We start from the raw sequence: 1,153,433 nt of genomic DNA, 5'->3' as shown, positions 1-1,153,433 counted from the left end.
TCTGTGGACCAAGTAAATACTGCCTAAGCCTCAGTCTGCCTGTATGTAAACTGGAGCTGATGATTGTAGCTAACATGTAGGATGACTTCATGCAGATGCCACGTGATAACACCGGTGAGATGCTCACACAGTGTCCAGCACATCATTAGGGCACTGACACTGATGGTGATGATGATGATGATGGTAAACCCAACAGCGGCATCATATGGACAAAACCCGACTCATGCTAGATAGTTAAAGCTATTGCTCTGGAAGCAGGATCTTAGAGGGTTTGTGGATAGCACCCAATGTGGGCCTCCATTTCCTCTAATATGAAATGGGTGTGTGGGCCTGGAAAGGTTTTCTACTTCTTTCCCCAAGAATTTGATATGGTCGTGTGCGGGATGGGCCAAAGTTGAGGGCTGGGGAGCGCCAGGGGCACCCCAGCTGCTTGATTCAGAGCAGGGCCCATGTCAAGGTTTCCATATTAAGCTCTGGCGCAAACGGTCTGTGGCCACAGCCCTGATAGTGAGGCCTCACTGTGGGACTGGGGGAGGTTTGACGCAGCCAGGATTCCTTGTGCTATAAGCAAACAAAACCTAACCCAAACTGGCCTTGCCGTGAAGAAACTATTGACAGCTGGGCTTGCATCCGGACTCACGTCCCCACCTGAGCTCCCTGCCCTGCCTTCTCCCGAGAACGCCTCGTCCCAGCCCGTCTCCCCGTCTCTCCCCAGGAAGGGCTGAGGGGCCGGGTGACGTCCCAGCTCAAAGGTGCCACCAGGTGAAGGACAAGTCTCCAAACACGTCCTGAGGTCCACTCTGATTGGGCTAACCTGGGTCGTCACACGCCCACCCCCATTTGTGCCCTTGGGAATATGAGGTGCTGATGACACCCCAACCAAGTTGGGTTCTGCACCCTACTTTTGGGGGTGAGGATAAAACCTCCTGTGGGCGTGTGAGCAGGAGTGTGAGAGGCTTCTTGGGGGGAAGTTGCCAAACGGTTGCTAGAAGGAGTGCTGAGAACAAAATGCAAAGCCCAACATTCTGATGCTTAGACAGTTTTAAATCCTCAGAAAAATCTAAATTCACTCAAGCCATTTCGGTGAAAATTGCTGCTTCAGCTCCAGCTGCCAAATAAAACTTATTCCTGACCCCTGGCACCTCTGGACTATCTCTCGGACTAAAGAATTTAAACTTCAGTCTCGAGGCCCTGGAAGAAACCAACTGGCCTTCTCTTAACTCCAACCTTGCTCACAGAATAGTCAGGAAATGAACAAAGCTTGCCGGAGTACTGGTGTCGGCAGAATTCCAACTGTCACATCTTCCTTCCCCGCGCTGTTGGCAGGGCTCTTATCCGCTCTGTCTTGAAGATCCTGACGAGCTCCTTACCCATTCAAGCGGCTCACTCTCCATTACGTCCTTGCTGACCTAGAATGTTAGTCGTTTGTGTGCTACTATAGCAAACGCTTGCTTGAAGTCTAAGTACATTATAGCCGGGCTTTCTCCTGTTGACTCTTTGTGCTGTTTCCTTGAAAAATTCTATCAGATTGACCAAGCGTGGTTTTCCTTTGGCGCGTCCATGCTGACTACCTGTAATTAAGCTCAGGCGCGTGCGCCCTGCTTGGTGCATGGGCTCGTGTTCCGCGTCCTGCGCTGGCTCCCTCTGCAGCCAAGATGGAGCCCAGCAAGTTCCTGAGGAACATAGAGACGCTGTGGCTCTTTCCCAAAGAACCAATCCAGGGCTCTACTGCCTCCTTTCCTGTGGATATTCCCATCATGCCTGAGAAGAAACATCCCCAGGGATGCTAACTTCAGTCCAGGAGGCAGAAGACACCTGGGCTTTGGAGGCTGATGTCTTGGATCCAGATCCAGCTCTGCCTTTTAGTCGCTTTGTCGTCCTGAGCAAGTCACCAGATACCTCTGAACCTGTATCCTCATCTGTCCAGTGGCAATGACAGTGAGCCCCATTTGCAGAGCATCCGTCAGAGGTGTTCCTTCCACAGTAAGCTGTACAGCAGGTGAACAGTGATGGTGCCAATGGCTTATTTCTGCAAGTTGGCTACTTCCCCAGTCTGTATCTAATCTTATTTCCTACTGTAACTGCTTTCACTGTATATGACTTTAAATATATTTATAATTTAATTTATACATAAAATTTAAATATATTTACATGTTTATCATGCTTAATAGACTATTTCTTCTACAGTCTTGATGCTTACCTAGGAAAGGGCTTGGCTAGACGCTTGGTTTCTCTCTACCACTTATCCCTGGGGGAGCAGGGAGCTCTGACTGCTGGGTTTGCAGAGGGATCTGGGCATGCTCAGTGAAGTTTTCTTCTCCCTGTGGAATCTGCCTCTCTTCCTGCAGCCAGAAGATTCTGGCCTGTTCTCTGTTTCCCCAGAGCAGTCTGGATTTTCAATCGTCGTTCCAGTGTAATCCCTAACAGCACCTTTTTCTACCCTCATTATGTCCCACTTTGGGGGGTAAACTCTGCAGTCACCCCGGATCTCCGTCATGCACTGAAAGTGTCTCTCCCTCTAAAGGGGCTTCAGCTGGTGGTCCAGCTGGACCTGTGTCCAGACGTGCTTCATTCAGGGGTGGGCACCAGCAAGCTTGCTAGGCTTCTGTAAGGAAAGTGACCTTTTTTTTTTTTCCCCTTTTCTTTAGCTTCTGTTTGGCTTTTTATTGGTGCATGATTCAGGAAGGAAGAGAATGCCAAAGTGCTCCTACGCCATCTGGAATTCGTGTCCCCACTCCCCGTCTCATCTTACCCCTTAGTCAGACAAAGTTAAGTCTTATCCAAGGCGTCTTTCCTAATGCATGGCTCTACCCTCCGTGAGTTGGGAGTAAGCCTTGCTTCCTCTGAACTCCCAAGGGACCTCCTGTGCACCTCTGCTGGGAGACTTGTCTGTTTTTCCTGGTACCCAGTTATGCTGATGTCTTATCGTCTGCTTCTTCAGGATCAGTCCTACCCTGTTCCATCTCTGTCTTCTCTCAGTCCTGATGGAAGCTTTGCTGGTAGGGAGCATGGGGTGAGAATGTTTTTCTTTATGTTTATCAGTTTGTCATAAAAGGATATGATAAAGAATACAAATGAGCATCCAGATGGAAGAGATGCACAGGGCAAAGGACAGGGGAAGGGGACAGAGTTTCCATGCTGCCTCCAAGTGCACTACTCTCCCCACGTCTCAGCTTATCCAGCAATCCAGACGCTCTCTGAACCTTCGAGTGTTTTAAAAGAATGTGTGGATGAGTAAGTGAATGCACTAGAGCTGTCTTTGCCCTTGGGGTGCACATTGATGCTTCATTCTAGTCCATTCAGGCTTACAATTATACCCCCCGATAGAAGTGCGAGTTATAAGCATTAGACTTATAAACAGATATCATAGGGACTAATGGTTTACCATTACTCCCTATGGAAGATGTTTTGAGTTAGTTAAGACTTTTTAGTTGCAAGCGGCAGTGACCCAGCTCCAACTACCTAACTGACGAGGAGAGTGTATAGGTTTACAGTACATCCAGGGAGTGTTGAACAAGGGAAGGATGGGAAAAAACAAATCTCAGGAGCAAATGGACCAGAAGATTCAGAGGCCGCCTGGACACCAGCCCTCCCTGGTTTCTCTCTGCCTTCAGCTTCAGTCTTTCTCACCACAGACTGGCTTTTTCCAAATGGAGGGGAACGTGGCCACAGGCTGATCTCAGGTATTACTGCACTTGACAGTGAGTCCACGAGAGAGATGGTCTCGTCTGAGATTCTACTGGGAGGAATCTGGTTGTCCCAACTGGTGTCCAACACCTGCTCCCAGGCTAACCACCTGTGGTCTCGGATGGGTGCTGAGGAGGAAGGAAGAGCCGGGAGGGGCACAGCAGTTGTGTTGGGGACCAAGTGGACGGGAGAGGGTGGGATGCAGAGGAGCGGTTCTAAAAGGAAGGAGGTGCTGGGGGGATGGGGCAGTGCGTCCTTCAGTGACAGTGTTCCATTGTCCTCTTTGACGCTTGCACTTTAGGCATTTGGACCTGGATGCTGGGGTGGAGGGAAAGTAAGGAAGACTAGAAAGAGTCAGAGGAACATAAAGCTAATGGATTAAGAAGCAGCATCCACTGAAGGTCATTACACCTGGCAGCAGTGAGTCTCAGAAACCACAGGGTACAGAGGACCATCACTACGTCCACCTGATGATGGACACAGTGCGGTCCTTATAAGTTTGGGCTACGGCCAGTCCACGAGCCTGGGTAGCAAGGCACTGGGCCTGGAAACCTGAAGTGGTCTTATCCAAACCACTGGCTGCTACTCAGACCCTCCTATATCCCTTTGCAGAACTTGGGCTAATACTCCATCACCTGTGAGCTGAGTAACTGGGCAAGCCTCTGTCTTCCTAACACTAAACGGTGGTGATAACATCTCATCAGCAGGGGTTTGTGGTGGCGGATGTCAGATGCTCAGGTCACGCAGGCCCAGTGATAGGTGCTTGCTCTCATAAGCGATGGAGACGGATCAAATTCCACGTCTTCCTCCTGCTGGGCCCCTGCTGCTTCCACTTCACTCCCCCTCCTGCAGGACGTCATTCTGGCAAGCAGCGACAGCACAGCTCTGCTGTGAGGGTTGTTGAGGATAAGCGCAGTTCTGGGATGTTCTTTCTGACTCTGCACCCCTGGAAACGTCTGACCTCCTCTTAGCAGCCCCTTCTACTTCACCTGTCGAGGGACAGGGCAGACACTGAGACCACCCACTTCCTGGCTGGAGGCAGATCTGAGAGGTTGCGGTCATGGTTCATCTTGTTCCCTGGGGATTGCTGGGAAGCTGCGCATGTGTCCAGAGAGGCTGGTGCCATCTTGCTGTCATCAGTGTGCAACCTGTTTGCGACTACACTAGCCCATAGGAAAGCACAACCTGAAAGTGGAGAGAATAAGATCAAAACTGTGTGAAGGTACTGGAGTCACTGAATGCATCTTGACCTGAAGCCAAACCCTTGCTATTTTCTAGGCTTGGAAAAGCCTATAGACCTAAAAATGGAAGATGCAAGAAGATGCCAGCTCCTCACTTCTCTGGTCAAAGAATAAATCCCTGAGACAATTGTACTAGATGTGCAGGGTGAAGGTGCCCAAAAGGGAGTGGGTGCCGCAGGCAGAGGAGGGCAACAGAGCAATTCCCTAGACCAGGGACAGGAAGGAAGTCCAGGGAAGCTGTGAACAACCTAGGCTCGGGGATGCAGGTGCTTAAGCACAGCATCTCCCAGCTCCAGCCCAGATATGACATGCAAGCCTTGTACTCAAGGGCTGGAGACACACCAGCTCTGCAGTTCTGAGCCCTGACAGTATGGAAATACAATGCCTATGCAGCACTTAATTTAATCCTGACAACAGTTTTCAAAGAAAGTTACTGTTTTTCCATCTTGATTTTATAGATTGTGGAACTAGTAACTGGCCGAAGTAGGGTTTGAACCCTGACATTCTACTCAAGTAACTGTGTCTTATGCACTCTGCTATTCTGCATCCAAGGACTCTGTGTCCTGAAACAGTGGGCATTTGGATGGCGAGCAGGGAGGACTGTGTGGATAAAGGGAGGCTCCTTCTGTGCTTCAGTGCTGGCAGGGTTGGAGGGTGGCAGTGGAGAGCCCTGATGACCTGCCAGGAGGGAGGGGGCAGCTCAGAGTGGCTAAAGTTGAAGTAAAGGCTAAACGTGAAGTTGCTCTTTCTTGCATGGGATTCGTGGGCTAAGATCCCTACTCGCTGCATGTTCCATCTCTTAGCCATCTGGGTTCTGATTTCTGAACGTGGCCAGAGTCATTTAACTCCAGCTGCCTCAAAGCCTGGCTGGGACCTACCCAGTGGCTCTGTCTTTGCAACCTTGGAAAGGTCTGTTAATTGAATCTGCAGCTGAAAAGTGTTTAAAATGGGGGGTATCCTGTTGCAAGAAATTATTTATAAATAATCCTCACAGTGATCATTGTGGAAAGTGATAAATGCAACTGTTATAAAAATGCACACCTTGTAATATATGAAACGCAGGTCCATAAATACACATGGAAGGTGCTTAATAAACTACCTGCTGAGTAAATAAAAGAAGAAATGGATGCTTTGAATTTTCTTGCTCAACCCCATCATCTTGCTTCTCCATATCCACCAAGATTTTCATATATTTTTTTTCAAATCTATTGAAAGTTCTGTGTTATGTTTTAAGTAACTGTGTCTTCATTAAAGTGGGATATGCTGGTATCTTATAAACGTGTCGCTTCTTTGGAGCAAATGAATCTCTCTACTCAGTGTGAACAGTGAGTGTTAATTCACTAGAGCCTAGGAGGGGAAAAAACGAAAGAAAAGAAAAAATATAGGGCCTCCCTGGTGGCGCAGTGGTTGAGAGTCCGCCTGCCAATGCAGGGGATACGGGTTCGTGCCCCGGTCTGGGAGGATCCCATATTCCGCGGAGCGGCTGGGCCCGTGAGCCATGGCCGCTGGGCCTGCGCATCCGGAGCCTGTGCTCCGCAACGGGAGAGGCCACAACAGTGAGAGGCCCGCATACCGCAAAAAAAAAAAAAAAAAAAGAAAAGAAAAAATATATATCTCACTAAAATCGGTCCTAAGGCTACTTCTGTAAACGTGAATCCCACTGCAAGTGGTATCATCGTTGCTTTGTGAATCGGCACCCAGACCTTGGCCGTGGAACAGAGGCATGGATTATCTGTTGATTGCCGGCATTGTTTATTGTCATGAGAGGAATTCTTCCTACATAGTGGGATTATGACACTTGTCGTTGATTAAAGGTCCAGGACGTCATCTGAGAATTATAATGCCATCAGTCAGGCTGAGCTGAATTCACGTAGAAATTCAGTCACCATCAGATTTGCAACTGTAAGTATTTTGAGAAGGAATTGGGAGAAACGAATGGCACCATTTTTCATTATCTGCGTGAACTAACGTGCCCTGTGCTGCAGAACAAAGCCTGCGGTAAGAAGATTCTAAATGAAGCATGAAGAGCGTGCCTGTTTCATCCTCCATGATCGTAGCACAGGAGGTGTTCTGACACAGTGTTCCCAGAGCAGAGAGTTCAGCTTTGGGCCACTTGAGCTGACAGCTGCCCTTGGAGCCCACAGCACGACTGTTTCTCTGAGCCCCGCCCGAGGTTTCTCAGTGTTGGCACGGCTGACATTTAGGGTCAGAGAAGTCTCTGTTGCAGGGGGCTGTCCTAGCACTGCAGGACGTTTAGCAGCATCCCTGGCCTGGCATCTAGCATCACTAGATGCCAGCAGCACCCACCTGGCAGTTGTGACAACCAGAAATGTTCCCGGCCATTGAAAAATCTGCCTCGGGAGCAGAATCATCCCCCGTTGAGAATGGTCCAGCCTCATGTTCCTTCATATCCTGTCTGGTGTCACTGGACATCAGGCCTCAGCACTGGTTGTCCCCAAGTCCACGCAGAGGAGCCTGCAAGGGTAGCTTGTGCATGCACATGCCTGCTCAGCACACGGATTCCCCTCTGTTCCACAGGCACCATGTCCTGCTCCGAGGAAAAAGGAGCGTTGCATCATCTCCTTCCCTTGCCACTTGTCTCTGAAACAGGGCCATCCTCCTGTCACACATTTAGCCAGAGATCTCCTGTAGTGTTGCAGCTAACACAGCTTTCGATGCAGCCGGATGGGGTTCCTCACTGTGCATCCCAGCTCCCAGGGCAGAATTCAGACACTGTGAATATCCCCTGAATCAATGTGGTTCCCACAGGTGGTCAGGGAACTTTGGGGTGCCCCTCCATCTCTCCTCAACCCTGGCCATTGGACAAGTGTGTCACTCCATTAAAAAATATGTCATATGTACACAATCTTATATAAGCTATCCGTTTATAATTTAAATGATTGGAATGGAAGAAATTAAATATGTTCTTTACCTTCTTTATATTTCATTAAATTATATGTAACATTATGTTACTGTATATTTATTTACTCTAATATTTTTAGATTAAATTATACATATATAATTTAATAGAACTTAAGGAATAGAATGGAAGGAATACACATACCAGTATACATACAGACAGCAGTTTTCTTCTATTATTTATATCCAGCGACTTTCTTCTTTAAAAATAATTCTCCACTCGCCCCTTCTCCATTGTTTCTGACCACACCCTGACGTGGGTATGGGGTATGGAAAAAACATGCAGAGAAGACATCTAGCTGGTTAGTAAATGTGAACAGATGCAAGGTGGTTGGTCGACTCCAGAAGTCGTCAGGGCTCTTGGGTGAAAATAGCCATTTTGGCTGATGTGTTGACAATACAAATTAAATATTGAAACCATCTGGTAGAGGTGAGCATTTGAAGGGGCAGTGTCTCATACCTTTCATGAGAAGTTAAGTTGGTGCACACGTTTGGGGGACAATTTGTTGATATGTTTCAGAATTTCAAGTGTTGGGATGCTCCATCCCAGCCATCCAATTGCTAGAAAGCCCTCTAAAGAAATACACTAAGTTTTTAACAGTGGTTACTTGCTGGGAATGAAAGCTGGATAAGAGCAGAGGATGAAGAATGTCAGTTTATTCTCTATTTTTTGTACTGTTTGAATTTTTCTTGCTGAGTATTTATGTATTATTGTGTAAATTGAAAAATAAATTCATAAAGCCCTGGAAAATGGACTATAACTAATAATTATAGAAAAGGGCAAATGCCTTTCTTAAATACAAAAATAATCTTCAACACCATTGTTTTAAAATGTATAAAATATTATAAATAAATATAATATTTTAAAATACTGTTGTTCTTCATAAAATATTATTGTCCTAAGACTGAAAAATAAGATACAAGTTTGAGGCAGTTGGCATATAGGAGAAGCACACTTAACAATTATTTGTGAAAGTTTAAGTTGGTACAACATTCCTGCTGGACCACATAGAAATACAAATTTAAAATCTTTTAAAATAACCAAACCTTTTGACCCAGAAATTTGACTTTGAAGATGAGACTCTAAAATATAATTATAGAAATATAACATATATTAGAAGATGTTCACTGCATTGTTATTTATAATATAAGCAAATGGAAACAGCATTTATATGTTCTTAACTAAGAATTTGGTTAACTACAATAGGACATCGTATTATGATGAAACATATCATAAATCATTAGAAATAATGTTGTGAAAGAAATAAGTATTACATTGAAAATTCACGTGGTGTTTTGCTAAAAAAAAAAAAAAAAAAGATATGGAACTGTGTTTGTGGATGATCCATTCCAGTCTCAAGGTCCATAGTAATCTACAGGAGATGAGACTATGGGTGGCTTTTAATTTTACTTTTGGTGTCTGTGTATAACCAAATATTTGTATTCTTGAGGCAAAAAATTTCAAAACAAACGTGGCGGCATTCATGTCAGGGAAGAATCGACCTTGTCCCTCGTTAAACTTCTCCCCGGGTAGTGACATTTCTGCCTTTACCCCCAGTTGAGCTGTGGGGCGGGACGGGGAGGAGGCACAGACTCTGAGAAGCACCACGAGGAGCTGACTCAGCTTCTGAGTCACCTGGAGTTGGCTTCTTTTTCTTTTGCAGTGTGTATGGGGGTGTTGTTTGAAGGTGGGAGCTACAGGCAGATTTACAGTCTGACGTGTTGAACAAGTTTGATGTGTTCAAAGCAGATCAATGACTGAGTCAAGGGCTGGAGGGGAAGAAAATCAATGTTCACATTCGCAGGGGTTTCGGGGATGCAAGAAAGTAAAGATCACAGAGCATGGAGTAGCAGGTGAGGGCAGAGGACCTTTCAAAGGACTCAGCGTCGACCAATTCCCCTCGATGGCCTCGGGCACTTGGGATTTCCCTCCCTGAGACCCTCAGCAAGTTCCCTCTAACCCAGGAGTCTTTCCTGCTCTTCTGGTGCACAGGGGGTCCCAGGGCTGACCCCAACCTCCCACCCATCTCTGCCCCCGGCTGTAATAAACTCTTCTTTGGCCTTGCTCTAACAGGATCTTTGGTCATCCCCAACTGACCATCTTTCCTGTCCATATTTCTTCTCAGTGTGCCTTATACCTTGTTGTTTATCCCCAGTGATGGAGGGGCAGAGGCCAAGCATCTGGTATTAGGACAGGACAGCCTGGGCCTCTTCCAGGCTCACCACTCGCCATGCCCAAGGTGTCAAGACAAGTCAGTCAATGTCTGCCACACATTTTCCTCTCCAGGAAAAGGCAGAGGTGATGGCTGCTTTGCAGGACTGATTCAGGAATCAGGAGTGAAGCACATCTAACCCCTAGCTTAGTGTCTGGACCAGACGTGTTTAATAAATGGTTCTTATTATCATCATTATTTCCAGATAAATTTCCAGCTCAATATGGTGTGCAAGGCTGGAAAAAAGCCTGACTGTATCAACTGCTTCAAGAAGATATTTCCTCAAATGTGATCCATGGAATATATTCATGACTGTTGCTTTGGGGCAGTGGGAGGATTATACTTCCAACCTTCACTTTTTAAAAGGTATTTTTTAGATATCTGTAAAAAGGCAGCAAACAGAATTGTTCCTCTTACTATGTGATAATCTAAGAAAAATAATCTAATGCTCGTGTAGGGCTTCTTATGTGCTAAGTACTATTCTAATGCTTCATATTTCATCTTTAATCCTGTAAGATTATTATTGTTCCCATTTTAGAGATGAGATAGCTGAGGTTCAGAAACATTAAAGCATTTGCCCTCGCACATAGCTGCTAAGGAGCAGAACCAAGATTTGGACCCAGGCATCCAGCTCAAAACCACCAGACTCTGTCCTTTGACAGATACCCAAGGTCAAGCCTCCCGGTGTCCAGGCAGCACTTACCAACTGCCCTTCACATGAATGTTGTCGACTGATTGGCCACTGCTCTGTGCTGTGTATTTTGGCTGAATATTTCAACATATATGTGCGACATTATTCAACATTTATGTTGCCTGAAGTATTTATACTGAGCAAGTTGCTTCCCCACAGCTCTGTGGCTGGAAAGGTAGTTTTATCAAAACAGCAGCAAAGTGACAAAACCACACAAATTCATGAGGCTCTCAAACTATCTGGAACTTCTCAAGTGAGAACTTCGAAGAGAAGAGAAGCATATGCAGATTCAGTTTCTGAAATGTCAAGATCAGATCAATGAATAAACAATATCAAGGTGAATGAGTTGAGGAGTCACCTAATTTAGTTGCTGCCAAATATCATGAAAAGTGTAGTTTACATGTTTGTTTCTTTGCCACATCATTCGTGGAGAAGCAGAATGTTCATATCCCACTCTAATTGAGCAAAAAGTGGAAATAGATTTGATCCTATACCTCATATGGGGATGAAGCTCAGCAACATTATCCCAAATTTTAAGCAGCTGTGTGTTGTAGAATAGATCCCAAAAAGTGTTATTTAATAAAACATTTTTTGGAGCATGTCTTCTTTTATTAAAAAAAATGCACATGCAGGGGCTTCCCTGGTGGTGCAGTGGTTGAGAGTCTGCCTGCCGATGCAGGGGACATGGGTTCGTGCCCCAGTCTGGGAGGATCCCACATGCCGCGGAGCGGCTGGGCCCGTGAGCCATGGCCGCTGAGCCTGCGCGTCTGGATCCTGTGCGCCGCAACGGGAGAGGCCACAACAGTGAGAGGCCCGCGTACCGCAAAAAAAAAAAAAAAAAAAAAAAAAAAAAAAAAAAGCACGTGCAAAAAAATTACTTTATGTTGATATATTTTATTCTCATTAACTTATACCTAAGCAGATTTCTCTAATTTGTTTTTTGTTCTGTGAATATGAATCAAATTTTTATTATTTCTTTAAGTCATTAATTCACCTTTGAAAACTTTTTTTGGTGCTGTCTACTTTAATCTAAGCCTACATTTATATTTCATGAACTCCTCTCGGTGTTCCATCAATATATTATAATTTAAAAATGTTTCATGGTTAGGTAAGTTTAGAAAATGCTGATCTAGAACTATCTAAAAGTGTTTTCTTGTCCTGTAGAAAAGAGGTAAGATTTTTGTAGCTGGGAACAATTCCACTATCTGTTTTGATAATCTCTGATTAACAGTGGCATGAAATGGACTATAGATATAAAAATGATTAAGAAAAGTTACCTAGAAAGAAAATGGTGCCCTTGGGTTTTACCCTTGGTGAAATCAGAAGCCACTGGAGAGTTTCAGCCAAGAATGGACAGGAACCAACTTGTGTTCTGAAAGACCCATTCTGGCTGTGTTGAAAGAGAAAGTGGAGGGGGGAGAATGGAAGCGGGTGGTTGAAGTCGCTGCAGTAATCAGGCAGGAGAGGATGATGGCTTGGTCCAGGGAGCTGGCGGTGGGGATGGTGAGGAATGGTCAGATTCAGACGTACTTCGCAGTAGGGAATTTGCTACAGATTGGACATAGGATGCACGAGGAAGAGGAGGGGTTAGGCCACCTCAAGAAATTTGGCCTGAGAACCTGGAAAGATGGATTTTCCATTTGCTAAGGTGAAGAAGACTTCGCTTGAATTTTAGGGTGATGGATTAAAAGTCCAGGTGGAACATTTTAAGTGTGAGTTACATCTCAGCCATCTCACTGCAGATGCTGGGTGGGAATCTGGGTTGTCAGGGAGAGGGACTCGCCAGAACTCTGAGATCCGGTCCTTTAGCATACGTGTGATTTGGCAATAAGCTGGATGAGATCCCTTAGGAAAGTGGTTTTCAAACTTGGCTGCACATAGCAATCACCTGGGAAGCTTCGAAAATATACTGGTGTTTCCGTTCCACCCAAGAAATTCTGATTGAATTCATCTAGGGTGCATTCAAAGTTTTCAGAACACCCCAGGTGATTCTGATGTGCGGCCAAGATTGAGAACCACTACCTAGGGAACCTAATAGAAATAAGGAAGTAACAGAACTGAGTCCTGAGCCCTGGGCATCCCAACATTTTGAGGTTAGAGAAGTGAGGAGGAACCATCAAGGAAGACTCAGAAGGTGTATCAGTGAAGAAAGTGGAGAATCAAGAAAGAAGTGGAGAATCAATCAGAAGCCAAGTGAAGACAGGAGGCCATGCTCTGCTGTGTCAGATGCTGCAGACAAATACGTTAACATGAGAACTGGAAGAAGACTTCTGGGCTTAGCAGTGAGGAGCTTTTAGAGTTCTTCTCAGGGACAGTTTTGGTGAATGGTAGGGATACAAGCTCAATGGGTAGGTTCAGCAGACAAGGGAAAGAGAGGAACTTGATATAAGTATAGACAACTCTTTGCAGAAAATTAACATAAAGGGGAAAGTCGAGTGGACTGGAAAGGGATAGAGGATCAAGAGAGTTCAGATGTTGGTCTGTTTCTTGAGTTTAGACAGGAATCACACTACTAATAGATTTTCATTTCAAAGATGACCAAGGGTGTGATAAAAGCTGATGAACTGCTGAAGTAGATCCTGGAATATTTCAGAGGCGAGAAATCCAGTGCTAGAACAGAGAGGATGGACGGCCTTGGATGAGAGCACAGGCAGTTCACCAAAAGTAACAACAGGGAGGGCACCAGGCCATCTGCATGCAGGCTACTGGGTGTGATGGTGGCAGAACATGGAAGTCCTCTTCTCACTGCTTCCATGTTCTTCCTGATGAGGAAGGAAGGTATTCTGCTGTGAGTGAGGATGGGGAGGAAGGTATCACTGTTTCAAAGAGAAGGAAGAAGATGCTCAGTAACCCTCTAGGAGGGGAAGGAGGGGAGAGTGAGCCCCAGACTTGAGCACATGTCCAGTGAAAACTGAGAACGCTGGGCCTCCCCTGCAGGGTTTCTGATTCAGTAGGTGATGCTGATGCTGCTGGCTGGGGACCACGTGTTGAGGACCAGTGGGTCACGGAGCTTAGAGTCCAGCGAGGCTGCGTGGATTTCTGTTGAGATGAGCTTGCGATTTCTGGCTGAGGCCAGGTAGGGTGGTTGCATTTTCCTTTCAGCTCCTTTCAGCTGTGTATGTGCAGGTGTAAACAGAGTTGAATCTGACCAGATGGGACTTGGCTAGGTGAGCGCAAGGAAGAAACAAATATCCTCTGTTCCTAGAAAGCCTTTAGCAAGCTTGCTTTAATAACGAAATGAAAATAAGTCACCTTTAATAAGAATTCCACCAAGCAGGGTTGGGTAGGAAATATGCATTGATTTGTGTATTAAGAAGCATTATGTGACAGGGACTACCAGATAAAAGAAGTCATACCAACATTAGCCAGTAACAATGCCTGGGAATTGCTGCATCTACTTGAGTTTCCTTTGACTTTATCAATGATGTAAAGACCTTGCATATATATGGGTATGTAGATGTGCATGTGCATATCACATAGTTTTTCATAGTATGAAAACTTATGGAAGAATCACATATGACCTCAGATTTACCTCTCTGAGCTTCATCTTCTCCATTGATAAAGTGCAAACAGTGATGATGTCTACTTCAAAGGATTGTAATGATCTGAAAGTTAAGTCATTAACTTTTGTTTGTGGAAGTGTATAGCTAAGTACTTGGAAGAAAGTATATCTTCACATATTTTCAAGTTGTATAGTTTTGATTACCCTACATCATTCTGGGTCTAATGCTCCTTGGAGGTCTTGACAGTCTTGCCCAGTGGTCTTAGAAGGTGGTAAATGTCTTAAGAGTGGGCCCGGTGACAGAAAATCAAAATGGAGATTGTATTGCTAAGAGAACTCTCTAAAGTGGAGCTGGGAGGCCACAGAAGAAGTGTGACTTATGCGTGTCTCAGCCTGGATGGGATCTGACCTTTGCACCTGATGAAGTCATCCAGAACACCTGCTGTAAACCCAAGGTACTTATCGGACCCTCACCCTAAAATAACTCGCCACAGTCTAGTTATCAGACCCCTACCCCAAAACAACTTGTTATTCTTTGCTTAAGGACAGATCTTTTCTGACTCACGTGAGAGCCAATCACAATTCTCTGCCGGCAACTTGTAGCAACCTTGTGTCTTTTGTCTTTATAAGGCCCTGACTCTGTCTCTCGGAACACTGTTTCGGGGTTACCTGAATCTGTGTCTTCCCAGTTGCAATTCTTAAGACCCCCGGTAAACTACTTTCTTATTCGCATCCTTCTTCCTGCACCATGTTTTGGTTGACAACCCCAGTTCTCCATCTCCTCTTGCTCAAGAGGCAGATGAAGGATCCCAACAGAATGGCAGGTGGAGATGAGAAGAGAGGAACTTCTAAGATTAGATATGTGTGTGTGTGGGTGGGTGTGGGTGTGTCTGTGTCCTTGTGTGTGTCTGTATATACTTTAAAATTTACATATAAAAGTAAATTGTGTCTAAATTACTAATGCTAAAAGCATCTTCCCAGCTTTTAGATGAAAAAAATGGGTATTACGTTCTACCCCAAACATGCAGTCTCTGGTAAGTGAAAAGCTTTTGAGTGAGTTCGGTTTTGGAGCCCTCAGCTCCCCAGTGAATGCTGTAAATTATCAGATGGGAGGGAGTGCAGTCACCGCCTGACTCCTTAATGAGTTTCCCATAAATCTGGGCCACTCAGTAGAGGTCAAATTGATAACCACGAACAATGAATATCAGTGCCTTCTAGAGTTCTACACAGAATGCGACTGTAACTACCGAATGGCTTCTTCTTTATCATGCTTTCAGAAAACAATGGTACTTCAAACACTCCTAAGGCTAACTTGAAAATCAGAAATCATTATTGTGTTCATTGTCAGTGAATCAAGACATAAAATCCTCTGATGATACACTTCAGACATTGGAGAACCAATTCTTGATTATTTATTGCTTTGAATTTACAATTAAATTATTTCTCCTGAAACCTTTCTGGTGGCTTTTGGTTTTGGATCTGCACTGTTCAAACTTTAAATACTCATGGAAATCTCTCAATTCCCCTTGGGCTATTTCCCCTTAAAGACTGAAGTACAGTGTGCTTAAATTTCTGGTCTTTGTATTGATGAAGTTTCTAGCTTCTTAGGAGTGTAGCTTGGAGGTAGGATTTGAGAAAGTTTGGAATTCTCACTGTGCAAAAAGTGAGCTGAAGCCCCAGGATACTTTGGAACTATTTTGCTTGATTTTTCTTTAGTTAGACAAAACAGGTTTGAGAAAACAGTCGCTGGGTAAAGGAGCACATTTTTCTCCATTCCACCCCTTTCCTTCTGAGGCAAACAGCGTGACACCTTGCCATGAAAATATCTTACAATGATCTTCTCTAACATTTTGTCTCAGTGATATGGTTCTTTTAGAAATCATTTCTAAAATGTTGTGTATCTTCTCTAGCAATGGGATGGAGAAATGCAGCAGAAGAATGTTGTTTTATGTAAATTGCAAGTCCTACTAATAAGCCTTAAGGGGAAGGAGGACCCTGTTTAAAGAAAGGTGAAAACAGAATGATCATATTCTTTTATTGCAAAGCTCCAGTGCTGGGGATTGGCACTCATAAGTATAATACTGATAATATGGAATCATAATGGTTGTGGTAGATTTTATACTGCTCCCAATTATTCACTGCCCTCCCTGTAACAGGATTACATGACCTTGTCCCTGTTAACACCAGGCTTGTCCACTGGACTTGCTTTGGCCAATTAAATGTGAGTGAAAATGGTAAATGCCATCCCCCTACCCATGGCATTGGTCCACAACGATGCCCAAATCCTATGGGAGGTTCTGAGTCTCACTGTGCCTTCCCCCCACCACCATAGAAAGGGAACGGGGTCGGGGGGGCAGAGCCTCAGAGGGCCTTGTTATCTCCAGCCCCTGAGATTCGGGAGGGATTTGTTACCACAGCACAACCAAAAGAAAACTAATACAGTAATAAAGGTCATTTTATTAAATCAGGTATTATTCCAACTGCGTTTCCTGTATTAACTTATACAGTCACCACAACAAGGCTGTTATTCTTCCTATTTTGGAGATGAAGTGAGAGGTTAAGTGACTCGCCCCATGTGAGCAGGCACTGAGTGATAACACCGTTACTGTAACGCAGGCGGGATGGATGGTCAGCGTCCACGCCCTCAGCCACCAGCTGATCGTTGGAGCAGACAAAGCAGCTTCTGGAACAAACTGCGATCTGCCCCTTGGATTCTTCGAAACCCAAGGACGGTCCCCTTAGAGGAGTGAAGTCACCCCAAATAAGGGAAGAAATTGGAAACCCCGGGGCCCAGAGCCTGGCGTCGGATTTGAGAAGCACTTTGGAGTCTGTGCCATGACCAGCAGAATGTCCCAAAGGAGAAGCTCCTCCCGCTCCCACGCCTCATATTTTCAGAGCGTTAACCTTCAGCATTAAAGTCCAGTTGATGTAGGTGACCAAGAGTTACCAAGTTATGCCCAGGTGTTTTTTCTTTTACTAGTTTGTAATAAGATTTTTATTCCCAATAAAAAGAGCTCTATTGCTTTTTGTTGTTGTTTTTTTTAAATTTTTATTTATTTATTTATTTATGGCTGCGTTGGGTCTTCCTTGCTGCTCACGGGCTTTCTCTAGTTGCGGCGAGCGGGGGCTGCTCTTCGTTGTGGTGCGCAGGCTTCTCATTGAGGTGGCTTCTCTTGTTGTGGAGCACGGGCTCTAGGCACCCGGGCTCAGTAGTTGTAGCTCACGGGCTCTAGAGCGCAGGCTCAGTAGTTGTGGCGCACGGGCTTAGCTGCTTCACGGCATGTGGGATCTTCCCAGACCAGGGCTCAAACCCATGTCCCCTGCGTTGGCAGGCAGATTCTTAACCACTGCACCACCAGGGAAGCCCACTGTTTTTGTTTTTGTTTTTTATTGAACTGTTTTTTTATATTGAACGATAGTTGATTTACAATGTTGTGTTAGTTTCAGGTATACAGCAAAGTAATTCCGTTATATATATATATATATTATATATATATATTATATATATATATTATATATATATTCTTTTTCAGATTCTTTTCTCTTATAGGTTATCACAAAATATTGAGTCGAGTTCCCTGTGCTATACGGCAGGCCCTTGTTGGTTATCTATTTTATATACAGTAGTGTGTGTATGTTAATCCCAATCTCCTAATTTATCCCTCCCCCCCTTTCCTCTTCTCTTCTTTTTTAAATAAACTTTTAACATTTGAAATGATATTAGATTTACAGAAACTTGCAGTGACAGTACAGAGGGTTCCTGTATGTCCTTCCCTCAGTTTTCCTGGCATTAACATCTTATGTAGCCATCATACCTTTGTTGAAACTGAGAACTTAACTTGATATGTACTCTTAACTAAACTCCAGGCTTTAGTCACGTGTCACCAGTTTTTCTAGGAATGTCCCTTTCTCCTCCAGGGTCAATCCGGCATCCACCTTATATTAGTGTCATGTCTCCTTCATCTTGCTAGTAGGCCTGCCATACGAGAAATGCTAAAGTAACTTCTTTAGAAAGAAAGAAAAAAAAAACAATCACATTCTTTTACTGCAAAGCTCCAGTCCTGTGGATTGGTACTGATAAGTATAATACTGATGACATGTAATCATAATGGTTGTGGTAGATTGCATACTGCTCCCAGTTATTCACTGCCCTCCCTGTGAGAGGCAAGTGGACAGATGCTAAAGATTATGTAGAAGGGTGTCCATCAAATCTGATAACAGTGAAGCACTGGAAACGATGTAGATGTTCACAGATAAGAGGCTGGAGAGACACATTATGGTACAATGACAGATTTGAATGCTCCGTACCACTCGACGGTGTGTAGCTGAGCCCATCAACGTGGACAAACACCTCGGACAGATTATTAAGTGAAAATTCAGGCTCCACATTGCTGCCTATTCTGCAGTCCCCATTACTGTCACTGGAGTGGGTTCCCACGTGAACGTGCGTGCACGGCTGTCCGTGGCAGTTATTTGCAGAAACTGTAAACACTTCCAGAACCGCTAAAAGCAATTGCCCACTGATGGCAGGATTCTAGAGGATATCTTACTTCATGCTTTTCTTCATTGTTCAGATTTTCTAGAATATGTATTTAGAGAGGAACCCGTATGTAGAATGAATGTAGTTAGAGAAAAGCAGTTTTCAGCTTTGAGAGGCGGGAAGGCGAAGCCGAGACCACTTTCATTTCGGGCACACGTGCCCAGGAGTGGAATGTGTGTTCACAGCAGTGCCGGCCAGCACGTCCCAATTGCTGTAACAGTACCTGTGACGAACTCAGCAGCCTCCTGGCGCGAAGTGTCCAGAGTCGCGTTACAGCATCTTCACTCTTGGTGCGGGCCCTGCTGTCCCCCGTACAGGGCTTTGCCGCCTGGGAGCCGGGGCATCAGGCAAGTTATTGAAGTCCTCGGAGCTTCAGTTTCCCCTCTTTAGCCAGAGAGGATCACAAGTCTTCATGGGGTCGTGTGAGGGTTTAATGAAATGACCTGTGTTCATCCCTTGGTGCACCACCCGGCACAGAGTAAGCGCTCAATAAACCAAGGTTACAGTTCATCTTAACCCTCGGCTAAGCCCGTGTGTGGTAAATATGGTCCTCAAGATAATAGGCTGTGGTCCACTAAGGGATGGAGTTCCTGGCTGGGTTCCCAGCTCGTTCACTTGTGAAATTTTCTGAAAACCCTCCATCGGGGTCTGGCCTGTGCTCGTGAAGGTGGCTTTAACCCATCCTGAGGCTGCCGGCACGGCAGTGTGTCCTCCTACCGCTGGCTCAAGGTAGGGGTTGGGGTACAGACTCCCCCTTGGCCGGGGGGGCCCCAAAGAATACCAGGCTGGGGAATAAACACCCTTCATTTCCTCCCTTTAGAAGAGAAAGTGACAGATTCATGCCTGTCCCCAAAAACACATCAATTAAACCCAACAAAACCACTTCAGGAAGGAAAGAGATCATTAACAACATTCGGGCCTGGACCCCTCCGCAAAGGCCACTGTCCACAGCTACCATGTTGGCAACACAAACGTGGCTGAAAGATGTCGTACAGAAGAGACTTGTGGGGAACAGTGAGACATGGATTGATTTCAGCACCGCAGAAATCCACAGCACAGCCTTCCCGACGCCCTCCGTCTCACCCCAGCGTCTTCAGTGCGTGGTTTGACCCAGAAACCACGTTTAAGAAAATGAATCAGACAAGCCAAGTTTGCAGACGTTGCCCAAACATGGCCATTTTATTTCTTTTTCCTTTGAAATCCAGACAGCTTGGGGAGACAGCAGCCATGTGGTTGGCTAAGTTCTATACTATGCATACACCCTGATGGATTTCGTGAAACCATTATGTTTTTAATAGCTGTATGACTGACATGTAAAAAGCAGTACGTAGTAACTGTATACGACTCAATGAGTTTGGGGATAAGCATAGTCGCATGAGACCATTGCACCATCAAGGCCGTAGATACATCCATCACCTCCCAAAATTTCCTCCTGCCCCTGTTATTATTATTAGTTTTGTGGTAAGAACACTTAATGTAAGATCTACCCTCTTGGAAAGTTTTGAGCATACAATACAGTATTGTTAGCTCTAGGCATTCTGCTGGGTAGAATATCTCCAGAACTTACTTCTCCTGCATAAGTGAAACTTGGCACCCCTTGACCAACATCTCCCAGTTTCCCTCCCCCACCTTGGCAATCACTATTCTACTCTTTGCTTGCGGAGTTTGAGTAGATTAGATTTCACATATACGTGAGATCATGCAGTATTTATCTTTCTGTGACTGGATTACTTCACTCAGCACAATGTCCTCCAGGCCCATTTTTATTGTTGCAAATGGCAGCCTTTCTTTCTTCTTAAAGGCTGAATAATATTCCACTCCAAATATATCTCCCATTTCCTTTATCCATTCATCTGTGGATAGACATTTATGTTGTTTCCATATCTTGGCTACTGTGAATGAACAGGCAAAGCGTGCTGTGAACATGGGGATGCAGGTATCCCTTCCAGATACTGATTTCAATTCCTTTGGATAAATATCCAGAAGTGGGGTTGAATCATATGGTGGTTCCATTTTTAATTTTTTAAGGAAGCGCCATACTGTTTTCCACGGTGGCTGCACCAATTTACATTCCCACCAGCAGTGCTCCAGGGTTTCCCTTTCTCCACATCCTCACCAACACTTGCTATCTTTTGTTTTTCTTAAAAATAGCCATTCTAAGAGGTGTGAGGAGATAGCTCAGTGTGGTTTTTGATTTGCATTTCCCTGATGATTAGTGATGCTGAGCACCTTTTCACGTAACTGTTGGCCATCTGTATGTATCTTTGGAAAGGTATCTATTCAACTCGTTTGTCCATTTTTTAACAGGGCCTGGAGCCTAGATCTGCAGAGAAGTTAGACGTTTGCATGCATCACTTGACGTGTGTGTCCTCATTTCTCTTCTCCACGTAGATGCTGAGATCTCTCACTTGGGGTCCAGAGCCCCCGTGAAGGTATGTTCATCTGTGGATGGTTGTTTATATCATATTTCTTCTGTGAGAGGACAGAGCCTACGACCTCCTATTGTACCACTTGCTGATGTCCTTTTAATTGATTCTTTCTGTAGCCATTAAATCACTGATCCACCATCTGGAAAGCCCTCACTAAAACAGGTCAGGGACACAGGTCACTTTCCTTGCTTTCTGGGTTTCTAAGCCCAAAGGATTAGATCAGACCACACAGTTCAGGTGAAAATGTTAACGACTGGACACTGAGTATTTGGGATTCCAACATGAGATAGAGCCAGCACAGTGGGGCGGTGTCTGCTCCCGGCCCAGGGTCACCTGCACTGGAAAACCTCCTTTACCAGAGGTAGCTGTTTGACCTCTGGCACTTGATCCTTTCTGGTCTCAGGTTAAAGTCCTCCTTTGTAAAGTACTTACAACTCCTAACTTGAAGGCTGTGCACTAGTTAAGTGCACAGTCCACATCGAGTTCTGTGCATGTTCTGTTCGAAGCTGCTTGAAGACAGAAATGAGGGAGGTCACAGTCAGCTGCAGGTCCACATGTGTTTTGGCAGGCCTGGCAGGAGGTAGAGGGACACAGCAGTGATGTGGCCTGGAGGTGGGATGGGAACGCAAGGCTGTTTTCTGGACCCCAGAGGGAGACGGGCAAAGTCGGGGCAGTGAGGCCGGCCTCCCAGGGAAGTTGGGATGGGACTGGAACAGAGGAATTCAGGGTAGCGAGTTCGGCCTCTGTCTCTCAGCCCAGGAAATGGGGCCAGGCAGGGGTCAGAGAGCCTGGGCAGGAGGCTGTTAAAATAACTCACGACTGGAGGCTCAGGGGCTGGTCCAGGGCAGTGAGAGGGGAGAGGAGGGGAGGAGTGAAGAGGCAGTTAGGGCAGAAGGGAAAGAATGAACCACAATTCAAAACCTCAGGGACGTGCAATGGCTGAGGAAAGTGTATTTCTCATATTTGATTTGTCCTAAAAACAGATACAAGAGCACTGTGCCTGTCACAAAACAGAGCATCAATAAGGAAAATGCATGGTTATTTTTTTCTGTGTGTGCAGTTCTTCTTGATTTCTTTTTTTTTAAAACATCTTTATTGGAGTATAATTGCTTTACAATGGTGTGTTAGTTTCTGCTTTATAACAAAGTGAATCAACTATACATATACATATATCCCCATATCCCCTCCCTCTTGTGTCTCCCTTCCACCCTCCCTATCCCACCCCTCTAGGCGGTCACAAAGCACCAAGCTGATCTCCCTGTGCTATGCAGCTGCTTCCCACTAGCTATCTATTTTACATTTAGTAGTGTATATGTGTCCATGCCACTCTCTCACTTCTTCCCAGCTTACCCTTCCCCCTCCCTATGTCCTCAAGTCCATTCTCTACGTCTGCGTCTTTATTCCTGTCCTGCCCCTAGGTTCTTCAGAACCATTTTTTTTTAGATTCCATATATATGTGTTAACATACAGTATTTGTTTTTCTCTTTCTGACTTACTTCACTCTGTATGACAGTCTCTAGGTCCATCCACCTCACTACAAATAACTCAGTTTCATTTCTTTTTATGGCTGAGTAGTATTCTATTGTATATAAGTGCCACATCTTCTTTATCCATTCATCTGTCGATGGACACTCAGGTGTTGATGGACACTTCCATGTCCTGGCTATTGTAAATAGAGCTGCAATGAACATTGTGGTACTTGACTCTTTTTGAATTATGGTTTTCTCAGGGTATATGCCCAGTAGTGGGATTGCTGGGTCATATGGTAGTTCTATTTGTAGTTTTTTAAGGAATCTCCATACTGTTCAATTTACATCCCACCAACAGTGCAAGAGGGTTCCCTTTTCTCCACATCCTCTGCAGCATTTACTGTTTCTAGATTTTTTGATGATGGCCATTCTGACTGGTGTGAGGTGATATCTCATTGTAGTTTTGATTTGCATTTCTCTAATCATTAATGATGTTGAGCATCGTTTCATGTGTTTGTTGGCAATCTGTATATCTTCTTTGGAGAAATGTCTATTTAGGTCTTCTGCCCATTTTTGGATTGGGTTCTTTGTTTTTTTGTTATTGAGCTGCACGAGCTGCTTGTATATTTTGGAGATTAATCCTTTGTCAGTTGCTTCATTTGCAAATATTTTCTCCCATTCTGAGGGCTGTCTTTTTGTCTTGTTTATGGTTTCCTTTGCTGTGCAAAAGCTTTTAAGTTTCATTAGGTCCCATTTGTTTATTTTTGTTTTCATTTCCATTTCTCTAGGAGGTGAGTCAAAAAGGATCTTGCTGTGATTTATGTCATAGAGTGTTCTGCCTATGTTTTCCTCTAAGAGTTTTATAGTATCTGGCCTTACATTTAGGTCTTTAATCCATTTTGAGTTTATTTTTGTGTGTGGTGTTAAGGAGTGTTCTAATTTCATTCTTTTACATGTGGCTGCCCAGTTAAGAAAATACATGTTGACTGAAGAAAGGATTCGGGGGGAGCCCTCCAGACGGTTGTGTATGTTCAGAACCTTACAACCCTGAACTGGAGTGAATCACAAACATCAGTCAAAATGAAATTATGCAAGATTTCATTTTCCATTAGTTTTTTTTTAAATGCATTTGATCTTAGAAGTGAGTAAAAGTTCAAATATTTTAAAATGCTATGTCATTTTTTCTTCAATTTTCATCCATTAGTCCCTTCCAAAAAGTCTAGTTTGTATAAGTATTTCAAAGACAAAAAACTGTGTTATTTTTAAAAATGTAGAAGAAGAATTGTCATCAGAAATTTCTGTAGCTAATTGGCAATAATGTCATACTTGAAAAAACTGGTGTATTGCAGGCTGTTCCAAGCATCCAGCAATTCTGATGCCACATACCTCTTTTTCTGTACTCTCTTTGACAATATCGTAACTGTGTGTGTGTGTGTTTTAAGAGAACACCTTGCACCAGTATCTAAAAATCGTTAGGAAAAATGGGATAAAAATGTGCATTAAAGGTGATGAAGAAATTTAGATGAGACCTAAAACAGCCAGGATGAGAAAGCAGCAAATCAAAGAGATCAAAGGTAGGACTGGCTGCTCTCAGCAGCGATGCCCTGGAAGGAGCCTGTTCAGGTAAGGGCTTAATTAGGGCTGTCAGTCACACTAATTGCCTGTGATTAAATAGTGTGAGTCAGCAGGGCCGCGGTTCGCCCAGTGACAGACATCACCCCTGAGCTCGGAAGGGCAGTCGGGGACCACGCCTCACCGCAAGGGCAAGCGGCGCTGTTCGTGGATACTTTCTGTGAGCACCTACATGGATCATCTGCTTTCTCCAAACAGCAAGCGCTTTGTTTTATCAGCATCAAATCCCCTGCTGGAGGAAGCTTCCAAATAGCCCTTGTTTGATTTCCGTGCTTCCCAGGTGGGGCTGAGGGCGTCAGGTATTAATGAGCGAAGCTCCAGGCATCAACTACGAACCGTCGGCGCCTTGTAATGCAACCAGCTCCCTGTTTCTCTCTTTGGCGTCTTTGGTGTCCTGTCTTCACAGCCCAGGCCCTCTTGCGCGCTGCCCAGCTGGTGTCTGGGGAGGTGCTTCTCTCGGCAGTCCCCGCTACGTTTGTTCTCCATTCCAAGGCCCTGGCTGTGCCTTGGCCAAGAAACCCCTCCCCACCACCGCTCTTCTCATCCCCACCGACCTCCTCTTTTCCAAATCTAACCAAGCTTGGCGGGCGGCGGGCGGTGGTCTGCCTCACATCCTTTTAGGTGACTGCCCCTCCCTCTCCCCACCCCAAGGAGACCCGGTCCTCCTCTGAGTTCCTTTGCACTTGCTGGAGCAGTCATGCACTCTGCCCAGGGACCATCTGTATCCAGTTGACTGAAGTGCTCCCCGAATGCAAATATTCCTGCTTGGATCCTCTCTGGGGTTGCCACACTATTTTGAAAGCACTCTGTATTTTCAAAAATAGCTTAAAATCCAGAGTAGATGCTCAGGAGATGTTTACTGGGTCAAAGGAAGTACATACTGCTGGACAGAATCAAAAGGCCTTAGGGAGGGAGGCTGCAGAGAATCCCAAAAGGTCTGTTTTCATCTGGGTGGCTTGACTAGGATACCAAATAAAGCAATAAAAATGTTAATCTTCCCAGCCCTGCCTTCTGCTTCATGGAGCCTCCGAGGCTATGACAGCAATAAAGTAGGTGGAAAAGTTAAAGAGGAAAACATAAATTAGGTCATGAGAGGATAAAGAGACGGATTTTCAATAGGCTTCAACCTTCAGAGTTGGGAGGGCCTAAATTAAGTGGATCATACGAAATTCAATAAACAAGGATTGTAGACGGCAGATGATTTATCCCATTATAATTTGAATTAAGCTCAAGCATCAATAACACCCCTGACCCAAAGGTTATTAAGAGACAGCTAATAACATGAACTGAACCAGCACATCTTGTATATTATTGCTGGGAATTTAGGACTCAGGCATTTAGGGCTGAGGAATTGATTGCCTGAGAGATAAATTTCATCCCTGGTGCCATGGAGCAGACCTCAGGAGAAGAGGCAGTCAGCAGTGTGCCCAAGCCACCAGCCTGCAGCCCAGGACTCACTCACCCATGACCAAGACAACCTGCACGTTCCCCTCAGCTTGGGGAAACTTCAGACGCATTTCTTCCTAGCTGGAGTTTTCTCACCTCCCCTTCCTTAGAGCACTTACTTAGAAAACTTGAAATTGTAAATTCTTCCTCTGCCCCTTTGCAGATGTCCTCCCAGCCCCTTGCCTGTTTAACAACCCAGGAAATACCTTTCTTGAGGACCTGAGAGCCGCCTCCTTGAAGTGTGGACAGAGAAGGAGCTAGCGCCTCACCTCAGTCTCCCTAGAGAGGAGCAGCCTGACTTCCACATCACAGAGGAAAACATTCACTCAGTGTGCCACACACACACCACTGGCTACCTCCCGAAGGTGGCTTCCAGCACTTTCCACTGGCTCCCCAGGGCTTAACACCCTCCCCCCGCCCCCACTGCTGGTTTCAGTGGAGTTGAGTTCGCCCCGACTGCACTAGTCTTGAGGAATGTCTCGCCTGCCTGTTTAACTCCGTCTGGGGCCAGTTTGACTCTGACACACGTCTGCAGGCATCAGCGAAACCATTTGCTCCAAGCCCGGACCGCCGCTCTTACAAGCACTCGGCTGCCCTATGTATAAACACGTGTGTGCCAGCCAGTTAATCCAGGCCTGTTGCCTCTGTTTGTATCAGATGATTCAGACTGTGTTCAAACATGGAAAACACACCAAATCAATCTCAGAACTAGGCCCGGCAAATCTCAGAAGAACTGCTGGACGGCCTTTTGCTTTCCAGCGCACTCTTCCCCAGGCTAGCCTAATTTCAAGCTCCCCGACGTCGGCTTTGTATTAGTCACCTACATCATTTGGTGTGATAGGGTTTTTGCTTTTCAGCATCACTTAGGCACAATGTCGGCAGAGTCAAGCTGCATCACACCAGCAGGGGCCCTTTTGAGCATGCTCCCAAGCCCCTCCAAGCCCTTTATCCTTTAATCTTACAGGACCCCCAGGAAAACACTGCTAACCCCTCTTCACTGATGAGGAAACCAGGCTCAGAAAGACTGAGGGTCTTGCCCAAGGTCACATGCACGGGCAGAGCCAGAGCTGGGATGTGAACCCAGGCAGCCTGGCCCCCCAGATTGCACGATTTCACAATGGAATGTAGCAAGGATTTAATTGTGTGGAGTAGGAATCCCAGAGGGCACGTAAACCCAGGGGGGATATATCTAGGTTGCTGGCAGGGCAGCTGAGTCAGAAACCAATCTCCTGAGGGACCAAAGGGGACTCCTGCTGGAAGGAGACCGTTCCTGGCAGAAGCACTGGAGGAGGGGCCAGGCACTGTGTGTCTAGGGCAGGCGGGGTATTGTCTGGGAAGAAAGGAAGGGATGGGCTACGGCAGGACCCATGAACTCAGCTGTCCCGCTGAGTTCTGCAGGACTTCAGGACCCCTCTGCTTGCGCAACAACAAGGGGACAGAGCCATCCCCCTTCCCATGACAGGACATCATTGACCCTTGGAAAGTCAAAGGCTTCAGTGCTTCAGCAGCTGGGAGAGAACCAGGGCCGCACAAATATGGCGGCACCAGTGGAGGCTCAGTGGATGCGAGGACGGAGCGGCAGCCATCCTGGGGGGAGGAGTCTTGCTCATGAGCACAGGTGAGCGCCCGCCACCTGTGGACTTCAGGTACTCTTGTTCTAGGGACTGAAGGGACCACAGGAGCCGCTGAGGATTGCTTTTCTGTTGGCATCATCTCTCCTCCTCTACTTCGTGTAGCCAGTGAGGGCTGGGGCGGCAGCTCTGCTGTCTCTTTATCAGCAGTTTCACCCCCACCTGCCCGGACTGAGATGCCTCCACGGGAATTTGACTGTGCCTCCCGAAGGTCAAGTTAAAACCACTGCGTCTCCGGTGCTGCCTTTGCAGGCGCTGGGTAGGGTAGGATCTGCCGATGGAAGTTGGTATCTGCCAGGAGAATTGCGTGTCAGTCAGTGAAACTATTACCTGTTCACTTGATAAGAGAAAATTAAATTATTCAACTGCCAATAACGCAAGCAGTATCCCAGCCATGACAGTGGCGTAACTGTTTTACAGTTGAGGCATGCTGAGTCATGTTAATAATGTGTGCATTGAGTTGCTTATTTCTTTTTCCAAAGAGAGGCAATTCAAATAAGTAATTCAGTGGTAGAAATAAACTATGAATTTAATTTATATGTTCATTAATTGTACAATTAAACAGAATACTAATTGACTGTAGAATTATAGCTAAATGGAACACTGCACCCGGGTAATTAGTTCTCGTCCTGTTTTTCATTGTGAACATAATTTTTGGTGGTCTCATCCTACCCAATTAGGTTTTGTTTGGCTTTATTGGAGCATAAATCATTCTTCTAGCGCAGAGATTTCATCCCCCCAATACAGCTGGCGTGTTACTCCCTTGTCACCAAAGGTTAACTCTTAAAAGAAAGGACATCTGGTTATAGCAGTCGGGATGGGCGGGTGCTGGGCTGTTCTGCAATTTCCAGTGCGTTCCCTGCAGCAGGAAGGGTAGAGGTGAAGAGCGTAGGTCAGTGATGGTAGCATCTTGGTTCTTCCCCTCCATCCGGGAGGGGCCGGGAGTCTGGATGACCTGCTCACCACTTCTAAGGTTTTTACCTGGAATGGCCATTTTTAAACCATGGTCCCTTGAAGCCCACACAGGCTGTGGGCTCTGACACGGAGGAAGCCTGACAGGCAGGAGGTGTGTATGCAGGAAACGTGGTATCTTTTCATGGAAATGAAATGTCTGCAATAAACTCAGGACCACTTACCTTTCTGGGCTGCTCCATCGGGAGCTCTCACCTTAAGCTGATGTCATGAGCCAGAGGGTCCGGTTATGATCAGCTAATCCCTGGTTCATTCTGAGATACATGGTTGTGTTTTCCCAGCTGCTCAGAAGGAAGAAGAGGAGAAGGGAAGATGTGAAGTGGTGGCTCCCTAATGACGCTGGGACGTAGCTTCTCCACGTGGACGGGGGAGGCTGGGGTTCAGAGCCCCACGCAGGCACCTCTGGAGGCACCAGGATCTCGTGGGGGTTCGGGTGGCTTGTCAAAGTGCACATTCCTGGCAGAGGGGCCCTCCCGGAGCAGTTTAAACTTCAGGGCTTCTCTCGGGCACAGTCCCCGAATGCGGCATAAAGTCAGACATGAAGCAGGCTGTTTCCATCACGTTTTCCTTACACAGAGCTTCTGTGGGACCAGGTTTGCTCAAGTCATCCAACAAACAGGGTGCGTCCCAGACATGGTGACGGGTACTGGGGATATAGCATCGGACAAGGCAGACCCAAATCCCTGCCGCATGGGACCCACGGCTGAGGCCACAGCCACGGGGAATGTGACCGAGGGCCATCGGATGAGTATCCTCGGCCGGCCCTGACCCAGCTGGAGGGGAATCCAAACAGCAGTCCCCGTATCAGCCTCCTGTGGCAGCTGTAACAAATTATCACCAACTTGGCAGCTAAAACAACACAAACTAGTTATGTGACAGTTCTGGGCGCTAGAAATCTGACATGGATCTCCTGGGGCGAGATCAAGGTGTCGGCAGCACTGGTCCCCTTTGAGGCTCCAGGGCCAAATTCCTTGCCTGGCCTTTTCCAGCTTCTGGAAGCGCCTGCGCTCCTTGGCTCGTGACCCCTTCCTCCATGTTCAGGGTCAGCAGTGGTGTCGCTCCCACCTCCACCTCTGTCCTCACATCTCCCAGTTTGACCCTGCAGCCTCCCTCTTTCACTTAAGGACCCTCGTGAGGACTTTGGGTCCATCCAGACCATCCAGGACACCCTCCCATCTCAAGATCGTTCATTAAACCAAATCTGGGAAGTCCCTTTTGCCATGTTGGGTAACCTGGTTCCAGGGATTAAGGTGAGGGCGTTTGGGGGGGGGCATTATTCTTCCCACCACTCTCCCCGTGGGGAAAAGGCGTGCAGTGGTGCCAGGTCTTAGATTCTGGGAGAAACAGACGTTCCTTCTGAGACGCTTTAGAAATACTTGGTGCTAACTCTTCATTCCATCCTCCAGTCTGCTCCCAGTGACACTGAAATGAGAAATGTGACATTCAGGTGTGACAGGAATGCTTAAAGGCAAAAACCCTTCCTGCCCCGTGGAGAGGAACTGGGTGGAACCAGTTTTTGTTTTATGTTTTTGTTGCATTATTTATACCATTGAAAGGCAGATTCCCATAGAAACGAATTATGACAGCAATGGAAGTTAGAAGGGTGGCCTCCCAGGTGATTCCATAATCTAGGGAAGGGGAAATTGCTCAGAACATGATTCACTTTACCATAAAAGTGTTGATGGAACAGGGCCTTAAACTAGAAAATTTCCCTAGTGATGAGTTTGCATGAAATTTATAATTATACATGAAACGTAATCAAAGAGGAGTCAGTGTTGGTTCCTGAGCGTCAGTAACTGAACATTTACCAGAGGAGGAGGCAAGCTTACACCTCAGGAGGCTGTTGTATACACGCCCTCCCCCGAACCTTAGTTCCTTCCCGCCTTTATTTTGTTCCTAAGTACTTAGCACCCTCTGATACACTCCATAATTTACTTACTTGTTTTTTTTATCATCTGTCTCCCCCATGAGATCAGGGATTTTGCGTTTTGTTTTCTCTTCCAAGAACTAGAAAAGTGACCGCTCTGTCAAAGGCAGTTGATAAATATTTATAGAATGAATAAGTAGTTTACGCCATATGATTAGTACACTGTATTTTGCATAAGGGAAATAATCTTTCTATTATAGAATTAAACCTGGGTTTTTATTGCTGTTTGGAGGATAAGATTTTTTTTTTTTTAAGTGTTAAGTCAAGCCAAGATGCTTTAGGACTTTCCCAAGTTCCCAAATCAGGCCACGCAGTGGGGATTGGTCAGCTCCTTCCCCAGCCAGACTCTCTCAAGTTCCCACTAAGATATTCATAAAGGCACAGAGAAAAATGGAGAATTTGTGAAGGTCTTGCACAATGCTGCTGAAAAAGTTGAAGAGATAAGATGAAATGGTTAATTATAGATAAGAAAACCAATGTGAGGAATTATAGCTATTTCTAAGGAAAATACCAGAACTACTGAAACAGAGTTAATTATCAGTGACATCATTATAGAAAAATTGCTGGAAATGTGATAAATATCTCAGAATACAGGCAACAAATGTTCTCCATATCCCAAGGAAAATCAGTCAAAATGGACCAAAGTCAGACACATTTCGGCAAGCATTTAAAATGATAAAATAAAGATAAACGCAAAGACCAGTTTTAGAAGGAGAAGATTGGGCCGCATAAGAACAAACACAAATGTGTGTGGTCTCAGGTCGATCGCTCCCCACCACACTCCTGCCAGAAGGAAATAACGGTAGCTGCTGTAGTTCATGAAAAAAAAGTGGAAAATCTGAGAACCTTAGACCCAAGCAGGGACTTTCCATGTGTGTGGGTGACACCAGGCAGTCTTTGACATCCACCGGCTCATGAAATACACCACCCAGACACGTTTTCTTCAAAGTGTTATAAAATGTCTACTTTAATCGCAGTAAGAGATGAATTTCACAGTTGAAGATTCCATGGGAGACTTGAAAAACTCCATGATATAAGCACATCACAGGGTCTTGGATGTGCTGCAGAATCTAGTAGGACGGTTCTCATGCTGAGGTCTTCAGGAAGTTTGCCCGCCCCCAGAGATTCTGCTTCTGTTCTGCAGCCCGGCCAGAGAGCAACTCTAATAGCCAATGAACCCTTATTTAAATTAAATAACTTCACCCTAAATTGCTCTCTCTCATCCTGAGAGTTGGGCAGAAGGCACCGGAATGTGCAGCTGATTGCCTCTGCCTTTCAGGAACCTGGGTGAGCCTTCCGTTCTCTCTTCTCCCTTGCATTTTCTAGGTTTTTAAAAGAAAAAGTCTTTCCAGTGAAAACAAGCAAAAAAGCCGACCAAACAAAAAAAGCTTCACAGAAAGAGAAGAGCCAAGTTTCACAGGTCACAGTGACCTGATACCAATATATTCTAACATTCAGTTCTCACTGAAACAGAAAACCTTGTATTTTTATCTGGCTTTTACAAACCTCTTCAAATGTGAACTTCCAGATCCTCTCTGAAATTTCCCTTCTGTGCTACACTCAGTCAAATACATCTTTAATAAAAAGACTGAAAGTGAGTTTTTATCTAAGAGACTCCTGGAAACTTTGGAAGTTAATTCATAGTCGAAAAAAAACAAAACAGGCTTGGGTTTGTCTGGCTCAGCTATCTGCTGACGTTGAAATTCAGGGTGGGCTGCTTACCTGCTCTAAGCCCTTGTTTCCCCATCTTTGAAATGGAGATGATTGTATCTACTTCAAAACAGCAAAGACAGAAATAACACAACTTGAGGAAAGATCAGAGACCCTCCCTCTCACAGTGTAGACTCTGGTGGTTGTAGAGGAACTGGGACGGATGAGGGAACGTGGATCTTCACCTTGGCGTCTGTGGGAGAGGTGACTCTTCATGCTTTGTTACCCTCACATTTCAACAAAACCATCAAACCAACAGACTTCTGTGGGTCAGGAGACCCCCCCAAGGCCACCATCAGGCCCAACGATTCACTAGGAGGACTCAGGAAAGCAGTGAAACTCATGGTTTTGGTTTATCACAATGTAAGGATGCAGAGTAAGATCAGCCGATGGAAGACATGCATCGGGCAGGCCTAGGAGAGACCAGGTGTGAGCACCCAGGTGTGTCCCTGAATGGAGTCGTGGAGAGCATTTACTTTTCCCAGCAAGGATGTCTGACAACATGTGTGAAGCATCGCCATCCAGGGATGCTCACCCGAGCCTTCGTGTTCAAGGTGTTCACAGTGGTCAGTTACACACACAGGCACCACTGACCACCCCTGTGGCTGACCTTTAGTCTCTAGTCCCTCCAGAGGTTGAGCTGATACAGCACGGCCCCAGGCCCCCACCACACATCTCGTTGTTGGCATAGAATATCAGGAGTGGCCCAAGGCCTCAGGTAAACAAGGGCACTCTTACCAAGCCGGAGGGCCCGAGGAGAGCTCACCTCTCAGGAGCTGGGCACAAGTCACTCCTTTCCGAGGCGAGGTTAATCCTCCACTGCACATCTCCTATCGGAGGTTCACTCTTTGAAAAAGTCAAGACATAGGTGATAAAGACCCATCAACAAAACGGCAGAAGGGATTCCAGGGCCCTGGGAGAGAGCTGGCTTTGGAACCAATTGCTAACATATCTGAGAGGACAGGATGTAGTTGAAAACTACTGTGACCACCTGCCCTCACTACTTGCTGAGAGGTGACAACTTGGACTTTCCAGAACTGATGGTCTACCCCAGAGGTCAGCACACTTTTCCTGCTGTAAATATTTGTGGCTTTGCAGGTCTCGTGGTGTCAGCTCTGGGGTAGAACAGGAGCAAGCCATTGACAACATGTAAACAAAGCGGGGAGGCTGGGTTCCAGCAAAACTTCTTTCTTTGTTTGCAGACACTGCAATTTGAATTCCACGTCATTTTCCCATGTCATGAAATGTTATGATCCCTTTGGTTTCTGGACTACGTGACACACAGGGGATATTTGAGGGATTATGGAGATATTCTGTATGAAACTATAATGGTGCATACAGGCCATTATGTATCTGTCAAAACTTATAGAACTATATGACTCAAAGACCGAACCTTAACATAAAAGGTGGACTTGGGTTAAGGCTCACTGTTGTAGAAAATGTACCACTAATGTAAGCTGTTAATAGGGAGGGGTGTGTACCTGGGCTGAGGGGGGAAGGGAGCGGGCATATAGAACTCTATGCACTGTCTGCTCAGTGATTCTGGAAATCTAAAACTATATGAAAAAATAAAGCCTAAAATGTTAAAACATCCTTAGCTCGTAGGTCATAGGAAACCAGAGGCAGGTGGGGTTTGGCCTGTGACACGTCCTCACTGACCCACAGACGAGCTGGAAGAAGGGCTCACACATATACATATGTGGCCCCTTGAAAATACCAGGACATGGGAGTATAAACAACCTGAGAATCCATACAGTGCACACGAATGATTTTGGCTTCCGCTGAGCTGGGAGCAGCTACTGTTCATACTTGCTGTCAGCTTAAATAACTGTATTATCTGCAGCGAAAACTTTGAAATGCGGGCCTAAAGGGAGACAGAAATGTCTTCAGGTATTGCGCTGCCTTTAATAAGCTGCGCCCCCTCCTTGCTTCTTGAAGATGGAACAATCAATACAGCATCCCTTTGAACAGAATAATAAGCACAATTCATGTGGTAAACATGTATTGAGCACCCATTGTATGCTCACCGCCTGCCTGGGCTGCCAGAGCTGGTGGCAGTTATGGGGCGATGCCGAAAATGGCTGGACAGCAACTCCAAGTAAGAGAAAGAACAAGTGGGGTCATGTTGATTTTGTGGAATGTTTGCTAATAGATTTTAATGCAACCCTACGTTCCCATCACGTGGCTGCCTGGTGCCCGCTTGACTTCCGTCTGTGGCTGTTCAGTCTGCCTGCATCAAATGATGAGAACGCATTCATCAGCCTCCACTTGACAGGATATACATTTACTGCTTCTAACATTCTCATTACATCCACTGAGGGCTCAACCTAGTTCATAAGGGCAGCGATGAAGTGGGTTTCCCACAGGAGAGATGAGGATGGAGGCCCCTGACTCCCCACTTGGAGATGGTCAGAGAAACCAAGTCTGATCCTGCAGTCTCGCTCTCAGCGTTCACATGATTATCTCTCCTTGGGATTCAGAGGGATCGGAGACCTAATTACAATTTCTACTCCTGTGTTGAGCATTTACTCCAAGTACATGGTCAGTAACTCATTGTATATGGATTTAAGTACTACTTGGGGACTTCTCATTTTTCTCCATCTCTGAGACAGTGAGAATTGTGTTTTTGTCCGTGGAGACCCCTTCCCTAGAGCCTCCTAACCGCTGGCTTAGCTCCTTCTGTATAAGCCGGTCTTTCAAAGGAAGAACAAGGCAGCTTTAGCAAACCGCTGAGAGCACAGCGTCTGGGTGAGACTACAGGATTCCACCACACATCCCTAGCTCTGAGAACTCACTTCTGGTGCCTCAGTCTCCCCATCTGCAAAATGGGAATAACATTGATGCCTATTTGAAAAACCCTTAGGATGATGCCCGATATGAAGTGTGCAATAAAGGGATAATCTGTAAAGAGGACAAAGCAGTGAAAGCTGAGCATTTCCAGAGCAGCTTTGGGAAGAGAAAACAGAGAAAAGATGAGAGGCAGCCTGCTCTACGTCCTGAATTCAGCATGGATCTCAGAGCTGAATGCGCAACCGGACCTCTCAGTCCCATGTTTAATCACTGCGGGTGTAGAAATGATGCTGCCTTCTGTTTACCGACCTCCTCAGGCCATGGTACTTTCAATGTAGAGACTCATTGCCTTCCAGAATATTAAGAAAATCCCCACCAAAGGGGGCTGGATCTGCTTCTTACGCTCCCAGGAATGCACATTCATTAAGAACCAGGCCACTTGGCCGTGACAGTGGGTTGGGGCATGTGGGCTGGTGGGAGCTTTCTGTCATGGGGAGGGTGTTTTCTCTCTGTCTGACCTGGAGCTCCAGACCTGCAGCCCCGTCCCACCCCACTGAGTGGACATCACACCAAGACACCTCAACTTGGCACTCGCAGTCGGTGAGCTCATCCTCTCCGAGACCCGTTTCTGGCTCCAGCACCACTCGGCAGCCTGTCACCTGTGTTGTTCTCATCTCCGGAGAGCGTGGCAGACAGCCTGCCACTCGGCCACGGGATGAGCTCGGAGGAGGCCCCTCCCACTTCCCTCTTTACCTCCATCTACTTCAGCCCTTGACTTTGCCGACACCCTCCCGAGACTCCAAGGAGGGTTCAATATGCTGCCATCAGAGGCTTCTCTGGGTGCCTGGTGTGGTTGGCGGGGTCTCACTGAGTGTGGGGAGGATGACCCTGGAACAGGTCTCCAAGCAGACAAATGCAGTGGACCGCCAGGGGGCGCGGAGTGAGTCCCTTCCCTTTGAAGATGGTAACCAACTCGGCCAACACGTTGTTACCCGCTCATGTCCTAAATGAGGATGAGCTCAGGCTGCACTTCAGAGTTGCAGAGCAGCTCACGAGGTTCTGGGAAAACGAGCGTACATGGAGGTCAGGGGACCTTCTCTGCTTCTCATCTTCTCTCCCACTGGCCATCACAGCCTCACCTGCCACTGTGCGGAAGGCAAAATAAAAAAAAAAAAGGATGGGGTTTGTTTCTACCTTTGAAAACATCACAGAGAGTCAAAGGAAATGTTTCCAGGCTGAACTACACAACACTGAGTAACACAAGCAATAGGAAAACACATCCAGACCATCAGCAACGGTGTCTGAAAAGCAAGTGTGACCATGTAACAGAAGAGGGTCAGCAAGTCCCCACCACTGAAAACAGATGCCCCTTTTAACTAAAGGTCTAGCGAAGGTCAGGCATGGGGAGATCTTGGAGAAAGGATATCCTCAGGGAAAAAAGGCAGAGGAATAATGATTTGAATTCTGACACTGATTCAGTGCTTCGCGGACCAGTTAGCAGCCATGCTGGAATGGTGGATTCATTCCTCCTCTCAGTCAGCAGTGGAGGCTCTCGTTCAGACACCCATGCTGACCTCCACAACGGTTCAGTGAGGTCTGAGGAAGTGGCTGGAACCAAGAGAGGACAGCGGAGATCAGTGGCGTCCTGCTGGGGAGTGGTGTGGAAGCTGGTCAGTTTCACTTCATCCCACCCTACAGGTGACGGCCATCAGCGGGAAGGATGACATGGAACTGATGTGATTCCACGTCGTTCCCTGACAGTGCTCAACCCTTGCTATCCTTTCTTGGTACTATTTGTATTTTGAGGGTTTGTGTTACAAGGTCAGTGTAAAGTGAAGAAGAGAGAAATGTGCTGCAAAAAGATAATAATACTGATGAAAGGGAGGGGCAAGCAGATAGCCATAGTAATAATGTAAGGGCAGGGCCGGGGGGTTCTCAGTCCTGTCACTGCCACAATCCCCGGTGTGTAAATAGATGACTGTCTTGGGTATGACTGGATTTTGACAAAGGCCCAGGTCCTTCTGGAGGAACACAGGTATTCCACAGTTTGCCATCAACACAGTGATCCATGGAGCATCAGTAAGAGCCGCTTCCAGACAGTGCTACAGAAATTAGCTCATAGTAGGTGCTTCGTAAGAAAGTCTAAATGAACAAAAGAATGATAAGCTGTCCCTGAAACACATCTCAGACATGGACTATAAATTCACCCTCTTCTTTGATAAATAATGAATCAAATGTAGGTGATGACATTGATTTACCTGTAACTTAAATCCTTAAAAGTGTCACGTGCAATCTTGCTACTTTATTGGTGGTGCCCACTTTTCGCTACAAGCCTCACAAAACATGTGACAAACCTCTGGGTGAAAAAGTGTGATCTAAGATAAAACATTTCTCAGCAAGACCTCATTTCTCTATAGATTCAGAAACCTTTTGTACTGCAGAGCTTCACTCCTGTGAATGAGGCCCCAGGGCCGGCAGCCTCAGCATCACAGGGGAGCTTGTTAGGAATGCGGAGTCTAGGGTCCCACCGGACCTGCTGACCCTCAGACCCCTGGGTGGTTTGTGTACTCCTTAAAATGTGAACAGCTCTGCTGTTGTGCAGGTCGAGAGAAGCCAGGATGAGCCCTGTGTGGCTTCTGGTCCACATCATGTCACTTCTGATCTAGTGACCTCTGCTTCAGCAACAAGACACCCAAGCTCGATGCCCCGTGAGCTAATGAGTTAGAAGTCCACAGAGGCCAGTGGTTCCATGAATGGCAAAGCGTTGCCTCCAATCTGTCATTTTGGGGCTCACCTTAGAGCCCATTTCCTCATTGTCCACTCTGTGCACTGAAATGCCTCCCAAAGAGCCCCTTGAAGAACGTTGCATTACAACAGGAGGATGGCAGAAAAACTGGGGAGAACGTGGGCTAGTTCTGCTTTGCTCTCCTGCCATCTCCTCCCCATGCCTCCTTGCTGCCGCCTTGCAGTGAGCCGTGTTTTATTTAACATTTTGTAATTGCAAAATGCATTTACACTTTATTTATTGAGTGTCTCTCCTTCTGTGCTCTCGGCCTGCTGAAGAAGGAATGGGGGTGATGCAATGTAGGAAGCAGGGGTAATGAGTTTTCACTTGACATCGGATGCACTGTTTTACTTTACTCTCCTGACATGCACTTGGTTAGGGGCCGTTTAGAATTACTAGTTAATATCGATACTTCCTGTTAGATAATTCAGGGTGTGGAGCACCTTCTTTGTGATGGGTATGCTTTTGCATTTTATAATCAAAATCTATAGAGGAGTGCATCTCAGCTGTTCTCTTTGTGCTAATGTTTATGCTACCTACAGACAAAAAAAAGAGAGATCTTTCTGAAAAAGGCACATTTTTATTCTTTATTGAAACATGTAATCGAGTTCTTTATATATCAGACGAGTCTATTCATCTGTATTGAATGGTCATTGAGATGTTCTGTCTATTTAAAATTCACACAGCTTCAGTGCAAATGCAGGATGGACTCCTGTGATACCTAGGAAAATATAATGCTTTTCGGAACAACAGTTTCAACCGATTATAAAGTTGCCGAATGTTTGGACATAATCATTTCTGAAAAGACGATTAACAAAAAGTCAAAAGGATTCTGGCTCCTTTGGACTGACATGAGTATTTTAGATTTAACTCGTGGTTTAGATGGCAATGAAGGGAGGGTCCATAGCTGTCAAGTACCTGTTAAAGGTGTAGACATACACATACTTTGAAGTAGGAAAGCATATTCAGTGTAAATTAACTTTAACGTTCAAAGGTGATGGTTCGTGATTTATTTTCAAAATAGTGTATCTGTGAAAAATTAAGAGCCACAAGGATCCAATTATCTCGATGGCAGTCTAATTTATGTGACACGAAGTACTTAAAGAAAAGTCAGGAGGGATGGTTAGTAAGGCTAAATTGGTGTCGCCTTGCTGGATCACAGCTTGAAGTCTATCTGAACGACATGGATCTCATTAAACATCATCAACTTAAATCACTTAGGTGATAAGAAAGATGAAGATGAAGATCAGCCCGATAAAAGTTCCCCTTTTGTTCATAAAGGTACTTCCTCTTGGGAACATCTCTGGCTTCCCCAAGCAAACGGCGCCTTGCCAGACAAGCTGGGAAGGCGGATGGGCTGGGAGCATCTTTCTGCCAAGATGTCCAGGTCTGTGGCGGCCCGACCGTTAGAGGGTGGTTCAGACCATCAACTCCCTCTGTCCCAGAGCCTGAAGTCCTGGCTGCTTGCTGGTATTGATTTTGGAAAGGAGATTTGAAATTGATCAATATCTGTTGGCAGCTGAAACCTTCAGGTATTTGTTAAAGAAGCAGATCGTCATGTTTCTGTGGGCAGAGAGGGTGGTTGGTGTTCAGTGTTACATGATTAAATAACCCCTGGTTTAGCTGTTGTTGGTAAGTGACAGGTCGACACAGAAGCGGGCATTTCCTGTGATTAATCTAAACAGGAACAACCCACATTGACCTGTTCCTTTGGCACCCGTGTAGGTGAAGAAAATTTGTCATTTGCTACTTTAGAAGCACTTTCTCCCTTCTAATGAGCTCTGCAGACAGATGGGGGGGGGGTTCCAATATAAACCTGCCACAGAGACCAAAACTATCAAGCAGCTGCAGGAGGTGGAGGACCTTCAAGCAAAGCAGAGCACAGCTCATCTCCCCAAGCGCTCTTTCCACGCTCTGAAAGGAGTACAGGAAACAAAATATCAAGTCATTAGGCAACCATGGGCTGCAGCCTTTCACAGCCACCGGGAGAGACATCCTTGCCCCATAAGCCTAGTGTCTGGGGGTGCATATGTCTCTACAAATTTATCTAACTAGCTTCATCCCCTAGTGGCACAAGGGATGCTGAATTCGGAGCGGGCATTAAAATGTATTTCCCTAGTAAGGAAGAATTCCTAAGCAGACCACTGTTTACCATTTCATCTTCTGTGGAACGTTTTGGGACACACTGATAAAATACTCCATACTTGGCCATTCCACAGAGTCTAGGATTGTCAGCCTCTTCTAGGGTGACTTGAGGTTGGGGGGTAAGCTGGTGCTCATACAATCACAGATGCAAAGGAGGCAATTTAAGATACCCTGAACGTAACAAAGTCAAGTGAGAATATATCCAAGCTCAGGAAAAAAAAATAAATATTCAAGAGAATCAAGATAGGATACCCAAAAGTCCACGGCTGTAACCAGAATTCTTAGATTTTATGCGTAGCTTTCCATCATTTAAGACTTTTGGGTTCTCTGAAACAGAGAAGAGGGTTTGAATCCTCTTCTGTGTTTGAATCTCTGCTTGGCCATGTATCAGGTAACAGTGTGTGCTGAGTCTTGGATTCCTTATCTCAAGAGAGAAAAGGTAATCCCCAGCTTCAGGAACCCTTGTGGAGAGTAGATGAGATGTCAAATATGCTACCCAGGGAGCAGCTGCGTAATGAGTAGTATCTGAAATGGTACATTCCCCTGTTTGTTTACCGCATGGCTATGCTCGACACACACAGTGAATACACAGGTGCCTTCCTCTCCTTGTGTGTGTGTGTGTGTGTGTCCACTCAGAACCTCAGCATCAAGCGAGGCGTCCATCAGACCTGTGGAGAGCTTATCTTTCTTCCTGATCTCCTGATCCGGCACTGACGTCCTCAACCCGGGACCCCATGTGGTCTTACCCCATGGGTCTTGGGGCCCATTCATCTTGAGCCAACTCTAAATAATACGTCCTCCAGGACCCCCAAGCAGATGGAGGGGCGGTGGCTATCGCTGGCATTCAGCAAACGCATCCAGCTCATCAGTTTAAGTGCACCCTCACCTTTGAAGGTATATGCTCTCCCTGGCAATGGCAGTTTCTACCAAGTTGAGAGCAGACAACACAATTTGAGCTGAACAATTTACAAAGGGCTTTCACATGTGTGATTCACATCAATTGCTTTCTGCCCCGGGGTCAATGACAAACTGTATCAAGCGTTTCATAGCTCACCCTCACGATCAGTAAAATGTCTTCCCTCTCATTTATGCCCAGAACCAAAAGTCACATGGGTCAGATTTTAATTTCTCACTAGGCCAGAGTCAGAGAATTAACCAATATCCTTTAATGGAGGGCAGGGAGAAAGACACCTTGTAGGGTGACAAGGGAAAGGCAGAATCTCCAGGCATCAGTAGAAGGCAAGACCGACCCTGAGAAGGATCCTTTTGCTGAGACTTCCACGTGTATGGGGTGTACCCTGTGACATACTGAAGGACCTGTGAATGACGTATCTTTTATTCATATGGTGGAGAAGAGGCCCATTACCATCAGGTGTCAGGACAAATTATAGGTCGGCACCAGGAAGACAAATCCGGTGAGTTCACCACTGGATCCCAAGCCCTGAGCAGCACACCTGGTACCACAGACAGATGCCTGTCACTGAGTGGACAGGAGACAAGGCAGAGAGGGAGGAGAACGGCTGTGCGTATCTTTCATGGCTTCTGTCGTGGCCCCGAGCGGAAGGGAGTTCAGAAAAGAAGAGAAAATGATGAAGGAACAGGAGTAAGGGTCCCTGAGCAGCTGCTCCGTGCCAGGCACCCCTCTCAATAACACTGTGGCCTGAGAGGCAGGTGTCATCCCCCGAAGTTCAGAGACGGAATCCCGCTCAAGGCTGCTAAGCTGCTGTAACGGGTCAAATCCGGATTCAACCTCACGGCTTTGCCCAAGCTGATGGACCGCTAGGAAGGCCCTGAGTCCTACGGGGAGGAGAGTCAGCGGACAGGTGTGCAGTGTGAGAGTCGGGAACAGGCACCTGGGTTCCTGGAAGGAAACGTCCAGCTTCACCTTCCTCCCATCTTGCACCTGGTGCCACCAGCGTCCCCCAAGCCTGGACACCTAGACACCGTGCTCCCCAAAGGCGGCAGAGAATGAGGGCTGGCTTTGCTGGGGTTCCTGACCCCCTCCTGCCCAGGGCCCACTTCACCTTCCCTGGTGACCCAAGGGGCTCCACATGTGGACCCTGCCTTTCCTGGCCATGAGCTCAGAAGCATCTTTGTAAAGACTATATGACTTAAAAAGATACACTTTGCCATCCATGGACACAGCATCGTGCCCGTGATTCTTTAATGAAACAGACTCTAATCTCTGCCCCTGCTCATTTCTTGTTACCACAGTTATAAATGCTTCTGTGGCTTTGTGGAGAGCTTTCTGGAAGCATAGAGGCAGAAAATCTATTTTCATGAAAGCTCTGCCTTTTAAATGAGGCTGTTGTTTCTTGTGGCCCAAATGCCACTCTAATTGCCCCTTCCTGATCGAATGACTCTCTTAATTGCTGCAGGTGTGTCTCTGCAGAAGGCACTTTGCTGGGCTGCCCCTTGGAATGGGTGGTGGCTGGCAGTTCCATCCAAACAGCATCAGTGGAGCAAGTACCAAGAGCTTTATACATGCCTCACCTTGTGGAGGTCTCACAATAACCTTGCGAGATAGATACCATTGTTGCTCCCATTGTACAGATGCAGAAACTAAGGCACAGGGGCCAAACAACTAACCCAAAGGCAGACAAGTAGTCGGTGCAACCAGTAGGTGGCTGAGACAGGGCTTGAGTGTGTGTGGCATGCCTGTAAACCAGCTCTCTGGGGGAATAAAAATGGGAGGGGTGGGTTTTAGCACTTGCCAATTTCTATAGTGTAAATAATCCCATCATTTAAAGCCACGGATGGCTTAATAGCTGGCTTGCTGAATTCCTAAATATTTAACAACCAGCTCTTGCCAGGCAGGGCGAGTGGGCTTCACTCACCCTTATTACTGGACCTCAGACACCAGAACTGGGTCCAGCCAAGGCTGGGAGGTGTCTTTAGCATAGTTGGGAACAACACCCATTTCTGTATTCCCACACCCAGGGTTTAGGGTGAGAGGGAGGTGCCCCTCTGGATGTCATCAGAAACCCTATGCATTTTGCGAAATCTTCCGAAACTCCTGAAAGGAAGCTAAGTCTAATTTTAAATCTTGAAGGAGTCCGTAGGAAGGAATGTCTAGAATTAGGCCTATCACAAGGAAGCTCTGCAACTTTCCAAAGGTAGGAAATGCCTGACCCAAATCACCTTCTTAGCAGGGTCCTTCTATCTTTGCTTCTCTTTCTATCACCTCTGATTTGAGCTGTGGCTACACTGCAGCATCTGTCTGTTTGGCTCCGTGAGGTCGGGGCAGGGTCCATTTTGGAGGACCTGGCTCATCTACAGGCCCCTTCTCAGAACGGGCCCTGACCTGGGCCTGCTGAAGGAGCAGGTCTCACTAGCCCACTGTGTCTGGAGTAGATCCCCCAAGGAGGAAGCACCAGCCCAGTCCTGCTGAGGGACCAGCCCCAGTGGCCGCACCTGACATTGGATCACAGGGGTCCTAACCAGTGCTCAGTGATGAGCACTCAGACGTGGGGATGGCCTTACCTGGTGGTGGGCACTGGGATTTCATGCATGTGAACTGCCAGTGGCTACCCATGTAAGGGCCTTTGCAAATGGAACACAAAGTCTGCATTTATTTTCTAATTATCAAATGGACTCTAAGGATGTACTGTAACCTGGTCCAGAATTCCACCACAGATTAGAAATTCATTTAAAATCATGTTTAGCCAAGCTTCCCAGCATCGCTCTCCAGAGGTTCTTCAGTAAGCCCAAATAATTCCCTTTGATCCAATTCCCATGGAGAAATTTTAGATCAGAACTGGAATTTCTTTTCCCTCTCAAATAAAAATGCCAATGTTTTAATCTTTTTTCTTTTCTAGACTGGTATAATAATAAGGGTCTTCCTGACAACATAATCCCGTCCAGAGCAGGGACAGATCCTGTCCTGGGACTCATTGGCTAAATCTAATCCAGACACGGCAGGCCAGGCCCAGGCCCAGAGTCTTGGCTTGAGGAAAAGCAGTGCTTCCAGTAGAGGACAGTGTGGGAAATATGGCAAGGGACTCACATGTCTTCCTGAGGGATAAGACAGGGCAAAGGTACGTTCCTAAAACGGTCTCAATTCAGGTTGTGGTGATGTTTGCACATCTCTGTGAATTTACTAGATACCATTTAAGTATATACTTCAAGTGGGTGAATTTCATAGTGTATAAACGATATCTTAATAAATATGCTTTAAAAAGGTGCATTGCTGAGGAGGCCACTTCTATCTTCTATAATGGTTGCGTGTTGGTTAAACTCAGGTTGAGTGTGTCAAAAAAACAAAAAAATACAGAGCAAAACATATTCTTACAAGAAGGGATTGGATTAGCTTAGAACTGGGAGCATCAGACTTGGGAAACTTCAGGCCCAGGTGGATCCGGGGCTCAGAGATGTTATTAGGTTCACTGTCTCCCCACTGTGCCCCTCAGCCTCCATCTACACTGGCCTCATCCTGTGGCCGGGGGCCGGGGAAGTGGACCGCCGTCTCGGACAGTGCTTCCCGCTTGGCAGCCATCCAGCCCCGTCAGTGTGCCCTCCTCAGGGCCCACCACTGTGGCCGGGGAAGGGGGCCCATTAATTGCTTGCACCTGGTCAGAAGACCTCCCCCATGCCACGGCCAGGCTGAGACAGAGTGCCCTGGGCGACGAAGCCCACCAGGGCTGAGTAGGCTGAGCAGGGGGCGTTTCCCCAAATGGAAGGCAAGGAGGGCACAGTTGCCATAAGACAGACAGACAGACCGCAGAGCAGACCAACAGTGAGAAAGCAGAGCTGTCTGAGGTCACCTACCCCAGAGCTCCCTGCCCACATTGTCTGCTGGTCCCAGAAGAACGGTCCACACAGGCATCAGGCTTGGGCTGAACTCACAGCCTGGACCTGCCCCCCAGTCTGGGTCAGCTAAACTGAGGTTGACCCACAGACACATGAGTGAGAAATAAAGGCTGGTTGCTGTAAACTGTTTGGGGATGGGGTAGTTCATCACAGCATCATTGTGCCAGTAGCTGACCGTATACCCCCTTTGTTTGCAGAGCCAGGAATCAGTGTTTTCTCCCAACCAAGGAGCCCCACTACAATGAAAATAGGGTGAAATCCTTCACACGTTGAACTACCTGGCAGAGCAGTGACCTCCTGCTCTATTCATGGACCCATCTCTCAACTTTGAAGACCTGGCCTCACAGGGGCTCTGACAAAGACATGGAGCTGATGCCTCTAAGTCCCCTTTGCGTCTGTGCAACAGGCCTCCAAGCTCACCTGAGCAGCAGAGCAGACCCGTCGTCCTTGGAATGGCCTGGGTCCATCCCCAGGGTCTATCTGTGGGGACCACCATGGTGACTGGCATGGACCGCCATCTCCTTCCGCCATTCAGATCTTCACCTTCGCCAAGGACACAGGTCAGCACTTATAGTGAACGGGACGCAGAGATCCCAGGTCACAGGAAAGTGTAGCAGCCCTCCCCCCGCATCTGTTTGGTAATTTATTTATGAGATTTCAGCTGTGCCCGGTGTCATATGTCCTTGGAGCACTGATGATTTCATCATGCCCCAAGGACATATGAGGAATCAAAGAGAAAGGTCAGGAGTCTTCGTGGGTGTAAATTATCATACTTTCTTGGAAGTGATGTGAGGACACCTCTGGGCAGCGTTTCTTTCTTTTTTTTTTTTTTCTTTTTTCAAGAGTTACTCTTTTCATTTTGAGAAAATTTTAGACCTAAGAAAAGTTGCAAAAATAATTCAAAGCGTACTCATACTCCCTCACTCAGCTTCCCCTTACGTTAATGTCTTAATGTCATTTTTATCAAAATTAAGAAATTATTCTTGCTGTAATCCTGCTAACTAGAGTATGGACGTTCTAACGTAATAATACTCTAACTATTGAATTTCATAGTTTTTCGTTAACCCTTCTTCTGGTCCAGCATCCACTGCGGGATCCTGTGTTTGGCAGTGCTGTCTCCTTAGTCTCTTCCAATTTCGGGCAATTCCTCCGTCTTTCCTTATCTTTTGGGACCTTGACACTTTGGAAGATATTGGTCAGTTATTTTATTGAAAATACCGCATCTTGGGTTTGCTGATGTTGCTCATGGTGAGACTGAGGCTGTGTGTTATTGGGAGAAATGCCCAGAAGCAGCGTCCTCCCCAGTGCATCCTATCAGGGTGCCCAGCATCGATGTGTCTTCCTGGTGATGCTGCCCTTGACCCGAGCCTGATATGCCTGTGCCAGGTTCTCCCTGAAAACGTACTGCTTTTCCTTTTGCAATTGTTAAATATTTGGGAGGGCAGCCATGCAAATATCCTATTTCTGCTTAAACTCTGAATGGCACACACAGTATATGAAAATAAGCGAATAACCCTTTTGCTCCAATCTATAAACTCAAGTGACCATGGTTTAAGCCAAGGAAACTGGACGTCTGTCCCATGTCAGTCCGTCTCCCTCCATCTCCTCCCAGGCCCTCCCTTCCGATGTTTTCTGGCTTACATGTCCAGCCTCCGCTCCATCCTCCTCCATGCCAACCCTTTCCTTTCAATTCTGAAGAGCATTCTCGGGAGCCTGCACCATGGGCAGCAGTGGCCGTGGCCCAGGCGGGCACGTGGCACGGATCCTTCAGCGAGGAAGGATCCTTCCAGCTTCAGGGAAACAGATCCTGGAACAACTGGGGCAGATGCAGAGTGGTGTCCGGGCATTTCCAGTCTTTAAGCCCGTCTCACGCCCACACCAGGCGCACACGGTCCACAGACCCTTGGCCTGGCAGCCCCCCACCCAAGGTGTCCCTACATCCCTGAAGCTGCTCAGCGCCACGTCACCCCGTGGGGAAGAGGCGCAAGTTTGCAGGTGAGGCCGTCAGAAGATACGAAGAGAGCCTTCCTGGAGTTCTTCCCAAAGCCCAAAACAGACAGTGCCCCCGCTTTCCTGGTAAATGTCACAAGCCGGAGTGGCGGTTTCCTTGGCTAATCTGCAGTGACAAGTACAGTTGGCTGGTTGGATTTCTCTCCTTCCTTTTTTCAACTGAACATAAGGTAAGGTCTCCAAACAGAGACATTGATCCAGGATTTCATTTTCCCCCTCTGCTGTTTCGGCTTTATGAGGACCCAAGTGATTACTGCAGAAACTTTGGATGGGCCCAGCAGTCTGGCAAATTAAATCTTGCAGCCCAAGCGAATCCTGCCCGGGCATCTCCGCACAATCCCCGGCCTTTCGGTGGATTCATCTGTCTCTTCCGTGACGGGGTATCGGTTTACCCCCCTGTGGGTGCAGGTTAAATAATAAAAAGGCTGAAAACAAAACCAGCTTATATCACAGGTTTGAACCTACTGCTACTACTGCTTTTTCATTACAGTCCAGAGAGAAGGGACCACTAAGGAAAAAGTGTGTTCTGGAGGAAGGGGAAAAATAAAAGGTGGTGAGTGAAATGGGAGGGTCTGTGTGGGCAGTGCTGAGCCCTATTCTGCTGGGGAAAGGGTGCTGGCCAACCTGCCGTGAGATCCGCTCAGTTCTGCAGGGTGGGGAGAACACTAGATTTTCCTTAAGGATGGGGGAGCAGCCTGGGTAAAACACGAGTCCCCGCGACCCCCGCCGACTGTGACCCCGCGGGCGCGCGGCCGGCAGAGTCGGTGTCCCGCAGGGGGACGCGCGTCCTCTCTCCTTCACGTGCGCCTCGCCCTCTTTCAGTAGAGAAACAGGGCAGCAGTCTGAAAACGGGCTCTCGCGCTGGCCTTGGGGCCCGAGTCAAAGTCAGAAGCTTCTTTCTTGTGACATACTCCAGCCACCTTTGGCCCCAGGTGGAGCGAGACTGGCCTCTTGCTGGGCTTGATACCAGGTTTGAAGCCAAGGGTCCTACGGGAGCAGCTGAGCCAAAACAGTCCACAGATGCGAGTTTCCAAGCCCACGTGATGCCCGGCCAGTCGCATTTTTAATTTATTTGTAGTACTTTTTAAAAGTAAGATATTTCATGTGAAAATCTGGATTTCTAGTTTATCTAGAAAAACAGAAAGATGCAGCTTCCTTGGGCCCCCTCTCGTGGGGAAGCAAGGGGCTGAGCCGGGCAGGTGAGTGGCTTTGTCCAGCTGACCACCCTCCCCACGCCGCCCATGTTCCCCACTGTCCATCGCTATGTGTCATCTTAAGGGGTGTCTGCTCTGTTCCCCGACGGATGTCCTGCCGGTCCCCGAAGGGGTTCACCGTGTGAGCCTCCAGTGGAGGAGGCCAGGGTGGGCTTGGCTCGGAGAGGAGGCGCAGACCGTCCTCAGGGCGGGTCTGCTCTGAGCCGGTCCCACGTGCTGTGCTGAGGAGAAGCACAACGTGGAAAAGATTTACTTTAAAAAAAAAAAGGGCATTAGAGCAGGTTCAAGGTTCTATCTGCAAAAACACCACTCAAAAGTGAGAAGCAGCACGGGTGACGCCGGAGCCCGGGGGCCCGGAGCCGGGCTGCCTCTGCTCCACGTGCTCGGGAAGCCAGGCTCGGACCCCTCAGTTTCCCCATCTGTGAAACAGGGATGTGATAGAACCGCCCTGAAGCTGGTACAGGGACAGGATGCGAAAATGCAGGCAGAACAGGGAGAAAACAGAGGGGGCCACCGGTTGGCATGCACTGTTTTAATTTTCTGACCGGCGGCTCTGAGACGCTTGGATGAACAACAGGAGAGGCAGGGGATTGAGTGGCAGTGAGCCCGTGGGACGTTTTTCCTCAGCTGAGCATCTGGGAGAGTGAGGGGCAACCTCGTTCCTGGACGAGTGTCTGAAGAATGGGGCTGAGGCAGCTGGTGACCGCTTGGTGCTGGCGTGACCCTCAGGGTGGACAGCGCAGCCCCCAACCCCAATGGCTGCCAGTGAGGAGGCCCCACTGCTCCGGGGCTAAGGGCAGTGCCTTCACTGAGCTGTCAGGGGCCTGCCCATCCTACCCCCGTGCAGAATGTGGGCACCCGCAGGACCTCCCCTTGAGGACCGTCCGCGGGCCTGGCCTGTGGGAGCCCCTGCCCTTTGCCTCTAGAGGGCAGCCCTCACCTCCCCAGCAAGACGCTCAACGCACAAGAGCACATTAGTGTGAGTCGTTGCCCGGCCCCCGTCCCTGCTGCCTACGAGTCCCATGAGACCAAGGACACTCTGTCAACTCCCATCCCAGGGCTGAGCCCAGGGCCTGGTGCAGGGCAGATGCTCAGGACTGCTAGTTGAATGAAGGCGCCTCAGACTCTGCCAGACACGGGCAGGCCCCCCGGCCAGCCCCCAGCCCCGGGCATTTGATGGCAGCTCCTCTATAAAATCGGAACAAAGTTTCAGTGGCACCTAAGGTCTGCTGGACAGTCTGTGCTTAGCGAGTATCGGCCGCTCACGAGGATGTTAGTGTCACCCGGAGGAGAGCCACAGGTGAGCCCGGCCCGGGAAGCAGCGCTGTGAGCACTGGGTGAGCTGGCCGGCGTCGGCTGTGGACGCAGTGGGTGCAGTCAGGTCCCGTTTTCTCGCATGTCTTTTCACTCCTGCTCAACCAGTCAGAGCCAGGCCATCCCATTTGTGTTTCAGTCTCAAAAATAAGAAGAGGAGCACCGACATTCCCTTTCTTCAAAATTAAGACTTGGTCTAATTCAAGGAGTAGACCCTGATTATGGAAAAAACATTCAGAACTTAAAAAAAAAAATTAGCAAAACAAGCAATTGTCAGAGATTTTCAGTCCTCCCCACCCCACCAAGAGGAAGAAAAGGGGAAAAATGTTTTCTGAAATAACCATTTGAAAGGGGATCTGAGTATTTTTACTTATAAGCAGGAAGCAGTGTGACCTTAAAATAGGCCAGAAATACTTGGAAAATGCTAGATGCTTATATTTGACTAAATGGTGATAAGCTTATTGATGAAGGGATTTCTACATTCAGGTCCATCTGTCTTTGCGTTCTGAGGTCCCCACGGGTGCCCCTCAGATGTGACTTCTTAGCCGTCCAGATTGAAATGTCTACAACAGCATTTTGCCAAGTCTCATGGGATGTTCTGTGAAAGAAGTTTCTGTAGTTAAAAGTGTCCGTGGAAAGCAGACACCTGAATGCCCCTCCCTTCTTAGAGGTTCACGGGGCATGGTGACTTAGTAAAGGCCCTGACAAGTCCTGCAAGAGAGACACTTGTTTCGCTCCATTTAATCCATTTTTCCTGGACTTTTTAGACTAAGGCACTTCTCTGGTAAAGAAACCTTACAACACCCTCTTGTTATACCGGCAACACAGTTTGAGAAAGCCTCATCCTACAAAAGAAGAGACGCTCCACTGTGAGCAGAAACCGTCATAAATGAGAAAGAGCACATGAAAACTTTGTCCAACTTTAAAACAATTGAAAAGAAAGAAGGAGCATTTGAGTTGAATTTCTGGGACAGAAAAATGTCTAAGACGTTGGCAGCCAGACGGCACCATTCCATCCTTCCTTCCCACCCTTCCCTCAGGAGTGCAGGTCATGGAATATTCCATCAGCCTTGGAGCCGTCTCTCTGCCCCTTGGAGTCTCCCTGGCTTTGCATGCTCTGGTCGTTGCTGCCTGTGACAAGCTCCTCCATGTTAGATGGCGCCCCTTTAACCCCACTTCTGCTAAGCTGGGGGCCACGTCCACTGAGTGTATGCACCTCAAATGCAAACCGTCACCCTGTTTGTTCTGAGAGGCTGTCAGAGGTCTCTGCTCCTCAGCCTTTGGCATTTTAATAGCAGGGCCTTGGCAGGCCTGCCAGGTCCTGCCGGGAGCCCTGCCCATCCGGGGCTCATGGCTTTTGGTGTCTGGGATGGAGAGCGCTCACCTCTCACTGGCTAGAAAGGCGGATGTCTCAGGGTGTACAAGGCCAGCTTTGTTGCTCCCATGGACGAAGGTTGAATCCCACTAGGATTTTCCCATTAGGCACTGGGCTTTCTGAGGTAGGGATGCTGCAACTAGAGGATGTGCCTCCCAGAAAAGGATTCGACCACTCTCAGCACTGCAGGGGGGCCTGGTTCTGTGTACACGTATGACCTCTGGAACGTCATCCTTGAGAAACACAACCTTCTGCAATCCCCGGACACCTCACTCCATACCACCCCGCCTTCAATGGGATTAACCTGACCAAATCGAGGATACAAATCATCAGCGTTTCCCACTGGGCAGAGAAAGAAGCAGCTTTGTTAGCAGTGCCAATGTAGAATCAAGTGATCATAGAAAGGTTTCTGGGGCCCCTGCTTCGTGCGAGGCTCTGTGTTGGGTGGCAGCGGGCATAAAGCATCGTCTCAGGCTCAGGGAGCTCAGAGTGTGACTGAGGGGCCAGACACGTGTGCCCCTCACCACAGCACAAAGTAATCAGAGGTCATGTGCATTAGGATCTCCTGTGTTTGGGTGTTTTCTTTGCTTGTCCAGCTTGTGTTTTCCGGGTGCTGCTCCTCCCCGATTCCATTTGGTTCTCGGGGGACCATGAATCAGAGCCTCTAGTTCCCCCAAGCCCTGGGGATCCACTCCGGTCGGTGGTACTCCATCCCCAGTACCGCAGGGACTGGTTCAGGCAGGAGCATGTGCCCAAAAGCAGGGCCGAGGAAGCTTGCTGCCAGAACCGATTTATAATCTGTGAAGACTGAGAGTGAAGAGCTCTCTCTGCCAGGACTGCTGAGCTGATGGATCCTGGGCAGGGCTGGGTCTACAGTGAGGCATGTAGGGCAGCTGGGGCACAAAGTGGGGGGGGGGGGTTAAACTTGCACAACCGTGAGAGTGAATGCCTCCTTAAATTTGAGTCCGAAGCACCTCACCTGCCTCACCCTAGTCCTGGCCTTGATCCTGTGCCCCAAGGCCATCTTTCCTTGCTATGGGAGAAAACCTACTTGGAAGAGGAGAGAAGGATTATATACAGAGGGAAACAACAGAGACACAGAAACAGAGCCTCGGTGACTTCATGGGAGCGCCTAGATCCAGTCATGCCTGAAGCGTGTCTTTCTAGTCACCAAGCTAATACATTGAAGTGGCTTTCTGTCCCTAAAAGTGCCAAGGTACAGCATAAACTGGTACCTTGAAGTCGAGTGTTGCAAGTGATAGAGTATAAAACACAGACTTGGCTGAGGTGAGGTGGTGAGGAGGCCAGTGAAACTCATGTGTCCCATGCTGGGCAGTTGGTGAGTTTTGTCCTGCAGCGTAGTGAAGCTGTAGATGAGGATGCTACCAGTTCTGTTTTGGGAGTCAGGGTGCTGAAGAGCATAATAGACTTTGTACGGTGTTCAGGAAGGTTCTAGAACAGAGGAGACCTAGCCTGCCTGTCTGAGAGCAGAAAAAGAACAGGGAAGAGCTTGGTTTTTATTATCTTTCGAGACAGGAAATTGCTGGATCCAGCTGTGCCTGATGATGGCTCATCCTCAATTTCTGAGTTGTGAGAACCAGTACGCTGCTCTTTTCCATGAGCCAGTCCACGGTGGGAAACGCCCACTGAAACTAAAGGACTTCTGACGCGGGCAGGATCCCCTCCCCACACGCACTAAATTCTAAGCAACTCGGAGGCCAGTGCCTTGATGCCTCCACCCCTGCCCCCCGGGTCGGTGCAGAGACTGATGCCTTATAGGCACATAGTCAACTGTGGGAAATGAAAGAGTAAATGAACGTGTGGTGGAGAGGCCTCCAGGGCTCCCTCCCATAGGAGGGCTCACTCTGCCCTGGACACCCTACTTGCGATGTAGCCTCTGCTCCCGTGGAATAGCTACTTAGGCAGAGCAGAGGGAAGCTGAAAAGGCCCATCTGGGGCCCCAGGGCCTGGGTGCTGACAATCCCCAGCTCTGAGCAAAAGGCACACGTACAGTTCCGCCTTTCTGGGTCTCCTCCAATCCCACTGCCTAGGGAGGGCGTGGCAGACACACCCAAAGGTGACCCACAGTGCATCACACCTTGTACAAATCCCCTTCCCTCCAGGGCAGGCAGACCCTGTGACTTGCTTCTGACCAGTGGAATATGGCAAAGGGGACAAGAGGTCACTGCCATGACCACATTACATCATATGACAAAGGTAAAGGGATCTAAGGATGCAATGAAAGTCTCTATTTGGTTGACTATGAATTAATCAAACAGATAATCCCAGGTGTGCCTGGCCTAATCAGGCAGTGGTGGGGGGAGACTTTTCAAGGAGGGTCTCGTCCTTCCCTGACATCAGAGTCTCCCCACAGAGAGACACTCCCTTGTTGGACATTCAGAAGCAAAAAGCCACGCTGAGAGTGGCTGGGGGAGGTGGATGTCCAGGAGCTGAGCCCTCAGTTACACAGCTGTAAGGAACTGAACACCCTGGGAAGAGGATGCCAACTCCACAGGAGCACGTTGGTTGCAGCCTTGGAAAACCCTGAGCAAAGGACACAGAGAGGCCCTGCTTGGACACTGCCACCAGAAACTGTGCCATAATAAATGTGTTTTGTTTCAAAGTGCTGTGTTTATGGTAATTTATTAGGTGACAGTAGGTAACTAATATGGAGCAGAAAGGATCTGGTTGGGGCAGGAGGGCCCTATCCTCCAGGATCCTAGAGTAAACAGTCTTGCCTTGCAATTCAAACCCGAGGCTACGGGCTGGGAGGGTAGACCTCTCCCGGCAAAGCGCTTGGGCCACTGTCTATGTTTGCTGATCTAATTCCTACTCTGAGCACCAGTGGGCCCTTCACACACGTGCTGCTCAGCCCGTCTCCGGCTTGAACTTATGAAACATTTCCCGTTCGTGCCCTTTGTCCCCAGCACGTGCTCCTGCCTGTTTCCCACTAGGCTCTCAGGGACCCTCAGCCCGGCTCTACCACGCGGCCTCGACTCTCTCCAGAACAGTCATTAAATAGAGTGGATGCAACGTTCTAATTCCCTTACTCAATTATGTTAAATTATACATTCCCACAAAATCTCTCCCCTTGCTGCATTATTTAAGGAGAAAGAGCTAAATAAAGAAGACTGCTATTTTTCATTCCTAATTCTCAGATAATTATAAATATACTACTGCTTTTCTTTTTTTTCCCCTTAATCGTGGTTTAACTTTTATGGAGATGGTTGATTTCCTTTTTACAGAAACTGGATTCTGAGTGAAGGCCTCAACTTGTAATAAAGCTCAGGCCTAATATACCTCCCCTTGTGCTCACAAGAATATCTCACCTGGGCATTTCTATAGCAACCATCACAGCCGAGTGAGAGGCCAAGGAGGAGCTCGCCGAGAAGCCCAACTTTATTCCTGAGCCAGCGTGTCATGTGACCCCGACAGGCCTTCTGAATCCTGGTGGTGCCCCCATGGGAAACACCCTCATCATTTTACTCAGGGATTTGCAAATGCTCACTGATGGACTTTTCGCAAGTAACTCCAGTTTTTCCATTCGTTTACATTTTGTGTTCCCAAATGTGTTTCTAGGGGAGGTTGAATGGTTGTTTGACTTCTCCTCACTCTGCTTCCCGTCCTCATTGTGATAAACCAACAAGAGGAGCCCTCACTATTCAGAAATTCTAATCAATCAATGTCTGTGTAGAACGCAAACTCCTTTAAGTGATGCAAATTATCAGACAGTATAGGGAAAATACAGTAAAGTGCCTAAGAGCACAGACTCCAGAGACAGATGCCCAGCACTGCCATAGACTAGCTCTGTGACCTTGGACAAGTGACTCAACCTCTCTGTGCCTCAGTTTTCCCATCTTCAAAATGGGATCATAATAGTACTTGACTCATAGGGTTACTGTGAGGATTAAACGAGTCAATGTAGTTAAAGCACTTAGGATGGTGATAAATGTTACATGTATTATTATTGTTGTCATTTTCTTTATTCTTATAAGATGGATTTCTTTGAATACCACAGGCGATTTACTGATTTACTCATTCACCCATTCATTCACTCATTCATTCATGCTGCAGGCATTACTTCTGTGCTCCCAGGATGGTGCTGGGCACTGTTGTGATTTAGGTATTCATTTTCTGCATCACTTTTCTCATCAGTGGGGAAAAGCTTAGACTCACTCCTCCACGTTGAGCTGACTTATTTCTATCAACACTGAGCCTTCTCCAGCTTGTTCCCTGCCGGTGACCAGAGACTATAATTGTCTTTCACAGGCTCTGGATGCATTTGCAGAGAAAATGTCACACAAATGAGGTCAGTGGGAGAAAATAAGCCGGATACACTGGTGTAGGCGTTCTCTTGAAGGACTCGCATCTTCCCATCCGCCAGCTTTCTTGGTTCTTCAGAATCCTGGCCATTCCTGGGTTTTGTGAAATAGATGAGCAACAGACTCAGGCTTGTGTTGTTTCCTTGTGAAACCTTATTTCAGCACTTTCTGAGCACAGGTGAGTTTTCAGTGGCCAACAGCCAGCATAGAAAGCGAGCGCCTGCACCTGCATCTCATCAGTTGTGCTAAATCTGTTCTGTGGGGCAGAGATGAGGACAGACGGCTGCCGGGGTCACGCAGGTTAGCACAGGCACAAGCCTAAGACAACATTAAAGCAGGAAAAAGTCGCAACCAGCCATCTTCTCAGGTGGCATCGTTAATTTCTATCACACGGCACTGCCTTCAGCCGGACACTGCTTCGTCTTTTTCTTACTCATGGCAACAATTCTTCCATTTGAGAGGATGAGGTTATCTATGCTACAGCCTCTCCATGCAGATCATCAAATTACGTGTTTGATTATCAGGGGTAACATCTGTCTACCCGAGATGAGACAACCTTGCCTGGCACCACCCTCGAAGCCAAGGTGTCCTCAGCAGCTCACCAAGGATTTGAGGACCTCAATTAATTACCCCATCCATCCTGACCCATAAACGCTCATAAACGTCAGAGGAATCACATCCAGAGGAAACAGATTGAATGAGAGGAAGGCAAAAGTTTTTAAGAAGTCATTTTTAGACATGTTGATAACATCTCTTTGTTGGGAAAAAATTTTTAATTAAAAACTAAGAGAAACCAAAAATCTATCATAGCATTTAGACCTCACTCCTTCTCAGTTTGCGATAATTGATGCATGGCAGTGGTTCTCAATCAGGGGTAAACTTACCCCGCTGGGGGATGTCTGACAATGTTTGGAGACAACTTGGGGTGTTGCTACTGGCATTTAGTGGATGGAGGCCAGGGCTGCTGTCAAACACCCTACAGTGCTCAAGTGAGCCCCTCACAACAGAGAATTGCCTGGCTGTCAGTGGTACTGAGGTCTAGAAACCCTGTTACCAGGACTGATGCTAGGATACAACAAGTTTATTTTTATACAACATAAAAGCATCACTTGCTAGGCTAACTTGTGATGTAGAGATCATTTGAGGAGGAACATTTAACAAAGTGACAATCTTCTGGTGAGCACTTATCACCTATCTGACTAAAAATCATTCAGCAAGCCGCCTAAATCCTCATTTTGTGTCATAAGAGTAATTATCATTATTATAAACATAAAAGTAAATACTTATTGAGCAGTTGTTACTTTCCATAAAATGGGGATGTCCGACTCGTCGTGGGGACTAAGGATGGAATGTGTGTGAAGTGCTTGGTACGGGAACCGTCCAGGCAACGATGGTGCAGGCAAACAGCAAGTGCCCGATAAACGCCGGGTGGTGGTACTAGGCGCTCGTATTGCGGTCAGAACTGCTCGTCTCCCCAGGACCCGTGAGTTCATCCAACTGGATGGTTCCAAATCTGAGGCTCGGGCCGCGCTTCCACCCTCCTCATCTCTGACACACACACACACACACACATACACACACACACACAGACACGGTCAGCTCAGCAGTCAGCACCGCCCCCCATGGAATCCAGAGTGAAGGTGGAAGCAGGCCCTGCGGTGGTGCCCGTGCAGTCAGCCTGTCTGGGGTGATAGTTGTTTCCAAGCTGTGTGGTTGCTCATTCGTGGGGGCCACAGATCACGCTCACCCAAAGGCAAGCTCCTTTCCAGCTATAAGGCCCCAAAGGCCGTGGAGAAAGTGGAGGTTCTACCATTCTGAGAGACTCGGTCCTACTTCACTTCCTGGATCTTCATGGAAGATCTCGACGACTTTGTGTTTTTTCTTGGCCCAGACTCGTTGGTGCAAGGAGACAGGGTCACCCCGCAGCCAACCTCGTTCACTGGCCGTGAGGCTGTGCTCCAGGCTCCCCTGAGTCTCCGAATCCTGCCCCTTTGAGCAGTCAGGCCCCCGGCAAGAAGTCCCTGCTTCTTCCTGATCTCCTGAAGGGGAGGAGAGGCTCAGGGAGGAGAGGATGCAGGGAAAGGGAAGGAAGGCGCGGAGTTAGACAACTCACACCGCCTCGTGGTCTGGACGGCACCCCTGTGAGGTCAGGGTGGTTCTCCCTGCTGCGAGCAGGAAAGCTGAGTTGCAGAGAGGTTAAGTAGGTGTCCAGGGTCCTTGAACTCGTTAGTGGAGAAACCAGGATTTGTCCCAGACTGTCTGACAGCAGATCCCGAATCCTGGGTCACCGGTCAGTGCTGCTTGGGAGCAAGGACGCTGGATTCAAGCAGACCTCAACCACTTCCTAGACTTGTGACATTAGCAGGGCGGCCCGTGCCTCTGAGCCTCCGCTTTCAAGTCTGCAGTTTGCAGATGACAGTAGTCTGTGAGGATCACATGGGGCATCGCATCGCATCAGCCCAGAGCCCTGCACACAGTAAGGGCGCAGGAAGGATGGCCGCCATCACCATGATTACTGGTCCAGGCATCCAGCGACGTTGGCTGTACAGAGCCTCGATGTGCAGAGGACAAAAGGCCAGTCCGGTGGTAAAACCAGCTCTGCCTGGGAATGCCCAGAACCAAGCAAAGGTTGACAGCACAGGGGAGACGGCCAGGACTCTCTAGGGAACCTTTTCAGACTGTTTCCTCTGTAAATGTCACCCCACTTCCAGGAGATGCTACAAACGTGCCCCATATTGCCTACCCTAAGACATTTATGTAGTTTTCCCCTGGATGGTGTTAAACAACACAACCTCTGTTTCACACCTGAAGTACGATTCTTCAGCCTTTTAGCTCGACCGCAGTTGTGAAAATTGGGGCATGCTATCTGGCCGCCGATAGAAAGAGCCAAAACATCCCTTTTCCGTGCATGGTATGTAATAGCAGGGTGACCTGAAGCAGCCTAATCTCTTTAATCATTTTAATTAACTAGAGTATAGGGTTTTATCTAAATACGCCAGAAAAAAATGCAGTAATGACAGATACGGTAGGCATTTAACAACACCGAGGTCTCAGAAAGCTGATTGGAAAGCTGCAAGTGCTTTTGTTATTTCTCCTTTCTTAAAATAGACTCTGGCCAAATAAGGGAAGAAGACAGTGGAAAGCAAATCAAGGCTGCTTGGCTCTGCGTGTTATTGTCAATTTTTCACCCTGAGATTTATGATTAGATGAAGGCTTCAGGTTCAGTACAAGGATCGCCAATGATTTCACCACCCCCCTCCCAGCACGAGTTCACAAAGAGAATAGTTTCAATTAAGGCCAAGCAGTCATTCTGCATCTTGATGGCTGAGGAAGGAAGCCCCAAACCTCTGTTAACTCTGCCAGTGAAGGACAACCTCAAAGCCACTTCCTACATGTGCCAGGCACGGCCTCCGCTTGGACTCGTGTGGCCTTCTGGTCACATCTGCATAAAAGGATCCTGCGGGGGACCCCATTTCCAATTTTCCAATCCCAATCTCCCTAATTCTACTTTTCTCCTCCAATTTAAGAAGCATACAGTGATTTTCTTTTCTTTTTAAACATTTTTTAATATAATTTTTGTCATATTGTAATTTTCTTGAAACAAGGTAAAGGGAAGAAGGAAACCAAGTTCCGATTCTGATCATCTCCTTGTTGGGGTTGAGGCGCTGATGACCAGGGATGCTTACTGGACCGGGAACACTCTGCAGTTGGGTCTCATGCTGGCCTTGGCAGTGGGGTGTCCACGATTCTGCTGGGCAGACACTGACCCAGGACACTGAGAGATGAGAGCAGGTGGCTTCCGAGGCCACCGCTAGGCTTCCTCTGCACAGCCCAGTGGTCCTCCGTGCGACAGCCCGCGGGACGTCTCTCTAGAATCCCGAGGCTGTATAGATGCAAGGAGCTTATAGATCCAGGGTCCCGCCACCAGGGTCTGACAACTGCTCTAAATCCAGTGGCCCCAGCCCTTGCTCGGGCAAAAAGGAGAGACCCAGACCTCCATGCATTTGTCCTGAGCGTGGAACGTGGTGATGCTTGCCCAGGGCTTGGCACGTGGTGAGCATGCGTCGTTATAATCAAAACTGCCTTCACGACTTTCTTTGGGAAAGCTATCGTCAAAGAGATAGTCAGATGCTAAAACTATGGATAAAAATGAAGCCAAAATGAAATAGTCGAAAAATGCAGTGTTTGGGGGGACTCGGGGACTTCAAAACGGTCTCAGAATAATAAAACCAAGGTCTGTTGTATTATCATTCCTGATCATTTAATGGATAAAACATGGAATAAATAAAAGGCCTTTTGAGCTGAAAAACAATGTGGCACATCATTTCCGTAATGATACGTGTTATGGATATATAAACCCTCTGGTTCCCGGTACGAAGGCCACTGCGTGGTTGAAGTGTCCTGGGTCAGAGAGTCAGATTCATGTGGCTTCTGGCCTCATCAGCCACTCAGGGGTGTGGGACTTGAGCAGGGCACTTCATCTGTCTAAACCTTGATTTCCCATCTGTGAAGTGGGGACAATGGAATCCACTCTTCAGTGTCCTTGTGAGAATTACTCAAATGAATGACTCCAAACCGTCCCCGCACTCGCCTGCTAAACACATGCCTCTTCCCCTGTTTGTTACGAGGAAATGTCCCTTTGCTGTACTGGGGGGAGGAAAGGAATGCAGAAGCGCCAGATGAAGAAATCCTTATATTTTAGCACAGTGGCTGGTGCGCCTCGCTTACTGATTTCCGCTTCTGGGTAAGGCTCTAAGGAAGAATTTTCCCCTTCAGAGGTAAATGCCCATTCTCATTTTTACTCAATCCTTTTTCCTCTCTTTACCACTGAAAATACTAATTCTAGCTCTTACTTCCCAATAAGAAAGACTATGCTATTGCAGTTTCAGTGATTTAAGTGGGCTCCCTTGTCTAACTTTGCTTGCTTTTCTGATTGCACCATGTACTTCCCTGGCTTTGATATGAATGATGGAACCATTCACAGGGTTTGATTACAGCCGTGGGTATGTTGGTGAGTGATTCTTCTTTGCTCTGATTTCAATTGCTTTGCAGTAGCAGCAGGTGAATTGGGGGAACAGATAAGGAAAAACAAACAAGGGCAAATAAAGGCAGGATAAAAGTACCCAGGAGAGAATATAGGTTATTTATATGGTGCCTTTTTTATTTTAGTATGCCATAAGAAAAAAAAGCTGCACTTGAAAAAATGGATTTGAAGGCTCGAACATTTATGGCTAAACAGAAAGTATATGAAATACTATGAACAAAAAATCATCCCTTGAATGTGTTTGCCCTGTCCGGTGTGCACAATGCTCTCGCAACTGTGATCTTATTTTTCCTCTAAATGATTCTCTCCGGTCAGTGTCATTAACTCTTTCATGGATAACAAATCTGAAACTTAAAGACATGAAATAATTTTCTCCACAGCCGGGTAGCAGTGCTGGCTGGAAACTAGACATTTTCGCCTAAATCCAGTGTCCTTTTTAAGACCCATGGCTGCTCTCCAAATGCCAGACCAATCATTCTCACTCTGCAAGACTTAAAGACATGCCTTAGGTCGGGGGCCTGTCTTGGAGGGACACATAAGATGAAAAGGCATATACCTTTCTTTGGAGGAAGGAGAACATAGCGTCTCTAGAATTACATATTTTTTGGCATCTCTGAAAACCTAGTCAGATCAGCTATTCCTTATTCTCGGTTCCTCAACCTTGACACTATTCATAATTGGCTGATTTGGGGCTGGATGACTCTTTGTTGTGCGTTGTAGAATGTTTAGCAGCATCCCCAGTCTCTATATACGAGATGACTGTAGTACCCCTACCCTGCACAGCCCAGTGGTCCTCCATGCGACAGCCCACGGGACGTCGGGTAAGGACCCAGACAAAAATGTCTCCAGACCTTACCACCTGTCCCCTCTGGGGAGAAACAGCCCCTAGTTAGAAAACTTTGTCTTATCTCTATTCAGAATACAACTTATGATTACACATTATTCCTTTTACTATTTAATTATTTGGGTCTTTAATTTTATGAAAAATTGGGAACTTCCTTGCAATCTCTTGAGTCTTCACTCCAAGTTCAAGGGAAAAGGAAAACACAAAACTTTTGCAAAATTGGCATGCCAAGAGCAAATAACCATGATGCCATATGGGTACAGAATTTTTACAAACATATTTCAGATTCAAATGTCCAAAAATATCTGTCTAATGATATGTAGTTTCAGAGTAAACACTTCATTTTTCTTCTAAATGAGCATTCAGTTTATAGAAATGGAAAACGAATGTATTTTTTCTGCTGCCAGAAACAATCTCCATGGTATTCAGAGACCTTTGCTGATTACTTTTTAGCTACATGATGTTTACATTATTCAAACCAAAAACACCAAAATGGTGGGTAGAAGGATTATCTTGGATTTGATTCCTTGTCTGCTTTTAAAATCCAGTTTCACATCTAATCATAAAATAAAAGAGAGGCATCTTTATAAAATGGAGAATTGACTGTAGATATCTTGAGCCACTAACCAAATTCCTACTGAAAGGAACAAAGGAAAACCTACAACAGCCTTGAAAAGGAAAAGTCTCTCTACAGGCCACGCAGCTGAGGACTTTCTGCTGGATACAGTGCACGTGGAACAATGTAAGTACAAGACCGAGGGCTGGACCACGGCCTGGTATCTAGACACGGTGGCGCAGAGCCGTGGGCAACGGAAAGAGATGTGCCTGATGAAACTATGTGAGAGCCAACAGTGTCTTGGGGCCTGAGCTGAAGCACAGTGTTGCCCGAGAAAGACAGGCCATGCCAAGGGGTGGTTCTGTGCGGGCTGCAGATACTCAGGATGAGCTGCCGGGCTGGTTGGAGGTCAGCTTCCAAATTTGGAAGAGGGGAGAGCTGGGTCCTTACCTGACTCCATAGCGGTCTCCAAGGAGCCTGAATACATGCTCATGGACCAGGAGTGAAGACCTAACAGACAGAAAATGGGACATGAAAAGCTGTCTCAAAGAACGTCATCAGGGCTTCCCTGGAGGCACAGTGGTTAAGAATCTGCCTGCCAATGCAGGGGACACGGGTTTGAGCCCTGGTCCGGGAAGATCCCACATGCTGTGGAGCAACTAAGCCCATGCGCCACAACTACTGAGCCTGCGCTCTAGAGCCCGCGAGCCACAACTACTGAAGCCCGCCCGCTTAGAGCCCGTGCTCCGCAACAAGTGATGCCACCACAATGAGAAGCCCACGCACCGCAACGAAGAGTAGCCCCCGCTCACCACACCTAGAGAAAGCCCGTGTGCAGCAACAAAAGACCCAACTCAACCAAAAAAAAGAAAAAGAAGAACATCGTCAGTAAAACCAGAAAAGCAGTGGCGCCCAGTTTTCTCATTGAGCTGCCTCTCAGCCTTCTGGATATTTTAGCATGAGATCAGGAAGCAGAACCCCAACAGAATCCAGGATGAGAGTGCAAACGTGGAGGAATTCAGCTATCAACACTGTTTAGGGGAAAATATCCCAGATATGCAGAGAAACCCCTTACTTACAACGTCTTAATACATAAAATGAATGCCCTGTGTCTAACACTGTTCTCTTAACACTGTTATGGAAATTCCAGTTCATGCAATAGTTGACTGACTGATAGATTGATTTGCCTACTCTGAAAAGCCAAGAAAAACATAGAGAAATAAGAAAGATAAGTAAGTTGGGGCTATTTACAAATGATATGTACAGTGCAACAACAGCCAGACCTTACATACCAGACTCTGTGCTAAATGTTTTACCTATCTCTTTTAGTTGAATTCTACCTTGTGCTAGCTGTGAAAACTTAACATGAATTTATTTAAACTCTCTGGGGCTGTACTTTGTTGGTTTTTTGGTATCTGTGAAGACTTACTTGGTGTCTTAGAATACACCCAGGGCGCTTAAAAAGAATGTATTCACTTGTTGGGTTCATGGATCTACTTTCCACTAATTGTGACTGGCATGTGTCCATATCCTTTCCATATCCTTTAATTGTATTATCTATTATTTGTTGAAACCTGCATTGCTTTTCTTATTATCACTGCCGATTTGGCATCCTCTTGGTTTTCTGTCAATATTTTTTTTTAATTCATTTTGAAGCTATGCTGTCTGGTGCACACAAGTTCAGGGTTGTGTGTGTGTGTGGCAATTCTGGTGAATCATCTCATTTCTCATGATGTAATAACCTCTTCATCCCTAATAATCTCTTTTACCCCGATGTCCCTTGTGTCAGATTCATATAGCTACCTTAGTTTTCCCTTTTGGTTAGTGTTTGTATGATGTATGTTTTTAAATTCCTTTTACTTTGAATCTTTTGGGACCTTACATTTTAAATTTATCTTTTGTGAATAGCATATGGTTGGGTTTTTTAAATGTGGTCTGAAAATTTCTTACTTTTAACTACATAGTATAATCTGTTTTTACTTATTGTGGTTTTTAAAATATTTGGATGAGTTTATACGATCATAGTATCTTTATGACTTTTCTCCTTCCTGTGGTGTGTTTGATGGACTAGCCTTCATTCTCCTTTTTTTTTAGCCTTTCATCAGATTTGGAAGTTTTGCCTTCTATTTCTTTCCCTTTATTGGTAACTCTTAAAAATGTAACCTTAGGTATTGAACTTTCAAAGTCTAAAATTAATCAATGTGTATATTATCCTTTCAAAGAACACAACTTTGATAATCCCCTCCTAAAATCTCTCATGTTCTTGTTATTGGCATTTAATTTCTACCTTATTATAAGCCACCCAAATTAGACCATTTTCCAGAATGCACTACAGGGACTTATAGAGATGAAAAATAAGAGGCAGACATTATGAGACCAAGAAGGTAAAATGAATAGGTTCAAAAATATATCTAGTAGGATTCTCAGCTATGACAATAAAGAGAATGCAGGAGAAGTAATAATCAGAGAGAGAATGCTTCAGGAATTTCCAGCGTTGAAGAACAAGAACCTACACACTCAACAGGCTCAATGAGCTCTGAACAGCATAAACAATATAAATCCCAGTTAATCTCATTGTCCTGCGACAGCAGGACACAAAGAAAACGAGGAAATCTCAAAAGCAATCGTAGGGAAGAAATATTTAAAAAGAAATAACAATTAGTTACTAGATTTTTTTTCATCAAGTACAAGATAAGCTAGAAGGAAAGACAATGAAAGCTTCTGATTGCTAAAGGATAAGTTTCTAGCAATCTATACCCAGATACACTATTATTTGAGAATGAAGGTAGATAAAGAACTTCTCAGACATACAGAAACTACAAGTTTTACGTTTGCAGATTCCCACTGAAGGAATGATTGAGGGATTAGATCCTTCAGCATAACCTCCGTATTGCTATGGTTAAAAATTACCTCTGACATCTCAACGCATTAAAAAATGTTTCTTTTCCTTGCTCTGGTTGCACTGGTGAGTATAAAGCCAATAATATTCATTTTTCTGCTTGCATGACACCTACTGCAGCTGGGGCTGCGCTCACAATTCACAGAAGGGAAACGTGAAGGAGTAATTTCCATATATATACCCTCCGCCTTTTTACACTTGCACAAGGAGGCAGTGTATACATGGGCTTAGTGCTGCATTTTTCTGTAATGTAAAATAATGAGAGTGATTTTAAAAAATCATTAAGGGAATATATACAAATTATGGCCTACAGTGGAATACTACAGAGCAGCTGTCAGCAAACTCCCTGTGGCCCAAAGAGCCTAAAATACCTACCTCCTATCCCTTTAACAGAAAGCTTGCCAACCTCTGCTTTAGAGCACTAAAGTCAATCGGTGTAAATACAACTAAAAAATATCAAAATTATAATGTGGCAAGGGAGAAAAAGCAAGGTTCAAAAGGATACATACAATCTGATACACTTTATTTTAGTTACATATGAAACATAAAAAATAATTCTAATACTATATGTCATGGCACATCCACATATAAAAAAATAGAAAAAGAAGCGTAAGGAGGAAAGTATCTATAAATGTCAGAACTCTGGCTACCTGTGGAGAGAGAAGGAAAAGAAATGAGTGGGTGAAGGCGGGAGTGTTAGTAACATACTTATCAACATTTCTTGTCCTCCCAAATCTAAATGTGAGCCGAGGTTAAAACTCTAGGTCTTGGTACATTTGAGCTACTCCACAATTTAGAATTTAAAAATTACAAAATAAAGCAGTAATTAAAGAGGAAGTGCCCCAATGGGAAAGCAGGCTAAGGATGGCAGTAGAATCATACAAATGTGGGAGAAAATTATATCCTGAATAATAATCAACGACAAATTAATTTTTAAGAGGAGCATCATTTTCCTGCACGAATGACTCTTCAAGATAATACCTCTAAGTGTCAAGGACATGGGAAAATGACGGCCACAGTATTCCGTGTGCTGCGTTGTATGTTGTAACAAACGTTTATCTTTGGGACCCCCCATTCCCCCACTACCACACATTCAGACTATAAACTCTTTGTGGGCAAGATCCAATCTTTTTTCTATCTTTGTATCTCCAGCACCTGTCACTGTATATGCAGATTGGCTATTTATCATACCTGTTTTGAAATAAAGGCAAGATTCTGTGTTCTCTGTGTTGTGCTTAAGATATTGATTTTGAAAAATGTCAACTGTGCAGAAAAAAAAATATGCCAACCATCTGGTGCTTTTCATCCCCAAAGTTTAGAAGTCAGGTGAACTCTCAAAACAGGCAGACTTGAGTAGAAGAATAGAAATAAGGTCTTCATTTCCCAATATGGGAGCAAGTGTTAGGAGACATTTGAATGGCAAACAGGTCAATCAGCGTATAATTGCATCTGATAGACACTCTAAAAATCAGAAACATTCTTTACCTAGAGCTGAGTGCCACTTGAAAAGTTGACAGCCTTTCCTCCCTTGGAAAACATCAAAGACAATCAAAGCATCAACTTCCAACCTGATCTTCAAGATCGAACGAATGCCCAGCAGACGACGTGGGAATGAAGACAGCAGCCTTGCCAGGAGAAAAACTACATCGCAGACCAAAATATAAGTCACAGAGGAAACAAATCCCACTGCATCTCAGCAGTACCGTTGGCTAGGCAACTGGCTGGTCCAACTTTGAGTGATCCTCAGCAATCCTGGGTTCATACAGGACAGCGTCTGATGGGGGTGGGTCGGTAGCCAGGACAGTCACCTCTGTGAGGCTTGAGGGGCATCAAAGAAACATTTCCACCTGCTTGTGCTTCCACTAAAACTCTCCTTTGGATTAACTTTAAACTTTCCAACGAAATGCAAAGAGTAGCTGGGAGAGGTAATACTTGACTTCAGATCAAACATTAACACCTCATTTGAAGTAACGTTAGCAGTTACTTGGCCCAGAGCAGAGTTGAGAATAAGTGGGACTGTCAAGAAAGAATTTTGTATCTCTGGTTAGAACTTGTCAGCACTTTTTTTTTTCTAAAATCCATACAAACGTTTATTCTGCCCCCGCCTGGGGGTGGGGGAGAGGGGATGCAGGAACTGGGGCTCTGTGGGCCTTTACAGACAGCCCCCGGAGGAGGGCGGGGCTCTGGCGGGAAGACAGTGTCCAGAGGCCGACGGGCCCTGGGGCGTCCAGAAGGCAAGGCCCTGGGGGCTGATGGAGGGGCTGGCTTGGTTCCCAGAACTCCCAGGTCCTGGCGGCTGCTGGGGTGCCGGCGCTCCCCTCCCAGCCCTAGCCCCGTCGTCCCCCGGGAGAGAAGGCAGCACCAGGGTCTTGCTCCTCCGGGTGGGGGAAGACAACTGTGCAAGTCATCAGGTTTAAATTACAAATAATAAAAATAACAATACAAAATAAGAAGACAACTCCTGTCACAAACAAACCCTCGACAAGCCTGCCCGGCCGCCCCCCACCCACGAGAAGGAGCAGGGCCCGCTGGGGTGCCGGGCGGGAGGGCCCCGGCCTCGCCCGTCGAGTCAGCAGCAGTCTCCAGAGGACAGAGGTCTGGGGCAGAGAGGCAGGGATGGGCGACGGGGTGCGGCGGGGTCTCGGGGCTCCGGGGTCAGTCTCGGCGTTGGGCTCTCGTGGCCTCCGGCTTGTCCCGTTCTCTCGGTTTTCTGTGTCTTGGCAACGTGGACAGGGTTAGCTCTCGAGATTTACTGCACTGTTTTGGAAGAGGCCTGGGGTAGAGAATGGGCCAGGGCGGCAGGAGAAGCGGGCGGGCAGGCGCGGTCACCGCTTGGTCTTGGTGTCTTCGCGGATCTTCCAGATCACCAGGTGCCTGCAGGCGCTGGCGTCCTCACTGGAGCTGTGCCCGTCCACATTGTCCTGGATGATCTGTCTGAGGTAGTCGGCCATGAGATTCCGCAGGGAGCGCTTGTAGGGGAGGCCCAGGCGATGCGGGAATAACACAGACGTGTCCACCACGGTGCTATGGATGACCTTCAAGGCCAGCAGGTCGCTCTCCAGGCTGTGGCCGATGAGGATGGTGTCTGAACTGAACATGCTCAGGAAGACGGCCTGGACATCCTGCAGCAAGATGCTCGTGTCTGTGCGGTCAGCCTTGGTCACCCCTGAAAACCTAGTGTTATAGTCGACGATCTCATTGTCCAGCCTGACGAAGGTGTCGTACCCAACCTGGAGCTCCGTGTCCACCACCGGGATGCGCATCAGCTCCAGGCCATACATGTGTAAGGCATTTCACAGTCAAGGGCGTAGACTCCTGGGTGTGCATCTCCTGAAAGTTCTTTCTCAAAAGTCTTCACAAACCCTTTGAGGTTTTCCTTCCGGCTGTCCTGCACGTGTTGCTTGGCGACCTGATGGCCGGCGGATCCGGAGAGGTCGACTTTGACTCCGACCCCATGGAGGAGTGCCTGCGCATTTTCAACGAGTCCACTGCTGTCAAGACGGAGGACAAGGGCTGCCTGGCCCTGCAGCCCCCCAAGGAGGAGAAGACCAAGGAACAGGGCCACTCGGGGCTGACCACTCTGTTTCCTGGGCAGAAGAGGAGGATCTCTCACCTCTCCAAGCAAGGCAAGGAGGCGGAGCCCACGAGCGGAGGCCCCGCGCCTCCTACCTGTCCCCCGACTGCCCAGGAGGTGTGCTACTGCCGGACCCAGGAGGCACAGAGGGAGTCAGCCAGCCGGCTCCAGGCTGCCCAGCCGCTGGCGAGAAGCAGTCATCTGTGCACATCTCCGCCCCCCGAGAGAAGAGGAGGATTGCCCATGTCATCACTTTTAAGGACGGGTTTTGGAAGGCTCTCCTGTGGATAAATGCATATTTGATTCCTGGAAACTAAGCTGTTGGACTTAGTCTTACAGTTTGGCTTTTCAATTGTTGTCTGGTAGGAAAATTTGCCATTTCCTTTTAGAAAACAATTTGCCAATGTATTTGTAATTGACTTTTATTTAGAGATAATTGTGGATCCACATACAGTTTTAAGAAATAACACAGAGAGATCCTGCATACCCTTTGTCTAGTTTTCCCTAATGGTAACGAGGAGAAAAACATCTCTTTTTCTACCCATCTTGGGTTCATTGGCTGGGATCCTGCAAATCAGAATAATAAAAGACATAACAAAAGAAAATAGAAGCTTATTAACCTGTGCGTGGCATGTACACAGGGGACTAATTGGTGGTGAGTAACTCGAAAGGGTGGTTAGAAATCGGGCTTCTACAGAATCTTAACAAAAGAACAATACACTTGGTAAAGAAGTGGCGAGACAAAGGAAAAAGGAATTTCAGTTTCTAGGAGCAGAAAATTGTAGGAAGGTAAATATATAGAGGAACTAGTGGAAGAAAAGGTCTATATAGTAATGTTGGTCATGTACATCCCTCTGCTGCCATCTCTGGGCTAAGGGTTTAGAGTTGTCCCTGGTCATTGCCTTCTGGTCTTCTTGGTGGGGCTGAGCATCTTTACAAATTTATGTCTTGCTTTTAGGCAAATAGAAAGAGGACAGACAGCTTTTATTGTATCTGCTTCTTCTCAGTTGCCTTCGGTTCAAAATAATCCTTATGCCAAAGTGTCATATTTTGGGGTGCTGTATTCTGTTACCCTTCAGTAACATTGCAAAACTATAGTAAAATCTCACCATCAGAATGTAGGCATTGATACAGTCGATATACAAAACATTTCCATCAGCACAGAATTCTCTCCTTTGTCCTTTCAAACTTTCTCCCTCACTCCCATCCCCGGAAACCACTAATCCCTTCTCCATTTCTAAATGCTGTCATTTCAAGAACATTATATAAATGGAACTATGGAGTCTGTTATCTTTGGCATTGGCTTCTTTTCACTGTACATAATTCCCTCAAGCTTCCTCTTAATTCCTGCACACATCAGTATTCCATAATATGGATGGACCACTCATCCATCCACTGAAAGACATCTCAATTGTTTCCACTTTTCCACTATTACACATAAAACCGTTATGAACATTCATGCACAGGATTTTGTATGAATATACATTTTCATTTTTCTGAGGAAAATGTCCAAGAGTGCAATTGATGGGGTGTGTGGTAGTTGCATGGTCAGTTTTCTAAGAAATTACCAAATATTTTCCAGAGTAGCTGTACCATTTTACATTCCCGCAAATAATATTTGTGTGTCAATGTATTTTAAAGGATTGTAAAGCTTCATGCTCATTAGCCTAGGGAATCTATCCTCAGGTGACAGCTCATAATATGGAAAACCAAAAAAAAATTGATATAGGCTACTGTTTTGACTCTGGAAATGCATCAGGCAAGTTAGATGGGTATTTTGTATTTAAGCCTAGGAGAAAACCAAGTTAAAATTATATTTATGGAAAAGTATAATTGAGTGGAAAAACACATTGGCCTGTGTTTCTCAGGCAACAATGCTTCTAATAAGCTATTTGTTTTGAACATATGGTCGTATCATTAGTACCACTGTGCCTACATGCTCTCTAGGGAGAAAAGTAAATGTGGAATATCGGGTGAGAAAACCTTAACCATAAAAGGTTAATTGACTGGTGAGAAGTAGGAAACTATTAAGGCCTGGAAAATTCCTTAGACTGGTAGACTGAAGTTACGGGTCACCAAGAGGCTGTGTGTCTGTCAGGGGAAGGGCAACGGGAGTGGGTGGGAGGGCACCAAGGCGGGAGTATGGGAGGCAGTGGAGGGACCCTTACCCTCTGCATGATGGATGCGAGGACAGCCAGGGTTGAACATTAGCACCCCCGTGTCCCTCAAGGTAAAAACTGAAGCAAAACAAAAACCTTTCTCAGAAATCAGATTTTTCAAAAACCGTTTGAAATCATGAGGTGGTTTTTTAATATATATATAAGATAAAATAGTAACCTAACTAGCTAGCACCAAGGGGGAAAGAATTTAATAACATTTCCTGTATCTTTAGGGTCTTTGGAGTGTGTTGCTGGGAAACATTCCAGAAACCCAATATACAAAGAGATCAGAAGCAGTGAACACCTGGGTCTTGTGTGATGGATCTGGGAGCCGTATCGCAGAAAGGTCAAGCCAATCAAATCTTAACACAGAATTCAGTCCACTGTTAAAAAAATCACAGCTATGAAATGATGCCTGTGTTAAATCCATCTCCCATGGAAACAGTACCTCCAGCAGAGCCTGGTGTTCATCAGGGGCTGCTGTTTCGGACGCTGGTAGAGGGCGTTGGGTGGAGTCCTCTAGAGGTCCCTGGGGCATGTGTCCCCAGAACCTGTAGGACACCTGGAACCCTGTGGCCGTTTTACGGGAAGAGTTGGAGACACAAAAGCAATGAAACCTGTGGAAACCATTCCAGAAACCATGAGGATCTGTTAAAATCTCCTCTCCCTAGGTGGAGAAGGGAAAGCTACAAGCTCGTATTTTGGAATTACATACACCTGGAAGGAAATCTCGTTTCTGCTACAGACTGCACTGCGGGGTCTTGGGAGGTCATGAGTCACATCACCTGACGAGCTTTCATTTGCTCACCTGGAAACGACGACACTCATGCCTGCTCACGGGGCCATCTGCGGACCAGGTAAAGTTAAAGATGTGAACCATGTCGATTGAGGCATGTCTTAATGACATTTGTTGCTGCATTGGTGGTGTTGATGTGCTGGCTGCATTCCTCTTGTTGCTGGGATTTGTATGTTGTTGGTGGACTTACAATCACATTTTCTTTAGGATTAATTTATTGGCTCAACAGGTGTTTGTTGAAAGCCCTCTGGGCACCAGGCAGGGTTCTCGGAGCTGTGGACACAGCGCCCAGGTGCAAGGAGGCCAGGTTCTCAGGGAGCTTACATTCTGGGAGAGGGGAAGAAACTGTAAACAATGAGTCACGCAGCCCAGGCACGATAGATGCTAAGAAGAAAAATAAAGTGGGACCAAGGGATAGAGCGTGAATGTGTGGGTGGAGAGGATGCCATGCTCAAAGTTGGTCAGGAAACACCTCTGTGACAAGGTGGTGTTTAAACAGAGGCCTGGAAACAGAGAGGTTTCGAGGGGAATAATCGTGACCGTGATGTGATGGCCAAGCACACTTTACTGAATTACTTCCTGGTGTGAGTTCTTGATTATTCCCTTTGATGCAGTGGTACCCAAGACTGATCTGGAAAGAGTTTCTGTTATATTTCAGGAGTGCTACGTGGTCTCTTTGTTTGTTTAGTGGGCATCAGACTGTCTCTCCAGGACATTTGGGCCTGGCTTCTCCCCAGGGATCACTCCCATGCCCGGGCGTCTCGGACCCCTGTGCCCACGGTGGCTCACACGCGAGCTCCATGCTACCACGGTTCCTTGTCTTCCCGTCCGTCTCCGCCAAGCGGGCTGCAGGCTGCAGGGGCGGGGGACTTACCCATCTTTTTTCTCCGGTGTCTAACGTAGCATTTATTTCAGAGCAGAGCCTTTTCCAGCCAGAGTCAGGAGAATCACTGAGGAAAAAGGAAAACTAAATGAGTTTGACTTTAAAAATGCATATACTGAATTTTTATGCAGCACATCAGCAGTAACAGAGTTTTTTCTAAGGTTGTTGATCTAGGTAAGACAGAAATCCGCCCTAACTAGTTCAGGAAAAAGGAAGGAAGGAAGGTGATCTAAAGATCGGAAAGAGCCTCCAGCCAGGCCCCACCGAGGGTCTTAGAGGAATGTTGGGAAGTTTGCCTCCGCCTCTGCCCTCTCCCCACAGCCCCAGGTCGCTCCTCCCTGCTTCCTTCATGAATTCTCCCTCTGCCATAACGTCCTGCATATGTGTGGTGTTGCCTGGCCAGGGCAGTGGCCCGAGCCGGGAAGCTCTGTGACCAGCCTCTTCAAGCCTCTTTGGTCTCATCTTCCCAGTTTTCCATCCGGGAGGCAGACTTTGGCTGGTGCAGGGCCTGGGGTCTGCCCTGGCCCACTCAACTGCGGGCTTGGGATGGAGTCTGCAGCCCCAGATTTGCCCTTGTTCACGTCGGGTGATTTTTTCACGTGCTTCTTCTGCGGGTAAACTCCATGCTGGTAGGGGCTGATGCTTAAAGCAGAGGTACCCACCGTGCCTCTCAAAGGATCTAGGGTAGAGTAATGGCTCCGTCTACATTTGTTAAGTGTTGATTTAATGTTGAATTTGGGAGAAAGGCAACGATTAGCATGTCTTCCATAACCATGCGCTTTTCTGAGAAATTTAAAGTATGCTTTTGTTTCCTTAACAACGGCCCGTTCTGCACCCCACTACCTCCACACTGGCATGATCCTTCTTTCCCCTCCGGATTTCTGCAAGATAACTAACCCCAGTCAGGAACCTGCACTTCCTAAACGGAGGAATATTACATTTAGGACTAAAAAGTAATAACTTTCTAAACATTCTAGGTGAAGGACAGCATTTGTGACTTCCACATCCTGAGCTGTAGTACACTGTGTGTGTGTCCGTTCACTGAGCCTACTTTTCTTATCTATTCAATGGAGGTATTACTACTACTAATAATAATAGTAATAATAGGAGGATATACTTCACTTGGCTCTTGTGAGGATTAGAGGAAGTATGTGAACAGAGTGACCAGCGTGGTACCTAGAAAAACATTCAGCCCTCAGTACGCAGGTGCTACAAGTTTTATCAACACTGTCGGCATCGGCAACATTGTCATCATCCTCAGGAACTTCACCATCACCACCAGCATCATCGTCATCATCATCGTCATGAACTTCACCATCAGCGTCACCATCGTGACACCAGCATGACCATCGTCCCCATCGTCACTCCCACCAGGTGGGTCATGACGATGGACAGGAGTAGGGCCATCATTTGTGGTTTTCTGATGCAGACAAAGGGACTCAACAAGCTCTATTTGTATTTTTTGAGAGGCAATATGAGGAAAGAACAAGCAGAACATAAATCATTTGGAAAAAAGTTTGATTTATGCCTGCAGTGACATACGGTCACTTTTCAACTCTGTTCATTAGCTTGTGGAACCTCTTGAACCCTCAGCTCTTAAGACACGGTTCTGAACCCGGTGAAGGCTTCAGCTCAGCTTGGAAATGAAATGTGAAGCATGATAAAGATGAAAGTCAGTTTGCAAGACGCCTGAGCCTGGAAATTGTCTGCAGTTTAGCCATTCTTCATTCTGTGTGACTGGAAGTGCCGGCCCACTTACAAATGACAATCGAATAAAGAGTTTTAAACAAGCATTTTTTTAGAATGTTAATTTACTGGGGGAGGAAAAAAATTGTTGTATCCTGCCAAATGACTGCAGCACCTATAAAATGGTAAGGTCATTTTTTTTGCAGAAATGTCACAGTGAGATTTTTAAAATAGATTCCTGGTGCAGTTTTAATAACGTCGAGGTTAAAGATAAGGGGGAAAAGTACTTAACAATAAAAGGGAAGCAAAAATATTGATGTTTAAGGCGGATTTTAGGAGTAGCCTTTTAGTATGTCGGTGTAAAATATTACCTTGTATCCTGTGAATATTTTTATAATTGTTTTATTCGTAATTAATAGTCGTCATCTCCACAGCTCCAGGCTGTTGATCCCTGCTCTGACTCTCCTGTCGAATACCATAAAAGCAGTCCCTGGAGAGGCTGGAAGGAGAGAAAGGAAATGGGGAGTGTATGAGGCCTTGCAAAGTACTCAGAATTAAAATCTGAGTCAGGTCTGTAGTGGACATTTCTTGGAGTGTCCATCCAAACTCTCCTCTCTTGAGCTGACACCCATGATTCAAAGCCTCCAGTGGTCAGGATTGTGCTAAATAACCCAGACCCATCCATTCCTTTGTGCCTAGAATTTGTGCTGGGAAAAAAACATATTAGTACAGTGCCCGATATTTACTCCCCAGTGGAGGTCTCCAGTTGTTCAATGTTACTTGGATTCCATAGGTATCTTGGTAACTGTCTGACAAATGATCCCTACCTAAAGAAAACGTATTAATTTAGATGGCTTATCATAATGAAAACAATCAACAGAGAGGTTTAATTCTCTTACTGAAGATGTATGGAAGGAGGGGGCCCCAGGGTTAGTTGACAACTTCCTGCAGTCTCTCTAATTCTCTTGGCCTTCACTTCAGTGTCACAGAATGGCTGCTGAAGCTCCAAAATCACATCTAGAGTTTAGCCAGGAAGGCAGGAGAAATGTTTTCTCCCTGCCTCCTGCCTCTCCTAGACGTGCCCAGCAGCTTTCCTCTGTGGCCAGTTCTGAATCCTCCGGCGATCTCTAGGTGCACAGAAGGCTGGGAAAGCTTTTTTTTTTTTATCTCCCTGATGGAAGGTGTACAAGAAGGGGGTTGAGAGCAGCTGTTGGCTTAGCGGTGACAGTGTGGGCCCCTCTGCCTTGAGTGGCTTTGTGTTAGCAACTAAAGAGCCCAAATACGACACTGTGAGCTGAGGGATGAGGGGGCCTTCAGACTCTAGGCTCACATCCCAATATTTGCTCTACCTAAGCCTACAGGAAGGAGGGATGTGGGGTCCAGCCTCAACCCCACCTTCCCTCTCAGACCATGTGGGCAGCTCCACGTGCTGAGTTAAGATCCCATACAACTGCGTGCAGCCACCCAGGACATGGGATCTATACTTCAGTTCCCCATTTGGAACCATTATTCCATCCTGCCTCCCCGTCTGTCTCCCCAGAGGTCCTGGCTATCATGAATCAGACTATCCCATCCATTCGTGGTTTTTAAATATATTTTCCATAAATGTAAGTGTTCATAACAATATATAGCATCACATTTTATATGATTCTATAATATTACACAGATGCTATCATACTGCTTATTTGATCCAGCAGCTTTCTCTTTTTTTCACTCAATGTTAAATTTCTGAGATTTATCCATGTTGGCATATGTAGCTCCAGTTCATATTAGCTACTATGCTCTCTTCTATTGTGTGAATAAATCATTATTTATTTATCTCCCTACTCATGGACTATTAAATTGTTTCCACTTTATCGTCATTACAAGCAATGCCTGAAAGTACATATGTCTTCTTGAGTTTAGGAACAAGCACTGTTCTAGCTCTATGCCTAGGAGTGGAATTTATGAAATAAATACATTGAGGCACGAGCATCTTTTACCAGGTTTCACCAGACTGTTCTCCACCTCCAGCCACACCCCAACCAGCCATGGCCAGAGGTTCTACTTCTGACGGATGAGTGAGAAAGGGCATCTCTGCGATTTTAATTTGCACTTTCTTAGTTACTAGTGAGTCTGAGCATCGTGTCCCATGTCTACTGCTCATTTGAGTTTCCTCCTCTGTAAATTGTCTATTTTCCACCAGTGGTTTGTTTTGTTCTTATGATTCTGTAGGACCTTGCTCCGCATACCTGGGTATTCCTCTCCCATCAGTTACGTGCTGTCTTTGTTTTGTTTAAGGTATCTTGTATTTTACAGATACTTTAAATTTAAATGTGATTAAATGTGGTATCACTTGTTTTGAGTGTGGTCTGTGCCTTTTTAGTCCAAATCAAGAAATTTGTCTCCATTCAAAATTATAAACTAGTCTGTTGTAACTTACCTTAAGGGGAAGGGGTTTGTTTTGCTTTGTTTGAAATGGTTTCAGGGACTTCCCTGGTGGTGCAGTGGTTAAGAATCCGCCTGCCAATTCAGGGAACAGGGGTTCAAGCCCTGGTCCAGGAAGATCCCACATACCACAGAGCAACTAAACCCGTGTGCCACAACTACTGAGCCTGCGCTGTAGAGCCCACGAGCCACAACTATTGAAGCCCGCACACCTAGAGCCCATGCTCCACAAGAGAAGCCACCACAATGAGAAGCCCGCGCACCGCAACAAGGTGTAGCCCCCTCTCGCCTCAACTAGAGAAAGCCCGCACACAGCAATGAAGACCCAACACAGCCCAAAATAAATAAACAAAATAAATAAATTACAAAAAAAGAAATAGTTTCACTTTTTCATATTTAAGTTTACAGTCAACTTTGAATTTACGTTTGGGTATGATGAAAGTAAGGATATAATGGTCCACATTTCAACCAGGTAGGCGAAGATGCTGGCGCCATTTGTAGAATGCCCATCCCTTATCTCTGACTTATAGGGCACCCTGTCTCATTCCAGTGCCCCATATGTCTGGGTTCTTTCTGGGCTCCCTGTTTTGTTCCAATGGCCAGTTTGTTTGACCCTGAACTAATCCTTCATGGGTTTTTATTTTTACATAATAAATAATAAGCAGGGAATTTTTCCTTGACATTGACTGTAATCATTTCAAAACAGTCTGATATTTGCTTGTGGTTTTATCATGTTAAGGATATTCCCTTTTATTCCTAATTTGCTTGTTTTTTAAAAAATCATCTTTGGATGTTGAATTATATTACCTAATTTTGTGTATCTATTGATATAACTGTTCTTTAAAAATGTGTTAGTAAGTTGAATTGCATTCATAGGTTTCTTTATATTAAAATAACAAATGGGGCTTCCCTGGTGGCGCAGTAGTTGGGAGTCCGCCTGCCGATGCAGGGGACACAGGTCCGTGCCCCGTTCCGGGAAGATCCCACATGCCGCGGAGCGGCTGGGCCTGTGAGCCATGGCCGCTGAGCCTGCGCGTCCGGAGCCTGTGCTCCGCAACGGGAGAGGCCACAACAGTGAGAGGCCCACGTACCGCAAAATAAATAAATAAAATAAAATAAAATAAAATAAAATAACAAATGGTAAATGAACACCTGTCTTATGATTTAATAGTGTGTACAAGTGTGTGCATAAGTGTGTGTGTCCATGCACATACATACAGGCATTCAGTTTGCTGACATTTGATCTAGGATTCTGTATCTGTGCTCAAAAGTAAGAGAACATATTTCTTGTCAGTGCTATAAATAATTCCATCCTTTCCTTTTGATTCTTTTGTGTTAGGAAGTTGACTGTGGGGTGGGGATGGTTGATCCAATCTGAAACTTTCTGTCTTTTCAAAGAGGTTATGATGTTTTGGTAGGAATACAGTGAGGTTTCCTGGGACTTATTTCTACTCTTATTTTGGCTGTTGGTTTTCCTTTACCAGGCACGACCAGCACCGAGTTTGGGGGAGAACTGGGGTCCATCACTCCAGGTGGTGCCCACCGCAGCCCTAGTGGGCAGGCTCACCTTTATGCAGGATCAAGTCTGTGGCCCTTACGCAGGGCTGCTTCTGCTAAGAGTGTTTGCGTGTGTTTCTGCAAATGTCCATCCAACACTAGAACTGACCAGCAGCTTAAAGGGAGGCAGGTGTCCTCCTGAAGCTCAAGATGAAATTTACACCCTCCAAGCCGAGCAGATGGTGAATACATTGCAGACTCGGATTTTCAGGCAGGATTTTCAAATGCGTACAAAGGAAAAAAATAAACCACCAACGAAGCCTATTAAAATATCTTTAGAAAGCACAGCTAAAGTCAAGTCAAAAGATCTAAAAGAAAAGATGGTCGCTCTCAGCAACTCTTGTCTCAATACTGGATAGGCTTCCAGCGATCGTAAAAGTTCTTAGCGATTCCTTAGCCTTGATCATTTGGTAGCAGGAGACTTAATGTGGCAATATTTTGCAAACAGTGTGTTAATTTTATTTAAAGTCCAATTCCAGGAGATGCATACAAGATATAGTGAAGTTAGGTGTGCAGAAAGAAGCTCAGAGTCTGGACAGTTGAATAAAAGATGTGCTCTAAAATAATAACTCTGATTTGTTATTTAAAATTTATATAAAATATAGCTCTGATTTGTCTAAAGTTATTTGTAAAATGGTTCTAAGGATAAAAATGACTTGGAATAGTTGGAAAACATTCCAAGCTAACATCTTTTAGGCCAGCATTATTCGTTTTTATGTGCATTTTGGCAGGATCTTTTTTTAAAAAATATTATTCCATTTCTGTATAATCACAACCTATGACTACAAGCCAACTGAGAAAGTGATCAAAGGGGAATTAAGACATTTCCAGGAAAAATGAAATCTCATTGAAATCTTAGCATTAGCACCTAACTCTACCAGCGTGTACTCTGATGAGATAAGAATGCTGATCTTGTCTTGGGACTTACACATGGTTGAAGGATGGCCCCCAAAAGATATATCCACAGTGTAACCCCTGGGACCTGTGATTGTTGCCTTATTTGGAAAAGGGGTCTTTGCAGAAGTAATTCAGTTAATGCTCTTGAGGTGAGACCATCCTGGATTATCCGAGTGGGCCCGCAATCCAGCGACAAATGTCCTTAGAGAAGACAAAAGAGGAGAAGATGTGGACACAGGGTAGAAGAAGAGGAGGAGGAGGCCACGTGTAGACAGAGGCAGAGACTGGAGTGATATGGCCACAGACCAAGGAACACCCGGAGCCCCTAGCAGCTGGGAGTGGTGAGGAGGGATTCTTCTCTAGATCCTTCAGAAGGAGCACAGACCTGCTGATAGCTGCGCTTCAGACCTCTGCCCTCCAGAACAGTGAGAGAGTACATTCCTGTTTCTGTTGTTTGAAGCCACCAAGTTTTGGTTATTTGTTACCGCAGCCATAGGGCACTATTCCAGCTCCCACCTTGTTCCATGTTGTTACCCATGGGTGGTGCGAAGCCAGGAAGAGCAGGGAGGACTTTCACTGATAGATCGTGAACAAAAGAAAAACCTCCTGAAGCCTACGATCTGAATTGTTGGGACAGCTTTAACAAGGAGACTTAGTAAGGGCGTGTAGAATTATAAAAGCCAGCATGACAAAACCACCTATGCACAGGACAAGCAACCGTGAAAACCTTTGAGGGTAACCTTGAAGCAACGGTGATGCAAACTTGTGAAAGGGTCCACACGAAGGCCAACATGACCCTGAGGGACTTTGATATGAGTCCGGCTTCTAGAACCAGGGACACCTGCCCAGCTCTGACCCCACGTGCAGTGCCCCCCGCCCAGTCCTCACGGCCACTCTTCAAGGTGGACACATGGATGTGGGCACAAAAAGTACCAGGATGGAAAAATGGCTTAAATCCCACTAAAACAGGATGTTAGTAGATATGAGCAATTCCTTCCAAGATCCACAAGCCACAGAACGTATTCATCTCGCCTGGGGGCTGCCAGAGGGAGGTTCTGAAACCTGAGACCCCCACCAACCGGGTGTCAGGTCAAGGTGCGGATGCCCACCTGTCTAAATGCTGGGCGTCCTGATGGAGCCAGAGGCTTCTTCCCGCTGCTGGTGTTTCAGAAGTGGATAGAAAACCACTCTGCCGGAGGCTGAGTGCTACCCCAGGATCTGAATGACTCGAAGGGAGGAAAGTGTAAATTTCCACAGGAAAGGAGAGGGTGGGGGGGGAGGGGCACGGAATGTGGAGGGGCCTTAGCATCGGACCCCCCGGGGCTCCTGAAAACAGAACCCCATTTCCTCACTCTCATCAACAACGAAGCACTTGGATACTTCATGTTTGTTAAACTGAATTCTTTTAGTAGTTTAATGTTAGTTTTCCGACCTGATTATCCTGTAAGGATGCCAATAAGAAACTGATATTTTTAGCACCCAGGGAGTAGAAATGTCAGAGCTTCAATTGGGAAATTTTGTGTAATTGGCATGATTCAGAGAAGGAGTTTTAGAACTCGTTTGACCAGTATTTTACTTGGAATATAGCTTTTGAATGGATACTATTCATTCATGGATCAACAGATGCGTAATAAGTGCTCACTGCGTACCAGGCACAGCGCGGCAAACTCCACTCACTGTGTGCCGGGGTGGGGGTCGGGGGGTGGTTATCTAAGCGATTTCTAGCTGTTAACTCAATCCCCGTAACAAGCCTGGGACAAGCCTGGGAGGTAGATCCTTGTTTCCATTTTGCAGGTGAGAAAACTGAAACCTTGAAATAATGAAATAATTGAGCATAATTAGAATTTATTTGAAATAATGAAATAATTTGAAATAAAATGAAACACAGCAAGTTGGAATAATTTCCTCAAAGTATGTGGCGGTTGTGGTGCCGGGTGTGGACCAGTCCAAGCAGTCTGGCTCCAGCCAGATCCTGGGCTCCTAACCAGGTCTCCACACTCCTGGGTATGTGATGGTGAACTACAGTGTCACCAAGCCCATCCTTGTGTCACTAACAACCCCAGGGGGAGTGAGACTTTACCAAAAATACAGAAGTAAATATTCAATCACAGTTGCAATTAGCCCTAGAGAGTGAGGTTCAAAGTGCTCTGAGGTGCATAGAGGAATTTTCTACAGTCAAGTCTGCACAGGCTTCCAAGAAGAACGTGACCCTTAAGCTGATACACAAGGGATAACTGTAAACTTGGTTAAGAGGGTGGTCGGGGGGTGTTTCAGGCTGACTGGAGCCACATGCACAAACATTAATCTAGGTTTTGTACAAGATCCAGGCGTGTCCTCAGTGGGTTCCTGTTGCAGATCCTTGGGCTTCCACGTGATCCCTGAAGCACCTGCACCTCCTGGAGGCTTGTTAGAAAGGCGAGGTCCTGGGCTCCACCCCACAGCTACTGAGGGGGAAATTCTGGACGTGGGCCCAGCACACTGTTCTCAGAAGCCCTCCAGGAGATTCTGATGCTCACTGAAGTTTGGAAACAGCTGTCATAGAAGATGCAGTGGGGGCCCTGCCCAGAGCCCCTTCCCCAGCGATGTACCTGTTCAGCAGCTGCTGTGAGTGTGGGACGCTGACAGCTCACAGCTGCTGCCGCTGATACTGGAGAGTTTCCCTCGGCCTCATGGGAGCTCCGGTCCACGCAAAGTCCCCTCTGCAGTCACGTTAAGGTCCACTCCCTACAAGGGGGGCAAGACTTCTTCACATGGGTCCATCCTTGGTCTCATCCACGGCCCTTGAGAAGGTACTGTCTCCGCTTCTGATCTCTCCCAATATGTCTGTCCTACATACAAAAGTAGGTTTCTGTCCTACATACAAAAGTAGGTTTCTGTCATACATACAAAAGTAGGTTTGTGCCCAGGCTTCCCTCACTCCCTGCACTTCCCTCTCGCCATCACCAGTCACTGAATTTCCAAACATCCTCAGGGCCCAAACCAAATACCAATTTTCCATAAACTTTCCCCAGATGTCACCCTCCAGCCTCACCAAGGAGTATTAGTTTTCCACTCTCTTTGGCCTCATGGCATTGACTAAAGGAATGAATTAGCGAAGAATAAATGAATGGAGTGATCTACCTGTGTAGAGTCAGATTCTACCTGACTGCGTTTCAACTCCAGAGTTAAATTTAAGTTGTCTATATGCGTCGTAGACTGTGGAATTTACGTGTGTTTTAAAATATCCAAGATGTGCCAATTCAAGTAATCTTCTTCTGAAGCAAAATATATTGACAACTAGATCTCACTTTAAAATCCTCAAAAACAATGCCTGCTTGTCTGTAGTAGCAAGTGGAAAGAAGGCTGCTCTCTGTGGAGTTTGGGCAACTGCTTTTGCATCTCCGAGGGCTAATCATCAACCACCAGGATTCGGGGCGACACCTGCACCTTTGCTCTCACAGTTATGCCCCTGCTTCATTCAGAATGTACTTAAGGAAGATTTCATAGCTCAGGACCTCGGGCAAGTGAAATTTCTCTCACAGACAACATTACCTTCTAGAAAACTGGCATCAGCACAAGAAGGGCACGTATAGGACTGCTTTTTCTAAATGCACGTGGGTATTCATGGCCAACACTGAATAGAGGCTGGGAGAACTACGAATTTCAAAACAGAAAACAATGACACCTCTCTTCTTGTTGTAAGCGTATTTAGATTCTGCACCTCTGTTGGCATAGAAACTAGCGCCTTGAGCTCCGGTTTAGGGATGACAATGGTATTTGTTTCTTTCCCACCTTCTTCTCCTGGAAGGTGAAGGTGCTGAATGGGTTGCCAAAGCAATCATACAGTAAGCTTTTCTGATCGGAGTATCACTCGAGTTAACCATGTCAGCCCAGGACTGCACAATGGAGGATATTGATGAATAGCTTTATGACTCATTTGGGCAGATCCATGAAGCCAATTACTTCATAAGGTGGCATTTCATCACGGCTGCCTTCGATCCACTGTGACTGGGTCATTGATTAGCATTTGCCAAGGAAAGCGAGTAGAACGGTCTGGGCCCCAAAACTGCTGACAGTTGTGTCTGGACTTTACGAAGGGCATTTCCAGCAACTCACATGTGATTCCCTTGGGCTGGCTTAATTATCCTGCCATTTGAAAAGGTCTGGCAATTTGATAGAAAGTGGGAGAAAATCCCTGGTAATATTAGGCAGAATCCGTAATTCTTCGCTTCTGGTAGGACTCATCTGGAACAGCCTCCCCACATCCCCTCCCTTTTTACTGAAGAATTTGAACATTGAATCTAGACACATGTTCATGCATCGTTTGCTCGGCTAGGAGAAATCGATTAAATTAAAATTTCCAGCTGAAAAAAATATATATACATTAGCTCTTCCTTTTGATTTTTTTAGCTTAAATACAATAGAATTATGTTTTGGTACACTTTCATTGATGTACTGTAGGGCTGTGATCAAGAGGAAGCAATTTGTAAGTAGCAAATGCCGTGTGATTCCAAGCACATGCGTAATAGGAAAATTAGGTGCAAATAAAAATATTTTTTGCAAATGATGTATTTTTGCAGTTTGCTCTCTTTCATTCTCGTGCAGATGCATAATTGATAGAGTTTTGCGTTCACTCAGCTACCGACTTCTGGAGGCTGCCTGCGGGTGTCTATTCCATCTCAGAGACCCAATGCAGTGTGACACCCAGTGACGTTTCCACCATAGGAATGCAGAGCAGTTAATGCTGAGGAAGAAGCTTCTTCTCTGGGAAAAGAAGTCCAATCAGGCGGAGACAGTTTCCACCAGTGCATAGCTCTGGAAACTTCTGTTGTCACTGCCATTTAGTTGGAAGGCAGAAGAGAACCACAGAGCCAGGAATCAGAGCTGGGGTGACTTGTTTCTTTAAATAAATGTTTTTCTTTTATGCTAAGAGTTTTAGAATTACGGAAAAAACGTGAAGATGGTACACAGAGTTTCCCCGTGTCCCACACCCAGTTTCCCCTATCATTTTTAAACATTTTACTGAGATGTAATTCACATACCATACAATTCGCCCATTCATAACATACAGTTCAATGTTTTTTAGTGTATTTGGAATTGTGCAACCATCACCACAGTCAATAGCAGACATTTTCATTACCTCAGAAAGAAACCCTGTTCCTAATATCAGTCGTTCTCTTTTGATCTCACATCTCCCAGCCCTAGGCAACCACTGATGTACCTTCTGTCACTATAGATTTGCCTACTCTGGACATTTTATATAAATGGGGTCATACAACATATGGTTACTGTAACTGTCTTCTTTCACTTAGCATAACGTTTTCAAGGTTTAGCTATGTTTCTTCTTGGAGAATTGATTGCTTTATCATTATATAATGGTTCTATTTATCCCTAATAACCTCCCTACTCTGAACTCTGCTTTGTCTGGCATTAATATAGCTGCTCCAAATGTCTTTTATTTGTGTTAGCAGGCATATCTTTCTCCATCTCTTTACTTTGAACATACCCTAGTGTTTCTCTCTAAGGTAGGTATCTTTTAGACAATATGTAGTCTGGTCTTGGTTTTTATTTTTTTAATACCCCCTAATAACCTTTTCCTTTTAATTAGTGTATCTAGACCATTCACATTTAAAATGACTGACAGAGTTGGACTCATATCCGCCGTATTTGAATGTGTTTCCCATTTGTTGACATTGTTCTTTACTTCTTTACATCCCCTCCATTTTTCTTTCTTCCCTGGCTGAATTGAGAATTTTATACAATTATATTTTATCTGATCTCTTAAATTATCGGTTATACTTCTTTAAAATTTTTTTTTCAAAGATATTTAAAGGATTTACAATATGCATGTTTAACTAATCCACACCCGCCTTCAAATAACACTGTACTACAGGTATCTTATATCACGGGATTCCCAGTTTCTCCCTCACATCCTTCATGACACTATTGTTATTTATTTCACTGTCCATATGCTGTAATCACCCAATATTTTTGTTACTAGTATTAATTTAACATTTAATTTAAACACAGTTATCGGTTAGATCAATTTAGAATAAGAAACATAATATTTTATTTTCATTTATACTTTCTCTGAAGCGCTCCCATTCTGTATGTAATCTGAGGTTTGGATCTTTTTCATTTTCTTTTTCTTGGAGAGTTGCTTTTACCATTTCAAGTAGGGAAGGTCTGTTGGCAATGAATTCCTACAGTTTTTGTTTTTCTGAGAAAGTCTTTATTTCTACTTTACTTTTGAAGGATAATTTTGCTGGATATAGAATTCTAGGTGGGTAGGTATTTTCTGTCAACCTTTAAAATATTTCACGACATTCTTATTTCTTGCATGCTTTCTGTTGAGAAATCCACCATTTTTCTTAGCTTCTTTTGATTTGTTTCTTTGCCTTTGGTTTTCTGCCATTTGAATATGTTATGCATAGGTGTAGATTTGTTGATTATTATTATGCTTGGCTTTATCTGAGCTTTATGGATCTGTGTTTTGGTTTCTGTCTTTAGTTTTGGAAATTTCTCAATAATTAGTACTTCAAAATTACTTTTGATCAGTTCTCTCTTTCTTCTCTTTCTGGTTTTCCAAATATTCACATTTTACAGCTTTTGAAATTATCCCAGCAATCTTACACGTTCCATTCTTGGTGGTGTTCCTATGGTTTCCGTTCTTTTTCTCTCATTCCATTACAGTCTGGGAAGTTTTCTCCTGACATGTCTTCAAGCTCACTGACTCTCTCCTCCACTTTTCCAGTCTGCTTCTGAGCCCATCAAAGGCATTCTTTATCTCTGTTTTGGTATTTTTGAGTTCTATCATTTTCTTTAGAGGTTTTCTCAGAGTTTCCATCTATCTGCTTACATTATCCATCTATTCTTGCATGCTATTTTATCCACAGATTCCCTTGACTTACTAGTTATAGTTATTCTAAATTCCCAGTCAGATAATTGCAACATCTGTGTCATAACCTAAATCCGGTCAGCTGTCTGCCACTTTATCAGCGTTTTGGACCCTGTGGTTTAGCTCTGTCAACATTTCCTAAAGTGAGCCACATGGAACATGAGTCCTGTAAAATGACTGACCTGGAAAAATAAAACAATTGGTAATGACACAGACTATCCATTCCCTATTAGAGACTCACACTAGATATTAGTCTGTTGAGCACTTATTCAATAATGAATTAATTTTAGAGTTCTACAGGAAAGAAACTAGTTCAAATCTGTCCAACAAAAAGATTCCTAAACTTATTTAAAGATAAAGCCATTTGTGGATACTTGTTAACACTACCTGAATCTTGCTTTCCCTGGGATATGTTTTGGTAAATAATACCATAATCTAAAATGTGCTTCTCTACTTTTTTACATTATTCTTTTCTAGATTTCATTAGACTATATATGTATTTTTTGAACATCAGAAGTTAAAATAGTTTGCTTGATATTCATTATGAAATTCCCTATGTAATTTTCCAGATCTTAGATGTTCATTAAGACTCTTATTTGTATATTTTTAGTTATGTATTTTTAAAAACTTAGGTGACAAAATAAAAGTGTAGGAGATCTTTACCTAGTCAGCATATGTGAAATGAAGGCTCTAGTTCCCAAAGAAAACAAATGCACATCAAATGCCCCTTCATTCTTTCATACACCAGACATCAGCTGGTGCCTAAGTTGTGCCATATAGAGTCGAGTTCTCTGTTCCAGCAGAGGCAGCAAAAAATCCTTTCTCTGAGGAAGCTTATATTCCAAGTATATTCCTGTGAAGCATTAGCTCTTTTCTTAGAGACACACAGATAATGACTTTGGCTTTTTCCTTAATTTAAGGCCTATGAGTCATAATAATAAAGGTGTCATGAGAAGGCTTGACAATTCTAATTTTTGCTTAGAACAAGTTGCATTTAAGTTTGGAAAAAAAACTATATATATATATATACACACACACACACACACACACACACACACACACACACACACACCTCGGAGCACTAATCCCATAGACTGTTAATATATGTAATGCAAAACCCATTCCAAGATCAAACATTCCATAGTACTTCGTATTTAGGGAAATTTAACATCCTTCCTTACTGAAGGCACTCTTACCTCCTTTCATTTGCTATTGTGTCCAGTGAATCTGTGTGTGTGTGGCTGGCAGGGCAGTCACAGAGTTTCCAAAACTTGTTTCTCAGAAAGCGTCTCATGAATGTGGTGTTTCATAATTCACATTTGGGGAAATGCTTTTCTATTCCCTATCTATATCAGAGTGCCAAGTACCCAGATAAGACATTTGTAAATATGCCAGTTTTAGATGCCCAAAAACTATGGAAGAAGAAAGGAATCTCAATGGGGAAAATGTCAAAGTAAGAATTCTGAGTGATTTGAAGCCTGCAGATGCTTTACAGAGTCAAAAAAAGTAAATTGCAAAGGGGAAAAAAGTCCACCTACAAGCTGAAAACAAGCTGAAACAAATGAACCTAATTTTATATCAAAGTGGTAACATAATAACACAGAGAAAAATTATTCCTTGCAATCTCTGAAAACAGCAACCTGAATCTAAATCCTTGGTGATTATAATTCTAAGGATAAAAAGAACTACAGAGAAATCTTAAAATTCACTCAGTGTTTTTTTAATAATAATTTTTATATCATAATTTTGACACCATTTAATGAACCTTTTAGAATAAATAACTGTTAATATTATTAGTGCAAATGTATACAAATATATAAAAATATAAAATAAAAAACAACAAGAAAATAAATTCTGTCATGCTAAATTGGAATAGAAAATGGTAATAAAAACTCATGATTTAACACACGCACACATCCTAGCTCTCTCCAGTGAGAGGGTTTAGAAGCAATAATATCTTGGAGCAATAGCACACAAGCTCAGATCTAATCACTTCCATGAGAAGGAAGTAGGGTTCAAAGACATATTACCATGTGTCAAAGGCAATTCCAGTGGTTAAATGTGGGATTATTTGAGCATCCCTCCAAACACATTTTTATTGTAAAATATAGAATATAAAATACGTGAATTCCCTCATGTTATTAAAATACAAAACAAAGCAGAACAAACTCAAAATAAAAAACCCAAACAGGGAGGGTGGCACATGAGGAAGGAGAGGCTCTCGCCAGCTTCCTTCTTAGAAAAAGGGTTTGAGAGCCCATTGCAGGGACTGCAGTCAGCAGAGGGCACTCAGCTGTCAGCTCCTCCAGGACTGCCTCAAGTTCAGGGAGCCGCCTGGCTCAAGGTTATGCTCTGTGGGTGGCGGGGGGCTGAGTGAGGCGGGGCTGTATAGGTCCAGCCATTTCAATCCAGCTGGGGTGGATTGGGCAGTTCCCTATTCTGAAGGGCTGGGCTGGTCCCAGCGTCCCCTCGACGTTGGCCGAGGCTTCATCAGGCTGTGCTGTGGTTTAACCTTTTCCTCTACCCAATCCTGCCCCCCTTCCCTTCACAGGGGCTGATCTCTAATGAGCATCCTGCACCCCAAAATCCATCTCAGCATTAGATTGTGGGGAACCCAAATCGTGACATGACAAAAGAAAAAAACATGCCACTGCTGAAAGTGACAACTACAACCACTTCTTACCTTGAAAATTGGTACCTAATGGGAAAGCATTAAGCATTTACCCAGCACCAGTTTATCCTCCGTTAATAAGAAAAACTACTCTTTACAGAAAACTGGCAGGAGTTAGATGCGGAAGGAATGGTGGAATTCGGAAATGGCGCCTTTGCAGTCCCCGGTCACGTCATTCACCCAGGAGTGTCAGGACGGCTGTGATCATTAGGAAGAAGCTTATCAGAGAAAGGATTGCTCGATTCCAAAGTACATGTCGAAACTTTCCTTGTTATTTGTGAAAAAGAAATATACATTCACATGGATAAATCTTGAGGTCACAAGCTTAACCAAGTGGTAAAATTTATCATGACTATTGGTAAGATAGGCCTCTATTCTATGCTTTCTAAAGAAAATCAGTAAGAAGTAGGGACTTCCATGGTGGTCCAGCAGTTAAGACTTCACCTTCCAATGCAGGGGGTGCGGGTTTGATCCCTGGTCAGGGAGCTAAGATCCCACATGCCTCGCAGCCAAAAAACCAAAACGTAAAACAGAAGCAATATTGTAACAAATTCAATAAAGACTTCAAGAATGGTCCACATCAAAAAATCTTAAAAAAAAACAAAGAAGTAAACAGCATCACCCATGAAGTGTTCTTGTTGAAAAAACATTGGATCTAAAGTTAATCAATACTTTACACCTACCCATAATGTAGGGAATCCAGGGATAAAGGATTAAATGTCCCAACAAGAATGCAATCAAATATTCCACAATGGAGGACATTCTGTAAGCTATCTGACATAGTATCAGAAATATCATTATTTAAACATGCAGCGAAGAGTTGGGGAAGGGGGTTTAGAATAAAGGAGACAAATTAAATACAACAGCCTCCAAAGCAATGTGTAAATGTCGACTGGTTCCTGGAAAGCAGAAAGCCTGGAACACCAAACCCCTCTTAAGCTGTAGGCGTAATACACCAGAGTTTAACATGCAGATACCTGACGATGGTATGTTTTTCATCCTTATGCCCTCGTGCTCAGGGAAGTGGCTGGGACTAGAGATTTTTTAATGGACATTTGCCACTGTGGCCTGCCCCCCGCATCCCTTTTGAGGGTAAGGGGACCTCTGTGTTCCTTTGCTGAACCAAACATCACCCACTCACCATCCTTAGCTTTGGGAAGAAGGAGAGACAAGCCCAGTACCAAGGATGATGTCACCTCATATCTGGCCATGCCAGACTCGCAGTGACTGGAAAGGGGTGGTCATGCGACCTAGGGAGCCCAGTACGTTTCTTTCTTTTTTGAACTACTGGGAAAGAGTTTAGTAAATGAGCAGGCTATCAGCCTGGAGATACTGTGCCCGTCTATACCACACCAAGAGGGGGTCCTGCCAGAGAACAATGCAGCAGAGCCAGAGGAGGAGGAAGAAGTGAGAGGGACATCCTTTGGGTCACTAGATCCAACCATGCTTGAAGGCGACACCCAGGGCTTTCCAGAAATGGGAGCCAGTAAACTCCCTGTTTGGCTAAAGCCCACTGGGTTGTGTGTATTACTCCTGCATCCCTGAAAGTGCTGAATAAAACAGATGTGACAGTTAGAAATATGAACAAATTTAGGTGTATGTGTGTGGGAATCTTTTTAAAAGAAGTTAGTAGGCAAAAGATGTGATATTTTATTTTTAAATTTTAATTATGAAACGTTTCAGATAAGCATGAAAGTACAGAAGATAATAGAACAGATCATCCAAGCACCCACCTCTGAACAGATATTAACATTTTGTCATATTTGCTGCAAATGTCTTTACTGAAGCACCTGCGTGATTTAAAATGCAAGAGAGGAAAGAGTATATGGCGTCCTATCTATCCCTATCCCGTCTTCCAGGCACTGTGTCCTTTTCCCTAGAGGCAACCAGGACTAACAGTTTTCAGCATATGTGCTCAGAAACATTCAAATGCAGACACTGGGAATGCATTGGATCACAAACATTGACTTATCTTTGCCTATTCCCACAGAATATACATTGGAGATTGTTCATATCAGAAGATATAAGGCTACCTCATTCCCCTTAAAAGCTGTGAAAGTTTCCATGGAAGCAGACCTATTGATTTATGTTTAGATCGTGTTCAATATTTTGCTGTGGTGCAGGAGACTACCACGGGTGACCTTGTGCGTAGGTCGTTTCACACAGGTGGGGCTCCATTTTAGCACACATTTCTAGGAGTGAGAAATCTAAGTCAAAGGTTTTGTATAATTGTAATTTTGATAGATTTGCCAAATGTTCAACATAGAGGTCATATCAATTTGTGCTTCCACTGGTAATGTATGAAAGAATCTAATCCACAAATTCTGGTCAAGCTGCCAACGTGATCACTAAAAAAATGTCATTTCAAGGTTGTTTGAAGTTGTATTTCATGTTGAGCAAAATTTTATACATTTAAGAGCCACTTGTCTTTCATTTTCTGTGAAGTCCCTGCATTTTGTGTCCATTTATCCACTGGACTTTTTTTTTTTTACACTGGCCAAAACTATCAGTCTGTCTATCATCTCTCTCCCTCTATCACTTTTTTAAAATGGCCCTTTGTGGCATAAATAGCAAGTGTGTTCCACATTTTCTCATTTGTCTTTTTACTTCTTGTAATGGTGATTTTTATCATGTAGAATTTTTTAAAATTTATTTTCAAGTAATCAAATTTATCAGTCTATTTTAGGGTTTTGTGCCATTTTAGAAAGGTATTATGGGATGAATTGTATCCTCTTCAACTTCATATGATGAAGCTCTCACCCCCAGGACCTCAGAATGTGACTGTATTTGGAGATAGGGTCTTCAAAGAGGTGATTAAGGTAAAATGGGGTGATGGGTTTTTATTCAGTATGACTGGTGTCCTCATAAGGGGAGAAGATTAGGACCCAGAAAGACCCAAAGGGAAGACCATGTGGAGACACAGAGAGAAGACAGCCATCTGCAAGCCAAGGAGAGAGGCCTGGGGCAGAACCTACCCTCATGGTCCTCAGAAGAAACCAACCCTGCTGACACCTTGATCTTGGACTTCCAGCTTCCAGAATGAAAGGAAAGAAATGCCTGCTGTGTAAGCCACCCAATCTGTGGTCCTGCTTTAGGACCTGACTAATACAAAAGGATTTCTCACAATAGGATTTTTTTAAAAAGCAAAATGTCCCATGTATCTTCCAGACATGTAGGTTATTTTATTGCTAATTTTTAAACTGTTTTTCTTCCCTTCCAAATCTTCAGTGGATAAAGTCGGTCTCAGAGGGATGCTACTTTTTTTTTTCAAAGAAGGGCCAGGAGAGGAGGTGCCAGCGCTCGCTGGGTAACTGAATTTCCCTGAGTGCACATCTGTTGGCCTATCGGTGCCACCTGCTCAGAGAGCACTGACCCCGGACAAAAGGCATGGGCAGCATCTACATGAGCATGTAGTTTAGCCCAAGAGAATATAAAGTGGGTTGGAGATCTGGTCATTCAGTTGCACATCATAAAAATATGTGCAGTAACGATCACTTCCTAGACCTGGAGGAAGAACACTTTTTCAAACTCTGTTCGGCAGCATGTCTGCACCATGGGCCCTGCACCAGACCCCCTCCCCACTGGCCGAGGAGCAGTGGATGCTTAGTGGCTTCTCACCAGGCCATGCACTCAGATCCCAGGGAGGGAGCACGTCAGAAAAACTCAGCTTGAAGAGACTTGTGTGGACAGCTCTGGCTCCTGCAGCACTGACTTTGTTTTCTAATCAAGCTCCTGGGCTGAATTTATTCACTTTGTCCTGCTCATAAACTCATCATGTAGCTTTTAAGCGGAGGGAAATGTCCCCAGTCATTGTGAGTTGATACGGAAAGTGATAAAAGAGCCAATTTGTCCTTTTCCCCACTGGATATAGATTTGAGTTAACAAAAAGTTACCACTGAAGTAGCGGGTCTACATCAAAGAGTCTAGATCTAATGGGCCTTTGAAGAGATAGTGTAAACACGTGGGAATAAAGTTCTAAGGGAGCAGTGTTGCTTTAGAACGCTACGGGGCTTTTATGACTATCAGCAGTGTTTAAATTTTAAATAGTTCTTCAATAAGTTCTTTCAACTTCTCCCTTTCTCTCCTCTCCCCACAATTAGACCATAAGTAGGGCTAGTCGGGATTGGACAAACTGTGGTTATGGTGGTTGGGGTGCAGTGTTGCCAGAGGAGGGGATAAGAAGATGTATTCCACTTTCCCTGCCGAACACCTGAGATCAGATGAACAGGACTCTCATCTGTGCACTTGCAGCAAGATACCCCAGCACCCTTCTAAGACTCTGCTCGTGGTGACAGATCAGCGGGGCACAATGATATTTTCTGGATTCATTTCAAATCTCCTCTTATGAGGTGCTATGGGGACAAAGGTCAGTAATTAACCTTGGACACTGGACAACTAATTTCACATGGCAAGACTTCTCTTTCTCTCTCTGGCTCACCACTGGGTAGCCAGAATCTGATGTAGTGCCTGGCACATAGTAGGACTCAACAGATATTTATTTGATGAATAAAGGAATAGTTTTGAAATGGAAGATTAAATAAAGGCCAACCCTCAAAATGAGGACAGCTAGGAAAAGCATACAACATATTAAAAATTCTCCAAGAGGACAGCAGAAAGCTAACAAGGTAGTGAAGAATTAGTGGGATAAGATAAAGGAAATTCAGCTAAAATTAAGAGATGCTTTTCGTCTAAGATCACTGAATTAAACTAGAAACCAACAGGCCATTACAGCCTCTCCAGATATAATTGTCTCAATCATTTGAAATTAGATTGAGGTGATGCCAAACATAAATTGAATCAAATAAGACCTGAGTCATTTACAAACAATTGTAAATGTACAATGACTGGCACACTGTATAAAATAACCAGGCACGTTGAGATGGCAGGGCAACATGTACAAAAAGCAGTAGAAAATACAGGTAATAGAAACAGATTCACAGGGGATCCAGAAATGAGAGTTGTTGGACTTGCAAAAAACTATGATTATCATGTTCAAGGAGGTAGAAGCCATTGAGAATTTCTACAGAGAATCTGCAAACTATTAAAAGAAGAATCATTTGGAAATTATAGAAAAATGCATAAGAATTTTAGAACAAGTCAATGAATTTAACATAGGTTGGATGAAGAAAGAATAGTGAAGTAAGAGATCAGATGTCAATGTCAGTAGTTAACCATCAACTGACAAATTATGGGACAAACAGAATAGGGTGGAAGAGACACTGAGGATGCTGAGAGGAGGACTAGCACATGTGTAACTGGAACCCCAGAAGAGTGGAGAGAGAAAACTGGACCAAAGGAACATTACATTGGTGGGAACTTTTCAAAGCTAATAAAACACAAAACTGACAGATCTAAGAAGCTTTACTAACCCCAATATAGTAAATTTTTCAAAATTACACACTGAGGTACTCTATAGTACCTTATAGTATAGTTATAGTATAGTTTCCGAAAACTAAATGTGAAGGGAATTTTTTAAATTCTTAAAGTCAGAAAAAAAGAGGCAAGTTTCCTTCAAAAAAACCCAAGTTAACTGAAACTGACAACTCTCTTCTCAACAGTAGAAACAGAAGTTAGAAGACAGTGAGATAAAAAGTGTTAAAGAACTAACAGAAAATAACTGCCAAGCTAGAATTCTATACCCAGCAAAATAATAACCTGTAGTGATACTGATGCAATAAAGGCATCTTCAAGCAAACGTAAACTGTGCAATCCCATTGTCACCAAGCCAGCACTAAGGGAAGTTCTGAAGTTGTTCATCAAGTAGAAGCCACACTCAAAAGAATATGAACTATGCTACTGGTTGTATCTAATATTTTAAAAATGAAACTGTAATAGATACAGTTGTATATTTGTGTGCTTAAACTATAAAGAAAAGGAAGAAAGGGATTATCATAAAAGATGGGAAAGCTAATTACTTCCTGCGAGTGGGGAGAAAGCGATTTGGTGGGGCAGGAAGGGGCTTCTGCAGTGAAGCAATATTCCATTCTTTGGTCTGGATGGTGGTGTCCTGGGTGTGCATTTTGTGACCAACCATTAAGATGTATATCTTAAAATTTTACTCTTTTCTGTATGTGTCATATTCATAATAGCAAAAATGTTTTAAAAATGAAAGAGATGGAAAAACAACCTAGTATTTGACTTAAATATCCTTTTAGGCAAATAGCTCCGTCAAGAACAGGTCTTAGATAAGACCAAGCAAGTCAAGTGTGCATCACAAGAAGGCAGAGCAGAGCACAAGTATCTTAGGTCAGTTTCCATCATGTTTCCAGGACAAATTCAGGTTGTGGAATGTGCTGGAAGATGCTGATATGGAATCCTATTAGATCCTCTTGTAATGAGAGAGGGAGAGACAGAGAGACAGAGAGATTTTAAATTTATCTGAAAAGCAATATATTTCCGTTTAAAAAAATTAAAAAGGAAATACAGTTTATCAAATGTTTATCAAATGAAAGGGATAAACACTTACAATCCCACCATTTAGATAGGCACCTAACGACACGGTATATATTTATATCTCTATATTATGTCGGGATATTTTATCTATGTCAGCATCATGCAAGGCATATAAGAGGCGTTCAGTACATGCTATTTTCCTCCTTACCTTCGTCACAGGAAATTACTTTTCTTATTCAGTTTGGAACATGTGATTCTGACATAGTGCTATAATATAAAGGAAGAACAAGTTCTTTTTTTGTATTCTAGGACTTTGACATTATGGAATTGAATAGCTGCTCTTACAGCAGTGTTGTTCTGGTGAGACACACAATTGCCATCATCTAACATTACTGAGCACCCACCGAGGCACAGCCGTTGCACCAGATACAGTCTGAACAATATCTAAAAGAAAGAGGCAACCACCGCAGCCTGCAGAAAGGGAATTATTGATATAAGAAAGTAACTCAACTTTCCTTGGGAAATATTTAAGTACACGTGGACATATTTGCATGTTTTCTTTGTGACATACTTATTGAAAAGCAAGGAGAGATATATGAAAGTATCACAGGCTGGAGGGAAAGTAAGAAATCTAGTTGTTTCCAGTTTGGGGAAAAATACAAAGGAGCAAATACTATTCTCTATTCTTTACCTACCCACCTCTCTCTGGGTCATCTCCTGTAATCTTACAACAAGGATAGAAACCTCAATTTTGTTGGTTCCCACATTTATATCTTGCGAGATAGCAGGGTTTTTTAAAACTACTAACACTTCTTTCTAACCAGCCACTGGTCACATCTGTCTGGGTCTCCCACAGGAACTTCAGAAGCCTCTGTGAAAACCCAAACTCATCATCCACCCTCCCCCTCCAAAAACGTTTCTCTTCAAATTTCCTACCTGGGATTGCAACTTCACCAGTCTTTTTAGCTTGAGTCCTCTGAGAAAACTTTGACAATCCCTTTTCTAAGCCCACATCTTATGAATCATCAAGCCTTGTAGTTTATGACCCTGAAGGATGTTGATTCCATGTCACCTCCCTACTTCTTTACCCATTGACTCAGCCTCTTCCACCCTGGCTATTGTCAGAGGCTCCTAAATGGTCTCCTGTTCATTTAGTCTTTCCTCTACAATGGCCATACATTATTCTTTTAGACACACTGATCGTATCATGTCATATCCAAGATCAAAGACCTTTATGATCCCCCAGTGCCTCCAGGACAATGTTAAATTCCCTAAGCAAGACAGCCAAGCCATCTTCTTACCTGCCTCAGTCCAGACTAAACACCAGCTGCTCCCTTGTTTGTTGCAAATTTCTGTAACCAGGGGTCCTTATAACCCCCTTTCATACTGTTTAATTTCATGTCTCCCTGTCTTTATTTATGGTGTCCCCATTTGCCTGAAATATACCCCTTTTTCATTTCAGTTATAGCAAACTTTTGTCTGTTCTCTAAGATCCAACACAAATTTGATCCGTGGTTTCCATCCATTCTTGCAAAATTAATCATATGTTTTCCTGTTACAGTCCTGAGTAGAACCTAGTCTATTTAGTCACCCTCATTTATCATTCTCCCTGCACAGAGCTCATTCATCCTTTCATTGAGTATTGATTGATTGTGTTTGCTATGGCAGGCACTGTTCCAGGCACTAGGGGCACAAGCTAAAAGGTCAGTTGAGTCTGATCCCTTTGGAGCTTACGTCCTATTGGTGGGAAGCAGAGCTGAAATAAATACACAAGATCATTTCAGAAAGTTGTTGTTTGGAAGAAAGTAAAACAAAGTAGTGGGATAGAAATGACTAGATGGGGTCTATTTAGATGGTGTTGCTTGGGACGTCCTTTCTAATGAGATGACATGTGATAGCATGCCTGAGTTATGAGAAGTAACCAGGCATGTGAAGAAGCAATAAAGTTTGCTCCAGGGAAAGGAAGAGAATTTGAAAACACCTGAGTTACGAGTTACTTAATGGTGGTGTTTACAGGAATTCTTTCTAGAAGACCAATTCACCTGGGGTATGAATACCAAAGACACCAGGGCTGTATCACATAGTCTTTACGTTATAACTCTTTTTATAAAAGTCCTACTGGCTGCCCTAAGGGCTACAATATACACCTTTGATTAATTAGTCTACCTTCTAATAATATTGAATTGCTTCACACATTATGTAAGAAACTTACAACTACATAATATTTGTTGTACATTTTACTTGTACATATGCTATAAACCCATGATAAGTTGATACTCTTTTTATTTTTGGTAGTCTATTATCTTTTAAAGTGATTAAAAATAGCCTTTCATATTTACTTTCATTTTAACGATTTCTGGAGTTCTTCATTCCTTTCTGTAAAGCCAAGTATCTGTGCCATATTCCTTTCATCTGAAGAACTTCCTGTAATATTTTACTGCAAGATAGCTGATAATAAATTTTCTAAGTTTTGTTTGTTTGTTCATTTGGAAGAAAAAGGGTTTTTTCTTTCATTACAAAAAGCTATCTATAATTGGTATAGAATTCTGGGTTGACAGTTTTTTCCAACTCTTTAAAGATTTCATTCTATTATTTTCCAGCTTGCATAGTTTCTTAAGAGAAGTCATCTGAATTCTTTTTTTTTTTTCCTCTCTATATAATGTGCTCTTTTTCTTTGGATTCCTTCAAGATTTTCTTTGTTTCTTTGGTTTTCCAACAGTTTGAGTATGATGTGTCCAGGGCTTCCTTTTTTGTGATTTTTTTTTTTTTATGGTTGGCATTCTCTGAGCTTCTTGAATCTGTAGTTTTGTGTATTTCATTATGTTTTTGAAAATCACAGGCATTATCTCTTCAAGTACTTCTTTGATCTTGCCCCTCAGCTCTGAGGTGTTCTGTACTTTTCTTTTCCTACCCTTTTTTCTCTTTGTGTTTCAGTTTAGGCAGTTTCTCTTGATCTGTCTTCAAATTTACTCACTTTCCCCTTCATGTGTTTTGAGTCTACTGATAAATTCATCCAAGAAACTCTTCATCTCTTTTAACATGATTTTTATTTACATTTATAACCTCCCTGCTGAAATTACCCATCTGTCCCGGCACACTGTCCTCTTTTTCCATCAAAGCCTTTGACTTACCAGTCATGGTTATTTTAAGTCACCTTTATGATATTTACAACATCTGAGTCATTCCTGAGCCTATTTCAGTTGATTGTTTTGTCTCTTGGCAGTCTTTTTATCTCATAACTTTTGGTTTATACTCATGTTTGGACACAGCAAGACCCTTCTCCTGCTGGGCTGTTCATGTTGGGGTACTGAACCAGTCCAGCCAGGAGTTGAGCTTGTCTGGGGCTTTGTTATTACTATGGTTACTGGCTTCACATTCTTTGAGCATTACCTTGTGTTTCAAGTGGGGACTGGTTTGCCAGAGGGCTTTTCTTAGTGCTCCTGCTCTACCTGCAGCTTTAGGACCTCCCCCTGGGTGCCTCTGCCTTGGAAAGTGTCCCCTCCATTCATTTCCCCCTGCCCTGTCTTGAATTGCTGTTGCTTATTCCTCTGTGCTTGCTAGCCTGGGGGTGGAGGGTATTGCTCTGCTGTTCTGATTCAGCAACAGTCTTAGAAAGGCAGAAACCTGGGTTTGGAGGTTGGGACTTCCTCAGAGAGCCTGCCCCTCTCTTAGGATCAGGAGACCTGTTATGTATGGCCTGCGCCTGGGATGGATTCCTGAGGCTTCCCCAGGGACAAAGTCTTCTTTTTCTTCCTTCTAGCCACAAGTCTCCATCTGTACTCAAGAGGCACCAGGGTCTGCTACCCTTCCCCCAATATCTTAAGATCTTTATTCTTTAGGGGAGGAGAGCTCAGACAGGACTTTGTGCCATCCCATGGTGTCGACTTCACCTCTACAGACCTGTACCACTGAGGAAGGATCCCACCCTCAACTTTCTCCTGAGTTCCTGGTGGAGGTCAGTGGAAAAGAGTCTGCTAGTGGGAGTATGCCCCTGTGTCTGCAGCCACTGGGGGCTCTGAACCCTTAGACTCTTCCACACTCAGTCTTTAGCAATTCACTAAACATTTTGGACTCAATTCTACGTGCCTGCTTGTGTGGCAATCCCTCTGACTCCTGTTAAGCCAGTGTTCGTGTTCCACCTCCCCTGGATTTGCCTTTTCATCCCCTGGAATTCAGGCCAGTCGGTGCCCTGCAATCTCAGTTCTCTGAGGGGTTTAAGAAGAGTTATGGCTTTGTAGACAATGTGCAAACAAATGGGTATGGCTGTGTTCCAATAAAACTTTATTCACAAAAACGTTAGGCCAGATGTGGTCCACAGGCTGCAGTTTTCAGGTCCCTGCTCTGTAGGATTACTGCCCACCTCCTTTAGGTGCTATCTCAGAGACCCCATATTTGTCTTTATGTATCTTGTGGCTTCTATTTTAGCCCAGATGTTCCAAATAGCCATCTGAAATTTAGTGAAAATGAGTTCAGATGGACATAAACCTAATTTCACTATAAAATGTGGTTTGTTGAGTTCTGACTACGTGCCAGGTCCTGAGTGGCCCAGTTTGTGTGCATTCTCTCACTTGATCTCCTGGGAACCTTGCATGTGAGCATCATTCATCATATTTGGCAGTGAAAACTGGTCTCTAGGTTACTGTGGTTAGTCATGGTGCTTACAGGGAGTGGGCTATGGATGGCACAGTGGTTCCCTTACATTTCTGTCCCCCACAGCTTGCTTGGTCCTCAGCTCATGCTAAATGAGTCTTTCCCAAATCCAATGGAGGTGGACGTTTATGTGTTGACATAAATGACACAGTGCTCTGTCATTCAAAACTGATCCACTTCTGGACCTGCCAACCCTGGGGCCAGTGATTTTCCACCCCTGCTGTTCCATCAGACTAGGGACCACTCAGCAGAGTCCACTCCTGGGAAGGAAAGCACAGCACTCTGTGAGGACCTTGGCCTGAGGAGTCCATCCAAGGACAGGCTCTTATATGTATAAAGAAGATAATGAAGGAACACACCTGCCCAAGCAGCTTTGGACTTAAGCCAGATAGTTACTAGATCTCCTATTGATCCAGTTGCCAGTGCTAGAGGTGATTGTATCATGTAGATAAGAAATTAGAAAAATAGCCTTATTTGTCTCTGAAAGGAGATGCACAAGCTGATTCGAAAACTGTCATCAAATTTCTGAATGGTGTCATGTGGAGATGAGTGCATTTGTTCCATGTAATTGCTGGTGCAAGTGAGAAGTTACCATAGTCACCTTTCATCGTCATTCATTTCGAGTTAATAGAGCGAATTGAGCATTAGCTGGTTGCGTGGTGAAGTTAACAATTGCCAATATTCTAGGAAATTCAGGTTGACTCCTTGTATTAGTCAGGGTTCTCTAGAGGAACAGAACCAATAGGAGATAGATAGATAGATAGATAGATAGACAGACAGACAGACAGGAGAGGTAGATATGAGGATATGTATTTTTATAAGAATGGCTCACATAATTGTGGAGGTTGAGAAGTCCCACAGTTTGCCATCCGCAAGCTGGAGAACCAGGAAGGCTGATGGTGTAATTCAGTCCAAGTCCAAAGGCCCATGAGTTAGGTTGGGGGGTGGTGGGGAGAGGCAGGCAATGATGTAAGTATTGGTCCAAATCCAAAGGTCCGAGAACCAGGGGTTCTGATGCTCAAGGGCAGGAGAAGTGGGTATCTCAGCTCAAGCCAAGGGAGCAAATTTGTCCTTTGCCTTTTTGTTCTATTCAGGCCCTCAAAGGATTGGATGGTGCCCACCTGCACTGGTGAGTGCCATCTTCTTTGACTGGTCTAGTGATTCAGATGCTCATCTCCTCTGGAGACACCCTCACAAACATACCCAGAATTAGTGTTTTACCAGCTCCCTGGACATCCCTCCGCCCAGTCAAGTTGATACATAAAATGAACCATCCCACTGCCCATCCAGGACATTCTAGACAACACTCTAGTGATGTGTGGAGAGCAGGTCTAGGCTCCTTTAAGTTGCCTTCCTGATACAAGGCTGTAGTATTCTGTTAGGACTGGGATTTCATGCAGAGAAACAGCCCCTGCTCAGAAACGCCAGCTGAGGAGGACAGCTGGTGGAAAGCCACCTGCCCGATGCACAGCAGCCCAGACGTTCCCGCCCCTGGTACCTGGGTCCCTCCCATGACCTCCGGAGTTTTATTCACATCTACACAGTGTTCCTTATTGTTTTGTACGAAGCACGGAGTGTCCCAAGAGACAGCTGGGACAAGCGGTCCCACCTGTACAAACAACATGTTTGCTTTCCAAGTCCACTGTGGCACTTCCCTGGCCCTGGTGGGATGCATCATGTTTGAAGACATTAGGTTTGTAAACAAGGAACCATCCACGTGGTGAAGCAGGAGTCCGAGTAATTAGCAACGATCAGAGTTGCCTTGTCTAGAAATTGGAAGAGGAACTGGAGGAAAGCCTCTAGCTCGTGAAAGGTTTGGTTTGCTGACCAGATGCTGGTTGGGAAAGGAGCCTTGCGGGAGGAGACAGTGGCTCAGGGTGGATGGAAGGGCAAGAGCTCGTGGTTCACTTTTGTGCCTCCAAGAGCAATATTATCCCATCAATGCTGCTTAGAAGGACAGCAAGAGTTGGGCGGAGAAAAATGGCTTTCCACTGACTGGAGCTACTGAGAAGTCCATTTCTGTGCTATACATAGGCCCCTGGGGATTTTGATCCCCAACCCAGCCAGTCTTTACAAGGCCTTCTCCCACCACTGGAGGAGCAGCAAAACCTTAACCTGCTTTTGGACCCTACTTGGAAGGCAGGCCGACAAACAGCTCTGTCGAATAAAGAGTGCTCCTCAGGATAAAGGTGTATGTCTGGGAACCCTAGAAGCCACTCTTACCTCTTCTAAATTAGATCTGTGGGATCACGAGCTTTCTCCTGGGTTGGAATTGGTCCTTAAGCAGCTCTGAAAACATGCCTCTTTCTCTTTCTGTCCTAAATTGTAAACAGGATTTGAAAAGGCGTATTAACCAGAAGAGTAAAAACATTCTCAAACAGCTGTGATGTGAGGGATGAATTCATAAAGTTTTGAGGGCCACTGAAGAAATATTTATTACGTATGGACCTGTGTTGCTCTTGGGATTTTCTGAAACAGTTTTCATTTCAGACATTCTGTCTCATTGACCATGTAAGTAAACTTATACATACAAGGGCGTATTTCCTGATGCTGATTTCTGGAATACAATCCCTGCCAGTTTAAGGGATATGGAGGCTTGAATCCAAGTTCTTGTCCTCAAAAGTGTCCTGTCTGGTTGGAGAAGTGCATGTCAGACATCAATATGAGGTGCATTTATCAGGGCCATGGGAGTGACACAGGAAATGGGCCCCAGGCAGAGCCCTCACCTGCTCATTCCTGATGCTTGGTCTGCGCTGGGGTGCATCTCATCTCATGGGGCAAGAACACACAGCTCAGCTTGTGACTGTTCATTGAAGGCCAGTTTGGGCTTTGCCCATAGAACATCACCAATGTAGACCAGCTTAGATTCCTCTTGTTTTACTGGTGCCATATTGGCATGTTACCCTCTTCTTTTATACTCTGTGGCCAAGCAAGGTGGGAGTTTGTCCCAAACATTGCAGCTGGAAGGCTTATTTGCTCCCTGGAGAATGGTCGTAAAATAAACCCTCATCTCCTGTCTCCAGCCAGTCTAATTTGGGTAGCATGGCTGCCACCTCCACTTGGGGATGACATATATGTTAATCCCTTTATCCACTTTCACCGAGGGCTGTGTTCATGCTCGAATTACATGTCCCTACACTATTGCTTATTGCTTAATAAGGACCATGCCATTTTATTCTGCTGCCCAGGAGGGCTGTCTAAAGCCATTTCCTCTGCGATGGAGTCGCCCACTCCCAGATGTACAACAATGTAGGCCCCTCCAAGTCATTTCCTCTCCATCTTCAACTGTTGATCTTTTTGCTGCACCTTGATGTTAATCACTGAAATGCACAAACCAGCCTTGATGCCTCAGCTGCACAGAGCAGCCGGTCCTCCTTCACCCACGTAAATAACAACAACCATCAAGGACTAGCTTGGATTTCTCAACGTCCGGGGACCACAACTTTTCCTATAATTTCAGACCCATTTCATTCACGGTTGGTGAAGTGATCTTCCCTGTGGACAACTGAGACTTCTTCTCCTGGAACCTCTGTGACTAAGGAGAACGTTGCCCAGAATTATAAGTTCCTGGGGAGCAAAGGCGCCTTCTAAATAAAAACAATCATGGCTTCCACTTCCTGTACAGGTGCCAGTAACGGCCCGTACCTTCATTTCCTCTTACAGGCTTCATTATAACCTGATGAGGTGGGTTTGTTATTACACTCAACCCGAAGATCAGAGAACTGAACCTTGAGGGGGTTAAATCATACACCTCGTCACTCTCGGTTAGTAAGAGACGGAGCTGGGATCAAAGCCCAGGACGATCTGACTTACACCCCATCCTTTTTATCACGATACAAAACAGCGTCCCATAAGTTTCCCCAGGATAACCTCAGGCCTGATGCTCAAATACTCCTTACAATATTCCTGTCAAAGGGTCATCATGCCTCTACTGAAACAATTGTAATGGTGGGAAATTCATCATTTCCTGAAGCTCTCATCACTTCATGAGTAAAGTTTTCATCACTCCCCCATTGTGTTTCTTGGACCGCTACAGATTCTTTGGGATATTAATACAAGTTCCTATAAAAACATCTATTAAGGAGTCAAATGTATTTGAACAACACCAAATTAAACAAAGTTAGATGAATATCCCATGCAGGACTTCTCAGAGCCTTTAACATGCCAATGTGGGTGTGAATCTTCAAGAAGGAGATATATGTTCAGAATTTGCCAAGAGTGTTTCACTTGGACTGTTTGTTTCTGAGGCAACTTATAGAGCTAGAGGAGGTTACGCTTTGAAAAATTGCTGCTGCAGAAAAACAATATACGTAGTAGTTGGTTTTAATTATTAATAGTAGTAGGTTTCTATAAATTCCCTGCAAACACTGAAGTAGTGAATACCGAACTATTGCTACTAGGGGATTATATATAGATAGAATATTCTACCTCTCTATGTTATATTTATCATCTTAAATCTTAAAAACAATTCATCCTGCTACATTCTGTTTTCTTTACTTGTAAAAGAGGAACAAAGTTCAGAAGTCTTAAGTGACTTGCCTGAGGCTGCCCCACTAATAGGTGCCAGAATCAGGATTGGAATCCCGACCAGCTGGTCCCAGAGCTGGAGCCTCCTGAACTTGTCCGCACCGCCCGCTCCGGTCTCCATCCTCTGGTAGGCTCTCTGAGGGTCTCCTTTTGCTGCATCTCAGCTATGAACATGCCCTCTGATGACTCACATTTTTTCACTGCCCTGCACGTGTGTGCAGATGACTGTCGAGATGCTGTGAGTGTTGATTTGGGGGGTTACAAATTAAATGTAATGAGTAGGCAAATTCACCAATAGAGAATGCATGAATAATGAGGATCAGCTGTAGCTCACTGCCCTGGCTTCAAGCAACTTCATTACTGGGCAAAACACTATGTATGCACATATACCCATCTCCAACTTAATTTGCTCCAGTTATGAGAGAAGAAGTATCACGTGAAGAAACTGGTCCCATTTAGTTCAGTGGGAAGTCTTTTGTGTTAAGCCCTCCAAAATTCACACTCATTTTTCACATAGATTTTTTAAGTATGTAAAGGGAACGCATAGCGTGACTAAAGAAAACACTGGAGTGCATATCTTATTAAAACAGCAATTATTTATGAAAAGCATTTATAGTTACTTGGTTTGGTGAAAATAAAAGTTTATGCAACTCAAAATTATTTGGAGGAACATTACTGGATTTCCTCGTCTCTCTCTTCCTCGCCTCTTGAACAGTTGACTTGAGTCTTCTGACAGTGGAGGTCCACTGAAGTCTTGCTGTTTGGGATCCCCTCTCACTGGCCCCCACAAGGGCAAGGACCGCCTGCGGAATTCTGCTGTGGCCTGGCCTTGCCTTCTCACACACCCTTCTCTCAAAGCGGTGACTTGATCCACACACTTGCTATTTGCCAGGAATGTCTGGGGAGTGACGGGGGAAAGAGAAAGGTGAATCTACGTCCCTGTGAAAGAAAGGGGGAAGGAAAGAATTGACGCTGGACTCTCCTCTGATGACTTTGCCTGGCACCTAAGTGGGACACCGCCTAGGAGTGGCTCTCCAGCATGGTGATGGTTTAGAGAGGGCTTGGCTTGGGGGATTAATTGTGCTAGAGTGCTATAGGTTTGGGCTAGACTACCTGAAATGCTTCCTTAGGGCAGGACTCTTCAAACCCAGAGTGAGAAGGAAGTGCCTTACGGGCTACTCAACGTGGGGTCCGAGGACCACAGTGTCAGCATCGCCTGCCAGCTTGTGAGAAACACACAGTCCCAGGCTGCACCCAGGCTGCTGGCTTGGATTCCATGTTGTACTAAGGTCCCCATGTGATTTCGTGGAACAGTAAGGACCAGGAAGCACCTGCTGGGGGTGATGCTGAGAGCAAAACTCTGTGCCTCCCAGGTGGACTGTTCAGTGCACATTGGAGATCAGAGTGGTTTCTTCTGCATCAATACAAAGAGCCAGTTGTTGATAGCAAACATCAGCATTAATTCTTCTAAGGTGGTATTATAGGAAAACGCTGTATTACTGAAGCTGTTCCTTCATCAAGGGGCACCCATAGGTGTTGGCACAGCGGCACCCCGTCTCCTTTCCTCCTGGGGTGTCCACTGCTGGTGGTGCACGTGGGCGTCCTCTCAAATGCCACTGCACAGCAGAGCCTTGAGAATTGAAGATGTCTGGGCCCTACCGAAGAGCAATGCAGTCGGAATCCCCTAGAGTGAGGCCCAAGCACTGGTGTGTTTTTAAAATTCCCCCAGGTGATGCCAAGGTACACACAGAGCTGAGAACCCCTGGTCAGGATTTGGATTCAGGAGAAAGAGGCTGACTTTCCTAAAACCCTCAAATGGACCAAGGTCCTTTACAATTGTGTGGTTTTCATCAGCGTCCTGGATATGATCAGCAGTTAGAAGACACCTGAAGTATCTCTCCTTTATACATATATAAATATACACATATATATATATAAAACAATCTCAATCTCCACCCCAGCCCTTAACCTTTTTTCAATTTAAGGACACAAGTACAATTATAGAACTTATCTGAACTGGGCCACCCCAGAATTACAATATTCGTGAAAGATTGGCTGACTGATTCCATTAAAGCATTTTTTAGAACTCCGTTAGGCATGCTTAATTTTAAAACACATGCATATTTAATTTTCTCTTCACTGGGAATGTATTTATAAAAATAATAATAAGCAACAGCCTCTGAGGACAGAGAAAATAAGACAGATGGGCAGGGGAACATCAAAACTATCAGAAGGGAACCCCCCGTCGTGTCTTTATAACCCCCAATCATGTGTTCTCCACCAAAATATGGAGGAGACCCTATATCCTCACCGGGAATTTATCAACACCCCAGAGGCAGATGTAGCATATCTAGGACTAGGCGTCCTCCCAACATACCAGCAACAGCAGTAAACTTCTATAAAATACCAGTGGGAACCCAAGCATGGGGTAATACTGAGTCTGTTGTCATCTGCACAGTGTGTATATATGTATGAAATGAGGGACAGCAATGGTATACGAGACAGAAGGAAGGAATTCGTATGATTCTGTTATGATAATGTACTCACACTACCTGTGAAGTGCTGTACTGTTATTTGAAAATGAAATCACGTAAACTGTTCATTGAAAACCACAAAAGGCAGAAAAAGAGTGGAAGACAAGAATAGGAACAAACAACCAGGGCAACAAACGGAAAACAGTAATGAGCTCGGTAGACATTAATCTAACTATATCACAAGTCACTTTGAATTGGTGGTCTAAATGCACCAATTCAAAGACAGAGATTGTCAGAGTGGATCAAAAAACACAACCCAACTCTATGTTGTCTACAAGAAGCTCACTTTAAATATAAAGACACATGTAGATTAAAAATTAAGGGTTGGAGAAAAAAAATACCATGCCAACACTAATCAGAAGAAAGCAGGAGTAGCTACATTAATGTCAGACAGAGAAGACTTCAGAGCAGGGAGAGTTATCAGGGATAAAGAGGGGCTTTACATAATGGAAAAGGGATCAATTCTTACAGGAGACATAGCCATCCTTAACATGTATGTGCCTAACAACAGAGCATCAAACTACCTGAAGCAAAAACTGGTAGAACTGCAAGGAGAAACAGATGAATCCACTGTTATAATTGGAGACCTCAACACCCCTGTATTACAAATGGACAGATCTAGCCGGCAGAAAATCAGTGAGGACATAGCTGAACTCAACAGCACCATCAATCAACTGGATGTAACTGACATCTATAGACAACTTCACTCAACAAGAGCAGATTACACATTCTTCTCAAGCTCACCAAGACAGACCACATGCTGGGCTATGAAACACACCTTAACAAATCTAAAAGAGTAGAAATCATACCATGTTGCTCTCAGACCACAATGAAATTAAACTAGAAATCAGTAACAGAAAGATAACGGACAAAAAAGATTGCCAAATATGTGGAGAAAAAAACAACACACTTCTAAAAAACACATGGGCCAAAGGAAAAAAAATCTCAAGGGAAATTTTAAAATATGGTTAACTAAATGAAAATGGAAACACAACTTATTAAAAAGTTTGGGATGCAGTAAAGGCAGTGCTTAGAGGGAAATTTATAGCATTGAATGCATATATTAGCAAAGAAAAAAGATCTAAAATCAACAATCTAAGTTTCCACCTTAGCAAACTAGAAAAAGAAGAGCAGATTAAATCCAAAGTAAGCAGAAAAAAAGGAATAAAAAGAATTTAGAGCAGAAATCAATAAAATTGAAAACAGGAAATCAATAGAGAAAACCAACAAAGCCAAAAGCTGGTTCTTGGAAGAGCTCAGTAAAATTGATAAGCCTCTAGCCAGGCTAACTAAGCAAAAAAAAATAAAGAGGGTGGGTTGTTGGGCTTCCCTGGTGGCACAGTGGTTGAGAGTCCGCCTGCCGGTGCAGGGGACGCGGGGTCGTGCCCCGGTCTGGGAAGATCCCACATGTCGCGGAGCATCTGGGCCCGTGAGCCATGGCTGCTGAGCCTGCGCGTCCGGAGCCTGTGCTCCGCAACAGGAGAGGCCACCACAGTGAGAAGCCCTCGTACTGCAAAAAAAAAAGAAAAAAGAAAAAAGAATGTGGGTTGTTAATTCAGAAACTGCATAGAGCAAGTCATCTGTACCAGGCACTGTGCCAGGATGCCCTTTAGAACAGACGTCACCCCTGCTCTGCCAGACTGTACATTTCAGTGGGGGGGTGGGGCATAGATAATTTGAGTAACTATCTAAATGAGATCATTTCAGGTCAGTTAAGTGTATTAAGGGCAGTAAGTCAGGGTGTTACAGAGAATGACAGGGCAAGTGGGGAGCTTCTTTAACTGGAGGGGTCAAGGGGGGCTTCTCAGAGGAGGTGATATTTGAGCAGAGACTGAGTGAGCAGGAGGCACCTGGGCAAAACGTGGAAGCAGAGTCACAGTTACTGGCAGCAGGGGAGTCTAAAAGCCTGGGCAAGGGCACATTTAGTGTGTCTGAGACCTGGCATGGCCAGAGGGTGGGGTGGTAGGCAGGACAGGGGTGGGCAGAAGCCCAGTCAGGCCGGCGTGGTGGGTGGGCCATGCTGAGGAGGCTGGGTTTTGTTCCCGGTGCTAAGTGGAGCCGTTGGAGGGTTTTAAACAGGGGGTGATGTTTTAAAGGGTCTCCCTGGAAACACCCTAAGGATGGGATGGTAGAACATGTAGGAGTCAGGGAGACCCGTAAGGAGGCTCTCAACATCGTCCTGGAAGAGGTGACGTCAGCCCTGATCAGGACGGCAGCGTAGAGCTGCGACACGTGGACAGACGTGGGGGAACCTGGTGGTGGAGCCACCAGGATGTGCCGATGGCTTGGATGTGGGCAGTGAGTGAAGGAGAGGGACAGAGGAGATGCCGAGGCTTTTGGCCCGAGCGGGGGTGGGCGGTGGCATCTTTTCCTGCACTAGGGGAGGTGCCCGGGCGACTTCGCACGTGGGCTGCTCCAGGAGGGAAGGGGCAGTGCAGGGTGACTCAGGAGCTACTCCAGGTGAAACAGGACGGGGAGCTGGGAACGGGGCTGGTTGGGCCATTTAAGAGAACTAGATGCGGGCTGTCAACAATCCCGATTTGACCCCAACTGGTGACACATCCTGTATGTTAAAGCATCATTTTAATCCTGCCTCGCTGCTTGAGGGGCTCCGATCTCTTTGGGCATCTTTTCTGGACGTGAGCCAGCTTTCTCCCCCGATTAGAACCAGTGGCCCGGCCCTCCCAGGCTTGGTCCAGCATCCTCCCTCCCCTCTATCAGGCCGCAGATTTGGGAACAAGGCCCGCAGGATGTGCTTTGGACCCGTGAAACCTAACCTGCTCTGGGAACAGAAGTGGGGCTCAGACCCGAAGGGCGTACATCTAGACCTCTCTGAAAGGCTCGCTGAGCTCAATTCAGAGGCACGTCTGCACCCCCGGTCAGTGCGTCTGTTGACAGAGGCAAAGATATTTCAGACAAAAGTAAATGATATGCCCTCAAAGTAGCTGAAGAACAAAAGGTGGGTTTATTGGAAAGATACAGGCTGGTGTCACCGAAGCCATGGGCTGGACGTGCAGTGGGTGAGGGGCAGGATGGAGCTGGACGTGAAGGGCTTTGCTGCCAGGTGGCCTCCTCTGGGCCACAGGGTCTGCACCAGCTTTGCTCCATGCCTCTGCCTCTGTCTCCTGGCATCCGTGTAACTTCTCTCCCTCTGATGCTCTGTCGGCTCGTGTGCAGGCGTGCAGGCTGCCCATGTCTCTGCGTGCGCCTGGGGGTCTCTCCCTGTTCTCTGTCCCTGTGCGCCTCTCTGTCTGTCTGCCCCACTCACCACGACCATGTTCTCCCATGTGGCTGATGATGGCCAGGCTGACATGCACCCTCCCTTCCCAGCTAAGCGTCTGCAGTGGCCAGTTCCAACCTGATTGGAGGAGCAAGGATCTGTTCTCCACCCTGCTCCCATCAGCTTTTCCCAGCGGGAGGGATGATGCCATCCTGACTTGACTCCAGGCCAGCCCTGTGTCTGGAACGGGGTGGGGTTCCTGGCTGATGGGAGGGCTGTGGGCTGGGCAGAATCTCCACCAAAAGGTCCTGCTGGGATGGTACCACAGGACGCAGTGACCAGCGTGGATGCATGAAGCCCTGTGTTCTGTTCTTGGTCACGTGGTTCTCTCTGAGCTGCTCTGCTTGGATGTTTTACCCAGCACCTGTGCCAAAGGAGACTTCCCCAAAGGGAAAATTACAATGGTGACAGATGCATTACAATCCTTCCCACTTGCAGACTCTCAGCACATTCTTTCTCCTGTTCTCAAACCACAGGGGACAAAGAGAAAGAAAACAGACAACCTCACTAGAAGCAGCTGCATCGTGAATCTGCAGGACACCGATCACGGCATCTTTAGACACCGGCGGGGAGGGGATTATGCCCCGTTAGGACCCACGCCGACTCCCACGCGCCTCGTCACTGCCTTCTCCACCCGACACCCAGGGGCTGGGCTGCAATTGTTTCTCGGGGCTGGTGCTTATTTGCATGAGCAGATGGCTGGTTAGTGTAAGTGGAACAAAATATTTTTAAAGTAATATTTACCAGACGGGAAGAAGGAGGCGTCACCGCAGTCAAACACCCATCATTATCACTTGAATTCCAGGACTCCTCCCTGAGCTTGAAGGCTGCCCCCCCGCTCTCTCTGGTGATGAGTGTGGGGTTCTGTGTGTTTTGCTCAACTGGAAGAGAGGAAAACCTTGGGAGCACCTTTCGAACTATGACTCGTGCCGCCTTGGTCCCCTGCCCCATGCACCTCCGACGCACACCGTTGCTCCAGAACCCCCTTCCTCATACACGCCGTGCCCCACCCCCCACCGCCGCCCTTTTCCTTTTATTTTTGCATTTTTTCTCATTCTACTCTTTGGGCCATTTCCACCTTTGCCTTTTGATTCTGTTTTTGAGCCTCATTCTGTAGCTACTTAATTCCTTTGTGTAAGGAATTGTGTAGATCTCATTTATTTTTCAGTATTGGCTGAAACACCTCCTTTCCCTTGTTCAGAATCTGTCCCCTCGTGTCATGAGTTCCCTGTCACTCCAGCCTCCAGGCCAAAGGAAAAGGCTGAATTTTCAAGTGAATTGTTCCCATGAAAGTGGGAGCTCCCAGTATGTCTCCCATTCTGCTCACCTTTTCTGAAACAGAAGGAAAGGAAAGTAAAAACTCCCACATAGCACTGGCCCAAATTTGGCCACTTACTTCATATTGTTTTTCTTTAAACAAATCACGTTCCTATTCTTAAAAAAAAAATTATGTGAACAAGGGACTTTCTATCATCACCGTAAGTGGCAAAGCAGCGCCCCTTGCCATGGGGAGAAAATCAGCCTGAAACTCCATCCGATGGACGTGAGGAATTCTATTGACATCGTTCCCTCGCAGCCTGTAAAGCAGCTGGGGAGCAGCCCCCTTGCCCCTGGGGCCTCCAGGCTCCTGGCTAAAAGGAGCATTATTGATGCCAGAAAGGCGCTGAGGCCACACACATGGACTGGAACTTTCTTCCCAGGTAATCAGAGGTTTCTCTAGTGCAGTTGGGCTGATATTTCACGCCATGTCCGTGTAACTCTGAGACCTTCTCTGACGTGCCCTGTCACTCAGAGACCAGCCGGGAACGGACTCTGAATCATGGACGTTTATTTCTGGAAAGGGCTTCAGTCACCCCCTAATCCCTTCATTTCATGCCTGAGCCATTAAGGTGCAGAGAAGTTAAGTGCCTTTTGCAGGTGTTGCAGCTCGTTGGTGGCTGACCTGCACGAGGCACAGGTTCCTTAACGCTGACATCCTCCTGGGTGAATGGCAATCAGTCACGCTTTCGGGCGCAGAGTTCTTCTGAAGCAGCGTGTTAGGGTCTAATTTTCAAGGGATGGGGCTTTCAATGCAGCCTGTCGTCCACACCCAGGAGGCCGAGTCTGAATTTAAACACGGGGGCAGGATGACGCCTCCCCAGCAGGTCCAGACGGCCTCTGGGCTGGGATTTCCTGAGTGCTTCGCACCAGCTTATCTTCTCTCTTAAGGAGCAAGAAAGAAGAGCCAGAGGCATTGCATCGAGTTCCGCAGAGCCTTGCCAGCTTGGGTTGGTGTGGCTCTGGACCCCAGAAACCCCAGGATATTGAAAATGAAAACCTCAGGAATTTGTAAACTGTCCAACGTAATCCAGGATCTTTGCATTCATGGGATCGTCTGGGCTTGAGCATCAGAAGAAGGAAAGGTTGATGGAGGCCAGGGAGGCAGTGAAGACCAGTGCTCTCCGGGCCCAGCTTTGGGGGCCTGGGCGTCTGGTTATTGAATCGGAAACAGAGCAGCTCCTGGGCATGAGCGCAGCTCACCGAGGCGACGCCCAGCCACCGAATCGGCTGATTTGACAGTGTGGCCTCGAGGATCAGTCGGGGTTTGCTGTCCCACAAGAGGGCACAGTGAGCACCTTCACATCCTCTCCCCGGGCCCCCTGCCCGCCCCCCTTTCCTCTCCGTTTCCTCCCCTGTGAAGCTCCCCTTGCCGGGATCAGCTGTACAGTAGGTGCAGAGTCATTGCTGTTAGGATGCTCTGCGCAGAGCAATGAGGTGCCCTGGGCTCTGGGGAGGCTGGGAGTAGGAGCCAACCCGAGTGGCCGGGGTTGTTATTCAAGGCCCTCGGCCGCTAATACCTTGTGTTCTTCTCAAAAAGTCTGTTAATGAGCACACAGTGTCTGCCCAGCACGAGGACGGGGACTCCCACAGCGTATTTATTTATTTAAATCTATCTATTTATTTATTTATTTTTGGCTGCGTTGGGTCTTCGTTGCTGCGCGCTGGCTTTCTCTAGTTGCGGCGAGTGGAGGCTACTCTTCGTTGTGGTGTGCGGGCTTCTCGTTGCGGTGGCTTCTCTTGTTGCGGAGCACGGGCTCTAGACACGGGCTTCAGTAGTCGTGGCACACGGGCCCAGAAGCTGTGGCTCGCGGGCTCTAGTTGTGGTGCAGGGGTTTAGTTGCTCCTTGGCGTGTGGGATCTTCCTGGCCCAGGGCTCGAACCCATGTCCCCTGCATTGGCAGGCAGATTCTTAACCACTGCGCCACCAGGGAAGTCCCGTACAGCGTATTTAGTTGAATATATAAGGTAAATATATATGGAAGATGCATGGAGAATGAATGCAGGGATGAAGGGATGAATGAACACATTAAATGAAAGAGGACGTTGTAATAACTTGGACCAGACGACAATCAGGCACTTTCTAGTCTCTGTTTCAGGATTTTGAGGAAAGCAGGAAAAGAAATATTTTCGAATCAGCCAGCAGACAGAGGGCTGATGGGAGAGAGCATCTCGCTATATGGAAGCCCCGTGAGTGGAAAATTGTAGGTCTCTTAACCTTCTTCAACATCTCCCACAAAGTAAAGCCCCTTGGGCACCGGGAGGATAAGACTCCTTACCTTAATCCCAGCCCTAATTGCTTGTCACCCCAGAGTCTAACAACTGCGTTTTGTTTTCTTTTTTCTTTCTTTTTCTTTTTTACAGTGGGGCTTGGAAATTAACCTTTATTATAGAAAAAATTTTTATGGTGTGTGGATTTGACCAGGGATTAAGCTTTGCAGCAGTTCTGTACCCTTTTGTCACATTATAAAATGTGCTTTACAGTTTCCTAATGGATCGGCTGTCTGAGCCACGTGCTTGGCTCTCCTGTCACCCTCACTATCATCTTCTCCTGATGAGCACAAGGCCAGGGACCTCACGGTCCCGCCCCAGGTGGCCTCATCCTGCTAAGTGCCCCCAGGGGGCTGGCATCTTCATCCTCAAATGGCTACAGAGACTGTGGCTTTCCATCCTTCCCTCTCCTTGGCTGCATTTCAGAGCCACCGAATCCCTGCGCGTAGCACACTGGAATATTCATATCTTAGATAGGGTAGGTTAAAACAATTGTTGACCAAAAGTCAGTCCATCATCTTTAAATCAATTTCAACATTTTGATGAAAGATAAGTGAATAAAGCAGTTATTCTCAAAGATAAGGTCACTTTTGCCAGCTATTTCCCCACCCCCCAAATTCTAAACAATAATATTTTTGTTTGTTTAGGAAACTGGTCAATAAACACTAATCCTGGTGAAAGAAAATGTATGCTACATGATTCATTAAACCCCAAACATAGGCTTTCTGCAACCCCACCATGCAGAAACGTGTTAACACGCAGAGCAAACGATTTTCAGTGTAATTAAGGGAATGAATTGTGGCAACGGCAGGGCTCTGATCACCAAACTTCTCTCCAGCCTTCTCTTATTTTGTTGTTGTTTTTATCCTCAAATGTTACACAGCGAGTGGTGAGGAGAGGAAGGGAGAAGACGGTGTGGGGAAACCCCCCAAGGAGTCCAACACTTTGAGAAGCTGGATGAATCTCTTCTCCTTTTTTTAAAAAAAAATTTTATTTTATACTGGAGCATAGGTGATTTACAGTGTTGTGGATGACTCTCTTCTTCTTCCCCTAGAAGGAGTGTTCACTGGTTTTTCTTTCTTTCTTTTTCTTTCTTCCTTCCTTCCTTCCTTCCTCTCTCTCTCTCTCTCTCTCTCTCTCTCTCTCTCTCTCTCTTTCTTTCTTTCTTTCTTTTCTTTCTTTCTTTCTTGTTTGTGTTCCTGGTCATTCTTCACGAAGGCAACAAACCAACTTCCAGAAAATGGAAAAGCCAATACGTAAGACCTCAGGAGCTTCCATTTTTGACTGGTTCCTTGCTTTGCACTGCGCATCATGATGTGAAGACGTATCAGTGGTTTCAGTGCTAATCTTGGATATTGCTGTGGCCTGAATGTTTGTGTCCTCCACCCCAAGTTCATGTTGGAATCCTAACTCCCAGAGGTGACTAGTAGGTTGGGGTTTGGGGAGGTTATTAGGTCATGAGGGTGCCGCCCTCATGAGGAAGTGCCCATATACAAGAGGCCCCTTCTGCCAGGTAAGGACATGAGAAGTCTGTGAACCCAGAAGAGGGCTCTCCCCTGCCCATGCTGGCGCCCTGACCAGCCCCCAAAACTGAGAAAAAAATTTCTGTTGTTGAAAAGCCACCTGGTCTGTGGTATTCTGTTACAGCGGCCCAAATGGACAAAGGCAGATACTAACTTAGTTGAACTTTGATGCACATTTAGGCATCTAAGTGCTGCTATAGAAAGAGAGTGCCTCTCTTTTGGAAAATAAGAAACACATAGAAAGATTCACACACAGGATGGTCAGTGCGGCATTTTGGGGAGACATAAAAATTAGAAATATTTTAGTGTTCGTTAGTATGAATATATATATGTATATATAGTATATCACTGTTGATGGATTAATATATAGCAGCTAAAATTAATAAGCCAGAGCTATCAATCTCATTGATAAGTCTCAAAAACATAGTGATGAGTGAAAGAAACACGTTTTGAAAGGCTATATAGGGCAAGACAAAACTTACAATTTTTTCTTATACACAAGATAATTATATATATATATATAAAATTATATTCATATATAGTTACTGGTCAAATACATATGTACTAAATTTTGAGACTAAAGGGTACCACCAAATTTGGGAGATGGAAAGTAGAAGGGGCACATTTTCTGAGATGTCTTCAAAAAGAATTCTTTTGCTTCTGTACCATTGTACCTCCTTAAAAATATCTGAAGCAAAATGGAAAATGTAATAGTTGCTAAATTTTGGTCTCAGGCCCATGAATCCTTTACCATTATTCTCTGTACTTTTCTGTATATTAATCTTTCATATAAACAATGGGGCAAATTTTTATCTAAGAAAGAAGGGTTCTATGGCCTTTATCTTAACTCTCTGGAATAAAAATACAAAGCTAGGCCAGTCGCAAAGAATGTGAATCAGTTCCCATCAATTTCCATCTCAGATGCCTCATCGCAAAGGTCTAAAGGTGATAGGAACAGGGGAAATTTTACTCAAAAGGACAGGTTTTGTACACTTAATACAGTTCTTTTTAGATAATTCATAAAAATTAGGAACACAAGTAAATTCTTCTTAATACTCATCATTCACTGACCCCTCGTTCACTCTCCTAACATACTGTCAAGCACTGTGACAAGTCTTCTGGATGCTATGGAGTTAATTAGAAAAAATTAGAGCTGGTTCTCACCTTCAAAGAACTTTCTGTTGGTGTTAATGCACTTTGATAGAAGGATAAACACGCTGTGGGAAAAACAGCTTTGTTCCCTCTTTATGGTCTAGATGCTTCCTTATATTTCCCCAGATTACGTAGTTCGTTCAGTGCACACGGGCACTGCCTTATTCACCTACAGCTGTGTAACAACCATCCTGAAATGTAGCGGCTTTAAAACAATGAGCATGTGTCTTCTTCTAGCCTCAGTGGGCTGGGAATTATAAAGCAGCTTAGTCGGGTATTTAGGCTCGGCTGTAGTCAAGATGTGGGTGAGGGCTGCCGTCATCAGGAGGCTGGATGGGGGTGGAGACCCTGCCCCCAGACCATGCTCACAGCTGTTGGGCTACAACCTGGGGCCTAAGGTTGGACAAAACCAGGCTCCCCCGAACCCCCCAACCCCCCAGCATAATTGAGAGAGGCTTCTGTTTGCCAAGAGCATCTCATTGTACTAACACACTTTTAAGGAGATGGTTACAGAAAACTCAGCACTTCCGAAACTGAGGATTCCCATGCTAACCCCATCTCTACCCTGCAGGAGGCTGGGAGGCAACCCGGCCAAACTCCTTCCTTTATGACTCCCCACCACCTTGGGAAGAAGCCAACTCATCCCTGACTTGCCATTCAAATCCTGATGGTTACTCAGACCCCCTCAGTTTCAGCGTTGTCTGTGTGATGGCCACCCAGTGGATGGCAACGTGGAAGGCCTTGGCCTCCCTGCAAGTAACGATCCAGGGCTTTGCCCATCAGTGTCGGAGAGATAACAACTCCTGCTCACTCGAGAACCACGGCTCCCTCCCCGCTGGCTTTCAGTTCTCATCACCATGATGTTTGGGGCCGGAAGGATCCCACAGCCCACAGGCGAGTGACCAGTGAAGGCCGAAGGGCCCCAGGCTATGGATAAGGACGTGTGCCTTAGCTGTGGGTGGAGCTTCAGCCCTGACCCTCTCGGCCTGAAGTCTGTGATCGTGTCTGACAGGAAGTGGGCAGAACAAGGCATAAAATGGGCCACAGATTCGAGAAAAGGCCGCCCTGAGGGGCTGGGGCCTCGTGCCTCGTAGGATTTTGAATGGGCTGAGGTGCTGAATCGGGTAACACGGAGGGGCACTGTGCTCTGAATATACGTGTATTATAGAGACAAGTCAGTGAATGCGGCAAAGGGCTGGGGCAGTGGTCCTGGAGCATCACATGGGCGCTTACGACCCCTCAGTGTCTTCCCACTGCTTTAAGGGGACAAAGCCCTCCCTCTGTGTGGCTTGTTCAACCCCAGTGTCCTCCTGCCCTCCTCCCATCACACTCCCACCTCACTTCTGACTATCAGACCCCTGACCTGCTCTCGGGGCCTTGGTCTCCCGCCACAGGGCATCTGCACCTGCCTTTCTCTTTGTCTGGGGCACCTTCGCGCTTCCCCACCCCACTTCAGCTGGTTAACAGCGAGGGAACCTTTAAACCAGTGGTTCTCGGCCAGGGGTTTATTTGCCCCAGGAGACAGCTGGCAGTGTCTGGAGAGGTTTTCAGTCGTCAGAGTCAGACGATGGGAGCTACTGGCATCCAGAGGGGAGAAGCAGGGATGTTGCACAGCATCCTACATGCACTGGACAGCCCACCTCAACGAACAGCCCCGCCCCAAAGCCAAGAGTGCGGAATCAGGGAAGCCCGGATTCAGATCTCAGTTCCAATGTCCCTTCCTCCGAGAAGCTGTTTCTGACCTTTGTGACCCGTAAATCCTCTTTCTATAGCTCCCCAAACGGCTCCGTGAGACAGTTCTTGCAATTGTGAGTGTATGTGAATACGCGATTAGCATCTGCCTTCCCAGCGCCGTTCCGAGAGGGCAGGTGCTATGGGTTTCCTCCCCACTGTATGCGGCGCCTGGCCCTACAGCCCAGGCTCAGGACATATTTGCTGAGAGTAAGAATTAATAAACAGGACTCTAGGTTCTATGGACTTCCATGGGAGCCAATATAAGCACTCAGACTTGGGGATTATGGGACGTGTTTTCAATCAAAGTGTGCTTTGTGGCTGCCCAGACTGTGAGCCGAGACTGGTCCTTGTCCAGATGGTGCGCTGGGAGGCTCTGGAGTGAGTTAGGATAGGAAAGTGTCCAAGGAGAGGAGGGTGTCACACAGAACACGGGGTGAGGGGTCCTCAAACAGATGGCAGAGAAGGGCCTGGGGTAGCCCTCTGGGTTTGGGCACTTGTGAGACCAAAATGAGTTCTTGTCACAAAATCTCACTGACAGTGAGGGGAAAGTGGCTCTCCCCACGCAGGGCCGCCCCGCTGTGCACAGGCATGCAGGAACCCTGGGAAGTGTCCTCAAGTTCCTCCATGTCTTTAGAGCCTAATAAAAGCTGTTATCTTTTCCAGGGAGGGTTATTAGAGGGAATAGCCGCAGATCAGAGAACAAGCAATCAATCGCAGCAATTACAGTGTCATCGTAACCTCCCCAGGGTAGATAGAAGGATGCTGCTCTGCCTGTGGAAGGGTCCCTCAAGGATTATCAACCTTACGTCCTTCCTTGTTTATTCATGTGACCCACCTCTGCTCAGTACCCAAGTACAGCACAGACTTCACCCACAATCTGGTCCAGAATTAACACATAAAATGCCAGGTACCTCACCCAATTATCAATATCAGTTGGAAACATGTTTAGCTATGAGTAAAAGAAATCCTGATGAATAGTGGCTAAAATAATCAGGAGTTTGTTGTCTCACATCATAAGTTGTCAAGAGGTAGTTGGCTGTCAGTTTAAGTTCACTGGTTTACCAATGCCACCAAATACCCAGGCTCATTCTATCTTACTACCCTCCTTGTGGACTGACTTTTGTCACATCTGTTGAACATCATCACAGGATGGCTGCCATCATGCCACCCATCAAATCCATGTTTAGTGGGAAAGAGGGCAGCACCAGCAACATGCTGGCTTCTTCTACAAGAAAGTAAAAAACTTTCCTGGAAACCCCCTAACCTACTTCTGCCTTCTTCTTATTTGTCAGAACTTTGTCTGGTGGTCAGCCCTTGATGTAGTGGGGTGAGAAAATAAGTATTTAATTTTCAAGTCCTTTTGACATCTAGGGAGAAAGGAGACGGAGCTGACTATTTTATCAGCCAAGGAACATTTGACGCGATACTGGCGACTTGTTCATTCATCCACATTGCCTCTTTGGCCATTTTTTGGCCAATTTGTTATACCCTGAGGGCATGATAATACCATTCATTCATGCATGCAAGTATTCCTTTATTCATATTACAACTGTTTATTGGTGGCTTGGGACAAGCCCCATCTCGGGCAATGAGGACACTGCAACAAACAAGACATAATGCCTCCCACTTGAATGTGGCAGCTGGCCCCCCGCACAGAGGCTCTGGTCAGCTATTTACCAAAGTGAGGAGGTCTACAGAGGGGAAAGATGGGTGATGTGGGCTCCAGGGGTGCAGGCACATCTAGACTGAGTCATGTTAGATTTTCTCAACACAGCTCAGGTTTAAGCTGAGACCTGTGAAGCAGGACATCAGACAGGATGATGTGGAGAGTTCCCTCTGCCCCAGGCCATGGGGAGGACTTGTGGGGATACGAGAACTTCCCAGGACTTGAAGTCCAGCGCAGCTGGAGACTGGAACCCAAGAGCAGAAGTTGGTGTAGGACAAGAGTCAGAGGGAAGAAGTTGCAGGAAGCCTTCCCTGGGCCACTTCCTTCCCAACATCCCTGCTGAGATTCAGCTAAGAGACTGGCTTCTTAGGGCACCCGATTCCCCGCCACATCCTCAGGCAGCCAAGCATCCTGAGGTGACTCTTCATTCCCAGCTTCCTCTTTGCATCTCCTGCTGGAGAGAAAGCTGTGAGAACCCAGGCTGCCCGCACCTTTCACCATGCTTCTCTCCTGTGTCCCGCAGAGGATAGATGCTCATTCGTATTTGTGGACCTGGTTTGAATTGTGTGCAAACTCCCTTAGAACAGGACCCCTGGCTTATTATCTTATAGATCTCTGTATCCTCATCCTGTCAGTTCAAAGCCTTGAGGGATGTGGGTGCTGCATGCAGGGAAGGATGAATGAAACAGTCCTCCACCCCTGGGCAGCCACCAGATGCACAGGGGAGCCATTCAGCCCGTTTCCCCCTGAAGCCCATGTTTATTTATAGCTGCGTCGTAATACAAACCCCTCTGAAGAACCCATTATAAAGGAGTTCTGATTAACGAATGTCATACCATGGAGCGGAACCATTCCCCCTGCTATGTCAGACTCCCTGCCAGCCCATTTGTTCTAGATAACCAAACTCCAAACTGCAATTAATGAAAAGGCTATTTCGGATGCTGTGCTTCTGGCAGCAATACGTTCGGAAGCAAATTACACGTGTAACGGTGCCTCCACAGTGGTATTTCACACAACCTCATTTCAAACCTGCGAGGGAGTCTTATAGATTTGCTGCAGACTTTGGGCAATCGTGAAGGATATGCTAGAAACCCCTGGGCGACAGAGAAATCCTGAAATATTGCCCTGCTCCGGCTGAGCAGGGAAGGGGCAAGGTCAGCGTGTGTCTCCTGTCTGTCTCTGCTTCCGGCCTCCCTCCCCTGTCCTCCCTCGGACACGTAGAAAAGTGAATGCTAATTTGAAATGAGAAAATAGACCACGAGAAAACTATTGGAGGCTTTGGAGTTCAGGCCTTTACTTCTAAAGATTCCTCTAGAAGCGTTGTGATTCCTGGCTGCCACCTGGCTTCCTCTCCCCAGCTAGAACCCTCTGTGACTTCCTGCAACTCCCAGCCTCACGGGGGCCCAGGGGAGTGACAGGTGACATCTCAGCTTGTTGGCTTCAGGCTAAATCCTCCTCTGCCCGTCCTTCCCTGGAAACTACTCTCCATTGGAGGTGATTGTCCTTAGACAGCACCCAGTGACACAAGCAGAGAGAGCAGGGCACTCTGCAGGAAGTCTTCACACACACACACACACACACATACATACAAACACATAGACCAATACACACACACATCACACACAAAAACACACTGCACACAGACCAATACACACACAAACACACACCACAGACAACACACCAAATGCCACACATATACACACAAACCCAGACCAACATACACACACAGACACACCACACACAGACACACACCACCCAACCACCATACACATACAGACACACCTCACAAAACACAGACACACACACACACACACACACATCAGGGTGCAATCAAGCCTCTAGGTCTAACTTTCAGTTCACAAGTTGGCAGAAAATACAGGGGATAGAGAAACCTTGTTAAATGACACCAGGGGTATTTAATCCACAAAATACAGAAGGCGGGGAATTCTACAGAACAAAAGACCCATTTTCCTCAATAAATAAATGTCAGGAGTGGAGGGGAGGGCAGGGCACGAGAGAGGAAAAGGGACCTGAGAGAAGGAGAGAGCAAAGGCAGCGTGGGCAGAGTTTGGACCTTGACAGAAACAAAGTAAATGTGAACATGTATTTATGAAAGTCCAGGAAAGTCAATTACTCCATAAATATCTGATGGTATTAGGAAGTGATTAGTAATTGCAGGTGTGATATTATTATTAGGCTATGTTTTAATAAAAGAGCTGTAATTTTTTAGAGGTGCGGATGGAAGAATTGAAGGGTGGAAACATGGTGATGTATAGGTTTTAGAGGGGATGATCCATCGGGAGTTGGGGGCAGGAAGTGAGGGGTCGCTATAGATGCTGCAGATGAGACAGGATTCGCCACCTGCAACATTGACCCTGGCTAGTGGTTACAGGGCGGTTCATTGAGCCCTTCTCCCTTGTTTGTACCTGCTTGAAAACTTTCGTAGCAAAATAAATAAAACAAAAGTGAGAGCTATGGCCTCAGGTCCCTCAGAAGCAGACACGGAGACAAAGGTTCGCCCACCAGGAACATGGCCCCAGAGAGTAGGGCTGAGGGACCATGGGGGGAGTCAGGGACGTAGGCTCAATTTGGCTGCCCCGCTGTGGCCAGTGCTCCCTCCTAGGGGCCTGCTTTGGAGCTTAATTCAATTCGTCTCACAACTGTTTGCCCAGGAGTCAAAAGGGGAGCATTTGTAGTTCAGCTACTGGCCCCATTGGTCAAGGGAGACCCGTGGATGGTAATTCCTGGTACTTCTATCACACGTGGGTGAGTGCCCAGGTTTCCACAGACATCCCACACAGTGGTGAAACCTCAGAGCAGGAAGCAGGCAGGACGGGTATGGAAGCCAGGCACAGGTGGGAACCAAGGCAAGGATGCTCACGTCACATCTGCAAGAAGCTGCTCCAAGCCTGCGTGGAGCTGGGGATGGCAGCAGGGCTGGAGTTTGACACGGGACAGAGGGGACACAGGCTTGCAAAAGAGGCGTCTGACGTGGGGAGGGGCAGGAAAGAGGCTCGGGGATCAGGGCGCTGATACTTTTGAACAAGGGATCTGTAGGCACTCTTTCTTTGTCGTTTTTTTATTTTTATTTTTTATTTATTTATTTTTTAACATCTTTATTGGAGTATAATTGCTTTACAGTGGTGTGTTAGTTTCTGCTTTATAACAAAGTGAATCAGTTATACATATACATATATCCCCATATCTCCTCCCTCTTGCGTCTCCCTCCCACCGTCCCTATCCCACCCCTCTAGGTGGTCACAAAGCACCTAGCCGATCTCCCTGTGTTATGCAGCCGCTTCCCACTAGCTATCTGTTTTGCATTTGGGAGTGTATATATGTCCATGGCACTCTCTCACTTCGTCCCAGCTTCCCCTTCCCCCTCCCTGTGTCCTCAAGTTCATTCTCTACATCTGCGTTCTTGAACTGTTACAGGGTGAATGTTTGTATCATCCCAAAATTCACCTGTTGAAGCCCTAACCCCCCATGTGATGGTGCTTGAAGATGAGTCTTTTGGGCAGAAAATACAGGGGAGAGAGAAACCGCCTTGGAGAGGGAATTCAGTTTAGAGGAGGTCATGAAGGTGGTGCCCTCCTGATGGGATTTGCATCTTTATAAGAAGGGGAGAGAGAGATCTCTTCCTCCATCTCTCCACACACATGCACCAAGGAAAAGCCATGTGAGGACACAGCCAGAAGGTGGCTGTCTACAAGCCAGAGGCAGGCCCTCCCCAAGAACCAAACCTACCAGCTCCTTGATCTTGGACTTCCCAGATTTCAGAACTCTGAGAAATAAATGTCTGTTTAAGCCACCCAGTCTATGGAATTTGTCATAGCATCCCTGTTATAGCAGCCCAAACAGGTGACATTATCCATTTGAGACTATTCAGAAAGTAGTATAATAGAGTTACAAAGTCACCACCAAGGTTAAAAGAGATACATGTTTTATTTTACCGTTTAAGCCAACAAATTTAAAAAAATCAGAATAGAGAGCTAAAACCCAAAGTCTGATTCCTTTCCCCCACCTTCTTCCCTGGAAATGATCACACTCCTGAATCCATGTTGATCCTTGCTCAGATTATTAGACTGAAGGCACATGTATCCATCCATCCATCCATGACACCCACATTGTTTTTTGTGGTTTTTATTATTACCTAAGTACACTCGTATTCTCCCTTCTCCAAGATTTTTTTTTTGCACTCAACAGTCTATTTGTTACTTATTATTGGTGCATGTTGATATTACTTATTTTCACTGAAGTATAGCATTCTACTCGGTGAATACACCCCAGTTTATTTATACATTCCCTTTCTGAAAGTCAATTTGTTTCTTTACCTTTTTTTTTTTTTTTTTTACACTACTTCAAATGGTGCCTCCGGGAACATTCTTGTGCATGTCTGTGTCTGTGTGTCCCTGAGAGTAAAAATGGAATTGTGGGTGATCGGGGACACACATTTTTAATGCTACTAGGTGTTACTAGGTGTTGACAAATTATTCTCCAAGTGACTATACTGATTACAATTCGTAGGAGTTCCTCATGACCCACATCCTCTCCAAAGCTTGTGTGGTAGGCTAGCTAATGCCCCCTACTTCCTAAACATCCTGTAAATGTGGAATTTGTGAATGTGACCTTACATGGCAAAAGGAACTTTTCAGATGCCATTGTTAAAGACCTTGAGACAAGGAGATGACCCTGGATGGTGGATCATCACGAGGGTCCTTGTGAAACAAAGGCAGGAGATCAGAGAGACGGAGCTGAGATGATGATGGAAGCAGAGGCTTGGCTTTGAGAAGGAGAAAGGGCCGGGAGCCCAGGAATGTGAGGAATGCTGCTCTAGCTGCTGGTCAAGCAAGGACCAGGAACCCTCCCTGGAGCCTCCAGAAGGACCCAGCCCTGCTGACGCCTTGACTGTGACCCAGTGAGAGTGATTTCTGACTTCTGCCCTCCAGAGTTGTAAGATCTTAAACTGGTGTTGTTTCAAGCTCCAAAGTGTATGGTAATTTGTTATTGCAGCTGTAGGAAACTAATACAGCCAGGGGTTAACCTTATTCCTTATTGCCCGTCTGCTGGGAAATGTTATGCTAATGTTGTTTTATTTTGCGTTTCCCTCCTTACTCAAGGCCAAGCAATTTTGTGTTATATGTTTATTGGACATATAGGTTTTCTCACCTATGGAATTCTTGTTTAACATATTTTGGCAGGCCTTTTGTCCCCCTATCGCTTTTTTAAAACTATTATTTTCTTATTCTGAATTTTCTGGGAATCAAACATTGCCCCTGGAGCATATTACAAATACTTTCTCCCAATTTGTGAAATTGGCTTTCATCATTCAAGTATTTAAAATTCTGTTGTCATCAAATTTATCAATCTTTTTTCATCAGAAAAATTTTTTGACTATCCCAGTGAGATAAAGATATTATCCTATATTTTCTTTTTAAACATTTGCTTTTCACATGTAGGCCTTTAATCCATCTGGAATATATTTTTGTATATGGTGTTATGTAGGGACCTAAATAAATCTTTTTCCATATGTCCAGCCAGTTGTCTCCACACCAGTTATTAAAAAGTCCATCTTTTCCCATTGATTTGAGATGCCACTTCCCTTATACACAAATCTCCTACAGCTCTTGTGATTTCTACTGAGGTTAATCCTGCCTGAGCCGTTCTCACAATTGTCTTTTCCATCTTTGGCCCTTTACTCTGTTATATAACTTTTACAATCAGCTGTCAAGCTCTGTTAACTCCTGAGATTTTGTTTGGGATTGCACTGAATCTGTGCAGTTATCTGGGGAGAATTTTCATCTTCCTCGTATTACCTCACTTGCTTTCCTTTTCAGTCTCCTTGGCTGGTTCTTCTCTCCCTGTCCTGCTCTCTGAGCCTCAACAGGACCCAAGCCTCAGTGCCTGGAACAGGTGTCTCTCCATCCAGGCAGAATCCCGAGAGCAACGAGCCCAGCATCCTTCTGAACCACCTAGAGGCTTATTTTTTTTTATTTTTTATTTTTTGCGGTACACGGGCCTCTCACTGCTGTGGCCTCTCCCGTTGAGGAGCACAGGCTCCGGACGCACTGGCTCAGCGGCCATGGCTCACGGTCCCAGCCGCTCCGCGGCATGTGGGATCTTCCCGGACTGGGGCACGAACCCGTGTCCCCTGCATCGGCAGGTGGACTCTCAACCACTGAGCCACCAGGGTAGCTCATAGAGGCTTGTTAAACACAGATCTCAGACCCATGGAGTTTCTGATTCAGTAGCTCTTAGAAGGCCCCAGATATCTGGCGTTGGGCCCAAGAATTTGCAATCTAACAGGTTTCCAAGTTCCGCAGGTCCTGTGGCCACTCTTTAGAACCTAATCTCATGGAGTGTCTTTTTAAAATACCATCAGATATTGATGAATCCCCAATTTTTATTTCCAGCCTAAACTTCTGTCACTTTCTTCTCAATTGCAGAATTTCACATGCAAATAACAGTGTGATAATTCAATCATCAACTGAAACTTTGCAGAATCCAAACCAAACTCCTGATACCTTCCCCCTGTACCAGTGTTCCATGGTCTTGTCCATTTCAGGCAATGAAAACCTTCTGTTTCCAGTGTTTCCGGGCAAAACCTGGAGTCATCTCTTTCTCTCATACTCCATGCACAATTCATTACCAAATCCTATTGGTTCTACCTTCAAAATGTATCTAGAATTTGACCAGTTCTGGCCACCTCCATCACAACTCCCTGGATGCCTGTCACTTGGATTATAGCAACAGCCCCAAACCTGGATGCAGATGTCCACCATTGCGCCCTTTCAATTTATTGACACAAGAAGACAGATGAGCCAATGAGACTTTTAGATCAGGCCACCTCTTAGTGTGAACACCATCCGATGGACTCCCATCTCACGAGTGATAAACAAAACTCCTTACAATAGCCAACAGGGCCCTCCCCGCACTGCACCTGCCTTGAATCCCAGCATTTCCCCCACTACACACACCCACATTCTCACCACACCTGCTTGTTATCCTTCAACGCACCGAGCACCTTTGTGGGCCATTAGCATCATTTTATCTTCTGCCTGAAACAAGTTTCCCCAGATGTCCTCCTGGCATACTGACTCACTTCCTTCTGAGCTCCGCTCAAATGTTGCGTTATCAGAATTCTTTATCAGAATGCCCTTCTGCAAATGTTCTCTGTAATATAGCAACCCCCTCCACCCCTCCATTCCAGTCTCCTTTACTTTGCTCTGTTTTTCCCTCCATGTGATTTATTGGTGTCTGATACACTGAACCTTACATAATAAGCTCCGTTAGGTAGGAAATTGGTTTGCAGTGTTAGCACCTGGCCCCTGGAAGTTGTTTAATACGTATTTGTTGAGTGATTTAAAATACCAAGCCATTTGTCCATGGACAGGGTATACCTGATAACATACTTGGATCTTCTTTTATTTTTTTATTGAAAAGTTATTATATTCTCTATGAAGGACTTGGTTATTTCTTGATAGCTTTATTCTTTTTTAACCATTTTTATTGAAGTATAGTTAATTTACAATTTTGTGTTAGTTTCAAGTGTACCGCAAAGTGGTTCAGTTAATATATATATGTGTGTGTGTATATATATATATATATTCTTTTTCAGATTCGATAGCTTTATTCTTAACTACCTTTTAGGGGTTTTGGTGCTGTGAACACCATTTTAAAATATGACATGGTGTGATGTTATCTTCTACTGTTTAAGAATACAATTTATTTTTCTTAATTGTTCTTGTATCTGCCTCCCTTGTTTAACGTTTTTATTAGTTCCCCTAGTTTCACATTGATTCTTTTGGCTTGCTATGTAGACAGTCATACCATTTGCCATTAATGACTATGGATTTCTTTCTTTCCGATTCCTTTCGTTTTTATTCTTTTTCTCGTCTTGCTACGTTGGCAGGGCATCCACTGTAATGCTGAAAAATGTAGTGATAATCAACGGCCGTGTTTGCTTCTGACTTTAATATGGGAATTAAAACCCAAATCGACCTGCTGCATATTAGAATCACCTGGGAGAACTTATAAAGCCCGATGGCTGAACCCCATCCACACAGATATTTAATTAACAGGTTTGGAGGAGGACTGGGTACTAATGTGGTTTAAAGTCTCCCCAGATGATTCTGATTTGGAGCTGGCATTAAGCACCCCTGCCCAAGATTACTGAGACCCTAACCCTTCTTCCACTGTCACGAGGCGTTGGAATGCCGTTTGCTCTTCAGTCTCTGTGTTTACTGCACCTAGGGGTTTTATTTTCTTTCTTGCCAGAGCAGCTATGTATTTAAAAGCACATTTATCATATTTTATTTTCTACTTCTCAGTTTTGTAGAAGGCTGTGAGACTACCTACGCCATCAGATGTTCCTAGTCAAAGATCCCTTCACCAGCCCCTTTGCACACTCAACATCACAACAGGTACGGTGCTGGGCTGCTGCCTGCTCGAGTGATCATAGAGACCACCTGGGACTCTGGTCAGGTCCACAGCAGTGGCTCTCAAACTTCTCTGCATATCAGAATCACTCAGAAAATTAAAACACAAAAACAAAGCCCTTATGCCCAGTTCACACCCCGTATCAACGTAATTAGAATCCTTGATATTGGGGCCTATCAGTGTTTTAGAAACTCTCCAGCTGATACCAATGCGTGGCCAAGTTTGAGAACTAAAGGTCCCATCCCAGACGCAAGCAGAATCTCCAGGGGAAGGTACAGAAATCATTATGTCTTACAAGCATATCAGATAATAAGTAAAGCTTGGGGCAGGCTCTGCCCTTCCGTGGGTGGCTGTCTCCTTGTCAGCGAGCTGGGAACTAGAATCAGCATTGCAGAAACAACACGCTTTCCTCGCAGCTTAAACATGCTAGGTCATCCTTGGCTGTTTGATCAAACAGCCAGAAATCCGGAAATTCACCATTATAGAGGACCACTTGTTTTTCCTGTGCATCGGTTCATTCAGCCATCCTCTTATGCATCGAACTGTTACGGGGCTCCCCTATGTGTCATCATCTCCTCCCTTATTTTGTTTGCCGAGAATTTGCCTTGCTAAGAATGGTTGAATTATTGATGTTTGACTCCCCCTATCTGAAGCCTCCACATCCACAGCAGAAAAAAAAATGGTTGAATTTCAAGTCAAATTGGGATTTTTCAAATATATACAGTAAAAAAAAAAAGGTCGGGAACCCATTCCCCTGCTTTCCATGGTGATGCCTTCTGAGTTGTAATCCAACAAATAATGTTGTCTTTTCTGGATCTCACTGCCTGTGCACAGGGGCAAGATGAAAGATAGATGGTTCTCATGAACAGAGGAACAGCCCCCCAGGCAGCATCAAGGAAGCTGCTCTGGAAAGTGACACCTCATCCTGCACACAGCTGTTCCAAGCACTCTGCTTGTAGTGATGACTCTGCTGGAATCTGACATTTCTAAAGGGGAGCTAAAACATTCATTTCACCCTTGCAAGTTCCAGTGGATGTGTAGAAATCCACACCCACTGCCCCCTTATTAGAGCCCCATAGAATTATAGAATTCCATAGCCGGTAGAAACCCTGGTGAGCATCTCATCTGTCGTCTTCCGCTGCAGAGGAAAAAGCAGCTGAATCTCAGAGATGGGAAGAGATGTGCTTCACATCACACTGTGACCAGTGGCATAGCTGAGCCTGGAGCAAGACAGCCTGTTCTTTCTCTCTACCCCACCATGAAATATTGAGGAGAGTGCATGCTACCAAGGAGATGATTCATGCAATTCCTACCACACCATCCATTTCAAGTAGATGTGGTGAAAAGGCAAATACAAGCTGTTTGAGTTCAGCCAGAAACCTTCGCTTGCAAGCAGTGAGAATGTACACCACGTGGAGATGATCATCTCATGATTTGTAGTTTTTGATACACCATCCAGTGGAGTTGAATTTACAAACTATTGATACTAATGCCTGAGATGCCTGTTTCAAGATGGATCACTCATCACCCATTTTTATTTTTCTTCATTTTCCAAATTTGTAGGACAATATTCCAAAATATAATTTAAAAGTAGGGAAATATGTATATCAGAGAAGGGTGCCTCTACCTGTCTGAAATGTCAAAGAATTTACATAAGATATAGGGCAGGAAAGACCGGATCAACTGGGTGAATCACCAAAAGCAATGGAAAGGCCTGATGGGGAAATAGGAGCTGCGACCATGTGCAGGAAACGGTAGCACCAGATGCTCAGGACAGCGGGAGGCCCTGAGGCTGGGTGCTGGATGTGAGGAAGCAAAGCCAGTATGAGAATTCCACAGCTGGCAGGGATCCCTGTGACCATCTCCTCTACACTCTTCAGCTTACAGCTCTCTTGAGTAGAAAGTCCCCAGTGCCAGGACCATTTCCCACAGAATCATCATCCCCTGAGCAGCGTGCTCACAGGGCTTCTCCCCAGGACAGCCAGTACCAAAACTTGATGATGGAAACAACAGCTTTTCAACTCAACTAACACTCAGTGAGGTCCCACCCCATTTCCAGCCCTGTCTGGGCACTGAGGAAGAAAGAGAATAATCAGTCACAGGCTGTGCTCTCAACGGGCTCGTGGCTGGTCAACAAGATGGAGAAACCATGAGGAATATCAATGCCCCACAAGTACTGCCATGATGGGGCAATCTAGGTGTTCATCAGATGGAGGGTCCACCGCTGTCAGAAGAAGTGGAGCTGGAGGCTGAGTGACCACCCAGCGGAAATGGTCAGCCCTGACACTCCCGCTGCCCTGGGAGAGTGGGAAAGATAGAAAAGTGACTGAATGCCCTGGGGGAGTTGCCCCCAGAAACTGCTACGCACATCCTAAGGTTCTGCATGTTGCATCACCCTCATTTTACTCTTTACTTAGCTCACTTTATCACTAGAAAATCCAGTGAGGACGTTTATGAAGACATACACATAATTAATAGGGATAACTCATTAATTTACAAGCTAGCTAATCAGTAATCAGGTTAATCTACACAGACATCTGAAGAACCATGATGTATCTCTATTTATATCGCTCTTTACTCTTGTTCCACATCATCAGTTTTTTGGGGGCAGCTATTAAGCTGACAGTATTGGTCACCATGTAGAAAGCTGACAGATTAATTTCTGCTAACATGATATTCTTTCAGGACACGAATGGCATGCTAATAGCGCACGATCAGATGATGGCATATTCCCCATCTGGAGAGAAGATGTATTTCTCTCTATTTCAAAAGTTCTAATCAATCTTCTTTTTTTCACTCTACCTATTTAATTTTCTTTCTTGCTTTTATGTATTCCAAACATAAGGGAAAAAACTACTTGTTTTTTTAAAACTAATTTATTATTATTATTATTATTTTTTCTTTTTGCGGTATGCGGGCCTCTCACTGTTGTGGCCTCTCCCGTTGCGGAGCACAGGCTCCGGACGCGCAGGCCCAGCGGCCATGGCTCACGGGCCCAGCCGCTCCGCGGCATATGGGATCCTCCCAGACCGGGGCACGAACCCGTATCCCCTGCATCGGCAGGCGGACTCTCAACCACTGCGCCACCAGGGAGGCCCCTAATTTATTATTATTTAAATAATTTATTCTATCATTCTGAGACTAAGAAAAAATAAACAAAACACAGAGAGAGGGCTTCCCTGGTGGCGCAGTGGTTGAGAGTCCGCCTGCCGATGCAGGGGACACGGGTTCGTGCCCCGGTCCGGGAGGATCCCACGTGCCATGGAGCGGCTGGGCCCGTGAGCCATGGCCGCTGAGCCCGCGCGTCCGGAGCCTGTGCTCTGCAACGGGAGAGGCCGCGGTGGTGAGAGGCCCGCGTACCGCAAAAAACAAACAAACAAACAAAAAAACACAGAGAGAAGTGACTGAGTATCTTGAGCTTCTGGTGACTATCGTTTTAGAGACCCTGTGGTTTTAGGGAAGATGCAGCTCCAGTGCCGATGGAAACCACACAAGTAAAGAAATGAGTGAACTGGGCCAGGTGTTTGCAGGGCTAATTGGCCAGCACTTGGCTCTTCTCACTGAGGCCACCTCCTTGTGGCTCAGGTGGCCACTGCCTCTAAAGATTTTCAAAGGTTTCCAGGAGAAGCTAAACCTCTATCAGACAGAATTCCTAGTTTTGGGCAACAGAATCCAATAGGGCCAGTTTAAGTGGAAACGAATTTATTAGAGGACTGAGGTAGTGGATGGCATTTCCAGCAAAACCAGGGCATCAGGTCGTGTGATTCCGCATAACCAGGGCAGTGCCGTCAGGGGAGGGTCTCACCCGCCGAGGGGCTGTGCTAGCATGTGCCTTGCTGCTGCCCGGTGACACTAGGGGCTGGCCATGAATGTCCGTCACACCACAGCTGCACTGTCCTCCGTCCTGCAGGACTTGGGGATTGTTTGCTCCCAGCATCTAGGCTGCCTGCAGCACCAGCTACAGAAGAATCTGGAAAATGTGCATTTCAGCAGTCCAGGCTCTGCAGTAGCTTGGGAGGGGGTTGAAGTTGCCTCAGTGAACCAACATTCAGTACTTGTCTCAGCAACTAACCAAAAATAAAAACAGGAAGGCTGTGCTGCTGAAACAATACAGCCCTGTGCACCACAGTTGGCCACAGATGCTGCTGTTCAGTAAATGGTTTGCAAACAGGGATCTTATTTCCTGCATCCCTGTGCCCTTCACAGCACCCAGCCAGGGGCTTGGCGCTCAGAAGGCGCACAGGAGCTCCAAGCAGAGCAAAGGTGGCCCGGGTGAGGCCGGTGCTCCCCCGCCCCGTCTCCTGCAGACCCTCAGCCCACCCTCACCCCCAGCGGTCTAGGCTGCAGGCCGTTCTTGCCCACAGCCTTACTGTGCTCAGACATTGCCTGAAAGCACACCAATGCGCTCCAAAATCTTTTTAATGCTAAATCAATAAGTTTAAACTGACCTGATTCATTTGGGGAGCTATTTAGAAAATAATTTTATTGTTCTTAATGATATATTTTGCAGCAGCTAGAAACAGGGGTGACCGACATTGCCTGGTATTCAGTCAGGAGAGAGAGACTGCCATTATCCAGAATTTTCCTGGGACTCCAACCTGGCCTGGTTTTTGTTGTAACCCCAGGAAGGATTCCAGTGTCCCCAAAATGCTAGGTGCCTGGGCAACTTTGAATAGATGAAGGAATGAATGACGAATGACTGCAGGGCTTCGTGGTGATGCTCACCCCTCCTGCTCATCCTCCCACGGCTTCCCCAGGAGGGCCCCTTGGTCTCTCTTCTCAGGTTTAGTGAAATAGGAATGCTGCAGGTTGAATTCCTGTCCACAAAACTCAGGTGTACAAGAAAACACCCTGCCTTATTTCTAACTCAATTTCTGTGCCAATCCTTCATTTCTGCAGGAGGCAGAGAGTAAATCCCAGTTGGTTCGGGGTCCCGCACTGTCCCCCAACCTGCATCTGGTCTGGGTCTTACACGGAGCCACTGAATCAAGGCTCAGCTCCCTCTGCACCCCTCAGGGACACACTGCCGTGGCACATTGGGACCCCGACGTTGAGGCCCATTGGGGTACGATACCCCCAGAAGTTGAGGTAAATGGTCTGCTGCTTCCCACCACACAGTGGGGACACAGGCGTCTAAGGGGCTACCCAGAGCCCACTGGCTTCAACCCATGTCCAAGGCCACGTCTGAGCCACCTGGTCAATGGGCGGGTCCTGTGGGGTTAGGGTAGTTTCCTAGGTCCCACCTGAAACTGGTGCAGGTCCTCTGCATTTCATCTCTAAAACTGTTCTATGATTCCTTTCATCCTCAGCCCAGGGTCAGGGTCCAGGGCTTCCCGCCCTTGGGAAAACTCAGTTTCTCCTTTTTCCTAGCTTCCTCTCCGTCTCTCCCCTGATTGCAAATGGGTTCTCCCTATTATCTGGAGGCAATGATGCATCCTTCATGTCATTGATTCATTCAAGCACTATATACGGAAGGGCTAGCCTAGATGTGCCTGGTGCCCCAGCATGGAGACTGTGGTGATGAAAGGGACCAGGGGCCCATGCTCGTGGGGCTGCAGTGAAATGGAGCTGCAGACACAACATACAGACAAAGACCCAGGAGACATGCCAGACACTTGTTGATTCTGGGCAGAGCATTTAAATCAGGCCATAGGGCAGTGAAGACAGGGTGGCTGCATTAGTCTGAGTGTCAAGGGAAGAACTGTCTGCTGAGAAGAACCACCAGTCAAGAAGGCCCCAGAGGGGCCTTCTGAATGAGGTGGGGGGACCCTGGTAAAAGACGGAGGCGCAGAGCTCTGAGGGGCTTGTGGATTTCATTTTAAGTGTGAAAAGAAGCCGTTGTAGAGTTTGAGGACAGAGTGTGACATGGTTTGAATCACGTAGCACCAACTTTACTGAGATACCTTTACATAAGATAAGAGGCATGGATGTTAAGAGTACAGTTTGATGAGTTTTGACAAATGTATGCACCACTGTAATTGCTACTCCCATCAAGATAAAGGGATGTCCATCACTCCAAAATATCCCCTTGTGCCCCTTTGCTGTCGATATCTGCCCTCCACAACCTTGGCAACCTTGGTCTGCTTTTATCACCACAAATTAGTTTTGCCTGTTCTCGAACTTTCTATGAATGGAATGATACAGTAGGTACTTTCCTGAGTCCAGCTTCTTCTACTCACCGTCTCTGGTTTTCATCTATGTCCTTACACAGATCAGTAGCTTGTGCTTTTCACAGCTGTGGAGACTCCACAATTGGTTTATCTAACACCTGCTGATGGACCTTTTCTTCTAGTTTTTTAGTAGTATGCATAAAACTGTAAATATTTGGATGCAAGTCTTTGTGAGGTTATATGTTTTTGTCTTGGTAAATATGAGAATGAATTGCCGAGGCCAAGAATACGATATGTTTAATTTAAGAAACAGCCAGCCAGCTTTCCCAAGTGGTTGCAGACCTCTACCTGCAAGAGTGAGAGGCTGGAGACCCACCCTCCAGCCCGATTCTGGGTGCTGGGGCCCTGGGCCCCATGGCTGTTGGACCGAGTCGCACTGTTCAGTTCCAAGGTGACCGAAGAGGATGTTACACTGACCCCTCCATCAGTCTCTGCGAGTCCTCCTCAACCAGGTTTCCCAAAGTGTGGGCCAAGCACAACCGCCGTCTGCCAAAATGATCTTATTTGGTACCAGAAGGGCATGGAATGCGATGGAACCACGCCGTGAGGAAGTAACCCTCTTTGAGTTCTTTCTGAGACTGTGCCACTCCCTGACATCTCTGTAACCCTTGAAGTAGAGCAGGACTCTATGGTCTATGTCCTCCATGTCCTCAGCCTGACTTTTGTCTGTGGAAAAACTTTAGCCAAAGAATAAGTTTAATCAGAGAAGTGAGTGAATGCAGAAACAAAGGGAAATAGTCAAAGGAGACCAAATAATAGTAGCTTAGTCATTAAGCATAGTCAAGGACGTTTAGTTCCTTCTCAAGGGCTCTAGATCATATTCTGAGCCATATCCTGTGAGCTGTCTTATAGTTACTGAAACCCACACCAGGTGGAAGAAGTTAACTACATGACGACCAGACTGTAGCCGGGACATAAGCTGCCACAATTCTGAGAACTGGCCTCAAGGAAATGGGGAAACAACGACCCTGGAACTGAAGACTAAGTGTACTTAAAACAGTCAAGATGGCACTGATCAGACCACCGCATGGTTAATTTCAGGATGACGGTCAGAGCTGGCTGTGCTGTTCCTGCATGCAGCCCCTCCCTCAGCCTATAAAAGCTCTTGCCCACTGATTGCTGGGGAAGGGGGGAGCCGGCCTTTGGACAGGCATCCGCCCTCCACACACCCCCACCCCAGTTGCCAGCATCCAAAATAAAGCAAACTTTCTTTTCCACCAACCTGGCCTCTTTAATGGCTTTTGAGCGGCGAGCAGCCAGACCCCACTTTCGGTTACACCCTTGCTAATCTCCTTAAAAATTAAGCTTTTTATTGATGTAGGTATAGATTCATGTGCGCTTGTAAGAACGAATACAGACAAATCCCATGTACTCCTCACCTGGTTCCCCCAGTGGTAGCACCTTGCGAAACCATAATACTCATTCAGAACTGATTTCCTTTTATGACAAAGAGAGACTGCCGGCCTTAAGCTCAGAGCCTCCACTAGGCAGCTAGGATTTAATACGTGTTTTATCTTATTACATTTATTTTGAAGGGTTATGTTCTACTTACAACAAATGATACTGGCTTTCCATTTACGATAAGGACAAAAGTTTTATTGCTAAGTAAATTGATTTAGGTTTAAAATTGAATTATTTTAAAGAATATACTATGTAAATGATGGTGCTAGTGGTATGCAGATATGGAAAATCACGGGAGTGAATAATACGTAATTGACTTTAGGGAAACACTGAAACTGTGCTAACAAATAGAATCGTCTCCAGATCCTACTTTCTCTACAGTGAGCAAGTACTGTGATCTCACACATCCAGAGCAAACCCACTTATTCATTCACTCTATTCATTCATGCAACGAATATTTACTCTCCCTTGGAACTTAACTTCCCAATAGACCAATAGCATCCCGAGAGCAGACCTGGGTTTGTCCATCACCATGTCCTCAAGTGATGCTTCATGACAGGTGCTGTCATGGACTGCATACCTGGTACCTCCAGAATTCATGTGTTGGAGCTGTAACCCCAATGGGATGGTATTAGGAGGTGGGGCCTTTGGGAGGTGATTAGGTTTAGATGAGATCATGAGGGTGGTGCCTCTGTGATAGGAATAGTGCCCTTCTAAGAAAAGAAAGGGATACCACCTTCCCTTCTTCACCATGTGAAGACACAGTGAGGAGACTGTCTGCAGGCCAGGAAGTGGGCCCTCACCCAGAACCGAATCTGGAGACTTCCAGCCTCCAGAACTATGAACAATAAATGTCTGTTGTTGAAGCCCCTCCTTCTATGGCATCTTGTTATAGCAGCCTGAGCTGACTAAAATGGGAGCTAGTTAATGGAAGGCTGGGTGGTGAGTCCAGGACCCTGTGCCCCTGTATACAGGCAGAACCGGAAACCACCTGCGAACAATGAGGACAGGTAGCAAGACTGCTGGACCCATCAATATCTCTTACGGCACAAAACCATAGCCTTATACCATTCCTAATTCCTGAACATTTCACCAGGCCTAGGCAGAATTGCCAGTGAGTGTTAACAGAACTTCTGGAAGCAGATGATTTCTTGGTTCACGAGAAAATAAAATATACCAGCATACCCCCGTTAATTTTACAAGGACAGGACAACCTTGAAATGCAAACAGGATAAAAATGCAGCAAGAAAAGGAAGATTTAGCTAAATCTCACTTATGAATGAAGATGCAAAATGTATTAATAAAATACCCATCATTCCATTAAGTATTAAAATGGGTAAAACACACACTGACCAATAAACTTCATTCCAGAAATGCAATCATATCTACAAGATATCTGCAAAAATCCTATTAATAGTCTGGAAGAGTGCAGAGCTGTGATTTTTGTGATAGAAACCAAAAAAGGATGTGATAAAAGTAGATGAAATGAGACATCCATTCCTGTTGAAGTCCTTTAGTAAAACAGAAGTAAAAGTAAACTTTTTTAATGTGTCAAAAACAACTATATCAAAACATCATCTAGATAATCAGACTGATTAATGCCAGGAAATTACAAGAGTCCCTAAGTCAACATAAATCACATTTTCCCAGTAATGTGGATGCAGAAAAGTTAACAGAAAAATTAGAAAAATGTCAGATGTATAAATATTATAGATATATAGATAAGTTGGCTTCATTAGAAAATCACCTTTGAACTAATGTAATCATTAAGTAAGAATTTAGGAAGTGAGCATGTATAAACTTTGTGTGTGTGTGTGTGTGTGTGTGTACAGGCATGCCTGGCAGTCCTGGGTGTGCCAGGACACTCCAAGCCCTGATGGCCTGGCTACCTGGGTAAGTGCCAAGTCTGCTCCCAGTCGGACCTGTGGGAAGAGGCCCCATGCTCGTTCCTCTGGGACAGCTCCAGCTCTGGACACAGGCAGGTCCCAGCTCCTGCTCTTTACCCCCTGGGACCCACAGACCAAAGAGCCCACTCTTCTCTGGATAGATAGGAAAGGGCTCTGTGCTGTGTTGATGCTTGTCTTTATTTACTTGTTTTTTTTTTTTTTTTTTTTTGGCTGTTGTGAGAAACTGGAATGCTCAAGTCTCTCTCTAGCCAGGGGAGCTCTCTTTTCCTCCCCCAGGGTCTTGAGGAGAGGAGGAAGTGTCAAATTCAGAGTCAGTTCTACACAGACTCTAGGAGTCTGTGCCACCTTGTAAAGGGAAGAGGACCTAGTCCAACTCAACTCATGTCCTGGGATCTCACTTGTATCCGGGAACGTGCCAGGGGTCCAGCATAGGTGGTGGGTCCTGAGCAGGTGAGATCGTACAGGCTGCAGCATGGAGCCTGTACCAATATTACCGATGGGACAGGAAGAGGGGGAGCCAGGGGGTACAGATTCTATAGTTAATTCACCATTTTGTTGTTTCTGTCTCCCTTTACCTCTCATTCACACACACACACACACACACACACACAATACAAACACACCAACACCCCACACTTGTTATCCCATGGCCTGGAACCCACTTCCCCAGTTCTTTAGATGAAGGTCTCCTTTTTATCACTTAGATTTCAGCTTTAAAGCTTCCCCTCAAATATTTCCCAGCCACATTTTCTAGCAGTTTCCCTGACACTACCACCAACCTCTATCCCAACTCTCCTGTTTCGTATCTTTTGTAAACCATACCCTCTCTGATGTAGCAGCATCTATTATATCCACCCTTTCCTGACTGCTTCATTGCAGCCTGGGCCACAGGCTCCATCCTGTATGCCGAGGTACAATTTGTATTTTCAGCACCTCGGACAGCGTCGGTAAGTGTGTGTAGTCTGTTAAGTATTGGTTGAATGAATGAATATGATAGGCAAATTTATAAATGTATCAATTCTACTCAGCATGTGCTGGGAAATTTAAAGAGCACAGAGAACAAATTAGAAGTTTCTTTAGAAGATGTTATTAGAAATCCATACAGCTATTAAAGCAAAAATGCAACATTTAACTGAAGTCCAAATCTTAATTCTAATGCGTCCATTCTTCATGGTGCCTCTTTCTTCAACCAGAAGACTCTGCTTGATGCCCCTCTGTGTAATGGGAAATGTATGTAGGTATATATTAGTATTTATTGATAGTATAATCTCCTTCTGTAGAGATACGGAACTTTGTTTCAAATTTTGCTGATTAAGACATCATAAGGTGTGATTCTTGGGACAAAAGGGCTGAAAATATGGTCAAATATAATCATTTGATTAAAGGTAAGGTGAGAAAAGTTTCTTATGTCACCTGATCGTCAGCCTGCAGAGAATTGTAGAATTTTCAAAGGAATAAATCAAAGCCTAAAGTGAAAGCCCCACATTCTGAAGATTACAAAAACAATAATAAAAAGTTGTCATGTTCTGAGTACTTACTGTGTGTCACACACAGTCTAAGCCACTTGTAGGTATTAATTCATTTAAGTTTGATAATAACCCAATAGGTCAATTCTGTTAATAACTGCACTTTACAGATGAGGAAATTAAAGCACCAAAATGTTCCATGACTCTTCTGAGGTCCCACAGTTAGTAAGATGTGGACCTGAAATTCAACCCCAGACAACCTGGCTCAAGAGCTGCCTCAGCTGTAATGCAATAAGGTTCACCAGGGACTCTCAGAATGGACAAGCAAAGAAAGTCATAAGGAATATTTTGAGAGCAGAAAAATTGTTTGGACAAAGCAAGGCAGCTATTTGTTTTATTGCCAAAACACTTGGATGAAAAGGAAAAGTGAAAAGGGGAGACTGCATCTGGACACAACATTGATGTTTATCATAACACCTGTATTTTATGCAGATGTGCATGGCTCTTGAGTGCCATAGAGACAGAGCTCCCAAGGAGAGAGATTCGTGAGCCCTGCTTTCCTCACCTGGATCTAAAAACGGCCCCCAAGTTAAAGCATGCCAAGCCAGCCGTCCCGAGAACATCATCAGGATCGTTAGGGAGTGCCCTTAGGAATCCGTTGTAATGTTTAAGGTGGTTCTTAGCTTTCTAAGTGGAAAATGAATTAAGCTTTCTCATTTGTACAGGCATTTAAAAACTTTTGGAAAGTCAGGTGTGGGGGTAGAAATTTGACTTGAAAGAAATAAAACTTGTATGTATAGGAGTTCAATGAGAAATCAATTATTCTAACCTGGGAAATGTGATGCTTGACATGCCTTAGCATCACTGATGGTTGTGGGATATTTTTACAGACGTTGAATCTAAAAGCTGGAAGGAATTTGAACATTGAACTGTTCATCTAGGAGGATCAAACTGATTTCTTCTGACTTTTCACTAAGGTGCCACTGAAATATGATTTATCAGGCTGTCACTTTTGTTATTTCTGGAAGGCATTTCAAAACATCCTACAAGGATCTGAATTAATTTTGTAATAATGAGATCATATCAGAATATATATCTGATATTTTAGATAACACTGCCCAGTGCTTTTGGTTATGTAGTCAATTTTGGCTAGATACTAACATGCATTAGTAAGAACATAATGTCAATACCTTTCACAGAAACACACATTCTCAGCCCTGCTCCTCCAGCTTAGAATAATTTTCATCTCAGTGGGATATTGGCCATGACTTTGGTTCTAAAACAAGTAGTAAAATTGAAACCTATTTCTCCTCCCCCACCCCATTCTTTATTTCTTTGTTAAAAAACTGCTTAAATCTTTTCTTTGGAAACACTTTTCCCAGGAGGTCTCATTTACTACTAAGAAAATTTAACTTAGTTTTAGAGCTGAAGGAAATGTCAACACAAGCAATATTTTAATGATCATCTAGTTGCATTTAACATTCACAAAAAAGTCTCTTGTTTGAGAAACTCACAATAATTGAAAATATATAGTTTTTAAATTATGCATGTGCTTCTGATGCTGATGTTGTGAGGATAAAAAGCATCCACTGAAATGTTCTTCCTACGTTGAAGTTGGAAACATTTGAATTTCTAGACAATTACAGACTGTTGTGCAGTTTACAAGCATGAGCAGTTGTGCTTCAGCTGATGGGGCTGGTTCCTCAATGTGGTGAAAAAGCTCACAAATGCTGAGTGGGACCTCCAGGGGAAGGAAGGGTCTTTGGCTCCATTCTAGTAGAAACATTATCCAGGGAGGTCCCATCCTCTGCCTTAACATGAAGCACATGTGCTCATCCTTCTAGCAGGACCAGAAAAGTCAGTGAAAATAAGGCCATTCAAAGTCATCTCAAACAATGCCTACGAGACAGGACCATACCAAAATTTCAAAATAGACTTATGATCCTAAATCTTGGCTTCAAGGGCTGTCCCTGGTTCGCATTCATGTTCCCAAACTCCATGAGCTTGTCACTCTTACCTTTATCGTGGATGTAACCACTAATTCACTGAGCTATGATGATTGGTGAGATTGCATATGCTTAACCAATTGTAAAGCATTCAATAATAATAATAAAATAATAACAATATGGTTATTATAACTATTAACAAAAATAAATAATATTTATTATTATTTTATTCACATTCATTCACATTTATTGTGTGTCAGCATCTTAGCTCAGGCTGCTAAATCAAAATACCATAAGCTTGATGGCTTTTAAACAGCGGGCACTTATTCCTCACAGTTCTGGGAGCTGGAGGTCTGAGATCAGCTTGCCAGGGTAGCCAGGTTCTAATGAGGTCTCCTTTCTGGGTTGTAGACTGCTGCCTTCACCTTTTATCCCCAACTGGTGGAAAGAGAAGGTCCTAGCTCTCTGGCCTCTTCCTACAAGGGCACTAATCCCAATCCTGGGGGCTCCACCCTCGTGACCTCCCAAAGGCCTCACGTCCAGAAACCATCCCATTGGAGATTTGGTCTCAACATATGAGTTCCAGGGAGACACAAATATTCAGTCTGTAACAGCCACTGCACTAAGTGCTTTACCCGGAGTCTCCCATTCAACCCCACAGGGCACCGAAGAGGCAGAACTATTACTTTGATGTTACAGAAATGGGAGCTAAGCTAATCTGGGTGAGCGAGGGGTCAGTTGTCCAGACCACTCTTCCCAGCAGCTGCTGGGGTGCTGTGGGCAGAAGACCTTTGGCCATCAGCCCATTCAGGGACTGCCTCAGAGGCTGAGAGCTTCCTCGATCAAGCACCCCTCCCCACACAGTGCCATCCAATGACCAATGGATGCAGAGCTATACAGGCCCAGCCATCTCAGCTGCATGAGGGGGAACTTTAATGGGCTGATTTAGCTCCAGAGCTTGGAGCAGTGGCTGTGAGCCCATCATAGCAGGGCTCCTTAAACTGCTTAAGTCTCCCTCCTCCTCCTCCTCCGTCTCCTGCACAGGATGGAACTTAAAGGCACACCCTAATAATCACTCTGCTACATCCCAAACTCCATCTCAGCATCCTCTCCTCGAGAACTTAGTCCATGGTTAGGAAACAAGACCAGCTCAACTGGATTAGTGATGGGGCCGAGATCCTCCCCCGTTCTACTGGTTCCTGTGACTCCACTGGCAATCTTCATGATTTTTCCTTACTCTTTCATCACTTCCTCCCTAAAACTTCCAGAGAAACAGAAATTCATCTTCACCTCCATCATGCTCACGACTATTATAATTTTTCCAGAATTGCACAGCCAATACACATCTAAATAAAAGTTTAGAATTCTTTGAAGAAAAATATCCATGCAATAAAATTTCACTAAATTAAAAGATCAGTGTTAATTAATGAAAAACTCCAGATATAAAATGCTTTTAGATGTGTGTTATTTTATTCTTCTTGAGTAAATATGTCAAGAAACTAGTGACTAAGGAGAGGAACTCAAAATAGAATTCTTATTTGTTCTCTTCTGATTCGTCTGCTTGTGACCACAATAACCTTGAAAGCAATTTGTTCTCCTACGGAAGCCAACATATACCTTCTATAATCACCCTGGTTTCACAATTCATTTGCTGAACAATTTTTAGTAAGAAAAAAGGAGTCTTCCTTCTGACCTACTTTTGAATGTTCACAAATTTCAGGTTACCAGACTGAGAATTAATGAGCTTTTACCGACTCTCCCTCATTTGCTGTTTTTCTCTTACTTTCAGCTTCTTCTTTCCTCTGCATTAAAAGAAATAATAATACACTTTTTGTGATATGTCTAACCGTCATTTCATCTCAAAGCCCTGGAGATCTGCAATCATTCTGGGAAAAGAACGAACCTTGTACCAACCTGAGCTATTTCAGCGACAGCACGCTAGAATGTTTTAAGATCGACACCGTTGGATCCAACAGAATGTCATCAGTTCTTCATGTTCAAACACTTCATCTTCAGAACATTATCTGGGTGCCTTAGGGAAAAGCCCACGTGTTCCTAGGGACACAGATATTCCCTCTGGGAGGTGCCTTTTCTAGGAAGGGGCTCAAATTCTCTGGTAAGGTCTTCAGCCCTCCTGGACCATCTCTCACGATGTAGCCTTGCACATAACTCCAGCTCCTCTGCGTTATTCTAATTGATCTCTTTGTATATTAATTTTAATGGGATGAGTAGAAATTGTAATTCATTATAATGTTAAGTGTTTTTTTTAGTGAATATGGAATCCATCTGTGCCCCAGTCTGGGTCAGTGGGGAAAAAAAGGAGCAAATGATTCAGGATCTCTGGCCCAGGGAACTCAGAGTGAAGGAAAGTGAAATTTACTGAGCACCTGTCCTGGGCAAATGCAAGTCCAAGTGCTGTCCATCTACTGTCTCAGCATAGCACACACTGATCCTGGGATTAGGTACCCGATCATGCCCATTTTACAGATTAGGACATGGTTATGCATGCGTCACAGATACCTCCAGTGCAAGAACATAGTAGATACTCAGTGGATCATTGACGAGTGGATGAATGAGTGCGTGAACTTGGGAGACAGTTTTCACAATGGAAAGAGCACAGTTTGGAAAGGACAGGTTCCGTGTCTGCTGAGCTGAACCTTCAGCAGTTCATCAAACTCTGCACTTCTAGTAACTTTTCCATGTGTGGTGGGGATTGTGTCCCTCAAAGTTGTTGTACAGAACAGATGTGACGGATGTAAGGAGATAGATAGAAAATTAATTTCCTGGGATTCATGCCTTCACTCAGCAGGTATTTATTGCTGATTAGGACCCGGCCTTGCAGGAGGACCTGGGAACACCGAGGTCCCCACCCTCACAGGGGTTACGGATTTGGCAGTTTAGTGGAACATAGTAGATGCTCAATAAATGAGCCTCAACCAAGGCCAACTCAGGTGATGGGAGGAAGTCCCCTTGGGACTGGGGAATAAGGAGAAGGTAGCGTTTGAACTTGACCTTCAAACTGGGCAGCATTTTGACTGAGGGAAATCGATGGTGAGAGCTTGCCAGGAAGAAAACACAGTGAACAGTGGAGGTATGAGTAGAAATTTTAAGATGCTGCCTTATCTAAGGGGTGATGGAAGTGAAGTAGGGAAGGCTGCTTCTGGTTGGCCAAGGGGGCCCAGTTCCCCCTTGGAGTAATTGTGTCCCCCATGTGCCCACTGAGGACCCCCAGGGCTTTTCAGCGGTAAGGACATAACTGAAGCCACTTGTGGGCTGGAATGCTTCTCTTTTCATCTTTCAGCTCCGCCTTCCCCAGCTTTGCGTCACTCCCAGGTGTCCTCAGGTGGTGGCCTCAACAGCTCCAAGTATGTCTCCCAGGAGCTCAGCAAGCCTAGGGGGGAAAGTGCCTTAAACAACTGCTCTGGCAGAAACGTCAGACAAGCTTACAGGGTCCCCGCTTGACCAAGCCCGGTGGCCCAGAGAAGGCAGTGGTCTGGCTGGTCAGGCCTGAGTCACGGGTCCACAGTCTGAGCTGGGGGAGGGTCAAACTCCCTCTAACCTCATGGACTGAGTAGGGAAGGGTGTCACTGAGAGTCGGAAGGGTCTTACCAAGAGGTGTGTTACTAGAAGGAAGAGCTGTTGTCAGGACAGGGAGGGATGGTTTCAAGAAGTGAACAGTATCAGCCAAAACAACACAAATAAAAGCCTCCCTTTCTTCCTCTGTGCCAGGCCGGTACTCTCTCCTATCTCTGACCTACAGGAGCATCATTCTCCACCTTTTATGTTATTTTATTTTTATTTCGGGCAGGATCCTTTTGCTGACCCTCAAACACTAAACCAGGGGAAGAGGAGATGGGCTATGAGGAGGAGGGTCTCAGCGTCCTCTGTCTGCACACGACCCAGGTGGGCAGGGAAAGCATCTCCCTGGGGGATGTCAGAGCCGAGAGGACAAGCCGCCACCTCTGTAAGGGCAACAAAACTCAGTTCCCATCGGCCTAGGTTTGGGTGGCTCCTTCTGTCCACAAGTGCCTGTTCTGAGGTGGGGAGGGACACACAGGACGGGGGACGGTCAGAGTCCTGACGGCCTGTGAGACCCCGGTCCAGCTGGACCAGAAGTCAGCCCTGCTCACCCTCCTCCTCCTCCTTTTGGCCTGTTTATCACTGAAAGTGTCCTGACTGGAGGCGTCTGTAGTTGTGAATCACCAAAACACTGCTGCTAACCTCGTTTTCTGAGCAGCAGAACCTGTGTATCAGCGGACGGAGGTTAACGCTGATTGGTCTGCAGAGCGGTGACTTGAATATCTCGATTGTCACTATATAGGTGGCCCTAGGTCGCTTCGTGATACCCGATGGGTGCTCTGTGGTTCTTTAATGACATACTCTGGAATACCCTTGCGGGCCCCCCAGCACTGGCTGCCAAGGACTCTGACGATGCAGTTGGGAAACTACAGCTGGTTTTATTCACTCCACAGTTAAACATGATTGCTTTGGTGAAGCCCTTCCCTAGTCATTTTCTTTTTAACTTTGCTTAACTTTTCCCAAGAGGCCTCCTTTCCTCTGCACGGAGATTAGACAGGACTCACTTGACACAGCACAGCCCCCAGCCTGGTGCAGCCGGCTCTACAGCTACGTGGGTTAATAGGATCGTGATAACCGTACTTACTTTTGTCACGTGAATCTCCCTCCAAGCATTACCCCACTGGTGAGCTTGCCAACAACCTACGGTCATCTACGTTTTAGCTGAAAGGAAAGCCATGTGCCAGGCACCCTTCACAGGTAGAACTGGGGCTCTAGACTAAGCCTCTGCACTGTGCGTTGTGCAGCAGCAAATAAACTTAAGAAACGCTTCTGTATCTCAGCAGATTCGTGCATTCATTCATCCACTTCTCATGTGTATTGAATAAGTGAGTGTATTAGTTTCTTACTGCTACTATAACCAATTACTACAAGCTCAGTGGCTTTAAACAATACAAATTCATTATCTTACTGTTCTGGAGGTCAGAAATCTGAAATGGGTCTCACTGGGCTAAAATCGGTGTCGGCAGGGCTGCTTTCTGTCTGGAGTGTGATGGTTAATGTTGTGTGGACTTGGCTGAGGGATGCCCAGTAGCTAACAGAACATTCATTCTGGGTGTGTCTGAAACTGGGTGGGGGTGTGCTCTCCGGAAGAAATGAGCATGTGAATCAGTAGGCTGGTTACAGGAGCCGGCCCTCGCCGATGCAGTGGGCGTCGATCAATCCACTGAAGGCCTGAATAGCATAAAAAGGTGGAGGAAGGGCAAATTCCCCCTCTCTTCTTGAGCTGCGACATCCAATTACTCTGTCCTCAGACATCAGAGCTCTTGGTTCTCGGGCTTTTGGACTCAGACGAGGACTTATGTCATCAGGTCCCTGATTCTTGGGATCTTTGGACTCAGGCTGAATGATGCCACTGGCTCTCCTGCTTCTCCAGCTTGCAGAGGGTGGATCACGGGGCTTCTCAGCCTCCGTAAATATATGAGCCAATTTCTCTAATAAATCTCTTCTTACATCTATCTATCTATCTATCATCCATCTGTATCTGTATCTATACACCCTATCAGTTCTTTTTCTCTGGGGACCCCTGACTGATATGTAGCGATTCTAGGAAGAATCCCGTTCCTTGCGTTTTCCAGCGTCTGGAGGCTGCCCACGTTTCTTGGACCATGGCTCCCTTCCATCTCAAAGCCCACAGTGGCCTCTCAGGTCTCTCTCATGCTGCATCACTCTGCCTCTGAGCCTCCTGCCTCCCTCCTCTGCCCACCTGGGCCTACGTGGGTAAGCCAGGAGAGCCAGCCCCCATCTCAAAATCCTTAATTTAGTCTCACCTGAAATTTCCCTTTTCCAGGTAAGGTGACATATGCACAGGTACTGGGGATTAGGGTGTGGACGTCTTTCGGAGGCCATTTTTCTGCCTACCTCAGTGGTCTTTTGCCCACTTAAAGGGAACTGACCATCCTGTCGTTGTGCTGGAATAGAAAACAGTCATGTGCTGATGTGGCATCACCCTGCAGACATGATGAGGGTGATCAAATGAAGCCCATCTTGGAAAAGAACCCCGGCCTTCCTTGCCACGTTGCTCAAAGGTTGCCAAGGGTTACAGGTTGAACCATCCCCAGGGCTCTTGCCCATCACTGGACAGCCTCCTTCCCACGCTGCAGTCCTCACCCTGACATCAGCAGTTACTCGCTGGAGCAAGAGGGGAAGCTGGTGCACATGAGGGACCAGCATCCCCCTGCCTTCTGCATCTCACGAATCTTGAGCACATTATAAGAGCCTCCTGACTCCTTGGAATTCACTTTATCAATCCTGATGATAAAGAGCATTGCTAAAGGGTAAGAACATTCTGGTTTAATTTTTCATGACAGCAAATATAAAATATTCAAGCAAATACAACCCAAAGTGAGCATTCAGGATGCCAGCAAGCCCTGACACCTGCCTCTCAAAACAAACTCCAGTGTTTCCTGAGTCCACCCCCAAAAGCTACCTCAGCCCTATTTGGAGCCAAGACTGCTCTGGCCAGCGAACCTGGGGACACTGGGGTGAGGCCCATACCTCCCTGCATGGTGGGTCTAGGCATTTGTTTATCAGAAGGTCACTCCTAACAGTTTTAATTTAATTTAATTTTTTGTTTTCCTTCATGAAAAATTTAAAAATTCTGTATTAAGTGTCACGTTAAAGAAGTTCAGATTGAAGAACAACCCCGAACTGCCTTGAGGACCCAGACAGTGTCTGCAGCATTTGTCTCTGCAGGACAGCATGTGACAGGAGACCCACTGATCCATTTCACCTGCCGGCAGTGCTGCCGAGATGCCGGACCATCACCCCGCACCTGCCGAGCTGCCCTGAGTAGGGGAGGGTGGGCTGCGCTGCATGTTTCCTCACAGATCTTGCCAAATGGAGCAATTTCTAATTTTCCTTCCTAGAAAGCCCCTGTCCCTAGGAGCTGCCACATCCCCTAAGCGGCTGGGATGGCACCTGGCACACGGGAGTCTTGCTGGGACCTTCACCTGGGAGCCGGTGGCTGGCGTGTATCACATGGCCGGTCAAAATGTTGGTTCTCCGTGACGAGGCTAAACTGACAACAAGCCAACGGGGTTTTAGCCGGATGGTGTTTGAGACGCGTTGGTGGAGGATGAGGACAGAGCACAGTGGTGTCTCGGAGTCAGGACCCCAGGCAAGGCCCCCAGAACACCAGCAGTCGGTCGGGGGAGACAGCGGCCGGGAGCAGGGCCAAGCTCACAGGTGTAAGTGGCTTCTCCTGCTGATGGACTCCGAGAGGTTGCCTCATGGCCTTGATTCCTTCATTGAACTAGTGACCGTCCCAGGGGGTCCTGCACTGTGCTGGGCTCTAGGGACACAACCTGGGGAAGGACACAGCCCCGTCCATCGGGAAGCGAGTCAGAACCCTGCGCTCTGAGCGCCGGCAGGATCCCACTGCAGCACCGCCTCTTGAGGTCTCAAGGGGCCCGGGTAAGAGGCAGCTTCCTGCAGGAGGTGATGTCTAAGCACAAACCCCAGGACAAACAAGAGGTGGCCAAAGAGGGCAGGGGAGACTGTTCCAGGCACAGGCAAAACCTGCGCAAAGGCCAGAGGGAGAGTCAGCGTGAGTGTCCCGGGACTTTCTGGGTTTGGAGGAAAATGGAAGATGCGAGGTGGGTACTGGGGCAGGGGCCAGGTCATGGCACTGTGCACACTTATTAGAGAATCTGGGTCTAAGAGGAATTTGGAGCCCTGGAGGATTTTTGTTTGTTTTCGTTTTCTTTTCTTTTTTTTTTATTGTTTTCACATGCAATATAAAGCATCCATTTTAATTGTTCACTTCCCTAAAGTTTTACAAATGTACACACCCAAGTAACCGGTACCACAATCAATACACAGGGCATTTCCATGGCCCCCAGAGTTCCCCTGTGCCCCATCCATCCAGTGGCACCCCTTCCCCCATCCCAGGCAGTAGCCACTCTGCTTAGGTCTCTGTAGATCAGATGTGTTTTCTCAAGGACATTACACGTGGGATATGCCCACACTTTTGTGACAGGCAGCTTTCCCACCGTGGGAACCTCCAGATTCATCACACGGCTGTGCTCATTCATTTCTTCTCAGTGCGAAGCTGTATCCCATTGTGTGGATGTGTGGAAGCTTTTTTACCCACCCCCGGCTTGTGGATTCTTTCTGTTTTGGTGCTATAGTGAGTATGGCTGCTAGGAGCATGCGTGTACAAATCTCTGTGTGGACACAGGTTTGTCTTTGTGTGGAAGTACGTTTGTGCTTCTGTTGGGTAATGCTAGGAGCGGAATGGCTGCTAGAGATGCTTGTTTAACTTTGTGAGAAATTAACATCCTGCCTAAGGGCAGTTAGGCAGGGGCCTGAGATGATGTTTCTGAAGAGTGTTCCGGCTGCAGTGCAGAGGGAGGATGGGTGAGGGGAGAATGTGGAATCAGACTGTGCGCTTGGAGATTGCAACCTGCTGTCAGGAGAAGTGTTGGGGGCCTGGGGAAGGGAAGGAGGGCAGATGGCAGAGACGGGCCAGGGGAGGGGCCGGAGGAGCTGGAGTCGCAGGACTGGTGCTGGTGGGAGGGGGGTTGGAGGGAGAGAGCTGGGATGTTTCTGTCTGTGGGTGGCTGGGGGGGTGGATCATCTGCCAGTTTAGAGGCAGCAGGATGACTGTGCGTGGGGAGACGGTGAGCTCAGCCTTGGATGCGGTCCCCCTGAGATGGCCGTGGGAAATCCAGCAATAACGGGATGTACCCGTGGGAGACTCTGGGGAACGCTCTGGACAGGAAGGGCACAGTTCTGAGTCACCAGCACCCAGCTGGCTTTGGAGCTGCTGGAGGAATGTGTGTCCCGTGGAGACCCACTGCCTGAGAGTGTCTCCGGGAGAGACAGGAGTGTGATTTGGCAAATATGCAATGGATTTGATTCTCTAGAGACGGACGGGAACACGGTTAGAATTTGAGAATGACCCTCAGAGTAAGTTAATTGACATACAATTATCAATTAGGGAAGAGAGGCCACTTGCGTACATCAATGTGTGATGGAATTGATTTAAAATCCAGACAAAACCCAAACATGTTCCACTTTTCCTCATTACCACCTAACAGTTGCTGGGGGGTTGACACTCATGAACAGCTGGCTATAAAGAAAAATGTGCTTGGCATGCCAGCAACGTAGAACACACAAGGGCTTTCTTCCCTCTGCTTGGTCAGTTTCTTGGTAAGGAGAGGTTTGCTTTTCTCTTGGCATCATAGTTCAGCTCAGAGAATGACCGCCTCATTCCATGGTATTTATCCAAGTCCCCAAGGGAGGCAATGATCTGCCCGCGTGTTGAAAATGACCCCCTACAAAACAATAGAACCACACAGCTCCCCAACATGCCCGGGCAGGTGAGTACCCTGGGTGGACTGTTCGTCTGTTCAGAGAAAGAGGTGAACATGATTTATTTATTTTAAGGGATATGAGAAAGCATATGGCTGAGATGCAGAAAGGCAAGACTCACAGGCACTTGGAAGAGGAAATCTTCCAGGGCCACGGATGCAGACAGTGCGTCCACAACAGAGACCACACGTGTGTCCACCAAGAGGGCCTCCACTAGGGACTAGACAATCACACAGTGAGACGGAGCATGAAAAAGTGAGTTAGAGCCACACATAGGAAAACACCACTTGTGAATAGATTATAAGATATTTAAGGCCTAACAGAAGAGAACGAAGAATGATATAGCAAGAACCTGGGTACCCACAGCCAACTTACAACTTTGTGCAATGCCTTTAAAGATACTCTCTGTGTCTGTGAAATTTAATAAGTTGCATGGGTATTGAGTAAATGGTAACTTTGGAATTTGCTCTCAATTTTGCCTCTTTTCTCTGGGTTTTTCTTTCTAGTGCTCACCCCCTGCTTCTCCTCTAGACCCGGGCCAGATCAGAGGTGTGAAACCTGGGCATTCACACACAGGGGCCCGTACCCAGGCGGGCCCTGTGCTTGACTCAGTGCTTTGCTGGCACCATCTTGAAATTCTTAATGAGTTTTAGACAAGGGGCCCCACAAGTCGTATCCTGTCCAGACCCCTGTCCAAATGCATCCCCCAGCCAACCAAGTCCCCTCTGGCCAAGGATGCCATCTGTTATGGGTTGAATTTTGTTCCCTCAAATTCATAGTTCTGATGCTGGTGTACATGTATCCTGGAGATGCATAATTAAGTGGATGGTGGAGGGGGAGCTGAGTTTCTCATTATTGAAGTGAAAGTTTGCAACAAAGCAGGGAGGGGGCTAGAATGATCCACATGAAAAAGGAGCAGGGTTGGAGACATCAGTGTGGACTCATGTTTAGGGTAATATAAATAGCAATGCTCACACAGAAAAATACTTTCGGATATGTGTATATACAGGGCTTGTATACATACCTATATTTCCCTGCTCTGCCAAGTGAGAAGGCCAAGAGCAGTAACACCCAGTTAACAAGGAGCAAACCCAGTACGAGATCTTGGTTCCTAATACCATTCTCCAATAAAAAGATTGATTGGTTGAATGAATCAATCAATAAATAAGAATAGACAAATCTCTCATGCAGAAGAATCCCAAGTAATTTATGGATTCACTCCCCTCTTAAAGAAGTGGATCCTACTTTCTTCTGAAGTGTGGGCTACATGTAATTATTTCCTTCCAAAGAGCACAGACTATCAGGAGGGAAAATAATAAGTTTACAATGCAGAAGCCAAACAGACAGGACCTCAGCCAGAAGATCAAAGTCAACATCAACAGTGATGTCATGTTGATAGTATGTACCCTTGATAAGGTATGATGAAAATGGCACCTTAGTCCCAGTGATGGTCCTCCCAAAACCCATGACCCCAGTCTAACAATGAGAAAAACATCCCAGTTGAGACATCCCAGACAAATCCCAGTTGAGAGACATCCTACAAAAAACCTGGCCAATCCTCCTCAAAATGGTCAACATCACCAAAAACAAGGAAAGTCTGAGACATTCTCATGGCAAGAGGGGCCCAAGGAGAAATGGCATCTGCCGTGTGTTGAGGTCCTGACCCCCAATGTGGCTGTGTTTGGAGATGAGGCCTTTATGGATGTAATTAAGGTTACATGAGGTCAAGAAGGTGGGGCCCTGATCTGATAGGATTAGTGCCCTTATAAGAAGAGACAACAGAGCTGCTCCATTGTGTGAGGACATAGGGAGGAGGCTGCCATCTGCAATCCGGGAAGAGAAGCTTCACTAAAAACCAACCCTGCAGGACCTTGATCTGGGACTTCCAGCCTCCAGAACTGTGAGAAATAAATGCCCAGCCTGTGGTATTTTGTTAGGGCAGCCCGAGCTGACAAATAGAACATCTAACTGTCATGTGAATACTGGATGGTATGCTGGGACAGAAAACAGAACATTAAGTAAGAACTAAGGAAATCTGAGAGAGTATGGACTTCAGTTAATAATAATCTCTCAGTATTGATTATTGATTGTGACAAGTGTACCATATTTAATATAGGGTATTAATAACATGGGAGACTGCTTGGAGTGTGTGGGAACTCTCTGTGTTATCTTCATGATTTTTCTGCAAATTTAAAACTGTCTTAAGATTAAAAAGTTCATTTAAACATAGATTTGTTGCTGAGATATGAATAAAGACATATAAAACGTCGTATTTGGCCAAGGGGTTTAAATAGCTCTATTTTAAATAGAGCTAAAATAAAACATAGATAACTCCATTTAAAGCCATAGGTCCTTCTACCATTTGGTAAATTTATATGCTCACTTCTTTAATGAGATGAGTGAGTGATTTGAAAGCCCTCATCTCTGGATGTCTTGGCGCATCCATAGCAGGACTCAGGGAAACTGCTCCCAGGTAAGTATTTGACCTGGGCTGTTCCCCACAGGCCACCTGCATCCCTGATGCTGCCTTTGGCAGACATCACTTCAAGGCTTCCATTTTCACTGTGTCGGTGCACGTCTGAAACAGCAGTTCTGATCCTCCACACTTCTTACTAAGATTTCCAGTTGTCATCTTGATAATGCCATCTCCATCTCTCTAAGAGTGTTCGTTATGCCTGGAGGGATCTCTTCAAACATTAGAATCTCAGACTTGAATTTTCTGGAACACGCAATTTATTTCTTTTTTATCCCTCCTTTATTCCAGTGCTCCTAAGCCCTCCTGACATTCAGCAAGCATATGTGTTTTATCTAATATGGAGCAGGCACTCTGCTAGGTTAGAGACACAAGGTCAAGGAGGGAGTGTGCTGCCCTTCCTTGAGACCCAGTTGGGAAAACAAATGGCCAAAATCAACCATCATGCAATAGGATGTGTGCAAAATTCAGGATTTCACAGGGGGCCGCAGGAATTTGGAGAGGTTGGCCTTGAAGTGTGGGAACTCAGCGGCTGTGTGCTGGCCTCTAATTGCTGGGCTAGGGGAATGTCTCTTGTCGGATTCACATAATTACTCTGAGGACCTGCTTCTTCCACCATCAGGGTCATCATACCCTCCATACCAGCCAATCAGAGCATATTCAGCCCTTGGACATGGTGACTGGTCCAGGTGTGGACACATGATAAACAGGGTCGATCCTACCCAAACAGGTCAAGTCCTGTTGGGAGATTAATACAGATCCTGGGAAGAGAGATGTTGCTGCTTCTAGAACTGTCAGTGCTCAGCTACACGGAAGCCCAGAGCAGTCAGGGCTCATCTTTGCTTCTTTTTGGAAACAATCTACCAGAGAATGAAGCCAACAGAGAAGAAAGCAGAACCAAGAGACACAGAAACAAATGCCCTGTAGTGTTTGAGCGCCTGGATCCAACCACACCTGAAGTGAGAATCATTTCTTAAGCATTCCCAATCAGATGAGTCAATAAACAACCTTCTTTGCTTAAGTAACTGCAAGGAAGCAAAAGTGTGGGCCAGCCCTCCTAGTCTATAGAATGGGCTTCCGGCTGGCTGATGCCCTCCTAGCCCATTTTTCTACAGTAAGCTACTAAAGAGTTATATAATTATTCAAAATTGTAAAAATGCTATATAACTCTAAGGAAATTGTTAATATATTTGTTCCAAGGTTATTAGTAAAAGATTGAAATTTAAAAATAATTATATAATTAATCAACTTAAAGAAACATTCAGATTATTGTCACACACACACAAAAGAAATAGTCAGAAAACTTTTAAGGCTACTGAATAAAATCTAACCATCTCAGCCTAATAATCAAGGCCTCTAGGAACTAACTAAACCTTCTGCTTTCACATGCCTTATGCTCCCACAGAAATGGAAATACTCATCATTTACCCGAACACGGCCCATTCTTCCTTACCCAGGAGCCATTGCTCCTGCGGTCCCTACATTCAAGTAGGCCCTCCCACCTGCTTCTGCATAGTGCACATCAACCTGACTCCCACCTGAAGTGTGCCCCCCACCCCATTGTGGACCTTTCCTCTGCATTTCTCCACACACAGTTCTACCACCCTTGTGTTCTGTTTGTGCATTCTCTTCTCCACTGAACTGTGATCGTCTCAAGAACAGGATTTCAACGCAATCCTGAGTCACCTTTGTAGTCCTGGAAAAAATCTGGAATACTGCCTTGTATTCTGTAGAACCTCAATAAATGCCCAATGGATGCAGACGTGAATTAATGAACAAAAACATGGTTATTTTTGGTGCAGATCAACAATAGCAATTGGCCTGATAAGGAAACAGCTTCCTGCCTGTTCCCACTCTTCCTCTATGTTCCCTTCCTTGTCCGTGTAACCATAAGAAGTGTGAGGTCTTTCTTCACTTCCTTTTTTTTTGGAACTGAAGTTGTTAAAAGTGTTAAAAATTTCAGCCTAGGCTGCCAGGGGAATGGCAACATAATCTTTTCAGTGTGGTTGAAGACGCAGTTGGCCGGTCCTGTAGTTTACACAAAACCTGGATGTTTCTGTGATGCCTGGTGATGATTTTGTGTTTTGGGATGTGAGTGTTGCTTAGCGATGTCAGTGTGCGGCATGGGTAGGCATGCAGGGCACGCGTTTCCAGTTCCAGGATAAGATCTGGGCCTTTGTCATGAAAGGTTTAGTGGGTTATAACTGGCCATCCCTGCTCACCGTCTTCGTGCTTACTTTTGTTTTCTGTGTCATCTCTGGCCCTCCATTTCCTCATCTGTAAAATGGGGATAGTCACTGTAACCACCACGTAGGGTCACTTGAGGATTAAATGAGTTAATACATATAAAGACTTAGCACAGTGGCTGACACCCAGTAAGTGCATGGAAATGGCTAAGATGACGCTAATCGTTGCCAATGCACGAGTGAGGACGCAAGACGTCCCTCCTAGTAGGCACCCAATAGCTATTGGCTGAAAGAGAGGACGTTTGCTAGATAAAAGGAGTGAGATCTACAGAGGGTGATGGCCATGGCAGTCGTGGAGGTGGAGGTACAGAGACGGGCTCGCAAGGAGGTGGACGCGCTGCTAGTGGGCCACGTCTCTGCCTCGCTGCAGCTTTCCGGCAGCCCTGCAACCAGCCAAGGCCGGGTGGGTGGGTCCCGCCACAGCGTGAAAGACACGCGGACTGAGCAAGACACAACAGAGCAAGGCCTCTGGAAAGGGCCCGACCAGCGCCCGGAGGACCTTTCCCGTCCCTACCTCTCTTCACACAGTAGCTTCTTTCTTTCCCTGGACACTGGTTCCGGCCGTATGTCACCTCCTCCGCGGCTCAGAGGCCAGCTCTTTGCCTCCCACTCTCTATTTCAAATTCCTGGAGGGCCGGGATGTGACTTGCGGTGCTGGGACTTCTAAGCTCTGCTTGTACCTAAGCTTCATCTGCGTTTCTGGGCGCCAGGGCTGGGATTTCTTCTCAGAAGAAATCAGAAGCATCTTGGAGTCATGAGGCAGAGATAACTTCACCCCGACCCAAGCCAGGACAAACTGCTGAAGACAAACGGTTTCTGGGGAACAGAGGGTGTTCTGCTGGCTAATCTATATACCGCCTGGAGGGGACAGGCCTGGAGAAGGTAGAATCCAAGCTGGCTTTCTAATTCTGCTGAGCTGATTAGAACAGACAGTCAGCTGCTGTCTGCTGGAATTTATTGTTTTGCACCCTTGCACCTAAAACTTGGTTTTGTACTTGCAAATCTGGACCCCACCATGACATTGCAAAACCCACCCCCTGAAACCTGAAATGTCAACAGGATTAATGAAAAGTGGCACCAGCTCACTCCCTTTTGCATTCCCGGCCCACTCTGAGGAGAATGTAAGATCTGGAAATGGGTTCACACAGATTGGGCCACAGTCTCCTTTTGGGATCATGGTCAGTCCTGGAGTGTGCGATGGATGCTCAGGGTCAAGCCTGAAGCCTTAGGATTAATTAACTTTCCCTGGACTCAACCTACACGTTTGGCATTGGTGTTTCTCCAACAATAGGAAATATGGTACCATGAGGGGGGTGTTAAGGTGTACCGATTTAAATAATTAAAATTTGGAGCTCTGTATGACTCTGCGATGAGTTGTCATTTATTTTAGAAGATAAGAAACGTGTCTGTTCTCTCTACTAAGTGCCACCTGGATTCCTTTATTGAGCTGGCTGCTTTGTCCACGCTTCCCACCCTCATGGTGCTGAGCTGAGTCAGAACTCTGTGCTGGGAAGGGGGGGTGGAGATGCGTGAAGTAAGAGGTTAGTCAGGAAGGTTTCTATTTCTTTTGTGGTTTTCTGAGGGGTAAAACAAATTACATTGCCATAGAAACTTCAGCTTCTATCTATTTTTCAAGAAGTTTCTCAGCAGATTTAGAAACTGGACCGAGATAGGATCAGGCACAGAAGCACAACTTAAACCGAGTTCAATAGAGTCCGATTTATAGTCCCGATCCCATAGACTAGGGTGTGTATTAATAAACCATCTCAGGGGCACCTCAGTTAGCATTCCCAAACTTATCCCAGGTTGAATAGCCCACTAGACATCATGGGACATTAAAATTCTACTCAGCTCTCCGGGCTGCAGATTTGCCTTGCAGAGAGTCGGGTAATATCAAGTCTGCTGGCTCAGTTCTCTGTGGGCGAAGCTGCAGACACCACAAGATGTCTCTGGGCTGAGAAAACAGCGAGACGTACTGCTGCTTCCCAGGCTGCTGTTGCCTCAAGAACTGGCGGGGGTTACCTCGCCTCTTCCCCGCGGCAGCCGCCACCACCAGCAGTGATGGCAAATGGTCATCTCTGTTGCTGCATGTGCGGCACACCCGTGAGCATCACATCATTTGATGACCTTGTACACAGCAATTTCTGCAATCGTCCAATACTATCATTCCCACGTATTTAGTCTGTTTTTTAATAGCTCAATAAGACAGATGTAAAGAACAATGTTCAATTCCATACAGGCATACAGTTGATCTCAACACACCCTGTAATTCCTGGGTCCCCAACCCCCGGGCCGCGGACCGGTACCGGTCCTCGGCCTGTTAGGAACCGGGCTGCACAGCAGGAGGTGAGCGGCGGGCGAGCGAGTGAAGCTTCATCTGCCGCTCCCCATCGCTCGCATTACCGCCTGAGCCATCTCCCACCTCCGTCCGTGGAAAAATTGTCTTCCACGGAACCGGTCCCTGGTGCCAAAAAGGCTGGGGACCGTGGCTGTAATTGATTCATCGTCACACACATTTTTCCTGCTGCGGTTGAAGGGGCTGAGATGTGCATCACGGCAAAGGTGAGGGTCCATTTGAAGGAGAGAAAAGCTTCTATTTCCTTTTTAGATGATTCACTCTTCTTCAAAGAGATGATTATGTTAATTGAAATGATCTCGGGCCAACAGTGCAAGTAGAATCCATTCCTGTTTTCTCACATAGCATGAGGGTGGCCTTGACCTTCCCAAGCCTCAGTCTTTTCATGTGTCGGATACAGATCATCATAACAAAAACTTTCAAGGAAAGAAGGCTGCCAAGAACTAGCCTTGACAGTCATGAAACGTCATCCTCTCAGCTCTCCCTCCTCTGCAAAATGGGCATGATCTCAAAATAAAAGGCAGTTATTTCATTTGAATATATTTCTATTAGGATAATCTAATGGCATCCCTCAAAACTTTTCACGTTGTGTTTTTTAAATACGTCTTTTGTTTTAGAATAGCTTTAAGTTTGTAGAAATATTGCGAAGATAATACAAAGAACTCCCATATACCACACACCCGGTTTCCACTGTTACTAACATCTCACATTAGGATGGCGCTTGGGTCCATGAACCAATGTCGACCTGTCATCATTAGCTGAAGCCCATGCTGTATTCAGATTCCCTTAGTATTTATCGAAGGTCTTTTTCCATTCCGGGATCTGATCCAGGACACCGAATCATGTTTAGTTGTCACATGTACTTAGGCACCTCTTGGCTCTGAAAGATTTCCTTGTTTTTGACAGCTTTGAGGAGTACTAGTTAGACATTTTGGGGAATGTCCCTCAAGTGGGGTGTGTCTGATGTTTTTGTCATAGTTGGGCTAACCATGCCATTGGCTTTGAAGACCCCAGAGGGGAAGTGCCCTTCTCACCACATCACATCAAGGGTCCAAGCTCTCAATATGACTCATCACTGCTGACCTTGACCTCGAGCACCTGGCCTGATGTCATGGTGGTACGGGTTCTCCACTGTAGTCACTCAAGCTTTCCCCTTTCCATGTTGTACTCTTTGTCCACACGTAGGAGTACATCAGGAGTTATGCTCCATCTCCTTGAGAATGCATCACCTAAATACATTATTTGGAATTCTTCTGCACAGGAGAGGTGTCTATCCTCTCCCACTTAGTTATTCAACGTCTATTTATATCAGTATAGACTCATGGATATTTATTTTATATTTTGGGTGTAGTCCCGCACTACCATACCACTTTATTTATTTATTTTGCTCAAATTGTGCCAGCTTTGGCCACTGGGTGATCTTTCAGCCTGCCTCTGTGTCTCTTGACATATCATCATGGAAGGGTTATGTTTTACTTGGTTGGTTTGGGGATTTTTTTAAAGTGCTCCAGGCTCATCCTGTGTATATCTTGCCCCAGTCCCAGAGTCAGCCACTTCTCCAAGGAGCCCTGGAGAATAATAGTAGAAATGATTGGAGAATGGTATTCAAATCCAAGTTGTGCTTTACTCTGGGGAAAGCTCGCAGTTTCCAGGCTTTAGCCCACCTGGCATTCCGGCGAATTCTCACTCCTAGTTCAGGAGGAGAGAGGCGCTTCATTACCCTCCGGCTACAGATAGGCCTGCTGAGTGCTCTGGTTCAGATCCAGGGAGGCAAGAATGAGACCCAGGGGGTGTCACGCTCCAAACCCACGCTCTTCATCACCCAGCCCGTGACATCCAGGTGCCCTCCCTGCGGGCTCCCCGTTGCCACGCCGCATGCTGTGCTCTGTGGCTCAGACATCAGGACTAGCAGCTGCGTCCGAGGGCCCAGTGTCCGTGCGGTGACCGGTACGGCCGGGCATTGTCGTCTGCTCGGTGTCCTGCCCTGGCTGCCTCGGTCCCCGTGAGCCTGAGCGACACATGATGTGCCTTCCACACTTGACACTCGGTCCCAGCAGAGGCTTCCCCAACCCCAAGGGCCTGGGGTGTTTGCCCAGTACCCTCGCCGACCCTCACGGCTCCTGGTAGAGTGGCCCCTGCACAAGCCCTCACTCGGCTTCAGACTTTTTTTCCCATGTTCAATTACATTAACTGAGCTGATGACAGGCAGTTGGATGAGAGTCATTTCCATTAGCCCTAAGTGAGGCCCTGAAGGAAAATTTAATTCACATTCCCAAACACCGCTGAACTCAGAGCGTGATTCAAGGCAAAGGTGAGAGAGATGAGGTGGTTGAAAATAAGTCCATTTCCTCCTGAGATAAGACACGGCTCTCAGCCTCTCCGAGTGAAGATGCTCTAACTACACCTTTGAGTGGGAGTAGTTGTTTCAACTTGAAAAAAAATACAAAGAGTTTAAAAAAGAATCTCGGAAGCTCTGATATTTATATTTGAGTCCCCACCTTCCCTGGCTCCTTACCTGGAAATACAGAGCTGCATCCCCCGTCCAGGTAGATGTCTGTGCCTGGGTCCAGGGGTCTCTTGCATACTTAGAAACTGCTCTGGACACATCACAGGGACACGGGGGTGTCCCCGAACCATACTCAGTTAACTAAAGCCTCAGAGGGCAGCAGCCCAATGACATGTTTTGAGGGAAATAGCTAGAATGTGCTTTGGAATATCTACTTTATTATGAAATGGAATCATTTCTTTCTTCTCTGCTTCTGTTGAAATAAAGGAAAAGGGGGCCCTAGAATTGCCGAGGGCCATGCAGAGCAAGCTGTAGGAGTACTTCCTTTGTATCAGTAACTTCCCTGTGACTCGTGTACTATTTGGGGTTTTTTTTTTTGTGTGTGGTACTCAGGCCTCTCACTGCTGTGGCCTCTCCCGTTGTGGAGCACAAGCTCCGGACGCACAGGCTCAGCGGCCATGGCTCACAGGCCCAGCCGCTCCGCGGCATGTGGGATCCTCCCGGACCGGGGCACGAACCCGCATCCCCTGCATCGGCAGGCAGACTCTCAACCACTGCGCCACCAGAGAAGCCCACTATTTGGGATTTTTAAGACAATAAAAGGCATGACATCATTGTTCTCCTGTTGCTTGCTCATGTTGAAACAAAAGTTTAGAATTGAGAAAGGGGAATAGAGTAAAACAGGAATAAAGACACAGACCTACTTGAGAATGGACTTGAGGATATGGGGAGGGGGAAGGGTAAGCTGTGACAAAGCGAAAGAGAGGCATGGACATATATACAGTACCAAACGTAAGGTAGATAGATAGTGGGAAGCAGCCGCATAGCACAGGGAGATCAGCTCGGTGCTTTGTGACCGCCTAGAGGGGTGGGATAGGGAGGGTGGGAGGGAGGGAGACGCAAGAGGGAAGGGATGTGGGAACAGATGTATATGTATGACTGATTCACTTTGTTATAAAGCAGAAACTAATAAAAAAAATAGAAAGGGGAATAGAAAGACAAACCGAAAGATCTCCCCAAAATGAAGAAGAAAGAGACAAAATACACCGGAACATTACTTATTCTTGACTTAAATAAATATGGCAACTGCATAAGCTTTGAGGCGTGACGAGTCAGCCAGGATGAAAAAACAAACCTCAAAACTTGGAAGACCAACACAGAAACAGGCAAACCACTATTAGTAATGATGGATTTCTGTTCATTAGTCTCTCCAAATGTGAAAGAAGCTGGAACTGATGCTTGGTCCACAGAAGCCCAAGTAGGGAAGGTCCATGAAAAAACATCTAAATACAGAGTGATTTTCATACTTAGATCTTCTCACTCAGGTTTCACTCAGTGGGACGGCTCACAGGCCTCTAAGGAAGATGCCCTAAAAGCTGAGACACTCCTGCCAAAACTGGGGGTGCTCAAGCCCAGAGCCAGAAGAAGTGGGTATACATCCCTGCAACTGGGGTGAAAGGCCTTCCTTGCTACACCCCTCTCTGCAGAGAAAGCGACACCCCTGCATCAGCCACCTGTGACGTGAAACAAATTTCTACAGACCTGTTGCGCTAAAACAGCACCTGCTAGGACCGTGGTTTCCATGGCTCAGAAGTTCCAGCACAGCTTAGCTGTTCCTCTGTTCAGGGTCCCATCTGGCTAAAATCAACCTGTTGGCTGGGGCCTGGTCCTCACCTGAGGCTCAGGGTCCACTTCTAAGCTTGGGTGGCTGTGGGTAGACCCGCTTCCTCCCAGCTGTAGACTTCCTGGCCGCTTGCTTCTTCAAGGGAGGCAGGTGAGCATCTCTGATGCTTCAGACCTCTTTGATTTCTTCCCACTCTGACCTCCAGATCCTTTTCTAAAAGGCTCACCTGATTATACCAGGCCTGCCCAGGATTAGCTGCCTTTGGTTAACTCAGAGTCCCTTGATTGGGAACCTTAATTCCATCATCTGCAAAATTCCTTCACCTTTGCAAAGTAATGTAACATAATCACGGGAGTGACAGCCCATCATACTAACGGGTCCCGCCTCCACTCAAAAGGAGGAATCACGCAGACACATGCACCAGGGGAGGGAATCTTTGCCGCCGTCTCAGAATTCTGCCGACAACAGCTGTCTCCGTGAGACCGCTTCTGAGGTCATTGCTAAAAGCACAAATATTCATTTCTAGAAAGGAAGCACGAACGGTGCCGTGATCACCTGGACCAGGACTGCAGTGATTGGTACACGGGCTGTTACAGTCAGGGCCTCGCTCACAGCCCCAATTCCTCCACGTGAAAACCCCCAGGGGCTGATGGGCTGTAAGTGCACTCGGGAGGTGAGGACGGCCCTCCAGGAGCAGGAGGGAAATTCACTGTCCCATCCTCCCCGGGTCCTCTGGCTCCTAGAATTCCCTTTGTCACTTTTTTCCTTTTTAAGCACAGAATGCATATTAGAGGCCCTTGACAGTTTTCAGATGTCCTGCTGAGGGTTGAAAAAGATGCCTTACTGAGATTCTATTTTCCCGTCTTTGTGCTATGAAACCAAGAAAGGAGTATGAGGGGCCCTGGACAGTCGTGTGGCTCAGCTGTCGGGCAGTAGAATAGGAGAGACCACTCGCAATCTGGCCTCTGGATCAGGACTCAGAGCCTCTGAGGCCAGACCTCACGCCTTACTAACAGAGTAAGACTGCGTCGACCCTAAACGTGCAACAAACAAAAACTCCACCTAAAACATCCTCACTTAAAGTGTTTCTCCCACTGTATCCCCCAGGCCTGGAATTCTGGTAACTGGGGGGGCAGACCCCAGTTTTCCCTTGGGAAATAAGTACTGGAACCTCTCTGGCGTGAGGATTGAACCCAAACTGGAACCAATGGGCTGGCAGCCCCTAGGGGAGGTATTTGCATTCCATACCCACAAACAATGTCATCATTTACTGAACTCTTTCTGATTGAATCACCTTTATCACTTACAACATTTGTTTTAAAAGTGCATGTATCTACTCTAAGTTAAAATCATAACCACACTTAATAAAATCAATGAAAATAATGTTCTCACAGTCTTGCTTGATGCCGAAGCTGTGGAAGGCCCAAGCCTGCAGCCCTCCTCTCCGTCGCAAAGGGGATTAGCAGGAAGGCCTGATAAAGATGCGTTGGTGCCCAGCGGTGGCCCCCATGCCCAGCCCAGCACTCCCAGGGCCCCAATCCCGTCATATCTGCTCATCCCGTGACATCCCAAGGTGTTTCAACCCCTCCCTGACATCCTTTTCCCTCCCCACTCCGCCGCCCAAGTTCAGGTTTCTCTTGACTAATTTCTATTCAGATTTGGAGGTTTGACCATAGCCTGTCCCAGGCCCAAGCCCAGCAACAGGATCAGGGCAGATGCTTGGCCTATATATGCTAAAAAAAAAAAAAAAAAATGAGTAAATGAATTAAAGTCAAATCCATCAATTTAGGTATTGGTAAGTGTACACAGACCTTGCAACCAAGAGAAATGCTGACATCGGCAAGCTTTCTGGCGTTTCTTTCTGGAGCTGAATATAAGACCAAGAGGTGGAAATGGCCAGGCTTAAGCTAACTGCTCAATACTCATAAATGAATTGCTGATTTTGGCTACTCTCAGCCTCATGTGAAGCCCTGGGCTGCCCAGTCCAGTTTCTGGAGAACAACCCCAACTCTCCCAGTGCTTCCCGGATTCTCTGACCCCAGGCCCGCCTAGATCTCATTGAATGATTCATGGGGGCTCCCAGGAGACAGTTGCTGCTACCCGTGAAAGAGAATCAGCAGACAGAGCTTGGAGAAAAAGACATATGGATATTTCTCTCCATGTATCCTGGCTCGAACAGGAGGAAGATAAACTCATTTTAATCCACCTCAGGGTGTGTAATAAAGTACCGAAGCGTCTAGGTTCATCCTTCAGGGCACGATTAAAAAAAATCACATTCTGGCTCCTTCATGTCATTTTTCCTTAAAGTTTGCTGGGGAGAAGCAGGGTGGCCCCAGTGATCAAATCACCTCATCTTGTGCTCTTCATCTGTATTAAAATGTTTCCTTCCTTCAGCTCATTTTGATCTGGAGAGCAGCACAAGTGAGAAAGATCTTGGAAAACAAAGAAATCCACTTCAGGTGAAAATATGGAGTTTCTTTTTAAGAACACATATATTTGTCTCAAACACATACGTGTGTGTGTTGTTTCAACATGTGTTATTTGCCTTTCTGTGTAAAGCCATTACTACGTGGGGAGAGGGGGAGATGGAAAATGAAAAATATTAAAGTGATTTCCATTTTCTTTTTGTCCTCATGAATATGAAATGCTCCTCTTGATCAAGAGAAGAATAATTAGATGGGGTCTCAGGAGACCTGAATCCTCAGCCTGGTTCTCTCTCTTAAATAGCTGCTTCGCCTGAAGCAAGTCACATAATTGTTCTGAATTTTTGTTAAATAGTATAGAACAACTTAATATATGGACCAAAAGAGACTTGTTACTCTTTAACTTAGAATCAAAATACGTTTATTCATTCATATGAAAACATTATTTTTATCACATTTTCATATTAACCATTTCAATAATAAAGAATTTGAATAAGAAAATCAGTACTGCTCTCTGGACCCTGCAAGGTTAATATCTAGTCAATGCTAGATTTTAGATTTCAGCACAAAGATTTCTAATCCTTTTTCCAGAAAATAGACTTAGAGCTTCAGTGTCCCTTGGGGGACCACCCAGGTCCTGTGTCCTAAGAACTGGATGTTCTTAAAGCCCCTCCCATTTTAACTGTGTGTCTCTGATTTATCTGTCGTGTATGGGTCTGCTTGGAAATGTGACTATCTGTTCTACTTTCAAGTTTTAGAAACAGTCTCTTGCTGTCAATAATGCTTGTCAACTTCAAGGGCACTGAAATTCGCAACCTGATTCTGGATAATAATGGGTCAGAAATTGAAAGCGGAGAAGTCACATTATTAATATGTAATCATTGCCACACACACACACACGCACACGCACACACATGCTCAAAAGTTCAGGTACAGGCTTCAAACCCTCTTCAATTTTCCAAACAGAAACCACTGCCTTATTCCTCTGTATCCTGAGACTTTTCATTTATTCATGATCAAACATCAGGTAAGGGAGTCTCTCTCCCCAACAATTGCTTGTTTCCAAGAGTTGCAGAAGCCCCGATGCAGACCGCTGGGTGTTTGCTTTCCAGGGCTGTGAGCTGAAATGAAAGCAAGAGAAAGGGAGAAGCATGATCTTGCTGGAATATTTATATTGTTGAAGACGACCTCAAGACCCTTGAAAACCCCAGGACGTGACCCACCTTCCGTCCCCGCTTCCGAAAGGAGAAGCAAGAAGATGAGCTTGGGAGGAGAGGCGGCGTGATTAGCACCTCCTGCTTGGAATCAAGGCTACAAAGGAGCTTTATTTCTGTATCTCCCCTCAAGGCCAAGCATCCTTCCCCTCTTCCCGCCTGCCTTCCTCTTGGCTGAAGCCCTAACATTGAAAATTCTGTTTCGTGTTTGATTCCAGGAGAACAGAGCCCAATCTGCAGCAACTCACCCCCACGTTCTTTGCAACTTTACGAGATACAAAATAGTGCAAGCAAAGTCTCCGGAACTATAATTTCCTTCTGTGAGAGAAACAACAACTGAAAACAAACTACAAAATCTCGCTCCAGCCCATCTCTACCTTTTTAAAATAAATATGTTTACAGAAAGACATTTGCTCTCTATGTGCATGTTAATCTGAAGTCAGTTTTCTAATATACCCCTGGAATACCAACTTTCTTTTTATTATTTTTATTATTTTTAGAACAAAGTCGTGAACGTTCCCCGTATGTTTCCAGGAATCGTTGCTTCCCAAGGGAAGGTATCCGGTGCAAGCAGGTGGTCACCTCGGTGGCTGATGAAGCTTTCCCCATGTGCAGAGGTGGCTCTGGCCCAGCGAATGTGTGGTTGGGAAGAGGGGAAGGATAACGGCTGTGCTGGACCAGCTACACAAGCCCTTGCTGGGGAGGGGAGTGGTGTCACGTGGGTTCACCTGCTCAGACACGTATGGAGGCACGTTGAGTTCACCCAGAAGCTGTCTCCTACCCAGACTGGAGCCTTCACTCCTGTTTCTTCATTTGGACTTTATTCCATAATCATCCTTTGAGTGTCTCCTATGTGCTAGGCATTGAGGGCTGCACGGGACACACAATGGGAGGTAACACAGGGGCCGTGGTGTCCGGAGACTCACAGATGGGACAGACACCAATGTGTAGAAGGACTGAGAATGGACAGCCTTGGAGTCACCACGATGAGGATGACCATACAACAGCAGGCAGCCTGCCCCGGCGTCTCCTGCACACCAGGCCTGGTCCTGAGACGTTACCTGTGTTAACTCCCCTGGGGCCCACAGCAGCCCCACGGGCAGGACGCTCTCTGCCTGTGGTAAAGAGGAGGATGCCGAGGACAGGGAGGCTGCGAGGTTTTCCCAAATCCACCCAAACACCAGGTGGGAGACCCAGTTCCTGACCCGTGGGCCTTCTTCCCTGGACTTCGTGCTGCATGGAGAGGAAATCAAGGAGGCAGGGGTTTTAACGCTTGTGTTTTCGTCTCCATTAGCCACATATGCTCATTTTTTTCCTAAAAAAATTAATGAGGAACCTACCAAGAGAGAGGCTGTTAGGGGTACATGGATGTAAAAGTGCACACACTTAACTATATGTGTGATGACCCCAATGGTGTCCGTGAACACGACATCTACTAAATAAAAGTGGGGGAGACAGTCAATATTTCACTCTGGTTTATAGATTTATCTTGAAAAAAGAACTGTTTCCAGGGACGTGTGGAGAAAGCATAATTCTCTGGTCTAGACCAATGGCTCCCAAACAATGGGGCAGCTTTGCCCCCAGGAGATATTTGCCAGTGTCTGCAGACATTTTTCGTTGTCACGATTGGGGTAGGGAGAGAGACCAGAAGTACAGCTAAACATCCCACAGGGCCCAGAACGACCCCCCCCCCAAGCAAAGAATCATCCCATCCAAGTGTCCATGGTGTTAATCTTTGGATGGAGGTCATCCAACACAACAGAACCAAGTTGCAAGCACACCTCTATGCCGTGTGTGAGTATGGATTGACCAGACTGACCTGTTCTCTCCAGTTTTGCATGAGATTTTTTTCGCTTCATCAGACTTGAGATCAAAGGAGCAAATAAGCTGCTTGTTCCCTCACATTTTATTTATTTATTTTTTTAACATGTTTATGGAGTATAATTGCTTTACAATTTCGTGTTAGCATCTGCTGTATAACAAAGTGAATCAGCTTTACGTATACATATATCCCCATATCCCCTCCCTCTTGCGTCTCCCTCCCACCCTCCCTATCCCACCCCTCCAGGTGGCCACAAAGCACCGAGCTGATCTCCCTGTGCTATGCAGCTGCTTCCCACTAGCTGTCTATTTTACATTTGGTAGTGTATATATGTCCATGCCACTCTCTCACTTTGTCACAGCTTACCCTTCCCCCTCCCCGTGTCCTCAAGTCCATTCTCTACATCTGCGTCTTTATTCCTGTCCTGGCCCTAGGTTCATCAGAACCTTTTTTTTTTTTTTAGATTCTATATATATGTGTTAGCATACGGTATTAGTTTTTCTCTTTCTGACTTATTTCACTCTGTATGACAGACTCTAGGTCCATTCACCTCACTACAAATAACTCAATTTTGTTTCTTTTTATGGCTGAGTAATATTCCATTGTATATATGTTCCACATCTTCTTTATCCATTCATCTGTCAATGGACACTTAGGTTGCTTCCATGTCCTGGCTATTGTAAATAGAGCTGCAGTGAACATTGTAGTACATGACTTTTTTTGAATTATGGTTTTCTCAGGGTATATGCCCAGTAGTGGGATTGCTGGGTTGTATGGTAATTCTATTTTTAGTTTTTTAAGGAACCTCCATACTGCTCTCCATAGTGGCTGTATCAATTCACATTCCCACCAGCAGTGCAAGAGGGTTCCCTTTTCTCCACACCCTTTCCAGCATTTATTGTTTCTAGATTTTCTGATGATGGCCATTCTGACCTGTGTGAGGTGATACCTCATTGTAGTTTTGATTTGCATTCTCTAATGATTAGTGATGTTGAGCATCCTTTCATGTGTTTGTTGGCAGTCTGTATGTCTTCTGTGGAGAAATGTCTATTTAGGTCTTCTGCCCATTTTTGGATTGGGTTGTTTGTTTTTTTGTTATTGAGCTGCATGAGCTGCTTGTATATTTTGGAGATTAATCTTTTGTCAGTTGCTTCATTTGCAAATATCTTCTCCCATTCTGAGGATTGTCTTTTCATCTTGTTTATTGTTTCCTTTTCTGTGCAAAAGATTTTAAGTTTCATTAGGTCCCATTTGTTTTTGTTTTTATTTCCCTTTCTCTAAGAGGTGGGTCAAAAAGGATCTTGCTGTGATTTATGTCATAGAGTGTTCTTCCTATGTTTTCCTCTAAGAGTTTTATAGTGTCTGGCCATACATTTAGGTCTTTAATCCATTTTGAGTTTATTTTTGTGTATGGTGTTAGGAACTGTTCTAATTTCATTCTTTTACATGTAGCTGTCCAGTTTTCCCAGGACCACTTATTGAAGAGGCTGTCTTTTCTCCATTGTATACTTTTGCCTCCTTTATCAAAGGTACTATGACCATATGTGTATGGGTTTATCTCTGGGCTTTCTATTCTGTTCCATTGATCTATATTTCTGTTTTTGTGCCAGTACAATACTATCTTGATTGCTGTAGCTTTGTAGTATAGTCTGAAGTCAGGGAGCCTGATTCCTCCAGCTCCATTTTTCTTTCTCAAGATTGCTTTGGCTATTTGGGGTCTTTTGTGTTTCCATACAAATTGTGAGATTTTTTGTTCTATTTCTGTGAAAAATGCCATTGGTAGTTTGATAGGGATTGCATTGAATCTGTAGATTGCTTTGGGTAGTAGAGTCATTTTCACAACGTTGATTCTTCCAATCCAAGAACATGGTATATCTCTCCATCTGTTTGTATTATCTTTAACTTCTTTCATTGGTGTCTTTTTTTTTTTTTTTTTGGCGTTACGCGGGCCTCTCACTGTTGTGGCCTCTCCCGTTGCGGAGCACAGGCTCTGGATGCACAGGCTCAGCGGCCATGGCTCACGGGCCCAGCCGCTCCGCAGCATGTGGGATCTTCCCGGACCGGGGCACGAACCCGTGTCCCCTGCATCATCAGGCGGACTCTCAACCACTGCGCCACCAGGGAAGCCCTCATCATTGGTGTCTTATAGTTTTCTGCATGCAGGTCTTTTGTCCCCTTAGGTAGGTTTATTCCCAGGTATTTATTCTTTTTGTTGCAATGGTAAATAGCAGTATTTCTTTAATTTCTCTTTCAGATTTTTCATCATTAGTGTATAGGAATTCAAGAGACTTCTGTGCATTAATTTTGTATCCTGCTACTTTACCAGATCCATTGATTAGCTCTAGTAGTTTTCTGGTAGCATCTTTAGGATTCTCTATGTATAGCATCATGTCATCTGCAAACAGTGAGTTTTACTTCTTCTTTTCTGATTTGGATGCCTTTTATTTCTTTTCCTTCTCTGATTGCTGTGGCTAAAACTTCCAAAACTATGTTGAAGAATAGCAGTGAGAGTGGGCAACCTTGTCTTATTCCTGATCTTAGGGGAAATGGTGTCAGTTTTTCACCATTGAGAATGATGTTGGCTGTGGGTTTGTCATATATGGCCTTTAGCATGTTGAGGTAGGTTCCCTCTATGGCCGCATTCTGGAGCGTTTTTTATCATAAATGGGTGTTGAATTTTGTCAAAAGCTTTTTCTGTGTCTATTGAGATGATCATATGGTTTTTATTCTTCAGTTTGTTAATATGGTGTATCACATTGATTGATTTGCGTATATTGAAGAATCCTTGCATTCCTAGGATAAACCCCACTGGATCATGGTGTATGATCCTTTAAATGTGCTGTTGGATTCTGTTTGTTAATATTTTGTTGAGGATTTTTGCATCTATGTTCATCAGAGATATTGGCCTGCAGTTTTCTTTTTTTGTGACATCTTTGTCTGGTTTTTGCATCAGGGTGATGGTGGCCTCGTAGAATGAGTTTGGGAGTGTTCCTCCCTCTGCTATATTTTGGAAGAGTTTGAGAAGGATAGGTGTTAGCTCTTCTCTAAATGTTTGATAGAATTTGCCTGTGAAGCCATCTGGTCCTGGACTTTTGTTTGTTGGAAGATTTTTTTTTTTTTTTGCGGTACACAGGCTTCTCACTGTTGCGGCCTCTCCCGTTGTGGAGCACAGGCTCCGGACGCGCAGGCTCAGCAGCCATGGCTCACAGGCCCAGCTGCTCTGCGGCATGTGGGATCTTCCCGGACCGGGGCAGGAACTCCTGTCCCCTACATCGGCAGGCGGACTCTTAACCACTGCGCCACCAGGGAAGCCCCTGTTGGAAGATTTTTAATCACAGTTTCAATTTCAATGCTTGTGATTGGTCTGTTCATATTTTCTATTTCTTCCTGGTTCAGTCTCGGAAGGTTGTGCTTTTCTAAGAATGTGTCCATTTCTTCCAGGTTGTCCATTTTATTGGCATAGAGTTGCTTGTAGTAATCTCTCATGATCTTTTGTATTTCTGCAGTGTCAGTTGTTACTTCTCCTATTTCATTTCTAATTCTATTGATTTGAGTCTTCTCCCTTTTTTTCTTGATGAGTCTGGCTAATGGTTTATCAATTTTGTTTATCTTCTCAAAGAACCAGCTTTTAGTTTTATTGATCTTTGCTATGGTTTCCTTCATTTCTTTTTCATTTATTTCTGATCTAATCTTTATGATTTCTTTTCTTCTGCCAATTTTGGGGGTTTTTTGTTCTTTCTCTAGTTGCTTTAGGTGTAAGGTTAGGTTGTTTATTTGAGATTTTTCTTGTTTCTTGAGGTAGGATTGTATTGCTATAAACTTCCCTCTTAGAACTGCTTTTGCTGCATCCCATAGGTTTTGGGTCATTGTGTTTTCATTGTCATTTGTTTCTAGGTATTTTTTGATTTCCTCTTTGATTTCTTCAGTGAACTCTTGGTTATTTAGTAGTATATTGTTTAGCCTCCATGTGGTTGTAATTTTTACAGTTTTTTTTCCTGTAACTGATATCTAGACTCATAGCATTGTGGTCAGAAAAGATACTTGATACGATTTCAATTTTCTTAAATTTACCAAGGCTTGATTTGTGACCCAAGATATGATCTATCCTGGAGAATGTTCCATGAGCACTTGAGAAGAAAGTGTATTCTGTTGTTTTTGGATGGAATATCCTATAAATATCAATTAAGTCCACCTTGTTTAATGTGTCATTTTAAGCTTGTGTTTCCTTATTTTTTTTCATTTTGGATGATCTGTCCATTGGTGAAAGTGGGGTGTTAAAATCCCCTACTACGATTGTGCTACTGTTGATTTCCCCTTTTGTGGCAGTTAGTATTTGCCTTATGTATTGAGGTGCTCCTGTGTTGGGTGCATGAATATTTACAATTGTTATGTCTTCTTCTTGGATTGATCCTTTGACCTTTTTGTAGTGTCCTTCTTTGGCTCTTGTAATAGTCTTTATTTTAAAGTCTATTTTGTCTGATATGAGAATTGCTATTCCAGCTTTCCTTTGATTTCCATTTGCATGGAATATCTTTTTCCATCCCCTCACTCTCAGTCTGTATGTGTCCCTAGGTCTGAAGTGGGTCTCTTGTAGATAGCATATATACAGGTCTTGTTTTTGTATCCATTCAGCCAGTCCATGTCTTTCGGTTGGAGCATTTAATCCATTTACGTTTAAGGTAATTACCACTATGTATGTTCCTATGTCTTTTGGTTGGAGCATTTAATCCATTTACGTTTAAGGTAATTACCACTATGTATGTTCCTATTACCATTTTCTTAATTGTTTTGGGTTTGTTTTTGTAGGTCTTTCCTTCTCTTGTGTTTCCTGCCTAGAGAAGTTCCTTTAGCATTTGTTGTAGAGCTGGTTTGGTGGTACTGAATTCTCTTAACTTTTGCTTATCTGTAAAGATTTTAATTTCTCCATCGAATCTGAATGAGATCCTTTCTGGGTATGAATGAGATCCTTGCTGGGTAGAGTAATCTTGGTTGTAGGCTTTTCCCTTTCATCACTTTAAATATGTCCTGCCACTCCCTTATGGCTTGCAGAGTTTCTGCTGAAAGATCAGCTGTTAGCCTTATGGGGATTCCCTTGCATGTTATTTGTTGCTTTTCCTTTGCTGCTTTTAGTATTTTTTCTTTGTATTTAATTTTTGATAGTTTGATTAATATGTGTCTCGGCATGTTTCTCTTTGGGTTTATCGTGTATGGGACTCTCTGCACTTCCTGGACTTGATTGACTATTTCCTTTCCCATGTTAGGGAAGTTTTCGACTATAGTCTCTTCAAATATTTTCTCAGACCCTTTCTTTTTCTCTTCTTCTTCTGGGACTCCTATAATTTGAATGTTGGTACATTTAATGTTGTCCAGAAATCTCTGTGACTGTCCTCAAGTCTTTTCACTCTTTCTTCTTTATTCTGCTCTGCAGTAGTTATTTCCACCATTTTATCTTCCAGCTCACTTATCTGTTCTTCTGCATCAGTTATTCTGCTTTTGATTCCTTCTAGAGAATTTTTAATTTCATTTATTGTGTTGTTCATCATTGTTTGTTTGTTCTTTAGTTCTCCTAGGTCCTTGTTAAACGTTTCTTGTATTTTCTGCATTCTATTTCTGAGATTTTGGATCATCTTTACTATCATTACTCTGAATTCTTTTTCAGGTAGACTGCCTATTTCCTCTTCATTTGTTTGGTCTGGTGGGTTTTCACCTTGCTCCTTCATCTGCTGCATATTTCTCTGTCTTCTCATTTTGTTTAACTTCCTGTGCTTGGGGTCTCCTCTTAGCAGGCTGCAGGTTCATAGTTCCTGTTGTTTTTGGTGCCTGCCCCCAGTGGGTGAGATTGCTTCAGTGGCTTGTGTAGGCTTCCTGGTGGAGGGGACTGGTGCCTGTGTTCTGGTGGGTGTGGGTGGATCTTGTATTTCTGGTGGGCAAGGCCACGTCCAGTGGTGTGTGTTGGGGTGTCCGTGAATTTAGTATGATTTTAGTCAGACTCTCTGCTAATGGGTGGAGTTATGTTCCTGTCTTGCTAGTTGTTTGGCATGTGGCATCCATCACTGGAGCTTGCTGGCCACTGGGTGGAGCTGGGTCTTAACATTGAGACAGAGATCTCTGAGAAAGCTCTCGCTGATTGATATTATGTGGGTCTGGGAGGTCTCTGGTGGTCCAATGTCCTGAACTCAGCTCTCCCATCTCAGAGGCTGAGGCCTGACACCAGGCCAGAGCACCAAGACCCTTTCAGCCACACAGCTCAGAAGAAAAGGGAGAAAAAAAGAAAGAAGAAACAGATTAATTTTTTTTTAATTATTAAAAGAAAAAATATATACAAAGAAGAGGGCAACCAAACCAATTAACAAATCCACCAATGATAACAAGTGAAAAACTAAACTTAGATAAACATAAAAATCAGAAACAAACCAGATGCAGAAAGCAAACCCCAAGTCTACAGTTGCTCCCAAAGTCTACTGCTTCAGTTTTGGGAACGTTCATTGTCTATTCAGGTATTCCACAGATGCAGGGTTTATCAAGTTGATTGTGGGATTTAATCCGCTGCTCCTGAGGCTGCTGGGAGAGATTCCCCTTCCTCTTCTTTGTTCGCACAGCTCCCGGGGCTCAGCTTTGGATTTGGCACCGCCTCTGTGTGTAGGTCGCCTGAGGGCATCTGTTCTTCGCTCACACAGGACGGGGTTAAAGCAACGGCTGCTTAGGGGGCTCTGGCTCACTCAGGCCCAGGGGAGGGAGGGGTACAGTAGTCATAATTGGAACGCGGGGCGAGCTTGCGGCGGCAGAGGCCAGTGTGACTTTGCACCAGCCTGAGGCGTGCCATGTGTTGCGTTCTCCTGGGGAAGTGGTCCCTGGATCACGGGACCCTGGAAGTGGCGGGCTGCACAGCCTCGTGGCGGGCGTGGATAGTGGCCTGTGCTTGCACACAGGCTTCTTGGTGGCTGCAGCATCAGTGTTAGCATTTCATGCCCGCGTCCAGGGTCCAAGCTGATAGCCACAGCTCATACCTCTTTCTGGATCTCGCTTAGGCAGTGCTGTCCCTTCTGTGGGCACACAGGGAAGGAATCCCCTCTCCTCACACACCCCGAAACAATGGTCTCTTGCCTCTTAGGCAGGTCCAGACTATTTCCCGGACTCCCTCCCGGCTAGCTGTGGTGCACTAGCCCCCTTCAGCCTGTGTTCACACAGCCAACCCCAGTCCTCTTGCCGGGGTCTGACCTCCAAGTCCCTAGCCTCAGCTCCCAGCCCCCACCCACCCCAGCAGGTGAGCAGACAAGCCTCTCAGGCTGGTGAGTGCCGGTCGACACCGATCCTCTGTGCAGGAATCTCTCCGCTTTGCCCTTTGCACCCCTGTGGCTGCGCTCTCCTCCGCGGCTCCGAACCTTCCCCCTCCGCCACCCGCAGTCTCTGCCCGCAAAGGGGCTTCTAGTGTGTGGAAACCTTTCCTCCTTCACAGCTCCCTCCCACTGGTGCAGGTCCCATCCCTATACTTTTGTCTCTGTTTTTCCTTTTTTCTTTTGCCCTGCCCAGGTACGTGGGGAGTTTCTTGCCTTTTGGGAGGTCTGAGGTCTTCTGCCAGCGTTCAGTAGGTGTTCTGTAGGAGTTGTTCCACATGTAGATGTATTTCTTTTTTTTTTTTTTTTTTTTTGCGGTACGCGGGCCTCTCACTGTTGTGGCCTCTCCCACTGCAGAGCACAGGCTCCAGACGCGCAGGCTCAGTGGCCATGGCTCACAGGCCCAGCCACTCTGCGGCATGTGGGATCTTCCCGGACCGGGGCATGAACCCGCGTCCCCTGCATCGGCAGGCGAACTCTCAACCACTGCACCACCAGGGAAGCCCTAGATGTATTTCTGATGTATTTGTGGGGAGGAAGGTGATCTCCACATCTCACTCCTCCTCCATCTTGAAGGTCCCCCACCCCTCACATTTTAAAGTTTAGAAATCCAACTGACGATTCTTCCTGTGCCCTTAAAAAAGACCTCCTTCCTTCCAAGCCCTAAGCTCCTGGTCCCCGTCCATCGACCCACAGCAAAACAGACATTCTCCGAAGCACAGTTAAAGGAATTGACTCTCTATTAGTGCAAGGCACCCCAGTATCAACTAATCTGAAATTAAGTGGAAGATAGTTTTTTAGGGCTGTGTTTTGTTAAGCAAGCAAAATGTAAAACCTTCCCATCCTTAGTGATTGATTAATGACCTTTTAAAGGACCCTGCTAAATGGAACAACTGAAGAATATGGGAGCAATTAAGGAGCTTTCGCTCGGCAGTTCACTTATCAAAATGACTTAGACAAGATTTCAGCTGGATCATTGCCCCTTGTACCTTAACCACTGTCAAATCACATCCAACAACCCCAAGAAGACTATTTTAGGCACATCAGCGAAATGCCACCCTGAACTTTTAGCGGCAATTATAGGTGTAACGGATATTGGCCTCAGGGAGAGTTGGACTGAACTTCTCCGTGAGCTTCGATCCACACGCCCAGCGCCCAGAGATCCCTTGCTCGCCTCGAGTTACAGGTATTTGCCCGTTCCATTAGCATTTCCCAGATAAAAGGCACTCTCTGGAAAGGGTAAAAACTAGGCTAGTTCGAGCAATGAGACACTTTGTTCCAGGCAGGATTCCTTTGAAACAGCAATTACTAACTTGCACCAGGTAACTTCGGGAAGCAGAGCTAAAACCATCGCAGTGCTTTGAACAGAAATCTCACCTCAAGTATTCTGTTACCCTTCCTTTTTCTTCCTCCAGCTTTTCTGTGTGATGAAGATACACCGGTTCCTTCCGAGACTGCTGGCCCTTTCTGTTGCTTATAGAGAAGGATGTTTCCTGGATGTCAGTCCAGGCAGAGCAGGTGTCCCACGCTCCGGGCTCTGCTTGGACAGAAATATCCTCTTCCTTTCTGGACCCAACCCTGCTCCCTGGCCCACAGCAGAAGAAAGAGAAGATTAAACATTCATTCAGACGCATTTGCCTTAGAGATCTGTTTTTAAAAGCACCACGTGCCAAGGACATCACAGAATTTGATCTCTCCCCTCAGTATGATAAAAGTGAGTGAATGGAATTCTAATTGCTTGTGATGGCAAGATTTTCATTTTCTAAATTCATGGACCACTTGGGAGGATTGAGAATTGGGCTGTGTTCCAATATTTATCTTCACTGATGGCCTCTGAGTCTGTATCAGTCAGACAAGAATGGTAATCACCAATCTCCCTTCTTTTGCCCCCAGTCCAGGGCCATCCTCTGTTCCAGATTAAGCAGATGGAGTCCTTCATTGATGTTCTGACTTCCTTTCCCAGGAACTTTTCAAGAGCAAAGGCAAATGGTGGGACTCAGAGCCCCCACCGTGCCCGTAGATTGTTTTGACGATTTCCCTCTTCTCTCATCTAGAACTTGCTGGTTCCCCATGACCCCTTCCCCAATTTTGCAGTTTTCCAAGTCCATTGGCTAACTGGGATCTTTAAAAAGTGAGGGGAAAAGCTTCATGACAATGGTCTTGGCAATGATTTCATGGGCTTGACACCAAAAGCATAGGCAACAAAGGCAAAAATAGATGTGTGACTACATCAAAGTCAAAAGCTTCTGCGCAGCAAAAGAAACCATCAACAGAGTGGAAAATCGACATACATATGGAAGAACATATTTGTAAACCATTTATCAGTTAAGGGATTAATATCCAAAATATATATACATAACTCATACCAATGGTAATAAAAATGATTATTATATTAGGCTAAAGTTTTGAATAGCGATTTCTCCAAAGAAGACATCCAAATGGCCAACAGGTACATGAAAAGATGCTCAGTATCACTCATCATCAGGGAAATGCAAATCAAAGTCACAATGAGACATCTTACACCTATCAGGATGACTATTATCAAAAAAAAAAAAGGCAACAAGTATTGGTGAGGATGTGAAGACATTGGAACCCTTGTGCATAGTTCGTTGAAATGCAAACTTGTGCCACCACTATGGAAACCAGTATGGAAGTTCCAGAGTGTAAAAACTAGAACTACCATAGGATTCAGCCATTCCATTTCTGGGTATTTACCCGAAAGAGTTGAACTCAAGACCTTACAGAAATACTAGCACTCCAGTGTCGGGTGCAGTGATCGTCACAAGAGCCAGCATGTGGTGACACTCTTCATGTCCATCGACAGACGAATGGATAAAGAAAATGTGGTACACATATACAATAGAACATTGGTCAGCCTTAAAGAGGAAGGAACTCCTGCCATTTGTGACAACGTGGATGAACCAGGAGGACATGATGCTGAGTGACATAAGCCAGACACAGAAGGACGATTCCACTTACACAAGAGATCTAAAAGAGTCAAACTTGGGAAGTCAGAGAGTAGAATGGTGGTTGCCAGGAGCTGGGGGGTGAGAGAGAAACAGGAAATTGCTAATCAATGGGCATAACGTTTCAGCTGCACAAAATGAATAAATTCTAGAGATCTGCTATATAATATTGTACCTATAGTTGATGATACTGTAAAATACACTTAAAAACGCAGTAAGAGAGTAATCTCACGTGAAGTGTTCTCACTGCAGTAAAATAAAATTTAAAAATTTACATTGGCCTTGGCTTCCTCATTTGTACACTGGTGATAATAATGTCTACGTCATGCAGTTGTGAGATTTAAATAAGATAAAACTGCAAAGATCTTGCCAATGGCTCCGGAATTTCAATGCAGGAATTTGGGGTCAGGAATCTGGGTGGAGGAAGACAGAGAGAGTGTGATAGAGAAATTGCTGGAAACTGGCAATTGCAGAGCAAGTATATTATTTTATAAGATTTAAGGTAAACATCTGTTAGGATGTCACTGTGTTCTAACGATGCTTTTGTTTGCACTTAAATAAGACTGGAAAATATCATTGTACACGTCATAGACTGTTATTGTTATTATTTTTTTTCTTTGTAGTAACCAGGAAATAAAGTATGAGACTTACGAGAGACCCAACAGTCCCTTGCTCCACCCATCCCTCCTTAGTGCTGCCTCTGAAAAAGACTTCGTTTCTTTTGTTGTGTTTTCAATTTTGTAGTTTGAAATCATTTTAGATTTACACAAGCATTGCAAATGAAGTACAGAATATACCTTTACCATATCCACTTAGGCCAGCTCCCCCTAAGGGGCATATCTTACATAAACATGGTACCTTGATCACAACCAAGGAATTGACATCAATACAACATGATTAACTAAACTACAAACATTATTCAATTTCACCAGTTTTTCCATTAATTTCCTCTTTCTTTTCCAGAATCCCATCCAAGATAATTCTTTGCATTTAGTCACCATGTATCCTTAAGTCATCTCTGATCTGTGATAGCTTCTCAGTCTTTCCTTATTTACTTATTGTTTTTATATTTCAAATTAGGTTTATCTGATGTTTTCTTATGATGAGATTGGTTATATATTTGACTTTTGTATTTTAATCTAATCTCATGTCCTATGACCTTTCCATACTCCCTTGTTAGTTCCAGGGTTTGTGGGGAGGTGGTCCATTTTTAAGGATTTTCCACACAGACAATCATGGCATCTGTGAGCAGAAACAGTTTTACATCTCCATTTACAATTTGTACATATTCTCTTTCCTTTCCTCCTCTCATTGCACTGGCCAGGATTTCCAGAACAATGTTGGGTCACAGTGGTGAGAGTGGATATCCTTGCTTTGTTCCTAATTGTAATAAGGAAAGTTTCTAGTTTCTAACCATTAAGTATGATGTCTGGAAAGATAATTCCTTCATTTATGGGTTTTAAAGATGTCTTCTGGCCACCATGATTTCTGATGAAAAATCCCTGTCCTCAAACTGTTTTCTCGATTTTTTTCTTTGTCTTTATTTTTCTTTCAGTACTTTGATTAAGGTGTGTCTGTGAATTTTTTTTTTATCTTGTTTGGGTTTTTTAGTTTCTTTGATCTATAAATTTATGTCTTTCACCAAATTTAAAATTTCTTCAGCTATTTTTTTTTTCTGCATTAATCTCTTTCTCCTCTCCTTCTGATACAGGCAAAAAAAGGTTAGAACTTGTGATATCACCCAATAGATGCTATTCATTTTCATTAAATTTTTTTCTGGGTTTTTCAGATTGGAATTTTTTTCTTGGTCTAGCTTCAAATCCAATAATTCTTTATGTATCTGCATTTTAAAATTGCACTCATCCAGTGAGTTTAATTTCAGGTATTAAATGCTCACTTCTAAAATTTCCATTTGCTTCTTTTTTATACCATTTGTTTCCCTTCTGAGAAATTGTATATTTCTATTCATTTCAAGTGTGTTTACCTTTACTTTATGGAACATAGTTCGAATAATTGCTTAAATGGCTTTACCTGATCATTTCAAAATTTGACTCATCATGGGGTTGGAATTTTGCTGATTGTCTTTTCCTTGACAATTGATCACATTTCTCTTGGCTTTGTATGTTGGGCTGTTTTGGATTGTATTCTGAACATTTTGAATTTTATGCTATGACTCCTGTTACAATCCTCTTGGTAAGGTTTATTGTGGTTTGTGTTGTTTTGCCAGGCAATCAACCCACTTATGTTCAGACCAGATAACTGTCATTCGTGCTTTTTCTAGAGCTTTAAATTTAAGCAGTGGGAGAGTGGCTGTAGTGCGGGTTTACTCTGTGAAACTCTTTCCTTCCTAACTTGGGTCTTTTAAAATATAATACAGAGTTATTTAAACACCCCAAGATCTACAGCATTAATAGGCTAGTGATCTGCTTCCAGGATTAAAGGTGATAAAGAAAATTTGATAAATGCAATTGGGTGAGAGCTGAATTTTTAATGGAAACAGTGTAAAAGAGCCATCAGCTGACTCTGTTTTTCTTGAGGGATGCTCACACCCAGATCATGTGTGCTTAGGAGAGCCAAGGAAAATATGCATCCCTAAATATGTCTTCAGGGAAAATCTTCTTGGTCACTGGGCATTACTCCCAGATCTCAATATGACATGCATTAAAGCAAGGATACATACTTTTTTTAATAAATAAATTTATTTATTTTTGGCTGTGTTGGGTCTTCGTTGCTGTGCACGGACTTTCTCTAGTTGCGGTGAGCGGGGGCTACTCTTCGTTGTGGTGCACGGGCTTCTCATTGCGGTGGCTTCTCTTGTTGCAGAGCACGGGCTCTAAGCATGCAGGCTTCAGTAGTTGTGGTTCACGGGCTCTAGAGCGCAGGCTCAGTAGTTGTGACGCACGGGCTTAGTTGCTCCACGGCATGTGGGATCTTCCCGGACAAGGGCTCGAACCCGTGTCCCCTGCATTGGCAGGCGGATTCCTATCCACCGTGCCACCAGGGAAGCCCCAAAGTGAGGATACGTACTTAACATGTAAGACATTGCCTGCGTACTGCCAAAGTATCACTCAATTTAAAATGTATTTTCAAAGTGACAAAATTGCCCTGAGGACATGTAAAAGCTAATGTTATAAGAAAACAGTAAATCTGGAAGGGTAAAGAAGGTCGTTGGGTTTTGGACTGGAAAGAAGTGTGTCGCAAATCCCCAATTTTTCGAGGTTTAATTGTTGGCAGTGTATCAGTTGCTGCTAGATAAATCTACGCATACACACACACACAGAGTCACTCATGAAACCCATTCAGTACAAAACATTTCTAAATAAAATGTTAATAAAAAGCAGAATTCGGTGGATTGTGCACATAATTATTCCATTCAACAGATAATAAAAAACAATTAACCAACAGAGACAAATAAGCCAATAATGAACAAAGGATCCTGCCTTGCATTTCCCGTTTCAAAGCTAAGGCTGAACGAGGGAATGGAAAAACAGAGCAGACCTCGGCAAATCTGGAACCAGAAGACTTAAGCTTCTCTTGCCCCTGTGAATTCTCCCTAACCCCCTAGGCTTAGACCCCCAAGTCCCATAGAAAGCCATGGAAATGGCCATGCTCTGGAGACCAAATGACTAGCAAACTGAAATATTTTCCTGAGGCGCTGGAAAAATACAAACACAACACACATACGCCACCCACAATTTAAATCTTCATTCCACAGCCAATATTAAAAAGCTGCCAGTTAATAAGAAATAAACAGCTCATTTTCTTCTTGCTGAGATTTTAAGCCTTTATTTACCAAATTGTTTTAAGGAAGGTATATGATCAAAACTCTGTGATGAGTTTTGAGAAGATAAGCCCTGAGATCTGAGAGTGAGGCTGCCTGCCCTCTTCATCTTGATGTCGGGGAAACTTTGGGGGAGAAAAGTGCTTTTCTGTGTTAACTCAGGGGCCCCACTGATAAGCTGCCCCTTGAACATGTTAATGAATGTCAAGGGCTGGGCTGAGAATGGAAATCCATGGAGAGGCAGGTTAGCACTGCAGCTTCAACTCTCTGCCCTTTGAAAGCCTTTAACTTAAGCTGTTCAAAAGAAGAAAAATCATCTAATTCTCATTTTTCCTTTATTCCAACAGCTCATTATTCCAGCAATAAAATTTATAAATTACTTATTAGGTGTCTGGTCCAAGGGATTCAGTAACATCAGAATGAATCTCTGGGCTTGGGGAATCTAACAGGAGAGACAGTTATTAAAAAATAATTAACCAGAAATACAGCTACACGTGGAACAACTCCTACAGAACACCTACTGAACGCTGGCAGAAGACCCCAGACCTCCCAAAAGGCAAGAAACCCCCCACATACCTGGGTAGGGCAAAGCGGAGAGATCCCCACACAGAGGATCAGTGCCGAGCGGCACTCACCAGCCCGAGAGGCTTGTCTGCTCGCCCGCTGGGGCGCGCAGCGCTGGAAGCTGAGGCTCGGGCTTCGGTCAGAGCGCAGGGAGAGGACTGGGGCTGGCGGCGAGAACTCAGCCTGAAGGGGGCTAATGTGCCACAGCTAGCCGGGAGGGAGTCCGGGAAAACTCTGGAGCTGCCGAAGAGGCAAGAGACTTTTTCTTCCCTCTTGGTTTCCTGGTGCGCGAGGAGAGGGGATTAAGAGCGCTGCTTAAAGGGGCTCCACAGACGGGCGCGAGTCGCGACTGAAAGCGCGGAGCCCAGAGACGGGCGTGGGACGCTGGGGCTGCTGCTGCCGCCGCCAAGAAGCCTGTGTGCGAGCGCAGGTCACTGCCCACACCGCCCTTCCGGGAGCCTGTGCAGCCCGCCACTGCCGGGGTCCCGGGATCCAGGGGCGGCTTCCCTGGGAGAACGCACGGCGCGCCTCGGGCTGGTGCAACGTCACGCCGACCTCTGCCGCTGCAGGCTCGCCCCGCACTCCGTGCCCCTCCCTCCCCCGCCCCCGGCCTGAGTGAGCCAGAGTCCCCGAAGAGGCTGCTCCTTTAACCCTGTCCTGCCTGAGCGAAGAACAGACGCCCTCCGGCGACCTACACGCAGAGGCGGGGCCAAATCCAAAGCTGAGACCCAGGAGCTGTGAGAACAAAGAAGAGAAAGGGAAACCTCTCCCAGCAGCCTCAGAAGCAGCGGATTAAAGCTCCACAATCAACTTGATGTACCCTGCATCTGTGGAATACATGAATAGACAACACATCATCCCAAATTGAGGAGCCCGGAGTCAGTGCTGTGCCTCTGAGGTGGGAGAGCCAACTTCAGGACACTGGTCCACAAGAGACCTCCCAGCTCCACATAATATCAAACGGCAAAAATCTTCCAGAGATCTCCATCTCAACACCAGCACCCAGCTTCACTCAACGACCAGCAAGCTACAGTGCTGGACACCCTAAGCCAAACAACTAGCAAGACAGGAACACAACGCCACCCATTAGCAGAGAGGTGGCCTAAACTCATAAAAAGTCTGCAGACACCCCAAAACACACCACCAGACGTGGACCTGCCCACCAGAAAGACAAGATCCAGCCTCATCCACCAGAACACAGGCACTAGTCCCCTCCACCAGGAAGCCTACACAACCCACTAAACCAACCTTAGCCACTGGGGACAGACACCAAAAACAACGGGAACTACGAACCGGCAGCCTGCAAAAAGGAGACCCCAAACACAGTAACATAAGCAAAATGAGAAGACAGAAAAACACACAGCAGGAGAAGGAGCAAGATAAAAACCCACCAGATCTAACAAATGAAGAGGTAATAGGCAGTCTACCTGAAAAAGAATTCAGAATAATGATGGTAAAGATGATCCAAGATTCTATTTCCCAGATCCAAAATCTTGGAAATAGAATAGACAAAATGCAAGAAACAGTTAACAAGGACCTAGAAGAACTAAAGATGAATCAAGCATCGATTAAAAACACAATACATGAAATAAAAAATACTCTAGATGGGATCAATAGCAGAATAACTGAGGCAGAAGAACGGATAAGTGAGGTGGAAGATAAAATAGTGGAAATAACTGCTGCAGAGCAAAATAAAGAAAAAAGAATGAAAAGAACAGAGGACAGTCTCAGAGACCTCTGGGACAACATTAAACGCACCAACATTCGAATTATAGGGGTTCCAGAAGAAGAAGAGAAAAAGAAAGGGACTGAGAAAATATTTGAAGAGATTATAGTTGAAAACTTCCCTAATATGGGAAAGGAGATAGTTAATCAAGTCCAGGAGGCACAGAGAGTCCCATACAGAATAAATCCAAGGAGAAATACGCCAAGACACATATTAATCAAACTGTCAAAAATTAAACACAAAGAAATCATATTAAAAGCAGCAAGGCAAAAACAACAAATAACACACAAGGGAATCCCCATCAGGATAACAGCTGATCTCTCAGCAGAAACTCTACAAGCCAGAAGGGAGTGGCAGGACATAATTAAAGTGATGAAGGAGAAAAACCTGCAACCAAGATTACTCTACCCAGCAAGGATCTCATTCAGATTTGATGGAGAAATTAAAACGTTTACAGACAAGCAAAGGCTGAGAGAGTTCAGCACCACCAAACCAGCTTTACAACAAATGATAAAGGAACTTCTCTAGGCAAGAAACACAACAGAAGGAATATACCTACAATAACGAACCTAAAACAATTAAGAAAATGGGAACAGGAACATACATATCAATAATTACCTTAAATGTGAATGGATTAAATGCTCCCACCAAAAGACACAGATTGGCTGAATGGATACAAAAACAAGACCCATATATATGTTGTCTACAAGAGACCCACTTCAGACCTAGAGAAACATACAGACTGAAAGTAAGGGGATGGAAAAAGATATTCCATGCAAATGGAAACCAAAAGAAAGCTGGAGTAGCAATTCTCATATCAGACAAAATAGACTTTAAAGTTAAGACTACTAGAAGAGACAAAGAAGGACACTACATAATGATCAAGGGATCGATCCAAGAAGAAGATATAACAATTGTAAATATTTATGCACCCAACATAGGAGCACCTCAATACATAAGGCAAATACTAACAGCCATAAAAGGAGAAATCGACAGTAACACACTCATAGTAGGGGACTTTAACACCCCACTTTCACCAATGGACAGATCATCCAAAATGAAAATAAATAAGGAAACACAAGCTTTAAATGATACATTAAACAAGATGGACTTAATTGATATTTATAGGACATTCCATCCAAAAACAACAGAATACACATTTTTCTCAAGTGCTCATGGAACATTCTCCAGGATAGATCATATCTTGGGTCACAAATCAAGCCTTGGTAAATTTAAGAAAATTGAAATTGTATCAAGTATCTTTTCCGACCACAATGCTATGAGACTAGATATCAATTACAGGAAAAGATCTGTAAAAAATACAAACACATGGAGGCTAAACAATACACTACTTAATAACGAAGTGATCACTGAAGAAATCAAAGAGGAAATTAAAAAATACCTAGAAACAAATGACAATGGAGACACGACGACCCAAAACCTATGGGATGCAGCAAAAGCAGTTCTAAGAGGGAAGTTTATAGCAATACAATCCCACCTTAAGAAACAGGAAACATCTCGAATAAACAACCTAACCTTGCACCTAAAGCAATTAGAGAAAGAAGAACAAAAACATCCCAAAGTTAGCAGAAGGAAAGAAATCATAAAGATCAGATCAGAAATAAATGAAAAAGAGATGAAGGAAACCATAGCAAAGATCAATAAAACTAAAAGCTGGTTCTTTGAGAAGATAAACAAAATTGATAAACCATTAGCCAGACTCATCAAGAAAAAAAGGGAGAAGACTCAAATCAATAGAATTAGAAATGAAAAAGGAGAAGTAACAACTGACACTGCAGAAATACAAAAGATCATGAGAGATTACTATAAACAACTCTATGCCAATAAAATGGACAACCTGGAAGAAATGGACAAATTCTTAGAAATGCACAACCTGCCGAGACTGAATCAGGAAGAAATAGAAAATATGAACAGACCAATCACAAGCACTGAAATTGAGACTGTGATAAAAAATCTTCCAACAAACAAAAGCCCAGGACCAGATGGCTTCACAGGCGAATTCTATCAAGCATTTAGAGAAGAGCTAACACCTATCCTTCTGAAACTCTTCCAAAATATAGCAGAGGGAGGAACACTCCCAAACTCATTCTACGAGGCCACCATCACCTTGATACCAAAACCAGACAAGGATGTCACAAAGAAAGAAAACTACAGGCCAATATCACTGATGAACATAGATGCAAAAATCCTCAACAAAATACTAGCAAACAGAATCCAACAGCACATTAAAAGGATCATACACCATGATCAAGTGGGGTTTATTCCAGGAATGCAAGGATTCTTCAATATACGCAAATCAATCAATGTGATACACCATATTAACAAATTGAAGGAGAAAAACCATATGATCATCTCAATAGATGCAGAGAAAGCTTTCGACAAAATTCAACACCCATTTATGATAAAAACCCTGCAGAAAGTAGGCATAGAGGGAACTTTCCTCAACATAATAAAGGCCATATATGACAAACCCACAGCCAGCATCGTCCTCAATGGTGAAAAACTGAAACCATTTCCACTAAGATCAGGAACAAGACAAGGCTGCCCACTCTCACCACTCTTATTCAACCTAGTTTTGGAAGTTTTAGCCACAGCAATCAGAGAAGAAAAGGAAATAAAAGGAATCCAAATCGGAAAAGAAGAAGTAAAGCTGTCACTGTTTGCAGATGACATGATACTATACATAGAGAATCCTAAAGATGCTACCAGAAAACTACTAGAGTTAATCAATGAATTTGGTCAAGTTGCAGGATACAAAATTAATGCACAGAAATCTCTGGCATTCCTATATACTAATGATGAAAAATCTGAAAGTGAAATCAAGGAAACACTCCCATTTACCATTGCAACAAAAAGAATAAAATATCTAGGAATAAACCTACCTAAGGAGACAAAAGACCTGTATGCAGAAAATTATAAGACACTGATGAAAGAAATTAAAGATGATACAAATAGATGGAGAGATGTACCATGTTCTTGGATTGGAAGAATCAACATTGTGAAAATGACTCTACTACCCAAAGCAATCTACAGATTCAATGCAATCCCTATCAAACTACCAATGGCATTTTTCACAGAAATAGAACAAAAAATCTCACAATTTGTATGGAAACACAAAAGACCCCGAATAGCCAAAGCAATCTTGAGAACGAAAAATGGAGCTGGAGGAATCAGGCTCCCTGACTTCAGACTATACTACAAAGCTACAGTAATCAAGACAGTATGGTACTGGCACAAAAACAGAAAGATAGATCAATGGAACAGGATAGAAAGCCCAGAGTTAAACGCACGGACATATGGTCACCTTATCTTTGATAAAGGAGGCAGGAATGTACAGTGGAGAAAGGACAGTCTCTTCAATAAGTGGTGCTGGGAAAACTGGATAGGGACATGTAAAAGTATGAGATTAGATCACTCCCTAACACCATACACAAAAATAAGCTCAAAATGGATTAAAGACCTAAATGTAAGGCCAGACACTATCAAACTCTTAGAGGAACACATAGGCAGAACACTCTATGACATAAATCACAGCAAGATCCTTTTTGACCCACCTCCTAGAGAAATGGAAATAAAGACAAAAATAAACACATGGGACCTAATGAAACTTCAAAGCTTTTGCACAGCAAAGGAAACCATAAACAAGACCAAAAGACAACCCTCAGAATGGGAGAAAATATTTGCAAATGAAGCAACTGACAAAGGATTAATCTCCAAAATTTATAAGCAGCTCATGCAGCTCAATAACAAAAAAACAAACAACCCAATCCAAAAATGGGCAGAAGACCTAAATAGACATTTCTCCACAGAAGATATACAGACTGCCAACAAACACATGAAAGGATGCTCAACATCTTTACTCATTAGAGAAATGCAAATCAAAACTACAATGAGTTCTACACCAGTCATTCTACACCAGTACATTCTACACCAGTCAGAATGGCCATCATCAAAAAATCTAGAAACAATAAATGCTGGAGAGGGTGTGGAAAAAAGGGAACGCTCTTGCACTGCTGGTGGGAATGTGAATTGGTACAGCCGCTATGGAGAACGGTATGGAGGTTCCTTAAAAAACTACAAATAGAACTACCATATGACCCAGCAATCCCACTACTGGGCATATACCCTGAGAAAACCATAATTCAAAAAGAGACATGTACCAAAATGTTCATAGCAGCCCTATTTACAATAGCCCGGAGATGGAAACAACCTAAGTGTCCATCATCGGATGAATGGATAAAGAAGATGTGGCACATATATACAATGGAATATTACTCAGCCATAAAAAGAAATGAAATTGAGCTATTTGTAATGAGGTGGATAGACCTAGAGTCTGTCATACAGAGTGAAGTAAGTCAGAAAGAGAAAGACAAATACTGTATGCTAACACATATCTATGGAATTTAAGAAAAAAAATGTCATGAAGAACATAGGGGTAAGACAGGAATAAAGACACAGACCTACTAGAGAATGGACTTGAGGATATGGGGAGGGGGAAGGGTAAGCTGTGACAAAGTGAAAGAGCGGCATGGACATATATACACTACCAAACGTAAGGTAGATAGCTAGTGGGAAGCAGCCGCATAGCACCGGGAGATCAGTTTGGTGCCTTGTGACCGCCTGGAGGGGTGGGATAGGGAGGGTGGGAGGGAGACGCAAAAGGGAGGGGATATGGAAACATATGTATATGTATAAGTGATTAAATTTGTTATAAGGCAAAAAATTAAAAAAAAACCCAAAAATAAAAAATCTAGATTGCAAAAAAAAAAAAAAAAAAATAATAATAATAATAATTAGACAATAATTATCTAATTATAGTGGTGAGAGGTCACCAGCAAAAGAATGCCACCAAATGAGAAAAGAAGATCCTTAACAGGGTTCTTACCCTAGTTCGGAGGTCAGGAAGTCTTCCTTGAAGAGTTAAGTCAAGAACTAAGGATGTGGGGACATGATCCAGTTCAAGGGGTGTGGGGAGGTGAGAACAACCCAGGTACAGAGTGTGGCTCGTCACGGGGAAGCCAGCACGCACGCACGTAATAAGGCCAAATGCGAGAAATGCTTGGGAGACCATACTGGAGCTTTAAGGAGCAGCCAAAAGAAAAATATTTACTTTTTATTCATTTATATTAATTAGTTTTTTTACACCATTGACCAAGTAACTTCTATCTTCCAGGCATTACTGTGGATCCTATACTACTCCCCAGCCAGCCATGGTCCCGCTATTTCAGGGTTCCCATTCTAGCTTCAAGTGTTCAAGTGACAAAAGTCCTAGATTAGTAGCTTCCTTGGCCAAGTAGACTCTTAAAAGTAAAAGAAAACTCTCCAGAGTCTTTGTGTGAAGAATACCATCAATCAGAGCGCCTGGTGCGTTATTGTTCGTATAAACCTTCTGCCTTCCTCGTGCCCCATACTTGGCTCCTGTCCACTCCACCACGCAGGTAGCACCTCCTACATTTCTCATGTATCTTTTTGCCTGAGTGCATTGTTTGAGAATGCACACTGGTACTTTGTCACTCCTCCGCTGCTTGCATCATTTACTCAGCTCCACATTTACAGGTCTAACCATTTAGCGAGACGTGCATCTCCTCTTTCATGGTGGGTGGTGTGCATCCCACGTTTTCCCTCTCCACTCCTGGGTGTGTCCTATTGGGAACCTGTGTGAGGGCTGCGTCGGCAAACATAACCATGAAAGGCATGGCTGGTTCGGAGCATATTCATGTGATTTGTGTGACTAAGTGATGGTTGGCTGATTGTCAGGATCTTTGCCTCAGTAGTTCCTGGTGATGTCGACATTCCCCACATCCTTGTCAACATGTGGTACTACCAGATTTAAAAAATTTTCCCCAGCTCATTCAGTGCGACCTTATTTTATTTTTCATGGATCTAATTACTAAATAATGTGATGTCCTCGTATGCTTGGATGATAGAGACTCGTCTTTTGTAAAGCATCGCAAATCCATTCTTCAAATGGAGCTGCTTTTTATTCCATGCTGTTTTGTAGGAGTCAGTTTTTATTCTACCCAGAAAAAGCCAAGATCCGCGCCCCCCAATGTCCCACAAGGTTCTTCAACGTCTGACCACATACCCACCCCCTCTCTGGCTCACCCCCAACCACTTCCCTCCGGCCCACTTCCTCTCAGACACTTCTTGTCTGTCTCCCTAGACATCCTCCCATCTAGGAGGATGGAGGCCAGCATTCTCGAGTCCATCTGCAGCACCCACCATGCCCCGCGCCTGACAGGCACTCAGCCAGTCTTTGTGAGATGAATGGATGGATGGAGAGCACTTGATATATGCCTGACACGCGGTCAGCACTCAATCAACGCATCTTATGTACTTGTTTTTATTTTTCCCAGCATCACTGGAAAGAGAGAGGAAAGGGTACCTTTGGCTTCCCTCCCTTCCTACCCCCCAAGCCCTGCAAATGATATGATATTCATAACCATTGTGCTTCTTCCACAAAGTCGCTGCAGGTGGGCGACGCTAAAAGAAAATCTTGAACTAAGGCCTCCACGGGTGTCAAGCTACAGTTCCTTAGCAGGCTACTGACTAAATAATATGTTGGCCCTTAGGCCAACATTCAAACTAAAAATCCTTCAGCAGGAGCCATTGTGTTCCCAATCTCATCTTATCTCCAAAGAAAGAATCTTACAATTAGCAATTCAGAAACTCTTTTACATCTTAGTAACCATGCATAAAAATTAATTCAAGCAAAACCTAATTTAGAATAATAATAACATGACTTCCTAATGTTTCCTACATTAATCACGGTTAAGACAGTTACTGTGGCATCACTGTTGGAACTTATTGAAAGTAACGGTGACTCGCTTCAGCGCAAGTCGTCTTCTGAGAATGCTACTATTCGTTTAAGCAAAGGAGGAAGAAATAGGAGAACACCCTGTTTCCTTGTAACTCATTTAAGGTTCAGTAGCTGACACAATCCAAAGTAATCAGGTGCTGTTTGCTCTGAGGGGAGGTGGTGGTGACCTCTGATTTTTATGGTCACATTAGTTTTAAATGTTTTCTCTCCGTCTCATCATTTTTTCCCGCTCAGTCTCATCTTTTTGCTCAAACTCAGGGGAAAAAATATGGGATGAAGGAGTTGCGTTGAGGGGGGAGAGAAATACATTGTGGGGGGCTGCTCCCATCGAGGGGCCAGAATGAAGTCCATCTCACTTCTGTCCCTGGAGATCTTCCAGAGCCCAAACCAGACTTAAAGATCACAGTGAGGGGTCAGTGGCCAGCAGAAGTCAAGGTCGGAAGTTGGGGAGAAGTCTGGAAAAACTTAAACAGCGTGAGATTATGCAAGGACTCTCCTAGGTATTCAGCTCAAAATTCTTGGATTCTGTTCTCACAGTGACGACAGTTGGGCCCTGCCCCTCTGATATCAGGTGCTTCCAGGCGGCCAACTGTTCAAGATTTTCATGCAGAGCCAGCAGAGTTGCTGAAGTTACAGGTCCCACGTGGTAAACACAGCGAGACACAGCAGTTGTTCAGACCTGGGTTCAACTCTCTGCTGCGCTGCAGGCTGGCTGGTCCCCTCTGGCAGAGAGCTTGACTTCTCAGCAGCTGTTTTGTTCTGCTGTAACAGGTTTCCCAGTGGCAGCACAATTGACATTGGGGGCTGGATCATTTCCTGTTGTAGGGCTGTCCTGTGCATGGTGAGGAGGGGTTAGCAGCGTCCCTGGTCTCTCCCCCGACTAGATGCCAGTAGCACCTGTGTAGTCAGGACAATCAAAAATGCATCCAGACCTGGCAGCATGTGCCCAGGAGGACAGATTCACCCCCAGTTGAGAACCACTAAACTGTAAAATAAAAATAATTAGAGTAGCTCCTTACTAAGAAAATACAATGAGGCAAGCTGCCTCGTGGACCGTGAGCCCCCCTGAGGGCAGACTACCTGCCGTGGAGTGAGTGAGCCTCGGAAGAACCCTCAGGCAGACAATAAATCCTTGATGCGGTTATTACAAAAGTTCCTCCTTGACCAATTAGAGAAAATTGATTTTTCCCCCAAAATACTTAAACACCAAGATGTCTTAGTTCATAAAATAGAGCAGCTTTGTCTCAGAACACTCCACCATTCTCACGATAAATGAGAGAACTTTGGTCCAGATGATATGAAGAACTATGTTTTAAGTCAAACTCTTTCAATATAAGCAAGACAATTTATGTTTACTCACTTCTATCAAATGCATCTGGGTTGACACTTTCCATAAGGACTCTTCTCATAATATACATTTTCCTTGACTTTTATACTCATTTAGGTAGATAGCTTTTTCCACTTTCTTGAACTTCTTTTTTTCTTTTTTTAAATCTCTTTGTAAATCCAAGAACAATTTCAAAAGCAGAATTTGCCTTCTCCAGTTCACTGAAGACATATTTATTTTAGACCAGCCAGTTGTACAGATTTCAAATATTGATTGGTCACATGTGAAAACCAAATTAGATTTCGTCTTGGATTCTATTACTGAAAACCCTCTGCCTAGTCCAAGTGAGGTTGAGGTTCAAATACGCTTTTATATCAGCTGTGTAAGAATTCCCTATGTCAGTGAATTGTTTTTAAATTGAAGTATAGTTAATTTACAACGCTGTGTTAGCTTCAGGTGTTATCAGCAAATGTTTAGAGAATTAAATGTTTTATTTTGACATGGTCACATGTCACATGAAGAGAGATTCCCTGATCTTTTTGCCCAGTTTCCCATAATGGTAACATCTTGCAAATGTGTGGTACAGTCTCATGGCTGAGGCTCTGACATTGATACTGTCAAGATACAGAGCATGTTTCCATGACCACAAGAACCCCTCGTGTTGTTCTTTCATGTCCACACCATCTTCCTGTCTACCCCTAACTCCTTCTCAGTGCCTGGCAACCACTAATCTGTCCTCCATTTCCATAAACTTTTTGTCATTTCAAGAAGCTTACATACATGGAATCATTTAGAAGGTAAACTTTTGGGATCTTTTTTCATTCATCATAGTCCTCTAGAGTTTCATCTATTTCATTATGTTCAGTAGTTCAATATTTTCTTTGGCAAATAATATTCCATGTTATGGGTGCGCTATTCACTCATTAAAGCACATGTGGGTTTTGCCCAGTTCTTAACTATTATGAATAAAGCTGTTACGAACATTCACATACAGGATTTGTGTGAATGGAAGTTTTTATTTCTCAGGTATAAATGCCCAAGAGTGCAACAGCTACAGTGTTTATGGTTTTTCAACATCAAAGCTGTGTGCACATATTGATACGTTTATATCTAACTATTTCCTTCAACAGTTGCACGTAGTGTTGAGGCTTAACGTGATGTCTATGTGTGCATTGCCAGTCTTGTATTCTGTATTTTATACAGAAATAAAATTAACTTTTTATGTGTATCCCATATCCTGCAACCACAATGAACTTACTTACTAGTTGTGGGAGATTTTTTGTAGATTCCTTTGGGATTTTCTAAGTAAGCAATTATGCCCTCTGCAAAAAGAGGCACTTTAATTTCTTTGTTTTACATATGGATTACTTTATTTTCTTTTTTGCCTTATTGCATTGGGTACAACTTCCAGCAGTATGTTGCATAAGAGTGGTGAGAGCACAAAGAAGTGGACAGATAGGCTGTGTTCATGGATTGGAAGAATTAACATTGTTAAAATGTCCTAAATGTACCTAAAGCAATCTACAGATTCAATGCAATCGCTAGCAAAATCCCAACTACATGTTTCACAGAAATAGAACCCAAAACAATAAATTTTATATGGAACCACAAATGACCCTGAATAGCCAAAGCAATCCTGAGAAAAAAGAACAAAGCTGGAGGTATCACATCCATGATTTTAAATTATATTACAAAGCTATAGTAATCAAAACAGCATGGTATTGGCAGAAAAACAGACACAGATCAATGGAAGAGAATTGAAAGCCCAGAAATAAATCTACACATATATGGTCAATTAATTTATGACAAAGGAGCAAAGAACATACAATGGAGAAAGGATAGTCTTTTCCATAAATGGTGCTGGGAAAACTGAACAACCACATGCAAAAGAATAAAACTAGACCACTATCTTATACCATACACAAAAATCAACTCAGAATGGAGTAAAGCCTTGAATGTAAGACCTGAAGCCATAAAACTCCTAGAAGAAAACATGGGCAGTACTTTCTTTGACATTTGTCTCAGCAGTATCTTTCTGGATAAGTCTCTCCAGGCAAAGGAAACAAAAGCAAAAATAAACAAATGGGACTACATCGAGCTAAAAAGCTTCACAGTGAAGGAAACCATCAGTGAAACAAAAAGACAATGTACCAAATGGGAGAAGATATTTGCAAATCATATCTGATAAGGGGTTACTATCCAAAATATATAAAAACTCATACAACTCAACAACAACCTCAAAAGAAACCCAATTAAAACATGGGCAAAAGAGCTGAATAGACATTTTCCCAAACAAGATATACAGATAGCCAAGAGGCACAAGGAAAGATGTTCCACATAATTAATTATTAGAGAAATGCAAATTAAAACCACAAGGAGATATCACTTCACACCTGTTAGAATGGCTACTATCAAAAAGATGAGAAATAACAAGTGTTGGTGAGGATGTATAGGAAAGAGAACCCTCCTACACTGTTGGTGGGTTTTTACTAAACTTAGCAGAAGGAATGGGAGCAATAAATCTACTCCATCTTCCCAGAAGCAGAAGCCTGACTGTTTCATCACATTTAGTGAGACAATACAGCAGAGATACCCAATCCAAAGACTAGCTCAGCCATGAGTTTGCAAGATAATTAACTATTCTGAGCCTCAGTTTCCACATCTGTAAAAGGGGATACTCATAGAACCTCCCTCTTGGAATCGTTCATAGGAACAATGCACCTGGTACCCAAATTAGTTCCATCTTGTTGGCCCTGATTCATCACCACCAACATCCTCCCAAATACAAGAAGCATCTTCTCCCTGCTGAGTTAAGTGTTTCTTCTCAGAGTGCTGCTGGGCAGGAAGGGAGCACCTACAGGGGTGGGGATGCTCTCTGTCGGGAGGCCTGCTGTGCTCTTACTTGGTTCCAACACAGTCGAGCTGGTGGACTCAAAGCACAGGTGAGGACGGCAGCCTCAGCATCCCTAGTAAGAAATGCAGACTCTCAGGGTTGGGGGAGGCCACCCGCAACTGCCGCATCAAAATCTGCATTTTGACAAGATCCCCAGGGTTTTCGTGTTCATCCTGCAACGTGAAAAAGGCTGGTCTAGGATTGGAGCTTCCGAGGTTTCACGGAGACCACAGTCCTCCGTTGAGAGCAGACAGCAGCTCGTGGGCGCACCTTTGTTTTTGAACACTGGGAAGGTGGAATAGCAAAGGTAGAGGCCCGGAAAGCCGGCAGCAGGAGCAGGGGAGAGGTACGTGTCAAGACTCAGAGTCTCTGAGTCAGGAAAGGCGGGCGAAGGCTGGGAGCATCGCCGACGGGGATGCACATGACCTCCTTGCAATCCCCATCTCTCGTCTGGTCCCCTGGAGTCCCTGCCCCTTGGATTCAAGGACACCTTTGCACTCACTGTTTTCTGCACGCTGCCTAACATGGCTTTGTTTGGCAATTAGTACAGATCCTTTTTCTGCAGCCAAAGTTCGTGAGTGACCTTAAGGCTCGCCCCACGTCTGCTCTTGGCTTTGATATGAATGTGAAATCAGTGCGTAGGAAGAGGCGGCAGCTCCACTGGAGAAGCAGGAACATTGCTGGGACCCAAACAGCCAGAGGCCACGTCATTTGCAAACCCCAAGGACCGAGGAGGGGTTACCCGTCAGGTCTGGCTAACCTTGAAAACACAGATGGGGAAACAATCAAGGAAGCAGAGAATCCTCTCCTGCAAAGCATCATAAATAAGTAAAACAGAACACGTTGCCCTCTGCCCTGCCAAGCACAGACTTTGCTCCTTCCAAGAGGAAGGCATTTCTATTTTGTACAGGGAAGGCAGCTGGGACCCACCCAGGGAGAGAGGAAACGTTCCTTCTTTCCTTTGTGTGAGAAGGTGTCAGAGGCTCAGGAGAACAGCAAGCCTCAGTGTTGCCAGCAGCTGACGCATCCCTGGGCCCGTCCTGATAAATTGTACCCCAAGCAGATGGCAGTGGTGGCGACGGAGGGGAAAGTGTCCACAGTGAACTTATGCTTTCTTACCTGGCTTAAAACCAGCCACCCTGCAGGGAACAGGATGGAGTTTCTGGACAGGTGCTACCTTAAGCATGGGAATGGCCATTTTCCTCTTTTATAAGGAATATCCGTGCCCTGGTTGTAAAAAGTAAAAACAAGACGTAAAAGAAAGAGCATGGGTGGAGGGGAGGGCTTATAGCTAATTACATGTTTAAATCCAGGAGCCCCGCACCCCCGAATCTTCCCCTCCAGTTATTCACCAGGCATTGCAACCCACAGTTTTGTGCAACCAAACATGCACCAGCGATTGACAACACACACCGAAGCCCTAGGATCCAGGCACACGTGCTCTGTGTTGCTGAGCTTCTGAGAATCAGGTGCCCAGGGAGGCTCCTTCTGTTTTGCCGACTCGACCTGCCTGGTGAGGTGGCCACTGGCTTGAACCATTTGGGAGTTTGAGCTACAGCTAAAATTGTCAATTAATTCATAACACAGAAAGTTAATATTCAGAGAAAAATAAGTCAGACTGGAGTATGGTTTGGAAAAAGATTTCCCTGCGTTGGTGTGTACCACGACTGTGTTCTCCGCTGGGCCCTTTCCAAGGCCCTAAGTTCAAAAAGAAACATCGAACAGCACAAAAAGGAAACGGGAACCTGGGAGAAAATCTAGGAGGAAAAAAAAGAAATAAACCTCAAAGATATCCCTTTCCTTGGCCTATGTCTCGATTTTATTTTTCTGGTGTCTCCAATTCCTAATCTGTTTGTGTTTCTAAGTGAATGATTACACATGAAAGTGACACATGCCTTTTCCATTATTTTCTGTATTTTGCTTTATGAGGAGAAACAGCTAATCGTGGCCGAGTTCTGTTCACAGCTCCTCTTTCTTCTGACTCTGAAGATGGGTCAGGAATCACTCTTACTACATCCCCAGCATGAGCTGTTGTATTTGTGAATTAGCAGTCGATTTAGCATCTCAGGAAATGGCTTCTCGCCTCCAGGTGGCTTGGCGGTCTGTCCACTTTTTCCCTCTCTGCTCTTATCATTGCTGTGTCATTCATTAAAGAGCTATCACAACAGCATATCCGTGATCACTTTCTGTGGCAAAAAAAAAAAAAATATATATATATATATAATATTTAGCCAGGAGAAAAGAAAACTTACAGGAATATCCCTGATCCCGGAGAAAAAAGTGAAGCACCAACTGAGAGAGACCAGGGCAGGCAGAGTCGCTGGCAAGGCTGACAAGCCAGCCTTGGTCCCTGCCCGTTGTCAGCAGTGCTGGGGATGGAGCGGCGGCTTTGATCCAAAGGCAGAGCTTTCATCTGTGTCCTTACTCCAGGACACTGCACACATGATTAGAAGCTAAGTTTCCTCGGAGGCTCCAGCTATGTGGGGAATAGCCGCTTCCACACACCTCAGCCTTATCTGAGTTATGACCAAATGCAATAAACAAGCACTCTTTCAAGAAGTAGACTGCACCCCTCACGCCCACGAGGGATGGCCACCATCCCAAAACAGAAGATGAGTGTGGGAGGATGCAGAGACCGGAATTCTTGGGCACTGTGGGTGGTGATGGAAAATGGTGCAGCCATTATGGAAAACAGTGTGCAGGTTCCTCAAAAAATTGAAAATAGAATTACGGTATGATCCAGCAATCCTGCTTCTGGGTATATATCCAAAGGAAATGACAGCTGGGATTCAAACAGATATATACACTTCCATGTTCACACAAGCATTATTCATAACAGCCAAGAGGTCAAAACAACCCAGATGTCCATTGACAGATGAACGGATAAAGAAATTGTGTAGTGGAATATTATACAGATTTTAAAAGGGGGGCAATCCTGTCACGTGCTTTACATGGATGAACCCTGAGGACGTTTTGCTCAGAAAAATAAAACAGACACAAAAAGTCGAATACTGTATGATTCCACTCCTAGAAGGATCTAAAGTCATCAAACCATAGAAACCAAAAGTGGAATGGTGGTTGCCTTGGGGTGAGAGGAGGGGGAAGGGGGCTTCGTGTTTAATGGGGACAGAGTCACTTACCGCTCCCTTGGCAGGTGATGAGACCTTCTTCTAACTATACCCAGAAGTTGTGCTGCTCCCTAGCCGGGATCTGGGATCACGTGACACACGTTTCAAGGTTCTAGCAAATGCGCTATGAAAGGTGACACCTGTATTATCACACCTTTATTTGCATGCTAAAGAAATATTTTGCTGCTCCTTAGTCTTTAAAATAATTGCCTTTCAGATGTTTGCTGAAAAGGTGAATAGTCTGAGATTTATTTTGAGCATGATACGCTACACTTTAAAGTCTGATCTACCAAATCACCTCTTTCTACTGACAAACTATAATCAGCCTGCAAAACAAATAAGGGCCCCCCTGGAACAATGGCGTGAGATGCAAAGCCTTCATTTCCCACCGCTCCTGGGGAATACTACCTCCCCCAGGTACGAATCGGTAAAACAGCAGGGCCATTGGAATCTATATTTTTAGCTCGGAGGAATGTAGACAAATTTCCATGCACGATAGCCACCCTACTCCTCCGTTTCCCACCTGCATTTGCAGGTCCCTTTTCCATTCACGGTGAAAAAAAGTTAATAAATAACTGTTTCTGCAGTTTGTACACCAAGTTCTGAAGTCTTCCAAATTCACCTCCAGGGCACACTCTCAGAGGAACATGAGTGTAAACAGTAATGGAACGACATCCGTGCTGTCAGATGGAAACACGGGAACAGATGCTGGTTTCTGTGGCCGGGGTGCAGGCGTTAATCAGAGCAAAGGAGGAGATGGGGAGGACACCGCTGCCCGGCTCCATCGGGCTTGGAGCTAAAAGGCGGGTGGAGCCTAGGCGCCATCTTTCCCTTCCTCTGGCTCGTTCTCATTAAGACATAAAATCCCGTGGGAAGGAGCTCATCCTCCAGGACCTGCCATTCCTGTAGGCATTAATCAGGGAATGTGATTGCTCCGCAAATAATCGTCATGCAAAGAGACTGAGGGCCAGTCAGAGAGGCCTGCGGTCAGAGACGGTGCATCCTTTTCCTCCTCGACAGAGCCTGGTAGGGGAAGTAGGGGAATGTGATGTAACCTTGTCAGAAAATTCGAGACCATGATCAAACTAGGTGGTGGTATCGCTGCCGGGTTGAATTAACAAATGCCTGCAAGTCCCTCAGCCCTGTTCTTGGCGCCCAGTGGGTGCACGGTGTCAGCTGTCACACTCAGCACCTTTTGCCACTTCGCCGTGGACAAGAACCCGTCGGGATTCGGGAGGATTTATTTCTCAGGGAAACACCGCCTTCCATTCCAAAGCAGGCCTTCAAAACAAGGTACACAGTGTCCACGCTAGCCAAAGTGACCGTCAGAGGCTCTTTCGTGCATTTATTCTGTAACATACACAAATGTTGCTTCCAATATGGAAAGGTCACTCGCACATAAACAGTTTACGTACAGCCTTGAATGCAATGAAGGATATGGCCCAGAGCGAGATGGGCTTTTTGCTGCCGCTTCCCTGCAAGGTAACGAGAAACGTTAAAAATGCATTTGGCCCTGATAGGTTGAATTAATTTTAACTGGCATAAATAGGACAGATGAGCTATTCAAATGTCTGCAGGGCACCATAGAATGAAATATTGATCATTTTCTCATGGCTCCGCCAGGAGGGGACAATCATTTGTTTTCTCTCGACATTAGTATTTGATGGCCCCAATCATGAATTCAATGTTGCAGGCTCATAGCCTGCACCCAGTTTTATTTATTTATATAGCCCAAAGTCTCATGTATCAAAATTTAAAGGAAGAAAAGCTATAGTGTTAAATGCATAATCTTTAATGAACCCTGAATCGATAATACGTACATTCTTGGCTTTAGGTCATTAAGAACTTATTTTTTTAAAGTCTTCTAGGGTTACCAATTGTAATAAATGTTTATTAATAGTACTTTTTTGTTTTTTAAAAATCAGAGGTCTGTGGAAACTAGCGTCTCTTACCATTTGCCTTTGAAGTATGATGCGGAGAGTTTATCCCAACCTCTGCTGGGGTGACTTTGCGGGTGAATCCTGATTGCACCAAAATTTGGCAGCTGTTTCTACAGAGAAGACATCGGTGGTGTGGATTTTATTTCACGAAGTTCCTTCGGAAACCCCAATTCGACAGGTTTTTCTTTTACTTCAAGACCAAAGAAAACTCACCCTCAGATGATAGATACTCCAGATCTCTGAGATCTAGTATGTGGATGTGCTTGGATTTTGTTATTTTCCTCTCCAGAGGACTTTTGAGGCTCTTTCTCTGACACTCTGGATTCCCAGTGCATGTCAAAGGGAAATCCTCTGATAAAAGGATTGAAATCCCACTCAGTGCTCCCGAATCCCCTCTCCTCTGCCAGCTCTTCTCTGCAGACACCCCTCCCCTGATTCTTCAGGCATCCCTCGGAGGGTCCCCCGGGGGTCTTGTCCCTCACCCCTGTGCGTGTCGTGCTGGGCTCCCACGTGGACGGCAGGTCTTAGGTGACGTGTGTGTTCAGTTCTGGGCCTTGCCTCCTACACCGAGCAGGAGAAGACTTTAATCTTGTTGCTCTGATCCTTGCCGAGCGCTCAGGTATTGGTCAGAACCCCCGGGTCAATGCTGCAAACAGGATCGTGTCAACGTCCAAGTCAGCCCTCCTAGCGGTCCAGGGAGGAAAAGCACCAGCATCATCCTGTGTTGTCAGCGTTTCCCTGCAAACATAACACTCCCCCCAGGACCTACCAGTTACTGAGAGCTTCAGATTGTTTTCCTCTTAAGAGCCTTTGAACGCATCCTCGTTCTCTGCATCCCGCTGCCACTTCAGTACCGCCACCAGGCTCCCTCATCCCCACCTTCAACGCTGCACAGAGCCTGAGGTCCCTGCCCCATTCTTGGTCTTCCAGCCCATTCCTTATTCTAACCGGCATCATCTTTTAGAAGCTTCAATCTGATAAAGACATTGCCCTATGAATCCTCTTGATGATTTCCCAAAGCTTAAAATTCTTACTGTGGTACACAGGCTGCCCATCCGCCTGTCTGTCTGGGCTTGTGTGACACCTCCCCCCCCCCTTGGGGATGGCCTTGTCCGCTTCTTCCGTTTCCTCCAACAAGCTGTCAATAGGGTCCCATCTGCCCAGCACCCTATTTCCTTGAGTTTTACATCATTCCTGCATCACTCTCACCTCCTCAGGAGGCGAGCCTTCCCAAAAGCACTTAGCATCCCCTGTCCTAAGCTCCTATAGATCCCAGAACCGTCTAATGACATTTTTACACACCAGATCAATATTGATTCTCCCCTTTGCATTGGCAGCTCCGTGAGGTCAGATGCAGTAGGTGTCCTGTTCAAAGCCCACTGGTGAGCCCACTGCAATGCCAGGAGTGTGCTTAGAGCACTTTTGCCAAAGGTAATAAATATGCCCACTTTCCACTGACCTCTGCCTATGCCAGCTCTAGTGAAACACCCTCTAAAGAATCTAAATACTTTACTAGACTTCTGCTAAAATTCTATTTTTAGCCCAAATACATGGTCAAAAATGACTTAAAATCCACCAAGAATGATTTTCTCCAAAGAGTTATATAAACAATAGGTCATCAACTGAAGAGAGACTAGGTACATAAAAAAGAGAAGAATAAAAGATGCTTTCTCACCCAAAGATAATGTACAGATATTTAGAGAAATAGACCAGCTTGCAAACCGGACACACTGGAGGGTGATTGAAACTACAGCTAAGACCCTGGATATCTGCTTTCAGCTGTCACGTTAGGTTCCCTCCAGAATCCTTGTGTGAAACCATTTTGAACATTTTTCATTCAACTCGCTGAAACCCACATCTTCAGCCGGAAGGTGCTCCCAAGCCCCTCCTTCGCCCAGTAGTGCAGAGCTTGTCATGTGACTCTGTAGCTTATTGTTTTCCTGGGTGCTTTCTCCTTAGATAGAAAGTGCCAAAGTGATCTCATCATCTCTCTGCTCCAGGGATCTGTACTCGCTCCCCATGGCATCTGATGCTCGGGGGCAGCCTGCTGGGATCCCCGACACGACGAATTCCAGAAGGAACAAGTGGGGGGGGGGAACAGGTCGCAGCAGAAGTAACTGACTCCAGGCAAACGGTTTGACATGTAAGGAAATGAAGCCCTTTGGAGGAACAGGAGAGGAGAGGTTGGGGAGATTCCACTGGGAGACGCACTGGAGGTGAAGACAGGACCAAACCTGCAGGGCCCCAAGGCTGTAGAAGGACGTCGGGGCTTTATCCTGGTGTCAGTGCAGCTCATTGTGAGTGTGAGAGAAAGAGTAATGTGATCATAGATTTATTTCAAAAAAGATGATCTGGGTCGAAAGATGAAGAAAGGACTTTGAGAAATGAGGACAAATTCATGAAAACCAATGGAGAAACCCTTGGAATCATTCATAGGATATTAGGATGCCGGGATGTTGGACTGGGGGGTGGATGGTAATGCAGGTGTGGGGAAGTGACACCTGAGCAGAGGTGACAAGGATAATAAAATCATCATCATCAGGAAGGGGCGGCTTGTTGATAAAAAGGGCAAGTTTGGTGTTTTCTTCTATTTGTTGAATCAAATTCGGCTGGTCTTTCCGTGATGACCAGTTTCTGCCCACAAGACACTCGTGCAGAACAGACATGATCTTACTCCTGTCCAGTTCCACGTGCACCCCTGTGGATGGAGACACCTTTTGTCCGGTGTCAGGACTTGTCTGTCCAGAAACAGCTAGCCCTGCTTGTTGTCCTGCGTATGACGTGTTCTGGGGCTCAGCCAGCCTTGCCTCAAGACCAGCTTGGGAGGAAGAGTTTGGGCTCTTCTCCCCTTTCTCCTGGGAGTGGTGGGGTGAGTGGATGCCATGCCCGGTTAGAAAGCCTGGTGCCGGGCCTCCCTGGTGGCGCAGTGGTTGAGAGTCCGCCTGCCGATGCAGGGGATACGGGTTCGTGCCCCGGTCTGGGAGGATCCCATATGCCGCGGAGCGGCTGGGCCCGTGAGCCATGGCCGCTGGGCCTGCGCATCCGGAGCCTGTGCTCCGCAACGGGAGAGGCCACAACAGTGAGAGGCCCGCATACCGCAAAAAAAAAAAAAAAAAAAAAAAAAAAAAAGAAAGCCTGGTGCCTATGTTTCCCTAACATGACTCACTGTTAAGACCAGGACTATTAAGCTCCCACGTTCGTACTGACAATGTGGTGGGTTTTTTTTTAACGTTTTACTTGGGCAACGTGAGAGACGATGGAAGTCGGTGAAAGGCTGTCTGATATTTTAATAGATGGATGGAACACACATCACGTCCTCCATGTCGTTTTTGTCTTGTTTATATGAATGAAGGGCACAACCATTAATAAAACATGTAGCCAAGGAGCAACTCAGAAAGACGATCGTTTGTTTGTTGTAAGGGAAGCGGCGAACTCCTGCTCTCGTTTAAACTGGTGTTCTAGAAGAATTTCACGTCTTTTATTCTTTCTTTATAAAGAGGTTTTCACCGGGTGGGGGAGGGGTGCTAGATGTTTATTGAAAAACAGGGAAGTTTGTTTCTTAAAAGAACACATGTGCCGCCCAGTTCTTTGACTTGCAGTTGAGAACTGGGTCTCTGAGGTTGGGAGCTTTGGGACGGCACTTCCCTTGCCCACCGCCCTCTGGCACATCCTCCCCTGTCACCAGGGGGTGTCACCCGTCCCCTAAGTGACCTTGCCAGGAAGTTCTGGAGAGGACAAGCGTGGACTGGTATTCAGCCGGAGTCCCAGCAGGTGGCACTGTTCCCTCTGACTTGGTACCAGCCCAGAAGAGGGGTACCCGGGTGGGAGGGAAGCTGAGTGCCGGGGGTCCACCTGGGATGTTGGGGTCCTGGGCTTTGGCAGCAAAAGGAAAAGGCGTGCAGACTGCAGCAGAAACACAACGCACGCACGGCTATGATTCTTCAGGCTGAACAACTTTACAGTATCTTGCTTGTATTGCCAGCAAATAAGATGAGAAATTTTGCCCAAGGGCACAAACGGAAGTTTCAGCAAATTCTTTATTTACGTCCATGATTTTCTGGAAGATCGTCCAGATTGCAAATTAGGAATGGATTTCCTTTCCCCCTTACGGTTACTGTAAAAATTAAATGAGAGAGCTTCCAGGAAAATGCTCATAGTACCTGCCTTATGACAGTAATTTCATCTTTCTTGTCATTGTTATGATTATTACATCCTTCATGCAAATACCCATTGAACTGTTACGGGTCAGGCTCTGTGATGGGCGCAGGGAATCGCAGACACTTATGACAAGGCCTCTAACTTCAGGAAATACACAGATGACTTTTTTGGAAAAGGCAAATCAACATAACAGAAAACATCAAAATTGCACAGAGAGGGTATGAATGAAACAAAGAAAGGATGCAGGCAAGATTTCCTAGAGGGGTGGGAACAGGGGAGGGTGGTGGGGACCATGAGAAAAACCAGCCAGAGAACTGAACTAAGGCTTGTAGAGAGAAATAATAGCTGGGCAATGACAAGGTTGGGGCAAACCAAGGGGAGTGTGGCCAGAGCAGCCCCTCAGACCTGGTCAAGGGGGCATTGAGCCAGCCCAGGGCTGTGGGTTTTGGGGGACAGGACACTCCCATGGACTTTAGCATCCCCACTGCCCATCTACTCAGGCTTGAGAGAAATAGAGCCGCCGCCTTCACCCAGGTAGCTCCTCCCTTTTGGACGTTCACCAGTGAAGGCCACCGTCCACAGTTTCACACTGTCCTGTCGCAGAGGGAGGGGCAGAGTGGATTGTGCGAACCCGGAGCCTTTCCACGGCCTTCCGACTCTCTTGGTGAATCAGTTTCCACTTACTTCCCATGGATTCAGGGATGAGAAGAGGGGCAGACAGGCAGGAGGAACGGGAAGCAGGAAACTCCAGAGGCCAGGAGACCAAGAGGAGGCCTTGAAATGATGCATCCCACAGTGAAGGAGGCCACCCAGAGGTGGGGGCTGCCAGAGCGGGCAGGAGAAAGACGCCGGGAAGAGACGAAGTACACGCAGGTGCTTGGCCACCGACGGGCTCAGAGGAGTCTAGGGCTCAGAGTTCAAGGATGGATCGCAGCGTGTCAGCCTGGCCCTACACAGGGGCATCTGCTTGTGTAGACCTACCGACCCCTTAGATTTCACTACCAAACACTGGCCTCTGACAGCAGAAAGGACAGGTGACGATGCACATGGCGGGGGGGGCTGCCTGTCATGACAGCATCAGAGCTCTGCGAGACGTTCTTCCCCAAGCGCGGGCCCCCATCTTCCTCCCGCCGCCCCGCCAGACGATTCTTGTGTTGTTTTCAAAAATGTATTTGGATTGATATTCACGTGGAATATATGTTTCACTCCGTTCACTTTCAATTTTTATATATTGTTATATTTCAGATGTATTTCCAACTGTATGTAGTTGGGTGTTTTTTCATACAGTAAGACAATACTTGTCTTTTTTTTTTCCTTTGGCTTCATGGGGTCTTCGTTGCTGCGCACGGGCTTTCTCTAGTTGTGGCGCGTGGGGGCTACTCTTCGTTGTGGTGCGCGGGCTTCTCATTGCGGTGGCTTCTCTTGTTGCGGACCACGGGGTCCAGGTGCGTGGGCTTCGGTAGTTGCAGCACACAGGCTCAGTAGTTGCGGCACGTGGGCCCCAGAGTGCGCAGGCTTCAGTAGTTGTGGCTCATGGGCTTAGTTGCTCCGCGGCATGTGGGATCTTCCCGGACCAGGGCTCAAACCCGTGTCCTCTGCATTGGCAGGTGGATTCTTAACCACTGCGCCACCAGGGAAGTCCTAGACAGATTCTTACTGACTGAAAAATTTTCTGCAAATCAACCTTGACTGCAATGACTTTTTAAAAAAATACTTAATATTTAAAGATATTTTTAAAAATAGCCTTATCTTGATAAATGATATACATAAAATAGTGGATTTGGTAATAATATCTAAAACTTCTTTTCTCGTACACAATTGATACCTAACTCTTCATTTAAAATTGTTTTCTCATGTGCCATCTCTCCTCGCACCAAAAGAAAAGAAAAAGAAAAAACAGGAAAAGGACCACTAGTCATCCATATCCCAGACCCAGGGAGTCCACAGGACACAGACAGGAGCTGGGGTTCATCTCTGCTTTCATTGTCCATTAGGGTGAAAGGTCGGGATGTTTATGTCGCAATAGAGGATGTAAGCCTCACTTGTGGTTTCAGCACTTCTGGAGATGCTGCGTACTGTCGTGTTTCGAGGCTAGGACACCCTAGACTGCTACAGCTTTGTTTTTCTCGTTGACCTAATCATTCCCAGGCCCCTGGACACCCCAGGTGCGGAATCCAGGCGGCATGTGATTGGTTTGTCTGGAGTTCTGGAGGGTGGTCCAAGCATCACAAGGGGCAACATCAGCAGGAAGGGAAACAAGCATCCTTGAGTCCTTGCCTGGAGTGCCATCCCCGACTCAGCCAGCACCCACTCTCTCCCGCTAACCTTAGAGGAAGTGCCTCCCCTCAAACTAAAAATCATTTAAAAATAACCTTGGCAGGTAGAATCTTCAGGTGGCGAGAAAACAGATCATCTCAAACAAGCCTTCATTTTACAGTTGCGAGACCTGAGCCCAGGGGGTGCTCCACAGTGAGTGTTTGAACCCAACCTCAGTACTGAAGTCACTTTAATTCTGAGCAACTGAATTTAAAGCCAATGGTTTAAAAATAGCTTATATTAAAAAAAATGGTAACTCCTTGATGCTATTAAAACCGCAATGAAATGAGTTTACTCCTTCAAGGTAAACTCAGAACAAGCCTTTTGGAAAGAAATGGACGCTCAAACCAAGGACTCTCAAGATGATCAAGACCTTGACCCAGAAATCCCTGCCCTCACCAATTATGCGCCATACATAATTCAACAGAAAAACAGAAAAGATATTTACACAGCATTATTAACTGCAGCACTGTCTTTAAAAGTAAAAATTGTAACTGAAGGAAATGATTAGAGGTATACCTTCAGAAATGACATCCATCAAAATGAAAGAATTTTATATATCCATTACAATGATGATTATACAAACTACAAAAAAGCAAAATTGCAAGATGGCCTGTCTGTATCGACTGCAGCTCTGAAAAGCATGAGTCACTGTTTGCAAAAGGGTCAGAATTGGAAGCAAAGAGCATCCAAGAGCAGAGGCTGGGCTCAGTGAGTTCTGCTCCGCCAGCTGAATGGGCAAGGAGGTGACCTGGAAGAATGGAAGAATAATATCGACTGGGGAATAGTTTTACCATAGATCACTAGTGAGATAAAGAAGGGTGCAGAACAGAGTGTACACCCGTCCTGTAAGAAAATGCACATGCACACACGCACATGCACAGCTGTAGTCAGCTTCCTGAGACAGGAGCTGTTAACTCGTTGGGTACATTTTTTCTCCTGTGTGTGTGTGGGTGTGTGTGGGTGTGTCCTTTTCTGCATTCAGTTATCCCTGAATCAAGCCCATGGTGATAAAAATATTTTAAAAAATCAACTGCCAGGAGAAAATTTTCATAGCTGTTTATCTTTTAAAATAAGCAAGCACAGAGATCTCAAGTTGGAAATGAAAATATTTGTGCTACTGTAATTTTTAAAAATTGGGAATAGGAGATTTAATATTGCTTTTTAATGTGAATTTTTAATTAAAAATTAAAAAATGGATAACATGCATTTTTGAAAAAAAGCCATCCTAGGAGTTCAGATTATGCATAAACAGTGTATGTGTATACATGTGAAGTGCAGATAATCTTATTTGAATTAATGTAGTTAGGAAGCTTCTCTCACAAACAGCTATCACACCATAGTGGAAACATTTAGAGCATAAACAGCATAAATAAGCAAAATGAAAAAAATATTATTGTACTGTTTACCAACAGATCTATAATTACAAAATAAATTAACCATGAAATGAAACACTTCGAGTTTTCTGCCATATTGTTATGAGAGATTGGGTGGGTTGTCTTTTTTTTTCCAGATTAATTCTGGGAAAGCTTGAAACAAGTATTGCAAAGAGCATTATGATTTTTTTAACCTATCAGCACATATCAGTGCTGTTCAGAGATGCCTGTTTTCATTTCCAAAGTCAAGGCTGCAAACGGGGCGGTCACTCTGAAGAGGCTGGGCGTGCACTAAAGGGAAGCATTTCCAGGAGTGGAAAGACAGCAGGTGACAGATAGAGGTTTGAAGAGCGAAGCTTCCTTTATTCTCCTGTGAAGCCAAGAACGCTGAGATCGCAGCTCGGTTCCATGGAAACGAGAGGAAGAAAGACTGACCTGCCCTCCTTTCAAACAGAGAATTCCTGCATCCGGCTAACTGAGATCAAGACCAACTTAGAAGGGCAGGTGGCCCTGGGTGAGTGTATGATGTAGAGGGAAGGTCGCAGAGCTCTCTGTGTGGGACAGCCTGCACCCCCCAGCCGTCCCTGTCACTGTGGGAGGGACATTCGGTCCCAGCAGGAAACTCAGAGTGCTTAGGACAGACTTGTCCCCATGGAGAAACATGGCTCCTGCTTCTTTGCTTCTAAGAAAGTACACAAAAACAAAGTACCTGGGGGAAAAGCTCCAGCGTCCTCTCTGAAAATTCACAGCGCATGCCACGCAATTTATCATTTAATTCTATTCAGTCATTGGCCCTTTTCTTCTCTTTTCCTACGTAGGGCTCACGTTTATTTGGTGTCAAGCTTTTGCCTTTATTATGCAGATGATTTCCTTGTAAGCAGAGTGCACAGGACCAGCCCACTGTACCCACTATTAGGAAGAAAATCAATCCCTGGGTGATGCGCTTATTTACCAAAGAGGCAGGAACCCCACACCTGGAGTTCCCCTCCAAGGAAGCCGCATCCCTTTCAGAAAGGTGTCAAAGGAACTTGGCGGCAGCACAGGAGCCTGTGGAAAATAGCCGGGTGGTCACCACCGCTGTTTCCTAAGTGCTTCTCTCTGCCAGGCACTCAGCTAAGTGCCCCTGGAACATTATTAGATATAATTCTCCAGAAAGCTCAGCCAAGAGGTATCATCCGGCACTTGCCCTCTTAGCCAACTCTACAAGGCACCGTTGCAAGTAGATTGGTCGGAAAAGTCAGGTAAAACAAGAACTCATTAAAAATTACACAATCTAGGGCTTCCCTGGTGGCGCAGTGGTTGAGGGTCCGACTGCCGATGCATGGGGTGCGGGTTCGTGCCCCGGTCCGGGAGGATCCCACATGCCGTGGAGCAGCTGGGTCCGTGAGCCATGGCCACTGGGCCTGCGCGTCCGGAGGCTGTGCTCCGCAACGGGAGAGGCCACAGCAGTGAGAGGCCCGCGTACCGCAAAAAAAAAAAAATTACACAATCTAAAAATATTTATTTTAAGTTGACACATGCAAATGTACATTTACTAGCCAATTTTTTGAAAAGTCTCTTCCTTAAGTGTGGTACCACCGATTACATTTCTTAAGTGTTTTTCTTCCATAACCCTCTCCCTGCCATCGTAATGCGTGGTTAATGTTGTCCAAGTCCAGTTTCTTTAGAGTAGAAAGATGACTGAAAAGCACTCGAGAGAACAATCCTTCTTTTTAATACATACCGCCCCCCACCCCCAGTCTTTGACAGCTTCTGCTTCCGTGCCTTATTTGACAGCACTTTCTCTTTGCCAACTCACTATCTGAAACATTTCCCTTCGTTTTCATAAAAACAACCCTCTTTTTGCACTCTCATTTCATTGGCTCACATGGTATTTAGTCAAATTACATAATTACAATAAGATGTACAATTGCATAGATCGATTTGGGAACAAACACAAATGAATTGTTCAACAGATACTTTTGCTGGAGGACGCAGGAGTGCCTGAGTCCCTGGGGGGTGGGCTGCAGGCTGTGGGCATTGGGGGTAAGGGGAGGGGCACTGTCCGTATGTTTATAGAAAGGAGGAGAGTGGTGGTCACCAAAAAAATCATTTAAGTGAAAAGCAGTTTCCCCACTGCACCTCAATTTACAGTCTGCATCACTGGGGCTGAAATTTAAAGGATCCAAAGCCTGCTGGTGCTCACGGTACCAGGCTTGCTGCACGTGGACCATTGTGCATGAGGTCACTAGGTCACTGAGTCGTCCCTCCAGCTACACAGTCAGTTCTGAGGTCCCCTTGCTCTTATCACTACAACATCAAGTGTAGCTTCGGGGGCAGTAAGAGATTTTGAATAACAGGTTGCTGTCCTGCCAATTGCTGCCTCTGCCTGACCTTCCTCCGTGGGCTGGATGATGTCCCCACCCCCAAATCTACATGTTGAAGCCCTGACCCCCAGGACTTTGGAACATGAGTGTATTTGGAACTGGGACCTTCACAGAGGTAATTAAGTTAAACTGAGGCCATCAGGGTGGGCCCTAATCCAACCTGACTGGTGTCCTTATAAGAAGAGGAGATTTGGACACAGACTCCAGGGATGGGAAAGGCCATGCGAGGACACAGCAAGAAAGTAGTAAACTGAGGGCCAAGGAGAGAGACCCCAGCAGAAACCAGACCTGCCCACACCTTGACCTTGGACATCCAGCCTCCAGAGCTGTGAGAAAGTAAATCCCTCTTGTCGAAGCTGCCCAAGCTGTGGCATTTGATACAGCAGCCCTGGCAAACTCACCCTCCATCACACACCCTGCGTTCTAACCAGTCCTCAGAGGCTCTCGCCTGGGTTCCAGAGCCCCACCCCTCTGCTGAAAAGACACGAGAAACAGGGTTACTGAAGGCATAGTCCTCAGGACCTCCTGAGTGAGAATCACCTGGGGTGGTGGTTTTAAATGCAGATTCCTTGACTCCACGCTGACTTCCGGAAATGGACTTCTAGGGCTGAACCTCGGGGATGCTCACTGTTAGAAGGTCCCTGGGGGATTGCTGTGAGCACCAAAACATGAGAACTGAGTCAGCGTCCTCTGCGCAGGTCACCCCACCTCCAGTTTTATCCCTGGAGTCAGCCAACACCTGCATGGACCTCATTCACTTTTTCTAAAGCACCACTGGGACCTGATTGTGAATGGCAGCATTTACGCACCTAGGAAAGTTAAAGCTGCACTAATAAAACACTTTTCAGACCTAAAGCGTCCCACTAATTCCAGTTACTGACAATAGCGATTGAAGAGCAAATATAATGGTGACAGTCTCCAGGCTGAAGTCAGTCTCAGCTTAGATTCCATTTCTGTGACTTACCAGCTAGGTGACCTTAACGAGCTTTCTAACCTTTTTCAGTCTCATTTCTCTAATTAAAAAAAAGATAATGTCAATGTGATGTGAAGATTGAAACTGCACTACATGAGAAGCACCTAGCAGAATGCCTGGCACTTAAGAGGTACCTGATAAATAATAGATAATGATTAAATTACATGTTATACAAATGCAACCATTACAACCGTTGATACTGAAAATAGTGTAAAGATATAAATAGCTTATAAACCCTAATGTACATTTAAAAGATCTTATTTGATAAAAGTAACTACAAGTCTGTACAGAAAAGAATGGTCTGGAACAAAAGGCTAATTACAGGGGAAAAAATGTGACACATATTCGTTTTCACCAAAGGTATCGCCCCGAAAGTAAAGACAGAAAACCACTAGAGAACTTCAGAAATTATGAGGAGTGAACATCTGTTTGGGCCAAAACAGAATGCTTTGGAGCAGATGAATCCTGTCACTGGGGCCAACTGTAAACGCTGGATGAAAGTTTTAAGAGGAGGGAAGGAAGGAAGGAAGGAAGGAGGGAAGGAAGGAAGGAAGGGAGGAGGGAGGAAGGGAGGGAAGGAGGGAAAGAGGAAGGGAGGGAGGGAGGAAGGGAGGGGAGGAGGGAGGGAGGAGGGGGAAGGGAGGGAGGGAGGGAGGGGGAGGGGGGAAAGAGGGAGGGAGGGAGGGAGAGAGGAGGGGGGAAGGGGAAGAGATCAAGGAAGCGGAGGGGAAAGAAAACCCTGAATGTCACAGAGAGCAATGAGGACAACCAAGGCTCAAAACACAGAGATGCAGGGAAGAGCCCAAGGAGGGGTAGGTGCGGGCACCCCACACTGGCCCCTGCTGTTTGGAGCATTTGCTGGTGTGGTCTGGGGGAACCATGGCCAAGTAGAAAGCGGTGACCTGGGACATCAGCCTCACTGGACTGGGAAGCAGAGGCTGAGGCTGGATGTTCCCGAGGCAACTGAAACTCAAGGGGGCAACATTCTGGAGAAGAAGGAAATAGAGAAGGGAGGCTAGAGAACTCTGCACACAATTTTCCCCCAAGCCGTTTACCAGTTCCTTTTGGAAGCAGGAGCTGACATACCTGGAAGACAAACAGAAAGCAGTTCAGAGCTAAAGAGCTGGGCAGAGTGTGTGGTGGTCTCACAGCTCTGGGAAGGTGGACATACAGGGTCCCCCTGGTCTGGAGACCCTCTTAAACTGTACCAAGCACATATGTAAGTCATATATGTGATATGTCTATAGGCATATATATGATATGTGCCTGTGTGTGTACACGCACATGCAGACCAAAGACTGACTAATTTGTCTGGTCAAGAAAAAATGAGTCTCTTGTAGGTTTAGACAATTCATTACTTAATAGACAGCAAAGGGAGTATTAGCTGACAGTTCCAGCCCCTGTGGTCTCTATCCTACACACTAAAACGGATGCCACCAAGAGAAAAGGGGCCAGAAGATTGCAGCATGAGTGTGGGGTGTCCCAAAGTTGATGAACATTAAGCTAAAAATCAATAACAAGGAGATAACTAGAAAATGACCAAATATTTGAAAAAAATTTTCTAAATAATTTCAATAAGTCATGAGTTCAAGAAGATAACCCAATGGAAATTATAAATTATTCTGACCTGAATAATAATGAGAATATAGCACACCATGTCTGAAGTGCAACCAAAGCCACACAGAGAGGAAAATTCATAGCCTTTGATGTATGTACTAGAAAAGATGATAGGCTGAAAATTAAGAATTTAAGTTTCTATCTGAAGACTCTAGGGGAAAAAAGTAAATTTAACATAAAATAGAAATAGAAAAGGTGAAAATAGGAGTCACTACCAACGCAATAGAAAGCAAAAGTTAGAGAAAATCACTAGAGCCAAAAGTTGGTTATTTGAAAAGATTAATGAAACTGATATATCATTACCAGTTCAAGAAGAAAATAGGATAATCAGAATTGAAAGATGGAACATCATTAGAGCATCAGTAGACATAATAACAATGGCAAGACGGTTTGAGCAACTTCTAGATGATGACTTTGAAAACATATACAACAAAAAATTCTTCAAAAATACATCAAGGGCTTCCCTGGTGGCGCAGTGGTTGGGAGTCCGCCTGCCGATGCAGGGGACGCAGGTTCGTGCCCCGGTCTGGGAGGATCCCACGTGCCACGGAGCGGCTGGGCCCGTGAGCCATGGCCACTGGGCCTGCGCGTCCGGAGCCTGTGCTCCGCAACGGGAGAGGCCACGGCAGTGAGAGGCCCACATAACGCAAAAAAAAAAAAAAAAATACATCAAAATTGATGCAAGAAAAAATAGAAAATCCAAATAGTCCTTGATATATTAGGTACATACATCTATCATTTGAAACCCTCCTTAAAAGAACACTCCAGAACCAAATGTCTTCAGCATTAATTCTTCCAAATACTTAAGGAGAAATAGTACAAGTCATATATAAATTCTTGATACTTCATCATGAACCAAGATAAACTTGATACAAACCCTGACAAGGGCATTACAACAAAGGAAAATTAGTTAATTTCATGAACATAAAGGCAGCATTCTAAATAATTCATTAGCTCACTGAATCCAGGATTTATTTGACAAATAAAAATGTTGATTTAACATTCAAAACTCAATTCCTGGAAGAATAAGTTAGTGCGGGGAGTATGTTTTCATCTCAACAGATGCCACAAAAGCAGTCAAAAGAAAATGTATCACCCATGCATAACAGAAAACTTCAGTCAACTATGAATAGAGGTGAAATTCCTTCATCTGATACAGGGTGCCTCTAAAGTATACATAAAGGCCATGTTTGGTGGAGAAATACCAAAATCAGGAAGATAAGAATATCCGCTAATGTCATCAGTAGTCATCTTGCACTGAAGTTTCTAGCAGTGCAGTAAGGCGAGAGTATAAATTGCCACAACCCCTTTGAAAACTGAAGTATCTGCAAAAGTTGAACAATGGCCTGTCATCATGGGTTCCTACGCAGTGGAACTCAGTGTTTCAACAGCAATAGGGACACATATGAATGTTCAGGTCCATACTGTTCATTATAGTCAAACACCTGGTACCATCTACAGAGCTGTCATCAGTGGGAAAGGTCATACGGTGCAGTATATTTATAGATCATACAGGGCCAACAAACTTTTTCTGTAAATGGCCATAAAATAAATTTTGTGTGTGTGCGAACCAAGGTTTTCCGAAACAAGAGGCAAAACCAAGGATGATATAGGTACCAAAATAAACATATCGTAATACAAAAAGCACTCTTCACTCTTGGGCTGTACAGAACTAGGTGGTGAGCCAGATCTGGCCCCTGGGTCATAGTTGGCTAAACCCTGCTACAGAGTAAGGGAAAGATAGGCTTCTGGGTTGACAGTAGCCTACTCTGAGCTGAGTGGTGTCACACAGGTGTATTCATTTGTATAGATTCCTCAAAGGTAAATATAAAGTTTGTGCAGTTTACTGCATGTGCATGTTAACTTCAAGTAAAAGGTTCACCTAAGAAATCCTAGGTGAATATTTTTTAGTTTGTGTATTAGGAGTAGACTTCATAAGCACAGAAGGAAAGGAAGAGGCTACGAAGGGAAAGACCCTATGTTCTGTTACCAAGCGACCATCAAGGGGACATTATCAAAGGTTCTCACCAGGCTTTATATAAACAGATAATTATTTCAGCATCAAATAAAATACCAAAAATTGGAAACAACGAAAATGTCCCCAAATTTGAGTATTATTAAATAAAAGATGAGATATTAGACTCTGTTAGAAACAATGTTATGGAGAAGAGTTAACCATATGGAAAAATTCCTACATGTAATGTTAAGTTAAAAAGCAGTATATTAATAAATAAACACATGTGCGCTTCCGTGTGCATGTGCACACACACACACACACACAAACACACACACAGGAGTCGAAAAACACCAAACTATCAACGTTATTTATCTCTGAGTTGTAGACCTAGAGATAATCTGTCTTTGTTTTTTCTTTTTAAACTCTCCTGTAGTTTCTTTCCTAGTTTCTAAAATAATATTGCAACTATAATCGGGAAAAAATATGTATTTTTAAAGAGATGAGATTAAAGAACATTTTAAAATCATTATTACGATTCATAGGCTATGCTTTGGAAAAGAAAATATCTTCATAACCCGAAAGAAAAATGCAACCATTCCAACTTCCTTTCAGAGAAATGAATTTTAAAAATAAACTTTAAGCAGCTTTGTATACAGAACAACACTTTCTTATCACTACCCCACTGTTGGCCAAGAAATGTGAATCTGGAGAATATCAACAGAGACATTTATGGTGAATAAGATAATTCTGCTGATAAAGACTTTTATAATAGACATTTATTTTTCAACAAATATTTGCTTAGCACCTATGCTGTGCCTGACACTTTCTGGCAGCAGGTAAATAGGTGGAATAAAAACAGATAGTCATGTGCCCTGGAGGATCGTACAGACTAGCGGGAAATACCAACATCGTCAGATAATCACAGGAATAAAAATACAACTCCCACTCTGATACACACAGCAGATGAGAAGAAGATCATTCTGGGAGAAGAAATAACAGGCTTCCAGCCATTTACCTAAATCCACAAAGCCATCTTTGAAGTGGCGTGTACACCTGCTGCCTTTCCAGTAAATCTGACACACAGGTTTTACACCTGGCCAATTCCTGCGTCTCTAACTGTGTTGGGCTGGGGAAGGAGTTTAATCACTTTCATCTTAGAACTACTGGAATCCAGACCAGTGCCCTGCACCTGCCAGGGGCTCACGCGGGATGGATCAGTTTCCTTTATTAGAGGAAAATGAGGGTCCAAGGCCAGAATTCAAGAGTGACTGTCTCCTGTCTGGGAGGCCAGAGGGGTGACCAGGGCTAGAGCGCTGGGCCGAGGGAGGTGATTGGGTCAGAGAACAACCAGGCCAACCAAGGTTACCGACATCCACTCTGGATCCTGTAGGGAAACAGATGTATACGTTTGACTTAATACAATTGCTAGTTAAAATCTGCCGGCATAGTGCCCAAATGCAGCTTGCGCGCTCTGGATCTCACCTGGAGGGAAAGAACCCAAGAATCACAGGGGGATGGCAGTGACGTGCAGGGCGAGTGCACATCTGAGCTGTAGGGACAAGAAGTGGCTCCTATGGGGGTGGCAGAGCCAGGACAGAGGGGGCGGGCCCGGGTGGCCTGGAGGAGCAGATCAGGGCAGCCACCCCCCGAGACTGGACCTGTGCTGTGAAGCCGAGAAACCAGGTGTGGCCAGAGCCCTCTGGGTTTGGGGAGAGAACAGTTAATTGTTCTGGTGTAAGATGTTTGTGGCATAGCTTCCAGGAGAAAGCAGGGTGAGTCCCAGAACCCAAGGGCTGTGGAGACACAGTGACAAGATCAGGGACAGCACATGGGGACAGAAGTGGGTGGTCACTGTCTCTTAGAGGCCTGGCCGGGCCCAGCCCCAGGTTCGCCCACTCACGCCAAGGTGAAGGTTTCAGAGGGAGACACGCCCCCTCCAGGCGCCCCTTCCTGACTCTCCCTATTTGTAAGAGAACGTCCATCCCCCTCCCCCTGCGGGGGGTGCAGGAGTCAGGTCCTCTTTCGTGACTTCAGGAGGACTGTGCAAGCCATGCTCCGGCCTGCAGCTCAAGGTGCCCGAGACTCGCTCCCCTAATCAGCAGGGCCGAGAAAACACCAGAACAGGCCGCCCGGGCTGCAGAACTTCCATGCCAGCAACTGTGGACCTGTGTGCACCGCACAAGGAGTCTGCGATGGCCACGCTCCCAGAATCATCTCCTCTGGTGACAGAGAACAGAAGGTGACAAAACTGGCGGTAAATTATTCAGTTTCTTCTCTTGGCCTCTGAGAGGGATTCTGTGCTGCATGGAAGCTCGGCACATTGGTCCTGAGTCACTCGCCCCAGGCTGCCACTTCAGGCTGATGGACAACCAAGTGACAGAGCCCTGATGTGTGGGAATGGACTGCGCTGAGCCCTGTGTCGACAAGCACACTTTGATTCCAGTGCAGCTAATGTATTCTGAGCCTCCATCAAGTGCCAGGCCGGGTGAGTCCTTCCCAGGGGGCTAGTGATGCTCCCCGAAATCCATGGAGCTAGGAGGGCGGCCAGGACGGGAGAAAGGCTGTGTGTTTGCAGGAGCATCGCCAGGTGGTGCAGCGTTGGGTGATGAGATGGACGAGGACTATTGTCCTACGGCCTGAGGAATCCCCAGGTACCGGCAGCAACCGAGGCCAAGGGCTGGGTCTCAAGGAAGACCAGGGAAGCTCTTTAGCCATATCTGGTCTGTCTGGGTTCAAGACAACCACAGAGCACAGTGCTGCCTGAGGCCTCCTGGACCAGCACATCCTGAGCTTCTGCGCACTGAGTGCTAACACCCACCGCGCCCACAACTTCCCGTCCCTCCATCACCCAGAGACAGCGCCTCTGAGAGTGAAGCCCAGGCCTCTACCTATGTCCTAATAACGGCGGTGCTCTTCTCTGCCGACGACTTGGACACACACGCCTCTGCTGTTGACCGAGGTGCCCCCTGGGAGCCGCAGGTGCCCCAGTTTGGGAGAGCAGGTGTGGACAGCTGTCCATGCTGCTGAGATCTTCACTTCAGAGATTCTGTTGTATAAACTCTGCTGAACTAAAGGGTCAGTGGAAACGACTCGGGACCCCACGATCCTCTAGACCAACTTCCACGTCGCTTTCACCTGCACGAGCAGAAGAAACCCAGAGCCCACCGCCTCGGGGGGGAGCTAGTGGTGATGCCGTGTGTTCCTGTACATGCCACACACCTGAAACGCTGACGGCCAGCTCCAGGGAGGCTGCAGGGGCTCACGACAAACACAGGTGGCAGGTCGCTGCTACTAGAGCCTTGTGTTTTTAAATATTCCATGTTTTCCTCATAAGGTCTCTGCATAAAAACACAAAGGCCCTTATGGTTAACCTGCCTTCCTGTCTGCCAATCCATGCTTTGTGTTTTGTCCACTCCAGCCACGGTCAGAGGCTCATTTTGTCTAGAGGGGTCACTATAGAAACCTCGGGGAAAAGTAACTCAGAAGGATTTTCACAGCAAGGAAAGTCACTTTATTTCCCAGCCCCCTCCATCAGCTGGGCTCTTGTGTTTTCAGAATAGCCCTTGGGCGAAAGCCCAGATGTGTTTCCTTAGGAAGAATAGGTTCTAGAGACAAAAGTGGGATGAGGAGCCTGATGGAGAGCATGACAAGCCTCCAGGTGGCTCCACCTACCTAAAAGGTATCCCTTGGGTATGTTAGAGCATCTTAAAATTCGCTCTTTGCCTTGCCCGTCCTTACCACCCACCTGCACCTGATCAAAACCAAATGCAGTTCCAGGCAAGATACCTCTGAATTTATTACCACCTTAACAGAAAGCAGGACTCATAAAGGACAGGTGAGCTTGTCAGGAGCAGTTTCATAAGACAGCAGCCAAGCTGGAGATGAGCATCGTAAAGTCACCGGACACTCCGTGGAAGAGAACTCTCTAGAAAGCCAATAAGACGAATGTCCATGAGAGCCGTGCTCCCCACGTGTCGAGGATTGTGCTGGTGCTTGGCATCTATTACCTTATCTAATCTGCACACGTGTCTATTTGCCAGGAGTGTTACCATGCGTTGTCTAGATAAGGAAACTGAGGCTTAGAGAGGTCTGGGACCTTGGCCAAGGTCATAGCCAGGGAATGCATGGGACGTCCAAGCCCAGGGTCACATGGCACCACAGTGCCTCTGGAAGCAAGCAGGGCACACGCGCTGGGGAGCACTTAAGATAAATTTCGTCAACCTCGAACTTATTCAGAGTGGCTGTGAGTTGCAGATTGTTCAGGGCAGCTCTGACCTAGAATGTTCCCTGCCGTTGTCCAACCAGGTGTTCTAATGTTTGGTCTGAAAAATATGACGAGCGTAATGCTGTGCCCTGGACCAGTGGTTCTTCAGCCAAGGAGCTCCGTGCTAGCAGCAGGGAGCAGGGGGGCTCTGTGTCATTTGAGGTCCCAGACACTCCTTTTCAGAAATTTTAGCCTATGTGCCGGCCACTCCATTATGACAGCTTTATTCTTCTGAGCCTTAAAGACTTTCTGGTATTAAAATCTTCCCCATAAAATTGCAAATGTCCCATAGAAGGGCCACAGTTTATGCCCCGTTGGTTAATGAGATCAGTTAAACCTCTCAGAGAGAGTGACAAAGCCCAGCACTCAGAGGTCACTGATGCGCCCGCAGTGGGTACGGCCACTGAAGTACTGTCTTCTGCAGCCCCGTGTGTAGGCCCACTGCCACCTGACTACCTTCTTTCTTGGGGCGTGTGTTAGTTTCCTATGGCTGCTGTAACAAATTAGCACAAACATAGTGGCTTAAACAACACAAGTTCATGGTCTTACAGTTCTGGAGGTCTGAAGTCTGAAATGGGTCTCGCGGGGATAAAAGCAAGTTGATGGCAGGGCTGTTCTCTTCTGGAGGCTCCAGGGCAGAATCTGTTTCTTGCCTTCCCAGCTTCTAGAGGTCCCTCTCCTTCCTTGGCCCTGGGCCCCTTTATCCATCTTCAAAGCCAGCAAAGGTGGGTTGAGTCCTTCTCACATCACATCTGTTTGACTTCTTCTGTTTCTAAGGACCCTTGTGATGGCATTGGAGGCACCCAGATCATCGGGGATAATTTCCTTTCTCAAGGTCATTAACTTAACTCTCAAGGTCATCTGCAAAGTCCCTGTTGCCATGTAAGGTAACATACTCTCAGGCTCTGGGGATTAGGGTGTGGACTTCGGGGGCCGTTATCCTGCTTCCACAGACAATTTTGTAGTTTTGTGTGTGTGTGTGTGTGTGTGATTGAGGAAGTTAGAGATTACATTCTTTACCTTCTGCTTATTTGTTATTAAAATTTATACAATCTTGGATTTAGTTGATCTCCTGGTTCTGGACATTCAGGAAACGTCTTGTGTTCTGAATTGTAACCTTTGGGCCAACAGGTGGGGAGACTGGCCCAGAAGGGGACCCTCAGCTTCCTGTTAGCCTGGTGTTGATGCGTCTACATAGCAAAGGCCTTAAATATTAAAGGATGCCACAAGCTGTGAATTCCATGTGAGGTCTGCATTTGTAGACTTGAATCTACGGTTTACTTTACCTGATTAAGACTCCTCTCTTGCTTGTCATGGAGTGAGTAAACTCGGAGGGGGAGGGCTAAGGACTTTCCCAACACTTCTTTTAGGAGATGGGCCTGAGATATTGCATTAATAATCGCTGTGTTGTGTGTGCACTGGCTGAGGTCAGAGCAGATCCTAGATTCTTAAGTAAATCTGATGGACTCCTAAACTTAGAGGCCATCTTGGAGAATCCAGCCAGGCTGCGAGAAGCCATTCCGGTTCTCCTAAAAAATATCCTGATATTTAGCAGGAACTAACAAGGAGAGAACGTAGAATTGGTCCAAGGGGTTGAAAGGAGGGAGGCAGAGGACAGTAGAAGAAGAGAGGGGAGGAAGGTATTTGCATGGGGGGAACCCAGGCAATAATTAAGCCACGACTTCATCCTTGCAAATCTACCACCATCTGCTCCCCAAATGCAGTCTTTTGTCTGAGGAGTAGATGGCAGATACTGGTACCTAGACACACTTCTTCCCAAATCTTTGCCCTTTAACAAGCTGACCTTCTGGGCCTGGGCTCTGCATTGTTTGGGGAAGGTGCTTGGTAAGCCTCCACACACTTCAGCCAGCCCGCCAGCCGCTTATTCTTACTGAATAACCTCTAGGGGCAGAATCTGTGCTCGTTGCCGTGGAAATAAATTCACACAACAGAGTCTCAGTTCTCGAGTCACTTGCCAAAATTTTCACTCCTAGTCTCTCTAAGCATCTCTTTTGGCATATCTTTATGACACTTACTGTGACTTAAGGAGTTTCTTTCGTGCTCATTTTCCATAATTGTTTTGTTGCTTTTATTCTTCTTGTTTTTTTGCGGTACGCGGGCCTCTCACTGTTGTGGCCTCTCCCGTTGCGGAGCACAGGCTCCGGACGTGCAGGCTCAGCGGCCATGGCTCGCGGGCCCAGCCGCTCCACGGCATGCGGGATCCTCCCGGACCGGGGCACAAACCCGTGTCCCCTGCATCGGCAGGCGGACTCTCAACCACTGTGCCACCAGGGAAGCCCTGTTGCTTTTATTCTTAAGCGTATTCTTTAAGGTTTCAGTTAGAATGATTGTTTAGATCGTTGGGGACTGAGGCAAAGAGTAATAAAATGGTTTCTGGCCCTAGTTCTTTTTAAAGCTTTCTCTTTTCTTTATCATGATGCAACGTTATAGTTTCATAAGGACTAGATAAAGACCATCCTGGATGTTGTTAGAAAATTCACATTTAAATGATTAAAACGGGGTTTGTCAATATCACCCAGCCTTTGAGGATTCCATAGAAATTTGGCTTTTTTGATAAATTTTATTGAAGTATAGTTGATTTACAATATTGTGTTACAAATTTGGCTGTTTAATTCCAAGACCCTGAAGAAGAAAGATCATGCTTTCTCCAGAATAACCACCCAAAAAAATGTTAGCAGGCCGTGGATTCCTACAAGTCTCAAAATGAAATATTGCTTAAAATGTAGCTGATTCAATACAAATCCCAACCAACCACATGCATAATTTCATAAAAATATTCATTTAAAATAAGGCTTTAGCAAAAGGAGTTCTGATGGGCAATTAGTGTCCAGATGGTCCTTGGTGAATTTAACCACAGTCAGACATGAGGGGCTGGGGCTGGGTGTGGGCCCTGCAGACACCAGTGAGTGAAGTGGTTTGGAATCCACTCCCTGCGACATCTCTAGAGGGTTCTCTGAGTTATGTGACACCAGCCAGCCTGGCTGGAAGCTGAAAGATCCATTTCTCCGTTTCCTAGCTAACGCTTTAGAAGCAGGGTCTGTGCGTGAGTTGTGACAGCTCCTCATCTCCCCAATTACTTTTGTAAAACTGACAGTGTTCTCCGCTTTCATCATTTATACATTTTTCACTTTTCTGAAAATGCATCTCCAGATCCCAGCAATGCATTTAAAAAGTGAGTTTAAATATTTCAACAATGGCATTTAGCAAAGTGGTGAGCACGGGCCCGGAGCAAGAACCTCCGCGCTGATCTTCATTCTTCCTGTAGCGGCTTCTTCCTAGGCCAGGGCTCTCCATCTGCACCGTCTGCCTCAGCCTGTGAAACACGGCCCCCCGCCGCCCCGTCCCGTGCCTGCCTGTGGTATGGGCTCGCCCTTCAGGCTCCGGCTCCAAGGCAGACACGCAGCCCTAATTCAGTGCTGCTCCGGCCCACATGTCACCCATTCAGCCAGGGCCCGTGAGCAGCTACCCCCCACCGATTCCAAGACACCCTCATCTTCCCCCATCCTCATGTTCCCTTCCTTAGGCCTAGGTAAGCCCCACCATCCTGGTCCCAGGTGGTCTGACGTTTCTGGAGAAAGTGATAGAACAGAGCCAGTCGCCTTCACTACACACCCATGCTGCTCAGAGCCTTGTCAGTGTTCTCAGATGCTCTTGCAAATTTCCATTCCCCAGAGGCCACCTCCACTGGGGAAGCTAAGAACCACTGAAAAGCTCCTGAAGGATTCCATTGTGTTATAGCGTGTAAGTGTATGCACATGAGTGGGCTGATATTACAGTATCATATTTACTCCAGTAAATAAACTTGATGTCAGCACACTGCCCAGATCACCCTTCTATGCCCTCTACCGCCCAGGACAGTGCCTGGAATGTAGCACACGGATGGCATATCACCATCAGGAACGATGTCTTCAACCTGGTCTCAGGATGAGAAAAAAACGTAGATCAGGGTGGCAGCCGAATCACAGCCCACCCCCATCTGTATGTAACTTGATAGTATTTGTAGTTATTGTTTCAGGACTATTTGTTACTGTAGCAAATTAACTAATACATCCCTTGTTCCCCTTAGAGCTCAAGAAAAGAGCCGAACCTTTCCACTGCCCAAAAGGAGGTCACAGATTGTCGGGGGAAGCCACTTGAGCCAAAGGAGCTGGCAGCTTGCACATGGAGGGTGGACAGCAACTGGCCAGAGAGCCTCATGCAACGGGACAGGGAGACAGAGGCCAGAAGACAGCGAGCATCATGATGGGGTGAGTTACATTTGGAACAGAAAGTGGCATAGGGCAGACACAGAACAAGACCCAGAAAGCCACCTGGGATCCACTGGGGGGGACATTCCCTAGTCCCCAGGGACATAAATTAACCCTAGAAGCGAGGGAGAGAGAAAAGCCTAAGGGGAAAGTTTATAACCTTGAACGTGACTACATTTTAAACCTGAATTAACTGAGACGTTACATGACTGGATAGAACCCCTTACAAGCGAATCCTTTAATTTTCCGTTATTAGAGGAAAATGTGGGCTTAAGATAAGACTCAAATTGAGTTACGATAAATGTAAAAAAGCTACCTTTTTGCACACCCACGTTTTATAAAGTTTTTTTTTTTTTGACTGTGAGTAAAAATCATACCCATGACACACATAGACTGGCATATTTTTACAAGCTCTTGGTCTGAGGTATTTGAAAATTCAAGGGCTAGACAGAAGTGAAGAATTCCCCCTGGGAAACTGACACAACAGATTAGAGATAAAAATCAAAGCGATTCTTCTTTTAGAGCGAGTCTCCCCATGAAATAGGTGTGAGCGCTTCACCTCAGAGGGGCTGGTTGCCAAGCAGTTGAAGGTGCTGAATCTCCTTTTCTAGGAGTTACACTGATGCTGACAAATGCTCTTTTCAAATGATTGATTCCCCAACATGTGAGAATCTGAGTTAAGTCTGAACCTCAGAGCACAAGTTCAGAGCTGAGATAAAAAGCTCGCAAGCTCGCCCCGCGTGGCCTTCTGCCCGGCTGGAGAGGCTTCCAGTCTCCGGAGCTGCCTTTGTGGACACAGGGAAGCAGAGGATGGTCTTTCTGGAAGCTCACACAGTGGCAACGGACCCCGTACCCATCAAGATAAATGATGTTTACAAGCTCTTTTTGCCTCAAGCGTGAGTTTCCAACATGGCAACCCATCCGTTTGAGAACAACTGGCTAGGAGGTAGAGACTGGCCAACAGCTGTAACCAAAGGCATCGTCTCCCCTGAAATAAAGGAGGCCTTCAGGGAAGTCTCCAAAGAACCACATGATTAGCTTAGATCCAAATATTCGCAATACAAATTTATGATTTAAATGTTTTATTATTTCAGTGATGGCGAACATTTTCCGAGCTCGAGTGTTGAAGGGAATTATTCTTTTTTTTTTAAATTGAAGTACAGTTGATTCACAATGTTGTGTTAGTTTCAGGTGTACAGCAAAGTGATTCAGTTATACATATATAAATATCTATTCTTTTTCAGATTCTTTTCCCTTAGAGGTTATTACAAAATACTGAGTATTGTTCCCTGTGCTCTACAGTTGGTCCTTGTTGTTTATCTATATTATATGTATTAGCGTGTATGTGTTAATTCTAAACCTGATTGTGTGAAGGCAACTGGAGGGTTCACTTAAGCACACGCATGTGGCGAGTTTGCCACAATTGCGGTGACTTTGTGACCAGAACTGAAAAGATCTGGCCAAGTTCTCCATCTCCCCACCACTCCTTACTCCATTCGGATTCTCTGTTTTATAAACTGAGTGCACAAAGCATTAGCAAAAGGAGCAGAAATAGTAAATGGAGATTTCAGAGACGGAGAAAAAGAGACAGTTATTCCAGGACTGGAGAAATGACTTGCAGACACCACTGTGAAGTTTTTCTAACGTTGATACGTCGTAAGGGGACAGAACTGGAAAGGCTTTCTTCAGAGCCTTGGAGGGAGATGTCACCACCTCAGAATGTCCCCCTGGGCTCACCTGAGCTCTATAGACTGACATAGAATCAGCCAAGACAGTTGAGTGTCACATGGTGCATCCTGCAGTCACTTGGAAATTTCTCAGGGAATGAGCAGATTACTGGGGAAAGCACTGCCTAGGGAGGAATAATATAAATACTGTCTCAATACCAGATCATCAGTGACCCAGCTGGTGTCTTCGACCACAAGGGGATAATTTGGGTTGATTCCTCTGCATCCTTGGTTAATATTCCCCACATGTATCTTCAAAGATTTCTAGGTTTAAAGAACACATAGCCCATAACCTTGAGACAGTGTAGCTTAACCCAGAAATCGGGACTCAACAGCTCCCTGCTCTAACCAGCTCAGGGTAACCTCACTGGGGACACACCTGTTCTAGGTGCACACAGCTGGGAACAGGGCTGAGCCCGGCCCTGCTGGGGGCTGGAGGGGAGGAGAGAAGGTAGGGACCTGCATCTTCAGGAGCCCCTACCCTTCCCGCGGTGAAGAGCACGCCCCACGCCCGGGCTGTGACTTCCCAGAGCTGCATGGATTTGAAGCAGGGGCTCTAACACAGAGGAGTGTGCCATTGATTTCAGTGAATGGATGCCCGTCAGAATAAAAGGCAAGGAAAGTTCTGTATCACTGTAATAACCATGTAATAATCCTGCTTCTTGGACAGTGGTTGCCCTAACACGGGCTGGATGTTGCTGCCAAGCTCCTGTGAGGACCTGGACCACGTCTTACCTGCTCAGGTAGGTGCCCAGGAAGGACGTACCGAGCAGATGGATGTACACGTGCGTGCCGGAGCGTGCCCTCCTTCACGGTAGGACAAGTCCTCAGCCCCTCTCAAGACAGCCCCCACCATTATGAAACAGCGTGAGCATTAGAAAATCCTCCTCTATATCAAACATAAATATAAACCCACAAAGCGCAAAGGATGAACCAATTTCATTTCAGTTACAGAAACTAAGAGTTAAATATTAATGATAATGCTGAATCGCAAGGCATATTTCCACCAGCCTGCAGGATTTCTCCAGTTGGATGTCCCAAAGAAAAAGGATTATGGGAGAGACTCAGAAAAATCCCCCAGGTCCTAAGGGTGCCTGCCACAAAATGATATATATTTTCTACTAATGGTAAGAAATATGCAAAAATGCATGTAGGTCTTTTTTGTTTCCAAGCAAAGTAGGCCAAAGGTCACTGCCCCCTTTGGAAGTGAAGCCATACTTGCATGGAAGAAAAAGCATAACATATAGAGAGGTCCCTTGCTTTTGTTGGGGAATCTTTCCAGTTCAGCCTAGAGGTCATATTTGTTTAAAGAGAGGACTGTCTCTTTGTCTGGGGCAAACAGGATGGGCCGAAGGGGAGAGACTGGCAGGATAAGGTCTAATGTCGTGGCTCCCAAGCCAGTTTCCCATTAGAATCATCTGGCAGCTCTCAGCATCCATGCCAAAGGCTCTTTCCAGGCAGGGTCTGGGCATCTGTGTGCTTAACAGTTTCTCAGGTGACGGGGCAGGGCAGGGGGGGGTTGGTCAGGGCTGAGAACACTGGTGAAGCTGTGAGTTCATTTTGTCTCCTGCATTGCCCTTGGACATTGTGGGAGAGAGGAAGGGCTGGGAATTCATTCAGCTGGAGAATGAGGGCCTCACCCCCTCTGTTGATAACCCCTGACCTGGATGAGCAACACCTGCTTGGGCTCAAGACCACTCCCAGAACTGAACTTCCCACCTTTACACAGAGGGCTGAGGCACTGTGAGTGGAATCTGAATATTATCAGATGTCCACTTAGAAGGGATTCAGTGAGAATAGGAAGTCTTACTGGATCTTTAATTCTTCCTGCCCTGACATTTTATGTTATTAAATAATTAGAGGATGGTCTATAGAACAGGGTGGGGGTCATCTTTGATCTGAGTAGATCCCCAAACTCAACTGAAAATCACAATGTGCACACATGTGTTCCCTAGAGTCCTGGAGCGCCTGTCTCTTGTCCTGAATTCTCTAGGTCAGCAGCTGGCCCTGTGATGCTTCTCCCAGTCCTAGAAGCCAAAGCCAGTGGAGTTAGCTGCTGCCCCTTTCTCAGACCAGCCACCCTTTCGGCATCCCTCCCACCTTATCAGCCTCTTCCTTGCCTCGTTGCCTTGTGCTGCCCCCGAGACCATGCCTCCCAGTAGCTAAAAATGTCTCAGCCCCATCACTGCCCCCTGAAAATGCTTCCAAGCTTTCCAGGTAATGGAAATCCTCCGGGGCGCTCATGAATGGTTTAGATCCTTCGGTCTCGACATAGAAAGAATGAATCAGAATCTCCAGGGAAGGTGTCTGGAAATCTGAAGTATTTCACTCTGCCCCAGGTAATTCTCATGTCCATGCATAATTACAGGGTAGAGGCAGTGACCCAAGGAAGCGTAGAAGGCCCTCTGGGCCCAAGCCCCTGCCTCCTTCTCTGTGTGACTTCTCACTCTCCCTTGGGTCCCCTCACATAACAGATGTTCATGTGGATACTTGTTGAATGAATCAGCTACTGAGTCACAATTTACGGTCCAGCAACTCTGATCTATTTACAGTTCTCCACATATATCATGCTGGTTTTCATCTCCACCCTTGTTATTTTTCATCTGTCATCCACACACTCCTATCAACAATCTGGGTTGATTCCTCCTCTGTGCTCTGGTGATACAATGGTGCATGGAGGGGCCTCTATACTGACCAGATATATGTTTCTATTTATGTGATGCTTCCCATTAAAATGAGCTTCCTTAGGACGGGAACCTTTTCCCCCACCTGCATGTCCTCGGTGACTGCACAGTACTCAGCACACAATAGATGCTATGTAAACATTTATGCATTGATGTGTGGGTATCCACAGCCATCCCAGCCAATCAACCCTATATGTGCAGCTCTCCAGAGGAAACTACAGTCCAAGCCGCTTAAGTGACTTTCATAGGTGACACAGAAAAAGAAAAGAATAACCAGTATTCAAAAAGGGTGTGATATTTTGTACTTTCAAGAATACCTTCAGAATTCTTAGCAGGAAAAAATGAGGAGACATGTCAATATCCCAGGATAAAATGACAGAGTGCCCCTGATGGTGCCAGGGGCCCAGAACCAAGGCCAGGGAGGTATGGAGAGGCTTGCTCTAGCTGCAGGTGAGAGATGTCCCAGCAAGCCTCGTCCGCCCCAAACCTGCCCTTGCCACCATGGTCACATCGCCTCTGCTGGAAGCTGGCCCTCCAGAGCCACCGAGCCAGCACCCATGGACAGGAGCTCACACGGCTGGCCCTGCCTGGAGACTAATCAAGCAGGAGGGGAGCCAAGAAAAGTGGCCCTTGATTTTCAAAATGTCTCCATAAAATTAATAGTAAAAGAGGCTTAAAATGACAAGGCTTACAGTCTTAAAGCATAATAGGAACAGCTGATTAGAACATGTACATACACATAAGCTTATATATGTATTTAAATGATATAAGCTCAATAAGTAATATATACCATATATACATGTATGCACACATATTAATATAGTATGCATTAATATAATATTAATATCAGTCTATATGATTATATTATACATTACTTTATATATTAATATATCGATATCATTTATTAAGCACTGACTGTGTACCTGGTACCATGATCAGCGCCTAGGGTCATTATTTAATCGGATCATTATAACAGTCCTCTATTGGGGAGGTGTCATATGCTACATTAATGGAAAACCTGGAGGTCAGAGAGACCAGATGACTTGCCTAAGGTCTCACAAGTAGTATGTATGAACCTGGGATTTAAACCTGAATCTGCCAGAGTTCAAAGCCCAAACACTAAACCAGTGTGAGGGCGAAAATGATAATGATGATGGTGGTGGTGGTACTGATGAGGGTGATGATGCTGACGGTGATAATGGTGGTGATGAAGTTGGTCATAGCAATGTGAGCAATGATAATTCTATCTATTAAGCCCTCACTAAGCACTGTTCTAAGCACTTTCAAGTAATAACTCATCCAGTCCTCACAGTGACCTATTTTTGCTCCCATATTGGAGATGAGGAAACTGAGGCACAGAGCATGTAGACCTTTCCAGGTTTACACAGCAGGTGAGTGGCAGAGCGGGTACTAAAGCCTAGGTGATCCGGCTCCACCGCCTGGTTCAAATCTTGTGCTGCACTCCCTCTCATAATATGAATATGAATTCATATTATATAATAGTATATATATATACACACAATGGAATAGTATTCAACCATGAGAGAGAAGGAGGTTCTGCCGTCTGCGACAACATGAGTGGACCTTGAGGGCCTCATGCTAAGTGAAATAAGTCAGACAGAGAAAGACAAATACTGTACGATCTCACTTATACGTGGAAACTGTAAGAGCTGAGCTCTCAGAAACAGAGTCGAGTGGTAGTTACCAGGGCTGGGGGCGGGGGAATTAGGGAAATGTTGTTTACGGGTCCAAACTCAGAGTGAGAAGATAAGTCCTGGAGAGTTAATGCACAGCATAGCCATTATAGCCAAAAGGCTATATTATAACCTGCAAACTTGCTAAGAGATTACATCTTAATTGTTCTCACCTCAAAAATAAATGATAATGGGCTTCCCTGGTGGCGCAGTGGTTAAGAGTCCGCCTGCCGATGCAGGGGACACTGGTTCGTGCCCCGGTCCGGGAGGATCCCACATGCTGCGGAGCGGCTGGGCCCGTGAGCCATGGCCGCTGAGCCTGCGCGTCCGGAGCCTGTGCTCCGCGACGGGAGAGGCCACAACAGTGAGAGGCCCGCGTGCCGCAAAAAAAAAAAAAAAAAGATAATTATGTGACATGATAGAGGTGTCAGCTAATGCCATCACGATGGTAATTATATTGCGATATATAAATGCATCAAATCAATACATGGTACACCTTAAACTTACACAACATCATATGTCAATTATATCCCAATTTTTAAAAATCCTGATTAAACATGAAGGGATGTGATACCTCATTGTAGTTTTGATTTGCATTTCTCTAATGATTAGTGATGTTGAGCATCCTTTCATGTGTTTTTTGGCAATGTGTGTATCTTCTTTGGAGAAATGTCTATTTAGGTCAGCTAGTGGGAAACAGCCGCATAGCACAGGGAGATCAGCTCGGTGCTTTGTGACCACCTAGAGGGGTGGGATAGGGAGGGTGGGAGGGAGATGCAAGAGGGAGGGGATATGGGGATATACGTATACATAAAGCTGATTCACTTTGTTATACAGCAGCAACTAACACAACATTGTAAAGCAATTATACTCCAATAAAGGTATTAAAAAAAAATGAAGGGATGAAACTGGCTCATTATGAGAGCCACTTTTCCAAAAAAATTAAGGGAGGGTCCAGACTTGGAGATCACATATCTGGGGGTAGGGATCTTCTGGAAGAAGTTGGAATCTTTGATGTCTGCCTATCAAAGGACACTGTCGGCTACACGTGGGAGGACTTGGAAAAGCTGGGCAGAAAGGAAATGTTCCTTTCAGTTGCTCCTTCAAAAGTGGTTTTTAGGATAAAGCCCAAGCTGGGGCATTTCCCCCACAGGGCCTCCCACCAGGCCAGCACGTGCTCTGCAGTGACCGTGCCCGCAGCAGGTGCCCTGGAGTAGCCAGGCTAGTGGCTGGCGTTCCCTGCACCCCCAGACCCCAGTCCCCTTGCCTGGGTGGAGGTATGGAGCACAGGCTCCAGCCTGAGGAGGGGTGGCAGGTGAAGCCACAGGGGACCAACAGGGAAGAAGGCAGAGAGGGTCCGTCGCCACGGCAGCCGTCCCGCCCGACCACAGGGCTGATGGGGCACCTGCCACGTAATTCTCCAGGTGGCAACTTAGTGCCTACGTGGCTTGAACTAGAGGGAGCACTGATGTGTGTGCACATGTTTGCCTGTGACGTGCGTGTGCAATACGCCCTGGCACACGTGAGGAGCTTCCATGGGGCTCGGTGCAGGGAGCTCTCACGTGGTCTCCAGCTTTGCATAGGTCCACAAAACTCCTTTTATACCCCTGACTAACCTGGCGTTTGAGGGATAGGATGTGGAATTTTCTGGTTAAAGAATTCCCTTAAGAAGTATTTTACATACTCTTGAAAGTTTTCCAGGCTCTTACAGCGTTTTAAACAAAGTAAAGTAATAAATGGTTAATAAACACATTTCAGAAGAACAAAGAGGCAGAAAAACAATGAAGATAGAAACTCGTCACCAGCATCAGGCAGCTAGAAGGGTCACAGGCATGGGGCATTTTCCCTTCCTGCCTATTTTCTGTTCATTTTGGTTTAACAACAGTTGTGATCAGAACAGAGACACAAGTTTGCAACAGACTTCTTTCATTAGCATATTGCAAGCACTTTCTCAGTTGCTTTATCTCCATAAATGTTATTTAAATATACTCTATTATTATGCCCATAATTGCATATCAATTCTAGAGAAAGTAGAAAAATGTTAAGCAAAAGGAAAAAATAAAATTGAATTACAACCCCAACACAAAGATAAGTGCTATTATCATTTTTGCATGTATTCACTTAGTGTGCGTGGAAGAAGAGCTAATACACATATATAGATACATGTCCATAGATGTAGCTATGGCTCACTTTACCCATTGTGTATATTTGGAATACAGGCAAAATGGAATCATAAGTTGTACACCATCTTTATCTGATTAAAATGCCATTAAATGTTGATTTTTGTTTAGTGGCTAAGTTCACTTCCATTTGTATCAGGAAAGGCAAAAAAATGAGTAATTATGAAGGGGCTCATTTGCTCCATCATCTCTCTCTCTCTCTCTCCTTCTATCATCTATCTACCATCTATCTATCTATCTATCTATCTATCTTCTATCTATCTATCTATCTTCTATCAATCTATCTATCTTCTATCTATCTTCTATCTATCTATGTATCTATGTACCTATCTGTCATCTATCATCTATCTATCTATATTCTATCTATCTATCTGTCATCTATCATCTATCTATCTATCTACCATCTATCTCTCTATCTTCTATCTATCTATCATCTATCTACCATCTATCTATCTATCTATCTTCTATCTATCTATCTTCTATCTATCTATCTATCTATCTATCTTCTATCAATCTATCTTCTATCTATCTATCTATCTTCTATCTATCTATGTATCTATGTACCTATCTGTCATCTATCATCTATCTATCTACCATCTATCTATCTTCTATCTATCTATCTGTCATCTGTCATCTATCTATCTATCTACCATCTATCTATCTATCTTCTATCTATCTATCTATCTATCATCATCTATCTAAATTCTTTCAGGTTCCAGGGCTTATTTTAAGCATCAGTTCTCTTCCTCCTGCTGTGTAGATGCTCCCGCCCCGTGTCGCTGACATACTGATCTTTTACTTGCAAGTTCCCCAGCCCACACCCTGTGAGGCAGATGTGAAAACCCAGGTAATAGGTCAGGACCCTGCCCTGGACCCCATGACAGGGCAGTGGCCAAGGTAGAATTGATTTGTTTTGAAAAGGCCCATTTCGCCTCCAAACCCTGCTTTCCCCGTAAATCCACTCTGCTTCTCCAGTTATTCTGTCATTCATCCCCTTTGCTCACTGGGTGAGAGATGCACGGAGTGTGTGCTCTGTGTTACACACTCAGAAGATGTCATAAAAGGCACTTGAGCTTCAGGCCTCACCTATAAGTTATTTGTATCCTTCGATGAATAAATACCTGGTGTTGAAATTTACAATATAAGTAGCTGACAAAGTATTAATATGGAGACTACAGGGGAAACTCTAGTAATCAGCAAGACAAAGGAAAGAAGACCCAGTAGTAAACAACAAACGCTAGGAACAGCTAATAACGATCAGAGAACTGTGCAGACGCACTACTAAAAAAATGGATCTTGAGACGCACAAGACAACATTTATGCCCAATTGTCAGAAATGGAATGTCATGTGATGATCAGGGCTACGGAGGAAACTCAGCTGCTGGCGGGAGTGAGCATTGCGGCTGAAGTTTTGGAAAACAACTGGGAAGTTTCTAGTGACAAAGAGAACATTTCTTCATCTGACCTAAAATGTATCTCCCGTATTTGCTTTCATGGAGAAAGAGAAACTTCCGCAGAAACGCAAACAAAAAATAAACTCAAGCATGTCAGCCGCAGCATTACTCTGATAACAGAAATAATCTAAGTGACCATTAGGAGAAGAGACGATAAATTAAGTGGAGCAGAGACCGACAGTGCATGCTCTCTATCAGCTGAAAGGAAGGACCATGAAATGTGGATCCACGCAGCATCCCCAAGACAGCAGGAGTAAAAGCAGGAGGAGCTGGATGGAATACACCACGAAATACGCTTGATGGTGTTTAAACACAGGTGATGACGCCTCTCGGGAAGAAGGCTGACATTGAGCGCAGAGGATAAGAAACAAAAACAAATAAAAACTCGTCCTTGCCTGGTGGCAGTGGTTTGTCCAAACTGATGATCAGAGTCAATCCAGTTCTGCGTATCTAAGGATCAAGGCAAGGGGATCAGTATTTGATATGAATTTGTTGCTTCTTTCCTTGCCTCTAGCCAGGAAAGACCCCGGGCTTGTGCAAGGGGCTCTGTGTCCCAGTCATCACCCAGGTGGATTCTGCTCAATTGACATGTTTTTTCTGCCTTTCTCAACAATCATATTTGAAGTATCGACTTGACCTATTTTGTTTCCAAAAGAACAAAAAAGAAGAAAAATGGCAGACCAAAACACAGGTAGCTCCCTCAGCTGAGGCCAGGGCACTTGCCGCAAAGACTCTGAAGCATCCATCTGAAAAGAGTACCAGGCCCTAATGACTATGATTTGATCCTGCCTTTCGCAGGGCCTGCTTTTTGGAAGGATTCTTCATGCATAGAAATTATTTGTGCTTTAGCTGCCGGCCAAATGCTCTCTACTCCTCATCCAGCAAGAAGCCCAGGCCATCATCTCTACTCACTAACACAGGACATAAATGACAGCGTTACCAGGACAGATGCGGTCTGTTTGCTGGTCTCCATCTGGTTTTTAAATCACTCAAAGAAAGCTCTAAAGACATGTTTTAATGCTGCATGAAATACACAGAGGAGAAAAAGGGCTTGGGCTTTCGCACATTTGTTCTTTCGTTATTTGTGTTGCCTCCACAGAATAAAAATCACAAAGTCGTTTCCCCAGTTCTTCTGACCTCTGAACACTCATTGTAACCTCTTAAATTTGATGTCTTCTTCCTAAATGTCCTCTCTGAAATTGCCCGACAATTCACTCTTCAGGCAGCGCTGACAGGGAACGGGAACATTTCTGCTCCCAACGGCTCAGGGCGGCTGAGGCCAGAACTTGTGAAAACGTGCACCGAATCAGGTTTGAGAAGGAAATGCAGAGTCTGGGCTGGCGCTGCCCGGTCCACATCACTCTCCTCCGACCAACAGTAGTGACCGTTGCATCCTTAGCTCTTGACTCACGTGCTAAATGGCTCCATGATCTTTGTTCAGGCTCTTCCCCTGACCACCCCCCCACCTCCTGCTGGCTCCCACCCCCTTGCCTGGCCACCTCAGTCATGGCCACTGAGCCCATCAACACATTTACTAAGTTCTCGCTCTGTATGGGGCCAGTGCACGGTGGTGAGTCTCTAGCTCTGAACGAAGCAGCCTTCCAGGGCTCTGCTCTCATGGACTTTACCTTTTGTAAGGGGTGAGAGACAAAGAAAACCAGACAAATGAATGAACAAGGTCATCATCATCATAAGCAATAAATACTATGAAGAGGATGAAGACAGCTCCTGGGACTCACTGGGAGAAAAGAAATAAGTGAAGACATTTTTGAACAGTGGTCAGGTAGGAAACATTTGAACTGGAGCCTCAAAGATGAAAAGAATCCAGATTTGCGAAAACACGGGGGAAAGTGGATTCAGGCAGAAGGCGCTGCAAGGGCAAAGGCCCTGAGGTGGAGCCAGCTTGGCACAGTCAAGAAACAAGAGGCCAAATCTGCAGAGGTGTCCCGCCAAGAGCCCAGTAGCCCATTTCCAGGTCGCCTCATGAGCCGTCTGGTGCTCCCCAGCCTGGGGGTCATGGCCCCGAGTGCACTCCCATGACCTGGTTTGCTGAGAATAATAAAAATCACTAACAGGTATGGAGCAGTTGCCAGGTGCCAGACCCCATGCCCTCAACACCATTTTCTGATTTAATTCTCACCATCACCATTCTGTCCAAGAGGAGCCAAAGCCGGGAAACGTAAGCCATTGGCCCACGTAGAAGAGGCAGGAGTCGCTATGGGAACCCACGTTTCCCTGACCACTAAGTCCTGGGCTCACCTCCTGGGCCGGGCGCTTGGAAACATCCTATGTGAGGAAGGGGCCGGGCAGTCAGGTGGGAGCCGGCGAGCCCCCTGTGGCCAGCAGGGGTCGGGGAAGAACTGACCCACCTGCTTCCCAGTGTGTGTATCTAGGTCGCTCGTCCTCACCTCCTGGTCCAAAGAGTTCGTGTCCCAGGTGAGGTCAACACTGGGTCCATGGGCCCTCTGGGTGAACTGGGGGCACGTCCTTCGGGGACAAGCTTTTCATCGGGACAGCAGCCAAGCATGTGGGGAAGGCTCCCACTGGAGACTCCAAGCCCTCGACTAGGCCGTTTGGTTTCATTTTTCTGTAAAGGGCCGAGTAGTAAGCACTTTAGACTTTGCAGGGCACTCAGTGGCTCCACTCTGCTCTGGTTGCGGGAAAGCAGCCAGAGACCCTCCAAGTGAGGGTGGGACTGGGTGCCAGTGACACTTGACTTGACCTCACGGGCTGCGGGCTGAATTTGACCCTCAGGCCACAGCGCTCCAGCCCTGGATCCACAAGAGGCACCTCCCTGACTCAGAAGGATCCTGGCCTCCGGAGTTACCCCCTGGAAGGCCACCTTCTGAACACCTGTGCTGTAAGAAACCACTCTCCTGGGGTTAAGACGCTGAGATTCACAGCAGAACATGGTCTACCCCAACTAGAACGGCCTCTTCTTTGATGCCTCTTTTATTGTTTTGTAGCTTTTTATTTTCCATCACACATGCATTTTTATTAATGTTATCCCTTGAGATCTGGTTGTTTGCTACAAAGTGGTTTCCATTTTGAATGGCCACCTTATTAGAAAACCATCAATTACTGGAAATTCTGAAACAAGAAATGAGCCTCTACCCTCTTCCTGCCTCAGCCAGTCCAGCCCATCCGCTCTCTCCTCTGAAGCTCACTGAACGTTTTCCAGTGTGATTGTTTGCAGCAAATTATTATAATTAGGAGCGAAGAGTAAAAAGCGTTGCTCCAACTTTAATTAAATTTGAATTAAATGAGTTTGGTTCTTGCTGAGCTTTCATTTCTGCCAAGGGTTGGGGAGCTTCTGATCCACCAATCTAATGAGCACATGGGGAGTCCGCAGGGAAGGTCCTTTGATGACGTGGGACCATTTCCACCTGCCGTAAATATGTCTCCTGGCTCAAGAAATAACTGATCGTCCTCAGGGGACTCCCAGGGCGCCTCAGGTAGGAAATGTGCTTCCATAAGCAAAAATCGACCAAACTTCAGAAGATCTATTATTTTTCTCATCCTCCAAATCAACCCCCAGAAGACAGCTGTGCAGTTACACCCCCTGAAATGCCGGGGCACAGAGGGGCCTGAGGAGAACACGAGAAGCGGGGTGCAGCAAAGCTGTGGCAGGGGGGCCTTTCAGGAAATCATTCGTGTGTCCAGCCTTCACGGGCTTGTTTCTAAATGTGGCCTCTGAGCCGGGCCTTCGGGGTTCACTCTTTTTTCAACCCCTCCCAACTCATCTCTGCAGGATCGGTGCAGGTACAGCGGGAACCCTACTCCAGCATCCATATGTCAAAGACTTGCAGCTCCTTGTTTGGAGTATTTTAAGTCTTTTGTAAAGCATTATGGCTTTGTCACTGCCACCTGCGGTGCATTAAATGGTTGCCCCCCAAAAAGACACATCCACATCCTAATCCCTGGAACCTGGGAACATCAACTTCTATGGCAAAAGGTGTAAGTAAGCTAAAGATGCCGAGAGAAGGATATTATCCTGGATCACATGGCCGAGCCCTAAATGCAATCGTATGAATCCTTATAAGATAGACACACAGAGGAGAAGGCAAAGTAAAGAAAGAGGCAGAGACTGGAAATGATGCTTCCCCAAACCAGCAAACACCGGCAGCACCCGGAAGCTGGAAAAGGCAGGAAGAATCCTCCCCTGGGGTCTCCAGAGGGAGCCCAGCTCTGCTGACACCTTGATGTTGTATGTCTGGCCTCCAGAGCCAGGAGAGAATAAAGTTTTGTTGTTTTAAGCCCCCAGTTTGTGATAATTTGTTACCCAAGCCCCAGGAAATGAATGCACTCCTTCTCCAAAAAATGATTTAAAAATCACCATTATTCAATCAATAAATGTACCTATACACTGCCTTAATGAGACGTCACCCCTTGCCGAGCACCGCCCCACACACTGTCACACGTGATGGCATTTAGCTCCCTCAGTATAACCACTCCCAGCACCCCCGTTTCACAGTCGAGGAAACTGAAGCTCAGAAAGGGGTATAACTTGCTCAAGGTCACCCAGCAAGTGGCAGAGTCAGAGCTCAGACCTGGGTTGGCCTTTCTTCAAAAACCCCCTCTTAACGACGTCCCTGGAGCTCCGTGTCCATGCTAGGCTCTAGGGGGTCCCCAGCATGGCGTCAGGGGACTCTGTGCCCTGCCTGGAGCGCCTCCAGATCACTCCTGGGCCCCGTCCCTTCATTCCAGTGGACACCCTACTTGGCTCAAAAGGGAATGTGGAGCAGAATGAGACAAGAACACTCTAGAAAGACCTGTAGTGGACGTGGCCGAGGAGGATGGAGGAGACGGTCCACGTCAATCTGCTTCTCCTCCTCTTACCACGTGGCTCTGGATCTTGGGGATTTTTCTTGCCTGGCCAGGAATCATATTATAGAAAAACACTCAGCAACTGCTCACCAGTATCATGGGTGTCTGGGGATACTGTCAAGGAAGAAATTCAAGGGGGTTCTAGAGCCGCTGGACCACAGTCCCTCCCTGTGAGCTGGGGTCCCCTCTGGGTGTGGTGAGGAAAGTAAGCCGGGCACAGAGGGAAAGCGTGGGTTCTGGGAGAAGCCAGAGCAAGAGGCCTCTCGGCTCCGCCCACTACTTGGCCACGCAAACTACTTGACTTCTGCCAACCTCGACAAAATGGGAGGAATAGTAACATGAAAATGTCATGTGCACCAAACTACGGTGTGCATTTCATGTGAAAACACAGTTGACCCTTGAACAACACAGTTTGAACTGCGCAGGTCCACGTGTACGTGGATATTTTTTTCACTAAATGCTAATTTCACAGGTTGGTTGAATCCAGGGGTGTGAAACTGTGGATGCAGGGGGCCGACTGTTATACACGAATTTTTGACCACGGGGAAGGTTGGCACCCTAACCCCTGCATTGTTCAGGGGCCAACACAATTTCAGGCACAGTGGGTAGTTAAGAAATATCAGTTTGTTTGTTTTTTTCTCTTCTGGGTTTCCAGAGAATCTAAGTAATATCATTTACATTTTTAATTGAATTTTAAGGGACCTGTATTCATTAGAAAGTAACTAAGTCTGATTCCCGAAATTGTTTGTGGATGGTGGGGGGGAATGTCATGGGAACAAAGATCCAATAATCCCCAGATCACTGATTCTCATCCAGTTGTCACGGCAACCTAGAGTACTGAGGCCCTCTCCAAGGGTACACTAGCAAACTTTGGTGAATATGTAAAATGATCCAGATGCCCTTTTTAGAGCAATATCTGTTGGGGCAGCATTGAGCTGAGGGTCAAGCTATATCTGCATAACAATGCCCCAGTTGCTGTGAGTAAGAGTAATCTCAAGAGAACTGTTAAGTAGGTGCCACAGAAAGGTCGGATGTGGAAAACTTTGCCTGGTGAGTATGTAAAGGAGCACAGAAAGGGAAGTCCCTAATCCTATTAAAACTGCTACTACTGAAGAGCAGTCAATCCGATGCTCAGTGCCGTTACAGACAAGGTGAGGCGCTGTGATGTCATGTCCGAGTTCCCATTTAATGCTTGCTGACTTCTTTGGTGATGCTTTGAGATTTCAACTTCTTCAACTAAAGGTACCAAAGCTTTATAGCCCTCAGAAACTGTTCCTGAGAAGAAAGCCTGTGAAAACCTCCAGACTGGATTGTGTCATCTGAGCTGAGGGAGTCTTTACTCCAGTGATGTGCTGGCAATAGACATAAAAATACTCAGACCTGCTGTCTGAGATGGGAACGGAGGTAGCTGATCCACCTAGAAGTACAAAGCATGCTACTTGAATTAAACTTTCATTTTATCATCCTAAACTAGGGACAGAATACCTCCTGGCATGGGATGGGGGCGGAAGATGGAGGTTATAAACTAGAGGCAAGACGACCATGCTCAGGGAGCCCCTCCAAACCACCCCGTTAGGAGGACCTTGATGCGTAGGCTCAGGGCATACTTCGCATAATGACACAGATATAAATTCCTTAAGAGTTTTGTCTCAGATCAATCTATGTTTTCTGCATGAAATCACATGGCCTTGAAGAGGATCTTCTCATCTGCTCAGAGTGACTGACGAGGATTAGTACTGAAGGGCAAACAATTTAAATACCATGAAAAGGAAGGTGGCAGTATTCCAAAGGAGCTAGAGGAGTGTCCCAAGTGAGAAGAGTAGCAGTGAGCTCTAAGAGCACGCGAGCTCCATTTGCCGCAGTGACTGTTACCAGACACAGTGATGGTGACTGTAGATGATGATGGTGATTGATGGTGTAATGATGATGGTGATGATGATGATAGAATGATGACGGAATGATGGTGATGGTGATGATGTAATGATGGTGGTGATGATGATGGTATGAAACTAAAGTCCATGGGAGCTGCCTATAGAGCAGGGGTTGGCAAACTATGGCCCATGGGCCAAATCTGGCCCACTTGCTGTTTTTTGTAGATAAAGTTTTATTAGCACACAGTCATGCCCATTTGTTTACATATTGTCTTACGCTGCCTTCACCCTACAACAGCAAAGTTAAGTAGTTGCAATAGAGACTATATGGCTCACAAAGCTAAAATATTTACTATTTGGCCTTTTACAGAAGAATGACAACTCCTGCTGTAGAAGGAAGGGAGGTTAGACTCCACGTATTCACCAGCTGTTTTCCCCAAGTGTTCATGCACATAAGAACCACTTAGGGGCTTCTTATGATTAGACTTGTGGGCAGGTGGACAACTCATTGATAAACACTTCACGGGGTCCATATACAGGTCTTTCAAAACCAGACATGTGGTGTTAAGACAGCTTAAGTGTCTCTAATCCTCTAGTCTATTAGGTGAGGATTATATTTTATCTAGACGTGTTGGGAAACTAAACTGATGAAAAGCAGAAGAATTCAACATTACATAAATTTGAACAGAATTAAGCCAGTTCAATCCTCCTTAACAAATAAACATCTTCAAGCTTCTTGAACAGACCAGGATAGAGTCTTTTAAGTTTGTCAGTCGTTAAGCAGACCCACTGGAGAAAATTTTACTTTGCCTTTAAGTGATGTATTACTGTGATTTTGAGGGGAGCTTAAGTACTAACTGTTGTCTCAGGGCAGTTAATGCCCCGATTTTGAAACGCATTCTCTCCAAGAATCACTGTTTTCAGTTTGTGATTTTTTTTCCTGGGATTTTTCTAAGAAGATAAAGCTAAATTAAATTCTTCTTCATACCATCCAATGTGAGTTATGGCCTCAGTCTCATTTAGCAACGTTCCCAATTTATCACCATTAAAAATGGTCTAAAAGGGCTTAATTTAGATAACAGATTCCTTTGCTTCAGAATCTGCTCCCCCATGATTTGAATTTCTTCTTCCGGTGCTGCAGAAAGACGTAGGTTCTCCCTGAAAAAGATATTACTGATTCCCAAATAATATTCCTGAAGTGTGAGCTGATTTTCACAAAATGAGACAGATGTGTGGAGCTAATACCAGCCACCTGCGATCGGCATTTTATACAAGAGGGGAAAGATGTTTGGCAGAAATCCCTAGGCATTCTCTGGGAAATAGGAATTTTAGCCAAGAAGGCTATACCAATTCCACATTTTTAGGCTTCTGTTACCACTAAATCCACAGGCAAAGGGGAGATATCATTCTTGGATTAGTTGGCTGTAAATGCAGAGATAATGAGACATGCATGAGACAAGAAAAGGCTGGTTTTGATACTTATATCAGAGTTGACAGGTGCTGAAAAATGGCAGACATACTTGGGGAAAACATTCCTCCATTTGATATAGAGCTTTATGGAAAGCAACTTCAGTATTTGATAAGGGAGGCACAATGCAGCCTCCAACAAACAGGATTCCCAGACCGTTCACTTGCTCTGTTTCCTGATAAAATGCCCATCCAAGTGTCTTGTTGCTTCCACCCTTTCTAATGGTATTTGGAGATTTACATTCATTTAAAAGATGTGCCATTTCCGTGTATAAAACTAATGTGTCTTTATTGCAGTGTGTGTGTGTGTGTGTGTGTGTGTGCGTGCGTTTATTCAGAGAATATGGAAGGTTACAAAAAAGAAAATAAATAGATCCCCAAACTCTGACACACAGATATAACCATGCAAACATTTCACTTTTTATACCCATTTTGGCTATTTCCTGCATACGAATAAATATCTAGATAAAGATATACATGAATCACAAAATTACATGTTGTGCTTCTTAGCAACTAACTTTTATCTGGAAAATATTTCCTAAAAACATGTTCTAATCACCAAGTTTGGACTTTCATGATCTTATTATTTTTTTTTTTTTGCGGTACGCGGGCCTCTCACTGTTGTGGCCTCTCCCGTTGCTGAGCACAGGCTCCGGACGCGCAGGCTCAGCGGCCATGGCTCACGGGCCCAACCGCTCCGTGGCATGTGGGATCCTCCCGGACCGGGGCACGAACCCGCGTCCCCTGCATCGGCAGGCAGACTCTCAACCACTGCGCCACCAGGGAAGCACCTCATGATCATTTTTGAACGTTGACGTGATGTCCTATTGTATAAACAAACCCTAATTTATATAATCCATTGCTTATTTGGGACATTTAGGGCATCCCCAAGTTTTCTGTTTTTCTGTGTAAAGCACTGATGGGCCCCTGATGTGCACCACTCAGACCTCCTGTCCAATCCTTTCCTTATTATAAACACACATCAGAGTGAGGCTAATGCCGTCTCCACACCCCGCCTTCCAGCACCACTGCAGATGAAAGGTTAAAGTCATACCTTTAACAGGTAAACCTGGAATTCAGGGTGTGCCAGCTCCTTCCTTGGTTCCCAAATGCTTGCTAAGGTGTGTCTCCTACACTCTCCATGAAGGAGAGGAGAGGGTGTCTGGTGTCGACCAGGCGTCTGGGACTCTCCTCCCTGACCACCAGCCTCTGTCCCATTCAACACCAACCCGCTCGCTGTTCTCCAAGGCGCTGCCGTTCTCCATGCTTCAGGATGGCGACGCTCCCTTTGATTTTCCGCTTTAGAGGCTAATGGGAGAATGTTGGTTGGTGATGTAGGCTTTCGACAAAGGCACAGTCTCGCATTTCGGGAAAACCCAGAGGTCTCTGAGCAATGTTCTTGGACCAAATTTCAGAAGGCAATCTGAGAACTTCAAAATTAAGTACTTAAAAAGTGGTTTAAATACAATCATAGAAGCTGGGTAATGGGAACCTAGGGATCATTCAACAATGCTCTCTACTTTCTTGTGTATTTGAAATCTTCCGTAGTAAAAAGTTTACCAAAAAGTAATCCAAAGACACTTAGCTGTGAGAATTTAAGTGTCATAATGGATTTAAGAACAATTCTACTTAAAAAAAAAAGAAAAAAAAAACCTGTACACATTTAATTTCAGATTACATCTTAAAGCATGTGTACCTTAATTTCTGTTCCTTGTTCCATCACAAATCATTCTAAAATGTGCATTGTAAGTTCCACTTTCCTTTTCCTGCTGGAGAATGTCACTCCATGGGGAAAAGCCCATTCAGCCATCAGACCAGAGAACTAAGAATTCTCCAGGCAGTCGTGTTTCTTGGAGAGGAGGAGAGAAAATTCATCTCACTTTTGTATCTCAGAAAATACATCTCACTTTTGTATCCCTCAGCCAGGGACAGGGAGAGAAGGATGGAAAGAGAGAAAGAAGAGCCAGAAACACAGATGTCCCCTCCTCAGGATGCCCCAGCAGACTCGCTCACACATCTCTCTTCCCCTGCAAATGGTGCTTGAGTTGAAGTCACTAAAATGCTCCTGATTTACAGCAAGTTCATGGCAATTTTACTGAGGACCTCACAAAGAGTTATTATTGTGATAGTTTGAGCAGAGTGAGGGCTGGGGAACCACACAGCCAGGCCTCCTGCAAGCTGTTGTTTCTACCCCAGCTCCCCGCTTCCTGGAAGATGGATTATAGCGGGGCTCCTGTGGTTTCCCAGCTTGGGCAGGAGTGGGCCGTGGCCAAGGCGGCCGCATTCCAGAGCCACCTTATGAGATAACACTGCACATCAGGCAACTCTCAACTTGATTCAGCTGGAAACCAGGAAGGCAGAAGCTGAGGCGGTGGCTGATGGGCCCCAAGCATCTCTCCCTCCTCTGTGCTTGTCAATAGCCCCGACATGATCTGCCTCTGACTTTCCCGGGGTTCGTGGTATGTTCTACTCACCCCACAGGGGGTCCCTTCCTGGATTTCACCCTGGATAGATATCACTGCGCCTGTTTTCCAGAGGTGGTCTTCAACTGCGCACCTGCACTATTGGAGGGAAGGTGTGAGGAGGTGTACAGGGTAGGAGGGGGGCAGCCCTCCCCTGTGCGTCTGTATGATGAGGCATTTTCATCCAAAAGGAAGATGGATTGTCGACCAGGCACCAGCATCTGACATGCAATTATGCCTGTGCACCTGCAGCTCGCCCCAGATGCAAAATCCACAGGTGCAAACCTTGAGTCCGAAGACAGCCCTTTAAATCATCCAGCTCCAAATACACTGGTGGTTCCTGTTGGAACAGGAAGGCTGCTGAGAAGAGAAACCGTGGGAGAAGCTAGTTCAGGGCTTTTTCTCATGCTTGGTTGTGCTTTCTTCACCCAGGGAGACCTTTCAGCCTGGAGAAATTACAATTCCTTCTCTGGAGCATTTCTGCGCTGACATCCTGTTCTCCTGTCCAACATAAGTGAGGAGAGGAATGTTTGTTTTGTGGGTGCGGTTTTGAACAGCTAACTCCACGCTAGTTCATCTGTCTTCTCCGGGCATCTCACTTGGACACGACCTCCCCTTGTTTTAGCATCCTTCCGCATCTCCTTTCAGTCACATCACCAAACCATGCCTTTAAAAATACAGAGACCCCCACCAGAAGCTTCTATCCCTCCAGCACCTTCGCAGTTGTCATTCTCGCCGTCTTCCAGGGTCAGCTCACACGCAACCTCACCCTGGAGGGCTGCACCCTCTCTCCCCACCCCACACATCTCTTCTCTCTCTGTCTCTGTCCCCTCTCTGAGCCCCAGTTATACCTTGTCCCTCTTTATCACTTTGATCATTTTATTGTGTATCACGGAGAGTTGTGTACTTTTCTCACTCATGTTGAAAACAATGAAATCAGTGGATTGAACACTCTGCCTTGCCTAATCAATTCTTATGAAAACCTGTGTACTAAGTGCTGTTATTAATCCCATTTTACAGATGAGGAAACTGAGGCTCAGAAAGATTCATTCTTTCTTTTTTGATGTTGGAGGTAGGAGTTAATTAATTAATTAATTAATTTTTTGCTGTGTTGGGTCTTCGTTTCTGTGCGAGGGCTTTCTCTAGCTGCGGCAAGCGGGGGCCACTCTTCATGGCGGTGCACGGGCCTCTCACTATCACGGCCTCTCTTGCTGCGGAGCACAGGCTCCAGACGCACAGGCTCAGTAGTTGTGGCTCACGGGCCTAGTTGTGGCTCCACGGCATGTGGGATCTTCCCAGACCAGAGCTCGAACCTGTGTCCCCTGCATTGGCAGGCAGATTCTCAACCACTGCGCCACCAGGGAAGCCCTCAATTACTTTTAATGAGAAGACTATTTACAAAGGCTGGCAGGGTAGAGGGAGATTGATGAGGGGTGCTGAAGCACCCTGGGGCTAATAGGGTACGAATCTTAGGTCTCAGCAATAAAGGAAGGAACAGTTACAAGCACATGGAGAAAGAGCTATATAGGAAGGAACTATGGAGTTTGGTAGATGGGTGCAGCGAATACACTGCAATGTGGTAGAGAGGAAAATGGTGGGGGTAATCCCCCCCAATCCCCTGCTGGTGCCATGACCATCTGGTGACCTTGCTGACTTATCATCTATATTTTGCAGGCAGGGATCCGGAGCACAACAAAGTCACCAGGTGGTCAAGGGGACTTGAACATACACAGTCTGGCACCTGACCACGCCTCTACAGGGTTGGAGGTGGCGGGTGTGAAGGTAACCCTGCCTTGAGCGATGTGTAGCCGAGGCCCCTGGGGATGCTCGGGGGCATGGCTGCCACTCTCCATGGACAGTGACCACCCTGGAGCAGTGTTTCTGGAAACGCACTTCTGCAGGGAATGCAATTTTGAGTACTGAGCACAAGTGGCCCAAGCGTGGGAAGCCCTGACCAAGTGCATGATTTCTTCCCAGAACTTGACCCCTGTGCTCTGGGACCGAGTGGAGGGGAACCTCAGCCCAAACTGGGGCCCTGGTGACCTTACCCCCAGCCATGAGCTTAGCTCTTGTGAATTTCATAGCAACTCCGTGTCACCCTTGCGTTAGCATCGCCTGTCCCCCGACGGCCCCAAGAGGTATCGCCATGTTGTGTGGGGCAAGGGTGAGACCTCCCAATGTTTCCTACAGATTTTGTTTTCCTGAGACTCTTCACAAATGAGATGTCCCCATCACTCCCAACAACAGGAAGACGGGGTGTCACACAATCACTAGATTTTATTTATGAGAGAAGCATCTGAGTTTGCTAGAGCTGTCATTGCGCAGGTGTAGACTGACAGAGGCCTCTCCCCATGTCCACCCTGGAGAAGCTGGGCTGGAAAATTAAAGCAACAGCACTTCCATCAGGAATTTAAAAATCGTAATAAAGTGATGGACAGACTGGATGCTTCCAGGCTCTAACTCCTAGGATCTGCTTTAAATGTTTGAGAACATATAATATTATGCATAAAAAAGAGCCAGGAGGAGATATATATATATATATATAAAACCATGTTAATATTAGCAATGATGGATTATAGGCGGCTATTGGTTTTACCTCTTTTAAAAACCGATCCGTGCATATACTAAAATTCGACATTGTACTTTCCAAAGAATTCATGATAGGAGCATAAACATGTACGTATAACACAGATGTCCGTGGAGCATATCTAATGGTATGAAACCCCCTCTATTCCTGCTGAAGGCCATCCTTGGGCCCAGGAGGGGCTGTGGCACATAGGCACTGCCCTGCCTGGCGGCACAGTTGCTCCACTGATGACTGTTCCAGTGGATGTAAAGGTCTGGGTGCTTATTTGGCTGCCTGTCAAGCTTCGGTGACAATCTGCCAAACCCTTCTGAAGCCCCCCTGTGTTCAGTTGAGTGGGGCCATTCCCCAGATATCATGCCATCTTTGGCCACTGGTCCAGCAGGAGGTCTGAGCTGGGCTAAAAACGTGCTCCCGGCCTAGAATCTGAGTTACAAGCAGAGAGGTAACGTGACGGAATAGGTCAGAGCACGTCCATTCCTGCAGGGTCTTCTAGATGAGGCTGTTGATTCACTTGTGCCAGCCGGCCCTCTGGAGCAGAAGGTCGTGGTCCTCCCCCTGCCCTTTCTGAATCCTCCTGTGTTCTTGGAAGTTCCTCTACATCTCCCCAAAGATTTCCTCCTGTGCTTGATTTGACCTGAATGAGGTGTGTCGTTTACAAGCAAAGATCCCTACGTGGTACCATTGCCCATGGGTGTGATTTCAGGCTCGCAGGACGCTCCAGAAATAGTACCCTGAGCCCATTGAACTCTTCCCCGGTGAAGGCATCGTATATAATTGCATCACAACATCAAAACCAGGAAATGGACCTTAGTACAATACAGTTAGCTATATTACAGGCCTTATTCTATTCAGTTGTCACCAGTTCTTCCATGAACTCTGCTTGGCGTCTTAGTTCTTGCTGTGACCCTAATTTAGTCATGAAGAATCCGGGGCCCCAGAAAAGCCCAACAAACAGAGCCAATGATCAGTTTCCTTTGATGGAGGTAAAGGTTCAGTGTATCTGTGCAGACACCATTGCCCAGAGCAGCAGTCAGGCCGGCAAGCCTGCACCATGAAGGGACCTGGCTGGAGATGACCCTTCCACTGGGTGAGAGTCCTGCAAGGAGCTCATTTCCAACTACAGTTCCAGGGAAAATGGTCACCTTCCAGCCCTCCATGCTGTTCTGGAGACACTGGCTACGTGCTCTTTGCTTTCCAAATGCAAATAATTTGTAGCATCCCCCCAATACGTTCTGCATGTTGCCTATGAGACTGAGACAATCGAAAGTCAGTCTGACAAGTGTCCCAACCCTTGTAGGACCAAGTCACAGGCCTGTTGCAGACCTGTGTCTGCATGAGAACAAAGTGGTGTGTACTTGTGCAGCGCCTCTCAGGCTTCAGTGTGCTCTCAAGTCACACAGGAGTCTTGTTAAAATGCACATCCTGATTCTGTAAGTCTGAGATGGGGCCTGAGATTCAGCATTGACACTAAGATGGTGCTGATGCTGCTTGTTCAGGGACCACACTTGAAGTCACAAAAGCCAAGGTCCTATTATTATAGCTGACCTTTCTACAAAATCTTAGTCCAAATGAGCTGATGATGTTCAAAGTAAGTCATGAACTAAACAAATAATCTCTCATTCAATGGATTTAAGGTAATACAAACCAAGAAACTAAGATCCTCCTATAATCTTGAACAAGTTACTTCACCCTTCTGGACCTCCGTTCCCTCATCTACAAAATGGGGACACTAATAACATTGTACCATAATTGTGAGGTTTAAATGACATAATACACATAATCTCTGAGCATACTCAGAGATTATGTCATACTCAGAATAAGCACGTGGTACATGCCAGCTGCTAGGATGACTGTTGATGAGAAAGACAATGGTGACGAGGATGATAACGGTGCCGATGGTTGGTTGATTGGATGTGATTTCAGCGAGGTCTGTAGTCAGGGTCCCTGCTACAGCCACTATGACAATGACCCTGCTGCCAGTGCTTCAGAGGCGGAAGGGAATGAGTCTGAGATTTCTCTCCAGAGCTGTTGAGGTTGATTTATTGGTTTGGTTCTTAGAGTACATTTCTTGGAGTTGGTTTATTGAAGGCTATTTGTTCTCTTTTGTCATAGAAGTCACATCACAGCAAGTCTTCCTCTCAAGTCAGATGGGACATTCTAGGCTTCCCTGCCACATATGACCCTGCAGAAATGATCTTCTTAGAAATCGAGGCATTAAATAACATCTGCAGGGCTGTTTGGGGAGTTCAGCTTCTTTTTGTTCCAACCAAGTACCATTTTCAATTGAAAAAGAAATACATCTCTTTCATGGAAGTGAAAATTAAAGAAATTGCATGAAAATTACTACAAGACCAAAACCAAAGAGAACTCTTACCTGCGGGTGACAGCAAAGTGGTGTTCATATATATTAAAACTATTTAATCACATTGATGGCTAGATACTCTTTGAAACATATACATCATTGTCTGGAGACAGGAAAAAACTGGGAGAAAGTCTGTCAATAGGAAAATGACTGAACTAAAACTAGTCTATTTTTTTTAAAATGAAGACCACATGCAATTCAAAATGAAAAAATATCCATCTAGTAACATGAGTAGATCTTAAAATGTCACATAGAGTAGAAGGGGGGGTTCAGATTGATTGAACTTTTCTATAGGAATATATAGATCTATATAAAGGTATTTTTTAAAGCTCAGAAAAATATACAGAGAGACTTCAGTTTTATTAGGAAGGTTCTCTTTACTTCTTTTTGCAAGAGAATTTTTCACCTCTTATTCATGTAATTAATTGTTTTAAGTACCAAACAAGAAGCTAAGAGAAATAGCCCTTTCTATAACATGGTTCCTCTTTACAAGCAGTAAGGGGGCACCATGCCAACTCAAGCACATGATGTGGCTTAGTCACTAGGGTACTTCTGTGAGCTGATCAGACACATCTAGGAGAGAAACCAGCATCCAGCAAAGAAAAGAACCTAAGAAGCTGGGCTTGAGTAAAATAGAGAAAACGGGAAAATGTCTCTTAATGTCTCCACCCCTGGCAGAGCCCACTGGTCCCTGCGTCTCTCCTCTCAACTCTGTTCTTGCCCCCTCCCCATTCATCCCAAAGGAACCTTTCCAGTTTTCAATTCTCCAAGAACTATGTAGGTGAAAGCATAAGCTAAAATATCACTGCCTAATCCAGGAACTTCTTCAGACACATATTTACACGTTGATGGAGGGTGTATGTTATGGACTGAATGGTGTATCCCCTCCAAAATTCATATGTGGAAGCCCTAGCCTTCAGTGTGATTGTGTATGGAGACACGGCCTTTAAGAAGGTAATTAAGGTTAAATGAGGCCATACGAATGGGGTCCTGATCCAAAAGAATCGATGTCCTTGTAAGAAAAGAGAGAGACACCAGGGATGCATATGCACAGAGAAAGGCATGTGAGGACCCAGCAAAGAGGTGGCTGTCAGCAAGCCAAGGAACGATGCCTCTGCCAAACCTGAACTGGTCTGATAAGGCTTCCATAACAAAGTACCACAGACTGGGTGGCTTTTATTGTTTCACATTCTGGAGGCTGGAAGTCCAAGATCAAGGGGTCGGTCCCTTCTGAGCGCTGTGAGAAAGATCCCGTTCTATGCCTCCTCCCCAGCTTCCGATGGTTTACTTGCAAGCGTCAGCGTTCCTTGCCTTGTAGAGGCATCTGCCTTCATCTTCACGTGGCCTTCTCCCTGTGTCCATGTCTGTGTCCAAATTCCCCTTTTTTATAAAGGCACCTATTGGATTAGGGCCCACTCTGGTCCAGTATGACTTCATCTTAACTAATTACACACACAATGATCCGGTTCCCAAACAATGTCACACTCTGAAGTGCTGGAGGCCAGGATTTCAACCTAGGAATTTCCAGGAGACATAATTCCATCCACAGCAGATGACCTTCAAGAACTCTAAGAAGTCCAGTGGAATAAAATCTCCATTAAATCTTGTTTCCTTCACCATAGTAACCTGCACAGAAAAATAGCTCCATAAATATCCATTAAAGAAATAAGAAGCACAAATCCTACATAAAAGCATGTCATCCATTATTCATTAATGTATTAGGCATTAGGTATACACTGAGTGCTTAAAATGTGCCAGCCAGAATCAGGTGCTAGGGATGCAACAAACAATCTTGGTGCATTCAACACCCTCTGGGAACTTTCACCAAATGGAGAAATAATCATTACGTAAGGGTATACAGCAAAATGTTATCAATAACCTGGAACTGAAAATATTAGAATCCCATATCTTGGAATGGGAACACAATATTTTTTGAAATGTAAATTGTACCTTATAACCTCTTTCCAACCAAATTCCTAAGATAAGTTTTTTGAGGGAAACACTATTTCTACAATTCATAGGGAGGAATATACATCAGAAATGGAGATGCTGAAAAGGAAAAATAATAGCAGTGTCCGAGATATAGTCTAATGTCATGTAAAAGGTGTGGCAAATGTTTTGCTGGGAGGAAGAACTCCGGAAATGTGCGATGGTGATGGTTTTACAACAAGGTGAATTCACTTAATGCCACTTAACTGTACCTTTTGAAATGGTTAAGATGGTACATTCTATGTTGTATGTATTTTACCAAACAAAAACAAAATTGTGGCAAAGGTATCAAGATATATATAGATCAACAGAACAAGAACCCATTTCAGCATATTAGAATTTAGTTTACAAGAATTTAGTTTAACAGTCATGTTAATGTAGGAAGGCATCATTACATTAATGGTGAGGGGATTAATCAAGCATTTAAGAAAAAAGAAAGTCATTTCAAAATCTCATCCAGATATACTAAAGTTTTAATGTAAAAAAGAACAATCAAAGTGCTAGAAGAAAACTTATTTGCACAGTATGCAATCTTGCTGAAAGGGGACATTTTCCTAAGCATGACATTAGAAATCCCAAACATGAAATATTGATAGATTTGACAAAGTAAAAGCATTGTATCACACACATACACACGCAAAATTGTAGAAGTTAAAAGACAAATTTGGAACACATTTGCATTTTACACGTAACAAGGGGTTAATATCCTTCATATAGAAATATGCTTAATATACATTGTCCAACAGAAAAATGGGCAGTGAACTCAAACATTTGTTTTACAAAAGAGGAGACAGATTTAAACTATCAATCAAAATTAATCAGGGGAATGCAACTTCAAACAAAGTAAGGAAACCCTTTTTACTGTATTGGATTGGACAAATTAAAAATGAATGAAAATAACAAGCTAGCAAGCTTCCTCGAATGTGATTTTGTAATATGTTATCAGCATTTTAAAGCATGCATGTATTTAAATAATTACACTCGCCATAGTCATGGGTAAGTACAGAAAGATATGGAGATTAAGAGTGACAGATGGAAATGCTTGGAGAGAACATATGGCATTTTGATCCAAAGTTTCCCAAGTCCCTGAAGAATTTTGCCAAGAGAAAATTCTTTTTGCTGCATGTGCTTGTCTCCACAGACACAGGCTTGTTCTCTCTACATGTGCATAAGAAGAAACCAAAAAAAACCCTTCCATGCCAGTTTTTGTAGTGATTTCCTTTGAGGCATGTAGAATCTCTGAAAACTCTCCTGTGTATGCACATTCTGAAAGACTGATTTCCATGAAACTAACCCAAATTATGCATTGCAGCATCACTGTAGGATTTTCAGAGTAATTTTTCCATTTCTCTGTCATTTCTCTTTTCTCTATTTCATTCATTTCTACTGTAATCTCTATTATGTCTTTCCTTCTGTTTGCTTTGGGGTTAGTTTGCTCTCTCTTTTCTAGTTTCTTAAGGTGAAAGGTCAGGTTATTGATTGAAGTTCTTTTTCATGCAAAACGTACCTGTTTACAAATTGAATTTCCTCCTAAGAATTGCTTTGGCTGTATCCTCTAGTTTTGGCATGTTGTGATTTTGTTTTAATTCATTTCAAAGTATTTTCTAATTTCTCTTGTAATTTCTTCCTTGACCTGTGGATCAAAGAAGTACGTTGTTTAGTTCTAACATATTTGTGAATTTCCCAAATTTCCTTTCATTACTAATTTCATTATTAATGCCACTGTGGTCAGAGAACCTATTTTGATATTAATCCTTTAAAATGTATTCAGTCTGTTTTATGACCTGCCACATAATTTATCCTGGAGAGGATTCCATGGGAGCTTGAAAAGAATGTGGATTCTGCTTGTGTTGGGTGGGTGCTCTGGAGATGTATGTGAGGTCTAGTTGGTTTACAGTGTTGAAAAGTCTATTTCCTTACTGATCTTCTATTTGGTCTACCCATTATTGGAAGTGGGGTATTGAAGTCTCCAACTATTGTTGGATTGTCTGTTTCTCATTTCAATTCTGTCTGTCCTTCATGTATTTTGAGGCTCTATTGTTAAGTGGATATATGTTTATAATCATTGTGTCTTTCTGGTGGATTGGCCCTTTCGGCATTAGAAAATAAATGTCTTTGTTTCTAGTAACAATTGTCTGCTTTAAAGTGAATTTTGTCTGGTATTAGTATAACCACTCCAGCTCTCTTTAGATTGTTGTTTGCATGTTATATAATTTGTCATTCTTCTATTTTCAATCTTTCTCTGTCTTTGAAGTGTGTCTTGTAGACAGCATATACTAGGTCATATTTTTTAAAGATTTTTACCTATTCAGCTTTCTGATTTGTACTGGAGTGTTCAGTCCATTTAACTTTCATCTAATTACTGCTAAGGTAGAATTTACTTCTGTCGTTTTTTGTCTTCTGCGCATCTTATGTCTTTTTATTCCTGTGTTCTATCATCACTGCCATCTTTAGTGCTTCCTACGTATTTTCTAATACAGTATTTTAATTCCTTTATTATTTCTTCCACTATATTTTTGAGTTGTTTCCTTAGCGGTTTCCCTGGAGGGTACAATTAGCATGTTGGCGTTTGGATTAACATCAAGTTAATTTCAACAGGACCCAGACACTGTGCTCCAGTCTTGTTTGATTCTTTCCCCTCCTTTGTGCTACTATTGTCAGACAAATGGCGTTTTTATGCCTTACACTCATCAGTATAGCTTCATAATTCCTGCTTTTTTCAGTCATCCTTTAAATTAGTTACAAATGCATATATATGTTGCATATCTACTTATGTAGTTACGTTTGTAGTGTTTTCTATTTCTTCACATGCATTCAAATTACTGTTGTGCTCTTTCCTTTCAGCCTGACGGATTCCATTAGTATTACTTATACAGCAGGTCTGCTAATAATACATTCTCTATATTTTTATTTATCTGGGAATGTCCCATTTTATCCTCCACTTTTCAAGGATAGTTTTATTGGGTGTAGGATTCTTGGTTGGTAATCTTTTTCTTTCACCAAATTGAATATGCCCCCTTACTGCATTCTGGCCTCCAAGGTTTCTGATGAGAAGTCAGCTTTTTTTTTTTTTTTTTTTTTTTTTTTTGTGGTACACGGGCCTCTCAATGTTGTGGCCTCTCCCGTTGCGGAGCACGGGCTCTGGACGCGCAGGCTCAGCGGCCATGGCTCACCGGCCCAGCCGCTCCATGGCACGTGGGATCTTCCCGGACCGGGGCACGAACCCGTGTTCCCTGCATCGGCAGGCGGACTCTCAACCACTGCACCACCAGGGAAGCCCAGAAGTCAGCTATTAATCTTATCAAGAATGTTTTTTCCCAATTTTTTTATTGTGGTAAAATGCATATAACATAAAATTTACCAGCTTAACCATTTTAAAGTGTACAGTTCAATGGTATTAAATACATACATTATGTTGTATAATCATCACCAGCATCCATCTTTATAACTTCTTCCATTTGTAAACCTGAAACTCTATACCCATTAATCAATAACTCCCTAGCCCCCTCCACCAAGCCCCTTGAATCCCCATTCTGCTTTCTGTCTCTGTGATATTGACTAAGTATCTCATATAAATAGAATCACAGTAGTTGCCCTTTTGTGATTGGCTTAGTTCACTTAGCATAATGTCTTCAAAGTTTATCTATGTTGTAGCATATATCAGAATTCTCTATCTTTTTAAGGCTAAATAACACTCTATGGTATGCAAATATCGAGTTTTGCTTATCCATTCATTCTTCTGTGGTCACCAGTGTGGCTTCCACCTTTCAGCTATTATGAATAATGCTGCTGTAAGCATGGGTATACAAATATCTCTTTGAAATCCTGCTTTCAATTCTTTTGTGTACATAACCGGACTTGGAATTAAAGGATCATAGTGATCCTATTTTTAATTTTTGAGGAACAGCCATATTGCTTTCCATTCCATTTTACATTCTCACCAATAGTGCACAAGGCTTCTAATTTCATTGCATCCTTGCCAACACTTGTTATTTCCTGGGTTGTTTAATAGTGGCCACCCTATTGGGTATGAGTGGTATCTTGTTGTAGTTTTGAATTTCATTCTCCTGTTAATTGGTGATGTTGAACATCTTTTCATTTACTTATTGTCTATTTGTATATCTTCTTTGGAGAAATGTCTATTCAAGTCCTTTGCCCATTACTGAATAGAGTTGTTGTTCTTGAGTTTTAGGAGCGTACATATATATATATATATATATAAAATATTCTGAACGTTAATCCTCTATCAGGTATATGATTTGTAAGTATTTTATCCTATTCTTTGGGTTGGTTTTTACTCAGTAGATAGTATCTTTTGATGAATAATTTTTTTTCAATTTTCATGAAGTCCAATTTGTCTCTTTTTTCTTTTGTTACCTATACCTTTGGTGTCACATCCAATAAATCATTACCAAATCTAATGTCATGAAACTTTTGTCCTGTTTTCTCCTAAGAGCTTTATAGTTTTAGGTACTACACTTAAACCTTTGATCGATTTTCATTTAATTTTTGTATATGGTGTTAAGTAAGGGTCCAGCTTTATTTGTTTGCATGTGGCTATCCAGTTTTCCCAGCACATTTGTTGAAAAGACTGTCCTTTCCCCATTAAATGGTCTTGGCACCCTTTTCAAAGTTCATTTGACCATATATCTGAATGTTTATTTCTGGGCTCTCTATTCTATCCCATTGTCCATATGTCTGTCTTTATGCCAGTACAACACTGTTTTGATTACTGTGACTTTGTAGTAAGTTTTGAAATCAGGAGGTGTGTGTCTTCCAGTTTTGTTCTTTTTCAAGATTGTTTCAGCTATTTGGGGTCCTTTTAGATTCCATATGAATTTTAGGATAAGTTATACTGTTTCTGAAAAAAATTTAAAAGTCTTTGGGAGTTTGATAAGGATTGCATTGAATCTATAGATTGCTTTGGGTAGTACTGACATCTTAATATTAAGCCTTCCAATCCATAAACATGAGATGTCTTTCCATTTATTGATGCAGTGTTTTGTAGTTTTCATTGTGAAAGTCTTTCATTTCCTTGGTTGAGTTAATTCCTAAGTATTTTATTCTTTTTGATGCTCTTGTAAATGGAATTGTTTTTGTAATTTCCTTTTCGGATTCTTCATTGTTAGTGTATAGAAATGCAACTGATTTTTGAGTGTTGATTTTGTATCCGACTACTTTACTGAGTTCATGTGTTAGTTCTAACAGTTTGTGTGTGTGTGTGTGTGTGTGCGCGTGTGTAAACATTAGGGTTTTCTGCATATAAGATAGTATTATCTGTGAACAGAGATAATTTTTGTTCTTTTCCAATTTGGATGCCTTTTATTTCTTTTCCTTGCCTAATTGCTCTGGCTAGGACTTCAAATACTGTGTTGAATAGAAGTGGTAAAAGTGGGCCTCTTTGCCTTGTCCCTGAACTTAGAGGAAAATCTTTCAGTCTTTCACCATTAAATATGATGTTTTGCTATGGTTTTTTTTCATATAAGGCTTGTATTATGTTGAGGCAGTTTCCTTCTAATCCTAGTTTGTTGAGGGTTTTTAGTCACAAAAAGTGTTGAATTTTTGTCATATGCCTTTTCTGCATCAATATTGATGACCATGTGGGTTTTTTTCAATCATTCTTTTACTGTGTTGTGTTTATCTGTTGATTTTTAGATGTTGAACCATCCTTGCATCCTAGGAAAAAATCCCACTTGGTCATGGTGTATAATGTTTTTAATATGCTGCTGAATTAGGTCTGACAGTGTTTTGTTGAGTATTTTTGCATCAATATACATAAGGGCATTGGTCTGTAGTTTTATTTTCTTGTAGTGTCCTTGCCTGGCTTTGATATCAGGGTAATGCTGATTTTATAGAATGAGTTAGAATGTATTCCCTCATCTTTAATTTTTTTGAAAAGTTTGAGAAATTTAGATAGTAATTCTTTAAATGTTTGATACAATTTCATCAGTGAAGCTGTCAGGTCCAGGGCTTTTTTTGTTGAGAGATTTTTGAATACTGATTCAATCTCCTTACTAGTTATAGGTCTATTCAGATTTTCTATTTCTTTGTGGTTTAGGCTTGGTAGGTCTTGTGTTTCTACAAATTTGTCCATTTTGTGTAGGGCATCCAATTTGTTGGCACACCATTGTTCATAGTACTCTCTTATAATACTTTTTATTTTGTAGAATCAATAGTTATGTCTCCACTTTTATTTATGATTTTAGTAGATTTAGTCTTCTCTCTTCTTATCTTAGTCCATCTAGCCAAAGGTTTGTCAATTTTGTTGATTTTGTCAAAGAAACAACTTTGGGTTTCATCAACTTTATTGTTTGTTTTTGTTTTTTTAACTTTATTGTTTTTATTCTCTATTTTATTTACCTCTTGTCTAATGTTTATTATTTCCTTTCTTCTACTAGCTTTGGGTTTAGCTAGTTCTTCTTTTTCCAGGTCCTTAATTTGTAAATTTGTTTTTTTTTATTTGAGATCGTTCTTGTTTTTTTACATAAGCATTTACAGCTATAAATTTCCCCCTTAATACTGCTTTGCTGCATTTCATAAGTTTCACTAGGTTGTGTTCATATTTTCATTTGTTTCTAGGTATTTTATAATTCCTCTTGTGATTTTTTTCTTTGCTCAATTGGTTGCTTAAGAATATGCTGTTTAATTTCCACAAGTTTGTCTACTTTCCACTTTTACTTCTGTTGTTAACTTCTAACTTGATCCCAATTGTCAGAGAAGATCCTTTGTATGAGGATACAGTGTATGTATGAGGATACAATGTATGTATGTATGTGTCCTTTGTATGAGGCTAGATATGAGACCTATCTTTTAAAGACCTATCTTTTAAAATATATTTAAATTTAATCTGTGGACTAACATACGATCTATCCTGGGGAATGTCCTATGTGCACTTGAGAAGAATGTGTATTCTGTTGTTGTTGGGTAGACTGCTCTGTATATGTCTGTTAGATCTAGTTGGTTTTGTATTAAGTCCTCTACTTATTTACTTATCTTCCATCTGGTTGTTTTATCCATTATTGAAAGTACAGTATTGACATCTCCTACTATTATTGCAGAACTGAATATTTCTCCCTTCAATTCTGTAAAGTTTTGTTTTGTACATTTTTCTGGTCAGTTAGTAGGTGTGCAAGTGTTTATTGTATTTTCTTGGTGTTTTAAGATGCATTTCACCTGGGTCCCACTGAGACTTAACTTCCCATACCAGTGCTCTTTCAGACAGGTTACCTGGCTCAGAAAGTCAGCTATCCAAAAAAAAAAAGTTACATCCACCACCCAGCACCTGCTCTCTTGGATTTTAAGGGATGAGTTCAGGTCTAGTGCTCTATAGGAAGTAAAGATAAAAGTTTAAGAATCTGCCAGAAGCAGTGAGATTGTTTCCACCAATAGAGCATCAGCATGCAGCTATTAAAAATGGCTTGTTCGGGGCTTCCCTGGTGGCACAGTGGTTGAGAGTCCGCCTGCCGATGCAGGGGACACGGGTTCATGTCCCGGTCCGGGAAGATCCCACATGCCGTGGAGCGGCTGGGCCCATGAGCCATGGCCGCTGAGCCTGTGCGTCCGGAGCCTGTGCTCTGCAACGGGAGAGGCCACAACAGTGAGTGGCCCGCGTGCCGCGAAAAAGGGAAAAAAAAAAAAAAAAAAAGGCTTGTTCACAAAACACTACAAAATAGTTCTTTATCTACAAAGTCACCATGGCAAACATCACCCCAGTGAACTAGGTTTTTGTGTGTTTTGCTGAAAGCGATGTCTTTTCTAAAAAATTGCTACCTAAATAAGAATGCTCTGGAGATCCTAATACGGAAATAAAATGATGGTTCTGTCAACTTTGTTGTCTCTCTTAAGGAAGAGAAATGTGATGCTCGGTGCTGCCTGACTCCCCATACATCTCCCTCTAGTCCTCTTCCCCCCTCCCCCCGCCACCTCTCTCTCCTTCTTCTTCATTGTTTCCCATGCTCAAGCTGTCAGAAAGTCCTCAAATCTAAGCAGTCATCCCAGAGAGCTCCAGACTGTGCATTCTGCACAGAGGCCATGACATATTTACATATTTTAAGGGGAATGAGCCACAATTGTTTTCAATGGAGCCGTGGTGGGACTTTGAGCTTTCGAAGGCATCATCACCTCTTCCTGGAAACAATCAGAGTCCTTCACAAAAGCCCCCATGCAAACTCAACAGTGACAGGAAAATGAAAGGAAGCACAATAGTAGCTCCGTAGAAGGCAGCCTGTTGCTGACTGCTGACAGCGAGGGACAGGTGGAATAACAACCCCAGTGAACGCTTCCAAGGGGCTCACCACGGGGAAGCTGCCAGCCTTTGCTTTTACAAAAATGCACAGGGCCCTAGGAAGGCAATGTTGTGTGATGGGCTTTGTATATTAATTACGTGGTGTTGGTAAGGCAGGCCAGCTTGACCCACCACTTCCCGCGTAGGAGCTGCACTGAGTCCAATGCAGCAGGTTAGGAAACAATGAGCGTTTTGTTTTTCTGTTTGCAGGTAGACGCATTCTGTGGGTACTACTCATGCAATAAAATCAAGCTAATATTTCCCTTTTGTGAAGTGCCCAGAGAATGTGACATCTGTTCTGCTTTCATGAAGATGGGTTGGAGGGTTTTCAGGCTGATGACCCCTCCCCAGTTCTCATACTCACCTATTCACCAGGTAGCATCTAGGGGCCAAGCACCATGCTGGATCCTTCATGAGCGTTATTGTTTGTCCTTCCACAATGCAACCGTTTAGATGAATGATGGATTTAAAATTGGGAGGTTAGTTTTTTAACTGTCTGTTTTTATTAATTTTTCGTTTATTTTTATCTCAAAGCCATACAGCTTGTGAGTGGCAGAGCTGAGATATGAGCCTAAGGTCCCCCGGCTCCAGAGGCTCCTTCCACAATGAAACGGCGTATCAGGCAGGGAAGTGCACCTGCACAAACTCTGCAGAAAGCCCCGCATCCCACCACAGATACAGACATCCTGTGGAACCCTGCATCATGCAAAAGCATCCCTGGCCCAGTAGCAGGCTCTCAAAGAATGTGTAGCAAGTGAACGGATAAACTGTGTTACCTGTGTCAGAAGCCAAGAGATCAGAGTGGGCTGGAGACTGTTACTCCTTGAGTCTTCATTTTTATCCCAAGAATGAATACTACCCCTTTGGGAGTGAAGGGAACCGTCCTTCCACAGCAGTCCAGGCTCTTGGCTCCCCGGGAGCCGTCCAAGCTGCTAAGTGGATGCTGCTGTTAGCAGTCCTGCACAGGTAAAACAGCCCCTCTCCCTGAGCTTCTGCTTGCCCTGAAGGTAGCCACTCTGGCTTCACCTCCACAAATCCAGCCACTGGCCCCCACCTCTGCTCTGCCCAACCTTGACTAATTGTATAAAGTACAGTCTGGGTCCAGCTACCTGCTCCTGCTTTTGTCCCAGCTGAGACCCACTCTCCAAACTCCATTTTTCTGGCCCCAACTCAGCACCTTATTTAGGCTTCTTTGCCAAAGAAAGTGCAAACCCTACAGAATTCTGTGCAAATAAAGGTTATTTCACACAATTGTTCTAATATATCTGGAAAAGCCTCAACACGGCAGCCACAAGTGCACTCAACTCCATGCCAGGGTGAATGGCAGTGTGACCAGAAACCTGGATTTCTCCCAGCAAAGAGGGTTCAGTCCTACCCGGAGATCACCAGAGAAGCCTTTGCCAAAGAGGCAACATTTAACCCAACACCAAAGAATGAGAAGGGAACATGGTGGGGTTAGATCCCAGTGGGCGGGTAGAAGAGTGTATGGAAATGAGGCTGGAGGTACCTGGCGAGGGGGTGGGGCATATAATGACCATCCAGGGAAGGGAATATACACAGAGACAGAAGTAATTATTTTAGCCAAAGACACTAAGTGGTCAGAGAAAGATGTCTAATATTATTATTAACATATATAATAATGTTTAGGTACTCGTTCATTTGCTTATTGGTTCATTTTCTATCTTTCCCAGTAGACTGCAAACTCCGTGAAGGCAAGGACAGTCTCTTTGTGTATCTGCCACACCTAGAGCAAAACTGGCATATGGTCCACCTCAATAAATATTTGTCAAGTGGGGAAACAAAAAGAGTGAACTATATGAATATACAGAAGAAAAAATGATTTCTGGTAAACAGGTCAATCACAAAATGAAGGCACGTGGGCTGATTAGTGGGGAAAATTGCAGGCAGAAGGGGCGGGGAATCACACTGGAATAAAATTTCCTATTCAGCTATAGCCCTTTCTTGATTAGTAGGAACAGAATAACTTAATTTGTGGGATTTCCCCTCCTTTTCTCAGCCTCTATGAGATCGTCAGTAATTTAGTGCAATCTTTTTTCTTATTGGTGCAAGTTTTATATAACAAAGTCATTATGCTAACAAGTTACTATATTTGGGGGCAGAACATGTACGGAATGCCTAATTCTCCCCCCGTGGAAACAGTCCATGTACCTATCACTACCACAGGCACGTGGCACAAAACCACACTTGTTCTTTGTAACTGTTTGTGGTTTTCCCGTTTATTGGTGGATTGTTTTCACATATGCATGTGTCCCATAAGAAAAAGTGGGGGCTGTCTTCAACATCTGACCGTGAGTTCTGATGTAGGATGGTGCCCAGAAGAGAATAGATATTTAATAAGCATTTGATAAATAAAAGAAAGAATTTATTACTTGCATGTTCTTTGCAAGGCACTTCCCTACGCATTGGGACGTTGAAGCCCTCAGAATGTTCAGTGGGAAAAAGGGTAAAACAAATTCATGCAAACAAAACACCAGGCAGAATAATAGAAGTGTCACAAGAAAAGTATACAGAGCAGGGCAGTGGCAAAAGGAAAGATCACGAGTGTCATGACAACCTTGTCTCACTCTTCTTTGCTGCACTCTCAGAGCTGGGGAAAGTGTGTGGCATGTTTGTAGGCATCTGATAAATGCTAGCTGCATGAATAATAATCAGAATGATCATTTGTCTGAAAACTTTACCTGGCATTTGAGCAAATGTCTATCTTGACTCTTTCAGATAGAGGAAAAAAAATTTTTTTACATAATAGGCTTTTAGATTTAGGGAAATTTTGAGAAGATAATACAGAGAGTTCCCATAAGCTCCGTATCCAGTTTTCTCTATTATTAGTGTCTTATATTACATGGTACACTTGTCACAATTAACAAACCAATATTGATACATCATTAAAGTCCATGATTTATTCAGATTTCCTGAGTTTTTACCAAATATCTCTTTTTTCTGGTCCAGGATCCCACCCAGGGCCCCACATTGCATGTAATTGTCATGTCTCCTGATGCTCTTATTGGCTGAGGCAGTGTCTCCAGCCTTCCTTGTTTTTGATGACCTTGGCAGTTTTGAGGAGTATTGCTCAGGTACGTTGTCAGATGCCCATCAATTGGAATTTGTTTGATGATTTTCTCTTGGTTAAACTGGGGTGATGGGTCTTGGGAAGATTACACAGGTCAGGTGCCCTCTTCATCACATCCCGTGAAGGGAACATAAAATCAACATGATATCACTTTCCATGTTGACCTTGATCACCTGGCTGAGGTCACGTTTGACAGGTTTCTCTGCTGAAAAGTTACTTTTTTCTCCCCATTTCCATACTGTGCTCTTTGGAAGGAAGTTACTGTGTGTAGCTAACACCTAAGGAGGGGGGCGTTATGCTCCTACCCATGAGGGCAGAGTATCTACATAAATTATTTGGAATTCTTCTGCACAGATCTCTCATTTATTTATTCATTTATTTATTTAATCATGAATTTATATCAATATGGGCTGATGGATAGTCATTTTGTAACTGGTATTATAGCCCAACATTCCCTTAAATATTGGGTTGCTTTCATTGTTCCAGCTTTAGCCCTTGGGAGCTTTTCATTTGGCTCCTGTGGTATTTGACATACTGCCATCAGTGTGATTTTTTTTTTTTGAGAACTCTCTTTCTCTCTGGCACTGCAAGATTCTCCAGGCACATCTTGTATGTTACCTACTCCATTCTCAGAATAAGCCACTTTCCCAAGGAGAACAGTATGGAAACAGAGATCTAGGCACTAGGCACACCTTGTAGGCACACCTTCTCAGCTGACCGAGCAAGGAAGTACGAGTATATATACTAACTTGTGTACATGGGTGTATCTATAAATATTTCTAAAAGTATTGCTCTTTATCTATATTAGGTGAAACATGAGTTTACACTGGTGTCTCTAACTCTAATCCATGACCACATGGATCATTCTAACCTTGCGTATCTGTAACCTCCCACCCTCACAGTAAGCAACCTGGTTCCCATCATCTGATACCCATTTAGGTACACTGTTAAATTTCAGTATACAACTGTTATCTCATACCCCCATGGGAAGCAGCTTCATCAACTAGAGTACAGGCTCCTTCACCTGCACTCCCTTCAGTGAAGTTGTTTCCTGCAGCTGTAATACAGTTAGATTCTCCTGTGACAGTCTGTATTCCTTCCTGGAGTCCTTTAAAATGATTTTTTAAAACATTTGCATATTAAGGTTTACTCTTTGCTCTGTTAAGTTCTACGTCTTTTGACAAATCAGAATGTCATGTGTCTAGCATTACAGTATCACATGGCATAGTTTAGTCCCCTAAAACACCCTGACTTCATCTCTTCCTTCCCCCCCTCTTGAACCCCTGGCAATCACTGATGAATATTCTGTCAATGTGGTCTTGCCTTTTTTTTAAATGTCGTGTAATGGGAGCCATACAGTCTGTAGTATTTGCAGACTGGTTCCTTCCACTCAGCGCTGGCGGTCAAGTTTCCTCCATGACTTTTCATGGCTTGGTAGCTCATTTCTTTTGATCACCGAATAATATTCCACTGAATGCCACAGTCTGTTTATCCATTCATATATTGAGGGACATCTTGGTTGCTTCCAGTTTTCAGGGACTGCATAAAGCTGCTGTAAACTTTCATGCGCAGGTTTTTCCACAAGAGTTTCTCAACAACTGGTTAAATGGGAGTACAGTTGCTGGGTTGCATGGCAAGGCTTTCTTTGGCTACCAGGCTGTCTTCCAAAGTGGCTGAAGCATTTTGCATCCCCACCAGCAATGAATGAGAGGTTATGCTATTCTGCATCCTTGACACATTTGTCACTGTCTGTTATTTTGGAATTCAGTCATTTGAATAGGTGTATGGTGGCATCTCACTGTTTTAACTTATATTCCCTGATGAAAAATGACGTTGAGTGTGATATTTTTATATGCTTATTTCCCATCCATATATCATTACTTGTTGAAGTATCTATTACAATCCTTTACCCGTTTTTAAAAATTGAGTTATTTCCTCATTGTTTTAAGAGTTTTTGTGTATTTTGGGTACAAGTTCTTTGTCAGATATGTGGTTTGCAGGTGTTTCTCCCAGCAGGTGGCTTGTCTTTTTATTATCTTATCAGTCGTTTCCACAGAGCACGTGGTTTTAATTGTAAGAACATTGTTGCTGTGTCAGAAAACTCATTGCCAAATCCAAGGTCACCTAGGTTTTCTCCAATATTTTCTTCTAGTTTTTTACATTTTATAGCAATCTTTTATTTTTAACCCATTTTATTTTTAGACCTATGATCCATCTTGAGTTAATTTTTGTGAAAGATGTAAGGTCTGTGTCTAGATTTATTTATTTATTTAATTTTCACATACAGACATCCAATTGTTCCAGCACAATTGGTTGGAAAGACTATCCTTCCTCCATCAAATTGCCTTTGCTTCTTTGCTAAAGATCACTTGACCATATTTTTGTAGGTCTATTTTTGGGCTCTCCTATTCTATTCCATTGACCCCTGCATCTATGCTTTTGTCAAACTATTCTGTCTTGATTATTGTAGCTTTATGGAAAGCCTTGAAGTTGGGTACATCAGGTCTCAGCTCTGCTCTTCCTCAGCACTGTGTTGACTGTTCTAGGTCTTCTGCTTTCTGTATAAACTTTAAAATCAGTTTGCCAATTTTTACAAAATAAAGAAGTATACATTAATGGTTGAATAAGGCAAGAAAGAAAGAAGGGAGGAAGGAAAGATAAATGTCCAGTGCAGAAGAAATAAAATAGAGTTGATAGATAGTTAGATAGATATAGAAATGGAGATGGATATAGAGATGAAGATGGAGATGAAGATATTTCACCCTCAAGTATGTGGAGCCTCTAAACCCCCACTCCTTAGGTCTGAGCCGTGCATAGTGACTCTCTTCCAAAGACTACGAAAAGTTGGAGGAAAAGTAATTTTATGATGCGGAAACCCAACAAGCACAACCTCAGGCAGGTGATCAAGGTTAACATAGATAATAGAAAGTCAGGTTGATAGCATGAGCATTTGATAAGATGTGATGAGAATGTCACCACCTCTATGGTCTTCTTTCCTGAAACCCATAATCCCACTCTAACCCTGTGAAAACAAAAGCAGCAGACAGACCCAAATCAAAGGACATTCTGTAAAATACCCAACCAGCACTTCTCACACAGTCAAGTTAATAGAAAATAAGTCTGAAAAACTAACCATCTAGAGAAACCTAAGGAGATATGATGACTAAATGTAGTATGTTGTCCGGAACGGGATCTTGAGATGCAAAGAAGGACATTGGGTCAAAACAAAGGAAGTCTAGATAAAATAAAGGCTTTCGTTAATAACAATGCATCAGTACTGGTCCACTAGTTGGGACGAAGAAAATGAAGTAATGCAAGAGGTTAGCTAGGTGTGGGGTGTATGGGAACTTTCTACTATCTCTGTCACTCTTCTGTAAATATAAAGGTATCCTAAAATGACGAGTTGGTGCAATAAGCAGCTGGGACTCAATTCCGCTGGGAATTCTAGGAGGCAGTGGAGGACACACCTCAGAATGACATCACCTGAGGGATTCGGAACCTGGGACATTCATCCTCCTATTCACGCTTGTTGTTGGCTGAGGGCTGCCCTAGCACCCCCATCCTGCCCCACCTGGACTGAGAGAAAACCCCAAATGTATGGGAGCAGTGAGTGTCAGGGGGATGTGGGCAAGGGGTCAACATCTCAGCACACACCTGCCAGGAGAGGGCCTGGGCTCTCTTTCCAATCAAGGGGGAGCCCTGCTGTTTCTGAAATCTCTGCAGGGAAGAACTTCCTGAAGATAAAAACAAAACAAAAAACAAAAAAAAACAAGTGAAAAAAACACAAAACAAAACAAAAAACCCAGCACATCCATGGACAAAACGTGACCCAAATTACATCTAGGTTTATATCTGGTGGGAACCTTATTGTCATGTTAATTTCAAGCCCCACATTGTTCAACTTTCTCCTGGGAATTTGAAATAACTCTTGTGCCCTCTTCGGTCCCAACTGGTCCTCCCACCTGGCTTTGGAAGGGATAGACTTGCAGCACACTGGTGCTTCCCCAAGAGGATCCATGTTCCCTGCCCCTGAGGCCACCTGGCACATTTACCTGCTCAAGCAACAGAATCACGGGGCTTGCCAGAGTCATTATCACCTGATTCCCAGCAGGCACGTAACCACATGTAGAGCAGCTGAAGTGTCATCCCTGCTTTGTTTTACAGGGATAGCATTGACTGGCCTGTTTCAGAGCAAATCTTAGTGAGGCTGTGGTTAAAAGGGCACCTCTCAACTCTTTAGGGAACATCTCTGTGGAGAGAAGAACAACCTCGCTCTCAGGGAAATGTCAAGTGACTATTTTGAAAGCAAAATGGAAGCAAACTTTAATTCTCAGGGAAATGAGAAATCCAGCTTGGAAATACCATATTCTTCAGAGCAGGCAGCCTTTCCCTCTGTTTGACTACTTGATCCATGTGCTGAGGCCACGTGACAGCAAGCCTGGTCCTCCAGCTACCCGAAGCAGCTTCCTCTCAAACCATCACTTTCTGACCCCTTTCAGATTTTCTAACTTTATCCCTCTTCTCGCATTTGCTATAATTGATGCTCCAAGATCCCCAAATCTCTGCTCATCCAGCCCTTCCTGCAATCTACCAACTTGGTCTCAAAATTCTATTTTCTTCCTCAAATTGTTTCGGCTTTGAAAATTTGAGCTTTCAGCTGGTGCCTGTGTCCCTCTGACATATCCCATCAATGTGGGTTTGGGTTTTTGAGCATTTCCTTACTTTCCTCCAGGCTCATCTTGAATACTCCCTGTCCTAGTCCTAGAATCAACCATTTCTCCAAGGGAATCCTGGTCCCTTTATTGGAGAATGGATTAGAAACCAATCATGGACACTGGAGGTGCTCACTGTTACTGAGGTGTCATTGCTTCTAGGCCACCCAACCATCCCCCCAGCTGACCGAGCAAGGAGATTTTTGTGTGTATATGAATCTGTGTATATTCACATGTCTATACATATTTCTGTATGTAACCACCTGCATCTATACTAAGGTAAACATGAGTTCATACTGATGTCTCCACCTCCACTTTAACATGTGGGTCATTCTAGCCCCCTCCCCTTGCTCATCTGTAGTCTCCCTCCCCAACAGCGAGCAGCCTGGCTCCCACCATCTGCCATCCGCTAGGTAACTACTCAATTCCAACGCACAGGCACAGTGGATTCACGATTCCACACCCCAAACCTACACACCTTGTTGACTGCCTTCCTTCCCTTTCTCACTTGTGCTTCCTGGGATCACCACCGTCACCTCCCAAGTAGCTCACTTGCTCTCAAATCCTCCTCCTGGGTCTGCTTCTATAGGTGCCCATCCTAAGACAGCACGTCTGTAGAGCCAGATGACTTCTAGGCCATCTGTTCTCAAGGGTGATTGGAAGGGTTCTGTCTGGATCCTCCTGATCTTGCTGTTGGCCTTCTCTGCCCAGCAGTCTGGCTGGGGCAGGGCTTCAGGAAGCTTACTGCTGGGTTCCCTGGGGTTCTGACTTGGCAGGTTTCTCTCCTTTTTTGTTGCACTCTCAGGACAGCATCCTTCAATGATGCACTTTCTTCCCTTGGACATAAACCCTCCAGAATCCCCCGGCATCACCTCAGCACCACACTCAACCACCCAAAAAGGGCTCCTGATTTCCTCGTGGTGTTGATTCTTCTTTGAGCTCCCAAGTTATGCCTTATCAGGTCCAACGTCTCACTGGATTACCTGATCCATGACACATCTGAACTCTTCTCTGCTGGGTCCCACGTGCCCTTTCTTCTTCCTCCCTTGGTGACTTTGCTCACATTAGTCTTCCCTGCAGAAAAGCCCACCCTCCCCACCATCCACAGGCACCTGCATTTCCTCCAGGTTCAGCTCCATCCTTTCCTAACCAACCCTCCTCCCCACAGGGACTCTTAGCTTCCAAGCTTTGACTGAACTGACTTGGCACCAAAAGTCTGGGTACCCAATGACCAATGATCCTCTAACTTATTGATGTAACCTTGAACTCATGGAGGTAAATACAGGGAGAAGAATTCTGAGATCGCCTTTGAGCTTACTGGTACCAGTCAGGTGTCTGACACTTGTGAGCAGTGGCCCAAAGGCAGGTGTCGTTGGTGTCTCTGCTGAAATTGTTTATATGCATTTTGATCTTGAGTTTCGTTCAGTTATGAGCTCTTAAGTTGGTCATTCTGTGATACATATTTTTTTCCTCCTTCAAGCGAAACTTAGACTCATTAATCTGAACTTAAAGTTGAATCATGAGGTTCAAATTCATACATATTTGGGCACCTCATGAGCCAACACTGCTGCACGCACTTGATCAGCTGAGAACGTGCCTGTATCTGCTGGCAGCTTACAGATAGCGATGTATACAACTGGAAATACAGGACTCAAATCATCTTCCCTTCTGGTCTTTGAACCCTCTGCTCTATAGACCTTCCTCTCTTGCCACATCACATTTTATTAGCCACCCTCTAGCCAATTTTCTTTAGAATCACAAAATAAATCAAGAGGGAATGAGCATGCACACTTAATCCTTTTGGCATATAATTCGAGTTGTTCTGGTAATATATGAACTGAAGTCCTTTGTGCCTTGGACTAAATCTAGCAACATCAGTGTTCAATGAGATTTTATTTTTTGTAATATAGTAGAATAAAATGCAACTGACTCCATGCTTTATTGAAAGGAAGATTTTAATGGAAGAAAAATCATCACCATCACCATCATCTAGCAGATTCTTAAAGTTCTTGTGGTTTATGAAAATGTGATTCATGATGATGTATTAAATATTAAAACCAATGTAAGACTTAATCCAAATTTATAGGGCAGCTTTGCTTAATTTACTGTCTATCGCACAATTTCCTTTACAGATAACTTTTCGCATGCTGCATCAATTATAAAACGGTGTCCACATCCTTCAGTTGTTTCCACCTAGACCAGGATTGAAACTGCACTTGGTGACACTTAATTCTCTCTAGAATCATGTCGCTTTCTCTTCTTTCTTTCTCTGTCCCTTTGACGGGGCTACCTTGTAATTCTGTCATGACTTTATGGATTCCTGTTTGGAAGACAGAGACATTTTTCAAGCATCAGCAGAGTGTTTGACTTGATATTTGACTTGACCTTGAACACTTTCTTGGTTGTAAAAGTGTAAGTACTTATCCAGGGCATGTTCCTAAGAAGACTCACGGGGAAGATGTCAGAGAAATCGAAATCTGGTCCTTTTCTCAAAGTCTTCAAGGCTCTTGCCTCTATTAATGAACCATATTGCTACTAAATTCAGTTCCATTTCAAATTTCCACTGTCTCGGTTTGATCCGTCAGGCTCCCAGGTGGATGGAGGAGAGGCACATCCCAGGGTTCTCTCTGCCGGGGAATTCACTGATGGTGCTGACTAGAACTTGTCCTCTTATTCAGAAGGTTGTAAGAAGTCAGAAGCCAGGGAGTCTCCTTGGCTTGAGTTTTCTAATGGGATTTTCTTAGCATCCTGGATGACTTGACATGCTGCTGGGAGAGGGTCACTGGGAGTAGCTGACGGGACTGGAGATTGAGGAACTGTGCCTCCCTGGGAAGGCCTGGATAGGCAGGTCACTGGGAAATTTCTGTGTGAACAGGGATGTTTCTGGCCAGGGAGGGGCTCCTGGAACATGAGTCTGAGGATGGCCTCTGTCTGGTGCATCTCTGTGTCCTAAGTACTCAGCAGGGTACCTGGCAAGTGCTAGGCACTGGGTAATGTTTGTTGAGTGGATAAAGAGAGGACCAAAGGGGAGACAGAAGAGAGAAATTCCCTCCTCCTCCCTTGGCTCCGGGGAGAATGGACACCAAGACAGGGAGGAAGGGAGGAGCCTGGAGACATCAGAGGCGCCAGCTCTGCCCACAGCTTCCAGCAGACCTTCTCGGCCTCGCTCGTGACCATCACACCTGGGCCCACCTCACACTAGTAAAGCAGAATCCTCAAAAAAGGGTGAGAAAACAAAGCTGGAGAGGCAGAATCAGGGCCGTCTCAATGCCGAGAGGCCCTGGGGAGAATGAGGAAGCAGAGGGAGGGCTTCGTGCCAGGACTGGAACTGCCTGGGACAGAGGAGGAGTCGCCGCCCCCTCTGGGCCTGTGCTGGGCCCCCAGGTCCTCCCCAAATCCCAAGGGCAGGACAGAGGCTGGAAGGTCACCCTTGCCCAGGGCCCCACCCTCCAGAGGACCCTGGGGGAAGCCTGGGCTGTCCTGACTGGCATTAGTGCCCAGGCCTTCCCGGGTTTGTTCCTTCTCTCATTTATACTGGGCACCTACTCAGCATTTATTGAGCACCTACTGTGTCCTGGCACTGAGATGGGTCCGGGGTTGGGGGGAAACAGATACAGGAGATAACAGATAAGTAATGACATTTGGCGAGTGTTTCCAGAGAGTGAGCTCTGACGGAGTTCAGCCTCGCCATAAACTTTGCCAGACACCAAAGGAAAGAGAGGATCACAGGGCCCGGAAGAGGGTCCCAGCGAGACAGAGAGGCACCAGGACAGCCTTAAGTGAGAGTGAGAAGAGCCAGGCCCGGCCCAAGGGGGCCAAGGGCTATGTGAAGCTGCAGTGGTGGGTAGGGAGGGTCCCGGCCGGGCCTCAGCTCACCTGTGGGCTGCGTGCTGCGTGCTGGACAGGCCGGGTCAGGCAGCTCTGGGGATGGGAAAAAGGGCAGGAACAGGGTGGGGGTGGCCGCAGGACGGAGCAGGGCCTGGGGGGCTGAGCCCCTCTTCAAGTCTCAGGCAGGAGTGAGGCTCAGCCCATCCCAGAAGCCCCGGCAACCCCACCCTGCCTCCAGGGCGACCTCTGCAGGGGGTCAGCAGCCAGCACTCCCAAGGCCCCTCAGCTTCGGGTCCCTCATCGTCGTGCCTGAGCCCATCTTCCCTGACCGTGTCTCAGATGCTCTCACTCTCCCTCCTGAAGCAGGAGGGCCCTGGGCCCAGGATGCCAAGCACCTCCTTGGAAGCCAAGGAGCAACTAGCCCCCTTCCAGGAACTGAAAATACCACTCAGTTTTGTGTTCTTTGTTTTGGTTCCTCTTATGAAACTGGAGCTGTTCTAGGAACACTTCTCTTTTTTTCCATCTACAGTGAAGTCCAGTTATTTTCAGGCACGGCCTCCGGGCCAACTGTCTGGGTTCTAATTCAGTTCTGCCACTGACCAGCAGTGACCTGGGCAGGTAACTCATCTTGTCTCCCCGTCCACACCGTGCAGGGGTCCCGGCGATTCCTACTTGAGAAGGGTCTCATGAGAGTTTAAAGTGTGAGATTAAATACACTTGAAATAATGCCTGACATAAAACCAGCAGAGCAGGAGTGGCTGCAATGGTGATTTTCATGAGCTCAGCGGACCCAGCTTTGAGGTCACCATATCAGCGACTCCACCTGGCGGGCTTCATCCACACCTGTGTAATGCACGGAGCAGCATGTGTGTGCAAGACAGAGCAAGGATGAGGGAATGAGTCCCTCCCCCCCATAAGACACTCCTGTTAGAGGAGAGGATGCCACAGGCATCCAGGCAGGTTGATGCCCATCATCCCCTCTCCAGGTCCGATGGAGGACTCTGTGGAAGTGAGCCAGGAAAGTACAAGGGTCCTTCACAAAGCAAACCACAGTCAGACCTCTTCCCTTTCCCCTCCCCGGATCTGCTTCTCCACAAACCCCCTTTTCTTCTTCTTAGGACTAAAGTCTTTCCACAGAGACGAGGTACGCAAGGACGTGGGGGGAGCAGTGCTGGGCAGCCTTCTCTGCACATCCACACGGATTTAGGACCACCTGCAAGCCAACTGCTTGACAAGCTGCTGCTTTGGTTTTGTCTCTAATCGGACTCTACGTCTTGCCTCTATTCTCCAAAGGACTATGAATCATGAGCTTTCTGATGGAACAGGATAATCCTTCCATGTTGATCCGAGGCAGGAAAACAGAGAATAGGGGACTTCTCATGACCAAGCTAGAGAACTCAAAGGAAGGAGGAAGTAGCAGGTGCTAGGAGGATGGTCTTACTTGTTGGTACACGTTCCCTGCTGCATGGAGCTCACATCTGCACCCCGATGTGAGGCTCAATTCCAGGTTCATTAACCCGCCATGAACAACTCATAGGAATAATAATCTATCCTATCATTGGAGCCCAGAGTATCTACGTCCTCAGCACACAATCTAGAAAATGCTTTCCATGTGTGGTTGACCAGATTTTAGGCTCTTCGGGATAGGGACAAAGATTTTTTTATATGGTCATAATTAGATTTAACATATGGATTTTCAAGGAGATGGCCCTTCCAAGGCCTCTCCCTAATTTTGTACTCATAATTTTGCATTATTTTTCTTAAGTGGTATCTCCAAACTTGGGGATGACTTGAGTTTCACACCTTTCCCTGTGCCTTTCACAGGAGCTCCTGTATCTGGGGTGGCAGTGTCAGGGTCAGCGGAGGAGCTGTTGACAAATAGAGGTTTGCAGTCCCTACCTCTCACTCCACCTCTGGAGACTTTGGTTCACTAGGTCTGAGCAGAATCACTTACACATTGTCCACATGGCTCCGATGCTTGCTTACCTGAGTGCCGAGCAAGGACCTCTCGGGAAGTATGCTTTTGCTGGCATCACGTAAGGGCTTAATGGGTAACGACACCCTCAAACGCACCTGGCATCAATTTGAAAAGCTTGTTGCACAGCATTGGGAAGGGGGCGGGGCAGATCTCTGGAGCAGCTTTTAGGCCCTTATCCACCTAACGGGTACCCACTAGCGACCCCCTGGCCCAGGCCCAGTGCAGAGGACTGGGTAGAGGGTGGGGAAAGGAGACATTGCCCCTCTTCCCTGACGCCTAACTGCTGTTGACCCCGATGCACACAGCACTTTTGAGATTCCACCTGCCCGTGGTCTCCACTGGTGTGGCCGTCCCACTCTGGTTACTGCATGGGGTGGCCTCCTGTCCCTCACTGGGTTCTCTCATTCTTTGGTGGCTGTGAAGCCTGGGGGTCAGAGGCGAGCTGGGGACCCCAGTAGCCCAGACAACACCCCTGCTGTGCCACTGTCCAGATGTGTGGTCACTGGAAAGCCTAATAACATCCTTGAGTCTGCGAAACAGAAGCAATGAAACCTCTCACCTGGTGGGGAGGTGATGAATGTCACACGACCCCAAACAGCAGCAGAGCCTAGAAAGAGAGGCAGGGGGCAAAGATCAGCCTCAGTCGTTACCACCATCCAGGTCCCTTTGGCTGGCTCCTCAGGCCTCAGGCACTGGACATAGTTCTGGGGTCTGAAGATGCAACGAGGAACAGGCCGGGCCCCTGCTGTAGGGTTACTCTGGCCCCTGGGGAGAGACTGCCCACAGGTTGGTACGATGTGGGACCACAAGGAAAGAGCGTGGATCCCCCTGTGGCGTCAGGAGAAGATGGGCCTGAACCTGGGGTACGAGCGAGCCTGGCCGAGGACAACCAGCACAGGCTTCACGGGCTGGGGGCTTGCTCGTGCAAAGGCAAAGGAAGGACAAGGATGGGAAACGTTTGGGGAAAACTACCCATGTATGGCTTGGGCACAGGGTGCAAATGGGGGTGTTTTGAGAAGGAAAGTCCGAAAGAGTCATCTGGAGAACAGGCAGGGAGCAAACCAGGAAGACATTTGTGGTGGTGGGCAAAGGGCTTAGACTTTATCCCAGGAGCTCCCCCATATACGGTGTTTGAGCTGAATTATATCTCCCCCAAAGTTCATATGTTGAAGCCCTAACCCCCAGTGTGACAATAGGTGGAGAAGGAACCTTTAAGAATGTAACTAAGCTTAAATGAGGTCACAAGGGTGAGGCCCTGACCCCATAGCACTGGTGTCCTTGTAAGTAGAGGAAGTGACACCAGGGTCGCTGACACAGAGGAAAGGCCATGTGAGGACACAGCAAGAAAGTGACTGTCTATACGCCAAAGAGAGAGGCCTCCGAGAAGCCAACTTTGTTCACCTTGATCTCAGACTTCTAGCCTCCAGAACTATGAGAAATAAATGTGTAAAGTTTAAGCCTCCAGCCTGTGGTGTTTTGCTAGGACGGCCGGAGCTGACTAACCCACATGGGGACTCTTGAAGGACTTTAGCAGAGAAGTGACAGCATGACACACGCTGTACAATTCTCCACCCGGTGACCCTAAGGAGAGGGGTTCTATGGAGGGAAGACACAGGCAAGGGGACCAATTAGGAGGCAATTGTGATGACTCAGGATAGAACTTCGGTGACACCGGGCCGTGGGGGGCAGGTTTGGAGGACTCCATTCGGGAGATGGTCACACAGGCTGTGGAGCGGACTGAATCCCAGCTGGTCTCTGCCTCGCTTTGTTCATCTGTGAAATAGGGTGGCACTGAAGGGGCAGAGTCCACGTGTGTCCATGTGTTCATCCCGCGTGGACTCCATGACTGCCCATCAGTATTACAGGTGGGAAATGGACCCAGTGAACCAAGGGACCACGTGGCCACAGGGCATGAAGGGGGAGAAGCTGAAGGCGGGGAGGCCCTCTGGGCTCGAGCCAGCAATGGCCTCGCTGGAGACCAGCAGGGCGCGTGGCGGGGAGCCTTGTAAGGAGCGTCGAAGGGTGTGGAAGAGGCCAGGGACGGTTCTGTACTCTGCTCTCCACGCACTGTATTAACGGATTTCAATCAAGGAGGAGATAAGCAAACAGGGAAAGCGGCTTTGGCTTTCTCCCTTCTCACTGTGAATTAGTATTTAGTGCTGGATTATTACACACTGTATGAACCGTTACAGCATATGGTTTATGTTGTATATCATGGTGAAAAATCATGCAGGGGGTGGTGGGTGCTCTTGGGGCCCACACAGACCGCGCTGATGGGCAGGTGCACACCTCCAGCTGTTGCAGCTGCGGCTGCCAACGGCCTCAGATGCCCCACCTCTGGAGAATCGGCCTTGGCAATGGCACCTGCCTGAGAAGGGGCCTCCCCAGCTCCCAGGAGTGGAGCAGAACGGGCGGGCAGGAGGATCCTGCCGGTGGGCCCAGCTCCGGGGTGCGTGTCTTGCTCGAGGGCTCTGGTGGGATCAGGCTCTGTGCCTGCCCCCGCTCCTGCAGCTGCCGCCCCCTTTCTCCTGAGTGCCCTAGAGAACAGGCTCAAAGACAGACAGACCTGGAATCTGGACTGGTTTCTAGCATTGAGTAGCTCTGTGATCTCGGGCAGATCTGTCAAACTAGAAAGATATTCTTCTTTCATATTTGCACAATATTTATGGTCTCCAAACTGCACACATCTAACTCCCTGGTTATTGCCCTGTGGGGCGAACCCAGCAGGAATCACACCCTCCCAGTGCAGAGAGGTCATGCCACCTCGGGCTGGCGTCTGCAGAGCTGGGGGTCTACCTCCGTCCTCCAACTGCAAGTCCAGGGCACCCACCCTCCCGTACATCCTGCTGCTGGGGTGGCCGTGAGAGCCGTGGACAGCCAACCTCAGTACATGAAGGCACAATTCATAGCAAGAGCATTGGTATAAAATTTTAAATATATGGTAACGAGCAGAAGCAAAACTGCAAACTGTGATGACAAAGCTTTAAAGAAAGGTTTCAACACGAGAGGACAGGAATCCAGGGGCCGCAGCCTCTGCATTCCCCACCCCTCCCCTGCCTACCACCCAGCCCCGCCCCGCAGAGCGCCTCTGCCCCGTCCTGAAAAATCTCCTCCCACTTGCTCTCCCAGACAAAAGCTGCTGAAAATTATGTAAACAATCAGCTTGGCAGTGACAGAAACATCTCTGGCACTGCCTTCCTCCTGAGCTCCCTAAAAAACATACCTTGAAGCAAAGAGATCCAAATTTGGGTAATTATACAAGAAGCCAAAGGGGATCCTCTGGCACATCCACCCCTGGCTTTCAAAAGAGGCCAAGGAGGAGTCCATCAGGTTTTCTCTGTCCCCTTGTAAACGCGACTCTCTGGGTGCTTCTGCACATCTTGTTGTCTCCAGGACTGGTCCTAAGTCCATTCATTAAGAGCATGACTCTAATGAGGCCACAGACAGACAGACGTCTCACTCCTGGGCTCAGAGGTTGCTTCAGAGTGAGCAAAGGCAGGCACAGCATCATGCATCCTGCCCCTCCCCCTCCTCCTAAGGCATCACCATTTTCTTCAGCATCCCATTTGCCATCATCATCTTACTATATTTTTCCTAAGGGCCATAGATGGTCATGCCAATCACCCTTTATTGTTGATTTAATTGCATCTATTGTTCAGATGATTGATCTGCTGTTCAGGTCACACAACCACCAAGTAGACGAGTCCAAAGTCAAACTTGGTCCCACACCTACCCAGGTGCCTAATTTTGCAGCTGCTGGGATTCACCGATTGTGTTGGGAGAATGTGGCCCTGAGCTGGTCCAACAAAACGGAAACAGCTCACAGCACGGCCTGGCTGGAGGCAGGCTGGTGACACCAGCAAGCAGGTAGAACACCATCCCTTTCCAGCTCTTCTGCAAAGACGTTGCCAAGAGAGCCCCAGGTTCCCTCTTTGTTAGAAACTCCCCATCCTGAGCCCCAGGCCCAAGAGACCCAGCAGGCACCTCACCTGGTGCCTTTACCATGCTAATCCATACAAATCCTCTGATCCAACCAGCCCCTTGCAAGGACTCTATCCTGGCAACAGTCCACCAGGGAAGTTAGGACAGCATCCTTACAGCAACGAGACACAGAATAATCCCTTGGAGCTTGTCAGTAGCAGACTGGAAGAGTGAGTGACGATGTGAGCACGGACACTCCATGCGGCCCTTAAAAATGAAATGAGGCATTGACATGGTAAACTCTCCTGGCAAGGTTTTGACAAAAGAGAAAAAATACATATACATACATTTGTAGAGGGAATCACTAAAAGAAACAAAAAACACTCAAGCTCTTAATGAGAGTCTTACTTAGGGAGAAGGATTTTAGGCGAGAAGGGGGCATGAGCTTTGCATTTTGTGCCTTCTGTGCATTTGTCTTTTCTAGCCAAGCATTTCCTTTACAGTTTCGCAACTGTGACAAGTAGGGCAACGGGATTGCTAACTTTTATCGTGTGCATTTTTCAGTCACAGCAAAACTAAAGTAAAATGGCCTAACACAGTGATTCTCTTCGTTTTGATCTCTAACCAATGCTCATTCTTGTTCATAGGCAGTTGGCTTCAGCCGGAGCCGCAGGATTGAGGAGCCTGGGCCCCATCACCCCTAGGCTCTCCCTTCTATTTGTCCCTCGCTCCAGCCCCTTCCCTCCCTCAGGCCCTCTGCATGCACTGACCCTCCTGCCAGGGATGCTCTGTACCTCATGTTCTCTTCTCAACCCTCAGAGGAACCCCATTGACCTCAGACAGACCTTCCCTGTCAACCTAACCCAACGGCCAGTCTCCTCCTCGCCGTCCCCATCCTCCTCTAAGAGGTACCCACTCCCTTCACAACTCTGGACACAGGTGTCACTTTGTAGGCACCTGTTTGCTAACTTCTAGTGACTGTTGCCTCCACTACATCGGTCCTGCACGAGGGCTGAGACCACTTTCGTTTCATTCAGTATCACATAACCAGCATCTGACTCGGCACTACCTGGCACCCAGGAGGTAAACAACTAGTATTCTTTAAATTAATGAATTAAGGGACAAAAGGAGGAATTCCAAGCACAAGGCTGGATGCTTCTTAAGCTCTGTAACTTCTCACTGTTCTTGGTCTTCTGTCTTTTCATTGCCTTGACTTTGAATTCTAGCAAAGGGACAGACAGGCTGCAAAGCTTTAGTCTAACACCGGAGGCCCCAGGGCTTAGTAGAAAGAGTGCTTGTGTTTCAAATGGCGGCAGGTCTGTGTTCAGATCCTGCTGCCGCCACCTCCCGTACGTGTGTGTCACTCCCCGCCCATCCCCAGACTCTGGACTCCAGTTTCTCTTCTGTCAAAGGGGTCAGGATGCATTTTCCTGGCGTGTTATGAATGTAACCTAAGCAGAGCTGTGAGCATTTGCAGGAGAAGGGGAACAAGAGAGACAATATATTAATACGCTCGAATCCGCAGTATTTTACAAATAAGATTTAACTATCTGATGGGGGAAATCTTGCACTAAAAAGGAAAAAAATGAAAAGTAGGTTGTTAGCTTAACATTCATGGGAAGAGGAAAAAAGGAGGTAAGTTTCTAGGTTTGACAGAGTTGCATGTATGTGTGCAGAACATTTGAAAGGACATAGGCAAGCCTTGGGGTCTAGAAGGTCCCCACCCGGAGAGGAGTCGGTGGTGAAAGCATCTAGGACCTCACAGCCCTCACATGGCGTCAGGGGTGAGGGGAGGTAGGGGTAGGGGTCACAAGTGTGGGCCGAACAGCACAGGGCAGGCGGGCCTGTGGGGTCACCCCCGAGGGACGCACGAGCAGAACCACAAGCACGAAGGAAGTTTGGGGAGGTGGGGCCGGGGCCCCGTGCACGTCTCCTTGGGGCTCCGGTCCTGAACTCCCCGAGCTGAGAGCCCTCAGGGGCGGCCCTCCCCTGCCGTGGAGCAAACACGGGCGGCCAAGTGCCCCCGCCCCTGCCTGCTTCCCGAGACGCCAGGGTCGCCATCAGGAATGAGCCCCGGGGGCCACAGCGGCGTGCTGCTCACACACTCAATGAACTGACGTCATGCCCTTCCCGGCCTCACTTGCCAAGGCCCTTCTGCTCCCTGGGGACACCTCCCAGATCACTAAACTGCCCTCCAATCATCATCCCAGAGTCGGCTTCAGAAAGAGACCAACGAATGGCTCTTGGGACCTGCTTGTTGACCTAGGAAGCCACCGGGGCAAAGATTCCAGAGTCACATATCCTGTCTTGGCCCCGATCGACTTGTTGGCCCTGCAGTGGGGAGACCGTGGACCGGTCCCCAGATGAGGCAGCCTGAAGGGAGCTGGAAGGTGACATACTGTCTGCAGGGTGGACACGGTCCCCACCCCTCCTCCCGCCAGGGTGGTGAGAGGGAGGGGGAGGTCGGGGGGGAATGTCAGACCCCCCCACTTCGATGTCCGTAATGAGCTCCCTGGCAGCAGTCGGGTAGGCAGGGCAGCCTCCTTGGCCAGCATCCCTGATCCCGACTCAAAACCCGTGCCCGCTGTGGAGACATGAGAGCAAGTTGTTGGCATTTTAAAGGCCATCAATAGATACTTATCGTGTCACTTTGTGAAACTCTAATTTCCAAATGATTCACATTTTAACTGTGGCCAGAAGTTCTATCTAAACCCACTTTCACATTTGTCTTGGTGGTCAAGATAATTTTTCTGGCAATCTCAGCGTCAGTTGCAACATGGACGCCTCTGCAAAATTGAAACGAGGGAAAAAATCTTTAAAGGAAAAGAAAGGCATGTTCACTCATTCCCATTGATCACATCCTCAGAGCGCACCTTCTGTGGAGCTTCTCTGCACTTGACTTGGAAGACATCATAGAAATGCGTAGTAATTGCTGTCGCTTTGTGTGGGTGCCGCTTAGAGCGGCTGGGATTCTCGAAGGCCCGGGAGTGTTCCTCTGCGCTAATGTGCGTGTGCTGCCACAAAGTCCCTCTGATCATTTAATTTACAGAGTAAAACATAGACCCTAAATTAAATATGGGTTGCGGGCTGGAGACGTTGGTTAAGAGACTTTTCATAATTGAAAATTGGCCAGATGGTGTGATGACCAGTACGGCTTCACTAAACTATTCCAGGGGCCTCGGCTCTTGGGGTGACGCCCACTCGAGGAGAAAAGGTTTTCTTCCCTCAGATAAAGGTTTCACATCCCAGCCACACTTGTCAATCCTAAACAGCTCAGCGTGACAAGATGAGGGGCTTTTGTGCTCAAATTCCAAAGACCATAGCACGGGTGGATAAGGTACTGGAGTTTGATTTTGCAGGTTTGAAGAGTTTGGATATTTTGGAAAAATAAATAGACTTTCAGATGTGTTTCTACTCTGAAGATGAGCTGATGCCCTGAAGAATCATCCCCGTTACTTCTTTGCCTAAGTCCCCACCCGGATCATGATGGGATAATGGTCTGGACCACTGGATCCTAAGTGTCTGACTTCCCAGTAGCCTGTAAGGTCCATGAAGTCAGGAACCTCCCCAACTTGCAAATGGGGATCCCCAGTGCCTGGCACGTAGGTGCTTAATTATAAATAGATAGAGATAAGGATATGATATGAATATGGATACAATATGGATATGGGCTTGATATAGATTCAGATACTGATGGGTACAGATACAGATATCGAATATAGATACAGATATGGATACAGATATGAATAAAGAAAAGGTATATATACAGATGCCATAGCTTTAATGAGTGAATGAGTGAACCAGTGAGTGAGCACCCCTTAGGATGCACCTGTTTCTACACTTCCTCTCACGTCCATCCCAGCAGGGGCACCTTGCCTTAGAGACCCACTAGGAAGCCCCCATTTCCTTCTTTCACCTGGTATTATCATTCCCCTGTGGACAAATTCAGTGTTCCCCAAACCTGACAAATCGTAAGAATTCCCAGAAATGTCAAATAAAATGCAGGCTCTAGAGACCCCCATTGAGTCAAACTCTCCAGGGAGGGACCCATGGGTATGACGTTTCACCTGCATCCCAAACGGTTCTCATAATAAGGCGAGTTTGGGATACACTGGCCTGGCTCTTCATAACCCCAAACCACTGGGAGGACGGGTCTGGACCAAGAAACTGCCTGTGATTGGGGTGATCCGAGAGTCTTCCTGATCGGGGTGCCCTTCCCTCACCTCAGAGGGACAGAGGAGAGGAAATAACCAGAGAGAACAAGAATGAGCACTGCCTCTGGAATAGAAATGACTTGCTCCAAACCTCCTCTTTCTTTCCCAATTAAGCCTCTCTACGTGGACGCTGCTGGATCACCAGGCACCAGAATGAGATGGAGCAGAAGCAGGCTGCCCAGCAAATTGCTGCCTTCACTGTGGTGGTTGTACATCCCCTCCAGCTCTAGCTGGCTAACTGCAAAAATCATTAAATTCAAAATCATATATATATATATATATATATATATATATATATACTCACACACACACACATACACCACCTACTGATGGCCACCAGCAGAGCTAATCACATGCACTGCACATTTCATGCAATTTCACACAATTATGAATCTCACAAGGATGCAAATAAAGAGAAAGCCGGAGCCTAGGGGGTGAGTTATCGGGGAGGCATCAGAGGGCGGCGTGTGCAACAGAAGTCATTGGGGGGCTCTTAGAACCGACTGATCCGGGGTCAAGAGACATCATGGAGACGAGACGGAGCAACACCCAACCTGGTCCTCAGAGCCCCCGCCAAGGACCCTCCAGCCCTTCCCCACCCCACGGGGAGCGTGCAGGGAGATCCTGAGAGCGGAGCTCTGAGCATCTGCCACGGTCAGGTGCTCGCTGCTGTCTGAAGCACGGTCAGCAAGCTGTTTCTCCAAAGGGCCAGAGAATAAACATTTTAGGCTTTGCGGCCAGATGTTTCTGTTGAAAGTACTCCTACAGGAATGGGCTTGGCCAGGTTCCAACAAAACATCGTCTGCAAAACAGGTGTGGATTTGAACTGTGGATCATTCTTCACCAACCCCTGGCTTAAGGGAGCATTGGAAGGGTGTTCTAGAAACATGTGACCACATCGTTTGGAGGATGTGGAGTCAGGTGGAAAAAGCATGATGTCCCAAAGATGACCTCAGAGGGATCAATGGGACCAGTTAAAGGAGTCAGACCAGTTAAGGGAGTCAGATCTGAGGCAAAGATCACCGCATCAGGCTGGACATGGGGGTGGCCAGCCAGCTGTGAAACACACACTGCACAAATATGGAAGGTCACATGGATGGTGATGCATCAGTTGATGGGCTAGTCCCTGGGAAATGTAAATGTTAGGTGCTCCCCTGGAGGGTGAGTTTCCAGAGCTCCAGAAATACCCCCAGCAACGGCACTCTACAGTTCTGGGTTGCCGTGAGCCTGCTCTGTGTTTGTTTCTTCATTTCTGGGACCCAGGGTACTTATTCAACTACAGGGCTATCCCTGCAAGCCAGTGTCCAGAGCCAGGTAGGTCTGTCTCTTCCTTACGTCTCTATGGCTCTTAGGAAGCAGAGCTTTCGAGGTAACATCAGAGTGGGAGCATGGAGGCCATGAGCCCAGTGAACCCACAGAAGGAAGTATCATTGTGGCTGCGGCACAGTAACACCCAAGGGATCCCATGAACCGCAGGACACGGGAGTAACGTTCCAGCCATTTTACTAGTGGACCTGAGACCAAGGGCCAATGTTTTCTTCATTTACGGCTCTGTTATGTGTTTCTCGATCATGCAGCCTGGGTGACTAGCTAGCTCTGAGGGATAAAAACACAGCCATAGACTTGTCCATGCCATCCCACACAGAGAGACTCCTGGGAGACTTGGTCATTGGCTAGACCATGGATTGAGTCTCGACAAATAGATTTGGTTTCCACAACCTGCTTGAAAGTAGCACTGTTTCTGTTGCAATCTAATCAATGCACATACGGATTGCTTGTTCAATAAAAGAAACTAAGTAGGAGATATTTAAGGAACTAGAGAAGTGGCCAAAAATATAAAGGAAAAATGATTTAACTGCGACACATTGGAATGAACTTCTTGAAGCATGCAGTGTAAGGCGAAAGTCTACAATAATTATATCAATGAATGAGAGTTCCCTGTTAAAGCCTCTTTACGGTTTAAGCCTAGAAATTTTTCTTCTTTTCTTGGCGAACATCACAAAATTCTTGGTTTGAGCTGATTTATCTGATGAAATGTTAGACATTTCCTGTTGGAGTGATGTCTGTCTGTTACTAGAATCTGACAGGTGGGCACTTCATCCAGCAGGTATATTTGCTGGAATGACCCCTGTGACATCAGCCAGTCTTATCACTGAAATGAGTACAGGGCTTGGAGAGTGTGGACCTGATCAAACCGAGACCAGTTCCCTGCTTCACGAGACAGTGCCCCCCATCACTTGGCCTCCCCCTCCCTTCCCTGTATAACTTCAGCTGCCCCAAGCCCCGCACCCACACATACGTACTGCTTTTGGTGTGAGCCTTCTCTCGGGCTGGCCTGGCTTCCCCCACCCCGTCTCCCCGACATGCCTTGCTCACACCTGCCCTCCTCAGCCTGTATTCTCTTTCACCGTCTTCTCTGCCGATCTCCCGACTCAAGCCCCCCCTCCGCCCAGCAGACCCTCATAACCTCCATAAACCACCTCCTGTAGAACCTCTTAACTGGTACCCACTTTCCACAGTCAGTGTCACAGATTCTGTTTTTAATTCTCTCTCTGAGTACATAGATCTTGGCTTTCCAAACCCAACACAGGACCTAGGGGGCGGGGACAGAATCTTATACGCATCCAACAAGTGTCTATTAAGCAACAAACATGAGCTATTCACCGGTAACATAAATAATAGGAAATCAGTTGGTGTGATTACAGCTCTGTCATCTCGTGCACAAACAGCAGGGATCAGATACTTACTCTAAATATAATGTACAGAATGGTGTTGACAGTGGCCACCATCGGGATCTTCGTCTGGGGAGCTGCCTGCCTCACCATGGCCATTATCCTGAAAGGAACTGGATGTACACCTTAATCTGTAATTTTGGAAAAAGTACCAAACGCAGCGTTGGAAGGCCACCTTTCTACCTGTCCTCCCATCGTTTTATCAGGCTGCGTAATTTTTCTTGTACTCTTTTTCCCCATAATAAAATCTTTGGTGGCATTTCGATACATAAGACAAATAGAAGCCAGCGAAACAAGAGTTTAAATGGAAACTCACCCAAGAAAGAGAAAGTAAGCACCTGAAAGATGGTCAACATCCTTAGTCACCAGGGAAATGCAAATTAAAGTCACTGACAATAACACCACATCCTATTAGAATGGTCAAATGGTTAAAAACTGGCAATACTAGAGGCTGGCGAGAATGTGGAGCAACAGAAACTCTCATTTTTTGCCAGTGGGGTGAAAATGTCACAGCTACTCTGGGCAACAGACGGTAGTTTCTTATAACTGTAAACTTACCATACAAACCGCAGCCTCAACCCTAGAAACTTACCAGGGTGAAAATGAAGATCTTTGTGCACACAAAAACCTGCGTGCAAATAGGGATGGAAGTTTTATTGAAAAATCACCCCAAATTAGAAACAACCCAAATATCCCTTAACTGGGCAATTGGTAGACAAATTGATGGAATACTCGTCAGCACTGAAAAGAAAGAATTCTTGATATGCTCAACCACGTGGACGAATCTCATAGGCATGGTGCGCCCTGAAAGAATCCAGCCTCAAAACACTACAAACAGTGTGATTCAATTTATATGACTTTCTGGAAGAAGTAAAACAATAGGGACAGAAAATAGATCTGTGGTTGCCGGGGACGGGGGCGGGGGAAGAGGAATGCTCCATATCTTGACTGGGCTGCTTACGTGACTGTAGGTATTTGTCAAAACTCACAGAACTGCGTGCTGAAAAAGTTGCATTTTATGGTATCTAAATTATATCTGAAGAAAAAAAATCTTTAAGCCGGCAGCTCTGACTTCAGGCCTGAACTCATCCTGCCCAGGCGTCCTTGAGCTGCTCCAGGCAGGTTCCAGTGGCCACCAGGGAAGCTCAAAGCCCTCAAAACACAGCTGGGGGGCCCCAGGCTGGACCCTCGCTGGGCGCCTCCTTGCTCTCCGATTCTCTGTCATCTCTCGGGCCCTCACAGCAGGCGGATGGAGCAGATTCTGGGAAATCCCGCTCACAAATTCCACTCATTACTTTCATCAGCAAAACTGTTTCCAACTGCTTCTGCGTCGATCAGCCAACTGATCAGCTGGGGCTGGGCGCCCTCCAGGGTGAGATCCTGCACCAGCTACCCCACTGGACCGCTGTCCGCTGCCAGCCTGAAGGGAAGCATGTGCATGGGCTTGTCTGCCTCTTGTCCAGGAGGCCAGGGCTGCACGGCGCCTCCCACCCATCACCCTGGTACACTTCCCTGGAAGCCAGAGCCCAGACATCTTACTTCATATGGAGCTGCCTTGAAATTAAAATGAGCCCTAGGCACCCAGGGTTCACTGTCGCACATTTACAATAGCCCAGACATGGAAGCGACCTAAACGTCCATCGACAGAGTGAGTAAAGAAGGTGTGGTATGTGTGTGTGTATATACACACACACAAACACACACACTCAGTGAAATATTACTCAGCCATTAAAAAGCATGAAATAATGCCATTTGCAGCAGATGGACCTAGAGATGATCATACTAAGTGAAGTAAGTCAGACAAAGGCAAGTACCATATGATATCGCTTATATGTGGAATCTAAAAAAATGATGCAGGTAAACTTGTTTACAGATCAGAAACAGACTCACAGACTTAGAGGGCGGGCTTGTGGTTGCTAAGGGGGAAAGGTGGCAGGGACATGCATTGGGAGGTTGGGATTGGCATATGTATACTACTGTATGTAAAATAGATCGCCAGTAAGGACCTACTGTATAGCACAGGGAACTATACTACTCTGTAATAACCTATATGGGAAAAAATCTGAAAAAGAATAGATATATATATATGTATAACTGAATCACTTTGCTGTATACCTGAAGCTAACACAACATCGTGAATTAACTATACTCCAATATAAAACAGAATATTTTAAAAAAATGAACCCTAGGCACAAAACAAAAAGTCCAACGAGTATGATTCTTCAGAATTTATTTTTTAAAAGATATTCTTTTCTCTCTAGTAAAGGATGGCTTCATCGTTAAAGTCATCAGCTGATACAGCTGAATCACTGCTTTCCAGGCAGCACACAGAAATATTCCTACCTGAGAAGAGGAGTGGTATCTATGGCAACAGGATGCAGAGGCCTTCAGCACCGATGGGCTGACGAGGACCTGTGGTTGTGGCTTGTTCCTAAGAGCTTGTGCCCAACTCCAGGATCCCTGAAGCAGTGGTAGCTGGGACCTCGCTCATTCTTGGGAGGAATACAGCACACGGCGATGACCCAGTGGCCCAGGGTTTCAGAGGAGACTGCCTGGATTTGACTTCCGACACTTAACCCCCTTGAGATCTTCTCTGTAAAGTGTGGATTGCAGCACCTAGCCCTTCAGTGTGTGATGATTCCACAAGATGTGAGCACTGCACTCGGTACCCTGCCTGCATGGTGAGAACTCGGTCGGTGATATTTATGATTAACTTACATCGGTGCCCACTCGGTCCATCCAAATCACTGCCCTCCCTGGCCCAGGTGGACTGCAAGCTTCCCTGCCTTTCCCCAAACACAGGCACCTGGGATACCCAAATGGGAGAACGGACCCTGGAAAAGGCACCTGAGGGAGGGTGGGCAGTGGACACCAGGGCCCTAGTGAGAATGCTGCCTGGGCATCTTGGCAGAGACCTTGATGGTTCCCAGGATCCCCCTCCTTACAGGAAAGGGGTAGGCCAGAGGGGCCCATGGTGGGGCCCCAAAGAGCAGCCTAGCCCTAGGGAGAGGCAAAGTCACAGAGGGGGAAGAGCAGGTAGCCCCAGGAATCACCCAGTATATATTTACTGAATGAATGAATGAGTGGATGACCTTTAGGGTGCCCATAGCTCTCATCATCAGCTGGCCGGTTGACAGCGTATCTAGAAGGTTCAGTGGACAGACGACTTGCAGGTAGGGATAGGCATAGGGCCATGCACCGTACAACCTCCAGGGGTGCCATTCACATAAACACCTCAGCTTGTGTTCTGACTTCCCCTTCTGCGGGCCTGACCACCTCCCTTCTGTCCCTCTAGACCACCTCCGTGAGGGGCTTCAAGCCTGGTTCAGGCTTTGGCTGCTATAGCACCTGCTTGGAGAAGCCCCCAGCCCAGTGCTGCATCATTTTAACATCAGTCACTCCCTGAAATCATTTTGTTTACTGTCTACCTGTACACTGTCTGTCTTCTGCAGCTAGAAGGAAAGGCCCATGAAGGTGAGACTTTAATGCCTGGGTTCATTATTGACTCGCCAGTACCCAGCACATGCCTGAGACATAGTAATAACAGACATTGGATGGAAGGAAAAGGAAGGAAGGAGGGAGGGAAGGAAGGCATGGATGCCTGGGTGGATGGATGGATGGATGGAAGGACAGATGGATAGATGGATGGTTGGATGGATACATGGATGGATGGTTGGATGAGTGGATGCATGCCTGAATGGATGGATGATGGATGGATAGGTGGGTAGATGGATGGGTGAGTGGGTGGGTGAGTGGATTAATCGTTGATTGGGTGGTTGGTTGATGGTTAGATTAATGGTTGGATGGATGGCTTACTCAGAAAAAGGCAGATGCTGCTCACCTAGAGCTTTTATCCTCCAGGCAAAATGCCTCAAACCTGTTGGGCTACCGGTCATCACCATGAATGCAAATTCCTTTTATATCATGTAAGGGACTTCAGCTTTATTGGTGGCGGGTCAAGGGGAGGGCAATCCTTGGCTTCACTAACAAAGACCCTCAAGACCGGTTGCCCAGGACCAGGTTTTGGTCCTTCAGTTCAATCAGGCCTTGGAGCTGAGAGGGGAGTTGAACAGCCCTGAGCAGTGTGGCTGTTCCTGACATCTGGTCTCCTTGCCTGTGTTCCCCGAGCTTTCATCCCTGTAATTACACTGGGACACACTTCTCATCACAGGCACCAGGAGAAACCACAAGTGAGCAAGCAGTTGGTTAAGCAAGAAAGAGAAAAGCAAAGGTTGACCTAGTTTGGATAAAATGGGATCTTACCTGAACCTCTCCCAGATGGAACTCTCACTACACCAGCGCCTCAATGGCTCAGCACAGACATATTGTTTTCCTTCCCTCTTTTTTTATTACGATGATCTTTGTGAGTTTTGTTCTTTTTTGAATTGAGCAGAGTTACAAAGGATGGAAAGAACTGCAAGAATCTGAATTTCAGCAGGAACAGAGCCTTAGGCGTTCAGCCCCCTTGGAGCCCCTGCTCGTAAGTGCAGGCTTGAACCTAACAAATGAGCAACTTCAGAAGAGTTAAGAGCAGTGTATGTAAACGATGCAGGACCTGGTGGTGGCTGAGAAAGGAAAAGGGAGGGTGAGCACTGGTCCAGATGGCGCCTTCTGGCTGGAGTTGTGGGGACCCTGACCAGTTCAGGGTCCCCAGTGGGAAGGGAGCAGGGAGGGTAGTGAGACGACAAAACACCAGCAGGAAATACGAGATTGAGAAAAAAGGTTCACGGGGCAGGGGTTTGTGCTCATTTACTTGAAGAGCAGTAACGTGGAAGAGAATAGCTCTGTGTGACTTCAGAGAATAAAACTCAGACTAAACTGATAAACCTCTCCTAGAGGGACAGGTGTGCATGTTTACAGTAAAACCCAGATTTGTCACCATGGCCTGCGTGGCCCGGTATAATCCGGCCCCAGCCCTTCTCTCTGACTTTGTCTCCCTCCACCCCTCTTTGTTCCCTCTGCCCAGTCGGCCTTGCAGGACTTCCTCCAGTGGGTCACAGGACATTGGCACTTGCCGTCCTCACTTTCTGACATGAAATGCCCTTTCCCTTTCTAGCGTTGGATCCAGTTGAAACATCATTTACTTGGAGAAGTCCTCCCGGACCACGCCAGCTGACATCAATGCCCAGAATCACTCTTTGCTGTAATAATCACCTGGTTTTATTTAATCCCTAGTGTTTATTGTTCTCTAAAAGTGGCTTGTGTGTTTGTCTGCAGATAAGGGCTGTGTCTCTCACATTTGCCACCCACGCTCAGCTTCTAGGAGAGTATCCGATGCACAGGAGGGGCTCAGCAGTGACATGTCAGGTGAGCACATGAGCACACAAAGGAACAAGACACTCTGCTGAGTCAGAGCAGCTCTGTCCCCACAAGGAGGGGCCGGCTGTGCTACCTTCATGCAAAGATAACATCTCACTCGCACCAAGGGGACAGCAGAGTGTCCCCCTCACTTCCGAGCCCCAGCCAGTCTCCAGCCCACAGGGGTGAAGGAGCCCAGGGGTGTTCTTTTCAAGCTCGGCTTTTGTTCTTGAAAATCCTGAGATATCTGGCAATTTTGTTATTATTTGATGTATCAAACAATAATCAATATCTCTCTTTAGGGCAGTTTTAGCCGTGACTAATTTCTCCAAACACACATTTTTCTCTGGACTGAAGTGTTTCTAAATTCAGATTTCCCAGGGTCCATGTTTTCAATGTTACAAAGTCTAATTAACTGTGTGTTTATAAAGTGATAATTACCTGGCACATCTTAGGAGGGTCCAAGAAATTGCGTCTCCAAGGGCTTTGGCTTGTGCCCAGCTGTTCTCAAGGTCGCCCAATGGACAAAGCCTGCCCTCAATTTTAATCCAGTGTTCTAGGGGGGAAAAAAGCCTATTTAATTGGTGAGTACTCAAAATATTATTTTCATATTAAAACAAATTCAGACTTGTAGAGTAAAATCACTAGATTTTTTTAAATGAGGCTTCAATATTCAAGGATGAGGTGGGTCACTTTTATGCTATATTCAGCCTTCCAGAAAGCCATGCAGCTAGAGTGACCATGGGACATAATTCTGGTCAAGGGGTTTTTCACAGAAGTCCGTAGGAAGGATGTCACTTCTTAAATAAAATGACAAACCGTCCCCTGCCTGGAATGCAGGGATGGTGGCCACAAGTGCTGCAATCATTTTCCTACCGTGAAGGTGAAATTCACGCCAGGAGGGAGAAGTGGGAAGATGGACAGACCCTCGATCCTGGACGTCAGTGCACTAACCCACCTGTCCAAGACCTTCCAACTTTGACTTGTAACTGAGAGAAGCAAAGCCTTGACCTGTGCTAGAATTCTCCATTATGGAGAGTTGAGTGCAACGCTAAATGTGAACCCCTGGTTTGGCCTCTATAACAGAAGAGGCAACAGTGAGGTATCATTTTTATTCTGTCAACCAGTATTTGCATCCAGTTCTGCTAGCAATATCCGGAGCCCAGGACAGTTGGTGGGTTTTGACTTTGAGACGACAAGACCTGACTTCACCTGAGCCCCATGCTCCTGGAAAAGGAGCCCCCAGCCTTCATGTTCCAGGAAACCACCCCCTACAATATGACTCAGTTAAGACTCACAGACGCCTCCTCGTATACCTGTGACCTGTTCAGACACAGGCCTTCCAAGTTCCCATTCATTGCCTCCTAAACAATCAGCTGAACTGCCCAATAAGGACAAATTGCTAACTGACTTGACCACACTGTGGTTAAGCCTCTTTCTTCACCCCCGGGGCCCTGGACCCTGCCCCACCCTCAGCCTGACACAGCGCACAGCCGCGCTTGACCACGAGAGACACATTCCTGAGTGCGCTTACTCCGCCCTGGTCTGCCCGACCTCTGAGAGGCCTGTGGAGCTACGGCCAGAGCATCTTTCTCTTTTGTGCAATCGCCTTTTCAAATCAAATCTCTCCTAACTTAAGTCTAGAGTGGTTTTCATTTGACGGAGGAAACAAACACACGGGAGAGAACATGCAATCTTGCCCTCTCTGGGCTGTAAGGGTGATCAGAGGTCATCAAAAGTCAGAGGTCCAACCTCTTTACTTGGTTGTGAGTGAATTCAGTCAAGGGGCGAGGAAGTGATTTTCCAGGTCTGTGCCATGATAAATGATGGATTCCAGGACAGCTGTGACCCCCACTTCCGTGGTCTTTGTAGAGCATCCCACCTTACGGGGCAAACCCAGGTTAGTCCTGTGCTTGCAGCTGACGCATACACACACCCCCTCTCCTGTGCACACAGCATCATGTACACGCACCTGCACAGGAAGCCGCACACCCGTGTCTACATCTCCGGGTCAGTTGGATCACGGCTGAGTTTTGCTTTCTTCACCCCAAACCTGAAGCTTGGTTGACAGATCAAAATGGAAATGAATCAGGAGGCCTCACAGTGGACATGCTCGGCCAGGCACAAAATCTCTGGGCCCTGGACAGGCCGCCTTTCCGTGTCTCCCTTCCCTGGTGAGTGCAGCCACCTCCCCACGGCCACTCCCGCCAGAGGCTGCCTTCTTCTGTGCTGCCACACATCACGGTGACGCCAGAGCTGTTGGCAGTGACCACACAGAGTGCAGTGAAAGCATCCACTCTTCCTGGAAGAAGGGGGGGAGAGGGGTTTTGTTCTGGTCATAGATTTTGTAATGTACACAGTGAAACTCTTCTCCCATTGAAATTCAAGTTAATAAACACTTACTGAAGACTTCCTTTGGGCCAGGTCACGTCCTGGGCACCTGAAACGTGGTTCCACCTTCCTGAACCCCACAGTGAAAGGGTGCAAAAGTAATAACAGCAATCAGACAAACGTAGACATGTAATACATGCACATAAACACATAATAAATATATGTAAATATGTATGTAAATAAATATATATTCTATATGTGTAAATATGTATATATTCACAGGCTTCATCACACAAAAACCTTGGAATGGGACTTTTTAGTCTGTTCAATCACACCATCCCCTTTTTTACAAATGGAGAAACTAGGCTTAGAGAGATTAAATAAAGCAGCTTGAACAGCAGAATTCATAATGGAACGTCTCAAAATTTAACTCTAGCTGCCTTATTCCAAAGCCAGAAAAACCAATCAACTCCCGGCATTGAAGACAGACATATAAGTTGGCAATTCCAGCAGAATGGAAATTGTTATGAAGGAGATGTGCATAGGTCTAAATCCACCCTGAAAAGCTTCCTCTGAATTACAGTGCTGTAGTCGAATGACTCCCATATGTGGGCCTGGCTGACTCGTTCCTAGTTGGAACAGTGTGAATTTTGCAATCCCTAGGTGTGAAATTGACAGATAATAGCCTATTTCTCAGTCTATCTTACCCTTTGGAAGTCTGATCTAAACAATTAAGCCATAGGTGACTTTGTAGAAAGTGTCAAGTATTGGAGTGGTTTGACTGCCATCATGGTTTTCAAAGCAATCCTACCAGAAAGAGATGGCTGTGGTCCAAGCTGGCTCAACTCAAAGGCCAGCTTTGGAGAGGGTAATACAGCTTCATAAGAGAGATCCAACCATCCAAGAACTGAGGTTCCTGAATCTGCTTCTGCATTCAGTTTGTTGTGAGATGTTACTTTGGGGGAAATATATGAAAAAAATGCAACCTTGCACAGATATTTAGTTGGAAAGGGGAGATGTATTTTAATAGTCTCCCCAGGTAGTTGTGGATGTTCTTTTTTGATTCTACACCAGAAGTCAACAAGTGCTAGTTTTCTAAAGGTGAGGTGCAGTGCAAGTCTGAAGTCATGTCTGTGAACTTTTCATATCCTTGTAAAGTAAAATCCACTGGTCTATCTTAAACTTTAAGTGAATCTTTTACCAATTAAGTGACTTTACCAATTAAGTGAATTAATTTACCAATTAAGTGAATTTAAGTGAATCTTTTACCAATTGGTAACATCGTCAAGGTCTTTTGGGAGACAATGGTTCCAAACATGATGCAGATCTTCCATTATACAATATCAAAAAAAAATCACATTTGCAAATATCACCAGATCTCATCAGAAAAGTCTTTAAGTTTTGGGAGGCTGCCAAGCTCAGGAGTGTAAATACAAGTTTTCCAAAATTCTAATTTGAACTTGGAGGCTCAAATTTTATCATTGGCAACACATACCAGCAGTTATTTTCCTGGAAGTGACAGGTTCACTAGATTATATTTTTAAATAAACTTTTATGTTAGAAGAGTTTTAGATTTATAGAAAAATTGTAGAGTGCAGAGTCCCCTACACTCTGTACCCAGGGTTCCCTATTGTTACCCCTTATATCAGATGGTGCATTTGTTACAGTTAATGAACCAGTATTGATACATTATCATTAAATTCCCTTAATAATGTATGTAATTATATAGAATGCCCTTAGTTCTTCCCTAATGTCCTTTTTCTGTCCCAGAATACCACCCACCAGGACACCACATTGCATTTAGTCCTCCTGTCACCATGGGCTCCTCTGGGCTATGACAGTTTCATAGACTTTCCTTGTTTTTGATGATCTGGACAGTTTTGAGGAGCCCTGGTCAGATGTTTTGTAGAAAGTCATTCAATTGGGATTTGTCTGATGGTTTTTCCTCATGGTTAGACTGGGGTTATGGGATTTGGGGAGGAACCACAGAGGTGAAGTGCCATGCTCATCACATCACTTCCAGGGTACCCTGGTCACCTGCCTGCAGTAGCTTTGTCAGCTTCCTCCACTGTAAAATCCCTCTTCTTCCCCATCCACATCCACACTGTACCCTTGAGAAGGTGCTCTCATGCTCAGTCCACACTTAGGGAGCAGGGGTTTACCTCAGCCTCCATGAGGCTGGAGCATCTATACATATTACTTGGAATTCTTCTGCACAGGAGACTCAATTTACTTTGTTTGGGTGGAAGTCTCTACATAATACCCAGGTCTGAATAACCATGGTTGACCTGTCAGACACTCTTTCAAGGAAAAATGTTATTTCTGGAAAAAAAGAAGACAGTTCAGCTGGCAACTCAAACACCCTCAGGAAGCCTTTCCTGGAGACAACCCTCAAGCTCTGGTTTGAGGACAAGTGCTCTGTGCTTCTGTGTCATCACACACAGTATTTTGTACAAGAGCATTCAGAGGTCACAATTTTAAAAAATTTACACTTTTACAGCTGCAGCAAGGAAATCCTTAAGTGAAACTGGCATTACTTCATCTCATGGAAGTGCCTGGAGATGAAGATAGTAACTTCCAGCACTCAGCCTCCATCCCTGCCAAGGCGCCAGCACATTCCCCATCATAGCTTTTGACCATCATTGTAAATGTCAAACCAGGGAAAAGATGAGCACCATCTTAGTATGATTAGGAGAATAGTTTTGACTTTGTAACCCCCTTAAACGAGACTAGGGGTCCCCAGTAAGTCCGTGGAGTTCACCACAAGAACTACTGTCGTCAAGGACAAACTTAGCTTCCTCCTCCCCAAGTTAACCTTGATTCCCCAACTCTCAGGGAGACCCAAGGTCAACCTGTCCCAACCCCCATAATTCCTGCTGACTCATCGCCTTGATCTGCCTCAGTCTTACCCATATCTGCCGCCTCCCTGCTCTGGAACAACGGGTAATATATGGAAGGGTAACGGTGAGAGCCCCAATGCCACCCCCCAGGTCCCAAGTCGGGAAACCCCACTGTCCTCCTCTTGCTACTCATTAATTTATCACGCATTTATTAAGTACCCTAATGAGCTGATTCCTCATCTTTACTGCCCTCTTCTTTAGAACAGAGAAGATGCACCCAGCCTTCCCAGGCAAGCAAAAAGTTAACCCTTGCCCCTGAGTCTCAAAAATTTTGTTTTCAGCAAGAGTTTATTTATTAGCATATATAAGCCTAGTTATTAATCACATTATTTCTAAGTAAGGAATTTTTCAGGGTCAAGTTTCCAACTGAAGTTGCTAGGGAATTTGCCCAAGTAAGGACTTCATTAAGAACCAAGGCAAAAATCAAAGGAAGGCAGAGAGCTCAACAGGAGAAGAAATCGCCTGGGGAAGCCGGACTAGCTGAGTTTTCTTAATTTACTTTCTCACCCTTGACTCTCTCTTTCACCCTCTTGGGCTCTGGTTCTTGTAGACGGAGAGGGGCCAGCTCTGAAGGAATCACAATCTTATCTCTCTGGCTCTGCATGTAGAAGTAATTCCAGGGGGTAAAGTGGGGAAGGAAAAAGGGCTGCCTCGTTAGAGAACTAAGGCTTGGTTGTGTGATTCTACCCATGAACATATATTCAGTTGTAAGAAACAGAATCACCAGCTAAGAGTCCATCAGACAGGAAAGATGTATTATTATCTCCTGTAACCCGTAATTTGGAAGGAGAGAATCTCAGGTGTGGTGCAGTAGTCCATCAAGGACCCAGCTTCATCCTCTCCTCCTCTGCCATCTTCACCACACTGGCCATTAATCCTGGGGCTTACAGCCCTGTGTTTGCACATCTTTGAGTGTCTCATCCACCCATAACCGTATTCAAGACAGAAAGAAGGAAGGATCGTCTCCAAAGTCTATCTTTCAATCAGGGTGTAAACACCTTCAAGCTTCCCCAAGTCTCTCCCTTGTGTGCCACTGGCCAGAAATTGTTCCATGCCCACCACTCACCCAGCCTGCAGCAGATGGGTGGGATGAGACCAAGATGGGGATGCTTGGCTGCTTAAGGCGTGTAGCTGCCTGAAGAACAATGGGGTTTTCTGAAGTGGGAAGGGGAGTAACCATGGCCCTAGGAAGACACCCAAGGGCACGTTAGGGCTTGTTAGTCTAGGAGCCCATTTCTCAGGGCAGCGGGAGGCTCCCACCGAGCTGACCACTGTGATTTGCCCTTGGGGGTCAACAGTCACCCATGTTCCCTGGGAGCAAAGGGCTGCTTTCAACTCCATCTAACAGCAGCAGGAGTCCCAGAGAAACAAAGTGACCTTCCCCATCACAAGCCAAGATCCAAAGCCAGGTCGTCCTTAAAGCAACATCCATGCCCTTGACCCCTCCTTCTCACTGAGGATGTTATGGAGGAAATGAGAGTATTGCCTACAAGGACGAGAGGCTAGAGGTCCCTAAACTGGATCCAGTCCATCCCTGAAATGTGATGGCTTCAATCCACCTCCCTAAAACAAAAATAGAAAGCGTTTATTCACTGTCATTATTTGGTTACCCAAATGGATATGGTGACATAGATGGTGCCGGGTATTTTGAAGGAGAAGTACAATGTACAACAAAGAAGCAAAGACCCTTTACTTATAGGATAAGATAATTTAAACAAATTCACGGCATTTGCGGGGTCAAGGGCAAGCACAACCCATTGTCTGGAAGCGGCAATCTTCCAAAAACATTAGGTGAGGGAGAAAATCTCCCCATGAAGAAGAAAACATCTCACCAAGGAGATCTTTATATCATAACAAAATGTTTACAAGTTGAAAAACCATATCAATGAGAGATTAGACTGGATGGATAGAAAGATAGATTGATTGATGGATAGATAGAGACGTATAGACTATTAACCTCATTACATATATACCCACTCACAAAATTGGATAATAATAACATTCAGATGGAAACCTGAGCTATCAGGAAACCTGAGAGTGTCCAGACTTTTCTCAGGCCCCAGAGCTACTCTCTGTGAGGGGTTTTCTCAGGTCAGCTCATTAGTGAGGCTCTGGGTCACTTCTGATTTCCTCCATCCAGGTGTGAATCACCAGGTATAATGAGACAATGTGAGTGAACATTCTCCTTTGCAAACGGGAACATAATTGAAGCCGCTCCACTTGGGAAACTGCCACCTCTAAAACAGTCGCATCAGGGCTTCCCTGGTGGCGCAGTGGTTGAGAGTCCGCCTGCCGATGCAGGGGACACGGGTTTGTGCCCCGGTCCGGGAAGATCCCACATGCCGCAGAGTGGCTGGGCCCGTGAGCCATGGCCGCTGAGCCTGTGCGTCCGGAGCCTGTGCTCCGCAACCGGAGAGGCCACAAAAGTGAGAGGCCCACGTACCGCAAAAAAAAAAAAAAATGTTGCATCAGAGGGTCAGGGTGTCACAGGTACATCTCACTGCCCAGCGGAGCCTGAGCCCAGAGACAGTCTTTAAGTCTCCGGCTCTTAGGGGAGAAATTAAGGCCTCCAGCATTTTAGTAAATCACTGCCTAAGAAAGGCAGAGAAGAAGAAAAGAAAATCAGTTGTTTTACTTCCTCGTGGCTTCAGCAATCACCCAGGAGACTGGGAACGTTCCTGGATTGTTATATGATGAATAATTTCTGGGGTCTTGCTTGTGTAGAAAGGATAGAGAGGCGGATGGCTTCATCGTTTTTTCCCACCTCATGCATTTTTCTTATCAAGTGTTCACAAGTGAAGGATGATTTGATAATTTCATCTTTTGTTTTGTTTTCTTTGCGACATCACTCTGGCCCCTTAGTGCCTTGGGCCCCGGCCTCACTCCCCTCAGCACACGTGCGTGGATTCTATCGCTTGTCTGGTGGACTCTGACCCAGGCTCACAGCTCTGGCTCTGCCACGTGGTGCCACTGGTCTCTGCTCGGGGAAGTGTCACCCTCTCTGGGCACAAGGCAACCAGGCTCCTTGTCTGCAAGTATGATGGCTAATTTCATGTGCCAACTTGACCTGGCCACTGCCGGCCCAGATGGCTGGTTAAAAGCTGTTTCTGGGTGTTTCCAGAAGAGCTTAGCCTTTGAATCTGCAGACCCTCCACAGCAAGGATGGGCCGTATCCTGCCTAGTGAAAGCTTGAGTAGCACAAAAAGGTGACGTAAGGGGAATTCACTCCTCCTGACCAATTATCTGAGCTGGACCTTGGTCGTCTCCTGCCCTTGGACTGAGACTTATCACCTGGTCATCAGGGCAGTCAAGTCAGACAACTTCACCACCAGCTCTGCTGGTCCTCCAGCTGGTGGACAGAGGACCGTGTTGCTTCTTAGCCTCTTTAATTGCATGAGCCAATAAATCTTTTTATATATAAATATATAAATCTCATATATAAAAATCCCTAGTATATATAATATATATCCTATATGTATGTCTCATATAATACATAATAAATCTATCTAAAATATATATTTACATATAAAATAAAAATATTTTATATTTTAAAATATACATATTATATATGTATATTTTAAAATATACATATTATATATGTATATTTTATATACATATTTGTATACATATATAAATACATGTTTGTTTTCATACATGTTTGTTCACATACGTGTTTGTTTACACATGTGCTTGTTTGCATGTATGTTTGTTTACACACGTGTTTGTTTACACACATGTTTGATTCTGTTTCTCTGCAGAACCCTGACTGATACATCACAACAGCCACAGAACATTGGTTGAATCCATGCTGCAGTTCTCAAAGTGTGGTCCTCAGACCAGCAGCAGCAGCACCTGAGAACTTGTGAGAAATGCAGATTCTCTGGCCCTACCCAGACCTGCTGAATCAGAACCGCTGGATGTGGAGCCTGCAGTGTGCCCTTAAGGAAGCCTCCAGGGGACCTTGAGGGATGCCCAATTTTGAGAACCACTCTTTAAAGTTGTAGGTGATGGGAACCAAACAGAAACTCACTTGGGCACAAGACAGGGCGTTCATAAGTTTGATTAATAGAAAAACGCAGAGGGAATCTGGCTTCAGACTCAGCTGGAGCCAGATGCTCAGTGTCATTCACTGACTCTAATTGGCCAGACCAAAGTCAAGTGATCAAGTGGTTACCAGGACCCATAAGGACAGAGAGTGAAGGGAGGTGGGGTGCATTAGAGGAAAACCACAGCCAGAAAGGGAAGGGGATAGCAAACAGAAATGGCAGGCACTCCTTCCACAGCTAACGGGATTTGCCATCCCCACTTCTCAGATGAGCAAACTGAGGACTGCAGACATTAGGCAATGTTCCGGGGCTCTTCAGCAGCGTGTGCAAGCCGGGGCTCCAAACAGTCACCAAGGACGTCTTCAAGCATAATAGAGTGTATGTGTGCTCGGGGAGGGGCCTCCATAGGCCCTGGTCCAGCCCCTTATCATTTAAATGGTGAGCTGTAGCTCTTCCCAACACTCACCTAATAAGAACTCAGGCCAAGCATCTTTCATATTCAGCCAACCCTTGTAGCGTCAGGGGCCACCAAGGACACTTGTCTTGTTGGACGTCACCACGTGTGGTCCAGGTCGTCCACTTCCCCACCCGAGCTGGCAAGCTCCTCCAGCTGGAACCCGCAGAGCCTGGTAACGGAACCCAAACATCACTCTTTCTGGCCACAGAGGAATGGGGCCCCTTCCAAGGGCAGCCGGTGGAAATGCAGCAGCCTGGAAACCAACTTTTCCTCTTGAATCAATCATCCGCCCCAGCTCTCATCCATCACAGGAGATTATCCGAGGATCTGTAATGAAGCCAGTGATTTTCATAATAAAGAGGTGCTCAGGAACGGAGTTGAGGGCAGTGCTCAGAGGAGAGAGGAGAAATGAGATGTTGGTCAAGTAAGTGAGTAAGGACGGAAGCCAATTAATGCCAGAGCCGCTCAGGGGCTATCATGGCGCCCCAAACCGAAATGTCAGCAGATTCTGTGTAACGTGTTAAAATAAAGGATCTAATTGAAGGCTAGAGAAGACTTTTCCTCTCTTGGTCTCATTCTCTACAGAAACAATCATTTTCTCAAAGCCAGTAACAAGAAAATACTCTGTCCTGGGTTCTCCCATCCCAGAAATGCACACTGTGACACAATATATTTTAAAAAAAGATGTTTAAGAGAGATAAAATCAGGAGCTTCAAATATTTTTAGATATCATGCAATGCTGAGGAAGGGAGAGTGTCGAGAAAAGAAACTGTCTTCAATGCAAACACCCTTAAAATAATAAGTCCAGCAGAAGCCCTGCCATGAGCAAGCAGGCATTAGAACATCTGCAGAAATACCGAATTAAACTTATTTGTAGAGGCATATCCAAAATTTCCATTAGAAAAGTTACTAAGCACCTAATTCAAATGTTTATATTTAAACTTTTCTGGAAAAGCCTCGATCGGTTTTATCCATTTGTTTCTCCCCCAGTTTTTGTGGGGAACATGAAAAACTTCTACCTAGTTCTGGTGATGTGTCTGGATTCTGGTCCTCAGAAGAGAGGGAAAACTACCCTTTATTGAGAAACCCTCTCTGGTGAAGACATTTATCACAGAATTAAAATGTACCTGCTGTGTTTTCATTGCAAAGCAATGCACACAGATTCCTAAGTACTATTTACCTTGCTGAAAATAAGTTGTGTGGTTTCCAGGTATGTTGTGGCCTGCCTTGTGTATGTAGGAGGTTAGCTGTTGTGATTTTTAAATATTAGAACATTTCATAAGAAAAGGCAGCTCTTCTCAACCCAGTTTCAAGACACACACACACATACACACACACACACACACAAGAGCAGTATAGTTATATTATTCTTCTGTCATGTTTCTGATTTACATACAATGTCATGTGTAGCCACTAACGTCTCTAATTTCTCAGGAGTAGTTTTGAAAGTTGCATCTCATTTCAAAGAAAAATTACAAAAGGTTCACTTGGCTCCAGTTTTCTGCCCAGTGGTTAATTATCAGCAGAGGAAACCTGGAGAAAATCCCCCTAGTCTTTTCCCTGGTTCTTGTGGAAGGATTAGGAAATGCAGTGTTTGCTCCTGGAGCTTCAGAAACTGCCTGGCACGGTGTCTCACTACCGCATTATGGGTACGAGCTGGCACCTCTTCGGGAAAGCACAGACGTGGCTTCTGCACACAGATCATGCTAGAAGGTTAAACTGATGATGCTGATTTTCTTTAAAGAGGCATTTACCTTTTACCAATGCAGAGATGCAGGTGAGTCCTGGGGATTTAGAATAATCTCCCTGAGAAACAAAAGCAAATTCTGTACAAACAGAGACGGGTGACACACGTTCTGCAGGCCCGCCTCTGAGCTGCTTCGTTTCTTCTGACCCCTTTTTATCCTGCGAGCAGATGTCGCCCGGCTCCAGAGCCCATTTGAATGTGGCGGCAATGATTTCACCCCAAGGCAGCAGCAATGAGTCTTCTGTCTTCTTGTCATTTTTCTCCGCATTAAAATATTAATACACACTTTCTGAAGGCATCGCCGATGAAGAGCAGATTCTGGAATGAAATGCATATCACATATCACTTCAGAGATAATTGATCCTGTGTCACATCTACCACAGAAATAATTGGCTGATCCTGGATCATGCCACGACTTACCTACATTAGGGTTTTGTGAAAATAAGTGTTAAGACTAATTGATTTTGGGTATGAACATACAGCCCGAGAAAAGCATGACAACAAATCACTAAATGAAATCAAACTGGAAGTTCCCAATGTGACCAAGTAGTTGTATTTGAAGCGTGTGCGATGGGGGGTACTTTTGTGTAATGGTGGTTTTGGGAGGAAGCTTCTTTCCAAAGGTCTTAATCTGTACCTTCTCAAATTCATTATTTTGGTAGAAGGTTCAGTGTGACACTCGGTGCTGCTGGTTAATCCCGTTGGTTTTGCAGTGATAGGAATGGAAGGAATCATTGGCTCAGATAGTTCTAGGTGTAGGGATGGAACCACCTTTAGGTACCACTGGATCCAGGGGCTGCAGTGATGGTATGCTCTCTGCTCTGCATCTCATTTCCCCTCCAACTGCTGTCATTATGCCTTGCTTCCAGGCTTCCTACGTGAGGGGGGCAAGGTGAACAGCAGCAGCCCAAGCTTCATAACCTCCCCCATCTTGGTTCCAGCAGGAGCGGCAGACTCTGCTTCCAGCTGAGGGAAGGCGCCCACTCAGTGGCCCCCAGCAGGGTCTCAAGGCCCTTGGGAGCATTTTGCATCTTTGGCATCACAGTAATTGGAGGGTGCTCCTGGCATTGGAAGGGGAGTGGGGGTCTGGGGCTCAGGGATGCCAGGCATTGTCCCATGTGTCGGGGTGCTGGACACCCTGCCCAGTGAAGGGCCTGTGCCCATCCTCCACCATGTTCACACGTCCATGCAGACACTCATGGAGGAAGAAGCTGTTAACAATCATCTGAGCCTTGTGTCTTCATGCTGGTTTGCAAGGAACACATTTGTAAGACACACTGAATCTTCCAGGAACATAACCTCCATGCGAATCTAGGGAAGACGGAAAACTTTGTGTGGGGTGGCGGGGGCTTCATCAGGAGGTTCTCTCCATTTTGGAGAGTCATGTCTCTGACGGCAACGATGCTGGTGGCTTTGAGTTTCTGGATAACTAGTTTGCATCCGTTCTGCTTTTTTAGACACTGCATTCACCCACAGGAAGAACCCCTGACTATCCACAGTGTCTCCCAGGGTAGTTTCTCCTGCACATTTACATTTTGAAATACATATTTTATTATAAATTGCTTTCCTTTCCCTTGACCTTTCTATTACAGTTAGGACATAAAATTGATTTAAATTATATGTGTAGGTAGGTTCTATTATTTCATTTCAGGAGTAACACATATACCCTTAACTAAGGGTATGCTGCAGATGGGATGGAAGGTGGGAAATAATTGAGTACCCTGCCCAAATCACAGTGAGTGGAGGGTAGTTGGGTTGCCCACAGAAGCGATCCTGGCCAGCAAAACAAAAACCAGACACCACATCTACTGCATGTGGTCAGAGTGAAAGTGCAATAAAAAATAAAAGAAGAAGAAAAAGAAGAAGAAGAGGCTTATGTAGAAATAAATGTGGATTTAAAAATCAATACATGTGTACTAGTCAGGGTTCTCCAGAGAAACAGAGCCAACAGAATGTATTATAGAGAAAGAGATTTATTATGAGCAGCTGGCTCCTGGGATTATGGAGACTGACAAGTCCCAAGATGTGCAGCCAATGAACTGGGGACCGAGGAGAGTCAGAGGTGTGGGTTCAACCTGAGAGCCAGCTGGCTCGACACCCAATAACTGAGATTTCTGTTTGACACCAATGGCAGGAAAAGACTGATTTTCTAGTTCAAGGGCAGCCAGGCAAGAGGAATTCCTTCTTCCTGATGAAAGGTCAGCCTTTGGTTCTATTCAGGCCTTCAACTGATTGGACGAGGCCCACCCACACTTGGGAGGGCAATCTGCTTTCTTCACTCAACTGATTCAAATGCTAATGTCATCCAGAAACACCCACACAGACACACCCAGAAGAATGTTTGACCCAATGTCTGGGTACCCTGTGACCCAGTCACGTTGAGACATAAAATTAGCCCTCACAACAGGTAAAACTAAAGTCACAAAATATATAGATCGGGGAGAAAAGCTTCTCCTTACAAGAGTCTGTGCAACTTAACAAGAAATCCCACTGTTGCATCCTCTGAGACCATGGTTCTCAAATTTCCATGAAATTTTCCTAGGATTTAGGTTTTTTAGTCGTAAGGACTGCCAAGGGACCCCTCCATAACACAGTGATTCTGAAGCCTGAACCTGCCTGTCAGGATGGATGTTCTCAGAGTCACATCTGTTACATTGAACACGAGCGAATTGCCGAAAGCCGGGGTCCCTCCACCTCAGCACTACTGATGCTCTGGAGCAGACCACCGTCGGTGGCGGGGCTGCCCTGCGCACCCCAGGAGGTGTATCAGCACCCCGGCCCCCACCCACTATATGTCAGTGTCACCCCTCACAGGCGTGACAACATAACTATCTCCAGACACTGACACGTGTTCCCTGGGGGCAAACGAGCTCCCTGCTTGAAGCCAAGTGCTATAAAGGGAGCATGACAAACCACATGGTACTGGCTTCTGATAGTTTTTCAATTTAATGGGGACCATGGGCCGTAAGTGCCCTTAGAGGCAAGCAGTGAGACCGTGGATACTCTGCCCAAGAGACCCCAAGTTCCCTGCCCAGGAGGCCTTAAGCATCTTTGTGCAGAGACCCAGGCTAACTCATTCACCCTGCTCATCTCCATGAGGGCGTCAGAATCAGCTCATCCTTCCCGTGGAGGCAGCGCTGGCTCCACGTGTGAGAAGGAACAGCATCTCAAGGAACTGGATAAGAATTTCAGCCTCCAGGGCATGAAGAAGCACATCTCCTTAAGCCCACCTGAAGGCGTTTCCAAGAGCAGGGACTGATGGATGCTCACACATTCAATGTGAGAGATTTAAGACTCAGATTTAAGAATCTGATCATATTAAAAGATTAATATAAAATGAGATTCAAAAATAGCTTTAAAGGACCTTACATTCAAAAGAGTTAAGCAGAGACTTAAAAGCAGAATTTGCTACAAGGGCAGTAACAGCTCTCCTTTTGTTTCTCCTTGGGCGTGAAGTTCCCACCAAAGGCTGAAAATCTCTGACAGGCACGAACGTTTCCTCCAAGACCTGCTGGAAGATGAAGAAGATTCCAGTGGACAAAACAGAGCAAAGGATGACACTTCCCAAGGGGCGGTGGGGAGCTTCCCCATTAAAAGATCTCCTTTTGCCACTGGTCCAGGACACCAAGGCTTCAGATGATTCACCTCTCCCTCTGTTTCCCATTTTCTTCTGCAGCAAGCCATGAAAACTCCTTGAATGGGAGGTCCTTATCATTAATGATATGGCTTATTGAGGGCTCACTATCTGCCAGGTGCTCAGCCCAAAATGTTATTTAGATGATTTCATTTAATCCTCAGAAGAACCCCGCACATCCGGTTTGGTCTCTCCAGATGCAGAAACAGTGTGAGGACAACGCACGGGTCCCAAGGTGAGATGGCCAGTGAGAGGTAGAGGGGGAACGTAGACCAAAGCAGTCAGAAGCCTGACCTTTGCCATCTGCCAGGTAACCCCGGCCCCACACCTTCCTCACTTCTCACTGCTTCTCACTTCTTGTCCAAAGGGCCCCCAACACGAGGAGGCTCCTCTGCCTGTATAAGTTTGCCAGGAAAGGACTGCTGCCCTCGGACCAGACCTCAACTCTCACACCCAGGGAACGTCTGTCATCTCTCCAGGGGACTCTGTCACTCACCTTCAGGAGTCCTTAGGTCTGAGTTTCTCCTCTGTCTTTAAAATATAAGTCAGATTGGGCTTCCCTGGTGGCGCAGTGGTTGAGAGTCCGCCTGCCAATGCAGGGGACGCAGGTTCATGCTCCGGTCCGGGAAGATCTCACATGCCGCGGAGAAGCTGGTCCCACGAGCCATGGTCGCTAAGCCTGCGCGTCCGGAGCCTGTGCTCCTCAACGGGAGAGGCCACGACAATGAGAGGCCCGCGAACCGCAAAAAAAAAAAAAAAAAAAAAAAAAAAAATATATATATATATATATATATATATATATAAGTCAGATTGCACCACAACCCTGCTCAGAACCCTCCAGCAAGCCGAAAGTAAAATACCAGCATGGGACGGAAGCCATGGTCTTAGTTTCCACCTTAAATGCTAGAAAAAGGACAAATTAAACCCAAAGTAATTAGAAAAAAAGGAAATATCAAAGGTTAAGGGTGGAAATCAATGAAATCAGAAGTACACAAACAAAAAAGCCAGGAAAGGCAAATCCTCTTTTTAAAGGCTAATAAAATTAATAAACTCCTAGCTATGATAAAATTTAAAATTGCCAGTATTAGGAATAAAAGGAGGGTCATCACTAAGTTTCTGAAGTCCTGAAATAATAAGAGAATATTATAAATGAGTTGTCAATAAATTGTAAACATAGATGAAATTGCAAATTCTTAAAACATAAAACTTATCAAAACTTATACAAGAAGACACATGAAAACTGACTTCAGAAGAAATATAGAATCCGAAAGTCCTATATAGTTTTAAAGCAATTGAATCTCTTATTAAAACATTTTCCCACAAAGGAAACTCCAGGCTGGGATATTACCCCCTACCCCTCTGCCACCTGCTAGCATCTCCCCTTCCACTGTGAAAGTGCTTACATTTTATAATGTTATGCATGTCAGGGGCTGTCAATGCTCTCTCCACCCTTAGCGATGTGGCTCTCATAGCCAGCCTGACGGCTGATGACCAAACTTCCAAAAACTACTTTAGAGTCTGCTTGCTGGGATCATTCCTGGTACCAGCTGTCACGGGTAAGTGTCCCTAGATAGGAGACGCCCAGAAGATGTATTGGGAAGTCCTCTCAGAATGACCAGCTGTGGGAGAGTAAGGGAAGCAGGATTCGACAGAGGGAGGTGGTGAACTTGGATGCAGTCACACCAGGGTCTCCGCTGAGCTCTGCGAAGACCGCCTATGTGAAAACAAGGAGACGCCCCTGGGTGCAGGCTGCCCGTGCAGGGTGGTGTAGGCGAGGGGTGCTCAGCTGAATTTGCGTTAACTAGGGGAAGAGGCAGCTGTGCCCAGTGGCCCGTCAACCAGGAACCCGATCTACAGGGTGTCTTTCTAATCCACCCTCAGCAGGACTCATAGGAGCCGCATAGCACAGGGAGACCAGCTCGGTGCTTTGTGACCTCCTAGAGGGGTGGGATAGGGAGGGTGGGAGGGAGGGAGACGCAAGAGGGAAGAGATATGGGAACATATGTATATGTATGACTGATTCACTTTGTTGTAAAGCAGAAACTAGCACACCGTTGTAAAGCAATTATACTCCAATAAAGATGTAAAAAAAAAAAAAAGGAATAGAAATGAACGTGGGGCCAGGGGACTTGGGCTTCAGCCAGTTCTGCTGGCAGCCCATGGGTGGGTTAGGGAACCTACACGCCGCGCCTCTCACCCTCCCCAGCCACCATACAAGGTCTTAGACTGCTTCAGGGTTTTCACATTGCAACCTTTCACGGTGACCTTCTCCACTTTTGCCTCCTCTGAGTGTAACACGTATATTATTTACTCAGCATTCTCCTTTAAATCAACTTTTTTTTTTAAACTTGAATATACCTAGCTTCATCCGAAGATATAATAAGGATAAGATTAAGGGTCTGATTTGTTAATCAACTTTTTTCTAATGCCTATTTCAAGAGTCGTTTGATTGTTAGGAAAACAACTTAAATGTTTGTTCATGGGCTCCCTAGAAGCATTTTGTGTGCCCCCAGTCGTATGCCCCCCGAGAGAGACCAGGCTGAGTGAGGATGAGCTCTCTCCTTCTGGAAGCTCATGGAGTCTATACAGTACCCAGACGCCCAGCACCAGCTGCCTTGGGAAAGAGAAACCACTAGCAACACCACGCAGGGGCCCTGAGACAGCCGTGGTCAGGATGCCCAGGGTCTGAAGGGCGAGGGGGATGGGATCTCCACGGGAGACGTGGAAGGAGGGAGGAAACCAGTCCGCATGAGTTTCCTCCCCCGAGACGCTGTCTGGTATCGCTCAACATTTCAACTGGAAACAAGCGATGGGGATCTCAGTCTGGGACTTGGCTTTGAACATTAGCTGTCATCACAGCCCATAGCTATTAACTAAGTTAAAAGTCCAGTGATATAAAGACCACACGTGGGAAGCTCCCCTGAAACATACACGGCTCAGCTCTGGCTTCGCTTTGTTTAACAAACAGGCTTTACTTTCTCTTAAGCCAAAAGCCCAGAGTGATCCCATTTACTGTAATAGGCAAAACGTTCCTTCCAGATGAAGCATCCTTGCCCAGAGAATCGCGCACCCCTGCTCCAGCCCATCGGGGTCCCCCTGCTGTTTCCTATGCTCTCAGCTGTGCTGGAGAACAAAAAGATGATGTGACATGAGGTCAGAGAGAAGGGTGGGAACAGGCTCAGTTGGCGTGGGAATTGGCAATCTTTTTCTGTAAAGAGCCAGAGAGTAAATATTTTTGTCTTGTGGGCCATATGGTCTCTGTCACAACTACTCAACTCTGCCCTGCACCACAAAAAAGCAGCCACAGATAATATACATATGGGTGGGCATGGCTGCGTTCCAGTCAAACTTTACTTACAAAAGCCGTGTCCCCCGTAGCAGGCGTGGCTGGGCGATGCTGGGCAGTAGTGACACTGGGGCAAGCCAAGGGCGGCCACTTCCTGCAGATGGACCTCCCCCTTGCTGATGAAGGCGCCTGGTCCTCAATGGATTTGCAGGAATGCGCCCTGAACTGAGAGAGAGTAAAACTTTGCCCATCGAAGATGCTGCTAACGTTGGTTTTCTGACACATGCAGCTGGACCTAACTCAGGGCAGTGCAAACTGTTTCCCACCCAAAAACAAGAGTTCCTGGGACCCAGAGGCTGTGCTCTACTTTATCTCTGCAGTTTACAACCCTCAGTTTGTAGCCCAGCGCTCCATGACATTTTGTTAGCTTGCAGTGAGGTATGACATTCTTTTCACCCTGCAAGCAGACAGCCCAGGGACAGTCTCTCCTTGTTCCTCTGTGACCCCCAAATGCAACAGTGGCTGCAGCCTCTAAAAACACTGTCCGTTTCGGGCAGCCCCCTGCAGAGGGATCAACCCAATGACAACTGCCAGTGGGCAACCTTGTGCGCCATGTAAGTGCATTTTCAATCTGATTCCCTCAGCTAACAAATGACAGGATGTCACAGATGACTTCTGAGACCCCGCTCGCCCCTAAACACAGTGATGATGTGTAACCAGGGCACAGATGGGGGGCACCCAGGCCGATGGCCGCTTGTCTGAGCCAAAGACCATCAACCCATCCTGGTTTGCATCTTTGATTTGTAACATTTCAATAGATAGACGGTGGGAAGCGGCCGCATAGCACAGGGAGATCAGCTCGGTGCTTTGTGACCTCCTGGAGGGGTGGGATAGGGAGGGTGGGAGGGACACACAGGAGGGAGGGGATATGGGGACATATGTGTGCATAGAGCTGATTCACTTTGTTATGCAGCAGACGCTAACACACCATCGTAAAGCAATTAGACTGCAATGAAGACGTTGAAAAACAAGGTGGTGGAAGTGTGGGACAGCGGTCTGTGTCGGAAGTGCAGGCAGAAACAGAAGACCCGTCTCCAAGTGTTCGCTACCTTCTTTCTGGCGCAATCGGAATCAAATTGTGGCATTATTAGATCTTTTAAAATTAAAAAAAAAGGAACTGCCATAAGACAGCTTTGCCACTGGGTCCCTGTTGAAACAAATGCCCTGAAAAATGTACGCCCCCTTACAAGGTCAGAAGCGGAGCTCAGACTCCCAGCGATGGGAGATGCTCTCGCCCTGCACCCTCATGTGCCTTTCTCTGTGTCAGCTCAGCTGGGGCTTTGATCTGCCTGCTGTTTTGTGATTGAAATGTATGCTCATGGGTCTGTCTTTTCCAGAAAGAATGAGCCTCAGTGGGGAGACCCTTGAGGAGCTCACACTGCGGTGGGCTCTTGGGCAACGGGGCAGCAGGCGACGTGCTCACGCCCAAGATGGGGAGAGAACACGGGTCACGCTGGACACCTGTTAGGCTCAGAGAGCAGCCCAGCAGAGCCGCGTGGAATCCCGGACATTTGGTCGTGGATCTTGGGACAGCTGTGCGTCCTGGGGGTGTGTGGGGCAGCGGAGGCCATTTTCCAGCCAGGATGACTGTGGGCAGGTCTGAGAAGTTAGTGTAGGGCTGGCCAAGGAGGGCTGGAATGAGGCGGGGACATGAGGACAGGGATGGGACCAGCACATCTCTTCTGTCCCGTCTGCTTCTGGTCCCGTAGAGCAGACAGCTGGCTTGATTTCCATACAATAGACATTGCTAGAAGTGCTTGGGCAGCCTCTAGACTTTATGCTTCCTGGGGGGCTGAGGCTTTCTAATCTGTAAACTCATCTCCATGACCAAAGTGGACCCTAAGCTCCAGGCCACTGTGAATTCCCAGGACAGCCTGGGACCCACACCTGGACAAAGAGAGTCCCGCCCTGACAGTATACAGGGAGCTGGGAGAGAAAAGGCCACCTTTCTTCGGAGAGAGCAGCAGTCTGTCATCCTCGGGGGACGGGCCCCAAGTTAATCCTCCCGCCCGTCCGCGGACAAGGACCCCACACGGGGTCAGTGGCATTTCACTGCCTGGTGTCCCTGCCACTTTCTTTCACTGAAGTTCCATTAGGTGCTGTCCTTGGGCCTCGCTCGGCCTCTGTGTTTCATGTGGAGCCGAAGGCTGTCACCCTCTTTTCTGCAGCCCCCGGGGCAGACCCCGTTCTCAGCCTGGCTCCCTGAGCACTGCCAAAGAGGGATCGTCCTGGGACTTTAACAGGAAGTCAATCCCAGAATATTCCCCATCCTTCCACACTGCCTGACACCAAGATTCCATCAGCCTGCTGCCCCGGGGGGTCCACATCACCCCAGGGAGAGGACTTGAGGAAGGGGACGCCCACCGATAGGAAACAGAGCTTCGAGGCTGTGATATCTTTGAGCTCCCGGGTGCGCTGTGGCTGAAGCTTTTCAGTTTGGACTTTTCAGTGAGATGAGCCCACAGATTCCTGTAATTCTCTCCTAGCCACCACTGTCGCTGGCAACAGAAAGCGCGCGGTCAGGTTCAATCACTGGGGACACTGCCGTCTGCGGGCCTGGTGTCTCCAGGTTTGTGTTAAATGGTGTCACCATAGTGACCTGCCAGCCACCTGCCCGGGAGAGCAGAGGAAGTGGATTTCAGTGTCTGGACACTTCTTACAAGGGGACAGACCATGCCCAGGATCTGGGGGTGGGGGGCACCCATAGCCTCCCACCTCACTCCCAGCTCCAGGGACAGCAGGGATCTCGGAGGGTGGGCTTGGATCGCAGTGGAGGAGAATGGCAGGTGAGGCACCCGCTTCAACCAAACGACATGTGATGGATCACTTATTTGTGCTTCTCCAGCTATTTCGGATGACCCTCTAGGGGTCCGGCAACAATTAGGCATTGTTTAGCCAGATCCTGCCGGAAATCAAGCGCCTGCATCCTTTTATAAGCAACTGAGGCTGAGTGCAGAAAGCACAGACGCAGAACCGTGCAGACACGAGCTGTGCGCCCAGCCCATGGGGCTGACACTGCTGCGGCCGGGAAGCTGATCTTGACAGCTCCGGCCCTTCCCTCTGCCGGGCTGTCTTGTCATGTGGGTCCTTCTAGCTCCCTGCTTCACGGGACGTCACAGAGAACATCGCATGAAAGGAACGTTATGTTTTATTCATTTTCTGGGAACGTTCTCTGAATGACGGGGAACTGCCAGTAGCCCCACCCCTACTCATTTTCGAGGAAGGAGAGAGAATCACCCAAGACGATGAAACACCGTTGCTTTTAATTTTCCTTAAGCAGCTTCATGGAAGTATATCATCACACTTACCCAGTTCAAGTGCACAATTCAACGATTTTTAGTGACTTTACCAAGAGGTGCGACTGTCACTGTAAATCATTCCAGACGTTTCCATCCCCCCAGTAAGACCCTCATGTCTCTTTGCAATCAACTCCCATCTACCCCTGGCTCTGGGCCATCACTCATCCACTCTCTGTCTCTATCAATTTGCCTTTTCCACACCTTTCACATAAGTTGAATTGTATACGACGTGGTCCTTTGTGTATGGCTTCTTTCACTTAACGTAATGTCGCCAGGGTTCATCCATGCTGAGCTCGTATCAGAGCTTCACTCCTGTTTATGGAAGAAAGAAACCCACTGTATGGGTGTCCACCCCTCACCAGCTTATGGGCTTTTGAGTTGTTTCCAGTACAGGGTTACTGTAAACTTGTGGGCAAGTCTTTATGTGGACACGTTTCCTGTGTCTTGAGCAGACGCCAGAGTCGATTTTCTGGGTCCTACCAAGTGAGGTTGCTCTGCAAACACCAACCCCTTGTATCTAAGGCCTTGACATTCACAGATGACCCACAGTTCTGGGAACAAGCTCTGAGTGTGAATCCTGGCCTGGCCTCTTGCAAGTGTCAGTTCAAGCAAGTCACTTAAGCCTTCCAAACTTCAGCGTCCTCTCCTGTAAAATGGGGTGATAACAGCTTAGCTCTGGCTCCCTTTGGAGAGTAAGTGGATGGAAGGTGACCAGCAGCCAGGGCCTGACCCCGCAGCCAGCACCCAGGGCCCGGTGCCATTCCGATGACCAGGAGGGTCAGGGATAGAAGAGGGCGGAAGGAGAAGAGAGGGAGGCAGAGAGGTGGTGCCTACCACCTCCTTTGTCACCTATGGAACCTGCTGCAGGGCTCACAAATCTCACGGCCACATGTGGAAACACGCACTGTCCACTAAGTCAGGAAAGGCCAGCTTCCCAGCCGTGGCTATTTTATTATTTTCTTTTCTTTTAATTTATTTGTTGGCTTTACTTCACTCCTCCAAGTAAGAACGCCCATTCCTGCTTTGCTCGTCATCGATTTGGAGGTTCCCCGGTCTTTGGAAGCCCCCCAGGTGCTCGCCCCTTGCCTCGCCCACATCTCTGCCCCAACTGGGCCTCACGCTGGCCTCCTGCCTTACCACCTCACTCGGATCCTGCTGCCGGGGCTCAAGGTTCGTCCTCAGCTGTTTTGTCGGTTTTCTTGTCGGTGTCATGTCCCATTAGTTCCTTCCCTTTGCTAACATCCAGCTTGCGTTCCAGGTGACGCATTCCAAAGAAAGCTTCACTCTCTTTGCAGCCGTTTTCTCTGCTGTTCTGCCTTTTGCCAGAGAATGGCTGCCTGGATCTTTTTCTTCTTCTTCTTCTTCTTTTTTTTAATTTTAAGTAACTGAATTTCAACTTCTACCTAGTGTCAAAACCAATACTGCATAAAAATGATAAATATACTAAGATCTTAAAACTTACCATTCCAAATACACTTGATGGAGCTGACCTACCGAGGGGAGAAACAAAGAGCTGATAAACAGGAACGTTGATGGAGAACCCTGAATTCTCAGACACACAGGAAAAATGTTTTCATCCTCGAGTGGATCAGAAGCTGCTCAGATAAACAGCAACGTCAACAACAAAAACTATTTCCAAGCTTGTACCATGTGTCCCACACTGTTCTAAGCACCACATTCATTTTCATGGATCCCACAACGACCCTATGAGACAGGGATTTTCATTAGTCCCATTTTACAGATGAAGAAATGAAGGCCCAGAGAGGTTAAGGAACTTGCCCAAAATTGCACAGCTTCGCAGTGATGAAACCAGGGCCCAAAGACCAGCCGTCCTGGCCCAGAGCCCACAGCCTCACACCTCCTGGGGCTCCCAGCCCCAGTTACCTCGTATGCAGACAGAGGTACGGATCTTTCTGCGAACACTCCAGAAGTCTGCTCCTACCACACAGTTAGTTTTTACCAGAAAGTCATTATCTTACAACAATTTTTCACTTAGATTCTGGTTTTGATTGAAAGCCCGCATATAAAATAAATACGACACCGGGCAGACCAAACAGCGTTGCACAACACATGTGTATTCACTCAGAAAATATAATTTCACACAGAAATTAATTTCAGAAGACTGACAGCGCAACCAGGACTCCAGCTCTGATCTGAATCACGGGCCATTTCCCTCCACGTGCCCTGCCGGTTCTTCCCTTGAATCGATGACAACAGCAGAGGTTTACTGGAAGGTTTCCACGTGCCAGGAGCTGCGGAGTGACCTCTACTCCTCACGCCGGCCCCCAGCCACCTTTATAAAGAGAAAATTGAAACTCAGCGATAAGTGGAGAGCCCGGGGTTCTAACCAGGAGCCTTGGGTCAGGGCCCTTCCCGTCACTAAGCAGCCGAACAGCTCCACAGGAACATGACACCTCCTTTACACTTATCCATTCAACACATACTTCTTGGTGTCCCGCAGGAGCTGGGCCTGTTGCTGGGGACACAGCAGTGGACAGGGCAGCACTTTCCAAGCCTCGTGGACTCCACGGCTGAGCAGGGAAACGGATCGTTTACCTTTATCACAACACAGCCCGTGTGATGGCAGTTGCAAGCAGGTCCTGGAGCCGTGAGCACACGGCAGGGTCCTGGGAGACGTGCCTAAGGCAGAGACCCCAGCCACGAGCTGAGGCTCGAGGGGAAGGATGCAGAGAGGCTTCCAGGCCAAGGGGCAGCGTCTGTAAAATGCCTGAAACAAAGTGGAATCAGCAAGCGGAAGGAACAGGGGCAGTGGGCGGGGCCAGGGCTGTGAGAGGACCAATCGGAGGAGCGAGAGCCTTGAAGGAAAGGCCGATTGGGAGGCAGCTGAGACCTGGGGGAGAGAAGACGGGGGCTCAGAGGCCCCTGGGAGGGGAGGGATGGTGCACGGGAAACAGACTTGGCAGGGCTTGGGGTTCATTGAACAGCAAGGAGGGAGTGAAGAGAATTAGGCTTGGAAAGATTTGGAGACTTGCAAAACCGTGGGGAAAAAACCCTACCCATTCCCCTTCCAATTACGCTCAAGTTTAATTTCTGCCATCTTGGCTGCCAGACCCAGCTGGTCTTCCAAACCCAGCCCATAGCACAGCCCAAAGTCATGGAATGGCACTGCATGGACCCCCAAAGCCCACATTCCTTCACATGGCCTTCCACTGCCCTCACCCTTGCCGTCTGTCCATCCATCTGTCCCTCTGTCCTTCCAGCCCTCCATCCCTCCGTCCATCCACCAAGTACAGATACTATATGTCACACGTCTGCTGAGCGCTGGCCACCAACGACTGACATAAGTAGACACAGTCCCTGCAGTATTAATGACACAAACCGATGTCCAATTTCAATACATAGCAGCAAGAGCCGAGAATGTAGGTGGCGATGTCTTGGCTGTGGGGTGACGGGTCTAAAGGCTGTCCCCCACCATGTCCCTCCTCGCACCCTGGCCCCAGAGGAACTGGGTTCTGTTCCCCCGGGCCTTGTACATTTCTCCTCCATGTTCCTCCTGTGATAACAGACCTGCTCTCATTCACTGGTAGATCTTTATTCCCCAGTCTGAAAACCCATCCTCACCGATAGCATCCATCTCCAAACCCTAGGGATGTCGCAATCACATGTCCAAGATGGGTGCCCTTAGGCTAGGAATAGCATCCTCTGAAACTCCATTTCCTTATCTGTAAAATAGAAAAAGTAATAGGAACTGCTTCCCTGAGTTGCCGTGATAAAAATTAAACGGGAGAATGCACAGCTGATAATGCAAGTGCTCAGAAAACATAAGCTCTTCCCTACGTAGACCACAGGGCTGATGCCTTCAAAGGTCTGTTTCCTCTTTAGGGCACGTGAAAGCCCGAGAGGCAGGTACAATAAGGGAATCTGGTTCATAAAAGAGGCCCTTATAGACAGAGACGGGCTCCTGAGCTCCGGAAGCACCTTTCCCATCGGAGGTGAGCGATCACAGGACCTGCGGGTTCCCCACGCTCTCCGCCTAACACAGGCTCCCGTTTACCGAAGTAGAATTAAACAATTTACGGAGGGAGAGGGACTCCATTTCACTTGTGTCTTCCTGTCTTCAGCTGGAGCCGTGACGCCTACGCAGGGGCAGCCAGGACTCCTGAGAAAGCGCGTTGTGGTTTTCCTCCTGAGCTGCCCACCTACCCGGAGGAGTAGAGAGGAGGTGGGCTGCCTCTCTCTCCCCAGGGAGCCTGGACGAAGCTCGCCTCTCTTGGGCGGTCCCCCGCCCTCACGCGCACCCAGAGCTTGTGGTCAGAGGGGCAGGTCTGCAGCCTAAGTTGTGGGTGAGGCTCCGCTGGGGCAGGAACAGAGCAGAAATGGCAGATGCCACACCTGGGGCCTCTGGCACAACCCACAGAGGACTCCATCACCTCGCGGGGGTGTGTGCTCTGGCAGGAGGCCCAGGCTAGACCCCCTACTAGGGTGCCTGTGAGGGGGTTTCCCAGGAAGATTAGCATTTGAATCGTGGACTCAGTAAAGCAGATGGTCATCCCCAGTCAGCGGAGGGCCTGGGAAGGACAAAGGAGAGGAAGGGAGAATCGGTCCCTTCTGCCTGACCGCGACCTGGAAGGAACACCCATCCTCTCCTGCCCTCAGGCTGGAACTTACAGCATCAGGTCCCCTGGGTCTGTACTTCCACATGGCAGATTGTGGGACTTCTCAGCCTCCATAACTGTGGGAGCCAGTTCCTGATAATAGATCTCTTTAGATAGATGATGCATAGGTAGCTGGGTAGATAGATAGATTGATTGATCAAGCAATCCTATTCTGTTTCTTTGGAGAACACTGACTGACACAATACTCAACGCACATTCAGCTTTCCTTTGATTGATCGATCGATCTATCCATCCATCCATTCAACAAGTAGTCATGGGTGCCTGCTGTGTGCTCAGTTCTGCAAGGAAATGCAGAAAAACATGGTAAAGAAACACCAGACTCAAATCCTGCCCTCACAGAGCAGACCCTGTAGATTGAGGAGAAAGACGTGGTTCCAACAAAGCACAAAGACAGAGCTACCAAGGAGAGAGACCTGGGGCCTGTAATGTGGACTTGACCTAGTCAGGGAGATCAGGGAGGGCTTCCCGGCGGAAGTGGCATGTGAACTGAGATTTGAAGAATCCGTAGGCGTGAAAAAGGTGAAGAAAAGAGGGAAAAACCTTCCTAGAACAGCTTATTCAAAGGCCCCAAGCAGGTGTACCATGGGCTGGACAGGCATACCACAGTCAAGGCTGGAAGGTGAGCTTCCTTCTGAAGCAGTGAGCTAGTTACTGGATGCTGCCTGGCGTCTTGTGGAGAACAGGGAGCCAGTGAGGCTGGGGAGGAAGTGCCCGGCAAGGAGACGCAAGCCGTGTTTATTCAGCAAACATGCCAGGTGCTGGGGCTGTGAGCCATAAGCTTTAGTGAGTCAAGAACCCAGGCTAGAGTTGGTCTGTTTAAACCATCTTAAGAGTAGATTAACGTACAGCGGGGTGACCAAAGTTAACAATTCTGTATCGTATATTTTAAAGTTGCTTAGAAAGTAGATCTCATCACAAGAAAAAAATTATTTGTAGCTATGTAAGGTGTTGATGTTAACTAGACTTACTGTGGTCACCTTTTCGAAATATATACATGTATCCAATTATCACGTGGTACACCTAAAACTATTCAATATGTCAACAGTATCTCAGTAAAACTGGCTGGGGGGTAAATTAATTATTGGGCTCCTTTTACAGACAAGGAAACGGAGACTCAAGCTAAGTAACCTGTGCAAGTTTTCACAGGCAGAATGTGTCCGACTCCGGGCACAAAGGAAGGAACACCATCACAGATTGGGTGCCCCCAGCACTTCGCAAGACCACATCCCTGGGCTCTGGATACAGCATGTAAAGGTGAGATGATGCTCCTTTACCTGGGCTCCCAGGGCAGCTATGGAAGTAGAGAAGGGAGCGCTTCCGTGGTTGAACAGGGTGTCCCTTGGGTCCTAGGAAGCTGGGCTGAGACCCAGTCTATGCACAGGATGCAGATGGGCAGGGGGGCTCACCTTTTCTCCACCTCCCATCGGGAAGCAGCCTGAGGCCGCCCGGGGAAGGCATCCCCTTCACATCAGTCCCTCCCTGCAGGAGGCAGGAACGGATGTCAGGAGAGGACCAGGCCTCAGATGAGAGGACTGTCTCTTAGCTCACTGCCTGCTGGAGGACTTTTACCTCTAAAATATAGTGTTTCTGTTAGAAGGTACACATTTTCACATCTATTAAATTGCTTTGCATGAAAGTGTACTTTCCTGGTACCATAGCAACCGCGCTTCCTAATCTGATGTAAATTTTTTACCTTGTGCTGCAGAAGCTAATGCCACTTTCTGAAGTCAGTGGCTGTGCCCTGCACATGATGTACAATTTTAGAAAAGAAAAATAATCCTTGGCTAGAAATCACCTCCCTCTGCCCCGTTGGTGGGTGTTCCATGCTAATGGTTACAGACACGGGTACCAGCAGCCTCGCCACTTCCTAGCTGAGAGATTCTGAGCGGCTTACTGAACCCTCCTGAAGCTCAGCTTCTTCATCTGGAAATCAGAAATTATAATATTTTATCTCAAAAGGCTGTTGGAAGGATTAAATGATGTAAAGCACATAAAGAGCTTAGTTCCGTGTCTGACATTTATTAAGTGCAAAGTAAACATTATTAGGCACCTCGCCTTACACAATCCCATTCATTTAATAGTAATTAGAAGTTTGAATCTCCCAGTAGCTGCTGGCATGCAGTTTTCCATCGACTGCTTGTCTTCTCCCCTGGGATGTTCCAAGCGGGGGCTCAGCAGTTTCTGGAGGAAGGGGCGAAAAGCAAGACCGCAGCCCCAGGTCACCCAGTGCTGTCTCCATGCGTCAGACAGGGTTTCCTCTCCCCAAATCCGCCCCCAGAGCTTGGTCCAACTTCCTTGGTCCAACACCGGGCTGAACACGGAGGCCGCGGGAGGGTACACTCTGTGGTCCTCACTCCCAGGAGAGCAGCCCCGTCTTGGAAAACCCTTGGAAATGTTAATGAAAAGGAGGATGTTATTGCTGGAAGGACCAGGGGCACATCATGCCCCATCTCGCAGCTGAACGATATGTCCTTCAGACTCAAAAAGGGACGAGCAGCTTCTTAGAGCCGCAGCTCTGGGGACAGGGTGGTGGACTCCACCAACAGGGGCTGAGAGGAAAGCATTCCTGGGGTTCTTAGACTGGGTGGTGCATGAGAGTCAAGGCGAGGCAGGTTAAATGCATATGCCAGGTATCATGACTGGAGTTCTGATTAGGTGGGTTCAGCATGGGGTCCTGGAACCAGTATTTTCATCAGTTACCCAGAGGTTCTCATGCAGATGCCTGGGAAAACACTGCTGGGCGTCTGTAGAGTGAAACACTATTAGAATTATTTTAGAAAGCATCCTGTGTTTCTGAAGTATTTAAAGGCAAAATATCCTGGTGCTTATAATGCACCTTAATATACTGCAGGGGGACAGGGGGACAGAGACTATGGGAACATAAAGATCATTTGGGGACCTGCGTGCGGCAATTCATGATACTGTTTTCTCTACTTTTCTGTACATTTGGAATTTTTTCATAAAAATGGATTTTTTGATGCTATTATAAGCTCAAGATCTAAGAAAATTGGTAGTCCCTCTAATTCTTTCCAATCTTCAACTCCAGCCAGAAAATCTGGAGTGTTTAAATATCTGTGTTCACCTTCTTCTATACATGAAGAAAATTCCGTTTCTAAGAAATCTCCTTTTCCAATCTGGAGCAGCCATGGAATGGTTTGTCTTTCCTCTCTCTCTGGATGACACAGTGGGTCGCGTCCCCCCAGGGGGACAGCACCTTGTAATGAGACATGACTGATGTCACCCGACATCACACGACCCGATGTGGCTCTGCAGCTGAAAGTTCTCAGGGCTTTTTTCCTTCTCCTTCCATAAGCTGTGGCTTACGTTCCTTCCTGGAGAAGGTGGAGGAGGAAGGCAGCTGCTGCCCCCAGGCAGAATGTACTGGTCTTTCCTCCACTCACACCTGCTCCCAGGTGGGCTTGGCGGGAGGCCTCCCATCACTTTGGGGCACGGAGGTCGAAGAAGGAGGTACAGATGATGTTCCCCCATGTCTCTGGGTGACCCTAGAGCTCCACCCAGGTGGTGACTAAGCCCTTTCATGATGTTCTCCGAATGGAAAGGCAGCACAATCAAGTCTGAGTCCAGGGCATTCAAATATTGAAATGCTTACAAATTTAAATCACTCAGCCCGAAGCAAGTCTGAAAGCCTACTGGACAATTCACAGCAGCCCCTCTTGCCTGCAAAACTCTCTCCCTTCCATTTTATTGTGAGTGTCTTTATGCATAGTGCCTTAGTTGATATTTTTATGAAGATAGTCCAGCTATGCATATGAAGAAGCAAAGTTCACTGCCTCCCCATACCAACCCTGCATCTGTTGTTAATAACCTGCCTGGAAATTCAGAGGCTTAAATTCAAACATGCATTTGGCTCCTGCGTTGGTTGGAGCTGGGTATCAGTGGACAGACTGGTGGTGAGGGTCCCCCCCCATGCAGCACCATCCTCTGCGGACTCGACCTGGCACGTCCTCCCGCAGGGGCAGAGGGGAACCTCGGCGAACACGCCCGGCCTTCCATGGGCCCCAGCTTCAGCGCATGTTCTGCTCACATACATCCCACTGGCCGAGGCAAGTCCCACGATGAGAGTCTGGGTCAGGCACTGCAAACAGGGCACTGACCCATCCAAGGTGGGGAGTCGAGCCATGGGAAGTACGAGGCACTGGGGGCCACGCCATCCTCCTCTGATACACACAGGACACTCGGCAAAACCTGTGTAGACTTCAGGTCTAAATCTTGCATGATCAGACCCACATGCAGTCCACATTTTGGAAAACGATACAGAATCGAGCCACAGAATGGAGCCCCTCATGCCTTCTTTTTTAACATCTTTATTGGAGTATAATTGCTTTACGATGGTGTGTTAGTTTCTGCTGTTTAGCAAAGTGAATCAGCTGTGCATATACATACATCCCCATATCTCCTCGCTCTTGCATCTCCCTCCCACCCTCCCTATCCCACCCCTCTAGGTGGTCACAAAGCACAAAGCTGGTCTCCCTGTGCTATGCGGCTGCTTCCCACTAGCTACCTATTTTACATTTGGTAGTGTGTATACGTCCATGCCACTCTCTCACTTCGTCCCAGCTTACCCTTCCCCCTCCCCGTGGTGCCTTCTTTAATTACAATGTAAACAACTGCCTTCCCCACAAGAGCAGCTCCTGGAGGGCACAGACCATGCCTGTCCTGTCCAAGTTCCTTTCTTTGGTCAGGAGAGAAAGAACAATAAATATCTACTGATAGACGAGTGACTAGACTCTACTGGGCCTGGAACACCTGCAAGGTTCCCACGTGAGGAAGTTTACATGTAATATCGTCTTTTATGAAAATTCTAACAGACACTAAAGAAGAGAGAATAGCATAATAAATCTCCATGTAGCACCTCGATTAAATGATTATTAATTACTATTTAACCATATTTGCTTCAACTGTTTTTGGCTTCAGCACTTTAAAAATGGATTCCTGACATTTCATCTCTGGTTTAACACTTCAGTTCCAATCTCTTAAAGCATAAGACATTTACTTATAAACCATAGTACCATTGTTAGACTTCACAAAAGAAGCATCTTCTCCTAATATCATCTAATAACATTCATCTTCAAATTTCTCCAGTAGCCCTAATAATGTCTTACAATTGGTGTGTTCAGATCAAATCCAGACAACATGCACAAACCACATTTGGTTGTTATGCCACTTAAGTATCTTTTAATCAAGAAAAATCTATGCTTTCTTATCCCTGCCATGGATGTGGGGATGTATCTCATTGTAATCTGTGCCACAGTCCTACAGTGTAATTGTAATTATCCCCACTTTCCAGTGAAAAAACTGAGGATCAAAGAGTTCACGTAGCTCAAAGCAGCAGCTGATATTCACAGAGACGTTGGCATTAAAAGGACGTGTTTTCATCTAAAAACTGTGCTCTTTCTGTCATTTCATCTGTGTGAAGAGAGGAGGAGGAAAGATACTAAAACTTTTTCTTTAACTTTTTTTTTTTTTGATGTTGGGAGAGGAGTTTTATTAATTTATTTATGCTGCATTGGGTCTTCATTTCTGTGCGAAGGCTTTCTCTAGTTGCGGCAAGCAGGGGCCACTCTTCATCGCGGTGCACGGGCCTCTCACTGTTGCGGCCTCTCTTGTCGCAGAGCACGGGCTCCGGACGCACAGGCTCAGTAGTTGTGGCTCACGGGCCCAGTTGCTCCGCGGCATGTGGGATCCTCCCAGACCAGGGCTCGAACCCGTGTCCCCTGCATGAGCAGGCAGATTCTCAACCACTGCACCACCAGGGAGGCCCCGAGGCCCCTTTCTTTAACTTTTAAAAAGCATCTTTAATATTGATTTTCGACACATTCTGAAAGAGCTCCGTTGTTTCTGCAAAAGAAAGGGGGTTGGCAGTGGAAACAGTGACAATCCTACCCTGCGGGATAAGCAGTGATATTTTCACACTTCCAATCTGTGCCAGGCAGGAACTAGCTCGTAAATAAAAGTGAGGTTTCTATCTTCAAAAGTATAGGGGTTTTCAGACTATGCCAAAGACCAAAATCAAAGACCAGGCCATCTTCACTATTTACAAACTTGACATTTATCTAATAAGTGATTTGCAAAAATGACGGCGATACCCAAGGTCCCCTTTGATATGCAAATGTGTGTTTCTGCTTTTCTCCAACCCACTCCTTCAAAAGGGCATGTGCTGGAGAATCCTTAGTAATATGGGGGGAGAAAACATCATGGAAATTGTCCCCAGGTGAATTAAGGTTTACTAGGGCTATTCCTTCCTTCCAGTTCTTTTAGGCAAGCTTGCTTTGCAGAGAGAGATTTGCAGACTAGTTTCTCTATCAGCGAATGCTGGCCGATAAAAGCTCAATAGATCTGAGAACTGGGTTACAGCCTCTTTCCGTCTGCATGCACCAAGGGTTCGACTGAGTTTCAAAATTCCATTTCTTCCAGATTGCCACAACTTAGGAGTTTACGTCTGAAACCCTGACTCCTGGTGGATGAATTTTTAAAATATATGTTCCCAGAATATCCCATGGGTATTTAATAGTAGAAACAAAAAAAAATTCCAAATCTCTGGACGTTTTCTTTTAGATCTGGTGTCCCCTTACATTGAGCTCAGCTAGATCATCCGTAAAGGGACTCTGCAGTAGAACCTCTGAAAAGCTGGTTGGAAGACCCATGTACCAGGAGGATGAGGCTGCCTCAGGAGCCTCAGAAATCTGAAGCAGGTCCTGTGGACCTCATAAATGTGGAGTATCACGCCAGCTGAGAAATCAGGCGGAGAGTTTCGAAATCTCCCTGCTCAAAAGATGATTTTAAACGATTCTTCAATTTTTAGTTCAAATTTTCATAATTCTTCCAATGAAAAAGGTTTTCTTTTATAAGTAGAAACTTGAGAATGGCATGAGAATCTGCTAAATAAAAATATAGGAGGAGGAGGGATAAATTGGGAGATTGGGATTGACATACATGCTCTACTATACGTAAAATAGATAACTATTAAGAACTTACTGTATAACACAGGGAACTCTACTCAATACTCTGTAATGACATATATGGGAATAGAATCTAAAAAAGAGTGGAGAGATGTATATGTATAACTGATTCGCTTTTCCGTACAGCAGAAGTGGTAACTCCAGGGATGGTTCCTCAAGATGCAAAGTCATATTTCACTCCACTTACAGCTTGATGCAGTTAATCAGTCTTAATCTCAGCACAACTCAGGAACCTGGAAAGCACAGGTATGACACTTTTTTTGAACAGCCTCGTAATTTCTGTGCACTAAAATCCTTTGGGAAAATTTCTTGGAGTTACAAGTTTGAGAAGTGTTCATTTTCCAGGATATTTTTTATGGAACCTCCTAATGATGCTTCAGCAATCAGCATCCGGTTGCTCTCACTGGCACCCTGGGTGCTTGCTGGAGCTGAGTGGTTGCTCAGGAGGACTTTGGGGCTTACACTCTCCAGAATCCTGGAATTGGAAAAAGGCGTTTGATGTGAGCTCACCATATGGTGTCTCTGCAAACGCTAACATTTATTTAAAAACTCAAACATTGCTATTTCAAAAAAAAAATAGAATGCAGGGAAAAAATGACAATTAAATCATTTTCTTTCCTTGAGATTCTGTATTCTCTGGCCACAGAATCACACTAGCACTTTGGGTTTTATCACTGAGTTTAGAACAAATGCCTCCTGCCATGCGGATATTACCTTTAAATGCCCACTTTGTCACTGAGAAAAGAATCATCCTGCTACTCAGACGTTTCCCATCCCCCTAACGCATGTTTCCAGCTGCGTTTATGTATTAAAATTATTTGAAAATGACTGATGTGAGGCAGAGTTAATGCTGATGCAACTTTGAGGACCTCCCTGTCAAAAGCTGTGAATGAGTACACACAGGTGCCCATTTCTGGGTCAAGTCCAAATTCCGTCAACACAATGCACATTTCAGAGAACAGTCTAAGGAACCGGAATTGTCCTTGATTCTGGGAAAAATAGGTTATAATTCCAAACATTTGCTTCTCCACAAATAACGCCACTTAAATGAGAAGTGCAGAGTTCACGTTCTGAAGACAAAGTCAGATGTTTTTGCCTAAAACAATTGATCGACACAGAAGACAGCCGTCGGTGAGTGTGACCATCAGTCCGCAGTCCTTGGCGGGAGCCGGGGTGACACCTGGGTGCACATGAGGCTCCAGTGTGACAGTGGCAGAGAGCGAGGCCCAGTGGTAGATGGTTTGCAAAAGTGGCCCCACTTGGCGCTGTCAGGATGCTCTCTGAGGGGACTTCACAGCCCCTCCTGTGGAGAGGGGAGGCTGTATCCTCAGCCCTTGAATGTGGACTGGAATTGCAACTGGCTGGGCCAAGTGGGGTTCCACTCTGGAGCCCCTGAAACTTTGAGAGACTCTGCTCGTTCTTCTGGAAACTGGCCTGGCCATCAGAGCAAGCCTGGGTGGCCTGCTGGAGGAGGAGAGATTGGGTGGGGAAGAGCCAAGTTACCGCGGCCAGCACCAGTCACCCCTAGAGACAGGGTTGCCTAGGCAACCACCGTGGACCTCAGAGGGAAGAGAGAGCCTGGCTGATAGCGTCTGAGCCACCCAACTCAGCCAGGCCCCATGGCTGAGCCTCAGAATCAAAAGTTAAATAGTAGTTTTAAGCTTTTGAAGCAATTGTTTTAAGCCCTTAAGTTCTAGAGTGGCTTGTTATACAGGAAGAATTGACCAGTGCGGACCCTGTAATACCCCCCTCACCTCTCTATCTCCGTCTCTCTCATCTCCTGTCTCTCGTCTCTACCTTTCCATCACCGCCTTCATCCCCATCTCTCTCCACAGTCTCTTAAATCTGCTGCTGCATCTCCAGGGGTCAGATCTGGACATGAGATTGGAGGACACAATTTAGATCGTGTTTGTCAAACGCTAGAGTCTCAGGAACTGTTTTCACCCTTAAAAATAAGCAAAAATCCCAAAGTGCTTCTGCTTGTCTATCCGTATTTACCTTATTAGAAATTAAAGCTGAGAAGATTTTGTAGCTCCAGAAAAAGCAATCACACCATCAGACTGATGATGTCACTCCAGCTGTCACGGGCCCTGCAAAAACCCCACTGTTCACTCAAAAAAAATCCGAGTGAGGGAAACACAAAACCTTTAGTGTTGTTATGAAAATAAGCCTTTCTTCACAGACCCTGGAGAACCTTTGACCTAACCTGAAATAAAAGGATCAGTGAGACCATCCTCAAGGATATTCCCAAGATTTCACACTGTTTCCCAACTTTGTCTGCAAGGTTTTACCTGCGAAGATAATAATCAGAATATAAACATGAAAAGACTTGCTCATTAGAAAGCTCAGACATTTACTACACAATGGTAAAGGCATATGGGTAATAAACATTCATATGGAGTAAACACTCTAAAATATTATAATCATTGCATCTCCATGGTAATATTTATTTATAATGAATTGTATGCGTACAGGGGAATTTATTGAGCTAAGTGGAGAACTAATTATGGGAAACATATTTAGATCTTAAATAAAGTAGCTCCTCCTCGTTTTAAATGATGGTTGTTTGAAGATCTCCTGCTCTTGTTTTAAGTTCAGGTAGGCGCCCAGGTCTCTCCCCTGGGAAGCCCCATGTAGTTCCCTTCCTGTTCATCTAGCACTTGGTGCCTCCCTGGCATCAATCACACCCACCACCATCACCGCCCTGGCAGGTGCAGATCACGTCCACCCAGTGCATCCTCTGTTCTAAGCGCTTTTCCGTAGGTCATGGCCTAGACTCTGCACCAAACTTGTGATTCAGACTTCATCCTCCTGGTTGTACAGATGACGAAACTGGCAATCAAGGCCATTGAACTACGTTCTCAAAGTCATGCAATTAGAAAACAAGAAGACGAAGACGTGTTTCACTCATTTATTCAAGCATTCGTTCACCGATCAAAGCTGTTTCATTTACGTGTTCTTTCAGGTACAGCGCTAGTCGGTGGGAGTGTAAAGATGAATTAAGTATCTGCAAAGCCTGAAGTAAAGCAGCTTGCAGCCCGGGAGTGGCGGCAGGGCAGGGCGCGAAAACGATAGAGAGAGAGGATTCCATTGGCGTGCGGTGGATGCCACACAAAGCTGTGCGCTGGGTCTCCCGGGAGCCCCGGGAAGGTGCAGTCGCCTGGTTGTGGGGCTGTGAGAGGCTTCCTGGAAGTGTGGAGCAGGTGGCACTTTCCAGAGACGGCTGCAGCAGTGGCTCCGCTCGCTCCCCTCTAAGGCTCCTCCCAGCGAGCAGGAGGGTCTGTTTCCTCCCTCTGAATCTGGACAGGCTGGTGGCAACACAGGAAGGGATGCTATGTGACTGTAGAGGCTAGGCCCCAGAAGACGGCTTCCACCCAGTCCTCTGGGGAGGCCCCCTCCTGGAGCCCAGCTGCCATGCTGTGAGGAAGCCCAAGTCATCCTGGGGGGAGCCCAGGGGTGAGGCACCTAGAACACGGCCTTCGCTGTGACCAGCACCATTGGCCATGAACTCTATGGTCAATGGGCAAATCTTGAACCAATTTGTGTATTAATTACATTAATAGAATAGCGCAAACGCTGAAATAATTAAAAACTGACTCGCGGGTTTAATGGACTTGAGTTTGCATTGTGGCATTGCCACTTACCACTGGGGACCTTGGAAATTACTTAACCGCACTGTGTTTCCTTGTCCTCCTCTGTGAGGTGGTCCTGACATTATACGACATACCTTAAGGAAAGCACTCGGTGAGTAGTGAGTGTTCGATAAACATAGACGACCGTCTTCATCGTCGTCATCTACATTTTACTCCTGAGAACATGTATTGTATGTTTAGGATTATGTCCACAGAGAAGAAATATGGTTGTTGAAATAATAAGAACTGAGTGGCCCTTGCTGCCTAACCCCGTCCCCAAGGCATTGCTGACATTAACGATGTTGATAAGACAACACTTTTGGACCCTGATCCTTACTGTGAAGGGACTCCGTTTTCACGGTGGTTCTATATCCAGGACACAAGGTTCCACAGTTCATTTAATTAGAGCCCTAAATAATTTGGATGTTAGAAGTCCTTTTATACCCTTAGCTTTTATGGTGAATTTTTATATTTTCCCCCCTGGTCCCCATATCAATTAAGAAATTTTGAGTTTTACAATAGATTGATGGTTGGGTCCCACATCATTAATTTAATGGGAAAGTTTATACGAGCTTGCAGTTTCTTTGTCAATTCCCTTTCCTTTAATTTGTAAAATTATTAGGAAAAAAGTAAAATTCAAATAGAGATAGAACATTTAAAAATATAAAGAATAAAACTGTAGAGAATTAAATATACACACACAAAGGAGTGAGTACAGGTGAAACTGGAGAAGTCAGAAGGAGATTGGTGGAATATATCCATGCTGATATGTTGGCTGTGATCTTGTACTAGAGTTTTGCAAAATGGTACCATTGGGGAAAGTTGGTGAAGGGCATGTGAGATCTCTGTGTTATTTCTTATAACTGCATATGGAGCTATATATATATGAGATACATATAAGAATATAAAGGAGTGTACAGTTCTGGCAAAATGTCAACTCTTCAATACAATAGAACTAATAATTCTCAACACTTGGGGAAGATGCAGACATTTTTTCTCCAATTAAGTAAATTAGATGGCCACACACTCTAAAAACTACCCTCTATCCTTCAGCTTTCCTTGATTGCATAAATTCAGTTCTCACATTACATGCTTCTCCCAAGCCTGGTCCTCTAAGCCTGTTTCCTCTTTTCTCTAAAAGGATCATCCTCCTCTCCACAAGTCAGAAGCCCAAAGGTCACCCCCATCCTCACCCTCACTCGATCCCCATTGCAAATCCTGAGTAAATCCTCAACGCAGGTGCCCCCTACGCACCCCTGACACGTTCCCACCTCTGTCTCCCTCCACAGCCGCCCGGCCTCATCCACCACCTCTCACCTGGGCGGCTGCAGGAAATGCCTCCTCCCACCATGAGTCCCTGTTCCCACTAGGCCTCCCCAAGCCCCATCACTTCTCAGCTGCCAGGATGATCTTTTTTCTTTTTCTTTTTCTTTCTTTTTTTTTTTTTTTTTTGCAGTACGTGGGCCCCCCACCGCTGCGGCCTCTCCCGTTGCAGAGCACAGGCTCCGGACATGCAGGCTCAGTGGCCATGGCTCACGGGCCCAGCCACTCCGCGGCATGTGGGATCTTCCCGGACCGGGGCACGAACCCGTGTCCCCTGCATCGGCAGGCGGACCCTCAACCACTGCGCCACCAGGGAAGCCCCAGGATGATCTTTTAAACATACAAACCTAACCACATGCCCTCTGAGCAGAAGCCCTTTACACCCTGACCCTGCTCTGAGGAACAGAATCTTCACCAAAATCCTGGATGTTCACAGTCACAGCCAGGCTGGCATCCGTTCTCTCCCCCAGACGCTGAAGCTTCCCTGGATGGGACTTCAGACCTGCTCTCACTTACTTCTCCAACTTAAGGTCTAACCTTCCTCCACACCTCAGTACAAAGGTCATTTGTTCAGGGACTATAGGGCCAGATTCCTCTGATACAGACTTCCAGTGTCATAGAAATTCCCTGCAGAACCCCGCAAGTATACCTTTATTTGTGTGACTGTCTTTTTAATTGGGGTATAAATTATGGGCGTTAAAATGCACAGATCTAAAGTGTTCCGTTCAATACGTTTGACAATTATACACACCCCTAAATTGTACACACCACCCCAAACCAGCCACAGGACACTTGCATCACCCAGAAATTTCTTCCTGCCTCTTTCCAGACAAGCCCCACCCCTAGAAGCAACAGCCCTTCTGATTTCCATGGATCAGTTCCATCTATTCTCAAATTTCACACAAGTGGAACCACACAGCCTATATTCTTTTGCGTCCAGCTTTATCAATGCTGTGGCGTGTACCAGCACATCCTTTCTCCTTTGAGCAGTGTTCCTCTATATAATACAGCAGATCTCAGGTTTCCACCCTCCAACCAATGAACAAACATTCAGATGCTCCTAGTTCCTGGCTATTATGAATTAGCCTGTTGTAGACATTGTTGTAAAAGCCGTTTTGTGGACATATGTTTTCATTCCTCTTGGATAAATATCTAAAAGTGGAATTGCTGTGTCATAGGGATGACATATATGTAACTTTACAAGGAATGGCCAAACCCTTCTCCCAGGGGCTGTATTATTTTGCACACCTCTCAGCAGTGTAGGAGGATTCCGTTTGCTCCACATCTTCTCCAACATTTGGCATCGTCGTTTTTTTTTTTTAACTTTAACCATTCTGATGAACAGTGTCCCATTGTGGCTTTAATTTGCATTTTCCTGATGGCTGATGATGTTGGGCACCCTTTTCTCTGCTTACCAGCCATGTACACAGCTTCTTCCATGAAGTGGACATTAAACTGCCTTGCCCATTTTTATTAGGTTAGTTTTCTTTGAATTGGTGATTTGTAAGAATTCTGTATATAGTCTGGTTATGAGTCCTTTGTCAGGTTATTGCAAATATTTTTTCTCTCTTTGTGAATTGCCTGTTTATTCTCTTTAAAAAATTTTTATTGAAGAACAGTTGATGTACAATATCATGTTAGTTTCAGGTGTATAGCACAGTGATTCAGATATATCTATCTATCTATATATATAGATATATACACACACACATACATACACACATGTATATATATATTCCTTTTAGGATTCTCTTCCCTTATAGGTTATTACAAAATATTGAGTATAGCTCCCTGTGCTATACAGTAGGTCTGTCTATTTATTCTCTTAAGAGTATTTTTTGATAGGCAAATTTTGTCATTTTGATGACATTTTTAAAAATCAAGCTTTTCTTCTGTGGTCAGTGCTCTTTGTGTCCTGCACACAGAACCTTTGCCCAACCAGTGGCCTGGAGATGCTCTCCCCTGTTGTCTTCTGGAATTGTGTCGTCTAACATGGCAGCCACTGGGCACATCCAGCACCAGGGCCCAGCATCTAGCGGCTTAACACAAGCACTGCATTTCACTCACGTTTTTAAAAACCAGAAATTCAGGAAGGGCTTCACTGGGTGATTCCTCTCTGATCTACGTGGTGTCAGCTCAGATCTCCTCGCTCGTACGGCCGTTGGGGGCTCCTGGGCTTCCCGTCTCTCTTTGTCTCCCTCCACAGTATCTTATTCTCCATGTAGCATCTGCATAAGGCATGGGCTTCTGGGAGAATGGTGGCCTCAGAGTACTTGGATTTTTTATATGGTGGCTGGACACCCCCCCAACCGCCAGAGAGAGTGTTCTTCTTATAACCTGGCCCCAGATGGTCAAGTCCACGTCATCTTGTTGGTCAACCAAATCACGAAGACCAGCCCACATTCAAGGGGTGGGGAGCCATAGACTTGACCTCTCAATGGGGCCATGCCATACACACAGTGGGGGAAAGAAATTGATGAGGTCATCTCAGAACATCTCCACCTTGACCTTGTATCCTGGGGCCACATGAAATTCGTTTATTCGTTCTAGTCGTAATTTTTGTAGACACCATATTTTTTGAATGTACACAATGACGTCAACTGCTAACAGCAACAGTTTTACTGCTTTATTTTCACTCTGTGTGCGTTGCAGGTTTTGTTTGTTTTTCTGGCCTTGTTTCACAGGCTAGGACTTCCAGGGTGATGTTGAATGGAAGTGGCAAAGGGCACACCATAGCCTAGTTCCCATCTGAGGGGGAAAGTGTCCAGTGTTTCACCATTTGTGTCACTATCTGGTTCATGATTGGCTCCACCAAGCTGAAAGCTCCAGGACCCTAAGAACCAGGCCAGGTCTGGTTCACCTTTACATCTCTAGAGCTTAGCCTGATGCCTGGCCAAAGTAAGCGCTCAAAAAATGCAGTAAAACATAAAATAATAAAATAAAAAAGAATCATAAATGAAAAAGAGCGTGCTGAATAAATGATCTTGAAGTTCATTTTGTCTAATGTTGAATGCTAGTCAAGTTATTTAACTCTCAGTTTGAGCTTTCAGGGGGCTTTTGTCTATAAACTGGGGGCTTTGAGAGCCTGCGTTTCTAGAACGAAAATTGAAAAAAGAAATATACCCATATTCCAAATGTTTTGTTTTTTTCCACTTGAAAAGAGACATCTAAGAAGTTCTTCCAAGCTCTGGCCTACTGCTGGGGAGGGCAAACGTTGCATCCCATTCCTGCTATGTCTAAAGACCAACCTCAGAGGAGGTCTCCCACTGTGAAGATAAATGTCTTTATACCTGCCACCGTGTTGAGACAGACGCCCATCTTAATAGGTAGGCACTGCAGGAAATGAGACGTCTCCCTTCATCTACTTGAAGCATAACCTCACCTAGCTCAGTCGAGCCCAGTAGCCAAATCAAATGAGCTTTGGGGGGATGATGGAGTACTATACCTTTTCTCATCACTTTTTTTTGATGCATTGAAGGTCGTGGATAAGCCTGGCTGTAGACCCTGAGATGTCTGTGAAGTGGGCACAAGACACTCTCTCATGAGCAGCTTTGGATGTCCGGGCCCTCTCCTCAGGAACACACCTGGAGGGGCCATGAGCTACGTATGTCTTACTCAAGTTCTGAGTTTGAACCCCTGCTTTAACACTGTGTAGTCCTGTGACCTCGTGCCAGTTAATGAACCTCTCTGAGCCTCCATGTCCTTATCTTAAAGTGAGAATATTTATTCCTACCTCAGTGGAGTTTTGTAGGGATTAAATGGCATTTAAATTTGTAAAACAAATAAAAAACAAACAAAAAGTCTGCAGCGATCACATACCACACATAGCAGGTACCCAGTTTTGCCATTATTGTCGTTATTAAAGTAATTACTACAAGGTTGATCTTGAAGTCCCCTGCTAGGATTAAAGTTTTTCCTTCTTCTAAAATCTCTTTGATGAGGACATTTTGCAGTCTGTGCTTTGGAATCATTATCATCACGATTACTCTTACCTTATGTGTATGTACTTCCTCTGAATTGTTCAAGACATTTCACCTGCATTATCTAATTTCCCTTCACAGCTTCTGAGATTGACAGGACAGGTGACCCATGGATTCACGGGGCGGGGGAGAAGACTTGCAGAGCTGCTGTGCTGAGAACCAGGGAATTGTCCCAAAGCCCAGAGCTTTGGCTTTCTCCTTCCTTCTATCCTATCAGCCCGGCAGGAGAGTGTAATTAACAAACTTCCTTCCTCTTGACCCTTAGGTTTCTTTCTTTCTCCTACTTACATGAAATGTCCTGCCCTCTCCAGAGTGCCTGCTTCCCTGTTGTAAAATATGGGATCGATAAATGGAGAATACACATCAGAAGCCCCAGACATATTCTAGTTGACGAGCCTTCTGCAGTCAAGGCTACAGCTTCCCTTAGAAGTTTTGCTGGGACTGACGGAAGCCGGACCCAGCCCCAGAAGTGTGCTCGCATTTCTCCTCTGCTCGTGTTTTCAGTGGGGGCCCTGTGGCACTTGGGGGTGAGTGAGGGATTCTCCCTCGTGCACGGTGCAGGATCCTTAGCCTCTGTGCTGTCACCAGTCAGAGCTTAAAGGCAGCACCCTCAAACCACCACGATGATATTTCCAAATACCCTCCAGTGGCTGAGTGTCACCCCCCGTGAGAATCATGGGGCAATATTGATCCCTACAGAGGCCTGACCTGTTTTTCTTTTTGACAGACAGTCCTCATCTTTTTTCTTTAATTTTTATTTTATATTGGAGTATAGTTGATGTACAATGTCATGTTCGTTTCAGGTGTACAGTACAGTGATTCAGTTATACATAGACATGGATCTATTCTTTTTCAGATTCTGCTCCCATATAGGTTATTACAGAGTATTGAGTAGAGTTCCCTGTGCTGTACAGTAGGCCCTTGTTGATTATCTATTTCATATATAGTAGTGTGTACATGTTAATCCCGAACTCCCAGTTTATCCCTACCCCCAACAGTCCTCATCTTTACTGGGCCATTTTTTCTCAATCTTGTCTTTTATCTTTAGAGGTGATAATTAACTAATTATTCTATGTAAGCTCTGAAAATGTGACAAGCCAGCTTTCAAGTCACTTGCTGGATCCATCTCCTTGCCCCTAAAACTCTCTTCAAGCACCATCTCTATTCTTGGGGAAGACCAGTCTTATAGGCTTCCTGGCCAGCATCGAAGTACGAGGCAAATGCAAGTCCCTATCAAGTCCTGGCAGCCGGGGGGACCACTTTCCCTGCAAAATCAGGGAACCATGCAAGACAGCCAGCCAGGGGAAAGGTCCTGTCAATAGCTCCGTGGGTCGTGCCTACTTTTCCCTGTGATGCCCACTGACGCCTCCATTGCCTGGCATCGCCTTTGAGGTTGATCCCCAGCGGCCTCCCCATCACCATCACCATTGTGAGGGAAGCAGGTGCAGTTTCCAGGGAAGGGATTTCTCAGGAGGCCTGCTGCCTGTTGCTGACATAGGAACCTGGCCCCCATTCTGAACGTGTCCCATGTGCTCGCAACCTGTGCAGCTCTCCGCAGCTGCGGCAGCCGCTCCACAACCATCTACAGTCTGGCTCCACTACCCCACGGTGCCCTCAAGATGCCAGAGGCCCCCACTTCCTCCTGTCAGACAAGCAGGAAGCAGAGATCCCCGAGGCTGAGTCATTTCTATGAGTTAGTGATTTGTGTCTTCCCTCAGCTGTGTTCCTGATCAGAGAGAGAAATTTGAATCACATCTGCCTTTTAAATATTTTACGGTCCTGACAGACGCCCAGCCAGATCCTCGCAGACCTTCCTGGCAGCCCCTGTACCCACAGCTCGCTGGCAGACACTGCCCCGATTTGTTGTGAGATGTGTCTCGGTCAAAGGGGATTGTTCATTGGCCACTAGGCAGCTGCAAAGACGACCCAAATGGTTACACAGGAGCCCACTTTTCTTTGAGGTTATAACCTACTTATGCCCGGATCTGTCATCTTGAGGGTGGTCACCCCTGGCTCTGTGGGAAGGTCACGGGGTGCGGGGGGTGGGAAGGAGCATCTTCTGGAGAAAGTGGCAAACTCTCCTCCCCAACCTGACACCTGCTTGCCAGAGCCCCACTCGTCCCCTTGGAGCCAGGCTCGCCAGATTAGCCACTGAACCAACAGGATGCCCAGCTCAGTCTGACTCTCAGGGGAGCAGCAGAGACTTTTTCAGTGACCGTAGGACCCAGCTGCAGGCCTCCTGGAGCAGAGACCTGAGAATCCTGGAGCCAAACCCAGAGGGTCCACTAGACCACGCCTGACACACCACTCTCCCAGCTCCCGTATGGAAGGGAGAGGCAGCTTTATTTCTTCGTAGTGTCTAAAGGTATGTGTGGTGAGTAGGTACAGCTTAAATAATAATAAGAGTAATAATATAGCACCCGGTGGGCATCATCCCCATCTTGGGGGAGCCAGCCTTGTTCAAAACCCTCCACGGGGCTTCCCTGGTGGCGCAGTGGTTAAGAATCTGCCTGCCAATGTAGGGGACATGGTTCAATCCCTGGCCCAGGAAGATCCCACATGCCGTGGAGCAACTAAGCCCATGCACCACAACTACTGAGCCTGTGCTCTAGAGCCCACGAGCCACAGCTACTGAGCCCATGTGCCACAACTACTGAAGCCCGCATGCCCTAGAGCCCATGCTCTGCAACAAGAGAAGCCACTGCAATGAGAAGGCCACGCACCGCAATGAAGAGTAGCCCCCGCTTGCTACAACTAGAGAAAGCCCACTCACTGCAACTAGAGAAACCCCATGTGGCAGTGAAGAGCCAACGCAGCCAAAAATAAATAAATAAATTTATTTATTTTTTTAAAAACCCTGCACAGGCCCCTCTGCTCTCAGCCCCCTCCTCCAGAAGGAACCACCAATCTAATGTGTTTTTCTAGGGAGCATCTCTCTAATTATGAAATGAGACACCGCCCCAATCATGCATTGTACAATAAAGCCAACTGGATCTTCAAATTTAAAAAATAATAATAAAAAATAAAAGTTAAATAAACTTTGTGTTTCGCATTCTCTTCTTTTACTTTTTAACTTTGCTATGTCCGGTTGGATCTCTCGATGTTCACATAGCCTCAGGTGCTACTGAAGTTTCTATTAAAAAACGCAAGGTCGTTTCTTCTGTGACTTACCAATGACATTCAAGTCTCTCTGGTGGCCGCCACGTTGGGGGTCCAGCTCTAGGTCACTCACGTGTCCTGCAGGCACCGCCATTTATTGATTCATTTTGCTGCTGATTAATATCGCCCCATCATATTCTCAATGATCCCCCAGAACAACCATCAAGGTCATCAAGGTCGTTGTGTCTCTCCTGTTACACATGAGCAGGTGTTTGTCTCCGTATCCATCCAGAAGAGAAGTGTGGACTCACAGGTGGGGCCTCCACTCAGCAGCACCCAGCTGTCTTCGCAGGGCTTGGTCCCTTCCTGCTGTGAGCACAGCCTGGCCGAAATCACCAGTCACCGTCTTCGTCAGCTGGGGAAGAGGTTGTGAAATTAGATTTCACTGCAGTCTTACTCTGCATTCCTTTTCATTTTTCAGTAACCAATATTTTTCTAGACATTTCCCCATGATTTAAGATTGCAAAAAAGATAAAAAGTGTTTTAAATTTTGTTCTATGAAAAGAGTGCAAGATTGGTAAAGAAAAACAAAATGCAATAAAGTCATTAATAATATTAAGAATTGAACAGGAGATAGAACTACAACAAAGATAAGAAGAAAATAATACAACGACTCCCCCCAACCCAGCTGAGACCCAAATGGGCCTGATGACGCAGTTGTGGTCCAGATTCCCAGGGTCCTCTTTCCCGGGTTCCCTCCGTGCAGTTCTGAGGCCAGGACGGCAGCTCTTTATCCCCTCTCAGTGTCTTCCCAGCGAAGTGAGTCTTCATCTAGTTCCCTCTCCGAGGATGGTGTCTTCCAGGGCCCAAGCTGCCATCTCCCTTCTCTGGGTCAAAATTGTCGTAAACACACACACACGATCCTCTCTACCATCCATCTCACTTGACCTGTGTCTTCCTTTAACCTTAACTTGACTGATGTCATGTAATCCTCAAAACAATGTTCTAAGGACCCATTACATTTACAGACAGGGAGACAGGCAGAAAATAACTCAGAGAAAAGATTAGTGAAAAGCAAAACAATCTGCTTAGGGGAGAGTGGACAGCCTAGCTCATCTGCCTTCCCGGGGTCAGCTCTTCTGGACGCGCACTGATTCTGGACTCCCGGAATCAGTCCAGCCAGTGGGAAACAAAGGAGGAGGTTCAAACAGCACAATCGGGGGCTCTCTCAGCAAAGAGGCAGAACCTGGACTTTCACAGGAACTGGTTGGAGGAGGGTTTTCTCTGTTCTCATGTGAGACCAGATTTGCAGGAGCCAGTGGCCTACAGTGACACAGAGCTGCCCGTCAATGTGATTCCTGGAAACATGCGCTGGGAAGGTGGCGTCTCAGCCACGGGACTCAGGGACGCAGCAAGCAGGGACCACAGGAGCGAGAGGAAACCCAGATCTCTGAAACCCTCCTCTTCCCAGTTCTCTGGGTGGCCGGTGGGCATGGAGCCACGTGGCTGGTAGAGGATGGACAGTGATGACCAGGCAAGGATTTGCATCTGGCATCTCTCTCTGTCCCACCCCATCGTCTGCAGGCAGCCCTCGGCCTTGCCAGGTGTTCATCGCTCTTGTGCGGATGGCCCACACTCTAAAGGGGGACGTTTCAGGGGAGGATTCCCTGGAATTTCCTATCCAAGGCCAAGTGTGAGGTCAAATCCTTCCCTGTTTAACCCCAATGCTCTTCCTGGCTTTGTTTTACAAGCCAAGCAAATGCCCCATTACATGATGGCTGCTTTTCTCAGAAGCTGTGCTTTATTTACCGGTGAGCCCTATGCCATCTATTTCTTTCTTTCCCATCCTTTTCCATGTTTAACGTTGAACGCTGAACGTTTTTTAACCTTGTTCTTTTAGTGTCCTCGCAAAATCCCATAACAAAGAATTGCAGCTGTATTTCATCCTTTTATCTGCACATAAGTGCTTTTGATCTGTTACCTCGGAGGGGCTATTTATCTGCCACGAGGCCTCCTTGCGGGAAAAACATTCCAAGGAGGCGGACTATCCCCCAACCGACTCCCTAGATGATGTGCGTTTCCTTTACCCTTCACTCTGCACAAAACGCTATTTCATAAAAATGTTAGCTCGTCAGATTTTCGCTCCTGAGGAAGAACTCATCTTCTGGGCTTCTGGGTACCTGGCTTTGGTTTTGAGAATACACAGGAACTAATTCCTTTCCTAGTGGCGACAGGGCCACACACGCCTCCAGGCAAGGAAAGGGACGAGGTGATGATCGTGGTGTTCCGGGCCCCGTCCCAGCCCCCGCCTCAAGCTACTGCAGCAAGTCCGCGGTGCGGCCGGAACCAGCGTGGGCAGGGCCTCTGATGGACACAGTGCTGCAGGTCAGTTGGTCAGCGAATCCGTTTGAGAGACTCTGGCCTAAGTCTCCCCAACAGGCACTTGTCTGGTCTATTTATGTCACTAAAGGAATTCTTTATTCACCTGCCACTTACTGAATTATCAGTGGTAAATATTCTCTGAGCACCTTTCGGGAATCCAGCCCTGGAGACAGTCGTATGGGTCTGACATATGAAAACCTCGCACAGCACACCTGTGGAACACTGCCCTCCCACAAGCCTGGAGCACGACAGACTGACAGCCTTTTAGACTCAGAGCCGACCATCTGGTCAACCTGATCAAATGTTAAAAAGTTTTAAAGCAGGTTATTATATGTAACCCCTCCGATTACTTCCAGCATTAAACACGTTGTAGTCAGACTTTATGCTATTTCAGTATTTTGGTTACTGTTGGAATGTTTTATACCTTGAATAGTAAAAGGCTGAGGTTTTTCACTACCTCCATGTCTCTTGATGAAAATTTCCAGCCTTTATCTCCTTCTCAAAGGAACATAATTTAAATATGAATAATGAAAAGTACTTCCAGAAACATAAACCCAATAATGCTTTCTGAGGTGCAAACTGCTTAATGTGAAACTTGGATGCAACACAAAAGAACTGAATGTTAGCAAGTTATGCTTTCAACCCCTCCTGGCATAAAATTCTCCATGGGCCTGGCATCCGGTGGCAGGAGGGTCGGTGTAGATGGAGGAGGCATGTTTTTAGGCTACCAGTGAGGGTAAGCACAGAGAGATGCGCTGGCCAGACTTTGGAATTAAAATGGCAATTCTAAATACCTTTTAATGACATCTTTTAATATTATATACACACGCTTTTGTGGAGATGAATTTTCAGAAAGAACCGATGTGTTAAAAAGTCGAAGTGTAAATTTATTCCTTGGCTATAAAAAAAACTTAACTTGCATAAGTGATTTATGGGGAAATAAGGAAATACTAATCTAAGTGAGGCTTTTGGGTCTCAGCTGGCATCTCTCTCTCTCTTGTCCCCCCATATAATAAACACGCTTGGTGCTTTTCAAGCAGAGTATTTTATTCTACATGGAACTGAGGAAGCAGACGCCTTTATAAGGTCTTTTGTTTGTTGTATTGCTGGTGTTAAAAAACATCCCTGATAGAAAACTCTCCAGTCTTTTACAGCAATTAGCTGTGGACAGCACCTCCTGTGGCACGTGGGACATCCCTCAGACTCAGTGTGACATTCCCAGATTCCTGAGCACGTTCTCATTTTCACACTAAAGGTAGAATAAGCTTAGATTGGACCCTAGTAAATCCACCAATCAAAACATGTTTGCATCATTGTCTTCTGAATTCAAGCAAAGAGAAGAAAACTCATGCTCCAAATATGAAGATGACTGTCCGTGGACCTAACCGGCCGAGCAGAAGACGTAAGTGCTTTGTCTTAACAAATCTGTGTGCCCCTTCCAGTTCTTTGTCTGTCCCTGGTTATATTCAATCCCACTGTTTACGTAACGATTATGACGAGGGGGTTTGTTTAGTGCTAAGTGTTTCACACCTTGGGTAAGGCAGTTGGTGCTCAAATTCTATTTTGGGCTTTATTTATGAATTTGCAGCTTTCAAAGGGTTTGCGGGTACGAGAGCCAGCTGTGTGCCTCTTTTTAAAGAGGCAAGCCTCTGGTTGACAGGAAAGGTTTATTGAGCTCTCACTGGTTGACTGTTTTCCTTTTGTGTTAGGAACAGCACAGCTAAACCACACTGCAGATGTACCATTCTAGCTCCCAGCAACACACACACGTTTCAGCTGGTGCAAAACGTTTGCTCAGAAGATGGATTAAGTGTGAGATTTAATGACTGAGTCAAAACAGTGCTGGATTGGGATGCGGGCTTTGCTCATCCTGAAAGGAGCCATGTCCGTCCTCACTGTCACCCAGCCAGGCTGCAGCCTCCTGCGCGGGACCCGCCTGCAGCCCAGACCCACAGTGTGGCAGCAGGTCATGTGGGCGGAAGCTGGGGGCGGGGCAGCAGAGCCCACGCTGGCTCGGGGGCCAGCTGTCCTGGAGGCCGGGATGCCACGAGGCAGAGGGAGGCAGGAGGGGGGAAGAGTCCCTTCTGCTGGGAACCAGACGGGTCCCCTCGACACGCATTATTGTACGACGAGTGACTCTGAGTCCTGCAGGCGTGAGTGAGAGCTTCTCTCCGGCACCGTTGTGTGTGTGACCGAGGACAGCGACGCCCCGACATACACTCACACCTGAGTCCCATCACCCATAGCTGGACCTACCTGGGAGTGTTGGTGGCAGGTCCAAAGGTGATGATTCATAGAGGGCACAGCTGGAGCTGATCTCTGCTCCCCTCCAAAAATCCATTTGTTGAAATCCTGCCCCCGGTACCACAGGGGATGACTGTGTTTGTTGCTAGGGTCTTCGAACAGGTAACTAGGCTAAATGAGGTCACCAGGGTGGGCCCTCACCCTCTCTGACTGGTGTCCTCATAAGAAGAGGAGACCAGGATACACAGAGTTACCAGGGCTGCTGGCATGTCAGGGAGAGAGCACGTGAGGACCCAGCAGGAAGACGGCCGCCTGCGAGCCAGGGAGAGAGGCCTCAGGAGGAATCGACCCTGCTGACACCTTGATCTGGGATGTCCAGCCTCCAGAACAGGAGAAGTAAATGTCTGATGTTTCAGCTGCCTGGTCTGTGGCACGTTGCTTTGGCACCTGGGCCCACGAATGCAGGCACTTAGAGCACAGCTCAGAGCCTGGCCCAGAACATTCTCTCAGCAGACCACAGCTGTTGGTGTCCTGCTGGGATTATGACCATCCACCGTGGACAAGGTCACACTGTCCGTTCTCAAAGTCACAGACTGACCCTCTGCGATAATAGGTGCATTCATTTTATGCATCGTTTCTGAGCACCTAGCAGCTGCCCAGCAGTGTCCCAGGCTCCAGGACGTCCGCTGCTGAGTAGACACTGGCAATCTGCAGACAGAAGGGACTGAGCCTGGCTGGACAGTCTGTGCAGCCGCTCTGGGCTGAAAGGGTGATTTCTGACATCGACCTACCGGGGCCCTGGCTTTCCAGCCCTCAATGATCCTGTGCAAACAGGAGAAGTCGTCTTATCTGCGTTTCGTTCCTGGCATACTTCATCTCCACAAATGCTTTCTCTCATCTGAAAACAAAAATTCTGCCCTGCAGCTGCCAGGAATCTTAGCGGCACTGCTTCTCTGAACAAGGTGGTCTGCTCGGCTCCGGTGCCCTTGTGTCCACTCCCGCACCTACCCCCGAGCTCTGCTCTGGGCCGTCTTTTTTCACATTAGATTTAAGTCACCCTCTCTTCAAGGCCCTTTGGAAGCGGATGGGTGTGAAATGGGGAGACTGCATGCTGGGTCACCCCAGATTAAGAAAGGCACCCAGGGCATTCCATTTCACTTCTTTGGAGGGGTTTCACTGCAGGGTCACCAAGACTGACAGATTCAAAGTCTTTCTCCCTGGCCACGATCTCAGAGGTTGCTCCAAAAGTGAACTCCTGGCTCTGTTCCTCAGGCCAGTGCGAGGTCTGGGGGTGCAGCAGGGTGCCCCCTTGCTTCTTCATGAAGCTTGCACATGATCTGATCAAAAACCTTGCTCCCGAAAGGCCTGTGAAGTGGCTGGCAGTGAGGTGGGGGCCAAGAGGGCAGCAAGGAGCCCATGCTCCTGGTGCCTGGTGGGAGAGAAGCCAAGGGGCCCAGGAGCAGCCCCCCAACCCCTGCAGGCACAGGCCACGCCCCCAGACCCACAGGTGCTGCCACGTGCCCCGAATACCGCTTCTCGGCTCATTTAAGTCACATAACGTGATTATAAAGCCCTCCCCACTCGAAGGCTGTTCCGTAGGTCAACCCTGGATTCTGTTGGCATTTTGCAGGAAGTGGGGGGCAGCCCTGTCCCCTCAGAGATGATTGTGGAGGTGGACATGAATGCATGAACAGCACAAAGGGCCCAGGCATCCCTGTGCCGTCTGGCCGCTGCCCAGGCTGAGGTATAATCAGCGTGGTCACAGGAGGGAGTGGAAACTGCTATCCGAGCCTGCAGTTCCCTCCTCCAGCAGCCAGGCCTACCTGGACCTCCCCAGGCTCCAGCCCCTAGGGGAGTTGGCCTGGCGGAGCCTCCTGCCCGGTCCTGCCCAGGAGCGTCACCTTGACTGGCCAGCCCCCTTCCCCCACTCTGCCGCCTGCCCTGACCCCCTCCAGCCTCCTCTCTACCACGCTGCCATGTGCTGCTTGCTAAGGTCCCCCGTAACCCTCCACAAATGTCTATGCAAAACCATGCTGTGATGCAACACGCTGGCCCATGTCCGAAGGGGCGAGACCAGGGCATCAAGGAGACTTGGGTCATGTGATGAGGGGGACGGTAGAAGGAATTGGATGTGATCTGCCAGATGCAGGGAAGTCTCTGCAGTGAAATCAGGGTAGGTCCTCACAGACCCAGGAGGCAGAGGGGCCTGGGTGCAAGATGCTACAGGGAAACAGTGTTCAGGCTGATGTACAGAAGGAGAACATTAGAGGTATTTGGCCCAGGTGATGTGGGCAAGTGGTATGCTCGCAGTCACCAGAGGGGCTCATCAGAGCTGGGAAGTCTCCAGGAGGGAAGCAGAAAAGGCACTTCTACTCTCATGTGTTTGCCCAGCAGACTGCTGGGTACAAAGGGCGTGTGCAAATGTGGGTGAGAAAAGGGCTTCTCGTGAATGACGTCCCTGGGGAAACATTGCAGCCCCCCCCCGCCCTCCCTGGAAGATTTGCAATGCACGTGTTGGCTTAAGAAAGGCACTGAGAAGTCCTGCAGCAAACAGATCTGGTTCCCTCCGTTTACACTTGGTTTATAGCAAATGCATTTGACCAAAACATTGTCATTAAGATGGAAGCTTTCTGTCTCACAGGCTGGTGATTACAGTGTCCACTTGGGATGCAGTGTTTGCAGGGACTGAGTGTGATGCTGGGACCAGGATGTGAAGCGCAGGACTCTCTTCCTTCTTGGGGTCCAGCAGCCATCCAGGGTACCAGACCCACCTTCGGCAAAGTGCAGCATCTCAGCCTCCTCGGGACCTACATCCAATAACCGTGTCTCTCTCCTGCTTGACTGTAAACTGTATGAAGTCAGTGAGCACAGCTAACCCTCCAGCCCCAAGCCAAGTGTCAAATTAAAAGATATTTATTTAAGAAAGAGTGGAAAGGAGGGGGCGAGGTGGGGGACATCGTGCTTGTGCTGCTGCTTTGGGAAGGCTGCTGTCGGATCCGTTCCCACGATGCTGCTTATTCCCAGTGGGGTCCCTGGGAATTCCAGCAAGGAGATTTCCAGAACCCAGAGCTTCTCTTCCATACAGCATAATATCCTGGAGAAGAGGCTTTATCAGTGGAGGGGGCCGGTTCCATGTTAATGGTTTTCAACAGAGCTCTGGCTTTCTATCCTGGGAGACCATGGCAATTTAAAGAGGCAATTGCTTCTTGGGCTTACCCTGAGAAATTGGAACTAATAGAGCCAGCGTCTCCGTCGAAGTTGCTCTGGGGAACTGGATACAATCCAAGAAAGACTTATTCTGGACAACATCAATATTTGTCCCATTAAAAAGTGTGGTATAAAAATCAGTTACATTGTTGACAAGATGTTAGGCTCTTCCCGGGCTAATCCAGTCATAAAAGCTGGCCCCTTGCTCCGGCAAAGTGCACTGGAAAGAGCTTTTCGGGGAAGCCCGTGCCCTGACCCGTGGTCCTCCTCCAGGGCTCCGTGTAGAAGTCCTGAAACGGCAACGTCTCCAGCTGACCCTGTTTCAGCGTTTTCTCCCCCCAGTATTGTTAAGTCTTCCTAGCACACTCGCCAATGCAAATCATCCACTTCTGTTCTCACACAAAATCCAATTGCCAATTTGTCTTTTTATTCCTTACACTTAAAGTGATTTGCCTTCAAATAATCTACAATGAATTGTTCATTTTACTACCACAGGAAGCGATTGGTTCATCCAGGGAGCCACTAAGTTCGCAATCATCACTAAAGAACTTGAACTTCTCCAGCATAACTATGCGGCCGCCAGGAGACTTCTCACGGATCGGGGGGCCACACAAGCAGGCTCTGCAGTGGTTCCCCCGATCGCTGCCCTGGGTCCACCACAAGACCAAGACCCGGCCAGATCCTCCCTGGCCTCCGCTGGGGCTGAAGGTGAGATTCTAGGCTGGCTTAGAAGATGTGGTGGAGAGCTGGCTCCTCTCCAGGAAGTCATTAGTTAGCTCTAATCGCCTCGCTGGCACTGGCTTTTGGCCACAATGGAGATGGATTTGGGCTTTATAATTCCTGGTGGGGTTAGATGTGAATGAGACCCAGAGGGAGGGCAGTGGTTTAGGAAACACAAGCTGTCAGATGAAGCTTAGAATATTCCTGCCCCATTGGCCTCTGCTTCACCCATCACGCTTCCACCTCCACCCCTGCTTCTCCTCCAGGAGACTCCCTCCAGCTTTTGCGTAGATCTGGGATGGGACCGCAGGCAGACCCAGCTCCCAGACATCACCTTCCCAGTCCTCGGCAACCAATGCTTGTCCCTTCACAAGAGATTCACACGTGGCTTTTTCATGCCTCTGCAGTTAGAGACTCTCAAAGCTTCAGAAATCAAGAGAAATCCTGGGCTCAGCCCGAGGTGGTGCTGGTCAGGCCCCGGTAGGAAAGAACCCTCCGTTCCAGGTGCCTTCAAGGGGAAGCAGATAGGGATGTACAGCATCTCTTCCTCCACAGGCTCAGGCATCATTTTTCTTCCCAGAAAGCTTGTTGCCCTCCCGACAACCATAGCTTCCCCTCCTGGGGGGATGTCGGGCACAGGAGGAAGGGGGGGCTTTTTGAGGTCGAAACAGTGTGAAAACTTCTGGTCAAGGCGTGGGCTACTCGTTCACTCACTGACAGAGATCCTTCAGCCGAGAAGATATAATATATAAAAGCACACAGTGGAATTTAATTGCCAATTAGAGATGGTGGTTTCCAGCTGGCCATCTTGAGCTCATCTTTCGGAAAGAGAAAATTGATCATAACTCTGGAAGCAGGTGACCTGGGGGGATGGGGGCTGCCGGGAACCTCAGGCTGGAGCCGGCATGGACCTCACACAGACATGGGAATGCTCAAAAAGCACGATGCATTATTTATTGTCATAAAAAGCAAGACTGAAGTTTTATCATAAAACGTATGTCTGCATAAAAGAACCTGACAGGGCAAATCAATAAACAAGGAGATTGCTTGTCTGGAATGGCCTTTTTTATTTTTATTTTTTCAAAATAATGCTCAAAAAAAGAACGATGCCCCCCTAGAAGGCAGGTCAGGAAAGGCGGCCTCGTGTGCTGAAAAGGCAGGGAAAGTGGGTACGGCGTGCCTAAATAAAAAAATAAAAAAATAAGTGTTCCGCTCTCCCCGCAGGAAGACAGCAAAGGCAGAAGGACCTGCCTTCTTGTTGCCACGGCGGGTGCTGCCAGCAGGTTCCGGAGGTTTATGGCGGCCTGTGGACAGGCAGAAAAGGAGAACCGACACCCTCAGGAGGTTTGCAAAACAGAAAACAAGCAAACAAAACAAACACACACACACACACCTTCTTAAGAAACCACCCTGGGCCTGTCCTTGGCTTGGTTCCTGGAATTTTCACATGCTCATTATTTTATTGACTCTTCATAGACTTTCCAAGAGATGATGGCATGACACCCATTTGACAAATAAGAGAGCTGAGACCACATGTCACCCCAGGCAAGCCTCCCCCTCCTCTTGCCTGTGGTGAACAACAGTGGGGACACTCCAGGAATAATCCAGTTCTTCCCCAGGACATGGTGCAACAGGGCAGTTCTGATGGAGAAAACTGGGCCAAGCCTGGCAGTCACCCCGAGCACAGACTTCAGAATCAGCCGCCTTGCTCTGGGACCTGGCGTCCCCCAATGACCAGCTGGGTTTCTGCTGCCATCCTAACCTTGTTTCCTGATTTAGAGAAAGGAGAGACACTGGGTTGGTGAGAGCATGAAGTGAAAGAAAGTAAAGAGCCTCACAGTGTAGGCACTTAGTAACTGCTAAATAAACTATGGGTCAAGTATTTTCTGAGCATCCTTCAGCCTGAACTAGTCCACTGCTCCGAAAGGCCTTTACTGACCCCCTTGGGGGCCCCGATGATGCTTTTCACAAACACATTTGTTTTCCACTATTCATTGTCTACCCCCCTCACTTGATTGCAACTTGAAGGAGCCTGGCAGATTAGTAACGGATGTGTTCAACAGCATTTGCTGAATGAATGAGTGAATGAATGAAGGCCTGCCTTATGTCTGACCACATGCTGGCGACACAGCTGGAAGGTCAACACTTAAGCCTATAAACGTGGGGTATGAGACGAAAGGGAATTGCAAGGTCTGATCAAGTTCATGGGGGCAGGGACTGGAGGGAGAACGCCTGGGGGGCTCAGGACGTGGAGCTGGGCTTTGAGAAGCAGCAGGAAGGGTGGAGAGGGAGGGAGGTTGCTGCCGTGGGAGGGAGCAGCTTCCACAGGCCTGCCCTGCAGAGATGAGTGACAGGGTGGCTTTGGCATCTTTAACCGAATGTAAAGGTCGCCTCACATCAGCCGCGGTCAACCACCTGCCTCCCTCACAAGTCCAGCCTCAGCCAACAAGGACCTCAGCGCCGCCGACTGGATCCAGAAACCGTGTGAAGGAACACGGGTCCCGGGCGCCAGGTACTTTGACAGTCGGGCGGCATCTTCAGCCCAGAGAGGCACCAGCCCGAACCCTGAGCGGTCTGTAACTAATAATGATCATTTAAGACTATTTGGTTTCCATCGTGTGTATACACACTCCCAGAGCAAATTGCATGTGGGTGTTTACACTGAAGGACATTTTCTCTCTTATAATTGATAGAACTTTAATTTCCATGCGGTTTCAACAGTAAACACGCAAATGGCTGTTTTCATATACCAAGGCTTAGTTATCTTTAGGGAAGCAAAATGTTTTCCTTTGACCCCCAGTCTGAAATGGAGGTCGAAGCAAATCCAGAAGGGACCAGGATTGGAGAAGCGGTGATGCAGACGGAGCTGGTTGCGTCTCCTTGGATCCCACCTGCCCCCGGGAGCTCTGACCCCCCAGCCAAGGCTGAAAGAGGAAGACTGCCGCTGGGCTTTGTGTCTTGGTGTACATGTGAGTATCCCCACTGAATACGGGTCACTTACTGGGGAACGGTGAGGTTTGTGTCCTGTGGCGGGGACCCGAGGCCTCCAGCTGTGGGCGGAAGAGGAGGTAGAGATCTTCCTCACCCTCAGAACTTGCCCCGCAGGGAGGCACGGGGTGGCGGGAAGCACAGCTCTGTATCTGGACCTGACCCCCGAGTTCCCGGGCTCTGGGCCACGTGGTCACGCTGCTTAGCCCCAGTTCTGGAGAGCAGAGGGGTGGACCTCCCTGCAGAGCTGTTGAAAGGAGAGGATGCCTGGAGACCATCCAGACCAGCGCTTCCCCCAGGGGACAGGCAGCCCCACCCAGGAACAACCGGGCAGGTGCTCCAGGGGGCGGTGGCTCAACATCCTGTGGTGCACGGGCAGGACAGCCCACCACAGCAAAGGTTTGTCTGGCCCCCAGTGTCATTCACGCCGAGGTGGAGAAACCCTGCCCCGGAGAGGCCAGACCAGCGGCCGCTTCACTGACCTGCTGGGCCCTCAGGCGGCCCAACGGGGCCGGGGCGGCTGGAGCTGCCGGGCTGCTCGCTGTGGCACCTGGAGGGCTCGTCCTTTCAATTCACGGAGCCAAACAAAGGCCATCAGGGCCATCATCGTGGTCTACTGTGTCTCGATGGGCAGAAGTTAGCGAAGCTCTGCTCCAGAACACAGGACAAAGACACAGTTAACGCTTCAGAATGTTCTTACGAGAACATTGTTTATCATCATTGTTATTCTATTGTTATCATCATGATCGTTATTATTATCGCTATTATTGTAGGTGGCGGGCTGCTTCCCGTGTGCCCTGCGACTGTGACGGCATCAGCGGCTACAACTCGTCCCACAGACGCTGAGGCCTCGGGCTGAACCCTCAGCATCTCCATCTCACCCACCTTCCTCTACGTCTCTTGGGGTGAGGACAGTCGCCACCCCACCCCACCGTGGAAACCGAGGCCTAGCAAGTCCCCACCCCTGCCCAGGATCCGAGTTACTGGGCCCTGAGCCTCTGTGACACGGGGAGCCCCAGGCTCAGCGGCTCTCAGAGCTGCTTTCCGCACACCTCTGGCACAGGTGTCCCCCTCCAACCGGCACAAACCTGAAAGTGTTCCTCCTTCATCCTTCAGATGCAGAAGCCAGTGCAGGGCTGGCTCACTTCCCAGCCACAGGCCGTCCCCCACCACCGCCTGGCCCCTCCTGCTCAGATGCCCTCCGCGGGGGATGGCCAGAGCCCGGGGGTCGCCGGAGCTGAGGGCTCAGGACACAGCTGAGCGGTTTAGAGACGGGACGGATGAGGCCACAGGACCTGTGCCGACCCCTCGCTGGGGTCCTCCCCGGCCAAGCCCGCACCCGGGGTGCAGCCCATCTGCAGAGACAGACCCGGACCCCGAAAGGGCAGGGAAGATGCTGTGGACAGTCGGGACCCCTGACAGCCAGTCCACCGGAATAGGAGGGACCCCAGGGGCACAAGTGACTGTGGGACTCCAGGCAAGGATGACTCCTCGGGGACCCAAGTGGAGCGGCCGCCCCAAGGATGGGGACCTGGCAACACAACCATAAGCTTCCGCCCCAGGAGAACTGCGGACGCACAGCCAGGCCTTTCACTCTGCAGAGGAGACGCTAAACAGAGCCAGACAGCGGGCCATGTTGGATGCAAAGACCCCGGTGGCAGCAGCTGGTGCCCAATCAGCTAAGGGCCAGACACGACCTCAAATTGTCCAGAAGCCCCGGCTAGCTCAGGGCATGGGGAGCCAGGGTCTTGGATTCCAGAAACGGGGCTCTGAGCCCCAGAACTGTGCTCTCGCCCTCAGCCCCTCACCTGAGCATCTGCTTCTCTCCACTGTTGGCCTCATTCCCCACCTGCCGAGAGGACAACCCCCCAGCCCGGGTCTTCATCCTTAAATGGCCACAGGAGTCACTGAGTGAGCTGGCCGGGCAGCTCCAATTCACAAAGGGTCACAGAGGCCTCTGAACACAGCCGCCTGAGGCAGGACCCAAAAGCCGCTGCCCGCGTTCACTCCCAGAGCAAGGCAGTGACCAAAGGGATCCTGAGAAAGGCTGCGAGACATGAATCCCTAAAGATCTTTCAGGGAGCTGACGTGGCAGGCCTCTCTTGTCAGCCTGAAAAAGAAAGAAGGAAAAGCAAAGGATGAAGGTGGCCGCTGTCACGTGCCTGCGGGCAGGTAGAAGGAGGTGCTCAGGTTCGGCCCCACCCCCCAGAGCTCAGAATTAGTGCAGGAAAAACACAGATAAGCTGTGCTGGTCAGCGAGGCTGTCTTAAACGTCACTTTTTAAAAAAACCAAAAGAGATCAGGCTTGGGGTTAGACAGACCTAAATCCGGCCTCTTTCTGACTCCCAGGTCTTAGAGCTTTCATCTCCTACGTCTTCACGTTTTCCTCTGTGCAACGGCAGTAAGGGTGCTGATAGGATTGGGTGGCTGCACATAAGCTGATCCTTTCCCTTCATGGAAGCATCAAGCCCTCTCCCCAGTGCAAGCAGCCAGGGAGTTGTGGATGGTGCTATAAGCTAAGGCAGGTGCACACGGATGGGGCTGTGTCCTGTTCTGTTTCTTCCCAAAGCCCCTGCAGAGGGGAACAGAGCGGTCCAGGAGACATGGCCAAGGGGACAGCCAGGTCTTCACCCCACTGGACCATTTCCTAGGCTGATGGGCAGAGCTGGGACAGGGTTGGGGGGAGAAGTTGGTGGGACCGCAGTGAAATGGGAGACTTTTCCAGTAGCCACATCAAAACAGGTGAAAAGAAACAGGCAGTACTAATTTTCTTTTTTTTAACATCTTTATTGGAGTATAATTGCTTTACAATGTTGTGTTAGTTTCTGCTGTTTAGCAAAGTGAATCAGCTATATGTTCACATATATCCCCATATCTCCTCCCTCTTGCGTCTCCCTCCCACCCTCCCTGTCCCACCCCTCTAGGTGGTCACAAAGCACCAAGCTGAGCTCCCTGTGCTATGCAGCTGCTTCCCACTAGCTGTCTACTTTACATTTGGTAGTGTATATAAGTCCATGCCACTCTCTCACTTCGTCCCAGCTTACCCTTCCCCCTCCCTGTGTCCTCAAGTCCATTCTCTACGTCTGCGTCTTTTTTCCTGTCCCGCCCCTAGGTTCTTCAGAACCTTTTTTTTTTTAGATTCCATATATATGTGTTAGCATATGGTATTTGTTTTTCTCTTTCTGACTTACTTCACTCTGTATGACAGACTCTAGGTCCATCCACCTCACTACAAATAACTCAGTTTCATTTCTTTTTATGGCTGAATAATATTCCATTGTATATATGTGCCACATCTTTATCCATTCATCTGTTGATGGACACTTAGGTTGCTTCCATGTCCTGGCTATTGTAAATAGAGCTGCAATGAACATTGTGGTACAGGACTCTTTGAATTATGGCTTTCTCAAGGTGTATGCCCAGTAGTGGGATTGCTGGGTCATATGATAGTTCTATTTTTAGTTTTTTAAGGAAATTTCATAGTGGCTGTATCAATTTACATTCCCACCAACGGTGCAAGAGGGTTCCCTTTTCTCCACACCCTCTCCAGCATTTATTGTTTGTAGATTTTCTGATGATGGCCATTCTGACTGTTGTGAGGTGATACCTCTTTGTGGTTTTGATTTGCATTTCTCTAATGATTAGTGATGCTGAGTACTAATTTTAATGATGCATTTCATCTAACCCAGTAGGTCCAAATGTTATCACTTCATCATGTAATCAACATAAAAAGTCTTCACGAAATATTTGGCATGCTTTTTCTCCACTAAGCCTTCAAAATCAGGCGTATGTTCTATACTCACAGCACCTCTCAATCCAGGCGAGCCACCTCTCAAGTCTCCCATAGTTGCCTGTGGCCATTGGCTGCCATACTGGGCAGTGCAGGGGTGCCCAGGCCCTGGATCTGTTACCTGCAAGTCAGAAAGGGCCCAGGCTGAGCTTAGGGCTGGGGCAGCAGAGGCCCGAGGAGCTGGACCTCCTAGGGATCAATTCCTGCAGTGTTGACCTCATGGAGGTCCATGGGGTCCTACCACCCCCGGACTCTGTCTCCATCTGATTTCAGTTTGAGGTGATGTTGGAGGGTTCCGATGCCCTTGTCCTGCACAGCAAAAGTCACGTAAAGTGGTTTATTAAACTTTCTGTAGAACAGTTAACGTTTTTAACATATCTGCAGCGAACTTTAATGGGATTCCATAAAAGCTGAACAGACCTCTGGACTAGCTGGAATAGTCAGTGAGTGACCTTGGTGTTTTTAATTAAATCCAAAGTGAAATTCAAGAATGTGAGAGTTTTACGTGGCTGGCTATGCAAAAGGAGCCAGGAGCCTACAAGATGGGACCAGGGAGTGAACGGACCTCTCTCCCTGCCCAGCTGATGCTGGGTTGATCTGGACCAGCTCGTTCCCAGGTGTGAGATCAAGTAGTTAGTTATTCAGTGTGTGATGCCCAATAGCTGAAAAGTTTTCCAGCAGGGCGGGAAGGACTTCTCCTGGATAACTAGCTCCCACTCGACCTTCTGCCTTCACCTCGAAGACCTTGCTTTGTTTGTGCTGGCAAAGGCCACACGTGTTATTATAATAATTTGTTCAACCACCTGTACTTCCTGTGGAATGGTGAGCCCAGGGAAGCTAGAGATGTGTGTGTTCCCGGGGTGAGGAGATGGATGGATGCTTAACATGAGGACCAGCTGGTAGCAGGTTGTCATTCAAATTTGTGAATGGTCTATTTAAGGCAGAACCCAACCTGAGTTTCAGAAGGGCACAAACTGATTCCTTCTTGTAGGAAATCTATCTCATCGTTCCCCTCCATCCCAGGAAACGTCCAGAGCACTCACACATTCACTCATCAGAGGTTAGTCAGAGCAATTGTGTACAAACCAAACGTGGCTTCCACAACATCCCATTCGGAAGCCTTCCTTGGCCCCCAGACAGGGATGTGTTCTTAGTTCTCTGAATCTGCTGGTCATCTCTTCCCAATTTTTTCCAACCACTTATCACAAATACAATGTGTTATAATTTTGTGCATACTTGTATTATCTCCCCTGCTAGATGTGAAGATTTTTAAACACAAGGTCTGGTTCATTATCTTCCTGTCCCGCAGAAGTGCCCAGCACAGAGCCAGAGCAGAGGAGAAATTCAAAACTGTTTGCTGAAAGAATTCATTGGTGAACTTGACTGCCAATCACTCCTGGCACCGCCCCCAACCCTATATCTCTTGGGTCTGATTCTTTTGGGGCTGTGTCATCTTCATCTCTCACATTCCTTTTCCCTCTTTTCTTGCTTTGCAAGAACCACCATGGGAAGTCTCAGTTAACTACTGGGCTTGGGTGAGATGCTCTTGTTAACCAAATGAATGGGTGATTAAAGTTAACTGAAGAGTCATCAGCAAACATTTTTCTGGCTGCCATGAAAATCCTCATAGTTGAACACCTTTCTAAGTATAGAAGTGCCCATCTGTCTTAGGAACAGCCGTATAATGAACATAACTGGGTTTCTCCTTGGTGGTTGAAGATCGTTATCTGATCATCACTTCTCACAACAGGTGCTTTCCCAGGCCGTCCCCGTCCCCCTCAATGCCGTGGGCACTCATCTCCTATAAACTTATTTTCTTAAAGGATCGTACGGCCGTTGGGCACTTCTTATCCTAAATGTAAGGCAACAGTCACCCGCCCATTTTAATCCAATGCTCTGTGAGAATGTGGAGTAGTGTATCCCAAATGAAAGGCCAAAATAATTCTATGAAATTTACTTTGTAAAAACCACAAAAGAAGTTGGCAGATACCAGGGACCCAAACCTGCCTCCTCACTTAGAGAAAAAAACACCTATTTTGTTCATGCATCAGGTGACCATTCATTTAGAGAAGGTGGGGACCACGCTCCAGCCCCGGGGGGGCAGCGGGGGGGAATAAATCTTGATTAGTTAAACCAATCCTCTGGAGAGTGATCTGTTTAGGAGTTCCTAAAACAATTGGCATGTGACCACAGGGATTGGAATTGAGCCATGAAGGACAGTCTGCTGAGGGGCTTCTGGAGAAGGTTTTCTACCTCTTAGAAGGAGGCACAAGACTGTCCTCTCTTCCTGCCCTTGGGTGATGTTTTCTAAGGATGAGATGCTAGGTGCTATCGCAGCCACCTTGTGACCATGAGGGGCAGGTCCTGGAATTAACGCCAACAGGACGGCAGAGCAGAAAGGTGAAAAAACCTTGTCCTTAAGTATGTCACTGATCACCAGATCAGCCATCCTGGAATCTCCAGAATTTCCCATTTTGGTTTAGGATATTAAGTTAGTCTTTTGTGACTCAGCCCTGAAATCTTAACTGATGTACCACTCTTATCTTCTAGTCTCCAAGTAGAAGGCAGTGGAAAATAAAGAGAAAAGCACAATCTGGATAATTAAAGTCTTCTAAATGGCCTGGCTCTGGTTAGTTATAATTTATTTATATTTTTAATATTTTTACTTTTCTAGGGGGATTTTCAGCCATGGTTTCTAACCTGCAGGGGCCCTCCCACACCGCCCCGGGCGTCTGCCTGGCTCCATGATGTTTTCCTCACTCCTAAACCTCCAAGATGAAAGCTTCATCTCAGAGCCTCACACCGGGATCCTGAACAAGCACATCTGTCTGCCTAGACCTCCGCTCTCATCACAAGGTGGTAACTCCTGCTGACTATAAGCCTCTGAACAATCTCAGAGCCTGAAAGACAGCCTCACAGGATGGTTACAGCCCGTGCGTGAGGAGGCTGCTCCCCAAGTGTGGGTGTCTCTACTGGTCACTCTGCCTAAATGGAAGGAGTTGGAAGTCCAACAAATCATAAGACATATTTCTTTCCCCTTTGTTCTCCAGTTTAAATTTTTTTAAATTTACATACAGCGAACTTCACCCTTTTTGTGTCCAATTCAATGAGCTTTTCCTCGTGCATTACCTCTCACAGTCAGGACACGGAGCAAGTCCAGCGTCCCCAGCTCCAATTTGTATTCAAGGCCTCCACCTCCTAACCTATGATGACCTCTTTCTTCCTATAGTTTTGCCATGAAAATGGTGTGATATAGGATGGATGGAGCCTTTGTGTCTGGCCCTCTGTCATTAACCGCAATGCGTTTGAAGCTCATCCCTGCTGTGTGAGCATCAGTTCAATCCTTTTTATCACCGAGTAATATTCCACCATCTAGATGTGCCAGAGTGTGTTCATCCAGCCACTCCCTCACTGAAGGCTATCTGGACTGTCTCTACAAGCTTGGGGAGGTCACGAATAACACTGCTATAAATATTCACATACAAGGTTTACATGGACATTCATTTTTATTTTTCTAGGGCGACTTCAAGAAGTAGGAGTCCTGAGGACTTCCCTGGTGGTGCAGTGGTTGAGACTCCACCTGCCAATGCAGGGGACATGGGTTCGAGCCCTGGTCCTGGAAGATCCCACGTGCCATGGAGCAACTAAGCCCGTGCGCCACAACTACTGAGCCCGCATGCCACAACTACTGAAGCTCGCGTGCCTAGAGCCCGTGCTCCACAACAAGAGAAGCCACAGCAATGAGAAGCCTGAGCACCACAACGAAGAGCAGCCCCCCGCTCGCTGCAACTAGAGAAAGCCCATGGGCAACAACAAAGGCCCAACACAGCCAAAAATAAATACGTAAATAAAATAAATTTTAAAAAAGAAGTAGGAGTCCTGGATCAGATGGTTGTTGTATATGTAACTTTTTATGAAACTGCCAAACTGCTTTCCAGAGTGGCTGTCGCGTTCCACGTTCCCACCAGCAATGACAGGTGTACCTGTGGCACCAGATCCTTGCCAACACTTGGTATCATCAGTATGTTTCATTGTGTCCATTTGAATAGGTGTTATTAACAATATCTCATCAAGGTTTTAAAGGGTGCTTAACACCAGGGGTTAAAGGAAAGGGTGGCTGCAGAGAGTAGGGGACCCAGGCACGTCACCGTGGTGGTGGCACCATGATCAGTGGTGTCCCCTCAGAGCAGTGGCTTTTAAAGTCAGATCAAACAGAAAAGAAACATTTCCTTGAAATAAAAGGCTCTCCCATTGTAGAGTGTAATATTCCCCCAAGAAATAATCTCCCTAAATTTTCCAACTGAGTTTTGGGAAATCAATCTCAGGTAGGTGACCAGGCAGTTCTTAGCTAGTAAGGTATATCAAGAGGATACATTTCTAATATCCGAGGATGAGAATGCGGTGTGAGAGCTCCCAGGGGGGCAGGCCACCAGCCGCAGAGCATTCCAGTTTTAGGAAAGCAGACGGGTGTGTAAGGGACTCCGTCGGGCACCGATGGGTCAATTTGATGAAGGGGCTGGGGGAGGGGGTGCACTGCGGACCCACCGCCCGGATGTTCACAGGCTCCCAGCGCCCAACCACACAGTGGAGGTCAGGTGGACACAAAATAGGGATGGTTAGGGGGTGTGTCGGGTGTCTCCGTGGCCTCCTCCACCACAGGCTCTGGTTCAGCAAAGTGGCTCAGGAGACAGACAGCAGGGCAGGGACCACAGGTGGAGCTGGCTTCCCGGATGGGGTTCAACCCAGGCAAGCAAAGCCCTCTGGCTGCTTCAAGGCTTCACCACATGTGCTGGCATCTACTTCCTGCCAGCTGTCCTGTCCACGCGGAAACCCACCTTCCTGATGGAGTGGTGGGGCTGAGGAAGCCCAGTCCTTGGATCCTGGGGAAGGACTCATTTCACATGCATAGTAAGGGGGTGTTTGAGAGTGTGGCTGATCCATGAATATTAAAAATAAAATATGCTGATGAGTGAGAAATGTGTTTGCGGCACAGGAGTGCTGGGTTCAGCCAGACCAGCCCTCACAGCTTAATGACTGTCATCAGAGTGTGGTTTCACAAAGGATCAGGATGTTTTGACATGCATTGATCTGCCATCATGATCGGAGGCTTTCAGAGATGAATACCCACCCCATCCCCTTTCTGTGTGTATCAGGGACTCGTCAGAGCCATCGACATTCAGCCACCTCGTATTGATAAGCAGGGCAGCTAAAAATGCCCGTGATGGCGTGATTGATCGTCGCATATTAACTAAGGTTATTAGAAAAGGAAAATATGATGCTTCCCTCACCTCCACATGGTGCTCAACTTGACTCTCTATCTTCTTCCTGTCCCTGGGTCTCTGCTCTCTCTGGGTCCATTCTCGTCCCTTTTCTTTTCTTTTTTTTTAATCCTTAGTGAATTATAGTCAATTAGACGATGAGGACACTTCCTCATGGGGGGAGCTGTTCCAAAGCAAAACCGTAGCAGGTTGACTTCAGAAAACCGCAGAGAACCAGAAGAGGAGCCAGAGTTGCCCCAGCCCCTTCCCGGCGACTCAAACTCTCACCAATTCCCCTGCCTGGACTTGGGTATCCTTTGTGTCCACTTGGTTTCAGCAGAGATGGGTCTTGAAGCAGGCCCTGTGTTCTGCACATCTCTCTCAGTTTGTGGGATGGAGGAAGGACAGGAGAAAAGTCTCCACCCACTGGGCAGACAGAGGACGAGAAGCCTGAATCTCAAGCATCAGAGTCCCCAGCGCGCCAGCCTCACGGTGTATGCTGTGTTCTGCTTCCCTGGGGCATAGCTCCATCCTGTGTTCTAGGAAGACTCCCTGGAAACAAAATAAAAGAACCCCAGCAACGCCTTATTCTTTCCCTCCTTAAGCATTTAGTGAGCACCTGCTGTATGCACAGGGCCGCAGGATGGCTGTGGGGACTGGGGACAGGAAGGACCCAGGGGGCCTGTTCACCTGACAGAGGAGTGGATCCGGGCTCAAGCTCTGGAAGGAGACGTGCTGCCTCTGAGCCGCGGCCTCCTCACCTGTCACGTGGGGACAGGGCATCTGTGCCCCTGGTGAGACGTGCATTTGATGATTTCCCCTGCACGTGGAAAGCCCAGCAAGTACTTTGCCCACAGCAGTGACCTGGCCACTGAGTTGACAAAGTAGACAGTCAGTGAGGTACCAGCTCGGTTTCTGCCACCTGATACCCCGCCACGTGCCATGACGGCCAGGTACCCACAGCTGAGTGTCTCTTGGACCATGTCTCTCGTTGAATAGCCAGGGCTCAAGATGCCTGCCTGGAAAGGCCAGAATCCTCTCGAAGCAGCACCTACTCTTGTGACCTTTGACCAAGTGCGTGGCCTCCTGGAGCTTCGATTCAGGCACCAGTAATACAGCAGTGACAAAAGTCATCTCACAGCCACTGTGGTCAGAATTAAATGGAACTTTATACGCACCATGTAGCCAGGGTCCGGCAAAGCTTACTTTCAACCCAGCCCCTTCGTTCTTGAAGTAGCAAGGAGGCAGCCTGCCCGAATTGTGAGGTGGGAGTTTCTTCTAGGCATCTCGGAAAAGGTCCTTTTGCTGAACTTGTCTGACGAGGAGGAGGAGGGGTCAGAAAGGAGGCACAGGCCAGGAGAAGAGAGTTCCCCACGCCGGCTCCCAGGACAGCGCTGAATGTGGGAGATCCCACTGGAAATGGTCTTCCGTTACTCAGAGGTGCAACCTAATATCACGGGGTGACACGCATCTGTCACTGGTGTGTATGTTTCTCCTTGATGGTTGAATTCAGCACGTGGTGTCAGCAGCCCCCTTGCTGGTCCTCCAATGTGCTGAGCTGCCCCAGGGTCCCGATGCCTGTGTTCTTTCTGTCTGGAACTCTCTCTCTCTGATGCCCACGTGGCTGCACCTCCTTCGAATCTCTGCTCAGATATTGCCTTGTCTGTGAGGTCCCTCCAGGGCCATCACAGCTGCCGGTCCACGCCCTGTGCCCTGGCCTGGTTCCCTGGAGCGCTTCTCACCTAGAGCATATGTGCTTACTGGGTTTACTGCTTTTCTCCTCTCCCTGGGATGCCAGCTCCGGCAGCTGGGGCTGTGCCTGTCCTGTTGGCTGCATCCCCAGGCGGCCTCGTGCTATTTGCTGAGTGAAGGAGGATTGCTATGCCCTCCACCTACACCTGGTTTTGTCCACGTGGAGCTATGCCCCATGTTCATGGTGAGGCACCCGTCTCCCCATCATGTGTGCATCTGGGGGTGATGGGGGGGACAAGGAGATCTGAGCGGGTTCACAAGCTCTTGTAACTGATGGGCTTGGGCCCTGACTGTAGCCCCAGGTCCAAACCAGCAGGATTCAGCCCCACAAGTGAGACCTGCAGGATTGGGCCCCAGCCTGCACAGAACTTGTGTGTGTGTCCTGGGGTGGCCCTAGCAAAGGGCCACAGACTGGGGGACTCACACAACAGAAATGAATTCTCCCATTGTTCTGGAGGATAAACTTCTGAAATCAGGGTGTGGCCAGGGCCAAGATCTGGGGGAGGATCCTCCCTACCTCTTCTGGCCTCTTAAACCCACGTGAATCCAATCTCTGCATCCACCTCCACTGGGCCTTCTCTTCTTCCCTGTCTCTCCTCTGTGTCACTTATAAAGACAGATGTGATTGGATTTGGGGACCCTCTGGATAATCCAGGGTGATCTCATCTCAAAACACTTCATTAAACCTGCAAAGATCTTTTTTCCAAATAAGGTCACACTTCAAGTTTCCAGGGGTTAGAATGTGAGCCCACCTTATGAGGGGTCACCATACACTGTGTGTGTAACCAACACAATTGCTAACGTCCAGTAGACACTGAAGGTTGTGCCCTGCATGGTGTGACCCCCTTGCCTTCCGCCCACCCACAGGGAGTTAGTTACACTGACTTACAAAGGTAAAGGGAGGTGGCTTTATCCCCATTTCACAGGTAAGGAAACTGAGGGTCAGAGCACATAGGACCAGCCTATGACAAATCCCAGAATTCAAGTCTGGGTGACTCCCTAGGCCATGTTCCAAAATCCCCAGCCTGAGCTGCTTCTTCAGATGGAGGATGAGGCCCAGAGGCTCCGAGGCTGGGGCAGACACAGAGCAGACACAGAGCCGAAATCCCTTTACTTCCAGGCTTTTCTGACGATGAGCTGCTGCCTCCCCTGGGACCAAAGCAGGGTCAGATGGTACCAAACACTGGGTTACAGCTCAGCAAATATTCCTTCCCCTCTCCCTTGGGGCCAGTGCACTGTGTGGCCCCACTGAAGTAGGGCTGGGACATGCGATGTTTAGGCTTCTGGAATGTAAGCAGGGACAACGTGCCATTCCTGAGCCAAGACTTGACAGCACCTCACTCTTCCTCACGGCCAGCTGTGCTTCTGTTGTTGCCCCTGGTAGCCACAAGTTCAAGGATGGAGAGGGGTCGTGAGCAGAAGTCAACCCAAGATGCAGCCCAGAGCCTGGAGCCTGGAGCCAGGAGCTGGGAGATGAGTCCAGCCTCACCCACCCAAGGATCCGGGCAGCTGCCCGCCCACTGGTGAGTGAGAAAGAAACACTTGTTGCTTCAAGGCTCTGGGTTTTAGGGAGGTTTGTTACTCAGCATTCTTGTAGCAGCTGCTGATTGATACAGATGGGTCTAAGCTTGGATAGTTAATAGATATGGAATGTACCTCAAAAATAACATTGATGGAGCATTCTCTGATCCAGAAAGAGAGCACAGAGTGAAATCCAAAATAGATGACTCCATGTTGACTGGAAACCAGTACTCAAGCTAGCTCTTTATAATTTAAAGGGAAATTTGAATTTGAGACAAAACAGTCTCAAATTCAAGATGGAACAGTCTTTGGATGAGGTCTTTTGAATGAAATACCAGGATGTCTGTAAACCACGTTCTTCTCAACCTAACTTTTGAAAGATTTTTGTGTACCTCTAATACTTAACTGACGTTAGATTGTTCACATCAGTTGATAATCTGATAGGGTCTTTGAAGAATATTCAATTTACATGTAACTCAGTTGACAAACACAGTCCTTCCGCCAAAGTCAGCCTCCACAGAAAACTTTCTTCCCACATTTAGTTCTAATGTGTGGATTAATTTTGTTTATGAGTGACAGCTCGTCTGCTTTCTCCTTGTAATAAAATAATTAAATTAGTTTTTACCCGCCCATTTGTATTTTTTTTCAGGGTAATCCTTTCATTAAAAGCCATGTAATGTTTTCCTGTTCTGTTATCTGCTATATTTCAACTTCTGTATTTTCTCTGCTCTCCTGTCATGTTTCTCATTAAATTTCCCCTTTTTATTCTCTCATTGTGATGGCTTTTTAATTTTTTTCCCCCTAACACAAGCTTTGAACTAAAAGACTGGAAAACTATGTTATTTGGAATAAAAGAATCTGGAGTGTCACACATTTGCCAGCTAATGTGTTACTTCTTATGTTTTAATTTTTCAGAATGATTGTTTATGAACAAGGTCTTTTGTTTCTTCCAGGTTGGTCTGGTTCTCCGGACCCATCCTTCATAGGAAATGATAATCCTCTGATAACATAATCATCACCATGGCAACCGGAGGCAATGTCTCAAACAGGATTATGACTTCAAGGACCCAGATTTGCATTTTTACCCACTCCTGAAGCAGCGGGCTGCACCTCTACTGGCCCCACTCCACAGCACGGTGTGTGAGAGGCTCTGGAGGGCTGCAGGACGGGTTCCCAAGCTGAGAACAGCCAGTTCGGGAAAACCATTGTGAATTCCGAACCTGCTGCTGCTCCACCAGCGTCAGACACAGGCACGAAGCAAAACGAACGGCTTTTCAGTTTTTTAAAATCTGTGTTTTGTTGTGTCATCCTGCCTCGCCGCCACCCCTCCCACGGAGGAGCGGTATTTTAAAACACAGGTGAGCATTTCTTAGGTGACGGCCAGGCAGGAGCACAATTTCTGGAGCCATCAGCACCCTCTTCTAACTCAGGGTTAGCTGGTCTATCTAAAGCTAGGGGAGAGCTGGTGGACGGACTGATGTGATTCTAGGGTGAGGAAAGGACAGCACTGCCCCTCCAGCTCAGTGGACGATGACGTGGGGATGACCGTCTGCATTAAGAACCCAAAATCTGGCACAAGACCGACTGGTTTCGACTTCTGCTTTTGAGCTTTGACGAGTTACTTAACTGAGTAGTGTCTCAGTTTTTTACGTGGTTAAAAAAATAAAAGATTGGATTGAACTACTCAGCATATTCAGGAGGCCAGCAAAGGAAGCCCAGGGGCAGGGAAGTTGGTGCAGGCTGGGTCCGATGGGCATAAGTGCTCAGGAAGTCCACAGAAATGGTCCACATTCTCAGAGGCCCAATCTGGGTCCTCCAGGCATCCCCAGCAGGTGAGGCAACTGCCTATCAAATTGACAAAAATTAAAAACAAAGAAAAAGTATTAAAAGCAACAAGGGAAAAAAGACAAATAACATACAAGGAAACTCCCATAAGGTTAACTGGCTGATTTCTCAGCAGAAACTCTACAAGCCAGAAGGGAGCGGCATGATATACTTAAAGTGATGAAAGGGAAGAACCTACAACCAAGATTACTCTACACAGCAAGGATCTCATGCAGATTCAATGGAGAAAAAAAAGCTTTACATACAAGCAAAAGCTAAGAGAATTCAGCACCCAAAACCAGCCCTAAAACATATGCTAAAGGAACTTCTCTAAGTGGGAAACACAAGACAAGAAAAGGACCTACAGGGCTTCCCTGGTGGTGCAGTGGTTGAGAGTCCACCTGCCGATGCAGGGGACACGGGTTCGTGCCCCGGTCTGGGAAGGTCCCACATGCTGCGGAGCGGCTGGGCCCGTGAGCCATGGCCACTGAGCCTGCACGTCCGGAGCCTGTGCTCCGCAACGGGAGAGGCCACAACAGTGAGAGGCCCGCATACCACAAAAAATAAAAAATAAAAAAAATAAAAAATAAAAAATAAAAATAAATTAAAAAAAAGAAAAGGACCTACAAAAAGAAACCCAAAATAATTAAGAAAATGGTAATAGGAACATACTTATTGATAATTAACTTAAATGTGAATGGATTAAATGCTCCAACCAAAAGACACAGGCTCACTGAATGGATACAAAAACAAGACCCATATATATGCTGTCTACAAGAGACCCACTTCAGACCTAGGGACACATACAGTCTGTAAGTGAGGGGATGGAAAAGGATATTCCATACAAATGGAAATCAAAAGAAAGCTGGAGTAACAATACTCATATCAGATAAAACGGACTTTAAAATAAAGAATGTTACAAGAGACAAGGAAGGACACTACATAATGATCAAGGGATTAATCCAAGAAGAAGATATAACAATTATAAATATATATGCACCCAACATAGAAGCACCTCAATACATAAGGCAAATGCTAACCGCTATAAAAGAGTAAATCGACAGTAACACAATAATAGTGGGGGATTTTAACACCACACTTACACCAATGGACAGATCATTCAGACAGAAAATTAATAAGGAAACACAAGCTTTAAATGAAACAACAGACCAGATAGATTTAATTGATATTTATAGGACATTCCATCCGAAAACAGCAGATTACACTATCTTCTCAAGTGCACACAGAACATTCTCCAGGATAGATCACACCTTGGGTCACAAATCAAGCCTTGGTAAATTTAAGAAAATCGAAATCATATCAAGCATCTTTTCTGACCACAACACTATGAAATTAGAAGTAAATTACAGGGAAAAATGGCAGACTTTCATTTTGCTGTAGTCCAGCTCCAACAAATGCTGGAGAGGGTGTGGAGAAAAGGGAACCCTCTTGCACTGTTGGTAGGAATATAAATTGATACAGCCACTATGGAGAACAGTATGGAGGTTCCTTAAAGAACTAAAAATAGAATTATCATATGACCCAGCAATCCCACTATTGGGCATATACCCAGAAAAAAACATAATTCAAAAAGACACATACACCCCAATGTTCATTGCAGCACTATTTACAATAGCCAGGTCATGGAAGCAACCTAAATGCCCATCGACAGACGAATGGATAAAGAAGATGTGGCACATATATACAATGGAATATTACTCAGCCATAAAAAGGAATGAAAATGGGTCATTTGTAGACACTTAGATGGACCTAGAGACAGTCATACAGAGTAAAGTAAGTCAGAAAGAGAAAAACAAATATCGCATATTAACACATATACGCAGGATCTAGAAAAAAGGTACAGATGAACCGGTTTGCAGGGCAGAAATAGAGACAGAGAACATATTGTGAATGTTTGGGAAGCTACTGGAATGTAATTGGCTTCTCTAAACACCATACCATCTGATTCAGATTTGGGAGAAGTGATACAAAATGGACTTGAAATAAAAATCACCAATTGTGTCCTACAGCTCAAGCCCAGCGCCAGCAAAGAAGCCTAATTATCTGCTGAAGCTAATTGCTCCCATTTGAGCTGGCTGCTAGGACTCTCCACAAAAGACTTGGAAATGAGATGGATCAGAGAGTGGCAGGCCAGAGCCAGGAGCCCAGGAAAGCAGGACGTGCTCACGGGAGCAGTGCACAGGCGAGGAAGCTTTAAGAGTCATTTCTTTCTTTTTTTTTTTTTTTTTGTGGTACACGGGCCTCTCACTGCTGTGACCTCTCCCGTTGCGGAGCACAGGCTCCGGATGCGCAGGCTCAGCGGCCATGGCTCACGGGCCCAGCTGCTCCGCAGCATGTGGGATCTTCCCAGACCGGGGCACGAACCCGTGTCCCCTGCATCGGCAGGTGGACTCCCAACAACTGCGCCACCAGGGAAGCCCGAAAGTCATTTCTTTTTGAGCTGCTCCATACGAGCCAGCCAGAGTGAGAGGGCTGCTTCCTCTAAAGGTGCGACTCAGAAATCTTGTTGAAAGTGGCAGGGGGGAAACAGCCTCCGGATAACATGATGCACACACACGCTTTGATCTCCATCAAGCGCTCCGCAAGGTGAGTCCTGGTGTCAGGACTCCAACGAGCTGACACCAGGGAAGACAACCTGCTTCCAAGGGGAGCCCCTCCCCACGGATGCCACAGGGACTGATGTCAAAGGAGCCGCATCTGCACGTTAGCAGCCTCCAGGGGTCATGGTGGGCGTGCCCGAGGGATGCCCTGCTTGGTGACAGCTCCTCTAAGAGACCGAAGCCAGCTTCCCCGCCGACACCCGCCTGCTCCTCTGCTTGTTTCCGGGTCTCCTGGAGATTGCAGTCACCTGGGAACGGTAGGCGGCGGGCCTACCGTTCATCAGATTGCAGTCACCTGAGCTGCGTTCACCAGGGTGTGGAACCTCGGAGGCCGCCTGGCCCATGATGCTGGGCAAGAGGAAATGGGTGTCTGCTGCAGGACAAACCCCCAGGTCAGCACTGACTCTCTCCCCTTCCCACCCCACCTCCAGCGGATCAGCTAATCTGGCCAGAATCATCTGTGAAATACACGGAGACTCTGAACACTTCTCCCCATTTTCACCGTCAGTGCTTGGGGCTAGGCCACCATTGCCTTGGTCAGGCCAAGAGCAGTCAGGAATGCAGTGGACTTTCAAGGGCCCTAACTGATTGGTTTCGCCTTCATGGCCCATTCTTCCATTATAGCTATCTATCTATCTATCTATCTATCATCTATCTATCGATCTATCTATCATCTATCTATCTATGTATCATCTATGTATCATCTATCTATCTATCTACCTACTACCTACCTATCTACAGTTGACCCTTCAACAACATGGGTTTGAACTACGCAGGTCCACTTACACAGAGTTTTTTCAATAAATGTATTTATTCCTACAGGATCCATGGTTGGCTGAATCCACAAATGCAGAACATATGATATGGAGCACCAACAAAAGGACATGACTACCTTGGATCTTGCTATCTGTGGTAGGTTCTGGAACCAAACCCCCATAAGGGTGGATAACCAGGGACCACTGTATATCTATCTATCTACCTACCTATGTATTTATATCACATATATAAAACAGTTGTTACAATTTTTACATATAAAATATATATAAATAGGGCTTCCCTGGTGGCGCAGTGGTTGAGAGTCCACCTGCCGATGCAGGGGACGCGGGTTCGTGCCCCAGTACGGGAAGATCTCAGATGCCGCGGAGTGGCTGGGCCCGTGGGCCATGGCCGCTGAGCTTGCACGTCTGGAGCCTGTGCTCCGCAACGGGGGAGGCCACGACAGTGAGAGGCCCGTGTACCACAAAAAAAACATATATATATATAAATATACGTAAAACATATGCAAAACATTTTAATGACTTTTATGTACGATATAGAGTACGATATATGTATGTAAAATGCATATAGATGTAAAATTTTTAATGACTATGTTGGTATAAAGACAAATACCATCCAAGCCGGATTGTGTTCCTGGGTTTCTTCAGATTTTAAAGGAGATTAAACTGTTTCTTGTCCGTACAGTCCAGGGAGCCCTGGGCCCTAATGGGGAAGCCAGCCTGACAGCCAGGCTGCCTGCCTGGGCCCTGGATCTGCCACACGGCCCCGCAGGGTGGACCCTCCACTCGAAGGCGCAGCCCTTCGGGAGCGTGAAGGCCTCTGCTCCAGCCTCTTATCCCTCTGCTCACATCACACCCGTGGCTCCCAGTGTGCCCCGAGCTGAGCAGGGGTCTTCGCCTGGCCTTCAGGGTGCTGCCCGCCCTGTTCTGGCCCTTCCTCCCTCTCCCCCAAAGCTCTGATCCAGCCACACTTGCCCCCTTACTGTTTCCAGGTGCACCATCCGGCCTCTGACCCCAGGGCCTTTGCACTCACCACTCCTGCCGCGCCTCTGCTCAGAGGGACTTGTCCAAGAGCTTAGGGCCACCGTCACCACCCTGTGCTCCTTCAGAGCACTTTTATCGCTCTGTGTGTTTAGCGTCTGTTTCCCCTAACTTGAATTTAGGCCCAGACTGGATCTGTGTATCCCAGATGCCTGGCACGTCAGTGGAGTCTTGGATCTTACCCTCTGTCTCCATCTTTAAGGAAATGAAGGCGCTCCACTGGCAGTTGGAGAGATGATAAATGAATCAATGACTCGATGGTATGAATTAATCTTAATGTGTCCATAACTCTCAGACACGTCATTGACAAGGACCCAGTTCCCCTTTGAATGCCTGGGTGCTGAGCCTACAAGTAATGATTTTATGTTCTTGTGGGGAAAAAAGTACAGAATTACCAAACTCTGGATAGTCTCTGGATGTCACGAGAGACACGGAGCTGAGGGAGGGACCCCTACGAAGCTCCTAAGACACCCATCTTGGCCCCAGATGCAGCCCTCGGTGGCTTGTTGAGTCTCACCTGAGGGCGTCCACTTATGATTGGCTATTTCTGTGCCTCATTTTTGGCCCAGGGGACGCAAAATATGGGCCCATAGACCCTCATCCTTCTGCAGCAGTGAAGAGGCCTCGAAAGCTCTTTGAGTTTCATGTTCTTTAAAAAAAAAAAAAAAAAAGCATCCAAAACGATCAGACATTTGTGAAAAGAAGATGCTGATCAGTCAAAGAGCAGAATCGGTGTGGGGCGCAGCATTATCTGGGGTGGAGAGTGATGAACCAATAGAACCCACCTGTAACCAGCTTGGATCTCTAGAAAGTTCTGCCCTGCTGTCCCCCCAAAGTAACCAAATAGTCCCAGCCCAGAGGAGGGAATCTCTGATTCCAGCAAGGACCCAAACCAAATTATTCTACTTTCGGCAAATGACTCTGGTTCTCCGTTTTCTTTTGAATTGAGGGATAACTTACCAGGATAAAGTACGGAGAACTTAAGAGATAAATGAGTCCCTAACTCTTCACCCACGTAATCACCCCCCCACGTGCAGAGTGTTTCCAACACTCCGCAGGCTCCTCTGTGCTTCCCGCGGTCAGCTCCCCCCACCACCTGTTCTTGAACTTCCCGTCCACGGAGACACACGGGACACACACTTTCACATCTGGCTTCTTTTGCTCCGTGTTTGTCTTCCAGACGGGACCGTGTGTTGTACATTTAGAAGTTCACTCTCTTTCTTCCTGTGAAGCTTGATTCACTTATTTTATGTTTATACATTTGAGTTTCAGGAAAGTAAACTGCTGCATCTTAAAGTGGCATGAGCTGTGTCAGGTGGACGTGGTGAAAACCACGAAGGCAGTAGACCATTAATTCAAGTCGGAAGGAAAAATTATTCCCAAGGAAGACACCTGGTGATCAAGAATCAGACCAGGAAGTCCCTAATCAGAGCAGAATTTCCAGCTGGAGGGAATTACAGCTGAGAAACAATGGAGAACATCCCTCAGGTTCCTCAAAACGGGCACCGACCAGTGCGAACGGAAGCTGGGTCAGGCCTTCGAGGACCTCCAGGCAGAGACCACCAGGTCAGAGCAGGCAGTTGGAGGGGACACGGTGGTGCCCATGGCACCTGACTGATCCACTTTCCAGGCACCGTTGAGGGAGATTGAGCAGGTCAAGGTCCCTGATGGTCAGTCCATTGCTGGGCTTGGACTGGGGTTTCAGGTCTGCCTGTTCCCAGGCCCCCGTGGAGTCCTGAGGCAGGACTTCCCTTCTGCTTCTGGTAGCCCAGGCTGAAATGGACACAACTGTCCCGACAAAGAGACACGCACCCGCCCTTTCATGGCACCATTTTGCAGCACGAAAGTCAGACCCATACAGAGCTGCTCTGTGATGTTCGAGGATGCACCTGTTCATTTATTTATTTTTAACCTCGTGGGTTCCCCCGCCCCATCCTGAACATCAGGCCTGTCCCGCCCCAGCCGGAGCCGCTGACGTCACGCAGCGGCCACTGGCTGGAAGGTCTCCATGTCCATCGCTCCTGAGTTCTCACCCCTCCAGACCTGCTTTGTTGCTTGGTAACAATTTTCACGGCCGTGTGAACAGGAGAGTTCTGAACAGAGGATTGCTTAAAGACTGACAGCAATTACAGGCAAGGCCGTCCACGTCTTTCATTTCAGAAACCAATACACAAGTGGATCTTCCCATCCAGATAGTGTTTTATTATTAGTTAAACAGCCTCCCCACTGTGCTCAGAGCCAGCTCTGTGTCAACACTAATTCCACACCCCTCACTTCTGAGCCTCTCAGTCACTAAAGAGAAAAGATTCTTTCTCACCATCTTTTGACTTCCTCTTGGCTTTGGAGTTCGTGGAAGGCAGGCATCCTACACTCAGATCACAGCCCCAAGAGGAGGAGTGGTCTTATGCCCCTGCCTTGGCCAAAAACCACGGCCACGGCCGTTCCTCCTGCCCCATCCTAGTTAAAAACAAGCCACCACCAAACAACTGGTGACCTGACTCATGCATGAATGTTCTGGGCGACTCTGAGACCCCTAAGGGCAACAGCAATATGTGAGCTGATTTTTTTCTCCAGGAAGCCCAAGGGAGTCCTGGGCCCATAAAGAATTCTCAATAAACGCTTCCCGTTTCATGACCCGCTGGCTCTTATACACAGAGATGGGTCATAACTTTGGTTAATTTCAACTTGTCAGAAGAGAGGTTTTGACAACATCAAGCTTGTAGAAAGACCTGGGCAGGCCCAGTTGACATTAGAAAATTCCCTACCTCATTCCCATTTTTTGTTTTATTTTATTCAATTAAACTGAGCTCACTAAGGCTATAATAGAATTATGTTGAAGCCCATGTCTTTTACATAGTGCGTGAATGTATATGTGTGTTATAATTTCCACAAAGTGTATTGTACTGTAGGAATCTGTATGGTGAGTTATGCAGTAGAATGCCAAGTTTTTACACACATCCATGCTGCTGTATGTAGTCAGTCTGTTCACATCAACTGCTGTCTGGTAGTCCAGACTTGGTCGTCTCCCCTAAGGATGAGTAGTTTGTTTTCCCCACTATTTCCCTCTTAGTAACGTACTGCAGTGGACAGCCGTAGACATTCTCCATCTGGAAGAGCATAACGCGTAGGTACCAGGTGTGGAATTGCTCAGTATAGACTCGTGTTTCTCCTGTGTTCCTAGGTGTCCTCAAACTGCAGATTGCTCCCCAAGGAATGAAGACGCCCCCTTGCCCCCGCCATGTGGCTTCTGCCCTCTGCACATCCTTGCCATTGTGTGGCATTCTCTGACTTTTTTTTTTTTGCGTCTGAAAGTCTGATCGGTATGAAATGATGTCCACTTCCGTTTACGTTATATTTACCTAAATTCTGGTGTAGTCAAGTGCTCTTGTGTTTGTTCACTGATCTTCCCATGTGGATGACATCAACCCTGGCACATCTGCCGTCCCTCATTCCCTCCCCCAAAACCCCTAAAACATGCATTTGACAACTGGGCCAATGTGTCTGGTGACTATTTTGGCTTTTTTCTCCCTTAATAGTGTATTTGAAGGTGATAAAATAATCTTCACTGACGCACTTTTTATATGTGTTTGATGCCAGGATAATTTACAAAGATACAAGTCTGAAAAATTGAATAAATCCATTCCTGCTGCTTCACTTATGGTTTGGTTCCTTGTTCTTTTATCTGGCAAAAAGAAAAGTTACAGGTCAACAGAGTTCTTTTTTTTTTTTTTTTTTTTTTTTAGCAAAGAAAAGGCAGAAAGAAAAAATGAAGAAGGAAAGAAAGTAGAAACAGGCAAGATGTAAATCACTCTGTTGAACATGGTGCCATGCCACAGTGGTGACCCAGTGTGGCGCAAGCTCAGCTTCCCCATCTCACCTCCTGAAAGAAATACCACAATCCCACAGGTCCTGTGTGCGTTGCAGGGAGCTAGTGATCACTGGTAACAGCGACATCTCACACTGATTGAGGGCTCCCTGCCTGTTTAGAACTGGAATGACAGGTAATAATGTGAAAACAACACAATAGCAATGACTCAGACCATGTCTTCATCTCTCCCTTCGGGCCAAGGCTGTGCTCCAACCAGTCACCTACGTGGTCTGATCCGCTGTCACAGTGGCCTTGGGCGGCAGGCCTACCGTTCATCAGCTGAGAAGAGGAAGGCTGGCAAAGTTTAAATAACCAGCCGAACGCCACACTGCAGGTGACACCCAGAGATGAAATTCAAGTCGAGGGTTATCTGTAGGCAGAACCAGAGCACGTAGGGACCACAGTGGCCAGGGCAGAAGGCTCGGTGCCCCGATGGCTCTCCAGCCACCAAGGCAGCACTGCTCTCGTCCCCCGAAGCCAGCGGCACCGTGAATGCAAACAGGAAAACTGCTGCTCCCCGGAAAGACAGACCTAGCACCTACACCCCACTCCCCACTCGCCCCACCTCATTTCCCTCACTTGCCCCGCTACATCCCCAGGATTTCCAGCCAGCAAAGGAGCGGGAGATAAAACGCAGACTGCCTTCCGCATCACGGTGGGCCGCGGCAGGATGCGCAGGCACCAAAGTCCCCGGTAATCGAGCTCCTCTGTCACTCTGGTGCAAAGTATCCGACACCCACGGTCCGTAAGGAAGCTCCCTCTCTGCTCCTTCCAATTTCTCGGCAAGTGAAAGAAACGAGACCCTTGATCTAATGAAATATTCCAGCAAGAGAATAAATTAACGTCCTCTCCGACTTGTCCAAACTATTTACTGTAAATGATTCAGTCAACAGGAAGTGACTCCGGCACCTGGGGGGAAGCTGGCGGCCTCCAGGGTCTGCAGAAAAGTGAAGGACAAAGGTCCCTGCAACTCTTCCCAGGGGTGTTTTCTTTTCTTCTTTTGAAAGGTCAATGTTTCTCTTAGCAAGTTGGTAATACCAATTAAAATATAACGATTTCTTTGCTTGGGGGTCCAAATTTCCCCAAATTTCCAAGTGCAAATTGCTAAAGCAGCCCTCAGTCATTGACTAGGGACTTCTAGAACTTCTGAGAAACAGGGGCAACACATAAAGCCGTCATACGGCTGTGAAGAGACCGGGCCGGCATGAGAAGTTCTATCACGACATAAATAACACACTAGGTCTTAGTCACTAGTCCTAGAAGCACAGTGACTGTCCAAGAGAAACTCAAGGAGCCAGAAGCTGGTCTTTGGAAAGTTCTCCCAAACCTTATAGTTCATATTTGAAGTAAATTTGGCAAAAGATTTCTCAAATCTGAAAAGGATCCAAATATTATATATGACAGGAATAAGAACATTGTGTGACGTGAAATGAAACTTCCTAATTACTCATAATAGAACATCCATTTTTGATCAAGACCAAACAATCTTCAGCAAATCATTTCATTTCTCCACCCCTAAGATGATCGTCTTCACCCACCATGGTGACTCTGGTGAAGCCTGGACTTCCTGAAAGGCCCTGTATCAATGGTGGCTGTTATCATTCTCATCATATTAGCAACAACCCAAAATTACACTCTTTAACTTTCCTTCCAGAGGGAGGTCACCTGGACCAGCCATCAGCTATAGAGACCTCTTTTCCCAATTCCTCTGGCCAACTTCCCAAGAACAGGAGGGGCAAACACACCTGCATCTGGGGGCCCTTCCATCTGCCCCCATAACCATTTCCCCTAAGCTGAACAGACTTCAAACATCATCTCTCTGCTGCAGTTTTATCTGCCTATCCATCCTCTACATGGTATCACTCTTTTCTATTTCAGTTAATTAATTATCTGAAATTGCCAAAAACAGCCTCAAGTCTCACAGCAGTTACCCCTACCCATTAGTGAGAGAGCGGCTGCACTCTCTCTCTCTGGGATTACTTGTGCTAAGAGGTCAAAGATGGCAAGAGAAATGAAAAGCCATTTGCTTTAGCACCATTCGTATACTTTGTAGATAATTATATAAGTTTCCAGGTATTCCTGGGGATTCGCTTCAGCTGCCCAATCTTCTGAGTGAACTTTGACAAGAGAAAATTGAGGGTAATTTCTGTTTGTTTGCATATTCTTTCTATAGTAAGAAGGATAATTATTTTAAAAAGGAAGAAAGTTGTACTAGATCTCAGTCAATAAGTAAGCTAAAAATTTTCCCTTTAAAAAAAAAATGCTCACAATGCAGATCTAAAGAGAAAGAAACAAGTAAAGGACATCTCATAGTTTTGCTGTCCCTTTTTTTTTTTTTGGCTTATCTTGCAGGTGAGATATCATTCTCAACTTAATTAAAGTCAGAAGAATAATGGCCTCAGGGCTATATTTCTAGCAGGGATCCCAAATGCTTGTGAATTTCTCAACAAGAGAAGGGTCAAGATCACCCGTTTGTTTTAAGGACAAGTGTCTTCCTTTCCGCCCCACCCGCTCCACCAGTTTGTAAGTCCCGTGAAAAGCTTAGCACCTCACGGACAATCGTAAAGGAAGAGAAAATAACCCAGTCTCTTCAGTAACGACTGTCTGTTCTGTCTCTGATAGTCAAACAATCAGGCACATTTGGGCCCCAAACCAAGGCCCCCCCACCAGGCCAACCAGCTTCCTTCAATTTTCTGGTTAGCTGAACAGTGAAATGAGCACATGTGCCTTTCTTCATTTGTACTAACTGGAGCTGTGCCATGTGCCGGGAAGGATGCTCTGGACCAGGGATACAATGGTCAGACTGGCAGGAAGACATCCTGGAGCCCCCAGGAGCTCATCCACCCGGTGAGCTCAGAGCAGGAACCATAAAAGTGTGACAAGAGTCTCTGCCTTCACTTAGGTTCCCCAAGAAGCAGAGCCTGAGGCAAGGATTCAAGAGCCAGACCTTTATTTGGGAAGGAGTCCCAGGAAACCCCAGCAGGAAGGAAGGCAATCAAGGTGTGTCATGAAGGCAGCTGCCACTGTGGCACCTGGAGTTAGTCCCACTAGGGACCTCGGGATCCAGCAAGGGACCTGCACCTCAGAGTCCTCCCTCCCGAGGGCAGAGGGAGCTGGGGTATTTCCACACAGTCTCCCAAGATGGATCGATCGAGGGCCGCTCCTGGGAAGCTCTAGTTCTCTGCCACTTGGCCCGCTGGGCACAGAGGTGGGGACTGTACAGAGCAGGGAGGGCCCTGGACAGAGATGCACATGCTGGCAGAGGCAACTCAGGCTACAGGCAAGAAGGAGGTGTGGGCGTGGGGTCTGCAAGGTGGATGAGGAGCTGGGGCTCCATGGATATAGAGCACGGGCTCCTTCCCTGACCGCTGGACCAGGGGAAGGCGTCCAGGTGAAGGGAAGAGACGGCGGAAATGAGCCTGGGAGACGGGCAGCAGCTCCCCAGGGAAGGAGAAGGGGGAACGCTGCATTGCACAGGCCCAGAGGGAATATAAAGATGGTGATGTCAGCATCCCACAAGGAGCCCAGTCCCCCTGGGGCTGAGACTGAGAGAGGGAGAGAAGAGGGAAAGAAGGTGATGCTGGGAGGGTACCAAGGCCACGTAATGGGAGAGTCACGTGACCACCGGGGACACCAGGAAGAGTTTCAGGAAAGAGAATGACGTGACCCAAGTTCATGCTTTGAAGGAAGCATCTGCCTGTGGCCGGAAGGGTAGTTTGGAGTCAAGGAGGCCTGACCGGCAGCTTTGCAGCAGCTTGGAGGAGAGCCAGGCAGGGGCGCTGGGGCTGCAGAGAGGTGGCTGGGTAGGAGGGACGTGGATCAAATCCAGCAGCAGTGCCATTGACAGAGTTGGGGAGACACCGGCTTAGCCTTTTCAAAGACAGAATCCCAGCATTATTTTGGAAATGAAGGAGAAGACCAGCCCACCTAGGTGATCAGTTTGGCCATAACTTTGGGAACCTCTGGGAAAACCAAATGCACCTGCCTTCTCCGGCCCCCACCCTGTTCTGTGAGAGGAGAACCCAGCAGATGTCACGAGAAGAGACTGGAAGGCATCACTTTCACTCCTTCCCTAAAAAGCTGCGATCGGATGCTGAGGCTTAACGGCTAATCCATCGTGTCCGCACATTCTCTGACTTGAAAGCTGCCAGCTTGGCCTCAGCCAAACTCACCTCCTAGACACCAATTTTATTTTTAAAGTGACGGCTGCAGTCAGATCCAGCCAGCGACTCTGCTCTGAACATCACGTCTCCTCCTTTGTCTGCGCTCTGCTGCAGAAGTTCACACCATCCGCTGTCCTGTGACACAGTCTAACTAGACCCTTCACTACCCATTCTGATGCGTCTATTAGAGAATTATCCCAATGTGCTCGCTTGAAACGCTTTGACCAGACAAGGGCACCTAGTTTACAAGTTGCATGAAGTGGTCCCTGAACTGGCCAGTGGGAAACAAAAGATGCTCCCCACCCTCACCAGTCTCACCATCTCACAGACGATCCCTGTGAGATGCCACCAGCCCGCTTGTCACGGCAGCCACACTGCGGTGTTCGTTTTCTACTGGGAGATGCAGTAAAAAGGCCGTGACACAGCGTCCTTGGGGAGCTATGGGTTTGGGACAGGCATTTTATGATTGTTCCCAGGTCCTGATAATGCGTATTCAATATCCATCAGTCCTTGTGAAGGAACTGAGTGAGCAGCTATTACATGCTTAGCGCAGTTCGGATGAAAGTTCTGTGCTGCAGGTCCCTTTGGTCCAGGTGGGGTTCCCGGGCTCAGATGCAAACTATAGAAAGGAAAGCTGCCTGCTATAACCCACAAATACAGAGAGAGGGATGGAGTTTATCAGGACACGCTGTGATTACTCAGAGAGAGAAAGACGAAGAGAGAAGGTGAAACAGGTCCTATGGACAGAACCCCGAGCAGAGCCGGGGATCCAGCGCTGGACCCAGTGGAAGAATATCCCTGTGTCTCTGCATCCTATCCATGGGGGAGACTCAGCATCCACACAGAGAGAGCATCGACCTGCGTGGGTCTCTCCTGCAGTCACCAAACCGCATCCTTAGGCCATCGAAGCCTCTGCTCTGACGTCCAGTTTGCTCTCCCGTTCCTGGGCCAAGCGTGGTGCCCAGCACGGCACGGGCACTAAGGATAGATCTGCTGAATAAATGATTGAAAAGCTCCCCATCGATTGTATACCTTAGCGGTGATGTCACTAGCAGCGTCACTGATCCTGATGTTTCATGAGAGGGAGAAGAATTTTCAAGAGAAAATTGTTTACAGTTCCCTTGTCTTCATTCAAAATGAAAAAAAAATAGAAACTTTACTGAACTCCGTGGCTGCAATGTCTACTTGTAAATTTTGGTTCATTACACTTTTGTCTAAAGCAGGATTCCATGATCTACAGCCTGCAGGGAAACTTCAGCTGCTCCGAAGTTTTATCTGTTTTTGCAAATGATAATGTTTTACTGGAACGTGGCCGCACCCACTCGTTTACCTCCACAGCTGCTTTCACACTCTGATGGCAGAGTGGAGTATCTGAGACAGACCTCTGGGCTTCAAAACTGGGGGGAGGAGAGGTAAGGTCTGACTGGTAGCTTTTGCCAATCGCCGTGGTGTAAATACCTCTACCATCAAGGTGACAAGCCACCAACGTGACATCCTGAACCCGGAGCAGAGAGGGGATGCTGACGTCAGGTCTCAGCAGGGATTCCCAGCAGTTGCCACCTGGACCCCACGCTCTGCTGGGAGGGCGGCCTGCAGGTCCTGCATGTCCGTTCCCTATTTAGGCAGACTAGAGTCTGTGTCTTCACAGCCATGACCTTCTGGACTCAGATGCAGTCAGAAGCAGAATATTCAAGTTCTTTCCTCAGGGAGGCCAACTCATGGGCTGGTGGCAGGTCCCCTCCTCTTGGAATGAGGTGGTAATTTATGTTAAACTTTGAGTATCAGTGTTTATTTAAAATGATGGCAAGGCCTGCGGCTTCCTGCTTGTGCTCTCTGGTGGGCGTGAGGGAGGGGCCGACGCTGCACCTTCGGCCTCACTGTTCTGCTCCCCCGGGGTCAGAAGTCACTCTGATGGGCTTGGTGAGGCTCCTCCCACCTCCATTAGAACCACCCGTTAAGCCGGGGAGCCAGCTCCTCATTGACCAGGTGGCTTTGACTATAAAACCCCAGTAGAGAGAAAGCCACCTCCCTATGCTCTCCATGTTGTTGGACCGGCTTTCCCACCCAGGGCGAGAGGGCAGGGGCCCAGGAGGTGGGTGTCCGTGCACACGGTTTGGCCAGAGGCAGATCCCGGGGACAGGCTGAGCTGACAACGGCCTCTGCTCCGTCGCTGCGGGGACCTCATCACCTGCATTGCTGGGCTGGACTCTTATTCTCTTATTCTCTGCAGACTTGGAAAGAGAATATTAAGAAGTCATTCTTTTCCACCAGTATTTTACAGGAGTACAGCTCTGTACAGCTGCGGCTTCTTCTTTGGGCATTTTGTTTCCTGTCTCACACTCGGCCGTGTTAGGTGCCAGCATCTTCATGGCTACTCCCAGGGCTCCGGGCACCCATTTTAGGGTGTTGTGTCTCCTGGCATGTCCAGGTGAAGCCGAGCCTGGTCACCTCCCTGTAGCTCATTCCAAATGAGAATAAGAAGCGGGTGATGGACCTGTTGATTTTAAATTTTTTAAAGAATAATAATACCTGGTAGGATATGAATTGCACTGTTCTTTTTTTCCCTCTACAATCTGCATTTGCAGCATTTTTCATCAATTCAAAGCATTCAAATAAAGATCGTCTAGCATACCTGGGGTAATTACGTCCATCAAAGAACACTCATGGGTGCACAAAGCCCAGGAAATGCTATGCTGACTATTTGTTTGAAGTGCAACCAAGGAGAGGAATATCTATAGTAACCACAGGCAGGTATTCAAATACCACTGTATTTCCTGATAATGGGTCCATTAATGAAATAGCGGTTTGATTTTCAATCGCAGTTAATGATACCTTTTGTGTGACCAACATCCCCTTGTGCCAACATGTTCCAATGGGCCATTCCAGGTGGAGGGACAAGGCGGGGAGGGGGACAATTATTTGAGGCTCAGTTGGAAGAGAAGCAGCACCATCTCAGCTGGAGCCACAACGAACTGGCTGATGACATTCAGATCAGTCCTGTGGGTCTGGAAACCCTAGGGTTGCCTAGGTCTATGCCTTCCATTCTTGCTATAGAGGAGAGTGAACATGGGTACCAGTGGTCAGCCTAGGCCAGCACGGCTCAGCTTTCTTGGAGACTCCCGTGCATCGTGCTGTCCAGACCTTGGGAGCATAAAGGTCTAAAGAGATCAGGAGAAGCCCGGGAATCAGCCCTGTGGCCCTGGCTGTAGAAGCTGGAAACACAGTGGTCACCCCGCCCCAGTGGAGCCCGTCAGCAAGGCCCTCTGTAGGACACGTCATTGAGGCCGAGAGAGCCTTCCATCCCTGCCAGCAGCTCGGTGCGATGGGAGGTAAAGAAGAGAACGCTAAGGAAGCCCACTTTGGCCCCGCACACTCGGAGAAGCAAAGGAAAACAGTGGGGAGTGGGAAGGAGAGGCAGAGACCCTGGGTCCCATGGGACCCCCTTCCTAGTTACAGTCCCTCATGAGACTCCGGCATCTTCCTATTCTTGGGGCCCCTAACATCGCCTCAGTCCTTATTCTACATTCGCCGTTTTCCTGAGCCACGTGCAACGGACCCCAAACAGAGGGACCCTGTCCTTTTGCCACGTCAGCCGCTTCTCACCAGCCCACCTGGTGCTGGGGAAGCATCCTTCTAACAGCCTTCCAGAAATGACGCCATTTCTACCAAGATCCTCTGCCCTAGAGTTTCAGGGTCACGTTCTCCCCAACGATTTCCCTTATCTGACCCCAAATGGCAGGTCTGATGGGCATGGGGTGTCACACACATGGCAGAACCAGGCAGCCTGGAGCTGGTCTTGCAGCGTGGCAGCCCTGAGAGGCCGCCTCTTCATAATGGGCTTTGAGGGATTTTGCTGTGATTTTCCTGAAATCCATCTCAGTCTAATCATCTGGACACACCACAAAGCTGGAAAAGAAAACACTCATATTTTGAATGATGAGGGTTTTACTCTGGATCATTTTTTTCCTTTCAGTTAGAGAGTGATGGTGCCATCCCTAACCTGTTCTCTCTGTTTTTACATCTGTGAAAAAGCTCCTATTCATTTGGAAGTCAGCACCATGTGCATCCTGTTGGGAATGTCTGGAACCAAAGGTAATGTGAGCCTTTTAGAAACCCTTTCTTTCTAACCAGCCTCTTTTGTGGGCTCAGCCATGAGCCCAACCCCCAGCCAGGAGGGAGTCCCCACTTAAAGGGGGATCAGGGTCTGCCTAAGCAGGGGGTTCGGCCACGTTTCCCAGTGCCCATTCCCTGAGACCAGAGTGACCGTCAATAACACTCCTTCTGAAACATCATTGATCTACCCAAAGGGTATGGCCAGAGCCTTAGGTACAGGGATGGGCATTGCAACAAGATTAATTACAATGAAGAGTTTCATGCAGCCGAAATGTTCTATAAGAAGAGAACAGCTGTAAGAGAAAAAATGATGCAAGAGCCGCATGATGGAATATGACACGATTCATAAATTCATTCTCATCTGAGAATATGGGAAATGCTGATGCCATATGAATACAAGAAAAAAAGCAAGAGAGAAATTTGTGAATAAAGGACTGACTCAGTTTTGTGTTGTACACACACACACACACACACACACACACACACAAGTAACCCAAACATTGGCAGGAGAAAATTGAAAGGAGGCATACAGGAATGCTAGGATGACTGGAGACTTCAATTTTCTTCTTAATATTTTCCCAAATGTACATAAAAACATGCATTTCTTTTTTAATTAGAAAAATGTCATATTTGTATAAGTAAGTAAAAGAAAATATTGCAAATTCAGTACCAAAGCCTGTGCAATCCAGAGATTAGTAACATGCCATGGAGTGGCCATGAGGCGCTCAGAGCAGACACCTTCCTTGGCTCAAGGGCACCAGATCACATCTTGGAAATCCATGTGCGTAAATAACAAATTTCAAACTCAGATAAAACCTTTGTTCACTGATCATTCCCCAGACGTGCGTCTCACTTTCCCGCTGTACGCAGTTTCTAGCCCCAGGGGCCATCTTCCCTGCCCACCATCCTCCCCTGCTCCCCAGGGACAGGGTCGTCCTTCCATCCGAGGATGGGCTCCAGGTCCCCTCTCTGCCCCCCTGGAGGAGGAACCAGGGAGGTCTCCATCTCCCCACCCCCGGGGGAGGTCCGAGGCTAGAGAACACACTGAAATGACCCCATAGCATGAAGTGACACATCGCATGTCCTCTGCCCAGACCGCGCCCCCCACCCCAGGAATGAGGGTCTCCACTCAGTGGGTGGAAGGAGGGAGCAGTGGTCAGAGGTGCTCTGGCCTATTGACAGCACATAAGCGCTGCTTCTGCCGTTCTCCTCCAGCATATGCCAGACTCATGAAATAAAGGAAAACCAAGAAGGCAGTGAATTTGGAGAAACATTTAAAAACATGTGATTGTGGCAAAATTTAAAATGTTTCTTTGACTCCGACTTAAGAGACACATTTATGTTTCTTTCTTATGCATTCAAGTAACTTCTTAATGGAGCCACCGTCTCACACAAAATTGGGTTCTCCTTGGATTGATATCTTTGAAAATTAAGTTGATTTATAACCAATTTTCTCCTCATTTAAACAGTGACCTGCAAGGGTTCCTCTGGGGAGCCTGCAAGATCCGAGAAATGATGGGTCACCAGGAAAGGTCAGGGAAGCAGAATCTTGGGAAATATGGGCATATGGAGATGGATGCTTAAGGGGGCAAAATAACGCATTTCCTTGTTTTGCATCCCTGCCTTAATTTTGGAGTTATACATGCACTTTCCTGGGGATGAGGAGACACTAACTGGGTAATTATAAAACAACCCCATCGAATTACGATTTTCCAGAATAACAATTGTGTTTACCTCCACCGGATCCTCAGTCCACACCAGCCAGGTTGCACCTGGGTCTGCATCTTCAGAACATTGGAGAGATGCCCCCCTCAACACAGGGGAGCCTGAGACTCAAGCCACCCTCACCTGAAGCTTTGAAATGAGGCAAGTGAGTCCCCCTCCTGCAACCAAGGTTGAAAGACCAGATTTATTTAGAATGGCCGACTAGATGCATCCACAGATGCAAAAAGAGCAGACTTTGTCAGGTGGTGCGCCCATCCCTGCTGCTGAGGAAACACTGTGCTTCGTTATTTTATGATTATTCCGAGGAAATTGCACACGCGTCTTTGTGGCAGGGACAGAGAACGGGTGATGTGGCTGTCCGTACAACAGGGTAATAATCAGCTACGAGTGTGAGCATCCACTGTGTGCCGAGCATGTGTCATCCCCACCACCCGTCATGGGACTCCACCAGGCTGTTACTCCATCACCTGCTTGTTCATAAATAAGGAAATGAAGTGACCTGCTGTAAGGATGTCCCAGCAGAGGGCACCATCATAGCCATTTGGCTTTCCTACCCACGGGAGCATGGCTTTTCATGCAGCATCCAACATGATCTATATTTCAGTCTTCACTCTGCTCACTGTCCGTAAGTCCTGATAAGCCTAGTGAATTTCCTCGCTGTTCACTGGCTGTTGAAGTCCCAGGGAGAGAGCAGTGCTCAGTAAATATTTACTCCATGACAGGATGCATGCATGCTCTTAGCCATCTTCTGCTACCCGATCTGGATGATTCCAGTTCCTGTAACTCTTCCCAAACCAACAAACGACTTTCCAGAAGTATTCCAATCCAGGCTACTAAGATTCTGCTGTTTTCAATGGTCAGTCACACCGCCCTTAGATTTTCTGCCCATTCAGACACCCCTGGGCCTCTCCATGGCCCTGACCTTCTCTTGCAGGGCCACCCAGGCACGTGGTCAGCCCTGGAGTGCAGCTCTGCAATGCCATTGCATGGGTTCCTAATTGCCCCAGGGTCTCCAGTGGGCAGTATCCCTCCCTGCCTGTGAGCAGCTCCAGGGAGTGGGGTGCAGCCCAAGAGCAGCTGGAGCCAGACGGCTAGGGCCGCGGGTATTGACAGACTCTTTAGGACGAGCCTGTCAGCCACAATGCCCCAGAGTCCCCAGCTCAGGGCTGGGAAACAAAATGAAAGAACACTTTGGAAATAACTTGGGTCCCCGGGATTTTGTTCCTCCTGCAGCTCAAATTCCAGAGACTCTGTTTTAAAATTCATTTAATAATGAATATTTAATAATAACAAAGCAATTAAAAATTAATATTAATCCTATTATTTGTCAGATGCCTGGCCCACGCCAGGGGCTTTTCCAAGAGCTTCCCCTGGTCTGTTGCCCCGAATCTGGACAAGCACCTTATGAGTCAGATCCTGCTGTCAGTCTCTTTTTAAAGAGAAGGTAAATGGGGCTTTGAGAGCCTAAGAAAGCTGCATTTTCTCCCCAAATGTGCTCAAAAAATGACTTGTCCAAGACATCACCACCACCTCCCACCCCGACCTGGCTTCTCCTGTCTGCAGGTGTCAAAATTCATTCTACAAACAGACGTCTGAATCACTGGGGTCACACGTGTGGTCCAGTGGTTTCTCAGGGGTTTTGTTTTTGCAGAATGAGCTTGGAAGGATAAAACTACTCTTTGGGGTCCCAGGAGAGGAGGGAGGCCATACCCCCAAACCCAGAATGGACCCCCAGGCTCACCTGCGCCCGCCTGTGTTCACCAAGCACTCAGAGAGAAGCAGACAGGTCAGGAGCTCATGCTTCTCTTCCGTCTGTGTCTTCCCCGAAAATTCCCAGTGACGTGGACGTGGACCACTTTTAATGGGGGAAAAAAAGAAGCCAAGCAAGAGACTGCCTTTTGAAAACTCAAAAGCAGTGCCCTGTATTTACAGCCCTGGGGTTCCTTTGTCTCAGTCAGGCAGGGGGGGATAGAGCGGACCCCCCCCCAGCCCTGCCCCAAGCCCAGGAGCTTCCTTTCCTGCCAAAGAGCAAGAAACCCATAAAGGCTACCAAAACCCAGGCATGTGATACTGTAAAACGTGGAGCAATTACTCAAGAGAAATTGCTCAGAGCTCCGGTCCCTGTGTGCCCCCTCGTTTTACTCCCGAGAGGACTGAGGCTGATTAAAGGCTAACTGTGTTGTTCTGGAGGTGAAATTGGGAAGGTTACTCTCGACTCAGAGGACACAGACTGGGGCCATGGGTTACCCCCCCCCCACTTGAATGCTTCTATGGACCTGGAACTCAGTACCTAACAGGGCAGGCTGTACCAGCTGCGGCAATCTCTTCTTTGTAGTAAGGTTACGTCTGTAAATTCTATGGTGACCTGTAAGAGGAAGAGGCATAGATGGGGTTGGGACCTTGATTCTAGCATCAGCCTGTGGGGCAAACTGCTGCCGGCCATTTATTAGCTAGACTTTGGAAGAGATACTTGACCTCTCCTCATTGTAAGGTGGAGAAGCTGATGCTGTAAACGTCACATCATTTTAGGTACTTTATATGGAATGGAACAAAAGCAAGGTCTTGGCTCAAAGCAAGTGAGTTTCAGGTCTGGTTTGATCCAGGACATAAATGATGCAAAGCCATCACGCACCTGTGAGGGCAGGTCACTGTCCCTCACATCACAGCACGGACCCACTGGCTCACCCTGTGTGACGGCCCTGGATGATTCCAAAAGGCTCAGTTCTCTCCAAGTGCCTGAAATGGTTTGAATTGTACGCCGGGCCCCAGTGACCCTGCGAGAGCTCATGTGCTAACCATAGTAATTCACTCCGAGCAGCCTGGCACTTGCTACCTAGGGTGATAATGTATACCTTAAAGAATGCCTTAATGAAAATGTTTAGGATATCGGATGCAGCCAGGACACCTGCAGGAAAGCGCTATCCCCCAACGCAGCACATCCCACTGCCCTGGGCCTCAGGAGGAAAACACAGGGTAAGAAGGGGGCAGGTCGGAACCTGGCTTCCCCAGGGTTGGGGGGAGCACACTGGCACTGTTTTACCCCATTTTTTAAATTTCATTTTGATCTGGATGCAAGCAAATTACTGACCCGATACGTCCAAGAGCCTGGGTCCAGGAGGATGCCTTCACTCCGCCAACAAATATCTACAGAGGTTACTATGTGCTCGGCAGATGTGCCCAGGGGCTGGGGGGGAAAGCACACTTCACAAACAGACCAAGCATCTGGTCTCATGGTGCTTCCATGCTTCTGGGAAAGACACAGCCCAGCCCCAAACACCTAGCCTGCCTGTCACCTGGCGAAGTGTGCAACTAAGAGCAAGGAAGCTGGGGGGGATAAAGAAGGATGCTGTCAGCCACGAGGGCCAGTGCTTCCTGCGCTCTGCCCCGTGCCCTCAGCCCTAACTCGTCCCGTCGTATTGTTTGGAAGGAAAAGCAGAGGGGACTGGAGGGAAATGTGTGGAGTACACACCGAACTCTAGTGCTGACTGTATCCATTTCCTGTGTCGCTGAAAGAGATTACAGCCAACCTCCTTGGAACAACAAACACAAACTTACCCTCCCCCAGTCTGGAGGTCAGAAGTCCAAAGTCAAGGTGTGGGCCAGCAGGGCTGCCTCCTGTTGGAGACTCCAGGGAAGAATCTTTTTCTGTGCCTTCCCAGCTTCTAGGGGCACCCACATCCCTGGACTCATGGACTCTTCATCTTCAAAGCCAGCACAAAGCATCTTCCCATCTCTCCCTCTGACTCTGACCCTCCTGCCTCCCTCTTATAAAGATCCTATGGGGGCTTCCCTGGTGGTGCAGTGGTTGAGAGTCCGCCTGCCGATGCAGGGGACACGGGTTCGTGCCCCGGTCCGGGAGGATCCCACATGCCGCGGAGCAGCTGGGCCCGTGAGCCATGGCCGCTGAGCCTGCGCATCCGGAGCCTGTGCTCCACAACAGGAGAGGCCACAACAGTGAGAGGTCCGCGTACCGCAAAATAAATAAATAAATAAATAAAAATAAAGATCCTATGATGACATCAAGGCCACCAGATAATCCAGGATCAGCTCCCATCTCAAGGTCCTTATCATGATCATATCTGCAAAGACCCTTTGCCTAGTCAGGTGACATAGCCACAGGTTCCATGAATTTGGATGTGGACATCTTTGGGGACCATTATTCAGTGGACTACACTGACCAGAGAGAATCCTCTGGTCCTCTCCCTGGTTAACTGAGAATCCACCTTTGAAAATATCAGAATGGGTACCTCTCTGTGGCAGGGAGAAACACATTATTAAGGGAATGTATTGTTTTCCTTGCTAAAAGGTTTTTTTTAATGCAATGATTTAGGATTTCTTTGCCTTAACAACAAGGAGAATAAATATCTTGAAACAGTTGCGCTTGTTTTTGTTTTTTCAGAGGATGGGGAATCTTTTGGGGTTTAGAATATTCTTGAGTTTTCTCTCCAGCAAGTTTTTTCAGAAACAGAAACTCCTGTTAGGAAGATGCTTAGGACCAGCCAATGGGGTCGGGAGAGGATGCATATGAGTTTACTCTGTGCATCCTGCAGTCTCACTGCTGGATCTTGGAGCCTTGTCCCCCAGTATGCCACCAGTGAGAGTGATCACTAGGAAAGCCACTTTGTTTACACCGTCTCCATGGGAACGGCCCACATGATGGCCCCTTTGAGTCTCTGGAATGCGAAACATTTTCACAAAGCATCATTAACCTGCTCACAGTGTGATGCGCTGCCACGAGGGGAAAACGGGAAAACAGCAGCTACAGGTTGAAGGGATGGGAGCAGGGAAGCAGGGAGCCCGGGGGAGGGGAACATTTCCTCTGGATACTGGCTGGGAAGGGGGAGGGACTGCAGCACAGGATGACCTCTAGGGCACGTCACCTCAGCCCAGGTGTCCCCAGTGACAAGCTTCGGAAAGGAAAGTCCGTGGAGGCCACGGGGGCCAGGGTGGCCCCCCCTGGGCCCAGTGCCCTTGTCAGAGTGTCCGTCCTTCCCTCTCTGGCGCGTGCAGGGTGGAGCTTGACGGTGACCCGGGCTTCATGGACCTCGGGGAACCTGCAGTGGCTGCGGTGAGCGCACTCGCTTCCAGGCTGGTGCAGAGACACATGGCTGACACTCCCTGGCCCCAGGGACAGAGACGGTTGGCAGGACGGTGGCAAAGCTGAGCTCCCTGTCTCTTGCTTGTCGGCCTGGCGACCCAGGAGGCTGCATCTGCTGCTCTGACCTCAGGCTGAGGGAGTGCATGGCCCACGGCGTGGGAAAGCAGTACCCGGCCCCGACCACGTCCCCCTCGCACCCACTGGCTGTCCCTCCTTCCTGGCCTTCTCACCTTGAACCCTCAAAATCCTCTCTGATCTGAGGGTGGGCTGTTCCTGCAGGGGTCATCCCTGTGGACGCCCTGAACTTTGGGAAGGCTGGAGAGCTAAGTATCACCAGACAAAATAAAACGAAATCCCAGGACTAGATAGATGATCGGCCTGGCGTAGAGTCCAGAGGACAGGCCAGGGGGTTGGCTGTTTGTCTGCGTAGCTCTTTGGTCACCAGGCGCTCAGGGGATCGGCTTCTCTCAGCTCTCCCGTCACCTCCCGTCCCGCAACCTCCAGAGGCTACCTGTGCTCATCCCCCGGAGTCTCTCTTCACATTCGTTTGACCTCCAGCCCAGACTCTCCTCTATGGGTCCCATGTAAGGATTCAGTCATCACGTGTGTGTGCAGTGCAGGGAGGGGCACGCGAGGACCCTCCAGACACACGCTGAGCTAAGTCGGGGCCCTGCATGGCTCTGGGCTTGGTCTTCTCTGCCGCAGCAGCCTGAGACTTGCTGGACCCCTCTGACGGTTTCCCCAGGAAGGAGAGGAGAGACTCCCCACGGGGTTCTGGCTGGGACGGTGACCTTCAGGGCCAGAGGAAAGAAGGTGATGCTGGAAGAAATTACAGCAAGAACATGCAGTGGCTCAAGGTGTGTGCAGGGCTGTTCCTTCCGAGGGCTGTGAGGGAGCATCTGCTTCTTTGCTGGCATCTTTGCTGTTCCTCAATTTGTACTTCCATCTCCTGGGCCTCCCCTCCTTTTCTGCAGGGCGTTCTCCCTTTTGATAAAGACATATTGTTTTGGGGCCCACCCTAGTGACCTCATTTTAACTAGGTTATCTCTATAAAGACCCTCACTCCAAATAGAGGCACATTCTGTGGTCCTGGAGGCTGGGAGCCCAGCATATGAACGGGGTGGGGGGTTACTCAATTCCACTCACAGCAATAGACCATCCCCTTTCATCCTCAAGACCAGAGAGTATTATTTTCCTCCATTTACAGATGTGGAAGTGAGGCTTAAAAAGATTAAATAATGGGGCCAGTCCGTAACATCAGAACGCTCTGAGTTATCACCAGCCTGCATTTCTGAAGCAGAGCGGGCATCCCATCTGCAGTGAGGCAGTGAGTGTGTCATGTCACCTGGGGCTCCGGCGGGGAGGCCAAAGCAGGTGTGCCAATGAAGGAGAAATAGAAGGGGATGAACCTGGATTTCGGACAGCCCTGAAGGGCCGCCGCATCGAGGTTGTGAGTCCAGGATTTAAGACTCGGGATGGTTGAGAAAGAGACTCCACACACCCAAGTCCCCAGGGAGAACACCGGGGCTGGAAGGGAGTTTCTGAGCATGCTCCAATCATGGATGGAGATTAATTAGGATTTTTTCGGTTGCAAGAAATAGAAAACATCTTGAGCCTGCATAAGCCAGGAGTGTGAGAACTCGTGATAAGGATCCTCACGGTTTGGGGGCCTGGGTGTGGGGTGCAGGCTGAGGCAGGAACAGCACCATCACCTGCCTCTCGGGGCTTCTGCACACCTACGTTTGCTCCCACCCTCTCCCCGCTTCCCGCACCAATGGCCGTGAACACAGAAGCCCCTAGGCCCCCAGGTTCTGTCTGTTTGCATTGGTGAGACACCCACACGAGAGTGTCTCGGACCCAGGTCCAAATTCCCAGGACACAGAATCCGATTGTGCCCATTCAGATCAAGCATCCAGGCCATGGTGGCCGGATCCGACACGGGAGGCTGGGGGAGGGGGGAGGGGAGCACGGAGCACCCCCTTCCCGAGCGCCTCCTCCACGGGCGCTGCCTTCCTCTGACACAAGCATGTCTGGGCTTGGTCTTCATTCTCTCGGGACTGGATGTAGAAACCAGTGGACCATGATAAGGAATCAGAGACGCCTTCTTTGTTTAAAAAATGCCCTCGTGGTTGGGATGGTGGAGCTGGGTTCTCCACAAACCAAGCGTTTCAAACCCCACGGCGAGCGGCATTTCCATGGTCTCCTCTAAACGGGCTGCTTCTTCTGCGCCGTTTCTTAGCAACTAAATACCTGACTAATATTCAATTTTTTCCAGGGCTTTAAGAGCTGCAAGATGTTAATTCAAAACAAGACATCTAAATTGTTACTCTGGAAACTTGTGTACATACCCCTCCATATAATAGATGATAAAATGCCACATTAACAATAGCCCTGCTTATTTCACCTTAGCCTTCCCAGAAGCAGGATCAGAAGCCCTGTTCTCAGGTCTGTTTTACTGGCCACTGGCGGCTGTGAGTGCCCCACTCCCCTCCAGCGGCCACTGCAGGAGATGGGGCAGCTGGGGTTCAGGGTCTATAGCTCAGGCTGTGGACGTGTGCGGAGCCTGGCTTGAACGCCTGATGACCGCTCGCTGTCTCGGTGACCTTGAGGGGTCTGTAACCTCTCTGAGGCTCAGTTTGCTCCCCTGGAAGCTGGGAACATTAGTGCACTTGCAGGGTGACGCCCACAGGCGACTAGAGAGTTCCACGTGGGGCAGAGAGCAGAAGAAGCCCTGTGAGGATGTCAGAGACTGGGACGGCCATTCACAATGAACAGTAACGGGCAAAGGGAACGCGGCCCAGCTGGGACGCCGGGATCTGTCCTCGTGGTGCTCAGAGTCAAAGGTACAGCTTTATAGGCATTTATTAAGGAAAAATATTTACAAACAAAGGACTGACCAGTTTCCCTTTCTACATGGAAGGAGTTTGGAAGTCACCACTTCATACTAACAAGTGAAAAGCTGAACAGACTAAAAAATCGACAATTCTTTTTGGCTCCTAAAAAAGGGAGACACAGGGGCTTCCCTGGTGGCACAGTGGTTGAGAGTCCGCCTGCCGATGCAGGGGCCACAGGTTCGTGCCCCGGTCCGGGAAGATCCCACGTGCCGTGGAGTGGCTGGGCCCGTGAGCCATGGCTGCTGAGCCTGTGCGTCCGGAGCCTGTGCTCTGCAATGGGAGAGGCCACAACAGTGAGAGGCCCGCGTAACGCCAAAAAAAAAAAAAAAAAAGAAAAAGAAAAGAAAAAGGGAGACAGACAAATGCTGCCCCAAGGTTGGAGACACAGACAAACACAAGAAGCCACAGCATCCCGGAGCAGAAGCCAGCACCAGGGCAGGAGACCTGAAGGGCAGTTGATGAGTCGTGGAGGTCCAGCGGGGGCAGCGCTGAGAGCTGGAAACCCCAGGGGGACCTGGTCGTGGAGGCCCCACGGTACTGTGAGATGTACCCTCCAGAGCTCGGCCAGGCTCCCACAGTAAATATCAGAGAAAACTCCCTCAGGCTTCCAGCAGGCGGAGGGACAGGGACCATTTTCAACTACTCCAGGACTCTGTTCTTCTTGACGATTTGTCCTCACGGGAAACCAGTTAACCAGAGCTTCCAGAGCCTAACCTGCTGGGTTATCAGAGCCTAAATGACCCAGGGAAAGGAAATACCCAACTCCAGTCTACTCCCGTCATCCTGCCCCTTTCTCTCTACAAAGGGGAGAAAAAACTGAGAAACCCTGGAGAAGTTCACAGTCAAGAGACATAAGCTCATGAAAGACAGAGACCAAATCACAGGCTATAATAACCCTTCCCTCCCCACAGGCACTCCTCACGACGTGACTAAAGGTCTATTTACAGCAGTTCTCTTTACCCAGAATATCATGTACGGCTATCAGGAGCAAGCTGCAGAGCATACCAAAAGGGAAAAAAACCACAATTTGAAACACAGCATCAGCCCCGGACAAAGCAAGAATGTTGCAATTATCAGACCGAGAATTTCAATCAACTATGAAAATATACTAAGCGCTCTAATGGATAAAGCAGGTGCCAAGCAGGAACGGATGGGCAATGTAAGCAGATAAACAGATATAGGGGAAATCCTAAGAAAGACCCAAAAGAAATCCTTGAGATAAAAAGCACTGTAACACAAATGAAGAATGCCTTTCACAGGCTTATTAGTAAGCTGAACACAGCTGCGGAAAGAACCTCTGAGACTGAGGATTTCTCAAAAGAAATCTCCAAAAACCAAAAAGCAAAGAGAAGAAAGATTGGGAAAAAAACCCAGAGAATCCAAGGACTGTGAGACAATGCCAAAAGGTAACATACACGTAATGGGAATACCAGAAGGAGAAGGAAGAAAGAAAGGAACAGAAGAAGTTTTTGAATCAATAACAACTGAGAGTTTCCTCAAATTAACGTGTCAGACACCAAATTACAGACCCAGGAAGCTCAGAGAACACCAAGCAGGATAAATACCAGAAAAAACTACACATGGCACATCATCATCAAACTACAGAAAATCAAAGATTAAGAAAAAAATCCTGAAGCAGCCAGAGGAAAAAACACCTCACCTATGGAGGATTAAAGATAAGAATTACATCTGACTTCTCCACAGAAACAATTCAATCAAGGAGAGAGTGGAGTGAAATATTTAAAGTGTTCAGAGAAAAAATCCCCAGCAGACTAGAATTCGGTAACCTGTGAAGTTATTCTTCAAAAGTGAAGGAGAAAGAAAGACTTTCTCAGTCAAACAAAAATTGAGGACGTTTGTGCCAGTAGACCTGCCTTGTAAGAAATATTAAAGCAGTACTTCAGAGAGGAGGAAAATAATATAGGTCAGAAGCTCGAATCTACATAAAGAAAGAAGAGCATTGAAGAGGGAATGTGAAGGTAAAAGAAAACCTTATTTTTCCAATTCTTCTTTGATCTAAGAGATAGCAGGTTATTCAAAATAAAAATGGCAAAAATGAAGTTGATTATGTTTTGCTTATATATATAATGTATATGCTTATGTGTGTTTATATATAAGTGAAATGAATAACAGCGTGATGCTAGGGATAAGAGAAAAGTATTAGGATTATTTTGTTATAATAAGATACACTATTCGTGAAGAGGTCCAGTGTTCTTTAAAAGTGTACTCTGATTAGTGGTAAATGTATACTGAAAACTCTAGGGCAAGTACAAAAATAAGTTTTTTTAAAAAGGTGTATAATTGATATGCTAAGAAATGAGAGAAAAATAGAATGATATTAACTGCTTAGTTAAGATCACAAAAGGCATAAAAAGAGTAAAAGCAAAAATAGGAACAAACAACCAGTGCAGCAAGTAGAAAACAGTAATGAATACAGTAGCTATTAATCCAACTGTGTCAATAATCACTTTGAATGTCGATGGCTTAAATGCACCAATTAAAGACAGAGGTTGTCAGAGTGCCTCAATAAACAAGATCCAACTATATGCTGTTTACAAGAAACCCGCTTTAAACATAAAGACACATACATATTGAAAGTAAATGGATGCAGAAAACTATACCATGCCAACATGAATCAAAAGAAAGCAGGAGTCACTACACAATTGTAGACAGTGAAGACTTCAAAGCAAGGAAATTTATCAGGGATAAAGAATGGCTTTACACAATGATAAAGGAGTCAGTTTTCTGAGAAAACAACAATTTTTAACAAGTACGGGCCTAACAACAGAGCATCAGACTACATGGGGCAAAAAACCGGTAGAACTGCAAGGAGAAACAGATAAACCCAATATCATAATTGGCAGTTTCAACACCCCTCTTTCTCAGAAATGGACAGACAGAAAATCAGTGAGGATATAGCTGAGCACAACAATACCATCAATCAGTTGGATATAACTGCCGTCTATAGACAACTTCAGTGATAAAAGACTACACATTTTTTTGAAGCTCACATGAACATTTACCAAGACAGACCGCATTCTGGGCCATAACACACTCCTTAACAAATCTAAAAGAATAGAAATGACACAGTGTCTGCTTCCAGACTACAACACACTAAACTCAAAATCCATAACAGAAAGATATCTGGAAAATCTCAGAATATGTGGAAATGAAGACAACACACTTTTAAATAGTACATGGGTCAAAGAAGAAAACTTCAGAGAAATTTTAAAATATTTTTAGCTAAAGGAAAGTATAAACACAACTTACCAAAACTTGTGGAAGGCAGTGAAAACGGTGCTTATGGCACTGGCTGCATGTAGTAGAACAGAAGGAAGATCCAAAATCCAAGAATTAAAGCTCCCACTTTAGGAAACCAAAAAGAAGAAAACAAGTAAGTCCAAAGTAAGCAGAAGAAAAAAATAAGAAGTAGTGCAGAAACCACTGAAATTAAAAACAGGAAACCAACACAGAAAATCAGTGAAACCAAAAGCTGATACTTCGAAAAGATTAAAAAAATAAATAAGAAATAAAAATCAATAAGCCTCTAGCCAGACTAAGAAAGAGGACAAAAATTACTAATATCAGAAAAAAAGAGAACATCACTACAGATACCATGGAACTTATGAAGCTAACCAAGGAATATTATCAACAACTCTGTGCCCACAAATTTGATAACCTAGATGAAATAGACCAATTCCTTGAAAGGCGCAATCTGCAGCAACTCACACAAGAAGACATAGACTATCTGAAGAGGCCTATATCTACTAAAGAAATTAAATAAATAAGTAATAACCTTTCAAAGCAGAAAGCACCCAGCCCAGATGGGCTCACTGGTGAGTTCTACCAAACGTTTAAGAAAGAAATGATACAAAACCTCTATTATTTCTTTCAGAGTTTAGAAGCAAAGGGAATGCTTCCTACCTCATTCTATGAGGAAAGCATTACTCTAATATCAAAACTAGACAAAGACTTTACAATAAAGAAAACTACAGACCAATATTCCTCATGAACATACATGCAACAGTCCTCAACAAAATATTAGCTAATCAAATCCAAAAGAGAATAAAAAGAATTACACACCATGACTAAGTGGGATTTATCCCATGTACCGAAGGCTGGTTCAATATTCAAAAGACAGTTAATGTAATCCATCACATCAACAGAGCGATGAAGGAAAATCACATGATCATATCAAAAGATACAGAAAAAGCATTCAACAAAATACAACATCGATTCATGATAAAAACTCTCAGCGAACTAGGAATAGAGTAGAACTTCTCAACTTGATAAAGACTATCTACAAAATAGCTGACATTATACTTAATGGTGAGAAACTTGAAGGTTTCCCCTTAAGATATGTACAAGACAAAAATATCCCCTCTCTCCACTTCTTTTCAGCATTGTACTGAAGTCCCTGTTAATGCAATTTCATGAATTTTAAAGAAAAGGAAATAAAACATATACATATTGGGAAGGAAGACATAAAACTGTCTTTGTTCACAGATGACATGATCATCTATGAAGAAAATCTGAAAGAACTGACAAAAAAATAACCCTCCTTGAACTAATAAGCAATTAATGCAAGGTTGCAGGATACAAGGTTACCCTACAAAAGTCAATTGTTTTCCTATATACCAACATTGAACAAGTAAAATTTGAAATTAAAAACAAAATACCCTTTACACTAACACCCCTCAAAAATGAAATACTTTTGTGTGAATCTAGCAAAATATGTACACGATCTATATAAGGAAAACTACCAAATTATGATGAATGAAATCAAAGAACTAAATAAGTGGAGAGATATTCCATGTTCATGGATGGGAAGACTCAATATTGTCACAATGTCAGTTCTTCTCAACTTGAACCTAAATTCATTGCAATCCCAATCAAAATCCCAGCAAGCTATTTTAAGGATATTGACAAACTGGCTTTAAAGTTATATAGAGATGCAGAAGACCCAGAATAGCCAACTAAGTAATGGAGAGGAACAAAGTTGGACGACTGACACTACCTGACTTCAAGCCTTAGTATAAAGCTAAGCAATCAAGACAGTGTGGTGTTGGTGAAAGAATAGATAAATAGATATATGGAACAGAATACAGAGCCCAGAAAGAGAATCATGTCACTGTAGTAACTGATTTTTGACAAAGGAGCAAAGGCAATACAATGGAGCAAAGATATTCTCTTCAACAAATTGTGCTAGAACAACACACCAACAAGATGTCCTTCAGTAGGTGGGTGGATAAATTGTAGTCCATCCAGACAGTGGAATATTATTCATCTCTGAAAAGAAATGAGCTATCAAGCCATGAAAAGACATGGAGGATGCTTACATGCATATTACCTAGTGAAAGAAGCCAATCTGAAAAGGCTACAGGCTACATAATTCCAACTCTGTGACATTCCAGAAAAGGCAAAACTATGGAAACAGTAAAAAAAAAAATCAGTGGTTGTCAAGGTGTGGGTGGGAGGTGGCGGGGAGGGGTGATCCGATGGAGCACAGAGGATTTTTAGGGCAGTGAAAATACTCTATAATATTATAATGATAGATACATGTCATTATACGTTTGTCCAAACCCAGAGAATGTACCATAGAGGATTTTTAGGGCTTTGGAAAGAGCCTGGCTTTCACCTGCTGGGTCCTTCAAGCAAGTTTCCCCCATTATTCCCCTCCTTCAGCCTCAGTCTTCTCATCTGTAAAATGGAGCAATATCTATAAAACAGGAACAGTAATAAAATCATTGTTATATTATTATAATATGTATTATTATATAGTGTGGGAAAAAATAGTATACCATCAGAATGGTTCATGGTACATGCTGTGCAAGCATTAGCTAATGTTACTATAGGGTCTTATTTTAGTCTCACAGCAACCTTTGTTTGGTGGGACTGTCATCATTACCCTTGTTTATAGGTGAGGAAGCTGAGGCACAGGGAAGGTAAGAGTTTGCACCTGCAGAGTTTGTGGCCAGCCCTCAGCTGGATTTGTCGTCCAAAGTTCTTGCTGGAAAAAACACATGGATTACAGGCCTTTCCAAGCGGCCCTGCGCTGCGTGCAATAAAGCCGCTCAATTTGGCGTTCCATTAATTGGAAATCCTTATAAACTGAGGATTATACCATACAGTGATAATTGATATTCATAAGGAATTTAATTGAAATTAAGTTTAAAATAGCTTTAGTGTTAACTGCATTTTATTCTAATTCCTGGAAAATTGGTCTTCCGTGTACAACAGATGAGGTAACAAGAAAACATGCTTAATAAAACCACTCGGCCCTGGCCTTCCCAGATGGCCAAGCTCCCTGTGAGAGAAGAGGGGTCAGCCGAGGAGGGTCCACTCCCGCATGCTGACCCGCTATAGTGGACCCCAAAACACACCCAAGTCCTAACCCCCAGAACCTGTGCATGTGACCTTATTTGGAAATAGAACTTTTGCAGATGCGATGACGTCAAGCATCTTGAGATGAGGTCATCCTGGACTTGGGGTAGCCCCCAATCCAGTGACTTGTAAAGAATAGGAAGAGGGGAGGTCACAGAGAGACACTTGGACAGGGGCGGAGCCCTGTGAGGACGGACGCTCCAGGGGAGGGTCCTTCCTGCCTCTCCCGGCTTCTGGGGCCCCAGGCATCACTGGCCAGTGGCCGCATCCCGCCTGCCTCTGCCTCTGTCCTCCCACACCTTGATTTTGGACTCTGGCCTCCAGAAGTGTGAGAGAATAGATTTCTGTGAGGCCCCCAGGTGTGGTTCTTGGTTATCACAGCCACTGGCGATTCTATAGGGTCTCCTTCGTAATCTTCTGTATGTCCTGGGGGGCGTCTCTTCCTTGTCCCACCCACGTCTGTGAGATGTCGGTCCTCTGGTCACGGCTCCCTTCACAACCATATTCATTCATTCATTCATTCATTCATCCATTCTCGGTTCTTTCATTCATTCAGAATCCTTGGAAGGCACATTCAGTGTCACACATTGGGCCAAGCTCTGGGTATGTGCTGTGACCTCGGCAGGGCTGATTCAACCCCCAAGACCCTCCCGGAGGAAGCTCCTGATGAGGACAGATGATGAACAGCCCCCAGTGTCGGGGGATCGGGGAAGGACGTGTGTGAGTCCTCTGGGTCGTACCCGCAGCCTCCTTTGGTGGTGCCCAGCTCTTGGCCTCACCTGCACACCCAGAAGGTGAGCTCTTGCAGGTGCTTCAGGCTGGATGGGTCAGACAGCAGGGGCCGGGGGGCTTGAAAGCGGAGGTGGGATGGGGAGAGTCTGGGGGCAGAGCCAACACCGGTAAGTGAAGCTCAGGCTGCTCTGTCCTCACGTGAGCCAAGACCACGATCCTGCACATCCCACTGCCGGGTCCCCTTAGAGCCAGTGCCCACCGCAATCCCGGGCCCAGGCAGGAGCCACCTCTGCTCCGCCCTTTGCCCAGGCCCTGAGAATGTCGTGGGAGCTCAGGAATTAACACGTAGCTATGAGAGATCAGCCTGCATTTCTAGAAATACACACACGAAAATGAGGTCACGTTTTAGCCACCCACAAACTCAACCAAGAACACAGCCCAGAAGGACAGCCTTTCCACGGCCTTCAGAGTCAGCAGGAGCTAGCGGCAGGGGTTCTGAAATTTGCAGGGAGGACAGCCCCAGGCGTGGGCTCCCCACCGACCCTGGTCTCCCCACCCCAAGACCCCGACACCCACCGCCCAGCCCTGCCGGATCACATCATCTCATCTCATCGAGCGCGGTGCCGCCAGATCCAAACCCAGTCAGTCTGAGCTTCTTGGAAGCACACGTTGAAATCCAATTTGCATATCAAAAATACAGCAGGGTAGGAAGGGAGCGTGCTGGCATTTCTCAACTCTGCCAGCGTCATCCTCTGACGGCGTCAAAGACACTTTCCTAACGAAGTAACAAAAACACTGTGAAATTTAAAGCCGCCCAAGGACATCTTTAAATGACACTCTCTCCCCTTCCTGCAATGATATGAAGGAAATGGCTTAGATGTGACCGACCACAGTGTGTTCCCCGGGGGACCCCCACCAGGGTCCGGATAGAAATATTCATATTGATGCCTTCTCACTTATTGCGGGGTCGCCACCCCAGGTGGCACCTGAAATACTCACTCCAGTAGTGCCGTTTCCATAGACGAACTGCCTACGTACCTACAGTGCCTGGTTATCTCCTACTGATTCTGGTTTCCCAAGAAAAGTGAAGATTACTGATATAAAATCTACTGTGTATGCTCATTCTGTCTTTAAAAAAATGTTTAATTACAATATGTACAACTGTGAAGACAGCCAGGTGCTAGAGGGAGACTTTCCTTTAAACGAAGATGCATCTTCCACGTACTGTCTCCGGGTGTATATATGTGAATTCCACACAGCCCTCTGCGGGAAACGGCGCCGGGTCTAAAGAAAACTCTGTGGAGGCCACGCGGAACAGTCTAGGAAACCAGTCATGTGACTTTCAGAGCTCGACGCCCTCGCTCACACCTGTCCCTCGGGAGAAGGGGAGGGTCCCTGGAGTCGGCCTGGGGAGGAAGCGTTTCCAAGCTCTGTGCCTCCAGCCCCTCAGCTCGGGGTGCTGCTGGAGACAGACTGGTTGACAGGCAGTCACCTCCCAAGAAGCAAATCCCAGATGGGGAGGGACAGGCTTTGGGCTCCCCTACCCCTGCCGTGTCCACCCACAATTCTCACCTTACAATACACCATCAATGCTTCCTTTTGGTTGCTGTTGTTAAACACTTTATTTGTATTATTATTATTATATTAATTTTTATTTTATATCGGAGTATAGTTGATTACCACTGTCATGTTAGCTTCAGGTGTACAGCAAAGTGATTCAGTTATACATATACACGTATCTACCATTTTTCAAATTCTTTTCCCATTTAGGTTATTACAGAGTATTGAGCAGAGTTCCCTGTGCTACACAGTACGTCCTTGCTGTTTATTTTAAATATAGCAGTGCGTACGTCAACCCCAAATTCCCAGTCTATCCCTGCCCCGCCCCTTGCCTGTGGTAACAAGGCTTGCCCCTGCCTAGTTAATACCCTCCTCGTTCTACGCCTCTCCTTGCACACCGGGTTTGCATGGCCTGGCTCCCCTGGGCCCTGGAGATGCGCCCCAAGGCCAGGGCCCCAGAGAGGCCTCACCAGGCACCTCAACAGCAGCTGCCCCTGACCCAAGTCGCGCAGATGCGCATGACTGCCTCGTCTCTTTGGGGGTTTTGTTTTCTCCATAGCACTTATCTGGAAGAATCTCGTTTGTTGCCTTTTTGTGTGTATTGTCGACCTGGAGCTCCCCACCAACACTGCAATGGCAGGTCCACACGGGGTGGGGGGGGACCATGAAACTTCACTCACTGGCCCCTCTACCAGCACAGGACTGAGCACACAGACGTCTCCCTAAACACACATTGAAAGAACAAAGGAAGGGACTTCACTGGCGGTCCAGTGGTTAAGAATCCACCTTCCAATGCAGGGGACGCAGGTTTGATCCTTGGTCAGGGAACTAAGATCCCACATGCCATGGGGCAACTAAGCCCATGAGTGATGCAGCTACTGAGCCCTCGCACTCTGGGGCCCGTGTGCCACAACTAAAAACCGAAACAGCCAAAAATAAAAAATAAATAAATATTAAAAGAACAAAGGAGCATGGTGACCCTGCTGGGAACCCAGCATGGGAGACAGAAACTGTGCCCCAAGAACTGTGCGTTGCTTGGACCCTCCTACCCACCTATCTAGTGGCTTGCAGAGCATTTTAATTGTCACAGGTGAGAGCAGCACCCTGGGCTCAGAGGGGGATGGCTGTTTCTGAGTGGAAGGGACATTTTATGTTCCATCATGACATCAGTGGCACTTGGACTGACTTATATTGGGGGCAGAGACCATCCGCTGAGTTCTCTTTAACGAAGGCACCTCCCTGGGGATGGTGAATGGATCAGGGGACATATGGTCACAGACCCAGAAGCAACGAGCAATTAAAGCATGAGGCTGGGTCTAAAATTCAACTCAATTTCACATCATATCCAGAGTAATGACTCTTCCAGGTGATGACCCCAAAACCACCCTCTTGGGTCATTGCCCTGCTGTCTTTTCTCAGGGGTACCTTTTCTGACACCTTCCTTAAAATTAAAGCCAACCTGGCCCTCTCTAGCTCCCCCACTCCCACTCATTTTATGTCTCTATTTATTCCCCACCTCCTTCCACTAGAACATACGCTTCAGGAGGCCAGTGGCAAAAAATCAACGTTTGAAAGTCATTGGAGGAAATGGGAGAGGTTGTTTCAGCAGGAAACCTAGAAACACCGCCAGGCTGGGTGAGGGCACAGGGAGGAGCCGAGGATTAATAGGGGTACCAGTCTGCGTGGCTGGGGGTTTCTCCAGAAATCTGCAGTAGCCTGGGTGTACGTATGGAGAATGCAGACTGTTCCGTTAGCCCAGGCACGTTCTACAAGGGAAACAGGGCAATGTGGGAAGCCAGGAAAGAGAGGTTGCTTCAGGAAGAAAAGACTACGAAGGTGCAGGAAGAAAGAGATGGTGAGAGGCTTTTATCTCGGGACAGCGAGGAGGATAAGGACGTGAGGCTGAGGGTGCTTAGTGGACGGGAGAATAGTGGCAGCAACCCCTGGTGAGCTGGAGTGAGCACAGGACTCGGTGTCCCGGGGGGGCAACAGCGGACTGGATGGATGGCCCACCTTCCTGGCAGAGTACTGGTCTCGTCCAGTGGCCCTGCATCAGCTGCAGTTGGTCCCTTGCTCCAGGACCAACGCTGCGAGACTCCAGCTCCCCAAGTCTGTGCTGACCCTGGATACCAAGGCTTAGGCGGTCAAGAGGCTCGTCTGCCCTCCAGTCTATACAAGAGCCTTGCAGGATTCCTGTGGTCCTCCTTATTTTAAAGAAAGGATGAGACGATTCCCCCAAGTGATGAATGGCGTGCTTGGAATGCCCTGTGAGGGGCAAATGTATAGCCTGGAAACTTCATAACAGTCTTGGGAGTGAAGCCAAAAGACCTTGGATGGTTTGAGCACCCAGCTGAAGGAGGGATACACAAATCTTGTCTGAATTCTCATGATGTGCTGGGCACTTTGATGCTCTATCCCACTTGATTCCTAGGATAATCCAATAAAACAGGCATGTGCCTTCCAATTCTGTAACACTTTCCCAGGCTGGATTTCCAGGGCTGCATATCAACCCTTTCTCTTCCATTCTAAGAACCAAATCCATGAATTAAGAGAATCTGGAAACGAAAAGTGCATTGGGAGGGGGACCCATCCAACATTTTACAGCGTGTACATTCACGACAGGCACCACGCCTAAAACTCAAGATACCCGGGATGTGTTTTTATTCTCCCAGACTGTTTGGAAATATCCTCAAAAGGCTGTGGAAACCAGTAGCAACTGGAATTGCTACACATTTTATTAGCAGTTAACAGAAGCACATTTAGCACCAAGGCACCCAATTGATATATTTGCAAATTGAATTCAGTGAAGTGAATTATGTTAGATATCAGGGATTCGATCCTGCAGCAAAGCGTTCATTTGGTGAACTGACTGACCGTGAGTTAGTTCTGCCCATCAATGTTTTGGGCACAAAGCTCATCTCCCCTTCAACCACACACCCTCTGGACCACTCTGACCTTCTCCAAGGAGCTTGTCCTCTGCTGTCTGCAGACGTGTGCATGTTCCATTCAGAACCTTGTTCCATTGGTTCAGCTTCACCAATCCGTGGGCTGACCACAAGGACGACTCTGCTAAGCATCGTTTCCAACACCTCAGGGGTTAGACAGATGAGGTCAAGGAGCCAGTTCCCCCTCGTTTCCCATGGAGGAGGGAAAGAGAGGTGAAATGAGCGCTTCTGGTCCAAACAACTGCAGTGAGATGCACCATCAGGTGCTGTCTCGCACGCTGTGCTGTACGAACGCGGATCCACGTTTGGCTGCTGACAGATGTTTTTCCGCCAGAGATCACAGCCCATCCAACCCCTCCCCCACCGTCCCCATACAGATGTGATTTAGGCATCCTGGATCAATCGCCACATTTGGAATATCAGCTAACAGCTTTCCTCTTTAGAGGTTCTAATGCAAACTGTTAACCCACAGATCTCTGTGCTTGTTTTTTTAGAAGTACCAGTTGGCTGTAAAGATGCCAAATGGCATGGACACTGTTTGGACATTGGGCTTACGGACAGGTCTTCCTTGGACAAAATAAATGCATCTCATGGAACAAACATGGGTTGGGAGAGGGGGGTACCCTGGCACGGCTGGTGGCCACAGACTCCAGCTTGAACCGGGAACGTCATCCAGCGGGAAACAGACCCACTGCAGAGCAGCCGAGATTACTCCCTGCTGCCGGCATTTCAATAAACAGCTGCTGTTGAAGATGCTGTGGAAGGAACACAGTCCTGACCACCAAACCGTGCTGAAAGAAGAGCGGAGGTCATAAAAACTGATACTTTTGAAAGCAAAGAGAGAACAAACTTGAAAGTCATTCTTTTTTTTTTTTTTTTTTGCGGTACGCGGGCCTCTCACTGTTGTGGCCTCTCCCGTTGCGGAGCACAGGCTCCGGACGCGCAGGCCCAGCGGCCATGGCTCATGTGGGATCCTCCCGGACCGGGGCACGAACCCGTTTCCCCTGCATCGGCAGGCGGACTCTCAACCACTGCGCCACCAGGGGAGCCCTGAAAGTCATTCTTAACCAGACTCCTTCAGAAATGAGACCCTGCTACGTGACCCTAAGCAACCCGTCATGAGATCAGGCCCCAGAGGAAGCACAGAGCCGTGAAAGCGTGCAGACACCTAACCCAGGGCTGCACTGATGCACCCTGTGGATTGAGGGCGTCTCTCACCTCCTCTCTCATGAAGCAGTGATGGGGCATCTCCCCATCTGGGCTTTCGCAAATGTCTGACGAGGTGATGGGCGTGGCCATTCTTTGAGCGGATAAAGAGGCCCCCAGAGCCTGTCACCACTCACATCCTCCAAAATGGGACGTGGAAGCAGCTCCGTTGGCAGCATAAAGAGAATTCTAATAAAAGTCAAACCCGTGTTTCTCTGCCTGGTTTCCTAAGATAAGACTCTCGGCCTTCTTCGCCAAACTCCCGTGGTGATAAATCGAAGATGGAAATGATTCAAAACAACAAAAAGGTCAAATGGTTTGCCTTCCGCGGGCCTCCTCCGTGCTGGGAAGGTCCATGAATGGATGGACAAGGGCCACCCAAACCCTGTAGAGCAGGAATCCAAGCCCACCGCCCCCTCCAGTTACTGTACTCCCCCCTTAAGAGATCCGTTTCTGTTCCTTGAGGTGCCATGCTCCCCACGGACAGAAAATTTTAAAAATTTGCCCAGAAGGCAACGCAATCACTGGAGTACTTCCTTCCCAGGTCCGAACTAGAAGATGCAGCCAGAAGATGCAGCCCGGGGGAAGGAGGAGCCCTGCCCGCTGCAGGTGAGGGGTCGGCCAGGACCAGACGGGCCAGGGCGGCTCCCCCTGTAGCAGTACGGGCTAGAGATGACACCTCCGCTCCGTGCCACTAGGAGATTAGCCATGGTAGACGTAGAAGTAATTCCCCAGCAGACACTTCACGTGGCTCAGTGACAGGAGAGAGATATGGCATGAACTCCAGGCTGCTGTCAATGGCCCGCATGCCGAGGGTGCCTCTGTGGGCTCCGCGGGCGCCTCACCTCCCCAGCTGGGTCTGGGGCCAACCTCACACCATCTTCCCTGAGTCTGGGGCAGGTCTGGCCTCAGTGGCTTCAGTTCATCACACGGACAGAGAGACCACCGTGTCCATGGCACTTGTTACCCCCAGGGCTGGTGAAAGCATCTCAGGCCTGGCTCAAGACAGCCGGGGCCTCTGTTTGACATCATTGGCAGCATGTCCATGTGGCGAGCCCTGACTCCCTGGAACCACGTCCGGGGATGTAAGACAAGAGTGAGGGACAGCTGTACCACCCGTGGAGAGCAGGGCCCCATGATGAGGAGGGAACAGCTGACTTATTCAGGGCAGACTCAGTCTAAAGGTACCGATGTTCTAGACGATGTTTGCTTCCCATCCACCAACGTTCTATTCCTACAGAGAAACTAATCAGGTGGCCTAAAGAGAAAATAAACCAGTACCTATTAGCCTAAATATAAGTTTTTTTTTGTTTGTTTTGTTTTTTTTGTGGTACGCGGGCCTCTCACTGCTGCGGCCCCTCCCGTTGCGGAGCACAGGCTCCGGACCCGCAGGCTCAGCGGCCACGGCCCACGGGCCCAGCCACTCCGCGGCACGCGGGATCCTCCCGGACCGGGGCACGAACCCGCGTCCCCCGCATCGGCAGGCGGACTCTCAACCACTGCGCCACCAAGGAAGCCCTAAATATAAGTTTTAAGCCATAATGTTCAGCCGGTTGAATTTGGAAGCTGAGAGGCCAAAGAGAAAATAATATCCACTATTTCTCAGAGGCTAAATGTTGATGTTTATAAAAGTCAAAACAGAATCCAGTGTCTGAGATCTGGGAGTGGGTGGTCTGGGTAAGAATGTGAGAACAGACCGGCTGCATCTTCATCCTGCTGGATCTGGGGGATGGATGCTGGGCGCTCATTGTACCATTCTCTCTACTTTTGTGTATGTTAGAAATGTTCAGTAATTAATGCTTTTTTAAAAAAAACAATCTATACAAGTACCACACTCTTAGCTTTCGGTGTTTCTAAAAGTTAAGTGTTAAAAAACAATTTAGAACCATCCTTGACTATCACTGAGACCAACCATGTGATTGACCCAAGGCTCAAGGGGAGGGAGGGAGGCTGCCAGCTTTCCAACCTCACTGCCAGGAGGACTCTGCATCAGGCCTTCCCAGTGGCTCATGGGACTGTCGGGGTCTCTTTTCCTAGCCCCTCCCAGCAGGTCTAGAATCCCACAGACTTGAGTGGGGCAGGCCCCTCCTCTGAGTTTTAAGAACAGCCACGGTGAGCGGCCTGAGCCCATGTCTCAGGTCACGTGCGGCCACAGTGAGTGCAGGGCTGGGGCACACGACCTGGGCTCTGAAGCCAGAGGGGCTCGACCACTGACGAACCCAGGACAATCACCTCGTCCCAGGCAGACCGAGCCCTCTGGGGACCCTGCTTGTGACCTGAGCTGCCCCAAGCAAGGAGGATCTTGGGAACTTGGTTCAGGTCCTTCCCACCTGTGAATAGGAGAGTGGCCGATGCCATGACAGCCACCTGGAGTCCACGGGGGGGCAGACAGAGGAGGAGTCCCAGGAACCCACCAGAGGCCCACTCACACCTCAGCTGAATCCCACCCGCTCCCTGCCTTTTCCAGACACATCTGCCGACAGACACACTCTTTCCCTCCGAGCATCTGAGGCTGTGTCTCAGCTTCCTGCCACCAGCATGACTTGGAGATTGGCTGTCACAACCCCAAACAGAGGTGTCACAGCAGTTCTTCCCCAGGTAAGCGTTTTTCCTCCCGAAAGACACAGGTCAGCTTTCGAGATGCTCCAGAGTTTATCCCGTGAGTATCGTTTGTTCCTCGAGCGCCTGGGGTCCTGAGGTCAGCTGTGCCCTTCCGTGTGGTCTCTTTGTCCTCAGGGCTTCCCGACTCTGGTGAATCATTCCACCAACGAGCCCTGCCTGCCCGTTAAATAAATTCAGAGCCCTGGATGAAGCCCTCAGGATCCCTGTGACAAGGTCCAGTGTTTCTCCACATCAGGATGCAGTGCCTATTCTAAGGTTTTTGTTTCCAAAGACACGTTATTATAACTAGGGGGCTTTGATAACACATTTCTGAGCAAAACTATACAGAATCTCGTCCGCTTGTAAATGAGAAGGGCTCTTGCCTCGTCCTGGACGTGATGCTCCGGGCTGCATCCTCCAGAGCGTGGAGCTGAGTGCACTTGAGGATCTCCACATGGGACACTCATGACCGGCCATGCACCATCAAGACCCATATCTCTTCTTCTTTTCTGGTTACTTAACATCAATTTTTGGGGCTCCCACCCTCCTTCCCTCGCTTCCTTTCTCTCTCTAACTTAGCCTGGGTTTGGACATTTTAAACTTGGTGACTGTCACACAGGGAGTTCTTTGAGTTTGCAGTTGAGTGAGGCTGAATGTACAAAGTGAGACCACGCATGTGTCCATCGAGGGGTCACAGCGGCTAATTTGATGATACCCATGGACACTGGACGCCCTGCCAGCTCAGCAGGGCTGTAGTCATCCTTAGAGGGAGCATGGCTGTTTATTTCACTTCCTCCTCCAAACTGTCCCCACCAAGGATGTTAAAAACTAGGCCCAGCTCTCCACCTAACTGGCATTACAAAGCACTCCAAGTATGGATGGCTGAGCTGGGGAGAGAGGCTATGCGCCCCAAGATGGCCCCTGAGTCGCCAATAGGTTGGGCTCCATGCACAGCTGCATCCCTCTGAGATGCTCAACTTGCCTGGGCACCTTTTCAGCTTCACTGCCCCTCTTATGAAAGCGCCAATGGCTGCTTTGTTACGCTTGGACATTTATACCCAATAATAATTCATACCCAATAATAGAGCCCGCTACACAATGAGTGGTGTGGGTGCTCACATGGGCCCTGTTATTAACATAGCCAGGCAGTGCCCTCAAATGTGTGATTAAGCACCGCCTTGGATGAAAAGGAATTTCAAAGGCAGCTTTCTCTCCCTGACTCCTTTGAATCAGCCTGTAAAAAAAAAATCAGAACTTGATTCCAAGCTTGTTCTGGGGGATGACAAATTAATGAACTGTCCTCATGTCACTAAAGACTTAGCTCAGAACTCAGGTTACCAGGCGGGTCGGTTTTTATTAGTTGCCTTACTCTGGGCTGTTTGCAATTACAGCCTTTTATTGTGGCTGCAGAGGGCATTGTATGCGGCTGATGAGTATCTCCGCACGAAGGTTAAGCAGAAGCAGAGATTAAGTGGTGTGTTTCTCCCCATCCCACTCTCCTTTTTCCCCAGTCAAAAGAAGCAAGAAAGCAGAATTCAAGTGAAAACTAAGCAGTGTATAATTCTCAAATGCAGTCGTTAAATGCCCATAATCAGTACAGCAGCTATTAGACCAGTGCTTTTCACAAAAGGTTCAGATGCTTGTCTTGCCTCTGAAAGGATCTGCTCCTTGAAATCTGACTTAGGGGGGATTCAGTCAGCATGAATATCTTTGAGGTACTTTCCCCATGAGATAGCTGTCAGCTCTTTTGAACAAATCAAGCCGTTTACAATGTATTTACGCAGGGGTCCACGTGGAGATGGCTTGAATAAGTTCATTGTGCTGCCTTCGAAGTGGAGTGATGAGGAATCAGAAGACATTTTATAAAACGGGAAGAAGGCCATTTGCCTTCCTGTGACGCCTTTCACGCTCAAAGGATCCCAACAGCGGAATACTGACGAAGGCTAAAGTGCTTCTACTTTGTGAGACACTGGTGTTGCAGCAACAAGGCTGGAGATGAAACAAAGATGAAACCGGACGTGAGTCTGAGCCAGCTTTTACACGGGCCTCACTTGGGAGCCCAGCATGAGGTGGGTAGAATCTGTTCAAATATTTTAAGTAAGTGGCCAAAATCAAGCCCTCCCCAAGCTAATTTGGGCGGCAATAGCCCTGCTGCCCAACGCTTCCTTGGGGCACGATGACCAGATCTGTCATTTGTTTTTATTTGCTTGAGAGATTGTTGCCCCTCTCCTTTACTTATTTTTTAAATGAATAATTCAAACAAAATGAAGACGACATTAACATGTTCTTTTCAGTTTTAGTCACTGACATAATGTTTCCCCTCCCATTCTTTCTTGGTTCCCTTTTGGTCCTGATTTGTAAGGATAAACCATTACACACAGTCACATTCCTGGGTCAGACTTGGCATCGTCACCCCCCCTTGCTGTAATCTGGGGAGCACGGCAGTCTTGGGGAGAGGTGTGTTTAATGAATGAGTCCTCTGGCCCCCTCGGGGAGAACGGACATGGGGGGCTGGTTCTTAACTGTTGTTGGTCCTGCAACATCTTCCCTGGAGTAGGTTCCTGGGAGCTAAATGTCTTGTGTCTAAGGTTGTTGATATTTTTATGTTTATTTTTATATATCGTCAAATTGTTTTCCCAAGGAACTAGACCAATTTACAGTGCCATCAGCAATGTAGGATCGTAGCACACAATATCCCCAACAGTATTAAAGATGACAGTCTTTTAAATATGTTAATTTGACAGATTTTTCTGCAGTTCCTTATTATTTTTTGCTACGTCAGGGATGTTGACGGCTGCTCCTGCGTGGCCCACATTACAGCAGCATGTGGACCATCCATCCAAGGGCTCCCACTGCAGCTGCAGCCCCGGCCTCACCCCAGGGCCTCCCTCATCAAATGTCTGTCGACTGCGTTAATGATTCAAGGACCCTGTTATTTCTTTAATAATGTCACCTACAAAGTGTGCTGTGTCCCTGCTTTTCCCTCCAGAGCACATCTGGGATGGGAAGTTAAGTGTATTTTCCAATGTGGCCTGTCTGATAAGTTCAATCTGATCTTACAACTCACCTGATTTGTGGTGGAAAGTTGCCAGGGAAACAGCTCTCCCAGGAATGGGAGGCTCAGGGCCAGGCTCGCTTCCCTGCCTTGTGGGCGTGTGAAGCCCCTCTGTTCTCAGCAGGTCAAGATGAATCACAGCCCCCCGCCGTCTGACCCCAGCCTTCAGGAAGACAGAGCCTGAGTCCCTGCTTGGTCTCCAAGGACCCCCATGGCCAGCGGTGCCTGGTGGTTGAAGGGAGAGGCCAAGGGCAGTGAGCCCGAGGATCGGGGAGGCCAGGGAGTGTCTCAGGCTCACTCCGTCTGACACACGGACACAGCTCTGTGTACCCAGCACGCCTGCTGGAAACCTGTGACTTGCCTGTCCTCCACGAGTATGATGTCTGCACATGGGACTGAGCGTTCCTTCTGTCAGCACAAGTACACGTGTGTTCAGCTTGCCCTTGGTTCCGTGAAGCAAAATCAGCATGACACGATGATTCTAGGGGACCACATAAAAATATTTTTAAAGATCTATCTCCTTTTCTTGGGTGTCACATGGAAAACACAGACATAGGTGCTGGCTCTTCCTTACTGAATAGGTGCTTGTGTGATTCTTAGCCCACATTTTAAAGAATCACCTTGCGTTGCCAGAATAAAGTGTTATTATCCTGAACGCGGCCAACCTTCCCAGGACACCTTTATTCAGATGGTTCCTGGAAATCGTGGGCCAAGGGGTCAGCTTCTAGGTGACAGGGAACATGGCGGGTGCCAAGAACCCATGGATTCTACCAGCAGGATTGAGTTTCCCACTCTGTCAGGGGGCGGGGGTGGGTTGTGATTCCAAGGTGCAGGTTGGGATGCCCCTGGACTTGTGCTCAGCACCGCTTTGGAGGGGAAAAACCACCCTCAGAAGACGGGAGAGCCACAGGCCCCAGGACAGGCAAGCTTCTTAGGCCTTGAGCCCCACACCCCCCAGGAGCATCTCAGAGCCCAGCCACCTCCAGGGATGCTGACCCAGCTCCACCGCGTGCCAGAACTGGGCTTGGTGCGGCCGAGGAAGGGACAGTGGGCACAGCGCAGCTGAGGGTCCCGGGCACTCACTAAATGCCTGGCAATCTGGTTGCATCTCTAGAACCTGGGGAGCAGTGGAAGGTTTCGAGGGTTTGATTCAGTCACATGTGCCTTTGAACAGATGACTGTGTGAGCGGATGGGGAGGGGAGTGGGTGGGCAGGGATGCTTTGGAGCCCACTGCCGTCGTCTGGGTGAGAAATGGTGGCAGAAGTGATGTTGGTGAGAATAGAGAAGAGGTCTGTGCGAGTCAGCAGTCAGGGTGCAGGGCACGGCTAGATGAGCAAACCTGGATGGAGAGTTGTCTGTCCACACATCATATACAGCTGGAGAAACAGAGGGCTTTGGTCATCTGGCCACATTTTTCTCAGGTTAAAGCTCTTGGACTGTACCCTGAAGGTGATGGGAATCCATGACAAGATCTTAAAGAAGACAGCTGACATGATCAGTTTTAAGACTTAGAAACCTCACCCTCTGGGCCGGAGAGGAGGGGTGAGCTGGGAGGGGAATGTTTCCCCAGACTTCTGTGAAAATAAATGTGTCAAATCAGTTTCTGCATCTTTAAAATGATGTTAAAAATAACTTGTCTGGGGCTTCTCTGGTGGCGCAGTGGTTGAGAGTCCGCCTGCCGATGCAGGGGACATGGGTTCGTGCCCCGGTCCGGGAAGATCCCACATGCCGCGGAGCAGCTGGACCCGTGAGCCATGGCCGCTGAGCCTGCACGTCCGGAGCCTGTGCTCCGCAACCGGAGAGGCCACAACAGTGAGAGGCCCGCGTACCACAAAAAAAAAAAGAAAAAAAAAAAACTTGTCTGGGGCTTGGGGAGCATATAAAATATCCATCGCCATATCTATCATTCATAGTTTGCTTAGGCATCATGCCAAAGCCTTCACCTACAAAATCTCACTTAATTTAATCTTCAATCTACAGGACAGATGTGATGGCCTGCCTTTCAAGGATGAGAATATCAAGTGTCAGAGAGTTTGAACATTTGCCTAAGATCGTCCAGCTATTATGGCAGAGCAGGGCTTTGAAATCACAACTGTGGAACCAGGGCACATCAGTGTCTTAAACTTCTCAGGTCTTAAGATGCCTGCCAACAACAGCTCTGCAGTGCTAGCAGGATCTGTTAATATTTCACAGGGGAGGAACTGAGGCTCAGAGAAATTAACCAGTTGTCCCACCCCGGAAGAGCCAGTTTTAGCCCCATGCTTGTGCAAATCAGAAGGTGAGATGCAGATGGTTTGTGCAGCTTCATCACTTACTGAGATCCTGGCGTCATTGCCTACTAACCTCCCAGGTCCAATGAGTGTCTGCAAATTCGTGCTTTCACATGGACAAGACCTGGAGTGATTTGGAAGAGGGTGGGGCATTTTTATTACGTAGAATTAAAGGAAGATTCTGGTCACAGAGTTCCATCAGAGAAGCCAGGTACCAAGCCAGAGTGAGAGACAGGGCAGATCTGGGAGAGCCGGGGGTTGGGGCCCCTGGGCTGTGGCAGGACAGTGAGCGACGAGGGTGGGGTGACCCGCTTCTGGCGGGTGATCGGATCTCCACGCTCCGGGGCAGCCCTGCTTGACCCCTCCCTGGTGCTACTGAAGGCTTCCCGTCTTCAGGGATGAGGAGCGATGCTGGAGGTGGCCACCCCGTGTCCCCACCAAGTGCAAAGACCAGATGGCGAGGGGACCCATAGCTCTGGGAATTGAGTCTCCCCAGACAGCTTCCCTTCTGACAATCTCCTTTTTCTTGCCATTAAGCTATTGTATACAATTGTTGCTAACATCCGGAATTCCAGAAAAGCCCAAGCAATTTACTTGGGAGACAAATTCAAGCCCTTGAACAGACCACATAGAAAATTGTGACCCAGACTAAAATTTAAGAGATGAAATGTCTGTGTCTTTATTCGGTATTTGTTTTTCTCTTTCTGTCTTACCTCACTCTGTATGACAGACTCTAGGTCCATCCACCTCACTACAAATAACTCAGTTTCTTTTCTTTTTATGGCTGAGTAATATTCCATTGTATATACGTGCCACATCTTCTTTATCCATTCATCTGTCGATGGACACTTAGGTTGCTTCCATGTCCTGGCTATTGTAAACAGAGCTGCAATGAACATTGTGGTACATGACTCTTTTTGAATTATGAGGACACAGAGGAAGAAGGGTAAGCTGGGACAAAGTGAGAGAGTGGCATGGACATATATACACTACCAAATGTAAAATAGATAGCTAGTGGCAAGCAGACGCATAGCACAGGGATCAGCCTCGTGCTTTGTGACCACCTAGAGGGGTGGGATAGGGAGGGTGGGAGGGAGATGCAAGAGGGAGGAGATATGGGGATATATGTATATGCACAGCTGATTCACTTTGTTATACAGCAGAAACTAACACACCATCGTAAAGCAATTATACTCCAATAAAGATGTTAAAAAAAAAAAAAAAAAGAAATGAAATGGCCAGTGGCATTTTCTAAGTCTGGGTTTCTTTGAGATTCCAGCTGGCGAGGTGACTGGGCACCCAGCCTTCAGCATCAGACCCCCTGCAGCCTGATCCCATCATACCCCCCTTTCATGGTGTAGGGTAACGTGTGGTCCTTGTCTCACTAGAAACAGTGAGATCCCAGGTTACTCAACCCTCACCTCACTTGAAGCACTAATTCCAGTCACAGCAAATGACAGCCCTGCTGACCTAACGTCATTACGAAAATGCTTTTCAATTATTTTGTTAAATCATTGAGGTGGAAAAAAAAAAGAACTGTTTCATTCTTCCTCCACTCTTTGACACCGTGAATTGCAAACTACACATTGTACATTGAAAACAACTTTCTGGGAGGGAGGGAGCACAATACTGACTGTACTCTTTTGTTTTCATGATGCAGCCTAATTTCTGTAAAATACGAAAGAGGAAAATATTGATCTCTGAATTGAACCACAAGGAATTTACCTAAAAGAACATTGCTTCCACATTTTCCATTAACATCTTGGGGAAATCTTTAAACAGTCTCAAAGCTTTTCCTTGAATTTTACCTTAATTTCGCTTCTGAAAAATGTTTGAGGTGTGAGGAGACGATGCAAGTGTGCCACTTCTATTTCACGCTTGGCCAAGAGCAGACAAGCACCTTGTTGAATGGTACCCACGTGCAGACACAGAGCAGAACGGGAACCCGAGGCTCCAGAACCCGCATGGGCTGCTCTTCCCTCTAATCACTCGTTCATGGTTTCTCTCCTATGACCATCGCACCCAAAAAGACAAGGAAACCCACCTTAAGGCAATGGCCTCAGGTACCGACTCTCAGAAATTATGAGCTGCCGGTGTATGATTTTCCTATGGCTGCTATAACAAATGACCACAAATTCAATGGCTTAAGACAACACAAATGTGTTCACGTATGATTCTGCAGCTGGAAAGTCGAAACCAGTTTCCCCAGGCTCAAATCAAGGTGTGGGCAGAGCTGGCTCTTTCTGGAGGCTTCAGGGGTGGATCCGGTTCCTTGCCTTTTCCGCCTCCCGTGGGCTGTGTGCATTCCGTGGCTCCATCCTTGCATCCCTACACCCCTGTGCTTTCATCTTCGTGTCTGACAATGTGTCATTGACCCTCCTACCCCTCTCTTATAAGGACCCTTGTGATTACATCATAAGGCTAACCCAGCTGGTCCAAGATAATCTCCCATCGCAAGATCCTTGACTTAATTACATCTGCAAAATCTCTTTTGCAGTGTAAGGTCACATATTCACAGGTTGCACAGGTTAGGATGTGAACATCTTTGGGGAATCGTTATTCAGCCTATCACAAAGGGAAAGCAAAGTGAGAGATGGAGAACATCATTGTATTTTTGTGCGTGTTTTGTTATCTATATTTTTTCTCTGCCTGGCTGCCTTAGTTTGACTTCTTCTTTTAGGACCTTACCCTGTGCACTATGATTGGGGTCAGTACTGTAGATTTGAGTCCATTGCAAATGTGTTTATTCATCCAACAAATATTAATCAGTTGCTGTATTTCAAGGTCCTGTGCTAGAACCTGAGGGGGGGGGAGCGGGCTGGTGGGGGGCACACAATTATGTGAATTAGCCTCTGCCCCACAGGAGCTTGCAAATCCAGTGGGAAGACCAGATACTCATGAAAACAGGCAAGACTTCAAAGGAGAAGATGGCATAAATGTGAGTGGTTCAGAGAAAACGTCCTGTGGACAGGACCTCAGGGAGGGGCAGCCAATACTGACAAGAGAGGGCAGGGCTGGGCACCTTGGAGGGGAATGACCTGGGCCAGTCCTAAAAGACACAGGTGGAGGGAGAAGATCAGCATCTCCAAGAAGAACACGATGGGTAAGTCCCGGAAGTGAGAATGCATGTGATTTCTTTTGGGCGTAGAGCAGATGCTGCTACAATGGAATTCAATGTTCATTTGATGAACACAGAAGGTGATTTTGGCTAAACTGGGCAGAGTTGGATTTTGAAGTATCTGCATCCAATACCAGGTATTAGGACTTTACCCTATAAATAGGGAAAAGTTATGGAAGGATTTTAGAGGGGAAATGATACAATGAAGTCAATAATCTGACAATGGGAGGGAGATCCTCACTGTATAAAAGGGGGGTGCCTAGGAAGCCAGGGGGGCCCACCTAGATGCTTGGTGGGAGGGAGAGAAAGTGCATTTGGAAGGCAGCTCCGGGGACAAGTCCAGGGTTGGGCTCCTGCATGAAAATGGGTGGAGGCTGCAGGCAAGAAGACAGACAAGGCATCCGTGAGCCAAGGACGGACATGGCAGAGTTGGGATGAATTTGTGAATTCACTACTCACAGGCTGAATGGCCTTATTTCTTCACCTATAAAATGGAGATGCCCAAAGTAGATGAATGCCCCCACTGGGTGGGTTGGTGTGAGGGTAGGAACATCGTATGTAAAATGTCAGAGCCACCTTTGTGGAAGGTGCCCAGTCAAAAGGGAGCCATCACCCAACACCCCAACACAGGCCTTCATCAGCCCAGCACAGGCCTCCGTCCATCAGCCCAACCGTCCTCTGACACCGGACTTCCACCTTCCCCACAGCTGCCCCACATAACCTCTGAGGGACCCGAGACTTGGTCTCTCTGCCAGGCCTCCACAATCTGGGCAGAAGCATCTCGCTGGCTTCCCTCCAGCTCTGGCATGAGCTCGTTCAGCTGGGAGGGGGAGGAGACCCCTCTTCCCTCTGGCCTCACCCTCTGAAGGGCTGACACACCTGCCTTCCACCTGCTCAGGATTCCAAAGACAGTAAGAGCATCTATGTGTTTAGGAGCCAAAATGGCAGCTTCACCGGCTAGATTCCACTTGACATTTTCCCCATGGCATGAAGTATTTTTCTACAATGTTATTTTTTGTAAATTCCTTGGTACAGATTAAACATTTAGATTGTTTCTCTTCGTCTTCTTCTTCTTTTTGGTTATTTTAAACAACACTGCAGTGAACATCTGTCTAATTAATCTTTGGGCATATCCATGATTATTTCCTTAGGATAAAATTCTCAGAGTTTAAATTCTATATCGATGGTGCTACAAAACCAAAGGTCTTTTGTCCTAGATGGCTAATCCTGCATCGTTTACCTGGAGACAGCAGCCAACTTTCTTGTGGTTAACACACATTCATATGAGACGTGTGCATTTATAATCGTACTGCAGCAGCAAAAGTAAAAAAAAACCAAAAAAATCCTGACTTATTAAACATCGTGTTTCACATGGCTCCATGGTAGCATCTAAGGTTCTGTGTTCCTTCTTCCTTCTGGAGACACAGGTGCAGGAAATTAAAATAATTTCACACTCTAGCATTGGTATAAAGAAAAGTTATTATTTCAATGATACGTGTACTAAATGTTAAAACATTTCTGTTGCGTAGCAAATGTATTTGCCCGTCCTTTAATAGGTCTTAGAGTTAGTATTGAAAGCACATGATCAAAGTAGGATTTGTCACATTTCTTGTTAGCTTTCCAATGTGGATGGTGCAGTCTGAATGCTATCCTTCACACTCACACACACACACACACACACACACACACACGTATGTATGTACAGATTCAAGTTCCAACTGTACCCATTCCCAGTTAAAAGATTTCAGATCAAGAATGAGACGCAAGACAGACAGAAGTCCTATGCCCACCTTATAGATGTTGGAATTGGTCGAGTGTCCATGCAATTCCTTTACTTTAAAAATAGTCTTTTTCCTGCGTCCATGTATATATAGCCCCGTTGCTTATAGACAACATCTCCATTTTTTGTGCCTGACTTTTCAACTCTTACCCAGTGGTTTTCTAGTTAATAAGAGGGTGAGGTGCAATACAGCCAACACACAGGGACCTCAAAGGGGGAGGTTTTGTAATCGATGAAAAAACTCGAACTGAATTAGTATTAGACTTTTCCTTACGTTTAATTAAGTCTAATTAAACAATGCCAACATCTTCCTGGCACCTGTGATGCGATTATGTTAAATATTTAATGCTTGTGAAGGGCTAGGCTGTGCTTCTAATCTATAGCTAACAATCTGTTCCTTCTCTGGAGGATTTTTCTTTAGTTCTGCTTTTGTATAATGAGTTACATTTCAAAGGAAATGGTGAAACACTCCAGCGCGGACTGGCCAAGGCCTCGCCTGGCGAATTGCAGAAAGACGCATCTCGCCAATGTGACTTACATGCGCGGCCGGCTGGCTTTGCTGGACCACAGCGACAGTGTCCCAAGAAGAGAGAAAGGAGAAAGCAAAAGGCGCCACGGAGGCTTCTGGAGATTTTTTTCAGCTCCATATGCAGCCAGTGATTAAGGGCTTGGAGCGTGAGGATGCCAAGTTCACACTGCAAACACCGCTGAGCACTGTATCTCACAGCTGCACTGCCTCCGTCCCCCGTTTCCCCAAGGGCGTCAGCTGTCCAGTGAAAAAACACACTTGTATGTTTTTATCCCTCCTGCCCTCCATGTCCGCAGGACCCGCACATCCATCCTCCTCTGGAAATGAAGCCTCTCCTCAAACCGGAGCTCCTCTTTCGAAGAACTCACTTCAAAGGAAAGGCCATGGTTATTTCTGGAAGCAAAACTATAAATGCTGAGTAAGGGTGTTTACAGAATGTCATGCTTCTCCTCCAAAGGAAAACCGGGGCCTCATTATTCATCTTGGCCCGAAATGCTTCTGAGAAAAGAAATTCAGTGTGTTCTTTGCATATGTAACAGTTGGTACAAAGACTCTTGAAACTTGCAGCTTTGTTTCATTCCTCTAATGATTCCTGATATTTTTAACATATTAAGGAACAAAAGACAGATTTCTGTAATGAGTTTTCTAGTGGTGGAATCTGTGTAATCAATTTCTCAGGGTTTTTAAAGATTCTTCCTCCTCAGCAGAGCATGGCGGCAAGTAGGTACTCCTTCCATACAAGTTGAAAAGGAGCTGCAGGAGCCCCATTTGTTAAAGCAAATGGACTTCTTAAAAATTGAATGAGCACGGCTGATACAAGTTCTGGTGGTGGATGAATTACCTTCAACATTTGGGGCAGAGATGAAGATCAACTCGACTCCTCCCAGTTAAACTCCACGGCTTCTGAAAGAGGCCCAGAGAATGATGCCCTGAAACCTGCAGCTCCTACCGCTGAAGCCCTCCCAAGGCAGGATGAGAGGGAGGGAGGGAGCAGAAAGCCAGGCGCATGCTCAGAAGCAAGCCTTAGCCAGGAGAAGCTCAGGTAGTCGCAGAACCATGGGAACCCTTGCAAGCTGCAGCTCAGTCCATATATTTTTGGGATGCCGAGGTGACATTCTGCTCCGGAGGGGCTGGGCATGGGTGGATTTGAAGTGTCCCTCCATGCGAAGCCCCTCCCCTTGTAAGAATGCATCCCAAGTGAAAACAGGGTGGTGCCCTGTCCACAGTGGCAAAAATTAGGAAACAGCTCCCTGCCACCTGTTAGAAGGCCGAGTCATGTGTATTCAGGAGCATCGCTGGATTTTCAAAAGTAACTTTGCACTTATGTAAAATTAATAGGGTGTTCATTACCGAATCCATGCAGCATCTTATGAATTGCTTCCTGTCACTGGAAGCAGAAGGTAGAGGTTCCTTAAGCTGGGGTTGTGTTGCCCTCTAGTGAAAGAGGTCAGCATTATGAATGCAAAATTATTTTGATCACTGCATAATTATTGTTGACGGAGGAAGGCAGAAGAGAATCAAGCCCCAGCCTGTTTAGAAGGGCTAAGTGTTTATATATATACATATACACGTATATATGCATGTATGTGTGTGTGTCCCCATCCCCTAGACAACCCCCCCGCCCCTTCCCTTGACTTAGCATATGGAAGCCATTTCTTCTTCCCTGTCACTTTTATTTCTTGGCATGGAAGTTTCGTTTTATATGGCTATCAACAGGCAAAGATCCAAGCATAAAGAATAAATCAACAGTGCTGATCGGAGACACAGAGCTTTAATGCATAAGTATATATTTAATGTGTCTGCTGAAAGAATGTCTAATTACCCTGTCATTGAACAAAGCACATGTTCAACTGTGATAAATTATGCCATCCTTTACTTCTGCAAAACATACTGAGATTTAGGAAAGCAGCAGCAAAGTCACAAAGATCTACCCAGTGGAACAAGTCAGCACCCAGACCATCTCGGGAGCAGAAGACAGAGCAGGGGCAAGGACAGGGCAATGCCCTAAAGGCTTAATTTCAAACCCAGGCTGCCCAGGCTGCCACGTGTGGCAAGAAGCAAGACCTCCCTGTGTGGCCTCTTTCTGAATCCGTGCTGCTCCTTTCTTGGACTTTTATTGGGTCTATATTCTGCCGTTATGAATTCCACGTTGCCACAGGCTGGATTCCAAAATCCAAACCAGTGTACCTTTCAGAAAAAGGGAAAAGGAAGGCCACATGCGTATTTGTAGTCATGCCTCTTCCCACATGAGGCTGCAAGATCCAGACACATGGTGTAGAGGCCCTACGAAAGTAGCCCCCCAAAGGGTAATAGATATAAGATGGCAAGGTGTCCCATTAATCTACGCCAGGTAGATTAACTTGGGGAGGGGGTAAAGTGGGTTAACTGTGGGTTGTGCAGCTCACTGATGGATCTAGACCATCGTGGCCTGGGATGCAGCTCAGACGGTAACATCCAAGGAACGCCCTAGAAACCAGGGATCCAGGGGCTGCTCTGGAGTGGAAGCCAAGCAGGAGCTCCTGCTAATGTCCATCCAATATGGATTCATTTCACCAAGTTCCCTCCCCTGCACGCCTGCCTTTGTCACTCCCACCCACCCCCGCTCCTTTGCTGAGTCTTGGTTCTGACGTTTCTTCTCCCAGATGCTGGTCATCACAGGTCCCCAGACTCTCCAAAAGCCCAAGAGGGGGTTCTGGCTGAGAGTCCTAGAGCTCAGCATATTTATTCTGCAACGTCAGAGAAGAAACCACGCTGTGCTCTGTGATTTGTGCAGTGCTCCGTCCCATGGACACAGAAGCACTCGGTTTCTATTTATGTCAGCAAGAGACAAAACAAACCAGGGAGAGAAAATATGAATTCATCCTGCCTTGGTATCTATTCCTTTCCTGAGAGGATGCCCAGAGTAGCAATCTGTTTCCTCAGTGGCGATTATATTTCTTATTTCTTTGATTACCTCTTGTAATAGTATTCTTTTATTTACTGACATAGAAGAGAAGGCCTTACCATCATGGCTCCATCATGTGTAAAATATAGAGCCAGGAACATCAGTCCTTTTATGCTTTACTGAATTGTGATTTATCGACTGAAGGGCCCATGAAAAAGAGAGATAAAAAATCTATTTCTGATACCATATTGGCTCTAAAATGTCAAAGTCTTCTTTATTGCTTTAGGAGATTTGTATCCTTATTTATCTTTCTCAGTTTATTTTCAGAGCCTGCTGTCCCCATGTTGTTTGACAGGCTGCTGTTTCCGTGTATCATCAGGACCCTCCCTTGCTGCTTCTTGGGATCTTATCAAGGCCACCTAAGGCTGCTGAGAAAGAAAAGCCAGGGACCCAGGCCAGCAGGGGATGACAGGTCAGAGGCACGGATGTGTCACATGGGCAGCCGTGGGCCATGCATGCAGGTTAAGCTCTTTTTAGTAATTTTTAGTGAGGACCTAAGAGACACTCTGATTCTTTGAATATTGAGAAATTGATAGACACACTCACTACCGTGCTTTTAAGGGAACATTGAGTCTGGAGTGATTCAGCCAGAATTGAGTAGCCCAAGCTGGGCTCCATGATCATTTGAAATGGAAACACTCTGAGTTAGACAAAATTCCTCTGCTCTGGTAAACAAAATGTACCTTCAGAACGAGGCTTTGTTCCAGGATGATGGACTAAATGGAGAATGTGATCAAACAGTGCTTAAAACAAAGGAGGGGGTTGTACCATAGATGCTCACTCTCTCTCTTTACCTCTTGTGTCCAAAATGCACAAGCAGCCTCAGCTTCAGTAAGGAAAGGAAGGGAAGGCCAAGAAGACCTCTCAGCCTGGAGCCAGCGAGGGGACAAAAGCGTCCATGTGTCAGATGTGAAACTGTGCTCCCCTGTGGGGAACCCACTTCTTTTTTAAAAAATTTTTTATTTTATGGCTGAGTAATATTCCATTGTATATATGTGCCACATCTTCTTTATTCATTCATCTGTCGATGGACACTTAGGTTGTTTCCATGTCCTGGCTATTGTAAATAGTGCTGCAATGAACATTTTGGTACATGTCTCTTTTTGAATTATGGTTTTCTCAGGGTATATGCCCAGTAGTGGGATTGCTGGGTCATATGGTAGCTCTGTTTTTAGTTTGTTAAGGAACCTCCATACTCTTCTCCATAGTGGCTGTACCAATTTACATTCCGACCAGCAATGCAAGAGTGTTCCCTTTTCTCCACACCCTTTCCAGCATTTATTGTTTCTAGATTTTTAACTGATTCACTTTGTTACAAAGCAGAAACTAACACACCATTGTAAAGCAATTATACTCCAATAAAGATGTTTAAAAGAAAAAAGCTGTTTGAAAAGCCCTTCCCGTATTTCTACTCTCCCTCCTCTCCTTTCCTTCTTTCCATCAATAAACTCCTCTCTGCTAGATACTGTTAAGAAGAAGAAGAAAAGAAGAAGAAGAAGAAGAAGGAGAAGGAGGAGGAGGAGGAGGAGGAGGAGGAGGAGGAGGAGAAGAAGAAGAAGAAGAAGAAGAAGAAGAAGAAGAAGAAGAAGAAGAAGAAGAAGAAGAAGAAGAAGAAGAAGAAAAGAAGAAGAAGAAGAAGAGGAAGAGGAAGAAGAAGAAGGAGGAGGAGGAGGAGGAGGAGAAGGAGGAGAAGGAGGAGGAGGAGGAGAAGAAGGAGAAGGAGAAGAGGGATTCAGGACCCAGTGAATTTAACATGTGTTGAAACTTTCCATCCCAGGCACTTCGTCCACCTGTACTTGAGTCTCAGCTCTGCATCTGTTTTGGTCCCTGACTCTGGAGCCGTGACATCAGACCAATGGTTCCAAGCTTTTGAAACATGTTATCTGGCTCTTCCTGCTGGCTATTTCTGGGAACGCCCAGGAGTGGAGTTGTGGCTGCGTTCTCACCTGTGGTCAACAAGAGTCCTCAGCCACCTGTGGACATAGGAGCCTTTGCTGCATGGGCAGTGGAGGATTTCATGACCCCTGGCAGAAACAGGGTGCTCGAGGCCTGATCTCTTTCTTTCTAAATCTTTATTCTTGTGCAAAATGCATCAGTTCTGGTTGGCTTATCTAGCCAGTTTCACGATAATTCGCTGACAGAGTAGACACTGCTGCTGCTGCAAGAAGGTCCTGGCGCCCAGTTCTCACATCAGACATGGGAACCACCGGCCCAGCAGTGAGGGGGCCACGTGCATCAGCAACATTAGCCTAAGGAAACTAACCACGTAGGTCAACCACCATGATCACAGCTGAGCTTGGATGGCGCCCAACGTTTTTTTATACTCTGCACCACCTTAGCCATCACTGTCCGGCAAAACCTTTCAGCCAGGAAATCATAGCCCTCCTGTTGGTAATCAAATATAGCACAATCCTTTCCTCTCACCTCTGCCAGGAGGCAGGATAAAATGTCCAGCATTCTTCAAGAGAAGGATGCCACCTAAATTTCCTAGCAACCAGTCTATTGATAGAACAACTGGACAGGATTGTTAGCCTAGAATAATCACAATAAGCTACGCTTGGCATTTTTCACTCATTGAGTAATATTCATAGAATCACATTTACATTTTCTGGGTAATAAATCAAAGGCAAGATACCATTGTTTCTAATTTATCTTGTAGACTGCTCCAGTGATATCTTGCCACTGTGAATATTTCTCATATTTCTTAAAAATCCTAAGATAAACGGCTTCTGAATGTTGAATGTGGCGGTTATATTCATTCCCTAAAACTTTATTTCAGGAAAGGTGCTTTCTTTTCTTTTCAGTTTCTAAAGGAAGTAACATACAAATTATGTCAAACAAGTATTAACTGTCAACATTAAAATATTAACATTGCTCAAACCCTGTCTTACAAAGAGAAAACATTAACAGTTGAGATCATCAGAAGCCCTAGTACAGCAACCATATGAATTATGAATCAAAAGATAAAAAATGTGGGGTTTTTTCTTTTCTACAATAGACATGGAACAGGATATTGTAAGACGAAGAGAAAATAACATTTGTGCTCTTGAAGCATTTTACCTGTTTATTCAGCAAAATGAATGTACCCCCATTTGTTCTTTTTCCAAATACGTAGCACACAGAACATAGCCATAGCACACAGCCGGCCAGGAGTGACCGACTGGTTGCCTGATAACAACTCTAAATGCAAGAAATTGTCGTTAATGTGGACTCTGCTACTTCGGAATTTGTGATGCAGGCAAGCTTTGCCTTAAAAATTTTCTTTATAATCTTTATAATCTTTAGGAGGAATATTAGATTTAGTAGACAAACCTTGGTACAAATATAATTACTAGGGCCAGGCACACTATTACTTAAGGGCACACACTGATTCTAAGCAGGTAGTGGACATTCGTTTCCCTCTAAATTCTAATTATATACTAATTACAAACCATATTAACCTGTGTTTAATTTTTATTATGAAATCACATGGCTTCTTTTTTTTATCAATTTATTTATTTTTGGCTGCGTTGGGTCTTCGTTGCTGCACACGGGCTTTCTCTAGTTGCGGCGAGCGGGGGCTACTCTTCGTTGCAGTGCGCAGGTTTCTCACTGCGGTGGCTTCTCTCGTTGTGGAGCACGGGCTCTAGGCGCACAGGCTTCAGTAGTTGTGGTGCACAGGCTTAGTCGCTCCACGGCATGTGGGATCTTCCCAGACCAGGGCTCGAACCCGTGTCGCCTGCATTGGCGGGCAGATTCTTAACCACTATGCCACCAGGGAAGCCCCGTGTGGCTTCTTATAATAAGAAACTAGTTCCAAAATATGTAAAGGAAAACGTGACATTTTCTATGATCACACTTCTCTGCTGGGGAAGATGGCTCGCCACTCTCCCCACTTGTTTTTAATAAGTGGATCCCAGTGGGCGCTTTCCTGGGGACTGAATTCAAGGTGAGGTCAACTTGGAAGTAATAAAGCTGTTTTAAAATGAATAGTCACTAATTCAGAGCTTCCAATGAAAGCAGAGGCCAGTCAGCCATCCGAACGTGCTCTTTTATGGCGTCCTCACTCATCCTGGCGATGCCACAGGAGTCTCACGCTTGTGTGAAAGGATGAGATTTGGGGAACTTTGAGTTTTCGTCTTCCCTCTGAGAGTGCATGTGTGCCCTTGCCCAAAAGGCAGGGCCACGTGGAGAGGCTGCCTGGAGAACACATGAAGCCCAGATTGAGAAGAGCTTAGATTCACTGAGGAGTTCTTGAGAGGATGAGGAAGAGATGGTGCCTTTGAAAGTGAGGAAGCAGAGGTGGCCAGAGGATGGAGATGAAGATGGAGACTGCAGGTCCTGAGTGGTCAGGAGGGTCCAAGTCCCACCCTTATATGAGATGTGGCCCCAGGGATGTTCCTTGGGAGTCTGGAGTCCAGGGGTGGACTGAGCTTGGGGTGGAAGTTTCAGAGAGCCCCCTTCAAGGGACTGTGGGCCCTGGACAAGAATGTATGTACAGTGACCCGTGAAGCCAGGTCAGGAGGTGACTCCCCAGGTTTTGGGCCCTGTAACCCCTGATGCACACACACACCTTCGCATGGACCTGGTGTGGGGCTGGAGTCTCTGCAGTGATGCCACTGGCTTACCCAGCTTGGGGGCTTGTGTGCATCAGGGTTCCCAAGATAAACAGACCAATAGGATGCATAGAGAGAGAGAAAAAGATTTATTTTAGAGAATTGGCTCCCACAATTATGGAGGTTGGAAAGTCCCCAGATCTACAGTCAACAAGCTGGAGACCTAGGAGCAGCCAAAGTTTCAGTTCAAGTCTGGAGGCAGGAAAGGAACAGCGTTCCAGCTCAGCAGTCAGGCAGAAGGTGTTCCTCTTAGTCGGCCTTTCTGTTTTATTCATGCCTTCAACTGACTGGATGAGGCCCACCCACACTGGGGAGGGCAATCTGCTTTCCTCTGTTCACCCATCCAAATGGACAGCTCATCCAGAAACACTCTTGTAGACACCCAGAGTAATGTTTGACCGAATATCTGGGCGTCCCATCAACCTGACACATAATATTCACCACTACAAAGCCCATTAATGAGTCCGCGCATCTCAAACTCCAGGACGTGCTGTATGTACCTCACCTGCCCTTGTTTACAGGATAGGATTAGCCCTTTCACGGCAGCAATGCTGTTGCACTCCTCACGTGCCATCAGATGTGGACGCTGCACCATCCCTGTGCCCATCTGCCTCCTCCTCCCAGCTGTCCTGCGTGGAGTCAGCTCGCTCGGACCTGCTTTACTGTATATGAAGCAAACAGCCCTCTCTTTGCACATCACCAAGCCAAGGATGCTGTGGGTGCATTTAGCCCACGGCTAGATGAAGCACTAACAGTAAATCTTGTGCTCTTTCTAAGCATCATAAATATAAAGGGCTAGTGTGGATGCATTGGAACTGCCTGCCCCCAGTTCTAGATCACTGCCTATTGATGACCATAATTGGCAGGGCACCGAGCAGCCTATGACAGTCCAGAGGCTCCCCTTTCACTTTTGGATGCTCTGTGCCAGAGCCAGGACCAACCTTAGAAGGAGGAACATTTGCCATTATGCCCAGCCACCCACTAATTAAATCTCTCCCTTGCTCAGTGACTATTCACTAATAGACTTGCTCCTGGATGTGCCTGGTGAGTTGAACAGAAGTAGAAACATCTTTGCCCCTGGCAGACCCCAGAGTCCTGTCCCCTCCCATGTGCCCCACAATACAGCAGGAGTTCCTCCAAGTCCAGATGACGGAGTCCAGTCCTGTATCCCTGAAACGCCCACTGGGGTCCCTCCCCAGCATGTCTGAGAGGCCCCCAGGGTCTGGCTTGTGTCCACAGGACCCATGTGAAGTCAGGGAAGCAAGGGCTCCTCATGGCGCCCTCAGGGCTGAAACTTCTCCCTGCAGAGGGGATGGGGTCCTGGTTCACAGCTGGAAATCCAGGCAACTGGAAGAAACAGCTGGGGTTTGTTCTTGCTGCCAGCACCAAAGGGGACTGCTGTGTCACTGCCTGCACAACCCTGGAGCTGCCCCGCGTCCTCAGAGCTTTGCCCTACTGTGTTCAGCCAAGGAAAGTGGCACTGTCCCTGACCGGGCCCCTGCAGCATAGACTGGCCTCCCAGGTCCACGCCTGCCGCCAGAATGGCCTGGTCATGACGGATCCTGACTGTCAGCCACCCCTGCCCCTTTGTTCCACCCAACTCGCTGCGAGGGAGCGGCTTCTGGCCTTTCTGACCCCTGATGCTTCTATCTTAGGGGCCTCACCATCCTTGCAGGAGACTGGCCTTGGGTCAGTGCACACAACCTCTTTCAATAACCTGGCACCTCGGAGGTGACTTTGGGGTCACCTTCCCAGCGGGTATGAAGGATGGTTGCTCCATCAGAGCTGAGACTGTGGTGGCCCTGATGGCCATTGACCACCACACCCTCTGCCCAGGAAGTCCTGGAGCGCGTGGCCGGCCAGACCTGCCCTAAGCAGCGGGGTGCTTGTGATCACACCCCTCAGGTGCCGAGCGCTTGGGGGTGATTCAAATGCATCCGCTTGTGCAAGAAACATTCACATTCAGGACTTTTCTGCTAAAAGCCAGCTCAGCTTATTTGCAAAACTGTCAGGGATAAAGTTTTTGAGCAGGATGCAGCAAAAGGGGAGCGGTCACACCTAAATACACACTTTTTTCCAAGCCACTGCATCCCTTATAGAAGCCCGGGGCCAGGCCCCTGTGCCCCAGCTGGTCACAGATGCGCTGGGCTCGGGGAGGAGGCTGCAGCTAGAGCCAGGGAGGTGTGTGCCTTTTCCTGGCAGGTCAAGCACAGAGGCCAAGGTCTAGAGCCTGAACTACTCTAGTCCTTAACCAGACATATTCACATGAGGGTTACCCCCACCTTGTAGTGAACCCCTGGATTCCAGTCGGAGCCCCCCCCTCGTGCTCGGGATGCTCCTCCTTCTAGCACAAAGCCCCACACCTACTGAGAGGGAGGAAATGAAGCTGTCTTGTTCACAAACATTGTTTCCTCCATAATTAAAGGGAAGAAGTGTCCTGGCTGCTGTCAGAGCAGGTCTAACTACCGCGCTGGGGCAAGGCCCCCGAAGAGCTGATAAATCAACATGCAGATGACGATTGCTGTGATTAACCCAAAGGGATCCTAATTCAAGTGTGCACTTTGGCTGGACCAACATCCAACGTGCCTTAAAATATCCTGCATCTCAGGGACAGAGATGTTCTCGTGCGGGCGTCCCGCAGGCAGAAGGCGGAGCGCGCCCAGCTCCAGTGCAGCAGCTGGTGGGCGAGGCCACTGCCTTTTGGGGCCGAGGAAATGGCTCTGGGGCCTCGAGTTCAACTCCCGGAGACCAGGTCCTCTGGGAGCCAACGGTGGGTCCATCTAGGAGGGGAAGCGCCGGAGTCATGGCCCACCAGCCATAAGGTCATTCGCCTGAGCCCGTCTCCATCAGGCTGCGTCTGTGCTGCAACCTGCCTCCTGACGGGGATGGTGGCGCCCGGTCTTCCTTTGGGAAACCGCCCTCCCCTCTCTCGGTCCAAGTGGCTCAGGCTGGGCTCGCCCTCTGCCAGCCCCACCCTACACGCTCACACACAGATGCACACACTTACGTGCTCGTGCACACACATGTTCCCCCACAAAAACCCACACTCACACGCTCACACTCCACATACTTCCTCCCCTCAGGCTGGACTCCAGACATGGTCTGATGAGGAAGACTCCCCCCGGCAGCTGCAGGGGCTTCTGAGCCCTTGGTGGGAGGGGACTGCTGCTGGACAGACTAGAACAGCGGGTCTCAGGAGCCGCCCTCACAGGGGAGTGGGGCATCGTGAGACCCTGGATGTGTCAACCCCACTCACCTGTGGACCCTCCTCTCCACATGCACCTGCCCGAGCTGGGTTCTCATCAGTTCCTCCTCCAAACGCCTGAGGGTTCCCGCAGACACCCCGGAGAGGACAGCACGGTCCCACGGCAGCCGTCCCGAGCAGCTGGCCTGAAGACACCTCGCTGATACTGCAGGGCCCTGTCCCCTCCCTGTGGCTCCAGCTCTACCTCCCCGTCCCCCGAGCCCCTGCAGCGGGTCCCAGCCGCAGGGCAATCCTGTGTGGCTGCATCCCTCTGCAACAACCTCAGCACGGCAGCTTGTGAATAACAGACACACGAGCACTCGTGACAGAGGCAAAGTCACCTCCCAAGAGGGGAGAGGAGCTGGAAGCAGGTGAGACCAGTCACTGGTGTGACGGCCGCTGAGGCGGGCGTCCGGTGCAGGAACAGGGCATGCGGGCCGTCCTGCTGATGAGCTTGTGTGGGGCACCCAGACCCCTGCCCCTGCTCCCACCCTGAGTGCAGGCCTCCGGGCACCGTGGGCTGAGCCTCACCTTGTCGGGACTCCCAGCTCCCAGCCCCTCCAGCCGGGCCCAGCGGCGTGTCCGCCGCAGTTAAGGGAGAGGCTTCTAGAACAAGACCCCCTCAGGAGCCAATCTTTTTTTCTACCATTTCCCAAGATTTGCTATCCAAGGAAGACAATCATCTCCTCACGTCAAGGTCCTTAACTTAATCACATCTGCAAAGAGCTTTTTCCAGGCACAGTCACAGGCTCTGGGGACTTGGACGTGGGGACATCTAGGGGCCACCATGAAATCCCCCCACAATGACTTACTGGCAAGGCCCCTTTTGTCTTTCCAGGAGAGGCACATGCAGCCTCAGGATCCCTGCGCCCCGGAGGACTTGATGGCTGACGGAGGCTTCTGCAGGCTGAGCCCAGCCCTGCAGGCGGGTCTCGGGAGCCAGAGAACAGAGCTGGCAGCTGCAGGCCCAGGGGGACAAGGCTGCTTTGCTTAAAAAAGTGTTGACTCTGCAGAGTGAAGCGAAACAGAGGGGAGGCGCTGGGAGTATATCTGGGCCCTCCTGGGTGTGTGCTGGAACACAGCGTGTGCCACCAGGCTCTGCCCTCCTCCCTTCCCGACTCAGCTAATTGCCTGGAAAACAAAAGGAAGTCGAGGAGAGAGACTACCATGAAGATGACAATTATTCTTTCTGCTAATATTGTACTACAACAAGCAGTGGCTGCTGGTTCCCGGGTCTGCAGACCAACACACAGGAAAGAGGGGCGTCCCTCCCCTAGGGAGTCCAGGGAAACACTGCCACCTCCTTCTAGACAGAGCCGAGAGCAGTCCTCCCCAGGCAGCCTCTCTGGACACATCTCCTGATGGAGCTGCTTTAATATTTCCTCTCAAGCTGTCCACTTTCTCCCACAGGGTGTGTTGCAAGTGTTGCCTCCACCCCGGAAGGACCACACATTTTTCTGTCCCTGGTGCTATAGGTTTTTGGTTCATTGTGTTTATTACAAAATACTCCAGGTCAGCTGTAATGAATGCAGATCACATAGTTATACGTAAAGTGAAAGCCCCACCAAAACACAATACCATCTACAGAGATGACAGCAGAAAGCGGATGCAGGTGTGATTGTCCAGACATGTTCTGTGATGCATAAGAGCACACATGTGCACACACCTGTAGACATGTGCACACACGCATGCAAGTGCAGAGGGACACACATGCAAACAAATCCACACATGTACATACAGAGATAAGCATATACATAAACATTCACACCCATGCACGCAGTGCATGCACGCACACACGTGTACATACATACACATACATGCACGTGCCTGTACACACATGTACACATTTGCATGCAGAAAGAGAGACACACACTCTCTCACACACACAGGAAACATGAGTTTCCTACAGACTCTGTAACAAAATTAAGATTCGAGGATGCACATCATCCTACAGTTTGCTTTTACACTTAACAATATACGAGGACCCTTCCCACGTCAGGGCTCGGGATTGTCCCACCCACCTCAGGGCTGCACCATATTCCATTATGAACACCCTTCCATGTGCTCGCCTGTTTCTCCACTTCTGCACATTGAGGTGGTGGCTCTTGGCGATTTCCTGATACAAAATGTGCTGCGTTGAACCTTGTTTGTAACACGTCCTTGCACGCTCATGCTAGTATTTCTGTAGCATAGAACTGATCCGTGAACTTAAGGAACAGACTTCCCAGGTAAGAATGAGCTTCTGAAAATCATACTATGGGAAAAATAAAGTGTTCTCTTCACTCTAAATTAAATTCTTTCAAGGAAATGGGCATGGGGTGTCAACGCACCCATCTGCATGAGTCTCATCCAAATGCCAGCCCTCGAAAAGTTCCATTTACCTGAAATATTCCCATAGGCTGTCTACATTAATCAGCCTCAACGGATAATTGTTTGATGAGCCACATGTTGTCATAATGTCTTTGATACTTTGGGAGGAGGTGACATAATATTGTGACAATGTACTGTAACACTTATGAAATCTTAATAACCAATGCATGCCGAAGGTCATGAATTCCCAGCCAAGCCCAAGCCTCACACCCCGCAGCATCTTCGCCGGAGACAGATTGCCTCTGCTTAGGAGGGGCTGCAGTCTTCAGGGAGACACTAAGTCACGTCACTTCTCACCGTGCTTCATTTGTGAACAGGATATGACATGTCTCTCCTTTGAAATATCCAATTGGAGATATAGAAAGAGGGGGATTGAAGTAGGATTTCCCCACAGCTACACGTTTCTCCCTCCTCTCTTAGAAGAATAAAATATTCCAATTAAGACTTGGTAACTAAACAGTATTGCCTAAGGAACTACATACGAAGTCAAATGTTCTCTCCCTTGCCCTTGAAAACAACAAAATGTACTTTTAACCTTAGCAAGGGGAGTCACAGAGACTCTCCTACAAAGACAGGGCTGCATTTATTTTCTTCCAACCCATGAGACCCAGATACGTACACGGGAAGCTTGATTTATTTTGCAAAGTGAGTGTCATCCAGAGCCTGGAGTGTTTAAACATCAGTCATTCCGTCCATTAGATCTCTCAGTAGCTCTGAAACTTAATATTACATGAGTCGTGACACTGATGAGCCCCGCGATGCTGGGCGTTTTGGACCAGCTTTGCAGGCACCGCACGAGCTGGACACTTGGGTGGTTTGGGGGTCCGTACAGCAGTGTCTCAGCCTCATGTCTGCAACGTAATTGAGGATCCAAGAGCCTGTTTTAGCAAGACCACATGCATCCAAGTGCTCTGGTTATTTAGCTTGCTCCATTTGGGGAGGAAAAGGGAAAATATGTATATAACCAACCATGACTTAACAGAACCGACATGCCACTTATTCAACTTTTTTCAAAACCCCACGTTTGTGGCATCGACATCATTAGAAAGCCTCTAAGCAGGATGAGGATCTGGGTCCTGTATATATTAATAAAATCATTGATTTTCACTGAGCCAACACTTCACCGGCACCGGGAAACCTAACAACACGGTGTGAAAACATCGCTCATGTCAGTTTCCACTGTACACTGTTAATATCCAATTTTGAGAGCACATCTTTCATTTGTAAAAGCAAATTGTTAGGAAAAGCAACTGCCACTGGCATTCTATGTTTCTAGTTCCAGCATGGATCCTCATGGAAAATTTATAGGAAAGGGTTTGTAAGTTTCTCTATATCCCGTATAGGCCCGGTGTTTATCATACATTTGGATACATGTGTGGCTTGATCATTTTTTTAAATGATGATCCATATGAATTCAAAATGAGGTTACTTTAGGATGCGTCCATTAAATAGCTTTTGCATTGAAGGATTAAAAATAAAAGGCAGAAAGAGAAGATGCTATAGACCTACTGAAAATCACGAGCTTGAAGGATCTTTAGCATTTTGTACGGGTCCCTCTCAACCAATAGCCAAAAGCCGTAAAGCTGTAACCTCACTCGACTGGGGAGTTAATACGAATGACTCTGGGAATTAAAGCAAGGAAATTAAGGGTATTTGTGGGAGAGTTCAGGGAAACCAATTGTTCTCTGGAATTGTTGATTGAATGATAAGTCAAGTAATGTTAGCATCAAGCAGAGAATGCAGACCAGAGCAGTAAATAAAAGAATGATACGTTTTAAATGCAATTATTGCAAAGGGCACTAAGCAATCACCTATTACATGAACTGCTTGGTGCTGAATGCCTTTGAAGCTCCCAATATGTCTTTGTACGTGTATAAAGTATAGCAAAACGGGGAGGGGGGGAATGTGAGCAGAATAATAGGGGGAGCAGAACTGAGAAAACCTGTCAAATCAGGCTGCTGATAATAATAATTCGGTGACAACAGATCATGAGGCAGAACCCTAAAGTGGGTAACTATAAGTATTAATAAAAACGAGGTAAAAATGTGCTAGTATAAAAGCCATGATGTCCAGAACAGGCGCTCAGAATAATTAACCTGTCAAGGATGCAATTCAAGGAGATGCTTCGCTCTAGCCTGACCTCAGGAATGGAGCAAGAACTCAGGTTGCCGTGTGCCCACATCTGTGGCCTGCTGGTCTGCTGTGCTTGGCTTGTGTAATGCTTTTCATTTCGCTTTTTTAATGACCTGTCAATATTTAAGACTTGGGCAATTTTGCATCAAATATCAGGATTCCTGGCTTTCCTGGGAAATTAAGATCTGACAGCATTGTGGCCCCCTTACCCCATGACTGGGAGGTACTAGAGCTAAGGGGAAGTGGGGGGGTGGAGTTCCTCTCTCTCCTTTGCACACCAAGTGTGTTCTACTTATTTACACACCCTGCCTGACCCCGGTGACATTTGATTTTGAGGCCTCTTGTTGAAGAGCACATGTGGTGTGAGCTGCATCTTCTCTCCTAACAGACCAATGAGGCCACTCAGTATCATTTGGTCCAGGGGCTGGGAGACATGGGCTGCCCTGGCCTTCATACGTTTATATGCAGTAGCAGCTTTCTTTGTAATAGATCACTGTAAGGATTATATGAAGATTACAGGAGTTTGTGAGCTCCGTGTTGCCTGGGGAGAAGATAAATGTCTCATTCTTCTAAAAAGCTCACAATGCAACTGGAATTTCACCTGAACCAAGTAGACAAAACTGTTGTCTAACTTGAATGGGGAAAAGAAGTGTTAGGAAAGTATCATTCTGTTTTCAACTCTCCTATTATTAATTTTGACTGATTTTTCCAGGGGTGGGATTGTTACGGAGCGACTTTAAAATGAACCCAGCAGAAACCACTCCTCAGGGTTTATAATAGAAACATTTTAAAATTTAAATCACCAGTGAAAGATTGAAGCCGTGTGGTTTGGAAGCTGTGATTTTTTTGGAGAGGACCATCTATTTTCCGTGAAAAGTGCAGCCTGATGCAGCGCTTGCTCCTCAGCCTGGGTCTAACCGCACGGCTGGTGAAGCCACTGAGAGGTGAGCAAGTGACCTTGGACTTGCCAAGGTCACGGTAACAAGCTGCCTGTCTCCTGGTTGTACACCTAGGGTACCACATTGAAGATGCTGCCAAGAGAGAGGAAAAGCTCCTTACATTTGAAGGAGAGGACCGTGTTCCAAGCTGCCTGGGAGCCCATCTCTGTTACAAGACCCCCTCAGAGGGCTCGTGTACTCAGCGGGGAAAAAGTGGGCTTCAGAAACCATCCACTAGGCAGTGGTCCCTCCAGGATACTGACGTGCCTTATTGGTCGACAACAATTCTTGAGCACTCAGGGAGCAGTGACAGCGCACGTAACATGCTTAACACACTGCCTGGCACACAGCACGTGGTGGGGATGTGTTGGCTCTCGGGGCCGAGGGGCTGCTCTTCAAGTTAACGATTCAAGGGTAAGGAGTGCAAATCCTGGACCCCTATTTGTCGTCTGGGAAAGTTATTTGATTGTTAAACTTCATCTCTAACATTAGAATAATAACTCCTACTTTGTAAGAATTCCATGAGGTAACATGAAAAATGTTAGCTCAAGGCAAGCATATAGATGTTATTATTACCACATATGGCCTATGTCTTCCCCAGGACTCACCTTTCAGGCATTGAATGGATGTGGCCTAATAAATCAGATGCCTATTGGCCCTGGCACCAATAACTCAGAACAACTTTTTTCAAACAACGACTTAGGAAATGAGGGCTGTGCAAAATACTTCTCATAGCCCGTCTACTGCGTTAAGTGATTCAAAATGTGCACGCGGGGGGCTTCCCTGGTGACGCAGTGGTTAAGCATCTGCCTGCCGATGCAGTGGACACGGGTTCAAGCCCTGGTGGGAACTAAGATCCCACATGCCACGAGGCAACTAAGCCCCTGCACCACAACTACTGAGCCTGCGCTCTAGAGCCCGTGAGCCACAACTACTGAAGCCTGTGTGCCTAGAGCCCGTGCTCCGCAACAAGAGAAGCCACTGCAATGAGAAGCCCGCGCACCACAATGAAGAGTAGCCCCCGCTCGCCGCAACTAGAGAAAACCCACACACAGCAACGAAGGCCCAACACAGCCAAAAATTAATTAATTAATTAAAATTTAAAAAATGTGCACGCGGGTGTGCCTGCCAGAGGGACAGGAAACCCGAGCCTTGTCCCTACGGGCACCTGCCACCTGTTACGAGACAAAGGGTTCACTGCACAGTCTGAGCTGATGTGTTGTTTGCTCCTGGTGGCCGAAGCATTTCATGATTCATGTACGATCGTAAACTTTTATTTTCTTTCGTAGACTTGGTTATTATTACCATTCCTACTCTCAAGGAAGGAAATATGGATTTAACTCAGTTCATAAAAGCATGCGGAGATAATGCCTCCAGGACCCAGGGCAGCACCGAGATACAATTAAGGGAGGTATTTGCTTTCTTGCTGTTTCCCATCAAGACCCACTGTTACCACGGCTTTGTCAAATCTTCTACCTCACGAGGTTAACGTGGGCTTGCGGGACACTCAGGCCAGTCAGCAATCGCAATGGAACTGCTTTGAGAGCTGTTTGGATCTTCTTTGGAACAAACTACAGGCCATCCAAAGAAATAACCAAGTTTTAACCCTGTCCATGGATGTTTGTCCCAATAAAGTATCTGAATATTCACATTACACCGTGATTATGTAGCAGAGGGAGAAATTGAATAGTTGCTTGAAGTATTCATTGGGTGTAATAACCAAACCTAAAGTCCATGTGTTTTTTTCTTTTTAGTGGTTTGGGTTTTTTAAATCATGATTATTTTTCATTTTGTTTTCTAATTGGCTAGAAAATTCCATCTTCAGGTCCATAATAATTGCCTTAAATTCACCTTCTTTGGCAGACAGCGACCAAGAACTTAACTTCAGCAAGGCAGGTGTTGGTGCACCAAATAATCAGAACGTAAGGGGCCCTCAGGGTGGGGGGCACCAAGCACTGGAGGGGCAGCTCGGCTTTCTTTGAGCAAAGGCCTGGGGGCTCACAGGTGATTCTGGAGAGGAGGCGGGGCTGTGGGTTTCTGTCTGGGATTCACGGCCTACACCCTCCAGAAGGAAGCTGAGTGCGTCTCTTATTAAATGGCACATGCGCGCCTTTGAACACCGGATTCACCACCCGCACGTCCAGGAAGCAGCCGCCCACTCAAGCTCGACACCATCAGCAGCGGCATTTCATCCTCTCAGTACCCCACCTTCTCAGCCAGGACCGAGAACTCCTCTGGTCATTTGGTGCGATGGGATTTGATTCTATTTTCCAGCTGATGACCTCATGCCTCAAGAGGAAGCACTAACAGCTTGAGCTTTTCCAGAAGGTGCCTGCAGTGGAAGGAGAGAACTTGCACGTTATAGCGACAGAAGCCCGTGTCGTGAGTTATCACTTCCTCGGTGTATTTGAGGGAAATAATCTCTCATTTGAACTCCTGAATTTTCTCCTGACCAGCAAAGAGTTTCAGGCTTCTGGGTGGGCAGCTTTCTGCTAACGGGACCCTCGAGGGCCCCTCCCCTTAGCTGTCTTGCGCCCGATCCTTATTCTTACAAAGACATACCATCTGCTCCCAGACACTCCAAAGGGATCCTCCATGTCTTATGGGGTGTTTATCATATGTTAGCCATTTCTGTGCATGCAGAAATATTTTGAAAACTGCCAAGTCTACACGTATGAAAAATGCATTGAGGTTGCTATTTGTCGAGGGACTGCAAGCATTTCCTACCATTTGTCTCAATTCACGCACCAATTTCAACATCCATCTCAGAAACCCACAGCGTGGCTCTAAGCCCTGCACCCACCCCCTTTCCTCTCAAAACCAAACTATCTACAGTCTATTTTCTAAGCATAGGAAAGATGTCACTGCATTTGGTTCTCAGTCTGTACCAAGAAATGGTATAATGTATGGGATGCGAGCCTGATTTTTACCAATGTGTTGAGCTCTCTGGCTGTAACCTCAAATGGATAAAACACGGTCTGCCATTCAGAATTCTCTTTATGTCTTCAGAATCCACATTTGGAAGTGTAATTTTTATAAGAGTAGTGCAAGTTTTAACCCTGTCGGTGGATGTTTGTCCCAATAAAGTATCTAAATATTCACATTACACCGTGACTTTGTAACAGAGGGAGAAGTTGAATAGTTGCTTGAAGTATTCATTGGGTGTAATAGCCAAATCTAAAATCCATGTGTTTTTTGGGGGGGTTTTTTTGTTGGTTTTTTTTTTTTGCGATACGCGGGCCTCTCACTGTTGTGGCCCCTCCCATTGCGGAGCACAGGCTCCGGACGCGCAGGCTCAGCGGCCACAGCTCACAAACCCAGCCATTCCGTGGCATGTGGGATCTTCCTGGACCGGGGCACGAACCTGTGTCCCCTGCATCGGCAGGCAGACTCTCAACCACTGCGCCACCAGGGAAGCCCCATGTGTTTTTTTCTTTTTTCTTTTTAGTAGTTTGGGTTTTTTAAATCATGATTATTTTTCATTTTGTTTTCTAACTGGCTAGAAAATTCTGTCTTCAGGTCCATAATAATTGCCTTAAATCTACCTTCTTTGGCAGACAGCGACCAAGAATTCAACTGCAACAAGGCAGATGTTAGAATAGCTTCTTTCCAAATAGCTCAAAGTCTCCCTGTCACTGAAACCTCAAACTCTATCCCTGTAAAAAAGTAAAATAAAAAGGGAACCAGCATATCCATTTCCATCTGTTTTATCCTCTCATTATACCTTGTCATTTAAAGGGAACATGATCAAGCCACATGACTTGTACCTGACAGTAATACTGCAAAAGTGAAGTCCCTACCAGAGAACTTGAATAAAGAATATTATTCCTACTAATGTATCAAATTGTATCAATAAACCTGTATGGCTCTTAGGTGTCACTAACAGAATTAAATGAGTGTTTAAGGGGTTAAGTAGGATCTAGTGACATCTGTCAGCCAGCAGAAGGGAACCCGGGGCATGGGAGGGGCACTTCCCGCCGAGGTCAGGCCACCCCTGTCTGTCAGGCAAATACAATAGGAATTACTTAATTTAACACAGTTTCAGTTCTAATTGAATTCTATTTTCTAAATCCTGAATAAATACATTACAACTGTCTCTTCGGTCAAATGGAGAGAAAGAGTCATCTTTTAATGACTCCCCTGTGGATTTAATGCCTATTCTATCTGTGAGAAAAATGATTCCAGCATCCCTGGAATACATTGAAGGGATAATGATTATTTAAATATGCCAAGTCTTTATAGAATAGATAAGTATTTGAATTTGCATTTAAGAAAATCAAAAAGAGAGCTCGGGAAGCAGATATCAGGTTGTGACTTCCCAGGCCACGGAAACCATCGAGTTGGAAGATTAGGAAGTGAGGAGGGAGAAGCTGTTCTTTCCCAAAAGGACCTTCCACTGGCCTCTCTGTCCCCCACCACGGCATTCCTGCAAGTGGTCTTTAAAACGGCATCACTGACGGCCCGCTGGCTTGGTTTATGCCATCAGCAGCTCCCGTGACTCTGCCATCAAGACCAGAAGAGCCAATGTGGATGCCATGGCCAGCTTGGCCCTTGGGGCTCTTCACCACCACAGCCTGGACACTCTTTTGTTTCCTGCCCTTCCTGCTCACTGTTCACTTGGACCCCAGGACCTTTGCACATGCTCTGTAAAGCTCAATCTCACACACACACACTACAATTTGTAATCACCTAATTACTGATGTCATTATTGGATTCTTGCTTATCTCTCCCGATAGGCAGGAAATTAGGGCCCTCATCTAATTTGTTCAGTATCACAGCCCCAGTACATTTTTGCCCAGCAAGCAGTATGCTCTCAATAAGCTTCTGATTGAATAAATGAGTGAATCAATCAATCAATGCCCTACTTTGCAAATTCTGTTGAGCCTAAAAATAAATAAGCCATTTAGTCAAGCTATTTCTTGACTACTCCCATAATCCAATACGTCGTACATTCAGAACGACTGAATGTTCATTAATATCCCTCTAATATCCCTTTATTCCATTCCTTACAATTTTCAGAGGGGTCAACCCATCACAATTTACCCCAGGGACGTTGAACTCCTCTCCCAGCACCAGACTTAAGCCCCTTCATTTTCTGCGCCTGTGTTTCCTTCCTGGGCTGCTTCCAACGCCCTGCAGCTACATTTCCCTCCCAAGTTCTACGCACAGGGACCGGGCTTCTGGGACATGAGCCTCCTTCTGCCTCCACGGCCCCTGCCTGAGAGGTGTCTGTGACCCCCGGGTGCTCTTTGTAAATGTGGCCGTGTTCCTCCCCATCTGAGCTCCAAGGGACGCCTGGGGAGATGGCCCATGGCTTCCAAGCTGGAAAGGCAGCCTGTGCCTTCCAGCCAGCAGCTCAGCTATGCCAGGGGGAGGCGTCACGGACACAGAGCCCGCGGGGAAGGGGTGGCTGGCAAGTGTTGACCACCAGCTTTCAGGAGAAAGGGTGGGAAGGTCCTGATCTGCAGTGTTTGCTGATTTCCATGGTGTAAACTCTGTCTTTGCGGTCAAGGGTGGTCAGGGATGTGGTGTCCCAAGCATGGAGGGGGGAAGAGGTGGTGAGCACAGTCAACGGTCCCAGGCCCCAGGAGCCGCCTGGAACACCCCGGGGACTGTGGGGTTCATGGGAGAAGATCAAGAAGCTGCGAGATCTCCATCCGTTTTGCCCAGCTGGGTCCTTACCCTGCACCCACCCTGTGTCACATTCTTTACAGCACTGACCCCTCCACCTGCAGTGACGTGCTGGTGTCCCTGCAGTGACGTGGATGCTCAGGGGAACAGAGACCTTGCCCGTCCTCTTCAGAGGAAGCCCGGCCCACTCCCCGGCTCTGTGCTTCCTCATCACCTCTGTCTTGATTCCCTCCTCCAGTGGAAGATGGTTTCCACCTCTGGCTACCAGAACCTGCTAGAAGAAGCTGGATTAAGTCTCATTTCTAAGTGCTTACGAGCTATTTTCTTCCCGGAGGTCTTTAGAGTATTTGGAAATGCTCCCCCAGCTACCTAATGAAAAGCCCGCACACCTAATTCAGATATTTCATGGAAGACATCCCCGCAGCTCTAAAAACTTCCGTTTAAAACATAAGCAACATTCTAGCATATCTGGATGAAAATGATTTCCTCAAAATAAGAATAATGGTAAAATGTGCAAATGTAGACCAGGGGTCAAAACACATGAGAAACCTCGAATCTCAAGTTTCTTTTACCTTGAACCAGAGCCCAGGAAATGCATCCGCTTAGCCTGACTCTTATATTTCAAGTTCCAACCTCTCTCACTGGTCCTGCCGTCTTCTGGTAGCTAAGGAGACACATCTCTTCGAATAGAAACCCAAACATTTACATCCTGTGAAACGGGCTTGGGAATCAGACTCCAGATCCTGGGGCCTCTGGGAGCCTGGGAACCAGATCCCCATCTGCCCTGAAGAGCCGACAGAAAGGGCTTGTGGGAGGTGGAAGGAGAGGATCCTGGGCTTGCAAAGCTCTCCAGACTTTGACTTTGTTCTGTGTTTGTTTGGGGGCGGGGCGCGGGGGGCGCGTATGTCGGAGAGAGAGACAGAGACAGAGAGAGAGGGTCCTGGTTATAGATGAGGAACACCAGCCTCTTTGCTGATGAGCTATAATCCAAACAGAGGCAAATAGCAAGGCTGGAGGCACAGCTGCTTATGCAAATGTGCATCTCAAAGTTTGAGCCAAAGGTCAGGTATGAGCAGCAGAATCATGCACAACACTAACAAAACAGCCCCCCGGCCGAGAGCCAGCTTCTGGGCACTGGGGCAGTGGAGGAAGGCCCCTTTCTGCAGGGGCAGCTGAGGGTCTCCATCCACCATCACCTCTGACGCTGGGCACAGGGCGCCCTGTGTGTGCGATGGTGGAGCAGAGGTGGGGCCCCTGCCCGACGGCGTGAGTGGTTGTCTGAGAGCAGAACTCGTCTTGACAGCGGTCATCTGCTTGTCCCTTTACAAATTGAGCTGCTTTTTAAAGGCATGATCTTGCCACCCTCCCCTTCTATTCATGGGTCCCCCTGGGATCTGTCCCCGTTGGCAATGCCCCAACTATGCCACTGCCCTCAAGATGGTAGGGTCAGCCACCCTATTATCTTAATGGAAATAGCAGGGTTGTCAGCCTTGTTATCTGAGTGTGACGCTGCGGAGGGCTGTGGAGAAGGAGCTCCCACACTGTTGGTGACGATGACAGAGTGAATCTGTGGAACATCTTTACGTTGTTCTTTGTTTCTTTCTTTATTTATCTTTCTTTACTTTGCAGGGTACTTAGACCCTATCACTTAGAAACTAAAATGTGCATCCCCTTTGACCCAATTCCATTTCCAAATCTATCTACAGAAATAAGAGCCTAGATGAACAAAGACACACATATATGGATAACCGTCATGAATAATAGTAGAAAACTGGAAACAACCTAAACACTTACCAAGAGGGGTCTGTTTAATTTGGGGGCGCCCATATAATGGCATGATCTGTGCAGCTGTTACAGGGCTGCAGATCGAAATATAATGGGGAAAAGATGCTCTCCCAGGATGTTTTAGCAATCAGTTCTGTTAAGGTATAATTGACATTTAATAAACTGCACAGGGCTTCCCTGGTGGCGCAGTGGTTGAGAGTCCGCCTGCCGATGCAGGGGACACGGGTTCGCGCCCCGGTCCGGGAAGATCCCACATACCCCGGAGTGGCTGGGCCCATGAGCCATGGCCGCTGAGCCTGCGCATCCGGAGCCTGTGCTCCGCAACGGGAGAGACCACAGCGGTGAGAGGCCCACGTACCGCAAAAAAAATAAATAAATAAAATAAATAAATAAACTGCACATATTTAAAGTGTGTAATTGGATACATTCTGACATAGGGCACACTCATGAGACCATCCCCAGTCTATTTATACTTTGGACCACATCCCCGTCCGGGGCTCCCTCCTGCCCTTCCTCACGCCTCCCCCTCCCACTCCTGCTTCCTTGCCCAGGCAACCACGGACCTGCTCTCTGTCACTTTAGATTAATTTCCATTCTCCAGATGTTTATGTAAGTGGAAGCACACAGGGCATATTCAGCTCTGTCTGGCTTCTTTCACTCGCATAATTGCTTTCAAATCCATCCATGTTGCTGCTGGGACCATAGGCTCATCCCTTTTTTATCGCCAAGAAGTTTCCATTGCACGGATGCCTTGCAGTTTATCAGTTCTTCTGTTGATGGACATTTGGATTGTTTTCATTTGGGGGCTAATACAAATAAAATAGCTACGAACAGTCTTGTATGTGTTTTTGTACAGACATGTGCTTCCTTTTCTATAAATACTTAGGAATGGAATCTCTAGATCATATGCTAGGTGTAGGTTTAATGTTTCTTTAATGAGGTATAATTCACATACGACATTATATCAGTTTCAAGTGTACGATATGATGATTTTATATTTGTATAAGGTTTAACTTTTTAAGAAACTGCCAAACTGCTTTCCAAGGTGGTTGCCACATGTATATGCAGATATATATACAATTTTATATATATTTGTTTATATATGCATAAACCACCACAAAAATGTGTACATAAACAGATGTGAGGTGTGTGTGTGTGTTTGTTCCTCATCATGTGGACAATTCACATCAAATTCTTAACCACACTTACCTCCACAAGGTACAATTGAGACTCTGAATTTTTACTTGAGTTTTGGAATCATTTTCCAGCATGTGTTACTTTCATATGTTTTAAAAATTATTTTATAGATAATAGAGTGTGTTTGGGATTGAAAATCTGAATCCATCTCAGCCTTAACCCAGTGAAGGTCCCTGTCATCACCAACGTGGGACTTGATCCAAGGGGTGCATTTCAACCCACTCAGGCCTTTATCTGCACAACCCCGGGCACCTGTCCCCACCTATGGAATGACTGTAGGACCTCCAGGTGAGAGTGTGCAGTCAAGTTCAAAGGTGCAGCTCCACCACCCAGGCAACCTAGATTCTGGGGTCGACCAGCCCAGCACCCACAGCCTCTGTCTCCCTTCAATAAACGTGCAGTGTGACTCAGTGACCCCAGACATCTGTTCCAGTGATCAAAATCCTTTGCTGTATTTTTTCTTTCAAATGATAATCATGTATCTTACAAACATACTATTCCATGAGGTTGTTTTGCTAATGTTTCTGAGGGCACCTAGCCAGCGCTTTATACCATTAAAAAACAAAAGAAAGACTATTTTGCAGATGTTAGGTTGCCACTGTGTTTTGAACAATGGCCTGAGAGCACGTTTTCTAAACAGTATCAGCTCACCTCTCTTAAACTAACAGCAAACTCTGCATTTTTGAAAGGCCAAATTTTGAGCAAATGCCACCTAAGCTCTGGGGAAAGCTTAACAAACACGGCTCCCCATGGGTGAAGTTTACGAGGGGCACCTCTGTTAGGGGCCACATCCCAGCTCCCAATGCACCACACAGCTCGGCAGTAAGGTGACACTCAAAGGGAGTGAGAGGGGTCACAACCATCGTGCACAAGGACCAGACAGCCCAGGGATCCTTCCTGCCCAAACGAATTCCAACCTGTGTTGGGACTCATCACTGTTCTCAGGAAAGAAACTCCCCTCTAAGAATTAGGAGCCTGCTGGGGTAGAGACCAGACACTCTTATTTCAGAAGACGTCGGTTACAGCCATGGGTCCATGCACTGGGCTGAAGCATGCGAGGGTTACCAGAATGATCTTCAGGCCCTCTCATGCATTAGTTAAAATAAATGCTTCAGGGTAGAATTGACTTAAGTTACTGTTATATTAGTACTAATTTTTAAAAAATTAGTTGTCCCCATTTGTATCAATAATATAAAATCGAAACATCATTTTGAGTCAGTTTTATGGATTTCTGTAAATGGACACACAACTTACTTTATGACTTTTGTAAATTAGTGAGTATGTGTAGGTATCAATTTTCTCATCTGTAAAACAAAGGTAATAGCACCTGCCTTGCAGGCTGGCATGTGTTAAATTACTTAATTAGAAGCAGTAGTGAGTGCATGATAAGGGCTACAGCAGTGTTGACTATGAAAGTTCATATTATTTCTTTCTAAAGCTGGATCCCCTTTTCTGCAATATGAGACTCCTATTATCACTCATTCATTCATTTATATGACCAATATTTATTGAGTGCCTACTATAAGCATGTGGTAAAGTCTCAGCTAGTTGTAGTGAACAAAGCAGAACTTAAAATCAGGGAACAGAGGCGTGACGTGGAAGTGCAGATGCCACAGGACGCATCAAGGGGACCCACCAGGGACAGTGATAAGAAACTCAAGGGATGGAAATCAACAAAGACTTGGAGAGGAGCCATGAGTCCATTTTAGGAAGAACCCTCAGCAGAGGAGCAGAGAACAGCTGCAGGGGAAGCCAATTCACGGGCAGTTGCACAGTTCTGTTGGAAGGATGATGGCAGTTCTGGAAGGGAGGCCAGGAAATGTAGGAGAGAGTCAGGAAGATAAGGTCTGGAGACGGACTGAATATGAGAGTTAAGGGAAAAGAAGCAATTAGGAATGGCTCCTAGATGTTGAGCTTCAGTTTTGGGGCAAAGACATTGGCTGGAGTGGGGACACTGTCCAAGAAATGGTTCTGTCCCTGGGAAAGGTCTGCAGGGGATGAAGATGCAGCTATTCTGAAATAAGAAAGGATTATTGCTTTCATGGATGTCTTCATGGGTGTCTACCTAAGAATCTTTCCTTAAAAAATGGACTCAATACTTTTATTGAGTTATTCAAATACTGATTGTTTAATAGAAGCAACCCTACAAGACAAAACCAAATGATGGCTGCCTAGGTTGTCACTTATGTGAAAGGAATAATGCATAATTACACATAATCACCCCATCAAAGAAGACCTAGAGAGATTAAGGAAATTGACTTTGTCCTTCAAGTAAAAGTGGTAGAACATGAATTTGAACCCAGATCTGCATGATTCAAGGCTTTATTGCCATTCTAAGGGCACCCTGAAGAATTCTCGAGAATTCTTTTGTGGAGATTAGAAGAAAGAAATCTTAAAAGTAATGAAAAGGTGAGATAACATCTTGCAGATTTCTAGTGTGAGATACAATTGGGTGGTATTCACAAGCCTTGGCAGGTACTCCGACAGTTTCTTAGAAGATGCACCAGCCAGATAGCCAGATAAGATCAAGTTTCTGTAATGGAATTTTTGTTCACTGAGAGAGCAAAGTAGAGTCAAAGACTTCAGATTTTACTTCAATGATGGAGAGACCTGGAAGGATTACTGTTTCCATCTTCATAACAAGTAAAGGACAAACTGCAAGCCACTGACTTGTTGAACCCACCAAAGAACTTAGGTTGCAGAGTAAACAAAAAAAATCAAAACCTAGGGAGAGGGGGCTTCCCTGTGGCGCAGTGGTTGGGAGTCCACCTGCCAATGCAGGGGACATGGGTTCAAGCCCTGGTCCAGGAAGATCCCACATGTTGCAGAGCAGCTAGGCCCATGCACCACAACTACTGAGCCTGCGCTCTAGGGCCCGTGAGCCCACATGCCACGGCTACTGAAGCCCGCGTGCCTAGAGCCCATGCTCTGCAACAGGAGAAGCCACCGCAATGAGAAGCCCGTGCACTGCAATGAAGAGTAGCCCCAGCTCTCTGCAACTAGAGAAGGCCCACACACAGCAACGAAGACCCAACGCAGCCAAAAATAAAATAAGTTAAAAATAAACAAAACCTTGGGAGAGACAGATGCCGGTAGAGAAGAAGATCCACACATTTGTTATGCAGAGCCGATGTTACCTGATAACATATATACTATAATAAAATTCAGCTTTAAACTGTTAAGTAATTGATAAAGGCCAAGTATGAGTGAGCATGAGCATGTAAAGTGCATAATGACTACAGACATTGGTAAGGGTTTGCACCATCTCACAAACACACCAAGTATCACATGTTTGTATGTAAAAAATGAAATATATGACAAAGATGGTACAAAGGATGGGAGGGAGGAGTTAGGAACGTATTTTTATAAGTGCCTCACACTGCATGTGAAGTGGTAGCATGAAGGTGAGCTTACATTTTTAAAGAGTATATTGTAAATACTAGGGCCAATATTAAAAGAATTAAGAGGTATAGATATGCAATAGAAGAAACAAAACGTAACCAAAAAATGGTTAGTTAAACCTAGAGAAGGCAGAGAGGAGAAATATTTTTAAAAAGTAAAACAAACAGAACACAGCAAACAAAGTGGTACAGTTTCACCCAATGTTATCAATAATCATTTTAAATGTGAATGGTCTAAATAAAACACAGTTGAAAGACAGAGATTGTCGGGTTGGATTAAAAAATGGAAGACTCAACCATATGCTGTACAGAAGAAATCCACTTGAAATGTAAATACATAGATGCAATAACAGTAGAAAGATAGAGAGTGATATACATGCAAACACAAAACGACAGGAAGCTGACGTGACTATGTTATTTCATAAAAGCAGAGGCAGAATTTAGAACAGGAATTTTATCAGAGCTAAAGAGGGGTGTTACATAAGGATAAAAAAGTCAATTATCCAGGAAGAGATAATGCTCTAAAATGTATATACAGCTAACATCACAGCTTCAAAATACTTGAAGCAAAAAAACTAATCAATCCAAAAAGAGACAAAAATAATTACAGCTGGAGACTTCAACACTTTTCTTTCAGTAACTGACATAAAAAGTAGGCAAAGATCATTAGGATATGGCTAACTTAAACAATACCATCATGATTTTGACCTAATTGATATTTATAGAACAGGCCACACAACAACAGCAAAATAGGCACTTTCTTCTAAAGTGTGAGTGTAAATTCACCAGGAGAGACTATGTTCCACACCATAAAATAAACCTTAATAAATTTAAAAGAATAGAAATACTATAAAGTACATACTCAAAGATTCAAGTAAACTATAAAAATCCATAACAGAAATACATCTGGAAAAATCTCTAAATATTTGGAAATTAAATAACATACTTCTCAAAAAGACATGGATAAAAAAAGGACTTCTCCGGGGAAATTAAAATAATTTTGAACTGAATGATGATAAAAATATAACATATCAAAATGTGTGGGATGCGGTTAAAGCAGTACTTGGAGGGCAGTTTATATTATGACATGCTTATACTAGTAAAAAAAATTTTTTTAATCAGTAACCTAAGCTTCCACTTTGAGGAATTAGAGGAGGAATGTCAAATATTCCTAAAGGAAGCAGAAGGAAGTAAATAATAAAATTTAGGGCAGAAATAAATACAATTGAAAATAGAAAAACAACAGAGAAAATCAGAGAAATTAAAAGCTGACCCTTAGAAAGTTCAGTAAAATTTACAAACCACTATCCAGGTAGAGCAAGAAAAAAAGAATGAATCACAAATTATCAGTACCAAGAATGAAAGAGAGGTGATCATTACTGATCCCCTAGATATTAAGAAAAAGAAGAAAATTTACAAATAATGTTATGTTATAAATTCAACTTAGATGAGATATACCAATCCCTTGAAAGACACAAAAACTACCAAAACTTACTCAGGAAGAAATAGATAACCTGAATAGACCTACGTATATTAAAGAAATTAAATTAGTAGTGAAAAACCTTTCAAGAAAGAAACCTCCTGATCCAGACAGTTTCACTGGCATATTCAATCGAACATTGAAAAAAGAAATATTACCAAATCGAGATAATATCTTCCAAAAATTGTTTTTTAAAAAGAGAACACTATTGCTGTTTCTAACTTCTTGGGGTGGTATATTTGGAACCACGTGTCCTTCCTATAATGAATAACATAATCTCCATTTTAATTCTTAATCACATGTATTTATCAATTTATTAGGTTTATGTATTATTTCCTTTTAAACAAGTAAACATGATTTTTAATTTAAAAAAAGAGAGAACACTACTCAAATTATTTTATAAGGTAAGCTTTATCTTAATACCAATACCAGACAAAGATATTACCAAGAAAGAGGAGGAGAAGAAGAAAGAAATACATATTCTTATTTTTTAAATATCTAGAAGTAAGACATAAAATATTAAAATTGTAGAAGAAAACATCTTCTAGAGATTTTCTAGGGAGAAAATCTACCTGACCTGGGTTTGGAAATAAGTTTGTAGCTGTAACACCAAAAACTTGATCCTTAAAAGAAAAAAAAAAAGGTAAATTGGACTTTTTAAAAACAAAAACTTTTACTTTGTGAAATATACTGTCAAGAGAATGAAAAGACAAGCTACAGACTTGAAAAAATATTTTCAAATCACATACCTAATAAAAGACATATATAGTACATATAAAAACCTCTTAAACTCGACAACCCAGTTAAAAATGGGCAAAGATCTGAATAGACACCTCACCAGATGATACATGGATGGCAAGCAAGCATAGGAATAGATACTTAACATCATTCACTATTAGGGAAATGTACACTAAAACTGCAGTGAAACCCCTCTCCCCCTTGGCAATCATAAGTCTGTTCTCTATGTCTCTGAGTCTATTTGGAAGCTTTATTCTTAATTGCCCAAAACTAGAAACAATTCACATACTCGTTAACAGGTGAATGGATTATCAAATAGTGGTATATCTGTAAAATGGAATAATACCCAGCAATAGAAAGGAATAAGTGATCAATTCACACAACAATATGGATAATTCAAATGCATTTTGCTAAATGGAAATAGCCAAAGCCAAGAGGCAACACACTGTATGATTCTATTTATACAACATTTTGTTTTTGTTTTTAATTTTTATTGGAGTATAGTTGATTTAAAATGTGTTAGTTTCTGCTGTACAGCAAAGTGAATCAGTTACACATATACATATGTCTACTCTTTTTTAGATTCTTTTCCCATATAGGTCATTACAGAGTATTGAGAATAGTTCCCTGCACTACACAGTAGGTCCTTATTGGTTTTCTATTTTATATATAGCAGTGTGCCTTTTATACAACATTTTGGAAAACAAAACCATAGGGTGGAAAAGAGACAAGTGATTGCTCAAATTTGGGGCTGGGGGAGGAATTAACTACAAGAGGCCATACAGAGGAATAGGTCATTTACATGGCCACAAAGTCTCTCTCCCCAAAGTGTTTATTAATTCTTGGAGTGGGTTTAACATATGTCCACACTTTCTTTAATATTCCTCCCTCCAGGAGATGGAGCTTGATTCTCTCCCTTGAGGATGGGCTGGTTTTAGCAATTCACTTCTAATGAAGAGAGCATGGAAAGGGAAAAATAGTAATTTTACAGAGGAGAAGTCTGGGAGGCCACCTTATCCAAGTGATCAAGGTTTCCATCATCCAGAACAAGTCATGCCGATAGCAAGAACCCCTGCGTGGTGTGAGGTGACCCACATCTGGGGTCTCCTTCTCGCAAATCCGTAACCTGGATGTGAACATGAGAAAACATCAGACAAACAAAAATCGAGGAACATTCTAGGAAATACCTAACTGATACCGGCCAGGGTTCTTGGCTTTCCCCAATCGATAGAAATTGATTAGAGGCCAGACAAGAAATTCAGGCAAGGCTTTATCGGGGCTCCTGCTGCAGCAGGAAGGAGTGAAAACAAGTAACATCTTCCCTTGCTCGCTCCCCAAGGGAGTCGAGCTGGTTCCTTATATGGGGTGAGTGTAGCGGTGGGTCCAGGGCTCAGGCCAGAGGTGGGGCTTGGGTGGTCTGCCAACACCTTTGGTGGTGTTGAGTGCAGGGGGCATGAGCAATACGCTGTTTTTGCTCCCGACCTGGCTCTTCAGAAGTAGCAGTTGGGTTTTTCCATCTTTTCGTATCTTCTCATCCAGAATTTGCCCCAGCGGCGCATGCATGCCGTTATTTTTAGTCCCTTATGGTTTCTTTGTATTTTGTTGATCAATGAGACGTTTGTCCAGGTGCAAGCATTGCAGCAAAGGGTCCCAGGTCCCAGACTGTCCCAAGACTACCACTCTTCAAACGCTTAAAGGTCAAGAGAGACAAAGAAAGATTGAGAGGTTGTCACAGATTGGAGGGGACGCAGGGACAGGGGGACTAAACACCACGCTTGGTCCTGGATCTGACCCCGGAACAGGGGAAACTGAGTAACGTCTGGAGTTGAGTTAGCAGTACGGCGTTGACAGTGCTGATTTCTTCGTTTTGATAAACATCCTGTGGTTTTATAAGAGGTCTCCATTAGGGGAAGCTGGGTGACAGATGTGAGTGTGGGGGGGACTCTCTGGACTATCTTTACAACTCTTCCACAAACCTAAAATTATTCCAAAATAAAACCTTTAAAAACATACAAAAACTGGACTCAGCACAGCAGAGTGGACTGGGCATTTCCCATTTACCACTTCGGGTATCCAGCAGGCCGGGGAAACAGAGGAGAGGAGATCGGGCAGAAGTCTCCCATCCTCACAAAAGTTAGCATTTGCGGGAACGGGGGACTCCCACCAGAGACCCTCAGACAGTTTCTGCTATCGGCACCCAGGTAGCCCAGATGCAGAAAGGCCATGATCGTGGGCAGTATGGAAGGCTGGAAACGTATGCATGGGAAGGTAGACGCCTTGCTTCTCAGAGTGTGGTCCACGGACCAGCAGGCTGGGCATTGCCTGAGAGCGTGTTAGAAATGCAGGGCCTCAGGCCCCGCCTCAAAGCTACTGCGTTTCAACAAGAGCCCCAGCTCTTCCTCTGCACCTCCAGGGGTGTGTCCATCCCTGCCACCGTCCATCACAGCCCTTCCCGGGGCTGTTCCTTGTCCTGGATCACGGCCCTCCAGCCACACTTGGCCTCTTTTATTCCTTACAAGATCAAGCTTTTTCTGTCCGGGACACTTTGACCAGAAATGTTCCCCAGACATGCATTCACATACAAACTCACACCTGCTCCTTCACACACACTTACACACGCACAGACTTACAGTCATGAACATGTGGATTCGGGCTACACACACACACACACACACACTGACTTTCCCTCACTCACATCCTGAACTTACACCCCAGCTTTCTTTGGGCATCCACACCCATGATTTTGTTGGCTGGTCCTCCCAGCTCTGGGAGGGACCTTTGGTTCCATCCATCTCTCTTACCATCTGTTTCCCCAGCACCCAGAACAGAGTCTGGCACAGTACAGAGACTCAATAAATATTTGTGTTTGAATAGAAGAGAGAGCGAGCTCAGGTCCAAGGGAAAGGGAAAGATAAAGCGGGAAAAGGGAACGGCAGACGAGGAAAGGCCCATCTTTGCTGACCACGCGTGTCATCCTCTGAGTCCTGGGACTTTTCTCTCACACACGGGACCACAGGTCTCCCGCAGGCAGCCTTATTACGATGAAACTCCACAGCTTTGATTTAAGAGGCAAAATATGCACCTGCCTTCCCATAAGTTATGGTCTCGTAACCAGCCAACATGGGTTCTGCTCACGAGTTAAGAATGTGTTTCCATGGTGACCTTCTGGTAATTAACTCCTTGGAAGGTAGCCAAGATAGGCCAGCATTCTCCAGAATTCAGCACCACCGGGGGTCCATCCTGCCCAGGGCTACTCATTTTGGAAAATTAACCTGCGTGTTCAGGTTGTGGGAAGGGAAATTTGTTTCCGGACAAATGTCATCAACCCTTCCTTCTGTATTTTACAGAAGAACCGGCTGGTCCAGCGGTCCCCGGGAGGTTTATCAATGGACTCAGGTCTACTGTGAGACCCTGGAGACAGACCCAGAGAGAGGAGTGGGATGGGCCGTTTCTAAACTTTCATCATTGCTGGCCTGGCTTTGGAAACAACAAGCAGCTCCTTCTAACAGGCTGTGGAAAGGAATGTGAGTGCCAGGTGGAGGACTGAAGACAGACATTTTTGTATCATGTGTTCTTGGATGGGTGTTTCTTGCCAACATTTTGAAATTCATTGTTTAGCTTCTTTATGCTTGAGGCAAAACCCAAGAGACAATGATAGTGCATCTTGAAATAATGGTGATAAATCCTAAATAGCTATAATTACCCTGTGGCTTGAAAAGAGATCCGCACACAATTAATATTGAAATTTGGCAAGGGCACGATCTAAAGAAACATATAATTTATCAAATAAGGAAATTTTACGGATGTTCCATCATGTAGCCCTGTGTACGGCATCTTCCAAAAGGAAGCAGAATCCCACTGTGGATCAAACGCACGGAGCGGGGATTTTAAACAGTGGTGCATACAAATCACATTGCCCGTTTCCCACCTTTATAACCCCAGTTCAAGTGTGATGCTGAAAAAAATTCTAAAGCATCGGCTGGGAATTTATGTGCTTGAGGAAACAGGCCTGTTTGCAGCACAGACTGTCAAGCTGTTGCAGTCATACGCAACGTGAGATAAGGCGGTTCAGTTCTCCGGAAGAGCTGGCATAGACCGTTTTGATGTGGAGAGAAAACTGGGCTGCATCCTTGCAAGCTGAGCAAGGTAACTAACAGAGGGGGCAGCGGGCACAATTTGGAGACATTGACATTGGTGTGAGCAGACATTCACCTGCTTCGTACCATTCAGGGCGAGGGTTCAGCCAGCCGGGGAGCCTGAGTGTTAGGAATATGGCTGGAATTAGCCCATCTCCTCCATCCCTCAATGCTCCCACTGATTTGCTTTGAATCTTAGCAAGTTTTGTAAACTTTCTGAGCCCCAATCTCCTCATCCCTATAACAGTTACCTCTTGCGGTTGAAGATAAAATGAGGTTAACAAAGTACCCAGCACATAGTAGGCTCTCAGTAAAAAAACAGCTCTAGTCTCCGCAGTGCCACTGGGTGCCTGGGTGTCCAATCAAGGATTCAGGTCCTCCTGGAATGAAGTGGAAGTAAAATTAACAGTTCACCTTGAACCTACATAATAAGCATTCAATGGGAATTAACCGTCTATTACCAAATTAAAGAGAAGTGCCCTAGAAGTTCAAACTACCTGGGATCCTGTTCCTGAGAGAGGCATGCAAATGGGATTCAAGGGTAGCCAAGGAAGAGCTTTAAACATGCACACTTGGACTTATATACTTTTAGGAAAACTAATTTCCCTGAGTCTGTTATTTCATCAAAAGGATGGAGAGGGAAGACCTTCCCTGGGTCAGGGTGTCTGGGGTCCCTGCAATGAGCTGCGCCCTCCGTGTCTGCAGCACTTGCTGACCCAGCTCATTCTGCTCGTCTCCGGTCCTCTCCCGGCAATACAAGTTATTCCAGGAGGCAACAACGTCCTCTCCCCCACCTCCCATTAAAACAGCTGTTTTATTTCTGATTGACTCTCTTTTGAGCAAATCCTCCAGAATCAAGTTGCTTGAAGGGTAATTGTTCCTGACAAATATCTTGTTTTTTCCTCTGTGCAGCTGTGGTTATTCAATCTCTGTCACACCATCCATTGACTGGCATATTTATTGCTTGACTTTTTTCCCTCCTTTTCTTGTGGTTCTGGGTTGTTTGGTTCTCTTAGCTTGGGGAGGTTATGTTCTATTCGTTTGGCAGGGGGGAGTTCTGTTTTGCTTTACTGTAGTCCTAGTATATAGTATAAGAAATGTTTATTTTTAAATTAAACTAGTTTAAAATTAAGTATCTCAATATAACATCCTAACATTTTGATATGAGTTCATTAACTGCAAGATCTATGTTTCAAGGAGAAATAATTGACCAGTCTCAGGTGTCCAAAGATCACCTTTACAAACTCTGGGAGCATGTGTCAATCAGTTACATGGAATCTCCCATAATTTCATACTCGCATGCATATTTAACCTATCACCAAAAATGTCTAGGAGGTAACCATCGGCCTCCTGAAGCTGTCGAGGGACAGAAGTTCCATAATCTCACATGAGTGTTAACAACTCCTAGGGTTTCCCCCTGGGGCTTCAACTTCTAGAGCAGCCTTGTAGGGGAACAGCATCCTCCGAAGGGGAGAGTTCACGGCCAGCAGCCAGGGCACGTGTCCTAACAGAGTCAAGGCTGGAGTGTGGGAGTGGGGTGGAAAGTGAGCACCAGGGACGCCCAACTGAGAAAGTGTTGACAGTCTTTCTGAGCACCTGGATTGCAGACCCCAGTGTCCCCGGCGGGGTTATTTTGGATGTACCAACCCACCAGCTCCTGCACCACAGTCCTGTCTCGGAGAACCTGCCCCCACTCAACCCTGAAAGTCCACCCACACAGCACTGACTCTCACTCCCACCACAGATGACGGGACCAGGGGTCAGAAAACAGTGCTTGTATAGGATGCTTCATAGCCAGAGAGATGTGGGGATGGGGCACGGGAACGGGCAAAGAGAGCAAGAGGAGACAGAGTAGAAAGGAAAGGTGATGGACCCTTGAGAGACGGAAGAAATGGCCACATTTCCTGACCCCACGGTTTCTGCTTTGAGCCTGGAGTCCAGCCACACTGCCCTTGCATGGTACTCATGGTTCACCACAAGCAATGCTGTGGGTGTCCTCCTCTGAATCATCAGAGCTCAAGGTCCAACACCTCTGTCTGCCTGGTTCAGCACTTATGCCCAGGACACAGCTCCAGACCTGGCACCAAATGCCTTCCAGAATAAACGAAGAGTGAGCTTTGGGTCAAGAAAGGGGTCGCAGGTCAACGAGGAGCCCACAGCGTGGTGGTCAACAGCACAGGTGAGAATTACCATTGCAATTATAGTGAAACACAGGTAAATATTTTAAAGGCAAAAATTCCTTTTTTTAAAGATTAGAATAAGAAGTGTTTGATAGAGTTAGTGGTGTGATTATTAAATTGTGAACGCATGCTTTAAACAATAAGTACCTTCCCCATGGGATTTATGCAGGAACTCTGATCCATCCCTGGTTTTGATCTTGAATACTAGTCTTCCATAAGAGGAATCAGAGATCCTCAGAGAGCACCTGATCTGACATTCAGCAGAAGAATAAAGTCAAGATGGTCCTAGAACATCCTGTTGCCAGAGGGCAAGAATTCTTTCCAAAATGTCTGGGAATAGTATGAAAAGGACAAAGGAAGCTCACCCAACAAGCTCCCAATGGACACACTGTGACAATGGGACCATCACCAAGCAAAGGATAATTATAAACAATCAGAACTAAGTCAATTCAGTGAAAAACCATGGGTCCATACGGATACTCAAAATGGGGCAAGTTAGTATAAAGTTTGCAAAGCCTTCTATGAAAGATCGATGGGGGTTGGAGAAGTGTTGGTGCTGGGTTGTAACCCCACAGATTACTTTCTGGTTAATGGAAGAACGTATAACTACACAGTGAAGGGATCTGGCAGCCCCCTCTTTAAGCCAACAATGAAACTTATTGTCACTCGTGGTAAAGTAGCCCAACATGCATGTGTCCACGATGAGACCCAATATGAAGTACAAACAGATCAACTATAAGTCGGCCCCTCACTCAGACTTCTCAGTTATATGAGCCAATACTTTCCCTTTATTGTTTAAACCAGTTTGAGTTGGATTTTTAGTATAAATCAGATAAGAAGCAGCAAGTAACTTAGAGCCGATGCACAATTTGGGGCTCCTCGGGAGAGCTTACCCTCCCTTACCTCCCGGCCACCGAGAAAAACCCTGAGAACCTGAGGCTCCTGGAACTGTGGCTACAACCCGCAGGATGGAGTGAGGGCGCCCGTGCCTTTATGAAACACTGAGAGGCTTCCCTTTGCCTCCTCCGCCGCACTCAGATTTACCCACAAAGCGTAGGAAACCAGGTTGGGGTGCAGCCATTGTGGTCTTTGGCAGGATCACAGAGGAAGGCACGCTGTTCACCACTGGGTCTTCCTTTTATTCGGACTGATTTCTCATTCTCTGAAATTCTTCTGGGGCACATCGGGGATCTCAGGGTCTAAATTCTAAATGCATCTCTTTCTAACTCCTGTTAACTCTGCTTCTCGGGGTGTCGCTTCACTTCTCAAATCTTTAAACTGCTGGCAGAAAGCGATGCCTCCTTTGGAATGGAACCGTTTTGCAGGGCCAGTAATATCTATAATTATCCTCACCACATCTGTGATGCATTTCACTGGCTTTCCACTGGAATCATTAGTGGAAATCATGGTATCACATATCTCAGTGTTTAAAAGGTTTTCTCTCTGAAAGGGGTTTAGGAGGTGGCAGTCTTCCCATTATTTCATTAACCTCCAAGAATACATCCAGGTGTGTGATGCTGAATTTCGTGCGACAGGACAGGGGAGCTGGCACTGAGGTTTTTCCGCACTGGTTCATTCGTGCACCTTTTTTTTTTCTGGTATTGGAGCTCCCCTGCTCAGTGTTCCTCAAAAGCCGAGTTTTTAACAAAGACTTCTTTCCACAACCTCCAATATATTCAAGGAACTGAGACATACGTGTCAAATATTTTAAGTCGTTTACAAAAGTATTGAGAGTTCCTGATGCTAAATGAGCAGAACGAGGCTGTGGATGGCAAAATTACCAGTTGCCTACAGTAATTCAGCAGTTGTCTATCACCTATACAAGACAGAGTGGAGAGGAGGCCTGGCTGATTTAGCAACTCAATGGATGCATCCAAAACACCACTTAGAACTTAGTATTTATTTTCCATAGAAAAGAATAACTGCACTGTTTCCTGCTGGGAAATTTACTATGCCTTCTTTCTGTTTAACCAATACTACCTTATGGGTTCTTGAAAATTATATTCACCTAAAGATCGAACAGTCATTTTCATCTGTGCTGACAGAAAAGCGTAAATTGCAATTGGGTGTACAGAGCCCAGGTTCACTCACTGTTTTGCTAGGATAACAATGGCCACCACCAAACTCACTGTCGCTCAAACTTGGCTTGTTCCTGCCTGGTGCTAAGGCTTTGCTCAGGCCATTCCCCTCACCCAGGAAGCCACTCCTGGCCAAACCTTATTCCTTCCTCGAGGTCCAGTCTTAGTCTTCCTTTTCCATGAATTTCTTTCCAGATGTGTCTGCACTGACCTCTCTCTCTGTGGACCCCCGTGGTAGGTGAATTAATCTCCAAAATCCATGCCCTTGCTTTGAGGCTTTCCAGCTTCTCTTACTAAACATACAGTTTGTTACCATGCACCTAAGTTTTGAATTTGGCCACATGGTTTGTTTGGGCCAATGGGATGTGAATAGAGGGGTGTATGCTAGTTCTAAGCCTAGGACAGTGGTTTAAAACTGCCAAGCACATCCCAGGCAAGATGGGCAAACCCACCTAGCCAGTGCACAGACACATGAAAAATAAAGGCTTATTTCTATATACAACTGGGATTTTGCAGTTGTTTGTTATACAGCAATACCTGACTGATACAACTGATATACCTACAGTATATTTTTCAAATGGTACATGAGTGTGGTAGACATGCAACTCAGCTAATTGATACACATAATTAATATATGACATTTTCTTCATTTTCCAAAACTCAACCGAATCCCCAGACTCCATTCTACTGAAGTGGGAGAAATTCAATCTGTCTGTTTAACTCGGCACAATCCCTTTACCCTGTGCCTATAGCTAAGTTCTAAAAGTTTACAAAGTGAGAAGACAGAGAGAGGGCAGGGCCCCCTATGGACCCTTAATGTCATCCATCTGTACAGCCAACTACTGAGATGTCTGTCTGTTGTGGCCCACTTAGACCACCCTGGAGACATCCTCAATCATGCAGGCCCTTCTGACCCAGAGCCCCTCTCTTCCACATCTATCACATGGGGACATTCTGTATTTCCAACCATGTGCTCAGATCTGACCTACTCTGTGCTGTGCTCTTGTACTCATCAGAGTACAGGACTTTGATCATCAGAGTAATCATGTTCTCTCTAAACTATTCCCAGGAGAAAGGCATTGTTTCCCTCTGTTCTGGGAGCTAACAAGCCTCTCTGGGCTTAGCCTCTTCCTGGTGCTTAGTCCAGGAAGCAAGGCACGGGACCCATTTCTACTGTGCCAGCTAGTGACCGACCCCCTCAGATCATCCCAAATTCTCCATCATCCCAACCTCTCCATCTTCCCAAGGATGCTCTTCTTGTCCCAAAGGCAGGAAAGTCTGTCCTTTGCCCCCTCCCAAATTTACTGACTATTCCTTGCGTCTTTTTGTTTGCCTAGGGACCTAGACTTTTGAAATACAAAACCCAGGAAGAGATTCCATGTTTCTGTACATTCTGATGTCACTATTTTCCTTTCAGTCAAGAACCACAGACAACAGTGATAACTGCTTGTCAATTTCAAGGCAAGCTAACATTTTGGAGAGGGATGAAAGAAACAGTATGTGTTTATGTGTTAACAGAGCTTATTATTTGGTTCAACAACAATAACAACATAAATTTTAAAAGTAATTAGCTTGTTTAATTAGTCAAATTTCACTAAAACTAATCTCCCAGTCTTAAACGAAGACTTTTATTGAGTGTTTTGTGCCACGGTTTTAGTAGAAGTCTCTATAATACAATTGGTGTTTGGGTTGTTGATTTGTTTCACTTGTCCATCTCAAAGTCATTCAATAATGACAACAGAGCTTGACGGATAAATCTTCAGTTCATTGAAAGTTAAAGAAGTACAGAAAACGCAGTGATGCAGGGCAAGGAAAAGAGAAAATCACCTCTGCATGACCATTTCTGATCCACTAAGCTAGGGTTATGTTACCAGCCTTGGCTTCACTTTAGAACAAACTGTGAGGAAATTCACAGAAAGAGCATCTTGGAGCTTTATACAGAGTCCCCCCTGAATATTCAGCTGAGTACTGATTAGCACATACAGGTAAGGGACCTACATGTGGCTGGGGAGAGCACCACCTGAAAGGATTGGATGGAGCAGTGGCAGGTGTCCGCACGGGACCAGGAATAACATCTCTGTTCCCCAGCCAAGTTGAAGAAACTCATAATTCATGGGACATTTAGCAAAATATTCAGGAAGCTTTTGCATCAATAGAAATAAAAATTAGCCCTAGATTGAGAACAGCTTTCAAGCCACCTTAACCATCATAAAAGACCCCAAAGGACTAAACTGTCTCCAACTAACTTAATTGCATTTCAGGAAAACAAAAACAACAACAAAAAAAAAACACTTCAGAATAAAATACGAAAATATGCAGCCTTCAAAAAGGTAAAAAACCACACAATGTCTGACATGTAACCAAAGATTACCAGACATACAAAAAGGTAGGAAAACACTACCCATAATGAGAATAACTCATTGAAACGAACCCAGAACTGATGTTAGAATTAGCAGAAAAAGACATTAATACAATTATTATAACTATATTCCGTATGTTCAAAACATTATATTGAGATGTAGAAAAATGTAAAAGAGACATGAGAAGCTTTTGAAAATACTACCCCCACACAACTAAATTAAAATCTCCAGGAATGGGGCCCACGTATGAGTGTATTTTTTAAAGCCACTCTGGTGAGTTGAGTTGAGAAAGACTGCACTAACAAAAAACTAACACGACCAAAATGCTCCCAGCTTCGAAGAACTACTTATTTGCCTTCAGGAAGCCACAGAACACTTACCAGTTACTAACCACTGAACAAGATTCCTCTAAAAGAGAAAGGAAGACTCATGGCCTGTGTGTATCCTCCCCACAAAGCCCCCTGACACATCATAAGAAGAATACTTAGTACAATGACATTTTCCTACCACAGCAAAATTAAACGTAAAGCCAAAGGACAAATCACAGGTTCTGGAAAAATATGTGTGATGACTGTGACCTATTTCTGTAATGCACATACGTTTAGCAATTTCCATAACACCTGACATAATTTTCCAGGTTTCGAAACATCCATAAATTCAGTCTCTCTTCATTTCTTCCTATAGAGTACGTAGTGGGACTCAGAGCTGTGTTTCTACTAGGTACTAAAGAAACGCTTGCTGAATCTATTTAAATGGGGTAATACATGGAGAATTCTCTTGTAAACTGAGCTATTTTTGATGACCATCACAAACATACACACAATTGCAGACTTAGAAAATCTGTACACAGTGTGGAGCTCTGAAAATATCCTGGTGCCTGGGTTCCACCCCACACCAATGAAGTCAGAATGCCTGGGAGTGACCTCAGCATGGATATTTTTTAGAAGCACTCCATGTGGTTTCAGCAAGCAGCTCAAGTTGCACAGGCAGGAGTACCGGAGTTAATTTTGATGGTGCAGGTATGGGTGCTGAATAACAATGAGCTTATTCAATCCTTTGACTACTCAGGTAGAAAGCTTCATTCAGTATTAGTAAGTCTTTAACATGTCTTTAACTGTTGTGGGGATTTTTTTTGGTTCTTTTTAAATTGAAACGTATTTGACATATAACAGTGTGTAAATGTAAGGGGTCCATGTTAATCTGATCCCACATATTGTAATATAATTTCCATTGTAGCGATAATTAGCACCTCTATCAAGTCCCACAATTATCATCTGTTTAGTATTTGGAGTAATTAAGACATGTCTCTTAGAAAGTTTGATGATTGTAATACAATATTGTTGTCTATATTCACTATGCTGTGCCTTAGATCTCTAGGATTTATTTACCGCTCCTTTGTGCCCTTAACCAACATCCCATCCCCGGTAACCACCATTTTACTTTCTGTTTTCACAAGTTTGGCTTTTTCAGACTCCGCACATAAGTGATGTCATACAGTATTTGTCTTCCTCTGACTTCTCACTCAAGTTTCATCCATGTTACAGCTCATGGCAGGATGTCCTTCTTTCTCGTGGCTGAATAATACTCCTGTGTGTGTGTGTGTGTGTGTGTGTGTGTGTGTTACATCTTTTTTACTCATTCAGCTGTTGGACACTTTGTTTCTATATCTTGGCCATTGTGACTAATGCTGCAATAAACATCAGAGTGCGTGTATCTCTTTGATATCCTGTTTTCATTTCCTTCGGATATATACCCAGAAGTGGGATGTCTGGATCATATGGCAGTTCTATTTTTAATTTTTTGAGGAACCTCCATGCTGTTTTCCATAGTGGCTGAACCAATTTGCATTCCCACCAACAGTATACAAGGGTTCCCTTTTCTCCACTTTCTCACCAACACTTGTTATCTCTTGTATTCTTAAATCTTGTTTACGTGTTCCCTTGACATATGGCTCTCCAACCCAGAGCCTGGGAAGACAATGGTACCTTTTTCAAATTTAATAATGTTTTTCTGGTTCACTCCGGTTCCTAGTGGCTGTCAGACTCACAAATAGGCAGAGCCAAGATTCAAGCCTTCCCTGTCTGGCACCAAAGATGTGATTATACATTAGCTTTTACAGATACAAAAAGTGATATAATGATACAACTTACAAGGGTTTATGGGTTATACATTGTGTAGTCTGAAGAATTAAAGGATTAATTAATTTATTTTATTAAAGAATCAAGGAATTCATAAAGGAGACATATTTGAGGTGAATCTTGATGATGGAGCCTTAGTGGGGGCAAGGGACATATATTTCAAACAGAAAGATCAGAAAGTAAAATTTTAAAGGATATTGGGGGAGGGGATTGGTAGGGCAGGAATACAGAGTAGAGGGATGGGTCCTAGCAAGAGGTGAAATAGATGAGTGACAGAGTTTTCAATAAATAATGATGAGCAATTGGATATTCCTGCAGGAAAGTAAGTTATACCTCTAACTCACATCATATGCAAAACCAGTTCAATGTGGTTTAAAGGAATAAGTGTGAAAGACAATTCTTTTTGTAAATTGTAGGAAATTGTAGAGGGGTCAGGATTGACAAGCCAATCCATTGCCTATTAACTGTCATAAACTTGTGAGCAATCTGTCTTTTCTCTCTGGTTGCTTGAAGATTTTGTCTTGTCTTTAGTTTTCAGCAGTTTCCCCAACATATGTTTAGAATTGTGGGGGGCTTTACAATTTTATTTATCCTGATTAAGACTAATTGCACTTCCTGAATCTGTGAATTGGTGTCTTCCATCAGTTCTGGAAATTTCTATCCATTGTATCTTCACATACTGTCCCCATCTTTTTACTTCTTTCCTCTGAATTGGAACTCTGAATACATACATATTGTGTTTTTACCATTCATGTTTCACGTCAGTCTTCCTCCCATATTCTTCCATTTCTCTGTCTATCTGGGCTGCATTTTGGATAATGTTTTCAGATACATATTTCCGTAAACTAATTAGCTTTTCATCTGTGTGTAATCCACTGCTAAACCATCTGCTGAGTTTTAATTTTGATCCTTTCTACGTTTTCACATTTGTAATTGGTTCTTTTCCAAATGTGTTTGGCCATTTTATATTCTCTCACTTTCCCCATATTTGCAATCCTTTCATTTATTTCCATAAACTGAGTAAACATAACTTGATAATGTTAATATCTAAATTTCTACATACTTATTATACTGTCTGTTGTTTTGTTGGTCCTTGTTCACAGTGCCTGGTGTCCCTGTGAGTTTACAATTTTTGAATGAGTTCATATGTATTTAGAACTTTATCTATGGCAATTCCTTGTGCTCTGTGTTGAAGGTGAGATTACTTCCTTTTGCTTCTACAGGTTTTTGAGAACGTTACCAACTAGGACTACATTTAACTACATTCTCCGTTTGAGGTTCTACAGATTCAGTATTAATATTAATTCACCCACAAAGCTGAATTCTCAAGTTATCAATTTCGGGATAGATTTTCTCTTTCTCAAACCTACCTTGAGGTTTAAGAGGACAGTGGCCTTGCAGCCCCTGAGGGTGGATTTGTTTCCACGTCCCCTTATATTGTTGCAGCCCTTTGGGGGCCCAGGTTTATGTGGAAAGAACTCTTGGTTGACTTACCACCTTGGACAGATGCCGAGCTTTGCTTTCTCTTCCTTCACCCAGTGGCTCTAAATGAAGCTCACATGTGCTTGGTTGTCAGACGCCCTCAAGGTAAAGCCAGCTCCCCTGCTCTTAGCACCTCTCTGGGTTCCGAGTAATAATCAGTTGCTGGCCTCCACGTATAGTTTACTTTCTTGACAGCACATCATGCATTTTAAAGGTTTGCTTTTTTTCTTTTTTTTAATCCATCATTTTTGGTTGGTTTCAGTGGAATTTGTCATATCTAGCCACCATTCTGCCAGAAGGCATTCTTTGTAATAGCTGCAAAAATTCCGTATTATAAATGTCCCACTTTTTAATCATTGATGGATGATTTGTTTCTGGATTGTTTTGTTTATTTTTGATGCAAAAAGGGTCCTTATGCATGCATTTTTATGAGTGTGTGCTCTCATTTCTGAAGGACTGGTTCAAAATATCAGAATGCCTATATCCATAGGAGTGCTGTATTTGTAGATACACAGACAGATTCACACACATACCTGCAATATCTCACAATGTACACATTTACCTCTTCTTTTGTCCCAAATTTTTATTTTGAAAAATAGGTGCAAGACTAGTACAATGAGCATGTGCACACACACACAGACACTGATCCATATTCTTGCAGTGTATATTGTTTTATTGAACCATTGGAATCATATAGCCATCAGGACACTTTATTACTAAATATATCACCATGTATTTTTTAAAAACAACCACGTAACTATGACATTGTTATCATACACAGGAAATGCAATGTTAAAATCACTTTATTATCTAAAATGCTATCCATATTCAAATTTCTCCAATTATCCCAATAGCCATTTTTACAGATGTTTTATTTTTTAACTCAGGGTCAATTAAGGATCACAAATTGCCTTTAGTTGCAAAATTCCCTTCATCCTTTTTTAGTCTGGAACAGTTCCCTTGGCTTTATTTTTATTTTTGTCTTTCATGGCATTGATCTTTTGATGAGTCCAGGGTAGTTATTTTACAGAATATCCCTCAAATGTATTGATCTGATTATTTCCTCGTGATTTGATTCAAGATCATCATTTTTGGTCAGAACACCTCGTAGGAAATGTTTCCTTCCCTGGGCATCACATCAGGGCATACATGCAATCACTGTTTCCCGTTATTCACCATGTTAAATTCAAGCATTTGTTTAAGATGGTGTCTGCCAGTTTCTCTCCTATTAAGTTATCCTTTGCCCAAAGCAATGAATAAGTAATTTATGATACCAGACTTTGATCATGTGGATATCCTCTTCACCAGCAATCTTTCACCCAGTGATTTTAGCATTCATTGATGATTCTTGCCTGAATCAGTAGTTATTATGGTAGCTGTAAAGTGGTGATTTCCTATTTCTTTGATTTCTCTACATTTAGTCATTGATATTTTTCTGTAAAGAAGAGCTTTCTCATGTACCCCAACTTTTCAAATGTTCATTCATTTGTATATGTATGCACCCATGGATTCTTTGTTTCTTTCTTATTCAGTGTGTTGTAACCCATTTCCTAGACCTGGCCATGGTGTCCTTTTCTGTCTCCAATAATTTTTGAGCCCTTCCTGAATTCGGGCACAAGAGTATGTTTCCATTTCATCACGTTCTTTCCATCCCTAGTCCCCTAATCCATGGGGTCCCATTGGCCCTGGCTCCTTTTGGAGAGAATACTATTTAGAAGCCACCATCTTGCTGTTAGTTTCTAACACTCTTCTCCTTGAATTTTACAGCTGCACTTTCCCCAGCCCCGTTGCTGCCTCTGTGCTTGTTTTGCAGCCTTGTCTTGTACACAACTCTCTGTTGTTGGTCTTTCCATGACGCCAACATGATGTTCTTCTGGTCTCTCCTTGGATGATTTCACCCACTCCCAAGGTTTTAGTAATAATTTATACACTGTCAATTCCCAAACTGCCATCTCCCATTGTAGCCTGTCTCCTAAACTCTAGTCCACTATTTACAAGTATATCCTCAACTGCCACCTCAATGCCCTGCAGACACTTCCAACCTACTCACTTCACTTTCAGTTAAAGGCATCACCACCCACCCAGTCTCCCAGTCTTAAACATGTCACCTTCTTCCTCTGTTGCTCAATTTCTCTATTTAGTAACCAGATTCTGCCAGATCTACCCCAGAAATATCTTGGGCACTACATTTTCCTCTCCAACCTCACTACTATGTAAATATCAACTCTCACTTGGATGACTGTCTCTTGTTCTGCAATTCTGTGACTTGTCTGATTTCTATGCCAGAATTACCTCCTGTGGAATAAATGAGATGACATGTGTGGTGTGCATTCTTTAACCATACCCCTGTTCCTTCTTAGAAAAAAATCCTTATGTTGATTAGCATACGTAGACACCTAACCACCTGGCTATGTTCTCTCTAAAGAGACACAAGCAAAAGTGTGATTTGGGATTTGATGAAGGACACCTCTTTCTCCCTCTCTTCCTTCTTCCAGTCCACAGCTCAGAAGGCTGCTACTCCAGCAGTCATCTCGGACCATCAGCTGATCTGAAAGATGAAATCCATGTGCTGAGCTGTGATGGGCAGAAAGATGGAACCCAGAACCCCAGATGACACCATGGAACTATTTTCCACGATATCCTGGGTGCCTTTCTCCAAGCTTCTGCCTGCAGGATATCAACTTTGTTCTTTTATAAGCCATTGCTTTTGGGTAGGAGGAGAGTATTTCTCTTATGAGCAGCTACCCCAATTCTAGCTGATACCATGTGGCATAGTGATGGAGCACATCACCTGGGGAATTAGCCACCACTGCCCTTAGAATTAGCTACAAGGTCTTCATCAAGTGACATAACTACTTTAAGATTCACATTTTCTCCACCAAGCATACCCCTTTTCCATTCTTCAGTGGCCACTTTCTATCTTTGCTTCAGTATCTAAGTTAATTGTCACCTCAAGAGCAGAGAGGCTTCTGGGTGCTGGGCATGTTCTGCATCTGGATGGGGATTCATTGAAGAAAGCCATAGCTTTAAGATCTACACATTTTGATATCTATCTCTCTGTATATAGATGATGTGGATATATATGTAGAGGTAAATGTAGATGTAGATGTAGGGGTAGGTGTGGATATAGATGTAGATATAGGTGTAGATGTAGACATAGGTGTAGGTACAGAAGTAGATGTAGGTGTAGATGTAGGTGTGGATGTAGATGTAGCTGTAGATGTAGGTGTAGGTGTGGATGTAGATGTAGGTGTAGATGTAAATGTAGGTGTAGCTATAGATGTAGGTGTAGAGGAAGATGTAGGTGTAGGTGTAGAGGTAGATGTAGGTGTAAGGGTGGATGTAGTAGATGTAAGTGTAGATGTAGGTGTGGATGTAGGTGTAGGTGTAGATGCAGGTGTAGGTGTAGGTGTGGGTGTAGTAGACGTAGGTGTAGGTGTGGATGTAGATGTAAGTGTGGATGTAGGTGTAGGTGTGGATGTAGGTGTACGTGTAGGTATGGATGTAGTAGATGTAGGTGTAGGTATAGGTGTGGATGTAGGTGTAGGTATGGATGTAGTAGATGTAGGTGTAGGTATAGGTGTGGATGTAGATGTAAGTGTGGATGTAGGTGTAGGTGTAGATGTTTATAGGTGTAGGTGTGGATGTAGGTGTAGGTGTAGGTATGGATGTAGTAGATGTAGGTGTAGGTATAGGTGTGGATGTAGGTGTAGGTGTGGATGTAGGTGTAGGTGTAGATGTAGGTGTAAGTGTAGATGCAGGTGTAGGTGTAGTGGTAGATGTAATCACTGTCATCTTAGGGAAGATGTCCTTAGCCACCTCAGGCAGGATCAGCACTTTGCTCATATCTCTGACCTTTGACCCCTTCCTTACTTATCTGTAACTTACAGGTTTCCTAGACTGGCCAGTAAACTCGAGCATCCCCAGGACCAGCCACACCAGGACACATACAGAGCTCTCAGCAAATGTTCTTAAACACACTGGTGAATTGAAATTCTTTATGAACAATGTGTATTTTGGGCCTTCAAGAAATGACTTCCACATGCCTGATTCCAAATTCATGAAATCACACTTCCTTTATTTAATCTAAGACAATTTTCTTTACATTGCACAAAAATACCTCCTGAAATTGGGAGCTGGGATTTGGAAAACAAACTCTCCTCCCTCCCTTCATTCCCCTCATGCCTGAATACATTTCATACACATATCCTGACCTTTCCATTTGGGAAATGATGCATCCTCCGGGCCTGTCTTCTGGGGAAGCCACAGTCTCTGCTCCATCTCAGGGTGACAGCCTTGGGGATTCCCTGAGCCACGCTGACCAGCACCACAGATGGCACCCAGGTGCAGAGACCACCACCTTCCTGGACACTTGGAGAAGAAAGAAGACAAAGCCTCAATGTGGAAAAGAGTGAAATGTATTGGACTTACATAATGATCATAGTAAGGTTGCCAGATTTAGCAAAAAAAAAAAAATCTAGTTAATTATATGTCAATATCAGGTAAACAAATATTTTTTCAATATTCTAGAAAATCATTCCCTGTTTCTCTAAATTCAGGTGCTTTGTATTGATGGGAGAACCTGAGATCGTGGTGGTGCATTTGCCCAACCTGTACTCACCAGCGACAAGATGCTGTGTCGGATAATATGGTTCTACTCACTCTTCACAAAAGCGCAGTGAGGTGGGCAGAGCAAAGGTCACTGGCTGCATTGAAGTGAAGATATTTAACAAAAATTACAACATACCTAGCAAAACGTTTACCAGACTCAGGCCTTCTGGCTTTTATTTTACCCATCTCCATGGCTTTACTGGTGTGACAGGTGACCCTTCCCACAGAAGAAGGTGACTCATGCCTGCTTTCCACAGTTTACCATCAGGGCACCATTTTTCCTTTGGGAAGGAACCTTGCCCCATCCTGAGTCCATGTGTTCAGCTGAGACTGATCTCAGACCCAGGCATGGAGTCTGCAGAGCCCATCCCCACAGCCACAATTATCAACTCACTGCCCACACCTAAGACACACCAATGAGACACAATCACAGCACTTTGGCTGGAAATTACTGAGAAAGGGAACTCTCTTACCAACTTGGTAAACCATCATAAAGGAAAGAAAAAAGAGAGAGCGTGAAACTTGACAAAGTAATTTGATCACCTGGATCCAGCCATACCCTGAAGTCTAATGGCCCTGGACTTCTTTTGCACATGAGCCTGTACATGGTTTTTTTTTTTTTTTTTTTTGGTTCAGTCCAGATTTACGTGGATCTCTGCCATTTGCCAACAAAAAGGTCCTGAACACTTACCTCCACATTTAAATGTCAATTATTGAAATCTGTCCTGGCCAGAAATTGGACAATCATTTATGAAGTGCTTGCTATGTTCCAGGCACTGTGACAAGCACAGAGACTCAGTATGAGCAAGATGAGCATGCCCTCTGCCTTTGTGGAGCTGACTTTAATGCCACACAAGTTCTCAACATGCCGTGGCCATGCTGTGCTGCTTGGTCTGAGAGAAGACTCTCCTCTGGTCCGGCTGGGTTCTTGCCAAATGTCCGAATCCCAGGTGGATCAGCACTTCTTTCCCCAGAGAGCAGAGCACGCAGCCAGTGGTTCGTAAGGGAGGCCCCACCCCCTCCCCCCGTGCTCCAGCTCAAGCAGATGCCACCTTCCAGCATCACTCACCGATCTGCCCATTCTCCAGCTGCCAACTGAGGGATAAACCATCTTGTTAAAATACATAAATGCCAGACTAAGACCCCAGAAGGCGATGAGTCCTACCTAGTCCCAAGATTTATATTCCGAGTGTGAAAGTCAATAAAAACTAATTAGCTGTTTACCTCATTTCCTTGGTAATGACCCTTACATGCCGCTGATTGTCAAACTGAATCTACGTACAGGCACTACCTCTCCTGGGGTCAGGGTTACTTTCTGCATACACAAAGAAACAGCGCTGCGGTTATTTATACCTGGGCCCCAGATGTTCTGTGCAGAAGCTGGTAAGCTCATTTCCATAGGAGGAGGAGCTGGAGCCCAGATGTGAGTGCGCTGAGCAGGGAATTAGGTATGCAACAGCCATTAACAATAATGAGAGTTATGCACCTAATTCCCCAGCATCATTTTAAAATTTGTTTTATTAAATAATGCTGTAATGTTAAGTAATGCAATGTTAAGTAACATTGACTTCAGCCTCATTAAATAATCTCCTTAACTATCATACTGGAAAACTAGTATCATTAAACAAAGGCGATTTGTCATCAGCCATGATGTAATTGTTACAGAAGGTTCCGGGCTAAGGAATTAATTAATAAACAAGGTACCACATATATAATGCCATCAATGTACAAAAGAGAGTGTGGGCAGGTCTGAAAAATACCTTACGAGAGAGAGAGAGAATGCATAACCCTCCCTAATCATTAGCTCAGAGAGGGGAGAAGACACTAACCACCCACCTCTGGTCTTACTCCTTCCTGCCTGGCTGAGGACTGGCATCCGGGGGAGGCCTTATTGTGATATGTTTCTGGGGAAGAAAGGAAACATGACTCAGTTGGTTTATTTGTCAACCCTCCTCCTACTAGTAAGAAACTGGAAAAAACACAATGGAGTTTATCTCAACATTTCCACCTTTGACATGTCAGGATGGTCTATTTTACAATTAAAGCTATGATACCATAAAGTGAAACACTGAGATTTTTGCTTGTCTTTTACTATCTTCAGTAGCAGTTATCAGAACAATGTCACCCCCCTCAAAGATGTCCACATCTTAATCTTCCAAACCTGTGAATATGTTAGGGTGCGTGGCAGAGGGAAATTAAGGACACAAATGGAATTAAAATGGCTAATCAGGGGACCTTGAAAGAAAGGGGGAGGAGCCTGGATTATCTGGGTGGCCCCAGTGTAACCACAGTGGTCCTCAGAAGTGGGAGAGGAAGGCAGAAGAGGGAGGTCAGGGTCACAGAAAGCAATGTGTGGATGACAACAACAGAAGCAGTGTCCGAGCCATACAATGGGAGGGCTCAACCCTTATGGCTGGCTTTGAAGATGGAGGAAGAGGCCACATGCCAAGGAATGCAGGCGCTTCTGGAAGCTGGGAAAGGCAAGGAAACTCATCTTCTCCAAGAGCTTCCAGAAAGAAAGGCAGCCCTTTTGACACCCAGGTTTTAGGCCAGTAAGACCCATGTCAGACTTCTGACCTGCAGAGCTACACAATGATAAATAGACTTTTTAGGTCGCAAAGTTTGTGGGAATGTGTTACAGCAGCAGGAGAAAACAAAAGCATCCACTGGGGCTTCCTTGGTGGCGCAGTGGTTGAGAGTCCGCCTGCCGATGCAGGGGACACGGGTTCGTGCCCCGGTCCAGGAAGATCACACATGCCGCGGAGTGGCTGGGCCTGTGAGCCATGGCCGCTGAGCCTGCGCGTCCGGAGCCTGTGCTCCACAACGGGAGAGGCCACAGCAGTGAGAGGCCCGCGCACTGCAAAAAAAAAAAAAAAAGCATCCACTATCTGGAACATCTTACTGCACTTCCCAGGTGCACTTGGACAGTTAATACACCACCAGGGAGACACCCTCCACCCACGAGCCAGCTCCTTCGATGGCTGGTGAGAGTCGGCTGCCTCTCCACAGACATTTCAGCATCATTGGAGAGAGAGATTCTGGAGCGCGAGATGGGCTGACAGACAAAGAGCACAGGGAGTGAAGAGACGCCAGTACCTCCTGGGGCTGAGCCCGTCCCCGGGGGCTCTCGGACCAGCTTCCTCTCCTCACCCAGCCTTGATTATGAGGGAGGACTCGCTTGACTTTCCAGCCGAGGGAATAGATACTTTGTAGCTGGTTCAATACAAGTTCAGAACTCTTCCTAGTAAGAAGCCAAGAGCAGGATTTGAACCTCCTTGAGTTTCGGCTCCCAAAGCCAAATCCTGCCCGCTGTCCTGCAACGCCTAGGGTCCCAGCAATTTTCAATAAACTCTCACTTCAGTGAGAGGTCATTGCAAGGTCAGTCTTCTGTATGGGAAACATCTTCCCTCAACTGTGGTTTACTTCTTGCATTTTAAGGGATCTTACAAAAGGGATCCTGAATTTACATCACATTCTCTGGAACAGAAGAATAAACATGGGAGCACTTTAGCAGTCCTCCAGGTTCATGGCTGTACGGGTTAATAGTGACAGAATTCTGAGAGGGGTGCTCGGTTACTAACCCAACCTTTAAATATGCAAACAGAAGTGCAATCCGCTAGTTGCCCACTGGCCAGTGGACATCAGTTCATCAGGGATCTTCGACCAGGTCTTGTGCACTCACGTGTGTTCACTCCAGAATAAAAAAGCGTCGGTGGTATGTGCATATGAGAAATCCTCCCCTGCATTGGCAGTCGCCCGTTTTATTACAGCCATGGAAGATAAAAGTGCAAAGATTCAAGGAGACCATAAAAGGGCATGATTTGGAGGGTTGTCTCTTACTGTCCAGTAGAACTTTGGGACGCTGGAATGTTCTATATGTGTTCTGTCCAATATGTTGGCAACTACTGACAAGTGGCTAGTGTAGTGTGCCCAAGAAATATAAAAGTTAGGTTCGTTTCAGTTAATTAAATTTAAATACCCACCTCTGGCTCTTGTACTGGACAGCATAGAATTGAATAAACATGTGTGAACCTAAAATATGTCCGTGACACTGGCCTTGGGATTGGCCATTGGTCTTCAGATGGTCAGCCTTGTGGTCAGGCTCATCCCAACCTCCAGGATCTAGATGTATAATCCTTCCATGGAAACTGTGTGCACTCATCCATCACTCTGTCATTTTTTTTAAAAAAAAAAACCTTTAGTCTGAATGTCTTATATCTATTTCTTTGGCTACTGTACCTGTCAATTTGCATTACACATTGTACCTCAACTGAAATACATACCCCGGGGTACTTCCCTGGTGACATAGTTGGTAAGAATCCACCTGCCAATGCAGGGGTCACGGGTTCGATGCCTGGTCCAGGAAGATCCCACATGCTGCGGAGCAACTAAGCCCGTGCACCACAACTACTGAGCCCGCACGCCTAGAGCCTGTGCTCTACAGCAAGAGAAGCCACAGCAATGAGAAACCCGCGCAACACAATGAAGAGTAGCCCCCGCTCGCCGCAACTAGAGGAAACCCACGCACGGCAACAAAGACCCAATGCAGCCAAAAATAAATTTAAAATAAATAAATAAATTTATTTAAAAAAAAAATACCCCAGGGGGGCCCACTTGTGATGCCTTTTTATTGCACATGTGGAATTAATATAGGGGCTAATAAGAGCCAGCAATTAAAACATCGCTGGTAATGAAAAATAACCTTGAACTTTTTGGAGTTAACAAAACCACATGTAAACGACATCTTGTCAAGTAAGGACCGTTCTGGGCGCCACTACCCGGGTTCTACTCACTGGGTGTGGGGGGGTGGGGGGAGGAGGGCTTTTTCTCTCTTCCAACTCCTGGAATCCGGTGACGAGCCTTGTAGCCACTGTCACCCTGGCAGGATAAAGACCATTCCAGACTCACATTTTTCAGCTTCACTTTAGCAGTAGCAAATATCTCCTGATGCATCAGAGCACCCAGGCCATAATCCAGAGTGAATGACATTTTTAAACGAGGAAAACAAGATTTATAGCTTTACTTGCCAGTTTCAGCATTTTGATCCTCATACTAAGAACCCTACATTTGACAAGTGTTATTTAGGATGCTGTCCGACTGGGCTTCCCAGGAAAATGACAGCCCAAGATTTTCTGGCCCCGCTACGGGATGGCGGAGATTAGCCACGCCCGTCCCATCGAACTCAATGGGAGGATATTTTCTTTTCTCCTTGAGAACCCAGATCCTAGTCCAAACACCTGCTCTGAGGTTATTGTATTGATCGCAAGGGAGCGGCGGCCCTACTGAAACGTGATCTCTCAAAGTCAGCCCTGCACCCACGGGGTGTGCAGCTCTTCAATATTTGTTCCGCTAAGGCTGCAGCTGCTCTTAAACCAGTGAGAGGGCACCGGGTCAACACCGCAGGCCAGTTACATGCTCTCCCAGACATTCAGATCCTCATCTAAGGCCTCCACATGGGGAAGGGAGACGGCTCCCTGTGAGTTCCAGCAAGAGGAAGTCAACACTCATGACTCCTAAGGAAAGACAAAAAACCGAAAACCAACCAGGGCTTGCCCAGCCTCCTACATTTAGGCAAATACTGGTTCCCAGTGTGTATTCCTGGGCACACTGCAGCGTTCTTCCTTTACAAGTCAAGAGACTGATTCCAACCACATTAGGGGGAGAAAAGGGATTTAGCTTTGGAGCGGCAGCCTCAACCCTGGCTATATGTCAGAATCACCTGGGAAGATTTTTAAACGTCAATACCCAGATCACATGAGCCAGTTAAAGAATACTTTCTGTGAGGGTGGGGCTGTGGGAATCAGTCCTTTTTAAAAAATATCACCAGGGGATTTTAACAGGCAGTTGGGTTGCACACGACGGACTGGGGGGTCTGGAACGTTCCCAGTGGGAAGGTGGCCGGAGAAGCAGCTTAGACAGAGAAGATCCTGAAAACCTCAGGGGTGGTCCCGCCGACAGGGCCCACCCTTCCTGCCATCCTCAAGCCACAGGCCCAAAGGCCAGATCATGGAGAGCAGGCTGACGGCGCTCAGACGTGGCCAGGCCCTCGGATGGCAGTGGGGAGAGGGAGAAGGAAGCCACCCCGTCCCTCTGGCCTCCTGAATGGGTGGCAGGCGCTGGCTCTGCTTCCTGCCTCAGCCCCACCCAACAGGGCAAGGGCCGCTCCCTGGAGGGATGCTGGCGTAAGGCCAGGAGGGGAACAGATGCCGGGCCCCCCAAATGACCCCAACAACCTTCACCTCTGTTATCCATAGGGAGGAAATCATGTGTACTAGTCTGTGGGTTAAAAAAAATTATATAACCTCTTTGAATGCAAGAAGAGGATATTCCACATTTTTCCAAAATATTTTTAATAACCACAAAGCCCTTCTCCCCATCATATGTTCTAAATTTACTGTTTGAATCATTTTAAAGAAGACAGTGCAGTGGCGTTAAGCGTAACATCACCTCTATGTAGTTCTAGAACTTGTTCACTTGATGGTCATTTGTAGAGTGTGTGGGGCAGGCCAATCCCTTCGAAAGACACCAGGAGCCCAAGAGGGTGGATGCCAGGGGGGCGGATGCATCTCAGAGCATCAGTCCATCTCCTGGGGCTGCGGCCAGGACAGTGGCCATTCCTACCTGGGCTCCTGTGTCTCTTGGGGTTGGTGGGTGCTCCTGTCTAACTTTAGAAGTTACAGCCCCATGGCTGGGGCCCAGCCAAGGTCCGGGTAGGATGTGGGAGGCTCATGTGTGCTCTGCCCAGCAATGAGCTTGCGTCGGGAGGGAATGAGTCTGGCTGCCCCAGGGTCAGTTATACTCACTCACACACCTGCTGTCTGACTGTGGCCACAGTCTACTGTGGCCTTGGGTGTCTCACGGAGGAGACGGGTTTGCTTCCCACGACACGACTGGCTGGTAAGTTAATTAAATTAAGGAACTCACAAGGTGCCAGGAGGTGAGCACGTGTATTGTGTCCTTCATCCTAACATGAGGTCTAGCAATTGAGTAAATGCTAAATAAATATGTGAGAACAGTAAGTATGCTAAATCCCTTCCATTATTACAAGGAATTACTTTTTTCTTTTTTTTTTTCTGCAGGAGTGTAAGCCCTTAAAGCAAAACAATTCATGCACAAGGTGAGTATGTGTCTGTGTCTGTGTGTCTGCATGTGTGTCTGAGTCTGCATGTGTCCGTACATGCATCTGTGTTTGTGTCTCTCTGTGTGTCTGTGTGCAGAAAAGAGGACTCATACTTGCGTGTGCGTGCAGGGAAGAGAGAGGGGAGTGACAGAGGATCATTCTGGGCATTTTCTTTGCATGTCTGTCTTTCCTGAAACCCTTTCACCTTTATACTCCCAGAACCTAGTGTGCTCCTGGTGTAAATCGGCACCGGGCAGCCCCAGGTGTAGTTCAGCATCCTTGCGGTTGGAGGAGAGCGAGTGAGAATAGACTCGGCTAAAAGAGGTGGAGCTGAAGGCCATAAAAAAGGATGAAATAGTGCCCTTTGCAGCAACATGGATGGACCTAGACGTTATCATAGTAAGTGAGGTAAGTCAGACAGAGAAAGACAAATACCATATCACTTATATGTGGAATCTAAAAGATGACACAAATGAACCTGTCTACTAAACAGAAACAGGCTCACAGCCATAGAGGACAGACTTGTGGTTGCCAAGGGGGGAGGGGTGGGGGAGGGATGGGCTGGGAGTCTGGGATTAGCAGATGCAAACTATTACATATAGGATGGATGAACAACAAGGTCCTACTGTATAGCACAGGGAACTATATCAAATATCCTGTGATAAACCACAATGGAAAAGAATATGAAAAAGAAGGTATATATATGTACAACTGAATCACTTTGCTGTACAGCGGAAATTAACACAACGTTATAAGTTAACTATACTTCAATAAAATAATTTTTTTTTTTTTTTTTTTTTTTTTGCGGTACGCGGGCCTCTCACTGCTGTGGCCTCTCCCGCTGCAGAGCACAGTCTCCGGATGCTCAGGCTCAGCGGCCCTGACTCAGGCTCAGCGGCCATAGGCTCAGGGGCCCAGCCGCTCCGCGGCATGCGGGATCCCCCCAGACCGGGGCGCAAACCCGTGTCCTCTGCATCGGCAGGCAGACGCTCAACCACTGCGTCACCAGGGAAGCCCCAATAAAATAAATTTTTAAAAAAGAGGTGGAGCTGAAGCCCATCCAGGTTCCCCGCTCATAAGAATCCCCTGGACTTTACCCCGGCCCGAACCTACACTTCCTGGGGAGCGGCCCGGGAGTCTGCATCTTTAACAAATGCTTCCCACTTAGGGAAACACAGACCTGCCCCTGAGCTTTGGCCAGGCTGCCTGCAATCAGAGTCCTGCCCGAGCTCTCTCCTGCCCGCTGTGTCCGCCCCCTTCTCTCTATGTCAGCGCCTCAAACTGTCTTCACCCTCCAAGGCAAACAGTGGGTCTTGGCTGAAGGAGGGTGTATTTTCCCATCCTCACGTCCCCTCTGCCCACCACGTACAGGCTCATGCTGTTTGCCGCTCAGAACACGCTCAGGGTCCATGCATCAATTTCAGGTTGAAAAATCTATCTCACACTCACTCTGAGCAAATTAAATCAGATCAGGCAGAAATTGTCTTAAAGGGAGTTGATATTCTGGCTAAATTCCTGAGTAAAGTGGCCACGCTACCCAGGCCTGCTGCACTTAACCTATTATCTGGGTCAGATAAACGAGCAAGTCAGCGGCCCTTGGGGTGGGGCATCTTTTTTGGAACTGGCCCTAGGAAACCCCACTCACTTTGGAGCTCTGGGTTTGGACTTATGGCAGAGGTGAGCTGTCCACCAAACAATGGCAGACGTGGAGGGGCTGTGAATGGAGACATGGGGTTGGGATACTGTCTATTCAGAATGTGCAAAATGTACACATTGTTTGGGGAGCATTTAACATAGAGGCAACAATTTTTACAGCTAGAAATTGGAAAACTCTCAAAAGCCAACAGCAGAGGGTAGCAAGGCAGATCATGAGATATAAAATGGAAGTGAAATCACCAACTGAAATATTGGTTGTAAGGCTTGGGCAGACGACTCAGGCAGCTGTGGGCACTTGCAGTCAGCAGAATAAGGTGCCCCCCAAATATGCCCACATCCTAATGCCCCAAACCTGTGAATATGCCACCTTCCATGGCAAAGGGACTTTGCACCTGTGGTTAAGGCTGTCACCTTTGAGATGGGAGATGGTCCTGGGTCATCTGGGTGAACCCAATGTCATGGGTCCTTGAAAGCAGAGAACCATTCCCCGCTGCAGCCAGAGAAAGAGAGACGCGATGATGGAATGGGTGTCAAAGAAGGTGTGAGAAAGACTTGACCCACTGCTGCTGGGTTTGAAGCCAGAGGAAGGGGCCAGGAGCTGAGAGACGCAGGCACCTCTAGAAGCTGGAAAAGCCAGGAAATGGATTCTCCCCTGGAGCCTCCAGAAGGACACAGCCGTGTGGACACCTTGATCTTAGCCTCGTGAGACAGATTGCAGACTCTGACCTCCAGACTGTGAGATAATACATTTCATTGTTTAAGCCACGAAGTTTGCGGTAATTTGTTCCAGCAGCTGTAGGAAACAAATGCAGCTCTGGAGTCAGGTTGCCCACCTTTACTTCTGCAAAGTGGGGGCAGTGGACGTGTCTACTCTGCAGGACTGTTTGAAGGGTTAAATGAGATCTGCCATGAGGAGAGCTTGCCCCGGGCGAGTACTCCATGGGAGTTAAGCCACGATTTAGAAAGGAAGTTAAAAAAAGGAAATAAAAAATTTTAAAGGACTAAAAAAGGGAAGGGGCTATGAGCCACAAAAGGCGAACTTTAGAACTCATAATGATAGGACGGCTGTAAGTCCTGATAATGGAGGTAGAGGCTTATGGCAGAGTTCTTTTTAATAGTTCCAGATTTGCAGGTCACTTCTTCCCTGGTGAGGGGAGCTCATGATAATTTTCTGCCTCTGCCTCTGCACCCTGGCCTCCCCCTCTGGCCCTGGAGCTCTACCCTGGCTGGACCCTGGGGAGACTCGGGCCTCACTGATCTCCATGCAGTGCCCAGACGGGAGGCTTCAGCCGATGGAACAGACACAAAATATGGGGAGGAACCAAGTGAGAAAACCGTCTTGGACCCCTAATCTGAGGTCAGCCCTTTGCACTCTGTTGACAACGCTGGCAACGGTGGCATTGTTCCCTACACCAGAGGGAAAGATGTTTCATTTCCCACACGCCAGAGCTTTTTGAAAGGTGAACTATTCTATTTTCTTCTTACTTCCTGGAGATAAAACCAAAGGCCTTGTATTTGTGCCTCACAATCTCTGCACTTTATTTGCCCTTCACCGCTTTTTGCAAGCAAATTCCTGCCTCTTTTCAGTTTTCCCTGCAACCCACCGCCCTGTGCATCTCATGTGTCTTCGTGGCCTGGGGAAGGACAGGATCCATCACTGCTGGTCGGATGATAATGCCCAAACCTCTAACCTCCCAACAGGCGTGGCTACCGCTCCAAACCCAGCCGAGCTGCAGACAGCGCCACTTAGCGGCTGAGAGCCCCAGGCATGCCCGGCTGCCCATCTGGCATTCGGTGACTGAGGGAGAAACTTTTTTTTTTTTTTTAGTTTTTGTTGGAGTCCAGTTGATTTACAATGTTGTGTTAGTTTCAGGTGTACAACAAAGTGAATCAGTTATACATATACATATATCCACAATAGCCAGGACATGGAAGCAACCTAAATGTCCATCAGCGGAGGAATGGATAAAGATGTGGTGCATATATACAATGGAAAAACGGGTGTTTTTTTTTTTTTAATCACTTTTTCATTTTGTCCCTAGAGCTCTCTGCACATCCTAGACCTATGTTGGCATTCACAGACGGTAACAAACTATGAATGAAATGGAACTAGAGAATGCATACGTGTCTGTATTAATGGGTTGGCAGAACCATATGAAATGATGAAATGGTCTAGTGGTCCGACCTAATTTTTTTTTTTTTTTTTTTTTGCGGTACACGGGCCTCTCACCACTATGGCCTCTCCTGTTGCAGAGCACAGGCTCCGGACGTGCAGGCTTAGCAGCCATGGCTCATGGGCCCAGCCGCTCTGCGGCATGTGGGATCTTCCCAGACCAGGGCACAAACCCGTGTCCCCTGCATCGGTAGGCGGACTCTCAACCACTGTGCCACCAGGGAAGCCCCCAACCTAATATTTGTGTGTGGGAACTGGTGACACAAAAGTAAGATCTATCTATCTATCTATCTACCTACCTACCTACCTATCTATCTACCTATCTATCATCTATTGATGGATCTATCTTATCTATCTGTATGCACCTATACACACATTCCAAGGAAATAGTGATCATGTATTTAAGAAAAAGTAATAGAGCTACACTCTCCTGAACTTAAAGATGAAGTGCTGGACCCAAATAGTTATCGTATTTAGAGCTGAGTACATGTATTTCTCCACTCAGGGTGCTTTTGCAGGCTGTGCGGTGAGACCCTGGATGTTCAAAGAGAAACGTAGACCCCAATGGCTGGCTTTGGGGTGAGGGTGGGGATGTCCCTTTGCCGTGGGGACAGGGCACACCTTTGTCCCTCCAGCAGCTCCAGAGCAAGTTGTCCACAGATCAGGTGCTCTGATTGACCAGAGGCATAGAGAGTCGTGAGTATCTGGCTGACAGCGGCCAGCATCCTTCTAAGGAGGGGTCGGACCACCTCTTTTCTTCAGCGGTTGACTTGATCGCCACACTGACTCTTTTTAAGGCAAGGTCTTGCTGTTTCTCATAAATGTCAGGCCCCTGCTCTCTGTCTGACTCACATCTGCTTCCTTCCTGGCCCCCTTGTCCAGACAGGACTGGGATTGCCTGCCCCATGCCCACCACGTGTCCGGATGGTTTCCCAGCCGCCGGCCACTGACCTCTGGGTCCCAGGTCCATCTGTCTGCTCAGCTGAGGCCAGCAGGGGCTGGCCAGAATGGGCCCCTCCCAGCTTTGGCCTGGCCACTCCCTCTGCCTGGGATGCTCTGAGGTCACCTCTTCGGGGGGCCTTCCAGATCCCCCAGCAAGGGTGGGCTCCCCACACACAGATATTCTCCCCCAGGAGTTCTGTCCCCTGTCCTCTCAGCAAGGGTCCCCTGACTGGAAGCCTCCGGTATGTGCATCCCGTGTCTGTCTTCACCTCTTCCTCCAGAAGGGAAGGCCCCTGTGAGCTGGGACTGGCCTGACTACTGTTTCCCCACGTGCCAGGCACACCCAGCAAGTGTTAAACTAAGGAAAGGCAACGCTTTCAGAGAGTGTGCTTCTCACCATCAAATGCCCAGAGAGGAGCAAAGATTTCTGTGGTCGTGAGGGAGTGGCTGCTGTTCGCCAGGTGGGGCCAGTGTCCATCACCCTTGGCCTTCAGCTGGAGGTTAGGAGGTGATTCTAATTCTAGTCCTGCTGCCCACACACGGCGCTGTCACCAGCTTCCCAACCTCAGCACTAGTGGCCCTTAAGACCCAACTCTTCTCTGCAGTGGGGCCGTCCTGTGCACTAAAGGATGCTGAGCAACATCCCTGGCCTTTAACCTCTAGATACCAGTATTGACCTCTGTCCCCACCCCTACCCTGGCCCCAGATGTGACAATAAAAGGTCTCCAGACATTGCCAAAATGCCACGTGGGACAAACGCACCCCTGCCCTACATGTATCAAATTCACCATTCCTCACCATCTGCCTGCACGTGAGTCGTCATTATTTCTCTACAGAACAGGAAGCTGAGCTCAGAGAGGTTAACTCACTTGCTCAAGGTCACACAGCAAGTAAGTCAAGGAGCGGGGAACTGAACCCATGCCTCAGCTCCCTGGAAGTCTCCAAAAAGGTGTCTATGTCCCTCCACTCCTGCAGACGATGCTTTCATTGAGGTCCTCCATGTTGCAATCCCAGGAGCTAGGATCAGCCACGTCCGATCTGAATGGACCAGGTCTGGGTTGTAAGTTATCCCTCTGATGCTGAGTGACTGTGATGCCATCACTAACTCAGCAGGTGAGCACAGGGTCTCGAGTTAGAGCTCGGCTCCTGCCCTCGCTAACAGCCTCCTTCTCACCTCATCGCAGGGCAATGTGAACCGAGATTCAAGTGAAGGGGGGCGCTGCACATCCCGACTCTCCCAACAGTGAGAAGCTCTCATCCATCATCACTTCTGAGGCAGTGTGCCAGCAGGCCCTAGACCGGGGTGAAGCAAGTTAGGCCCTCAGGATGTAGGCCCCCCAGGGATGCCCCTGCACCTGCAGAGCCCTGGAGTGATGGCTACCTCACACCTGCACCCTGGGCGCCTCCCTGATTTCCCCTGGTCGCAGTCCCAGCTCTTAGTCTTGGACGCATGGCCCCTGGATTCGTATTCATCCCTACTGCCCTGCTGGAGCCCCTGGCGTCTCCCATGCCCACCCCAAAAGCTTCCCGAGTGCATTCAGAGAAGGGCGTGTAGCCTCAGAGCAACCTTCCCAGGAGAAATGCCCATCCTCCAAGAAGCCTCAAGGGAAGCTGGGCCTAGAGTGAATGGTCAAACTCAGGCCAACCCGGGCCAAACCCAGGCCAAACCCAGGCCAGCCCAGGCCAACCCAGGACAATCCAAGCCAAATCCAGGTCAACCCAGGACAACCCAGGTCACCCCAGGCCACACCCGGTCAATTCACTCTGAATGGCCTTCAGCTACTTTGTCACCAAATGAATAGGTCACTGAGTTCCAAAGATGGGGGAAACTGGGGGTACAGACCAATTCTATCCTGTTCGAGGGCCTCCGACTGCTCGTAAAAAGCACATATTCCCCAATCAAATGCTGCCCATTGAAGGGTCTGACAGAGATAGGCACCTAGTAGCAGCCAAAACAAAGGCCCCACCGAGTCCGCACCCCCAGCTCCACCGTCTGACAGCACTTCCTGCCAAGGCATCATTACGCTGCCAGCAACTTGATGTCACTTTCAAACCACTGCTTTATTGCAATAATTATAAAGCTTTCTGGCCTCTGACAAATAAATGGGAATCCCTCCCGTGTGCCGACAGAGCTGGGAAAGGGAATGTCACCCCAGCTGGGCCTCACCCTCCTGCACGGTTTCTGTTCTTCCTCATTTGTGTTTGCCCAGAGCTATGGGAAACCTAGAGGCTGGCAGACTTGTTGCTCACTTTCCACCCCTGTCAATCTTGGTGAGGTTTTACATGATTGGATATGAGTTTGAGTGAATTATTCAGGTTTCATATTTTGATGAATGGAAAAAAATGCCCATAGAGAACACAGAACTGTGTGTGTTTGCACGTTTCAGGAAAACAAACATCACCTTTGCCAATCCCCACTTCTACCTCTTGTAAAGAATTTTCTGCAAATCTTCTGTGCTTGGTGAGCAAAGATCGCCTGGTGGGTGGGAGCCCTGTCTGCCCTGAGCTCATGGGGAGAGACCTGCCCATCTCTCCGAGCATCATCTGCCTCCTCATCCATAAGTGGCAGTAAGATAATAAGAATGCCCCCTGCCCTGAGCTGTGGGACTGTTATTTACAACACGTGCCCTCAAGGACTGGGCAGACGATCCGCCATCCATCCAGTGGTGAGGTTCTAGCCTCTCCCAGCACCATCGGGGAAGCAGGGTCGCCATCGTAAATGAGACTGGAGACCTTCCCAAATCTCACGACGCTTGCGTGTAGCTTGGACCGACGTCAGGGCCCCTTTGTGATGGTCTGCTAGAAGCACAGCTTTGTGGTTATTTCACGTGACAGCTCAGGATCACCAACCTCTCCCACCGTCACCTTGGAGAGATGGGGAGATGTACCCACAGATGCCGTGCCTAAGTGTTTCCATCTGTAAATGAGGGGCAACCTCCTGTTTCCATAACAGCCTCCTTGGCAAGAAGACTGGACATCGAGGACCCTCAAAAACACCGTGATGGAGGGACGTGATTTTGTTTGACAGCTTCCCCCTCCTGGATGCACCGACTAGCTAACCACCTGCACGAGGCAGCCCCTCCTCTTCCTAGTCAGGTAACCCCCAGGGCGTCTGGGTCAATTGGCAATACACCGCAGTTGTTAGAAACCTCCCTCTCCTGGAAGCTGATCTCTGGTCTCCAAGCTTAGTCAGCTTCAGTGATGTGTTATTACTACACCTCCTCCACCTTGTATTATTAATTTCATTTATAGCAGAACCAATAACTCATACATTCAAGGCAGTTTGTCATGCATACCTGTAAATAGATTGAAAGTCTACTGAAGCATGCTGGGTAAACAGGAAGCCCATGTCTGCTCATCTCCTGGCCCCGCGCCACGTCCTTTAGAGCCAGGCCATATTTTTCACAAATGCATATGAATTTATGCCTCCCCCAGCCATCACCCCTGAAATTCCATTTAGTCTCAGCATTACTGCTCAAACCCACTCTGCTAGAGCCGCACCTTGTGAAGGTGAAAAGTCGCAGCCGTCATTTTCCTATTGATTTAGAAGAGACACCTCGTTCCTTGGGTCTCTGTTCAGTGACCTGAGCTGAAAGAACTTCACTCCGTACGAGGGGAGCACATGCAGGCTGGGCTACCTGGGCAGAGGGGCTGAGGGGCCGGGGTAGCAGGAGCCACGGGGCTCCGGAGGCAAGGGTGCACCCCCTCCATGCTGGCTCCGCTGGCCCTGCAGTGGCCTGGAGTCACGGTCATGAGGAGGGTCCTCTGTGCGGTAGTCTGAATAATTAAAGTGGTTTGTTCTGGCCAGAGATGCAAGCTGCTTGCTTCAAGCAAGTCTTTTATTTATTTATTTATTTTCTTTTAGGGCTGCATCTAAAGAGAGCAAAATGAACGTTTAGGAATTTTACAAATATATGCACCTTTTGACAACAGCCTATTTCCCAAAATTTATGCTTAGATATACTCATATATACACTCCCAGAGGACATACCTACAGAGTAAGGGCTGCCCTGGGCTGCGAGGGAAGGACCCCAGACCCAGGCCTGCGCGCTCAGGCTCAGTGTTATTGTTTTGTGGGTATCTGTGGCTTCTGCCTTCCCAGCATCCATCCCCCTTCTCCTGGTAACAGACCCTCAGTGTTCACTGGGGGTTAACTTCCCCATCAGTGAGGTTCAGGTGGATTGACTCCGCCCCTGTCTCCAGTGTGGTCATGTGACCCAGACCTGGCCAATCAGAGCATCGAATCAGCCTGGCACAGTGACTAGTTCAGAGAGCTAAGATGACCAGCTTGGTCCAATGAGGCTCATTCCAGGACTGTTGCTGAGACGGTTGAATAAGGTCAGTTATTCTGCTGCTTGTGTTACTGGCAAGGCAGGGTATATATGTCGAGCTGCTAGTGTAAACATCTTGCTACTAGAAGGAGAAAGCCTCATTCAAAATGAAGCTATGCATTCAATACAGAAGGGGAGAAGTGAAGTCTATTCAGCACCTGGATCCAGCCATGCCTGAAGCTAATGATGTCTTGGCTTTTGGGTTACCTAAGCCAATATATATTCTTCTATATTTTTAAACATAAGCCAGTATGAGTTGGGATTCACTCTCTTCTGACTGAAAAACAATATGCTGATAATACAACTTAGAACCCAAATACCAAGGATCAGAGTCTCCCCAACACTTTGCAGTTGTTTAGATTTCTTTGCAACCACAAGAGTCTAATTCGAAGTTAGTGGTAGTTTTTGAATTCCTTCAAGTTCTGTCCTTTGTAAATCCAACCTCTAAGGCTGTCAGCGTATAAAGTGATCAGCTTGTATGGAAGAAATGCATCACTTTAAGATAAAAAGGGAAAGCGGACTTTCTCCATGGTCTTTTCTTTGCAGCTGTGTATCGCCTATTCCTCTCAGCATTTTATCCCCAACCCACTTTTTCCTGCTTTAGAGGCAACCCGATACTCTCCCAGCCTCTAGATGGGCTTTAGTCCCAGCTCTCCCAGCCCCTGACCTTGGATTCAGAGAAAGGTTCAGATGACTGAGATCTCTGCCCAGCTGGCTGCCATGGGCTCCCCTCTCCCAATGGAGGGAACTTGTGTGGATAATATGCATGAACACACTTAAGTTGAACTATTAATTTTACTTTATTTTACATAGCTGGAGTCAATGGCATTTTGAACACAACAGGAAAATCTATGTAAATGAGTACACACAATTACATATAAGGCTATGCAAACATGCCCCTGGATGTGGCAGGGCTGCCACTGAATTTTGTGACACATGTGGCCCCGGTCCTGACTTTGTTTTAACCTCAGGAAAGCAGCAGGAGCTCAGAAAATACCTGGGTTTCTGATTACCATGAAAAATGCTGGCTCGCCTGGAGGCCTGGGTCTCCCATTGAATGGAAGCTTTCCTTGATTCAGATGAGCCTGGGAGGTAAGAGCCCAATGTCAGATGAGTGGTTGGAAAACCAGGACTTGGATTTTTATTTTATATAAGTGTGATTTAAATTTCCTGTCTGCCTCTGCCGTAGTTTTGTGACTTTCAGGGCAGCCAGCAACGTGGTTTTGCAGAGTCGATTGCTGTGGTTGTGCAAGGCACAGGGCCAGTCTTTCTTGATGCAGGGATGCTTCTGGGGAGGAGGTCCTGCTGAAAGTACACGTGGACCGTGTCTTGGGTCCTCTGGTGTCAGTTGGATTCTCTGAAAGTACAGCCTGAGACAGAGACTAAGGTGCAGACAGTTTATTTAAAGATAATCTCAACTGATTTCTGTATGTTGTTTTTTATCCTGCAATTTTTACTGAATTATTCATTCTAACAGGGTTTGTGTGTGTGTGGAGTCTTTAGGGTTTTCTACATCTGTGATCATGTCATCTGCAAACAGAGATAACTTTACTTCGTCCTTTCCCATTTGGATGCCTTCTTATTTCTTTTTCTTGCCCAACTGCTCTGGCTAGGACTTTCAAGGCTGTATTGAATAGAAGTGATGAGAGTGGGCATCCTTGCCTTACTCCTCATTGTAAAGGAAAAGCTTTAGTTTTTCACCCTTGAGTATGATGTTAGCTGTGTGATTGTCATATATGGCCTTTATTATGTTGAGAGAGTTTCTTTCCATTCCTAGTTTCTTGGGAATTTTTACCATGAAAGGATCTTGAATTTTGTCAAATACTTTCTCCAAATCTACTGATATAATCATGTGATTTTCCCTTACTTCTGTTAATGTGGTGCATCACATTAATTGATGTTTGTATATTGAACTATCCTTGTATCCCAGGGACAAATCCCTGGGATGGATTATTCTTTTAATGCACTGTTGTATTCAGTTTGCTAGTATTTTGTTGAGGATTTTTGTATATGTTCCTCAGGGATAGTGTCTGATGAAAATGACTTTCTTGTGCCTTTTTCTGGCTTTGGTATCAGGGTACGCCAGCCTCACAAAATGCATTTGGAAGTGTTCTGTCCTCTTTAATTTTTTGGAAACGTTTGAGAAAGACTGGTGTTCTTTTTTCTTTAAATGTAGAATTCACCAGTGAAGGCATCTGCTCCTGGGCTTTTCTTTGTTAGAAGGTTTTTGATCACTGATTCAATCTCCTGAGTCATTATTTGTCCCTTCCGATTTTCTACGTCTTCTTTATTCAATTTTGGTAGGTTGTATATTTCTGGGAATGTATATGTTTCTTCAAAATTGTTTAATTTGTTGGTGTACAGTTGTTCATAGGAGCCGCTTATGATCCTTTGTATTTCTGTGGAATCATTGTAATGTCTTCTTTTTCATTTCTGATTTTACTTATTTGACTTCTCTGTTTCTTAGTTTTTTTTCTTAGTCTAGCTGAAGTTTTGTCAATTTTGTTTGTCTTTCCAAAATAACAACCCTTAGTTTCATTGATTTCTATTTTTTTAAGACTCTATTTCAATTATTTCTTCTCTAACCTTTACTATCCCTTGGTCTGCTAACTTTGGGCTTAGTTTGGTTTTTTTTGTTTTTTGTTTTTCTAGTTCCTAGAGGTGTGATGTCAGGCTGGGTTTGTTTGTTTGTTTGTTTGTTTGTTTGAGATGTTTCTTCTTTTTTCATGTAGCCATTTATCATTATAAATTTTCCTCTTAGTACTGCTTTTGCTGTATCCCATAAATTAGGTAATGTTGTGTTTTTGTTTTCATTTGTCTCAAGACATTTTCTAAAATCCCTTTTGATTTCTTCTTGGACCCATTGGTTGTTCAGGAGTGTGCTGTTTAATTTCCACATATCTGTGAATTTTCCAGTATTCCTTCTGCTATTTATTTCTAGTTTCATTCAATTATGATCAGAAAAGATACCTGACATGATCTCGATCTTCTTAAATTTGTTAAGATGTGCTTTGTGACCTAATACATGATCTATCATGGAGAATACTTCATGTGTGCTTGAGAAGAATGTATATGCACTACCATGATCATTGCAGCATTATCCACAATAGCCAAGAGGTGGAGACAATCTACATGTCCATCCACTGAAAATGTGGTACATACAAACAATAGAATATTATTCAGCCTTAAAAAAGAAGGAAAACTACCATATACAACAACACAGATGAACCTGGAAGGACAAATACTGCATGATTCCCCTTACATGAGTTATCAAAAACAGTCAGATCCACAGAAATAGAGAGTAGACCAGTGGTTTCCAGGGCCTGGGGGGAAATGGGGAGTTACTGTTCAATGGGTGTAAAGTTTGAATAAGTTCTAGAGATCTCCTGTTCAACATGGAGCCCATAGTTGCCAATACTTTATTGTGTACTTGAAAATTTGTCTAGAAAGTAGATGTCATGTTAACTGTTCTTATCACAATAATAATAAAAAAAAGAATGAATGAGCCAGTGAATGAATGAACTTGCATTCATAAAATGATAAAGATGGTCTCAGGAGCAGGGAGACAGGAAAGGTGGAGGGTGTGATACTGAGCTCGTTTCTGACTGAGCACCTGGGCTCCCGCTCCAAAAAGTGCTGCTCTCTGTTCACTATTAAGTTTGCTCCCTAAAATGGGACCACTTTGCACTCCGATGACTTGAAAAGTTGCCCTGGCAAAGGATGGGAACGGGGGCAGGGGTAGTCATCTACTAAACCCTACCCACCACTGGTTGCCGGTTTCCCCCAGGAAGTGATCTGTACCCCGACCTCCGTGCACACAGTTTGGGCTCAGCTGTGTGGGGCTGAGGCTCCCCTGGAGGTGGAAGAAGGCCCTGCGGGGGGCTTGAGCTGGGCGACTGCCACTGGCTGCTACGTGCACCTGAGTGGTGTGACCCGACCAGAGCACACACTTCAGCGCAGAGCCCACCGCAGGGCCCCCGAGACCCTGGCCAGGACCCTAAACGTGTCTCTGTTGTTCCAGGGTCTGGGACTGCATTTGGCAAACGGCACGTCCCAAACGTCCGGGGCAAGGTGAGCTTGTAGAGCAGGGCCAGTCGGGACAGAGCCTCCTGATGCTGCTTGGGGAACAAACCACCTCCCCGGAGTCACCTTTGGAAAGTTTTGCTCCTTCCTCGGCCGTGCATCTGATTACTGGGGAGCAAGCCTCACAGAGGCCACCCCTCCAATGCAGGGGTCCCTCGGCAGGGGCTCGGGCTAGTGTCACAGGGTCTGGCCTCCGATGTCAGGAAAACAAGGAATGATAGAAACACATCCCTGGCTTGGTTCCCACATTTACCATCTTAGAGATGCATTATACCCCATTTTCCCCAACAGATTTTCCCGTCACGTTGCATGTCTATGCAGGGAGCAATAACAGGCAACTAATGTCCCCAGTTCTCTCTGCGATCGCTCCAGACCCAACTCACCACAGCCGGTCAGCATCTCCCAGGAACCCTCTGGCCTCATCCCAGGCTGCTCAGTCTTTAGGAAAACACCAAGGCAGAGTCCCAAGGAGGGACATGTAACCTGTATTTAGTCTCTTGAAATGCCTTGTTTCACTCTTTTTTTTTTTTTTTGTCTTTCCCCTCCTCCCCGTCTCCTTCTGGGGTTGGAGAAAACATGAGTAGAGATGCAAGACTGCCGTCTTGCTTTTCCCCTGCAAACAAGAGTGTGAGCAGAATGACGCATTTCATATGTGAAGTGGGGGATGTCAAAGGGCTTGCGTGCTGCACTGAGGCCTCCTGGGAACGGCTACTTCCTTCCGGCTGCATGAGGGAAGCAAACATCATTAGGGACACGGTTGGATTTCCAGGGTCCAGGTCCTGTGATTGCGGCTGAATCAACGAGATGCCTGGCTAACTCTGCTGTTGTGGAATGGCTGTTCCCTGCAAGCCCGGGATGAGCACACCCCTCCTCCCTCCTGCACATCAAAGGGCAGCAGCGGGATGGCCTGCGAGCTCACCTGCAGCACTGCTCCCAGTAGTGACGTTTCCTCCCTGTGTTTCACCCACGAGCAGCTAAGTGAGCAGGCACTGGAGGCAGCTGGGGTGGGTCTGCGGCTCCCCAGCCTCGGAGGTGGGTGTGTTACAGTTAGTTATCCACTGCTGGGAAACAAATCACCCGTAACTCAGTGTCTTAAATCATCCACCTCCGATTGCATCTCACCATGTTGCGGGTCAGGAATTGGAACAGGAGTTCTGTTCCACGTGATATCAACGAAGGTCCCTCGGAGCTACTCAGCTGGTGGATGGACTGGTCTGGAGGGTCCTGGGGAGCTTCGCTCATGAGGTGGGCACAGCTGGAAGGCCCCCTGCACACGGCTTTCTAAGCAAGGTGGCTTCAGGTGGTTAGACTTCTTACATGGCAGCTCAGGGGCCCAGAGAGGGGGGGTCCCAATGGGCCCCCTGGGAGCTGCGAGGCTTCTTATGACCCAGTGTCAGAGGGCCTAGAAGTCATTTCTATCACGTTTGCCCAGACAAGTCAGGAAGGCCAGCCGGGATTCAGGGGAGGAGAGTCCAGCTTCACTTCTCAACGGAAAGAGAACAAAGAATTGGCTGCCATCTTTAATCTCCTACAGGCAGAGTGGCTGCTTTGTCTATAAGCCTCGTTTCTTCCTGAGTAAATGGGGATCACAATGGACCCTCTTTCAGAAAATGGGCATGAGAATAAAATGAGATGATGCGTTTAAACCACTTTGGCCCAGGAACAGGGTCAGTAGGGAAGGCTCTTCCTTCCTGGTTCCATCTGGACCATGGGAGTGGCTACTGCTGGCCAGTGATGCCAGCCTTCTTCCGGCTGCATTATCTCTCTGGCACTTTCACAATATTCCTCTGGACACTGAATTTCCAGTGCAGTAAATTGGCTCCTGGGTGGGGAAGGCCCTGGGGCCCAGCAAAGATCATTCTCTCTTAAGAGCAATGAGCATTTATTGGGAATGTGCCTTCCCCAGCAGTAATTCATAAACAAGAGAGCATTGAAATCCCCCAAAGAAGGAGACTGTTTACAAACGCAGAGTGCTTCCTGCTTGCCATCTCCCAAGTGGGAGAGGGTGAGGGCAACTTTGTTAACCGGTGTCTACACATCCCTGCTGTGAACAGTGCTCACCAGGGCTCAGGAGGCGACGGGCGTGACCAGCAGGGTCCACGGCAGGCGGCTCACGCGGGGCCAGAGGTTATCTCCCTGGAGGGGGCGGTGATGGGAGGGAGATGCCTGAGCACCACGACCACCGGCCCCACCCGCAAGCTCACGCCAAAGGCTGGGGGGGTAATCCAACCCATCCACCACCTCCAAAGTTGGGATCATAGACGCAAAGGACCACGTGAGTCAGGAAAGAAGCCATTGGCTTACCTGAAATTCACTTTGGGGGGAAGTGGGAAAGAAGAGCCTGGAGTCTTCACTAGTTAAAAACCCAGGGGTATCGGAAGCAGACAAGATGTCCTTAAATAGGCGAATGGGTAGTTAAACTGTGGTACATCCATACAACGGAGTGATAAAAAGATGTGGAGGAAACGTAAAGGTAAACGCACATTGCTAAGTAAAAGAAGCCAATCTAAAAGGGCTACATCCTGTATGATTCCAGCATCCTTATCCACCAACCCACCCAGCACCTGCCTTTTCCTAGTGCAGCGAGGATCAGTCCTAGGCCATGTTCTACGGTAGGAGCCTTATTCCTGGGGATCATTTCTATGGAATTTAGCTTCAGAGCTGGGTCACCTGATGCGTAGACCGGTGACCGTGTCTGTACTGTCCCCCCCCCCCCGCCTCCTTTCTTTCTTCAGGGCTTTTCTCATTTCACACACAGAGCCCAGCAGCCTTGAGACCCTCCCAACCATCCTGAGAATCCCCTGCCATACCCCACCTGGACAGGTGATACCCCTGCCACCTCCAGACCCCTGGCCACATTTCCCTCCCTCAAATCACGCATTCATTTGGCCGACCCATGGGAGTGCCCTTTCTAGAAAGTTATCAGAAATCAAGTCACCAGAAGCCTCTCAAGATGGAAACATTCAGAAGTGGTTTCATGCCTTACCCTCTGGTGTGCATCCTAACTCAGCTGGGGACGTGGAGAGCAGAGTTGCTCAGGCCCTACCTGATATCAGCTCAGTGGGAATCGCCGGGGCTGGCTGGGCTCCACACACCCATATTTTAAGACACTCGTCAGGAGGTCCTGCGGCTTGACTAAAGTTTCAGAATCCCTGCCTAATCCCAAAGAAGTGAATCTCTAAGGGGGGTTGTGGTTTTGGAGCAGGTGGCTTCGTCCATCTGCCTCTGCAGACTCCTCCATTCGAGCTTCAGCCACAGACCAAGAAGCAAAGGCAAATCGAGGGCTTGTTTCTTGAGGACAGGACAGCATCCCTGGGCCCCTCACTTAGCAGAGTGCCCCCACTTAGGCCTCCAAGGCACGTCCCACTGCACCTGCGCAGAGTGGACCAGGGCTGTCACCCCCTGCCAAGGAATCCAGCCACCTCTCAACAGCCCTGAGACAGGTGTTCTGGAGAAGGTGATCAGTGCTAACCCCCCAAAGTTCAGTAATAAAACCAGGTTAAATATAACTTGAAAGGATCCGACCACTGACTGTAGGTAGAAGCCGTTTCCCCGGGAACCCAGAAGAGCTGAAGCCAACAGGACATCATCCAGCTCAGAGCAGCTCATAATTCCAGGCAGATGTTTTAACTTGTAAAGGCCACTTCCCACTTCCTTTCCATTTCCTTGGTCTCTCCTGTGTTTTATTGCCACTCTCAGTCTGCTCATATTTCCAGCATCTCTCCCGTTTTCTCCTTCCCCTTGAATCTCATATTACCTATTTTACTGTTTAATTGGTTTCCTTTCCTCATTTGTTTTTATCATCCTCCTTGCGCGCCCTCGCCCACCCGCCTTCCTAACCCCTTGCTGTTAGCGCCTTCACGCTGAACCACCTCCTCTGGCCCCAGTTCTCATTCTTCTGCTCCAGAGTTTATGAGAAGAGAGAAGAGAAACCACCCGTGTTCCTTCCTCCTAGGCGTGGGGCACGTGTTCGGGTGCAGCAGCACCAGACCCCTCCCTGCTCCTCCGAGGTTGTCCAGAAGATGCTTCATCCCTCCTGGATTTTCTCATCATCCACTGAGACGTTTACTTATTCAGACATTTGCCCAGGCTGGGCTGGCACTGTCAGGGCTGGGGAGAGAGCTGTGGGTCAGGCAGAGGTGGCCCTGCTCCACTGCAGACATTAGACAAACCAAGAATCAGGTGTGAAAAGTCTTGTGTGAGTGGGAGGTGGTTCAAGCCCTCTGCTTGCTCCAGGCCTCAGTTTCCCCTTCTGTCTAATGGGGGTGTGTAGGAAGGTACCCAGACGCTCAGGAGAGCTGCTGATTCGAGCCAGAATTGTTGTCGCTGCTTTATTCATCCAGCCACTGGGGACTGGATCCTGGACTACGTAGGGAGAAGTGACTACACGGGGCCCCCTGCCCTCAGACTCTTGGAGTTTCGGGGGGTGGGGGCATAAAGAAAAAACCTCCACGACAATAGGACAGTGGGACAGTGTGAGGTGTATATGAAGTCAGAAGGCAGCCAAAGATAGCCCCTTGCCCCTGAAGAAAGGCCAGTTGGAGATAGAGAGAGGGGTCGCCTCCCACACGAAGGCTGGTGGGGTCCCGACAGAGGGCACAGTAGGGGCACGGGCACAGAAGCCGGAAGGACGCACGTGCTCCCTGACAGGGGTCCAGGGTGGTGGCGGGCTTGGCGTGACTGGCCTAAGGTGTGAAAAGGAAGACGATGGGGTGAGGCTGGGAACAGTGGGAAAGACCACCTCCTTTGTTCGTGAGGATTACAGGAGATAACAGTTCGAAAGCCCTCCCCGCAGGGCCCTGCCCACCCTAAATATCAACACGTGTTAAGGGAGAGGTGATGTCAGTGAAAACAAAAACAGTAATAATAGCGGCTGTGAAGGGGGGGGTTGCTGTGATGAACTGGGAGATTGGGATTGACATGTACACACTAATATGTATAAAATGGATAACAAATAAGAACCTGCTGTATAAAAAAATAAATAAAATAAAAATTTAAAAAAACCCCAAATAATAATAGCGGCTTTTCTTTTTCTCCCCAGCATCAACCTTCTCCAGGGGTGAGAGTCAGTGGAACTGAAGGCAGAGAGCTATTTGTGCTGGCCTGTCTCTCTCTCTCTTGCTTTTTCCTTTAAGATTGTTCTTCTGGTTTCCGTGCTGGGAGGTTTTCTCAGGCGGGTGGCAGGCTGATTGCACTCTTTTCTGTAGCGCCTGAATATCTTCAATTGTCCACAAAGATTCTGTTTTATTCTAGGGACCTGCCTTTTGCTAACTTCTTCCTGCTTTCTTTACAAAACAGTTTTTTGTCTAACATTGAAGTATCTAAAAAATAATGATAAATGCAGGAGAAACAAATTAACATCAGATGACAAGGCAGGGAAGAGTAGCCCCGATGCAAGCATTCGGTTTGCTTCCAAAGCTGAAGCCCTTCCCACCAGCATCCTCAACAAGGAGCCTTAGCAAACATCTGCAGGGCCATCACAGTCAAGAGGAGACGGTCACTCACAGGCTACCCTCTCCGTGGAATTTTCTTAATCTCTCTTAGAAACAAAAACACACTCTTCTCTGGGGGCTCTACCCAGCAGCCTGAGAGGATATCTCCTCAACAGGTGGGCTTAGCCTGCTGGCAGCGGGCAGAGCCGGGCGGCTGGAGCCCTCCCTCACGGCAGCTGTGTCTCCAACCCCAGCTCCGCCCTGAAACACCCAGATTCAGTAGGTCCAGGCTGGGGCCCAGGAAGTAGCATTTGTAGATGCTCCCAGGAGCCGCCTGTGGCCTTTGGGTAGGCCAGTGGTTCTCAAACACTAGTGTGCGTGAATATCAACCTAAGAGGCTGTTAAAAGGCCAGGTCCTGGGCCCCATTCCCCAAAGCTCCAGGTCAGTGGGTCTCAGGTGGAGCCCAGGAGTCTGCATTTTTCACAAGCCTCGCTAGGATTCTGAAGCAGATCATGTGAGGACAGAGGTGGACTGGAGGGAGGGTCGGTTCCCATGCAGACTCCCATTCAGGAGGTCTGGCGTGTGGCCTGAGGGTCCTCATTTTCAACAAGTCCCTGAGGGGAGTCGGTGCTGCTGCTCTGAGGACCGTCCTCTGGAATCCACTGCCCTGTATTTCAGACCGTCTTTTCCTTCCTCTCAGTGTGCCCTCTGCTTCATTCACAGCAAGCCTGATAAACCAATGCTCTCTGCTGGACTTGCATCAGTTACTGCAGTGTTTCTGAAACCATATTCCTAAACATGTGAGTTCCCATAAAGACATCATATTCAATATACTGTGTACGAGGTCTCCTCCAGCAAATGAGTTTGGGGAAGAAAAATGCTCCCCAGGCCAGGGGTGCAGGGCCGGGGTGAGAACGCTGGTCCTTCAGCCTCCGCCTGGCCTCCCCACGCCTCCCCCTCCCCTGCCCAGGGGAGCAATAGGTATGACAGCAGACCCCACTCTGGAGTCAGGATGGCTCTAGGAGTTAATTCACACAGAGCTCCCCCGTGTGCACCTCCCCCAAGGCTGATTAGAGTCAGGATGGGCCTTCCAGGTCTGCATGTCATCACGCACTTCAGTGGACTCAAGACTCTCAGACACTCAGCGGCAGGAGGCGGTGGGAGGGGGAGGGGGAGGGGAGGGGGAGGGGAGGGGGGTTTCCCCCAGTGTTTGGGCCTCAGGACCCCGCGACCCAACACCACTTTTTTTGTAATTTAAGTTGGCACACGTGTTTGCACGAAGCAGTTTCAGGAATCACAGCAGAGCAAGTGCTGGGTTCTGGAAGTCTCTCCTGAGAGTGATCTCCATCATACTCGGACCTTCTGAAGACAAAGGCAGGTCCCAGTGATGGACATTTCAGAACTATTGCAAGGACCGTGGCCGGCCTCTGTCAGCTCCCTGCTGTGATGAAGTACCCTGAGTAAGTGGGGAATTGGAGAGGTCTTTGAGAGGTGTGAGCACAGCGCTGAGGAGTGGAACTTCTCCCAGCGTGGGTCTTGGGTGGGTCTGTCCATGAAACGTCACTGGTGACAAAGGATCTGTGCTGAAGTCTGAGCATATAGATGAGCCAGGCACACTCAGCCACGTACAGGGGCACCCTGGCCCTATCCCACCAGGCTGGGAACCGATGGGGCTCTGGCCAGGTGTGGCAGGCCATTACTGATGCAGTGTCCCCTTTAACTGTCACACAGTTACTGGGCGAGAAGCCACAAGTCGCTGTGCTCTCAGATACACACTTGCCTTGCCCCCCTGCAGTTGTCTAGACTCTGACTTCCTTCAGTCCAAGGCAGCACGCTAACCAGCAGGCCCCCCAGCCCAGGTGCAAGCGTTCCAGGGGAGGGCAGGGCTGTGCTACAGCTCTCCTGCTCTCCTGCCCAAGTTGGCTCTGACCTTGGAGCTCAACAGTTCAATCTTCTTCCTCCTCCTTTGCAGCACATTTCTTAAACCAGAACTAATGTATTCTGGACACAGAGCTCTCCAAACCAAGACAAAGAAAATTTGAAATATCTGAGCAAACAAAACCACTTTTCTTAAAATCTCCAAACCAAAAGGGAACGTGCAGAAACATTTACTCACTTTCCAAGCTGTACATATTTTTCACTTGATGAGCCCTTAAAGAAGTGTCCCCCCAGTTCAGAAATCACCCAAGCAGGGCAGATAGCGCTGCCTGGCCTGTCCGGCTGACGCTCCTGACCGCTCTTCTGCGGGGGAATTTCTGCCTTTCCTTCTTGGAGCCTCTAATTTCTTTCTTGGCTTCTCAGGCCTAACAGTGTATTTTGATGCACAAACAGGAATGAGCCCCTTCCTTGGTCCTTAAGGGTCCACCACAGCCAGGGCCCAGACCTGAAGCTTTCCCTCACCCTGGGTGTCTATGCAGCCTGCAGGCCCTCTCTCTGCACTTTCCGCTTTCCTAATCGGCTGGTCTCTCAGGGCTAATTCCTGGGAGCCCAAAAGCTGTGCAAGGCCAGGAGGTGGGCCTGGGTCAGGAGAGTTAGTGGGAAGACACCTGAAGCATACAGGACGGATGGGGGTGCCTACCCCCACTGCAGGCCCAGGCAGGAAGCTGGATTAAGGCATCAGGGTCTCCCCATCCCGAAGGCGTACCCATAGTTTGGGATCTGGGACCACCATCCCTTGTTCAGACCTCACAGCTCCCCCCGCCCCTTTTTCCCCAGTAGACTTTGTATCCTCGGCCCCTTCGGCTGACCCGGGTTCCAGATGCCCTGTCCGGGCCGGGTGGTACGGTGGGGCGCGGCGGCTGGGCGGGGACGCGGGGTGCGCGGGTGCGGCGCGGAGGGCGCGGCGCCTTTAAGGCCCGCGTCAGGCCGAGCGAGCGCAGAGGCCGGGCGGCGGGGCGGGGCCTCGGCTGGGCCGCCGCGCGGCTTCACCTGCAGTTCCGAACGCGCGGAACAGAGGCGCGGGCGGCTGAGAGGCCGGCGGACGCACCCGCCTGAGGGAGCCCGCCGCCGGCCGGACTTGGCCTCGCTCCCGGAGCCGGGCGGCAGTCGCGGCGGCGCAGCCTGGCTGGAGGCGCTGGGCCCGCTTGAGCGGCGGCGGCAGTGATCGGAGCGGCGCGACCGGGGCGGCGGCGGGGAACGGGCTCCGGGCGCCGGGCATCGGGCGGGCGCCGGGGCGCGGCGCGGCGGGGAAGATGACCGTGGGCTCCGGCGTGCTCCTCGTGCTGCTCTCGCTCTCCGGCGCGCTCCGGGTAAGTTGCCTCGCGTCCGGGCCGCTCGACAGCCCAGGCAGCGCGGGGCCGCCCTCGGAGCCGGCGGGGCGCGCACTCGCCCGGCGGGGCTTTCCCGGGCTTCCCCGGCCCGCGCCGGGCGTCCCCGGCGCGCGCACCGCTGCATCCAGCCGGCTCCCGCGCTCCGCGAAGCCGCCTGCGGTCGGCAGGAGCGAGGAGCCGCCGGGTCAGCGGGGAGCGGCGGTGCGGTGCGGAGTGCGGGACGCGGGGAGCTCTGCCCGAAGCGGACCCGCCGAGCATCCCTCAGCCACCCTAGGTCCGCGGCCGCTGCCCCGGAGCTCGGCTCTCCCGCGCTGGGGCAGGCTGCCCGCTGGTGGAGCCGGCGAGCCCTCCGTCGCCCGCTCGCCGCGCTCCTCCGGAGTTGGCGAGCCCAGCCCGGGCCAGGGCTGAGGACGAGGGGAGCTGGCGGCGACCGGCCGGAAATCAGGGTGTTGGGGACACCCGGTCTGGCCGCCCCTGCTGGGGGCCGGTGCTCCCGGCGCGGCGCCGCATCCGTCCTCGTTTTCTGGGTGCTGGCAGGGACCGCCGCTGCTGGTGGGCGGCGGATGTGCACCGAGGGGCAGTCTCGCCGCGGACTTCCCTCGGCGCCTGCTGCAGCCAGTGTTCGGCGGGGCCCTCGCGGCTCGGAGCGGGGCCGGAGAGCCAGGCGCCAGGCAGGAGCAGGGTGAGGTGCACCCGGGAGCGCGGTCCGGGCGCCCGCCTTCTTCCTGCGGAGCCCCGCGAGCTCTGTCCCCAGCCCTGCGCTGCGCCTGCAGGGTGCAGGTCCAGAGGGCAGCGTGCAGGCTGCGCCGGGGGGCGCCCCTGGGGTAAGGCAGCGGGGCCAAGAGAGTTGCAGGAACCCCCTCTCGTGGCCGATCGGCCTCGCTGCTCCTCCAGGGCCTCGCTGTTGTAACCTCGGAAATAAACAAGTGCCCGCGGCCGGAGGCCCGCTCTGAGGCTCGGGGCGCTTGGGTGCGCTCGACCCACGCCCGGGCGGGTGGAAACTTTCCTGGGCGAGTTAGCTATCCTCGGGCTTCGGTCCTATTTGGAGCTTCGTTCCCGAGGCACGGAGCCGCGGTGTGGAGCTTTACCCGAGGAGTGACCCCGCGCCCTGCCCTTCCTCCCCTTGGTGCTTTTTGATGAGGGCGCCGCGCCCAGGCCGGCGTCAGGGTCCCTGGAGCTCTGGGCTGGGGCAGCCTCCGGAGCCGAGGACGGGCGGGCGGCGGCGCGCAGGCCTGGAGGAGGCGGGGAGGTGCGTTCTGCTTGGTGGCCCCGCGAAGGCACGACTGCGGGGTTCGGGCTGCGCCCCTGCTCCTGCGCTCGCCGCGGAGCCGGGAGCTGTGGCGCTCCTTCTTCTGACGCGGGGCTGGCTTCCCGTCGCACATGCAGCCTCTCCCTCCATTCCCCATCCCTACGCGGCTGACCTAACTGCCGCTCCCCGCAGCCTGGGAGGGGCTCTTCGCCCACCTCCACACTTCCCTGCCCTCCCGGCGACCAGGGTTCTAGACCTCCCGCTGGGCAGGATAGCCCAGGGTGCTCCGGGGGACAGGACAGGAGGACACCCACCTTCTTTGGTCAGTTAGGGAAGCTCTGGCCTGATTAGGCTGGAGATGAGGGCTCCAAGAGTGGACACGCGTCCAAGAAGTGGAGGGGGAGGACTGGAGGGCGGGCGGAAGCCTCGCCCGCCTCCCCGAAGCCTCCCCGAGAGCCAAGCTCCGAGGTGGAGCTGAGTCTTGGAGAATCTCCTTTCCTGCCCTGCCTCTCTCCTTCCTCCTGGCCACCACAGGGAGCAGAAGGCCGCCGGCCCACCTCAGCCCAAGCCTGAGCACTGGGCTGGGAGGGTGACATGGCCCTGGCAGGAGCCTGCTCCCTTGGCCGCCCCTCCTCTGTGTCTTCATTTGCTAACTGCTGTCTCTGCTGCTGGACAGTCCTCAGACCTTCCCTTCTGCCACGTGTGGGTGAGGCCCTGACAGGCCCTCAGCCTCGCCATCCGCCGGCCCTCCCTCCCTGCTGCATGCCCTCTGTCTCCGGCTAACGTGGAGACCACAGGGGCAGACCCCAGATTATGTCTGGGTGGAGGCTCTGGTGGACCAAGGCTTGTCATAGCTGGAGACCTTGCATGCAGGAGGCCCGACTAAACGTGGGTTGGATGCAATTTCTGTGAACCTGTGTTTTTTCTGACCTCTCTTGTTTTTGTTCCCAGGCCCACAATGGAGATCTTACAGCCAGGGAGACCTGCAAAGCTGGATTCTCTGAAGAAGATTACACGGCATTAATCTCCCAAAATATTCTGGAAGGAGAGAAGGTCCTCAAAGGTAAGGCAGACGTGGAAATGAAATGGCATACCATGCTCTGGATTAGGGAAACATTACCACCCACAGAAAAAGAGGCTCGGCTGGCTTTGAGCCAGGCTCTTTGCAAAACCATGGTGGAGAGGTCAGTGGAGGTGCAGCTCGGTCGACCTAAATGGCCTTTTGCATCACAGGTGAATGATTCAGAATCCCTGTCATTTTTGAGTGAGGTGAATCATTTCCTGGGCAACAAACTGGAATTCGGATGTAGCGTCACCCAAATAATGTGCAGAGAGAGAGACCTTCTTACCAAGTATTTTTGTGTATGAAATTCTGGATTCTTAAATTATCCCTGCTTTGAAATGCATGATAAAGCAGACGATGTTGTTGGGGATGCAGTAAATAAGCCCACAGACGTTCTGTTCGCAAATGTGGCATGGGTTTTCATTACTGTCCCACTGACAGCACGGAAGCACACGTGCAGTAGGGAGCTGCCAATTAGCTTTATTGTAACCGCAGGACGACATCCACGTTTGTGACGGGGAAGTCAGAGGCAGCTTCGGAACTCAAATGACAATAGATCATTCTGCATATCGACCTGTTTCCCTCTCAAGACAAACTAACTAACCTTTGTACTTGCATGGGAGGGGAAATAAATCAGTTCTTTCTTCCCCGAGGTTTCAGAGTGGCACCGCAAACACCTCGGTGCGTGCCTTCCCTCCCCGCATCGGCTTCCCAGAAGCGGCTGCATTTAGCCGATTCCAAAGTGAGGGAGGGAACCAACTTTCGTGGAAGCATCAAAGCTAAGTTTCAATATTCAGGGCAAAATCATGCTCAGGCTGCCGACTTCCTCCCCAGTCCTCTGTTTTAGGGAATACAGCGTCCCTGCCACGCACACTGACAGCAGATCCTTTGTGTGCGGGGGAGCTCACAGAGTTGGTTGAGTCTTCAGATCCTGTCTGTGGAGACAGCTCGTTGACCTACTGTGTGTGCCTGGTTACGTTAATCAGGATCTTACTTGGCACCGAGTCCAGCTTTTCTAACTTATTTGTTGTCATCTGAGTTGACTATTAATATAGGGGTGTGACACTATTGACTCTTTCACTGATTATCAAAAAAACAAAAAGCAACAACAAAAAAACCCAACCTCTTGGCAGTTGGCCTAGAAGCGGGCTGGGTATGCTGTAGGAGTGAGCATCTATGGTAAGAGTTTTCAAGAGATGCTTTGTTAATTGCACAGTGGGTGTCATTTGAGACCGCCTTTCAGGATCTGTGGGTTTATGCGAATCCCCGTGTGTGCACAGAGAAGGCCCGGAAGACTCTGTCACTCTCAGTACAAATCAGGAGAGGCTTACTGCGGTCCTGCTGTTTGTGTGTCCTGAGGCTGGCATCCTTGCCACCTCCCCAGTATGGAGCTAAACTTGATAAGATCTTGGCATATCAATTTTACTCAGGAATTTAAGAAAAAGTACCTCTATTTTTGTAACAGCAGGTGCTACATACTATGGAAGAGAATGACAGATGATTCTCTTTTCTTAATAAAATGTAAGATTTCCAACTAGCATCTCCTCTCTCTCCTGGTGGACTGTGCGGGTCCAGGCTGACCTGCCCTCTGCTCCTAGCCCATGGGATGGGGAAGCCTTGGTCGCTGGCTGGATGCTGGCCTGCCCCGTATGGCCCAGGAGTCCATCATCGTACGTGAACTTGGACCAGCTCACAGGCTGTCTGGATGCACGACTCATATTCTCGGCACTTATTTATACTTGCGATGAGGCCCAACCCAAACCTGGTTGAGGGGGAAATCACAGAGTATCTCCCTCACCTGCGTGTGCCACCCCCTCTGTGTTCTCAGGGACAGAGAGGTTTTATCTTAGAAATAATTTTACACATATGGAGGCACAAGCTACCACTGCATACACTCAAGCCACGGCAGATAAAAATCTCTGTTTATGTAGAAAACTTTGCAAATGACAGGACCACAGTGAAGATGCATGTGTCGAAAATAAATAAGTGGCACAATATTTCTGTTATCCTGGTAGGAATCAAGTTAAATAGATAATGACTACTTACAAGTGAGTTATTCCAGTGGAGAGAGCTTAACCTTAATTTGACAAGCAAAGCTTCACAGAGTTCCCGTTTTATTCTAAATGCGCCGTAAGCCATTAATGACTGCTTTGCGGTTCCTTCTCTTTGCCGGAGTCAGCTCACCGGCAGCCCCAAACATCCAGACTCCAGAAGGAGAGATTTGTTACACAGTAATTAACTTGTTTATGATAAATGGGTGGAAGAAATGTTGTGGCATTTTGTTTTATGTCTAAATGAAAAGCATTTGCATTCAAAAAATTTCACGCTAATTAGGCTTAAAACAGTTTTCCCCAGTTGGGTAGCAGATACTGTGGTATTGGGATCCTTTTGAGTGGCGGGCAGAACCGCTACGTATGCCGTGTGGAGTGTTTGTTTAGCTGACCTGTAGTTCCTGGATCCCCTCCGCGTTCTGTTTCCTGTCTGTGCGCTTTCTGGTGAGCACTCGAATGTAACTGCACACACTCTTACTCCGTGGTGTGTTTCCAGGGTCGTTCACTGATGGCCGTGATCACTGGTGCATGGTAATATCTAAAATAGGATGGTTGAGCCCTTTGCCTTACGTGAAAACAGAGCGTTCTCTACACCATAGTTTAGCATTGGGTAGTGGCTAAGCTGGTGTCTTTTTCTCGGCTTTGTTAATAATTAACGGTCAGCCCGGCCCGAGGCTGCAGCTGATGCACTGACCTGCATCGCTCTCTCACGGTGGGCAGAGTTCTGCGAAAACTCAGACAAGCTTCAAGGTAACCCCACAAGGATGGGAGATTGAGGGGCGGCTTTGTGGGAAACCAGCACGGATGCGTCGTATGTGTCCTCGCTCCTGGAGAAGAGGGTGACGTGTGTGAAAATGTTGTCTGCCAGGGCAGGGGAAGTGGGGTCTGGACATTGCCCGACGAGTTCAGATAATACAGAAAGAGGTGCCTTGTTTCTGATGACTTCATTTACTGAGACTGCCTCAGAAAAGCCTTCCCTCTCCCATATCCCAGTGAGTTTATGACCATCTTGTGCCCTTGACCACACTTTGCTTTCTCATTGGAGAATTTATATTATCTGGTCAATCATCTTTCTTACTTAAACTGTAAGGTTCAGGAGGGCAGCAGCCCCGTCACTCTGGTTTAACATTTAGAATGTTCTGGGCCAGCAGGATAAAACCCAATTATCAGAATCTTACATGAATGGGGGTTAATTTTTCTCACATAACCGTGAAGAGATAGGTAGTCAAGGGCTGATCAGGTCAGTGGCACCATCTCACGCCTAATCTTTATTCTTATCATTCTGCCACCTTTAGTTTGTCAGTGTATTGCCTCATCATTGTAAACTGGCTGCTGTGGCTCCAGGCATTGCATTTGAGTTCACAGCAAGCTAGAAAAAGGAGGGAGTAGCAGCACCATCTGCATCTCTTCCCTGTATCAGAAAAGCAGACACTTTCTCAGAACCCTTGCTGAAGTTCTCACTGGCAAGCACTAGGTCACATTCCACTCCCAGTGGAAAGAGGTGGGGAGGCTGGGAAGCAGAGAATTGCACAGTCTGACTTAGACCTGTTATGATCCATCACCTGGTAGATGAGTAAATTGCTACTTGGAGCAGAGTTGGGGGTCTTAGGAAGGAAGAAGGGAGGAATGGGTACCGAGGAGACAAGCATCAGTGTCTGCCACATAAGGTTTCCCCAGCTTCCAGCACCCTACCCAAAGCAGAGTAACAGGCAATGCATTGTAGAACGAATGACTCATTTGTGTATCAAGTCACACAGAGGGAGGGACGGTTGAGGAGAGACCACATGCGTGCAGGGTCTGGCATTGGCATCTAAGAAATTGCCACAATGTAATGACTGTGGCCAGAAGTACCGCTATCTTGTCTTTACAAGTATGTTGAAACTAGCCTCTTTACCCTCCTCTGTGAAGACAGGTAACTCTTGCCAGGGTGGAAGGTGTCGCTAGATGCATGGACCAGACGCTGAGCAAGTCTGACTGCACGCCTGTCACCCAGTGTCATGCTTGCCTTGTGGGGCCGTGGGTGTGCAACCAGCGTTGTCAAATGAAGTCATGAATAAGCCAGAAGATGCTGACACTGTGGTGTTCCTGAGTCCCCTCAATCAACTCACAGATAAGCAGGAGCTGCTCTGAATGTTCAGATAAATGGCATGCACGACAAAGCGACCATGTGTGCTATGAATCACTGGACACTGCGGGTTGCCTGTCCAGTATCCGTTCTATCCCTCTTCCTTACTAACAGAACCTCTTCCTTACTAATGAAACCTCTTCTGCCCTGATCCGGCTGGCTCGCACTGAGCCCTGCTTAATATACTCACACCTCTGGTAGACTTTTACACCAAGGTGGCAACACGGCCCTTTTCTGGTCAATGGGATCTAACTAGGTTTTTCTGTTAGATGAGACCTGTGGGAAAGCTGTTTTTTTCATGGTAAAGAGGAACAGACTCAGCTGGCCATGCCTTCTTTCTTTTGCCCTTACCTTTTTCTCCTGCCTGGAATATGGATGTGATGTCCGGGGCAGAGCAGCCATCTTGTGACTGTGAGGATGGTGGAGTAGGAACTGGATCTCAGGTGGCATCCTTGAACAACTGCAGACCTTTCACTGTCCCCTGAGAGATGAGAAAAATAAGGATAAAACACCCTAGTTGAGTTTCTTGTGGCGTGCAGCTAAATGCAATCCCTGCCTTTGGGAAAGCAAGAGCTGTGCATGCTAGCAAGTGCCTGTCTTTCCCTCGGGAAGCTCAGAGCATGTTTCATGCTCTGCCCTGAGCCTCTCTCCATCCTTTGTTTCTTGGGCCTTGGCCTTGCTCTTGCTCTAGCGGCCCTCTGCTCCTTTGTAAATAGTATCCACGTCCAGCACACTGGATTGCCGAGAGCATGTCTGGGCACTCGGTAAATATTTGTTGAACAGAAGAAATGAATAGTCACCACTTCAGACTCTCTCTTTGGCCAGGATATGACTGAATCATTACATATATTAAGTCAGGGATGTCTATCTGATCCACCCATCCCAGAATGTGAACTCTCTGCTGGCTCTCTTAGCCACCCTCTTCCAGGAAGCCAGGAGATTATGCACTGGGAATCTTGGTCTTAACAAAGACATGGAGGTGAGTGGAGGTGAAGCAGGACTGAGGCCCAGCGGGTGGCTTCCACTGGCTCTAAGCCAGGACTTTCCTTGCTCTTGAAGCCAAAGGAGGCTCCTTTGAGCACCCAGACCTCACTGCCTTCTGTTGGTCGTACCTCAGGTGTCCCCTGAAAAGGAGCACCCAGAGCCCCTGGTAGTGGTGGAGACCATGGTACCCCTCTGGCTGTCTTTGGGGCCAGCCTTGCCTTTCCAGGGACCAGTGCTGTTTTGGGTTTCTCAGCAGCCTTTCCCTGCTATAATTTTGCCTGGTCGCAGAGTTAAGAGGTTTAGAAAGGGAAGTTTATATACTTAGAAAGTGGCTTCTATCAGATAAGAGGTAAGAACAGCACAGTGATAAAGCACGAAAAGCCTGCTTTATGCGCTGCCCACACGCCAAAGCTCACACCGATGGAGGGTCCTGATAGCCATGTTTAAAACCAAAAGGAGGCCAAGGACTGCGGCCCCCTGCCCTCGGCCACCACACCGCGTGCGGGCCTGGCCACTGCTTCTGTTGCTCCCCCTGCAGCCCGGAGGGAGGTGCTAGTGCCTGGCCTTCCTCACTGGGTCCCTAAGGCCATGGATCAGGAGCGCCCCCCCAGCACCCTCTAACCCCTGTGCCCTCTCTAGTCAACTGTCATTAAATAAAAATCCTCATCTCAGAGGCACACACACCAGTTAGATGTGAGGATGACGGACTCATCCACACTGCAGTTTGAAGATTAAGATTTTTGCATTTCAGAAATATGTATTTTAATGGAGTCTTAGGATGAGGGAATGTGAAACTTTATACACTTATAATATAACATTGCGTCCCAGCTGGGTCTGTGCCAGCCTCTGCACACATCCCGTGTAATCCTCCCAAAAGCCTTGCTGGGGAGGTAAAATTATTCCCATTGTATGGATCAGAAACTGAAGATTAAGGAGGTTGAGAGATTGGCCTAAATGCATGCAGTTCGCTCTGTTTTCCCTCTTTGTCCAGACCCACACTCTTAGCTTGTTTACATCTCCCCTGTAATGTGAACGGAGATGGTTTCTGGAGCACTTGAGTGGACAGGAGACACCCCAGATGTTCGGGGGCACCGTCATAAAACCGGCAGTTATCAGGCATTCAGACGTGCTAATTGTTTCTCATCTTGAACGTTTGGAACAAGCAGAGCCCCAGTTTATCCAGAAGTGCTTGACTGCAGCTGCTGACGTGCAAGGGCCCATCTGAAGTGGGTCCAAACTTGGTGGACACCTTGGGTTGGCAAAACTGGCCTTGGTTTTAGAAGAGCAGGATTCTGCGATGCCAGCAGGAATGTGCGATTCCGGGCACGTGGCAGAGTCCCAGAACCACACTCTCACTCAGCTCTCAGACTCTGCCCACGTTGGGGACACAGCAGAGAAAGCCTACAGGAGCCAGCCGTCCTGGCACACATCTGATGGGGGCAGGGCTGAGGCTCGGGACAGTGTCCTAAACCACTCCCGCTGCAGCTCAGAGCCTGGGGGACATCGATGAGGCTCCTGAGAAAAGCTGACAACCCTGGTCTGAAGGAGGCCGCCCACCTGACCAGACCGGGCTTCCTGGCACCACCTCTGTGGTACGCGGGGGCTGTGCGGGAGAGAGGGCCCTCCGTCTGCAGGTGGTCCTTTCTGCCTGGTCCTGGGGTCCTCAGTGTTTGAGGGGCCTCCGATTCTAGGTCCTTCCCTCCTTCCTTCCTTCTGTCGTCCTTTCTTTTTCTTTGGAGCATGGTTACGTGGAGGCCAGAACTAACCACAAACTGACAGCCAGTGAGGAAGCCAGCACTCATTTTTTCAAAGAATGTTCCTGTTATTCTGACCCTTTGAAGGAGCAGTTCTTACTCCGATGGGGCTTCCCTGGTGGTGCAGTGGTTAGGAATCCACCTGCCAATGCAGGGGACATGGGTTCGAGCCCTGGTCCGGGAAGATCCCACATGCCACGGAGCAACGAAGCCCGTGCGCCACAACTACTGAAGCCCGCGCTCTAGAGCCTGTTGAGCCACAACTACTGAGCCCGCGCACCTACAGCCCGTGCTCTGCAACAAGAGACGCCACTGCAATGAGTAGCCCCCGCCCAATGCAACTAGAGAAAAGCCCGCACACAGCAACGAAGACCCAGTGCAGCCAAAAATAAATAAAATAAATCACATTTATTAAAAAAACATTCTTACTCCGAGTGAATTCCACTATACACGATGCTGTAAGCTGCGTGACTGTCTTTCTGTCAAGGGTGGTAAAGTTCTCCCCCGTGTGCTCTTGTAAAACCTCGTGGCACTTGTTTTTCTTGTAATCTTCAGAGAGGGCTGTGCTATGTTGTAAGACAGGCTGGTAAAAGCACTCCCTTTTTGCTTAAAAACTAAGAATTTTGGTGACTTTTTGCCCAGGCTCTAGGCTGCCCTCTCCTGGTGGCCTCTGGTACTGTCTCAGCCACCTCTCCCCACCTCCACTCCTTTTCTTAAACAAAAGAGAACAAAACTGAACAAAAACCTGCTTAATTATCTTTGACTAGTGTATGCTACCAAAGGCCCTTTCCCTTCCAGCCTGCATCAGGGGCACGTGGTGTTTTTTGAGGACTTATTATATGCTAATATGTAGTCACATTTAATGCCTTCAAGACACCTGTGGGCTCAGGGCAGTCAGAGGCCACGCCCCCAGATCACCTGGTCTGTATGGGCCCTATGACTTTCCGCTCCCACACTGCCTTTTCCAGGGAGGAATTTGCTTAGATTATGGATTGTATGCGTTTCTTAGTGTGGTAGAAGTGACCCATAAATGTAGCAGCTTAAAGGACACCGATTTATCAGCTTGTTCTTCTGGACATCAGACTCCATCCAACATGGGTCCCCCTGGACTAACATCCAGGTGTGGGCAGGCTGGATCCTTCTGGAAGCTCCGGGGAGAATCCGTTTCCTGCGTTTGCAGCTTCTCGAGGCCCCACTGCTGTCCTTTCCTCGCGGCCCCTTCCTCTACCTTCACACCAGCACCGGTGCAGCTCCCCACGGTCACATCACCTTCCCCGACTGCCTCTTCTGCTCATAAGGACCCCGTGAGGACCCTGGGCCCCCCACCCCCAGATAGTCCAGCATCACCTCCCATCTCAGGTCCTGGACTTGAGCACATCTGCAGAGGCCCTTTTGCCACGAAGGTGACGTACTCGCAGGTTCAGGGATTCGGACGTGGGTGTCCTTGGGGCCTCGCGCAGGCTGCCGCATGCTGAGGACCTGCTGTGTGTCGGGCTTTGTGCTGTGTTGTTCACTTGGCTCCTGTGGACCCTCGGCAGTTCATGCGGGCACCCCCGCTTCACGGAGAGGAAAGTGAGGCCCAGGGCGATTCAGTAACCCAGTGGGAGACGGGTTAGGGAGGCCTGTTTGCATCCAAAACTGCAGCCCTGAGCCCTGCCCCCCATGGCCCTCATCCCATCCTGCCTCACTCTAGGAGCTCCTGCCTACGGTGTCTCTAGTTAGGACTCTGGTTGGCAGCTTCCTCGTGGGTCCTGAGATGGGAATGTGCCACTCCGGAGACTCTGAAGGGTGACGGTGGCCACAAAACCCGTCTGAAGCACCTTCCAATCCGGCTGCTTTTAACTGCGCCTTGTTTAGCTTCATTGTGTTTTCTTGCCGCACATGGAGATTTAGGAAGGATTAAGGTAAGCCTTCAGTGACAGATAAATATCTGCAGGGCAGGGGAGTGCCACGCCCTGCCTGTCAGGTAGGAGGATGGGCCTCCTGGAGGTGGGAGCTTACCTGCCCAGGGAGAGGCTGGGAGAAGCTGCAGGCCTTCGTGGCCTGGAACAGGTGTGCTTTCCGCTTAGAATACAGTTTAATTCAGTTCCAGCCGCAGGGTCGGGGTGCAGACCCCACGTCTATCCAAGAAGGGGGCCTCGCCCTCCTCATCCTTGAGCCAGGTAGCGAGGACGGCTCGCCTTCCGGACCAGCCCCCTTCGGGAGTGCGCACCCGTGCTGATCTGCCTGGAAAGCCGAGAGGGACCCTCGGTGTGCACGTGTGCTAAGCTTGCCATCGCAGTCTCCTGCATCCAGCGGGGCAGGGGAGGAGTGAGGGTGGGAGAGGAGCTGAATGGGGGCGGCCCTCCCTTCTCTAGGCCTTGGTTTGCTTATCTGCAGAGGGGCAGGATGTCCAAGTGTGGTCCAGGAACTGCCTGCCTGGGGGACACTGTTAAACCCGGCAGGCCCCTGGGTCCCCTCCCACACCAACTGTAGCGGGTTGGATGGTGTCGACTTAAAAAAATGCAGTGTGAGAGTCGTGAGTTAAGTTTTACTGGGGGCCAAATGGGGACTATAGCCTGGGAGACAGCATCTCAGAGAGCTCTGAGCAACCGCTCCACAGAGGTTGGGGGGAAGGTCAGTATAGATGTGATTCTGGTGAAGGGGGAGTACGTGCAGTCAAACTTTCTGCTAGTTGCAGGGAGCAGACATCACCATGAAGGATTTTAGTGCTTTTTTAGATACGAGGAGATACAAGAAGTGGGCTCATAAAATCAGCTCCTGAAAATATCTAACTATCTGAAGACCTGTTCTGCCAGTTTTTCCCAGAGCACAGAGTCCCTCATCTCTGCTCTCCACCCTGAGCTCCTTTCAGGGGGTGTCGAAGGTCAGTGGCTGCAGCAGCATGTGATTTAATCCTTGTAGAGGTGGATGGCAAGTGCCCATGGCAAGGGCCAATTCGTGGTTGACAACGGTGGCCCCAAAAGATACATCAACCCAGAACCTGTGGCTGTGACTGTGTTTGGAGAAAGGGTCTTTGCGGGTTCAACTAAGCTAAGGATCTTGAGAGGAGATCACCCGAGATTATCCAGGGCCCTGCATCCAGTGACAAGTGTCTTTATAAGTGACAGAAGAGGAGACACACACACAGGGGAGAAGCTGCGTGACGACGGAAGTAGAGGAGGCCACAAGCCAAGGACACCTGGGGGACCAGGAGCGGCAAGAGGCGGGAAGGACGCTCCCCTGGAGCCTGTGGAGGGAGTGCAGCCCTGCCAACCTGGATTTCAGACTTCTGGGCTCTAGAACTTCAAGAGAATACTTTTTTTTTTTTTTTAAGTCTGTGGTCACTTGTTACAGCAGCCCCAGGAAGCTCACACACACACTGAACTAGAAATCCTGGGTCTGTGCCCTAGGACGCTGCCTATTTAATCCAACTTCCAGGGAAGCTGATGTTCCTTAAAGCCTGAAGGCTTCAGGTCTAGAGGACGTTTACCTTCAGAATTCCAGCGCTCAGCATCCCTCATGAGAAAGTGTGTTTTCCGTGAGGGGGTCTGCCGGGAGGTAACCAGCATCCTCAAGTGCTGCTCAGGTGGGCGGTGGGAAGGATGCTGTGGTTTCCATCTCCCCAGAACAGTAAATGGGGCACGTCGGTATAGAAATGTAGGCTCTCGTATTATAAAGCCTGACACGGAACAGTTTCATAGGAATTAAAATGTATGTGAACATTTGCTCTCCTCCCATTATCCTTCCCGGTCAAATGGAATTTTAACAAGGATTATAGCTCAGATAATATCACACAGATACACTGTAAATATTTTGTTAACCTGAAGGTCTGCATTTGGGAATGTATCATTGAACCACTGCTGCTGCAGAAGGAAAGGCACGCTCCCTCTGCCACTGTGGAGACGTGCGTGAAGGAGCGGGTGCTCTCCGGAAGGAAAGCACTCACCGAATATGCCTCTTCTCTCCCCAGAACTGCTTTACTCTACAAATGCAAAAAGGCATTATTTCTGGCTCCCAGGGTCTCGTTTCCGTGTCTCGAGCAGCCGCGTTTTTGCTGCCTGGCCCCTTAGCTCTCCAGAAAGCAGAGGTGAGCGGGCTTTCCCCAGGAAGGCAGCTGCTCAGCTCAGGTTCCAAGGCCCTGACCCTGTCCCTGTCCGTCTGCGGCTGCGTTGCAGGTAGCCTCCTGCATTCCTGGGACCAGACTGTTGCAAGCCGCCCTGCCTGCTGGGTCTGTGTTGACGGGGAGCCCTGGGTATCCCAGGGGGCTCCAGGTCTTAACTGGGAGGGAGTGGCTGTGGCCATCCTGTCTGTCTTTTGGGGTTGGGATGGGCAAGCAACCCAACGGCCGGCGACCAGCATGGGAATGGGCCTGGCCTTTCCATGACCACTGCCACTGGGCACCAGGATTCTCAGGCCCCACACGCTGCTCCAGCTGGTCCCTCGGGCTGCATGCGACACATCTCCCCACGAGTGACCCAGGGCAGCCGGAGCAGAGGCGGAAGGGCCCTTGGGTTGGAACGTTCTGGATCAGCCGTGTCGTTGCTTTCTCTTGATGGTCAGGCTGTTTGCATGGCATTGGGTTATGCACGCTGTAAACTGGGTGAGCTGGGTCATGCAGCCCCTGTGGTGAGCACCAGGCTCCCACGGGCGCCCTGTCCCATGCCTGCGTCCGGTCCCATCCGAGGAGTTGGGAGGACCATTGTTCTGTTTTCTAGTCTGTGGATCTAGGCTTCCTCTGCACCAGGCACCTTGCCGGTGCCGACCACCACCCTCTGAGGAGGACGCATTATTAGCCCCCTTTTACGAAGCAGGGGACGCTGATGCTGGATGGTTTGGGGACAGTTGTTTAAGTGGGGCAGCCTGTCTCCTGAGGCCCGCCCTTGCCCTGTCCTGTCCATCACCTTGGCCCCGATTCCCCTCACGGAGACTGGGCACCCCTGAGGCACGGGGTCTGATAGCCCAGGGGGTGCAGACCCGGTGCCCCCGTCATCAGCTGTGTGGCTCTAGGCACGTGCCGTGTCTGATGTGACCGCTGGCACTGCTTCCCCAGGAGGAAATGACGGTTCACTGCCCAGGCTGGTCTCGAGGGTCCAGCAGGACTGACGTGTGACCTGCAGGAAGCCGAGTGTGGCCCGTGGACGGCAGGCCACCGCCAGCCTGCATCGTGGTCACGGCTCTTGTTAACAAATGACCCCGACTCTCCTCCTCCTCGCCCCTGAGATGTGATGAGCTGGCCTTTGGAGCAGTACGTTTTCCATTAGACGGCAGCTTGATTTGATATTTTTTATGGTTTTGTTTGGGGATTTTTTCCCTTCTTGACCTTTACATTCTTATGTGTGGCCAGAGACCTTTTGGCAAAAGGCATGTTTTTAAAATTGAATAAACAAATGATGGAGAGGCTTATTTAAAGCTTTGTAGGCTCACGGGGAATGGAGGCCGCACATGGACATAATTTCACGACCGTTATTTATTAATAGGGCTGGGTATGATTGGATTATGTCATATCACATTTAATGCTGGGGCGTGACGAGCTAATGGAGTCATTAGGCAATGAGTGTCCAAAGAGAGCCGTCACCGTCCTGCAGGCCCCTCACTGTTTGAAGCCGGACGGACGCTTTTTTCTCAAGTTATCTTATTCTTTCCCACCTTCCCTCAGATACAAAGAAGGGATTATACCACTTGTCTTATCTAGTTCTTACATTTTAAGATAAAAACAGAATACCAGCAAAGGGCTGAAGGCGATAAAATTGTGATCAAAAGTCCGTAAAATTATAGAACTATATTTTTTTGAGAACAGAGAGGTTTCACAGTGACTTTTTTTTAAGGAGCTGGACAGCTTAAGGATTTCTCTGCAGAGAAGTGTAAGATAGACTTCCATGTAAGAAAACAAAATTGTTCCGTGCTTGAAAGGTTAATGGCTGGTAAACGTCAATTTTCTACCATGCTGCCAAAATTGCAGCGGCCTTTGAAATCCATTTTGAAGTCTTGGATCCTTTGAAAATGATGAGGGGCAGGGGTACCGCCTGAACCTCAAGTGTCTTTCCTTCTGGCTGAGCAGTGGCACCTTTGCTGGAAGGGAGAGTGTGTCCCAACTGGTGGGAGTGTTTCACTGGGGTATTTTTGGTATAAACACTTAACAAATGCTCTGGATTTCTAGTCCTAGAAACTGCAGATGCGTCTTTATGACATAAGATCTGTCCCCCACCCCGATAAACCTGAACTGTATTTGTAGGTCGTCCTGGGATATTTGCATTTGAAATACTATAAGCATAGCCTTCTCTAAAGATCTTTGATTTTAAATATGATGACAGCGACAGACTTTTGTTGCAGCCCCTGGAATTAGAATGGGGTTGTCTCCACTTTTTGGAATTCCAGCACACAGAGGTTCTGGAACTTTCCAGAGTTTCACAGGATAGACTAGGGTATGGGATGGGAGAGCCTTCTCATCTGAGCCTCTCCCACCTCTCTCCACGTCTTGTGTGCTTTACGTGGGATGCAGGTTTGCTCGGGCAGAGCAGATGCCTGTAATTAGAGGAAACTTGTAGTGCCCGGCTTGAAGGATCATCCCTTGTGTGTTAATTTCCCAGTGCCCTTCGATTCCCGCATCTTCCGCTGTATTAAATGCAGCCCATTGACAGGGGCGCTCCTTCTTCCTAAGTGATAGAAGACCGTCCTCACGTCCAGCCTTGCTGCGTCAGCGCAAGGGAGGGGCCAGGGGGCTGCCTTTCTGATTTCTTTGTGAGCAGGACTGAATTCCCCTCGGGCTGGCGTGGAGCCACAGGCCTGGACTCCAGCATCTTACACCGTGAGGCTTCGGTCTGGAGGGTCACGTGTCTGAGTTTAAATCCTCTGTGCTCACCTGATGTAGCATTGGTGGTTCTCACCTGTCAGCCTCACACAGTGGGCGAGGCCACGTGAACCTAAAATAGGAATTTGATTTTTCAGCCCCGTCAGCCTGGAGGTTGGGCCTTTCCCCCGGAAGAGGTGCCGCTCACGTGATGGTTCGGTCACGATGTGAGAGAATCTTGGTTTTGCCTTTTCCCGCTTGAAAGATCAAAATGAAAGGTGACAGGTCTCCCCTCAATGCGCCAGGTTTGGTGGCGGGGGGCAGGTCGGGACTCAGAGGCTGTGTTTAAATCAGGCAGCTGATTGTGGGCGGGGATGGGAAGGGGTGCAGGGCTGTGGGAGAAAGACCAGAAGAGAGGGGACTTGGTTGCTTCCTTCTTTAACATAAAATTGTGTCATGAATGGCCCTTCCTCCCCACACAAAAGAGGCACCAAGAAGAGAGTTCTTTTCAAGCCAGGCCTGCGTCCTCCCGGCAGCCCCTGCGCTGGCAGACATGCTCCATTGTTGGGTTCTAAAAGGAGGATTCTGGAAGGATGTCACTCGGTGACATGCAGATAGAAAGCCCCCCAGTGGCTTCCTAAGGTTACAGCTTCAGGGAGGCACTGATTAGTCACCTCGTCCAGCCCCAGGGGAGCAGAAGGGCTGCTCCCGAGATAAGGAGGCTGCAACCCCCTCCCTCTAAATCTGCTGCTCCCCGTGGGCAGCAAATCCCATTGTTTTCTCCCTTTGAAAGGTGGTTATTTTATCAGGGAGGCATCCCCTCCTGCAGCTGTTTAGGCGCTGCCGTACTGCATTTCTCTTTTCAGTTTTGAAATATTACTTCCTTCTTGCTTAAATGCCACGCGGGTAAAAACTTTTGTCGATAGGAGACGGCATCGTGGGTGAGGGCGTTGTTTCTCGCCCAACTTCCTAGTCTCTCTCCTGGGTGGTGAAGGCTGATGGTGAGATCGGGTGCGACTCTGGACGCTTGCCTGTATTTTTCTGAAGGAGTCTTGAGCTCTGAGTGTCAACCAGCAGCTGCGGAGGCAAACGCTTATCTGTTTATTTCCTAACATATTGTGCTGTTAATCTCAACTCGCTGTCTACCAGTGGAACTGCTCTTGGTGAGACTGTAGCCTCTCTCCAGAAAGTTACTTGATTTTTGATGTAAGGAAAAGGATTAATGCAGTTGGGCTTTGATAAGGCTGGCCGTCTAGCGTGGCACAGACACGCTCATCCCAGCCATATCACTGACCTCGGATGGTTACGGGAGCACTGCAGAGCGGGAGCACTGCAGAACGGCGATACGGGACATGCAGAGGTAATTGTAGTTTTGCTATTTAAAAAATAAGTCTAGTGTTTTACAATGTTAAAATGATAACCTGTTTAGGGAAACTCGCGGTGCCTGTCTCTTGGCACAGAAAAACCTCTTCTAGCAGCTTGACTGGACCCTATTAACCTATTTTTATTTTCCTGAGCAAAAATTAAAGTCTCATTTCTGTTTGAACTCTTAAGCTTAGAACGTAGGACCAGAAGTGCGTATCTGCAGTTTTGAACTGAACATAATTCCATAGATTTTGTACCTGTGATGTGTTTATGCCTTTGCTTTTAAATGATCTGAAGGGTTGAGGTTAGATGCACTTGGTTAGACTTGGGGTAAGTGCCTTGATCTACGGGGGCATTCTTGATCCAGGTGCTGATCTCGGGGCTGGGGGAGAGACGACTAGCGGCCCCCGTGGAGCAGTAGATAATTGTGACCCCGTGCTTCTGCCATCTTCCTGTCCCCACACTTGTCACTAATATATTGCGTTGTTCATTTTGCCATTGGTGATGGTGATTCACTTCATAAACCCTGTGGGTCTTTGGATTCCTAGATGTCGAAGTAACCATAGCTATCCTTGACCTATTATCAATGGATCCCGGAGAGTCTTAGGCCCCTCGTGCCATGTTCCCCACGGCTCTTTCCCTTCTTCCCCATGGCATGCCCACCCTGCCAGGCACCAGCATTGAATCATCTGCCCAGGTAGCTAGAACCTGCCAGCCCTCCCCTGCTCTGTGCCTTTGTCTTGGCCGCCACCCTTCCCAGCTTGCCCCTGCATCTGGGAAATCTTCCAGGGCCTCCTGATTCAAATGTCATCTCTCCACTGGGCCCTCCTTTGGGGTCTTCTCCCTTCCCTTCTGCCTGAGCTAAGTGACATTAATTCCTTCCACCTCCCTTGCCTCATAGTTTTATTAAAATATGCAATAATGTAATGTTGATTGTACTCTCCTTTATGGCTGCCCCAATTATGGTCTTACTCTGAGTGTGTGTGTTTTCTAGGTAACTGTGTGTTAGGTCTGGAGAGAGAAGATAGATGGCCCAGCGCACACCCAGGGAACGCCTTCCCAGGAAGGGATCTTTGCAGGAGAAAGAGATGAGCTTTTTCCACCTTCTGGAGGAGGCAGAGGCTGAAACTGACAAGCAAGAAAATACGAAAGTGAGATAATTAGAGAAGGAGGGGCATAAAATGGAAAAGCCAAAGTATTTTTCATTTTGCAACTCTGTGTTAGGACTCACTCAGTTTATTTATTAAGCCGTTATCAAAGTAAAGTGAGACAGGTGGGTCTCGGTCTAATGAAATTGCCCCTCTGTGGGCCGTGTTAGCTTCAGGTATTCCGAGCATGATTGGATAACGACGAGAATTATTGCACCAGTTTTAGTGCCGGCCAGCCTCTCCCTCTGTGCTTTTTTCTGCGCAGAGGCTCGTAGGCCTTCTGATGAAGCTGGGGCCGGGCTGACTGTTCCAGCTCCAGTCCAGACCAGCAACTGCAGACTGGGTGCCCATCAGGCCAATAGGCCCTCACATTTCAGCTCCTGGCCCTTTTCTCTGTGTTGTAACCTGGGTGAAAAGCACCTCTGCTGTCATCTGGTAAACTACTCAGCAGGCTGCTTGGCTGGTCTGGGTATCTGTGAGGCAGGTGGTTCCTCGCCCGAGGGTCAGGGCGCCAAGGACAACCACCTACTGACTTCTGATTTGTTTTTAAAACTGTTTGACCTATGCCCCCTCCCTGCCACCTCCACCCCTCCCCAGGTAGGCCTGTCTGCCAGTATCATTTCACTGCTGAGAATCGGGCACCTCTGTAAAATTATGCTGACCTGAGGGGATCGAGATCCAGAGGTGCCTGTGTGCTTAAATGTGCAGGAATCAAACCGCTTGGCTGATAACTTGGTATCGATTCATCTCCTTCCCCTGCTTTGCTGAGCCCAAGGCCTCCCAGATGAGGTAGTGATGTTTTGAGGTTGTAGTTAGGCAGGTAGTTCTCATTCTTGATGCTGAAATGACATGTCCGTGGGCTGAGGACTGGCTCTTTATCAGGGCTCGGCTCACAGGGACTCCAGGCAGCAGCCCACCTGGCTGGGGGGGTGGGGGGGGGAGGGGATGCCTTTCCAGCTGCGAGAACCAGAGGCCCTATCCTGGGGCTCAGTCCCCAGGAAACAGCTCAGGGCTTACAGTAATTGTTCCAAGAGGAGAACGTTCAAAGTGCAAGAGAAACAGAGGCTACTGGGCAGGAAGGGAATGTGGGGGGGGTCTCCTCCAGGAGCGCAGAATTGAGACTCTACAGGTCACCCCTCGCTGCTCTGGGTGATGAGCCTGTGGGATGCTGGAGGCTCTGAGGAAGGGCCTGGGGGCCCTGGGGCCTCACCTGCACGGGGGGCCAACTGACTCAGTGATCCGGAAGGCGTGAATCTGATGAGCTTCACTTCTTAAGCAGGGGCTCGCTTCAGAGTCCGACAGCGAGGCTCCTTCCGCGTGGAGACTAAGGGCTGACCTGCGGTGTTCGCTGCAGCCGGTGCCATAACAGACACTGGAGGCTGTGGAAGTGTGCTGAGCTTGCTGGGAGCTGCGGACCTAGGGTGGGTCTGCTTCTGGCTGCCCCCGCCTCTCGTTCTGAGGGCCGCCCACACTCCTGCATTTCTAGGGGTGAGAAGCCCCGTGGCCCCGTGACTGCCTTTCCTGAGAGCTGTCCCCTCTAGGTCTCCACTGCAGCCGGGCTGCACGGAATGCACATCCGGGAACACTCGCATGCTGGCCAGGCGGCCGGGCACCGCCGGGAGGCTCCAGGCGCCTGGTCCTCCTGCCAGCGGGTGGCTCAGGCCTCGCAGGGGCCTGGCTGCCTCTCAGCTCTTGCTTTTAAATGCACCCTCTGCCAAAATGCCAGAAGGAGCTTCGGAAGGAGAGCCGCAGCCGCCCTCAAGGCCGCGCGCCCTCCTCATCCTGTCCCCTCGCCGGGCTCCGGGCTAAGCCACGTGCCCTGTGCCCCGGCTCCCTTCTCTTCTTCATCCTTGTCCCGGGGACCCTGCGGGGGACCCTCTGCCCTGCTCCTGGCGCTCCTTCCTGTCTCAGGCACTTGGCTCCTGGCCCCTCGCTGGGGGGGGGGTGTGTGTGTCCCTGTCCACCCGTCGCCCTCCTGGCCCCCCTCTTCTGTCTGCCTTGGGGCGCTGTGGAAACAGCCCAGGAGCCCCTCCTGTTATCCTCTTGCCCGTCACGCCTCCCTCTGCTGCATCATGGTTGTGAGAGCACGCGGGCCGGTGCTGGCCGGGCTCAGAGGGACACTCACGGCCGGTCGCTGAGTGGGTGACAGGTCGTGTCCCTGCTCTCCTCTAATCCCCCCGACGTCATCCACGGCCCTGCCTGCGCAGGTTCTCGTGGCTGTCACACTCCTTCCCACTCCCCCAGTGCGGCTCCCTGCCCCCCTCGCGCCCCCATAGCTGGAACTCCTCGGCCCTCCATCCCTTTACTTTCTTTCCTTCTTTCCCTTCAGGCAGCAAGTCCTCTCTGGAGGCCCCCTGCCCCTCCTGAGGGGGCTGGGCCCCCACCTCTCCGCTGCCCCTTGACGGTCCCTGCCATAGAGGCCATCATGCGGCTCGGCCTGGGGCCCCCTCCCAGTGCACCTGCTGGGGCCAGTCATCCATGGGTGCTGTCCTCCCGGACGGGAGAAGGATCCTGCCCCCGAGGCTGGAACCTGGGCACCCTCAAAGCCCCCAGGGGCCGGGGGGCAGAGGGGAGACAGTAAGGGGTGTTGAAGACTCGGCGCCTCTGAGGGTGGTGCCCTGGCCTGAGTGCTGGGGGGACGCAGACTTGGCCTTGTTTCCAGTTGCCAGACACACAGGCAGTCTGGACCCTGGTGTGAAAACTCCCAATCTTGTAACATTCCACGAGCCACGCACAACAGGTCTCTGGGCTAAACATCAGGTTGACAGTCTTGTGACCGCGGGTTGGACTCTGCTCTATGTCACAAGGCCAGCACTCCTGTGAGCCTGTGACACCATCTTGAAGCTGCATTGCTGGATAGGAGGGGACACCTTAACCAGGGCCCACTGGTTGCAAGGAAGAAAACCTCTCTGGGGAGAAGGAGACGGCCTGCCTGGCATCTTTAGAATAGGGCTCCATGCTGACCGCAGGCCAGAGGAGGCCCGAGTGGACGGCGGTGCCCAGGGCCTCCAAGGTAGGACCACCCTCCTGCTGGCCGTGACCCTTGACCGCTGGGGCTGGGTGGGCAGGGTGCGTGGTCCTTTGGGGCTGGGCCTCGGGGCTGGGTGTGGTGCAGGCAAGCAGCGCGGTGAGGACAGCTTGTTTTGATCAGAAGCCCCCGCCGAGGTGGGAAGCGGATTTTAACCGCACTTTGCTCACATACAGGCTGTCGGAGCCTGAAGACCCCCAAAGCGTCGGGCTCTGCGGTGCCTCCCTGCATCCGAAGGATCCAGGATTCCCGTGGCGCATGCAGCGTAGGAAAAGCCACCGCCCTTTACATTCTCTTCCAACATCAAGGCCTCAGGTTGGCACCAGGATGTCCGTATTCTTGAGAATCTCACTTTTTCACAAAGGGAGCAAACACCAGGCATGAAGCAAGAATTTAATGATATTATTTTGCTTTTACCGTGCTTGTTTACAAGCGCAATGTTAGCCAGCAATACAAATTTCCCTTTTAAATGCAAGTACTTCCATAAAACCACAGAGTCAGTTAACATAAAAGCCTTGGGGGTGACTGCAGTTGTGTGACTTGGTGGCTTCACGTGTGCAGTGTGCCCTTGCTGCCCTGGTGAGGACCCTGGGGCCAGAATGTCCTCGGCAGCTTTCCAGTCGTGCTGCTCGCTCTGAAGGAGGGGCCGGGGGCAAGGGGCAGCAGTGTCCAGGTAAGTTCTCATAGCATCACTGTTCCCAACATTTTGACAGTTCTTGACGGTTGCTTCTCTTTGTGGTACGTGCTACCGGTTTTCCATTTTCCCTCGGTGATGAAATGTTTCCTTGGAAGTCGTGAATTTTTTTTAGAAAAATGGGAGGGAAAATGGTAAGGTGGTCCACAGATGGGGCAGAGAGCCTGGGCCCAGCTGTGGACAGAGCTGCGCTGGAGTCCTGGAGAGCCCAGCGTGTGGGCGGGCCTCTCTGGTGGCTCGGAGCTGTCAGAGTTCGCGGTGGGCGAGGGTTTCCCTCCACCCGCCACCCGCAACCCCCTGCCGGCTCCAGCATTAATGTGAGGCCTTGTGGGGACCCAGGCGAGCCCCGTGTGCACCAGGACAGCACCAAAACTCATGGTGGGAGTCCACATGGCCAGCATCGAGGCCCGAGGGGGCATGTGTGTCTAATGTCCGTCGGGGTGGACCCTAGAATGTGCATCTCTCACAAGAGGACCCAGCATCTCCTTGTCCGCCACCCTGGCTACTCCCAATAAAAACAAATAAAACAGCCTGCCCCTGCAGAAGGAGTGTGCCCTGGCCCCATTCTGGATCTGTTTGGATGTTGCTTTGAAAATTCCAGCTGCTGTGGAGAGAGCCACACAGAGGAGGAAAAAGACAACTGAGGAAGAGGCCGGTCAGGAGCAGAATTAATGAGGCCATAACGCAAGAGTTAACCTCTGGGAACACGTGTTGGATAAGATGCTTCTTTCTCAAAAGCAACTGCCTTTCATCCTTCTCTCTCTTACTTTAATAGAACATTTTGCATTTTTAAAATGTCAAACAATTTACTTTTGAAAACTTGATAAACTGAAAAACACACAAAAAGTAAGTTAGTGTAAGTTTGTCTCCCTCCCCTGAACAGCCACATTTAATCACTTGGCATGTCAGGCGTGGGGGTGTGTGTGCGTGTGCACACGCTGTGTATAGGCATGGCATGACATCACGAGTACACACGTGTGTGTAGTCATGTGGGCACCCTTGTGTATTGTATGTACCTGTGTGCAAGCATGTGGGTGCTGTTGTGTGTACATACCACACGTGCACACACATTCAAGTGACTGGTGTGATGATGTGTGATCATGGCTGTAGCGTGTGTTCATATGTGCACACGTGCTGGGTGAGAGTGGTACATACATGCATATGAGCATGTGAGTGTGGTGTGTGCATATGTGCAGACGTGTTTGTGCACATGTACATGTGTAGTGCACAAATGTGTGTGCCTGTGTGGTGTGCATGTGTGCATGCATGTGGCACGTATGCATATCCAGTACGTGTGGGGTGCCTGTGTGGTGGAGGACTAGAAGGACGTTTCCAGTTCTTTGCTGCTGAAAATGATGGATGCTGAAGAAAATCTATGTAAGCGCATCTCAGGGCACATCTCTCATTACTTCTTTATGATGAATCATTAGAGGCAGAATTCAGAATTTCTGGTTCAGAGGCTCTGTTCGTTACATGGCTCTGGATCCACACATGTAAAGGATGTTTCAGGGCCTGTCATATGGCCATTCTTTTAAAAGTATTTTGTGGCCTGACAGGTGTGAGATGGTGTCATTTAATCTTGCATTTATTTACTTAGGAATTAGTAGAGTAGTAGGGAACTTTTTAAAAATCTGCTTTTCCTTCCCCTTTTTTTCTTTTGCAGATTATGTGTCTGAGTTTGTCAGTTTTTCTCTCAGGGGTGATTGGAGTGGCCTCATACAAATGCTTTCGTTTAGCCCTATCGCCACTGAGATCCCTCAGGACAGTTTTGTAATTTTTTCCAAGTAGTTTTGGTGTATTCTTAGAGTGTGTCCCTAAGTGCGTAACATGTGCTGATGTGTGAGCAGTGTGTCTGCAAGATGGAGGTGCCACTAAAGTGTGCTTGATGGAACCTATTTTAACTAGGGACCATTGTTTACAGGAATAAGTAAGCAAAGCCCATGCAAACTGGCGGAAGTCCCAGCACAGACTCTTGGAAAGGCAACAGGGCTTTCTGAGGGCCTGGAATCGAGGGTTGAAATCTAAGGCTGCCAGGACAAGGCACTGGTAAGCCTCCTCTGTAAATGGCCGATGATAGTTATTTTAGGTTTTGCAGGATAGGTCCGGCGGGACCTGCTCACCTCTGCTGCCGTAGCACAGATGCAGCCGTCGACAGTTTGTCATGAATGGGGTGGCTGGGAGCAGGTTACACACAGCGCCCCTCCTTTCTGCGTCTCTACCAGACCCTCCCTTTGTCACTTTCCTATTTTCCTGTGCATGTGGAGGAAAACTGTTCCCGGTTGAGAACCGTTGCTCTGAGTACATTTTTCTTTAGCCCTCATAGCCACATTATGAAGCTTGGCATTGCAGCCCCATTTGACAGATGAGCACACTGAGGCCAGCAAGCTTTGATGCCATAGCCGAGGTCAGGTAGCTATTAAGTGGCAGAGCTGGGCTTTAAACCCACGTCTGCCTGACGGGCACAGCAGCCACATAAGTGCCGTTCGGAGCAGGGCCAGGCACACAGGTGAGCAGCCACGGCGCTGGCCTGGGGGCTGCAGTCCTGGGTCCAGAGAGGCCGCAAAGAGGGAGCAGAGGAGGCAAGGATGCAGAGAGCTGGGTCCTCCCAGCCCCGCCAGGAGCGCTTTCTGCTGGCACATAACGATGCCACCATCAGGATGGCCGTGATAATGGAAGAGGGAGGAAGTGAAACATGATGAGCCCTTGGTGGATGGTGTGATCAGCCTTCAGTGTCAGATCTGCACGTGAATCTAGAGTTACGAACGGACGACTGCTCACCTCCTTTGTGCTCTGTTCATCCCAGGTGTGGACACCGAGAGGATGCTCCACATACTGGGCCCCGAACGCCAACGTTCGGCCTCATTAGAGGGACCGCGCCCGGGGACGTCACTGCTCACCTGCTGGGGCCTGGATGGCGGCAGAACCCGGCGCAGGCGCAGGCCGTCCCTCCCGGCACTGGATGCCTGCGGCCTCCGGAGGCTGCTCCTGTTTCCCAGAATGCCTACACTTCCGGTTCTGCGCATTCCATCCGGGTCAGGGGGCGCACGGGGGCGTCAGGCGGGGTGAGCCGCGAGCATAGGGCACCATTTTGAGCCGAGGAGCCGCTCCTGTGGTGGAGTCCACTGGGGAAGTCCCCGCCGGGCGCGGAGAGACTGGAAGGGACCTCAGGTGCTCAGGTGGGGGGCGAGTTGACCACAGTGGTCGCATCTGGTCGCCTCCCTTGCGATGCTCCTGTCCGTGAAGCTGAAGCTGGAAGCCGGGGCCCGCAGGTCCCCTCAGTCCTGCGAGTAGCCTGTGGCCGCTGGGCGCCTGCAGCGCGGACGGGGAGGTGCTGGAGGCCCTGCACCACGGACCCTGAAGGCGGGCAGCTTTCGAAGGCGGCTCTCGATGGCACCTCCTGTCAGCCGTCCCGCCCCGGCGACGGGACTGTGGCCCGGGTGGGCGGGTCCTGTTCCTGGACTCGGGCTTGGCCGACGGGGAGGACTCCCCTGTCGCCTCGGCTTCGCGGTCACCCGTCCACAGGCCACATCAGCGTCCCACCTGCTGCCCGGGGAGCTCACATCCTTTGCCTGGTTGATCTGGACTCTGTGGGACGGATGCTCGCCCCAGGTTTAAGGTCAAGCGTACAGAAGAGTTAAAGCCGGAAAAGCGACCGATGACGTTGAAACACGTCCGACGTCAGACTTGTCCACAGCGCCTCCTGAATTGTCAGGTTGGTGGCTCGTCGTGTTCGGGGGGACCCGGAACCCGAGAATGAACGTGCGAGGACTCCAGGCCCGACGCCCAGCGCGTCTGAGCCTCCGTCTTCCCACCTGCGAATTGGGGTAAGTCGCAACCGCTTCCCAGTGTCCTGAAGCGTCAGGGGAGCTTGGGTGGCGGTGACCTTGCGGGTATTTGGCAGGCGGGGGGGTGTCGCTCAGCCCACGGTGGATCCTTTTGGGAAATAAGCGCAGTGAAGGGCGCGTCCGGGGGTGCCGTGAGCCGCGGTCACGTCCCCCGGTGGCGAGGCGTTCTCTGGAGATGCCAGCGCCCTCCCGGGGCACCCAGGTGTGTGTCAGAGCCTGGAGTCAGGTGGACGGTCACGGGCGCGATGCCCAGCAACTCAAGCACCTGCCTCACCTGCACGGCCTCCCTGTGCTCACCCGGGGGTCCTGCCAGAAGGATGTGCTGGGGACCCGGGCGTCACTCTGGGCCGTAGGTGGGCATCCTGGCATCCAGCCGGCTCCGTGGCAGGTGAGGGTGTTGGTCAGACCCATACACACGACCTCCCACGTGGGGAGCACGACCGTGACACGGGCCCTGGTTTCTGGGGTGAAAGGCGGTCCAGGCCCAGGTGCCCGATGGTAACTCAGCGCCGACCCGTCGTCTCCTGGGAAGTGAATGCTTTGTGGCACCTCCAGGAGGGCAGCGGTCCATTTGGGGTAAAATATTCTCAGGGACGTGGAGTTTCGCACAATGAAAGAAAATTACAGCCGGTAGGGCTTGGAAGGACAGTGATCAGCATTGAATTATATTTATCCAGATCCACTTGGTGAAGGCAGCTACTGGTGTATTTCTGTTGTCACGATTTCGTTCTTCCTAAATAGAATACATTCCCCGGTGGCATTCTCAGGTGACGTTTTCCCAGAAAAATCTCCTTTCGTGGAGTGGCCGTACTTCCTGGCTGATCCATAAAAATGGGATTTTCCTGTCTTTGGTTCAGGCCCCTAAAGTTGAACTGTGGAACCTATTTGAGCTGAAAAAATCGCATTTGTCACTCTTTTTTTTCTTGGATTTGTCACTCGACTGACAGACACATGCCCTCGCCCCCTGTGTTTAAGGTGGCAGCTGTGGGTTGGGGGGTGGCCGGGGCCGCCTGTGGGGATGTGGGCGCCTCTCCTTGGGGCCGGGGCCTGGGGTGGGGCGGACAGGCAGGGCCTTGCCTGTTAATCGCACGATCCGCTCACCGCTGTCGTGAGCCCTGGGAAGGGAGTGGACGCCGAGCATCCCCTGATGAGCAAGCCTGGCCGCAGTGGGCAGGCGCAGCTGCGGGTACCAGGGGCCCCGGGGCAGCTGCTGCAGGCGAGGCGACACTGCCAGTGAAGGTGCCTGAGACCCGGGCCTGCCTGCCCAGCTGCCCCTGCAGGCTTCCCAGCAATAAAAATATAAGCAGTTCTGGCTTTTCTCTGTGCCGGGAGGGTCAAGGTATTCGTTGTCTTCAGGCATTAATAAAATCATCATGTTCTGAGGCAAAAGTCACAGACTCAGGCTCCTTGCAAGTAAACTGCGGCTTAAAAGGAAAGTGGCTTATCGAGATCCTGTTAGGAAAGGACAAAAAGAATTCAGAAAGCCAGGAATTAATTCTTTCTCTCTAGCCGTTATAACGGGAGAGTGGTTTATGTCATGCGCACCTGCTTTAGAAGGGGCGGTTGCTTTTGCTCGCAGGCCAAATGGAAAATTCGCAGGTGCTCCCAGCGCTTGGGAGGAGCCTCCCTGGTGCCGGCTGGGGCGGGGGCTGCCTGGAAAGGATGGCCACGGCCAGGAGCATTTCCAGCCTTTGCATGAAATAGGCGTCAGACGCTGCCTCGGTGACCTTGTGTGAAATAGGAAGTAACACCAGAATATCCCCAGGGCCAGCAGGGCTCCCTGGGTTTAGAGCCATAGAACCCCGGCTTAGCAGAAGCGGCCAGTGTGGCAGGGACAGTGCTGTGCGTTGACCACACGTTCTGATCCTTCCGCTGGTGTGGAGGGGATGTGGCAGTTAGGAGCTGGGGGGGGGGGTTGGGCTCCTCCAGGCTGACAGGTGACAGAGTCGCAAGATGGACACAGCCCCCGTCCCTGTGTCACAGGAGGGAGAGGACCCAGCAGCCCACTGTGGGCTGGGACATGGGGTGAAGGCGCTCTGTTTTTTAAAATGCAGTTAAAGTACTCCCCCGCTTCGTGGAAAGAGTTTTAAGTTTGCTGAGGTTGGGACGTGTTTATCGATGTTTTAATGCATGTTTTTCACAGAAACCTGGCATTATAACTCCCCCCATGGGGCTCTGGAGTCTGGCAGCCTGGAGGCACACTGATTAAGTGTGTGGCCTCAGACAGGGTACCAGGCCTGTTGTCTGCACAGGAGGGTCATGATATTCGTCCCCATCCCCTCTAAGACTGTAATGACGATAAGATGCTATCGTAAATGCAGTTGCACTTTGCAGACGCAGACATCTTTCATGAACGTTGCAAAGTGGACCTACTAGCAATGATCCGAACGTCCCTTTGGTTTTTTTGTTTGTTTGTTTGTTTTTTTGTGGTACGCGGGCCTCTCACTGTTGGGGCCCCTCCCGTTGCGGAGCACAGGCTCCGGACGCCCAGGCTCAGCGGCCATGGCTCACGGGCCTAGCCGCTCCGCGGCATGTGGGATCTTCCCGGCCCGAGGCACGAACCCGTGTCCCCTGCATCGGCAGGCAGACTCTCAACCACTGCGCCACCAGGGAAGCCCCCCTTTGGTTTTTGGAATCTGTGATTTCGATGCTCGAGCCCACAGTACATCGATATTAACTCTAGGAAGTTGCAGACTTGCAAATGGCCTTGGGTACCTTCTGGGGGTCTTGTATTTACACAGGTGAATGGCATGTGGTCCAGAAGGCCCCTCACCCTCAATCCAGCCCCTCAGGCTGGTGGCCCCCGCCATAGCTGACATCCACTCCCCTGCTCCTCAGAGCCCAAGGGGGTGGTCCTGTGGTGGCCATGGGGCAGGGGGCAGGCTGACTCCCTTTACCCTTAACCTCGGTTACTGTCCCCGACCACCCGCTCTGGACTCCCCGCCCTCACCCCAGCCCCTGTTCTTGCTTTGCGCACATGGTCCGCCCTCTGGTACGCAGCCCTGCTGTCAGCTGTGCACCAGCGCTGGGCTGGGCTGGACTCAGAAAATAAAGCAATAAACACGGCACCCGCCCCTCCAGGTCCATTGGAGGGAGCAGACAGAGCAAAGGACAGCTGCAGAGTGAGACAGGGCTGTGGCATTGCGTGAGCCGGGGCAGCGGGAGCTCGTGGGAGCGGGGACACAGCAGGATGCGGGAGGTGGGGGTTGGGGGGTTGGGGGGTCGCGGCTAAGCTGATACTAAGGGACGAGACAGAGTCGTCTGCAAGGAGAGCAGAGTGCAGGCAGCAGGTAGACCAGACGACTGGTCTGCTCCACACTAAGGGGTCACCATGCTGGAACCCTCAGGGATCGTATGAGACAACGAGGGGTGTGTGTGTGTGTGTGTGTGTGTGTGTGTGTGTGTGTGAGAGTGAGAGAGAGAGAGAGAGAGAGAGACTGACTGACTGACTGAGAGAGAGAGAGAGACTGAGAGAGAGAGACTGAGAGAGAGACCGAGACCCACTGCCTGCCAGACACAGTTCCCAGCTCTGGAGCGGTTGTATCAATAGGTAACAGAACAATAGGTTTCCATGAGCTTACGGAACATAGAGTTCAGACACGGTGGGTTCTGCAGGGCACAGCTTCTCAAAGTTTTTTGACCATAACTCATAGAAAAAAATGAATTTTAAAATGTAAGGCAGTTAAACACCCCCTCCCATACCCCCATACAAACATAAATAAAATCTTACAGAATCATATTTGCCTTCCTAGTGCAGGTGATACCATTACCATTCTGTTGTACTTTGTTTTAGAATGTTTATCCCGGCTCACTAGGTTGTTGGCCACAGTTAGAAAAGCACATTTTGGAGGGCAAGTTCTGGGTGGGTATTCAAGCAGTGTTTGGAAAAGAACAGGTTTGGCTGAAGGTCCCTGAGCTGGATATTTCAGGCCAACTCAGATGATAGGATGAGTAGATGGATGGATAGATACACAGGTTCATAGATGGAAGGATGGATGGAGGATGGATGGATGGGTGGATATTAGGATGGGTGGAGGGAAGGATGGATGGATTAATTTGAGTTTCTTCGTAATGGTTATTACTCAGCAGATTTTTTTCTGGAGCTGCTGGTGTTATTGGCAGGACTTGGGGGCTGATTTAAGTGAGCAGGGCCTGGGAAGCTCACCTGAGCTTCCATTGGAGCAGCTCTCTGTTTACCTACAGTGTATTACGGTGTTCCTAACGTGGGTCCCTCTCTTTTTAAAAAGACATGGAAAAGCACTGGCCTTGTAGTGTGAAGAGCCCGTCTGTGTTTGGTATAAAGCAACGCCATGGATGGAGGTCTTGCTCACCACAGAGCATCCTTAGAAGGTGACTTTCAGTGATCAGTTCGTGCCTTTGAGCACGTGCACGTCATCCCACTGGCAGGCCAGCTCCCCCAGGGGTCTGTTTGCCTTGGTCACTGCTATTCCTGGGGCCAAGGACAGGGCCTGATTCACAGTAGACACTTGACTGTTTGTCCATTGAATGAAGAGACGTGTCTTTCCGCCTTGCTGTGAAAGCTGGGTTCTGGAAGGCCATGAGCACGTTCTCCGCTCCCCAGGTCTCTTGTGTGATAGAGACATTAGCGCATGTCAGACCCTTTACCAGGGCTTCCCATTGCTTTAGCGTGTTCCTTTAATCTAATGAATGTGCGCCCTTGGCTGAACTTTCCTGAATCTGTGTGGAGACCAGAGTGAATGTGTGATGATGATGTGGTTTGAATGGCAATCAGGAGGTGCTTCTGGTTGCTGTGGAGACACCTAAACTGTTGGAAGCTGCTCCACCTTCTTCTGGGTTTGGTGGTTCCGGCTGGCTCTGAGGGCCCACTGTCTGCTTCAGGCACACCTGCACAGAATCCCAAGATGGCTTTGGCTCTCACAGGGTGGCTTCTGTGTGGCAATTTCAGTATCTCTGCTATTCGGGGAGCTTCCTTGGTAGGGCTTGGAGAAATGGGAAAAGGTAATGCCGTCAGGGTGACCCGTCCAGGAACGGGGCTCCTGGCTGGTATTTGGCGGCTGCCTGACCTTGGACACCAGCAGAGTATCTTGGTCCTGGGCCACCACAGGCATCCCAGTCACTGGCTCTGAACCGGCATGGAGATCAGTTAAGTCGAGCGTGTTTATGTTGGTAGGATTAGATTGAAGTCCGTGTGCTTCACTGATTTTATTGATCAATCATCCTAGACAATCAAGTTCCCTCCTAGCACCAAGGACCCGCAACCCAGGGAGGCCTGGCTCAGTCTCTCCCTCACCCCTTCCGCTCGGCTTCCCTGCCTTCCTCTCTCCTGGGTTGTGTTTCTGGAACATTGTCACTGGCCGGGTCCTATTCAGTCCTCCGAGTATTGCAAGATGACAGGCCTGTGTACATTTCCACAGACCATCAGAGGATCTGGGTCCTGGTGTTGACACGTCAGCACCGCTTCTGCTTTGAAAAATAACACATTATTTGTGACAGACACTCTGAGCCTTCTGGCAACCGCAGGACCTTCAAATTCTACTATAATCATCACCTTTTTCTCTTGCCAAAAAAAAAAAAAATTTAAAAGAACATGTAGTAAAGAAAATCATTTCCGAGTCAAGCTGCATAGGAGTCTGAGATTCATAGTGGCTAAGAGTCCCCCTTTTTCTGTGGGAATGGCAGGAGCAAGTGCAGGTCTGTGTATGTGGTAAACATATGCTTTGCCTAAATTCGGGAACTAGAAATGCTCTGAAAGAACAGAATTGGTTTCTGAAGACAGTGAAGTTGCAGCCCTAGTGGCAGCATTTTGAATAAAATATTGCTGAGTATTATGGGTTGAATTGTGTCTCCCAAGAAGATATGTTGAGATCCTTACTTCTTGGTACTATGAGCATGGCTTTATTTGGGGGGAAAAAGGAGGTCTTTGCAGATGTAATCAAGGTAAGATGAGGTCACACTGGATTAGGGTGTGCCCTAAATCCCACGACTGGTATCCTTATAAGGAAGGAAGAAGACCTTTAATCCAGTTTTGGGTCGAGACCCACAGCAGGAGGGCGGGGACAGCGCAGGCAGGCAGAGTGGAGTGATGTGTCGGCAGGCCCAGGCCAGCCTGGGGGGGGGGCAGGAGGCTCCCTCCCCCACACGCTTCAGGGGGAGCCTGGCCCTGTCCACACCCCGAGGGTGACTTCAGTCCTCCAGACTGTGAGAGAGTCACGATCTGTTGTCTGAAGCCCCCCAGTTGGTGGTCCTGTAGGAGCCCCACGAGTGGAATACACTGGGGGATACGGCAGTTGTGGAAGGGCACAGGAAAACACGGTGGAACAAAAGTGTTGGTTCAAGTGCATGCTGGTAACTTACCTTCTTAGTGACACCCACGAGTGACTTTTAGGGAGGAACTTCTGCTCTGGCTGAGTTTTCTGTTCCCGGCTCTCTTCATGATGGAGCAGCGGTGTCGTTGCAGAAGCACAGGGCTGGCGTCAGGAGCCTGCGTGTCGTTCTCCTGGTGTCTCAGCACTGTGAGCATTGCTCCTGAAAGCTCCTCAGACACTCCCAGCTCCCCAAGTTGCCTTCTCCTTGCCTTCATTCCTCTTCGCCCCGTCTTGTGAGAGTTTCATAAAACCGCATTCTGTATGCAGATGATGATGAGGCCTAAAGCCGAAAAAAGCAACCTATAAAAGTGTTAGGGGCCCTTTGAAATCAGCCATAAAAATCAGCTTGCGTCTTCCCCTCAGGGCGTGATGCGTGCAGCAAGCGTCCAGGGCTGGCTGTTTTGCCCGTGTGACCATTTGAAGTTTTAGAAGGAGGACCGGGTTTGGGACCAGTTCTCATAAAGGATCATTATTAAAAATAATATTTTATGGAAGCAAGTATGTCTTAGTTCACTCAGCAAACAAGAGTGGCCTGTCCTGGGTACTGATAATTTATTGGTGCATAAACAGAAGTTCCTTCCTGGGAGAGGGCATCGAACAGGAGAGGCAGGATTGACAGTCACGTGAACCAGGAGATCCCAGGGGGAGGGGCTGGTGCTCCAAAGCCAGACAAGGGGCTGAGGTCAGAGATGGGGTCGGGGGGGGGTGCCTGTCAGGTGACGTGACATTAAGAGGATGCCTGAGTAATGGGGAAGAGAGGAGCCCATCACGTGTGGCTCTAAGGAGACAGCTCTGGGCAGAGGGACAGCACACACGTGCAAAGGCCCCGAGGTAGGGCACATTCCAGGAACAGGAAGAAGCCCAGTGTGTCTGGGGCACAAGAGTCAGAGGAGGAGAGGGGGGCAGTCAGAGCCTGTTCTGCAGACCTTGCAGGTGATGGAGGTCTGAGCCCAGGGCCTCGTCTGTCAGGACCAGCTCTCCCTCTTTCCGCAGCCAAGAGCCTTCAGCTCGCCCCTGCTCCTGAGAGCCTTGGAGTGTAGGCTTGTGGGCTGCAGCTGGGCTCCAGCCCCCGTGGGTGGGGAGAATGCCCAGTTCTTACTGGGTGCGGGGCTCCCCTGCCTCTGGCTGCCCTTCCCCCCACCCCACACACACTCACAGGTCCCCTGCAGTGGGGCGACGCAGACTCTTCTGCTTCCCACGATGCCATTTCTTTTGGGTGGAAAAGCCCTGGTTTTCTGGCAGGCCCCCCAGGAAGGCAGGGGCCCCCGGGAAGCAAACCCCTCCGTGTCCTTCATTTAGAACATTCTCAAGCGGCAGTGATAGGCCTCCACCCCTGCGGACTGGTGGCTGGGCCCACGCTCCTGCTCATGTAAGCCACGGGGAAGCCACACGCACACGTCCTCTGTCTCGACCCCGCTAAGCCTCCCAGGCCTCCAGAGTGAGGAGGGAGACGGGCAGCTGGCAACCAGGGCTTATGATGTGCACGGTCTGTGCCAAGGGCGCATCGCGGAGTCCGAAGCCCCCACCGCCCGCCCACATCACAGGCGGGGGAGCAAGACTTGGCCGCGGCCCCTGGACAGTGAAGGGACAGACGCCGAGCCTGCCTGTCTCTGCGGTCGTTCCCACAACTGCCTCAGGTCTCTGCCGTGCAGACGCGGCGGTGGGGTGGGGGGGGGGTGAGGTGTGGCGATGAGTGACAGGGAGCAGCCGTATACGTTTGCAAGGGCACCCGCGTCGACACACTTGAAGTACATTGACCATCCCACTCAGGAGAACAGCCCCGCACCTGGAATCAAACTCGGTTTAATTGAAGCGGGGTCTGCCTGTGCTCCCTGCCTTGGCGGGAGGTGTGTCACCGACATTTGGGGCAGACCTGGTCTGCTGAGTCCATGCTGTTCCCCACGCCACTCAGTTTGGGCCGACGCCCTCTGGGGAGTTTTCCTGCTTCTCTGCTTGTTTCCAGGGATGATCCTCAGGCAATAAACTTCATCTCTAAAAACAGGTCACATAAAGGCCTTGATATTTTTTCTAATTAGCGTAAGAATTTATTGAATATACATCATATGTGTAGGTCACAATATTATTAAAATTACTCTGAAGACTTTACACATCAAAATAGTTCAGGCAGTGGGGACACAGGCAGCCCGATGTTCCCTGAGAATCATATCTGCATTAGCAAGATAAAGGACAATTTAGGACGATTACAAAAGTGATGATTCAGAGTACAACATAAAACTCTTCTGAGAACTAATTCGTAATGCCAGCTGCTGCTAAGCTTCTTAATCTTTATCTAGTTCAATTAAAATCTGAATGTTTGGGATTTCATTAACAACTGGGGGTTTGGAAATTACATGCGCTCTTCCACTGATTTCCATTGCTGACGTACAATAGTGGAAGTTTCCCAGAACGTCTTCAGGTAGACTTAGGTATCATTAAAACTTAAGTACGTAAAGGACGACACGGAGGTAAGAGAAGATTAGTGGAGTTTTTCGACCAGATCCAATTGGCAAGAGTGGGAAACCCCATCGAAAGCAGCGCGACTTTTGTCGGGGAGAGAGAAGTATCGGAGCCTGGCTGAGATGCCATCTGAGCCCCTTGGCCATGCCTGATGCTTCAGTTTAAGGACCGGGAGCTGGTCCGGGTGACTCTGGCCGTAGCGGTGTGTGTGGGGTGGTACCCTGCCGATGCCCCTGCTCCTGCGTCCCATGCCTGGTTCTCACTCCAGTGCACATGGCTGTGCTGCCTGTCCATTCATTATGCATTCTCCAGACTTTGCAGGCGGGTTTTTCTAAAATCAAACCAGCCAACATGATGAGCCAGCCTAGTGTATCACTTCACATTAAAAACTAAAAGCAGAGGAACGTTTCATGTGTGTGTTTTCCCTTGACCTGGGTGTCAAGGTCTCTTGTCGTGAACTTTATTCTCCCAAGAACGGGAGGGTCCCTTTGTCCTCCTGCAGAGGATCTGACTGAGGTCAGAGTGGGGACAGGGAATCTGCATTATTAACTGCGCCCCCCCATGTCATCCTGAGGCAGGTGGTCCCCTTGCCAGGCCCTGCACGCCCCTGAGGGAACGTTTGAGGTTTGGGACATACCTGCTTTCTAGACTTGGATACCTGTGTGTGTGGGGGGTGCTGAATGATGGCCCCCAAACATGTCCAGATCCTGATCCCCAGGACCCGCAAGTATGTCGCCTTACACGGCAAAAAGGACTTTGTAGATGGGATTTGGTTAAGGACACTGAGGTGGGAGATGATCCCAGTGTGACCCCTATGGCCCTGAGGGCCCTTCTAAAAGGGAGAGAGGAAGACAGAGTTAGTAGGAGATGTGACAGTGGAAGCAGAGGTTGAAGTGATGAGAGGAAGGGGCCATGCACCTCCAGAAGCTGGAAAAGGCACAGAAACAGATTCTCCCGGAGCCTCCTGGAGGATGTAGCCCTGCCCACACTGTAATGTTCACCCAGTGAGACCCGAGTTGGACTTCTGACCTGACAAGCTGCAAGATGATAAGTCTATGTTGTTTTCAGCCATAGGGAACTAATGCTCTGTGGGCCCTGGAGCAGGCCACTTCTCTTCTGGCCTCATTATTCTCACCTGGGAAACGGGCGTGGGAGGGGGCACGTCAGGGGGCTGAGCGAGGGTGGGACAAGACGTGGATGCTGAGGGGAGCCCGCCAAGAGCGAGGAGCTCTGCACGGTGCACTGCTGCTTGGTTGGTGCAGGTGCTGCTTTGAGGGCCCCCGGGGAAGCCGGGGGAGGTGGACGGAGGCCTCCCACATAGGCTCACATCCACGGCCTCTCCCTGTCTGTTCTCTCAGCACCTCTGGCTGCGTCTTTGCCCTCCTTCCCCCGGCTTCCCGGGGAGGTGCCTGGGGCAGGAGCAGGAAAAGGGTCCCTTACCAGTTGCCCTGTGATTTGGGGTCAGTCTCCTCCTCCCCATCTCTCTGGGCAGCGATGGAATGGCTGAGCCAGCTCTGCAAGGTGCCCACTCATCTGGGTCCTCCCTGTCTCCTCGCTGCTCTCGGTCTGTCTGTCCGCCTCACCTCCAACCAATTCCATGCCTCTGTGTGCATGGAGGAGTGGGGGAGGAGGAGCCAGGCGGGGGTCCTCAGAGCATCCCTGTGCCTCTTGGTGCCACTTGCTGACAGGGAGACCCTAGGATGGAAGTTCTTAGGGCGTTCAGGGCACCAGCTGGAAGGAGGACTTTAGAGGCCGTCCTGAGTCCCATAAGTTCAGGGGGACACATGGCAGTTTCTGTTTCGTTAATGTGGGTGACAGATTTACCTGCTCTTCAATAGTTCAGAGGCCACTTCGGAATCGAGTTGGCTTGACGCACTTTCTGAACGTTCAGAGAACCCAGCTCTCCCACTGACAAAGGGGCAGCATACGGCAGGGACCCCCACCAAGTGCTCTGACCCGCGATTACGAACATGGGGCTGCAACCCCATTGTACGGGACACCCGGGCACTCGCATCCTGCTGTATGAGACAGGCACCCGGACACTGCTCTTCTCAGCCGCTGAACAAGAAGTCATCCTACTGGCCCCGCACTTCCTCCACGTGTATTTTGTTTTTACTCCTTTCTCCCGGCATCCTCTGAACCCCTTTCTTGAGGTCGATATTTTGGGTTGAATAGAGCGGAGAGCACAGTCTTTCTCTAGGGAGGGTGATCCCATGAACGCCCCCCCTAGGCAACAGTTGAACTATTCAATATGTGTCATTTCAAATCATCCTAACACTGTGGTTTTCTGTGTCCTCATTTTATTATATTTATGTCTTTCTGCCTCACTGTCTTCTCTTTAAACCATGAGCTGGAGGCTTGTGTGTGTTCTGTGTGTGTTGTGTGCACGTGCTGTACGTGTGCTCTGTGTTGCATGTGTGCTCTCTCTGTGTGTGTGTGTGTGTGGCATACAGATACTGTATCTGATACCGAGTTTGACAGTCCATGAGTATGTATCACATATTTTGCATGTAAACTTGTCTTTTCATTTGGTGATTTCTTCCCTTTGTCCTGGTGGTGGGAAGTAGGGGGAAAGAAAGAAACATTATATCTACAACCTGTGATGCAGAGTGTTGGGTGTAACTGGGACATCTAATGCCACATCTTACTTTCTTCAGATTTCTTCTTAATTTCTTCTCAGACTTAATGTGTTGACAAATCACATCAGAGTCCTGTCAAAATACTTGTCCTGATTCAGAGGATCTGGGCCGGGGCCTGAGGTTCTGTACCTCTGCAGGCTCCCAGTGGCTGCCACCACTGGACTGGGGACCACAGTTTATGGAGCAAGAGTCATACTCCGCCCACCCCCTGCCACGCACACACCTGGTGGCCTTCTGTCAGCCAAGTCCCGGCGCCAGCTCCTGAGGTTGCAAATAACCCCTTGTTGCCTTCCAGCTCTCCCACCTCCTCCCCTTGGTCTGAGAGCGTCCCAGGACGTAGATGGACGCGAGCTGGCACCTGCTCAGGAGCCCGGCTTGTTGCTCAAGATGAGAGTGAGCTGACACCATTTGGTGCTTGTACAGAAGAAAGACGTAAAGGAGGGATACCGCCATGTCCCACAGGGCTCCGGATAACCCGCAGGATGGGGTATATCTGACACCCGGCTTCCAGTGTGAAAATCTGGGCCTCACATTGATCTGGTGGGGCAGTGAATCTCTATGGCCTGTAATTGCTCTTGAACTGGATAAGCCTTCTGATGGCACCCCTGCTGTTTTTGCTCTAGGCCCTTTAATGTTTCTACAAACAGCAGCCACACTAACACAGGTCAGAGTCCAAGACGGGACGGGCCGTGTGTCTGCTCAGTTCCTGGCTGTCCCTCCTGAAAAGCTGGGAAGCTTCCCCCACTTCCCTCTGTTGCTGAGGGTTTCATTTTCATCTGTTGACTTCAAGGGTCTTTCCAAGATCTTGGCAAGGACGGTGATTGAGAATCTTGACTCCGCAAGTTGCTTTAGAATATCGTAGGCAGAACGTCCTAGGTTCCTTCAAAACTTCAACGTATGCTACAGGAAGTGGTTGATGGGCTATGTTGCTGCAATGCCATTGGCTTTTTCAAAACTTTTGATTGATCTAAAACTACATGCAGAAGAATCACACAGGTTGTGAGCATCCAGATGGCGAAGCTTCTTAAACTAAGCACATTGTGCCACTGGCACCAGGCTTTCCAAGGGGCTGAGTGGGAGCCACGCTCCGGGGCCTCCCCTAGTGGTCACTCCCTTCCAAAGGGGTCTGCTACACATGGGTTTTGCCTGGTTTTGAACTTTAAGTCAGTGGAACCCTGTAGCATCTGCCATCGCGCATCTGGCTTCTTTGAGCTCTGTGAGTCATCAGATGGTGGCTTCCCCGCGGCATGGTTTCTGTCCCCTCCTCACCCTAGAGCTTTCCTTCCCGTGAGTGTCCACATTCGTCCAATCTACGCTGATGGGCACCTGGGTTTTTCTAATGGTGCCACGCCAGGCAGTGTCACATGGGGCCCACAGAACGGCCACATGCCAAGCTTCTGCACTGGCCTTTTGGAGCACAGCTCTCCTATGTTAATGAAAGGACCAGAATTTTCATTTACAATGAAAGCTGGCAACAGTGGAGTGTGTCAGGGCGGAACTCAGTGCCCAGGGGAGAAATGCAGATATCCCTGCATCTTTTAGTCCCTTCCAAGTGAGCCTCTTGGTTCTAAGTGTACGTAGTGTGTTTTCACGTGGATTCGTACCATGCCAGGGGCAGTGTGATATTCAAGGGGTCTGCAGACGAGTTCTTTACTATGAAACACCGTGTGCCTGCACACACTCACCCAAAGCTGTCACAAAACTACCCTGAGCTGCACGGTTGGGCGGGTGGAACTGGTTTTCTGCAGATGGAATTAGTGGGTTCCAGTGTCTTTTGTGGGGGCGGGGAGGCAGGGAGCAGTGAAGTCCAGTGACACCGTCTTTCGAGTGGCATTGTGCAAGAAAGCATCACAGACAATTAATCTTTGTCCACCTGCAAATCCTGCCAGAAGTCAGACATGCTAGCAGCCTCTGAGATTTTTCTGCTGAAACGGCTGCTGCTTTTGTTCGTCAGAATAATTGCCTGTGCTGGGGGCTGGAGAAAGTGCGGGGAGCCGGGCGTACCATTTAGCACAGTCCAGACAAAATGAGAGGTGCCTCTGGTTCTCCAGTGTGTGGTTTTCCTCTGCTGGTGGGGGCCTGTTCAGGCACCACCCCCAGCCCTGAGGCCTTGCCTCTGACGATTGCAGGTGGAGGAGAGCTGGGCACCACGATCTCTGGGGCTTAGACTTTGCTGCCAGAGACCTGTGTTGGTGCCTGAAATAGCCCCTTCCTGTACATCTGAAGTTGCTCAGAACCCGTTCAAAGGCTGGTCTGTGGGAGCAGGGCTTGCAGCCCACAGTTGGCGGGAGGACTGATTCCTTCCTGCTGGATCTTGATTCCAGCAGGTGAGAGCTGTGCCCAGACTGCCCGCCCTGACAGCCCTTGGCCGGGGTGGGGCTGGCTGCAGACTTGCGGGGCCCAGTGCATGATGACAGTGTGGGTCCCCTCGTTCAACATTATGAGGAGTTTCAAGACAGTGACAGCAGAACATTGAGCCGAGCACAGGCCCTTCCAGGCGCCGGGTGCCGTGGGGCTGCAAGGGTCACGCACCCTGAGGCCAGCCCTGCTCAGGGGGCGTCTGGGGCCCAGAAGATCCTGTGACTTCCTCGGAGCCGGTCCTGAGATCTGGCCGAGTGCTGGGCTGTGGGGGCCGGAAGGGGCTCCCCATTCTTGGGAGCTCAGGCGAGTGCCTCTCTTGAACCCCCTGGGATGTGGGGAGGGGCTCCCAGCACAGGCCACACCTTGCAGAGCTGTCCTCTCCCCTCTTCAGCTGCCCTGGGCGTGGGCACCTTCCTCTCTCCTCTGGACGTTTATTTGCGGTGGTTTGTGTAGCGTTGGGTGGGCTGTTGTGAACCGACAGCAAAGTAAAAAAAGGAAAAACTAACATAACAGAATGAAGGAAGAGAAATGGCTGGTAGACGTTATAAAACTTCCAGAACCATTTCCCCAAATCATCAGTACCTTTCATACCACTAGTTGCAGGAAACACATGACCTCAACTGTAATATTTATTAGAAGATTTGAGCAGTAGAAGGACCGATTTGTAGATTGCCTTATTCATTCAATAAATATTTCTTGAATGTATACTAAGTTCTGGGGCTTGGATATAACAGTGAACAAAGTCCAAGAATGATTTAGGGAACGTAGTCACAGTGAGTGTCTTACATGGGAGTCTTGGAGTTGAATGTGGCTAACTCCAAACCCGTTTTTAAAAGTCCTTTGGCCGGAAGAAACATGGGTGTGAAAGCAGTTCCCCGGGAGGGAGGCTGGTGCAGGTAGTTTCAGTCCCGCCTCTCAGCCACCCTTTCCACTCTGCTCACCTCCACAGGATGACTGTGTCTGCAGGGGGACCTTCCTCTTGGTCAGAGAGACGGCACAGTCATCGTCAGGGCTCATGCCTATGGGTCGGCTCAGGTCACCAGCCGACCTCTGCTGACCTCCGACTGTGCCCGCACAGGGCCATGTGCAGCTGGCTTGGTCTCAAACCAGCCCGGGCTCAGGGTGATGGGCAGGCCTCAAGCCCCCAACCAGTGGGGGCTCCTCACTCCAGTGGGCAGGTCCTCTCCTACCAGCCGGGTCAGGAGGGAGAGTCTTCCTATATCCGTCTGCTCAGGCCACCCATCATAACAAAGGACCACAGACTGGATGGGTTTAAATCACAGAAATTTATTTCTCTCAGTTCTGGAGGCTGAAAGTTCAAGATCAAGGTGTCGGCAGGGCTGGTTTCTCCTGAGGCCTCTCTCCTGGGCGTGTACACAGCCGTCTTCTCCCTGTGTCCTCACCTGGTGGTCTCTCTGTGCATGTCTGTGTTCTCATCTCCTCCTCTTATGAGGACAACAGTCCTCTTGGATCAGGGCCACCCCAGTGACCTCATTTTACCTAAATTACTTCTTCAAAGGCCCCATCTCCAAATGCAGTCATGTTCTCAGGTAGTGGGGTTGGGACTTCAATAGGTGCACTGGGGAGACGGGCACAATTTATCCCATAATACTTCTTCCCAAGGTGCCACTACTGGGCGTGGAGAGAGCCTCCCCAGGTCACAGCTGGGTCAGACTCACAGAGGCAGGAGGAATTCTCTAGAGGCTCAGGGTCGGACCTTCTGGGTGAGCTGAAGATTTAGCTGAATCCCAGATGTGTTGGTGAGACACTTAAAGTTAGCCAATTAAAAGACAAAAACAAAACAAACAAAAAATATGGTGGAATGAGTGTTTATTCAAGCTCTGAATAGTGATGGGAACATGCTTGCTGAACAGAAAAGCAGGAGATAAAATCAGAAAGGAAGAGATGGCTGGATCTGAAAAAAATAAAGATTTAAAAAAATTTTTTACAAAAAATTTTTTTCACAATAAAAGCCAAACAGATGGGGAAAAATCATTGCAATAAATAGGATATAGAATTTCTCACCTTTAAATATAAAGAGGTAATGTAGAGTGGTGAGAACAATGCAAATTAGAAAAATAAACCAAACCTTAAAGAAAAATTACAGAACAGCAGATATTTAATAAACATAGTGGAAAAAATGTTCAATTTCACAAGTAACCAAGGAAATGACCTGAAAACAGTATGTTGCCACTTTTGTCCTACCAGTTCTACAAAGTTTTCTTTTTCTTTTAAGTGATATTACTCAAAACTGGCCCAGATCTGTTGAGTTAGCGTTTTTACACTGCACCCAGAAATGTTAAATTGAAATAGAAAAGGCGTTGACAGAACGTGCCAAGAGCCACAAAAATGGTTGTGCGCTTCTACTTCGTGATCCCAGATGTAGTCAATACAAAGAAAAAGAAAACAAGGAGAAACCCACGAGGGTGGGTGGGGACCTGTAGGACGCAGCCCTCTGGGCGGGCAGTGGCACCTGCACTGCGGCCTAGCTTTCTGTGCTCCGCGGCATCCATGGGCGAGCGGTTCTGCTGTGCCCGCTGCGCCTACCCCAGGCCACAGGGTCAGGAAAAGCCGTGGTCTGGCCGGCTGCACTGTGGCTCCTCCTTCCTCGGCTTTTTCTGCTTTGTGTTCCCCGTCCAACTGCCCTGTGAGCTGGGAACCCCGGGAGACGGGGCCCGTGTCCCTGTGTCCCCCTGTTCCCCGTCGCACACAGCAGACCCGCAGAGAGTGCTGACCGAGTGGAAGGAGGGGCCGAGGGTGGCGGTCAGTTCTGTGCATTGCATGGGGCCACCTTCCAGAATGGACCTCAAGTCCCTGCACCCTGGGGGGACACGTGGGGCAGCCGGCACCACCCAGCTCCTGTCCCGACCCTCCTCTCGACCCAGCACTTCCTGCCCTTGTCTTCTGCCTGCTGCGACCCCCCAGTGCAGAGTAAAGAGCTCGACCCCCGGGCCACGTGGGAGCCAGCCAGGACAGCACCGCCCCCCCTCGTTCAGCGTCCAGTCGGCTTACCCCTCCCCCGCCACACACAGCCCCATTCCCCCGGAGCTGGGGTGAGCGCGCTTTTCTCCCGCTGAGCCCTCACCCCTCTGCTCCCCAGGGCAGCCCCACCTCGGGCCTTCCAGAGGTGAGACGGCGGTCCCTGCACAGTGCACACCAGGCTGATGACACAGCGAGGAAATTCTTATTACAGGCTGGCCCTAATCCAGGGTGGCTTTCATGTTGTGGCTTCTCAGGGCCTGGTTGTGTTTAGAATCTACCTATGCCTCCCTTCCTGATCCTGTGTACTGCACGGGCCTGGTTTAGCCAAGTGTGGGATAACGGTCCTGCTAAGATGGTGTCTTTACTGGTGCTTTGCGATGAATCCCCTGCCACCCGGGCCAGATGGACCCACTGGGGCCCCGAGGGCCAGGCCGGAGCCCAGGGGCAGGTGGGGAAGTGGGTTTAAGCGAGAGCCCCAGGTGGCCCCTGTGAACACTGCTGAAGTTCCTTCAAGGAGGGCACACGTCTCTCTGGTTTCTTAGCTCCCACCAGGTTGCCCCCGGCGCCTTTGTTTTAGTGCAGACAGACCCTGCCGGGGAGCCAACAGTCACTTCTCACGGTGCATAGACCTCGGTAAATATGTTTTTAGAACCAAACGGAGGAGCTGTTAATATCGTGTGCAAACAGAGGCAGCCTTGGTCGCAGCCTGCGTGGGATGGGCTAGGACTGTCCACCTGCGGGGGCCATGGCACATCTAGGAAGTCGTTTTGTCTCCATATTTTTTAGGTAGATGGGCCTCTTTCCTTCCAGATAGAATCGGTGGTGCATGGCAGCTGAGCCCTTGTGTGGGAGAAAGGCCTTCCATCCCGGGGGCCCCGCTGGACCCTCTTCCAAGCACAGCAATCTTCCAGTCATCTCTGCTGATCTGAAGGACCTCAGAGGGAGGAATTAACAGTTACCAATGCCTGGGGGGCACAGGCAGCTGTGCCCTGGGTGTTCAACGAGCTTACCTTTCGGACCTTGGGGGAGGTGAGGGCTCCTTGGGAAACAGAGGGTCTGTTTTGTTTGTCTGTCCCTCACCCGTTCAGGGGTCTTTGGTAATAGGACCTTCATTCGTGTCTGAGGAAAGCCCCATGTGCTCTGCAGAGGGTCCTCCCAGGCTCAGGCCGTGTGGGGGCCCCGGGGGCCCAGCCTCATCGGTGCACCTCTCCTTCCTGCGGCCATCCATGGTGATGACACGGGGTGGGCTCGTGATCACATGGGACCAGTAAAACGTCCGCGGCTTTCTGGATTCCTGGACAAGAGAAACTCTTCCTGGATGCCCAGCAGGAGTCTGGTGTCCAGAAGGAGAGGAACCTCAGGAAGTGGTGCTTCTGGGGAGCATGGAGCTCAGAGCAGAGAGAGGAAGCTGACCCTGGGGACAGTGACCTCAGCAGGTGAGGACATGGTCGGACTCCAGACACCCAGCTGCAAAATCACACCAGTCCCACCTTGCTTAAGCTACTTGGCTTGAGAAGGAATGATTCCCAAAACTGCCAGAGCCAGGCAGCGAGGGACAGGGTGAGGAGAGAGAGTGCTGGACCTCGTCCTTAGGATGCCATTCTCTGTCCTTGGGGTGGGTTAGTAGGGAGCAGATCTAGGGAAAGGTGGGCTTCCTGAGGCCTGGGAGGGTGGACTTGGGATGCGGGTGGTGAGGGTCATCCCAGGGGAGGGAAAGGCCAGCCGCTTCCCCCGCCTACATACCCGCACCCTTGTCCTCTGGCCTCCCCAGTGCTGGATTAGGATTGGCGGGTTTCTGGGAAGCCTGTGACACAGGAAATGGAAGCTCATTTTCCAAATGGAAGGGTGTTTTCACATGGGCTTTTTGATGGATCTGCATTTTTCAAAACCCATTCCATCAGGAGAACTTAAGAAAAGGAAAATCTGATTTTCTGGAACATCGGAGATGGAAAAGGCCCAGGTCCTCGCAGATGGAGACCAGGCTTAACTAAGTTTATAATTTGAAGACTCTAACAAGTTTGGAAAAGTCCCCTTGTCCACTTAAATCAGGTTCAGGTGGCAAAACTGATGTGTTGTTCCAGCAGAGGTGGAATAAACCTTTGGCTGGAAGGAAGAATAAAGCCATCAGCTCCCTCTTACCGGGTTTCTGCCTCTCGCCTCTCCCCGTCCACCCTGTGCCGCGTCTTCTGAGTGGGATCGCTTTGCCTGTTACAGGAAAAGTGGTTGCTTTTCAGTGCAATTAATTTAGTAGAACACAAATGTTGCTGACTGCTGGGAGTAAGGTTTGATCAAACAGATTGGCTAATTGGCAGTGAAGAGATGTTGACCATGTGAAAGAGGAGGAAAGCGAAGTTGGACTCAGCTGTCATTAGGGCGGCCTTGTCCCACATTGCGTGGGGCAGGGTCCTCAGAGATCCTCAGAGGGATCTCTGAGTTGTTGCCCAGAGCTGGAAACTGGCCACCATTTGTTTTATAATCATTTGTTCAGTGTGATAGTCAGAGCTGAGATGCTGGCCGGGTGGGGAGACACCTGGACGTAGGTCCTCCCTCAGGTGGACCTGGCTGCCTCACTTGTTCATTTCCCGGCAGCCTTCAGAGCACACACCTTGACATGGAGTTGGAAGTCTTCCACCCACCCCATTATTTCTGAAACCAGATAAATGAAGGTGCCTGAGCAGCCCAGCCTCCGGGCGCCTGCACTGTATTTCTGTTGAATCATGCTTGAATTGAAGCCCCGAGCACATGACCTGATGGGGGCGGGGAGGCTGCAGCGCATTCGGCTAAGGCACATGCAGAGCCACAGCCCCCTCTGTCTTTGCCCTAGACCAGATGCTAGGGACCCAACCTGGGCACTACTGGGTGATTCTCTGTTTTGGGGTCTGTCCTGTGCACTGTAGGATGTCCAGCAGCACCCCTGTCCTCTGCCCACTCTATGCCAGTAGCACACCCCCTAGTTGTGATAACCAAAAGTGCCCCCAGACCGTGCCCAGTGTCTCCTGGGGCAGAATCCCCCCTGGTCAAGAACCACAGCTCTAGACAAAGGGCTGATGTTGGTTCAAAACCTGGCCCCGCACACAGAGGGCCAGGAGAGGCCTAAGAAGGGAGCAGCCACTCCAGATGGGCAGGTGGCAGGTTTAACAAGCAGGGAACTTATATACGAGGCTTGACTTGGGCGCCACAAGATGAGTAGGTCTCTGCCCTGCTGGCCAGAATCTTAAAGTTTATGTAGAGGCCTTAACGGGGTTCAGTTGGTCCACCATCTACATGGTCTCAACCATGTCATCACATAGGATGCAGTCTTGCCTTGTGTTTGGTTTCATCCAGGATCTACTGCTTTGCATGATAAAAACCTAAGCGTGTAAAAATTCCTCCAAATGTTGCTCTTTTTCCCTTCCCCTTTGCCCATTTGCTTATCTCTTAGAATTAATGTTGACTCTCTCCTAACGAAGGCTTGTCCACTCAACAGCTTCATTAGTAAACAATGAATTAGGGCATCTGGGTGGCTTAGTGATGTGGATGCATCCTCTACCAGGACACAGTGAGACAGAAGAATGGGGGTGATTAGGTCACCCCCACTTACACGCTCAGCTCAGAGCATTGCTCCTGATTAGAAAACCAGGTTCCATGAGGGCAAGGAGTGTGTCCTGTTTGGCTTCATGTCATCAGTTACTAGATGGCCTTTGGCATAGAGAAGGAACACTGGAGAGTCATTGACTGAATCGATGACCTAGCCTGCTTCTTTCCCCACGTACTGTTTATTATCATTCGTCCCTTCACTCAGCAAGCATCTGCTCATCCTCCGTGTGCTGGAGGGCTGAGCGGAAGACCCCCCACCCCACCCCCGAGGCCTTGGGCTGGTGACCTTGGCCTTAGCCACGGCTGATTCTGCATACAGGTGTTGCCCTGTGTGTAGGGTCAACAGGATAAGTTGGCATTTCTGATACTTCCCAGATTGGAGCATTCAGCTATCAAAGATTTCCTTCCGTATTATACCAGGAGGTAGGGCTAGGTTGCATTTTTCTTACTGCAGATTTTTTTTTTTTTTTTTTTTTTTTTTTTTTTGCGGTACGCGGGCCTCTCACTGTTGTGGCCTCTCCCGTTGCAGAGCACAGGCTCCGGACGCGCAGGCTCAGCAGCCATGGCTCACGGGCCCAGCCGCTCCGCGGCATGTGGGATCCTCCCGGACCGGGGCACGAACCCGTGTCCCCTGCATCGGCAGGCGGACTCTCAACCACTGCGCCACCAGGGAAGCCCTTTACTGCAGATTTTAAGTCACCTGTACCCATTCTTCCATCCGTGGACACTTGGTTTGTTTCCACACCTTGGCTGTTGTGGATAGGGCTGCAAGGATGTGAGGGTGCAGATATCTCTCTGAGAAGCTGACTTCGAGTCTGCTGGGTGCGTACCCAGCAGTGGGATTGCTGGAGCTTGTGGTAGGTGGTTGCTGGGGCTGGGGGAGGGGAGGTGGGATGAAGTTTCAGTTGTGCAAGATGAGCACCTTCCAGAGCTAGCCACCCACGGTCCACAGACAGGTGCTGTGACAGTCTGTTCAGAGAGCAGATCTCATGTTAAATGCTCTCATTTTTTCAGTGTCTCTGGGGCGGTGTTCACGCCTGGGTTTATCTGGGGCCCCTGTGTTGCTGGTACAGCAGCACGTAGGTGTGTCCAGGGAGCCCGTGAGCGAGTCTCTTCCTGAGCATCTCAGGTGTGGGCGTGTGTGTGTTCTTCTGGCTCCCTGTTTTTTCTGTTTTTGTCGTGGTCGTTCATTCAGCCAGCATTTGGGGGCATCTACCAGAGGCCAGCTGTGCTCGGCACAGGGACTCATTGGGTGGTTCTCGTCCCCGGTGGGCTAGCCGAGCTCCAATCCTGTGACCTCGGAGGAGAAGGCAGGGGCAGCTGTGGAGGCCAAGCTGGAGCGGATTGGGGGAAGGAGGACCTGGACGAGGTGCGGCCTCTGCTGGGGGTCTCAGCTGGGGCTGGTCTGCCCCCACGGACTTGGTAATGCCAGAGCCTTTTAATGGTTGTCACGACTGGAGGATGGGGGTGCTGTTCGCATCTGATGGGTAGAGGCCGGGGGGCTGACTACACCCTACAGCTTATCAGGGTGGCCCCTCAGGACAGGGGGTTATCCAGCCAGAGTGTCCCTAGTGCCGAGGTTGGGAAAACCTGACTTTAGTTGAAATCTGAACGGTGAGCGGGAGCCAAGCAGGTGAAGAGGGAAGAAGGTCAGGGCGGGAGGAGCAGGGGTGAAGAGGAGCCGGGGGAGATGCCAGGGCCCAGGTGGGGCAGGACCGGCTTGAGAAAGGCCCTGAGGGAGGGGCCGGTGGCCGGGACCTGGCTGCCTCCGAGGGGGCAGGGTGGGCGTCGTCCTACTGCCTGGTCTGGGGAGGTGGCCTGCGGCCTGGCACCGGCTGCTTAACCACCAGCTCCTCCAGGGTCTCGACGCTTGGATCCCCCTTGGGGCGGTGTTGACCTGCCTAGTCTAGCCTTTGGCTAGTGGTCAGAAAATGATAGCAGCCCCACTGCACATTTCCGGGGAGAGGGGTGCTCCGTGGGTCTCGGTAGTAGTCGATTGAGGCCAGAGGGCTCCGGCGCTGATTTAACTCTGCAAATTAGACCAGTTAACTTCCTGGGAAGTGAATACAGTGGTCTCGTTGATCCGGGGAAGGCGGGTTTCACCTTAGCAGCAGAGGGTGAGATAGAGCTGGTTGTGAGGACTCTGAAGGTGAGGTCGCATTTTAACCAAAACTCCTCGATCATCTTTGCTTTTTTTTTTTTCCTACGTCTCCTAAAATGAGGGCCTTGGAATGCTGATGCTAGGATTTTCCTTAAAAAATATGAGAAGTTGCATATGCATGTGTGTGTGAGTGTGCGTGCATGTGTATGCGTGTGTGAGTGCATGTGAGTGTGTGTGTGAGTGCACATGAGTGAGTGCGTGCGTGTGCGTTGAAGACAGGGATCCCCAGAGTATGGTTGGGAGACACTGCGTATCCTCACCTCCCTCCTGGCGTTCACCGGCACCTCCATTGGAGGCTCTGCAGTGAGCAGAGGCCTCTGGGTTTGTCACACTGGGCTGGTGCCGTGATTTGCTGGCAGGGCCCCTGCCTGGAGTTGTCATACAGAGGTGCTGCTGCTCAGGACGGGCTTCGGTGAGTGCTGGTCTCCTCAAAGATCACATGATGCTGTGATGAACGGATGACTTGGTTACAATAACCTTGGCAGCAGCCGCCGCTCAGCTTGCAGCAGACCTGCTACAAATGGTCACCACGCGTCGCTCACTCAATTCTCTCCATGACCTGATGAGAGCTGTGTTAGCAGCAGCACTAATCTCCGCATTTTACGGACGGGGAGACTGAGGCACAGAGACACCAAGTCACTTGGCAGGCGGCTGGGGGCAGCAAGGCTTCTCACCGTGAGCTCGTTTCCCAGGAGCGGTTATCGGGTGCGCTCCACGCGCCAGGCGACATGCTGTGAGTTCACGAACATCATCCTCGTTGACGACCTCAACCTGTCAGGATGCTCATCACCTGTGTCTGACAGGTGATGGGACCAAGCTCAGGAACGTCTGGGGCCTCACGCTCATCCCATGGGTACAGAGGGTAGAAGTTATGGCCGGCTCGTCTGCCCGTCCTGCCCTCGCCTCCCCAGATTCAATGTCAGTAGTGACAGTGGCAAGAGGGGACCAAGAACAGGGAAGATTCCCTTCAGAGTCATCTGAGAATTGAGCTGAATATCCCCCCGTCTCGTGTGGGTTCAGAAATGCTCTCTTCCTTGGCGGTGACCACTGGCTGTGCTGTGGGGTGACTGAGTGGATGGCCAGGTCAGCTCCTCCCCCTCGCCTTGAAGTCGTCGGCATCATTCATTATCCTGACGTGCCAGGAGGGTTGGAAGTCCTTCGTGGAGTGACCTCTTCATGGGGTGGCTGCTCTCTTGGAGTTGATTGGATGGTCTGTCCAGTTGGCTGAATCCACCAGGAAAAATGATGCATCACACACAAAATAACACACAAAATGTATTTTGAAGCTACCCCCAGTCAGATCCAGTGACGCTTGACTCGTTGCCATTTTGTCATGTCACCGGGGGCTTCTGACACCCCCGAGTGCCCTGACAGTGGTGATTTACTGAACTGGTCGTGGCATAGATGGGTTAGTCGCCAACTTCGATAAAGTGATCAGAGCTCATTCTGGATTCCCGAACTGCTACCTTGGGGTCACTGGGATGGGATCCAAGTCCCTGAAGGAGGCTCCCAGTGCAAGGCGGGGGTGGTACGCTCATCACGTGAGTAACAATACACCATGACCTTTGGTACATGTAGCTGTGTTTGTGATAGATCTTCTGGGTGTCTCAAAGAGGCTTGTTGCAGTTAATGCCTCCTTGTTGGGGAAACAATGAACTCAACAATTTATGATAGAGTGGAGAGAGGAGATTATAGCTGTGACTTACTTGGAGACACAGCCTTTGTTCCTGAAATTATGGGGGAATATTAGCTCTGCCATCAGTACACTGAGGGGAGATCACAGAGGTGATTTCCAACAAGCTGGAACTTTACGTAGCAATTATTCCATTTACCTTTGTATAAAAATCCATCTGTGTGTCCTCATCGGCTGCCAAGTGCCTGTGAGGGCATGTGTGGTGCTAGGTGGAATTGCAGGATGTTCTGATGTGACCCTGGCCTTCAGGTGTGGCACGAGTACCAGCCCTGGGGGTAGATTTGGAGAGGGCCCCTGAGCCTTGCGGGGAACCTGATTTGTGGGGGGGGTTGGGGGGCATTCTGTGTGTGCTGCAGGTCCAGAAAGGCTTCCTGGAAGAGTTTGGATATTAAATTGAAACTGTGTTAGTATCCCAGCGCTGCCGTAACAAATTACCACAAGTCGGGTGGCTTAAGACCCCGCACAGTTCTGTCTGAAATCAGGGCATCTTGGCAGGGCCGCACTTCCTCCAGAGGCTCTGGGGGAGGGTCCTTCCTGCCCGCTTCAGCTTCTGGGGGTGGGCAGATGTTCTGGTGCTCTTTGGCTACCAGGCTCATCACTGCAACAACTGCCTTTGTCATCACATGGCCTCCCCCCACCCCACCCCGTGTGCCTGAGTCACCTCTGCTTGCAAATTTCTCCCTTATATGGATGCCAGTCACTGGATTAGGGTCCACCCTAATCCAGTATGACTTCTTCTTAACTTGATTACATCTGCAAAGACCCTATTTCCAGATAAGGGCATATTCTGAGTTTCCACGTGGACATGAATGCAGGGGATGCTATTTAACCCAGGACACTGCTCGGCAGTGAATATGAAAGAGGTGCAGAGGGAGAGTTTCTCACACCCAGAAAGAGTCACATTTATTCATTCTCAGGGGCACGGCCTTGAGGCACTGTGGCTGTCTGTCAGTCTGCACATCTCCCATTTATAGATGACACCACACCAGGCACTCGACCATGAGACCATGAGAGGAACTCCAGGACTCGGAACTCCCCTGGAGGCGCCAGACAAGGAGGTCCAAGATCAGCTTCCTAGACCATCACCTAGCTTCCCTCCTAAGTGTGGAGGGAATACCTACGGTCACCCGGTGTGAGTCCTGGCTTCCACCACTCGTGATCCCAGAGGTTCTGGGCAGGTGTGTAACCTGTGGCCTCAGCTCTGCCATCACAGATGCACTTTTCTCCCAGGGCTCCTGTGGAGGTTAAATGAGATGTTGCTTATCAGGTGCTTCACACAGTGCCTGGCACAGAGCTCGCTGTCGGGAGGGTGTTTCCACTGGCTTCTGGAACAGCATTCCTTACCCTCCTTGAGGGTCACAAATAAGAGGTCGTTGGAAGAAAGGGCTTAGCGTTTAAATGCTTTCACATAGAAAGTCTCCTGAAGATGTTCCGAGGAGCCCAACGTCCCCAAATTGCGTCTCCGACAGCCGGGAGGCAAATCCAAAATAGCCTTCCCTTGCTGGTGTGAAGCTGCTATTTTACATTCTGTTGGTATTTCCTTACCTGTACAGAGCAGGGCCTCGAAATTTCTCATTTTTCTGACAAAAAGTACGAAGAGAAGATGATGAATCTTTGTTGAGGGGTGTCAGGATGGGGAGGTGGGTGTCTGGGGAGCGAGGAGATGTCCTTCCACATCAGTGGGTCTGGGGGCGAAGAGAGCAGACTGCGGGCGGGGCAGGGGGAAACAGAGTCCAAGTTCCTTGGAGTAAATCCAAAGCCAGGGGCCCTGGTCCAGGTGGAAGTCCTGACAATGTGCTCTGTCTGCAGACGTGTCACGGGTTTATTTCTATAAAGGGCTCCGTGGCTGTCAGCTTTGGAGGGCAGCCTCCAGCGGTTAGGAAATGAGATGAAAACCTGCGCACAGTTTGTGCTCTAATCCCAGATGCTTGATCTGATGGGTTTGGTCTCCTTTTCCTGTGGAACCCGTCCAGTTGGCCTCGTCAACACAGCGCCCTGTTCCCACACCTCTCAACGTCCCTTATGATGGGGGCACCCTTCCACACCCGTCAGGAAATGAGAAATCACCGTTTCTAGTACAGATCTTCCTCGACTTAACGATGGGACTATGTCCCGATAGACCCATGATAAGTTGAAAATACTCTAAATGAGAGACGCATTTAATACCCCTGACCTACCGACCTGCCTCGCCCACCTTAAACCTGCTCAGAACACTGACATCAGGCTGCGGTTGGGCCAAATCGTCTAACGCAAAGCCTGTTGCAAAGCAAAGTGTTGCACGTATCACATCATTGATTGAACGCTGTGCTGAGTGTGAATAACAGAGTGGCTGTTAGTGTGTGTTGGTTGTTCACCCTCTTGGTCGCAGGGCTGTGGCCTCCACTGCCCAGCATCTCGAAAGAGGACAGGATCGCATACCGCCAGCCCGGGAGAAGGTCATGAGTCAAAAGTCTAAGTACGGTTCCTACTGAACTGTGTATTAGCACCATCCTAGAGTCAGAAAACCATAAGTCGGGGACCATCTGTACCATCTCTTCCCAGAGAGAAACTAAGTCGAGTGGAACTAGTTGTAATTGTGTTTGCAGACACTAACTTCAGGTGACAAATACAGTGAAGGAATGAGGTAACTCTTTTGAGTTTCCCTCATGGGATCTTTATTTAGGCAGGTAATTAATAGTTACTCTCCACAGACTTCTCCACTTAAGTGATTTGTTTTAGGAAAAGTTTAGCCCAAAGTTGAGTTCACAGCAAGTTTCTATGAATATATATCAAATGAACAAATGACTGAGTGACATGTTTTGAACTATATTGTCTCACGGCTGCAAAATTGCATGCATAACAGGAAGCTTGCTTAGGGAAAAAAAGGGTTATTCTTATGAAATACATGATTTTCTCCCGAGTGTGCTGTGTGGCTTCAGAATCTCCTGGAAAATGCATAGCACACGTGTTATCTGGCCAGCTCGGAGGATGTGGAATTTTGGCTAATCAAATGGGGTGGGGGCATGAGAGTGTCACTCTATGCAAACTAGACGACCATTTTTCAGATTCAGTGTAAGACAATGTGATTAACATTAAAATTACACTTCATAGATTTCAATTCCTCCTTGACCCAGAAGGCTCACAGGCATCATGGAGGATGCCAGGGGGTCATTGGAGACCCCAGGTTACTGCATGTTGTTGGGGGGCTGACCCGCTGCCTGAGAGCATTCGGGGTGAGAGTCCATAGGACAGAGGCTTTTCTCTCTTAGGTCACATCCATCAGGAGCACAAAATGAGTTGTTTTTCATTTTCTTGGAGGAGAAATTTATTTGGTTTTCAGCAGTACGAGGGCACAGGTAAATGCAAGACATGTTCCTTCTTAGGACTTTTCACCTCGGTAATCCTTAAGCATCTGAAGGACCAAGATATCACTGCTGTGAAATACAGTGAGATAGATGAAATAACCATTCTGGTATTGCCTTCCTGTATGTCATTTCCAAATAACTTGTTTGTCGGGAACATTTTTACGGACTGTAAGCCTGAAGATTGACCTCTACCAGCACGATTAGGGCGTCCTCATCATCCTTGCTCACAGAGCAGTTCTGTGGCAAAGGAGAGGGAGGGTGCGGCCCTGGGATTCTGTGAGCATTGCCTGAAGTGGTCTGCTGGAAGCAAATAATTGCTTTGAAGTTTCATATTTTATCTGAAAAATTCATGTGCCCAGAAGCCACATAAGAAAAGACAGTTACATTTGTATAAAAATTAAAGTTCCTGATTGTCAAAAGCATACCATTTAAATCTTATAGGAAAACATAGGATCCTAGGGAAAATGTTTTTGAATGTATTTGACAGTTTTCCTTAATAAATAAAGAGATTTTTAAAATCAGTGAGACAAAGAGCTCCAATTGGTGGGGAAGGGGAGCAGGCGTGTTGAACTAAATTATGTGACTTTATAGATAAATTATGTGAACAAGCAGTTAGCGGGAAAAAAAGGATTTTAGATGGTTGAGAAACATTTTGAAGGCGCTCACTCGCATTCACGTAAATGCAAAATATAATTCCGACCTACCATTTCACCACTCATATTGGCCAAGATTAAAAAGTTGGTGCACAGGGTTGGGAGGCTGTGGAACTCTGGCCCTCATACAGGTGGTGGTAGGAGACGTATAGTCAGTGTATTGGGTGGTCACTTGACCACATCCACAGGAGGTTAAGATAGACACACCTTTTTTTTCTGAATTATATACTTTATTTTTTTATAATTTTATTGGCGTATAGTTGCTTTACAATGTTATGTTTGTTTCTACTGTACAGCAAAGTGAAGCAGCTATACATATACATCTGTCCCCTCTTCTTTGGATTTCCTTCCCATTTAGGTCACCACAGAGCACTGAGTAGAGTTCCCTGTGCTGTACAGCAGGTTCTCGTTAGTTGTCTATTTTATCAATAGTATCAGTAGTGTATATATGTCAATCCCAATCTCCCAGCTCATCCCCCCCCTTCCCCCTTGGTGTTCATACGTTTGTTCTCTACTGGACAAACCTTTTTTTTTTGAGTAGCAAATTATTATTGGTATGATTCAAGGGAAAAAGGGAAAGTTTAGATAGAGGCACAGTTTCTGGAAAAGACATATTTTCAACCCAGTCTTTTTGCTGTTTATTTGGCACCTCAATCACATACCCATCTTTATCCTTGTATATTAAAGAATCTAATGTAGTAAATCCGCAAGCATCTTTTTCCAGAATTTTATACTATTCTTTGATTAACATCTCCTTGGGAGTGGATGTGTGTTCGTGTTTGTTGCAAACGCACACACACGCACCGCGCCCAGCACAGTGTTCTGCGCGTAGCGGGGACCCGACACGTACAGTGACATGAGGAGTGAGGTGTTGTGAACGTTACTGAGGTCGTAGCGAGGTAGCGCCTCGCATGGAAGTAATAAAATGAAAAAGGAAAACGGTATAGCTGGAAAATTTAAAAATCCAAGTTTTTAAAGGTTATTTTTAGTTTTACATTTTTTTGGCCATGCTGCACAGCTTGTGGGATCTTAGTTCCCCGACCAGGGATCGGACCCAGGCCCACGGCAATGAAAGCTCAGAGTCCTAACCACTGGACCACCAGGGAATTCCCCCCATTGTTTAAAGTATTACCATATTAAAGAAAGCTTAATGAACATTCAAAAGCAACACGTTTAGGACCTGAACACGATCAATTTGGAGTATAAAAATACAACCACAAAGAAGAAAGGCTGGAAGGATGTACACATGCCAGCCCTGTGTGATTTGGGCATAGTCCTAAACAACAGCTCTCAGATGGCATTTTGGAAAGCTACAGGCTTTGAGTCTGTTCAACCAATTTTGTGCTTAGAAATTACTTCACCAAGTCACTTCAAGGATCTAGATATTAACCACTGTAACAAAACAAAACAAAACCAAACAACATCGGCATGGTTGGGGCACAGTGAGGGGGAGAATCAGGGAGAGGTGGTCAGGGGCCCCCCATGCAGGGCCTCACGGAGGGTGTGGAGTCTGTGCTTTGAGTGCTCTGGGACAAGGGGGAGCAGAGGTGCCGTGGTTTGTGTCCTCCTCCAAAGATACGTCCAACCCTAACCCCCAGTACCTGTGAATGTGACCTTATTTGGGAAGCGGACACACCTTTGATGCAGCATTTCCACTTCTGGAAACTTACTCTGTGTCTGAACTCCCAGGTGTGCAGGTGTGTTCACTGAAAGTTTATTTATTATAGGAAACTGGAAACAACATCTTTTATCAGTGGAGAACTGTCTCCAGTACAGAACAGAAAACCTGCCGGCCTTTATGGAGGATGAGGTATAACTCTATGAATGGCCATGGAACTTTGGTTAATAACTAACCGTATGTGAAAAAAGCAAATTTGTAAGAAGATACATTCGGACCCTGTTTGTTGGAAACAGGGGACTCTATTTGACATTTGTGCTTATGTATATCTGTAGAACATTTTTGGAAGGACATATAGAAAATGTTACACGTTCCCCTGGGGGGTGGGAGAGGGGAGCAGGGAGGGAAGGGGCTTTTCCTTCCTATTGTGAGTTGTTTATGGTGGACTTGGATTGGTTTTTAACAGAATTGCTAATTTAAAGAGTTGGTTCAAGGAGGAAGCTTACCTTTTCTATTAGGTGTAGACAATGATCACATTCCCTATTATACATTAAAGTAATAAAAATATTCACAGACACTTTGCATTCTAATGCTCAATGCAAATTGTGGCCCTGGGCTCACATGCAAGAGGCTGCTGGCCATGCCGCCGTTGCTCCAGCATTGATCCTCTCTCATGCTCTCCTGCCTTTGGAGGGTGTGCTTGCCTCCTGGAAGTTGTCCCCTCACACCCACAGACCCTGGGCAGTCACTTTTAACTGTTTGTTGTCACCCACGCGGTCTGTGCTTTGGCTTTAACAAGGTTCAAGCTGTAGTCACAGGTCCTTCAAGAATGCTGGTGTCGGGCCTCCCTGGTGGCGCGGTGGTTGAGAGTCCGCCTGCCGATGCAGGGGATACGGGTTCGTGCCCCGGTCTGGGAGGATCCCATATGCCGCGGAGCGGCTGGGCCCGTGAGCCATGGCCGCTGGGCCTGCGCGTCCGGAGCCTGTGCTCCGCAGCGGGAGAGGCCACAGCAGTGAGAGGCCCGCATACCGCAAAAAAAAAAAAAAAAAAAAAAAAGAATGCTGGTGTCTTGGCCTCAGCTGCCTGCCTTCTCGGCAGTGGCACTGCTGCCTGTCCTGGGATCCTGCGGGTGTCCTGCAGCCCCGCTCGCCACCTGCACAAGCCCCTGCGTATACGGCACAAATGCCAGCAGGACCCCCGCACCCGTTGGCCTGAAAAGGTCTCTACTGATGGGCACAGGCCAGTCGTGGACAGTAACATAGGTGCACGTAGAAGTATGAACAGGCCAGTCCCCCAGCCCTGTCCCCACAACTGTCCCCATCACAGCAGAGCCTGGGATGTAGGCTTGTCTCAGGGGGATCATTCGAAAGAGGCTGGAACATGTAAATCTGTGTCAGAGTGATGATGGAGAAAGACCCCAGACTTCCTGGCTGGAATAGGTTTTCATCACGGTTATGGGTTCAGAGCCAGCCAGGTCCGGCAGCATCCCTAAAGAATCCAGGAAACCTCCTGTGACATGATGCTGGCCTGCAGGGCATGGTTCCTTTCACAGGGATGCTCCCGCCTTTGCCCTGGACAAGTGTAAGAGCTCAGAGGCCCTGGACCACCCTGGGAGCTCAGAGGCCCTGGGGGCAGACGTTCCTGTTGCCCTGGGAAGAGCACTTTTCCCAGCCCTGGGGTCTCCTTCCTGTTTCTCACTGGTGCTGTGGGGATTCTTGGTGCATCCCATCATCCTGCATGTGTCTGAGCTTCGCCGGCCCAGGCTCAGACCCTTTCCTGGGTTCAGGGAATGCTATCAGCCTTGCTTCCTTCTGCCCTGGGGGGTGATCCAGGGGTCTCTTAGCTGCACAAAATCCCATTCTAGGCTAATTCAGAGACTGACTTTCCATGGTCCCTCCCTTGGCTGAGAGCACCCTTGTTTATACTCATGGATCTCGCTTGGCATCTTGAGGTAAGAAATCCGCCTTCTCCACGGATGCTATTTGCCCTGCACACGGTGGCCCTGGCCCTTCCTGGGCCTCACTCTGTGTTACGGGGTATTTCGGGACAAGGCTGCAATCTTAGTGCTTGTTCCATGGCGGCTTCTCCGCCCCACCCTGTGGAGGTCTGGGCCCCTCCCCTGCCAGACCCAGGTCCTCTTAGAGCCTCATCAGGAAACAAAGCCTCAGCCTCGCCTGACCCAACCTGGAGTCTTTATTTTATTATTATTATTTTTTTACATCTTTATTGGACTATAATTGCTTTACAATGGTGTGTTAGTTTCTGCTTTATAACAAAGTGAATCAGTTATACATATGCTCCCATATCTCCTCCCTCTTGTGTCTCCCTCCCTCCCACCCTCCCTATCCCATCCATCCAGGTGGTCACAAAGCACCAAGCTGATCTCCCTGTGCTATGCGGCTGCTTCCCACCAGCTATCTGTTATACATTTGGTAGTGTATATGTGTCCATGCCACTCTTTCACTTTGTCACAGCTTACCCTTCCCCCTCCCCATATCCTCAAGTCCATTCTCTAGTAGGTCTGTGTCTTTATTCCCGTCTTACCCCTAGGTTCTTCATGACATTTTTTCCCCTTATATTCCATATATATGTGTTAGCATACGGTATTTATCTTTCTCTTTCTGACTTACTCCACTCTGTATGACAGACTCTAGGTCCATCCACCTCACTACAAATAACTCAATTTCGTTTATTTTTATGGCTGAGTAATATTCCATTGTACATATGTGCCACATCTTCTTTATCCATTCATCAGATGATGGACACTTAGGTTGTTTCCATCTCCGGGCTATTGTGAATAGAGCTGCAATGAACATTTTGGTACATGTCCCTTTTTGAATTATGGTTTTCTCAGGGTATATGCCTAGTAGTGGGATTGCTGGATCATATGGTAGTTCTATTTGTAATTTTTAAGGAACCTCCATACCGTTCTCCATAGCGGCTGTACCAATTCACATTCCCACCAGCAGTGCAAGAGGGTTCCCTTTTCTCCACACCCTCTCCAGCATTTATTGTTTTTAGATTTTTTGATGATGGCCATTCTGACTGGTGTGAGATGATATCTCATTGTAGTTTTGATTTGCATTTCTCTAATGATTAATGATGTTGAGCATTCTTTCATGTGTTTGTTGGCAATCTGTATATCTTCTTTGGAGAAATGTTATTTCGGTCTTCTGCCCATTTTTGGATTGGGTTGTTTGTTTTTTTGTTATTGAGCTGCATGAGCTGCTTATAAATTTTGGAGATAATCCTTTGTCAGTTGCTTCATTTGCAAATATTTTCTCCCATTCTGAGGGTTGTCTTTTGGTCTTGTTTATGGTTTCCTTTGCTGTGCAAAAGCTTTGAAGTTTCATTAGGTCCTATTTATTTATTTTTGTTTTTATTTCCATTTCTCTAGGAGGTGGGTCAAAAAGGATCTTGCTGTGATTTATGTCATAGAGTGTTCTGCCTATGTTTTCCTGTAAGAGTTTATAGTTTCTGGCCTTACATTTAGGTCTTTAATCCATTTTGAGCTTATTTTTGTGTATGGTGTTAGGGAGTGTTCTGATCTCATTCTTTTACATGTAGCTGTCCAGTTTTCCTAGCACCACTTATTGAAGAGGCTGTCCTTTCTCCACTGTACATTCCTGCCTCCTTTATCAAAGATAAGGTGACCATATGTGCATGGGTTTATCTCTGGGCTTTCTATCCTGTTCCACTGATCTATATTTCTGTTTTTGTGCCAGTACCATACTGTCTTGATTACTGTAGCTTTGTAGTATAGTCTGAAGTCAGGGAGCCTGATTCCTCCAGCTCCGTTTTTCGTTCTCAAGATTGCTTTGGCTATTCGGGGTCTTTTGTGTTTCCAAACAAATTCTGAAATGTTTTGTTCTAGTTCTGTGAAAAATGCCAGTGGTAGTTTGATAGGGATTGCATTGAATCTGTAGATTGCTTTGGGTAGTAGAGTCATTTTCACAATGTTGATTCTTCCAATCCAAGAACATGGTATATCTCTCCATTTATTTGTATCATCTTTAATTTCTTTCATCAGTGTCTTATAATTTTCTGCATACAGATCTTTTGTCTCCTTAGGTAGGTTTATTCCTAGATATTTTATTCTTTTTGTTGCAGTGGTAAATGGGAGTGTTTTCTTGATTTCACTTTCAGATTTTTCATCATTAGTGTACAGGAATGCCAGAGATTTCTGTGCATTAATTTTGTATCCTGCTACTTTACCAAATTCATTGATTAGCTGTAGTAGTTTTCTGGTAGCATTTTAAGGATTCTCTATATATAGTATCATGTCATCTGCAAACAGTGACAGCTTTACTTCTTCTTTTCCAATTTGCAATCCTTTTATTTCTTTTTCTTCTCTGATTGCTGTGCCTAAAACTTCCAAAACTCTGTTGAATAATTGTGGTGAGAGTGGGCAACCTTGTCTTGTTCCTGATCTTAGTGGAAATGGTTTCAGTTTTTCACCATTGAGGACGATGTTGGCTGTGGGTTTGTCATATATGGCCTTTATTATGTTGAGGAAAGTTCCCTCTATGCCTACTTTCTGCAGGGTTTTTATCATAAATGGGTGTTGAATTTTGTCGAAAGCTTTCTCTGCATCTATTGAGATGATCATACGGTGTTTCTCCTTCAATTTGTTAATATGGTGTATCACGTTGATTGATTTGCGTATATTGAAGAATCCTTGCATTCCTGGAATAAACCCCACTTGATCATGGTGTATGATCCTTTTAATGTGCAGTTAGATTCTGTTTGCTAGTATTTTGTTGAAGATTTTTGCATCTGTGTTCATCAGTGATATGGGCCTGCAGTTTTCTTTCTTTGTGACACCTTTGCCTGGTTTTGGTATCAGGGTGATGGTGGCCTCGTAGAATGAGTTTGGGAGTGTTCCTCCCTCTGCTATATTTTGGAAGAGTTTGAGAAGGATGGGTGTTAGCTCTTCTCTAAATGTTTGGTAGAATTTTGGACTGAGCTGGACTTTGTGAAGGGCGGTGATCTTCCCCTCTGGGGAAGCTACCTGGGCGTTGTCGACTGCCTGCTTGGCCTTTTGAGAGTGGGGACTTATTTCTGGTGGCGTTTGAGCAGCTCTTGTGAAGAAAAGACAGAAGTAGGTGCAACTGGTGCTCCAGTCGCACGAACACCTGGGGCCAGGGGCCTGCGAGGCTTTCCCTCCTGGTTGGAATTTTATGGAAGATTACAAGGGGGCAGGCTTCCCTTGCAGGTGGAAAGTTCCGGCCTTTCTTGTCTAAACCCTTCTGTTTCCTTGCTCCCCCCTCCTGGAGCACCCCTGCAGCCCGCCCAGCTGGCCCCTCCTCATCCCTGGGGTGGGAGCTGCCCCTCCAGGCAGGGCACCTGTCCTTCACTCCCCTCCCAGCAGTCGCCATGGTTACTGTGTCCTCCCCTTGCCCTAGAGGGGAAACACCAGGGGCAGCCACCTTGCCTGCTGTGTTCTGCGGGGTGGAGCCCAGAGGCTGCTGGGGTGGGAGTTCAGTGGTGAGAGCTGGTGAATGCGGAGGTTGGGAAGGGTGGACGGTGGCCTGCTCCGTTGCTGCCCCAGGCCTCGGGATGAGGGACCTTCCCCCTCTGGAGGACACAGCCTGCCCAACTCAGCCAGGGGTGGAACAGCCCAGGAGTGGGGAGGGGGGATCTGGCCACAGCTCAGAGTTGGGTGGAGAGGGGCAGGGGAAGATGGTGGAGTTCCAGCTGCCCCCAAGAGGGGACCTGACCCCAGGAAGTACTCCCGGCCACACCCTCTGAGGGCCCATCAGAGCCGTTCTCCAACCAGCCCAGGCTCCCTCCCTTTCCTCCCAGTTCTTGAAACCGTGTCCTGTTCACTATACAAGCTCCTCTGACCTGAGAGCAAGGCTTATGGAGCCCATGCTCTGTCAGGCTGTGCCACACGTATAGTCCCTGGTGAGTCTCACCAACCCGTGAGACAGGCACCGCCACTAACCCCACTTTGCAGGTGAGGGTCAGGCACAGAGAGGTCGAATCCCCACCCAGGGTCACACAGCAGTGGGTGGTGGAGCAAGATGTGGGCCTCGTCTCTATTCCTCCCCTTATGCTGGCAAAGCATGGCCAGTGCTCTTGACCCAGCCTATACCAGGTATTGCGTTCATTTTTCATAACCTTCGGCTTCCTTCCCATAATAGATGTAGTTGGGTTTGCTGAGAAACCCCACCCTTGCCTCTCTCTTTCACTTTATGGCCAGAGCCTTACGCACAGGATCTTGAAACCCTCCGTTTCCCGGGCCGGTGAGCCCCGCTGTCCAGGGACGTTCCTGCAGCCACAGGTCTGCGCTGTCCAGCGCGGGGTGGGTCAGCAGAGGGACCGGGCTGTGCGCACTGAACCATGGGTGTAGAAGAGGCTGGATTCCCGAGACTCGGAGTGGAAAAGCCTGCACGACACCCACTAATTACCTTTTGTGCAGTGTGCAGGTATAAACAATAGCATTTTGGCTGTATTGGGTTACATAAAACATACTAGGGAAATCAATTTCACCTCTGTTTTTACCTTTCTAATGTGGCACTAGAGGTTTAGGATTGCACACGTGGCTCACGTTATCTTCCTACTGGGCGGAGCCCCCTTCCAGCTGTTTCCTCCTGACTGGCTGGGACTTAGGGTCACTTTTACTGTGGTCAGTTCTGTGGTGGGGGAGGACTGCCCACCGGCCGCTCCATTCATGAATGTGATTGGATTCCTTGGGTGGGGAGGACCCACCTCAGTGGCTGTGAGGGTGAAACTCTAGCCGAGAGCCTTTAAGGCGGGTGAACTGCTAGAGCCCCTTTCTCGGTCTCACCCCTTGGGATGCCCACGTGCCTTTGCACCCACTCGGCCCTCCCTGCCCGATCCCTAGCACCGTGTTCCCCCAGCCTGTGTCAGAAACCAGGTTTCAGTCCAAATGTCCTAAAAGCTCTGGGTTATTTAAGAAGAGGCTTGGCCAACTCACGAGTTGATAATTCCCTCACCCAGCAGGTCACAGGGCAGAGGTGGCTCCTGTGACTTGGGGATGTCCCATGGCCCCAGAACATCAGTTTCCTCACCTGAGAAAGGACGGGGTCTGATGCCATGTGGCTCCCATGCCTGGCTGTGCTTGACAAACCAAAGAGTATGGACTCTAGGACCCTTGCAGACCCACTGGGTCAGAATTCATAAGGCAGATCCGGGGATGTACGTGTATGTGTGTGTGTGTGTGCTTGCATGTGTGTATTACATGCACATATGTGCACATACACATACACAGTCTCCCCTGGAGACCTCATTATCCTTACTCCCTCAGTTTCCCTCATACCACAGCAAACTCCATCACTTCCAAAATGCGTTTGAAATCCACACCCTGGGCTCCTTGTCACTCCCAGGTCATCTCCCAGGGGTCTGAGTGGGGTCTGCCCACCACCCACCCCGCAGGTAGCAGAGCTGGTCTCCACCCAAACATCGCTCCATGGGGGTAAACCTGGAGTCACCAGACCTCCCAGCAACCCCACTCCTTGTATCCGCCTGAGAGGATGAAACCCACATTCCACAAAAATGTGTACACGAGTGTTCCTAAAACCATGACTCATAATAGTCAACCAGTGGGAACCACCCAAACACCTATCAAAGAGTCAATAAATGGATAGACAAGATGTGGAAAAAATCCACACAAGGGAATATTATTTGGTCATGAAAAAGGAATGGGGGTGCTGGCACATGACAACATGGGTGAGGCCTGCTGAGTGGAAGCAGGCAGTCAGGATGGACCCACAGCCGATCTACAGGGACAGAAGGTAGACCAGTGGCTGCCAGGGCTGGGGTCTGGGGAGGTGGGGAGTGACTGCTGATGACCATGGGGTTTCTGCCGGGGGCGGGCGGTAAAAATGTTCTGTAATTAGAGAGGTCACGGATGCAGGCTCGGAGAACATATGAAAAACCATTGTGTTGTGCACTTTAAGTGGGTGGACTTGATGGTATGTAAATTATATTTCAATTAAGCTATTAGGAAAAAAGCACACTGCCTCCGCCCAGCCCTCCCCCACTACCCTACCCGTCTTGCCCCTTTGTGACCTCTCTGCCCACTACCCTACCCGTCTTGCCCCTTTGTGACCTCTCTGCCCCCCTGCAGTGAGTCACCTCGCTCTGGCGATTCTGCACGTCCCCGTGTGTCCAGGCGCATTGCCATCTCACGGGCCTGCAATGCCCTCGCCTGCCCTCCCTGTCTGGGTACCAGTGGTCTGAAGTGGGTGGTCCTCAGCCCCTCTCTCCCTTCTGCTTTCTCCATGCTGTGTTCTTCCTATGTCTGCACAGTGCTCACCAGGCTCTGAAACTGCCCTCCTGGTTTGTTTGTTGTCCATCTTCCTCCACGAGAAAGGGTGCTCTCTGACCAAGAGGCATCTGTTTGCTCTGTGCCCGTGCCTGGTGCATAGTAGGTGCTCAAACCTCACTGGATGAACAGGCCTTGAGTGGAAGCATCATCCCCTGGGCTTGTCCCATCTGGTTTTGTCCGGTTGCTCCGAAGCCCCAAGTGACTGTGGGATGGGGGCCGCCCACAGGGGCTTACCCTGTGGTGTGGGAATGAGACCTTCCCAGTATAGGACCAGAGACTGTATAACATCCAACAAAGCACACCCAGAAAGAAAGCGAGGACGTTCCTTCTCACCTGCCGAGATGAAGCCGCCAGGCCGCCCTCCCTGGTTGAAGGGACCGCGAGGAACTGGCAGAGCCTTCAGTCACTGTTAAGGTCTCAGAGTACTCTCGACAAATGTGAGCGGTATTGCGTGTCTTATTAATAAGCGTGGTGGCGGCAGTAATGCTGCTGCAGGACATTAATGAAATAAGACATCTGACAACTCCCTGTAATGTGGTGGCTGTCGTGTAGACAGGCAGCTCCACAGACGAGGGAGCCGGGGGCATGTGGCTGTGGACAAATGTCGAGTGTTTGCGTTGACTCTCTCCTACTGGCCCAGCCGAAGTGGAAGAAGGAGCGGGGCCCAAGTCAGCAGTTTTCTCTCTTCCACGTAACAGCTGAAGTCGCAGTGTTTCTGGTCCAAGGGAGCTCGAAGGTAATTATATTCACTTTGTTCAGAAATTTAGGAGTAAGCCACACGTGAAGCTTTTAAAGATTCCAGACACGTGGATCCGATATTTAAAACATTTAATTGCACCTTTTTTGTGATACGCAAAGTGTGATTATTTCGCCATGGATACAGCACACCTGGTTTGGATGCCTGCTTGCCGGTTACTCAGCCAGGCAAGGTGGTCTGTCTGCCCAGAGGTGGTCCTGGCAGGGCCCTAATCACACAGATTGTTCCTGATAAGACAGTAAAGCATATTGAATATCCATGACTCAGATTCCTGTGAAAGAATCTGCAGAAAATTCACACTGAGATGGGATTCATACATTGTGCAAAGTCGGAGAACTCCCTGTGTGGAGAGCATCAAAGCAGAGAACACAGTGGGTCTCACCCAACCATCACCATGGCCAGGAGCCACAGTGCAGGCTTTGGTCCTGGTGGCTGCTGGGGAGTGGGCTATAAAGGGTTTTTACCTTCTGACTCGGCTTCCAGGGATGTTTAAAGAGTGACTTTGGTAAGAGCTGGCTCCCTAAGCCTTGTTTTTCTTACCTATACAACAGGGTAAGAGCAGTGCCTGCCTCACTCGTGGGTCATTTTGAGGATGAAGTAAGATGATGTGTGTGTGAAACGTGGCACTGTGCCTAGCACATAGTAAGGCTGTGAACTCCTCCTTCTCCTCCATCATCAACATTGTTGTGGTTCAGTAGGAGTGTTTCACTAATTCTCCTGGCCTGTTATCTCCTGGTACCTGTTCCCAGCATACTGCATGGTCTTTTTTCAATCCCTTTTTGTTCCCTTCCAGGAAGGCCTTTTTATGGGCCTCTTCCAGTCTTCCTTGGTCAGGGCCAATCCTGTGGCCACAGTAGGTCCTCACTAAGTGTTTGGTGGAAGGAGGCCAGTACCTCCCATGTGCAGCCCTGTGTGTGTAGGGACCAGCTTCTTTTTAACCAAAAATGGGGGAGGTTGTCAGTATAGAATCTCCAGTCCTCGCTGCAGAGGGCAGGTGGCCCAAGTCCTGGAGAATCAGATGGAGCCCCTGAGGGCCTGGAGCCTTTCTCGCTGCCCTCCTTCCCCCACTGGACCTTACAGGGAGGGGTCTCTCTTCCCTCCCTGTCTCTCTTCCGTGGAAACAACACCCAGTATAGAAACACATCCACTCACACGGAGAAGTAAGGATAGGCCCTCTGGGTGGAAGTTAGACTTTGGCCTCAGTCTGGCAGATTGGGAACAACCATGGTCCTTCTCTCCAGGAGGCTCCCAGCAAGAGCTCGAGAAAAACGGGCCGAGGCTGGAATCCTGACTGCGCTTCTTGGCCCCAGACAAGTTACGGTTTCTCTCTGAGTGGCAGGGGCTTTACTGTTAAGTGGGGGTTATTTTCTTGAATGTGGCTGGCAGAGTGCATTGTCAGGTGATGATGATGATGATGTAGGTAATGATGAGGAAGAAGAAGAAGATGATGGTGATGATGGTGAAGATGATGAGGATGACAGTGTTGATGAAGAAAATGATTATGATGAACAAAATGATAGCAGTGAGATGATGACGTTGATGACGATAGTAGTGATGGTGGTGGTGATAATGACGAAAAAGATGATAATAAAGAAGATGATACTGATGATGATGAAGATAAGGATGAAGAAGACGATGGAGACGATAAAAATAGAGATAATGATGTTAATAGTGATGCTGCTGCTGATGAGGATGAAGAGGAGGAGGAGGAGGAGGAGGAAGATGGCCCTGGGCAGATACCCCCTGGGGCTAGTCCTAAAATTTCTCCAGTGTTTACATTCAAGAGGCTAGGTGGGTTGTTTTCAAAGCCTTGTCCCTGAGGGCGTCCACCTCAGACATTCACACTCTGCTGCCTTGTCCCCGGTGTTTGGGAGGTTTGACATCTTGTTCGGTGACCTTTGTCATCTTTAAGATTTCTCTTGTCTTTGAGCTGGGATTTTTCCTTTACTGTGTGTGCGTTTCCTGCTTTGGAAGCAGTGCCACACCACCGAGTTGCACTGCTGTGAAGAAAGAAACAGTGCTTCCTTCCTTCCTTCCCCTGGTAATTTTGAAATGTGTGAGTTTCTGCCCCCGGGGTTTTTAGTTTTCTCAAACTGCAGGGGTTAATTAGTTTGTTTATTTCACAGTAGCATTTACAGTTTTCTTATTAACTGGGCAGCTATCCAAGGACTCCTACTCCTTCCTCACTGGGGTCTTCTGTGAGGTTTTACTGTCAGGGCTGGGCGTGAGGGTGGGGGGCTTGCAGAGAAGCCAGGGACAGGGAGAGATTTCAAATAGCTTGGAATCACCTCTAGCTGTTCCCAAGAAAATCGCGGGCTGGGTTTGCCTTTTTGGTCTGACCGGGGAGAGAAATATCAGCCATTTTGCAGACCATGGTTCAACTATTCCTTTTCTACAGACTTTGCTTCAAAACACTTTAAGAAGCCCGTTATCAAATACTTCAAGAAGGGAGATTGGGGAGAGGTTGAGGAGAAGAAAATCAGGGGTTTAGAACCAGCAAAAAGTGTTTTTTTTTTTCCTGCAACTAAAAATTTCAGAGGAGAACATTCTGTCTTGGCAGACTGAGCAGTTGTAAATAAGACTTGGGCGAGAATGGGGGTGGTAGAGTGAGGGGGGCTGGTTTTCTCGCGGTGAAGACGTGTTCTCTGGAGAAAGGGAACCAGAGAACGGGCAGGCGGGCTGGAATCTAAGACAGGGCTCTCTCCGTATCTTTTTTTTTTTTTTTTTTAGTATTTTTTTTATTAGTTTCTGCTTTATAACAAAGTGAATCAGTCATACATATACATCTGTTCCCACATCCCTTCCCTCATGCATCTCCCTCCCTCCCACCCTCCCCATCCCACCCCTCCAGGCGGTCACAAAGCACCGAGCTGATCTCCCTGTGCTCTGCGGCTGCTTCCCACTATCTATCTACCTTACATTTGGTATACCGTGTATATATGTCCACGCCTCTCTTTCGCTTTGTCACAGCTTACCCTTCCCCCTCCCCATATCCTCAAGTCCATTCTCAAGTAGGTCTGTGTCTTTATTCCCGTTTTACCCCTAGGTTCTTCATGACGTATCTTTTACCCAGACACTAGCCCCTCCTCCCTCTGTCCGGTCCTCTGACCACCCACGTTTAACTGCCCTGTACTCAAGGAGTCAGACGTGACCCTCCAACCTCATCAGTCCCTGATTGACCTTACTGTTTATTTTCAATAATAATGTCAAACGTTTATTTTCAATAATAATGTCAAACACTTGCCCAAGGCAAAGATTTAAGTTGGAATTGGAAGGGAGCTTTGTAATTATACTAATGGCTCTCTGGAAAGTGTTTATTTTTTAATTGTTGGACAGTCCTTAGGGCCATGATAACATCATCTTGGAGAATTTTAGAGAGAATCCTGTCCTTCATCTTATGCTCGTGGATGTCCTAAAGTGAATTTGCTGTTTCTATGTATATCCTCCAGAGACATTGTTGAACAAGTCCCCAAGGAAAATACACAGGAACATTACTGTCAAATCATTCATAATGGCAAAACCAAACAAAATAAAACCAAAATGTCCAATTATAGGAGAATAAATGTGTGAATTGTGGCATATTCAAACAGTGTAATTGTGTGATAAACTATTTCTATATACATATCCCCGTGGATAAATCTCTAACATAACATACACAAAAATTGCAGAGCGATATTGACTAAATGGTATCATTAATATGATGTTTCAAAATGCCCTCAAATACTATATTTTCTTTTATTATGCAAAATTGTAATTTTTTTACTCTTTTCATAACTTTATCCTGATACCATTTTGTTTTTGTTTTTTGTTTTTTAAAATTAATTTTAATTGGAGTATAGTTGATTTACAATGTTGTGTTAGTTTCCACTGTACAGCAAAGTGAATCAGTTGTACATACACATATATCCACTCCTTTTTAGACTCTTTTCCCATATAGGTTATTACAGGGTATTGAGTAGAGTTCCCTCTGCTATACAGTAGGTTCTTATTAGTTATCTGTTTTATGTCCAGTAGTGTGTATATGTCAATCCCAATCTCCCAATTTATCCCTCCCCACCCTTTCCCCCTTGGTAACCATAAGTTTGTTTTCTACATCTGTGACTCTATTTCTGTTTTGTAAATAAGTTCATTGTACCATTTTTTTAGATCCCACATATAAGCGATATCATATGATATTTGTCTTTGTTTGACTTACTTCACCTTCACTCACTGTGACAACTCTAGGTCTATGAAAGTATAAGCATGAGGAGAGAAGACACACAAACTGAATTCCAAATAGGGGTAACTGATGTGAAGGAGGAGACAAGATGGAAGAGGGTGGGCAGCAAGGGTTCCCACTGTAATGTGTGATCGTTCCTGAGATCAAAAGCTAATGTTTCTCGTTTCTTAAATTTAGGTGGCGCGCGCGTGTGTGTGTGTATGATTATTTCTTGCACTTTTTTGCAGGTTATGAGATATTTCATAGTTAAGTAAACACTGTTGGTCATGTTATGGATTTGAAGAGATTTTACGTAATTGTTTTTGAACATCAGAATCTCTCAGAAGAGGTAGAATTCTTGGGTCTAGATAGAAATTGGGGTGTGCTGAATAGGACTTTGTAGAGGATTCTGAGACAGGTCATGACATATGTTTTCTGCCTGCACCTTGCCTTTCTCCAGACCTATGACACGGACACTGGTGTTTTCTCAAGCTCTGTTCCCTCCCAGGCACAGCTGGACATCATATGCCTTAGACGGATTTATTATCTGATGGGGAATTTGAGAAGGGACCCTCCACGGGCTCAGATCAGAGCAATGAATTCAAAACCCCATATAGAACAGCCGGTTTAGAATGTTTGAAGGGAAAAACCCTCTGAATTAGTTGCACTCTTAAAGAGTTATTTGCTTGCATGTTATAAATGCCATCTTATTGCTTCCGAGTTCATTATATGAATATAAAAAGAGTATTACCGAGTTTAAAGAGATGAGTTAATTAAGAAATCCTAATTCCCAGAAAGCCTCTTTGACATAATTTAAAAACCCAGGTAAATATAATCCCATCATTTAAAACCTTAAATCAAATGGGAGACTAGAAAATACTATTTAACTGTACAAGTAATCCCAAAAAGAGGGTCGCGGGGTAGGGAAGGAAAGTTAGCAAAGGAACAGAGGTCAGCCGTTTGGAGCACGACAGGTGGATGAGGAAGGAGGCTCGTTCTGGTCCCGAGGTCACAGAAACCAACGGGGGCATCGCGGAGATGGTTTACGTGAGCATATGGATGCGTTACCCACGACCAGAGCCTTCCAGCAGCGGGCCACCGGCCAGCATCCCTCTCTTCACCACATAAGGGCGTCGCCATCTTGGGTGGATAAACAAAGGCGAGTCGTCCATCTCTCAGGGATCTTGCCGGAGGGATGGCATTTTGGATTTTCTAGATCGGATTCTATGATGACTCATATTAAAGTTATTCATCCTAAAGTAATTGCTGGGCCAAGAATTTAGAGCATGCCGTAAAACAAATGACGTTTTTTAGCCCTTTGGGTTTGGGTTTGATTCTGTTTCCCTACCAAGCCCCAGATGTTGAGGCACAAATCATCACATGTGGCATTTGCCCAGCAAGGGCTCTATTGGCCGGATGCGTGATCACAGTTTTGGAGTGCGAACTCTAAGATGCGTCCTTATGTCTCCCGTGGAATGGAAAGTAACCTTTCCGTTGTAGAGCAGTGGCCGATTCCCTCCCGTGTGAGGATAAAACCCCAGATCTTCCCCTGAAAGGCACGATCCCGGGCTCCACAATTAGCATGCTTGCTGGCTCAGAGGTGATGGAGGATGAGCACCGGGCAGGTGCATCCCAGTGTGTGACCGCTGTTGCAGGGTTGTTCTGTGCACCGTCCCACCATTTCCAAGGCAGAAGTCACATGGTGGATGATATTGCCCTCGGTTGTGATTCAAACGGAGGTGACATGAGTGCTCAACACAAAATTCAGCCCGTGGCTTTTTCTCAATAAACGTTCGTCGTTGTTACTACTTCTGTGGAACTTTTGCTTCAGCTGCGGAAACTCAGGGGAGGCGTTAAGGACTCCACTGACAAAGCGAATCGTATGGCCTACCAGTGACCAAATTTAGGAGTTGTGAAGCAGTCCCTACACAGCATTCCCTTGGTTTGACAGAACTGTCGGGAGCAGATTACATGGTTTCATTCACTCAACGTGTGTGGTCTTTATTTAAGACAAACGAGTTGAGGAAGGAGATGGGGATCTCTTAATCTTAGCCGTCTTGGAAACTAGCACTGAGAAGATTGGTGAATAATGTGATTCCTCAGCCAGAGCTCCTTCTTCTAAGATGATAAGCACCTTGTTGGTTAATTGCCATGTGCTATGAATAGGAAGCTGAGTGATTGGAAGTGACTGGCAGAGAGTCTTGTAAACCCATCTGTTTGTTGCATTTTTATGACCATTTTCGGTGCAGAACATCTTTCAGTCAAGAGGGAGAAGCTTGAATGGTGACGGACCAGAGACCAGGTTTCAGGGCTCTTAGTGGCCACCCCTCGCTTGCTAACTCCCTTGGACCTGGGAGAAGCAGCACTGTAAGCATTAGTGGACTCGGGGAGCGCGCTGAAGCCTGGTTGTTAATCCAAGGTCTAGAGCTCACAAAACTCCTTGAAAATGCACAGGCCACAGTCTGTGAGGCCTGCTGGCCCTGGTGACACTGTGACAGGATCATGGATCACTGCCAGTCCTGCGTTTAGGGTCTGAAGGATGGTGAGCTTTAACTCCCTGGAAGACCACAGATTGTGAAGATGCAGCCGCGTGATTTAGACCGTTTGTTGTGCTGTGGCGGGGAAGGTGGATGGCAAGGGTGGACGCCCGGTGTGACCACTTCTCTCTCTGGGTATCTTCTTGACTCAGAAGTGGCTTCCCCCAAATTGCCCAAGCCGTGGGAGCCGGATTAGGGTTAGCAGATGGATTTGGGAAATGGGAAGTCTCTGTTTTAAAATTCTGCATGGCAATTCTGGCCGCACGTAAATATGGCATCTTAAGTGAAATGTACATTTAGCCTTTTAAAAAAGGTAACACAGGAACTGAAGACTCCTAAATATTTGAAGGCATCCAGCCATGGCCTAATGCTGTCAAATGTACCTTTCTTCTGATCCTCACCAACGACTCACCGACTATGAGGGAAAGGCCACTCTGCCTGATTTCTGGAGGTACCCGTATTTATTAGTCCACAGGACTTCCAGTGGCTCATGGTGTCATCTCTGAACTTTGTTGCTGGTGAAGGTGGAAGATGTGCTTTGTGCTGTAGCTGGGGAAGCGAGCATTTGTTTATACCTCTTGTGAAATATGTTATGTTTCTGAAGAGTTTTCACTCAGCCAACATCGTGTGGACCTAAGGAGATGAATATCTGTTCTAGGCTAGAAAATGAGATGCAAACGATTATGAATTAAGGTAAAAGAAACTTCAGGTTCATAGTCCTTGCCAAAAAATAATTTCCATTCAGCTTATATCAAGAGATTGACTGGGAGCCAAGAACATAAAAAGAACAATATTTAACTAGAATATTTGAACAGTTCTGTGAGGAAATGTGTGTGCAGGCGTGTGTGTGTGTACGTTGTATCTCCGTGTGGGAACCCAGACAGATCTCAACCAGCAGTTAGGATGTGTTCAGGGGACTAGGTTCGTGCGTGTGGATAAGATCCCAGAAAGAGCTTGTGTAGTTGCCTGTCTTCTTGCTCCTCCCTCCCCTGTGTTCCAGTATAAAAACCTTCCACGGTTCTGGTATCAATCAGCATCGGTAAGTTATGGTTGCAGTAACAGATGACCCCAGGCTGTCAGTGTAAACCTTCTGGAAAGGTTTACATTTTGCTCAGAAAATGTTATTGTGGGTTGGCTTAGTGACTTCTTTTATACCAGAGTCCTGGCTGAAGATGTTCATTGCTCTTCTGGCACCTGTGCCTTTTAAGGCTCTTTTCAAAGCTCATATTATGAATGGATGGATTTTTTGATGCATATTTGTTAGGCTCTCAGCTCCAAGACTGTGTGGGCCATTGTGTCAGCATCATATAGTAGAGTGCCCCTCACAGCAATGACAGTTGGTCGCGTCCGCTGGGCACTGTAGGGCTGAGATAAAAAGCAAGTAAACAGCAAAAGGCTCCCTGAGAAACTGACTTGACTTAGACCTAAAGGATTGTATCTCCGTAAAGGACGAAGAGGGCATATTCCAGGAGGAAGAAGAACTCTGGACAAAGCCACAGAGGCATGACGAATCTTAACATTTACCAAGGACTTCCTGGAGGTTCCCTGGGAGTGTTCGGTGTGAGGCAGAGAGATGCCCGATGGGGAGAGGAGGTGGGTCATGCGGCCTCGTGGGGTCAGTAGGACAGTGCTGGCCAGGGCCGACAGGGACACCTCCCTCTTGGTGTATATTTTTGTGCTTTTCTTGGAAGGGACCTGCTGTAAGGCTTTCCTCCCACCAGGATCACACGAGAGAGAGAGTAGTCATATGCCCTCAGTTTACGTGTTTGTTCTGGAATTACCTCAGGTTTGGGAATTATTTAGCCACTCTGTTGGGTTTTCCATATTTGTTGCTTGTCCTTATTCTTCTGTCCATATTCAGAAGGGATTTGAGGTGATTTTCAATAAAATACCATATACACTAAGTGTCAAGATGGAAAGAGAGAGGGGTAACTCATTGAAACGTCTGTTACTTTCTTATGTTCGCCCTCAAGTATTTTTGTTTCCTAGGCTTGCTGTTTTTCCCAGTGACGAGGTAGCCAGGGACCGACCTACCTGTTCATTAAGAAGTAAGGAGTTGCTTTTCCCTGGTGCTTATTAATTTACAAAGGTCTATACATTTTGACATTTCCTATATTAATTTTTCATTGTAAATTTTGGCTGAGTCCTTATTTTCCAGTGTCTTCTATTCAACTTTAATATTTTAATTTTTTGATGAGAACTATAATACCAACACAAATTCATAGATACACACTCAAAAGAAGACTTTCCTAAGTTTAAAATTGATAATATGAAGTCACCCTATAAAGGGACAAAATAAGTAGAATTATATAACAGTTACTCACTAGATTCTGAGGGACAGGATGTAACTCCTTTGAAACAAAGTAACTTTATGCTCTAGCCAGTTCTCTGTAGAATTGGGGTCCAGGACCCGTCGTGATGCTCAATTCTGCAGTGTAGTGAGTGGGCTTATAGCAGGAGTCTAGGGTAGGACTGTTTATGCTCTGATAATGTTAGGGTTAGAAATGTTTTTATTATGGTTCCTAGCTGTCCCTTCTGGTAAATGATCAAACTCTACCAAGAGTCAACATTCTCCTAATGAGAAATATGAATAGATTTGTATGAGCATTTTGTGCCAGTCCTAATCTGTTTCCCTCATTGTTGACATGTTTGTTAGACACATTCATCTATAAAAGTGCTGTTTCTCCCCCAGTGAAATGGAGATGGATGGCATGCCATGCCACTTCTTCTTTAATTTCTTACCTGGAGTAGCTCTGAAATGTCACGTGACACCTCTGAGCAATTATTAGCACAGTGAAATCCAGACCCTCCTGTTCTTAAAAGCAGTGTTAGTCCCTGTAATTAACTAGCCATGTTTCATTGGGAATATGTTTCATTGAACAGTCAGAGTTTAATTTTTACTTAGCTTAACATAGTGTGGGCTAAAAGAAGGCCACATTGGTGGAGGAACCGTGCCTGTGTGGGATGCCTGGGTGTCGAATCTTATAATAACCATGGAAGGCAGCCTAACTGGGACAGTGCTAATAATGTATTCATCTTATTCAACTGAGCGAGTGTTGAGTAAACTGTCAGGTTTACTGTCACCTTTAACTACAGCTGGGGGAAGAGAGAGTTTGGTAGTCGTCCGTGTGCTTGGGACCAAAGTGGAAGCAGGAGAGGAGGTTCAAGGACCATCTAGCACCCAGTTCTCAGGAGGGGGCCCTGAGCTTTGAGTTGTAGGCTCTGTGCTGGGCAGGTGGACAGGGCTGCTGGCAGGAATGACAGGAACTGTGCAGGGTGCTGTCCAAGGTACTGTCTCCACCCAGCACACATTTATGGGCACCCACTTTGCACCGAGCACTGTCCTAGGCTTTTCAGCTGTAAATTCTCCTTTCCTCACGGGGATCACGTTCTCGGGGGAGAGACAGAAACACACAAGGAGGAACCTGAGTGAGGTGATCTCACCTAGGAGGGTGCTGTGAGGGAAACAGAGCAGGTGGTATGACAGGAACTGCTTTCTGCCTCCGACTGAGTGCTCAGGACGGGTCTCTCGGGGCCAGGAACAGGCATGGATTCAGTCAAGCTGTGGGGCTGTTTCTGGCAGAGGGAACAGCAGGGGCAGAGGAGCTGGGACAGGGATAGACCGGAAGTCCTAAAGGGACAAGAAGGTCCCCGTGTCTGGGGCACAGTGAGTCGGAGGAAGGATGCTGTTTGTGGTTGGAGAGGTCGGGGCCACAGCAGGGAGTCTGGGTTCCATTCTGAGTGAGCAGGAAGGCTTTAGAGGGTCTTCACCAGGAGCTGTGTCCGGAGCGTGGGTTACAGGAGCAGGAGTGGAGTGGGCGCCGGTGGGGGGGAGGGTGTCAGGGGGAGCCAGCATCGCCGCTGTGCATCCTGCAGGGGAGAGGCCTTGGGGAGGTGCCTCAGGATAGGATGCAGGTCCTACCGGTTCCATATTCAGGTGGCAGCCAGTCTGTCTCTCATCCCCATCACACATCCACAGACGGGGCAACCCTCCAGCTTTTCTGGTTCCCACCGATTGGCACATGCAGCTAATAAGCCACACATCACACTGTCTCATACTTTGGTTTCCTCTGTCTCCCTCACCAGCCTGTGGGTTCTTCCAGGTTGGTAACCATGTTTTTCTCTTTTATCTCCAGGACCCCATGTAGGTCCTGACCTCACAGCAGGCTCCCACAGCACCCCTGACTCACCAACTCCGGTTATTAGAACCTGACATTCGTGAAGCCAGCCTCACAGCTTCATCCCCTGCGTGGCCCCAAGACCTTAGCTTTAATCTAAAAGAACCATTTCCCAGCCCATCCTTGACCTGGCAGAACACGCAGTGGATGTATCTTATTAGTTCCCCCTGGTCGGCGTGTGGTGGCTGACCTGTGTTTAGCAATATGCCTGTGATCCAGTTAGAAAAGCCTTCTGTTTTAGATTGTTCTAAATGTTCTTACTTGGATTTCGCTTAAATGGAAAAATATCAACACATTTTTCCTACTTCATACTTTACCAAAGGGAAAAAAATGACAGGACAGGGACCTCCCACAATTCTTCCTGTGGTGACTAAATATAAATATCTATGACAAATCTCAGAAGGAATCATTAATGGCAGCTGTACGTGTTATTTAAAATGAATTAGACCTTCCTATTTCCCCTCTGATGAACACTGCGAGAGACACTGAAGGTTTTTCCCATTCATCACACACCTGGATGTATGCCGTTCAGCTAAGTCAGGCATCACAGGTGCTTATAAAGCAAAATACACCCAGCTTGAGTGTTTGTGAAATGTCGACTCACCTCCCTTTGTCTTGAATAGACTGTCTTTGTCTCAAGTGGATAGGCTGTGCTTTCTTGGTTTGGAAAAAGACCTCAGTCTCTCTGACTCCAGCTGATTTGGCCTACTGGGGTGTGAACCGTCGGTGCCTCAGGGTATGTGAAGATTTCTACGTAGAATCACCAGGTTATACTGGAGCTGTCAAGTCTTATCCGCCAAAGTGAATAGCAATTTTGTAAAATTAGGGATAGCCCTTTACATGATTAAAGAAAACTCCAGAAACCCATGTATGTGTTTATCAGAGAAAACTTTCTTCTGTGTACAAGTGAGCCTGTACCATGATGACTTCCATTGGGCTGTTTTCTCACCATAATGGTAAAAATTTCTACATTTGAAGTGGAGGAGCCAGGAGATAGTAGAAAATCGTTTGCGCCCTTGACCGAGGAATTATTGCCAACAATTCTCTTTAGCAAAACGTAGGAAGACAGGATTCTGCCAAAACTTTCTTGAGCCTTAAAACCGAACTTCCAGTGAGAACGTCATTTTCACTTTCTTTCATTTTCTTTTACTTCCTGCGCTGCAGGAATCCAGAATCAGTTTACAGTTGATGGTCTCTTCTTCTAACGATTTGGCCCAACCTCTCCAAATGGCATGAAGGTTATGGCTCCCAGCAGGACGGGCAGGTGTGGAGAAGGAAAAGTAAGACTTCTGGAGACACAAAGGGTTCGGCATTTCAGAAGTCACTTTCTTCCTGGCTTTGAAATAAGCAATCCGATGACAGCTAATAACTGCTTCTCACTTCCTATAAGGAAGAGAAAACCATTTGGATTTTTAAATATAATAATTAACTCAAGGTTTCTAGGAACTCCTAGTTTTTGCTTTTTGTTTTCAAACTAAATTTTTTTTATTGCAGTATAGTTGACTTACAATGTTGCATTAGTTTCAAGTGTACAGCATCTACCTATAGATATAGAGATAGAGATAGATATTCTTTTCCAGGTTCTTTTCCCTTATAGGTTATTACAAGATACTGAATAGAGTTCTCTGTGTTATACAGTAGGTCCTTGTTGTTCACCTATCTTCTATATAGTAGTGTGTATATATACATTAATCCCAACCTCCTATTTCATCCCTCCCCCCCCCTTCCCCTTCGGTAACCATACATTTGTTTTCTATGTCTGTGGGTCTGTTTCTGTTTTGTATATAAATTCATTTGTGTCGTGTTTTTTAGATTCCACATGGAAGTGATATTGTATGATGGTATTTGTCTGTCTCTGTCTGACTTGCCTCACTTTGTATGACCATCTCCAGGTCCATCCATGTCGCTGCAAGTGGCACTGTTTCATCGTTTTTAATGGTTGAGTACTATTCCGTAGTGTATATGGACCACCTCTTCTTTATCCATTCCTCTGTCGATGGACACTTAGCTTGCTTCCACGTCCTGGCTAGTGTGAATAGTGCTGCAGTGAACACTGGGGCGCATGTATCTTTTCTAATTATGGTTTTCTCTGGATATATGCCCAGGAGTGGGATTACTGGATCATACGGTAGTTCTGTTTTTAGTTTTTTAAGTAAACTACATTTTTTTTTATAAAAAGCACAGAGATGCCCCACATTCTTCCACCTCCCTGGAGGACACAGCCCCTGTCCTTTCTTGGCCATCCAGGGCTTCTATGACTGATGAGGTGGGGACAGGGGAGGGCCTTGCTTTGTCCCAATCACCCAGTATGTATTCCGCTTTCTGTCTTGCTTTATGCTGTGTCACCCTGGCATCCAGGATTTCTTGCTGGGAAATCACACTCTGTCATGGGCTACACAGGACGTGGACCAGATCTCTGGAACTGGCCTGGGGTCTAGAGGAATAGATCAGTGTCATCACGAATGGATGATGGGGGGCCCACTGTTCTCTCTGGGTGTGCCCCGCCCACCCCAACCCCTGCCCAGTGGCTGGTTTATACCAGGAGGGGTTGGGCAGTTCGAAGGAGATAGCAGAATGGAACCAGAGTTCATCCCACCCATCCCTGCCGTGGGTGGGATGTGCCATATCTACTCTGGGAGTTACCCTCTTGAGCACTGGCTAACGTTTGCTGTGAATTGAATCCTGGGGGAAAAATCAGCCACTTGAAGTGTGAGCCAGTTAATTTACAAGGTCGGCGAGGAAGAACCCCCCCAAGAAACATGGGGGGCGAGCAGAGTGATTTTTCCACCTCCTCCGTCAGCTGAGGTGTGGGTGTGGGGCTGGGGGCAGGTGCAGACTCCATGCAGACACACTCTGGTCGGGAGGCTGGTAGGGTCAGCAGCTCTCAGAGCCCGTTTCCATTTCAGGAGCTTGGGAATGTGCCCCGGTTGTTTTGAAGAGTGGACAGTTACATTCATAAACAGCTCAGGGGGAAAGTCATGCCCATTTGTCTGCAAAATAAGATCCCTTGGAAATGAAGCATGAGCTGAAGGTAGGGAGACCTGGTCAACAGACACGTTGCTCCAGGGGACCAAACCATGTGCAGGTTGGGGTTGGCCCAGTGCTCGGCCCCTCTGTGCCCAGGACAGTCTGTCTGGGGACAGTCATGTAGGAGAGGGAATGGACACGGCCCCACCCACTAGTGCAGCCCAAACAACCGTGGCCCCATTCTTCCCACACCCGAGGTCAGTGGAGACCCTGGCTAGGTGCATGGAGACCAGCCCTGTGGCTGATGCATCTCTGCCCTCCTCTCTGGAGGCGGGGGGGTCCTCTGCGTGTGGCCTCAAGGGAAAGGCTCAGTTTTGAGCGAGGAAACCTTGTGGTCTCATAAGAAAGATGTGGAATTGGGAACCCAAGCTTCCCTTGGAATTGTTATTCCATGAGAATGCTGCGTGTTGCTTTTCTTTATTTTCTAGAGATAATGTTGAAAGGAAACATTGTACAAATCAGGGACTGAATCATGAAAGACACAGAATATGCCCTAGGCTAAGCAAATCTTAAGTGCAGACCAGGCATAAGCTGCATTCCTGAGTGTAGATACAGAGTAAGCTCTACGACCCGTCCCCACTGGTGTCACGACAAGGAAGCGTCTTTTCAAGGAGGGGGTGATGATTGGTACCAGGTTTCAGCCCAGGGGAGGGTCCAGTGCCAGAAGGAAGGCAAACACCACACGGGCCGTGGGTGTTGCTTTGTGCCAGCCAATACCCCCTTCAGTGTGAAATTCAGTGAATTCTAAAAGCGGCTGAAGTGGCCTGGGTGTCATTTGAATGGGGCTCTGCGGTCGGGAAAGCAACCGCTGAAAGAAAACTGTATTCTGCAAATTGCCTTTCTACCCACCATCTTAAACTTTTAAAAATTATTACATATAAAATTATCACGTGAGCAGCTTCTCAACATCATAATTTTGCCCGTACTCTCTCTCGTCCACCCCCCCCAAATAATACATGAAATGTTGTCATTGTCACAGACAATGCAGTGAGTATCTGGCAAACCCTAAGGGTCCCCATTCACCCCTCCTCTCTCGCTCCCCTTGGCAGAGATGACCATTGGCCCCTTTCCAATGCATTTACATAAATAGATGAACCTATGTACATCCTACTCTAGCATAAATGGAATTTATTATACATATATTTCTGCAACTTGCTTTTTAAGCTTCATTTATATTGGAGTACATGCCTTATCAGGACATATAGTTTTCCTGATTTAAAAAAAAAAATTGCAGCATGTCCCATGGCTTGGATGTTCCACTAATGTGTTTAACTATTATTGATGACACTTAGATTGTTGCCGTGTTGTCTTTTATTACAACCAGTGTCTTTCTACACTTGGTAAACACACCTAAAAATGTGAAAAACACTGCTTATTTGCCTTTAAAAATGACTCCCCCTGTTCACATTCCCCCCAAGGACGCATGAGATGAGTGTGTTCTTTCTGGGCAACCCCACCAACACTAGGTATTCTCAGCCCTTTGAATTTCTGATCATCTGGTAATTAAGGCATTGTATTTTGTTTTAATTTTTATTTCCCTGATAGCCAGTAGGGTTGAACATTTCATGTTTTATATTGCCCATTGATGTTACTACTTGAATATATTTGGGGGGGTGGCTTTTTCTTATTGATTCGCAGGAGCTCTTTATATATGCTGTATATTAATTTCTTCTGTGTCACACAGTATGTTCACTTTCTGGCAGTCTGTTGCCTGTCTTTTTCTGCTCTTCTGAGTTCTGAACAGCACAGCATGTAACCTGATACCCTGTGAAGGTGTGACACTCAGAAGGTGAGAAATGGGGCCAATTTTCCATTCTCACCTGGCACAGAAGGTCAGAGAACTCAGGAAACCTTGAACCCTTAAAGCACAACACGCCAAGATCAATTTATTCTGCCCGTGTCTTGCTGGACTGACAGCCTCAGCTGGAATCAGGCCCCTGGGGACCTGAGAGCTGGCTTCCCTGCTCCCCCACCACTTAGGGACGGAATGTTGCTTTTCCTCGGCTCCAACTTTGAAGACGAGGTTCACTCCCCTGGTTCTGACCCCTAACAGGCGCCCTCACCTGCCTGAGTTCCCCCTACTTTTCTCACCCCACATGCCCCACCTCTTGAGTTTGCTCTGATACCTCACAGGTTTCTGCAGAATTAAATGATGGATTTGCTTCTTCCTCCACTAGAGGCTAGGCTTGGTTAGAAGGTGGGGGGAATCTCAAGGTTGGGAGTGTGGTGCCCAGGGCACGAAGGCACCAGGGCCTGGGACCGTGGCCGCTGCGTGTCTCTGAAGCAGCCTGTCTCCTGACTAGCAATCGCCTCTTCCATTAAAATTAATTTCAGAGTCTCCAGCGAAGTGCCGAATCACAGCAATTGCATGATGCCTGCGACTCTGGCCTGTAAATTCACTTCACCACTGTTATCTAACTCATTCCTTCGTAAACCATCTTAGTGTACTGAGGGTCCATGGAATATAGTCTTCACAGGAAGCCAGATTTTATTCCACAGCTTGAGAGTGGACACCGTTCAAATTAATCACTCCCCCTGTAGCCCATCATTTAATTCTGGTTAATTCTGCCTTCTTTGTCTTGTTTTGTTTTTGTTTTTGTTTTTTGACCTGTAAAAGTTGATGAAAACACAATATTTATGATTTGTCCCAGTTCACCTTCCAACAGACGGGCAGCCCTGCAAGTCAGAGCCTGGGATGTGCCACTTTAGAAACATCTAAAAATGAAAATTGCTCTTTAGCTTGGCTGCATTAATGAGATTTATCTTTGGGCACAGTGGAGAAAGGTGGTTTTTCACCCCAGTGGTCCTGCCGTGTGTTTAGAGGTCTTATCTCCGGTTTCAGTGTTAGAAGACTTTGTTTTCCTATTTCTAAATATGGGGAGTACGGAATTTACAGCAAGGGCAGTGATTCTGAAAATTCTATGGCACTGGTTTTCAACTAGCGGTGATTTTGCTCTCAAGGGACACTTGGCAATGTCTGGGAACATTTTTGGTTGTCATGACTGGGAGGTTGTGGGTAGAGGCCAGGGATGCTGCTCAACAGCCTCCAGTGCCCAGGACATCTCCCCACACAACCAAGTGTCCATGGTGCCAAGGTTGAGGCTCGATGCCCCACAGGCTCCGTGGGGGCAGGAAGAGCACAGGTTTTGCCAGCAGGCACTTTGCTGGACTTGGGTCCTCATACCTGTTGAGTTCCAAGCCTTACCTCTTATTAGCAACTTAACCTCTCTGAACCCCAGTTTCCCGTTATGTCCACTAGATATAACTACCCACTCTGGATGGGTCCTTATGAAGCCCTATCAACAGGACCATTCATATTTAGAGTTTAGCAAAGTACCTGCAAATGGCAGGCATCGAGGTGGTACTTCCTGCTGCGTTGTTTGATATAAATCATTGTCCCAGATTTGATGACCACACTCCTCGTCAAACCAGGAGATTGTGAAACGGGCTGGGGATGCACTGGGTGGAGGCTGAGGAGGGGTTTTTGCAGGGGATAACAGGGCCCAGGGACCCTGTCCCTGGCTGTGCTCTGGCAGCTACCACACCTAAGGACACCCTGTTAATTAGGAGTTGCCGGCCACGTTGAGAGTCATGCATTAACATTTTATAGGCCATTTGCTCATAAAGGAAAGCAAAGCCAGCTTAATTCTTGCTGGCTTTGAGGTTTTGGCTTCACACTCAGCATATCCAAGGCAGCTCCTGTGAGGATAAAATCCCTCAAATGTGGCCGTATTCATTGAGCAGGGAGGAAAGCGCTCCACTTTGGTTCCTTTGACAAAGGCTCCCAAACCTTTAATGTGCAGGCAGTAAAACCTGAACGAACCTTCCCTGGAGAATTGCAGACCCCGAAAGGAACAAGAAGGCAGAGGCTGAGGGCGGCTGGAGCAGAGGACTTGTCTCCCGTCCTGCCTTTGCCACGTGAAAACGTGTGCGTTTAGATGGGAGGGAGGCACCGTCATTCAGAGAGCTTTGCACGTCCTCGGGGCTCATAGGGACTTTGGCAGGACCAAGGGGAGGATGGGGAGGGGATGCAGGTCAGTCTTGCTCTTGTGGGGACTTCTACATCTAAGGCAAACACCAAAAATGACGCAAAAGGCCACCTGCATCCAAAACGGAAAACACAGAGTCCATCTGAGCTCTTGCACGGGCCTCACCAAAGACTGTTCTCTTGCACACACGTTCAGCCATCTGGTCTTCTGGTTTAAGAGAAGAAACATAGGGCTGGAGACACACACTGGGAAATAGTAGCTGATGGTTAAGACACAGGGAAAATCACATAGACGTGTACATCTGTGTGTGAGTGCGTACACAATTTATGCATCTATGCATTATATACGTGTATCTGTATTCCGTCTATATGTATCAATCTGTCATTTATGCATCTATGTATCAGTACACACACACACACGCACACACGCAAACACACAGCAGTCACAGAAACTGAAAAGCATTAAGAAATTTGGAAAATCCCCTCCCTTCTTCATAGCCCATAAGGTGGGAACTAGATACTGATGGATTGTTCTGGAAACGATCAGGTTGTCAGGAGAGCATCCCAGGGTTTCAGAAGGCATGAAGCTTGTCGTGCACTTGCTAAAAGTTTGTTTCCAGAAAGGTTGAATTTTTTTTTTTTTTTTTTTTACTATTTTTCACTTCAGGAATTTTTGTTGATCTGGGCATTCCACTGAGGTGGAATGATCAGATACTGCAGTGACATTCATGGAGCATTTATTATGTGCCCAGTGGGGAGCTGGGACATGCTGTCTCTCATTGGGGATTGTCATTATTCCCACTGAATAGATGAGGAGCCCATCTGCGTAGAGGGTCGAGCCCCTTGCCCAGGATCCTGCAGCTGGAAGGTGACACAGCTGGTCTCTAGCGGAGTCTGTTCTCTTATGGTGCCCAGACTCTCCCACCTGGCAATACAGCCATTCCCTGAGTTGAGAGCCACGGTTTCCCGGGAGATCCTGGGTAAATGAGGTCTTCTGCATTAACCCCACCCGTTTCAGCCAAAAGCCCCGAGAGTCTTTATGCCCAGTTGTTTACGAGTTAAGCCAAGTGGAGAAATGCCATGGCCCATACTTGCATTAATCCCCTCACCATTAATTGTCTGACTACATTTTCTTCAAGAGGCCATGCAGTTGCTTTTCTGTTTAGCTGGTTGTAAATATTCAGCCAGAATTTGATTGGCAGTGCAATGTTATATTCCCCAAAGCTTGTGCCGTATGTGAATATTTTAATTAGGATTGTAACACGCTATTGAGAAAGTTTGAGCTAAATTGGTTCAGCTGTTTTTGCATTAGTGAAGCATGAAAAGGAATTTTTTTCCCCTCTATTAGAAAATATCCCTTTAAAAAACATTAAGCCAAAGCAACTGAAAATCAGCCACTTTGGAATAGTTATGTAAAGTCAGGAGATTGAATTGAGGCTGAGATTAACTGGACAGATTTTTAAAGTGTAAAATGAAGTTCAAAGAGGTTTTTCCTGTTCAACCTCTTCCCTTTGGCAGCTGTTTGGAAGGAAGAAGTGGTTCTTATAAGGACCCCATGTTCTAAGAAAGGAAGGAATCTAGCAGGTTTGGATTCCTCGGGGTAGCATCATCCAGGAAGGTGTACTGCTCGCCACCGAGTCCTATGCTGGGTGCTTGCTCAGCACACAACCCTCACCTTCATCCGACAGACCCCCCAGACAGCACATCTCCAGCGGTGAGGCATGGCCAGATCCGCCACCTGGGAGCGCTCTGCTAGAAATCCTGTGCTGCTGGGTGGAAACTTGCCTCCTTGTTCGTGCCTCTCCTTGGACATCGAGCATACCTTTTGGCTTTGGGAGAGGTTGAGTGAGACAGGAAGAGAAGGACATGGCCGACCAATAGCTCATGCTAATCCTGCATGTTGCCACTACCCTGGACTGTCGGGAAACCTCTCAGCTTCTCTGAAGCCATCCCTCCCTCTCCTGGGTCTCAGGTGTGAGGAGTTGTTCTCCACTCTGGTGGTGGTGACCTCTTCTTACCCATCATGGTCCTATGTTCCCATTTCTGCAGGGACCAGACAGTCCCCTCAGGGAAACCGGAGAAACTGGGCAGCCCAGGACCCATCGTAGGGTCACAGCAGCCCTGAATGTGGGCCCAGCTTGGCCAGATCTTCATGTTTTTCAGAAGAAGCCAGAAATCTGGATTAAATGTGAAATCTACCATTATCAAATATTGGCAACAGTTCACATGTTTTTAAAACACTGTGCAGGCCCCACAAAGCAGACCCCGCTCCAGCAAGGACCGCAGGCCCATCAGGCCTCTCCCACTTGGATTCCGTTATCCTTGAGAGCAGGAGCCACGGTTCTCTTTTATTTTTCTCCTTGGTACCCGCTGCAGCACCAACATGACTGAGCACTTGGTGGTTGCTAATAATTTTTTTGAAAAAAAAGTTTTTTTGTTCTGTTCAACATTTAGAACAGTTTTACCTAATGCATAGTGTTTATAGATGTTAGCGTTTTAACTGTTAGTTCCAATAAGACGTGTTAATGTTAATAAACAGGAATCGCCCTGATCGTCCTCTGCCTGGATATGCACACTCTGAGAAATTCCCATGAGCTAAGCCACAGGAGTGGCTCCTGCACGGGGGTCTCAAACCCCTGGCCCTAAATCTCTCCTAGGGCTGTTAGTTTGGGATGGTCAGTGGTGCTGTCTGCTTCCCTCTCCCACTGCCCACCAGACTGTGAGTTCGGTGGGGTCTTTATCCTGCTGCCCCCTTGCTTCCTGGAAGCACCAGGCCCCGCGCTCAGCACACAGGAGCATCGGCCACGCCTCACTCCCACAGTCCTGTGGTATTTCCTGTGAACTGTAAGCTGCACGAGGGCAGGGCCCAGGCCTGGCTGTTTCTCCACCAGATGCCCATGCCTATCAAAGGGCCCTGGGCAGAGTAAACATTCCATAAATACTTGTCGAATAAAGGCTGAATGAGCTATAGGTTTCCCATCAGCTCCCTTCCAATTGCTCTGCTGTTGAAACGAGGACATTTTAAATCATCAGCCTTATACTGTTCATTGGTAAAACCTGAAGTCCAGCCCCTTGTAAACAGATGGCCCTGTATTTCTCTAGGAGAGGGTCAGGTGCATGGCCCTTCCCTATTCTGCTGCAGACCTCGTGCAGACATTGTCTGGAAAGCACGTTCACTTCCGTTTTTAAGGGCTGGTGTAGAGGCTGAGGGCAGCAGTGAGCCTGGCCTCAAGCCGAAGACAGTAATTCTTACCAAAGGGAACAATCCCATTAATGCAGGAGCTGAAGGAGAGGAAACCACATGAAACGACATAAAACAGTGTGCCCCTCAGGGAGCCATCCTGCCGAACGCGCACCATAAATTTCAGCCTGGGTGGGATGGAGGGACAGGGCTTGCTCCATGGCGCCCCCGGCCTCTGGGCACAGGACGCCCCGCGCTAGAGCACGGCAGGGGAGGGGGTCTCTAATCAGAGGGTCTGCCATGCTGCCGTCCTTCACCTGTCAAGTTCAGATGGGGCAGCCAGGATGTGGAGAGAGCGAGGCAGAGGTGCCCAGAAAGCAACCAGCAAAGAAACATGCCCATATTTTACTCCCTGGCAGCCTGAGTTCATTAATTCCAAGAGAAGTTTCTGGGTCAGTGACTTATCTTGGCTTTCTTTTCGTAAAGAAACAGTGAACTCACACATCACCCCCATAGGAAGGGCCCTCTTAAACCTGGTGAGTTATTTACTCTGTGTCCTGGGCTCACTTTCGTAGGCGGTGAAGGGGGGCTTGTTACGAGGGTCGGTCTGCACATCCCCCCGAAATTGTGTGCATCTGTGTATGTGTTCCTGTGTGTCCATGTGTGCACATGTGCGTGTGCATATCCATGTGTGTGCGTATGTCTGTGTTTATGCCTGTTTCCGTGTGTCCATGAATGTACACGTGCATATGTGTCTGTATCCCTGTGCATGTGTGTGCCTGTGCTTGTGTGTGTGTGCCCATGTGTGTGCCCATGTCTGTGTACATGTGCTCCCCGCCTTCCCTTTCCTGGGAAAACCTGCAGTAAAATGCATATGGATCCAAGTGCCAGGTTCACTCAAGAAACACTCATCTTTAAAGCTCCTGAATTCCCAGCACTCAGATGGTCCGTGGTGTGATGAGGCTGGTTGGTTCCCACCGCTTCCTGCGTGGTGTGTGTGAAGGGCTGGCAGAGGGCTGGGCTGGGGTCTTTGTTCTGCCCCACAAAGTGGTAAATGAAGCCTGCGGCCCGCGGCCCTGGCACTGGCAGACCCTCCGTGCCTTTCTCTGGGGACAAGGGATTTGGAGCCATCATCTCCTTTCCCACATGCTTCATCTTTCAGCTTTAGAGAGAAAGGCAGAAGGGAAGGGAGGGAATCTAAAGGATTCGTTTTGCACTCACTGCTCCCATTAGAGTCTGCGGCGTGTCCTGATGAAAGCCGGTTGTGATGGAGGGAAATCAAAAGAGGACGACAGCGATTCCACCCCGTGAGATGGCACTTTAGAGGGAAAGGCCTTGGAAAGAAGTTCTTTATTGAGTAATTAGCCGTAATAAGCTGAGATAAGACAGTAGATCAAACCAATCCTCTGGAAGGAAAGTGAACAGAGACGATGACTTTCTGGAAGGAACAACAAAGAGCATCCAAAAGCTGAAATCTGGAACTCTTGGCAAGACCCTGGTTCTACATAGAAGTAAACTGCCACACACAGGTTTCTCCTCCCATTGAACCCACATTATACCCAGAGTCATTAAAATCCGAGCGAGGCTGCCTCGGAGACAGTCTCTCTGTATATGTAGTATCTTGGGGACATGAGATTCTGGATTTGTTGGGAAGAGCAAAGGACACTAAAGTGCGCCCCACGTGTGTAGCATGACCAGAGTTGTAAGACAGTGAAGGAATGAGCTCCTTGCCCTCGAGGACCTTTCAGAGGGATGAGGGGTATGAGGTGGAAGTAGGGAGGACCCTTCAGTGGGAGGAAGCAGAAGAGATGCCGGTGGGGCCGGCGTTTGCCCATGGAGGGGCTGCGGTCGGGATCTCTGGGTCATTTCCCAGTCGAATCCCTCCTTCCATCAGCCATTCATTCCAGGATGGTTCCCATTTATTTGTATTTGCTGTGAGCCAGGCACAGGGCTCTGCCCAGAGCTGCAGAGATAAGACGCTCCCTGTCTAGGAGCTCACGGTCCAGGGTGTCATGGTCAAAGCAAGCTGTGATGAACACAGTGATGAAGGTCCATTTGGGATGTCACTGGGGCAGAAAGAGACCACCTGGGGAAGGAGTCCAGGAGGAGAGGAGTCAGAAGGACAAAGATATTCCTTAGGGCTCACTTCTGCCCCAGATACTGGTGAGTCACGGGGCTTTCTGCATTTGACACAAAGTAGAAAAAAAATCTTTACACAATCTGTTAAAAAGCAGCTGGAATGATCAAATGCATATAAACTCAACTTTGGGAAGAACGTTTTCATAAATAAGAGCTGTACACATGTAAACTGATGATTTTTTAAACCTGCTGCCCAAGAAGAATGTAGCCTGGCCATTCCCATATCCACAGGGTTCCAGCAGAAGGAAGGGAGGTAAAATGCAGCAGGAGGAATCCTGAGCGAGGTGTCAGAGAATTTAGATTCCAGGAAGGGAGCATCCTGTGAGCTCTGGTCCAGCCTCAGTAGATGAGAAGCTCATGGAACCTGGTTAAGAGGGTGGCCAGTGTCAGAGTTTAGAAGCAGCGATGTTGAGACTGAAACTTTCCTGGGGGCCTGGGGGTGTTTGTCATAGTGAGATTTGGAGAAAAGAGGCCACCGAAAGCTTACATCTCCATCTGCATGGAGCATGGGGCTCGCCGGATGCTCTGGAGACCCTTCCAGGCCCTTCTAGATTTTTCTAGAGTCACGAGTGGATGCCTCCCTTTGCCAAGAGACGTGTGCACACATGAGCTCACAAGTGGGCTGTGGCAGGGGAGGAGGAGGAGGAGAAATCATGTCTTAGCTTTCAGGACTGAATGTGTCAAAAAGAGGAAAGCGAACTTGGGGAGCTGGAAGGTGAGAGAAGGTCTTGGCACGTTGTATTTGCAAATCCCTCCAGAGTATGATTTTCCGGGGGAAGGTGCATGCAGCACTGGTGATCAAAGCAGATGAGTCCCAGACACGTTGGCTGGACCTCTTCCTTCTAATCTGCACAGCGTCTGTCTGTCGGCTTTCGGAAAAGAAAAATGCTCCCATATTAACTTGGTTTATGATGATCACGTGTGAAGGAGGCTAGCCCCGATTCCTTCCTTGAATGGACATCTGCTCAACAGCCAGTGCCAGACCAACAGGAGCATAGGGGCCGAGGAGACAAAGCCAGCGTCCAGCTGGGAAATGGTGCAGGTGCGAAGTGAGGGGAGAAGGGGCTTTGCATCCATCCGCTCTTCCATGTGTCCAGCTCCAAGCCCCCAGCGTTCAGGGCACCGGGTCCAGGGCATCCAGAAGGGGTGCTGTGGTGTGGGACCGGCGGTGTCTCCCCTCCAGAAGGTCAGCCCAGCATCTGGCCACTCCTCACACACTGTTCCAGGCACCAGGGATTCTGAGCATGGTGTGTGAGTGGGCTCCTGCCTTCATGCAGGTCACAGAGGGGTGACCAGCAAGCAAGTGACTAACCCGATGGGAGCAGCTCAGATGCTGGAGGGCAAACTCAGCAGGGCTGCTGGGCTCCCTTTAGCAGCAAGGTCAGTGAGGACCCTGCCGGGGAGCAGCCGTTTGGGCTGAGTCCTGAGGCAAGAAAGAGCCAGGCAGGCAGCATCTCAGGAGAAGAGAGGTCTGGACGAGGGCACAGCACATGCAAGGGCCTGAGAGGGATGGGGCGTATGCTGGGCCCCGTGGACAGCGGGAAGGAAGCCTTGAGCATGGTCAGCAGCAAGGGAAACGTGCAGACTCAGGGGAGCTTGGGAAGCATCAGGAAAAGGGTGATGGCTGAGCAGAAGCAGCCAGGGAATGTTTCTCCTGGTGAGTGAGTTAGAATAAGCAGATCTGGAAACCTTCAGGTCTGAATTGTCCAGGGCCAGCATTTCCATGTGTCTTTTATACACTTACCAGGAATTAACCGACAGACCAACATCCAACCTGAAGCAAGGCCTTGAAAAAGCATGGTGCCTGGTTCAGCAGATCCCTGGTTCTGATAGCACTCTCTCCACCTCCTTCATTGGGGCCTTTCCAATCAGTGGCTGGGCACCCCGGGAGGTGGCATCTCCCAGAGGCGCAGCCTGTGGGCTGGGGACAAGGCAGCAGCACCCTCAAAGCCCTTTGCCTTCCTTCTGCTGACGCCTCTGAGGGCTCTCCCGCCTTCAGATTGGAGCCAGGAACATTCATGGCCCCACTGAAGCCCCAGGAACCCCCCCAGGGCCTGGCCTCTGTGGCGACTCCTCCAGCTGCGTCTGCAGGGCTCAGCCCGGGCTCCTCTCTCTTCTATAGTCAGTACGGAGGTTCCAAGGGGAGCTTGGGGCCCATCTAGCCAGGTCATAGCCCACTGTATTCCTGGATTTCAGGCTTCTGTGGGCATCCGCGTGGCGTATATGCCGTCCGCAGGTGGTCAGGAACATGCACAAAGCGTTGGTCTTTTAGAATCCAAGGATGGCAGTCTGACCTATGCCTTGCTTCTAGCAAGTGAACCTTGAAAGGAGGGAAACAGCTCTGGTTCAAACCCAAGCAATGGTGAGGCTGTTGCCATAAGAGATAATGAAGAGCAAGGAGGCTTATATGATTCCCAGTGGTTCTCAGAGTGTGGTCCCCAGGCCAGCAGTGTCAGCATCACCTGTTAGAAATTCAGATTCTCTGCGGACCTACTGACTCTGGAACTCTTGGTGTGGGGACCAGCATTGTGGGTTTTTTTTGTTTTGTTTTGTTTTTGTGGTACGTGGGCCTCTCACTGTTGTGGCCTCTCCCGTTGCGGAGCACAGGCGCCAGACGCACAGGCCCAGCGGCCATGGCTCATGGGCCCAGCAGCTCCGCGGCATGTGGGATCTTCCCGGACCGGGGCACGAACCCATGTCCCCTGCATCGGCAGGCAGACTCTCACCCACTGCGCCACCAGGGAAGCTCCCAGCATTGTGTTTTAACAAGGCCTCCAGGGGTTCTGATGTACGCTGAGGTTGAGGACTCGCTGCCCTGGACTACATGTACAGACTTGCCCCATCCTGGTCGTCAGCTGGGACACTTGTAAATACACTTTCTGGGCTGGATCAGAGGCCAGGCTGGTGACCTTTTCTCCTTTGATTTGGTGTGTGTGGTGGTTTTTACTTTAGATCTTTTCCCCCTGAGATGGCTCCTGAACAATATATGAAATGTTAATGCCAACAAGAATGTATAACTGTGTTTGAAAGAATAGAAAAATAAGCTCTCAACATAAAGATAGACCCTTACGTGTCCAATAGGAGCCCCTGCCTGACTGAATTTTGTGTTCATCATTTCCTGTAACACTCATTGTTTTGTTTTGCTTGTTGATTGAGCTTTACAAAAATGGAAACTCATACCAGATGCTCTGTGATCTGGCTTTTTTCACTCAGTGCTGAGAACCAGCCTAGAAAAAGATTAACCATGTAGACTCTGGAGCCAGCCATTGGGTTCAAGTCCCAGTGCTGCCCCTGGGGTCTGGAGCAAGCCCACCCAGCCCCCTGGGCCTCTTCTTTCTCGCCTGGAAAACATACTTCTGGTGCATTTACAAAGTGCAGTTATGTGCATCTGGTTGTGCCTGCAGCTTTTTTGTTTTTAATTTTTGGCTGCGTCGGGTCTCAGTTGTGGCACGTGGGCTTCTCTCTCCTTGTGGCGCACAGGCTCCAGAGTGCGTGTGCTCCGTAGTTGCGGCACGCGGGCTTAGTTGCCCTGCGGCATGTGGGATCTTAGTTTTCCGACCAGGGATCCAACCCATGTCCCTTGCGTTGGAAGGCGGATTCTTAACTACTGGACCACCAGGGAAGTCCCCTGTGCCTGCAGTTTTTTAAATTAAAAAATACATGTTTTATGTGACTCGCTCATGTTGCTGTTATAGCTGTGATTTGTTCATTGTCACTGCCCCACAGCTTGTATGAATATAGTGTTATTTATTCACCTGCCTGTTGATGGACATTGGATTTGTTTCCAGTTTTTTTCCTTTTACGAATGGTACTTCTCTGAACTTTTTTATTTCATGTTTCTTGTGTCAATGTGTAAGTTTCCCTTGTTAACAGACCCACGATGAAATTGCTGGCTTGTAGACTATGATCTGCTTACTTTCGACTTTAATAGAAAACATCACATTGTTTTCCAAAGCGATTGGGAAAACGGACACTCCCATCAGCAGTGTATTAGAATTCCTATTGCTCCAAGTACTTTTCAGTCTTTGGTCCGATATTTAAAAGATGTTTGACTTGTCATTGGGTGGTATCATTTCCATTTCCAAAATTCTTAATGAGGTTGAACATCTTTTCATATGTTTGCTTGACCTTTTTCTTTTATTTCTGTTGTTGAACTTTAGTTTGGGTCTTTTTTTTTTTTTTTTTTTTTTTTGCGGTACGCGGGCCTCTCACTGTTGTGGCTTCTCCAGTTGCGGAGCACAGGCTCGGGAAGCGCAGGCTCAGCGGCCATGGCTCACGGGCCCAACCGCTCTGCGGCACGTGGGATCTTCCTGGACCGGGACACGAACCCATATCCCCTGCATCAGCAGGCGGACTCTCAACCACTGTGCCACCAGGGAAGCCCTAGTTTGGGTCTTTTACTCATTTTTCTGCTATCATTTCCTTACTGATCTATAGTAGTTTTTTTATATACTCTAGATACTAATTCTTTATTAGATTTGTTTTGGGAAATATTTTCTCCCTACTGGTATCCTGTCTTTCAACTTTCTTTATGGTGTTCTTTGGTAAACACAAGTTCTTAATTGAGTGCTGGGGAAGTTATCATTTTCTGTATATATTGATTTTTTTGTGTACCTTACTTAGGAAATTCTTCCAAAGTCATATAAATATTCTGCTACGTTTGCTTCTAAAATTTTTCTGAAATTTCAGGTTTAAGTTCTTCATCCTTTGGGAACTGGTTTGTCAATGACGTGAGCCAGAAATCCGGTTTCACTTCATTCCTCATGAATAGCTGATTGTTCCAGACAGTAGGTTGGGTAGCTATTCCTTTCCCTACTAATTTTCAATACCAGTTCTTCATATGGAAATTTTTCATATGTGTGTGGATGTGTTTCTGGATTTTTTATTTGTTGAAACCTGCACCAGTGCCACCCTAGATTAATGAAGCCCTTATTCTTAAGTCTCAGAGTAGTGTAGGCACAGGTCCCCCTCGTTCTCACCAAGATCGTCCTGCCTATTCTTGATCCTTTGCTCTTCCATAGAAAATCTCTTTCCACAAAAATACTCTGAAATTTTAATTAGAATTTCTTTGAACCTAAAGGCCAGTCAGGTGAAAACTGACATATTTACGCTAGAGATTTATTTCTCCATTATGCAAATACTCTAATTTTTTCTGTAATATTGTATAATTTTCTCCCTAAAGTCCTTGCACATTTCTTGTTAGAGCTACTTATGGTTACTTCATATTTTTTATGTGATTAGAAATAGCATCTCTTATTAAATTACATGTTCTGCCCATTCTGTGGTATCGAAAAGCAATGAACACTTGTAAAATTCTATCTAGCAATCTGTTCAGTTTCTTATTTCTGATAAATTATAGGTTAATTGGGGTTCTTCCAAGTGGATAATCATATCATCCATGAATACTATTATTTTGGTTTCTTCCCATCTTTGTATCTTTGACCATCCTTCCTTACTAATCAGTGTTAACTAGAGATATCAGTAGCAGGTGACTTTGTCTGGTCCCTCATCTAAAGACTCATCATTAGGTGGTGTTTGCTGTATGTTTAACAAGATTATTCTTTATGAGCTTTAAGAAGGGGCTCTTTCATTCCCAGTTTGCTATGACATTTTCTTGGGACTTTTTTCCTTCTGTTGAGATAATCTTGTAATTTCCCTCTTTAATCTGTTCAAGGAGAAAATTGCATGAATACACAAATTTGTGTCGCTGGGATAAACTCTGCTTGGCCATGGGAGACAATTTGGATTTAGTTTGCGGAGTTTTACATCTGTGCTGAAGAGGAAGATTAACTGTAATTTATCCTTGTAATTTTCTGGCTTGATTTTGGCATTAAGGTTATACCAGCTTTGTGAAACCAAATAGGGAGGGCTCCCTCTTTTTCTGCTCTCTAGGGAAATTATATAGGATTAAAATCCTCTCTTGATTGCTAGGGAGAACTTACCTGTAAATCCCCCAGGCCATGTTTGCATGTGTGTACTCACATGTGTGAATGTGTGGGCGTGCATGTGTACACATGCATGTGTGTACATGTGTGTATGAACATTATTGGTGACCAGCTTGTTTTCCTCGGTGATTAGAGGACCAGTAGGTCCTACTTACCATCCTGCTTATTGCTGAGCTCCTGCATCTAGTTCATCTCTAGCAAGTGTCTGCAGCATTGGATCTCATCTTAAGGTGAGGCTCCTGTCTTGGTTTAGAGTCCCCTAAAAGGAGAGCCTGCCACAAGGATGGGGTGCAAGCTGCTTATTTGGGGCATGAGACCAGGAAGCTTAGGGAGGGGTGACAGCAAGGAGGAAAACCAAAAAAGGACGTATCAATGGGGGTCACGGACTTGAGGAACTTCAGCTCAGTCTCTCTGGGGACCCCCTAGGAGGCCACATAGATCCCACTGCAAGGAAGGAGGAGGCCAGCCTTCACCCAGCACCCCACCCACCAGTCACTGGCTGGGGGGTCCACCCAGCAGGCCCAGTCTGCCTAGGCACTGACTCACAAGTGTCCCAGCCTCAGTCACACTGGGGCCCAGGGTTATGGGCAGGGCTCCCGAAGTATCCTCTAGGGTTCCCGTGAACACCTGGTCCCACACGCTCCCCGGGTCTGAACACATCTGATGCTTCTCTTTGGTTAACTGCTCGCTCTGTGCCAGATACTTTTCAGAGCTGAAGGCGCCCCAGTAAATAAGGTTGACATTAAGACAAGCTAGTAACTAAGGAGGTAGACACACGAGTCAGCCTCAGAATTCCAGCTGCTTCTAAGCGAGGCCGGTTAGAAGAGCAGTGTATACAGTAAGGGAACATGGTGAAGAGACACGGGACCCAGCCTGAAGGGGACATTTGAGCATCAGAAACGAATGATGAATGAGGACAGTAGTGGGTCATAACCTATAGAATAAGGTAAGAGTCCTGGAGTCCACACTGACATTAAAAAAAAATGACGGTGGGGAGGGGCAGAGGCTCCTTACAGCAGAACATCAGCTAATGAATGAGGAGTGAGTGACGGAAATCACCGTTTAACAAGCACATCATAATAGTTGATTTAGGGAGGAAGCGCCCGTAGGCGCTAAATCTAGTTGGTGAAGGTTGAGGAGCAACAGGGTGTGTATATAATACCTCCCTGAAGATACTGTTTGTAAGATAAACAGTAAATTTCATGGGAGAAACCTGGCAGACACTGTCTTGTGAAGTGATCGAAGTTAACATCACCAGAAACAGAGCAGATCGTGACCACGTGCCTCCTGGCATAAGGCACTGAGAAGGACACAGCATCATTCTGCGGTATCCTTAAATATCCTGGATTTACTCATGGGGAACCGTCCCACAAACCCAAATTGAGGAACATTCTATAGTAACATTTACATTCTGTACTAAATGTCTTAAGTCATGAAACACAGAAACTGATTAAATTTCCAGTCAAACAAAATTTGAGTGGAAACAACAGAGTACAATGCCCGATCTGGGATTTTTTTCTTTCTTTTTTTACTAAAAGGACGTGCTTGGGACAGTTAGTGAAATCTGGGTAAGGTCTGTAGGTTAGATTATAATATGGAGTCAATGTCATCATCCTGATCTTGATATCTGAATTGGGATGTGTAAGAGGAAGTCCTTGGTTCTAGAAAATATACATTAGAGTATTTATTAGAGATCAAGTAAATGGGGTTAAGGAAATCTACGTGAAGGGAATATGGGAATTATTTGTCATATTGTTGTAACTTTTCTGTAAGTCTGAAATTATATTGAAATAAGAGTAAAAAAAAAAAAAGTAAGTGAGCAATGTCAGATTCAGAGAGATGGGATCCAGGGAGCTCTTTAGATCAGATGGTCAGAGAAGACCCCTGCAGAGGCACCGTTTGAGTTGAGACGTGAATGAGGAGAAGGCAGCGGTCACACTGATCAGAGGGAGTAGAGGTGCAGGTGGCCACAGCGGGAGCTTTTCAGAGTCCTGGGGACACACAAAGGCCCTGTCTTGGTGCTTCAGCTCAGGAGGGGGGCGGATAGTGGGAGAGGGGCAGGAACCAGAGCACGGGTAGGGTGCGGATTCTATCCTGGGTATTGGGGAGCCTGGGGGAAGGTTTCTAAGCAGCACCATGTCTGGTGCGTCACTTGTCTGCTGCTGGTGGGAGAACTGATTGGGGACCAGGTGGGGCTTCCAGCCTGGAAGGCCATTGCTGCCATCCAGGTGGAGCTGCCATCCATGCTGGAGGCCCACCCCTGGCAGAGCAGTGGGGGAGGGACAGGAAGAGGAGTGGATGGTTCAGATATGTTCTGCAGGTGGAGCTGGGGGCCCCCGGGGGAAGGGGAGGCTCAGAGATGACCCTGTCCTTTCATCTTGAGCACCTGGGTAGAGAGCTGGGCTGAATCTGTAGTCTCCGTGCCTTCAAGGAGCTCCTGGCTCTGAGAGAAATGCCAATGGTGGCCTGTGTGATGCACGCAGGATGGGAAGGAGCTGGTGGTGGGCGTGGGGGGGTGGGGGGCATTCTCCGAGGCCAGGGCATCCAGGGGCCTTTATACCTTATATGGCCACGCCTCCTCCCTCTGACTGGCAGGCCTCTGACCTCTCGTGGGTCATTGTTTGCACCAAGACGGGGCATTTCATCCTCAAAGGTCCGGGACCAACTATTTGTTGGTTCTAAGTCCTGGAGAAGGAGTCAGACGCTGCCATCCCGGGCTTGTAATGTGACCACATAAGGATAAGACAGATCATTCCAGCGAGTTGCTTAAATGCCGATTGCATCTCTTACTTTGTAAATAAATCAGTGGTAAATTTTTACAGTATTGTTTTTACAGAGGTTGTAATGTGAAGGCAGTTTTTTCCCCATCGCCTGGATAGTAAGCTCTTTAATGAGAGCACCCAAAACGACTCCGTACAACTTGGTTTGGAGTAGGCTGCGGTGAGGGGTCCAGGAACGGATGGCGACCCTCTTGTCCGAGCCAGGAAACAGCAGAGCGCCTGCCGTGGTCCTGTCTCTCAGCTCTGCCCCGCCTGTGCCCCCAGGATGTCCGCCGTGAGGGTGCTGGTCACTTCCTGGGAAAGATGGGGAACGCACAGCTTGGGGCTTTTTATTTGGGAGCCTGCCTACTTTTTAATTGGCCTCGGTGTAAATGAATGGATTTGTTCTGTGTGCAGCGAGCGGGGCTGGGCGCTGGAGCGTGTAATCTGATCGCAGCCTGGTGCATGGAGCCCTGCACAAGCCTCTGGAGCCGCCCTGATTGCTTTGGCCTCGGGCTGCACCGGGCCTGGCAGGGACTGTGCGGGGGTGGTGGTGGGGGGGGAGGAGGCACACTTGGCCCTGGCGGGCCTCCACGCTGAGTTTGGAGGCCAAAGGGCACTTTTGTCAACTTGCAGCGTCTCCTAGAGACCCCCTTGGGGCTTGTGGTCCTGGGGGGAGGGCGGAGAGACAGTCTCTTCCTGGGGCAGCCCCATACACACACACACACACACACCGCCGGCATCCAGGAGGCATCAGTAGGCTCCCTGCTTGTCACTCAGGAACTGGGCGACTCTGCAGACATACTTCAAACTGCCAGGCCACAGTCCAGCCAGCAAAGGCCATCCAGCTAGTGTGGTGCAGACAGACCATCTGGTTACCCTCCAGACTCCTTGTTTCTCTTTCAGGGGCTTCTCAGCCCTTTGGCCATTCTGCGCTTGAACACCTCCCTGCCCGCCCCCCGACCCCCAGGGCCCAGCAGGCCTTTGTTGCAGGGTCCACACCTCCACGCGATGGAATGTGTGTGCTTCGAGCTTGGTCACTGGATGGCGGCCCTGAGAGTGAGGGCTGTGTGTTCTGTGGGACCCCAGAGCTGCACTGTGAGAGCCCAGCGGAAGACTTGGGTTCCAGAAACCGGCTTCCCCGCAGTGTCGGGCATATCTTGGAGGCAGGTTTAGCATCTGAGATCTTCCTCTGCCGTGGTGTGGCTCCGGCTTCCGCCCTCACCTCTGCCACACATTTGCTGCTGTCATTTGTGGACACACACCAGGCCGGTCTCGTGAAGATTACTCAGAAGTGGGGTTTGATCCGGTGTTTGTAAACACACTGCCCATTTCAGGTGAAAGAAATCACTCTACGTGAATCCACGTTCCCACACTGGGATTCCACGTTCCCACACTGGGATCCCACACTTGAATTCGGTGCTTTTGTTCCACGTCTGTGATCCTGTGTCCACCTCTGACACTTTGTGCTGGCTGGGCCTTTTGGCCCCAGAAGAAGCACGTGGCCAGCTTGGCTGCCCAATCGTCCCTGAGGGCCAAACACCACGCCCTCCCAGGCCCCGTCCATCCCTTGTGTCTGACTCAGCCCCTGTCCTGCAGTCACACGGCCGGGGTGTGGCCGGAGTCACACGCAGCTGTGTCAGGACCTGGTACCCCAGCCTTTCCTGCCCAGTATTCATATCCAGAGAAAACCAGCAAGGCCGGTGCCTCAGCACACAGGCTCTGTCTGTCTCTCAGTCACCGCAGTCTTGCCTGGGTACTGTGCTCCGTGGACACTGTGCTCCGTGGACACTGCTCCCTATAGTTTTGGAAAATCTACATGCAGATACAGTGGCTTCACTTGGACCAGGAGTGGCAAATTCCTCTCTCAATAAAGTGGGAGTAACGAGGAGCAGCCTCCAACCTGGCTGGACCACTGGCACCTTGGCAGCACTCAGGGGCCCGCAGAGATCTTGGTCACCCTGGCACCACTTCTGGGGGACCCCCAGGCTGGCCTACCCGGCACCAACCCCAAGCCAGCCAGCTGTCTATGTCATCTCACAGGAGGAGCAGACCTTGTCCCCCAAGCCTTTGCCAGGTGGAAGGAGGGCCGGCTCTTTAGTAGTAGGACACGGTCACTGGGTTAGAATGCAACATCGCATGTCTAGGGTCAGGCCAAGAGTGCATTGCAGTTCCTGGAAGTGAGATTAAATGTTCTAAACCTGCAGCATAAAGGAGCAGTCAGGCCAGATCCCGTGTCTTTTATGTGCCTTGTGCAGTGTTTCAGATTTTTGTTTTTTCATTCAGATGTCAACACTTAATCATATTTTTCATAAAAATCATTATCTCTGGCTTGTTTTCTAACACAGTGGAGGCTCTGGCTGCGGGACCCATTCCTGCTGGCAGGGATGGCCGGCTGGGGCAGCAGTGGCCCTTGGTCGGGAAGGGTTCCCTGTGTCTTCACCGTTCCCACCCAGCCCTGTCGCCCGGGATAAAGTCGTGTGCCTTTGTGCATGTAACACTCAACACCAGTCAAGTCCGGGGCCCAGGACAGTCACAGCTCTGAGGGGAGAGCCAGCAAAGATCGGTGAGCAGGAAGGCTGGCTGTACCGTTTTGCACAGGATGAGTGAAACAGGCTGTGCCCTTTCAATCGCTCATTTTGAATCCTTGGAGACTCATTCAAGGGCTCCTTTTATTGTTCTAAAAACAGCAATGATATTCTTTGTTCTTTGCAGATAATGCAGCGGAATTTCGTCCTGGGCCTCTCAGGGCCATTTGGACTTAATCGAGAAAAAGCAGCAGATAAAACTATAGAAAACCCTTGCTGTCTCTGACCTCCCCGCTAAACAGGACTAGAAACCAGAAACCAGGGGCCATCACTTCTCATACCAGGCTTACACCTGAATTGTCTGATGACCTTGGCCAGTTGGGGCGGGTATCAGGGCTGTTTTGTCAACTGTGAAATCACAATCCTAATTCTTCCCTTCTGGATGCTATTGGGTTGAAAACATCAAGGGCACCATTAAGTGCTCGGTGTGATTTATTCAAATGCGTGGTGGCATGAAGAGGTGGAAATACGTGTGTAACTGTGTAAACTCTTCAGACTCACATTAAACACGTGGGACCCGCTGGCCTCTGCAGAAAATGACAGAAACAGGCGTGGATGCTGCTACTCACAGAGCAGGGGGTGGTCCCTGGGTGCAGGTGCAGGCGCCTGGGGCTGGGGTGCACATGGCGGGTTTGGGAGAGCCTAGAGCTATGAAGATCATGGTGCTCCTGATGGCAGGGAGTCAACCAGCTTTGACAGATCAGCCCCTCTGAGCTTTTAAACATTTGTCAAACACCTGCTATGGATTAGGAATGGATCTTGGTGCTGGTTTTCTGACAGTAGGATGGCATGGTCCCTCCTGAGGAGCTCACAGGCTAATAGGGGAGAAAGATTTAGAAAATGAGCTCAGTGCCACATGATACAGAGGAGAGGTATGACCCCTTCACACCCAGGATCCGGGAAGGCTGCTCAGAGGAGCTGATGGCCAGGCTGGGGGGTGGGGAGGGCGTGAGCTGTGAGGTCGACCAGGGCATCACTTCACAGCAGCGTGGCATGTCAGGGCACACCTGGGGAGTTCCCAGGGAGTCCAGAGAAGGGGGTGCTCTCGGGGTTGGAGTTAAGAGCATTGACTTGCGTCAGACTGCCTGGACTCAGGTCCTGGCTCCTCCACTACTTCCCCTGTGGTCTTGGACAAGTTACTTAAGTTGTCTGGGTCTCTGTTCTCTCAGCTGTAAAATGGGATAAAAATACCCACCTCACAGCATTTTTATAAGGTTGGTACTTAAAGGAATGCTTGGCATCTGTTAAGTGCTCAGTAAAGTTAGATGGTGACGGTGGTCCTTGTGGTAGAGATGGTGCTAGGTGATGGTGGTGACCATTACGGTGGCGGTTGTCACGCTGGTGGTGATGAAGGTGATGGTGGTGTTGATGACCATAGTACTGGAGGTGATAGAACTGATTCTGGGCTGCTGGTGGTGGTCATAGTTCATAGTGGAGGTGATGGTGGTGGTCCCTGTGGTAGAGATGGGATTGGTGATGGTGGTGATTGTGTGATGGTGCTGGTGGTTATGTGGTTGTATGGTGTTGATGGTGGTGGTGGTGATGTGGTAGAGATTGTGGTCCAGGTGGCGACTGTTGTTGTGTGTTGGCGGTGAAGATGGTAGAGTGTGTGGTGAGGCTCTGTTGTCTGCACCCCACTGGTGTTGGTGAGGTGAGCATAGAATCCGTGAGAAAGTGGCCACGAGGGTGAATCACCCTGGAATTCTGTGGTGTGGAATGCGAGTGCTGTTAGGAAAGGCCTCGGGAGAGGGAGGGCCAGAGTAGCGGGGGTCGTCTTCCTGGAGAGAGCGAGGCTCGGACCGGGACTAGGAAGGGAGGCCAGCTTGCCCAGGTTGGAGAAGCGGCCCCAGCGCAGCTATGGAGGCTGGACAAGCCTGGGGCCAGCAGAGCGAGCGGGCGAGATCGAGGGGGTAGGGGCGGGAGCCATGGACTTGGGCATGGTGAGCATGGGAGATGCCTACCCAGGGCAGAGTTCAGATTAGCCGTGGGGGGAGGGCCTGCCCTGGAACAGCCGCTTCCTGTGTGTTCTTCCCCCTGTGGTTCGCGTGGTTGCTCCTTTCTGTGGGACCAGCACGGACCCGCCGGCCAGCCCCGGGAGGGGTGCTATTTCCACAGCACAGGTGAAGGACACAGGCTCAGGGGTGTGGCGAAAGTTCTCCGAGTCACCCAGATTTGTGCGCCAAGCCAGGACCGCAGGCGGCATGAGGCATCCCCACACGGCCCCTCCTCCCAGAAGGTTCCCTTGGCGGGTATCCTGGTCCCACTGGTTTCCTGGGTGGTCCCCACGGAAGGATGTGTTTCCTGAGTCAAAAGCCTGCTTCTCCTGCCTGTAGGGCCGCCTCCTTCACCGCCATCCGGGAGCACTAGTCAGGCAAGCTCGGAGCCGTAGGACGATCAGAATACGAGCGTGCGCCCCCCACCAGTACGTGACGGGCGGTGCGGTCGTTCATGTCTGCGTTGCCAAGGTAACTGGGGATTTGGAAGGGACGGCTGGTGACATATTTTGCAAGCAGCGCTCTGTAATTATTGAAGACTTTGTGGCTTGATCTAAAACTGAGCAGGGAGCGTGGGGAGCTTGGCCGTCTCTCGTGGCCTGTTCACCGAGGAGCTCGGGCTGCCGCTTCTGCTTTTCCCGCTTCCTTTAAAGAATGCCGCGGGTGGGGACTCATGGGTTCTGGCAGGTCCAGAGGGTCCGGCCCCGTGTGTGTCAGTGGACGGCCGAGTTGTTGGGTGGCCTCTACCCTTCTGTCCCTGTCTCTCCCGCTTGCACCCCTGGCCTCAGTGCGAAACCCTCTGGCACCAAGACTTTGCCGAATGCCACTTGGATGAGAAGTGATCGTTAAGGTGAACTTGAAGTGTCATTGACCCTAGGGGGTGTTTGGGATGCTCTGGATGGTACTGGGCCCAGGGACCCTCCCACCCTGCCCAGGTGGGGACCTTGCTGCTTTAGCCGCCTCAGTGCATGTAGGGACGGAAGCCATCCCCATCCCAAAGCCCCGATGCCCCTGGGAGCTTTGAGTAAGACTGACCTCATGCGAATTCTAAGAGCCTTTGGAGCTTCTGTCTGGAAGGAAGGGAGGCTGGTCTTTCTCCTCTCAGCTCAGACCTGAAACAAAACCGCCTGCCAGTGGCTTTCCGTAACCAACTGACCGCCGTCGCTTCCATACCTCAGAGTCTTTAATCAGGTCCGAAGGGCACGCACCGAATTCTCAGAAACAGTTCCGTGTTAAGCTCATTTCGTGTCCCTTTCAGAACCAGAAGCTCCTAGGCTGTTACGACGTAGGACTCACGGTTTAAGGTTTAAGGCAACCCTTCAGCGCCCTGTAAATGGCGCTACCGTCCCTCCGTCTGACTTCTTAAGGTGGCGCCCCACACAGGTCTGGACGTCACTGGCTCGACTCCTAGGACTGTGGCTGAAGAGCGGTCAGCATGGACCCCGTAAGGAGTGGGTGGGCAGGTCAAGGGTCCCTCCTTGTGTCCCCATATGTAAGCAATACTGTGACCGCTCTGTCCTTTTAGTTCTTAATGTTGGGCTGGCTTTGCTTGATCTGAATGAACATGTTTGGGGAAAATGGTTTCACAAGTTTCATTGGGCTACAGATTTCCTTCCTTGAAAAGTTTGAACGTACAGTGGACTAGGTTCCTGAGGCTGCTGTAACAAGGTGTGGGCAGGGTTGTGCCCCCTGCAGGCTCTGGGGGAGGGTCCTTCCTGCCTCTTCCAGCTTCTGGGGGCTCCAGGCGTCCCTGGGCTTGTGGCCACATTCCTCCAAGCTCTGCCTCCGTCTCACAGGACTTCTCTCCTCTGTGTGTCTCTTATAAGAATCCTTGTCACTGGATTTGGGGCCCAACCCGATAATCCAGGATATTCTCTTTATCTCCAGATTCTGAGTTATGTCTGCAAACTTTCTTTTTCTAAATAAGGTGACATACACAGTTTCTAGGGCTTGACATGGATGTATCTTTTGGGGAGGGAGCATCATTCAACCCACCATATGTAGTTTTGGATAAAAGATGGCTCAGCATAACTGATAAACTTTTACTTTGAAGTAATTACAGATTTATAGGGAAGTTGCAAAGATAGTACAGAAAGGTCCCTTTACCCAATTTCCCTTACCTGTAACCTGTCACATGACTCTAGTACAGCATCACAAGCAGGAAGTTGACAATTGGTACAGTCCTCATATTGGAGGCATAATTTTCTTTGGAGGGCTTAATTTCAAGTCAGAGAGATGTGTGTTTACTTCCCAGGCCCCCGCTTCATAGCTGTGTGACTTTAAGTAAAGTCTTCACCATCCTGACCTCAAGCTTTTTTGTTTTTGTTTTTGTTTTTTTTTTACTTATGAAAGGGGAGTTTGAGAATGCCAGGTAGGGTGACTGTGAAAATTAGAAGGTGATATGGATGCTGGGCTGCACCATCTCGCCTGCCTGTGGCATGGCAGGGACACTTCCTTTTGATAGATTAAAGCTGGAGCTTAGAACATGGTGCGTTTCAGGATCTGCTCCTTGGGAGGGTCTGGAGATCAGATGTGAAACACACACGTGGTTTCGGAGTGAGCCTCTCGGCTGGGTCTCCATGGCTCCAGGAAGAGCTCTGCTCTCTCAGCCCCTGACGGGCAAGCCCACAGGACAGAGCTACCTTACCTGGCAGTCAGCCATGCAAAGTATTCCTGCCCTTCTCCCAAGTACCAAGCAGGACAGAATAGTTACAATACATCCATGATTTTTATAGTTATCAAAGTTAGTCCAGCATAGGAAAATCCTGAAGGCCATTAAGCAAATTCGGAACCTCCTCTCCCCGAGGGAGAAGGCAGTGGTGGAGGTGCCCTTATGGCTGGTATTTAAATACCCTGTCCCTCCCTGCAGTTTACAGTATAACTATCACTTTTTGCAACCTAAAATGGAGAGGGATGGTCCTACTTTTAAAAAAAGGATATTCAAATGCCTCATTAAAATGCACTGATTTGATTAAGGATCCTTCTAAGGAGCAGTAGAAAAATTGCAGTGACATTCTTTCCCGTTCTCACTGTTGAACCAACTCTACTCACCGCCCCTGTGCTGGAACAGTCTTTGCTTAAGTCCCCACTGCAAGTTTTAGAAGTGAAGTGTCAACTTCAAGAATATAAAACAAGAAGAAGAATCACTTCAGGTAGCATTGCTTAGAGCGGAGACAAATCATTCAAAGAAAATCAGACAATAATTGGCCTTTGTTTAAAGTGGAGAGTTATGCAGATAAGGATGGCGTAGATAATTTTGTGGCAGACTTTTTTTTATTACACAGACTAATTTGATATTGTCCTGGGAAGCCGTCCCTTTGAATATTCAACAAAAGCAACAAGGCACCCGGAGAGAAGGTATTAAGGGTATTATTTTTGCATAATTTATATTCAGTGACAGCCATTGCCTGCTTCACTTCATCACACATTTATGGAGAGACTGCTCAATTCTTCCGATCTCATTAAGCTATTTATTCATTGTAATGAATGATTTTAATGTACAGCATTAAGGTTATGCCACACTGAACTGTTAAAAAAATCCATCTTACTGTACATATTTTCATGGTTGTGGCTAAATTAATACCTTTATTGCTGCCTCGTGGTTGAACGGACACCGTGTGGATGAGTCACCCCCTCTCCCTTGCCTCCCGGTCCTGGGCCGCGTCTTCATGGAGTTGTGATCCTCTCACAGACGCTGTGTCTGTGGACAGATGCATTGTCTGTTTTGCATAAACTCGCAAGGTTCAGGGGCTCCTCTTTGCAGACTCTCCTCCTCTGCCACCTCCCACCCGCGTACACCCCTCCCTGGGTCCCTCAAGATGTTGTTGGCAAGTTGCAAAGACAGGAAGATGCAGTCGTTCCGGAAGACGGAAGGGCAGTTCTAATAAAAAGCTGTCATTCACAAATCCAGATCCACTGTCACACGACATGCATTTTAAAGACCATACAAACTGTTAAATGGCTCAATATGGGCATGCTTTTTACAACTGGGAGATTTTTAATGGTAAGAAAAGGGGGCGTGGGGCCTATCACAGCTTTGGCCAAGGAGAAGTTTGGGGTTCTACAAAAGAAAGATGGCATCAGGGCTCCTTCAGGGTTCTCCCTGCTGCACGTGCTTCAGACGCCACCAGCAACAGTCACCCAGAGGAGGGGAGGACGTGGGCACATGTGTGTGTAATGAGAACACTTTTTAATCTTTTATAATCTAGCAAATATTCGAAAGCTACAAGCCATGCCGAATGACATCGCCACCATCTGAAAGCGGCAGATGGAAATTCAGAATGGTGCTTTGCAAGGGGAAGCTTGGGCAGGCCTCAGGATGGAGCATCCTAAATGTGGAGGGGAGCGGGGGGCCTGCTCTCCCAGCGCCCGCTCCACCACCTCTGGATGAGCTGCCTGATGCCTGAGCTCTCCCTAATGTGTCCTTTGAAGGAGCCACGAGGGTTTTGCCCTGAAAGGTCACTAGGATATTTGTGAGTGACACTCGATATGAGATCCTGCTCATTTTATAGATAATATCACCAGGGCCCAATCAGGAGCTTGGGCTTTGAAATTTAAGGGAGAAAAATACATTCTTCGGGAGAAAGCAAATGCAGAAGTTTATAACAATTACTCTGGGCTTGTTTTAGACCCTGCGGAAATAATTAGTCCATCTCACATAACCCAGCAATTGACGATAAACAGAAACATCCACCTAGAAGATTCTTTAGTTTTAGAGAAGGAGAAATGAGGGAAGAGTGTGCTCCACACCCCCCGCCGCCCCCCACCAGGTGGCTGGAAGCTCAGGCCAAAGTGACGTCGTTACTGAGGAGGAATCCAACAGAACCAGTAGGGCCTGGACCTCGGAAAGTCCCACTTTGAAAATTTGAGCCACCTACCTGCCCACTCAAAGGAATGTGAGTTACTTACTTCTTTTTTTTTTTTTTCTCCCAATCTGATTTTTACATAATCAAGTAAAGGGAAAAACCTCAATCAGAAAATGTCTTTCAGAGAATTATTTGAAAACATCACCGTTATCAGCAGAAATGTCTAATAGAAGGGATACCTGCTACCTCTGGCCAAATCCTTCATTTAATTAGAGGCTCAAATGTAAAAATAAATGAGAACTAGAAACAGATTTCACTTGCTGCCTGTTAACTCTCTAGATGCTGAATGGAATTTTCAAGCTTGGTGGTGCTAACTTACTATGTAAAGACCAGGGGTGGGGTGTGGGGTCCCTTTTTCATCGGGATGATAAGAAGGAGAGGCGCAGGCTCTGAAGGGGGTGCATGTGAGCACACAGACAGGAGACCCTGATGTGGAAGGAACCAGCCCCGGGCGTGGACGTCCCTGTGAGCAGGTTACCAGGGTCTCCTTCACCACCCCCCTAAAAAGGCAGAGGGCGTGACAGTGGCGTTGGTTTCCTGGGGTCATAACAAATTATCACAACTGGGCGACTTACAACAAAAGTGTGTCCTCTCACCATTCTGGAGGCCAGAAGTCTGAAACCGTGGTGTCGTCAGGGCCAGCTTCCTCTGAACGTCTAGAGGAGGGTCCTTCCTGCCTCTTCCAGCTCTGGTGGCCCCAGGCACACTTGGCCTGTGGCCACATCCCTCCGAGCTCTGCCTTCGTCGTCACATGGCCTCTGTGTCCTATCTCCTGTCTTCTTCTAAGGACGCTTGTCACTGGACTTAGGGCGCACCCCAGTCAGGATGATCCTTAGCTCGATCACACTTGCAGAGACCCCTTTTCCAAGTAAGGTCACATTCACAGGGTCCACACATGATGTATCTTTTGAGGGGACACCATTCATCCCACTGTGTGGCCCAAAGTAGGGACAGTGGGCACAGTGGAGGGGTTGTCAGGACTGACACTGGGGCAGAAACCTGAGGCTGGAGTCAGGGTCACTGCACAGCGTGGAAACTGGGTCAGAACCGAGCCACAAGAGGCCCGGGTAGGGCTGCTGAAGAGGTGGCGTCTGATCCAGGCCCCATCCAGGGATGGAGAAGCCCCACGCCCACGAGGGGCCGGGGGTCAGTTTGCTGCCCTAGTTCCAGGAGCTGGCCAGTGAGCTGGGGACCTGGGGGCCCCGTGTGTCCCCTTGAACTCGTGTCCAGAGGTCTTACAGCTTCTCCCTCCTCCACCACCCCGTGCCTCCTGACATTCTGTCCAACGCTTTGTCTCTGCACGATGTTCTAAATAATCCCTTCCCACCTGCCTTCCAGCTCACTTTGTCCTCCCACCAGCCCTCCTGCTGCGGTCCTGGCATGCGCTGAGCCTACGCTAAGTGCTCACGCCTTCGGGGGAGCAAGGAGGGAGGGAGGGTCTTGAGGTCTCCGATGGGCAGACAAGACAGGGTGGTGCTGCGAGGTCACGGGGCCCGGGTTCCCTGGCTCTGCCATTATGCAGGGGCTTGGACAGATTCTCCCACCTCCGAAATGCTTAACTTCCCCCCAGGGACGGTGCGTGTGCTCCCAGATTGCTGTCAGGGTCGAATGAGGGAGCTTCGCCCAAGTGCTCAGCACGGAGCCTGGCACGTAACAAAGAGCTCAAGTCAATAAACAGTAGCTGCCGACCTTGATATTTGTGTCTACAGGAAACTTGATTTTTGAACTGCAGGCACCAAAGGGCTTCTTGAAGAGGTCAGAGCTGGACCTTCCAGGGAGACCAGGTGTGGCCCATGGTACCCAGAGGAGGGAGCACTGGCCGTCCTGGCAGTCCACCCGCATGTGACCTGAGAGGGGCAGAACCCACCCAGCCCTCCTGTGACTGATTTTCCATCCTCTGATTTGGGTGGGATTCTTTTTAAATTTTGCCATTTTGTTAAAAAGAATGATAAAAGGAAAATATACCCATGGTTAGAAGAAAAAGAAAAACCTTGCAGGTCAGAATGATTGAAGGTGAAAGATGCACGTCCCTCGTCCCATCTCCAAGCCTGCTAGTATACCCCACTGATAGAGCAGACACCCCATTCTAGCTGATACGTAAATTAAATCAAGTATACCATTAAATTAATCCTAACACTTGACTCATGGCACATTCTCATTTTTATAAATTCATTTTTAGTAATAACCCCCTAAAACAAGAACATAGACAGCGTTTGCACCCGCCTTCATGACCTCTTCCCCATACCCTATCCGCACTTCCCACTGTCCCGCCCCTCACCTCCCCTGCCAGGGAACCACTGTCCTACATCACGCTATCTTCTGTTCCCAGTTTGCCTTCTAATATGGTTTTATCACATCTGAATGTTTCACTGAGAAGTATATATTCCTTGGTTTGGGTTATTTTAATTTTAATAAATGGGCATCTTTGTATGTAATTTTGGGGCACTAAGTGTTTTTCACTCAAAATTATTTTGGTAAGCATCAGAAAGTGTACCTTTTGACCACCATCTAACGCTCCGTTATGTGAGTCCCACAGTTTGTCCACACCCCCGTGGGTGGACTTCAGGGTGTGGTCCACGTTTCCATGGACACATAGGTGAGTTTCTCTCGCTTGAGTAGAGGCTGAGGAATTCGAATGTTCCACACGTCGTGATCATGCCCGATTACTCTCCAAAGTGTAAATAACAAAATATACTCCTATGAGTCCCGGCCAAGGAGCCTGGTCCTCGCACCCCCATCACATGTGGCAATGCTGGGCTGCTTAATTTGTGCACTGGGACGGGTCCCAGATGATATCGTGACCTCTGATTTACATGTTATTGATGACAAACATGGTTTACCATCTCCTCATGTACTTAGCAACATACGTGTTACTTATGACACTCCTAGTTATCTCTTCTGACCATTTTTCTATCTTCTTGTTATTTTTTAACACAAATAGATTTACTACATACTGTGCTACAACTTGATTTTTAAATATATCATGGACAGCATGACAATTGATTGAGGTTGCGTGTAAATAAACACACACACACACACACACACACACACAGGAGACCCATTTTACTGTTTTATGGTCTGCTTTTTCTCATTAAACAGCATCTCCTGAAGCAGTTTCATAAAAACAGATTATACCAAAACATAACTTTAATTATGCTATTGTGTGAGTACAACATCCTGTATTTAACTAATCCTTTATATTTTCAATTTTTCACAATTATAAACAGCTTTGGGATAAAGAGCCTTGAAGTTAAATCTTTTTACATTTGAATTTCTCTGCCCTCAGGAGATATTTTAAGTAGTAGAAGTGTTGAGTCAGGGACATACTTTAAAAGCTTTCTGATATGTTTGGTAAATGGATGGAGGTGTTTTTTGGTGGCAGCGTTTGTTTTTGTTTTCAGAGAAAGAAAATAACCAAAAGTTGTTCCCAGGGAAAGCAGAGTGTGAGCCGTGGCCCCGGCCAGGCTGTGACTGTGCTCTGAGTGTGGCTTTCAGCAAGGAAGACAGAGGGTGAAGGCAGGGCTGGTCTTCCTCTCCCCCTCCCTCTGGCTGGCTCCCCCTCGTGGTGCAGCATTGGCTTTTCCACCTTCCTCGGTGGGGTCTCGCCCCAGATACTCGTTATCCCATGGCCCCGTGTGTTTCCCAGGGAGTACTTGCTAGCACTTGGAGCAACATGTGAATATCTGTTTGTTCCCTTAAAAAAGTGAGCTTGTCTTTCTCACTACAGTGTCTCTCATACCTCATTCCAATGCCCGGCATATAGTAGGTGCTTCACAAATACCTGTTGAATGAGTATTTGATTTGATATGATTTGATTAATGTGTAGAGCGAAGATGAGAAGAGTGCTGGCCAGCGTGTTAGGGTGGTTGTGTAGGTCGGGACGGGTCAGGACTGGCCAGCTGGGCCACATCTGGAGACATTTTTGTTTGTCACAAATCGGGGGGCAGGGGAGAGTTGCTGCTGACATGTAGGGGTGGGGGCCAGGGATGCTGCTAAAGGTCCTGCAGTGCGCAGGATGGCCCACCGCAGACAGGGATCCACCCAGCGTGTCAGCAGCACCAACTCTGAGAAACCCCATTCTAGGTCACGAGATCATTTCTTCTTTTTCATTGTGTCAGTTTTCCAAAGTCTCTGAAATCATTTTGTAATTAAAACTTACTTGTTAGAGAGGTGTTATTAACTGCAGTGCGCTGGGAGTGAAGCAGCTGGGAGTCTCGGGAGCTCTCTGCCCACAGCCACCTGCCGGCTGGCTTTGTCCTGCAGGGGGGTCTCTGCACTTGCCCTCAGGCCTCAGGGCCCGGGGGTGCTCAAAGCATGTGCCAGAAAACTCCCTTGAGATGTGCCCACTCTGACCTGCCACGTATGTGAGCCTCAGAAAGTGGTAATTCACCCAAACGGACAGAACCAGCATCATTTAGGGAGGGAGGGGGGTGCCCAGAAGCAGGTGGGCCGGGCTGGGCCGGGCTGGGCCGGGCTGGGGTGCAGGCAGAGTACACTCAGCTGACACCTGCAGCATCACAGGTGCCAGTCAGCCAGGGCAAGAGGCCGCCCTGGACCCCGTCCACTCCCCGAGCCCCTCTGTCGGACTAGGGCCATCGTCTGGGCTGGACAGTGTCCCCACCACTCGAAACGCCATTCCCACAGCCTCGAGGGAGAGTCCCCTCCCGCACACGGGGCTCGGGGCCTGGGGTGTCTGAGCTGAGACGACGCGGTGTGTTCTACACCCGTCCGTGTTGTTTCCTGCGGGAACGTCCCCGGTTTTGGCACGTGCCTCTGCTTGGGTAGTAAGGCCAGCAGTTCCAGCTTCCCTCCGCTCTCCCTCAGGGGACATAAGCACAATAATCCTTAGGTAAAAGACGGGGAGATGATAGTTTTGCGCTAGTGGACTGCCCTCCTCCAGGCCTGAGGGGCAGGCAGTCACGGTGTAGGACACAGTCTGTCCCTGCGTCTGCCCTGCCTGCATCGGGTAGCTCTCCTGGGCCTTCCCCGGGTGCGCAGAGCCGCAGGAGAGAGAGAGGCACCCTGGCTGCAGGGTCTGGGGGATTCACTTCTGCTGGGCACCCTCCTTCTCCCTGCAACCCGCAGAAGGTGACGAGGAGCCAGCGGAAGACACGGCCCTTGGTGAGCGGTGCACAGGGATAATCCTGGTGCACAGGACACTGAGGGGAGCAGGCCGGTCCCCGCCTGCCCCAGGCCTGGCGCGCAAGGAGGCTGTCCTGGGAGCTGTGGGTGCCTTCATGGGGGACTTTTGGAACACACCCTTGCCGAGACCCTTGCCGAGCAGATGTACTTTGGGTGGAGACCCTCGTGCTGCAGGATGTGAATTGGGGATGCCGTACAAGAGCCCCTCTGTTTCCAGGCAAGCCTGACGTTTGGCCAGCGTGGACTTTGGCAGCAGAGTGTCAGCCGGGCCACGCTCCCGATGGTTGATGGCGACGTGACGGAGCCCCCTGGAAGCCAGTCCCCATCCTGCAAGTCTCCGGAGCAGCCGCCCACCTAGCGTGCGCCCTCACGGGGAGCTGCCGGCATGGAACACGTGACTCTGACGTTATTTCCCAGAGAACTGAGTTCCTTGCGTATGAAAATTAACCTTTTTTAATAACAAAAATGATGTAGTCCATTGAAGTAGGGCTGGATTTATCTTGTGACAGTGCTTGTCATGGCCTTGAGTATTTATCGAGTAGTTTTAAAAGTTCATTAAACTCCAGCGATTAAGTGTTGCCCTGAGCACTGTCCCATAAAGGGGAAATATGGTCCTATTACTTGGTAAAGTGTTGTGCTCTGTGGTTAATCCAGCTCCCCTGAGCTCCCATCTTCTGATTCAAAAGACATTTTCCCATGCTGTTAAATGTGACATTTTCAAAGAACCTGGGACTGTTTCTCACAGCCCTCACCAAAAACTCAATATTGCATATTTATTTCATGGTGGGGGGCAGGGCTGGAGAAACACTAGCCCCCCAGTGTTTCTCCAGAAATGTCACATGCGTTAGCTCTCACTTTTCCCCACCGCTGTCCTCCTGTGTCGCTTGGCTTAGAGATAACCAGTTGACCAACACACAGTCTCCCCAGTGGGGAGGAAGGTGCAGGGGCCCTGTCCACCCCTGGGAGTGGCTCGGGGCCCTGGCCGGGCCTGCCCGCACCATCCACTGAGGACCAACAGGACAGGAAGTGTGAGGGGGAGAGGCACGTGGTCCACCCACTGGGCCCAGTCTGTGCTTAGTGCCATTTAGTTTGCTTCTAATTTCTCTTTGAGTCAGTTCCCACTGAATCTCCATAGGAATATCCTTTTTATTATCTTATTTGACCGGAGAGCCTTTGTTTGCTTTCTACAGTGAGGTCTTGGTGACATTGACAGCGCTGTTTAATTGGTCCTCACGTGAGCCAGCTGGGGCGGCCACGTCTCCTTTTCCCCTGATGGGGGACCCCGTGTTCCTCGAGAGAAAAGCCAGAGCAGTGCTTGGCCTCCCATCAGTGTGTGGGGCCGGGGGGGCTTCCTTACCAGTATCTGATGCAAGGATGAACGACTTCCAGCCTCACTGATCCAGACGACCCCCAGGCACTGGCAAAATTCAGCCTGGAAGCTTTGATTGGCAGCAGAAAGGGGCATCCTGAGACGAGGTGCTCTCATGGAGGTGATTCTGAGTTAGTGCCCCACCCGGGTCCATTCCCAGCACATCCATCACTGAGCAGGTGTTTGCTGAACAGCTGCTGCAGTCGAGCCCCATGTTAGGTGTCAGCCCTGTGGCTGTCGTGCAAGGAAGCCCCACGGCAGAGCAGAGCCAGCACGAGTTTTGGAAGGACTTCCTGGCTGTGTGTCCCAGTCACTCCAGGCCTCTAACTCCTCCGTCACATCAGGAGAATAAGAGCGCAGCTCACTGGGCTCTTGTGAGGATTAAATGAGCGAATGCGTGTATGGAGGTAGGCATCATGCCAGGGATAAATGCTCAATAATTAATAACGACAGTCACCACCACCACCAGCAGCAGTGCCAGCGTTCCTTAAATCCTCGCACGTGCCAGGCCGTGGTCCAAGCAACACTTTACTGTTAGCGCGTACAGTGTTCAGAATATCGCAGATACTCTTATAATATACGTAACAGGAATACTGGGCTCAGAGAGGGTAAGTAACTTGCCCAGGGTCACACAGCTAAGAAGCAGCAGAGCCTGGATTCATACCTGGGCTGTCTGACCTGGAGATTGTGCAGCTGACCATTATAACGACAGTGTCAGCTGCTTCCACCCTTAACTGCCAAGATGGGCCTGGGATCCACGTCCACGGAACTTACATCACCTGTAAGATGGGTACGTAATGCACCAGGCAGAGTGTGCACTCAGTAAGAGTGAGCCATCACCATCCACATTGTCGTCGTCGTCATCCTCATAAAGACGGTTACTATCTTACTGTATTAATGTGGTCTGATAACATTAGTCTATGTGCATGTGTCACACGTATCGTAATATAAAACACTTATACAAGTAATCGCATTGTTATTGTCATTGTGGTTGTTATCGTTACTAATCTAACATGGTGTGGTGCGTTCTGAGATATGTGAGAAAGGGGGTGGGTCACCCTCCACCTGGATGGAGGGATTCCTAGGTGGTGTAGGCTTGCATCTCAGGGGAAGCCAGCAATTCCTGGAGATCGTCTCTCCTCTCGAACTGCCCCCATACCTTCGACCTCAGGCCCCCTCCATCAGATGTGCCCTCTCTCCCCTGAGGTCTTCCTCTTCTCTGTCAACGCTCAACTCAAGGATTTACTCCCCATCAGAGGCTGTCCCACCCCACCGGCCTCTCTTGGGCAAGTGAGGGAAGCGGTTCTGGGAATCGCTGTATCTCCATGAAGAAAGATTGTGCTCTCCTGGACCTTGGGAGACTTGGCTTTCTAAAGCCCTTTCATGTTCCCACTCTTATGGGGACATGGAGGGACAGAAGTGAGGCACTGCACCTGAACACTGCTGTAAGGAGTGGGTGGAAGACACTGGGGAGGGTTGCGGACTGCAGCAAAGGGTGGACGCGCCTCCATCTGAGCGGTCAGCTCTCCTCCCCCCAGCAGATCCTTGAGCCAGAACCACCTCGTCTACCAACTTCTCAAATGGATTCAAATCCAGATTTTTATGTGAAATCTTTCCATTTTTAAATGTTGGAAGCTTCATATTAAAAAACAGGGAAACCACAACAGCCATCGTGTGGGCCAAATCAAACACTTGTGTAGTTTGGAAGCCTCAGCAACTGCTGGACTGTGAGCACCTCAAGCCCCCTCCCCTCGCTTCACTGACACCCACAGTCATTCTGCAGCCTCCCCAGGGCCTGTTGTGAAAGTCTGCCCCCTGGGCTCGGAGCCGCTGGCCCGGATCCCCAGCCATGGATTCAAGCCAGGGGGTCAGCATGTCCCAGAGAATTAGGAATTGTCACCTCTCCATCTGAAGCTGGGCTCTCCCCCGGGAGGGCAGGACGTGCCAGGGCAGGACTGGGCCATTGGGGAGCCCCTGGGGGTCCACCTTCAGCTTCTCAGTCGCTCGCCTCTTCCTAGGCCTGAAATTTCGAAGCTTTGTAAAAAGAAGATGTGCTGGGAAGCTTCTGACCACTTAGCCCATATTTGCTATTTTATAAATTATATGCAGGAGCTCCTGTATTACTGTTGTTTAGTAAAAACACACAGCATAAATTGACATGTTAAAGGATGAGGAAAACAGATGTTTACTTAATTTATTAACAGTAAAAGAAACTTTTGCACTATTAATATGTATATGGCATTATTAATAACTTTACTAATATTCTAAACACAGCTTTTTAAAGGTCTTGCTAAGTCTGCTATCAACATTTTATCTCCAGGCACAGTAAACACTTAGGGCAAGCTCTGTCACTAATGAGGTGGGGATAAATCCATATTAAATCCAGAGAGTCTCATTAACTTAAGATGTTTGGGATGATTTCATCAAATCTGCTTTGTTCCTCCATGGCCTTTAACCTCTTAATGTGGCTGACAGACAGCTTGGTTTAGGACTAGAAGTAGGGCCGCTCTATCTGGCCCTCTGCCTGTTTTTATAAATAAAGTTTTATTGGCACACAGCCTGCTTGTTAGGTATCGGCTGTGGCTGCTTTTACACATCAGCAGAGTTGAGTAGTTGCAACAGAGACCACATGGCCCTCCAAACCTAAAATATTTATTCAGTGGCCCTTTCTGGAAAAGTAATGATCCCCAAACATGGGGTGCACCCCCCCTGAATCATGAGGGGCCCTGTTGAAGATCTGGATCCCAGCCCCTCCTTTGCAGATCTCATAGGCGGGGGTGGGAGGGTCGGGTCAGTATTTTAATGAGCTCCTCAGGTTACTGTGGGCGAGAGCAGGCTTGGGAAGAATCTAGAAAACACTCTGTTCTCTTAGTGACTTCCTGTTAGGATCATAGTTGTCAAGGGCTGAGGGGACATTTCTCAAGCCCACCTGACCAGGGTCTCTCGAGGTACATCTGTCCTCAGACCATCTACATAGGAAGAGTCCAGCTTACAGGGGTGCTCACAGCAGACGCACATCCTGCCCCCACCCCCACCGCCTGGTGGGTGATCTGTTGTTTTAACCACGTCTGAACCACGGCTGTGTGGCAGGGTCCACGCCAGGCACAGCCTCGGAGCAACCCACCTTGTGTCTGGTCTCTCCCCAGCTCAGCCTTTCCAGGTCTCTCAGGCTCAGAGCCCTGAGGGCCGTGCGGAGGCACCAGAGGGGTAATTGTTCCCCCTTAGCTCTGTCACCACCCCACCTGTAACCCCATTTGAGCCTTGGGACACAACCCCAGGGGGCTGGATGCCCCAGGACTGGGGAGGGGGTGATAGGGGTCTAGCGGGTTTCTTGATATACTACTACTTAAATCTTTAAACTAGGTGAAAATTATTTTGATAAAAATATTTATTGAAATAAGGGCCATCTAGGAAGTCTTTGAAAATGAGGCCTCTTCTGGGTGATTCCTTTGGGAGGCGGGAAGCCGGGTAGTTCTAGGAGGCTGTCAGGATCCTTCCCCGATACAGGCGGGGCTTTCCAGGTGGGTTCACTTTGTGAAAATCCATCAATCTGTACATTTATGAGTTCCATGCTTTTCTGCGTGTATTATGTGCTTTCCTAAACACACTTTTTTAAAATACAGGCTTTTGAAGGTAGGCCCAAGGTGACCTAGAGTCACCTTGGTGTGCTGACGGGATTGAACTTGAAACCTGTGCCTTGGGAACTGGTGCTTTTTATAGGTCCTGTCATTTTCTTCAGAAAGGCATTGTATTCTTTTCTTGTTTAAAATGTTGATGTACGGAATATAAATATTTAAATTACAGTACAGTTTTCATTTGAAAGAGAAACAATTTCTGCCCGAGTAGGAGCCCCATTTGGTGGGTGTGGGCAGTGCTGGCAGGGCCTCTGCACCTGCCTCGGGAAGGAGCTGTTACATGGTTGGAGGGAAGGAATGATGAGATTCTCTCATGCGTCAAAGTTTAGGAACCAGGCTACGAAGACAGTCCCGTAAGGGCCTGGCTGTGTCACGGTTACTATTTTTTAAGCATCCCGTCCACAAAATGGATTTTTTGTTGAGGGGGGATGTTTACTTGTGTGATGGCAACCAGTCGTTGACCAGTGGGCAGCTCTGCGCACCATGTACTGTGGGGAGTGAGCTCAGAGTGTTTCTGCAGGATTCACTCGCCGTTTTCATTTACAGAGACTCGTATTCTCACATTAGCATTGAATGAGCATCCAAGTAGATCAGTCTTGCTTATTTATCTTGGGATTGATGATGTACCTCGAAAGATTTTCAGCTTTAAATATTGACGGAGGCTTGATTTTGCATTATGATAGATTTGCATCTATTTACAACTTATGTAGAGAAGAGATGATGTTCCCAAGAGTGCTATTTAGAGATAAAGAAGAAGACTCGAATCATGTTGTTTGAGACTTATAAGGGTAAAGGAAACAGGAAGGACTTTGCATTAGTGGCTTTTCCAGAGAAAGACAACTGATAGGATGTGTATGAGTGGAGAGAGAGAGATTGACTGTAAAGCTTTGGCTCACGCAAAGATGGGGGGAAATCTGCAGAGCAGGCTGGAGACCCACGGAAGAGTTGATTCCATGGTACAGTGGCATCGGAAGGCAGTCTGCTGGCAGAATGTTCTCTTTGCCGAGAGACCTCAGTCTTTCCTTTGTGAAGGTTTCACCTGATTAGATGAAGCTCATCCACATTATGGAGGACCTTCTGCTTTATTCAGAGTCTACTGGCTTCGATGTTAATCTCATCCCCAGATACCTTCAGCCACCTGTAGACTGGTGTTGGATGGGACATCCAGCCCGAGCTGGCCCACAGCATTAACAATCGCAGACCTGGTCTGCTTCATAGGTTCACTGATGGCTGCGGGTGGGGGAACCACCTGCCTCTTGAGAAAAGCAGGTCGCGTTCTCCATGAGACACTGAGACCTGATCTAATAGGAAGAATTGTGCCTACCAGCAGGCAGGGAGCTACACTTGCCATGCATGCCGGCAACCCTGTCATTTCTTGTGGAGAGGAAACCAGAGCCATTAGAGGCACGAGGATGGCCTTCCTCCTCTGCTGGTGTCCTCTTGTGAATCATGCACTTTTCACCGCCCCAAAGCCCGAGGCGTGGCACCCAGGCTGCACACCCAGGCCATGGGCCAGTAGAATCCAGCCGAGCAAGGATTAATTTTGACACATTTCTTGGGCCTCATACATTCTATTCTGATGTATTCAGATGCAGGTCCCAGAAAAGCACTGGATTTGGACATGTTCCAGACTGCCTTTCTCATTAAGATTCTTTTTTTTTCTTTTTAACATCTTCATTGCAGTATAATTGCTTTACAGGGTTGTGTTAGTTTCTGCTGTATAACAAAGTGAATCAGCTGCACATATACATATATCCCCATATCCCCTCCCTCCTGCGTCTCCCTCCCACCCTGCTTATCCCACCCCTCTACGTGGTCACAAAGCACCCTGTGCTCTGATCTCCCTGTGCTCTGCGGCTGCTTCCCACTAGCTATCTGTTTTACGTTTGGTCCTGTGTATATGTCAATGCTACTCTCTCACTTTGTCCCAGCTTACCCTTGCCCCTCCCCATAACCTCAAGTCCGTTCTCTATATCTGTGTCTTTATTCCTGTCCTGCCCCTAGGTTCATGAGAACCTTTTTTTTTTAAGATTCCATATATATGTGTTAGAATACAGTATTTGTTTTTCTTTCTGACTTTCTTCACTCTGTATGACAGACTCTAGGTCCATTCACCTCACTACAAATAACTCAATTTCGTTTCTTTTTATGGCTGAGTAATATTCCATTGTATACATGTACCACATCTTCTTTATCCATTCATCTGTCGATGGACACCTCGGTTGCATCCACGCCCTGGCTATTGTAAATACTGCTGCAGTGAATATTGTGGTACATGACTCTTTTTGAATTATTGTTTTCTCTGGGTATATGCCCAGTAGTGGGATTGCTGGGTCATATGGTAGTTCTATTTTAGTTTTTTAAGGAACCTCCATACTGTTCTCCATACTGACTGCATCAATTTATATTCACACCAACACTGCAAGAGGGTTCCCTTTTCTCCACACCCTCTCCAGCAATTATTGTTTGTAGATTTTTTGATGATGGCAATTCTGACCGGTGTGAGGTGATACCTCATTGTACTTTTGATTTGTATTTCTCTAATGATTAGTGATGTTGAGCATCTGTTCATGTGTTTGTTGGCAATCTGTATATCTTCTTTGGAGAAATGTCTATTTAGGTCTTCTGCCCATTTTTGGATTGGGTTTTTTGTTTTTTTGATATTGAACTGCATGAGCTGCTTGTATATTTTGGAAATTAATCCTTTGTCAGTTCCTTCGTTTGCAAGTATTTTCTCACATTCTGAGGATTGTCTTCTCGTCTTGTTTATGGTTCCCTATGCTGTGCAAAAGCTTTTAAGTTTCATTAGGTCCCATTTGTTTATTTTTGTTTTTATTTCCATTTCAATAGGAGGTGGGTCAAAAAGGATCTTGCTGTGATTTATGTCATAGCGTGTTCTGCCTATGTTTTCCTCTAAGAGTTTTATAGTGTCTGGCCTTACATTTAGGTCTTTGATCCATTTTAAGTTTATTTTTTGTGTATGGTGTTAGGAATTGTTCTAATTTTATTCTTTTACATATAGCTGTCCAGTTTTCCCAGCACCACTTACTGAAGAGGCTGTCTTTTCTCCATTGTATATACTCTTGCCTCCTTTATCAAAGATAAGGTGACCATATGTGCGTGGGTTTATCTCTGGGCTTCTAACCTTTTCCATTGATCTATATTTCTGTTTTTGTGCCAGTACCATACTGTCTTGAATACTGTATAGTCTGAAGGCAGGGAGCCTGATTCCCCCAGCTCCATTTTACTTTCTCAAGATTGTTTTGGCTATTGGGGTTTTTTGTGTTTCCATACAAACTGTGAAATTTTTTGTTCTAGTTCTGTGGAAAATGCCATTGATAGTTAGATAGGGATTGCACTGAATCTGTAGATTGCTTTGGGTAGTAGAGTCATTTTCACAATGTTGATTCTTCCAATCCAAGAACATGGTATGTCTCTCCACCTGTTGGTATTATTTTTTTTTTTTTTAAAGAAGATGTTGTTGGTAGGAGTTTATTAATTAATTAATTTATTTTTGCTGTGTTGGGTCTTCGTTTCTGTGCGAGGGCTTTCTCTAGTTGTGGCAAGTGGGGGCCACTCTTCATCGCGGTGCGCAGGCCTCTCACTATTGCGGCCTCTCTTGTTGCAGGAGCACAGGCTCCAGACGCGCAGGCTCAGTAGTTGTGGCTCACAGGCCTAGTTGCTCCGCGGCATGTGGGATCCTCCCAGACCAGGGCCCGAACCCGTGTCCCCTGCATTAGCAGGCAGATTCTCAACCACTGCGCCACCAGGGAAGCCCTGTTGGTATCACCTTTAATTTCTTTCATCAGTATCTTACAGTGTTCTGCATACAAGTCTTTAATCTCCTTAGGTAGGTTTATTCCTAGGTATTTTATTCTTTTTGTTGCAGTGGTAAATGGGAGTGTTTCCTTAATCTCTCTTTCAGATTCTTCATCATTAGTGTATAGGAATGCCAGAGATTTCTGTGCATTAATTTTGTATCCTGCTACGCTACCAAATTCATTGATTAGCTCTAGTTTTCTGGTAGCATCTTTAGGATTCTCTATGTATAGTACCATGTCATCCGCAAACAGTGACAGTTTTACTTCTTTTCTGATTTGGATTACTTTTATTTATCTTTCTTCCCTTATTGCTGTGGCTAAAACTTCTAAAACTATGTTGAATAACAGTGGTGAGAGTGGGCAACCTTGTCTCCTTCCTGATCTTAGAGAAATGGTTTCAGTTTTTCACCACTGAGAATGATATTGGCTGTGGGTTTGTCATATATGGCCTTCATTATGTTGAGGTAAGCAAACTTTCCCTTACGCCTCCCCCCTCAACCTCCTTCCTTCCTCCTTTTTTCCTGTGTGGAACATAGAAGTGATGGCTGGAGATCCAGCGGCCACCTTGTGCCATGAGGGGACTTTGAAGATGGAAACCCCATGTACACAGGGCAGAGAAATACACCATCCTGCCAGCAACTGTAATCCTCTGGATTTCCAACCTCTGGGCTTCATTTATGTGAGCAAATACACCTTTACAAGTTTGAGTGTCTGTGTACAGTTGAACCTAATGTAGCTTTTCCTACAGTATAACTTTTATTTTTGCTGGGGGAAGGGGTAGTACTTCAGTGTAGCTTCACTCATCTTGGGTTGTTGTCATACTCTGTGGTATGTTGTCACCTCTCTAGAAGTCAGGACATTCTGGAAAGTGACCACTTTGTGCCACCACCACCATCCCCCCCCCATACAGGTGCAATGATTCCAATCAAATAATCTCAGGGAAAATGTGTAAGCCAGATTCAGAGAACAGGAAAGGGTCCTTCTCCACGTCACTTATTTCTGCCCCATACTAGAGTATCACTTTCCGAATTATTCTTCAGGTGTCTGTGCTTCACCTTACATGTTTCCGTGCCTGCATCTTTCTTCCGGCAATTTCTACCTATGCCCCGGATTTTGCATGGGACACTTTTTCTGCACAGATAATAATATACCTTGAATTCTCTTTACCCCCTAAACCAAAAGGGTGAACGGGAAAGCAGCATCTTTGACTGTGGAATCACTTCCCCCTTTAGCTAAATACGACAACGAAACAGGTGGCAGGACACAACTTATCAGGAAAAATCTAGAAATTGCAGTGTGCTATCTTTAGCTCATGTAAATATTTCCACATGTTATTCTTAATTAATTATATTTTATTGAAGCAATTAGGTGAATGACAACCTCGGTTAAGGACTAATGAGAGGGCCATGTCTTTTCACGTGCTACTGATCGGAAGGTGCAGCCAGGAGTCCCAGTGGCCGGGCGCCAGGTGGGGAGGGTGAGGAGGATGCCCAGATGCTGCTGGGACGCCAGGCAGGCAGGGGCCCAGGACCACGACTCCCACCGTCCCGGCTCAGGGAAAGAGACCCTGCATTTCCCCCCTCATTCCTCTGCTCTTTTTCTGTTTGTTTTACTTTCCAAAAACAATTGGGACAGCTGTTGAAGTCCTAAACAATGGCGCTTCTCTGGAAAGTTGGGTTAATTTGTCTAATTTTCACGCCTTTCGCTGTCCTCTACAGTGGTAGAGTGGTTTTGTGTCAAGGCATCAGATACATTTCACGCTTCCTGCCTTTTCTCAAATACCCAGTGGCACCAAAAGCACCCAGTGCACCTGGCCCTGACCCAGTGCTTCGAGACTTCACTGTGACTATGACTGTCAGAGGAGGAGACGTGATGATTCTCGACGTAGCTGAGACTGAGGGAAGGATTTGGGTGGAAATAGCACCCTGTTCTCTTAAGGCCAAATTCCCTGTTAATCTGCATCCTTTCCTAAGGGAAACACCCAATATCCGGGGCTTCAGGGATTTGCGATGGGGGAGAGCTTGTTCCTTTTAGGAGGAACACTGTTAAGAAAACCATGGGTTGTTTTTACTCGTACCATTGATACATCATCTAAATACCTTATCAGGCTGATTTTGTTTAGGGGTCTGGTGACCACAGTTAAAGCTGTCAGTCCCCCTGTCTTTTGCACCTGCCTCCCCGGGAGGGGCAAGAGCTCTGGTCCCGCTTCCCAGAAGCTATGCCAACCTCACTGCTCTGCACTGCCCTCCGCGGGCCTGGCAATTTCCCTCTTGCTCTGTCCGGTGAACACTGTGCTGCTCCCACACCTGTCCCACGAGGAGGTGCCCAGGCTTTAATCAAGCACCCTGGAATCACCCATCCCCATGGCACTGATATTTCCCAGCGGGGGCACAGTCCTACATCTTAGAGATGGACCTGGGTGCCCACGTAGGATCTTAGGGGATGGAATCTACTCCGTGTTCAAAAGTGAAGAATAAGAAATTAGAGTGGTTGAACCACGTACATGTAGCTATGGTCCTAATGCCTCATGTTCATATTATGGAAGTAGTTAATATTCTCATATCTGCATCAGAGGGGAGGAGAGATCTGAAGATGAAATGAAAGTATAATCCAAGGGTCTCGACCCCTGTAGTTCAGATAAGTCGTTTTCAGTGAAGAAGTGGTAAAGTTGTGGTTAAAAGTCATGATGAAGGTGTGGAAGAACTGTACTCTTGCCTGTGTTGGGTCTTTGTTTCTGTGCGAGGGCTTTCTCTAGTTGCAGCAAGCGGGGGCCACTCTTCATCGCGGTGCATGGGCCTCTCACTGTCGCGGCCTCTCTTGTAGCGGAGCACAGGCTCCAGACACGCAGGCTCAGTAGTTGTGGCTCACGGGCCCAGTTGCTCCATGGCATGTGGGATCTTCCCAGACCAGGGCTTGAACCCGTGTCCCCTGCATTGGCAGGCAGATTCTCAACCACTGCGCCACCAGGGAAGCCCAAGAACTGTACTCTTATTCACGGCTTATGAATAGTGGTGGAAATCAGTGCAAACACTTTGGACAAGGATTCGCCAGGTTTCCCTAAAGCGAACCAGAGACTTCTTTATGAAGTTTCTCTAGAAATTCTACTCCTGGGTATATTCCCAGGAGGCATGAGTGCATATATCACAACAAAAAATAATTTTTAAATGTTCAGGAATGTTCCTAGAAGCTTTATTCATAGTCGCTCAACACTGGGAGCTGCCCAAGTGCACACACAGGGGAGAGTGGGTAAAAAGACCAGGGCACATGCATCCCGTGGGATCCAGCACAGAAGTGGAGGGAAGGAACTATTCACGTGACATAGATGAGGATCGTCAGCGGGGTGCTGAGCAAGGGAAGCCAGACTCCAAAGGGCACATGCTGACCACTCCAGTTATGTGATGCTTGTGAACAGGCCAAACTAAACAAGTTAACACCTACATGTATTTTCTTACAGTCCTGGGGGTTGGACACCTAGCATAGGTCAACAGGGTCCTGCTCCTTTGGAGGCTCCAGGGGAGAATCTGTTTCTTTGCCTTTTGTAGCTTCTGCAAGTGCCCACACTCCTTGGCTCCACATCACCCCGTCCTGTGCTTACATCATCATGGGTCCTTCTCTGACTCCAATCCTCCTGCCTCCTTCTTAAGAGGACCCTCGTGATTACCTTGGGCCCACCCAGAACCCGGGAAGGTTTCCCGTCGCAAGGGCCTTAACTTAATAGCATCTGCAAAGTCCCTTTTGTCATGTAGGCACATCTTTACAGCTCCTGGGGACGAGGATGTGGACGTCTTTGCAGACCATCCTTCTGACCCCTACACTAACGGATGGCCACAGAGCAGCGGGCTGCCGGTGGGGTCTGTGAACGGAGAGGAGGGAGTGTCCAAGGTCTGCATCTCGGTGTTGTTTACCTGGCACCCGCATTTGTGAAAGTGATCAGGCTGTCGCCTGAAAACCAGTGCACGTTACTACTGTATATATGTTACACATCGGTACACATTTTTTAGAAAAGAAAAAAAGTTAAGGTCAACTTCCTTGCAGACACTACACTGTGTGGAGCTGACACCCCCATGCTCAGCAGGATAAAGGAAGAAGGAGCCAGATTCTGGTGTGCGTTCGCCCTGATGGAGCTTGGGGTTTAGAGCACAGGGTGGGTGGAATGAAGCCCTGTTTTATGGATCCTCTTTGGTTCTCTTTCATTTCTGCATACCATGCTCATGGAAGCAACAAGCTTCTGGAAGGTGGGATAACTTACTTTTGTAACGGGGCCCCTGACAGTCTGCAGCGTGGGCCTTCCACAAATGTCTGTGGAACAAAGCTTTTTGTGATCATGGGTGCCCCAGCCGCTTGTGTGTCTTCAAGGACCCCAGCCCCATGGCTGCCAGGGGACCAGGTCCACTGGGGCTGGGGCCACACGCAGAACATCTCCCTTTGAAGACACCGACTTCCGCTGGCTTCTTCGCTCCTGAATGTGACATTTAAGCTTCTGCACATTGAGAGCTTAGTAAACTGCCGGGTAGTTGTGTCAAAAGCAAAGCACCATGGACATTTGCAGGATGTTTTTGGTTTCCAAAGCCCAGTGTGGGCTGGTACAGGCGTGGAGGACTTCCCAATACTTCACTGACCTTGGAATAGCCCAAGCTGCCCCTGCAGCCGCTACGGGGAGTGTGGCCTTGACCTTGAGCTTCTCCCTCATTTGGTACCAGAGTCAGAACCGGCAAAGAGACGTTGAAACAAATGGGATTCAGAGAGAAACACACCACACACCCATAATGCTCTTTAAATAACTTCCATGTTGAAAGGGGTTCCCTCCCTCCCCATAAGGAACTAAAACGTGTTCTTCACAGATAAATATTTCAGACTAGACCAGCTCATCTGGATCAAATGTTACCTTTTTAAAGATGCAAATTGAAAATTAAACATCGGACTTCCCTGGTGGCGCAGTGGTTGAGAATCCATCTGCCAGTGCAGGGGACACGGGTTCGAGCCCTGGTCTGGGAAGATCCCACATGCCACGGAGCAGCTAAGCCCGTGTGCCAAAACTACTGAGCCTGCGCTCTAGAGCCCGTGAGCCACAACTACTGAGCCCATGTGCCACAACAGCTGAGCCCACACACCTACAGCCCATGCTCCACAATAAGAGAAGCCACTGCAATGAGAAGCCCGTGCACTGCAAGGAAGAGTAGTCCCTGCTCACCGCAACTAGAGAAAGCCCGTGTGTAGCAACAAAGACCCAACGCAACCAAAAATAAATAAACGAATTAATTAAAAAGAAAGAAAATTAAGCATGAAAACACAAGGGTTTGGTGGGGCCTAGGGAGGGTTCCATGCTCAGCAGAGCCAGTGCACGTCAGAAATCAGGCCCCCAGCCACCTCCGACCTGAGGGCACCTCCGACATTTCAGGGCATGCTCTTGCTTCACTTTGTGTATTTTAGAGTTATTTTAAAGAGGAACTAGGAGAAGAACTACTAAGCGTGTCTCAAGCAGGTGAAAGCTGCTGTATATGAGAGACATGAGTCCCAGAAATCATTCTGGAAAGATTTTAGGAACTGTTCTTTAACACTGCAATTTCCCCATGGCCCTGAAATGTCATTTATTTTTTAATGTTCCCAGTTTAGAAATTTTGAAAGGGGATCAATCAAAGCTAGCAAAGATATAGCATTAAGTAGCTAAGAATATTCAGTGTTTTAGAACACTAATAATCTTAGTTCATGTTTGGGAGCTTACAGACCACAGGCCATCCTTGCCCAGACCTTAGAGTTAGTGTCATTTCACCCTCTTTTCCCAGACGAGAACTAGGAAACTCAGAGAAGTGAAGCAGCCTGCTCAAGGGCACACAGCTCAGAACTGAGCAGGGATCTCAACCAGTCAGTCTAGGTCCTGAGATCAGGCGGCTTCCCCTCCTACGCTGAGCCAGGATGGGCTGGTGTCGTAGGGAAGCCTGGTGACACTTTAATGCCTTTCCCATAAGTTATTATAAAAGAATACCTTGTGACCATACATCCATACATCCACTCAGCTACCCATCTGTTTACCCACCCACCCATCCATCCACTTATCCATGCATCCACCCATCCATCCATCCATCCATCCACTTATCCACTTATCCATGCATCCACCCATCCATCCATCCATCCATCCACTTATCCATCCATCCACCCATCCATCCATCCATCCATCCACTTATCCATCCATCCATCCATCCATCCATCCATCCATCCATCCACGCATTCATTCACCCACCCATGCATTCATGCCTCCGTCCATCCCAGATAGTGAGGATTCTGCAATCAAAGAGGCTGACAAAGTCCCTACTTTCATGAATCTACTGTTCTTATTGTTACTCTTCACCATCCTATACCGCCATCAAAACGGGAGACTGAGTGGTATCCTGACGAGGGTGCCCTGTGCCTCCACCTTCAGGCTCATCTAGGACGAGTCTGATTTCAAAACTGCATTAGTCACTCCCTCGTGCGAGGACAAGCTTTCAGGGTGTAAAGGCCTTAGCAGAGACTGCGCCTAGGTGATTGCTTTGGCACGGCCTCAGGTGAGACTCTTTCATCTTCTCTATTTTAGTTTTCACAGGGACACCTTTCCCACAGGGTCAGAAGGCCCAGCTTCCACACGGAGGCTCAGCTGCCAGCTGGGTGCACTGTGTCACCACCTCAGAGATGCCGCCAGCAGCACCGCTCCGACGGGGCCCGCCATATGCTCTGCATCTGTGCTGGGCGGCTCATTTCCTGGAGCTCTCTCAGGTGCACAGTGAGTTTTCAGCTAAAAGAATTAATAAAAATAAAAATAAAGTGAGCAGTGAGTGCTGGGCCTGGAAGGGAAGCAGTATGTGGATGGTGGGGCATATGTGCAGGCCGGGGCATGTCCACACATGAGCGGACCAGAGCAGGCCGCCAGCTGGCGTGGGCAGGGGGGACAGAGGCTCAGACCACGAACTGGTCAGCGCCACCAGCACGCTCACTCCTCAGCGCGGTCCAGCAGGAGGACCATGGATGAGGCCACATCTTAGTGTGTGACCACGGGTTCATCCCTTCCCCTCTCTGAGCCTCCTGCCTCATCCAGAAAGAGGTGGACAAGATCCCCCCACCCTGAGAGCACAAGAGCCCGGCCCCCGCCCTGTCATTCCTCTCAGCAGAGCAGATGAAGGACGCTTGGGTCACTGAGACAATCGACCCTCCCCTGCAGGCACCACTTTCTCTTCTGGGGTTGCCCCCCGCCTGGTTCATCACTGAATCCTGGTAGGCAGATGAGTACTGTCTTTAGCCTAGCTCGTACTAAGATGAACCAAGGGAATTTCAGTGACTGTTAACAGGAAAATCTGGGTGCTGGGCATGAACCAGGGGTGACTGGAACTGGCTCGCAGCATCTCCCCAGAGCGGCCTCTCCCGGATTCTGGTCAATAGAGGCACGTAGGGGCTTGAAACTGGCCATGGAGGGAGCAGTTACACCAGGAAACTGGCAAATGCTACACATCAGCCTCCTCCCAGAGGGCCAGCTGTTAGCATCTACCAGCACCCCCCCGGCTTGGCCTCCTCCAATTCCTTAGTGTTCACGGCCCCTCCTGCTCTTGTGACTCAACTTAAAGTGACGTAAGGACGAGAGGAGTATGGGGAAGGGATTTATTGGCTCACATGATGCATTTCCGTGTGTTGCCGCGTCCCTAGATCTGGGGGCTCTGACTGTCCTCAGACTGGTCTGGCTCCACGCCAGCCCCACCTCCCCATGCCTGCGGCTCCGGGTCCAAACCCAGAGAAACAAGAGCTCTTCTTGCCAAGAACCCTAGCAGAAGTGCTGGGATTGCACCTACGCCTTGGTTTTCCCTTGAACCGGTTAGGGCCTGGGCCGTGTCCTCACCCCCAAGCTGGAGGGGCAGAGTCAGCCCACTGAACTCGGGGCCAAGTCGGGGAGCCAGGGGGCCGGTTCCGAGGACGGGCCGTGGGTGCTGGGCAGGCCGGATCCCGGACGCTGGGGTCTCCTCTTCGCCTCTGGAAAGTACTGCATTGAACCGGTCGTATGTCATACCCGTGTCCCTGGCTGTTTGACTTTGATGTTACTTCCGTGCAGAAGCCCTTCTGGCTCTGCCTGGTTTTAAACCCTCTCTCCTGAGGCCCCCGCGGCGCCCTCCCCGCCCTTTCCTTTGCAGCAGAGGCCCCACGCCCGGATCCCACCCTGCACCGCCGCCTGGATCCGTGCCCCTGCCTCGTTTCCTCCTTGCCTGCCTGCCTTCTAGACGAGGGAGCTCCCTGACTTGTGTCTGTACCACTTCAGCTCCCGGCGCTGCTCTGTCCCCAGGGGGAGGGCGTGAAGGAGATGGGGGGCCTGGCACGTGCTCTTCCTGCCCCGAGGTTGGGGAGCTGCTGGGAGCCGCTTGTCCTCTGGACGCATGTGGGCCACTCCTCCCTGGGACCTGGGTCTGCAGAAGCCTCAGGCTCCTCATCTGGAAGCCAGGGTGGTGACAGCACTGCTGCGAGCTGAGACGAGCCCAGCGTGCACCCACACAGCGCAGCACCCAGGTCATCGCTGTCACCGTGTGCTGATGAGGTCACGGCCTGGCACACAGTAGGGACCCGGATTGTCACCGAGGGCCCCCTCCCCCGCCCCAGGAACTTTCCAGCTTCTCCCCGCAACCACCCATTTGTGACCGGCCGCTTCCTGACTCCCAGCCAGCGCTTGCCCCCCGCAGGGAAGCTGTCAGAAGGTCTTTCCTGTGTGTCCCCTAGAGCCAGCGAGACACAGACCGCAGGCATGTTTATGTAAATAGACGTTTATCTACTCCTAGTCCTGGAGGCCAGAAGTCCAAGGTCAGGCTGTAGGCAGTGCTAGCTTCTCGGAGGCCTCTCTCCTTGGAGTGTGATGAGCATCTTCTTGCTGTGTACTCACAAGCTCATTGCTGTGTATGTTGTCTGTGTCCTAATTTTTCCTTCTTGTGAGAACGTGGTCCTATTGGATTAGGGCCACCCTCGTCCCCTCATTTCTCCTTAATCAGCTCTTCAAAGACCCTGTCTCCAAATACAGTCACGTTCTGAGGTCCTGGGGATGAGGACTTCAACATATGAAATTTGGGGGGACCCAGTTCAGCCCATCACACTACCCACCAGCCCCTTGCTGCACACGTGTCACATAGGGCCCCTGGAGTGGGCACACTGCAAGCCCAGCTCAGCCCTGATATCAGCAGGCAGGGAGGGGGCAGTGGGTCAATGCATTGACCACATGCATTTTCCCTGCACTTGGTCAGCTCATGCAGCCTGCTACTTCGGCTGCAGTATGAGACCACCTGGGCGGAGAGGGGTTCCCGCTGTGGCCCGCAGTTCTGAAGCGGAGGCCCGTCCAGCCCACTTCCGCGCCAGCTCGTTGTAAACGCGGCTCACCAACAAGCTCCCGGCAAAGCTACCGCCCAGCATTTCCATGAGATCTGATTGTCCTCCTGGCTGTGGTACCAATAACACTCCCATCTCGCAGGGGCAGCAGGAAGCCAAGCGGCCGTGCTGTGGTGGAGGGGGGGATTGCTCTGCAGTGGCCGAGGGGCTCCTCTCAGGCGGGTCGCTTCTCAGAATCAGAATTCCAATTAGAGCCCCAGTCGGGAGGTTTCCCCAGTGGGAGAGGACTTTGAGAAGCCTGTTGCTGTCCTCTTCTGAAAGTCAGTTGGTCTCTGTGAATCAGGGTGAGCAGCTGGGCCGGACCTGCCGCCCCCAGTAAATGCTAACTAGAGAACAGGAGGAAAGGCCTGTAGCAGTGTGTGTGTTGGTGCCCGCATGCCCCTCTCCTGCCAGGATGGGGCATCACGGTCCTGTGTCCCTCAGAGGAAGCTGGACCCTCTGCCAAGTGGAAGTTTCAGAGCCACTGGGAGGCGGGTGGCACTTGAGATCCCCTCCAGCCGTGGTTCTGAGAGTGGGGTCAGTGCCATCAGCATCACCTGGAAAGCGTTGGCAGCTCACATTCTCAGCCCCACTGGAGACCTGCTGAATCATAGCCTCGGGGTGGGGCCCAGAGATCTACGTGTGCCCAGCCCTGGAGTGCTGCCCAGGCAAAAATGAGGCCATCACAGCGATATTAAATGGTCTCGTAGCCACATCAGAAAAATAAAAATAAACCGTTGAAATTGATTTTTTTTTTTACTGTGGTAAATATACATAACATGAAATTTACCACCTTAACTAGTTTTAAAGACCCAGTTCAGTGGCATTAAGCACATTCACATTGTTGTGCAGGCATCACCACCGTCATCCCCAGGATGTTCCCATCTCCCCAGACTGACACTCCGGCCCCATTAAACACCAACCCCCACATCCTCTCTCCCCCGCCCCTGGCATCCAGCACTCTGCTCTCTGTCTATGAGTTTGACTCATCTAGGGACCTGTAAATGGAATCATGCAGTATTTGTCTTTTTGTGACTGGCTTATTTCACGTGGCATAATGTCCTCAAGGTTCATTCATGTTGTAGCCTGTGTCCGAATTTCCTTCCTTTTTAAGGCTGAATAATATTCCATTGTGTATATACACCACATCTTCTTTACTCATTCATCTGTTGATGGACACTTAGGTTGCTTCCATATCTTGGCTATTGTAGGTAATTCTGCAGTGGACATGAGAGTGCAGATACCTTTTCAGTATCCTGTTGTCATTTCCTTTGGATAAATACCTAGAAGTGGAATTGCTGGATCACATGTTAGTTCTACTTTTGACTTTTTGAGGAACCTCCATACTGTTTTCCATAGGGGCTGCACCAATTTATATTCCCACCAGCAGTGTACTAGGGTTCCCTTTTCTCCACACCCTCAACAATACTTGTTAACCCTTGGCTGTTTGCTGGTAGCCATTCTAACAGGTGTGAGGTGGTATCTTATTGTGGTTTTGATTTGCATTTCCCTAATGATTAGTGATGCTGAGCATCTTTTCACGTACCTGTTGGCCATCTGTACCTTTTTTAGAAAAATGTCTATTTAGGTCTTCTGCTCATTTTTTAATTAGATTTTTTGTTTGGTTGTTTTTGGGTTTTGCTGTTGAGTTCTGTGAGTTCCTTATATATTTTGAATATTAATCCCATATCAGGTAAATTATTTTAAATATTTTTTCCCATTCAGTATGTCACCTTTTCATTTTGTTGATTGTTTCCTTTGCTGAGCTGAAGGTTTTTCGTTTGATGTAATCCCACTTGTTTATTTTTGCCTTTGTTGTCAAATCCAAAAGTATCATCTCTAAGACTGATGTCAAGAAGCTTACCTTCTGTGTTTACTTCTAGGAGTTTTATGATTTCAGGTCTTATGTTCAAGCATGTAATCCATTTTGAGTTAACTTCTGTGGATGGTGTAAGGTGGTGTCCAGTTTCATTCTTTTGCATGTTTCTGTCCAGTTTTCCCAGCGCCATTTAAGAGATTGTTCTTTCCCCATTGTATATTCTTGGCTCCTTTGTCATATATTAATTGGCCACATGTGTGGGTTTATTTCCAGTGTCTCTAATCTATTCCACTGGCCTCTGTGCCTGTTTTTGTACCAAAAATTACCATTTTGATTACTACAGCTTTGTAGTATAGTTTGAAATCTGAAAGTATGATGCCTCCAGCTTAAGATGGCTCTTCAGGGTCTTTTGTGGCTCCATACACATTTTAGGATTGTTTTTTCTATTTCTGTGAAAAATGTCATTGGGATTTTGATACGGGTTGCAGTGATTCTGTAGATCACTTTGAGCAGTATGGAAATTTTAACAATATGAAGTCTTCCAATCCATGAGCACAGAATATCTTTCCACTTATTTGCATCTTCTTCCGTTGCTTTCATCAATGTCTTATGGTTTTCACTGTACAGGTCTTTCACCTCCTTGGTTAAATTTATTCCTAGGTATTTTATTCTTTGTGATGTAATTGTAAGTGGGATTGTTAATTTCTCTTTCTGTTAGCTCATTATTAGCATATAGGAATGCAAAAGATTTTTGTGTTTTGATTTTGTACCCTGTAACTTTACTGAATTTGTTTATTAGTCCTAACAGCTTTTTGGAGTCTTTAGGATTTTCTACATATAATACCATGTCACTCAAAAATGTGATGGTTTTACATCTTCCTTTCTGATTCAGATGTCTTCTATTTCTTTTCATTGCCTACTTGCTCTGGCTAAGACTTCCAATACTGTGTTGCCTAAAAGTGATGAGAGGGGGCATCCTTGTGTGGTTCCTGACCTTAGAGAAAACGCTTTCAGCTTTTCACCATCGAGTATGATGTTTGCTCTGGGCTTGTCACGTGTGGCCTTTACTACGTTGAGGTATGTTGCCTCTGTGCCCTCTTTCTGGAGAGTTTTTATCGTGAATGGATGTCGGACACAAGGTTTCTGAGTGTGATTTGGGGGATGTGGGTTTATGCATTTTAATTAAAGGCAATTTTTTTGAGAGGGTAAAACCTGGACAGTTTTTTCCTGACTTGCTGCCGTTGGGGAGGATTGGACGTCTGCACATAGACATGGGGTGCATGTCTTGGGAGCTGGCCCAGTTGTTGGATGGGAAGACTTTGGACCCAAGGGGAAGCTAAATTGAGGAGGGGTTTGGAAACTCTTATTTGGAATGCAGCAGGACTGGCCCAGGCCGGCACTACTGCTCAATAGAGAAATACGTGGCCCACAGAGCTGAGCAGAGCTCTGTGGATGAGACCCGATTCTGCGGCCGCTTCCTCCTTCCTAAGAAAAAGGCCTCTCTTGGGGGCTGTGCTGTCCGGGCCTCTCTGTCCATGTCCTCCCTCCCTCCACCTGCTCCTTCCCCCTCCACCCATACCAGCAAACCTGCTGAGGTGGCCTCTTCCACCTGGAACCAGCTGTGGGGTGTGGGACGCCCACTGAAGCGCCAGCTGTTGCCTCTAAATATACTGCGGGTGTGAGCAGGCGCCGCAAGGGTGACGCGTCAGGCAGTCAGCGCATCCCCCTCTGAGCCGATTGTTACCAACAACTGTCTCCACACACCCGGCCCATCTCTGGCTGCAGTATCTTTATATATATTGATGTCTCAGGATGCTGAGATTGGCACCATGCACCCGGGAGGGCGTCTCTAGCTGTTTACCTCTCAGAATGTCGGCCAGTTTTCCAGACTTGCATTATTTGTTTTACTGCTGAAACAGTTCCAGGAGGGCTGGAGACAGACACTGTGCATGTGCAGTGGGGGGAGGAGGACACACACGTGGACATGACCCCGTCCCTGTGGCCTCTGCTCTGAAGTGCCGCCAGAGGCCCAACTCCCTCCCCGTGTGCTGAGTGCTGGCCGTCTTGGTCCAGCAGTGGGGCCAGTAACAGCCAGGCCATCTTTATACTCAAAGGCACGTTTGGAAAGGACAGGCCCCAACCATCCATTAGGCTTTCTGTCTGGACACTTTCTGCCCTGTAGGAACCACACGGGTCAGGCCCGTCCACTGCTCCTCTCTCCTCTCCACAGGCCTGGCTGTCTCTCTCTCTGTCCCCGAGCCAAAGCATCCCCGCTCCCAGCCTTTCCCCCCCATGCTGTTCCCCTTTGTCTGGCGAATGCCTGCTCGCCCTTCAGGCCGGGGCCTAACTGTCCCCCCTGCAGAGGTTCCTGCTTTCCGTGCCCTGTGAATCCCCTGTGGTCTGTCTCTCTGCACTGTCCCCTCATAGCTGACGTCGACTCTGAAGTACACAACCATCGGTGTCACCTGCCCCGTGTGGCCCTGAGGGTGGGGATCGCACCCGAATGTTGGCAGCCTCCTGAGAAGCAGCCAGCATGGGCGGCGTCTGTTGTGTGCACTGTTTGCAAAGCCTGTGAATTCTCATCGAATTCTAACCTTAACCCTCCGAGTGGGCATCCATGAGCCCCATTTTACCAGGAAGTGTAGGGAGATGAGGAGGCCTCGGACCCACAGCGGCAGAAGGTGCCAGTGCTGACCCAGTCCTGTCTGGCTCTTTCCCAGCATAGTCCTGATGATGCGGTCCTAGGAGTCTGCGTAGCTGCGGGAATCCTTCGCTCTGAGAAAGAGCCTCCCTCTGCAGACGGCTCCTCCTGCTGCAGGGAGACCTGCAGGGGGCCTGGAGGCCTTGTTGGTGGGAGGGGACAGGTCAGGGCCAGGCCTGGTGGGGGTGGAGCTAAAAATGGCTGAAAGAGCGGGAAGAGAGAGAGGGGCTGCTTGCAGGTGCCCCTCACTCTGGGTGTGATCCTGTCACCATGGCAACATGGGTGGACATCTCAGTAGGGAGACATCATCTGTGTCCTGTGGGCAGCCATCCCGATGTGGGCAATGTGAGAATGTCCCTGAAAGGCTGGGAAGATCTTACTACAACTTCCATTAACATTTTTTTTTGCCAATAAAGAGAAAAGAAATGGCCCAACCATTTTGGAAACCCACATGGCAGGTCTTTTAAAGCCAAACGTGCATTTCCGGGGACCCAGCTGCCCCCCTCCTGAGGTGATGCCCAGCAAAAACTTGTGGTGTACACGAACATCACGTCCTAGAGGGTCACAGCAGCATCTTCCTAACAGTCCAGAGTTGGGAACGACCCATAGCTGATGAATTGGGATGTCTTCATGGAACTCAACAGTATAGACAACGATGAAGAGTGGCTGCAAGTGAATCTCAGAGACATGATGCCAGTGGAAGTAGCCGGCCTCAGAAGAGTACATGACTCCATGACCTGGAGCCCGAAATCAGGCAAAACTAGCCCATCGTGATGGAGGTCATGAGCGCCTCATTTTTGTGGGAGGGTTGACCTTGTGGGGCACGAGGAGGCCAGAAATCTTCTCTAGCTTCACTGGCTGGTGGTTATGTGGGGTTGCACAGCTGTGAGATTTGTCGTTAAGAGTGTATCCTTTACTCCAGCAATGGTACGCTTCAATTTCAGAAAATTACCCTTGGAACAACCTAAATGCCCCTCGAAAGAGGAAGGGATAAAGAAGATGTGGTCCATACATACAATGGAATACTACTCAGCCATAAAAGAGAATGAAATAATGCCATTTGCAGCAACATGGATGGACCTGGAGATGATCATGCTATGTGAACTAAGACAGAAAGACAAATATCATATGATATCACTCATATGTAGAATCTAATTTTTTTAACATCTTTATTGGAGTATAATTGCTCTACAATGGTGTGTTAGTTTCTGCTTTATAACAAAGTGAATCAGCCATACATATACATATATCCCCATTATCTCCTGCCTCTTGCATATCCCTCCCACCCTCCCTATCCCATCCCTTTTTAAAAAGATACAGATAAACTTATTTACAAAGCAGAAGCAGGCTTACAGTTATTGAAAACAAACTTATGGTTACCAGAGGGGAAACGTGTCAGGCAGGGAGGGATAAATCAGGAGTTTGGGAGGAGCGTACACACACTGCTATATGTAAGATGGATAACCAACAAGGACCTACTGTATAGCATGGGGAACTCTACTCAATATTCTGTGATAACCTATATGAGAAAAAAATCTAAAAGGAATGAATATATGTATATGTATAACTGAATCACTTTGCTGTACCCCTGAAACTAACACAACATTGTAAATCAGCTATAAAAAAAGAAAGATAATTACCAAGAAAATCACCAGGAAATCTTTCTTAAATCCAGTAGTAAGAGGAGACTTCATAATTCTAGACAAAATGGAAGCCACCAGAAGGGACATGGGTGAAGCATATACACAAACTTTTGATCAAAGGAGCCAGACATCAAAGGGAGCATTCTGGATGCTTCAGTTTTGATAGGAAATACTGAACAAGGTAGAATTTGTCTACACAGTTAGAAGTTGGGGTAAAGGTGTCTCTTTGGGGTGGAGGGTGTTTCAGGGCTAAAGGGAATTAAGGGGGGTTTGGGGTGGTGGTTACACAAGGGAGGTAAGGTGGTTTTCACAGTGAAAATGTATCAGGCTGGGTACTTGTGATGTGTAGACCTTCCCTGTTATACTTTGATGTCTACTTCAGGGAAAAACAGAAGACATTGAACTTGACTGATGTTCATGATGGGCGTAGAGGAGAACGCTCTGCCTGTGCCTGGATCTGAGGAGCTGAGTCGTGTCAGGAGGGGAGCTGAGGGGAGCGTGGAGCGGGTGGGGCAGGCTTGCTCACGGCCCGGCACCGGCCCATGGAGACTGGCTCATTGGGAGTGCACTTGGTGAAGTGTATTTATGAATTATTGCCTAGTTTTAACTAAACTCTCCTTAACACAATAGACAAGTGGCTTTCAAATATTCCTACAGAGGAACCTCAAGCTGGAGACAGTCCTCGCGGCATCAGTGTTAAGTGAGCCCCAGAGCTCCAGAGCTGACACCCCTTATGGGGGAGGGCCAGCCCCTTCCCGGCCAGAGTCAGGGGTGAGGAAGCAAAAACAAACAACAAATGATGATCCCATCACATCTGAGAGAAGTCAGCCCCAAACATGCAGGGTTACCAAGAGGACTTTCCAAAATGTAAATCTATATGCATTATCCTTATGGAAGAAGCCTCTCCCAGCCTCCCCCGAAGGGAAGTCTGTGCCTTAAACGGCTGACTACTGACAGCAGCACATTTACAAACGTGTAAAAGTCCACATAATTAGGGTGCGTGCCAAAACATCCTCCCGTCCACGGGGCACCGGAGCACAGGGTTTGCAGACCTCTCACCCAGAACATCCAGAGTCTGGCCACAAATTCTGAGTTGGGACAAGGGCTGCAGCCGGGGTGCAGGTGGGAGGTGTGTGCCCACCACAGACGCAGCAGCCCCTGCCCTTGGGCCTCTAAATCAGTTCCCTCCTGTGCCAGCCCTGCCCCATCCAGGCAGTGAGGGAGATTCTTCTGTCCTGGCTGCACTGGCCGACGGCAAAGCTTCCACAGCATCCACAACAGAAACCGGGTGTGTGGAGCCCCGGGCTCTTTTCCTTTGGCTCTGGTTTTGTTTAATTTCGCAAATGAACTCGGATGAACTTGGTTCACATCGACTCAGATGACGCTTTGGGGAATTTCACTTGTGGGAGACTTGGTGGGGGATTTTTCTGTGTGTCACTTGCATTGGATCCCTTCTTTTACTTGGCAGGTACATTTGTCATTTGCTTTTTTTTTTTTCAGTTTGAGATCTACACACTATACCCTCTGATTTCTGCATGATGAATAGTGCTTTACTTGGTCCTTCCCTCTCTCTGCATCCAGGCAAACAGTCCTGAATGCATGGTCCTACCATACTGGAGGCTAGACTTTTTCAGCAGCTTCTGGAACCTTCCCCCACCTGGCCTCTGCCTGCTTCTCCAGCTCATACCTGATCACACGTTCATGCCCACATGCACACAAATTAACATCCGTGTGCATGCACATACCATGCATACCCATGTGCAGACATGCAGGTGTGTGAATGTGTTCGTGCACACAAATGCACATAAAAACTTACAAACACACATGTGCATTCACACAAGCTGAAACCTGACCCACAACCCCAGAGCGCACGGGGTCCACTGCAGGAGGGGAGCCTGTGGGCTCGGGCTCTCACCCACGCAGGCGCATCCGAGGAAGATTCGCAGAGATGGGCTCTGTGTCAGGCCCTGGGTCACCAGCATCAGACAACCTCTTCTCAGGGAAATGACAGTCAGTGCAGGAGACAGTCAGAGAGACCCACAAAGTAGGATGAGGCCGTGCTGGGCTGGAAAACCACGCTGGGCATTGTGGGGCTCCAGTGCAGAGGTGCAGAGTCCTGGAGGCCAGGGGAGGCTCTTGAAGACCGGCCTCAAAGCTACACCTAGAGGGACGAGGTTCACCTGTGAGAGGTGGGGTGTGAGAGGTGGCGTTGCAGGTGAGGAGGCAGAACAGGATTGGGGTCAAGAAACCCCAAGGGTGGACCCTGGACAGTCCCTCCCTCTTTGGGTGTTTCTTGCTGCTGCTGTTGCTCCACCTGCCATCCAGGTGAGGCCCTGGTGCACCCAGCACGCGGCCCAGCCCAGCACACGCAGTCCTTCCCCGGCCTGCAGGCCGCGAGTGTCCCGTTTTACAGCCAACTCTACATCTGTGTCGTGTGCGGGGCCCTGACGGCGGTGCTGGGCTCACACCGGCTCCTCGGACCGCACATCCTCTCTCTTGAGCGCTGCCCTGCCCACAGGAGGGTTGGGGGAGGAAGGCGGCCAGGATGGCAGCTGAGCCCTGAAGCTGGAGCAGCCACTTGGCCCCCTTGGGCACTTGGGGTGAAACGAGGAAGGGATCTGCCAGGGAGGGTCAGCGGAGGCCTGGGCGGAGCCGGGGGGAGGGGGCAGGGGCTCTTGGGGAGGCTCAGGACAGGGCGGTGGGGCCGGTCCCTGTGTGGATATGCAGAGCCCGGGTCTGCAGCAGGCACCTGCTGGGACACAGTCCTGAGGTCAAGCCCAGGAGAGACCCTTGAGGAGGGAAGACACTGCAGTGATTGCCTGTGGGATGAGGTGAGAGCCCTTGGAAGGCCGTCCAGATGCAGAGACAGGGAGCAAGTGGCACCAGAACCCCAGTTGCCTCCCTAGTCCCCATAGCACCGGGGCCAGTGGTTCTGGTTGGCACTGCCCAGGACAGGACCAGGACCACCCGCTGCTGATCACATCTGTGGCCTTGGCCCAGCCGTGAACCCAAAAGCATGCTCACATCCTCTGTGTGATAATTCAGGGAAACACACAACAGACAATTAGCAATACCTCCCTCGGGGGGAGACCCCAGGGAATTTTATTCTGTGCTCTTTGCAGTTAAAAACCTGATGAAGAATTATTTTATGAGAAAACAAAAAGCGATAAGACAGAGGAATGCATAATATATTTAATAGAGGTTACTAGTTCTTTTTTTTTTAATCTGACAGTTAAAGGAATGATCTTGTTTTTCCACCGAGCAGTGTTTTAATCCTGCTGATTGTGATTGAAGTTTTGCTTGGGAAATACTGTAGCTTCATGTATTAAAGATGAGAAATACAGGAAAACGTAGGTGTATATGGTGAATAATATTATGTCCTACAAAATGTTATCCGTAGCTCATACACACTATTGCCGTTTGACTTAAGTTCAGTGAATGTACATTTACATCATGTTGATAGGATTGTGGGCTACCTGGATCCTGGTGTGCCAGGTGGAGAATTGCAGAATCTCCACATCTTCCTCAGGTCTGAGCTTCGGAGACTGCAGAGGACACGTTTGCCTGTTTGCTGATTCCGTCCCGCCACCTGCATTTCCGTTTCGTGCGTGAGTGGCTCATACAGATCCCAGTTGTGATTGCCGGGAACATGGCCGATGACATTGTGATTGTGCCGGGCAGGCTTGGCCTTCCCAGACTTTTCGGGATCACGGTGTTGCCTCGCTATCCAAGGTCGCCTGGGCTGTCAACACCAGCGAAGGTGGCAGAGGGCGTTAGCCGGGAAGGTTCCCAGAGAGGATGAGGCAGGAGCAGGTGTTTGCTGCCTGGTGTTCTTTCTGGGCTGTCTCAGAAGCACAGGGTGTGTGTAGGGATGTGTTTGGGTGTTTAGGGTTTCAAAATAAAGAGACTCTTCTACGTAAAGATCTTGCTTGTGAACTTTTACTTAAAACCAGCCGTCGGCTCCTGGCTAATTGTTAGTAATTTTTCTGTTGCTGGTTACCACATTCATTGTAGGTGGTGTTTTCTTTAATAAGGTCCGTGTCACTCGTTTATAACCGAAGTGAGCGCTGTACATATGATGGCAACTCCGGGTCTAATTAGGGAGAAGAAAAATCAGAGAAGTGGGGGCTTCACGGGCTGGCATCTTTGGAACAAGCAATTAACACAATCTCGAAGCCGCTACCTAGCTTCCTGCTGCATTTTCAAACAGCGAGGTGGAAACACCCTGTCTTCCCCTCTCCTCTCTCCAGCTCCGTGCTCCCAGCCCTGCAGAGGAGAACTTTGCCCTGCATTGCGTGAAGAGCCCTGGTTCTGTGGGGTGGCAGCTCGCCCTGTTCTGCACAGCTCCGTCTGTTCTGCACAGCTTCGCTGATGGGGCTCAGTGGCCTGTTTCTCAGTGGGCCAGGAGGGAGGATGTGTCTTTCTCCCGGCACAAACAGATCTAAAGGCCAAGCGCGTTCCCAATTTTCCTGAAGGGGTTTTAGGGACTGTTGCGTGAAGTCAGAACATCATCATCTCTGATTCTTGATTTACATGTCATCCTGCATCAATCAGAACTGTTTTCCAGCTGAGGTTTTCTTTGGACCACCTGGCCCCTTCCAGCCCCTCCGCTCCACCTCTCATCCGCACACTGTCCACCCCTTACATATTACTCTCCACCTTCCCAAGCTGCTGCTTCCAGGATCCTGAACAGGATCATCTACGTGGAGCCTCTGGTGTGTGCAGCCCCTGCTCCGCCTTCTGCCTGGAGTGCCAGTTCCAGACCCCGAATTTCATGACAGGCAAATGGCTATCCGGTCATTATTTACTTTTCTGCTCGTAGCTCTTTCCCACCTGCCCCTCGCACCAGGCAGTCAGTCCATACCTATCGACCGGGACCTCCAAGTCCAATATGACAGAGCAGCTGGTATCCGACTAAGTTACCAAAAATCAAAGGTTGCATTAGGTAGGAAGAAAGAAGGAAGGAAGGAAGGAGGGAGGGAGGGAGGAAAGAAGACTTGAAAGCATCAGAAAGCAACCAAAGCAGCTAGGACCTGAGGGGCCAGTATCCCAGAGCAAAGAGAACTACAGAGAAGAGGGGCCAGCATCTGCGTGGCGTTTTCCCGGTGGGTGCTGACTTCTAGGCTACACATTCTCGGATGGGAGAGACGCTAGGCAGAAAGCAGCTGCTCGGGGTGAAGAGTGGGGCAGAGTGGGAAGGCCTGTGGTCCAGAGCCTCTCAAGGCCGGGAAGGTGGGTTCATTCAAAGTTCTCCTGAAGGGGGAACTCGGACACTGCCCACCGTGGGCAGAGGTGTGCAGCACCTGGAATTCTGACCCACTGTGGGGCGGAAGGGAGTGTCAACCAGTCCAGCCATCAGGAAAACTGTTGACAGTTGCTATCAAAGCTGAGTGGGGAATAAAGACACAGACCTACCAGAGAATGGACTTGAGGATATGGGGAGGGGGAAGGGTAAGTTGTGACAAAGCGAGAGAGTGGCATGGACATATATACACTACCAAACGTAAAATAGATAGCTAGTGGGAAGCAGCCGCAGAGCACAGGGAGATCAACTCGGTGTTTTGTGACCACCTAGAGGGGTGGGGTAGGGAGGGTGGGAGGGAGGGAGATGCAAGAGGGAAGAGATATGGGAACATATGTATATGTATAGCTGATTCACTTTGTTGTAAAGCAGAAACTAGCACACCGTTGTAAAGCAATTATACTCCAAAAAAGATGTCAAAAAAAAAAAAAGCTGAGTGGGGAACTTCCACTGAGGTCCAGTGGTTAAGAGTCCGCACTTCCAAAGCAGGAGACGTGGGTTTGATCCCTGGTCGGGGAACTAAAATCCCGGGTGCCTTGTGGCATGGCCAAAAAATTAAAAATTAAAAAAGAGTGTAAGCATATCCTGTGCCCCAGGAATCCCACTCCGGGATGGGTCCCTAACAGAGATGCATGTGGATGGGCACCAGGAAACAAATACGCGAATGTTCTCAGCAGCACCATTTGTGATTTCCCCAAACATCCGAATGCCCATCGGTAGTAGAATGCACAAGAAATGGTGGGATGTGTGTGCAGCGGAATACTACACAGCATTCAAACATGGTGAACGTGCCTTCCCTACGAGGGCGGCTCCCAGACTTGATGCTGGCAGAAGGCATAGTAGTGGTCACCTTTGCAGGTGGGCACTGGACTATGGCACGAGGGGGCTTCCGCGGTCCCAGTGATTGATGTTCCTAACATGGTGGGTGTGTTCACTTTGAAAATCCATCGAGCTCTACACTTATGGTTTGTGCTTTTTTACCAGATGTGTGCTTTAGTATAAATCTTAGCTAAACAGATAGATGATGGGTAGGTGGGTAGGTGGAGAGAGACCATGATTGCTGACTGTGTTCCAGGGACAGCTGTACACAGAGCCATGTCCCCCATGTTCTCAGCACGTGTGTATTCTTCTTCCACTTCTCTAGAAGTTTTGTTGTATTGTACTTCTTTGCATTTGTCAGACTCTGGGTTCCTTGTTCACAGGGATGACAACAAAGTGATGAAAATAACGCAGCTTTTATTTGACTGCTCACTCTTTCCAGATACTGGTCTTCATTTATGAACTCATTTAACCTTTACAAACAAGTCTTGAGGTGGAGACCATTATAACCTCTATCTCACAGATCTGACAAATTTTAGCCTCAGAGAGCTTGTTCAGCTTGCCCCAAGTCACACAGCCACGCAGCGTCGGAGGTGGCATTCCGAGCCTCACGGGCAGCCTCAGAGCCCACTCATGCTCTGGCCATCAGGCCTTCTCACCTCTCCTGGTGATGAGGTAGACTAGGTGTCAATTAGTTTAAGGCCAACCGTGGGCTAGAGACACAGAGGGGACAGCACCCAGTGGGCCTTCTCACCCCTGGGTCTGCAGTCCCAGGCAGGAAATCAGCGCCCAGTATCTGTTGGTTGAGTGGATGGATGGATTGGATTGGTGGATAGATGGGGGTAGGAGTGGAGGGTAGGTGGAGGGAGGGAGGGATGAATGAATGAAGGGATAGGTGGATAGCTGAGTCAGTAAGTGGGTGTGGATGGATGGATTAGATAGGATTGGATGGGTGGGTGGATGGATGGATGAATGGATGAGATTTTCAGTAAGTGTTTCCTCTGAAGCCTCCCCCTGAGCCTGTCTGGCGTCTGTGTCTGCAGGTAAGTGATTCCTGAGAAAAGCACCAGAGGCACAGGTGTGCTTGAGAGCCAAGAACAGGGCTTAGAGCTGCGCTTCTCACATGAAGGTGCCCGTTAAAACCGATCTTTGGGTCCACCCCCAGAGATTCTGAGTCAGCAGGCCCCTGAGGGGTCTTGGGACCCTGAATTTCTAAGGAGCTCCCAGGAGAAGCTGCTCTGCTCCACTGTGGACCACACTCGAGGCAAGGTGGCAAGGGCGTCGAGAGCTCTCCAGCCCCTCTGGTGCTATGGCTCTTGCGACGACACTTCATAATGTTTCCCTAACCCTCTGTTAATTGGACCAAGCAGCGCTAATGGCAGAACGATTTCTAAGGCGTGTCTTAGGGGCTCTGCAGAGTGGGTGCATGCAGAGAAGGGAGGGATACGGATTTTCGGCAGCCCCCCACCTCCGCCCCGAACGTGAGTCTGCGCTCAGCTTTGAAGCCCGTCCATCAGCGTGCCAGGCAGCCTTCTGCCTCGAGGCCATTTATAGTGCCGAAGCCTGTGAAGCTAAAGCAGTTTGATGTTAACTGCAGGGGGAAAGGGGAGCCTGCTGAGCGCGGCAGGATGCAGTGCCTTATCACGCTTTATTTGCAGCGGCTGCTTGCCGGCGTCGCCAGCAGACCCGCACCAGGGACACAACGGTGACACTGTTCATGGGCCGCCGTGTTCTGAATCAACACTGCAGCGGTGTGATCAGAGGGAGGGAAGGAAGTGCGCAATCACCGGCTGCTGCCGACGGTCCGGCGCGAGGCCTGCCTCTCTTATTACCTGCTGTCTGGTGTGATATGCAAAGCAGCTTCTCTAGAAGCACTCCACCTTCACATCACCTGAAAATTGAGTTTTATTTGGTGGCCCGCATATAATTTATAGCACTTCTCCAATACACTTCAGTTCTCATTTAGCTAAAAGTGTATTCTTTATTTCCCACCGGCCAAGAGACGGAGAAAGAAGCCCGAGTGTTCCTTTGTGCTGACACCCCCCAGGCCCCGGGTTCTCTGCAGAAGTGGGTTTTAAACTGTTCTGGCTCTTCATTGACAAGAGATGCCCACGCTTCAAAATGCCCCGAGATGCCTCCTTCTAAGGAGGTGCCGCCATCAGCGTTAACAGAAGAATGTTCTGGAGCTGTTGTTTTTCTGCTTGGCTGTAATGTGCTGCTTCCATATACGGAAGTGAAATTAGTCACCTGCTAGGAACCACCTACCAAGTACAGCACGTCAGTCAGGGGTGGGGTGGACCTGAACCTTAAAGGCTCACTGAAGTAGTTTTCTTTTAAACAAACAAGCAAACCCCCCCACCCCGACTATTTCAAATCATAAAGTACTGAATGGGGAAGATCTCTTTGACAAATCTGGAGTTCCAATGTAGGAGAAAATCTTGTTTGGTCAAAATTACTTTTTTTTTAATCAAGTTTATCGAGATAAAATTTACATAGGGCCTCCCTGGTGGCGCAGTGGTTGAGAGTCCGCCTGCCGATGCAGGGGATACGGGTTCGTGCCCCGGTCTGGGAGGATCCCATATGCCGCGGAGCGGCTGGGCCCGTGAGCCATGGCCGCTGGGCCTGCGCATCCGGAGCCTGTGCTCCGCAACGGGAGAGGCCACAACAGTGAGAGGCCCGCATACCGCAAAAAAAATAAAAAAATAAAAAAAAAAAAATTTACATACAATAAACTCTACCCCTTTAGGTGTACAGTTCGATGAGTTTTGACAGATGAACACTCGTGAAACCACCACCATAACCAAGATTTAGAGCTTTTCGTTCCCTCTGAAAAGCTCACTTTGCCTCCCTGCAGTCAGCTTCCCCTCTGCCATCCCCTGGCAACACTGATCAGCTTACTGTCACTATAGATTAGTGGGCATTTTCTACAGCTTTATAGAAATGGAATCATTTGGTGCTTGGCTTCCTTCCCCCAGTTTAACGACTCTGAGATCCGTCCGTGTTGTTTGTGTGTCTGTTGTTCCTTTCTGTTGCTGAGTAGTATTCCCTTGTATGGAGACACTTTTTGTTTATCATGCACCTGCGGATGGACGTTTTGGATTGTTTCTAGGTTTCTGCTGCTGGGAGTAAAGCTGCTCTAAGCATTTGGACTCAAGTCCCCCATGTTCCACCTGTCTGGGGTGAGCCTCTAGGAGTGGAACAGCTGCTGGTAGGGGTATGTTTACCCTTCCCGACAGTTTTCCAAAGTGGTTGGACCATTTTACATTCCTACAGCAGCCTGAGAGTTCCACATCCTATCCCGCAGGTGGGATAGGTCCTTTAAATTATGGCCATTTTGGCGAGTGTGTCATGGGATCTTGTGGTGGTTAATTTTCATTTCCCTGGAGACTCATGATGTGGGGGACCTTGCCATGTTCTCATTGTCATTCATACCTCTTCTGTTAAATCTTCAATCCATTCTTAGATTGCATCGTTTGTCTTCTCATCGTTACCGAACCAAACTCAGGTCGCTCTCCTGACATGTGGTACAGCCAATCTACTGACACCAGGTTGTGGTGAAGGAAAGTTCAGTGTTTATTGCAGGGCCAACCAAGGAGAATGGGCAGCTCGTGCTCAAAAGACCCAAACTCCCTGATGGCTTTTAGGAAAGGGTTTTTAAAGAGAAAGTGAGGGACAAGGGTCGCAGGGTATGTGATCAGCTCCTGCACAATTCTCTGATTGGTTAATGGTGAGGTAACAGGGTGATGTTTCTGGAATCTCAGTCATCAACCTTCTGGTTCCAACTGGTCTGGGGTCTACATGCTTGTGGTCAGCACATGGTTAACTTCTTCCAGCTGGTGGGAGTCTTAGTATCTGCAAAACAGCTCAAGGATATGGCTCATAAAATTATCTATAGCCCTTGAGGAGGAACTCAAGATCCTTGACTTAGTTTTATGGCTAAACAATTATTGTTTTGTCTTACTTGACTGTTTTCCTTTGTTTCTGAATTTTCTTACTTCTCTGATTAAATTTACTCTTTGGAACTTGGGGAAGGCCAAGGAAGCTAAAGGTTTTCTACAAATGAGAGGCAGGGGACATGGGAGGAATCTGTCCCCCGGAAGGCCCCACAGGGTCCTGCATGGTTTCATTATCATTGTGTTGAACTGATCTTTATATCCTAGATATAATTTTTGTCTATACATTAAAACATTCTTTGCCGTTCAGTGGCTTGCCTTGTTTTCTGGGGAGTGTCTTTCAAAGAGCAAAAGATCTCATTTTGATAGAATCCCGTTTGTCGATTTTTCCTTTTGTGGATCACACTTTTCTGTGTTCTTTCTAAGAAATCTTGTCCTACCCTGAAGTCTTAGCATCTTTTCTCCTGTGCTTTCTTCTACAGGTTTCAGAGTTCTAGCTTCTGCATTCAGATCTGTGATCTGTTTTAGGGTGAACTTTCTGTATGGAGTGAGTTAAGGATCAATGTATCTTTTCCTTAGGGATATCCAGTTGTTCCAACACCATTTGTTGGAAAGACCTTCCTTTTCCTATTTGATTACCTTGGCAGTTTTGTCACATAACAGGTGATCTTGTGTGTGGCTCTGCCCTTAGACTTTCTGTTCTGTGCATTGTTCTACAGGACATCTTTCTGCCAATACCATCTGCCTTGATCACTGCATCTTTATAGGAAATCTTGAGATCTGGGAGTGTAAGTCATCCAATTTTATTCTTTTCAAAATGTCTTTGGTTCTTTGGGGCAATTTGCATTTTCATGTAAATTTTAGAATCTGCTTGTCAATTTCTTTTAAAAAGAAAAAACAGAAAACCTGCTGGAATGTTGATTAGGATTGTCAGAATCACTCTTGAAAAATCACATAAGTTGGCTCTAAAGAGCCAGTGCAAGGCTCTGGGTGTGCCGCCCTTTGTGTTGATTAATCCTTGTGCGTGCAAAAGTGTGAGAACCACTGTGTTTCCATAGTGTGGAGGTTACACGTTTGCCTGATAGAAGTGTGAGAACTGGGGAACTAGGCCACAGGAGATGAAGAAGAGAATGAAGCTGTACGGCATTCTCAAAGGCCTCAGTCTGCTTTCCGAGAGCTTCCTTTTCCTTGGAGCGACCCGCAGCTGGATGGAGGGGGATTCCGTGGCATTCCTGCGGGGCCTTCAGCACTATCTTATCTGTTAGACTCTTCAACTTTAATAAGAGTTAAAAGAGTAGCTTATGGTTGAGAGGATTAAATAAAATATGGCAGCTTGCAGGTGAGCTGCAAATGTTTGCGGATTGCAGTCTAAACCCAGCTGATGTAGACCCACTTTCCATGTGTCTCGGTTGGTATTTCTTCAGCAGCATGGCTTTCTTGTGTTGGGGCCATCAAGTCTCCTGACCCCTGGGAGGTATGATGTCTCTATGACGTGCCATTCTTCAGGGACTTCTGTCCCGGGGTGGATGCTATGTGACTATTCTTTGGTCATTTCTACCTGTAAGTATCAGGTGTCACATCAGACAGTAGCTCATGGAACTAATATTTGACCCCTGGATACCTGCCCAGTTAAGAGTTGGCTTGCAGCTCATACCCTCCATAGCTCTGTCGTGTTTCTGAAAGTCCTTATTAGATATGCACGATCTAATTCATCCCGGCTCTAAGAAGCCCTGAACGAGCGCGTGCTCTCTCTCTGAGTTTGAGAGAATAATAGATCCATAGGAGAATTCATTTGTAACTCTAAGCCCCGAGTTAAAGACGTCTCGGGGGATAAACGTGGGTGATTTGTGGAGCATTGCGATGCATTTATGAGATAGATTGCACTGTGGCCGAGTGCGGTGAGACCAGATCAGCTTGCATTAGAGGCGTCAGGCTCTTCCCCACCTAATGCAGCTCTCCTTTGGGGCGAGAAGGGAAGCTTTACAGAGCGCTAAGTGTGAAAAGCAGCAGTGGAAATTGCCGCCGTGGCACCGGTGCTGGGAGCAGGTACCTGCTTCTCCCTCATTTAAGCACATTAGGGGACTTGATAAACTCTTACGCGCCTCGCGGAATGCTTAATTTCCGGGCCCAGCCTCACCTCCTCCGCCGTCACAAGGAGGCCACCAGAAAGCGCGTCTTCTGGGTGTGACGGCGGGAAGGCAGCACCAGGCCCGTGGCAGCGTTGGGACGGCCTGTGAGAGGCTGAGGGCTCTTTCCTCAGTGCCTGCCCCTCGGTTTGCCCCCCACGCCGTTCCTTTTTATGCCCCTCCCACACCTTCTTTCTCATGTTCCCCTTGTTAGGGACTCAGGTGATTTGACCGTTTGCTTTTCTGGAGCCCCACCGGGATGTAGAGTAGGTGAAACAGTGAGCTGGTTTGCCTTTCTTCTTCTTGATGCACAGATGCCATGCAGCCTTTACCCCAGCCCCCGCCCACGTGTACAAAGTTGGATTAACTGTCTCTGCTCGAGCCAGCTTGTGTAGGCAAGCATGGTTTTTCTTCTGACACTGTGAAGCTGCAGGATTCGTGACGATCAGTTTTTGTAGAAGCTACGGCTTACTGCGTCTGCATGATCTCTACATCTTCGGAAGCTTCAGAATGCCCGGGGGTGTGGATTCCATTGTGTGCCCATTTCCAGCAAACTGAGGCTCTGCCCAGGTCTGCAGGCAGAGGCAGAGGAAGGAGGATTCGAACCTGCATCTCCGAGACCCAGGCTGTCTCCTGCCCTGAGCACAGCCCCAGGGATTCACTTCCGAGTCTCCTATCTGGGGCTGGGATCCTCAGGAGGGCTCTGCTGGGCCCGCAGGCCCTCCAAGGATATCCAGTCCGGCCTCATCCCGTACCCTGACCTGGGTGCACAGAGGGGGAAGAGGTGAAGGGCGGAAAGTGAGGTTTCAAAGACACGAGTGGAAAGGGGAAGTTAGAGGGGCCTGGAAGAAGGGAGGAAGAGAGGCCAGGAAAGGCTTGCAGCTGACACAGGCCCAGCCCTGCCCACGCGGCAGCTCCCTGAGCCCTCTCACCTCCAGGAAGCCTGGGCTGCTCTTATCCCAATGTTAGCTGAGGGCTGACACCCCAACAGGTGACAGGACACAGGGCATCCACTCCCCTGTGGCCTCCCCGACCTCGCTCACTGTCTGTCCCCAGCCTGGCTCGTCCCCACTGTCCTGGTGACTCATGACTTTTTGCCCCTAGCAGGGCCTGAGCCCATCCTTTAAGTGGATTTGCCACTTTCCTTCTAGAGGCTTGTGCCCAAGGACGAATTCACAGCCTCTACAGCCACTGTATTGAGAGATCACGGGGTTTGTGGGACCAGGGGAGGATGCTTTCCGATTAGCCACGAGGACCAGCCGCAGAGGTCGCAGGTTCTAACTGTTGAGGAGAGAGGACCTGGGGCGCCCATCTGGGTGTTGGGGAGAGTCTCTCTGGGCCTGTGGTGCTGGGAAGGGGCTCCTAGGGTGTGGGGCCACCTCCTCCCTGACCTTTGGGGACACCTCCTCCCTGACCTTGGGGACACCTCCTCCCTGACCTTTGGGGCCACCTCCTCCCTGACCTTTGGGGACACCTCTTCCCTGACCTTGGGGCCATCTCCTCCCTGACCTTGGGGCCGCCTCCTCCCTGACCTTGGGGACACCTCCTCCCTGACCTTGGGGACACCTCCTCCCTGACCTTGGGGCCACCACCTCCCTGACCTTTGGAGCCACCTCCTCCCAAACCTTGGGGCCACCTCCTCCCTGACCTGAGGGACACTTCCTCTCTGACCTTGGGGCCACCTCCTCCCTGACCTTGGGGCCACCTCCTCCTGACCTTAGGGACACCTCCTCCCTGACCTTAGGGACACCTCCTCCCTGACCTTGGGGCCATCTCCTCCCTGACCTTGGGGCCATCTCCTCCCTGACCTTAGGGACACCTCCTCCCTGACCTTGGGGCCACCTCCTCCCTGACCTTGGGGCCACCTCCTCCTGACCTTAGGGACACCTCCGCCCTGACCTTAGGGACACCTCCTCCCTGACCTTGGGGCCATCTCCTCCCTGACCTTGGGGCCATCTCCTCCCTGACCTTAGGGCCACCTCCTCCCTGACCTTGGGGCCACCTCCTCCCTGACCTTCGGGGACGCCTCTTCCCTGACCTTGGGGCCACCTCCTCCCTGACCTTGGGGCCATCTCCTCTCTGACCTTGGGGACGCCTCCTCCCTGACCTTAGGGACACCTCCTCCCTGACCTTGGGGCCACCTCCTCCCTGACCTTTGGGGCCACCTCCTCCCTGACCTTGGGGCCACCTCCTCCTGACCTTAGGGACACCTCCTCCCTGACCTTAGGGACACCTCCTCCCTGACCTTGGGGCCATCTCCTCCCTGACCTTTGGGGCCACCTCCTCCCTGACCTTCGGGGACGCCTCCTCCCTGACCCTCGGGGACGTCTCCTCCCTGACCTTTGGGGCCACCTCCTGCCTGATCTTGGGGCCACCTCCTCCCTGACCTGAGGGACACCTCCTCTCTGACCTTGGGGCCACCTCCTCCCTGACCTTAGGGACACCTCCTCCCTAACCTTGGGGCCACCTCCTCCCTGACCTTCGGGGACGCCTCCTCCCTGACCTTCGGGGACGTCTCCCTGACCTTGGGGCCACCTCCTCCCTGACCTTAGGGACACCTCCTCTCTGACCTTGGGGACTCCTCCTCCCTGACCTTTGGGGCCACCTCCTCCCTCACCTTGGGGCCACCTCCTCCCTGACCTTTGGGGATGCCTCCTGCCTGATCTTGGGGCCACCTCCTCCCTGACCTTTGGGGCCACCTCCTCTCTGACCTTGGGGCCGTCTCCTCCCTGACCTTGGGGACACCTCCTCCCTGACCTTGGGGCCGTCTCTCTCCACTGGGGCAATACTGTCTCCTCCCAGTCCTGCCACGAGGCCTTACTCGCTGTTCCTTCTGCCTGGAGGGCCCTTTCTGGGCCTGGTTAGCCCTGCTCGCCTGTCAGATCCTGAGGGAAGCTGCCCAGACCTCTCCTTCCGGGTCAGACCCTCCTGGTCTCAGCTTTGACTCACGTTGTTTCTCTCTGCAGTACTGTCGCCATCACTGTTCGCGCAGGTCAGCCCATCCCACCCCAGCCAGGTGTCTTGCAGTTCAGTTCTGACACTGCCCACCCAGAGTTAGCTCAGACCCCATAGGTTACGGGCAAATTCCTCCAAAAGACACCCCCGATTCTGATGCCAGTTACAAGTCTTGAGGGGTCCACAGGCCACCTGCACTTCCAGCCAACGGATTATAAATTAGAGACTTCCCATGCCCCCCACCCCTCCCCGATTCAATATTTCAGGAGAAAGACTCACAGAACTCAGGAAGGCAGCACTTCTGGTTACAGTTACTATGAAGAGTGCATGTGGGGTGAGGTCTGGAGGCTGAGCACCCCTTCCATCCCTGTCCCCTTGGAGTCAGAGCCTCACCCTCCCAGCACATCTTTGTGTTCACCAACCAGGAAGCTCGCTGAGCTTCTGAGTCCAGAGTTTCTCCTGGGGTTCATTACCCGGCATGATTGATTGCATCATTGGCCATGTGACTGTCCCCCCTCCCCAGAGGTCAGGTGGGCTCCCAGCCCCCAGTGCTCCAGGCAAGTAGTTAATCTTTCTGATGACCAGCCCCCCTCCTACACTAGGGGCCCACAGTGAGTCACCTCATCAGCATAACAAAGACACTCCCATCACTCAGGAAATCCCCAGGGTTTTAGAAGCTCCCTGCCAGGGACCAGGGACAAAGACCTAATTCTTATTACACAGCAGTGTGGCTGTTCCATTCTTGTCTGCCGCCCTCAGTAAGCTCGGGAAGGGCAGGGCTTTGCCTGGGTTTCCTCTCTGCTGTATCTTAGCCCCGTGCACAGTGCCTAGAACTTGCGGGCGCTCTCCAAATATTAACATGAGAAGGGGGTGTCAGTCTGAGAGATGGCAGAGAGCCGACAGCGGACTCGGGAGGAGACAGGAGAAAAACTGTTCACCAAAACGCACTGGCACCTTTGAAGGCTGGAGCGCAAGCCCCGGCCCCGGCCCCGGCCCCACCCTGCGAGCGCCCCGCTCTGTCCCTTGCTCTTTTTAACTGTTTCTCATTCAGAGAAAAAGTCCTAGGCCCATGAGAGGAATCTGTTTGTCTACCTTGATGTTGATTTTTTTCCCTTTTTGGTGTGTTATAATCTTCCTCTGGCAAGATCCCTGTTTTCTTTGGAATGGTGCTTAAAATGATAGCATTTAGTGGCAGAAATAGCAGCTCTCTCTCCATCTCCCTGTGACACCGCAAAAATGCTGGGGCCAATGGAAACGCCTCCTTCTCTGCAAGCTCATGCCGGGCATGATTGCTGAGTGAGGTTTCCCGGCCCACTAGTTTCATCCTGAGAGCAGCTGTAATCAGAGTTTCAGCAACACGGACCACGCTGCGGGGAGAGAGCGTGCAGGCCGGGCTGACTTTTAAAAATGGATCCTCTGTGTGTTCAGGTAACAAAAAAATGAGAGTGTTTTTCTTTTGCTCCCAAGTGTCACTGCCTGGTGGTTTCGATTGTGTAATTCAGGTCCACTGTACTCCACTTAAGGGGAACTGAGTTGCTAGGGGTCTTAGAATGACGGTTCTGCTGTAGATCCTCCCCTTGTGCAGACACGCCCCATGAGACTGATAGGAAAATTCCACCGGGCCTGTGCCATCCCCTTAGAAAACTAAAGTCACAGTGGTAATTCCAAAGGGACCGGCTGTTCTCAGTCCAGAAGTCAGCAAACTTCCTCCATTAAGGCCAGACAGTAAATGTCTTCTGCTTTGTGCCCCCTGCCTCCGTCACGACTACTCAGCTCTGCTATTACAGCAGGGAAACAGCCACAGGTGGATGGTCTGGATTCCAGGAGCATTTCTTTCCCACAAGCAGTGCAGACCACTGTGGGTGGTGGGCAGGAGTTTGCCAACACCTGAGCCAGTCTCTGACAATTCTGATTCAATGTCCCAAGCTAGACAAAATGTACCACACATTTCCCTAATTTATGGATCAAATTTTACCAATTATGTTTTGAATGAAAGCCCCAGCAATTGAGAAGATTCCATGTTTTTCAATTTATACTATCATTAAAAATAAACATACCCACCAGTAGGAGAGTGCAGCTTCCACGAAGAATTCACATTAGAAAATACAAACACCCATCCCCCGTGTCACGTGTTATTCTTCTGAAAAGCCAGGAAACCTTTCTTTAAGTCCCAGTTTTATACATGTGTTTTGTTCTGCCACCGAAGACCTCATAAATCAATTGGACACATTTTGCTATAAAAGAAATATTTTCTGTGTGAAGTACTTTCTTCAAGATTTTCTCTTTGATCAGGGGTTTGTAAAAGTGCAAAATGACACGTGGATATAATGGGTTGGCCATAGTCCTTAACTGTGGGTGCCTTACATCTCTGCTCATGCAAAATTTATTTGTGTCAGAACTTTAAGTGGATAAGGTAGGGAAGCTGCCTTGAAAACATTACATATCAGAAAGAATGTTCTGTGCTTCAAAAAACTTTTGGCAAAACTTTGCAAACCTGTTTTGATAGGATGCTGAAGTAACCCACCCCGACCCTGTCCTGAAACATATCCTGGGTAAAAAAGAAATCCTGCTATCTTATTAAATCAAGAATATGCCCAATAACCTGAGAGCAGAAGCCCAGTTCATTTCCAAAGCCCCAAACAGATAGCAAAAATTGGTAAAAACACTTAACTCACTTAAAAACGTCAAGAAAACAGAATTCCATTATTATTCACACAGTGGAAACGTGCTGGGTGAAGTGTTTGAACGCTTCTTTTATTTTTCCGCTCAGCCTAGCGTTTGTCTTCCGTGTTGACTGTTCTGACTGAAAATATTTTTAACTTTAAAAGACTTGTCTCTTAACTGGAGAATAGTTTGACTTTTTGTCAAAATGGTCAAAACAATCTCGGTGCTTGAAGTCGTGTTATTGAAGATGCGGGCCTGTCTGTTAAAAGCGAGCGCCCAGGAGGAGTGTTGATGTGTGCGTTTCAGTTGCCTATCACTGCAAACAAACCCCGCCCCGCCCCGCCCCACCCTCTGGACTCGGAGGCCTGAGACACCCCGTACTGCTTCCTCCTTGGTTCTGGGGAACTGTGGTGGGATGTCCATCTGCCGACGCGCTTGGCTGGACGGCTCATCCTGGGCTCCCAGGCACTTGCAGTCGGGTGGTGGTTGGGACTGGAGTCTCCCCAAGCCTGGATGTCCAAGATGGCACACGTATGTGGTCATCACAAGAGAGATTGGCTGGGACTGTGGGCTGGACGTGGATCAGGTTCTAAGGGGGATGTGTCCCAAAATAGAGCATTACAAGAAGCCCAGGTGGAAGCTGGCTCCTGAACCGGCCTCAGGAGAACGGGAACATCCCTCGCTCTGCATTCTACTGGTCAAAGCAGTCAGTGGCCAGCTCAGACTCAAGGGGAGGAGCTTAGCAGCCCCCTCTGTGGGAAGAAGCAGCCTGCAAGTATAGAGAAGGGAGGATCAGTGGTGCCACCCTTAGGGACCACCTACCTACCACAGCCCCAGTGGGCGGGTCCTCACGCCCTAGCTCACTCTCGGGGCCCCGTTACGAGGCTGTCTGGGGGAGAGAAGGACACCCTGGTACAGGCCTCTCATGCACTGAACTCCCGCTTGAGTGCCTCTGCTTGTCAGTGCGTAACGCACCCTCTTTTTAGGTCAGTCTTAACTGATTGTCCAGTGTTGGAAATAGCCCATAGGAAGCCACAAACGCAGTGAAAATTGATAGCAAAGTGACAGTGCAACATAATGCAAAAATGCAGGATTTCACGAAGATGATGAGGGTATTTTTGGAAAACACTCACAATTATTGACAAATGAAGAGAAGGCGAAGTTCAGCCAGAAAATCATTGAAGAGGTGACAGTCAACTTTTTGCCAATAATAGTATATGTTCATCCAAAGAGAATTATTGAAACATTAAATGATTCAGAGTACACCTTTGGGAAATTAATGAGATTCTAGACTATTTTTTTTATAGAAATCACTGTCTTTACAACTGGGCTCTAAAAGTTGTGTGTAAAAGGGAGTATCCTATAGGGGCTGCCATAGACTTTTGTTAGCAAGCTATGCTGAAGAAACTGACACTTATCGAATTATTCCTTTGCTCTAAAAATTAGCATTTAGTTGTAATTATAATTGAAATTTTATTAAATGTAAAATAAAATCGGTGTATTTTTAATATATGTTAGTTTTGTTTCGGATATTAAGTACTCGATTTACGTGTCTCTCTGAGGGTTTGAGTTGCCTTCCGTGATAAGGATGTAAATCCAAGTGACCAGGGTTGGGATTCTAGCTTTCCACTTAGGAATGTCAAGCTCCTCGGAGCAGGTGCTGCTGCTGGCACCCGGGTGAGGGTCCTGCTGTCCCAGGTTGCCACATGCTTTGCTGACACAGGGTGAGGCGTGGGAGAGGTCTGGTTCCATGTCAGGACAGAAGAGCTGCTCCCGCGAGGATATAGTCACGGGGAAGAGCCCAGGCGAGCCCGTCTGCGGCAGATTACCCACGGGAAAGACGTCGCAGCCGTCGGCACAGACCTGGGTCTGAGACGGAAGTTTCTGTTGAGTTCAGATAGAGCTTTAAAGACATTTCCTTTCTCTGGCTTGTCTTGGGGTGAAAAAGATCCAGTTGTTTGTAGTTTTCAAAGTAGGGGGCATCTCCTTGGAGCGGGCAGACCTGTGCTTTGTGACTTGAAATGCAATCTCAGACGGGAAATGCAGCGTTAGAGCAGAAGCCCTGGTGTGGTCCAGCCCCTCACGGGACCCGAAGTGTCCGTCATCTGGGAAAAGTAAAAAGAGACGGGACTCAGTCTGAGAATCGGGGATTTTAGAAGGAATGGAAAGCAGAAGGAGCATCCTCACCAGCCCCTTGATTTCAGAGTGAGGCCGGGGGCCCAAGGATGGGGCCGGGACCACTCAGCGAGCTGGCCAGAAGTGGGCAAGGCCCTCATGGCCAGTCAGCAGCACCAATCGTATGGACCCAAACTGGGAGAAGAGCCTCCCTCTTCCCACTGCCATTTTATCACCAACTGGTCCATAAAAAAAGAGAAGAGTCAGAATTGTTCATTTTGTAAAGTGTGTTGACTCAGGTTTCATGGCATCCTTCTCAACTAAGAAAACGTGGTTTCGGGAAAATGCGAGCCCTGTTCAAATACCATCTTTGTGTATCTGTGTGTCCTTCTGAATGACAGTATGGAACATTCATCTGACCCACAGAGGGGATCACCTAGAAGCAAGTGCAGCCTGGCTTCCAGGAACAGTTATTACTGTTTCCCTGCTGCTCAATTAGCAGGATGGATTTTATCAGTCTTTGCTAAATTGAGCAAGTAAACGAGGATTTATTCAAGATGTATTTAAAGGCGTGTTCGTGCACTTTTCGCAAAGGCCACAGGCAAGGAGAGCTGGCAGGTGCTGCGTCCAGAGCCTGCGTGTGAGCTGACTTGGATCGAATGTCTCCCTGACGTGAGACCCTCCACACACTGTACCTTCAGAACATATTGTTAAACCAACATCATCGCTGTCAGGTCGATGAAACCTCTCTGTATCCCTTATGCTTATCCTGCTGTGAAAATGTTTGTGGTGAAACTAATAACAGATTTTGAGAACTCCAATAAAACCACTGCCGAACTAACCACCATTTTAAGTAAAAGTGGCATTTCCGACGGGCCTACTTGGGCGTTTCCAGGCTTCACTCTGGGGGCGTGTGTGTAACTGCGTTTAAGCTGCCCGCTGTCATAAGTGGGGCTTTGCATTCTGGAGCGTGAGACACAAAACCCTGGACGTGAACTCGCGCTCATCAGCTCCTCAGCCACCGCCGGTGACTTCCAGACGGACGTAAGGGGGCCGAGGAGGCTCCAGGGGATGTGCAGATGCAGCCCCTTATATAAGATAAGTAACAAGGAAAAACTTTAACCCTCTTTGTGCTGATTAGAAGAAATACACATTTGTGAGAATGCGTTTCCTGGGTTTGAGCACTGGGGGGGTTTTTCCACTTGGACTCTAGTGACACTGGGGGCTGGGTCATTCTCTGCGGGGGGGCGTCCTGTGCCCTGTGGGGTGTTCAGCAGCAGCCCTGGCCCCTCCCCACCGAACGCTAGTAGCACCCCGCTCCCCATCCCCAGGTGTGACGATCAAAAATGTCTCCAGACGTTGCCACATGTCTCCTGGAAACCAAACAGCCCCTGGTGGAGAACCACTGCCTTAGTAATATGCCTTTTTAAAGATGTGCTTTATCCTGTGAGCCATGGTGGAAATACCCCAAGCCGTACCTGTGTCTAGAGCACCTCGATGCACCTGGAAGGCTCTGCACACTGAAATCCCACTTCCCAGGGCTCTTCTTTGGCGCAGGAGTTGTTAATGCTCTTCAATTGGTACAGTAAATATTCCTTGTTACGGCAGAGTCAGTTAGAAATCAGCTTTGGCACGTGGCTGCTACTTTAGGGATCATCACACATCATCTGCTGTTTGGTGTCAAACCCAGAGCCACTGTTATTTGACACTGATTAATAAACGGCAGGTTGTCAGTACCGGTTGTGAAGACACTTCAAGGCGCCATTGTTGTTTTAAATTAAAACATTTAAACATTTAAATCCAGGGCTGGTTCTGGTGCCTCATTGTGATTATTCCTTTTGTCTCTGCATAGCTTTCTTCTCCTGGTTACACAGCTGTCACGCTGACAGTACCTGGAGTGGGGCGCGTGACAGCCCTTCCCTATTCACTGCCATTATTTTTATGAGGAAAGCTGGAAGCCACTGGAGCAGATACTAATTTTGCGGGAGGGCTGCCGGCCCAAGTTATTAAAATGAACGTATCTGAAGGCTACAACTCATTTCATTTCTGTTTTGGGCCGGGCTTGCAGGGGGTGTGTGTGTGTGTGTGTGTGTGTGTGTGTGTGTGTGTGTGTTTGTGTCGCACTTCGTCCCATTCTTTTCTTTCCCTCCACTCCTTCCCTGCTCCTGATTTCAGGAATCACAAGCAACTCTGGTGTCTTCTGCAGACAGGGAATGGTGCAGACCCTCAGGGGGCTGTGGAAGCAGCAGGGGTTGGCCTGGCCTGTCTGGAGCCTCGCATTGTGCCCCCAGGCCTCCCGCGCAGAGACCAGTTAGTGTTCAAGACTCCCATCTCCTGGAGGAAGGGTCCGGCTGGCCAAGCCCAAGCTGACTCTGCCTGGTCACCCTGGGCCAGCCCCTTCCAAGTGGGTGGCAGGAGTACCCCGTACCAGGACTGAACCTAATGTGGATCCATAAAAGGCAGACTGGAGTGCTCATGATAAGGAGGGTCGGAATTCTGGAGAGAAAATTGGTGGGCACCCACCTCCTTCTCTCCTCTCCTCCCCTCCCGTCCATCTTCCTTCCTGTCTCCTACAAGTCAGCAGTAAGCTAAGGGACCGTGGCTCTAAAGATGCGGTTTTCTCACTAACTTCAAATCCACCTGGTTCATGTTATATTTAGCTTGCTCTAAATTTTAAAAAGTGGGGGAAAGAAAGACACATTGCAGAATTAAACTGCTGCAAAATGCAGGACGTTCCTTGTGGGTTATTTATATGTTCCTTGAGTCTGGTGTTCAAGGCAGTGATTCCTGGCTTGAGTCACACTTTCTGGATTTGATGCGGGGGTGGGGTGGCTGGCACTACCCCTCGTCTCTGGCGGAGGGAGCCTGGGAAAATCCGTGGCATCTTTCTCTTCCAGAAGAACCCTCACCCCAGCAGCTCATTCCCTCTGGCACCTGGAGCTTGGTTGCAATGCAGCAGACAGCCAGCAAGACTGATACCAGGGGACCTTGGGCAGCTTATTTACAAGTGCTGAGTCCTAGCGCCACCTGAAGAAAGACTAACACTTTAAATATATACAATTATATTTGTCAATTATCCCTCAATGATTTTTTCCAAATATAAAAGATAACAAACATTTTAAAACAGTGAAAGCTATGTCTAAATAAAAAAGAAACAAAATGCAAATATATTTAATAAAGTTTGACACTGTATACTAGACTATAAAAAAAGAGAGAAGGAAGGAAAGGCTGCTAAAAATGAAAGATGACTAAACTCACACTTTTTTAGGGAAATGATACAGCTCATATTCCCCCCTTAAATATGATTACAGTATAAAGGTCTCTTAAATTGAGAAAGTAGTAATTTTCATAGGCAGAACAATTAATCAGATATTTACTTACAGCACGTAGAAACTTGTGATATTATGTGCACCCAAATAGATCAGGAAGGGTGGGTGATTATTGGGAGGAGTGAGTTTTACTGGGGTTACCTCACAACACAGACTTTCATAATCTAATGAGGAAGGAGAAAGCTTGCCACACACCAGGCAACACTGGACAAAGAGGATTACTTACAAAAACTTTCTTAGACCAAAACGGCTAACTCCTAATTCTCTAAAAACTAATTCATGGGGCTTCCCTGGTGGCGCAGTGGTTGCGAGTCTGCCTGCCGATGCAGGGGACGGGGGTTCGTGCCCCGGTCCGGGAGGATCCCACATGCCTCAGAGCGGCTGGGCCCGTGAGACATGGCCGCTGAGCCTGTGCGTCCGGAGCCTGTGCTCCGCAGCGGGAGAGGCCACAACAGTGACAGGCCCGTGTACTGCAAAAAAAAAAAAAAAAAAAAAAGCTAATTCATAAATTTACCTTGGTTTCAATTATGTTTTTTAAAAGATGTTGGAGAGCAAGATTTAATGTTATGCAAGTAAATATTTGACTAATTGTTTTGCCTATGAAAGTTACTTTTCCAATTAAAAAAAAAACTTTACACTCTAGTCACACCCATATTTTATTTATTTATTTATTTGTTTGTTTGTTTATTCTGTACGCGGGCCTCTCACTGTTGTGGCCTCTCCCGTTGCGGAGCACAGGCTCCAGATGCGCAGGCTCAGCGGCCATGGCTTACGGGCCCAGCCGCTCCACAGCATGTGGGATCTTCCCGGACCGGGGCAGGAACCCGTGTCCCCTGCATTGGCAGGCGGACTCTCAACCACTGCGCCACCAGGGAAGCCCCATATTTTAAATTAAAACAATTTTAAGCCAAATCAGGAGTTACCCTTTTGAACAAACATTTTTATTCTGCTCATCTCACAATGTTCCGTGTCATCAAATATGCACAGTTCCATAAGTATTCCATTATATGGATTATTCCTGTTTAATGGATCCACCTTATGCTAAAAAGTTAGCTTGTTTCCACTTTTCATTAGGGAGAGAGTAGCGCTGAAGTGTGCAGCCCTGTGCATGTTTTTCATGAGCTTCTGATCATTTCCCTGAGGTTGAGTCTGTTTAAGGATTGTCACACCTGTTGCTGAAATGCCCTGGGAAAACCCAGCAGGTGTGTATATTCACTAATTGTAGGAATCCCAGGGTGGGGAGCACACAGGTGGGGTGCATACATTTATGCATATCCATTAATAAAGATATCCATTTCTGCCAGTTTATAAGGGGAAGATCTGAATCTGTTGTTTACATTTTTATGTGCCATTATTACTGAAGCTGAACTTTCATTGCCACTAATGTATTGACCATTTGTTTTTTCCTTGTAGATTAGTTGTCTTTTTGGATTTGCTTACTTATTTTTTCTCACCTAAATACATATCTTTTCCTGTTGGATTTGTACGAATTCTTCAGTGCTGTTCATGAACCTTTCTGCCTCCTTTACCCCCTGCACATATAGCCCCCCATTTTCTTTGGTCTTTCGGTTTTATTCATGTTTTCTCCCTTAGAGTTTCACTTATTTTGTTGTCACATCTGTTCATCTTTTCCCAAGTGCATCTCTCTTACTTGCCCTTTATCATTCAGTGTCTTTAATTTTCCCCCTTTCACTCTCTGATCTGTTTTCTTCCCCTGGTCTTCTTTCTTTTTGTCACTTTTTTTTCCCCTGATGCTCCACTTCTTCATTTTTCTTCTCATTTTGCTGACACCAGAGAGTAACCTCCCTCTTTTGATCTCACTGGCTTTCCCACGTTTCTGTTGTCAGCTCTGCATTCATACCCCTTTCCTTCAGTGGGCACTGACTTCCCTACATAACCAGTTTAGAAATGGACCCGAAGACTCTTAAAAATGGGTAGCCCAGTACCAATGCCAGAGAAATTTGCCCCTAATCCTTCCGTGTCCAGGGTCGTGAGCACCCAGGGACTTGTTTCACCTTCTGCTAACGATAAAGAAGGTGCTTTTATAGTTTCTATAAGAGACTTTTTATTAAACAAACCTGCACTCTCCCACACTAGAAGGGCATTATGTGAACATTTTATGAGCAGAATGTAGAAATTAATGGAGAAAAAACGTACTAGAAATTTGGATTGTTTGGCATTGTTCGCCGCTCGCACCCAGTGGAATACTGTTAATCGTACATCACATTGCAGGCTCCTCTAGTCTCCTCCAGAACGTGTTTTTTATTTTCATTTGCGTTGGCGGTTTTGTCAAATAAACACACGTTGTGTTCTCTGGGAAGATAACGGGTTCTTTAAAAGGACAGAGGCGGCTCTGAGCTGTGATAGGAGATAGAGGGGCGGTTGGTCCTGCAGTACCCCCATGCTGGGGGGGGAAATGACTTAGACAGGCCGAGCCTCAGAAACCACAGTTGTGTTAAACCTTGTTATGGTGAACTTTCCCTGCGTGGATGTGCAGTTCTGTTTAATTACTATACAAGTGGGCACTCCACACATAGCCGAGGGTTTGGGGGTTTTGGGGATACTCTGAAAGGCTGTTCTGTCTCTTTGTCGGTCAGTCTTCGAGTTCAGTGATGGAAAACGAGCAATCATAATAACAACAGCAACACAGAAACACCACCGTGAAATCCAAACGCCCCGAAACGTGTAGAAACAGCTGCAGTGACTCGATTATGAAGTAGTCGTCCTGCGTCTGGGATAGACAGTGCTTTTCTCCACCATTTAAAAAACCTGGGTTCTCATTAACGTCTGTCCCTTTGCGCACAGCCTCCCGGGAGGGCAGTGGGGATTGGGGTGGCATCTGCCCACCGCGGCTTGCAGCACCGGGGCTGTGGGGTCATCCAGGCTTAACCTTTGCTGCCTCGAGGGGCACTAGAACCTGCGGTGCTGACGTGGTTAACCCAAGCCGAGGCCGTCCTTGGAGTTCTGCAGCGTGGCACGCTCATCTCCACTGGGGGAAGGACCTAGCAGCAAGGGTCAGGGCAGATGCCAGCATCTGGGCTGCCCCCAGACCCAAGGAAAGGGGAATTAAAGCCATTCATTTACGTATCCTCCAGAGCTTGGTTTTCTCCCCAAAGCTCTTTGATGGGCTGGTCTTTGCTCTGCTCATTCCCCAGGTCCCTCTGCTAATAAGGACCATCTCTCCCTGCCTTCTTCGTCTCAGGCGCCATCTCACGCGACATGGAGGATATTTTGTAATTGAACATACAGCCCATCTTGCTTAAATGATGATTTTGCACAGTCTCCTAATAAGGGCAAAAGAAAGGACTTCAACAGCTGTTATTGCTTTCTAAAAATTATTTTAATAGTAGTGTATATTGATGGTAGAAAATTTTAATAAAAACGGATAAGAATTAAGAGCGTAAAATCACCACCGTTGATGGTTTGATCTACAAATATCCTTTCTAGCCTTTTTCTTTAAAGTGAAAACGTGAAATTATTGCCCAACTTATCTATAAACTGTGGCTATTTTCCATGTTGCACATAGATTTCAACAATTGTTTTTAAGAGCTGCATAGATTCCGTAGTACTCCGTAGCAGTGTTGTGAAGTAATTTCCGTAACCAATTCAGAATATGCTTTATTTCAGTGCTCCTGTCATTAAAGGGGGAAACGGCTCCATCAGGAGCTGTTTAGGCTTTGTTTTGAGGAGTGGGCAATTTGCAGGAGGGTTGGTCTCTGCGCCTATGGCTGAGCCACACCCCTTTTTAGATTGGGAAACCAGGGGGTGTTAATTTCTACAGTCTTGACAATGATGCCATTATGACCGAAAGTGTCTTAGTGGGATCCAGGAAGTCTTCCAGAACGATTCTCTGTGGGCCGTGTTTGTGAATGTTGAACCTGAGTCTATGAGTCAGGGCTGTCTTTGAATGAACCCCCTTCATGGGGTCACCCCCATAGGACTGGCCCTCTGTGAGACCTCAAGCTTCAATCTCTGGACCAGTTGGGGATGGGGAACTGGTGCTTCCCAAGGAAGCTAAATAAGACCCAAGGACAGGAGACACACACACAGGCCTGAGCCCAGGGCAGTGCCCTGCCCCCCAAGCCATCTCAGGCAGAGGACTGAGCCCTGGGCCTGTCCCCAGATGCTCTTGGTGCTCACCTAAGTTGGTTTTTGCCTGCAATGGGAGAATGGTTTACACCAACCCCTAACCTCTGGAACATGAGTTGTATCAACAACCCCCAGGGCTGTTCTTCACTTGACACAGGATTGATTGATTGATTGATTGATTGATTGATTTATTTATTTATTTATTTATTTATTTTCGCGGTACACGGGCCTCTCACTGTTGTGGCCTCTCCCATTGCGGGGCACAGGCTCCGGACGCGCAGGTTCAGCGGCCATGGCTCACAGGCCCAGCCGCTCCACGGCATGTGGAGTCTTCCCGGACCGGGGCACGAACCCACGTCCCCCGCATCGGCAGGCGGACTCCCAACCACTGCACCACCAGGGAAGCCCGACACAGGATTTATTGAGGGAGACTTCAGGCACAAAAGGTGGCTCTTATATTGAAATATGCTTTCAGTTTTGAAAATATGGCTGGTAGTGTGTCTATTAATGTCTGGGTTTCCTTACACCTAGAAGGTGTCCGAGCATGCTGATGGAGGACATTGGGCATTGTTGCCCTGAGCAGAGACCCTGGGCTGCATGGGTACCTCCCTCTACTCTGAATGGCTCTGTGGGTCTAAATGTTTTCTCCCTGGTCCAAGGGTGGAGGCCCTGGAGTAGAGGTCTCTCTAGCATCGTCCCAGTGTCCTGACAGCCATGGCCACCCAGCGGTTCTGAAGGAATCCTGGAGCTGTGGACCAGCACCTGGGCAGTGCTGGATATGGCAGGATGCCACGTGTCTATATGAAATCCAACACAGCCCATTTATGAGAAATTCCACGTCCCAGCGTCACATCCCCCACTGAGGGGTCTGGAATGGTCAGGAGAGACAAGGTGGTGTTCTGAGTAAAGAGCCTCGTGGCACATCTTCAGAGATAGATGGTTACAGGGCCAGAGGGGCGTGCGTCTCCAGGCCTAGGGTCCTACAGCAAGGACGATTCCCAGGCAGGGTCTGGCCCAAAGCCCCGTGACGGGGAGCAGCCCCAGCCTGGCCACCTCCAGCTACCATGCTGGTCTGATCAACAAGATAGCTGCTCCCGGTCCAGGTCTAGGTCCATCTTCCGAGGAGACTTACCCACAGCAAACAGGTCTCCGCTGCAGTTTGTTCCCAGAGACCCGATCTGCACAGCCAAATTTGGAGGGAATTCACTCTCCTCCTCCAGCCTCTCCCTCATTTATGGGCACTTAGATGATTTAGGCAGAAACCATTTGAAAGTTAATTATCCACATAATTTCCCAACACTTGACTTCACTTTATAAAATGTAAACTTGATCGTCAGCCTAACATACACTCTTTGCATCCTCCGGAAAATCGCTCTGGCCCCAGCGTGAGTACTGGGCGCCCTTGGGCATCTAATGCCATTTGTTTATTTGTTTGTTTGTCCTGGACTCAGGCTCCACTTAGATCTGTGGCTGTCGCTGTATTGTGCCCAGGTTGGGCCCGCAAACCGGTGGGCGGATTTACATGTCGAGCTCCAGGCGTCTTTGAAATTAATCTCATGGGTCAGAAAATTATACGAGATGATGCCTGATTCTGCTGGCCTGTAATGGATCTTAGTTCCTCGTTTAGAGATTCCCTTACACTGCCTGATGGAGAAGAAATGCCAAACTTAAGTAGCTTTATGTGTGTCCTTTGATTTCTGAAAAGATTGCTAATCCTAGTGAGAGTTTATGTAAAAGCACTCAGACCCTGCAGAATAGGCAAGGTTTCCATATTTATCAAGCGTGGCTTTTCTCGTGTGAATAATGCATTCTGGGGCAGGCTTGGTACGTTGCCTTGGTTAATGAATTTCAAAGGCATAGGTGGTTGTTGAAGCATCTTATCTGGTGGGCTTGCTGTGTGAGTTTTCTGAGGTACGCAGTTTCTAAATTTCTGTGATTGTGGAAGGGTTTTCCACCATTCCGCATGGAAGTAAGGCCGGGGAAGCAAGAAATGTTGCTTGACATTTTTCTCTTCACAATTAATCCTCGAGATACATTCTTTTGATACGTGCAAAGGCCTTGCTTGTCGTGCACGCATGTTTCAGTAGGTGAAACCCTGAGAAAGCAGGCAAGGCAGAGGTAGAATGGGGGGTGTGATGAAAAGAGAAAGACATGGACTTGTATTATTTCTTCCCTTTCTTGCCCTCCATCCATCCACCCCCCCACCCCCCAGCTGTAACTCATCTTCCTTCTGTAATAACACATGGCAGCAAATGCAGAGCTGGGCTTTAATTTAATCTTGCAACGTCTTCAAGTTCGACTCGTGATGTGTCCCCTCCCAAGCTAACTGTATAGAAAAAGATTTTATTAAGAAGCAAATGAAGAAATGAAAATCAAACTTCCTGGGAAGTAATTATCCCATTTTATAATAAGCCATAAGGATTTTGAAAGGAAGGGGGAGAGAAAGCAACGAACGAGTATATTGAGGATATTAAATTAAGTACTTTTAATGCCACCATTTAATATCTAGGAACACGAACAATTTATAGTTCTCGAAACTGTCAGGTTGAAGCATTCGTCTTTCAGGGGTGGGATGTTGGCATTGGTGGGTGTTAGAGAGCTAAGTTCCTGGGGAGGGAGCTCGGATTTCACTTTGGAGAACCAGTTTGGAGTGGAGAGAGCCGGCCAGAGCGGCAGCCTGTGGTCTCTGGGTTCACGCACCTCCCATCCTGCTCACCGTGAGGTTCTGGGCAAGTGGCTGGACCCACCCTCGCTCCGGGTCCTGCCTTGGCCTGAGGAGGGTCTAACAGCACCGACTTCACAGGGCGTCCACTTGGGGCCGGTCCGGGGGGGCACTGGGCACCACGGAGGAAAGGCGTGCAGGCTGTGGATTTGTTTGTATTTAGTTTAGAAACCAAACCTTTTGCCTGTCTCCCTTAATGGGATTATAGGATGCAGTCGGAAACACCGAGAAGTCCATCCCAGTGGCCTGCATGTGGTCCCACGACGCTCATGGGAATGACCCTGCTCGTGGCTACAGCCAGGGGCTAACTGGCCAGGCGCCTGGTTTCCATCCCTGCCTGGGGCTAGTTACCTTTGCAGAGAAGAATCTGTCTTCAGGGCAAGAACCCCCTCTGCAGGCCTAAACCATGGCTGGTGTGTGTTCAGGGCCTCAGCTTCTCCAGCTCTTCATCTGCCCCTGGGGGACCCCGCCCTGCCCAGAGCATCAGACACTCGTTCAGAATCACCCACCAATGTAGGTCAGCCGTGACCTCCCACCTCCCACTCCCATTTAGGTGCCATCTCTTAACTAAAGACTTCAGACTTTGGCCCATGTGTGGTTGTGAGGGGAAGAGCTCTGGGACCCTAGCCTGGGCGCCCCCCGCCCTCTGTAAAGGGTCCCCTGACACCCCGAGGAGGCGGAAGCAGAAGGTGGGGTGCCCGGGAGGCCAGGGCACCATTTAGCACTGGGGGCAGCTGCTCTCAGCCCTGATCATATTTAGGGACGTTTATTTTGCGTAATTGGAAAAGGCAGATTGGTGATGGGCTCAGAACGTACGTTGTAGATTTCCTATCATTTTCCCCCAAATAAACTCTCTGTTTATGGCAAGGAGGCCTTTGCCCTGAGAGAAGCTGGGCCTCACCTTGCCTCACTCGCCAGGCGGCCCTGGCCCTATGCCCGCTGGGCAGCCTGCAGGACCTCCCTTCCTCTCCATCCCGTCTGCCACCGTCGAAGCGTGGCAGATGGGACGCCGTGGATGACGCCAGGGCTACATGATCTCATCTAATGTCCACTCAGACATTATAAGAGTGTCCAGCCAACGACAGCGATGCACCAGACCCTCAGGAGGTAGAGCAGGTGAGGCGAGGGGCCTGTGGCTTGTCCAGGAGGGTGACAAGGGCAAATGTTTATGGACACGGACGCGTTAGATTGTTGATTCAAGGGCCTCAGGTCAGCGTTGCTGTCGGTGATGTAATTCTCTTATGGTGAAGAAAGTTCTGACAACCCAAAGGAAAACCTTCCTTCTGTTTCTGTGGCAGTTTCACTCCTGAAAAATTCATTGTAGATTAAAATCCTGCAAAACCAGGTGATGTTTATATGTGAAACAAAATTAAGCTCTGGGCTCAAATAATTCTAGACTTACAGGATGCACCAGTGGGACATAGCGCTGTGTACAGATGTAACTTCTCATGCTTTGTAGGATGGCTTGGCATCCCTAGCCCTTGCCCACAAGCTGCTCATGGCACCCAGACATTGTGATAACCTAAACATACCCCCTGTGTTTCCAAAACTGCTTCCTGGGGTGGGAGAGCCACCCTCATGAGAGCCACTGTGCCCGACCGACTATGAGTTAGTTCCTCAAGGACCCTGTATTTAGTCCTTACATCTCATCTGTAGCATGGGCCCTGGCAGGTGTGAAGTAGCCAAACAGATGATGGATGGATGGATGGATGGATGGATGGATGGATGGATGGAGAGAGAGGAATGGATGGATGGATGCATGGATGCATGGATGCATGGAGAGAGAGAGGGATGGGTGGATGGTTGGATGGAGAGAGAGAGGGATGGGTGGATGGATGGATGGAGAGAGAGAGGGATGGGTGGATGGATGGATGGATGGCTTTAACTATCACTGTACCTGGGAAATCCTCAGGAGCCACTGCCCAGCATATGTGCTGAATTCACCATCTCTGGCCTTTAGGGATGGACGGACTTCCCCACTCCTAAGTAGAGCGTGTTGATAACTTCGTGGGTGAAAATCATCATCTGGCTGTTGTAAAAGCACCAAGTTATGTAAAAATCTGAGGTTTTACTGTAGGTCAGGTTCTCAAGAGCTGATTTTGCCCCCCAGGGATCATTTGGCAATCCCTGAGAACATTTTTGGTTGTCACAAGTTGGGGGAGGGTGCTACTGGCGTCGAGTGGGTAGAGACCAGGGGCGCTGCTAAACACCCTGCAAACACAAGGTAGCCTCCACAGCAAAGAATGGTCCAGCCCGATGGTCAGGGGGGCTGGGCTGAGCGACTCTGCTCAAGGGGCTCAGCCGTATTATTTTTTAAAGCCACCGTAAAGTAAATTAATTGACTTTGGAATACTGAAGACGGCCTTGAACAAAATGGATACACAAAGAGCTTGTGCATCTGTAGGAGACAAGAGACGTGGGGGAGGCAGATCCTAAGGTGAGGTCTGCGAGGAAGTTTCTCCAAGTGTCTTTAGCACGGAAAGTGTGCCCTGTATGTTGGATGTACCATTAGCATGATTATGTATACTTATGTGATGAAGACACAGGTGTTCTATAAATGCAGCGACGCTTCTGAGAATAATAGGAAAACTTCTCCTGGGGGTGAGCAAGTTAACACCTAGAGAAGGAAAGCCTGGATTCACAATGGGGTAATAAATGGAAACTCACTGCACAAAGGAAAATCGGTGTTTTAATTTGTCAGAAAATTACTGACCGGCAAGAGGCTCTTTGTACCAGAGTTGTCTTTTCAGAGCATGAGTTTTCCTTAAAAGAGAACAAACCAATGTTTACAGTCTCTGCCGAAACAGAGTCATCTGAAGACAGTTGGTACCTACATGGAGTTCGTGGACCAGCCTCCATGTTGCGGTCACCGCCGTGCTGAGGCTGCTGCAGCCCAGCTTCTCCGTGCACCTGCGAGGTTGACAGCATCTCCAGTTAGTTTCTCTGCTCACCGGGGCTTCACGTCTCCCTGTGCTTCACGTCTCTGAAGGGGTGGCTTGTTTATCCTCCTTCAAGGAACTCTGTTAAAGGTAACACCAGGAGAGAGAGCTGGAGACGGTAGCAGGGATAGAGCCACTCTGAGAAAATTTAGTGGCGGCAGTCATGTGACAAGGTGGCAGTGATGATGATTAGAATGATAATAGTGCTGACGATGGTGGCGACAATGGCAGTAGCAGTGATGTGACTGTCGAGGTGGCGGTTTTGGTGGTGATGATGGTGATGGTGATGGCAGTGATGTGTAGGTGGAGGTGGCGGTTTTGGTGGTGATGATGATGGTGATGACAATGGCGGTAGCAGTGATGGGTGCAGCCTTGTCAGGGTCAGCAGAATGGTCCTCTGGCCCCGCTTCTTCCTCAGTGGTCTGCACTATCCCCCTGCACACCTCTTGGCTTCAGCTGCCCCCAGGCATGACCTCTGAGCACCGGCCATTCCCATTCTCCTTCCATCCTGGAGCCCAGCAGGCTTAGTCCAGCCTCTGGGCTTTGCATTTCTGTTCTCTCTGGAAGTTTCTCACCCAGACCTCCTCCTGGCTGTCTCCTTCTTTGGATCGGTTTGCATCTCAGACCGTCCCCTGGAGAGGCCCCTTCTCCATGTCCCGTCACTGTCTCCATGTCTTTGTGCCTGGCATTGCCCAATGGGCGGGTTTAGCGTCTCTCTGGCCTGTAGGGCCATCGCCACCCTGAGAAGGTCAGTCACTGAGACCAGGTGATTGTGCTGGGCATCCCTGTATCCCCGCTCCTGGTCAGTGGAGGTCAAACGGGAAGTCACCTCTGAGAACCCCGGCCTAGAGCTTTCTGTGCCCTCGCAGGGTCACATCAGCATGTGGGTGGCTGTTAGATCGGATCCCACGGGGACCTCCATGCGGGGGTGTCAGGCTCAGGAACCACCACGGGGTCGGGGGGAGGAGGGCGGGATTGCTGGGCGGGGAAGCCAGGAAACCGCCCGCGTATCAAGCAGGCGGCGGGCGCTCGGTCCAGGTCACGCTTTGCCAACCTGTGGATATTCTCCATTAGTAGGAAGTCAGTGATGTTTGCTAAGTGAACTCGCACAGGTGTAAAATTCAAGAAGAGTGACATGAGCGCTTCGCCACGCGGCACGCTATAAATACTGAATGAGCACCTGCCCCTGCTGTCACCCTGCCGTTGTCTGTTGGCACCTCTGCTCTGTTACGGGAAGGGAGCATGTCATCGGCTTCGTGTGGTAGCAGAGAGAGGGCACCCGCCCCCTCGGGAGTGCAGGTGTGCCCGGGCCACTGGAAGTGCGACCTGCTTCCCTACCCTCGGCCCAGGAGCCAGCAGGTTTCCTTGCTGCCTGGCCTTGTTGGAGTGGCCGGGAGATGTGGGTCCCAGTTTTGCCTTGAACCAGTGCCGTAGGTGGCCCCAGAGCCCTGGACTAACCTGCCTTGGGAGCAGCCTGGTCTGTACGTGGGACAGAGACTGCTGGGGCTCCTGTGTAAACAGAGGTGTCCCCGGGTGCGGAATGGGAGGCGGCCACTGTAGGAAAGCCACCTCTGTTGTGTGGAGGCCCCAGGGACCCCTGAGGGGCGGCAGAGCTGGCTCAAGGGCGCAGTGGGTGCTGAACTTGGCTTCGAGGGGCAGCAGGCCTCCGGGGCTAGGGGAGAGGGACCAGGTCACCAGTGGGAGCGCCCTGCTGAACCCACGGCAGCTGTCCTTCTGTCACTGCTGCATGAAGAATACCACTGTCATTCCCCGGTGGCCCTCCTGGCAGCTGAAGCTCTGCACTTCAGCAACCCCATCCCATGAAGGGGACCCCCTCCACCTGATGCCCCAACAAGAGGTGTCCTGCTGAAGTCTGTTTGCACCTTTTTCCAGGGACGTTACCTTTGAGAATTCACAGAGGACAGACCGGGCTGCGTTTGTAGATGCATGTATCTAAATCCGAAATCTAAAAAGTGAATGTGTATCACCCACTCCTCCCTCCCCCCGATTTTATGCAAAATATTTTAGAGGAGTATTGGCAATTTCAGAAGCAAATTGGATTAACAAATGTGAAATCCCTCGGTCTGGAACTCTGAGCACATCAGGGAGGAAGACAGCCTTGCATACAGCCCCTCCGCTTTTCCTGCAATTAAAAAGGGTATGAAGAAAAGCAAAGCTTTTCCGGCACTCTCCCTTAATGGTCAGTTGTGCAGGGTTAATGAACTACATTAGTTCATTGAAAAATAACCTACTGACTCTCAGAACTAGACACACCAGCAGTGGGACGGAGCCTCTGTGGAATATCTTTGTAGGAAATTAGAAGTGACTTTCCTTCCTCTGGAAGGATAAGACTGAAGGCCTGGTGATGAGGCATCTTCCAAAACGGGCTCCTTAGGTGCCCGGGACTCCAGGCAGAAGGGAGACACTCCCGAGGCTGGTGCAGATGCCTGGGAAACGCAGAGGCCCCAGGTTGGGGGGAGGCGCTGCAGGGGGCGGCGGCTTGATTACTTTTCCCCTAAACTGCTGCTCTCTGGAATTGGTGTCTTGTCCTCCCGTGTCATTTCTGCATTTGTGAGGTTGTTCACTTAACCTGCACGCTGACCTGGAATCGTCCCCGCTGGAGACGCGTGCTGTTTGCAGAGGAATCTGATGGAAGAAGCACAGACTCTTTACACTTGACTAGCAAGTGATGCGAGAGGGATTATTCAGCACCTTGCTGCCCAGAGCGCCGGAAGGCTGTGTGAGCTCCCGGGGCCAAGGAGTCAACGTGAAACCCAGTGGAAAAGTCCATGAAAAATTAAAATGCCATTTAAAATTGAGTTGACAAAAGGATTGCCACTGTTCATACTCCTGGTTCAGGCTCCAAGGTGGCATCCACACGCAGCTGAAATTATTGTGTGATAGTGAGGCTTTCTGACGAGAAAATTCTCAAGGACTAGGTGTTAGCTGGATTAACGAATAAATCCAAAACTAACCCAGGACTTGAAGTGCTGTAGCTTTGCAAGGCCGGCAGATGAAATGCTCTCCTCCTTCAGCCTTCCCAGAATCTTGTTACAGATTAGAACTTTCGGTTGAAATTCTGCCTTCATTTCCCCCGAGTCCTCGTGAAGACAGAAACACCCCGAGAACTCAGTAATTCAGACACCGCTCTGTCTCTGAATCCTGCAGAGTGACACACAAAGGTCCTGCCCAGTCGCATGCGTGACTGGGGTTCCCTTTGCATCCTCTGCGGGGAAGGATTTGCCTGCAGGGGTGGAGGAGACCACGTGTGTGCCAACAGTTGGGATTCTGAGAAAACTTTCTTCTCACCTGTCCGTCAAATCAGAGGATCCAACAGCCCTGATTCTAAGGGTTCCCCCATCTCTTTCTGCATCTTTGTTCTGCAAGTGATAAGATTACTTAAAGTAGACCAGGATGTAGATGTCTTGCCAGGTTGCCAAGCAGACCCAGATCCGGAGACTCTGCCCCACCTTCTCCCTCCTGAGCCCAAGGCTCTAGGCACCACGCACATTCCTCTCTCCCTTCGTCTGGCGGCACATCTGGGTGCATCATGGGTCCTCCATCTCTCCCTCCCTTATCCCATCGGCCCCGAGTCCTGCTGACCATACTTCCTGAGGTGAGCTCCACACCTGCCAGGACCCCGGCTTCTGCGCCACCCTCCATCCTTGCCATTGGGCTGACCTTTCCCAAACGCAGAGTGGAACAGGTCTCTCCTTTGCTATCATACTGCCCTTGCTCTGTTAAAGCTCCTGATTGTTTTTAGTAAAACCATGCCAAAGAGGAGGGAAGTGGACACAGTTGGCACCATAGTGATGAAGGAAGAGTCTGCGGGGGAGGCAATCAGAAGAGTGAGGTTTCCCGTGGGGAAGGGAGGCACCAAAGTAACAGCAGCAAAGAAAGAAAATCTGAACGAGGTCTGCACAGAAAAAGCATCTGCCAAATACCAAAGAACTGAAGTTCAACCCAGTGAGATCTCAGTGAGCATTTCCCATGTTGTAAACCACTGGTTCTTCTCAAACAAAGATGCCCAAAACTCTAACCCAGCCCCAGGTCTGTACTCAGAATCCTAAGAATCAAAACTGTCCCAACCGTGCTTCAAGTGGACTGCCGTCCAGGCCACTGAATTAAGAGTCGGACTCACCAGTGGATTCGGATCAGTCAGGAGGGAAGACAGAGTCTTCAGAGATGCTGCCCTGGGGTCCTGGGTGAGAGATCTGAGGGTCCAGTGATGAATCCCATCCTGCCTGAGTCACGGTGCCAGAACTGCAAAAGAAAAATTGTACCCAGCGAGTGAAGCAGTCAAGAGAGACTTTATTCAAGACTCTTGTAACAGAGGAGAGAGATTTGAACTTAACTCTGCTGGAACATCAGTGGGGGTGGGGGATTTCAGGGCTGAGCCTGTGGGGAGTCCTAAAAAGCACTGGAGGTAGGTGGTCACTGTGAGCAGACCACATGGGTTTGCTAATTGTCACTTATGGAAGTTAGGCTCCTTCCTCCCACAGAGACTGAGCCGGCCAGTCTCCTTCAGGGATTCATTTCATTCAGGTCCTTGATAAAGTCATTCCTGGTCTGCAGAAGATTTACCTCTCAAAGGGGCAGAGGAAGAGTTTACAATAACAAGTTTTCTAAAGTAGATGCTCTAAGAAAAGGAGGGTCGGGGCCCATAGTCAGGAAAAAACTTGCCTAAAGTTTGGTCCAAGGGCGGAGTCAAGATGGTGGACTAGGAGGACACGGAATTTGTGTCTCCGCACAATTAGGGCTCCTACCAAGCACTGGTGGGAGACCACAGACACCTAAGGGGACGGGAGGAACCCCCAGCCACCACCTTCCGGGATCTTGGTTCCCAGGCCGGAGGTCAGGCCTGAGCTCCTGTGGTGGGAGCTCCAAGTCCAAACTGCTGGACTAACAGAGAACCTCAGACCCCAGAGAATATCATTCGGAGTGAGGCCTCCTGGAGGTCCTCATATCAGCACTGAGACCCGGCTCTATCCAACTGGCAGCAAAATCCAGTGCTGGACTCCTCAGGCCAAACAACCAGTAAGACAGGAATACAGCCCCACCCATCCAAAAAACATGAAACGACAAAAAAATATGTTACAGACAAAGTAGCAAGGTAAAAACCTACAAGAGCAAATAAATGAAGACGAAATAGGCAACCTACCTGAAAAAGAATTCAGAGTAATGATAGTAAAGATGACCCAAAAGCTCGGAAACAGAATGGAGAAAATACAAGAAACATTTAACAAGGATCTAGAAGAACTAAAGAGCAAACAAGCAGTGACAAACAACACAATTACTGAAATTAAAAATACTCTAGAAGGAGTCAATAGCAGAATAACTGAGGCAGAAGAACGGATAAGTGAGCTGGAAGATAAAATGGTGGAAATAACTGCCACGGAGCAGAATAAAGAAAAAAGAATGAAAATAATTGAGGACAGTCTCAGAGACCTCTGGGACAACATTAGACACACCAACATTCAAATTATAGGGGTCCCAGAAGAAGAAGAGAAAAAGAAAGGGTCTGAGAAAATATTTGAAGAGACTGTAGTCGAAAACTTCCCTAACATGGGAAAGGAAATAGTCAATCAAGTCCAGGAAGTGCAGAGAGTCCCATACAGGATAAACCCAAAGAGAAACATGCCGAGACACATATTAATCAAACTATCAAAAATTAAATCCAAAGAAAAAATACTAAAAGCAGCAAAGGAAAAGCAACAAATAACATGCAAGGGAATCCCCATAAGGCTAACAGCTGATCTTTCAGCAGAAATTCTGCAAGCCATAAGGGAGTGGCAGGACATATTTAAAGTGATGAAAGGGAAAAACCTACAACCAAGATTACTCTACCCTGCAAGGATCTCATTCATACCCAGAAAGGATCTCACTCAGATTCGATGGAGAAATTAAAATCTTTACAGATAAGCAAAAGTTCAGAGAATTCAGCACCACCAAACCACCTCTACGACAAATGCTAAAGGAACTTCACTAGGCAGGAAACACAAGAGAAGGAAAAGACCTACAAAAACAAACCCAAAACAATTAAGAAAATGGTAATAGGAGCATACATATCAATAATTACCTTAAATGTAAATGGATTAAATGCTCCAACCAAAAGACATAGACTGGCTGAATGGATACAAAAACAAGACCCATATATATGCTGTCTACAAGAGACCCACTTCAGACCTAGGGACATATACAGACTGAAAGTGAGGGGATGGAAAAAGATATTCCACACAAATGGAAATCAAAAGAAAGCTGGAGTAGCAATTCTCATATCAGAAAAAACAGACTTTAAAGACTATTACAAGAGACAAAGAAGGACACTACATAATGATCAAGGAACCAATACAAGAAGAAGAAATAACAATTGTAAATATTTATGTACCCAACATAGGAGCACCTCAATACATAAGGCAAATGCTAACAGCCATAAAAGGGGAAATCAACAGGAACACAATAATACCAGGGGACTTCAACACCCCACTTTCACCAATGGACAGATCATCGAAAATGAAAATAAATAAGGAAGCAGAAGCTGTAAATGACACATTAAACAAGATGGACTTAATTGATATTTAGAGGACATTCCATCCAAAAACAACAGAATACACTTTCTTCTCAAGTGCTCATGGAACATTCTCCAGGATAGATCATATCTAGGGTCACAAATCAAGCCTTGGTAAATTTAAGAAAATTGAAATCGTATCAACTATCTTTTCTGACCACAACGCTATGAGACTCGATATCAATTACAGGAAAAAGAACTGTAAAAAATAAAAACATATGGAGGCTAAACAATATGCTACTAAATAACCAAGAGATCACTGAAGAAATCAAAGAGGAAATCAAAAAATATCTAGAAACAAATGACAATGAAAACACGATGATGCAAAACCTCTGGGAAGCAGCAAAAGCAGTTCTAAGAGGGAAGCTTATATAGCAATACAATTCTACCTCAAGAAACAAGAAAAATCTCAAATAAACAACTTAACCTTTTACCTATAGCAATTAGAGAAAGAAGAACAAAAAAAAACCCCCAAAGTTAGGAGAAACAAAGAAAACATAAATATCAAATCAGAAATAAATAAAAAAGAAATGAAGGAAACAATAGCAAAGATCAATAAAACTAAAAGTTGGTTCTTTGAGAAGATAAACAAAATTGATAAACCATTATCCAGATTCATCAAGAAAAAAAGGGAGAAGACTCAAATCAACAGAATTAGAAATGAAAACGGAGAAGTAACAACTGACACTGCAGAAATACAAAGCATCATGAGAGATTACAACAGGCAACTATATACCAATAAAATGGACAACCTGGAAGAAATGGGCAAATTCTTAGAAAAGCACAACTGTCGGAATTGAACCAGGAAGAAATAGAAAATATAAACAGACCAATCACAAGAACTGAAATTGAAACTGTGATAAAAAATCTTCCAACAAACAAAACCCCAGGACCAGATGGCTTCACAGGTGAATTCTATCAAACAGTTAGAGAAGAGCTAACACCTATCCTTCTCTATGTCTTCCAAAATATAGCAGAGGGAGGAAAACCCCCAAACTCATTCTACGAGGCCACCATCACCCTGATACCAAAACCAGACAAAGATGTCACAAAAAAAGAAAACTACAGGCCAATATCACTGATGAACACACATGCAAAAATCCTCAACAAAATACTAGGAAACAGAATCCAACAGCACATTAAAAGGATCATACACCATGATCAAGTTAGATTTATCCCAGGAATGCAAGGATTCTTCAATGTACGCAAATCAATCACTGTGATACACCATATTAACAAATTGGAGGATAAAAACCATATGACCATCTCAACAGATGCAGAAAAAGCTTTTGACAAAATTCAACACCCATTTATGGTAAAAACTCTCCAGAAAGGAGGCATAGAGGGAACCTATCTCAACATAATAAAGGCCATATATGACAAACCCACAGCCAACATTGTTCTCAATGGTGAAAAACTGAAACCATCTCCTCTAAGATCAGGAGCAAGACAAGGTTTCCCACTCTCACCACTATTATTCAACATAGTTTTAGAAGTTTTAGCCACAGCAATCAGAGAAGAAAAAAGAAATAACAGGAATCCAAATAGGAAAAGAAGTAAAACTGTGACTGTTTACAGATAACATGATACTATACATAGAGAATCCTAAAGATGCTACCAGAAAACTACTAGAGCTAATCAATGAATTTGGTTAAGTAGCAGGATACAAAATTAACGTACAGAGATCTCTTGCATTCCTATACGCTAATGATGAAAAATCTGAAAGAGAAATTAAGGAAACACTCCCATTTACCATTGCAACAAAAAGAATAAAATATCTAGGGATAAACCTACCTAAGGAGACAAAAAACCTGTATGCAGAAAACTATAAGACACTGATGAAAGAAATTAAAAATGATACAAACAGGTGGAAAGATATATCATGTTCTTGGATTGGAAGAATCAACATTGTGAAAATGACTGTACTACCCAAAGCGATCTACAGATTCAATGCAATCCCTACCAACCAACAATGGCATTTTTCACAGAACTAGAACAAAAAAATTTCACAATTTGTGTGGAAACACAAAAGACCCTGAATAGCCATATCAATCTTGAGAAAGAAAAACGGAGCCGGAGGAATCAGGCTCCCTGACTTCAGACTATGCTACAAAGCTACAGTAATCAAGACAGTATGGTACTGGCACAAAAACAGAAATATAGATCAATGGAACAGGATAGAAAGCCCAGAGATAAACCCACGCACATACGGCCACCTTATCTTTGATAAAGGAGGCAAGAGTATACAGTGGAGAAAAGACAGCCTCTTCAATAAGTGGTGCTGGGAAAACTGTACAGCTACATGTAAAAGAATGAAATTAGAACACTCCCTAACACCATACACAAAAATAAACTCAAAATGGATTAAAGACCTCAATGTAAGGCCAGACACTATAAAACTCTTAGAGTAAAACATAGGCAGAACCCTCTAGGACATCAATCACAGCAAGATCCTTTTTGACCCACCTCCTAGAGAAATGGAAATAAAAACAAAAATAAACAAATGGGATCTAATAAAACTTAAAAGTGTTTGCATAGCAAGGGAAATCATAAATAAGATGAGAAGACAACCCTCATAATGGGAGAAAATATTTGCAAATGAAGGAAATGGCAAAGGATTAACCTCCAAAATATACAAGCAGCTCATGCAGCTCAATATCAAAAAAACAAGCAACCCAATCCAAAAATGGGCAGAAGACCTAAATAGACATTTCTCCAAAGAAGATATACAGATTGCCAACAAACATATGAAAGGCTGCTCAGCATCACTAATCATTAGAGAAATGGAAATCAAAACTACAATGAGGTATCACCTCACACGGGTCAGAATGCCCATCATCAAAAAATCTGCAAACAATAAATTCTGGAGAGGGTGTGGAGAAAAGGGAACCCTCTTGCACTGTTGGTGGGAATGTAAATTGATAAAGCCACTATGGAGAAGAGTATGGAGGTTCCTTAAAAAACTGAAAGTAGAACTACCATATGACCCAGCAGTCCCACTACTGGGCATATACCCTGAGAAAACCATAATTCAAAAAGAGTCATGGGGCTTCCCTGGTGGCGCAGTGGTTGAGAGTCCGCCTGTCGATGCAGGGGACACGGGTTCATGCCCCGGTCCAGGAAGATCCCACATGCCGCGGAGCGGCTAGGCCCATGAGCCATGGTCACCGAGCCTGCGCGTCCAGAGCCTGTGCTCCTTAACGGGAGAGGCCACAACAGTGAGAGGCCTGCGTACCGCAAAAAAAAAAAAAAAAAGAATCATGTACCACAATGTTCATTGCAGCTCTATTACAATAGCCAGGACATGGAAGCAACCTAAGTGTCCATCGACAGATGAATGGATAAAGAAGATGTGGCACATATATACAATGGAATATTACTCAGCCATAAAAAGAAACGAAATTGAGTTATTTGTAGTGAGGTGGATGGACCTAGAGTCTCATACAGAGTGAAGTAAGCCAGAAAGAAAAACAAATACTGTATGCTAACACATATATATGAAATCTAAAAAAAGATGTTTCTGATGAACCTTGGCGCAGGATAGGAATAAAGACCCGGACGTAGAGAATGGACTTGAGGACACGGGGAGGGGGAAGGGTAAGCTGGGACGAAGTGAGAGAGTGGCATGGACGTATATACACTACCAAACGTAAAATAGATAGCTAGTGGGAAGCAGCCACATAGCACAGGGAGACCAGCTCGGTGCTTTGTAACCACCTAGAGGAGTGGGATAGGGAGGGTGGGAGGGAGACACAAGAAGGGGGGGAAGTGGGGATATATGTACACATATAGCTGATTCACTTTGTTATAAAGCAGAAACTAATACAGCATTGTAAAGCAATTATACTCCAATAAAGATGTTTAAAAAAAAAAAGTTTGGTCCAGCTGAGGGGAACATTACCGCCATCTTGGTCAACAGGGAAGGAATGAAGCAAGGATTTGAACTTGAGCCTTTCTGACTATAGGCCCACAGCAAGTGACCCTCCCCTTAGCAATTAATTTTCCATTCTAACGTCATTATGCCCATGAGCTTATGGTTAAGGTAACAGAGTTAGTGGAACTATCAGTTTCTGGGAAAGCTGGTATGCTGGGGGCCCTGACTTGTGTTGGGGAGAAAGTGCCAGGAGGACGGGGTAAGCCTTGCTGCAGTCAGATAGCTGAGCAGTATTCAGTGAGCTCCAGAATGTTACATTTTTTAAAGTCCCAATAGGTTAGTTTCCAGGCATAATATGAAGGATGTGATCTTACTAAGCTCCACTTGGAATCCAGATTGAATGTAAAGAGTGAGTGTTTGGAGTGTGTCCCTGGCCATTTTCAGCTTGTAGGAAGGTTAATGCCGCCCTATAATTTACTTAAGAAACGACCGTCCATGTTGGGCTGTTGACCAGAATGTGCTGGTTTATTATTACCTCTGAGGGCCTGGCCAAGACCTCATTTTGCCTTTGAACACAGCATTTTGTCCCTGAGTAGGGAATAATACTCGAGAAGGTTAATTGATTTGGGCAATTTTGGACACCAACGGCTTTCCTGGATCTTGGTATTGAGGATAGTGCAGCCAGCTGGACCACGGGGTCTCTGGGATCTGGCTTTATTAACAGTCCAATAACTAACTTGGATGTATCCTCTGTCCCCGGAGGGAGAAGCAATTCAGTCTTCCTGCTGCCTGAGTCCAGTGCCCTCCCAAGCAGAGTGGACCCTCTCACCAGTATCTGCCGGTGTTAGGGGTGGGGGTGGGGGGCTGCCGCTGGCTGTGGACTCGGAGATGTTACCAAACTAATTTTCACTGAGAACAAAGAAGCCGGCTTCAAATCCAGGAGCCCAGTGAGAAGAGTGGCTCCTTTATCCAGGTCATGCATTTTACATTTTTGCTGTTTAATAAGCTAAGAGTCTGAAAATGTCGAATTTGGATCATTTATTAAGCAGGTCCTGAGACCTGAGGCCTTCAAACGTGCGTGTGTGCGAGTGTCATATGCCTATACATTTAAAGGATGTGTTTGAACATCCCAGGTGACCATCAGTAGGGACTTTGATCAGGCAGAGAGAAAGGTAGAAGGGGCAGCGTATTGTGTGTTTTTCTGTCCCTCTGGGAACGAGGAAGGGGCCTGTCAGAGAATTTGTTGGAGGGTCTGTGTTTTGATTATATGAGAATAGTGAACCTGCAGCTGTCCAGTTTTTATCAGAGCATTCAGGAAGAATGGAATTTCTGTTGGAATTATGCCTTAAAAAAGAAAACTTAGGGCTTCTCTGGTGGCGCAGTGGTTGAGAGTCTGCCTGCCGATGCAGGGGACACGGGTTCGTGCCCCGGTCCAGGAAGATCCCACATGCCGCGGAGCGGCTGGGCCCGTGAGCCATGGCCGCTGAGCCTGCGCGTCCGGAGCCTGTGCTCCGCAGCAGGAGAAGCCACAGCAGTGAGAGGCCCGCGTACCGCAAAAAAAAAAAAAAAACACAAAAAAAGAAAACTTTCCAGGGAGATACGATAGTGGGGAGGGGCGAGTGTGTATCAAACCAGGGTGGTTTTTGTTTAACCTCTGCTATATTCCCTCTCTACAAACATGTTCAGTGTTTCCTAGCAAAATGCACTTACTCATGATACTGAAGTTATCCTTTTATTGTCTTAAAAATGATTATACTTGGTGCAGGGAGACTCTGCCTGATGGGTGACATGTGACACCTCTCTGTAGATCATACGTACATATTGACTTGACATAGAGATGGCTAAGTGCATCTGAAGGAATTGCATCTAGGTGGACGTTTTTTTTGAACTGCTGTTGGCGTGAAGTTAAATGGCTGTACTTTAATTTTGAATATTTATCTCCTGGTGTTTGTTTCTGTAAATTCTTGCTCGTTTTTAACTCGATTTTCATTTGTGAGCAAGTCTCATGCTTGCAAAGGTTCCTTTCAGTTTTGACCTCAAGGAATTGTTCGAAACTACAAACCAGAATCACAGATTCTCAAGTCTGGTGTATTCGTTTATGGGGTATAAAATATGGCCTTTTTTCTTTTCTTTTCTTTTTGGACAAATGTTGACTTTCCTGTGTTCTGTATAGGCCAGTTTCCAAATGACTTTGCCTGTGTGAGTTCACTGATGGAGGCAGCGTCTCGTTTGGGATGGCGAGGAAATAGGATCAGATCTCCCCTTGGGACGGTCTTTAATTTTGAGAGTGCATCAAATTTAGTGCAGCGTGTGGATGGCATGTAATGTGCTCCTGTCCACCAGAGGAGATGTGAATTTCCATTTATTTCTCTCTGTGGCTACCCCTGTACCACCACCACAGCAGGCTGAAAATGTAAAGACTTAGTCAGGGATTCGCAAAGAGCCGAGCAGCGTTTGTATTCATGCAGGCCCAGACGCCAGACGGTTTGATTCGAAGGATTTTTTTTAAGCTTCTCTCCAGATGGTTGACAATATGTGAACACAGCTGGATTATCTTTACCAAAATAGGTGATTTTGCTGCAGTCCTATTAGATCACATTTCCTCCCATGCTTTCTTTTTCTTTTAAAATATGGCTAAGAAGGGAAAGGCTACACCACAGTTGTAATAAGAGAGAAAACAAAAAGTGTATCACATAGGACTTCTCTGGTGGCGCAGTGGTTAAGAATCCGTCTGCCAATGCAGGGGACACGGGTTCAGTCCCTGGTCCGGGAAGATCCCACATGCCGCGGAGGAACTAAGCCTGTGCGCCACAACTACTGAGCCTGTGTTCTAGAGCCCGCGAGCCACAACTACTGAGCCCACATGCCTAGAGCCCATGCTGCGCAGCAAGAGAAGCCACCGCAATGAGAAGCCCACGCACCGCAACAAAGAGCAGCCCCTGCTCGCTGCACCTAAAGTCCATGCACAGCAACGAAGACCCAACCCAGCCAAAAATAAATAAATAAATTTATTAAAAAGAAAAAAAGTGTATCACATAACCGAAAGAAGAAAAGCATAGTGGATGACTCAGCACCATCCCAGAATCACCATCCAGGACTGACAAACTCATTTCCCAAGTAAAAGATTGCAGCATCCTGATTACAGTGACAATGAGCTGAGAATTAGTCCTTTCCAAGAGGCAGGGCTCAGACAGCTGACCAGTCCAACTGTTGTTTCTTAACAGTTGCTGAAAACATTTATTCAGGTTTGAAATTCCCATCTCTACCTACTTTTCCACTGAAGCAATGCTCTTCTCCGTGATTTTAATAGTATATGCCATTCTGTGATTGCTTCCTCTGTGCCAGGTTCTTCAATAAACCCTTGCAGCGTTATTTCCGTTCATCCCCATAAATAACCTTTGGGGAAGTTGGACTCTTCTCTGGTTCGTGGATGAGGAAACTGGCCTCGGGGAAGAGTCACAATGTGTGACCAAGGTCACATTCTCCTTATTACAGGTTCTCAAAACCACCACCAGTTCACCTAAATCAAGCCCACATCAAACCAATAAAGACCTGTAAAGGATGTCTTACCCATGTTAGCTCACTAACATTTGTTAAACACTAGGTACTGAGTTTCCATTTCAATTGGTTCTTTTCGAAAGTTTACATTATGAAGTCTTGACGTCAGTTCTTTTGAGGGGCTCTGTGGCCAGTTCTCTGAAACGTCGTTGTCTTGGATAGGGTAAGAATGGGATGAGAAAGGCTGCCAGTGACAACTTCTACCCCCCCCCCCCCGTCGCCCCCTGAGGGCAGGGTGTGTGGAGTCTGACTCTCCCCCAGCCATGCCTGCCCCCATCAGTCCCATTCGTGGTCTGTGCAGAGGTAGACAGCTAGGAAGTTAGAGAGGGCAGCCCAGGAGACCACCCTCACTTTGGACACCAAGTGCAGAGTTTGGGGGCCCCCGGGACTATCCTCAGTTTTGATAATTTGCTAGAACTCACTGTTATGGTTACGGCTGCTAACCTCAAAAGAACACAGATTAAAATCAGTCCAGGGAAGAGGCTTGTGGGCAGAGTGTAGGAGGGCACCAAGTGCGTGGTTTCCACTGGTTCCTCCCGGTGGAGATGGAGCAGGGCTCTTCTCCCAGCGTCACTGAGTGGTACACGGACTACTGCCAACCTGGGGAGCTCACTCAGGGTCCAGGATCTTGACGTGGGCTCCATCACGTAGGCATGATTGACTGCCCCGTGGCTGACCTCATCTCCAGCCCCTCTGGCAGAGGACTGATAGCACGTGACCCAAAGCCCCCAGCCTACGTAAAATTGTTATTCTCTGGCTGGTCCAAGGTCCCAGGCAAAGAAAGACTCCTATCAGGCAGGACCTTCCAAGGGCTTAGAGATCACCTCCCAGGAGCCTAAGGCCAGACCTCTCCCTGTGTAAGGTTAGTGCCTTATCACGCCGTGCATAACTGTCAGAATTGTTCAAATACTTTTGTAGTCATGACTTTTTCACTTCCCAGGAAGCCACCATTATTCATGGAGTTTGTGTGGTTGGTTCTGTGAAGTCTACAACATTTACCGATGAATTTCTTTAGCAAACAATACCATTGGCTCATATTTTCCCAGTAAGCAGAGTTGAATGCATGTCTGCTCTGTGCTCAAATAAGAATCATCTATTTCCCTTTTGCTAGAAAAGAGACTTAGCAGTTCTCTTCAGAATTAGATTGCATGGTGAAACTTTGTTTTTACTTAATTCTCTTACAATTAGGAAGTGTGACATAAAATCGGTGAGCTGTACCCAGCAGCATGCTGGTAAATGGTTGATGACAGGCCCTGATCTCTTGGGACAGGAGAGGTGAGAGTGGAGAGTCCTGATTCCCAGTGCTTGCTGATTACCGGGGTGTCATTCTGTGCTCTGTTTCAAGCTACAGCATGACATCATTGGACATGAAATTGAGAAGAGCTGAAAATAATACTTCATCATATGGTATTTCTAACCTTAGGTAGAATAGACTGAAACAACCTCAGTAGTATAGATATTAATAGAAAGTAGTAAAGTTATTAAAAAGTGAGAATTTTTTAGTATTCGTTACCTCTGTTTTTAATATAATGTATTAATTGTGACTTTATACAATTTTTAACAATGGCTGTGATTAACAACAGGCTGACAGATTTTCTAAGTATTTAACAAGGGGCTCTGTCGTGTCTGTAGGAGTCAGCTGCACACAGCTGGCTGTGCCCCACCCATGGGGCCTGTGGCCAGAGAGCTTGTGGGCTGGGCCCCTCCTGTGAAGAGCCATGGGTCTCCCTGCCTTATCTCAGCCAGCATGTTATTTTCTCCAACCTAAGTAGAAATAACCAACTTTTAGAGCTCACGTTTTAACCAATAGGCGCCATAACTTAACTCATGAGCAGAAAGTTGAATTTCTGGTTCATTTAGCAGATTGCTTATCTCGGTTCTGTGCACTTGTAATAAAATACATTGTGGGAGAAAAGTCCACCATGTCTGTATGATGTTGTTAAAACAACTTTAATAAGGCAGTGAGCATGGAATAGCTACCACAGGCACGTGCAGGCACACACACAGCACTTCTTTTTACATGCATGTCAGGGCAGAGACAACAGTGATTTTGGAATCAGCTCTGAATGCACAGCTGTGTACCAGTGGTTTTTTTCTCGCCTCTTTTGCTGTACACCAGCTCATGTTTTCATGGTGCTTCTTCTGGACTCCATCGTAAAAAGCACCACAGAATATTGGACCATATGGGTTCTCTGTAAAGATCTAGGCTGTTTTGCTGAGGGTCACAGAAGATGAAATTTAAAGTTCCTCTGCTTTCCGGATCTTTAGAAATATCCATTCAGTGAGATGTTCTTTTGTAATGGAATAGTACATTATTATCGGTGTTTCTTGATATAAAAGAAATGCAGTTCTTTCAGGGTTGTAAATATCACTGATTCACAGAGGTTGGGAGAGATGCAGCAATATTTTTTAGATTATTAAGAAGGCTCCTCTTACCTGAGATTGGGAGAGAGATGAGTTTTACAATCGTTGTGCCCTGGGTGACTTAGTGAAACAATCAAACCCTCTCTTTAAGACATAATTCTGATTGCTTTCAACATTCTCTTTTCTGGAAATATCCTTTCTTTTTTTTCTTCTTTCTACCTTTTTTGATACCGCCCGGGGCAGTTTTATGTGTTCTATTAAGACAGTTCCTGCTGTGGCAGATGCTGCCAGCAAACAGTCTAGAGCAGTCTGCTGTTCCTGCCTCGGATAAGATTTTACAGCATTATTGAGCTTTTCGGAATGTTATATCAGGAGTGCAAGCTGCAGGGTTTGGTTGTAAACTTAGGGCTTTTCGTTGTCCATTTAGAAACCTGCTTCCTGATATAATTTATTTCCAGCATCTCTGGAAATACAACGCCCAAGGCAAGTAAAGTACAAACAGTACCTTCCTGTTCCCTTCGGATTTGTGATGTTCTTTGACTAGAGCAGCCCCCACGTAATTCATGATGTGCTTTATTTGAGAAGCCTGCAGCGTGTGAACCAGCTGCGGATGCGCCGCACAAAGCGGGTACGTGTGCTATGAAGTCAGAGGTTGCACGGCCACTTCTTTTTCTTTGAGCACAGGACTAACAAGCCCTCACGCACATGTAGTTGTGTCTGGAGAGAAAACTCAGCTGAACCATGGGGATAGAATTTAGAAGTGCCCACTACCCCCACCCACTACCCCCACCCCCCAGCCTCCTTCAGACTCAGTCGCCTTCAAATGCCCAGACCTGATATTCTGCTCCACCAAAAAAACCGCCCGGAAAGTGTGGGAGTTCTGAAATGCAGCCTTCAAAGGCCAGGCCCCAGCCCCATCCTCGCCTTCTTTCCCTGTAGGATTTATGTCTCTCTCTCTCCCCCTCCCTCCCTCCCTCTCTCTCTCCCTCCCTCCCTCCCTCCCTCCCTCTCTTTCCCTCCCTCCCTCCCTCCCTCTCTTTCCCTCCCTCTCTCTCCCTCCCTCCCTCCCCCTCTCTCCCTCCCTCCCCCCTCTCCCTCCCTCTCTCCCTCTCCCTCCCTCCCTCCCTCTCCCTCCCTCTCCCTCCCTCCCCCCTCACCCCCCCACCCCCACAGCTGTGGGCTCTGAGAAGCTAGTGCTGAACTTCACACCTCACGATAAACCTCCCCACTGCTTCCATGGGGGCCTCTAAATGTCTGTGCATTGTTATTTCATCACAGACTGCGAATGAACACCACTTGTGAGATAAATTTACAAGGTGTTGATGTACTGATTTTGCAAGAAATCTTCCTTCGGCAATGTGGCTTTTGCATCTGCTTATGAGTATTGTGGCCAAAGACGGAATTCCAGGTAATGTCAGAAGTATGAACCTGGTCTGAGCAAGAGTGAGCCTTAATGAATGAAGGACCTGGGTGTTGTTACTGCTGGCACGATAATACTATTAATACTTAGTGTTACTGGGTGGACAATACTACTACCAATCATAGTAATCTAAAACCACTCAGAGTGCATATACTGGATTCTGGTTAATGGTTCTTTGCTGGAATATTACTCAGAGTTAAAGACCAACCACACGATTTTCACATTAGATGTAATTTTGACTCGAGTTTTAATATTTTGCTGGCACTTCTTTGAGTTCTTATTCCAGTAGTGGTTTTTTAGTTTCAGTCCCGTGTTGGGCCTTTTTTTTTTAATTTAACTTTATTTTGTTTCATACAGCAGGTTCTTATTAGTTTTCTATTTTACACATATTAATGTGTACATGTCAATCCCAATCTCCCAATTTATCCCACCACCACTCCCTGCCCCGCTTTTCCCCCTTGGTGTCCGTACTTTGTTCTCTACATCTTTGTCTCTATTTCTGTCCTGCAAACCGTCTCATCTGTACCATTTTTCTAGATTCCGCATATATGTGTTAATCTACGATATTTGTTTTTCTCTTTCTGACTTACTTCACTCTGTATGACAGTCTCTAGGTCCTTCCACATCTCTAACAAATGACCCAATTTCGTTCCTTTTTATGGCTGAGTAATATTCCATTGCATATATGTACCACATCTTCTTTATCCATTCGTCTGTGGATGGGCATTTAGGTTGCTTCCATGACCTGGCTATTGTAAATAGTGCTGCAGTGAACATTGGGGTGCATGTGTCTTTTGAATTATGGTTTTCCCTGGGTATATGCCTGTAGTGGGATTGCTGGGTCATATGGTAATTCTATTTGTAGTTTTTTAAGGACCATGTTGAACCTTAAAATAGGAAAAATCCCAGGAAAGTGGAGAGGTATGAGTCCTTGTTTCTGTCCTTGGGAAGACAGAAGTCAGAGTGAACATTTCCAGAACATTCACTGCCTGCCCAACTGATCAATAAGTGTGTGTGTGTGTTCTGAACATATGCTCCAAAAACATAGAGGTGTGTATGTATTTTTTCTAAACAAAGACACGACACATGTGTATATACAAATTTATACCCATAAAGATGGACAATGAGACACAGGCGGTGAGGGGCTCCTCCCCCTGCTCGCCTGGCCCCAGCTCTGCAAAAACGCAGATTATGTCCAACTAACCAGGTGCCTCGGGGTTAAGAGTGGAGAGTGAGAGGAAGCAGGTGCTGGAAGCTGCTGGGATGAGGAGGAACTAGGATGGTGGTTGGGGCAGCTGTGCCAGCGACAGGTGTTTGCAAGAACTGTGCTCGAGGAACAGCGGAATGAAGACTGGAGTGGGCAGCGGGGAGGCGTGCGCGTCAGGGTCAGCATCCTCGGAGCCGGACAGGATGAGGCACCTGCTCCAGGGGGTGGGGAGAACCAGCCATTTCCAGAGGCGGGGAAAGTGGAGGGAGGTCCTGCAGCCCAGGAGGTGAGAGAAGCAGGCCTGACACCCGGTCAGGGCCTCCGCCCACCTGCACTCACCTCAGCCCCCAGACCTGCTCCGCCCGGCACGGGGGCCACTAGCCACACACACGCGGCCACTTAAATGTAAGTGAACTGAAGTGCAGCAGGCAGTTCCTCGGTCACACGAGCCACATTTCAAGTGCTGAGCCCCACACATGGCTACTGTATTAGGGCAGATACAGGGCCCTCCCATCACCAAGGAAACTTTGTCTGGACAGCCCAGCACTGGACTTTGCTCTTTCATTGTTGAGGTGGCCATGGAAAGAATGAAGCTGCATAGTAGGCAGTGACATCCAATGCTCTTCACTTGGGGAACAGTTTCTCATATAAAAGCAGGATTTCCTGCAATCATGTGCCTTGGCATTTACCCAAAGGAGCTGAAACTTACGTCCACACAAAAACCCACATGTAGATGTTTATAGCAACTTTACTGAAACTCAGAAGCAGCCGTGATGTTGTTCATTAAATGATGGATAAATAAACTGTGGTTCATCCGGAGAGTGGAATATTACTCAGTACTAAAGAGAAACGAGCTATCAAGCCATGAAAAAGACATGCAGGAACCTTAAATGCACATTAGTGCGTAAGAGAAGTCCATCCGAAAAGGCTACGGACTATGTGATTCCAACTCTGTGACATTCTCGAAAAGACAAAACTATGGAAATGGTAAAAAGATCAGAGGTTGCCAGGGGTTGGGAGGGAGGGATGAACAGGCAGAGCACAGAGGATTTTTAGGGCAGTGAAACTACTCTATATGATACTGTAATGATGGATACATGTTCTACATGTATGCAAACCCATAGAACGAACAACACAAGAGTGAGCCCTGGTGTAAACTGTGGACTTCGGGTGATGAGGACGTGTCCATGCAGGTTTGTCAGTTGTAACTAATGTGCTCTCTGGTGCTGGATGTGGATCATGGGGGAGGGTGTGAATGTGTGGGAACAGGGAGTATGGGGGAAATCTCTGTACCCCTGCAGCTCAATTTTGCTCTGAACCTAAAACTTCTCTAAAAAATAGCCTACTCAAAACATAAAAACAAGATTTCAAGTTCAGTACTTTTCCAAATTAACCCTCACTTGAAGACTTTCGGGGTGGAAGTAGGAGAGAGATTTTCGTGGGTTGGCACGTTGCAACGTACCTCTGTGTCTTAACCATCAGTCTCTCCTGAGCCGTCCCCGTGTTACCCTGTGTTTAGCACGGTGAACAACTTAGCCCAACAACCGTGAGGGGAGCTTGTTTCTACAGCAGTAGCACCCTCCCAGGAGCAGTGTTCCCTCCTTCCAGCCCACTGCTCGTAAAGAAGATTGTGTGTCTCTCCCCCGAGGGAGAGCAACCCCCTTCCGGGAGCAGTTTACGACCCTGTTGCTGGGGGAAGGCTGTAAGAGGTGGTATTCTCGGGCTTCCCTGGTGGCGCAATGGTTGAGAGTCCGCCTGCCAATGCAGGGGACACGGGTTTGTGCCCCGGTCCGGGAAGATCCCACATGCCGCGGAGTGGCTGGGCCCATGGGCCATGGCTGCTGAGCCTGCGCGTCCGGAGCCTGTGCTCCGCAACAGGAGAGGCCACAGCAGTGAGAGGCCCGCGTACCGCAAAAACAAACAAACAAAAAAAACAAAAACAAGCAAAAAAAAAAAAGAGGTAGTATTCTCGAGCAAAACCTTTCAATTCTGTAGAAGGCTTCATGGGCTGGGAAATAATTCCTTTCTCCCAGTCTTACCCACAGACACAGAGCTTTAGTTGTTTAAAATAAAGCACGAACATCGTTTATGAGATGTAAATATAAGTCCTGTAAGATGGGGGCTGAAGCTGTCGGTAATTGTACGAGGAGTGACATTTCCTCCCGTCTGCTGGCAGGGATTGGAGCTGCTCGGAGCACACAAATATGCCTCTAAATTGGGAACTGTAAGCACCCCAGACAACAGAGAAGACTCTTCCAAAGTGCTTGGGTCCAGACATCCGGACTCCACGCCCACTGCTGGACCACGAGACTGGCATGCACAGAAGCGCAGCCGAAAGGGAGGAGGGACGTTAGGAGCTGTTGTCTGTGCCATGGCAGGAGAGTCCAGGCAGCCAGGCCAGGGATGGGCATTCATCCTCCAAGCTAGTGACCAAGTGGCCCTTGGTTTGGGGACAGTTGTGGACACGGTGGAACAGTGGGGATTCTGCTGTGTCTCAAGTGTGGCAATAGAAGATGTAGTTTCGTATGGGTGTTAGTGTGTCCTGGCTGTTGGAGGGTGGGGTGCTCAAACAGCAGACATTTATTTCACACAGGTCTGGAGGCTGCAAAGTCCAAGATCGAGGTGCTGGCCCTCCTGGTGAGGGCCATCTTCCTGGCTTGCAGATGCCCACATTCTGGCTTTGGCCTCATGTGGCAGAGACAGAAGCTCTGGTGTCCTTCCTCCTCTATAAGGACACTAATCCCGTCATGGGGGCACCCCCTCAAGCCCTCATCTAAACCTAATGACCTCCCAAAGGCCCCCCTCCAGATACCGTCACACGAGGGGTTAGGACTTCAACATGTGGATTTGGGGGGTGTCACAGTCAGTCCATAACGATGTGATTGGTGGGTACCCAGGGCTGAATCTGGTTGCCATCCAGAAGATGTTCCAGGTGTGACATAACTTATGTGTTATCATTGTCCACCAGGATGTCCATGTAGCCTACAACAAGTGTATGTTAATGCATCGGACATTTATTAATCTCTGATGTGGGCTGGGCACCATGTTTGTGTTGAGGATATAAAATGAACACGCATACTTTCCTCTGTCCAGGGATCAAAGGCCAGAGTGTAGCAGACATGAAAGCAAGAAGCCATGGTGATGTGATAAATGCATAACAGAGAGAAACTGTGTTTCATTTACCATTTAAATCAAGTTGAAATTAGAAGAGCTGTCTCTTCTATGTCCAGTTTCCAGGGGCTTGTCGTTCATTTATGTAGACCCAGACTTCTATCTGGTGGTGTTTTCCTTCTGTCTGGAGGACCTTCTATAGCATTCATTCTGGTGCATGTCTGCTGGTGATGAATTCTTGCAGCTTTTGTATTCCGAGAAAGTCTATATTTTGCCATTTTTGAAAGATATTTTTGCTGGGTATAGAATTATAGATTGAAAGTTTTGGGGTTTTTTGTCTTTCAATACTTGAAAAATATTGCCCCAGGGATTTCTGGCTTGCTTCATTTCTGACAAGAAGTCTTCTGTCCTTCTTAACTTTGTTCTAATTTAATGTACGTAATGCACCAACCCCCCCATCACACACATGCACTCTGACTGCTTTTAAGATTTTTCTCTTATCAGTGGTTGTGAGCAGTTTGATCACAAACTGCCTTGGGCCTAGTTTTCTTGATATTTCTGTTGTTTGAGGTTCTTTTGTTGAACTTCTTTAATCTTTGGATTTATAGATTTTATCAAATTTGGAAACTTGTAGTCTTTGTTTCTTCAAATATTCTTGTTCCCCTGCCCACATCTCCTTTGGAGTTTCTAATTACAGGCCTATGAGGCCACTCAAAGTTGTCCTACAGCTCACTGATTCTTTGTCCTTTTAATTCTTTTTTTCTGTGTATTTCGTTTTGGGTACTTTCTATTAGTATATCTTGAAGTTCAATGTTTTATTTTCTCCTGTAGTGTCCAATCTACTATGAATTTCATCTGGTGTATTTTCATCTCAGGGGCTATAGTTTTCATCTACAGAAGTTTCATTTGGGACATTTCTGTGTCTTGACATGCTATGCTTTCCTGTACCTTCCTGAACATATGGGATAGAGTTACAAGAACTTTTTAATGTCCCTGTCCACTACTTCTCTCATTCTGACCTTTTTATTGATTGCTTTTTCTCCTCATTATGGGTCATATTTTCCTGCTTCTTTGCCTGCTTCTTCTATGCCTGATATTTTTTTTACTGTATGCCAGATGTTGTGAATTTTGCTTTGGTGGGTGTGGGTATTTCTATATACCTGTTAATATTCTTGATCTTTGTTGTGGTATGGAGGTAACTTAGAAACAGTTTAGTCCTTTGGGATCTTGCTTTTAGCTGTATTAGGCAGGACTAGAGCAGTATTTAGCCCAGGGCTAAGTTTGTCCCACTCCTGAGGCAGGTTTTTTCTGAGTTATCTGCTCAATGTCCCGTGAATCACAAAGTCTATCCATGCTGGCTCGTGGGAACACAGACATCACCTGTCATATATGAGTTCTGGGTGTTATTCTCTCTAATGCTTTCCGGTGGTTCTTACAGGCTGGGGTAATCTTTTCACATGTGTCCTCTGATCATTTTCAGCTAAAGACTGAAGGAGACCCTCTACTGATCTCTGGGAGCCCTGCCCCCACTCTCATATTCTGCCTTATTATGTCTATACCCTGCCCCCTCCCGGACCCTCACCTCTGTCTCCTCAACTCGGGGGGCCCCTGGGCTCTCCCTGGCTCCCCCTTCTGGTGCCCCAGCCTGGAGACTCTTTTCGGGACAGTGATCCCGGGCGCTCCTGGGACTTCCCTTGTGTGTGTCCCCTCTACATAGATCACTGTCCTGTGCGCCCTAGCGTCCAGTGTCTGAACACCGTGGCCCATATAATTTCTTTAGATTCTCTGATCCGTGATAGGTGGCATCCCCCCGCCAGCAGGAAGCCTCCTCCACCATCCAGACTCTGGGTCCCATCAGAGGGCCTGACAAACAAATGCAGAATTAGTAATATCTGCTGAAGATCCTCAGAGGGGCAGCTCCCTGCTCTTCCCAGGAACAAGAAATCCATGTAATGATCAAGTCTTGGTGGTTGACTGGTGCCAGGGTGAGGAAAGTGCAGGAGGCTGAGGTGGAAGCACGGAGGCGGGAACCTGGCGGGGCAGGCAGGGAGATGCCCACACTCCCCCGGAGGTCCAGGCGGTGGGGCTGTGGGAACAGCGGAGAACCTGTGTGCCTGACGGCCTGGCTTCCACTCCTGCTGCACCAAGAGGTCAGAGAACTAGAATGCGAGTCCAGGTTTCTGGTTCCTGCACCTGCTCGTTTGAATGTATGGACGCCAGGCCCCTCCTCTGCCCCTTCGAGGGTTAGGCTCTACCCTGGGGTTGATCCTACACGCTCTGTCCATACGTGGGTTCGCAGAACAAAGATGACGCAACTCAGATGCTCCTGTTCATTTTAGGTGTGTTCACCCTGATTTTTCTACGTGATTCTCAGACGTCTTCTGTGAGAGGCAGGGGGGCAGGCAGCGTTGTGTCTGTTCCCCAGAAAGACCAACCCAAGTGCACACAGTCTGAGGCAGTGCTCAGTGCACAGCGGCCAGAGGCCACAGCGAGGCAGTGACCACCTCGGTCTGGATCTCAAGTCTCTCGATGTCAAATCTCTACACCTGTCATTCTCAACCGAAACCTTGCCCCCCAGAGAACATTTGGCAAAGTCAGGACGCCGTTTTGGTCGTCGCAGCTGGGGTGGGGCAGCAGGATGCTACTGGAATCCGGGGGGTGGAGGCCAGGGACGCTGCCCAGGAAGCCGCCAGAGTGGAGGACGATGCACCCCAAATGCGGAGGAGCAGGGTTGAGGGGGAAAACCCTTAGTCCACACCTTCCTGTGAAAGTGCTCTGAAAACCAGGAAGTGCCTTGAAAATAACACCTCACGATTCCAGCCCGATTACGCAGTCGTTGTCAGAGTCCTGGCTCCGTCCCCCTCATCACAGCTAAAGGAGACACATCTCTTTAAACCGCTTCTGCCGTCTGGGCACTTACACAGGTCGATTATGATGGTGGTCCAGATGTATACAGTAGGCATTTCCTTACAGGGTGTGCAGAGGTTGAAGAAAAGCAAAAACCACACCTCCTTTCTGAAGCAAAACCTAGGCTAAACTATGCTGGCTGCGGGCACCAACAACAGATAAGAGGACTAATTTGCTGCTAAAAATGCAGTGGCAAGTTAAAAGATGTAGTTTGCCTTTCATTCTAGCTCTTTGTGCATTTCTGTGTGTAAAAGAGAGCATCAAAATGGGTTTTTACCTCCCCAGGAACCAAACTGCTTCAGCAAATGCTTTTCAAATACAGTAAAATGCTCAAATTTTCAGTTATGCAATGTTCTCGTATGGTTTTTTGCAGGTCCATCCATATCCATGGCTTTCTGTTTCCCTTCTCTGTCTCTCTTTCTGTCTCCCTCTTGAGATCCAGCTGGCTGGTCCCAGGCAAAAGGTCTGTGACTTCACTTTTCAGGAAAGTGTGCCCCGTTGCTTTTGAGCCTCTGGAATTCTGCTTCCTTTGGCCCCATCATGCCTGCTTATTCCAGTTGCTTGAATTCTCTGTGCTGCCGCCTGCTCTGCAAAATGCAGATTAACAGAGGAACGATTCTGTTGGGCCCTGAAAATGTCAGGTGTTACCAGAGCTCTGGCAGTGGAATGAGGCCGAAATGCACTCATACCAACATTTCTCAGAATACTGGTGTATGTCTGTCCCCAGTTTGCATTTCTTTTATTCATAAGGAGATGCTCATGAAAACAGTTGGTCCATTTCAACCACAGAGATGGCAGTCAGAGCCCCGTTAGTGCATGCTGGTGACAGGAAGGGAGGTGGGGCTGATTTCCCCCGCCCCAGCGCCCGACTCTGGGGCCTCCTTGGGTTCTCCCCACCCTTCTGCTCACGGGGCCGAGATGTTGCTCACCTGACTCCCCCCTCCAGTGTGGTTGGACATGGGGAGATGCATCCTGTGACCCAGAGCCAGCCAATCAGTGTGCACGTCGCCCTGACCACGGCCCTCCACGTGAGATGGGCCGTGGCCCACGTGGTTGATGTGAAGACGCCGACAGCAATAGCAGCCACGGATACTATACTCTTACCCAGTGCCAGACGCCATGGCCACCCTGCGAGATCCATTGTGCCAACATCATCCCTGCTTTACAGATGAGGAAACTGAGGCACGGGCGTGGACAGCCAGGGAATGGCCAGCCGGTGGCCTCCACCCCTGTTCTCGCCACCCCACTGAGCTGACCAATCTCACCCGCCTCTCCAAACTGGCCACGCCGCAGCCCCCAGTGCAGCCTCCTCTCAAATAAAAACCTGCCACCACGTTTTGTTCTTTGGCCTGAATATTCCCTTCTCAAAATTGTACACTCTTGTCTTCCCTGAGATTCTACTAACTCTTAAGACCCAGCTCCTGTCTCCTCCTAAAACCTTCAAAGACCATGTCATTGGGCAGGTTCTGCTCGTCTTGACCGGTGTACCCAGGGCATCCACAGGGGGGCAGTCCTGCCGTCACGTGTCCATCCTGCTTGCCGTTTCGTCAGCACCATTTGTCTTCCACTAATTCGCCACCTTGGACGCTTAGCAGCCTCTGGCTTCTGTGTCTCTCATCACCACAACCAGGCAATAGGCAGCCTGAGAGCCTGGGCTGGCTTTGCACGTGGTCCGCCCACAGTAATTTTAGTCGCCAGTATTTGCTGGGTGCACCCGCCCTGATGGGCACCCTGGGCGGGTGTTGCATCCATTCTCATCAGATCCTTAAGACCAGTCCTGGGAGAGGAGCTGTTACAACCCAGTTCCCCTGAAGTATAGAGAGGTTAAGTCACTTGCCAAGCAGCACAGCCAGGATCTGAGCCCCGCGTCCTCACGGTATGGAGCCAGCTCCTAACCACTACACCACACTGCCTCTTGGCGGCTGTTTTATCTCATCTCTTTTCAGAGCAGATCTGACCCGACCAGAGTGTGGAGTCGTCCGTGCTTCCTCCTGGGGCTAAGAAAAGACTCTTGGGCAGCACCCATTAATTTAGCATGAAAAAATTAATGTGGTAGACCAGTTCCCTGCTAAGAAATAAGAATTTCATCCCTTTCCAACGGGCGGTTTCATTTCATGAAATGCATTGGCACACCGAGCCTCATTTTGATGATTTTGGCAAAAGGTTGGGTTCTTCAAAATTAAAGTCAGTGCCCCTGTTTCATTGTGGGATGTCTTTGGCAGCCATGAGCTTCTAAAGATCTCTCTTGATAGAGAATTGTATTCAGTTTTCTTTTTAAGCATGATTATAGGGTGACAGGGAAACCTGCCCAGCTTCTCTTACTCCGTCCCCTGAGCTCCGCCTCTTTGGCCGCGTCTTGGGCAGCTCCTGTGGACCGCAGTCCACAGGACATGCCCAGAACATCCCATGTTATGAAGGAGGCCGAGGCAAGCACTCCAGACTCTTGCAGATCTATGGTTCCAACCAGCAGATGTGGGTTGAGCCCGTCCACGCTGCCAGGGGTGGTGTTGGGTCCCGGGAATGTACAGCCTGGGGCAGCTGACCCCAGGGCACAGGTCTCCCCTATACGCTGCCAGACGTGGCCAGGTGTGAGTGTGGGGCGTGCAAGGGCCCCGCGGGAGGGCTCGTCGGCCACCTGCAGGGCCTCAGTGAGGCTGCTTTGTGCCAGTGGTCAAGGATATCTCTGCCTCTTGCAAAGGGCAGGGCGGGGCCTCCCTGGTGGTGCAATGGTTGAGAGTCCGCCTGCCAGTGCAGGGACACGGGTTCGTGCCCCGGGCCGGGAAGATCCCACATGCCGCGGAGTGGCTGGGCCCGTGAGCCATGGCCACTGAGCCTGTGCGTCCGGAGCCTGTGCTCCGCAACGGGAGAGACCACAACAGTGAGAGGCCCGCGTACCACCAAAAAAAAAAAAAAAAAAAACAGGGCAGGATGGCTGTGGAATGAATCAGCACTGGCTGCACACCGCTGCCCATCTGGACACCATTCCTCCCATCAGCTGCCAAGTGCGGGTTTCAGCCGACATCCCCCCACCCACTGGCCAAGGCTTCGGGGAGCAGCCGCTGAATTGCTTCCCTGTCGGTCCTGGTCCCCACGTCCCTCTGGGTTCTCCCCGATTGCGGGAATCGACACCGGGACGCAATGCCGTTTCCTCTGTCTACACCTTGACGCACAAACCAACGGATGCATCACCTCATGCTCACTTGCTTAGATAATTCTCTCTGAGGAGTTAGCTGCCGGAAAGCCAGGGTGTGCGTCTTGCAAAGGGAAGTGTCAAGTATTTGCCTCCATGATGAGCAGTGCTTTTCATTTCTGAGATATTATGAACCAGAAAAATCCACAAAACATAAAAGAAACTCAACTAAAGGCAACACGTCTAATTCTGCTGTGTTCCTTTGTTCTCCCTTCTCCCCCATAGCATGCTGTGACGTTCATACACCGCAGACACTTCATGGAGGTACAAACTGGTTTCTCTGCACAGCAGCCCCACGGCCCAGGTTTGGGAGCACGGGGACATGATGGGTCAGTGCCCGCTGCTGGGGCGAGGACCGAGGGGGCTGGGTGAGGGCCAAGAGCTCTGGAAGACTCACATTCACTTGACGTCACCGTTCAGTCCCGGGGACACGTCCCGATGCCCTGCTGGACACCTCATCCCCGCGCCCTGGTTCCCACAGTGGAGAAAGCGTATCGGGTTGCAGCTGGGAGGGTGAACGCAGGACTCTAACGAACACCGATCTAATGCAGACAAAAGCGATCATGTGCCATCCTTATGACTTCAGCTGTTGTTAGAAGCAAATGACTTACGTTACTACCTCAGCTGGGAATCTGCTTTCTAAGATGCAGGTTTTATTTTCCTGAATAAATATTGAAGGTGCTTGAAGGGAGTGACCGTGTCTTACTATCGTTTATATGCAGAGCTGCCTAGTACAGTGAGGGGCACTGGCCTGTGGTAGACACGTTCCTTTATTTCCTAATCCAGCATTATGTACTGAGCATCCCCTTAGGCCTGGTGCAGAGAAAGTAGAGGCAAACAAGGGAGGTGACCTGTGCCCTCACAGAGGTTACAGGCGAGAGGAGGAGAGAGACCACAAGTAAATAATGTCATGAGTCAAAGCATATATAAATGTGAGAACGCCATGCAAGAAAAGAGGTGCTCGGAAAAGGTGTGATGGCGGCGGGGCTCATTTCATTGGGGAGAGAAGGTCGAGAATCCCTCTCTAAGGAAGGGCCTCCTTCAGGGAGTCCCCTGAGGAGGGGGAGTTGGGTGTGTATTAGTCACAGCACAGGAGACAGGCCTTCTCAACGGAACAGCACGTGCAAAGGCCCTGAGGCGGGGGTAAGCGTGTTTGGAGAAAAGGTTGAAGCCTGGAGAAGGGGGACAGGGTGGTGGAGAGGGTGGGCAGGGGCCACATCCCACAGGGACTAGTGAGCCCCACTAAGGGTCGGGGCTTTGACCTCGGGGTGTGGCCTTTTGAAACCAGGGAGCCATCTGAGTCAGACTGTGGTGTCCACTGAGGTCATGGGTGTAGACAGGACCGGACAGAGACCAGTGGGTGGGCTAAAGGCCTGTGTGGAGGAGGAATTGCCACGTCCTGTCACGGTCCCCGGGGAGAACTCAAGGGGACTCGGAGTCTGGCTGTTTGCACCCGGGTGGCATTGGCTGGGACAGTGGTGCCTGCAGGGGGGTCGGGACAGGAAAGGTGGAGAGTGCGTTTGGGGGCCTGTGAACATGGGGGCACCTCGGGGTCCCCAGGAAGGCTTGTCACAGAGATGTTTGGATACAACCCTGGAGCCGGGAGAGGGGGTTGGGCTGGAGTGAGGGGCACGGATGCCCACCTGGCCACAGACACAGAGGAAGCCGGCTAGGACACCTGCCTGCCAGGCTTTCTGACATCCCAGGGGAAGGGGCACTTTGGTCCTTCATGGCCTGGAGGAGGGAAGGAGGCTTGAGAGTGAGAGGGTTCCCAGCAGGGTGCGGGTGGGGAGGGAAACTGGGATGGCTGCCGCTTTGCGCCCTGAGACCGTCAGTGACTCTGGGCATGATGGCGATGTCTGTACTTACTTAGCCTCGATAGCGGGGCCTCCATTCCTTCCACAAGCACCAAAAGCTTTGGCCTCCATACAAACGGGACCAAGATTTCAGGGTGACAACCCCAGAGAGCACATGTCTCAACTTGCCCTTTTTTAAAAATTTTTATCGTATATTGGAGTATAGTTGATTTGCAATGTTGTGTTAGTTTCAGGTGCATAGCAAAGCGATTGTTACGCATTTACATGTATCTAAATATTCTTGTTCAAATTCTTTTCCCATTTAGGTTATTACAGGATGTAGAGTAGAGTTCCCTGTGCTCAACAGGAGGTCCTTGTCATTTATTTTACATATAGTAGTGTGTGTATGTTAACCCCAAACTCCTGATTTGTCCCTCCCCCCATCCACTTGCCCTTTCCAACAGCTGGGCTTGCAGTGCTTTTCCGATCCTCACTCTTCACCACTCCTCCCAGGACAAGCCTCGGAGGGAAATGAACTGCCTGCTGACAAGGCAACCCTTCAGCAAGTTCATTTGTCCTGGCCCCTCGGTTTTCCAGCCCGAAACCTGCGCCGAAATGCCCTTCCCAAACAGCATCTGTCAAAGCCCAGCGCCGGGGCCACCCGCTGAGGGTGCGTCGACGTGCCAATCTGCTTTGCGACTGAAGTACAACTCAAAATGGGTAAGCCCCGTGCGCAGAAACGGTGTGCGTGCACTTGCAACCTCAATCAGAGGTTGCCTTTCCCAGTAGGAGGACCCGAGGGTACCTGAGTCCTCGGCCACCACTGGCGTATCTACGTTTGTTCCTTACGTTTTTTCCTTCCACGTCGGAAGGAAAAGCGATCCGATCAGTGATTCTGTGGGGAGAGAAGGGTATGGTCGTTCGGCAAACTCCATGTGGTTTATTTCTTCCAGATGGCCCAGACGCTCCCCACTAGTCTTCGCCTGGTATTAACAAATGCGATTTGGCGTTTTTGAGAAATGGATCGGCACGTGCTCCCTTTCCTGTGGTTCACCACCCTGACGTCCTGCAAAGAGCCGGGGGGTGAGCATAACAAGCCGCCATTGCCGAGACTCAGAGTGTTTTAATGGAACAGAGCCGTTTTTAATTTCTTTAAAGAGCATTCCAAATTAACTCATTTGTTGAGTGCCTCTATAAACAAACACTTGGAGTTCACATGGGTCCCCCCGGAATGATCCTTCTAAGTGGCTTTGGCTAAGAGACGTCCTGCAGGGGTGATTGCTCTGCAATTGCTTCTGTTGGCGTGAATTATACTTGCGGTAGAATTTGTACTGGGCTAATTTATTTTCAATTGTAGGATAAGTTCTAAAGCACAAGGAGCATGTGCTCTGTGAGAAGCATCCTGGGGCCTGACTGGTAGCGGGAGGGTTGCTTGAGTGAGGAGAGGCCAAACGTAAGAGAAGTCAGGGGCTTCCCTGGTGTCACAGTGGTTAAGAATCCACCAGCCAATGCAGGGGACACGGGTTCGAGCCCCGGTCCGGGAAGATCCCACACGCCGCGGAGCAACTAAGCCTGTGCGCCACAACTACTGAGCACATGCTCTAGAGCCCGTGAGCCACAACTACTGAGCCCATGAGCCACAACTACTGAGCCTGCGTGCCACAACTACTGAAGCCCATGTGCCGCAACAAGAGAAGCCACCACAATGAGAAGCCTGTGCACTGCAACAAAGAGTAGCCCCCGCTCACTGCAACTAGAGAGAGCCTGTGCAGAGCAACAAAGACCCAACACAGTGAAAAATAAAATATAAAGAAATAAAGAAATTTTAAAAAGGAGAAGTTGGCTGTTGATATTTGAGGACCCTGTTCCTCACTTTCCCAACTTGTAAGGCTGGAAATGTCTGTGATAACTTTTTAAGAAATGGGACACCACCCTCCTGCTGGCTCTCCTGTGTTCCTTGAGCATTCTCTAAGATTGTGAGAATTTGGAGGTGCACGCACAATGTTTACTATGCACCCTGCTTTCTGGAGTGTGTCCTCGGACCAGTGTGCCCTGGGGGCACTTATCAAGTTTAAAGGGACTTCCCTGGTGGTCCAGTGGGTAAGACTACGTGCTCCCAATACAGGGGGCACAGGTTCGATCCCTGGTTGTAGAACTAGATCTCACCTGCTACAACGAAAACCGGGCGCAGCCTAAATAAATAAATAAGTAAATTTTTTTTTTTAAGTTTAAAGATGCAAAGACAGGACATAAGTGTGTCTCGCTGTTTTATATGAGTCAAGTTTACTTTTTTAATTCATCCGTCAGTTTGGAAAACTAATGCATTTCATCACTTCATGCTTTGATGTGTTACCTTGAGATCCATCCCCTGGTGTCTCTACTGCAGAGAACGAGTGTTTCCCAGATCTTCGTTTGGAGGCTCTGGGTATCAGTTTCTTGTCCTTCTCCTGCCCTTTGTGATTGACGGCTGTTACTCCACGGAGCTCCCAGCATCTCCTGGGAGTGCAGACAGACCCGTGGTGAGACTCAGACACAACAGAAGGATGACTCGTTCCATAAATAAAGTTGTGACAAAACAGCTCGAACTTGAAACTCTGCTTGACTTGTTCCTCCCGGTTCCCCAGGGGCTGAGCACCTATCGCCAACAGTCACAGCCGGGATTGAGCTGAACCCTTGACCAGGCTTGAGTGGACAGGCCAGTTGGTTCTGATAACGCTAGTGACGTGTTCTGGGCTTCATGGTTAGACGCTAAGCACTGGGCCTTTACTAAGCTCTTTCATCTTCAGTTTACAGGTTAAAGTACTTGCTGATGCAGGGTGGTTGAGTAACTTGCTTTTGGAACCCAATCCAGCTGGTCTCAGAGTCAGAATCCAACCCCAGCTAAATGGCTAGTGGTCTCCAAACATGGCCCCTCATCAGCATTATTTGGGGAGCTTCTGAAAAATATAGCTCCCTTGGGCCCCTCTCAGGGGCCTCTAAGTCAGTAGGTGGAGGGCCCAGGAATCTGTGATGATGGACCCAGTTTGAGAACTGCTGTTTTAGCTCACAAATTCCGGGTGGACAGCAGTCACGTTATTTGTTATCAAAAAAGAAAAACCTACACTCACCCTTCGGCTCAGCTTTTCATCCTCTAAGTGTTATCTAAAGGAAACGAAAGGCTTGTACCAGAGTGTTCAGTGTACGCCAAAACCTGGAAGCAGCCCAGGTGACCAACAACAGACAGGTATATCTATGCAGTGGAATTCTGCTCAGCAACGAAAAGGAGCGGACTGCTACTACATGCAGCAACATGGATGAATCTTGAAAGCATGCAAAGTGGAAACAGACTCACACAGTAGAGTACATGCTTAGTGTACAGTTCCGTTTATGCGACATTCTAAGAGAAACCAAACTAATCGATGGTTTGAAAAAACCATCAGGGTGTTCACCTCGGGCAGTGGTGGGAGTTCGAGTGGGTGGCGAGGGGACTTTTGGGGGCAGTGATGATGTCCACTGTCTTGACAGGGGGCTGCCTTACACAGGGGCCTGCCTTTGTCACAACTAAGATTTTTGCATTTCATTCCAAATGCATTTTACATAAAAAAAACCATAAATGAAATATTGAACTCTTGTTAATACCATGCATGGTAAAATGGTTAGGGATGAATTATTCTGAAGTCTGTAGCTTACTTTGATGTATCCCAAAATGAGCTGGATTGTCAAGGGAGTAGAGGGATGGATAAATATATGATAAAGCAAATATAGGTTGTGCTTCAGTTGATATCTGACTGTCTTCTGATGCAGGAGTGAAGGGGTCTCTCCCTTGTGGAGCCGCCCCGGGATGCAGGACGGTCGTTTATGATCACCTACTTGTGGGGGGTCTGAGGGATGCTCGTGGACCAAGGAGTCGTCGTCTATAGATTCCAGCCATTGCTGAGGTACGGGAGCCCAGTGGGGATTTGAGTTCGCACTTCATCACTGTAAAGCTGGATTGGAAAATGGGGCTGCCTGTCCTCCCCTGGAAGTCTAGGCTTTGGCACAGGAGGAGCCTCCAGAAGATGGTGGAACCCCTCTGGCATTCTTTTCCCAGATCCAAATGGCAGGTAGCGGAGAGAGAGGAGGCAAGTCAGGTGACACTTAGGACCATGGTGTCTAGTTGTCCCAGGGCACTGAAGTGACCCCAGACAGCACAGCCCTGCAAAGGGTCCTCTTTTCCTCCTGTCCCAATTAATTCCTCCTGTTAGGACCAAGTGCCGTTGGCCTGTTGAGAGCTGCTGCCATTTTGTAATTGTAGCAATTTTAACCAATAACAGGGATCGCTAGGGTTTTCTTTTCATAGGTCACTGTAGAGTGGGAATTACTCGGTAGCTGATTCTCCTGTGCTTATCCTGTGAATGTTTCTTTTCCTGTCACGTCATGCACAGGAGTTGGTGCCCAAGCTTGCATGGCACACCTGCACCAGGTGAGTGGGCTATGATCTCAGTGTGACTTGGGCTCAGGTGACTGTTCCATGCCCAACTTGCTGTCACTCTTCACTGTCTGTGTCCTCTCAGTGTACAAGGTGTGTCATCAGCATACATCATATGCTCCCTTACCAATGACATTTCAAGACCACTGTGCCAGGGGACATCAGAGGACATTATGTCCCTGGAGACAAGTCTTCAGGAGGAAGGTCTGAGTTTGTCAGAGGAAGGATGCAGGGCTGCCAGTGGCTGAAGCTGTCCGGTCTGGAAGGGGCAGTGTGGGCCACGTGTCACCATCACCCAGAGCTGAGCACAGTGGAAATTCCAGAATATTTATTTTCACCACCTTTCTCGGTATCGTTACTGTACCTGTTGATGTGAATTGGCATATTTTTACATTCGCAATGAGGGGAGGGGGCACTCGCCAGGACTTCTTGACTAAGTGGTCCTTTTCATGCCTGCAGCACATGGCCACATAATTGTCATGGGACAAGCCCACTGCAAGGATACTAAATTACTCCCTGAATCATTAACAAAAGAGAAAATGACAGTCAGGACAATCAAAGTGCTATCAAGGATGGTTGATTGGACTTTAATTGCCCGGCAATGGACAATTCATGTGAGATTGGTGTGGTTGCACTCGAGGCATATTTGACTAATCGGAAATCCTTCCCTGCACTGGATAACTGTTTACCAGACTTCTGCTGCCTTGAATTCTTGGGGATGAAGGGCCTACAGAAGAACCACATAGAATTTTGTCACTGGCTCCATTGCAGTACAGCGTACGGCACATGATACAACCAACTGCACGTTACCTCGCAGCTTCTTTACATGGGGCTCTCCCAGCACCAGTGTGTGCGTCATAAGGATAAGCCCAGAAGGAGAACACTGGTTTTCAGTTTTCTGTGTGACAGGTTGGACCACGGCAGCTAAGACCCAGCCTGCTCAGCGCTGTGTAGATCACTGATAGGCCAGACATTTGGCCCTGATGCTCATCACTGACACTCCAAGGTGGACCATCCAGAACTTCACCCCAGACTTCTTGCAGGACAGGTGTTCTGAGCACCATGTGCGTGACTGGTGTTGCTGGTAAAAAGAGGGACAACCCAGGGCTTCCCTGGTGGCGCAGTGGTTGAGGGTCCGCCTGCCGATACAGGGGACATGGGTTCGTGCCCCGCTCTGGGAAGATCCCACATGCTGCGGAGCGGCTGGGCCCGTGAGCCATGGCTGCTGAGCCTGCACGTCTGGAGCCTGTGCTCTGCAACGGGAGAGGCCACAACAGTGAGAGGCCTGCGTATCGCAAAAAAAAAAAAAAAAAAGAGGGACCACCCAGAGTGATATATGTCGAGTCACGTGTGTCCTGTGGGGCTTATAAGAGTGGGTGGGATTTTTTTTTTTGTAGTTGGGAAACTCTAGGTTTCCCAGTTTCTTTGCTTTAAGGCTTTTAAGAAATTTGTTATACATACATAATAATACGTTATTTTTCTAAATTATAATGCTATGACTCTCCATGAGGGAGATAAAATATATAGTATTTCTCAAACGTATTTGACGTGGAACCTCCCATCTTTTTTTTTTTTTAAACATCTTTATTGGAGTATAATTGTTTTACAGTGGTGTGTTAGGGTGGGATATTAAAGACGCACGAAAACTGTGATGGAGAAAGAACATCCTTCGGGGGAATTTTCAGACACGTCCACCCTGTTTTCTCTGTTGTTTGACCCTGTGTATATGTATTTCCTCTGTTTTGTTGGTGATGTTGGCGTAGGAGGGCTTCTTTGTGCGTTTGTGCGTTCTTGGTGAGAGACTCTTTTGGATGGGTGGGTGGGGCCCACTGTGTGCCAAGACCAGGGGGCTGGAGAGACGGCGGTGAAAATGTCAGATAGATGTTGTCCTCTGCAGCTCCCTTGCAGTCTTGGGAGGGCAAGCATATAACGAACAATCAACATACAATGACAGTATCAGAAGGCAAGAAGCACTGTGTACACAAGACAAATGTTAAATATTGGTGGGTTGATGGAGAGTTGAGAGAGGGGCTACTTTCTTTTCTTTTTCAAAAACAGATTTATTGAAGTACAATTGTCGTGAAAAATACTGTACATATTTAAAGCATACAATTGGAAACTACATTCACGGTAACGAATATTTGGACTTCCCCAGTGGCGCAGTGGTTACGAATCTGTCTGCCAACGCAGGGGACACAGTTTCGATCCCTGGTCCGGGAAAATCCCACACGCCTCGGAGCAACTAAGCCCATGTGCCACAACTACTGAGCCTGCGCTCTAGAACCACGAGCCACAACTACTGAGCCCCCACTCGCCACAACTAGAGAAAGCCCATGCACAGCAGGGAAGACCCAGTGCAGCCCAAAATTAATTCATTCATTAATTTAAAAAAGATAATGAATATTTTCATCACCCACAAAAGTTTTTATTCTTCTTTTTATTCATTTTTTTTATTGAAGTATAGTTGATTCACAATGTTGTGTTCATTTCTGCTGTACAGCAGAGTGATTCAGTTATACATATATATATTCTTTTTCATACTTTTTTCCATTATGGTTTATCACAGGATACTGAATATGGTTCCCTGTCCTGTATGGTAGGACCTTATTTTTTACTGAGAGGGGCTACTTTAAATTGAGAGTCAGGGAAGGCCTCTTTGGGAGACCACAGACACTGGGTGCAGCAGTGGGAGGCCGTGGGAGGGCCGACTTACCAAGTGCAGCAGGACCTGAGAACCGTGGCAGTGGGGGGTGGGGGGAACAGAGCGTCATTTCTGGCATTGAGTGCTGGCGAGTGTCAGGCTGGTTACCCAGGGCCTGGGTTTTGACCCAGACTGGGGAGATGAATAGAGCAGGCAGACCTGAAGCCCAGGATTGGATGAAGCAAGTGAAATATTTGAGACTCAGGCAACTCACTCAAACCCATTGAGTTTTAGCTCGGGAACTTTTCTGGAAGTTCGCCATCTCTTGACCTTTTTCTGGGAGAAGGCTGGTGCAAGCCCACCCATACCAGCAGCACACACTCAGCGTGGACCCTCCCGAGCCCCTCAGTATAAGAGGGGCTACACCTGCTCCGTGTATACACCTGTTTTCCCCACTCCTGGGCAATGCTCAGAAGTAACCTGTCGGTTCTCTGAATATTTTTGCTTCCTACAGTGCAGTCTTCCCCGCCGGGGGTCACTGCCTCTGTCGTCGCATAAAAAGGTTTTGGGAAACCAGAAACTGAGTGCTGATGAGTTGCCATAGGTGATGCCTCGTGGCCGAAACCCTGTGCACCATTGCTTCTCTTCCCCTTCGCGATGGTGGAGGCATCGACGCAGATGAAATGGCCTGGAGCCCGTGTGCCTCTCTGCGTGGAACATCCCGCAGGATGGATCCCCACGTAGAGGATGGGTTCCCACTCCATCCTCGGAGCTGGGCGACAGAGAGACCCGTGGTCTGGCCTGCTTGGGTCTTTCCTTCCCTCCCCACCTCCCTCTGCTGTCCCTCTCCCCCCTGCTCCTCCCCCTCCCCTGGTGAGCCTGTCTCCTTGCTCAGTCTTCTTGGGGAGCTCATGCAGGCCAGAGTCATGATAACACCCCACCCCATGAGGTTGGTCCCCCCTCCAAAAAGAGAGCAGGTCCAGTCTGCATTCCTCTAAGTGGAGCCCCACCCCAGTCCCTGGAGGACAGGGCAGGAGGCTGCCCCTCAGATCCCGCTCTGTGGTCCTCTGTGACCCACAGACTCTCCCTCTGAAACAAGACCCAAAAAAACTGTGATGTGAGACTCCAAGTTTGTGTTTAGCTGGATAGTTCTCCAGCTAAACTGCCAGGACAAGATGTGGGGTGGGAGGAAAATGGCCACTGGATTCCAGCTCATTACAGGTAACTCGATCCTGGAGCCCGTTAGCGAGAGCAGGGTCACTGGGCCGGTCCCCGCACACTGTGCGTGAATCCCCACGGGTCCTGGAGGCTACATCCCAGCTTGTGATTATTTTAGAAATCATTGCTCCCGTTCATCGTGAAAGTTTAGAGAAGTTTTGCGTCAAATGCTGCCTTCATCTTCCTTATTTTTTCTAAGCTTGATAACGAAATCTCCCTCTCTGCCCTCACATGCTGTGTGCAAATCACTAAAATCCATAAACCTTGAATAGATTTAGAAAATCATACTCTGCTATGAAAGAAACACGTAAGTGAATCTTTATATTTGAAGTTTTGTCATTTAACAAACGCATTGTTGTCCATTATCCCTTCAGTACTTAGCAAACAAATACAGAAAGACACAATTGGAAGGGCTTTTTCCTTTCCATTCTTTCAAAAACAGCTATTTCCTTGCAGGTAGTAATTTTGTTTTAAGAAGAGGGATGTTTAGTACTAGGCTTTTAAATAAAATATGTGTGAGAATAATTCTTCTAAAACATTCTGTATCTACAAAAGTCTATATGTGGGAGAACTTGAATTATTCCCTAGTAGATTTTATTACATAGCAGTTAAGAATTTTTCTAATGGACATCTAGTCAAAGCCATCAATTTTGGGTAACAAAGCATGGGAGAGAACGGAACTTACTGAAAACTGACATTATTCCCTACTTAGTGACTGCTTTATCTGTTCTCTGGCTATCATTTTCTTTAGAAGGTAGAGCTCTTTAGGCTGTTAGGTTAGCATGATTAACCACAAATAAGTGATTGACGTTTACTCACTTAACCCACATTCTCTGGACGTGTTCTGTCTGCCAGGTGCAGTGTCTGCACTGGGAAACTGAGGCAGGAAGGGGGCTGCCCGGGGATCGTACCTTGAATGGCGGGAGGAACAGACAGAGACTTGAATTCATAAAGCGAGGAGTGGGGAACCAGGGTGGGGAGACCCATGGCAGGGGTTCACCCGCTGTTTTAATAAATTAACATGTGATCCTGTGCGACCAACTACCAGTCACGTAGGGGTGAGGTACAGAAAGAGAGGGCCACTTATTCAGTTGTTTCATTCAAAACCGATTGTTGCACCCCTTTTATGTGTCAGACGTGGCTCTGGCACCAAAGCTGCCAGCAGGAGATACATGGCCCCGGGCCCCTGGAAACAAAAAACACACTCCACCGTTATTCACGAAACATAAAGAGAAACGTGGGACCAGGGGTGCGAGGGAGTCTGGAGCTGTGGACAGAGGTGAGCCAGCCTCGTTCGGGGAGGCCACCGGTGCCCCCTGATAACACGGCATTGGAGGGGGTGGGTGGTCGGGGATTGGCCAGGTGTGGGAGGAGGCTGAGGGGATCTGGGGTCCAGGAGGCAGAGAGCTGGGTGGAGTGAAGAAGCTTAGAGGAACCTCACCTTCTTCTGCAGGGAGCCGGGGGCAGAGAGCAGCAGACGGAGAGAAGGGAACATGCCAGGCACCTGCTGCGCAGGAGACAGTGACTGCAGGGTTTTCCCCTCCAGTATGTGTTAAATGTTTTAATCTTGCAGAAAGCCGAGCGAACTCACCCACCATGAAAATCCTGCCCTCAGCAACCACATAAACCCTGCACTTCACAGGCCGCCGTGTTTGCTTCACCTCGTACCTGTCCGCTTTCCATCCATACGTCCATTGTGCTTCTCACGGATTTCAGAGTGAGAATGCGGAAATCAGTATCCTTTCCTCCTAAACACTCAGCGGGTGTCTCATGAAATAGAGTTCACTATTTGTTTGCATTTTGAGTCAAAATTTATAGAGAGGGAAATACACATGTTTTAACTTTGAAGAATGCATACACCTGAGTAACCAGAACTCCTGTCCAGCTCTAGAGTGTCCTCGCTGTTGCAGAAAGTCCTCTCCTGCCCCTTTGGTGACCCATTTCTCCCCCCTGGTCCCAGAGCCAGTCACTGTGCTGTTCTGGTTTTTTCACCATACTTTGCCCGTAGTGTGTTCACCAGTCGTGCCCCTTTTGGGGGGTTTGGTGTGCGTTTTGCCTTTTACCAGTTGAAAGGCTACAGCCAGTCTGGGGTGGCTGTGAAGAAAGCTGCCGTGGGCACCACTGTGAACCTGTCATGAGCAGGTGCTGCTCTCCCTGGTGGACGCCCCTTTTCTCTGACGCTGGTGGAGCAGCCTTGGCCGCGCACACTCACCACAGCCCGTGTGTGTCTTCCCATCTCTGCTTTGCACCCATCTCTGTCTTTAAGGGAGGTTCTTGTGGACAGCATGTGTTTGGATCTTGATTTTTTGTGTGTGTGTGTGTGGTACGCGGGCCTGTCACTGTTGTGGCCTCTCCCGTTGCGGAGCACAGGCTCCGGACACGCAGGCTCAGCGGCCATGGCTCACGGGCCCAGCTGCTCTGCGGCATGTGGGATCCTCCCGGACCGGGGCCCGAACCCGTATCCCCTGCATCGGCAGGTGGACTCTCAACCACTGCGCCACCAGGGAGGCCCTGGATCTTGGTTTTTTTTCTCTCTTTTCTGACAACTCTGTCTTAACATTGGAGTGTTTACTCCCTTTCAGGTTTATGACTGATGCGGTTGGAGTTAGGTCTGTCACTTGATGTTTGGAGTTTTGTTTGTGTCCCTTTGTAATTTCTCTTATCCTCCTTTGTTATGTTCCTTAATTTTTCTAGAATTTTATCTGAAGTTCTCTATTGAATTTTTTTTTTTTTTTTTGCGGTACGCGGGCCTCTCACTGTTGTGGCCTCTCCCGTTGCGGAGCACAGGCTCCGGACGCGCAGGCTCAGCGGCCATGGCTCACGGGCCCAACTGCTCTGCGGCATGTGGGATCCTCCCGGACCGGGGCACAAACCCATGTCCCCTGCATCGGCAGGCGGACTCTCAACCACTGCGCCACCAGGGAAGCCCTCTATTAGATTTTTAACTCTCCCTCTTTACGTTACGTTGTGGGAGTTGCTCTGGGGATTTCTAGGGAACCAGAGTCTATTCCAAAGTTCCTTAAAAGGCAAAGTCGAGGCAGCAGCCGTGGGAAGGCCAGGTGGGCAACAGGAATAAGGCAGATGGGTTAGGAGTTGGCTGACATCGGCTAGCTGATTTCACCATTAGCTGAAGGAGGACATTCAGGACGTTCTGGCCTGGATGACCGAAAACATACAAACTCTCCCCACCTCGTAAATTTATCAGCATCTTAATAATTAATGGTAAGCAAACTCAGGGGACAGCATGGTTCTGGCTTTTAGTTACCTCTTTGAAAATAATTCAGTCTAATAACTGCTGAATTTTTTAAACCACTCTTAATATCATCGGACAGTCAAGGGAGGACCTCCCCAAAACCCGACATGGTTTTTAACCCTTATGACCGCAGCTCTCTTGTGTAAAGAGGATTCAACCTGGAGTTAGGGCCCTGGGAGTCTCGACTCCTCTGGAGGACCCCCTACCCCGGGTGTGGACAGAACCATGGGCCCTGAGCCCAGGACAGCAGACACGGCACATGGGCGCAGAGGCCGTGCCATGGGGGTCAAGTCTGCAGGCTGCCTGGGGAAGGCTCCTCAGCTTGCCCAGAGCAGCTGGGGGCGGCCTGACGGTCTGCACTGCACACGGGAAAGGAGTACAGGCAGTGCTGTCCCTGGACACCCCAGTCCCTCGGGAACACCCTGGACTGTGGCTCGGGAGGTGGAGATGTTGTCGTTGTGTTTGGTGTCCCTGAGGTCACCCAGCCAGGAGGTGGCAGAGCCGGAATTTGGGCCTCGGCCTGCAAACATCCTGCAGCCTGGCAGGGCACCCTCCTCCTATGGGTGGTGCTGTGTGCACAGGGACCCCAGGCATCGTGCTTCAGTGCATTGTGCATCCACTCCCCGCTTTCCCTGGGGTGGGAGTGGTGCCGAGTGAGGCTCTGGGGACAGTGATGGGCCCTCGTGGGCAGGGGCTGCCTGAATTCATCTCAGCCCCGAGCCAGATGCCTCCCATCGGTCCTGGCTCCCCCCGGCACCTCTGAGCCTGATGTGCTCATCCCCAGATCGTGGGTGACAGTCCTGTCTGCTCCACAGGTGGTTGGAGGGGTGTCCGTGGGGTAATCTCTACAAAGCACTTAAGGGACCACCAGGCGCATCTCGAGTGTCACCGAGTTGTCACCTGGGCCATAAATACTATTAATTTTATGAGTGCTCTCGTTGCCATGACGATGGCCATCAGTGTGAGGACAGTCACTTTCCTGTTGGGAACCACCAGAGCATCCTTGACAAGGAGGGGGGTCAGGCAGCTGGGCAGGGCCTCCTTTGGCTTCGGCGTGGGGAGAGGGGTGTCGGTAATTCGTTTACATTAACTGTTGTGTTTGTCAAATAATGAAGATATTATAGGCTATGCTCAGAAATGGAAATTAAATTTTAATAAGGTATACAGTCACAATCAGAAACGAGGAGCACAAAGGAGGGCCCTTTTGCGATAATTACACATTATAAAGTCATTACTCACACTGGCTTTGGAACTACATTACAAATTAAAACGCTTGTTTGGGAGCGGAGCCTGCATACAGTACTTGCTCATTAAAATTCTGCGTTGTCGAGCGGAGAGAAGTGAATGCCGGTTCCCAATCTGCTCAGTGTCCACCTCCCTGGGCTTCGGGCTCCACCTCAGGCCGCGACAAAGCCGCCTCGAAGGGACTTCTGTAACGATGTCCACTAGTGATGGGGAAAAACAGTAGAGACGTGACTGCATATTGTGATTTGTGTTCTTTCCCCTGGAGGTGTGGAAAGGCCTGCCAGGGCCCCGGTGCTCGAGTGTCATAAAATGACATTATAATGAAAAGAATGGCAGTTTGACAGCATCTCTGTAGTGTTCGGTGGAGGCATTTTCTATAAATGTTCATATTTCACCCTTATAAGTCCTGTTCTAACATCTGGGCCCATGGGCTTGTGTCCTACAGCCTCATGGCCCCAAGTCCCAAACCAGCCTGGGTGCTGAATACATGGGATGAGGCCCTCGACACGGTCAGTGCAGATGCCCACGTGGACTCTCTTGGCTTGGACGTGGGAAGGCAAGCTCGTTATTTCTAAGGTTCTGCAGCATCAGCCTCTCCAGGAGGCTGTGTTATTACTGCATTCCCAGCAGCAGGGCCACTGACAGGGTTCCTGATGTTGGGAGAGAAAGAGCGTCCTTCTCCCATGGAGAGATCCTGATCTCCAAGGGCTTTCCTGGTCAGCGCCAGAGCGGTGTCCTCTCTAGAGCCCTGGCTGGACCAGGCCTGCTTCTGCAGAACCAGGGTCAGGGAGGGGGTCCCACAGCCCAGCATCTTCATGCAAACTGCTTCCCTGTGTCTGATGTTTAAAGCTTCATAGTATCGATGTCCTCGGCAGTCCCTTTAAGCCTGCAGCTTTAGATCATATACATAACACATTAACTTATCTGGCTTCTGTGCAGAAGAACAGTTATAACTGGTGGAAAAGAGTTCCCTGGGGAGATGGAGAGAAATGGAGAAACGGCATCCTTAGGAAATGCCACCGATTATTGGTATTTACCTGGCTACCTGTGTGGACACTGAGCGTCCAGTTAGGAATAATTTATGGGCCGGGGGGAGGGCAGGGTGCTGTTGGAAAGAAGCCTGGCTGAGAGATCAGGAGCCCCATCAGCCGGCTGAATCTCAACCTTTGAGCCTGTGTCTCCGGGACCCGCAGACGCCCACCCTTGCCGCCCGACAGCTATTGTATGGCCCAAAGAGCACGCGGAAGAGCGTGTTCTGGACAGCGTGACACCCTGTGCAGAGTGCAGAGGCTGCTAGTGCAGCTGTGCACGTCAGCCCCGTGCGTGCTGGGGAGGCTCCAGGCTCAGCTAATGACCTTTCCTCTTCTCTCCCTCCTAGGTAAGTGATCCCGCTGCTAAACGAACATGTGTCCTCACACACCTGTTTCACCTGCGAGAACCTGTCTCCGCTCCCCGGCTCCTCCTCAGCCCAGGGAAGGTGTGAGTCAGGCAGATCCAGGGAGAGCGAGCGACGGGGTCCCATTCCCCAGGCTGTGACAGCATTGCTCCATCTTTCCTGGTAAAACCTGTGCTGGTGGAGAAGGGGGCGGGGGGGAATGAGACAGCGAAGCCGGGAGCCGGGAAAAGGCGACTGATGGCAACCTCCAACGTGAGAAGCCAGCCTGGACAGCAGTTCGATTCCACTCCAACACAAATAAGATCGAGCCCAGCGTCTCAGGGCGAACTCCAAAACCGGCTCTCACTGTGAGGCGCTTTTCCTATCTGGGCGACCTGGCGGTGTGGTTTGCATTTTTTCTTGAGTCTGACCTGGAAGCAGCTGCTTCTAAATTTTGAACACTTTCTAGGGGTCTGCTTTCCCCTCTCCCAGGTAGTCCTTGGGCTGGCTTCTCAGGAGACTAAGGTTGCTCTTGTGGTTTGTGGCAAATGGTTCAAATGTGTTTTTGGTTAAAGAAAATGTTAAAAGTAAATAGCTGAAGATTTTTCTCTGCTTGCGGAAAGACAGCTATGGGTGCAACGTGAAGTGTGTGTGGTCAGGAAATGCTCTCTGGCCCTGAGTCGTGTGGGAAGCTCTCACCTCTAACCCTTACTACACTCTGTCTTATGTGGAAACTTAACTTGTGTTACTTTCTAAAAAAAAAAGCCAAGCCACTGGCACGCCCATACCTATGATGACATACGTTCATAGTTACCCAGCCTCGTGCTATGAAGGGTGTTAGGAATGGGGAAAAAAAAGAGCAAACTAGATACAAGAGGCTAGAGGGCCAGGTGTAAAGAAGAAACAGGTGAAGGCCCTTCCTCAGCAACATAGAGGAGCCTCACACTTGGCTGTCCGCTTCCTGGTAAACATAAGCAATTAACATGGTTGCAGACGTCATGAAAGAGAAACACTCATTCTTTCCTTCTTTTTTTTTCGGGCAAAAAATACTCTTACCAGAACTAACGTCTAAAAGAACAGTCCCTTATTGGGCAGGTCTCCTGTGTTGGAGACACTGAGTAATAAATACATTAGACAACATCCTGAATGTTTCTGGACAAAACACAACGGAGGGTTCTATGTGGTGGTTTGACCATTTTATTTAATAAAACAGTGGGAATAATATTAAAATATAACTCACTGAAAGCATTTCTGTAGGCCAAGATGACTAGGCCCAAATGAATATTCCTTTCATGGCTTGGCTGGGTACCAGGAGAACCTCATGTACCTGGAGAAATAATAGATGCTACAGATTCTGTGGGCAGCACGCTCCCTGGTGGAACACAGATGAGGATGGATGGGGCCACCTTGCAATCCAGTCATCCCACGTGAGACTGGACTGCAAGGGTCCTGGGGTTGTACAACAGGACACCCACCGTCAGGTGGGGCCCTTTGGGGAAAAGAAGATGCTCCTTGCAGACCAAGCAGAAGGGTGTCTGTCTTGAGCTCTGAGTTCAGGGAGTCTGAGTTCAGGCTCTTCAGGTGCAGACTTAATTGCAAATGTGAAGGACCTTTTCAAAAAGGACAAAGAGAAATAGAAAAAGAGGTCATAAGATATTACTATCAGTGAATATAAAGTCTCTTTGGAAAAAGCACTGTTTTCTTGGACAGGCCCACTGTTTGGAGCATGAATGTTGGACACAAGTGTGGTCAGGATGTTCCAGCTGTTAGGGTGGGATCCACCCCCTGCCCTAACCTCCCTGAGTCTGTGGAAGGACATAGGTCATATGGCATAGGTTATATGTCATAAGGACGTAGGTCATGCTTTATCACAAATTCAGGCATAGTGCTTGGCCTCAAGGGGTAAGGAACCACATGCTGAATGAACTGGTGAATTCTTATTTATTATTTGCTAAATGTTATTTAACATGTCTTGTAAGTCTGTGGATAAAGTGGGCACAATTTTTTAAACTCCATTTGAATACTGGCATTTACTCTCACAAGGAAACATGTTTTACCATTTGAACTCGGTGTATCTTGGACTCACCCGGAGGGAGAGGAGGTAACTGGACAGGTGGGCTGAGAGCCCTGGCATGTGGCCTGGTTTCTGTGGGGCGTCCCCTCGTGCTGGCTGCTTGAACCCGGGGTTTGAACCTGGGGTTAGACGTGCTCCCCTCCCCACTGGCTGTGGCTGCCACCCTGGGCTGCAGTGGCCTCTCGTGTGTCCTAACCTTGGATCAGGCACTGCTCTCCTCGTATTGGAGGCCTCATTACTCACCGACGCCTCGAAGGGCACTCTTGTCCCAGGATCCTGGCGCCCAGTGCCCTAGGTGGCACCAAAGAATGGAGCCCGTTCGGGTGGGGACCTCTGTGGCCGGACACCCACCGGGGCTGGGACCTGCGATTCTATCCAGGTCACTTATGTCTTTGTCTGACCTGAGACTGTCTGGGTCTGAGATCCTGTAAGTCGCTATTCGATGTCTGATTTCAGACCTTGTGTTCTCCACACTCTCTCCAGAGACACATTAGCTACTGAAGTGATGCTCTGACTTGGTCCTTAAACATCATCTTAAGAGGATTTCTGCACCCGGGTTACTCGGTGTGACACCTGGGCTTTCTCTTCTGTTAAGTCAGTGGTTCTCCACAGGGTGACTGACCCCCCGGGGATGTTTGGCAAAGTCTGAGACGTTTGGGCTCGTCCCCATTCTGGGGGAGAGGCACTGCAGCTTCCAGTCGGTACCGGCCAGGGAAGTGCTCAGCTTCCTGCAGCGCACGGGACATGCCCTCAGCACCAACTCGCCCACCGCAAGTGTCAGTGGGGCCGAGGATGCGAGACCCTGGGTCAACCAGTGACAAAAACCTTAAAAAGCATTACTGTTAGTGCTGCGTAAACACTGACTGAAGGGTTAGGTGCAAAGCCCCTGTTCATCAGCTCATTTAATTCTCGGCTCCATGGGGTGCACATGGTTCCTCCCCTCACCTTGCAGATGCAGAAACGAGGCCCAGAGAGGTTAGGCTGCCGCCCGAGACCACAGCACGTCAGGGATGGAGCAGTCCATTCTGTCCTGGCTGCACAGCCCCTGCGGCATCACTTGGCTGTGTTTTATCACCCAGACGAGAGTAGGGCCTGTAGGAAACCCACACGGTGTGAGAGGTCGCTCTGTTCTCCCCAAGTGCAGACACTGTTCCGGGGACACGAAGTTCCAGTCTCCTGCCCCTCCATTTAATAACTGGCTGTGGGCGAAATCCGGCAATCGCAGCCCTGGTGTCTCTGCCCCGTGTGATTCTGACTAATGACCTAAATGGGTACCAGAAGCACAGTTACACTGGTTCTTTCCCGACGGCTGCGGGTGGTGACGCTCCCCTTGATCCGGGCGCAGAGCAAGGCAGGAGCACACGTTCCCGCTCCTGTCCACGCAGTGCCTTCTCATCACTTGCCTGGTTCCACCCCGAGGGCTTGATTTAGAAGAAGTGTCTGATTTAATGGGGGGGCAGGGAGATGAAACAACAAAAACAGGCCATTGAGAGCCCCCCGAGTACAGGGAAGGTACTTTTCTTTCATTACACAGCTCAGCATTCTTTGTTTCTCGTTTTAACATTTTGCTTAAGATGTAGGGCCGGAGGCTGCGTTTCTCCTGGAAATTATTTTTCAGCTCGCATCTGTTTTCATTCCCATCTCAGAAGGAAGGTCTGTGATGGGAGGCGTGTTAGGCAGGTTCGATGTGGTGCGGGGCATCCAAGAGTGTACCGCGAGCTGGTGGCTGACAGGAGCCGAATGGGGACAAGACGGGGAAGGCAGGGCCGCCGACCGCCGTGACTTTCTGTGATGGGCCATCTACAGGGGGGTTGAGGATGAATCCCGAGCCCCCGACCACAGCTTCTGTAACTCCCTCATCCACCGGGACTGCACCGTCGCCCTTGCGGGGCAGGCTTTGGAATCCAGTCAGTAGAAACGGAATGTGAAGTCCGGGGAGGGGAGGACTCTGCTGGGACCCTCATTCTTGTCTGAGCTTCTCGTGGGTGACGCAGTCTGTACCCAACTTTGGGCTGTGCAGCTGGCCCCTCGACTTGTTCATGAGGCCACGTGGACCATAGAAGGTGAGCCTGCCCTCACCTGTCCTGTGAAGCATGTCCAGCGCACGTGTTCACAAGAGGCGGTGCGGGGGCCCAGGGGACATGATTGTGTTGGTGATGCTGGTTTTCTTCTTCTACTTGGCATCCTGCCTGGCACAGGATAGGCACTCAGTTAACGTTGGTGGAAAAAAGAAAGCTGGGAAGAGTGAGCGGATGAGCATGACTTCACTCCCAAGAGGCTAAGAGCCTGTTGTGTTTTAGAGGAAGCCCAGTCGTCATGCCGACTGGCACGCGATGAATGCATTTTCTCCTTCCACAGAATACCCAGGGCCACGTGAGTTCCCTTTTTTAGTTTTCATTCTTAGTTAAATCTTCCCTACTCATAAAGGTGGAAAAACTCTATTGATAAGTTGACAGAGAAACTCGTATGCATAGAAGAGGTCCATTAGGTCCATTAGAAGTCCAAACATGGTGTCCAAACATGGAGCTTAGATTGGACACATGCAATTACAGCTTCATAAATTAACCTCATACCATGTAGGATTTGATATTCGTTTGCTCCCCCATAAGAATTCTGAGTGCGAATCACAGCAAAAATAAAGTGACTTTATTATTAGTGTTAAATATTTACGTAGCTTATAGAGGGGAGTAAACAAAGGATGACACATTGTGATGGAAATGAGTTTTTTCCGAAATTATGAGTGAGGAAACTTGCATATTTGGTGGAGAGTGAAGAAGCTCACGCATCATATTTTCAACTGTGGTGCAAGCAGGAACCAGAACTCCAGACAATTCTCTGCCGTTATTAAGATCCAATTACAGTAATAGCTCAGCCTTCAACTTGGAATATTATGGATGCAATGTAAATGTTTAAACAGCTTGGTTGCATGTGATCTTTCTTCACATTTCTCACCACTGGTGATCTTTTTCTCATTTGTAGCTGACTTTCAGGGGTTTGTTTGGTAAAAGAAATGTGAGGGGGGGAAAATTGGTGAAGCATTAAATCCTATCTACGTTACTTTTACTTTTCCCCTTTAGGATAAACCCTCCATTTTACTAACGCGCTGAGTTAGGCCAAAATGTATCAAAGAAATAATTCAATGAATATTTATATGGCACCTACCGGGGGCAAAGACTTCTTCCCTGGGTGATATAAACATGAGCCGGCCTGCAAGATATGGGGAAAGAAAAAGGCTTTGTGGCCTCACCCATATGCGGTGCTAACAGCAATCCAGGAAAGCTCTCTGGGGTCCCGAGGTGAGGAATATCGATCAGGGCCTGTTCTTCTCTAACTCTGAGTGGGACGAGGGTTGGAAGGGTGAGCCATGGTGCTGGTTAGGGTTTAAATGTTTTATAAAGGAGCCCTGGTCTGTTGGCCAGGAGGTTCCAAATGCACAGAAACCTTCAAAGCCCACCACTCAGACACGAGGCTGTGCACCCCCCAAGGCCACTGAAAGAATAAAAATCACTCAACTCAGTGGCTTGTGACTACCCCGGTTTCCCTAAGATTTGGCTTTAGTGAAAATCTGCCCCATTTGAGAGTTTGGGGTTTTTGTTGGTTTTCCTAAGTGAGTTTGTCACATGCTGTGTGAGTTTTTTAGCAGAATGTAGTTTCTTGAGTCAGATGCAACAACTAAAAATAAATGTACATGTACACACATACACAGACATTTACAAATACATACATTTTCTCCAAAGGTAATTTTTTCTAAAAGCCAGAATAGCTTTTGGTACCACATCTAATTAGGAGATTGTAGAACAACGCAGAACCATCTTGATTATAATAACCGTCTTCAGATAATGCGCTGTTAAATTAGCTCACTCAACATGTATTTTGTAAGTAGATTCGGTTTATTTTTAGTCCTTGTTTGAAGCCAGGAATCCAAATGGAGAGGAAGGGTTTTAAGCATGGAGACCAAGGAGACGGCCGGCGGTGCTCAGCCTGGCAGCTCCTCTGAGAAGTTGGCTTTTTCAGGAGGAAGCTTGAAAAGAAGCCCACAGCGAAGGTGGGCTCACTGTGTCTCAGAGACAAGCTTCCGCTCTAGGAAAAACAAACGGTGGTACACTTGGAAATAAAGGGTACCTCCTGCAAAATACCTGATGGGAAATATCTGCAACGCATTTATCTGGTAAGGGGTTAATACCCAAAATGTATACGTAACTTCCACAATTAAATGGCAAACAAACAAAGAGCAACAACAGAGAAACAACTAACACCCTGATTTTTTAAATGGGTTAAGGACTTGAATAGACATGTCTCCAGAGAGGACATGCAAATGATAAACAGGTGTGTATAAAAATGTTCACTGTCAGTAATTTCAGGGAAATGCAGATCTAAACCACACTGAGATAACACCTCACGACTGTCACGATGGCTTTGATCACAAAAAAAGGACAAGTGTTGACAAGGATGTGGAGAAATTGGAACATTTACACACTGTTGGTGGGGAAGCAAATGGTGCAGTCACTAGAAAAGACAGTATGGAGATCCCTCCAAAAATTAAAAATAGAGCTACCATATAACCATATATCCCACTGCTGGGATCAGAAAGAGATGCCTGCTTTCTCAATAGACCATCTCTCCTGCATCCCAGACTGCAGCCAGGCCACGTGTTCTCAAAGACACAAATACCTGATGGAGAAAATATGATTGCATCGGGCAAGCTGACCATTTTTATCACATAAAACTAGCTTAGGTAGTACCTGTATGTGTAATCATTGGAATTATTCAGTGGGTGGTAATCAATGGCTAAGGAAAAATGATGTTTTTTATGGCACTAATGAATTTAGTCATTTAGTATTTTCCATGTTAGAAATTGACATCAAGGTTTTCCATAAACCACATTTCCATAACCTAAACTTATTAATCCCCAAATAGTTCCTTACATATTCACTGAAAAATTCCTAGTCATGATTGGGTTTCATCTATATTTCTGATGGTTGAACCTGGGCTTACAATAGAATCTAGAGAAAAACAAAACAAAAAGTGAGTACAGTGAGGAAAAAAAAACCTGACTGGCAATCCTCCAACTATCAAAATCACCAAAAACAAGTAAAGCCTGAGAAACTATCACAGCCAAATGGAGCCTAAGGAGAGTGACAGCTAACTGTTGCGTGGGATCCTGGGCAAAAGAAGGACAGCGGGGGAAAAACTAAGCAGGTCTGGATAAAGTATGGACTTTAGCTAATAATAATGTATCAATAGTGGTTTGTTAATTATAACAAACGTACCTCTTTAGGGTGAGATGTTAACAGTAGGGACATCAGGCTGAGAACTGTGTAGCTAGCTCCCTGTGCTGTCTTTGCAACTTTTCTGTCAATTTAAAGCTATTCTAAAATAAAGAGCCTGTTTTAAAACATACGAACAAGATAACTTTGAACACCCACAATTCCACCACTGGGAAGAAAAATCACTGTCGATATTTTGGCATCTTCCACTGTTTCTGTGCACCGTGCTTCACAGGGAGAAACCCCACCAGGCACAAGAGTCCGTATCATGCTTTTTCCCTTAATGATGCAGGAACATAAGCATCATCCCTGTGTCACTAAAGACGATTTGGTCAGTCAGTCAGTCGGTCCATCAACATATGACTAAATTCAGCCTCAGAGAGCATGACATCCTTCTGAGACTGGAAGGAAATTCAGAAATGGATTCTGCATCACAAAATCCTCCAACCCCAGGCAGCCTGTGGGCCTCACGGTGTCGGTCTTCGTGCTCCAAGCTGGAGCCGAGTTCCGGAGAAGCCACCCTCGCCTCCTGGAAGCTGGTCAAAGAGGCACCACTGAGAGCTGCTGTGAGAATTCAGCTGGGGGGGTGGTGGTGGAGATCTACCAAGGCTTCCTGTGGGAGGTGGCATTTGAGGTGGGCCTTGAAGGAGGATGAGGATGCGAGTGACAGATGACAGGAAAGTTCCTCCCAAGGGCTGAACAGTGAGGCAGCGGGCGGAGAGGGGAGGGTGTGTGAGGCACGTGGGAGTCATTCTGCGGAGCCAGAGGCAGAAGGGCGGGAACCCAGGTGCGGTGGTGGAACAGGGAGGGGCTGAGGTTCAGAGACTCTGCAGGGCCTCCACTGGACAGCCCAGCACCAGCCTCGGGCAGCGTCAGCCAGCACAGGGAAGGGGAAACCAGGACCACTTAGGTCTGGTCTGAGGGAGAGACGGCGCACGACCACTCACAGATGCTGATAGACAGCAAGCTTGCTGCTCGCAGCTGGTATAGGATGCTAAGGAGAGGAGTGTCATATTTTAGGGGTAAAAAAGGAGGAAGAGAGAATAAAGGGGTGGGGGGATCTTTCCATATGGTGACGGTTCTCATTAAAATCTATTGTAAACTTCACTAATGGCTGGGTTAACATAATTTGGAAATCGTAAATATCAGCTGCATCTATGTTCAGCGTTTGAAATTTCCTTTTGGAAAGCCTGTATGGCCTTGCGTGTGTTTTTCAGTGGAGTTATTCATTTACAGTTGTTTGAAAATCTGATCAGAAAGATCTTCAACCCAGAAATTTAGTGATTTGAGATACGCTAGTGTCCATCCTCTGGGGCGCCCCTTCTGAATGATGCTTAGGAAAAGGACAACTAAAAACTATATCCTTGGTGTGTGCCTTGTGGTGTGTGGTTTAGGACAGGCCGTGACTTTGCGTTCTGTGAGCTTGGATTTGTGCTTGAGGACTGTGGTTTAAGGCACGAGGCTGCTCCCTGGGGGAGTGTGGGCAGAGGTTTACGGTGGACGCTGGGGCTGACCTGGCCTCTCCCCTTCGCTTCCATCCAGGAGGTGGGGGGCACATTTATTATCTGAAACTGATCTGCCAGGGTGGGTGATGACTCCCCGTGGGAAAGAGAGATGCATCCTGCATAAAATTCCACCGAGGTCGGCTGCTAGAAGAATGGCCTGTGGGGTCTGGGAGGTGGCCGGCCGCCCCACCTTACTCCCTGTCATTGCTTCATGGTTGGACATCCACGTGGGACTGTTTGGGGGACCACATGAGTGATAAAAGTGGTAGAAATGAGTTTCCTAAATTATTTTAGAGGAGGCGGACCCTAAGTCCGTGAGGCTGAATACACGAGTTGGGCGGGACATACTGTCAATCCAGAAGGAAGTGTCCATGTCACCTACCTGTGCTACTGCTGGTGGGTGTGTGTGCATCGGGCTCACCTGGGGGGCCTCAGAGCCCCCAGCCCCTTCAGTTTTCAGAGGTAGAGCCTAGAAATCCACCCTGGGGACCACTGGCCTGGAAGACATCTTACATCTTCTTTCATCCCTGTAACATCCCTCTAATTCCATGGCTTGTACTGTGATTCTCTTGTCCATTTCCCGAAATGGAGAATTCCTTTAAAAAGCTCTTGCACTAAATCAGCTTAGCTTGGATGATACTGTAGACTTAGAAACACACCCCTCCCCAGCCACCAAGAAAAAGAGCCTAAAAGAAGCGTTCCTTCCTGCTCCTTTGACCAGCACTTGCTACTTTGAAACGTGTATTGAAACAATCCATAGCTCTTTACAAATCTGCTCGTGAATCATAAAATAGGTTTCTGCATTAAGTGATGTGGTGACCCTTGGATAGATGGAGGAAGAAAGGGGAAAGAGAAGGTTTACTGCTTAGCGAGTATCTGGCAGATGTAGAAGAGCTCCGAGCTCCCTAATCAGAAACAGCTAATCACTCTGCTGAAATTAAGTCACTCTGGATGCTCAGCACTGATTTCCTGCCCTGAAGACATCGGTACACTGGACTGTGAGACTCCTTTTTTTTTCCTGGCTGTCCTGTAGCGTAACTGTCTGGAAAATTCCTAGGCTCCTCATCTTAATGCCTGCAGAGAAAGAGTTCTCTTTATCTGCTTTTGAGAACTGTGAAGCTTGCCCCTGGGACACTGACATTTCACAAAGAACACCCTTCATCTGCACTGATTGCAAACTTTGTAATCAAGCCCATCGCATAAGCGAGGCTGCTGGCTCCAAGGCAGTAAATCAGAGCCAGGCTCCCATCCTGCGGCCACCCAGTGGTCCGGCCTGCACGTGTTGAATGCCCTCTCGGATCTGTGCTCGGGCTCCCCGCCTGCCTCTCCAGAGCCCCTTCGGTGGTGGCCAGGGTGTGCATGTGCGTTTGAGTGTATGAGCTGCTCTAAAGACCCCTTGACTTTTTACTGAGGGACCCCCCACGCACAGGGAGACATGAGCCGTGATCATTTAAATTGACCATTCCTCTGAGTAGCCTGTTTGCAGATTGAATAATAAGCCTCATCCTGTCTCAGGCCCAGAACAGTGGGAGATTAAATGACTCTGAGTCTACGAAAACATACATCACTGAAGCCTCCCTCCTGTCATGACCCAGTTCTCCAAGTGCTGGCTTATGAAAGACCAAAAGTAGGTCATCAGAGGGAGATGAAGTGGATGAGGGGGGGAAATAATCATTCCACGAGCAGTCACTTAGAAATGTGCCGGTGTTGACTTGCAAAGACCAACCAAGAGGCTGGAGCCCGCTTCTCCAGCCTCGCCTCCTCCTTCCCTGGCGGTCCCTGGCGGCCTGCTCAGATGCCCCTCTGAGGCAGGTTACTGGTGACATGGGGCCTGCAGACAGCAGGACAGTCTGTTCTCGCCTCTCCACGTAAACTCACTGGGTTCACGTTCCCGCGAGAGAACTCAGCATTCACGGGGACAGTGTTGGCTTTGTAGTTCAGGTTGGGTTTTTTGTTTGTTTGTTAGTTTGTTTGTTTGTTTTGGCAAATTATAAATTCAGTCCATCAAAATCGGATTGTTTTTCCCAAATAGACTCTGGACACCAGTCGAGTTCTTTTTTCCATGATTAAAGCGTATGTGCCCTCTAAGGGTGGCACCCAGGAGGGGAGACACAGCGTCCACTCACAAGGTGGCCTTTGACACCACGAAGGACTGCATCCCATGAAGTGGGCTTCCTCCCACTTGAAGAGCCGTTTCTGCCAACCCGGGAGCACTGTCCTCCTGGAGCTGGCCCGGTCCAGCCTCTGGCTGCCCCTCCGGCCACCTGGTGTCACTGCCTAGGAGGAGGTCCCCAACCTGTGATGCCACAGGGTGCAGGGGTGGAAGGGAAGCCGCAAGGGTCTCAGTGGGTGGCCAGCGCCCAGGGCCCAGGAGGGTTTCCACTCCTCCGTCAGCACCACAACGACACAGGCAAAGGTGGGTGCGTCCTCAGAGCCTCCTGCACATCCTCTCATCCCAGCCCGCAGCCCGCAGGCCACAGGCCACGCACTTACTGCCCACCCCCCCCCGCCATTTACAGAGAGGAAACCAAGGCACAGGAAGCCTGATATCCGTAACCACAGCCATGCTTCAGCACGTGGCCACTCTTAGGTCCACCTTCAACACGCCTCCCTTCCCTCCAGCCAAATCTCATCCCTGAAACACAGCCGGTTTTCTTTTCTCTTAAAAACATTGAAAAGGAAATGTGACAACTCCAGGCTTGGGTCCTGCCGTGGCCGTGAGTCCTCATCCTGCTCACCACCCCCACCCCTCCCAGCTCTGCAGGCCTGGCCCCCAGTCACCGCCGGCGCCCGTCCTTTTGTCACGGGTCCATGCAAGGGTTGTGGGCATTAACTGAGTGACCAGGTTTTACTGGAGCCATATTTACGGGGCTGAAGGTGGCTGGTGGGTGTACTGACGTGATCCTGGCAAGGAGCTGAATGGAGAGCCATAGATTTATTTTGCCTCGAGAAACACAGACGGAATTTGGTACAAATATTCATCGTCTCTAGAGCAGCTCTGGAATTGTGGTCAAGAGGATTTAGATGGCTGTAAATATGACGTTTTCTAGGAGTGGTGACTAGAGGCACGTGGGCAGCCGCAGGGGGCCGGGGGAGGGGAGGCGGGTCTCTCTGAGGCCTCAGCACAATTGGCCTTGGTCCTTGCATGGCCTTGGGCCTGGACAAGGGCTGGTCACCCCGCTGGGCCTCTACCCCGTACCAGGAAACAGAGGCCTGTTGTCCCTGAGTCCCCATCAAAGTGTCAGGCACCGCACAGGCTCATAATCACATGTGGAGTTGAGAGAAAAGGGAACTGGAGTTCTTTGCTAACATGGAATCGGCTCACTTTTACATTCTGGCAAATGGTTGAAGAGCTTTAAGTCTCCGCGTGGCCCCGCACCCCGCAGGCCCGGCCACTGCCCACCTCCGTGTGCGCTCCTGGCTCTGGGGAGTCACCTCTCGATGTGGGCGGGCGCCCTGGGGAGTGTGGGCCCCAGAGCCTGCAGGTCCTGGATTGGCTCAAGAGGACACTGCAGTCCATGAAGGTCACCGCCCCGATGGCTGGTCTGCAAGCGGAATAATTAGCCAGGATTGTGGTTTTCTAGCAGACAGAGCGAAACCCTCCTAAGACGGCTACAGAATGACCAACGGCCCGAGGTGCCGTCGCTTCCTGCTTGAGCCGCGCGCTCTGTGTCGGGGGCTGGGTTCCCTCGCTCCCTCCCGGGGCTCCTCCCGGAGGCCGTGTGTGGGCTGCAGGCTCCATCAAGTCCAGCTGTCACTGCAGGGAAATTCCAAGGACAAATGCACAGCAGTTCCTCCATCTCCGTGCTGCAGGGCCATCCACCCACTGCAGGGCGCTGCCTTTCTTGTAACTGTCACCAGAACGGAGACTGTTATCCACGATTACAGATAAAGGTGAAATCACTGCCTCTCTTTTGTTCTTCCAGGAAAGCTAATCTGACAGCCGTCTTCCTCCATCCTGTCTCCCTCTCTCTCTGGCTTGTCCAGTTTTCATGCAGACTGTCCTCTGACATCTCCCATTGCTCCTGGGTTCAACACAGGGGTCCTCTTCCCCTCATGGGCCAAGTCCCTGACCCCCCTAGTGTGATTCCCACAGAAGCCACCCTCTGCCCGCGTCTCTTCTCACCATGCGTCACCAGCGTGGGGGAGGTGGGGGGGCTGGGCCTGCTGGCCAACCAGGTGGGGCCGTGGGCCGGGAAGTGGGCTCGGGCCTCCTCTGCCCGCTGCGGGCCTCCAGGCCTGGGGACTCAGGACAGCTGACCGCACAGCCCGCTCTAATGGGAGCTATCCATTCAGCGATCCTCCCCCTGCCTCCCTGCGCCGCGATTGTTCAGGTGACCGTGGCTGTCATCGTGGAGCCCAGGTCGACACCATCCTGTCCCTTCTGTCCCCACTCCTCTCCTGCCTTCGAGGGAGAAACGACCTTGGCTTCCATCTTACAGATGGGGAAACGGAGGCACCGTGACAGAATCATAGCCGGAGGTGGGACCTGCGTTCTCACCACCCTGGAGACTACGTCTGCTTCCACGCCTGTCCCTGAGTCATGGCTTCATGGAAACAGTCCACAGGGTCATTTGGGAGAAAGCTCGGCAGCTGAGCTATTTTAAAGCAAAATATCAGAACCTCACGGACTGATTTTAATAACACAGGGCCCCACCCCGGCCTGGGAGGAAGAGTCCAACTGCCGTCTTGACGAGAGCGTCCCTGAGAGTAATGGTCCGTGAGGGCGAGGCCAGAGCTCGTGTCATCTCTTTTCTGGGAACTCAGAGCTCTCCGCTCATGAGTCCCGGGCCCTGGATGGGTGTCTGTACTGCCATTGCCCCTTTATTGAGCATCCCTAGTCCCCAGGCCCAGGAAACCACATCGTCTCCACAGCGAGCCTGCAAGGGTGGTGGTACAATTCCCATTTTAAAGCAGAGCAATCTGAGGTGTGGGAAAGATCCCTAACCTCCCCCTGTGCTAATTCTGTTCCCTCTGATAGGAAAAGGACTGTTGGAGGAAGACTGGAATCTGGACGGAAGCAGAGTCTCTATTAGAATGGGACCATTCGCCCACTCATCCTCCCATCCGTCCATTCATCCACCATCCATCCATCCATCCATCCATCCATCCTCCCATCCACCCACCCATCCACCCATCCATCCATCCATCCATCCATGCATCCTCCCATCCACCCATCCTCCCATCCATCCACCCATCCATCCATCCATCCATCCATCCATCCATCCATCCATCCATCCATCCTCCCATCCACCCATCCTCCCATCCATCCATCTATTCATCTAGTCGTTCATCCATTTTTCCATCCATCCATCCATCCATCCATCCATCCATCCATCTGTCCCTGGGACACATGCTCCTGGACCCCCATAATGCTGCCTCCTGCTGGGCTTTCTGTAAGTGTCTGAGTGTGAGTGTCACCTCTGAAGTGACCAAAGCAATGAAAGTGAGGTTCTTTCCTGGAGGTTTCCACTGTGGATTTCTGGGCTCTGGGGGTCCCTCAATGTCCTCAGTCCCCTAATGTTTAATGACATTTGTCAGCTTCACAGCACGGCATGCTCTGCGGTCTCTGAAACCTGCCTTCAACTCACTCCTGTTAACACTTGATGACTTTTTGGAAAACTGGATGTCTCCATTCTGGACAAAAAGATGTATGATGTATCCCAGCATTCATCACCCCTGCTTCTAGCCGCTGGGGCTTTGCTTTCATCCCCCTGGATAACAGTCCAGCGGGCGGAGCTTGAAGATGTAATGGTGGGGAGTGCGGCTGGTGGTTCCCTGAAGAGCCTTGTCAGCCAACGACCTGCATTTGCTGTCTGTGCTGTTGCTCCTTAAACAGCACTGTTCCTTTTCCACAAAGACCTGACGATGCAGTGGGTCGCGGCTGTCCTCATGCTCCCTGAGCAGTGTGGGCTGTATCACTGGCAGTTGCCATGCTACTGAACGTCAGGACAAACACACCCACCCACGGCTCCGTCCATGCATTTCTGCCGAGTATCTTATTTGAGAATTATTCTGCCAGGTGCCGGCAAGCGGGCATCTCAAACAGAAACGCCCCCGTGGATGGAGGCACCAACACGAACCGCCTGGCCTCAGTCTTCTGATCTATGAAAGGGGGTGGTGACGGTTGGGGGGGGTCAGCCCGAGTGAGGGTCAGGAACCTGGCTCCAGAGCCCAGGCCCAGCCCTGAGGGCTGTGTGGCCTCAGGGACTTGTTTTGCCTCTCTGGGCCTAAGTGTCCTCAGCTGTCAAGTGGAGTAAATAATAGTACCTTCCTTGTAGAATTGTCTCCGTGAAGTACTGAGAACAGTGTGAGCACAGAATGGTGCCACCTACGAGTCACCATGTGACCGCACTTCCTTGTAAAGTTGCTCGGTTGGCCAGGCCCCCCAGTGGGTCAGGCCCCAAGATGGCATTTGGCCTGTGCCGCCTACTTTTTTTTTTTAATTTTTTAATTGTTTTAACAGGCTTAAATTTTATTTATTTATTTTTTAAACATCTTTATTGGAGTATAATTGCTTTAGAACGGGGTGTTAGTTTCTGCTGTATAACAAAGTGAATCAGCTATACACATACATATATCCCCATATCTCCTCCCTCTTGCATCTCCCTCCCTCCCTCCCTATCCCACCCCCCCATCCCACCCCTCTAGGTGGTCACAGAGCACCGAGCTGATCTCCCTGTGCTATGCGGCTGCTTCCCACTAGCTATCTACTTTACATTTGGTAGTGTATATACGTCCATGCCACTCTCTCACTTCGTCCCAGTTTATCCTTCCCCCTCCATGTGTCCTCAAGTCCATTCTCTACGTCTGCGTCTTTATTCCTGTCCTGCCCCTAGGTTCTTCAGAACCTTTTTTTTTTTTGATTCCATATATATGTGTTAGCATACAGTATTTGTTTTTCTCTTTCTGACTTACTTCACTCTGTATGACAGACTCTAGGTCCATCCACCTCACTACAAATAACTCAATTTCATTTCTTTTTATGGCTGAGTAATATTCCACGGTATATAAGTGCCACATCTTCTTTACCCATTCATCTGTCGATGGCACTTAGGTTGCTTCCATGTCCTGGCTATTGTAAATAGAGCTGCAATGAACATCATGGTACATGATTCTTTTTGAATTATGGTTTTCTCAGGGTATACGCCCAGTAGTGGGATTGCTGGGTTGTATGGTAGTTCTATTTTTAGTTTTTTAAGGAACCTCCATACTGTTCTCCATAGCAGCTGTATCAATTCACATTCCCACCAACAGTGCAAGAGGGTTCCCTTTTCTCCACACCCTCTCCAGCATTTATTGTTTGTAGATTTTTTGACGATAGCCATTCTGGTGTGCGAAGATACCTCATTGTAGTTTTGATTTGCATGTCTCTAATGATTAGTGATGTTGAGCCTTCTTTCATGTGTTTGTTGGCTATCTGTATATCTTCTTTGGAGAAATGTCTATTTAGGTCTTCTGCCTATTTTTGGATTGGGTTGTTTGTTTTTTTGATATTGAGCTGCATGAGCTGCTTGTAAATTTTGGAGATTAATCCTTTGTCAATTTCTTCATTTGCAAAAATTTTTCTCCCATTCTGAGGGTTGTCTTCGTCTTGTTTATGGTTTCCTTTGCTATGCAAACGCTTTTAGGTTTCATTAGGTCCCATTTGTTTATTTTTGTTTTTATTTCCATTTCTCTATGAGGTGGATCAAAAAGGATCTTGCTGTGATTTATGTCATAGGGTGTTCTGTCTACGTTTTCCTCTAAGAGTTTTATAGTGTCTGGCCTTAGGTCTTTAATTTAGGTCTTTAATCCATTTTGAGTTTATTTTTGTGTATGGTGTTAGGAAGTGTTCTAATTTCATTTTTTTTTACATGTACCTGTCCAGTTTTCCCAGCACCACTTATTGAAGAGGCTCTCTTTTCTCCATTGTGTATTCTTACCTCCTTTATCAAAGATAAGGTGACCATATGTGCGTGGGTTTATCTCTGGGCTTTCTATCCTGTTCCACACTGATCTGTATTTCTGTTTTTTGTGCCAGTACCATACTGTCTTGATTACTGTCGCTTTGTAGCATAGTCTGAAGTCAGGGAGCCTGATTCCTCCAACCCCGTTTTTCTTTCTCAAGATTGCTTTGGCTATTCGGTGTCTTTTGCGTTTCCATACAAATTGTGAAATTTTTTGTTCTAGTTCTGTAAAAAATGCCATTGGTAGTTTGATAGGGATTGCATTGAATCTGTAAATTGCTTTGGGTAGTAGAGTCATTTTCACAATGTTGATTCTTCTAATCCAAGAACATGGTATATCACTCCATCTGTTTGTATCATCTTTAATTTCTTTCATCAGTGTCTTATAGTTTTCTGCATACAGGTCTTTTGTCTCCTTAGGTAGGTTTATTCCTAGGCATTTTATTCTTTTTGTTGCAATGGTAAATGGGAGTGTTTCCATAATTTCTCTTTCAGATTTTTCATCATTAGTGTATAGGAATGCAAGAGATTTCTGTGCATTAATTTGGTATCCTGCTGCTTTACCAAATTCATTGATTAGGTCTAGTAGTTTTCTGGTAGCGTCTTTAGGATTCTTTATGTGTAGTGTCATGTCATCTGCAAACAGTGACAGCTTTACTTCTTCTTTTCTGATTTTGATTCCTTTTATTTCTTTTTCTTCCCTGATTGCTATGGCTAAAACTTCCAAAACTATGTTGAATAATAGTGGTGAGAGTGGGCAACCTTGTCTTGTTCCTGATCTTAGTGGAAATGGTTTCAGTTTTTCACCACTGGGAACGATGTTGGCTGTGGGTTTGTTATATAAGGCCGTTACTGTGTTGAGGTAAGTTCCCTCTATGCCTCCTTTCTGGGGGGTTTTTATCATAAATGGGTGTTGAATTTTGTCAAAAGCTTTCTCTGCATCTATTGAGATGATCATATGGTTTTTCTCCTTCAACTTGTTAATATGGTGTATCACACTGATTGATTTGCGTATATTGAAGAATCCTTGCATTCCTGGGATAAACCCCACTTGATCATGGTGTATGATCCTTTTAATGTGCTGTTGGATTCTGTTTGCTAGTATTTTGTTGAGGATTTTTGCATCTATGTTTATCAGTGATATTGGCCTGTAGTTTTCTTTCTTTGTGACATCTTTGTCTGGTTTTGGCTGCGCCTTCTTCTTTAATCCTCCGAGCAGCCCTTCGAAGGGGGTGCTGATCTTTGCATCCTTCCCCAGCACAGGAACTGAGATGTAAACAGAATGTACACCCAGGCTCTCCTCCCAGGTCCTGAAGGCCTGATGACCCTCCTGCCTGCTTAGTAGAAATCATTAACCTCAGGAAGCGTTCAGCCTTGTCGGGAAGATGGGATTACAGTCATCCAAACTACGGCAAGAAAATGAAGGGGATAATTAAGTGTTCAAATGGGTAATGGATCCTCGCCTGTGCTGGAGGCCCACGAGGATTTGTGGGGGGCTGCAGCTTCTGAGGGGCAAATAGAATTGATATCATACTGGGAATGCAGGGGGGCCTTCCAGGCCAGAGAAGGGCCTGCACCCATTATCAGGGATTAAATGTGAACCCCAGCACTTTGGTCTGCTTTGATTTGAAGAACACTTACAAGATGGTTAGTGTCTTTCATGATCATTCCATTAGAAAGGACTTCCGCTCCACCAAAGCTTGCTTTGGTTCTCCAAGTAGGTGCCTCCGTTGCTGGTTCCCAGAACCATGGGGAGAGTTTTGTGTCTCCACACATCCAGCTGGACCCCCAGCTGCTGCAGGGCAAGGACAGCCCGGCCCATCCTGTATCCTCAGCACCTTGTGTAGCAGAGTGATGGAGAACAGCCTCTGAGATGAGGAAGTAAATCGACAGCAGAATAACACATGATTTTCTAGAACTGGATCAAACGGACCTCTCAGGAAACCCATCTTGGAAGGAAGAAACGAGTCCAAAGGGACAGTGACAAGAAGTTGGGGGGGGGCTCAGCCTCACATCTGTGCTTTGCTGAGGGCGTTGAAAGCTGCATTCTGGACAAACGTGTCACTGAGGGAGCTGGCCGTGAGCGCACGGCACGCATTCCCTCAGTCTTCCGAGGACCTCAGAAGGATGAGCACATTCCCACTTTACAGAGGGGAGACCCAGGCACAGAAAAGTAGGTTCAACGAGGTCTTGGAGTGGCCAGGATTCAAACACTGTCTGTGCCCAGCTCTGAGCCACATCCTGACCTGCCTGACCTGGGTTTGATGGGTGGACACTCACCGTTCCCAGGAAGCCATTTGGAACAGCAGACTAGAGGACTCCGGGATGCGCTTCCTACGGGAGCGCTGCCAGAGCTCCAGGCCCCCTGAGTGTATCGTGTGAGCGGGGGCCAAGCTCAGCCATGCAGCCACCTGTCCGCCAGAGCTCTCACGTGGTGCCTTCCTAGAGCTGGAACACTTGGCAGGTGGGCGGGGCCTGAAGGCGGTGCTTCCGGTTGTGGGGGAAGGAGAGCCAGCCTGGCGAGCAGGGGAGCGGGGCAGACCCCCTACCAAAGACCCCGCCCTGCAGCTGGAGAGTTGGTGCAGGTGGAGTTGCAGCCTTGAACTCTGAACATGTAAGCGAGGCGCCGTGCCGTTTCTGACACCCGATGTCTCATCCATTACAGTTTAATTTGATCTTTTTTAATATCACATTAAAACGTTTCCGTCCTGGAATGCAGTGGTCTTAGCAAGCGTAAATCTGCCACACCCACAAGTGCTTCATTTATATTAGCTTTTATTTAACTTGGTGAAAGGTAATTTGTTTTTATTAATTGATTCATTTTCCCCCTCCGGTCAGGCAGGCTGTGGCCCTGGGGGCACGTGTGCACAGCAGCTCCTGGCCCGAGCCCAGGCTGCCGCTTCACCTCGTTGCTGGCTTCACCTCGTTGCTGGCCCCTTCACCTCTGTGGAAACTTTAATTGACCGCCCAGGTGCCTGTGTGTCTTATTACCGCTCCAGGGCCTCTCCTCTCCCTTCAATTTTTTATTTTTAGGTTATCCTGGCCAATTGATTAGTCAGATACTTGCTACTGAGATGGGCTACAGCCCTCTTCAGCGTTCAGCTTTAAGCGGAGTGGGAGAGAGAAAAACAGAACCGTTGACTCGTGGGTATGTCTGGGCAGCTACATCGCATTCAGAATGCGTGTCCTGCGGTCAGGCTGGCTGGCTCAGTCAGCTGCTGGTGCCTCAAAACGAGATGCTCCATAACAAGCAGCCTGGTTTGGCTTCTGTCTGCACTTCCTCTGCTCATGTTTTCTTGGCCCAAGTTACAGATGGGTGAATCCGGCTTCCCCGAGCTGGCTGGCCTTGTCCATCCACCTGTCCACCCTCCAGCCGTCTCTCTAACCACAGGTTTCCTCCTTTATGCTGGAACCCTTGAGGCATCGTCGGGAAGCTCTGTCCTCTCACGGCCTGTTGCATCCTCAGGGGATTCCTCGTTGGGTTGGAGTGCTTGGGGGACTGTGAGGCTAATCCAGCTCCTGTGTCGGGTCCACCCCTGCCCACGGCCTTCTTCTATGGCCCTCTGGAGAGCAGCCTTTGTGAAATATTTCTCCCTCCAGCAGCCTCTAGGTCCAGAGCCGTAAGTTTCACTAACATTCATTTTAGAAACACCTTGGCTGATCGCAGGTGTCATGTGGTCTTCGGGGCATCTCCAGGGCCACTTGCCTTTGGCACAAATGGCCAGGGCGGGAGTGGACGTGCACGTTTCTACCATTCATTTGGGGGGGACACACCATCCACCTGTCTCCCCGACCATCAGCGTGGATAACTTTGCTTTCATCACCTGTAAGCAGTGAGTTCTCCTCTTTACCAGGAAGATATGTACCCATTTCCCATGTGGGATCCTAGTGTCGAGTTTTGCTTTTCTATAAAAGTCAAATGAAACATGGTTAATATTCAGGGAAAATTACTTATGATAGCCAAGAGCTGTTGGTGGCTGTGTGCTAGGACAAGCCCGACCACTTTGCTTGGGTTTTCTCACGTAAAGGGAGCAGATATCTCATTAACACAATTCTGTCTACCTATCGAAAGGGAAAGGAAGCTACCTTTGGCTTGAATTTTGAGACAGGCTGTCTCTATAGGGCTGTTGTCTGCATCTTGCTCACTCTTCACTTTCTTTTGATGCAATAACGCAAGCGAAAGTGATTTGTAAATACCGAAGCATTACAGACATGTGGGTCTGTTATTACGTACCCATGCAAATGTCCCGTAATTATAATTGGGACAAATGGTTTTTCGTGGTTTCAGTGATGACATTTTATATGTATATAGTGCTTTAAACTCTTCTCAAAGTTGTTTTTCATATCCATTGTGTCATTTAATCCAACTAATTGAACTTAAACTGGAACAAAGAAAAACATTGATAAATTAATTAAATCCAGTCCTTTTACTGGGGGGAGGGAACAGGAGGGGTGGAAAAACACAGTTGTCACAGCTGGTTTGTGGACGCCTATTAAAAATGCGACTTTAGGGCCTCCCTGGTGGCGCAGTGGTTGAGAGTCCGCCTGCCGATGCAGGGGATGCGGGTTCGTGCCCCGGTCTGGGAGGATCCCATATGCCGCGGAGCGGCTGGGCCCGTGAGCCATGGCTGCTGGGCCTGCGCGTCCGGAGCCTGTGCTCCGCAACGGGAGAGGCCACAACAGTGAGAGGCCCGCATACCGCAAAAAGAAAAAAAAAAAAAAATGCGACTTTACGGGAAAAACAAGAACAACATACGAGATCTACACCCCTCCCTGCTTCAGATTATTCATATTAAAATAAAAGGAAAAAGAAAAAACCAGGAAAGAAATGCATTTCCTATTTTAATATAACTAAATACTTAGGCATTGTTTTCCTATTCTTTTCTCTGACCCACTACCATAAATAATGTTTGAGAATGTCTTTTATTCTCAAAAATACATATTTCTTTAAGTTTGATAATAGGAAGTTTTTATAAGAGCCTGTGATGATAGGAAATCTTTGCGTAAGAGAGTCAAAGACATAGGTCAGTGTTTCTCAACCTGGACACTGTTGACATTGGGGCTGACTCACCCTCTGTGTGGGCTGCCCTGCGTGTTCAACAGCATCCCTGACCCCCACCCGCTAGGTGCCCTTGGCAGCTCCCCCAAGTTCTGACAACCAAAGATGTCTTGCTCAGTGTCCCTGCGGTGGGAGTGGGGTGCACCAGTTGCCCCCAGTTGCGAAGGGCTCACGAAGACCTGATGGTGCTGCAGAGAGTTTGACGGGCCTGCGAAGACAGGCTCCCAGGCAGGGCTCAGCTCCCTGCAGTGGTCTGGGCGTCCGGCACAGCGTCTCCCAGGATTGGCTCATCCTTGGATCAGAGCGTCGGACCGTCACCTGGATCGTGACATCAGCTCCCGTTCATTACGACCATCCATAACCTCCTCTGCTTCCATGGGGAAGAGCCCGCCGGGGCTCCCAGGGCAGAGAGGAGGCCAGGGTCCAGGCAGGGCTTCATCTTCCAGAAGCTCACAGTATCTGAGGAAGAAAACCAGAGTAATATCATAGTAGCAACAACTGAGAAGACATCTAGAAATTGCTTCTTGATATCAGATTGTGCTCTGAGGCTCATCCGCTGAACCTCCCCTGCCCACCTCTCCTGCTTCAGGGAAGATGCTGTGTGGGCCCCAAACCAGGAGCTGCTGGGGCAGTGAGCGAGCCTCCTTCCCTGCTGTGTGTACCTCGTTGCGGGGCTGGGGGAGGTGTGGCCTTATGCAGTCGTGCTGCTTAAATAAGACGGCTCCGGAGAGGGCGGAGCGTCTGCCCCCCCCCCCCCCGCCGGTGACACTGAAGCCAGGGTTCCCCTTTCATGGGGCAGAGAGCCCTCCCCGCGGGGTGGTGCTGTGACCCAGGGCGAGGGAGGTTTCCCCACACGCCTCCTGGGGCGGTCTCTTGGATATTTCTGGGCCTCAGGAAGAGAGTAACCGGAGCGTAAGTACAGACCATCGAGCCTCCTTACCTTTGGTCCCGCAGCTTGAGCAGCTGCAACAGGAGACTGAGAATTCTCATTTAGGACACAGACCAGAGGAAGGACGTGATGGGTTCTGTTTGCACCCGAGGGGCCCACATGACAAAGCAGGTCCGCTAAGCGTTTCCCCAGCACCCTGGTGTGGAAAGGTTATGGACACACACACGCACGTATACACACATGTACATGCACACAAGTCGCTCATACACATGCACACAGGTACACACACAGGGTTCTTTTCCTACATTAACTCTTCACTAAATCCCTCAGGGTAGGGATTCCTTTAATTTTGATGGTGAAAAGTGGTAAGAGGCTGAAAGGCCAGAGCAGCCCAGGGAGAAGGCTGCTGCTTTAGCTCAGTGCCCAGGAAAACGCCGGGGCCGCCGGCGAAGCTGCCGAGACCTGAAGGAGGAGAAGGGAAGCGGCGCAGAGGCCCTTGTGCGCGTGTTGTAAATGGTGCGGTTCTGCTTGTCTTCCAGAACCAGCACCGAAGGTTTTGAAGAGCCCGTGTTGGAATAGGGCCGTGTTCCCGGAAGTCAGCTTTTTGCCTTAAAAGGGGGAAGCCCTGCAGAAGCAGATGGGGAGTTGGGAGGACTGGGCGTTGCTGCGGCTCTGCAGGCCACTTCCCTCCTTGAGGGTCCCCGCCGCCCCACCGGAGCAGGGGTGAGGGGGGACTTGCATGGGGGCCGCGAGGTTCTGCCGGGCTGCTCTGTCCCCCGCGTGGCCGGGGAGGGGATTGTGTGCCCTTCGGTCATGAACCGCGGGGCTTCCCTAAGGCCCAGCCACAGCGGATCAGTCGTTACCTGCCGTTCCTCTCCGTCATCCTTAGGGCCATTTATTAAAGCTACAAAGCAACAAACTCCCTGAAATTCAGTAGCTGCTGTAGGCAGTCGCGCTGCTTTGTATCTGCGCTGCTGGAGATAGAATAAAACAATGAGACAGCCATGCTTCCGCTTGGAAGTCGCCCTGTTGAATATGTTCAGGATCGACGCATTAACTATATCCACTTAAAAACGAGGGCACTTGGGAACAGGTGAATCTGAACAAGGTCTGCCCCGGGGTTCCTTGTGTTGTGACACTGTCCTTGCCCTGCTCCTGGGCAAGGACCCCACTGTGCAAGGTGTCATCGGGGAGCCTGGGGAAGAAAGACTCGGGAATCCTCTGCACTGATCTTGCAGCTTCTGTGAGTCTTAAACTATTCCAAAGTTAACATTTTTAAAGCCCATATTCACCACTTTCAGTTCTCATTGGATGGATTTCTTGGGTTGAACGATAAACAAATTCTCCAGTCTAGCCTTTAATGAAAAGAAAGCAGAGTCTCACATACAAAGGTGCCTTCTCTTTACCTCTTTTCACCCTCCCCACCATTTAAAATTAATTCTTCTTTCTAATGTGAACATTGAAATAGGCATTAACATTGCAAGGCTGGTTCCAGTGCCAGCTTTTTAGTCCCAGGTCAGAAACGACTAGGACAGGTCATCTTCTGAATGATAGTAGCTCTGAGGTTAGTAGGCTCAAATGGTACCTTGGACAGACTTCGCAGGAGGCAAACTCCCTGGTCCATCCCAGGACCCCTTTGCTCACTCATCCCCTGTATAATTTAGCACAGCCGGAAGTTTCTGGTGACGGGAGACCAGGCTGGAACAAGAGAGGTTTGCCCGAGGAGTGGGGCTGCTGCAGCTGTGCTTTTGGAAGAGCTTTCGTGGGCGTTTCACTGGGAGTGAGAGGGTCACGGGTTCGTTTCTTCTGCCCCCGCTTGGGTTTGCACGGGGCATCCCGGGTGCTTCTCATCGCTTGGGAGCCAGCACACCCGCTTGGGAAGGGTAGCTCTGGCCGTTTCTTGCAGATGCCTCTGCAAGAGACTAAGGATGCCTTGGGAGGTGTCTGCAGGCTGCTCAGAAATGGCTGTGACCCCAGCAAACGTGTCCTTTGTATCCAAGATCCATTTCAACTGAACGCCCTCCACATGCAGGAGCCAGAGACTTGCTTAAAGCTAAGACAGAGGGAGGAAAGCAAAGGCTGACGGAGCGTCCGCTGGGTGCGTGACACCACGCAGCGGCCACCACCTGAGTCTCGCTTTCTCTGCAGTACCCGCTGTGGCCTCGTTGATTAGCTGCTGTAACCAAGAAACCCCAGCTCCCTGGGACTCTGCAAGCCCCTTTCTTGCTGGCGTCCCAGAGCTCTGCAACTGTTCCCCACTCACCCTCACACAGAAACCGAGACTCCTTCTGTCTTAAGAGTCCAACTTTCTCTGGGTCCCTGGAGTTCTCTCCATCCAGCTGCTGGAGTTGAGAGAGACTAAGGGTGGACACACATGCATCTGCAGGATGGAAGAAAGTGCCGTCCCCACGTGGGCATCTGCTCCCATGGAGGGGCACACGTGCTCGGTGGTCAGCCACCCGGCTTCGCACCAAGTTAGCACTTGCATTACCTCCATTTTACAGATGAAGAAACAGAAGGTCCGAGAACAGCCATCTTGCCCCAGAGCACGTAGCTAAGCCAGGGGAAGGGGCTTGGGCCCAGGCTCTCCACTTCCAGGGTCCCCGTGCATGCCGCTGCCCACTCCCTCTTGTCTGATGGGCACCGACCGTCCAAGTGTTTGTGTTCTGACTTTGCAGAAGCCCCCACTGAACATGACATGTTCGAAGCTGCTTTTTCCTCTCTTTGCAGGAATGAGCACAGCCACTTAGCATCTAGGTCATTCATGTCACACAGGGGCTTAGCGAGGGTTCTGTCTGAAGAGGGAATCAAAGACCTCCCTAGAGCCCGTGTCCTGTGGTCTGAATTCCCGGGCACTCCTCTACAGAGCAGGCTCACTGCTGGTGTTCTGAATGCTTCACCAGAGCCAGGAGTTTCCTTCCCAGGATGGACTCATCTTTTTTAAAGTTTAAATAAAGACCGCAGCCTCATTGGTTTTTCTTTTTAAAATGTTATGGGGAAAGATGACTTATTTCATGATTCTTAGATATGAATGATGGAGAGAGTGGTTTCCATTTCATTATTGCAGTTGTCATATTTCAGAACTTCCTAAATATAGCTTTGTTTAAAAAAAAGAAAAAAGCCTACAGCCTTACATCAAGATAAAAAGGTTTCTGTCAAACTCAAATGACATGTCAGTTTTAATGAGCAACTGAAAAATTAACAACTGTAACATTCTAATCTAATTATGTTCTTCCAGAAAAAGCTCTTTGACAGTGGACTCAAGTGTGCTTGTCAAGTACTCTGTCCCCAAGACATTAGCGACAGCGTGTGGGAGACTGGAGAGGGGCCTCCGGGTGTCCAGAGGGGCTCTTTGCCCATCTCAGTACTTCCTAAACTTTGGGATTGTTGGCTAACGTTCTCAAACTTTTCATAAACTACAACACGTACAGAAAAGTGAACAAACTGCATGCAGTATCCCTCTGAATTTTCACAAGAGAAGGAACCACATAACCGGCACTCCGGATGCCCCCCTCCCCATGTTTTTCATAAATAAGAGCTGTTTTTAAAATCAGAGTGCCTGTGTCGTCTGCAGATCCCCTCTCCTGTACCACGTCCCTCGTGCTCCGTGTGTTTCTGTGAAAGACCAGGCAGACTCCTGCCCTGGCGTCTCCAGTGGGCGGGCGCTTTGTCAAGAAGTGGCCGTGGTTCCTGGCTTCTGCATTTAGGAGGCATTCCGTTCCTTGTCCCACTCACTTGAGCGCCGCGTGGATAGGTCGTGACATCCCACCGTGGTCACAGAATGACACAGAAGAGCGTCCCTTAACTAGAAGCAGCTCAGCAGACCCTTCCCTCGTCTCACGTTTGCCCTTGTTGCGTGGCACTTTGGTTTTGGAGAGGGAGGTACGTCTTGTGCCATCAGACACGTTGGACAATCTAGGAGTGTGATTCTGAGCTTTAGAGGTAGTAGAGGCTGGAGCAGCCCCTCTTCTTAAGGATTTTACTGATGAGCAGGGGAACAGGGCACATCCAAAAAAAAAAAAAGGAGAGACAAGGAGAAAGAGGAGAGAGGACAGGAGATGCTAAGTAGCAAATGTGGGAGAGAAGAAAAGACCAAAACTAAGGGAATTGAGAGGCGGAAGACAGATTATTTAGCCAATCTAGAAATTACCTAGAAACAAAGCTTAGAAACATCATCAGGACATAGGATGAGGGCAATGCAAGTCCAGTCTCCTCTTCCTTGTGTCCTGGTCCTAAGAGAGGGAGGTGGTGTTGACCTTGCTTTTTGATGTGGTTTGTTCTCTCTTTACAAATGAATGGTCTTGGTCCCTGGTTATTAAAGACTGGGTGTGGTCCACATACTGTGCTTGCTCATGCCGGGAGACAGACAGTTTAGAAAGATTTCCAACAGAGGCCCAAGTAAAAGGGTTCTCTGGTTTCGTGTAGAATCTTCTCCTCCTAGTCAAGATTTAATCCTGCAGACTTTGGATTTCATATCTGTAGGAAGGAATGGCTATTTCTTGGTGGGACATTCATACTTGACGCCTGAGACCCAAAGCCACGCTTTTAACCTTCTCTTGAGATCCTTTCTGATTTTGTGAACTTTGGAATTTGGAGATCTTGGATATCAGGAAGATAAATTTACATAGACGTATACCATAATTCCTGTTCCTCATATATTTCACATTGCATCATTTACATATGCTTTAAATATCCAATGACTTGTAATAAATGGGAACTCATAATAACACTGGTAATAAAATGGCTTATTCAGGTAATGCTGTTTTATTACAGTCTCATTATGATTATATAATCCTTATTAAAATCTGGATCAAAGATGAATTTCTCACTGGAGGCGCTTCACAAGTACTTTAATAAATTCTATTTATTGCACAATCCCGGGGTGGATATTGGCTTTTATAATTTCGTACAAATGTGTGTGATATGACATGGAATCCATCTACAGGAAATCTGTAGCGTGATCCCTTGAGAATTTGTAGCTTACTTTCAGAACTTCCTGTTCTTACTCTAGATTATTTTATTTGAAGAGATGTTCGCTGGGTGGAATATGTTCATAGCATCATTTTTCATCTTTAGCTGTTTTGGATGTTGCTCCCAAATGGCCCTTTTCCTTAGAATCTCTTTCTGACAATAGCTGGGGTCCTGTGGTGTTGATGAAGGCCACAGAGGGTGGGTGGAGGCAAGCTCAGTGGACGTGTCAGAGTGATGGAGGGACCCAAGGATTTACTCACTGGAGCCATACAGCTGAGAACTGGCAAAGCCGTCCCTGACCTGGCCCCTCCGGGTTAACTGGATGAGATCCAGAGCAAGGCAGCAAGAACGGTCAAAGGAAAGGCTTTGGAGCTTCTCCGAAAACAGACCCACAACGAGGACGCTTGGCTGGGAAGAGGCTACATTGGGAGTGTCTAACATCATGAACAAGACGGACCTGCTCCACCAACCATGGCTGCCTGGTCCAGGAGGCAGGTCCGGGAGCACACATGCCTCGCCAGCGAAGGGGGGCCTGCTTTCCGCTCGACCCAGCCAGCGGAGACAATGATACAAGCATCTTGCAGCCTTTTCCCTCTCTTGGATCCGTGTCTGCTGGCCCAGTGCTGTCCACGGAGGTGGTGCTGCACACGTGTTTGGAAGACGGAGTTGCTCTTGGTCGTTGTCAGGATGATTAACATTCATGTCTTGGGGTCGAGGGAGAAATCAGACCGAACAATCTTAACATCGTTGGAATCACTGCCCACAGCTGCTCTCCAAACAGGGAGACCCTGGACCCAGCCTACTGTGTCCGAGTTCCAGACCCAGAACTCCGCGGCTGGGGGGCCTCCTCTTTGCCTTGGTTTTCCTATCTGTAAAATGGGCAGAAGGATCTGCCTCAGTGTCGTTATAGGGACTGAACGAATGAATATGAAACTGCCAGAGGGCCCGGCATGTCATGATGTTTGCTGTAAAATGTTTCCCAAATTAATTTAAATGAATAGATTTTTCCGAATGGGGCTCACAGGCCATCCTTGGCGTGGGCTGGTGGAGGGCAGGGGGTCAATGTCATCCACAAGATACCGAGACGCTCCTGGTTCTCCCGGGCGGCCCTCGGGTGCCACGTGCAGACAATGGAAGCAGCACTGCCTGAGTCCCCGCTCGTGGGGACTAGGTGGGCCTGAGACGAGGTGGGGAGAGGCGGCTTGGCCCGGCTGTGGAACCCAGGGGTCACACTGTCCAGATGCAGCCTAGAAATTGGATGTGGGAATGCTTCCACCAGCATCAGACAGGGAAGCCAATTTTAGAACTGCTTATTAGTAAAGTGAGGATTATCCAGGATTCTAAAGTTTGTTCTTATCTTCTGCGCTGCTCAAGTGTGGGGACTTGAGGAGATTTGGGTCCCTGATTGGGGATCTGCAGCTGGAAAAAGCGTCAGGCGGCCTCACAGAAGTGGCACCTGCGGCTGGCCCTGCGGCTTCCTGCCACCCTAGGCAGAGATGCTGATGAAAACCAGAGCCAGCAAAACCAAAACAAGCCACCAGGCTCCATTTCTGCGACTGCGGAATACGGCCAACCCCATCTTGATCACCCATGGAGAACAGACCCCAGATGGTTCCACAAAGAGGCTGATTCCACAGGCGCCTGAGGTGGTGTAGTCTTCTCTCCATCCCCCACCCCCAGGTGGGACGGTGACCAAACTAAATCTCTGTTCTTACCTGGTCTTAATGCATAAAGGACATTCCAGATATTGTGTGATAGTCCCTGCACCCTGACCAGCACGAGGGCCAGATACCGAAATGGAGAGACATCATCAGGACCAAATATTAAAACAGATCCCTAAATCTCAGACCTCCCCACCCCTCGAGTCAAATGCAACTCGTCTGTAGAAAGACCTGCTTCACATACAGATCAATACGAAAAAGGCCACGCAATAGAAAAAAAAATGGAGAAGTGGGCAAAAGACATAAATGGGAAAACACAAAACAAAGTGGTAAACAGACATATCTAGAAATGTTTTACCTGCCTGGAAATCACTTAAAAGCAAACCAAAGTGCCCTGCTTGCTCATCTAAATAGCAAAAACCTAGAAGTTTGGCGTCATTGTTGAGAAGGCCCTGGGGAAATGGGGCCCCGCCCGCGGAGCGCCATGGGCTGGGGGCCCAGTCTTGGGGGAGGTCAGCAGGTGCATGAGTACTGGTCTTCTGTCCTGGGGTCGCAGTTACCGCAAACACGGCGGCTTCAGACAAGACCCACTGATGCACCCAGGCCTGTGGGTCAGAAAGCCAGGCCCGGCTCTCAGCTCAGGGTCTCACGGTGCTAAAAGCACAGGTCAGCTGGGGCTGCATTCTGTTCTCATCAGGGCCGGGGTCCCCCAGGCTCACCAGCTGGGGCAGAACTCGCTTCTTTCTGTTTCCCATGTGGCATCTTCCACAATGAAGGCCACCCAGCGAGGTGGGGCGAGGGGAGAGAGTTCCAGGGTGAGGACCCTGGGAGATTAGGGGGAGGGGCCACAAGGAGGAGGGGCGGCCAGGAGGACGGTGTCGCCGAGCTCAAGGGGAAGCACGTTTTGAGGGGAAGCAGGGACCCACAGCGGCTGAAAACATCGGGGCAGGTGATGCAGGGCAGGCCAGGGGCCGACAGGTGAGGGAGGCTGCCGGTCCACCGGTGCCCTGGGCTGAGGGGGTGTGTCCGCTGCTTCCTTCTGTCCCCAAGAGCGTACAGACCCTGCAGCACAGACCGGTTAGCAAGCCGTGCCCGGACTGAGTGCCCTCAGTCCCCTGGGCATGGGAAAACCCAGTGACCTGAGAGGACAGCTTGGTGCCAGGACCCCCAGCCAGCATGACCTCTGTTAGAGTCTCCCTGGCCGCCCTTCTCTGCAATCAGAGCTGCTCCGCTAGTGGGGACGTGAACGGGGCCGCCTGCTGCTGCATTATTGAGGCCAGAACGGGCCTCCCAGTCTTCGAAGAGAATAAATAGGGTGAGGATGTGACCGTGGGTGTGAACTGTGCGAGCCTGGGTGCTGCAGACCTCACGTGTGCCAGGCCTAACTACCCCTCTGCGCTGGGAGAGGAGGTGGGAACCCCACGCGGTGTAGACCTGTGGGGTGGAAGCAAGGAAGCTTCTGGAAAATTAACCCCATGTCGCCTTGAAGGAGGAGAACAAGCCTCCCCGATCCCCACACGAGCATCTGGCCTTGCCGTCTTTCCACCCAAAACGTATTTGGGGAGGTTTTTCTCACCATCCTTTTGCTTTTCAGACAGGAATCCCCACCTGCTTTGGTTCACAGAGACAAATTGACTGAATGCTAACAAATTTGTTCTATTAAACATATTCAACAGTAGGCAGGCATGAGATAACACAGCTCCACTTCTATCTTAAATCGTTGTTTTAATCTGGCACTTGAATATCATCGTTTAATTTGTACATCCAGCTGGAAATACTGATTTTCCAGAGACGTTTATTCTGTGCGTTATGTAAAATTCTATTTGCACTCTGCTATAGACGTATTACTTTGTGGCTTAAAATATTATTGAGGTTGTTCAGTTTTTTTCCCTCATTTCCCACATGCTCTTGCATCTCATGAGCCGGGGCACCGAGTGACTTCCCTATGGAGGTGGGAGGGGTCCGTGTGGCCCTGGATTGGGGTCCAGCCGAAGACCCAAAGGGAAAAATCGGTATCTGCTTGCTTGGTTTCCAGGACTATGTGTGTGCCTGGGTGTGTGCCTTCTGTATTCAGTACAGTTGTTGAAAAGCTGGTAAACGGTGAAAAGCAGGCTCAAGACTTGACCAGGGTCAGGCACCCGCCAAGCCCCCAGCCAGCCGTCCACAGGCACCTGCTCTGGAGACCACAGCGGCTGTCATTGGGTTGGTTGCAGGGTCTGGACCTGCAGAAGTGGCCCTCGGTGTCTGCACTGATCAGGTTCTCTTTCTTTCTCCGAACTTCTGAGGTCTTTCTCCGAACTTCTGAGGTCTTTCTCCAAAGTTGCACCTTGTCTGGTCTCCCAAGGCCTCACCTCAGGGGGATACCACAGAGCAAGGATGCCACCCCTTGTGACAGCCTCCTGCAGGTGTGGCGGGCAAGCAACCTTCGTCCAGATTCACTCAGAAGTCACCCTGCCTGTCTGCAGGGACAGTCGGATACGGGAATCCCATGCCGACTTCACAGTGACGGTTACAGTCTTATCCGTACGGACCATCTGCCTTTAACTGAGTCTTTCATCCAAGGGGTGTCTGTGGCTTATGTCACTTGAGCCCCCACCTTAGTTGATCTCTCGTGACCCTGGCTGGGTGGTTATAGTTATTCCCATTTCACAGATGAGGAAGTTGAGGCTCAGAAGCAAGAGCTAATGATTTACGGACTAACGTGGCAGATTAGAGGCCAACAAGGAACAGGTCTGATAGCCTCCCCTGGGTCTCCAGCAGCCCCACGGAGGGTAAGCTGAGTCATGTGGGGGCCTGGCCATGGGGACGCCCCCCGAGGGGCCCGCAGGGCTCGACCTTACGTGTGCAGATCCCATCCACAGGCCGGTTTCTTGAAAATGGCTGCTAATACAAAGCGGACAGAACTGGACTTAAAATAATGGTCCTAACACCAGGCTTAGGAAAAAAATGAATTTGTAGTTGTCCTGAAAGCCTTTTATGTAACATGTTTTAGAAATAAATTGTATGTGGAGAAGGTCAGAAGCAGAGCCATCATCTGTGGGGCCCAGTGCAAAATGAAAACACAGGGCGCCTTCTTCAGGGTATTAAGAATTTCAAGACGGTAACAGCTGGGCAGTAAGTGCACTGGGGGGCCCTTGGCGTCTAGCTGCAGAAGCCAGAGGTGACTTAGGGAGGCGGAGGGGCCCTGTGTCCCTTCTTATTTGAGCAGCCTTTTCCCTGGTAGGCGGGTTAGCCTAGTCTCCCCCACCCCTCCCAACCCTCAGCTGCACCTGTCCCACATCCACCCAGCACTCCCTGCCTCTGCCGGGCAGGTGCCAGGAGTGGGGAGGTTGGGAGCAGTGGGTCAACCAGGTTTCTTCGTATAGAGCCCACCCCTTGGGCACGAGCCCTGGGGGAGATACACAGGCCAGTAGGACATCCTCTTGGGCCCTGGCTCCTCTGGCCCCTCTGTCCTCATGGGGGGCACCCAGGCCAGCCCCACCCCACCTCTGGGCGGGTGAGTGAGATGCCCATCTCCTTTGTGTGCAGGGAACCAAAGGCTCTGACTCTCCATCCTCAAGCCCCTGATGAGGACACATGTCCCTGTCATTTCCAACAGGGCTGATTTGCTTTGCTGAAGCCTGAGCCAAACTATGATTTAGGGGCATGTGGGTGCAGATGTACCACTTCTAATTGGTCCAACACATATTTGCCGAGTCCCTGCTCTGGGCCCCGGCACTGAGCTGGACTAAACCACAGGCAGTCTGGCACACGGGAGGCCCCAGATTTGCCAGGGGCCCTTGGTGGGGGAGCGGGTTGGGCCGGGATGCCGCTCCACTTCTGGAGGCTGGAATGTGGGATCAAGGTGTGGGCAGGGCAGGTGTCCCGGGAGGCCTCTCCCCTGGGCGAGCAGATGGCCACCTTCTCCCTGTGTCCTCTCCTGGTCGTCCCTCTGTGCAGATCCTAATCTCCGACCTCATCTCTTCTTGTAAGGACAGAGTCCTTTTGGATTAAGGCCCGCCCCAAGGACCTCATTTTTAATTAATTACCTCTTTAAAGATTCTGTCTCCAAATACGGTTACATTCTGAGGCTCTGGGGGTTAGGACTTCACTGTATGAATCTGGGGAGCAAAGTTGAGCCCATAACTGCGGGGGTCTCTCCGGGGCAGTTGTTGGCCATGAGTTGGCTCAGAGTTCTGTGGCTCTTATCACATGCATCTCCCCCCACCCCATACACGTGCGTCTGTAATCATGGCAGGATGAGGGGGGGCAGAGCCCGCCGGCTCTGTACACATCTCATTGGCTGGAGCCGGTGCCGTGGTCACACCTCCTTCCACAGCCTGGAGGACAGTTCTCTGAGCACTGGGACGTCGGCGAGCAGCTCCCCCTCCTCCCCTGCTGCCCCCAAATCCCGAGCAGCCTCAGCCAAGGTTGGTGACCCATTAGTTTGTGGTCAGCTGTGGACATGAGGGCGGAGCAGGACTTGGGAGCCCCCACTGTGCCCAGCACCCAGATGGGACCCCCCCTCCCCAGGCAAGCACGCAGGAGGCTGGGTGGGCAGTGAACAAACGGTAGCGTATTTCTTATCCAGTTTTAGAAACCACAGTTAGAAAGCTCTTGCATGTGGTAGCACATTTAAAGAACTGACTTTATTGAAAGGCAAAAAATTACATGAAAAGACCCATAAAGTCCAGCCAAAAACGTATCCGTCAATATGGCTTGTGCTCTGGAATTTGGGACAGTGTTGGAAAATATTCATGAAGCCACCCAGAGCCGTGTTTGAAATGGGAGACCGCAGAATACAGGGGCACAAGTGCCCCAAATTTTGTTGTCTAATTCATGGTAAGGTCACTCCCCTGTGACCAGCAGGGCAAGCGAAAGTGCTGTTCGTCACATAACTTCAGCTTCTGGTCTTGGGGTTTTGGTTCCGTTCATAAGCTCTGACCAGGGGTTTTCAGTGCACCCTGTAAATGCTGGGTGCCATGGGTGCCCACAGAGATAACTGGGGGGAGTCTCCTCTCCCAGGGAGCATCTTACACAGCCACCAGTAATGAGAGATGATTCAAAAGAACCCTCCCGTTTGGTAGATTTTTCCTTTTCTTTTCTTTTTCTTCTTCTTTTTTCTTTTTTAACTAATTACAATGTGGTTTTAGTTTCTGGTGTACAGCAAAGTGATTCAGATATATATATATATATATATATATATATATATATATTCTTTTGCAGATTCTTTTCCATTATAGGTTATTACAAGATACTGAATATAGTTCCCTGTGCTATACAGTAGGACCTTGTTGTTTATCTTTTTTGTATATAGTAGTATGTATCTATTAATCCCAAGCTCCTAATTTATCCCCCCCTTTTCCTCTTTGGTAACCATAAGTTTGTTTTCTATGCCTGTGAATCTATTTCTTTTTTGTAAGTACATTCATTTGTATCATAATTTAGATTCCACATGTAAGTGATCTCGTATGGTATTTGTCTTTCTCTGTCTGACTTACTTCACTTAGTATGATCATCTCCAGGTCCATCCCTGTTGCTGCAAATGGCATTATTTCATTCTTTTTTATGGCTGAGTAATATTCCATTGTATATATGTACCACATCTTCTTTATCCATTCATCTGTCAGTGGGCATTTAGGTTGCTTCCATGTTCTGGCTATTGTAAATAGTGCTGCTATGAACGTCGGGGTGCATGTATCTTTTAAAATTAGAGCTTTCTCCAGACATATGCCCAGGAGTGGGATTGCTGGATCATATGGCAACTCTATTTTTAGTTTTTTAAGGAACCTCCATACTGTTCTCTATAGTGGCTGCACCAGATGTTTCCATTTCTAATATCTGACTTTGGGATAAATTTTTCCAGAATGTTGATGGAATCCACGCATCTTCAAGGCGGGAATCTTCATTTCTTTGGCAGCCCTTGATGTGTGGGCCCTCAGCGGCTCCCAGTGATTAAGCTGACCCTGAATTGTTCCACTAAGGCAGTAATCCAACGGGCCGCTCAGTTAAACACCCTCCTGGCCTCTCCCCAGGCACTGAAGCCTGACGCTTCCTTGAGTTTCTCTCCCATCCTGTTCCACCACAGCCTGTCAAAAACGGGAGGGTGGGTGGGAGGACAAACTTGACGGCTGCTGCCTAGAGTAGCTTATCATCTGCCAGTTACCCTTGTGCCCAGAAGGTGTCAGAAGGGGAACTTAGTGTCTCCTCTGTACCTTTCCAGACAATAGTCAGATACCCCAGTCAGCATTAATTCCCTATGTATTTGCATGGGTTTTTAATCAAAGCACAGAATCGTCGATCAACTGCTGTACACGACTGGAGTCTATAGTTTATGCGTGCGAGTTAATGTGTAGAGAATGTTTGTGAAGTTGAACACACGGGAGGGGAATAAGACGCAGAGAGTTCACACCTCAGAACAGCAATGAAGCTCTGCGTGGGGTTCACCAACGCCAGGTTCAGCCTGGCCATCCTCAGGCTCTCCTGCGTCTTCCTGTGTGTCACCCTGTGGGGTGTGTTTCTCTGTTTTCAGTAAGCATACTGGTTAGCTTTGTATCTGTCCGAAGAATCAATACGACACTGAAAAGTGCAAATGACATCGCAAACACTGGGACATCCACCATCTAGAGTTAATAGATGTTAATCGATTTTTTACAGAAATAAGATCATTATAGGAAAGGTGACAACCCCTTCTGTCCCCAGGAGCAACACTTTTGAGTGTGGCATCTCTCCATCCGTGCTTTGGTACTTTTTCTATATCATACACATACAGAGATTATGCTAACTTTCTGTGTTGACTTATTGAACATGTGTGTCCATGGCATCACACCCTGGCCTTCCGGAACTGGCTTGTTGGACGTGGTGTGCAGTGTCCCCCTCTGCTCCCTCCAGAGCACCGAAGACGGTTGCTCCAAAGTGCCCCACGGAGTTGGGTGTGGCCGGGCAGCTTGCTCTGGGCGATGAAATGTCCGTGGGCTCATGTGTGTCACGTGTGTAACCACCCCCAGGAGGATGTTCAGGGCCCTCTTTCTCGTATGGAAATCCTCCAGATCAAAGCAGCACAGAAGGCTGAACCACGTCTACAGGGCAGCTGCTCCGCAGGGCTGCCTAGGCTGGAAATAAACTCCCCGTATGGGGTCAGGCTACTGAGGCTTGGGGGCCGCTTGTTAGTGGAGCAGAACCCACCCTGTTTAGACCAGTGGGGCCCGTCCCAACGCTGTGACGTCATAAACAGCATGGCAGTGAGGAGCCTCACGTGCGTGTCCTGGCCCTAGCGTTCACATCTCTCTAGAGTGGTTACCTGGATCTTCTGGGCCAAAGGGCAGTTGCATTTTCAGCTTTCCTGGTGCGCTGGCTCGCTCTCCAAAGAGGCTGAATCAGCTTTACCCTCCCACCGCGCACAAGAGAGTCCTTTCCTCTGAATGGCCCCAGCACAGTTGCCAGACTGAGGGGGTGAATTCTGTTATTTCGTTGCTTTAATTTTCCCTAGAAGCCCTCTTTATAGATACAGTGTAAGTTGTGAGGCTCTGAAATACTAGAGTTCCCCCCGTGATCATGAAAGTAACAACCCTGTTAATGAACAATAATTCGTACTTTGCACAATATTGGGGAATTTTCTATATGGACATAAGAAAAGAAGAAGCTCTTACCAGCTCAGTGAACTTTTGGTAACACACCGGGGATATTTTATAAGCAGAACATCTTAAAAGGGTCTTTCTGTGCCTTTTAATAATGACTCTTGCATTGGAAGGGCCGTCAATCAGCACGCATCCTGTCACTCAAGGTGAGGGCTGGAGTAGCTCGGGCCCTTTGGAAGCGTCCGACATGACTCTACGAATGATGTTTCAATTTCCCGGGATTTGGAAAAGTGACAGTTTCTTGTGTTAGTAGAAGTTTGGATGGCAGGGTTGGGCTGAGCCATAAACCTGTTGCTAAATTCACGGATGTCACAGCTCTGCTAATTTCACAGCCGTAATAGGTTTCATTTGTCACTCGCGACACTGCCAAACTGAGCACTATTTTCCTTCGAACTTCTGTTATAAAAAGTTTTTTAAACCCAAAATGCTGAGGGCACATCTGAGCTCCGTCGGTGCTGAGACAAGGCTGAGATTGAAGTAAGTAGCCACACAGCCAGGTGACCACACACCACAGGGCAGCTGCAGACACTCACAAATCACAGCTTTAAAACACCGTTGTCCTGAACACCACCTGATAACACATGATCTCAAGAGTGTCAGTGGGCTTTTGGTCATGGGTCGCAGAGTTGGTACCTTCCCTGCCCTAAAGCTGCTAAGAGGCAGGAAACCTGAAAGCCGTTTGTCCGGGTGGGGCCCCTAAGGGAACCCCTTCCCCATCACCTCACCCCCTCCGTGGCTGTGGAAGCAGCTCAGATGCTGACCTGGGTCATCAGCAAGGATGCCTTTTCAACTGGGCTAGAAAGAATAGGGCAGTGTGACCTCCCCTCGCTCGCCACTGAGGCCCGAGGACCTCGGGAAGGGCCCCTCCTCCTCCAAGACCCGCAGCGGGCCTTGGTGCACGTGGACCCACAGGTGTGAGACCCACCCGCTAGTGGGTCTCTTCGGAGGGAGGTTCTCACCCAGGGGCAGACCTGCCCCGTCCCCCCAGGGAACATGGGCAGCATCCAGGGACAGTCTGGGTTGTCACGACTGCCAGGTGGATGCTGCTGGCAGCCAGTGGGTGGAGGCCAGGGATGCACTCGGGACAGCCCCGCGACAGAGAATCATCCAGCCCCAGTGTCACTAGTGCCCAGGAGGAGAAGACTGCTTTGGGTCGGCCTGCCCTGTGGGGGTGTGGCCTCTGCCGTCAGACCTGTGAGCATTCTGGGATGTTCTGGGAGACAGCGTGCATCCCGGAATCTTTGGAGCAAAGCCCGTGTGGGATGCATGTCTCTCAGCTAAGACGGGACACGTGATGGACGGTTACAGCGTCTCTCTCTGTTGACGGTGGAGCAGCCAGAGCCCCTGACCCCGAGCTGCCGCGCTCCACCCGGGCCCCTCCCCCAGCCACTACCTGACCGCGCTTTGACCACCTCCCGTGAGAGCCTGGTGCCAGTTTGGGACATTCTGGAGGAGAGAGCCCGGAACAACTGAATAAGTTCGGCTTGGCCCACAGGCTGGAATCCCGACGCTGCTGGCAGTTTGCTTGTGAGCCTTGCTTGGCCCCTCTCCTCCCCAGGAAGGAGAGTTTCTATGAATTATGAACCTGAAGTTTACACTTAGGGAAGGGAAAATACGACCGGGATCTCGGAGTTTGGCAAATACAGGTGCTGGGTCAAGTCAAAGCTATGAAGAAGGAATTAAACGTGTGGATGAATAAGGAGGATCAATTAGCAAATGATTCTCGGGCATCCGGGGGCTCCGGGGCCCTGGCCTTGGCCTGCCTGGGGAGGGAGGAGCCAGGCTGGTCTCCAGGGCCTGACCTGGAGGCGGCAGCATCCCTGGGCCGCTTTCAGAGCCTGGGGTGGTGCAGCCAGAGGAAGACACCCGCGAGCTTGGCCGAGCAGCCTCGGGTCAGCGTGGCGTTAATTGTTCCCACGTAGGAGCAAACACAGCCTTTCTAAAAGGCCAAGCCGACCAACACATTAAAAATTACCTTTAAAATGCTAAAACTGCAGCCATTTCCAGCAAGTGTACATTTGGGAAGTGGTGGGAAACTCATGAAAGAGCAATTAACATCCGTCAAAGGGCTGCTGGAAATTTACTAGAACTGCGGAGGCCCATCAGAGGTAAGAGTCTTTTTCCCTGGGGTCTCTGCTGTCAGGCTGTCACAGGCACGGGAGGGACGCCGACCGCCCACGCAGGCGTCCCCCCCACCCCGGCCTCCTGGGCCTGCGCCATCCCCAGGCCCTGGCGTCGGATGTTGGGTCATCCGTCTGGGGTCCCCCAGCCCCGACCCTGTCCTCCGCTCTCTTTCAAGTCCAGCCGAGGACGTGGGTCCCCACTTCACAATCGCGGTTCAGGTTCATTTCTCTGGCCATCCTTCATCGTCCAGCTGTCGGAGCCCCTGGAGACCAGTGCCACCCATGCTCTGTGCTGCACGTGTGTGTGTGTGTGATGGGAGTGTGTGCGTGTGTACAGCGTGGCATGTGTGCACATGAGTGTGTGCTATGTTGTGTGTTACACACACAGAACATGTATGCTTTGGGCATAAGCTTTGCGTTGTCAACATGCACGGGGCTCACAGTATCTCTGGCATGTGTGACCTCCAGCTGTCTGCAGCGTTTTTGAAAAGTCTCACCCCCAGAACGCCGTCGACTAAGGTGCTAAGTCCTGCTTGCTTCTCAGGTGAGTGTTTACCTGAAAATCTAGCTAGGTAGGTAGGTTTGTGTTTCCCTCTCTGTTACAACAGAGAAAAGAGATTAACTGTGAAAACGGAGCTGGTTGAGTGATTTGCATGCAGCCTAGAGATGCCATCCTGAACAGGATACGGTGGCCCGTCTGGAAGGCTGAAGTACAGAAACAAAACTCACCAGCAGGACCCAGACCTGCTTTTCTTGGGGGAGTTCTGGCTGGAAATGCAGCTGGGATGTGCTGGCGGCAGCTGCTGTGCCCAAGAGCATCCTGCCAGGAGGCCAGGGCAGCGCCTGCAGCCCAGACACAGGTTCAGAGACTGGGTGGGGCCTCAGCTAGGGGCTGTGATGGCCCGCGCCGGTTAGGATGCTGTTGGATAAAAGGTTACTCAGAAAACCAGCAACCGCTGCCCCTGGCCTCCATCCTCCACACCCTTCTCTCTAGGTTGGCGGCATCACCATTTACTCCAAGGTTCCCTTCATTCACTCACCAACTCATTCCAAAAACACATTCAGGGTTTTGTCCCCGGGGCTCGTGGCCGTAGGGCACAGGATAGGACAGACACGCTAGCTGCCCTCAGGCCAGTGGACGTTCGTTCCGTCCCTGAGGCTGGAGCTCAGGGCCCAGTCCCCCCTGTCCTGGCACGAGGCTCTGACCCAGGGGCCCCTCTGCCCGCTCTCACACGGGCCCAGAGCACAGGGATGCTTGGCCCGTTTCTCACTGAAATCAGCTCCTTGATAAAGCGGGGAGTCTGTGGGGAGGGAGGATCCCTCTTCCGCCCTTTGTGATTCCTGGCACTGTTAATGGGGGTGATGGTAGCTGCCAGTGAGGGTTAAATGATTCACGTGGGCGAGGGGCTAGCTAGCACAGTGCCTGGCTCCATCCCAGGAAGCACCCCATGAATGCCAGCATTGTTACGCAAGCTATTCTTGTGTTGAATGAAACACTATCACCAGTAAACCTTTTCGTTTTCCCTAAACTGGCTACATGCAGACCCTGTGAAGGCAAAGAACAAACACTCCCAGATTTCCTGCTACTGATCTAGAGCCTAATCACATTAAATCTCATGCTAGACCCATTTCATAGACTAGAAGCGTGAGTCTCAGAAAGGCCGAGGCCCTCGAGAGGCAGTTCAGGATCGCGGTGAAGAGGCTGCATCCGACTCCAGGCTCAGCCACCTCTGGGCAGGCGGCTCTGGAGCTTTCTTACGGCCCCAGTGCTATGTCACCTCCCTTGTAAAATGGTCCTGCGTGGGGTTGTTACAGGACTGGGTGTGTATGCACATGCACATATATAAGCTTAACGTACACACAAATCTGCGTGCATGTATACACATGCATACATGCTTATATACACGCATGTATATGTGCACTGTTCATATACACCCAAAACGATAATGCATGGGGTTGTTAAAAGGACTAAGTTAGGGTGCATGCACACATGTACACATGAGCATGTGTGTATGTATACACATATATGTAAAAGGTGCATCTATACACACGAACATACACACTACTTATATGTATGGACACATACCTATAAACGTGCACATATACAACCCACATACAGGTGTGCACACATACACTGATGTGCACATACATGCCTGCTTGTTTGCTTTCTATACACGTGTGTGCATTGACACATATGCATGTGTGTGCATACGTGCAGTGCTTGTGTGTACGCGCGTGTGCATGCGTGCCTGTGTGTGCACTTACACAGGTGTGTGTGCACGTGCACGTACTTATACCTTGTACCTGTGCATATTCTTGTGAGACGCTTGGAGCAGTGTCTGGCTGCCGGGGGTGCTCAGCAGGGACCTGCCGTCCTCTGTGCTGGCGCCACTGAGCCGGGAGCCAGGGTGAGGAGTGCCAAGGCTCCAGGGATGGAGGTGTAAGCCCCTCCCCACGGCTTACTTCGTAGCCTCACAAGGAGGGCTTCCCTGGGTGGATCATCCTGTCAGATGCAGGAAGAGAGGTGAGAGGTGAGAGGCAGCAATGATAAAATGTGATGGGGCCCCGGGCAGGGCTCCCACCAATGAGCTGGCTTCTTCGGGGAGCCTTGCCCTCGGAGCCTGGCAGAGTTTGCAGGGTGACCCAGGTCCTGGCCGCCTGTTAAGTGGGTTAATATTTGAAAAGCCTTCAAACAGCGTCCTGGCATAGAGTAAGCTTTGTATAAATATTTGTAAGATAAATAAAGAATAAAACACAGCGTGCCATTTGCGCTCAGGGAGGGAGAGGCCTTGCTGCCACCTAATGTGTCCTGTCTCCCGGCTGGGCCGTGGGTTCTGTGGGGACCAGTGCACCCCGCTGGGGAGCTGGCAGAGGAGGGGGCCCAGGTGAGTGCAGCGGCCACGCCTGCGGCGCCAGGAGTCCCTGAACAGGATTCCAGACCCGAGGGATCTTCCATACCGGCCTGTGGGGTGTCTGTTCCTCCAATCACCTCCACGAGCAGGTGGAGCTGACCCCCACGGAGCCAGTGTACCGACCGAGGCCGCCTGAGGGGAGCGGGGATCAAGACGGGCCATGGGTGAGGCCTGGGCTTGTGGGGTGTTGTGTGCACCGACCCCTCGCCAGGGGCACCGGCCTCCACGGGACACAGTTCTCTGTTGCTGGAAGGGCCAGGTGCTTCTCCAGGCCTGTGAGGGGTGAGGCAGGAGAACGGGGGAGTAGAACCAGGAGGGTCCACTTCCCCTCACCCCCCACCGGCACCTGCCGCCTTTTGCTCTGAAACGGATGAGCTTGGGCACCATGGTTTAGCACCGGGACCCAGCTTGGCTTGGGGGTTTCTTTGAACACACATTGCAGAGGAGGTGGTTCCCTCCGCGCAGCCCGCGTACCAGCCACACTGTTGTCACACCTGAAAGGTTCTCGGCCGTCCCCTGGTCCCCTGGCATCTGCCGCGTGCACACGCCCCGGGGCTCAAACGTCATCTTTAAATATGGATCCTTTGAATTCGGATCCAGATGGGTCCACACCGTGACATCAGCTGAGGCGCTTGTGAAGTACCTTTTCGCTGACTGGTTTTGTCTTTCCGGTCTGTGGGTGAGGAGGCAGTGGTCCGCCCTGTAGACCCTCACTCTGGGTTTGCATCTGTATCTCCCACGTGGTGTAACAGGCTCCTCTCCCCCCGAGTGCCCCCGGCAGTGGGAGTTGGACCCAGAGGCCCCAGCAGGTCCACGGCGATTTGTTTTGGGGAAGGGTCCAGCTCTCTGGAGCCGCCAGACCTTCCATCAGGCGTGTGAGGTCCGGCCCCCATGCACTTTTAGAAGTTAGAAATGATGAGAGATGCAGGGTGATGGAGATGCAGTGGGAGGAACATTCCAGGACCTCATAACTAACCACTGCAGGTCTGCAGGAGCTCAGACCTGGGGTCAGAGGGCCCTGGGGGCTCCAGGCTCAGGCTTGGGGGGCAGGAGCGGGGCAACAGAGGGAAGGAAAGGGACCGGCCTTGGACACAGTCCTTGTGGAAGTCAGGGGCCGGGGTCGGCCTCAGGAGAAGGTGAAGAGAGAATCGGGAGCGGGCGACGGAGGGGCAGAGCTGGTGTGTTTGTGACGTTCGATTAATCCCTCCCTGTACAGCTCCAGAATATTTTACATCTTATTTTTTTAACTCTCATGCCAAATTCTTGGGGCAATATCTTTATTCAGATGGGTTGCATTTTCATGGCTTAACGTCTATTAAAAAGTTAAAGCATGTTTACAGAAATTTAAATTCTCAGGGTGTAGCAAATAAATTGGCTCTAAAAGCACTCGTTTTTAAGCAATTCAGAGAGAAAAGGCAGAGATTAGTAGCTTTTGACTGCGCAGCCCAACCTTGGAAGATATTAAAGAACAGTTATCGGGTACACCTCGACGCTTATTCTTCTAATAAGAAATGTCACCGATTAGGAGATGGAAAAAGGAGGAATTGGGATATTACCAGAACTGGCAGGTGGTTGGAATGTTATCATCCAACTAATGGATAAAGGTGGCTCATTCGGGGCAATGAATTAGGAAGATTACGGAGCTGAAACCTTCAGCGAGAAAGCACTGGGTGTCTGGTTGTATGAAATTACAAATGGCTTCGGCTTTTCGGGGGAGAGGCGGGTGGAAGCCGCGCGGCAGGATGGAGATGACGGGGGTAGATTAAGGCCCATAGGAGTTACTTAAGAAGCATCGTCCGGTCACAACAAGTCTAGACTTTGCAAATGCATCTCCGCCCAGGAGAAGAACGGCAATATCTTCCCTGCTTTTTAATGTCACGATGAGAAGCCATCTTCCTGCAGTCTTAAAAAACGGTGCTTCTGACCCCAAGGTTGAGCCAATAGCAAGTGATATAAAATACACCGTTAGAGGGCTTCCCTGGTGACGCAGTGGTTGAGAGTCCGCCTGCCGATGCAGGGGACGCGGGTTCGTGCCCCGGTCCGGGAGGATCCCACATGCCGCGGAGCGGCTGGGCCCGTGAGCCATGGCCGCTGAGCCTGCACGTCCGGAGCCTGTGCTCCGCAACGGGAGAGACCACAACAGTGAGAGGCCCGCGTACCGCAAAAAAAAAAAAAAAAAAAATACACCGTTAGAGCCGCTGGTTAGAGCACCGAGAGTTTCACGGGCAGGGTAACAGGTGACAGATGGAACATGCGGGCGGGGGGTGTGCTGAGAGCGCTCCGTTGCCGGAAAGGAGCGTCAGGAAGGCTCTTAGAAACCACAGACACTGTCTTGGTATCTGTCCAAGAACAAGACCCAGCTCAAGGATGCTAACGTGGGCGCTGTTTTTAAAAAACACTTTGGTGCTTTGAAGGAAGGGGGCGGGGGCAGGCTCTAAGGGAGGTGCTCGTCCACAGTTTGCTTTCTGTGTGGACAAACTTATAAATTCAGGACTTTCCTCGTGTAATTTAAGGATCTGCAGCCCTTTCTATTCACCCCCTCGTCCTGTTCACTGAAACAGCATCATCCACGTCCCTAGCATCTCCTTGACGCTGAGAGATGAAACAGCCCAGCTTCCAGGTCACGGAGGGCTGCACCAGCGACGTGGCCCAGCTTCCCTGGGCAAGTGCTGAGCCCCCTCCTGCTGCCTAGAGGGGACGAGGGGAGTGCGGAGGGGAGTGGACTCTGAAGTCGGGCAGGGCGTTGGAAGCCGGCCTCTGCCTCCCAGTCATGTGATGTGGGTTGATGGATCCTCAGTTACAGATGCAGGTCATAGTAGTTTATAAACCCCTCCTCCTAGGGTTTGTAAAGATGTCATGAACGGAGGTGTGTGGAACATTGTAGGCACTGCAGAGTTGTTAGCTGATAAATATGTGATTTTTATTTTGTGTATTTCAGCACACAGCATACACTAAGCGCCCAATAGATGTGCACCAGAGTAGGAAGGCTTCTCCTCCCTGTGTTGTCTGACCCTTCATCACATCAACTCAGTCTTTTTCCTTTACTTTATCTGGCAAACTTCACTGGAGTATAGAATAGTTCGGAAAAGTCCACTGACCACTGGACTGTCACAGAGTGAGTTTGCACGTAGAAACAGTGAGTGGATTGCGGGACGGGGCCTTTCCAGCATCCCCAGAAGCCCCTCGTGCTCTTCTTCTGTCAGTCCCAGCCCAGGAGGCGGCCCACTGCCCTGACCGGTCTCAGCACAGGTGACCTTTGCCATTCATGAGCCCCACGTCCGAGGGAACACCCAGCACCCTCCGTGTTGTACCTGCTTCCTTCACTCACCCAGCCTGCGGGGAGGCGTAGCCCGTCCACTCTCTTTGCGGGACAGCGTCCTGTTGTGGACGCGGCGACAGCACTGCTTCCCTGCCCAGCGCCCCCTCTGCCTCAGTCACCAGGCGCCACACCCAGAGGGGAAGCAGTCAGTTGCTTTCCGTCTTTCTGATTATATTCACCTCTGGAGCCATTTGTGCAGGGACTAAATCGGATTTGATGTGATGAATCACAAAATGGCACCCTTTACTCAAAAACCATGTAAACAGCGATTCCGTTTGGGATGAATTGCACCCATCTGATGAGTTATGGGCTCATTAGAGTGGCAGAGCGCCTTCCTTTATCATATTAAGTTTATTTAAATCACACAGAATGTTCATTTTTAGAAACAGTTCGCACCCACCTCAAGGAATCATCAGTATTGCTCCAGGAGATACGATACAATCCTGTTTTTAGCGGAATGCACATAGTTTGCAATTGTGTGACAACTAGATTCCATTATGCCTTCCCTATGGGGACAGCCCATAAAGATTGATTACACATTAAAAATGGTATTAAAGAAAGAGACAGCCTGTGTCTATTCCTGCCTGTGGCTCTGAGCGTGGCCCGTGCTCTCCCTGGCTCAGACGCCCTCCCTGCCGTGGTGGGATCGCCCTCGGCACCCCTACCCCCAGGGAGGCATTCACATTCCTCTGCCTTTCTTTGGAAGAGCTCTCATCACCCCAGCATGTGCTTTGGTGACAGGGGCATCACTGAGTCCTCAAATCTTGGAAATAAATGCAGGATGATCTGGGCAGATGCAGGCTTTGTTCTCTTGCAGTTTCCCAATGTGTGTGCCCCGTGGATCCAAAAAGGGGTGGGGAACCACTCAGATCTTTTTATGATTAAGAAGAAAGAAATCCCGGAGAGAGGCTCTGGGGGGGGTGGGGGCCATCGGTCCTCTGTGCTGAGACTGTGTTCTGATAACCACCAGGACCCCCAGGTGCTCTTCCCACAGACTTTTATTAAATGCAAAGAGTCCTTCAGATGAAGTGGCCGGAGTCCAAACGTGAACGTGAATGTTTCTTAACTGAGCCACGACTGAGAACAGATGGACCACGGGAGCCCTCTTACCCGTCACAGGGAGCTGCTGTGATCTCAGATCCCCACTTTGGGTAGCACCCCCCTGAAAACGTGCCGTCTGCAGCTTGCTCGCCTAGCAGTACTGTTCGCAGAGGCCACGACTATAAATCCTCGAAGTCCCCAACCTTCCAGCCCGCATGCCCCTTGGGTTTCTGCCCCTGAACAGGTGGGTGGGTGGCTCGGCTCCGCCCAGGGCTGTCACGGACAAGAGGCACGAGGCGTCAGGGCACCCCAGTCCTCCTTCCGCGGCTCTGGTCTCTGCCTCGATTTGGGGCCTGATGAATAGAAATGTCACTGGAAATTGATTTTCCATTTAATCAAAAGAGAAAATTATTTCTGGGTCTCTCCAAATGTAAGGTCATCCCTTGATGAGCCGGTGAAATTTTATTAAGTTTTACCCTTGCTGTTGCGTGCTTCTGGGTGTTGTGTTCACCGGGGAGCAGGCCCCCTGTGAGCCGTGAGCTGATAACTGCAAAGGTCAGAATTGGCAGAGGGCAAGAGAGCTGAGCTGGCAAAGGCAGTCTCACTCCCCAGCGCCTCTGTCACCAGGCAGCTCACTCTGGTTTAGAGGGTTCTGTGATCTAAGCAGGGGTCGAGAAATGTTTTCCATGAAAGGGCCAGATGGTAACTATTTTAGGCTTTGCAGCCACGGAGCCTCTATCATAATGTCAACTCCACGTATCGCCCCAAAGCAGCCATAGCCAGTAAGTATACAAATGGGGGCGGCCACCTTCCCGCAGAGCTGCTTACAGAACCCGACAGGGGTTCCGATTCAGCTCTCAGGCCCTAGTCTGTTGACTTTTGGTCCAAGAGACCTTTAGTTCTGTGTGACTTGCCTAAGACAACACTGGGTGTGCAAAAGCAATCCAGTTCCAAGGTTGCCGTTGAGTGGAAGTAAGTTTTATGTAGAGCGAGACCTGGATCTGCTTACGATAGATGCTGCTTATATATTAACTGAGTTTCTTAATGGGATGGCTGCTATCTCGATGGCTTAGAGGGGTGAGAGGAGGTGAAATTCAGGAGCAGTATTGCTGCTCATTTACGGTGTTATTCCGAATCGAGCCTTCGTTTTAACAGAATCGCCACACTGTTGGACGCACTTGGATTTCCAGGGTGGAGGGGACCATTGAGCTCTCCTGGATTGTTTGTGAATTTCTCGGATGGATGGCTCTGCCGGAATCCACAAAGTCTTGTTAACAACATCAATGTGTAACTACCTGCGTTTTAATCATGCAAAGACAAACCCGGGCCGTCTTGTTCTGGTGGAGCGTCACTAGTTCTAGTTATATGATAACCGTGCAACGCTGGATTTTAGAAATTGGGCCTCCGAGATCCATTAGTGGTGTGGTGCACATTGCTGAATGGCTGTCTGTATTATTATCAAGGTAATTCAAGACAAATTTCAAGCTGTGACAATAAAATGGTTCTTGTAGTAGGTTGGGGTTTGTACAGAAATTGCCAATTTGAAGGAGACCGGTTATGTTTTCAAGTTGGAATTTTGGTAGACTAGTTTCACTATTACTCATTTTCATGAATTTCTGAACATTTTTTTTTACCAATGTGATAATAGCATACCAGGGCAGACTGTGATTATATATTGGTTAAGAATGTGATATGGTATCTTTTCACCCCGTTTAGCCTGTGGTGGTTTTTGGTATAAGATTACACAGTTCTCCTCTATGTCCAGCACAAAGAGGAATACTCGGTAATCACCCCAGGAATCCTGTCCCCAGGAGGAGTTTGTCCTGAACCTAGGCCCATCCTTTGGAGATCCTCATGCTGGCTGTGCCTGGTTCTCAAAGCCCTATTTCTCTTCTCCTCGCCCATTTTCACTGCACCCAGTGCCCATGGAGAATTTAAGTTCTGGAGGAGAAGTGTGAGTAATTAGGTTTCCTCTTAAACCCTTTCTCTTGTTCTGATGCTGGAGGGATTGGACAAGAGCATTTCACAGCTGTCTGTGGTTATACGACCATCCTCTGTCCCCCGTACCCCACTGTGCCCTCTGCATCTGCCTTCCCTTCCCCCCACAGAGCCTCTCACAATGTAGTAGATGCTCAGTCAACACATGTGAAATGAATGAAGGTCACGGTCGGATCATGTCCTGGGGGTCCCCGAGGGAGCCTTGACGAGAGCACCGCAGCCAGATAGGTCAGGAATCCCGTGCCCATCCTCTCCCCTTGCCCAGTGTCCACACTCATTGTCTTCATCACCAGCCATCACCATCACTGACCGAATGTCCCCCATGACTCTGTGTATTGCATTAACTCATCGAACCCTCCCTGCAACCACGTGGGGCAGATACCGTTACTGCCCCCACTTCACGGGTGAGGAAGCTGAGGCACGAGGGGGGCAAAGCCGTAGAAAGAACGTCAGCATCAGTACTGACCGTGTAAAGGTGGTTGGAGGACTTCATACTGACCTACATCCCTACGACATAGGGAAGGTCCTCTGACAGGCACTGCAGCGTCCTCATCCCCAGAGCTGCCGGAGAGCGACGGTCCCCAAGGAGAGGGCTGCGGGGCCTCTGGATGGGCTGCTGGCTGCCAGTTGGCCCCAGCCTCACGTTCCCCTGGCTGATAAGTCACCACCTGTGCTAAGTGGCTTTAAAGACTAAATCCTTTTCTCCCTGTTGGGCAGACCTGAGGGAAGCTGAACAGGGAAAGAGTCTTTGCTCATTGGAACAAATGGCCTGTCGGAGAAAGGAGGACCCGCGTGTCATGAGCAAAGAGCCAGCGTGCTGGTGACAGGGGAGAGGCGACATCATCACAGTCTGATCTTGCAGTTAAGGATCACCGTAGTGCCCCCCGTGGGTTTCTCCATCCTTTTTCTGTGTACCGAGGGCCATGCAGCTGGCTTCCCAGGGTCCCCTCGCTTGCCAAGATGGTGCTCATGGGCAGATGCTGGCCCCCTGGGGGTGCTGAGACCCTCAGCTGCACACACTTCAAGCGCAAACACCACATCTGAACCTTTTGTCCATTGACATCAACTGATTCAGTTTCCCAAACACCTGCTCACCTCCCTACGCTGCCATCAATTGTTAGGTGCCCTGAGTCCCCTGCAGTGTCTACAGAGCAGAGGTGAACCAAGCCACATGAGGACATTTTCTGTGATTATCCGGTCACCGGGTGAAGCAAGACCTCCGTGGGGCTGACAACCTTGGGGACCCATGTAACATCAGCACCACAGTCAGCGGCTTCCTCACCTGTGGTTTTATCAAGCCCAGGATAACAGGCTCTAAGATCATGTACCTTTTAAATATATATATAATGTTTCGGGAGCACCTCTTAATTGATTCAGGTTTATAAGTGTGTGTAACCGTCGTGGTAAAAGTTGTTCCGTGGATGTTTCCAGGTGTCATTTTATCCAAGGGGTTAAGAGGGACAGCTCACACCGCCTGGGTCCAAGCCGCCGGCCCGCCACTTGCTGGCAGGTTACTTAGCCCTCCGGTGCTTCAACTTTCTCATTTGGAGCATGAAGATGACAGCACCTCCCACCCTGTAGGACTTGTAGGGACTTGTGCATCCCCTCCCTCAGGTCCCACCTGGACAAGTCACTGGAAGGACCTGGGCATTTAAGAATAACAGGTTCCTGGGCTTCCCTGGTGGCGCAGTGGTTGAGAGTCCGCCTGCCAATGCAGGGGACGCGGATTCGTGCCCCGGTCCGGGAGGATCCCACATGCCACTGAGCGGCTGGGCCCGTGAGCCATGGCCACTGAGCCTGCGCGTCCGGAGCCTGTGCTCCGCAACGGGAGAGGCCACAACAGTGAGAGGCCCGTGTACCGAAAAAAAAAAAAAAAGAATAACAGGTGCCTTTGCTTCTGGCCACAACTGCCCCTCCAGCCATCCCCACCCCTGAGACCCTGGGCGCATACGGACTCACAAAAAAATAACTGTTTCTTTTTGTCATGACAGTAAAGACAGGAAATCAGATATCAGTTCTCTTTCCATCCTCTGGATCCGGTGGCTGTACATAAACCACACCCATATGGTGGGAATTGAGGCAGGGGCTGTGTTAGGGGCTTCTATTGGCTTAGCTCACTTCAGTCCTCTCTGCAGCCCTAAGAGGAACCACACTGTTAACCCATTTTACAGACGAGAAGCTGAAACACAGGGCAGGTAAGTAATTGCTCCAGGCCACACAGCTAGCAGGACCCAAAGCCTGCACACCCTCCCACCCCAGCCTCAGCCTGCACCTAGCCAACAGCATTACGCAAGGGATCCCGTTCCTTGGGAATTTCCCATGAGAAGTACTGGGGCTGGGTCACCACCTTTATTCTGATGGGCCCTGGCAGGGCCTGGCTGTGGCCTGTGAGCCCAGCCTGGCCTGCCGCCCCTTCTTACAAAGTTGTCTTGGAAGACATAGTACCCATTTGTTTCCTTACTGTCTTTTTTTTTCTGGAGTATAATTGCTTTATAATGTTGTGTTAATTTCTGCTGTACAGTGACGTGAACCAGCTATATGTGTACATACATCCGCTCCCTCTTGGACCTCCCTCCCCACCCCCCATCCCACCCATCTAGGTCTTCACAGAGCACCGAGCCCCATGGGGTCTGAGGCTTGGAGAGCCTCAGAGTTGGAACCCAGGAAGGCAGGTCTCCCTCAGGGAATTAAACGGCCGCCTTTCCCAGAATGATCCAGTCCCTAGAGGAATGGGATGGTGGATGTTGTAGATCGTGGGTTTGCTCCCCATGGTTTATTGCTGAGCCTCTGAGATGCGGCTGTGTGTCAGCACCTGTTGCCATAGGGATGAAGGGAGCGGGCACCTGGGACCCACACCTGGCTCACGGCGGGCTTGCCACGCCTTCACCCCATTTGCTGCTGGGCTGCTTTGGCTCCAGCTCTTCCTGTGCTGCTGCCCTTGGCTCTCGTGCCTGAGCCAACCCACGAGCTCGCCCTGGGGAGTTTGTAGGCAGGAGCTCAGCCAGCTGCTCTCCGCTGTGAGCTGGTGTTTCTGTGGCCACCAGGTCCCGGCCGTCCCACCCACATGCCTGGGCTCCTGGAGGCCCACATCACTCAAGGGTTAATGTCTAGCGGCCACAGGTAAATTCCAGGAGCAGGTGGTGCAATGTCACTGCACCACGCACAAGACAGGAACTTCTTAGCCAGCAGCAGGGGCAGCAGACTCCTGGCCAAGAGGACTGCTCAGCCCCGAGAACAGAGGCAATGCGGACACGGAACAGAGGGAAGGGCTCCTGCAGACGCAGGCAGTAGGTGCAGCTCTTCCCACGAGGGCTGCCCGACAGGAGCCAGCCACTGCCTGCATCCCACTAGCACATCCTCACGAGGTGCCCGCTGGTGGGTGCTGAGCAGGCTCTTCTGTCGTTCCCCGCCCCTGCTGTGCCTCCCCCCGTCTGCCCCTTGGGTGCGAGTCATCAGTGATGACCCCAGTCCTCCCCCAGTGCCGGATGCCACCACGGTGAGCTGGGAACTCTGCCTCCCAGGGTCCTGTGGCTGCCGAGGTGTCCCCCTGTGAAGGATGGGCCGATTTAGGGTGGCTCCTTGAATTAGGACAGAGCATGCTTGTCGAGGTCATGGCAGCATCTGGGAGCGTGAGGGGTGCCCCAAGGTGACTCACATTGAATCACTGACCATCACGACAGGGTCTGTCCCCCTGGACAGGCTTACTGAGCCCCCCTCCTTTATCTCACGCCCTTGCCTCTTTCACCCCATACTGGGTCTGGGGCCTCTGGGCCCTCCTGGAGGGCTCATCATGACACCCCAGTGCCCTTGTTTCCTGCAGGTTTGACCCAGAACCTCTGCTTTAGGGGTAGCAAATCGAATTTAGCGTTTCCCCTTTCAGTTGTTTTCATTCTTCCAAAGCTATTGAAAGAAATTGAACTACAGTCTGATTTCCTTAGGGATCATTTTTTAGCTTCTGTACCATTGATGAAGAATTGGATTAAAAATTGACTCTAGGGCTTCCCTGGTGGCGCAGTGGTTGAGAGTCTGCCTGCCGATGCGGGGGACACGGGTTCGTGCCCCGGTCCGGGAAGATCCCACATGCCGCGGAGCGGCTGGGCCCGTGAGCCATGGCCGCTGAGCCTGCGCGTCCGGAGCCTGTGCTCCGCAACGGGAGAGGCCACAACAGTGAGAGGCCCGTGTACTGCAAAAAAAAAAAATTGACTCTACAGCGGCTGAGTAAATATGCACCTAGTCACCGAGCGTGAGGGAGCTGTGGCACCTGCCAGGGCAGGACGCTGTGTGAGCTTTTAGCTGCGTCTCCTCCCAGATGCCCTTCACTGAGGTGGGTGGGACACAGCGTGAGCTGGTGCGGGGGAAGCACTGTTTCTCTGGGTGGGGTCTACGGGGCCCAGCCCCCTCCGGGGGAGGCCAGCACGACCTCGAGGAGCCATCAGTGTAGCCGAGGATCCTACAAAACGTCAGCAGGGTCCACATTTACCCACGCCTCGCGAAGTCACCTTCTCATTTGCCAGTCACTGCTCGAGAGTCTAAGAGGTTGAAACCCCAGAGGACAGCTGCATGAGGCCAGGTCTATTCAGAGAAGGGGTCTCTGGGGCCAGTAACAGCTCCCTTTTTTGAAAACTCTGGGCCTGCCCAGACTTGAGTGAGCTTGGGGGTTGCCATAAGAGTCTGCTAAAAGCATCCACCCCGTCGGAACAGAGCAGAACAGACTGTGTGTCTTCCGGACCCAAAGCACACTGCACTACCGCCAGCCCGTGTGTTGCTGGCCTGGGGTTGCTCTGCCCGCTTCCCGGAGAGGCGGACGCCTTCAGTGCTGGGGTCCACCGGCACCTAAATCCAACCAAACGCCGTCCAAGAATCGCTGTTCATTTCTCTCTTAAAGCGGCCATCAGAGTCCCCTTTAAAATGGAGTGAACCTTTCCTGTTAGAATGTAGCCTTGTGGACGTGGCCAGACACGAGGATCCTCTTCCTCCCAGAGTCTTCTGGGGGATGCAGTAACTAACCCGCGATCTTGCTGGTCTAGAAGATGCAAGACCAACTTTTCAGGGAAAACACTCGTATCTCTGAGCCCGCGTGTCCCTGTCAGCACTGCTTGAAGGGGTCAGTGGTCACTGTGGGGCTGATGTGATGGGGAGTTAGTGGGAAAATAGGTAGTTGACCTAGAGCAAGTACAGCAAATATTGAAAATACCCAGGGCCTGTCACTTGGGGAGCCTTGTGGAAGGTTCTAGAAGAGGCCTTATGTAACCATAATTCCACTTCAATGATCTGGACCCCATATGATCCATGGTACCAGACAGGACGCTTATATACACACGCGAATACGTGTCTTACTTGACATTCAGAAGGAGAGTCTTCAGGTACCAGAATGACTAGTGCGGTGGGTGAGCGACACCCGGCACCGCCGCTTCCCGGCCAAATGGGAAATACTGCTTCAGTTAAACACACACACAGGCCTGGCTGCAGAAGTGGGTCGTGGGTCCTGGCAGCCCTGATGCTACTTCAGGCTAGATCTGTGTTGCTTATTTCCAGAAGCTGGATCTTCTGGGGCCACCTTAAGGATGGGAATGAAAAGGTACATGACAAGAGGTGTTCTGTTTTGGGTCTGGGCGTCGAGTTCTGTGCTTTCTGAGCACGGATGCTGGGCCGGGTAAGGGTGTGATGTGTGTGGACGCCTTTGTTTATAATGCGACATTGGACTATTGATCTGGAGCTCAAGTTTCAGGGACGCAATGCCAAATAAAGTGGGCTCAACTGGGAGAAATCACACTCGGTAGAGGAGCTTCTTGACCCGCCGTTTGCGATGATGCTCCTGTAATCAATACTAATTACCTTCCCACCGCACCCTGGGGCTGCTGGCGTTTCTTCCTCTTCCGAGTGTGTTGGCTGCGCGTGTAGAGGCTGTTGAGAAGGTTGACAGCTTCTCCTAAGAAAATGTGGTGTCTAGGTGCCTAAGTGGCTCTGTGCTGGCGTGGGCGGCAGGGAGACATGCCTTTTAAGACTCTCCGTGTTGTGCAAAAGCTTTGAAGTTTCATTAGGTCCCATTTGTTTATTTTTGTTTTTATTTCCCTTTCTCTAGGCGGTGGGTCAGAAAGGATCTTGCTGTGATTTATGTCATAGAGTGTTCTGCCTGTGTTTTCCTCTAAGAGTTTGATAGTGTCTGGCCTTACATTTAGGTCTTTAAACCATTTTGAGCTTATTTTTGTGTATGGTGTTAGGGAGTCCATCTACACTCAGCGTGGCAGTGGCTTGTGCATTCACTGTCTGGTATTCCATTTTGAGACTGTACCATTTTGAGATTGGGTATACCATTTTGAGACTGTACCATTTTGAGATTGGGTATACCATTTTGAGACTGCAATGTTTTCAATCCATTTCTACTGCTGATGCACATTTGGGTAGCTTCCAATCTGGGGCTATTACAAATATATGGCTATGAACATTCTCGTTCCTTTCCTCTGGTAGACATAGGCACTCATTTCTGTTGAGTATATACCTAAGAGGGGAATTGGGACATCAGGTAGTTGTGTGCTTAGATTTAATCGATTCTGCCAAATAGCAGTGTATGAGATTTCTGGCGGCTCTACACAATATGAAGTCTTTTCTAACATATGCAAGTGTTAAGTTAATGCAAATGGAAACAATTTAACCCTTTGGAATAGCATTCAGTCTATTTATTAAAATATACTATTTTACTCTTCAAAAAAAAAAAAAAAGACTCTCCGTGTTTGTGAGGCTGCAAAGCGAGCGCCCCGCCCCGCCCCCACTGCCTTGCGCTTCTCTGCTTGGTGGGGCGCTGCATCGGCAGCTCCTGACCTTCAGCTGCAGGGCGGGTCAATACCCAGCCTGCAGGCTGCTTTCCCAGGACTCGACGCGACGCCTTTCCCTCTGGGAACAACGGCTCCCGAGGAAGGCATGTCGGCTGGTTTCTACTGCAGGAGCGGTATGTGTGGTCTGAATAGGGATGTCAACCCCAGTCCTAACAGGACCCCAGGCCTTGCAGTCCGTGGACACAGCAGGTGTGCGTTCTCTGCCGGCTCAGAGGTATTTATCCTGGCGTTCAGCCACCTTTCTTCAAGGTCCCCTTGACGCCCAGGAGAGAGCCGGGCTCATCCAGGGCAGAGGAGCTGGAGACGCCAGGGGTACCTGGGGCAGAGGGTGGGGTGAGTGCAGGACCAGCGGGGAGCGGGGCCCCCTGGCTTCAGGGGCCTTAGACCAGGACCGGGGAGGTTTCCCCGGGTTCCTGCGAGAGCCCAGAGAGGCGGGCGGGCGTCCCCACTCGACAGGCCCCCTCCAAACCCTCTGCAAGATGATTTCTGCAGGAACGGGGCCCAGCTAACAGCTGAGGTCCGGGCCAGTTCGCAGGAGCCCGAGAGCTCCAGCTGCAGCTGAGGCTTTAGAAGCTGAAACGGAGACAGTTTCACTGCTGCAAGGAACAGGGGTGCTTTCCCGTCCTCCCCAGTGCCCCCTGTCCCAGGGACCTTTCAGAGTGGCACCTCCTACCAGGGCCTACACTGCTGCAGATGCCAGTGTGTCGGGTCCCTACAGAGGAGGAAACAGAGGCACAGACTCACAGGGTCTCACAGCTGGAAGGGGACAGAGCTGGATTCAACCCCAGGTGAAGCTTCCCTCAGAGCCAAACCCTAAACGGATGAAACAAACATAAACAACGGCTGGAACCAGCAGGAGTTCTTGTGCTGGGCCCGTGGCCTCCAGGAAGCAGGGCTGACTTAAGAAGGAAATGGTATCCTGGACACCTGGGTGGAGACCTCCCCTGGACTTGGGGTTCATCACGTGAGCTCTGAGCTGGGCTGATTTTGCTTTAAAATGGTATTTTCCTTTGCCCTTGATACCTGTGTGTCCCTTAGATTAATTGTGTATATGTAACACATGATAGTGTATACAGTACGCGTACGTATAAGTTCAACACAGCAGAGGTCGGAGTCTCCCCAGGTGGCCTTGCACAGGTGGGTGGAAGGGCAGGGCGCGGGTACAGGAGGACTGGCCTGGGTGCAGTTACCTGAGTGGTGAGGCTGAGGGGAAGTGAGCAATGATGTGAGCCTGGGAGAAGCCTGGAAGGCTCGGGGGCAGTGGCAGAGACCCCCAAATCCTGCCTGCTGCCCTCAGGAAGATTCTCGGGTCCGCACAGGAAAGGCGGCTCAGAGCCATGCACTGGGGATGCCCCAGGCCCTGGGACGCTGCCCCCGCTTCTCAGGTAGAAGAAGGCCTTTCCCCACACCTCTTTGTGAGGCTGCTAGGACAGCATTTCTCAGTTGTCAACGTTCCATATTCCCACCGTCTTGACTTGGTTTGCATCTCACCCACCAGTGAAGAATCATTTCTGTGCACAATAAAGCAGGTGACCTCAAGGAAGAGAACCTTAAGACACATGGAAACCAGAACTGGCGTTTTCTTGCTCTTCCAAGTGTGTTGTGTTTGGATGTGTAGTGGCTGTTGAGAAGCTTGATCTTCTTGTGAAGATCCTGCTGAGAAAATATACCTGGTGCTCCACTGACTGAGGACTGGATAAACTGACTGTGCTGTAGCCACACAACAGAATATCACACAGCCTTTAGGAAGGGGGTTTTGACACAGGCTACAACGTGGGTGAACTGTGAGAACGTCGTGCCGCCTAAAGTGAGGCAGTCCCAGGAGGACAAGTCCTGCGTGATCCCACTTACATGAGGTCCCTAGAAGAGTCAAATTCGTAGAGACAGAAAGCAGGAGGGTGGGTGCCTGCCGCTGCGGGCAGGAGGGATGGCGGGTCATTGTTCAGTGGGTACAGTTTCAGTTTTGCAGGATAAAAAGGTTCTGGGCTGTGCTGCACAGCGATGGGTGTGTAGTTAACACTGCTGTTCACGTAAACACGGTGAGGATGCGAAATTCTACGCCATGTATTTTCTTTTTGTTTAGATGTTGGGGGTAGGAGTTTATTAATTTATTTATTTATTTTTGCTGTGTTGGGTCTTCGTTTCTGTGTGAGGGCTTTCTCTAGTTGTGGCGAGCGGGGGCCACTCTTCATCGCGGTGCGCGGGCCTCTCACTATCGCGGCCTCTCTTGTTGCAGGAGCACAGGCTCCAGACGCGCAGGCTCAGTAGTTGTGGCTCACGGGCCCAGTTGCTCCGCGGCATGTGGGATCCTCCCAGACCAGGGCTCGAACCCGTGTCCCCTGCATTAGCAGGCAGATTGTCAACCACTGCGCCACCAGGGAAGCCCCTACGCCATGTATTTTCTACCATGGGTTTTAAAAAGCCCCTGTTGTAGATGGATGGACGGGGGACGGGAGCCCACCCTGGATGGGGGGCAGGGGGGTGCTCCCCCTGCCACTGCACCAAATCTGCCTTCAGGGAGAGTGAGCTGACTGCGGAGGGGCTCCCATTTCAGCTGAGCTCTGAGCCCGGAGAGACCCCCATCAGAGAGGGAGGTGAGGGAAATGCCATCCCAGTAACTGCAGGGAGGGAAGGTGGAAGCCCTATTCCCGGACGATCCCTAACGCTGGTCCGTGCTCAGGACTCACTTCGGCGTTTACCTTGCAATTCTCTCATTTCAGAAACAAAAAAAGTTGAGGATTTGGAGATTTCTGTGGAAGTGTCACCTGGTTTGGCACTTTGGGAGGTAGACCGGATGCTGTTGAGAGTGGAACTTAGGTCCGGAGCGCACGTGATCATTCGGGAACGTGGCCTCGACCCCGCGGGGTCCCCCTGGCATGTGGTCGTCTCCTGTGGGAGGCCCCCGAGGTCCCCTGGCCAGTTGCGAGCACGCCCAAGGCCACGCGGGCAGCCTCTTTGTCTCCTGGCCATGCAGAGCCGTCGGTGCACACCATTCAGGGGGACCCCCAGACCCTGGTGCCCACCGGGCCAGGAGTCAGCCCCCTGCGCCCCCATGCTCACTTCCAGTAATGCCGTCTTCTCAGCAGCAGCCGAAGAGGAAGCGGCAACAGCACATGTGTCCTGGGTCCTCGTACGGCAGAAATTCCCTCGCACCACCGCTGCGGTTGTGTACATAAACTGCAGGCAGACACAGTTGTGAGAAACTCAAACCCAGGACGGACGGAAGGGAGAGCTGTGTGCTGACTGACATCCTGAGCAGCGCCAGGGACTCGGCGCTCCTCCCCTCGGCCCGCTCTGCCCGCAGCCTCGCCCCCCACCCCGCCCCCGGAGGAGCAGCAGGCACGAGTTTTAATCACCGCAGCTCCTGAGTCCCACTCGGCCTCCCGGCTGATTGATCAAGGCGCCCATGGGGGCCCCGTGAAGCCAGTGGTCTGCGGGTGGACATTCCAGCCAATTAGTGCCCCTGCCCTGGGCAGTGCCCCAGGAATCTCTTTCTCACTGGCGGCCCCAGCTGGCACCCGTGGCCTGGGCCCCTCCCACACCAAGCCCTTGGGCTCCCCACTCTCCCGGCCGTGGCCGAGAAGGAGCCCTCCCCTCCTCCTCAGCTCGGTAGCCCAGCACATGTGTTAGATTCAAAAGAGCAGATCCGTGCTTTGTGACCGCCTGGAGGGGTGGGAAAGGGAGGGTGGGAGGGAGGGAGACGCAAGAGGGAAGGGATATGGGAACAGATATATATGTATAACTGATTCACTTTGTTATAAAGCAGAAACTAACACACCATTGTGAAACAGTTATACTCCAATAAAGTTGTAAAAAATAAAAATAAAAATAAATTAAAAAATTAAAAAAAGAGCATCTCCTCGCCGTAACCAAGCCAAGGTTCATATTTTCACTGGGGATCTTGCCCTATCGCCACCCGAGCGGGCAGACGCGTGCGTGCTCCACCGAGCGGGGAGGTGCTGGGGAGAAGGCACGTGAGCCCCGAGTAGCAAAATGAAATGAAAACCGATGCAGGTATTTTATGTAACAGGGACGCCGGGGAGCACACCTGGAAGGGCAGCCACCGCCTTCACGTTGCTGCAGGAGAAGAACGTCGTGCACGGTCGCATCCTCAGGTTCAGGCTGGCTGCACCCCCGCCTGCATTTCTTCCCCAGGTGTGAATGCCACGGAAATCCTGTGGGTCTTCTTTAATTATAGAGAAAAAGTAATTTTCAGTTTAAGTTAAAAAAAAAGATATTTCAGAGCTTCAGCAAATGACCCAAATGAGAGAAACAGTAGATTCTGATCAGATGAGCACATTCTGACCCGGCAATCGTTTGTCACGGGCAAGATGCCTGAGATTGAGCCCCGGCTTTTCCACCAAGGGATACGGCTGTGTTCACGTCTCCGCTTTAGGAGCTGGTTGTATGCTCTTCTCTATGGGCTCTGGCCTCGCCCACAGAGACTCCGGACCGAGTCCGAGATTCTCATAGTTTTCCCAACTGCCATATGCCCCAGTGGTGGCCAGTTAAATGCCCGGGCATTATTCCAGTGAGGGGAGAACTAACACAGCAGAGCCTTTGCTGGGGGAAGGTCCTCTCAGGATGGAGCAGGGATAACCACCCACAAGATGGCTCAGACACCTGCCCACGAACTCATGGAGAGTTCTGCCACGTTAAACACTGAGGCACTGGAAAAGTGTGGAAATGTTTCAGAAACAGAGCTTCATGTTTCATTAATCAAATTCTTCGTTTAGGACTCTTTCAGCTGTAGGTGGCCACACTGAACTCAAAGTAGCTAACCTGAAAAAGTTAAGTAGCAGAGGATAAGATCCAGGGGATAGCTTCAGGGGCTGAAGATGTTCTCCTTGGGGCCTGGTTTCTCTTATTTTTGCCACCTCCAGTTTGGTTCCTTTTAATCAAATCTCTCCCCTCAATGAGGCAAGTTGGCAATGGTCAATCCAAGCCTACCTGTTCCCCAGTTTAAGGAGAGGGGGAAGAGAGGTTTTTCCTGGCAGTGTTAATGCAACTCCCAGGATATGTGCTTATGGGTTGCGCAGCTCCAGTGCCAGGCTCAGTGCCACATTTCACAAGCATTTATCAGATGGGCTATCATGGTGGTAAAAAGACACAAATTTGTTCTCATGGAGCTTAAATATGTTAATACAAGACAGACACTAACCAAATCTTGGAATGAAGAAAGAGCAATGAGAAGAAAGGAACATGAGCCTATAGAGCAGAGGTCTGCAAACTATGGCCATCTGCCTGTTTTTGTAAATAAAGTTTTATTGAAACACAGCCATGTCCATCATCTACATATTGTCTGTGGCTGTTTTCATGCTACAACAGCAGAGTTGAGTAATTGCAAGTGACTGTGTGCCCCGCAAAGACTAAATCAGTTACTCTCTGGCCCAAAATGTTTGCTGACTCCTGCAGAGCATGGGAGACAGATGCATGCTTCCCTGGGGACAGATTAACTGAAATCTCAGGAATAAATAGGATTTAACTCAGCAGAGACGTGGGAGGCAGGAAGAGAAGATGCGGGAAGGGCTGGGGATATACGCGGGGATTTTGGCTGTAAGACATGGTGCTCCTCCTGGGATTACCTTTTGTGAGTGGGAGGGGTGGGGAGAAGGGACACGTGGAGGAGGAGATGAAGGACGGACCCAGAGGGTTTGTGCTTCCCCCTCCGAAGCGGCAGGCGTGAGCGCTGAGTCAAAGCTGCAGGAGCAACTGGAGCACAGCTCCTGGGAGCGTGGCTTCTCAGTGTGGGTTGTATCTTGACTTTTATTATGTTTGTGTGTGTGAACATAAAACAAAGCTTCTTCCTGCAGCCAGAAAACTCGTCAGATCCATCCTCACTGGGTTGAACGCCAGGGGTGTCGTTAACCCCCTGCCACCATCCTTCTTCCAGCCAATGGTGTTTGTAGATGGCGGGTTGGGTTCAGGAGAGAATAAAGCACCCCTTGGTGCTGAGAATACCGAGCCTGAAGTGGATTAACCTTCCACCCGAACCCATGTTCTTGGCTTCACTAGTGCCTATCTGACCAGCACCTGGACAGCACCGTGTCTGCGGATGTGGGCTTGCAAAATGAGGGCATCTGTGCGACTACCTCCCCTTCCCCAACTTGAGGCAGACATCACTAATCAATCCTGCTGGGCTGGATGGAGCCTCGTGAACTGCTTAGCTCAGACAGCCACTGCCACCACTCAGCACCCAGAGAAACCCATCTGCCACCCTAGTCCTGGGTGCTCAAAAACGACCGGTGAATGAAAGAAAGAGGGCTGCTATGAAGCACATTAATTTCTCTGTGGCAGTAAGTGTGCCCCTAAGCAGTTCGTCTGGAAGATTGAAAACGCAAATCTACAATTAGCCCCATTAAGCCTTGGGACTCTAGGGTCTTGGGAGATTTATTTATTTTTTTTTTTTTTTTTTTTTTTTTTTCTTTTTGCGGTATGCGGGCCTCTCACTGTTGTGGCCTCTCCCGTTGCGGAGCACAGGCTCCGGATGCGCAGGCCCAGCGGCCATGGCTCACGGGCCCAGCCGCTCCGCGGCTTATGGGATCCTCCCAGACCGGGGCACGAACCCGTATCCCCTGCATCGGCAGGCGGACTCTCAACCACTGCGCCACCAGGGAGGCCCGATTTATTTATTTTTAATGCCAAACAAGAAAGTCATTGCAAGAGCCATGAAGTGCCGTAGGAAATTAAAAAACAGCATTCAAAACTCAGCTGATGGCTGCAAAAAGCACGAGGAGACGTTTACCTGTGTCATCACGCGGATTTCTTGCGCACTGATGCCTCTGTGCATTGGAAGGGCTTCATCACAGTCCGCAGCAGCTGAGCTGAATCTCTCTTCTGCTCGGACACACCCGTGGGCCTAGGGTCTGGTTCCCGAGGAGGACAGACGGAGCTAGCAGGCTGCGCGGGGTGGCACGTTTGGAAAGCGGCCTGGTGTTCTCTCGGTTCTGGAAGCCTCGGCTGGTGGGAGTAGGCGGCTCACCTCGGTGATTAAATCTTGCTGCTGGTGGCCCTGGGCAGCCCCAGGAGCACTGGAGGAGAGGCGTATGTCTTGACATAATTAACATTTCTGATCACTTTCTTCCCTCCTCGGTACTGTCTTAGAAGCAAACTAGCCTGAGGCAAAGCTGTGAATAGGCGAAGCTTGTCTTCATTTCTCTCCCATCTCATCCCTTTTAATTTCCTTTCCCTCCTTCAAGCTTCTCTCCTTCCCCCGCCGCTGCGCCCATGCGGCCTCCCAACACGGCTGGGCCCCACTCCCAGGGTGGCACGTGACACTTCAGATCCACTCCCTGGAGTGCAGAGGCCCCGTCCCAGCCAGACAGAACGGCTGTGCTGACGGTCCACTGGGCACCAGGCAAGGCGGGCAGGGTTTGGGCATGAACTGTGTGTGCTGTGTGGCCATGAGCAGACACGGCTCTTCTAAAACGGTGTCACTTTTCGGTTTTGTCAGAAGGTTCTGTACCACAGCTCTCTGTGATTTCACTGGATGTGACTGCCGACTTTCTCTTCAAATTAATGCAAAAGAACTGGGTGTGTTCTGGCTTCCCACGGGCTGGGCTTGGAGCTATATGTGACAGGTCCAGAGAGACCATTTACCGCTTAGCAAAGGGAAACAAGGTGTGCGGCTCAGCACTCTCCACCCGCACCCTTACCTCACAGGACGGTCCTTGGAGCCGTTCGGGCGGCAGCTCCAGGTGGCCGTCGGCCAGGAACCCTCCTGCAGGTCGGGCCACCGCCTTCTCATCACAGGTCAGTCTCCTACTTGCTGTGCAAAGTCTGGGTTTTGAGGGACTCAAAACCAAACTCAAAATCTGTCCAATAAGAGCTCATGTCCCCCAAGCATCCTTCCTTCCTCATCTTCCCATGGCATCCCTTTGTGACAGCCTGTTGCCAGTCTCCCCCATGCCCGGCCTGGGCCGGTCCCGCCCTCCTATCTGCAGTAAGATGCCACCCCCGCCCGACCCAGGGGGAGAGAGAGCAGCCCCGCCCCCGTGGGTCCAGGGAGGAGAGGGGATGCTCTCTCTCCCCTGTCCCTTGGCCAGGACTGGGTTCCAGCCCTGAACCACCATGTGGCTAAGGGGTGGGCAACGCTGATCATCCCTTTGGGGCCCAAACATGGCTCAGGGGAGGGGGGCCTGTCACCTGAGAATGGGGGTGAGGGGCTTCCGAAAAGAGAGGCAGGGTCCCAAATGACAAATATGCATTACATTCACTCTTCCCAGGGCTCCTCGGACTTGTGTCTGCAGGACCCCACCCCTGTCCAGGGGAGCGAGCAGGAGGACCCCCCGAGCCAGCTGACCTGGGAGGACTTCCTCCCGAATCTCCCCCCTTGGAGCCAAGTCCCAGTTTGGGTCTCATGAAAACAGAGCCCCAGCCTGGCTCACCTCACCGTCCTCTTCCCCATGCCCACGCAGAGGAGGTACCTCGCTGCTGGCACATCTGCACACAGAGACAGGTGACATCTGCCTTCACTCGAAAGTCCAGTCAAATTGATGTGTAAGGCTGGGCTGCTCACTGGGGAGGCTACTCTCCCTCTATAGTAGTTATTCAGAAACTCTTGGAGCCAAAATGTACCTTTTTTAATAAAATGGCTCATTAAATTGCACATACTTTCTGAATAAAAAGAAAACTCTCGAATAAACATCTGTACACCAGAGGTCCATCCAGCCCGTTCCGTGCATGTTGCATCTTTATCAGCTGGAAAACAGCCCATTTGCTGAGTGTACCCTTTCTGTTTATAACGCAACCCGGGACATAGGCCTTGATTTACAGACTCTTGTGCTGCTATAAAAGGGGGGGGGAATCTGTATAAAGTCAAGGCAAACTCTATTTTTTACAAAAAGATGTTTGAGTGCATTTTTGTTACCATTTCATGAGTGTGTGGTTGGGACCTGTGCAGCTCAGACCCCATGCCTTAATTGGAAGCGTACAGGCTCATTTCAGCTACGTCGCCTGTACACCAAAGGCGATTCATTGATTTTTGAGCTGACACTCGAGGGGGGAAATCAGTCCCCTGTATGTCTTCTACTGGCTGAAGCTGAGATGCCTTGTTGTAGAAGACTCGTGCATCTTTGTCTGCAGACCATCGTCTGCGAAAGGTGCAGGAGCACAAAATGAGATCATGCTGACCAACGGACGGTGGGGCTTCAGAAGTGGGCCGGGAGGCTCCCCAGCCCCACTTTGTTCATGTGAAGGGTTAAGCACTAGGGCCTTGACTCCCTGAGAGGTCGAGGTGACCCTGGACCTCACAGAGACCCCCTGAGCCCTGAACCACAGTCAATGACAGGAGGCAGCCCATCTGGGACTCGAGGGCCTGGGGACATCAGGGTCACTGAAATGAGTCTGTCCAGGGCCTGGGTCCCAGGCCTCTTGTCCATGCAGGCTTATCCTCAAACAGCCAGTGAACACACCCCAAAGTAAACCGAGGGGCCAGCTGTTCTGCTAGAATTAGGGGGAGGGGAGGGGGGTAAGTCTTCCAGGGTCATCTTGCTCTTTTCTGGCCTGGTTCTCAGAAGAGGCAGAAAGCGTAAGAGAGACAGAGACAGAGAGAGCAGGGGAGCCCACGGAAGCTGCCTGCCAGGGCCTGGCTCCAAATAGCCACGAGTGGGCGTGTTGTTGTGTGTATTAGCTTCCTGTTGCTGCTGTAACAAGTGAACACAGTGGGGCTTAAAATAACACAAATATATTATCTTACGGTTCCGGAGGTCAGAAGTCCAGATGTCAGCAGGGCTGGTTCCTTCTAGCAGCTCGGGGGGAAGATCTGGATTTCCCAGCTTCTGGAGGCACCCGGTGTCCTGGACTCACGGCCCCTCCTCTGTCTTCAGAGCAGCAGCACAAGGTCTTCAGTTGTCACATCCCTCCTCTGACCCTCCCACCTCCCTCTTAGGAGGACCCTGTGATGACACTGGGCCCCCCGGGGAATCCAGGGTCACCTCCCATCTCAAAGTCCTTAGTCCCATCCGCTAAGTTCCCTTTGTCATGGAAGGCGACATCGTCACAGCTACCAAGGATTCTAGCGTGGACATTTGTGAGGGCTGTTATTCAGCCGCCACATTATGACTTTCTGTAATGCCTGGAATCTCTCCTTGTTGCTCATGGCCGTGGGCAGCATAAGGCCCCTCCCGTCACTGCCCCCCTCTCCCCCCATGGGGCTGTCTCAAGAGTCCCATGATCTCGCCAGGTGTGGCCCAGCCTGTCCTTGGGTCGTCTTGTCATTGCCATGGACATGACCCTGGTGGTCCTCCCAGCATTTTTCCTTCGAGTCTCAGCAAAAACATATGTACGTAAGCCCCCTCCTCATGGAAGCCTTCCCGGCTGCCCCATGGAAAGAACCAGGCCCCCAGCTGGTGTGGGGACATCTGGGAGAGGAGGACAGGACCAGGCAGACCCGCAGAGAGGTGGACGCGCATCCTCTCCTCTCCGGGCAGCCCGGCCTCTCTCTGTTCTCACTGACATCAGGTCAGCATCACCATTTCCCCTTCTTTTCACATTTAAGTATTTTGGATTTCATTGTGACATTGTATTACTCAGGGTTTGTATTTGCTGCTTTATTACTCAGGGTTTACGAAGCTCCTCTCCTCGCCGGCTTCTCCCCCTTATGCCCGAGTTAGGACAGTGCTTCACGGGTGCAGGCTGGATGCCCACACTGGCCTTCCAGATAATAGAAGGACCTTTAATAATAACCTTTAATAAGCATAAGGTCAGGATGCCCTCTGCTTAGGTCCTTCCCCTGGCTTCACCCCCGCTCCTGGAATAAAATCTCTACCCCTCTAGATGGCCCAGCCCCAGCCAGCCCTGCTCCCTGGCCTGGAATGTTCTGTCCTGGGCTCTGGGTGCCCACGGCAGTGTCCACTCCTGCAGATCTAGGCAGAGAAGCTCCTTCCACCAGAGAGGGCTCGCTCGCCCCCTTACAAGTCAGAATGCCCGCCCTGCCCACCTGCCCAATCACTCTGTTTATTTTCCTCCAAGTTCTTCTCACACTCTGTAATTGTCTGTCTTTAGCAGATTGATTTAGTCTATTTCTCCCACTAGAGAGCCCACTCGGGAGAGAGACAGCCTGTCTCACCCGCTGCTCTGTCCCCAGTGACAGCACATCCCCTGGCCACGGCAAGATGAAGGTTTTGGGGGTTTCTCGGATGTCCGATTTTCACTCGAACAATAGTAAAATATATAGTAAACCAAAGAGACGCCTGCGGGACTGTGTGGGGGTGGGTGCTTGGATGAGGGGCGCTGCGGGAGTGAGTTAAGGGAGGAACCCCCGGGCGACAGAAGCAGTGACCCAGAGCCTGCCATCAGGTCACTGTGAGACTGGATGGCATGAGCGTCAGGAGGACGGAGCTTCCCCGTGAGGAGCAATGGCACTTCCCTGGGAGGTCACCTCCACGGGTGCCACCGACAGCCCTCTATCTCCTCCTCGAGCCTGCGGTCGGCCACTGCTGTGCGCAGACTCACCCTGGGCTCCCCACCCCCGTCCTCCGCCTGCACAGCACAGATAAGGAAAATGCGGCCCAGAGCTCAGGAATCTTGGCTCAGGGTGGCCGGTGTGGTGAGTGGCAGTGCTGGAACCCAGCCACAGGTCTGCTCTGAAACATTCCAACAAAACAATTCTGCTGGAAAATGCCGTCTGCATGGTTGGGTGTCGTGTGGAGTGGCAAAGGCTCAGATCACGGGGCTGCTGCTCATTTCCAGCTAACTCCCCTCTGACCTGGTAGAAGTTCTCCTCACCCTGGGTCTTCCCTGCCCTTTCATGCCTCCCCCATCTTTTCCTCCTGTCCTGGCAATTCTAAACCCACCAGCAAATCACTTCTATTGAGTAGGGTCTTGTTTGGATGCAGATCTCTTATTTATATACAGGTGTTTATGTTTTGCAAAATATATGTTATTTATGTGTCATTTCCTCTTAATTTTCAATCTTTGTATTCAGAGGACGATTTTTCTTTCTGATTATTTGGCCAAATTCAATTCAATGGGATTTTACTGAAGGTCTACTATGGGATCCTCCTGGAATTTGGTGGAGCATTAGAGACGATGGTGATGGTGATGGTCATGACGGTGATGGTGATGATAGTGATGATGATGATGATGATGATGGTGATGATGATGATGATGGTGATGGTGTTGATGATGATGATGGTGATGGTCATGACGGTGATGGTGATAATAGTGATGATGATGATGATGATGATAATGTTGATGGTGATGGTGATGGTGTTGATGATGATGGTGATGGTCATGATGGTGATGGTGATAATAGTGATGATGGTGATGATGATGATGGTGGTGGTGATGATTGTTAGGGTGATGGTCCTGATGATGGTGATAACAGTGATGATGATGAAGACTGCAGCTCACACTCTTCAGCACTGATGGAGTCCTTGGCACAGTCCTAAGACCTTTACACACATTAACTCCTCTCATGCTCACAATAGCCTTATGAAGCATCTTGCTTCTGCAGACAAGGACCGTGAGGCACAGGAAGTTGGAGTGACCTCCAGACTTACTCGGGCAGTGAGTAGCCGAGCTGCAGTCTGAACCCAGGCTGCCTGGGACCACAGGTCCTGCTCTCAACCTCCATCCGACCCACCTTTGTAGAACGCACCAGGTTATGGGAGACAAGACACACACACACACACACAAGCACACACACCTGCATCCTCAGAGCAATTAAATAACAGTTCAAAAATTACCCACTGTGTTCATTCATTCATTTATTCATCGAACAAACATCTGAGTGCCTACTGTGTGCTAATAAGCCTGGGGATAGAAGTGTGGACGAAGCAGGCATAGCTTACGGAGCTTGAGGCGGGAGGGGAAAGCTGCTCTCGCGCTGTCCCGGGCGCCCCACGACTGAGGAAGGAGGTGTGGAGAGCAGTGCCTGCGGGATTCAGGGTCCCAGGGTGACGCAGGGACTGGAAAAGGTGGGCATGGCTTCCTGGCATTGCGGTCTTCATCTGATTGCTGTAGAGAGACTGAGAATCGGGAGGCCTCAGGGCTCCTGGGAGGGAGGAGGGAGAAACCCCTGAGGAAGGGGTGAGGGGCCTGCGGCTTGACGTGGGGCAAGGAGCATGGGGCAGGGGGACAGTGCGATGGGGGAAGCCTTTCCATCCCTGCGACTCGGCCCTTGTCTTTCTGCTCACTTCCTCGTCCCCAGAGACCCGCACCGCAGGGTGGGGTGGTGCGTAGGTGTACAGCATCTCCTCCACTGGGCTTTTATACTGATTTCCAAGTCGGTTTAACCGAGGAAGTACCGACTCTGAGACCCGGGAAGAGAGCTTCTGTCTTCCTGTCGAGGTCTTGTCTTAGCTCATCGCATCAGAAGTGAGGCCTGGGCAGAGAGCGAGGGAGGTGAGGGCCAGTGGAAGGAGGCCCACGTCCCCCTCCTCCCCCAGCCGACCCACCACCGGCACCTTCCACGTCACTTTGTTCCTGGGGCACCAGCTGTCACTGCCTGGGTGGTTGGGTGTGGAAGACCCCAGCCCAGGGCAGGGGGGTGGGTAACCTGAAGGCTGACAGCCTCACGGTAGCCCACCCAGTTCTTAGTGCCTTTTCTGAATGAAAGCTAAGCAGCAGAAAGCAGCCACTTTCGTTGGTATTTTTTTGTTTTTAATTCATTTTTTAACTGCACGAGTAGCAGATGAGTGATTCCCCATCATTGAAAAGTCAAGCCACGCCATTCAAGTAGCACCACATTCGATTGATTCTCCCCTGGAGCAACCGGTGCGTCCAGCTTTGTGTGCTTACTTTCCTGTGCAGTTGAAAATATATGTGAAAGTGCACAGATTTGTTTTCCATTTTAGAGATATAAACGATGTCATGGTGCTATTACCTAGAACTTGCTTTTCTCGCTTCGGGGATCCTTCCGAGCTGCGCGGCCTGAAAAGTACTTAGCAAAACACCTGCGTGGTAGCCGTTCTGGAAGCATCACCTATTATTACTATTACCATTATGTGCAGCAAGCCAATGTTGGGAAGGAGATGGAAGTGAGGCTTGCAAACTGGGAAAGCTCCAGATTTTTAAGGTGCTTTGCGAAATGGTTTAACCAAGCTAACACTGAATCCAAGGCCCGGGGAGAGGACCGACTCCTTCCTGTAGCCATCCGTCTTAGGTCCTGTGGTCAGAGGCGTCGTACTGTTTCCAGAAGCAGGGTCTGGGCAGGGAAACGGGGCAGTGAGGGGAGAAGACAGTGATTCTTGCTCTGTTCTGTTCGGCTCACACGGAGGATCAGCCCTGCGCTCAGGGCGGTTCCAGGCCCTCAGCAGGGAGAGACATGCAGAGAAAAGACCCTGGATTCTGTGGAGGGACCAGTCCCAGATACCAGTGGTCCTGTTTATACCTGAGCAATAGCACTTCCCCCTGAGGTGAAACCAAGTCGTCTGTTTGGACCTGAGGCACAGGTGGCCCTTGGCTTTCTCACCTGAGGGTCCTGCTTTTCCCTCCCCAGCCGGCCTCCCCCTTGGACACGCACCCGCTCTTTTTCTCCTCCAGCTCAGGGCACTTGTACCTTTTATTCAACTTTCCTCCTGAAACTCACTCGCCCATGGTGGTTTTCAGTAATCTGGCTTCCCTCTCGGTTCTGCCTTTCCTGGAAAAGCCAACAAACCTTGTACCTCATAAATTTTAACAGGCTTTTCAACTGATGTATTTCATGTCTGAATTGTTTTATCTGCCTCACTTTGATTGTAGGCCCCAAGGGCTGAGACCTCGTCCTGTTTCATCTTTTGTGCAGCTGGGAGCACACTCTTGGCATCCCGCTTGTAAAAACACACGAGTCGATAAATATATGCAAACATCTATAATTGTTTTATTTAGAGCCGTTTGACAATAGATCAGAGATGTGTGTGTGTGTCCCTACACATCTGAGACTTGAACACGACTTCATCTCACGTCTTAATCTGTTCCTTGGGTATTAGTAATTTATAAAGCATGATTTATTTGCTTAGAATGTTTCTTCATAACTTTAAATGTGTGCATGCTATAAAGGAAAATTTTAATCTCCAGTGTCTGATTAACTTTGTCGAACACGCTTCTTAGAATTATCTGTGCTATGCGGAGACTTATAAATAAGACTCGAATCATTTGTCTTTAAAAACACAAGTCTTCTTTCTGCCTAAGAATTAAGTGATGTTAAAACAAAAAGGTTCCATTTGGATTTAAGAAAGATGCAAATTAATCAGGAATAATTTCTTCTTCATCTGAGTTTTTCAGAGTTTGTGGTTGGGAAATAATTGAGCTGGGTTTGTTTTAACCTCTTCATTTAACTTTGTTTCTAATGTATAAACTTCCAGGGTTATTTTTTCTGCTGGAAAATTTCTGTTGGTGAATATAACATGCCTGTAGCTTATGTAATTCAACAAGTGACATACAGAAATGGGTGAGCCCACAAGAACATCCAAAGCTTACCTGATTCTTCCTTTCAAAATGTGTTTGTGGAACACATAGTGTGTGCCAAGTAAAATAGTAGATGATGCAAATCCAGGGGTGAAATAGAAAGACGAGGTTTCCAGCCTAAGGGACCCCCAGACTTTCGAGGGAGGCAATTAGAAAGCAGATGGAACCCCACCGTAAACAGAAACTGTAATCGGCACCGCCAAGGGCTTCACCGGTGCTGAGACTGGTTCTCCCTGAGAAGGGGTGGCCAGGGGGCGGCTGAGGTTCCTCCTGCAGGAAGGAGAGCTGGGAGAGTGAGCCTCGGGCAGGGGAAGGACAGGTACAAAGGCCCTGGGGTGGGAGAGAACTGGGTGGCTCCATGGACAGAGACACTGGAAGATTTTATACCAAGAGCGCAAGTAATTTGATGAAATGTTGCTGTGTTCCCTCCAGCTGCTGTAGGGAGACTTGTGTGGAAGGATTAAAGGGAAGCGGGAGAGAGGGTGGCCCTCGTTCAAGGAGATTTGCAGACAGGAGGAGGGATGCATGCGATAGGGCCAGTGTCCGCATTTGGCAAGGCAGATGGAATCAGCCAGAAGGCCATGCTCAGCTGGGCGCCCTGAAGGCAGGTTTAGGTTTGCTTTGCGTGTGATCCCAGGAGCCTTGGTGCTCCCTGGGCAGGTGGGGATTGTGGATGGTTCATTCCCACACGCCTTCCCCGCTGCCTGCAGGGCCTCAGCACCCAGGCAGGCAGGAGGATGCAGGTGTCCAGCCATACCCTGGGGATAGGGCTGCACTCTCTCACCCCGTCAGCGACGGCAGGCTCAGGCTCATGCCAACTCTGACAAGAACCTTTTTTCCTTAGAAAATAAATGGTCTCCATGCTACAACTAAGACCCGAAGCAACCAGAGATAAATTAAATAAATAAATAAATAAATGGAAGGAAGGAAGAAAATAAATGGTCTCTTTGCACATTTCAGTCCAGAACAGTGGAAAGAACATTTGCAATCGGTAGGTTTCTGGAATGTCTGGCCAGGAGAGCTGACGGGCAGGACACGGAGCCTTCCCCCTGCTGTGTTCTGACCACTGGGTGTCCTCTTGGCCTGAGGGCCCATACAGCTCCGTGGGCCCCCGGTCAGGGGCTAGGATGGTGGTCAGCACAGCACCCACCATCCTGATGTTGTCACTCTAGATGTTAGGATACAATTCAGATACGTGTGCCTGACCGTGGTGGGGTCCCAAGTCTCCAGGCTCCAATCTGAGGAATAAGGCCCCTCCCTGCTCCGTGACCCCTCGCCATCGGGGTCTGCACTGCCCTGCGGGACCTGGGAGAGGTCCGGGACAGCGTCTGTCAGGGTCTCGAGGCTGCGGCTCCCCAGGCTTCAAGGTTGCCTCCTGCTGGCACCTCCTCCCCTGCCCCACTGATGCCCTCAGCCCTGCCCATCGGCCTGAGTTCTCTCCGCGTTGCCTGTTCCGTCTGCCGCCCGCCTCCCCCTTCTAGAAGGTGCACCCCGCTAGTGCGTGCACGGTGCCTGTTTGTCAGTCACGTCCTCAGAGGGGCACCCGGTGCCCAGGGGCTGCTCATTGAAGACCCGGTCAAGGAGTGAGTGGACCTGGTAGGTCCTCCCGGCTTCGGCACTGAGCTGGGGGTTCCCCGCAAACAACCCTCGTGCCCCGAGCCCCGCTCCCTGCCCCCAGCCTGAAGTCTGTGATGGATGTTAAAGAAATGGGTCCACTCTGACTGCGAACTGCGGGGGTAATTGGTGCAGGAGGGGGCTGCAGAGGGATTGGCTGGCCTGGGAAGGCACCCGTGGGAAACGGCATTTAATCTGCCATCGAAGGAAGAGGAGCCTTTATTCCACGTCAAGGAAGTGGCCTGCGGGGAGGACAGAGATGGGCAGGGGGCATGTTCCGGAAGCAGAAGAACCAGAAGGCTGTGAGGAGGGTGCCCGTTCCCGCAGGCCCCGTGGGTGCCGAGAAGTGGGAGCCCTCTCTCGGGCAGGAGGTGGGGTGGGGAGCAGGAGGCAGGGGCTCCGTGGGGAGCTGGGCCGGAGCCGACCCTTGTAGTCCAGGGGCCCCGGAGTCCCGGCGTCCAGAGCCGGCCGGGCGGGGGCGGCGACTACCCCGAGCTGCCAAGACCCCAGGGGCCGGCACAGAGGAGTGGGAGGCGACAGTCACATCCTCCTGCCGGCAGCACAGCAGCCCTGCCGTGTCAGAGCAGGCAAGTGACGCCATCAGGGAATGTTCTAGAAGGATGATTCTGGCAGCTGTGAGACCAGGTTCCTGAGACGAGCACATTAAACTTGATCTCCCCTCACCGCCTTGCATGCGTCCAGACAGCGCAGAGCCGCCGGCCGCAGCCAGCTCCCCCCGGAAGCCGCGTTACATGACGCCTCTGACTTCACGGGTTTGTCGGCACGGCCGTTCTCTGGGAAACGAGGAATTACTGGTCTTGCAAACTAACGGTTCCGAGGGGGCATTGAAGTGGAATCTACCAGGCAGGCCTGGTAGGGTTGCCTCTGTCCTCAGCAGCATTTCTAGTTGCTAGTTATGGGGCTCTTCAGATTTTTTTTTTTTTTTTTTTTTTTGCGGTATGCGGGCCTCTCACTGCCGTGGCCTCTCCCGTTGCGGAGCACAGGCTCCGGACGCGCAGGCTCAGTGGCCATGGCTCACAGACCCAGCCACTCTGCGGCATGTGGGATCTTTCCGGACCAGGGCACGAACCCGTGTCCCCTGCATCGGCAGGCGGACTCTCAACCACTGCGCCACCAGGGAAGCCCTCTTCAGATTTTTTTTCATGGCTCGGTTTTGGTAGGTTGGATATTTCTAGGAATATATCCATTTCTTCCAGGTTATCCAATGTGTTAGCACATCATTGTTCATAGTGTTCTCTTATAATCCTTTTTATTTCTGGTGGCATCCCCCCCCCATTTCTAATTTTAGTTATTTGAGTCTTTTCTTTTTTCTTAGTCTAGCTAAGGGTTTGTCACTACCAAAACAAAACAAAAAAAATCAAAACACAAAAGAAGGCAGCAGGAGAGGAAAGGAGAGCAATAAGACATGCAGAAAACAGTTAACAAAATGGCAATAGTAAGTCCTTCCCTATCAGTAATTACTTTAAATGTAAATGGACTGAACTCCCCAATCAAAAGACACACATTGACTGAATGGATCAAAACAAAATAACGAAAGCCAACTATATGCTGTCTTGGAGTGACTCACTTCAGGCGAAAGGACACCCATAGGCTGATTTTTTGTAGTGATGTATTTTGATTGCCTTCTCATTTCCTTTCGCGTCTATTCTATTGATATTTTCTTTGTGGTTACTATTGCAATTGCATAAAACATTGTAAAGTTGTAACAGTCTCACTTAAACTGACAAGAACTTAGCTGCAGTCAAGTATGAAAACTCTACTCCGTTACATGCCTGCCCACCCCCCGCCATTTATGTTACTGTGACACAAGTTACCTCTTTTTATACTGCATGTTCATTCACATAGATTTATAGTTACTTTCTATGCTTCTTTTAGAAAAAAATTCTACACTATAATTAAAAGTGATTTATGCTCCAACATTACAATACTGCAGATATTTTATTTGTCTGTATATGTACTTCCACCAGCTGGTTTTATATTTCATATGATTTTGCATTACTGTTGAGCATCTTCTTTATTTCAACTGGAAGGACTCCCTTTGGCATTTCTCTCAGGGCAGATCTAGTGATAAACTTTCTCAGCTTTTGTTTGTCTGAGAAAGTCTTAATTTATCTTTCATTTTTGAAGGACAGTTTTGGCAGATACGGTTTTCTTGGTTAACAGTTTTTGCTTTAGCACTTGATACGTCACCCCCTCCCTTCTAGTTTGCAAAGTTTCTGCTGAGAATCCACTGATAATCTTACAGGAGCTCCCTTGTGTGACAAGTTACTTTTCTCCTGCAGCTTTTGCGATTCTCTCTTTGTCTCTGACTTTTAACAGTTTGATTATAATGTGTCTCAGTACAGGTCTCTTTAGAATTATCATAGTTGGAGGTCTTTAAGCTTTTTGAATTTGTGTGTTTGTTTCTCTCCTCAGATTTGGGATGTTTTTGGTGATTGTTTCTCAGATAGGCTCTCTGCCCCTTTCTCTCTCTTCTCCTTCTGAGGCTCCCATAATGCATAAGTGGTTCCACTTGACAGTATCCTGTAAGTCCCTCAGGCTCTCTTCACTTTTCTTCATTCTATTTTCTTTTTGTTCCTTTGACTTGATCATTTTGAATACCCTGTCTTTGAGTTCACCAGTCTCTCTTCTTCCTCATCAAGTTCAAGGTTGAACTCCTCTAGTGAATTTTTTTTTTTTTTTTTTTTTTTTTTTTGCGGTACGTGGGCCTCTCACTGTTGTGGCCTCTCCCGTTGCGGAGCACAGGCTCCGGACGCGCAGGCTCAGTGGCCATGGTTCACCGGCCTAGCCGCTCCGCAGCATGTGGGATCTTCCCAGACCAGGGCACAAACCCATGTCCCCTGCATCGGAAGGCAGACTCTCAACCACTGCACCACCAGGGAATTTTTCAATTCAATTATTGTGTTCTCCAGCTCCAGAATTTCTATTTCTTTCTTCATCATTTCTCTTTGTCGGTGTATCATTTTGTTCATGCATTGTTTTCCTGATTTAATTTAGTTGTCCTTCTGAAGTATCTTCTGGTTCATTGACTGTGCTTATGATGGTTATTTTGGATTCTTTATCTGGTAAATCATATATTTCCATTTCTTTAAAGTTGGTTTTTGGAGATTTAACGTGTTCTTTTTATCAGGCCACATTTCCCTGTTTCTTGGTTGGGATTTACACATTTGGAAAAAATGACCACCTTTCTCATTCTTTATAATCTGGCTTTGTACATGGCAGACCTTCACCAATCCACTGGCCAGAGATTCTGGAGACCTCTCAAGACTTTTTCTGGGGATCATCTCTGGGCTGGTGCATGTAATCTTCTATTTGAGAATTGCCTGTTTCTACTCAGGATTTCTCCCTAGTTTCTGTCTGTGGTACTTCAACCTCTCTGGTGCTGGACCACCATGGAATTTCTTTTGTTTTCAGTGGCCTCCAACCCAGCTCCCTCACCTGTCAGCATTTAAGTTCAGGTGAGGCAGAAACTAGTCTCTCAGCTATTCCCCTTAAAAGTCAGAGTATTGGACCATGTTTCATTCCTCTCTTTCCCTCCCAAAGGGAAGCCAAGAGTTGGGAGTGTTTACCAATCACACTCCTCTGTGCTAGGGGAGGGGCTGTGGTGAGTAAATGTCATGAATTTTCCTGCCAGTTTTGATGTGGTTCTTCTTGGTTCATCTCAGATGTGGGACTCTCTTAACTGGTCTCTGGATTTTTCTCAAAGGCAGTTGATCTATGTATTGTTGCTAAGTAATTGTTCCCATGGGAGAAGAATGATTTGGGGCTTCCTATTACATTATCTTGTTGATATCACTCTTAAAGAGCTCAGTTTTGGGGCTTCCCTGGTGGCGCAGTGGTTGAGAGTCTGCCTGCCGATGCAGGGGACGCAGGTTCGTGCCCCAGTCTGGGAGGATCCCACATGCCGTGGAACGGCTGGGCCCGTGAGCCATGGCCGCTGAGCCTGCGCGTCCGGAGCCTGTGCTCCGCAACGGGAGAGGCCGCAACAGTGAGAGGCCCGCGTACCGCAAAAAAAAAAAAAAAAAAAAAAAAAAAAGAGCTCAGTTTTGAATACTCTATGCTTGAGGGACAAAATCATCTTCTGATGGATCTCCCAGCATCCACACTCGTCCCTGCAGTCAATGCCAGGGGTCTGTAAACTTGCCCTGTCAAGGGCCAGATAGTAAATATTTTCAGCTTTGCTGCCTGTACTCAACTACTCAACTCTGCCATAGACAATATGTAAATGAGCGAGCGTGGCTGCATCCTAATAAAACTTTATTTACAAAATCGAATGGTGGCGGGCAGGCCGTAGTTTGCTGACCGCTGATCCTTGTCCAGCACAGCAGTCTGAAGGATCCTGACTGAGCCAGGCCCCTCACTGGCCAGCCCCCAGCACTTCAGAGAGTCCACTTTTCGCGCAGAGCAGAGCACGGTCTCTGTAGCAGCCACGCCTCCCGCCACCCGCCCTCCTCCTGCTCTTGCCGTCACTCTGTCCGGCCGCCACTGGAGCCTCTGCTTAGTCAAGTGCTGCTCCCACCTTCGGATCTTTGTGCTCACTGTCCCCTCTACGTGGAATGCCCTTCCTCCTTACATCTGCTTAACTGCTTCACTCCTTCAAACATCGTGTGACCCTCCCAAGTCAGCTTGGGCGGCCACAACAAAACACCGCACACTGGGCAGCTTCAACAGCAGAAATGTTGTGTCTCACAGTCCTGGAGGTTGGATGTCCGAGGTCAAGTTTTGGTCGTCCCAGGCCTCTCTCCTTGGCTGGTAGATGGCCATCGTCTCCCTGTATCCTTACATCGTCTTTCTACTGTGTGTCTGTGTCCTAACCTCCTCTTCTTTGAAAGACACCAGTCGTATTGGATTAGGGCCGACCCATATGACTTCATTTAACCTTAACCACCTCTCTAAAGACCCTGTCTCCAAATACAGTCACATCTTGGTACTGGGGAACCAGGGCTTCCACATACAGATGTGAGGGGGCACAGTTCACCCCACAGACTCCCTCTGAGGTCCGCCCTGACCACCCTATTTGGTCAGCAGCCCATCTCCTCACCTCAGTGCTCTGAATTTCCTCGTTCTGCTCTCTCCCCACTTAGCATCACCCCTGCTGGCATCCAGCAGGGGGTACCAGCACTTCCACAGGCTCTTTTATTTTCCGAAAAATTACCGAAGGCCCAAAGAGCTTTTGTGCAGACCGGTGAAATCTTCCCATATTTGTCATAGGAAACATTAAAACTAAGACCTTTGAAAACTAGTTATTGATTAATTCATTTAAAAATAAGAAAAATAGGGGCCTCCCTGGTGGCGCAGTGGTTGAGAGTCCGCCTGCCGATGCAGGGGATACGGGTTCGTGCCCCGGTCTGGGAGGATCCCACATGCCGCGGAGCGGCTGGGCCCGTGAGCCATGGCCGCTGGGCCTGCGCATCCGGAGCCTGTGCTCCGCAACGGGAGAGGCCACAACAGTGAGAGGCCCGCATACCGCAAAAAGAAAAAAAAAAAAAAAAAAAATAAGAAAAATAAACCCATTGCATGCTAACATAAATAACATATTTTATGAAAACTAACCGTATTTTGCAAAAACAAAACCAAATTAGTGAGAAGAGTGGCAGTGTTTTACATCTTTGCAAGTCTCTTTAAAGTCAGGAAAAAGACTGCTATATCTGCTTCTGCATTCACTGTGTGATATGTTGTTTGGGTTGAAAAATATATGAAAAAATTTAGCCTCAGATGTGTAGATGAAAAGGAAGGGGCATTTTAATCATCTTTTCAGATAATGGTGGATACTCTCCTTTGATATTATACCAAAAGTTGATGTGTTAGTTTCTTAAAGGTTAGTTGCAGTGTGGAAGCTGAAACCATCTCATTGAACTTTTCAGACTCTGTTAAATTAAAGTCCATTGACCTGTGTTGTACTTAGAATGAATCTTTAACCAATGCATTATTTTATAACATCGTGGATTAGTCTTTTGAAATTGTTTTTCTGCGTTATGTGTAGCTTCAATTATATAATATTTTAAAAATCACGTTTGTTAATATCACCACCAGTCTCATCTGAAAAGTCTGTAATTGTTGGGACACTTTCAAGCTCACAATGGCAGACACAAGTTTTCTGAAAATCTAATTTTTGCTTGAAATTTTTCTAATTTTTATCATTGGCAACGAACGTTGTCAGTTGCTTTTCTTGCAGTGACAGACACACTTTGTTCATTTGCAAGTGAATGTCTGCCAAACACTCAAATATGACTAACTAAGGTTTGCCTGTCAGTTGTTCTTCTAAGTAATAATAATTTTCCATGAAAAAAAGTGGCTAGTTCAGCTGGCAACTCAAACAGTCACACAAATGCTTCACATCAAGACAAACACTTTCCTTTGGTATTTACTTTATCTGTACTTTCCCTTTCATCACACTGAATAATAAAAAGAAATATGTTTAAGAGTCAAGATTTAATAAAATTAATTTTTTCTGCTTCTGCTTCATCAAGGACATTCTTTAATGAAATAATTTTTTCCACAGTGAAGCCTTGGTGATGAAAAACACGATGACTTGATTACCCTGATTCTTGCCAAGGCACCCACCATTTTACCATTTTATTTTCATAAAAGTTATATACCCCAAAATTTACTCTTTCAAAATGTAAAATTCATAGTTTTTAGTATATTCACAGAGTTGAGGGACCATCACCATCCATATAATTTTAGAACCTTTTCATCACCCCAGAGTAAACCCCACATGCGTTAGCAGTTGCCTCCCATTCCCTTTCTAACCCCCTCTCACGGTGCACATGCACACATGCATGCACACACCTGGCCTAGACAACCAATCACCAATGTATTTTTCTGTCTCGTTACATTTGCCTATTCTGTATGTTTTATGTAAATGGAATCATATAATATGTGATTTTTTGTGCCTGGCTTCTTTCAGTTAGCACACACACTGTTTTCAAGGTTCATGCACATTGGAGCATTATCAGTACTTCTTTCTTTTTTATTGCTGAATAGTTTTTCATAGTATGATGTCATAAACAGAACAGTGGCCCCCCAAAGCGGTCTACCTCCTAATCCTGGAACCTGCGACTGAGTCACAATGTATGGCAAAAGGGACTCTGCAGGCTGATCCAGTTAAGACCTTGAGATGAGGAGATTACCCTGGATCTTCCAGGTGGATTCAGTGTCATCACGAGGGTTCCTATATAAGAAAGAGGCCAGAGGTCAGAGTCAGAGAAGGAGCTGTGACAATGGAAGCAGAGGTTGGAATGGTGTGGGGTCATGAGCCAAGGAATGCAGGTGACCTCTAAAAGCTGGAAAAGGCAGGAAGCAGATTCTCCCCTTGAGCCTCCAGAATGAACACAGTTCTGATTTCAGATTCCAGACTACAAACCTATAATAAATTTGTGTTGTTTGAAGCCACCAAGTTTGTAGTCACTTGTTACAGTAGCCATAGGAAAATAATGTGTATGGATCTATCACAGTTTGTTTATTCCTTCTTCAGTTGATAGACACTTGGATTGCTTCCATCTTTTAGCTGTTATGAATAATACTATTAGGAATATTTGTGTACACATTTTTTGTGTGGACATATGTTTTCAGTTCTTTGGCGTATATACCTGGGAGTGGAATTCCTGGATCATATGGTAACTCCATCTTTAACATTTTAAAGAACTGCCAAATTATTATTTTCCAAAGCAGCTGCAGCATTTTAAGCCCACCAGCAATATATTAGTGTTCTAATTCATCGACATATTCACCAACATTTGTTATCTTCAGGGAGGTTTTTAAGTTATTATTACATCCATTCCTAGTATATGTGAAGTGGTAGCTCATTGTGGTTTTGATTTGCTTTGGTTTTGATTAGTCCATAATAGTGATGTTGAGCATCTTTTCATGTACTTATTGGCCGTTTGGATCTCGTCTTTGGAGAAATATCTATTCAAGTCTTTTGCCCATTTTTAATTGGGTTATTCATCTTTTTATTATTGAGTTGTAAGAGTTCTTTATGCATTCTGGATACAGGTCCTCTATCAGATACGTCATTTGCACGTATTTTCTCCCCAGATGCTCAGACCTCTGATTTATGAGTGGTGGGTGGGGAAGGGAGCCCCAGACCTCTCGGCCAGGAGTAGCCCTTGAGCACAAGAGCCTGGGGGGTGGGTGCGAGAAGTGCGGAAGCCCTGCTCCTTCCAGGGAGAACCCACTGCCCTAGACGGGGAACTGTAGGGAGGGAGCCCCCTCTTCTTGGCCACACCCACATGGAGTAGACTTTCCCTCACGCCGACCCGGAGGGGCAGGGGTGGAGCAGGTCTCAGCTCACACGCCCAGACTCACACTGTTCCTCCTGAGATTTAGCGCGTTTTCCTGGATGAGTGTTTCTCTCCTTGCTCTGTGCTCTTAGGACAATTTCCAGAGATGTTAAATGGTTGTTTTTTAAATAACTTTTACCAGTTACATGTGTTTCACTGGGGAAGGGGTCTGTTCAGGTCCTCACACCTCCACTCCAGGACTCTCTGGGTGCAACATCTTAATATTGTTATAAAAATCGTTGGACACAGCAGAGCTCCTGAAAGGGTTTTGAGGACAGCTATGAAATCACAGGAAACGGTGTGCCCTCCAGCACAGACCTCCCCCATCGGAACAGAAGCATCCCGAGGACGTGTGTGTTGTTGGCTGACATCTCCCCAGCACATGTCAGACATTCAGGATTTATCAATTTATCATTTACCAAATGTCCGGATGGCACATGGAGATGCGGGCTCAGAGGTCGGGAGAGCGGGCTGTGTTTAGGGTGGATGTGCGGGTCACCTTCAGGGCTAGGCCTGCAGCCCTGGGAGGAGCCAGAACCCACAGGCACCCAAGAAGGGACTGACTATGCGGTTCATCTGCCGTGAGGTTCTAGAATCCATCTCAAGTGACTGCCCTGTCACTGTCCCAACAGGAAAGGGGCATCACCTGTGCATCGGCTCACTTTCTACAACAGCAGGAGTTCCCCAAACCGCACATTACTTGAGGAGCGAACAGGCTCGGGGGATGCCTGGTGCAGCTCGGGGCAACCCTGAGTCTCTCCCAGCCCTGAGCGTCTCCTGTATCTTCGCTCTGGCCGCTAAGGACAGAACACACTCCGGACTCCGCTTGTGTTCATACTTCCAGCAGGAAGGATAAATGGGCTGCTTTAGGAAACGACCTGGACGCTGATGCCAGGTTTTAAACACAGCCTGTGCAGCCGAGCCCCGGGCCCCCAGGGCCGACCACACAGACACCTGTGGAGGCTGCGTCATTTTCATTGCACCATAGACGCTGATCCTTTTCAAGACCAATAAATAGGATAAAGTTAGTAGCAAACTTTGAGGACTTTACATCCATTATCTCACTGCATCCTCACTGTGGTCAGCCAGCCAGCCAGCCATCCACTCACCCAATATTTATCGAGTACCCGTTTTACGTCTGCATCGGCCACTCACTGAGGACGTAACCTTGACCGTGGGGCCACCAGCCATTCGGGGACCGTAATTAGGCCCCTATTGCACAAGAGGAAGTGGGCTCAGAGGTCAATAACGGTCTGAGGTCAGCTCCCTATGACCTCCCACCCCCTCTCCTTCAGGATTAGGGAACCCAAATGCCATTGTCGGCCTAAAAGCACTAAGGGGGTTAACTGACCCCTGCTGCCAGCATCTGGCCATGTCCCCACCTGGTCCCACCTGCCAGGCTCTGCACTGAGGAAGGGCGGGATGCTGGGTGGCCTCAGACCCTGTCCTGAGCGTCGAATGTCATCAAAGCCACGGGAAGTTCCCCGAGCAGCTTCCCTCGTGCGGAGTGTGCAGGCGGGGCCGCCTTTCCAGGGCTCTGTGAGCCGCCTGCGTGAACTCCGGAGCCCCTTCCCCGCAGAGAAGCCAGAGAAGGGAGGAGAGGGCTTGCGATGACCCGTTCCTCCTACTGTCCCAAACAAGTAAGAACAAGAAGAACAAACAAGAAGAACTACACAGGCGTTAGCCTTTCTTTCTTTTAGGAAAATGTTTCTATCGATTCTTCTTCAGCGTTTAAAGAGCATTCGCTGAGGTTCCTGGGCACCGTGCAGAACGGAAGAAGCAGGAGCTCATTTAGATTCCAGAGACAGCCCCCGTCTGTCCAAGCTGCGTGGCGCGTTGTACACGGCAGACCTGTGCCGTGGATTAATTCTGTGGGCTGCTTTGCAGGAGTGCCTTGGTGAGAAAGATTGAACTTTCGGGGACCGGGCTCTGCCTCTGATTGAGGAGATGGCTGTGGGCTTGGGTGACGGGCCTGTTTCCCATAAAACCCTCCGCACATAACGTCTGCCCGTAAGAATTCAATCTCTGTTGGCTCAGGACAGGGAGAGGCCACGCATTCCCCACCGGAATGTGTGAGCCTGTAGGGGAGTGGTCCTCCGGGAATACAGGTGCTTTCCGTTACAGTGACAAGCCCTGGAACAAATGCATCCCTCAGCGCGAGGGAAGTTTGACCAGGTTGAGTTGAGAAATCTCCAGGGACCAGACCGGCATCGAGCACTGGGATAAAGTAGCTCTGATGTCAACCTGTAAAATTTTCTTCTCACTCTCTCTGAATACTTCCCGCCACCATGAAACAAAGGAAGCCAAGGTATTCATATGGACAAGTGAAAGAGGCGCTCAGCGTGTGCTATCATTAGGATTTCACCCCGAGGCCGACACACCCTCTCTGGGCTTGCGGAAAGGGAGGTGTCGTGGTCCAGCAGCTCACAGGACACAGGCCGCACCAGAAGGGTAACAGCTCGTTGCCGGCGGAGGTGACAAGTCCCAGTGGCTGGAGGGCTGCAGCAGGTTTCTTCTAAGGGAAGCTCGGTCTTCTCCATCGTCCTAGTGCCCCCATGTCCGTAAGAAACACTGGCTGGAGGGCCAGAGGCAGCAACAGTGCTGACTGTAATAAACCCAGTAGCTACCCTTTAATTAAAGTCATTTAACAGTTAACTTGAAGACATTAAAGTCATAGGCCCTTCTCGGGCCACGAGCACCAGCTCTGGTCTGGGTCTGGGGGCACAGTGGTGAGCTCAGCACAGCAGGTCCCGGGAACTCGCACGTTCAGTAATAATGATGACACAGTGTTCCCAGTGGGGGCGGTAAGTCCCCGATGGGGCCACCCGGGCTTCCCTGCTTCGTCCGCACTCTCCCACCCCCAGCTGCTGCGCTTCTGGTTCTGAGGCACTTGTGCCCTTGATCTTGTTGGCAGACAGTCGGAGCTGTGCTGTGACCCCCCCTTTACAGAGCAGTGTTTTCAGATGCATACAGTGAAATTCCTTGGATCACAAAGGCAAGCAATTATATTGGCATGGGGTTATCAAACCAGGCAAAACAAATCTGTGACATAGAAGGGTATATTTTTATTCACCTGCTAAGTAACAGTATCCAGTGGTGGGTCTAACACATTCTGAAACTTCCCAGGGGTGCTGACTGTCAGACCACCCACAGCTGCAGTGCAGGATGTGAAACCCGGCCACCATGCAGGGCGCGCTGCCCACGGGCATGAGGAGGGGGGTGCCGGGGGTGGGGGCTGGTGTGCTAGCTTGAGCCCCAGGCGCACGCCCCCAGGTCCGGAGCCCTGGCCGAGAAGGCCCTTCCGTCTGCTCCACCCGTACCTCCGTCCACTCCTGCTGCTGTCCTCGCACTGGGCATTTTCTCGAGCCCTGACATGTAGATCTCCCACGTCCCTAGCCCACCGCCCTCCCCACTTCTGCCTGGATTTGTTCCCCTCTGTGCCCTGCTGCCTGGTCCTGGGCGACCTCTGTAGGAGGTCCTGGGGGGCGTCCAGGCGAGCGGAGGGGCTGATTACTTCACTGCAGGAGATGCGAACGTGTGGGGAGATGGGTCCTGCCGAGGAGGGAAGAGTCGCGGGAGAGGCCGGGCGCTGCGGCCGTGGAGCCCACAGCGTCCAGGGTGAGTGCCGGGGCAGGAAGGGCTCTCACGGGACAGAGGCCAGGTGGCCGTGTACGTGTTAAGTGGACAGCCCGGCCTGAGCCCCAGCCCCCGAGCCGGCAGGGCAGGCACGCCACGCAGCACTGCCCCACCTGGATTCAGGGACGCGCCGGAAGGGACTGCGGACCACGCTTTCCCTCTGAGAGCACAGACTCCTGTGAAGCAAGCCCTGAGCTAATGAAAGAGGCAGAGACGGAGAAGCACCTAGAATCTTCTCTGTGCCGCCTCCTTGCTCACCACGGCCGCGGCTCGGCCTTCCCTCCCCTCTCCCCCTACCTTTCTCCTCCTGACACTTCCTCTCCCCAGTCCTGGTTGAAGCTGAACCCCGCTTCCGTGCACCTCGCATGACACTGGAGCCGCCTTTCACCCTGTGCGCATCGCTCGAAAAACGAAGGCAGGGACCCAGGCCACAGGACAGAGCATCAGCCGTTCCAGAGAGAAGCTGCCGGTGCTGAGTTGAAGTGACAGGCACACGGGTTTAATGACGGAAAGTGTGAAGGCTTTGTTATAATTTAGGAGTGCTCACTAGTTGAACAGACTGTCTGCCTATCCGGAGATGTTTCTCAAAACCGGCTGGCTCCCAAAATTCCGCTAAGAATGTGGGGCGGGGGGTTGGAGGGGAGATGTAAGAACGCAGCCCAAGCACGGGGGTACGCGGTGCCGGAGCGGCGGGGCCGTGGCCGTAGGGCAGCAGTTGCGTGAAACCACAAGGGTTATGTCGTGTCATTTAATTTTTGGCCAAAACATTGTGAAAGAGGAGGGCAGTGGGGTTGACAGTCAGTTCCTGGATCCGTTGCTTTCCGAATCGCGAGCACGCAGCACCTCCTGGCGCAGGAAGGGTAGGAGCCGGCGCTGCAGCCGTGCTGTCTTCAGGCGGCGCGCATGTGTGGGATGGTTGAGGACGCAGACTTCAGTGCCAGGCAGGGATCTTCCACTTCTCAGCCACAGGGCCTTGAGCTGAGCCTCAGTTTTCCCATCTCTGTGGTGGGAGCCCCAATAGTGCCCGTGTCACCAAACTGCTGTGAGACTCTAACACAGGGTAAGCACTCAGCCAGAGACACCTGTGTTAATTACTTTAATATAGCCTCATGGACCTTTTACTTTACCTGCTCGCTTGCTGGTGAACTCCTACTCATCCTTCAACGCCTTGCTCATTTGTCCCTCATTGAGGCACCTCCCCTGCCTTCCACTCCTCTCCTACCCCAAGTTCCCACACACTCCCGACCTGTGGCCCTGATGTCTGTCTTGCCCTCTCCAGGCCCAGCACACAGTAGGTGCTCACTGTACAGAGTCGGGCTCGGGACAGACCCTTGGCTTTGTTCCTCCTGTGGCTGGTTCAGATGCCACTGCCTGCCTCCCCGTACCTGCCTAGGTGCCACCTCACCACCTCTGCCCACATCCAGCCCCGCCAGCTGGGACGGGGGTGGAAGCAGCGGTTGGACCTCTCTGGCTCACCTCTGTGGCAGTAGTTGACGTCCACTGGTTTGGTTCCGACCTTCCATCCCCTGCCATCGAGTTGGTGCAGAAGAAAGTCGAGGCTCGGCCTTTTAGCTCAGCTGCATTCATCCTGGTGCCTGCTGGTGCCTGCCGTTCTCCATGCTGTTCCCGCTGTGGAGTTCGTCTGTTTATTTATTCAGAAAATATTGGGGCAGCTGCCGTGTGCCACGTACTGTGTGTGCCAGGCCAGCAGCAGTGGTGGCAGATAACGATGCCTGGCAGGCCTGCCCAGGAGCTGTGGAGTCACTGACTTAGTAAACGTATGTTAAGCCCTCGATGCTCTAAGTGTGATCCCTAGACCAGGAGCATCTCATCAGCTGGAGCCCTGCCCCAGACGCGCCAAGTCGGGCTCTGTGTTTTAACCGGATCCCAGGTGATTTGCGGGCACGGTGGAAGCTCTGGATGGAGCAGCTCTTGTGCACCCGATGCCGTGTGGGTACAGAGGGCACAGCAGAGGGCAGCGTGGCTCCTGCTCTCGGAGCTCTCCATCTAGGTGAGGGGTAGATAAGTTAAAGCCTCTGGGTGGGCCACTTCCTCGTTCTTTGAGGCAGCCAAGACCTCGGTTGACCGCTCCTGTGTGTGGGGCCCAGCGGGGGTGCTGGGATGCGGCCGTGGACGAGAGCGCCTGTTTCCAGCGGGAGGTGGATGAGGAAGCCACAGCCTAGAAGTGCTCCTGGTGGGAAATCAACCCAGGCCATGGGCAGAGAGCCCTGGAGCCAGGCAGCCCCTCTGCGGAGGTCAGCAGGACGGCCTGGCCATGTGCGGATCTAGACAAGGACGCACGAGGAGAGGGGAGCACTGTGGGGCAGGAGAGCCTGCAGGCAGTGTGACGGAGCTGAGAGAAGCCTGCCCCTGGGGGGAGACGGTGCAGCAGCGATGGGACCCGGAGGGACCCTGAGCAGGAGGACCTTCCCAGGCACTCACCCCAGGAGGTCCTGTCTCCCAGCCCCTCCCCGGCCCCCAGGACAGAGTTCCTAGTGTGCAAAGTGCTGGGGATGCTAGTGAGGCTTCCTGGAAGAGGTGGCATTTGAGCCGCATCAGGAAGCCTGCAGAGGAGTTCTCCAGCGGGAGAAGTAAACATTCCGATCCCTGTAACTATTTCTGACAAGACAGCAGATAAGGCAAGAAAAGCCTTAGGTATATAATAAGCCTCAGGGAGTGTCCTATATGCGTGTGAGTATGCAGTACACGCACACACATCCACACGTGTGCACGTGGGCAGACACACACACGCACACACGACGGCCACACTCCTCTGCGCTGGCCCTGACCAGCTCCCTCTTCTCGGCAACCTAGCAGAGACCGCGCTGTTGACACAGTGCAGCCCGCTGATGTCACCGCTTTCTTCCCAATTAACTCTTGTGTCCGAAGCCAAGAATGCAATGTTTTTAAGCCCCAGAGGAAGACTCCTGAGATGGTGACCACCTGAGAGGGAGAGGCAGAGAGCTTCCGCGCAGGGTGAGATGCAAACATAATTGCGGCGTCTCCCCGCGGCCCTGCGCTTCCCTGCGCAGCTAATGAGCCTTCCTGGACGCTGACGCTGATCTCCAGTGAGTCCTGATACTGGGATGCACCTCAGATAATTGCAGAAGAGCACAGGACCCAGAATGGGCAGTATCTGGCCTCAGAAGAAATGCTTCTCTGGCCTCTGCGTGGACGTGCTCCCGGGCAGGGAGGCTCCCCAGAGCCATGCGAGCTGCTCCTGGCATGTTCAGGGTTCAAGGCTCAGAAAAGAAGCGGCCTCACGCTCCATGGTGGAGGCCGCGGGGGTGGGTGGGAGGAGCCCTTCTGTTGGGCGTCTGTTCTTCCTGACGCTCCCCTTCCTCCACACGCATGCACACGCACCCCCCCACACACACACGCATGGATGCTTTTCATTTTTTATTACCATTTTTTGGACAAGGCGTTTGACAGACGGCTGCTCCCGCCCCGGCGGCTCACGATAAGGGCACAATTACGGAGCTCTCAACAAGCGTTGCTGTGGGCACCACTTCGGGCAAACGGGGAACGGAGCAGGGATGCTCGTGTAATTGGGGGAGACGGGCCTTGCGGGGAGGGCTCTGGCCCTGGAAGGCGCAGGTCTCGTGACCCTTGTGATCGGGGCTGGGCTCAGGCTCCCTGCGTCCCGAGAGAAATTCCAGAGTGTTTTGTGTGACCATGTGGAAGGCCAGGGCCTGCCTGGTGCCTGTTCGCATTTCTCCATGAAATGCAGCTCCACACACTCAGGAAGACCAGGCAACGAGCCTGGAAGTGAAGAATCCTGCCCGCCCTAGGGTGTGGGTCAGCCCCCCAGGGGAGTCACTTTTGATGAAGGAGGGCCCTTGGGACCAAGGGTGATGAGGCCCCTCCAGGAAGGCAGGCAGAGATCTGCTGCCAGCTGGGTGGTGCAAGGTGTGGTTAATGTACAGACTCTGTCACACACGTGCACACACACGCGCACATGCATGCACACACACCCCTTTCCCACTCCCTCCTCCCTTTCCTCTGACACCTCCGTCCCAGGGAACAGTGAGAAGGGCGCCATCAGAACCTGTTACCTGGCAGACTCTGCACACAGGATACAGGTTTTGCACACGAATCCGACATCGTTACACCACCTTGATGCGATCCCGGTACAGAGAGGGAGTTAGCACGTTACCCAAGTGCAAACATGCCCCCAGCAGTGGTCAGTGCGGTGGAGATAAAGCGGGAAGTAGGGCCATGGTGAGGGCACTGGATCTGCCCGCTGGGGTGAGGAGGCCCAGGAGGATGTGGTGTGGACCCGGACCCGCCGCTTACAGGGGAGCAGAGTCTGGCCGTGAGGGTCCCGCTGGCCCCGAGGACAGGTGGGCCCGTGATGCACCTGCACGCACTGTTTGGCAAACGGACGCCAGAACTGCCTGCGTGCAAGGTGGGAACAGCTGCCCTCCCAGCACCTGAGGGCCCGACCGAGATGGAAAATGTCAGAAAGCACAGTGAAGCTTTGCGTGGCCTCCGTGGCTCGAAGTCCCGTCCAGTCGGTATGCTGTTTACCCCACCCCACCCCCAGCTCCACGTGGGCGGCCTGGATGGTGCCACATATCCACCCGGCAGACGAGGAAACAAGCCCCGGAAACTGAGCAGAAGAGGCCAGGCAAATGGCGAGCATCACAGTAAGGGCCATTCTGCCTGCGAGTGCCCACGTCTGGCAGTGTGCCAGGCGCCTGGCCTGCTGTCATTGTCTCGACAACCCTGTGCGGGGTGGGCACTACCGTATCCCCATCCTTCAGAAGAGAGGACTGAGGCACAGAGAGGCTGCCTCACTCCCCCGGCATCACACAGCAGTGAAAGCCAGGGAGGCAGGATTAGTACCCAGGCCCACCTGGCTCTGAGCTTCATCTTCGCAGCAACGTCCGAGGCTCTCTGCACAGCTAAAAGAGGGCCGCAAGTGTCCCGTCCCCGCTGTACACAGAGGGGTGTCTTCCCCTTTTAATTCTTCTGGGCTGTGATGCTTAGTATCGACAGAGAGACCAGGATGTATCAGGAAATCGGTGGTTTCACTGTCTCCTCATGTGGCTTCATCCTCTCCACGGCCGCCCTCCACTCACGTCGCACACGCATTTGCTGGTGTCCAGAGTTATTTCTGGAAGGGAAATGAATTTCTAATCTGACTCGAGTTAAGTGACTCCAGTGACCTCATTTGGAGACGCCGGTGGGAAAGGGGATGACGCTCAGACGCCACCACCTCCAGCTTGGCCTCGGGGTCCCTGCTGTGATACCTAGTGGGGCGGGGGGCACGGTGTCCAGAAGTGATTTTTCTAACTGGCCCTCGGGAAGCTGGGCCAGAGGTCTGACAGGCAGCTTGAGGCAGGACAGAGAAGGGACGGAGCTGCGGGGCTGGCCGTGACCGGTGGCGGTAATTTGTCCATTTCCTGGTCTGTTAACCTTTACAGTCTTGTTTTAACACCATGGCTGATTTAATTTGCCTTTGCCACGCGTGCTGAAATGCAGAGGCTCAGCTGAATACACAAAGGTGGTGGAAAGCAAACAGCCCTCAGCCGAGGGCCAAATGGGTTTCGAGTGTGTACATCACGGAGGTGGAATCTTCCCCTGGCCCCGGGATGCACTGACTGAGATATTTTCCTTTTCAACATTTGTTTGCTTTTTTCCTTTATCGTAAGAATGCTAAGTAACATCATGACCTTCTGGAATGCAAAAAGATTTTTAAAAATCGAAAAGCTTTTGATTCTATTTAAGAAGAAAAATGTCCTATTTTGAAAACACATTTGGTGCCCACACTCAGTATTTATGATTTTCTCATGAATTATCTTTCTCATCGTCTTTTTAAAAAAATGGACATAAAACCTAACTAACATGGTCATGCAGAAAGGGGGAGATAACGCACAAAATGGTTGGCAGCCATGAAATCCGCACTGATGGAGGAAGATTCGTTAAAAACTGTGTGACTTTTTAAGGGAGTTTTCTGGCACAGGGACTCATGGAAGCCTCAGCGAGACCCGGAGGTGGGGAAGGACCAGAGCTCTCTTCACCTGGGCCAGGCCTCCCTTGAGACCCATCTAGCTCCTGGCTGAGTTTTCATTTGGGCCCCTCAAGGTGGCCCAGGGAGATTTTTACTAGGAATAAGGAAGGGTTTTCCTTGGCGGGGGGTTGGTGCTGTGCATTCATCTGATGGCCGGTTTGGAGACCTGGCTCCGGCCAGAGTCTGACCTGCTAGGTCGGCCTCCGTCCCGACCACAGCACTCAGTCAACACCTGCTCCTTCCTCCTTCCCTCCTGCTTTCCCATGTTCCGAGAACTCTCCACTTGTTAGGTTTCAAGCATCACAGGTGTAAAGACGAGCCTCCCCCTGGCCCCAAGTCTCACCGTCTCCACCCCCGAAGTGGCTGCTGTGTCCTGGGCTGGAAGACAAGGGATCTAGCCCTCCTGTGTGCAGCTCACTGTAACACAGATGCCCGGTCCAACACACACAATTTGGGGGAGGGCACATTTATTTTTAAGCCGCACCAGTTGGCAGGGAGGTGTCTTGATCATGTCCAGAAAGTGCTAACAATAAACTTACCCAATGGCTTCAGTCAAATGGGGAGTTGCAGCTGCCATTTTGAGAACACAGAATGTCAGTGGGTCTACCAAGTGTCCTCCCCGCCAACAGGCTGGCCTACTGCTCGTCTAAATGGAACAGCCATGAACCCCAGCAGGTGGTTGCCAGCGCCTAAAGCTGCAACCTGGACTCGTCAGCACCCTGGACAGAGCTCCCCAGCCTGGAGCCCAGGGATCTCCGTGGCTGGACCGTGACTGCCCGTCCCCCCCCTCCCCCGCCCCGGCAGATGGAGCTGCGGCCTGATTCTGGAGCGTTGCTCTTTGCCCTTTCTTCTCACAGTTTTGCTTTGTGATGTGAGAAGGTTCGACATGGCCCATTGCAGATTTCCTCGCTTCCTCTTATTTTATTCAAGGAGTTAATTCCACGGACCTGCGTGCTGGATGCTCACTCTTCAGTCACGGGTCCAACCACCTGCACTTACTCATCACTGCTGAGGGTGTCCCCAGTGAAGCTGTCATGCGTTCATCCAAACAAGGGACAAGCATGACCTCCTGGGTCAGAGAGCAGATGTCCATGTTCCGTGCAGGACCAGGCCTGGCCACCAGGGCCTGAGGCCACTGCTGCAACATTTGCTCTGCCACAGCTGCCTGAAGGCCTGTCCATCAGGACCAGCTGCACAGCCCCGTGCCTCAGGGCAGCACTGGACATCAAGAGCCTTGCCCAGTTCCTCCATCTTTTGCTAAATTCCAAACCACTTTCCCCTCTCAGGCTTCAGGGCTACATGGACCCCTCAAATGGTCAAGTGTCCAGGGCATGCAAATATGGCTTTTGAAATTAGTCTAATCAAGCCTATAAAGGGAGGATGTCTCATTCTGTCTTAATTATCACTTTAAAACCAAACATACATGAATGTTCTTAAAGCTTCTTATTGCATTCACTAGTACCTACTGACATGATTGCTGGAAGGACTTGGTTTTACCTACTTTGAAATCACCTCTAGGGTTTTCTCCACTAAGAAACTTTTGCTTGGTGCCTGTATGTGGCTTTGCACTAAGCTCCTGACCTGGAAGATGTAAGCCCACCTCCACCCAGCGCCTTGAAGGTCTGCAGAGGGTGTTCTCTGTTTGTTTTATTTTGTTTGTTTTGCTTTTTATGTAGAGTACTTTTTGACAGTGCTTCCAAGTTGAAGCAGATGCAAAAAGAAGAGTTGGTGGTGGCCCTACCCTGAGAAGATCTACTTTAACGCAGCTGCAGAGGCGGGGAGGGGGCTGAAAGACAAGAGGTGGAGAGGGGAGACCTCGGGTTCTTGTACCTGATGCACAAAGTCTCGTCCTATAGAAACCAGATGCGAAACAAGCAAACCAGTGGCCACGCTTGGGTACCTCTTGTGTTCTCAAATCCGGTGGGCATAGGGGATCTCTTTTTGCTTTGATGAACGTTTGTCTGATTTCACATCTTTTCACATACTTAGTTCCCATTTGACTTATACCCCGTCTATGAATTCTCTACTTGTATCCTTTGCGATTTTAAAAATATATGTTGTTCCTGCCTTTTCCTTGTGATTTTGCAAAGGTTTCTTGGGTTTCATACACATTATTGATTTTACAAGGTGGAATGTCTCCAATACGGTACTCATGGGATGACTTTGTCAATTGTGGACGTTACTGAACGGAAGTCCTTCATTCTGATGCCATGTTTAGACTCTCAGGTCTTATTTAAAGAATCTCTCCCCACCCCCAAGTCACAAACTGTCCCCTCCTTTTTCCATTAATGTTACAGTTTTTTGTGTTGCACCAAGGTCTGTGACCTGCAAGGACTTGGCTTCTGCATTTGGTGTGAGGCAGGGGTTGCACACACATCTGCTTCCGGGCTCTCCTTTCTCTCCTTTCTCTCCTTTCTCTCCTTTCTCTTGTAGGTCTGTCTGGTCCTTGGCCATCTTTTCTTCTGTCTCATTTCTTCTGCAGAGAACTCAGCTCTCAGGAACCTCTACCACTCTCTCTATGTGTTGCGTGTGAAGCAGAAAATGACCTGGGAACAGCCCACCACACCTCTAGGAGGGCAAGTAAAGGTGTGATCAGAGGTCAGGTTGCCCAGAGAGACGGGCTTTTGAGCTAGTGCTTCTCATGCACCTGCTTAGAGAACGTTCATCTGTTCTCCCAAGTGCTTCCTTGAAAAATACAGGGTTTTTCCTTCTCTCTCTCTCCCCGCCTGCTTTTTGTCTCCGTTTCACCCTCCCAGCCTCATTACCACAGACCCAGTCTTCACCCCAGTGCTTCAAAAAGCTAACACACCTTTGGAGGGGTTTAGAAATCCGAGCCGGCTTAGAGAGACACAGCTGCCCCCCAGGCAGAGTGAGCCCAAGGCTGTGACCCGAGTATCCAGAGCAGCTCTTCTTGAAGTGGCAGGGACCTCCGCCCACCCCCCCCATTACAGATCCGACCAGACACTTATTTGCATGTGTCAATCAGCAGGAGAACCTCAAGTGCAAGGTGGCGATGTCCTCACTCCTTAGTATTTCCCCAGAAACATGCTTGCCTCCGAGCAGACATACATTTCCTTTCATCACCTCCACACTGGTGTTAGTGACAGTCACTGATACACTGTCCATGTCTGAGCAGAACCCAGGAGGCAACACTAGAAAAACTGAAAAAAGGGGCTTCAGAAGATAAATAAATCTAGTGAACTGGATACCTAAACCACCAGGGAAATAATTAATTCCAAGAGATTAAAAAGAGAGGAGCAGCTCGGCTGGGGTGTATCCAGCCGTGTGTGCCTTCGCCCCTCCTGCCTGAGTGTCTTGGGCTTCCTCACGGACGGGTGTGTGTGGCCCGCCTGGAAGGGGGGGTGGGGGCAGGGTACCGGACGGGACTTGTTTGTTTCCCCACCGCAGTTGCCGGTGCTTGATTTTCCAGATGTGCTGCAGCTAAATATTTGCATGTTTGGGGTCCCTGTGATCTCTGAGCCGGCAAGTCTCCGATACAGCTGTCTTGCCCTGCAGAGGCAGGATGTGCAGGTCTTACTAAATGTATTTCTTGCCCCTGAAAGTCTGGGCATCTCCTAGTGATAGGAGTGCCTTTTGTTCCTCGTAAGGAACCATTCTCCATCCCCCTGAGTTTACACTAATGAGGAGACTTAGTGCTGGTCCCTGGAGAGCCTCAGAGGGGGCCGGTCACCAGAGCGACCAAGGGGTTAGAGGGTTGGGACTTGCAGCCCCACCTGCCAGCCTCCAGGAGGGGAGGGGATGGGGCTGGAGGCTGAGCTCTATAAAGACTCCAGAACCGTGAGATCCTAAGAGCTCCCTGGCTGCGTGGGAAGGATGGGGAGCCCGGAGACCGTGGGGAGGGTCTGCCTGCACCCACACCTGGCCCTGTGCATCTCTTCCATGTGGCTGAGCCAGAGAGGTGTCCTTTATAAGAAACCAGCAAATGTTAAGTAAGCTGTTCTCCTGAGTTCTGAGCCATTCTAGGAAATTATTGAACCTGAGAAGGGGGTCATGGGAACCCCCCGGTTGATCACCCCAGGTGGCAACCTGGGACTTGCAACTGTGTCTCAAGTGGGAATGGTCTCGTGGGACTGAGCCCTGAACCTGGGGGATCTGTGTTCACTGCAGGTTACGAGCGTCCAGTGGAATTGAGCAGTTGGACATCAGTGCTGTTGTTGGGGAACTGGTTGGTGCCAAAGCAAACACTCCAGAGGGAGTGAGCAAAAAGCTACGGAAAAATTCAACCCTCTCGTTTTGGGAGGTGACCAGAGATGTGGGCACTGTTGTGATGAGGGCACTGCTCTCGCAGACCCCCAGGGATGGGCCACCTGCCCACATCCCGCCCGACGCTCTCCGCCCCTCCCTTCCCCACCCTCGCTGTGAGAGCTCCTCACCCCTGTGGTCTGTCTAGTGACAAGTTCAGTAAGAAAACGGCGACTTCTGCCCACCCAGAGAGTGCAGGAGCTGACGGGCACCCACCCCTCGCTGGAAGAGGCCCTTCGCTGTGTTAAAATTCTGTGTACTTGAAATGTATTCACATATTTTGCATGTTTTCATAAGGAAGCAACTTCCTATGATGAAAAATATTTATAATCAGTTAAACCTCAAAGTGCTCAAGTGCAGCTGATTTCATGAACTTTTAAGTCTCAGGCATTAATATTTCGTAAAGAAAAATAAGTTAATGAACGGCGGGTAGTTGGAAACTTATATGCTAAAGATACTGCCTGTATCGCTGATAATTCACAGTTTGGTGTTTTCTCTCTTCTCTTTGTAGTGTCTTAAGGAAAAAGTATGCATCTGGGCCCAGCCAGCTCTACGTTTCCCAACAGACCTTGTAATTATTAATGTAGAGATTTGAGAGAGAGCAGAATTAACGATTTCTATAAAAATCAGCATGTACGAAAATGAGGGCAACTGAACCTTGCATTTCCAGACTTAAAATAATGGTGAGGGATAGTTCGTCAAGTTGGGGAACTTTTTCTGCCACTATTATGGCTCCTCTCTTACCCGGCTGAGCCGGGGGCCGTCTCCTCTCCGAGATCTAGGAGCTCAGGCCCCGAGCATCTCCGTCGGGGAGGAGGGGAGGCATCTCAAGTTGCCCCCGTGGGTCCGGCCCCACGTGCATGGCTCTGTCACTCCTGTGAGGACTGATCCCCCAGAGAGGTGATGAGGGAGGGGCAACCGAAGGCCGAGTGCCCAAAAAAGGGGTGGGCTGTGTGGCCTGGGAGCCACGGAAGGTTTTGTGTGAAGGAATATCTCTGATGGAGCCCTGCTGTAGGAAGATGCAGGCATGGCATGGTGCTGAGGTAGGACTGCAGAGGGGCACAGAGCCCCTTGACTCCTGGCTTCCTGGGCACTTCCTCCATCTTTTCTGGGATGCCCAGTGGAAAGGGGACTGCAGCTGGTGACATCTCTAGCCCAAAAGTCAGGAGGAGCTGGGCAGGGAATCACAGCTGCTTTCAGTGCTTGTCTTCTTGGGCTTCCTGTGGCTGAATAAGCTCAAGGATGTGGGATCAGGAGGGCATCCTCGTGGGCGTGGATGTATAAAGCTTTGTGCCATGGTAGCGTTAGAGAAGATGGATGGATGGGTGGATGGATGGATGGGTGGATGGATGGACAGATAGGAAAGAGAGAAAGAAGGAAAAGGAAGCGGGGGAGGGAGGGAAGGAAGGAGAGAATGAAGGGAAGGGAAGGAAGGAAAGGAGGGAGGAACGGAAAAGAATGGGTGGGTGATGAATAGATGGATGGATAGATAGGAAAGAAAGAGAAGGAAGAAAGGAAAGGAAAAGATGGATGAGTAACGATACCTAGCAGATGATACATAAATGATAGATGTAGATACAGACAGACAGATAGATGATAGGTATGATGGGTGGATGGATGGATGGATAGACAGACAGATAGATAGATATGCAAATATAGCTAGAAGAATAGAGAATAGAGGTTGCTATTTGCCAACATGTTCCATAATTCATTAGCAAAGATGTTTAAATTATTTTCATTTTAGTCCATTTAATTGAAACCAACATCTTCCATTTCCCCTTGGGCTGCCTGGAGAGAGGTTTGTTATCTGTTTGCAGAGAGTGGCCTTATATGTTGTAATAGGTCAGATACAAAAGCGAAGCGTTTTGGGCACACCACCCCAGCAGTCACAGGAGCTACAAGCCCGTTTTCCCAGCCCTCTCCTGGTGAGAGGTCTTCTTCCAAGGAGCAAGGTTCAGCTTCCCTGTGTCTCTGGGTTTGTCCCAATTCAGTCTGGTCGCTGTCCATCACATCTGTGGGTTTGTGGAGGTTTCTCTGTTAAGTGTGTCTGTTTCCATGTGTTCAAGGGATCCTCAGCATCTGTTTCTGTTTTCCAGTCACACTGTTAATATTTGCTCTCCTGCATTTCTTACTATGGCATCGCCAACATTTCTTCAGTCAAAGGTCAGTGTTGGGAACTGAGGTTTCTTTAGAAAACCCAGCCTCGGGTAGAGTCTGAATGTAAGAAAAGAGCCCTCAAACGGACCACAAGCCCAGACTGGGGCGCTGGCTCCCCGGGGCCTGTTGCCCCTTGGCACAGAACGCGGCTGCCGGGTGTGTCTGCGCCCTTGACTCTTCCTCAGACAGCACTCCATCTCCTCTGCTGACAGGGAACATGCCGCGAAATGAAAGTTCATTAGTCTATGGAAACATTTCAGTTAATTGCAAAGCTAGTCCCCAGAATTGTCAAGTTCGTATTTCCATCTGTGCCTGAATGCAGTAATAAAGAATTATCTTGGACAGGTTAATTTGCCTAAAATACCATGCAGTCAGTCAGAGTAACAAAGTTGTTGACGCCTGCATCTGTCAAACAGAGCTTTCATCACTGCTGTCCTCTGGCTGCACAAGTTGGCAGAAATAGAGTGAACAAGAGTGGCGGCTGCACAGGGAAATGTTATTCCAACGTGAAACACCCAGCAGCTGGGGGTTGTGCTGGTGAGGATGGTTTATGGTTCAGGGTCCTTTTTGGAAGTAATATGTAATCATTGAGATAGAAGATGGCTTTTATATGTAATTCGGATTGCTGATATTATTTACATGTGTTAATTTTCTATTTTACTTAATTTGCCAGGGATGAAAACCCTCTTTGAAATGAAGTATGTGTGCTTCTGTCTCAAGATCCCTAACACACATAGGTGTTTAATTTAAAAATAAAAATAGGGCTTCCCTGGTGGCGCAGTGGTTGATAGTCCGCCTGCCGATGCAGGGGACACGGGTTCGTGCCCTGGTCTGGGAAGATCCCACATGCCACGGAGCGGCTGGGTCCGTGAGCCATGGCCACTGAGCCTGTGCGTCCGGAGCCTGTGCTCTGCAACAGGAGAGGCCACGGCAGTGAGAGGCCTGCGTACCACACACACACAAAAAATAAATTAAATAAATAAATAAATAAATAAAAATAGATTGCGTGCGTACACTATAATTATTAAAGCAGGCTCCCTGTCAAAGCCCGGCCACATAGGAAAGTGTGCTCTGCAGGTGGTGGGCAGCTGGCGTTAATTTGTGGTGATCAATGAATCATCTGACAATTGGGTCCTGTCCTCTCTGGGAAGGACCAGCCCTCAAGGACTTGCAGCAGGAGAGGCGGGAAAAGGAAAAGTTTCACTGTGGTGCTCTGTGTCCATAATTTCATGCAGGAGAGCTGGGACGAAGTGACAGATGGGTTTGTGCTGTCTCAGTCCTGCTGACTGTAACAAATTCCGCAGATGGGCAGGTGAACAGCAGTACTGATTTCTCACAGTCTGGCGGCTGGAAGCCCAAGGTCAGGGTGCTGGCGGATTAGGTTCCTGGTGAGGACTCTCTTCCTGGCTTCTCGCTGTGTCTTTGTGGGGCAGGGGAAGAGAGAGGAAGGAAGCTTCCTCGTGTCTCTTCTAATGAGGGCACTAATCCCATCGTAGGGACTCCACCCTCGTGACCTCATCACCCCCCGAAGGCTCCACCTCCAAACACCATCACACTGGGGGTTGGGGTCTCAGCTCATGAGTTCAGGGAACACATGCTCAGTCCATAATATGCTGCACTTAACATGATGCTACATTCTCTCAGCCCATGTGTCATAGAGGAAATACACTTACATCAACCACCTTAAGTTATCACCAAAAGTGTGTCCAGACATTGCCATTTGTCCCCTGGGTGGGGGCAGAATCACCCCCGGTGGGGAATCTTTGCCTCTGAGTTAGAAGTGATGGGAGATGGGGAGCAGGCTGCAGGGGTGAAGAGCTAAGCACGTCTGGGGTTCCGTGAGGGGCCAGGTCATGAGGACTGGAGGCCATCCATCACTTGGAAGCCACTTGGGGCAGTGGGATAAACATGAGCTTTCAGTGTGGACCATGATAAATTAATGTCATTACACCAACTGGGGAGGCACGCCTTTGAGGCAAACTGATATTTAAAATAATGACATAGACATTTGGGTTGAGTGGGGACACAGGAGAGGTAGGGTCAGCTGAGAGCTTGGACTTGAGAGTGGAATAGACCTGGGTTCACATTGCAACCCAGCCTCGGGCCAGCTGGTGGCCAGGAGATTATTGAACATATTTCTGAGACCCAGTTTCCCCATCTGTAAACTCAGCTGGGTTGATGTGAGGATTAAATGGGATCATGTCTCTCGGGGGCTCCCACAGTGCCTGAAGGTGGTGGAGTGTTGAGGACATCTTATCATTAGACATCTTGTCCTCTTGTACTTGGGACAGGGGACCCTCCTGGGAGAACCCTGGGGATTTACCTTTCTCCATGCCAGCCTGGGACCCCTTCTCAACTCCCTTTTAGAACAGATATTGGGGGCTTCCCTGGTGGCGCAGTGGTTGAGAGTCCGCCTGCCGATGCAGGGGACACAGGTTCGTGCCCCGGTCCAGGAAGATCCCACATGCCGCGGAGCGGCTGGGCCCGTGAGCCATGGCCGCTGAGCCTGCGCATTCGGAGCCTGTGCTCCGCAATGGGAGAGGCCACAACAGTGAGAGGCCCGCGTACCGCAAAAAAAAAAAAAAAAAAAAGAACAGATATTGAAGGTGCTAATTCCATATGTGTCTTCTTTATATAGATCCCACCTTTTGTCCAAGCGTTTAGGAATACCACTACAATAGAAATGATTTCAAGAACAAGTTGAACACCTAAAAAAGCATAATTGCTTTTAATTAAACCATACAAAAAGCCCAACAGGCTAATTGAGAGCCATATCCAATGGCCGCGTTGTCTGTTCTGTACATTAGCATCATTTGTTGAAAGTGTGTCACAGCTGATCTTTAGGGAGGTTCTGACCTGTCAACATGGAGCCCTGGGGACCAGCCATCAACCAGAAAAGCTGTTTTAGCAAGTCATAGAGTGTAAAGTGTTTTTGCAAACAGAATAAAATTTACTTAGAATCTAAACAGGAAACACAGAGAGACCACTGTCTTTGGAGAATCTGACTCTGGCGGGACATACACCCCAGTACAATCCTTAGAGTAAACAGGCAAAGGTGCTAGAATCAGATGGCTTAGGTTCAAATCTGGGCCATGTCCTCACTCTGGGTTTCGGGGAAAGTAGCTTATTCTTTCTGCTGTTGCATTTCCTTATCTGTAAATTGAGGGTGATCATAGTTCCTATCTTGGAGGATCTTGGAAGGATGAAACAAGATGCCCCAAAGTGCCCAGTAAAGGTTCCATGAAGCCATCCTTCTGGGCCAGAGGACAAGTGGCTGTCCTCCTCATGGTGATTTCACCTCAGGAAAGGTCCCGTCCCCATGCAGGGTCCAAACAAGGCACCACATGTATCCTTCTTTCCTAAAACTTGTCCCAAAAGCCATATCAAGGACTGTTGGACCTACAGTGTTCCATTGGCCAAGTCCCAGCATCAGGCATAGTTGACTTTGGGCTTCTTGGTCTTCAGATGCCGCCCTGGGAAGTAGACGTAGCCCACATTGGGGAACCTTGCGCTCTCCCTTCCCAGCCCTCCAAGACTTAGGTGGTTCAAGACAAGAGTGAGGGTGTCTGGAATTTGATTCCATCAAATGGAATCCAAGGCCAGGTGGGTGGACCATGAGGCCAGCCCTCAGTGGCCAGACCCAGGGGTGAGAGGATGAGGATTCTCGACATGAGGATAAGGACAATGCAAAAGGAAAAGACAGTGTCAACTTTGAGGGACAAAAATACTGCCAGGAAATTGCCCAGGGGGAGCAGTGGGGGCTTCTCTGGTGAGGAGAAAATGAAACGAAGAGCTAAGAGACGTGTTTGCAGAATGGGGTGGAGTGGGTGAGGCCTGGGTGCGAGGGAGCAGAGTGTCGGCTTCTTCCCAGGGCTGATCTGGGGGCCCTCAGCTCCAACCCAGGTGACTCCAGCCATGCCGGCTGCAGAACTGCAGCAGTGGAGGCTGTGAGAGGGTCGACCAGTTGGCCAGGACCACACAGTTAATGAGTTAAGCCCAATTCCTTGTAACTGCAGACTAGCTGTGAGGCTCCACCTGAGCAGGCAGTGCTTTTGTTTCTGAGTCGTGGGGCTGGCGTCTTCCTGGGCCCTCAAGTTGCCTTTTGAGGTTAATGCATCATTGATGGGATGTGTAAGAATCTCCATGACAAGACCCACTAGGGCAGGGCCAGAGGGGAGTGCCCGGAGCCTCTGTAGGATTCTCCTGATTATGCCAAGGTCCCCTGAAGCACCCACACCAGGCATGAGAACACGGGAAGGGCCATTTTTAACAAGTTTGTTTTTCTCTGGGTATTTAATTAGTATATTCATTCAACATTCAAATATTTAATGAGAACTTTTTCCTCTTCCATAACATCAGAAATCTCTGACATTTGCTGGACCGACTTGGCATCTTTATTAAGGGTTTGTATTTGAGGCGTCCACAGTTTTGAGCAGTCTGTGTGGTAGTTTGTTCCAAAAAGATTGTGTGGGAGTGGGAAGTAGGGAAAGCACAGGGCTATGTTAGGGTCAGAAATAATAGTCATCTACTTACCATGAAAACAAATATCAGCGTATCAAGGGAAACACATCTGAAAGCAGTGAAAACAACATCATTTTAAAGGGAAAAAACAGGGAATTTTGTTTGTTTTTCAGGGTTTTGTGGGTTCTTTTAGGCTTGGCTGTCTATGCAGACGCTCAGATGCTCGCAGCCTCCATGCTTAAAAAAGGCTGATGTTCTCACAGACTTCAGAGGGCCTCACCATGTGCTCATCTTCTCAGCGCTGTGCTTGCCCTCAGGGCAAGGCAGTGTTGGTCTCATGACCCCATTTATCAGATAAGGAAATCAGGGGACGGCTCCTGGGACGCTCAGCTTCCGCACACCCTGTCAGGGGCCCCACCTCCTCATGCAGCGCAAAGGGGGTTTTCATCTCACTTTTGGGCCCCCCCCCCACCGTGGCTCTCTGAGCCCTGGAGCAGCTGCCTTCCTTCAGGCATCTCTAGGACTCTCCCATGCCAGCTGCCACCTGCCCTCACTCCCAGAGGTCCGTGCGTCTCTCACATGTGCTGTTTCCTCTCCTTGGGACGCCCTGACCAAGGTCGGGTTGAAAATACCGACAGGTTCTGCGCTCGCTGTAGAGACAGGCACCACTCAGGTCACCCTTTTGCTCCCCGCCGCCCCTGCGCGTACAGAACCGGGCACCTTCCCCAGACGGCTCTCCTTGGTTACAGCCTTTGGGGACTGCTCATCGGCGTCTGGCTTCCCCACTGGCCTCCGGGGTCATCAGTTTATTTTTTAGTTCATCCATTTGCCCATGTAACTCAGGCTTCATGAATTCATACTTTATTTGTATTCATTAAAGGCAGAGCTTGGGCACGAGTAGTCCCACCAGGAGCCTGGTTGGTCTTCTGGGTACAGGAGAGAGACGCGTCCATGGGCTGGCGGGAACCCCAGTCCCACGGACCGTGCATCCAGCCTGGACGGGGGCGGGGCTGGTTGGAGAAGCTGCCCGGCTTCCCAGGCCTGGCACTGGGCTTTCACATTCAAGTGTGAAAAGCACGGATGCAGCAGAGCAGTGAGAACATGGGATGGATGGGAGGATGGACGGATGGATGGATGGATTGCATCCAGACCCTCCTGGTGCAGCCGCACGACCACATCCACGGACGGACGTGTGAGGTCAGGAGTGCACAACGGACCGCACACCCCCTCTCACCTCCCTGGAGGGTGGGATGGTGTCTCGGACTTTCTTCGTCTCTCGATCATGGTTTCAGGCAGTGCACTGCATACAGTGGGGCTTCATAAATGCTTGATGAGTGAGCGCCGGCATGTGCTTCTCCACCAGGGCATCTGGCAAACGTGTCCGGGCTCTCTGGGGGCACCTCTGCTCCTGACCCAGAGGGCAGGGTCTCGGCTGGGAGCCTGAGGCTTGACTGCAGAGCCCGAGGGACCTGCCTCGTTTGCGGCTACGCGGGAAACAGGAGCGAGGGGTGGAGGGGTAGTTGCCCCGCTTGTCACGGGACAGCAGTGGCTGCCGGGGGCTGGAGTCAGGATGCTCTGGCACTCGGTGATGCCAGAAATGAAATAAAAAAAGATAATTCAGAGCCTGGGCTCCGGGGTCTCAGGAGTAAATCCCCCAAGACGGAACAAGCTGTAATCAAAGGCACGGCGGGCCCTTATCTGTCCCCCATACGTGTCACCGCGGTGCTTGCAGTTGGCTTTAATTATTGATATTTCTTTTTAAGTTAAAGATGAATTTGAGACAGCTACGAACTTGGAAGGTTTATCTTCCAATTACAGGGAGACCTGTTAAAAATGATCACTGGAGGTGGCCACGGGCTTTCCAGCCATTACCAGAGGTGGCTGAAGCCGTGGGGAAGAACTGGGGGCTGCGGCCTTCCTGAAAACTGTGGCGCTGTCCACCCTGTGCCCTGCGTGCCTGGACATGCCGGGCATCGCGTGTGTCCCTGAGTCCCCTTCCTCATCGCAGCCAGACGGCCCGAGCCTCTCCAGGCTTCTCCGCTAGATGGTCTTGGGTCTTCGCACAGGATTCTGCTTCTCTTCTTGGACAGATGGATGCACCTTGTGGTGACCCCAACATGGGAATCGGGGACACACGGACCCCTGGGGTAGGGGGCTCTGTCTCATCCCAGTGTCCGCCTCTCCCTGGGCTCCAAGGCGGGTGACAGGCTCTGGCAGAGCTCCTGGTGCCCATAGAGGCCTGGAAGGAGGCAGCCTCAGCCCAGGACATCCTACAGAGCGAGCTCGGAGGGCGAATTCACTCAGACCCTTGAGACCCCAGCCACCATCCCCAGGCTTTCTCACCAGCCCAGCTAGGCTTAGCTGCAGTCCCGCCTCATCCTCCCATCCTCCCAATCATCCATCCACCATCTATCCACCATCCTCCCGTCATCCCATCATCCCAGCCATCCACCACCCATCTACCCATCCATCCGTCCATCCGTCCACCCATCCTCCCAACCATCCATCCATCCATCCACCCATCCTCCCATTCATCCATCAAACCATCCCCCCATCCATCCATCCATCCTCCCAACCATCTATCCATCCATCCATCCATCCATCCGGTCCCAGTTGCCCAGAAAGGAGATGCTATGGATCTCCATTGTCATCCCCAATGAGGCTCGACCCTGAGGGAAGCAGCTTTGGAATTCTGGAGGTCGGAACACAAGAAGGAGGTTTCTCCAGTGGCTCCCCAGCTTCACACACACCCAAAACCCCCTTCTCCTGAGCACTGGCATTGAGGGTACCATCCTTCTGGCTCCCGCACTTCCAGACAACCCCCCATATCCCCAAAGCTTACCCGGCTGTGGCCTACCTCATAGACCTCAGGGCTGGTGGCTGGACAAAGAGAGGCCTCAAAGCTGCCACAGAGGGGTCTGCTTCTCTACTTGGAGGTGGCAGGGGCTTTGGGAGTTCTGCCAGGGACAGGGGAGGGCCTTCTCCTGAGCCCAGAAACCATGCCCTGTGACAGCTGTGCACAGCCAGCCCTCCCGGGCACAGACAGCAAAGCTGGCTTCTGCCCTGGGACTGAATCCTGGTGTCACTCTGTTATTTTTCTCTCATCTCGTTTCCGATATAAAGAGCTTGCTGCCCCTCATTCGGACCCTCGTGCTATCGGCCACTGGAGAATTCCGTGGGCATTTGCCCTCTGCCTGCACACTAGGAGAGGGCTCCTGGGGACCCTGAAATGGAATGTGAGGAAATCAAAACCTTTGTCAAAAGGCAAAAAGTCAATTTCTATTTAATCTAGGAGACTTTGGCTCAAACCATTAAAAATTAGAGAAAAGGTTTCTTTTTTAGAGAGAGACTTGCTAGGACTTTTATTACATTAATAAGTCAAGTGTGGTTTTTAAACTGGGATTTTTGCTTGAATAATTAGTTTTCTCATTTACCAACTGAAATGGAATCTCCATCTCTGGTGAGTTCCTTAGTCTCCTGTGTGGGGCCCTGTCGGTTCCTGATCATCTGAACACGATTTTTGTGTCTCTCCTCCTGGAGCCCTTTTCGCCACTTTCCACACAGCTTTCAGCCCTAGCTGCGGCCCAGGCTGGAAGGCAGGGGTGGTGGTCACTGGTGCCCACCCGCTGCCACCCTCCCTCCCCCTTCACCACCTCCCCAGGGCCCAATCTCCCGACTTTGAGCCCACCCGTGACCCCTCCCGAGACTTCTGAGACCCTCGGTCACTGGACGTGTTGGAGGCCAACAGTCTGGACTCAGAGTGTGACAAGTCAGATGCCCAGGAAGATTTGTCCAGGCTTTGCTAGAAGAGTCTATGACTGGAGTCCGGGTGGAAGGGGTGTTAGCCCCGGGGCAGGGACAGGATCCCAGCCACACCCCTGCCAGCCCGCTGACCTTCTCTGGGTGACCCCTGCATAACCTGGAGGGGCTAGTTTAGCTGACCCTCCAGTTCTGAGCAACCCATGGTTGCTGGAAGAGCCCTGGATGCTCGTCCGCTGCAGACTCCTAGATCCACCCTGGAGATGGGGATCCAGTGAGTCTCCCTGTGGCTTTGGGGTTCTGTTTGTTTTCTGGCTTGTTTTGCTTTTAATACTTTTCTAACTTTTTTATTTGGAAGTGGTTGTAGATTAGTAGAAAGTTGCAGGGATAGTACAGAGAAGCCCGTGCACCCCTCCCCCAGCCTCCCCCAGTGGCTGCACCCTCCGCAGCCATGGAGCAGAATCCCAACCCGGAAATTGACCCAGTTCTCTGCCATTTATCTCACGTGTAGATTCATGCAGCCCCACGGCAATCAGACACAGAGCTGTAGCGGGGCCACAGCGGCCTTCCTCTTACTGCCCTAGAGTCACACCCGGCGAGGCTGTGGGCCACTCACTTCCCACCAGGTCTCCTTCCAGAGCACCTGTGAGCCCCGGCCTCCGGGGTGCACACCCACCTCACTACCCGCTCGACCCTGAAGCTGCAGTTCTTCATAGAAACCGGGAAGCATCCTCTCTCACTGGCCTGTGTTGAGTTTTCTGTTAATTCGCCACCTTCCTTTCCTCTTTTTCATTTTATTTTTCTTCTATGTACTTTTCTCACGTCTTAACAAGCATCTAAACCTTGTAAAATATTAGCTTTGTTCTCTTTCAGGATAGAGCATCTTTGTCATTAGAAGAAAAGTGACATAAAAATAAATAGCATGTTTACTATATTTGAATTGTTGCTAAACAAGATTGTCCTGCGCTGGGAGATACTGAATCTACTTTAGGGGAGTAATCGATTACAAATTATAGATTGTAAAGCCCAGGAGATGTCTCCTGAGCACACAATTTAATTCTTTGTTCCTCTGATGCTCTGAATTGCCCACCATTCCCTTCACAGCCTCTGAATCCCCTGAAATGTGTACGTAACGAGATCTAGAATCACGTTTTCAGGCTGCTTTTGGTTAGGTTTGGTTTTTCCCTATTTGAATTATGATCATTTTTCCCCTTAGACTTGGTCTCTCTCGGTTGGCACGCTCCCTTCCTGGCCCCTGCACTCAGGATCTCACTAAGAGTCACGACTGTGACTCAGCCGTTTCCTCGCTCTCGTGTCACCTGCCCTCTCTCAACTGATGTTCTTAAGTGGCTTTGTGTGAGGCTCACCTTTGAAGTGGACCGGGTTGCTTTGCATAACTGAATGCTTTGTAAGATTCATTCTCTAATTTAAGTCCTAGTGTAAGTTCTCAGTGCCACGGGGCACCTGAAAACTCTGGTGGCCCATAGACTGGATCGTTTCTCTGGCCGTTGTCAGCCACAGGCCGCCAGTGGGGGTGACGGATGCTCTGGGCTTTGGGCCACAGCCTCCACTCCATGCACTCGTCCTCTACTCACTATGGAGACATGATCCTCCCCCAGCCTGGCGCCTGACTTGGTGATAAGGAGAGCCCGTTGCTGCCGACTTGACTGGCTCCGTGAACGTGCAGCCACTGATCTCTGGAGTAAACTGTGACAGCTGATCATTCAGCTTACCACAGGCTGGGCTTGTGAAGAGAGAGTTCTGGAACGTTTCCATCCTTTGAGAGCCAGCTTCCCCTTTCCTCCGTCTCCCAACTGCACTAGTGTGTGTTGGTTTTTCCTAACCTCCTCCTCTCCCTGTATGGTTGTTGTATTAGCTAACATTTGAGTCGTATCTTCAAGACATATGGTCCAGTGCAGCACACCCACCCCCAAAGAGGCTTCACTCAGGATGCTGGCACACAGAGGCCTGACCTCAGATTGGTCTGGTGGTGACAAGATTCTGGAAGCTTTCAGAAGAGGGCTCACTGTACCCTGGCTGGGGGTGGGGTGTGTCTGACTTCTTGGAAAGTGGATTGGAAGTCAGATGACAGAGCAGGAGGCATGTAGGTGAGTATGCTTAGGGGACCCAAACCTTTCAGGAGGGCAGAGCTACAGGAGGAACCCAGGTTGGAGGTGTTGTATGTCTCAATCATTGATGGCCTCAAAGGTCCTTCCATGGAACTTGGAGAGAGACAGTGAACATAGATGGATGGATGGATGGGTGGGTGGGTGGATGGATGGATGGATCGGTAGATGGATGGATGGACGGATGGATGGATGGATGGGTGGACAGATGGGTGGACGGATGGATGGATGGATGGATGGATGGATAGATGGATGGATGGATGGATGGGTGGATGGATGGGTGGGTGGATGGATGGGTGGATGGGTGGATGGATGGGTGGGTGGATGGATGGGTGGATGGATGGATGGATGGATGGATAGATGGGTGGATGGATGGATGGATGGGTGGATGGATGGATAGATGGATGGATAGATAGTTGGGTGGATGGATGGATGGATGGGTGGATGGATGGATGGATGGGTAGATGGATGGATGGATGGATGGATGGATGGGTAGATGGATGGATGGATGGATGGATGGATGGATGGGTGGGTGGATGGATGGGTGGATGGATGGATGGTTGTTGGGTGCATGGTTGAAGGGATGATGAATGAATGATGAATGGATGATGGAGAAAGGTGAGGGTGAGGTCAGACAAGGTCCCCGCTCTCATGGAGCTCGTAGTCTAGTGGAGAGAGACAGTGAACATAGGGATGGATGGATGGGTGGCTAGGTGGATGGATGGATGGATGGATGGATAAAGGTGAAGAAGTGGGGTCAGGGGATTGAGGCTATTGGGGGAGTTGCAGGACAGCTGAAGATATGGGAAGAGAACAGCATCCACTGTGGATGAAGAGGAAGGGCAAGCAGCAATACAGGCAGACCCCACATACAAGGTTTGATCTATGGACCTCCTGCCCCAAACAGACCCTCCTCCTGATCTCACAGCACCCAGCACCGTGCTGAGTATTTACTCCTCACTGCTCTCTGGAAATTATGGTTGAATGAATGAATCATAAAGGGGCTTTCTAAGGAGAGTGTGTCCTGATAAACAGGAAGCCCTGTGCTCTATAGAGCATCCTGATGGATTAGAATATGGCAAGTTGGTCTTAGAAGCAAAGGAGAACTACTGGGGTCCTCAAAGAGATGGAAGTTGTCTTAAATCCTGGAGGTACATTTGGGAGGGAAGTAATGATGGGAAAATAGGATATAGGAGAGCTGGGTAGAGGCGTCCGGGGTGACATGAGGTTGTCTGGAGACCAACAGGGAGAGAAGGGCTCCCGTGGTGTTGGCTGGAGGACCCGGTGGAGCAGAGATGCCTCACATTCGGTTGAAGCCACACTGTGGGTTCAGACTCCCCTGTCTTCCTTCTCTGCCCATCTTGACTTCAGTGCTTCCAGAAAGGATGGGTTTAGGGTTTTGCTTTGACATTTGGAAAGATGCAGTGTAGAACAGAGGTACTCCGTGTGGACGTGGAAGCAGAGAGGACCCTGAAAACTGAACCTCCCTAAAAACTCCCAAAGATCTCAGGGAAGCTTTGGGCTTCCACACAGTGTGTGATGGGGGATTGGAGCCAATTCAGGTCCCAGCAGACGGGATGATAAAAATAATAGGCATTGCATGGTGTCATCACAGGGGTGTCGTGAACTACCTCGTGTAGAGCACAGAAGTGACATGTAAGGACGTCACCAAGTGTGGTTGCTGGTGGAATGAATGAATGAGGGAGACCACCCACCTAGATCACGTTTCTGTGCAGGACAGGTGACGTTCTACAGTATTTGGCAACCGTTCTGAAGCTCGTGCGAGGCGATGAATTGGAAATGCAAGAGGGGCATGAGTTTATAATGTGGGTACCTTCCCCTGCTTCATTCAGTGGTGGTGCTCAGTACAATTATGGTCTCTGCTGTTAAGTGCCCACAGATCACACGGGCTTCCCGGAGCTCTCTCTACATATCTTCCTCCTCCTCCCAAGGGGGCAAGCGTCGGACCGACTACCGCCTCCCTCAGCCAACGCGGCAGTCCAGCCTGGCAAGTACCACAGAGGTGATTCCTTCCTCCAGTTGTGTCAGATTGCGGCCCTGCCATTTCCTTTGTGTGCTCGCTGACTATCCGATGTTCACAGTTCCCAACCTGAAATAAAACCGTTGACGATATTAATGTAAGCACATGACTTCTTCAAAGACATGATAAAGACGTCGGGCAGTGGGTCATCTTGATTCAAACTGGACTTTAACATGGTGGTTGGGAGTCAAGTATTAATCGAGCTTGTGCTTGTTCAGAATGGGCCATAACCCTGCAGAGTTCTAAAGGGAAAGGGATCATTTTCCTTAAAGATCCATCTTGGTCTCCTCTGGCAATTTATATTCTTAATGCGGAGCTGAAGGCTTGAGCTTCTCAGGAATTCTCGGAGCCGTGAGCAGCATCTTCATTTCTTGGTGGACTGGAGGTTAGCTGGCCAATTATTTTATGTCCTTTTTTATATTAAGAATACCACTGTGAACAGAAAACAGTCTGGTTATCTGGGCATGAAAATGCCCATCTTTGTCATCTTGGAGCCATTTTGTCAGATGCTGAACCCAAACTCAGTTCTGTCTTGTCATAATTGCCTTCTGTTCGGTTTTGCAGTAATTACTTTCTTAGAGGAGCTTTTGCTGTTTTATCTCCATGGATGGTTCACTTGGGAGAGCCGATGGGAGAAAGAAAGCCATAGATCTGGCGTCCCTGTGAAACTTTGCAGCTTTTGATGTTTAGTGTAGATTTTGATAGAAAAGCCCAGAGAAAATGGCAAGATCTCTCTTTAGCTGGAGGAAGGCATGTGCTCAAAATCGTTTACTTTTCTCGGTCTTTGTGACATCTCAACAGTACAGCCAGGCCAGCCTTCCTGCATGGAAAGATGTAAAGCCAGCTCGTCCGAGCACAAATAATGATTTTAGATGTGTCTCTGCCACCAAGCTCACCACGACCCAAACGGCCCCCCTCTGGTCCTGGTTGCAAGGGGCCAGCCTCCAGAGGTGAAGGCAAGCCTGCACTGGGCAAATGCAAATACAACTCAGAAGGCAGAGTGCAGTGAGCCAGATGGTTAGACCAGCCAGAGGGTAGACCAGCCGCCTGGCCCTGTGCTGGCTGCCAGGGCCAATGCCAAGGGCTGCCACTGTCCAGGATTGTCAATGAGTTTAGACAAGTGTACAAGCCACCACAACCACCGTAATACAGGTGAAAATAATCTCTAGATGTGAGTCCCCGTCACACCCCGTGGGGAGGAGATGAGGGATGCTTCAAGGGGGAGAGGGATTTGAGATGGTTCCTTAGGAGTTGGCAGGAATTTGCTGGCAGCGTTATAGAAGACCCTGGAATACGTACGTGTTTTTCCTACTGATAGAAAATTCTGCTTTTATCACCCAGCAAACTCAGCAAAGATTAATCAAACATGAGACATTGATTAATGTTTGAAGAGTAATGGGAGTCTGGGCTGTGCTGTTGGTCTGTCTCCCGGCGAGTCTCGGCTCTGTGTATACTAAGGACTCCTTCTTAGTACTGCACGTTTCAGCTCCGGGTTAGGGGAAAGGAGTGCGAATCCATGCTAGGCACCAGGCAGAGCAGCTGCTCGGGAATGTTCCGTGTGCACCTCTGTCTCCCTTGGGAGGTCAGCGGGTGGCCTTGTGTCTGCGCCCCGTGGCTTGCAGGTCGTACCAGGAGGCCCATGTCCACGGGTGTTCAGTTCTGTGTTGCCTCCTGCTTGTGCCACGTATTTGGGCCACTCTTCTTGCCTCGTTCCGTGCTGCCGAGGCTGGTGAAACGCTCTGGGCAGCTGGGATCGAAGAGGCCCTGGCGGGGGCAGGTCCTGCAACGTCAAAAGGGGAGCCTGACAAGGAGGCAGCTTGACCAGGGGAAGGTTGCAACGTGCAGGGCCTCGCTGGGGCCTTCCACCGGTGGATCTGGGGGCAGTTTCAGACTTGTCCCCATTTCATGATTGGAGAGGAGTTTGTTGAGATGAGGAGGGTGGGGGATTCTTGCTAAAGGCAGGCCAAGGAGTCAGCTCTGAAGGGCAGGGGAGGCTCCGTCAACCAGCCCAGCGGGATTCTCTGACGGAAACTGACTCGGCAGGCCGAGGTCTAGGCTGGCTGGAAGAGGGCTCAGGGGACCCCAATGAAAGTTTGGTCAGAGAGGGAGCCCTGGCCCCGGGCACGTGTTTGAATCCTGAGAACAGACACCGTCATCAAGCCCTGTAGATGTGGAGACCTGCGCAAAGCCACCGGGGGTGGGGGAGTGAGGGTTCGGAGCTGGTGGTGGTGATCGCAGCGCCCGTGCCTCCGCGGGCTCACTGTCCTGCTCCGGCTCCCCCTGTGCCCTGGAAGTGCTACTCCCGGATCTGAGTCATGAGTCACTTACTGAGCCCCCTGCCCCGGATTGCATGAGAGGACTGTTGACCAAGGGCAGCCGGCCGGGCATGGCATGAGCTCCAGCAGGAGTAGGAAGGAGAGGTTTCCACCCACGTAGGTCCAGCAGGAGGGGAGGCCCCGCCCAGACCCCACGCAAAGCCGGGGAAGCCCTACATAGGGGCAGAAGGAACTGTGTTCTCGCACCAGGCCCCTTCCCGCAGCCCTGGTTCCTTGCCGGTTCCTGAGATGCTCTGTGAACAGGCAGCCTCCCACCTTCCAGGAACAGCAGAGCTGACAAGCCAAGGTGAAAACCAACCTCCCCACGTCCTGTGAAGGCTCCAGAAAGCAGGCACTTTAAGCTGGATCCCAAAGACAAAAGCATTCAGGGAGGACCACTGGAGCTCCTACATTCTGGAAGGGAATTCCGCCAGCCGGATTCCAGAGGCGCGGTGGCCCCGGGGAGCCGCACGGCTCCTTTAACCTCCTCTGGCTTAGGGACAACCCCACCCCTGACGAGAACGCCTTCAGAACAGCCGAGGATTTCCAAGTGGCACAAAAGAGTGCGCAGCGGAAAGCGAATGCTAACCACTTCCAAGTCAATAGACAGCAACCCGAGGCAGCCACCGTCTTCATTAAATCCAGAGGGAGGGGTTGTCAGAGAGGAAGTCATGCATCAGAGCAGAGTGGAAGCGCTGAAGGTGACTTAACGGGTTGCCTTGTCATGAAGAAATCATGACGGTTCCACCAGCGATGGTCCCTGGGAAATTCTGCTTCAGTGGTACAGAAGGGAAGGACAGCCGCTTGGTCCTTGAAGAGCCCCAAGTCCCAGGAAGGGCCCCATCCGTGGGACACCCACACCCGCGGCTGCTCCACCCTCTGCAGCTCACATCACTGAGTTCATTCCCAGAGGCAGAGACGATTCTGGGAGCTCAGTGGGTGTGCCACTTCCAGGTGTGTCCCTGACCTTGGGAAACCCCAATCGTATATCACAGCCACATGCCAGCTTTGATGAGCCCTTTGATAGTACTCAATTAACATATTATTTTTAAAATATGAATAAACATAAATGAATAAAAAACAATGAATAAATTGATTCAGGCCCACTTGTCTTTAAGAAAACTCAATAAAAAATATATAAATTTATATTTACAATGGATACCTAGCAGGGTTTTTTTCTTTTTATTTGACAAGTAGAGCCCTCCCTGTATTAGTCTTCTCAGGCTGCCATAACAAAATTCAACGGACTGGGCAGCTTAGACACAGACATCCATTTCTCATAGTTGGGAGGCTGGGAAGTCTGAGACCAGCGTGCCAGCAAGGTAGGTTTCACGGTGTGGCCTCTCCTCCCAGCGGGTCAGCAGCCGCCATCCTGCTGTGTGCTCACATGCCCTTTTTGAGCGCAGGGAAAGACAGAAACAGAGACAGCAAGAGCTCTGGCATCTCTTCCAATAAGGACACTAATCCCATAGGACCAGGGCCCTGTGACCCTTATGACCCCAGTTAACCTTAATGACGTCCTTAGAGGCCCCATCTCCAAATGCTGGCACACTCAGTTTACACCCAACATTTCTATCCCCTCAACACAACTAGCTTCTTTGTTCCCTGGTATTCCTCTTTCTCTGTGTCTCCTACAATTTCTATGGTCAGTTGCTTATAATACTTGATCACATCTGCCACGTGGAACACTGGTTAAGAGTACAGGCAGCCTGGTCTGGAATTCCAGCTCTGTCCCGCACAGCTTTGCCCCGTGACCTCGGGCGTGTTACTTAACCTCTCTGAGCAGCAGTTTCATAATTTAAAATGATCTCTAACACTTCCTGGGTGCTTCACAGTGTGGGGAGCTGTTCTGATTGCTGTACGTGCATCATCTCACTACATCACCCCAAACCTGAACCAGAGGGTACTTCGATCATCACCCACATACACACAGGAGGAACTGAGTCACTGAGAGGTTAGGTAACTTGCCCAAGGACCCACAGCCTGCAAGAGATTGAGCCATGACTCGATCCTGGGCTCTCTGACCCCAGAGCTGTGCTCAAAACCAGAGTCTGGCCTCTCTTTCATAAAATAGAGGTAACAATGGTTCCTTCCTTGTAAGACCAGCCTGAGGCTCAAATATGTTTGTCTGATTCTGTTCTGAAGGGGCTGGCCTCGCCCTGTAGTGTAGGGAGCACGCTGCGTGTTGTAACTGCCCATAGGGATTATTCACAAACCGTGTCATCACTCCTACAAGGCTGTAATTGTACCCCTTCCCTCTCCCACCCACCCCGTAGGGCTGTACACATAGTGTTGTGTGCACAGTGAGAAGGGGGCTCATAAAGCGGGGTCATTTTCCCCCCTGTGCACCCCTGGTAACACACCCAGCTCCAAGGGTCACCCTCGGTCACCCTCCTGGACACTCCCCCCTCATCCCGAGCCCTGGTGTAGCCCCTTCTGCAGGGTGAATTGTTTATTTCATCGTTGAACTCATTTTTGAGATTCTAGAAGTTGTACATCCAGGTCACATGTTTATAAGTTGTCATAAAACTCCACTTCAGAAGTGAAGAATTGACATTTTTGCCTGCAGTGGAGACAGGGAATCAAGGAACTCTGCATTAATTACAGTACATTGCTTCCTGCAGGGAGAAACTTGCAGGCTTGGCACCTGCCAGGGAAGGCTCAGGCTTCAGCTCCTGCTGGAGCAGCTGAACGGGGGCTCTGTATCCACGTGGGAAGATAGGATGTCTCAAAACTATAGGATGACTTGAATGGAGCATCTGGGCTTGTGATTAGTTTGCAAGAAAAGCGTAGAAGCCGTCTGCAGCCTCTGTGATCTCTTACTCCCAGGATATTCCCGGGGCCAGGGACTCACTTGGCAGTTACGTCCAGGGCTGTGACACCTGGGAGAAGAATGTTTCAGGACTTTTGCTTAGGCTGTCTCATCCCCAGCTTGCTGAGAGATGGCCCGGCTGTGGAAGGGCACACAGCGCCCAGGGAGAGCTTCCTGGCTTTGTTGTCCTTGGTCCAACAGTGAAATTCACCGTAGAGGAAGTGGTTTCCCCCTGCCTGTGCTGCAGCAGTGGCGTCTCCCAAGGTTTATTTCCATACTTAAAGGTACTAGTAAGTACAGGCCTTTAGTGCAGCTAATTCAGGAATAAATGTCCCAGCCCTGCCCTCCTAGGTGGCTTGGAGCTTTCCTGGTATCCCTATCTCACGTGCCACCTCCTCTTGCCTTTCCAATTTATTCTCCATGCAGCTGCCAGACCAGTCAATATCTTTGTAATAAAGATTAAATCAGTCACTGCTTTGCTTAGAATCCATCAATAGCTTTCCATCACACTTAGAGTAAAGTGGGCCCCAGGCTCTTCAGCGTGACCCCCAGGCCCTCCGCGAGCTGGTGGCTGCACTCGAGCCTGTTTTCCCCCACGGTCGCTGCGTCTGCGCCTTCCCTGAGCAGGCCACGTGCTTCCTAACCTCAGAGCCAGCGGCTCACTGCTACTGGGATGCTAGTTCCCCTGCATTCCACCTGGCAGGCTTCTCTTCTTCCTTCAGGAAGGTCACCCCTTCCAGGAAGTCTGCCCTGACCACCTCAGTGTAAATTAGGTCCTCCCCTGCCCCTCCATGCACTGTTCTCTCACAGCCCTGTCCTTTTCCCTCTGTGCATTTTCCCATTCAGTAATGTATACTTATCATTCACAATGAATCTCTTCACCAGACTGTAAGCTCCGTGAGGACCGGGACTGTGTTTTATTTACAGCTGAATTCCTATTGCTTAGGATGATGCCTCGCACACAGGCAGTATATACTTTTGAATGAATGCTGCATTTGCTATCTATGATGCAACATGTATCTATAGATTTGAGTGTATATAAGAATAGTATATGTCTATGTACTGGATATCTGGAAACATGGACAAATGCTGACTGACACTGTCATTAACTAGTTCATCTTAATATTAGCCAAGAAGCTTTATTATTAAATATGTCATCCTTTCCCTCCCCAAAAATATTTATTGAGCGTCTACTGTATGTCAGCCATTGTGCCAAGCAATGGGATGTAGTCTTGATAAGAGAGGCCAGTTAGCAGCCTCATAGCACAGGGAGAGCAGCTCGGTGCTTTGTGACCACCTAGAGGGGTGGGATAGGGAGGGTGAGAGGGAGACGCAGGAGGGAGGAGATATGGGGATATATGTATATGTATAGATGATTCACTTTGTTATAAAGCAGAAACTAACACACTGTTGTAAAGCAATTACACTCCAATAAAGATGTTAAAAAAAATTTTTTAACTAAAAATAAAAAGTAAAACATGAAAAAAACCTATCCTTTAGCACCAACGTATGATCATCCACATGCTGTGTTTATACTATATTTTAAAAAGTTTATTTCCATACTTAAAGGTAATAATAATTACAGGTCTTTAGTGCTGCTAATTCAGAAATAAGTAGTATTTTGTTAATTTTTCCAAGAGCTAACAATTAACTTAGCCTCTCTCACTAGTGTGAAAGTTATTTCATTTAGACATTAGCGAGGCTTTTAGTCAACACGTCCATCCATAGACTATCTACATAATCATCTTCTTAAATGGCCCTCATATTTATTTCTACCCAGGACTAACATCAAAACTTTACTGAGGGAGGTTTCAAAACCAGTAACATTACGGAGAGGACATTTCAGTTCTCCGTGATGAGTGAGTTAGAATTGTGGTTTTCCATGGCATTGACTTCTGACTGCATCTTTGTATTCAAGGAAAGACAGTTGCCTTTCGGAGAGCATTTCCCAAACTCACGGGTGTTGAGTCTTGCTTAGGTCTCCCAAAACCTGTGTGCAGAACACACAGCCTCCCAAGAACAGGTGGATGCATCTGTTACCGCTCTGCTTTCCTTTTTGCAGCTTCGCTACCATGTCACCTATGCCCAGCCACTTATCTTAACAGAATCCCTCAGTACAGTCAGCCCCTCACCTGGTCAGTGCATGAGTGTAGACTCAAACCTGGGCCAGAACTCTGGCTTCACCTCATAAGAGCCCTGTGACCTGGGACAGGTTACCCCACTTCCCAGGTGAACTAAGGGTCATCTGGTCAACCCCACTGTAGGGGACTCCCACCAACCTCCTCTTCTCTAAGTTAGAGAATCCCCAATTATTTCTTTTATCTATGCTCATTTATTTTCCAATAATTCAATGTGTTTAGTACCTCTCTCGGGCTTCTCTCCGTTTCCTGAGTCTTTAACACAATTGTAAAAAAATGGAGTTCCTCTTTTAATTCACTGAGCTCTGAGATTGTGGATGGTAGGAGTTCAGAGCTTTGTGTGTTCAGGGAAGAGACCTCAGCTCTGGGGTGAGAGGCAGGTCCCTGTAGTTGTCCTGCTACCCAGATGATGCTCAGACAAGAGAGGAGACTCCCATAACGAGGGCTGATGGATGCTAGTGGCAGAAAACAACAACTGATCTTCCACATATTTACTTAGAGGATGTCCTTGGTTAGGACTGCAGCCTGTAATCACAGAAAAGAGAAAAAGAGAACTGAATAATATGAGGTTTGAGTCAATGTCAACATTTTTTTTAATGTCACCATTTCTTTAACCTTTTGAAAGTACATAATAGACATTCATGGTAGAAAAAATGAAAAATACTGAAAAAAAAGAAAAATCATCCATAACTCAGTATCTATGTAAAACCACTTTTACATAATTCCTTTTATGCATGCTCTTATTCCTGTATATAAAAGAATATATATATTCCTTTATATATATATATATATATATATATATATATATATATATATATATATATATGTTCATTTACTGCAGTGGAGTTGCACCATCTATATTAAATAGCGAGGTGCTTGGTTCCTTAATAAACCATGCACAGCTGTCCATGTTATAAATGTACATCATCATTTTATTTTGTTTGTTTGTTTTGTTGTGTTTTGGCAGCATTGGGTCTTCGTTGCTGTGTGTGGGCTTTCTCTAATTGCAGCGAGTAGGGGCTACTCTTCGTTGTGGTGCGCAGGCTTCTCATTGCGGTGGCTTCTCTTGTTGCAGAGCATGGGCTCTAGGCATGCAGGCTTCAGTAGTTGTGGCACGCAGGCTCAGTAGTTGTGGCTTGTGGGCTCTAGAGCGCAGGCTCGGTAGTTGTGGCGCATGGACTTAGTTGCTCTGTGGCATGTGGGATCTTCCCAGACCGGGGCTTGAACCCATGTCCCCTGCATCGGCAGGCAGATTCTTAACCACTGCACCACCAGGGGAGTCCCTACATCATCATTTTAAATGATTGGATTCAATATTATAGGGAAACTGTAATATGACCAGTCCTGTGTGACTGATGTTTATGTTAGTTCTAATTTTTCAATATTATAACTAATGTGATAATGTGATAATTATTTATATATTTATTTTACTTATTTATATATTTTTTATTTTATTTATTATTTATATACTTATTTATAATATTGAAAAATTAATGTTATCATTTTTGCATTTGTCTATTATTTCCTTAGGATAAATTCTTAAAAATAAAATTATTAGGTCATAATGCATGAACATTTGTAGTGTTTTTATTAGATACTATCATATTGTCCTTCAGGAAAAAAATGGATTATATGCATCCCCACTGTTAGTGTTTGAGAAAAATCCATTCAAATCCATGGAATCTTGAAATTTAATTTTACCTGATTATTGTCCCCATGGTAATGCCTAGGACCTTAATTCATGGGGTGATTTTTCATTTGAAAAAAAACACCACATTTTCATTTCCTGTACTTACTCCAAAGAAAGCTCAAGATTTTCATAGAAACTTTAATTGTTAATTAGTGCATTTACATTGTGTGAAAAAGAGATGTAGTCTGTTTTTTAAAACGGTCATATGCATAATTATTTGATCTTTTCACCTTGCTGTTTTGTAATTTATTACACAGTTTTATTTATTAGGTGTGTCTTAACCCATTGCTGAGGTTCATTTGGCGTCTATAACACTTACTAAAAATGTTTACCAAAAAATGACATAAAACAGTTAATGAAATCAGATAAAACGGTAAAATCAGGATGTGAAATTTTATAGGGAGTGTGACCTTACCAATGAAAACCTTGACTAGAAAGGTCATTGAACCAGAGGATGGAACTCTAGGTGTTCTGGACAGACAGGGGGACCAGATTTGCCATGTGGAGCAGTGTCACCCTGGTCTGGCCAACCCAGCAATGTCTGTACAGATCTGCTCCTGGCCGCCCATGGGAACAGGCAACTGGGGTGGGAGGCAAGTGGGAACCAGGGGCTCAAAGAAGGACTTTTATTTTTATTCCATTTATTTAAGTTTTGCTCGTCTTCTTAATAAGAACGTTACATTTGTAACTGTATAAAACAGCGTGCATATATGTACGTATGTACTTACGTGAATGTCAGCATAGGGAAGTGGTTGGGAGCAAACGTGGAAATACCGGCAAGGCTCCTTCCTGGTGGTGGGATTTGGGCTGTGATTTGTCTGCTTTCTAATCATATGTGCCCTCCAGTTTATTTATTTATTTATTTATTTATTTTTGCGGTACGCGGGCCTCTCACTGTTGTGGCCTCTCCCGTTGCGGAGCACAGGCTCCGGACGCACAGGCTCAGCGGCCATGGCTCACGGGCCCAGCCGCTCCGCGGCATGTGGGATCTTCCCAGACCGGGGCACGAACCCGTGTCCCCTGCATCAGCAGGCAGACTCTCAACCACTGCGCCACCAGGGAAGCCCAGCCCTCCAGTTTTTTAACAGATATATTACTTCTTTAACAGAAGAGATGTATGTGTGATCATTTTTGCGGTACACACGCACACACATGCACACACACACGACTCTTTCCTTTTGGCCTTTGGACGGTGAAATGGCACGTGGGACCCAGTTCAAAGAAGTGTCCGTTGTCCCAGGCACTGCCTGTCCTCCCTGACCACAGGTGCATCCCCCGCTCTGGGAGGAGAGGCCACTTCCCGCTGGGCCCAGCTTCAGCAGAAGGTCTTGGCCAAGCAGGTTGTCACATTCTTGGCCGTGGGTGGTTTGTGCATTCCGTTAGCAAGTCGGCTCTGAAAGCAGGATTGTTTGCTCACCTCCTCATTCGTTCGTTCCTTCGCTCAGGTGCCTGGCTCTGTTCTAGGCACTGGGGCACCACAGGGGACAGCCAGCCCAGGTCCCTGGGGTCCCCTCGCACGGTCCCCGGCACAGCCCAGGTGAACGCAGGCGGCTGATAAGAGCAACCAGGCACTGAGCACGCATCAGCCTGGACCAGACACAGCTTTGAAATGACCCTGTTGGAAATGTGTAGAGCCTGGAAGGTGTGGCATTAGCCCTCATGATGGTCACAGGAGAGAGGAAAGCAGCTCATGCGAGGGCTGGGGAGGCTGCAGGAGTTGCCTCCAGAGTGAGGTCCTCCCTCGGTAGAGGGATGGGGCCCCCGCAGGCCATCTGACCTGCTCCTGGGGCGAGGCACCCATGGCGGGGGTTTGCAGCTTTGGGGACGGGATTGGGCCGGGCAGATGGGGAGACGGACCAGGGCTGGGGTCTGCATGTACTGACCCAGTTCTCCCACCTCGCTCTCCAAAGGGCCTTGGCGGGAGGATGTGGTGAGATAACTGCGCCCTTAGCCACCAATTGCTGGTGCCCGTTGTTATTTCTGCCCAGAAACACTCACCGGGGATGTGCCAGGCTCAGCTGACAGTGGCTGAGTCCCACGGAGGCCGCCACGGAGACGCCCCAGCATCTAGAACATTCTTGGACCAGAGCAGGGCCTAACAGATGTGTGAGTGAACCATGTGGCGTTTCAGGGACCAGTTGTCTGGCTGGGATCCTTCTGTGGGTGGCATGCCCCACAGCTGGGCCCGGTGGACGCAGGTTTTTCTCTGTCCCACACCATGAAAGGTTGTGGGTTTTTTTGTTTTTGTTTTTTTTTTTTTTGCGGTACACGGGCCTCTCACTGTTGTGGCCTCTCCTGTTGCGGAGCATAGGCTCCGGACGCACAGGCTCAACAGCCATGGCTCACGGGCCCAGCCTTTCCGCGGCATGTGGGATCTTCCCGGACCGGGTCACGAACCCGCATCCCCTGCATCGGCAGGCGGACTCTCAACCACTGCGCCACCAGGGAAGCCCATGAAAGGTTTTTGACACATGAACATGCAAACCTAATTGCTAACAAAACAAGGCCAGCTCTTCTCCATGCTCTGAATTAGGAAGAAGTAAGTTTGTCTCCCCAGACAGGCTGCTTCAGCAGAGTCTCAAATGGTAACTGGTGCACGTTTTCATGAGTGTATTTCTGAGTGATTTCAAGGGTTTGGGGGTTATGAAGATAAACCCACAACGTGGCTTTCAAAGCAGCTTACGAATGCCTATCTGATGCTATTAGTTTTATGCCCTTTTCTCTCGCCTATCAAAAACGTTTTAAAGCACCTCTGATGAGGCAGATAATTTGTTTTCTAGTTTCCCAGATTAGGAAAATGTAGGGCAGGGTTGTCTGTGACTTGTTCAAGGTCACAGTAAAGGGAAAAAATAAACCACTACTGTGGAGAGCTCCAGAAGGGCTTAGATGTCTAATCTCTGGGGGGGTGTGTTGAGGTTCTGTGTGTTGCTGGAGGGACGTCGATCGGAGGGTCTCAAAATGAAGATGTTTGCAGAATACTTAATAATATAAACACGGCGTTCGCCTCATAGTGAAACGTGGCATGGCATGGGATTTGTGATAGACCAAAACCAACAGTGTTAAATCCCTGCAAGTGAAGAGAACCTAAGCATTTAAAAAAGTACTGATGTGCCCGCTTGTGGTGACCCCACAGGCGCGTGGCTATGGGCAGGATGCGTGGGAGGGAGTGGGGGTCACCCCTACCCACCCATGAGGTTCTGAGTCAGTAGGTCTGGGTGGGAGCAAAACTGTGCGTCTAACAATTCCCAGGGGCTGGTGGTCTTGCAGTCACTTTGAGCACCACCGTCTTGATGAACAGTCACTCTGTTAGTTGCTGTGAATAATTAGTGAGACCAGTGTGTGGGGATGCTCCGAGCCCGGGGCCCAGCCACAGGGCAGGACGGACTCTTGAACAGTATTGGATGAGACTCTGGAGACACCAGTCTTTAAAAGCTTGCAGCGAAGAGCATGGCCACCTGCCTGCAAAGGGGCGTTTCCCTGCAGTCAGCTGAGCGGTGGGGTCGATCACCCCTGGGGGGCTAGTTTGCGCAGCCAACAGTCCTGGGGGCCCAGGGTGGGGGTCGCTCTCTCGATACAAAGCCCTGGGGACAGGGGTGGCCGCTGGGGGTGGAGCTCGCGGAGTCCACTGTTGGGGGACCTCCCGGAGAAGCTGGAAGTGGAGGAGGAGGGGGAGGCAGCGCACCAGGTCGCCTTGGGGTCAAGAACAGCAGGGGAGCTGCAAGGAAGATCCCGAACAAAGCCAGAGAAACGGCACCTTCCCGAGAGAGGAACAGGGGTGAGTTACAGCGGCCATCTCCTCGGAAACCCTGGAGGGACACGTTTAAATTGTTGAACGATAAAACCCACCACCCTGGAATTCTGCATCCAGCAAAGCGCCCTTCAAAAGTGAAGGAAAGGGCTTCCCTGGTGGCGCAGTGGTTGAGAGTCCGCCTGCCGATGCAGGGCATGCGGGTTCGTGCCCCGGTCTGGGAGGATCCCACATGCCGCGGAGCGGCTGGGCCCATGAGCCATGGCCGCTGAGCCTGTGCGTCCAGAGCCTGTGCTCCACAGGGGGAGAGGCCACAACAGTCAGAGGCCCGCGTACCACAAAAAAAAAAAAAAAAAAAAAAAAAAGTGAAGGAAAATGAAGACTTTCTCAGACAAACAAAAACAGGGGAATGTCCCACTAGTAAACCTGTCTTGCAAGAAATGTTCTAAGAAGTACTTCCAAGCAAAGGAAAATGGTATATGGGTCAGACACTCAGATCAGAGAAGGAACAAATGAAGATAAAGTACCATCTTTTGTTTTTCTCATTATGAATTTTATGAATTGACCTTATAGAAGACTTTATTCAAAATAATAATAGCAACGAGTCAGTCTTGCTTGCCCGGCGGAGTTTTTTTTTTTTTTTTTGTTTGGGCTTTTTGCGGTACGCGGGCCTCTCACTGTTGTGGCCTCTCCCGTTGCGGAGCACAGGCTCTGGACGCGCAGGCTCAGCGGCCACGGCTCACCGGCCCAGCCGCTCCGCAGCATGTGGGATCCTCCCAGACTGGGGCACGAACCTGTGTCCCCTGCATCGGCAGGCGGACTCTCAACCACTGCGCCACCAGGGAAGCCCCCGGCGGAGTTTTTTGCAACCAGCTGCCAACATTTAATCATCTCCAGCGACAACCGTCAGGGGGCCGCTGTGAGGCCTGGCTGGCCTCCCAGCCTTCGGAGTCTGCGGTCCTGCCCCAGGCTGGTCGCCGGCAGGATCCTCCATCCTGGTCTCCTCCAAATTGCCTCTGAGAGCAGATTCTAAACATCTAAAAGTGAATTCTACAAGTTCTAAAAGTATTTTTCAGAAGACAGCAGCCCAAAAGAAGGCATGGATGGAATGGAACAGAGGAGAGGGGGAGGGGGAGGGAGGGACGGAGGGCCAGGCCTGCCCTGATGCAGAGCTGCCCAGCTGGCCTGAGACTCCAGCCGGAGCCCGGGGAGAGCAGGAGGGAAGCCGGGCTGCCCCACACCTCCCGTGGTCCTCACCGGGCTGCCCCACACCTCCCGTGGTCCTCACACACAGCCCACATTCTCTCCCACAGGGGCCAGCTCTCCAGGGCCCGGGCAGCTGGACAGGACAGGAACGCCCCATGTCACGAACCTTGGGCTTCGACTGGGTGTGTGGACGTCAATGAACCACCAGGCCTCACGACCTGGAGGGAGAAAAACGTCACCACACAAACCTGAGTTCTCTATCAGGGCCAAATGACGCCTCTTAGGAGGTCTTTAAATCAACCTGGCTTCTGATGAGTTTGTCTGATACCTTCATAAATGTCAGAGTTGGGTCTGGATGGAAATTCTTTTTTAATAGCTGGAGAAGGGACCAGTGGTTGACACCATGTACATCATGGAGTGTGATGGCACACGGGTCCCCTCATCAACTTCATACTTGAAAAGGGTGTCAGGAGCCTTTTGTGTTTGTTGATCTCATAGCAAGTTGTCACAGAAACGTTCTAGCCACAAAACTAGTTCCTGCTTTGGGTCTGGACTGACCGTGTTTGAGTATCAGCCAGTGGTTCTCAGAACATTGATTTAGCTCTTACGATGAGGCCAGGCCTTGGGCTAGGCCCCAAGGGGTGGGTACACCTTATATTCATTCCCATTTAGAAGATGTAATTTGTTTGATATTGTGCCGGAGTTTGTCTAAGATCAACTATTACAGGAAACCAGGTGACTGGGACGTGGGACCTCTCTCTACTATCCTTGCAACTTCCTGAAAATCTGTAATTATTTCAAGGTTAAAACTTTTTTAAAGGATTTACTCTGTTAAACCCCAGGTGTGTTGGGCTGTCACGTCCCACCTGCCTTCCCAAGCCAGGTTCTCCTGGGACTTACCTCCAAGAAGTCGCCTCCGTGAATGACCCCCCAACACGCATGCACAGAACCCACTTCAGGGTCTCCCCGGTCCCCTGGCCCCCAGCCTTACCCTGTGCAGAGCCATGTCCACCTGCCCCCTCCCTGTGTCTCTTCTGCCGTGAGCCCCATAGGGAGACCCCCCCAGCCACTTTCTACCCTTATCCCAAAGACCACCCTGGGCCTCAGTGGTCCATGCTGGCATATGGTCATTGATCGAATCTGCAAACATGTCAGTGGCTGGGCTGGGGACAGATGTCTGGTGGGAGGGAAGGTCACCCCATAGGGCCACATGGAGCAGAATCCTGCCCTGAGTGAGACGGGGACAAATCGGGGCCCATTTGAAGATAAGCGTGACTCTTTTCCTCTGTAAAGCCTGAAAGACATTGGAGTGAGGCTCCAGGCTGTGAACCACACCCAGAGGGGAAATAGGATCTTACAGGGTGACCGACCACCTGTGCACTTAGCAAAGGTGCTCAGTACTGAGTACTTCGAGGTACCTGAGTACTTCACAGTGGTGCTCAGTACTGAGTACTTCAGATGCCTGAATACAGAGGTGCCCAGAATTCCCATCACCCCCTCCCTGCCAAGCCCACCCCTCCTGTGACTGCCCTTCTGCAGGGGGCTTGAGGCGGGTCCAGGAGGGGAGCCTGCATCGCTCTGGATGATAACACACCAGCGGGCTGTGTGCAGGGTGCAGTGAGTGCATGCACGGAGAGGACCCCCAGGGCCCAGGGGCCATGGTGATGATCTCAGAGTCTATAAATAGCCCTCACCACAAATAATAGCAGCGGCCTCCCGCCTGGGGCCACCTTTGATGTTTCATTCAGGAGAAGCCCTCTCAGTCCGGGGCCTATTTCAATTTGTTTCATTCCCCATGCTCTGCTGCCCCATATCCATGAAAAGCTGCTCGTTATGGAACTTGAAAAAAAGTTACATCTTGAGCTGTCTTTGGTGTTCTTCCTGGAAAAATTGTTTCCTGGTGAGGCAGCCTCTGCCTCTCGGCTCCGGCGAGGCTGGGACCCCTGGGTCACTGGCGTGGGGCTGCCCCCCCCGACCCCGCTTCCTGGGAGTCATCAGAGGACGCAAGTGGTAGAACTTCCAACCTGCACAATCACCAAATTAGGAATTTAATTACATATGACATCAGACAGGGGCTCCTGAAGATGGAGCCCCCGGCCACTCCAGGAATTAGCCTTTGGAGGTGAAATCCCCATTCGCTGTCTTCCTGCTCTGCAGGGTGGCCCTGGAACGCAAGCCCCAGGCGGCAGAAAGAGGACCTATAGGGCCAGGTTCCTGGGCACCTGGGCTGGCTGGGCCAGGACACTCGGCCTTGTGGCCAGGCCACGAGGCGCCACGTGTGGCCTCCAGCCTCTTCCTGCCGCCCGGCCCCCATACAGGTGTTTGGGGCGCATCCCAAGAGGAGGAGCTGCGAGGAGCACAAGAATGGCAGGGCTTCTTCCAGGGCCCCCAGCTCACCAGGACACGTGCTGTGGGCCGTGCTGTCCTGGGGGGGGGACGAGGCCCCAGGGCAGGCCCGGGAAGTACAGGGGCACAGGTGGAGGCGTTTGCTTTCTAGTGCAAAGGCTCTTCCATCTGTTCTGACCACCTCAAGGAGAAGATGCCAGTGCTCCACAAATGTGTCTCTGATACTTGTAATCTCTTCCAAAGAGCAGGAATAGACCCCGGGCACAGAACGTCAGCCAGGAGGTAACCATCACAGCCACAGTAGTAACACAGCAGTGACGGTAACAGCACCAGGAACACTTGGGTCCTTTTTAGCAGACACCGTGCTAAGCCCTTTGGGGACTAACCCCTAGTTCACAAGACTCGGTGATGCGGTTTCTTTGATTACCTCCATTTCACAGGCGATGAAACTGAGACACAGAGAGGTTAAGCAGCTTGTCCAAGGTCACACAGCAAAAAAATCTCCAGAGTGGAATTTCAGCCAGGCAGTCCAGCCCCTGGAGCTCCTGTTTGTAACCACGCTGCACCCTGCCTCCGAGCGCTATCTGGCCAGAACATAGTAACGTTCCTTTACTGCTTACAATGACCCGTTCTTTGTAGCAAGTGATATGATACTGGTTTTCCACCTAAGGGAGATTTAAAGGAGTGATGGAAAAGGGCGTGTGTATGTGTACATGTGCATGCATGTATATATGCACATACATGTATGTGTGTGCACACCTCCACGTGTCTGTGTATGCAGGTCTGTGTGCATTTGCATGTTTGTATGCACGTCTGTGTGCACAAATGTGTTGCATGCACTGTGTGCTGCATGTATGTACACATATACGTGTGTGGGTGTGTTTATATGAATAGACAGTGTAAAGAAAAATAACATGCAGATGATGTGGATGCTATAACACAGTGAGGTACTGGGGGTGGTAGGAGAATGCAGAGGCATCTGGGTGGGTAGGAAACCTTTACGGAAATTTCCATGGCCACCTCTGTTCTCCGTGCATTTGGCAGGCGGGCCATCAGGAAAGTAAGTGGACCACATCTAAGTGAGTCTCTCTCTCTGGGCAGGTTGAGAATGACACGCCTGCTTGGTTCCTGAGTTACACCCCACCATGAGGCTGCCGGAGGCTGGGGGTCAGTCCTCTGGGGCCTGGCCTCACACAGTCGCCACGTGGGCGCCCACGTCCCTGTTCTCTGTGAGAGGAGGCTGACGCCAAGTCCAAGATCACACACAGAGCTGCAGGGCGCACAGCGCACGTTAACCAACCTAACTGGGTGTCTTCCCCCCTGAGATTTCTCCATTATTCATCTTTAGGGAGGTTGTAAAAACAGGGTTCTTCAAAATCAGACCTGATTTAAATTGCACGTTTAGATCACGGAGATGGCTGGGGGTGGAGGCGGCAGTGGGAACACGCTGGAGCTTGTGCTGGCTTCCCGGAGCCACACTGTCAGCAGGGAATTGAAAGTGTCCAGGACGTGCTGTCAACATTCCCAGCATCAAGCGTGGCTTTGCCGTTCGGAATAGACGCAGCTGCACAAAGACGTGGGAAGAAAAGTTGTAACGAGGCTCAGACAGGAAGGGAGAGGAGGAAGGCTGAGCAGAGTCAGGGCGCGGTGGGCAAGGCGGCCTCCGTGCTGAACGTCCATTCAGCCACCAGGTCAGTTCAGGGGAGGGATGGGGACACTCTCTGTGGTCAAGGTGTGCTACCTTCCCTGCGGCCGTCCCAGAGCTCGCCTGCATTCCCAGCGGGGCTCGGGCCTCCTCTCCGTGGTCCCTCACAGAGGGGAACGCCCACCTCTGTGAGGGAATCTGCCCGTCCTTCAAGGCCCTAATCCTCCTCCCCCTGGAGCTGCCACAGAACCCGGAGCACAGGTCTTGCATCGAAGACGCATGCACCCCCTCCCCGAGATAAACCCTGGTACACAGACGGAAAAGGGCTTCCCTCTCGGGATCCTTCCGTGAGGTCCACAGAGGTGTCTGCTCAGTCCAGCCTCACCGCCAGCCCTCCTCCCTGGTCCTTTGCTCCAGAGAAGACAGCAGACGCGCCTAAATGCAGACTCTTTTGTGGAAACGTTGAGTATTGGATTCCACAATGACGACGATTCATCTTTTCCATGTTTGTTCAGAGGACAAAGGCAGCGGGAATCGAAAGAAGTTTCTTGAAATTAACAAGTCATCAAATCCGAACAGAAACAGAAAAGAGGCTTGATAATTGAAATTATTTCTAGCAGCTCATTAGTCTGGGGTTGAGTAAATACAAATCTTTGGTTGCTAAGAGATGGAGATTGCCGGGCAAAGACGTCGCTGGCAGTGGCGGCTGCTCGCCAACAGTCGGGAGGTGGGGTATACAGGACAGTCCTGGCCGGGCTGAGTGCTGGAAGGAATGTGTGTGAAGGCCTGGAGGGCACAAGCTCCCTTGAGCTGATGAAAAGTCTCGGTCGCACATCATAAACCAGAAGGCAGCAGCTATACCGGTGAGCTTGTGGTGCCTTGGCTTCCAGACCCAAGCAGCTGCCAGCAGGGCATCACTCCCTATAATCCAGACACTCTTTCTCCCGGGCACTGGCCAGGATGGACCGCTCACTCCTAAAATGGCACCGGGAACTCTTTGATCTTTGATCAGTCAAGTGACCCTAAAAACAAAGCAGTCTGCGTTTTCAGCTGTGGACTTGAGAGAAAAGCCTGTTGACAAGCAGACCGGGTGACTTCACGCTGGGGCTCCTCTTTGCATATGCAGTGAGTCCCTTCCCCCGGGTTCTGCCTCCTCTGAGATGCAAGATCCCTGTTGGATCCACTGAGTGAGTGATAAACCCCTCCCGTGAAGCGTGCCTTCGAGGGCTTACGGGGTCTGGAAGGATCACGAGCAGGGCTTCAGGATGATAGCCAGAGTGAGCGGGTGCTCCTGGGCAGGCTTCTGTTTATTCATTTTTGATTAGGTGTGCGTAGCCAAGGGCAACCGAACTGGCTTATGATACACGGGGGTCACAGAACATCAAATTTATCTCTGACCTTTGAGTGTCTGACGCACAGGCTGGTGGCTGCCGCCTGCAAAGTTTATACAGTGCTCCGACGTGGACCTCGGCGCGCTCCCCGGACTGTCTGCGTTCCGACGATCTTGGCTGTCGACAGGGAGCAGAGAAAACGGCGGTGGGAGAGAGGGGTCCCCAGCGGCCGCATGTTAAGGTCACGGGCTGGGAGGTCGGTTCATGCAAGTCAGGGCAAAGGCCAAGGCAGGAGAGGGGTCCAAGAGCCACCCCCAGCCCAGCCGAGGTGGACGCTGAAGCCCGGGTACCAAACGACGCAGATGGAAACCAGAAGCCCTATCCCAGCCTTGGCTGGTCGGCCGGCTTGCAGGCGAGGTGACTGCCCCCTGCCCTCCCAGTCAAGCTGTGGATCCCGGCCTCCGAAAAGTGGGGTGGTCTTTGCCACGTGTGGTCCGACGGCCGCTGTGCTTCCCCGGAGGATGCTGCACGGACGGGAACAGTGGGCTGGGCTGGGAGCTAGGGGTCTGCTTCATAGGCCAACCTGAACCCACTCTCCTCCCAGGAGCCCGAGATGTCCGCTTCTGCCCTCAGTTTTATTTGTAGCCGCAAGCCCTGGTGGCGTGATTTCCCCTAGAACGGCATGGGGGCTGGCCGCCGAGGCACCTGGTGTGCACAAGGGTCTGGGGTCATGGGTGAGACTTGGGGGCACCTGTTTTCACGTCCCTGCACCCGCTGCTCTCAGCCCACTGGCCTCAACCCCCAGGGTCCTCAGCACGTTCACTGGCTGAGCAGGTGCTTAAAAGAGCAAATGACAGAGCAGACAACCGGCTCACGGGTGCCTGTCACAGGAGGGAGGCCACGGTGGGAGCGCTGCATTTGTTCTGAGGCCACTGGGAGCCTTTGAGGGTTCGAGCAGAAGGGTGAGCTCTGGCTTCGACTGAACTTGAGTGGCCTCTGCTGTGGCTCCTATTCTCAAGCCCAGAGGAGTTGGAACGTGGTAATAAAGTGAGAAAGGATGCCCCAGATGCCCTCAGAGAGCTAGCCGGGCGTAATGTTCCCACGCCCCGGAGAGAAGCCCTTTCCTGAAATTTGAATTTGCCGCTGAGCCCGAAGGGATCATTTTCCCGTGAATGCTCGTGGCAAAGGAGGGCCCGCCCCCTCCCTCCCTCTCCCCTCAGCCACAAAAGGCTCTAATGAAAATAACTTCTGGCAGCTGTGTTTATAAGACTGATGGAGGGTGGGATGTGACATTTTCTTATAAATAAAACGTATAAATACGTGCAGGACGCAGCTCTGGCTGCTGAACAGGTGGCCCAAGTGGGCTGTGGCCCCTCCCCGGGTTGTCCGGAGAGGGCAGCGCCCTTTGTAGAAGGATCTGCTCTGATGACACGGGGTTGGTGGAGCGGGACGTGGGCATCGGGCAGGGCTTTGGGGCTGCAGGCGACAAAAGCACAGCTCAGAGCAGCCGGGCAAGCAGCATGGCTGCCACGGCAACACCCCGGGAGGCCTGGTTGGAGGGACGGCTGGACCCGGCGTTCGGGGTGCCCCCAGGACACTCTGGCTGCTTTCCCCTCAGTTACTCCATCCTCGGGCAGGTCCCCCCACAGGCCAGTTCCCACCCTGCTGACTTCCATCCTTGTGCTCCAGCCACCCCAGCGTCAAGAGAGAGACTTCTTGCTTCCCCCATAGTTCCAGGCAAACACTGGGAATGACTGTCACAGAGCAGCCTCGGTGGAGCATCATCCCTGGACTGAGACAGGGAAGGGTGGCTTCCTGCACAGCAGTCGAGGTGCTGTCACCAGAAGAGGGGGAGCCATCGAGAGCAGCGTTTATCCAGGAAAACGTGCAAAGTGCTTGCTTGTGTGTGTGGAGGCGACGAAGCAGTGCAGGAAGAGTCAGCTGTGCCCCGCGTCCCTGCCGAGCTGGGCTGTCTCCTCCCGCGGCACTCGGCTGGGTGTGGTGGGACAAGGGCCAAGGAGGTGAGCGTGTGGCCCGAGGAGGGAAGGGCTCGGGGGAGACGGAGGCTCCCAGGATGTGCGGGACGAGGCCGAACACAGCGTGGGAGTCGTGACAGCAGGGGAGCAGGGCGTGTGCAGGTCACCCGCCTTGTAGCGGGCAAGGGGCTTTCCAGTGGGGCAGAAATGACCCAGATGGGGTCTTGGTATTGCATCCAGACTGAAGTCTGAGGCAGCACCTATGGCAGACAGAACAGCGGCTCTCAAAGAAGTCCACGTCCTGCTCTCCAGAACCTGTGAAGACGTCACCTAACGTGGCAGACGGGAGTAGATTAAGGAGATGATCCTGGGTGATCTGGGCAGCCCTGAAATGCTGTCCAAGGGTCCTCATACGGAAGGAGGGAGGCAGGAGAATCAGAATCAGAGAAGCAGACGTGATGGCAGAGGTGGGGGTCAGAGGGAGGCTGCAAGATGCTGGCCTTGGAAGGGAGGCAAGCATGCAGGCACCCCTGAGGACAAGGAAGTGGAGCCCTGCCCCTCGAGCCTCCAGAGGGAACCAGACCTGCCCACACCTTGATTTTAGCCCAGTGAGACCCTCGCAAGACTTCTGACCCCGAGGACTGCGGAATGACAAATCGTGCTCTTCTAAGCCGCTGCGTTTGTGGCCAGGTGTTACAGCAGCCCCTCCGCACCTGTTAGCCACAGGCCTCCAGCTGCACGCGGGGTCTCTAACCTTGAAGAAATGAGGACAAACAGCGCACCACCAGCTTCCTTTTCTCCAGCTGTCTTTTCACTGCAGCCTTTTGGAAACTCCACAGTGAGGATGACCTCAGAGATCCCGTTGGCTGCCGTGTGCACCTGAGATCTCGCGGTCGGTCTCTTTACCCCATGTGCCCGCTGAGGCAGGGGCCGCCGAGAAGCCCGAGGATCCACCGCGAGTGAGATGCCGGATCTGATGCTCCACGTGGACGTCTGCATCTCCGTCACGCCTGCATTATCCCAAGAGCACGTGGCCGGGGCCCAGCACAGCCCCACCGTCTAGTCTTTGTTCATCCTTCCCCAGTGACTTGCCCTTCGCAGGCCGAGGAGGGTCTGTCGTCGGCACGGAGTTCATTAGTTTAATGACGTCTCAGGTTCACGGTGCTTTCAAGAGACATCACGAAATAAATGCAAAATGGGCTACGGAGATGCCCCTGGGCAAATAATACACGCAAATCACCTCTCTGCCGAGGAGGAAATCAGAGTCCATCTCTCGTCTAGACCTTGTGACAGAGCGAGACGGGCATCAGGGGGCGTGTCCTTCACGAAACCCAGGTCCCTGGTTCCTCATCACGTGAAGATCGTCTTCAAACTGGCACCGACAGAAAGAGGGCATTTTTTACACTAAACTTATATCTTAATAGAAACAAAAGGAAGACCCCAGAAGAAGTGCCTGATGAAGGAGCAAACCTGCCTTTCGTGCCCCTTGAGAGGACCGTCTGAAGGGGGAGCTGAGGGGATGCTGCCCTCCTTGCAGAGGTGGGAGTTAAGCGAAGGAGAATGGGCGTTAAGTCGGGCGTCAAGGACGGCGGGGCAGACTAGGAAGAGCCTGAGACGGATTGCAGAGCGGGAGAAGCAGGCCACCCGGGGCCGGCGGAGGGAGCCCCCCTCGGGGCAGAGCCGCCCTGCAGGACTGGAACTTGACCGCTCATGCACGCTGCCTCTGCAGCTGTTCATTTTCAAGTGGCTGCATTTAAAACATAAACACAAGTGAGATTAACTTAATACTATATTCTATTTAGCCCAACATATCCCTAATTTTATTTCAATATGCAGTCAACATAAACACCAGCTTCCCTGGTGGCGCAGTGGTTGAGAGTCTGCCTGCCGATGCAGGGTACACGGGTTCATGCCCCGGTCCGGGAAGATCCCACATGCCGCGGAGCGGCTGGGCCCGTGAGCCATGGCTGCTGAGCCTGCACGTCCAGAGCCTGTGCTCTGCAACGGGAGAGGCCACAACAGTGAGAGGCCCGCGTACCGCAAAAAAAAAAAAAGATGATTAGTGAGAAATTTTTCATTCTTTTTTTTTCATGCCAAGTCTTCAAAATCCAGCATGTGTTTTACACTGATGGCTCAGCTCAGATCAGACCAGCCATGTTTCAAGTGGCCAGTGACTGCCATACTGGACAGCACAGACCTAGGCCAGGGTCAGCACCCTCCCTGTCCTTGAGCTAAATCCAGCCCCTGGCTGTTTTTGTAAATAAAGTTTTATTGGCACAGGGCCATGCCATCATTCACATCTTGTCTGTGGCTGCTTATGCATTTTGACAACCTGGTTAAGTAGTTGGAAAAGAGACTTCATGACCCACCAAGCAGAAAATATGCTCTCTGGCCTCAGGAAACACTGCGGACCTGCTCTATAAGGAGCTGGAGTAGGGTCTTCATTTTAAGGGCAAAGGCAGGGGCCGCGAAGGGTCTGAGCAGGGAGGGAGGCTCTGCCGTGCTATTGGCAGAAAGCCCTCCAGCCGCCAGGTGGACAGTGTGTGGAGGTTGGTAGCAGGTCCAGGCAGCAGCGTGCCCCCCACTTTGGGGGAAAGGCAGCCACCTCAGGGCCTAAGGTCTGGGCTCAGCAAGCTCCTCCCGCCTTTCGGAGTTTGGGGTCAGATCCTGTGCTTCAGGAGGAGCCCAAGTCCGGTGTGGACGGCTGCCTCACAGGCCCCACCCCCCACACAAAGCCCAGAAGCCCCGCCCTTAGCTCGCCTGTCTGGGACCCTCCAGGCGCCTCAGGATGTAACAGAATGTGATTAATTGCACAGTCAGTTTGGGGACCTGGGTGGCGGCCAAGCGTGGGTTGAGCTCTGGGGTTTCAGCCCGTGGATGTGCGTGTGCGGATGCCCCTCCATGACCCTGCATCTTCCCATCAGCCCCCCTCCCACTCGCCTGGCGTCGGGAGTATGTACCTGGCTCAAGTCTGTCTGCCGCCACAAGACAAGCTCTGTAGCCTGATGATAACACGCCCCACAATCCATCAGCATCTCTTTTCCCGTTCTGATTCCATCCTCTGAGGCTTCCGCCTTCCCCTGAAAGGACCTGCTTCCAAAGTCTTGGAAGCAGGGTGGGAAGGGACAATGTCAGGTGGGGGTCCTGGGGCTCCCTCCCCCCGGGATGGACCCCTCAGAGTGGGCAGAGCGGGGACTGCAGTTGGAAGAACAGCCAGCGGGCACGAGGACCACCTGCCTGCAGAGGTGGGTCAGCCGGGAGGCCCTGGCCTGGGCTCTTGTGCTGTCTCCGGCGGCTGCCCGTCTAGTTGGGAGTTACTGAAAGTGCCTGGCGCTGTTCTAGAGCCTTCCACATACCCTGAGCAAACAAGCAAATCCGCCCCTGGATGGAGCCGCGTGTCAGAAGGGTTTTGCAATGAAAAGAGGAAAAGGGGAATCAGGGGTGAGGCTGGGAGTGGCAGGGGGGCCACAGTTTCCAGTCGGGAGGCCAGGCCTGGTGACATCTGCGAGAAGTTTTAAAAGGGGACGGGGGCGAGCCAGGCTGCAGGGCCTGGGTGGGCCGGGAGTGCTGGACGATTCGGTGGGTGAAGCACCCCCGGGAGGGCTGGGACTCTCGCTCTGCGTGTCCTGGGCGCCTGGAAGAGGTCACTGCCCACCTGTGGTTGCCGGGGGTGGGGGTGTGGCAGAGGTGCCCCTTTGCCGTCGGGGAGGAGGGCAGACTCCCGGCGCAGATTCAGTTACAGGAAACGGGCATGTAATCTGCTTAAGAGGACAGTGTGTATCAGGTACATTAACAATGCCGTTCACATGCAGCAAACGTGCTGAATGCACAGAACCAGGCAAGGTGCCAGGGAGGAAAACAGCCCTTCCCTCTTCATTAGGACACGCCCAGCCAGGCTCCTACCTGCCGACACCCAGCTCACCTTTGTTAGTGTGCAGTCATCGGTGTTAATGAATAGACTCAAAAGTGATAGGACTGCTTTCCTCTTTAAGAAAACATCAATAGCACTTCAGACTGTTTTACTAAATCAGACTCTTCCAGCAGGGCCCCCAGCCCCACCAGGCCCACGTGAAGAGGGGTTAGCGTGATGTGGTCTAAGAACCGAGAGGAGGTGAGAGATGGGTGGATGATAGAAGGTTGATAGGTACATAGATATGTAAATAGCTGGTCGGTAGGTAGGTAGACAGACAGGTAGATAGATGTTTTCTGAAGATGTTAGCTAGTTAAATTAGTTCAGAATCTTGAAAAGTAAGTAAATACTTACAGAGCCATAAACAATGTAGATAAGCATTAAATAACATAAAATTGTGGTAGACGCCTTGGCATCCAGTAGCCAGAAAAGAGCCATTCAGCCGAGCAGTTTTGGGGTCTGTCCTGGGCTGCCACACAGAATGCTACATACTTAGGGGCTTAGAACAGCAGAAGTTCGTTCTCTCACGGTTTTGGAGGCCAGAGGTCTGGAATCAGGGTGTCACACGGCTGGTTCCTTCTGGAGATCGGAGGGAGAATCTGTCCAGGCTCCTTTCCCAGCTTCTGGTGGTGCCATCAGTTCTTGGCATCCTGGGTGTCCTCAACGTCCTGGGCTTGTGGGTATGTCACCCTGATCCCTGCCTCCATCTTCAAGTGGCCGTCTTCTCTCTTCCTGTCTCTGTGTGTCCTCACTGTCTCTCATGCAGACACGGCCACGGCGTCCGGGGCCGCCCTCATCCGGCATGGGGTCCTCTGGGCCCTTCCCATCATTCTACCTGCCAGCTCCCTGTTTGCAAATAAGGTGACGCTCTGAGGTTCCAGACGGACGTGAATCTGGGGACACCATTTGATCCAGGGCAGTGCACAAGAGAGTAGCGTGCACACGATGTATGTGTTTTGTCCCGTGGGTTCAACAGGTGCTTGTGCGGTTCCCCAGGAGAAGCCCCGGATGTGTCGTTCCCGCCGCACCTGGTCCTGGCCGGGCGCCTGGAAGGGATGGACTCAAGGCCGCAGGACCTGCCCGGCGCCCTTGCAGTTTGCACTCAGGGCTCCTCTCCCCACAGTCCTCTGTCCCTCTGAAACGCGCCAGGTGACACCAAGTGTCATTCACGCCACCCTTCCTCCCATTCCCAACCTGCCCACCTTTCTGCAGCAGCGTGGGGTTCTCCAGTTTGAGGGAGCATCAGGGTCCCTGAAGGGCAAAGGCTGGCCTGGACCCCAGAGACTAGGGGTGAGTCCCGGGTGTTTGCGCTTCTATCCAGTTCCCAGGGCTGCTGATGCTGCAGCCGGGAGGGGAGCGCAGGAGAGTCTGTGCCCTGAGTGAGCAGAGCAGCTCCTGTGTGAGAGGCAGCGGAGGGGGACTGGAAGGCGGGACCCCTGCCCTCAGGGGCTGTACCGAGGGCCGGGCAGATAAAAGCACTGAAGAGGTCAGCATGAGGCTGCGTAGCACCTGCACCAGCCGGTGCCACCGCCCTGGAGTCCCCACACCTCACCCTGCCTGAGGCTGGGGGAGCACCTCGCCCATCACAGCCCAGTCACAGCCCCTCCGGCCGGCTGTCCCACCTGGCACACAGGACGTCAGATGGCACAGCAAGAGCCACAGCTTACCTGGACTTTGAGGAAGAGCAGTGACCTGGGCAAGGGGCTGCAGGGCGCTGGGGTGGGAGCGGGGAGCACGGGCCAGGCTGAGGGACACGGGCACTAGATGGGGTGGGGAGACCTCCGTCTGCAGGTGACTTGGGGGCCGGCACCCCCGCATCACACCGAGCCAGTGCCTCCTGCACGTTCTCACCTCCATCCTGAGCAGGTACACGGGCGAGGGAGGCGAGAAAATCAGGTTCAGAGACATCTCCCAGGCGTGGGGTGAATCAGAAGCAGGACGATTGCTCCAGCCTGTTGTGACAGACCAGCCAAGGGGAAAATGCCTCCGTGAAGGCAGAGGGGTGAGAGAGGCAGAGACGGAGCCCGCGAGGCGGCCAAGGGGGCAGCCCCAAGAGGCTCACGCTGGACGGTCAGGGCGCCGGAAGTGGTGTCGGAGTCTCATGTCTGAAGCAATGGTTAGATACAGACGTTAAAAGTTCCAGCAGCCTAGGGCTTCCCTGGTGGCGCAGTGGTTCAGAGTCCGCCTGCCAATGCAGGGGACACAGGTTCGTGCCCCGGTCCAGGAAGATCCCACATGCCGCGGAGCGGCTGGGCCCGTGAGCCATGGCCGCTGAGCCTGCGCGTCCGGAGCCTGTGCTCCACGATGGGAGAGGCCACAACAGTGAGAGGCCCGTGTACCGAAAAAAAAAAAAAGTTCCAACAGCCTCACTGTGGATGCGTTCCCAGTGGTGCTGGTGGGACCTGGCCGTCTGGGCAGCCGTGTCTTCCACGCCACGGGGTGAGACAGCACCTGCAAGAGCCCTGGCACCACTGCCCTGACCCAGAGTGCTCCGAGGGTCAGCCGGACGGAGGGCTCGGCCTGGTCACCTGCCTCCCAGGGCACAGTCCCTCTCACGGAGACTCAGCAGATGCCTCTGAGGGTCCACGGCCCCTGGGGGTGGAGGCAGGGCAGCATCCTCCCTCCTGCCCTCCCCTTGCCGCCCCACTTCTTGGGGAAGACCAGTGGGTCACTTTCCAGAAAGAAAGATGTCTTTAAAGCAAAGTGCTCTCTGATACCCGTTCAACCTGGGCATTTATTAACGTATCACTTGGCCGTATGATCAAAGGGAGAGGATTCAGATCCCCTGATACCCTTTAAGGAGACTTCACATCCTCATTGCTTTTTTTCCCTCTTTCAACCACACACAGTCAAATTTGAGACATAATTGGATGTGAATTACCTACAAATTGTATACAGTACTTCACTACTAAGTAGCTTTTTGCAGGGCTCAGGATGCATTGTCCCTTTTGTCCAAGTCGTACAAAATACTCTTTCTGAATTGTTAAGACTCTCTGCCACGCATAAAATTGAGGCTTAAATCACCCAAAAAGTGGCCAAAATGCGATAGACAATTCTTTATAACTGTGTATACGTTTAAGAAATCAGTCCCCCACCCTCACTCCCAGGGGTGAGGAGAGAATGGGGTGCTGGCCTGTGCGTGGGAGGGGAGCCGTGGTCCCCTAGAGAGGCCCAGGGTCCTTCCCGAAAGGCATGGGGCCCTGGCATTAGGAAAATTGGGGTGTCCTCCACAGCCTGGGATGGGGTGCCTTTGGAGTGCCTACAATAGGGGGCTCTGTGTCTGCTTTTGGAAATGATTTCTTCATTAACAGGTCTTTGGTTTCCTGGCCGGGGAGAAGGCAGAGAGAGTTTTGAAGTTTGTCTTTTGCGGGTGTGGGTGGCGTGTGTGGTGATGTTGAAGCTGGTCCCGTGAGCCTGCATGAGCCGCCAGGGTGCCAAGACTGTACATCTGTGTCCCCGATATAAGGGGGGTGCATGGCCCTGGTTCTGCTTGGCTGGTGGGGGCTGAGGACCAAGCACCCAAATCTCCATCAGCACCCACCGCCCACCAGGGGATCATAAAATTGGTAAACGAAAGACAGAGGCAAAGCTGAGGTTTCAAGTCATTGGACTAAGAATGACACAGTTTTGTGAGATGAAGGAACCCAGTGGATGTCGCCTGCTGCTGGGAAATGAGGACCTCGGCCCCCAACTCCATGGGGTGTCAGGCCCACCTGGAGGCCTGTTAACACATGCATGTGCGGCTGCATCCCTGGAGTTTCCGATTTAGTAGGTCTGAAGTAGAGCCTGAGGATTTTCATTCCACCACTTAACCACTGGACCACCAGGGAAGTCCCAGGATTTTCATTTTAAACAAGTCCCAAGTGTATGAGTCTTCTCTGGCTGCTGTAACAAATTATCACAAACTTAGTGGCCTAAAAGAAAATGATCTTCTTGCAGTTCTGGAGTCAAACGTGTGAAATGGGTCTCGTGGGCCGAGATCGAGGCGTTGGCAGGGCCGTGCTCCTTCTGGAGGCTCCAGGAGAGAAGCTGACATTTCCAGCTTCCAGAGGCTCCCGGCACCTCCCTTCATCTTCGGAGCCAGACCGTAGCATCTGCCCATAACATCTCCCTCTGCTGTGTCCTCTTTCTTCCACCTGTAAGAGCCCCGTAAGGACAGGGGGCCACCCTGATGACCCAGGATCCTCTCCCTGCTCAAGATCCTCAGCACCATCGCACCCAGAGTCCCCTTGCCGTGGACGGTGGTACAGGACAGGTTTGGGGACCAGAACATTGACATTTTTGTGGGACCATTATTCTGGCAACCACTCCAATTGGTGCTGATACTGATGCTGTTGGTCTGGGACGAAACTTAGTCCCCGAATCAGAGGAACAGACTCAGTTCTGCCTTCCATTGATGTGATATTGGTCCCATCCCGGTTCTGTTTCTGGCCATCTGTCCAGTTCCCTGGTCAGGTCACCACGCAGATGGGGCATCCAGACCAATCCCTGCTCCTCCTCTGTGGCCAGCCAGCGGGATGCCCCCTCCCCGGGGGGGTGGGGGAGTTCGGAATCAGCCCCTCCCCTCTCCGAAGCAGGGACTCCACACCTGCTGCCCCCGGCACTCACGTTCTCGCCACGTTTAAAGTGTTTCATTCACTTTAAGCACAGAACAGGTAGCGTTGAGGAGTAAGATGGTGTGTTCGGGTCTGGTTGCCCCAGGCCAGGTCACATCAAGTTCGTCCTTGGATGAGGCTCTGGGATGTGGCTGTGTTTGTCTAACGGCAGCGGGACAGGATTGTCCGGAACGAGGACAGTCAGAAGCCGCCCCCTGCCCAGCACTCTCTGAGCCACAGGCCCCGCATGGCGGGAGACACAGGATGCCCAAGCCCCAGCAGGACAGAGCTGGGTGCCCAGTGGAAAGGTGCCAGTCACACCCCAACCCTGGGCCTTGATGGTGCCACTCCGTACCCCCGCCCCCAGCTACCACAGGTCCCTGAGTGCCCCAACCCTGCCTGGGTTTCCGTAGCCCCAGCGGCAGTTGGGGTCCTGAGGCCACTCCTCGATGGACCCCGTGTCTGTCCAGCTCAGTCACTGACTCCTGGAGAGCAGATAAAATGACACACCCGCGTGGTTTCCAAGAGGAGTGTGAGGGACTCAGTAGCCACAGGGAGGGAGGAAATGGTCCAGTGCATTTCAGCAACAGTGGAGCATCAGCCTGCTGGTCGACACATAATTGCCGGGCATCCGCCTCCATTCTGGGTCCTGGTATCTGGGCGTGTCCCTGCCTTTATGGTACTTACCTTCAGTGGACATAAGAGGGTAAGGGATGGGTGGAGGAGTGGATGGATCGGTGGGTGGATAGATGGCTGGACGGATGGACAGGTGGACAGAAGGAAGGAAGGGAAAGAGGGAGGGAGGGAGGGAGGAAGGGAGGAAGAGACAGCTGTGTGGACAAATGGATGGACGGATGGATGGATAAATGGAAGGAAGGCAAAGAAGGAGAGAATCGGGCATTAAGGATTCATTAAGGATAAAACAATAGCTGGAGGAAGTGTGGGTTTTATCTCCCCAAGGAATGCCTGATGTTTCTGGTTTATTGAAGAGGAACCTTGGAAAAATTCCAGTAGATTCTAATCTGTGTAACACTGTATTACTGTCAGATTTGTAGGTTTTATGGCATTTGTCATGGGAACCTTTTTTTAATTGTGGGACAATATGCCCGTAAACAAATATGCTGAAAGTATTAGTTCCTCACCCAACCAGCATTACCCTTTCTTTGGAAAAATGCACTGAGTGAAAGGATGTATAAGAACAATTGTGAATGGCTCCCTCTGGGCTGGTTTTCTAAAAATCCAGCATCTTTTTATATAGCCGTAAATGACAGATGGGAGTCTATTAAAATAAATACGAAGTCACCATGCCATTCAGGGCTGGCAACAGGACTCACCTCCTATGATTCTGATACACTATTTTCTCCCTGGAATGTGTTTATGTGAATTTATGTGCTGGGTATAAATATGCAGAGTGTGAATAAGTACACACAACTGTATTTTCCACATCTGTGTGGTGTAGGGCATATGATAAATCTTGAGACCCTTATGTTAGTCTTGTAAAATCCTGATCTTTGAAAGTAGTGCGTAAGAGACATTAGGATGGCAGAAGGGAACGGTAGTCACAAGAGGAAATAATCCATTTCAGAGACTGTTTCTGCGACACAGAAGAAGGATCAGGCAAAATCTCTCGTCCCCCTGCCCTGAGCAGCGTGTGTTGGCTTTTGGCGAGCTGTCCCCCTGCATCCCGGTGCCTTCACACTGCAGATCCTGGAAGCAGGGGGCAGATGCCCGATGAGCGTGGGCTGGGCGGGGATGGGGGGATGGATACCTGCCCACCTGCGGGCTGGAGGAATGTGCCAGACACCGAGATTTGTCACCGTCCTGCAAACGGGCCAGCGGCTCAGAACCTTGCTTGTAACCTGTCAGCTGCCGACGTAGTGAAACACATACTTTATGTAATGAAATTAAATCTTCAAGTCAAATATTAAAATGCGTTGGCTTGCGCGCAGTGTACATCTTTCTGGAGAAGACGGGTCACGCGACACCAGCTCCCAGTTACAGGCCTCTTGCTCTGAGCCAGGCCCTGGGCTGAGTACATGACCCTAATTAACAGCCCTACTTTCATGAGAAGCTTTTCGTGCTTCAGCAGTCTCCCGCCTGGGGCAGGTGTGATGAACTCTGGCTCTTGTCTGGCTCTTGTCCATATCGGAAACAGACAGGAGGCCGTCCCCCCGGCAGGGTGGGCCGCTGGGGTCGTCCGGCCACTGGCCAGAGCGGGATGTGTCCACCCCGGTTCACGGATTCCTTACCGAGAATGGCTGACATCTCGTGTGTGGCAAGGATGTAGAGAGAGTCCTTCCAGCCAAGGCCCCCGCTCTCGGACACAGAACATTCTAGAAACCACCAAACAAAGGAATGAAACCACTGACTTTGGAAGGGTACCCTCAGGAGTGCTGTCGCTGAGGGCAGGGACGGCCTGGGAGGGTCCTTGGAGGGCCCCCCCCAAGCAGAGCCCCATGGAACTTTCCAGCTAAGGGAGCAGCAGTCATGGAGCTGTGGCTTTGAGTCTCCTTGTCTTAAAAACTCACGCCCATGAAGTAGGTCTGATTTAACGTGTGTGTCTCAGACCCTTTTACAGAATATACACTTTTATCACCCCAAAAGGAAAGCCTGCACCTGCTGCCCCCAGCCCGACAACCACTGTGCCTTCGGTCTCTCCATCTCTGCGGATTCACCTATTCTGGAGATTTCACCCAAATGTAGTCGTACCACATGCAGTCTTTTGTCTCTGGCTTCTTTTTCACTTAGCACAATGTTTGTGAATCTATTTTTTAGCTAATACTGTTTCTTGAGAGCCATACGTAAATTCCCACTGGCTTCAAAACCCGTCTCCACCTACTGATCTCTGAAAGCGTCCGCCACCCTGAGCGTGAGGTGGGGGTGATAGCCCCCCGGCATATGATGGGGATTGACTGTGTACACCAAGCCGCTCCCACCCTGCCTGCCTCTCAGTGAACTCAGGGCATGTCAGCTCTCCCAGGAGAGAGCGTTTCCCTGGTCCCGCCCCTCTTCCCTCGGGCTTGCCCTCCATCCTGCCGTCTGTGCTGACAGTGGTCCTTCCCATCTCCTTGCTTCCAGGCTGGACACAGCCTGTGCAGCTCGGGCTCTTGATACAGTCATATCCACCCTTGGACAGTATGAGACCATCTTCTGGATCCCCTTCCACTGCCCTGATGTGGGGCACCCAAGACCCCACCCTCCTAGAGCTCTAGGATCCAGCCCTCCCGGGGTAAATCCTCACCCATATCAGAAGCCTCGAAAGTGCCCGGTGCATAAACCTTCCGTCATCTTGGGCAGCGCAGATGGCCCACGGGTGGCGCCCACAGGCCATTTGACATTCCAGATGGCAGCATCCTGGGAGGAAAGCTTTTCCTTTCAAAGCCCTCTCCCTCCTTTTATCAGAGATTTTGAAATTCTTGAAGATTCTGATAAATACTGAAGATAAAAATAAGACCCATTCTAGCACCATCAGAGGTGGTGGGATTTTTTTTCCAGTGAAAATAGACCACTGGCGTCTGTACCAATAATTTTATGTATTTTTCTGCCAAGAGAATAAGGGTCCTGCCAGCTTTTCCTAAAAGAATCAGAATTTCCTTGAGACTCCTGGAGTTTTACAGACTGTTCGTGAATTTGATGACAGGTGGTTTCCCTGCAGAGCCGTCTCCCTGGCTAGGTGTTTGCCCGTCCCCACGTCAGCTCTGCTCAGGAGACCTGCAAGCCTGCTAGAGACTTGATGTGTGTGTACCCCAAAATCCGTGTGTTGAGTCCTAACCCCCAAGGTGACAGCGTTAGGAGGTGGCCTTTGGGAGGTGGTGAGGATGGAGCCCCATAAATGGGGTTAGTGCCCTTATAACAGAGGCCCCGTCCACCAAGTGAGGACCCAGCAAGAAGACGGCCATCTGTGAACCAGACACTGAATCCTTGATTGTGGACTTCCAGCCTCCAAAGCTGTGAGAAATAAGTTTCTGTTGCTTATAAGCCCCCAGCCTATGATATTTTGTGATGGCAGCATGAACAGACTAAGAGTCAGAAGCAGAGGCCCTTGTGAGTGCACATGTGTGCATGTGTTGTGCACACATGTGCAAGCACCAGCCGAGGGTGTGATGCGCTGATTACCGACCTCACTCGGGTCAGATTAAAGCCTCCTTTCGAAGCCCACTGGAGGCTCTGGCCCCACCGACAAGATGTCGCGTGGTCTCACCATCTCACGACCCAAGCACACAGTGGGCAGTGCTTTCCCCCGCCAGGGCCATAAACAGGCGTCCCTGTCCTGGTCAGCCCCGCCCAACATAACTGGCAGAAGTGGTGCTTGTCCGGCTCTCACTGAAGGGAAGCACCTCCTTTCCCGAGAGCCGCAGCATGACTGTCCCTCCTCCTCGGGGCTCCCCTACCCATCTGTATCTCTGACACCAAATATAATCCCCTGAACAGAACCGGACAGTGTCTTTTTTCCCCTCTTCCCCCTGTGGATGTGACTCGTTAACAGCAGTTTCTTGCAAAACCCAGAGTCTCCCATGTGGCAAACTAACTGTCCGGACTTGGAGGCATCCCAGGGCCAGGGCTCACCAGATGCACAGATGCTGGCGAGCAGCCCGGCGGCCCGTCTGTCCACGGCCGCAGGGAGCAGGGGGCACCTGCTGACTCAGGCAGCCCCCTAATCGGCGAGCTTGCTTTAATTCTACCAAACAGCCGGGGAGTTATTTTTTGGAGTAGTTTTAAGCACAAAGAACAACCCTATTTAAAAATAGATTTTGAGGGCTTCCCTGGTGACGCAGTGGTTGAGAATCTGCCTGCCAATGCAGCGGATATGGGTTCGAGCCCTGGCCCAGGAGGATCCCACATGCCGCGGAGCAGCTGGGCCCGTGCACCACAACTGCCGAGCCTGCGCTCTGGAGCCCACGAGCCACAACTACTGAAGCCCGCGTGCCTACAGCCCATGCTCTGCAACAAGAGAAGCCACCGCGATGAGAAGCCCACACACCACAACGAAGATCCAATGCAGCCAAAAATAAATAAATAAAACAAATAAATTTTTAAAAAATAGATTTGATAATGTAAAATAGGCGAGGAACTTTCAGGCAAACAAACTGAACTTACTTAAGATTCCTTAAATTCCCAAGTAAATGATTTGGAAATTCTTTCTCCCTTAAAGCCTGATCAAAGGGACATCTTGACAGGTAGCATTTATCTCAGGGAGCATCTGCTAGTGCGAGAGAACCTGATGAAGCAACATTCATTTGAAAAATAGAAATGCGGTCTATAGTCACTGTGTGTCTAGAGCATGAAGATATTTCCTAGAAAGAGAACTTGGCCCACTTCGTAACCACAGGAGAAGTGTGAGGGCTTTTTGGTGTGGGTTGGATTTTTTTTAGTATCTGATCCTTTCTTACAAGGAAATTAACTCCCGTTAGTTAAGGGCTATCAGTTTAGCTATTATTTGGTTTCGATATTGCTAGTATTTCATTTACATGATATTTAAGTTCAGCAGACCAAGGCCTGGACAAAATGCAGGACCTGCTGGCCAAGGTGTAAGCGAGTCTCAGAAGCCGAGTCTGCAGCCTGGAGGCCTGTCCTCCAGCCCTCAGAGCTCAGAGACCCTCTCCTAAGCTGGACTATTGCCTTAACTCTAGGGGTTGATACACGGCCTGGAATATTCTTATCCAACAGGTGTGTCTCTCCACCATCATCAGATTAATTTCTGCACAGAGTCACCAAATCAAGCTCAACTTACCTGCTCTGGTCCTTGTCTCCCTCCCGCCTCCCCCACGTCCGTCCCCCTTTCTCTCTCTGCCCCTCCATTTGCACCCCTTGATCCCCACCACCCAGTGCTCAGATGAACTTAGTTCTAAGTGATGTTTGCTGAGCACTTGTGGAATAGCCATCCTTCTAATAAAGATGAAAATAACAGCAGACAGTCTTGCTGGGGCTTGGTGGGCCTTGCCCGCTGGCAGCACTCTGCCCCATAGCACCGTGGGCAGGGCCTGCGTCCTCATCCCCATCCTCCTCAGGCTCAGCATCAGCACCACGCAGGCCTGCAGAGGCCCACCGGCTGCAGGCCTGTCCCCCAATCACTGCACGACTCTGCCTCTTCCCAAGGGTGCCCCCGAGAGCCTCCACCGTGAGGCTAGAACTCAGCGTCACTTACAGGACCAAGTGCTTCCAAGGAATCAATCAGTGTTTTTTTTGTTTTTTTTTTTTTTTGCGGTACGTGGGCCTCTCACTGTCGCGGCCTCTCCCGTTGCGGAGCACAGGCTCCGGACGCGCAGGCTCAGCGGCCATGGCTCACGGGCCTAGCCACTTCACGGCATGTGGGATCCTCCCGGACCGGGGCACGAACCCGCGTCCCCTGCATCGGCAGGCAGACTCTCAACCACTGCGCCACCAGGGAAGCCCTCAATCAGTCTTTTTAATTCCGTCTTTTCTGATAACAAATGTGACACGTATGATGCAGGAAAAGTTCGAACATGGGCACGTGTGGCATCCGTGGGGAAATGTCCCTGTAATCTCAGCCGCTTAGCGAGCTGCCGTGAGCCCGGCGATAGTCCTCTGAGGGCTTATCTTCTGCATACAGTAAAGTATGCATAGACGTAATGGATTTTATTCTTTCAAAATTGAAATCTTTCTGGACGTACCTTTCAACTCACTCTTGCACTCCCCAGCGTGGCTTGGGCAGATACGCGGTCTCCGTGTTGGCTGAGTTTCTCCTGCTTGTGGGCCCCATGTGTGGGTGGCCACCACTGACCCCCACAGCCTAATCAGGGCACCGGGTCGGCGCAGGGGCTCCATTGGACGAGGACCAAGGCTGGAGGCTGGGTGACGAGTGGGTGACAAGGGTGAGAGGCCGGGCGTCAGCAGTGACCGATTCCTGGAGGCTTCCGGGAGGTGGTGAGGCTGTGTGTGACTGGTCTGGCCAGGCAGGTCTGTGTGCTCAAAGGCCCGTACTCAGCATGTGGCATCAGCCCCAGGGAGGGGGCGGTGACAGCCGAGGGCAGAGGAGGGACCGTTGCATCCCCCTGGCTGCCCATCCGCCTGCCAAGCCTTCTTTCTGCAGGACTCTGTGGATCTCCCTGTACCCGCTCCGAGCGGTGGTACCTGAAAGGCCTCTCCAGGTGCACCTGGTGCAGGGAGAGAAGAGCCGTGATGACCCCAGCTCGCCGCCCCGAGACTTCCCAGCTTCCCCGTACGGGCGGCCAGCTGTGGCTCGTGGCCCTGGTGCTTTGGTGTCAATGGGTCTGGCCTGACAGAGGAGATAAGAGAAAGTGGCTGCAGGTTTTCCAGGTTTTAGGGACCAGGTGGTAGTGTTGATACAGATTCTGGGAGTGGACACACTCCCCAGGGCTCGGCCACAGGCTCTGCAGGGCCACCGTGGTCAGAGCATCCCTCCCAGAGATGAACCTACTGGATGATTCTTAGACTGATGATGACCCTCTCCTCCTGGGGGGATTCCACCTCTGACAGCAGCTGTAGGTGAAGGGACCAGACCCCACCCCAGCCCCCCACCAGCAGATATGAGTGTGTGTGTGGGGGGGGGGGTATAGGTATAAATATATAAATATTTGAGTCCTTAAAATAAATTAGCGCCCATTACAGCCTTCCTTGAATTTCTAAGTATTGTGTGAATCTGCAAAGAAAAAAGCCCTTTGTTTCTGCCAAGGAAGGGAAATTCTACACCTTGTCTTGGTGCAAGGAAATTTCTAGACATGAGGGAAAATGAAGTCCATTGGGGGATAAAGATGTGTGTGCGTGCAACTTTTTATATTTGTTTTCATCACCTGTGTCCTCAAGTTTAATCAAGCAATTTAGATGGAGTAGTTCTTTATTTCCAGAGACATCAAAGGCATTTGATTTTCTTTCTGGTCAACATATTCCTAAAAGGATCTGTTTTAAACCGATAGACTGAACTCACGCTAATCTCCCTTTAGGCTTAAAAGTGGAAAATAATATGAGAAAAAGACTCAGCATCTATCTAAAATCACATGAATTTGCTTACAGTGGGTATGTATTGTGCCACGTTTCCTAATAAGCATTTATTGATCAGACCAGGAAATTTTTTCAGATATGCACCCTCACCAGCAATCCCCTGAGCACTGGAGTGTGACGGGGCAGGGGGCAAATTTATAACAACTTTACACTGTCGCAAAAACCCATCTGTGCTCCCTAGGACGCAATTTGCAGCCACTTACATACATTTCCGCCGCAGTTGGTCAGAAAAATTGATTTAGATTCTATTTTAATGCTATTTTCTACCGGCAAGTGAATGTTTTTTTGCTAGATAGGGCCTCGGAAATGCCCATTGGATATTGGTCAAAAGTTAGCACATTTTCCTGAAAGCCTTTAAACGAATAGCGTCAGGAGGTTTATGAAAGAAGGATTTTTTTTCAGTTATCCAATCAAAATGATCCATGAGGGCAGCCAGCCCCAGGGAGACTAGGAAAAATGGTATTTGGGGTTTTGAATAGCTAGTTGGGGATCTGTTAACCCATCACCAGATCTGCGGGTCACTCGCTGGGCTCAGCAGAGTACGGTGGGATGGGTTTCTGCGATGGGGGTGGGTCCCTGCGATGGGGGCCGGTCACCTGTCCGCAGGCTCGCATGGTCATTCTTTTCCTTTGCGTGCTCCGTTGCTGCCTGCTGTGCGCTGGACGCTGTGCGGGGACGTCAGCGGGGGGCCTGGAGAGTGGGCAGGAGGGGCGACTGAGAGAAGTGGGCGTGCCCCACCCTCCGGGGAAGCTTTGGGGGCCACTTCTGCTGAAACCACTTAGGGTACTTTGCAAGGGTAGCAAACAGCCACGCGCGGACTCATTAGGGCCCCTGAGCACAAAGGCATCACTTTCATTCTCTGCCCCTCAGAGCCCCTGCTCTGTGACCGCCCCCCGCCCAGCCCACCGCCACTTCCGTGACTTCTGTCCACGCACCCTGTGTCCTTGTGTAGCCCGTGTCGCTCCCTGGGATCGTACTGACTTGGGGTTTTCAGCCTCTCCAGCTAGAATGTTGGAGAGTAACAGCCGTGCCTTGTCTGTGTCCACCCCCGACGCCTAGACAGACCCCACAGGCAAGGTGCCCCGGAAGGTATGCGGAATCGGACGGTGCTGATTCCCCCATAACTGCACGTGAATGGCAGGATTCTGTGCTTTTCGTGAGAAACTAATGTCACTAGTAGCTCCAAGTTACCCTCCAACTGGAACCAGTTCTCAGACACCCAGAATGGCATCCTCTTCTGAACTTGCAAAACAGAAAGACAGACAGGATTCGATGGGAAGGAGTGAGCCGGTCTCTCATTTGTTTTGCATTTTTCAGGAACCGTGATGCTGTTTTTTGCAATCCTATTGGCCTGATCACCTTCCCAGTATTGACGTAGAAGAGAAATTTATTTCTCATTTAGGTCAAGGGGAAAATATAAAGAGGGAAATGAGGAAGTACCAACATTTAAATCATTTTTGCCAGATGAAATGTGAACTGGGATTTCAAACCAGAAAATGAAAGTGCTTTCCTGGAGGCCATGCTCCTTGGGGGCGCCAAGGACCCCCCCCCCCAAGATAACGAGCTCCCTTGGAGGAGGACTGAATCAGGACCCTGGGGTATAAGTAAAACTTCGGCGGCGGGATGCCCCACAGACGTGCACCAGGGCAGGTTCAGCCTGCCTTGCATTTTGCAACCTCCCGCGTCCTTTAGAGGCCACGGTCCCCCCGACCCCCAGCCCGATACCGCGAAGAGGAGATTAGCAAGCAGTTTTCTGCTTTGCACAGCAGCCACCCTCAGAAGTCTCTGCCGTGCACGGCGATGCGCCGGGGATGCTGCCGGGAGAAGCTAAGTGAAATGGCATCCTTGCCGATCCGAGGCACCACGGCCGAGCTGGAACGGGGCCTGTCGTGCTTTCAGAGCCTGACAGCTAAATCTTTCATTCCTTCAGCTCCCCACATACGGCATGAAGTAGGGTGTGAAAGATGGATTTCTTTGGATAGGTGCAGAAAACGTGCACGGTTTTCACTGCTTGGCTGTAGAGAAAGATCAAAACAGCCATGTTTCCTGAGAGCAGAATTTTAATGCTCTGAAGCCATGCCTCCCGGTAACGTGGGTACAGAAGGAATACCTACTTGGAGTAATTAGCACTTTCACGACAGGCAGGGTCAGCCCAGCAAGGAAACAAACACCTCCCTCGGCCAGAAGTCAGCGGGCCGGCCTGGAGAGACCTCCCTGCCCAGAAGCAGTGCCGTCCAGACTTTATGCTGTTTGTTGTCCACGCCATCCTAGGGATCAGACGTACTCGAGGTGGACCTGCAAACTTGCACCAGGCCCCAAGGTGGGCTGCTGGAGCGCCCTGGGGGTTCATGGTTTGGGAGAGATTGATCCCTGATCACCGTCCAGCCCCTCCCCCCAGCAGTTCTCCTCCGGAGCCTGAGCGCCACGGATGGGGGATGGTCACGGAGTAACCGAGACCCTCAGTCAGCTCCAGGCCCCGCGAGGAGAGGCGCGATACTCCTGTGTGTCGGGAGACAAGAAAACGGGGGACACTCAGAACCTTAGAACAGCGCCTACACGAGGAATGAAAAACGCCAGCAAAGCAGCCACGGCGTCTGAGCGAGAAGCATCAACTTGGAAATGACTGACCTGACACCTGGCTGAGCCCTGAAAGTCCTCCTCCTCTGCCTTCACCTTGACCTCGCTTCTCCAACCTCCCCCCTCCTCCCGCAGGAGGACCACGGGCTTCCCACTGCTTCCTGGGCATTGGCCTTGGGGTTTTCTCAACACTCTACGAGGGTTTCCCAGCCTCGGTGCCACCGACTCAGGGGCAGGTGCCTCCTGGTTGTGGGGCTGCGCTGGGCATCACGGGACGTGTAGCAGCGTCCCTGGCCTCTAGCCGTTAGGTGCCACTAGGTCCACCCCCAGCTGTGACCCCCCAAAACGCCACAGACACTGAGCTGAGAACTACTGCCCTGGGGTCGACGTTAGGAAAAGGGAACCAAACCTTAGGTGCACAAGCGTGTCAGTGCCCCGGGACGTTGGTCCGCGTTGGAGCCGGGTGCTCAGCATCTGTATGATCTGTTAGCGGACGGCCGACCGAGGGCAGGTTCAGGAGCTGCTCCGCTAGCACATCCTCTGTAGGTTAGAGCATCCTGGGGCCTCGGGGGCCACGTCCCACTAAACACCCCCCCATTCATGTTATACAAGGATGGCCTCCGAGTCCCACTGGAGGACATGTGTTCACATGGTCTTTATCTGGAGAAAGATGACTCTTCGCTTCTCATTACAGCCTCGGGCGTGATTTATCAGAACCTCAATTGCATTTACTTGGCTGGTCACCCCATCCTCCTGTAAAGGTCATCGTGGCTGTAAATGCTGGGGATGGCTGATAAGGCTGGAGCAGAGAGGCTAGTCCCTGGGGTTCACACGCCAACCCCATGATCAACCCGAGTCCCCACATTCCCCGGGCGGTGTGAGACCCCAGGGGGCTGCAGGGGGCCGGGTTCATCTCACCCTCTGGACAAGACGGCAGCCTCTCGTGCCACATGCTGCCGTCACAGCAAGAAATTACTATCTTCAGCATGTTAGGTGTCACCAGTGCCCTTGCCAGGTTATGTTTTCCAGGTCCACCCAACCTTTGCTGCTCCTTCCATGCTTGTCTCACGGAGGTCACCGCGTCTTTAGGTGTTAAAATGAGATCAGAGCTGAGGATAAATCCAGATGAAAGAGGAGACCTGGGGGCACGGGCTGGGTGGGAAGTGAGCAGAAAGCCTGGGGGCTCCCCGAGGCTTTGCACTTCCTCTGTGGCCTGCAACGCACGCTTCTCCCCGAGAAACCGACAAGCGCGTGTTCAGATGGGGGGTGCAGGGTTGTTAGCATGGCAGGGCTGGCGGTCACCGCATGAGTCCTGTAGGGGTTCAGAGAGTGAGAAGAGGGGCCTGCGTGGAGGCCGTGGTGGCCTCTGCAGAAAACCCCAGGATGTCAGGAACTGGGAGATGTCAGAACAGGATGTCGGGCTGCGAGTCTCACACTGACTGGCGTCCTCATGCTGCTGGCCGCTGCGTAGCTCCAAACACAGAACCGCATGGACGTGGGGATGCTGTGGACCCACGGCCAGACGTGCGGGCACAGGATTTTATGGAACAAGAGCACACGGGGGCCTGGGGTCTGCGCGCATTTGCCCACAGATGCTGACTGCTTCCTTTGGGGGGGTCAGGAAACATCAGTCTGGGGTTTCCCTGGTGGCGCAGTGGCTGAGAGTCCGCCTGCCGATGCAGGGGACATGGGTTCGTGCCCCGGTCCGGGAAGACCCCACATGCCACGGAGAGGCTGGGCCCGTGAGCCATGGCCGCTGAGCCTGCGCGTCCGGAGCCTGTGCTCCGCAACGGGAGAGGCCACAACAGTGAGAGGCCCGCGTATCGCAAAAAAAAAAAAAAAAGAAAAAAAAGAAACATCAGTCTTTGCAGCATCCAAAGGCTCAGTCCTGCAGCCCCCAGGCCATTGAGAGGGTGGCAGCATCCGCCTCGGAAGTGCTCCCCGCGCGAGTCTGCAGGAAGACACTCTGTATCACCCGTGTTCCTGCTGAGCTTGGTGGTGGGGATTAATCTCTGGGCTTTTCATTCTCTCCAGCTGGCAGGCAGGTGCCCAGCTGGGTCCCTCACGAGGTCACCAAATCCGCGAGAGGGGAAGACGGGTGTCTCCGAGAGCGTCCCAGCGGGCGGGCTCAGACGGGCACCCCACACACAGGTGGGAGTTCTGAGCCCAGCGGGTAATCCCCTCCTTCCCCAGGCAGAGGGAAGGGGGCCCTTTGGCAAAAGGACGTGGGGGCTTTGCTTCTCCGGGCCCCCAGGGGCCGAGTTAGGTCCGAGCCCTCATCCGGGAGTCCTCCCAGACCCGACCACCCGGCTCTGCCGGCCGCGGAGCCTGCTACAGTGGTGCGTGCTGTCGTGCCTGCCTGCTGATGGACGTGCCCGCTCTACACATCAGGAGGGCAGCCAGCAGCCACGAGGAGGCGGTTTCTCATCGGCGGTAATTCTAATGGCCTGGGATACACTCTTGGTCTGTCCTCAGGGCTCCTCTTAGAGTCTCGGGGGTCAGGCCTTCCTTGGATCAGGAACCTGGATCTTTACTCCCATCCTTTACAGACTTCCTGGCTGGACCCCAAGCCCGCGAGGCCTCAGGGATGTCCGCCAGTGCAGGCTTGCTGCGTGGAGAGCGACCCGGCCTAGACCAGCTCCACTTGGGCGGGGTCGCAGCTGTCGCCCTTGCGGCTGTCTTGCCCGGATGTAGCGAAACACCGGCCCCATGGCAGGGGCTCGGGGTGTGCGCTACGCGAGTCTTTTTAAAGCTGGAGTTCGTTATCTCATAGGGAACCAATGCCTTCCTTGGAGTGAATATCAGCTCCCATTTTTTGTAAGACACTTTCAACGGATGAATTAGTTTCTTAGAGCTGCTGTGACAACGTTCCACCAACGGGGCAGCTTATGCAACAGAATACGTCTCACGGTCTTCGGGGGCAGGCGCCTGAAATCAAGGCGTCCACAGGGTTGGATCCTTCTGAGGCCGGAGAGCAGGTCTGCTCCAGGCCACTCTCCTTGGGGTGCAGACGGCCGTCTTCTCCCTGAGACTCTTCACTCATCTTCCCTCTGTGCACACCCATCTGTGCCCCAATCCCCCCTTTTTGTAAGGACACCAGTCATATTAAGTTAGGGGCCCACCTTACTGCACTGTGACCTCATCTCAAATAATTACGTTTGCAGAGACCCAATTCCAAATAAGGTCACCTTCTGAGGTGCTAGGGGCTGGACTCCAATGTATGAATTTTGGGGGACACAATTCAGCCCATGAAAAGGGGTTTCGGCTGGGTCCTCCCTGGGGTGTCCCAGCACTGACCAGCTGCTGGGCTGTAGTTCCACCAGCTCAGCTTGGAAACTCGAGTGCTGCTGGCCGTTGCCATGACTTCCAAGGGATGACCAGAGGACTCCCCTAGGCCACGAGAGTGCAGACCAGCCCCGAAGTCATCGAGGTCCCGGGGAGAGTCACATGGGTGGTGAGCTTCGTTCTGATTATGGGAAGTTGGACAAAAACAGACGCCAAACGAGGGGTCACACAGGCCGGGTCTTCAGCACACAGATCTGGGGTCAGGCCAGTGGTTGGTGAGACATTTCCAGATTTGGAAAATCCAGGTGAACCAGGAACAAGGTCTTCCTCAGTCAGAAGAAGACGGCCTTCCTTCTCATGCTGGGAGCTTGACGGTATCACGAAGAAAGGGGAGTTGCTCAGGCAAAACAGAAGTTCATTCAACTCAGCTACGCCTTGTCTCCTTGTTCAAACAGCGGTGGGCCAGTGGCCAGAGGCAGAGCCAGGCTCCAGGGGGTCTGGAGAAACCCTGTCTTCACCGGACAGAGGCGAATTCTGCTGGACAGAAGTCAGACGACAGGAAGGAAGCATCCTTTTATTTCATCGTCATTTCCACCGTCCCCTGGCTCTGTCTGGCCATCGCTGAGCTGAGAGTTGGCCCAGGAACAGGTGATGATGATCTGTTCCTCCACCATGGAGCCCAGTCAGCCTTCCTGTAGGACAACTTCTGAGAAATGGATTTTATCAAGAACCAAGAACAGGTGGCAGAGTAAGAGTGGCTTGTGATTACCCGCTTTGTGATCCTTGTGGAACTGGGCGGCCTGGGCGGGAGTTGAACTAGGGTGAGCGAGGCAGGAACCCTCCCAGCGGATCCCTCTGCCCTCTAGAACATTCCACACCAAACCCCACAGAACCTTGATTTGTGAAAGGAAAGCAGGGGCCATCCTCCCAGAGCAGCCAACGTGGCCAATTCAGGTGCAAGTGTTTGTACACTTTGTGGGTTGTGAGTCCTTACACCTGTTTCAGTGATGCCATAACTGTTCCGCCACCTCGATTCAGTTACAGCCGCGCAAAACGGCTGCTTGTGGTTACACACATTTTCATTTATCTGAATGTGCATCTTAAAACCATGAAGACTGTGCCTGAGCCGCAGCGTCCCGAGTGCTCCATAAAGTCGGGGACGGGCAGTGTGGCCTGGAGAGGCCCAGGGCGTGTGTGCCCGCCTGCCTTAGCGTGGTGTCTTTTCCAAAGCGCGTGGAAGGATTTTGCAACTAACCTGCTGTTCCATTTGATGGAAATTTGGAGTTCTTGATCTACGTCTGTCACTTTCCTCCAAAGCAGATAGGGCCTGGCTTTTCCCGACGACCTGTTCATTACACGAGGAGGTCCCCTAGGTGTGTGCCAGGCGGGAAAGCGTGCGCGTGCGTGTGCCGTGTGGAGGGCATTCAGTGTCTTCCTCTGCCAACCTCTGTGCCATACGCTGGGGGAGAGCCGTGATCACGGTGCACACCACCCCCTCTTGCCAGATGTGTGGGCAGGCGGAGCAGGGGGCTCGCAGCACCACCAGGACCACCGGACGCTGCTGATGCCTCCAGGACCAGGCTGAGCACCAGGCGTGGTCCCGTCTGCTCCCTCCTTCTTGTGTCATGGAGCCCTGCTTCATGCCGGGGCTGGTCTACGTGCAGGAGCCCTGACGTCATGGCGCTTCCTTCCTAGTTTGAGGAGACAGGTGAAAGACACACATACACAGGCAAAATGGAAGGTGGCAGTAAGTGTTACAGGGGAAGCGGGCCTGGCGTGGATGGACGTGGGTCATGTCTGAACACGGATGAAGGTGTCCTGAGTGCAATTCCATAGAGGAGCTGAGAGGGCAGCGTGGCTGGGAATGGGGGTGGGATGTGACCTTGCATTTGCAGAGTATTTAACCCAATCTTGAAAAGACACCATTCGTGTCGGTGCCCACGAATCAGTGGGAGAAAGAGGAGTGAGGTTAGGGCAGGGGAACCCGAGCCTCTAAATCCTTCCCTTGTGTCCCCTCCCCCGCTCCTCCTCCCGTGGATCTAAGGGAACAGGCGGGTGCAGCCATCTGGTCTACCACACAGGACTTGGTGGCCCCTCTGGACCCCGGACTGGGACATTCCCACCAGACTCTGTGCCCTGGTTGGCCTCCCTCCCCTAATCTTTTCCTTTTCGTTTTGATTTTAAGCACATCGGATTGGATGGGGATTTAAACGGTATTTACTCAGAGCTGCTCTACCTTGTGTTTTGCCGTTGAAAATATTAATTGTGACCTTTCAGAACTCCCAATTAAACTCTTCCAATAAAATGAAAAGGTTGAACAAGCGTAAGCGGGCATGGGAGTGGGAGGGAGGCAGATCTGTGCGGTGGGGATGCCAGATGCAGAGTCCTTGCCCCTGGAGTGGCCAGACAGGTGGCCACGCCCCTGAGGTCTGGGAAACCTGGTCTCTGTCCCGAGTGTGGAGAAAGGCTGAGTCCAGAGACCCGTCCTCCTGACCTCCTCCAAGGCCAGGCTGTGAGCCCGTCAGAAGCAGCAGAATGAACCAGCTGGAGATCAGGAGTCAGTGACTGAAATTAATCTGCCAAGGTCGTTGGTGTCCTGGCCATTTCCCATGCGGACCAGGGCCTCTGGTTCTCCCTGTGTGGCCACCAAGTGCCCAGTCTCCACAGTTGCTAGGAGGGATATGAACGCTACAGAATCCCAGCCTCCTGTCCAACAGGGATACTGGCAGGAGCTGCTCCCTCCCTCCAAGGGGTTCAGGACGAGCTTTCCCAGTGGAGAAAGAATGCTGATGCTAATTCAGGTGGCTTGGAGTGGAAGAGGCACGCTGGGCCAGCAATAGGGGCTGCCTGTGTTACGTGGGGTGTGCTCTGGGGTGACTCTCTGCCTCGCTTCCCAAGCAGCGCCTGCTCTTCTTGACGCCCAGCCTTGTCCTCGTAAGAGAGGACAGCAGCCTGCTTCTGAGCACGACCAGCCAGAGGCCCAGCCGTGGGTTCCTGGAATCCAGCGGCTTCAGGGTCAAGGCAGATGAGGTCAACCGGGAAGGCAGGCAGCAGGGGCAGTGGAACAGGACGGAAGGGAGGGGGACCTCTAGGTGGGTGGGCTCACGTCCTACCTCCAGCTGGTGGCTGCCGCAGAGAGGCCTGGGTGTCACCAGATCTTTGGAATTTCCCAGAAAAGCTGAAAATCTGGATTTTTTTTTTAAACGTGAAATTTGCCAGTACCTAATCTCTGCAGCCTAGACCGGGGTTTCCCAGTCTCAGTACTCTTGTCACTCTGAGGCAGCTGATTGCTGTGAGGCCATCCTGTGCCTCGAAGGATGCTTAGCTGCAACCCTGGCCCCTACCCACTGGATGCCAATAACACACTCCCCAAGCTGTGACCACCCCCCAAGATGTCTCCAGGCACCGCCAGGGACCCCTGGGGCCCAAAATCACCCCCAGTAAGAACCAGGGATTTAGACTGTGAATCTTCCTTTTGTGAATTCTGTAATAGACCAACCCAAAAGACCATATATGAGTTAGTAGGCAGCTGGGCCCAGAAATGCACGGGGGGCTCAGAGGCTCCCCTAGTGCCCAGGTGTACCCAGCCAGTCACTGCCCCCCTGCCAGCCCTGTCCCCTCTGCCTGGTGACACCTCAAGCCCAGAGCATCCCTCTCCTGCTCAGCACCACACGGGCCTTATACCTAAAGTGCGCCAGCTGCAGGCAAGCCCACCGCGAGCTCTGGGATGCTGCTTCATACAGAAACGCTTGTTCCCACCTTCTTCCCAGGCTCCCTCCAGATCCTCAGGTGGGGCTGCAGTTGCGGATCCCGTGACATGAACAGAATACTGTTCAGCCACCTGGGGAGGCCGTGCCCCTTCCAGCCAGAGAGGGGCATGGCAGGCAACAGCCAGTCTGTGGGACCAGGCTTCCCCCACACCACAGTGAATGGTCAGCCCTTCAGCTGCAGCTTGCACGTTTTGTTTCATGTGTGCAATATCGTCCTGCTCCCGGGCCGACCTCACCGAGCAGCAGGGGTTGCAGCGCTCAGAGGACCGTCCCCAGCAGCATCTCCATCCATCTTGGAGCCCGTGGCCGACAGCCGTTGATGGAAGCAGCAGCTGTATCCTCTCCTGCAACTTCAAAGGGACCTTCCATCAGGAGACTCACTCACATGGGGCTGGCTCTGACCCTCACAGGTGTGGACGGGGCATAACTAACAGGCGGGTTAATGGTGGTGTTGCCTGGCAGCTCACCCCACCCGGGCTTGTGAGCCAGCATCTGGTCGTCTCCACCATCAGACACTTCAGCAAAGTTTTAAATTAGGCAGAAGCCTGCAGAGTGGCCAGAAGGCTCCAGTTGCAAGGGGGCTGCCGGGCTCTTCTGCACACATTTGTGTCAGCAATGAAAAACTGCATCACTAACGGCCAAATCAAATACCCTAGTTGTGTCAAGATTCCCCAGATGTGATGTGCAGAGCTCAGAGCCCCTTGTAAATTCCATGTTGCTTCCTCCCCTTAAAGATGCCTGGAGATTTCTCCATCACGGAGCCCTGGCTCAGCTGAGTCCCTCTCTTCCCCTCCGGGCAGAGAGCAAGTCCTCCCATCCACTGTGCTCGCACCCACGGGGTGGAGGGAGCTGCCCACCAGGCTGACGCTCGTCTCTGGAAAACCTCAGGTGAACTGCTCCCCCAGCTCTGCAGTGGGGGTCCCAGGACCCTATCTCAGAGCTGGGCGGCATCAGTCCAGCCTTTAGATTTCTCGCCGATCGGAGGAGGCTCAGGAGGGACAAGGGGGCAACCCAGGCACCACCCGTGAAGCTCTGACAATTGGCGAAAAGCTACAGTCGGCCTCATTTGCAGTAGACCCACATCTCTCAAGAGTAATGCGTGTGGACAGTTTTCATATATTCAATACCATGAGGGAGAAAAAGGCATGTGACAAAAGGATGGTTTCTCGGGATCAGAGAAAGTTTAGGCTCAGTGCGAGCTCCAGGGGAGGAAGGACAGACAGAGAGACTGGCCCAACTAGGAGCTGGGTTTCCAAAGCCAAGGACACAGATGGTTGGGTCTGCGGGAAGAGACATGAGCCGAGCGGCGGAGCCCGTTTTCTCTCCAGTTGCACATAAAGCGCACTCACACTCCCTCACGTTTAGAAAGCTCAGGGCTGACTCCTCTTCAGTGTGATCGCAGGTCAGATGCACAGTGAACTTCAGCAGAACAGGGTCAGTCAGATGTTAATGGTGAGGCTCAGCCCCGAAGCACATCGTTTGGCCATCAGCTCTGGACTTCCCCTTGAACTGCACCACCCAATGCGGGCTTTGCATCATAAAGGGAACCCAAGCCTTTTATAAAGACGAAGGACATCTGAACCCAGGTCAGCTGGCCACCACAGAGCTTTGATGGTCATGCTCCACATGCCCCCGCCCCAACCCCCTACTTGCGCTGGGTGAATGTGTGATGCAGGAATGTGTAGAGTGATGTGAACACAGATCAGAAAAGGGCAGATGGGTGTCCTCACCTGTGTAGAGCACACAGCATCCTGTCCAGGCGGGCAGTGGAAAGGGCGCCCATAAAGGGGCAGTGAAGCAAGGAGCAGTGAGCACCCTTCATGTGCTCCTTCTGGGGACGCGCAGCGCTCAGAGGGATTCGGACCCTGAGCTTCAAAGCAGGCAGAGCCGGGATCGAGGTCCGGCTGCAGGGCCTGCAGGGCTGGGGGCTTTGCAGAAGCAGCCCACCTCTCTGAGCCTCCGGATCTTCACCCGGAGAAGTGATAGAGCTCCTGGGAGGCTGTCGGGAGCTGTCACTGACGCATCTGCGCCGGGGCCAAGAATCTGGCTGCCCCAGGCCCAGGTGGAGGGTCACGCGTTCCCTCAGAAGCACCAAACTCAGCCATCATGGCCCGTGGAGGGAAAGCCAGGCCTGTGTGCATTTCATCTCAAGGAGACAGAGTCAGGGAATCCAGAATCAGGGCCACACGGCAGCGTCTGTGGAGCCCTTTTCACAACCGTGCCGGCCTGCAGCCTGTCCAGGCTCGGAGGGGGAGGTCAGCTCAGGGGACTCGCTCCCCGGGGGCCCGGGATGGCTCGGTGAGGCCGGCAGCACAGGTCGAGCCCCTGTCCTTGCTGTCCAGCTCTGCTGGCCGCATGCAGTGGACGTCCCAGGGCTTCTTGCGTGAAGGTTCAGTGCTACTGTTTTGTCCTGCCCCATGGGTGCTCATAGCAGGCACCTAAGAGGTATTTGTTAGCTGGGGCGCCATGGGAAGTGACCCCAAGAGAGGAGCCAGCCTCTGCTTAGAAGGATTGACCTTGGTTTGCAGACGGGTGCGGGGGATGGCAGCTCGAGCTGGTGGTACCCCTGACTCCCGGAAACCCCAGGCTGGCCTTCCAGCTCCTAGACCACTGTGGGCCCCCTCTAGCCCCCCTCTGGCTTTCCCCACTCCTGCTGAGAGTCAGGGACCCTCTCTCGCAGCTCCTCCTGAGCAGAGCTCGGGCCTCTCCTGTGCCGGTCGCCCCACCTCTGAGCAAACCGCTGGAGGACTCGCGGGCGGAACCCCAGGGGGCCAGTGACACCAAAGCCTCGGTGTGGGCCTGTGGGAGATGGGCAGCCACTGCCCCTGGGCCCCCTCAGTCCCACGAGCTGGAGGAACTCCAAGGCAGTGGGGGGGGGCGGTTCTGGGGGCTGGATCCCTCTTCAGGGAGGGTAATGGAGAGTTTGGGGTTCACGTGGGTCAGGCCAGGCTGGGCTCCCAGGATGTGGGGCCGGATTGCTCTGGCAGTGCCCACCTCTGGACCCGAGCCTCGCTGCCCCCCAGCCTGTCCTCCACACTCCCATGCGTGCCAACCCCTCCACGGTTCTGAGTGCCCCGTACGGTGTCCTTTTTCTTTAATTCCTCTTCTCTCTTCCAAGACATCCTCCCCGTCTTCGTATCAGCCAGCCAACCCTGAGGAAATTGCTGGGATAACTTAGTGGTACCCACTGCAGCCCTTCTGTAGAGCTTCTCCTGACGGGTGGGTACTGTCTGTGCAGGGACAAATGAGCAGGTGTGGTCCCTGTCCTGACCCTCTTTTATGGGAGGGTCAGAGGCGAAACATGGAATTCTGGGTACACAGAATTACAAAATCCAGTGAAAATGAGATATGTGTAATAGACGGTCCTAACCTCTTGTGGAACACCGCATCTGTGCATAAAAGGAATGCGTAGCAATGCTGATGGGTGGCACTGATTCTCACTAAAACATTAGTGGTTGATAGGTTGAGTGTCCTATTTCCCCAGGAGTCATTGTTTTTAATGGATAACAATTAAAATGTCGTTTCCTTATGTCAGAGGGTCTGTTCGCAGCCGTGAGATTCCAGATGGTTCTGTTTGGCAGTGGCTGGCATTTGTGTTCAAATGCTGGGGACATGGGGTAAGGGAGGTGGGGTCTCTACATTGCAGAGAGCCCAGTGCCCTGGCCACAGGGGGTGTTCTGTGAAGGAGAGAAGGGGTGGGAGTCGGGAAGGGGTTAGGCCAAAGGGGTGGCCTCCATCGGGGGGTGCGGCTGGGGGGGTGGTGAGACCGGGAGAAGCCCGGCCTGGGGCTGGGCTGTGCTGGCCCCGCCCAGTGTGGATGGACTTTTCTGCCTGGCTTGTCCTCGGGGACGCACCCCCTTCTTCTTCCGAGTGGTCGGTGGCTGGGTGTGTCCCGGGGCTCCCTCCCCGCAGCCTCTCTCCCGGCCCCTCGCTGGGGTCCCTACAGCTCCCTCGCCCTGCTCTCTCCCAGCACGCCCAGCTCTGGCAACCTTCCAGGTGTTTGTTTTCCCTGCAACACGGATGGAAACTATTTAAACAGAAGCGTTTTAGAGGGAGAAGCTGAGAAGGGGCAGCCGGGCCTCCTCCTCGGAAGACGGGGGCTGCCATGAGCTCTGGGACGGTCACGGGTGATGTTGGGGACAGGATGCTCCCCCCGCTCTGCCCACGGGTGCTGGACAGAGAGGGGGAAGGGGCATGTCTGTCAGCCGCCTTTCTGGGACAAGACTGGCCTTGTCACACCCTCCCGGAGGGCAGCGGAGCCCCTCTCATCAGGGCGGCTCCATGGACGCTTCCGTGCCGCCCGCTGTGTGCCAGGCCCCGCACGTGGCCCACAGGGACCTGCCCCAGACGCCCAGGCTGGTTCACAGGGACCACCACCAGGACCAGAGGCGGGCTCTCTGGGTGGAGGAGGAGAGAAGGTCCTGGATCAGGGGGTCGGGGTTGGTATTTAGAGTATTTTGGAGGAGAATTGGGGTGGGGTGGAGAGGCCTGCCTTGCCCATCTCTTACTGGGAGCCCGAGCCTTCCCAGCCAGGAATTCCACCTTTCCATAGGAAGTGACCGTATGGTACCACCGTGTTGTCAGTAACAAAAGTAACAAATCACGCCCCAGTTTAGTGGCTTCCAAAGCACTAAACATTGATTACCGCACCGCTCTGTGCTTCCCAAATGCGGGAGCAGCTTGGCTGAGCTGCTCTGGCTCAGAGAGTCCCATGTGGTTACAGTCAAGCTGGTCCCCCGATGGCCTGGCCAGGCTCGGGGATCCACTTCCAACATGGGTGACTCACACGGCTGTCGGCTTGAGGCCTCAGTTGCGGGCCATGGGGACTCTCCACCGGGCTGCTTGGGCGTCCTCACGGTGTGGCGGCTGGTCCCCCAGAGCACAGCGTCCCAGCAGGGTGGAAGCCGCAGTGTGCTTACGGCCCGGACTTGGAGTCCTGTGTGGTCGAGTCTGTCGCACCTCTAGAGCTCTGCTTCGTGGGGAGGAAGGTCCACCAGGACTGGCCACCATCTCTGGCCTGGCTGCCTCAGTGGAACTGGGAGAGGGCTACTGATGGTGGGTCTGCCTGGGCGGTCCCGGGGGCTGGCACAGTGGGAGATCCTCCTTTACTCTCATACCTCCTCTGGGGGTCCTGTCCCTGCTGCTCGGTCCCCCACCCCAGCACCTCTGCCCCTGGGCCCAGGAGCCCTCCACATGCCCTGATCTCAGTTCAGGGACACGTTTTCTGGGTTTCTTCCCACTGTGGTGACCCCTGACATTATGCAACATGATGCCTGTAGAAGGATTACTGCACAGAAGCTATAATCCAGGTGAGGGGCCTGGCTGGGGAAGCGGGCTACGGCGTCTGCAGGGGCTGCTGCCCGGGGCGGGCAGGCGGGCAGCTCAGCCAGGTGCATCCCCTGCCCTGAGCCTTAGGACCTGCTGACTCAGACCCGGGCTGCACTTGAGGAGCCCAAGCATTGCTATCACCCGCACACAGCCGTGGCTTCAGAGCGACAGTCCAGGAAGAAAACCCAGTTGGAAGGGCCTGCTGCAGCCCACGTGTGCTGAGACACATGAGCTTAGTGCAGCCAGCAAGGCATGTGGATTTTTTTAAAAAAAGAATTCATCTTTTCAGAGAAATTTTAGGTTCACAGCAAAACTGTGTGAACTGTGGAGATTTCCCATACATCCCCTGCCCACACATGCACAGCCTCTCCTGTTAATCCCATCCCCCACCAGCTGGTACCTCGTCGCAATCGATGGACCTGCATTAACAGATTATCATTACTCAAAGTCTGTAGTTTACATTAGGGGTCCCTCTTGGTGTTGCACGTTCTGTGGGTTTGGACGAATGTATGATGATGTGTATCCACGTTTACAGTATCATACAGAGTCGTTTCACTGCCCTAAACATCCTCTGTGCTCTGTCTTTCCATCCCTCCCTCCCCGCTAACCCCCTGGCAACCACTGATCTTTTTATTCTCTCTATAGTTTTGCCTTTTCCAGAATGTCATATAGATGGAATCATACAGTCTGTAGCCTTTTCAGATTGGCTTCTTTCACTAATAATATACATTTAAGTTTTCTCCATGTGTTTTCATGGCTTGATAGCTCCTTTATTTTTAGTGCTGAGTAATATTCCATTGTCTGGATGCACCGCGGTTTATTTATCTGTTCACCTACTGAAGAACAGCTTAGGTTCTTCCAAGTTTTGGCAACTAGTATATCTTCTTTGGTGAGGTTGATGTTAAGGTATTTTGCCCATTTTTTTAATTGGGCTGTTTTCTTATTGTTGAGTTTTCAGAGTTCTTTGTGTATTTTAGATAATAGTCCTTTATCAGATGTGTCTTTTGCAAATATGTTCTCCTAGTCTGTGGTTTGTCTTCTAATTCTCTTAATATTGTCTTTCTCAGAACAGAAGTTTTTTATTTTAATGAAGTCCTACTTATCCATTATTTCTTTCATGGATCATGCCTTTGGTGTTATATCTAGAAGTCGTCACCATACCCAAGGTCACCTAGATTTTCTTCTGTGTTACCTCCTGGGGGGGTTATAATGTTGCATTTTACATTTAGGTCTGTGACTCATTTTGAGTTAATTTTTGTGAAAGGTGTAATGTCTGTGTCTAGATTCATCTTTTGCTTGTGGAGGGATGTCCAGTTGTTCCAGGACCATTTGCTGAAGAGGCTATCTTTGCTCCGTTGTATTGCCTTTCCTATTTTGTCAAAGATCAGTTGACTATATTTACGGGTATCTATTTCTGGGCTTTTGGTTCTGCTCCATTGATCTGTTTGTCTAGTCTTTCACCAGTACACACTGTCTTGATTACTGTGGCTTTCTAGTAAGTCTTGAAAAAAGTCCTCTGACTCTGTTCTTCAATGTTGTGTTGGCCCTTCTGGGTCCTTTGCCCCCTCTCCATATAAACCTTAGAATCAACTTGTCGATATCCACAGAATAACTTGCTGGGATTTTGATTGGGAATGTGTTGAATCTGTAAATCAAATTGGGAAGAACTGACATTGTTGTTCTGACAGCATTGAGTCTTCCTATCCATGAATATGGAATATCTCTCTGTTTATTTAATTCTTCTTTGACTTCGTTCATCAGAGTTTTGCAGTTTTCCTCTTATAGATCTTAAACATATTTTGTTAGATTTATACCCAAGTATTTCATTTTAGGGGGTGCTAATGTAAATGATATTGTTTTTAATTTCAAATTCCACTTGTTTCTTTCTGGTACATAGGAAAGTGATAAACTTCTATCTGTTAATCTTATATCCTGTAACTTTGCTATAATCCCTTATTAATTCCAGTTTTACAAACAAAAACAGTTTTATTTCTTCTCTCCCATTCAGTATACCTTTTATTTCCTTTTCATTAACAAGGACTTCCAGTATGATGTTTGAAAAGCAGTGATGAGATGGGGCATCTTTGCCTTGTACCTGATCTTAGCAGGAAAGCTTTGAGTTTCTCATCCTTAGGTATGATGTTTGTTGTTGATTTTTTTGAGACAGTCTGTATTAAGTGGAGAAGGATACCCTCTATTCCTAGTTTACAGAGAGTTTTTATCATGACTGGATATCAGATTTTTGTCACATTTGTTTCTGCATCTATTGATGTGATCATATGATTTTTTTCTTTTTTAGTCTTTCGATGTTATTAACTGATTTTTGCACATGGAACCAGCAGCCGTGCGTACATGGGATAAACCCACTTAGTCATGGTGTATAATTTTTGTACATGGTTGGATTTGATTTGCTGATACATTCTGAGAATTTTTGCATCTGTGTTTGGGAGTGCTGATTTTTACCCAAACCAGAGGTGCTGAACACTTAGCTGATCCAGACTGCCCTCCTCCTTACCCAGTCCACTGGCGGCTCAGTCCCCTCTGCCTCCTAATCAGGTTGGAATGCAACTGCCCTCTTTTCTGTACCGTGGCCCGGGTTGAAGCCACCTTTGTCCCCTACCAGGGTGATGCCTGGCAATGTCCCCCATCCTGCCACAGCAGAGGGGCCTGTCTCCCTGCGACACCCTGCCCCCTGCCTCCTCGCCTGGGCGCCTCTTGTCCCAGCTCCCCGTCCAGCCTCACACAGCCCCCGCAGGCCCTCCTCTGCCTGGAGCCAGCTGCTTCCCCAGGTGTTTGCAGCCCACCCCTTCCCCTCCTCTGGGTCTCAGTGAAATGTTGCCTCTTCCAGGAAGCCACCTGGAATCCCCCAGCCAAGGCCCCCTTGTTCTTCCCTACCGGCTGCACGGCTCTGTCTGCCCCGCCCTCACATGGGGCAGTGCCGCCTTTGCTGCGGGCACTTCTCAGAGTGGGATCACAGATGGACAGTGGGGAGGCTGCTGTCCAGGACACTGGATCACGGCCTGGGGAGGCTGTTCATTACAGAGCAGGACCAGATAAGCGCACAAGTCAAGAGGGAGCATTTTAGAACCTGCAGCAACACCTGCAATCTTTCCCTCGTAGTTCATCTTTCCTGTATTTTACCAGAGTATCAGCATGAGATGGAGATGGAATTAAAAACCAAAACACTGGGCTTTCAGCAGGATGGATGGGGCAGTGGGGAGTGGGCTTTGCCCTGAGCCTACCTTCTCCCTGCACGCAGGCTCCCCGGGGCGGGGGTGGGCAGGCCCGGGATGCCCGAGACCACGTGCAGGAGACAGGCCTGAGTAACAGATGACCAGAGCCCCGGTACCCGCCGCCCATCACCCCTGCACCTGGACTCCGTGGCCAGCTGCCCACATTATGAGCCCGGGCGCACCTGTCCCTCTCTCCAGGGAGCGGGAGCGAATTCGTGAGGCTGCGGCCAAGGCCAGCCACTTCCCGGACAGCTGCTGTCCACAGATTCAATCAGGGCTGTCAGGAACTTCAACTTATTACTTTCTAATGACGAGTTGTTATTGCCAGCTCATCACAAGGTGAAAGAGGAGGATGGCAGAGCTGGTCCTATGGTTTCCTGAGGGAATGAGGGCGAAAGGGCGCCGTGAATTGAAACATTTTTGGCGATGCCCCCCCAGAGGCTCTCGGCGTCTTCACAAGCCCAAAATAGCGGGTGCGGCTGGGAGGGAGGTTTTGTCTCTTTTTTCTTTTTTTCACAGATGGCACAAGCTAATTATTCTCATTTGTGTAGCACCTTACACCTCTGTAGGCTTTTCTCAAAATGTTGGAAAACAGATGATCACGTCTGTTTTTGTAGCTGTGTGAGAGCTTTTCCATTAACAGGATCGGGCAGGACCATCTGCGTATTTAGTGGAAAGTTTGCCACCAGCAGTGAGTTTAAAACTTTGAAACAAGGGCTGAGCAGGGTGTTTCTCACCTGTGCGTGGGCTGCCTGGGAGGGACCGGGATGCAGTCCAGAAGGCCGGGTGGGGGGCCTCCTGCAGCCCTCAGCGCTTCTCGGCCGGCTCATCTTGCCTGGGCTGATGATAATCAAGCCAGAGAGCATTCCAGAAAAAAACGGTGGCTGGAAGTCCCTCTACTGCCAGCTGGTCCTCAGACAAGTGAGCTCACCTCCCCGAGCCTCAGCGTCTGGGAGAAGTTGCAGCCGACGGGCTCATGGGGCTCCCAGTCCTGGGAAGTGAGGATGGGGCGTGTGGACCCAACGGAAGGTTCTGGAGGATGAATGGCAGCACAGGAAATCTGCAGCCACGCCAGGCCCTCCGTCTCTGTGCAGCTCCCGGGTCATCTCTCCTGTGGCAGAGAACCCCTCCCAGCCGGCTTCAAGTACACGTTTATGCAGTTCGTCATTAAAGCAGCCACATCGCCGAGGGAACTCACGGCCCGCCTGCCTCTGGGGCCCTCAGGCTGCAAGGGTGGCGGCCTCAGCAGGAGCTGGTGGGCCGTGGCGAGGAGGAGAAGGGGCCCGGGGGGAGCCGGTGTGGACAGAGCCGCGTTCCTCCGACACGTGTGTACACGGTGCTGTGGATGCGAGGTGAGCTGACTGGCTCAGGCTAACAGGGCGCCAGACCCTCATTCATTCACTCAACAAACGTTTGCTGAGCGCCCGCTTCATGTTGGGGACCGTCCTTGGGTGCTGGAGACGCGAAGGCCAGGACGGTGGGCCTGCCCGCGGGGAGTGGGCATTAGATTCCTGTGGCCGCTGTGCTGAAGCACCACAAATGCAGTGGCCTAAAGCCATATCCGTGCATTACCTGACGGCTGCGAGGTCGCATATCCAAAATGGGACTCCAATCCGCCCCACGTGGACGGGGCTGGTTCCTTCTGGAGGCTCAGGGGGAGCAAGTCCCTGCTCTGCCTTTTCCAGCTTCTAGAGGCCACTCCTTGGCTCACAGCCCCTTCCTCTGTCTTCAAAACTAGCAGAACAGCATCTCCCGATCTCTCTCTGACCTGCTTTCCTCATCACATCTCCTTGAACTCTGAGTTCCTGCGCCCCTCTCATCAGGACCTTGTGATGACATTTAGGGCCACCTGGATGACCCAGGATCATCTCCCATCTCAAGATCCTTAACTGAATCACATCCGAAAAGTCCCTTCGGCCCTGGAAGGTGAGGTATTTGCAGGTTCTGGGATTAGGACGTGAACCTCTTTGAGGGGCCATCATTCTGCTGAACACAGAGGGGAAGGAGTGGCCCTCCCACGGATTTGTATACCATGAGTAACACCGACATGGGTTCAGTCGGAAAAGGCAGCGAGATATGGGGTGGAGGGCGAGGACAGGGTGGTCAGGAGAGGGGCCTGCAAAATGATATTTCACCTGCAGGGAGGGAGGGAGCGAGCCATGGAGACAAGGGGACGGTCAATGTGCAAATGTCCTGGGGCGCTGACAGTGGATGCCGGCACCCCGAGATGAGTCGCCGGGAACCTGTGACAAAGGCTTCTGTGCCGCGGCAAGGGAGGGGTCCACAGGAGGATGAGCAGGTGAGGGCCAGACCCCAGGGCTGATGTCGCAGGCTGGGAGAGACGCTGAAGGAGACACAGAGGTGCAGGGGAGACACCTCTGAGACAGAAGAGACTCAGTTCCTGGTGGGGCTGGGAAGCCAGGGGAGGCCAGTGAGGTGGGTGGCCTAATCACAGGGCACGGAGCCCAGCAGGCCAGTGAGGGGGGCCCCGAGGTTTGAGAAGGGTGCCGGGGCCGTGTGGGTGGGGAGGGGTCACACTGCAGCCCGAGAGGCAGTGGGAGGTGCCATGGTGGGAGGCGAGAGGGTGAGAGGGGTACAGAGGGGGCCGGGAGAGGGTGCTTGGAAGCTCACACAGGCTCTGGCTGATCCAGAGCAGGCCTGAGCTGGCCGGCGCCCTGGAGGCCCGGAGGAGAGGGGGAGGACAGACCCAGGGGGCATGTAGGACGTCCAGCCTTGGTGGGAAGGTACCCAGCCCCTCCTCCTCCCCCCGCTCCTTGACAGCTTAAAGCCTGCATCAGCCCCACTTTTGCAGAAACAATGCTGCCGGCCCATCCCTGGTCCTACAGGAGCGTCCACTCCCAGGGACAGGCCCGTAACCACAAGGCAGGGTCTGAGTGGTCAGAGGGCAGCAAGAGTGGGGGAGGGCCCGGAAGTACGGGAGGAGGCCCCTCCTGTCCAGCTGCGTGCTGGGTGCCACTTACAGATGCCAACACAGTGCCCAGTGCTCCCGGCTCCTGGCCGCCTGGAGAGTCAGCCTCTTAGCCTCCAGCCGGTGCTGGTGGCCAGAATTCCGTGTCAAATAGGCAGGAAGTTATATTTTTTTATGTTAATGAACTAATGGAAACAAATAGCAGAACCATCCCTGACTCACAGGGACAGCCCTGGGACTTGTGACTGAGCGGTTAATGGCCACGAGAGGGATGCTGGAAGGTTCTGGGCCACCAGGGTCAGCTGGGCAGAGTCGTGCTCTCATGCGGCAACCCTGGCCCCGTTTCCTCATCCTGATGTTTCAGAGCAGGCTAATGTCTCCTCTGTCTGGGCAGATGCACAAAATATGCCCAAAAGGGTGCTTTTAAAATGTACTCTGCACAGCCTGACAAAATACCTGCACCCACGTCCCCGGACAGTTGCCGGGTTCGAGGCCTGTGTAAGCTATGGTTTTAGGACGCGTCTTAGAATGCCGACGTGGGGAGGCCACCCTGTCCCAGGGCAGGAAGGTTGAGGTCCTCCTGCCCTCTCCAGGGGGTGGAGGGAAGAGGGGCTGATGCTGCCTGGGGCCCCAGCGTCTTCCGGAGCCATCCTGGGGAGGCACAGACCTGCCTCTTCCCCAAATCCCTCGCCCCTTTCCTGTCTCTGTTCTTCCTGGCAAGGTGGGACCACGGGAACGCGGGCCCCCTGGGAGTTTGAGGAGACAGTTCAGGTGTGACAGGAGGAAGGCTTCTCTTGGTGTCGACCACCAAACACAGAAGGAGGAGCAACTGGGCACCCTCTGCTGGGGCAGTGCCCGGACCGCCTCACCCCGCATCCTGGGCTGCACCGTGATCCGCATGCTCTGGGGGTAGAAGCGCCACTGTTTTACCTGTGCAGCTGTCGCCAGATGACCCAGGACCTCAATAGAATATTCACGTTCATCCAAACAAGAGCGGGTGCCTGGAGCTGTGCGAGTTGCTTGCACCGTTCAGCCGGACAGTGCTGGATGCTGGAGCCCAGCCTGGGGTCCACGTCCCTCCTGCTGCCCTGCTCTCCAGGCAGCAGCCGGGGAGGTCGGATTTCATCATCTGCTGAGTCACCTTCCCCTACAAGTTGGGCAGCGGGTGTGAGACGCTGGCCGTCCCTGGAACTCGCATGGTCCCGTCTGGGCCCTGCCCTGGGTGAACCCCAAGTTCTGCAGGTGCGACTGGCTCTCCCTGGAATGAAATCGGATGGGGAGAAGGGCCCTCCGATAGGAAGGGTGGCAAAATTGGGGGATCAGTATCCAAGTCCTCAGTGTTACCTGCGGCCAAACGGGGAGCTTCAGTGGGTTTCTATCAGAGATTGTTTTTGAGTCTTGGCCTTTTCTTTCATTACTAACGCAGAGAAAGATGCAGCTCACTCTTTTTCTTTTTCTTTTTTTCTTTTTTTTTTTTTGCGGTACGTGGGCCTCTCACTGTTGTGGCCCCTCCCGTTGCGGAGCACAGGCTCCGGACACGCAGGCTCAGCGGCCATGGCTCACGGGCCCAGCCACCCCACGGCATGTGGGATCTTCCCAGACCGGGGCACGAACCCGTGTCCCCTGCATCGGCAGGCGGACTCTCAACCACTGCGCCACCAGGGAAGCCCCCGCAGCTCACTCTTTGGTGCCTGAATGTAAAAGAACAGCTCCGAGCTGTAGCCTCATTGCAGAATCTTCCAAGGTACAAGTCAGCCACGAGGCCTGTTAGGTTTTTATTCCTCACTTTCAAAAACACAAGCTGTTTCTCCCCCGGAAGAGTATGTAATGTGCGAAAACATTAGGGATATTGCAAAATGGTTGCATGAAATAACTGTGGAAATATTTCACTAAAGCATTAACCTTCACTTGCTGCCCTCCCCTCCCAACCCAAGGAGAGATGATAATTTCTCCGAGTCTTTATCTCGTGCCTCTGTATACTTGCTGCTTTAAGTCACAAAAGCCTTTAGAGTTATGAATGCAGAATGTGCAGAGCTGTATTTAGACCGTGCTCACCTACAAAGCCTCCCGACCCAGCGCCCCCCACCCAGCCCGGCCCAGAAGAGAAACAATGGGGACCGGGCGGGACACCGGCGGCCTCATCCCCGAAGTGTTTGTGAACATCCGCGGAAATGTTGTAGACAAGGGGGGGCTCATGTCTTTCTGTCGGTGCTCTTTGCTCTTTCTTTCTGAAGGATGGATAATTCCTGGGAGTTTGTGTTTTACTCATAATTGTTTTTTAAATTAAGGTACACTTTGCAGGCCTGACTGCTGAGATAAAGACGTGCGTGGCTGGTGGGGAAGCACCTTGCTTTTGTTAAAAGGAAGAAAGGTGATAAGACACTGCGCTCTGGTTACTTGCAGAGCTACCCCTGTGCATCTTGTTGTAAAAGCCATTGCCTTGTTCTTTCGTCTTCCTTGCGTTTCTCTCGGTCACAGAAGGGGAGGCTGGGAGTGGCGAGCAGACCCTGGAGCTGCGGGGAAGGTGCACCGCGGGTCTTCACCAGCTTCCTTCCGCCCCCGGGCATAATTGTGCTGGGCTTGCTCTGTGTACTACCTCATTGAATTATGGCAAAAACCCTTCAAGGCGGAGGTTGTTAGTTCAACGTGGTATCTCCCTTGTTGCAGTGCGTCCATGAGTTTGACTGGGGGCTACAGGCTCGTGCCTCACGGTTTGAGGGTGATTGTGCTGCATCAGATATGGAATCAGAGAGGTCTAGGGAGAGCTCCAAGGCCACACAGCTCATGCAACTTGCTTCCAGACCTCAGATCTTGGCAAGGCAGCTCGCCGCACTCTTTTGCACCCACCACAGTCGGTGCACCTAGTAGGTGCTGATCACATAGTAGGGACCCTGAGATGAACTGCAGCCTCCTGCCCAGGACTTTCTCTTTTCAGCAGCCAGAAGAGTCTAATCCAAAGGCTGCCTTTCTCTGAGAGATGCCTTGTCTTTCCAAGGAAAGTCCAGAAACTTCTTCCGCCGTACTCTACCGTGCACTCGGCGGGAGCGAGGCCCACTGGGGACAGATTGCGTTTGGGCCGGGGCAGTGGGCTCGTGGGCGGGACGGCCCTCTGCAGGCACAGGCTGGGGCAGGCGTGGATAACGCCAGGGGCTTGCCCTCTGCCTCCAGTCTTCCCCGTTCTCATTGCCTAAATCATCTGAAAAAAAATCATTCCTGGTTCATTGACCTTTCTGCAAATTTTAATTTACACTCAGGAGTGAAATGTCAGATAATTTTTATGCATTTGGCTGAGCTTCTCTGTCGCTATGTTAAAAAAAAACAACTCCTTATCAAGATTTCATGTCAAACTTGTACAAGGGGTAATTACCCCGGGATAAACACTGCATTTGCATACAGCTAGTTGGGCAGGGCCCTGGAAGGGAGCGTTGGAAGGTCTGGGGAACTGGGGCAAGGACCGTGCACGGCCAGGATCCATCGCCTCCAAAATGACTTCATTAACTGGCTGTTTTTCCTGCCGGGGGTTAAGCCACCACAGTGTAGCTCAGGTGGGCGGGAATCTGCAGAGACATTCTCCTGCAAGACCCAGCCCAGTGCCAGGCTCTCTCCCCTGGCTTTGGGATTTAATGGCCAACACTATCCATCGGCCTCCATCAGAGAAACGGGTGTGAAAGAGTGGGCGAGGGCTCCCTGGACCTCACCTTTCTGCTCAAGGTGAGAAAAGTATCAGCATCACAACCTCCACTTTCAGGGATCTTACAGTCTAATACGAGAGAAAGAACAAACAGAAAAGGCAGGGAGATGAGGAAGCCTTTGCCAACCTGCGCGCCCCAGGCTGAGATGAAACGGCAGTGGTTTTGGAGGCATCTATTAAACCTGTTTCCTTAGATGCAGGACTTGCTTTGGGCGTGTATCATTCTAATTGCCATTTTGTTTATGGTAGAAGAGAAATCCCAGCTGGAGATGCTGTGACAGGTCTGTGCAGGAACAAGGGTCTCACTCGAGACACCGTCATCACCTTGGTCGCTACGTGCATGTTAACGCGTTACTGACCGAGTCCACCCTTCTTCCTTCATCCCACAGGGTAGGATGTCGTTCCCTCCCTCCTGGGCAGTTAGGACTGGCCTCGCGCTCTGCTTTGGCCAGTGAACCAGGAGCAAGCATCCCTCCTGGGAGGGAACCAGGGAGCCAGTGGCTCCCGTTTCTCAGCAGCAGATGCTCCCGGCTTGGCGATCACGGAAGCAGAAGAAACCTCTCAGGATTCCATGGCACAGAGCCTCCCCCCTGGCCCACAGCGGCAGGTCAGGTGCGTTGGGAGCTGCTCATTGCTTTGGCGTAACCCAGCCTCATGCTGACTGATACACCCTGAGTTCCCAAAATGCATCTCTTCCAGTGGTCATAGAAATGGTTTGGGTCCAACCGTCTTAGGTCATACAGTCCCCTGGCCCTCGCAGGACTTCCCGGGCCCCTGGTGTCTAATGAAGATTTCTGAGAGGGAGCTACAGTGTGCACCGTGGCCACAGATGTGAAGCCGTGTTCCTACCCCTCCCCCACACTGGCCCTGGACCCGTGGCCCTAGGCTTTCTTTGGACGGTGATGTCATGACCAGTAAATAATGTTCTCCTGCTTCCTTAATGCTCTTCAGAAGCAGGATTAGGACCAGAAACAACCAAACAGGTGTCTCGGGTCTTTGCTGCCTTTGGGACGGTCCCTGGCCAAGGAAGGGGATATTTGGGGAAGACAGTTAAGAGGAAGAATCATGTTCTTTCTTTCCGTGTCCCGGTAGAATTCACTCTTCACCACCAAGCGTTCCTCGTCATGAACCTGGCGAAGGTGTCCCCAGGTCCCGACCATCAGAGCCCAAAGTACGTTGGAGGGAGGCCCATCCTGGAAAGCGCTCAGAGCACCCCGCGTGTGGCCCCGTCCCTTCTGAAGAACTGCTCTGGGGTGCCCTGAAGGGCCTCGTGGAGCCCAGACCGGCCCAGGGCAGGGGGGCCCCAGGTCTCTGTGGGGCTGTCCCTCTGCCCAGGGCGTCAGCCTGGCCGGATTGGCTCCTGCCTTCCTTCATCCCCTGCCCGGGATCCTCCACCACCAGGATCCCTCCTGGGCTCTCCCAGCACCTTGCACCCCAGAGTCCCCAGCAAGCTGCCCCCGCCTGAGCGCCTGGCTGCATTTGCTCAAGGCCCACCTGGCCCCTGAGGATGTTTCCGTCCTTGGTTGTCAGGCACCCCAAGGGTCTGCTCATCTCAAGGGGGTCCCCAAACATCTCAAAGCCAAGTGTGACGGGAATGCGTCCAGAACGAGAAAGCTCTGATGAGGGAAGACCCAGGGGGAGGTTGCCGGCCGTTGGTGTGATTGAGGGGGAGGAAATGTGTTCGCACTTCCTGAGTTCTGATTCCTTTAGAAAAATGTTTGGCCGCCGACCCACGTGTGTTTGCAGAGGGAGCAGCTGGTAAAGTTCAGGGGCGGGTTTGGATTCAAACGGAGACTGAAGATTTGCCCCGCGAGTGGGGCAGTCAGACGCCAGGAGCCCCGAAGCCGGTGCAGGAGGGCGGCCCGGGGGCTCTAGGTTGTCTCGGGCTGTCCCTCCCACCCACAGGGAGCAACCCCTCCCGGGGTGACAAGCGTGCCCCCATCTCGGCACTGGCGGCCTCAGGTCAAGGCCAGAACAGCCGGGCAGCAGCCTGGGTTCAGACCCCACATCCTGCCCAGACTCCAGGGAAGGCCTCTCCCTTGGAACCCTGGGTGACCCTGGAATTTGTGAGCTCAGAGAAATTGGGAGGAGGCCTCAGGCTTCCAGCCTCTGGGTGCCCACTCCAGGCCTGTGAAATCCACAGCCGTGTGCCCACCTGCAGCCTCAGAATCACAAGTATTTCTGAATCACAGTGGTGGTTTCTACACAAATGAAGGTCCCTGCCCTGGAGACATCTCGGGTCCCTCCCAATCGCCAACATAAGCAGAGGGGATGGGGCTCATCCTGTGGCCACACTGGCCTGGGGTAAGCGGCCCAGAAGGAAAGGCCCCTTTATCACCTCTGTGGGGTGTAAATGAGTTAACATGTGATCCGTGTTCTCATTTGTGCGCCACCGCACCCTGTCTGCGCCAGCTGCCCGGGGCTGTCCCCAGCCATCACACGTGTGCCTGAGCACGCACACCACTCCCTGGTGTGCGTGAGCGTGTGCCCCTGTGGGTTCCTCTGCCGTCGGCCCTCCTCCACTCACCGCCAAGAGCCCCTTCCAACGTCCCCGTGTCCCGGGCCTCCTGGCCACCCTCACCCTCTCCACGCCCGGTCTGCCTAACCAACCAAGCCACCCTGTGACACCTGCCCATCCGGCTCCCTCGGCTGGAACGGCAGCCGCCCGAGCTGCACCAGGCTGGGCTCTGCCCTTTTTGGAGTGTCTCCCCTTTTTGGAGAACAGGGTCTCCCTGAGGAGCACGTGCCCGGCAGAGAGCAACGTGCGAGGGGTCAGTACGTGGATGGACAGATGGACGGACACAGATCGCGTGTCTGTGCCTTTCTTTGCCGGGTACCGAGCTCACTGTCCCCGCGTGAGGTGCCCCCTCCCCCCGGCGCTGGGCAGGGCCGCGGCCAGGAGGCTGACCCCACCTCTCTGAGCCGGAGTTGCCTGGAGTCACACTGCCAGACGTGGTCCCTGTGGTCACCCAGAGCCGCCCTCCCGAACCTTAACCCGACCTTAAATAGCAAGTCCTCCCTAGATGTTTGGAACAGCCTTGCGAGAGCTTTGAGAGGAGAATGAAACTGTGAATGGATGAGTCAGCGGAGCCGGAGTGCTTTTAAATACTCTTAAAATACAGAGAGCAAGAAACAGCCCTTTTGGTAAAATGAAGTAAAACCATAAACCAGACTTGGGGGCCCATCCGGAGTCTCCCCTTCCTCCTGCCGGCCCCCAACCCGCAAGAGGACAGTGGAGAGACGAGGGAGTGAAGGAAGGGGAAGTGGGGGGAGGGAAAGGAGGAAGGGGGAGGGGAGGGGAGGGGGGAGGAGAGGTGGCCTCTGGGGACGGGAAGGAGCCGTCTCAATACCTGGGCGTTAATTGCAGATGATTTCATTAGCTCAGTCCTGATGCGCAGCAGCTAATGAGAGAGAGGCTGGCAGGTCTAAAAATAGCAGTCCCACTCCTAGTGTTGTAAAGGGTCCCCCCAGGGCCTGCCCCCCTGGCCTGCTGCCAGCCTCCACTCCCTCCTCACCACCTCACGAGGGCCACGTTCAGATGCGATAGGGGCCCAAGAGGGGACCTGGCCCCCCAGGCCACCAAAGCCGGGGCCCTGCAGAAGGAGAGGCTCGTGGACGGAAGGAGCCGTGGAGGACACTGCAAACCCACCCTGTTCTTGCAGCAGCAGGCTTGTCTCGGGCGACCGGGTGCCCGGGCAGCGCCCCAAAGGAGACTAAGGCAGAAGAGCAGCCAGGAGCCCACGGGGTGACCACCAGGCGAGCAAGCTGTCCACTGAGCCCCGCCGAGGACTTGTCCACCCGGGAGGGGCCTTGCACGGTTTCCTCTCGGGAACCCCCGGCCCCGATGCTCCTCAAACAGAGATCACTTTGGAGGTTGCCGTCCCTGCTCTATCTCTCAGTGCCCTCACCGGTAACACGGGTGACAGCCGTCCCTGCCCAAGCTGTGGGGACGACGTATGGTCTGGGCATGGAGTTTGGACCAAAGCCTGGCAGGTGCCGAGAACTCTATAAGCAATTGCAGCCATTATTATTACAGTGATCTCCATTATTATCTGTCACTAGGGACCCTGAGAGACGTGCTAGCTTGCACTTGCCCGGCTTAGAAATGGTCATTCCTTGCCAGCAGCCCCGGGGGCGATGACATTTCCACACCGGGGACAGTGCAGGGAGCGCCTGGGTGCAGCGGTGGGTGGAGCAGGGCCCTGGTCAGAGCAAGCCTGCCGTCCTCCCCCTGCATCCGGGGACCCCCGGGCCTTATCCTCTCTCTTCCGGAGCATCGTCGTCAGGAAAGCGGGAAGTTTTGCGCCAGGCCAGTGCCACCCTCTCCCAGGTGTACGAAATTACAGCCACAAACCTGACCCGCCCTTGTGGATTGTCAAGACTACATTTCTCATGGTGGCTTAAAATGTAGGTGTGACCGTGCGCTTGTGAATGGACGCCTGGGTATGGTTTTTATATGTAAAGCTCTTGGTAGGAAGAGCTCATGGAAAGAATAGGGGGGCCTCGGAAACAATTGAAATAGCGTAGCTGTTGGGAGGAGTGATGTTATTTAAATGACTCACTCGATTCCCTCAGCCTGGTCTGTGTCCCTGGGGAAGGGCTCCAGGGCAGGGACGGCCTCGGTCACGTTCGCAACCAGAAGGAAGGCGGCGCTTCTGGCACAAGACTGGGGGCCAGGAGCCCCCTCACCCTCAGCACTGGCTGTACCACACGCTGGCCGTGGACCTGAGGGGGTCAGGTAACCTCTGTGAGGCTCAGTTTCCTCTTCTGAACCACGGAAAGCCCAGGACTCCTGACAGGTTTGCGAGATTCAGTGCGGCACGGTGCTCCAGGTGCCTCGCGGGACACCTGAGTGACCACCGCGTCAGGAGTGAGCAAATGAAAACTCACAGAATGTTCATTAGTTCATGAAATGTGGGGCTAGATCTTCAATAAGATCACAGACTTCTTAACAGTCAAAAACCACCCCCCATTTTTCCAAAGGATCAGATGGACTCCTGGAATCTTGGACGAGACAGTAAAGGTCCAGGCACGGCCACCCCCTCCAGGGTCCTCAGGAACCCCCAATTCCTGGAGCACCCCCGACCACATCCGTGGCCGTTAGCACGGCTCCCACACCCCCGAGATGGAGCTATGGACCAGATGGTCCTTCCTCCCTCCAGTGATGCTGGGCCCTTGGGGGAAGAACACCCCCTCAGCCCAAATCTCTAAACATAGGAATGACACGCTCGTGGTCAGCCATCCTCCGGGTGTGAGCACAGCCGTTCAGCAGGGGGCCTGGGCATCTCCCACGCCTGGGCATCTTGGCGGGTCTGTGGCTGGATTCGCCGCTGTCACCCCTGCTGGCTCCCCCGTGAGTGCAGGCGGGAGGGTTTCATCAGAGGTGCCACCAACTTAAGAGCCACGAGCTCCGTGGTGATGGGGCGTCCGTGGGATTTACTTATGAGGAGCTCAGACCTCCGTTCTGACAGCCACTCAGGGAAGACCTTTTGCATAAATAACCCTCCTCAGACCTGGAACGGCTGCCTTCCTCCTCCACCCAATTCCTGTGTCTCCCGAGATTCCTGCATCTCTGTTTTCCTCAACAAAGGACTGTTAATTAGTCCCAGAACCTGGAGAAATCCCTCTCCTTATGTGGGCTCAGAACCGTGCTGAGACTGAAGCCTCGTGGCGCAGTCGTGGCAGGGCGGGGGGCGACAAGCTCTGCTTCTCCCATCAGCATCCCCGCCTTCACAGGGTGCATGAATATTAGATTAGGACCCCAAGAACTTGTCAAGACAACACTTGGGGTGGGAGTCACGCTGGAAAACACAAGTCGCTCAGACCAGGACGCATGGTTGTTGCCGCTTTGGCTGATGTTTCCTGGACAGAGAAACGGATATGAAATCAGGGCTGTTGGAGCACAGTGCTGCATTCATTACCAAGGAAACCCAGAGGGAGAGGCAGGTTTCACGCTCCCTGCCGTAGACGAGATGGCATGAGACAGGTTTCAATGTTTTGCTTTAAAATGAGACTTTTAACATTTCTGAGACAGAGTGTATTTCTCTGGAGATGATGTGTCTAATGGATGGTGAATATCCATTTTTTTAATAGACGTTATATTTTAGAGCAGTTTTAGATTTATGGAAAGACTGAGCAGGAGGTACAGAGTTCCATACACTCCCTCTCTCCCTGCACAGCTTCCCCTGTTATTAACATCTTGCATTGTTACAGTGAGTGTGGAACACTGTTACAGTGGATGAACCTGCACTGACACGTCATCATCACCCAAGGTCCACAGTCTACCTTAGGGTTCCCTCCTGGTGGTGTATGTCCCATGGGTTTGGACAAATTTGTAATGATACCTATCCATTTGTTACAGTATCGCCCAGAGTATTTCCGCCATCCTAAAGATCCTCTGTGCTCTACCTGTTCATGCCTCCCTCCCCTCAACCCCTGGCAACCCCTGATTTTTTTAGTGCCTCCATAGTTTTGCCTCTTCCAGAATGTCACGTAGCTTTTTTAGATGGGCGTCTTTCACTAAGTAAAATGCACTTACGTTTCCTCTGTGTCTTTCCGTGGCTGGATAGCTCCTTGGATATCTATTTTTGAAGCTAAGAGAAATGGAATCTGTGCATTTAATCCAGATTCTCAAGCAAATCCTGGGTGCCAGAGGACCCCGGTGGTAGGTGCTGGAATTCGCGGTGAGGAGGACTGGCCCAGTGCCTGGTGGCCCAGCTTACTTGGCAGGAGTGGTTGGAGCCACGTGAGCAGGGCGGTGGCCTTGGGGGCACAAAGGACGGCCCCCAGCATCCTGGGGGAAAGGGGACCCTGAAAGCGGGCCAGGGCTGGGTAGTGGAGAGCAGTGCTGCACACAGAGTGGAGGGGAGCGAGCAGCATGCAGGGCCGGATGGAACAGGCCTGGACGGCTGAGCGACAGACCATGCGCAGGGAGACCCGTGGGCAGCTCCGGTGGCCCCCTGTGGAGACACTTGTACCACCCAGGACACCTCGGAGTCTGCACCCCACTGCAGCAGGGCTCCCTAAGGGCCCACTTTCTCCCACGAAGTTAGAGGCTCTTCCACGCGGCTGGAGGCCAACGCGGACAACACGTTCTGTGTGTGCACGTGAAACCAGGGGATGAATGAGAAGACGTGAAAAACGCACGGAACTGATTGAGAAGGAATTGGCTCTGCTTTGCACCCCCATCGCCGCAACGGGAGTTTGGCGAAGAGGCACAGAGGAAAGTGGGGGGGGAAGATTCCTCGGGTCTGAGGTTTCCAGCAGATGCAGACCTGGCCCTGGTCTTGCTGGAGCCTTCTAAGCAGAATGTGAAGGGACTCGGGTGAAGGGGCAGGTGACTCCGCCTGTTCTCGGCCAAAGGCAGGGCCTCTTTAGGAAGGAAGGATCGCATCATGGTTTGAACGCACATCAATTTTAAGTTTAACGGCCCAGCTGAGATTCATGGACACGTCCTCCAAGAGGCAGGACACCCCCAGCACCATCCTCGCGGGTGACGGGACTGGAGGGTGGCAGGCAACCTCTTGCCCGTGGTGCTAGGAGACGTGCCACAGCAGAGCAAGCCGACCCTGAGCACCAGCTCGGGGGTCCTCTTCTGGGAGCGCCCCCCTCCCCTGCCCCCATGATCCGCGTCGGCCCCCAGGGGTGCCTGTCCCCCCCGCCCAGACTCGCGCCATGTGGGGCTTCGCACAGACATCCTGCTTGTGGAGAGGGTCGGCAGGTACCCTCACACTTTGCTGGAAATGGCGCTTTTCCAACTTGTGTCAACAAATGTCCGCCTCGGGAATCTGTGCTGAGCAAAATGATGGCAGAAGAAAACAAGAAAACACAGCCAGCCAGTCTCAGGCGTCCATCCTGGCCCTGGGGCACGTTCCTGAGGTCCAGGCGCACCCACGGCGTCTGCCAGTGACCGCACTCAGGCCAGTTGCTCCGGGGGTCCACCTGGTGGGCAGACCACTCCCGGGCTCAGTAGATGCAGGGTCTCCATCCATGACTGGCCTTCCCTGACTCCACAGGCAGGAGGGGTGGGGCTGATGCCCACGTGCGGTCAAGGGAGATGTCTGATTCGGATTGAGTGGAAAAGAGGCAAACGTAACAACATTTTATGTTTAAAATACACACTTCAGGAAAGAGTCTGGAAGGACAGCCAAGGATGCCAGTTACCTGGGGCTCCAGTGATGCCCCGTCCATCCCAAGGCTGCGGGGGGAGCAGCAATGTAGGGCCTGTGACAGCCCCTCCTCAGGGGGTCCACTCAAGCATGACCCCCGTGCCTGTCCCACATTAGTAAAACCCACTGAACCTCTGTCTGCCTCTTACGATCACTGTGTACTAGCAGTTCTCAACAGTGTCCACCCCGCCCCTGGAGTGGACAGCACTGGAGTGAGTGAGGCTCTGGGGAGAGAGGACTCAGCAGCTGGGATAAATCCAGGAAGGCTCCTCGGAGGAGGTGGCCCACATGGTAAAGGTCGTTGCAAAGCATTTCAGGCATGGGAAACTGAGTGCACTGAGGCTGAGCGCTTGGAGCATTTGGCCCACAGGGAGGGGATGAGCTCTGGGAGAGTCAGGGTGCAAGTGAGCCTGGGGAGGCGGGTGGGGTGAGAGCAGCCCACACGTCCTCTCAGCTGCACCTGGAGGGCGTGGTCTTTGGGGCCACTGCGTTCAAGCTCTGCCTCCATCACTTTCTGGTTGGGAGACCGGAGGCCAGGGACGCCCCCTCTCCGCCTGGTTGCCCATCAGTAGAGCAGAGGAGGATAACGGTGGTCCCCTCCCTGGGGGTGGGCTGTGAGGGTAAATTTGAGGACACAGTGCAGCGAAAGGCTGAGCTCCGAGTGGGGCTCTCGATGGCCACTTGACCGTTCTCCCCGTGGCTTTAGCTTCAGTCAGGCAGGGAGGGGGGTGCATCGCGTGCTTGGTGCCCACCTCCCTGAAGCCTAGGTCCCCCCCAGGGACAAGTCCTGTTCTGGAGAATCAGTGGGGGAAGAGGCATCCCTGGGGGCACTGTGCACAGAGCAAGCCCCACCGGGGCCGTGCTCAAGGCCTCCTCTCCAACCCTGACCTTTACCTGAAGCATGTGCTGCCCCTGGGGCTGCCCTGGTCTCCCCTGGCTGCCCAGCACCTGGCCGGTGCCCGGAGCGCGGAGACGCACTGAGTGGGGGATGATGGACGGAAGGAGGGAGGGAGGGAGGCTGCCTCCGCCGGGTGAACGTATTTACTCCTCAGCACAGTGCCAGCTACAAGCTCACCTCTGGCTCATTTGATCTTTTTCAGCGTAACTAACAAGAAAAATAATTTAAAAAGCAAAAGGGGGGACTTTCAGCACCACGGTGCACGTCTCCAGTATGCCAGACTCGGGGAGGCACAGCCCCCTCCCCCCGTAAATGTCAGCAGGCTGCCGCCAGTGCGGAAGCAGACCCGGGTGTCACTCACGCCTGTTCACAGCATGCCGTCACCTCGTTCTTCTCACAGAGCGAGCAATTAAAAATGATGAGGGTAGAGGGTTAAATGTAAACCCTCTTGGTGGGGGGGCTGCCGGGCTTCCTTTCATGGGTGCCGCGCGTTCTCGGCAGACGCTGTGGATAAGCATGGCTGCACCTGTCTGCTGCCAGCCAGCGAGATGGACGCGGGGGAGAGAAAAATTTTCTAAGAAAGGGCTTTGCACCGTCCTGGAAAAAGGAAAGAAGCGGGTCTCTGCTGTTTGGCCGAGGGCCTAATTATGGTGCTACACAGGCAGAGTAGCGAATCGGCGTGATCTTCAGATTTCAGAACTGGTCGGAGCCAGGACCCCGTGCCGCAGATTCTAGCACGCGGAATGCAGAGTTTTCACCTATGAGGTGTGCACACCAGCTGCAAAGTTAGGAATGCACAAAATTCTAAGAAAAACAGGCTTGCCGCATGCTTTGCATTTTGGGCATCAATTAACTAGATATTAAAAGTGCCCAGGGCCCTGATGGAGAGCGCCACTGCCTGTAACGACTCTGGGCCTGCGTATCGCTGGGGCACATTCTACAGTGTCATCTTCTCTCAGCAAGTTCAGTTTGCTCGTCGATAAAATGAGGGGCTGGAGGAAATGATCTCTGGGGCACCTTCCAGTCCTGACACCCTAGAGGTTTGTGACACTCCTAGGAGGCGCTGGAGACCCTGTGAAGCTCTCTCGGGTCCCCACGTGGTGCGGTATCCAGCACACAGACACGCGGCACGTGAAGGCACGCAGGCAGCTTCCAGGATGGCAGCTCAGGGCCCCGCTTCGTGGAGCCGTCATCTCCCCGCCGGGCCCCAGAGCGCTTTCCCCTCCTCTCCTCTGACGTCAGCATTTCCCCGTCTCTTTGACCTGCACTTGGGCCGGGAGGCGAAAGGCCGTGGGGAGGGCAGCTGGGGTTGTGGATCACGGCTCTTTCCAGGGAGGTTTTGTGAAGCTCTGGGCACGTGGGGCCTGTGGGGCTGGGGGTCCTGAGGGGCAGGAAGCTGAGGCCGCCCTTCTCCCTGTCCTTCCAGCAGCCAGGAGGCAGGGACTCAGGGAGGCCCTGGCAACTGCTTCAGGGTAAAATTCACGTACATAAGTTTCACCACTTCAAGTGAACAGCAATGCAGCGGCGCTTAGTACATTCACGTGCTGAGCAGCCGTCAGTTCCCTCTGGTTCCAAAACTTCTCATCACCCCAAAGGAGACCCCGTGCCCATGAGCAGTCACTCGCCAGCCCCCGGCCACCACCCAGCTGCATCTGTCTACGCTGGCCACAGCACCAGCCCTCCCAGATGGGCAAGGGCCGTGGTGACGGCCACCAGGAGGCCCCACAGTCATCAGACAGCACCCTTGGGGGATAAAGGGAGAAACCCACAAGGACGCAGCCGCGCCCAGCGGATGACCCACGGGAGGCTCCCTCGGGAGGCCCAGGACCAGCTGGGGGCGCTGCAGTGTCCTGAGGTTTTGCCGGCACTGCTGGACTTGTCTCCTCTCCCCCTCCTCCGCAGGGTCTCCCGGCACCGTCTCCCTGGTGATGCGTCTCCCTGGTTGCTGGGTGGGTGGATGAATCACCTAGTTGGGGAACCCTCCCTGGATTCCTTGCTCTCTTTTTCTTCCTTTTCTCCTTCTTTTCCTGGCTCTTGAATTTCTCTCTCCCAAGCAGACGTATCTGAAGTGTGTGCAGGAGTCCTGTGATCCACTGTAGCTAAATTTGGAGGACGTACTTCTGAGGTCACAGCGGTGGACCCCTAACTCAGTTCACTGGGTGTTTTTATGGCTGGAAAAGGCTATGACCCTCTCTTAACATTGGCCCCGAAGGGAGGCCATCACATCCGCTCAGGACACCTCCTCAGCCCCACAGGCTGCTGGACCTTCCTAGAAGCCCCTGGAGTGACACGGAGGCCCTTCCCTCGTGGCGGGGAGTTCCCTAACCCTGCCCATCTTGTGGAGTCTGCAGGTCATCCCACTGGCTGAGGACCTTCCTGTGCGCTTGTTTTGACTCTTGTTTGCCCCAATAGCCTGGCTCCCATCACACTGGCTCTGAGTCCTTGACACCCCCCACTCCCTCTGCTCAGGACCTTTGCACGTGCTGCCGTGTGGCCTGGAAGGCTCTCCCCTGCCCAAGCTCTCCTCTTGCATCCCTCGGTGCTCAGCGGAAGCACCAGGACCCCATCCTCGGGAAGCCCTCCCGCCGCACGTCTGGGTCAGAGCCGGCCTCCTTCCTTCACGCAGAGCCCCCTGCCCCCCGGCAGCCCCTGGGAGCCACATCCGCAGTGTGACAACCCACCCCCACTCTGAGCTCCCTCTGGCGGTCACTGTGCTTTTTGCTGACTGTTGTGTCCATAAATCAACATGAATGGATGGATGTTGGTGCCCCGGGAGCTCTGCGTGTGCAGCTGCCTTCACCACAGGGCAAGGGGTTCCACCAGGGGCAGAATCCGGGGACAGCCCTGGGGCAGGGGAGGCCACGGGGGTTCCAGCAATAACTCAGGGGGCCCTGAGGGGGCGTGTCGGCAGGGACACCAGGATGACAGACAGAGACTAACATTTACGCCGCGCGAAGGAAAATGCATCTCGGTGACAGATGGCCAGCCAGGCGCGCCCCTGCGCTTCGTCTGGATGGGCAGCGTCCAGCCCGAGGACAGCCAGCCCAGGCTGCCGGTCAGCCTCAGTGCTGCTTTCCCGGTTTCCCGGTGAGGGGTGAGGGAGGGGAGGCCCCCGGAAGGCGGAATCCTGCACATAGTTGAATTTCCTGGTGCTCAGGCCTTCCCCCCGTGTCCTGCTGGCCGCTTTCCTGGGCGCTGGTCTCTCACGTGTGCTTCTCGAATAGCCATTGATGGTGCTGTTGCTGCTCTAAACGCTGGGCCTTTTCAGCGTCGAGTCACATTTCAGGAGCAGGGCAGATGCGGGCGGGTATCCGTTCTTCTCTGCACGGCTTCTCAGAATGAACAGGGCTTGGAAATGGAATCCGTCCTGTCCGAAGGGAGAGGTGGGCGTTGGGGGCCAGGCCTGGGCTGGGGAGGAGGAGCCAGCCCCCAGGTGTGCAAGAGGGTCAGAATGCCAAGTGCTGGCTGACCCCACACATCCCGCAGGGCTCCCCTCCCCGGCCCTGGGGCCCCCAGCCTGGCCCGGACCCTCTTGGTGACCCCGTACAAGCCTGTGCGATTCCACCATCTGCGCTGCCATTTCCCAGTCACCTCCCACCCGGAGCCTCTGCTCTGTGTTCCCAGGTAGATCCCCAGAGCCAGGCACCAGGGGGCCCATAAATGTTTGTGGGATGAACAACCTTGTGTGACCTTGGCCCAGTGCTTTGCTCCCTGTCCCTCCAGGTGGGTAACATGGGTACCGGCCGGAGTGCAAGACAAGTTGTGTTCATCCAGCCTCTACCCTGCGCTGGCCCTGTTCATCCTTTGCTGCTGCTCCCAGAGGCCTGGGCTCAAAGAGGCCACTGCTGGTCGGGTCACACGCCTGGCGCCCCAGCCCCATCCCGAAGGGGCCTGCCGGTGTGGGCGTGGCTGCAGCGCACACCTGCGACCGCAGCTCACGCTTGCCCTCCTCCGAGGCAGGCATCAGTGCATACACCTCCCCACCCTCCCGGGACCCCGCCCTCGGGCAGGTGTGCCGAGTCCTGCCCCCAAGGCCCAGCCGGCCTCTCCCTGTCGCTGGCTGCCCAGGGGCCACGGCCTCCACCCCTCCGAGGGGCAGCGGGGGCTGTGACCGTGTGTGTTTAAACAACTGGACCTGATTTCTCTCGGGAGTCCTCCCGTCTCTTGTCACGTTTGTTTAAAACTAGTGGAAGTACTTAGCAAGCCGCAGAGACGCACGGCGGGGCTGGGCGGTGGGTGACGAGCGCCCAGCAGGCCCCACTTCCCGGCCTCAGAGGGAAGGAGGTGCTCTCTCCCTCCAAGCAGATCTCTCCTCTGGTGGAGCCTGAAGGAGGTTGTGGGCCTGGGGCCTGCACATCCAAGCAGGCATTTTCTCCCCAAGAAGTGTGGAAGACCTTTTCGGACCCTCGGGCTGGGACCACAGCACCCGGCCTGGCCCGCACAGGAGCTCGTGAGCATGCGACGGCCTGGCAGCACCCTTGCCCCTAACAGAGGAGGACGTTTAACCTGCAGAGATAGAGGCAGACTCCAGAAATAAAGAGGAAGCAAGACGAGGAAAGTGGGTTGAAGAGGAAACAAAGATAGAAAATTGGGCAGAAAGTGCTACGGTTGGTAAATGCCTCAGCACTGCTAGGTGTCAGCTACCGCGTTGCCTCTGAGCCTCCTGGTGGCCAAAGCGAGAGGGAGACTGCCTTGGGGCAATCCACCAGAAAAAGGCAAATGGGCTCCTGGGTGACAGGAACCGTTCCTGCCCGAAGACCTCAGATGTGTCTCTGGAGAGTCTGCCCCTCACGTGCTCGCTTCCCTTTTTTTTGTTTTTTAACATCTTTATTGGAGTATTATTGCTTTTCAATGGTGTGTTAGTTTCTGTTGTACAACAAAGTGAATCAGCTCTATGTACACATATATCCCCATACCTCCTCCCTCTTGCGTCACTTCCCATTTTTATGGCAAGACGTCGTGTTTGTAACCTTCTGAGCAGTGTTTGCATGTTGAGAAATTTAAACCCACGTTCCTCAGGGTTTCAAACGGGAGTTCACTTATTCAGAGCTAAAGTGCCATGAACGCCCCTGGTGTCTGAGAAGAACAAACCTTTCTGATCTTTCCCTTTGAAAGAGAGACACAGCCCAGGCGCGCACAGGAAGGCACTGTTCTGAATTCCCTTCCTTCTGGAAAGCTGGCACCCCAGCACCGCGGGCACTCAGAATGGCCACCATCTCCCCGCAGGCACCTTCCAGCTCCTGCTTCCTCACCGACGAGGGCTCGGAGTCTCAGACATGATGGTGAAACCAACCTGTTGGGTTGAGCCGATCAGCCAAGCCTCAGTTACACTGAAACTGGAGGCTGGGTTCCATGTTGTCCCAAAGCCCCCAGGCCTCCTCGCATGGAGGGCCTGAGTCAGACCCAGGCTAGAAAGATGTTAAGAGCACCTGCAAGGAGAGGCCCAACTTTATCATCATAGGTCACGTCTGGTGGTGCCACCTTTAATGTCCTGAGGGCTCCCGTCCACTGAAGACGTCTGTCCCCTGCAAGGTCCCAGGCTCCTGTGGACGGTACTCCGACCTTCCTGTTGGGGCAGTTCCTATGAGGGTGATTTTTTTCTCTGACAGCAGTGTCCACACTTCCCTCAAATGCCACCAAAGCTCTGCGCCTATTTTTTAAAAACATACAACTACACCATCACTTAATCCTGAAGAAACTCAAACCCTCCCACTACTGTCCGATCCCATTCATGTTATTAGAAATTTTCTTTCAGAGAACAAAGGGCTTATTCATGTACTTTGTGCTAATCTCCGGCAATCATAGAACTGTCATTTTTATCTTTGTCAGTGACAATTGGGCATCAGAAATGATTGATCCGCTCAGTTTTTTGCTGATTTTAATTTGTTTACCGACAGGGAGGACAGGACTACAAAGGCAGTTTGGAATTTTCCTGTCACTTGAAAAAGAATGTGATTATTCCCTCACTGGGGGGGACATTGCCCTGGAGCCACAGCCCACTCCTCACCTTGGTTGCCCTCGTCCACCCGAGGACCCCTGTCTGTGAGCTCTGGAGTCTGTACACACACGGAAATGTCTGGTTTCCTCACATTTAAAAACAGTTTTATATTAAACCCACACGTGGGGATTGCTGGGGACTGGGGAGAAGTGAAGGAGCTGAAACGAGGGAACGTTCTGTTATTATTTCAAGGCAGCCAATAATAAAAGGTGAACGCAGGGGCACACACTTATCAAACCTAACAGTGAGGGGCCCTTTTTAGTTTCTAGAATAAATAGTAATTAAATCATGTAAGCTGTAATTTCATGACAGTGAAATTGCTTAAAAAACCAATCCTCCCACCATAATTGCTGAGATACCCACACTTTTATAAACACTAGGTAACTTTATCCGTCGTTTTTATCAGCAGAATGTGACACTGGCTGTTGGTGCCTCATAATTTACCACCATGTTAGGTGACAGCTGCAAAAGCACACGTATGGAAAAGGCACTAATGTGATCCCGGTGAACGCGCGGCTTCCGAGATGTCTTTTCCTGCAGGGGGTTTGCAAACGGTCCAGGTGATGGAGTCATTGGGAGGGGCTGACAGTTTAGTGCCTAATTACTGTTTGGGAAACACAGCAACGTGCCTGCCCTGCAATGTCAGTAGACGATCCGCCTTCCACGCCTGCTTCCAAGTCACCGAGAAAGCTCTCGGCTGCCCCCAGGTCACCAGGGAATTGGTTGAGGGTAAAGAAACTCCTCCCCCCGCATGGCTCAGACTCAGGTTGAACCCAAAGTTGATAGTGACGGGGAGACGCGTTTGCAGAAATGAGAAAGCTGTGTTTCAGAGAGAATGAACATGCATTCATTGCTTTGGGTCGATGTTCCTTTTTCTAAGGCCTCAGCTAATTCCCTGTGGGGTAGAGATAAAACCCAGTACCTGAAGGTCGAAAAGTCAATTAAATCACCACTTTCTCGAAGCTCATTAGAGACCAAGGACCCGCTGCTGGAAATAAGCTGTGAGTGGGCGCCTGCCCGCCAGGCTGGTCCCCAGAGTCCTGACCTTCTCCCCTTCCTCTTGCAGTCAAGTTCAGCAGCTGCCTGGGGACCAAGGGGACACACTATGAGACCGACAGCATGGACTTCAAAGTCGGGGCTGACGGGACGGTCTTCGCCACCCGGGAGCTGCAGATCCCCTCCGAGCAGGTGGCCTTCACCGTGACCGCGTGGGACCGCCAGACGGCCAAGCGCTGGGACGCCGCGGTACGGCTGCTGGTGGCCCAGACCTCACCCGAGCGCTCCGGACACAAGGTAAGATGTGACTACATGCGGGGGGGGTGGGGGGGCTGGGTAGGGGTCCTCCCTCCTTCAGGTCACCAAGCAGAACCTCTGCAGAGGCTGACACTTGAGTGGGCAGCGTGTGCCGGGAGGGGGACCCCTGACCTCCCACCTTCCCAGACAGGGCTGCCCACAGGCTCCACCCCCACTGAGTTTAGTGCACAGCTGTCAGCACCCTTTTTCGGACAAGGGCCCCACAGCTCCGCTTCTCACCGGGCACCTCTCCTGCCTGAGGCTTGTAGCCCACCAGCCCCGGAGGCTCCCACGGCCTGGAGGGACAAGAAGTAAGACAGAGGCCACATGGCTGGCCTTGCGAGGTGGCCAGAGTAGCTGGCGTGAGACTGATTCAGAGAGAGGGAAATGGGGAGGGGGGAAGGAGGGGGAGGGGGAGGGATGGCACCCTTCACATAGACACACACCAGCCACTGTCACCGGCCTCCGCAGCCCTCCCTCCAGCTTCACCTCTGACTCAGCTGCGTGGCCCTGTTGACTGGACAGGAGGGGTGAATTCACTTCCCCTGGTCCTGAAAGGCCTGTCAGCCCCATAGGCCCCAGGAATCCAGGACCAGACCCCTCAGCCCCCAGAAATCCCCACATTAGGTTTCCCGTGTCTGAGGGGGACCAGGTCTGCTTACCTCTGCCCGTCCCGTGTTTCGACATCTGCATTGGCCTCCGGTGTGAGGGCTCCCCTGTCAGCAGAGAAGTTGCTGCCCAGCTGACCCGCATGACAGGTCCAGCTACACACGTCCACCTACATGAAGGGTGGACCCGTGGGGAGGGAGACGCCCTTACAGTCAACAGGAGGCCTCGGGGTCATTAGTGTTATGATGTGTGTGCGGTTCACCAGCAAAAGAAACACACCGGTTAAAGCAGGACAGGCCGTCGGGGACAGCATTTGTGGGTATTCTCTCGGAAAAGGGTTTGAGGGAAGTAGAGGGTCAGACCAAGTTGACCAGATCCCTTTCTGCAGATTTGCCCAGAACCTCACAGGACTAAAGGGTTCGGTGAACCTCAGTGGGAGACAGTCTGCAAGTTTCCCCAAACCTATTTGACCAAGGAACCTTCTTAAGGGGACATCTTACAAGGCAGGTGTTCCAAGGAACCCACTTTGGAAAACAGGGGCTGTGTTTCATGTGTCTTGTTAAACAACATAGAGGTGGTTTTGGTGAGAAAAGGGAAAGTGGTGACTCGGTGGATAGCCTTATCTTGGTGGTGAGCTGACCCCGTCAGGAAGGACGTCCTGAGTGCCCTCGTGGGTGTGCTGAACCAGGTGTTGAAACACGCTTCTAACGGGCGCCCCCCAGATCGTGAGCGTCACCTTGAGGATGTTGAAAAACCTGAGACAGATGGATGTGGTTTTCCATTCCTTCCCGAATGACCGTGACAAGCCACACCCTGGTGAGAGGGCAGCGTGGCCCACGCAGGGGCCCCTGCCTGTCGGCGGCCAGGCCAGGGGCAGCAGTGGGAAGGCTTACATCCCTGACTGTGAATCAAAAACTGCGCCTTGTGGGCAAGGAGTAGGGCTCCCTAACGCCTGTGGATGGCCTCAGATAAAAGGCATTAATTAAAAATATAGGGACTTCCCTGGCGGTCCAGTGGTTGAGACTTTGCCTTTCAATGCAGGGGGTGTGGGTTTGATCCCTGGTTGGGGAGCTAGGATCCCACATGCCTCGCGGCCAAGAGACCAAGACATAATACAGAAGCAATACTGTAACAAATTCAGTAAAGACTTTGAGGATGGTCCACATCAAAAAAAAAATCTTTAAAAAAGTAAAAAGAAAATAAAAATAATGACACCTTTTGTCAGGCATGTTAATGAAGCAATTTCTGATGCAGTTAATCCCCTAATCCTCCAAAAGGGTGACTGCAGTTAGTCCCCAGGACACGTGAACCTCCAACCCCACAGCAGGCAGGCCCGAGAAGCACCCGATCTGCAGATTCCATATCCCAGGCTCAGAGCATCCTTGGAGGTGACTTTGTGGGGTTACACCCTGAGCACATGAAACAGGACCCCGTAAGTAGTGGGCAGAGTCTCTGCAGCCCACCTAACCCAGTCCTTCCCTGTTTATTTCATGTCTCCTTCGTTGCTGATGGCTTCCTGCTTCCTCCTTCTTCAAATCCAAAGAGCCCTGCCCTGACCTTCTAGGACCCACCTAGACCCTGCCCTGAGTGTGTCCACATTGACCCTCACAACATCCCCAGAAGTGGGCGCTGTCACTGTCCCCGCTTTACAGGTGGGGAAGCAGAATCAGGTGACTGCAACCGCTTTGCTGCATGGGAGAACTGATGTTCTGGAAAGGAGTGAAACAACGACTTTCTAGGGGCAGCTGAGCCCGGCATCGTAATGGAGCCTGGCTGCCCTGGATTGTCAGTTTGAATCAAGGCTTCTCCAGCTTACTGGCTGATGTTCTAGGACAAGCATACAACCACTCTGAGGTTTACTGCTCTCGAAAATGGGACAGCAATGTTACCTACATCCTATCCAAGGGTTGTCAAGAGGATTATGTGAGCTTATGTGAGGTCAGGCAGGGTGCAGGCTCTATGAGAGCCCTGTCCCCAAAGAGGCAAAAAATAGTTGCTCTTATTGCTGTCATTGTCATGGTCCCAGCCCTCTGAGCCATGTGCTCATCATGGCCACTGGGCCCTCACCAGGGTGGTGCCGGGGGGACAGGGAGGAGGGTCTGTGTGTGGGACACTGGGTCACTCAGTTGATGTGCCCTTACAGAGTCCAGCGCCAACCTTTGAATAATGTCACTCTGTAAATGGGTTAAGGTGGTGCCAGATTGCTGTTGTCCTTAGTCACCTGCCAGAAGCAAATGTAAATCTTCTCCAGTGGAAAGTATCATACCAGACCTCAAATTATATCTCCTTTTATATACAATGTCTAGCACTCAACTGAAAATGACTAGAGGGACAAAGCAAGATAAATAAAAATCAAGAGGGGGAGCAGATGGTAATTAAAGACCCACAGGGCTCCAGGTAGTAGAGTTATCAGACATAGATTGTATCATAATCGTGCTCACTGTCCTTAAGCACATTAAACGCAAGATTTTGACAGAGGATTGGAAGATTAAAAAAGAACTAATTGGGCAGTTTAGGACTGAAAAATATAACAAACAAAATTAAGAGCTCAATGGACAGATATATCTACAGATTAGACACAGTTGAAGAGAAGATTAACGAAGCCAAAAACTTCAGAAGAAATATTCAGGCCAAAGTGTAAAGAGATATCCAGAGAGAAAACACAAAGGAAAGAGTAAGAGATATTGGGGAAATGGTAAGAAGTTCTAACATGAGTATGTTTGGAATATGAGGGGGAGAGATAAAATGGAGCAAAAGTAATATATGAAAAAATATTAGCAGAAAATATTCCAAAACTGGCAACAGACATCCAGGCATAGATTCAAAAAGCCCTATGAACTCTAAACAGGATAAATATAAAGACAACTGCACTTAGGCACTTTCTTGGTCCATTCAATAGGCTATAACAAAACACCATGAACTGGGGGGCTTACAAACAATAGAAATTCATTTCTCACTCTTCTGGAGGCTGGAGGTCTGAATCAGAGTGGCACAGGGTCAAGTTCCCATGAGGGCCCTCTTCCAGATTGCTGCCTTCAGACTTATATCCTCACATGGCAGAGAGCAAAGATAGGAGGCCGGCTCACTCACAGCTCCTGTAAGGACACTAATCCTGTTATGGAGACTCCATCCTGATGACCTCCCCTGATCCTAATCACCCCCCCAAAGGCCTCACCTCCTAATATCATCCCATTGGGAGATAGTGTTTCAACAAAAGAATTTTGGGAGGACACAGTCCACAATAGGCATTTTAAGGTAAAATAGTTGAAAGCAAAAGTCAAGGAGAAAATCTTGGAAGCAAATAGAAAAGACAGAGTTTCTTTGAAAGAGGAATTATTAGTTGTAAAACTGACTTCTCAACAGGAACTATGGAGGTTAGAAGACAATGGAATGAAATTTTTAAAGTGCTAAAGAAAATAGAATTCTATTATTCAGTAAAACGTCCTTCACGGAGTAAAGGTGAATAAAGACATTTTTAAACAAATAAAAACTGAGAGAATCTGTCACAAGTTGTGTTCTTCAGGCAAAAATAAGATGATTTGAAGTAGAAAACCAAGAATGAGAAGATTAAGTAGATGGGAAAGTACCAGTATATAATTACAGGGTAATGTTTTGTGGGATGTAAAGAAGATGACTCAAATTCATGACAAGAATGGCATAGATTTTGAGAAGGGATAAATGGAGTCAAAGGGATCTAGGATGCTTGTGTTGTCCTGGAAGACGATGGAAATATCAAACTAATATTATACTTGGATGAGACACATTATTAAGAGCCATAGTGATGGATACGTTACTTTAAGGTGCACATGAAACACTGACCACGAATGATCATAGTCTAGGTCCAAAAGTAAATCTTAACTTCAGGAGTTACCTAATGTCTACATAGTGTCTAAACTAGCACTAAATTGATAAAAATGTATCTATTATAAAAACAGATATTTATTTCTCTTGGAATTTTCCTATAATTCTAACACTACCATATATGAACATCTCATGCTATAGCTGGATAATTTAAATATGCGATTTTTTTTTTTTTTGCAGTACGCGGGCCTCTCACTGTTGTGGCCTCTCCCGTTGCGAAGCACAGGCTCCGGACGCGCAGGCTCAGCGGCCATGGCTCACGGGCCTAGCCGCTCCGCGGCATGTGGGATCTTCCCAGACCGGGGCACGAACCCATGTCCCCTGCATCAGCAGGCAGACTCTCAACCACTGCGCCACCAGGGAAGCTCTATAGCTGGATAATTTAGTATTAGTAACACAGCACTGGGCAGGGGACAGCTAAATTCTCCCTCCATTCTAGATGTATTTCTTGTTTATTGTCACCTTTTTTAGTCTTCACATTTAGGCAGTATTTTTTAAAAGACCCTTAAATAACATAATTTGTCATTTTCCCCAGTAATTAATGTGAATTTTCAAATAAACATGCTTCTTAAACAATAAAAAACAGTCATAGGATTAAGTTCTAACATAATAGCTGGAAAATAGAATAATAAAGCTTATCAATCCAAAAAAATGCAAGGAAAGAAAAGTGAAATGATAGATGAGATATTTGTCTTTGAGTAAGATGGTAGATTTACAAATATATTATTAATTATAATAATTGAAAATAAATTCACTCATAATTAAAAGAAAAATTAACAGGTTATATTTTTAAAAATCCAACTATATCCAGCTTACAAAAGATACATCTAAAAAGTATAAGGATAAAAAACAAATACCGTATGCTAACACATATATGGAATCTAAAAAAAAAATGGTCATGAAGAACCTAGGGACAGGATGGGAATAAAGACACAGACCTACTAGAGAATGGACTTAAGGACACAGGGAGGGGGAAGGGTAAGCTGGGACAAAGTGAGAGAGTGGCATGGACATATATACACTACCAAATGTAAAACCGATAGCTAGTGGGAAGCAGCCGCATAGCACAGGGAGATCAGCTCGGTGCTTTGTGACCACCTAGAGGAGTGGGAGGGAGGGAGACACAAGAGGGAAGAGCTATGGGGATATATGTCTGTGTATAGCTGATTCACTTTGTTATAAAGCAGAAACTAACACACCATTGTAAAGCAATTATATTCCAATAAAGATGTTGAAAAAAAAGTATAAGGATAGAGAAAGTTGAAAGTAAAAGCATAGGGAGGGAAATACCATGCAAATACTAATCAAAAGAAAGTTGGTGAGGGCTCTGTTACTATAAGAATCAAATTTGTGTGCACTTGTAATATGACTTCAAAATATTTGAGCAAAAATTGATAGAACTATAAGGAGAAATAAATAAGTATACAATCAATGGTAAATTTTAACAAATATCTCTGAGTAAGTAATAGAACAAGCAGACAAAATATCAGTAAGGAAATAGAAGATTAGGAGCACAGAATTAAGAAGTCTGACCTTAGTGAGATGTATATAAAACACAGAAACCGACTGCTGCTAAATACAGATTCTTTTCAAGTATACTCAGAACATTTACCAAATTTAGCCATAGGCTGGGCCTTCAAGCAAAATTCAACATGCTTCAAAAGTTTAGAATCAAACATAGTTTGTGTTCTTACCTCAGAGCAATTAAGCTAGAAATCGATAACAAAGAAAATAACTGAAAAATCCCCATAGATTTGGAGGTTAAGTAAGTGCCTTCTTATTAACCCTCGGGTAGAAAAGAAATCACATGAAAGTGAGAGAATATCCTGACCTGAGTAATAAAACTAGCTGGATATAGCTGAAGTCACACCAGATAGAAATGCGTAGCCTTACATACGTATATTAGAAGGTAAAGAAGGCAGAAAATCAGTGATGTTAACATTCATCTCAAGAAATTATAAAAAGAACAGGAAATGAAACACTTTGTGTTTCAACACAAAGGAGAAAATAATGAAACTAAATAATAGAATCAACAAAGACAAAAGTTGGTTCTTTACTGAATTGTAGGCTTAGTAAGAAAAAACACCTGCAAATAATCTCTACCTGGAATGGAAGGAGGACATCATGACCAATCACACAGACATTAGAAAGGTCATCTGCGGGCATTATGTACAATTTATACCAATATATTTGAAAATATACGTGAAATGGATAACATTCTAGAATATAAAATTTACCAAAACTAACATGAAAGGAAAATCTGAACTGTTTTATTATTATGAACAAAATTTTCATTCAGATTTTTATCACAAAAAAATACCCACACCAGGATGGCTCCACTGGTAAGTTGTAACCAAGCTGTAAGGAGTTAAAACTCATCTTACAAGAGGGGTCACTTCCCCAACCAAATGGGCACCATGCTGAAACCAGCAAGAACCTTGCCCAAAGCCAGCACGAACCTTGAAAGAACAGTGAGAGAAAGGGTCATTACATGCCAGTCTACTCATAAATAGATGGGAAGAAGCTGAAGCAAAATGTTAACACACTCAAATACAGCCATGTTTACATGGGATATATAATGGCCACATTCGTCTGTTCCAAGAATGAGAGATTTGGTTTAACACTTAAAAGTTAATCCAAGTAATTCAACACAGAATAAAGAATAAACATCACATGATCATCTGAATACTGACTGTTAAATTTAACTTCATTCAGTATGAAAATATTCGACAAATTAGGAAAAGAAGAGACCATTCTTAATCTCACAAAGGGTGTCCACAGCAAACATCCAGTCTACAGTCGGAATACTCGAAGCCTTCCTTGACATCAGAAATAGGACAAGGACACTCTTACATTACACGCCAGAGCTTCAAGCCAGTGAGGTGAGGCAAGAAAAAGAAATTGGAATAAATAGAACTAGCGTTATATGTAGCTTATATAATTGTGAATGTAGAAAATCCGAAATAATCTGTAGATAAGTAACTGGAATTAATGAATGATGTTAGCAAAGGCACTGGATATAAAAGCAATTGCACCTCTACGGACCAGGAATAAATAGTTAGAAAATAAAATCTGAACCAGATACCAATTACAATAGCATTAAAAATTATAGTTAGGGCTTCCCTGGTGGTGCAGTGGTTGAGAGTCCGCCTGCCGATGCAGGGGACACGGGTTCATGCCCCGGTCTGGGAAGATCCCACATGCCGTGGAGCAGCTGGGCCCGTGAGCCATGGCCGCTGAGCCTGCGCATCCGGAGCCTGTACTCCACAACGGGAGAGGCCACAGCAGTGAGAGGCCCGCGTACCGAAAAAAAAAAAAAAAAAAAAAAAATTGTAAACCTAACAAAATTTTCAAGACCCTTACATATTACTGAGAACAATTAAAGAAGATCTTTAAAAATAGAGGGATGTGCCCTGCTCATAACATAAGAGACTTAAAGTTGTGAGGATGTCAGTTCTACCCAAAGGTTTCTATAGATTCAATACAATCCCAACAAAAATCCCAGCATGTTTTTTCTTTGCTTGTCTTTAGAAGGGTTAAGAGCTGACTTTAAACTTTTAAATAGAAATACAAGGGGCCAAGAATAACCTAGAACCACACAAAGATGTGAGGACCTGGTGTTTCAGACATCAAGACCACAAGTGAAGCACCCGTTTCTCGACCTCACCACTACTGGCATGTGGGACCCGGCGTGGGCCGCCGTGGGCACTGCAGGGTGTTCAACAGCATCCCCGGCCCCCACCTCCTAGATGCCAGCAGCACCCCAGCACCCCCGCTTGCACCCAAAGCTGTCTCCAGTCATTGCCAGTTGCTCCCCAGGGGCAAAATCGCCCCATCGGAGAACCACTGAACTACAGTAATTAAACGGTGTTGTTTGAGAGCAAAACAAATGGAACAGAATAGCAAGCCCAGAAAAAATACGTAGTGTTTTAAAAACTCGTCTTCATGGAGGTTTTTTTTTCAACACAGTTCACCCGCTTCACATACACGACTTGATGAGCCTTGTCAAACGCGCACGGTGCCAACACTTGATTTGTTTGAGTGGCACCAGATGGCAAAGGCCAGAAAACTACAGCCCACAGGTCACGTCTGACCTGCCACCTGCCTTTTGATGGCCTGAAAGCTAAGAATGGTTTCTGTATTTTTAAATGGTTGTATAAGTGTCTGTATTAATATCCTCGACTTTGCTTCTTGGCCTACAAAGCCTAAAATATTTAACTCTCTGACCCTTTAACAAAAAGCCTGCTAAGCCCTGCTTAGAATAGTGGGTGAGGACTATCTTTTCAATAAGTGATGCTGGGCCAGTCGGGTACCCTTAAGAGGAAAATGTGAAGTGACCCTGTACCACACTCCACACCCCAGATCAATTCCAGGTGGATTGTAAATCTGAGTGTTCAAGACAAACCAAACAAATGGAAGAGAATATAGGGAGAGCTGTGTGGGGAAAGCTTCCTTATACACAACCCGTGAAGCATGGGGTATGCAGGGCAGGTCGATGATTGGACCTGGTTACAAATAAGAATGCACTCTTCAGAGCACATACTTAAAGAAGTGAAAAGATAAGCCAGAGCTGGAGAGAGGATATTTGTGACCCTTAATGACTGACCAAGGAGGCACGTCCAGAATATATAAAGGGAGCCTCAAATCACTACATAAAGACAGATAACCTAATGATAGAAGAAAAAAGAACACAGGCTCTCCACCAAAGAGAAGAGCCGGTGGGTGGATCAGTGTGAGGACCTGTCCACCTCAACAGGGCAATGCAGATTAAAGCCAAAAATCCACCAGAATGGCTAACCTTAGAAAGACTGGAAATACCAAATATTGGCGAGAATGTGCAGAAGCTAGAGTTACCGTGTGCTCTTGGTGGGCGTGCATAATGGTGCAGCCTTTCTCGCAACAACGGGCGTTTTCATTGGAAGCTGAATATACGTTTGCCTGGTTGAAAGGAAAACTGTTCCTCTTCTCACACTTCTGACACCAAAAGGGTAGGTTTTCCACCCCAGCCAGTTCTCTGACTTTCCAGGGACACCAACTGGGTGTTCTCTAATTTAATTCAGTTCTGACACTCGCAGCCCGGAGTCAGCGCAGACCCCGCAGGCTCAGGGTTCAGTCCCAAAAGCCCACCCCGCTTCGGGCGTCCGTTACAAGTGGTGGGTCTCCAGGTTACTCGCTTCCGCCCAGCTTGGTTCCCACGACCCCCACCTCAGTTTGATAATTTGCTACGATGGGTCACAGAACTCAGGGCAACACTCACTTACTCTTCCTGGTTTACCATGAAGGATATTATAAAGGACATAGAGGAGCATCCGATGAAGAGCTACTTAGGGCAAAGTCTGGAAGGGTCTGAAGTGCAAGGGCTTCTATCCCTGTGGCGATGGGGTGCACCACCCTCCTGGCACATGGACGTGTTCATCAGCCTCGAAGCTCTCCACACCCCAGAGTTTAGGGACTTTTATGGAGGTTTCATCACGTAGCCATGATCGATGAACTCAACCTCCAGCCCCTCCCCTCTCCCCAGAGGATGGAGGGGTGGGTCTGAGAGCTCCAAGCTTCTAATCATGGCTTAGGCTTTCTGGTGGCCAGCCCCCTCCAGGAGCCCCCCCGCCAGAGTCACCTCACTAGGACAAAAGGTGCTCTCTCACCCAGGAAATTCCTAGGGGCCTAGGAGCTCTGGGTAAAATACTCCTGTCAGCCCATCACTGCAGAGATTAGTTTTGAGAGCTCTGTGGAGGGCAAAGACCAAATGCGTATTTTTTATTATGCTGCTGGTTTTAGGTACAAGCCCAACGGAAGTGTGTACACATTCATACCAACAGCTCTGCACCAGAATTTGATAAACCTGAAAAGAACCCAAACACTCATCCTCATTACGTTGGATAAGTACCTGGTGGTGGATTCATACAGTGAATTTCTATATAGCCGCAAACATGAACAAAGCAACAGGATGGGTAAATCTCACAGACACATATCGAGGGAAAGAGGGCAGGCACCCAGGCAGCAAAGTGCAGACTGTGAGCCCAGACGTGGACAGCTCAGAGTGCGTGTACAGCCGCGCAGGGGACCACTTGTGGGAGGTGAGAGGAGGTGGCCCTGGTGGGGGCCTGAGGGACGTGAGGGGGTCCTGGGGGCAGGTGTTCATTCTGTGATCACTCGTGTCTGTTCACTGACATTCCAAGCACTTTCCTGCATGTCGTTTATAATTCACAATTTTCAAACATTTTCTAATGCATGCAGAGGGCTTCCTGGCTGGGTTTGGAGAGGTGGGGTGTCCAACGAGAACGTTGCCAGCGGGAGTTGTGTCAGCAGAAGTTTCTAGAAACACAAGGGTCTCCTTCAAAGGAGCCATTTGCAGCATTAAAAGTCCCGAGAAGGGCCTCCCTGGTGGCGCAGTGGTTGAGAGTCCGCCTGCCGATGCAGGGGATACGGGTTCGTGCCCCGGTCTGGGAGGATCCCATATGCCGCGGAGCGGCTGGGCCCGTGAGCCATGGCCGCTGAGCCTGCGCATCCGGAGCCTGTGCTCCGCAACGGGAGAGGCAACAGTGAGAGGCCCGCGTACGGAAAAAAAAAAAAAAAAAAAAAAAAAAAAAAAAGTCCCGAGAAGCTCTTACCAAGAGGAGCCTTGGAGCAAATCCCTGGAGGAGGGTGCGAGGGGACCCCCTAATTTCCCGGTTCCATAAATTCCATCTCTCCCGTGTCAAGGTCCCGTCAAGCGCAGTCTCCCTTGCACGTTATTCCAGCGACTGTGGAGCCAGCAAAACTGACAGCTTTCCAGTTAGGTGAACCATAAAAATTTGGCAACTTCTCCCCTTTTCCTTTCCTTTCTTAGCAACAATTTAAAGGCGGTCTTTTTGTGGGTAATACAAGCAGGGCTGGAATCTGGAAGAACTTTCTGTGTGCAGTCTTGCAGGAAAGCTGATAGCAATTCAATTAGAAAATGTAAATGAGGTCACGTATTTCCCACGGGAGTGCTGAATCGCCCCCGAGGAATCAGAGCAATATTCCAGCCTAGCAGTAAATACTGAAGATAAAGTTCGTTGTCATCTGACTGGCTGCCGTAGCGCTTGGAATTGTCAATGGGACCTGTGGGTATAGTTTGCAAGAAAGAAACTGATGTTTATGAAACTAATATTGGGTCTTAGAGTATGTCAGCCTCTATGAAAGATAAACTCAGCTGAGCGTTACCCAGCAGCCGGACCAGGCCCAGATGCTGAAGCGCCTTCTTTCCTTGGGGTCTCGGCCTCCCCGGGTGGATGGGCTGAACTTTGCCCCCCAAAGTTCCTGTGTTGAAGTCCAAACCCACAGAACCTCAGAATGGGACTGGGTTTTCAGATGTGGTTAGTTCAGGTGAGGTCCCTAGGGCGGGCGGACCCTAATCCAACATGACAAGTGAACTTATTAAAAGGGGAATTTGGACGCAGACACACTCACGGACAGAACTTCGTGTGCAGATGAAGACAGGGATCAAGGTGACGCTTCTCCAAGCCAAGGAACCCGGAAGGTTGCCGGCAGCCACCAGAATCTAGGAGAGGGGCTGGGACACATCTGCTTGGCCCTCGGGAGGAACAGCCCTGCCACGCCTGTGTCTCGGCCTGTGGCCTCCAGAACTGAGACATGAGCGTCCGTTGTGGAAGCGCCCCAGTCTGTGGTGCTTTGATTCGGTGACACCAGGACACTCAGTCACCAGGTGTGTGGCCAGTGCCTTCCAGCTGAGGTGGACGCCCAACCCTGGGGCTGTGCCGGCAGACCCAAGGCAGCCTCCCAAAGACGGGATGTGAGTCCGGAGCCGGGCATCCAACCCAGTGCTCCGGATGCCTCAAGTCCTATCCTCGCCTCTGCTTGGGTCTCCAGGACCGGCAAGGACAAGGCTTGCCAAGACCCCGATTCTTTAAGCCCCTGGGGTCCATCACCCCCATCCCCACGGTCTGCCCCCTGCGAGTGGGCGGAGCCCATCTTGGTATCATGGACGCCCAGGTTGGTTACCAGACAATGGAATGGGGAGGGCCTGGTTGAGAAGCCATTCCTGCAACCCCCTGGCGGTGCAGCCCCTAAGGAAAGTCTGGCCCGCGAGCAGCCCTGCGTCCCAGCATCACCCACTTTCCATGAGCTCCAGAGGGCTAGTGCCCGCACCTGAACCCCTACACTGCCGACTTGGAGTTTTAACCAAAGGGGGCGCGTGGGGCTTTCCACGCCAGACGTCACCTTGGGAAAGCACCTGAAGGTCATTAGGTGGAGCCGAGTGACAGAGTGCACACCTTCAGAAAGTAGCAAGATGGTCCTTTTATGCTTTTCCAAAAGACGGCCTCAATGTGACTGAGAAACAGCAACTCTCAGAAAACAGACAACAGTGTGGTCAGTGGGCTTGCAGACAGCCGTCCACGTGCCTGTTTTCCCCGGGAGGACGGCAGCTGCCTTAGTGGGTGATAATGACCTCCTCGCTCCTGCAAGTTCAGATGGTGCCGCCCATGCAGGCCTGCTTCAGGCGCGGGCTTGACTGCCTGGGGGACGGCAGGAGAAACAGGTGTTTCCTTCTCCACATCAGAGGCCGTACAACTGCCGGGAAGGAGGCTGGTCCCTGTCCAGAGTCTGTGGTCATGACCGCAGCCCGGTGGCCCGCCCCGGCGATGGGCGATCAGTAGTAGATCTCAGCGGATGCACAGAACTCCCCAGAAGACTGCAGCGTTTAACTCTGCCAGCGTGAAGGCACGAGTGACTTCTAATTGCTGGAAGGTGCGTTTTCTGCAGTTGTGGAGAGCCGCCCTGGGGCGGGGCTGCCAGCTGCCCTGGGGTCCGCAGGTGGAGGAGGTCCAGCTCGGGCCGTGTTTCAGGCTGCAGACGGCCTTGAACGAGTGTTGGGGTCAACCCTTCATTTTGCACAGGAAAGGTGCCCAGGGTCCCACAGCCCAGGGAGAAAAGCATCACGGTCATTGGTCACTTTCCCTGGCCTGTCCCAGGGTCGGGGGGTGGGTCGCAGCCTGGGGCACCGTCTCACGGAGACTTGAGGGGGACAAGGGAATGAAGACGACGGGTGGCTCACTGGCTTCCACGGCTGGGGGGAGCAAAGGGCACGAGAGAGAGGGGCCACTGCCAGGCAGGGAAGCCTCGGACACGCAGGCCAGGGGAGAGGAATGGACTGCACGACCCTGCCCTGTCTCGTTCCTGTGGGCCAAGGAGCGAGACCCCGAGGGGGCAAGTGAGCGGCGGGTGTGCTCGAAGGACTCTGAGCCCCGTGAGTCAGAAAGATCCCAAGTCGCTCCCTTGGTCACTGGGTGAGTGAAGACTGTTTGCATGTCCCCGCCGGACACTTTGTAACGTTCTAAGATGCAACGGCATCACCGGGAATGGTCCCACGAGGGCGGCGACAGGCCTGACCACTGAGCTGCAGCCATGGGGTGGACTAAGGTGGGGTGCCTGGCGGGGGGCTGGACCGGGAGAGGGTAGAGGCTGCCGCTGTGTCCTGGAGGTCAGGAGGGTGACATCTGAGTCGAGACCTGAGATGAGAGAAGCCAGCATTCCCACAGAGGGAGCATCCGCAGGCTGGGGGAGGTGGCCGGGCAGGTCCCTGGCCAGGCGGCCCTTGGTCAGGCGTCTGAGTCTATTTTAGGGTGTGTCAGGGCCCCAGGGAGGGCTGAAAGTGGGGCGGGAGGGTGGCTCCTTCCGCTGCAGCCCCGGGTCGGCCTGCTTCCTGCTTGTCTCTGCAGGGCTGGTTTGCTAAGTGGGGTGGAGGCCCCCAGGGGCCGGCCCAGCTCCGTCTCCTGCCCCGTGGGGTCCATCACTCCTCACCCCTGTGCTCTGGGCACTGTCCCGTCCCTGCCCTGGGAGGTCCCGCCACCCAGTACCCCTGCCTGGATCCTAGAATCCCCCCTCTCTCAGCTTCTCCTTTTCCTGAAACAAAACAAAAGCCTCAGAGGGCACTTGGCCATGCCCATCCCACCAGATCCACCGCTTTGCCCCCATGTCCCTATGGGGGTGATGTCCCGTCACTTCTGCAGGACCTGCCCCACCCCCAGCAGTGCTCTCCGCTTCTCCTGCAGCAAAGCAAGCGCTGTGATGTGAGTGCAAAAAGGAGGGGAGAGAGACCCTCCCTCACTGCCTGTCAGACACTAACCTTCCTCCCGACCAAAGCCTTCCAGGATCACCCACACCGACAAAACTGACCATTTTTCTCACTAATTGACACCAATATGAGTGACGCCTCTCGGTCCCACTGCTAACAACTCCAGGAAAAAGTCATACATTTTGGCCTAACTTGCTAATTTAATTTTTTTTTTTTTACTGTGATTGTATTTTTTTTTCTGTAAACTACAGAGTAATTTCATTTATGTTGTTCCTGGCAAAACATAATTTTCTGGATTCTCCAGAGCCAGTTACCAGCCAGGGGACTCGCAGGAGATGCCTGGAGACAGCTTGGCTTGTGTCAACGGCAGGAGGGGGGGGCAGGCGGGGATGCTGCTCAACACCCTGCAAATGCGCAGGACACCCCCCAGAGGATGCCCTGGGCCCACACGTCGGCGCAAGCCGGGCAGGGGCAGGCGGAACTGCTCGGGCGCTGGGGGTCCTTGCCGTGCCGGGGGGTGAGGATGGCCGAGCAGCCTGGCCAGGCTCGTGGAGGTGACACACACACACGGTGGGGCGGGCTTGTCTGAACGTTCGGGCATCCCCCCAACTTCCTTACCGTGGCCCGTAAAGCAGACACGTCCTCCCCTGTGCTCCCGTCCGTTACACCTGCATTCTGCCTGCTCCCTGGGCTGCACGGGTGGGCGCATTGTCTTGTGTCTTCATTTCTGGGTGGACACAAGGCTGAAGAGGGCAAGGGGTGTGCTCTGAGTGTCTGTTAAAAGAAGTGTGGTTTTGACACTACGGAAGAACGTGAAGCCTTCCGTCAGGATGATGGTGATGGATGCGAGTTACCTAAAGAACCGCGTCTCAGCTGTTCCCCCAGGGCTGCTCCCACCCTGAGTCCCTGGCCCATCTGCCTAGGACACGGGGGCACTGGGTGCCAGGGTCGCAAAGCACTGGTAGCATCTACCCTCCATGCCAGGGCGCCCCCGTCCAAGCCGAGGAGCAGGGAGGGGCCGAGGGAGTGGCCTGGGTTCCGACCCCAACCCCATGAGCCTGGGCCAGTCCCCGAACCTCTGCCCAGGTGTGAGTGAGCACAGCGCCAGCCCCTGCCTTCCTGGGCTGTCATGGGCGTGAGTGAGCAGGCGGGAGGGGGTGCCCATCCCTGCCCCCTGCCCCGCACACAGCAAGCAGCGGGTACAGGAGTGTTCGCTTAAGACTGTCCTTCCAAATATAGATGCACAAGAAATAATCATGCTATTTCATTCAGGAAAACTTTCTTTGTATGATTTTTATGGGAATTTTCAAAACAATCTCCCCTTCTTAGAAGAGATCGCAAGTAAGGAATACCGTAGTGCTTTGCGGGGCATAGATAGGGCATTCGTCTTCCCTATAGTGTCCTGGATGTAAAAAAAAAAATCCACTAAGTGCCTTTTCAGAACCAAACTCATGCAAATGTTTGTTTAGAATGGCTCCCATGCTGTTTGTTAAAGAACGGAGATATCTTTCTGTTGTTTTATTTTGTGTTTGTTAAATACCTTTTTATTCTGTCGGTCCTTAGCTACCATGGAAACCAGGCAGAAGGCTGAAGACAGAACTCTAGTTAAATATTTTAAATATACATGCTTGCAGGCAAACAAAAAGTACCATTTTTCAAACGTATATTGAAAGGGAAGCCGAAGGTAGAGAAATGAACTATCTGTATAGATTTTGGTGCCTCTTTTTTTTTTTTTTAATGAAATCTAATTATCCTCCGTGAAAATCAGTACTGGGTTTGACATTTGGGAGGGTTGAGGAGTGGAAGGATGCTATTTCCCTTATTGAAGCATGTTTAACCCAAAGCTATAAGGAAGCAATGAAAACAGGAAGGCTGGTGAATCAGAGACAGGAGAGGGTCGTAAACAACGTTGATATTTGGGGAATGAATCTCATCTACCCTTGTTCCGGCATAAGTAGTGTTAGTCCACAATGCAGACATGGCATGTCATTCCCCAAGTGTTTCATTTTGAGTGCAGACCCATGAAATTCGTAACCTGGGGGCCCCAAGCCCTACATTGGTCGTGTTTCCGTGGCTGGGACGAGCCACCTCCTTCCCCAACATCAGGGCCACCGAGAGGGTCAGGTGAGACTCTGTGAGTGGGTCTTGGTCACTCTGCATGTGAGAAGATGCAGGAGCCTACAGGGCTGGACGCTGGACGCTGGTTGAAAGGAAAGGCGTCCCGGGTGGATGCCCCAGCGATGCTTTGTGCAGTGAGACACGCAGGCTGGTTGACCTTCGTGGCGAAAGAAAAGCAGCCCCAGCCTCGTCAGGGCTCCATCCTGAGGGCCTCCCCTCCCTGCATCTCGCGGGGAGCTCAGTGCAGGTGCAGGTCCCGGACCCCCGTCCCTCAGCTGCACACCCACTGCCCAGAGAGGGGCTGGACGCACGGCTCCTGGGCACATGGCCCAGTCTGGAGACCAGAGAGCAGGGAAGACCAGGGAAGTTAAAAAACACAATTCCCTCCCGCCTGCCCATCCCCTGCCTCCGCATTCAGGGTCCACGGGGCTGCACTGCCAGTCAGGGAAAGAAGATCACACAGGGCACCTTCCCAAGAAGGCACAGCTCTGGGTAATGAAAGCCCATGATTCCATCGGGGGGAGGGCCGGAAAGCTGACCCCAAGCCCCTTGATCAAGAAGTGTCCTCGTGGACATTGGCGGTCAGCTCGCCTGGTTGGCACATCCCATGGGGAAGTAACTTGAAAATTTCCCCATAAATTTAGCTTTTGTTGAATTGAGCAGACTTGTGTTCATGTTATTTTCTCAAAAGGGGGGGGAGTGTAGGGTGCTGAGGCAGGGTGGCACGGGACCCAACGGCTGCGTGGGAGGGCCCACGGCGGGTCAGGCTGTCCTCTGTGACCCCATCTTCGAAGGTCAGGGCTGCCAGGCGCTCCTTAGAAACGCACCGGGATCTGGGAATTTTGAAGCCGTTTCCATATCCACGTCGCCTCTTGAGGGCAGTGGCTTCTGCTGGGCCATCTTCTCTGGAGAACAGTGGAGCTCGTTGCACTTGGCAGAGGCGGCCGGGCGTCCGTGGGGTTCCGTATATGGGGTGAGGACAGGGATGTGTCCAGGGCTCGGGCCAGAGGGCTGACTTTGGTGGTGGTGAGTGCAGGGCACATGCGCAGGACCCTGCTTTTGCTCCCGGCTCTTCAGAAGTGGCAGTTGGGTTTTTGGACTTTTTGTATCTTTTTCATACTTGGCCTGAACTGCGCCGTGGGTGCAGTTCTTTTTAGTCCGTTATGGTTTCTTTGTATCTGTTGCTCAAGGAGACGTCTGTCCAGGTGCAAGCCCTGCAGCAGGGGGCCCCGGGTCCCAGGTCCCTGCCTGTCTCGCAGTGGGACCCGTCACCTACACTCCCGGCACCAGGAGAGGTGAGCACTACGTACCGCTTACTCGCTGCTAACCAGCTGTCACCCTCCTCAAACCATGATGGCTGGGAAGGGACTTGCTGCCTTGAAGACAGAGTCTGGATTCTTTATATCCCCTGCTCGGTGCCACTTCTGAGTGTTTCATGAGTCACCTATTTGCTTATACTTGGCTCTTCATAATTCTGTGCTCCTGCCAGGCGAGTGGTTGGGTGATAGAAGAAGATGACAAATTATAACTTTCCACGTGTAGCTGGAGGAGGTGCACAGGACTATCCTCCTCCCCAGACACTTTCCTCTCTCTTTTTTTTTTCCTTTTTGAAAAAAAGAAGAAAAAAAAAAGAGGCACTAATTTAAAACCTGCCCCAGGTCAGTTTTACATTATTCATCTTTCACTTGTGAATGATGATGGAAAGGAAGTGACCCAGCTTCTTCCTGATGTCGGGGCGTCCCTGAAGGCCTCACCTAGAAGTCACACTTGATTACTCTCATAATCAGACACACAGAGCAGCCCTCCTTACAAGGAGAGCCGGCCCGGGCGGGCACAGGGCTGCTGGGAGCTTAACAAAATAAGATAATGTGCCCGGTGAGGAGATAAAAAACAAAAGCCACCTCGGGAAGGCGGGTGTGCAGGTCACTGCTGGGCTCCAGGTTCGGGCCGGGTGCCAGGAGAAGGTGGAAAGTGATGACTTTGGGGGGAGGATGGCAGTCATGCAGCTTGCCTGTGAATCTGGGGCCTCGGCCTTCCCGTGAGAATGGAAGACGGTCCTTGTCTCCATTCCTCCCCTTTTCTCTTGAGTTCACTGAACTGTGTTCCTGAGCATGGGGGCTTTGTCACTTTGTCCCTGGAGAGAGGATGCCTATGCCTGAGACTGGTCCTGAAAACCTGCCAAGAGAGACCCCTGTCCTGGGCTCCCCAGACCCCCACGCGCTATAGACAGAGCTGGTGTACACACCCCTCGAGGGGGACCAGCCCAAGCAACCGCACAGGCACGGGATGGCGTTTTGTCTTTGCAAAGTGCAAGTGCATTGGGGCAGTGACTCCGTAGCTCACCTGTATCGCTCAGGAGCGAGACCACGGAACCCCCCAGGTTGTGACATGAAGAAGCTACGCTCCAGAAAGTACCCCAGCCTCCTGCCCATGCCCCAGCTGCCCCCAAACTGCAGAGCTCGTCCAGCCCTGGTGGGGGGGGAAACAGGGGCCCAGAGGCAGGAAAAGACTCAGCCCGGGTTCCGGGCCCGGCACTAGGACCCCAGCCTGGGGAGGCTCCTCCCCTAGTAAATCACCATTTCAGAGCATCGTCAGCAGAACGAATCCGATGCTCAGCCCGATTGACGAAGGCTCAGTGGGAGAGGCCATCTGAAATGAGAAATGCTTTGTAAATAAGAGCTGATTAAGTAGCAGACGGATTTAGGGCCTCACAAACGAGCGTCTGGCCTCTGCGTGGTCTGTACCTGGGAGCCACGGCCCCTACCCTTCCTCCGCCCCTTTTGGGAAAGGCTCGCTGCGGGCGGAACAGGGCAGACGCGTGTCCTGAGCGGTCCTGGCCCCTCAAGATGCCCCTGTAAAAGCCCATCTGCCACCCCTTCCTGGGGCCAGGGCTCCAAGGGGTCCCCAGGGCCCAAACGCCACCACCCCCGCTGCACACCGTCCCCCACTCGGCGGCTGCTTGTCGAGCACCAGCTACTCCCTGGGGTGGGCTGGGCTGAGAGTCCCATCAGGGGACCAGGAGATTTCCTCAGCACTCGCCATCCTGCAAACCTGCAGATAACAGCTTGGCTGGCTCCAAGGCCGGCGCAGCAGTCAGGACCCTCTCAGACCCCCACCAGTTACAAAACCTCTGACTTGGGCTGAACTGTCTATAAGGAACCAGTGATGTGGAGCCTGGCCAGCCTGTCAGGGCCGGGCTGTTGGTTTTGAGAAAATTGTGACACGTTACATACACAGAGGGAGAAAAAAAACAAAACACACACATATGTACACATGTACACACATGCATGTGTATATGATACATAAGCACACAGGCACGTGCACATATATGTGTGTGCACGTGTGTCTCTATGTGCCTGCCCCTGTCCATACATGCGTGTGCCTCTATAGGCCTGTAGGTGAACATGCACATGTGTACCAGGAGCATAGAGGCCACATTCATGTTATCACCCAACACCTGCCATCGTTGGCTCAGAAACACGGGTGACTGGGGTGCAGTGGGGAAATCGGCAGCTGTTGTCTGTTCAGAAATACCTTCAAGAGTGGCCGGAAACATGATTTACCAACCGTGTGATTACGCGTTGGGTTTGCGTGGCGCACTCTGGACGGCCCGATGTCCTCGCGGGTCCAGGAGCGCGTGCTCGCCTCATCAGGTGACAGGTCATTGTCATCATTGGCGTTCCTCCCCCAGAGAAGTGGGTGTGTCTTCCCAGCTGAAGCTAGTGCAGGTCTGGCATCGATCTTCGCCAGATTTTGTTATTACATTTGTCTCACAGCTTTAAAATAGTAGCAAATATGTGCAATTTATTTAAACAACACTAGGGAAATTAACGCCATGCAAGCTCAGCCTAAGCAAATGAAGACAAAGCAGGTTTTTAAAAGGAGAACGGCTCGATGAAAACCTTGAAAATTCTGAGTCTAAAATTCAGAGGCTCGGGTGAGCTTCTGCAGGTGCCCAAGCATCAGCAGGCAAGGCAGACCTGCATTCTCTGTGCCGCACGTGGGAGATGTGGCAGGAGCTGGGATGGCCAGGCTCCACCTCCCAGAGGCCGCGCTTGTGGCCGGGACCCCTGGCCCAGCACCCCACACACACATGCAGACGCGCTCAGAGCAAACACCAAGCAGGTCCCTTCTGCTGAGGCAGGTGCCTGCACCGGGTGACCCTGGTTTCCTGTGAGGCCAGGAGCCCCCCCAAGGTCATGCATCTGTGGAGCCTGGCAGTCCCCTGGAGGGCTCACTGGGCACATGCGGCAGGCATCAGCGCAGAGGTGGGGAGTCCAGGTGGGAATCTCACACTTGGCATTTCTAAGCTGGAAGCTGACGCCGCGGGAACTCAGAAATGCCTCTGCTGGTCCGAGGTTTTTCACTTGACGTCCTTGGGCCTCTCCGATGGGAATGTCCATGTTTGCCCAGCCCACTGCACACTGACACGAGGACCCGTAGAGGGGATGGAGCCTCATGAAGAAACCCCAGAAGTGAGGGAGGCACACAGATCCTGCCTCTGCCTAAAGAGCTGTGTGGCCTTCAGAAGTTACTTGGCCTCTCTGAGCCGCCCGGTCACCTCCCTGGTAGAGGGGGCATGACCTTCCTGTAGCCTTGGCAGTAGGGAAGATGCAGGCAGAGACAGTTCAGAGCGCTCAGAGCCCACGAGGCGTTGGCTGCCCCTGACGCGTGGAGAGCAGTTGTCTGCATCCTGGCTGCAAGGGGGGGGGTGTGGCCAGGACCATCCTGAACACTGTTCTGTGTTGCCCATCAAGGAGGCTAGAGATGACCCCACCCCTGTCATCATGAGAGACGCAGGGTTGGTCACAAGGCAGCAGCATCTGTTAGTTTGACTTGAATAGATGTTGAGAGAATGTCATGTTTCCGTAGAAATCAAGGCCACTGGGGATGCACACACCTTGCGTGGATCCTCTGATGAAGGATGGGAAGTGACCTAGGGAAGCCTTTTGGTTTTTAATTGCTGCAGACTCTTCAGTGCAGGAACTCAACACGAAAGACAGCTGGACCCCTGGTGGGGAAAGTCCCAGAGGGGGGTCTCTTTGGAGTGTGGCTTGTCCAGATGGATTTTTCCATTGATGTAGCATCAAGTTTTGGCGTTCAGGACTGACATGTTTGTTTGGTTTTTTTTTTAATTAGTTTTGTCTACGTGTGTCTAACTTACTTCTCTGCAACTTTTTTGCAAAAGGGAGTGGGGAAGGTTCAACGGGCAATGCCAAGACCAAGAGGTTCTCACGGGGTGGGAGCTCAGCTGGAGGGTGGGGACCCCGCCGAGATTGGAGAGGGGCCGCCGCCCAGGGCCTCCAGCCAGCTCTGTCCTCTCTGGCTTGAGCTGTCCTGGTCCGAGGTCTGTCTCTGCCACATGAGCTCTCATATGCTCCTGGCTCTGAGACTCGGAGTGAAATGAACATCAACCATGAGAACGGTGCAGAGGCAGCCACACGGGGCACCTTGAAAATAAACATGGAGGTGATATAGGTGTAGATATCTTGTGTATACGTGAGTCCTGTTAGCTCTTCTAATTATACAATTTCATGTACGTTATAACATTCAGAAATACAGAAAAGTAAAAGGAATAAATAAAAATAAAAACAAACTGGTGACCAGAGAAAACCAGAGTTTACATTTCTATGTATTTCCTTCCAATCTTTTCTCTATTCTTTTAAAAAAACATGGGGACTTATGCTGCCTGTATACTTTGGTGCCATTTCTCCACTTCCTATTAGTGTATGGAATTTCTTCATATCTTCAAAGAGTAACTTCTTTTTTTTCTTAATACATCTTTATGGAGTATAATTGCTTCACAATGCTGTGTTAGTTTCTGCTATACAACAAAATGAATCAGCTATATGCATACATATATCCCCATATACCCTCCCTCTTGAGCCTCCCTCCCACCTTCCCTATCCCACCCCTCTAGGCCGTCGCAAAGCACCGAGCTGATCTCCTTGTGCTATGCGGCTGCTTCCCACTAGCTGTTTTACATTTGGTTGTGTATATGTGTTGATGCTGCTCTCGCTTCGCCCCAGCTTCCTCTTCCCCTGCCCCGTGTCCTCAAGTCCATTCTCTATGTCTACATCTTTTTCCTGCCCTGCCACTAGGTTCATCAGTACCATTTTTTTTTTTTTTTTAGATTCCATATAGATGCGTTAGCATACGGTATTTGTTTTTCTCTTTCTGACTTACAAAAAGTAACTTCTAATGACACGTAGTATCCCAAGATATGAACGTAGTGTAATGCATTTAAATGTTATTTACCACCATCAGACTTCCAGAATTTTTTCCTGGTATTTTTACTATTTCACATATACATAATGTTATTATAAAGACAGCCACAATGAACATCTTTATTTGGCGGGTTTGTCCACATGCAGTTCCGCTGGGACAGATTTCCAGCTGTGGAGTTATGGGGTCAAAAGCGAGGACCATTTCTGAGGCTTCTGATAGTTGTTGAGAGAATGCTGCTCCCAGCGGTGAGGGGCCCCACTGACTTCAGAGCAGCCGACATTCAGTCCCGCTGGTTCCTGCCAGGCATGGGCTCTTATCAGTCTAATTTCCATAGCAACCCTCTGAGTTCAGTGCTGTTATTACCAAGCCCGTTTTATAAAAGAAGTAGCTGGAGCTGAGAGAGATTAAGGGAACTTGCCCCGTGTCACATGAATCTTTGGATGCAGGTAAACATAAGACACCAGGTCTGTTTAATGCCAAACCCCACACCGTCAACCATCACCCTCTGCTGACTCACTCACAACACGCTCCTCAGGGGGGAGGATTCATTTTGTTTACTCTTGTCAGTTTGATGGGTGAGGAGGATATATTGCTTTAATTTACATTGTTTGATGACTGGACAGTTTTCATGAGTTTATTGATCCTTTGTATTTATTTTCTGTTAATTATCTATTTGTGTCTTTTTCCTGTTATAATAAAGTTCCAATTTTTTCCTATTGATTTGTAGGAACTCTTTATATAGTCAGGCTCTTAGCTCTTTGTCAGATTTGTTGTAAATTCATCAATTGCTTTTAGGGTATGTTTTCGTAAACAAGGGTTTTAAGTTAAAATGTATGAATATTTTCCTTTGTAGCTTTTTTCCATTGTTTTGGGCTTAAAAAGCCCTGATGTACTGGTTAAAGAGTCAGCTATATTTTCTTCTTTGTTTATGGTTTCTTAACCCCCATTTAATCTGTAGTCCATTTCTTTGTAGACATGAGGGTCTTGCTAGATTTTTTTCCCTAACACGTCCCCACTTTTCCCAACACCATCCAATCTTTCCCTGGATCTAGGATAGTACAAATTCTAACAGATGCCTTTTCCTCTGCAAAACCTAACCAGGCTTCTTTTCCTCTTCTCTCCCTTCCAAATAACGCTGCAGAAAGGAAAGAAGAGTGCAGCCCTGGACCCTGTCCAGCCGCCGAATGACACGCTGTTGCCGTGGCCGCAGCATCACAGCTCCAATGGGCTGAGGCGGCAGAAACGGGACTGGGTCATCCCACCCATCAACGTGCCAGAAAACTCCCGCGGGCCCTTCCCGCAGCAGCTGGTGAGGGTAAGTGGGGACTGTCCTGCCGGTGGGGAAGCTCTCGGCTTTAGCCCCTGCGTCTCCCGGGATCTCGCGAATCAAGTCTGATGGGCTCGTTCCTGGAGCCTGGGACCGGCTCTAAACTGGGTGTCTAAGAAGGTCAAGATTTTGCCTTTTCAGTAATGAGATAAGTAATACACAGAACAGAGAAAAGTCAGAAGGGCAGTTGCGTCCTCCAGGGTGGACGGGCCTGCTTGCCTTGGGTCCTCTCTCTCCGGTTACTGTCCACTGGCTGTTCTGGTGCGTGGAAGGAGATGGGATGGAGACTTGGGTCATGGCCTTTGACCTCTGACACCTTCCTTTGGTCTGCACGTTCACACTTCTTCCCAATTATGACTAAGTTATTGAATGGAGAATGATGGCTTGTCCACGTTGACCATGATCTTGGTGAAAAGTCAGAGGTGCTGAGACTGAGCCGGAGGTGCCAGGGGGCAGTTCTGTGTCCCTTCCCTTAGGGTCACCTGCTCCCAGCAGCCACCACGAGGTTGCTTTTCCTGAAGGACTGAAGGACTCATTTTACAAATTTGTTTTTCAATGATCAAGGCCATCAACTAGCATTATCTTCTTCCCTTTGAAGGAAGATTGCAACCCAATCTGAGCAACAATTTGATAAAGTGGTGGTGAGAACCCCATTAAATAATCCCATCCGTGGCCAGCACCTCTCCCCACCTGTGGAGCTAGGGCCCCTCTAGTATTATTAAGGCGTCGGCTTCATTCCTTGGCCTGATTAGTCTGTTTTGTTTCCTGTTCTTTTTGATGCAGAAAGCTGGGGGGTGGTTATTAAAATGCAGAGATGAAGCAGCAAACCTCGCAGGGCCCCCCAGGTCAGACACCCCACCATACACACCCCAGCCACAGAGCCGTGTCGTGACTATCACCCTGCCTTCACCACATGTGACACTGTGACTTAGTTTGGTCTTTGTTCCTGTTTCTGGCCAGAACTCGTAAAACCCGTGCAATTTCCTAAATGATAAGAGTGAAAAAGATGTCTGCAGACATCCATAGCAAACCCCTTCTAGCACATCTGAGCTTATGTGCATGCGGGGACTTTGGGGAAGTCCCAAGGGAACCTAAGGCTGGGGCTAGCCACCAGGGGCGCCAACCCTGTGACTGCAGGGCTGGGACCTTCACTTTCCCCTCCCCGCCCCCGCCGCCCGCCCCAGGAGGGAAGAGGGGCTGGAGGTTGAATCAGTCACCAGCGGCCCGTGATTTAATCAGTCGTGCCTACGTAATGAAGTCTCCGTAAAAACCCAAAAGGACGGGGTTCAGAGAGCTTCCAGGGGGTGAACACATGGAGATTCAGTGAGAATGGCACTCGGGGAGGGCATGGAGGCTCCGAGCGCCTTCCCACACCTCGTCCTACGCCTCTTCCATCTGACTGTTCCCGAGTCATACCCTTTACAATAAGCCAATAATCTAGTGAGTACACTGGTTTTCTGAGTTCTGTGAGCAAACTAATCAAACCCAAGGAGGGGGTTGTTGGAACCTCATATTTACAGCCAATCGGTCAGAAGCTCAGGTGACAACCTGGACTTGGCAATTGACGTCTGAAGTGGGAGCATCTCGGGGGACCGAGCCCTTAACCTGTGGGATGGACGCCCTCTCCGGGTAGATGGTGTCAGAGTTGAGTTAAATGGTAGCACCCCCAGCTGGTGTCGCAGAGAATTGCTGGATGTGGTGACACCTCTGGCATCAGAAGTGCCGTGTGTAGCAGTCGTGGAAAAAAGGAGCAGGAGGGTGTGTCCAGCTCAGCATATCACCAAACACAAGTGTGTGTGCCTGTCGCACGGGGGAGGCCAAACAGACCAAAATGTTGGAGTTTGAAGCAGAGAAGTGTTTACTGCAGGGCCAAGCAAGGAGAATGGGTGGTTCGTGCTCAAAAACTTCAAACTCCCTGATGGTTTTGGGGGAGAAGTTTTTATAGGCAAAACTTGAGGTGAGGGCTGCAGGGTGTGTGACTTTCTTCTGACTGGTTGCTGGTGAGGTAACAGGATGGGGCTCTAGGAATCTTGTGCTCAGCCTGGAGCTGCCATCCTCCACCTGGGTGGGGTCCTCAGTTCCTGCAGAAGAACTGAAGATACTGTTACGTATATTCCTTGAGCAGGAACCAGGATCCTGCTTTGATCTCTGCACTGCAGTGTGATTGTTCCCCCTTTGTTTCCACATTCCCTTACTTCCCTGGTTAGCAAGTGTTTGAATCTGCTCTTTGGTGTTCAGGAAGGTCTAGGAGACTGAAGCCTTTTTCCTGCAAGTAAGAAACAGGGGACACGGAAAGCCTTTTGTGACCAGGAGACCCCCTAGGGTCCTGCTGAGTTTCAGTCACACAGAGGCAGCCTCCTGCTTCAATCCCCTGGGATGGGAGTTCACTTCCAGAGCCATCACCCGCCCTTGAGCGGCCTGCCTGGGAGGGCGAGATCACGGCGAAACGGAGGTGAGGACTGGAGGGAGGCACTCAAGCATCGACCCCCCCAGCCCGGGCACAGTTTCCCAGACTGAGAGTCCTCCAGGCCGATGCGCCAGGCCCAGGGCACAGCCCATGCGGATGGGGGTGCCGGTGACTCGGCTCTGGGGCCCCCACCAGCCCTCGAGGCCCTTGCCGCGTCGGACTGCCACTTGCCATTTACTTAAGATTTTCTCTAGTAGTTCATTTTCAGTATAAATAAATTTATTCTAAAAGGAGGCTTTATAGCTCACAATTGGAAAGCTGGAGGTATCTGTTACAATGGAAGTCGACTGTAAAACAAGCATAAAGTAGAGAAAACATAGCTCTGGGGCGGGGGGTGGGACATGCAAGTGTTGACGTGTCTTAGATACACTGGAGCCAGAAGCTTCCTCTCAAGTGTCATCAGGATTGAAAGCAAATTGGACAGGGAGTCAGGTTTTCATTGTGTGAGCCAGTTTTATTGAAGTCCTTGGGCTGTGCTCCCCAAAGGTCATCTCTAGTAGAAATCTGTCCATCTAGCTCAGGGATTGGCAAACTTTTTCTTTTTTTTTTTTTTTAACATCTTTATTGGAGTATAATTGCTTTACAATAGTGTGTTAGCTTCTGCTTTATAACAAAGTGAATCAGTTATACATATACATATGTTCCCATATCTCTTCCCTCTTGTGTGGCAAACTTTTTCTTTTTTTTTTTTAACATCTTTATTGGAGTATAATTGCTTTACAATGGTGTGTTAGTTTCTGCTTTATAACAAAGTGAATCAGTTATACATATACATATGTTCCCATATCTCTTCCCTCTTGCGTCTCCCTCCCTCCCACCCTCCTTATCCCACCCCTCTAGGTGGTCACAAAGCACCGAGCTGATCTCCCCGTGCTATGCGGCTGCTTCCCACTAGCTATCTACCTTACGCTTGGTAGTGTATATACGTCCATGCCACTCTCTCACTTCGTCCCAGCTTACCCTTCCCCCTCCGCGTGTCCTCAAGTCCATTCTCTACGTCTGCGTCTTTTTCCCTGTCCTGCCCTAAGTTTCTTCAGAACCATTGGCAAACTTTTTCTGTAAAGGACCAGGTAGTAAATGTTTTAGGCTTTGTGAGCCTGCCGACTGGCCTCTGTTGAAACTATTCTACTCTGCCTCTGTAGCGTGAAGGCGGCCCTCAGCCATATGTAGACCAACGGGCGTGGCTGGGTTCCAATAAAACTTTATTTACAAAAGCAGGCAGTGGGCCCGATTTGACCCGCAAGCCAGATCCACCTCATTTCCCAAACTCCGGAACGTCTGGCCGAGTCATCCTCACCAATACTCAACGCTTGGCAGGAACCTTATAGTGATGGGTGAGTCTGTAATGAGCCCCGAGGGGGCGTTTGCTCACTCACACCCTCACACATGTGCATTTGGCAGGCATCTTGCCGCCACTGGGATATTCTGTCGTCCTGGCTCTCAGAGCTTTCTCAGAGTTGATGATATGGGTACCGACACGAGGAATTTCCCTCCTCTGTGCCCAGTCATACCCAGGCCTGTGAAAGGTTCCAAAAGGGAAGAAGGCCACTGTGGTCAGAGCCCTTGTCCTGCAGGGGTTCCCAAGATCTGCTGGGTCGGTTGGTCCCGCCACGTCTGTCCTCTGCTGGACAGTGGAGGAAAGACACTAGTCTGCTTCCAGCCTGACCACTGCCGGCGGCCCCGAGGCAGAGAGGTCGGGTCTGGCAGTAGGAGAGGGGAGAGCCGGCTTCCCCTGAGCAGCAGGCACTCGCGCCCCACGGGCCTGTGGCTGTGTTAAGGGGGCGCAGTCTTCTCACGAGGCCACAGTGACGTCTGTGTGCCCTGATGGGGGACATGCACCGCTCTGAAGCAGGGAAATGAGCCCACCCCCACCCCCACCCCCCCAAGTGAACGCAAACCTTGCGAAATCCGGCGGGAAAGCAGCGACGGCGGGAGCTCTCAGGCCCCTGCACACGCAGGCTCCTAGGACTCTCCTTGCCGGTGAAGTTTCTAAGCTGGAGCCGTGGGGACAGGAGGTGTGGGCGTGGCGTCCGGCGTGCGATGAGCAGGGCTGCGCGCTCCACGTGCCGGAAGCCAGCAGCCGCTGCCTAGACTCACTGAGGGGCAGCCTCTCCTGTCTTCTAGTCTGCAGTGTCGCTGTTGTTTGGAGAGACCGTGTCCTCTGCTGCTCGGACTCCCCGACGTGTCCGCAGCCCCTGGAGGGAGGCTACCTCCAGGTGGACGTCTGCTCCAACGCGGACTGCAGGGAAGGCTGACGCTCTGACAGCCATTCCCACAATTTCAGAAACCTAACAGAACAGAGGTTTATTTCTTGCTCCTGGGAAGATCATTTGGGGGCTGTCATGCAGGGCGCCAGAGGGAGGGGCGCAGGGTCGGCTGGGCCTGGACGTGGGAAACACCATTCCCGCCTGAATTCCATTGGCCAAGTTGCAGGGGACCCCGGGGAACGCGGCCCAGCTCTGTGCCCAGGAGGAGGGGTACATGTGGGAAACGGCTGTGTGCTGCCCCAGTGGGTTTCCCCAGACGAGAAAGTGCACGTCCTTTCGGCTCGAAGGGCCCCACTGCGCCAAGGAAGGGGGTGGTCTAGGTGAGCGATCAGACCTGACTCACCTGCCGTTCTCCAAGCCTGGTCTGTCTTTACCCCACTGTCCCGCTGTACTTCCTCCGAGGCACTTAGTACAGTCTGACGTCATGCCTGCTATTTATTCATCCAAGGACAGGCCTCCTGAAGGCAGGGGCCCTGCCTGCATCTCTGTGCTGTCAACGGCAGGTACTACGAGTGCCGAAGGAATGAATAAATGAATGAGGGGGCGGTGATGGCAGCGATCCCCATGGCCAACGCTGTCCCGGGCGCCCCTGGGCTCGCACAGCACTCTGGCCATGGCATGTGGCATGTGGGGGGTGGATCCTGGCACTGCGTCCCCTGGAGTCGGCCTCCAAGCTGAGCTGGTCCTTATGGGGAGATGGTATCTCCAGCAAATGGAGAATGGAATCTCCATTACAGTTTCTGTAAAAGATTTGTTTTCCCAATGGATTCCAAGTCATTACGGGAGAACTCAGCCCAGAAACTCATGCAGGCAGATGCACACGCGCGTGCGCACACAGCCCCTCCCACTTCACACGTGCATGCACACTCGTGTGCTCACCGTCTGCCCCCACACCCACCCTTGCTCTTTCTCCCCGCTTTCTCCCTTAAACTCTTACAGAGCACAGGCGAGGGTTTGAGGTGCTTTTCTACCCCACTTGTGTCTGCAGAAAGACGATGAGTTTCCTGTCAGTGTTTTTTTTTGGGGGGGGGGTGCTGCCCCGAAAGAAGCCCAAATCACAGCCAGCGTGACTACAGCTTGACGGGAGTGGGAAGCTGAGTGTGGAGCTCTGGAGGTTCAGCTGGGATCGGCTGCAGTTCTGTGCTCACTACGGCGATTCCTTCTGATAAGAGATGTTAGATGAGAAAGCAGGAGGGAGAGCAGCTGGCAGAATGTTCTTCCCAAAAAACCTGTGTTACTTACAGGCGTTTTCCTTGGAAAGAGTATCTTGTCTCTTCGTGAGCCTTCGCTGGGCCGTGCAGGGAGCACAGACCCTCGCTGGGTATTCGCTCGCCCCGCCGAGGGGGCCCCGGGCAGGGCGAGGCGGCTATTGCTGGCGGGGCTGCTAGGAGCCGTGACGTCCCGGGCCAGGCCGGTCCGCACTCCCGGTGCCACGTCCCCCAGAATTAGAGCGCGCTCTCAGTGAAGTGGTGAGTGAGGAGATGCAGCCGCTTCACGAGACAGCACTCAGAAGATCCAGGCTGTCCTCTCAGAAGGGAGCAGGAACCAATTCACAGTCACTAAGCTGATCCCCTGGGAAGCTGGGTAGAGCCTTTTCATTATGGGGGGATCACGGGGAATGGCAGGAGGGGACCCCCGGCAAAGGTTAACAGGAGACCTTCCTGCTCCCAAATTCCAGCCCTGGGCTCTGGACAGAACAGTTTGGGGCCATCCATGGGTGCCAGGCACCACGCAGTCACTGGGGACTCAGAAGGGAGAGAACACAGAGCCCTTTTGTGGCCTCAGGAGCCACCAGGCATCAGCTTTCTGCCTGTCCTCCGGAATTTGGTCCCTTCCCTACCTCGGTTAGGATTCCTTCACATGTAGACTAGAGGAGGGTTTTAAAAAGACACGTGCTTTTCTAGCATGGATGTTAGGTTTGACTTCCAGCAAGATTTAGAATGAGAATCAAATCAAACGTTTAGAAAGGGGATGCGTTTCTTAGCTGAGTCTAATACAAATTCAGAATTTGTTAACTTGAGAGGTTGTCCAGGGTGCCTGTGGGAATCCGCTCTAGGTGATGAGGAGGAAGGTAATGCTCTTGGGAGAAAAGTCCTTTAATTTTGGAAGTTGAGCTTTTACCAGACAAGAAGTCATGCAGACCCATCCTCGGGGTCCCTGCCAGAGAGCCTGGCAAGGGAGCTCTAAACAGAAGACTCTGGAAGGAAGTCCTTGCATAATCGCTTAGCATGAGAGATGGCCTCTTGGGAAAGGTGAGCAGGAGGCCCTTTCTAGAGTAGGGAGCTCGAGAGCTCGGCTGCAGGTGGTTTGGAAAGGGTCGTAAAAGTCAGCCCCTCACATCTGACGATCCAAATGATCTTGAACCAACTGAAGTCAAAAGTTTTCTTCACATTTTCTTGACAGTTTCATTCCCGTTTTGTGCACGTGCACCACATAGCCTCACATCCAATCACAAGTATTTATCGACCTTTTGTGTAAATGGAGGATGATCTGGGTTTGGGGGGCTAGAGCTCAGGAGCTGGTTTTGTGATGAAATGTGCCCTGGGCTGGGGTCTGCATTATGAGATGTGTGACAGGGAGATGGTGAGTGAGCCCGTATCTGGCCCAGGGTAGACTCTCCATACATGTTCACCGGATGTATAACTACACGTGATGGAGCTGGCTGAATTTTAACTCGGTGTTGTCCTACAAAATGTTTGCTGGGTGACCTAGCAGTGTAATTGTCACTGAGTCCACCTAGGAACCTATCTTCTGGTACTCTGAAGGTGTCCATCCATGAATGAATAACTGACATGGTCATTATGTACCTTCTCATGGAAGAAAGTGACCTTTCAAAGCACAATGTGCGTGTGTTGTTCCCCTTCCATCATATCCCCTTCGTCCCCAGGAGAAAACCTAACCCTGGAGCACATCACACGGGACCCCACGATCTGACTCTGCCCCTTGGTGCACCAAACTCCAGCCATGCTGGGCTACTTGTAGCTTCCAGTCCTGATCACACCCTTGGTTACCTGGAGTCCTGTGTTTTCCCCCTGTACCTGACACCCCCCAACCTGGCTACTTCCTGCCTCCTTTAAGAATGCCCCACTTCTCAGGACCAACACGGGTCCTCCCCATTGCCTGCCATTGTGGTAGAGTTTTTGACACTGTTTTTTCAGTGATTATAGGTCTGTCTCCCCAGTAAATGTAAAGGGCCTTGAGGGATAGTTCACCTGTCAGGCACAGCAGCAGGGACAGAGTAGATGTCATTAAGTACTTGTTGAGTGAATGAATGATACAGCCATCATGCCCGCCTCTACTAGTCACCCTTTCACGATCATTATGAAGATGGTTAGGTGAGATAAACAATCCTTGAAAATACTGAAATTGGAAGTTCTGTTTCTGGTTATGGTCGAGTTTATGTCAGACTAACACGCCTCAAATAACAATTATAAACTCTAGGGGAAGTTCTTTGTTAAAAACTATTTGAAGTTACTTGAGAGTGATGAATAGTAGGCAGAAACTGTAGGGGACTCCACCCGTGAAAAGAAAACAGCACTGGGTGAGACCTATGTTTATATGGCTTTCCCTTTGAGAGCACACCCCAGTCCATCCTTGCCTCAAAGTATGGCTAGATCTCACGAAGAAACCCGGTCTTACTGGCCAGAGGAGCTGGAAGATGGGGTTTAGAACTGACAAAGCAGCTGGAATGTGAGGGGATAAATCCTATAAAATATGTAGCCACAGATGGAGACTCCCAGATACACTTATAAGCTCTGTCCAGCTCCTTGGCTACCCCTTAAACTGTGCACGCACAAGGAGAACTCCAAAGAACCCAAAGAAAAGCAACAGCTAGAAGATTGAAAGCGCGGAGAAGAGACTTCAGCTGCTGCCCACGGCAAGGTAAACAGAGTTAAATTTCAGTCCAACCAAGTTAACAGCCTTCAGAGAAAGATAACAGAACCAGATTCTCTGTATAATATCCACTACAATGATTACAGTGATCAGTATCCAAACAAAAATTACTAGACATGCAAAACAAAAACAAAAACAAAAACGGAAAATGTGACCCATAATTAGGCAAAAACCGCTCACTCATAGAATCTAACCCTGAGGTCACCCAGATACTGGAATTAGCAGCAAGGCCTTTAAAATATCTCTTATAAATAGGCTCAAGGACTTAAAGGAAAATATGGTCAGAATGAATGAATACATTGAGAATCAGAGCAGGAAAATGGAAACTCTAAAAATATAACCAAATGGACATGGTAAAACTGAAGAGTATAATGTCTCTAATGAAAAACGCACTGGATGGGCTTACAAGTAGATTGTAGAAGGCAGAAGAAAGGTCAGTGTGTCAATCGATAAAAATTATTTAGTCTGAAGAATGGCAGGGGAGAGGATTGAAACACACAGAGTTTCAATGGGACAAAATTAAGTGGCCTAACCTGTGTAACTGGAGTCCCAAAAGGAGAGGAGAGATAATAAGATAGGGAAAAGGGTTGAAATTTCCCCAAATTTGATGGAGAAACAAACTTATAAATCCAAGAAATTCAGTGAATCTCAAGTAGGATAAATACAAACAAAGCCATACCTTGATTATAGTCAAACTGCTGAAATTCTAAAACTAGAGAGAAAACCTTGAAAGCAGAGGAAAAATGCAGCACAAACAAAGGACCACAGTGGGAACAAGGGCTGGCTTCTCTTTAGGAGTGACAGAGGTCTCTGGGCAATGACATTTTCAAATTGCTGAATGAAAAGAAACCATTAACCAAGAATTCTGTATCCAGAAAAAAAAAAATCCCTCAAAATTGAAGGTGAATTAAAGGCATTTCTGATCAACAAACTTAAGGAACTCATTAGCAACAGGCCCACATTAAGTGGTAAAGGATGTCCTTTTGGCTGAAAAGAAATGACACCAGTTGGAAATTCAGATCTACAGGAAGGGATGGAGAACACGAGAAAAGATAAATGTGTGGGTTAACATAAAAGACTGTATTTTTTTTTCTCTTGACTTATTTAAAATACAGCTGACCATTTAAAGCAAAAGTATAGCACTGTATTGTGGGGTTTATAAGCCTTGCTTGTTGCGGGGGTATTGTCTGATTCACACTGCAGTGTAACTGGGACTTGCCCCTCTGGCTGTACACGTCCCCCAGGTGCCTGAGGGCCCTCCCCCAGGTGGACGTTGCCCTCCTAAATTTCAGTGTACCTCCCTTTCAAAGAATCGCCTGGGAGCAGGTTTCAGGCAGCTGCAGCTGCTTTCTAAGAGGCAGAAGCTTCAGATGCTCCAATTCCTAACCTCTCTCATGGATCTTTAAGGCCTGTTCTGCAAAGCCAGAAACGCATGTGGGTGAATGAAGAAGAAGTGGATTTTCTCAGACTGAAGCCTCTGGGAAGAAACTGAGAGCAGGGCTTTCTCCAGGAGTTTGCTTGTGTCTGGGTTTTCTCCCCCATACATAGATCTTAACAGATTGCAGAAATGTCACCTCTGCCTTCACCACACCATCCACTGTTGTGAGGGTCACTGGAACAGAAGGAACCAGGAACAATTGAGGAAGAGATTCCAGGGGCTCCAGCTCATCCCCACCAGGAGACGTACCTCCTTGAGGAGGTGCTCAAGCGTTTGGAGAAGCATTTTCATAGAAACAGCAGGATTCCTTCCCCAGTGAGGGGATGGGGGTGCCCATCACGTCACCTGCAGTGCAAGGTCCACCCCCTGCCCAGCCCCCCGTGGGGAGGGTCTGGCACCATCAGCCCCCACATGGTGTCGGTTCTGGAAGTGCAGCCCTAGCACGAAGGTGCCATCGGGGCTCTTCCGTGGCAGCCTCCAGGCCTCCCTGTAATTATACACGCAGTCGAGACCTGCGGGGAGTGTGCATTGTCCTCGCAAAAGCCAGAGGGACACGAAGAAAGCATCACTGAACGACTCAGCCGCCTTGGGTTCTGTGATTTAATCAATCACGTGGAAGAAACGTACAGATCCCTTTGTGTTTACCGGTCCCTCATCTGAGCAGAAAATGTTCCCTTTCTTGAATCGCTTTAATGGCTATATTTATGCAGCTGAAAGTTCCTTAAGAAATGAAAGTAAAATCAAATTGCTGCAAATGCTCAGATAATTTATCAGAGAATATTCAATTAGAATATATTAATATTTTTAGATTTCCATCATTAATTTAATATTCAGAAATTTAATTTAGTCATTGAATCGCTGTAGCACGCTGGGTGGATGGGAGTTTAGGATGAGGGCTCCAAGCACCTGCTGAGCGTGGTCAGCTCCCAGGGGGCTCCCCCAAACCGTTTCCTGCCAGCCAGAGTTCTGCCTCGGCCCCAGGGCCTCGTGTCTGCAGACCAGACGTCGTCCCCAAGTGTGGGCACGATCCACATGTGTGGTTGGGACTCCCTGTCAAGACCAGGGAGGAGGTTGGACGGATCAGGGCTTGGAATATTCCATAACTCGGGGAGCAGTGCCCCGTAATTGAGGGAGGAGGTGTCTGTGAGGGTGAAACCTGTTTCTCCCCCACCCCCAGCCGGCAGGACTAGTTCTTTTACTCCCAGCTCACCTCCAGGACAATGTGGATGTAACCGGGGAAACCGACGTCTGTCCCCTCAGGCTCCCACACTGATGACTGTGGTCCTGGGGCTGCTGCAGGGTGGGCCTGTGGGTAAACTTCAGAGGAGATACAGACTTCGGAGTACGTCGGAGCAGGGTTGCCAGGGGCCCCTTCCTGGAAGGCGCACCCTTTGTTCCTTGGTGTGGCTGTCTTTCTCGTATGAAATGATGACAGAAGGTCATGCTGAAGGTCATCTGTTCATCCTCACATGTTCGTTAAGCCTGCACATACATACTGAGCACCCCCTCTGCTGTTCTAGGCTCAGAGGACTCACAAAGACACATAAGGGGCAGAGAGAGCCCAGCCCTCCCAGGCTTTGTGTTCGGGGAGGAAGATAAGCTGCTGATGATTATATATTAGGGGCCAGGGGGTGTGGGGTGCAGGTGGAGTTCCATCACACGGTGGCCCAGAAGCCTCCTCTGGTGTGAGAGCAAATGCAGTGGCAGAAGAACCATGGTGATACCGAGGGGAAGAGCTTTCTCGGCAGAGGGAACAGCAAATGCAAATGCTCAAGAGTCTTGGAGAAAGAGCCAGGAGGTCAGAGTGGCTGCATGGAGATGGGCAGAGACAGGGTGAGGGTGGTGAGGTGAGGGGGCATCAGGGCCAGGTCATGAGGTGCTTGCCCTTCAGGGGCATGAGCTCCAGTTGGCTGCAGTCCCCACCACGCCCTGATGCCTCCCTCGCCCTGCATTACTGTACTGGTTGGGCCCCATGGGCACTGGGCAGTGTCCCCACTTTGGGCTGCACTGAGCAGCTCTAAGAGAAACAAGCACACAAACATCCCCCCAGCACGTTCCTGGGAAAGACAGGACGTGCTCCTGGGCACAGAGCATCAAACAAGGGTGTGAGTAGAACATGGGGGCCAGGGGCCTCGGACCTGTCCGGTGGGACTGTCAGGGTGAGGGCCCAGTTAGAGTGCTTGGATTCTATTTCGGCTTCTCAGGAAGCCCCTGGGCCGTTCACAGTAGGTGTGTCAGCAGGAGCGCCAGGGCCTGTTGCAGGAGAAACACCCCCAAATCTCAGTGCTAACTATACAGCGGGCTGCTGGCCCTCTCGCCCTCCTTCCCCCCCGGCACGGCTCTGCAGTCCAGGCTGCTCCCACCTCCGGCACCTCCAGGGCAGGGCACAGCTTGCCGGGGAGGTAAGCACCGGCCTTTAACGCAGCCACCTGGAAGTGACGTCACTGCCATGCCACGTCATTGGTCCACGCAGGCCACGTGGCATGACCTGGCTTCCAGGGGTGAGAGCGAGCATCATTGCATGAGGAATATTGTGAAGAGAGCTGGGGCCAGGCCGCAGGGGTGAGGTGTGACGTACTTCAGGTTTTGAGAGAGGGACGAGGGGTCCTGTGGGGCTCTGCTTTTGGGTGGAGAGGACAAGAGCAGGACCGGCTCTAGCTGCCCTGCAAGGCCTCTTCGTGGATGGGGTCTGCTAGTTTCCACACGGCCACTCGGGCCAACCTGGGGAATGATGAGAGGCTGTGTCTGCTCCTGCGTTTGCACTGCTTTGGGGCATCTGCTGCGGGATGACCTGATTCTCGTGACCCTCAGAGAATGAGGGGCTCCCTTTGGTCACTCTGTGTCCACCCCGTGGCCAGGGGCCCTGGAGCTTCCGATTCTCAGTGCGCATGTGATAGGAGAAGCAGCTGCAGGGTGACCACCAGAAGGACACACACCCCCGGGGTGGTTGCAGACGGGGGTCCTTGCAGGGTCTGAGGAGGGAGAACGCACAGTGCAGCTTTCTTTGTCTGAGACGCCTCCAGGCTTGGGAGGGAACTGACAGCAGAGGACACCGCTGCAGATAGAAGCCCACCTCTCCAGGGTCGTCCAGGTGCCCATAGCAGGTGCTCCCTGGACCCGAGAGGGAGAAGCCCGCAGGCCGTCTGCCTTCCTGGGATGGCGACAGGAAACCCTCACCAGGCACACGGTCCTGCGGGAGGCCCGGTCATGTTTCTGATACTTGCTGTTTCCTGCTAATTACTTACAAACCGCTGACATCTAATTTTGAAGACTCTTCTGAATTGAACGGAACCAGGCCGGGGCGCGGGCGGAGAGGGAGGGCATCTGTCTCTACAGAGCTCTCAGCTTGAGGACCTGACTTCCACACACTGAAACAGGGCACGGAGACGCTGGCTTAAAAGCAAAGCCAATCAGAACAGATAGCATCCGGGGAGGGTCGTGTTTGGGGGCTCGGGCTGCCTCTGAGCTACAGGAGATGGCAGCAAACAGCGCTGCGGTTCCAGCCTCCCCGGTGAGGCCGGAGCAGTCAGACTTACGTCTCCAGAGTTATTCTTTAAAATGACACCCGAGAGACAGACTGTGTTGACGGCCCGGCTTGTGGCTGGACTGCTGTGTGCTTTGTTTGCTTCTGGCGACTGTCCCGTCCAAGAGCGGCTGGGTCTCAGGCCACCTCGGCCCCAGGCTCAGGACCCTCTCTGTATCAACCTTCAGGAAACGGCCTCAGAGCTGGGCTGTTTTAATCGAACCCAAGAGGCCAAAAGAGGCATTTGCACCTGCACTTGGGTTTTCAGCCTGCTGGGCTGCTTGGCGATTGAGTTATGTGTTTGATTTGGGCTTTGGGGCTTCGTGAGCTATAAATGCTTATTTAAGTCAAGAAGCTGATTTCATTTTCCTGAAAAGTGGGGAGCTAAAAACAAGAAAAGCCATGGAGCCTCAGTGTCTGTTTGTTCAAAGCAAAATTAAGTAGACAACTAAGCAGCCTCTCGAAGAGGCCTGGACCCTCCAAGGCACCCCCAGGCCCGGGGAGGGCATCCCCCCGGGACGAGAAGCCAGCAGCTTCCCCCCCCCATGTGCTGCTTACCTCTCCCTGTGCAGCGCATCACGAGGACGAAGTGGGGGCTCTTACCTGACTCGTGGCTTCAGGAACCGTCTACACACGTGAAACAGACTAGGCAAGAGGGCACGGCTGATGTGTCCCGTGTTTCGGCAGAAACCACGAGGACCGGCGTTTAGACAGACCCAGACCGGGGACCCAGCGGGCTCCTTGGTCTCCAGCACCGCCAGCTGGGCCCAGGAGGCCCCGAGGCTCTGCGTGGGCAGCCATGGGCCCCCCAGGACACCCAAATGATGATGGATTTCCGTGTCACATCATAGCTTGGTCCCCGCTTGGGCCCAGGAGCACTGAGCCCTGGTGGCCACCTGGTTCTATTAGTTTGGTTTCTTCAGCTCCTAAAGAGTGACAAGGCAGTGCCCCAGGTGTGTCCTGGCACACCAGCGGCCACTGGCCTGACATGGCCTGGCGTCTGGGCCTCCTCCCGACCCCCCATCTGATGAAAGGCCTGAGGTGGACCTGGCTGGCTGGTGTGAACAGCAACTGCCCACAGAGTGGGATGCCCCCAACCCCACCCAGCCCGGCCCCCACCTGCTCCTCTGGACTCCACACTCAGGCCTCCCCTAGTCCTGCAAAGCTGTGCCCAGGCATGCACACACATGCACACACGCACGCACACACACACCTGGATCTCCACGTTGGCCCAGAAGACACTGTTTACCATACAGCCCTCAGCCTGTGAAGTAAGGGGTGATACCATTTTACTCCCACAGGCAGGGACTGAGGCTCGGAGAGGTTGAGTGGCTCGCCCAAGGTCACACAGCCAGGACACAGCAGAGCAGGACACCCACCCAGCCCTGCCCCCAGTGCAGGGGACCTAAGTGATCAAAGCCCTTTCCTTCCGGCCTGTGGGCAACGCCTTGTCAGTGGCCCAACCGACCTTGATGAACTGCTTACAGCCCAGTGCTGGCGGTGCCGCCCAGGGCAAATCCAACTTGGGTTCTCCCCTTGGCTCTGTGTCCTGCAGCCCCCTGGGCCCACCCCAGCCTCCCACCTCCCATTTCCCCAGAAGGGAGATCCTACAGAAACAGACAAGGTCCCCCTTGCCGTCTTCCTGGGCCCCGCAGGCCCTGCCTGGGGAGGGGAGGATGAAAGGGAGGAGGGGGTGGGATCCCATTACCTCCCAGTTGGTCAGACCCAGGAGTGGTCGACCTGGAGAATGCAGCTTTAGTTACAGGCGCCCAGGGAGCTTCAGCCTGCAGCTCACCCTGCTGGTGCTGGCACGTGAGAAGGAGAGAAGGACGGAAAAAATAGAGCCGCCTAGCAAGAGCTGTTCGTTCACAGGGGCTTCTGCTAAAGTGGAAAATCTTCCACTTCATCGAGAGATTAAGCTTCATGCCACTTTCCCAATGGTGACAGAAGCGCCCGTTGGGTTTGCTGGGAGAGCGCCATATGGCGCTCAACTCCGCAACTCCGTTCAGTATCCCCAGTGTCGGAGGGGGGGCCCGCAGGCGTGAGCCACCCTCCCTCCTGGCTGCGCGGAAAGTGGGGCCCCAGCCCAGGGCCGAGGCGGGTGTGCTCTGTAGGCTGGTGACCGGGGGCCAGCAGGCCAGTCAGTGGGGGAGCCACACAAGTCCCTCCACGCCGCTGTGAGTTGAAGGGACACTAATGTCACCACCGATTAGAAAGCTTCACGCCATCCTGTGTTTTTTCTGTGAAACATGGCAGAGCCTAGGGCAGGAAATGATCACAAAAGAGGCTAAAACATCACAGCAGAAAGGAAACATTTGTCTTACAGCAGAATGTGTTTCTCCCAAGAGCCCAGGTTTTTAAATGAAGCAAGTTCTGGCTTATGTGGAGCTATGATTGTATTTAGAAATAATTAATAATAATAACACACCTGGGAGCTGATAAAATGCCAGTGCCAGGCCTCTCAGAGCCCTGGGCTCCGATGGAGGCAGGCCGGGTGGGATCCCGGACGAGCCCCCAGGTGGGAGGCTGGGGCCCAGGACGCAGACCTCCTGTAGGGCCAACTGTGGACCCCACAGGCCCTCACACTCAGGATGCTAAAAAAGAAAAAAGAAAAAACAGGCTGGAAAGCGCAGCTCCAGGGTTGGGCAAGCCAGTAACAATTAGCCCGGCTGACCCGTCTCATTCAGAACCAGACGCTGAGGTGTGGCAGCCGCTTCGTGGAAGTCAGGGACCCCTGGAGACCTCGCTGAGCTTTAGCCCTTCTTAATGCAGAGTTTAAAAGCGTTAATGTTCGTTAACATACATACCAGCTACTCGTCAGAGCTGTGGTTATGGAGGATTAATTTTATAGCTGCTATATTTCTGATCAACTGTTACATATAATTAGCCCCTATAAACGTTTCTAAATAATCAGATAATATTTGAATAGTTTAAATAAACTAAATGACTGTCTTATTGCTTCTATCAGGAAATCACATTTAAATTGGCAAGTTCACAGATGCAGGTCTGTGTATCTGGCTGGTATAAGTGTGGAGTTGGTTGACACCCAGCTGTTACACTCCAGGGAAAAAAACGGTTAAACATGTTTCAGAACGTAAGAGGATTATTTTAAATATTCCCATGAATATCAAGAGGATTCAAGCAAGCCATAAACATTCCTGAGTCAAAATTCTCTAAAGGCTTGTGGAGACTTTGTGGGTCGACACTCATTCTCACGCTCAGCTTTCACAGCTGGCACTTGTGCCCGGGAGCCCCGGCCCGAGTCCCAGTTTGCTGTGTGTGGCCCGTCGTGGTTTCCGGGGGCAGAGGCTGGCACGCTCCATCAGAAACATGGAGGTCCCTCCCTCAGCCGGGACGAGCGCGCTCCCTCTGGGGGTCCCGCTGAGGGGTGGGAGCTGGGGTTTCTGCCAACGGGGCTGGTGAGCTCAGCGAGAAGTTTCTGCCAGCACTGTCGCCCAGGTCCCTCGAGCGCCCTCCCCCTCCAGCCGCTCACTCCGTCCGGGGGCGTCCTGGAGAGATGGGAGGCCCCGTCACGGTGGCAGTGGACTTCCCCACGCTGCCCTGCACCCACCCCGCTGCCGACCCCTGGGGGCAAGGAGTGCTGCGCCCCGTGCCCCGCTCCCCCGGCACGCCCGGAGCAGCCTACTGTCCCTCCTCGCGTGTCCCAGGGCCGGGTTCCCTTCAAAGCTCCCGGCAAGGCTGATTCCTCCCCATAAGAGCCAGTGGCCTGCAGCCAGCAAGGCCCCCTCGAAGTGCTTTGAAGCCCCCAGAGCCAAAGTCCTGAGCAGGCCCAGGGCCCCGACCCTGTGAGTAGGAAAGACGCCACAGCCTGAGAGCACGGATGCTTCTTTCCGGAAAGCTGCACGGCTCAGCGCCCGAGAGGGTGGACAAAACCAGGACTGATCAGAGAGGCCTTTCGGGGGGTCTCGAGCTGCTGGCAGCGGGGGTGGCCGTGTGTGGGGTGCTCGTTCACGGGGCTGCAGGGGAGGGAGCAGCAGTAGCCCAGGGACACTTACCTCAGGTAGGGAGGGGCGTCCTGGAGAGATCCTTGTATGAGCAGCCTGTGCTCAGAGGGCCGGTGAGCCATGACTCAGGTCAGGGATTTCCCAGGTAAACGCGGCTTCACCCGTGTGGTCTGGTCCAGAGCTCTTGTCTGTGGCTAGACACCATCCCGTCTCTTCAGTGAGGTGTCCGATGGCATCCACCACATCCGTGTGTCCGTGAAGCGCTGCAGGGTCCCCTCTGGGTGGCCCCAACAGGCTGTGACCTCCCGATGCTTTTGGACCAGCAAGGAGCTCGCTTGCCGGTACTTGGCGTGCCGGTGGCGATGCATCCAGCCAGCGATTACCGGTGCCGCTGAGAGGGACACGCAGCCAGAACATCTGTCCAAACCAATTTCCTCAGGCTGCTTATTTCAAAGTCTGAAAACCCCTAATTCTGGGAGGCAGGCGGTATTTAAATTTAAGCTCAGTTCCCGAATGAGACCTTTGCGTTCACCTGTTAAACTTTATTTGGAAATACGAAATGGTAACTTGATTACATGTTAAGGTGTCTTTGGCCAGGGGATTGTAGCCGAAATCTCTGTTCCTCTGAGCTTATCCCCCGATGATGGAATCCATCCAAATTAGGAACTTGGTTCCTCTGCCGCTAGAGAAGCATGGGCCAGGCTCAAGCCGGGCGTTCTGCAGGCGGGGCATCCTGGGGCACTGTGGTTTCACAGGGTATCATCTGTGGTCCTAGGAGGGGGACATGCCAGCTCCTTGCTTGGCCACAGAGGAAGGGCCATCTTTAGAAACTTTAGTCTCGTATTTCCCAGCCTCCCATCGAGGAGGGAGGATTATTAAACTGTCCAAATGAAAATCCGTTACAAGAGAAGCTGCCACTTCCAGAGGTTCTGCAGCTTAGAACACCCAAAGCTGAAAAAACACAACCACTCGGAGATGGGCCACACGCAAAAGAGCAGCCCCACAAGCCACGCAGTGTAATGCCCGTCCCTGTGTGTGTCCGGTGGCCCCAGGGGGCACAGCAGACGCTGTACAGCTAATGGATTGTAAACAAGTTAAACTTTCTGTTTTCTGCATGAGTCTCTTTTCAGGGAAGTTGCCAGACCTGAGAATTATCTTGCCAAAAAAGAGGCGCATGTTCTCCAAATAGGCTTGTTTTCTGTAAGGGGTGCAGGGATGATTGAAAACAGATATCAAGCTGGGGAGACATTTTTCAGGCCGTGAAAACCACAGCTCACCAACTGTCCAGCCTGCTGTTCAGGTGGTCTGAGAGTGGCCGTGCTGAGGACCGGACAGAACCGGTATTTCCTCGAGCCCCCGCTGGAGGCGCGCTCTGCAGAGACGCCTGCCGTGAACAGTCCATCTAGTCTGGGCTGCCCTGTGCACGTGCAGAAGCAGGACAGGGCAGGCAGCAAAGAATGGAGAGCAGAGGGTCCCTGCAGCACCCCCCCGACACCCCACCCTCTGCGTGCCGGCCTCTGTTCTGGCCTCCAGCCTCACACCTGCCGTCCGACTCCAGTGGAGAGGTGAGCTGCACCCAGTGGGCAGCTCTCCCTTCTCTTCCTGAAAAGGCTTGGTGCTCCTTCCTTCCTGAAGCCCCCAGACCCTGCCTCTCCCGACGGGCGTGTCCTAGGCTAGCCTCCCTCCCGTCTCCTGCTTGGACCCGCCCACCACTCACCTGGAGGCTAGTTCAGCTTCTGGTGTGTCGGGCTTGAGTTGGGCGGCCCCGAGTGGGGACCCAGCAGAAGAGCAGCGGCAGCAGACTCAGAAGCTCAGGGAGAGGTCTGAGTGGTGGGGGGCAATGTGGAAGCCACTGCCACCCAAGTACAAAGCCATGAGTGCAGAGGTCTGGAGCAGAAGGGTCAGGACTCTACCAAGTGGCAGAAGCCAACTCTCACATTTAGGGCGCGTGTAAATGGATCACGGCGAGGTGGGTCAGCTTCAGGCGCGGCAGAATCTGGGAGCTCAGGCGATGTCTGCGTCATCAGGTGGCTTTTTCCTCATCCCGTGGCTCTGCCATCCTTGATGTTAGCCCACCTCGGCAGAGCCCCCCAACCCCAAGGCCCCGAGCAGCACAGGGCTCACACACCCCCACCCCGCAATCCCCAGTTCTGTGGAAGGAGAGAGTCTCTCCTCCCAGTGGCTCCAGGAGCAACCCATGTCTCTGATTGGCTCATGCACCTGCCTGGCGAGGAGGCAGGAGGACGCAAGAAAGCCCCTGGGCAGAGGGACCAGCACCCTGGACAGGCCACCCGAGGGTGCATGTGCTGGGGGAGGGGCGCCTTGTGGGTAAGGGGGCAGAGGGGGCAGAAATGAGGTCAAGGCGGGGGGGCTGGATGGGGGGACCCCCGGGGTCAGGTGATTTCAAGGAGCTGCAGCTGGATCCTAGAAGCAGCAGGGAGGCCGCTGGGCGGCGTAGGCCTAACTGCACTGTGACCCGCCCCATAGACTCTGGTCCCCGGGCAGCCGGAGCCCTGGGGGGTTTTAGAAGCTGCCCAGGTGACTCCGGTGGGCCGCCAGGGCTGCCCCAGCTCCTGCAGACTGAGCCGTGACCCCGAGTAAGACGTGGGCGGGTGCCGGGAAGCTCCCCACCCCCCGACCTCCCGTCAACCTGACGGAGGCAGGGTTCCCATCACTGGGTGGGGTTTTCACGAGCGGGGGCAGTGAAGGCCTGTGGCCCTGGGACGTGCAGGACCCACCCCACGCGGAGGAGAGAACTCTCCCATGGGAAACCCGCAGGACTCCGGCGGGGACTCCCGGCCCTTTGGTTTGTTACTCACATTGGAAAAGAAAGGCTGACAAGCCTTGACAGCGTTTTCCCAGGAAGCAGCCGTTCCGTAAATGAAGGGAAGGCCTTCCCGGGGCTGAGCTCCACGCCCCTTCGCCGCCATCCTCAGCCTCAGGCCCTGGGGTGGGCGGGGCGGGGACAGAGGGCAGACAGGAGGCTCCGTGTCCAGAACACCCACCTGGAACCAGCGCGGTACAGGGCCCTCTCCAGGGGTGACTGCAACACAACAGTTCTTTCGAAGACCCCAGGAGCGGGGGCGTCCTCATTCCCTTCCCAGGGCTGAGGAGTGCACCCGAGGTCTCATGCTCGGGACAGAGACCAGACTCCACTTCCACCCATGGTTTAGAAAAGTGCGAGGTTGGGCTGCATCGCTGAAGTCAGGCACCAGAGCCCTCACCTCACGGACCTGGACCCCGAGGACTTAGGAGGTGCTGCCATGAAGAACCATAATGCTGGGTGGGGGGCAATGCCACGCCCACTGGAGGGTCTGAGGGAAGTTCCAGACCCTTTCCCCAGAGAAATGCACACACGTGCACAGGCACATACATACACACGCACGCAAGTGCACACACACGGGCACCAGCAGAGCTGCGGGATGCTCCCGTGGGTGTTGGACGCTGTAGCAGCGTCTGGACGCAGGTCAGGCCGGCCGCGAGGGCTGCTGGAGAAACACTGCACTGCCTGTCCCTCTGGCGGCTCTTTAATTCCTGGGGTGAGGGTCGAGGGAATGAAAGGCAGGCCCCTTTGTCTCCGCGGCAGAGCTGCGGGTGCCCATTTCAGCCACTCGCGTGTACAGCGCCTCTTTGCGTCAGGCTCCACCAGGCCAGGCAGGGTGGTGGAGCGGCCGTCTGCCACCCACTCCCGTCCCTGAGAGCGATGCAGGGCCACGCTGGCCCCGAGGACGTAGTTAAGTGCCATCTTCCGCCAGGTGACACCCTATGCCCGGGACAGAGAGCATCTGGGCTTCTTGAAACCAGAACCACACTTTTGAGAGGGGGAGATCTTATTTTAACTACCAAGAAGCCCTCTAATAGTGGGTTGCTAAGAAACCACCACGGCAGGTGACTCTGCAAACAGAGGAGACGTTAGTTCCTGATCTATGGGTTTCCAGGGCTGTGGAAACACCCCCCACCAACACACACACACACACCACACACAAACATACGCACGCACGCACACACCACGCCACATATGCACACCTGCACATACACACACCCCCCACACACACCACACCCCCCACACACATACACACAGAGACACACACACCACACCCCCCACACACATACACACACCACACACACACACCACACACCCCACACACATACACACACCACACACATACACACACACACCACACATATACACACACAGACACACACCACACACACACCACACCTGCCCAGCTTTAGTACTGCTGGGGTGCGGGTAGCTCTGGGAGGGCCCAGGAGGTGCCTGGCGGGATCGCCAGGCTGAGGAGTGGCTGCTGGGGAGAAGCCGCCTCGGGGAAGAAAGCAGGTGATGTTGGCAGAAACAGTGGGCGTCGTCAAGGCCACAGTCGCTGTTTTCCAGAACCGCGGCGGGGCCAGGCTCACTCTGCCCAGCTGGTGTCTTTGACGGGGGTTGCGGGGGGGTCTTAAAACAGTCAGGCTGTTGACAAGGATTTTCTGTGCTGTGGACTTGACTCCAAGCCTCTGATGACATTGTGTCGGGGGTCAGGATACCAGCCGTGTCTGGGTTTGAGGCTCTTCAGGCCAAACTGATTGGCTCCAGAAACTCCCTTCTGTCCGCTCCCTCTCCTCCCCGAGGTCCCCGGGCCCCTGCCTGCAGTTTGGCAACTTCGCCATCCAGGAGGGAAGGTTGCCACAGGCAGATCTCACACACTGTGATATTTGTGTGAAGTAGCCACACAGGAATGACCTAAACAGTGTCCAGGAAAGTAAACAGAAGCAAGAGGACAAGATGTGATGAGAAATTACGGACACGATGGAACAAACCGGGTAAGTGTCTCGTATCAAGAGAATGACCAGATACCCAGGGATTTTGCACATAGCACTTTATCAACCCCCAGGATGTCTGGAGTTGCTCAGTAAAGCCAGAAAGCTCACAGCCAGTAATGTCATCTGTCATTAGGTTAAATCACATCCACGCAGTGGTGGGCTGGCAGGCATGGCGGGATGCAGGCACGGGGCACTCGAGAACCATGCTGGGTGGACTGGGCTGTGCTGGGCGCGGCACAACCCCAGGGTGAAAAAGGCTGGTCAGTCAGCGTGCCCCGATCCAAACAGGAGCGCGCCCGAGACTGACAAAGGCCACGAGATGTACTCCTGCCCCGTTTAAGGTGCCGGGAGATCACCTGTGGCCACACACTGGTCGTGGCTGCGGTGGCTTGGGAAACTTGCCCAGATGGCTAAGGGAACAGGTGCCACCGTGCAGGCAGGGCTGCGAGAGCACTCACCCCGCAGAGCCCTGGGTCACGAACGCTGTGTCTCCGCCGGTCACCTGGGAGTCTGCGCTTCCAAAATCGTGACTCTGATTTCAAACCTAATGGGTACATCTGTTTTCTTGGCCTTGTTTCAAATGCAGCAATGCCAGCTGCAAAAAATACAGCTAAGCCTCCGTGCAAAGACACATTTATAACCACTGTACCCAGTAGTGAGAGAAAAAGCCTCCATTTAGACCTCATTTTGAGGCCGTGGGCACACTAAGGACCAGCTCTAGATCTTAATGATGTGTGGGGTTTCCTCCGGTCCCGGCTTTGCCCCTCCTAGAGCTCACGCATCTTGGAACATTAAGGGGTTACATGCAGAATTCATTCCTAATGTGATTTGCACCAGAAGAGCAACCGGCTCGGTGCCTCAGAGCAGCTTCTCAGTTATCACTTCTCACTCCTGATGTTTGAAGCCTACTGTTTGCCTCTGAAGTGTGAGCTGTTGTCCTACGGCTTCCCTGTTTACCGTCAGCGTGCGAGCCACAGGGTCGAGACAGCCAGGGAGTGGGGGAGGTCTTTCACGACTCACCTTCACGCTTTCTGCCTTTGGTCAGATACCACGTATGCTGCTGTTTCCCTATGGTGTTACTTAAATCAACTCACTTGTCATATGAAATAAGTTTATTTTAAAGGACATTTTATGTAACCATTGTCTAATGAAAAGCCCCCATCACTAGGCCTAAGGAGAACAGACCCCCCCAAAAAATGGCAGCAAAATGATGTTATTGTTTAAAGGCAGTGTTTGTCCATCCACCACTGAAAACCATCTCCAGCCCCAGCAGGGAGGCACCCGCCACCACTTGGGAGATGCCAGGGTCAGTGATGGCCGCCGTGTGGTGAGTGGTCCTGCCGGCTTGAGACCTTTAGCTTGGGGTGAATATGTATGATCGATTCCGCCAAATGAGGCTTCTCCCTTTTCTTCGACTATGCAGAAGTGTTTCTAAGAATGATGTGCTGTCATCACCAGCCTGTCTTTCCAGGGCTGGCGGGCTGGACAAACAGTGGGTGTGATATGTCAGCACAGCTCAGAAATCAAATTAATCTAGGGTGTTCAGTGTTGTGGTGAATTGTAAATGACACCCAGGAAGACACCCTTACCTGTCATCTTCACCGTTTACATAACTAAGGCCGATCCCCAACTCAGAGGCACCTGGAAATGAGGGACCTCTTCTCAGTGATCAAGGTCCCCGAGTGCCGATGACTGAGTGTAATTGTATCCGTGCGTCCGTGACACCAGGACTAATTAGCATTTGCACAGAGGAGGAGAGGCAGAAGCTGGTGCACGCGGAGGTGTAGCCCGATCCAGTTGGAGATGACGCATGAGGAGGCCAGAGAGGGAACTCGTGTTTTAACGCGTGAGGACTTGCGACAGAAAGCAGGCCTTCTCCGACCCTGTGTCCTTGTGTTGTGCTGTGTCTTGTGTTCTTCCTGGCTGGGTTCCTCGGGGACAAGGCAGAACCTTGAATGCAGACGTTACAACCAACACACAAGACAGACGGGCGTCCAGGGGGCAAGGGCAGTGAGGCTGGAGGGCAGCGGTGGGGATCCTTCGACTGAACCCGGAGGCTGAGGGGAGGCGTGTGGACATCGTCCCACGTCTCATGGGATCTGTGGGGATTTTAGGAGGGGAGGGAGACAGGTGGGTTTTATCTGAAAAGACCATAGCGTCTCTTGCGGCAATATTTTTGCACAACCCCGGGGACTGCTGCTCGTGCCTGGGGGCTTGGCTGGGGTTGCAGGGATGGGCCTCCACCCTCCAGCAGGGTCTCCAGACAGAAGCAGAGAAGCAGAAGGGCGGCGAAGACCCGTCGCTAACGGCCCCTGACCAAGCAAGATGCGAGCTGACCCCAGGGAAGGGGAGAGGACGGCGGATGCAGAGGTGTGGGGAGAGGATTCAGGCCTGATTGAAATCCACCCGTCGTCACGGCCCTGCAGGGGAGGCTGTGTTGTAGCTGTTACTGTTATATCATCATTCTGGCCCCGATGTGTACTGTAGTGGTTTGACTTGTAGTTCCCGGTATTCTTTATTTTTATTTATTTATTTTTTTGTCTGCGTTGGGTCTTCGTTGCTGCGCGCGGGCTTCCTCTAATTGCGGGGAGGGGGGCTACTCTTCGTTGCGGTGCGCGGGCTTCTCGTTGCGGTGGCTTCTCTTGTTGCAGAGCACGGGCTCTAGGTGCGCGGGCTCAGTAGTTGTGGCGCATGGCCTTAGTTGCTCCGCGGCATTTGGGATCTTCCCGGACCAGGGCTCGAACCCATGTCCCCTGCATCAGCAGGCGGATTCTCAACCACTGCGCCACCAGGGAAGTCCCCCAGTATTCTTTTCAGCAAAAACTGACTCCGGTCAAGGGTGGAGGGGGAGGGGGAGAGTAACTAGTGTTTAGTGGGTACAGAGTTTCAGTTTTGCAAGATAGGAATGTTCTAGGGATCTACTGCACAACAGTGCAAATGTGCTTAACACAATTTTATGTAAACTATACACGTAAAAATGGTTAAGATAATAGATTTAACGTTGTGTGTTTTTTACCACAATAAGAGAGAATTGCTGTGCAAAGCAATAAAATAAAATGAAATCTAAAAACCCCTTATTTAAAAAAAAAAGAATTTGTCTTTCAAATAGAAACGCTGAGCCAGATTCAAAGCTCTCTCTTTAACTTGACGAGTTTTTCTAGACTATATTTTACCGTAACTCTGAACTGTAGTGACACAGAAACGTTATGTTCCTACTTTCGCTCAAAACCCACTTTTTAAATGAAATTGAATGACACCCCACAATCCCACGACTTGAGGTCGTAATCAAATAGAAATTGAATACAACCTGCCCCGGGGCACGTGCATGGCCTGGATTCTCAGACCCAATTTGTGACCCGCCTCTGTTCACTCAACAGGCGTTGTCAGGAATCATAAAAACCGAGCCACTCCCGCTGGAGATCAGAGTTTGAGGGTGTCCCCCCTGGGCTCCCTGCCGCACCCCCATCCCCTTCTCCTCCATCTCTGCCAAGCCCCCTCCCCAGGCCCCTGCCTACCCCAGAGCAACCCCAAAGGCTGTAAACACATCTGACTCTGAAATCATCCGTTCTCTGCAGAACCGAGCAGGGCCACCGTTCCTGAGAACTTCCCAACCCTGGACGCCTGGGTCACCCCCCAGGGCCTCAGAGCTTCTCCGTAGAACCACTGCCCCCCTCCCACACTGCTTTCCAGGGTGCGACCCACAGAGCATGTGGCCTCTGCACTTTCTAGGCTGGGCTCGCTGGGGGCTGGAGATCCTGACATTATCTTGCTCTGCAAATTATGCCACATTTGTAACGGGAGCTGGAAAGAAGTCAGTCACATGAGCTCATGCGCCTCATCCCTGCAAAACAGGCGGTGATGTGCTGACAGCTGCTTCATCAGCAGGCCCGGCTCCTGCCTGACAGGCACGCCGCTCCGGAGGAACACAACAGAACGCACATTTCTAAAAACCGCAAACATCCCCAAACTCTTAGGGAGAAAAAAATACAACTTCTGCTGAGGATGTGATCCAGGTGGAAGTGAAAATTTGCTGGAGGAAATATCCAAACGACTCAGGCTTAAGAAACGAGTTTTTCCTGAGACGCGGGATCCGTACTCCCGGCATCTCAGGATGGCTTCATTCAAGGTTGTGAATAAGTGCGCGTGCTTGACTTGCACAAAATCACCCAGAAGGGAGCACGGTGACCATTACTCGCCTGTAATAAAGATCAGACTTTGGATGATCTGAAGCCAAGATAAACCAATAAATAGCTTTTATGCTTTTGCGACGAGAAAAGGACACTCACCACACAGCAATGAGCAAAGCAAATGGAATCAACTGGTTGAAAATGGAAAAGCAAATTGGAAAATGGTTGTTGCCCAGTCTGAGAGGTCCTGAGATTCCTGGGGCCCTGGCCTCACCACCGTCCTATCGAGAAACCCAGCAGCTGCCCACGCAGGGGCCCCTCCCCAGCAGCCTGCGGCCCGGCCATCTGTCCTCAAGACTTTCAACTTGGGCTTTGCGTTGAAGCCCCTGGTGGTTCTGCCGTCCATCCACCCACCCTCGTGTCTTTAGCGGTCTCCCCTGCCGGGGGCCTCTCAGGCCTTCTCAGTTCATCTGCTCTCCAGGGGGCTGCTTCCACTTGGCTGGGGCTTATGTGCATGTAAAGGCGGGGGGAGCGTTATCAGAAGAGGCAGGGAAGCAGGATGAGCAGGGGAAGAAGCCGAGCAAGGATGTGGTCTCAGCTGGAGACCAGCCTCAGCCCGGTCCCAGCAGCCAAGGAGGAGAGCTGCCCCCCAGCCCTGCCCGCCCTCGTGCTCCACAGCAGTCATGGCCATGGCTGCCGGGGTGGGGAGCAGTAACTTTCCGTGGGAGGGGGGCTCCGTTGGCCAAGGGCGGCTCCCCAGCCCCCCTTCCAGCAGCTGGAGGAGAGGCCACTGCCCAGGGAGGTGACTCCTGGCAGAGCGCCAGCTCCACGGGCCTCTGCCTCCCTCTTTGGTGTGTTTTCCAACGTCCCAAGAGGATTTCTCCTGCCCCACGTGGCCTAGATCTTAAGTCAAACCATCCCAAACATAGCACTGAAATGTGATGAGAACATTCCCCACGCTTGGTGCATAATTCAGTCACCAACCGACAGATATCCTTTGTGTTTAGGTAGAGGTGGTTCATTACTGACCCGAGCCCTTTGGGGGAGTGCAGGGAGTTAGGACTTGGACGTGTGCACTTCCCAGGGTCTGCATCATGCGCAGAACGCGCCGGGCCTCCTCCACCGCCCCCATCTACCGTGCCCCAGATGTGTCCGAGCAGGGCAGAGCTTCCAGGTCACTGCAGAGCCACTGCAGAGCTTCCAAGCTCTGCACCCCAGGCCGTCACAGCAGAGAAGGGCCTCTTCAGGCAGGTCGACGACACTTGCAGAAACAGACTGGGAAAAACCACAGCATCCTGGTAACAAACAGGACCTAACATGCTGACCAGCAGGACGGCTCTGAGGGCCCAAACCGCGAGTCAGGATGCCACCGCAGCCATCTGTGCCCGGGTTCCAGGGGCTGCAGGTGCCAGCGTAGACTAGAGACCGACCCAGAGTCATGTGTGCCGCCTTCCTGCCCCAATAGAAGGAGAGCCATCTTAAATCATTGCTGCTGCAGATTTCAAACAGAATTTCTAACATCCCTGGCAAACCCCTTCAGTTTTGAAAATTAACAGAGTAAACAAGATTGCAAGGGGAATGTTTAAAATGTGCTTCGAGCTCCCTCCAGCACTTCAGAGGCCCCCAGCCTCACTCCCGTCAATCCGCTAATGAGCCTGGGTTCTTACCCATCCACCCAAGCCACACGCCCGGGGGAACCCACACGGCTTCTCGTTCCCTCAAGGAGTTTTCTTGGCGATAACAGTGTCCTCTTTTTGGGGTGCTCAGGGGCCAAGTGCTGTGCCTCACCTGCGCCTTTCCCATCTCCCAAGGTCAGATGGAGTGAGTATCTCCATGAGGACCCTGTGACCCTTCTCTTTTCACAGATGAGGAAGCTGAGGATCAGAGAGGCTTAGTCACTTGCCCAAGGTCACACAGTTGGAAGGCAGCAGCTTCAGATCCAGGCCCATCTGCTTCCAAAGCTGTAGTGTGAACATTGCATCAGGAGCACCTGGCACCCTCGCCCCAGCGCCTGGGCCAGAGGAGCCGCCGGTGCTGCATGCCCGGTCCACCGACTCCGGCCGCCCACAATGACAGGGATGGCACCCAGCCTCTCCTGGCTCCTGCCAGCCTTTGTTTCGTTTCCTCCACCCAGTAGTGTGACTCCCTTCCCTGGGGACCTCCTCCCTGGCTGCCTGGGGACCCCAGAGCCTGGCCGACTGTCCTCTCCAGTACGGTGGATGATGGTTGCCATGGATGCTCCAGCACGGCCCCTATCGCTCGCGGCACGGACACGCGGCTTGTGGGCCAGAAGAGCCCCCCACGGCATGGGTAGGGCTCAGCATCTGGGGCTGGAGCTCTGGGTTCACATCAGGCGCCCCTCCAGCGTGTGACTGGGGGCCACCCGCCTGCCCCTCTGGGTCCACTTCCTCACCTGTAACATGGGGATAGTAATGGCCCGCCTCATAGACAGGGTGAGGACTGACCACCCCCCGCCCACCCGCAAGAACATCCCAGGAATTATCTCTTCTCACCTGCACCCTGTCACCTCAGCTCACAGAAAAGCAAAGTGAGGCACAGAGACTGCAGTCACTTGCCCGAGGTCACACAGCTAGGATATAGGGGCAGGGCTGGAATCCAGGCCAGCTGAGCAATCCTTGGGACCCTCCCCAGGGTCCGAGGCTGCTGATCTGCCCTGGGAGCCGCATCCTCACAGCTGTTTTGTTTGGTTTCTGCCGCCTCTCACTGATGAGCTGGAAGCTCCCAAAATAACTGGCAGAAAACTCCCTTGTGCAACAGACCCAAGGCGAAGCCCCCATTTCGAGAGAATGTTTGCAGTGTGCAATTAAATCCTGGTTGGCGGTGATAAGAAAATGAGCCCCGTTAGAAGCATATACCGGTAAATACATTGCTAAGATGTTGGCGAGTCTGTAAGTGGTCCCCTCATTAATTCATGGTCTGCTCATCCCAGCGCTCGAGCATCTTCCGTGTCAGCTGATGAGCATGAAATCAGCAGCGAATGCGAGTCCTCCGGGCCAGGCACCTGCTCCCGAGTGGACATTTGGAAGGAAGCACATTCTCACCCCTGGGGCCCCGCTGCGCGTGGAGCGGTATTAACACTGACACTTCTTTGCCTGAAGCCCCCCCCCCCACCAGTGGAGGTCGGTGCTCCTTTATGCCCCCCACTTCCCCGCAGGGCCCCCCCGACCAGCGGCCCAAGGCACCTTTGTGACACACACGGCTTTCCCATGCCCGTGTGAGCACAGGTGCGGGCGCTGGGAGGGCAGCTCCTGAAACTGGGATTTGTTCCAGTCCGTAAACAGAGGATCCTGTGCCTGCTTTTGCAGCAACCCGGGACCTCTGAAATAATTGATGGAATGCCAGAAAATTCTGCAGCCTGAGTGCACTTGAGTTCACAGGAATGTGTGAGCTGGACATAGCACGTGTCCGAGGGCAAGGGGCAGAGAAGGATTCGGGGCAGAAAGGGCTCGTGCCACATGACCTGAGAAGTCCTTCTGACCCGAACACCGTGGTTCCTGGCCTGACACCTCCTCCCAGGGGAGGCCGTGATGGATGGGGTCGCAGTGCCATGGCACACCCAGGTCACCCCCTACCCTACCCCCAGCCCAGGGCAGTGAGGCCACACGTCCTGCGCACCACGCTTTGTGACCTTGGGGTGTTGATCCAGGCCCAGGAGGGGCCCCTGTGGCAATTCCAGCAGCTTCTGTCCTCATGAGCTGGGAGGGTGGCCCACTTCTGCTTCCAGAACAATCAGAGTTCCTGACCTGATCTTGACCCCATCAGTGCAGGAAAGCTCTGAGATACAACGGAATTTGGCCTCACTCTTGGACTTCTGGAGGGTAAACGGTCTGAAATCAAACTCCTCGTACTCAGGAGCCCTGAAGACCCCGGTGAACCCCCCAGAATGGAATCTATCTTTGCAGCAAAGGGGTGCGGGGTGGAGGACTTCATAAAGCTTAGCGGTTACATTCTCAGTCCTCAGAGGCTGCAGCCAGGGGATTCCAAGCTAGAAGAAAAATAAACCGAAGGAACACTGGTTTTCTGATTCTAAATCTTTGAAACTGTTAACCCCAGATTATCGAATGCAAAACACACCCTGGACAGAAATGGAGGCTCACAGCAGGGGAGGTTTGGAGCTGGGAACTGGGTTGTCCTTGGTTCTCCTGGCTGCCTGGGATACCTGTGCTGATTTTTTAAACTCCCACTTCTCTCATGTACAAAAGAGGTTTACGGAAGCAATTTCTCTTGGCCTCGGCACAGAGGAGCCTGAAGTCACCTAAAACCTAGGGACTCGGGCGCCTCCATTTGGGGAGCAGATGGGGGCTTCCTGGGGCGGCCCCCGGGGGTCCTCCCGGAGGCTGGTGAGGCTTCGCTCTGGAGCACAAGTCCCACGGAAGGGCAGTCGGGGGCCCGAGCTGTGACGTGGGAGCTTGTTCTGCAGCAGCCTTGGGAGGAGGGAAGCTAGGGGGCGGGGAGGTTATTGAGGGAGGGGCGGCCACTTTCCCAACCTGAAAATCCACTTAATGTGTTTGTTTGCTTTCACCCTCGTTTGCCCGATAACAACACCTCCCTAGTGTTCAGGGGGTGAAATACTCAGCAGAGCGAACAGCTTTCTCATCTGCTTCCTGATTTTCTAAATACAAAAGTAGCGATTCTGATGGCAGCATTCGGCTGGGATTCTCGGCAAAAAAGGATGGAAAATTCTATTTTCCACTTCCTTAAACACCAAATTTATTTTCTTTTATCCTGTGGGATGTTAATTTCTGTAATAACAGAGGCCATGTTTTTGCCAACCGGAGACATGAAAAGTAGCAGCTATTATAGATGCAAACCATGCCCTCAGCTTCTCGGGACTTATGCAAATGACTGTTTAAACCCAAATGTGACCTCTTGGCTTCCTGCAGTCGGTGAGCCGCTGGTGAGAGACGGAAATCTGTCCCCAGGCAGGTGGGAGCTGGTGGAGTCTGGAAGAATTGTAGGGATAACCCTGGCCATCCCAGCTTGACAAAGGGCAGAAGTTCTCCTAGCTGACAGCGGGTGCGGTCACTCCCCGGAGGCATGGCCATGACCTCGCCGGCCTGAGGGACCTGTGGACCCTCTCCCACAGGCTGTCCTCTGGTTCCCCACACCGTCCGTTCCCACCAGGGAGTCTGGGCTCGTTCCTAACCCCCGTCTCTGCCACCTGCATTTGTTTCCGTAAGAGACTTCAACGTCACAGCAGCAGCTCGTTCAGGAAGGGCCCCAGGTCCTGCAGGGGCCTAGGCTCATCCCAGACCCCAGGGGCATCTCCTGGGGACCCAGGACTGGAAGGTGCCCAGACTCCCAGTAATCCAAGCAGAATCCTTGCGTGTCATCCTAATTAACGACACAAATAGCCGTGGGTTCTCGGAAGCTTCTCCTGCTCATGGCCTTTGCTGGTAGGGCTGCTTAGGATGAAGAAGGTAGAGCTGTTGGGAGACCCAGCGGAACTTCCTGAGGTTGGCGTTGTAACAGGAGCCCCGTGGCTGCACCCAGATGCCCCCTGCTGCCTTCTCCTGCCTTGATGGGCCTCTGGGTTCCCTCCGCTGTCCTCAGCCCCACCTCTGAGGTCTGGGGTCTTTGGACCTGCAAGGACTTCATCTCCATTTCCCAGCAGGACCTTCCTTTGCAGAGCATCTTGGCCAGGCCCGTTAGGGACTGAGGATGAGCGAACGTGAAGGAGTGTCAGATGCAGCTGCAGGGAAATGGCATTGGCCTTGAAACTGTCCCCTTCTGAGAGGGGGACCCGGAGAGAGAGACCAAGAGCGTATTGGTATTTGCATCCGCTCTTCGTTTCTCAGACGTATTAAAGCACGTCATCCTTTCCCCACCCCGAGGAAGATTCCAGATGCATTTGGATTCCGGAGACCCCTTAACCCTGTGATTGATCGCATCTCCTCCAAATACACCATCAAGAGGGTCGTCTGCGTTTCTGAAGGCGGCTGAGCTGGAGCGCGAGTCTCACGTTTTGACGACACCCCCCACCCGCCCCCCACGCTGCTTCGCCAGGATCTAGTACTTGTGTACATCAGTTGGGAGAAAGCACCACTTTCCATCCCCCTGTGGGGATTTTTCCCTCCGCTGCTGATTGGTATAATTTATATGAAGCGCTAAGCCCCCTGCCGGGCTGGGACTGCTTGTGACACACGTATAATTACCAACCTTCTCCCAGCCCTGTGTGCTCAGAGGAGGAAAGACATTTCTAAAGGAGCTATTTCAGTTGTACTGATGAAATGCATATTCATTTACGGGGCGGGGGTAGGCTTGATTATTTAGCTATTATTGCAATGCACGCTGGGTTCTCGGGGACAGGACCGCCAGGCAGGGGACACGTGTTACCGATTTGACAATGTGACCTTGAGCCGTGGCAGAAAGGCTGGGGGTCAAATTCCTGGGGCACCGGCTCCTGGAATCTGGGGTCCCCTTTCTCCTACCAGATCTGCTGGTTTTCTCTGGGGAATGTCTCTGACCTCCCTCCCCCTCCCTTCATCCCCTTGGCTGCACCTTGTTTCAGACTTGGGGGTCCCCATCTCCCCCAACTCCATCCTGTCTTCACACTCATCTCCCCCAAGCTTTGCCTTCCCCAGAGAACCCCAAGGTCACTTAGGGTCCTGAGGGCACTGGGCCTTGGAAATAGCTGCCATTTCTCTGGGGCCCCCATGTGCCGGGCACTGGGCTCGTGTGCAGACGTGTTTCATTCTAGGATTTGTAGCTGTCGCGAAAGCACCAGAACCACCCACCTCAAGCTCCACCTCCTCCTGGCTCTGTGATCCCGTGATTCAGCCCCACTCTTGCGCTTGCTGTGATCCTTAGTATGGGTTTGCAGTTTGAAAGAGGAAAGGAAAAAAATCTTATAATTCAGTTCAAATTTGCGAACATTTAGTGGGCCCCCTATGACCTGGGTACAGTGTACCTGAGAGAGACACGAGGAAGCAAACGTCACCCAAACCCAAAGACATAAGCACGAGTCCAGTAACCACAGCATCACAGGGCTGTGGGGAGAGATGCAGGGTGGTATGGGGCCTCCCTCTCTCAGGACGTCACACTCCAGAGATAACATGCAAGCCTCATATGTAACTCACATTTTCTACCAGCCACATTTAAAAGAGTAGAAATGAAGATGTGCAATTAATTTTTTTATTGTGGTCAAAGACATAGGACATAAAATTTGCAGTCGTGGCCATTTTTAAGTGCACAGTTCAGTGGCTTTAAAATACATCTGTAGTGTGTGCAACCACCACCTCCCTCCGTCTCCAGAGCCGTTCTCATCCGGCACACCTGGAACTCTGCCCCCATTAAACACTAGGTCCCCAGCCCCCAGCCCCTGGCAACCCCCTACTCTGCTTTCTGTCTCTATGAATGTACTCCTCTAGAGACCTCACAGAAGTGGAATCATATAGGATTTTTCTTCCTGTGACTGGTTTATTTCACTGAGCATAATCTCTCCAGGGCTCCCCCATGTTGTAATGCACGTCAGAATTCCCTTCCTTTTTAAAGCTGGATAGTATTCCATTGTCAGGATGGACCACAGTTCGTTTATCCCTCACCCGCGATGGACACTTGGGTTGTCCCCACCTTTTGGCTATCGTGAATAATGCTGCTATGAGCATGGGCATGAAATTAAATGTAATAGCGTATTTTATTTATCTCAGCATCTCCAAAAATGCTGTTTCAAGTTGAAATCAATATTTAAAACATTGGCTGAGATATCTTACAGTCTCTTTTTTTGGCACTAAGTCTTTGAAATTGAGTGTGTTTCCTCTGCTAAGAGCAAACTCAGTACGGCTCCGTCACATTTCAGGTGTTCAGAGGCCACCTCGCTGTACGGCACAGGCTCAGCCAAAGGGGGCTCTAATGACTGAGAAAGAAGACATTGAAACCAGGGTCTGGGGCTGTGGTCAGGCCCAGGCTCACCTTGTCACGACCTCAAGGAGAAACCCCACCTCCTCCCTGAGGGGCAGCTGTCCCTCTGCCGTCACCCCACGGTGTCACCATAGATGACAGGTAACACCCTGGCCCCAGTGCCCACGTGGGTCAGGCAGGGACAGCAGTAGCCTTGCCTCCAGGGACAGTGGACAGGCGAAAGGTGAGGCCATGATGCACAGGTGCCTGGATGGTGCCTGGTCCCCAGGAAGCACTCACTGCGGGGGCTGTACAGGAGTGGGGTAGGGGGGTCCCAGCCCAACTGAGGGGCAGAGAAATCCACCCGATCTGGGACCATTAGAGCCACACGTAGTAACGTACCTGAAAGAGACCCACACATCCCCACGCCCATGCCCGTTAGCTTTGCCTGAACCAGAGGAGGCCTGATTCCATCGCTCTGAATGTAATGAACTCGGGGTTCTGAGCAGCTGCCCGAAGGCATGGGGTCCTGATCTGCATGCACACAAGGGAGGCGTATGTGGTCCCCTCAAGGTCACATGATGCCCTTTAGCCTGGGAGGGTGACCCGCTGGCAAGGTTATCAGCAAAGGAATTGTTTATTTTAAAAATATGTAACATTCCGGGGATTCCCCTGGCGGTCCAGTGGGTAAGACTCCGCGCTCCCAATGCAGGGTGCCCGGGTTCGACCCCTGGTCGCAGAACTAGATCCCGCATGCATTGCCGCAACTAAGAGTCCACATGCCACAACTATGAAGCCCGCATATGGCAACTAAGACCCAGCGCGGCCAAAATAAATAAATTATATATATATATGTGTGTGTGTGTGTGTGTGTGTTACATTCCTTAGATTTTTTAAATACAGAGAAATAAACTAAGAACAATAAAATAGCTTCTACCCCCACTCAGATGCCCATCATTGGCCTTCTATTTTAAATAGAAGTAATATGTGAACATGCTTAGAAAATTCTTTTGAAGTTCCATAAAGTAACCAAGTAGAAAGTAGAGGCCTCCTCCCTCCCTCCACTTGCTCGTAGCCTTTCCTAATTTCTTTCACAAAAGAATCAGCTGCTGCGGATACACATGCATGTACGCTCGCGAGGGTCGGATGAGAAACTGCGTCTGTGCACCGTGCTCCACGAGCCCCACCACCACCGTGCTGTGGTGCCCATAGCTGTTGTTTTTGTCTCCTCATGGTTGAAAGAGGGCTGCCAGTGCTCCTGCCGTGTTCTCCACTTCAAGAAACGACAGTAGTAACTATCTTTTCATGCTTGTTGTCAGGAAAGCAAAAGAATCCCAGGATTTCCCCTCCAGACTTTCCTTCATGTCTCATCCTTCAGATACTGGTTACAGACCACCCTGGGCTGCAAGGGAGGCTGTGACAGCAAATGGTGGCAAAATTCCAGCCTCTTCGGTGGGAGGCAGGGAAGGAGAAGGGAGCTTACTCACTGGCCTCGGCCACCCTTCTGCGCACGTTCTAGGGCATGTTCTGTGCTGCCGGCAGGTCCCTTCCCAACTCCTCTGGCTTCACGAGTTACTAGAAATTTTTTTTCCTTCTTAATGGAGGAAGGTGGGGCTTTGCAATTTTGTTTTTAGATAACATCTCATTAATAATTTACTTATTTGCCGAGACTGTGCCTTCAGACTCCAAGGCCAGTGCTCTAATGTGCTGGTGAATTATGTGTTCATTATGCGAGTACAACAGAAAGAGCGTCTTGACGCCTAGAAAAATCACTCATGTAATAAAAACCTTTGTCATTTATTCATTTTAATACAATAACCATCTTGCCTCGTGTTGTGAGCGTTATTACGGCACCTCTGATGACGGCAATAACATGAGGAGACAGTCATTTTTATGGAGCAGATTTACTGCCATGTTTAGATTATCAGAAATTTTATTACGGTGCTAAAATGAAAACTGATAAAGGAAAAAAGGAGGCTGACACACCTGTAGTTCCCAGGGTCTCCCTCAGAGGCGCGGCTCAGCCGTCAGTCACCGAGGTGTGCGGAGGTGCCTCCTCTGTGCACTGCCCAGGGGCAGAGCTGGCGGGTGGAAACACCTCTGAGGAAGCGCTGGAGGGTGCGTCCCCTCAAAGCCCCGACGTCCCCCACAGGGGATTTCACTGGGCTTCACAGGGCTTCAAGCATGGCCGACCAGAGGCCACTGAGCTTGTCAAAATGTCCAGCAGCCCACTTGTCCTCCCTGACTGACCAGGGCCACCTGCCCCCAGTTGGACCCCGGACATAACAGGAGGCTGCAATGCCCCCATGATCTTTGAACGTAAAATTGCCAGAGCAGCAGGTTGAAGATCACGCTTCACCCACCCAGCAGCCAGCCCCACTGTGCAATCTGCCTGTCCATTGTGGCAGGGAGAGAAGGTGCCATATTTTCCAGGCTTCTTCAGAGAAACAAGGCCAGTAGGGTGGACGGATGTAAAGAAAGAGACTTATAAAGAAATGGCTCACGGCAAAGTCAGCAGTGTGGGCTGGCAGCCTGGGGACACAGGAGAGCTGGCCGTGTGGACTAAGTCTGAAGGCCGTCTGCTGGAGAATCCCCCCTTGCTTGGGGAAGGCTGGTCCTATGTTCTGCTCAGGCCTTCAGCTGATTGGAGGAGCCCCACCCACTTAGGGAGGGCATCTGCTTTCCTCAAAGTCCAGGGATTTCATGGTCATCTCAGCCAAAATGCCCTCACAGAAACACCCAAAAGAATGTTTGACCAAATATCTGGGCCCCCCGTGGCCCACAAAGTTGACACATAGAAGTAACCATGGGTGGGGATCAGAGTCCCAGGCTCCAGGAAGCTGGCTCCAGTCTTCCAGCCCGTCACCCTCCCCAGGAAGTTCTCTTTTCTCACCACCACCCGCAAAGGGCGAGTGGGCTTTCTCCACAACACAGGTGGAGTTATGGTGGAACCAGCTGAGTTAAATCCAGGGAATGCCACAGGACGGTCACTCCCGATTACACTGTCACCTGGGACACCAGGAGGAATAAAGCAGGTCTAAAAACTTCTCCAGCTTCAGAAACATGCACTTGCTGCTGAGGTGCATCAATTTCTTTTTTCCTGGAATTTGCATTTTGTATCATCATAGAGGCAGAATTTAGAGGCAGGAGAGGCATGTGTAAGAGTCACACCAAACCCTCACCTTACAGACAAGGAAATAAAGGGCCAGTAAGGTGAGGGGATTTGCCCAGGTCACCCGGAAGGTGTCACCAGGTGAGCACCCTGGCCGTGGCTCCCCACCCACACAGCCTCCTGCTGGATCCAGAGATGCTTTCCTGGGGCCTTTTGTCACTTGTATGAGGTCCTCATCAAGGTGAGCAGAGATGCCAGGCCTCTGTCCAGTGTCCCAGGCCCGTTGGCTGAACTCACCACCCGAACACCTAGAGAATTTCTTCCCTGGACCATCTGACACTCTCCTAGTTGCAAACACGCTGGCCTCAAGGTACTAAATACAGAAAATTCTAATTCATCACAGGCAGGTTACACATCCGCAGCTTGTGATACTGGACACAATGTCTAGAATCCTTCTTGAGAAGCACAAAGTCTCAAGCTGCGAAAACACTCAGATACTCTATTCTGTTGCCCCCCAGTTATGCTTGGATACACCTGGGGGATATACCCCTGGGGCGCATTCATCCTTCTCAGCCTGGTCAGGTGACTCATGCATTGTATCTCTCGCTCTCCCCCCTCTGGGGCAGGTGAGCCCCTCATACCATGGGGATGGTGGTGGTGCTGCTGATGACAGTGATGGTGAGGATGACGGTGGTGATGAATATAATGGTGATGATTGTGAAGGCGATGATAATGGTAATACAGGCGATGATGGTGGTCGTGGTGCTTCTGATGGTGGTGTTGATGAGGGTGATGATGGTCATCGTGGTCATGATGACGGTGAACGTGATGGTGATGGTGTTGATGAGGATGACGGTGATGATGATGACTGCAGCGATGACGGTGGATGGTAATGTGAGGAGGAGGAGGAGGAGATGATGGCGGTGATGGTGGTGGAAGAGAAGGAAGGAGTTGCAACCACCATATCTTGAGCACTTTCCATGAGTATTCTAAACTACAGACATCTTTCTTTTAATCCTCTTGACACTTTTGATGCAGTAGGTACCGTCACCCCTTTATAGATGAAGGGAGTAAGACAAAGATCAAACCTGTCCACATGGACACTAATAAGTGGAACAATGATTTGAACTCAGAACTATTGGCCTCCTAAACCCATGCTTGTCATCGTTGATGTAATATCTTCACCATGAATTTGTGTGTTTTGTATGCAGCCGAATTGCTAAATCCCTTGATGTCTGCTTAAATATTTGGCAGCATGAGAATAAATACGTGTAGCACATTTATGTTGCCAGTTCACGTAAAGTCTTAAGAAAACAAGACATGCTCTTCTCAGTGAAGTAAATTTACATCAAAGCAAGGCTCAACCAATACTCTGCAGTGGAGCCATGTAGTGGGGCAGCTTTCTTAGGTGGAAAAGGTGTGTTTTATTGGAAAGATTGGAAGAGACAGTGTCCTTAGGGTAGGGGAGCAATTGCTGGAGGAAGGCAAGTCTCTAAGGACCGTTACTCTGTTTGCCACAGTTGAACACATCAGCTTGTTTTCCTTCTCATTATGATTTTCCAGCAGATGTCTGGAGCCACAGGTCCCCTGGGGAGAAATCCCATGGTCCTCTGCAGCTCTCAGATTGGGGCTCCATTTCATGCCAGCTTTCCTTTGGACTTCAGGGTGGTCTCATCATGCATCCAAAGGCATCTCCACTGCTGCCTTGCCAAGTGCAGGTTGCTGCTGGGTAGCTGGATCCACAGATAACTGGTATGACTTGAAGTGAGTAGCGGCTCCAGAATCTCATAGAGATGGATAAGGATACACAAAAGATGCTCTCCCTCCCCCTGCCCCCACCCCTGCACTGTGAATTAAGGACATTGATGATGGTAGAGAGGCAGAAAGGAATTAAAACATAGAGACTCTTGGGGAGTATCATTACAGGGTCATGGGTCTTACCTAAGGAGGTGAAATTCTCATCATTTTCTTCCCTGTGCTGAGCTGTCTGCCTCTGTTAGAGTCTGTATGTGCATGTGTTCATATTTCTAATACTGACCTCATTAATTTATTTGGAATTAACCAGGGTGAAAACTTCCGAGAAAAGAGGTCTTGATAAGAAATAGTAAACCGGTGCCAAACAAGAGATCCAGGTCAAGTTTAATCCAATTGTAGGGATATTTAGATGGGGGAAAAAAAGAATCCTTTAATCTGTAGGCTTTCTTCATCTACAGCCTTCTTCCCACTTATTCTAAAAAGGAACCATTAAATTGTGTAATAACATTGGGGCCACGTGCATTATAAGAACAGGCTTAACCCTTCTAAGATTACAAGATGAAGCTACATTTTCTGAGGGTTGGCAGATTAAACGCAAGGGCTTCTTCAAGCAGGATGTTTAAAGGTTGGGTCTCTCCAAACCCCACGCTTCTCCTGGGACACAATGACCATTTGTTCTATCTCAGGGCCACAGTTTAAATGTTTATGTTTACAGCATGAGTCAATTTTTCTCACTTGACTTTTAGATCTTAGAGTTTGAGGATTTTTTTTTCTTTCTTCCCTCATTTATTCCTTTACCCCATGACTTTAGAAATTATCTATGTGATAGCACCAAAGTAAAAGTAAAAGTTTTTATAGATCCAGCCTCTGGCTCTGACCTCACCACAAGGCTCATAAGAATTCTATTGAGCACTTACTATGGACAAAATCCTGTCCAAGTGCTTCACATACAAGATCTCATTCAAAATTCACCCAGACTCTGGAGGTAGGAACTTTTGTATCTCTATTTTACCAGTGGGGAAACTGAGGCAGAGAGGAAGTTAAGTTAACTTGCCCAAGATCACAAGGGAGAAAATAGCAGGCCCAGGATTTGAACCCAGGCACTCTGGACCCAGAATTGACTCTGATCCACCTTGCTCTGTGGCATCTCTGTTACACTGTCAGCTGCCCACTTGATTTTCAAGCTTACCACCACCATCATCATCATCAGTATCACCATCTCCAACACCATCACCACCTCCTCTGTCATTGCCATCATCACCATCACCGTCACCATCTCCATCACCATCATCATTACCCATCTCCATCACCATCATCACCACCAGTAATAAACAGGAGGAACAAGACACCATTTCTATTACTCTTCTCCTCACCATCTGGAGGAAAAGTATTGGTCTACCTCTCCATGTTACGCACAGCTGCCAACACAGAGCTTCATTTTTTATTTATTTAGTTTTTATACAGCAGGTTCTTATTAGTTATCCATTTTATACATATTAGTATACATATGTCAATCCCAATCTCCCAATTCTTCCCACCACCACCACCTGCTCCCTGCCACTTTCCCCCCTTGGTGTCCATACTTTTGTTCTCTACATCTCTGTCTCTATTTCTGCCTTGCAAACCGGTTCATCTGTACCATTTTTCTAGATTCCACATATATGTGCTAATGTACGACATTTGTTTTTCTCTTTCTGACTTACTTCATTCTGTATGACAGTCTCTGGGTCCACCCACGTCTCTGCAAATGACCCAATTTTGTTCCTTTTTATGGCTGAGTAATATTCCATTGTATATGTGTACCACATCTTCTTTATTCATTTGTCTGTCGACGGGCATTTAGGTTGCTTCCATGACCTGGCTATTGTAAATAGCGCTGCAATGAACTTTGGGGTGCACGTGTCTTTTGGAATTATGGTTTTCTCTGGGTATATGCCCAGTAGTGGGATAGCTGAGTCATATAGTAATTCTATTTTTAGATTTTCAAGGAACCTCCATATTGTTCTCCATAGTGGCTGCACCAATTTACATTCCCACCAACAGTGCAAGAGGATTCCCTGTTCTCCACACCCTCTCCAGCATTTGTTGTTTGAGATTTTCTGATGATGCCCATTCTAACTGGTGTGAGGTGATACCTCACTGTAGTTTTGATTTGCATTTCTCTAATAATCAGTGATGTTGAGCAGCTTTTCATGTGCCTCTTGGCCATCTGTTTGTCTTCTTTGGAGAGATGTCTATTTACGTCTTCCGCCCATTTTTTTTTTTTTTTTTTTTTTTTTTTTTTTTGTGGTACGCGGGCCTCTCACTGCCCCAGCCCCTCCCGTTGTGGAGCACAGGCTCCAGACGTGCAGGCTCAGCGGCCATGGCTCACGGGCCCAGCCGCTCCACGGCATGTGGGATCTTCCCGGACCGGGACATGAACCTGTGTCCCCTGCATTGGCAGGCGGACTCTCAACCACTGCGCCACCAGGGAAGCCCCATGCCCATTTTTTGATTGGGTTGTTTGTTTTTTTAATATTGAGCTGCATAAGCTGTTTATATATTTTAGAGATTAATTGTCCGTTGATTCGTTTGCAAATATTTTCTCCAATTCTGAGGGTTGTCTTTTTGTCTTGTTTATAGTTTCCTTTGTTGTGCAAAAGCTTTTAAGTTTCATTAGGTCCCATTTGTGATTTATGTCAAAGAGTGTTCTTCCTATGTTTTCCTCTAAGAGTTTTATAGTGTCTGGTCTTACATTTAGGTCTTTAATCCATTTGGAATTTATTTGTGTGTATGATGTTAGGGAGTGTTCTAATTTCATTCTTTTTTTACATGTAGCTGTCCAGTTTTCCCAGCACCTGTTATTGAAGAAACTGCCTTTTCTCCATTGTATATCCTTGCCTCCTTTGTTATACATCAGTTGACCATAGGTGCATGGGTTTATCTCTGGGCTTTCTATCCATATTTCTGTTTTTGTGCCAGTACCATAGTATCTTGATTACTGTAGCTTTGTAGTAGAGTCTGAAGTCAGGGAGTCTGATTCCTCTAGCTCTGTTTTTTTCCCTCAGGATTGCTTTGGCTATTCAAGTCTTTTATGTCTCCATAAAAATTTTAAGATTTTTCTAGTTCTTTAAAAAATGCCATTGGTAATTTGATAGGGATTGCATTGAAGCTGTAGATTGCTTTGGGTAGTATAGTCATTTTCACAATATTGATTCTTTCAATCCAAGAACATGGTATATCTCTCCATCTGTTTGTGTCATCTTTGATTTCTTTCATCAGTGTCTTATAGTTTTCTGAGTACAGGTCTTTTACCTCCTTAGGTAGGTCTATTCCTAGGTATTTTATTCTTTATGTTGCAGTGGTGAATGGGATTGTTTCTTTAATTTCTCTTTCTGATCTTTCGTTGTCAGCATATAGGAATGCAAGAGATTTCTGTGCATTAATTTTGTATTCTGCAACTTTTACCAAATTCATTGATTAACTCTAGTATTTTTCTGGTGGCATCTCTAGGATTTTCAATGTATAGTATCATGTCATCTGCAAACAGTGACAGTTTTATTTCTTCTTTTCCAATTTGTATTCTTTTTATTTCTTTTTCTTCTCTGATTGCCGTGGCTAGGACTTCCAAAACTATGTTGAATAATAGCGGCGAGAGTGCGCATCCTTCTCTTGTTCCTGATAAGTTCCTCTAAGAGGAACTGCTTTCAGTTTTTCACCATCGAGAATGATGTTTGCTGTGGGTTTGCCATATATGGCCTTTATTATGTTGAGATAGTTTCCCTCTATGCCCACTTTCTGGAGAGTTTTTATCATAAATGGTGTTCAATTTTGTCAAAAGCTTTTTCTGCATCTATTGAGATGATCATATGGTTTTTGTTCTTCAGTTTGTTAATATGGTGTATCACACTGATTGATTTGTGTATATTGAAGAATGCTTGCATCCCTGGGATAAATCCCACTTGATCATGGTGTATGATCCTTTTAATTTGTTGTTGGATTCTGTTTGCTAGTGTTCTGTTGAGGATTTTTGCATCTATATTCATGAGTGATATTGGTCTGTAATTTTCTTTTTTTGTAGTATCTCTGTGTGGTTTTGGTATCAGGGTGATGGTGGCCTCGTAGAATGAGTTTGGGAGTGTTCCTTCCTCTGAAATTTTTTGGAAGAGTTTGAGAAGGATGGGTGTTAGCTCTTCTCTAAGATGTTTGATAGAATTCACCAGTGAATCCATTTGGTCCTGGACTTTTGTTTGTTGGAAGATTTTTAATCACAGTTTCAATTTCATTACTGGTGATTGGTGTGTTCATATTTTCTATTGCTTCCTGGTTCAGTCTTGGAAGGTTATACCTTTCTAAGAATTTGTCCATTTCTTCCAGGTTGTCTCTATTATTGGCATAGAGTTGTTTGTAGTAGTCTCTTATGATGCTCTGTATTTCTGTGGTGTCCGTTGTAACATCGCCTTTTTCTTTTCTAATTTTACTGATTTGAGTCCTCTCCCTCTTTTTCTTGATGAGTCTGGCTAAAGGCTTATCAATTTTATTTATATTCTCAAAGAGCCAGCTTTTAGTTTTATTGACCTTTTTTATTGTTTTCTTTGCTTCTATTTCATTTATTTCTGCTCTGATCGTTATGATTTTCTTTCCTTCTACTAGCTTTGGGTTTTGTTTGTTCTTCTTTCTCTAGTTCCTTTAGGTGTAAGGTTAGATTGTTAATTTGAGATTTTTCTTGTTTCTTGAGGTAGCATTGTATTGCTATAAACTTCCCTGTTAGAACTGCTTTTGCTGCACCCCATAGGTTTTTGTTTTCGTTGTCATTGTCTCTAGGTTTCTTTGATTTCCTCTTTGATTTCTTCAGTAATCTCTTAGTTATTTAGTAACGTATTGTTTAGCCTCCATGTGTTTGTGTTTTTTACGTTTTTTTCCCTGTATGTGATTTCTAATCTCATAGTGTTTTGGTCAGAAAAGATACTTGATATGATTTCAATTTTCTTAAATTTACCGAGGCTTGATTTGTGACCCAAAGTGTGATCTATCTTGGAGAATGTTCCATGTGCACTTGAGAAGAAAGTGTTAAGATGCTATTTTCGGATGGCATGTCCTATAAATATCAGTTAAATCTATCTGGTCTATTGTGTCATTTAAAACTTGTGTTTCCTTATTAATTTTCTCTCTGGATGATCTGTCCATTGGTGCAAGTGAGGTGTTGATGTCCCCCACTATTATTGTGTTACTGTCGATTTCCTCTTTCATAGCCATTAACATTTGCCTTATGTATTGAGGTGCTCCTATGTTGGGTGCATAAATCTTTATAATTGTTATATCTTCTTCTTGGATTGATCCCTTGATCATTATGTAGTGTCCTTCCTTGTCTCTTGTAACATTCTTTATTTTAAAGTCTATTTTATCTGATACGAGTATTGCTACTCCGGCTTTCTTTTGATTTCCATTTACGTGGAATATCTTTTTCTATCCCCTTACTTTCAATCTGTATGTGTCCCTAGGGCTGAAGTGGGTCTCTTATAGAGAGCATATATATGGGTCTTGTTTTTGTATCCATTCAGTGAGCCTGTGTCTTTTGGTTGGAGAATTTAACCCATTCACATTTAAGGTAATTATCAGTATGTATGTTCCTATTACCATTTTCTTAATTGTTTGGGTTTGTTTTTGTAGGTCCTTTTCTTCTCTTGTGTTTCCCACTTAGAGAAGTTCCCTTGGCATTTGTTATAGAGCTGATTTGGTGGTGCTGAATTCTCTTAGCTTTTCTTGTCTCTAAAGCTTTTGATTTCTCCATCAAATCTGACTGAGATCCTTGCCGGGTAGAGTAATCTTGGTTGTACGTTCTTCCCTTTCATCACTTTAAATATATCATGCCACTCCCTTCTGGCTTGTAGAGTTTCTGCTGAGAAATCAGCTGTTAACCTTATGGGAGTTCCCTTGTATGTTATTTGTCATTTTTCCCTTGTTACTTTTTTGTGTGTGTGTGGTACGCGGGCCTCTCACTGTTGTGGCCTCTCCCGTTGCAGAGCACAGGCTCCGGACGCGCAGGCTCAGTGGCCATGGCTCACGGGCCCAGCTGCTCCGCAGCATGTGGGATCCTCCCGGACCGGGGCACGAACCCGTGTCCCCTGCATTGGCAGGCGGACTCTCAACCACTGCGCCACCAGGGAAGCCCTCCCTTGTTACTTTTAATAATTTTTCTTTGCCTTTAATTTTTGTCAGTTTGATGACTATGTGTCTCGGTGTGTTTCTCCTTAGGTTTATCCTGCCTGGGACTCTCTGTGTTTCCTGGAGTTGGGTGGCTATTTCCTTTCCCATGTTAGGGAAGTTTTCAACTATAATCTCTTCAGATATTTTCTCGGGTCCTTCCTCTCTCTCTTCTCCTTCTGGGACCCCTGTAATGCGAATGTTGTTGCGTTTAATGTTGCACCAGAGGTCTCTTAGGCTCTCTTCATTTCTTTTCATTCTTTTTTCTTTATTCTGTTCTGTAGCAGTGAATTCCACCATTCTGTCTTCCAGGTCACTTATCTGTTCTTCTGCCTCAGTTATTCTGCTATTGATTCCTTCTAGTGTATTGTTGATTTCAGTTACTGTATTGTTCATCTCTGTTTGTTTGTTCTTTAATTCTTCTAGGTGTTTGTTCTTTAATTTTTCTAGGTCTTTGTTAAAAATTTCTTGCATCTTCTCGATCTTTGCCTCCATTCTTTTTCTGAGATCCTGGATCATCTTCACTGTCATTATTCTGCATTCTTTTTCTGGAAGGTTGCCTATCTCCTCTTCATTTAGTTGTTTTTCTGGGGTTTTATCTTGTTCCTTCATCTGGTACGTAGCCCTCTGCCTTTTCATCTTGTCTTATCTTTCTGTGAATATGTTTTTCGTTCCACAGGCTGCAGAATTGTGGTTCTTCTTGCTTCTGCTGTCTTCCCTTTCTCATTTTTTAAAAAATAGCTTATGCAAAACAGCAGTACAAATAATTCTCAGTTATTTAGGAAAATCGGATAACTGTAAAACATGAATAAGGAAGAGCACAGGTACATTTGATTTAGGACTGCATTGTGCTGATTTTTTTTTCTTTTATTTTATTTTTATTTTTTTATTTTTTTTGCTGTACACGGGCCTCTCACTGTTGTGGCCTCTCCCGTTTTGGAGCACAGGTTCCGGACGCGCAGGCTCAGCGGCCATGGCTCACGGCCCCAGCCGCTCCGCGGAATGTGGGATCCTCCCGGACGGGCCACGAACCCGTGTCCCCTGCATCGGCAGGCGGACTCAACCACTGCACCACCAGGGAAGCCCCATTGTGCTGATTTTTAATAGAACATTTTTATGAAAGTTTATTTCATAAATGCTTTTCCCAAAGTGTGTCCTATGGAGCAACCATGGTATCACAGTGGCTGTTTTGGTGGTGGCGGATGGGAGAGACTGAAGTGTTCAGCAGTCAGATTGCTTTGGCAGATGCTGGATTAACTGAGGTGCAGCAGACCTCCTTCCTGCAGGACTTCTTAGGGCCTTTAGCACACTCCCACCTCGGGTGCTTCTCTGAGACTTGTTGTGATATGCAACATTTACCAAATGCATTTGGCCACGGAACCCTTCCCCTGCCAACAGAACTCTTAGAACCGGAATAGACTAGACTAACATTTTGGTTATTTGTTTGGTTGTGATGTGACCCCTGCAAGTTTCATCTAGTGTCACATCCTGTGGCCTTTTAGCCCTTTCTCTGTGCCAGGCACATACGGCCCTCCTAGGACTCTCAATCTCAGAGAAAACAAATATTAGCCAAATAATCAAATAAAGATAAAATGGAAATGGTGACAAATGCTACCAAGAAGAGAGAGGGGCCCGTGCTATGGAAGTTGACCCAATCCAGGCTGGCAGGTTTGGGTGGAGGTAACACCTAAACATGAGCAGGGGTTAACTCAGAAAAGGAGCAACCTGTGCAAAGGTCCTGAGGCAGGGGCAGACACAGTGCATCTAAGGAGCTAAAGGAAGGCTGGCATGGTTGGGAAGGAGGGACAGAGGGGAGCATGGTAAAAGCTGGGGCTGGAGGACCTGATGGGGCATCAGGAGAGGATGGGGAACAGAATTACATGGTCCTGGCTGACCAGTGAGTTCTGCCGGGAGCCCAGAGAACAGCTGTATGCAGCCCGTTGGCCGATCTCCCTGGACTCGGGACACAGGACACTTGGCTGTCGTCAGCCTGGGCAATGGCTCTTCCCATTTAGGGGTCCATGTGGGTCCCTTCACTCATCTGTGCATCAGACACCCCCCCACCAAGTGTCTGTGGACTCAATGGTCATAACCAGTCCTCTGGAGTCATTTGGGGCCATTACCAGCAGCCCTGTCACTGACCCACTGATAACAGGGTTTAGGAGGCAGTGGAGCCATCACTTGGGCTCCCCCGATGGACAGTGCAGGCTTGGCTGGGGCTGAGGTCATCAGCGGAGCTGTCACTGCCTGGAGGCCCCAGCAGCTCCCAGGAAGGAGCCCACAGGAGGCTCTGTGGAGAGGGGGCTGGGGGCGGGTGCTGAGCAGGGAGCCCTGTCAGCCCTCCGCCAAGGGCAGATTCATGTGCTGAGATCACCCCCTCCCCAGGGAGGCTCAGAGCCTGGCATCAGCCAGATATATGTGTTTTCTGGATCTGAGCAAATGACACCCTTCCTGGACGGGTGAGTGGAAAGAAATGTAAGAGGCCGTGTCTAGTTCTGAATGAGGCGTTGGCAGGAAGATGGGCTACCGGGATGCAGAGCTTGTGAGCCGGGAGAAAGGGAAGGGAAACCACTAGAATGGTGATGTGGCCACAGTCCGGTGTGGAACCTGCTCGCCAGGGACGCTGGCCACGCCCTACCTGCCCAGGACAGCCCCCCACGATGGAGAACGGTTGGTACGAAGCGTCGACAGTGCCGAGGTTGAGACGTTCTGGCCTAAGTGGGAGGTTTTGCAGGACCCTCAGTAGAGTTTGTGGGTTTGTGGCGCAGTCCCTCGGGGATAAGCACACAGCTGCTCCTTTTGCCTTAAAAGCTCCTGAGCCACAATCTGGGTCCCCGTCACCATCACGTCAGGTCCTCAGAGCCAGCGGCGTGGCAGGTCCACTGGCCCGTGCTGTCTCCCCGTCTTTAGCAAGCCACCCAGGGGGTCTCCAGAGTGAAGGCCGGGGACACCCTGCTTCCCAGCAGGGCGGCCGTTCTAGGACCTCAGGCCGTCTCCCCGTGCCGCTCACAGGCCACCTGTGTCCACAGGTGTGGGGACTTGGACGTTGGTCGGGGGGCTGTGCAGTAACCTGAGTGACAGCCTCAGCAGGCCTCCCCCACCCCAGCTTTTTTTATTTTGGTAAAATACACACAACATAAGATGTACCCTTAGTGACATTTAGGACATTCACAACCATCTCGTTCCAGAACCTTTTCATCCCCCCAAAAGGAGACCCCCTACCCTTTAAGCAGGCACTCCCCATCCTCCTCCCCCAGCCCCCTGGCAACCACGACTCTGCTTTGTGTCTCTGTACATTTGCCTGTTCCGGATGTTTGTGGAATCGTACAGTATGTGGGCTTCTGTGTCCAGCTTCTCTCACTGAGCATGTGTGTGAGGTCCGTGCATGCTGTGACCTGTGTCAGGGCTTCGTTCCTTTTTGTGGCCTGATAATGTTCCACTGCAGCGCCGGACCACATTCCGCTACTCTTTCAGCAGTTGACAGTTGACAGTCGTGGGCTGTTTCCACCTTTTGGCTGCTGTGAACGCTCAGGCACAAGTGCTTCTTCGACCACCGTTCAGTCCCCTGGGCCCAAAGCCTGATAGAACTGCTGGGTCCCACGGGGACTCTTTCACTTTGAGGAACCGCCAGCCTGGCTCCATGTGGTCTGTGGGCCTCCTGTGGAGGGGGGCCGGGGAGTGGGTGCTCCCCCGCCAGCATTTACTCTGGACAAGCCATCAGGGCAGGTTTGGGCTCCAGGAGCCCCGTGGAAGCACCCTCAGTGCTGACAGCCCCCAGCAGGACACGCCGGCTGGCTGAGGGCTGCCTTGGTTTTGCCACGAGAGCGGCCACGTTCATGAGGCTTGGGGGCCGATGGCTCTCCCTCCTGGTGACACGGTGCAGCCCTCTCCCTCCACCCCTGGCCCCAGCTGGGGCAGGAGACAAGGCTCCCGGCGGCTGCCTGGCTGGAGTGCCGTGGGCTGGACAGTTGGGTGTCTTTGGCAAACAGACCAAAAGTCCATTAGAGCTCGTGGGAACCCTGAGTTCTTGACGCTGCAGCTTCTCTCCCGCTCATGGAGAGCAGGAGGGGGACCGCTCGGCACCTGAGCCACTCCTGGCGTGTTGGCGAGAGGCAGCGGATTCGGGGCACACGGCACAGGGAAATGGGTACAAAGATGCCAAAGGCATGGGCATGGCTCAGAATATGAATCGGGGGCTTGGGGCTGTGAGGGAGACCTCGGGGAAGCCCTGAGACAAATGACCTCCCCACTCCCGAGCAACCAGCTATTGACCATCCCCTCCCTAAGAACGTATGTGGACAAGGGTGTATTTGCTCTTCACTGGAGACTCGGGGGCTGCTGGGGGCTTCCTTCTAGCAGGAAGGGTGGTGCCTCGGGAGGATTCAGCAGCAGGCTCCTCTGCGCCCAGACCTGCTCGTGTCGCTCTCTCTGGCCACCACCCCACCTGGCGAGGCCCCTCAGGCTCCTTGCTGTTGCTCCTGCCATCAAGCTCCAGGAAACTGATGCTAAGAAGGTGTGGCACCAGGAAATGCAGGCCCCCCTCAGCCCTGCCTCATCCAGGAAGCCTTCTCAGCTTTCCCACAACCAGGCACTAGTGCCTCCCTGAGGCTTTGTGGCCATTCCTCCCTGGGCCCCAGATAGCCTGGGGTGTCGAGTGGTGACCAAGCAGAGGGACGTTCTGGATTCGCACCCTGGCTCCACCTCCCTGACCCTCAGTCTCTTCATGTAAAGTGGGTTAGCACCACCTCTCTGAGGGCTGTTGCAGAAGTCGGTGAGACAAGGCTCAGCACAGGGCCTGATGCAGAGCAGTCACCCCTGGGTGCCCCTGAGAAAGAAAAGAAGAACAACTGAGAACAAACATGGGGCCTGACGAAGACTTGATGCGCCACCTGGGGACAGGCACCTGTTCTCTGCTCCACGGAGCAGGGTCTCGGCAGCACTCCTCATCCATCCACTCCACACCTCTCCATGGTTCCGGGCACACACACACAGTTGGGCAGCCAGTGGAGGGGGAAATGGGCCATAAATAAGTCAGCACACACCCCAGGTTGGATCGGGTTTAAAGATGATTTGAAAAGAGGCGCCTGAAGAGAGTAACTCACAGGCAGGGCAGTCAGGGGCGATTGCTTGAGGAGGTGGCATTTGAGCTGACCTGAGGCTGCAAAGGGCAGGGAGGGGGAAGATCCCTTGGGAGGAGGGTCGGGTCTCACACTTCCTAGAGGAGCTGGTGCTCTCAGCTCTTATGGGACCCCTCCGTGGATGGAGTTTGCTTAAAGTCCATCTTCCCTGGTCCCCGAAAGGGGCCTCACACGTGTGGTCCCCACAGCATCACTGAATTAAGCCTGTCTGCCCCGCTGCCAGCTACTCCTTTCCTGTGGCTCCAGAGCCCCTGAACCCGGGGTGGGGGGGGGGGGGGGTACGAGCCCTCCCACAGCTGAGGATAATAGGACGTAAGATTTGGTTAGGATGAATCTCGCAGCGACGGTGGAGACCCAGCCTCAATATGGAATCTGGGGGCCGAATTCTGACTGAGAAGCAGCCATTTTGTTTAAAGGTCGACAGCTCTTGGCTTCTCTGGTGGTGCAGTAGTTGGGAGTCCGCCTGCCGATGCAGGGGACGCGGGTTCGTGCCCCGGTCCGGGAGGACCCCACGTGCCACAGAGCGGCTGGGCCCATGAGCCATGGCGGCCGGGCCTGCGTGTCCGGAGCCTGTGCTCCGCAACAGGAGAGGCCACAACAGTGAGACGCCCACGTACCACACACACAAAAAAAGGTCGACAGCTCTTGGCGGGCAGTAAAAACCTGGGTGAAGAGTCCTGTTGAGCTCTGTTCTCAACGCCTCTGCTCAAATCCTGGGTCTGCGGAGGCTGACAACAACAGCCCTGCAAGGTTGGCATACGAATCCCATTTCCAATGAGGACAATAAAACAAGGGGCTAAGGGTCTTGGCCAAGGTGGAGAGCTAGAGAGGAGAGGGTGCCTCTCCTGGGTCCCTGGGGGGAGACAGGATGACCTTCCTAGAAGGTGCAGGATGACCAGAATAAGGAGGAGACGTTCCCTCCAAAAGGAGTCACTCCCATTGGCCCTGCTTGGATCACATGCCCTCCCTGAGCCAATCACAGGGCCAGGGGAAGCTGTACTCCCATTGGCCCAGCTTGGGTCACATGCCTCTCCCTGAGCCAATCCCAGGGCCAGGGGAGGTACTCCTGTAGCCCGTGGAAGGGCCCTCCCCACGGGTCCGTACAGAGCAGCGATGGGCAGCGGTTTCCAAAGACAGCAGGGGTGGGTCTCTGCAGACATGCCAGGACGGTGGCAGCCCCAGTGCCCCACCTCAGCCTGCATGCAGCCTCATCCCGCGCTCACTGTCCCTCAAATAGCCCTCACTCCCACCCACCCCCCGACACTGTTCCTCTCCTTCCGGGTCTGGGGGCTGGTCTCCGTCCTCCTGCTCAGACCTGCCCCCTCGAGCTCCGCCTGGGCCTCCCCCAACCCCGGCCATGGTCTGGCTGTTGCAGCCTCCGTCTCCAAGGACTGGATCCGTCTGGGGTCATCCCTTGTCAGAGACTGTGTGCAGGGCCTTCCAGAGGCGGGCAGGGACACACATTACGTATTGATGAAGCAGCGTTCCTGACGAGACGCTTGACTCTTCATTTGGGGGACCAGAAATGACAACAGGCAAAGCGTGGGCAGCAGATCTGAGGGTGAACTGCAGCCCACAAGAGCCATCCGCCCCGCGGATCCCTGCCTCCATCGGGCTGAGGCAGTAGGCGTCCCCCGTAGACTCTGCTCCCTGATGGACAGGTGTATTCCCAGCCTGGGGCCTTGGAAGGAAATCTGTCCCCACTCTGGCTTCTGTGCAGCAACAGCCCTCGTTAGCTGTCAAGTTCAGGCAGCTCCAGGGAAGCCGCAGACCTGCCCAGACTTCGGCTCAGAGCCCTCACTTTTCCAGGAGGCTGCCCAGGTACCAGGTGTCGACTAAACACCACTCGAGGCCGGGTGCTGAGTTAAATTAAACTTTGCTGCAAGCCAAGTGACCGTCTCTCCTGAGCATCTCCTGGACAGTGCAGTGGGGGAGACAGAGAGCAGTCAACAAAAGCATAAGCAGGAAAAAGCTGCAATGGGAGGGCTGGGGAGACGAGGCAGGGTGTAGCAGACGCTGGTGCCACCCAGCTCCCTGGGAGCCGCCGCTCTAAACCTCAGCAGAGGACGGACCCTCCTCACCCTGGGCTGGCCCACGGAGGCCCCCTCTTCACCCGGAGGCTCCAGAGCTCCCCCGGGAGATGGGTCTGAAGCCAGACCCCAGCCCAGCCCGCATCTCTCCTCTCCTGCCTCTGCTCCTGCAGGCTCTGCCCAGGCGACCACTCACACAAGACTCCCATCTCCGGCTCTGCTTGCGGGGAACCCCACCACACACTGGGATGGAGAAGTCGGGTGGGCCTCCGTGGGGAGGCGGCATAGGCAGGGGCCTGGGCACCACGGGCACGCTGCCCTCTGATTAGAGCTTCCCTGCCCCGCGCAGTGTTAAGGGCCCCTCCGACTACATCTGGGTCAGGCAGAGGTTTGACTGAATGCAACGGGGGAACCCACTGCAGCTACCCCTCCTCACGCAGACGGACTGGAAGGGAAGGCTGGCCAGCAGGTGGCCCCAGGGCACTGGGTCTTGACAGGGAGATGGCCCTGCAGCGGAGGGGCTCCAGCCATATTTCCCACCCCCCACTCTTTCTTGACTCAACATCCACAGTTGAGAGGAGAAGCTGATTGGCCAGCTCTGCTCATAGGCCTGCCTGTTGCCCAGGGCAGGGCAGGGCGTCTTGACCGACTGCTCCCCAGGACCACTCGCAGTGGGGAACGATGGCCCCCCAGAAGGAAATCGGGCCTCTGCTGCCTGAGTGAGAGCCGGGAGTGGACTCCGCCCCGTTCCCGCTGTCGGCAGTAATGTCTTCTGTCATCCACACCCCGAATTAAGTAGCTGCCTGTCTTTGTTAATTTGGTACAACCTGAAGGGCACTCTTGAGAAGCATCTAATTCTCTCTTCCCCACCAGGCAAATTTTGTAAGAACATATTCATGGCTTTCATTAATATTCATACGACTTTGAGGGGTTTTTTCATGATTTATAAAACTCAAAGTAACTGTGAATGGTGATGTATAATAGTGTCAGTGTTACACAACAAATGCCTTTCCCTATCACATTCTGGGTTTTTCTGCTCATTACAAGAACCTAGCTGAAAATAATTGAAAGTTGAATTTCATTGTGCATGGAAGGTGTTTCGTAAAATGCAAGAAATACAAACATTGTCAAGCCTTTTAAAAGTAATGTTCAAGAATCAAGGAAGAGTTGGGGAGGGAAGTATGGATCCTGACTCACCCTCGGCCCCAGGTTTGCCCCATTCACTTGAGAGAACAGTTTTATTCTGGCCAGATCTTGCTGCTCGCCCAGCGCCATGGCAAAGGGCTTTTAAATTAAACTTTACTGCGTCACGTAGGATTTGGTTATAATTTCATGATCACTTTCAAAAACAAAGTGACGTTCTAGTCCTGGGCCTTAGAGCCACGGTGACTTTTTTTTTTTTTTTTTGGCTGGGTTGGGTCTTCGTTTATGTGCAAGGGCTTTCTCTAGTTGCGGCGAGCAGGGGCCACTCTTCATCGCGGTGCACGGGCCTCTCACTGTCGCAGCCTCTCGTTGCGGAGCACAGGCTCCAGACGTGCAGGCTCAGTAGTTGTGGCTCACGGGCCTAGTTGCTCCGCGGCATATGGGACCTTCCCATACCAGGGCTCGAACCCGTGTCCCCTGCATTGGCAGGCAGATTCTCAACCACTGCGCCACCAGGGAAGCCCACGGTGACCTTTCAAAGCATGGAACTTCAGCAATCCCTGTGTATTTGTAAAACCAGCTGGAATGAGAGTGACACCTGGGGTCTGAGATTCCCATCAGGGGTCGAGAGACCCTGGGGAGACACAGAGACCTCCTGGGCCCAGTTTCTCATCTGCACAAGTGGGCACAGCTTCCTCAACCTCCCTTTCTGCTTTTTTTTTTTTTTTTTTTTTTTGCGGTATGCAGGCCTCTCACTGCTGCGGCCTCTCCCGTTGTGGAGCACAGGCTCCAGACGCGCAGGCTCAGCGGCCATGGCTCACGGGCCCAGCCGCTTCGCAGCATGTGGGATCTTCCCGGACCGGGACACGAACCCGTGTCCGCTGCATCGGCAGGCAGACTCTCAACCACTGCGCCACCAGGGAAGCCCTCCCTTCTGCTCTTCGAAGCTTCCTAGGAAGGCAGCGTGGCCGAGACAAGACCTGGGAACTCTGCCCTCGATCCTGGACTCCTTGTGAAACCTTCGTCCACCCTTAGCCTCTCTGCGCCTCAGTCTCCCTATCTGCAGAAGGGGCTGGACCGGATCGTCAGTGGGGCCGACATTCTGGGACTTTTCTTTCATCGTTCCTTAAGGAGTTGCAGGGGTGGGTGGAGATTCCTGGAACCCTCCTCTTCACAGGGGAGCTCGGTGCCAGCTTCAGGCTTCCGAGGCATAATAAGGACACGTAAGGAGGGAAACCCTAATTTGGGCAAAGAAGCCCGAGATAAACACAGTGAAGAGCAGGCTGAGGATGGGCCGTCCTGCTGTTGGTCCCATCAGCTCACCCCTCCCGGGGACCAGCCCCTCCCCAAGCCTCCTTCCTCTCCTGCCGGAGGCCTGGGGACCAGGTGACACCACACCCCTCGGTTCCCGCTGAGTCTCTAGAGCAGAACCCTTCTGACTCCCTCCCCCAGCCCCCCAGGGCCCCCAGAAGCCTCTGCAGACACCCAGGGGTGGTCCCCCCTCCTCCTTCTTTTGCTCCAGGTTTTCACCTGGGGAGGGGTGACCACCTCTCTTCTCTCCCCCGCCCCTATTTCCCGGCTGTTTCTTTGCCCCCAGACAGTAGCCACAGGGCTGGGTGGACCGTCTCCCTCCCACCTGGGATCTTCGACCACCTGCCGCCCCCTCGGGGCCCCCCCTTCCCTCCGCCTCCTCCCTCGGGGCTCAGAGAAGATAGTTCTCCTGTGGAAAGAGGGAGATTGAGCACCTACTCTGTTCACCGTGCCAGGCCTGCACCTGCCATCCGTGGGGACAGACAGCCTGTCTGTGTTCCTAGGGCCCAGAGGAGGGTGTGGGGCGGCGTTAGTGCTCAACAGTGGGGGCGGGGGGGGGGGCGGGGACAGGCGAGCCGTCCCTGCAGAGCAGATGGGATGTCGGACACAAAACCTGATTCTCTGTCAGCATGAAAATCTAGAAGCCCCAGCGTCGCGGGCCAACGTGAGGGCTGTGAGGACCAGCTGAGGCCGCGGGGAAGCCGCAAATACATTTAAGGTGAAAGAGTGCTCTTAACTCTGACTCTGGTGAGAGTCGGATTGTAAAGGAAAATTGGCTGCAGCCTTCTGGCCGGCCGCAGTCACGGCCAAGTGTAGATTTGCCTGCCTGCGTCCTGGCCAGCCTGGGGTGGGTGGGGGCAAAGCGTCTGCTGCCACGACTCAGAGCTTCTCCCTCTGCTGCAGGCAGCTCAAAACTCCCAAAACGTAACAAAAATGAGAGTCTGCAACCTGTTTTCCTGGGAAGGTCTCTGGGTTTAATATCATACAAGGAGAAAGCGCTACAATACTTCACCGAAGAATTACATCCTTGTGGAAGAACTTGATCCTAAGGGTTTTGAGAGCATCTTTCAAAACATGGGGACAGGGTCACGGAGGCCTTATTAGTGGCATGGCAAAGCCATTAAGATGCAGAATAGCCATCGCCTTCCAAGAGACTTAGAGCAAAAGGAGGGGAGATCCAGTTGTGTGCACGCATGTGCACACGTGTGTATGCTTATATGTATGTGTGCAGGTGTGTGTGTGGGGGTGTGTTTACATGTCTGTTTTATGTGCATATGCATGTTTCTACGTATGTGTATGTACATGCATGTCCAGGAATCATGTACCGTGGTGGACAAGACCAAACACTCAATTTTAACTGGACATTTTTGAAAATTCTCTCTGCCCCCCAAGTCCTTACATCAGGATCTCTCACAGACCCTGTTCTTCCCCCATTTTATAATTATCACTTTACACTGCACTGAGAGGCTGTCACTTTTTTAGATCTAATTCCTCTGGTCCATGAACCGCGTGAGGGCAGGGCTGTGTCTGCCCAGCGTGATGGGGCCTGGCACACAGCACAGGCCACGTGGGCCAAGAGAAGACATCGTTGAAACACCAGGGGCCCAGTCTGCACTGACGGTGTCCCCTGGGCTGACTGGGTCTCTGCCTGTCCTGAGGCAGGCTTTTTCTCTGCAGGTCCAGTGGGATTCTCCTCCCCTTCAATTCTTTGGGAATAAACCTCCAAGGCGTTTGCAATTCAAAACCACACGTGGTGACTTTCCTCCAAGTTTCAAGTTTATTCGAAATTAGGTAAATACCTTCTCCTTGGGGGAGATTCTGCCAGAATCCTGCATTTCATCCAGCCTTTCCTAAGGGCAGATCCAGCCCTCCGAGCGAGGTCCCTGGGCGAACACAATGGCCAGGCACCGTACGTTATTTAATGTCGGCGTCACTTTAAACGAACCTTTTACCATCTGTTCCGTCCTTTAGGAACGAATGCAAAAGAGTGTAATTCTCAGTGGCGTCATAAAAGTGAGATGGGTGATGGAAATGCCCGCCTCCACTCTTTATTCACGGTCCTTCCGGACGCTGCTGTGATGTTTTTCTCATTTTCCAGACACAAATCAAGGGGAAACTGCTCTCCCCTGATCTGGTGAATTCATTTGCACAGTATTTCTTCTTAATACGGTAAACTGTGGGAGAATTCAGGGCATCCTGTGCGTATTTCCGAAGGCGCCGCCAAACGGCACCTGGAGAATTAAGGGAACGCGGCTCCACGGTCAGGATGTAATGAGATTTCTTTGCAAAAAATAAAATCTTGAAATGTGTAGCGGGTTCTTTTCATTCGTTTCATGACTAACTTCCCTGTGAAGGACGGGCAGCCTGGCCCGGAGAGGGCGGGGTGGGGAAGCACACTGGGTGGGCCGGATGTGTCCCCCGTGCCCCCAATCTCTGCAGGGCCGCTCGGGCTCCACGCCCCGCTCAGTCCAGGCAGAAAGCGGGCGGTGCCCCGGCCCAGGGGTCCGTGGGGGACGTCCGGCCCGCCCATTCTCAGTGGTCTTGCTCAGGGCGGACAAGGACCAGGAGAACCGGACGTGACGGTAGGAGAGGGAGGAGGGCGGAGCTGGGGAAGCCGGAGTGAAGGCGCCCGTCACGCGGACAGTGCGTGCGCGTGCGTGTGCGTGCGTGTGTGCGTGTGCGCGCGTGGCTTCTCTCGGAGGCTCCCGTCGGCCCCCAAGCAGCGCACGTCACGCTGACCTCCATGATACCTGTGGGATGAAAGCGTCGCCTCCTTCGGACCACCGGTTCCTGATATTTTCTCTTCCCCGTCCTGTCGCGAAGGAGGTAAGAGGCCGCTATCGCCGATGGGGCGGCTGGGGTCGCTGCCCCCACGCTCGTGCCCTGGGGAGGTCGACGCTGGTGTGTTAACAGTAAATGGTGGTTTAGGAAAGGTGTCTTCTATTGGACCGAATTTTCTCGGAAGTGGCGTTTTCTGGGGGATGGCTTGTTCTTATGATCCAGGTTCAGCTGGAAAGGATGTTCATTATCAAATCTCTGTGGAGCCTCCGTGGAGACCGTCCTGTGATGATTATTGTGCTACAGAAATAAGTTGCCTGAGAAAAAGCCACCCTTAGTTTCTGAGATAAATCCCACTTTGGCGTGTAGGGGGAGGAAAAGTAAATTTCTCTCTCTCCTTCTGAGTTCCTGGCTGAGACCCCCATAATAAACGATTAACAAGAGAACAAGCAGCAGAAGTTTATTAACATGAGTGCGTCATGTATACGTGGGGGACCCAGGGAAAAATGAGTAGCTCCCCAAGATGGCTGAGAATTCAAGTCTAAGAGGAAAAGGGGAGGGGAATGTAGGCCTCTCAGGGGAGAGGAAGTGACTTGTAGGAAAGATGATGGACCCTTGGAGGAGGGATGGGAGGTGTGGTCGTGTGGCAGGTCGGCCTGGGTGTGCTTGTCTCTTCTAGCCCCCCTCCCAAGACTAGAGGCAATAATCTTTCTCAGGTGATAACCCCACACTGGGGGGAGGGGATCTGTGGCACCTGAGCCTCTTTGAGTCTCTGTCTCCAGGCGGATGAGGGAGCTCAGAGAAAACCCCTCCTGCACCTGCTGTTTCTCAAGGTCCTGCAGCTGAAAACAGTCACTACACCCAGCGGCATACTTGGGGGTGGCGTCTCGCTAACCTTCATCCCCGCCTTTGACGCTCCCCCAAGCAGTTTCGCAGCCTAGCAGCTGGGCTGGCCGGTTGCTCCATCTCACTGAACCTGTCTCTCAGTTCAGTTAGCAGTAGTCTCATTTCAGGAGGCAGGGTTGCAGGATGGCTCTGCAGGATGCAAACAGTCAGGTGTATAATATGAGGCATTTCCATGGAAGGAAAAGAAAAACAAAGTTAATGGTTGGAACTGGCTCTAAACCTGTTTCTGAGTCCTGGGGCAGCCAGTCGAGAAGATTTCTGGTCGGTGATCTCACAGCACCTTCTGCAGTCTGGTTGCCTCTGATGAGGTCATTGCATGTTCCAGGGGACTTTCTGAATGTCGGCATGGCAACAGGCAGGCAGGCTGTCGGTACATGAGCTGTTTCGGGGGCTTCTCTGAAGTTCATACCCAGTCATCCAGCCTTAGTTTGCAGGGCTTTGGGGAAAGGGCAGTTTTGTTCTTAGTGATTCCAAGTCAGAAAGGCAGGAGAAGGGGCTTCCCTGGTGGTCCAGTGGTTAAGACTCGGCGCTTTCACTGCCAAGGGTGTGGGTTCGATCCCTGGTCGGGAGCCAAGATCTTGCAACTGTGAGGCGTGACCAAAAAAGGGGGGGGATGGGGGATGGGGGGCGGGCAGGAGAACATTGAAACGTTGGTTTGGAGAAACGCGGCCAGATATTTGAGGAAACTAGAAGAACGCGGATCCAGCCCAGTTACAGGTAGAAAATAAAACCTCAAAGACAACAAACAGGACTAGAATCTCAAGGCACAGCTTTCTACCAAAACCTAATTTTTCTCTCTACAGTCACCCACATTCCTACCAGAGGTAATCACGGTAAGACCGACTTGTTTGCAAAATAAATCTGGTCTCATTTAACGTGGCCTGACCGTTTACAAAAGTAGCAGAAACAGTGAGGACCATACAGGCTCTTTGGATGTTTGCTCTGCTGGAGCTTCTAACAAGGACTCACTCTCAGGTCGCACCTGAGCCCTCCCGTTTGGATGTGATGATGGCGGCCCTAGTGCAGGTTGAACCCCACCTGCTGGTATTTCTGTTCCAACCGTAACATCTCCGTCTCTGTGTGGGATTGGTTTGCAGTTACCTTACTTTGTGCCCTCAGGAGGAGAATGGGATCCAAGGAGGATTTGTAAAACCAGGGGGATTGCTTTTTCTCTTGTGTCCTCTGCTCTGGAAAACTTTCAAACACCTCCTAGGTAAGCTCACCTGACCCTGGAGCTCTTTGCGGAGGAATTTCCTAAAGAAATAGTGGTCTCTTCACGTTTGCTCTTCTTTCTAGCTGAGTTTGAAATTTTATATTTTCTCAAAAAGTAAACAGTTTCGTCAAGATTTTCGACTTGGCTAACATAAAATATAAAGAATAAAATGTTCTTTTAAGTCTTATTTTTTTCTCTTAAATTTGCCAAAGGCATGTCTATTTTCTTGTGGATTTTTCTCCGAAGTACAGCTCTTGAATCTATTTATCACTTCTTCCAGTTTTTCTGTTTTCAGATTTAGAAATTTCTGCATTCGTCTTAATCAGTTACTTGGGTGTTTGCCGCATCCTGCTTTGTCATTCCTTTCCTTCTGGAGCCAAATGCTCAGTTCATTCACTGTAATTCTACTTTAATGATGAAAACATTTGAAGTTAAGGGTTTGCTTTGATTCAATCTCTGGCCAAATTCCTTGGGTTTCACTGTGTAATCGTCTCCTTGTCATTACTATTTTTAAATCACCTCTAAATGTAGTTTTGATTCCTTAACCTGTGGTTACTTCAGAATGTTTTCCAAAATGTCTCTTTAAAATTATCATTAAATTTTAATTGCATTATTCTAATAAAATGTCCTGGTCAGTTTTGCTTTGTGCAGTTTTTTGAGGTTTTCATTGTGGTCCATTTTATTATAAAATGTTGCCATGGTCCCCTGGGCTTTGATTTTTAAAAGTTGTATTTTCTAAAGGTGTATTCAGAGTTTTATGCTAATCTTAATTTGACCCCATCAGTTATTCCTTTCACATCCTTGTGGCATATTTACAGTTTCCCACTTTCGGACAAGTCTTTCACGGTGTCTGTGATTATTAACTGCCCCTTATGTGACAAGAGTCTTTGCTTCATCTGAATGAACGACGTACGTCTTTGTTTAATTCTGCTGGTGTCCTTTCTGTTTCCCAAAGACGTATGTTTGTCTAATGATCTGGTCAGAAGTGACATGTTGTTTCTGTGTAGCCCCGCCCCCCCCACATAAAACACAGAATCGTGCATTTTTCTCTGTTCTGTCCGTTTCTTCCCCCAACTCTCAGGCTTTGCTAACTTACTTTGGATTTGGGACCCAGATAAGCATTATTAAATTGTTTTTTCAACAATATACAGTTTCTGTTATAAAAATAAAAAATAAACTTTTATGCTTGTACTCAGCTCCATAAAACCACGTTGACAACAATTTTCAGAGTTAAGTTTCTGTGTCTAAATACTGGTTGTGGGCCGTTTCTGTCGCAGCCCCCGTTCTTGAGATCCTTGCTGTGACCCACCTCTCAGGGCCTCTGTCAAAGGAGGAAGAACATAGGACATTTTCTGCGTCTTTGCACATCCAGAAATGTCTGTTCCCTCCTACACGGATGACAGCTCGGGGGCACAAGTGTATTGGGCGCCGACCTTTTTCCCTCAGACCTCCGTGGAGTGTGCTGTTCCCTTGCCCTCATCTTTGTCGAGGTTTGATATGCTGGGTGTTTGCACTGGGTCCTCAGCCACTTCAGACCGTCACTTGCAGGCTCTCCCGTCGGTGTCATTGGCTCTGCCATGCTCGCTGCACACCCTTTCCTCTTGGAATATTGTGTCCTGTCCTCCCCTGTCACCTGGTGGGCCACTGGACGTGCAGCGGTGGCTCTCAGTAAACCCCTGGCCTCTGCCTGCCCTTCTGGTCCCCAGAGTGGACGAAGCATTGGCTGTGGCCCCAGATGCACCTGGGAGAGGCTACGTGTGTGGCTGGCAGGTGGGATGAACGTGGCCCTGCTCACACTGCAGCCTGACCCTCCCCTCCATCTGCTCCTCCTTCCAGATCCGGTCCGACAAAGACAGCGACATCCCCATCCGCTACAGCATCACGGGCGTGGGCGCCGACCAGCCCCCGGTGGAGGTCTTCAGCATCGACTCCATGTCTGGCCGGATGTATGTCACACGGCCCATGGACCGGGAGGAGCGAGCCTCCTACCATGTGAGTGTCCATGGCCTCAGGCCCCTGAGCGGGGGGGGAGGGCAAACCCAAGTCTGTATCAGAAAAGCCCAGGGGCGTGCAGGGCACCACCCCAGAGTGTCTATTTCATGGGGCTGGGTGGGCCAGGAATTTGCACTTGTAACACGTTCCCAGGTGATGCTGGGAGGGTCTGGAACACACTGGGGGAGCGACTGGTGGAACTGGCTCCACCTGGAAGACGTGGCTCCGCATGACCTGTCAGGAGCTCTGATGGTCGGGGGGAGGTCGAGAGGCGGCTGTGCCACCCCCGGCCTCCCTGATTGCCCTTCTGTTCCCGCCTCTCTGAGAGCAGAAAGGCAGCTCTGAGGCCAGCACTGCTGTTTCCATCTCAGAGCTGCGCGTGGAGAGGGAGGAAGGAGGAGAAAGCGGAGACTTCGGGGTTCAGCTGAGAGGGACTGTCCACCCCTTTCCTCCTTGGCCTCACAGCCTGGTGGCCCGTGGGAGTGGCCCTGGAGCAAGGTGGAAGCCTCAGCTCTCATGCCCTCCGCCCTGGTGCCAGGCCCCTCTCCGGGCTCTGCCTCCTTGTTTGCAGGATGAGGGTCTGCACCTGCGGGGTCACACGGGCTGGAGCCCCGCCCCCAGCAGGTGAGACCTGGGCACTTAACCTCTCTGGCCTCAGTGCTCTCTCCTGCGAAGGGGGCGGACGGCCAGGCTGCATCAGCGTGTCGTTGCGAGGACTCATGGGTGACCACACGTGAGGCATTTAGGACGGAGCCCAGCCCCTGGTAAGGCTGCCTTTGGGGTTATCGTCAAGACATCGGAACTCCCAGTTCCTGGATTGTAATTTACAAACAAAGACCTTCACGTGAGAGGATGGACTTCACAGCCTCCTGCCCGTGTCGTCCTACTGACCGGCTCTGAGCTCACTCGGCTTCAGCCCGAGCTGCTAAGTGCGGCCAGACTCTGCTGCTCCTCGTGTTTGCTGGTTATTTGTTTCGGGCTAATTGTCCACCTCCTGGACCAGAAGGAAGGCTCCATGCGGGCAGGGAGCCGTCAGGCTTGTCCACACCACATCCCCTGGCCAGAGACCAGAGCCCAGCCCTTGGGGGACGCTCACAGCCCATTCTCAGAAGGGAGGGAGTGGGTGGGAGGAGGTTGATTCTGTCACTGGCAACAGTGGCCTCCCCTGAGGGACTCCTGATGTCCCGTCAGAAGCAGGTGCACCTGTGGGAGCCCACCGTGGGGGGCGAGCAGCCCCCTCTGAGCCACGAGGGTTTCCTCTCTCAGTCGATTACTTCCCTATGTTCAGGACGGCTACAGAATTTCCGGGTCCGACGCAGAATGAAACGGGGGCCCCTCCGAGCTTACTAAGGATTTTAAGACAGTGACGGCAGAGCATTAAACCACACGCAGGCCCTTCTGAACACCGGGCCCATGTGACTGTGCGGGTCACGCAAGGCCATGAGGCTCGTGGCCCCCTTTGAGGTGGGATCGACAGGAAGGCCGAAGCTTGAGGACCCCACCTTGTGGTTGTCTGGGCCTCTGGGGCCCCATCTGCGCCTCGGTGCAAACGGCCCAGAGCTACACCCAGGGTTACGTCCATTCCTGAGGACCCCGGGCACCCCGAGAGCTGCTCAATGCCGAGGGCACCACATGCCTCCCTGAGCCCCCTTCCGCACCCCCCAGACCCGCTGCTGGGAAGGCAGGAGCCAGGTCCAGGGAAAGGAGACCCGACTGGCAGTGGTCTGGGGTCTCCAGAGTTCCCGGCCCACCGTTAGCCGCCACGGTGGGTGCACAGAACCAGCCAGACAGTCCAGCCAACACGTGTTCAGCCAGCCTCGCGGCAGGACACACACCAACTCAACATGACTGTTGGTGCCCCACGGGGGCTGTGTGCTGCCACCACAGTGCTCATGGCACGGCTCAAGGTCAAGGTCAGCTCCCCTCGCCTGCCAGCGAGTCCGTGCTGACTGAGAGACCGAGGGGGAGAGCCGGAGGCAGACAGGCCCCCAGTTCCTTGCGGCTGTTGGCCAGGGGCCACTCCCGCCTCCTGACGGCACCACAAGTCTCTGACTCTCCCGCCTGCCGCTGGCCAGGAAAAGTGCTCTGATTTTAGAGGCCACAAGGCTACCTCTGTCCACCCAGACAGTCTCCCTGCCACTATGGCCAGTCCCACTACATGACTGCCCTGATCATGGGCTGAGCCCCGTTGCCCTCCCTCCTGGGACCATTGCCCCACATCCTTGCGGCCCTTTTAGAATCCTCTGTTCCCCCGACCCCACTTCCACCGGCACCTTTGGCTGTGGAGTGGGTGGGATGACCTCTCCCACCTGAGAGGGAGCTGGTAAACTGTGGACCCGGGTCACCATGAGACGACCGCGTGGAGGCCCACAAACGTGAGACAGACGAGCTGTCACTGCCCTGCAAGATGACTCCCCAGAAGGTTCTCTCAGGACTCCGTAAGAGGGCTTGCTATTGGGTTCTCCCACATACCGTCACCTTGGGCAAGTTCGCTAATCTTCCTGAGCCTCCATTTCCCTGGCTCTAAAATAGGGATCGGACAGCACCCAGCTCACGGGGTCTTGTGGGCCGTGAGGGAAGGCAGTGCGTGTAGAGTTCTGGGGGCACCCCCAGCCCGAGCCCGGGCACAGCGAGAGCCAGAGGCTGGTGGTGATGGAAGACAGTCTCCAGAGTCCACGTGAGGCCACTTCCAGGGCCCACATAGAATGTTCCGGGTCCCGTGCCCCAGGAAGAAACCAGTGGCTCACGATTAAGACACGAAGAGCGAGCACCTGGAAGGGGAGAGAACAGGGTCCCGCACGCGGTCCGCAGGCACCCACAGCGCATCACGGGAAATTCGCTTGGTGTGCGATGCTCAGATTTGCAAGTCGCAGGACCTTTCTTGTCTCCACCACCAAGACAGACTCCCGTCCCCCAACTGGCAGCTGTGTGCACAGCCTTAGAGATGGACGGGGCTGGGGGGCTCTTGGAGATTTCCAGCGGACACTGTGGAATGTTATTTGAACTTGGGGGCGGTGGGCGAGGAGAACCGCACCAGCCGCTTTCTGTCGTTGGCTCCACTCGGGCTGTTCCTGCTGCTGAAGATAGCGGCCCAAGCAGCAGTGTCACTTAAGTTAGAAAATAACTTTAATTGTAGCTCAGAACTACCCTTTTTAAAAGTCTTCTCAACCTTTGGCTCAGTGCCTTATTGCCTGGCTGCACTTGACAAGATGAAGGATGGCCTGGTGGCCCGCGGGAAGGACTTCCACAGCAGGGCAGGTGCACACCGGGGCTCCCGGAACTGGGGACTGACGGCGGGTGGTTGGTGGAAACAGCCGCACAGCATCCTGAGACGTTTAAACACGATTCTTCAAGCCAGTCTGCAAGGGGGCAGCCACACCACTGAGCGGGCTGCAGGTCCTGGGAATCAGCGCTCATTTGTCCCCTTCTGATGAATCAGATCTTCTGGTCTGTGAGGCCAGCCTGGAGCTCCCCGCTAAACACGCTGTTTCAAGGGTAAACTTCCACCCAGGGCTTCCGGGCTGGGGCTGGCGTGCTGCACGGAGCACGAGGCCCCTCCTGCAGGCAAGGATGGGCACTGCTGCCTCTCCCCTGAGGCCGGCAGAGCGCAGGGTGCAGGGCACCGAGGCGGTGGCGTGGACGACTGTGGGTGGAGCCCCCGCTCAGAGGCCCCTCCCCCCGGAGGCCTGGAGCACAGGCTCTTCTGGGCACCCTGGGCTTGGCGCTGTCTTGGTGTAAAGACCCTGAGGTCCGGTGTGTCCGGCTTGGAGGGTAACGTGATTTCCACAGAAAGATGGGGTCCAGGACATGGCTGTGTGACAGTCACAGCTCTGGCCTGGAGAGACCCCAGGCAGGTCCCTTCCACTCTCCAAGACTTGGTTTTCCCGTCTAAATCCCAGGTTCCTAGTGGTCCCACTCCAGCCCCCGCGGCTGCCTGCAGGGCTCAGCCAACTCTGCGTGCCCCACCGAGGCCTCCACACTTGCTGTCCTCTTGGCCCCTTGTCCAGGGCTCAGGTCCAGCGTCATCTCCTCTGAGAGGCCTGCCTGGCCTCCTCCCCACCCCAGCGGGTCGCTGTGGTCACACGCGTTCTGTATTGCTTCCTTTCCTTCTCAGGGCCCGTCTCCCTTCTACACGAGAAGCCCCAGGGCAGCCCCCTGTTTCACTGAGCCATAGTCTAGGGTGCAGCCCAGTGCCTGGCACAGATGGGCCCTCGATAGATATTGACTGAGGGAATGAATTAATGAGTGAATGAATGAATAAAAGAAAAAAATCCAAAAGTGAAGGGGTGACTCTGAGCAGCCCCTCTGGACCGAGCAGCCCCTCTGGACCCTCCAGCCCGAGTTGAGGGTATCTTCCCTTTGTACCTTGAAGTCGTTCCCAGATGGAGTTCCCTGGAGCCCCTTCCCCAGCAGAGTGGGGGGCTTCCACCCCAGGGCCCCTGGACCCGTTTCCTCTTTGCTGCCCCAAGAACAGATAAGCCGGGGTGTGAATGGGCAGCAGGGTGGCCTCACAGTGGACGCCCAAGTTCAAGGCCCCCATGTGTCTCCCTCACAGGCCTGACCTCTCAGCAGCAGGAGTCTAAGCCCTGGTTGGCACAAGTGGCCTTTCTGTAGCTACTCTAGGTGGACTTGAACCCTCATGGTCAATGGTGTGGGGATGGTCTGAGTGGGTCCTGGGTGGGCATTGGCGTGGGCCCTCGCGTCAGTTTCAAGCTCGCGTGGGACACCCGGTTTTGCCCTCTCAGGACCCTTCCCCATTTCCACAGAGAGCCAAGGCTCATGACGTGTCCCTGGGCTGCCCCTTGCGGGGCCCGGAGCTGTTATGTCACCACCGTCCCAGTGCTGTGGGTCCAAGGAACCTGCTTTTGGCTGTTCTGAGGTGGCCGGTCAGGTGTGTCCCCGCTGGGCGGCCGCCGGCCCTGATGGCGTTTGCTGCCTTCCAGCTCCGAGCGCACGCTGTGGACATGAATGGCAACAAGGTGGAGAACCCCATCGACCTGTACATCTACGTGATTGACATGAACGACAACCGCCCCGAGTTCCTCCGCCAGCTGTGCAACGGCTCCGTGGATGAAGGCGCCAAGCCAGGTGAGCCCCGGGCCCCGAGGGCGGGCAGGGGCCCCACTCTTGGGGAGGGCCACGCGGCCCCTGCCGCCGTTGTGGCACCGTGGGACTCATCGCTGATGCGTTTATTTTAGCGGGTGTTTACGAGTACCTACTGCGTGCACTAGGGAGCGGGGTCCCTGCTCCACAGACCTCACGGTCCAGAGGGGGCACAGACAGAGAGCAAGAGCAGGGAATGAAGCTATTGCAGTGATGATGAGGCTCAGAAGGAAACCCATGGGGCACTGAGTCATGGGGGTGGCTGTAGATCAGGGAAGGTCCCTCTGCGGAGGCGCCCTGTGGGCCAAGAGCTGATGCGTGATAAGGAACAGCACTGAGAGAAGGGCCAGGAGGGAACCTAGGGGTGGAAAGAGCATATGCAAAGGTCCTGGGGCAGGTCAGAGAGGAGGCCGGCCACCTGAGGCCTCCTGGGCACACTTGGGGTTTGATTCCAAGCACAACAGGAAGCCCGTGAGAGGGCCGACTCCCCAGCCCGAGGAGGTGAGCCGAGTGCCTGAGGCCTTGGTTCCTCTCAGAGCTGACCCAGAGCCTGTCTTCCCATGGGCCCCTGTCCAGCATAAATGATAACGACCACTTTGTAGCATCTGGCCTCTGGGCGACATAATGGCCAAGAAGTGGGCACCCCCCTCTCCCATTATACTCAAGGCCTGGGGAGGTGGAGGAAGCAGCCCCGGCCCCTTGGTGTGGATGTGGGGGGAAGCCCCAGCCGATGCTGGGACCCCCGCTCAGGGACCTGCAGCATCAGCTGGGAACACGTTACAAATGCATCGCTTGTGGCTGCACCTGCTGATTCAGACTCTGCAGATGGGGCCCCGGGGCCAGCAGCCGAGCTCCCAGGTGATTCTGCACTTGCTGACCTTTGAGAAGCACAACCCCGCTGTCTCCTGATTGGGGACGGGGTTGTCCTTGGGACAACTGCTCAGCTCGGGTCGAGTGGGGAGCTGAGTCAAGCACCACTGCTGAGGTCCCTGCTGGGGCTGCCGGAAGTTACAGCTAAAATATAGGACTCGGGTAACATCTGAACTTCAGAGAAACAAGGGATCATTTCTATGCAGGAGTATCGGGAACATACTTAGCGTAAAGGGTAACGCTTGTTGACCTGAACGTTAGATGTAACCGGGTGTCCTGCATCTTAGAGGCTGCCCCTCCCTGGCTCCCCGGTGGGCACCCATCCTGGGAAAACTTCCCAGCCCTGGGGAAGGTCTGCGATGCCGGGAAACCTGAGGCCAGCTTCCCGGGCCTCTGAGGAGGGGTCAGTGGGCGTCCGGCTTGTGGGGAGGTGGGGCACGCGAAACAAACATTTATCAACCCTTCTCCGCTGGAGGCGACTGTCCTAGCTCCGTCTCGGGGCTGCTGCTGCAACAAGGTGGATTGCGTTTATGATTGATTGTCTCTCAGAATTGGGACGCTTGGGCCAGGCTGGTGTCAGCAAAGGGAACAGGATATGACATTATTTCTGCAGGAACCCTGGGCAGCTGGGCCCTGCAGGCCTCTGAGGGGCAGGGGCAGGTGGTGGGTGGCCATATTAGCTACAAGCAGCCAAAGGAAACAGATGAGGGCTGCCAACAGCCAGCTCTTTAAGGATCAGTGTGGGGAATGAGTGTCAGGCTTGGGGAAGGGGCTTTCTTGTTAACAGAAGCGGTGGGTGCTCTCTCCCCAAGACCCAGGACACTCTGTAAAGCTGCCTGGATGTCACAAATCAAGCGTCCCGCATCTTATTTTCAAACAGATCGATAGAGACAGTTTTCCCAAATGCGTAACTGCCTTGACTCATTAGGGTAACAAAAGCAGCAAAGTACTCTGTCTCCCCCCCTCGAAGTCCTGATAGGAGCATCCTCGGATAGCCGGGGGTGGCCTGGGCAGGCTGAGGGCTGGTGTTGTCCCTGACTGGCCCTTGATTCCCCAGACACTTTGAGCCCCTCTGGGACCTTTTGCACTGAATGTTGGCTGACTTTCAAAGCCCCTGGGGGCCCCCAGCTCCACCTCTGTTCCCGGAACAACCCTCAGAGGGGAACGGTGACGCTGCCTCTGTGCAAAGCCAGGGATGGAGCTGCACGGTGCCCTGTTGGACCCGGCTTGATGCCCTCGCTCACCCTGACGTCCAGACAAAGCGGGCACCGCATCCTCGAGGCAGGAGACTCCCGGGGACTTGGAAATAGTCTCTCCAGTTTCTTCCCTTACACCAGTAAATTACAATAATGGAAGGGTCTTACACAGTGCCTTTGTGGGATAAGGAAAAACTACCGCCAGAAGTTAGTCATTATTTTCTGGAATGATAGGCTAATGAAGGGTTTCAGATGCACGTTCTAATGGAAAACAAATGGGAATGTGTGCTCAGTATTGACTCAGCTGGATAGGAACCTTCTAAGGTTTGGGAAGTTCACACGGGGACATCAGCAGGCCAACTGGGGCTGGATCCCAGGCCGATCCCACATCACCCCACGTCCTTCTCCCAGCCCCAGGCCCCTCAGTTTTATGAAATCCTCTCTGGCTTTGCTGGGTTGAATGGGCTCACACACAACTGTGGCTCCTACAACTGAGAAGCTAAATTTCTCCTTGTATTTAATAGAAATAGCCACGTGTGGGTAGTGGCTGTCGTGTTGGGTCCCCACCCAGACGGGGCCCCCTGAAGCTGGTGGTCACAGCAGCAGTCCCTCCCCCCGCCAGGAGCATCTGTCCCCTCCTGGTCATTGTCCCAAATCCTGGATGGAACTGGCCAGGGGCCACCAAGCCCCTTGGAGACTCCATGCAATGCTCCAGATGAGAGCAGAAAGGGAAACATATCCGCTGACCCCCCTTTTAATGTCTCACCACAGGAGCTTTGCTCAGGAGGGTGCCCCGCCGCTTGCTCCCTGTGTACACGTCACCCCTGCCTTTCCAAACTCTGCCATTTCTGCAGAGCCCGCCTTGACACCCACCCTGTACTGTCCCCCGAATCTGCCTTGCCCACCCTCTTGAGGCGACCATCCCACACCCCCGGCCAAACGCTGCATCTGCAGGGGCGACAGTGTTTTGCACACAGGACAAGGACGTTCGCTGTTTCCATGCACTCCCTCTGTCATGATGGGAGGGTAACTGATGTGCATCCCTGTGTAGCAAAACGGGTCTTAAGTAAGCAGTCGTTTCCACCAAGGCCTCTCTCCCTGGCTTTGAAATTGACTCTGAGCTCATAAGTTCAGATTCATAATAATTTATAAGAATTATCTCTGTAATAGGGATGTTTTCCATAAAGAAATGGAGTTTCATTGATTTCAAGTTCACCAGAAAGTGGAACCAAAATTAGGGTTCCCAAGAAGAAGGGTCCCACTGAAATGAGACGTGAAGAGGCTCAAGAGGATTGTGGCCTGGTGCCCACTGGGGCCTGGGGTCCACAGAGGTATCTCAGGCCCCTGGGTGGGCAGGAAGCAGGAGGGCCAGGCTTTGTACAGACTTGAGCCAGCTCCCCAGGTATCGCCACTCCATGGACTCCTAGATGCACTTCCCGTGGGGTCTCATTGGAAGAAATGTCTTTTTAAGAAATCTTTTTATTTTGACATAATTGTGGATACACACGCAGTTCTAAGAAATGGTACAGAGATACCCCGTAGATCCTTCACCCAGTTTATCCCGGTGGTAACATCTTGCAGAGCTGCCGTGCAGGGTCACACCAGGATGTGACACTGGTGTAAGCCCTGGCCCTCACTCAGACTTCAGCAGTCTTGCCTGCATGCGTGTGTGTGTGTGTGTGTGTGTGTGTGTTGTGTGTCAGTGTCCGTCCATGTGCATGCGGTTTTATCACGTGTGCTGATTCGCGTGACCTCCGCGGTCAAGACGCTAACGGTTCTGTCACAAGGACCCTCAAGCTGCCCTTTCAGAGCCACAGCCACCTCCCCGCCCACCCGCCATCCCTGACCCTTGCAATCATTGATCTCCTTTGTCTCTATGATTTTGTCATTTTAAGACTTTCATATAAATGGAATCATAATGGTATGTTAACCTTTGGAGACTGGCTTTTTTCACTGAGCATCATTCTCTGGATATTCATCCAAGTTGTGTATGTCCAAAGTTCATTTCTTTTCATTGCTGAGAAGTCTGCGGTGTGGATGCATTGCCCTTGTTCACCCTTTGAAGGGCATTTGGGTTGTTCCCAGTTTGGGGCCATAGTAAGCCTCCAAGATCTTTCATTCCCATACAGACTTCTGCGTGAACGTAAGTTTTCATTTCTCTGGGACAGATGCCCAAGAACGCAGTCACTGGGTGGCACAGGGAACAGGGTTCAGCTCTGCAGGGGACGGCCACGCCCTTTTCTGGAGTGACGGTACCATCTTCTGTCCCACCACATGAGTGGCCCGGCTCCTCCGCATCCTCGTCAGCATTTGGTGGTGTCGTGTTGTTTTGGCTGTTCAGAGGGGTGTGTAGTGATATCTCATGGTGGTTTTCATTTCTGCTTCCCTGATGGCTAACGATCTTGGAGATCTCACCCTGTGTTTGTTTGCCATCCGCACATCCTCCTCGATGAGATGTCTCTTCATGTCTTTTGTCCATTTTCTAATTAGTTTGCTTTTTTAATCACTGAGTTTTGAGAATTCTTTACTTATTTGAGATACAAGCCCTTTGTCAGATACGTAGTTTTCAGATATTTTCTCCCCTCTGGGACTTGTGTTTCCATTCTCTTCATGGCATCCTTTGGGAGCAAGAGTTTTTCATTTTGATGAAGTCCAATTTTTCACTTTCCTTCGATGGCTTGGGCTTGAGTATTGAGAACTCTTCCCGGGCCCTGGGTCCTGAAGATGCTGTAGGCTTTGTTCTAAAGGTTTTATGGTTTCACATTTTACATTTCTTCCATGGTCCGTCCCAAGTTCATTTCTGTGTAATTTTTACATAAGGCGTGAGACTTCACGTCTGGATCATTTCTTTCCGTATGGATGCCCAGGTGTTCCTGCACCGTTTGTTGGAACGGCTTTCATTGAGTTGCTTTTGTACTTTTATCAAAAATCAGTTGGGCCTATTTGTGGGTTTGTTCCTGGGTTCTCTGCTTCTATCCATTGATCTGCGTGTCTGTCCCTCTGCTAGCCCCACACTGCCTGGGTGACTGCGGCTCCATGGGAAGCCTTGACGTGGGGCGGAGTCGAAGGCTGTTGGGATGGCGTGTTAAGTGTTCAGACCCTGGCTGTCGCCTGTGTCCTCCCCAGGTGGGACTGTGCACTTGGCAGGTGGCGTCCCGTGGCACTCAGCCACCCTTCTCAGAATCCAGGCGGCCGGCCATCACGTGGCCAGCGTGCGGCGTGGCGGGGCCTCTGCCGGCTACTCCCCCTGTCTCATCGTTAAATGGAAGCAATGTTAGCTTCCACCTCCTGGAGTCAGCTGAGGGCGCCCACCTGAGGCTCCCCGACGCCTGTGCTGTCATTAATCGTGTTGTTACTATTAGTGGGTATTAACTTATTAATCTTGTTAAACGTTCTTACTCAAAATATTAGTTCATTTTCCAACTCCAGCAAGTACCTTGTCAGGTTGAACCTCAGGCTGAACTATAAGACTCACTTAAAACCAGCTGTCCTTTAGGTTACGTGCCAGCGTCCCTCGGGCCACCCTGCTGGGCTCCCTGGTGGCCAGGCTAGACTCAGACGTGCGTTCTTCTGAATCATCACAAGCTCCCCATCGGCCACGTCTGAACAGTGGCAGTTTTCCAGTCTGGGCTGGGCTCCGGTTCCCAGAGCTGATGGGGAGGATGGGGCGCGGGTGCTTCTCAGGGATTGGCCCGCTCCTGGGAAGTGTCTGGGAGGCGGGAGTTAGGATGCTCAGGAGAGAGGAGGGGGAGGGGCTGGCCTAGGGTGAGGCCACAGCCAGGCCTTGGCCAGCCAGCACCCAGCAGCGGAGGGCGTCCCCAGAGGAGAAGGCGGGGCCCCAAGGGGCAGGGGGAGCCCATCCAGGCGCCGGCTTCCCCATCAGGTGCCCACTCACCCCGGACCTGAGTCCTGTTCCCAGAGCTGCATCCAGGGACGGCATTGCGGGGTGGATGCTGAGATCCTGGGAGGCCTTCCCCTAGGGCGGTTTTCTTCATCAGAAGCAAGAGCCCTCCTGCCCCTTGGGGTGACCCTCCGGGGTGCAAGCACATCTTTAAAAGGCTGAGTTATGAGTGAAATAAGTCAGAAAGAGAAAAACAAATACTGTATACTAGCATATATATATGGAATCTAAAAAAAAAAATGGTTCTGAAGAACCTAGAGGCAGGACAAGAATAAAGATGCAGGCGTAGAGAATGGACTTGAGGACGTGGGGAGGGGGAAGGGTAAGCTGGGACAAAGTGAGAGAGTGGCATGGACATATATACACTACCAAATGTAAAATAGATAGCTAGTGGGAAGCAGCCACATAGCACAGGGAGATCAGCTCGGTGCTTTGTGACCACCTAGAGGGGTGGGATAGGGAGGGTGGGAGGGAGACGCAAGAGGGAGGGGAATGGGGATATATGTATACATATAGCTGATTCACTTTGTTATACAGCAGAAACTAATACACCATTGTAAAGCAATTATACTCCAATAAAGATGTTAAAAATAAATGAATAAAATAAAATAAAAGGCTGTGTTCTCCTTGGAGAAGAGGAAACAACAGATTAAAAACAGCAGCTGTGGGGGCTTCCCTGGTGGTGCAGTGGTTAAGAATCCACCTGCCAATGCAGGGGACACAGGTTCGAGCCCTGGTCTGGGAAGGTCCCACATGCCATGGAGCAACTAAGCCCCAACTACTGAGCCTGAGCTCTAGAGCCCGCAAGCCACAACTACGGAAGCCCACATGCCTAGAGCTTGTGCTCCGCAACAAGAGAAGCCACCGCGATGAGAAGCCCATACACCACAACGAAGAGTAGCCCCCGCTCACCATAACTAAAGAAAGCCCGTGCACAGCAACGAAGACCCAACGCAGCCAAATAAATAAATAAATAAATTTTAAAATAATAAAAAATAAATTAAAACAGCAGCTGGGCTCCCTGACCTGAAGCTTGTGAGCCCTGACTGCCTTGTCCGCCTGCTCTTCCTGAGCTCCTAAACCTGGCTCGGGGCAGTGGGGAGGCCCCACATCTCTGCAGGAGGCCTTGGGCTCCCCCTGCAAGGGGCACACCTTCCACTGAAGCTTTGATTATGCAGCCGTCGCAGAAACACAGCACTGACTGAGGGCCTCCAGGTGCTGGGTACTGTCCTCAGGCCTCCTGATGGGATAACCTACTGAAACCTGACAGTCCTGTGATACAAGCACTTTGGAGATGAGGGAACGAAGGCACAGAACAGGTAAGTAAGGACACAGCCAGTGGCAGGTGTTACCAAACCAAACTCGGGTCCGCTCACCCGCATGGTACAGACAATCTACTGACACGAGTTTGTGGTGAAGGAGAGTGCAGGTGTTTACTGAAACGGCTCCAAACAAGGAAAATGGGTGGCCTGTGCGCAGAAACCCCAAACTCCCCAAAGGGTTTTAGCAGAGCATTTTTAAAGGCCAGATAAGGGAGTTGGCGGTCCCAGGGTACGTGATCAGCTTGTGCAAAATTCTCTGATTGGTTAATGGTGAGGTAATGGGGTGGGGTCACAGGGGTTCACATTATCAGTCCTCAGGCTCCAGGAGGCCTGTGGGCTACGTGCTCATAACTGGAGCCCCCTTCCCTCTGCAGCAGCCGTGGGTCCACGCCCTTTCCAACAGGCTTCTCCAGCTGGAAATGGGATTCGTGGTGTCACCTCCTGCCCAGAGGCAGCCTGACCAGTCTCATGGCATCTCTCAGGCCTCCCAAGTGTGTTGACTATTTTTTAACAAAAGGGCTCTAGTTGGAACTTCTGCTTTCCCTAACCCCTTGTAACTGTGTGAGGACCTATATTATAAATTTTGAAATTAATGTTGCTTTAAAATATTAAATAGCAGAGAAATCTACATGCTGCAAATGAAGTCAAAGAAACCTTCATCTATATAATGCAGTTTTTGCTTAAATAGATTATTAGTGGGGCCCGTTTATTTATTTATTTTGTTTCTGTGCCGGCGGAGTCCCCCGAGATTAATGCCACGGACTAATGCACAGATGACGCCAGATACTTGAAAGTCATCTGCATATTAAGAATTTAAATCTTTAGCCTCAGTGATCTGAGCAGAAAGCCAATTATGGAGCTGAATTAGTTTTCAAATTAAACTGCAATTTAAGGTTTGTGAAATTAATCCTTTAAGGCGCATGGCAGCATTTGTACATGAACTCAGAAGAGCCAAGAGTTTGCCTTCTCCCCCTTTTCCTGCTGGCGCGATTTATGAAGAAATGTCCGGAGTCTCGGGCAGCAGACAGCATGCCCTCTTAGAGGAAAATACAGAGCGATGTTCAGTTTCGTTAAGAAAAATGCAGGCCTCTCTACTAGGGGGAGAGGCCCAACGAGGCCTCCAGAGAAAGCCCTAGAAGGATGATATTCTCCCCGTTCTCATGGCCCAGATGATGGGGGTAAGACTTAACTCTCCGGTTACTACCGATGCTGCTGCAGTGAGTGGTTCCTGGCAGAGCGCTCAGCCAGGTAACGCGGCTGAATCGCTCCCTCCCTCCCTCCCGTGGGCAGCCCAGGTGTGCCATGGCATTGGGGCTGCTGGGCGCTCACGGCTGCCTGTGAACCAGACCCACCCCCACTGGAGAAGGCGAGAGGATCAGGGGACCTTGATGCCAGGGTCACGCTTTCCCAGACACACGGGGGCTGGCCCTGCTCACGACCCGAGAGGTGGTGTGGCCACTGAACACTTGCTGGAGGGTTCAGGAAGGAGCACCCTCAAGTGTAAGGGGGAGACTGAGACACAGGAGACGGGCAAGGGGGGCAGAAGCAGGGTGCCGCCAGGGCAAGGCCTGGCCCCCAGGTCAGCAGGCGTTGCCGAGTGCCCAGACAGTGAGTGGAGGCCACCTCCCCCAGGCAGCCCTCCAGGTCTCAAAAAGGAGTTCCTTCTGCCTCCGCCCCATTCTCTTCTTCTAGGAAGGAAGTGAAAATCACGGAGCCCTTGCTCAGTTCCAGGGCCCTGCACACTTATTATTTCATCTGGGTTTGTTTCCATGGCAACCCTGCCCATTGGCCTTTGGGCTCAGAGCACTTGGGCGTGCATGGGTCACCTGATCACGGAGTGGTGGCCATGGACCAGCCAGGTTTCCAGAATCTTTTTTGAAAGAAACCAAATTGTGATTAAGGCTGAAAAAAAAGTCCCATCAGTTGCCTTATTTCTTTAAGTAACATTTTACCTTCTGATAATCAAGTGATAATCTTTGGAGGAAACTTGAGAGATACAGAGAAAATCACAAAGAAAAACATCACAATCTCCCATCTTGCCTGCCACGCAGAGATTGCCATGAGCACATTTGTCAAAGATCTCTCTGGTCTTCTCTCCCTGCACGAACCTGTTGTTATATTAAAGAACACAGTTTAGAAACTGGATTGTTTTCCGTTTTGCTGTATATCGTGAACATTTCAAGCGTCACGAAATATTCCGGCTTTAAACAGTTCCGTCATGGGAACACAATTTATTCAGCCAACACCCAGTTGTCAGACGTTTGGCATCACGTACTAATTGATTATGCTCCTTGTTTATCTGCACCGCTAGATGTGAGCTTCGCAGGTCAGGGACTTTTTTTTTTTTTTTGAGACCATTGTTGATCCACATGTGCTTGTGCAACAAAAGACAGAAAGAGTCCCTCATCCAGTTTTTCCAACAGTAATGTGGAAATAAATGAAGACCAGCCGATGGGAACCAGCAGAGGCTGTGTGTTCAGAGCAGGGGGGTCACCAGCCACCATCACAGTCAGAGACTCGAAGGCGGGCAGAGGACCGGGGAGCTTCATGGTAGAGAAGGGGGCTCAGGTGTGCCTTGGTGGGGGCTGGTAGTGGGGGCCTAGAACGGGACGTCCCATGTGAATATCTGGGGGTGTGCTTCAGCTTTTCTGGCCGATTATTTTTAATCTGCATCTGATGACTCTGTTATCGGAATCTCCCCTGGTCTGGTCCTGGTCAGTTCTTTCTCTCTGTTTTCAGTCAGGTTTTGTCTTCTTGTGTACCTGGTTCATTATGTACTGTGCCTTGTGTGTGAAAAATTGTAGAGGTGACTTGAAGGTAAGATGTTACCTTTGTCTATGAAGGATATGCTTTCACTCCTGACAGGGGAGTCTGGTAACCTCAGATATCATAGCCTAAGTCACCTTAATAGAGCTGTGTGTCCGTCGGCTAGGACGGTTCCTTTCCTGTTCACCCTCACTCCAGGCGCACTGCCCTTCTGGGTCCAACCCAAAGACTCGAGCGTTTTTCAGGCTCCACCCTCATATGGCGAGCCCTAAGCTCAATGTTTTTACCCCCATTCCCATCAGTCTGTTGAAAGCTCCATGTAGCTCTTCAGCTGTCAGAAGCCGATTTGGAATCAGCAAACGTCTTTTTTTTTTTTTTTTTTTTTTACTTGGCTGTGCCAAGTCTTAGTTGCGGCATGTGGGATCTTCGTGGCCGCGTGCAGGATCTTTAGTTGCGGCATGCGGGATCTTAGTTCCCCAACCAGTGATCAAACCCAGGCCCCCTGCATTGGGAGCACGGAATCTTAACCACTGTACCACCAAGGAAGTCCCTGGAATCAGCAAATGTCTTGAGAGGAAAGATGGCCCCTGGTCTCGGGTTCTCCTTTCTGGCCTGCCCTGCCCTCCCTGAGTCTGTGCCATTGGTATCTCTCTAGTGCCCTTAATGGGATGTTTTTATTTCACATTGGGTCCAGTTTTTCTAGTTTTCCTCAGGAGGAAGATTGGTTTAAAATAACATTGTCCACCATTTGCTAAAAACAGAACCCCCTGGATTTTTTATTTTTTATTTTTTTTTGCGGTACGCAGGCCTCTCACTGCTGTGGCCTCTCCTGTTGCGGAGCAAAGGCTCCGGATGTGCAGACTCAGCAGCCATGGCTCACAGGCCCAGCCGCTCCACGGCATGTGGGATCCTCCCAGACCGGGGCACGAACCCGTGTCCCCTGCATCGGCAGGCCAACTCTCAACCACTGCGCCACCAGGGAAGCCCCTGGATTTCTTTTAAATACTTAATGCCTCTGGGGAAATTCTACTTATAATTAAATTCATTAAAATTGGGTTTACAGGGCTTCCCTGGTGGCGCAGTGGTTAAGAATCCACCTGCCAGTGCAGGGGACACGGGTTCAAGCCCTGGTCCGGGAAGATCCCACATGGCCATGGAGCAACTAAGCCCATGCGCCACAACTACTGAGCTTGTGCTCTAGAGCCCGCAAGCCACAACTACTGAGACCACATGCCACAACTACTGAAGCCCGCATGCCTAGAGCCCATGCCCCGCAACAAGAGAAGCCACTGCGATGAAAAGCCCGCGCACCACAACGAAGAGTAGCCCCCCCCGCTGCAACTAGAGAAAGCCCACACACAGCAACAAAGACCCAATGCAGCTAAAAATAAATATATAAAATAAAATAAATTGGGTTTACACACTGTTCGAGAATAGCCATTGCATGAAGTTAGGTGGGTGTGTTTGATGAATGTTTTTCCTAGGGTTCTCAAAACAGTGAAGTTCCATATTTTTTCCCCTAGAAGACACTTAATAAAGACATCTTGAATTAATGAATAAATGTCCTAGTGGGTTTGCAACATCTTGATCTGATTGCAACCAGTTCTCCATGAAATCCAGGGAATGAGTTAGCATTCTCACTACCCACCCTTGCCCCCCACATTCCTGGTTGCAAGCAGTCTGTGTTCTCTGCGTGTCTTCAGAACATAAATTTGACCCACTCTCCTGATGAAAATACTGCCCTGTGATCTTAGAATAAAGTCCAGAATCCTCGCCGTGGGCCCAGCCCACCTCCAGCCCCATCACATGCCCACTTTCCCTGGTTCCTCAAACGTTTGGAGCTCTTCTCTGCCCCAGGGCCTTGGCCTCCTGCCCAGAGTACCCCCCGTCCCCTCCCTACTCCACCACCCCCGTCTCTCAGGTCGTCCCTGCTTCCTCCGTAGCACCCCGCGTACTTCATTATTCTGCATATTCATTCATGCGAGCGTTCTTCCCCCTTCCAAGGACTTACCACAGCTGGCGATGATCTGTGTCTCCCTGTTTGTTCTGTCTGTCCTCACTTGCATGTTAAGGGTGGGACCTTGTCTGCTTGTTCTCTTCCTACATCCTGAGCACAGAGCCTGGTGTCTGCACACAGCAAGTGCTCACTCAGTAATTGCGGGCTGAGTATCCCCACACACTGGAATGTCATTCAGCCGTAAAAAGGACTGAACCTTGAAAACGTTAGGCTTCTTGAAAGACGCCAGACACAAAGGCCGCACAGTATATGATTCCATTTATAAGCCGTGTTCAGAAAACGCCTGTCTGGAGACAGAAAGTAGATGAGCATTGCTGGGGGCTGGGGAGGAGGATGGGGAGCAACTCATTCATTCATTCATTCGTGTGTGTGTGCATGCATGCCGTGCCGGGTCTTAGTTGTGGCATGCAGGATCCTCGTTGCAGCATGCAGTATGCAGACTTAGTTGCAGCATGTGGACTCTTAGTTGTGGCAGGCATGCAGGATCTAGTTCCCCGACCTGGGATCAAACCCAGGCCCCTTGCACTGGGAGTGTGGAGTTTTACCTACTGGACCACCAGGGAAGTCCTTGGGAGTGACTCTTAACAGATACAGGTTTCTTTGGGGGTGACAGAATGTTCTGGAGTTAGATACACTCTATTGGCAATTGCACGACTTTGTGAATCTACTAAAACGCACTGACTTGTGCACTTTAAAAGGGTGTATTTTCTGATGTGTGAATTACATTTTGATAAAAACTATGTAAATCTGTGGATTGAACAAGTGGTGGGAGGGAGGCGCTGTGGCCCTGGAGCTCCTGGGCCCTCGCTTCCTGCAGCGTCCCGCCCCGCTCAGGCTGGGACTTCCCGTCCTTTCAGTGTGAAAAGTCTGGTCCTGGGCCCATTCCTCTCTGGTTGGTGGATGAGAATAGAAAACCTGTGCCCTGTAAACAGATTTCTACTTTCCTCTCTCTGTTTGCTTTCCTTTCTGTTGTATAAAATGCATTTGCTTTGAGAAGCTTTTATTCAGTAAAAGCTGAAAGCTAAAGCCAATTCCCAGTCAGGCCCTCGCTGCTTGCGGTGGGGTTGGACGCAGGAAGGCAGGAGGACCTGCTTTGCACACACATCCACGCAGCCAGAACACTGGTAGGATTTGGAAAAGGCTCCCTGCCCGGACCATGAAAGTGTCTCCACCACTGTCTGCCCAGTTCCTAGTGCCGTGCTGGCCCAGAGCAGGTGCCCAGTGCATGTTTGATGACTAAAACACCCACCCATCACCACCTTGGATCCCAACAGGCCTGGAGGCCCAGCTGCACAGCCAAGCCCCAAGCCCAGTTCAGTCTCAGCTTAAGCCAGCACCCCCCAAGAAGGACCCAGTGGAGGATGGTGCCCACACTCCCTCACCCCTGTGGGCCCTGGACAGCACACTGTTCCAACCTGGAAACGTAGAGCTGAGTGAAGGACATGCAGATCAGGACTAGGGCCCCAGGCCCACGACTCCAGGGGCCGTCACAGGGCCGGGAGCCTGTGCCAGTCAGGACTCTGGGTTGCAAGCGACAAAAACTCAAACTGAAAAGACATAAGGCAAGAAGGGAATATGTCGGTTCAGGTGCATAAAGAGTCTGTAAGGTACCTTCTCCTCAGTGTTGCTGTGAACCTAAAACCACTTTATAAAAGAAGCCTTAATTTTTTAAAGTATAGCGGCAACAGCTTCAGGTGCCGCTTGACCCAGGGGCTGCCCGGTAGGAGGTGGTCACCCGAGCCCCTCTTGGTTTTGTTTCCTCCGAGATGGCCCTGTCCTTCGCTTTCCTTCCTTGTGGCACAGAGTGACCACAGCCCCAACCTCACACGCTGACCCAACCAAGGCCAGCGGCAGCGACAGTTCGCTGGCTTCCCAGTAACCCCAGCGAGCACCTCCGCCTTGATCACAGGCTCTGACTGGGTAGGGTGCCCACCGCGGACCCGATCACTGTGGCCAGGGGAGGGGTGTGCCATCCAACCAGGGCCTCCCGCCGTGGGGAAGGGAGGATGCCAGTAGGAGCCCCACGTGCCACTCTCAGGAGCCAGGGGACCATGCCGGAGCGTCCCCTGTGGACCTCAACCCTGGCATGTGGATGGGAAATGGCGTGGGCGGCTCACCCCCCGGGCCCAGAGGTGCGGGTGACCACGTGTCCACGCGCACCCTGGATTTACTGCTCCGTCTGCCCCTGTGCCCCGTGTGCACAGCTTCCCCCCGAGGGGGCTCTTCTCACTTAGCTTCCTCACGTGCCTGTTATGCCCCTTCTGTAGACCCATCCCTGTTTTTTTTTTACCACGTGCCGAGTCGCGGCCGTGCAGTCCTCCACGTGGGATCTGGATCCTCGGCAAACGCTGCCGGCCAGCGCCTTGGGCCGTGTGGCCCAGCAGGGAGAGTGCTGGGCTCTGAGCCAGAATCGCTGGTTCCGCTGTCCCCAGGCGGCTCCCCCCGCTCCAGGGCCTCGGTCTCTCTGCCCGCTGACGACCTCAGAGCGGACTTGAGCCCGGCAAGAAACCCGCGGGTGGTTCTGCAGCAGTGTGTGGGGCTGGGAGGGACAGTGCACTTCCCAGGGCCTGGCAGGCCTGCTGTCCGTGGGAGGGGAAGGACTCACACCACGTCCCGCCTCCGGGGAGACGTGGTCCCGGCTGACGTCTGCCGGGGTGCGGGCGCGGGGCCGCGGCAGGTGTGGCTGGTGAGTCCACGTGTGCTGCTATCTCTGTTCCAGGCACCTACGTGATGACGGTCACAGCCAGCGACGCTGACGACGGCACCACGGCCAATGGGATGGTGCGCTACCGGATCGTGACCCAGACCCCGCAGAGCCCCTCCCAGAACATGTTCACAATCAACAGCGAGACAGGGGACATCGTGACAGTGGCGGCCGGCCTGGACCGAGAGGTGAGGAGGCCGCCGTGGGGCGGGGAGGGCAGGGGGGGGTGCGCTGGTGCTGCCGCCGCCGCCGCCACCAGGGCGGGGGGACCTTTCCCACTAGGCACAGCAGGGTGTCTCCAGGCACTGGGCCACGTGGTCCCACCTGGGTGAGGCTTGGCAGGGACAGTGCCCGGCGGGGCTTAAGTTGCATGGTGTAAATACGTCTTCTGGGACCCGTGTCAGTGGAGTTGTGCGATGGGGGAGGTGGGCCAGAGCCCCCAGGGCTCAGAACAGGCCTCAGGCGGACCCGAGGCCTCCATCTCATGTACCAGAGGATCCAGCAAGGCCCCAGGACCCTCCCCAGGACCGTGATGGGCGCCTGCTCGGCCTGGACAGGGCCCTGCAGTTGGCCCTTGGAATGAAGAGCTGCTCTGTCCGGCTTCTAGAAGCCTGCTGCCCTCAGCTAGGGAGGTGGTCCCTCGGAAGGGATAGTGATGCCGCATGGGGTGGGCCGTCAGGGAGGCGAACCATCCCCCGTCTCTCCCCACCCAGGGTCTCCGACCTGCCGCGGGAGGGAGGGCATCCCCATGTACCACAGTGTTTCTCCAGGCTCTAGCCTCACCCAGGGTGTCTTCACACCTTCGGGAGAGCAGTGTGGTGTGACTGGGGCCTGTGCATGAATGCAGACACTCACACGCACTCTCGCACACGCATGCACACGTCCTTCTCCATGGTCAGCTTTGGAAGCATTGCTCCAAGGAAATTCCTGTCTGAGGTCCAGGGTCAAGGCTGAACTTGGGCACGGTGACCCCTGAACACGAGCAAGTGCCCCGCCTGCTCCTTCCTCACTTAGCAGATGTGGGGACAGAGTGCTGTGTGAGGCATAGTGGATGTGGAGCTGGTTAGACGGTGGCTGCCCCCAGGGCCAGGGGTGGGGAGCAGAACCTAAGTGCATGTGCTGCAGTGGATCATGCGTGTAAGCAGTGGATTGCGTGTGTAGGCAGTGGGTCTCGTGTATATGCAGTGGATCGTGTGTAGGCAGTGGGTCTCGTGTATATGCAGTGGATCGTGTGTACATGCGGTGGATCATGTGTACTGGCGGTGGATCGCGTGTATATGCGGTAGATCACATGTATATGCAGTGGATCGTGTGTGCTGGCAGTGGATCGCGTGTATATGCGGTAGATCACATGTGTAGGCAGTGGATCGTGTGTAGGCAGTGGATCGCACGTGTATATGCAGTAGATCATGTGTACGTGCGGTGGATCCTATGTACTGGCAGTGGATCACATGTGTACATGCGGTAGATCACATGTATATGCAGTGGATTGTGTGTGTAGGCAGTGGATTGTGTCCACAAGGTGGTGGTGTGAGATGAATGGAGCTAACTGTGGAGAAATCAGGGGAGGCTTCTCAGAAGAGGTGGCCTTGCTCTGAGCCTTGGAGGCTGATAGAATCAATCATGTTTCCTTCTCTTTGGGACTAAGGACCCGCTTTTCCTGAGCGCTGCACACCAGACGTCTAACCAGTTCCGAGCCATCACAGATCCCACTCAGCAGGCTCCTCCTTTCGATCAAAAACTTTCACTGAGCACTGACTTTGTGCTAGAAACTGCCGAGGGTGCTGGGCAGACAGCAGTAAACAGGGCGAGTGGTGTCCTTGCTCGCGTGGGGCTCACTGTGCAGGAGGGAGAAACAGGCGGGAGGGATCAGTCCCCACGAGATAGATGAGTTCAGGCCGTGGCGTGGGTTATAAAGAGAGAGCATCGTCTACCATCCACAGAAGGCGGGGCCGGGGGGGGAGCATCAGGGACGTCCCTGTCCTGTCCCGGGAAGGGAGTTGTATGAGTGTCCCAGGGCTGTCCTGACAAAGGAAATGTAGCCTCTTCTGGTTCTGGAGACCAGAAGTCCAAGATCCCAGCAGCCTCAGGCCCCAGCCCAGCAGCAGAGGGGCCTGTCCACCTCCCAGGCAGGCACATCCCCGCGCCCTGCCTGGCACAGCCTCAACGGGCCTCTGCCACCTCTAAAGAGCTTCTGTTCATTGCTTAATGAGTGTGGACTTCAGGTTCAGGAAACAGAGAGGCGGGCCCCGAGCACCCGGACCTCCGTTAGAGATGAAGAGCAGCTCGGCTGCATGGCTCTGCTGGGAGCCCGGCTGTGCTGTCGGGCCTTGGAGGAGGAAAGAGGCGTTTCTGGGGCCTCTGTCTAGAGGACAAAGGGGCAGCACCCAGAGGACCCTTCTGGAAGTCTGCAGAGCAGGGAGAGGCCCCACCTCAGAAAGCTCGGAGAAGCTGCCGGTTCTGAAGACGCAGGGCAGCTCTGGATGCCGTGCCCCTGCTTCCCTGAGCAGGTGGGGTGCGGGCCGTTCCGGTTTGCGTTTATTTATGAACAAACCAGCAGGTGTGGAGGGAGGGACAGACGGCCAGGAGCAGTGGGAGGAGGAGTACCGCCAACGTTTCGTGGGCATTTCTGCTACTCATTTTCCATTCTTCTGTAAGCATGTGCCGAGCTCCCGCCCGTGGGCAGAGCCTGTTCTAGACACCAGGGCGCCCCAGGGACCCCATGGGAGGTCAGTGCGGGCTAGGCACTGTACAATGCACGTTATCACATTTTAGTCCTTGAAACCACCCTGGGGGGAAATCCCAGTAGTAGCATTTCTTTCCAGATGAGAAAGGCAAGGCTGCAGGGGCTCTTAATTGCCCAGGGCCGAAGGGTCTCGGGAGCTCAAGAGAGGCGTGACCCCCGGGACCCAGGCCCTCCCCTGGTGCTGAGGCTGGAAACTCTGGACGCCAACAGGGGCCAGAATTCACGCTGGGGCGTGAGGGGAGGGGTGGAGAGGCCTGGGGAGGGTCTGCCCCACCAGGGCCTTAGTGGAGCAGACAGCAGGGAAAGCCTCAGGTTGGCATTTTTTAAAATTCTGTGCAAGGCAAATGACACACATCTGTGGGCCTCGTCTAGCCTTGGGGCCACCCGTGGACACCCCCAGCTCCTTCCATAATGGTCAACACTGTTTAGCCATGAGGAAGCTTCGTTTTCCTCATCTCAGAAATGGGAACATGCGTGTCACCTGGGTGAGGCGTGTGCCATCCTGAGGCTAGAGGAACGCATCCCTGAAATGCATCTCTTAACCCCATGCCTGCTCCCGGCAACCTGGATTCTTAACCCTTTCCAGGGTGCACCCCAGGAGAGGCTCCACTCTGCGAGGTAAAACATAGGCCACCCAGCTAGATCTGAGCTGCAGACAAACACAGATCGTGTTTCCTGCAAGTGTGTCCTAAATATTGCATGGGACTTATTCATACCAAAACTTGTCAGTTGTTTGTGTGAAGTTACATATAACTGAACGGTCCCTGGTTTTCTTTGCCTCGTCTGGCAGCCTAGCCTGAGGCAGCCGCCCCGCTCGGGGCCCGGTGGGCCATCCCTCCTCCTCGGTGCCACAGCGGCACCTGACGGGGAGGGGCTGACAGGCAAAAAGGTCCCTGAGAGCCGGGCCTGCAGATCAGTGGGAGCTGGCCGGGCGGGTGGACGTGATGTGCGAGGGCCCTGCCCGGCTGGGCGAGCCATCAGGTCCCATCAGTGTGGCCGGCACCAAGCCGCCAGGGCTGTCGCCGCAACACGACTCGCCCTGGAGCGGGAGCCATAGCACTCGCTCGGCCGTTGGAGGCCCCTCCTTCCCCGGGAACGAACCTGAACACCTGCTCCGCGGACACCGGAGGACGGGGAACATCCCAGTGGGTGTGCCGGGCAGTGCACCCTCACTTAAGGGAACCTGGTGGCCTCCTCCGCGCCTGCCCACTGCCAAGGCCCACCCTCACCCTGACCTCGTCCCTCACTTAAAGCAGACCCAGGACCTCCAGAGCCACCCACTGTCTCAGGCTCTTGGTCACTGCAGAATCGCGTGGACCTTCCTCCTGGCTCCGGCGGTGACCCTCCTGCCCCATCCTCGCCCTGCGCCCCCGCGCGGCACCTGGCTGCCCGGCACCAGAGGGACCGGCAGGTGCTCGGGGACCAGCCCCGCCGAGTGGGCGGAAGCAGCCGGATGGCGCCTGGCTCCACCCTGCGTCCTCCGGCCTCCACCCGGCTCCGTCCTGCCCGGAGGCCTGGCCTCTCCTTTGGGGCGGCCGCTGGGCCAGTCACGCCAGCTGTGCACCCAGCTCCCCCCCGAGCAGGTGGTTGCTGGATCTCAGGCGGGTCAAGTGAAAGTCTGTACTAACTAGCGCGTCTGCGGACCGTGGGCGGCAATGATCGCGAGACAGCTGCCGGCCGCTCCTCCTGGACGCTTTCCCCGCTGCGCCACGAGGCCTCGGGCTTGGGGTGGGCAGCCTGGGAGAGCCCAGCTCGGGAAAGTACAGCCCCGGACAGAGGGAGCGGGGGAGGGTGGCGGGCGGGGCCAGTGCTCTGAGGCCCCGCCACCCCGTGGCCTGCCGCCGACCACGCAGCCTTCAGCCTCGAGCCCTCCCCTCCCCGGCCGTCTGGTCCTTCCCATCTTCTCACCAGACGTCACCTCCTCAGGGAGGCCTCCCTGACCCCCTCTGCTCTCACTGAACCGGCCCAGTTCCTGCAGAGCCCAGCGCAGGGGAGATGCCATGTGGGCTTGTCTCCTCTACTGGGGGTTCCCTCCTGCCACAGGCTCGGGGGGCCAGGCCAGGCCTGAGGCTGGGCTCCGCGCCTGGTGCGTCGAAGCTGCTCGAGAAGTGGGAGCTGTTGGCGCCACCGCTGCCATGAGGGCCCTGCTCCAGCGGGGACGGCACTGCTTGTCCCAAACCTGGACACACGCCCAGGGGCCTCCTCCTGCCTCGGCCGGCCGCCTTTCCTCTTTCTGCTCAGGAATCCAGGCGCTTCAGTGTAGTCTCTGTTCATGGATAAGACGAGGCACAGAGAGGGAGGAAGCTTGCCCAGAGTCACACAGCGGGGAAGGGAAGGCTGGCATTTGAACGCAGGCGGCTCCCTGCCCTCAGCCTGTGCTGGGCCGCTGGCTGGGGCGGGGCGGGGGGGACGCGGGGGGCGGGGTGTGTGAGATTCCGCCCGCTGGTGTGTCCTTTCCGCGATCTGCACCCTAGGCTCCGCCCTCCCTCCCGTCTTCCCCCGCCCCTTCCGCTCTCTCAGTCTCCATAAGGAGGGTTAACCTCCTGTAACCCTGGCCCCAGACTGAGCTTTTCCAGCCCAGAATTGAAGCGGGAACCATCTCCCACTGTGAGTCCGTCTGACTTCTTGGCACTTGGATGCACCCTCAAAACTGTCCCAAGTACCGGGGGGGATCCGTGTCTAGGCTTTGGGAATCTCAGACGGTCCATGGAGCCTGGAGTGGCCAGTGGAAAGGAGGCCCAGCTGCTGAGTGTGCGTGTGACGCTCCCTGGGAACAGAAGCACCTCCCGTGGGCCCGCGTGGCCCGTGTCACGTGCATGGATCTCTCTCCCAGCACCTCTGCCTCCCGCTCTTGGGGCGGCGTCCCCATAAGGGAGCATGTGATCCGAGGGGGGTGGCCAGTGTCCCCAGCTCCAGTTGAGGGGCAAGGAGAGACATGGGGAGGGGCCGAGACACGACTCAGTCCCCAGGGCCCATGTCAGACGAGGTTAGCACGAGGAGAGTGTGGACGGCTGAGCTGGAGGCCCAGAGGGAGGGGCCGCGCAGGGACCCAGGACCAGTGGGAGCTGGGAACGTGGGGACAGTGGCCTGGGGCTTGGAGCCATGCAGTGGGGTGGGCTGGAGGATAGGTGCGGGGGGCTCGCTCAAAGCCTCCCCCGAGGAGATGTGCATCCATGTGGGTGGCGGGGAGAGGGAGGGAGCAAGGTGATGTTTACTGAGTACCTACTGTGTGCCATGCACCCTCGTTACTAACTGCACTAAAGACAAGCCCTCTGGGGCAGCCAGTGTCCAGATGTTGGGGACACCGTCCACTACATTGTCCACTTTCTGTCCCGAGCTGCTCCCATGGGTGGGACGCTGGGCCCCTCTGGCTGGCAGTGGCCAGTGTGTCTTGACTTGGAAACAGACATTGCGGGGCCTCAGCTGTGTGTTTGGTAATGAGGCCACGCCGGGCGCCCTGAAGGCTCCTCGTGAGCTGGCACCCAGCCTGCTGCATCCTTCCCACGTGGTTCTCCCACGCGGCCACCGCCTCAGCTTCCGTGGCTTTGGCTGGACATCCACGCGACCAGACGCACAAAGGGCCATGTACAGCACCTCTCTTCTCTCTCTGAGGGACGCTGATGCCCTCAGAAAGATGTTTCTGTGAACAGAAACATCTTTGGGGGGGAAACCCTGCAGACACTTATTTCAGAATCAGCAGAATAACTCATGGTTAGGAAGGGGAAAATCCACAGACATAATTGCTGCCGTGTCTAATTAAGCAGCCCTATGTGAATTGAGCGTTTCTAGATGATTAGAATGTCAGGAGAGCCTGGGATGATACGGGAGCAGCTGAGTGTCTCTCGTGTCATGTCATCGGAGGTGCTCTGGTGGTGCGGCGGGTGTCTCTGCTGTGTGACTTCCCTGGAGCCACCGCTGTTCTCAGACCCACTTCCTCGTGGTCCCTGGTGAAGTTTGCCCACGGGAGGGGGCCCGTCCTGCTCTGTCCTTGTGCCCGCTAGCTGCAGGCTGCTCACCTTCTTGAAACTTGTCCCAGACAAGGGCGGGCCGAATTCACGATCTCATGGTTCACAGGACTTTTAAGAAAGCAAAGCCAACACTTTCTGTATTTTTCGCGGGTCTCCACCCTACGTGGTGATCAGATGAAACGATGTCACGGAGAGCGATGAGTGATGAAGACAGCTTCGTTTCAGGCCCGACGACTACCGTGGCCACTGCCGACTTTAGCTAATTTACTCCCGTGACCCAGCTCAGGTGGAAAGTGGTCCTTTGGTGACAAGACAAGCATCACCCCCTTGCTTCCCGAGAAGCGTCGTGACAGGCCACATGGGAAATCCCGAAAATGTGCTTTCCTAGAAAATGAGCTCTTTGTAAGACTGTATCAGGGGTTGGCAGGTAGGGGGCAACGGTGGTCTTGGAGAAGGCGGAGTTCAGTGTGTCCCGCTGGCTGATCTTGAATCGTTTTTACCGAACGCTGCTTTTAAGACACCAAATGCGGCTTTGCGGTCTCAGAGAAAAAAATTACCGATTGCAGCAAATGTGCCAGTGACCCACCTCACATTGGGTTCTCACCCCTGAAGTCATTGCTCTCCCCCAAAAAAGAGAATAGAGGGAAGGAGAAAAGTAGCCCAAGGCAGGTCTCGGGCCTCCAACTTCCGTCTGAGACTGGCCTCGCCCGGCCATCTGAGGGTGTCCTGACTCATGGGACGGTCTCGCAAACACGGAGTCCTGAGCTCCAAGGGGCAGGACGTTCCAGAAGAAACCCGCTGGGCTCTTCTCTTGGCATCTTTCAGGGAGAGTTTTAACCACTGAGATGGTGCAGGGAAGCGTCTCAGGTGACCAGGGTGTAAGTGCCTGGGGACCCGTGCCAGGGCTGCAGCCGCGCTGAGGACTTCCCCAGCAGAGACGTGAGCGTCCAGAGCACACGGGGGTGCTGCCTTTAGCACATCTGGTTCCCAGCCATTTCCAGGGCGTCTCAGACGCCAGCTCCTGCGGCCTCTACTTAACATTGTCCCAGGAAGAAGTAAGCCCCAGAGAAAGCAGAAGACCGCATTTCCTTGAAAGAAAGATGGAAAGCATGCAAACGGAAAGGCCCTGTCTGAGCTGAGTTCCCCGTTGGGCACTCTCCACGTGTTATGGAGCCACCACAGCTATGTATGCAGCCCACAGAGCACGCCCAGGAGCGGCTCAGGCCCTCAGCCCCGCGTCTGCTCTCTGGGGCCTCCCAGCACACAGTGTGACTGCAGATGATGCTTTCCCAGCCACACCTGTTCACTGAGCCAGGCTGGGACCTGCATCCGTCCTTGAGCATCAGCTCAGGGATGCGGCGTCTGTGGTGGGGAAGCAGGCCTGGCGCTGTCCCCAGGGGCTCATGGCTCCAGGCTGCAGAGGGGCTATGGAGGCAGTTCCAGGGCTGGGCCTCCCATGAGAGCAGCTGGGGGCTGCCCCCCATGGGTGGCGGGATGGTGGTCAGACCTTGGGATGGGAGCTCTGGCCGGACCACCCGGCCACCACCCACCTTTCCCCTGCTTCTCCCCAACCCCAGCCAGACCTGCCCACCTTCTCCAGGAAGCCCTCGCTGCTTTCTTGCGCCTTTGCATCCCCCTCCTCTGCCTCTCCCTCGGAGGCCTGGCTGGAGGGCAGGGGCCCGGGGAGGCCACTCTCTCACTGTACGTTGCACTGTGTCTACCCTACACCTCCTGCAGGTAGAGTAGGGCTCAGGCAGCCGTGCAGGAGGAAGGTGAGGGCGTGCCGAGTGGGAACGGTGCAGCCAAAGGTGAAGACAAGTGCGGACGGCATGAACTCTGACCCCTGAAGTGGGCAGGAGCCGAGGGGTGTGAGGGTTCTGGACACGAGGGTCCCAGCACAGGAGTCTGACCCCTCCTGGCTCCCGAGGAGGGCAGAGGTCAGAGCAGTGCTGGCTGGGGGTCGGCCACATCTGAGCAGCTTTTTTTGTACATAAAGTTTTATTTGCACACAGCCATGCCCACTCATTTACACACTTGGCTGCTTTCCTGATGCAACGGCGGACACTACCTGGCCCCAGAGCCACTCCTGGGTGATACCATGGTGGCCGGTTCCTTATGCAGCAGGAGCAGGGATTTCACCTGTGCCCTTGGCTTGTTCTTGTCAGCCAGATACAGGGTCTCAAACCAGCAGCATAGAGACAGATTCAGCCCCAAGATGTGTTTTCTTATTGTCTTTTTGTTGTTGTTGTTTAAACTTGGCCAACATTTAAGCAGACTTTTGTATACAAATCCCAATTTCTGGATTAACGTTCAGAGGCTCTGGATGCCAGGCTGGCTTTTCCCGAGGCAGCAAGAGGCTGGCCTATGCCTGGCAGTGCCCCTGGTCCATCCTCCTGGCGACTCCAGGCCCCAGGCCAGCTCCTGATTCTCTTAAAAGCCACGATGAAGGGCTTCCCTGGTGGCGCAATGGTTGAGAGTCCGCCTGCCGATGCAGGGGACAGGGGTTCGTGCCCCGGTCCGGGAAGATCCCACATGCTGCGGAGTGGCTGGGCCCGTGAGCCATGGCCGCTGAGCCTGCGTGTCCGGAGCCTGTGCTCCGCAACAGGAGAGGCCACAGCAGTGAGAGGCCTGCATACCGCAAAAAAAAAAAAAAAAAAAAAGCCACGATGAAGAGTGGGGACGAAAGAGGGAGAAGGGCCGTGCGTCTCAAGGAAAGGGAGCACGTGGACTTCCTGGCAGAAGGGGAGGGCAGCCCTACGTGTTCACTCTGCCGACGACACGTGTAGGACCCAGCATGCAGCTTCCCCACACCCTTCAGTGGCCAGGACCCCCTCCCCGCCGAGTCTGTCCACAAACTCACCTGGCTGGCCCATCGAGGTACCCTGTTTCTTCTTTTTTGCATCTCACCCGCACCCTGGCGCTGGGCCAAAGCTGCCACCACCTCCTGCTTAGACCAGGATGGCACCCGCCCAGGCGGTTCCCAGCCCCGCCCTGCAGTCTGTCCTCAGTCAGCAGCCCGGCGATCATGTCCACATGCAAATCTGGTCATCGCTGCCTTATCAAACCCTCCTGTGCCTTCCCATCTCCCCAGAGTGGAGTCCACGTGGCCCCTGCTCCCTCTCCACCCTCCAGTGCCCGCTTCCCCGCTCGCTGGCCGCCTCCTGGCCACAGTGAGCCCCTGCCCCAGGGCCTTTGCACTGCCTTCCCTCTGCCCACAGCATCTCTCCCCCAGATACCCAGCGCCTGGCTAACCTAGCATCCCCTCGGCAGGGAAGCCTGCCTGGTCACCCTGTGTAAGCTAACGCCCCACCATCCTCTGCTTCTTTTCTCTGCCTTAGTTTTCTGCACAGCCTTTGTCACCATCTGCTGTGACACGTTTTGCTTATTTATCGGCTGTTTCCTCCCCTAGAGCTGTGGTTCTCAGAGTGATTTCCCCCCAGGGACATTGCCATGTCTGGGGACAGTTTGGGTTGTCACAGCTGTGACTGGGGGTGGGGGGTGCTTCTGGCATCAGGCGGGTGGGGGCCAGGGATGCTACTCGATACCCTGCAGTGCACAGGACGTCCCCCCAATGCACACACAGGCCCAAATGGCTAGGCCCCACGGAATCCTGGGCTTGCAGACACCAGGGGCACAGCCCCTCCACAGTCAAGTGCGAGGTGTGTGTGAGCGGCCATAGCTGCCCCTCCCCGCCCAGTGCAGGTGTTTGTGTCTGTGACCTGGAGTGGGTCGTCCGGAGGGGCCCCGAGAAGGAGAAACCGAGGTGGCCTCATCTCCCTGGACCAGACGGGACCTTCTGTGTCCCCGCCGTTCACCCCCGAGGCCACTCCGCACTCACCTTCTCCCCAGATTTCCAGACTCATAAGATCTTCAGTGGTCATCCCTGGCCGTGCAGCATCCCTCTGTGTCCAGCAGAGGGATAGGGAGGGAGGAGGAGAGAGAAGGAAAGAGGAGGAGACACACAGACCCAGACAGCAGGACTGGCCGCCACCAGCTGGGTGAGCCGCACCAGGGTGGGCCGTGGGCTGCAGGTCCCCGGGGGCCCCACGAGGCAGTAGTGCCGGCACCTGGAGGTGTCATTCGGGTGCCACGAAGTGCACCCTGCTCACGTGCGCAGTTTGGTGGCATTTGGCACCCTCGCAGCACCGTGCACCCTCCACTGCCGTCTGTTCCGGGGCGTTTCCGCGTGGCCGCCTCTGACCTGCCCTCCTGCTGGAATGCCGTGCTCTGTACGTTCTGCTACAACCTGTGGGCCTTTGCACGTCTGGCCACTTTTGTTGAGCGCCACGGTTTCAGGTTCATCACATTGTAGCCGGGGTCAGTGTGTCGCTCCTTTTCCCGGCTGCATCACATTCCGCCGTACAGACAGGCCACGTTTTGCTCATCCCCTCGTCTATTGGTGGATGTTTGGGCTGCTTCCCCCGTGACAGGAGCTGCTGTGAAGACAGGTACAGCACCTGCCTGAACGCCTCTTCCTGTTCTCTCGGGTGCACACGTAGCCGTGGACTTGAGGTCATAACATGTAACTTCCCGGGACCCGCAGCCAGTTTTCCACGGTGGCCACACTCCCCACGCCTTTTGGGATAAGTCTCGATGCGCTTGAGTGAACAAGGTCGTCAGTCTTGGGGCTCCTCCTCTCCCAGGACCCATCTCGTGGGTCCCCAGTCATGTTCTCGGGCCCCGAGCGGACACCCGAGGGCTGAGCACACAAGAACCAGACACGGGCAGGAGCCCGGCCCTTAGTGTGCTCTATCTCCCAGCAGTGACCCTCGGCACCGGGCGCAGGCTGACCCAGCCCCAGCAGCAGCGGGGACGGTGGGGTCCAAGCTGCACCGCCGGCTGCGTGTCCTGGCAGCCCTGCGTGGAGAGGGCTGAGAGCGCGCAGGGTGCGGGAATCTTTGATGCTTTTCTAGGCCAGGCCAGCCAGATACATTATTGATGGATGTTCTGCAAAATTTAAGTGCTGAGCTACGGGGAGATGAGTGAAAACCCCAGGGACGCCCGCTTGCGGTTTTCTTCCCTCCTCTTGAACTTGAAAACGGCAAATCGCGTTTTAATGAACTCACTGCAGTACCACTGCTGCCCGGCTCCAGGGGACCTGCACCCGGCAGGAGCAGGGGGTGCTGCTGGGCAGCGGCCCAGGCTGGCCAGCGGGGGCACCTGCTCGGTACACCCACAGGTGGCAAGCGGCTGTCGCCAACCATCCTTCAGCGGGCCACCCACTCGCCCACACACCTCCTTCCCGCTCCACTGGGGTGGGCGTGTCGATAGGGAGAGCAAAGGTGGAGGAGGAACACCAGCCGGTCCAGAGCTGGGCCCAGGCTCATCTCTTAGTCCCAGGAAGCCGGTTGCTGGGATCCAGCCTCCAACCGCCAGGCCCCAGGCACACGGCTCACCAGCCCAGACCCTGAGGGAGCCACCTGGCCCATCAAAGACTCGGTGTGGTCACCTGCAGAGTGGGGAGGGTGTGATGCCCCACTCCCCAGGGCTGGTCAGAGGTTGGGGTGGATGCTGGGTGTGGTCTGTGGAGTCACCAGCAGGCGGCGCTAGAGCGGCACCAAAAACAGCCCCAGGCAGTCCGTTCCCGCAGGGCTCCCTCAGCCTTGCATAAACCGTGAAATGCACAGTAAGGACAAGGATCAAGGCCCGGAGGAAGGCTTTTTATTTATTTATTTATTTTATATTTAATTTTTGAGCTTTAATGGTGGACATTAAACATGACATAAACTAAGGATTTAGGTATAAAATACCTATTTTTAGAGGTGCATTTTAAGATTCTGAAAGGAAGTTCAAGATGCCATTTATGTTTCCTTTCATTGTTGTTCTGTTTATCTATTTCTACATTACCACCATCTCATATTGATTCTTTTTTTTTGAATTTTATTTTTTTATACAGCAGGTTCTCATTAGTTATCCATTTTATACATATTAGTGTATATATGTCAATCCCAATCTCCCAATTCATCCCACCACTACCCCACCGTGCCATTTTCCCCCCTTGGTGTCCATACGTTTGTTCTCTGCATCTCTGTCTCTATTTCTGCCTTGCAAACCGGTTCATCTGTACCATTTATCTAGGTTCCACATATATGCATTAACATACGATAATTTGTTTTTCTCTTTCTGACTTACTTCACTCTGTATGACAGTCTCTAGATTCATCCACTTCTCTACAAATGACCCAATTTCGTTCCTTTTTATGGCTGAGTAATATTCCATTATATATATGTACCACAACTTCCTTATCCATTCGTCTGTCGATGGGCATTTAGGTTGCTTCCATGACCTGGCTATTGTAAATAGTGCTGCAGTGAACATTGGGGTGCGTGTGTCTTTCTGAATTATGGTTTTCTCTGGGTATATGCCCAGTAGTGGGATTGCTGGGTCATATGGTAATTCTATTTTTAGTTTTTTAAGGAACCTCCATACTGTTCTCCATAGTGGCTGTATCAGTTTACATTCCCACCAACAGTGCAAGAAGGTTCCCTGTTCTCCACACCCTCTCCTGCATTTGTTGTTTGTAGATTTTCTGATGATGCCCATTCTAACCAGTGTGAGGTGATACCTCATTGTAGTTCTGATTTGCATTTCTCTAATAATTAGTGATGCTGAGAAGCTTTTCATGTGCTTCTCGGCCATCTGTATGTCATCTTTGGAGAAATGTCTATTTAGGTCTTCTGCCCATTTTTGGATTGGGCTTGTTTTCTTAATATTGAGCTGCATGAGCTGTTTATATATTTTTGGATATTAATCCTTTGTCCGTTGATTCATTTGCAAATATTTTCTCCCATTCTGACGGTTGTCTTTTCATCTTGTTTATGGTTTCCTTTGCTGTGCAAAAGCTTTTAAGTTTCATTAGGTCCCATTTGTTTATTTTTGTTTTTATTTCCATTACTCTAGGAGGTGGGTCAAAAAAGATCTTGCTGTGATTTATGTCAAAGAGTGTTCTTCCTGTGTTTTCCTCTAAGAGTTTTATAGTCCGGTCATACATTTAGGTCTCTAATCCATTTTGAGTTTATTTTTGTGTATGGTGTTAGGGAGTGTTCTAATTTCATTCTTTTATATGTAACCATCCAGTTTTCCCAGCACCATTTATTGAGGAGACTGTCTTTTCTCCATTGTATATCCTTGTCTCCTTTGTCATAGATTAGTTGACCATAGGTGCGTGGGTTTATCTCTGGGCTTTCTATCTTGTTCCATTGATCTATATTTCTGGTTTTTGTGCCAGTACCATACTGTCTTGATTACTGTAGCTTTGTAGTAGAGTCTGAAGTCAGGGAGTCTGATGGCTCCAGCTCCGTTTTTTTTCCCTCAAGACTGCTTTGGCTATTCAGGTCTTTTGTGTCTCCATACAAATTTTAAGATTTTTTGTTCTAGTTCTTTAAAAAATGCCATTGGGGGCTTCCCTGGTGGCGCAGTGGTTGAGAATCCGCCTGCCGATGCAGGGGACATGGGTTCGTGCCCCGGTCCGGGAAGATCCCACATGCTGCGGAGTGGCTGGGCCCGTGAGCCATGGCCGCTGAGCCTGCGCGTCCAGAGCCTGTGCTGCACAACAGGAGAGGCCACAACAGTGAGAGGCCTGCATACCACAAAAAATAAAAAAATAAAAAATAAAAAATGCCATTGGTAATTTGATAGGGATTGCATTGAATCTGTAGAATGTTTTGGGTAGTATAGTCATTTTCACAATATTGATGCTTCCAATCCAAGAACATGGTATATCTTTCCATCTGTTGGTATCACCTTTAATTTCTTTCATCATTGTCTTATAGTATTCTGCATACAGGTCTTTTGTCTCCCTAGGTAGGTTTATTCCTAGGTATTTTATTCTTTTTGTTGCAGTGGTAAATGGGAGTGTTTCCTTAATTTCTCTTTCAGATTTTTCATCATTAGTGTATAGGAATGCAGGAGATTTCTGTGCATTAATTTTGTATTCTGCAACTTTTACCAAATTCATTGATTAGCTCTAGTAGTTTTCTGGTGGCATCTTTAGGATTCTCCATTTATAGTATCATGTCATCTGCAAACAGTGACAGTTTTACTTCTTCTTTTCCAATTTGTATTCCTTTTATTGCTTTTTCTCCTCTGATTGCCATGGCTAGGACTTCCAAAACTATGTTGAATAATAGTGGCGAGAGTGGGCATCCTTTTTTCCTGATCTTAGAGGAAATGCTTTCAGTTTTTCCCCATTGAGAATGATGTTTGCTGTGGGTTTGCAGTATATGGCCTTTATTATGTTGAGGTAGGTCCCCTCTGTGCCCACTTTCTGGAGAGTTTTTATCATAAATGTGTGTTGAATTTTGTCAAAAGCTTTTTCTGCATCTATTGAGATGATCATATGGTTTTTATTCTTCAGTTTGTTAATATGGTGTATCACATTGATTGATTTGCATGTATTGAAGATTCCGTGCATCCCTGGGATAAATCCCACTTGATCATGGTGTATGATCCTTCTAATGTGTTGTTGGATTCTGTTTGCTAGTGTTTTGTTGAGGATTTTTGCATCTATATTCATGAGTGATATTGGTCTGTAATTTTCTTTTTTTGTAGTATCTTTGTCTGGTTTTGGTATCAGGGTTATGGTGGCCTCATAGAATGAGTTTGGGAGTCTTCCTTCCTCTGCAGTTTTTTGGAAGAGTTAGAGAAGGATGGGTGTTATCTCTTCTCTAAATGTTTGATAGAATTCACCTGTGAAGCCATCTAGTCCTGGACTTTTGTTTGTTGGAAGATTTTTAATCACAGTTTCAATTTCATTACTTGTGATTGTTTGTATTTTCTGTTTCTTCCTGGTTCAGTCTTGGAAGGTTATACCTTTCTAAGAATTTGTCCATTTCTTCCAGGTTGTCCATTTTATTGGCATAGAATTGCTTGTAGTAGTCTCTTAGGATGCTTTGTATTTCTGCGGTGTCTGTTGTAACTTTTCCTTTTTCATTTCTAATTTTATTGATTTGAGTCCTCTCCCTCTTTTTCTTGATGAGTCAGGCTAATGGTTTATCTATTTTGTTTATCTTCTCAGAGAACCAGCTTTTAGTTTTATTGATCTTTGCTCTTGTTTTCTTGTTTATATTTCATTTATTTCTGCTCTGATCTTTATGATTTCTTTCCTTCTGCTAACTTTGGGTTTTGTTTGTTCTTCTTTCTCTAGTTCCTTTAGGTGTAAGGTTAGATTGTTTATTTGAGATGTTTCTTGTTTCTTGAGGTAGGCTTGTATAGCTATAAACTTCCCTCTTAGAACTGCTTTTGCTGCATCCCATAGGTTTTGGATCGTCATGTTTTCATTGTCATTTGTCTCTAGGTATTTTTTGATTTCCTCTTTGATTTCTTCAGTGATCTCTTGGTTATTTAGTAACGTATTGTTTAGCTTCCAGATGTTTGTGTTTTTTACGTTATTTTCCCTGTAATTGATTTCTAATCACATAGTGTTGTGGTCAGAAAAGATGCTTGATATGATTTCAATTTTCTTAAATTTACTGAGGCTTGATTTGTGACCCAAGGTGTGATCCTGGAGAATGTTCCGTGCGCACTTGAGAAGAAAGTGTAATCTGCAGTTTTTGGATGGCATGTCCTCTAAATATCAATTAAATCTATGTGGTCTGTTGTGTCATTTAAAGCTTGTGTTTCCTTATTAATTTTCTGTCTGGATGATCTGTCCATTGGCGTAAGTGAGGTGTTAAAAGTCCCCCCACTATTACTGTGTTACTGTCAACTTCCTCTTTTATAGCTGTTAGCAGTTGCCTTATGTATTGAGGTGCTGCTGTGTTGGGTGTGTATATATTTATAATTGTTATATCTTCTTCTTGGATTGATCCCTTGATCATTATGTAGTGTCCTTCCTTGTCTCTTGTAACATTCTTTATTTTAAAGTCTATTTTATCTGATATGGGTATTGCTGCTCCAGCTTTCTTTTGATTTCCATTTGCATGGAATATCTTTTTCCGTTCCCTCAGTTTCAGTCTGTATGTGTCCCTAGGTCTGAATTGGGTCTCTTGTAGACAGCATATATAAGGGTCTTGTTTTTGTATCCATTCAGCAAGCCTGTGTCTTTTGGTTGGAGCGTTTAATCCATTCACATTTAAGGTAATTATTGACATGTATGTTCCTATCACCATTTTCTTAATTGTTTTGGGTTTGTTTTTGTAGGTCCTTTTCTTCTCTTGTGTTTCCCACTTAGAGAATTTCCTTTAGCATTTGTTGTAGAGCTGGTTTGGTGGTGCTGAATTCTCTTAGCTTTTGCTTGTCTGTAAAACTTTTGATTTCTCCATGGAATCTGAATGAGATCCTTGCTGGGTAGAGTAATCTTGGTTGTAGGTTCTTCCCTTTCATCACTTTAAGTATATCATGCCGCTCCCTTCTGGCTTGTAGAGTTTCTGCTGAGAAATCAGCTGTTAACCTTATGGGTGTTCCCTTGTATGTTATTTTTCATTTTTCCCTTGCTGCTTTCAATAATTTTTCTTTGCCTTTAATTTTTGCCAATTTGATTACTATGTGTCTCGGCATGTTTCTCCCTGGGTTTATCCTCTCTGAGCTTCCTGGACTTGGGTGGCTATTTCCTTTCCCATGTTAGGGACATTTTCGACTATAATGTTTTCAGATATTTTCTCGGGTCCTTTCTCTCTTGTCCTTCTGGGACCCCCTATAATGCAAATGTTGTTGTGTTTAATGTTGTCCCAGAGGTCTCTTAGGCTGTCTTCATTTCTTTTCATTGTTTTTTTCTTTATTCTGTTCCGCAGCAGTGAATTCCACCATTCTGTTTTCCAGGTCACTTATCCGTTCTTCTGCCTCAGTTATTCTGCTATTGATTCCTTCTAGTGTACTTTTCATTTCAGTTATTGTATTGTTCATCTCTGTTTGTTCCTCAGTTCTTCTAGGTCTTTGTTAAACATTTCTTGCATCTTCTCGATCTTTGCCTCCATTCTTTTTCCGAGGTCCTGGATCATCTTCACTATCATTATTCTGCATTCTTTTTCTGGAAGGTTGCCTATCTCCATTTCATTTTGTTGTTTTTCTGGGGTTTTATCTTGTTCCTTCATCTGGTACATAGCCCTCTGCCTTTTCATCTTGTCTATCTTTCTGTGAATGTGGTTTTTGTTCCACAGGCTGCAGGACGATAGTTCTTCTTGCGTCTGCTGTCTGCCCTCTGGTGGATGAGGCTATCTAAGAGGCTTGTACAAGCTTCCTGATGGGAGGGACTGGTGGTGGGCAGAGCTGACTTGTTGCTCTGCTGGGCAGAGCTCAGTAAAACTTTAATCCACTTGTCTGCTGATGGGTGGGGCTGGGTTCCCTCCCTGTTGGTTGTTTGGCCTGAGGTGCCCCAGCACTGGAGCCTACCCTGCTCTTTGGTGTTGGAGAGTCTCCCGCCCTAACCCAGGTGGTCCCGTCTTGATCCTTACCTTCACTTTATGTACAGAGGCCCTATTTCCATGTTCTGAGGCTCCTGATGGGACTTAGATTTGGGTTTGTCTTTATTGCCCCCAAAGAATAACCTCTGTGATCCCTGCTGGCCGACGAGACCAGGGTGGGAACAGAGGTGGGTTGCCGAGGCCCCAGCAGCCAAGCACTGTCCGTCTCAGGCCCACCCGCCGTGGCCCATGCATGATCCGTTTAGGGTGAAGCTGCCCGCGCCGGACAGTGGGCTCCTGCGCTGTGATCATGTGTGTTTTCTTCCCCGTGACAGCCCGTACAAAGCAGGGCCTGGGTGGCAAAGGTGAATTTGTGGTCAGATGGGAGACCCAGCTGGCTCCCTCCTGCTCTGCGTCCCCAGCTCCCACCTCCAGAACCCCCAGGCTGGCTGGAGCCTTCCACGTCGGGGCTGGCAGAGCCTGTGCATGCCCCGCGGTGGGACTCTGGGTGCCTCAGCCCTGCGAGGGCAGCCAGCCCTGAGGCGGTCTCCCTTCAACACTGACCCCCAGGATCCCACTCCCCCATTCCGCCTGCTGAGCACTGGAAACATCTCTGCCGCCAGACCTGTGGTGTGGGTCAGCCCGAGGGGCATCCCTGATGCCCACCCCTGTCCTATGCCCAGCTGCCCTGGGGCAGACCAGTCCAAGCTGTGCCCCCGGCCTCGCCGAGCTGCGCCCACAGACAGTCACCGCCAGCACCCAGGGAGGGCGGCACTGTCCCCGCCACCCGCGGACAGCGTGCAGGCGTGTTCTAGACGCCGGGGAGACGGCACTGAGTGTGAAGTCCTGGGCTCTGGAGCCCTGCTCGTGGGGCAGGAGCCGGCAGAGGGCAGCCGCGCTGACGCTGAGAAGAGAAGCAGAGTCTCGGGAGAGCGGGCGGCCGGCAGGGGGAGCGGCCGCGGGGCAGCATTTGTATTTTATTCGGGGAGGCAGGGAAGGCCTTGCTGATGGGGGCGAGCGGAGTGCTGGGGCAGGCGCAACAGCCCTGCACCAGCCTGGAGGGCACCGTGGCTTTGGGGGGGCAGCAGGGAGGCCCTGTGGATGGCGGAGGAGAGAGCGTGCGGCCAGTGGGCCCCGCCTGCCCCGGGACGGGTGGCCTGTTGGCCTCTGCTTCCGCCCAGGGAACAGAGCCAGGACGGGTCCCAGCGGAGGAGCCCTGGGACGCGCTCCGTGTCAGCCGAGCAGCCGGGGTGGACCAGCGGGGCGGGCCCCGCTCAGCCTGCGTGTCTCTCCACATGGCGAGAGGTGACGGGCAGCCACTGCGGGGGGTGTCGCGTGGCTCCATCGGCCTGGGCCCCCCCATGTGCTTCGTGCACTGGGCCTGGACATTCACAGATGGACCTTTAAAAATACACAGTCGTGTTTAGGACTAATTTCTATTTGTGGCAGGTGATGCTCGTTTGCCATTTATAGCAGCGGCATAAACTGCTTCTAAATGTGTTTATTGAAGTACAAGAACGCCTTAGCTGTAAGGGATAATCTAAGACAGAACTGGACGGAGGGCATGGTGTCTGTCTACACTGTGGGAGTGACTCTGGCGAGGCTAGATGGCGGAGCCCTCACCACGACACCCCGACTGAGGCCATGACAGTCGGGCCCCGAGTCTGCCCCTCAGGCCCCATCGGTGCCCCAGAGGGTCGGGGACAGTGGTGCTGGGAAAACATCAGCAGAATCCTGTTCTCTTCCTGCATTAGGTGCCCGGTCGTCCCACTGTTCTTCCCATAATAATGTCCCTCACAAAAAGAATGACAGTAACGGGGGGACAGTCAGACCCCCTGCTGTGGCAGAGGACAGAAACCAGCTCCGACCGGATCAAACAAAACAGAGGAATGACTGGCTCATGTAATTGAACACAAAGGGTGCCTTCAGGCCTAGCTGGATCCAGGATGCTCTGGGCAGGACCCTCGCCAAGGGCACGTGGGGACCTGAGTTTGGGTTTTTTGTCGGTCCACCCACCCTGGCACTGGTACTGTCCCCAGCCTGTCACTGCCATGTCCCAGCTGAGGCAGCAGTGACCAGAGATGACCAGCTGCCTTTGATGGGCAAGAGGGAGGGGCACTTATTCCCTGCTGGGGTCACGAAGGAGGGACCCCTGCCCTGAGCGAGGTCCTGATGTCAAGGGCCCGATGGATTTCTGAGCATGCACTTGTCCACACACATGGAGGTGGATCCTGACCGTGCAGCTGTCAGAGGGAAGCGGGTTAAGGATGGTGCTGCCATGCGCTTGGGTACCTTCTGTGCCACATTCAGAAAGAGGCCTACTAGCATCTGGGCTGACGTCGCTGCCTGGGCAACACGGAGCCGTCTGTATTCATCCGTCACAGAGGCGCCAACCCGCATCAGGAATCCCAGCGGCCACTCCAGCAGCCTCTGGTTTGCTGTGTGCCACTGGGGACGTCATGAGATTCAGCGTCCCCACCTGTGAGATGGGGCAGGGCCACATCACCAAAGAGTGAGCAGGAAAGGAAAGCACTTCCTAGCCCAGGACAGTCACCGTGCTTCTCCCCCTCACCTGCCCCAACACCACCCCGACCCTGGGGACCCACACCGTGCCTGTCCCCGCTTCCCTCTCTGGTGAGCGCCACACTCTCCTTTCAAGAACTGGCTCTGCTGGCACCTCCAGGGGAAGCCTCTCCCCGCTCCCTGAGTTCATTTATCTCGTGAACAGTTGAGAGGACCTCGCCACCTCACTGGGTGGTTGTGATCCACCTGACAGAGGGAGGGGTCCCTATACATGAAGGATGGATGGATGAAGGATGGGTGGATGGGTGGATGGATGCAGGATGGATGGATGGGTAGATGGATGGGTGGATGGGTGGATGGATGGATGGGTAGATGGGTGGATGGATGCAGGATGGATGGATGAGTACTTGGGCAGGTAGATGGACAACGGAGAGAGGAAGAAGGGAAGGAGGCAAGAGTTAATCTTTTGTGAGAAAACTTTCAAGGTATGACGTAGGGCCCAAGCAGTTGTAAGCTATTTCTTTGATTTGTTCATGTCTCCTTGGGTGCAGGTTCTAACCACGTTCACAGAAAACAACATCAGCTGTTCAGACGTGCGCTCAGTTCACGTCACGAGCATGGACCGAGTGCGTTCTGTGCACCGGCTCCAGGCTGGGCTTTCAGGGGCCCAGGCTGAGTGGGAGGCCGACCTCGGGGTGCTCTCCGTCTCCGAGGACAGTCAGGCCCATGTTTGTTGAGTGACTGTCAGAGGGGCTGATCCCAAGGACTGTGGGGCTGTGAGGAGGGCAGGTCCATTCTGCGGCGGGGGAGGGGGTCCCCTGGAGGCACCGTCACAGCTGGTTCTTGGCAGCGGGAACACGGGCCCAGCATGAGGTGGGTCCCCAGGGTCTGGCCGGTGTCAGAGCAGGTGACGGGGGAAGAGCAGTGACTGTCCTGGTCTTGGAACTGCTTTCCCGCTCACGATTTCGGGCACGTGGCCCTGCCCCATCTCCCAGGTGGGGACCCTGAGCCCAGCACGGCACCGGGGCCCCTGCCCTCTTGCCCCTTTCCTAGGAGCCTGTTTAGGGGCCCCAATGTGCTCACTCTCCTCCTCCAGATATCTCAGCCCTTGAAGGGACGCCCCAGCTGTGTGCCAAGGAGCTGTTTCCTGCTCCTCTGAGAGGCTCACTCCTGGGGGAGGCCTCTTGGAATAAGAGCCGGTGGGGGGGGGCGGGAAGTTAGCACCGCCATCCCCCAGCTGCACGCCGGCCCTGGGCACGTGGACTGCAGCGCTGACAGAGGTGGAGGCCAGGCATCCGTCTGGGTGGGAGACAGTGTGAGTCCCCCGAGCCACCCCCTAGCTCTGGTCCACACCCTCCACTCAGCCCTCACTCATCCTGTCACCTCTGGGCAGAACAGCCCACCACCTCCTGGAAGCCTCCCTGGTTTCCCCGGCCCTCATTCCCTGAGAAGTTTGTGGCATCACCGTGTGGCCTGTCTGGGAGGTACCTGGTCTGTGATGCCTGATGTCAGAGCCCAGGGCCACCAAACGTCTTGTTTTTTTATTGAAGTACAGTTGATTTACAATGTTGTGTTAGTTTGAGGTGTGCCACAAAGTGATTCAGTTATACATATATAAAGCCATATATCCTTTTTCATATTCTTTCCCATTATGGTTTATTACAGGATATCGAATATAATTCCCTGCACCATACAGTAGGAACTTGTTGATTATCTATTTTATATACAGTAGTGTGAATCTGTTAATCCCAAACTCCTAATTTATCCCTCCCCTCCCTTTCCCCTTTGGTAAGTTTGTTTTCTGTGTCTGTGAGTCTGTCTCTGTTTTGTAAATAAGTTCACTTGTACCTTTTTTTTTGATTCCACATATAAGTGATATCATATGATACTTGTCTTTCTCTGACTTACTTCACTTAGTATGATCACCTCTAGGCCCATCCATGTTGCTGTAAATGGTATCAATTTCATTCTTTTTTATGGCTGAGTAGTATTCCATGTATATATGTACCACATCTTCTTTATCCATTCATCTGTCCATGGACATTTAAGTTGCTTTCATGTCTTGGCTATTGTATACAGTGCTGCCGTGGACATTGGGGTGCGCACGTATCTTTTCAGGTTATGGTTTTCTCTGGGTATATGCCCAGGAGTGGGATCGCAGGATCATACAGTAACTCTATTTTTAGTTTTTTTAAGGAACCTCCATACTGTTCTCCATTGGTTGTACCAATTTACATTCTCACCAACAGTGTAGGAGGGTTCCCTTTTCTCCACACCCTCTCCAGCATTTGTTGTTTGTAGACTTTTTGATGATGGCCATTCTGACTGCTGTGAGGTGGTATCTCTTTGTAATTTTGATTTGCATTTCTCTAATAATTAGCGACGTTGAGCATCTTTTCACGTGCCTCTTGGCCATATATGTCTTCTTTGGAGAAATGTCTATTTAGGTCTTCTGTGCATTTTTTGATTGGGTTGTTTGGTTTTTTGTTATTGAGTTGTGAGCTGTCTGTATATTTTGGAGATTAAGCCCTTGTCGGTCGGTCGCATCATTTGCAAATATTTGCTGGCAGTCTGTAGGTTGTCTTTTCATTTTGTTTATCATTTCCTTTGCTGTGCAAAAGCTAACGTTTGTTTATTTTTGCTTTTATTTCTATTGCCTGGGGAGACTGACCTAAGAAAACGTTGCTACGATTTATGTCAGAGAATGGTTTGCCTATGTTCTCTTCTAGTTTTATGGTGTCACGTCTAAGTCTTCAAGCCATTTTGAGTTTATTTATGTGTATGGTGTGAGAGGGAGTGTTCTAATTTCATTGATTTACACGCGGCTGTCCTGCTTTCCCCACATGGGCTGTGGGTCTGGGAAGGAGAGAGGGAGATGGAGGGACTCATGGATGGAGGAGTGGATGGAGGGAGGGAGAGAGTGTGGCAGTTTGTGACCGTCTGCTGTTTATAGTTCCTGCCAGAGCCCCCAGGGATCCTGAGCACGTTTCCCAGAATCATGGGGCTGAGAAGTGGGCTCTTCCCTGAACCTCTCAGGGGAGCGGGACTTGGGATCGTTCATTCCTCAGAAGGTCCCTTTCTGCCCTGGACCCCAGAACCCTCCCTCCCTAATGGTGCCAGTGAGAGGTGGGCTGTGGTCCGAGGTGGGCTGTGGTCCCAGCAGAGAGCTGCCCACCAGGCTCGTCCTCACCTGTCACAGTGGAAACACCTGTGGCCTCTGCTCAGAACAAGGGTGTGGAAAGGCCCCCTCTGCTGACCTGGGGTTGCTGCACCAGTGGGTCCAGGTGAGGGCTGGGGGGACCCCTTCAGCGCCCAGTGAAATTCGCCGTCCCCATGAAGCATCATTTGCCTTTTAAAATTCACACCTGCATCTGAACGCTAACCACTCCTTCCAGGCTGTGTTCAGATACAGAGTGTGCTGGTGTCTGTGTGCCTGCAGAGAGAGGGGAGAGGGCTTGACTTCCCTTCTCCTGTTTGAATTTCTGGACCGAGGCTGAACTAGACACTGAGGATGCTAAAGAAATGAGATCCCTGCAGACACACGTCTGGGGGTCGCCCCTCTTTCCAAACTGTCCACCCCTGGTCTGCCAAACCCAGCACAGCGTGCTGTGTGGTCCAGGCCCCCTTTTCCTTCTTTCTACCTCAATCTACACCCGTGGAAGCCAGGCACTGAGATGTAGGCAGAGACCTCGCCACCCACCACAAGTGAGAACTTTCTTCTGCCAGGTCACCTGCCGAGCGCCCTGCAGCCAGCACCCCCGGGCAGGAAGGGGACCCCGCTGAGTCCGTCCGGGGAACGTATTTCTTTAATGAAAGTATAAACAGCCTGTAAACTAAAACCCAAACTGATGCTCTGTTCCTCCCCCTCATCCCCTTCTAGAAAGTTCAGCAGTACACAGTCATTGTTCAAGCCACAGACATGGAAGGAAACCTGAACTATGGCCTCTCCAACACGGCCACAGCCATCATCACGGTGACAGACGTGAACGACAACCCACCCGAGTTCACTGCCAGCACGGTGAGTGCACGTCCCCTCGGAGACAGTTCCCGGGCGTTGGGGTTGCTTCTCTCTCTGCTGCCACCTGATGGAAGGAGCTTGACAGACAAATAGACAGACAGGCTGTTAACAAAGGCCCCGAGCGGCGGGGGTCTGAGCGAGAGAGGAGCTCCAGGGGTCTGCAGGCCCCGATACTGAGCACTGGCTGCCACCTGGAGACGCTCCTCCTGAATCCGGAGGAGTTGGCCAGCGGTGTTTGGGCTCCAGGGTCAGCCAGTGTGGGGTGTGTGCATGGCTGCGTGCAAGGCAGGGCTGTCTGGGGATGCCTGGGGACAGGGCAGGTCCCTGCGGCAGGACCGGAGCTAGCCCTCCACGGCCCACCATCAGCAGGGGGGCAGCGGGGCGTGGGGACACATTGTACGTCCTGCCCCTTCAGGCACGGCCGGCGGGCTGGGACCAGGCCACGTGCCAGGCTGCCCAGAACCTAAATGACCGCAGGAACGCCCTAGCGGCAGAGCTGAGGGATCACAGAGCCACGAGCCACCGGCTCCCACTTCCTCTGAATCCCAGAGGAGCTGCGCCTTTGGGGCCACGCCCCCCGGAGTGGGGCTGCTGACAGGATGGGAACATATACCCACCCTGCGGGTGCCCGTCCAGAAATGCAGCAGATGCAGGGGGCCAGATGGGCAGGGGGGAGGGTCAGCGAGGACTCCCAGGGCGGTGCTGGGAGGTGGAGGCCGCCCCTCCCCCCGGGGGGGTCAGGGCTGCCTTCTCTGAGCCTCACCCCCACCCCCGCGGCACCGAGTGGATGAGAGAGTAACAGCAGTAACAGTAACGAGAACTGGAGCACGAGGCAAGCTGTGGAGCTACCCCCCGCCCCGCTCCACCAGGCAGCAGCCTGGGCTTCCTGGTCAACCTCTGGTCCCCACCAGCCCCATGAGGCTCGGGACCCAGTTATGGAGGAGGATGCTGAGGCTCAGAGAGGCTAAGTCACTTGTCCAGAGGCACTCAGCCCACTAGTGGAGCAGCTGGGGTTGAGCCCCAGAAGCTGTGCTCTCCTGCCACAGTGTGGGGGTGGGTACAGAGAGGAGACCCCTCATTCTCCCAGTGTGGGTGGGCCAGCTTGCCGTGAAGGCATCTCTCAGGTCAGAGCCCCTCGCAGGGAGTCCCACCACAGCGTCCCCGCGTGCCCTCATCCTGATTCCCCACCACCCCGCAACAGGCTCCAAATTCTGGAGTCCCCAAATCCCACATCCCTGCAATGAGGCATCTCAGAGTCCTAGGCTCTGTGTCCGGCTGGACCAAGCCAGAGGAGGGCAGCCTCAGCCATGAGGGCACAGCGCCATCTGGTGGGAAGATGGCAGGTCACCTCACCTGAGAGGGAGCCGCTCAGGCCTCTGCCCCCTGGTTAGGTGGGATGGCTTCCGTTCTGTTTGCTCTCCACGGCCAGTGGGCAGTGGCAGGAAGGGCTCGGGAGCAGCGTCCCAGGGGATCTGGACATGAGGAGAGCAGCTCATTGCTCGCTGCACTGAGGTCTGACGTGCCTACAGTATGAGGCGCAAATCTTGAGTGAAACCTTCCCCCTGGCCGGCAGCAACCCAGGCCCATCGTCCAAGGTGAGCTTTACCTGTTCTAGGACGTCATATAAACGGAGTCACACAGAACACACGATTCCCTGTAGCCTCCCATCCGGTGGCATAAGGCCTCTGGGATCCTTCTTTGTTGTATCAGTTCAGTCAGATAGGGCCCCGCCCATCTGGGTTTTTTCTGTTCTCAGCTTGGACCCTTTGGAACTTTTAGGAACAAGTTTTCATTGCCTCACCTGGCTTCACTTAATAATCATTATCTATCTCTTTTTTAAAAATTAGCTTGAGTATATGGTTAGGTAATTGACACACACGGTACAGCACCTTAAAAGGTATAAAATGACTTACTTTGAGGAGGAGCCCCTTGTGTTTTCACTCTGACCCTTGCGTTGTTTTTGGTTTTTCCGCTTATATGTCTTGAAGACCTTTCCACATCCACAGATTCCGAATGGCCTTGGAATTTTTTCAGCATGTGTTTAGAAATAATTTCAAGCTCACAGAAAAGTTGCAAGAATAGAAACAGGGAACAGAATAGCCTCACAGAGAGAAGACAAGATGGTGGAGTAGAAGGCCTTGAGCTCGCCTCCTAACACAAAAGCACCGAAATCACAACTAACTGCTGAACAGTCAGTCATCGATAAAAAAGAAAGACTGGGGCTGCCCTGGTGGTGCAGGGGTTGAGAATCTGCCTGCCAATGCAGGGGACACAGGTTCGAGCCCTGGTCCGGGAAGATCCCACATGTCGCGGAGCAACTAAGCCCGTGCGCCTGGAGCCCATGCTCCGCAACAGAAAGCCACCACAGTGAGAAGCCCGTGCACCACAATGAAGAGTAGCCCCCGCTTGCCACAACTAGAGAAAGCCCACGTGCAGCGATGAAGACCCAACGCAGCCAAAAATAAAATAAATTTTAAAAAATAAAAAAGACTGGACCCAGCCAAAAAGGATAGTCTACATCCAAGAATATAAAGAAGAAACCACAACAAGATGGTAGGAGGGGCACCCTCAGAATATTATCAAATCCCATACCCCCTGGGTGGGCAGTTCACAAACTGGAGAATAATTATATCACAGAAGTTCACCCACAGGAGTGAGAGTTCTGAGCCCCAACTCAGGCTCCCCAGCCTGGGGGTCTGGCATCAGGAGGAGGAGCCCCCAGAGCATTTGGTTTTGAAAGCCAACAGGGCCTGACTGCAGGAGCTCCACTGGACTCCACAGCTCCACAGGGAAGCAGAGGACCCCACTCTTGGAGGATGCACAAAAGGTGTGACATGTACTGGCTCCCCAGGGCAAGGGCAGTGACTTCATAGGACACGGGGCTGGATCTACCTGCTGCTCTTTTTTTTTTTTTTGCGGTATGTGGGCCTCTCACTGTTGTGGCCTCTCCCATTGCGGAGCTCAGGCTCCGGACGCGCAGGCTCAGCAGCCATGGCTCACGGGCCTAGTTGCTCCGCAGCATGTGGGATCTTCCCGGACCAGGGCACGAACCCGTGTCCCCTGCATCGGCAGGCGGACTCTCAACCACTGTGCCACCAGGGAAGCCCTACCTGCTGCTCTTGATGGGTCTCCTGGGGAGGCAGGGTATGGCTGTGGCTCTCCCTGGGGATGCGGACACTGGTGGTGGCGATGTCCGGGAGTGTATGTAAACTGTCGAGGAGGCAGACATCTCACCAGCACCAAGACCCGGCCCCACCCAACAGCCTGGCTCCAGCACCGGGATGCCTCAGGCCAAGCAACCAGCAGGGCAGGAACTCAGCCTCACTCACCAGCAGACAGGCTGCCTAAAGACTTCCTGAGCCACAGCCACCCCTAGACACACCCCTTGACACAGCCCTGCCCACCAGAGGGACAAGACCCAGCTTCACCCCCCCCAGTGGGCAGGCACCAGTCCCTCCCACCAGGAAGCCTGCACAAGCCCCTTAGACCAGCCTCACCCACCAGAGGGCAGACACCAGCAGCAAGAGGAAATACAACCCTGCAGCCTGCGGACGGAAACTGCAGTCACAGAAAGTTAGTTAGACAAAATGAGATGGCAGAGGAATATATCCCAGACGAAGGAACAAGGTAAAACCCCAGAAGAACAACTAAGTGGAGTGGAGATAGGCAATCTACCAGAGAAAGACTTCAGAGTAATGATCATAAAGATGATCCAAGATCTCAGAAAAAGCATGGATGCACAGAGTGAGAAGATACAAGAAATTTTTAACAAAGAATTAGAAAATATAAAGAACAACCAGAATTGAAGAATATAATAACTGAAATGAAAAATACACTAGAAGGAATCCATAGCAGACTAAATAAGGCAGAAGAATGGGTAAGTGAGCTGTAAGACAGAATGGGGCAAATCACCACTGTGGAACAGGATAAAGAAAAAAGAATGAAAAGAAAGAAGGACAGGTTAAGAGACCTCTGGGACAACATTCAGCACACCAACATTTGCATTATAGGGGTCCCAGAAGGAGAAAAGAGAGAAAGAGCCTGAGAAAATATTTGAAGAGATAATAGCTGAAAATTTCCCTAACATGGGAAGGTAAACAGTCACCCAAGTCTAGGAAGCACCGAGTGTCTGATACAGGATAAACCCAAGAGGAACATGGCAAGACACATAGAAATCAAACTGACAAAAATTAAAGACAAAGAGAAAATATTAAAAGCAACAAATAACATACAAAGGAATCCTCATAAGATTATCTGCTGAATTTTTTCAGCAGAGACTATGCAGGCCAGAAGGGAGTGGCAGGATATATTTAAAGTGATGAAAAAACCTACAAGCAAGAATACTCTGCCTAGCAAGGCTCTCATTCAGATCTGATGGAGAAATCAAAAGCTTTATAGACAAGCAAAAGCTAAGAGAATTCAGCACCTCCAAACCAGCTTTACAACAGACACTAAAGGAACTTCTCTAAGTGGAAAACAAAAGGCCACAACTAGAAACAAAAAAATGATGAAATGGGAAAGCTCACCAGTAAAGGCAAACATACAGTAAAGGTAGGAAATCATCCACACACAAGTATGATATCAACACCAGCAGTCGTGAGAAGAGGAGAATACAAATGCAGGATACTGGAAGTGTGTTTGAAATTAAGAGATCAGCAATTTAAAACAATCATATATTTATATAGATTGCTATATCAAAACCTCATGGTAACCACAAACCAAAAATCTATAATAGATATACACACAAAAAAGAAAAAGGAATCCAAACACAACACTAAAGATAGTCATCAAATCATAAGAAGAGAGAACAAAAGAAAGGAAGAAAAAACACCTACAAAAACAAATCCAAAACAATTAACAAAATGCCAATAAGAACATACATATCAATAATTACCTTAAGTGGGGGCTTCCGTGGTGGCGCAGTGGTTGAGGGTCTGCCTGCCGATGCAGGGGACACGGGTTCGTGCCCCGGTCCGGGAGGATCCCACATGCCGCGGAGCAGCTGGGCCCATGAGCCATGGCCACTGAGCCTGCGCATCCGGAGCCTGTGCTGTGCAATGGGAGAGGCCACAGCAGTGAGAGGCCTGCATACCACAAAAATAATAATAATAATAGTTACCTTAAATGTAAATGGCTTAAATGCTCCAACCAAAAGATGTGGACTGGCTGAATGGATACAAAAACAAGACCCATATATATGCTGTCTACAAGAGACCCACTTCAGACCTAGAGACACATACAGACTGAAAGGGGGTGGAAAAAGGTATTCCATGCAAATGGAAATCAAAAGAAAGCTGGAGTAGCAATACTCATATCAGATAAAATGGACTTTAAAATAAAGACTACTACAAGAGACAAAGGAGGACACTACATAATGATCAAGGGATCGATCCAAGAAGAAGATATAACAATTGTAAATATATATGCACCCAACACAGGAGCACCTCAATAATATAAGGCAAATGTTAACAGACATAAAAGGAGAAATTGACAGTAAACAAATAATAGTTGGGGACTTCAATGCCCCACTTACATCAATGGACAGATCATCCAGACAGAAAATCAATAAGGAAACACAAGCCTTAAATGACACATTAGACCAGATGCACTTAATTGATATCTATAGAGCATTCTATCCGAAAGCAGCAGAATACACATTCTTTTCAAGTGCACACGGAACATTCTCCAGGATAGATCACGTGCTGGGCCACAGAGTGAGCCTCAGTAAATTTAGGAAAATTGAAATCATATCAAGCATCTTTTCCAACCACAACACTATAAGATTAGAAATCAACTACAAGGAAAAAAAACTGCAAAAAAACACTAACACATGGAGGCTACACAATATGCTAGTGAACAACCAATGGATCACTGAAGAAATCAAAGAGGAAATCAAAAAATACCTAGAGACAAAAGAAAATGAAAACACTATGATCCAAAAGCTATGGAATGCAGCAAAAGCAGTTCTAAGAGGAAAGTTTATAGCGATACAAGCTTACCTCAGGAAAAAGAAAAATCTCAAACAACCTAACCTTACATTAAAGCAACTAAAAAAGAAGAACAAACAAAACCCAAAGTTAGTAGAAGGAAAGAAATGATAAAGATCAGAGCAGAAATAAATGAAATAGAGACTAAGAAAACCATAAAAAATGATCATTTAAAGTAAAAGCTGGTTCTTTGAAAAGATAAACAAAATTAATAAAACTTTAGCAAGACCCATCAAGAAAAAAAGGGAGAGTACTCAAATCAATAAAATTAGAAATGAAAAAGGAGACATTACAGCCGACACCACAGAAATACAAAGGACCACAAGAGACTACTACAGGCAACTATATGGCAATAAATTGGACAACCTGGAAGAAATGGACAAATTCTTAGAAAGGTACAATCTCCCAAACTGAACCAGGAAGAAATAGAAAATATGAACAGACCAGTTACAAGTACTGAAATTGAATCTGTGATTTAAAAACTCCCAACAAACAAAAGTCCAGGACCAGATGGTTTCACAGGTGCATTGTATCAAACATTTAGAAAAGAGTTAACACCTATCCCTCTGAAACTATTCCAAAAAATTGCAGAAGAAGGAACATTTCCAAACTCATTCTATGAGGCCACCATCACTCTGATACCAAAACCAGACAAAAATACTTCAAAAAAAAAGAGAAAATTACAGGCCAATATCACTGATGAACACAGACGCAAAAATCCTCAACAAAACACTAGCAAACCAAATCCAACAAAACATTAAAAGGATCATACACCATGATCAAGTGGGATCCATCCCAGGGATGCAAGGATTTTTCAATATCTGCAAATCAATCAGTGTGATACACCACATTAACAAATTGAAGAATAAAAACCATACGATCGTCTCAGTAGATGCAGAAAAAACTTCTGATAAAATTCAACACCCATTTATGTTTAAAAAAAAATGTCCAGAACGTAGGCATAGAGGGAACCTACCTCAACATAATAAAGGCCATATATGACAAACCCACAGCTAACATCATACTCAGTGGTGAAAAGCTGAAAGCATTTCCTCTAAGATCAAGAACAAGACAAGGGGACTTCCCTGGTGGTGCAGTGGTTAAGAATCCACCTGCCAATGCAGGGGACACGGGTTCAAGCCCTGGTGTGGGAATATCCCATATGCCGCAGAGCAACTAAGCCCGTGTGCCACAACTACTGAGCCCACATGCCACAACTACTGAAGCCCATGCGCCTAGAGCCTGTGCTCTGCAACAAGAGAAATCACTGCAATGAGAAGCCCACACACCACAGCAAGAGTAGCCCCTGCTCGCCTCAACTAGAGAAAGCCCGTGCACAGCAACAAAGACCCAATGCAGCCAAAAATAAAATAAAAATAAATTTTAAAAGAACAAGACAAGGATGTCCACTCTTGCCACTTTTATTCAGCATAGTTTTGGAAGTCCTAGCCACAGCAATTGGAAAAGAAAAAGAAATAAAAGGGATCCAAACTGGAAAAGAAGAAGCAAAACTGTCACCATTTTCAGATGACATTACACTATACATTGAGAATCCTAAAGATGCTACCAGAAAACTACTAGAGCTCATCAGTGAATCTGGTAAAGTTGCAGGATACAAAATTAATACACAGAAATCTGTTGCATTTCTATACACTAACAACAGAAGATCAGAAATGGAAATTAAGGAAACAATCCCATTTACCATGGCATCAAAAAGAATAAAATACCCAGGGATGAACCTACCTAAGGAGGAAAAAAAAAAAAAAAAAAAAACTGTACTCCAAAAACTGTAAGATGCTGATGAAAGAAACTGAAGATGACATAAACAGATGGAAGCATATACCAAGTTCTTGGATTGGGAGAATCAATACTGTCAAAATGACTATACTACCCAAGGTAATCTACAGACTCAGTGAAATCCCTATCAAATTACCTATGGTATTTTTCACAGAACTAGAACAAAAAGTTTTAAAATTTGTATGAAAACACAGAAGACCCCGAATAGCCAAAGCAATCTTGAGAAAGAAAAACGGAGCTGGAGGAATCAGGCTCCCTGACTTCAGACTATACTACAAAGCTACAGTAATCAAAACAGCATGGTACTTGCACAAAAACAGAAATGTAGATCAATGGAACAGGATAGAAAGCCCACAAATAAACCCACACACCTATGGTCAATTAATCTACGACAAAGAAGGCAAGAATATACAAGGGAGAAAAGACAATCTCTTCAGTAAGTAGTGCTGGGGAAACTGTACAGCTACATGTAGAAGAATGAAATTAGAACATTCTCTAACAATATACAAAAAATAAATTCAAAATGGATTAAAGACTTCAACATAAGACCGGATACTATAAAACTCCTAGAGGAAAACATAGGGAGGACACCCTTTGACATATCGCAGCAATACATCTTTGGATCCATCTTCCAGAGTAATGAAAACAAAAACAAAAATAAACACATGGGACCTAATTAAACTTAAGAGCTTTTGCGTAGCAAAGGAAACCATAAAGAAAACGAAAAGACAACCTATGGGATGGGAGAAAATATTTTCAAATGAAGCGACTGACAAGGGATTCATCTCCAAAATACACAAACAGCTCATGTGGCTCAATATCAAGAAAACCCAATCGAAAAGTGGTCAGAAGACCTAAGTAGAGATTTCTCCAAAGAAGACACGCAGGTGGCAAAAAGGCACATGACAAGACGTTCAACATCACTGATTAGAGAAATGCAAATCAAAACCGCAATGAAGCATCACCTCACACCAGTTGGAATGGAAATCACCAGAAAATCTACAAACAGCAAATGCTGGAGAGGGTGTGGAGAACAGGGAACCCTCCCGCACTGTTGGTGGGAATGTAAACGGATACAGCCACTGTGGAGAACAGTGTGGAGGTTCCTTAAAAAAATGAATACAGAACTACCACATGACCCAGCGATCCCACTCCTGGGCATTTATCTGGAGAAAACCATAATGTGAAAAGATACATGCACCCTAGTGTTCACTGCAGCACCATTTACAATAGCCAAGACATGGAAGCAAGCTAAGTGTCCACTGACAGATGAATGGATAAAGAAGATGTGATACATGTATACAATGGAATATTACTCAGCCATAAAAAGGAATGAAATAATGCCATTTGCAGCAACACGGATGGACCTAGAGATGATCATACTAAGTGAAGCCAGACAGAGAAAGACAAATATCATATGATATCACTTACATATGGAAACTAAAAGAATGATACAAATGAACTTATTTACAAAACAGAAACAGACTCGTAGACACAGAAAACAAACTTATGGTTACCAAAGGGCCGGGGGATAATTCAGGAGGTTGGGATTAACGTATACACACTACTATATATAAAATAGATAAAGAACAAGGACCTACCGTATAACACAGGGAACTCGACTCAAAATTTTTTAATAACCTGTATGGGGAAAGAATCTGAAAAAGAATAGACATAAATATGTGTAAAACTGAGTCACTTTGCTCTACACCTGAAACGAACACACATTGTAAATCAACTGTATTGCAATTAAAGCAAACAAAAAGAAGAGCTGCGCACATCGACCCTGTCGGCGCCATGCTGTGTGTGCCTGCTTCTCCCTGTAGGTGTGCCCACAGAATTCTTTCTGAGCTGCTTGGGCATCAGTAGTATGCATGATGCCCTCACATCTAAAGGCTTCTGAGTGTATTTCCTAAGAAGAGGGTTTTCTCCGTCAGGAACCTGAGGCCCAGAGGGGTAATTCCGGGCTACCCGAGGTCACACAGTGAGACAGAGGCCAACCCACATCTCCTGCTTCCTCAGGCCCACCTTCGCACCACACCTCTGTCCTTCAAGACCCCAAGTGTGTCTCCTGTCCCCTTCTGAGATGGAGCAGCCCTGCCTTCCCGGGTTTCTGCAGCTCCAGAGAGGGGCCCCGAGGCTGCCCTCACACCCAAGCTCCCGCAGGGCAGGTCTGCGGGGGACCACTTGCGCCCACTGTCCCGAGCCCTGATCTGGCTTTGACGAGCCCTGGTCAGCCCTGACCTGACCCTCGTGTGACTCCTCCAGCTTCTAGCCTGAACCTCGTCTGCCCTTCTGCACGCCAGCCGCCCTGCAAACACCCGCTGATGCCCTAGAAAGGCCGGGTCCTAGATGGCCTGTGAGGAAGTGATGGGGCGGAGAAAAGGAGGGGGCGGTGCACCTTCCTGACCTGTTGGCGCTGGGGTGTCCACACGAGGGGAGGGGAGATGATCAACAAGATACCCCCGGATCCGCACACACGCCTGAAAAAGGGGCAGCCCTGGAATTACAGTGAGACCCAGGAGGGAGTTTGCATGTGACCCAAGGATGTGCCTTGGGGCACATCCCAGGGGAAAGTTCCTGCCTGCATGCCTGGATGAAGGAAAGGTGGGCACAGCCTGGTTCCCGGGACTGTTCCTCAGGAGGATGCTCCCGGGCTTTCGGAACGGCTGCCTCTTCCCAGAGTCGCCCCTGCCCCTCCTCCACCCCAGTCGGCCTCAGCCAGGCCCGGGCCCTGGAGGCCAGGAGAGCACATCGAGGCCCAGCCTGCTTACTGTCGGGGCTGTGGGGCAGCGGCGTGGATGTGTGTGGATTGGCATGGCTGGGGTTGCTAATGTCCCGGGGTCACACGTTATGACATGTCCCCCTCGGGACGGGTGGAAGGCAGGGCCCCAGGACACCATCTGCTGGGCTCAGTGGGGGTGGGCGGGCGAAGGCCCAGGCCTGGCCGCACCCCCTGCACAGCCTGGCTAATTTTATCGAGCTTCATCAAGAACAGTCAGCAGAAGCTGAAGAGATGGGGGGGTGGGGATTTGCACGATCCAATTCCTAGTCTTAAATGTTAATTAGAAGTCATTTTCCCTTCGCCTGCTCCGAGCCTGCGCCCGCTTGCTGCCCCTGCAAGGCTGTCCGTCAGCACCCCTGCAGGGTGGGGCGGGCCCCCTGGGGTAGGGCCGAGGCCCCCAGGACACACAGCCGCAGGCCCGACCCAAGGGCCGCCCTCCGCCTCATCCTCAGGTCCCGGAGCAAAGCCCTGAGCCCCAGCCACACACAGGCCCACAGGAGGGTCTCCTGGAGTCGGGAAGCCCCTTCTGCACCCCCCAACCCCCGGGTCCCTCCTAGCTTTGTGCCCTTAGGCTGACAGTCGGACCTCTCTGAGCATCAGAACGTTTTCCCCTCTTACGCGTAAGTGTTACACGGCTCAAGGTGAAGCTGGGAGCATCCGCTCATCTACAAGGAGGTTTGTTCTCTGCCCTAAAAACGCCGCGGGTCGTACCTGACCCCCGTCGCAGGGGCTCGGACTGGGCGGCGGAGCAGACAGGGTCCCGGCTCTGCCTTCAGCGGGTGAGGGGTTCACGGTGGAGGCACCAAAACATTCATTCCAAGTCCAGTTTCCTCATCTGTTAAGAAAGGGAGGATGGGAGTCCTTAAGGTACATCGCGCTGCAGTTCAAGACTGTACGTGATAGGACATGTTTGTCTTTACTGTATATTTGACTGGATGACCTATTCCCCATTCCAAGGCAAGCATGAATAAAATTAAGCTAAATATTAAAAAAAAGGGGGGGTGAGATCATGGTGGGTCCCCCCCCCAGGGTCCTCTGAAGACAGAGGAGAGGACAATAAGCACCCAGTAGCCCTTCCTCCTGGAAAGGGGGTGATCAAGCCCGTCTGTGAACCAAAAAGCTGGGGAGGTGCTTCAGGGTCCTCTCCCTGAGCTGGCGTCCCAAGGGCCACGTCCCGGGCATCACTCACCTGTTCTCACAGCAGCACCGCAAGGAGGGGACAAGGCTCCAGAGTCACCACCCGGGCCCCAGGCTTCTCCCTGTGGGTGGAGGAGGATGGACGTCAGCCGCCAGGTCCCCCGTTATGAGCCACGGGTCCCACCCGTCAGATTGTGACTCCAAACTCAGAAGCCGACAGAAATCGTCACCGTTTTACTGGAGAGGAAACTAAATTTCAAAAGTTAAAATCGCCGGAATGTTCTGCCACTACCCCCTCCCGCTCCCCTGCACCGGTGCCTCGGGCGCGCATCCCTGCGCTGCAGCCCCCGGGGCCTGGCGCTGCGGAAGAATGAAAAGAAGAGAGAGTCGGAAGTGCCGTGGGCTGTGAGGGAGAAAAGGAGGGGAGGCTTAGACATCCTGACTGCAAATGATAAAGAAACTAAAAACAAAACACAAAACAAAACAAAAATTAAAACCATCGGAATGTCAGAGGAGAATGCACATTTTCCAACAGAAGCCAACGCAGCCCCTGGGGCTCCAAGGTGGGCGGGGCCTTGACCGCATGCTGGCTGGACAGGGCTTCCAGGGCGATCCCTGGCTCAGGAGAGGACTGGGTGGGGGGCACCCTCCTCGCATAACACCCTCGGCCATGCCAGGGTCCAGGGCCCAGAGAGAAGGCAGCTGGGGGAGGGTCAGGTCCTCAGGCCTGAGCCGTGCTAGGACCAGCGATAGTTCGAATACTGGTGCCAGAAACAAAAGCATCATCTCAGGGAGTTTGGTATCCCCCATGGAGCAGGTGCCCTGATGGTCCCCGGGTCTGTGGGGACAGGCTCTGCCATCCTCGGTCCTCTCGGCCTGGCTGAGGGGTCTTCCCTAAATCCTGGCTGGGCTTCACTGTTCCCACCCAAATCCTCCACTCTAAGGTGACCCTCCCCTGGGGGGCCACACGGATTTCTGTGGAGGAGCTGGGATTGTGGTGGAAGGCCCAGGCACGGATAGGAAATCCACCCTGCCTCTCAAGATGGGGGTGCACGTGGATTCTGGATTACAGCTATGCAAGAAATTCTGTTCCAGCACTCTTCAAATTCTTCCTTTCCCAAATATCCGCCTTTACATCCCACAGGGTGTGGGAGAGGCTTTCCCTGTGCCTGAAAACCCCCAAAAATTAAATTTAAAACTCATTATGGCTAGGGGAAGGTTAATAAGAAAATCCTAAGCCAGACTTACCAGCTTAAGGCACTTCTTTGTGAACCTTTATTAAACTTGCATGAATTAAAATAGACTTTTCAAATAAACTTCACCCAGAAGTCTGGAAGGAACTGGTGTCCAGGACATGCAGCTCTCCCCATGCCGTGAAACCACAGGCCCATATTCTCGGGGGACCAGAGCAGAGTGGGTGGAGGCGCCCAACAGGGCCCCCATGGGGTGCACTGAAACTGGGCTGTGGCGGGGGGGCCTGTCAGGTGACGGCACCAGAACCCACCCTGATTATTTAAGACAGTAGCTGCCAAAGCACGTGAGTGGCCACAAACTCCAAGAGCCGGGTGCATCAGGTCGGGGGGCTCCGCCAGGAGTACCCCCCGCTTCCGCTGCCACGGGGCACAGAGACCTCAGCTCCCGTCTCCATCGCTGGACACGGTGCTACCACCCACCTTCTGCCACTGCAGGCGCAAAAGCACAAGGTCTCTCTGCCTCTCTTCTGAATCAAAGTCATGAAGGTGTGTCCCACTGGCAGGTTCTAGATCACCTGACCAGGTCGTGGCAGTAGAGGAGGGCGAGAAAGCACGTTTCTGGAAAATAAAGAAGGGAATTCAGAAGGTGCTGGAGAGCCAGACAGCCTACTGATGTCCACTACACTGACCTTGGCAACTGAAACAAGAAGAGAACCATCTCATCTCACAGAAGCTGCATTGTCTTCAGGCATGGCTGGATCCAGGCTCCGGCAGTCACTCAGCGGTTTCCCTGAGCTGTGCTTTCTCTGGGCTGTGCCAAGGTCTCTTAACCTCTCTTGCTTCTGTTTCTTCATCTGCAAAATGGGGATAAGAATGGGGTTCTCCTGAGGAACCAGCAGAATAATGCAAGGGCAGTACCTGGCACAGAGTGGGCACTCGGTAACCATCGTTAGGGCTGCATTGCTGTGAACACAACTGGAAATCCCCAGATATTTGTTCAAACTTTGTCTCCAGGTTTTGTGGCTCAGAAGCACACTGCACTGTGACAGAATGGCCACTCGATTTGCATGGCCCAGTGCCAAATAAGAACGCAGGGCCCTCATTCACAAACGATGAAGAATTTCAAGACTGACAGCACAGCAGTAAACCGAGCTCGGGGCTCCTCTGAGCTGGGCCACAGCTGCACAGCAGTGACTCTCGCCTGATGAGAGGTGCTCAGATTTCCATCACCACCTCGACACCAGCACCAACACGCCCCGCCAGGCACACAGCCTTTGCCTGCCCGTAACTACTGCGGCCACGTGAACCCCACTCACCCGTGGGCGTGGCTTGCAGCCCTCGCTGCTGCGGCAGGGAAGAGAGGGTTGAGGCTGTGTGTGTGGTCATCTGCACATCTGCAGCTGCTGACCCCAGGCCCCAAGCCCGTGTCAGGGACCACCGGGATGGCAGCAGCCAGAGGTGGTCCAGCTCGGGAAGCCCTCTGCAGCTGCGTCCCCACTCCTGTTCGTTTCCCGTTTTGTAAGCACGTTTTTATAGTCTCTCGCAAGCCCCAGGTGTTTGCACTGGTCCCCTGCTGCCTATGGGAAGGGCTTGAAGGGGATTTAGGAGGGAGGCCTGGCGTGCGTGGAGGTGGATACGTGCAGATGAGCCTCGGGCCTTGCTGGGCCTCAGCCGGAGGAAGCAGAGCCCTCTCTAGACGCCACCTCGTCGGCACGGACATGGGATGGGCCAACCTGTGGGAGTCACCGTGTCCGGGAGCAGCTGGAAGCAGAGACCCCCCAGGGTCAGCAGAGAACCCCTCCGGCCTCTCCCGGCTTCCGCACGGGTTCCTAATGTTGTCTTTTCTTACAGTACGCAGGGGAAGTCCCCGAAAACCGGGTGGACACGGTGGTCGCAAACCTCACTGTAATGGACCGAGATCAGCCCCACTCCCCGAACTGGAACGCTGTCTACCGCATCATCAGCGGGGACCCCTCGGGCCACTTCAGTGTCCGCACAGACCCCGTCACCAATGAGGGCATGGTCACCGTGGTGAAGGTGGGTGCTCACCTTGCCTCCTGCTGGGCTCCCTGAGCTCCGCCCCCGCCACGTGCCCCGAGGCAGACGTAACAGGAATGACGTTCGGGTTCAGTGCGTGCCACCCCGGTGTCCAAGGGCAAAGGACTGCACCCAACCTGCCAGGGGCAGAGGCAGCCTCAGCAGGACCGGTCACGTGACCCCAGGGACTCTGCAGGCCTGACCTGCCACCCCCCCCCCAAAAGATAACTCTCCCATCTTCTCCCTCACACCTGGTGCTCGGCTTCTGAAGCTCAGAAGCCAAGAATCGGCCTCTTCTGCTTCCCGGCCGGGCAGCGACAAGGCTTGCCCGAGGCAGTGAGTGAGCTGTGCCCCAGGTGCCCGGAGGAGGGTCAGGGGGGCAGAAACACCAGTAGCAGGCCAGCTCGGGGGTCGCGGTAGCCTCTGGCCCCTCCTCCCCACCAGCCCCAGCAGCTCCCAGAGCGAGGCTCTGAGCGAAAGCACTTCACCCTGAGCCTCCGCGACAGGTCCCCCACGTGCTGGGAAGAGTTTACTATAAAGTAAGTAACAGTGCTGGGTGGGCGTGGGAAGGGGACGGAGACGTGGCTCCCGAAGGTGCAGTGCCTGCCCGACGGGAAGGCCTGGAGGTGGCAGAAGGGATCGGGGTTCTGGGCCGACACTCTCATCGGCCACTGGTGCCGTCCCCGGCCCTGCCCCACGAGCCTGCACCCACGCTGGGCTGCTCCCCTCAGGGTGCAGACCCGGCCCCTGGGCTTTGAGGGAGGCAGCTGAGCGGAGGCCCAGTGAGGCTGTCCGGCTCTGATTGAAACTGTTGGAGCAAATTACCCATTGACTTCTCTGTTACCAATATGTTTTATTTTGCCCTCCGACGGACTTCCGCTGGCCATGATAATCTTTCTGGAAGGTGTCCTCACTCAGACTGGTGACACAATTTTTAATGCATGACATGTAGCATTATTCCCTGTCCTCCAGGGACACAAACGGATAAATGTGGGAGAAGGACCACTTCCTTTAGTGACTTCGTCAGAGGCACAACCACCGTGATTTTATGAAGCAGTATATCTAAGTGGAGTCGCCCCCATTCCCCGCCAACGCTCGGGGGCCCTGGAGGAGGGGCTGGAGGCCTGGCAGCTGCTTAGTTCTTGGCAGCGGGGGGGACCCCAGCCATGAAGAGGCAAGCCCCAGGGAGGGATGTGGCTTCTCACCGGGGTTCCAGGGGGTCTGCAGGGAATACCCCTTCCTTCAGCAGATGAGGAGACCATGGCTGCAGAGGACGGGGGCTCCCGCAAGGTCAGCCAGGGGGACAGCGGGGAGGACGACAAGAGTGTCGACCCAGAACCCCGATCTCTGCTGCCACCTCCAGGCCTTCCCGTCGGGCAGGCACTGCACCTTCGGGAGCCACGTCTCCGTCGCCTTCCCACACCCACCCAGCACTGTTACTTAACTTTATAGTAAACTCTTCTCGTGCTCAATACCTTACTTAGAAGCAGGAGCTGAGAAGGCATGGGTTTGATGCACCAGGTGTATGACGGTAAATACTCACAAAAATCAAGGCCGCGCTGCAGTGGGAGTCCAGCAATGGGGCGGGGCGGGGCCAGGGGAGCGGAGGCACCTCCCGGCTGGGCGGGCAGCAGGCAGGGCCGCACGGCGGTGGGCCCCGTCACCAGCACCCCCAGGGCTCGCAGGACAACTGGTCCCACGAGGCGATCAGTTCCCCTCTGAGCAGAAATGTGTCACACTATTTATCACGAACGTTTCCAAGCACACCTAGAAGATGGGTGTGCCCTCACCTGCCACTTCAGTTTCACAGTTACTAGCGTGCTGCCGTGTCACTCCATCCATGTTTTGCTGCAGTGTGGTTCTAACTCCAGGACCTCTGCTCACATAGCTACAACCGTTACGGTACCTGAGACAGCCAGCCACGCCTCCGTGATCTCCAATATGAGTCTACATTTTCTTTTTTTTTTTTTTTTTTTTTTTTTTGTGGTACGCGGGCCTCTCACTGCTGTGGCCTCTCCCGCTGCGGAGCACAGGCTCCGGACGCACAGGCTCAGCGGCCATGGCTCACGGGCCCAGCCACTCCGCGGCATGTGGGATCTTCCTGGACTGGGGCACGAACCCGCGTCCCCTGCATCGGCAGGCAGACTCTCAACCACTGCGCCACCAGGGAAGCCCTGAGTCTACATTTAATTGCCCTTAATTTTCCAAAAGTGTCTCTGTGGTATGGTTTTTCAAAATCTGGATCCAAACAGGGTCCCCACGTTGCATTCGGTTGTGCCATCTCTTGAATCTCTCATAATCTAGAACATTCCCCCCACCTCTGACCTGTCACAAACGCAGGGTCCGCGGTGCTGAATCTGTCCGATCGCTTCCTCTGGGTGTATCTGGTCCCTCGCTCTCCGCTCTTCCTGTAACCAGGGCTGCATACCTGAAGGGCCCTTCCGTGGTGAGAAGCCTGGTTGTCCCACGCACAGCCGTCTGAGCCTGACTGGTGGGCTCCGGTGCTGACAGGCGCTCCCATCCCTGTGCTGGTTCCTCCCCGTTACGGCCGGCAGGCAGTCTGCAGAAACACAGCTCTCCACCAGCCCCCATGTGTTGGTTTCACCTGTTGACGGTCATTGCCAAGTTAATTTCTTCATTAGGCGGTATAAAGTGGTGCTTTACAATCCTGTCATTCCTTGTACAGTCCTCGACTAGAATGCTTCTGTATAAAAGAGCCCTGCGATGCTGCTGAAATGCAGGCCTGCAGCTGTCAGAACAACACCCACCCAAAGATGCCCACCCAGGTCCCAATCTCCCAGATCTGTGCGTATGTGGCAAAGGGGACTTTGCAGATGTGATTAAGTTAAGGATCTTGAGATGGGAGGTTACCCTGGATAGTCCAGGGGGCCCCCAAGTAATCGCGGGGTCCTTTAAGAGTGACACAGGAGGACCAGAGTCAGAGGAGACCTGAGGACGCAGCAGAGGTCTGAGACAGACAGACTGGAAGATGCCGAGTTGCCACTTTGAAGACGGAGGGAGGGGCCGAGAGCACAGGCGCCTCTCAGACGGAGCCAGAAAAGGCGTCCAGGAGCCTTCAGAAGCAACCAGCCCTGCCCACACCCCGACCTTAGCCCAGCAGCACAGACTTCTGACTTCTGGCCCCCAGAACTGTAAGATAACAAATCTGTGGTGTTTTAAGCCACTAAATAGGAACATGAAATTAATGCAGTTCAACAGAAAAGGCGAGAATGAGGCTTCATTCTCCACCTTTACTTCCGATTCTCAGAGCAGAACTGGTGAGCCAGCAACAGGCAGTGTCACCACCTGTATCCAGGCGGCTGCCGTAACAACTGTGTAACACGACACACATTTACCCTCGCACTTTTCTGGAGGTCAGGAGCCCATAACGACCCTGTGACGGCATGTAGGGCCCAGCTGGGTAATCCAGGACCACCTCCCAGCTCAAGACCCTTAACTTCATCATGCCTGCAAAGTCCCCTTTTGCCAGGGAAAGTGACTATCCACAGATCCCAGAGATGAGGACCTGGGTAAATCCACAAGCAGCCAATGAAGTTGGGTTTTTCACTTTCTCATCACGGTCAAGAGTGTGCAGATTTTTATACACTCAGTGTGTTCTGGTCAGCTGCGGTCATTACTGGTCTTGACCTCTGGCTAGGAGGTTCCTCCGGCAGCTGGTTCTGGGTGCTTCTGCTACATCCTTGTGTTGGGACCTGAGTGGACAGCCCAGGTTCGCCTTGCTGATTTCTTGCCTCACGTCTGGATGGGCCGTTCCTCTAGCAAGGAGTGGTACTTAGAAACCAACATCCAGACGCAAGAGGTGCTCACTGCTGCTGCCGCCATTGCCACTGGATGGTGTCAGGGCAGAGCGAAGAAGTAACATTTCAGTGCACGTGCTTCCTGACCACCTCAAGTTACGTCACCATCACCGATTCACGTGATCGTTTCATCCCAATTGAACGCTGGAGGGTTTTACTTACCTCTGTTGATTTTATACTTGATCTCATTTCTCTTACACGGAATATCTTGGTTCCTAACAACAGCAAGATAATTGCTTATTTACTTTAACCTGCGATATACAATCACCACTCGGTATCCATGGGGGATTGGTTCCAGGACACACCCCCACAAGTAGATACCAAAATCCACAGATGCTCAAGTCCCTTGTACAAAATGGCATAGTATTGGGTTGGCCAGAAAAGTTCGTTCGGGTTTTTCCATGAGAACTTTTTGGCCAACCGAATATTTGCATATAACCTACACACGCTCTCCCGTGTACTTTAACTTATACCTAATACCATGTCAGTGCTGTGTAAATCGTGGCCTGTGTGAAGCAAATTCAGCTTTTAAATTTCTGGAATTTTTTTCAAATGTATTCAATCTGTGGTTGGTTAAATCCACAGATGTGGAGCCCATGGATATGGAGAGCCAACTGTACATAAAAAGCTTAAAAAATAACAAATCCAAAATCCCTACCGACAGCAAGAAGACAAATGAATGTAAGATTTCTTTGCAATAACTGTTGTCCTTAGAATAAATCCCATGAAGGACTTACCATCTAAATGCTGTCCCAGTCACGAGAAATCATTATTTTCTTGGGAGTTATATTACCACTGATACATAGTTAGTTTAATTTAACTCAGTTTGTTTCTAATTTTCAGAGACTGCTTTATATACACAAGTTTACTTGTAATACCTAAAAGGTGAGAATGTAAGATTTTACGTGGCTCCAAAATCAAAGCTTTGTGGCAAAACGTACGCAGCAAACTCCCACCTCCAGACGTTCCCCGTTCCTTCCCTCGGCTCACGGGTGACTGTTTTTATGAGTTTTTTGGTTTATCCTTTCAGCATTTCTTTTTGCAAATATGAGCAGATACATATGCAAATTCATGTTCCTCTCCCCGATTTGCACAAGAGGCAGCCTGCAATGGATGTGCCTTTTCTGCTCACCAGTCGATCCTGGAGATCCCTCCGTTCCCACGTGTATCTTCCTGGTTCTTTCTTACAGCTGCAGATGGCCCCACTGTGCGGATGCAGCTCATCCACCCAGCCAGTACTGTGGGTACCTGGGTTGACAGTATATATCCTCTGTGAATGATACAGATGATACTTCAGTGAATATTCTTGGGCACGTGATACTTTGCATGTGTCTAAGCAGAATTATTCAAATGCATTGCAGTGTGCTGTGTTGCTTCTTTTCTAGTGAGACTGTTGCAAGCTTTGCCAGGAATAATTACACACCTCGGGGCCCCAAGTGCTTCTGTGCAGCTTCCGTCCCCCCTCAAAATGTGAAGAATACCCCCAGAGACTGATCATACCCCGTAGACACTAGAACTATAGACAGTAGAACCATACTAGCATTTATCAGCCGGGGTCCTGACACCCCCAAAATGTGTGTTAACTGGAGAGAACGGTCACGCAAGGGCCACGCACAGAGGTGAGGGGGCTCCGTGAGACCCGGTGTGTTGGTGTCCTGGGGCTGCTGTAGCAACTTACCACAGACCAGGTGGGTTAGGACAACTGAAGGATGCTCTCTCACAGCTCTGGGGGCCAAACATCCAAAATCAAGGCATTGGCGGGGCCGTGCTCCCTCTGGAGGTTCTGGGAGGATCCCTCCTGCCCTGTCCAGCTTCTGGGGGTTGTTGGCCATCCCTGGCTCGGAGCTGCATCACCCCAGCCTGTGCCTCTGTCTTCGCCTGGCCCCTTTCTGGGTCTCCAGTCTCCCTCCCCTAACTCACAGGGCACCCAAGCTTGAATCGGGGGCCACCACAAGTCAGGGTGGCTCCTCTCGAGACCTTTCACTTCATCACATCCACAAAACCCTATTTGCCAGAGGTCACAGTCACAGGTTCCAGAGGGACGAACCCTTGGAGGCCACGCTTCCACCCACTACGCCTGGTGAGGCGCCCTGGACAGACGAGCCGGGGCCTCGACCTGCTAGGCTGCAGGGAGCAGGGTGGGGCCCCGGCACTCCTAATGCTTGATGAGTACCGGAGCCGCTGGCAGGGAGGTGTGCCTGGCGGGAGCCGTAGCCCCCGAGGAGCCCAGCTACTATCACCCCATGACGTGGGAAGCTGGGGGACGGCGTCCCTCAGGACTGACCTCCTGGGCCCAGAGCAGGGCGGGGGCAGACCAAGCAGCCCCCCGGGCGCCACCCTCCCTTCCAGCCTCGTGGGCACCTAACCCAGCTCCCCGTCTTGGCACCTCTCATTCCAGGCGGTCGACTATGAGCTGAACAGAGCGTTCATGCTGACCGTGATGGTGTCCAACCAGGCGCCCCTGGCCAGCGGGATCCAGATGTCCTTCCAGTCCACGGCGGGGGTGACCATCTCAGTCATGGACATCAATGAGGCCCCCTACTTCCCCTCGAACCACAAGCTGATCCGCCTGGAGGAGGGCGTGCCCACCGGCACCGTGCTAACCACGTTTTCGGCAGTGGACCCCGACCGGTTCATGCAGCAGGCCGTGAGGTGGGCCCACAGAGCACCCTCGGGCCCTGGGAAAGGGGAGCCCCGTCTTCCATAGAGAAGAGTCCTGAATGCCCAGTGAAACCTGCAACCCAGAAAGTCCCGGGTGGGTGCTTAGGGGCATCCCCGACTTGTGGTGTCCCCGGGCAGGGAAGCCCAGTCTGGGGACAGCTGGCATCACCGGCCACCAGGCTGCCCTGACATGAGATGGTGGGAAAAGCTTGAAGGACACTCAGCCACATCTAGAGTCAGGCTGGGTCCTGACCCCGCTTGACGCTCCTGCGCTTATGATTTTGTGAGTCACCGGCCCCCTCTGCCTGTCCGTCTCCCCACCTGTAAAGGGGGCAATGGGAGAATCTGCCTCCCAGGGTCCTCGTGAGGTTAAGTAGCCTGTCCTTCTTGGAGACTTCCAGCCGCTGTTGTCACCGTCCCGCGTGGGAGGACCCCGTGCAGGGCTGCAGGGAAGGAACCCCCCCACCCCATGCAAGCTCAGCAGGAGGGCGGCCGGGGGGGGCTCCCCCAGCCCCTCGCCTCACCCCTCTCCTCCCTCCCCCGCAGATACTCAAAGCTGTCGGACCCAGCGAACTGGCTGCACATTAATGCCACCAACGGCCAGATCAGCACGGCAGCCGTCCTCGACCGCGAGTCTCTCTACATCAAAAACAACGTCTATGAGGCCACCTTCTTGGCAGCAGACAACGGTGCGCCCAGGGGCAGGGAGACACGGGGGGGCCTGCCCTCGCCCATTCGAAGCCCTGGGCTTGGTGGTTCACTGACGCAGGCGCCCAGGTTATTTGCTCTCGCGTGGGCGCCAGGGGAGCTGGGCACTGTTACCACCACTGTTACGACTCCTTGGGCTCCTGCCATGTGCCAGGCACTATCCATCAGTGAGCAAAACAGACAAGAGCCTTCTCCTTTGCACGGGTGACATTCTAGAGGCCAGTGTGTCAGCTTGAACCAGGTTTGGCTGCATAATAATTATAGCAATCTTAACAAGGTGGAGGTTTACTTTCTCCCACATAAAAGACTAGAAGCAGGCAGCCCAGGGTCAGGTATGAGAAACCAAGCTCACTCTGGCCACTCCCATGTCCTTGGCAAGCTGCAGCATGGCCCAGAACAGCTGCTGGTGCTCCAGCCATCATGACCACATTCTGGCGAACAGGAGGAGAGGGAAGGTCAAGGGCACATCCCAGCCCTTCTAAGGACTTCCACTCACAGCTCACGAAGGCCAGAACTCAGTCACGAAGCCACGTCTCGCTGCAAGGGATGCTGAGGAATGTCGTCTTCTGGTTGGGCAGTGAGGAGCCCAGGTAAAGTTTGGGGCTTCAGTTCTTTTATTAAGGAACAAAGAGGAAATAGATATGAGGGACAACTGAGCAGCCTCTGCCCCAGGGAGACGAGTGTGAAACAAGTCAGCCAGATAATTTCAGGGAACAGGAGGTGCTGGGAAAGAACCAAATGGAGGATGGGAGAGTGACCGGGGGTCTCCTGCTGCACCGTTGGCTATGAGTGACCTGCTGTGGGTCCAGGACCTGCGGGATCAGAAGGACAAGCCGGGGGAAGGTGGGGCGGGGAGGGGAGTCCTGGAGTCAGGAAAGGCCCCACGCCAGGCCCGTGCCACGTGGGTTCTGGGATCAGCTGCATAAATAAAGCTTCAGGAGCTAGAGTAGCCGCTGCACAAAGGTTTGGTCAACAGCAGCTGAAAGCTGGGACCTGGTGACCATCCCGCAGCCTCCTGCCCACCTCCCTCACCCCACAGGATCCACAGAGGCCCAGCCCCTCGGCCAGCCACGATGAGTGCCAGGCCCCGGTCGGGGAAGGCTGCTCTGAGCAGCAGCTAGAGCACTGAGATTAGATTAGAACGTGATTTTAATGAATCGGTGGCCAGAGCAGCGGAAATCACGAGGAAGACACCGGAAACGGAGCACAAGTCCTGCTCGCGTTAATAGAACCCATCTGTGCTTCTCCTGACTGAGCTGTGTCATCGGCCACCTATCACATCAGGCGCCAAGCTGCGTCGCCTTAAACGTGCTTTGATACATTTCCTGCGAGATCACAGAGACGCACTACGGGATGGATGCTTTACATGCTCTGCCTGCCTCAGCCAAGAAACGCAGTCATTAATGACGGGGTCAGAGTTGCCATCAAAGGGCAGGGCCACGGTCAGAACACGGAGGACAGACAGGCCACCTCTGGCCGCTCGGCGCTGGTCCACCCCCACTGTGCGCCTGGGCCGAGGCAGGGGCTGGGCGTTGGCGGGGGGGGGGGGTTTGGGGATGGGACAGGCACACGTGGGCAAGTGTGTGCAGTTCCTGTGTGTGTGTGCAGCTGAGCGGCTGCGTGTGTCATACGGTAGAGTGTCAGCGTGCATGTGGGGCTGTGGTCAGCTGGGGTCTGTCCCGGGTGGGACTGGGGGTCCGTCCTGGGTGGGGCTGGGGGTCCGTCCTGGGTGGGGCTGGGGCGTGGTCTGTGGTCATGGAGCCCAGGAGTGACCCGTGTGATCACCCATGTCCGGCCCACAGGGATCCCTCCAGCCAGCGGCACCGGGACCCTCCAGATCTATCTCATCGACATCAACGACAACGCCCCCGAGCTGCTGCCCAAGGAGGCGCAGATCTGCGAGAAGCCCAGCCTGAGCACCGTCAACATCACGGCGGCCGACGCGGACGTCGACCCCAACGTCGGCCCCTACGTCTTCGAGCTGCCTTTCGTTCCAGCGAGCGTGCGCAAGAACTGGACCATCACCCGCCTCAATGGTGAGCCCGCCTCAGGCACCAGCCCACTGGCAGCCCTGCCACTGGGGAAATCAGACTGAGTCTGGGGTGCAGGCCCCCAGGGGCCCGTCACCCCTTCACAGGAGGGTCGCGCAGCCCCTTCCTGTGGGGCGGGGGCCCCTGCCTGCTCTGGGGCTCGGCCGCCAAGGAGGCCCCCAGGGCAGGCCCCAATCTCATCATTTTAACAAGCTCAGCCTTGACCATCCCAGTGGCTATAACTGCAGACCACTTCCTATGCCAGTCACCAAATAATGGGACGGACCCTAACCAACATATTTCCTGAGGGCACTTTCCTAGCCGTGGCCTTGGTAGAAAGGGCATCCAAGTTCTGAAGTTCTGATAGCATTTGCTTGTTCCCCGAGCCCTTACCAACACTGAATATTGTTTTAAAAAGCATCTTTCCAATTCTTTTAGCCAAAATCACTGTTTCCACTTGTATCTTTTGACTACCAGTGGACATTTTTTCATATATTTATTGGCCACTTTTTGCTTCTGTGAACCATCTGTTCGATGTCCTTGCCTATTTTTCTTTGAAAAATGGGGTTTTTTCTAATTGATTGATTTGGTAGAACTTTATATATTAAGGAAGTAATTCATTCTTCGTGTTGTAACTGTTCTTTTTTTTTTTCTGGGCTCTGTTGGGTCTTCGTTGCTGCGCACAGGCTTTTCTCTAGTTGCGGCGAGCGGGGGCTGCTCTTTGTGGCGGTGCGTGGGCTTCTTATTGCGGTGGCTTCTCTCATTGTGGAGCACAGGCTCTAGGCGCCCCGGGCTTCTGTAGTTGTGGCACGTGGGCTTAGCAGTTGCAGCACACAGGCTCTAGAGAGAAGGCTCAGTAGTTGTGGCGCACGGGCTTAGTTGCTCCGTGGCATGTGGGATCTTCCCGCACCAGGGCTCAAACCCGTGTCCCCTGCATCGGCAGGCGGATTCTTAACCACTGCGCCACCAGGGAAGTCCAACTGCTCTATTCTTGAATTGCCAACGTCTCAACCTTATGGCATAATGCAGTTGTGTGTGTGCGCACATGTGCACACATCTACGTGTATCTTAGCCAAACAGGCGTGTTAGATGTCACACTATCAGGCCGAGTCTCTGCCTTCGTTAGTCTCGCTCAGAAAGGAGGGCTGGCTGCTCAGTGAGCGGAGCCCGTCCCGTCACTCACACCAGGTGACTACGCCCAGCTCAGCCTGCGCATCCTGTACCTGGAGGCCGGGGTGTACGACGTCCCCATCGTCGTCACGGACTCGGGGAACCCGCCCCTGTCCAATACGTCCATCATCAAAGTCAAGGTGTGCCCGTGCGACGAGAACGGCGACTGCACCACCACGGGCGCGGTGGCAGCGGCCGGGCTGGGCACGGGCGCCCTCGTGGCCATCCTCATCTGCATCGTCATCCTGCTCAGTGAGTGCAGCTGGTCCCGGGGTGACGGGTGGAGGGGCCCAGGGCTGCCCACGGCCCCGTCTCCTGGCCCCGCTCTGCCTGCCAGGAGCCTCCCAGCAGCCCAGCCCAACCGGGCGCCCGATAACAGACACAGGCACTCGCAGCCACACGTGCGCACCTTCCCGCGCACGCACGCCCTCGTGCAGACACGCACACCTGCTCACGGGTGCCCCCGCCCCACAGCCATGGTCCTGCTGTTTGTCGTGTGGATGAGGCGGCGGGAGAAGGAGCGGCACACGAAGCAGCTGCTCATCGACCCCGAGGACGACGTACGCGACAACATCCTCAAGTACGACGAGGAAGGGGGCGGCGAGGAGGACCAGGTGAGGCCCGTGGCCGCGACAGCAGGGACGCGTGAGGACGCCCTCCGCAGCCACTGACCCCCGCCCAGTGCCGCCTGCACCTCGGGCTCGGGGAGGGTGGGCCTGGGCGCTGCCCAGTTGGTCACTGGGGACTCAGGGCGAGCCCTAGCCCATTGAAGCCTAGTGACCACCCCCCGTGAAGTGGACGTAACGGCAGCCTCAGGTCCAGCTGTTCCCAGGAACACATGAGGAATGTGGTGGCAGCTGAGCAGATGGGGAAGGGGGTTGACCCCAGGCGGAAGGCAGCAGGGGGCACAGAGCCCACATGTGCCTTGAGGACGGGCAGGATTCAGATGAAGAGGTGGGGTGAGCATTTCAGGAAGGACAGACCAGGTGAGAGGCTAGGATGGGGGGGGGCGCCTGGGGGGCCCAGAGTAGGTCAGTGGATATGCTCAGAGCCCAGTCACAGAACACGATGAGGATGCCCCCCACGACTTCCCTGGTGTCTCTGCCTGTTATCCCCCCGGCCGGCCCCCCAGGACTACGACCTCAGCCAGCTGCAGCAGCCGGAGGCCATGGAGCACGTGCTGAGCAAGGCCCCCGGGGTGCGGCGGGTGGACGAGCGGCCAGTGGGCGCGGAGCCCCAGTACCCGGTCAGGCCTGTGGTGCCCCACCCAGGAGACATCGGTGACTTCATCAGGGAGGTGGGTAGCCCAGCAGTGACGGGGGCGCAAACCTGGTAACACAGACAAGAAAAAGCCCCCTTCTCTGGGGCCCGGCGTGGGGCTGAGCAGGCAGGTCCAGGCCTGGGTTCACGCCGGCCCCGCTCCTGCCGGCGGGGAGCCCTGGGCCGGGCGCCTCGGTTTAGTATCCCCGCTGCAGAAGGACTAACCTGCCCCCGCCCCCGCCCCCGGTGAGGACAAACACACGGGGCTTAGCAAGACTGTTGGCACTTGAGGCCACAGTCCAGGGAGGACCAGGAAGGGGACCAGCAAGGGGCTCTGACCCCAGACTCCTGTCTGCAGCGAGCGGGAGAGGCCTCCGCAGTGTCCACTCAACCCCGATGACCAGACGCACAGGCTGCCCCCTCCCCCCTCCACACACACACAGGGCATTGGGGATGGCCTGGGAGGTGGGCGTCACTCCAGAGCTGCCACCTGACCACGTGCCCGTGTCACCATCCTGACGCCTGGGCTCTGGAGGCCACGTAGCATCGAAGTCCCAGCCAACAGCGTCCCTTTGATCGTCCCCTTTGTAAGAAAAGCCGACCCACCTCTTGAAGCTGAGCCCAAGGTGCCCAACGGACACCTCCAAGGGTGTCAAGAGCGCGCCTCCCACCTCTGCTCCCATCCTCCTGTGCGGTAAAGCCGAGGGACAGCGTGAGCCAGGGTGCGTGGCTGCACCCCAGACGCTCTCCCCGCCAGCTGCTGCGGGCCGGGCAGCCAGTACCTCCGCGCCCACCGTGGATCCCACAGACGGGATGCCCTCCGTGCCCCATGTAGCCGGCGTGGGTCCCTGCGGATTTACCACCCGTCTCTAACACAACTGTACTTTGAGAGGGGCTGACAACACTTCTTTCTCCACCTACGTCAGAACCGGACTTTAAAAGGATTTATTTAAACAGAATAGAACCCAGGGAGTGGTTCGGCAGAGACACAAAGATTTCTCAGAACGTTCCCCCAAACAGACCATGTCTCAGGCCGTAAATGAAATGCCCAAAAGCTGGCTCAGCTTAGACGACTTCACCATCTACAGCGTAATAACATCTAAAACTCCAGAAACTACGGCCTCCCCAGTCGACAGTCAAAGGCCCACTTTTAAACAACTCAGAGGAAAGCAAGAATGGAAATGACCGACCATTCCGTACTGAATAATGGAAAAGGCGCTCCGCTCCCTAACCAGGGCAGGCTTAGGCAGCGACCAGCACGGGCCCCCGGGGGGAGGGAGCGGGGAACTGTGTCCACCCCTCCCACGGTCCCCAGGTGGGAGCTGCCCAGGGGCACCCTTGGCCAGTGGCCAGAGTGCTGGAGGTGGCCTGGCCAGGGGTCCCAGCATCGGGCACTGGGAAAGGGGCCGGGGCGCGGGAAGGGGCTCCAGCCACACCTGCTACATCCCCATCTGCTCCCATGCACAGTTACGGTAATAGCTTCAGGTGTCTGACACCCACGCTGGGTTCACCTCCCTTTGGCAACAACCAGGGACTCGTGGAGGCCGGCCTCTCGCACAGGCCCCGGCCAGCCCTCCGCCTGGCTGTGCGCGCTGCCCCCAGGCCTCTTGCACAGCTCATTCTACAAACACCACACCCCTACTCGGGTCTCTGAGGCGCCTTTCACTGACACGCAGGAGCATTTATTGAGCACATACTGCATCCAAGGCCCCATCACTGCGCCTTCCCGACCTGCCTCCCCAGCTCCTCTCCTGGGCGCCCCTCCGCCCCCCGCCCTGCACCCTAACCCGTGTCTCCATGGCCCCCAGGGACTCCGCGCAGCCGACAACGACCCCACAGCGCCGCCCTATGACTCGCTGCTGGTCTTCGACTACGAGGGCAGCGGATCCACCGCGGGCTCCGTCAGCTCCCTGAACTCATCCAGCTCCGGGGACCAGGACTACGATTACCTGAACGACTGGGGGCCCAGGTTCAAGAAGCTGGCGGACATGTACGGAGGCGGCGAGGAGGACTAAGCCTCCCGCCTGAAACAAAACGAGAACAGCGCTCGGACGGACGGACGGACGGGAGGAGCAGGACCGGAGGAGACAGCGGCCTTCCCGACTCCCGCGGCCACGCCACTCGGCGGTGTGTGAGGGGTCCCCGCCCGCCCCCCGCACTGAGCTGTGTGGCACGAACACTTGTCAGCCTGCGGCCGCCCCCAGCGCGGCAGCTGACTCAGCACTACGGAAAGCAGAGGCGCCGTCTGAACCTGAATGTCTCAGGACAGAAGCGCCGTTTAAAACAAAATGAAAGTGCCTTTTGGTACAATGTGTCAGATTCCCTCACACTCAGGAGCGTCCCCCCAGCCAGTCCTGAGCGCCCCCAACCCCGGCCAGTCCCAGCTCTGAAGGCACGAATTAAGGAATGGGGGAGAATGTGTCCTTTTTTTCCATCTTCTATCAAGAAAAAATGTGGGTGACGCACTTGACAAAATTGACAAAAACTATTTGGGGTCCAAACGCCATAAGCCTTCTGAGTCCTCACGCTTTGCTTGCACAGTTGGGGTCTCCCGGGCCCCTTGGGGGTTCTCAAGGTTGGAGGCCCCACCTTCAGCTCCTGCAGCAGCGAGTCCGCCTGGGGCAGGCCAAGCCAGTGGACCAAAGGCCCGCTGTACCACTGGGCTTCCACAGACGTGTCCGCCGCCCCTGACTCCCAGATGCTAGAAATAGCTGGGCAGCTGGGGTTCCCAGGGGCTGTCCCTGATGCTCCCCCATCTCTGCCCTTGGCCATCCCCAGGGCCCCCCAGTCAATCATGAGGCTTCCCCCAGAGCCAACTGTGACCCTGAATGCCACCCAGGTCCCCACTGCCTTTGGTCCAAGAGTACGGTGTCCCAGGAAACCACAACCAAAACCAGCCGGCATGCCACCAAACCCTGGCACGAGCCCTCCACCCCTCTAGATCAGACTCCCGAGGGACCCCGTCAGAGGCCCGGCGGACACTCACCAGTCCAAACCCCCGAAGGCTCTGGATGCCTCTGGCCACCGGCGGGGCGTGCGGACTGCAGGGAGAGCTGATTCTCACCGGGGTCCCAGGAGGCTGGAGACGACCGGGGGGGACTGGCGGGCTCCTCCCTGCCCTGCTCCTCGGTACCCGAGTTTCTGATGCTCGTGAGCTGGTGTGGACGGCTAAGGTCGGCTCCGAATGCCGGGACAGCCCCGTCGTCGCTGTGCCGTCTGTGCCACACGTGCGTCTTATCGCATCCGCCAGAAACAGTCTCCTTTCCTTTGGACCCGTGGCAGCAGCCAGCAGCTGCAGGGCCAGGGAGCTGCTCGAGCTCTCAGAGCTGGCCGTGCCTCCTGCGGGGCAGCCTGACTCCCAAGCCAGCCTCCAGAGTCAGCTCCACAGTGCAGCGAGGAGCCCCCTGCTGTGTCTGTCCACGGCTGCGTGAGAAAAGGCGCTGGGGCAGCCCTTCGCCCAGCATCTCCCAGGGGCAGCCATTCTGGGTGTGAAGGCGCCTCAGGCTGGCAGGAGAGCCATCTCCTGGGGGATCCTTGCCTGCTCTCGGGCTCCCCAGGGAGGGGCCGAGGCTGCCACTGGCCCCGGGCAGGACTTGGTGTCGGAGCCCCACCTCACACCTGCTCCTGGGGCCAGGGGAGGCCTCGGGAGGGCGGGGGCGGGGTTTCACACGCTCCCCGTGACCTCTGTCGGGGGTCTCTCTCTGATCCACTCCCCAGCCCACAGCCTGCCCTGGTGCCATGCTCATCCTCTTTTCTAAACAGCCTCGGCCTCAAAGATGAGCTTGAGTGTACACGTGTGTGCGTGATCCGCGTGGGTGTGTCCCCCCTGGACGTCAGGGTTCCTCCCCAAACCAAACTCATCATTAATTCCATCCACCCTCCTGAAGCTGAGCTGAGCTGAGCTGGGGAGACGGGCTTCGGCCTGCGGCCTGAGGGAGGCCTGTGCTGGGCTCCGTCCATCCTGACCCCATCCATGACTGCTGGGGAGGGACGCATAGACAGAGGCAGTGGTCACCGGTGTCACATGCTGATGGCCCTACACAGACTGCCGTCTCTCAGACGTGGCGGGCGGCGTGGCCTGCCGGAGGGAGGGGACGCCCCCCCATGAAGCCATGCTATGCAAGTCGCTCGGGGTCAGGCGGCCCATGAGGACTGTCCCAGTGTCTGAAGGTGTGGCCATTCAGGATTGCTGGTGGTGTCAGGGTTGGTGAGAAGTGAGCTGGAACCTTGTTTTTGTTTGTTTCTGGAAAGCTCATCCTCCAATTGAAGTTGTAAGGGTGAATATGGTGGGGGGCCCAGACAGCTGTGAACTCTCCTCACTGGAATCCTGAGGCCTCCTTTGGTTCCCTGGGCCCTGGGTTCACCCCAAGGATGGGTGTGCCAGGCGCGGCCTGCGACTCGGACCCCTCGGGGCACCAGGCGCCTTGCCTCCCCCAACCCAGGAGAGCCGGATGTGGAGTCCGTCTCACTGCCCCCTTCCAGCTTTCTTCCCCCGGCCCCTCGCCTCATCACTGCCAGGGCCCCTGCATCTCACCTGCATCACACAGGCAGAGGCTGCGGCAGCCAGCGGGGGACACGTCAACGGAGGGGGTGCTTCTCACACCCACCCCTGCTTCCAGGCAGCCGGAGAGCTGCCCCTGGAGGCTCCCACCCCCTCCCAGATGCCTCCCAGAGCTCCGTCCCAACCAACGGGCTAGCATTAGCTAAACACACAATCAGCGTCAAATGTCCCTCTTTCGTAGCTTGTAGATACGACGACGGGTCCAGATCGGGACGTGGCCAGCAGAGGCCTGGACTCGGTGCTGGCGAAGCGCTCGGGCAGGTTCAGCGCCTATAGGGAATTTCTGTTCATGTGAACAGGAGACGCCAGCAAGAATGCCCTGGCCTCGGGCGGCAGGCACTCCCAGCCCGGGGCCACCGTGCCCATCAGGCCTCAGCACCCGCCACCCCTGGCCCAGCAGGCGTTCCCTTCCCTGTGTCCTTCAGAACATCCCGGGCGCCTGACCTCCCGCCGCCAACGTGTCAGGGTAACGGCAGTCGTCAGGCCTTCCCTACTGTGAGCACCATCCGCATGGGCCTTTGAGAGGGAGTCTCGATTTTTGTCAAGGCTGAAAGGTGTAACACCAAGAAAGCAAACACGATCTCCCCCCGTGGAGCATCCTGAGAGACAGTTCCCGGCAACGTGGCGTAGATAAGACAGGCCCCCCGCGAAGCGGGGGATCCCGGGGTGGGGAACTTCTGTGTATAATTGGAACGCATTTTGCTTTTCCTTTCTCTCCTTTTCCCATTCTGATTTTTTTTTTTTTTTTGCATGTTTCTTTTTGAAAACGGACAAAATGTGTAGCAGCCAGCATGACTGTGGTTGTTCTGGGGAAAGATACTGGAGTATGATGTATTCACACTGCATCTCTGAGCATTGCGCAGTTAGACAAACGTTCCAACTTTTTTTGTAATCGTCAACAGCACAACTATTTTGTATTGTTGTTTGTATCATTTTGTACCAAAAAAAAAGAAAAGGAAAAAAAAAAAGAAAAAAAGGGAAGAGCGTTGATGTTTTCAATGTGTTTTCTAGTGCCAGGCGGTCTTGGCTCCAAACTGAGTAGCAGCTTCGCGGAGCTGCCATGTGTGGGAGCAGGCTCGGGGTCCTGGCACGCTGCTCCAGGGCAGTAAATAAAGTCCCCCTGTTAAGTGGTCGCCTGACCCTGGCTTGTTTTTCTCCGAGTGTCCCATCCGCTCAGGGGCAGCAGATGGATGAACACAGGCTGAGGTGTCGAGAGGGGGATTTGAGCAGCTGCTGTGTCTCAGGCTCTGCCCTCGGCTCTGAGGGCATGGACAGCAACAGGACCAGGCCCGCTCCTCGCACCTGTGAGGCCCCAGGGACGCGCACAGATGAAGGCCCACGGGCCATGTGTCTAAATATGCCGTTCTCAGAAGGTCTAAACCAAGCTAAAAAACCGCTCAGCGAGGTGTGTTCCCCCTCTTACCTTGGCGATACACCTTCCCACCACCATGAGAGGCCTGGGTCAAGTTCAGGGTTCTCCTGCCCCTCGGATTCTCTCAGGGCCCAGCCTCCTCCCCGCCTCCGGGGACTGCAGGCCCACCCCTGACGCCAGCTGGAAACCCACGGGCCAGTGGGTCCAGTCCTCAGCAGCTCTGGTCACGTGCCCCAGCCTGCCCTCAACCGCTGGCCTGAGTCTGAGCCGCGGGGACTCACACCTTCCTGGTCACAAAGCTGCACAGGGGGAGCCCCCAGGTTCAGTGCCAGACTCGCTAGGGCTCTGCCCGCCTCAGGGAAACAGCTCAGAAAGGCTGAGGGGCACCCCGCTCACACCACTAATAAGTGGCGCAGTCAGACCAGAGCCCCAGGGACCCACCCTGTAGGCCAGGCTCCCAGCCCCGCCCCCCAGCCCCCACCCACTTCCAGGCCTCTCCTGGGGCTTGAATCTGCATCCACAACAAGGTGCGTAACAAAAAGTCACTCACACGGCGCAGTTGACAGTTTCAGGCATGATGAGCCCTTGCTAATTTTAAGGGTGCTGGCAGCTAATGACATTCACAATTAGGCAACTGCTGTGGGCCTGGGACAGGCAGTCATTGGGGGGCACAGCTCCTTGTAATCAGATCCCCGGGGCCAGGACCTGGGGGGTTGGGGGGACAGTCTGCTTAAGGTCACCCCCTCCCAGCTCCACGGCAGAGGGCTGGCTAGAGCGCAGGCTCAGCAGTTGTGGCGCACGGGCTTCAGTAGTTGTGGCTCGCGGGCTCTAGAGCGCAGGCTCAGTAGTTGTGGCGCACGGGCTTAGTTGCCCCGTGGCGTGTGGGATCTTCCCGGACCAGGGCTCGAACCCATGTCCCCTGCATTGGCAGGCGGATTCTTAACCACTGAGCCACCAGGGAAGCCCTCCGCTGCCTCTTGTTTCTAGAGAAGCTGAAGTCTCCCAGGCCTCCCAGAGTCACAAAGGAGCAGCTCAAGAAGCTAATGATTAGGACCAAGAGTCACAGACTCAGGGGCTGATGCACATTCCTGAGTCATTTTACTGATACTGTAACTGCCACCAGAAGGGAAAGGCTGGCTGCATGATGACCGGCGTGCAGCCGTGACAAGAGCTGCTCCGTCTTGAGCAGAACTGAGTCTGTGGCACTTGAGACAACTGAGTCTTGTCTCACGGTTCCAAGAACTGGCCTCACGAGAAGGGGATTAACATTACGGCTCACGTTAACCTGTGTCTTTGTGTAGCTCGTTCTGCCCGTGTATGTAAGCAGGCAACTAAAACTGTCAGCAAAGAGGTGCTACAGGGGCTTCCCCGGTGGCGCAGGGGTTGGGAGTCCGCCTGCCGATGCAGGGGACGCGGGTTCGTGCCCCGGTCCGGGAAGATCCCACGTGCCGCGGAGCGGCTGGGCCCGTGAGCCATGGCCGCTGGGCCTGCGCGTCCGGAGCCTGGGCTCCACAACGGGAGAGGCCGCAACAGTGAGAGGCCCGTGTACCGAAAAAAAAAAAAAAAAGAGGTGCTACAGACCCATGTCGACATCCTCCACTCTGAGAATACGGCACCTATGTCTGCAGGAAGAAGTTACAGAAGACAGGCCTTCACCCCTAATCCCACAGAAATAGAACGCTGTTCCAAGTGGGGGTCTGTAAGCAGCTCTTTGCAAGAGGCCCCTCTGTCTTGTCACTGACCTTAAAGCAGCCGCCCCCGTGCTCTACGCATCTCTGGCGCAAGCACACCTTCCAGATCCTTTGGTCACACAATACTTTGCTTAACATGTTGCTCCTCTCCATAGATTAAAGAAGTAGAAATGAAGAACAAGTAGCTAACAGACGACCACATCTCTTCCCCAGGTTCCCCTTCAGTAACCTCACGAACCACCTGTGTGAACGAGAGAGCATCTAAACAAAGGTCGCAAGGAGTCGACCATCCTGCACACAGTGGGGAATGGCGGCGACTCGGACCCCAGTGTCTCCATGATTAACTGACATGACTGCCTCTTCTCCCTTAAAAAACTTTCACGGCTGAGCAGAATCTTGGGAGTAGGTTTAGGGAGACGCTGAGTACGACTTCTCCCCCAGATTGCTGGTTTTCTGATTAAAAGCACCGTTTTCCATTTCTACCAACACTTGCCTCTCCAGCATGGATCTCCAAACAGCGAGCAGCTGGACCTGAGCTCAGTAACATTTTTACCGAAGGAAAAAAAAATAAACTTCCACCCTGAGCCCAATTTTAACTGATAATCTCAGGCTGGGCACTGCCGCCCAAGAGCCAGGAGCACCCTCAGCTCTCCTGGGCGCGCCTCCGCATCCTCTCCCACCTTCTCCCAGCCCCTAAGTGCCCTGAGAAAAGCTCCCCTCTCCCCCCTCACACACACACACACACACGCACACGCACAGGCACACATACACACACGCACACACCACGTTCCTCCCATCTGCTCAGGGACGTGCCCCCAGGACAGCCCAAGGCTGGGCAGGGGAAGTGGGGGAGGGCTCGGTCATCACGACTACGCCGTGCCAGACGCCCCAGCACAGCGTCTCACAGCGAGACAGACGCAAGGGACGCGGGGACTCCCACTCCGCAGAGGACGGCGGCGGCCAACTTTGGGGCCAGTTTGACCTTGTTACTGTTTGCCAGGAATGTGCCGGTGCCACCATGTTAAGTGATCCCACTGCTCCCCGAGCCCAAAGGGCACAAGCACGAGCCCCGCGCTCACACGCGCAGACCAAAGCCCGCCTCCTGCCCCAGCAGGCACCCCCCCGAGGGCGGGAGCGCTGCCAGCTTACCGGGACCTGCCCCCACGGTACCCAGGGCCAGGCCTCTCCTGCACAGCCCCAACGCACCTCAGACCAAGGCGGGCGGGGCAGTGCAGGAGCACAAGCGGGGTCTCCCCTGACCCTCCAAACTGCAGCTTTAAGCAGCCCCTCAGAGAGGGAAGGGGCTCGTCCGGCCCCTGGGTGCGTGGGTGGGAACAGAGTCAGTGGTCCCGCCCACTCAGCCCCCTTCGTTGGTGGGACCGAGGCCCGGAGGCTCCCAGAGGGGCCCGCCCTGGAACGAGAGGGCCTGTCCCGGAATGCCTGAAGACCACCCCACGCTCCCCGGCACCTGCTGCCCCAGCCAGCGGCCTCCCCGCCGGGGGCCCTGGGCGGCAGTAACCTTGTCCTGACTCAGGCCCTCAGGGGCTCTATCAGATTCGGGGCCCTCTGCGGGCTGAGGGCCTTGTGAGCACTGCCTCGTCTGGACAGCGTTAGGCCTCAGAAAACAAGGACCCTCAAGGTTGACACTGAAAGCACACGCCCCAGGACACCCGCTGAAGAGCCAAAGGAGTGGGGTGTGGCCAGACTCTGAGCCTGACAGACCACTCTCCACCCTCCCTCCCAAGCCACGTGCCCCGTCACATCCCCCAAATGCCCACCAATTCCGTCCCCAACCCATCCCCTACACTCACGCTCACTCAGACTCAGGTGCACACACGCAAGCATGCCCCCCCCACACACACACACACGCACACACACGGCTGTCCTGACTCACACTTAGTTGGAGGGTGCTGACCGTGGTGCTGAATTCCAGCTGCCGGGCCCTGCTCCGGTGTGGCCTCAGGACATGCCCACAGGAACTTTTGCCTGTTTAGGAAAAATCACCTGCTTGGAAATGTATCTCAAAGGCAAGAACAGGGACAGAGAGGGGTGAGGTCTGGCCCCGTTGAGCCCCTGCCACAGGGACACTGCTTCTCCAGGCCCTGCCCTGCTGGGCCGGGCAGTGGGAAGGGCGCCCGGGCAGCCGGGGCTCCACATGGGCAGCAACCCCCCTGCAAAGCCCGGGAGACCCTCGTGGCCCTGAACCCTCAGACTTCTCCGTGGGGAAAGCTCCCCCCGCCCGCCCTGCGGTCCTCTCTGTCCCTCCTCCTTGTCTGATTCCTTAAACAACTTCATTATTTACGTTCACGTGTTTTACCCCAAGTTCTTCCTCGGGCCTGTCTATACATCATAACAGGCAGCGACCCTCCTGGATGTCCCCACTGTGTTCCCAGCGTCCAGGGTGGCGTGGCCAGGAGGAGCTCACGTCGCAGCTGTCAAGACATGCTAACCAGGGCTTCCTTGGTGGCGCAGTGGTTGAGAATCTGCCTGCCAGTGCAGGGGACACGGGTTTGAGCCCTGGTCCGGGAAGACCCCACATGTTGCAGAGCAACTAAGCCCGTGCGCCACAACTACTGAGCCTGCACTCTAGAGCCCACGAGCCACAACTACTGAGCCCATGAGCCACAACTACTGAAGCCCGTGTGCCTAGAGCCCGTGCTCCACAACAAGAGAAGGCACCGCGATGAGAGGCCCGCTCGCCGCAACTGGGGAGAGCCCGCTCACAGCAGCGAAGACCCAGCACAGCCAAAAGTAAAATAAATAAATTTATTAAAAAAACAAAAAAAAGACCTGCTCCCCAGGCCCCTGGGCCTCCTGGGGCAGCAGCAAGTGTGTAGCCCGAGTCGAGGCCCGGCTGTGAGTCCAGCTCCGCTCCTCCTGGAGCTCCTGACCGTGGACAAGTCCCCGAGAGGTCTCCGGGCCAACACCACCTGCCCGATGGGTGGCCGGGACGATGAACTGAGATGAGCTGCAGTCCAAGTGCCCAGGAGCCCATTAGCGTGGCCCCAGGGTGTTCAGGCACCCAGGGGACCCTCAGTGTATGGCCAGCCCCCCAGGGACATGCGCTGTGGTCAGCAAGCATGCAGTGTGTGCACACAGGCTGTGGGTGTGTGTTTTTTCACAGAACGCACACCATCCCCATTCACCATACACCCGGGCAGCTGGTGGGCACTTCACTCCGGTCCCATTGGCTGAGACCTCTGCCCACTGCTGAACACGGAGGAAAGACTCAGGGTGACTTAGGGAGGGGGGCAAAGAAACTTCCAGAAGCATGCTGGCCCGAGTGGCCAGGCAGGGGGTGGGGGGGAGAGCGCTCTGCACCTGGAGCCAGGAGTGGGTCTGTGCTCGCACGCTGGCCTTTTCCTTCCTTTTAAACTTCTGGAACGGTTGCCATGGAAACTCAGGGGCCGGTGGTCAGGAGTAGCTGAGGAGTAGGCAGCAGTCGGGCACTGGTCAGCTGGGCCTGCTGGGAGGGCCAGGTGGGGCCGGTCACCCACCTCCCTCCCCAACCCTCCACCACCCCCAGAAGGAAAACCTGGGGGACCTCCCTGGCGGTCCAGTGGTTAAGACTTCGCCTCTAGTGCAGGGGGTGCGGATTCAATCGCTGGTCGGGGAGCTAAGACCCCACAGGCCTCACGACCCAAAAACCAAAACATAAAACAGAAGCAACACTATAGCAAATTCAATAAAGACTTAAATAAAAAAAAAAAAAAGTCAACATCCAAAAAAAAAGAAAGAAAGAAAACCTGGGTTCAGGGCCTCTCCTGGGAAGCTGCAGGATTTCCCTCTGGGCTGGCAGTCAGGGCTACAGATGTGGAGGAATCCGTGCGAGGGTGCTGGACGTGAAGGGCCAGTGACCACGCCTGGAGGAATGTGATGGGTCTTTGCTCCCTCACGGGCACGTGCCCTCTGCAGGATGGCGGGCGCCAACCCCTGCCCCCCCCACCTCATCCTCCGTTAGCAGGATGGGGTGACCTCAGGCGGCTGGTCAGCTACAAGGGGTGGAAAGAGATGGACCAGGCCATTTCAGGGCCTGAGGATGCTCTTCTCTGGGCATGTGTCTGCTTTTTGCCTGCTCTGCTCAGGCCAGCCTAGGACTCTCCACAATGGAACCCAGGAGGCCCGTGGGAAGAACCTTTGTGGGGTTCCGGGGCCTTTCTTTTATATCTTCTGTCTGGCGGTGTGGGTGATGAAATAAAAATTCATATTTTAAGGCAAGCAAGAAAAACTTACACATTTTTTTCTCTGCCCTTTGGCCTCCTCCCTCCCCTCCGGGGTGCATTGTGCATTAACCAGACCTCCCCAACAGCAGAAATACCTGCACAGCCATAAAGGTCAATTTTTCTTCTTCTGGTACCAGCCATGTAATTGCCTAAAAGATAACATTCCTTTCTTAGTCCTGTAAGGGGGCCTCAGTGACCCACCACTCGTCCTGTACGTGCAGACGTCCTTGGTGGACTCTATGGACAAGGCCACTAAATCCTTTCCCTTAAAGATAATGACTGGTGCAGAACAGACTAATCAGACGACCTGGGGAGATACTGGGCTGCACCTAATGAAAGTTCTTAGCTTAAATACTTACGACCTTGTTAACGTTACTGGCTATATTACCTGTACTCTGCCTATTTTACCTGATTATTGGTTCTTGCGTTACCAAATGTGACTGAACCTCTGATAAAATTAACGACTAGGGGACTTGAAACCACTGACCAAATACACAGTTGTATAAGATCAATGATTGTAATAGTGTAGCTCTGGATGTGGGACAAAGCGACAAGAGGGAACTGTTTCCTGGACCATAACAGACTGTGAGACAGGCGGCCAGAGGCTTGGGCTACTGTTAACGGGGTCTAGTGCAGGAACAGCCCATCGAGTGGCCCATCCATGGAATCCTCATCTGACCAGGGAATGAGCATTCCTAGCGCCATGGGACAAATTGGTCATGAAATGCCTCCCAAACCTGAGTGGAAATTAAGACCGAAACGGAGGGGATTGTACATAAGGACCGCTGCCCACCATCGGGTTCTACAAGAATCAAGTCAGCCACTGGAGTCGCTGACCTACAGCACACCCTGAAAGGAATTCAGAGCGAAGATCAGGACAAGGCACTCTGAGCTCTGGGAAACCGGCAGAACTGGCCCTCAGGTAGTTAAATACTTTCAGGAGAAAATTCTATGAGCCCTGTTTCTTGCCTCTTCCCATCCTTAGAAAAGCACTAAAACCATTAGCTAAGAGATCTGTTCCTGGAAAACAGCAGTGACCTTCCACCAAACTGTGTGCTTGGGTGCATGTCCACCACCGTCAAAATGACATATACGTGTGCTGACCTCCCCCTCACCTCTTCCCAACAGTCCTCAGAGCCCTCTGAGAGGCCGTCTGTCTCCTGGGTTATAACCCTCAGGCCGGCACCAATAAAACTGTCCATTTCTTTCTTTGACTACTGATTAGCCTTTTCATCCACACAGAGGCACACCCACGCTTTTTAAAATAACATTTCGGTAGCTTTGCTGGAGCCTTCTGGATGCATGGACTCGACCCCCACTCCCGCCAGGCCCGGGGGGCCAGGTGCACAGCTGCCCCGCGGGGACAATCAGCTTAGTAACAGAGCCTCTGGTCTCTAAACCTGGGGGCGCCAGCCAGGTTTTCGTCCCTCTTCCCGGGAGGTGAACTGCGGCGCGAGGCGTCTCACCGCCAAGGACCTGAGAAGCGCGCACCCAGGGACCCTCCGCTGGTGCCCCCACCCGCGTGCACCGCAGCCCCACGGGCTCAGGCGCCCCGCCCCCCGCCGTGGGTCACGTGCGCCTCCCCCCCACCACGCTGCCCCGCCCCCACCCCACCTGCCCTCCACCCCGTGCAACCCGCCCCCAGGGAGCCGGTGGGGCGTCTTGGTCCCGCGGCCCCACACCGCCACCTGGCGGCCCGGCCTGGGATGCGCGGAAGTGGTCCCCGCGTGGCCCCCAGGACGCACCGGGTTCCGCAGGGCGGTGGCCTCGGGCGAGCCCATTCCCATCCTCCCTCCGGCCTGCTTCCTCGCCCCGCTGGTCCTGGCCTCTGGCACAGCCCCGCCGCTGCATTGGGAGGGGTCCCGGAGAGCGCCCCAGAGACCCCATGCCCGCTGGTGAATTAGCATCTCTGGTCCCTCCGCTCAGAGGGCTGCAGTTAGGGCTCTTAGGCTAACCCCACTTCAGAGCTGAGGACACTGAGGCCCAGAGGGTGAAAATGCTGTCTGCATCCAGAGGAGGGGGTGTGAGCCCCGATTCCGCGCTGGGGGAGCAGGGGGCCCTGGGCCGGCCCTGCCAGGAACACAGCAAGTGCAGATGCGGTGGGGCAAGGCCTGGAGACCCCACCCCTTCTGCTGGCGCCCAAATGAGGGGCCTCAGTCTGAGGATGTCACCACCCCCCCAACCTACTTCTCCGAATGTCTCCTTTCTTCCAGAAATCCCTGACATGCCCTCACCCTGAGTTTGCAGACGGCCCCTCCCCTCCGCTCTGGTGCGGGTCCTTGGCCCAGCCAGGCTTGGGGGCTACACCTGGCTTCCTCGCTGAGTCTGCCCTGGGAGGGGAGGGGAGGGACCGTGAGGGTGGGAGTACTCGGACAGGTTCTTTCCAGGGTGTAGTCTGCAATGTTGGGGGGCCTTTGGTCCTTCCCCAAACTCCTGGGCGCCAGTTCTCAGGGCTGGGCTAGATGTGCAGGCCTAGTTGAATTGACAAGTGAAATTCTTGTCACCACCCTGCCCCAACACGTCCAAAAAAGGCTCAGTGCTGGCCTTCAGGCATGGCTGGATCCAAGTGCTCCAAGAACACCACTCTTTAGTGTTCTGTGTTGGCCTCACTTTCAGCCAAGCTCTCGAGAAGCAGCAGTCTAGGTGGCCCTAGGCAGAAAAGCTGACCTCCTACCAGCCCCCGAACACGTACAGCTCCTTTCTGTGGAGTGCCTGCATCCCTCCCCTCCCCTCACACACCCGGTGCCCCCACTCCTTGCACCCTCTCTCTTCCTTAGTATGCCCCACCCTGCCACCACTGCTGCAGCAGCCACCACCGCCTGTCCCCCAGGGGTATAGATATGCTCCCGCATCTCCTCCTTCCACCTCCCCTCCCCACACAGCCTCTCCCAAGGTTACATACGGCCTGATCCCCATGCCCATCCCCTCCCCCCACTCAGCACAATCCCAACTGCAGGCCCCCCTGGCTCCCTTGGGCAGCTGCTCACCCCTCTCTGGCACCCCTTGTCCCCAGCCTGATGACTAGCCTTGTCCTGGCCCCGAACCCTTCACGTGGCACCCCAGGGACTTTGCAGCCACACAAACTTTGCCACACGCCCCCTGCCCTGGACGACACTTCCAGACGCTGTGGGACTCTCCCTGGCCTCCCCCTGCCGCCGGCTCCGCACCTCAGCCCAAGCACCAGCCTCCATTCACCGGAACTGCGGGTCCCCCGCCCCTCATCTGTCCAGCACCAGGACGTGTCCACCTCCCTCCCAGCCACCGCCACCTACACCCTCCTCCTGGCCACATCCTATCCAAGCCAGTCCCCACCTAGAAACATAGCTTCATTTTTTATCCATCTTCACTTATTCCTGCACCTTTACTGAGACACTGCGGATGCACGGTAAACTGCCCGTATTTCCAGCGTGCCATCTGAAATGTTCCGACACTTGCACGCGCCACCACAATCAAGGTCACAAACATCCCAGGACCTCAAAGATTCCTCGCACCCTTTGCAGGACTCCCCCCACCCCCCAGGCTACCCCAACACTCTACATAAAGGGAACCCCACGGGGCCCTCTGGCCAGGCTGCGTTCCCTCATCATCACCCCCATCACCCCGAGACTCATCGTGGCACCGAGCGGCCCCTCCCTGTAGGAACAGGCCAACATATCCCTTCACCTGTAGAGAGACAGTTAGGGTTCCTCCAGTCTTTAGCCATTTGAGATAAAGCTGCTATGAAAACACGTGTACAATCTTTGCACAGACGGCTCTTCCATTTCTCTTGGGTGAGAGCCCAGGAGTGCGTTGGCAGGGTGTGGGAGTGGACGTGGTCATAACACACATCTCACTTCTGAAGAAATTGCCCAGGGCCGTGCATCCTGCAGCCCCGCAGCTCCCGGGTCCTCATCCTCCCGGCACTTGGCACGGCCAGTCTTTTCCTGATGGCATCTCACTGTGCTTCTAATTTCCAAACAAGCAGACGAAGTGTGCTTGCCTTCCTCCCCAGCTGCACCAGCAGGAGAAGCCCTGTCCCCCCCAACACACACAACACACACCTCTGCCCAGGCTGCGGCCTCCGCTACGCCCTGCCACCCGGTGGGCTCCTGGCCACCTCTTCCAGCCCAAGTCTGACCCACTCTGTGACGGCGCCTGGCCCTCTCGCTGGCACTTGCTGAACAAATACATTTTAGAAAAGAACTAGATCTGTGCAGGCCTGTTCTCCTCGAAAACGGAGAGATCCTGGCAGTTAGGATTTAAAGCCTGATGCAACCGCCTCAATAAGCAGCTAAATTTGTTTCTAAGTAGGAATGTGACTTGTTTCCCTTGTGAGTCTCTGAAGGAAACAGGACACGTCCCCTTGGGCTGGTCCTTCCTGGACCAGGTGACCCAGGTGAGGCCAGAACGACCTGGAGGACAGACAGGCTGCCAGCCTGTCGCTGTGGAAGGGGAGCTCGGAAAGGCTGCTTACGGACTGGGGCTAAGAGCACACCTCCACCGTGAGAGCACGCACTGGTTGAGCACTTGCTGTATGCAAGGCATGAAGGCTACGCAGGACTCAAAGGGGTCCCCAAAGCTGCTCAGATCGACAGAACACGAGACCAGAACAGCTGCCTTGTGGCCTCGGCTACCGGAACGGGCAGGGCTGAGGGACGCTGGGTGGACTGTTGTTTCTTTTAGATGAAGTTTTTTTTGTTTTTTAATTTTTTTTAATGCTTTATTTGTTCAGCTGTAATAAGTCATTTTAAGACCTCTGTGTTCTCAGAGATGTTTTCTTTCTTTCCCTTTCTTCTCTCTCTCTCTCCCCCTCCCCCGCCCCCAGGCTACGTTGGGTCTTCGTTGCTGCACACGGGCTTCCTCTAGTTGCAGCGAGCACAGGCTACTCTTCGTTGCAGTGCGCGGGCTTCTCATTGCGGTGGCTTCTCTTGTTGCGGAGCACGGGCTCTAGGCGCACGGGCTTTGGTAGTTGTGGCACGCAGGCTCAGTAGTTGTGGCTTGCGGGCTCTAGAGCGCAGGCTCAGTAGTTGTGGCTCACGGGCTTAGTTGCTCCGCGGCATGTGGGATCTTCCCGGACCAGGGCTCGAACCCGCGTCCCCTGCACTGGCAGGTGGATTCTTAACCACTGCACCACCAGGGAAGTCCTCTTTTAGATAAAAGTTTACACTTGGAGACCACAGCTGTGACAGAAGGGAAAACAAGTGACTGTGGATAATCACAAGATCTGCCTTGATAACAGCATTCCCAGAAGATCACAAGCTGTCGCCTACTTAGCACACCTATCCCGAGACGCTCGCGTGCCTTCCCGCGTGGCACCAGGTCACCTGCCCAGGTGGAGCTGAGGCCCCACCCAGGGGGTCCGACGCTCAGCTCTGGAGTCTTTCCCCCACGCTCTCCTGAGGTACACTTTACACACGCCAGAACACACAGATCTTCCCTGTCAGCCTAACCTTTCACGTGTGTTCACACCCATGTGACCACCGCCCGGATCCCGACGGCACTTCCATCAGCCCAGAGGGCCTGGGGCCCCTCCAGCCTGGGGAACGCGCTCGGACGCCCGTCTCAGCCGGGAGTTCTGCCCGTTCTCGAGCTACAGGCAAACGAACAGGGTCGGGTGAGTGGGGGCTTCTGCAGCGGGCTTCTCCCAGTGTCATTCTCAGGAAACTCGTGGGTACGTAACTGACCGCATCATCAGTGCGTTCCTCTTACTCCCAGGTAGTAGTTCACTGAATAAATACCCCCCGGTTTGCCTGCACTCACCGCCCGATGGACACGTGGGCCGTCCCCATTTCACTCCATCAACGAGCAGCGCCTCAGTGAGCATCCTTGCAAGGCCTCTCGGGAGGACAAGGCACCCATTTCCCTGAGTAGATGCAGAGGGGTGGAACTGCGGGGTCACGCGTGTTGACGTTAGCAGGTGTGACACGGTCTCCCGAGTGGTTCCGCCACGTTACACACTGACAGCCTGTGTGAAGCTCCACCCACACACAACACCGTCAACCTTTATCATCTGAGCCAACGTGGGCGAGTGGTGGAATCTCACCGTGGTTTTGTGTTTCTCCAATGACCCGTAACGATGAGCCTTTTCATTTGCCTGTTGGCTCACGGGCAGACCCTCCATAAAGCACCTGTTCAAGTTTCTCGCACGTCCTTTACCGAGTTGTCTTCTGACTGCTGAGCCGTGGAATTCTTTGTATACTCTGGACACAAGTCCTGTGCCGGGCGTATACTTCGCAAATATTTTCTGGAAGTCTCTGGCTTGCCCTCTCACTGTCACAAGAGCACTTTTGATGAGAGAAAGTTTGTAACTTTAAAGTCCAATTTTCCAGTGTTTTCTCTGTGGTTTGTGCCTTCTATGCCCTTACAAATCCCTGCCCACTCCCACGTCATGACCATCTCCGATGTTTTCTCCCAGAAGCTTTGCAGTTTTAGCCCCCGTTTTCAGGTCTGTGATCCATCTCGAAGTGATGCCTGTGGTGTGAGGGCTCACGTTCCCCCGCACCACCCATAGGGCATCCCGTCACACCAGCAAAAACCTAGTGACCATAACACATGGATCCCTTTCTGGACTCTCTATTTCGTTCACGGATCCTGTCTTTACGCCAATACCATGCTGTCCTGATTACCGTAGCTCTACAGGAAGTCCTGAAATCCAGGGGTGGAAATGCTTCCGTTTTGTTCCAGGTCGTCTTGGCTGTTCTAAGTCCTCTGCAGGTTCATGTAAGTTTCTAGAATCAGATTGTCAGTTTCTATGAAAATTGCTGGGATTCTGACCGGGACAGCATTGAATCAGTTGAGACAGAACCACTGGGTCCCCTCCGTGGGTACAGCGAATCCCTTTAGGTCTCCTTTCATCTCTCTAATTTCAGTGTAAAGATATTAGACATCTTTAATTGTATGTATTCCCATGTATCCCAATGTTTCTGGTGGTGATGTTAATGCTATTTTTCTCACTGTCTAGCTTTTTGCTGCTGGCGTAAGGGATTACGGTTGATTCTGGATACTGACCTTGCACCCCAGAATCTTAGAAAACGCACAAGCACCGGAACCGCTTCAGCGCCGTGTGCGTGGATTCTTTCGGGATTTCTGTGCACTCGACTGTGTCGCCTAAGGGTCCTGCCCTCACCTTCCTCCTCTCCGAACTTCAGGCCTCATTTCTCTCTCTCGCCTTTCTGCCCGACTGGGACTGCAGTTCCCTGGGGAGTGGACGTGGTGAAAGCAGACGTCCTTGTCGTGGCCCTGGCCCATCCCCACAGCCCTCTACCCTGAGCCCACAGAGGTACGCGAATCGGTGCTAAGGTGCTGTGCTGAAACACTGAACAGCACCCGGCGCCCACAGGAGGGAGAAATAACGGACAAACGTGCGCCTCGAGGCTGCTGGCCACGCTTCTGCCAGGGATCATCCCCGGCGAGCATCACTCTGCGCCTCGGCGAGGACCCCGGCAGAACGACTGGGCCCGGGAGGACGTGCAGAGAAGCCGGAACCACAGCTCTCGCACCTGCAGAAACCCAGGCGCTGCCGCCCCTTACTGACTGACCTAGTTTATTTCAGGCCAAGAACTTAGTGAAAACAAAGTATTAGTCGTGACAGAAAGTCCAAGCATGACCTAATTAATCAACCGCCTTGGGCGTTTTCACGCAGGGGGAAGACTGGAAGTTGTGCCCTGGCACTCCCTGCTCAGGCTCTGAAAATTCAGATTTAGTTTCTTTCATCATCCAAAATCACAGGCATTACGGGTTGAACTGCAATCCCCCCCTCCCTAAAGAAAAAAAAACAAAAAACAAAACAAAGCTTATGCCGCGGTTGTGTGGCGGTCCTAACACTCCAGGACCTCAGAACGTGACCTCATTTGGACACAGGGTCTTCACAGAGGTCAAGTTCAAATGAGGTCACTAAGGACAGGCCCTCATCCAAACGACTGGTATCCTGTGAAAAGGAGGAACTCAGACACAAAGACAGATGCACACACGGAGAAAACGCCACGGAAAGGAGAAGGGGCGATGCTTCTACGCCCCAAGGAACATCCAAGATGCCCGCGACCACCAGAAGCCGGGGGGCCAGGGCACATCCTCCACCACCGCACTCGGAACCAACACGGCCCACACACCTGGGTCTCGACTTCAGCCTCCAGAACGGAGACGACCAAAACCTGTGGTCTCAGCCACCCGGTCCATGGTGCCCTGTCACAGCAGCCCCAGGCGACTGACGCAACAGGTACCAGAATGAGACCGTAACTCGTAAATAAGCCCACGGATCATGGGAGATCCAGCAAACTCGTCAAAATTAACGTGAAAGCCAGATGCCGAATCTCATCACACCAGCGACAGGGTCTGTGGCTCTCGAGAGGCCGAGTGCTGGTGGGGACTTAGGCGGCTAAACCTCTGACGGGGGGGCCCCTGGGGAGCTACGGTTCATCAAGGCCAGCCTGTCATGCTCACCACCAGATGGGGTGGGGCCTCCGGAGACCCCGCCCTCCCCATCCAGTTGCGGGGTCCACATCAGGGCTGGGGCCGCCCCCTCCCCGGATCTCCCCCACCCCTCGCCTTACCTTCCCTCTCCCAGGGGTACCCCTGTGCCTCTGCACGGACGGGAGCCCGGCGTCCACGCTGCGCAAGTCCATCTGTGTCTGACGTGGGGAGCCCCAGGCTGAGGGCAAGGCCTGAGCTCGGCTTCCGGGCCCTCGGACGCGACCCACCGGGTCCTACTCTGGAGCACGCAGGTCCTGTCCTTGGAGGTGAGGCTATTTCTACCAGATTCGCTGGGTTTTAGACACTGATTCTAATAAGTAGCTCATAAATACACACCTCAGCGGAACCAGAGCTGAATCTCTGGCAGCAGAATCTACAACTGGAAAACTGGGAAAAATAGGCAAAACAAATACAGATAAATTTGTTTTTAATAAAGGAGTTAATTTTCTTTCAATCCTATATAAAACAATAGCAATTAAAAACTTCATTTTTGAAAGTAAAATATTTACATATGAACAAGTAACTGTGCAAAATTTACATGAAAAAATGGAAAGACAGGGATTTCCTAAAAGACAAAATAAAAGGTGTAACAGTTTTCAGGCGTTGATAAAAAATACTGATCAGCATTCAGTTCACACGCGCGAATAAAGTCTAACGTGAGAATTCACACGGAGAAAGCCGAAGTATTTACAGTCATAAAAGTACTATCAATAGACAATTTAATACAATAACCTCTGAAAATATAAAGAACCAATTAGTATATTTGTAATAAAAAAATAGGTACAAAGAAGGGGCTTTTGCTCTGGACGTCTGTAAAGCGAGTCCACAGCTTGCATACAGCCTCTTAGCAAAATAATTATAGCTACATAGCCGTCCTCACGTTGTGTGCCAAAGGTTATGTACAATTACTGACAAAATACACCAACCAGTTTTCAACACTTGATTCACACTGAAACAGTCTTCTGATGATTCTTCTCAAGTCTGGTTTTATTTCCTCTAAGTTTTTTCACTTTTAGCTAAAAAACAGTGCAAGTAAAATAGATTTATGCTGAAAAGGTTTTCATTTCTTTTAACTTTACAGCTTTACAAACGATAGCAAATAAAATGCATTTGTACAGATGCTGACCACACATTCAGAAGGAGCCGCGTCGCCGGGCCCCCGCGAAGCAGAAAGGGATGAGCCCCAGGCGCAGGCAGACGGTGAGCTGCCTGCTCCCTGAGGGTCCTGAATGGAGGGCCGGGGACGGGAGGGAGATAAATAGTCTAAAAAAATCAGTTTGCTTTGCCAACTGACTCATACAAAAATAAAATAAATGAAATGAGGTCATCGGCTGTAGACACACACCTCCGCAGTAAGTTGGGTTGAACTAAACCAAATGCACAAACGATGTAGAAACCGCTATGAGGTGACAGAGGGCAGCTACGTATTTGCTAAACGATTCCATCAGTTTTTATATATGGCTTGTTTGGCAAGAAGGCCACTCGATCAAGATGAGTTAAGATTTACTTGTCCTTTAAGAGGACCCGCGGGCCTCTTGTTCTCTGTTACAGAAACGTGTTTTCCTTCATACTGAAGAGTTGACTTAGAAACAGGAATATAAAACTGTTCCATTGTAAAGAGGTGGCTGTTTTTTAAACAATATCCCATTTGCTTGTTACAAAAAGGCGTAATCTGCAAATATAGAAAAAGTCCCCAGGCGTCTCCGTCTAAGAGGCCGCGTCCATGCTACTTAAGGAATGCTTTGTAGAGCAACAGTGAATGGCTTGTCTCACGTTCATTTTCTAAACAAAATATGAGGTCCCTGAGGTTGACCCGCGTGATCCTTTGTCGCGTGAACTGTCTGGGGGTTCCGACGCCGGAACTGCCTGGGACCGCTGAGCCTGGGCCCGAGCCCTGGTGACGAGAAAGGAGAAGACAGCCGAGTTAGTGGTGCGCAGAGGTGGGCAGGGCCCTCGGCGCTGGAAGGAAGGGGCAGGACCGACTCACGTCTCCCTACACGTGTCCCGAGAAACCCTGGCTCCAGGGCTTCCCTGGTGGCGCAGTGGTTGAGAGTCCGCCTGCCGATGCGGGGGACACGGGTTCGTGCCGGGCCCGTGAGCCATGGCCGCTGAGCCTGCGCGTCCGGAGCCTGTGCTCCGCAACAGGAGAGGCCACAGCGGTGAGAGGCCCGCGTACCGCAAAAAAAAAAAAAAAAAAAAAAGAAAGAAACCCTGGCTCTGGAGGAAGCCAGGCCTACTGCTGGAGCTGAAGTGCTTTACGAGTCCCTAACGGGGAGGGCTGAGAGCAGGGGGCTCGCTGACCCTCCAGGACAGGTGCTCTCAGGCACGCGCTCGAGAACACTAACCCCGAGATTCCCCCCAGAGCTCAGACTCTGGCCCCTGGGGCACGAGGAAGGAAAAGGTGGCGGCTCCTGCCCCAAGGGGACGGCAGAACAGCTCCGGGGCTTGTGGCTGGCGTCCCCAACCTCCAGGCGTCCAGGGACTCAGGTGTGCTGACGCCGTGGCCGTGGCGGCCGAGACATCCCCGCTTTGCTGACAAAGGCACACTTCTCAAGGCCACAAGGTCTAGACTCCTGGGCTGGGCGGGCTGGTGGTGGTCGGCTGGCTGCGCCGAGGGCTCCACGGTCACCACGTCGTCCATGGCCTGGAGGGGGCTCCCTGCTTCCCCGGGGTTAAAGTGGCGGTTCGGCCGGCCTGGTCGGCCCGCGGGGGATCCAGGCGACGGCTGGGGCTCTGACGCCTGCCTGCTTGGCACAGGCGGGGTTCCGGGCGCTCTCCTGCCGCGTCGCCGCCCCTCGGCAGCAGCGTCCCATGGTTTCAGCACGTCACCACCTCCAACCGACACTCACAGGCGTGAACCCCGCAACTCCCCACCAGACAGTCCTCGGTCTTCCACTCGGAATGAACAGAGCGTCTGTATTCTGATGGTTAAAGTCGCTTGTGTATATTTCAAGCGCAAACCTTCCAGTGGTATTTTTACAGCATTTTCTCGAAGTTTAAGGTGGGAGCGATGAGCCCTATGATGCTGGAGGCGGCGGCAGCACAGCAAGCAGCCAGCAGGTGGCAGGTGAGGCTGGTCCCTCCTGGGCACTCAGGGCACGCAGGCGCTTCTTCCACCGTTAACCGCGTGTTCCTTATGCCCCCTTCAGACACCCTTAACCACCGGGGTCCCTCCTCCAGGCCAGTCCTCTGGTGACTACTTTTCCGTGTTTGGAACAACTATTTAGAGGTTTTCTTGGCAGTTTCCCCTGAGTCTCCATAACGGCCCTAAAGGAGCATTTTGTGAACGAGACAAACAGCGCCCCTGAAAAGGGGGTGATGAAAGCACGCAGTTGAGAGGAGCCAGGAGGAAAACGGGGTTCCGTCTCCGCAGCCGGGGAGCTGGCCTGCGCCGGGGGCCCTGCGGGCGTGAAGCCTCTGCACCACGGGGGAGCCTGCAGGCCAGGCTGAGGCCAGTGCCTGGCCAGACGGCTGGGGCGGGGCCGGTGGGGCCAGCGGGGCGGGTGGGAGCTCCTCCCAGCCTTGGGGGCAGAGCGGGTGGCGCCAGACCCTGGGGCTCGTGGAGAGCCAAGCGCTGCCTCAACCACGGCCAGGAGTCCTCTGTGACACAAGCTACAACTCTGGGCCACGGCTGATGTTCTTACTTTCAAAACAGTTCAATGGCCAAAACCAGCTGGGACAGGGGGAGGGCTCCCTTCAGGCACAGCATTTAAAGCTGAAGCTCAAGAAATCCCTGCAAGTAGTATTTTAATGAGATCTTTTTTAGAAGTCAGAAGTGCTTCCACACAATCCAGACGGGCAAGCGTTAGCACAGCCCACAGCCAGGGCTCCGGGGCCGGGACCACACGGGCCCCACTCCGCACGTCTCAGGCTCCGAAGGTCACGACGCTGCCACGCGTCACTGTTCTATGGACTTGAATAAGAAGCCTACGTGCTCACAGGCATCCTACTTGACAACTCAAATGACTTCTGATTTCATGGCGTGAGTGCTGTCCTTTGATCGTACTGCCCTTGGGGTGTCCTGGCCAGAGAAGGCGGTCACAAGAGCCCAGCGCCCAGCCTGTGGGCGCGAGGACCGGTCCGGCCCAGAGCCCCGTGCGGAAAGCCCGGGGAAGCGGCCCTCGGGCACGGCAGCCGAGCGGCCAGCAGTGACCTCAGGTGACAGAAAAATGCGGGGCAGGTGCCGGCGTCCACCTTCAACAACATTCACACTCCAGCAAAGAGGCTGACTCGGTGTGTTTTGTTTTGTATTTGCAGGCACTGGGGTTGAAACAAAGCGACCGTGGACACACGGTTTACATTCTCCCGGAGGCCAGCTTCCTCCCTGAAAGTGCTGTGTGACCATCATCACGTCCTGTCACAGGACTGCTGAGCGGATTCAGGAAAGGAGGCGGTTATCTCCTTTGAAGGCAATCTTTCCACTGTCAAAAACACCACAACCAACCTGACAGGCAACAAACACTCAAGGTGAAAACCAAATGGAAACCATCGCCTCCGTCCCAACCCCAGCTGGCTCGTGGGGTCACTCCGCTGGGGCCCCCAGGGCCGTGCACAACCAGCGGTGGCCGCCGGTGCAGCTTCAGACCTGCCGTGGCCGCTCGCCCAGTCGGCGGGGAGCACCAGCCCCTCGGGGACTGTCTCGGGGGGACTCGCACCACGGGGGCCTCGTTGCCACTCCCCCCAGAGCCCCCTTGACAACGGTGAGAGGTCTGTGCCCACGAGAGGGCACCTCTAACCCACGTGATGTCCCGGCGTCCCAGACGGCGAGTGACGAGGTCACGGTGTCAACAGCACAGGCCCCGCCGGCCTGCTGTGCCCCCCGCTTCGTGCCGGCGCGGTCCCCACACTCGTCCGTGAAACGGGGCCCACGCCCAGCACAGGCGGCTGGAGGGCGCTGTGAAAGGCGGCAGCGCGGAGCCCCTCGGGCACTCGGCTCAGAACAAGGGCCACACACAGGAGGCTGAAGACAAGCTCACCCCGGCACCTCCCATCGTCTCCCCAAGAACCGTCCAGAACAGGGAGGGAAACACAGACCTACCCAGGGCACGGCACCCGCACAACACGAGGATGAGGCCCGGGGCCCACAGTGCCTCCGCGAGGCCAAGCACCAGAGACAAGAGCAGGGAGGGGGGGTCCCCGCCAGAGCGGGCCTGGGGGGCCTAAGAGCGCACAGCTTCTGAGATGAGTCCTTTGAAACTGGGCAGCGGCAGCGGGCAAAGAAGTAAGGGGGGTGACTGCAGGGTCCAGCAGGCACAGGGCCTCGCCACCAGAGGACACTCAGCCCTCCTCACCCTCGGACAGACACCTGCGAAGCCACCGGGCTCTGCAGAACTGTCAGCAGAGGGCACCGTCGGATGGCGAGTCTTGTAAACACCCAAACCATGAAAATGCACATGAGGAAGACACGCAGGTCCACAAAGAACCACTGCAAAAAATCAGAAGATGAAACTCCACACGTATCAGAGACAAACTCAGTCTGGGAAAACAAGAAAACTGTAAGACAACGCTTTCAACAAAAAAATATATACTTCACATCTGAGGATATGAAAATCACCTTGAATCAAAACCTCAAAACTCAGGGGGAAAATGGATTGAAAACCAGAAAGAAATGAGAGTTGATCCGACACAAGAAAGAAATGAGAAAAAAGGACAAAACTATCTCAGAAATTAATATAAACTGTAAGGTGCTCAGGAGAGAAAAGACTCGAATAAAAATGTAGTAAGAGGCGAAGAAGAAAGGCAGAAAAACAAGAGAATAAAAATGAGACAAAGAAAAGAAATTAAAGGACCAGGAAAAAAAACAGGGGGAAAGGAAGCAACCAAAGGAGGAAACGTACTCAATCGTCAGAGCCCCCGGAGAAGGAAGACAAATGTGCGGGCAGAGGTTAATACTCAAAGTATAATCCAAGGAAACTTTCAAGAAACAGAAAAAAACAAACCTACACACTGAAAGGGCATGTGGGCACCTGGGAAAATTAACCCATAAAAATCAACTTCGACAAAGCCTCATAAAACTGTCAGCTTCCCAAGATAAAGAAAAGGCCTCCAGGTAAAAAGAGAAAATAAACCATCAAGACGAGAGAATTAATCTGGCATCAGGCTTTCCCAAACCAACACAGAAAGCAATGGAACAGCACTGAAAAATCACTGAAAGCAACCAACATTTTTATATCTAGTCTAACTGTCCTCCACACATCAAGGCCACAGAAAAACCGTTTCAACCTGCAAAACATCAGGGGACTCTGCACCTGAGCTTTGCGAAGGCTCAGCCACAGGCAGGGGTCGTCCCAACAAGGGAAGAGTGGGGAAACCCAGAAAAACGCAGAAATAAGCATTTATAATATATAAACGTGCAGCTGATGCTACAGCAGAGGTGAGGAAGAGGCTGGGAAACGTCAAGTGCTGTGACAAGGTAGAAATGACGTAACAAAGTACGAAAGGGAAGGGGACACAACAGGCTCCGGATGCAGTGTGGCCATCAGGGAGCCGAGGAGAACGCTGATGCAAGCCGAACAGGAAACACACGTGAAAACCTGGGGCTGAAGACACCCAGAAACGCTTACATACAAAAGTAACCACTAGAGCACAGTTACAAACCTTCCTAAACGCAAACAAAAATCTTAATTAAGGAGCAAAGAGTACACATCTCACCAAAACACACAGCAACTATAAAAAAAAACAAACACATCATCATAAAATACAGTGACCGAGTCAGAACCCACTTTGTCAGCCATATCAATACAGATGACGGGCTTAACTCACCCGTGACAGGAAAACGCTTTTCGACTGGACTCAGAAAATAAGTCCCCGCCATGTGCTCTACACAAGAGACATACCTAAAGGAAGGGCTACAAATCAAGCAGAATGGAGGTTTTCCAGGCTGATGCAAACAGGAGAGCACGGGTAACGGCCCTGACTGAGGACAAAGGAGACATCAAGCCCACTGGGCAAAGGCAGACACTTTTCAATGGTAAAAATCACAACTCATGGTGAACATGTAACACTTATGGATATTTATGTACCAAATAACACGGCAACCCCCATACAAAGCAAAAACTGCAGGAGATGCAAGGAGACAAAGACAGAAACACAAGGACTTCCCTGGCGGCTCAGTGGTTAAGAATCCACCTGCCAATGCAGGGGACACGGGTTCGATCCCTGGTCCGGGAAGATCCCACATGCCGTGGAGCAACTAAGCCCGTGCGCCACAACTACTGAGCCTGCGCTCTAGAGCCCGCGAGCCACAACTGCTGAGCCCACGTACCACAACTACTGAAGCCCGCATGCCCAGAGCCCGTGCTCCGCAACAAGAGAAGCCACTGCAGTGAGAAGCCCACGCACCGCAACGAAGAGCAGCCCCCGCTCGCCACAACTAGAGAAAGCCCGCGTGCAGCAACGAAGACCCAACACAGCCTAAAATAAACAATAAATAAATGAATTCATTAAAAAAACCACACACACTAACAATGGAAAGCTCTGGGACACCACATCCAGCACAAAACACATCACGTGGACAAAAATAAGCAAAGACACAGTGGGTGTAATCGGTAAGGTGCACCCCACATAACCCCAGCAAGTCCTACACCCTGCCTAAGGATACGCCTTGTTCTCAAGCAGCCACAGCACATTCACCGAAACTGAGCACCCCTGTTGCCCAACAGATCAGCAAAATTACAAACTGTGGCAACACACGCCGGGAGGCTGTGGTGAGACAGGCCCCTTCCTTCACCCCCGGCGGGTGAGAACTGGCACGACCCTCCAGAGGGCAGCCTGGCAATTCCTAACGAAACTACCGACCCACTTCCCTTCACCCCACAACAACACCCCCAAGAACACAGCACCGTCCGTGCACAAGGGAGGGGGTCGCCCAAGACACGTGGGTGCGGAGAAGCACCCCGCTTGCTGTGAAGAACGGGGAGCATCGCCACAAAACGGCATGGAGGGCACTCCAGAATGCGCGAAGTGAAAACGGCCCACTGCAGAGGGCGCCGACGTTATGCTCCCTCAAGAGAGGCGGAAATCGCAAAACACACGCTTGTGTCTGAGGGGGAGGAGACGGCACTGCTGGGTGCAGTCTTTTGTACAGCTCTGGCTCTGAGAACCCCCAAAGTAAACAACCAAACGCAAGCGGGAGCGGGGGGCCACACCGGAGGACAGACAGCAGCAGGAGAGCCCAGCCGTGCCACTCGGAGGGACACAGCCTGCTGCGGGGCGGCAGGAAAGGGCTCATCCAGGTAACTGGGCGGCGCTGAGCACGCGGGACTCGGGGGCGCTGCAGGGCTGCACACAGGGAGAACTGGGCAGACACGTGCTACTCTGGATAGTCAGCCACTTCCTTCTCACAGGGCTTGGCAGTTCTGGATCTCCTTTTTACCTGCAAAGTAGGGTGGGACAAACAGCAACCCCACCGTGACGATGAGAGTCAGGCCTCCCACATGGGACGCAGGACGGCTCGGAGGGCCTGTCACGTCAGGTTGGACCCACCGCCTTTGGTACAGACACAGAAAACACAGGTGGGGCGGTGCACGTATCCCCAGCTGTGCCCCCGAGGGGGCTGGAGCAGGACACCCAGGGGCCCGAGCACACCGGTGCCCAGACCTGGTCCCTACACACGCGTCCCAACAAGAAGAACCGCGGCCCTATGGAGAAACGGTCGATTCCACTGTTAGGGCAGGAAAAATATAAAGTAAGCCTGGAACACCTGTGACGTGAGAGAGTAAGAACCCTTCAGAAGGTGACAGGTTACATCAACAGGACAGAGGAGCCCAACTGAAGGGCTCGCGAGGGCCAAGCAGGGCTGGCAGAATTCCAACCAGCAAACGGGGGCCAGAGGAGGAGGAGAGCCTGTCACCCTGCGGTCACCGAACTAGGGAAGCAATGGCGCCCATGAGGAGAAACAGGAGGGCACGGTCCCTCAGCATTTCCCACAAGACACTTTCATTACAAAGGGACACAGATTTTCCAGCGGAGATGCCTGCGACCCCCCTAGAACCAAGTGTTCAAAGTGATCACTGGGGCTTCCCTGGTGGCACAGTGGTTGAGAGTCCGCCTGCCGATGCAGGGGACACGGGTTCGTGCCCCGGTCCGGGAAGATCCCACATGCTGCGGAGCGGCTGGGCCCGTGAGCCACGGCCGCTGAGCCTGCGCGTCCGGAGCCTGTGCTCCACAACGGGAGAGGCCACAACAGTGAGAGGTCTGCGTACCGGGAGAAAAAAAAAAAAAAAAAGTGATCACTCGCAGCGGGACACACAGACGTCACGTGCCTCCTGATACAACACACTGAGGACACGGTATCACTGGTGCGACATTCCAGCCACATTACATAACCTGGGTTTCATCAAGAGGAAACGTAAGATGAGCCCAAATTAAGAGACCTCCTACCAAATAACCGACACACACTCTTCAAAGTGTCAAGATCAGGAAAGACAGGCAAAGACAGAGGACCCGTCATAGACCAGAGAAGGCTACAGAGACATGGTGACCAAATACCAGGAGCGGTACTGGATGGGATCCTACATCTTCAGTGGAGAATGGTAACAATCAGATACAGAGAAAGCATTGGCAAAAGACATATCTGGTTAAAAAAAAAAACTCATCCAAACTATACAAAGAACTCCGAAAACTCAATAACAAGAAAACAACCCAATTTTTAAAATGGATCAACGATCTTAAAAGACCCCTCGCCAAAGAAGAAGCACATGAAGAGATGCTCCACATCATGCATCAGGGAAATGCAAATTAAAGCAATGAGATACCACTACACACCTATTAGGACGGCCACAATCCAGAACACCGACAACACCAGATGCTGGTGAGGATGTGGAGCAACAGGAACTCTCATTCATAACTGACGGGAACGCAACAAGGAGCAGCTACTTTGGAAGACAGTCTGGCAGTTTTTTACGAAACTAAACATACTCTCACCATACGAACCAGCAATTGTGCTCCTTGGTATTTACCCAAAGGAGCTGAAAACTCATGTCCATACAAAAGTCTGCACACGGGTATTTATAGCAGCTTTATTCACAGTGGCCAAAACTTGGAAGTAACCAAGATGTCCTTCAGCAGGTGACGGATAAATAAACTGTGGTGCATCCGGACAGTGGAATATTATTCAGCCTTGAAAAGAGAAATGAGGTACCAAGCCACGAGAGGACACGGAGGAACCTTAAATGCATTTAACTAAGTGAAAGAAGCCAGTCTGAAAAGGCTACAGACTGTATGATTCCAACTCTATGACATTCTGGAAAAGACAAAACTGTGGAGACAGTAAAAAGATCAGGGGTTGCCAGGGGCTGGGGGGAGGGAGGGATGACAGATGAAGCACAGAGGATGTTTAGGGCCGTGAAACTACCCTGTATTACACTGTAAAGGTGGAGACAGGCCAGCATACATCTGTCCAAACCCACAGAATGTGCAACACCAAGAGGGAACCCGGATGTAAACTGCGGACTCTGGTGGTGATGAAGTGTCCATGCAGGTTCATCGACTGTAACAAACGCAGCACCCGGTGGGGGGTGTGGATAATGCGGGAGGCTGTGCAGGTGCGAGGGGAGCGGCGGGGGGGGGGGGGGGCGCATGGGAACTCTCTGCACTTCCCACTCAATCTGGCTGTGAACCTAAAACTGCTCTAAAATATAAAGTGTTTCAACTTACAATTAAATTCTGAAAGATCAAATCAAATAAGGTCTCTAGTCAGTAGTATCACACCAATGATGTACATTAGGGTAAGCTGAGTGAGAGATATACGGGAACTCTCTTTATTCTTCGTGTAACTTTGCTGCAAGTCTAAAATTAGTCCACAATAAATTTTTTTTAAAGACACACCCTAAATAATCCTAAACTAAAAAAAAGAAAAAGAGAAATTAAGCCTTAGCTCTGATGAAGAAAGGCATATGAAGGACTTTTTAAATTCCAGATTTCGTATTAACTGTCACACATATAACTCACAAGTATCCCTGAAGACCAAGATCAGGCACAACCAGCAATGTACGAAGCCACGCCGCAGGGCCTCTGGTGACGTGCATCCCTCCCACCGTCTCCTCAAGGTGCCCCCTCACCCCACACTCCTCCCCACACTCACGCCCTCCCCGTCAGGCTGGAAATACGCACTCTTTTTCTCTTCTTTAGAAAACGCCTAAGGCAGAAGTTAACCAACATGCCTCTCCCACAAGCCCTCCCCTCCCAGCACGGGGACCCCAGCGGCCAGAGTGGTTCGGGGACTGGTTACATTGAGCCAAAAAAAAAAAAAAAACAAATATATTGAGAATAATGGGAACTCGTGTTCTCTTCTGTGAAGGGATTCGAAACTAAGGAAAGGAAGAAGACTAGAAGAAGCCCTGAGGTCCTAGACGAGAATCTCAGCATCAACTGGAACGCACAGGGTTGTTTTAGATACAGAAAGGGGCACGCATGCACACACACGCACTCACGCCTGTACACATAGATACGTTCCGGGCTCTGACCGCTGGGGGCCTGGAGCAGGGACCCCCGTGGCGATCAGCACACACCGTGCTCAGATACTGGTCTCTAAATACCACCCTCCACCGCAAGGAAGCAGGCTCCTGGGCGCCACTGCGGGCGAGGGCAGGGGCAGCACCAGAGGCACCTGGACACCTCTCACGCTGACAGGACGAGGGCAACGTTTCCAAAGGACATAGGACACAGCTTGAAGAAGCTTCCACTGACCAAATCTAGAAGTAACGAGAGCACTGATTACAACCCTCTGAATACAGCAGGAATCCATGCGTCCATACACAGTGATGAACGAATGCGTGAATGAATGAGGACGGAGGGAGGGAGGGAGGGAGGGAAGCTCTTCTTCACGGCAGAAGGCACCCAGTAAACGTGGAAGGCGTGATGGAAACACAGCATCCTAATCTGGCCCCCGGCCTGGCGGTCCTGACGCAAGGGCAGTCGTGCAAGGGTGCTACGGCCGGTGAGGTGTGATGGGAACAGGGCACCTGCGTGACCCTGCAGTGCCTTCTTACACAACACTAATAAGTGCTAAGGGACTGACTGACCACACAGTGGAGAAAGCTGCTTTCTCAGCCAGGCAACTTAACCAGGTGATCAAGGCTAAGATCACCTAGTGATGCCAAGGGTCATCCTACAGAACAGGAGACCTGCCCTCTTCAACACTGTCAGGGACGGGAAGACTGGGAAGAGGTCCACGCCACAAGCTAGCTGGACACCACACATGCCTGGATCAAAGAGAAACCAGGACAGGCGGTGAAGTGGGAGCAGGTCTGGGGACCCTGGGCATCAGGGCTGATTTCCCGACGCGGGGGGTGGGGGTAGTGGTAACACAAGAGAACGTCCAGCGTTGTCAGCATCTAGGGGCGATGGAACGTCCCACACGCACGCTTGTGTGTGTAAAGAGGGGGTGACGAGGGCTTCCCTGGTGGCACAGTGGTTGGGAGTCCGCCTGCCGATGCAGGGGACACAGGTTCGCGCCCCGGTCCGGGAAGATCCCACATGCCGCGGAGCGGCTGGGCCTGTGAGCCATGGCCGCTGAGCCTGCGCGTTCGGAGCCTGTGCTCCGCAACGGGAGAGGCCACAACAGTGAGAGGCCCGTGTACCGCAAAAAAAAAAGAGGGGGTGATGAAATTAAGGTGGTAAAATGTTCAGAATTGAGAGTCTGAATGGAGTTTTTTTATAGTTCTTACAACTTCTCTATAGGTTTGAAACTACTCTAAATCTAAAGAAAAACATTTTGAACAACATTAATCAGTATATTCTGGGAAGAAGATGCCAGAGGCGTCAAAGTTTTTTTTAATCTTCCCAAAGGCCATATAAAACACAGAGCAACTAGAAAGCAAAACCAAATGCCAGCAGACAATATTTACAACCAAACCGGTGAAGATGAACCACGAGCAGCCACAAGCCTGTCTCAAAACTGTGCAGGAAAAGCAGTGGGGCACCTGCGAGGCCCGAAAGCCCCCAGGAGCCAGCGCGTGTGCACCAGGAGGAGTGGCAGGTTCACTGGAGAGCAGCAGCTACAGCCAGGAGTTCCCTCCTCTCAGCAGCAGCCTCGCCACTAGCAACTCTGCCTCCGACCTGCCAGGGCCCCGCAGCACAGGGCCCCGCAGCACAGGGCACCGCAGCACAGGGCCTCACACAGAAGAGAACCTGCGAGGAGTGGAATTAAAGCTGAGCAGGACAGGGACAATGGAGACAAAAAGGTCCAGGTAAGCGTCAGGGAGCAGCAGAGCCTGACATCTCAGACAGCAAGTTCGTCACCATGTGGAGACAATGGAAGAGGAGCTCAATGAAGCTGGCAAACCTTCAAACCACCTCCTCCTAAAGGCGCAAGACAGCAAAATTCACATAAACGTGAACCACAGAAAGGTCAAATCCCAGAGAAGCTGCCCTAGGAAAAAAAAGAGAATAAGGAGCAGAATAACATCCCTACAGATGATCAAAAACACCAAAAAGACATAATCAACAAGAGATCAAAACTGCTATATTCTATTTCCAAACAAGCTAAAGGCATTGAGAAAATGACAAAAAGCATGAAAGGATAACATAAATCAGAATCAGCGAAACTCAGAAATGAGGTGACAAAGTCAAGGAAAAATCAGAAACAAAAGAAAATTTCACTTGAGAAATGAAGACTACACTGAAAAGAACACAAGAGCAAATACACGCAACAACTGATACCTTAAGAAGGAATCAGGAGAGCGGGAAGGATCAACAGTATAGAACTTTTTAAAAGAGAGACTGAAAGGGTTAAAGAGAAAAGGACAAATCCTGACGGCAGACGTCTGAGTGACAGGAATCTCTGAAGAGGAAAACAAAAACAAAGAAAGCGTTAAAGAAAATGTTCCTGAATACAAAAAGGTTTAACTGCATGTTGAAAGAACACAACCTCTCCCTGAGAACGACAACCCAAGACAGCCGATTCCAAGTAAAGTGCTGGGCTTTAAGGGAAAAGAGTTCTGTGGGCATCTTTGGGCAGAAAGAACACATGAGAAACACACGAGAAATAAAATTAGACTATCATCAGACTGACAGCAACCTTTCATACCAGGAAAAAAATTATCTAATGTAACTACTTACTCAAGATAGATTCTCAAGGAAAGAAAATGTGAGCCACGGATTTTCTAGCTATCAAAACCGTCATGGACATGCACAAATATGGGGAACGCAGCCCCCATGAAACATTCCAAAAGAATCCAACAGAGAACGAGATTCAGAAAACCAAATGACTAAACAGACATCCACACAGACTTGTAATTAGCATTAAACATAAAGTTACTTATGGAACTAAGATGAAGGGTCCAGGGAGAGAGGACAGCATGAAACAGCCACGTGATGTAACCAAAACACACGCATGAGTGACAGTCCTCGCTGGAGTGCAGCCCATCCGACGCTCTCCCTCCCAGCATCCAGCCAAGTCGCCAAAGGCCCTTCCCTGGGAGTAAGGATCATACCCTACGGAAGACCCACCCCAACCAAGCCTAAAACCTGCACAGGGAAGGCAAGTCTGCAGGGTGAGCCCCACTGGGTGAGGGACCTCAGAAACATCATGGGATTTCCACAGACCCTACTGGACACCAAAGTGAGACACAAGACACACAAGTTCAGATGAGCAGCCAGGAGCTGAACTAAAACAAGTCAATACTCTTCAGAGGATGATGACATGTCATCCACAAAATCCAGCATCCAAGCAACAATGACTAGACATGCAGAGAGACAGGAAACCGTGACCCAGGATCAAAGGAAAAAGCAGTCGACAGAGACTGAACCGAGACATTCCCGATGTCGGACTTGGCAAAACCATTAGAGCAGCTTTTACAAATAGGTTCAAAGAATGTTGGGAAAATGTGGCCTCATTAAGTGAGCAGACAGGGAAATCTCAGCAAAGAATCAGCAGCCATAAAAAAGACTTAAGTGGAAATCCCAGAACTGCAGATACATCAACAAATGAAAACTTCACTGGACTGCAGAGCTGACTGGAGAAGACAGGGAATCTGAAGACAGATCAGTAGAAATGATCCAGTCCGAACAGAGAAAGAAGTGATTAAAGAACAAATACAGACTCAGAGACCCACAGGGCAATATCAAAAGATCTAACAGAGGTATAACTGGGAATCCCAATAGAAAAAGACTGAAACAGAGAAAGTTTTGAAGAAATGAAGGCCAAAGTGTTGCAAATTTGAGGAAAACTACTGACCTACAGATCCAAGAAGCTCAGAGAAGCCCAAGCAGAGTGACTAGCAAGAGGACCAAGTCTAAACACCGCACAGACGAACTTCTAAGAAGTAAGACGATCACCTCAAAACAGCTGGAGAAGTGACACACGTGACAGACAGGAAACCAGGACTGACATCACAGTGGGGCCCCGAATACGATGGAACAACGTCTTTAAGGACAGCGATGGTCACACGTTTACGGCTGTTTTCAGGTCTAAGAATAAGAGCTCTGCAATTTTGCAAAACACACTAGGAAATCTCCCATCTTTTTTGTGATCTGGAACAAGATAACATGTCTAAATGAGAACAGGAGTTTCCTTGGAAAAGAGAAAGAGACCAGCAGTTCAGACAGGATTCCAGGAGTAGAGGAAAAACGTGAAGCGTGGCTAGAATTCTTACGATCACTCCTCCCTGTCAGTCGGCCATTCTATAAAACCAAGTGACGTATGTCTGGATTTGCTCAGCTTATTCAGGAATATGAGAGAAAATTAACCTTAAGTTAAAAAAACAGAGCTGAAAGAAAAAAAACAAACTGTCAACATTCAGGGAAAACTTCATTCAAACTTTTGGGGGTGAAATACAACCACTTTCAGGTAAACAAAAGCTGCACGAATCCATCACCAGCAGATTGCACTAAAAGAAACGCTAAATGCTGTCCTTCAAGCCAAAGGGAAATACCGCACGCGGAAGCCTGGAACTTGAGGAGGAACGAAAAACACCAGAAACGGTAAATAAGCAGGTAAATATAAAAGACGATGTTTTCTTTCTTCCTGTGATTTACGTATAAAACAACTGGCAGTTTAAATAAAGAGTAACCATACTTTAAAGTTGGGTTTGTCATCACATATAAAGACACGACAGCAAACAAGACAAGAAACCAACAAAATCTGGACAAACAGAAACAGGCAACAACAACCCTCCTCCACGCTAACCCCACTACTCGGGGAGAACAGTCAGCCCCCCAGACGTCAGTCTTCTGACGGAATCTCCCCACATTCTCTTCAAAGTCAGTCAAAATCTCATCATGTTAAGCTACAGTGATCAAACTTCCTCAGGCAAAGAACTTCTTGCTCACATGATATCCACAAATAGGTTGATTTGAATATAAAGTATCGAATGTACCAAGAAAACAAGTATTCCAAGGGCGGTGAGACAACATGTGCGCGAACGAAGCCTGTTCTCGGCGTGCCTGACTCCCTGAAGAGGTGAGCGGGACGCAGGTGCCCCGAGGCCCTTCCAGCCCCCGTCCCTGCATCCGTGCGGTACCTCTGCTCCCGATCCCGGTCCCGGAGAGTCCACTTTCCTCTTTTTCCTGGGCCCGATGGCAGCTAGTGCTGTGAGGTTGGCATCTCGCTGCCTCATCTGTGCCAGTTCTTGTTGCTGCATCTTTGTTTTGAAAAGGAAACAGGGACTGTCATTTCACGCACATTTTTTATTACTACAAAAGTAATACATAGACACCAAAGGGTTTTCTAAATTTTCCTAAATGAAAATTTAATTTGACTGTTTTTTTTTTAAACAGTAAGCATATTTTGCAATCAGAAAAACAGTAAAGCAGTAGATGCTCATCTTAAAAAGCTCAGAAAATGTGAGCAAATTGTGAGAGTACAGAGACTGGATTGCACCAAATGAGAAATTACCTTGAAGTTTAAAAGCATAGGAAAACACTTTTGCAAACATCATAAATCGCTACAGGAAGGCCTACTGTGCAGAGCTACCATCGCTTTCTCAGCCTCTCTCTCTGTCCTGTTAGGTGCTGAGGTTGAATACAAACATATTTTCAAGTGTGCAGTGTAGATTCTTGGATTGAAAAAGCTTACCTCCTTTGCCTTCTGTTTCAACCTTAACTGTTCTGGATCTTCTTGTCTGGATCGAGACTATTTTCAAACAGGTAAAAAAGAAAGATAAGTTGTGACCTAAACATTCATCACCTGACAAACATGTTATCTTATTCGTGACGTAATGACATCTAAGTCACGTGACAGAATGCATTAAATTTTTAAACGTTTACAGCTAACAGACGAAAATTTATCATCATGAAAATCAATACCATTTGGACGTAAGAACCACGCCACGGTCTGATGTGACGGGAGGACGGTGGGCCGGGGCAGCCCGCGGGGCTCCGGGCTCGGTTAAGGGACCTGCCCCACACGCTGGGCGACCCGCTGAGGTCCGGAGGCTTCCCGCCCCGGCTCCGCTCCTAACCCCACGCACGTGTCATCGAGGCCAGCCCCAAACCCTGCTCCGGCTCCTCGAAACCCCAAGGGTGTCCGCAAGCGCCCAGGGTGGAGAGGGGACAACAGTGCAGCACGAGCACTTGCCTTTGCCGCCCGCATCAAGATCTCTCTCTCCTGTTCGTCCTTTCTCTGTTTCTCAATTTGATCGAGCTGTTCAAAAAATTTGAGCTGAGCCCGGACATCACTTGCCTGCTCGTATCTGTCATCATCCTAGAAAAAAGTGAAACGACTGTTTGTCACGAACTTGGGAACCCAGCCGGACAGTCGGCGCACCGCCTCCCGCCTCCCTCGGCCCACTCCCCAGGCGGGCGCGCAGACCCAAGCCCCTCTCGTCTCCAACAGACTCTGCTTCTGAAGTGCTCTGGACGCGCACACGCCGTCTCAGGTAAGTCATCCGGGGGCTCACAGGCAAGTTTCCACTTTATACGCTTTGGTATCATTTGACTTTTTAAAGTCACATTTAAAATTCTGTTCTAATAGCGTAGAAAGTATTTTTAAAGCAAAGTGGCTACAGGCTTGTACTTCAAACGCTGCTCAGACAGTGCCTGGCCGCTCCACGGTGCCCTTGAAAGAGGGTTTGCATGACTGAAGAGGAAGGCGGATTCTGCCTTGAACCTGCTGTGCGAGGCCGGGCTCCGGTGAGCTGGCCCTCCACAACACACGACAGGGCACCACTCTGAGTCACAGGAGCGCGGGTGAGCCAGAGCCCCTCGGGTCTGCAGGGACAGCTCGGGCCGCAGCTGCTAGGAACCCCCCACATGGAAACGGGCAGGGGGCTCCACCATCTCCAGAGCTGAAGATGACGCCTGCCCGGACCTAGAAGGCTGCCTCCCTAACCCGGAGGTCAGATACCCCACATCCTCCTTCCACAGCCCAGTGGATAGCGCCCAGAGCACCACAGGGCTGAAAGAAGTGGCATCTTCCCAAAATCTCATTCTGGGAAAAACTCAAAACAAGCTCAACACTCCGCCGCTTCCCCTGTGCCCTCCAGGCAGCACCAGACCCGGGAGGGGCGACAGGGCATCCCCTCCAGGAAACAGCGGGTTACCTTGTAAGAGAAGTTCTTTTGCTGAGCCGTTTCTGATATCTTTTCTACAAGGTTCTGCAGCCTCTGTTGCGTGGCGTGTGACACGTAACTCACCACGTCTGGGTGTAACTCTGTTATGCCGTGTTTCTTACCTGGGGAACAGGTGACATTTCACAATCACTGAAGCTCTTTTCTTTCCTTCGCTGTTCTTCCCTTATCCCCCAGTTACCGCTTTGTGCAACCTGAGGGTCGGGGGTGGTCTACACCTGCTTCAACTACCTGAGAACGTCACCGCCAACCCCATGGAGAGCACAACCCTGGCAAAACAGGTGACAAGGGACAAGGGGTGTCCCCCCCAAGCCCAGGACAGCTCCGCACTGAGCACCGCAGTCGTGGTCCACACCAAGCCCACGCGTGGAGGCCGGACGTCCCAGGGCCGGTAGGAGACAGGGCCATCCATACCTATTTCTAATATTCTTCTCTGCAGAGGCGCTGGGAGGAGGAAGGTCTCGTCTTTGCAGGACCGCGTCAGGGTACCCACTAACTCAGAGTTTGTAGCCAATATTCTCGCACTTTCTTCCGAGAGGTTCACGCCAGCCATCGACGCTACGTCATTGATGTCATCGTCGTCCCTTCAAGTAAGAAGAGGAGGCGGGTCTACCTGAAGGAGGGCCGCCAAGGAGGCACATGCGGGTGGCCCCAACTCAGCGGGCAGAGGGGCGGCTCCCCTGCACTGTCACCTGAGCACGAAGGCGGTCGCCTGCAAGCGCATCTGTTCTTGTAAAGAAGACCCACCCAAAGGTACGGCAGAATGGGAGTCTTCGCACACAGATGTCAATGCCAAGTTCACAGAGAGCACAGCACCTACTCACTGCTTCAAGGAGTTCGTTCTGTGAAACCTTTTCTAAATGATCTCACAGCATTAATTTATTTTTAATACGATCACAAACTCTCAGAAAAGCTGGAAGAACAGTACAAAGGAAAGTCCGTGAATCACTTGAGGATGAGCGGCCAACCTGACACCCACCCCCTGGGACATGGCAGTGTGGCTCCCTGTGGACAGAGGCACCCCCTATGGAACCGGGGTGGGGGTGGCCTTTGAAAGCCGGCCACGAGCCACGCCCAGACCCCCAGGTTTGGCTAACGGTCCCTACAGCATCTCCCACAGCAAAGGGTCCAGCTCAGAACCACGAGCTGCGTTTTGCTGTCACGTCTCTGCAGCCCCTCCCTGACTCTCGTGCCCGACACCTCGAAGGTCACAGGGCAGCTGTTCTACAGCACGTCCCCGTTTTCCCTCTGACGGACGTCCCTTTGTGACGAGACGCGGGCAATGCACCTTTGGCAGGAATTTCACACGAGTCACGGGGCCTTGCTCACCCTGCACACGGAGCTCCAGCGCAGGGGGGCCCTGCCCGGCTTCCCTGCTGTCGGGGCGCCCCTCCCTCCCTGTGTAGTTAAGAGGACCTCGGGGGAGGTGGTCTGAGACTGCAAATCCCGATCCCCTAAACCACCCGGGTACTCGTTTCTAGGGGCTCGGGTTCCTGTCTTACCCAGCAGGTACAATGTCACTACAGACACGGCTGGCGGGAGGGGGCCACTTGGGGGCTTCCGGGAACCCTGGCCCTTGAGCACTGCTCTCTGACCAAACAACGGCACTAACTCGTCCTGCGCCCTCCCGACTCCGGCCTGGAATCAGCAGCCCCTAAGGCACCCTGGTCACTGCGGTGGAAGCGGGTTTAGATGAGACCTGGGTGCTGCATGTGCTGCCGCCATCGTGGTGTCACCGATCCCAGGCCCCTCCAGTGGCAGAGCGGGCAGCTCCAGCCGCAGCTTTTCCAGAGGATTCACAGCCGGACGTCCACCCGACCCGACCCCACCGTCGCCCCGTTTGCTCCTCTCTGTCTTTCCAACTCCCTCACGCCTGCAGGTGGACGCGTCTTCCCGTCTCCACCACCCACCCTCTCCCTTGTGGATGTCCTCCCCACCCCCGTGGGCCCCCGCCCTCCATGCCAGGCTGTGCCAGCCACCCACCTCCTCGCCCTGCCTGGAGGCCGACCCCGGCTCAGGCCACCACGGCTCCAGCACTGCCAACACCCGCCCTGTGCCCTAACAGCTTGAGGGACGAAGCGTCTGGGGAGGGAAGGGAAGGACCACCCAGGCCCCCCGACACATGCACTTTGCTACTGCTGGATCCGAACCAAAGTAGCCACTGCAGCCCTTCCTATGGCGATGCTCAGACCAGCTGCCCGTCAAGAGACCAAAGCACAGCATCTCTGAAGCTTCTGAGGTTGAAAGGAGGACACAGCAGCGTCCTCTGTTATGACTGTGATGCACTCAGAAGGCTGAGCCATCGTATCACAGACACAAGTCTCCCACTGGTTCGCGCAGAAAGTCAGCTATTCTGCACGCACACAGCGTGTGTGTGTGTGTGTGTGTGTGCACGCGCGCGCGTGTGTAGGGAATGAACGCAGCCTCAAAGCACCAACGGCCACCGGGTGAGGCCCTTCCCTCGGGGCGGCTCCTGAGCCACGGGCTCACTCCTTACCTAAACGAGCCTCCCCCGGGCTCCTTGAGCTTGTTTTTCTGTGCAGCAGCTGCTTGTGCAGAGACAGCAGACAGAGCTTTGGTTCCAGGTAACACGGCAGGTTTCACCACAGGGACTGCAAAACGAGAGACGAGGGTGTGCCCCCCACGCACGGGCTCGGAGGTGGAGACACTGCCGTGCCCGGTGCTAGGTGGGCTGCGGGGAGGGCCACTACCCCCAGCCCACCACAAGGAAGCTTCCTGAGACGTCAGAAACGTTGGGTTACTAACTCTAGATTAGAGTAAACGCATAAGCAGCATCTCTCACGCATTTGCCCTCCTGTGTCTCATCAAACTTCTTGGAACGTAGGAACGACCACTGGTTAAGCACCCAATCCTGAACGTGTCATTGTAAACATCGTAGTGACGGGGCGATGCCCGTACAACCCTGTGAATGTACTAACACCACTGAATTGTACACCTGTTCACGTGGCTAAAATGGCCAAGTTTGTGTTAACGTGAGTTTCACCACAATTAAAAAAACAGAGAAGGGGCCCTGGGGAGAGCGGCCCAGCCACCGGCCCTCACCTGGCTGCAGCTGGTTCAGCTGGATCTGCTGGGGCGTGGTGAGCACGATGCGGTTGTGGGGCTGCCGGAGCGCCACCATGGGCGTCTGCGTCAGCGTCACCTGTGGCGGCCGGATCAGCGCTCCAGGCTTGGGCGGCGGCTGGATCACCTAGAGCAGAGCCCACGGGGTACGTGAGCACACGTCCCACCCCTGCCCCCACAGCCCAGGGGGCTCCCACACCTGTTCCCTGCCCGGGGCGGGGGGTGGGCGGCCTTCCGTGAGGACCAGGAGGGTCAGCCGGGGGCACTGCATCAGGCTGCAAGCTCCTGGGGGCAGATTAACTGCTCGGAAGCCACACATGGGGCCCTGAGGCCAGCGCCTGGAGGACAGTGTTTGCTGAGCTTGCGAACCAGCGTGGACCAGACGACTTCTCCCCAGATGTGAGCACAGGCGCCGGGGCGCCCCCTCAGATCCCTTCCAGAGCCTCTAGGGCTGGATCAGAATCCAGCTGCTGAATTTTACAAAGGTCACCTGCTGGGCACACTCTTACGTTAGAGCGCACGCGGGGAGGGATGGGTGGTGCCCGGGGCCGAGCTATTTCTGCAACAAAACCCTATGTAAATTCACACGGTCCAGAATAAGGAGACACACGACTGCCTGCAGGAGATTCAGGCCAAGTTTTGCCACAAACTCAGGGAAGAGCCTCCAGGTTTCACGTCCCTACGGCCTTCAAGGGAAGCAGGTGATGGACCGGTGGTGCCCGACTCTGCAAGGGCGTGCCCCTCCAGTGAGGGGCATGCGAGCGAGCCCTGATCTCACACCTGCACTTTGGCCCAAAGCACACACGGCTCCACCTCCCGTGGGAGCCTGTCTTCCTCACCACCAATCAAGGCAAGAACAAATGCAGGTTTTAACTTGAGCAGGTGAGAGGCCACCACCCCTCATGACTCTGAATGCCTGCCTGGTTATCACTTGAGCATTATCGTAAAATACACTCCACAACCTACGAAAGTGACGTGAGGACCTGCGTTGTTTTAATTTTTTTTTAACGTCTGATAGGAACAAAATCCCTTTGAAATTAAAAAAAAAAAATAGCAACTGCCTTTCTACACTGGGCAAACCCCATCTGCCTGCAGGAGCACGTTCAATCCTAAACTCTTCCCAGCAGAGACACCCTTTTCTAGAGCTACACGACCAGAACCCTGGATCCCAACCACAGATAAATCCACCATCAGCAGCCGTGCCTCCCGAGGATCTCCAAGCCCCACACGACGGCTGCAGAGCTGGGTCCTAGACCATGAAACCGGACATGTCCAGAGCCAAGCACTTAGCGTCGGCTTCGTGTATTTGGGCCATTGCTCCTAATAATCAAAGATAACATCCAGCTAAAAGATCCCCTACAAACACACTGTGTCCATTTAAACCAGGGACGCCCGAAACAGTACAGACAGCGGACGTGCCACAGGGCAAAAGTCAGTAGGCTTATTTCGTTTTGCTGAGAACTAAATCTCGAAGCCGCAGGGCCTGGGCCCCCGGCCGACACCTCGCTACTTCGGATCCCGCCCCAGGCTCTCCCTAGCAGTCTCTCTGAGCCGCGGGCGGCCGGGCACATGCAGGGGAGCAGGGCAAGGCTCTGGCCTCCATACCAGCGGCGTGGGCTGCCCCTGCTTGCCGACGCCCACAGGCGTGGGCTGCGCGAGGCTGATGACGGGGGGCTGGAGGGCGCTGGTCACGGTGGCCGCCGTCTTCCCAGCCGTGCGCTGCACCGAGCCGCTGAGCACCACGGCCGTGAGCGCGGTGGTGGCCTGCGAGGCCGGCGGCGGCTGCTGCTGACTCTGCTGGATGAAGGCCGCGGAGTCGGGGGTCAGCTGTCTCAAGGCGGGCAAGCTCCTCTGGGCGGAAAGACAGACACAGGGTCGGCTCCCTCGACTCAGAATAACACACGACCCTGAGAACACGTCCTCGGCCAAACAGCATCGGCCTGGGGCCTTAAGGAGACGCCCCGGGATGCCGGATGCTGGCATCCCAAACCACTGTCCCCCAACTGATGCTGAGCAGGGCTACCCTCAGTGACAACTGGCTGCAATTTGTTTAAAAAACAAACCAGAAGCGCCATTTCTGAAATGCCGTTAAGCGCGTTAAGGTAGCGGAGGCATCTGAGTGACACCCTCGTCCCAGCGGCGTGGGGCCCCCGTCTGCGGGGAGAGGGCCCCTCGTAGTCCCCGGCTGTGACACAACATTGTGGCCTCAGTGGCAGGGGTCTCGTAACTTACAGAGAAGCCTCGAAAGAGAAAACTTAACATTCTGTCTCAGGGGGCTTGAAACCTGCAAACGCACCGGTGACACCCGTGCAAGCCCACCCCTCCCCGGGACGCACCCGCCCCTCCACCCGACGCTGGGTGCTCGCAGGGGGCTTCCAATTACCTTCAGGAAAGGCACAAGGTACGGTTGAGGTGAAGAATTGAGTTCTCGGTATAACCTACTAGTGAAATCTTCTGCTTCGATTTTTCCGTCCTTAAAAATAAAATTCACATTGAAATTCCTCGACGAATACAAATTCGCACACGCATATCTTTATGCAGCATTTCTCTGGTCTCGCGTTTTAGGACTGGCTGTTCCTCATGCCAGGTCCTGCACTGGACGAAGGTGCGGGAGGGCCCAGGGGCCACATGCTCAGCTGACACGGGTTCCAGGGCGTGGGTGAGGCACCCGGGCCTCCCTGTGCCCCGCCCCATCGGGCTCACTGGCCCACTCCACAACTTCTGTATGCCAGCTCCCACAGGACATCTACATGGCACCTAACCCACCGCACATCAGGCATTTTGCCAGGCGACAGACTAGCCTAAAAGTACCCTCGTGACCAAGTTGGAAGGTACCGCAGACCAGGGACACCCTTACCCAGAGAGACCACACCTACGCCGAGACCCCAGAGCAGCTGGGGCACTGGCGGGGAGAAGTGAGTGCCCAGACGAGAGGGCCCAGACCCCGTTCTGGAAACCAAAGGGAGCCGGGTGTGGGGGCTGGGGGAGGGGACAGCACAGGCACCCAGGAGGGGTCAGCACCGTCCCAGCTGGCTCTGCCGACACCTGGGAATCCTACGAGACAAACTCTGCCCACCTGCACCCTCTCCCTCGAGGTCACCTACCACCAGCAGCCAAGCCCGTGGCTGACTGGGCCCAGTTCAAGGTGGGAGTGGCCAGGGCTGCAAAGAGGTCCTGTAGCAAGGGCGGAACGGGGGTCCCGGCGCCCTGATAAGGGCGCAGCACAAGGGGGACGGCACTGGGCTCATCCAGGGGTGGGGGGATGGGGGGAGGGTCGACGAGACGAGCCCACGCTTCCAGCACCAGGGAGGGACCACAGACAAAGGACCGTGGGAAGAAAGGGAACGGCATTTATTTAATTAGAAATTTTCATTAGAAGGTAAAATTGTTATAACTAAAACAAACAAAAAGCTGGGAGTTCTTGTTCCTCGCAGGGGGTGAGATTATTTTTCAATCTCTGAGTTTCCTGAAAAGATTTAAGGAGCATCTGAAGCGATTATTTTTACTTGTGAGAGCGGGACTTCACTCCTTTCCGGCCCCAAACCCACATGGTCTGCAGAGATGGCGCAGAACCAGCCCCCGAGGGTGGCTCCCCTCCAGCCCAAGCCGTCAGCACGGAAGGGGGGCTGCAAGCGGAGGGTCTGAGTTGGCTAACCCACCAACAGGACAGAAACGTCCAACAGCCCCGTCTGCTGAGCCACCAGGTTTCCTTGCATAGAGAAACCGAGAGGAAAGGAAAACAGCAGGAAGGAGGGGACCCCCAGGTTACCAGCGACACAGAGGCAGCTGCCACAGGTGGACCTGACCGACTCTGACTGAGCCCTGCAGGCAACACTGGACTCAGCCTCTGGGCGCCTGGGGGCTGCGAGGGATCCTGTGTTCACAGGTTATGTCCAGGCATCTGTGCTAAAATATTTATGAGACTGGGGAGGGGCTGTGGGTGGCAACAGGGGCGCAGCAGATGCAAAGTCATATAAGAACTCATGACCGATGAAGCCCGCAGGTGGCCCAGAAGGGCTGTCACTCTGCTTTCCGCTTCTGTATCACTTAAAATCCTCCGTGAAAGGGACTTCCCTGGTGGCACGGTGGATAAGACTCCATGCTCCCAATGCAGGGGGCCTGAGTTCAATCCCTGGTCGGGGAACTAGATCCCACATGCATGCCACAACTAAGAGTTTGCATGCCACAACTGGGGAGCCCACCTGCCGCAACTAGGGAGCCTGTGAGCCGCAGCTAAGACCCCGTGCAACCAAATAGATAAATATTAAAAAAAAAAAATCCTCCATGAAAAAGGTAGAGCAGGTGGAGGAGCGAGCAAGGGCCTTTAAACACCCTCCATCTGGTGAATTTTCATCGCTCCTCTGCGGCCAACGTGCTGAGCGACTGACAGAGCGGAAAAGGAGCTCCTAGGGGAGCCGTCCTGCTGTGAGGCTCCGAGAACCGGGCTGGCGAGCGGATGGCAGGGTGGTGGGCAGAGGGGCCCAGACTCCAGCCGCGCCCCACCCCCCATGGCCAAGTACAGCCATGTACTCTAAGGCAGAGGGGCCGGCGTACAGAGCTCTTACCAGCAGATTCTGTACCAGTTCTTTCACGTTAGCGGCTGTCTCTGTAGACTGTTTACCAGATGAAGCCAGTTTTATTAGCGTAGATAAAAAATTTTTACATTTCTTCACGTTCTCCATAGTTTCCTGGATAGAAGTTAAAAAGATGTAAGCGAAAAACTCTTAAAAGGCAGATTTTCATCACAGCTTTTAACTAAGATATGGGTATCATATAAGAAATGTGTATTTGTGGGCTTCCCGGGTGGCGCAGCGGTTAAGAATCCACCTGCCAATGCAGGGGACACGAGCCCAGGTTCGAGCCCTGGTCCGGGAAGATCCCACATGCCGCAGAGCAACTAACCCCCGTGCGCCACAACTACTGAGCCTGTGCGCCACAACTACCGAGCCCGTGCGCCACAACTACCGAGCCCACGTGCTGCAGCTACTAAGCCTGTGTGCCTAGAGCCCATGCTCCGCAACAAGAGAAGCCACCACAGTAAGAAGCCCACGCACCGCAACGAAGAGTAGCCCCCGCTCGACGCAACTAGAGAAAGCCCGCTCGCAGCAACAAAGCCCCAATGCAGCCAAAAGTAAATAAATTAAATAAATAAATTTAAAAAAAAAAAGAAATGTGTATTTCTTTTCTTAAACTTCTTTGAGGAAAATGCAGTAACTCTCACGGCCTGATGATGGGAGTATAAACCAGGACATGTGCTCTGAAGGCCCAGACCCAGGTTTACAGCTCACTCAGCCCAGCAATTCTACTTCTAGAAATGTAACTAATAACCAATAAATGTAAAAAAGATGACCTATAAGACATTCACCTTGATGTTGCTTATCATAAAGAAAAACTGATACCTATCTAAGTGCTCAAGAAAAGAAACTGAATTACGGCACAGATACTAAAGATGATGAAAAATACTCAGCAGAGAAACATGAAAAACGTAAGTCATAAATAAAGCACGATCCCACTGGTTTAAATATTCATACGTGTTCAGGAAAACTGCTGGAAATAAATGTTAAGAGGGCAACACTGCCGTTCTACAGACCGCAACCGCTGTGCAGCCCAGCCCGTGTCACCCCTCTGACACACCTGGTCTAGGCTCCATCCCACAGACGTCCCCCATGGCCCGAAAGCCTCGTGTAGGGTGGTGGACCCTTCCTGCGGCCCTGCAGAGACCACTGCCCTCAGACCCACTCATATGGAGCCATGGAGACCCCAGCGCAACCCCACGTCCGCGGCTGTGGCTCCCCCGGGCCGGCCGGCGCTCCAAGGCAGCACGAACCACACACGCGGCCCCAAATCGCGGCCGAGAGGCAGCACTCACCGTGGCGGCTGTGGAGGTGTTGGTGGCCCCCGGGACCGTTCGCTGAGGTGTCCCCGTCTGAACAGCTGTCGCCGTCCCAAGTGAGGGTGTCTGGGCAGCGCCACCCAGAACAAGCTGAGGCTACGAGAAGCCAAAACACAAGGTAGATAGAGGCTGCGGGGAGACGGCCTTTGTGAGACTCCCTGTAGCAGGTGGGACCCCACGGGACATGAGGCCTCAAGGGACCACACCAGCCCCGTGGCAGACCGCGTCCCCGAGGGCCACCTTCCTGAGCACCGAGGAAGCAGTATTTTGCAGCAAAAACTGACAGAAACGAAGCCAATGGCCGGGAAGAACCTGGTGGTCAGAAGTCGATCCTAGAAGTCACATGGTGACCAAAACAAATAACCTTTTAATAACCAAACCAGATCCCGTCTCAGAACTGAAAAGAACAAACAGAGAAACCAACTGAAAAGCCCGTCACCTGGCTCGTGCAGGCAGGCTGGTGACAAGGAAGCCAGGACGTCACATGCACACGGGCAGCCCCCCCCCCATGCGGAGGGCGGCACCAGGACTCATCGAGGTCCCGGGCTCCCCCGCCGCTGCTGGACCAACCTTTCTTTGCTCCCCCAAAGCGAGTCACATCCAGAAACATCCTGGAAAGGGGGTTTTCAGAGTGGGCGGGGACTCGATGTAGTTGGTGTTGGGAGGGAGGGGCTACTTTGCTAAACGAATATATTTAAGCCAACAAACAGCTAGACATCAAACAACAACTGTCCTCGGTCAAATTCCCAAGACTTCTAGTCTACGTGAACAATCAGGATGCAAATATTTACTGTTTTTTTTTAATTAGCACTTTTCCAATTTAAAAATGGAGCCTTCTCCAATTTTTTAAACGTTACTCTCTTACAACTTCAGAAGGTAGGGGGCAGTGTAACCCCAAGCATGACTCGCTTGTGTCTTCTATCTAAGCAACCAGGCCCCGGGCGCCCTGCCTGCCAGACAAGGGGCTCTGACCCCATGGCCGCTACAGGGGGACGGTGGGCGGGCAGCTGTCTGCACCCCCCAGGCTGTGGACACTGGTTTCACGGGAGGACTGTGAGTTGGAAGAGATGATGGGCTCTTCCTTTATTATCTGTGTATTTTACTTGTAACGTTAAGCATGTATTACTTTTGTAACTACAAAATGGCAAATAAAAAACTTCAGAGGAGAAACGTAAAGAACTAACCAACAGCCATCTTTGGGCAGCACAAGGGGAAGAGCAGGGTGCTTCGGGACGCCCAGAACCAGCCAGGGCACTTCCAATTCCTGGGAGTTTTCCTTTACATCAAACTTTATTCCTCACACTTGCTTCTACTGGTCAGATGAATACACGTTTCACCGGGATGATTCTCAGATTCTGGGAACCTATGTTGATAAACTTATTTTCTACTAAATCTCATGCAAAAGCTGACCATGAGCTTCACTACCTTCTCAGAAAAGGTTCCTTTCACTATAACTGAAGTTCAGATGCGCCAATCATCAGACTGAACTCGGGCCAGAAGACCCGCCTCAGGAAGCGCCGTTGCCTGGGCAGCTCCCGTCGCGGGAGAGCACTGAGCTCAGTGACTTGGGACCCAACGGCTCCTCCAGCTGCTCTGAAAAGCAATGTCACGGCTGCAGACGCCAAAAGGCAAAGGAGGACAAGACCAGGGTGAGTGGAGAGAGTACTGGACGAGGTGCGGCTGCAGGGAGGCCGGCCGAGGCCACACCGGGATGGGGGTCCAGAGTCTCTCACACCGCACGTGTCCGCGCCCATCAGGGAGGGGTGCTGTGAGAATCGCACGCACGAACGCACATACACAGTGAGGGTGCGTCCTCCTCGGTGCAGGAACAGTTCGCGAGCGACACACACACACACACACACTCTCTCTCTCTCTCTGTCTCTCTCTCTCTCTCTCTCTCTCTCTCTCTCTCTCTCTCTCTCCTCTCTCTCTCTCTCTCTCTCCCCCCAGAGATGCCGCACCCTCAGTTACTAAGGCGACGTTTTCAATTGTACTTCCGGCACAGTGGGAAGCTTTTAAGAATGTTGCTGGTGTTAAACTCTATGCGACTTTACAGAAAAGCAACTCTGATCTACGCTGTGTTCCCCAAACTCCAAAACTTAGCATCCAGCACCCAAACTCGCGAGGCCTGACCCCTGCGTCATGGGCACCGCGGAGCCCCAGCCTCACCTGAACCCCGGGAGAGCGCTGCAGCGCGGTGCTGGGCTGTACCGTCGTCTGGGCCTGAGACACTTGCTTGATTATGGTCGTTGGGGTCACCTGCCGTGCAATAATGGGGGTCCCAGGTGCCTGAAAAACAAGGAGGAGTCACCTAGAAGGAGAGACAAGTGAAAGTAGTTCCCAGCACCTGGCACACCCAACACTCCATCCTCTAGTACAGAGCCAGCACGCTCAAGGGCCCCCAGGTCTAGTCACCAGCCTCAGGGAAGCCACCCTAAGTCTAAACTTTCCTTGACAAGTAAAAGTGTATGATCGGAACCTCCGTCGTATAAACTGTAATACACTCCTTAACAAAGTCTCCGACTTGGTCTTTAATGAACGCATATACCTGGGAAATCAGTACTTGTGTGGATTGCTTGTAATCTTGGCCACAAGCGCTAAAAAAGTAACAAAGTCACTACAGTAAGAAGCATGTGTTCCCTGGGCCTAAAGACTGGTCGCTGTGCTGCAGAAAAGGAAGTAAACGAGACACTTAAAGTGAACTGTCCTACATAGTTAGGGTACAGAAAGTGAAATATCCCACGTCTGCATCTTACTGGACAGACTTCGACAGACCCTGAAAACTGCTCTGGGCTGCTCTGGATGTTCAGTCAGGGGAGGGCCCTTTGTCGGTCCCCACGCATGTACACGCCCTGTCTACAGAGCAGGGGTCTCAACTCCAGAGGAACGCGGCTGAAATCAACGGAGAAAAGGGTTTTCGAGATCTTCCTCATCTCCACGTTAGTCTCTAACCAGCCACCTGGCTCAGAGCAGCGCAACGGCAGCACGAGATAGAAAGGCATCAGGCGACAGAGTAGGGAGGAGGGAGGTGATGTGGGGCGTGGACCCAAATGGAGACTGAGAGGCAGAACCCTGGGGCGAGGGACGCGTCCCAGGCACTGGGCTTCAGGCATCCAACCCGTCCTCCCTCCACAGCCCCAGGGGGCCACGGCCTCAGGGGTCAGGGCAGTAACCCCGAAAGGCTGAAGCCCCCTGTCTGCAGGGGAGAGGGGAGGACTGTTTAACATGATCCTGTCAAGTTCTTCCGCGCCTCCCTGGTGGTAACGGCCGACACTTGCTCAGTGCTCCCTCTGTTCCACTGTCCTAACTGGTCCCCGTAACAGCCCTACAAGAGCAGCACCAGCGGGATCTCGACATGGCACAGGAGGAAACTGAGGCCCGGGAAGGTGGCGTCACAGGAGAGAAGGGGAGGGCCCAGGCGGCAGACCCCAAGCTCCTCCCGTGGCGTGTGGGCCACGCCACACCCCCTGCCCCCTCCCCTCCCCCCCACACCCCCACCCCCGCCAGGCCCTGCGCTGGCTCGCACTCACCTGCACGGTGGAGATCTGCACAGGAGGGGCACTTGTGGGCGTGGCCGGGCGGGGCGCCATGGCGGTCTGAGGCTGGGCCTGGGCGTGGGCCTGGGCCTGCATCTGGGCCAGGGCCTGCTGAGGAATCATTAACAGCTGCCCGTTCTCGCTCCGCACGAGGACCATACCTGGGGGAGGAGAGCTGGCATCGGGAAACACGCCCCAGGGCCGGACTCCACAGGGGAGCCCGGCAGCACAGAGGAGGCAGGAGAAGCTGTCACACACAGTCGCAGAACTCTAAACACACCCGCCGAGAAAGAGGGTCCGCAGCACGACAAAAACGTGAAAGGATTTTTTTCCTGGATTCAAACAGCAACAGTGGGCCAGGCAGCCGAGCTGCTCACGCCGCCGTCTGCCCCTGCACTGGCCTGCAGGTCAGGAGGCCTGGAAGCTGAGGGCCTCGTGTGCTCCAAACACAGGCTGCCCGGCGTGGCCAAGTTCACAAGGCAGCAGGTGTCTGGTGGGAGGTCATGGCTGGAGCCTCAGACCCGAGCCCTGCCCTCGAGCAGGTGTCCCCACCCCCGTCCCCGTCCCCGCGGGCTGGGCCGGGCCCTGGGAGACAGCGCCCCACAGCCCACATGCCCAGGGCTCCCTGCCTGCAGTCCTGTGAGGCCCCGACACTCCTTCCAGGAACAGGACCACTCTTGGGTGGGGGGGCAGTGCTGTGCCCACGACGACCTGAGGCGCCCACCACAGACACAAAGACATGGAGGACCACTCACACTTCATGGTGCTTCAGCTACGTCACTGGAAGCCCAACCCTAGCGGGCAGGTTTGGCATTAATTCCAGCTTCAAAAACCAGCAACCAATTATACCCTAGATTCCATTAGAAACAGCAACACAACTTTCACACTTGATTTCCCATGACGGATTAGTGATGGAGCTGCAAGGGGAGACCTAAAAACGCCATGAACAACGTACTCTTCCCAAAGCAAGGCCTCAGCAGAGGGCCCTGCACGAGGCACCCCACTGAAGAGCGACGCAGCCGGGCAAGGGGGTGTCGACCAAAGAGCCTGCTGCCTGGGCAGCCCCTGTGTCCTCCCATGAGACAGCTGAAAATCAGGTCCGAGAACCTCCTGCCAGCTTCACAAGTGAGATCAGGCTTTCCCAGTGCGATCCAACTCACAAGTCTGAGAAGTCTCTGAAGCTGCTGGGTCCCGGCTCCTTCGACACCCATTGTGACATCAGGAAATAACAGGCCTTTCCCTGGGGTCACATCTGCTACACTTGATCCAAAAGAACCATGTGTATGCCCATTACGAGAGTTTCCCTCCAAAACATCCCTTTTAAAATAAGCCATGTTGCAGCAAAGGAAACCATAAACAAAACAAAAAGGCGACCCACAGTATGGGAGAAAATATTTGCAAGCAATGCGACCGACATGGGATTAATCTCCGAAATATACAAACAGCTCAAGCAGGTCAATATTAAAAAAAAAAACGAACAACCCGATCAAAAAGTGGGCAGAAGACCTAAACAGACATTTCTCCAAAGAAGACATACAGATGGCCAAGAGGCACATGAAAAGACGCTCAACATCACTAATTATTAGAGAACGCAAATCAAAACTACAATGAGGATCACCTCACACCAGTTAGAATGGGCATCATCAGAAAGTCGACAAACAACAAATGCTGGAGAGGGTGTGAAGAAAAGGGAACCCTCTTGCACTATTGGTGGGAATGTAAATTGATACAGCCACTATGGAGAACAGTATGGAGGTTCCTTAAAAAACTAAAAATAGAACTACCATGTGATCCAGCAATCCCACTACTGGGCATATACCCTGAGAAAACCATAATTCAAAAAGATACACGCATCCCTACATTCACAGCAGCACTATTCACAATAGCCAGGACATGGAAACAACCTAAGTGTCCATGGACAGATGAATGGATAAAGAAGATGTGGTACATACATACAATGGAATATTACTCAGCTATTAAAAAAAGAACGAAATAATGCCATTTGCAACAACATGGATGGACCTAGAGATGATCATACTAAGTGAAGTCAGTCAGACAGAGAAAGACAAATATCATATGATATCACTTATACGTGGAATCTAAATTATGATACAACTGAACTCATTTAGAAAACAGAAACAGACTCACAGACTTACAAAACAAACTTATTGTTACCAAAGGGGAAAGGTTGGGGGGGATAATTTAGGAGGCTAGGATTAACATGTACACACTACTATATATAAAACAGATAATCAATAAGGACTACTGTACAGCACAGGGAGCTCTACTCAATGTTCTATGGTAACCCATATGGGAAAACAATCTGAAAAAGAATGAATATATGTCTATGTATAACTGAATCACCCTGCTGTACACCTGAAACTAACACAACGTTGTAAATCAACTATACTCCAATATAAAATAAAAATTAAAAAACTAAAACTAAAAAAATAAAATAAGCCATGCTAAAAAAAAAAAAAAAAAACCATCTGCTGCTGTAAATAACTCACTCTTTTGAAACCTGGGAACTTGTTAAAGCACTGAGGAGAGAAAGGCCTGGCAGGCTGACAGCCGGAACTGATGTATGTCCACGCCCTAAGAAGTTTGCGCCACGCTCGGGACAGCTTTGGTGGGCCAGGGGGAAGCTCAAGGGGCCAAAGAAGTCAGGGTTGGGCCACTGTAGCGGGGTGTTCCACAGCCCCCCACCCTGGCCCATGCCTGTGCTGGGGCCCCCAAAAGAGGGCTCTCGGTGAACACCCAGCCGTTCACTCACCGGCCCGCTCAGACGCCCGTCCAGAGACCCCTGCTCCTCCCTCGCAGGGATCCTAGGGGGCAGGGCAGCCGAGCAGGCCCCTGCAGTTCCCACGGCTGGACACCCCAATTTCAAACTTGCTAATGGGGCAGCTGCTGCCTACATTTTGATTATCGAATGCTCGTTTGCTTGAAAAATGATGTCTGCAGAAATATAAAGGAATGTTTAAATAATATTCATGAAAAGCAACGGGATTAATATGGCCATGAAGTGACGGTGGTCTCTTGGACACCAAAGTCTAGGAAAATGGACACTAGGGCTGTGTGATGTGCCTACGGTGAGACGGCAAGGTGGGGATGGAAGCAGAAGTCCAGCCAAGAGGTGACCGTGGGACCCTGGAAGTGATGAGACCTCTCTGCAGCACTGAAAACGTCTCCAGTGGTTACAGACACGGGAAAGCAACAGCCTCTGGGCATGAGGGCCACGGGGCTGGTCTGGCCAGCGGCTCCGCGGGCAGGCGTGGCAGGCGCTGCGCCCGGGACACCTGTCAGCTTCCCTGGGTACCACGTGCACAGTCACTGGTTCTGACAAAAGCGGAGTCAGACATGCACGCGACGCCTGGGGTGAATCCAAACAGCAGCACTGGCCTCAAACACCCCGCCGTAATGACACTATCACGCTCTGGATCTTGTAAACTCTGGTTACCACGCGCACTTCAAACAGATAACTATGCAGTGTCCATTCAAAGGCGAAGAAACACAACTCTGTCTCAAAATGTAACTTAAATGACTTTTAGATTAAAGGTCACAGAAGAGCAATCCCCCGCGTTCGCAACAGGCAGCACGGCGGCCTGGGACGCACACCACCGGGGGCCCCACCCGGCTGCAACCCACGCTGGGAAGCCACCTGTCGTCACCCCTCCGCGGGCGCAAGGCCAGCTCTGGGAGCGACTCAGGGAAGGGCCTTATGGACAGGGCCACCGAGGCTGGCGGGGAAGTGACTTCCCAGGAGCCCCGACGCAGGCCCGCACAGCACGGCGCTGCCCCCAGGAGCCCCCGAGGCCCCAGCACACACACCCAGGCAGTCTGGCTTGAACAGCGACCCAGAGGAGGGCTGTATGCATGGGCCATGTTCATCCCAGCCTTACGTCAGGGAGGAAGTCAAACTTGTCGCACTGAACACAGCTTCCATTTCAGAAGGCCTGGGGAGGCCAGGAGCCATGGACCCTGCCCAGGTCCCCCTCCCTGCACCCCTCACCCCTCCACCCAGGACGCTCTGGAACCAAAACAGGCCAACGTGCACGAGCAACAAGCATGACACGGCGAGTTCAAGCAGCCAGAAAGCCATTCAGGGTTTCGTTTTTAAATAATTTTAACATCTTTCTTAGGATAGTGATAAGTGTTCAGGAGAGAAAACCTGAGAAACATGGAGATGTAACAAGGAAGACAGGAATCTCCAGAAACCCCATCTCCTTTGGCTACTAGACTGTGCATTTCCTTCCACTCTCTGTCCTACGTGCACATGTATAACATATGTGTTTTGATAACCATAAAGAAAATTGGGGTAATTTTGTTGCTATTTGGCTTGGTAATTTCTTTTCAGAACCGTAATTTTCAGTGGTTACATATTTCATCCAGAAAGTATTTATGATTTCTTTATTGATGAAGACAGGCATTTTCTATTTTTTGTTACTGTGAGAGCTCAGGTTCTTCAATTACAACGCGCAGCACAAACCCACATCAGCCGTTAAGGCCACGCTGCTTGGCCGTGACCGAGCCTCCGCGTGCTCATACGTAAGACAGACATGACACTGCCTGTTTGGGAGGCCGGGCGCCGACGCGGCCACAGAGCAGAGTGAGCTCCGTAGGGGTGGGGCCGCGTCCCCCATCACAGCCCAAGCACAACCAACAACCCTTAAGGACTGAATGAATCCCAGCCTCCCTCAGTCACCAGAGTTCAATATCAACTCGAGTGTTCTTACCCAATGTTACGGTTTTTCTGACCCCTTTCATGCCAACATTTTTCACTGTATTTTTAACCAAGATGTAGGTCAGCCAGAGCTACACTACAAATTAAACAGGCATTTTCTGCCCCGCCTGGGAACGTCCACCTGCAAGACATCGCTTCTGGGGAAAATGTTCTTCAGCATGAGCCTCGGGGGCTCCGGCCTCGGCCTCACCCCCGTCACACGCGCTCGTCCTTCCACCTGGGCTCGGGGGGGCTCCCGGCTGCGCTGGCACAAGCAGGGAACAGCGGCCGGGTCAGACGGACCAGACCGCTCCCTGCCCACCCCCCACCCCGACAAGGGTCCCCAGCACCGTCACCTGCCGGACGGTGCAGAGGGTCTGCAGAGAGAGCGCTACGAAAGGCAGATCCTCCACAACCAAGACATGCGAAATGGAACTGCCCCCAAACCCTGACATGAACACTGAAGAAGCCAGAATCAGGACGGGAGCACAGGAACCCGTGCGTGGCGTGGTGTCACACAGCTGGAGAACTCACTCCTGAGAGCCGTGACACGCTTCCTAATCGTACAGGGGGGCTGGGGGGAGGGCTCCCAGGACCGCCCCGTCCAGAACCCAGGCCGCAGCAGCGGAGAGAAGAGCCTCGGCCTCGCGGAGCATCCCTGAGACCCAACACCCCGGGAGAACAGCCACTGGCCAGCGTGACGGTGGCCCTCCTGCCATACCACCTCCCCCAGCCCTGCCCAGGGTGCCTGCCCCTCCAGCAGGTCCCCATGGGACGGGGTCCCCCAACTACTCCAACGGAAGCAGAGTCAGCAAGACGCCAACACGGGCGCTGGGGAAGCTGACTTAAATGACGGCCTAAATGTTCCTTTCGCTCTTGTGGCTGTTTGCCTTTTACACCACCTAAAAGAAAGTGCTTAAACCTGCAGAGCTGTAGCTCCAGGAAGGCCAGCGTGGGGGGGAAGGGGCGGGAGGGGTTAAGACGAGTGCTCACGGGGCTCCACGTCCTGGCCGCAACTTCACAAGCCCTGGGCATGGAGGGCAGAGCACGGCAACCGCGCCAACCTGCGTGCTGCCCTGGTGCCGCCCCCGAGGGAGCCCGGTTCATGGCCTGCTCACGAGTGGGCCCCGGCCCCCCCGCCCCAGGGTTTCTCTCCTTCAAGAGCAGCTGGGCAGGGCCTCGACTTCCCCACACCTCGGGGACACTCCACCTGCCTCGGCCAGGATGCCACAGGGTCCTCACCGTCATTCCCGAGAATTCTCACTCTCGGCCCTGAAGTGGTGGAGGACCCACCTGCAAGTGTGACATGAGCTCAGGTGTGTGAAGAAGTCGACCCGAACCTGGCGCCCTGTCCCCCTCGAAGGCTGGTCTTACTTCTTCAAGGGGCATCTGTGCTGTAACAGTAGGCGCACAGGACGTATTGCTTCTAAAACCGGTTCCCCACTAAGCCAGATGTGATCTTTGTCATCATTGCAGGGGGCAATTGAAGGCTCGAAGCCGGAGCAGCGCAAGAGAAAACGCTGCTGCTAAGAGCACTGGCATTCCCGCATTCCTGAATATTTAGCTAAAGATGAAGTTTCTGACCCAATTCAAGGTCCAGCGTCTGCAGCTCCCTGCACACCTCACACGTTGTTGTAAAATCACGCACTTTTAATTCGTACATTGAAGACTACAAGACACTGCTAAGGGAAATGAAGGAAGACCTAAACAGGTGAAGAGACTTACCATACCTTGCTCATGGGTTGGGAAACTCAGAATCATTAAGATGTCAGCGCTCCCCAAACTAACCTGCAGACGCAATGCAATCCATCAAAACCCCAGCAGCCTTGTGCGTGGAAACAGACAAGCCGCTTCTAAATTCATATAGAAATGCAAAGGTCCTAGAGCAACCAAAAATCTATGAAAAAGTACACGGTCGGAGGACTAACACTTCCTGTTTCAAAGATGGATTAGAAGGCTACAGGAATTGAGACAGTACAGAACTGACACAGATTCAGCCATAGACCCCACCACGCACATGCACGCACACAGGGTCTCCGCCTGGAACCTTCCTCTTTCCCAGATGCCTCCTAACCCCCACTCATCACAGACCCCACCCCACGGTCTGGGGTTCCGTGCACCCTGCTCCTGCAGCTGGGTCTCCCTGAAGGGCTGGACCCAGCACCCTGGCCTCCTGCACCTGCTAAGTGGAAGCTCAGTGCAACTGACAGGGCACAGAACCACAGGGGTTCACAATGCCGGCCCCACGGGGTGTTCCGGCCCTTGTCCCACCAGGGCTGCTCCAGGCCGCAATACACCCCTCAAATGTTACTTCCTTAAATTCTCTTTAAGTACACGTTAACTTTAAATGACTAACATACATAAGATTAAGAAATGACTAATGTGTGTATGTGTTTACATGTAACACACAACTTGTGTGTGGGTTTTGTTTGTTAAGGCAGCGCCCGCTGGAAGTGGACCCCTCTTACAGACCATAACCTAAAGCTGCCGACATCCACCCACAGATGTCCTTCCCCACGGTGGCTGTGCGTTACATGCTTTACCCAATGGCTCCAACAATACACACCAGAGGCGCAGCCGCTCACCCCCATGTCAGCGACAGCTTAAATCGCTTTGATAAAACCGTCAGGAACAGGTGACTCTAGAGGGAGAGTACGCAGGTATTCACTGTATTAGTCTTTTCTGTAAGTTTTAAATTTCTCAAAATGAAAACTGGAGGCGGGAAATGCTTCGCTATGTAGAGATGCAACCAGAGGTGACGTGAGCTTGGTTGAGGGAGGGAAGAGGGAAGAGGGGAGGGGGAGGGCAAGGTAAACAGGTGTGTCCCTATAACCCTACTTCCACAGGAGCTCAGGTCCCAGCCCTCGGTAGCAGGAACCCTGCTATCTGCCTGGGGCACCTGTCACACACAGCCCCCGTGCACACGCCCCGGCCTCCAGGCACAGACAGCCCAGTAAGACCGGGGCAGAAACCAGATGACCTACAGCGGCCAGGGACTGACCTGGGGGCTGGACAGCAGGGAGAACAGCGCTCTGTGGGGCACAGCCACATCATGGTGACGTGCGTGTGGAGCCGGCCAGACCGTCAGGGATGGCGCACGCAGCGGCGCCAGGAGGGCCAGTGAGCGGGCCGCAGGCTGGTGTCCCAGGGGAGGGGGGACGCAAAGCGTCCCCCACACAAACACCGTGCAGGGGTCGCGCTCCGGAGACTCAGGCCCCCGCACGTTACTTTTAACTTCTCTTCAGTTCACACGGTGACTCTCACTGTCTTGATGACACTGAGCCACGATCTGAAGTGAGGCGAGGCGTCCTCTGGGGCTCCTCGGACGCTGCGTTTCAGAACCTCGCTACTGTGTGCACACGGGCACACACCCCGCAGAGCTGTCCCACGGGGCAGGCTGGAGAATGAGAATGAAGGCAGGGTGGCAGGTGGGGGTCGGGGACGGAGGGGGTCTTTCCCACGTCAAGCATGCCCGTACAGGCTGGAATAATTTCTGAAAACCAAATTTTGCTCTAAAACTTGACTAAGTTGCCAGTAACCACAGTCATCTTATCTACTTTAAAAACTGACCATGAAAACGTCTATCTCGCAATTCCCAAAAGCAACACGAAGGGCCAAACAGCAGACGCTGGACCTCACTAACGAGCGAGGGGGGCAGGTTTCAGGCGACGACCTTCACCTGCCCCAGACGCGGCTCAGGGTCATCTCTGCCCTCCGCCCCAGCACAGGGTGGGCACGGGGCACACACGTCCCTGCGAGGATCTTTCTGGCAACACCAACATTGTGACACGTGTCCCCTGACCCAGCGCTAGCTGTTCTGGATCCCCGTGCAGTGGGACACTCGCCTTCAGGGGCCAAGTGGCCGCGACTCTGCTGTACCCATATGGTGTCCACAGGCAGTCCACCCATGCACTGGCGGGGACACGTGCCCTTGATGTGCAATGTGACGTGAAAAGACAACGGCAGAACAACACACGTGACTGGCTCGTGTACAAGTCACGTGTGCGTGCTCAGTTATGCACTTGAGAAATGAAAAACGACGGTCAAGATACACCTAAGGGGAACTTCCCTGGCGGTCCAGTGGTTAAGACTCCACGCTTCCACTGCAGGGGGCACAGATCTGATCCCTGGTTGGGGAACTAAGACCCTGCCTGCCACGCAGTGCGGCCAAAAAAAACAAACAAAAAAGAAGATACACCTAAGGGCGCTGACATCTCAGGAGAAGACATGTGTCCACAGTTCTTTAAATTAGCTCTAGGGTCACTTTGTCATTTAAATGAAACCACAAAAAGAAAAAGAGCACCAGGAAGCGCTGGGGTAATGGGCTTTCGGGGGGGGCCACACCCCACAGGCCCCGAGGTCCCCTCAACCCTTGGGGCCACCTCCACCTCCCTCTTCCCCAAGGTCCACCACCGAGGGTGCCACCTGCGTGGCTCAGCTGCCAGTGCTGCTCCGTGGCCCACATGCTGTGCCACCCGTCTCGGACACTCCATGCTGCCTCGTGTGTCTGGGGCTGGCAGGGCCTCACGAGTGCAGGGCTCCGGGGCCCCAAGCGCCTTGTCATCCCACTCCTCTTCTGGGTGGTAGAGGGAAAACAATGTTCCCCCAAAAGGACGCGTCTGGCGCCCCTGACAGCACAGCACGACGGAGGGAAGCTCTCTCTCCTCCAACCTCACCAGGGACATGGGCCTCAGCCCCGCCGTAGTGTCCACGGCCCTTTACTTTCCGATGTCCGTGCATCTGCCTAACTAAGCACACCTGGCCGAATGCCCTCACCCCTGCCTGTACACGTGCGGCAAACGGGGAATGGCTGTGTGACCTGCAGGTCTCTCCGGGCACCTTTCGGTGGAACGCCTCTGTGGAGGACGCCTCCCACCCGGATCCCACCTCTGCCGTCTCTTACGTCCTCACTTCAAGCAGCCAACAGTGGGTTCCCAGTTCCTCACATTTTCAAAATCCCTGAAATCCATGGGCCTCAGAGGCTCCCCCGAGTTCCTCCTCTGGGGGCCCTGGACCCACAGACAAAGTGGCCAAGGATGAGGTTTTGGGGCATCCAAACCCCACCCTCCCAGCACCAGAGCCAGTGGCCCAGAGCCTGCGAATCAGCTGCCAAGACGGCCCTCCCGTGAGGACAGCCAGCGAGCATCCCGCGGGCCTGGGTGAACCTGCCTTGAGCATTCCTGCACTCCTGGCAGAAGCCTGAGCGTATTTCACCGTGTGCCCACGTCCAAAGTTCTAAATATTCCACACTAAGGGAGAACTTGTTCCCAGGCCCCATTTTACAGTGTTCTCTCATCGGTGGATTCTGACCTCCACTCAAACAGTACTTTGCTCCCTTTGCTTTGACTGGCAGAAGCCAATCGGTGCCCTCCACCCGCCCCCCCGACGGCAGCCGACAGAGCCCCAGGTGAGCACTCCTCCCTCAGCCTGTTCCATTCTATCTTTCCTTTACCTTCCCTTTCCCCTGACCTTCTCTTAACTTTATCTTCTATTATTCTTATTATTCATCTGAAGTTCTTCCTAGAGTAAGAACGTGTGTAAATAAACAGAAGAAGGATGAGCAGATGCTCCTCCCGACCTCAGGGATGCAGCCAGCAGGCGGGTGCCTGAAGCACCCGCCTCCCCCGCAAAGCTGTGCGCATGTCAAGAGCAGCTCCGGAAACAGGACAGGTGGAGAACACACAGGATGCTCCGGAGGAACGTCCCGGGCCTTTCTCAAGATCAGTAAGCAAAGAGAAAAGAACCCACCCTATCGGAGTTACCCGCCATGGCATGTGACTCAGCAAGCTCTGATTCCACGGACGGGTGAGCACCAGCTTCTCTTACCCAAACTCCACAGGTCTGTCCAGATTGATACAAACACCTCTACCCTTTCAGGTGTTCAACTGTTCAGTAAATCGGCCTTTAGCCAGAGGCCAGACCAGGGCTGATCTGAGAGCCGAAGGTGGGAAGCCCGGCCCACTGCCCCAGACAGAGCTTGCCCGCTGCAGGGCCGGGCTCCGGCGTCCAGGCTGAGGGCCCGCACGAGGCCTGGTCTGCGGCAGCTAACTGAACTCCAAGTGTGGGTCTACTTGTTGTCAACACACTTTGAGCAGTGTGTGAACCCCGTGCACAGTTTCCAGGGGACTACGGTCAGGCGGCAGACAGCACACACGCCACAGCGTTTATGGCCAACCTCAGCTACCTGGCCGCCTCACTTGTTGAAAACACCCGAGGAGAAGACGGAGCAAAACAAGGGACTCTGAACTACATTCATTCATCCCCTCAGCCAGCCCGCCAGCTCACTGAGGACCTACCCTACTGTGTGCCGGGCTGTGCAGAGCCCGACGAGAACCGGAAACACACACCGGGCTGGGGCTTCCTACACGGCGGGGAAGGCAGGCACCAGCCAGCAGCCCACCGCCTCCCATCAGCCCTACAACCAAGCAATGCGATCAATCAGTGCCACAGCCAATGCTACAAAGGGGAGGTGCCCGGCACTGTGCAACCAGGAGATGTTCTTGCTCTAATCTGAGGGGCCTGGTTTCCCGAAGGAAGCAACACCAAAATGACCCGGGAAGAAAGAGTGGGGGCTGGCTGTCAGGAGACGCAGGGGAGAGCCCCCCACGTCCCAGCAAGGCAGGCAAAGACCACCTGAGGGACATGCTGAGGAGAGAGCCAAGGGGACCCGAGGGCTGAGATCCAAGACCCCTCGGCCACCAGACAGGAGGGACGCGGGCCCAGGCAGCGGGTCATGGCCCCCAGCTGCTGGCTTCAATGCTCTCCAGGGAGCACGGGGTGGCAGGAGAAGCCAGAGGACCAGGATGGGCAGGAGCTGACCAGCAACACTGCTGGGTTTTAAGTAACTGAAGCTCCCACAGTAGCACAACAGGCATTTGACAAACTCAAAGTCCAATGGACTAAAAAAATTAACATCCTCCGCCAAGAAAAGCAAACAACTTTAGAAAATGAGGAATGGCAAGGAACTTCCTTAACTTGATGAAATAAACCTACAAACTCCTATCTCCAATGGCAAATCATTAGAAGCATTTCCTCTGATATCAGGAACAATTCAAGGGTGCCAGTCAGCACCCCTTCTACCCAAGACCATAACCAGAGATCCCAGCAAGCCCCACAAACCAGAGGACAGACAGGTCGAGAAGTGGGAACATGAGGACTGGAATGAAATAAAACTATCACTAATTGCATACAACAGGATTCTCTACATATAACGCCCCCCAAAAAATCTGCACATACTTTTCTTTTTTTTTCTTGCTGTACACGGGCCTCTCACTGTTGTGGCCTCTCCCGTTGCGGAGCACAGGCTCCGGACGCGCGGGCTCAGCGGCCATGGCTCACGGGCCCAGCCGCTCCGCGGCATGTGGGATCCTCCCGGACCAGGGCACGAACCCGCGTCCCCTGCATCGGCAGGCGGACTCTCAACCACTGCGCCACCAGGGAAGCCCCTGCACATACATTTTTAAATGAAAGTGCTTGATAACATCGCTATATTTAAAGTCCATATCCAAAATTCAACTACAATTCAATATTTCATCAACAAAGAATCAGAAAATACAATTTTAAAAAACTACTATTTACAATAACAGGAATAAACTTAAGAGTGTCCTGGAATGAATCTAACAAAATATGTGTAAGACCTATACGGGAAAGAATATATAAAACTTGATTGAAAGATGTTATAGAAGACCTAAGGAGAGGGATATGCCCTATTCATGAATACACTAAGCACTATACTGTGGATGGCAATCCTTCCCAAATTGACCCACAGAGCGATAAAATTCTGATCAAAATAACCTGGGCCTCAAAGAGTTGACGCAAAAATTTATAAGCAAGATCAAAATACCAAGACTACAAAAAGAAGAAAAACAAAAAAAATACCAAGACTAGCATAGACAATTCTCAGGAAGAACCTAGTGGGATACCAGCCCCAGTAGACACCTAGAGTCAGCATGAAGCTACACTATTTATGGACATGATGGTACTGATGAAAAGACAAATAAACCAAGAGAAAACTACCAACAGCCCAGAAACAGATCCCTACATAATATAAGACTTGAAATATTACAGAAAGGACATGCAGATTAGTGAGACAAGGAAAGTCATTCAAGTAAATAGTACCAGGACGACTGTTTATCCAAATGGAAGAAAAGTGAAAACGGAACTCTAACACACCATATGCAAGTCTGATTCCAGGAGGATTAAAGACATAAAAGTAGGGCCTCCCTGGTGGCGCAGTGGTTGAGAGTCCGCCTGCCGATGCAGGGGATACGGGTTCGTGCCCCGGTCTGGGAGGATCCCACATGCCGCGGAGCGGCTGGGCCCGTGAGCCACGGCCGCTGAGCCTGCGCATCCGGAGCCTGTGCTCCGCAACGGGAGAGGCCACAACAGTGAGAGGCCCGCGTACGGAAAAAAAAAAAAAAAAAAAAAAGACATAAAAGTGGAAGCAAACACTAAAATTTTAGAAGAAAATACGGGAGACCATTCATATGACCTTGGGTTTAGGAAAGTGTTTCTTAAACATGACTGAAAAAGGTATTTGCCATAAAGAAAAAGACAGATTCCACTCCATTAAAATCAAGGACTCCTATTCATCAGAAGATACCATAAAGAAAGTGAAAAGACCAGCCACAAACTGAAAGAACACACCGACCACATACATGACCTATAAAGGAATCGTAAGCAGAATATAAACAGAATTCCTACAAATTAACATGAAAATTCCAAAGAAAACTGGGCAAAAGGACATAAACAGACATTTCACAGAAGGATACCCACAAACAGCAGTAAGCATACAAAATGATGTCCACTTCCTCGACACTGAAGGAAAAGGAAACGAAAACTAAAACAATAGTGTGACAGCATTGCACACGCACTAGGTCTGAAGGATTGAAAACTCTGACACCACCAAGTGCTGTCGGGGATGTAAACAGACAGGAGCTCCGCGTGTAGGCAGGTAAACTGCTGTGACCAGCATCACTCATGAACCAAAGCCAGACAGCGATAGTGCAAGAAGACAACACCAAGAGCCCTCACAAACTCACAGAAAAATTTTAGCAAATCAAATATAACAGTACATGAAATGGTACTACTTCGTGGCCAAGTGGGGTCTATCCTAGGAACGCGCCATGATTTTAACATTCAAAATCAAATCCACGTTAACACCTTATTAACAGACTAAAAAAGAAAATCCACAAGAGCATCTCAATACATGAAGAAAGGCACTAGACAAATTAAACATCCATTCAAAAATTCTCACCAAACTAGGAATAGAAGGGAATTCCTCAACCCAGTAAAGGACATCTATGAAAATCCTACAGCTAGTATCATACATTCAATGGAAAAAAGTCTGAGTACAATTCACCCCAAATCGGAAACAAGGCAAAAATGTCCCTCCCCATTGCTTCTATTCAACGTTATACTAGAGGTCTCAGCTGGTGCAATATAGTGAGAAGAAAAATAAAGCTATACAGAACAGAAAGGAAGAAGGAAGCCTCTCTTTGCTGCAGACAATACGGTTGGTTGCCTTTGTAGAAAATCTTAAGGAATCCACAAAACTGCTACAAGAACTAATATATGAGTTAGACACACTAACAGGATGTAAGGTCAATACTTAAAAAGCGACTGCATTTCTAAATACTAGCAACAAATAATGGGAAATTGCAATTTTTTTTTTTTTTTTTTTTTTGCGGTACACAGGCCTCTCACTGTTGTGGCCTCTCCCGTCCCGGACACGGAGGCTCAGCGGCCATGGCTCACTGGCCCAGCTGCTCCGCGGCATGTGGGATCCTTCCGGACCGGGGCACAAACCCGTGTCCCCTGCATCGGCAGGCAGACTCTCAACCACTGCGCCACCAGGGAAGCCCAAATTGCAATTTTTTAAAGTACCATTTATATAGCATAAAAATATGAATACTTAAAGATATGTTTGTTTAACAAAACATGTTAAAGACATAAACACTGAAAACTATAAAATAATTCTGAGAGAAATAGTGAAAGACCTAAGTAAACGCGAGAGGTATACCATGTTCATAGATCAGAAGCCAATGTTTTTGGTTTTGGTTTTGTTTTTTTTTAAAGATTTTTTTTTGATGTGCACCATTTTTTAAAGTCTTTATTTAATTTGTGACACCACTGCTTCTGTTTTACGTTTTTTTGGTTTTTTTGGACATGAGGCATGTGGGACCTTAGCTCCCCAACCAGGGATTGAACCCACACCCCCTGCATTGGAAGGTGAGGTCTTAACCACTGGACCGCCAGGGAAGTTCCACCAATGTTGTTAAGATGTCAATTATCATAAATCTGGTTTACAGATTCGATACAATCCCAGGCAAGATATCAGAAGACTTCTTTGTGGAAACTGACAAGCTGATTCTAAAACTTACATGGAAACGCAAAAGACCCAAGTACCCCCAAACATTTTTGAAAAAGAAGAGCAGTCAGAGGACTCACGCTACCCAAGTCCAAGACTTACTTATTACTTACTATGACTGAGCTACACTAATCACGCACTGTTGTACTGCATAGGTAAATAAATGCGACACGATACAATCCATAAATAAAGACCACACATACATGGTCAATTGATTTTCAGTAAAAGTGGCAGGATAATTCAACAGAGAGAGGAAGATCTTTCCATCAAATAGGGCTGGTACAACTAGATATTCTATGTGGAAAAAAATTAATCTCAACCCCCTACCTTACAACTATCCCCAAATGAACTTGACTTGGATTGAGTAAAAGCTAAAACCATAAAAACCCTGTAAGAATACATGGGAGAAAATCCTTGTGCTCTGGGTTAGGCAAAAATTCCTTTGATAAGACATAATGTGAACACTGAAAGAAACTGATAAGCTGGACTTCATTAAAATTGAAAACTTGCTCTTTGCAATATATTGTTAGTAAATGAAAAGGCAAACACAGACTAAGAAAAAACATCTATAAAACAATTCTATCTGATAAAGGACTTGTATCTATGTTTTTAAAACTCTTACCAAACCAATAATAACAAAACGAACAACACAAAAAAAACACACGATCTGAACAGACACTTCAGGAAAGATATGCAAATGAAAAATAAGCAAGTGAAAAGATGCTCAAACAACATTAGTCATTAGGGAAATGCAAATTAAAACCATAATGAGAGAGCATTACACACCCATGAAATCGGTTAAGATTTAAAATACTGACCATATTAACGGCAGGGATTTGAAACAACCATCACACACTGCTGGTGGGAATGTAAAAGAGTACAGCCACTCTGGAAAACATCTTGGCAGATTAAAAAGTTAAATACTCACCTACCACACCCGACAATCCCACTCCTGTGTAGCTGCCCAGGAGAAATTAAAACTTATGTCCATACAAAGACTTACAGGCAAAGCTTATAGAAGCAATATTCTTTTTTTTTTTTAATTTAACTATAGTTGATTTACAACACTGTGTTAGTTTCAGTTATACAGCTTCCTAGAAGCACTATTCTTAATAGCCAAAAGCTGGAAACAACCGAAATATCCACCAACTGGTAACTAGATGAATAAAATGCAGTGTATATCCACAGCGTGGAATACTACTTTACAACAAAAAGGCATGTGCTGATACATGCAACAACTTGGAAAATTTCAGAAGCACTCTGCTAAGTGAAAGAAGCCAGACAGAAAAGACTACTCTTGTATAATTTCATTTGCATAAAATTCTAGAAGAGGCACAATCACAGAGATGCGGATCGCTGGTTGCCAGGGTAGGGAGGGTGGAGGAGGGGCTAACTACCAAGGCAAGGGGCAGGGGGACAAATTTTTCCAGGCTCTGGAACGGTTCTGTCTCTTGATTGTGGTGATGGCTACATAATTTAGGTTTGCTAAACCTCACAGAACTATACCCTGAAAAGGGTAAATTTTACTGTATGAAAACTGCGCCTCAATAAAACAGACTTTAAAAAATAAACACAATGAGATACCACTGCACACCCACAAGAACGGTTAACATGAAACAGCCTTCCCACGCCCAGCGCTGGCTCGACATGCAGCCACAGGGACTCTCGTGCACTGCAGGCCGACCACTCAGGAAAGCAGTGGGGGGTGGCTTCTGACGAGAATGAACATCCACTTTCCACACAAGGCAGCAATTCCACCCCTGATATTCACCCAAGAGGAAAGGATGTCCACACATACGTCCACACGAAGCCTGGGCAGTAACGTTCAAAGAAGCATCAATCACCACAGCCAAAAATGGGAAGCGACCCACTGCCCACCCACTGGTGAATGAATTAACGTACGGTGTGTGTCCAAACGTGCAACGCTGCTCAGCACGAACAAAGCATCACGGATACAAGCAGCCACGTGGATGAATTCAAAGCACGCACGGGGGGAAGAGCGCCGGACACCAGAAAGCATGTGATGCACGATCCCGCACAAATGAAATCTTAGAAAGGCAAAAACCAAACGGCAGTGACACAAAAGCAAAAAGAACACTTGCTTGGACTCAGGGTGTACTAGGGATGAACGAGCGACCTGCATCTCGGTCATGACGGTGGACAGACAGGGCACCCACTTCTCAAAACTCAACCTGTTGTGCTCAAAATGGGTCCGTTTTGTTGTATGGAAAGCATACCCTCCCTCAAAAGATTTTATGTGTGCTGAAGAGTATTTAAAGATGAGCCCCTCGGCCCTCAGACACCATGGACCTGGCTTCTGCGTCACCCCGGGAAGCTGAGGCCCCGTTCCAAGCACACAGCAGACTGGACTGGAACCACACAGCTGCACCTCCACGAGCAGGACCAGCCACTGCCTGCAGCCCAACACTCCCTGGCACAGGTGACTTATGCTTATGGATGCTTTTGACCCTGCAGGGAAAGGTCTAATGCACTTTTTGAACCCATTCCCTTCCAAAACTACGTTTACGTTTTAGTGCTTGAACTGTGCAGGAAGGTGTCACTACGAAAAGTAATTTCTTCTCAGAGTGTACTAGATATAAAACTTGTTTTTTCAATTAAAGTAAAATGCCACCAGAAAATGATCTCCAGGTTATACTGTCAGAAAAAAATCAAGGTTCAAGTCAATGTATATGCCACCTTTGGTGTAAGAAAAAGGGGGGGAAAGAACACATCTCTGTGTGCACACACTTATTTTTACAAAAAGACATACTTGAAAAGATGGCCCACAAACTAATGAAAATTAAAATTTTTTAAATTATCCCTCTAGGGGAAGAAGAGAGGCAGAACTAGAGGTGAAAGTGCTTCTACAGAGCTCAGCCTTCCTACCGTGAAAATGCTTCACACGTTCAAGATACAAAATTACAGCAAACAAAAAAACAGGAAGTTGAAAACAAAGTCAAACAAAACAAACAAACAAAACTAAACCATGGGGACTTCCCTGGTGGCTCAGTGGTTAAGAGTCCACCTGCCAATGCAGGGCACATGGGTTTGAGCCCTGGTCCGGGAAGATCCTACATGCCGTAGAGCAACTAAGCTCGTGCGCCACAACTACTGAGCCTGTGCTCTAGAGCCCACGAGCCACAACTACTGAGCCCGGGTGCCTAGAGCCCGTGCTCCGCAACAAGGGAAGCCACCGCAACGAGAAGCCCGCGCACCGCAATGAAGAGTAGCCTCTGCCCGCCTCAACTAGAGAAAGCCCGCACGCAGCAACAAAGACCCAGTGCAGCCAAAAATAAATACATAAAAATGAATTAATTAAAAAAAAACTAAACCATGTATCAAATTGGTAGCATAACACACACGCAAAAAAAAGAATTTCAATGGAGTCTTGAGCACACAAAGAACCGCAAAGAAGCCTTAAACTTTACTCCAGTCTTACTCTTATAATCTTGAAACTATCTCTAAGTATGTGGTAGAATAAGCCAAGTGATAAATATGTGTATATGATCAGGATTCAAGATGCTCCGTGCAAGAGAAGAGATACAAATATAATCTCAAAGAATTTATGGGGGGGAACCTGCTACGTTGGAAACACCGACAGGAGCTCCCTTCCGTCACAGAGCGCGCAACAGTGACAGGACACACGACCTGGCCCCAGCCCTTGGTGTTTCCAGAGCCATTTTCCTTTAAAGACCGTTCCCAGGCTCCTTGGGAAAAGTCCGCCTCCAGGCCTGGGGCCCAGAGCACAGGACACAGCGAGCGCTCCCTGCCCAGCAGCACAGAGCGGAGGCCGGGCCCCCCACCCAGCCCACGGCCCCCAGTGCAGAGACGGGAGGCAGCGAACAAAGAGGCACCTCCAGAAACGCCGCGAGGTTCACTCGCCTTACGATACGCGGAGACGAATCCCAGATGCAGTCAAGGCTGCAAGGAGACACACACGTGAAGACACACCTGGTGTGTCAGATGCCGAGAGCCCCCCAGACAGGCAGGCTGGGAACCCGCCAGGCCACCCTCCGCTGCTCACACCACGCCCACCCCAGCGCAGCTTCCCCTTTCAGCAGGGCCCCCGCCGCACACGACAGGCCTGGCACTCGGCGAGTGCTGAAGAGCGAACGAACGCTAACTTAGGTACACAGCCACCAAAATCATGTTTACACCACAGGATAGTTAAGGACCGGAGAAATTCTGGAAGTCAGGAGACGACGTGTCAGAGATCATTATCATGACCTCTTGGGGACAGAAATACATAGTATTAACCATTCCTTTCCCATACTTTTCTGTGTTTATCAAATTTTCTATGATGGGCATGTATTTGGAGACCAGATGTTATCTTGTCGGTCTGCAAGTACTGAGGAGGTAAGCTATACCTTACAATGGCCACTTCTGGGACAGGCAGGCCCAGAGGAAGACCACCCCTGACGGACACTCAACTTCCTCCGATGAAGACTAGACGGATGCTTCCACTTAAACAGAAGCAAAATGGAAGCAATGTGGGTGGTCCCGTCAGTCCCTGACACATCACCGCCCCCAGGGGCTCCAGGGGGAAAGTAACTCCTCACAGGCACAGCTAATAAACGTCCCCTTAGCTCAGGCAAATGGGCTTCCTGGTGCTCTAGCTCTCTATTTTAAAAATAAGAAAAGCGAGATTAAGTAACCAGTGTCAGACCCAGAGGGCAATTAAGCCGTTTCAAAGAAGCCCCTGAACAGCAGTCTCGACTCCTTGCTCTGTTGCACCCTGGTTTTAGGAGAGGGCGGACACTGGTATCCCACACAAACACATGAGAACACAGACTGTAACTCCAGCTCCAACTACCTACCCTTCCTTCCCCCGGGACATCATGCAACACCAAGGCAGGAAGAAAAGGAGGCACCAAGAACTCTTCTCATATAGCTGTACTGAAACAGTTAACAAAGAACAAAATATACCCATCTAAAGTGTACAACCTGGTGAGCTTGGACAAATGCATATAGTTGTGTACCCACTGTCATAATCGAGGTTTGAAACATTTCCATCAACTTGGAAAGTCTCTGGGCAGCACACAGCCATCACCCCTGACCAGGCAACCACTGTTTTACAGCATAGCTTTTGCTAGAATTTCACATAAACGGAACCGTATCATAGCCGGTCCTGTGTCTGGCTTCTCACGGTTGGTGGACGACGCTGAGATCCCTCCGTACCGTGGCACGTGGCCTACTCCATTCCTTTGTATCCTAAGTCATGTCCCACTATGTGGACAGACCGTGTGCACCGCTCACCACCTGGTGGACATTTAGGTCACTTCCAGCGTGGGCTGTTATAAACAGGGCTGCTGCCAACGCGACCAACGAGCCCCGAGAGGACACACGTCTCACTTCTCTTGGAGGGGGGGCTGGACACCATGAGCACATGCCGCGTTTTTCAAGCAGCTGCCAAGCTGTCTCCGCCTCCCTGGCTGTCCCCGCTGGCACTCACCCCACAGGGCTCCACGATCTCCACATCCACCCACAGGAGGTACGGTCAGTCCCTCTCGTTCTACCTGCGTCGGTGTAGGTGGAAGCAGTGGAGGAGTCCCACGGGGGCTTTAATTTGCATTCCTCTGATGACTTTCCGTGTGCTTGCTGGCCATTTCTGTAACTTCTCTTGTGTCTATTCCAAACTTCTGTCCCTCCTGAACAGAGCTGTCTTCCTACTACTGAGCTGTATTCTGGACACAAGTTCATCTCACTTCACAGCCTGCCTTCCATTTTCTTAACAATGTCAGCTAGCAATAGCTTTCCTTTAATTCTCAAATCCAGTTTACTGATCTTTTCTTCGATGGTTCAGCCACCTGTGTCCCAGGAAATCTTTTCCTAAGCTACAGGTAGAAAGATCGCCACCTGCTTTCTACGTTTCTCTTTGCTTTTAGGACGGTGACTTCAGTGTCACTGCGAGTGGGACGCACTTTCGCTTCCCGGGACTCTGCATCCAGCGCCTGCCATCCCGCGGCAGGCGGGCCGACGCCCTGTCTCCTCGGGAGGCCACCCAGCAGCCTGTGCCCCAGCCCTGAGATGCCACCCCCTCTGGAGAGGAGGCCTCCCCCGAGAGAGAGCAGGCACTGAGAGTGCGGGCTTCTCCTAAAGCTACTGGATTTTCACACTCCTCGCCAGCAGGGGTGAGAGTCTAGAGATTACACAGGGAAGACCCACTGTGTTCGCCTTACTTTCCTGCCCCTAGAACGGGAACCCTAAACCTGAAAAGGAAATTGTAGGTTCACGTGCAAGGAAGGAGAAAACCCTAACCGAGCAAAACAGGACAATGTCTTCGGTGGATTCTTGGTCTGAAACTACACTCAGGGAGACCTTCAGAGGCACAGCCTCATTTTAGAGAACCTGACCTACAAGTGGGGTGGTAAAATCTTACAAAAGGGACACCTGCCCACGATGCTGAGATACCAAGCCCTTCTCCTCTCTGCTGTAAAGGCAGCACTCACACCACATCCAACCCCAAAGGGCTTCAACCTGCTCTGGAACATGTGGGCTTTGCCACAGGAAAAGTGACCCCTGGTTTCCATGGTAAGCGTGTGGTGAACATAAATGTCTGCTATCAAATTCCGATCATATGGAAAATGACACGGTCAGGGGAGCCAGAGGTCTACCATCTCAATACAGCACCCAGAATCATTCACCAGGACATTCAGGCACGGGGGCTGCCTGATGAACAAGTGTCACCCAGGCCACTGCTCCCCGGGGAGCCCCCAGACCCACTCTTCCTCCTACCTCACACCCTCCACCAAGGCTCGGCCCCTGCCCCCACCACCACGGCCACCCAGCAGGCACTTCCCTCTTCCCCACCCACAGCGTGTGGCCACCAGCCCACCCCCTCCCCAGAGCGGGGCACCCCTGGTTGGGGAGGGTTGCCTTCTAACGCAAGCACCAAAAATCACCCCTGAAAGTCCCGAAAGCCCCCGGGGGCTCGGGCAGGGCCAGGTCCCCTGGGCAGCGACACTGGCGCTTGTCACCTAAACCCCAGGCCAGGAAGGGGGCTTGCCCTTGGGGTCCAGTTCCAGGAATGCTCTTCTCAGAACCCTGGACTCACTCGGGGACTGAGAAGAGTGACAGTCCATCCCGAGGCCTGGACAGGCCAGGAGTCTCCCTCAGGCTCTCCCTGCCAGGAGGGCTCCTCCAGCGTCCCAGGGAGGCTGCTGCCTGATGACTCTTCCCCAAGTACCCCCATTCGTGATCAAAACTCTCAATAAAGGAACAGAAATGAAGTTCTTCAACTTGATAACCTACAAAAAACCAACAGCTAACATCGTACTTAATGATGAGAAGCTCAAAGCTTTCCCACTAAGATCTGGTACAAGGCAAGAATGTTCCCTCTCACCACTGCTTTCAACTGGAAGTCCTCCTGACCAGTGCAATAAAAGAAAAGGAAATAAAAAGTATGCAGATTGGAAAAGAAATAAAACTGTCTTTGTTCATAGATCATATGATCATCTATGCAGAAAATCCAAAAGAACTGGCAACAAACAAACAACTCTTGGAACTCATAAACGGCTACAGCAAGGTTGCAGGATACAAGGTTAATATATAAAATTCAACTGCGGGACTTCCCTGGCAGTCCAGTGGTTAAGACTCCACGCTTCCACTGCAGGGGGCACAGGTTCTATCCCTGGTCGAGGAACTAAGATCTCATACGTCGCGGGGCGCAACCAAGAAAAAAAAAATTCAATCGCTTTCCTATAAACCAACAATGAATAAATGGAGTTTCAAATTAAAAACACAATACCGGGGCTCCCCTGGTGGCACAGTGGTTGAGAGTCCGCCTGCCGATGCAGGGGACACGGGTTCGTGCCCCGGTCCGGGAAGATCCCACATGCCGCGGAGCGGCTGGGCCCGTGAGCCATGGCCGCTGAGCCTGCGCGTCCGGAGCCTGTGCTCCACAATGGGAGAGGCCACAGCAGTGAGAGGCCTGCGTACCGCAAAAAACAAAAAAAACAACAAAAAAAACCACAATACCATTTACATTAGCACCCAAAAAGTGAAATACTTAGATATAAATCTAACATAATACATACAATAATGAATTAAATCAAAGGAGAACTAAATATGGAAGAGATATTCCTTGTTCATGGATAGGAAGACTCGATACTGTCAAGATGTCAGTTCTTCCCAACTTGATCTGTAGATTCAACACATTCCCAATCAAAATCCCAGCACATTATTTCATAAGTATCAACACACTGATTCTAAAGTTCACATGGAGAGGAGGCGAAAGACCCAGAATGGTCAACACAATATTGAAGGAGAAGAACAAAGTCGGAGGACTGACTACCCGACTTCAAGACTTACTAAAAAGCTATAGTAATGAAGACAGTGTGCTACTGGGGAAAGAATAGACACATAGATCAATGGAACAGAACAGGGAGCCCAGAAATAGACCCACACAAATACCGTCAACTGACCTTGGACAAAGGGCCAAAAGCAATACAATGGAGCAAAGGCAGTCTCTTCAACAAATGGTGCTGGAACCACTGGACACCCATCCACAAGCAAAAGATGAATCTAGACACAGACCCTACACCCCTCACGGGAATTAACTCGAAATGCATCCTAGACCTAAATGTAAAGTGCAAACTGTAAAACTCCAAGAAGATAACAGAGGAGAAAACCTAGATGACTTGGGCCTGGTGATGCCTTTTCAGATACAACACCAAAGGCACGATCCATAAAAGAGAAAATTGACAGGCTGAACTTCATTAAAACTAAAAACATCTGCTCTACAAAAGACAACTCCAAGAGAAGGAGACAAGCCACAGACTGGGAGAAAGTATTTGCAAAAGACACATCTGGTAAAGGACTGTTAACCAAAATATACAAAGAACTCTTAAAACTCAGTAAGAAAACAAACAACCCAACTGGAACTGGGCCAAAGACCTAAACAGGTGTCTCAGCAAAGAAGATATACAGATGGCAAATAAGCACATGAAAAGATGCTTCTCGTCGTATGTCACCAGGGAAGTGCAAATTAAAACAGTGAGATACCACGATATCACTCTCAGAATGGCCACAATCCAGAACACTGGCACCACCAAATGCTGGTGAGGATGTGGAGCAACAGGAACTCTCATTCACTGCTGGTGGGGATGTGAAATGGTGCAGCCACTTTGGAAGATAGTTTGGCAGTTTCTTACCAAACGAATCATACTCTTACCATGTGATGCAGCACCTCTGCTCCTTGGTATTTATCCAAAGGAGCTGAAAACTCATGTCCACATAAAAACTTGCGCACAGATGTTTAAAGCAGCTTTATTCACAACTGTCAAAACTTGGAAGCAACCAAGGTGTCCTTCAGCAGGTGAATGGATAAATAAACTGCAGTATGCCCAGATAGTGGAATGTTATTCAGTGATAAAAGGAAATGAAATATCAAGCCATGAAAAGACATGGTGGAACCATAAGTGTATATTACTAAGTGAAAGAAGACAGTCAGAAAAAACTACAATACCGTACGATTCCAACTCTACAACACTCTGGAAAAGACGATGGAGACAGCGACAGTGAAAAGATGAGTGGGTGCCAGGGGTTGAGGGAGGGAGGGGTGAATAGGTGAAGCACAGAGAATTTTGAGGGTAGTAAAACGACTCTGTATGATACTACAATGGTGGATACATGTCATTATACGTTTGTCCAAACCCACAGAATGCACAACACCAAGAGTGAGCCCTGGTGTCAACTATGGACCCTGAGGGATGATGAGGTGTCAATTCAGGTTCATCAGTTGTAACAAATGCACCATCTGGTGGAGGGTGTGGATAATGGGGGAGGTTATGTATGTGTGGGGGCTGGGGGCATATAGGAAATCCCTATACTTTTCTCTTAACTTGTTGTGAAACTAAAAATGCTCTTAAAAAATTGTCTTTAAAAAATATCTGCTTTGGGGCTTCCCTGGTGGCGCAGCGGTTGGGAGTCCGCCTGCCGATGCAGGGGACGTGGGTTCGTGCCCCGGTCCAGGAGGATTCCGCATGCCGCGGAGTGGCTGGGCCTGTGAGCCATGGCCGCTGAGCCTGCGCGTCCGGAGCCTGTGCTCCGCAACGGGAGAGGCCACAGCAGTGAGAGGCCCGCGTACTGCGCAAAAAAAAAATCTGCTTTTGGGACTTCCCTGGTGGTCTAGTGGTTAAGAATCCGTCTTCCAATGCAGGGGACACAAGTTTGATCACTGGTCGGGGAACTAAGATCCCACACGCTTAGGGGCAACTGAGCCCTCGTGCCTCAACTAGAGAGCCCGCGAGCTGCAACTACTGAGCCCACACACCACAAATGGAGAGAAGCCCGCACACCACAACAAAGAGCTCGCGTCACAACAAAATATCCCGCACGCCGCAACTAAGACCCAACGCAGCCAAAGATAAATAAATAAGTAAATAAATATATTTTTTTAAAATCTGCTTTTACTAGTACTTGGAGAGTCCAGGGAGGTGCCCCAAAACCCCCCTGAGAAGCAGCCTCTGGGTGGCTGGCTGACCAGTGGAACAATCTCCTCCCCCACCAAGACCCACTAAACCGAGAATAAATGAACCTAAGTGGTCCCAAGCCCCCAAGAGAAGGAGAGAATAGGAGGACGGGAGATTCCAGGAATTCCCTGGCAGTCCAGAGGTTAGGATGCGGGCTTCCACTGCCATGGACTTGGGTCCGATCCCTGGTCAGGAAACTAAGAACCAAGGAATGAAGGAGGAAAAGCAGACTCCAGGAGGAGGGGCAGGAAGGGGTCTGCCCAGCACTGCCAAGGGCTCGGGGAGGGAGGTGCCTGCTGCAGGGACCACGAACAGGAACTGGGGGAGTCTGGGTAGCACAGCAGCCACGTGTCCAGGCTTTAAGCAGGAAAAACTCAGAGCCAGATTAACTTTTCCTAAGACACTGAGAACGATCTGGCATCAAGAAGTCCCGCCTAGTCACACCTGATCACCCAGAGACGAGGGGTGCCGGGGCACGAGCAGGACCCCCACCCTGTTCATGCCGTGCTCAGACAAGCCAGGACCACCAGACACTTCAGGAAATGCTCCTACAGGACAGGGGCATGCACAACTGCTATGTGCCAACCGTTGTCCTGCGTGCTGAGGATCAGAGGGCTTCCTTTCTCACAAAGCAACTCAAGAGACCTGGGGAGATGGGGCACCCACAACCGGGGAGAACGCACAACAGCAAACCACCCAGACACAACACAATGCTCCCAACACACTAAAAGGAATTTCAGAAAGAGAACACAGGCGTGAAATTACTCAGAAGGGGCGAAGTACCCACAGGAACAGCAGCACCCTGTCCTCGACCTGGAGCGTCCAGGGGCGCAGGCTCAACGGCAGGGCCGGGGGGCACCCGCCCCAGGAGGCCCGAGGTCCTGCGACCAGCACAGAGATGGCAACGCTGGGCTGAAGGTCCAGGCCCTCGGTGCGGCCAGGGCCCAGTGTGTCAGGGCCCCTGGCAGAGACAGGCGTGCTCGCCACAGCCTCCCCCTGGAAGCTCCTGGAGAACAGCTCCAGCAGGACGTCAGCCCCCGGGCAGCGAGGTGGGGGGGGGCATGGGGGACCCCAAGCGCCAGCCAGCGTGGCCTCTTGCCGCCACGGGCTGTGCCCCCCAGCCCCACGGGGCTGACCCACCCAGAGCAATGGTTTCCCCCTCCTGTCTGAGCTCCGTTATCCGTGTCCTCCTTTCACTCTCAAAAAAGCTGCCACTGAGCAATCACTGATCCGTCAGCCCCGCGGCCACCCGGGTAGACTCTGGGCGCGCCCACTGCCCGATTTCTCCCAGTGACCCAGTGCTTTGCCGCAGGCAGGCCACAGCGCACACGGCACCCCTCCCCGCCGCCCTCAGGGAAGGAGGCAGGGCCCCCCCATCCAGCCCAGCCCCTCCCACCTGCCTCCTGCACAGCCCTCCCCACTTCGCCCACGCTTCCCCACCCCAAGGGGCGGCACCGTCCTCCGCCTGCCTGCACACCGCCCTCCGGCTCAGCGCCCTCTGGCTCAGTGCCCGGCCCCCAGCGACCTCCTCCAGGGCCTGACCACACACCCTCCTTCCCCCGCCGCACTCTCCGTCCCCAGGTACATGTCCAGGAGCCACCCCAAGCCCCAGGCGGGGCTGTGCTGAGTCCGCAGGCGCACCAACAGCTCAGGGTGACTCGGACACGGGTGACAGCCCGATGTGATACAGTGGGCCAAAATATGTTAAAATTACTTTCATCTCGTTGTACTCTCGTGTTTTTTGTCCTTTTTAACTGCTACTGGAAGCTGAACTTTCCGTGTGGCTCACGTCACATTTCCACTGGAGAGCCGTGCTCTAAAATCTCCCATCTTTCAGAAACAAGCCCAGAAACAACCAAAGAGACTGAGACTCCACTTGCATGTCCCCCACCAACAGTCCCCAAGCACTGTCCTGACACCCCGAGGGCCCTTGTCACCTTCCCCCAGGCTGGCCCGTTCCAGTCACCAGCCTCCAGGGCCCAACCCAAGGGCAGCTCCATCTTCACCTCCCTGCCAGGTGAAGACACTCACCTCCTTGACACACTCCTGACCCCACACCTGCCTCCCCGCCCCGCCCCAAGGGCCCCCTTCTTCCCCTATCTCCTCTGCAGCATTCTTTGCTGCATCCGCCTGTTCCACCTCCAGGTGTCAGAAGGTCTCAGAACACATCTGTGGGCGCTTCTTTCCTCCCTGGCTATCTTACCCATCCCCCAAACCAGGCGAGCACACCGACCCCCTGGTTTAAAGTACCATCCCTCCTTCAGGGACCCCCCTTCTAGGTCCCCAGCCCCGAACCCACTTCTGAATTTGGCTCCCATCTCAATTCCCGCCCACACGCACTTGGGCATCTAGTGGACAACCCAAACTCAAGCGTCCAGAACCAAGTACGTGAGTTTTCGTAAGCAAATAACTGGCCTGTGCTCAGCATATCCCACACGTTGCTGGGAAGTGGCAACACTTCCTGGGCTGGTAATTCCTCCCACAACAGGACTGTGCCCCCTGCTCCCCCACTGGACACCCGAGCAAGGTGAGCGGGGCTGAAAAAGCTGTGGGATCCCCAGGTGACAAAGGACCGCCCGCCCTACAGGAGGACGACTCCTGCACCACGACACCCGAGGAGCCGAGGTCCCAGAAGACGGCCCACAGCACGGCTCTCTCTGCAAAGTTACGGCAAAACCAGACACACGGTTCAGCAACCTTCAGAAGACGCCACGAGCAGGTAGGAAGGGGAAACGAGGGTGCGGTGGCCACCAGTGGGGACAATGGCTGCCGCGGCCGGAGAGGTGGGGGCCCGACAGTCACGTGGGAGGTGTGCAGGGACCCAGCTCTGCTGCCGGGGGTGTCACAGGTGCTTATTAAACTGTTACATGACCAGAGACCATGACTAATTCATGTCTACACATCTCAGATCCAAACACACTTATCCTGTCCTCCACTGGTCTCCATCTCAACCAAGGGCTTCCTGAAGTCTCGGCCTGTCTACTGAGCGGACAGACCACAAACACCCCCAGGCCTCCTTGACGCAGCAGCGAGCACGTACGTACGCCACGCGAGCGCCACGCTGATGCTGAGGTCAAAGAGGAGCGACGCACAGGCCACACTCGCTGCCCTCAGGTGTCCCTGCTTTGCTGATGAGACCACAGTCAAAACCAACTGGTAACCCACAGGAAGCCCCACCTGTACGGGCTCAGAGCCACCTGCCCTGCTGCTGGGACCCATGGAGACAGGCCTCAGCGAGAGACGCGAGACATGCAGTCCTGAGGAAAGGCCTGCTCTGCCGTGGGGGCCACAGATGCCAGGGTCCAGGAGCAGCACTGGAGCTGGCGCCTGATGATGAGCAGATGATGAGCAGAAGCGTCCAGAGAGTGATGTTCTTGGCAAAACGAAGAGTGGCCATGACGTACGGCTGTGACCCAGGCGCTGACTGATGAGGAAGAAGGCAGGCATGGGCTTCCCTGGTGGCGCAGTGGTTAAGAATCTGCCTGCCAATATGGGGGACACGGGTTCGAGCCCTGGTCTGGGAAGATCCCACATGCCGCGGAGCAATGAGGCCCATGAGCCATGGCCGCTGAGCCTGCGCTCTAGAGCCCACGTGCCACAACTACTGAGCCTGTGCGCCTAGAGCCCATGCTCCACAACAAGAGAAGCCACTGCGATGAGAAGCCCGTGCACCACAACGAAGAGCAGCCCCCACTCGCCGCAACTAGAGAAAGCCCGCGCGTTAAGGAACACACGGCACAACACAGGTGCAAACCCAGATCCGAGTGGTGCCCCTGCACAGCCACGAAAGTGGGCTCACACAGGGCCCCACCCCGCCTGCCTCCTGCACGCGGTGGACTCCTGCCGTCCGGCCGGGCTGACCCAGAGAATGGAGCCCAGATGCTCTCCGCCAGCTCCGCCCTGCCCACGCATCCCTGCACTCACCTGTCCCATCCTGCTAAGGCTAGACCGGAGACACAACACTTGTCTCTAGGGAAGCAGGTCCCCAGCGGGTCGGCAGCCCACACCCACACCAGGAGACTCTGCTGGCGGCCCCGAGGTCACCAAGCCAACAGCACCCCCAAGCGCAGCCTCAGAGCCCCCCGTGGAGGTGTGTTTGCAAAGCCCCCACAGCTCCAGGACCAGGGCACTAGGCGGCACCAGGCAGCGGTTTCCCAAGTTCTCAGCGTGGAAGGGAAGCAGGGGTCAGTCCACGAGGGCCCAGGCCAGGTACCGAGGCCCAGAGCAGCCAGGAGCCTCGCCTGGACCCGCCCGATCACTGACAAGCTCTGGCTCAGGGCTCTCTGCCTGCCTCCCCGTGGCCCAGCTGTAGGCTATCTTTACTACGTCACCTGAGGACTTTCAAAGTGGGCATTCTGAACTGAGTTTCTTAAACTGCCAAACACATAACTAAGTGGCACCAGGCCTGACTTGTTATCTAATCAGTCCAAAGCAGCCGAGAAAACTCCGGAGCCTCCAGAACTGAATATAACAGACAGAACCTCTATTTTGAGAAATTATACGAGGGGAGGGACTGACTAATGACACTGCATCTCAGAAATGACATAACACTCGCCCCACTCCTGCCCTCACACACTGACCTACAGTGGCTCAGAGACACGACCCCATCAGAAAGGCACTCCCTGAGGACAGGACCGCGCTGCTTCAGCACAAGGTCGGACTTGAACCTGGCACTCAGTTAATGCTTGCTGACCGACGAGTGACCAAGCTCTCAAACCACTGCCCTGGCCTGCGGGGCCACGAGTAGGGCTGCTGACTGTCCACCAAGACAGCCCCCGGACACAGGCTGAAGGAGCCCACGGCCTCTGCCATCAGGAGAAAGGTCCCGGGCCTCAAGGCCAGGGTGCCTCCTGACCGCTCACCCTTTCCAGCCGGCAAGGTGGCCTCGACTGGAGCACCTGCGGTCCGTGCAGAGAAGAGCCCGTGGGCGCCGTGAGGGGCCTTTCCAAGCCGGGACCGCGGAGCACAGTTCCTGCCACCCCGAGAAGCCCGCGGCTCGGGCACTCCACGCCCTCTCGCACCTGCGTCTCCAGAACGGGTGGCGGGCACACTCACCCTGGGAACGGCCTCTCGCCATATGGATTTTCCCTGTGAAAAGCCTGGTCCCTGTGCATCAGCTGTTCCAAGTCGGCACAGCCATGAGGGGTGCACGGGAAGGAGCAGGCACCCTGGAGGCCCAGCCCCCCGGTAACTGGCTGCCGGATCCCTGAAAAGCCACTCACCTCCAGTCTCAGCATCTTCATCAGGGGAGGTCATCTTCAAAGGACCGACCGGCTCCAGAAACCTACAGACCCCTACACCCCTCCATCTGCACGTGGCAGGAAGTCGATGACTGCAAACCACCTGAGTTCATCAACTCACACACCATGTCGAAAGTAAGGATGTTCGTTCTAAGCCATTTTCGTAAATAAAACGGCAAAGAGGCCAGGGGGTGGCACTCTCTCAGTGACAAACATCCAACACCACAAAACACTCTTAAAACAAGTGCCCCGGGCTTCCCTGGTGGCGCAGTGGTTGAGAGTCCGCCTGCCGATGCAGGGGACACGGGTTCGTGCCCCGGTCCGGGAAGATCCCACATGCCGCGGAGCAGCTGGGCCCACGAGCCATGGCCGCTGAGCCTGCGCGTCCGGAGCCTGTGCTCCGCAACGGGAGAGGCCACAGCAGTGAGAGGCCCGCGTACCGCAAAAAAAAAAAAAAAAGTGCCCCATGTCTATCTTCCGCAAAGAGCTGGCAGCATTCAGGGCCACCCTTTCCTCCTGACCCTCTGCCCTCCCCAACTCCGCCCCAGCAGGGGGCTGCCCACTCCCCACCTTCTCCCAGGAGGCAGCCCTCACTCGCTGGGTCTGCGCTGAGGCTCCCTTGGGGGTGACCGTCCACAACCAAAAATCCCACCGAATGCCATGACTCCCAAATTCTGACCTCTTCCAACCTCTCTCGCAAGTTCCTGCCTTATATTTAACTACCCACCTCTGATGTTTCCTCTGGGAATAGGCATCTCAAACTTGACGTGTCCAAACACACACATCTGTCCCCACCCTCACTGCCCACCCAGGGAACGTTCCACCTTCTTCCATGTCATTGTGGTCCCGAATCTCAGTCCCTCTGGGACTCCCTGTCCTCGCCCCTGGCCTTGAGCCTATCAGCAAGTCCACAGCGCTCCACCCTACGCCAGCACCCCAGGCCCGGCTACCTGCCCCGGCCCGGACGCTGCCTGTCCTGCCCTGGCCACCTCATCCCTGCATTCCACAGGCCACAGACACAAAGTGCTCTCACAACACAGCTCGGATTCTACTGCCGCGCTACCGAAAACCCTCCAAAGTCTTCCCAGTGCACCTGGAATAAACTCAAACCCCCACCACACCTGGCTACACGCCTCTTTAGCCAGCCAGCCCCCACCCATCCCCCGTGGCTCCGCCCACCCCTGCTCGCCGACTCCGGCCCAGGACCTTCTCCCTGACCTGCCCTCGGGCCCTTGCACCGGCCCCCTCCTCCTCTGCCTGAACCAAGGTCCCGGGTGGCACGTGGCTCCTTTCTCATCACCCAGGTCTCACTCGCCTGCTCGGAAGGCCTTCCCGGCCGGCGGTACCTTCTGGTCCCTCGTCCACTCCTTCATCAACTTAGGGTGAGAAACCCTGCCGAGGCTCCGCTTGTTTGTTCGCTGCCTGCTGCCCAGCACAACGAAGCACCCTGACAGCAGAGGCTCTGTGGGACCGGGGGCCCCCAGCTTGGACCCCGGCGCCACAGCAGCCTGGCTCACTGGCTCAGTCCACACCGGGAAAGCATGAGTGTGATTGGGCCGCCGTCTCCATCGACACCTCCACCAACCAAGGGGTTTAATTAACCTCACTTGGTTGAAAACAGTGTGATGTAAAACTAGATACAACTGTCTAAAGGAAGTCTTTAGACCGCTTTCAATTTCTAAAGAGTCGTATTTTGGCCACATTTCTAAAAACCATGGTTTCAAAAGCGTAAATGGTCGAGCTCTTTAGAAGACAATCTTTATCAAAGACCTGAAAGTGCTCAGCCCAGCAGACGCACACAGAGTGGACACAAGGACAGCCACCTAAGGGTCATTCATGACAGACCAGTGGACATCAGCACAGCAGCTTGTCACAGGGGCCTCCGACGAAGTGTCGGCCCGAGGCAGTGGGGGACCAGGCGGACGAAGGGGACTTCAAAGATCACTGAGGGGTGGGAGCTGCACTCAAAACTCAGGCAGGGAAGGCGGGCCACAGGGCCCCTTTCTTTCCAAACTTCCTGAAGGAATAAACCTAGTTTTATAATCAGAAAAAACAGGTTAAGAAAGGAGTCATTTTCAAGTGACTAATGATTTTAATAACAGTTACATTTTGAAAATCAATCAAGAATGCTTTCCTTTTTAATTCTTCAAATAACTGTCGTGATATTTAAGATGCTACTATTTTACAGCATCTTTACAGATCAAACAGGCACGCATCAGGCCTGTCTCTTATGTGCTGGGCTCACTACCACCCAGCGTCCATCTGCATAAACCTTATGAAGGTGAGCTCCCCTGGGAGAGGTGTAAAAACTCCTTTAAACTCCTTTCCTGAGCAGCTGTCCACATACTTCAGCACAAAGTCTCGGAGTGGAGAAGCTGCTTTCTCGCCTTCTCCCCACGATGCTGAGACATGGCCGTGTGAGCGGTATGCGCTGCCCTCTCCCTCCCCAAAGCTCACAGTCTCCTCGCTGACCCCACAGGCCTCTCTGCCCTCTGTGGAGTGTCCAGCCAACACCTGCCACTCTGACCAGCAGACACACACCTGGTAGGCTGCGCCCAGCACTGGGGAGGAGGGCTTAGGTCTCCTGGCTACTAGAGTCCTGCCCTGTCCACTTGGTGTCTACTCAGACCACTGACCGCCCCCCCAAAAACAAGTCACTTGAGAGCTAGAACCTTCTTACCGCTTGCTTGCCCCTAAGTTCTAAAATCTGACACCCAATTTGATACGGTCGTTAAGAACCGTTTTAGGATTTCCCCAACCTCTGAAGCTAGAAAATATTCGGAAACAAGCCCTGGAGGATACTAGCTCCCCAGTGTCAGCGCGGATATCCCGCATCCTCCTCTTCACCTGGTCACACGTCTCCCGAGTTTGGGCTCAAAATCAGCGCGCACGTCCCTTCCTCCCAGGCCATGTGGAAGAGGCAGAAAGTTCCCATCCGGCCTCTAACTTCAGGGGGGAAGGACAAAAGTCCAACTCAGCTTCACAGGCCTGCAGGGCTGCAGAAGGGCTCTGCACTCACAGGCCCTGCTTCAAGCCCCGCTCACGATGCCCACGCCAGGAGGGTGGGGAGCTCCCCCGGCCTCCATCCACGGCCTCCATCCACGCCCATGCAGTAGCACGGACAGGCAGGCAGCCAGACAAGGAAGCCGGACAAACGGGGGCGACATCTACGCACTTCTCAAATGGGGGAGGGGGAGGAATCTAAATTGTGGACATTGTTTGTACCTCTTTGTTTACTAAAGGTTTTAGCTATTCGAGGATATATAAAATATATAAATATATATATATATATATATAAAAATATATAAATTTTTAAGACTTGCCTGGTGGTACAGTGGTTAAGAATCCGCCTGCCAATGGAGGGGACACGGGTTCGAGTCCTGGTCCGGGAAAATCCCATATGCCGCGGAGCAACTAAGCCCGTGCGCCACAACTACTGAGCCTGTGCTCTAGAGCTGGTGAGCCACAACAACTGAGCCCACGTGCTGCAACTATTGAAGTCCGCGTGCCTAGAGCCCGTGCTCCGCAACGAGAAGCCACCGCAGTGAGAAGCCCGCGCACCGCAACGAAGAGTAGCCCCCGCTCGCCGCAACTAGAGAAAGCCCGCGTGCAGCAACAAAGACCCAACGCAGCCAAAAATAAATAAATTTATTTTTTAAATTTCAAAATTTCTCATTCAAAGCATGCATAGCCCTACCCTAGAAATACAAAGTTTCCAATTTTCAATCATGACTTTACAGCACCTGCTCTACTTCACAGAGTGTTTAAGAGCAATTATTCTAAGTAAGCAGCTCTGAAGTGCACGTATTTGTAAGTTACAGGCCAGGGGCCACGGTCCCCTCAGGCCCAGCTGGAAATAGCATAGTTCAGTCACCTGCCAGGAGCACAGCACCCAGGACAGAGGGTCCTGCTGCAAACAGCTCCCCTCTCCTTTGGTTTTCTTACTTAGTTCGACTGTTTTATTTACTATCAAAGGCCTGATTAAAAAGCTGCCGACCTCCAGCCTGAGACAAATTTCAGAGGTGAGAGCTCTGAACGGTGACTGAATCAATCAAGACAATCAAGAAAATCTGAGTCTCCTGCTTGCTATCAACATGAAGACAAGGAAAAGTGCTTCTGAGACCTATGCAAATTACCCCAAATCTCAGGCAAGTTTCTCCGGAGTCCTTCAAAATCTCTGCTTCAAGATTTTCAAAAACGGTTTTAATTATGTTTTGATCAACTCACATACGACTAGTGATTTATGAAAAAGCTTTCTTAAAAGGTATCATTTAAGATGAGGAAAGCTTACATTTACACTGAAACGGGCTCGGGAAGCATGTCAGGAACCACCAGCATCTCATTATGACTTCAAGGAAACAGACAGGTGCGCCTGCTGCTCTTTCCACTGGGCCACTTCCCCCCAGGGCGGGGTCTGAACCGAGCCGCTCCAGTTCTGATCAAACATCACTGCCGGGGTGGGGGGGCCCAGCGCCCACCTGTCAGAAACTCTGCAGGTACTGAAGGAGCCGGAGCCCAGGTTCCACCCCACAGGCTGGGGGGACGAGACAGCCGCCCCCCAGCCAGGAGACCACTTTCCCAACTGCTTCCTTCCAGAGCCCTCACAAATAAGGACGCACCCCTCACGCAGTGGTACCCAGAAAGTTGTCTCTTCAAACTCTGGTGATTCTGCCACAAGAGTAGGGCCCGCTGCCCTGGAGCACAGTGAGAAGAGACACCCCGGAAGGGCCTGAGGGACCCCTTTCCTGGCTGTTGCTAAAACGTGAGAACCACCAGCTCCGAAAGGCACCCACCTATGTGTGCAACATCATCCCAGTTCACATCACCAAGACGGCTACGTTCACCCTAAAGACGATGGGGACAGCCAGGGTCCAAGGTGGTACAGAGAGCAAGGAAAAGTGACTGCCTGCTCGCCTGCCACGGGCCTCGCCTCCCAGCTGGCGATGTGGAAGCAAACTCAGAGACGCCACCTCTGCTACGCTAAGCAGAGCTGCCCAGTGCTGGCCGGGTACGGCTCCCCAAAAGTTTTTTTTTCTTTTTTTAAATGTCACTGTTATATAAGGATGTCAAGAGAAAAACTCAGTGAAAGTCTTTGGCCTAAAGTGAGCCCCCTGCCCAGGTCCACTCTCTCTGCAGACAGCTGCACCTCCTTGTCCCCCATGGCTTCCAGGACATGTCCCCCAGGTCTATGGCCCACCTGTGATGACAACCTCAGCCACTTTCTCACTTACAGATCCAGAACTGGCCACCACACCAGGCTCCCTGGTCACTGAGAACCTGTCCAATCTGGGCATGGTTCTGATGGGAATAAAACTGTGTTTTACACTTTGCTACATCTACAGCAACATACTGCTTGGAAACCAGTGAGAAACGTAATGGAGCTGAGACAGCATGTGAATAAACGCTACTTGACAGTGGTGCGTACCGTTCCTCCCAATGCAATTTCACAGTGCTTCACAAAATGGTCAAGCTCACTTTCCACCTGGGGAAACTGAGGCTCTGAAGAACCATATATTCTGTCCCAGATCGAGAGTGCCCTCAAGTAACAAAATCTAAACTCCTAAGAACGACCCTTGTGCCAAAGCACTTCTGCCAAAGTCGGCCACCAGACGTCCAGAGCCCAAAACTCTGGGGCTGCCACCCGGCTCAGGATCAGCCTTCCCAGAACTCAACCCGGTCCACACAGCACAGTCGGCTACCCTGGACTCTTTTTCCCCTTTGCCCACCATCCAATAATTGTATTCACCAAGGACGGGAACCCCTGCCCTAGACCTCAGCAGCCTCAGGAGTGTTCATCTTAAGCCACCAGCCCCAGGCAAACATGAGAACCGACACTTCGGCCAAACCTTAGCCCCACAGGAGAACAAATTCTCTGTGAAAGCAGAACAGACAGACATACACTGCTGAAAATGCAAGAAAAGATAACCTTTAGAAATAAGCATCTCTAGCGTAACACCTATCTGAAAAGATCTCTTGAAACCATTTGCGCACATGCCAATTTTGGTGTCGTATCACTTTTCTCTCCTTTCAACTATAATAATAATGTTACCTCGATGTTATGACTATTCTAAGCTGTACAGAACTAACTAGTGCTTTTCACTGTTCTTGGGTCCACTGCCTTTGCTACAACAATCTCTCTGAAGGCTTATGTGTTCTTAATATTCCCCACAGCAGATAAAACTGAGACTCTGGTACGCTTAAGTGAGTAAATTAATTACAATAACATCAACGTCGCTTTACAAAACTGTCCTGACAAGGAATATCGAGACTGAGTTTGCTGAAACCAAGTTCAACATGCGCTCACGGTGGGCTGTGAGGATGAAACATGCAAGGCCTGACCGGCCCTCAGGGACTCAGTGAAACCTCTGTCCCTCTGTTTCCCCCCTCAGACTCTGACCTACAGGGAGGGAAGACACTGGGAGGGGCAGGCCTCTCTCACCCACACTCCAACTGCCAACAGTCTGTTACTTCACTTGACACCTAAGTGTAGCTTTGAAAACCCTGCCCACCCCTAATGCCTAAGTACTAACAAGAATGAGTTATCATCCAAGCAATAGTTACTTTGACAAGTTAGTTCCACCTCCACTTTGTACACTTTCATGATGAAAGATTTCAACGAAAAGGAAACATCAAACAGAATTTAACATTTTCTGATTGACCAATTATACGAGGTAACTAGAATATTCGTAAGCTGTCACTTTGATTTAAAGAATTAAGTTGTGCTAGTTAAAAGAAGGCACTTCGCTGTGGGGCACTGGTAGTAATTTTAACTATACTTTTTGTGCTTCTTCTGTTATTAACGTGAAGGAGCGGAATTAATCAGCACTCCAAATCAGTAGATCAACTGTGGGGGGAGGGGAGCATGAAGAGACGAACGCGAATCTTTTATTTTCTAGAAAGCATTTGGCCCCTTTAAAGCACAGCTCTCAGCATTTGTCACCCAAATGTCAACATGAGCTGTTCTCTGCTATCACACGTGGGACTAATGCAAAGACTCGTGAGAACTCGTGCAAAGAGTCGGAGCTTTTACAATGTTCTTCAAGGAGTCGCCTGCTTGTCACATGCACACATCCCTAACACAGTGCTAGTACAAGAGATGAGAAGGAGTCCAGGGTCAATCACAACGAAGATGACAGAGGTGCCCTTTCCAAACCACAGCTTCCTCCCCCCAGAAAAAATAAGGTAGCGAAGGCTTCACGTAGCAGAGGCCCAGACCAAGGGGATCCAGTCAACCCCAAACAGCCACACCTACAGGCACCATCCGGGCAGGCGGGGGGGGGTCGGGGGGGCCTCCGCCCCGCCCTGGGAGCCAGCCACAGCGCGCCAGCCTCGCAAAATTTACTGACGAGCTCACAACAGTTTTCAATAACAAAAGTGCAGTGCACGGGACCCGGCCTTGCTAGGAGCGAGGAAGGTGCCGAGGACCACTGAGGAGATATTTTAATACGTAGGTAAAAAGTATTTTGACATTTTCCATAACGTGCTACAACCACGAATTCTCTTTTTTAAACGTTACTGAAGATCAAACATACCTTCCACTGAAAGGTCAAAAGACACATAATGAGCAAAACACAACCTTTAATAAAACCCTCCTACAAACTCAAAAGCAAACAAACTGTGCTGTAAGGGGCAGCCCGCACCTCTCAAGTGACACACACACACACACACACACACACACACACACACTCCCCTCACAGCAGGGGGGCTCCCACAACCACCCCAAAACGCTGCTCTTGGCTGGAACCTCCCCTCCTCCCACCCGTGTGACATCAGGTCCCTGCCAGGCTTCGCCACCGCTCCAAGCCTCACAGCACTTTGACAGCAAAACCTTCCTTCCAAGACGCTGAAATCCTCTCAAGGTGACCAACCGTTCTTTTCAGAACGCGTGGGGGACACAGGCACAGGAGGTGCTGTCTCTCCTACTCCTGCGCGGCAGCACACATTACTACACGGCAGGGGAGGCGCGCTCGAGTCCACGCCGGCGAGGCGGAGGGCGTGGAGGGGAAGACAGGGAGCCTCCAGAGCTGGAGTTTCTCTCTGCCCAGGAAGCCCGAAACAAAGCAGCGGGACACGTAATGCCGTGGGGGACCTTTCGCTGGCGAACCTGAAGAGCTGCCGAGATGACGGGAGATGGAGCGTGGGATCAGGGAGGCTCCCTGTCCTCCTGCACCGTCTGTACCTCCGAGGGACCCGCTGAGGGGAGAGCACGTGCCCACCGCTGACTTCACTGGTAATAATCCTCTAAGTGAGGACACCACGCAGAACGACACCGTGCCCACGAGGAGTGCTGAAACACGGCTGCAGAGCAGGCGTGAGGCAAGGGCTCCGACCAGGAAGGCTGTGTGCCCCGCGACTCCTCCAGGCTCACCTGGGAACTCTGCCATCCTGGTGTCAGCAGGGCAGCGAAAGCTTTCCATGCAGCCTTGCCCAGCCTCGTGGAGGGGGCGTCACTCCGCTGACCTCACCAGGAAAGGGGGGTCCCTAGCCCACCGGCAGGGGACACCAATCACAGCCCAGCATAATAAACGAGCAGGAGAGTTCAATGCGGACACAGACCACATGCCTGATCCCAGAAACCAGAGGAAAGTGCCAAGCGTGGGAAAGCCACGGGCCCAGGCTGAATAACCCACTAAGTTGTCCCCGGAGCACCAGCTACTACTGCTCTCCACCGTGGGGGGACTGGGCAGGGGCACACAGGGCCAGGAAGGGAGCAAAGGACCCACTCGCTGGACCAGCAGCCCTGGCAGAGAAGCTCTGCTAAGCTGGAGCCAAGCACTGCACCAGGTAGGAAGCCCCCACTCTGCCACATCACACACACACTCCCGCACACACACTCGCATGCCCAGGACCGTCCCGCGCCGGGGCAGAGGCGCACCCCCGCTCGCGGCAGGCCCACGCAGGGCCCATGACCTCCGCGTCCTGCCAGTCCGACAACTTCCTGGACGCCCAGCTGCGGGGCACGAACGCACCCGCCCGGCGGCGCGGCCACTCACCTGGGGGCAGCTGGAAGTTCTGGATGTTGGTCGGGTTCTGCGGCGGCTGCGGCAGGCGTGGGGCGAGGACCGTGGGCGTCAGCGTGGCCCGGATCCCGCCGGTGGTGGCCGAGGGCGTCCTGGGCAGGCTCTGGGTCACCGCGCTGGCCGAGCCCTTGGGCAGCCCGGTGGGGGTACCGGGGGCCGGCGGTGGGAGGCCGGCGGCGGCGGCGGCGGGCAGAGCCCCTTGCATAGTTGGCCCGAGTATCATGCCGGCCCCCGCGCCGGCCGGGCAGCTGGCCGCCAGGGTCTGCGGCGGCGGGGGTGCCGGCTGCAGCGCGGTCTTGGGCGAGTCGGCCTTGGCCACCTGCGCGGGCGCGGTGGCGGGCCCGGGCTGACTGTTGGCGGCGGGCGCCGGGGCAGAAACGGGCGCTGGGGCCGGGGCGGGCGCGGGGGCGGGCGCGGGGGCGGGCGCGGCGCTGCCCCCGTTCTGCGCGGCCACCGGGGGTCCGGCCGGGGGGCCGGGCGGCCGGGCCAGGCTGGCGGCGGCGGGCGGCGGCGGCGGCGGGGCAGCGGCGGCGGGCGCGGGGGCCGCGGGGGGCGCGGCGGGCGCGGGGGGCGAGGGGGCGCGGGGCGCGGGCGCGGGGGGGGCGCCGAGGAAGGGCGGCGTCTGGATGACAGTGGCGGCGGCGGGCTTGGGCGGCGGCGGCGCGGGCGCGGGCCCGTTGTGGAGCAGGCTGACAGCAGGTGCGGCGGCGGCGCGGAGCGAGTTCCCCAACGCGGCGCTCCCATTCAAAGTTTGCGCGGCGCCGGGGCCGCCGGGCGGGCCGTTGCGGGCGGCGGGCTTGGCGGCGGGCTCGGGCGCGGCCGCTGCCCCCGGCGCACAGGCCCCGGCTGCGGCGCCCGCCCCGGCCCCGGCGCCGGCCGCGGCGCTCGCGCCGGCCTCGAGCGCGCTCAGCTTCGCTGCGGGCCCTGCGGGGACAAGAGAGGCAGCGCAGTGAGGACGCGGGCCCGGCCGGCGGCCGCCCGCGCTCAGGCCGCGCCGCGCTCTACCTGCGGGGGGCGGCTCCGGCGCCGCTGCGGGCGCGCCCTCGGCCGGCACGGCTCCGGCTCCGACATGGTTCCCGAGCGCGCCGGCGGCCGCGGCCCGCGCCTCGGGCGCGCGGGGCGCGAGGTGGTGGTGGTGGGCCGCGCTGGCCGCCAGCTGCGACTCGAGCGAGCCCACCAGGTCGCTCACCACTTTCTCGTCCACCTCGCTGTTGAAGAAGACCTCGTCCAGCAGATCCGAGCCCGCCGCCATCTTTCCTCCTCGGCCCGCCGCCGCCGCCGCTCGGCCGGCGCTGGGCGGGGAGGAGGCTCCGCGCGGGCGGGCGGGCGGGCGGGCGGCCGCGGGGGCGGGCGGGGGGCGGCGCGCGCCGGGCGGGGCGGGGGCGGCGGCCGGGCGGGGGGCGCGGGCGGCCGGGCGGGGGGGAGGGCGGCGGCGGCGTGTTGCGCAGGCGCGGCGGCGCGCCCGCCCCCGCCCGCCGCCCGGCGCCTCACCATTGGCCACGGTGCCCCCCGCCCGGCCGCCCGGCGCCCCACGATTGGCCGCGGCGCTCGCCTAAAAGGCGCGTCCAATGGCTGCGAGCGGCAGAGGCCGGTGCGCAGAAGGGCGGCCGGGGCTCGGCGGGCGGGTGGGTAGCGGGCGGCGAGCCCGCCGCCCTTGGGCCGGCGGGGACGTGGGGGTCTGGGCCGCCGAACGGGCTAGAGGCTGGAGGGCAGGAGGACGAGACGGGCGGGACCGTGGCCGAGACCTGGTGGGGGCGGCGGCGGTGACTGGCTCTTTGTCTCCGCTCGCTCCAAAATGGCTGCGGCCGGAGTTGAGGGGAGAGCCGGGCGGGCAGGCGAGGGAGCCGGGGACGCCGTGCTCCCGGGACCCCAACGCCCCTTATGGAGCCGCCGCCCTCGGGGACCTGGCGCCCCTGGAGGGTGCGGACTGGGGCCCGGGGCCGAGGCAGGGAGGCGGCCTCGGCGTCGGCGCCATTGCTGCCCGGCAGGCGCGAGACCCGGAGCTCGGCGCACCGGGCGGGGCGAGCGCTGGCCTGCCCCTCGGCCCGGCGCCTCGGTCCGCCCGAGATCCGGCGTCTCGCGCCGTGAGGGCCGCTGCTCGGGCGGCGGGGGCGGGGCGGGGGTCGGCGCCCGGGGCCGCGCCAGGGTGACTCATCTTCTCCGGCGGCGCGGCCCCTGCACACGAGTGTCTTTAAATTACTGGGTGAGACGGCGGCGCCGGCCGGGACCAGCAGCTCCCGTAGGGAGCGTCCAGCCTGGAGGTCTTCCTCGGGTCCTTATTTCCCGTTCTATCCTTTTGACGAAGTAAGTTATCTAAAATAACCTTACGAGCACTTTCTCTGTAGAAAGAGTTCATGTAAAGTTCTCTCCTGCGTGTTTTCGGGTTTTTTTCCCCGAAAGATCGTATTCTGGGACATGCCTAGTGGTTCTTTTCTCTCCCATTTTTTTGGGGGGGGCGGCGGGGGACCCAGAGAGGTGCCTCCGGCCTCGCTCCAGCTGAAGAGCCCGCGCCGCAGTCACACGGACCGCAGCACAATGCGGGAAGCTGTTGACACGTAAATGATCTTTTCTAACCGCCTAACAAAAGAACCCGCCGGCCCCCGTGAGCCCCGCTTACGGGGCGGGTTTAGACAATGGGCGCGGCGGTCGGAGCCTGGAAAGGGGCCTCCACGGGCCACAGTGTCAGGGGGGAACCCTGCGAAGAGAGAACCGGAATTTTGCACCCGAACTTGAGTGCCCAGAAGGCAGGAAAGGAAAGGGGTGGAACAAACCTGGGGTGGGGGACCTTGCACCCGGCGTGCCTGCGCGCCATCCCCACCGCTCTTTGAGCCCAGCGGGGGCGGACAGTCTGGTTTTCGAGCCAGAGCAGAAATGTGGAATTACGTGTAAAATCTCATCATCTTTAATATTGACAACTCATTAGAAAATGTTCAGGTGCGCCAAACAAAAGTAAGCTGACTTCAACCCCGGGTGCGACCTCCGTAGTGGGAAACAGAGGTGTACACCGTAGTCTACACTCAAAACACTCAGATCAGAGTTAGGGTAGAAGAGTTAGCAGCCGTGCTACTGGGCAGATCACTGGCTGCCGCGAGACCGTGACCCCGGGTTCTGAGGCCCGGGGGAGGGGGTCCCCCTCCCGTCCGCCTCTGTAGTTACTCAGATCTTCAGTGAAGGGAGGAGGTGGTGCCATTTCAGGCCCCTCCTGCTTCCCTACAGTGCAGGGACTTCCTGCGTCCTCTGAAGGCCCGCCAGGACCCCTCCAACCCTCCGCCCCGCAGTGGTGCTGACATCACCCCCAGAGTCCTCCGGGGCGCCCTTCAGTCCAGCAGGAAGTGTGGGAGGTGAAGCGTCCGTGCGCCGCCTTCCCCGCCCCACCCCGCTCCGCCCAATTCTCCTTCCAGAGGGGTCGCCCCCAGGGAAGGGGGGAGTTACCGAGCGCTTAGGCACTCTCCCGCATCTGGTGCCCTCCAGAGCACGGCCAGCCTGGAGAGCGGGGGTGAGGGCGGAAGCCACGTGGCTCCTCCCCTCCTCCCGATGGGAGGGCAGGGAAACGCTACCAAACTGTTAACCTTGGCCACCCTGGGGACTTGGGGCATTTTCTTTGAATATCGCTGTGTGGTTTTACTTGCTTCAACAAGCAGCTTCCCTGTGACTTCTGTAGTTTGAAACAAAAATCCCAAGTAGCATGAAGAGAAAAAAGGGCCTGAAAATGAGTGTAAATATAAACACCAGGTTTAAACAGGGAAAAATGTTTCTTGTTAAGTGAGAACGGCAGAACCCAAAAACAGTACAGCCTCGCCACCTACAGCAGTGCAAACGTGCAAGGCCATGAGCAAACAGGCAGCCTCCCAGGCCGGCAGCTGTGTGGGACTTTCCGGTTTATTAAGCAGTATATTCTTCTCAATGAAATGGAGACGGCATCAGACACGCTCTCAAATAGAAGAATAAACAGAACCACGAGTCAATCATTTCCGTGTTGCTCTGGCTGTGTGAAAGATACGCAGTGTTTGTTATATGTCCTATGCTTTTGTTGTCTGCCTGAAATACAACACAACAAAACAATCTTCAAAAAAGACAGGCAGCTAGATGGCAGCTGGTGGCCCGACCCTGTTCCCAGAGTCTTGGTTCACCAGACTTCCCTGCCCCAGCCGGCAGCCCTCAGCGCTGCAGACTCAGAGGGCTGTGCCGCAGTCAAGAGGGGATCCACGTCCCAGGATGAACACGTAACTGATTGTAAATGCAGGCGCATTCGTTTCTTAGGGCCGTTGTAACATTATCACAAACTTGGGGGCTTAAAACAACAGAAACTTATTCTCATAGTTCTAGAAACCAAAAGTCCAAAATCAAGGTGTCAGCAGGGTCACGCTCCCTCTGGAGGTTCCAGGAGGATCCTTCCTGCCTCTTTCAGCATCTGGTGGCCCCAGGCATTCTTGGCTTGCAGCAGCATCACCAAATACCTTAATATAAAACTAACACAAAAGAGCTCAAGACCTATAGACAAAAAATTGTAAAACACAATTGAGAGAAATTACAGAAAAAATAATTACATGGAGGGATATACCAAGTTCAAGAATTGGAAGACTAAGTACTGTAAAAATGTCATTTCTCCCCCAACATACTCTACAGATCGATGCAAATGGATTTTAAGATCCCAGACAGGATCTCTGCACAGAAATGGACAAGCCAGACTTCCATTGCCAGTATGTAAACTCCTACTGAACTAACCCACCACCGACAGCACTATGAACTCTGGACAACATAATGCTCACCTGGAGTAGCCAGAGTGAGCACAGGCAGGTGCTGGAGAGGAGAAGCCCTGGAAGAAGAGAACGGCCCGGTGAGCTGCCTGCTTTCACAGCTTCTAGCCTAAGGGCAGGCCATGCCATGCAGGGCAGATAAACACCAACAAAACACCTGCTGGCCTGAGAGCCAGGAGATAGAGTTGGGGACACCCTCTGGAAAGTATTTGGGGGCATCCCAGAAAGGAAGGAGTGAGAGAAGGGGAGACCCAAATTCTGTTTGTAACCTGGGCCTAAATCTCCGGGTGACATTGGAACACAGGCATAGGGAGACTCCAAGCATCTTGGCTAAGAATAAAAGAACTGAGATGAGGTCTGAGCTGCTGTCCAAGGGACAGTATTTGCTGTCTGAGCCCCACCAAGTCACCTTCCATTTGCTAAGACAAACACAGAAATAATCAAATCAATGCTCTTTGAGTTAATATAAGAGAATCCAAGGTCAACACAAAATAACACAATATCCAGGACACAATCTAAAGTTACTAAACAAAGAAAAGGAGAATCAGCCATTCTCAAAAAAAAAAAAGAAAAAAGAAAGTATGGGCAATTGATCCCTGACAACACAGGTGATGGAATTAGCAAAAGAAAATTTTAAACTATTATAATCACTCATGTAAAGAAAAATATGCTTTTAACGAGTGAAAAGATTTTTTTAAAAATCACAGCAGAGTTGGGACTTCCCTAGTGGTCCAGTGGTTAAGACTCCGTGCTTCCACTGCAGGGGGCACAGACTTGATCCCTGGTTGGGGGACTAGGATCCCACATGCCATATGGCATGGCCAAAATAAATAAATAAACAAATAAATAAATAAATCACAGCAGAGAACTGGAAAATATATTAAATGTAAAGTTAACTGAATGGGCCAAACAGAAGAGTGGAATGACAGAGGAAAGAAAAATCAGTGAACTTGAAGGTATATCAACAGAATTTATTCAGTCTGAAAAGGAAGGAGTGGGGAATAAATAAAAAGAGCATAAGGGATCTCTGGTATAGAATCAAAATGTTGACATCTGTGCAATTAAAATCACAAAAAGGGAGGAAAGAATAGGGCAGGAAAGAGTATTTGAAGAGTATTTGAAGACATAATTTACAGAATTTTCTATATTTGGTGAAAGGCATAAATTTACATGCTTGAAGAATTCCACAATCCCCAACTAAGATAAACTCAAAGAGAACTATGCACAGGCACAGCATAGTCAAACTGTTGGAAGCTGGGTGTAAAGAGAAAAATCTTATGAGTAGCCACAGGAGAACAACACCTCTCATGCAGGGAACAATGAAGTGACACTGCTGACTTCTCATCGGAAGCTATGGAGGCCAGAAGAAAGTGGACCAACACCTTTCAGTATTGAAAGAAAGCCCGTGAACCCTTTTGCAGAATGCCAAACTTTCAAACTATCTTTCCAGAATGAGGGTAAATAAAGATATTTTGCTATACAAGGAAATTAAGAGAATTCATCACCAGCAGACCTAAACTACAAGAAATGCTAAAGGAAATTCTTCAGACTGAAGGAAAATGGTACCAGATAGAAACTTGGTCATCGGGAAAGAATGAAGAGCATCAGGAATGGTAAATACCTGAACAAATATAAAAGAATATTTTTCCTCTTCATTTCTCTAAAAGACATGTCTATTTAAAGCAAAATTATAACGTTGAATGGTGGGGGGGTTTACTGCATTTAAGTATACTATCGCAAATCTATAGCAAAAAATGGACCTATGACATTGAAAGTGTTCTACATTTTGGGACTTCCCTGGTGGCACAGTGGTTAAGAATCCGTCTGCCAATGCAGGGGACACAGGTTTGATCCCTGGTCCAGGAAAATCCTACATGCTGCAGAGCAACTAAGCCCATGCACCACAACTACTGAGCCTGTGCTCTAGAACCCACGAGCCACAACTACTGATGCCTGTGCGCCTAGAGCCCGTGCTCCGCAACAAGAGAAACCACCGCAGTGAGAAGCCCGCGCACTGCAATGAAGAGTAGCCCCCGCTCACCACAGCTAGAGAAAGCCTGCGCAAAGCAACAAAGACCCAGCACAGTCAAAACTAAATTAATTAATTAATTAATTAATTAATTTTAAAAAAAAAGAAAGTGTTCTACATTTCATGTGACTTGGTACAATGTTAACTCAAAGAAGACTGCGAAAAGTTAAGGATATGTATTGTAATCCCTAAAGCAACCACTAAAAAATTAACACAGAGAGCCACACCTAAAAATACGATCAATAAACTAGAAAATTGAAAAATATTCAGATAATCCAAAAGAAAACAAAAGAGGACATTTTAGGGCTTCCCTGGTGGCGCAGTGGTTAAGAATCTGCCTGCCAATGCAAGGGACATGGGTTCAAGCCCTGGTCTGGGAAGATCCCACATGCCGTGGAGCAACTAGGCCCGTATGCCACAACTCCTGAGCCTGGAGGTCTGGAGCCTGTGCTCCACAACAGGAGAGCCCGCGATAGTGAGAGGCCTGCGCACCGCGATGAAGAGTGGCCCCCGCTTGCCACAACTAGAGAAAGCCTTCGCACAGAAACAAAGACCCAAACAGCCAAAACTAAAAATAAATAAATTTTAAAAAAATTCCACATCTTCCCCCAACGTTGGCTTTCCTTAAAAAAAAAAAAAAAAGGACATTTTAGAAAGAACAAACATAAAACAAATAGATGATAGACCTAAATCTCACCAACTTGACCATAATATTAAATGTTAAGCATTAAACACTTCAATTAAAAGGATAGAAAAGCGAGACTCTGCCATATGCTATTTTCGAGAGACACTTCAAAAAAATATATCATGCAAACACTAAGCTTAACAAGGCTGGAGAGGCTGTATTAACATCAGATAAAATGGACCTCAACACAGTGCTTGTCAGAGATAAAAAGGGACGCTGCCTAATGAAAAATGGTTAACTCATCAAGAAGACAAAAACCATAACTTGGTATGTACCTCATAGCTTCGAAATATGTGAAGCAAAAACGGACAGAATTAAACAGAAAACTAGATAATCCAACAACCATTGTTGGAGATTTTAACACCCATCGAACAAATGGACAAAAATCTCGGGATGGACACAAGTGATCTGAATGACAATGTGAGCTGTCTTGATCTGATATTTATCAAACACTACACCCAACACATTCTTTTCTATTGCACATAGTACACTCAGGAAGATAAACCAAATGCTGGGCCATAAACAAATCTCAACAAATTTAAAAGGACTGAAATCATGCAGAATATGTTCTCTGTTTATATTGGAATAAAATCAGTAACAAAACAATGCAAACCCCAAATATTTAGAAATACCTAAGTAACCCATGGGTCAAAAAAAAATCAAGGGAAATTTGAAAATACTTTGAACTGAATGTTACTGAAAATACAACATATCAAAATGTGTGGCCCACAAGTAAAGCAGGGGATTTAGTTTATAAATGCTTATTTTAGAAATACTAATTCCAGAATTCACATGGAAATGCAAAAGGACAAATACAGCCAAGGCAATCTTGAAGAACAACAACTCTGGAGGACCTTCGTTACCAGATATCATAACCATGACAGTAATTAAGGCAGTGAGGTATTGGTGCCAGAATAGATAAATAGGCCAAATGAATAGAGAGTCCTGAAAAAGACACATATATACAGTCAATCTATTTATGACACAATGGATAATGCCTTGCGGTGGTGGAAGGATGGCCTTTTCAATCATTGGCTCTGGGTCAATGGCTACCCATAAGGGTGAAAACTAAATCTTGACCCAAACCTCACACCATACAGAAAAAACAATTCCAGCTGAATTGAAGAGCTAAATGTGAAAAGTAAAATCATAAAACTTGTAGAAGGAAATATGTTTATAATCTTGGAGCAGGTAAAGTTTTTGTTTGTTTGTTTGTTTGTTTTTTCACCGAGCTGTGCAGCTCATGGGATCTTAGTTCCCTGACCAGGGATTGAACCCAGGCCACACCAGTGAAAGCACCGAGTCCTAAACACTGGATGGCGAGGGAATTTCTTTTTTTTTTCAAGATTTCTTTTAAAATAAGCACAAAAAGTGCTAAACACTATAAAGGAGAAAAGTTGATAAATTGGGCTACATTAAGAACTCATCAAAAGACACCATTAAAAGAATGGAAAGGCAGTGGGAGGAGCTAGGTGCAGTATAGAAAAAATGGGCACGTCACTTCTGATGGATAGAGAGGATGATTGGAATACAAAAGGTGCCCAGCCTCATCGGTCACCAGGAAAATGCAAACCAAACCCACTGCAGACCCGCCAGAAAGACCAAACTGAAAAGGACCAACACTACCTAGCTGGCGAGGAGGAGGAGCATCTGCTGGTGAGAGTAGGAATTGGTTCAACCACCTTGGAAACTGTTTGGCATTGCATGGCTTACCACTCAACCTGGGGCCCAACAATTCTGCTCCTCAGGCACGCAACAGATGCAAGTCCTGTGTGCCCCATGGAAGTGCCAGAACAGTCGGAGCAGCACTGTTCAGACTCACCCCAAACTGGAATCCACCCCAATTTCCATCACCAGTGAAATGGATAAACAAATGGTGGTCCATTCGTTCAATGGCATTAGGTGGTGTGTTTGGTTTGAGAGAATGTGTTGATGTGTGTAGTTTTTTTGTAAATGTCACACTTGAGTGAAAGTCAATGAGGAAATGTGTCAGGCTCTGTGCATACTCAGCTTTCTGAGCTGGGAAGCCTTAAACACACCCCTCATTCTCTGAGAGAAGGAAACCAGAGTCCAGCAATGGCAAGTGACTTGCCTAAGGCCACCAGGAAACGGGAGACGTGGACGAAAACCCAAGTTTCCTGAATTCTGGGCCAGGGCTCTCCCCAGTACAGCAATCTGCTGTCATCAAGTCCTTTTCTTTTTCTGGTTGTGGTAAAAAACACATAACATAAAATGTACCGTCTTAACCACTTTTAAGTGTACAGTTCAGTACTGTTAGGTATTTGCACCGCATCACAGAGCTCCAGAACGTTTTTATCTTTTCAAACTGAACTCCATCCCATTAAGCAACTCCCTCTCCCCCTCCCCCAGCTTCTGGGAACCACCATTCTACTTTCTGTTTCTATGATTTTGATGACTTCAGAGACTTCATATAAGTGGAATCACACAGTATTTGTCCTTCTGTGTCTGGCTTACATCGTAGGTCATAATGTCCTCAGGGTTCACCCATTCTGTAACATATTGCAGGATTTCCTTCCCCCTTAAGGCTGAACAATATTCCAGAGTATGGGTGGATCACATTCTGCTTATCCATTCAGCCATCCATGGACACTTGAGTTGTCTCCACCTCTTGGCTACTGTGAATAACACTGCTACAAACCTGGTTGTGCAAATATCTCTTCAAGCCCCTGCTTTCAGTTCTTTTGGATAAATACCCAGAAGTGGTCTCATCAACATTCTCAAGTTATTTATACTTGTAGGTTCTACCACCTCAACTAAACAGAAGGTCCTAGAAGTCAGGGATCAATCATCCACTTAGGTGTTGGTAAGTGTTTAATAACCGTCTTCCTGAGCGGGGGGAACACCTGATTTGTGCCAATTGCCAGCACCCTTGATGTACAGCCCAAGGAGATGCCTGGTGCTGGAAACAGGGCCCTGCTTGGAAGTGTCCAGAGAAGTGGGACCCTGGATGGCCACCCCTGCCCCGCATGGCCAGGCAACACTACCCCCACCCCTTAAGAACTGAAGCCAAAGACACCCCAGACTCAGGGTCAGGAGCCCAGCAAGGTGGCAGTGGGAGGGTGTGGACTGGGTGAAACTCTCCACTGAAGAAGGTTCCCCCTGCTTGGAGGTGCTGGTTATACTCTACTTCTTAGTTTGGATGGTGGGAACATGGGTGCTCACTTTCTTCTTGTTAGTTAAAAGATGCATTGTGATATATACACTCTTTTATATGTATGAGACATTTAGCATTTATTTTTTTTTATTTTTTTAAATTTATTTATTTCATTTATTTTTTATTTTTGGCTGTGTTGGGTCTTTGCTGCTGTGCACGGGCTTTCTCTAGTTGCGGCGAGCGGGGGCTCCTCTTCATCGTGGTGCACAGGCTTCTCATTGTGGTGGCTTCTCTGTTGCAGAGCACAGGCTCTAGGCATGTGGGCTTCAGTAGTTGTGGTGTGTGGGCTCAGTAGTTGTGGTGCATGGACTTAGTTGCTCCGCGGCATGTGGGATCTTCCCAGACCAGGGCTCAAACCCGTGTCCCCTGCGTTAGCAGGAGGATTCTTAACCACTGCGCCACCAGGGAAGCCCGACATTTAGCATTTAGAAGGTAAAACACAAACACTCACCCACACAGATTTACGTGGTGCATGCACCTGCACAGGTTTGCATTCAGGTGCACCCAGCCTCTCTCTGGGAGGTCTGTCCACAGGTTTGGGTGGGACCCAGTCACCTGCACTCTGAAAAGATCATTTAAATGATTGTCTCGCCCACTGAGACAATCAAAAGATTGTCTCTCAGGGCTTCCCTGGTGGCGCAGTGGTTGAGAGTCCGCCTGCCGATGCAGGGGACACGGGTTCGTGTCCCGGTCCGGGAAGATCCCACATGCCGCGGAGTGGCTGGGCCCGTGAGCCATGGCCGCTAGGCCTGCGCATCTGGAGCCTGTGCTCCGCAACGGGAGAGGCCGCAACAGTGAGAGGCCCGCATACCGCAAAAAAAAAAAAAAAGAGATTGGGTCTCATACAAAAGATGTCTGTGCTGCCAGACTTTTCCCTCAGATTCCCTAAAGTGGGGGAATAATCGAAATGAGTCATTTGCTCTTTTCTCGGGAAGCAAAGGGAGTAGCATGTGCAGAATGAGCTTAGCAGTCATGAACAAGCCAGTAAATTTCACATTTGGGGGAGGCTCACACATTAAAACACTTCCCAGGGCTTCCCTGGTGGTGCAGTGGTTAAGAATCCACCTGCCGTGCAGGGGACACGGGTTCGAGCCCTGGTCTGGGAAGATCGCACATGCCGCAGATCAACTAAGCCCGTGCGCCACAACTACTGAGCCTGAGCGCCTAGAGCCCGTGCTCCACAAGAGAAGCCACCGCAATGAGAGGCCCACGCACCACAACAAAGAGTAGCCCCTGCTCGCCGCAACTAGAGAAAGTCCGCGCACAGCAATGAAGACCCAACGCATATTTATAAATAAATAAACTAAATAAATAAATAAATAAATAAAACCTTTCCCAAATTCATGCCAATATGTATTTTGACAGTCATATTTTATCAAAATGGGTTGTGTCATTCAGAAACTGTTTGTAAACTGAACGTCCTGCCCCAAGAACCCACATGCTATTTTTTTTAAAGCTTATAGAGCAGAAGGATAGCCCAGCTCTAGAGTGGAAAAGGTCGAATCTTCTCATTAGGAGCCTGACGGCCCGCTGGCCCTCTGTGATAAACATGAGTGGCGTGAGAAAAACCAAAGCATGAACTTGAAACGTGAAAGACGTGACCCAGAGACCAGGAGGAAGGTGTGCCCCAGGCTGGGGACTCACCGCTCACCAGCACCAGGTCGACTTGATCCGTCTGCCAGAAACCATCTGCCAAAACCAGAGCGTTGGTTTTCACCAGCTTCAGGCTTCAGTGCTGGCCGCTGCCCTGGGGCCCAAGGCTCTCCAGGAAAAGACTGGAAAGGTGACGGGGACCTTGGCGTTTCCTTCTGCTCTGTGCTTTTTCTGCAATTTATTTTCTTAAATGGATGTGTTGTTCTTTTATCATTAAAAAAAAGAGAAGCACTGCTTGATTTTTCATCTCTTAACTTGTTCTTGAGGGAAAGCACACACACTGGAAAGTGCACAACTCAGTGAATTTTCGCAAACTAAACACACCCAGGTCACCAGCAGGATGTGCCCAGCACCCCAGAGACCTCCCCACCTGGCCACCCCTCCCCAGAGTGACCACCACCTGACTTCTAGTATCACGCATTCCTGTAACCAGGTTGGTGACTTGGGGTAAATGGAATTATACGGACTTCTGTCTTTTGTTTCCCCAGTGTTTTATTTTGTGTGTGTGTGTATTGGGGGGGCGGGGGGGTTAATTTTTTTATTGTGGTAAAATTCTCATAACATAAAAGTCACCATTTCAACCTTGTTACAGTGTACAACTTCGTGGCATTCACAATGTTGTGCAACTATCGGCCTTACCTAGTTCCAGAACGTTTTCCTCACCTGAAAGGAACACTGTGAGCAGTCAGTCCCTACCCTCCTATTTCCTCAGCCCTGGCAACCACTAATCCACATTCTGTCCCCATGGACTTACCTATTCTGGACATTTCACGTAAATAGGATCATGCAATATGTGTCTTCCCTTTGTGTCTGTCTTCCTTCACTCAGCATCGTTTTTTTTTTTTAATGTTTTATTTTATTATTTTTTAGGCTGTGCCATGCGACAGGCAGGCTCCTAGTTCCCCATCCAGGGATCTAACCAATGTCCCCTGCAGTGGAAGCAGGGAGTCTTAACCACTGGACCGCCAGGGAAGTCCCTACTCAGCATCTTGTTTTTGAGGTTCACCCACATGGTAGCCTGTGTCAGTGCTTCATTCCCTTTTGTGACTGAATAATATTCCATTACATGGATGGATCACCTTTTGTTTATCCATCCATCCATCCATTGATGGACAGTTGGGTTGTTTCCATTTTTGGAATAGTGCTGCTGTGAAGATTTGCACACAAGGTTTTGTGTGAGCATATGTTTGCATTTCTCTTGGGTATATTCCTTGGAGTGGAATTGCTGGGTCACGTGGTGAGTCTACGTTTAACTTACGGAGGAACTGGGTTCTCTTGTGCATGGGCATTCTCTCCCTCAGCAGTAGGTGAGGCTCATCTGTGTTGTTGCCACCCTGCAGAGGGCCCACGCTCACTGCTGCAGGATCCATGGTTGAACACACCCCGCTACTTATCCACTCTTCAGATGGTGGGCACTGGAGGCTCCAGTTTGGGGCTGTTATGAAGAGTACTGCTCTGAATGTTCCCTACTTGACTTTTGGTGACACAAACTTTCTTTGGGAATACAGCTAACAGTGGACTGGGCTGGCAATGAGGTGAGAAAATGAAACAGAAGACATCCAGATTGGAATGAAGAAGGAAAACTCTATTTGCAGATGATGTGACCTTGTATATAGAAACTTCTAAAGACACAACTAGAAAACTATTAGAACTAGTAAACAAGTTCAGCAAGGTTACAGGACAAGATCAATATACGAAAAATCAATTGTATTTCTATACAGAAGCAATGAACAAAACAAAAATGAAATTAAGTAAGCAATTCCATGAATATTTATGAGTAAATTAACAAAAGAAGTGCAAAACATATATTCTGAAAACTACAATACATTGTTGAAAGAAATTAAAGAAGACCTAAATAAATGGAAAAATATCCCGTGTTCAGGGATTGGAAGACTGAATATCATTAAGATGGTGGTACTCCCCAAATTGATTTTTATTTGCGTTTCCCTGATACCACTTGTATGTCAGACTCAATACAATCCTTACCAAACTCCCAGGTGGCTTCTTTGCGGAAATTGACAAACGAATCCTTAAATTCATATGGAAATTCAAGAGATTCAGAATAGCCAAAACAATCTTGGAAAAGAAGAACAAAGTTGGAGCACTCACACTTCCCAGTTTCAAACTTACTACAAAACTACAGTAATCAAGACAGAACAGTACTGGCATATGGAGAGTTACATAGACCAGCTGGAGTAGAATACAGAGCCCAGAAATAAACCCTCACATGTATGGTCAAATGATTTTTCAGAAGGGTGCCATGATGATTCAATGACGAAAGGACAGTTTTTTCAACAAATCGTGCTGGGAAAACTGGATACCCACATGGAAAGGAAAGAAGCTAGATCCCTCTCTCACACTAGACACAAAAATTAACTCAAAATTGATCAAAGACCTAAATGTGAGGGCAAAAACTGTAAAACTTTTAGAAGAAAATATACATATAGACCTTGGATTAGGTGATGGCTCTTTTGAGATGACACCAAAAGCATAAGCAACAACAGCAAAAAAGATAAATTCGACATCCTCAAGATTTAATACTTTTGTGCTTCAGAAGACATCAAGAAAATGAAAAAACCGACAGAGAGGGAAAAGAAGTCCAAATCATACTTAGAAGAGACTTGTATCTAGAATATATGAAGAACTATCACAACTCAATAATAAAAAGACAAATAACCCAATTTTAAAATGGGCAAAGGATATGAATAGACACTTCTCCAAAGGAGATATACA

General features: G+C 49.7%; 2 protein-coding genes and 2 long non-coding RNA genes across 6 annotated transcripts; 2 read left to right on the top strand and 2 right to left on the bottom strand.

Annotated features, from left to right (window-relative positions):
• Positions 1-489,177: 489,177 nt before the first annotated feature.
• CDH4 (cadherin 4) lies at positions 489,178-1,049,874 on the top strand (the record flags this gene model as incomplete). Its single annotated transcript, XM_082644614.1, has 16 exons — positions 489,178-489,234; positions 491,456-491,567; positions 889,855-890,081; positions 914,096-914,269; positions 976,052-976,207; positions 981,151-981,295; positions 996,102-996,274; positions 1,020,543-1,020,680; positions 1,035,431-1,035,616; positions 1,041,833-1,042,086; positions 1,042,642-1,042,784; positions 1,044,606-1,044,839; positions 1,046,022-1,046,255; positions 1,046,478-1,046,617; positions 1,047,136-1,047,300; positions 1,049,072-1,049,874. 16 exons carry the CDS (start codon positions 489,178-489,180, stop codon positions 1,049,276-1,049,278), a joined length of 2,745 nt encoding a protein of 914 aa, XP_082500740.1. The 3' UTR covers positions 1,049,279-1,049,874.
• Positions 1,032,434-1,034,417, bottom strand: LOC309816840. Of its 2 annotated transcripts, none has more exons than XR_014296065.1 (3): positions 1,034,269-1,034,417; positions 1,034,053-1,034,197; positions 1,032,434-1,032,508 (listed from the first exon to the last, which is right to left on the bottom strand). It is a non-coding gene; the product is annotated as an uncharacterized lncRNA (long non-coding RNA). The 2 variants fall into 2 exon arrangements; XR_014296066.1 differs by having other exon boundaries at positions 1,034,060-1,034,197.
• An 18,094-nt stretch (positions 1,049,875-1,067,968) lies between the features above and the next one.
• Positions 1,067,969-1,139,728, bottom strand: TAF4 (TATA-box binding protein associated factor 4). The gene is made up of 15 exons (XM_082643958.1): positions 1,138,375-1,139,728; positions 1,098,575-1,098,741; positions 1,097,214-1,097,333; positions 1,095,021-1,095,140; positions 1,093,717-1,093,839; positions 1,091,535-1,091,624; positions 1,090,757-1,091,002; positions 1,089,131-1,089,278; positions 1,088,565-1,088,679; positions 1,086,482-1,086,651; positions 1,086,041-1,086,171; positions 1,085,077-1,085,202; positions 1,084,576-1,084,632; positions 1,084,022-1,084,141; positions 1,067,969-1,069,452 (listed from the first exon to the last, which is right to left on the bottom strand). The coding sequence occupies exons 1-15, from the start codon at positions 1,139,651-1,139,653 to the stop codon at positions 1,069,285-1,069,287; spliced, it is 3,180 nt and encodes a 1,059-aa protein (XP_082500084.1). The 5' UTR covers positions 1,139,654-1,139,728; the 3' UTR covers positions 1,067,969-1,069,284.
• A 793-nt stretch (positions 1,139,729-1,140,521) lies between these two features.
• On the top strand, positions 1,140,522-1,150,893 carry LOC309816663. 2 transcript variants are annotated; one of them, XR_014296052.1, is made up of 4 exons: positions 1,140,522-1,140,705; positions 1,143,028-1,143,238; positions 1,148,632-1,148,696; positions 1,150,504-1,150,893. It is a non-coding gene; the product is annotated as an uncharacterized lncRNA (long non-coding RNA). The 2 variants fall into 2 exon arrangements; XR_014296053.1 differs by lacking the exon at positions 1,143,028-1,143,238 and having other exon boundaries at positions 1,140,544-1,140,705.
• Positions 1,150,894-1,153,433: the final 2,540 nt, after the last annotated feature.

Source organism: Mesoplodon mirus, assembly GCF_964341445.2.
Source record: "Mesoplodon mirus genome assembly, chromosome: 15".
Classification (NCBI taxonomy): Eukaryota; Metazoa; Chordata; class Mammalia; order Artiodactyla; family Ziphiidae; genus Mesoplodon; species Mesoplodon mirus.
This window is presented reverse-complemented; position numbering and strand designations above follow the sequence as displayed.

Coding starts and splice junctions, on each gene's coding strand:
- TAF4 (XM_082643958.1), bottom strand. CDS start 1,139,653: ATGGCGGCGGGCTCGGATCTGCTGGACGAGGTCTTCTTCAACAGCGAG. Junction 1,097,334..1,098,574: donor TGCAGATCTCCACCGTGCAG/GTGAGTGCGAGC, acceptor CTTGTTTTTCAG/GCACCTGGGACCCCCATTAT. Junction 1,069,453..1,084,021: donor GACCGGGATCGGGAGCAGAG/GTACCGCACGGA, acceptor TCTCGTCACCAG/GGCTCGGGCCCAGGCTCAGC.